At 35.6% G+C, this 1,122,321-nt stretch overlaps 61 protein-coding genes, 1 long non-coding RNA gene and 2 other non-coding genes across 100 annotated transcripts; 31 read left to right on the top strand and 33 right to left on the bottom strand.

Moving 5' to 3' along the window:
* Positions 1–52,565: 52,565 nt before the first annotated feature.
* Positions 52,566–71,991, bottom strand: LOC132796021 (uncharacterized). Its single transcript, XM_060807031.1, is given in 8 exon segments — positions 52,566–57,058; positions 61,062–61,143; positions 65,420–65,507; positions 65,577–67,533; positions 67,535–67,696; positions 67,698–68,787; positions 71,189–71,414; positions 71,882–71,991. Coding segments are annotated over 6 exon segments (4,605 nt in total). The 5' UTR covers positions 68,283–68,787; positions 71,189–71,414; positions 71,882–71,991; the 3' UTR covers positions 52,566–55,327.
* Positions 71,992–101,378: 29,387 nt separating this feature from the next.
* Trnaa-ugc (transfer RNA alanine (anticodon UGC)) lies at positions 101,379–101,450 on the top strand. The gene has a single exon. It is a non-coding gene; the product is annotated as a tRNA-Ala (tRNA).
* A 174-nt stretch (positions 101,451–101,624) lies between these two features.
* Trnaa-cgc (transfer RNA alanine (anticodon CGC)) lies at positions 101,625–101,696 on the top strand. Its single transcript has one exon. It is a non-coding gene; the product is annotated as a tRNA-Ala (tRNA).
* Positions 101,697–103,440: 1,744 nt separating this feature from the next.
* LOC132795223 (uncharacterized) lies at positions 103,441–145,752 on the top strand. Of its 2 annotated transcripts, XM_060805818.1 has the most exons (11): positions 103,441–103,857; positions 126,364–126,540; positions 132,143–132,355; positions 134,040–134,858; positions 134,919–135,098; positions 136,999–137,415; positions 138,456–138,954; positions 140,804–141,379; positions 142,888–142,989; positions 144,338–144,496; positions 144,567–145,752. In XM_060805818.1, exons 1-11 carry the CDS (start codon positions 103,767–103,769, stop codon positions 144,790–144,792), a joined length of 3,459 nt encoding a protein of 1,152 aa, XP_060661801.1. In that variant the 5' UTR covers positions 103,441–103,766; the 3' UTR covers positions 144,793–145,752. The 2 variants fall into 2 exon arrangements, with proteins under 2 accessions (XP_060661801.1, XP_060661800.1); XM_060805817.1 differs by lacking the exon at positions 140,804–141,379.
* An 805-nt stretch (positions 145,753–146,557) lies between these two features.
* LOC132795225 (large ribosomal subunit protein eL37A) lies at positions 146,558–147,428 on the top strand. The gene is made up of 3 exons (XM_060805820.1): positions 146,558–146,672; positions 146,944–147,079; positions 147,164–147,428. The coding sequence occupies exons 1-3, from the start codon at positions 146,670–146,672 to the stop codon at positions 147,304–147,306; spliced, it is 282 nt and encodes a 93-aa protein (XP_060661803.1). The 5' UTR covers positions 146,558–146,669; the 3' UTR covers positions 147,307–147,428.
* A 1,951-nt stretch (positions 147,429–149,379) lies between these two features.
* On the bottom strand, positions 149,380–161,753 carry LOC132795224 (nose resistant to fluoxetine protein 6). Its single transcript, XM_060805819.1, has 9 exons — positions 160,999–161,753; positions 154,650–154,796; positions 153,678–153,931; positions 152,979–153,267; positions 151,873–152,218; positions 150,757–151,119; positions 150,368–150,684; positions 150,151–150,299; positions 149,380–150,084 (listed from the first exon to the last, which is right to left on the bottom strand). The coding sequence occupies exons 1-9, from the start codon at positions 161,444–161,446 to the stop codon at positions 149,848–149,850; spliced, it is 2,550 nt and encodes an 849-aa protein (XP_060661802.1). The 5' UTR covers positions 161,447–161,753; the 3' UTR covers positions 149,380–149,847.
* A 20,288-nt stretch (positions 161,754–182,041) lies between these two features.
* On the top strand, positions 182,042–183,908 carry LOC132796387 (probable cytochrome P450 4s3). The gene is made up of 3 exons (XM_060807545.1): positions 182,042–182,302; positions 182,371–182,827; positions 182,893–183,908. Exons 1-3 carry the CDS (start codon positions 182,152–182,154, stop codon positions 183,770–183,772), a joined length of 1,488 nt encoding a protein of 495 aa, XP_060663528.1. The 5' UTR covers positions 182,042–182,151; the 3' UTR covers positions 183,773–183,908.
* Positions 183,909–187,883: 3,975 nt separating this feature from the next.
* LOC132796744 (MAP kinase-activating death domain protein-like) lies at positions 187,884–188,762 on the bottom strand. The gene is made up of 3 exons (XM_060808007.1): positions 188,350–188,762; positions 187,959–188,294; positions 187,884–187,890 (listed from the first exon to the last, which is right to left on the bottom strand). The coding sequence occupies exons 1-3, from the start codon at positions 188,760–188,762 to the stop codon at positions 187,884–187,886; spliced, it is 756 nt and encodes a 251-aa protein (XP_060663990.1).
* Positions 188,763–189,058: 296 nt separating this feature from the next.
* LOC132795186 (MAP kinase-activating death domain protein) lies at positions 189,059–223,613 on the bottom strand. 4 transcript variants are annotated; one of them, XM_060805747.1, is made up of 23 exons: positions 223,163–223,613; positions 211,876–212,021; positions 211,403–211,806; positions 209,327–209,858; positions 207,732–208,093; positions 207,549–207,675; positions 205,480–205,512; positions 204,090–204,184; positions 202,929–204,027; positions 202,652–202,855; positions 201,654–201,704; positions 200,908–201,304; positions 200,458–200,843; positions 199,908–200,372; positions 199,339–199,455; positions 198,860–199,117; positions 198,557–198,796; positions 198,221–198,493; positions 197,996–198,163; positions 194,313–194,321; positions 190,451–190,523; positions 190,346–190,392; positions 189,059–189,730 (listed from the first exon to the last, which is right to left on the bottom strand). In XM_060805747.1, exons 2-23 carry the CDS (start codon positions 211,996–211,998, stop codon positions 189,533–189,535), a joined length of 5,661 nt encoding a protein of 1,886 aa, XP_060661730.1. In that variant the 5' UTR covers positions 211,999–212,021; positions 223,163–223,613; the 3' UTR covers positions 189,059–189,532. The 4 variants fall into 4 exon arrangements, with proteins under 4 accessions (XP_060661730.1, XP_060661728.1, XP_060661732.1 ...); XM_060805745.1 differs by lacking the exon at positions 194,313–194,321 and having other exon boundaries at positions 209,327–209,882; XM_060805749.1 differs by lacking the exons at positions 199,339–199,455; positions 201,654–201,704; positions 205,480–205,512.
* LOC132795187 (tubulin-specific chaperone A) lies at positions 206,850–208,322 on the top strand. Its single transcript, XM_060805750.1, has 2 exons — positions 206,850–207,488; positions 207,570–208,322. The coding sequence occupies exon 1, from the start codon at positions 207,008–207,010 to the stop codon at positions 207,434–207,436; it is 429 nt and encodes a 142-aa protein (XP_060661733.1). The 5' UTR covers positions 206,850–207,007; the 3' UTR covers positions 207,437–207,488; positions 207,570–208,322.
* A 1,749-nt stretch (positions 223,614–225,362) lies between the features above and the next one.
* Positions 225,363–229,496, bottom strand: LOC132795265 (lipoamide acyltransferase component of branched-chain alpha-keto acid dehydrogenase complex, mitochondrial). Its single transcript, XM_060805891.1, has 5 exons — positions 229,377–229,496; positions 229,225–229,301; positions 227,984–228,667; positions 227,518–227,916; positions 225,363–226,053 (listed from the first exon to the last, which is right to left on the bottom strand). The coding sequence occupies exons 2-5, from the start codon at positions 229,291–229,293 to the stop codon at positions 225,820–225,822; spliced, it is 1,386 nt and encodes a 461-aa protein (XP_060661874.1). The 5' UTR covers positions 229,294–229,301; positions 229,377–229,496; the 3' UTR covers positions 225,363–225,819.
* Positions 229,497–229,608: 112 nt separating this feature from the next.
* Positions 229,609–230,358, top strand: LOC132795266 (translation machinery-associated protein 16 homolog). Its single transcript, XM_060805892.1, has 3 exons — positions 229,609–229,674; positions 229,732–230,104; positions 230,168–230,358. The coding sequence occupies exons 1-3, from the start codon at positions 229,672–229,674 to the stop codon at positions 230,326–230,328; spliced, it is 537 nt and encodes a 178-aa protein (XP_060661875.1). The 5' UTR covers positions 229,609–229,671; the 3' UTR covers positions 230,329–230,358.
* A 303-nt stretch (positions 230,359–230,661) lies between these two features.
* Positions 230,662–231,029, top strand: LOC132795270 (cytochrome c oxidase copper chaperone). The gene is made up of 2 exons (XM_060805901.1): positions 230,662–230,810; positions 230,888–231,029. The coding sequence occupies exons 1-2, from the start codon at positions 230,662–230,664 to the stop codon at positions 230,970–230,972; spliced, it is 234 nt and encodes a 77-aa protein (XP_060661884.1). The 3' UTR covers positions 230,973–231,029.
* Positions 231,030–231,074: 45 nt separating this feature from the next.
* On the bottom strand, positions 231,075–232,551 carry LOC132795267 (microsomal glutathione S-transferase 1). Of its 3 annotated transcripts, XM_060805894.1 has the most exons (5): positions 232,440–232,551; positions 232,222–232,354; positions 232,115–232,150; positions 231,961–232,040; positions 231,075–231,892 (listed from the first exon to the last, which is right to left on the bottom strand). In XM_060805894.1, exons 2-5 carry the CDS (start codon positions 232,348–232,350, stop codon positions 231,640–231,642), a joined length of 498 nt encoding a protein of 165 aa, XP_060661877.1. In that variant the 5' UTR covers positions 232,351–232,354; positions 232,440–232,551; the 3' UTR covers positions 231,075–231,639. The 3 variants fall into 3 exon arrangements, with proteins under 3 accessions (XP_060661877.1, XP_060661876.1, XP_060661878.1); XM_060805893.1 differs by lacking the exon at positions 232,440–232,551 and having other exon boundaries at positions 232,222–232,378; XM_060805895.1 differs by lacking the exons at positions 232,115–232,150; positions 232,440–232,551 and having other exon boundaries at positions 232,222–232,378.
* A 4-nt stretch (positions 232,552–232,555) lies between these two features.
* LOC132795269 (microsomal glutathione S-transferase 1) lies at positions 232,556–239,439 on the bottom strand. Of its 4 annotated transcripts, XM_060805896.1 has the most exons (4): positions 239,282–239,439; positions 238,344–238,544; positions 234,187–234,674; positions 232,556–232,839 (listed from the first exon to the last, which is right to left on the bottom strand). In XM_060805896.1, exons 3-4 carry the CDS (start codon positions 234,438–234,440, stop codon positions 232,587–232,589), a joined length of 507 nt encoding a protein of 168 aa, XP_060661879.1. In that variant the 5' UTR covers positions 234,441–234,674; positions 238,344–238,544; positions 239,282–239,439; the 3' UTR covers positions 232,556–232,586. The 4 variants fall into 4 exon arrangements, with proteins under 4 accessions (XP_060661879.1, XP_060661881.1, XP_060661880.1 ...); XM_060805898.1 differs by lacking the exon at positions 238,344–238,544; XM_060805897.1 differs by lacking the exon at positions 239,282–239,439 and having other exon boundaries at positions 238,344–238,549.
* A 2,515-nt stretch (positions 239,440–241,954) lies between these two features.
* LOC132795469 (lipid storage droplets surface-binding protein 2) lies at positions 241,955–246,153 on the top strand. 4 transcript variants are annotated; one of them, XM_060806189.1, is made up of 5 exons: positions 241,955–242,436; positions 243,658–244,095; positions 244,225–244,275; positions 244,581–244,753; positions 244,883–245,160. In XM_060806189.1, the coding sequence occupies exons 1-5, from the start codon at positions 242,235–242,237 to the stop codon at positions 245,024–245,026; spliced, it is 1,008 nt and encodes a 335-aa protein (XP_060662172.1). In that variant the 5' UTR covers positions 241,955–242,234; the 3' UTR covers positions 245,027–245,160. The 4 variants fall into 4 exon arrangements, with proteins under 4 accessions (XP_060662172.1, XP_060662173.1, XP_060662170.1 ...); XM_060806190.1 differs by lacking the exon at positions 244,225–244,275; XM_060806187.1 differs by lacking the exon at positions 244,581–244,753 and having other exon boundaries at positions 241,956–242,436; positions 244,883–246,153.
* A 6,943-nt stretch (positions 246,154–253,096) lies between these two features.
* On the bottom strand, positions 253,097–258,909 carry LOC132795460 (T-complex protein 11-like protein 1). Its single transcript, XM_060806167.1, has 6 exons — positions 258,671–258,909; positions 257,534–257,839; positions 256,174–256,658; positions 254,434–254,737; positions 254,203–254,369; positions 253,097–254,130 (listed from the first exon to the last, which is right to left on the bottom strand). The coding sequence occupies exons 2-6, from the start codon at positions 257,800–257,802 to the stop codon at positions 253,871–253,873; spliced, it is 1,485 nt and encodes a 494-aa protein (XP_060662150.1). The 5' UTR covers positions 257,803–257,839; positions 258,671–258,909; the 3' UTR covers positions 253,097–253,870.
* A 324-nt stretch (positions 258,910–259,233) lies between these two features.
* On the top strand, positions 259,234–263,433 carry LOC132795459 (ubiquitin carboxyl-terminal hydrolase 30 homolog). Its single transcript, XM_060806166.1, has 4 exons — positions 259,234–259,615; positions 259,681–261,011; positions 261,082–261,284; positions 262,677–263,433. The coding sequence occupies exons 1-4, from the start codon at positions 259,534–259,536 to the stop codon at positions 262,798–262,800; spliced, it is 1,740 nt and encodes a 579-aa protein (XP_060662149.1). The 5' UTR covers positions 259,234–259,533; the 3' UTR covers positions 262,801–263,433.
* Positions 263,434–264,057: 624 nt separating this feature from the next.
* Positions 264,058–270,705, top strand: LOC132795457 (centrosome-associated protein Alms1a-like). Its single transcript, XM_060806164.1, has 5 exons — positions 264,058–265,599; positions 266,751–267,793; positions 267,848–268,574; positions 269,957–270,105; positions 270,188–270,705. Exons 1-5 carry the CDS (start codon positions 264,222–264,224, stop codon positions 270,248–270,250), a joined length of 3,360 nt encoding a protein of 1,119 aa, XP_060662147.1. The 5' UTR covers positions 264,058–264,221; the 3' UTR covers positions 270,251–270,705.
* A 6-nt stretch (positions 270,706–270,711) lies between these two features.
* Positions 270,712–274,977, bottom strand: LOC132795458 (vesicle-fusing ATPase 1). The gene is made up of 6 exons (XM_060806165.1): positions 274,645–274,977; positions 274,461–274,549; positions 274,174–274,392; positions 272,067–273,695; positions 271,848–272,006; positions 270,712–271,774 (listed from the first exon to the last, which is right to left on the bottom strand). Exons 1-6 carry the CDS (start codon positions 274,651–274,653, stop codon positions 271,645–271,647), a joined length of 2,235 nt encoding a protein of 744 aa, XP_060662148.1. The 5' UTR covers positions 274,654–274,977; the 3' UTR covers positions 270,712–271,644.
* A 311-nt stretch (positions 274,978–275,288) lies between these two features.
* Positions 275,289–343,484, top strand: LOC132795456 (integrin alpha-PS1). Of its 2 annotated transcripts, XM_060806162.1 has the most exons (9): positions 275,289–276,231; positions 332,792–332,919; positions 333,866–333,889; positions 337,900–338,000; positions 338,070–338,203; positions 339,124–340,505; positions 340,620–340,762; positions 340,830–341,906; positions 341,973–343,484. In XM_060806162.1, the coding sequence occupies exons 1-9, from the start codon at positions 275,978–275,980 to the stop codon at positions 342,213–342,215; spliced, it is 3,486 nt and encodes a 1,161-aa protein (XP_060662145.1). In that variant the 5' UTR covers positions 275,289–275,977; the 3' UTR covers positions 342,216–343,484. The 2 variants fall into 2 exon arrangements, with proteins under 2 accessions (XP_060662145.1, XP_060662146.1); XM_060806163.1 differs by lacking the exon at positions 333,866–333,889 and having other exon boundaries at positions 275,290–276,231.
* A 1,558-nt stretch (positions 343,485–345,042) lies between these two features.
* On the bottom strand, positions 345,043–370,294 carry LOC132795462 (protein TIS11). 5 transcript variants are annotated; one of them, XM_060806168.1, is made up of 4 exons: positions 370,070–370,294; positions 368,138–368,718; positions 351,307–351,635; positions 345,043–348,701 (listed from the first exon to the last, which is right to left on the bottom strand). In XM_060806168.1, the coding sequence occupies exons 2-4, from the start codon at positions 368,222–368,224 to the stop codon at positions 347,825–347,827; spliced, it is 1,293 nt and encodes a 430-aa protein (XP_060662151.1). In that variant the 5' UTR covers positions 368,225–368,718; positions 370,070–370,294; the 3' UTR covers positions 345,043–347,824. The 5 variants fall into 5 exon arrangements, with proteins under 5 accessions (XP_060662151.1, XP_060662153.1, XP_060662152.1 ...); XM_060806170.1 differs by having other exon boundaries at positions 368,138–368,340; XM_060806169.1 differs by having other exon boundaries at positions 370,086–370,294.
* Positions 370,295–370,788: 494 nt separating this feature from the next.
* Positions 370,789–371,979, bottom strand: LOC132795441 (protein KTI12 homolog). The gene is made up of 3 exons (XM_060806145.1): positions 371,634–371,979; positions 371,223–371,569; positions 370,789–371,110 (listed from the first exon to the last, which is right to left on the bottom strand). Exons 1-3 carry the CDS (start codon positions 371,896–371,898, stop codon positions 370,823–370,825), a joined length of 900 nt encoding a protein of 299 aa, XP_060662128.1. The 5' UTR covers positions 371,899–371,979; the 3' UTR covers positions 370,789–370,822.
* A 459-nt stretch (positions 371,980–372,438) lies between these two features.
* LOC132795213 (protein SMG9) lies at positions 372,439–374,216 on the top strand. Its single transcript, XM_060805801.1, has 2 exons — positions 372,439–372,595; positions 372,650–374,216. The coding sequence occupies exons 1-2, from the start codon at positions 372,557–372,559 to the stop codon at positions 374,063–374,065; spliced, it is 1,455 nt and encodes a 484-aa protein (XP_060661784.1). The 5' UTR covers positions 372,439–372,556; the 3' UTR covers positions 374,066–374,216.
* An 828-nt stretch (positions 374,217–375,044) lies between these two features.
* On the bottom strand, positions 375,045–379,088 carry LOC132795214 (carnosine N-methyltransferase). 2 transcript variants are annotated; one of them, XM_060805803.1, is made up of 5 exons: positions 378,859–379,085; positions 378,267–378,531; positions 377,464–377,582; positions 375,686–376,084; positions 375,045–375,625 (listed from the first exon to the last, which is right to left on the bottom strand). In XM_060805803.1, exons 1-5 carry the CDS (start codon positions 378,996–378,998, stop codon positions 375,217–375,219), a joined length of 1,332 nt encoding a protein of 443 aa, XP_060661786.1. In that variant the 5' UTR covers positions 378,999–379,085; the 3' UTR covers positions 375,045–375,216. The 2 variants fall into 2 exon arrangements, with proteins under 2 accessions (XP_060661786.1, XP_060661785.1); XM_060805802.1 differs by having other exon boundaries at positions 375,057–375,625; positions 377,464–377,684; positions 378,859–379,088.
* A 695-nt stretch (positions 379,089–379,783) lies between these two features.
* Positions 379,784–382,735, bottom strand: LOC132795212 (BTB/POZ domain-containing protein 9). Its single transcript, XM_060805800.1, has 5 exons — positions 382,409–382,735; positions 381,583–382,234; positions 380,871–381,521; positions 380,362–380,808; positions 379,784–380,308 (listed from the first exon to the last, which is right to left on the bottom strand). The coding sequence occupies exons 2-5, from the start codon at positions 382,222–382,224 to the stop codon at positions 379,838–379,840; spliced, it is 2,211 nt and encodes a 736-aa protein (XP_060661783.1). The 5' UTR covers positions 382,225–382,234; positions 382,409–382,735; the 3' UTR covers positions 379,784–379,837.
* Positions 382,736–383,347: 612 nt separating this feature from the next.
* On the top strand, positions 383,348–384,578 carry LOC132795770 (eukaryotic translation initiation factor 3 subunit G-1). 2 transcript variants are annotated; one of them, XM_060806652.1, is made up of 2 exons: positions 383,348–383,473; positions 383,536–384,578. In XM_060806652.1, the coding sequence occupies exon 2, from the start codon at positions 383,536–383,538 to the stop codon at positions 384,343–384,345; it is 810 nt and encodes a 269-aa protein (XP_060662635.1). In that variant the 5' UTR covers positions 383,348–383,473; the 3' UTR covers positions 384,346–384,578. The 2 variants fall into 2 exon arrangements, with proteins under 2 accessions (XP_060662635.1, XP_060662636.1); XM_060806653.1 differs by having other exon boundaries at positions 383,387–383,480.
* A 631-nt stretch (positions 384,579–385,209) lies between these two features.
* LOC132795769 (large ribosomal subunit protein mL65) lies at positions 385,210–387,169 on the top strand. Its single transcript, XM_060806651.1, has 2 exons — positions 385,210–385,814; positions 385,873–387,169. The coding sequence occupies exons 1-2, from the start codon at positions 385,336–385,338 to the stop codon at positions 387,098–387,100; spliced, it is 1,707 nt and encodes a 568-aa protein (XP_060662634.1). The 5' UTR covers positions 385,210–385,335; the 3' UTR covers positions 387,101–387,169.
* Positions 387,170–393,085: 5,916 nt separating this feature from the next.
* LOC132795011 (neuronal acetylcholine receptor subunit alpha-7) lies at positions 393,086–605,499 on the bottom strand. The gene is given in 17 exon segments (XM_060805400.1): positions 393,086–396,722; positions 396,797–396,940; positions 398,113–398,275; positions 401,440–401,556; positions 401,771–401,808; positions 401,810–401,926; positions 404,875–404,984; positions 414,434–414,520; positions 419,793–419,987; positions 420,264–420,339; positions 452,067–452,247; positions 457,628–457,737; positions 462,406–462,450; positions 489,255–489,394; positions 568,866–570,611; positions 604,407–604,673; positions 604,822–605,499. Coding segments are annotated over 15 exon segments (1,656 nt in total). The 5' UTR covers positions 568,990–570,611; positions 604,407–604,673; positions 604,822–605,499; the 3' UTR covers positions 393,086–396,713.
* Positions 421,677–422,360, bottom strand: LOC132795013 (C-type lectin 37Da-like). Its single transcript, XM_060805403.1, has 2 exons — positions 422,252–422,360; positions 421,677–422,186 (listed from the first exon to the last, which is right to left on the bottom strand). Exons 1-2 carry the CDS (start codon positions 422,337–422,339, stop codon positions 421,738–421,740), a joined length of 537 nt encoding a protein of 178 aa, XP_060661386.1. The 5' UTR covers positions 422,340–422,360; the 3' UTR covers positions 421,677–421,737.
* A 10,422-nt stretch (positions 605,500–615,921) lies between the features above and the next one.
* On the top strand, positions 615,922–624,436 carry LOC132796743 (uncharacterized). Its single transcript, XM_060808006.1, has 4 exons — positions 615,922–615,975; positions 616,048–616,912; positions 623,311–623,384; positions 623,562–624,436. Exons 1-4 carry the CDS (start codon positions 615,970–615,972, stop codon positions 624,279–624,281), a joined length of 1,665 nt encoding a protein of 554 aa, XP_060663989.1. The 5' UTR covers positions 615,922–615,969; the 3' UTR covers positions 624,282–624,436.
* A 2,244-nt stretch (positions 624,437–626,680) lies between these two features.
* On the top strand, positions 626,681–632,652 carry LOC132795012 (antigen 5 like allergen Cul n 1). 2 transcript variants are annotated; one of them, XM_060805402.1, is made up of 3 exons: positions 626,681–626,783; positions 630,971–631,350; positions 632,327–632,652. In XM_060805402.1, the coding sequence occupies exons 2-3, from the start codon at positions 631,103–631,105 to the stop codon at positions 632,577–632,579; spliced, it is 501 nt and encodes a 166-aa protein (XP_060661385.1). In that variant the 5' UTR covers positions 626,681–626,783; positions 630,971–631,102; the 3' UTR covers positions 632,580–632,652. The 2 variants fall into 2 exon arrangements, with proteins under 2 accessions (XP_060661385.1, XP_060661384.1); XM_060805401.1 differs by lacking the exon at positions 626,681–626,783 and adding an exon at positions 630,067–630,290.
* Positions 632,653–634,974: 2,322 nt separating this feature from the next.
* LOC132796861 (uncharacterized) lies at positions 634,975–638,182 on the bottom strand. The gene is made up of 9 exons (XM_060808186.1): positions 637,892–638,182; positions 637,732–637,836; positions 637,524–637,667; positions 636,627–636,738; positions 636,440–636,573; positions 636,238–636,378; positions 636,019–636,180; positions 635,520–635,960; positions 634,975–635,412 (listed from the first exon to the last, which is right to left on the bottom strand). The coding sequence occupies exons 1-9, from the start codon at positions 638,090–638,092 to the stop codon at positions 635,029–635,031; spliced, it is 1,824 nt and encodes a 607-aa protein (XP_060664169.1). The 5' UTR covers positions 638,093–638,182; the 3' UTR covers positions 634,975–635,028.
* A 1,361-nt stretch (positions 638,183–639,543) lies between these two features.
* LOC132796686 (uncharacterized) lies at positions 639,544–654,375 on the top strand. 2 transcript variants are annotated; one of them, XM_060807938.1, is made up of 8 exons: positions 639,544–639,759; positions 639,844–640,065; positions 647,723–648,225; positions 649,246–649,964; positions 651,993–652,206; positions 652,529–652,847; positions 652,998–653,122; positions 653,179–654,375. In XM_060807938.1, exons 3-8 carry the CDS (start codon positions 647,931–647,933, stop codon positions 653,328–653,330), a joined length of 1,824 nt encoding a protein of 607 aa, XP_060663921.1. In that variant the 5' UTR covers positions 639,544–639,759; positions 639,844–640,065; positions 647,723–647,930; the 3' UTR covers positions 653,331–654,375. The 2 variants fall into 2 exon arrangements, with proteins under 2 accessions (XP_060663921.1, XP_060663922.1); XM_060807939.1 differs by having other exon boundaries at positions 639,551–639,631; positions 639,743–640,065.
* A 674-nt stretch (positions 654,376–655,049) lies between these two features.
* On the top strand, positions 655,050–659,295 carry LOC132796177 (protein NipSnap). Of its 2 annotated transcripts, none has more exons than XM_060807250.1 (6): positions 655,050–655,203; positions 655,755–655,875; positions 656,439–656,618; positions 657,649–657,942; positions 658,018–658,160; positions 658,228–659,295. In XM_060807250.1, exons 2-6 carry the CDS (start codon positions 655,814–655,816, stop codon positions 658,374–658,376), a joined length of 828 nt encoding a protein of 275 aa, XP_060663233.1. In that variant the 5' UTR covers positions 655,050–655,203; positions 655,755–655,813; the 3' UTR covers positions 658,377–659,295. The 2 variants fall into 2 exon arrangements, with proteins under 2 accessions (XP_060663233.1, XP_060663234.1); XM_060807251.1 differs by lacking the exon at positions 655,050–655,203 and adding an exon at positions 655,276–655,416.
* A 232-nt stretch (positions 659,296–659,527) lies between these two features.
* Positions 659,528–660,962, bottom strand: LOC132796176 (zinc finger protein 346). Its single transcript, XM_060807249.1, has one exon. The coding sequence runs from the start codon at positions 660,767–660,769 to the stop codon at positions 659,714–659,716; it is 1,056 nt and encodes a 351-aa protein (XP_060663232.1). The 5' UTR covers positions 660,770–660,962; the 3' UTR covers positions 659,528–659,713.
* A 33-nt stretch (positions 660,963–660,995) lies between these two features.
* On the bottom strand, positions 660,996–858,795 carry LOC132796178 (large ribosomal subunit protein eL30). 3 transcript variants are annotated; one of them, XM_060807253.1, is made up of 4 exons: positions 858,785–858,795; positions 661,978–662,023; positions 661,751–661,896; positions 660,996–661,227 (listed from the first exon to the last, which is right to left on the bottom strand). In XM_060807253.1, exons 2-4 carry the CDS (start codon positions 661,996–661,998, stop codon positions 661,059–661,061), a joined length of 336 nt encoding a protein of 111 aa, XP_060663236.1. In that variant the 5' UTR covers positions 661,999–662,023; positions 858,785–858,795; the 3' UTR covers positions 660,996–661,058. The 3 variants fall into 3 exon arrangements, with proteins under 3 accessions (XP_060663236.1, XP_060663235.1, XP_060663237.1); XM_060807252.1 differs by lacking the exon at positions 858,785–858,795 and adding an exon at positions 662,101–662,177; XM_060807254.1 differs by lacking the exons at positions 660,996–661,227; positions 858,785–858,795 and adding an exon at positions 662,101–662,182 and having other exon boundaries at positions 661,747–661,896.
* Positions 662,465–663,832, top strand: LOC132796612 (UPF0488 protein CG14286). Its single transcript, XM_060807850.1, is given in 4 exon segments — positions 662,465–662,753; positions 662,834–662,889; positions 662,891–662,969; positions 663,233–663,832. Coding segments are annotated over 4 exon segments (606 nt in total). The 5' UTR covers positions 662,465–662,581; the 3' UTR covers positions 663,532–663,832.
* Positions 663,550–664,426, bottom strand: LOC132796613 (small ubiquitin-related modifier 3-like). Its single transcript, XM_060807851.1, has 3 exons — positions 664,317–664,426; positions 663,923–664,039; positions 663,550–663,861 (listed from the first exon to the last, which is right to left on the bottom strand). Exons 1-3 carry the CDS (start codon positions 664,332–664,334, stop codon positions 663,697–663,699), a joined length of 300 nt encoding a protein of 99 aa, XP_060663834.1. The 5' UTR covers positions 664,335–664,426; the 3' UTR covers positions 663,550–663,696.
* On the bottom strand, positions 669,248–690,805 carry LOC132796174 (protein Tob1). 3 transcript variants are annotated; one of them, XM_060807246.1, is made up of 5 exons: positions 690,381–690,805; positions 675,348–676,370; positions 673,407–673,583; positions 672,566–673,341; positions 669,248–671,120 (listed from the first exon to the last, which is right to left on the bottom strand). In XM_060807246.1, the coding sequence occupies exons 2-5, from the start codon at positions 675,498–675,500 to the stop codon at positions 670,166–670,168; spliced, it is 2,061 nt and encodes a 686-aa protein (XP_060663229.1). In that variant the 5' UTR covers positions 675,501–676,370; positions 690,381–690,805; the 3' UTR covers positions 669,248–670,165. The 3 variants fall into 3 exon arrangements, with proteins under 3 accessions (XP_060663229.1, XP_060663228.1, XP_060663230.1); XM_060807245.1 differs by having other exon boundaries at positions 669,248–671,123; positions 690,381–690,804; XM_060807247.1 differs by lacking the exon at positions 669,248–671,120 and adding an exon at positions 671,302–671,431 and having other exon boundaries at positions 690,381–690,801.
* LOC132796175 (uncharacterized) lies at positions 676,514–1,008,847 on the top strand. The gene is made up of 12 exons (XM_060807248.1): positions 676,514–676,885; positions 678,243–678,347; positions 678,423–678,566; positions 678,626–678,737; positions 678,799–678,932; positions 679,662–680,000; positions 680,056–680,517; positions 680,586–681,086; positions 854,286–854,320; positions 945,584–945,621; positions 997,241–997,277; positions 1,008,715–1,008,847. Exons 1-8 carry the CDS (start codon positions 676,688–676,690, stop codon positions 680,952–680,954), a joined length of 1,863 nt encoding a protein of 620 aa, XP_060663231.1. The 5' UTR covers positions 676,514–676,687; the 3' UTR covers positions 680,955–681,086; positions 854,286–854,320; positions 945,584–945,621; positions 997,241–997,277; positions 1,008,715–1,008,847.
* On the bottom strand, positions 691,532–725,031 carry LOC132796173 (uncharacterized). Of its 4 annotated transcripts, XM_060807240.1 has the most exons (4): positions 724,578–725,031; positions 700,372–700,435; positions 696,637–700,291; positions 695,568–695,698 (listed from the first exon to the last, which is right to left on the bottom strand). In XM_060807240.1, exon 3 carries the CDS (start codon positions 700,119–700,121, stop codon positions 696,639–696,641), a length of 3,483 nt encoding a protein of 1,160 aa, XP_060663223.1. In that variant the 5' UTR covers positions 700,122–700,291; positions 700,372–700,435; positions 724,578–725,031; the 3' UTR covers positions 695,568–695,698; positions 696,637–696,638. The 4 variants fall into 4 exon arrangements, with proteins under 4 accessions (XP_060663226.1, XP_060663225.1, XP_060663223.1 ...); XM_060807243.1 differs by lacking the exons at positions 700,372–700,435; positions 724,578–725,031 and adding an exon at positions 691,532–694,155 and having other exon boundaries at positions 695,347–695,698; positions 696,637–696,776; XM_060807242.1 differs by lacking the exons at positions 696,637–700,291; positions 700,372–700,435; positions 724,578–725,031 and adding exons at positions 691,532–694,155; positions 696,147–696,419 and having other exon boundaries at positions 695,347–695,698.
* Positions 766,061–769,290, bottom strand: LOC132796742 (forkhead box protein fkh-2). The gene is made up of 2 exons (XM_060808005.1): positions 768,713–769,290; positions 766,061–766,187 (listed from the first exon to the last, which is right to left on the bottom strand). The coding sequence occupies exons 1-2, from the start codon at positions 769,288–769,290 to the stop codon at positions 766,061–766,063; spliced, it is 705 nt and encodes a 234-aa protein (XP_060663988.1).
* LOC132795994 (uncharacterized) lies at positions 776,197–831,536 on the bottom strand. Of its 4 annotated transcripts, none has more exons than XM_060806987.1 (4): positions 831,077–831,536; positions 828,480–829,006; positions 790,872–790,898; positions 776,197–780,951 (listed from the first exon to the last, which is right to left on the bottom strand). In XM_060806987.1, exon 4 carries the CDS (start codon positions 780,743–780,745, stop codon positions 776,498–776,500), a length of 4,248 nt encoding a protein of 1,415 aa, XP_060662970.1. In that variant the 5' UTR covers positions 780,746–780,951; positions 790,872–790,898; positions 828,480–829,006; positions 831,077–831,536; the 3' UTR covers positions 776,197–776,497. The 4 variants fall into 4 exon arrangements, with proteins under 4 accessions (XP_060662970.1, XP_060662971.1, XP_060662972.1 ...); XM_060806988.1 differs by having other exon boundaries at positions 828,480–828,850; XM_060806989.1 differs by having other exon boundaries at positions 828,480–828,850; positions 831,469–831,503.
* Positions 951,016–958,711, bottom strand: LOC132796505 (protein disconnected). The gene is made up of 2 exons (XM_060807697.1): positions 957,857–958,711; positions 951,016–953,859 (listed from the first exon to the last, which is right to left on the bottom strand). Exon 2 carries the CDS (start codon positions 953,824–953,826, stop codon positions 952,018–952,020), a length of 1,809 nt encoding a protein of 602 aa, XP_060663680.1. The 5' UTR covers positions 953,827–953,859; positions 957,857–958,711; the 3' UTR covers positions 951,016–952,017.
* A 28,145-nt stretch (positions 1,008,848–1,036,992) lies between the features above and the next one.
* On the bottom strand, positions 1,036,993–1,039,842 carry LOC132795368 (uncharacterized). Its single transcript, XM_060806041.1, has 4 exons — positions 1,039,588–1,039,842; positions 1,038,741–1,038,849; positions 1,037,919–1,038,680; positions 1,036,993–1,037,855 (listed from the first exon to the last, which is right to left on the bottom strand). The coding sequence occupies exons 3-4, from the start codon at positions 1,038,380–1,038,382 to the stop codon at positions 1,037,330–1,037,332; spliced, it is 990 nt and encodes a 329-aa protein (XP_060662024.1). The 5' UTR covers positions 1,038,383–1,038,680; positions 1,038,741–1,038,849; positions 1,039,588–1,039,842; the 3' UTR covers positions 1,036,993–1,037,329.
* A 176-nt stretch (positions 1,039,843–1,040,018) lies between these two features.
* Positions 1,040,019–1,048,146, bottom strand: LOC132795365 (katanin p80 WD40 repeat-containing subunit B1). Its single transcript, XM_060806037.1, has 10 exons — positions 1,047,737–1,048,146; positions 1,047,241–1,047,368; positions 1,046,945–1,047,162; positions 1,042,624–1,042,965; positions 1,042,426–1,042,561; positions 1,041,261–1,042,364; positions 1,041,035–1,041,198; positions 1,040,584–1,040,673; positions 1,040,442–1,040,516; positions 1,040,019–1,040,354 (listed from the first exon to the last, which is right to left on the bottom strand). The coding sequence occupies exons 1-10, from the start codon at positions 1,047,774–1,047,776 to the stop codon at positions 1,040,120–1,040,122; spliced, it is 2,532 nt and encodes an 843-aa protein (XP_060662020.1). The 5' UTR covers positions 1,047,777–1,048,146; the 3' UTR covers positions 1,040,019–1,040,119.
* LOC132796096 (peroxisomal multifunctional enzyme type 2) lies at positions 1,043,166–1,045,743 on the top strand. The gene is made up of 3 exons (XM_060807135.1): positions 1,043,166–1,043,335; positions 1,043,586–1,044,375; positions 1,044,455–1,045,743. The coding sequence occupies exons 2-3, from the start codon at positions 1,043,664–1,043,666 to the stop codon at positions 1,045,546–1,045,548; spliced, it is 1,806 nt and encodes a 601-aa protein (XP_060663118.1). The 5' UTR covers positions 1,043,166–1,043,335; positions 1,043,586–1,043,663; the 3' UTR covers positions 1,045,549–1,045,743.
* A 328-nt stretch (positions 1,048,147–1,048,474) lies between the features above and the next one.
* On the top strand, positions 1,048,475–1,049,633 carry LOC132796651 (proteasome subunit alpha type-7-1). Its single transcript, XM_060807899.1, has 3 exons — positions 1,048,475–1,048,699; positions 1,048,773–1,049,002; positions 1,049,066–1,049,633. Exons 1-3 carry the CDS (start codon positions 1,048,598–1,048,600, stop codon positions 1,049,481–1,049,483), a joined length of 750 nt encoding a protein of 249 aa, XP_060663882.1. The 5' UTR covers positions 1,048,475–1,048,597; the 3' UTR covers positions 1,049,484–1,049,633.
* Positions 1,049,634–1,050,087: 454 nt separating this feature from the next.
* Positions 1,050,088–1,056,860, top strand: LOC132797352 (ethanolamine kinase). Of its 2 annotated transcripts, XM_060809071.1 has the most exons (6): positions 1,050,133–1,050,254; positions 1,050,364–1,050,524; positions 1,051,909–1,052,365; positions 1,055,080–1,055,747; positions 1,055,805–1,056,254; positions 1,056,330–1,056,860. In XM_060809071.1, exons 3-6 carry the CDS (start codon positions 1,051,910–1,051,912, stop codon positions 1,056,409–1,056,411), a joined length of 1,656 nt encoding a protein of 551 aa, XP_060665054.1. In that variant the 5' UTR covers positions 1,050,133–1,050,254; positions 1,050,364–1,050,524; position 1,051,909; the 3' UTR covers positions 1,056,412–1,056,860. The 2 variants fall into 2 exon arrangements, with proteins under 2 accessions (XP_060665056.1, XP_060665054.1); XM_060809073.1 differs by lacking the exons at positions 1,050,133–1,050,254; positions 1,050,364–1,050,524 and adding an exon at positions 1,050,088–1,050,105.
* Positions 1,056,861–1,057,242: 382 nt separating this feature from the next.
* Positions 1,057,243–1,059,319, bottom strand: LOC132797355 (vesicle transport protein GOT1B). Its single transcript, XM_060809077.1, has 5 exons — positions 1,059,205–1,059,319; positions 1,059,046–1,059,137; positions 1,058,804–1,058,982; positions 1,058,553–1,058,634; positions 1,057,243–1,057,378 (listed from the first exon to the last, which is right to left on the bottom strand). Exons 1-5 carry the CDS (start codon positions 1,059,227–1,059,229, stop codon positions 1,057,334–1,057,336), a joined length of 423 nt encoding a protein of 140 aa, XP_060665060.1. The 5' UTR covers positions 1,059,230–1,059,319; the 3' UTR covers positions 1,057,243–1,057,333.
* On the top strand, positions 1,057,570–1,058,360 carry LOC132797356 (cytochrome b-c1 complex subunit 7). Its single transcript, XM_060809078.1, has 3 exons — positions 1,057,570–1,057,722; positions 1,057,883–1,057,930; positions 1,058,009–1,058,360. The coding sequence occupies exons 1-3, from the start codon at positions 1,057,683–1,057,685 to the stop codon at positions 1,058,254–1,058,256; spliced, it is 336 nt and encodes a 111-aa protein (XP_060665061.1). The 5' UTR covers positions 1,057,570–1,057,682; the 3' UTR covers positions 1,058,257–1,058,360.
* Positions 1,059,320–1,059,648: 329 nt separating the features above from the next.
* Positions 1,059,649–1,065,021, top strand: LOC132797354 (RNA-binding protein cabeza). Of its 2 annotated transcripts, XM_060809075.1 has the most exons (7): positions 1,059,650–1,059,834; positions 1,059,928–1,060,077; positions 1,060,164–1,060,239; positions 1,062,053–1,062,087; positions 1,063,164–1,063,321; positions 1,064,074–1,064,552; positions 1,064,619–1,065,021. In XM_060809075.1, the coding sequence occupies exons 1-7, from the start codon at positions 1,059,828–1,059,830 to the stop codon at positions 1,064,938–1,064,940; spliced, it is 1,227 nt and encodes a 408-aa protein (XP_060665058.1). In that variant the 5' UTR covers positions 1,059,650–1,059,827; the 3' UTR covers positions 1,064,941–1,065,021. The 2 variants fall into 2 exon arrangements, with proteins under 2 accessions (XP_060665059.1, XP_060665058.1); XM_060809076.1 differs by lacking the exon at positions 1,062,053–1,062,087 and having other exon boundaries at positions 1,059,649–1,059,834.
* Positions 1,065,022–1,065,718: 697 nt separating this feature from the next.
* On the bottom strand, positions 1,065,719–1,068,829 carry LOC132797353 (endoplasmic reticulum resident protein 44). The gene is made up of 7 exons (XM_060809074.1): positions 1,068,583–1,068,829; positions 1,068,309–1,068,387; positions 1,067,372–1,067,463; positions 1,066,572–1,066,965; positions 1,066,243–1,066,509; positions 1,065,976–1,066,174; positions 1,065,719–1,065,913 (listed from the first exon to the last, which is right to left on the bottom strand). Exons 1-7 carry the CDS (start codon positions 1,068,631–1,068,633, stop codon positions 1,065,769–1,065,771), a joined length of 1,227 nt encoding a protein of 408 aa, XP_060665057.1. The 5' UTR covers positions 1,068,634–1,068,829; the 3' UTR covers positions 1,065,719–1,065,768.
* An 806-nt stretch (positions 1,068,830–1,069,635) lies between these two features.
* On the top strand, positions 1,069,636–1,078,208 carry LOC132795689 (myotubularin-related protein 4). Of its 2 annotated transcripts, XM_060806549.1 has the most exons (15): positions 1,069,636–1,069,821; positions 1,070,811–1,070,934; positions 1,071,032–1,071,927; positions 1,072,790–1,072,980; positions 1,073,048–1,073,243; positions 1,073,699–1,073,884; positions 1,073,954–1,074,118; positions 1,074,190–1,074,352; positions 1,074,408–1,074,513; positions 1,074,579–1,074,919; positions 1,074,979–1,075,819; positions 1,076,252–1,076,411; positions 1,076,553–1,076,657; positions 1,076,910–1,077,133; positions 1,077,641–1,078,208. In XM_060806549.1, exons 2-15 carry the CDS (start codon positions 1,070,820–1,070,822, stop codon positions 1,077,912–1,077,914), a joined length of 3,963 nt encoding a protein of 1,320 aa, XP_060662532.1. In that variant the 5' UTR covers positions 1,069,636–1,069,821; positions 1,070,811–1,070,819; the 3' UTR covers positions 1,077,915–1,078,208. The 2 variants fall into 2 exon arrangements, with proteins under 2 accessions (XP_060662532.1, XP_060662533.1); XM_060806550.1 differs by lacking the exon at positions 1,076,910–1,077,133 and having other exon boundaries at positions 1,077,641–1,077,811.
* On the bottom strand, positions 1,076,316–1,076,913 carry LOC132795691 (uncharacterized). The gene is made up of 3 exons (XR_009633452.1): positions 1,076,751–1,076,913; positions 1,076,520–1,076,687; positions 1,076,316–1,076,452 (listed from the first exon to the last, which is right to left on the bottom strand). It is a non-coding gene; the product is annotated as an uncharacterized LOC132795691 (long non-coding RNA).
* Positions 1,078,209–1,079,022: 814 nt separating the features above from the next.
* LOC132795603 (mitochondrial coenzyme A diphosphatase NUDT8) lies at positions 1,079,023–1,080,234 on the bottom strand. The gene is made up of 2 exons (XM_060806399.1): positions 1,079,735–1,080,234; positions 1,079,023–1,079,671 (listed from the first exon to the last, which is right to left on the bottom strand). Exons 1-2 carry the CDS (start codon positions 1,079,998–1,080,000, stop codon positions 1,079,107–1,079,109), a joined length of 831 nt encoding a protein of 276 aa, XP_060662382.1. The 5' UTR covers positions 1,080,001–1,080,234; the 3' UTR covers positions 1,079,023–1,079,106.
* On the top strand, positions 1,080,224–1,082,909 carry LOC132795601 (asparagine synthetase domain-containing protein CG17486). Its single transcript, XM_060806396.1, has 2 exons — positions 1,080,224–1,080,657; positions 1,081,332–1,082,909. Exons 1-2 carry the CDS (start codon positions 1,080,287–1,080,289, stop codon positions 1,082,698–1,082,700), a joined length of 1,740 nt encoding a protein of 579 aa, XP_060662379.1. The 5' UTR covers positions 1,080,224–1,080,286; the 3' UTR covers positions 1,082,701–1,082,909.
* A 799-nt stretch (positions 1,082,910–1,083,708) lies between these two features.
* LOC132795602 (FAD synthase) lies at positions 1,083,709–1,086,031 on the bottom strand. Its single transcript, XM_060806397.1, has 3 exons — positions 1,085,939–1,086,031; positions 1,085,046–1,085,661; positions 1,083,709–1,084,228 (listed from the first exon to the last, which is right to left on the bottom strand). Exons 2-3 carry the CDS (start codon positions 1,085,625–1,085,627, stop codon positions 1,083,950–1,083,952), a joined length of 861 nt encoding a protein of 286 aa, XP_060662380.1. The 5' UTR covers positions 1,085,628–1,085,661; positions 1,085,939–1,086,031; the 3' UTR covers positions 1,083,709–1,083,949.
* Positions 1,086,032–1,086,179: 148 nt separating this feature from the next.
* LOC132796698 (putative cyclin-dependent serine/threonine-protein kinase DDB_G0272797/DDB_G0274007) lies at positions 1,086,180–1,090,576 on the bottom strand. The gene is made up of 2 exons (XM_060807951.1): positions 1,090,122–1,090,576; positions 1,086,180–1,087,431 (listed from the first exon to the last, which is right to left on the bottom strand). Exons 1-2 carry the CDS (start codon positions 1,090,273–1,090,275, stop codon positions 1,086,422–1,086,424), a joined length of 1,164 nt encoding a protein of 387 aa, XP_060663934.1. The 5' UTR covers positions 1,090,276–1,090,576; the 3' UTR covers positions 1,086,180–1,086,421.
* Positions 1,090,577–1,091,524: 948 nt separating this feature from the next.
* Positions 1,091,525–1,092,928, top strand: LOC132796360 (cyclin-dependent kinase 7). The gene is made up of 2 exons (XM_060807508.1): positions 1,091,525–1,091,723; positions 1,091,804–1,092,928. Exons 1-2 carry the CDS (start codon positions 1,091,658–1,091,660, stop codon positions 1,092,803–1,092,805), a joined length of 1,068 nt encoding a protein of 355 aa, XP_060663491.1. The 5' UTR covers positions 1,091,525–1,091,657; the 3' UTR covers positions 1,092,806–1,092,928.
* Positions 1,092,929–1,092,932: 4 nt separating this feature from the next.
* Positions 1,092,933–1,093,814, top strand: LOC132796361 (uncharacterized). Its single transcript, XM_060807510.1, has one exon. The coding sequence runs from the start codon at positions 1,092,933–1,092,935 to the stop codon at positions 1,093,704–1,093,706; it is 774 nt and encodes a 257-aa protein (XP_060663493.1). The 3' UTR covers positions 1,093,707–1,093,814.
* A 1,112-nt stretch (positions 1,093,815–1,094,926) lies between these two features.
* LOC132795367 (uncharacterized) lies at positions 1,094,927–1,121,988 on the bottom strand. Of its 2 annotated transcripts, XM_060806039.1 has the most exons (6): positions 1,121,763–1,121,981; positions 1,106,790–1,106,849; positions 1,106,144–1,106,729; positions 1,105,256–1,105,406; positions 1,095,293–1,095,409; positions 1,094,927–1,095,214 (listed from the first exon to the last, which is right to left on the bottom strand). In XM_060806039.1, exons 2-6 carry the CDS (start codon positions 1,106,847–1,106,849, stop codon positions 1,095,097–1,095,099), a joined length of 1,032 nt encoding a protein of 343 aa, XP_060662022.1. In that variant the 5' UTR covers positions 1,121,763–1,121,981; the 3' UTR covers positions 1,094,927–1,095,096. The 2 variants fall into 2 exon arrangements, with proteins under 2 accessions (XP_060662022.1, XP_060662023.1); XM_060806040.1 differs by lacking the exons at positions 1,094,927–1,095,214; positions 1,095,293–1,095,409 and adding an exon at positions 1,103,585–1,103,914 and having other exon boundaries at positions 1,121,763–1,121,988.
* LOC132795366 (uncharacterized) lies at positions 1,098,002–1,103,490 on the top strand. Its single transcript, XM_060806038.1, has 2 exons — positions 1,098,002–1,098,461; positions 1,101,124–1,103,490. The coding sequence occupies exons 1-2, from the start codon at positions 1,098,302–1,098,304 to the stop codon at positions 1,103,262–1,103,264; spliced, it is 2,301 nt and encodes a 766-aa protein (XP_060662021.1). The 5' UTR covers positions 1,098,002–1,098,301; the 3' UTR covers positions 1,103,265–1,103,490.
* Positions 1,121,989–1,122,321: the final 333 nt, after the last annotated feature.

The raw sequence follows: 1,122,321 nt of genomic DNA, 5'->3' as shown, positions 1-1,122,321 counted from the left end.
ATATACCAAAACCTATATTTGGTATATTGATATACTTCTATATTTAGAATATATCATAGAATACAAAATTAACATAAATTGAAAAATTTATAAAATATACCAAAACCTATATTTGGTATATCGTTATACTACAACGTATTCTTCTTCTACAATGTGTGCCAAAACTAAAACTTTCCAAATTAAAATACTGAAAAAGTACCAAGACATTATATTTGGTATATTGATATACTACTTCATTCAGAATAAATTATAAAACACAATATGTGCCACAATTAAATATTTTCAAACTAAAATACAAAAATATACCAAAATCTATATTTGGTATATTGATATACTTCTATATTTAGAGTATATCATAGAATACAATATGTACCAGAGTTAAAACTTTCATAATTAACATAAATTGAAAAATTACTAAAATATACCAAATCCTATATTTGGTATATCGCTATACTACTACGTATTCTTCTTCTACCATGAAGTACAATGTGTGCCAAAACTAAAACTTTCCAAATTAAAATACTGAAAAAATACTAAAATATACCAAGACATTATATTTGGTATATTGATATACTACTTTATTCAGAATAAATTATAAAACACAATAAGTGCCACAATTAAATATTTTCAAACTAAAATACAAAAATATACCAAAAGCTATATTTGGTATATTTATATATATGTGGTACTACAACATTTAGAATATTCAATAAATAAATACAACGTGGTATACTCAATAAAACTTTTCAAATTAAAATACTAAAAAAATACTAAAATATACCAAGACATTATATTTGGTATATCGCTATACTACTACGTATTCTTCTTCTACCATGAAGTACAATGTGTGCCAAAACTAAAACTTTCCAAATTAAAATACTGAAAAAATACTAAAATATAGTATAAATTATAAAACTCAATATGTGCCACAATTAAATCTTTTCAAACTAAAATACAAAAATATACCAAAAGCTATATTTGGTATATTGATATATGGTACTACAACATTCAGAATATTCAATAAATAAATACAACGTGGTAAACTCGTTAAAACTATTCAAATTAAAATACTGACAACAATTCTAAAATATGCCAAAAGATATTAATATTTGATATAATTATATACTTTTACATACAGTACAAAGTTTTTTTTGTTTCTTACATTTCCTGGTGCCACAAAGTTGTAATACCCTTCTACCCTAAGCAGAGCTGGTATTAAACTGGACTGCTTGAGAGGAAAGCCTTCATCTACACTTCGTAGCGTGGGCATTTCCTATGCCAATTCCATTTCCGTTGCTGTTGTCGAAAAGTGTAAACAATTAAATTTTAATTAGAATGCGCATCGCTTGACATGTCAGTGGCAGCAACACACACACACACAGAGAGACAGAGAGAGAGAGAGAATGAGTTGCTGCTGCCAATAAAAACCTGCTTCAGTTACAGTCTCAGCTTTGAGGCTCAATTCAACTGCCTCTCAACCTCAACTGCGGCAGACGCCACATCCGACCAACCAGTCTCTCTGGCAGTCTGGCAGCAGACTTGGCACTCATTTCCGGTCTCGTCGCCCTGAGTAATTTATTGTTACCTCCGCCCCCGCCCTCGTTTCCGATCCAGTTGCTTGCCTCATTTGGGCTGTAAATTAAACGCCTGCCAGTTAATAGAAAATACCGAAAGCCTCTCATTTAGCCACATGCCGTTGCTGGTTTAATAAACTCGCAGCGGTTTGATCTATTGCCAGCTTTGTTTTAGCCACTTAACTGCCACAGTTGCTGCCACTTGCCACTCGCTGCTCGCTGCATGCCCCAACCACACACACAATTTGTAGGCTACCCAAAGGTGTTGATGCCTCAGCCACGTATATGACAAGCTCCTAATGCCTATGATTTGTGTATTGCGAATTGGTCCAAGGGTCTCTTCCACTTTGCCATAATTCACTCTCTCTCTCTCTCTCTGTGTGTTTCTCTCTTTCTCTAGAATTGATGGCTAAATTGCTTTTTCGCCCAGCACAACTATAACTCATTGTCTGACATTAGGAGATTGATCTTGTGGCTGCAACTCTCAACTACAACTCAGGCTACGAGTGCTTCTTGAGCTGCAATTGGATTGGATTTTATAACTCAATTATATAGCTGCGTTGTTGACTTCTGATCTTGTTGTTGAATTATTGCTTATAGCTGCTGCTTGTTTAATTTATTAGTCTTTGGTTAATTTTCATTAAGTGTGTAAAGTTCTCATACTTTGGGTCACAGCAGGCAGTCTGTAATCTAAATAGTTGTTCATTAGTGAAAGACTTCGTACATTATAATCATAGTTCTATTAGAATTATATTTGAATTAATTTGCTTTACCTAGATTTTTATTTTGTTATTGTTTGTCGTAAAATGTTAGTTTCAACTTTAGTTTAAATAATTGCTGTTTTTTTTTCTTACTGCAATAAAGTATGTTGCACTATAAGTCAGTTTAGTATTTGAGACTGTAATATCTTAATTTTCAGTATGTGAAATACTAACTACAGTATTTAAGATTCCTAAAAAATTGGCTAAGATTAAACAAAAATGGTCGAAGTTATTTAAGAAATACTTTTGTAAGACAAAAAAACGCTTTCCGCATTCGGGTTTTAGTTGGTTTGGCTGTCAATCTGGTATATTTAGTACGCTATGGTATATTTTTGATGTAATAGTATTTCAATATACCAATATCGCATTTGGTATATTTAGGTATTTTTGCGGTATTTTAATTTACTATATTTTAAAATGAATACAACACAATTTTGCTTTTTATACCCGCTACCCATAGGGTAGAAGGGTATTATAACTTTGTGCCGACAGGAAATCTATGTAACAGGTAGAAGGAGGCATCTCCGACCCTATAAAGTATATATATTCTTGATCAGCGTCAACAGCCGAGTCGTTCTAGCCATGTCCGTCTGTCCGTCTGTCCGTCTGTCCGTCTGTACGTATGAGCTCCTAGATCTCAGAGACTATCAGAGATAAAGCTATGATTTTTTTTTCGACAGCATTTGTTATGTTTGCACGCATATCAAGTTTGTTTCAAATTTTTGCTACGCCCACTTCCGCCCCCGCAAATCAAAAAAAATCGAATAACAAGCGTAACTTTAGAGCTACAGCTGCGAATTTTGGTAAAACAATAATAACTATAGTAGTTATGATTCCTGATTGATTGCGATGAGATACAAATTGTCGAAGTTATTAAAGAAATACTTTTGTATGGGCAAAAACGCCTACTTTCTAGGGGTCTTAGTTGCTTTGGCTGACAATCTGGTACATTGTGCCGTCTATGGTATATTTTGAATGGTGTACTACATCTATATACCAAATATACCATTTGGTATATTTTTAGTATTTTTGCAGTATATTTGGTATATTTTGAGAAAAATACCGCAAAATATATTGCTTTTATTCAAAATGGGTAGCGGGTATCTCACAGTCGAGTACACTCGACTGTAGCTTTCTTACTTGTCACTTTTAGTTCTAGTTCTAGTTCTTTCATTGAAATGTTTTCTTATAACTCAATTTGCAACTGTCTGTGCAAACAATTGAAGCCGCTAATGTCGTCAGTGTGAAGTGTGCGCTGTCATTGCCAAACCCGCTTTGTTGGCATGCATTTATTTCAATTTACCAACGCTTGTTCCCCATATATAGAGACTCGAGTAGTATATATAGAACGTGGTATGCCAATTTCCAATTACAAGCAGCCAAAACTAGCTGGCAACCACATCTGGTTGGCTGGCTAGATGGCTGGCAGTGTTGCTCAGTGTCCAGCGCAGTCAGTCAGTGAGTATCATCATCTTCAGCTGGCACAAAAACCCGCTAGCAACAATGCATCCAATTTGGTTGCGATTTAGAAAGTTCTGTGTAGCAACAAGCGCTGATACAAGCAATAATAAAAGCACAGAAGAAAAAGAATGCAACAAACAAGGCGGGTATGCACGACTGCCAAATGCGCTGCAACTAAGAAACGAAATTTGTTTATTTTATGTCAATATCCGTTTTCCAATAAAATACACAAAATTGATTTAGTTTTAAATAAATATACTTCATCTAACTCTACTCCGAATATACAGACAAAAAGACAGTTAAGTTTAAGTGTGACCATACAGCAAAGTGAAGGGTGTTTAAAACCAAATACGGTCACATTTCGTATGCTTATTGTGATATATATAATACAACACTTGACTTGCTTTTTTTCACAATAATTATGTAGAACTTTGAGTTAAGTTATAGCGTATATACAGTTGCGATTAAGTGTGACCAGACAACAAAATGAAGTATATTTTAAACTAAATACGGTCAGTATTGTTATGCTAAATATGATATGTATAATATGGGCACATTTACATAAGTTTACTTGACTTTTTTGACCAAAAGGGAACAGAACTTTCACCTAAGTTGAAGTCCTAAGTTGGAAAGTACGTTTTGTTGGACTTTTTGGGTTGTGTGTGGCGTGTCTATTGCGTGCATATTACCCTGTTTTTTTTTTTTGTTTTGTGGTTGGGGAGGGTCAATTTCAATGGGTAAACAAAACTGACCACAAGATAGCAATGGCAATAGCAACACAGCTGCTATTGCTGTTGCTGTGTTGGTCAGCCCTTGACTGAGTTGAACTGCCACGCCCACAAATGCAATGCACACACTGTGGGCGGCACTCAGCTTTCTGGTCAATTTATGCGCTGCTGTTATTATTGCTACTGCTGCTGTGGAAACTTTCACTCAGCTCAGCTCAGCTCAGCTAACAGCAAAACGTACAACAAGGCGCAGTTTATAAAGTAGCAACAAATAATTGACCTCCCCCCCCAACCTCCACACACACACACACACACACACATAGAGAGTGCACACACACTCAGCAGCAGGCAACAGAAAAATGCGCTCAAGTGGCAATCATCATCTGTTGGTGATCATCGTTATTGCTGCCACTGCAGCTGTAGCTGCAACTGGCAATTGTTGCCCGTAGAGCACAACAACAACAACAACATTGACAGCGGCATGTCACGCCCACTCTGGTTACGCCCGCTGTTAACGTGCTGGCCCGGTTGAGTGCTTAAAAATACATTGCACGTTCAAATTGAAGTGCAAATGCTGCAACGAAATCCATACACAACACACACAACACACAGAGAAAAAACAGCGACGCGTCTGCATATGAAATCTCCCACAAAAGCAACGACAATGCATCGCTATCGTTTTCGCTTTCGCTAGCAAATCGCCAATGCAAAACAAAGATGCATTTTAAGTAATTTATTTTATTTAAAATCGTTAGATATAATTTAAATTAATACTAACTAAGCAAAGACTTTCGACTACATATTGTATTTAAAAATTAATCAATACAAATAAGGCAGTAAAAGTAGAAACTCAATGTCTATTCATTTTTTTAAATGATTCTTAAATATGACGGAACACGTGCAACACTATTTACAGTGAAGAAAATCAACGAAAAGTTATACAATTTTAAAAATAAGTAAAGGTAATTCGCAAAGCCTTGGATACACACTTTATTTAAATCTAAGATTAATTTGAATTTTAAAAATTAGTTCATTTTTTGGTTTGAGCACAAAATCGTTCATTTGTAATTATCTTAAAACAGAAAAATAGTTCATTCTTATCTCTAATTAAAGTGCTAATCAAGAGCTATAAGATTCTTCTATACTCACGAAAAAAAAAAATAGTTTTTCGTCTTAAATAGTTTGACACGCGACATTTCCGACAGAGAATTGCTTATGTGTTATTTGTTCTCTCCCTTCAAGATATGAACAAAATATTATTTATTTAATTATTTATTTATTTACATGTTAATTATTATACAAAATAATATAATAACTAAATGAAGGGAGTGCTAGCAACTAAGGCCATCGACTATTTATTTAATTAACCAGCTTAAATAAGTAAGAAGCATGTTTTATATTGTTTCTTTCAACTGAAATTCATGGAAATTCGTTGTGCATCATTTTAATACAAAAATTCCATCATGATTTTTTTGTTTTCACAAAAATTCCTTTAGTTTTATGTTCACCATGATTCAATATGATTCTGCTGCCGAAAAGTAGGCAACATTTTTGTGTGTTTCCGTTTGCTGAAACATCTCCGGATATTATGTTGTCTTCACACACATTTGTATAGGCCATTTGAGATCTATTAAAACTCGCAAATCTAATAAAGAAGAGGAAGAAAAAAAAAAAGTCGTTGAGAGCTGTTGGCGAAATGGCGGCGAAAGAGATTTCAGCGACACATGATGTGCACCACATAAATATATAAACGATATAAATATATGTATATTTGACTGTGCTTTTGTTTCGCTGTTGGCTGACGATTCACGGCTCGCGGCTCACGGCTCAAGCGATGTCAAACAAATGCAATTATGGATTTACGGGGCGTATGCGCAATATTTATATATTTTTTTACGCTTTTGCTTTTGCGGTTTGGCTTACATTTTAATTGAGTTGCCGCTGCCGTCGTCGTCGTCGTCGTCGAAGACGCTGACAAAGTCAAGGCAGACGATAAATAAAGAAGACAAAGCAAGGCAAACCGAAGGAGAAAAACAAAAACACACAGAAAATAAAAGAAACGAATGAAAATATGGCAGAGAGTCAAGAAATTGATGCGCGTTGGGTGCGAAAGACATCAAACACTTGAAATATGTTGTGTAAACTTGAGAAATGACATGAACGCGATGCGGCTCACAGATGACGAGGGCGTGGCAAAGGGGCAAGGCGGAGGAGGGAGGCATAACAAAGAGGGCGGTTGGGTTTGGCTGGAGGACATTTCAAGTGGTGCAAAAGGGCAGGCAAAGTAAACAAAATAAGACGAAACGAAACGAAACAAAAACAGAGCGAAACAAACAATTTGCGTAGCCTCGTGTCCCTGACATATGAGTGGAGTTTTGAAGTGATGCACAAGCCAAGCAGACAAGTTGAGTAATAAGTGGAGGGGAGTGGGAGGGGGAGGGGGTAAGTAGAGTAGACATCTTATTTTTGCTGCTCAGCGTGTAAAGTGTTGCCTGAAAGATGATTGATACGGCTGAAGCTGAACTGCCAATGTGTTTGGGCTTGAAGCAAGGGCAAGGGGTGTATAGGCTCAGAGGGGTGTGAGCAAGGGGAAGGGGGAACGGAACGGAACGGGGGTGCCAAGTAAGGTAATGAAGCGGAAGTCGATTTGGTGCGCGACTCAACCCGTGCCGGGAAATCGCTTGCCGGCTGCGAGCGTGCGTGAAAAGTTTGACAGCACCAAGAACAAGGCCGAGCTCAGCGCTGCTGAAGGGCACAAAGAGGAGGGAGGAGGGGCGGGGCTCGGGCTGCTGTGGATGATAAACAACGGTTGTACCATACAAAGAAAGCGTAAACAAGAAAATATTAAGCAACGCGCTGCAAGAGACCAAAACAAAACGTCGAGGAAAAGTTGTGGGAAAGTGGCGCAAGATGAAGCGAACATAAAAACGACACGCGAAGAAAAAGTTTCTTTTCTTTTCCTTTTTTTTCCCTCTTTCTCTTTTTGGTCGGCTCGTGATTTCTCTTTTGTGTACCTTGGCCAATAAGGGTATAATTACTTTGCTGACAAATTTGTAACAAAAACAAAAGCTCGATTGCTTGATGGTCTCACTAATTGCGTGATTGATGAGCTTTTGTCGATTGAACAGTTGATTGAGCGCTTAACGTTTAGTAAATAACGTGATTAGTGATTGCAGAAAGTTGATTGGATGATTGAGAGATGGAAATATACGTAGTCTTAACTTTTGATTGACAATCATCGTAAAATATTTGGTTTGATTGACTGATTGACTGCAGTAATCAATTGAATGCTTGAAAATATGGAAATATACATAGTCTTAACTTTTGATTGACAATCATCGTAAAATATTTGGTTTGATTGACTGATGGACTGTAGTTATCGATTGATTGAGAACTGGATATATCAGAGCATTAATTTTTGATTGACTGATTGACAATCATCGTAGATTTTTTGATTTGATTGACTGTCGCAATCGATTGAAATACGCGTAGTCTTAACTTTTTATTGACTGATTGTCAATCATAGATTACTTGATTGGATTGACTGCAAATATCAAATGAATGCTTGAAGAGATGGAAATATGAGTAGTCTTAACATTTGATTGAGTGATTGACAATCGTCATAGAGTATTTTGTTTAATTTACTGCACCAATTGATTGAATGATTGAGAGATTTAAATGTTAGGAGTATAAAATCTTGATTGACTGATTGACAATCATCGTAGATTTTATGATTTGATTGACTGCCGCAATCGATTTAATAATTGATAGTTTGAAATACGTGTAGTAACTTAACTTATTATTGACTGATTGACAATCATAGATAACTGTATTTGATTGACTACAAATATCAAATGATGGAAATATGAGTAGTCTTAACATTTGATTGAGTGATTGACAATCATCATAGAGTATTTTATTTAAATTACTGCACCAATTGATTGAATGATTGAGAAATTAAATGTTAGGAGTATAAACTTTTGATTGACTGATTGACAATCATCGTAGAGTATTTGGAGTTGTCGCTTGTTTTTTGGTTATTCGTGTATTTCTCGTGAATTTTTTTTTGTATTTTCGAGTGGGCGAAGGAAAAAAAGCGATTTCCGTAGCGGCTCGCTACGTTCGCTCTCTTCTCCATTCCCTGTCCTTCTCTCCCTCTCTCTTCCGTTCCTTTTCCTGCTGCGTCTCTTTCGCTTTGCTGGCCTCATCTTATGATTTTGTTTGCTGTTGCTGTTGCTTTCTCTGTCGCTCGTAACTTTTCACTTAAGCATTTTTGTCACGTCTGCCATTTATTTATATATTTTTTGTTGCCTTGCCTTCGCTGTGTATGTGTGTGTGTGTAAGTTTGTGTGTGTGTGTGTGTGTAGAAATACATTTTTGTAATATTTACTCAGCGCTTTGTTGGATTTTTGCGCCGCTGTTTGTTTTTGCCGTTAGGGTTCCGGTCGCAGACATTGGGGCTTGAGAAACGGTGAAACAGTGAAACGGGGGGAGGAGAAGGAGGATGGGGATGAGGATTGTTTTGGGGTCGACGGGTTCGAGCAGTTCCTTAATTTCTTTTTGTGTGTTGTTTGCTTGTTTGTTGCCGTCGTCGTCGTCGTCGTTGACGTTGTTGTTGCCAAAAGAAATCATATTTTATTGTTATCGAAATTTAGTAGCAGCAGATAAACATCGATAAACATCGATCAGAAGGGGGGAAACACACACAAAGAGAGAGAGAGAGAGAGAGAGAGAGAGAGGGAGATTCACTTAAGCAGTGACTTGACAACTTCTGTGCTTGAGAACGTGGGACAGACAGTTGACAGGCGGAAATGTGAGTTGCAGCTTCCGTTTGCTCTGCACTGGACACTGCACGTTATGCTGTGTATATATAGTAGAGTGAGTGGGTCAAGCAACAACATTGTCAACGCTGTCAGTTTGGTAGTTTGTAGTTCGTTCTAGCTAGCTAGCTAGCTAACCGCCTAACCCTTGACCCTTGCACTAAGCCGACTCTGGGACAGTTGCAGCTTTGGCTCGCTGCCTGTGGCAACATCAACATCAACAGCAGCAGGCAACAGCAACAGCAGCAGGCAGCAACGACAGCTTAGATTAGGCAACGTTGCACGTGGAATGTTGAATGCTTTCCCAGCGATTTGCTACTGGTTTTATGCCACTCTCTTTCACTCTTTCTCTCTTTCTCTCTCTCTCTCCTATCTCTCTCTCTCTTTCTCTGGCTAGTGGCAATTGTCATGCGGTACGAGGCATGCAGCCATGCTGCAACAAAGATGAGTTAAGCCTCGCATTGTTTTGATTTAGTGCTACGTCCAGCCATCTGACATTTTGCTTGCTATCTCTGCTTCTCTTGTTGCACTTTAACTTTTGCCGCTAGGCCCAAAAACTAGTCGCTACAAGTATGAACGATGTCCTCTGACTTTGATTTCATTTCACCAATCTTTCAGCTCATGCTCTCACGATGATGTTCATGTTTGCCTTCACTTGATTCAGTTCAATAGCTTCATGTGTATGCGGTATTTGAATTGAAATTTTGGGTGAGTTGAATACATCTTTTTCTTATTATTATGCTAAGCAAATACTTTAAAGAGCTTTCAACTAGATAATATTAAGCACATTTCTTTTCGGAAGCGGATTAAAGCTAAGTAAATGAACCCAAACGTAGTAGCTTTAAAGCACATTAAAAGATTAAACCACCAGCTGAAATTAAACAGCTTAAATGCACTAAAAGTTGCTGTGAAAGTTGCATGATAACAATTCAAGCAATTTAATAAGTCAATAAGAAATTTAAAGCTCTACAAAACTATGTGCTTTTACCAGTCGATATCCATCATTGAACGAGCTTAATTCTAAGTATTAATTGTTGTGGGCAAATACACCAAATCTTAGCATCTTTGAAAGCACATTCAAAGCTTCAAACCTACACTAAAGTTAAATCCACTAAGAGAACAGTAAATATTAATGTGCTGCGTTGCTTTGAAAATTGCCTAATATTGAATAACGAGCTTTCAACTAAGTAATATCAATCATGCATTAAAGTAGATTGCAGATATTGCTAAGTAAATAAACTCGCTAAAATAAAGATTGTTATTGGCAAACAGACACCAAGCTTAGCAGCTTTGAAAGCACATTAAAAGCTTAAAGCCTAACTGAAATGAATCACTTTAAATAAGTTAGTTAAATGCACTAAGATAACATTAAACATTATTCTGCTATGCGGCTTTGAAAGTTGCCTAAAGATTGCATAAAAATTCAATCAATTTGATAAGTCAGAAGTCTCTACTTAAGGCTGCGACAAAACTATGAGCTTTACTTGCCAATATTTATGAGTGAAAGAGCTTAATTGAATATTAATTGGCTGCTTAAGCCGTCACTCATATCAAAAGGTATGCGTATTCGTATTTGATTCATATCATATGTATGTATGTAGGTGATTTAATCGCAGTCTAAACTCTTCAGACATTTCTTTTTGTTGCTGTGCAGCAGCTGACTAATTTCCCGCGGCACAAACACATTCCATATTGGGGGGGGAAACAGCTTAATAAGGTCTTAGGTGGGGATTTTGGGGGGTGCATACCCCATTCAAATGATTCAGAAATTCATGAAACTCGAGTTGAAACTTTTCATATAAATTACAACAATGCAATTCAGCTAAAGCCAACAAAGCCTACCAGGTGGATGAAGATGATGATGATGATGGCGATGATGGGGATAAAGCTTGTGATGATGATGATGATGTTGGGGTTGGGGTTGGAGTTGGAGTTGGGAAATGTTGCGTGTGTGTGCTAGCTTAAGAACCCATCTTTGGCAGCTACAAAAGACGCGTTAATATTTATTTAAAGCTCTCTCTGTCCCTGTTGAGCACGCTCCTTTTCTTTAGCACAATTCAAAGAGCACAAAAGCACACACACACACACACACATACAATTCGGGTATTTTTCTGGGTTTATTCCGGTTTTTCCTTTTTTTTTGCTCTTTGTCGATAATTTGAATGTAATTCGTTTAGAGAAATTTTCATGATTTGCTTAACAATCGGCAAAGAATTTCATTGTGTGTGTGGTGATTGGGTGGCTTCTCTTTGTGTGTGTGTGTGTGTGTGTGTGTGTGTGTGTGTGTGTGTGTGTGTGTGGGGAGATTTGGTGGTCTGCCTTTTGCTAAAGTGGATTGTGTGGTATCTGCTGTCATATTAGTGAGAGCCCTGGCCACAAACGGGGAACGGGGTGGGGAAAAAAAATATAAAGAATTGAGTTGTTCAATGACACGCCAAATTCATGTGGTCGTGACTCGTGTTGGCAACCATTCGTCGTTGCTTCCTCCTCCGGTCTTCCCTTCCGCCTTCCGCCATCCGCTGCCTTCCGTCTTCAAAATATTGCCTAATCACTGCTCGGGGAGCTGAATGCTGTAGCCAGAGAGAACTTTCGTGGCGTGGGAATTTTCACGAAGGACATGTACGTGTCCGGATCAGTGGCAAGAGTGGAGAAGGAGCTGTTGCTGAAGCTCGGTGAAGCAGGTGGCAAGCGGCGAGCGGCAAGTGAGCGGTGAAAGTAGCCGCAAGTAAAAGTTTTGCCCCGTCCATTTGGTCAATTTGGGGCCAAAAGAAAATTTGTAGGCTATAGAAAGTTTTCTACAGAGACCAAGCGAAAGCGACAGAGACAGAATTAGATGTATAGAGAGTGAGAGATAGAGAGAGGGGAGAGGGAAGAGCGGAGAAACGCTGCTCTATCTCCTGTTGGGCGTGGCATGTGGCAAAGTTTTTTACCTCCTTTCCCCGACTCCGCTTCGAAAAAAATAAACAGCAACAATGGCAAGTGGCAGCGGTTAAGTTGACAGGACGAAAAGCTGAAGCTAAGCTGAGAGATGGCGATACTAAGAGAGAGAGAGAGAGAGATAGACAGAAAGCTGCAGCCAGATTCGCAGCGGAAACTGGATTTTTGGGCGAAAACCTCGACCAGAGATATAGCTAGAGAGATAAAGCGTTGAAAACTTGAAGCCAGCGGCAGCTTCTGGCCGAAACTCGCTGCCAAAGCAGCCAACAAAAACGAAACAAAATGAAACAAAAGCAAAACAACAACTAGAGAAAGAGGGAGAGGGAGAGGGAGAGCACAAAATGAAAACAAATTGTGCACTATATACACACAGCTCACATTGCATTGGGGGTATTCAAGCCGAAGGGTATTCAAAAATTCAGTTCGTAATTTCACTATCGATAAATTGCTACAGCAAATGGAAAATGCGCTTTTGAGGTATTTTTATACCCGCTACCCACAAGGTAGAAGGGTATTATAATTTTGTGCTAGAAGGAAATGTATTTAAGAATGATTCTTCATCAGCGTCAACAGCCGAGACGATATATATTTTGAATGTAGTATTTTAGCAATATACCTAATATAGCATTTGGTATATTTTTTAGTATATTCGATATATCATTTTGGAATATTTCAATAGTAATAATATAATATCAATATTAAATATATAGCAATATGTTTTAGTATATTATTTTGGTATATTTCAAGAATATATCAATATACCAAATATATCCTTTGGTATAGTTTTAGTATTTTTGCGATACATGACTTTGGTATATTTTAGAATTAATACCGCACTGTTTTGTTTTGCATGTAGTACTATGAATATCAATATACCGTATATATCATTTGGTATATTTTTGATAATTTTAGTATATAATTTTGGAATATTTCAATAATAACATTATATCAATATTCAATATATGTATAACAATATATTTTAAGTAGTATTTTTAGTATATTATTTTGATATATTTGAAGAATATATCAATATACCAAATATAAATATACTATGCCAAAGGATAGCTTTAGTATTTTTGCGATACATGACTTTGGTATATTTTAGAATTAATACCGCACTGTTTTGTTTTGCATGTATGTAGTACTATGAATATCAATATACCGTATATAGCAATTGGTATGTTTTTGATAATTTTAGTATATAATTTTAAAATATTTCAAGAATAATAATAGTATATAAGTATACCAAATAAAACAATTGGGATATAGTTATAGTATTATTTGCGGTATATTAATTGAGAATATTTTAGGCTGTTTTGCTTTTACTAAAAGTGGGCTTGGGGTATTCCACATTCGAGTACACTCAAATTAAGCTTTCTTACTTGTTTTGTTATGAAAAGGTTTCATTAAATGGAATTTCGAAGAATTAATTATTATAATACAAAAAAAAAAAGAATGTAATTTCCCATTCGCATGTTAAACGTTGAGCTTACAAGACAAATACTAGATGGTAATGATCAATGCAGCTTACACATCGTTCAATGCAAGTGCAGCGAAGAAGAAGAAGAAGAGCGCGTTCAATTTGCATGCTGTGAATATGTAAAGCTTAATTTGTTGCCATAAGCTTAGCCATTGTACGATTGGGATTAAAATGCGCTCTCATCTTAAGTCGCAAGCTCATGCATCACCCTCCCGCTCCCCGCTCCCCGAATTAGGAAGAAGTGTAGACACACTCGTCGTATATGGGAGCTCAGCCAAAATTGAAATATTAAGCCATACAAATCAGGCAACTTTCAATCGAAGCCGTGGGGGAAGCCAAAATCATTCGACACGCGCGGCATTTATCAGATGAGGGGGGGGGAGCTGAAACGGAAGCGGAAACGGAAATAGAGCAAAGGGCACTCTGGCAGCGCTGATAGCACAGAGAACAGAGCGCAGAACGGATGATAATAGCAGCAGAAGCACGCATACAAGCACGTAGTTAAATGCAAGGCTTCAAGCGAGGGATGCCAAAGCGTCAGGGTTGGCAAACTGACAGAGAGGGAGTAAGAGGAGCTGCCATGAATTGGAGCGGGATAACGCGCGCGCTTATTGACGTTGAGCAACGCTTATTGGCGTACTTAATCCTTTTGGCAAATTCCAATAAATTACCAGAAGCAAGGCAAACGCGAACGCCAAGAGAAACAAAACACAAATCCTGCTCCCCCTAAGCATGGAGGGAACGTGAGAGCGAACAAAAATAAATAAATAACAAAAAGAGAGTACAAGAAAAAAAAAAAACTGAAGCGGAGAAGTATAAAATGGGTTGGCGGGAAAGACAAACATCAATAGGCCATGATGAGTTTCTGATTGCAAAGCAAAAGGCAGAGCGAAGCAGCCAAAAGTTCGCTGGAAGCCAACTGGACGACGATGATGATGATGATGATGATTGGGATGATGACGTTGATGGTGGGGATACGAAAGTGGAGCAAGGGCAAAAACCGGAGACAGAAAGAGGTTACAACGCTAGGCTAGCCGGAGGAATGAAGAAATGATGCTGGGTTGTTTGTGTCGCAGGCCCTTTGGGCAAGTCATAAAATTGAACTGACATTTTTCTTCTTTTTTTTTTGCAAGGAAGTGGCGTGGGTAAGGAGCGAGTGGGAGGTGGGGAGGTGGGGAGGCCGGAAGGGTCCCAACCTGCAAGTCGAAAGTTAAATTGAAAGCCCAAATCCTAGGATACGTATCTTATCTGAGGCCCCGCTTCCCTTCCACTGTTGCTTCACAAAAGTGTTTTATTGTAAATGTTTTGCATATTTTTGATTGGCCTCTGACAAAAAAACAACAAAAAAAAAACAACAAAATAAGGAAAGAAAGAGAATGAAAAACAATAAGAAACAGACTTTAATATACTGTTAGGCCGCCTACTTCAAAAACTGTTTTCCTTTTTTTGTTGTTGTTGTTCTTCCACTGTTCTTCCCCTCTAATCTACAATGAGCAGTTGTCTGCCCTCGTAGCGAATATTTACGTGCGATCTGCAAGAGATTAACATTTGGGTTGCCAGCTGGGCCATAAATGAGTGTATTCAATGCGAAGTTTTGTTTTGGGAAGCGGCGTTCATTTAAAGCGATCATCGACTGAGGTCAATCGTTTTATTTAAAAGTACATTTTTACCAGTTTAATGGGACTACTTGATATCTATACGCTTAATGCACGCTTCTATTAAATTTGATACCTCTAGCTTGTATAGTCTATCAGTTGGAGGTGTTTATAGTCGTGGACAGACGGGCAGACGGATTTCACAGTACTTGTTGTTTTGTCCATAGGGTAAAAAGGTACTATATCTTTAGCTCTACTGAATACTTTGTCGATATACCAAATATAGTCATCGGTATATTTTTAGTATTTTTGTGGTATATTAATTTGGTCTATTTTGTTTAGAATAATATCGTACTGTCTTGCTTCCATTAAAAATGCGTAGCGGTCAGCTTTCGTGCCAGTTTTTATACCCGCTACCCATAGGGTAGAAGGCTATTATAACTTTGTGCCGGCAGGAAATGTATGTAACAGGTAGAAGGAGGCTTCTCCGACCCTATATAGTATATATATTCTTGATCAGCGTCAACAGCCGAGACGATATAGCCATGTCCGTCTGTCCGTCTGTCTGTCTGTCTGTCCGTATGAACACCTAGATCTCAGAGACTATAAGAGATAAAGCTATAATTTTTTTTCGACAGCATTTGTTATGTTTGCACGCAAATCAACTTTGTTTTAAATGTTTGCCACGCCCACTTCCGACCCCGAAAATCAAAAAAATCGAATAACAAACCTAATTTGAAAGCTAGAGTTGCGAATTTTGGTAAATACAATAAATACTATAGTAGTTATGATTCAGTTATGATCAGATGAAAATTGTGGAAGTTATTAAAGAAATACTTTTGTATGGGCAAAAGCGCCTACTTACTAGGGGTCTGAGTTGCTTTGGACGATAATCTGGTCCATTGTGCCGTCTATGGTATATTTTGAATACCATTTGGTATATTTTTAGTATTCTTGCAGTATATTCGGTATATTTTGAAAATGATACCGCAATATTTTGCCTTTATTAAAAATGGGTAGCGGGTATCTCACAGTCGAGCACACTCGACTGTAGCTTTCTGACTTGTTTTATTTTTGAATGTTTGAAAGCATAAAATAAAATGGCCTCTTCGACTTACACCCAATAGTGTAGAGAATTTATAGTTTATTAAAAGTTTTGTAGGACAAATTTGAAACCTAAAATAATACAAAATTTAATTTAAACTAATATTTGTTTCCTCGCAGTTTCCTTACATATTAAAACGAGGTTGTTACGTTTTCGTATAAAGTTTAGTGCCTGGAGACAATTTGGCCAGAAATAGAATAGCAATGTATAGATAAAGACCTGCCTCAAGGTCAATATTGATGCTAATTGCAGTCAGTGAATAGTGTTTGTTTCTTTTATTTCTTCTTCTTCGGGGTGTGCTGCCCACTTGTTTGCAATTATTGATAAAAGGCAATAAAAGTACAGCGAGGACAAACAAAAGCGTCGTCTGTCCAAAGAACATTATATTAAATATTCGAATTGCTGTTGTTGTTTTGATGCCCCAACTTGTTTCAATTTATTGATAAGAGGCCACGAAGAAAACAGACAGTTGGGACAGCACAACACAACACACAATACTCTCTCAATACGCGTGTCGAGTGGGCCCCAAGGTCAATATTAAATATTCCAAGTGCCAAATGTCTTACTTTTGGTTCGTGGTGGGACGGGTGACGAAGGGGGACTTCAATTAGCCGCCCCGTTGGCCAAGAGGTTGAGAGAGGTTTCACAATTAGATGGCAAAATCGAGTGCTTGAGGCGAGACAGAGACAGAGAGAGAGAGAGAGGGAGTGAGGAAGAAAAGAAGCTAGACATCGCGCTCGCTGTCAACACGGCAAGCATTTTACTTGCCCCCCAGTGGAGATGCGTCATGTTGTCAACGCGCTGTGTTGTGTCGCGTTGTCCTGTCACCAGGACGCCAAAAACAAAATTCACTTTACACGTTACGATTCTTCGCTGCTCTCTGGCTCTCTGGCTGTCTGGCTGTCTGTGTGGTGTTTGCTTTGATGTTGGCGCCGCAGCCATTTGCGGGAGGGCAGTTGGCTGTTGAAAATTTTATAAATTTCCTGCTCCAATTTGGCAATTAATCATTAAACGCGCCGCACACCTGCCGACGCAAGTTTTTCGCCTAAAAGGTTTACCCTCCCTCCCATAGAAAAAAACCGATGCGAATACAACTCAACCCCTCAACTCCTTCCCCTACTCTTCTCTCCCTTCCTCACTACTCTCTCTCTCTCTCGCGCACTGAACTTGAAGATGATAAATTACACAAGCGTAACATTTTGTAATTCCTGCGAAGAAGAAAATTCAACTCATATGTGTGTTTGTGTTTGTGTTTGAATAAAATGCAAGTTTTCCACTTACCGTTTTTGGCGGTTTTGACATCGACCGTTTTTCAAGGATCATCTGTTTACCGGCAACTGGCAGCAAAAGTTTCATTCGCTGCGTCTTCGACCCGTCAAATCCTTTTGCCAAAAATACTATGCTGTCAACATTTTTAATTGATTCAACTGAACAACTAAATATTGCAGAGATACTGCATATTAAATAAGTTCTATATCTATTTTATGGGTAACTTTAACTTTGAGCCTTCAGGAAACCGATTGGCGTCAATAGTAGAGACTATATAGCCATGTCCGTCTGTCCGTCTGTCTGTCCGTTCGCATGAACACCTAGATCTCAGAAATTATAAGAGATAGAACTATTATTTTGCTTGCCGATACTTATTAAGTTTGCATGCAGTTGAAGATTGTTTCCAATTTTTGCCACGCCCACTTTCGCCCCCGTATGTGGACAAAAGTCAACCAACAAGGGTAATTTTGAAGATAGAGTCGAGAATTTTGGTATGCACAATAATAACTATAGTATTTGTAATTCCTGAGTACTTGATTGCGACCAGAATGTAGAAGTTATTTTAAAAATCTTTCTCTTTGTTAAATCAAGTCATAGTTGCTTTGATTGAGAATCTGGTATATTTTAAACGTACTACTATATCAATTTACAAAATATCACCTTTAATATATTTTTAGTATTTTTGTGGTATATTAACCTGGTTAATTTTACAAATAAAAGCGTATTTTAAATGAAGTACTATAATTGTATTATATATAATTGAGTATTTTGTTGTGGAATATTAATTTGATATATTATAGAACTAATAATAATACAACAATATTTTGCTTTTATTCAGTGTCTCACCGTCGATCACACTCGACTGTAGCTTTCTAACTTCTTTAACTTCACTTTATTTGCCTAAATGATGCCAAAGAATTTGGTCTTTAAACTGAAATGAAATGATGATAACAATAAACGCATTAGAACTTTGGCAAAGAGTGAATACTCCGGGGACTTGAGCGAGACAGTTTGATGGTAGGGAGAGTCTTTCGCAATTTTGATCTCTAGAGGAAACCCTTTAATCAACTGTTTCAATTTATGGCATCTTGAGTTGAGCTGCTGGTTGGGCTTTTGCTCTTGAGCGCGGCCCATAGATCATTTTCAGTCAGCTGCCTTGTGTAACTTTACGTAGCTAATTTAATGTTCAATTAGGGGTTTTGATTTAGTGGAGTGAAGGTCTTGAGTGTAAGCTCCCCGCAAGTTTTTCGGGTTGTCCGTGTCCGTGTCCGTGTCCTTGCCTTTGTCACAGTGTCACTTTGATTGATTTGCCTTAAAGGTTGGAGAGATTCCGTCAGTCAGTCAGTGAGTCAGTCGTTGAGGACAGGGGGCAGTCTTCATGGGGGAGGAGGGGTTGGCTGACTGCTGTTTTCTTGGGCTGTTGAGCATTGACAAAGTTCATTGTGTAGGTCGAATTAATTAAACGTAGAAGCTGGCTGAAGCTGAAGCTGAAACGGGAATGCGAATGTGTAATTGTGAATATGGGAATGTGAATGTGGCAAAACAGGTGCCACGGTCTCCACGGCAACGTGGAAAGGAGAAAAGAGCAGAGAAGTGGGGGCGAGGAGAGTTCTTTGCCTGGTTGAGACGTCGTTTGCACAAAAGCCAACAAAAGGCAACAATTCTTAGCCACTAATAAAGAATAATATGACTGCCATAAAACTCAATTTATTACCAAAATGTCGACAAGCAGCACAGTCTCCCTCTCTCTGTCTCTCTCTCTCTCTCTCCTTTGCTCCCATTTCTCTTTTCTGTGTTTGTGTGTGAAAGAATTACGACTCAGGCAGTCGGGCACCAGGGCAAACGCTGTCAGAAGCTTCGCGGCAAGAAATGTATGTGTTTGTGTGTGTGTGTGTTTGTAGGGGGCAAAAGTGGGGAATGTGGCAAAGAGGGGACGGAGGCAAATTGAAGCACCGAAGTGGCAAAAGAACCAAATTTCATGCTGCCATTTTATTTGGCAATTCCTATTCCTATATATTCGTACGTACCGTATACGTATTTCAACTTCAGCTTCCATTTTAATTCAAAGTCGTCGTTTTATTTGCATTTCGAGTTGGTGGCAAGACGCTCAACATGCGACTTCAACGTTTATTTACCCTATCTCATTTAATGCGCATACCCTACCTTTTAAAGTGTTGTAGCTAGAAGCTACAACAGCAACGGCAAACAGCTTTTGTCAACAGCAGGAATTCTTCCATTACGATTTTGTTAAGGTTTTTCTAGGATTAAGTTTTGCCTAAATATTTAGTTGAACAGTTTTGAATAACAAAATTCTTAGAATATTTTCATTAGAATATTTTCATTTATAATTTTTCTAGCAATCAGCTTCTGTTGTTTACTTTCCACATAGCAATTAGCTTTTACTTTGGCTGCACATATTACTCTCGCAATCTCTCTTTAAATATGTGTTAAATTATTGTTCGAAATATTTATTAAATTGTATTTAATGCAATAACTTGATAATATAATATTTTAATATTTATTGAATTTTATGATTATAATAACTTTTTGTTAATCTTTCTATATCGAAATTTATTATCTTTTCATAGAGCATAGCAATCAGCTTCTGTTGTTTACCTTGCACATAGCAATCAGCTTTTACTTTTGCTGCATATATCCCTCTCTCAAGATATTTATTGAATTTAATTTAATGTAATAACTTTGTTTTAAACATTCTATAACGAAATTTATTATCTATCTCCTGTTCTTTACCTTGTTTATATAGCAATCAGCTTTTACTTTGGTTGCAGATATCTCTCCCTCTCTAAAAATATTTCTTGAATTTTATTTAATGCAATAACTTTTTGTTAATCTTTTAATGCCCAAACTTATTATCTTTTCATAGAGCATAGCAATCAGCTTCTGTTGTTTACCTTGCGCATAGCAATCAGCTTTTACTTTGGCTTTCTCTCTCTCTCTCTCTTCCATCGCAATCAGCTTTTACTTTTATCCCTCTCTCAAGATATTTCTTGAATTTTATTTAATGCAATAACTTTTTGTTAATCTTTCAATGCCCAAATTTATTATCTCTTCATAGAGCATAGCAATCAGCTTCTGTTGTTTACCTTTCACATAGCAATCAGCTTTTACTTTGGCTTTCTCTCTCTCTCTCTCGCTTCCATCGCAATCAGCTTTAACTTGTGCATTTGATTGAGATTTTCATTCATTTTGTTTAAGTGTGTGTGTGTGTGTGTGTTTGACTGTTTGGCTGGCAGAGCATTAGCTAGCCATTGTTGGCCATTGGCCATTGGCAATGTGCTGGCCCATTGCGCTTTATTTCTTTTTGTCGACTTTTCATCTTTGTTTTGCCATTTCATTTGCCATTTGGCCATTGGGCCATTTGTTGTTGTCTACCACCGTTGGCGATTTGTTGCTGCTGCTACTCGAATGTCCACACGCCATCCTCTTGTTCTTGTCGTTTGGATTCGCTTTGTTGCTGTTTTGCTGTTGCTGTTTTGCTGTTGCTGTTGGTGTAGCTGCTGTTGGATTTGTTGGCCAGCTGTTGGGCGCATTTTCCGGCCGCTTTGTGGCCACATTTTGGCTGCTTTTGCAATGGCAAATACCTTCTAAATAACTGTTTTGAAAGCTAATACCCAATTCGAAGCATTCGGTCATCATTCAGTCTCCGTCTTCTCTCTTTCCACTTTGCCATTTACTTGGATGGCTGCTAGACAAAAGCTACTTGCTATGGCAACAATGAATATCGAGCGATAAACAAGACAGATGCATGAGCTACTCAATTTAATTGCTGCTTTAAAAGTGTTTTGTTTTCTTTTTTTCTGACACTTTTTATGCGCTTTTCAGCACAATAGATTCGCAAAATAAGAACCGGAGAGGGAAAAAGATGTTATGCCTCTTACAGATATTAGAAATTCATATGACTTTAGGAAATTTTGAAAGGCACTTAAAAGAATTGCGTGGCGCTCAAGATGACGAATTTAAAACGAGATTCCGAATATAAACAGAGTTTAGAAAGCGAATGGGATAAATGGTGAGGGAATATCGAAAAAATCAATAAAATTTAAGATTGGTAGCTGAAGTGGGATGCAAAAACAGAGGAACAGAGAAGCGAGAGAAAAATATATATTGAAACAAGAGGAAATATATCTAATTACGTGGAGACAGAAATATATATTAATGGAGCGAAATAAAAGAAAAAGAGTCAAAGTAAGGCTTAAAAGGCAAACAGACAGATGAAAAGTTCTTTCTGTCGAATTAAAAAAGATATTTGACTTGACTATTTTTAAATCATGAAAGAAAGAAAGACACAATTTATTTAATTAAACAAGCTATAAATAGGCAAAAGAGAGAAAAAGCTCAGCTGCAAAGAATGTGTCTAATGCCAAAAGAAAAGTCACAGCGATAACAGTTAATCTCGGCACGAATGGACGTCGGCTAACAGTCAACAGTTGACTGACTAACGTTATGATGGGGTTAGATAAACGTAATCCGAGAGAGCTTAATCGACGACAACGACGACGAACTTGTCCAATGCCTAAGGAATGCGCTTGGCTTCGTCTCGATTTGCCGCGGCATCCAAAATGGTTCATTTTGGGGACCATTCGCGAGAGTCACGTGGGAGAGAGACGTGGGTGGGAGGAGGAGTGACAAATAGATGGGGGAAAATGATTTCCCCGAGCTTTTGCTCGGCGGGAGTCTTGTCAGAGGTTGTCGAGGGACTTGTCGAACTTGTCGCGACATTGTGGCGTGTGTTGTTGTCCGTGTTGTGTGGCTGTTGTTGCTGTTGTCGCTGTCGTTGTCTCTGCAAATTATGGCGGCCTCAATGCGTAAATGATGCTTAATTAACATTCACAAAGTTAGCGACAAGCATCGAGACACAAGACCCCAGGAATGTGACAGGGAATGTTGCTGCAAAGCAATGAGGAGGGGAGGGAGGGGTCTAATGTAGAAGTAGAAAAATGGCAGCAGCGGGTTGTCTTTTTACCTGTGGCTCTGCAAAAATAGACGCGCAAAAATTGCAAATGATGTGCGTTTAACCGGTTGGGGAAGGGAGGGAGTCCCAACGAAGGGAGCGGAGTGAAGCTGAGAATGGCGTCAAAGGACATTAAGAGCGACAGCCGCAAAATATGTAACAGCGGCGGCCCCATCAAGGTTAAAAGCAATGTTAAAACAGACGGCCTCATCTTGTCTATTCCTCTTCCCCCCTTCACCCCTTCCTTTAGCCTGCTCTATTTCCCATGCGAAAAAAATACAAGTGAATGAAATGTCAGTTCGTACGTGTGTGAGTGAGAGTGAGCCTCAAGATTTTATTAAATACTTCAGCGCTGGTTGCGTGCTCTGTGTGTTTGTGAATGAACCGCAGCATAGCAAAAGCAACGGGTTAATAAAGTTGCGCGCCTGCCAGCCTGAAGTGGGAATCTAAATAGCACTTCGGTCTGAAGGCACTACGAACGCACTGAACCAGATGGGACTAGAAGAAATGTCAGAGACTTGTGTAGCAACCTGTTGGTTGGGAATTAACATGAACAAACTAAGGGTTGATCAAGATCTATTATAGTTTGTTTGCCGGTAAAATCCGGTATATCTACGAACCTCTACTGGTTTATGCTCCTCCCCTTCTAAGGACATCCGGTTCTACCTACTTTCCTATCCACCTATTATATAATATATATCTTAAATCTAATGTCATATACATATATGTATGTTTTATATTACACCACGTTCGATAAATGTACACTAAAGTGATTTTATCAGCCTGTTTTGATTTTCACAAACCGGTGTTCCCATTTTGACTTTCAAAAGATTCTAATTCTAATTCTAATGAAAATTGTAACTAATGTTATAGAAGTTCTAGGATTGAGTTTCTTTCCATTATTACCATCTAAACATCATTAAAGAGTTCATCAATCATATGTGTAGCCTGCAGCCTTAGCCTACATTTAAGTTCTGTCCTCAATTGAGGTTGCTGGTTTCTTCCTAACATGATTCCACTATGTTTGCTCTTACTCCTTGAAGTATTTCACTCTGATTGGAGCTGTCTGATGTTTGTTAGAGATGTGTAAACCTCCAAAAACAAGTCGTTACTCATCGGTTTGTCGTGTCACGCGCTCATCACTGCAATGGATTTCCCTGTGGAGTCAAGGAGCAATTGCTAATTCTAGGACTAAAGCGAGAGTCCGAGAGAGAGCAGCTGCAGAAGGAATCAAAACCTTGTGCAGTTCAAGGACAAAAACCCGTTGGTCGAAGCTGTTGCTGTTGTCCTTAATTAAACCATAAGCCAAAGATGGTCGAAAGTGTTTGTTGTTATCGTTGTTGTTGTTGCTGTTGTTGCTGGGCAAATGGCTGGCACCAGGCGCAGATAACGGCTAATGAAAATCACTTAGCCGAATTGGCCCAAAGAGAGAGAGCGAGAGATAGAGAGAGGGGGAGGGGGAAGGGGGTGAGAGTAACGGGACATCGACGTCAAGAACATCAGCGCCAGCGTCAACTATGTGAAAAGCTCTTACAATGGGGTAGTAAACATGCCTGCGGGGCAGGTCAAGGGGTGAAGCGTGTGATAGGTGAGGGGAGAGGGGAGTATCAGAGGACACGCTTTTAATGCAATTAAAAGCGCTTAAGTTAAGTGCTTGAGACAGGACGTCGTCGTCGTCGTCGTCGTCGTCGGAGGCAGCTGCTCCAAATAGCTTCAAGGCTTCAGCTTCCAACTGACCCCCAGCCCGAAAAAGAAAGAAAACAGCAGCCGAAGCAGCAGCAGCAGCAACAGCAGAAAAATCCCCCAAACGATGGCTGACCCCAAAAAAGGCGGGCGAAAGAAAGAAAAACACCGGCTGGGTAAGCAAACGCAAAAACGCAAAAACGTAAAAAAGAAAAGCGAAAGAAAAGCAGAGAGCGCAGAGAAAGGATTGAACTTGAGGTGCGTGCGGCAGGCAAAGTCCGGAATGGTGGCAAATAATGAAATGAACTGCAGCCAAAGTGGAAGCCAAATGAGTCCCGAGACCAACGTGCAGCAAACTCGAGGCGGGCTTGAGTTGGGAGGAGGAAGAAGGAGGTAGGAGGAACGAAGGCGACGCGCCAAATTGGCTGCAAATGAAAGCATTTTGCGTATAATAAACAAAAAGATGGAGGCAAAACTAGAGGCAAAGCGGCGACGGCTTAGACATGGATATATATTTATATAGCAAGGGAGGAGAGGGGAGAGGACTGAGGTCTGAAGGGTTGTGCTCGGGTTGTGGTCGGGGCGTTAATTGTGCGTCGTTTTGCTTATGCATTACATTTACACGACGCTAATGAGGCGGCTGTGAAGGCAAGTGAACGCAAGTCCTTTCCAATACTCTGGTTACCAACTAGCAGCAACCCTACGACCTCGTCCCCCTGCCCCTCCCTTCGTCTTTTTACTGTCCACTAACAATGTCTGCAGCTGGCGTCGTGTTAATTGAAAATTAATGGCGCGAAGGCAAAAACTAAACATGAAAATTCGCTGACGCTTGGACGCCAGGTGCTGCGTCAGTGTTGGGCAATGCCACGAGGCAAGTGGAGAGTGTATTTGTGTGTGTGTGTGTGTGTGTGTGGAGAGTTTAGAGTGGAGAGAGCTTAGGTGGGTTTTCGGTGTGCGACTAACGCGTGAAGTGCTAAGCAAATTAACATTTCCATAATTAAATATAAAAGGTGATGAGCAGCGGCGAAGAAGTGGCAGAAGATTGAATTGTGGGCGACTGAGCCTGGACAGGGTTGCCACCCCCCGCGCACACACACACACACAGAAGTGTCACAGAGCAAAATATGCAATTAATCACAATTAAAAACAGGCAAAAGTTTCGCTACGCCTTTTCTCCTTCTCTGTCTCTCTCTCTCTCTCTCTCTCTCTCTCTCTCTCTGTGGGAGCAATGAGAAATGCGTAACATGGACATCGACATGGTTGTGGGCGTGGCACAATGGCGACAACTTTAATACTGTGCTCCGTTTGCCCCGCGGCAACAACGAAAATGGAAAACGACGTCGACGTCGACGACGCCAACGCAGAGGGCAAATTAAAATAAATATTCGTAAAGAAAAAACAACACGAAAAAAGGGGTTAAAAGCGTGGTTTCTTCTTTTTTTTTCTGCTTGTGCTTGCCTCTGCCGGAAAGTGTACAAGGGAAATTAAAGGAAATTAAAGAATGAAAAGCGTAACGAAGACAACGCGCAAAACTGTCAAACTGTCTCTGCCTCAGTCTCTGTCTCTGTGTGTGTTTGTGTTTTATGGAAGAAGATGTAAAACGCGAGAGTAAATGCAAAAAATGAAAGATTAAAGGTTTAACAGCAACCAAAACCCCGTTTTAACAGTTGTCCGTTGAGTTGGAGTTGGAGTTTCAATTTTGTCGCCTTGCACACCACAGATACACGCTGTTCTCTTAGCCAGAGAGAGAGAGAGACAGAGAGAAAACGGACTCGCGGTAGGAATGTCCAGGAAAAGCAAAGCAACGAAAATTAGTGGAAAATGTGAAATGGAAATTAGAGATAACCAGAGGGAATGAATGTTAACTAGTTCAGATTACGCTCACTATATGTAACTTGCCACAGTTACACGGAAAAAAAGTATGATGTTCAAGATTAAGTTGTTAATTCAAAGTTTGATCTGCTAAATGCTCAATTCAATCGATTATTTATTTACAATTTTGATTCTTTATATCATTGCTTACACTGTAGCGAATTATTCAACATTCGACACGGTTATTTTGCTTAAATTCTGCTGATTTTAGTGATAAGTATTACCTAAGAATGAATAAAAAAAGCATTTAGAACAAGTAAGAAAGTTACAGTCGAGTGTGCTCGACTGTGAGATACCCGCTACCCATTTTTTAATAAAGGCAAAATATTGCGGTATCATTTTCAAAATATACCGAAAATACTAAAAATACTAAAAATATACCAAATGGTATGTTTGGTATATCGATATAGTACAGCATTAAAAATATACCTTAGACGGTACAATATACCAGATTGTCAGCCAAAGCAACTAAGACCCCTAGTAAGTAGGCGTTTTTGCCCATACAAAAGTATTTCTTTAATACCTTCCACAATTTTTATCTGATCGTAACCAAATTTTCAGGAATCATAACTACTATAGTAATTATACTATAGTAAGTATACACCAAAATTCGCAACTCTAGCTTTAAAATTAGGCTTGGGCGTGGCAAAAATTTGAAACAAACTTGATCTGCGTGCAAACATAACAAATGCTGTCGAAAAAAATTATAGCTCTATCTCTTATAGTCTCTGAGATCTAGGTGTTCATACGGACGGACGGACAGACACACAGACACACAGACGGACAGACGGACATGGCTAGATCGTCTCGGCTGTTGACGCTGATCAAGAATATATATACTTTATAGGGTCGGAGATGCCTCCTTCTACCTGTTACATACATTTCCTGCCGGCACAAAGTTATAATACCCTTCTACCCTATGGGTAGCGGGTATAAAAAGGCAACATACGGTATAAAATCGTAATAATTTAAGAATTTCGGTACAGGCAGCAGCCGGAAGCATCTCCGATCCTATTAAGTATATATAGTATTCTTGATCAACGACAAAAGCCGAGACGATAAAGCAATGTCCGTCTTTGCGTTGACATTTTGGCATATTTTGTACTTTTTGGTATACTTTCAATGCAATGGTATATCGTTATACCAAATATAGTATTTCGCATATTTCAGTATTTTTTCAGAATACTAATAGGTATATTTCATGACTTTGATGTTATCGAAAATGGTAATATACCATATACCAAATATTCGCTATGTTTTTAGTATTTTTGCGGTATATTTTAAAAATAATACCGCTCTGTGCTGTTCTTATTTAAAATTGAAAAGTATATCAATATATGCAATATAGCATTCGGTATTGTTTATTATTTTTTCCTAATATTAATTTGATATACTATATTTCAGAATAATACTGCACTGTTCTGGTTTTATTGATAATGGGTTGCTGATTACAATTTAATTGAATACATAACCATAGCTCTTTAATAACTAAATGGCTGAAATAATTATTTGGCTAAACTTCAGAATTATATAATTGAACATTTGTTGCATTAGCATTTGCTGCGAGAAAAAGTATTATTGATAAATGCAAAAACAATTTGTGGTGAAAAACATTTGCAAAGATATTTGATTTATAATATATTTCTGACTAGTTATAATTAATAAAATAGTATTGGAAAATGCAAATAAACTGTAGAGAGAGAGAAATGTTTGTTCATTAAGCATGTTAAAAACATGACAATTTTGCAATGAAGCTTAATAAATTCAACTCGCAGCTTAATGCAAAGCAAAGCTTGAAGCAGCTGTGAGAAAAGTTGCGCGTGAGGCGAGTGAAAAATGTCCAAGGAAAAATTTGTCAAATTTTGTGACATTTTTGGGTTGCAATTTGGACAATTGCCAGCATGAAATGGGTTGCCACTGAGCTGGTAATGTCAGTAGGGCAACAACAACAATAACAACTCATAGATTCAGAGGAAGGTAGAAGGATGTGTGAAGAGAGGGGAAATGGGGGCTTAAAAGCAGCTTGGGCCAGAAATGTTGGGCAAGTCAAAAAAGCTGAAAGTCAAATACGAAGCGCACAAGTTGCCAACTGTGTGTGAGTGTGTGTGTGTGAGTGTGCATATGAGTGTGTGTGTGTTTGTGTGTGTTTCAGAGTACTTAACACGCTGTTTGCTTGGGCAATCGTAGCGAGGGGAGGTGGAAGGAAAGCGACGGAAAGAGAATTGTGTGCGTCCGGCGAAGGCAAATTTGATTGTCAAATGAGTGGGGCGGCATGGAAGACAGTTGACTAGCTACGCACTTGAGCCCACAAATAATACCGTTACTTAACATTTGAGGCGCAAACAAGCAACACACACACACACTCACACACACATAGAAACGCGAAGACAACAGCATCGCAGACAGAGGCAAAAAACTAGAGCCAAAAGGCGGCAAGCATAAGTTTTACAAATGTCGAACTGTGTGTGTGTGTGTGTGTGCGAATGTGTGTATATGATTGTGTGTGTGCAACAATAAATGTCTCCTGCGGCTAGTGGCAACAACAAGAACAACAACAACAACAACAAGAAGGCGAAAGGCAGGCAAAAGTTACTGCTTAAGTGATACAAAATGCAAATACGCCACTGACAAAGTCACAGATGGAAAACTTCTACTATAAAGAGCAGAAGCTAGGCAAGCAGAGGTGATAGTGAAGATAGAGAGGGAGAAAGTGCGAGAGGAGGGGAGAGGGAAGAAGAGCAACAAAGTCACTTGAGCAGCCTGTGTGACGGCTTAAGTTTATTTGCACGAGTCGTCGGCCCGTCGAGCGTTGCCCACATGTGATATCCACTCGTCGATTGTTGTCCTTACCTCAACCCCGCCGCCCGCTTTCATTCTCTCTCTCCTTCTCCCTGCTGGTCGCCAGTTGTTGCGGCTGTAAATGTGGCGTCTCTCCGCTTGTGACTGATATGTGGCAGCGGCATTGGCATTGCCATTGCCATTGGAGTCGACTTAAGATGAAATGTAAACAAACACACATACACATGAAAAAGTAAGAGAGTTACGTTTAAGTGTGCTCGACTATGAGATACCCACTACCGATTGTGAATAAAAGCAAAACAGTGCAGTATTATTATGAAAATATACCAAAAAAATACTAGAATATTCTAAAATCTATATTTGGTATATTGGCATAGATTGTGAATAAAAGCAAAACACTGCAGTATTATTATGAAAATATACCAAATCAATAAACCAAAAAAATCTAGAATATACTAAAATCTATATTTGGTATATTGGCATAGATTGTGAATAAAAGCAAAACAGTGCAGTATTATTATGAAAATATACCAAATCAATATACCAAAAAAATTCTAGAATATACTAAAATCTATATTTGGTATATTGGCATATATTGTGAATAAAAGCAAAACAGTGCAGTATTATTATGATAATATACCACATCAATATACCAAAAAATACTAGAATATACTAAAATCTATATTTGGTGTGTTGACATAGATTGTGAATAAAAGCAAAACAGTGCAGTATTATTATGAAAATATACCAAATCAATAAACCAAAAAATACTAGAATATACTAAAATCTATATTTGGTATATTGAAATAGTACTACATAAAAAAATCGGTATTAGTCTTCAAATATATATTTGATTAATATACCTCAAAAATACTAGAATATACCAAGAGCTATATTTGGTATATTTGTATAGTACTACATATATTCAAAATGTGGTATTATTCTTAATATACAACAAATTAACATTCTGCAAATGTCATATTTGGCATATTTGTAAACTAATACACTTAAAATATACCATAGAGTGTCAAAATATACCAAACTTTAAGTCAAAGCAACTAAGAACCATAGTAAATAGGCGTTTTTATTCATAAAAAAACATATTTTAAATAATTTCAACAATTTTTATTCGATCGTAACTAATCAGTAATCATCAATATATCATACCAATCATTCATTCTACAATTTTGTTATTCGATTATTATCGATTTGCAGGGACGGAACTAATCTGCATGCAAACATTAAAAGTGCTGTCGATAAATATTATAGCTCTGCTCTATGCCTTATAGTTGCTGAGATCTAGGTGTTCATACGGACGGACAGACAGACAGACGGACAAAAAGACATGACATTATCGCCTCGACTGTTGACGCTAATCAAAAATACACATACTTTATAAGTTCAGAGATGTCTCCTTCTGCACAAAGTTATAATACCCTTCCACCCTACAGATAGCGGGTATAACAACAGCAGCTAACACGCCCACACGCCTTAGCCTTAACCACTCATCCCCGCTCCTTTTCTGCCGCCCCTTCTGGCCGCTGCTGCAGTGTCAGCTTGTTAAATTATGCGTGGCAGGCGGCAGCAATATTTGCCTTTGCCGTTGCCTTTTTCTTTTCCGTGTTGTTGTTATTGTTATTATTATTATGGTTGTTGTTGTTGTTGCTGTTGCTGCTGTTGGTTGTTGGCTGTTGCCGTCATTGTCGCAGTTTGTCAACTCGTAAAACGCAGCATCAGAAAATATCAAAAACTCATCATTTGAGCTGCCGCTTTTGCTCTGCGTTGCTGCATCATCATCTAAATCAACTCCCCACTATGATTGCTCGACCCTTCGCTCCCTTTTATTTTTGTAGTTGTTGTTGTTGTTGTGGTGTCCCCATTGTTGGTCACGTCACAGGACTCTCTCGCATTTTAGGCGCCACGTGCTGAATATGTTCTCCCTTCCTCCCTTTCATCAAACACACACACACTTTGAAACACTCCCATACACATATACATACATGACATAGGACTACATCTATAAACTGTTAAGCCTGATGACGATGTGTCTGTCGATCGTGACCCATTCACAATTTTCAAACTCACACACACACACACACACACACACATCTATCTATCCATCATATTGCACTGTAAAACCATTGAATAATCAACTTTACAATTCGTCAACAGATTGCCAAGTTGTTTGTTGTGCATGTGACGAGCGAGGGTTGCCGTAAAAGTAAATTTCAAAATTTGAAAATATATTCACAAAATACAATATAATAATCTGGTCGGAAAGCTATAGTCGGCTCTGAGACACCCGCTATCCATTCTCCATAAATCCATATTCTATACCATAAAATATACCGAAGGCTATGTTTGATATATTTACATTTGAAATACAGCGTAGAGGAGTAAGTCTACCAGTTTTTCATAGTCAAAATATACCACAAAAATACTGAAATATACTACAGAGAACCAGATACTAGATTATCAGCCAGAAGGAGCTAAGACCCAAAGATAACTAAATAAGATTATTTTCAATTATTTCAAAAGTATCTATTTACAATATGAAATGTGTTATTCTATTATTCGCAATAATATGTATATTAAAAGAGGGTATTTAAAATAGAATTTTTGTATTTTACTTGTATAAGCTTATGCATAATATGTTAAGTCTATGTAGATTACATTATTGTTGAAGAGACTTTCTCCTCTGGCATTTAGTTTATAGATTACAAGTATTACAAGATTAAAAAAATTGGTATATTTTGTCATCTATAGTATATTTCGAATCATCACTAATTATATTTTGGTATTTTTGCAGTATATTATTCGGTATATTATATGAAAAACACCGCACTGTTTTGCTTTTATTATTGATAGAGTTTGAATGCATTCAACTCGGTTTAATTTTCCTATTTAATAGTTATGCATGTATACGAATTTCTCTCAATATAGCTTTATTGTGATATAGAAAGTCTTTGAGCGACCCTCGCAAGTTGAGCATAAGTTCGAGTTGACTCTAATCAAACATGACAAGCTCATAGTACAGTTTGACAATCAGTGCAATATGCTAAAGAGATAACAGCTTACAAACGCAGTCAAATGACTAATCGAACCGAACAGAATACAGAATAGCTGAAAAATGTCCAGTGTTGCGAAATGAATCGAAATGCTATTGTAATTACACATATTGATGCATAATTTGAATATTGCTACTAAATAAAATATGTGTACATATAAAACAGATATTAGGCGTGATCAAGTGGGAGGGATTCATAACGATTGTCTAGTTTATTTAGATGTGGGTGTGTGCGTGTGGTATCTGGTATATTTTATATATATTTTGGTATATGTATTTTAGTATTTTTTCAATCAAGTGGTATACTTTGTACTCTATGGTATATGTTGAATCTAGTAGAATGTCGATATTCAACTTATATGGTTTTTAACACATTTTAATATATTTTTTTTTGGTATATTTTAAGAAATAATACCCTAATTTTTGATCAAATAGTCAGTAATCTGGTATATTTTATACTCTATGAAATATGTGGAATGTTGTCGAATATCTATATGCCAAATATATTGGCTCTAAGTATTAGTATTTAGTATTTATTCGGAATATTTAAAAAAAATAACACCGAACTCCGTTCATTTTATTTAAATAAGGTAACAGAGAAATTTTCATTCATTTAATAAATTTGCAAATTAAATGTTATAATGAGTTTTAACAAATGCCTGCAGCATTAAATTAAAACCATTGCGATGTAATAAGCATTCAAAGTAATGACAATATATTTGCAATTAACAATTGTACATCTCGTTGGAACTTAATCCGATTTTCATTCCCATTTTGCTAACAGCTGAATTCTAAGCATGTTTTTCTTAGAATATTTCTATTCTTAATTCCAAACAAGAAACGCTTTAAGCGTTCTTCAATTGCAATTTAATGCGATATATTTTTAACTAATGTGTATCTTTGTGTGTGTGTGTGTGTGTGTGTGTGTGTGTGTGTGTGTGTGGCATACTTATGAAATAATTGCGTCTATTTACGGACGGATTTTGCCAGAGATTCGTTTGTTGTGATTCGCTGAGCAGTTCGCTATTATTATTTTTAGTTTGCATAATGGGCTTTTAACCCTTGGCCATCTTCCCTACTTGCGCATTTAACGATTCTTATAGACATTTTTGTGCTGCTGTTGTTTGTTGTTGTTGTTGTTCCGGTTGCCCGGGCAACCCATTAGTAGAAGAAGGTAGAAGATGGCCACTCTAAGGAAAATACCCACCCACATAACCTCATTCTCAGCTCATGCTGGCTGCTTATTCTTCTCCTACTCCCTCCTCTTCGGCTTCTTCTTTTTCTTCTTCAGCCCCCGCCCGCACGTCAATTCAATACGTTTAAAAGTTCATTTGCTGTTTAGCTTGGTCATTATGTGCCCTGGCCAGAACGATGTCCAACGCTCTCATTTCGACCCCTGGTAGTATCTTCTCCCCCCCCTCTTTTCTAGCCTTGGTGGCAGCCGCTTGTCAGGCCTCACAGTGTCTGTGCCTTTGTCGGTTGTCGGCCATTAAATGGGCACTCAATGTGTTTGTCTAACTTGCCATTTGCGATGATAATAATGTCGTATGGCCGTTACATTGATGTTGCCTTCGCCGTTCGCCCGTTACGGCTGCCCGAGCGCAGCGAACAACCCAACCATCGGACGGATGGACAACACAACAATAACAACAACAACAACAACAGCAACCCAAACAACCCATCAGGCCGACTAACGGACAGCGGCGCTTTCTTGTCCGCTGCCATCCATTGTGTTCTTCATACCCTTGCTCCCGGGTATAAGTCATTCTTGAACAATTGTGGCAACTTCTTTTCAATCGCTCATCTCAGCCAACAATACAGCTGTCAACCGTTCATATGAACCGCTTCTTCTTCTCAAACTTGCGATTGATATTTGCGGAAATAGGGAATAGCTTTAAGCAGCAGAGAGCGAAGAAATTTCGTTGGACAGCAACGCCATTTCAAAATAGAATTTATGTGGCCAACTTTAATTTAATTTATGTAGTATTTTATATACATTCTAGAGCTACAAGCTAAAGCTTATTAACAATTGTAATGCATACTAATTTTATGTTTATTCTTTTGTAATTTAAAATGCTAAAAGTGTTGTGTATCCAAATCGCTAATTTATTTTAGTTATACTAATTAATTACTTATTATTACATTTTATTTGAAAATGTTCAAAATAGATAATAAATAAATAATGTTGCTGCAAACTACTTTTTTGTTGTTATTCTCAGTTTATAAATTGTCTTTATTTGAATTATATAAAAATGAGCGAGAGTGCAGCTTAAAAAAACTTTGTGCTCTTATGTTGCCTTTAATCATTGTTACGATAAAGTTTTCTATAAATAATATATAATTATTTTACATCATAAACGTTACATTTAACATTTAAAAATTTGATTCAGTATTTTTGAAATTAAAAAATAATATATATATATGGTTTACATATATGCTCAAATGCTTTTCATTTTAACTCTAAGCTAGTTCATCATCATCTTAAAACTTTTATTTACACACTAAATTGGTTAATGAATAATGAATGAATCAAACACATGAAATGATGTGCAGAAGTTAAAATAGATGTGATCTTTTTCTTTAATTTCATACACCTTTTTATTTGCAATTCTTGAAATGTGTAAAACTATTTATTCTCTACATTTGTCCACGGCTTCGTTCTGAAGTGCACATTAGTAGAGTATTTATGCATCGTCTAATGTATCTGCTTCTTGACTTCCCATTCCCTACCTCTACTGCCCTTCCTTTCTAACAGCCACTGTATTACTTGTCCACTCTCTCGCTCTCGCTTTAACACTCTCAGTTTGTTGGCTGCTGCTTTTGCTGCTGCTGCTGCTGTCGATGTATTTCCGAATCGTTTGGCTTGGCGTTTTGATTTCGTTATCAGTTTTTATGTTTATAAGTGAGACACACTCACACACACACACACACACACACACACTCGCCATACGTGCTCCTCTTCTGTGTGTGTAAGTGTGTGTGCTGTCTGAGTTTTATTTGTGCGCTGTTTGGTCAATTGGAAAACATTTCGTAGCAGACTTTTAGGCGCCCGCCTCAAAACGAAACTCGACGGGCGGTCGCCAAAGTGACGACGTTGTTCGTTGTTCGTGTGTTTTGCTTGTTTTGCCATTGTTGTTGTTGTAGTCAGTTGCTGCTGTGGCTGCCGCTCGGCATAATGGCGTCGTTATTATTTTGGCATTAAAAAGAATTAATACGCTTCAATGGACTCTCAACGTAAATAGATCGTTAGGCAGCGTGCCAACAACAACAGCAGCAGCAGCTGCCTCATCAGTTGCCCCATCCACCATTTTTTTTTTGCTCCTTCTCCCTTTTGGCTTTTGCTCTGTTCTCAGCTCTTTATCAATGCACGCTTTGCTAGTTTTGTTGTTGGCTTTTCACTTTACTTTGTCACGCAATCGAGCACAATTTTTGGTACTTTACATACAACAACAGCAACTACAAAAGAAAGAGAGAGCAACAGAAGCAGTTCTCAGCTCTCAGTTCTCAGTTCTCCTCGTACACGTTGAAGTATAGTATATCGCTCTTTATTTTAAATGGGCCACCAAACACTTGACCAACGACAACGAGAATCTATATTGTACTTCAACTATTCCACCCATTGTTTGCCATCATCTTTAACGTCTCGTCTCATCTCCTGTCTGTGTGTCTGCTTTCTCCTTTTTATTCGCTTGCGCCATGCATACAATATTTTTTATGTTCCCCCCATTATTTTTTTGTATAATTTCGCTTTGCATATTATCGTCGCTTGCTTCGATTATCCTTTGTTGGGCAAACGAGTTCTTAGCTCCAATCTCTTGCTTTATTGTCAGCTCAAACGAGCTCAGATTTTCACTCATATTTATCCACACAAAACTGAAGCAGTTGTGCATGGCATATGAACCAGTTGCCAGTTGGCAACGCAGTTCTTTTGCTTACCTTAAGCACTTCCTTTGCGTTGTAATATTAAAGCAGGAATAATATGGAATATTTCATATTTATATTGAAGAGATACAAGAATAGATAGTAATATATACATTCAGGTACATTTTAGTATTTATTTCGGTATATTTAAATGAACATGTGTTTATACATACATATATTGTACCAAATATATATTTCGATATATTCTAGTATTTTTGGTATATTTAAATATAATATGGAGTATTTCATATTTATATTGAAGAGATACAAGAATAGATAGTAATATATTAATATACCAAATATCCATTTCTCTTTATTTAAGAATTTATTTTGGTATATTTAAATGAACATGTGTTTTATTTATACATATATTGTACCAAATATATATTTCGGTATATTCCAGTATTTTTTGGTATGTATTTTTAGTATATTTAAATGATAATACAAGAAGAGAAAAAGATGTAATTCTTCTTAGAACACTTCTTTATATTAATATACCAAAAATACATTTCGGTATATTTTAGTATTTTTTTTGGTATATTCATTCTGTATACTTAAATGATATTGAGCACTTGTTATATTAATTTTTCAGTATTTTAGTTTTTGTTTGTATATTAATTTGGTATATTTAAATGATAATACAGGGATAAAATAAAATTGTTGTTTTTTGAAGAGATACAATAATGGATAGAAATGTAAGCCTTCTTAGAGAATTTATTATATTATATTAATATACCAAATATACTTTACTGTATATTTTAGTATTTTTTGGTATATATTTTTAGTATATTTAAATGATAATACAAGATACAAGAAGAGAAAAAGATGTAATTCTTCTTAGAGCACTTCTTTATATTAATATACCAAAAATACATTTCGGTATATTTTAGTATTTTTTGGTATATTCATTCTGTATACTTAAATGATATTGAGCACTTGTTATATTAATTTTTCAAATATACATTTCAGTATTTCTCGGCTTTTGTTTGTATATTAATTTGGTATATTTAAATGATATTACAGGGATAAAATAAAATTGTTGTTTTTTGAAGAGATACAATAATGGATAGAACTGTAAGTCTTCTTAAAGAATTTGTTATATTAATATACCAAATATACTTTACGGTATATTTTAGTATTTTTTGGTATACATTTTTAGTATATTTAAATGATAATACAAGATACAAGAAGAGAAAAAGATGAAATTCTTCTTAGAGCACTTCTTTATATTAATATACCAAAAATACATTTCGGTATATTTTAGTATTTTTTGGTATATTCATTATGTATACTTAAATGATATTGAGCACTTGTTATATTAATTTTTCAGTATTTTAGTTTTTGTTTGTATATTAATTTGGTATATTTAAATGATAATACAGGGATGAAATAAAATTGTTGTTTTTTAGAAGAGATACAATAATGGATAGAACTGTAAGTCTTCTTAGAGAATTTGTTATATTATATTAATATACCAAATATACTTTACGGTATATTTTAGTATAAATTTTGGTATATTTAAATGACATTGAGCACTTGTTATATTAGTAAGCCAAATATACATTTCAGTATATATCAGTATTATTGTGGTATATTAATTTGGTATCATTCAATGATAATTCCATACTATATTGCTTTTTTTTAAACGGGCTGGGGGAATTTTTCTTACTCTATTTCTTTATACAAAAAATACTTTTTTCCACAATGTTCTATTAAATTGTAATATCAATATACATTTCGGCATATTTCAGTATTTTTCGGTATATCAATGTAGTATATTTAAATTATAATATCGAACTATTTTGATTTTATTGTAAACGCATTTCATGAATCTTTCTTACTTTCTTTCTTTATAATAAACAAATACTAAAAGTTCTTTATTTCATAATATTGTATAATAAATTTGTGCAGTTCATGCACTAAACCACTTTAACCCTGCAACATGTCAGATAATTAAGCCAGTTTATTTACCTGTTAATGCTTAATTGAAACCAATAATTAATCCGCTTGCAGCTTTAAAATACACACTCACACACACAGTTTTACGTTGATAATCTATGTCGTTTTATTTGAACGCATATCTCAGATATACAGCAAAGAACTATTTGTTTGACAATCGTAGTGAATTGTTGTTAAATAATTGTGGTTTAAAGTTGAAACAAATTCGATTGTCATACGTGTTATGATATATGCATGCGATTAGAATCCATTATTTCGTGTTTAATCGTTATGGAAATTTTCTACTATAATTATAATGACATCGAGGAGGAGAGGAAGTGAGAGCGAGAGAGAGAGAGAGAGAGAGAGAGAATGAAAGCGATGGCAAAATTCGAAATGCAATTTGAAATTCACCCTGGCAGCATTTCAATTTAGTTGCATGCAAATATTTAGATAATTTCCAATGCTTCAACTCAAATATAAACATGCACAGATATTTTATATACTATAAGTGTACATAAACACGTACATATATATGTATATATATTTAAATAAAGATAGCAATACATAAATATATCTGTGTGTATATTGAGTTGCAGTTGCTGTCAGTTTGCATTCGAATGCGAATGCGAATAAACGAATATACAAAATGAAAATTTTATCATTCGGCTCTCTTTCGTTTCGGACATTTCTTTTGCCCCACTGCCTTTTGACAATTATTCGTATTTGCTTTCAATTTCCCTTCCAACGCAAAAATTCTACAACCAACAAAAGCAAAAAAAAAAAAACACACATACAAAATTCTGCAACAGCTTCACAAATATTCGCATTCTGTTTTGGTCTCTCACCTCACCTCAGCTCAGCACTGCTCTGCTCTGCTGACCTGACCGTAACCTGGCATCTATTGACACATCCTTTGTGGATTTGAAATCTCAAAATCACAAATACCAAAATAGTTTCTAGTGACACACTCGCTCCTCGCATAAATCCAAATTCATTGAATGCAACACACACACACAATCGAAGCCATAACTAATGCATACGTGAATTTAATTTATTAAACTCTGATATGGGCGAAATTGGTCAATCACTATTTGATTTAGGTATGTGGACTTAAAACCTCAAAAGCAAAAGTACAGAGTTGATTACAATCAAGGCAAAATAAATATATAGAAATATGTGCAGTTGACAATTAGGAAAGATTTTTGAGGTAAGAGAATAACACAAAAAATGTGTGCTAGACTAAACAGAAACAAATAGGAAAACTTTTGGTGGAGTTTTCTCGACTGAAATATACCCGATAACCAATCAAAATAAAGCTGAGCGGTATTTTTTTTCTTAAAATATACCAAATTAATATACCGCAAATATATTAAAATATACCGAAGCATATATTCGGTGTATTAATGAAGTACTACATTAAAAATTCGGTATTTTTCTAAAAAAATATACCAAACTAATATACCACAAAAATACCTCATATACTGAATTCTATATTTAGTATATTGATATATTATTACATTTTAAATGTTGATGTATTGATGAAGTACTACATTAAAAATTCGGTATTATTCTAAAAATATACCAAACTAATATACCACAAAAATACCACAAATACTGAATTCTATATTTAGTATATTGATATAGTATTACATTTAAAATGCGGTATGATTCTTAAAATATACTGAATTAATATACCGCAAATATACTAAAATATACCAAATGCTACATTTGGTATATTAATATACTACTACACTCAAAATATAACATCGAGTACTAAAGTAAACTCGATTGCTAGCCATAGAAACTAAGACCCGTAGTAAGTTGACCCTGAGCAAGAATATATATATTATAGGGATATAACTTTTTCTGCCTGTTATATACACTTCCTGCACGCACAAACTTATAATACCTTTTTACCCTATGGGTAGCGGGTATAAAAATATTCTAGTGAAAATAGAAACACAAAATATGCAGAGCAGAAATGATGTAACATAAATTTAGAAGACAGAGATGAAGATGAAGGCGTTCAGTGTCGGGAGAGAAAGAGGGTCAAGGGGAAGTGCAGACGATTGTCTTGGATCAAGTTGCTCTAACTTGCTATCACATTACGCTGACTAACAAGAGGTAAGAACTGCAGAGCGTAGTTACTTTATAGTTATGATATACAAACAGTTTAAACTATTTGTAGTTGATAGATGACTTGAGATACATCTGCGAGTACTACAAAATATCAGAGCTGAAGTTGTTAAATTTGTTGCTTTTTTAAACTCTATAAAATAATTGTCATATTTATTAATTAAAGTTAGCTAGAAATTGACTTTCATTTATTAAGTTTTATTATGCAAACAAAAGAATGAAAAATATTTCTTAGTTATGCCAAACTTGTACATAATTAGCTTGAATTCAATTAAAATAAATTACACATATATTCCCAAATTACTTATAATAATGAACATAACTATTATAAAATGTTTTCTTTCCGTCTTATAATGCAAATGTATTACAAAATATTGAGGAGAGTGTGGCAAAACAATTATTAACAAGCAGGAAAGCTATAGTCGAGTGTTCTCGACTGTGAGATACCGAATACACATTTGAAATAAAGCCATACATATAAAATATACTTGGTATATCGATATACTAAACTCAAAATATACCAGATAGTCAGCCAAAGCCATTACCTTTCTACTCTATAAGTAGTGTGTATAAATATATGTTAAGTATGTTAAAATTTCAATAAATTATTCTTACTACTTATGGTTCAATTTACCAGTTTTACCATTTACAGGGTATTGCTTAGCCTTGTCACTTGCCTTGCTTTTTTCTCGTTGTTGCTGTTGTTCTTGGAGTTGCGCTTGTCAAGACTTTGAGTAGCAATTTGGTTGTGCTGTCGTGACGCCTCTGCACAGCCTTTACTTCCGCCTGCGACGATGTGGCCCTTGCCACATGTGGCTGCCACCACATGTATGGCAACCGCATGCGCCACGCCCTCAGTCCATCACACAGACGCCTGCCTGCCTGCATGTGGCACGCTTTTGAGCAAATGCAACAACGAACCGCTCCGCTGCTGTTTTTCCCTTGTTTTTCCATTTTTCCCCTTTTTTCCTGTTTTCTGAAAAGGCGGCCAAAAACTGATTGCCACTAAAGTTGCTGCTGCTGTTGCTTCTGCTTCTGCTGCTTTGCGTGTGGTGTAAAATGCATTTGATGACGTGCCTTCACCACACGCTCTGTGCAAGTTCTCTTCACTCTCCACTCACTCTTACACTCTGATAAATTGCAACAGCAACAGCAACAGCAAAGGGAATGAGAACGATGCGGGTGTCAATGCTGGGCTGCATCTTTTGGTTTTAGCATCGAGCATCGAGCTTTGCATTTTGGGCTGTCTTTGTTGATTCTGTTGTTTATATACCCGTTACCTGTAGAGTAAAAGGGTCTTCAAAGTTTGTGTCTGTTTGAAACAGACAAAAGCAGACATTCCGACTCCATAAAGTATACATATATTCTTGATCAGTATCAACGTCTACTTATTCCAGATCTTAGTAGCTTTGGCTAACAATCTGGCTTAAATTTGGCACTCTATGGTATATTTTTGTTCTAGTACAATATCAATATACCAAAAATAGCTTTTGGCACCATTTTAGTATTTTTATGGTACATCGAATATACCAATATTTTAAGAATAATACCATATTTGGAATGTAATACTATGCAAATATACCAAACATAGCATTTGGTATTTATATATTTTTTTTAGTATTTCATTTTATTTTTGTTATATTTTGCAAATTATACTCCGTTGCGAACGAAGAACTATATCTAAATACCAAATATAACATTTGGTATATTTTCAGTATGTTTGTGGTATATTCATCCGGTATATTTTACGAAAAGTATCGAATTTTTAACACAGTACCATATAAATTTTTTGGTATATTAATTTTTTTATGTATAATATCACATTTTACATGTAGTAATACATTTAATATACTAATTATGGCCTTTGGTATGTTTTAGTATATTTGTGGTATATTAAAAAAAAAGCTTCCGGATAAATATACCACAAACATACTAAAAATATACCAAATATAACATTTGGTATATTTTTAGTATGTTTGTGGTATATTCATCCGGTATATTTTATGAAAAGTATTGAATTTTTAACGCAGTACTATATATGTAGATATACCAATTATAGCCTTTGGTATATTTTTAGTGTTTATTGGTATATTCATTATTTTACGAATAATACCACATTTTACATGTAGTAATACATTCAATATACCAATTATAGCCTTCGGTATGTTTTTAGTATATTTGTGGTATATTTGGTATATTTTAAGAATAATACAGCACTGTGTTGCTCTTATTCGAAATGGGTAGCGGGTAACTCACAGTCCAGCATACTCGACTGCAACCTTCTTATGTAACTTGTTTGTTTTTTTTTGTTAGGGGATGGAGGGAAATCATAAATATCATTGCAGCAGTGAGCAGCAAAACCGCTCGGCATTTTGTTGCGGCTGCTGGAAAATGTTCAAAGAGCCAAAACTGAATGCCAGGCGGCTAATGAACACGATATGCAGACGAAGGGCTAAAAAAGCATCAAGAGTGCGAGGATGTGGTGGAGGGGGTGGGGGCGTGGCAGTTTATGGCCCGTGCAGCACTCAGTGCATTTGGCAATTATGAAATGTACACACAAAAGTGTCGTCCATTTGTCTCTGTGTTTGTGTGTGTGTGTGTGTGTGCTGCAAATTTAGAACAAGCGTAAAATTTGCAATTAAATGCCAAAGCAGCATGAAAGTGCCACGCCCACTTAGGCAGGCGCCAAGCGGCAAACAAAAACAGTCAAAAAAAAAAAATGGAAGAGCAGAGAGCGTTGAATGTGGCAGCGAGTGTGGCGAGTGGATTGAGAGTGTTCTCTGTGTGTGTGTGTGTGTGTGTTTGGTTGAGAGACAGAACTCTATAAATGAGGTCAGTTGCACTTGAACATTTTCCACTGCGTTGTGACAGTTTTTGGCAGAAAACAACAACAACAACAACAAAAATAACAGCAGCAGCAGCAGCGACTGCGAAGGAATAAAACGAAAATTGCTGTGCATATTGCGTATACGCCACGTTGGACACGACGCAATAATGCCACGAAATGCATTAAAACCAGCACAGACACACAAACGCACACATATAGAAATACGCATGAAGTGCCACAAAAAAGAAAGAGCAAGAGAGAGAGAGAGAGAGAGAGGAAGAGGAAAAAAGGAAGCAGCAGCAAACAAACAGAACGACAAGAAAATGACAGAAGGTTTCGATTATATAAAGCCAGCTAAAAGAGTGAGGGGCGGGCAATTGGTAAGCTGCTGGTGCAGTGACACTGTCAACCGGTTACGTTGACCCCAGCACACACACACACACACACACACACACAGAGAGAAAGAGTAGGGGGCGTGGCAGTGGAATGGGGCGGTTAAAGATTCACAACATGACAAATGATAAATGGGCAAAGGATACGCATTGCGCAAACCCAGACAGCAGGACAGAAAGACAGAGACCGAGTGAGAGAAGAAGAGAACCAGCAATGTGAACCAGATCCAGTTACTGCAACAGCAACAACAACAACAACAACAACAACAGCAACAACAAGAAATAGATCCACAGATTCTACACATATCAAGCGTTGTCAAACCAAACAGTTTCCCTCTTTAGTTTTAGTCTCATTTTTTTGGCAAGCAATTTGTAACAATGTTTTTCTAATTGATTCGCTAAAGCTAAACAAATTTGTAACTTTACTATTACTTTACGCACAACTTCTTGCAGTGACAAACAACAAAAAGTGTTGCACAAATAACTGCAAAATTGCGCAAAAATGTTTGCAACGAAATGTACAAAAAATGCAATTAGCCTTTACATAAACTATGTGTGAACATTTTCTTTGCTAATTAAGGTTTAAAATAAGTTTTGATTGACACTTGACTTTTGCATCACCTTCCCTGTCTATTTTGGACAGAAGTTGTGGTTATTTAATTTGTAACGGGCAGAAGACCGCAACTAAGTTGTTTCGGTTGATAGTCTGGTATATTTTGAATGGTATATTTGGTATATTTCACTGTTCTGAGTGCAATAGTATCTATATCAATATACTAACTAAGCCATGTAGTATATTTCAATATGTTGTGGATAGCTGAAAGCATCTGAGTTTGGTTGACAATCTGGTATATTTCTATTCTATGGTATATTTTGAATATAGTAGTATATTAATATTTTAAATATAGCTTGGTATATTTTAAGAATAATAACTCAACATTTTTGGTGAAATAGTATATAAAGCGTGCTGTATATTATTGGTATTTTTTGTATATTTTAGTAGTCTTGATTGAATTGTATGTAACAAGCAGAAGATGACATCTAAGTTGCTTCGGGAATATATTTTGTAGTTTGTCTCGTATACTTTGTAATCTTTGGTATATTTTGAATGCAATATTCATATTCAGTATATTAATATACCAAATATAGACTTTGGTATATTTTAGTTTTGCTCAGATATATTAATTTGGTATATTTTACTAATAATATCGGACATTTTTGAGCGCAAAAGCATATAAAAAAAAACATGTTGCATGTTTACGTATATTTTTAGTATTTTTTCGGTAAATGGGTAGCGGATATCTCTCATTCTTGCCAAACCAATTCCACGTAATTCGTAACTATTGTAAATGTGGCGCCTCGAATACATTCACGAGTGTAATTTATACGCTACGCAGGCATTTCGAGTTGCGTTTTATTAACAGTCGAACATCAAAGAAATTGCTCTGATATCTCTGTGAAATCTCAGCAACTATCGTATCGTAAAAGTTCAATAAACAGACTCATCAAATGGCTGCACATCAAATTATTAACAGTATTGTGAAGCACTCAAAAGAATATTACATTTTTACTGTAGTTGTTGTTACTGTAGTTGTTATTTTTTCGTTGGCGATGCTCCAACTTTAACAAATGTCGTGTTTAAAAGGTTGTAGAAATCGCAGTTGTTATAAATGTGGAATGTATGTAGATGTATTTAGTTGAGAACGTCCGGCTGACGCCCACAATTCACATGCATGGTCGCAAAATTAATTGATTCAAACAATTCAAACGATTTGCACATTAAAACTCGAATGGCCAGCAAATCCAATTGAAATGCCAATGGGAGGATGTTCTCTCTCTTTCGATATATATATACTATATATATATCTATCATTCATTTGTCTATCCATCCATCTATCAATCTAGCATTCGAATTCGCATTTGCAAAACACATCCGCATCCTCATCCGCATTCGTGGCTGTCTCGTGTCCATTTCACATGAATTTAATTTTGATTTTTATTTGGCTTTTTATTCGGTTTTTAAACGCCGAACGATTTAATTGAATTGCACGCGGACGATCAAAACCAACGACCCAGTGCCCCGGCCAATTCTGTGTTCTGTGTGTGCCCTTCGGATGTGATTATGCAAAGTGGCGCCCAACGTGCGGGTGGGTGTGAGAGGATGGAGAAGGGAGAGAGGGAGGAGGAGGCGCCCGGATGTGTTGCTAATTTTATCATTCGCCCCGTCACGTTCTTCGTCCAGCAACGAATGACCAAAGGCGATGTGTCGTAAAGCAGCAACAGAGGCAGAGGCAGAGGCAGGCACGCATTCAGTTTTGGGTTTTGCCTTTTCCGTGTAGCTGCAAATTGAACAAGCGCATATAATCGAGACTACAGCTCGATTCAGACTATATATATATATGTATATATAGTAGTATGTGGCAACATGCAGCAGCCTATATTACAATTGCCGACTGTCGATTGCGTGACTTGAAGCCCACTCAGCTTGTTTGCCTGTCTCTCTCTCTCTCTCTCTGTCTGTCTGTCTGTCTGCCTGTCTATCTATCTGTCTGGCAGTGCATCTTCTTTAAGTCATTGGCCACTCGACAGCCGAGCAGCAGTTAAACCGACAAGCGGCTCTTCAGGCGCCTGGCAAACAAGCCGCAATTTCAAGCTCCATTTCAGAAAACATTTCCATCTCAATTTGATGGCTTTGCTTCCACTTTGACTGACCGACTCACCTCTCTATCTCCCTCTCTCTTGCTCTCTCTCTTGCTCTTGCTCTCTCTTTGTTGATTTGCTCAATTAAAACCATACACTCTCAAGTGATATCCAGACCTCAATTTAACTCAACTCAACTTGACTCCGGACTCAAGATTTCATTTTATTTCATCAAAAGTGTGTCATAAAAAAATATATATATGAAATATGAAATCGGTTTAACAAACTTGCTGTTCTCTCCGTAAAAAGTGCACCAGCAAAATTGCGACTCCTAGATTAGTTTAGTCTTTGTGCGTGTGTGTGTATGTGTGTGTGTTTCAGTTACTTTGCCTTTCCACCATAAGCAGCAGCTAAGACTAGTAAGAAAAAAAAAAAAACAGAATTTATTATGCTCTTGCTTGCATATTTCATAAAAGTCACTTTGCTTTCAATTCTGAAGCTGAACTCGTATTTAATGGCATTAGAATTGCTCTTAATGCTGCACTTGCTAACTGCTTTAATGCATATTCCGTATACGCACAGTTGACGCTCCAAATTTTGACATGCATTAATTGTCAGTTGCTAGCTGCAATTATGAATTATTTAATTTTATTAGCACTTCTGGCATTTATTTCGCTATATTAAGTATACGTACTATCACTTTGGAATATCACGTATACGCAGCTTAGTTTGAATAACTTAAACTTTGATTTGTTTTGTTAAATATACACACTTTATTTCATGCAAATCAAGTATACATGCAATTTTCTTTTAACACTAGCGTATATATTACGTAAAAGTTAGAAAATTAAATATACGAACAGTTGCATATTACGTATACGTACAGTTGTCGCTCACAATTTTGTCATGCCCGTAACTGTCAGCTGATAACTCCAAATATAATTTATGTTTCTAGTGTTTTACAATATTAAGTATACGCACAGCCATTTTGGAAAATTAAGTATACGCAGCGTTGCACTGCAAATTCATTAAACTTAGTTTCCTTTGTTAAATATATCCATATGATGTCGTTGAAATCATATTTTAATACCAACTTATATATTACGTATACGTAAATAAATTAAGTATACGAATAATTGCTAATTACGTATACGCACAGTTGCCGTTCACAAATTTGGCATGCCAGATAGCAGCAAAAATAAATCATTTATTTTTCTTTTCTGTGGTAAATGTTTCTAGTGTTTCACAATATTAAGTATACGCACTAACCTCTTGGCATATGAAGCATACGCAGCGTGGTACTGCAAATTTATTTTATATTATTTATATTTCCCATTAATACTTAGATTTATTTGATGGTATAACATTCTATATTACGTATACGAACAGTTGCATATTACGTATGCGCACTGTTGACACTCATACCTATGACTTACATTAATAGAGTACTGCAAAAATGCATTTTTTGGTTTTATTTCAAACTGTAAATATTTGTATAATTTCACAATATTAAGTATACGTACATTATTTAGAATTAACCAGTTCAGCTTAGTACGGCAACATTTATTTAAATATACATATATACACACTATTTCATTTAAATTGTTCTATATTACGTATTCGTATTGTTGTTCCTAAGTAGATTAAGTATACGAACAGTTGCCATTTATTATGTATTTAGTACCTTCAAGCGCATATTGAGTTGTTCAGTTCGATTTCTGTGTGCACTGCTATTTTCCCCATCCACATTAATTGTATAGTGCACATATCAAGTATACGTAACGTTCGACCTCCTTATTGCTGGCACTCGAGTAAGCATTGGAACCATTTTGCAATGTTGTATTTGTAAAATTGACGCATTAATTGCATCTAATTGAAGTCCAAAAGCCCGTTTGCATTTTAAGTATGATTGATAGTTGCAGTCTCAAAACATTCCAACTCGCATTGTGGTGATTATGATTGTGTTCCATTGTTGTTGGTGTTTTATTTGAGCCCCGTTTCGTGTTTAGATGACTCTCATTTGCAGCTGCAGATAAGTGCATTATATAATTGATTTCAATTATACGCCGGATGGCGTATAAAATGTGCAAAAATGTTGCAAAATCGCCGAAACCAATCAATCAATCAATCAATCCATCATGCAATCAATCACATGCAATAATAACAGCAATTCTTTTTGGAATTTCATTTGGTTTTGATTTTTTGCATTTTGTTTTTCGATTTTCGATTCTCGGTTTTGTGTTACGATTTATTTTGCGCTTGGCAAATTTTGCAGGCACCCATCAAATCACAACTAAAATCAAAAACTTTTTTTTCTCTCTCGGTGTTGTTGCTGTTGCTGTTATTTAATGCAGTTTTTGATTAATGGTCGCCATTGGCAACAGCAACTGCAACAGCGACAGCAGCTGATTTGAGGGCAGCTTATAACGGCGTGTTCTGTATTTGCTCTTGATTGAATGCACAAATGGCTGATGCCTGACCAAATGTCAATTTCATTTCGCGGCCGCCACAAATTGCGCTCCAAAAATGTCAACGCAATATGTGAGAGTTTGTTCTTTTTTTTTCTCTCTTTTTTGTTCTATTTACTTCGCAGGTGTGCGTGTGTGTGTGTGTGTGTGTGTGAGTGCAGCTGTTGTCAGTGTGTGAGTTAATTTGATTTTAATTATGTAACATGAATTCTCGATGCTTCTGCTGTGTTGTCATTTGCTGTTGCCTTTAGTTTTGGGTTCGCTTTGCCTGTTTGCGGTTAATCAACTGCCCGTGGCATTAATATTATGATTGCCACTGGCCACAGCCTAAACGCACACACACATACACATACACATACGCACACTCACGTAGCTGACTACAGAAATTGACAATTAAAAATAATTTGAAATGCACGCGCCAAAATGGTCGACAATAAAATGTCGACGTTGGCAGCGCGAGCGCATTTCATTAAAATTTCAAGTCAAGCACACAAAAACACACACACATCCACACACATACACTAGCCACGCCCCAGCACGACGCCCCTTTTTGCTTACACAACGCGCAGCGACAGCAATTTAAAATTAGTAAAAATAGAAATAAAAGTTAAAGCCCAGCAATGAGCACACAACTGCAATGAGAGACATGAGAGCATTGGACTTCGGGGTTTGAGGGTTTTGAGGTTGGGCGTTGGGGTTGGGGGCTGCTTCTCAACTGGGCCAGGCCAGGCTGAGGTTTGGCTAAATGGGAGCAACACGAGCTGCCCTGCAATTAAAAACAAGCAAAGCAAGAAAAACTGGGCGCCAGTAAAGCCAAAGCAGACAATACACTTACTCAAAAGCAAAAGCAAAAGCTTCGCTGCTAAACTACAAAATAACCTAAATTCAGACGAGGCTAGAGGCTAGAGATATGTAAATGCAGTCGTAACACAAAGGCAAAGCAATTAAGTTGAAAAATAACAAATATATATTCAACAATCTAAAAAAAACATTTCTAAATATATGTGAGAAATTCAGCTAAATTATATTGAAAGTAAAATTTCGAATCAAATCCAAACAAGAATTCCTTAACTCGTTATTTTCAGCAGTTTTATTTCGTTAAATATATATTCAAATGCAAAACTATAAAAAAGAAATTCTTTTTCAAGTTAAATTTATGTCAAATTTAAATTACACGATTTATTTTGTTTGTCAAAAAATGAATTTTTAACTCATTGTTCTAAGAAAGTTTCAAAATTGTTAAATATAAGGGAGAAATTCTACTTCAAGTCAAACATAAACCAAATCTGAATTGCAAGTTTTTAGTTTTTGTTATAAAATTTATGTTTGACCTATTGTTTTTAACACTAAGGAAAGTTTAAGATATTTTAGAAATTTCCAGTTACTTGTAATCTTATTTTAATTCAAATTTTGGTTGGTATTATTTGCCAGCTGATAACTTTAAATATAACTTGTGAAATTTTCTATTATTTCAGAATATTAAGTATTCGCAGCGTTACACTGAAAATTTATTAAGCTTAGTTTCGTTTGTTAAATATGCACACTTTATTTGAAGCAAATAAAGTATACGTGGAATCCTATTTTAATACTGAGTTCTATATTACGTATACGTAAATAAATTAAGTATACAAATAGTTGCATATTACGTATGCGCACAGTTACCGCATACAATTTAAATATGTCAGCTGATAACGCAATGTAAATCAATTATATTTGTTTTCCGTGGTAAATGTGTCTAGTATTTCACAATATTAAGTATACGTAGAGTCCTTCTGGAAATACGAATTTTCAACTCCTCATATAATATATAGTACATTATTTAATTATTTTTCCTGAAGAAAAACAAACACGTCTTTAAAATTTAAAAAATAAAAATTCAAATTTTTTAGTGTAGAAAAACAAACATGCTTTTAAAACTCAAATATGAAAGAAATAGAAATTTATAATACTATGTGTAAACAAACCTTTGGAATGTTTTGTTATTTGTCTTCAACAACTTGTCTACTAACTAAATGTACATACCTCGAGTTAGGGCATTCAAAAAAAAAAGCCAACCTGCGGGCTTCCGACTCTCAGTCTCCCAGTCTCGTTCTCTCCTGATGTGTGGAAGCTTTTGTGGGTGTCGCCTGTCAGTTGAAACTCAAAACGTGCAGCTAAACTGCAGCATTTTACAGACAACTTTCCACGCTGGCCACATGACCGAGTCAACCTCTCTCTGCTGCCACCCCGCCGTTCATCCTGCCGCGTTCCAAATGGCTGCTCCGACGATGATGGTGGCCATGCTAGCTGCCTCATCAACTGTGCCACACTTTCAGCTTTCAGCTTGTTGTGCTTGTTCCTGCGGCAGTCAGCTATATATGAAGCTGTTCTTTTACCTTCATCTCTCACTCTCTCTCTCTCTCTCTCTCTCTTTCTGTCTTTCTCTGCTTGTCACTTGCTGCCCCATTTCACTCTCGTTTACTTACGCTCACGAGTTTATGGGCCCAAGCCGCTTAAGTGGGCTGTTAAGGGCTTGTTAATTTTATTGATACCCCAGCGCCGATCCATCGAACTGCGCTCGCCAAGCCGCAAAGTGGAGCAAGTCCCAGCGTTTGCATCACCCACTCGATGTTGACACATGTTGCCGCAGCCGCAGCAACACACACAACCTTCTGCCTTCACCTTCTTCTCTTCTGTTCTGTGAGCTTAACAGCGCTTTTGTGTGTATCATGCACTTTGGCATTGCTCAGCGAATGCTCAGCTCACTTCACTCTACGATAAGTTGAGTCGTGTAGTTCTAGCTCAAAATGGCACAAACAACTTTGAAGATGAAGCACATCGTGATTGTCTGAGGCTCATAGCCAAAGCCTTTAACATGGCTCAGTTGCCTGACAAGTGCATCTATGTACAAATAACTGGCATATATCTAAATGTTTTTGCATTGTGTATTCTAGACTTATCACGCTTTCATTTAACAGGATTCATGCACTTAGTTTTCTGCAGTAACTATTAATATAAATATTTTGTTTATATATTCTATTAGAACGTGACTGTTGTGTTGTTGATTCACTTTTACTCAGCTCTAATTTTCAAGAAGGCGTCAGAGCTTTGTTTTCTTTAAGGCTTTCATTCTTACGAGTACTTTTAGCAGTTGTTATAGAGGCTACCCATAGGGTAAAAGGATATTATATAACATGACCCTATGTGTGACCCTATAAAGTATATATACTTGTACTCTTCATCAGCGTCAGCAGACAAGAAGTTAAAGCCATGTCCGTCTGTCTGGCTGTCCGTCCGTATGAACACCTAGATCTCAGTGACTATAAGAGATGTAGATATGTATTCTATTTTTGCTAATTTGTATGACTCCCATTATATATTTTTGCGGCATATTCAACTAGTATATTTTGTGGATAATACTGAATTTTGTATGTAGTTCAATATCAATATACTACACGACGCCTTTGGCATATTTTTAGTACTTTTTTGGTATATAAATCTAGTATATTATTCCAATTATACCACATTCTGAATGTAAAACTATATCTATATACCAAATATTGCCTTCGGTATATTTTTAGTATTTTTGTGTTATATAAAGCTGGTATATTTTACGAATAATACCACATTCTGAATGTAGAAATATATCTATATACCAGATATTGCCTTCGGTTTTTTTTAGTATTTTTGTGGTATATAAAGCTGGTATATTTTACGAATAATACCACGTTCTGAATGTAGAGCTGTATCTATACACCGAATAATGTCTTTAGTATATTTTTAGTATTTTTGCGGTATATCAATTTGCTATATTTTACGAATAATACCGCATTCTTAATGTAGTACTATATCAATATACTAAATGCAGCTGTTGGTATATTTTTAGTACTTTTGCAGTATATTAATTTGGTATATTTTAAGACTTTACCTCACTGTTTTGCTTTTATTAGTAGAGAACCTTCGGTTGTATCTTTCTTTCTTATTTACTCAGTTTAACTAATCGCTAATTCTCAAAAAGACGTTTTCAAATTTCTATTTTCAGAGCTTTGTATTCTTGAAGGCTTCAATACTTACTTTTTAGAACAGTTGTCGTTGTGTTGGCTTGATTTCCATTGAATAAAACACGGTTGAATGCTTAATATTGAATTTCATGTTATTCTTTATTTTCCGATCGCAGGTTGACATTATGTCATGCTCGCTTAGTAGCCTTACATTCGCGTAGTTACCATATTCATGTTTTTCAGCTTTTACTGTTCCATTCTTGGGCTTCGTTTTGCATCATTCGTGTGTTTTTTTGTTTTGGCTATTTTCTTGGCTATATATATATAGATATATATATATATATATATATTTATATATATATGTTTTTTTGGCATACCTTACAGACATTCACACACATATCAATTATTCAATTTAATCGTAACTTAAGTTAAATAACAATCACATTTACTTATTCTGTTTTCTGTGTTTTCCATTCGCATTCGCATTTTCATTTTCATCATTTCATAATTTATTTTGGGTTTTTCGTAATATTCTTTTTTTGGCGTTTCTTAATACAAAAAAAAATGTTTAACTACACTCGCTTAGAGTTAGTTCTATGTATGATTATATAAGTATTTCATATTTTAGTATTATAGTTCATATTTGTATATATATATATATATATTCATATCCAATAATTCATCGTTCGTTGTTGCATCTGATGAAAGACACAAACAACAAAAGAAAAAAACAAATTGTCAATAAAACAATTGAAACAATCATCGGAATCAACAATTGAGAAAATTGAGAAACTTAAAGAGAAACTTAAAATCAACCGATCTGAACCGATCTTGTGTATATATAACTTGCTATATCCTTTGGGTATTGCATAGAATTTTCTACTTGTATAAAATACGCGTCACTTGCAGTTCACGCATTATTCTTTCATCTATCATTTTTTACCATTTATTATATTATATTATTTTATTATAATCTTATCAATTTGGTTTTTTCTCATATTGAAATCTTGACTTGCATTTAATAAATATTCGATTTTACGACTATTTAAAGAGTTCGATCTTAATCTTTCGTCTATAATTCATTTATTTGATTTTGCTTTTCACTAAGTATTCAATTTTATCTTCGTTCTTCGTTTTGTTCATTTAATTGTTTATCTTAGCCATACATAGTACATTCATATATAGTTAATATTTAATGTTTTTTCTCCATTTTTTTTTTCGTATTAATTACTTTGAATTTGAAGTCCTCTTTCTGTTTGTATTTTAGTTTAGTATGTGAAACTATTTTTCTAGTTACTAATTATCTGTTTTTTTCGTTTTTTTCGTTTTGCTTAAAAGATTACACAAGTTGTATTTTACTCAGTTGTATGTTGTAGTATAAGTAAAGTTCATAAGTATATTGTATAAATTTGTTATTGTAAATTGTGTGTGTTGTTGTTTGGTTGTTGTTGTTGTTCTTCTTCTGTGTAAATTTCGGCACATTTGATTACTTGTCACGTTAAATAAATGTTTGAAAGTATATATATGTATATAAATCGGTGTTATAAAGTCGCAATCGCACGACTTGTAAATGCGCTATGTCCGCTTGCGACTTTTGGCTTTCTGTCTATCTAACGAAAAAACTGTTGCATTGATTTCAAAAAGATTTTGCATTTTGCTTGACATGACCAATTCTAGTCTACATACCAAATTTCAACTGCGCAGCTGCTAAGATAACTGAGTTCATTGGGTTAGTTGCCGTACTAAATACGAAATTGTGTCTCTGTGTGTCTGTGTGCGAGTGGATTTCAAAAAGCCTGTATAAAAAAAGTTCTACTGCTCAAACGCGTAAGCTAACTAAGTTCACTTCGATTTCAAAAATGATGTTGATGCTACGAATACTACATTTAAGTTGTAGTTCTATTGTTTCTATAATAAATGAATTCATTAGTGTGTTTGCATCTCAAAAAGATTTCAAGTTTTTCACTCTCAACACTTGTTGAAGTCTTTGTGCCAATTTAGCAAGCTAAGCGACTTTTGTTAGCTGAGTTCAATGAGCACGTTGGCGTAGTTTAGGTTGTTTGAGATCATTTTAAAGAGACTGCAGTTGCGGGAATTAAATTTATGAATTGGTTTTTCGTTCGCAATTTCGTATGTATCTATTTGTATGTAGATTCATAGTTATTATAGAATATATGTATTTATGCTGATTTTTCGTATCGTTTCGGTATTTTATTTTTCGCTTTTTTGGTTTTTGTTGAATATGTCGTACGATTATACCACATTGTGACGGGGAGGTGGGGAGAGCTCTATGGTATGGTAGAGGGTGGTTATTATTATTATTATTTGTTTTGTTGTTTCTCTCTTTTTCATATATATTTATTCAAATGTTTTTTCGTTTTCGTAGTTTGTAGATAGACATTGAAATAGCAGTGTTGGCCAGCGCTTCTTTTGTTTTTTCTTTTTCGGGGATTTGGCGCCAGCCGCAAATAGACAAACAATTAATTATGATTTATTTATATTAATCGGAATTTGAATTGTTCTTAAATATTATCATTTGTTTTTTTTTTGTGATTTTTGTTTTTGTTTCAATATTTTGAAAATCAACAAACAGTTAAGTGGAAAAATTGAAATAGTATATCATTATTATTAATATAAATATTTGGTTGTATTCTTTTCGTATTATCATAGATTAGGCTTATTGCCAGCCTATTGCCCTTAGCCTAGCCTAAACATTCATTGAGGCGCGAAAGGATTGCGGCGAATTGAATGCCTTTCTTGCATTTCGCATCCTCAATATACACGCAATATTAAAAAAAAACACATCCTCTTAAAATGTAGTGCACTATTTCATTTCGAGCTTACCTTTTTGGTTTTTTTTCCCTCCTTCCATCATCAATTTGTGTGTGTCGGTCTGCTCTTAACTGCCATTGACAGCCACCGCATGGATGCCATTGCTGAGAGCACCGCCACCGCAAAGCGAAGCTGTTGCTGTTGCTGTTGCTGTTGACGATGCTGTGGCCGATGCTGTTGGCGATGCTGGCGGCGAGGCGGGTGGCGTCAATGTCGATGGCTCTGCGTCTGTTCCTGGTCCGCCTTGATCTGACTTCCCATTGCTCAGAGGTGGCAGCTCCTTATGGTTATTGTGACCATTGTCATTGATCACGGCTGCTGCTGCTGCTGCTGCTGGCGGCGGTGGCGGTGGCGGTGGCAGCGAATCCAATTGATTCGATTCCATTAGCGCGTAATCGTTGAGCTCCTCGTTCATAATCTCTTCGTTTGTCGGCGGTTCCGGCAGACTCATCAAACTATCGTAGCTACACTCGGCTTCCCCAATTAGCTCTGGCTTCGGTTGCTCCTCTGCTGGCAGCTCTGCTTCGCTTTGAGGCTTTTGTTGAATCAGTTCCAGTTTCTTATCTTGCTGAGTCTCTAGTTCATTCTGTTGTTGAGTTTCATTCTTTTGCGGAGTTTCCAGTTCATTCTCTTCCTTTGGCGCTTCTCTTGACGTCTCCTCAGATGTCTCAATCTCAGAAGTTTCCTGTTGCTTCTTCTCTTGAGTCTCTATCTCAGAAGTTTCCTGTTGCTTCTCTTCTTGTGTCTCTGTCTTAGGAGCTTCCTCAGTAACTTCTTTGTCCTCTGCTGTCTTGCCTTCTAGCTCTTGCTCGTCAGTCATTTTCGGAGTTCTGACTTCTGCGTCAGTTATGTTCAGCTCTGACTGCTGCTCAATGTCATTTGGCGATGCTAGCTTTGTCTGCTCCTCTGTCAGCTCAATCTGTTGCTCTTTCTTAGGTTCAGGCTGCTCTGACTTTGCTTCCTTTGCCTGCTCATTCGACTGCTCCTTCTTAGGCTCAGACTGCTTTCCTTTAGGCTGCTCTGACTTTGCTTCCTTTGGCTGCTCTAATTCCTCAGCTGCCTTTTGCAACTCTGACTTTGCTTCCTTTTGCATCTCTGACTTGTCTTCCCTTTGCTCCCTTTGCTCCCTTTGCTCAGTAGTCTGCTGCTGCTCCTTAAGCTGCTTCTCTAGCTCCTCTTTCTTTTGCTGTTGCTCTGGCGATTGCTGTTGTGGCTGCTGCTGTTCCTCAACTGCTGTCTCTTCGCTGACCAGCAGTGGAATGCTAATCACCGTTGGCGCATTAGTCACATAACCGGGCTGATCGATGACATACAGCTCCTGGTTGCCATACGAGTAACGTTTGTTCGAATCACTCGACGATGTGGAACTCAAATCCGATTGCGACAAACCCGTGGCAGCCGTGGCTTGCAATGGCTGAGACTCGGGCAACATCATTGCCTCCTCATCGGCCGCAAGTGTTTCCTCCTCAATGAGATGCAAACCAGCAGCGGAAGCTGCTGCTGTTCCACCTGTGGGCAAGGGATTGGTAAAGTCGCTGGGCGGTGCATGGATCTGCACCTGTTCGTGATTCGGTGGCAACGAGCGATTCTCCAAAGCCGCCGGCGATTGCTTCAGCCCGCCATTGCTGTTCGAAGTGTCAAAGGGCAGCTCGGTGATGTCAGCGGAAGCAGCTGCTGCAGCGGCTGCAGCTGGACTATCGGGTGGCTGTTTGGAGTCGATGCCACGTGCCACTTCCACCACAAAGACACCGTCCTTGTCTGTGTGCATTTTGGTTTCGCGTGCGTTGCGCGAAATATCCTGCGAGAAGAAATATGTGAGACAAATGAGCCAAAAGGCAACGAGAAAAAAATATAAGGCACGGAGAGCAGGTGCAGCAGGCAACAACAACGAAAACAACAAGAACAACAACAACAACAAGAGCGACAACATCAACGACATCAAGTACGACAACAACAACATCAAGAACAACAAGTGCAAAGACTGAGAGAGAGAGAGAGAGTGAAAGTTGCCACACAGGATGTTGCAACTGGAGCGAAGCGTAGAGAGACAAATCGAGTGCCTGCCATGCGGAAAGTGTTGAAAATTGCATTTGCATTTGCTTTGCTTGTGGCACATTTACACTTCACAGAGAGAGAGAGTGAGGCAGAGAGAGAGAGTGAGAGAGGGACAGGAAGAGGGAGAAATATGTTGCCTGAGGACTGTCTGACAAATAGTAGCTAAAGTCAATGGGCACAGGGCGTTCCACGCAGGGTGTTGACAGGGTGAACAAGCGGGAAAGAGACAGCGAGATAAATGTACAGTTCGAATTGATTAATGTTAGTTAATTAGTCATCAATGTAGACAAAATTTAAAAGGCAAATACATACGACTTAATATTGAGTGTAAAAGAGACAATTGTAGCATTAAGTAGACAACATTGAAATGGGTGTAAAAGAGACAGATATTTGGGTGCGCAGGAAAGAGTCAACTATAGTATGCAGTTGGAATTATTTGGTTAAGAAACATACAATTTTCAATATAAAGGAATTGATTAATGTGATATTTAGTCATCAAAGAAGACAACATTGTTAAAATTGGATGAAAAGACACAAACATTCAAAAGGTAGCGCAGGAAAGAGACAACTATAGTATGCACTGGGATTTATTACGGCACGAAACATACAATTGTGAATTGAAATTTATTAATGTGATATTTAGTCATCAAAGTAGACATTATTTAAACGGCAAATGCATTGTTTAATATTGGGTGTATATGAGACAGACAATTGTGTCATTTAAAAGGGTGCACAAGAATGAGACAACTATAGTATACACTTGGAAATATTTTGAATTTCTTACAAATTTACTCAGTTGTAAGGGAACTACAACAACTAAAGACATTGAGAGAAATAACAGACACAAATATTCACAGAGTCAGCTCGTAAAAAGGGAAAAAAGTAAGAGAATGAGACGATTGTCTCTGCTTACGAGCTGAGAGCAGGCACACACACACACACACAAATACACACAATATGAATAGCATTGAATCAATCGAATCAATCAAAATCTACGACAACATCAATATCAAATCAACATGATTGACCAGAGCAAAAAAAAGTGTATTACATTTATATTAGTGTGTGTTAGAAAGAGAAAGACAGAGCGAAAAACAGACAAAAAGTTACGAGAAGCTATTTACGAGGCAAGCAAATCAGTGTGTGGAAGAAAGAGAGAGAGAATGAATTACACTTATACAACACTTAACACAAGAGACCCCTTGGTAGGAATTTACATAGTAGGTGCTGCATCTTCATAGCTGAAGCTCAATTATATTTTACGCTTACTGGATTCTAATATAAAGGACATGTTGGGATTCATATTTCACTAACTAGCTAAATTCCTTTTTTCTAATTGTATTTTACAACGAATTCAATGAAAGAGTTGAGACTAACTTGAACTGGTTTCAAAAGTACAAATTACGATTGAGAATATATTAATATTTGAAAGATAAGGTTTAATAAGTTCAAATCACGAATTAAAATATAATATATAGAATATCTGTGAACTAGTTCAGTTCAGTAATACAATAAAAGATTGAAACAAAATCAAATTATTACATTTGACAAAATAATTTGAATTAAGATTAATATTGTATGAAACTACTCAAATGAAATACGTAAAACGTTATATTTTCATTACTACTGTCAGCTTGTGAACTAGTTGAGTACTAGTTCAGAAAGTTTGTGAACTAGTTGAGTACATTTTTAAAACGTGATAAAAAAATACTCTTCAAAAACATTATACTACTAATTGAGTTATCTTTTTTACGCTTTTTTCGCTTTATTGGTTCAATGAACTAGTTCCAGCACAACAAGGTTCAGTACTTTCTTCTTTACTTTTGGAACTAGTTTAGTACATTGGTAAAACATGATAAATAAAAAGTACTCTACAATAACAGTTAATCTCAAAACTAGGAGCAATCTTTATTTGCTGGTTCACTGAACTAGTTCAAGCACAACACCTACGTTCAGTACTTTCTTCTTTGCTTTTGGAACTAGTTTAGTACATTGGTAAAACATGATAAATAAGAAGTACTCTACAATAACAGTTAATCTCAAAACTAGGAGCAATCTTTATTTGCTGGTTCACTGAACTAGTTCAAGCACAACACCTACGTTCAGTACTTTCTTCTTTACTTTTGGAACTAGTTTAGTACATTGGTAAAACATGATAAATAAGAAGTACTCTACAATAACAGTTAATCTCAAAACTAGGAGCAATCTTTATTTGCTGGTTCACTGAACTAGTTCCAGCACAACACCTACGTTCAGTACTTTCTTCTTTGCTTTTGGAACTAGTTTAGTACATTGGTAAAACATGATAAATAAAAAGTACTCTACAATAACAGTTAATCTCAAAACTAGGAGCAATCTTTATTTGCTGGTTCACTGAACTAGTTCCAGCACAACACCTACGTTCAGTACTTTCTTCTTCACTTTTGTGAACTAGTTTAGTACATTGGTAAAACATGATAAATAAGAAGTACTCTACAATAACAGTTAATCTCAAAACTAGGAGCAATCTTTATTTGCTGGTTCACTGAACTTGTTCCAGCACAACACCTACGTTCAGTACTTTCTTCGTTACTTTTGGAACTAGTTTAGTACATTGGTAAAACATGATAAATAAAAAGTACTCTACAATAACAGTATAATACTAATTAAGTTAATCTCAAAACTAGGAGCAATCTTTATTTGCTGGTTCACTGAACTAGTTCCAGCACAACACCTACTTATGTGTGATCCTCTGAAGGGGCATTGTGCTACCCTAGGGTGCAAGCAAAGACACAAAGAGAGAGAGAGCAAATAAGAGAACAAGAAAGGAGGGACGACATCAAAGACAGGCAGACAAAAACGTGTGCAGAACGACGCTTAAGTTAACAGCGAATGTTAAGCAATTAACAGTGAACTGTTAAAAGCAACGACAACTCTGTTAACTGTAGATTGTGGTCTGTGGATGATGGATGGATGGACTTACGTGTCGCTCTTCAGTGACGACAATGAGATGATTATCTTTGAGCGTCATCTTAGTGACGGAACCGCTGAATGCAAAGCCGCCGGCAAATGTCGATGTGGGCGTGGCCAAGGGCGTTGTGGTGCCACTCGGCGTTTGCTGCTGTTCGGCACGTGCCTCAAACTGAAACTCAATGCGTTGCACGCCGCTGGCCAAGGCCAACGACATGGAGCGTATTAGGGCGGCATTTGGATGCTGCGGATTCTGTTTGCAATCCAGTTGCGGATTATTACTCTCGCGATTGCTGCTGTGCTGCGACACAGGCGTTGAGGCAGCCACCGATGACAACTGGAAAGCACAATGAGAGTAAAAGGCAGACAAAAGATATCAGAAGAGAGCAAGAGCAAGAGAGTGAGAGAGAGAGAGAAATGCAGCTGCAGCTTTAGCTCAGCTTTTATGGCAATCAAATTGCGTTTGGAAATTCGAAAAATGCTACGCAACATTCTTTGAGGGGTGTGGCAGGCGAGGGCGGGGTGGGGGCGGCAGTTGCAAGTGTTGTGCTGTTGTGGTGCACGCGGCTTGCCAACAAAACTTTCAGACACTTGACGGCATTTGCGTTTAAATTTCCCAGTTGAAGTTTTGTGTTGCGTACCTTCGACTCAACTCCTTTTTTCTTCATCTTCTTCTTCTTCTTCTATTACATCTGCACCATCTTCTTCTTCCTCATCACGATTTACATTATTATTATGCTGCCCATCATTATGACGTTCTAGTTCATCATCATTTGTGCAACAATCTGGGCACTTACCTCTTGCTTTGAGTCCTGTCCCTGGCCCTGTTCGCTGTCATCGCCAGCGGCACTCGAAGTCGCATTCTTGTTCAAGAAATAACTGCAAAAATACACAAAGAGCACACAGAGACAGACAGAGAGAGAGAGAGAAAAAGAGAGAGAAAGTGGAAGAAAGTTAAAAGAAATTGAGATGGTAAGTAGGAAATATTGAGATAACATATTTATGAAATGCCATGCATTGCAAATGTTGACGAAATCCCCCCAAGAAATTCACAATTGTGTTGCCTACTTTGAGGCAGCTCTTCCAAAGGCTGCAAAATTCCCATTCCCATAGAGTTGCCCATCTGCTTCAATTTTACAAATATTTTTCTAAATATAAAGAGAGAATAATCATCGAAATTCTGTCAATTCTTCTATTAGAAAGCATTAAAATCTATAAGAAGAAGAACTACACAAGTTCTCGTTTTTTGCAGACCAGCGTTGCCACATCGGTACAGCTTATTTTGTTCTTAATGATTTTGAATTTTGTTATTGCCACTAGCCATCGGATTTCTGTCAATTCTTCATTCAAAAGCGCAGAAATCTATAAGCCAATGATAAGGAAGAAGCAATGTACCGTATTGTGCATCGCAACGTTGCCATATCGCTAGAATTCATTTATTTTTAATGATTTCAAATTTGGCTTTTGCCAATATTCATCGAATTTCAGCCAATTCTTCATTTCACACATATCTATAAGCCAATAATAATGAAGAAGCAGTGCAGCGTTGCCACTTCGGTAAAATTTATATTGTTTTTTTTTTTAATGATTTTCAATATTTTAGCAGCAATAGTGAACAAAGTCAAATCGAGGAGCAAATAATTATGCTAATAAGTGAAAGCAATAACTAATATTAAAATATACGGCGTTGCCATATCAGTGAAATTTTAGGAATTTAATGGTTGAAGCACAAACAAATGAATTACTGAATTGTGTAACGATCGATTGCAATTAAGTAAGTGCTGACCATCGATGGCAAACAAAATCAGCGCAGTTCCCTAATGAAAGCCAGACAAAGACAGCTAGATTGGAATAGGGAATAGAGGGAAAAGAAAGGGAGAAAGACGATGCAGTGAAGTGCTTTCATAACTGTCAAACTGCAATTGCTTGTGGCCAGACAAATACAAAACGTATCCCTTGAGTGCTGCCAATCGGCTTAAAAGTATTTAAGTAAGCGAAACAATCGCATAAAGAAGAGAAAGGAAGAGGGGGAAGAGTCGGAGAAAGGGAAGAGCTGCAATTGCAAGTGGCAGCAGCAACTGCCCAAGTGTCCAGATGCTTATGGAGTTGCCAGACAAACGCAGAAATGGTCTCCAGAGTGTTGCCAATCTCTTTAAAAGCATTTAAGAGAGAGAGAGAGAGGAGGAAAGTGCTGCCCAACTACTTGCAGGTATATTTTGTGGGCAATTCATCTATTTAAAAGCTTTCGCCGTAGAATTGAGTGCTCTCGTGGCTTGTGCAACGCAAAGAGGCAGCAGCAAAACAAATGAAATTACTCAAAAGGTGTTGCACATGAGACGCACTTCTCCCTTTACCGCACAGTCTCCACTTAAGAGCTCCTCAAATTGTACTTTCGTTTTTAATGCGTTTCTTCTTTTGCCCCAAAAAAAAAAGAAAGCACGACACAACAACAACAACAGTAGCAACAACAACTAATTTCTCGTCTCGACAGTTTATTGTGCAATTTCCTTTTAGCCTCGCTTCTCTCTGTGTGTCCGCAAAGGCGAAAACGAAGCAAAAGAAAAAATGGCAAGGCGAAATTTATTTCCGTTGCGCATTTGTCGAGTTTGAGCTGCTGTCCAAGTGTGTGTGTGTGTGTGTGTTTGTGTGTGGCAACTGGCAACGCTTTGCGGTTGCCATTTGGCGTTTTATGCTGCTGCTTGCAACATGCGACGCGTCGCCTTTGCCTTGTTAGCTACTGTTGTTGGCATCTTCATCATCTCCCTTTCCCTTTTCCTCTTTCTGTGTCTGTCGCCGTGGCAACTTCCGCAACTTCCGGCAAACGTCTGTCGACGGGCGTTGCGTTGATTTGTGGCGCCTCTAACATTTTCGACTGATTCGCACTCGCACTCAGTCACTCACTCACCCTACTTTGCCTTTGCTCCTCTCATTTTGTTTGGCATTTAGTAGCCGCATATAAAAGCAACGGCGGCAACAAATTCCCATTTACGTGGCATGCTCGAGATTTATGGCAGCGTGCCACCCACTAAAAAGGGATGTGCGTGCTGACATTGCGTCACAGTCACAGCACATGCTTTGCCACCCAGCTACCCTTCGTCTCCCTTCCCCTTCCCCTTCCCCTTCTCCTTGCCCTCTCTCGTTTCCCTTTCGACCTCGACAAGTCAGAGATTTAGCTGCCGTTGGCGTTGCGAGAAATAAAATGCCAGAATGAAGCTGATAAATGCGATTTGCCACGCCTCCCATGTGTATTATGTATGTGTGTGTGTATCCTGTCTGTCTGTCCGTATTGTGTGTGTGCGTGGGCGTGGCCAGGTAACCCTTTTTGGCACTTTGAAGTTGACTGCACATCAGCTGCTACCTTCGCTTACGTTCTACTTATTTTGCCGCAGCTTCTCGCCCTTTTTCTTTCCTTTCCTTTCCTTTCCTTTATCCCCACAAAAAACCTCTTCTCACCTCACCAAAAACCCCGCTACACCCTTCCGCTTTCCTTGTCTTTTTCCGTTCTTTTTGCTTTTGTGTGTGGCAGTTTTCGCTGCTTCAAGCTTCAAGTTTAGCCCCGTGGCATCTCACGCTCGTCAACTCTGCTTTCTTTTCACACTTACTTTCTTCGTGGGTTTTGCCCCTTAATATTGCTCTTGCTCTTGCCATCCATCGGTTTCTCGTGGTGGCTTCTCCCCTGACATTACCCTGTGGCATGTTTCATGTTTTTATTGAGCATCAGCTGCAATGCGTTGCAATTATTTTCGATTTGAAGGACATTGCAACTTAACCGATTCGACACTCACTGAAGGGTTATTATGTGCTGCTGCTGAAGACACCTTGAAACAACGACGCAGACTAACTCACTTACGAGTTTTCTCTCCTCTCTCTCTCTCTCTCTCTCTCTCTCTCTCTCTCTGTCTCTTCTACTGACTTAACAGTTTACAACTGAAGGCTGACTTAAAGGGAAAAGCAAGAGAGAGAAGGCAACCTGAAAGGGGTCTTCGAACGGAACTTGTTTAGCTGGGAATTAAGAGGAATACTGCGAAATGAACAGCTGGCTACTATATTAAGTGGCAGGTCAGGTCGACGAAAGTAGCTGTATCTTATAGCACAAAGTGTAGCATTTAATCAGAAGAGTTAGCTAAAGATAGGAACAGCTACTGACCCTAAGCTTTAATTGCTCAAGGAGAAAAAAGAGTATTGGGTTTAAGGAATACCTCATATGAGGGAGAAAAAAGCATTTCACTTTAGGAATAGCTTCAAAGGAATAGCCCTGACTCGCCTTTAGCAAAAATTGAAGCAATTTAACCGATTGGAACTGCAGTAGAGGAATTCAAGACGAAAATTGTATTTGAGAGACAAATAAAAAGAAAGAAGACAATCTCAAGAAACTATAAATCGAAGGTGGATTTTAATCGACTTGCGACTTCAGTCCACAACATGTAAGAAAACACTCGAAAATAGTATTTGAATGATTGCTGGAGACAGACGCGAACACGATAAATCGGATCTTGCGATTTTAGACAAAAATGATAAGTAAATAAGGGTTCTGAAGCTTTACTCCCAATTAGTTAATTCCTCAATGATTGCATTGTCGTCTTCTTCTATCGATTTGAGGATATTTTTAATGTAGCCGGCAGGTTTAGGTTTAGGTAGAACCGGCTGCCCTAGGAGAAGCGGAGCATAGACCAGTAGAGGTCCGTAGCTGTACCGGCATATTCAGGCTTCGTTTCAGAAGTCGCAGGCTTTAGGTGGTACCCGTAAAACATCACGATTATCGTTTAGACACAGCGATTCAAGGAATTACTCAGAGGAGATGCTCCAATATTTCCTTAACATCGGACTTGAAACATTTCCTGCACTGATCACTCACTATTCGTGATGCTCAGCTTTACCGCAAGAGCAACCGACAAACAGTGACCAGTTATAATGGCAATTCTAAGCCTGTAGTCTTTCCCTAAAAGCTTTATTACGTACTTGATCAACTTAATGTTTATTAAAGCATACATCAGCCTGGTGGTTTACATAAGTTAGTAGTTCCACGAAATCTTAGAATGCACTTCAATTGTAATTGAAAATAGTATGTCTATTATTTCCCACTCAGTGTTTTACAAAGTGGAACCCTTAACCCTTCTGACCTTCCTCAACTATGAACTATATGCCTTTCACTTACCGAACTGCACAATACATGGAGGTCAAGAGTCCAGCGGCGAGCACAACAATGATGAGACCCACCGAGACAGCAATGAGATTGAAATAACCTGCAACGAGAAAAACACTCACAACTTTAATACGCCATCAATGCGAAAGTCAAGGCTTGTCATTTTTACCTGCTGGTTGCTCCGACATTGAGGGATTCCTGGTGTGTGTCTCGAAGAACTGAGCTCCGCCATGCTGCAACGGTGCCATGGCCGAAGCGCCGCCCAGTTCCGAGATGTTGCCGCTGTCGTTGTTGTGCTGTTGCTGCAACGTGGCATTCAGGAGCTCGGCGACCGGCAACTGTTCGCGATGCAAATGACTGTAGCGATGTCCGTTGACCTGATGCTGTTGCAAGCGATGCGCGGGACTATCGAAGGGATACGAACCCTCGACGCCATCGAAGCCACCGCCAGCGCCATCATCGATCAAATCCCCACCGTATTGAATGGAACTCTCGATGACATCGGGATCCGGTTGACCGATGCCCATGCCCATGCCCAAGCTATTACTCTCGATGTCATTCTCATAGATGCCACCCTGACTCTGGCCCAAGAGCTCGCCGGGCATATAGTCGATCTCCTTGAGCTCAATCTGTGGCGGCAGCTCACCAATTACAGGCACTCCAATCGCCAGATCCGGCAACACCGCCGGCTGTATAATGATGTCCGCTTGCGGTTGAACGCTGGCGACCATCAGCGGCGGCTGCTGTGTTGAGGGTAACGCTTGTTGCTCCACCTCAATGACCGATTCCCCCACATAGGTCACATCCAAGGGCGGAGCCCCATCCCCAGACATGGCCGGACTTCTCAATATCTTCAGCGCATCGGCGGTGTTGTGAAGCGGTGAAAGTATAATGTCCTCGGAGGAGCTACGCTGCAGCTTCTGTTGCTGCTGCTGTTGTTGTTGCTGCTGTTGCTGTTGTTGCTCCATAATGTAGCTGGCCGGAAAGAATTGATTCTCCAGCTGCAGTTTGCGTTGCTGCTGCTGCTCGTTGTTGCTGTTGCTGCTGCTGCTGCTGCTGCTGGCGGTGGGCAGGGATTCGCCCACCTTCACCTCTGTGTTGGAGATATAGAATATCGTATCGGAGTCCCGATCGATGCTCGGTTTGCGCGGCATCGGTGGCGGCGGTGGCGGATGCGGTGGTCGCGGCAAACCATTGCCACGATCCGCCATAAACAGCTCGTCGGTTGCATCCTGCGTTTGCGGTGGCCTCACCGCTGGCTGTGGCTGCGATGCTCCCGGATAGTTGAACAAATGCTCGGAACTGGCGCTCGACGAAATGTTCTCGGTGCTGCTGTCAATGATCTCGACCACAAGTATCTCATCATTTGATTTGCTTGGCTTATTCGCTGGCTGGCGATACGAGAACTCGAGATCTTCGCTCTCGCTGCCAAAGGCCTCCGACACATTGATGTGTATCTCAATCGCCGCTGGCTCCGGTTTTCCCATCCCTGGCTCAGCGGGTTGTGTGGAGACATCCGCTCGATCGATCACGTATTGGGTGAAACGCTCTTGCACCACCGGCGAACTTGGCGGTGGCTTTGTGGTGCCCATCGCTGGCTCCAGGGGCAACGGATAATAGCCTTGATTATCCCGGAAATTCGTGGAGGCCACAATCGAATCCACCGTCGAGTCGTAGACCTCGATTTGTATGTCGGAGATTTTGGATTCAGTGCGCGGTGCTGTTGCTTGCACCGCACTTATTTCAGCAACAGCAGCCACAAATGGCAAGCGAGTGCTGCTCGCTGTTGTTGTTGTTGTTGTTGTGGTTGTGGTTGTTGTTGCGGCTGTCGGTTGTTGTGGTTGCTGCTGTTCGGGCACTTGGAAAACGGTTGTCGAGAGCATTGCATGCGGCAAAATTGGGCGACTTGTGGTGGTTGTTGAAGTGCTGCTGCCCAAGTTGTTGCTGTTGCTGTTGCTGTCAGTTATCGGGCTGCTGCTGCTGCTGCTGCTGGTTGTTGTTGTGCTGCTCTCGAGCAACGCTGTTGGCGCCAGAATCTCAACAATGCGTCCTTCGCGCAGCTGCGACTCAATCGACTCCGTATCCACCTTTGGTTGCTCCTCTTCTTGTGCTGGTTGCGGCTTTTTTTAGTGGATGCACCACACTGAATGTCTTTTCGCCCATGAAAATGGGTCCCAAATAGCCATTGGCCACCGGCAGCAGCATTCCTGTTGCTGTTCCTGTTGCTGTTGCTGCTGCTGGTGACGTGCTGGTGGCGTGGAAGTGTTGCTGTTGCAGCTGCTTCTTTTTTGGTCAGCTTGAGGCCGTCGTGTCCTTTGTTCTGAGGTGGCGCTGCAGTCACTTCCAGATCGAGCAACTGCACCACCGACTCCGGCAAATGGTTGCTGCTCGCTGTTGTTGTTGTTGTAGTTGTGGAGGTTGCTGCTATGGTTGCTGTTGCAGTGCTGCTGCTGTTGCTGGCAATGCTTGTTGCTGTTGTCAGACTCGCAGTTGTGATTGCAGCTGGTGCAGCTGTTGTTGTTGTTGTTGTCGTGGATGTTGTTGTTGATGGTATTGTTGTTGTCGTAGAGATTGTTGTTGCTGCTTTTGTGGTTGCCTGGCTGACATGTTGCTGCCTGCCAGTTGCAATCAATGTGGGCGTATCGCCTTCAACGCCTATTTGCAGCTGTTGCGCTGCTGTTGCTACATTTGATGTTGCTGTTGCTGTTGCTGGTGCTGCTGCTGCTGTTGCTGCTATTGTCACTTCAGCAACAGTTGCTGTCTTTGCCGGCGCCGCATATGCTGGTGCTGCCAACAGCAGCCAAATCAACCACAAGCTGGCCGGGCCACGCCCACAATGGCTGCTGCTGCTGCTGCCCACTGCAGCGATTGCCATGTTGCGGTTGTTGGTTGCTGTTGCTGTTGCTGTTGCTTGAGTTTCTGTTGCTGCTGCTGCGGCTGTATATTTTGATTATGCTTCTTGTCTCGTTTTCTGTGCTTTCTGCTGCTACTGCTTGTTTTGTTATGTAAATTTAGTTTTGATTTTGCTTCGTTGCGGTTGCTGTCGTTGCCTTTGGCACTTAATTTCCGCTTTTGTTGTTGGCACTTGGCATTGGCATTGTTGTGTCGTAGTTTTGGCTGCTCGGCTTCATCGTCTTCATCATCATCATCATCGTCGTCGTCAACAACTTCAGCAATCCGCGCAGCCGTCGCCGCTGTTGCTGCTCTTCTCATTCATTCAATCAGTTTGTCAATATGTTGCTGCAGTTGTTGCTGTCGCTGTTGCTATTGCTGTGGTTGTTGTTGTCGCTATTTCTGTTGCTACTTCAGCTGCTACTGCGGCCATTTTCTGCGGCTGCAGCGCCACAGCTCTGCCTGTTGCCGGCGGGCGTCTTTGTACTCTTTGTTGAGCACACAAATTCAGCAGATACAACAAAAAAAAAATGTAAATATAAAGAAATAAAATATGAAATAAGTAATATTGTGGTTGCTGTTGCTGTTGCTGTTGCTGCTGCTTTAAGCACTTAACGCGTTCTTTACAATTTTGTTTTCTCTCTCTCTCTCTCTCGATTTTTTTGCTTTACTTCACGCCGTTTTCTTTGCTCTCCAATGAGTTCTGCTTGAGTGGAAATAAAATGTAAAATAACGAAATATGCTGCAAAACAACAACAAAGTTGCTGCTGTTGCTGCTGCTAGCACTGCTGATGCTGCTGCTGCTGCTTGCAGTGCAATAAAAAGTAATGCAACGACGCGCAAAAGTATGCTATGAAAAAGAAACTAGCGACAACGACAACGACAAAAGCACAAAGAGAATGAAGTTAAAATAACGACCATAAATAATGCCAGCAAATCCCCCTTCGAACCTTCGAGTTCCGCTTTCGCATTTCGCTAGCATTTCGCCTACTTGAAGAATTTTTTTGCGCTGGAATTTTGCACCAGCAAAAAGAATTTTACACGGCTCTGAAGTAAAGTAAAACAAGTCAACTGAATAACAAACATTTATGTGAAGACTATTTTTAATTTGGAATCTACTTAATTGTTATTTATTTATCATGTGTGTTTCAATGTGAATTTGTATTTTTTCAAAGCATTCAAATGCAAAATCAATTGAAACATCTTCAGAAATATTCGCAAGAAATTTTGCGTCAGCAAAAAGAACTTAACACTGCTAAAGTAAATTAAAATAAGTCACTTGAATAAAAGTTGATGCGTAGACTATTCTTAATTTGAATTAAATAACTCGTATTTAAAACTCAATTCATATTTATCTATTTATTATTTATTTTTCAATCAACTTCCTCAAATTATTCAAATGTAAATCAATTGAAATGTCTCTAGAAATATTTACGCAAAAAATTGTGTGTGCTTAGACTCCGAAAATGCTGGCAGCATTTCGCATACATTTAATATGCATAACTCTTTACGACTCTTCTCAGAAATTCCATAAATAAAATTATTCAGCATGCAATCAGCAGCAACGAGAATAGCATTAACAATCAGTCGAGCATAAATACATATTTCAAAACTTGAATGAATATTAAAAACTTTATTCAACTTTTACAGCTCTGCTTTTTTTTTTTTGTGCAGCGAATTTTCGCTTAGAATTTAATCATTTTTGATTAGAAAATTGCTTTGCAGCTGGATTTTTTTTCAATAGAAATGCGAGACAATGGAATTGTCTAGACGTCGCTTGCTTAGTGTAGATATTTCTGCCAATTGTTGAAATTAAACATTTTAACATTCTTTCAGTACAAACAATTGCAATTTATGGACCACTTTTTTCGTAAATTTCATTTGCAAATTCTATAAATATTCCGGCATAAAATATTAACGCATTTAAAGTGAACACGTGTGCTTTTCCATTCTTATGCAATTCAAATTACTTTATTACATTCATTTAACATTGAAGCAGGCAAAAAAATTATACAAGAAAAAAATTCGCACACACACACACACACAGAAATTTACATTTGATTAATACTAATTTGAATAATTTGGTTTGCACGCGCACACGAAAAAAAGCATAGCATACTTTCGGGAGTGGCTGTAAAAATTTCTCATTTGTAAAAATTCGCATTGCATACTTTTAGGGTCGTGTCAAAAGCACACACCCAACCACACACAAAAAGCAATTTTCATATATGAAACACGACGATGACGACGACGACGAGAACACAAGATGAAAACAAAATATCACAGAAAACAGTTAACGAAAAAAAAAGAAAACTTTTGCCAGAGCAAAAGAACTGTAAACAGCCATTGAAAATGGCATAAGAAACTTGTCGAAATTGCTTAAATTGCTGCGTTGCGGAGGCTTTATTGCTTTTGTGTTTTCTTGGGTGCGGTGAGAGGAGTGAGGGACTGAGGAGAGGAGGGGGTGAAAATGCCATGCAAATTAAATATAAAGCCTACAAATGATTCGATTTGAACTTGCTTGCGAGCCCGAGACCCATCAATGGGTCATTGCTTCCCAAACCCGCAAAAAAAAGGTTGCAGCTTCCTCCAAAACCAAAAGTTGCCCCTACCACAGGCAAAAGGTTGTGGTTGCCAATGGGCAGCTATCAGCAATCGTTATCAGTCTCTTTCACTCCCTCTCTGAGCCACAACAAACCCGCCACAACCGCAGCAGCAATAGCAAATGGCAATACTAGAGCAATATCTACTATATAGAACATTGGCAGCACCGCAAAATCAACTTCAAAGCAGCAGCCACAAAATATAATGACAAATAATCATAATATTAAATGTTGTGTGGAGGAATTGTTATGGGTTATATGTATATAATATGCTCTGATCTCTTACCACTTTTTGTTTTGTCTGCACCACTCTTTCCACTTGGCCGCCTTTTTTTATCTTGCTCTTTGTTTGATTGTTTTCTTCTACTGTGCTGTTCTGGTTGTGTTCTTGGTGTTGTTGTTTGGCCCGCAAGGTAATCCAAGGGTCCTTGCAGAGCCGTTTAATTCTCACGTGTGTCGCAATCACAATAAACACCGCATATACCTATATAGTTTTCAGTTATTATTTTCCACTGCAACAAAGAAAAAAAAACAAAAGAGCGCACACAACGTTTATAGGTTAGTTACTTTCTTTTTGTTTTTTTACAGGTTCTGTGCACACGCGACACGCCCGGCAAAAGCAAACAGAGGACGAACCCTCTTCCCAGCGAAACGATTTCAAATGTTTGTTATTAATGCGGTCAACAACAACATCAACAACAACAACAACGACACAAAAAAAACGCGCGTAAATTTCAATAAAAAAAAATCTAACTAGATTGCATTATATTTATTTGCATTTTATTAAAATAATTTTCATGCTCTTTTTTTTATATTGCGGCGTTTTCAAATAGTTGGATGGGAATTGTGAAGTGTTTGGGGTCTCGAGTAGGGGTGACTGAAGTGTGTAGTGAACAGGAGAGTAGGTAGGTTGGGATAGGGAGTGTGAAGTGTTTTCTCACGGCTGATTGGAATCCGTCCGTTTGCCGTTTCCCATTACCGTTCACTGTTGTCGTTGCCGTTGCCGCTGTCAAGTTGTGGCGCTGAACTTGTATTTATATTATTTTTCTCTAGTTTTTGGTTGCCGCTATTGCGTCCTTTCGCTCCGAAAACCGCACGCAAACTGCGCAAATATCGTAGCATCCTTTGGCTAAAAGGACTCGCCTTCGCCGTCGCCGTCGTCGTCGTCGTCCATCAACTGCTGCGCTGCTCGGTGCCATCCATTTGCCACATCAGCTGACAGCCAGGCGGCAACGTTGACAGCTGCGCACTTGCCCCTGGGTTTGTGTCTTGGCTAAACGCTTGCCTTTTTTATGGACAATTGCAACTCAATAACATTGTTTATTTCAATTCACACATTTTGAACAATAAATAATTCAACTAATTGTTAATTTCACTCAATTTTCTATACGCATTTCGTTTGTTTTAAAAACGGTAATAACAATCTGGCAACGCTTCGTTGGCTTTTGTGTAGAGTTTCCAGTCTACCAACTGAAAGGTTTGCGCATTGGCTGCAGTAGAGTTTTTGGTGAGAAGCTCACGGCCAAGCTTCATGCGAAAGCTTTGGGGGTGCATGTCTTTGCTGTAGCAGTGTTCACAACCATTTGTCTCATATGCATTCCAATTATTAAGTGAGGTATATAATTTTCATTTGCATATTGCGTTAAAGTGCGATTTGATAATCTGGGATATATATTTTGAATACGTTACTATATCAATACTTATACCAAATATAGTCTTTGGTATATATTTAGTACATTTTGGTATATTTTCAACTTAAAGGTATAATTTGAGTGCGGTATCAATATATTATGTACGCTTTAGTATATTTTTAATGTGGTACTTTATCAATATACCAAATATAGTCTTTGGTATGTTTTTAGTATATTTGCGGTATATTAATTTGGTATATTTTCAAATTAATAGCGCACTGCATCGCTTTTATTCACATTACGTAGCGGGTATCTCACAGTTGAGCTTTCTTACTTGTTTTCAATTGAAGTGAATAATTATGTTTTGTGACTTGTTTTATAATTTATATAAAGTGCAGTTCTTGAAATATAATTTCGTATATAGTATAATTTCTGAAAGATTCGAATTATGTCAATCTCATTGCATCGACAAATAATTTCAAACAATCATTAAGTACTACTGTGAGCAACAAGAAATGAGTAAAGTGTAACTTAAATTTTGCGGGCTTAACTTTTGAGCATAGCTCTCCTTTTATGGAGTTGGCACGACCGGAATCTAAGTGAAATTCCATGTCAATGGGATTATCAGTAATATATTCACTATTTTTTTTCACCAAACGACCAAGAATTTTTGATTTTTTAGATTTTTACAATGTCGAACTTAAATAAGCAGAGAAGTGTTATCAAATTTAGTTTGTGGAATGAAATTTCAGCTGCGGAAACGTTGAGGATGTTGTGATTCTTCCATGTTTGTAAGTGATTCCAAATTTTATTATTTCTTCATCTTTCAATTCGCTTAAACTTCAGAGCTTCGCTCTACGTGTTGTCCCTTCTCCCCCATGTCAGTTGCTTAATTGCTTTTGTAGAAATCTGTGAAATTAATCGAAATAAATCTTTGCAACAACTAAACTCCCACACTCTCTCTCTCTCTCTCTTCACATTTCGACCACACCTACTGCCCCGCATCTCTTACTCTTTCCCCCCCGTCGCTCACACCTGACACATTGGCGCATGCATTTGGCCAGCTGGAATGCGTCCCCTAAGCTGCGAGCCATGTTAACAATGTTGTCCATTGTTAGTTCATTGTCTTTTTACCTCGACTGCCCTGTCATAACTTTACATTGCCCTCCACTCTTCACTTTGTGTCTTGGTCGCTTTGCTTTTGTGATCCGCTTGATCCATTTGATAATGCAGCACATACGATAATGCCCATAAATAATTCGCCATTCGATTATGTAAACCCTTTTTGGGTGCTTCTCTTCAAGCCAAGTTGTTGGTGTTGTTATTGTTGTTGTTGTTGGCTGTCGTCTACGCTGTGGAATTCGAAGCAGACGCCTGAGGCGACACTCCCAACAACAGTTCGACATTCAACATTAACATGAAACACCGCAAAACTGTCGGTTGTTCCCGTCCCCTCTCTCCCTTCAGCAATCTTACCATCTCTGGGGCTGTCCACCTTATCTACAAGCGCTGTCCACCTCACTTCTGCTGCCGCTGCTGTTTCTTGTCTTCTGTCTTCTGTCTGTCAATTGCATTTGTGTGGTGGACTCTCGACACCAAAATCGAGCCAGCAATTTGCCATGTGTAGTTGGCAAACGCATTTGCACCGCCTCCGCAACCGCAGTTACAGTCGTCACAGTAATAGCACCAGAGTTTAATTGAGTTTTCGGTTTTCGGTTTTCGGATTTTATTATTGAAATGCTTGCCACACATTACACGAAAATGCCGCATGACCTCAAAGCGTTTCCATTTTTGATTCATTTCATATCATTTGATACTTTTTTTTTTCTTCGTTGTTGTATTATTTGATGTCTTCTTTTATTATTATCTTTTTGTTGTTGTTGGATTTTTTTGGCGGAACGCTTTCTTCTGTGGCAGACAGTTAGAGAGTCGAATCGCAGGCCGCACGCATTTTATGGCGCGTAATGAGCAAATCACTGTTTGGCTCTTTGCTCCGTTAACAACCGAACCTAAAGTATTTTTCGATCGAAAGAATGCCAACGGAAATCAATCCGGGGAACAGAAAAAGCTACAGATAAAGCTGAAGCTAAAGCAGGTGTTGAAGGTCGAAACTAGAAACAGAATATTGGAATCTTTTAAGATTACAAATAATGAATATATAAACTAGACATATTATGAATGAATGTTAAGAAAAAAATGGTATTAAGAATGATAGAAGATTTTGACTAGACCCATTAATCAGAAGATGAATTCAAATATCGATTTATTAAAGATTTGAACAAAGTACAATGAATAGGATTCCATAAGTATTGAGAATAAATAACACAAATAAAGAAAAGAAAGGTCACGAAGAGCTCAACAAAGAACTAATGAAATTTCTACAAATAAAATTATTGGTATTTTTCAGTATGACCCAAGAAATATTTCTTTTATCCTACTCACTATTTCTATGTATCATATGTATCATAAGTGGTAATCTCAATTGTGCCAAAGAGTTTAATTTGCGATACTTAAATAAAATATCGATTATCGATTTAAGTTCTCGATCGCTACTTTTGCTTCACTTAAGTTCGCTGTGAATCTGATTATGAAGCACAATCGGAATAATCAATAAACTTTGAAAATACTAAACTATTTTTGGGGGAGATGCAAAATTAGCTTACTCTCTTTAGATATGTGTCAGATATCAATCTCATTTCAATGTTTTATGGCGATTACAGTGGTAAATTGGAAACATCCCGATAATCTGATTTATGTTAAGGGCAAATTTAGCAGAATTACATTGTATATGGTAGCTGTAGCTGTAATGTCAAGGCATGCACCTGATTTAGATTCGAAAAATGTGATTAAATGAAAAATACGAGTCAACTGACGAGGTCTAGGCTAACATTGACAAGATTGCATTGACAGCAACTGTGCAAACCGAATTCCACAACACGAGTGTGAAGACAGCAGAAACGATAACACAACAACTAAAAAAACTACAGTAGAGTGTGCTCGACTGAAGATACCCGCTATCCACTTACAATAAAACTATATTTTATCAAATACACCAATTTTGAATACCGAAAATACTAAAATATACTGAAGGTTGAGTTTGTAGTCGATGTAGTCGAGTGTGCTCGACTATGAGTTACCTGCTATCGATTTTGAATAAAAACAATATTTTAAAAAATATACCAAATTAAAATTCCGAAAAATACAAAAATATACCCAGTCGGTTATGCTTGACTAAGCGATATTCGCTACGCAATTTCATTAAAACTACAATACAACAATATACATAATGAAAATACTGCAAAAACAAAAATATACTAAATTAATATACCGAAAAATACCAAAAAATATACCGACGGATATATTTAGTATATCGATGTAGTCGAGTATGCACAACTGTGAGTTACCCACTATCCATTTTTAATAAAAAATTATATTTTAAAAAATATACCATATGAAAATACTAAAATATACCGAAGGCTCTATTTTGTATATCGATGTAGTCGAGTGTGCTCAACTGTGAGCTATCCGCTAACCATTTGCAATAAAAACATATATTTCAAAAAATATTCCAAATTATAATACCGAAAAAATACTAAAATTTTCCGAAGGCTGTATTCGGTATATCGATGTAGTCTATACCCGCTCATATTTAATTAAACAATATGTACCAAATTATACCAAAATAAAAGGCTGTTTTCGTTATATCGATGTAGTCTATACCCTCTACTCATTTCCAATTAAACAATATTATTTTCAAAAATATACCAAATAAAAATACCGTAAGTACAATAATATACCAAAAACGCCATTCGGTACATCGATGTAATACTAAATTCCCCATTTGAGTAGCGGCAAAAAGCAGCTAAAGCTGACTACGTAAAGAGATTTAATCAATTCGACTTCAAGTTGATGTTGGGGAGCTGTTTAATGTGGTGTCAATCAGTGTGTGCACAAATCGCCACTGAGCATTGAACAGTTACAGCCGCTGGCTAAATGATCAAAGTGATCAAATGAGCCACCGCAGTCGATCAGCGACTTGAGTTGGGGTTTTAACTTGAGCTTTGTAACGGCTCATTTTAATTTCGAATCGCACTTGACGCACAGTTTGGCCAAGCGCCAGCCAACAGCGACTTCAAGCGGCTTCTCTTCCTCTTCCCCTCCCTCTTTCGCTGATTTTCCTTCTCCTTTGGTTGGCCAAACCCCTGACTCTTGTTGTTTGGCATGCAAAGCCTGACGACAACTTGACAACCTGGCGTCGATTTATGCGCAAACGATTTTCCCAAACAGATTTTCCGCACTGCGCGTGCCTCGCATGACCAAAGACCGAAAAGCCGAAGCCTGAGTTCGAGTCCGTTTTGTGACCAAATTCTCTCTATCTCTCTCTCTCTTCTGTCTCTTGCATTCGACATTCTCCATCTTAGCAATTGCCATTTGCCATTTTGCCGATTGCCGATTGCCAATTGAAACCGAAACGGTAAAAAACAAATCCAACCACAAAATAAATAAACATGGCCTGCAGTCGTTGTCGATCGATAAGAGCACAGTTAAAGCCAAAGTCGTTGCCAACCAGCCAGCCAGCTAGCCGTTGTCAAGGCTCATCCATCAGCATTTTGCTTGGCCATTTTGGCCGTGACATAAAGCCAACGCGGACTTTGTCAGTCAGTCACCCAGTTGGTGGCTAGCGAAGCATAGCAACGTGTCGCCTGAACCCATGACTTCCAATGTGGCCCAAAGCCTTCAGTTTAACATATCCGTTTTTTTGGTTTCTTGTGTTTTCTTTGGCTCAGTTGCTCAATCATCCTCTCAGCTGCAAACTGGGTCAAGCGATTCTCCCAAATTGCACTCTGCCAAATTATCCAGGGAAACTTCAAATTCAGTTGCGAATTTCATAACTTTAAAATAGCAGTTTGTATTCTTGTATCTTTAAGCTTTTTTTTGCAATTATTCTTAACAGTATTCGTACTTAGATCGAGATAGATTCCTATAAATTGTTACTTTATACATATTTTCAATTGTCAACTTTGCGAACGTTTTCAGTAAAACAAAAATAAAGTAAGAAAACTACCCGCTACGCATTTTCAATAAAACCACATTTCATAAATATACCAAAAATATACTATACCATACTAATAAAATATACCGAATAATATAGCGTTGAGTACTGGTATATTTTGTTCTCTACACATTTTCATTAAATGTAAAGCAATAATTTAAAAATATACCAAAGACTTTATTTTTTATGGATATACTATTATCATCTATAAAAACAACTATATTCTACAAATATACCGAAAATATACTACAGAATTACTAAAATATACCGAAGGATATATTTGGTATATTGATGAAGTACTAATTTCAAAATATATCTTAAATAAATTTAAAACAGTATTATAAGAATATACCAAATGGATATACCAAATGACTATATTTTCTATATCGGTATACTATTAGTTTACAAAATATACTATGATCACTAGTATGAGGTCGGATGATAACTCCTTATGACTGTTACATACATTTTCTGGCAGCCCAACGTTATAATACCCTATAAAAATATTCATTATTTGTTATTCTATTCAAGAATGTACTTGGAATACATGTATAAGGTTATTACCTTTTACTTTACTATACTATATATAACATATAGTATTATTCTTTACATATTATATGTTATTATTCTTTTCAAAAAATCTCTTTAAGCAGAGCATTAGTTTTTATATCAAAATGTAGTTTCAACATACTAAAGCTTTACTTACAATATGTAATTTTTCCAATTTCTCTCAGTTGCTATAAAATCAATGCTGAAAATTACAAATGTTCAATGCTAACTTTTAAATCGCTTTTTATTATGCATACATTTTCTGTCTTTCTTATTTTGTGAAAATTAGTATAATGGGAAAACAAATTTCTACTTAAATTTCATTTAATTTGAAGAAAAATAATGTACGGAGTATTTTGAAAATTTGCATCAATGCATATTTTTGATTATGATTTCATAGACAAAATGCTCGATACGCTTGATTAATAAACATGTTTGCTTATGCAACACGATTGCGTAAATTTGTCTTCCGATGTTCGAATAACTATTTGCTATGCAGCGATCTGATAAGATCTCTTATCGATCGATTGATCTGTTTCTCGGCGTTTCTCAATCTCTCTCTGTGACTCTTATGCAAGCTGTTTTTTATAGGGATCAATAATCATAATATTCCAAATATTTCGTTTGTCTCGAAAAAGAAACGTGTGAAAAATGCGAGTCAAAGCGTTTAGTGTTCCACTATCTCTCTCTCTCTCTCTGTCTCTCTCTCCATCTCTCTCTCTCTCTATCTCTCTCTGTGTGTCCCCCTCTTGTGCTGTGTTTATGGGCTATTTTTATGGATCGCAAAGCGATCAATTTACGGCAGGTGATAAGAAACTTTCGCATTGTTGTTGCGATTCAATAAAGCTGATGACTAAGCTTTGCAGATGCCGATAACCCCACCAAAGAAATATACATATGAGGGGAGAGGGGGGCGTGGCATCTCGCAGCTCGATTGAATCATCGTTCGGTTTTGTTTTTCTGTTTTTTTTTTTTTGGGCATCCATTTCACTTTCATTTCTTCCTAAACTTGTTGACTCGCCGCTGTTCAATTTCTTCTTCATGGGCAGCTCGCCACGCCCCACCGTTTCACTTTCTTTTGACTCATCCCACTGTGCATGTGTGTGTGTGCATGTGTGCATGTGTGTGTGAGTTTGTCTTTTGCTTGATTTATGTGGGTGACGATTGCAACATCTTGCGGACTCTTTGTAAGACAATGCCATCGCTTTGTTGCAAGCTCTTTCGTCATTTTGCCAGCACCAAAGTTTCTTCTTCTCCATCTTCTCCTTCTCCCTCTTCTCGCTCTTCTCATCGTTCATCATACACAATTAATGTGCATTATTGTCGCTGTGGCCCACAAAAAAAAAGCAAAACCGACAAAAAGAAAAAGATCAAGGAAAACGACAAAGAAATTATGGAACAAAATAAGTAAGTAAAATGATGTGTGTAGAGTTCGTCTCTTATTTTGCTATAGTATTATTTTGTTACAGTAGAAATTGTTAAGCAAATATTTTGTTGGCCGAAAACTCGAGGAAAGGAAAGGAAAGGAAAACACAACAACAACAACTGCAACGACGACGACAAAAAACCTGTCGTGAAATTGAGAAAACATTTTTGTTGGGCTGTTTTTTGGGCTCTCTACTCAGATGTGCGAGTGAGTGTGTGTGTGTGTGTGTGTGTTTGTATTTGCACAGTTGCTGTTATTGTTGTTGTTGTTGTTGTTGCTGGGCAATGTTATTGTTGTCGATGTCGTTTTCGTTTTCATTTTGGTTCGAGCTCGCATTGCCAGCGCATGACTCAAAGGCCAAGCCAAAAAATCAACTAAACTAACCGCGAATCAAACGCAGTTCAAACTGTTAAATACCCTGTAAAACATAAAAATGTTGTATATCTAGAAATGACAATTATTTGCCTTGCTGCTTAGTGTACAAAATGTTTGAAATGTATAACAACAATTAACAAGCAAAACAATTTTTGTTTTTTAAGCCCGCTAATAATGCTTTTGATACATTTTTTTTGCGGTATATTAATTTGATATATTTTAAAATTATATTTTTTGGTTTTTTAATACTCCTCAATATAGTATATACAATATATTTTCAGCATATTTCAGTATATTGCGGTATATTAATTATATATATAGATATATATTTTTTTTTAATACCTCATTGCTCAAAGTCAAGAACACTCGAAATATAAATACTACTATACGACTATAATAAATACTAAATATTGAAATACTTAATAATTTTCGAATGGCTAGAATTATAATTCATGTAAGGTAAAGGTGAATTTAATGATTTTCAGATAAAGCAATTTGGTTTTTATTTTTTGTTTTGAGTGAAAACAATTCTTTTGGGCGATGTGTATTTAACTTTATTTATTTCAACGAAAAAAGTTGTTGGATTTTGTTTTTATAAAGCTTTTAGGGAGTTATATTATACTATATATAACTTTAGGTATATTTATTTGGTATATTTTTATAATACGCTTTTACATTTAATGATAATGCTTAGACGACGAAATATAACAGTACTCAATGTTATATTTAGAATTTAGCTTTAGGTTTCTTTTAGTATTTTTTCAGCACCTATTTGTTATAAAATATATTACATTATTTGCAAATTTATAAATCGGAAATATGACATTTTGTTTAGTTCAACTTAATTACTGCCCAAGCAAAATAGAATTGAAATGAAATATTTGAAACATATCAATTGGCTGCTCACATACTATTTACAGGGTATGACAACAAAGTTGCGGCCCCGTTCGATGGATGGATGCGAAATAACAAAAAGAAGAAAAAAACTTTCTTTCATCCGTGGGCTCAATTCTGGCGACGGTCACGTTCCTTCAACTGCCCTGAATTGTCCCGAGTTCATTCGCCGCAGTCGAATGTTGTTGTTGTTGTTGTTGTTGTTGTTGCTGGTGTTGTTGTTGTGGTGTTGCCATGTCTGGTGGCAAGTGGTCAAGTGGTCAAGTCAAGTTTAGGTATTGGGCCGACAACGTTGTGCACAGAAATCATAATTTGCTAATAAATTTTCATTTCCATGTCGCGTTGTCGTCGTTGTCTTTATCGTTGTTGCTGTTATTGTTGTTGTTGTTGGCGTTGCTCACATTTTTGTAAAGTGAAAGTTCGCCGGGCGAACACAACATTGCCAAACGATGTGAATAAGGCGCCGAAAGCTTTTCTGGGCCCAGGCCAAAAGTGTGTCTTCCTCTTCCCACTTCCATGACCCTCTGCGTCTCCTCTATCTCTCTCTCTCTCTCTGTGTCTCTCTCTCTCTCTTGCTCTTTCTCTCTCTCCTTCCTCTCCTTTTCTCTTTCTCCCTCTCACTCTCCTTTTCCTTCTGTGCACTTGACCAAACAAAAGACTTAGAACACGAACTTGATATTAACACTTCCTTTGAATGATTTTCGTTGATCTTTTTTTTTTTCACAATGCTTAAACTTTATTAACAATACAGGGTATATGTATAAATGCGCATGTATTATTATGCTGAACCAGTTTGCCAATGAATTTACTCTTATAATTATTATTTGTTTATAGTATATATTTATGGCGATTTTCTCCTGCATGCTGCAAAATACAAACAACACGTATTTTGTTCAAAGTCTATTTTACAGGGTATGCAGACTTCAATGCTGCTTAATTGCGATTTATAAACATGCTTAAACTATCTGTAGTTGTGCTTAAAATCAGCGTGTAAATGCAATTTTGAATGGTGCCCATTTACTCTACAGGGTATGTACTAGTCGATCATTATTTTATTGTAAAATTTCACTTTTCACTATTATGTTTATCGATTCATATGTTTGTCGTAGACCTTTTAAAGTTATTTAGTGTATTTCAGCTGACTAGTTGATTAAAGGGTATGTCCAAGTCGATCATTTTTTGACTAATGTTTATTAATTTTGGTTGTGTAGCGTCTGTAGTTGTGCTTAACATCAGCGTATGAGTGCATTTCTTTTTTTGCACCTTTTAATGTACAGGGTATGCAATAGTCGATCATTATTTGATTGTCAAATTTTACTTTTCACTCTAATTTTGATCGATTTGTTGTTTTGTCGCAGCCCTTTTGTAGTTATTAAGAGTATTTCAGTTGGGTTGTCGATTACAGGGTATGTTAAAGTCGATCATTATTTTTTGACTGCTGTCTATTAGTACCAGCTGTGCCTCTGTATATTTATTTTGGCTATACTGTTGCTTCTGAATGCCCAGAGGATTACAGGGTATGTGCAAGTCGATCATAAGTTTGATTTTGATTGAGTGTACATGTATTTTAAAGTAAATTCTCATTTTGTGTTGACATTTTGACTTACTGCATTACTTTTTTTGTCTATTTGGTACAGTTAATGAGTTTTTTTCCAGCGACTGACACAGGGTATGTGCCAGTCGATCATAGAGTATACTCTTTAACATTTTCTTGTGGTCTACGAATGCAATTACACACACATTGTCTGACAAGATATTGGATTGTCGTTTGAAATGTTGTTGTTTGTCGACTTTTGTTCGTCGTTTCGTTGTTGTCTCGTTTGTTGTTTATTTAGTTGCGTCTAATTGAAGCATAATACTAAATAGACATAATACTTGGTTGCTTGTAGTCAGTCGCTGTACTTGTACTTGTCCATCTCAAAATTTCACTCTCGTTTTCTGTTTAGAAAACCTCAAAAAGCGCTCTGAATGAATGAAATGTATTTGGATGGATGGATGGATGGATGGAGAGTCGAGAAAACTAGTTTCTTCTTGTCGCTTTTAGCTTCTTTCTTCTGCGGCAACAAAACAGTTAGTTTCACTTTTATTAAGTAATTTTCAAGAGACGTCGAACGGCAACCGCAACTGTTGCTGCTGCTGTTTGCTGCTGCTGCCACTTGTCAATTGCAGAGAAATATATTGAGATACGGATGCGGAATGCTGCTGCCAAAGATACAGATACAGATACAGATACAGATACAGATACAGCAAACAAACAGCAACTAACAATAGAGATCAACACAATTGAGCTGATGAGGAAAAAGCAAAATGCTGCGGCAAATGGCAAATGGTAAATGGCAAATGAAACAATTAAACGGCGGCCACATTCAAAAGCAGCTCTCAAATGCTTCAGCAACCAAGCAGAGAGAAGGACGGGGAAGAGAGCAGGGGGGTAACAGAGTGCACAAGTCTTGGCGATGCATGTGTGTTGATAGACGGAAAAGTAAGCAAAAGAACGTAAATTTTATGACTGCACATTTGGCACACTCAAAAATGCCGCAACAACAACAAAGAGAAAAAAAAAACCAATCAGGGCAGAGCAGAGCAGAGAGGGAAGTCAAGAAGAAAGAAGGGAGGAAGGGAAGCGGGGAATGCTGTGGAATGGGGCACATTAAATGCGCGTACGTTGCTGATCAAAATCACAGCATAAATTGACTCAATTTCAGGCCACAATAAATTCCAGTGTCTTTCTGTCTCTCTCTCTTTGTGCTGCGTTCTTTTGTCAAAGCGTTGTCCATGGCCGTGACGACTTTACTCTCGTTTTCCAGCACTTTCTTCATCTGCACTGCATATCAACTGCGATCATCATCATCATCATCATCAGCAGCAGCAACAACAACTTCCAATCTTGACGCTTCGATCTGCACTTTGCTTTTGACTTGATTCTAAGCGAAAGTTTTTTCTGTTCGCTATTTTGCCCTTTAATGCTCCGCAATCTCATTATAATTTATAGAGCATATATATAGTATATATGTACATAACATATATGTTTGCCCAGGCAATCGCATTGCCATCAGTGCAAAAAGTTTCTATTACTAAGAAACTATTTTTGGTTTTCAAAATGTAGAAGCAAAAGCTTAACTATAAAATCTTGCAGTTATTGAATCTTAATGTTAATTTCTCTGTCTGGTATATTTTGTCTGCTATATATTTATTGGAATGCAGTGTTGTATCGATATGCCAAATAGAGTCTTCGGTATATTTCAGTATATTTTCGGTATATTAATGTGTATTATGTATAAAAATAAAGCTTTCGGTATATTTTAGTATTTTTGATATATTAATTTGGTATATTGTGTAGTATTATATCAAGTTATCAAATAAAGCTTTCGGTATATTTTAGTATTTTTTCGGTATATTAATTTGGTGTATTATGTAGTATTATAACGACATACCAAATATGGTTCTCGGTATGTTTTAGTATTTTTTTGGTATATTAATTTGGTATATTATGACGTAGTATATCTATATACCAAAAATGCCATTCAGTATATTTTAACATTTCTTGGGTATATTAATTTTGGTATTATTACAATTTACATCGATATATCACATATAGTATTTAGTATATTTTTTAGAATTTTATTCGGTATATTTATTTAGTATATTTTTTGATTTTGGCTGTAGTTTTCCTACTTTCTTACGTCTTACTTATTTTTCCTCTATATTTACATTTATCTTTTATATAATTTTAAAACTTGTTAAGAAATTTGTATTTGCTTCTTGACAAATCGATTTTAAAATTATATTATGAATTTGTTTAAAGAGCTTTTTTGTAAAAGAATTTTAATTTATTGTTTTTAGTATCTTTTTTAGGATCTCAACGATGTAATTTAGCGGATTCTGTGCCAACAATTTGTATTTATTTCTTTAGCAATTTATTTTGTAATCGTTTGACAATCACTTTGACACTGCAACTAACCTCATGTAATTTTCTTAACAATTCTTGGCAACAACAAAAACAATTAAGACATATTTTCAATTTTCCATCAACTATTATCAACTGCAAGTCAACAAACGTTGAACTCTTGGAACGGAAAATTGAGAAAGCCAAACTTGAGCTTTCTTTAAGCCAACAAGTTGTTGCATTTAACCCCTGAAGATTTACCTAGGCCCAAGTTCTTCTCTCGCATTTATCTTCATTTTTTTCCTTTCTTAAAAGCACTTTCGCAAAGAAATTGTTGTTGTTGTTGTTGTTGTTGTTGTTTTGTTGCAGGTTTTTGTTGTTTTTCTCACGCATTTGTCACGTTGATTTTTCCCCCCTTTCAGTTTTCAGTTTGCAAGTTTTTGTCTCAGTTTTAATGAGCGGGTCATCAAGGCGACATTTGGTCATATCATAAATTATATTTACAGCATTTCAGACACACACAAAACACTCACACACACACACACACACAGCTAGTTGGCAATTGTCACTTACACAATGTTTTCGTTTTCATTTTCCATTTTTCGCGCTCATTTTCAATTTTTCACATGTGTATTTTGTGGCATTTGTTTAGCTGTTGGTGAGGCCGAATACCCTGTAAATAGGGTAGCTGCATTTCAAGGCAAATACTCGAATTTTAATAGTGAATAAATAAAAATTTGAGTGGAAGGGCTCAACAGCCAGCCCTCTCTCGTATAAATTAAATGTTGTATTTAATACATGATTTAATATAATAAATAAATAAATATTTTCAAATGTCAAATCATTAAGTCCAGAAAACATTTTTCGAAAATAGAAAAGATATTTAAAGAAATATTTATTATGGGAATATGAAACGTATTCTCGAATTTTAGATTAAGATATTAACAAACAAGTAAGAAAGCTACAGTCGAATGTACTCGACTGTGAGATATCCGCTACCCATTTTTAATAAAGACAAAATATTGCGGTATCATTTTTAAAATATACCGAAAATACTAAAAAAATACTAAAAATATACCAAATGGTATGTTTGGTATATCGATATAGTACACCATTCAAAATATACCATAGACGGCACAATGTGCCAGTGCCAATGTGCCAGTAGTTATTGTATGTATATACCAAAATTCGCAACTCTAGCTTTAAAATTACGCTTGTTATTCGATTTTTTTGATTTGCGGGGGCGGAAGTGGGCGTGGAAAAAATTTGAAACACACTTGATCTGCGTGCAAACATAACAAATGCTGTCGAAAAAAATTATTGCTCTATCTCTCATAGTCTCTGAGATCCAGTGTTTCATACGGACGGACGGACATGGCTATATCGTCTCGGCTGTTGACGCTGATCAAGAATATATATACTTTATAGGGTCGGAGATGCCTCCTTCTACCTGTTACATACATTTCCTGCCGGCACAAAGTTATAATACCCTTCTACCCTATGGGTAGCGGGTATAAAAATGATTGTTAATTTAAGCTTCGATTTTACGATAAATCTTACCTTAATCATTCATTAACAAATAAAAAGTTACATTAGAGTGTGCTCGGCTGTTAGATACTCGCTACCATTTTCTATAAAATCACATTCTAAAAATACATATACAAAAAAAAAACAACGATTATATATCGAAGACTAAATTTAGTATATCGATATAATACTACGATCATACGTATTTTTAAAATATACTAAATCAATACATCACAACAAATATTAAAGAATACTAAAGGCCACACGATGCAGTACTTCATTCGAAATATATCATAGAAATACCATCAAAATATACCAGAATGTTCATAGGAAAGAATGATATTTAACCCTTGTGTCTCTGAAAATTTATGTAACTGCTAGAAGGAGACATATACAATATATAAAGTCTATATATTCTTGATCAGGCATAACGCCTGATGATAACGCCGGTGTTTGCTTTTGCTGACAATATGATATATTTTGGTCTCTTTGGTATATTTGAAATGTAATCAATATATCAAATATAGCCTTTGTATTTAAGTATATTTGCGGTATATTAATCAGGTATATTTAAAGAATAATACCGCATTTTGATTGTAGTAGTACTTTGTCAATATACCAAATATAGCACTTGGTATATTTTAGTATTTTTGTGGTATATTAATTCGGTATATTTGAAAATTAATATCGCAAAGTTTTGATTTTAATAAAAATCGATACCAGGTATTTTTGTGGTATATTAATTCGGTATATTTGAAAATTAATACCGCACAGTATTGATTTTAATAAAAATCAGTACCTGGTATTTTTGTGGTATATTAATTCGGTAAATTTGAAAATTAATATCGCAAAGTTTTTATTTTAATAAAAATCAGTACCAGGTATTTTTGTAGTATATATTTGAAAATTAATACCGCACAGTTTTGATTTTAATAAAAATCAGTACCAATATTTTTGTGGTATATTAATTCGGTATATTTGAAAATTAATACCGCACAGTATTGATTTTAATAAAAATCAGTAGCAGGTATTTTTGTGGTATATTAATTCGGTATATTTGAAAATGAATACCGCACAGTTTTGATTTTAATAAAAATCAGTACCAGGTATCTCACAGTCGATCACACTCGACTGCAGCTTTCTTACTTGTTATTGATATTGCTGTGATAAGCGTTGTTGCCACTTAGTGGAATGGCTGCTGTTGCATTGTTGTTGCTTCCCATGGCAACACGGGGCGTATGCGCAATGAAACCTAGCCTCCAATTGCTGGGATGCCAACGGACTGCAAGCAAGAAAACAGAGAAAAACAAAAACCGAGGCACGCCTAAATTGTGACTGCAGTTGACTGTGTTGAAGCGCTGTTTATTTGGGCTGTGACCTTGCAACCCTGCCACAATCACTGTGCGGCAGCTGCCGCAGCAGCAGCAGCAGCTTTCACGCGCCGCGATGTGATGCGGAAATGTGGTAAATGTTCGTTTGTGTGTGTGTGTGTGTGTGTTTGCTGCTGCAGATGCAGCGCTTGCTGCACTTCCAGGCCATTCGTCACACGTCTCGATTCGCTGACAACTTGCAATCCTCGCAGAGCAACTGCAACAACAACAGCTAATCATAATTTCTGCCAATTTAGTGACAAGTGTTGCTTTTGCTGTTGCTGTTGCAGTGACTTTCTCCCGACCTCGTTTAGTTCGAAGCGATTCCAATTCCGATTCCTAAAATAAATTATTGACACACAAATTGTTGTCGTCTTTGTCGTTGTTGTTGTGGTTGTCGTCGTCGACTCACGTGCGTCTATTGACCCGCAGCAGCAGCAGCAGCAGCCCCAAAAAACCAAAAACCAAAAATCCCGAACAAATCCGAAATAAACAAAACGAAAACAAAAACAGCTTTTAGAAACTCTTGTTCAGTCGCTTGGCTCTTCTTTTTTTTCTCTGGTTTTTATTTTGGCCAGACCATAATCGTAAGCCAAGTAGGAAGACGCAACAACTACAACAACAACAACAACAATTTATTTGCATATTTTTACACTCAAGCAAGGGGGAAGAAAAAAAGGGGAGCGGCAACGTCACTATGGACTCACGGGTCACTGGGCAATGCGTGGAATGCGTTAATTGCCCAGGCAGCTGGACGTCAAAGCAAAGCACATCAGTTGCTCTGCAGAGCACGACTAGCAGATACCCTGGAATGAAGAATAGAGTGTTAATATTAATATACACAATGTAGGAATATAAAATAAAAATAAATGAAAAAAGTGTTATTATTAATATACATAATATAGTAATATAAAAAGATATGTAAAATAAGATCTATGTTAATAGTTTATTTTCTTAAACATACGATTTGCGTGAAACTCTCAGAACATCATTATCAATATATGTACAAATATACACGCCAAATATGCAGACTAAAATATAATGTTTAAAAGCAGATAAAGAAGACAAAGAATTTAGAGAATGTAAATAAAGAGCTTAACAAAATATGTAAGCGTCAAAATACCACAACATTCATAAATTTCTCCAAATACATATTACTCTATGGTATATTTTGAATAGAATAGTATATTTATATACCAAACGCTAGCCATTATCTATTTCAGTGATATTTTAGTATATAGTATATAACATGATATTATTCTTAAAGTATTCCAAATTAATATACTAATATATTTATATACTATTATCAATATACTACTACTTTCAAAATATACCATACATTGAAAGTAAAGACCGTAATCATAAATTTCTCCAAATACAACCAGTTTCTAAAATTGATCTCTTAATCTTAAAAATTTTAGGAACCAATTCATAAAACTATGAACATTAGTTTGAAAAATGCCAAATTCACAAAGTAGACCAAAAAATACTAGACTTTCGGTTACAAAATTGTGTAATCCATTGAAATTCCTATAAATTTTTATTCCAGCTTCGAGTGTTTTTGTTCGTAGTTCAGTTAGTCGAGATGTCTTGAATCTGTATTCATTGAAGTTTAACGGAGGAGGCCCTGGGATCGATAATAAATATTTCATAAGTAAAAAGTGATCAACAATATAGCTTAATAACTGAATGCGCTAAATAAATAATAAAATACGAAATAAATAGTAAAAAAGTAGAAAATAGAACATACAATCTTTTTTGATTTTGTAATAAGACTTTTGGTCTTAAAACTATAACATCTTTTTTCTCTTATCATTAAGAATCTAGGTATTATAAAAAATGTTCTTGAAATCAATATGAGTTTTCTAACTTTAAGTCTTTTATGTTCTTGACGCATTTTGAAGACTAAAATTTTCAGTACTAAGAGAAAAATGTTGATTTTATACCAATTTTTCCAGTGCAGGATTAATGTATTAAGTAAATATAATAATAAAAACTATATACGTATATAAATAGATAAATATATAAAAAAAAAGATACATCAATTTTATAAATACTTTAGTTATTACTTTATAAGCAATAAATACTTAATAATATACCCCACTGGAAACGTTTCTATAGGGTATAGGCTAGAAACAAACAGTTAGGCTCAAGCCTGAGCGCTCATCAGGTGTTGGCAGACCAATAATTTAGCCTCGGGGCAAAAGCGCTTAGAAACCTAACGAACCATAAATTCTAGCTGGGCAGCAGCAGCAGCAACAACAACAAAGGCAACAAAAGCATTAACTAAAACAGCAACAACAACAACAACAACTGACATTCAATTGGGCATCGAAAGTGCTCACAAAAATTGCCAGTAAACAATTTCTAAATGAAAATATTTTCCAGCACATTCAATTATCAAAATGAAAGTTGCACACACTTGTTGTTGTTGTTGTTGGCAAGAGGGGGAACGGGGGAAGGGAGGGGAACGGGGGGAAGGGGAAGGTACGAAGTACGCGAGTGGTTCGTTAACTTGGAGGAGCATCGTCAAGCGGTCAATCGGCACGTAGGCAACATCAATAAAATTGTCAAATTGGCAAAACGAGGCATAGAAGGGTTAAGGCACTTTTTGGGGCGTGTCACACGTGCTTGGCATCAGCAACACACAAATCCACAGCCAATCCACAATTTGCCACATTGCTTCTTTTGCCACCTTTTGTTCGCCGTTCGCCGTTCGCCCTTCGTCGCTGGGTGCGACCAAACAATAAAAGACTCAGGCAACGAACTCAGGCTGAGCGCAAAAGACTGAGGCAACAAACTTGCAAAGACTGAGGCAACAAACTGGCAGCAAATGACTTAGAACACAAACTTGCACTTCTCGCTTTTGTCTTCGGTTTGATGCAATGCTTCCTGGAATGGCACTTGCCGAGTTATCGACGATTGCAAGCAGCCACAAATCAAAGTCAAAGTCACACAGACTATAAAATAAAACTCAGGCCACCAATTGTGGCAATGTCAGCGATAGACGCTTTTGTGCCTCAATTTTTAGATCTCTTTAAATTTATCGCTTTTTATAATAATTATTTATTATTATTATGTACATGATAGGATTATAAAAAGTTGTACTAATTTAATGAAAAATAATTCGATTTTATTTGATACTCTTTAACATTATTTATTAAAATTATGCAGGCGATAAGATTATCAAAAGATTAATATTAAAAACATATAGAAAAATTTCACTTTTTAAACATTAAACATCTCAATTCGATTCTTTTTTACAAAGACAGAGCAACAGAGTATTGTAAATATATCAAGATATTTATAGTTAACAAATAATGGCCTCACATTACATAATTCAATTAAATTCAATGCAAACAACTTTTGATCAAATTAGCATGAATTCTGATTTTGAACTGACATTTATTTATTTAAAATTCTAGGTCTTATATAGCTAACAATAGTTGCTTATCTCTTTCATCTCTGTGTATGTGATTGAAATTAATATTTTTCTTATACAATATTTATGGGTTATTTTTTGTCACTTTGTGATCTTATATTTGAGTCGATTTAGTGATCTATCAATAACCCCCAAATTTGAGAGATCTTTTTAGTCTGTGGCGTCTTTAAGTTGAGTTTAGTCTCCAAATAATTTACAAACTGATATTAATAACATCTAATTATCTAAACAGCAAATGCAATCAGCAAGAAGCTGGAAATTATAATACTATAAGGCTCTAAAGCATGTTATCCATAACAATATTAAAATAGAGAACATCAGCTTAGATTACAGAATAAAAACATCTTATACTTAAATATTGTGTGATCTTTTTATTTATTTTTACAAAATCTAGATTAAAAAGTCTATTGCAAATCTCGATCTTAAAAAATATCTTGAAATACGATTTTTAGTTTAAAAAAAATGGTAAATTTGTATTTTGAAACGAAAAACATCTTATTTTGAGGATTTAAATATTGTGTGATCTTGATATGCAATTTTACTTGTTTTGAGATTTTTCTTTTCTTAAAACTAGATACTTGAATTTCTAGACTTTCTGTAGAATTGTGAACGTGATTTAAGAATAATCCTTGATTCAAGATGTTTTCTTGATCTTAGCACTGTTTCTTCTATGTAACTTGCAGTCATTGTTTTTAAGCTCAGCTGACTACGTGAGTGTTTTTTATAGGGTATTTTGAGCCGGTCAAGCATACCCACTCTTAAGTGAATCTTCACTTGCTGTTGGCGAGTTCAAATATGTTGCTCGTCGTATGTTTATGGCAAAGCAAAGCAAACGCAATAGCGAAAAATATACAAAAAAAAAGAAAGAAAAATGTCATCTTTCTGTTACAGTTGCTTGCCCCATTATTAAGTATGACACAACAGCAACTGTGACAACAACAGCAACAACAACAGCAACAACAACAACAACTAGCAACCACTGTGACAACAACAAGGCAAGAAAAGCAAAGTCAATTCGTCAGACTCGAATGCTGAAAATGGACGCAGATTTGTGCAGCCAGCCGGCCGGCCGGCAGCCTAGATTGTTAGCCAAGTTTTGCGACCTGGTCTAGCTGCTGTGCACTCTCTGCTCTGCTCTGTCTGGGGTCTATCTTCCAGTCTCCCAGTCTCCGAGACTCCAAAGTCTCCCAGTCTCAGTCTCAGTCCCAGTTGATGGAGCTACGACTCTGCTTTGCTTTGCTTTTGTTTCGACTTCTTTTTTTATTTGATTTGATTTTATGCTTTTTTGCAATGTTTATTGTTGTCGCTGTCACACAATTGTTGTGCTGGTTGTTGTTGTTGTTGTTGTGGGGTTTATGTAACAAATGTTGAATTCTTCGCTGGGCAGGCATTTCACTTGGGATTGTTGCAGTCATCGTCATTAGTGTCCAAAAATGAAATGATTGCAAATACTCGCTTCTCGTATCAAAGCGAGCTCAAGTGGGCCAGCTGCAGTGCGGTGGCAACATGCTGTGGTTGTTGTTGTTGTGGTTGTTGTTGTCATTGCTGTACTTGCTGTTGTTGCTGCTGCTGCTGCTGTTAAGGGCCAGCTTCCAAAGTTTTTACTTTCGTTTCATGTAAGCGCGCCGCACATTTCACTTTACATTTTTGATACCCGCTACCCATTGGGGTAGTAGGGTATTATAAGTTTGTGCATACAGCAAATGTGTGTAACAGGCAGAAGGTAAAGTATATAGTATATATTCATGTCTATTTGTCGGGTCTTAATTGCTTTGGTGGAAAATTTAGTATATTTTGCCCTCTCGTGTATATGTTGAATGTAATAGTATATCGATATACCAAATATAGCTTTCGGTATATTTTGAATGTAATATCAATATGGTATATTTTGACTGTAATATTATATCGATATACCCAATGTAGTTTTTGGTCTTTTTGTATATTTTTCGTTGTATATTAAACGAGATATTATATAAATAAGACAAATATATCCATTGGTATATTTTCATATTTGTTCGGTATATATTTTGACTGTAATAGTATATCGATATACGGTATATTTTGACTGTAATAATATTATATATCAATATACCAAATACATTCTTCGGTATATTTTTTGTATTTTTCAGTATTATAACAATATACTGAATAAATCCATTGGCATATTTTCGTATTTTTTCGGTATATTTTGTCTGTAGTAGTATATCGATATCCCAAATGTAGACTTCGGTATATTTTTGCATTCTTTTGGTATATCTTTAATGCATTGGTATATTTTCATATTTGTTCGGTATATATTTTGACTGTAATAGTATATCGATGTACGGTATATATCGACTGTAATAATATATCAATATACAAAATACATTCTTCGGTATATTTGTGTTTTTTTCAGTATTTTAATATAGTATTATAACAATATACTGAACAAATCCATTGGCATATTTTCGTATTTTTTCAGTATATTTTGTCTGTAGTAGTATATCGATATCCCAAATGTAGACTTCGGTATATTTTTGCATTCTTTTGGTATATCTTTAATGCATAGTTTCATATGTATGTTTTTTGGTATATTGTGACTGTAATAGTACATCGATATACGGTATATTTTGACTGTAATAATATATCAATATACAAAATACGGTCTTCGGTATATTTGAGTATTTTTTAGTATTTTAATATAGTATTATAACAATATACTGAATAAATCCATTGGCATATTTTCGTATTTTTTCGGTATATTTTGTCTGTAGTAGTATATCGATATCCCAAACGTAGACTTCGGTATATTTTTTCATTCTTTTGGTATATCTTTAATGCATTGGAATAGTTTCATATGTTTTTTGGTATATTGTGACTGTAATAGTACTTCGATATACCAAACTTTTCCGTCAGCATACTTTCAATATACCAAATATATCCATTCATATTATGGTATATTCAATTTTTTCGGTATGTTTTAATTGTAGTAGTGTAGTATTAGTATTTTTGCGGTATATTTATTTTTTATTGTGAATGGTTTACAGATATTTGACAGTCGAGCACATTCGGCTCTAGTTTTCCTACTTGTTTATTATTGTTTTTTGCACTCGCTGGATGCGGTGGTGTTGTGTATTTTTTTTTGCGGTGGTGCCGCAGCATAACTGCGCTCAGGGTGGTAATCAGCGTTTGCCCAGTAACGTATCCAGACACGTAGTACTTCAGTGGGAAGGGGCTTGTTTTGAGCTTTTCCGCTTTTTCAGCGTTTTTCATATTGTATAAGTAATAACCACATTGGCGTTAGCCCCACTTATGATTGCCCACTGGGAAGCTGTGGCTGCTGTTGCTATTTCGTTGCTATTTGCATTTGAATTTGGCAATCCCAACCACAGTGGGGAATGTGGGGAGAGCAGCGACTAAGCGACCAGCGACCACTCTTGCCTCATAATGTGGGCGCACAGTGGTTCCAAAAAAACAGAAACAGAAAACACATTCAACATTCACGCACTTAACGTGCCAGAAAAAATAAAAAATCAACAAAAACACATTCGAAACACATTCGTAATATTCACAGCACATTCATCATCACATTCACTTGACTGCGCTGATTTTGCAACACATTTTTTTGGTCGCTTCCTTGTTATTGATTTATTGCTGTGGCATTTTCTTAATTAGAATACAATAGATTTGCTTATCACTAGTTTTTTGACACTTTACAACACTTTATGAATTATTGGATATAATCAAAACTTTCCTATAAGCATTGTCATTGATATTACTTACTAGTATACCGATATATTTTAAGTATTTTTTCGGTATATTTATTTGGCATATTTTAAGAATAATCTCAAATTGTTGTGCTTCTATTGTTAATGGTTTTCATGTATGTACTTCAAAATAACAACACTTAGATAAAGATAAATAAAAACAAGTAAGAAAGCTACAGTCGAGTGTACTCGACTGTTAAATACCCGCTACCCATTTTGAATAAAAGCAATATATTTTGCGGTATTATTCTCAAAATATACCAAATATACTACAAAAATACTAAAAAATATACCAAATGGTATATGTGGTATATCGATATGGTACCGCATTCAAAATATACCATAGACGGCACAATATACCAGATTGTTGGCCAAAGCAACTAAGACCCCTAGTAAGTAGGCGTTTTTGCCCATACAAAAGTATTTCTTTAATAACTTCCACAATTTTTATCTGATCGCAACCAAATTTTCAGGAATCATAACTACTACAGTTATTATTATATATACCAAAATTTAAACTCTAGCTTTAAAATTACGCTTGTTATTCGATTTTTTTTTGATTTGCGGGGGCGGAACTGGGCGTGGCAAAAATTTGAAACAAACTTGATCTGCGTGCAAACATAACAAATGCTGTCGAAAAAAAAAATTATACCTCTATCTCTCGTAGTATCTGAGATCTAGGTGTTCATACGGACAGACGGACAGACAGACAGACACACAGACGGACAGACGGACATGGCTATATCGTCTCGGCTGTTGACGCTGATCAAGAATATATATACTTTATAGGGTCGGAGATGCCTTCTTCTACCTGTTACATACATTTCCTGTCAGCACAAAGTTATAATACCCTTCTACCTTATGGGTAGCGGGTATAATAATGCCTTTCCAACTAGCAGAAGTTTTTCTTTAACCAACATTAATACTCGCAATTCAATATTATGACTAATAATTGATTTGCAATAATAGTACATTTTTTTGTTATTCTTGCAAACGATAAGCATTTATTAGTATGAGAAAATGTAAATAAAACTCTTTGTTATTTGTGTGAGAATTATTGAATAAATTTGTTTATTTCCTATTGATATTGTAGCTTAAGAATAAGAAGAACAAAGCTGGGAATGAAAAAGTTGATTGATAATTATGATCATCATTCATCATCATTTTTAAGATGTGTTTTAACTATTATAAATCAAGTTTGTAAACATAAATTAAAATAAGTTTGTAACTATTATAAATGTAATTAATAGTTAAGATTAGATTAGATAAATATTAAATAGCAGCAATTAAATACTTTCTTTTGTCTTAATTAGAATTGAATTCGTTTTACAAAACAATTATTCTACAAGTAATTATAAGTTAGCTTTACATATTGTACATTTAAACGCATTGATTGCCTGATAGAATAAACAAATAGTTTGTATTATATTTGTATGAATTATATATTGTATTATATGTATAGATTTTAATCGGATTAGAGATAGTTTCCTATTATATAGTATACTATAGAGTCTTACGCATATCGCATCGTATCTAATCATCATCATAGCAAAATTAGTTACCAAGTTCTTTAGAAATGTGTGTGTGTGTGGAATGAGTGCGAAAAGAAGCAAAGTAGAAAAGCGAGAGGCAAGAGGCAAGAAGAGAACCCAGAGCTGAATAGCAGCATTTGACTTGACTTAGATTGGGAGAATCATTTGCTGCATTGCTTCTTCTTCCCATTCTGTGCTCATTCTGCATTCTGCATTCTGAATTCTGAATTCTGAAGTGGAGCAGCAGACATTGTAGGCACATTTTCAGGCTGCGGTTGTGGCTGTGGCTCGTGGCAATTAACCAAGCAGAGGGAAGAGGAAAAGAGAAGAGGCTGCAGGGCAGGGGCAGCGACTCAGAACATTAATCTTAAGACTTTGCTGGAAATGAAAAATAATAAAGCACTAAATGGAAAATGAAGCACGTTCAAATGGAGAAGGGAGAGGAAGAGTTAGAGGAAGGTACAGAAACAGAGAGAGAGTGAGAGAGAGAGGGAGAGCATGTGTGTGTGTGTGTTGAGGTTGGGGTTGGGGGAGAGGCGTGTGGCAGGTAGCGGCAGGTGGAACGCGCGGCACACTCTTAATTGAGCATCGTGAACGCAAATGCAGCAATTCGTTGTGCTTCGTCGGCTGCGGCACGTTGCCAGCTAAGAGGAGAGAGTGGGGAGAGGGAGGCACATATGTACATTCTTTCAACTGAAGCTGTTGCGTGCGCTGTGTTTTGCTGTTGCTGTTGCTGTGGCTTCTGCCACTTTGATTTCCTTGACTTGAGTTCGGTGGGCGTCAGTGGCTCTTGGTCTTGCTCTTGCTCTTGCTCTGGACTCGTAGCTCTACATCTGAGTCGCGCCCCTTGGCGTTGTCTTCATCTCCTTCCCCATCCCCTTCTCCTCTCCCCATCTCCCTCTGCCACTGTTTTTAGGCGCACGTGGCGATGCATCAATCCATTCAAACTGGTAGCGCACCAAGCGTAACAATTGGGCGTTGGGCACACGCCCACCCCTTCTCTCCCCTTCACCACTCGAATGCTCACCTCGCCATCTGCCATGTCCAAGTGGGCAGTGGCACGCCCACAGAGCCCTCGCCCAAGACGAAACCGAAGCCGAAGCAGCTTCCTCATTGTCTAATTAAATGTTTCTGCAGTCATAGGCACAATTTGATTAGTTAACTGTTAACGGTTAAACAAAGCTTCGCAACAAAACCGAAGACGAAGAAGGAGAGCAGAAAAATAATAAGAAGAAGAAGAAGAGCAGAAGAAGCAGAAGAAGAATACACCTAACCTCACAAAAATAAGAAAGAATCATCTAAAAGAAACCTATTTGAAACCGAATCAACTTAATTTCATTTTAGAAAAACAAATTGAAGATAAGTTTGCCTTCAGATGAATCAATTATAGCTCCGAATTTGTGAATATTATAACATTTTAAGAACTAATATTTAAGAGTTAGAATATATTGTAAAATATGCCGTAGGAATAAATAAAATGGAGAGGTTGACTAGGTTTTGTCTTTCTGAAATGTATATTATATGCATCTAGGATAAAGTATATGTATGTAGTTCAGGAAGTTGGAACAGTTGGAATTGAAACATATTTCATAACTGCACAGTGTAGCCCTAAAGTGAGATCGAACGGAATTGAAACACAATCAATAACTTCAAAATTGAGTTAATTAAAAAAGCACAGCAATATTATCAGCACATTCGACTAGAAACGTTTGGAATTGAAATCTGGAATTATGGGAATGGAACAGCTGTTGTCTATTGTCAGTGTTGAAGATTTCAAAAAACAACTGATACAAACATGTTTAATAGCTGGCACCAAAAATATTGCCCACGACAAGGAACGATGGGAAATTATACATTTCCATAAAAATTATTGCTAGTTGAGGGAGTTGGAACAGTTGGAATTGAAACACATTTTTTAAAACTACATAGTCCAGCATTAAATTAGGTAGTTATATAACTTTGGAATAAACGGAACTGAAACACAATTAAAAAATGTTAAAAAACGGAACAGAAACATTCGGAATTGCAATGTGGAATTATGGGAATGGAACAGCTGTTGAAGATTTCAAAAACAACAGATGCAAACATGTTAAATAGCTGGTACCAAAATTATTGCCCACGACAAGGAACGATGGGAAAAGAAACATTTCCATAAAAATTATTGCTAGTTAAGGGAGTTGGAACAGTTGGAATTGAAACACATTTTTGCACAATTTGGAACAAACGGAATTGAAACACCATTAAAAAATGTTTAAAAACGGAATGGAAACATTCGGAATTGAAATGTGGAATTATGGGAATGGAACAGCTGTTGTCTATTGTCAGTGTTGAGCATTTAAAAAACAACAGATGCAAACATGTTAAATAGTTGGCACCAAAAATATTGCCCATGACAAGGAACGATGGGAAATGAAACATTTCCATAAGAATTATTGCTAGTTGAGGGAGTTGGAACAGTTGGAATTGAAACACATTTTTGCACACTTTGGAACAAACGGATTTGAAACACCATTAAAAAATGTTTAAAAACGGAATGGAAACATTCGGAATTGAAATGTGGAATTATCGTAATGAAACCGCTTTAGAGAAGAAACAATTTTAATGCACGTTGAATAGCTAGCGCCAAAAAAAAAATAGTGTCCAAGGCGAGGAACGATGGGAAAAGAAACATTGCCATTACAAAACGATTGGTATGGAACACTTAATTGAGCTCTAGTTAGAATCCAGTTGCTAATTAATGTGCCGGTCAGAACTCAGAACCTCAAGCTGTTGTGCGACAGGTGGCGCCACATGTGCACTTAAGAAGAAGCAGAAGAAGAAGAAGGTTTGAAACAGTTGAAACTAAGTGGAGCAGCTGCTGCGTCTGCATCTGCGACTGCGCCCAATTCTATTGACAGTTGGGACAACTTGATGAGTTGCTGCTGGCCAACAAAATGTTGCAATCAATGTTGTCGTTGTTGTTGTTGTTGTTGCCGTTGTTGCTCTGCGCGTTGTCATCACTTGCGGCAACGTTGTCATTGTTTTTTTTTTTGTGTGTGTTTTTGTGTGTTTTTCTTTGTTGCTGCTGCAGCATTTTTAAACTGGGTTAAAAGCACAAACAGCACGCAAAAATGTGACGACAATTCGCTAAAGCAATTCCCCCAAGAGCTCGGGCTAAGTAAAGCACATCACCAACAGCGACATCAATGAGAAGAGCAACAACAAAAACAACAACAGCAACAACAACAACAACGAAGACAACGTTTAGCAGACTCACAGAGCTGTAACCAAACGATCATCGTCATCGTCATCGTCATCGTCGTAATGCTCTCGATAGTCTAGAACAATTCCACTTTTGCAATAACTCAATCGCAAGATCTGAAAGCAGATGCAGATGCAGAGCTAATAAAATTTCTACGATTATTTTAATTTTCTATTTAGAACTACTTTATAAATAACAAAGAAGATTTCTATTAACTTTACTTTATGGTTATCAAAACTAACGAATTATTTGTGCTAATAAATTGTCTACTATTATTTTTATTTTAATTTTAAAACTACTCTAGGAGTAATAAATCAATTTTGTAGATAGCAACTTTTTATACCCGCTACCCATAGGGTAGAAGGGTATTATAACTTTGTGCCGGCAGGAAATGTATGTAACAGGTAGAAGGAGGCATCTCCGACCCTATAAAGTATATATATTCTTGATCAGCATCAATAGCCGAGACGATCTAGCCATGTCCGTCTGTCCGTCTGTGTGTCTGTGTGTCTGTATGTCTGTGTGTCTGTCCGTCTGTCCGTCTGTCCGTATGAAACACTGGATCTCAGAGACTATAAGAGATAGAGCTATAATTTTTTTTCGACAGCATTTGTTATGTTTGCACGCAGATCAAGTTTGTTTCAAATTTTTGCCACGCCCACTTCCGCCCCCGCAAATCAAAAAAATCGAATAACAAGTGTAATTTTAAAGCTAGAGCTACGAATTTTGGTATATACAATAATTACTATAGTAGTTATGATTCCTGAAAATTTGGTTGCGATCAGATAAAAATTGTCGAAGTTATTTAGGAAATACTTTTGTATGGGAAAAACGCCTACTTACTAGGGGTCTGAGTTGCTTTGGCCGACAATCTGGCACATTGTGCCGTTTATGGTATATTTTGAATGGTGTACTATATCGATATACCAAATATACCATTTGGTATATTTTTAGTATTTTTTAGTATTTTCGGTATATTTTGAAAATGATACCGCAATATTTTGCCTTTATTAAAAATGGGTAGCGGGTATCTCACAGTCGAGCACACTCGACTGTAACTTTCTTACTTGTTTTAATTAACTAATCTAACGTATTTTTTGTGATAATAAAATTTCTAGTATTATTTTAATTTTCTTTTTATAGGACAATTCCATAAATACCATAGAAGTTTTGTATAACACTTTATTTCATTTAATCATCCATCAACTTTATTTCACTTTACTTTGAATTTCTACTATTATTTTTATTTTCTACATAGATCTATTCTATAAATAACAATACTTTATTTAATTTAATACTCTTTCATCTTAACTTTACGGTTGTCAAAACTAAAGTAGTTTCTGTGCTACTCAAACTCCTACTATTATTTTTGTTTATAATTAACAAATACATTTTCTTTACAAACTTTATTTTATTTCATAGCCTATTTACTTTACTTAACTGTTGTTAAAACTAAGGTATTTTTAACCCCATAAAATCGTATATGATCGTTAAGGTAGTAAAGAATTTTTTTTATTCCCCAACAAAATATTATATAATATTATTCCTCTTCACCATATGTATGTAGATCTGTTAAGCTTGTAATGAAGTATTCTTTCCCGAAAAATCGATCCCGTAGTTTTGTCTTTGATTTTATTTAATAATTAATTATTATCTAATATAAATATAATATAAACATAATAAATTTATGAATTTCATCTAATATATTTATTAAAATGAAAAATTATACATTTATTAAAATGTCAGTAAAGCTTTAAAGCTATATTTTGATTCGCGTCGAACTCACTGAAGATTTGTCCTTGAGGGGGACGTAGCTCAGGGGTAGAGCGCTCGCTTTGCATGCGAGATGTCCCGGGTTCAATTCCCGGCGTCTCCAGGTATCACTTTTTTTCCATCAAATTTACATTAATTAATATTAATATGATGTCAAATTGGTTCAATTTACTAGAGATAATCTTGCGTTAAAGGAATTTTTTTCGTTTTTTTAATTACATTCATGTAATTCTTTGCTCAATTAAAGTACTAATAAATTACTAATTATTTTAGGGGTGGGGACGTAGCTCAGTGGTAGAGCGCTCGCTTCGCATGCGAGATGCCCCGGGTTCAATTCCCGGCGTCTCCATAAGGAATATTTTTTCTATTTATTTCCATAAATATTTTAAATATTCCTTTTACTGAAAATGTGCTGCGATTTTCGATAAATCGTTTGAGCAACCACTTTAATGGAGGGCTTTACATCGCCGTAAATTCTTGCCTTAAAAGGATCGTCAAGAAGCCAAAGAAGAAGCAGACGCATAGACCAAAAATTGAGTCTCGCAGTTGTTTAACTTGTTTTGGACATGTTGCTAGGAACTTGAATCGGAATCACAGATGTCACAAAACTCTGTGTGTGTGTGTGTGTGTGTGTGTGTGTGTGTGTGTGTGTGTGTGTGTGTGTGTGTGTGTGTGTGTGTGTATGTGTGTGTGCTTAGCATATTCTTTTGGGGCCTTCGCTTTGCATTTGGCCCACATGTGTCACACAAATTGTGCGTTGACTGACCAATAAAAAAAAAAACCCATGAAGAGCGGAAGAAGAGGAGATGAACAATCAAGCGGGATTGTGGCTGCTGTGGCAAACTGTTTGCTCCCGATGTCTGCTCCAATTTGCTGACCATTTGGCTTACTTTGTTTGCTGGCTGTGTGTTTTGTGGCATGCAAATATGCCTGTGTGCAACGGGGCATCGTTGTTTGTGTGGCAATGAATGTCCAAGATGCCAGCAAGCAGCGAGCCAAAAAGCCAGAAGAATTATTTGTGCTGCGGCTGCAATTTGGTGCAGCGTGTGCAGCATGCCAGCTTGCCACAGTTGCCACAGTTGCATAACCTGTATTAGTTGTTATTACCGTTTTGTGGCAGCAGCGCACAAAACTTTCTTGTCCAGCAGCAACCATAGCAACAACAACAAACAACAATTTGCCATTGATCGATAGGCGAACGCAGCGCAGCGCAGCTCAGCTCAGCTCAGCAGAGCAACGCAACGCAAAAGCCCTAAGCTTCGGCTTAAGAGCTTTGGCACTTGCCAAAAGCGCAGCAAGTGCTCGCAGCTGCGACGGCGACTGCGACGCCGACGTCGACAGAGCACGCATGCAGTCGAACAGCTTACAAGACGCACAACGCAACGACGCAAACTTTCAGTTGCTTTCAAGCTGCACAAGACGACGGTTCGTTTTAAAGTCCCCAAAAAAAAAAACAAATACATATATAATAACAGCTGCTACAACGAGAGCAGCAAAAGAGAAAGAGAACGAGAGAGAGAGAGAGCTAATGCGCATGCTCTCTGTGCTTACGTGAAAAGTGAAAGAAACCTCTTGACGGAACTTTTTTTTGTTTTGAGTGCGCGTGCGTCGCGTCTTCGTTTCGTTTCGTGTCGTGTCGTGTCGAGAGAGAGAGAGCTTCGTCTTCGTCTTCGTCTTCGTCTTTCGTCGTTGTAATCGTCGTAGTTGGCATCGCCTTAAGCTCGACTTGGCGAACGAATTCACAATTCAGTTGCCGTGCTGAACGCAAAGCGAACGGAGTTGTGCGCATCGCGGCGCGTTGAGTTTGGATGCTTATCTACTTTATTTTTTTTTTGCGTTTCTGTTTTAATTTCTAACGGCGAATAACGGTACGCGCATAGTGCGCGATTTATATGTGCAAAAGTTATAAAAAAAAAACAAATATATAGCGAAATAACTACTCAAGTTGTTTAGCATTTATTTTTGTTTTTTGTAAATTAATTATTTTTTTTATAATTTTTGTTATTGTGCGCGCTTTAATCCTGACACAAACTTTTTTGAATTTCCGTACTGGTTTATTTATTTTTGTTATTGTTATTGTATTTGTTTCACAGTTTTTTTTATTTCTGTGGGCATGTGGAAATTTAAGAAAAACACATTCATTACTTTTGCTCATTAACAAACGTGTAAACAACAAAAAATACGAAAAACAAAAAGAAACCAAGCAAAGAAGGAAGTGTGAAAACAAATTGCAAATTCTGAGAAACAAAAACCAACCAAAAAAAAAAAACAAAACAAACAAGAAAAGCGAAAAAGAAATTAAGAAAAAAATAAGTAAGCAGCTGAAGCTGAAGAGATCAGCAACAAAAATCCAACAAACACACACACACACACACACAGAGACAAACGCACATTGAGGACGTTGCGAGTGAGCGACAAAATGCAACGCACGCAGTCGCCGCTGTCGACGCTGCTGCTGTTGCTGCTGTTGGCGTCAGCAGCGCAAGCACAAGCGCAGGCGCAGAATATAGGTGAGTGTGTCAAGCGAAAGACGAAAGACGAAAAAGCACATGAAACGAGCAAAAAAAACCACCAACAACAACAACAACAGCAGCAAAGCAAACAAATTTTCTCTCGGTTTTTGGTTTTTGTCTGCTGCTGCTGCGCTGTTTACTTTACTTTATTCATCACCCATTTGACTCTTGTTATTGTCGTTGTTGTTGTTGTTGTTGTTGCTGTTGTCTGCTTGTTTTTTTCGGGGCGCACCTTTTGAAATTTTTGCATACAATTTTTGTCGCTCGTATTTTTTTTTTCAATTTTTTGATTTCCGGTTCTCTTTAAAACAAAAGCAAACGCGCAGCTTATGCGCTTTTTCCCACGTTCATAAAGCAAACACCACCAACAACAACAACAACAACAACAGCTAAAAGTCCAGCTTCAAGTCAAGTGCCGGCAACTGGTCAGCTTTTGCTCTGGTTCTTGTTGTTGCTGTTGTTGCCCGCTCGCCGTTTATATCGGTCAGCTTTTGTGCTCGTTAATTGTTTCGTGGGATACGCGCGACAAACCGAATGAACGAACCAACGAACAAGCGAAGGAACGAACGAACGAACGAACGGTCGATCCATTAACACAACTGACAACAATTCCCATATGCATATGCATGAGTGTGTACACATGTGTATGTATATATACCGTAAGCACTCGCATACAGTAAACATCGCCTAAGGCGCCCTAAGCGACCTTGCCGTCAACACCGTGGAAAGAAAACTTTGACTACTTAAATTATTTTTGTTTTTCCCTTTTTTTTTTGGCAGCTTGGAATTCAATTTGTAGGCTAAAAATTGTCATGTCAAGAAAACTTGAATAGCATTAAATAAAAATTAGTTGCCTACAATTAAACTAAACTCTAATATTAGTTTATAAAATTTCATTTTTATATGGTATACCAAGAACTTTACTTTAATCAAGTGCCTTAAATCAACAAACTTCAAACAAAATATACTATTTAACTATTTTGGTATTTTATATCAAACTTTCTCAGCTCTATTTCTGGGGTACAATGAATCATTCTTTAGTTAATTACATTTATTGACAAAGAAAATATGTTTAGTTCAACTTTTTTTCAACTTTCAAGAACTATCAAGAAAAAACACAGCAAATTTCTGAAATTGTCGTACTCTCTATTCTATACAAATTGTTTGTAATATTAAAGTCTGGAATTTTTAATAAGTAAAGTATTTTTTATTCTGATCATATTAAAATTGAAGAAGTTATTTACAAGTTTAAGCTGCTTTGGCTGACAATTTGGTATATCGATATACGAAATATGGCCTTTGGTATATTTTATATGAGTACCTCACAGTGAAGCTTTCTTACTTGTTTTTGATTGGTTTCCACACATCCTAAGCATAAAAGAAAGAACTTCAAATAAGACATCGACTATTTTAGCTATTTCAAAAAATCGATAATTATAATTTCAAGAATTTGCGATTTCCAACATAGCGTTTTAAAAGAGTTCAATAACTATTTCTTTTCTTTTTGTGGTAATCCTTACTGTACAACTTGTTTACATGTGAGCCGTTGGGCGGTGTTGGTCAGCTGATGGGCGTGGTCAGCGAGCGAATGTTGACCGCAGGAAACGGATGTTTGTTTGGGTCAGCAAGCAAAAATAGCGCCAGCAAATGTGAGCGCCAAATGTGTCACACAATCACACAAAAGACTTAGGCAACAAACTTGTTGGCTGCTGTTGCTGTTGCTGCTGCACGTGGCAACGTCACCTGCCAGCGGCGAGTAACCAGAGCAGCAACCAAAGCAGCAAAAGCAACCTGTTGTGCCGTTCTTGTCTCCAATTACCAAACCGAATGTTGCTGCTGTTGCTGCCACGTGCAGCAAGGTTGGGTTACAGTTACAACAAAGCAGGTTCACAATGAACTTGAGAACAAAAGAACACAGAGAACAGAACAACCGAGAGGTTGACTGTTTTTAATTTTTATAATTCTTTTTGTTTCGCCTCGGTCACTTTTACTGTTAGCCAATGTGAAGCTTTTGTTTCTTCTGCTTCGACAGAGTTACGACTCAATTCGTTTCTTGATGAAACAGCAATTCTTCAATTTTTGTCGTCTTCGTTTATTTTTTTTGGGGGCCCGTATCTTCTTTTGGGAGATGCGTCGCCTTATCAGACAAGATGCGTTGCACCGTTAGGCAAACGCATATTTTTTCTTTGTGGGAATGTATAAAAGAAAACCCAAAAAGGAAAAAAACATTAATTTAAATTACAAATCAAAAACAACAAGCAGGAAAACCCTAGCTTAAGAGACTTTCCAGAGACTAAAGAAATTGTCTAAGAAATTAAAATAAAATTTACGATCGTCTCTTGGCAACTACGAACAAAAATTTCACAACGTGTTGACGTTAAGTTGGTATTTTTATTTATTTATTTTGTGTTTTTTTGCGTTGCTTGCTGTCTCTTGGACAAATGGGAAAGTTTTTAATATATATTGTATATGTAGTTGTATTTGTATATGTATTTTCACAATTGTATTTCATAGTGTTGACAATAAGAAAAGTAAAAGTGCAATGCAAACAACGAGTTGGAGAAATGGTGACAATGCTGGCAAATTGTGGGCCAGCAACACTTCTCTCATAATGAGCATTACGTTGTCTTATAGTCTTATATATATGTATATATATATATAGTAATGATCGCTGTTGAGCCATCCCGAAATTTATGTGTAGTCCAAAAGTGGCAATTGTTGTCTTGTTGCTGTTGTTGTCGTTGTTGTCGTTGTTGACAGTTCATTAATATTTTCATGAACAGTTTTATGCGCATTACCAAGCAAGTTTTTTCCTTTCTTTTTGTATCTTTATTTGATGATGTTCAAGTTTAGTTGAGTTCGAGTTATGATAATAAACATAATAATAATGTGTTGTGCACAACAATAAATGGCAAATGTGTAATGTTAAAAGACAAGACTTTCTTTTGCATTCAAGAAATGAGCTGCTAACCAATTAGAAATTCTTTAGTTGAATTACAAATATAATGGTATTTTTATGAATTATTAATAGCCCATAAATATTGAGAAACATTTTAAAATGTATACAAATTATGTAGTTTAATTGCAGCATTATAAAATAAACAGCTTAAGTAATAACTATAATTAAAAGACTTTATTTTGTTAACAAATACATCGACAAACAAGTTAAAAAAATGCAGTTTTTATGTATACAGGTATACATTTTAAAATATACCAAATGAATATACCGTAAAGAAACTAAAAATATACCAAAGGTTATACTTGGTATATTGGTCTAGTTCTTTATTCAAAATATACCAGATTGTCGACTTTTAAATACTTTTACTATACCAACAAGCTAAGTTTGGTATATTGATATACATTAAAAATATACCAGATTGTCAGCCAAAGCAAATATACCAGAAATTTATTGAAATTCATTTATTGAGTAAAAATTACAAGTAAAGAACTTGGCTTTAGCTTTTCACATTAGATATTATTATATTATATTATAATTTAAATAATGATTAATATATTTTCAACAATAATATTTAGATAATAACAGAAATACTTAAAGCTACAAGTTATGTAGAAATTCTCTTTGATATTTATGAATAATGAACAGTAAATTTTATGATAAATAAATCATTTTCATTTGCATTAGAAATCATGTTGAAAAGTCTGCTGCGAAATTGCAATTATAATAATGTTGTTAAAAAAACAGATGAAGTAATAATTAAAGCAAACTTTCGTTTGCATTGAAAATCAAATTCTATAGTTAAGTTGCAATTATAATAATGTTGTTGTTGTTGTTTGAAATAAATGTTGATTGAGTAATAATAATGAGAAGCGAGAAGCGCTTTCTTTTGCTCATTTTGCTTTTCATAAGTGAAATTCTATAGCATTCATGTGCATATCTAATGTTTGTTGTTGTTTAATGATAATGATGCTGCTTGTGTTGTTCATTCATGATCATTATCATCGTCGTCGTTGGGCTAATGCACGCTGTGGCGCATTGCGGAAGCACGGCGTTTAATTGCAATGCGAAAAAAAAATCAAGCATAACTATCCGCAAAAGATGCTCGTATCTATGAGATACATAACTTACGAGTTTCGAGTTTGTATCTTGCTATTATGATGCCCATGTCGTTGGCTTTTGCTTGGCTCATTTGCTGCTGATGTTGCTGCAACCACAGTAAACCACACACAATGCCTGAGAGATAGTTTTTGTTTGGGGGCGTGGCACACTGTGCGCGCATGCGTGCAAACATTTTTCGCTGCTTGTTTTTCTCTCTCTCTGTGTTTGCGGTTTGCATTGGGCAAATCCCAAAAACAAGTCGCAGCTGCCCTTATATAATAGAAACAAGGAAATCCACATTGAGGAAGCCACCAACTGATTTGCCTGCCTGCCTCTGCCTGCCTCTGGCTGCTTTGTGGGCGGCTAAATCACGCACTTCACTAGACACAACAAGAGAGAGAAAAAAAAAAAGGAAAACCATAACAAGACTTGACTTTTACTTTTTTATTGTCACAGACTGAGGAAACTCTCAGAATCGTTAGTCATTTAACTAAATGATGCAACACTTTATTGATTATCAAAGCTCTTTTATAGCGTAGCGTGGGAGGCGACACTTTTTACGGCTTTGCCTAAATCCCATTAAAGTCAGAATACATAATCCCAAAAGCAAACATCAAGTGACTTTAATTATGATGAGATTATTGCCGCAATCGCAGCGATAAAGTCGATTTAATGAATTTGATTGCTGTGCGATAATCAACAAAGAGTATGTACATTTTTTTTGGTTTTTTTTTTCGGTGTTTGGGGGGGAGGGCAAATGTCACAAAGTTTTGCGCAATTTGTCACCACTCGAATGCCCCTTCAATAATATGTTTGGCCTCACATTTTTACGCAATTTCGAATTTGTTTTTCTTTTTTGTTTCTCTCTCTTGCTTTTGAGGTGCAATCTTCATCAAGTGCTTGGCACGTAGGAGTCGAGTCTCCAATGTTGAGGGAGTGGAAGTGTGTGCATGTGTGTGGAGTGCGGCATTAAAATGGAAATGAGCCAGTGAACAGCTTGCGCAAGCTGAGCTGCGTTTTGTCAAAATGGCCTTGCCAGTTGCCTCAAAACACACACAAAATACTGTCGACGATTGATAGAAATTATCTTTAGTGCATTTTATTCAAGATCGTTGTTATAAAGTACGACTAACCACAAAAGATTGAAAAGAACAAGTCAGAAAGCTACAGTCGAAGGTATCTGCAAACTATTTAGAATAAAAACATAAACATACCAAATTAATATACTGAAAATATACTAAAATAAAAAGATATATTATTACATTAAGAATATACCATTGAGCACAAAATATATTATATATCAATATACCAAAAATATACCAAATTAATATACTGAATATATACTAAAATAAAAAGATATATTATTACATTCAAAATATGCCATCGATTTCAAAATATTCCTTATACCAACATACCAAAAATATACCGAATTAGTATATTGAAAAAATACTAAAATATGAAAAATAGCACTTCATTCAAATTATACCATCTAGTATAAAATATATCATATACAAATATACCAAAATTATACCAAATTAATATACTGCATAAATACCGAAATATACCAAAGACTATATTTGCAAGTATGTATATACATTCCAAATATATCATTGGTATATACAATATATCAATATACTACATTCTAAATTTACCATAGGGTACAAAATATACCATAGCGTAGAAAATATACCAGATTGTCCAGCAAAGCAACACAGACTCGACTACAACAAAATAACAATATACATCGCAAAACAATATTTATAAAAATATACCAAATTACAAAATATAAATATACCAAAATTATACCAAATTAATATACTGCATAAATAACGAAATATACCAAAGACTATATTTGCAAGTATGTATATACATTCCAAATATACCATTGATATATACAATATATCAATATACTACATTCTAAATATACCATAGGGTACAAAGTATACCATAGCGTAGAAAATATACCAGATTGTCCTGCAATGCAACACAGTCCCGACTACAAAAAAATAACAATTTACATCACAAAACAATATTTATAAAAATATACCAAATTAATATACTGAACAAAATACTAAAAATTAGCGATATAAATTTGTTATATCAATATAGTACCACATTTAAAGTATATCAATATATACCATAGCCTACAAAATATACCAGATTGTGAAGCCAAGCAACTCAAACCCGAATCCGAGTATAAAAATAGACCTCGACTGCAACTATAACTTGAATGCATGCAACCGTTAGAGCAGAACTCGCTCTGCAATTGGCACTGAAATTGGAATTAGGATTGGAATTGGGATTGGGATTGGGATTAGTGAAATGCTCTTTTTAGCCTAGCCTAGATGAGGCGCGAAATCTGATAGCGAACATGGAAATTCTTAAATTGAGATCAAAAGCGAGTCGAATTCTGGTTATTGATGACACTTTTATTGCTGAAATGATATCGAATGTTATGTGTTCGATTTAAGTAGCTCGATTAACTGCTAATTGGCCCCAATTAGAAGTTCTTCTGGTTTAGTGTAGACACTTGACATCATTAGTGAAGAAATGCATTGAAAAGTGAAGAATAATTGGCCTCTTATTTCTGTTAAAGTATAAGCAAATATTATAAAGTTTTTGTTGCTGTTGAAAAAGTTTGGAACAATTGAAATTAAATAAATTTCGTTGAAATTGGTATAACTTATTTAATTTTCTATGTCAACTCAAATTGATAAAAAATAAAATAAGGTTTTCCAATTACAATAAAACTTGGAATTATAAATTTGACATAAGAAAAAAAGAATAAATCCCATTAAATTTATAAAGTTGTATTTAATATGTTAAATGAATATAAACATTTAATAAGAACTCATTTTTGTTACAAAAAAGTTTTGAGTAATTGAGTAACTATTTTTCTATTTTTATAAATAGTAGTAGTGAAATATAAATATTATATTAATTTTTAGATTAGAAAATATTAAAAATTCTCTTAAAAAATACTTTAAGAATATTTACCACTTAATATACAAAACTTTAGAAAACCTCTCTTTAGAAATTAAATTTTTAGAGATTAGCAAACTTTACTACTAAATACAAGTATAAAAAATTGTAGTAAAAATTCTCTTCAAAAAAAAACTCTCTCACAATCACAATTTCCAAACTAGAAAAGCTGAGGGCCTTAGTCACTTTACAGCAGCTGTTGGCTGACATTATTTTATTTTTATTTTTTGGCAAATATGTAAATTACAGAGAAAGCTGCTTTTTGGGTACTTGACATCGGTTTTATTTGCTCAGATGATGCAATATTTATTTGTGCTGTTAAGATTCTCAGAGATTAGTCAGAGTGGGATGAACTGCGAAAGTTTTGAACTATCAACAACAACAACAAGGCGCAAACAATAGCAATTACTCAGAGAAGCGCAACCCACATATGGATTCAAAAGCGTTCAATGAACAATTTCTATGCTTGATTTGTTGTTGTTTATACATATATATATATATACTTTTTTTGGGTGCAGCTTATTTGTATGAGATTCTCATTATTGGAATTGCTGTCGGCTGCAGTTCAACAGAGGTAGAGAGAGGGAAAGAGAGAGACAGAGGCAGGTGGGCTTTTGATAACTTTCGCGTTTGTTGCCTAAGTCATTCATTTGCCAGGTGCTGTGTGTGTGTGTGTGTGTGTGAGAAATTTGTAATGTGTGTCGCAGTGAAATGCTCGGAAAGTGAAACTAACGTCTAATAAATAAATGAAATTGTTTGCTATTAGTAGCGCATTTAAATGACAACTGAAAAGGAAAGAAAACAGAAAAAAAAAAAATATGTGGACGACAGAATTTATGCGCTTTTTTAATTTAATTAATTATAATGAATGTGCGACGCGTTGCTCATTTATTGTTCGCTGTTGTTGTTGTTGTTGTTGCCACCTGGCTGCTGCTGCTGCTGTTGTTGTTGTTGTTGTTGTTGTTGTTGTAATTTCTGCTGTTGCCATTTTGAAATTGCTGGCAACAATTGGCAGCCACCTGATTCACGACTCGTTTTGCCAGCCAGCCAGCCAAACATCAATGCCACAGAGCAAACTCCATCGAAATTGTTATAAATAATTGCCTTTGTTAATAACTTTAAGCGCTTGTGTGTGCGTGCTTTTAGTGCTATGTGTGTGTTAGTGTGTTGTGCGTTTCGTCACTGGCCCACAAAATGATTTTGCTATTGCTTTTTTTGGTTTTTGCTCTCTGTTGCAATTGCCTTAAAAATTGACTGCCAAATGCGCCACAAAAACATAAAAAAAAAAGCCAAGCGCAAAGCTAACAACTTGTTGTTAGTTCAGTTTTCCCCCCTTTCCCCCCGCTTACCAAAATGAAATATCGCTATTTAAAGAGCTCAACTCATTAGGGCTTTATTCGATACGCTCACGATATTTTAACATTGACATAAATAACAGTTCACTTTGCGATTAAATCTCAAAGCGGCAGAATTCATTGCTTAACTGTTATAAAAATTTGAACTCGAAATTGAAATCGTGAACTCGGCCATATCACATTTTGCTTTTGTAGTGGAATTCTTTTATTGAATATAAAGTGCAAACCTCTTTTTGAATATAAAATGCACACTTGGAAATTTGTTTATCTCTATTTTTAACAAGCATTGAAAATACTTTATTTGTTTGCAATTTTTTTACAACTCAAAAGCTGAACATTAATTTGCTTCTAATCTACAAATTTTGAAGTCTTCTAGGGTAGAAGGATGTTATAAGAAGGGATAAGAAGATTTCAGTTTGATATTCAGTACATTGTCAAAAATCTTACTCAGATATTCGAAGAAATCTTTCTCGTATAATATCCGAGTGGTGTTTCAAGTTTTTCAATCTTTCCACGATATCTTTATGGGATGAATTTACTTTGGTTTATTTCAGTTAATAGAATATTGATATACCAAATATAGTATTCGGTATATTTTAGTATTTTTTGGTTTATTCATTAAGTATAATCGTAAAATAGAAGAAATCTTTCCTAGCATTTATTTTGTACGTAATAGTATAGAAGTATACCAAATATAGTCTTTGGTATATTTTAGTATTTTTTTATATTAATTTCGTATAATTCTGAAATTAATCTACTTTGCTATTTTCAGTTAATCTAAAATCTAAAACATCTCTCTCTCTCTCTCTCTCTCTGCTAATCTAAAGAAATCTTGCTCAGATCTTGTTGAACTTTGAAAATCATGATTGCCTCTTGTGCTTGATGACACATTTGATGTGGCAAGTGGAGAGCAAGAGCCATCAAGTGTGGCAAGTGTGCCAAGTATCACGTTGATGTTCTTGTTGCAGAGTTGGGGAAGCTGGCAACCAATAAGGTCACTGGGGGAATATCATCGTATATCGTATTACGTTATATGTAGCATATAAAACGAGATCGCGCAGACAAGTCGAGAGAGTTAAGTTTAGATTACGCTTTGGCAGCAACTTTCACGTGGACGGGACGGCGACAGGTAGCGCAAAAAAAAAAAAGAAAGACGACAAAGATTGCGCCAAGTGTAAAGGCAAAATAGAAGAGACGCCCACATGGCAGAAAGAGAGACAGAGAGAGACAGACAAAAGACAGAAGAATGTTGCTCATGTGGGTGAAAGCCAAGCCCATTTGTTTTTTGAGCCTACAGCTCAGCTTCGTCCACAGCTGTTAAGTGTTTTTTTGTTTGTTTTTGTTTTTTTGTGTGGTAGTCAGGCGAAAATAAAGAACGCGCTTGGCCATAACAATAACAATTTGCCATAGATTACGGGCGCCTAGGACGTTGCCTTTTTTTTGGTTTGGACGTTGTTTGTTGTTGGTTTGAGCTGCAGCTAATTGCGGACATGGACTTGCAACTTGCAACTTGCGAGTTGTTGCTGCTTGGCGAAGCCAAACAAATGATCATTAGCAAAGCGAAAAGCTAAAAGCAAATCATCGAACATTATCATTATCATTATGATAATCATGTTAACACACACACACACACACACACACACACACACACACACACACACACACACACACACACACAAGGAGTTCATTGACTCTCTCGACTTGGCTAATCCCAAACAATCGGAAGTGTGTGCTGATGATGACGCTGCACTTCCAATCAATAAACAGCAGCCAAAGCAACAGCAACACTTGCCGCACATATGGCCAATTGTTGCTTGTTGCACCGTTGTCCAGCCACCAACAGCAGCAGCAACAACAACAACAAGCTCTATATCAAGTTGATTTCATAATGTTGCTGCTGCTATTGTGGCCAGCGGCAACTGTCTAGCGGTAAATATCGAGCAATTGGAATGCCAGCAAACAGCAAGCAGCACAACAGCAACAAAAGAAGCAGCAGCAGCAACAGCAAAGAAGTTAAAGCAGCATATTTTATAATCCAGGCACGCTAGCAACAACACAACAGCAACAGCAGCAGCGGCAGCACGAGAACAACAATAATAATGGGCAACAAAAATGTTACTAAAGTGAAATTTTCCATAATAAAAGCGTCGAGCTGCCCACTGACTGCTAAACTGCTTCTAATTTTCTCTCTCTCTAAGCAAAGGTTGAGCGTTGTTGTTGTTGTTGTTGTTGCTACTCTTCATTTGCATAGCGACGCGTTGACAACACATTTCTTGAACTTTGTCTTTGGAGAAAGGCACGCAACAACAGCAACAGCAACAGCTAGAAGCACTTTTGATTTATTTAAATTCCCCGTCCATTTTTCTCTTTCGTCATCATTTTGTCAAGCATAGTTTTTAATGCGTTTTTTGCGCCCTGTCCCATTAAAAACGATTAAGCAAATAAAAAGAAGAAAACAAACAACCACACGAAAAATTCTGCGCAACCACAAAAATGCCATAAAAAGCGGCAGCAACAAAAATGTGGAAAAATTCTTGGCAGCGTGTGCAACAAATTAGGCACAAACCAAAAATAAATGCAAAACGAACAAACGAAAAAAAAAATGGCAGCAACACACACACACAAAATTAGCGACTGCAATGAGAACGCTTCTCGCAACCAACACACACACACACACACACACACATACACACAGAGCGCACGAGCCGCAAAGTCAGTCAAAGCCAAAGCCAAAGCTTGCCCCCGGTTGTTGCAGGTGTTTCGCAGTGGCTGTTGCTGCTGTGGTTGCTGTTGTAGTTGCAATTGTTATTGCAGCTATAGTTGTTGCTGCTGTTGCTTCTGTAGCTGTGGTTGTTATTGTGGCCAAAGTTGCTGCTGCTGCTGTAGTTGTGGTTGTTGTTGCAGCTATAGTTGCTGCTGCTGCTGCTGTTGCTGTTGTTGTTCTCGCTGCATTTGGGCTCGTCTTGACCCAGTTTATGTCTAGCAGGACCAACTGTTGCTGCTGCTGTTGGCTGGCAACACCTTTCTTTCTGCGCTTGCACATTGATTTGTTGTCTCGTCGCGGAATGCGGTCAACTGGCAAACAACAACTCCACAGCAGCAGCAGCAGCAGCAGCATCGTTTGTTGCTTGGTCAATGTCGTCGATTGCTATTGGATGCTGCTGCTGCTGCTGCTGCTGTCGCAAGTTGCCGTTGCTTGGCCTTGCTTTGGTTTAGCGGGCAAGCATTTCCTTTGCAGCCGCAACAGCAGCAAAAAACAAAGTGCCGCAAAAATCTTATCGAACCTGTTATATGGAAGAGACTTGCGCTTGTCTTGTCTGATTCTGATTGTGATTCTGTGATTCTGTGATTCTGTGATTCTGATTCTCTCGCCGATTCTCAGAGACCTTGTCAGCACTTGTGTGCTTGAGACCCAATGACTTGAAAGATGTTGCTTGGCTGTGCTGATTATTATTATTGTTGTTGCTTAGTGGTTGCTGTTGTTGCTGGTTGCTGCTGTTGATTCTATGTCTATGTCTGGAGCAAGCTTGTCATCGTTTTATGTAACTGTTTAGAGCTAGAAAATTTATTATTGTCTGCGTTGCTGTCGGTGTTGCTGTTGCTGTTGTTGTTGCTGCTACTTACCGTTACATAAAAGCCAAGTCAAGACAAGTCAGCGCATGTTGATTTAATACGCTTAACAGCTTTTAGCTGGACATCGACAACTAAACAACAATCAACAACAACAACATGTTGCTGATGTCTCAATTCTGCAAGCAGCAACAACTACAATGAACTTGAGCGGAAGTACAAATCAAAAGACTTAGGCAACGAACTTGCTGGCTCTGCTGCTAACTAGCAATTTTTTGTTGTTGTTGTTGTACAACAAGGCGGGCGCATCCATTGCAAAGTCACTTGCGAAATCACTTTTAACGAGCTGCCACTAATTTTTTGCCCGCCAGCAACAAGAACTGCACAACAACCAGCAAGCAGCAAACCAGCAACCAACAACAACAGCAACGTGGCAGCTGCTAACTGGGTCAGGCAGCGTCTGCCTCAAGAAGTTGCTGCGGCTTAAAATGAAATTCTCAAAAACCGGCCAAGTGAAGCAACGCGCCAATTTATGTAAATCCAAAACCAATCAGCCTCAAACGGCAACAACAACAGCAGCTACAACAACAACAACAGCAAGAACGACGAGCAGCGTCATCATTATGAGCATTATGAGCGCTGATAGGCTAACGGTTTAAACCGTTTCTTATTTGACAAAAGCAGCGGGAGAGCAGCGCTGAGAAGGCGAACAAAGACAGCGGCAGCTTTAGAAATTGTTTTTTTTCCTACACCCTGTAACTAAACGCACAAACTCAAGTGGGTAGCTTGAAGTGCAACAAAGAACTTGAGAAAATTTCGAAGTAATATATATTGAAAATATAAATATTTGACCTACAAGAAAGAAGTAGAAAAACTGCGTAAGAATAGGAAAAAATATATAATGAATAATTAAAGAATAAAAAAGTAAGGAGAAAGCAGCGGAAGAGTAGAAAAATGTAAAAAATATATTTGAATTTAAATTTCAGACTATTGAGTTTTTTTGTGGATCATTATGTGCTGATTTATTAGTTGTAATTAATGTCATAAATATTCCAAAAACTAATGTTTACAATTTAGCAAATTCTTAGTGCAATCAATCTTGAGTCGTTTTTTAATAAAATTTGTATGAACTTTATTTGGAATTCTAATAGCTGTATACAGATTCAAGATTATATAATGTCGACACTAAACTAAGAAGGTTTATTCTTAAACATGAACAAAATTCTTCAATTTGAGATCTTTTTAATCTTAAAAGAAAATTTTTGAATCTTAAAACGACGCAAAATCTTGTGTCAGTATTTTTTGGAAGATCGAAAAGTTCTTAAATTAAGATTTGAGAAGATATTAACCGATTTTAGAAAAAATAAGTGTAATGTTGTTAATCTTATCAAAATTTTCAATCAACTTTTCAATCACTCTCTATACAAATTCGTATAAATTAAGTGACAGTCAACTGGGCAAACTCTACGCTATCGCAAGTACAGGGTATGTGGTGGTCATTGCACGCTTACTTACAGCGATTTGTTGCGTCTCAGCACGAAACTAACGAAAATTAGTTGACCCATGAATCATTGCGGCTTTTCTCGACTAGACCGAGATTGTCCCCGAGACCATCTCTCCATCTCTTTGCCTCGCTGACTGTGTGTGTGTGTGTGTGTGGAGTGAAAAGCAAAGAAAGAAAAGGGAAAACCTTTTCTTAATGGGCGCTTTGCTTTGCATTGCTTCGCTTTTTGTTTTTTTTTTTGGACACGCTGCGCTTTTCACTCGCCTCGAACTATCACAATTGGGTCATCAGGCAGCAGTTGAAGCTGAAGCTGAAGCTGAAGTTGAGGTAAAGGCAAATGTTTGTGTTGCCATCCCATTTGTGGCGCACTTGCACTTTTCAATTTCGTAATTGAAGAAAGGGAATGGCAGAGGAAGAGGAAGAGCTGAGTACCACAGCAGCAACAGCAGCAACAGTTGCCGAAGCGTGGGCGTTGAGCAATCAGCGCATGACGCCAACTACATTACACTACTCGTCTCTTCTCCCCCACTTCTCTTCTCCCCTCTTACTTTACATCTACTGAAATTTGAGCCTAATATCTGCTTGACTATCTTGATGCCTCAATCTTCTTCTCTAATTAGCTCGGTAGTGAGACCCTCAAAACGCAAGCTGACAAATTCACACGACATTGGTCGAGGCCCATTTACAGCTACTCAAAGAGAGTCTTTCCCCTTTCTTCTTTCCCCCTCTTCTTCCTATCTTCTCCTCCTCTTCGTCTTACATCTTCTTCTCAGACAATTAAGTGTGCATTTCTCTCGCATTGTTGTGCATTTAAAATGAAATTAACCGCCATACGCAAATTGTTGTCGCCATGCGAATGCAATTGTGAATTGCCTATTTAACTCTCTATCTCTGTCTCTGTCTCTGTCTCCGTCTTGGGCTTGGGCCAGAAAGTAGAAAGTGCTGTGCAATGGCCAAACACAGCTTACTTATGACAACAAGTGGCCAAACTGCAGTTGCAACAGTCAACAACAGCCAACAGCCAACAACAACAACCACAACAATGCCAGGCAAACAACTGCTTATTAAAGTTGAGCCAAGTCTTTTGCTTAAATTCCAGTTAAAAATGCATTTATATAAGCTCAAGGAATTCTTTGAAATCATGCAGCAAGTTGTACTCTAACTTTACTCAATTAAAGTGTGCGCTTGCACTTGTTTTTTATTGAGTAGCCAAATTAGTTGCAGTTGCTGTAAAAGCCAAAAAGACTTTGGCTTATATTTTTGGCTATATAAATAAAGAAATTATAATAAATAAAGAAAGAATTAAGTAATAAAGAAATATGCAAAGATAATATACTAACAAAAATACTAAGATATACTGAAGACTATATTTGGTATATAAAACTACTGCAAATATACCGAGGGCTATAGTTGGTACATCGATAAAGTATTTTTGGGCAATAAAAGCAAAACAGTGAAGTATTATTCTTAAAATATGCACTGACAAAAATACTGAAAATATACCGAAGACTATATTTGGTATATAAAACTACTGCAAATATACCGAGGGCTATAGTTGGTACATCGATAAAGGATTTTTTTTGGGCAATAAAAGCAAAACAGTGAAGTATTATTCTTAAAATATGCACTGACAAAAATACTGAAAATATACCGAAGGCTATATTTGGTATATAAAACTACTGCAAATATACCGAGGACTATAGTTGGTACATTTTGGGCAATAAAAGCAAAACAGTGAAGAATTATTCTTAAAATATGCACTGACAAAAATACTGAAAATATACCGAAGGCTATATTTGGTATATTGATATAGTACTTGTACAATAGTCGAATATATTATTAATTTCAAAATATGCCAGTTTAATGTGCTGACAAGAAGACTAAAATATACCGAAAGCAATATTTAGTATATTCGAATATATTCCAAATTTTCGAATTTTGATTTTCAAATTTCCATTTGAACTATTTTAGGAATTTCATTTTGTTGGCAACTGTCCTTAGAAGCTTAATCCTAACTCTACCTAAGCTAAGATCATTTCTTTTGCTTATTTCAGTTTTTAATTGATTTGTGCTGCTAGCTTTTTATGTAACTAATAAGATTTTATTTGATTTTTTTGCATTTTATTTTTTATATACATATAATATTTAAATGATTTCCGCACATGATTAAGTGTGACCAGCTAAAGTATGATCATAAAATACCAATATTAATATTGACCGATGATATTTTTGTATGTTTGTCGGTCGCTGCATTTGAACTTTCTTCTCTCGTTGAGCTAATGTGCATCAATTGTGTCAGTTTAGCGCAAAGTGCGAACAAAAATGAGGTTCACAGTTCATTGAACCAGTTCGAAGCGAGCGAGAGAGAGAGAGAGAGAGAGAGACACTAATTGAGTGATTAGCGCGTCGCATTCAATTCACATGCAATTAACATTTCACCTGCGTTCGCATTCGCATTTGGCCAAAAAGGCAAGCATACTTCCCTCCTCTCCTTCTCTCTCTCTCTCTCCATTTCCAGCTGCCCTTATCAATTTTTGTTTTTCTCCCTCTTTCTTGCCTTGGCCTTGTTGACCTGCCTTGTGGACGTCAGACAAAAGCTTTCGCTTTTTGTTTGTCTATTTTTTTATACCCCTTACCCATAGGGTAGAAGGGTATTATAACTTTGTGGCACCGAAGCAACTCGGTTGATAATCTAGTATATTTTGTACGTAGTACTATATTAATATACCAAATATAACCGTTGGTATATTTTTAGTATTTTGTCTTTTACGGTATATTTAAAATGTAGTTAAATGGCAATATACCAAATGTAACCATTGATATATTTTAGTATTTTTGCGGTATATTAATTTGGTATATTTTAATACCGCAGTGCATTTATTCAAATGGATAGCGAGTATCTCATCAACATACCAACTATAGCTTTCGGTATATTTTTAGTATTTTTGTGGTATATTAATTTGGTATATTTTAATACAGCAGTGCATTTATTCAAATGGAGTACCGCGAGTACCTCATCAACATACCAACTATAGTTATCGGTGTATTTTTGGTATTTTTGTGGTATATTAATTTGGTATATTTTAAGAATAAGGCCACATTTTGAATGTGTATACCAAATACAGTTGTTGACAAATGTTTAGTATTTTTGTAGTATATTTACTATATGTGGTATATTTTAATAAAAATACCTCCTTTTGAATATATATACCAAATATAGTTTTGGTACACTTCTAGTATTTTTGTAGTATATTTATTTGGTAAATTATGTTATCTCACAGTCGAGCACACTCCACTCTTAGCTTTCTTACTTGTTGCCTTTTTTCTCTCTTCTCTCCTCTCTTCTCTCTTCCCCCCGCGCTCCACTCGTGGTCAGCGCAAACAATTCGATATTGTTGCCGCAATGGACGAGGCGTTGATGGCCAATTTGTTACAACAAAAGGAGCGGGCAACAACAAAACAGCAATTGTGCATGCCATGTCCAAGTTGAAAATTATAACTGTTATTATTATAATTTATTATTATTATTGGATGATTTTTACGGCGCACACACAAAGCATAAAGTTGTTCAGTTGTTCAGTTGCTCAGTTGTTTTTCGTTTCTTGTTCGTACAAATTGCTGTTGTTGTCACTGCTTGAGTGTGTGTGAGTGTGTGTGCTGTATGCGTGTGTGTGTGTGTGTGCTGGGTATCACTTTCACTAAGTTCGCGCACGTAGAAAGCAAATGAAAGCAAAGCAAACAAAACGTTGCACGCCCCAAACCAAGTGGAAGTAACAACAACAACAAAAGCAACAACAGCAACAACAATACATGCAACACACACACACACACACACACACACACACGTAGCGAGCTACCTACTACCTTTGCAACTTTGGCAGCCCGCAGACAATTTCCATGGCTGGCCGCCTTTTGGGGCAACCTTTTTTTTCATCGTTGCTGCTGCTCTTCTTCTTTTACCTTTTGCTGCTGCTTCTTGGCCATTTTTGTGGGCTCGTTTCAGCGCACAGCGTGGGAGTTGCCACCAAAAAAACGAGAAAAAAACGAGAAAAAAAACACGAGTCTTTGACAGCGTCTGAACTGAAATTGAAATTGAAAATTTTCATGAACTTGATTTCTTCATCTGCTGCTGCTCAACTTCTCTCTCTCTCTCTCTCTCTTTCTTGTACAACTTAATGAATTTCTGAATTTGACTGAACTAATTTGATTTGTGGCTAAAGAGCGTACCGTTATGATGAAATTGCGATTGTATAAGCCAAAGCAAGCGAGCAACCAGCAAATGGTTGCAGCTGCGTGGAAAGTTGCATTGGTCAAAAGCAGCGATGCTGCTCAAATGAATGACTAACTGAGTGAATGACTAACTGACTGACTGCTGTGCTGTCTAATGATCTCTGCCAGCAACATGAAACATGGCAGACAACCAACACCAACAAGCAACAAGCAGCAGCAACCACATGAACACTGCGCTTAGAACGTCAATGAGAATAAGTTAAGCTTAGGAATTCTGCCACAGATTTGGAGCAACACATGCAACATGCCACATGCAACACAAACGATTAACTGCGGCTGCTGTTGTTGCTGTTGCTGCTTCTACGGCGACTTCTGCCCAGTGGCCAATGGTCAGTGATTAACTATTCAAATCTCATCATCATTCGATTTGATGCCTCGCAGTTGCAGTCGCTCGATTCTCGATTCTTGATTCTTGATTCTTGATTCTCTCATGCAAATGCGCCTGGGAAACTAACTAAATTGAAAATGTAATCACAGCAGCAACAACAGCAACAACAACTGCCATACATTTGATTTTATTTTTTACTGCTTGCTGATGTATCTGATAGATGCAAAAGATACTCGTATTAAGATACTATATGCGAATACATGGCAACAGCAACAACAACAACTTCGCGTTGCCACATGCGTCATTCATCACGACACAAAGGCGTAATTGCCACTTTGGCCATCTAACGACGACCTTTTAATGCCCTAACAAAAGTACAAAAATTGTACTTGGCATCTTTTTTTTTCATTTTGCAAGAATTCAAATTCAAACTGATGAGAACTGAGAACTGAGATTTGAGAGTTGTAAATTCGAATTATGCTCAGTTGTGTGAGAAGTGAAGAAATAATACAGGCATAATGGATTTTTAAATGAGTCGTGTAAATGGTTAAAAGCACTTGGGAGACAGCTCAAAAGATATCAAATTAAGCAATTATTTATTATTTATGAACTGAGTACATAAAAAGCTTAAAATATTATAAAAATAAGTAGGAAAGCTGCAGTCGAGTGTGCTCGACTGTGAGATACCCGAATAAAAGTAAAATATTGCGGTATTATTCTTAAAATATATCATATTTATATAGCACAATTACTTTTGCTGTCAATTTGATATATTTTGAATGTCATCAATTAAAGCATATGGTATATTTTCGTATTTTTATTTGGTATTTTCGTATTTTAGTTGGTATATTTTAAGAATACTACCACACTCGTTTTCTATTATTCACAGTCGAGTACGTTCGATAAATTTAAGTCTGAATCAAATCAAAGCAGTGCGATATTATTATTGAAATATACCAAATTAATATACCGCAATAATACAAAAATATACCACAGTTACTTTTGCTGTCAATCTAATATTTTTGCGGTATATTCCCTTGGTATATTTTAAGAATCATATCGCACTCTCTTTCTTTTATTCAGAGATTGAAAATATTGATTTTGGAACTTTAAAAAATCTTCAATCATCGTTTTTAGATTACAAAATATTCTTTAAAGTACAAAAAGATCTCAAATTCAAGAATTTTATTCTTGTTGGACTTCCCTTTCTTTAATTTATGGTGTTGTGTTTGCTTTTAAATGGCCAACAAAAACTAATTTCTATGTATATTATTAATATTTGAAATACGTTTTATACAATTTATTCTAGTCATCTTTTTGTATACTTCACTATTTGTTATTGTTGATTATTTGTGCTGCTTAACACAACAAAAGTTAGAAATGCTAAAATTCATGCAAAATTATATTCAAATGATTTTAAATGACATCAGATTACCGCTATAAACGATCGTTTTGAAAACTAATTTTAGAACTATTAGAAAGATGCGTCATCTTTAAGCATGACAAACTGTCGAATAGCCAAGTATTGAATTTATTAGATATTAGTTTTTGATATGTTAAATTCACAACTATTTTATTTGAATGCTCTTAAAATTCCTCTCGTCTTTGTTTTGTGCTGTTTTTGATCATTTATTTCGCTTGCAAATTGCATCATAAATTTGTATGGACTCCGCTTGGACAGAGCATGGAAAAATGCCAGTTAAATTGATGGTCTTTTTATTGTTGCTGTTGTGCTTGACAGTTGCCGCCGCTGGTGTTGCTTGCTGTTGTTGTAGCTATTTTCTCACGCTTTGCATTGACAACAACAGCAACAACAACAACGAGCTGAGAACATTTTGCAATGCTGAATACGTGAATTGTTGGCATTTTTGAGGCGTTTTGTTGACGCCAACAACAAGTGAGCAACAACAACCAGCAGCAACAACAACAACACCAACCAACAACCACCAACAATTCACCGGCAAGTCCAGCTAACGATGCAAACTGGAACGGAACTTGCTTAATTGCCAGTCGACGAAGCCATGGCACAGCTTAACTCAAACTCAAACTGAAACTCAAAACTCAAAACTCCAAGTCAACTCTGTGGCCAAAAGCCATTGCCCAGTTAGCCAGCTAGCCAGCTAGCTTGGGAATTTGACAGGTTGCTTTTGGCCGACAAAATGTCGACAGAGGCGGCGATGCCGTAACCCAGGATCTGTGTGTGATCTGAATGAATTTGTGTAACGGCATCTTGGCATTTCTCTTGAGGCATGATCATATAAAATGACTTTAGCCGATCAAAAGTTTGTCATCAAAGCAGGCACAAAAAATGCACTCGTTTTATTTATACATTTTATATACTATTTGCACAAAAAATAGTATTTAAACTGACTGCAAATAAATTTTAAAAAACTAATTCATATTTATACCCGCTACCCATTGGGTAGAAGGGTGTTATAACTTTGTGCCGGCAGGAAATGTATGTAACAGGTAGAAGGAGGCATCTCCGACCCTATAAAGTATATATATTCTTGATTAGCGCCAACAGCCGAAACGATCTAGCCATATCCGTCTGTCTGTCTGTCCGTCTGTGTGTCTGTCCGTCCGTCCGTATGAAACACTGGATCTCAGAGACTATAAGAGATAGAGCTATAATTTTTTTCGACAGCATTTGTTATGTCTGCACGCAGATCAAGTTTGTTTCAAATTTTTGCCACGCCCACTTCAGCCCCCGCAAATCAAAAAACATCGAATAACAAGCCTAATTTTAAAGCTAGAGTTGCGAATCTTGGTATATACAATAAATACTATAGTAGTTATGTTTCCTGATTTGGTTTGCTATCAAAAAAAAATTGTGGAAGTTATTAAAGAAATACTTTTATATGGGCAAAAGCGCCTACTTACTAGGGGTCTGAGTTGCTTTGGCCGACAATCTGGTACATTGTGCCGTCTATGATATATTTTGAATGGTGTACTATATCGATATACCAAACATACCATTTGATATATTTTTAGTATTTTTTTAGTATTTTCGGTATATTTTGAAAATGATACCGCAATATTTTGCCTTTATTAAAAATGGGTAGCGGGTATCTCACAGTCGAGCACACTCGACTGTAACTTTCTTATTTGTTTTATATTAACTTTTAGGCAGGATTCTTTCAATAAGTATTAAATATGCCACTTAAGAATTTTCTTTTAGTTTGTTTGCTCATCATATGCAAAATGCATTTATTGATAAAAAATAATAAATTAATTTATTTAAAAAATTACATTTAATAGTTTAATATGAACTACATACATAAATACACTTCATAATAGAAAGAAATCTTAATTTTGTTCGCAACATTTAATATATAGTAGATACAAAATGTATTTTATTTGTATGTCTAAAGATTGTGGAAAATTTAAAGGCAAAATGCCGAAAATATTTAGTATATATTCAATATATATTCAGTGTATTCAGAATACTTGTATTTTATTTGATTGATTCATAAAATTAATTGTGTTGAACTCCAATACAAAATGCAGTAAATATTCAGTATATTTGGTGTATATTGAGTATATATTAAGTATATATTCAACATGTTTAGTATATGTTCAGAGTATTTTCAATATATTCAGTACATATTCAGTATATTTGGTGTACATTGAATATATATTCAGAATACATTCAGTATATATTGAGCATGTTCGGTATATATTCAGTATATTTTCAGTACATTCAGTACATATTCAGTATATTGAGTATATAATATAACAAAGTTGCACTTTTCATACAAAATATAAAGAATAGTCAGTATTTCAGATAAAAAAGCAATTTATAAACATGTCAAAAAATAATATAATAATTCATATTACAAAATTGTTCCCAAATACTTCTAAATAAGCAAATAAAGTAGAATGCCACAATATTTACAAAGCTTAAAAGATAATAATTTGCATTCCTAAATAAGTTTTTTTTTTACAGCTTCCCTCCAAAGTCTGCAAAGTCAGTTCAGTTCGTTAGCGAAAACACAAATCGTGACCCAAACCTGCGATTACGAATTGTTTTGTGTTGTTTTGTTTTTGGAAATTAATTAAGATTTCTTTTACATGTTTTTTTTTTTGGGGAGTTTCAGCTGAAGTTTTGAGCATGAATTAAGAAATCAATCAGCGTGGCAATTTAATAACTTGGTCAACCGAAAAAAAGAGCCAAGAACGGCTTTATTAATCAGCAGCAAGAGTTGAGAACGTTTCTTCGCTGCTTTCTGCGTCTTTTGTTTAATTGATGAATTTTTAATGTGGTAGACAACGAGTTGTGGCTGCGCATAAATGAATGCTTAATTTGAATGTGAAATTTCTCCAAAAATATGTTAAAACTTAGCTAATTTTGTTTTATCTTTCTTTACTGATTATGTGTTTCTCTCTCTCTTTCTCTCTCTCTCTCTTCGTACAGATGGAGCTTGCAGTTTTCCTGGTTCACCGGCGCACAGCAGCGTCGTCTTCTCGAGTGCGAATCTAACGCAGGGCACCGTCGCCTCCTACAGCTGTGAGCGGGGCTTCGAGCTGCTCGGACCGGCCAGACGAGTGTGCGACAAGGGGCAATGGGTGCCAGAGGGCATTCCATTCTGTGGTAAGTAACGACAACACATCATAACAGAGACTCATAAATGCCACTTGCATATTTACACACATCATACACATTGCGGAATGCGGAATGCGGTTAACAAGTTTCAGTTTGGTTTTGCTCGCCATCAATTAGCAACTGTCTCTCTCTCTCTCTCCATCTCTCTCTCTCTCTTTCGAAGCATTTGCCATCGAAAATTATTCATATGCTAGTAGAAATTGTAAATTTACTTAAGGCGCAGAATAAACAGAGTAGCAAAGTGAAGAATTTGGAATATGCAAAATAAATATAAATATGCGAAGAGCATAAACTCAACAATTGACTTTCTTTTAATAAAAGAGTAAATATGCATAATAAATTGATAGGTTTTTAAGGTTAAGACGAAATCAGGTATATTCCGAATATGCCAAAAGTTATATATTATTCACTTTAGAGTGAAGCTAAAATAAGCTTAAGTAAAGTGAAATATTTCAGATATGCAAGTTATAATATGTATAGAAGAAGTAAGAAAGTTACAGTCGAGTGTGCTCAAAGCAGTGCAGTATTATTCTTAAAATATACCAAATTAATATACCGCAAAAATACTAAAAGTGCAATATTATTCCTTAAATATACCAAATATATACCAAAATACCATAAAATACTAAAGGCTACGATTGGTATATTGATGTAGATGTAAGAATACAGAAAAAAATACTACAAATATACCAAAGGCATCATTTGATATGTTGATATAGTACTACATTCAAAAGGTTACATAGAGAGAAATAGACTAAAAATACTAAAATATACTGAAAACTGAAAGGATATATTTGGTATATAGTGCTACATTCAAAATATACCAAAGAGTACAAAATATACCAAATTGTAAGTCAAGGCAACTAAGACTCCATTGTTGTAAGTGTTTTTAGCCACACAAAAGAATTTCTCTAATAACTTCAACAACAGACGTTATTGTTTAACATAAAAATCTAACTAAAAGGAAGTCAAAATCTTTTTTAATATGCTTATACAAAGAATATACATTTATTTAATCAAGTTTTTGTAATGTTCAATTGACTGTACGATAAAAAGAGTATCAATAAAGACAACAACTAAACAAATGAACTTTACAGCGAAAAAAGTAAAGAAAATAATGAAAAATAATAATAATAATAAAGAAACAAGCATGCAAAATAAATAGAAAGACTGCAGATTTGAGGACAACGATTCGAAACGGAACTTGGCTGCTAATTTCAACTGTTTGCAAGTGTTTTCACTTTGCTGCAGTCGCAGTGCAAAACAAAAGACTTAAGGCACGAACTTGTCGCACATACAATTTTCGATTGCGATTTTGTTGCCTTGTTTTTTTTTTTTTTTGCCTTGATGTGTTTGTGGAGATGTGTGTTTTTGAGCCGTCAATTAGCACCTTGAAGTTGGCAACGCTTTGGGAAGTTGGCAAGTTGGCAACTTGTTGACTGAAATCGAATTCCATGAACTTTCACCAGCGTGTTCTCAATGAAACACGCGCGCCACGCGGAATTCGAAAAGCGAAGAGTCCGAAGAGTCCGAAAACCAAAATCAAAGTATCCCAAATTCAATTCCAATTTCAATTCCAATTCCAAATGCAAAGTGTTGTGTTGTGTGTGTCGTGTCCAAGTGAAACATGATTAACACACCACACATAAATTGGGCTAAATGCCATATGTGTGTGTGTGTGCGTGTGAGGTGTGTGTGCGTGTGAGGTGTGTGTGCTGTTGATGAAAGGCGGAACAGACAACAACAACAAACATCGATCGAGTCGAGAATTTAACGTAACGAATTGACCCACATTTTTTTAGTGGCTCGCTTGTTGGCTCTTTTTTTTTGTGTGTGTGGTTCGCCTCATTCAACACAAACGAGAAGAAAGAAAATAGCGTAAGCGGGAGATAGAGAGGGGGAACGTACAAAAAAAACGATATTTGTGTTTGTTCATGTTCTAAGTGAGGCTCTGAAGTCGAGTTCGAGTCGAGACAACAACTTCCGTCGCGTGATGCACAAACAAACATCAAATTGATTGACACAAACGGTTCACGATAAATTGAATTTGAAATTAAAAAGCAGTTGCCAAAGCCAAGCCAAAAGCAGACTCAACTCAGTGAGTGAGTGAGTGACAAACTGCAATGCTCCGACATCAGCCTTGACCCAGCAGATGCCGCAAGCAGCTGCAACTTCAATGTGGCAACTTCGTTCGTTTACATTTTGCCAATCATTTGTGCCTGTCTTCATTTCAATTTAGTTATCAACTCTGCATAGACTAAATTTCAGCTTTGTCGCTTGCCTGATTTGTGTACTAAGCAGCTGAACCGCTTTTGAACCGGTTCAGGAAACTAATTTATTCAATTTGTTAGCAATTGTAAACTTTAATTGTTGATTTTGAATAATGCATTAATATATATTTATGTTCTGCATGTATGTACCAAATTTCAGCTTTGCCGCTTGCCTAATTTGTGTGCAATGCAGCTGAACCGCTTTTGAACCGGTTCAAGCAACTAATTTATTCAATTTGTTAGCAATTGTAAACTTTAATTATTGATTTTAAATAAAACATTAAAATATATTTATGTTTTCAATGTATGTAGCAAATTTTAGGATTTCGGCTTGCCTAATTTGTGTGCAATGCAGCTGAACCGCTTTTGAACCGGTTCAGGCAGCTAAATTATTCAATTTTGTAGTTAACGTTTACATTTAATTACCGATATTGAGTAATATATTTAAAATATTTATGTTTTGCAAGCACGTAGCAAATTTCAGCTTTGTCGTTAGACGGCTGAACCGCTTGTGAACCGGTTCAGGCATCTAAATATTTAAATTTGGTAGTTGGTGTAAGCTTCAATTACTGATATTTAGTAATATATTTAATATATGTACCAAATTTCAGTTTTGTCGTAAACCGCTTTTGAACCGGTTCAAACTTTATTGGATTGCAAACTAGTTTTAGTTTTCAAAAATTGTTTAATATTTGTATGTTTTAATTTATATTAATATAATGATCCAATGGCAAAAGCTTCATTATGACGACTATGGAACAATATTTGTGCATAAATGTTTTGAAATGCATTTTGTCATTTCGTATTTGAAATACCATTTTTTTATTGACTATATAAGCATTATATTTATTTAAATTTTAATTGAACTATTTGCTGAAAGGTTTCAAGTATGAAATTTAAGTATCATTAAGCATAAATAAATGCAATCAATTTAGTAGTTTCTAAAGTTATTGTGTGCTTCGGATAGAGCATAATCAGTTCGTTGTGCATTCAATTGAATAGTTGTAAAACCGCTGGCGTGATTTGTTGGTTGGTGTGTTGGTTTACGGCTGTCACTAATTTCGGCCTGGTAAATTGAGCCCAACGGCCGCCAGTTGCAAGTTTGCCAAGCTCTGAGCTGTGAGCTGTGAGCAGCGAGTTTGCCGGCAGACAAATTGCCACTCGTAAGACACACACAACTGAACTGAATGGAAGTGAGCTGAGAGCTGAGAGCTGAAGAGGCAAGAGTAACCCATAGCCAGCGGTACGAATCAGCAATGCCCATTGATTAATTGAACAATAACAAAAGACAGAGAGAGAGAGAGAAAGAGACAGATAAATAGAGAAGAGATCAAGTAAGCTAGAGAATTGAAATAGCGCAAAATTGAATGAATGACGACGATGATTGAGGCACAAAGATGATGACGCAGCAGGCGGCAAACAAAAAAAAAAAACGAAAAAACACTAAAAAGTCGAACAACTAACGTAGCTGAAGAACAGTTGAACAAATGAAGAATTGAAATGGAAATGGAAATTGAAATTGAATTAGAGGGCAATTAAAGGCATTTGTCACACACATTTTTGAACGAAAGTGCAGCCACACACACAGCGCAGCAGCTGAGGAAGAAGAAGCAGTTGAGATCTTTGCCACCTGCCAACAGAGAGTAGAAAGTCGAGTGAAGCACATAAAGATCTTTTTTACGATGCGATCTGTGAACACACTGAGAGCGGGAGCGAGAGCGAGATCGCTGACTGTGTCGAGTAGTAAAGTCGGTTTATTTCTTTTGGGCTTTTTGCTTTTTTACTTTTGTTGTTGTAGTTTTTATCCGACAGATGCATCTGATTAATGAATCTCAATGCTGCCTGCCACACAAAATGCGTAGCAATGTAATTAAGCCCAAGCCAACAACAATTGATGCCGCGTTGAAAGAAAAAGTTGAAATCAACACAAAAAGCCAAAAATTTCACTTTTGCTTGAACTACGAATTTTTTTTTTTTTTGTGTTTGCACTGTGCTTTGGCAACGATTTTTCGTGTTAGGCCTTGTGATCACCAACATCAGATACTCGCTGAATTCTAACTGTGTTTAATCCCTCGTCGTCTACCTCAACAATTAACAATGGGCCCAGGCCAAAGCAATTGGCGACTGAAGGTCGCTTAGACAGTCTTCGACTTGACAAAATTTTGCAGGCAAACATAATATTTAAGTATACCCAGCACACAGTAAACGGAGAGTGTGGGGTATGCTAAATTGAAGCTGCAGTTGCTGAAGTTTATTTATTAAACCAAGAGCTTAAATGTTTAACGAACTTAATTGAGCTTTTGGTATAACTTCCATTCTTTCTCATAGTTTCAAGCTCTTTGCTTAACTTAAAAGCTTGACAGACTTTGTTGAGATTTTGGTAGAACTTCTATATTCCTTTAAGCACAGAAACAAAGCTTTAAAGAGCTTCAACAAACTGTTACTGAGCTGTCAACTTACGCATTCTTAAGCTTACAGTTTCAAGCTCTTGGCGATCATTGATAAAGTGCATTAACAAAGCTTTTTAAACAACTTTGACAAATAGCTTGAAGGAGTTAGCCTTTTGTGTTCTTCACGTCAATAATTATATTACTTCTATACCACTTTAATTAAGCTTTAAAAACATAGCTGAGCTTTAGACAGAACTTGAATATTTCTTACAAACATTTAGACATTTTTGTCAACAATAAATTAAGCACATTAACAAAACGTTTGCAAAAGCTTTAACAACTTTGTTAAACTTTTGAATTAAAGCACATTATCAAAGCTTTTAACAACTTGTCTGAGCTTTCTAGAGAACTTTCAAACCATTTTTGACTTGAATTATTATACATTTTGAATACAAAATTAAAATATTAATTATTAATATATATAAATTATTACAATTTTATTAAAAATTTCCGCAAGTTATTTCTAGCGCAACTCGCATTCGATCATTTACTGAGTTTTGTTTCGATTGTGTCGCCAGTGCCAAGCAGAAGAGTTTCAAAGTTGAAGTAGAAGTAGAAGTAGAATAGGAAGCGTGTCAGGGCTAAAGACTAATGTGACCAACTGTGGCTAACTGTCTTAGCCCTGGCCAATTGGCCAGACCTTGTCTTTGCGCTGGGAAAATGAACAAAAGAACAAATAGAATAGAGAAAAACAACAAACAAAAACAAAAAAAAACAATAAAACAAAAGCCTAAACTTGTAAACAAATCATCATCATATCTCGCAGATCTTTTTTGTTTTTATTTTTTTATTTTTATTATTACCGAAACTACAAAAACACAACTCTCTTTTGTTTCTCCCAAATTCCAAATTCCCATTTCCCATGCACAGTTCTCAATGTGGCTGCTGGCAAGGCGCCAATGCAAATCTCCACCGATGGCGCTGGCGCTCCACAGAAGGCCATCGATGGCTCCACGTCCGCCTTCTTCACGCCGGACACTTGCTCGCTAACGAAACCGGAACGCTCGCCCTGGTGGTATGTGAATCTCCTCGAGCCCTACATGGTTCAGCTGGTGCGTCTCGACTTTGGAAAATCCTGTTGCGGTAAGTATTCAATTCAATTTTATTTACCCTAATGATTTGCTGCACAATTAAGTTACAATTTTGAGTTGAAAAACTAGAACTGTATTCATAAATTAATACATTTATTAATGGTGACTGACTGACAAAACAATTAATGCTCAGTCAGAGCATAATCAGAGCTAGAAAAATGCGGATTCTACTTTCAATTGTTAAAGGATTTTAAACTGCAAACAAAATCAAAAAAAAAAAAAATGGAGGCAAAGTCTTTAAATTCAATTCAATTTAATATAGTAAAGAAAGGCAACAACAAGAGCTTTAATGAGCTTTCAGCTCTGAACTTAAATATGGAAGCACTTTAGCTAAAATTTGCACAGCAAAAAACCGAAAGCATTACATTCTGAATATGCTGTTTTACTTTTAAGGGAAGAGTAATTTATAGATGAAGAATATGTTCTTTGAAATATCAGAAAGCTCCTTTAGCATTGAAAGTCAATTAAAATATTCCAAATAAGATTCCAAATAAGATTTTTCATCAAAAGGCTACATAATAAGCTTAACTAAATGAACTAGTAAACTTTAAGCTGTTTTTTCAGAGTGAAAAAATAAACAAATATCCAGCAAAAACTTAACTAAAAAACAAGTAAACTTTAAAGTGATTTTATGTTGCTTGGGTTTTAATTCAGAATATACGCTTACTGTTTAAAAATGCGAAAAAAATTGTTACATCACTTATAAATTAGCATTTATATCAAAGTGAAATAATACAAAAAGCTCCAAAAATAAAATCAAGTAAACTTGTAGGTGCTTTTAAGTTGCTAGAATATACATAGAGCTCTGATGAAAGCTTTTTTAAACAAGCTGGTAAACTTTAAAGTGACTTTAAGTTGTTAAAGACTTCATTAGGAATATATGCGTAGTACTGAAAGCTGCGCCAAAAAATCATTTAAAAATGTGCTTGAATTAAGTGAGAACCTAGCTGAATTTTTTTGCCACTGCAATTGCCAGAACAACGTAGAAGAAGACAACAACAGCTTAATAAACTTCAGCTGCTGAACTAAGCGAGAAAGAGGAGGAGAAAGGGGTGAAGTGGGGGGGAGGGCAACAATTGAATGCAACCGCAGGCTGACAATGGCAATTGAAGCGACGGCGCAGGGCCAAATGGCAAATGCTGCACGACACAAACTCAACTCCAGAGACAGACAGACAGACAGGTAGAGTGGCTAGACTCGAGCCAAAAAGGGTAGTCGAAACGCCAAGCAAAGGTAAACAACTGTCAGGCGAGCGAAAGAGACAGCGACAGTGAGTGCAAGGGAGAGGGAAAGCAGTCGAGTTAGTTAGTCAGTGAGCCAAAGAGTTTTTTTTCTTTTCCCAAAAGCCTACTAAAAAAAAAAACAGAAAAAAATGCTTTCACTTGGCAGCGCATGTTATGTGATTTTGCAGTCAAGTTAAGAGTGTGGTGACTCAGTGGGGCAGCACAGTGCAGTAAAGGTCAGAGAGAGAGGGGGGAACAACAAGTTGAAAGAAAGAGAGAGAGAGAGTGAAAGAGATAGAGGGCACAAAAGGGGCAAACAAACTCAGCGCCTGGGAGACTTGAATTTATGTTTACTTTCACTGCAACTTCGCTTGCCACATGCCGCATGCCACAGCATCTCACTCACTCACTCACTCACTCACTCATCTTTCTTTCTCTCTCTCTATCTTGCAGGCAACAAACCCGCCACGATTGTGGTGCGTGTGGGCAACAATCGTCCCGATCTGGGCACAAATCCGATTTGCAATCGTTTCACGGGCCTCCTCGAAGCCGGTCAACCGCTTTTCCTGCCCTGCAATCCACCGATGCCCGGCGCCTTTGTCAGCGTCCATCTGGAGAACAACGCCCCGAATCCGTTGTCCATATGCGAGGCGTTCGTCTACACGGATCAGGCCCTGCCCATCGAACGTTGTCCGACGTTCCGGGATCAGCCGCCCGGCGCCTTGGCCTCGTACAATGGCAAATGTTACATTTTCTACAATCGCCAGCCGTTGAATTTCCTGGATGCCCTCAGCTTCTGTCGGTCACGCGGCGGCACCCTGATCAGCGAGAGCAATCCGGCGCTGCAGGGTTTCATCAGCTGGGAGCTGTGGCGTCGCCATCGCAGCGATGTCAGCTCACAGTATTGGATGGGAGCTGTCCGCGATGGCAGCGATCGCAGCAGCTGGAAGTGGGTGAATGGTGAAGAGTTGACGGTTTCATTCTGGAATCATCCCGGCGGAGATGAGGATTGTGCACGCTTTGATGGCTCCAAGGGTTGGCTGTGGAGCGACACCAATTGCAATACGCTTCTGAACTTCATTTGCCAGCATCAGCCCAAGACTTGTGGTCGCCCTGAACAGCCGCCCAACTCGACGATGATTGCTCTCAATGGCTACGAGGTGGGAGCCCAAATCAAATACAGTTGCGATGCGAATCATTTGCTTGTCGGTCCCGCCACACGCACTTGCCTCGAAACCGGATTCTACAATGAGTTTCCCCCAGTTTGCAAATGTAAGTCTTACCACTATTTCAATTATTTCATCTCTAATATATCGTCGCTCCTCTCTCTAGATATCGAATGCGGTCTGCCGGCGAGCATCGCCCATGGATCGTATGGTTTACTCAACGGCACCGTCGGCTACCTCAGCCTGGTGAAGTACGCCTGCGACGAGGGATACGAGATGATTGGACGTGCTCTTCTCACCTGCGACTTTGACGAACGGTGGAACGGACCTCCGCCACGCTGTGAAAGTAAGTGAATGATCTATAAATAGATAGATACAGATAAATTTAAATAGACATTGAGAGATATAGATACATATAGATAGTTAATGAGATAGATATTAATGGACATAGATGGAAACAGATAAATATAGATACATAGATACAGAAAGATATAGATACTTATAGATAGATATAGATTAAAATAGAATAGAAGATTGAATGCAGTTGTAACAGCTGTAAAAATAAGTATCGTATATGGGTAATTTTTTGACGAAATTTGTCGCGTGGAAGTAACATGAACTAAAACAAATTTTTAAAATAAGTAAAGATTATTTGTATATATCTGGATTAGCACTATATTTAGAGCTAAGATTGCTCTTACGAACTTGTTCTGTTTTACGATAAAATATTTCAGTTTATTGCTTTACGATAAAGTATATGAATTCCTTTATTTTTTGGTTTCCATACGAATTCGTTGTAACAGCTGTAAAAATAAGTATCGTATATGGGTAATTTTTTGACGAAATTTGTCGCGTGGAAGTAACATGAACTAAAACAATTTTTAAAATAAGTAAAGATTATTTGTATATCTCTGGATTAGCATTATATTTAGAGCTAAGATTGCTTCTAGAAACTTTTTCTGTTTTACGATAAAATATTTCAATTTATTACTCCTAGAAACTTTTTCTGGTTTACGATAAAATTTATGAATTTTCATTATCATTTTTTGGTTTGCATACGAATTCGTTAATTTTTGCCATTATCTTATAACAGAATAAGAATTCAAAAATCATTCTTAGCTTTAATCACGAGCTAAAAGATTAATTTTTAATAAAAATAATAAAATGTTGTGGTAAACGTATTTTCACTTTGGAAAGGAAAATTACCCATATGCTGAAATAAACCTTTTTTTTTGCCATCCGTCTGGCTGTCTGTCCATCAGTTTGCATAGCTGCAACTGGTAAACTTGGCCAGCTAGCTCCAAGAAATTTATAAACAAAACTTTTGTGATGCATAGCTATGTTTTAGTGGATAACCGAGCCCCCCTAATGCCCTCTGAAAGTATTGCAATAGGAAATTCAAAATGTACTACCACAACAACAAAACACTTTTAAAGCATTCCGGCTACATTTGCCATTCACCATAAAAATAAAGCTGTAGTTAATAATCACTTCACACATTATTGAGGTTAGCAACCCTATTTATCCGTCTTTCTGTCTGTCCGTTCGCAGGAACTTCTGTAACTCTGATTAATATCAAAGTATTTCCATTAACAGTGATTTATTATTACCTGCAACAGCAATGAATAAAATGTAGACAACAAAAAGAAGTGTAATATTATTTTAACAGTAGTAAGCTTGGCAACCCTATCTATCCGTCTTTCTGTCTGTCCGTTCGCAAGAACTTTTATAACTCTAATTAATATCAGCTTATTTCTGTTGGTTGTGGCTTATTATTCTGTGGAACAGCAAAGAGTAAATGATAGAAAACAAAAAGATCTAAATTATTATTTGAACAGTCAGTTTGGCAACCCTATCTATCCGACTGTCTATTCTGTCTGTCCGTTCGCAAGAACTTCTGTAACTCTGGTTAATATCAAAGTATTTCCATTAACAGTGATTTATTATTACCTACAACAGCAAAGAATAAAATGTAGACATCAAAAAAGAAGTGTAATATTATTTTAACAGTAGTAAGGTTGGCAACCCTTGCTATCCGTCTTTCTGTCTGTCCGCGCGCAAGAACATCTATAAGTCAAGAACTAGTTAAGCAACAACAATCAAATTTATCAAGCTTATAGTTGTGTTTCATGCTCAGCTGTAGATGATTTTACACCTTAGCCAAGCCCCGAATAAGCGTATAAATTCGCCAGACTCTTCTTAGTACGTCCTTTACTCACTCTACCCCTTTTTTGTGCCCTCCACAGTTGTTGAATGCGACACTCTGCCCGGCAACTACTACAACACGATCATCAGTGCACCCAACGGCACCTACTACGGCTCCAAGGCGGAGATCAGCTGTCCACCTGGCTATCGCATGGAAGGACCTCGTGTGCTCAGCTGCCTGGCCACCGGACAATGGAGCAGCGCTCTGCCACGTTGCATTAAATTGGAGCCAGCCACGCTGGCAACATCAGCCGCACCACCGCCACCACCACCGCAACCACCATCACCCGCCTCCACGGCGGCAGCGCCGACACGGCCAAAGGTCACGCCCAGCACAAGTCGGACGCCCGCGTATCGTGCGCCAGTTAGCAGCACCACAAGCACCACATCGAGCAGCTCAGCGGCAAGTTATCCACATCCCAGCATTCACACTCCACAGGTGGAGATCAATGGCGAAGGTGAGTCAATGGGATGATGACAGAATTGAATGAGAAGTACAAAAATTAAGTAAGAAAGCTGCGGTCGAGTGTGCTCGACTGTGAGACACCCGATGAATAACGAATTAAAGCAGTGCAGTATTATTCTTAAAATATACCTCACAAAATACTAAAATACACCAAACTATATATTTGGAATATTGATATATTGCTTACATTCAAAATTCATATAGTACACAATATTCTACCTGTTACATCTGTAAATGGGTAGCGGGTATAAAAACCAAAAGTACTATAGTGAAAATGCAAAATATTGAATCATTCATCATCAGATAGAAATTGAGCCCACTAGAAAATCGAGAAAATTATAAAATAATTATAGATTATTCATAATGGATTTTCTGAAGTTCAAGTATGCATATTCCCATAGATTGTCAAATCTGTTATGTTATGTTATCATTGAGCTCAAATTTAAAGAAAATCTCAAGACAAAATGAACCACACTCCTGAAATAGATAATTTTATTTTTATATTATTATTCTTTCATATTTGGTTGGGTTGACTTATTAACATTTTTGCTTTTTCCAAAAACCGTTTAAGACCTATATTTTAGAATATGGGATTTATAATATTTACTCTACATTTTGTATTTAAGTTTTTAATCGGAAAGCATGCGCGAAACAAAAATATATAATATATTAAGAATACACAAAATTCTTGAATTTGAGAAACTTTCAAACTCACAACAAGTTTTCTAAGTTTTCAGTTTCAAAAACTGTTTTAGAACAATATTTCTTAATTGCAATCATTAAAGAAGAACTTTTCTTTAAGATCAAAAAGTGCTCAAAATCAAGATAATTACGATTAATGATTGAAATTCAGTAACTTTTTAAACAAATATTTTTTAATTTCTATCATTAAAGAAGAACTTTTCTAGATCGAAACCTTTTTTTTAAGATCAAAAATTGCTCAAATTGATGATTATGTCTATTAGTCTTTAGAACTCAACTTTTCTGTCCGTTCTTATAACAACTAAACTGATAAAATCGTCTTTTGCTTAGCCGACTCCGATGAGGATATCATCAATGTGCCAGTGCCCGGCACCGTTCGCGAAGAGTTCCCACCACGTCGCACCGTTCGTCCCGTGCTCATACCCAAGAAGCCAAACAGCACGCCAGCCACCAGCAGCAGCTCGTCTTCATCCTCTTCATCTTCATCCTCCTCCTCTTCGACGAGCACCACGCAGTACGCACCTGGAGCACCAGTGTCCACATATGCACCAACACCGCCTCGAACTCGTCCCACGCTGGAGACGACGACGCGCAACACTCAGCAGATCATTCTCAACTCGCATCCGCAGGATAATGAGATTGCCGATAGCGTCAATATACGACAGAATCAATCGCCCAATGTCAATGTTCCGTTCGCTGTCGACAATCCCGATCGCAAGGAGACCAAGGAGGCAAAACTTAATCTGGGCGCCATTGTGGCTTTGGGTGCTTTTGGTGGCTTCGTTTTCCTTGCTGCCGTCATCACAACGATTGTCATTCTGGTCAGAAGGTGAGTGGCGAGCTATATTCCCCCTACATATTTTGTCCCCCCCCCCCCCACTTTTTCCCATTAATTAATCACTGCAATTTAATTTGGAATATTACCACTTTCACAACATAAGCTTAAAATGAAGTTGTTTTCAGTTCAATTGTATTGTGAGTAGATAATTGAATTGTAATGAGATTGAAATAGAAGTGAGTTTGAATTTATAGCAATGTTTCATCAGTTAAACCGGCGAGCATTAAAGGCCACTTACCTTATCTTACTTATCTCACTTAAGGGTCATTTCAATTCAAATTTATACTTTATATAGAATATTTAGTAAATGACAGCAATGTTTATTATTCATCAGTTAGTACAGCAAGTATTGAAAGAGTATTTCAAGTTCACAAATAATCTTCAATTAAAGCTTACTTACCTCACTTAAGGGCCACTTCAATTTAAATCATTTATACTTAAAGGAACGTCAAAGCAATGTTTAGTAAATTACAAGCAAAGTTAATCTGGTGAACATTGAAAGAGTATTTCTAGTTAAATATTAATCTTTAATAAATGTTTATCTCACTTAAGGGCCATTTCAATTGAAATCATTTAAACTTTAAGGAAAGGCTATGGTGTGCTTAGGAATATGTTTTTGCTTGACTTAACGCTTTTATTAGCTTCACTTAACTTTATGTAAAGCTATTACGCGGCAAACTTGCTTAGCGACCACTTTACACATAGGAGCCAATTTAATTTTTTTGTAACAAAATTCACTTAGTAGCCTAAATACAATTTAAAGAAAATTCTTCTAGCTTTAGATCATTTTGTAGATGTACTCAAAGTCTTTGCGTTTAGTGGTCTATTTTTGAGAAGACCACTAGAGGCTGCTAAGCGAGATATAAGCCATTGACAATCAATCGAGATTGCAATATTATTAATATTACGAATTTAAAGCATCCAGATGCAAAGGTATTTGAATTGGCTTCAAAATATTAGTTTAATGAATCACAATTTGATGAAGATAATATTAATCCAATTTACCAATTAACCATTGTCAACATTTAATGACTTACAAATCGCTAGAATTGCAACATTAATGGGTGTCTTAAAGTAAAATTAAAATATGAAGAATAAAAATTTAACTGCAGTGAAAGAAAAGTCGCTATAAACCTTACTTTATTAGCTTCGATTTTATTTAAACGCATTTGAAATAGGAATTTCAATGAAAACTCGCTATAAACTGTTATTTAAGAGTTAATTTTATTTTGTATTTGGTTTATTTGAATGATTATTTTGTGGAGTTTATTAGTTGATAGCTTAAACTTTAGTTAGTGATCAATATTTAATATGTGAACGAACCTGAACTTCGGGCACACACAAAATTCCCCCTAGTTCCTCCCCTTCCCCCTAAACACCCACCAAAACAAATTGCTTCTACTTCTAGTGCTGTTTGTTATTCTTTTGCTCTATGTCGTTGTGCTTCCTCTTCTTCTTCTTCAACTTATTCTTCTCCTTCTATAACTATTACTATATATAATATTGTTGTTGTTGTTGTTAAGGCTGTAGATCGCTTCCTAACGCTTCTTTTCCACAACTCTCTCCTGACTTTTCATCACCATGCATAAAACTGTACATTTACCCGGCGAAAAGAGAGAGAGCGAGCGAGAGAGTGGGAGAGAGACTCTCACACACTCAGACAAAGCAAAGAGAGAGAGAGTCTCTCCCCACACACACACACACACCCATACACATGGAAACACACACACACACACACACAGACAGAGACATGTTTACTTCAAACGCTTTCTCTTTCTTGTTGTACAACTCTCTTTTTTCGTTTCTCGTTCTCTCTCTCTCTCTCTCGTGATCCAATCAGCACCCCGAACAGCAAACGGCGGCACCTTGCTAAACATTTAACCAATTACCATCATCATCATCAACATCATCATCATCAACAACAACATCATCAACATCAACATCACCAACAACATCACCAACAGCAGCAGCAGCAACGAGAGAAGCGCCAACGACAACATCAACATCAGCAGCAACAACATCAATATGGACAACAATCATCGGTCACCCGGTTGCCCAGTTATGCCACAGCAACTGCCACAAGTGCCACCAGCTATGCCTCAACAGCTCAACTGACACGCTGCAGCGGTGGCGGTGGCGGTCACAAGGGCAGCTGCAGCATCAGTTCGCGTCGTGATCGCAGTCGTGGCTATCACCTGCGTCTCTTTGGCGACGGAGGCGGAGGCGGAGTCGGAGGCTATGGCAGCATTAGCTCCAGCACTCGGTGCGAGGCGACGACGACGTTGGGGACGACGCCTTCGTTGTGGTACAGCGTGCTCGCATTGCCCTTTGATGATCAGAAGTTGGCGCGACGAGAGCTGAGCACCTATGGACGTGGCTATAGAGCGAGGGCGGGACTCTTTAGCAGCACGCACATGTGAGAAGAGAACGAGATGAAGAGAGAGATAGAGAGAGTGGGAGAGTTGGAACGAAATAATATAATAGAACAGAGCTCAAGCCAAAGAAGAACCGAAATGAGCGCAAAGAAACGAATGGAATTGGAACGAAACGATATGGAATGAAACGAAAATGATGTGGAATGAAACACAAACTGCACAAAGTCAAATGATATGCTACTAAATGTCATAAAACGCAGAAACGTGGAATGGAACTGGATGGAATGAAACGGAACGTAATGGAATGAAACCGAAAGACGTGGAATGGAATGGGATGGAAAGAAAATGAACTTAATGGAATACAACGAAGAGACGTGGAATGGAACGAAACAGAATGGAATGAAACACATCGAAATGAAATGAAACAAAGAGACGTGAAACGGAACGGAATGGAATGAAACGCATGGAATCGAACTGAATGTATATAATAAACATCAAGCTAAAGCTAATTGAAATGCAATCAAAATGAAAATGAACGCAAGCGGAATGCAATGGAATGAAACGAAACGAAGTGAAATCAGAACCGAATGTTATGGAATGAAACGAAACGAAGTGAAATCAAAACCGAAAGCTACCTGCGAATCAAATGTGAACGTGTGCCAAAGATCAGCTACAAACAAAAACAAAACGAAAACGAAAACAAAACACAACAAACACTCCACTCTACTCTACTCTATGCAATCAATCAATCAATCAATCAAGCACTCAATCAAACGAAATCAGAGCTTCAATCGCAACCGCACTACGGCCATAAACACTAAATGTAAGCAGCCAAAAAACAAAATACCAAATGTACAATCAAACTACACCAAACAACAACAGACAACAACAACACACTCGGCTCAATCAGCGAGTCAATCAAGCAATCAAACACAATACAAAACTCTAAACACACAAGTCAAGCAAAAAAGCAAAAACAAAAACACACACAACTTGGAAACATTTTGTTTTGGATGGAATGCTGTGGGGGGCTGCCTCTTTGCTCGTTTTCATTTTGCATCAATCAGTCAATCAAGCTGTTGTCGGGTCACACACACACACACACATACACTCACGTACAACATGCACACGCACACAAACACACGCAAAAACATGCATCCATTGTACATGCTCTGTCCCTTTCTGGTCTATGTCTGCAGCGCTCTCTCACTCTCTCTCTCTCTCTCTCTCTGTCTCTCTTTCTCTGTGTGTCATTTCTCATCTGTCATCTCTGTCATCTGTGTATTGTAATCTCTGTTGGATGTTGTCGCTAATCTCTTACACTGCACTGCACTCGCTCTCTCTCTCTCTCTCTCTCTCTCTCTCTCTCTCTATCTTTTTACCTCTCTCTGTCTCGTACCTTCCTTTTGTTTTTGTAACTAACACGCCCCGTTATACAATTTAGTTATAAAAAAAAACATGAAACTACTGCAAATATATTCAATTAATCAATTTCTCTTTTCTTCTCTCTCTCTCTCTCTCTCTTTTGATGTCTCTCTCGCTCGCGCAGAAACCGCACCACGCAACATTATCGCCATCGCGCCTCGCCTGACTGCAACACCGTCGCCAGCTTTGACAGCTCCACATCTGGTTCACGCAACGGCCTCAACAGGTTTGTGTCTTGGCTTACTTTGCACTGTGCACCCTGTAAATCACTTGATGACAAAAGCTAATTGCTATGCATTCTGTCTCGGATTAGTTTGCAACTTGATAACAAAAGCTAATTACTATGCGTTATGATTCGGCTCACTTTTCACTGTGTACTTTAGGCAACACATAATGACAAAAGCTAATTGCTATTTTGTGTGTCTTGGAACACTTTGCAACAAAAACTAATTACTATTGATAACTAAAGCTAATTAAGCGTTGTGATTTGGCGCACTTTGCAGTGTTCACTTTGTACAACACATAATGACAAAAGCTAATTGCTATGCTTTCTGTCTTGGTGCACTTTTCAATGTGCACTTTGTACATTACACAACATGATAAAAAAGCTAATTAATATGCATTGTGTCTTGAAGCACTTTGCACAAGACATGATGACAAAAGCTCATTGGTATGCCTTGTGTTTTTGTGCACTTTGCTCAACACATATTGACAAAAGTTGATTGCTATGCTTTGTATCTTAGATCAGTTTGCACTGTGCACTTTGCACAACACTTGATGACAATAGCTAATTGCTATGTTTCGAGTCTTGGCTCACTTTGAACTGTGCACTTTGCACATGATTACAAAAGCTAATTGCTATACATTGTGTCTTGGCTCACACTTTAAAGTTCCTGATGACAAGAGCTAATTCTTATGATTTGTGTGTTGGCTGACTTTGACAAAAGCTGATTGATATGCTTTGGCTCACTTACGGACATTGCAAAAGCTAATTGCTATGATTTGTGTTTCGCTGCACTCTGATCAAAATTATGACAAAAGCTAACTTTGTGATTTCGTTTATTTGAGCACTTTTCACAACACGTGATGACAAAAGCTAATTGCTATGCGCTGTGTCTTGGATCACTTATTTTTTTGCATTCGCACATCACATCACATGATGACAAATGCTAATTGCAATGCTTTGTGTATTGGCACAACATGATGACAAAAGCTAATTGCTATGCTTTGTGTTTTGGCTCACTTTGCACAACATGATGACAAAAGCTAACTTTGTGACTTTGTTTATTTGAGCACTTTTCAAAACATGTGATGACAAAAGCTAATTGCCATGCGCTGTGTCTTGGATCAGTTTTCATTTTGCATTCGCACATCACATCACACGATGACAAAAGCTAATTGCAATGCTTTGTGTCTTGGCACAACATGATGACAAAAGCTAATTGCTATATTTTGTGTTTTGCTGCACTTTGCCAAAATTATGACAAAAGCTAACTTTGTGACTTCGTTTATTTGAGCACTTTTCAAAACACATGATGACAAAAGCTAATTGTTATATGACATTTACCTTGCAGATACTATCGCCAGGCCTGGGAGAATCTGCATGAATCGGCCTCGAAGAACAGCTCTCACAATGCGCTGCGTCGCAAGGAGACTCTCGATCCACCAAGCATGACGCGTTCCCGCGACAATCTGCGCGACAATATGCAACGTTCTCGCGAGAATCTCGACAGGTGAGCACAAAATATATATGTAGATATAGAAAGTGAGATACCTAACCTCTTATGTGATTTCTTTTTCCAGATGTGGCCGCGATAATTATGGAATGCGTGACAACTCGGAGATGGTTGTGTCCGATGTGTGCTTGAAGGGCGAGAAGAAGCGGCATCATCATCATCATCACAAGAGCAGCTCCCGCAATGGCGATTATCGTGATCGCGATCAATCCGCTGGCCGGCGTGATCATCACAGGCACAGCGGTGGCGGCGGCGGTGGCGGTGGCGCCGGCGGTGGTGGCGGACACTATTGACCAACCATGATCATAACCATCAGTGTGGAGCAATAGCAACGCGCAGCCTTGGCAAAGAGCAAAAAAAGCAAAGAAAAAATGAAAATTATCCATCTGCAGCACAACGAGCAAACTTTTTTTTTTTTGTTTTTCAAAACTTACAAATTTTGAACTTAACTTTTAAGCGAGGTATTTTTTTTAAATGAATGTAACAATTTTTTTTTTTTGTATTCGAAACTATTATGAAATGGGCAGCGCTTTAGTTGTTTAGGTCTGTTTATAGCGAAAACGATAAAAGTTAATGGGTTAGAAAAGGAAGAAGAAGAAGAATTAGTAGAAAAAGAAGCCGAAAATGTTGCAGGAGCAAATTTAATTGCAACATTTGCAAGTCAATAGCAGCGCTACCATAGCTATATATATATATCTACCGTATATCTTACTATATATCGTAAATTGTATATCGTAAATCGAATATCGTAAATCGTATACCGTAAATCGTATATCGTACATCGAATATCGTATTTGCATAATTCCCCCATTTCATCTTGTCTTGTCTAATTTATTCTTCAAGATTTTTAGTTGAAAACTTTTTATGAATTAGTTGTAGAAAGAAAACAAGAAAAAAAAGAAAATGCAAAAAAAAAACGAATTGTGTGTGGCAAAAGGCAAAAGCGAAAAGCGAGGCGTGGCGGTTTAATCGTGTTAGTTATTAATTGAGATACCAGCACAGCCTTCACATTATATCAATATTACTATATATAGTCCCTCACTCCCCCCCTCCTCACCACTCCACGCGGCCCCTTCACCCCCTCCTCCTTCCACTCTCACTCGAATCAGCTGAAATTATGTGCAACTTGGTTTCGCTTGAGGGCGAGAAACTTAAGCCAAATCGACTTGCTCATAGTCGCAATTAACTTAGAAACTCCAGAAATTCCAGAATATGCAATCATAGATCACAAACAAATAAAAAACAAAACAAAATGATTAAAAAGATACCAAGTAGCAGCAGAAAAAAATTATAAATAATATTGTAGAACGCGTGCCATTAACGGCAACAAAAAGTAAAAATATAAAACGAAACGTAAACTAGAACAAAATGTTAACATAATGAATTTACATTTTACAAACGTATATATATACATATATATTTCATTTCTTGCTGCACCATTTGATTTACATTCATCATATATATTCACATAATCTTTTGTCGCATAGAAATTAGTTACTTTTCCATATAATTTAGAGTGTTTGTTTTTGAGTGTATAAATTTTATGCAAAGACGAAAAAAAAGCCGCAGAGTATGCAATATTATTTGTATTTCGTGCATTATTTCCAATGTAAATAATAATAATTTATTTCATAAATAAAACAATGATCATTTTAACTAATATATGAAGCAATTCGTTTTACTTGGGATTCAAATTGAAAAGTTGGCGCCAACATTTACCATCGCCATCTATGGGCACCTATTTTATTGCTATCATAAGAAATTGCAAATTATCGAGTATGCAATATTATTTGTATTTCGTGCTTTATTTCCATAATAATATATTTAATTTACAAAACAATATTCATTTTAATTAATACATGAACAAGTATGTTTTAATTGCATTGTCACCTGATTCAAATTTAGAAGTTGTGGCCAACCGCTTCTGGCGCCATCTATTGACAATTATTTTATTGCTCTTACGTGAAGTTGGCTGCGCGCGATTCGATAAGCGCAACTATCGACTCCCGATAGACTGCGTGCATATCAGCTGATAGTTTGGTATATTCTAGTATATTGCTGGCGAATACAACCCTGCGAGCACGCCACATTGTGACTGCTGCTGTCAAATTGACATTTGCGCGCTGCACATCTCTTTCGCTCTTTCTTCTTCGAGTGTTCGCCATACAAGATGGTGCGTCTAATAAAAATTTTTTTCCACGTTCAACCAAAATTAAAATCGCCAATTTCTAATAACATCCGTGATTATTTTTAACTGAAAATATGTGAAAACGATAGCGAGTGTGCTAAGAAATGTGAAATTCGTAAAATTTTTGCACGACCGGCGTGTGCAAATACGATTTGCCAACATAAACAAATTGGCGATTTTAATTTGTGTTATTTATTTTTTTTGTATATGTGTTGTGTGAGTGTGTTACTAATTGAATGTTTGTACGCTTTTACAGACGAAGGGTACCTCGAGCTTTGGTAAACGCCACAATAAGACGCACACTTTGTGCCGTCGCTGTGGACGTTCCTCCTACCACATCCAGAAGTCCACTTGCGCTCAGTGCGGTTATCCAGCTGCCAAGTTGCGTTCGTGTAAGTAGAGTAACTGAAACACCCTGTGCTCTTAACTGGCACATGTCAGCATGATATTAATTGCGTTTTGTTTTTCCCCATTAGACAACTGGTCCGTTAAGGCCAAGAGGAGGAAGACCACTGGCACTGGCCGCATGAGCCACTTGAAGGTGGTGCGCCGCCGTTTCCGCAACGGATTCCGCGAGGGAACCCAGGCCAAGCCCAAGAAGGCCCAGACCGGCAAATAAACTTCAACCAACTCCATGGAAATAATTGAAAACATCTTGTGCAGAGCCACAACAGCAAAAACCAACCGCCTAAACATGTGTGTTTTGCCAGGAGCGAAATAAATTTACTTTTTTTTGATTAAGTGAATGTGCGTTACACTATTTTTTTTCCTGTTTCGGTGTGTGAGATGTGCAAGGCGCGAAAAAAGCGTCGCAACAACAAAACGCAAAATACCCTTCTCTTTTTTTTTTCTTATGCTTTCGCAAGTATTTTTTTTACATTTTTTTTATTGTGCTTTGCAATTACATATATGATTGTGAGTGTGTTAAAATAATTGTTGTTGCGGCACTTTGGAGAGCTGAACCACATTTTCACGTTGGATGGATGAATGGATTGATTGATTGACTGACTGACACAACACCAAGGTATGTAACTATAGAGGCATTTTTCTTTTATTGCAAATATGTATTTTTGACGTACGGCGAATTGAATTGTGTATTGCCTGCCCGCTTGCACCTACAACGACAAACGGCAGACCTGCAAAAGCATTCAACAACTGTGGCGCAAAAGCAAACAAAAAGCAAATGGAATAATGCATCTCTATAGTTGCGTGCCCCCCCTCATCTCGTCTATGTATACTCTGTCCCCCTCATGCATTACTGCACGCTGTTGTGGGCCGGCAAAGAGGGTGACAATGGGCAAGTGTCTTGCTCTTTGCCTGCCCTGTCCCTTAGCACAGGGTGTGTAATGCAATGAGGCCCCTGTTTAGCACATCGAACTTTATCATCTATACTCTACATTGCAATACACTACACTACAAAATTCAATTCAAACGCCAATTTTTAATATTATTTAAACTCATATTAACTTTTTGTATATTTTAAATTATCGTTTGCCATATTTTCAATTTATTTTATCGGTATACACCGATTGTTTTAAACATTTCATTTTTATATTTAACAATCGGATAACTTCGATTTATATCTTGGCAAATATCTCCTTTTTTTACTATTGTAGTGTTTATAATTCAGTTTTATTGGCTTCTCAGTCATTCATTTCCCATATTTTAATTTATATTTCATGTTCACATTTCGGATAAATTCGATTGATCTTTTGGCAATGTCTTAAACTTTTACCCCTAAAATTTCTAAACCATTTTCATTTCTTCATACTTACACATTTATATCACCTGACTTTACAACTCAGTTCTGAATCAAGCATATTTCTTTTATCGAGCGAGAGACTTTATATTTCTTGTGGGCCTCTTTAAACTTGGGGAATTCTGGTGTGAATGGATTTGTTGACATAAAGAACATATTGAGAGATGAGGATTGGGTTGTGTATTATATTAATGTTGTTAGAAGTTGCTCTTGATATTTCTTGAAAGTCTCTTAAAGTTGTGGGTAGGATCTTTTTTCAACTACGGCTGAATATTCTCAGATCAACTATTTACAGCTTGCTATGTTGTTGTCTTCTGCAAATTGTATATTGTAATTGGATTTCTCTATTGAAATTTGTTGCTGAATGGATTATGCTTTTCTTCGTTGGGTTTCCTTTTCAACATCTGTGGTACGCTATTATTGTAACGCATTTCTAGGGATTTTTAACAGCTGCTGGAGTTTGGAGATGGAAGAATCACCCCGACTGGACTATAGAAGATTATTCTATCAGCTTTATGGAGAAATTATGTATCAGCTAATACAAATACTACATTTTGAAAAGACATCAATAAATAAATATCAACTGTAAACAAATGGAATCTTTTTACTTCATTGTCAATTTAACAAATTTCAAATACAATATAGCTAGCTACCTATTGAAAACGTTGCAAACTGCAAAGAGATGAAAGAATTGCAAACTAGTCGAGAATTAATACATCTAACTGCATATTAATAATATCAATAAATTAATCCATAAATAAATCAAGTCAAGACACTAAACAATGACCGGCTAAAACCAGGGCTGCGTAGTCATGAGGGAATTGTTGTCGCCGCCTAAAAGTATGCAACAAAAAATGGACAAATACTTTCGCTAAACTAACATTAATAATCCAATACGTGTTTCATGTTTTTTTTTTTCTTTTTATTAAATTAAGCAAAAAAAAAGAGAAGCATTCGACCTCGCTTATAAACTAAATGTCGTAGATGGTAATATAATATGTATACAAGATAAAACAAGAGCGCGTTTTAGCCAAGCAAGATAATATCGTATCGTAGTTATAGTATAAATCAACAAGCAGTGGTTGGTTATTAATGACTATGAATTGCATTACATTAGTTGTTTAACTCTCTTCTTCTCCTTCTTCGACTATTGTTTTTTGTTTTGTTTGCTTTCCTTCTCGATCCATTTGACTAACAGTACAATTTACAATGTATAAAGCGTTTCACTAAAAACTAAAGGGGGGAGGGCTGGTCCGCAAGGGTTGGGGCGGGGACGGAGGGGATTTTTGGGGAGGGATTTAAAGGACGTTGGAAGTATTAAATATACACATTGCCACTAAATGCTAAAGACAAAACATTTACAAGATACACAAATACAATAATAAGCTCCAGGCTCTCTTCCTAATCGGCGTGTGGATGAGATACAGTTTGGGATTGAGGTTGAGTTAGAGTTTGAAGTTCCTTGGACAGTGAATGCGTCGTGTTGTTGTTGGCAGTTTCAACTACTTTGGGGGACTTGATTGTGGCGGCGCTGGGTCGCTTGATGAGCAGCTTCTTGAGATTCTGGAAGGGCGCATCGAAGAGCACCGTTAGCGCCACTGAGGCCAAAAAGATGGAGATAAATTCGTTGGTATCCAGCTACAAAAGAAAGAATTCAAATTCAAATTAAAAGACGTGAAAAAGTTGAACAATGTAAAGACTTACAATAATGGAGACAAAGTTGTAGTAGTGATGAATGTGACGCCTTCGTCCGACATTGTAGAAAAAGACGGGGAACTGCGTCAAGTAGATGGCATACGATAGCTTTGTGGACACCTGGAAGCCGCGCCAGGAGAACAGCTTCGTCAATTGATCTAAAAAAAAAAAGTAGGAAAACTATTGAATTAACCGAAACTATGAAAGCAATTTGAAGGGCATTTACTTGTGTAGCCATTGTGGGAGACAAACACGATCCAGGAGAAGAACAGACACCAAGCAATGGGTGCAAATGCCGCATAGATGGCGGCATGCGTCGAATTATAAACATAGTTGATGTCACCCATGGGTGCAGGACCCAGCAGCGAAGCTAGGACACAAACTGTGGCCGCCAACCAGCCGAGACGCAACTGCAGACTGCTCAACTGAATACCCTGGAATTTGCGCAGCGTATAGCCGAGGAGTATGCCCATGATGTAGACCGTGGAGCGATGTGGTGGGAATGAGTACATGTAGTCAGCGGTGCGGAACAAGCGTTGAATGCTGTCGAAAAGATAGGAAAACAAGAAAGCTAAGAATAGGGAAACTTAATAGGCAACCTTATCCAATACTCACTTGGTGCCAAAGTAAATGTAGTTGGACAGCTGATTCACAATGGTTGTGTAATAACGCGCTGCCGTTCCGAGTGTGCAGAGGAGCAGCAGTGTGATCAGGCCACGACGGGGCCAACGCCACAGAACTAGAATGAAGATCGGGGCGACAGCAAAGAGTTCCGTATCGATGCCCAGATGATGGGTGTGCGTCAGACACATTTCACTGAAGCCGAAATAGTTGTGAATGAAGAGCAGATTGCGCCACCAGTGCTGCTTGCAAATGTCCGCATGGTGACCCACAACGAGGTTCCACTGTGGTCCAGAGCCCCACAGGGGGAGCACAAATGTGCAGAAGAGTATCAGCGCGGCTAATGGAGGAACAATGCTGTAAAAGGGAGTTAAGAAAACAAATCGTAAACTTGCAAAAAGGTTTAAAGTAGGGAGTAGTCGACTTCCTAAGACCCTGTATTTATTTTTGTTGTAAATATTTTGAGGTATAAATAGTAAATACGTTGGAATAGTTGACTGCTTATGACCCTTTGGCAAATTGTACTTCTAATATAAATTTAAAGTGGAAGTAGTCGACTTGCTAACACCCTGTATTTATTTTTTCTTAAAGTATTTTGAGGTATAAATACTAAATAGCTAGAAATATTCGACTGCCTAACACCCTTTAGCAATGTGTACATCTAATATACATTAAGAATGGGAGTAGTCGACTAGGTAAGACCCGATATGTTATAATAAAAATATGTATAACAAGATTTCAAATAAATCATTAATGATGGGGTGTATGTTTGACTCAAAAATACTCTATAACAAGTTAAGTTAATGGTGTTTTTTAAATGGGTTTCCTTATCTTTTTATAAGGCTTAATTAAATTCTTTCTTTCTCGCTTATTTGAAACTCTAACAACTTAAGTTACTGTCTAATTAAAGCGACATCGTCTCTGACTATTTTTGTATAAGGTTTTTTTTACAAAGTTTTAAAATTAATCTTCACTATATCCAAATTCTCTCTGTTAATATTGCATTTTAAAATTTGTCATGAATTCTCTCAGGTTATTCCTGGTTTGAATACCCCAGTCAAGAATAAAACATATAAACTGTGTTAGTAATTGTTTGTTTACCAAACTTACCGCATTAACCGACTAATGTATTCGTTCTTGAGGCGTATGGGCTGTTGCTTCATGAGACGTCCGAAGAGCGAGTAGGATGTCAACATGCCACTGAAGAGCAGAAAAGGATCCGTGTAGAGGGAAGCAGCGCGTCCAATCACCGTCCAGGGTTGTCCCAAGCTCTCTGACATGGCAGTGCGATTGTTGTAGGGATTGAAGAACATGGCCATCGATTTGTGCGAGAATATCAACATGACGGCATTCAGGAAACGAATGCCATGCACTGCCTCAATGTCTCCCGGCGAGCTGTTCGTGCTGAACAGCCAGCGTAGGTTCTTGTCCAGCGAGAAAGCGGTGCACCAATCATCTGAGGGGGATTAGAGATTGACGATTGTTAGAGGGGAGTTTAGTGATAGGAATGATACTGGAGAGTGTGCTCGACTTGAGATTACTCTCAAACCGAAAACTGGGTTAAGGAAATATTGTCAACTTAACGGTATATCAATCATCTGAGGAATTAGAGAGTGACGATTGATTGAGGGGAGTTTAATGAGTAGGAAAGATACCGGAGAGTGTGCTCGACTTGAGATTACTTTCAACCCGAAAACTGGGTTAAAGAAGTATTGTCAACTTAACGGTGCACCAATCATTGAAGGGATTAGGAAGTGAGGATTGATAGGGGGGAGTTTAGTGAGGAGGAAAGATACTTGAGATTACTTTCAACCCGAAAACTGGGTTAAGGAAGTATTGTCAATCATCTGAATAATAGAGTGACGATTGATTGAGGGGAGTTTAATGAGTAGGAAAGATACCGGAGAGTGTGCTCGACTTGAGATTACTTTCAACTGGATAAGAGAGTGACGATTGATAGAGGGGAGTTTAGTGAGTTGGAAAGATACAGTCGAAAAGTGGGTTAAAGAAGTATTGTCAACTTAGATTGTTAGGAATTCAGGATGTAAGATTGCCAGACTTAAGTGTGTTGTACCCTGAGATGCTCTCATTACTTCGGGAGAAAATATAACAGTTTTTATTTGTTTTAAACATTTCCCTCAATTCTCAAAACAATTCCAAGATTGTAGTCTCTGAGATATAGACATAGATTAAGTCAGGATGACTTGCAAACTTACTCTGCTTCTGTTGAGTCTTAGTGCAGCGATCGTAGACGGTGGAGAGCACAGCCACCGAGAGAATGAGGACAAAGAAGCGCACTGCCCACGTGGTGTTGCGATCCCAGGGCTGCGGATCGCGCACCTGACACATTTGCGGCTCGACGCGGACGTTGAAGGTGATGCCAGTGGAGGCGGTTTGATTGCGCAGATACTCGGCAACGCTGTATTCCACATCGCGGGCCGTGCAACCCGAGGGGACGCAGATGCCCCAGTTGACGAGCGAATAGCGGGGCACACGATGTCCAGGCTGGTGTGAGAGAAAGTAAGAGCGAGAGAAATTCAGATACGAGTCGAGAAACTTCTTTTAATTTGATTAGTTGCTTTTTTTTTCGTTTTTCTCTTTTGCCTCACATTTTTTTTTTGTGTTTACTGTGGTTCAGTGAACTCGTAAACATTTGATTAGCATACGATTATGTCAATATATTGGTATTTTGCCCACAAAGTAGCAACAACTAACTAATAACAACACTAACAACAACAACAATAGTGTTGTCTTTGTTTGCGCTTTGCTAAAATTCGTCAAGTTCAATGCCGAGGCTTGCGATCTCGCTTTAGCGTGAGAGCTTTCGTCGTGTCTACGCGCACGTCTATGTTGTGTGTGTGTATGTGTGTGTGTGTGTGTGTGTGTGTGTGCAGTGAGTTGGACAACAAACTTACGTCATTGAATTCGCTTCGGAAGGGACCATGCGACTGCAGCTGCTTGAAGAAGGCCTGCAAACGTTTCGATTTGTGTGGCAACACTGGCTGCGCATACGCCAAACAATATTGACCGCGCAGCACGTCACTTGTGACGTCATCGTTGCCCGTTGCTGCCTGTTGTTGTTGTATGGCCAAGCACTGATCAAAGTCGCCCGGCTGATTGATGTTGCCATTCAAAATGCCCGAATTTAGTTTGCCACTTGCATCGTGCACTGCAACGAAAAGCATAAAGAGGTTAAACACGATTACTATTATGTATTATTTTGATTGTGCATGTCTCTCTCTCTCTCTATCTGTCCTATGCAATCCAAATTGAATTGGAATTGATGTTGAAATTAAAATTGGCTGCCGTTCATGTTGATGATAATGATGATGATGATGATGATGACCTTGACTGTGATTTCAACGGGCGTCGCCAGTTGGCAACTCGTTTCAAGCTTCGTGTGTATTCGCTTCGTTTTGTTTTGTTTCGTTTCGTTTTGTTCTGATTCTGAGCTCGGCTCTCGGCTGTTGTCGCCATCTGGCGGCAGTTTGGTGCCAAGTTCGCAAAGCTTTGTTGTTGCTGCTGCAATTTGCTGCAGTTGGCTAAAAATTCACTTGTTGCTGCGTTTGGCATTGCTGTTGCAGCCGCTGCTGTGCTGCAAATGTGGGTAAAGTTCGACGCTTGACCTTCACTTTAGCCGCATGACACATGCACACCGCTCGTTACATTTGGCTGTATGTGTGTGTGTGTTGCTTGCAATTTCAGAACTTGATTATTTGATTCATTTGACTTTGCACTCTTACAATTCATGTCGTCTCGCGTCTGGCGGCCACAATGTGGCTTCAGCTTCAGCTTCGACTTGGCCAGTTGGCAATGACTCGAATTTTGTTTTTGCTAGCCGACTGACTAGAAGCTTGTCTATTCTCTCGATATAAACGGATACTTACTTTTCAAGGCCCACAAATCAAAGTTGTTCAATGCCTGCATATAGCGTCGCATTTGGGCGCGACATTGTGGCGATGCGTCCGGATTGCGTGCGGCATCAAATGGCTGCGAGATGGCCAAAAACCGTTTACCGATATTGTACAAATAAACTGCAAGAAAAAGATTTACACATTAAACAAAAAGAAAAGAACATTACTTGTGTAGTAAATTGTAAAATGGCGTGCACAATGACGCTAGCGCCATCTGGCGGCAGTAAACTTCTGCAAGCTGTGACGTTGACGCGCGCGTTGCCAACGTCATTTGCAATTTGTCACAGGTTGGCAATTAAACAAACGTTCGAAAACGTTTAACGATTAATGTCAATTTTATTATCGTTGCGTTATCAGTGCGTTGTGCCGATCTCGGCACGTGCCCCCCACCACCCAAAGCGAACAAACAGGAAATCCAACCCGAACGCCAAAAAATATCGAAACAAACGTCGACAGATGGCATAGAAATGTGTTTTAATTAGATGCGTCGCATAGACAGACCACAAATCATCATCATCAAATAATAATTCGATCGATTGGATTCGAGTCGATAGCATTTGGCTTGCTTAAATCGATATTTGTTCGATTGGCATGACGTGCGTGTCGGTGCGTGTTGGTGCATGTTTGTGTGCGTGCGCCAATCCCCATGCCAAAGTCTAATTAATACAGTTGCTACTCGTGCCACGATCAGCATGCAGTACGCAACGTTCACTTATTTATTTTTATTTTTTATTTTTTTTGTTCCTTGCTTCGTAAGTTTCTACTTTTTGTTGTAGTTGTTGCTTTGTTCTTATTAACATTATCATTATCATGGTTCGCCTGTCTTCTGCCGTGTTTTTTTTTTATGCTAAGCTAAGCTAAGCAAAGCAAAGCAAATATTCAGCCAGCTTGCTATTTCTTCACTCATTTCGCATTCTGAATGCGTCTCAACACACACACACACACACACACACACACAGACTCTGTCAGCTACGCTTCATTGCCTGCATCCGTCTTGGATCTGTCGATGCTATGCAGACGCTTCAGAAGAGGAGGGGAAAGGGAGCGAGATTTGTGCCTGGGCAGTCCCCGAAGTGCTAAAATGCGTCAGAGAAGCGGCTGCCCTGTCGTCATATTCTATATATATATAGATACTATATGTTTGTGTATTCTCTTTTGGTACAATTTGTATCAATATATAATCTGCCATATGGGAAAATTTGCTTACTGAGCGAGTAGACAAGGAAGAATTGAAAATTCTATGATCGCAAGTATAAATCTTGAATGAATGTGCTTGGCATACAGAGCAGTAAGTGCGTGTTTACGATCGGGAAATGCCAAAATAAAAAAAGAACTTTGAATTTTAAGAAAAAGACACTATAAAAGTGAAGGGAATAAGCTGTGGAATATACTGAGAGAAACTTAAAAAGAAGATATTGAATACAATACAGAAGAATAGAGGAAAATAGAGGAGACACGATCAGGCAAAGTAAATACTCGATAGCAAGTGCATAAAATCGTAAACAATCAGGAAATGCAAAAAAAAAACAAACAAAAATAACTTTAAATTTCAAGAAGAAGACATTACAAAAGTGAAGGGAATAAGCTATCAAATATATTCTGAGAGAAACTTAAAAAAGAATAGTGGAAAATAGGGAAAACACAATTGTTTGTTTTTAACGATCAGAAAACAAATGCGTAAGATCGTAAACCATCGGGAAATGACCAAAAACAATAAGAACTTTTAAAGAAAAAGTGAAGGGAATAATACAATAAAAAATATATCTTTTAAAATACACAAGAATAGTGGAAAATAGGGAAGACACAATTGTTTGTTTGCTAACGATCAGGAAAAATAAATACTGGACTTTATTCGCACACCGAATAGCGAGTTATGAACTTGGGGCTAATCATATAAATATATACGTTAATAAATTGTAATAAACAGCGAAAATTTACGAGCTTAAACTCGTTAATTGGCATCACTTAATTCAAGCAAATGATCATGCGAATAAATGGTAAAAGCCAAAGCCAGAAAGAGCAACCTTTGGCATATTAAATTACTTTGCACACAGTCTGAGCACAACAATCACATAAATTGTCAAAGTTTAGTTAATATATAGAATAACATAAATTAATACAATATTTGTTTGTTGTATTTAATTTAAAAAACTTGAAATTTGGGGCGTTGCTAGATTCCTGTTGAGAGGGAGCGAGAAGGTGACCCGAAATAACTTGAGTTGTCTTTAATCTCTCATCTAATACAAATAAATATGCAAATCTGGTTTGGAGTCGAGTGCAAAGTACAAGCAAAAGCAAATAACGATACAATCGCATTTCAATATCAAATTACTTTTGGCCAGAGAGAATGTTATACTTTCATTTGTTGTCAACATTTGTTGTTGGCTTCATTTTTTTCCGTCTAATGATGATGATGGGGCAATTTTTGAACAAACTTCTAGTTAGCGGATTTCGTATTCTTCGTGTTGTTATTGCGACCAATTAGCATTGACGCAAGTATCGTACCACATTATCCCATATACTATATTATCGCATTTCGTACACTCGTATTTGCTTCTACGGAAGGCGCAGACAAAAGTCGAATTTCAATATTTGGCCAATTCATTTACAGTTAGTTTCAGCTCAAGTTGTTTGTCTATTTTTGCCACCAGTTGTTTGTAGTTGTTGATTTGCCGTCTTTTCTACATTTTTTTTATTTTATTTTGTATATACTGCAATTGTTAGCTAAAGCAGTTAAAGGCTACTCTTTGTGGGTGTTTAGCTAGCTTAGTGTATCAACTATAAATTCTTAAAATTTCATAACGATGTGTTGATTAAATCAAGAGTTACTACAGGCTAGTTGTTGATTTGCTGTCTTCTCTTCCCTTTACTTTGATTAATTCAAGAGTTACTACAGGGTAACTACAAGTACAAATAAAATACGATGTAGTTAAATGCAACTTTTTGTGTATGTTTAGCTAGCTTAGGGTATCAAGTATAAATTCTGAAAATTTCATAACAAAATCAAAAGTTACAGGGTGGTTGTTTATTTGCTATCTTCTCTATATATATTTTTTTTATTTTTGTAGAGTTTTATGCCCTTCAATTGATAGCTAACGTAGTTAAATGCAACTTTTGTTGTGTATGTTTAGCTAGCTTAGTATATCAACTATAAATTCTGAAAATTTCATAACGATTCGTTAGTTAAATCAAGAGTAACTACAGGGTAACCTTAAGTACAAACATTTACTGCTATGCCCAATGCATTTGCTAATCTAAATGTTGGGTAATTTAATGGACAGGCTCTTATATTGGCAAGTAGCAGCCTTTCTGCCTAATCATCATTACCATCATCATCATCATTGAAGCAAGCAGTAGAGTCATCAACCATGATCATGATCATAAACGTTGTCTTAAGTACTCTTCTTGCAAGTGCTGCTGCTGTGAAACAAGTTTCTGCTCCGCTCGAACTATTTGCCAGTGTTGATTAATGACAAACACACAAGCACAACGTTTGTAGTTGTCACTTTATTAATGTGCGAAGGATTTGCGCGACAATGTCAACTGTTTTTCCTGTTAAAATTCACACAAATTACGTGCGAATTCGACACATTTTTAATCAGCAGCACATTCCAAATCTATTGGCTAATAATAACTAACTCTCCCGCAAAAAAAAAACTTATTATATTCATAGGCAATGGTGCAGTACTTAGACTCGCAAATATTTGACCAAAACTTTAAGTACGAAGGCCGAACCTTTTAGCAAGAATTATCAAGTGGGGACAACTATTCGCACAAAAATAAAAAAATAAAAAACAGGGGAAGAGAAATCGCTCCCAACTCGATGGGCAGAGGGAGCGGAAAAGAGAATTGAAGGCCGCTCGGAGTTGGGCTTTATTTTTTTATGACACACTTTGCGTCATAAGCCGGAAGTGCCCTAAACAATTTGTTCGGCCTACGTACCAAGCTCTTTTTGTCCAAGCCCACAGTTTCTTTGCTTTTTAATTTGCCAAAAAAAAAAACCTACAAAAAAAAACCCTCGTAAAATGCCCATAATAAACTCTTGCACTTGTAACAAGTAAAGCTATGAAACTTTGGTATTTTGTGACCTGAAGCATAGTTTATGCAAATTTAATAACCAATTTAATAACCGACTCCTACACAACATTTATGTATATTTATGAAATTAAATGACCAAAAAAAGGTGTAAAAAATAAATATGCAAATGAAGTGCTGTAGTCGATTTATTTTGTTATCTTGGTTGTTCTAACTAAAACTTGATAACTAGTTAAATTGTTGCTCTGCAGGTTGTTGACGTTAGCCAACTTTAACTCTGCATTTTTGGTCTTTTATGCATTATTTTTTTGTTCATTTTTATAACATTCTTTACACATCACATTATTTATTTAATTTATAACATATTTTGTACTCCTACTTAAATTGAGAAAAATCATCGCATTATTTATTTAGTTGATAGCATATTCTTTACTCCTACTTAAATTGAGAAAAAGAAAACGTTTGATTTATTTATAATCGAACGTTTAATATGATATTGTACTTTATTCCCTTTTTTTATGTAAATTCTTTTTTCTGTTTTTTTTTGTTATATTATATATCGTTGCATTATTTATTTAGTAAATATAATATTCTTTTATATGCAATTTTATTTCATTTCCTTCCTTTATTTCTTTCTGTAACTCGAGAACTAAGTTAACCAAAAGTTTTGAACAACTTCTGTGTATGTTTTTTGTTGAGCCTCAAGATCGGATACTCCCACTTAAATTTTAGAAATGCATCAATACACAAATAGCTATGCACATATTAACATTTTAATATTATGGTTGCTTTTTGTGAGATCTTTTTAAGCAAGTTTATAAATTGTGGAATCTTGCCCGCTATAGCTAAACTTTTCTGCTTCAAAATGCAAAATATTTTGCCAACAATTAAATCTATACGAGTACAAATTATAAAGACATAACATTGCAGTGCCATTCTTCAACAAGGGTTTGTTTGGATCACGTAGATTTTGTCGAGTCCAAGCTGGAGGTTGGTTTTTTACAATTTCGAGGTCTTTGCGACCATTAAACTTGATGGCGAACGTGGCGAACTCTAACAGCCAAACACAAACAAAAAAGGCCAAAGATATGGCTATCATGATATAGCGGACAATTGATTTTGTTTTTTAATTTGACGCACGCTCAGCTTATGCAACGAAATTTGCAGAGAGTTGTGTAAAGAGAAAAAGGGAAAGAGCGACGAGGTGTTCGTTGTGTGTAACAACAAATTGAACAGTTACAAATGACAATTGGGGGAATTGAAGTGGAAATTGAAATTCAAAAATTGAACAACAAGCTTTTGCAACGCGTGGGTGGCGTGAGAAAGTCACAAATCGAATTCGAAATCGATGTTGTCTTTAGTTATATTTTTGATTTTTATAACCATTATAACGGTATGCCTGCAGGAAATGTGTGTAACAGGTATGAGGAGTCGTCTATATACTTGATATTTAAGAAATACTTTTATATGGCAAGTTACGCATACTGCATTAGGACAATCTGGTATGTTTAGTACTCTACTATACTATGGAGTACTTTATAAATATACCGAATATATCATTCGGTATATTTGTAGTATTTTTGCAGTATAATAATTTGGTATATTTAAAAAATAATACTGCATTTTGAATGTAGTACTATATAAATATTCCCAGTTTAGCCTTTGGTATATTTTCAGTAATTTGCGGTCTATAAATTTGGTATATTTAAAGAATAATACCGCTTTTGAAATATGGTACTATATCAATATACAATTTTAATGCATTTTTAATGTATTACTACATCAATATACCAAGTATATGCTTCGGTATATTTTCAGTATTTTTTCGGTATATTATTTTGGTATAATTTGTGAATAATACCGCACATTGAATGTAGCACTTTATCAATATATCAACTATATGCTTCGGTATATTTTTCAGTATTTTGCGGTCTATAAATTTGGTATATTTAAAGAATAATACCGCTTTTGAAATATAGTACTATATCAATATACAATCTTAATGCATTTTTAATGTATTACTACATCAATATACCAAGTATATGCTTCGGTATATTTTCAGTATTTTTTCGGTATATTATTTTGGTATATTTTTGTGAATAATAACGCACATTGAATGTAGCACTTTATCAATATACCAACTTCGGTATATTTTTCAGTATTTTTACGGTATTAATTTGGTATATTTTAAGAAAAATACCACACTGTTTTGCACTTGTTTAAAAAGAAAATGGGCAATTGAATATCTCACAGTCAACTGTTTTTTATTTTATTATTGGTGGCTTACCTCGCTCATCATCCTCGATGTCATCGTCGTCTGTGACCAACTGACGCAGCGTAAAGTTGCCACTGCCACTGCTGCTGTGTAGCTCCAACTCACTGAGATTCCCTGCTGCCACATGCAAGACATCCAGCACCGTTGCACTGGCTGATGCCCCAGCTCCTGCTCCAGCGACAACATCGTCGGCAAAGAGCTTCAGGCTGTAGTTGACCTTATCCTCAAAGATGGAGGCCATGTGACTCTCGACTTTGGCATCGCTGCTGCTGACATCGCTGGCCGCTGGCAACGCCAACAGATTGTCACCCAAATTGCAATTGTCCTTCAGGCTGCTGCATGTGGGATTTGCCACAGCTGCCGCTGCCGCTGCGGCGCCATCAGCAGCGTTCAATGCTCGATTGGAGCTGCAGCAAAGGCAGAGCAAAAGCAGTGCAAACACTAAATTTCTTTGACACATTTTTGGTGTATTTGAATGAGGCAAACTTTTCGATTTTGTTTTTGGGTGCACTCAAATGGCACTCATCACAACTTTGTGTGGCAACTTTAGAATAACAGCAAAAAAAAAATATAGTAGAAGAATCACTTTAAAGTCGTTTAGTTTTTTTTTTTTGATCGTAGTATGTTTTGCTTCTTCTTCTTTCGGCGTTATCGCGCCCGAGTCGAAAGATGGGGGGGAGGAAAAAGAGGAGGAGGTAGATACTGTGATATATTGTGGTGGCGACGACTAATTCCAACGACCGCCAAGACGAAACATTCAACGTCAACTGATTGTCCAAGTGCCGCCAACCGTACGAAGACCGCTCAAAACGCCGCCGTTGCCGTTGCCAAAGCTTCGTCTCGTTGCTTCGCAGCTCGCTGATTCGGCTCGTGTGTGTGTGTGTGTGTGTGTTTGTGATCGTGTGTCTTTTTTTTTTTGTAGTAGCCACAATTCGTATTACAAAACCAAATGCAAACCGAATTTTCAAGCTGAGCTCAACTGAGCTGAGCTGAGCTTTAGCTCCCATTCCCATTCCCGATTGCCACTCTTATTTGCTGCCGTTGCTGCTGTTTCGCATCTCGCCAAGAATTGGCCCGGCTTTGATTGCATTGGCTTTCGTGTCGAGCATACGCGAATCAATTACGGCACATTAAATCCGTAAATTGTACAAAACTGACCACAACCGTTGTTCGTTTGCACTCTGTGTTTATCTCTCCTCCTAAACTCCCCAAATTGTTGTCTGATCGATCTCCCTCAATTTGTGTCAATTTTGTGCATTGTGTGATTTCCCACACTCTTTGATAGAACTATCAATTTTTGCCACAGACACACACAATTATGAGAAACACGTATTGCATTTGCAATAGGAGCTCTAATAACGCATTCAAATGCCTTTTTTTTCGCAAGGCTTACAAAACATTTCAATTAAATTCTCAAAAATAATACCCTGTAATCATTGATTAAAGCGAAAGTGTTTGGGGCTTTGATTGCGATTGCAAAAACCTGAAAACAAGTCTTTAATTTATGTTAAATTGAGAGTGAATTATGGAACGAACATTGTGTGAAATGAAGCAAACTGTCTCGATTGTGAAATTTAACATATTTGTTCTGAATTGCTTTCGAAATCATTTATCAGATTAATTTTCAGCACATCTTTGAATGATTTGATGATCTTTTTGCATAAACTCAATATTCCAAATATTGATTTCAAATTATTTTTGGGGACTTTTCCCTATAAGCAACAGAACGATATCTTTATTCAGTTGCCAAGTTGTCTGCCAAACTTGAGAATATGCTAAATAATTAGTCTGGCTTGAGCTTATAATAAATGCCAAGAAATTAAATGCCAAGAAATTGAATGCAAATGAAATTCTCCTCATTAAACAAAATATCAAAATGCAAAGGAATTTAATGCAAATGAAAATCTTCATAAAACAAAATATCAAAATATTATATAAACTGGTTTTTGTGTCAATAATTTGTATATTCTAAATTAATAGTAAATTTAGTTTTAAAATAAACAGAATAGAAAGGTAACTTTTTAAATTAGCGAATGTAATATTATATTCAAAAAATTTGTTTACATTTAATTTTAAAATTAACTGAATAGTAAGGTAACTTTTTAAATTACCGAATATTATATTCATAATTAAAAGTAAATATAGTTTAGGAAATAAATATTATATTCAAAATGAATTGCAAATTTAGTTTTAAAACAAGAAAACCCAACTGATTAAATTAGCGAATATTATATACAAAATTAGTTGCAAATTTAGTTTGCAAAATTAAATCAAAATAGAAAGGCAACGGATTCGATTATTTTTGGTTAATTATGCGATAACAACATTTCCCTAACGAACCAGTTCCAAATTTTTTTTGTAAACTCATCTTCATTTCGTACTTTGTTCTATATTCTTAGATGACTAAGAATGGAAATGAGTTTGTGTTTGCTAAACAGTTGAATTTCCTTAAAAACAAAGTCCAACAAATTCGAAAAGAAAACATTTCAATGCTCGATTTGCATAACGTTGCGATTTGTTTTTGGGTTCTAACATGTTTTTTTTTTGTTTACGAACCAAATAAAGAAACATAATAATACTATTATAGAGTATTATAAAGTATATATTAAGTAGCTGACCGTCTCGAAACTAGGTCGGCGAAAGATGTTCTAGTCTTTGCTGACGACAGCATGATATGTCAAAAAAGAATCGAAATCATATCTAGGTTACGCATAGTTAATGAAGACTGACTGACTGACTGACTGGAATATATAGTAGTCGAGTTCTTTTCGATTCAGTTGAACTGCGGCTGCTGAAAAGTGGTTGATAAGCGATTTTGCAATTGGCCAAAGCGCAGCTCGATCAACTGGCAAAAAGTCTACAAATAATTATAGCCAAGGTATTGGCCAACGCAGCAGCAATCACAGCCGCAGCTAAAGACAACAACTTGTTTCTTCTGTTGTGTGTGCATGTGTGTGTGTGTGTGTGTGCTTTTTATGCCTCTCTCGCGAGACAAGCGCCTATAAAATTCAGAAAACAACAACTTACTGAATAATCTGAGTTTCATAAGGCCAAACAGCTGGACAAAAACCAATTGCTGCGCAAGCAAAGAACCAGCAACAAATCTCTTATGGTCGATAATTCGTCACTCTTTCGATTGAATCGAATGTTGAAATCTCTTCTCTCTTATCATAAGGAATCGATGATTCATTTTCACTATTTAAGAAATTCTTTTGTTTATGAAAAGCACGTCTACTTACTGGTCTTAGTTGGTTTGTCTGGCAACTTGATATATTTTGTGCTCTATAGTATATTTTGAATTTAGCACTATTCCAATATACCAAATAAAGCCTTTGGTATATTTTCAGTATTTTGAACTCTATGGTATATTTGAATTTAGTTCTATGCCAATATACCAAATATAGCATTAAGTATATTTTCAGTATTTTGTGATCTATGGTATATTTTGAATGCCAATATACCAAATATAGACTTTGGTGTATTTTCAGTATTTTTAACTCTATGGTATATTTGAATTTAGTTCTATGCCAATATACCAAATATAGCATTTAGTATATTTTCAGTATTTTGCGATCTATGATATATTTTGAATGTCAATATACAAAATACAGACTTTGGTATATTCTTCGTATTTTTGCGGTATATAAATTCAGTATTTTTAGTTTTATTTAAAATGGATAGCGGGTATCTTTCAGTCGAGCACACTCGACTGAATCTTTCTTATTTGTTTTTGTATTGTTCCTTTAAGCGATCTCAATATAGAATCTTCGGATTTGTAATTAATTGATTTCCAAAGTGGGAAATAATGATTATAGAATGTTTTTTTGTATGCAATAAAATTTAATTTAGAAATTCAATTCATTCAACTTTAAAGTTTATTTCAGAACATAAGAAAATATTCTTGAATTTTTATTAGCCACACTAAAAATCAATCAAATAGCATTGAAAAATAGTCGTTAGGAATCTGCATTTAATTAGTTTATTTTATTTTCAGAATTCTACACAGAAGTATTCTAGAAATTTTTCGCAAATATCTTGATAAATTTGTTTGAAATAACACATTTGAACATTTTGTACAAAATTTATCAAATATTTCTGCTAAAAATGTTGACATTGCTTAGTTTAATCATGCCAAACTTTACTCAATGCATTTCTGCTACTGTGTTGCATATTTGCTTTTAAAATATTGTTGATTTATTGTGGTAGAGTATCGATATCGAGATCCACAAAAAGCGCCAAGAATCGCCCAATGAGGGCCACAATTTGTTGTGTGTTTTTTTGTCCGCTGGATGACGTCGCTGAAATGCAGCAGCAGATGCGAAATGCGCTGATGATGAGTATTGAACACACAAACTGGACGGCTTAAAGGCTTAACTCTGAAGTGTGCTTAAAGCAAATGACATTTTGTGGCATGTGGCAGGCAGGCAGGCAGCTGGCGAGGAACAAAACAAAAAACATCTACAACAGCTATGAAGTGCAATAAACATAAAATAACGAAAAAAAAAAACTGACGCAAGTGCATTGAAAGTGAGCCTGGTTGCCAATATCAAATTACCCAAGCGCCTGCCCACAATTTGCAGCTCGCTTAGCCATAAATATCGAGAGGGGGGGCGAGAGTGAAGAGTGGCGAATAGCTAGCGAATGGTCGGTCTTTGCCACTAAAGTCGTTGAGTTGCAAGCTCGATTCTTGCGACAAGTAAATTGCGAACGGAACGGTACGAAACGGAAAGGAATAGGAGGCAGCAGCAAACAAGCAACCGATAGACCGATAGATCACATTCTCTTTACGGGCCAGAGTCAGCGGCGACGGCGGCGGCAATTAGGCCGACCGGTGGCCAAGAAAGAATGTGGCAATGTGCTGCTCTAAGAGTTGTTGTTGTTGGTGCTTGAACGAGTTTGGTTCCGCGGAACCAGCACAAGAGCGCTGCGTCTGCAGCGAAGCGGTGAAGTGTATTGGTGCGTTTGCCACACGCTTTTCAAGTGGCAAGCAGCAAGCAGCAACAGGCAACACACAACACACAACAGCCAATGTACAGTGAACGTAATCCAAAGCCAGCGGCGAATTTGATTTAGTTGCCTTAGTTGCACTTGCCGCGATGTTGCAAGTTCTTGTCGTCGTCGTCGTCGTCGCCGTTGGCAATTCAAATGCCGCTTTTTGGCTTTTCGGCATTTTCATGCGAAATTCATTTTGAAAACAAAAACAAACGTACAAATTACGATATGCACCATACTTTATTTCGCTCTGCTTTGGCTGAGGAAACGCACCAAACAAAAGGTCGCGCTTCATTGATGATTAGTTCTTGTTTACACAGCGACAACAAGCAAACCCAAAGCCCAAAACTCAAACAAAACACAGTCAGAGTCAGAGTCAAAGCATAAAACACACTACAATTTGCGGCAGGTCATGAAGCAGCAGCGTGTCCAAAAAGGTAACAACACAGACACAGACACGACACGAAAGAAACAAACCAGAGCTAAGCAAGCGGAGTAAAGTATTTTATAAAGGTTGGTCTTCAAAATTTGTGAGGCGGATCCAACAATTTGGCAGGTAAATTGAAGACTCAAGTTCGATGTTTAATTGCAATTAAATAGATAAAATTGTTGCCAGCCTGACAATGTGGTATATTCATTTTGGCACTATAGTATATTTTTGACATACTGGTATATTCATTTTCACTCTATGGTATATTTTTGACATACTGGTATATTCATTTTCACTCTATGGTATATTTCTCACATTCTGGTATATTCATTTTGACTCTATAGTATATTTTTGACATACTGGTATATTCATTTTCACTCTATGGTATATTTTTGACATACTGGTATATTCATTTTCACTCTATGGTATATTTTGAATGGTGTCCTAGAACAATCCACCAATTAGAGCCTTAGTTATTTTTTGACATCTATGGTATATTGTAAATGTAGTACTATATGAAAATACCGAATATAACTTTTGGTATATTTTGAGTATTTATGTGGTATTTATTCCAAATGGATAATGGATAATGGATAATAATCTTAGCGTGTATTTACATAAGTAGCACAAATTTTAGTATTTTTGTGGTATAATTTTAGTATATTTGTATAATACTCTTTTTTTGAAAATGGGCATATTTTGCACACTTGGTATATTTTAAGTATAGTACTATATCTATATACCAAATATAGCCTTCGGTATAATTTTTCAGTATTTTTGCGGTATATTGATATAGTACTTTGTAAATTTGTAGAATATGCTAGATATAGGTATAATTTTTTAATATTATATTATTATACCAAATCAATAATATATTTAAAATTATACCCATATCTAGCATATTCTACAAATTAACAAAGTACTATATCAATATACCGCAAAAATACTGAATATACCGAATTTTGAATTCAGTATATTTTCAGTATTTTTGCGGTATAATTATTAGGTATATTTTAAGCATAATACCGCATACTTGACAGTAGCTTTCTCACTTGTTTTTCAGCTTATTTATTAAATGCATTTATTAACAAAAAAAAAATTCTGTAATCAATTTTTTTTTTTTGTGTATGATTTATAAAATTTTATCCACTGTTGTCGGCTTCTTTTTTGTTGGTAAAAAGATTAAACCAGTTAGATGCAAACTATGCAAATGAGAGCCCTTTTCTTTGTCATCAAAACACACACACACACGCACACAAAAGCCGCGAATGCAAATGCAAATGCATACAATATGCATAGAAACAGAGAAGGGAGAAGGGAAAATATCGACAGCAAATAGTGGAGTTGAAAGTGAGACCGACAAAGAGTTTAACAAAAAAATTGTTAGCTTGTTAACTTGCATTGGCATTGGTGCAGAGAAATAGATGAAATATGAATAGTCTTAAAGACTATTTGGAAAAGTTTTCATTTCGCAACATTTCCGATTGTTGGAAACATTTAACAAAATATGATAGGCTAATAAGATTTGACAGTTTTGAGTGTTCAAACTTGACTGAGACTGAGACGTGTTTGCGTTAGCGTGTTGAAACATGTTTGTGCTTGTCAAAAATTCGCTATGCAACTGCGAATAGTTCTGTGCTCCTCTCTCTCTCGCTCTCTCTCGCTCTGTCTTCAACTAAACTGCCTAACGTAATTTTAGGTTATAGGTTGCAAACCCATCACAAGTCAAACAAACTGCAGTGCGTTCAAAATTGCCGTGGGAAAAGCAAGCTGCATGGTGCGAGGGGGAAGCCGGGAGGGGAAAGCAATCAAGCTGGTGGCAATCAAGTTGCTCGCCTAAGTCATTTGCCTGCAAGTTGCTCGCTTAAGTCTTTTGTTTTTCCTTTGCTTTTGGCACGTGAATACGCATGACGGTGGCCGCCGCGCTCGCTCCATTTATATTGGCAGCCATTTGTTATTGCTTATATGCGACTAAATAAATTTTGTTTTGTGTATTTTTTTTTTTTTGGTTTTAATACTGCATTTGGGGTCGCTTTCGTTACGTTGAGTTTGCGTTTGGTGTCGTTTCGTTTGCGTTTCGTTTCGTTTTTCGTTTGCAGCGACCTTGGCAATTGTAGCCCATATTCGACAATCGCTGCAACGATTCGTATCTGGAATTTTAAATAGTCTTGTCTTGAATGCTTCATGTTGCGAGCAAGTAGCTTGTGTCTTGTCTCTTGTTTGTTGTTTGTTGGCTTTTGACCAAATGACGATAATACATCGCATTTAGTGCTGGTGCCTTGTGGGCGGCAAGCGGAGGGGGCGGAGGAGGCGAGGGTATTCTGCGGTAGATGTGAGGATGAAGGGCGATTCGATGCTAAGCTAAGAGCTAACTCTTTGAAGGGCACTCTATGAGCTGTGAGCTGTGAGCTGATCCAATCAAGCTGCACAGCGAACACAGTCGCAAACCAGATCTCCAGACTCCGCTGTTTAGGTTCAGATCCAAGCGGAGGGGCATTAGGCATTGTTTTTAATTGGCTCTTTGTCTAATTAACAACTCACAATTTAATACACAAACTTGTCTCTGCGACTAATGCAACGCATCAAAATTTAAATTACGCCTCGCAATTACTTTTAAAACGAACCAAACAAACAAACAGACGAGACGAATTAAATAAAAAATATCAGAATTTGTATACCTTTAAGCATTATTGTTCGACTTCGACTTCGACTTACTTAACTACTGCTTTTTAGTGTGTGCACTAAAAATTTTATGAAAGGAGGGTTGCTTGATTTCTGCGGGCAAATGTGTTTACGCTTTTTTCAAATACGTAATTGAAAATCTAAAGAAATATTTCAATTGTACACAGACAGAAAAAAATGTAGATGGAAAAGTGGATTTCAAATCTAGATTTCAGATTTTTCAAATACGTAATTGAAAATCTAAAGAAATATTTCAATTGTACACAGAGAGAAAAAAATGTAGATGGAAAAGTGGATTTCAAATCTAGATTTCAGATTTTTCAAATACGTAATTGAAAATCTAAAGAAATATTTCAATTGCACACAAACGAAAAAAATGTAGATTGATTTTAGATTTTTTCAAATACGCAATTGAAAATGTTAAAAAATATTTCACAAGAAGAATAAAATGTAGATTGAAAATTAGATGTCAAATCTTGATTTAAGATTTCGATCTTGTTTCAATTTTGTCATCACATAATATTGCTCTAATATTTTATTTTTTATTTTATAATGCTTATCCTTTTTCTGTATATTTGTACAGTTGAAATAAATAATTGAAATAATCTTTTTTTTTTTAAAATATGTTAAAATAATAAACATTATTTTCTTTATTTTTGAATACAAGCACTTTGTTTATGAATATTTCGAACAAATTTTTGCATGTGCTTGTTATTCAATTAAAATTAAGTTTCAATAGTTCTTACATCGATTAAATAAAAGATTTTTTCAACCTTATTAAACCTTGTCATGGGAATTCTTTACACAAATGTAGAGTATTTAATAACAGACTTTTGCATTGTAAATTCCTTTCCCTTTGCTTTGATTTGTATATAGTATTTTTGTTAGCCACAAATTTAATGTGCAATTAAATATATAAAATGAAAAACCCGCAAAACAAATAAACATTTCATTTAACTTTGTCATTACTTTACTGCCTTTGGTAAATAAATTTGATTGGCGCTCTTTTTTTGGTTGGGCTGATACGGCATAGAATGATTTCTTATTTTTGGATTGGACTTTGAAGCTTTGCCTAATTTTTCTACTATGGGTGGATAAGAGTGCCGGGGGAGAGAGAGGGGAATGCAAGAGTGTTAAGTGAATGGTCAGTCAACAAAAGTTGGTCATTACAATCGTTCACTCAGTCAGTCAGTCCCTCAATCGGGCAATCTTTAATGTCAATGGCATGCCAGAGGCAGCCAACGCCCAGTTCATCATACACACACACACTCACACACACACTCACACACACATACACACACACACCTCTCATTCTCTGTCTCAGTCATCAGCGTAACATACTTGTTATACATGCATGTCTTTAATTCTCTTTGAGAATCATCTATGCAAAACTCTTGTCCTAGGAAATTTCATTTAATAGCTTTGCACTACACTTTGCTCAAAGAAGAACTTGTTTCTTGTAGTACTATGCAATTATAATTTACAGGGTATCATTTTTTTTAAGTTTTGTATACATAACAAAGTTTACAGGGTATCATTTTTTTTTAATTTTGACGCGATTTTTATTGTATTTATAACACAAATTCACAGCTTATTAATGTAGTTTATATTTCAAGTATATTTTATGCTCTTGTTTCTTTCCAATACACATAAATATTTACAGGGTATCAATTTTTTTTTATTTTTATTGATAACTCAATTGAGCGATTATTAATGTAGATTTATTTCTTTTAGTACTATGCAATTTTTCATATACACAAATATTTATAGGGTATCATTATATTTTGAATTTTGAATTCGTAATTGATTTCTATACTTATTCTTAACTTAATTTATAGATTATTAAGGTTGCTTTCTTTCTTGTAGTGCTATGAAATTTACCATATACACAAATATTTACAGGGTATCACTTTTCTTAAATTTCAAATTGATTTTTATTGTATTTATGACTTGTTTCACAAATTATTAATGTACATAGCTCATATTTCAAGTATATTGTGTGTTCTTCTTTCTTTTTAATATTTACAGGGTATCATTAATTTTGTTTGTTTGCAGAATTCATGCCTTAATTCACAGCTCATTAATGTAATGTAGCTCATATCAAGCATATATTTTGCACCTTTTTAAAGGGTATCTTTTAGTCGCTTTTCGTTGGTTTCTGTTTGAGATTTCTGGGATGAGTTTGTCCCGGGTTTGTAAAGAAGAAGAAGAAGAAGTGGAAACCTGTTCAATTAACAGCAACGTTGTCACCTTTTGCTAATGTCAACTTGCCTGGAGTTGGGTTTTATTTAATTGAAGTCAGCTTGAAGAAGAACAAGGAAGAGCAAGCTAAGATAGCTCTGAACGAGCTCAGTGACCAATTCGCTTGGCTCGTTTCAAACCCACAGGCAATAAATCTACAATGTACGCTTGTAGAATCTTCTCCAACAACAAGTGAATGCAAAATAAACATAACAACAACAACAACAATGACAATTCGACAACAATTTGAATGCTATAAAAGCGATTTATGAGCGCGTATTTCACGCCTCTTACTCACACACAAAAGCTCACAAAAACGCTGAGACCGAACTACGCTGTACTAAACATAACTCGCCTCCACTTAAAATTCCCTCGACAAGTTCAAGGCATTGTCATAAACACAAAAAAAAAAAAGAAGAAAAAAAAAAACGAAAACTAAACTAAGATTTATGTTTACAACTCGCAGAAGCCAAAACAAAACTTAAGAAGAAAACGCAATAATATGCCAAAAAACTTATCAACGAATTCCAAATATTTTAAGTAGTTTCAGCTACCCTGTAATCTAAGATCATTGGTTAGTTAAAGACCAAAACCTAAAAGTTTTACATTTAATTTTCTCATTTTCGCTGCACTTTAATTTTAAAATGTTTCAACCCAAAGTTGAAGCTTAAAATTTCCTAATCTAATTTCACAGGGTATTTCGAAGTGTAGCCCACTTTTAATGTTTGTTTTCTTTTGCTTACATCAGCGATGCTTGTTTTGCCATTTGCTTAATTCTATTTCCATTTTTTTTTTAATGAAGACTTTCCGGCAAACAAGGAACTAACCTTTGCACCGTACGTTGAGCTTTAAAGGAACCTCGATGTTTGATTCTTGAAATTATTGGCAAACAACTTCTGGACTACTTAATCAATCATTATGATTAGTATAGTAGTAAATTATTAGCTTTAGGGTTTCTTATTGGATTTATGTATTTTTCGTGTGTGTTTGAAAGTTGTTCAAACTGCCGAAAGCTTTTAAATACCGCGCAAATTAATTGGAGTTGGATTTTTTATGCGATTGATTCGCGTGTTCGCTTCGATAATTTGCATAATTTGAACGATCATTGTGACTGTCTGACTATTCGAATAGTTCACTTAGGGACACAGACAGCGCCCTTTAGTTGCTGTTGTCTGTTAAATTTATTGCCAAAAAAAAGCAAAAGCAAAAGCAAACGAAAGCAACAGATCGTATCGCGATTGTTGACTTCAAAGAGATCGATCAATTGATGTGCTATTATTTGCAAATTATCACACGCTTCTCTCTGTTTTGTCGCGTCCTTCAAATCCCATGATATACATATATTATTATTATTATCATCATCATCATCATCATCGTTGAGATCGAACTGAGTATTTGCCCGGAACTGGGTGCAACTCACTGAGGCGCGTCGAAGTACTCAAAGATGATTCCAAAGGTTTCGAACTCTCGCTGAAGTCTAGACCAAATTTTCCAGACGAAATACCAAAGCAACTACTGAGTCATCACCAAAAGATGCGGATAAAGTAATCGCAATGGAGCTTGACCACCTCTCCGCCCGCCCTTCTGACAATATTTTCCATTTTAGGTTTATTTTTGACTCTTTTTTTTTTTTTTTGGCTTTTTGCAAAGTCATCGTTGTACACTCGACTTTACGATCGCTTCGTATTGATTCAGCTTAACTGATATTTGGTCAAGTCTCTGTCAACGGAAGTCCATAGCGTTGTCCAACACACCGAGTCTTTAAATATTTGCTCAACTTATTTGGACGGCTTTGGATTGACGCTGAATACACAATTCAATCACATGCTTAGGCGCTTCAATCTGCTTGAATTAAAAGTGATGTCAAAGTAAAGAGGAAGTGTGAAGAGGGGATGGATTCGATTCGAAGGATAAGATAACTCCTTTGTTTACAAATTTTAAAAAATATATTTCGAATTAGATTTTGAAAAATGAATAAGATATTTCTGTACAAAACAAGATACTTTTAATATTACATTATTAAATATTAAATGCCAAAATGTCATTTCGCTTTAGAAAGAAAATATTATTTCGATAACAAATTTTGATAATATATTTGGAATCGGAGATTGAAGAAATGCATAAAATATTTCTGTATAAAATATGTACTTTTGTATTTTTTAGTCGAAAAGACTTATAATTTTTATGCAAATATTTTTCGAATCAGAGATTGAAAAAGCGAATAAGATATTTCTGTATAAATCAAGATACTTTTGTAATTTCTTTTTAAGAAAGAATATGCACTTAGTTTACAAAATTTGAACATACATTTCGAATCGGAGATTAAAGAAATGAATAAGATATTTCTGTATAAAACAAGATAGTTTTATATCTTTTAGTATTTATGAACTACTAAATGCAAAACTGATTTTCCTCTTTAGAAAGAAAATGTTCACTATGTTTACAAATGTTAAATAATATATTTCGAATCGGAGATTCACAAAATGTTCAAAACAATTCTTGCTTGCTAAGCACGCGATAATTTTGTATCTTTTGGTATTTATTACAAAAATAATTGTAATTTCTCTTCGATATGAAAATTTTTATATAATTTACAAATTTTACAAATGTATTTCGAATCAGAAATTAATAAAATGCATTCAATATTTATGTGCAAAGCAATTCTTTCTTCCGCTTAAGATACTTTTGTATCTTTTTTGGTATGAAGAAATGTCATTTCTAATTACAAAATGTTATGTTATTCTTCAAAACAACTATTAATGAAATGCATTTGTTATTTCTGTACATAATAATTCTTTCTTCCGCTAAAGATACTTTTGTATCTTTTGGTATTTATTACAAAAATAATTGTAATTTCTCTTCGGTATGAAAATATTCATATAATTTACAAATTTTACAAATATATTTCGGATCAGAAATTAATAAAATGCATTCAATATTTATGTGCAAAGCAATTCTTTCTTCCGCTATTAATACTTTTGTATCTTTAAGTATTTATTACAAAAATAATTGTAATTTCTCTTCGGTATAAAAATGTTCATATAATTTACAAATTTAACAAATGTATTTCGAATTAGAAATTAATAAAATGCATTCAATATTTATGTGCAAAGCAATTCTTTCTTCCGCCAAAGATACTTTTGTATCTTTTGGTATGAAGAAGTGTAATTTCTAATTACAAAATGTTATGTTATTCTTGAAAACAACTATTAAAAAATGCATTTGTTATTTCTGTACAAAGCAATTCTTTCTTCCGCTAAAGATACTTTTGTATCTTTTGGTATTTATTACAAAAATAATTGTAATTTCTCTTCGATATGAAAATTTTCATATAATTTACAAATTTAACAAATGTATTTCGAATCAGAAATTAATAAAATGCATTCAATATTTATGTGCAAAGCAATTCTTTCTTCCGCTAAAAATACTTTTGTATCTTTAAGTATTTATTACAAAACAAAGTGTCGTGGAAACGTAATTAGTTTCTTGATGGATTGACTCGACGATATATTCAATACAATGGCAAAGGAATTAAGACTGCATCAGATAAATACAATATTAGCTATCTCTCTATCTGCAGCTTTGTTCAGCTTTGAGTGGAGTTGTAAAGCCAATTAAAGCTGTATACTATAACATATATTATACATTTTGAACATACAATACAGCAGTAAACTGATCGCCAGATTGAACATGCACATATAATATGTGTTTCTCAGTGCTGTCAGATTTGTAATTTATGTTAATTTCGGCATAGGGAAATTCCGAATTCGTTTCAAGCAATTGCCAGACTTAAAGTAGCTTCGCACAAGCTACGTGCATTGAAACAAAAAACACAAAACTCCAAAATACGCTCATATACAGGTAGTCAATGGGACGGTCGAGCGTTGACTGATAAAAGCCAAATAATGAAGATAATCTGTGTGCTATGCAGTTAACATTTGCATATTCAATTTGTCGTGGAAATTGAAAACTGAAAAACTAGAGACGGGGAAAACAGGTTTTGCCCAAAAAATAACTATTTTATTTTCAACGTTGTAGGCGGTCATAGGTTGGGTCAAAGCTTTTGTCAGCGCGTTCAAATCACAAGCGTCATCATTATTGACAGCGCCCCCTGGCGGCGAGCAGCGAGACAGACGGACAGACAGACAGCCAGCTGCATTGCATTTGTGGAGCGTGCGTTGTTAAGCAGTTTTTGGTATGCCAAGGTCAAGATCGGATGCGATGCGATGCGATGTGTGTTGTGTGTTGTGTTTTGATGCATTCGCATTGAAGACTGTTTTATAGACGAAGAGAGGGGAGATGAAGGGACTGAAGCTGCTGTCTCGGCGTTTTGATAATAACATATTTCCCAGATCCACAATCTACTTAGCATAAGCATCAAAATGAAATACAAAACAAAACCTAATATGAATGCAAATGCAGCGAACTGTAAATATGATAAATACAATTTTTCAAGAGCATTGCAAAGACCTCACCAAGGCAACAAACTCGAAGCTCATTGTAAACTCATTGATCTGAACTCTTACATAAACAATTGCAAAAGCAAAACATTGTGAATATCGCATAGAAATTGAGTATAAAATACGTTTGTTCTTTATGGTATATTTGGTACTATATGGTATATTAAGAATGCATTAGTTTATCGATACATCAAAAACACACCATTCGGTATATTTTTTAGTATTTTTAAGAATATTTATTTGTACTCTTACATTAACAATTGCAAAAGCAAAACATTGTGAATATCGCATAGAAATTGAGTGAAAAGTAATTTTATACTATATGGTATATTTAGAATGTATTACTATATTGATATACCAAAAAACACCCATCGGTATATTTTTAGTATTATTAGGTATGTTAATTTGTACTCTTACATTAATGATTATAAAAGTAAATATTGTGAATATCGCATAGAAGTTGAGTAGGAAATACTTTTGTGTTTTATGGTATATTTTGTACTATATCGTATATTAAGAATGAATGAATATTTATAGTATTTTTTAGGTATATTAATTTGTACTCTTACATTAACGATTGTAAAAGCAAATATTGTGAAAATCGCATTGAAGTTAAGTATGAAATACCTTTGTATTATTTGGTATATTTTGTACTATACGGTATATTTAGAATGTACAGCTATATCTATATAGCAAATATAACCTTTAGTTTATTTTTGTATTTTTGCGGTATGTTAATTTGGTGTATTTCAAAATAATACCGCATTTTGAATGTGGTACTATATCAATATACCAAATAAAGCCTTTGGTATATTCTTAGTATTTTTGTGGTATATCAATATGTATTAAAAAAATACCATATATTTCTACATCAATATACCAAATAAAATCATCTGTGTATTTTCAGTATTCTTTCGATATATTTCAAGAATAATACCGCACAGTTTTGCTTTCATTTTAGACAAGCTGTGGGTATCTCACAGTCGTTGCCTATGGTATATTTGTAGTATTTTTTCGGTATATTAATTTGGTATATTGAAAATAATAATACCGCACTGGTTTGCTTTTATTCTAACTGGATAGCGGGTATCTCTTAGTTGAGCACACTCAATTATAGCTTTCTTACTAGCACATATTTATTTCCCTAGCTACTCGCAAATCTTGAAAAAAAAACGCAGTTGCAGTGCAGCTCTCCAGACTCCGCACACAGTTCAGTTGCTTCAATTATTATGCCAACGAAATGCTTAACAAATTTCACAAGCTTCACTTAACAAATGCCAAAGTTAGTCAAACTAATTAGTGTTGTTAGTGTTGTGTGTGTTTCTTTTTTTCTTTACCTCTTGTCTAGTTGTTGCTGTGCTGGCTGAATTGGTCTGCAGCGTGCATAAATAAGTGCAGAAAACGATATCATTTATTCCAAAAGAAACAAAAATTAAAATACTGCTATCGTCGCGATGTTGAGTTGTTGTCTGTGAACTGGATAAGGCGACAGCGACACGTCCCAGCGAACACGTTCAAGTGCGTAATATCAACCCGATGCGATGCAGCATTAAACTTGGTCAATTGGGCAATCTGTTGGCGATCAACAACCATCGTTGTCCATCGTCGTCCATCGTTCCATTGACAATCTTGGCTGACAGCTCGTCGAACACGTGGATTGCCAAACGAAACTGTCCCCAAAAAACCGGGGCGGCGACCTTCAACACTGTGTTGGGGGGGGGGAATGTCCAACAAGTTGTGCATATGCCAATAACATTTGCGAAAATCTAAATTATATATGGACTTGGTGTTGTAAATAATACGTAGTATTTATGCTGTTGTATTTATAGAGTTGATCTAAGATTGAACCTGTTCTTAAGCCGAAAATCTTATCAGCGTTTGTTACAACATCCAAAGTTGACCCCTCCGACTGGTTTCTCTTCATTGATTTATCTGTACAACATTTCGGTTTCATTGCTGTGATATTCTTCAAGTGAAACTTGCTTTTGGAATATAGCAAAGTGCCTAAAAGTATTCCACGCAAAAGTATTGACCAAACGCAGCCCAGCGAAACTTATGAATGATGTGCTTATCTGTTGGTTTGATTTGTATTTTTAGCGCTACTTTGTCGACTATTCAAGAGTAGTATTCATAAAACGTCTTGTATTTGTGTTTGGTCAACATTATGAAATTCTAAACATGTTCTAAGTAAACAACACAGCAAGATGGTTAGTTTGCGTTGTGATTAGAGAATTCATACCTTGACTTATTAGCATAACATATAAATTGAAATCGAGCCGGTTTGCAGAAAAAATAGCATTCCTTTAAATACTTGAGTATTTATAGATTTCACCGAATGAGTGTGAACTTGTTTGGGCAACAAACTTCTAAATTGAAAATTGAAGTTATTGAATGAAAGAAAAGTAAGATTTGAGAAGAGTAAGAGAGGTAAACTTTTGAAGGAAATTTTGTAAATCAGGACGAATTAGAAAATTTTTTAGAATGCACAACAGAGGTAAGATTCTTCAAAAAAAAATCTTAAACTTCAGCACAAAGAGGAAAATTTAAATATACATAAAAATAAAAGCTAAAAGTAGCAAAAGAATAATCTGCAATTCAAATATCGATATTTAACTACATTCAGAAATATACCAGATTGTCAGCCACAGCAACTAAAACTCAATTGCAGTAGGCGTATTTCTTCAATAACTTCTACAACTTTTATCTGATCCAACCAAAAATTCAGGAATTATAAAAACTGTAGTTATTATTGCATATCTCTAGCTTCAAAATCACGCTTGTTATTCGAGTTTTTTCAATTCTCGGGAGCGGAAGTGGGCGTGGCAAAAATTTGAAACAAACATGCGTGCAAACATAACAAGTGCAGTTGAAAATTATGTCTCTGTCTCTTATAGTCTCTCAGATCTAGGTGTAGATACAGACAGACGGACAGACAGACAGACGGACATGACTATATCGTCTCGGCTGATCAAGAACAAATGTACATATATTATGAGCCTTCTGCCTTTTATATACATTTGTTGCAGGCACAAAATTATAATGCACTTCCATTCTATGTATAATAATTAAATTTCGATAAAAGACAGCTGCAAAATGAATCTGTAATGAGCTGTAAAAGTTGAAATCTAAATTCCTGAACTTGAGTGTAGCAAACTAATCAAATTGCACACTTTCTAGCCAGATAAGTGTAAATTGATACCAGAGGCCGGCTTTGCCGAACTTTGCACTGGATTTTAAATATATGTGTGTCTATAGTAATAGTACACTGAAAAAAAGTAGTTCTAAAATCACACAGCCCAGAAGATCTTTCTTCTCTAAATGATCTACGAACGAAAATACTCAAAGCTAGATAACCATTTTTTTGGCAATTTCGATGGCTTACAGCAGTTTGCGATCTAAAACTAGTAATTTTGGTCTTATTTTACGAATTTAGCATTTTGTAATACTAATTTTCAAAGTTCGAAGATTTTGTTCTTAAAGTGATCTTATTTTATGGACACCACTTTTAAAGTGAGTATTCTTGGTCGCTTTGTTTTCAGTGTAGTAAACTGATTCGTAGCATTAGGGATTTTGATGAATTTACACAATTTTTGTAATTAGAATTAGAATTTGACATTTCACAGACAAATGTTCTTTATTTAAAGAATTTGTTCTTAAAGAATTCTTATTTTAAAAACACAATTTTTAAGACGAATGTTTTTATACCCGCTACCCATAGGGTAGAAGGGTGTTATAACTTTGTGCCGACAGGAAATGTATGTAACAGGTAGAAGGAGGCATCTCCGACCCTATAAAGTATATATATTCTTGATCAGCGTCAACAGCCAAGACGATCTAGCCATGTCCGTCTGTCCGTATGAAACACTGGATCTCAGAGACTATAAGAGATAGAGCTATAATTTTTTTTCGACAGCATTTGTTATGTTTGCACGCAGATCAAGTTTGTTTCAAATTTTTGCCACGCCCACTTAAGCCCCCCCACAAATCAAAAAAATCGAATAACAAGCGTAATTTTAAAGCGAGAGTTGCAAATTTTGGTATATATAATAATAACTATAGTAGTTATGATTCCTTAAAATTTGGTTGCGATCAGATAAAAATTGTCGAAGTTATTAAAGAAATACTTTTGTATGGGCAAAAACGCCTACTTACTAGGGGTCTTAGTTGCTTTGGCCGATAATCTGGTATATTGTGCCGTCTATGGTATATTTTGAATAGTGTACTATATCGATATACCAAACATACCATTTGGTATATTTTTAGTATTTTTTAGTATTTTCGGTATATTTTGAAAATGATACTTTTATTTAAAATGGGTAGCGGGTATCTCACAGTCGAGTACACTCGACTGTAGCTTTCTTACTCGTTGATTTTAGAAACTAGCCTTTTCTTCAGTGCAGAATAATATACAATACAGACTTGCAGCATTTAATAACTATTCATTTTTTGCAGTGTAGTATTATATACAATACATATTCGCAGCATTGAGAACTAAGTGTCGTTCGTTTGTCGAAAAGAAAAACAAGCTAATAAAGTGCAGATAAGATAGAAGTGAAACTAATGGACAGACTAGTCTGCAGTATAATGCATTTTATATTATATGTTATGATTCAATTTTGGATCGTAGTCTAAAATTGCAAGTATGTATGTAATATAGTGTAGTCTAACCTCCGCTCGGCGCGCGACAAATTGACAGTGTTCGCTATATTATTTATGTGGGTCAGGTCCGACATTGTAACTCGTTTTGTTTTTCACATTTTCGCAATACGCAATAAGCGAGGCGGCGACAGCTCACTCGCAAGACAGAGAGAGAGAGAGAGAGATGGATGGAGGGAGAACAACACCCCGCAATCGTCGTGTGTGTCTCTGATACTTAAGCGAGTGGATCGCTCTCTTCTCTCTGGACAGGTTGTTGCTATTGTAGTAGTTAGTTATAGTTAGTTGTTGTTGTAATTGTAGTTGCATGTGCTCTACATTATGTCTTGTTGGACATAGACGAATCATCGTCTCAGTTGCCACCGTTTTACCGCTTTACACTCTCCTCACAACTGTTTTTTTTTTATAGCTGACTTTGAAATGAATTTTACCTGAATCAGGCATTTTAATTTAATTACTCGAAATGGGCGCGGCTCAAGCGATTAGCAATCAAAAATGTTGCAAACCTTTGCTTAAAATATAGCATTTTTGATACTCTTTAAGAACTTGCGTAAAATTGAATTGAAATTTGATATAGAACAATTCTCTGACGATGCATAATACTAGAAATATTTACTACAAATTGTATGCAGAAAGAATTTCTTGAAAATGTTTATATAAAAAAATCATAAGAATCAAAAATGCATCAAGCATTTGCAATTATCATTGTATATAAACAAATTTGTGGAATATTAAAAAAGCTTGCCTAAAATTTCTTGAAATTTTATATAAAACAATGCTCGGATTTTATTATTATTATATTTATTTCTTTTATGGAAATTATCGTGATGCATAATACTATAAATATTTACTAAAAATTGTATGCAACAAGATGTTAAGATGCTGAAATAAAATTGCTTGAAAAAGAAAAAAAAATAATCATAAAAACCATTAAAAACCAGAAATTTATCTAGCATTTGCCATATTCATTGTATATAGAAAATTTGTTGAATATTACAAAAAAATACTTTAATTTTATTAAGAAAATTGTAGGTAGAAATTCCATATTTACATTGACAATTGATTCATATGGGAATTCTAAATTTTCATTTCTTATATAATATTTTTTTTTTTGATTACACAAATTTAAGTTAGAAATGCTATGTTTACATTCTTAATTTTCATTTACATTCTTACATTTTCTTTTTTTTTATTACTAGTAAAGGAGGTATGTAGATATTCTATATTTACATTGACAATCGATTCGTATGGAAATTCTACGTTTTCTTTTATTTATTTTTTTTTTTTTTTATGTTGTAAAATCAAAACTTAATGCTTATTGTATGCTCAATAAATTGATGTACTTTTCTCGCTGTTCACTTCATTAAAAAGCCACCTTATTATATATAAAATTAAAGAGCATTTAAGACGGCTTTTAAGAGCTGAGTTAGTTTGTGGAAGTAGGCGCAGAACTTTTTTGCAGGGCATTCGCAAGTGCTGCAAACATTTTTCAGTCGGCAGCCACAGAAAGTGCTCAATCATCGTTGGAAGACTTGACAATGTTTTCATTTTTCAGTTTATTTTTTTTTTCTGTGTTTTGCAACATTTAGCAAACGTTTAGTCGAGCTTCACAACGAGAACCGAACGGTTGTTTGATTCGCATTGTTGCAAGCCCCAAACACACACACAACTTTTTTTTTATAGACTTGCAATTGATCAACGACGATGAATACGTTGGCATTGATTGCGTTCGCCTTGTGGGCGCTTTTCATGCGCTACTTGCCGCACATTTTGCGCTTCTTGCAGCTGCAACGCTTTAGCAAAACCTTGCCGGGTCCCAGCATTGGCGAGCTAATAGCGAATGTCAAAAAGGGGGGTAAGTAAGGGAGGAGAAGAACAATACAATGATCAAGTATTCAACATGCAACTCTGCCTTCGATGTAGAGATCCTCAATTGGCTGAAAGAGTTGCGGGAGCGACATGGTCCGGTATTTCGCATTTGGTTCGGCAAGGATCTGATGGTGTTCTTCACCACGCCCGAGGACATTAAACAGCTGCTGGGCAACAATTCGCTGCTGCAAAAGTCACGCAACTACGAGTTAGTCCAGCCCTGGTTGGGCAAAGGTCTCCTCACCAACGGCGGAGAATCGTGGCATCGTCGTCGCAAACTCTTGACACCTGCGTTTCATTTTCGCATACTCAGCGAATTCAAGGAACCCATGGAGGAGAATTGTCGGATCCTTGTGAGTCGATTGAAGCAGCATGCCACAGATGGCAAACCCTTTGATATCTATCCGTACATCACGCTCTTTGCCCTCGATGCCATCTGTGAGACGGCGATGGGCATCAAGAAGCACGCTCAAATGCAAAGCGATTCGGAATATGTGCGTGCGGTGCAAACGTAAGTGTGGCAACATCGGACTTTGTACTTGCAACACTCTTCAATCTCTTGAATATCTTCCTTAGCATATGCCACATCTTGCATCGCCAGAGTTTCTCGTTCTGGCAGCGTTTCAATGTGCTTTTCCGCTTCTCGGAAGCGGGTCGCACACGCAACGCCGCCTTGAAGGTGCTGCACGAGGAAACCTATCGTGTGATCAACATGCGACGCAAGCAGTTGCAGGAGCAGCAACTCAAGGAGGAGGAACAGAAGTCTGCCTCGGAGGCAGACAACGATGTCGGAGGCAAGCGACGTTTGGCCTTCCTGGATATGCTGCTGCTGTCACAGCTTGAAGGAGGCGGCTCCGAGTTGAGCGATGTCGATATACGCGAAGAGGTCGACACGTTCATGTTTGAGGGACACGACACCACGAGTTCGGCCATTGCATTCGCCATCAGTTTGCTGTCGAAGCACGCGGCTGTCCAGCAACGTGTCTACGAAGAGGCCGTTGAGCTGGAGGGCAGGGAAAAGGAATCGATGCCGTATCTCGAGGCGGTAATCAAGGAGACGTTGCGTCTGTATCCCTCGGTGCCGTTCTTTTCACGCAAAGTCCACGAGGACTTGAGTGTCGGCAAGCTCACGATACCCAAAGGGGCTTCGGTCAGCTGTCTCATCTATATGCTGCATCGCGATCCTGTCAGTTTTCCCGATCCCGAACGCTTCGATCCCGATCGTTTCTATCTCAACGAACAGCAACTGCATCCGTTTGCCTTTGCCGCCTTTAGCGCCGGACCGCGAAATTGTATTGGGCAAAAGTTTGCCATGCTCGAGCTGAAATGTTCGCTCTCGATGCTGTTGCGTCATTATCAATTCCTGCCCGTTGCCGATCATCAGCCCAATCCTTTGGCCGAGCTCGTCATGAAGAGCGGCAATGGCATCAAAGTCTGCATCAAGGCGCGCAGTTAAGCTAAGCACATAAATCACACGACTTGAATCTTTTCCAGTATCGGACAAAAATCGTATAACTAGCTAACAAATGTACTTTAATTCCAATTTTTTTTGTTGTTTATGTTAAGTAAGCGAAATAAATAATTAACAATTACGTTAAAGCTGTTGCTTCATTTTCATTCAATTCAAAAAAATCTTCTTCAAACATTTAGCAAACCAGTTTTTATTGGACATTATTTCAATTCAATTAATCAGTAAAAGCTTAAATTCTTATCAAGTCAAACACCTGATTTTAGATGCACTTTGTGTTCTATTTTATGATCTCTCTTCATTTAAATTTCCTTTATTGATTGCAGCTGAATTCAATAAAACTAATATAGAATAGAGTAACATCTGTTTCGCTTTGCTTTGTAATGAACTTGAAGATTAGATTGCGGCCACAAAAAAGACCCCCACTATTTATTAGATTAGAGTTGGCGCAGCTTTATGTTGAACTTTGCCTTGCCTTCGCCTAGAAAATATTGCAAGCTTTATCACTGAACAAAATGTGGAATTTGATGCCAATGATCTGACATTAATACACTAGAATTGTGTTGTTTTTATAACTGCTACCCATATGGTAGCATTCGGAATATTTTAGTATATTAGTTGGTATATTAATTTGGTATATGTAAGTAATAATACCTCACTGTTTTTGGTTTCATTAAAAATTTGTGATAGAAGGATAGTCGTCGGTATATTATTAGTATTTTTTGGTATATTGATTTGGTATGTTTTTATAATAATACCGCACTTTTTTGCTTTCATTAAAAATTTGTGATAGAAGTATAGTCGTCGGTATATTTTTAGTATTTTTAGAATAATACCGCACTTTTTTGCTTTCATTAAATATTTGAGATCGAATGATAGTCGTCGGTATATTTTTAGTATATTAATGTGGTATATTTTTATAATAATACCGCACTTTTATGCTTTCATTAAAAATTTGTGATAGAAGTATAGTCGTCGGTATATTTTTAGTATTTTTGGTATATTAATTTAGTATATTTTTATAATAATAGCGGGTATCAAGTGTCAAGTCAAGTGTGCTTTTACGCATGATCTTCACTTTTTTATGAACTTCCAAAGATACCGCAATTTACGCATTTTCATCTAATTAGTAGGCTCAAGATAAAGGAAAACTATTTTGCGCATCACGCCATCATAAAGTAGAGCACCATTCATTTAACCTTGAAGTACCCTAAAAAAAAAAAAAACTATCTCAGATTTTTGTTTGTTTTTGGTTTATGACGAAAATTGTCAAATTCTTTTTAATGAGCCCTACTCGATTGTTAAATGGAAACTTATGCGTAATCTATATGAGGGGCCACTTAAGTAATGTACATGGGGCCCCCCACATGCGTTGATATATGGCTAATGATACTGATTATGAGATGTGACGCACTTTATGGAGAGGGTGTGTGTTTTTATACCCGTTGCACATAGATTAGAAGGGTATTATAACTTTGTGCTTGCAGAAGGAAGCATAAAGTATTTTTCAGTATTTTTGCGGTATATTAATTTGGTATATTTGTTTAGTATAATACCGCATTTTAAATTTATTACTATATGAACGTACCAAATAAAGCCTTTGGTATATTTTCGGTATTTTTCGGTACATTGTTTTAGTATATTATAAGAAAAATACCACGTTTTCAGTGTAGTGCAATGTCAATATAACAAATTTAGAATTCAGTATATTTCCAGTATTTTTTCGGTGTATTAATTTGGTATATTTTAATGTAGAACTTTATCAATATACCAAATTTAGCATTTATATTTTTTCGGTATATTAATTTGGTATATTTTAATAATTATACCCCACTGTTTTAATCAGACTCAAAATTGGTAACGGGTATTTTACAGTCGAGCCCACTCGAATGTAGCTTTCTTGTTTTTTTCGAATGACTTGAAAAAGTTTCGACTTTCAAAATTGGAACAAATGCTGAGAATAGAACTCGCGTTATCGATCGAATGTGGCCATGAAGCGAAAAGCAAAACAAGAAAACAAACAATATAATAATCATATTTATATATATATATATATTTTGTTTATTTCACGCACTTTTGAACTATGGAAAATACAATTTATATTTATTATAATTATGCATTGGATCGTATAATGTATGTTGTATATATAATATAGTGTTGTATTGTATTGTAGATAGCGTAATATTGTTCTCTTGAGTTTAACATCTAAAGCCAACAACTGTATCTGGTTTTAACAACAAAAATATATATATCGTACATATATAGTATGTATGCTATAGCATGATTAGAGTTCGCGATTAAAAATACTTAGGCTGATCATACATACATATTGCTCTCCCAACTCCGATTCTGTTGGCTGGTTTGTTTCTTTGTTTGTTTGTTGTTTCTTGTGTTATGTTTTTCTTCTTGTTGTTCTTGTTGTTTGTTTGTTGTTGTTGTAGTTGTGTTGTGTTCCCTGACAATTCCTTAAGCTAGCCCAACTGGTTATTATCATTTATAGATCGTAAGTATAGGTATATATGTTATATGTATATCGTATCGTATATAGTATAGATGTATGTCGATTTTTAACAACTAGATAAATTCCTTTACAATACGTGTTCATTGAATAGTTTTAAGTGTGTGTGTGTGTATCGTTTATTTTTTTTGTTTATTGGTATGTTACATTTCCCTAACTAGATTGCCTTCAATTTCCTTTAGGTATTTTGTGCCCATTACGGTCAAGGCCCGATCGCCTCTTCCCCTCCTTATTCTCCTCTTTCTCCCTTTCTATATATATATATATTGTAATTATATACACACAGTTCTCCCTCTCTCTTCTCTCTCTCTCGTTTTTCTCATTATAAGCATGTCGACTGTTATTGATATGATGCGGCTAAATATTGTATTACATATATAGCATATTTAGTATATATAATATATAGATATTTTGGTATGGAGAACTTGATGAGAGAGCACACTCTACTATAATATGTTGAAGTGTAGAGTCGACTCTCTGATACCCTTGCAGCATAACAATAAAGTTTACTATTTTGTTGTATTCTATTTATTATAGTGTCTCAAGCACATACATTCAAATAACACATTGTTTATCGTTATAGTTCATAATCGTAGCTAACAGATTGACAGACTTAAGCAACAACAGCTGCCATAGGAACAAGCGAGGGAAAAGCTTTATTTTGTTATACTTCTTAGCACTGAAAGCTGTTTTGTACACAGAGAGAAAAAAAGTGCAGATTGAAAAAATCTTGATATACGATATTTTCAATCTTTAAAAGAACAATCTTGAAATAAGATTTTTAGGTTGAAAAAATGTTTGTGGTACATTTGCATTTTAAGATTACAAACATCTTATTTTAAGATTGAAATCTTGATTCAAAAATGCCTTATTCCAAATAGAAAAATTGATTGTAAATCTTGATTCTAGCACTTTTTTTCTTTCCGTGTACATATGTATATGAATGTAGCTATGTAACACGCGGGGATTTCTGCTTGGGTTCGTAAAAACTATAAAGCTGTCTGATTTTCATTTAGCTAAAGCTTAGCCGACTTGTGTTAAATTCTTTGGAAATCTAAAGCTAAGCTCATTGCAACTTTCGTTTATTATATACACTTTAAACACAAAGCTCATTAAAGCTTCTTACAAACACAAAGCTCATTGAAGCTTCTTACAAACACAAAGCTAATTGAAGCTTCTTACAGCTACAAAGTTCGCTTAAGCTTTGCACAACTATAAATCTCATTTAAGCTTCTTACAAATACAAAGCACATTAAAGCTTTGCCACTCCCTCTCTGTTTCTCTCTGACTTTCTCTTTTATGCTAAACAGCTTTGAGCTTAATCTATCCAAAGTTTCCTCTCTTTCATTTAGCCTGCTGTTGGTTTTTAGGAACAATAACAGAAACTGAATTTAGTAAGTGTTCAAGAGGGCTAATCAAGAATTGCGAAGGCTTCCACATTTTTACCGGACGAACGTTTCTTATCATAAAGCTTTTGTTATTTGTTGTTGTTTGTTTAGATTTCTTATATGTGTTTAGCTGCTTAGGAACACAACGCAAACCGAACATTGATCTAAGGCTACCTAGAGAAAAAACGCGCAACTATGCACTGCAAGGATATGAAAGCTTCGATTGCCACCGAAGTTACAGCCAGGGTATGCAAATGGTGCGACAGACATCGCGTCTGTGATGCGGCTGTGGATGCGGTTCTTCGCCCGTTGGGCCACCGCCTCCTCCAACTCCTCCGACTCCACCGCTGCCACCTCCGCCACCGCTCTTAGCACCTCCTCCTCCTCCTCCACCGACGTCCGCACCAGCAACAGCTGCTGAGCCAGCGCCTGAACTGAACTTAAAGAAGGAACTCCTTCGTCAGTGCTTGCGATGGGCCTGAGGCGATGCCCCTGCAACATGGCTGGGACTAACGACGCCCTCAGGCATTGACTGCAGCGCAGCGGCGACGCTGCCGTAGCTGGCGCGCTGCTGTGCATGCGATTGCTGTTGCAGCTGCTGTTGCTGCTGAACCAACGATTGTTGCTGCTGAAGATGATGATGATGTGATGTTGATGACGATGCTGCTGTCAGCGTTGAGGCGCGTGCCAAACGCTTGGGTATGACAAAGGGCGGCGGCGGCTGTGGCATGTATTGTGGCGGCGTCGAGTTCGCCGACGCCTGACGCACAAACGAACGAGTTGCTGTTGCTGCCTGCTGCACCTGCACCGAACCGCTGCGCGCTATCGCTCCGGTCCGTGGCGGTATCGCTGGCGGTGGTCCCGGTGGCGGGGCAACGCGTTGCTTTGGCGGCGGCGAACTGATGCTCGCCAGACTCTCTGTCGATGGCTGCGATGGGACTCGTGGCGGCAACTGCGGCAGATGTCCATGCGATGTTGTTGTTGTTGTTGTCACAACGGTGGTGGTTGAAGGTGGCAACTTAGCTTGCGGTTGCACCGTCGACATCGTGATGGTCGGCTTCTGCATGGGCATCGTGTGGCGTATGGTGATCGTGCCACCTCGTGATGGGGCAGCTGTTGAAGCAGTTGCAGACGCTGTGGTTGCTGCTGATGCTGCTGCTGCTGCTGCTGTTGCTGTGGTGGTGGTAGTAGAAGTGGCAACAACTGCGGCCTTCTGTTGATGCTTTTGTTTCTGCTGGGCGTGTATGTCCTGAATTTGTGGTGTTATCACCACGGGATTCTTCTTTTTGATCCTGTCCAGCGGCGACGTAGCTGAAGACGCACAGCACCGAGTAACATATCTGATCCGACTGCGCCAATTGCAATTTGTTTATGGTTCGTTAGTGTGGCAAAACAGATGAACACTGTGTGTCTGTGTGTGTGTTGTGAGGCGGGGATTTTGTTGGGGGGTGGTGTTATTTTTGAGGTGGATTTGGTGTGGATATCACAACGAGTAACAAAACTAATGAACGAACAAACAAACAATCGAACGAACGTACAAGAAAACTAACCTAAAAAAAAATGCATGCAGTGGTACAATGGAATGGAACACAAAATTAAAAAAAAAAACGCAACGATTTCAACTCAATCTTCAAACTATAGTTTATATTATATATATTCTTTTTTTTATTTTCTTTCTTTTTTTTGTTTTGTACAACTTGCGTGACATGAGTGACATTTGTTGTTGTTGTTTGTTGGTTGTTGTTGTTGTTGTGGCTATGGATGCATTCACTCAAAACATTCACTCAGACACACACACACTCATAAATATTTTGTTATTGATTTTATTTACAGAAAAGTTATCTAATGCACATTCTCGATTGGCAGCGTGGAAAGACTTGTATCGATAGTTGGCGGCTCTGTCATCGCGGCCATTTCCATTTGTGTTTCGTTCTCTGTTTCAATGCCAGTGTTCCGCCGCATCTTCTCCTTGTTGAGGTGACAAATGTACGCAAATTGCACGGACGTCACCCGATGAAAGCTCAGCACAATTTCCGCTGCCTGCACACATTTTCACATTTACATTTTTTGGATGTTTCATTTTTACACGTTTCAATGTTTCATTCACGTGGCAATGATGATTGACGATCGTACGATTTGTTGGATGGAATGATTGATGTGTTGTTGTGAGTTGTGATGTGGTGTTCAATGGTTGTTGTTGTTGTTGTTATTGTTGTTGTTGTGGTGGTGGTGGCAGGCATGTTGTTGTTAGTTGTTGGAATAGTTGTTGTTGTTGTTGTCGTACACATAGAAAATGTTGACACAAGGTAACAAACGAAAGTGGCAGCAAAGAACGAAACGAAACGAATAGAAAAAGGTAAAGCAAATCAAACATATTTATATATTCAAGATCGGAGTTATATATATAATATTATTATCTTCATGTATGTACAGAATTTGTGTGCATGTGTGCGTGTGCGTGTGTGTGTGTGTGTGTGCCAACTATATACATAGTTAATTATACATATAGTGCGCTTTATTATGATGAAAGGTGAGACTTAAATCAAGTTTCGATTCGAGTGAAAGAGATAAAAGTGCTGAGGTGCAATTCGATGCATGTTGCAAGAGAGGGTGTATGTGTGACTGTATGTGTGTGTGTGTGTGGCATGAACTTACCATGCTCGATTGATATTTGCGCTGTATGAGATTGCGTGTCTTGGGATCTGCAAGAAGAGAGACACGAAATGGAGAAACGTTTTGGAATTGGCACACTCTACTTACTGTATTCCTCCAGGACGAAAATTCCACCTTTTTGTGTAAAACATTTGCGTATGTGATCCAAACGCACAAAGAACTGCAATTATTTGATTTAGACAATATAGATATTATTAGCCAGACTTCGAATTCCCAGTTTCATCATCAAACAGGAACGCAAAAAACTTGAAACACGAAACGAAAATGGAACATAACGGTAACGATATAACGGTAACCGAAATGCAAATGAAAAAGCCAAAAAGTAGTTGACGACTAACCGAAAATGAAATGAAAAGGGAAACCGAAAAAACTGTACACAGAAAATTGTTGTAAATTGTGGATAGTAAATACGAGAGCGGGTATTATTGTTAGATATGTATATTTAGAAATATATTCTTATTCATATACATATACAACTTGATGTGAGTATATGATAAATTGAATCGAAATTGTAAGTTGCATTTAATTTCTTTTCATTTTCCTTTTTTTATTTGTCAGTTTTTGTTTCACGTGTTTTTGCGTGTGCATGTGTGTGTGTGTGGGTGTCTGTGTGTATGTTTGTGTGTTTGTGAGAGGTGGAACTAACGTCACGGAACAGAAACAGTAACGGAAACGAAACGAAAATCATTTTGAAATGCAAATATGTTCAAAACAAAAGCTAAATGCTATATGGCAAGCGCATGAACAAAGCAACAAAGCAAAGCAGGCAGCAGCGCTCCATGCAAAGTAGAAGTAGTTGTCAGACTTGTTGTTGTTGTTGTTATTATTGTTGTTGTTGTTGTTGTCGGGCACATGCATGCAGTACAAAAGGTGATTAGCTAAGCTTAGCTGCTGAGCTGCTGAGTGTCGTAGCAGCGAGCTAACAACAGTTAAAGCGTTTACACTTATTTACAAAGACAAAGGGGAAGACATTTACACAATCAGCAAGTGGTCAGCACTAATATTATAGATCATATAATAGTAAGGGCAAGAGATCAACAAAAGAAACAAAAAACCCATAATCAGAATTCGAAATTAAATACAAAATGAGTAAAATAGAATATATTCTGCTGTTGTTGAAGAAGGATACGCAACAGAAACAATTGAAAAACGTAACAACAAATGGGAAATGAAACATTTTGGAGAATGCAGCAAAATCAAAAAAAAAAAATCTTGTTTTTTTTTTTTTTTTTTTTTAATGGATTTCATTTATATATAAAGAATATTTTTGTTTCTTTTTTAAGGTTAACAATATATATATATATCGATTATATATATCGATTATTTTGTTTGTTTTTTTTTTTTTCTTAAAGATTTTTCTAATTAGCACTTGTGAGATGGTCGTTCATTAATTTGCTTGGATTGGATACAAAAAGGCGTTTTGGTATTTGGTTTTTTTTTTTTTTTTTTGGTTTGGTTTCATGGGAGGTAGAAACTATTCAAATTGAAAGAACTCTCAATTCAATTTTGCACTAATACAAAAACAACTATGCATTGTACTCAAAGGCTGTATGAGTTGTGAGTGTGTGTGTGTGTCTGGCGTAAGTGTGTGTGTGTGTGTCTGGCGTAAGTGTGTGTGTGTGTGTAAAGAGTAAAGAATACGTTTTTTTTATAGTAGAAATAAGAGAACCAAAAGGATTCATTGTAGTTTTTTTTTGGAGGGGTTTAGCGGCTGGCTGGGTTGGTGCTATTATGGTGGCTCATGTAGCAATAGAAAGACAGAGAGAGACAGAGAGAGAGAGTATGCGAGATAGAGAGAGATAGAGAGGGAGAGTATGACTAGTGAGGGGAATGCACTAAGGCAGCGATTAACAGCGTTTTATATGAAAAAAGTTTATTTTTTTTTTGGCTTTTGTTTCTCTTTTTTTTTTTTAAGTGTGTTTTGTGTTCTGTGTTTTAGTTCAGGCGGCACACACACGGTATTTTTGGTAACAAGTAACGGCATGCTTGCACTATCACAAAAGGTTCTAGAAAGTTGTTTTTTTGTCGAATGGAGAGCGGGAGAGTTCCAGCATTAACATCAACAATATTTTTGTTTTTAACTTTTTTTTTTAGTTTAATTTCTCCAAAGAATAAAACCAATGTGAAAACTTGAGAAACGAAATGGAAATGTCTAACGCAAAAAAGATATAGAGAAAGAGAGAGACAGAGAGAGAGTGAAAAAGATCAGAATGACAGAGATAGAGTAAGCGCTTAAATTTATTTTAAAAAACAATTTTAATTTTTTATATATATATGTATATGATCAATTTGGGGAATTTTGGAATTTGTTTTTGGCAGACACTCTCAGGGAGTTGCTTATGAACTACAAACTACAATTTTGCGTTTTGAAATCTTGTTGTTTTTTGTTTTTTTTTTTTTTTGTTGCTATACAAAAATGAAATCTACACAAGCATAAATAATAACACATGAACAATGGAATCCGGCAAGCCGAACTTTGATTTTTCTGAACTGCTAATCTGCTGGCAAATATCATTGCTTCATTATAACACTTGTTTTTTTTTGGGGCACAACCCAACTAATTTGGGAGGCCAGAACACAGCTAATGAATGCTACGGGCTACAGGCTACAGGCTACAAACTATAGATATATAGTAACTATATGTTTTGATGTTGTGGTTTGTTGTTGTTATTGTTGCTGTTGCTGTTGTTGTTGTTTTTTGTTATATATAACAATAATTTATATATATTGAAATTGTGAACAGATCAGTTTTGAGGCATTTTTTTTTTGGTTTTTTTTGTTGAGCTGTGTGTATTTTGTGGGCGTAAAAAACATTCAAAGAACTTGCTCTTTTAACTTGTGCCAAATTAAAATCGACAAACTCATACATTTTGTAACAGTGTGTGTGTGTGTGAGAGAGAGAGAGAGAGAAGAGAAGTTTACATGTGTGTGGAAAGAGACAGAGTGAGAGAGAAAGAGAGAGAGATAGGGGGCGATTGGCAACCAGTTGTGGAAGAACATGCGACGACGAAGGGTGACGACGACGGTATTTGCTAGAGATGCGTGAGAATCCATTGAATGTTATCGTTATCGCTTATCGAAATAACGATATAACGAGCCATGCTCCAAACACGCCCAAACAAACAAACTGGTTCAATAGCCCCCTTAGCTGTGTATTTCTGTGTGTGTCTTTGTGGTGTGTGAGATAGAGAGAAAGAGAGAGAGAACTGAAAACTGAACAACACACAAGAGAAAGTGTCTTACAAATAAAAGAGTTATATCTAGATATATTTATGTACTAGTTCCAAAACGTTCCAAACGCCCGCTATGTATATGCAGTATTTTCGTATTTGGAATTGAATCGAAATGATTTTGAGTTGTAATAATACACTAACAACAAAAAAAAATCGTTAAATGGGAATATGAAAACGATAACGAGTTAACGACAACAGAAGACAGAAGAAAAAGTCAAATTTGACTCAACAAAATTATAAGCAAGAAAATTTTGTAACAAAATTTTTTTTTTTACTTTTTTTTTTACTTTTTTTTTGTTAAGTAGGAAACGTCAACAAGTTTACGGCTCTGTTTCAATGTAACAAACAAACCAACCATCCAACCAACAGTTTCAAAAATAATCTTGAAAACTTAAAAGCTTTTGTTTTTGTAAATAATATACATCATTTGTCATATATAGTATATTATTTGCGGTATTTTCAGTATTATTTAAATATCAACTACTAATTTGGTTTTTTGTTGAATGCCTTTTTTGATAATTATTATTATTATTTTTTTTTTTGTGGGTGTATACAAATTAAGTGTCTTTGGAAACGTAAAATGTGACGTAAAATGGTATTTTTGGATTAAAGAAACGCAAATGTTTTTGGAGGGGGCGGGGAAACAGGGCTTAAAGAACAATAGTTGTTTATAAATTTAAATTCAAATATAACAAGAAATTTGTTCATTTCAATACCTCGAAATCCTTTTTATCGTATTTGTCAGACGTTATACGATATATTTTCGGTTTTATATTTTTGAGTTGTTTTGTCAGATCATTTTTTTGAATCAATTCGATTGAGTACATTTTTTTTTTTTGTAATTAGGCAGACATTTTTTTGGACCAATCATTGGATATTTGTTCGTTATGTTTCGATTTCAATTTCGTAGGGAACGTGTAATTTTTTTTTTTTTGATCAGAGTCCACGAATGGGAGAGAGCAACGGTGCAGCGTTCCACGTACGACAAAAAACATTAAACAAACAACAAAGAAAATTATAAAAAGAAAGTTGAAAAACGCTTTTTGATTTATATATATAAAAATATTATTTTTTTTTTTTTTTTTTGTTTGGTTTCAGTAAATTTTTTTTTTATTTTTAAGTTGGTTTCAGTATTTTTGTTCAATTGCAAAAATTTGAGTAAAATTACTAGCGAATTTTGTTTAGAAACGATATGAAATGTGGTTGTTGTTGTTGTGTTAAGAGTCGTTTTTTTTCTATATATATATATATATTTTTTTTTTGTGGTTGGGACATTTTTTAGAAGGGGGGCTGTATAATGGTAAACGGTGGAAATTTTTATTTAATGGGTAAGACATCTAAATCTTAGTTATTGTTGTTGTTATTGTTGTAGTTTCTGTTGTTGTTTGTGGTTTATTATTAAATACAGAACAGAAAATTCGAAATCATAATGAGAACAAGTTGAATAATACCAAGAAGAGGGAGAAAAAAGAGAGAGAGAGATAGTGAGAGAAAAAACAATATACTAAATAATATTCAAATTTTGAGCGGTAAGAAAGCTAACAAACTTTTAAGAAGAGACAAGTGAAAGTGAAGAGGAGAAGAAGAGAGCGAGAGATTCAGACAGAGAGAGAGAGAGAGAGAGAGATAGAGAAAAAATAGAGAATACCGAATAAGTACAAATGAAAGAGAAAGCAAGTATCGAAAGGAAAGAAATCAAAAGAGACAAGAGAACAAGAGAGAGAGAGAGAGAGAGAGAAACGAAATCTGCAAATATACACAAGGACCATCTCAAAAGTTACCAGTTTAGAATTATGCACAAAATCAATTGGTATTTTTTCTTTCTTCTTTTCTCTTTTTCTTTCATATTTTACTGTTTGTTTTTTTTTTTTCTTCGTTTTTTTAATGAATTGACTGAATAAGGACATATATCGAGAATTGAGAATTGACTGGTAGAGCGAAAGAACGAAAGAATATTGAAACGTATACGATAAACGATAAGAGGTAAGGTTAACGATTAGCAATGACGATTAACGAGCCCGATAGCCTCGCTCGATAACACTAATCGACCCAGAGACCGCTCTCTCGCTCTCTTCTGCCTCGACAGCCTCGACAACAGCGGACAGCGGATACGAAAGAGAGCAGATCGATTAGGCTCTGCAGACCGTTGGTGGTAGTAATAGAAAAAACGTACGCTTAAGTTGTATATACAGTTAATGAACTTAAACAATAATCAGAGACGACAACAAATTAATCGATAACTGAAAATGCAAATGCCATAAATTTTTACGATATATTGTAATAGAAGTAGTTATAGTAGTAGTAGTAGTAATAGTAGTTGAAGAAGTCGAAAACTATAATTATTATTGGTTCGTTTTGAAGGGAAGTTTTGGGCCTAACTAAAAGCAATCCTAACTTGACATATATATTTATTTTTATTTATATATATACTTTATTTTTTTTGGTTTTCTGTTGATTTGAAAAAAATTGTACACATTACAAAAGTAGCGAAAGAAATTGGAAAAAAGAATGACAATGATGAAATTTGCCTTGGGTAATTCGATTGAAGGAATTTTTTGAGTTAGAAAATAAAGTGAGGAAAAAAATGTAAATGTTAAGAAATAAAAGAGAAGTTTCGATAACAAAGAAAACAAAATGCCCAGTTAATCAGATAATGATAAGGAATCGTAATTGTAATCATAAGATGATAAGAGAAATGTGTTTTTATTTTTCATATATAGTTTTTTTTTAATTGGTTAGTTAAATAAATAAAGTAGAGAGTATAATGAATATAGCATTCAGTACATTCACTAGCACAATATATGGGTATGATATATGGGATTCTCATTATATTATTATTTGTTATAATTATTTTTCATATCTATTTGGGATTCGTTGTTTGTTTTTTTCAATCGATTATAGATTATGTGGTTTCGTTTGCGCTCGTTTATAAACGCACAAATCGTACATAAGTTATTATATATAGAGGTAGGCGAGAAAAAAGATAATCAAACATAAAACGAAAGCCAGAACACTAAAATAAAAGTACGTGAGACAATGGTATCGAAATATTAAGTTAAACTGAGTCGGTCATTATTCCTGAGATTCAAATTTTTGGGTCGGGGTTTGCGTTATCAAACGATTTTTGAGTCGCGAGGATGTGGGAAGCGGTTTATCTAGGGTCTTTACAGCTACAGTTACTATATTAATTTAAAATGACATCTGCAAGGAGAGGTTCTATAGGCTGAGTCTGTGATTCGACTGTCCAAGCCAGACATAAAATTTGGTCATAGATCTAGGCGCATTATTTTTTAAGTGGACGGAAAAAAACTTTGAAAATAATTGGCAAAAATATTGAGAAGGTCCTTGTATTATTTGAAATCTTTGCTTTGACAGAAACTTGAGCAAACCAAGAGACCAAAAACAAAAGAAACAACTAAATTGAATGTAAAGTGAAGCAAACGAAAACGAAACACAGACACAGTTGAAGGGAAGAAACATATTGAAAAGAACAAAAAGAAAGTACAAAAATTAGAATGCGCCCAAAATTTGTGAGTACAAGTAGTTTAGTATGTATAATATCCTTCATATTGCATTTGTACTGTACTTTTAGTCTTATAAAAACGAAAAGAAACCGAAAGAAAAATAAAACATGAAATTGACGCACATTTGAAACACATTTTCTTTATTATTAATTTTTGTTTTTTTTTTTTTTCATTGTTTTGAGGTTAGTTTTTTTGAGGCTGGACTTTTTTTTTGGGGGGGCGGTTAGGGGACACTTTTAATCCTGGCGCTGGTGTAGATCACCAATTTGCCGGGGGGACATGGCGAACAAACTCTATGTAAGTGCCGATACATAGATAAGATAATACGAGTACATTAAATGTCTGTATAGTTTTAAATGAGAGATTTGATTCGAATGAATACTTTTTGTAGTCTTTGTTGATTAATATGTTTGGGTTTTTAAGTGTCTTTGTCTCAAGAGTTCAAGTTAACGACAGACAAAAAGATTAATTTGACGGGGAGGGTGGGAAGAAGAGCGAGACAGAGAGGCGGGGGAGAGAGTTAGCAAGAGAGAGAGAGAGAGAGAGACCAAGAGTGAGTTGTAATTGTGGTTGGCTGGGTCAGGGTTGGACTGAGTTCAGGGCCGGAGTAACGTTTTTTGTTTTATTCTTAAGACTGATGCTTATGTTTATGGCTTTTTATAGATGCAGAGAGTTGTTTATATTTTTTTTGTTTTTTTTGTCACACAAAACGAGTATTTTTAGAGAGCGGCGAGTATGTGTGTGTGTATGTAGATTTGAGTGTATGTGTAACTGTGTGTGTGTGTGTGTGTGTGGGTGTATGTGTGTGTGTCTATATATATATATACTGTATATTGATTTGAAAGAACCAAAGAAAGGAAGAGAGCAACACTTACCTTGCTGTTGGAGAACAACAAACCGACACCCTCAAGACAGACCTGCAGTAAACCTCCCTCGCCCGTATTCATATCCTGCACGGGAAACTCACCGCCCAATTCGGGTACATTTGTGGGCGTGCCACCACGCTCCATGGCCTCCTTAATGCAATTGTACAGCTCCTTGCACTGCAAACGCATAGAGTTAATGAAACCAAGTTAAGAAGAGAAGTCAACCTTTCTCACCTTTCGTGTGTAATATTTGTGCAGCTGAGTCTGTCCGCCATTGCGACGCCAAAGGCAAAGCAGCTTGGTCTTTGGCGAGTAAGTCATGTTCACCAGTCGCTCATACCACCAACGTTCCACAATTGTACCATCGACGGAACGCAAGACGAGACCATCGTCGCGCACTTCCATGAAACGCAGCGGTCCATTCACATCGGTGCCCTGATGAACAGTGAAACTCTGGCGATGCAACAGTCGTGATCCCAGCGGCTTCAGGTCGATGTCATTGCCATTCTGTGGGAGATGGAGTATACTTCTTTATGAACTCGACTTGATTTACTTATGCATTGCACTCACCAGATTGTTGATCTGATCGACCACATTGTGCACTTCCTGCGAGTAGACAAGTCCAATGTGACTTTTGCCCAGCAAACGTCGGATCTTGCGACGTATCTCATCCTTGGTCACATTCAGCATTACTAAAATCGCAGTCAGATTGTAGAGCATAGTGCTCAACAGTCGATCCTCGTCATGCTCCAGTCGCTTACGCTCCGATTCGCTCAGCGATTTGTAACGTTCCATCATCTCAATGGGACCCTGATGAAGGAAAAGAGAGTTTTAGTATACAATGAAGTGTAATCCCTCATAACCGAGACTTGCCTGATCCATTCCGATCATATCACGCTCCTGGCTGACCGCATCCAAGAAGGCATCCTCCCAGAACTGCATTTGATTCCAGAGATTCAAGCGATCCTTGCCCAGCAGTCCCTCGAATAGATAAACCCGCGGACTATCTGGCGATGGGGAAGACGAAGTGTTGATCAAATGTCCGCCCGTATAACGAAAGCCGGCGCTAAGCGTTGATTTGCCGGACCAAAGGTTACCGCTGCTCCGTTTCGAATCTTTCGATGTGGTTGTCTAAAATGATACAGCATGACATAAGCAACGATCCTAAGTCAAACAATAAATGGGTAGACATTTGGAGGCAAGGGAAACCCGTAAAATGAGCGGTGCAAATCACTTTTCTCAACAAGAAGACAGCAAGACCATTTTGTTAGCGGTATTTCGGTTGTTGGAGGGGGGGTTTCTGGTGGTTATCGATAGCAGGTAAACGGCGATATCGATACAGCTGTACTTACATTTTCGTATTCGGTGTCTGAGACTGTGGAACGGCAGCTGGAGGGCATGCGAACGCTTAGACTGCCAGCGGGAAGCAGATCGCTGACCACGGAGAGCGCGCCCGTAGAGCCAACAGCCTACGAATGTACAATACGATATACATACGGATATTGACTAGATATATGCTCAAGCGATAACGATAACGATTACGATTAGTTACGACACGACGTGGCCCGTTAAACAAAAGTATGCGACTAAGTTGGTTATTGATAAGCGATATTACTACAGTTACGATATATACGATAATATATATATATAGATATTATTATTGTGGTATATATTATATACACAACGATAACGATTACGATTACGAGTAGGCGATAACGATTAACAATATAGCGATGCACGATATTAATAAGCACTGGGCACGGCATTAACTAACAGTGAATGGATATGGAAATGCTCATGGGGACATGGGACATGGGTCATTTTGCATGATTGCAGCTGTGTTGCGAATGTGATTAAATGATGTGTGGCTAATTAGACGATTATCTTTCTTTCTCTCTTTCACTTCTTCTCTTCTACTTACATCCGAATCGAACGAGGTGAGCATGTTCTTCAAGGCACTTCTCTTCTGCGACAACATATCCTTGAACATCTCCGTCGTCGACTGACCATCCTGACTGTCCGTCGATGACAAGCGACGCGACGCCGCCGTCGAAGCGGGCAACGCTGTGTGCGTGGAACTCTTTCGGGACTCTTGCGGCGATGCCCATTCGCTGCCCAGACCCGAATGCGAACCGTTCGGACTGCTCGGGGAACGCAGATTCTCCCGACTGCCCATCGGACTGGCCGCATGACTCGACAGCAGACTGGAGGACATGTCGCTGCCATCGGTGATCTCCTTGCTCCAGTAATGCGTATGCGCCACCTCCATTAGCTGGAACACCGAAGCCATGCCGCCGAGACCAAAGTTGCTGAACGTCACATCCAAGCCAGCGGCAATTGCTTGCACACACTTGAGCATGCCCTTCCACACTGGTTTCGTGACGCACTAGAGAAAGGGAAAAAAAGAGGAAAAAAACCGATTTAAAGGAATTCCCATCCCAAAATAGGAAAAAACTTTGACGAGGACTTACCACATCGTCAATGTGATCGTCGGGTGCAATCTTCTTGTCGAGCGTCTTGTTGAGCTTGCTCAACACCAACGTGCGATACGATTCATCCTCCATGAGTTTCTTGAACCGATTGAGCTTCAACCAGCCGACACCTTCGCCTGCGAGCACCTGATTGGTCACATCCTTGAGGAACGCCTGATTCTCGGCATTGCTGTGCGAACGCTCCTGATTCTGTTGGCGCGTCAACTCTTCCTGCGTTTGTCGGGGTCCCGCATGCTTGATCAACGGTGTGCGTTCCACGAGTCCCTTGCGACCCGGGAACGGATCAAAATTGATCCCCGTTTTGTTCTTGGCCGGTGTCACATTCGTCGGTTTGTGCTGCACCGCTGCCTGCTTTTGTTGGTTCTCTGCGGGTTCAATAAATCACACTTTACATAACTGAAATTACCGGAATCACTGAACTGATCTTACTTTTGCCAAACATGCCCGAGAACATGGTGGTGGTCGAGGAGGCCAAACCATTGAAATCGCTGCCAATGGAGCTAAAGAAATTATTGCCACCACCGCCGCTGCCGCCACTCTGTTGCACCTGCTTCTGTGTGGCCAACTGGGAATTGGCAGCCGGGTTCACAGGATTGTTGCTGACACCGACGCCAACGCCTGGCGCTACTCCGCCATGCTCCTCGATCTTGATGATGCCCTTTTTGGTGGCCGCCTCCTTGGCGGTCTTGGTGAGATCACCCAACGTTGATTTGCCCACATACGTGAGATCCTCCAGAGTGTTCTTGCTAACACCCGCCGCCTGTTTGGACACCTCCAGCGCCTGCTTGGACGCCTCCCCAGCCGCCTTCTTGGCATGCAGCGTGAACTGTGTGAAGGGGAGAATAAAACAAGAGATTAGACGAGTGTTTACGTAAGGAAATAAAACAATGAAACTACGGCAGACAACAGATTGCTGGAATGCGGGATATAACGACTACTCAAGTCTACGAACTATGTTGAAGAAGCCAATTGCTGTTGTCCGAAAATAAACTTTGAAAAGCAACTTAAAATAAAGCAATGCAAATGTCTAATGCACATTTTCTATTCTCGTTGCGTTCTATCGCGAGAGTTTTTTTATTTTTATGGTTTACTATTGTGAATGTGAGTGAGTGGGTGTGAATGTGTGTGTGTGTGTGTGTGTGTGTGTGATTGTGTGTGAGTGGCTGAGTACCAACCTTTTCAAAGGTGTGACGCATTTTGTCGTCGAGATCTTCGTCCAGTGCATGCTATACTTAGTTATATAGTACATATATCGTTTTATATAAGTAATAGACACTTAGAACGTGCTTTTTTTTCATTTTCATTTCTTAAATCAACTGAATTTCGCTTCTGTTTTGTTTACCATAGAAACACAATTAAAGAGAACAGTTTTCTTCGGCTGGCCGAAGACTTAATAGCCTTGCAGTAGAAGCTGACATTAATTGCTTATTTTGTGATCTCATTAATCGATTTCTTATGTTAATGAAGCAATAATACCCAGAAAGATGAGATCAATTCGATAGTTAAAAATGTCTAGAATTCTACATTTTATTTGAGGTAAACCAACTTATTTATTTATTACTCATACAATATCATTAATAAACAAGAAGGTGAGATCATTTGGGTAGTTAAAAATAGTTTTATTTATTAGCCACAATTAATTTTATTCAATTTGACCCAAAGTCACATACTCTACATCGTATTTGATATATAATAAAGTGATCTTTAAGTGATCCTCTAACCCTTAATCCCCATTGTCTATATTGTACTTGAGGTTGAGCAATTTGTTTATTATTTTGATGACTGCTAGACAAATAGATTCACTTAGGTTATGCTATTTAAAGTTTTGTTGACTTCTGTTCTAGAGCTGTTTGTCAGACAAATGGGATGACTTTGGATCATGCTATTTAAAGTTTTGTTATCTTGGCCATCATTAAAGTTGATTTATCTGAACCTTTATCACAGACAAATGGGATCACTTTGGTTCATGCTATTAACTGGCGAAATAAACATTCGATTGTTATTTTACACCCATAATTAGGTTGTCTATCATCTTTCTGACTTCCTCCCTCTCTGCAAGGATACAAATAGGTAACAACAAACAGTAGCACAACAACATACACACACATTTGATGCACAGCATATCGTATCGTATTTAAATATTCGGGAGCTCCATTCTCAAGCGTTCACTCACCTTGTCCACGTGGGCAAGTAAACCCTCCTGACTGCTCTGGCGTGTTGTTTCGCGCACCAGCTCCTTGGCATGCGAGGCAAAGTTCTCAAAGAGCGAGCTCTGGGAACTCTGGCGTCCCGGACTGCTGGAACTTGAGCCTGAGCTTCCGGTGCGTGCCAAAATGTTGCTCACACCCGGCTGCTTGACGGGCGGCGTTAAAGGCGGCTGCATAGAGAGAAAGAGGAAGGCAAGAAATAAGTTTAATTCATAACGAAAGCATAACATATAATTTCCTTACTGGTATCTTCTTCTCGGTGCGCTCCAAATCGCTGGTGTTGCGCTGCAGTTTGTTGCTCGCAATGCTTTTCCCGGTGACCGTCGATGTGGTGTCCGATTCCGCCTCGATGCTGGCCATCTTGATGGTCGCCTCCAGTCGCATGGCCAACGGCGTTGCCAGCTCAAATGGCGCCGGTGTCGCTTGTTGTCCGCCCTTGGGCTGAAAATCAAATTCCGAATCCCGATTGAAGCTGGGCGAACTCAAGTCCGAGCGACTCGACGACGATGACACCGGCGAATCGGCACGTTCCTCGTCTTCTTTTTGACTCGCCGCTCCGGCCAAACCCTCGGGATATTGCAATTTACTGGGCGGATGATAGACCAGGGCGGGATCCAGATTCGAGGATAACGTTTGTGGCACCACATGTGGTCGATTGTACGAGCCGAAAACATCATGCAAACTGGGCGACAGATCCGACGATGCCATCTCGGAGACAAAATCACTTAGCGAACTGTACGAGGAGCTGCTGCTGTCGGCGCCCTCCGAATCGGAGCCGCTCTCATCGGTGGGCTGGCACTCGAGCTGCTTGAGGGAACGCAAGGCGCCATTCAACGAGCTGCCATCGTCCCACACCGAAAACCGGATGGGCGTCAGGCTGTGAGCAAACCATTTGGGCTTATCGCCCACCTGCATGGGATCCATGACGCCCGTCTGGACGCGCAAGAACGCCACATTTGTCGGTGTCAGCGACCACTCCGCAAGGAACTCCACCGCTTGGGTGCGCGCAAACTGATTGAGGAACATCGAGGCACGCGGACGCGAGCGCAGAAAACTGTTGATCTGAAAGGCGACCACGGGACGCGGATACAAACGCAAAGTGCGCGTATGTTCGGCGAAATTGGCCAACGTATTCTGTGCGTTGAAGAAACGCACCATGGCCACCCGTGTGGCCACATCCACGGAATCGACATCGGTGCCATACACAAAGGGATTGAGGGCCGGTGAATTCATCGGACTTGGCTGGCGGGACATCAGAGCGCCCTGTGCGGACACCGAATTCCTTTGACTCGCCTGCGCCGAATGCGGCGGCGTTTGCAAAGGCAAACGCACTTGGGATACCCTAAATGGAAGATTAAATTAGCTTAGAAATGGATTTTGTGCATTCCCTTAGCTTGAACTTACCCCAATAGCGGCGGCTCCTGGAGACTGTCGCGCACCGAGGGCAGCAGTTGTTGCGAGGACACAGCCTGATTAGTGGCCGTCATCGATGTTAATGCCTGTTCGTGGTGTGGGGGGAAGAAGGTGAGAAAGTGAGCGCATTTTATTAGCTGGCCAGACAACGGAGTGCACAACTAAGCTGTAACTTTAACGTATGCTAACTATATGTATATAGAGAGGGAGGCATGGAGGTAGAGAGAGAGAGCGACAGAGTCGGAGAGGTCCATTGGCTAGTGGGGAGAACCCAAGTTGCTTGGTTCTAAAAATACACACTAAGCAGGACGGAAGCATGCACACTAAAGAGAGAGAGCTCAAGGCGAAAAACTACAGTTAGGGAACTACAAATAGATAGAGCAGAGACACAGGAATGATAAAAGAAGTAAAGGTAAATAGGGAGGTCTCACAATCTCTTGATGAGTAGACAATGGAAGAGAGTTAATATATCAATTGGAAAAGAAATAAAATAAATAAAATAAGTTAGATCAATTGAAAATGTTACTACACATAAGAGCTGAAGAGCTTGACTTAATACAGAGCATTAAAGGAAGCCAAAACAAGAAAGAAAGGGTCGAGTATGCTCGACTGTGAGATACCCGCTACACATTGTGAAAGAAGGCAAAACAGAGCGGTATTATTCTTAGAATATACCAAAAATACTAAAAATAGTACATAGAACTATATTAAAAATGTGGTAATATTCTTAAAAATAAACCAAAAATAATATACCACAACAATACTAAGATATACCAAAGGCTATATTTAGTATATCGACATAGTACTACATTCAAAATATACCATATAGTACAAAAATATACCAGATTGTAGTAGTAAAAGTTGAGCCTTTTACACTATGCGTAGCGGGTATAAAAAAAGAGAGGTTTAAAATAATAGTTGAAAATGAAAAGCACACTAAAATTAGGAAAAGTGGGGGAAACCGAAAGAACTCAAGGAAGAGCGTTTGCTCATGTTTACGGTAAGTTTTAAATTGACTTTAGCGACACGTTGAAGAAAAAGAAGCGAAAGGGATTATGCCAAAATCTAAGGACAAGTTGGACTAAGGGCTAGACATTTACTTTTTTGGGCGATCACATTGAGCGATGTGTGTTTAGATATAAAGTACATAGACGAGTATTTATAGAGAGGGTATGACTGTATGCATGCGTATATAGATAACGTATATATATATGGTTATGTATCGGGTATTATAATCACAGCACGCCGCACTAGTATTAGTATAAGTCTTAGTCTTAGTTTTAGTTTTAGTTTGCTTTCTATGTACAAAACGCATCAAACGAAAAACGAAAAAAACAAACAAAAAATGTTTGGTATTTGAACATTTATGAACGATATTTACACCAAGTCCAGCTTCATCCATAAGTAGCATAGCCTGCAGTAGTTGTTGTTGTTGTAGTTGATGTTGTTGTAGTTGTTGTTGTTGTTGTTATGATGAAGTTTAATTAAATCGTTTGAATATATAGAGATAATGCATGAATGTTAAACGTGGAATAGTAGTAGAGAGCATTAGGCACAGACAGAAATAGATAGATATAGATATAGATATAGATATAGATAAAAAGATAGATAGATCGATAGAGTGAAAAGTGGAAGAAGTAGAAGTCGAAAAACATAAAGCAAAAATATAAAATATATGTGTGTGTGGGGGAATCTTGTGTGTTATATACTTAGCATTATATATAGATCACAATCATACAAATTCGAACAGAAATGAGAATTCAACGCAATGCGAACTCTTCAATCGATCGATCGAAGATTGAAGAAATCGCATATCGCATCAAAAAAATATGATATATGCATTTAGACGATCACGACGACACGTTGACTGACAAGTTTGAAAAGAAAAGCGTTTACCATATCAACATATACACTTACATATCGCGTATAGTATATATGATATGATATATACAAATGAATAAAGTCAATTAAGAATACAGTTTGTGAATGTTTCGAGAAATACTGAATCAAGTTGCCGTATGAAATATATGAAATCGTTGCAGTTAAAGCATTTTTGGGTAATACATTGACAACAAAATTATTGTAAATTCGACTGCAGAATTTCGACACATGAATGGGGAAAAACAATCTCTATCCATATGCTTGGTTAGTGGAGAGTTTTAAAACCTCAATTGTTTATAAAGTAAATAGCTAACATATACAATTAACAAATAGTTAATTGTGTACTCTTAATTTTCTCAAAATTTCATTTTCTACAAATTCTCAAATTAATTCAAATATTTTATGCCATCTTGTACTTGCATCCTCACCAAATCCTAAATTTTGGCGCTAAAGTTCTTAATATTTCTCTACTCTCTAGTTAAGCGATCGACAACTCTTAATATTCTTAAAATTTCATAATATTCTCTAAAACTTATGCCATTCTAAGAATCCCCACAAGATGTGCAATTTTAACCTTAAAGTTCTAATTTTTCTGCTAGCTAGTTAATTGACTAATCTTGTTATTCACAAAATTTCATAATAATCTGAAAATTATATTATATTATATTCCGTTCCGTTCTTCGTTAGTTTATTGACTGATCTTCATATTCTTTAAATTTCAATATTATCTGAAAATGTTATGTTATTCTAAAAGTCTCCACAAAATCTACAATTTTTCTAATTCTAATTCTTTCTCTACTGGAAAACTATTTTAACTAAAGTCCTAATGACTAATCTTCATATTCTTAAAACATTCCATGTGTCTTATGTCAAAATCGAACACGTCTTTGTTAACATACTTTCTGCTGACAATTGTAATCAATGTTTTTCGGCACTTTCGTTTGAATTTCGTTCAATTTCTTATCGGTTTTATCGTTTCCCGTCTTTCCCTCACAAAAGAAAGAAAATCACCGTGTTAGTTTTGTATAATGTTTATGCCGGAAATCGCAACAATATCCAGCGACTTGGCCGCCACACTGAAGCACGCCGATTGCCTGACCAATTTACGCTGTTCGCTGGATCCCCGACTAGATCAGTTGATTGTCTATAGCTCCGTGCTGGAGCATTTGTTACAGCAGAAGCTGCACTATGAGAAGGAACACGACATGGAGTTGAGGCGACTCGAGCGATTCCGATGCGATGGCGTCAAGGAATATCGGATCAAGGTGCAGTTGCGTGTGATCAACAAGGTGCAGAGCATGCTGCCGAACATTGTGTTCAAGATGCGCAACGAGTACGATAAATTTGAGCGTTTTTTGTTGCAAGAGGTGTCCATCAAGGATGTCGATACTGAGCTCTACAATCGGGGCTGGCAATTGTTGAACACCTGTCGCGACAATCTGCGACTAACTCATTAAGCATATGGATAAGGTTTCCCTTCTTCGATAGTTTCATCTCCATTTCGTATTTGTAAGTGCAAGTGCAATTTATACGTACAACAAAAAAAAAAGGTGGGAGACATTCACTTACCTGTTTCAAGTGATTCTTTAGTATGGTGCCCTCGGGTTCGGGCAGCGGCGGAATCTCATCGTAGCCCCCCGTTGGAGGTGTTAGCTTTGTCGAATCCAAGTCCACGACCCAAATGTCATCGGGCAACCTGAAAGAAGAAGACACGATGTTTGAAACTAATAATGGATTGCACTTGGAACTTACCTAAAGTTCTTTTTGTAGATGAGAAAGGAGGCGGGCACACCGATGACAAAGGGCGTGGGCGCCAACAGCAGCTGCTCGGCACAACTGAGACATGTGGGGAGCAACGGTATCACCGGGAACATGTACTCCAAGGGATACAGCATCGTCACGAATGCCATCACGGACATGGAGAGCGCATTGTAGTCGCGTGATTGAAACAACACCTTGTTCTCCAGTATTATCAATGTCCAGACCTTCAGGCAGGTCTCCACGCCCAGCAGCTCGAGCGGCAAATGCAACGGGAAATCAACCAGCGAGAATCGCGTATGATCCGGCAATGCAAAGAGCAAAGGTTCATGCACAGTGGGCGACAGCACCTCCACCTGGAGAGAGGATCGGGGATAAACAACAACAACAATTAAGTCTGGCGTGTGGGGAAACTAAATTTCGTTTCTATTTGCCAATCGCATGCTCTCTTATTGAATGTCTTTCTCAACCGGGCAAGCAGCAAGAGATTGGCAAATAAAAGCGATTGGGAAGCGTTAGAAAAACAAACTAAAATTTGTAATTTAAGAAATACGATAAGAAAATAAAACCAATTCAAAATATGAACTGATTAAATTTGTAATTCATCTCAAGGAATTAGTTTTGCATTTCGGCTTACTATTCGTATACTTAACATTCTCAGAACCGCGGTTGATATTAAAAAAAATAAGATACTTAATATGAAAATGCACACTAAACTAACAAATACTTATAAAAACAGGCTATAAGGCTGCTACCCATTTTGAATAAGAGCAAAACCGAACAGTATTATTCTTAAAATATACCGAAAAAATACTCAATTGTGCCGGAGACAATATTTGAAATATGTGTGCATTATAATAACCTATAGAGCACAAATTAAGTATTTTTCAGGTAATATACCAAATATAACATTTCAGTATTTTTTCGGTATATTTTAAGAATATACCATTACATTCAAAAAATCTTATTTTTACAACATGAGGCTTTTTAAATATAGCCTTCGACACAGTAAAGTATTTTTTTCGGTATATTTTAAGGATGTAATTGTTCATTTAAAATACCTTATGTGTACTATATAACGTATTTGAAACGTAATAGTAGCAAATTTTACTATTTAAGGTATTTTTCCTTTATTCCTTTATACCATATATATCCTACGGTACATTTCAGTATTTTTTTAGTATATTTTAAAAATGGATTGCTGTATATCATTTAGAGTCCCATATTCATAATAACTGACAAACAGACGAAAACTTGTTAGTCTTCAAATTATTCTACTCTAAAGACCTTTTTAAAGTAATATACCATATAAAGCCTTCGGTATATTTTAGTATTTTTTAGTATATTTTAAAAAATTGATTGCTGTATTTCATATATAATCTCCGATTCATAATAACAGTCTCCAAATTATTCTACTCTAAAGACCTTCAATCATATTTGAAAATAATAATAATAAATAGAAATCGTAACGATCGCTACTGCGATCGCCTGCTCCAACGATTGTTACGATTACTTATCGATAAAGTACAAAGTGAATTGTTCAATTCTAATCAAAAATGGAACTTTGGAATTCTCTTGCACAAACTCACCTCGACACGCGTGGAGCCCGGCACCGGCACCGGCGTGGAGAGCAGACGGAGGATCCAGGTCTCGATCTCGCGCACATCGTGGAGGACGATGGAGGGCGTCGCCTCGCTGGCATGACCCGCCAGCACCGTCCAAACGTTATCCCGATTGATTTTCTGCGATGCACCGACTCGCTTCGGTGACGACGATTCGTTGCAGGCATCGATCAGTTTCTTCAGTATGAAGAGGCACTCGCGGAACGTGGTAAAGAACGGATGATGCGAGATGATGCACAGCGAGGTCAACGATTGATTGCGCAGCTTGGTGCGTTTCCTCGATGCTCGCGGCGATGGCGAATGGCTGCCACCCGATTCTGAATCGGCTGATGGCGCCATTAAACCCAATCGGGGCACCGATTGTGGATGCTGCTGCTGCTGTTGTTGTTGCTGCTGTTGCTGCTGATGATGATGCGAGTGGAGACGCTGCTGATCGGAGTCGCGACGCGAGGTCAGTTCACGATCCGAATCGCTGGGCGCGACGTTACTTCTGTAGTCGCTAGAAGTAGTTAAGAGGCCGTAACTATTATGGAAACGTGGTTTGGGAAACGTTCAATTAGACCAACAAGCGACCAACAAAGCATCTCGAATTCTTAAGTTCTTAAATTTCAATTCATTGTTTATCATTTTACAGTGCGTAATTCTTAATGAACAAATAAAGTTTTAAATAACAAAACGAAGATGTTTTCAATATAGTTCATAGACTATATTAAAGAAATATAATACACAAAAGTTAAATTAAAAACAAAACACATTACAAAAATGAAAAGGAATGGAAATAGTATGAAATGGAATGGAGTGAAATAGATTGGAATGAAATGAAATAGAATGCAATATAATGAAATAGAACGGAATGAAATAAAATAAAATGGAATGGAATGGAATCAAATAGATTGAAATGAAATGAAATAGAATGAAATGAAATGAAATAGAATGAAATGAAATGAGATAGAATGGAATGAAATGAAATAGAATGCAATAAAACGAAAAAAAGAATGGAATGAAATAAAATAGAATGCAATGAAATGAAACAATATGAAATGGAATGGAATGCAACAGATTGGAATGAAATGAAATGGAATGAAATGCGATAGAATGGAGTGAAATGAAATAGAATGCAAAAAAATAAAAAAGAATGGAATGAAATAAAATAGAATGGAATGAAATGAAATAATATGAAATGGAATGGAGTGAAATAGATTGGAATGATATGAAATAGAATGAAATTAAATGAGATAGAATGGAATGAAATGAAATAGAATGGAATGAAACAGATTGGAATGAAATAAATAGAATGGAATGAAATGAAATAATATGAAATGGAATGGAATGAAACAGATTGGAATGAAATGAAATAGAATGGAATGAAATAAAATAAAAACGAAATGGAAGGGAAGGAATAGAAGAAAATTAAATGTTATAAAATGAAATGAAATTTATAAATGGAATGAATGAAATACATTTCGTGTTCTTCTATTCCAATTCAAATATTAATGAAATTCAAATCAAATGAAATTATGTGAAATGGAATGAAATGAAAAAATAAATAAATATCACGAAATGGAATGTAAGAAAACGGAATATAATGAAATTGAAAGATGTTGATAAAATAAAATGGAATGAAATGAAATTAATATAAATGTAATGTAATAAAATTAAATGAAATGGGGAAAATATAATTTAAATAACATGGAATGGAAATGGAATGGAAAACAAAGTGAAAGATGTAAATGAAATTAATAATAAAAAAATTAAATGAAACAGGATGGAATGGAAAGAAATAAATTTAAAAAAAAAATGGAATGGATTTAAAATTTAAATAACATTTGCAATGGAAGGGAAGAAAACGAAATGAAATGAAAGTAATGGAAATGAAATATAATAAAATGAGACGAAATGAAATAAATCAAAATAACAACAACAAATGGAATAGATTGAAATAAAATTAGTTGAACTCAATTAAAACATACATACATAAAATCATTAAATAAGTGCAATAAATAATTGAATACTTGCAACAGAAAAACGAAAACAAAAACTTGCCTGCTGAATGCTGAGTCCGAGCTGCGTTCCATGCTCTTGCGCCACGATTCGCGTCTGAAGGCAGACGAGCGTCGTCCCCTGGCACCGCTGCCTCCCCCGCCATGACCACCGTGGCCGCCATGTCCGTTTCCGGCACGTTCGGCACCAGATGCGGCACCGCAACCGGACACCGAACTGGGACGTTCGATGGGTCGATAGAAATTCACACAGATGCCGTAGCGTGTCTTCCCCGAATCCTTGTCCGTCAGCGCGAACACAAACGAGGTCATGTCCCGTATGGCGGAGCCAGTGCGTCGTGGTCCAACGCTGGTGCATCCCTCTGGTTGGCAAAAGTATACCATATCGAGGGGCAGCGGAAAGTCGGCATGATCCGACGGCGGATAGCGACGCAACAGATCGGGAACCTGCAAAGTATTTAACAAACATTTGTAACTGAGCAATCGAAGATTTTTTTTGCAGCTGCCTTAACTCACCTGCACCGGCGGCGCTTTGCTGCCCTGATTGCCCTTGGGCATTGGCGGCGTTGTGTGGGCGCCCACAATGGCCATGTAGTCGACGAGGCGAGGACAGAGCGAGGCACGCTGCTGGTCCGACATGATCCTGATCTTTGAGCCTTAGACTGCAAATGGAAAAGCAGATTGCAAAGTGTTAGCGAGCAAGAAAGCAACAGCACAGACTAAGAGGAATATTACAAGTCCAGAGAGTTGACACAAGATTTGAATAGAAAAAGGTAAGTACACTATAGTTGAGTGTGCTCGACTGTGAGATACCCTCTACACATTTTGAGTAAGAGCAAACAACAGTGCGGTATTATATTTAAAATATACCAATTAATATACCACAAAAATACTAAAACATATCGAATATGAATTTTGGGATATGCATATAATACTAGATTAAAAATCCGATATTCATCTTAAAATATACTGAATTGATATACTAAAAATACTCAAAATATACCGAAAGTTATATTTAGTATATTGGTATAGTACTATATTCGACATTTGGTATTATGTTTAAAATATATACCATCTTAATATACCGCAAAAATACTAAAGTATACCGAAAGCTTTATTTGCTATATTGATACAATACCAAAAAAATGCAATTTAAAATGCACCAAATTAACATACCGGAAAAATACTAAAATGTACCGAAAACTATATTTGGTATATTAATAAAGTACTACATTCAAAATATGGTATTGTTAAGATATACCAAATGAATATACCACCAAAATACTAAAACATACTGAATATGGATTTTTGAATATGGATATAATACTACATTAAATCCTAAAATATACTGAATTGATATACCAAAAATACTAAAAATATACCGTAAGTTATATTTAGTATATTGGTGTAGTACTATATTCAAGATGTGCTAATTTATTTAAAATATGCCAACTTAATATACCGCAAAAATACTAACATAAACCGAAAGCTATATTTGGTATACTGATAAAGTACTACATTAAAAATACGGTATTATTTTTAAAATACAGTACCCGCAAAAATACCTCAATATACCAAAATTTATTTTTATATAGTACTTTATTCAGAATATACCAAAAGTTTATTAAATAACTGCTTCAAAAATGTTATCTTTCTTCAGAAAGTAAAACAAAGATAATCATCAAATGTTATAATTGTTTTTATTGGCTCAATATGTATAAATTACTAAATTGGAATATAATATGTGAAACGCTTTAAAAAAATAATTCAAATAATGGAACATTATTTATTTGCATTAATTTGTTAAAAAAAAGTACCAACAGAAATAATCAAAAGTTTGTTCTCGATTTAAGATTTTTGTGTATTAAATCATTTTGTCCAACTTCGAATTTGTATTTCAAAAAACATACAATTTTAATCTTCTTTCCAGCATTCATCTACTATGCTCAGCTTTAATTCAAGATTTTAATCTTTACACCTTTGCACCTTTCTTTGCTGGCTGCGTAGTAAGCAAGAGGTTAAAAGAGAGCGAATTGCTCCATTAGCCTTTTGTCGGGCAATAGAGTTAAGCTCCACAAATAAACACACACACGTACACACATGCGAGGCTGCATCTCTAAATTGAATTTAAGCCTCAACAGGCTGCAGCTCTCTCTCTCACTCTCACTCCCTCTCTCTCTGTCTCTCTCATTCACTGCACACGCATTGAATTGAGTTGGGTGTGGCAGCCACAGGCTAAACACAGCTGACAACAAAACAAATGTTGCCCCGGAGCGCATGCTTTTAAAACTCTTAACCTCCACTTAGTTTAGTGCTCACTCTAATCGCAACTATTCAATCGCAAGCATTTGCATAATTCAACCCAAAGATGATCATCTCGATTGAATGGGCAACAGGCAACAGCAAACAACAGGATTTTCGTATAAGTAAAATGATTTATTTGCCCCGATTGAATGCCGTTTAAATAATAATCGCTGCTTGTGTTCACTTTTTTGCTTTTCTCTTTCAAATATTCCAGTTGAAGTCTTTATCTCTAATGTTTTTCAGTCTCAAATAAGACTGGAATGCTGCTTGGCAATGATATTACTCATACGTATACTTAATTTTTTGTAGAATTTTAAATTTATTATTTTACTTTACAATTCGAATATTCTGCTCGAAATATTCCATTTAAGATCTTAATGTAATGCTTGCCAGCTTTCCGCTTAAGACTGGAATGCAGTCTGCCATTGATTTTACTCTAACGTATACTTAATTTATTGCAGAAGTTTGTATTTGTTTCTTTTTTGTTTGTGTTTAACTTTTCCTTTATAATGCGAATGTTCTTTTCGAAATATTCCACTTAATGTCTTTATCTAATGATTTCCAGCCTCAACTAAGACTGAAACACAATCTGGCAATGATTTTACTCTTACGTATACTTAATTTTTTTGTCGACTTTAAAGTTTATTTCTGCTTGTGCTCACAATTTTCTTAACAATGAGAATGTTCTCTTCAAAATGTTTTCCAGTTGAAGTTTTTATTAAATACTTGCAATGATTTTACTATTACGTATACTTAATTTTTGGTATAATAGTAAGTTTATTTCAAATGTATCTCTTACATTCTTTTCTTATTCTTTTCACTTCAAAAACTTGATGATGATGAAATAGTAGCAACAGGTCTTCATTTATGGGAAGTCAGTGACTAGCTACTTCTATTTTGCGTTATATTACAACTTGGATAATAGCTTTTAGTTTGACCTTATTTAATACCAAAATTAGCTTTATTCCTTTTAAAATTTTGGCATCTTTAGGTAGCAAAATTCAACATTTAACTAATTCTCATAGGAATCTGTGAGAAAGAATTTGTATACCCTAAAAAGAAAGGTACAAACTTCTCTCTTCAAATATGTCTGTCTACTAACAAAGTCAACAAGTTCCTCTCAAAACATCAACAACTTTTTTTGAAGTGTAAATTCAACATCATAGATTTTATTTTACTACTTTTCATATATACAAAAGAAAAAGTATTATTCTTTCTTACTTCAACATAAGCTATGAAATCTGTCTTTCTTTCTCAGTCTCTTCACATTCATTTATTCCAATACTTTAGACATAAAAAATCGTTATTTCTATTTCATACGCAACTCTCTACGAACAATCTGTGAGTTCGCTTTGGCTTTGGTTTAATCAAAGCGCCAATTTGCGCAAGTCAATGTGAAAAAGTCATTAAGCAGCAGCATACAAATTGACGTTGATGGACGTTGGTTGGTTTTAATCGCATGGCAAAGGTCAAACATCGCTTCATCGGTTGCCACATGACGACGGTCATGTTATCAAACCGCGAATTCATCAAAAATGCAGCGAATCGAATCGAATCGAATCGAATCGAATGGAAACGAGTGAAAAGTCAATAAATCAACGAACTGGTGAAAGCAAATCTGTCGCTAAGGAGTCGTCAAATCAAGTCAGTGGCCTGCTAATGACCTTGCCGAGCAGAGAGCAGAGAACATGGAAAAGATGCAAGTTAGGTTTTGCTTCACACAAAAAACAACAAAAAACAAAAAAAAAGAGCCAATTGCATTGACGTCACGCGCACAAATCAATCGGAGAAAGGGGAGGAAATTAAAGTAAAATGGGAAAATGCAAATGTGCCTTGCGGTGCGATGACAGCAAGTTCATTTCGCTCGATTGACAGGCAAAGCAGAAGAGCTTAGAAGGGGGAGTGAGAAAAGAAAGAGGAGAGAACGAGAGGAGGAGGAGAAGTTGTTGCAGCTCAGCAGATGAGTCCTTGACAACTTGAGTTGACGACGAGCTTATGAAGCGAGTCTCAAGGACAACAAAATAGCAGCAGCTACGTCGACAAAGTCAAAACAACAACATTTTACCAGCAGCTTAGGGGATTGATGCAAAAAAGCAGAAACAAGTAAGAATTTTAAAGTCGATTGAGCACGACTATGAGATACCCAGCTTTAATGAAAGTAAAACAGTGCGGAATTATACTAAAAATATACTAAGCATTATACCGCAAAAATACTAAAATATTAGGTAAGACAAATTTGGTATTGTGATATAGTACTACATTTAAAATGCGGTATTAATCTTAAAATATACCAAATATAATATACCGAAAGAATACTAAGATATATTATAGGTCACATTTAGTATATTGATATAGAAATACATTCTAAATGCGATATTTTTTCTTAAAATATACAAAAATATACTGCAAAAATACTAACATACCCAGCAAGGTATATTTGGTATATTCTCTTAGTACTACATTAAAAATGCGGTATTATTCTTAAAATATACCAAAAATAATATACCGCAAGAATACTAAGATACACATTTAGTATATTGATATAGCAATACAATCTAAATGCGGTATTTTCTTAACATATACAAAAATATACTGCAAAAATACTAAAATATACCACAAGATATATTTGGTATATTCTCTTAGTAGTACATTCAAAATGCGGTATTGTTCTTAAAATATACCAAATTATTATACAACCAAAAAATACTGAAATATTCCACAAGCTATATTTGGTATATTGTTTTAATACTACATTTAAAATATACCGAATTAATAGTCTACAAAAAATCAAAGGTAATATTTAGTATATTTATATAGTACTGCATTCAAAATATACCATAGAGTCCAAAAATATATCAACTTGTCAAACAAAACATTTCTTAAATACATTTTACAATTCTTATCTGATTGCAATTAAAATCTAACCAAAATTCTCTAGCTTCAAAATTACGCTTGGTATTCGATTTTTTTCGATTTAAGGGAACGGAAAATTTGTAACAAACTTAATCTGGAAATACAGTCAAAAAAAAAAGCTAAAGCGGTATCTCTTATAGTTGCTGAGATCTAAGAGTTCATACGTTATATAGTGTCAAATGTTGAAGTTGACTAAGAATATTTCAACTTTAAAGGGTCGGAGATGCCTTCTTCTGCCTGTTACAAGTTATAATCCCCTTCTACTTTATGGGTAGTTGGTATAAAAAAAAAAGAAAAGGGAATTGCTTGCAACATGCAACTGCGTGCTTAGCCTTCAAGTCTGACAATTTTCATTAGAGCAGCAAACGAACAAGAACAAAAGTTTTTTTTCCCCACTATATTAGTGCACTGAAGGCTGAAAGTGCGCTTCACTTTGTTCGCTGTGGTCCAGTTTTTCTTTTTTTTTGCCAAAGTCGTGGCACATGTGTCACGGCTAATCGTGTCAAGGCTGCGCTGTGTTCCTCCCGCTTCCCTCGCCCTTTGGTCCATTTGCAGCTGCATTAGCTGAGACAAGACTGAAATGCCAAAATGGCGAAACGCACAGCAGAAACATCGAGAGCAACTTGGCAACCATCAATTTCATCTAATGGCGAGCCATCATCAGCTGTCTCGCTCTCTCTTTCTAGTTCTAGTTTTAGTCCAAACGCCAACGCAGTTGAAGTGCTTTGGCATTATGACATCAGAGACGGAGACGGAGACGAGGCGACATCAACAGCAGCAGCCCGGCAATTGTCTTGCCTCGTTAAAAATAGCAAACAAGCTGAAGCTGATGCTGATGCTGAAGCTGACGATGAAGCTGAAACTGTCATTAACCAGCAACAACAACAACAACAACAACAATAATAACAACGATAAAAATGCTGAGCGCGTTTGCTTATGAAATCATCCGAACGCCAAAAGGAATTCAATAAAAAGAGAAGAAGAAAAAAAAAAGGAAAATATAACCCCACGCAGTTGGCCGCACTTCAAGTGTTTTCCGCCTCGAATGAGGCCATAAATTAAAGCCATTTGATTGATATAGTTTATATAGTTTCCAATTTCACAACAGCATCATCTTAACCCATAATTATAGATAGCACTTTCATCACTCGACTCTAAATGCCATCTGCGTGAAGGTCAATGCTTGGGGATTTTAACATCTAATGACTAACAAATTGCCAGTCGAGCATAAAAGCTGTAAACTGAAATTTAATGATATATCAAGTATACGCAAGACAAAACATTGCCAGATTGCAACTAGAATATTTCGAGGTTAGAGTTTGAATCAGAAATGTTAAGAAAAAGTAAAAATCAAATAATTCTAAGCCACATAAAAATGATACAAATATTAAGTATACGTCTTAGTAAAAAAATAAAGTTTTTTATTATTATTATTTCATTTGTTTAATATTATTAAGGTCACAAATAACTAACAACTAAATTGCGCAGCTGGAGACTAACAAAAACAATTACACAAAAATTAAGTATACGCACAAATTAAAGAAATGCATTGTTCCCCAATTTCTTCATTGTGTAATATTAATACCCCGAGACAGCTGACAGCAAAAGCAAATTGAGCAGTTGAAGACCAAGAACAAAAGTCTCTACAAATATTAAGTATACGTCAGAATGAAAAAAATGTTTGTAAAACTTATTCCATTTATAAGATTGGAGAATATAATTGAATATTATATTGACCTCCAATAACTAAATTGCGCAACTGTCAATTTTAGAAATCGAGTATACAAATATTAAGTATACGCAAAAATTAAAGAGATTTATTTTGTAACTTATTTCATTTACTAGATTGTCCCAATTGTGTCCATTATGAAATATAAATAAGACAGACAGCTGACAGCAAAAGCAAATTGAGCAGCAGTTAAAGACCTAACAACAATCTCTACAAATATTAAGTATACGTAAGAATGGAAAAATGTTTTTAGAACTTATTCCATTTCTGAGATTGTGAGAATTTATGGTATATACAATATTAATGAGAAATGTAAATAGAGACACTGAAGATAATACAGATAATAATAGCCAATAATACAAATATTAAGTATACGTAAAATTCTTACACAAATTGCCGTTTCGAAATTCCTGAAATGTACAATATTGCTTTTTTTTTGTCATTTGTGACAATAATGAGAAAGTCAACTGAGTAATTGAAGACTGAATAAAATAAAAATATACAATTTAAATATTAAGTATACGTTGTAATTGCAACATTTCCAAGAAATTTAAAGAATATGAAGAGCTCGCCATTAAGAAATAAAGAAACATATATTTTAAAATGTTGCAGTAATAATTGCGTAACTGAAGACTGAATAAAATATTATACACACATATTAAGTATACGTCAACATTTTAAAATATGCAAAAAAATGTAAATGGGAGCTGGACATTAAGAAATAAAGAACAATATTTAAAATAAATAAAATGTTACTGTAAAATAACTTTGTAGAGTTTCTGGTGTAAGATTAATTAGAAGATTAATTAGTAGAATTTATTTACTGAGAATATTTTCACAAAAAAGAATCATTCGCGGCTTTTGTCAAGCATTTCAAACCTTTTATCAATTCATTATCTGATTCTCTTCACACTCGTGTCTTTAGGCAAATCTTTTACTTAAGACTCAATCTTTAATTTTCAAAACTTTCACCAATTCCTTCGAAAATCTTTCATTCAAAATATAGTCTTGAATTCCCAAACCTTTCACCAATTCATTAACTGATTCTTTTCTCACTGCCTCACTCAATCCAATCAGTTGATGAAAATCCTTTTCTTTTTTTTTTTTTTTGGAGTCATTGCAGTTAAAATTTCGCTTGTTGCATAAGTTGTTGTCGTAGTCAAGAATCGAATGAATGATGACACACATAGCACTAAAGCAGAAGGCAGAAGAACAGAAGAAGGCGGAAACAGCAGCAAATAAATGAAGAGAAGAAGAACAAGCAATAGAAAATATAGCAAAAACTGCAATCATAAAAAAGAAAAGAAAAGAGGAAAATGGGAAATATGTCACAATAAGCATAACAATAAAACACGAATGCAAGAAAAGCAAGTGCGCTTGGGGAATATGAAGACAACGACAACGACAACAAAGCAGAAGAACACGACGAAGAGGAGCCAAAGAAATGCGACAATGCGACTGCGACAGCGAAACAGAGCGTGACTTGCAGTTAGAAACGACGTGGGAATACGCTTTCGGGTCTTTCAACTTTTGCAAGCACACAAATTGCGACGGCAAACAAAAGAAATTTTTACAAAATGTCCCCATCAGACTTTGAACTTTGACTTGCTCGATTTAAGGACAGCAAAATTTAATATTATTATCTATAATACTCTTAGAGACTATAAGAGATATATATATTTATATTGAACTTTGACTTGCTCGATTTAAGGACAGATAATCTTAGAGACTATAAGAGATACTATATAGCTAAAATTTATATTATACTGGTTGTAAGCAAGTCGAGTTTGTTTCAAATGTTTGTCACGGCTGCTTTCGCTCCATAAAACGATAAAAAAAATCGAATGACAGACATAATTTTGAAGTTTGGGTACAAAAAAATAATAACTACAGTATTTATTAATCCTGAGTTGATTGTAAAATTAAGAAATACTGCAATCGGATTTTAGTTTATTTGGCTAACAATCTGGTAAATGCTTCACTCTATGGCATATTTTGAGGACAGTACTATATTAGTATACTAAATACAGACTTTGGTATATTTTTAGTATTTTAGTGGTATACGATATTGGTATATTTTAACAATAATACCACATTTTTAATGGAAAACTATACCTTTATACCAAATAAAGCCATTAATAGAATATATTTAATATATTTGTAATACTATATATTAATTTGGTATATTTAAAAAAAATACCGCACTGTTTTGCTTTTAACAGTTATCTCACAGTCGTGCACCCTTGACTGTATACCACAAAAATACCAAAAATATACCAAATATATATGGTATATTAATAAAGAACTATTTTGAAAATGCGGTGTTATTCTTAAAATAAACCGAATAATATACCGTAAAAAAATAATCAAAATATACTGAATATTATAAAATACTACATTCGAAATATACCATAGCGGTCAAAATATACCAAATTGTCAGCCAAAGCAGCTAAGTAGGCTTCATTTAGCATTCAGAACTATTTCTTAAATAACTTGAACTAAATTTATGCCATTTCCAACTAAGTAGCTCCACTCAATTCATATATACATATGTATGTATTTTATATACTAAAAAAGAAAAGCGCATTTTGTGCTACTTGCGGCATAAGGAGCTTTAGAGAAATAAGCTTTATGGCTTAAAATTGAAAAATGTGCGGCGTATTCTTATCAAGTAGCTGCCTGGATAGTTCTCTTCCTCTTCTTCTTTATTCCTGCTTCAGTGCTTCACTGTTCTGGCTATTTTTACTGCCTGCCTTTCACGATTATTTCCCTCCTCCTCTCCTCTCCAATGTCCTGTCCTGTTCTGTCTGTTGGCTGCTTAAGTGCAGCACAAAAGTATGCAACGTTAAATCAGCTGCAACCTCAAGCTGTTTAAAGATGTGAAATGTGAATGAGGGAATGTGGTTGTAAATGCGTGTGTATGTGTGTGTGTATGTGTGTGTGTATGCCACTTGCTTATGAACTCGAGTGCTGGGGCAATGTCTCGCCCTCCCTCCCTTTCCCTCCTCTCGTGTCTCACTCGCTCCCTTGGGGACATTGCGTTTTTCAATTAATTTGACGTAGTGTGACTCGTTTTACACATGTCTCCACATATGTGTATGTGTGTGTGTGTGTGTGTGTGTTGAGTGCCCGACCCTTGAAATGGTGTGAATGACTTGTTGTTGTTGTTGCTGTTGTTGCTGTTGTTGTTGCACGTGCCTCAGTTGTTGTTGGCTGCTGAGGCATAAAATCAATAAAAGGCTCGGCAAATGCAATGCGTTCTGCATTCGCTATAATGATGTTGATGATGAGTTTGGTCAAAGACAGTTCACCAAAAAAGAAGAAGAAAAAAAGTATATGCAAACTCAAATGCGAAAAAAAAGACAGAAAAACGAGCAGCGAGCAACGACAAAATGGAAATCAAGCAACATCATCAAGGCCACAAAATGACGACGACGCTTATCAAATACTAACACACACACACACACACACACAAAGAGAGAAGCAGAGGGAGAAAGAGAGAGAGAGGGAAGCGGAAAGAGGCAGCTGAAATGTGATGAGCAATTTCAATTAATGCCCCAACACACAAGCACAGAAAAATAGCAGCATAATTTTGCTGCATTCAATATTCATTGGAAATGCGTATAACAAAGGCAAAAGCAAACGAAAAAAGCACAAAGCAAACACACAAACATTCACACACACACACACACACACACAAGTAAACACATTTAGAATTTAAAAGTATGCTACGAAAAAAACGACAACGGAGACAAAAAAAAAGAAAGACTTCCAAGCTGGCCAAAAATATCAAAGGCAGGTGAGGTGGATAGAGCTGAGGTGGCTTTTGACAAGGCTAAGCAGCAACCACACACACACACACACAGACACTGCGTATGCGAGAGTTAGTCGGGCAAATGAACGATTTACACACACACACACACACACACACAAATACGCGCAACGAACGACCGCGTACGCAACAAGGTCACTGGAAAAATCGTTAAGCAGCAGCAGCAAAGCACAATAACAACAACAACTACAAGAAGAGTGGCGTCAAAGCACAATAACAACAACAACAAGAGTGGAGCAAAAAAGCAGCACAATAACAACAACAACAACGACAAAAGTGGCGTCAAAAGCAGCGCAGTCAGCGGCCGCATTGAAAAAACACAATAACAACAACACGAGCAAAAGCAGCGCCAAAGCAATGGCAGAAAAAAGACAACAATAACAAGAAGCAGCAAAAGCAGCGCAGCGGCCAAGAGTAGCAATAAAAGCAACAACAAAAACAACGCCAAGGCAGCGCAGTTTGCACCACTGAAACAGAGTAACAGCAGCAGCAAAAACAGCGAAGGGCAGCAGCAAAAGCAACAGCAAAAACAGCGCCAAGGCAGCGCAGTCAGCAGCAGCGAAACAGAATAACAGCAAGGAGGAGCAGCAGCAAAAACGGCGTCAAGGCAGCGCAGTCGGCAGCAGCGAAACAGAATAACAGCAAGGAAGAGCAGCAGCAAAAGCAACAGCAATAACAGCGCGAAGGCAGTGCCAGGGCAGCGCAGTCGGCAGTAGCGAAACAGCAGCGTAGAGCAGCAACAAAAGCAACAGCAAAAACAGCGCGAAGGCAGCGGAGTTAGCAGCGCCAAAGCAGTGCAGTCAGCAGCGTCAAGGCAGAAGCAGCAGCAATGAATGTGTCGATACCAAAGCTGCGAGCGCTGTTGTTGTACACACACACACACACTCGCATTTGCCTGCCTGCGTATGCGTGCTTGATTGGCCTGTTAAACACACACACACACACACACAAGCAAACACATACACACGCATTCCAGCATACGCGCTAATAGTAAAATTTTGTGTTTGGTCTTTTTTTGTACTTACTTGTCGCTTTGAGTTGTAGTTGTGTCGCTGTAGCTTCTTCTTCTATTGCTTTCGACTATTAAGTTGTTGTTGTTGGCTCAATGCGTCAACATTTTCGATTTACAATTGTTGCGCTGCATTGCCGCAAAAAAAAATGTTTAAAGCACGCGTCACACACACACAAACACACACACACGCAAAAAATACGCGTTTAGCAATTTGTAGTTATTGCTTTACATTTGTTTTTTTTTTGTGTTACATTTACTGTTACTTGTTTAATAATTTAACTTTGCTATTATTATTTATGTGTTTTTTTGTAATCTAACTTTACTGTTTCTTTTTTTTTTGTTGTGTTCTTGCCACGGTCAGCGAAAAAAACCAAAAACAAAAAAAGTGCAGCTGGTGGCTCCACCTGGCGTCTTTAGTGCAAACTAATGCTGGCTGGCGCTTCAAACGTCTGAGCTGCGCGCTGGCCGTGGTGTAACTGAAAATGCTTTCTGACTAATCAACACAACACAACCCAACTCGCATCCAGGACGCGGGCTTCGCTGTGGTCAATTTCACAGTGTTGAGTTACGTTCCTATCTGTATGTGTGTGTGTGTGTGTGTGTGTGTTGGGCACGTAAATTCCTATACGCGATGCCCGTTGTCAGACTGGAATGCAAAATGGAAATGGAAATGGAAATGGTGGTGAATGGAAGGTCGAACGCGCGCGTCTTTTCCATGCAAGAACATTTTCCATGCCGCACTTGTTGGATTCGCACACAGCACAGCACACAGCGCATGCCAGCTGCCAGCCACGTGCGTTCCAATAATGCTTCATCTCTCCATGTATGTATGTGTGTGTGTCAAATTGAGTTAAGCATACAAAAAAAAATAGAAAAACGGGAAAAAGGCAAAGCCGAAATGTATTTATATTAATAAATGCGTTATACACACACTTACACACACACACATTCACTTGTGTGTGTGTGCGTGCGTGTATTTTGTCATGTATGCTGCATATTTGTGTATGTAGAACTTTTTTCCGTTAGCTTAAGCCCGCAATTATTGAACAGCAGCAACGCTGAAAAGTATGCTAAAGAAATTTATATTAAAGTTGATTTGCAGTTGTTGACAATGTTGTGGCCTTCAATCTCAAACGGCGAACGGAAAATAAAAAGTATGTGTATACTTCCTTGAAAATACAAAAATCAAATTATACCAACATCTTTTTCATATATGTATTGCTTTTTGTTGGATGTGTTCAACATCTTTCTATAGACCATATTCACAAATATTTAATATTCCTTTTTGATAAACCCTTCCCTCTTAGATAATATATGAGCCCACGAACAAATTTCTCTTTAATATTTATGTATATTTCAAAACAAGCAAGAAAGCTACAGTCGAGTGTGCTCGACTGTGAGATACCCGCTACCCATTTTCAATTAGAGCAAAACAGCGCGGTATTATTTAAAATATACTAAACTAATATAGAGCAAAATACTAAAATATACCGAAGGCTACATTTGGTATATCTATATAGTATTACATTCAAAATTTAGTATTGTTCGGAAAAATATACCAAACTAATATACCGCAAAATACTAAAAATATATATAATACCGTATTTGGTATATTGATATACTACTATATTCAAAATGCGGTATTATTATTTAAATATACCAAATTTATATAGCGCAAAAATACTACAAATATACCGAATGCTTTATTTAGTATATTGGCATAGAATATACTACATTTCAAATATACCATAGAAAAAAAAAATATATAGGTAAAGCTTTAAATATTTTGTTTCAATGCGATATTAAAGCTTGAAATGATAAAATACATATGAATATTTTAACTCTCGTTAATTTTTAAGAACATTTTCGATGAAAATTATTTTATATTTTACAAATGGGTGTGATTTTACCATACAAAATCAAAAGTTCTGACTAACTTTGTTATTAACTTAAACAGATTAATAATAAAGTTATAGAAAAATAATGTTAAAGTCATTATATAATCAACTTTAGCTCCCTTCATCGAAAACATTTCAAAGTCTACAGAAAAAAGAATCTAAATTTTTTTACAATCTCTTTTAAACACTCTTCCTATGACTGAGCTTTAAAGGTCCGCCTCAAAAGCTTTGTCGATCAATCAGTCAATCAGCCGTGATTGATAACGTGAATAATAAGGTGGTAAGAGAGACAAACAAAGGATGCAAAAGTTCTGTTTAAACCATCGGATGTTTATTGGACAGCCGTATACAACAAGATTACAGATTACATCAAATACATATTCAATATTATTATTTAAATCTATGACAAAAAAAGAATACAGTTGAACTGTATGATAAAGACTACACATTTAACACTTGAATAAACAAATTTTTGATTTTAAAACAACAAAAAAAAGGATAAAGTTTGGGACAGTGTGACCAGCCGATGTGCGCTGAAGCTTAAAGCTAAGTAGACAAAAGCTCGAGCTATGTCTGCTATATAAATGCACGTTCTGGAAGTTTTTAGGAAGAGCGCGTCACATGGCCAAAACACACTTCAAAAAAAGGGGGGAGGGGAGAAGGAGAAGGAGGAGAGTAAGCAAAGCTTGTTGTAAATAAATGCATTAGAAAACAGCCTTAACCGTTGATCAGTTGATCGAGGTGAGCCTCGGAAAATCGGGGGAAATCGTGCTCAGTGGAGCATAAAGAGCGCCGGCTGCTCCAGATGTTGCTTCCACACATTCGAGAAACTGGCCATGGTAACGCCATCGATGACACGATGATCAGCGGACCAGCTCACACTCATGATGTGCGCCTTGATCACCTCATCGCGATCATTGAATCGCGGCACCGCCTTCGTTCGTCCCATTGCTCCGATTGCCACCTGAGGTGCCATGATGCAAGGATGCGTATAAGTGCCACCGACCTGTGAAATAAGCAACGAAAAAGAGAGAGATCGATATATAGTAAGACTGTATGGTAAAGAAGAGTACAGAGATATACATATGTAGGTGCGAGAAGTAGAAAGCCAAATGAACTTAAGAATAGTTAAACTGCATTTTACAAAATGAAATCTAAACTACATTTTATAAAACAAAAATACTAAAAACATACCAAAGACTATAAGTGGTATATTAATATAAAATATACCAAACTACACTAACTATTACTTGTCTAACTTCCAATTGCTGTGGACCTCTCAGAATCTTTTAAATTATTAAGCGCACAAGCAGAGCTTTCACCTTACACTTCAACTTAAGATCGGTAATATTTAAATAAATATGTTGTTTTGACTAACTACAAGGTGGTAAAATTATATACTTAAATTCGAGCTTTCTTCAGAGAATATCGAATATTATCTAAAAGTTTTTGGTAAATCTAGCTTTCGATAATATTTGATATAGCATAAGCGGACTGACAGAGCTTTCTGCCCTCTACTCTACTACTCTTAATATTCGGACAGACAGAGCTTTCTGTTCTTTTCTATTAAGACTCTATCTATTACACTTAAAACTTAAGATATGTTATACTTAATTAGAAATATTATTTGAGTAAGTTATATTCTTAAATTTGAATTTGCTATCTGTCCCTTAAGATTCGGACACACAGAGCTTTCTGCTCTCTGCTCTATTAAGACAAAAGATTCGGACAGACAGAGCTTAAGGCTTTCTGTTAAGACACTTCAACCTTTAAGATTCAGACAGACAGAGCTTTCTATTCTTCTCTATTAAGACTACTACACCTAAGACTCTCCTACGCTATCCCTTTTAGTAATAAACAATTTATGTATGAAAAGGTGTCATCAGCAAAGTCAGCAAGCGTCAAGAAGCGGACAGACAGAGCTTTCTGCTTATTAAGACTCTACGACACTTAAGAGAGCTTTCTACTCTTCTCTATTAAGACTACTACACCTAAGACTCTCCTACGCTGTCCCTTTTAGAAATAAACAATTTATGTGCGAAAAGATGTCATCAGCAAAGTCAGCAAGCGTCAAGAAGTGGACAGACAGAGCTTTCTGCTTATTAAGACTCTACTACACTTATGATTCGGACAGACAGAGCTTTCTACTCTTCTCTATTAAAACTACTACACCTAAGACTCTCCTACGCTATCCCTTTTAGAAATAAACAATTTATGTGCGAAAAGATGTCATCAGCAAAGTCAGCAAGCGTCAAAAAGCGGACAGACAGAGCTTTGTGCTTATTAAGGCTCTACTATACTTATGATTCGGACAGACAGAGCTTTCTGCTTATTAAGACTCTACTACACTTATGATTCGGACAGACAGATCTTTCTGTTCTATTCTCTACTAAAACTCTACAACACTTAAGACTTGCATACGCTCCTTCGTTATTCCTTTGGGAAATAAACTTTTGTTTTGTGCACTTACGATGCCAATGTTGGAAAGCGAAAAGGTGCCATCGGCAAAGTCCGCAGGCGTCAAGGAGCCAGTGCGTCCGCGCTCAACGAGCGCATTCAGATCCTTGGCAATCTCAATGATGTTCTTCGCCTGGCAATTCTTAATGTTGGGCACCACCAAACCCTGCGGCGTATCAATCGCCACGCTAATGTTATGCGATCCCTTGTAGATGATGGACTCGCTGGCCAAATCGAGCGAGCTGTTGACAATCGGATACTTGGACAACGCAATGCTGGCAGCCTTAATGCAGAAGGGCATAAAGGTGAGCTTGGGCACGCCCTGCTCTGCGGCAGCTGCCTGGAGTTGGGTGCGGAACTGGATCAGCTTGGACATGTCGATCTCATCGCTGTAAGCGAAATGCGGAATTTTCTGTAAGATGCAAACGATTCATTAGAGTTATTTAAGTAGTTTAAATGATTAAAAGTGACCGACTCACCAGCGACTCGCTCATGGACTTGAGCATTGCCTTGCGCACTCCCTTGAGCACCTCAACGCGATCCGCGGGAGCAACTTTCGGAGGAGGTGAGGCAGAAGCAACAGCAACAGGAGCAGAAGCAGCTGTCTGCTTGGCCACATTGCTGGGATGTGGCACATTTGTGCCGGGTGGCACTTGACCCAAGAATTCCAACACATCACCCTTGAGCACACGCCCATTTTTACCAGTTGGCGTCACCTTAGCCAAGTCCAATTGATGCTCCTTGGCCAAGCGACGCACAGCGGGTGTGGCTGGTGTTATAATCCGTCCACCAACGGCAGCTGCTTGCTGCTTTTCCACATCGCTGTCCGAGCTGGAACTCGAACTGGAACTGGAATCGGAGGAGGTGTCATCGTTATCCTCCTCTTCGTCGGCTACCTCGAATTCCAGCAAGGGTTTGCCAACCAACGCCAGTTCATCGATGCTGTGAAAGATCTTGGTGATCTTGCCGTCGTAGCGACTGGTTATGGTCACCGATGCCTTGTCCGATTGCACCTCGCAGAGATTGTCAAACTGTTCGACGGTGTCGCCCACCTTAACGAACCATTCCTTGACCGTCACCTCGCGAATGCCTTCGCCAATGTCGCTGAGATTGAAGGCTACCTTCTTGTCGAGGCAGCTCGTTAAATGCAAGCAACGCGACAGCTAAAAAATACAAAATTAAATTAAAAATCTCTTGAGATATAGCTCTTAATAGATGCAGACAGACGGGCAGGCGAAATGACATGTTTATATATATTCTATATTTCTTATGCAAATTGACATATAATAATTTACTTGATACTATCTGCTACATAAATCTTTTATAGTTATAATAGACTTTAACCGCAGCACCAAATGTGCATAAAACAACGTAAAACATTGCAAAGAACAGAACACATTTTTGAAAATGCAAATTTCGCGAGCCAAACCAGCGCCATCTTGCGGCAATCGATCGCAAGCGAAAAGCCAAGCGACGAATTGCAGAAACAGCGCGCGTTTGGCGCGCTGCCTCTCTGTCACACCTGTTGCTGCTGTGTTGCGCGCTCGCTCGCACACACACGCACACCCAACACTCTGCTGTTACATAATAACGGAATGGAATGCCACAAACTTTGTTTTGCTATTAATTATTATTTTTAACTATTTACTAATTTGCGTGCGCAACATGTGGAGTGCATTGGCCACATTTTGCAATTACTTTAAAAGCATATGTTACTCACAGCGATGGGTTTTGTGCGACGCAGCCAAAATGTGCTGCCATTGCGTAGCAAGTGTGTTGCCATTGCCATAATTTGCTCTGCAAAAAAAAACAACATAATGAAACATGTCAGTGTAAATTGATTAATAGCAAATAGAATTTGCATTGAAATACCTGTTAATTTGCGGCTGCTTTAAATGCGTACTCAGCAACAAACGATCGACCTTATCGCGTGTAATTGCGGCCGCGTTCTAAGCAAATTCAGTTTGTTTTGCATTAGCCAGCTGTTGTGGCAGTCGATCGTTTTGTTTTTGTTGTACAATTGCCTTTTGGCGCCATCTATTGTAAAGCCAGCGATAAATGCAAAAGTATAAGTGATAACGATAGACATCATGTGGTCGTGAACGATATCGATAAGTGCGCACAGCTGTTGCACAAACCAAACAATATAAACGTGGTCGCCGCGACGATGGTAAGTTTGTTGCTAAAAATGCAAAAAATAAATAATGCAATTTATTATTAATATTAGGCGAACTTACGCAAGGAGCTAGAGAAATGCAAGCATCCCAACAGCCGCAAAACCAAGGCGTTGGGTAAAAAGGCACGCAGGCAAAACAACAAACACAAAACACGCATGGGGCATGCAATCAAAAGCAACATTATGGGCGAGAAACTGAGCTGGTTCCTGGGCCAAATCGATGAGGGACGCACAACGCCACTAACACCACAGGAATTCGAAGACCTTATTGCGTTGTACCTTAAGCGTTTCGACGAAGAGCTCGAACAAATCGCACTGAAACAATCCATTGGCAAGCATCGGGCAAATCAACATGCTGCACGTCAGGATGTCATCAAGATTACGCTGGAAAGGGAACGCAATGAGTACCAGAGCGGTGGCATGGGTGAGCAGCATTTAACCATAATATATTTTTATATTTAATTCATTTATTGTTTTTTTCAAACAGAAATGCTGAATCTCTGCGACCCGTTGAAATTCAAGATGCTCTTCGATTGGGATGGCAGCGCATTGAGTGTGCAACATTTAAAGTTGGATTTGGTTTCGTTTAATATGCTGCAAAGACTAAAAGAGCCGCAGGCAACTGGACAGCAAATGGAAACCGCTTAAAATACAAATATACAAAAATAAATTTACATAAACAAATCCATATTTTGTGTTTTGTATATTCCGATAGATATTTCGATAAACGCATGGCTGCAATGTGGTATTTTGGTATTTTTCACAGCGTGAAATTCCATATTTGTCGTAATACGGTACGGGCACACTGTTGTGTGAACTTGAAATAAATAGAATGTGGTGAAATATTTCTCACATATTTTGAAACTGGTAAGTGTTTTTTTTATTACATAAACAACACATATCTAATCACCAGTGAACAGTGAGAGTGTTATTTCTAGTGCTAGTCATTCATCAATTCGATTCGCAAAACCACACAACACAATGGGCAGCAACGCATCACATGGAGTCGGAGTTGTGGAAACCGCCGCAGCGACTGCAGCCAAAGTTACGGATACCGCTGCCGCCGGCGATAAACCGAAATGCAAGGCGTGCTGCGCTTGTCCCGAGACGAAACGTGCACGTGACCAATGGTGAGTGTGCAATTTTGACACCGTGCCACATGACGCAACTACATATACATATTGAACGCATCTCTTGTTTTTTGTAGCATTGTGGAAAATGGCGAGGAAAACTGCACGAAACTCATCGAGGCGCATAAACAATGTATGCGAGACCAGGGATTCAAAATCTAATTGGTCGACTGAGCGTGGGAAAGGCGTCGCGCGGTGTACTTAGAAGGAATATTTCAGTCGTCACGGGGGAGAAGATGCGGCTAAATAATTAATACATGTATATCTCTTTCTCTCTCTCTTTGCGATGTTTTTTTTTTTTTATTTGTTTTGCTATCTCAAGCTAATTTTAGTTAATTTAAACGAAGAGGAAAAATAGAAACCAAAATTGTTGAACCAAAAAAGCGCAATTTGTATTTGTTTACTAATTAATGTATAACAATCTTGTCAAGGTGCGATTACTATGTAAGGTATACAACGCTTTGCGGCTGTGACGTAAGGCTTGCATTCGACTGCAGCCGTGTAATTGGCAACTGCGACGTCAGCGCTGTGCAATTGTGACGATTACTGCTGCTTTGCCCAGCAACTTTGCTATTGTGACGTCAGGACAGCACTGCGCTGCAGTTGACTGTCAGTGGCAACTATGACGTCAACAATGTTCTTTAGTATATTCCATTTTATTGTAAGTTGTACTACAGCCCTAGATTACATACATGTGTGTGCAGCCCTGATCAAACCGGTAAAACTGTGACGTCGTCGGCATGTCGTTTAACGCGCCTTTACTTAAACTACCTGAATCTGTGTGCGCGTGCGTGCGTGTGTGTGTTGTTTTTACTATTTAATACTCTAATTAAATAAAGCTAAGCGTACGCAAGGCCACAACGGCGGCCATGTAGAACGTAATCAGCAACATGGTGGCAAAGGCCAAAATGCGCGATGGCTGCGGCACTGGATACACGGCATAGACGAGCGTATGAAGGATGCGTGCAACGGCGGCAACGCGGAATAAATTGCAGGCCACCGTGGGATTGGGATCGGTGCTCAGATAGATCAAACCCATAATGAAATATGGCAGAATGTTCTCCATATCATTGCGATGGGCTCTGTGTGTGTGTGGGAAGAAAAGAGATAGAGCAACAGTTGTTTCGATTTTATATCATGTCTGGCATACCTGCGAACGCGTTCCACATGTGGATCATCGAACTGCACTTCGATGTTCTTGAAAAACAGATCCTCTTCGTTGGGGAATATCTGCAAGTAGAAAAGCATTAACAACTATTCGAATTGTTGTTATGCGATGGAATATGTGGAATGCATTTTTGTACCTTGCGCCGCAGCCCCAAAGGCAGCAAGCCCAGCAGCTGTGGATGATGTGTGGATGGCATTGAGAAGGTGGAATACAATTTGTTGTGTTTGCTTGTGGTGGACTCACCTTGTAGCGAAAACGCTGCAGCGCCGTTAGCAGCGACATTAGCAGCATTTTCACAACCAACACAGTGGCCCAAAATAGATAACAACAGAAGACGGGATTATCCAGGGTAAGCAGCTGTTCCTTCAACATTGGACTTGGCGTAGACATTGTTGTGTTGTGTGCAAAGATTGGCAGATGAATGAATGTGGTTTAGATGAAACACAAATCAAAATCATTACTTGGAAAACAAAATCTACGAAACTGGCCAAACAGGTTCCACATGGCCGGGCATCAAGTGCGCAGTGTGTGTGCTGTGTCTGTGGATGGTGTGGAGTGTAATAAAAAAACAAAACAAAACAAAAAACCATAACTCTCAGCTCTCCGCTTCAAATGTACTTAATGGCACAGATGAGCACATAGAATGCCTCAAAGATCACAATGCCAAAGGTAATAAAGAAGCTTAAAGCTCGCGTCGGCTGCGGCAGCGGAATGCAAGCATAAACAATGGTGTGCAAAAGTCGAGCACTGGCCCCAATGCGGATGAGCATCTTGGCGGTCAGCGGATGTGGATTGCTGGCCACATACGCTAAAGACATCAGCAGAAATGGCAGCACGTTCTCCAGGTCATTGCGATGCGCGCTGCAAGAAAGACAGAGAGAGTGAGAGAGAGCAATTAAAATGTGAGTACTAAAGCTTTGCTATTGTATGTGTGTGACGTCACAAATGCATGTAGCTGCAGTGCACTGTGTTTGGTTGACATTAAATGCGTTGACGTTGGAATGGCAAAAATGCTGTGTTTGTTGTAGTAGTGTATGTTGTTTAGTCACTTTATTTTGAACTACTCAATATATTTAAAATGCAAATTAGCATTTTGTAGAGTTAGGTTTAGTAATTTTATTTTGAGGTGCTTAATATATTAATAATGTTACTTAGTAAACAAAAAAAAAGCAAATTAAAATCTTGACGAAGCTCAATCATTCATTCAATCAATTGATAGCACTTTGGTTTTTTAAATTGCTTAATATATTAATAGTTTTTATTAACATTTAGTAGAGTTATATTCAGTAACTTTCTTTAAAGCTGTTTAATATATTAATAATGTTACTTAGTAAACAAAAAAAAGCGATTTTAAAGCGCCAAAAACCAAGTTTAACGAAACTTGACGATGTTCAATCAATCAATCAATCAATTTATATCACTCAATTATTTTAAACTGCTTAGCATATTTTACATTTAGTAGAGTTAAATAAACGAAACGAATTAAAAGTGCCAAAAACCAAGTTTAACGAAATTTGACGAAGCTCAATCATTCATTCAATCAATCTTTAACACCCAATTATTTGAAACTGCTTAATATATCTACAATGTTAACTCAAATTTAGAACGTGTCGTACTTAGTAACCAAAAAACAATAAACAAAATCCAATTAATAGCGCCAAAAACCAAGCTTAACGAAACTTGACGAAGCTCAATCATTCATTCAATCGATAACGCTTAATTATTTGAAACTGCTTAATATATCTATAATGTTAATTTAAATTTATAACGTGTCGTACTTAGTAACCAAAAGAGCAACCAAAAAATCTGAATAAAAATTCGAGTTTAATGAAACTTGTAGATGCTTAATCAATCAATCAATCAATTTATATCACTCAATTATTTTAAACTGCTTAATATATTAATAATGTTAATTAACATTTAGTAGAGTTAAATAAACGAAACCAATTAAAAGCGCCAAAAATCAAACTTAACGAAACTTGTCAATGCTTAATCAATCAATCAATCAATTTATATCACTCAATTATTTTAAACTGTTTAATACATATATCTATAATGTTACTTAACATTTTGTGTGTGTCGTATTTAGTAACAAAAAAACCCAAATAAAAGGAACTAAAAAACCTTAAAACAAAGTTTAGCAAAACTTGACGAAGCTTTATCATTCATTCAATCAATCAATCGATTGCACTCAATTGTTCCACTCACCGTCGCATGCGTTCCACGTTGGCATCGTTGAATCGCACCTCTGGAGTGCGTCCCATGCGCAGATCCTCGGGATTGGCAAATGTTTTGGTCTTGATGCGTTGCCTTGCCGTCAGTAAGGACATTAAGAGCATCTTGATGATGAGCAGACTGCTCCAGAAGAGATAGCAACAAAATACGGGATTCGATTTGCTCAGCAATATCAATGGCTGATCACTTTGTTGTGACGTTGTGGCGACAGGCACAGACATGTTCATTGTCCCGTTGTTCACTGCTTACTGGAATACTTGGAATACACGTAGTATTCATTTTTGCCACTTTGTGGGCATCGACGTGTTATTATTATTATTGCGGGGCAGCTGCAAGTGTTCCCAGACAATGTAAGTGTTCCCTGACCTGGTCTAATAACTGACCGACTGTTTCTCTGCATTATTGATGCCTTCCAATCGACAACTTGGCCTAAATTATTGATGATGATTTTCTAAAGCGTGCTTAAAACGGGAATTGCAAAAAAATATAGTTAGGGATGTTATTGTTCAAAAGTAGACATTTCTATATTTCATTGATTTAAATACTAAGATGCTATCTATATTTCTTTGATCTAAATACAAAAATTCTGAAATATTTTTAATTGTAATCTAAATACTAAAATTCTGAAATAATTATACAAAAATATAGTTAGGGATGTTATTGTTCAAAAGGAAATTTTTCTAGATTTCATTGATTCAAATACTAAACTAAACTTCTATCTATATTTCTTTGATTTTAATACAAAAATTCTGAAATATTTTTAAAAGTAATCTATATACTAAAATTAAAAGTTAATTTGCAATTATTTTTAATTTTTAATTCATTTAGCAAATGAAACTTTAAAACTAATCGTTCAGATTCTACATTTAATAAATAATTAATAAAAAAACGAATCTTTAACTTTAAATCTAATAATAACTCTTATTTTTTAATTTGGTTGAACAAAACTATAATTTTTATGAAGCGTGCCTATAACGGGAATTTGAAAAAAAATATAATTATGGATGTTATTGTTCAAAAGTAGACATTTCTATATTTCATTGATTTAAATACTAAATTAACCAAATTAACTTTTATAATTATTTCAGAATTTTAGTATTTAGATTACTTTTAAAAATATTTCAGAATTTTTGTATTTAGATCAAAGTAATATATTGGAGTTCTCCAATTCTGAAATATTTTTAAAAGTAATCCAAATACTAAAATTCTGAAATAATTATAAAAGTTAATTTGGAATTATTTTGAATTTTTAATTCATTTAGCAAATGAAACTTTAAAACTAATAAATAATTAATAAAAAAAAAAAAATAGAATCTTTAACTTTAAATCTAATAATAACTCTTATTTTCTAATTTTGTTGAGCAATTAATTAATAATAATAATAATAATAATAATAATAATAATAATAATAATAATAATAATAATAATAATAATAATAATAATAATAATAATAATATAATAATAATAATAATAATAATAATAATAATAATAATAATAATAATAACTAATTTTGAAAACTATAATTTTTGAAGTATTGATGACTTCAGACCAAAAAATAAATAAATTTACGCTTATTTGGTAATTTTCTTGAACAAAAACTATAATTTTTATAGCTATCAAGTTTAAGGCAAATATGATAATCAAATTACTTCAATTCACAAATCATCCCACGAAATGAACTTTCCCATCAATCAGCAGAAAAAAACAGCTTTCATTTGTTTGTTTGCTGAAATTCGAGTAGAGCTTCTTGTATTGGGAGCACATTATAAACAATTTAATATTGCTGCCATGTGCTGTGTGGAATAAATATTATTCATTCTACTATATATGTATACACAGAGGGGACGATGAAGATTTGTCGAATTTGCAGCCAAAAAAATAAAGAAAAAAAAAAAGATCAAGGTTGTGTTTTTTTTTCGCAAACAACAAACGACAACAGTACCAAAAATAAATAAATAAATCTATCAGAACAGCAACAACAGCAAACAACGAAAAAAAAAAACTAATAGATTATTATAGAAGACAAAAACGAAGAAGAATATACAAAACGAATTCACATCACATTAAGAATGCCAAAGTCAGCGGAAGCACACACGCTGAAAGAGCGAGAGAGAGAGAGAGATCGATGCTGATAGACAGACAGACAGAACAAACAGGCTGGAAGCTCAAAGTTCAAACTTATCGGCAAATTCCCAGCGCTTCTTCTTCTTTTTCGTGCATGCGTGCGTGTAAGTGAGAGTGTGTGTGTGTGTGTGTGTGTAGTTCTATAACTATCAGAGCTTAAGTTTGTCATTAAGGCAAAAGCTCACGCTGCTGCTGCAGACAACAATGAAATGCAAAAAGCAAAGCGACTCGGTCGCTGCATGTTTGCTAGTGTTTGTGTGTGTGTGTGTGCAAGTACATGTGCACTCGAGTTGATCCGCAGAATGAGATTTACAGGCGGCAGAGGCAAAAGCAGCGTCAGAGACAGCGGAATTCTCTTCAATGCGTGCGCTGCGAACGCGTGTGGCATGTCAAACTGTACCCGCAACTACTCACACACATGCACACACACTCGCACACTCACACATTTACATGTGTGTGAAATGACGTATGCCAAGAGTTGGTCTTTGGCCGCCTTTAAAACAACTTGTCTAAATTTAGTCAACGAGCAAAAGAGTTTCTTTTCGTTGTGTTCTTCGTTTTTTTTTGTTGCCCACCAGCCAAAAAAAAAAGAACAGAAACTTGCGCTCCGCTCATCGAATTTTCTCAACGCTTCGCAGCAGCAAAAAACAGAGAAAAAAAAAGCACAACAAGAACAACAACAATGTTGTCGACGCTGACGTCGACGTCGTCGTCATTAGCCACGCAGACGTCGTCGACGCCGGCGGCGACACGTAGAGCGTTCAAAGTCCAAGTGTCTGGCGTGTTTTTTTTTTTTTTTTGTGTTTTACTTTTGCTTTTGTTTCTGTTGTTTGCTGTTGTTGTTGTCGTAGTTGCTGTTGTTGTTGGTGTTGTTTCTGTTGTGGTCTGCTTCATTATGACGAATTCCGTTTAACTTTGCAAGGGGCGACAGTGTGCGAGTGCGAAAGAGGCAGCTTGCTGGGCATCTACTTTGAAGGATCGTTAATTTTGAATTATCTGCTAGCTGCAACAGGTGCAATTCCTAGTCTAAAGTTTTAGTTTTTTTTATTAAACGAGACCTAAAACATGCGTTGAAAGAAGCGTTTTACTCTCCACAACGATTTGGCTGATGAAATACTTTAAGGGACTTAAATATTTATATATTTTTAAAAAATTTCTTTAAACTTTCAATTCAAAATATTTAATATTCATAATATTTAAATAAATTTGTTAAACTTATCATTAAAAATGAAAACTGCATTGAAAACTACTTATTTTTTTTTTAATTCTCTAAAGTTTCTAAAAACAGTCTCAAGTAACTCGACATCTACTTAAGCTGTAGACTTGAATTTTGGAATGCAGCTTAGCTACACTCCAAATAAACTAAATTTTTTAGAAGTGAAGCATAATCTTGAAGAAAGGATTAGCAATAGCCTCAAGTAACTTGGGATTGGCTAAAAGTTCACTCATGAAATTAATGTACCATCATTTCTTTATGGCTCTCTTTGAAAATAATCAACATTTCAACAACTGTAGCACATTATTTACCAAAGCAACTCATCGTAACTAAAAATCTTATGAAAGCACGCAATAATTGTGGATGCATAACAAAGACTGTGGGTCAGAGAAGTTCCATTGATGTAGATTCTAGACTTAATTTTAACATGCATGGCTCAAGTGCTAGACAAAGCGAATGTTTCGCAAAGATCTACAGATGTGTGCGATAAGAAATGCGTTAAGCACATCGAAAGAGAGAGACAGACAGAGAGAAAGGGGGTTTAAATGCTCATTCACCATTACGATAATTGTTTTAGCACCACAATGATTACATACATATTTAACTTGCTTATCAGCACAACAATCGGAAATCTACAGAACTGCGAACTAAGTACAGCACATCCACTCTATATATATATATACCATATATACCGATAGCAACGAACAACAAAAAAAAAATAAAAAAAAAAAAGAAATGTCAATAAAAACAGAACAATGGATAATGGGCAACGGGGTAATCGACGACTCACCGAAATTACGCATGAAATTCCATTGCGAATTCTGTTGTACAAAGTCCGAATGCAATATATCATCTTTGCCAAAATAGATTCCCTTGATTACAGTCGAGCTCCTTGAGCTTTCTCGCTCTTTCTCTGTCTCAACTGCCCATTGATGCATGTCGGATGCGACTAAACTTCAGAGTCCGAACTTTACATACTTAGTAATGCCTTCTATAATACATATACATATAATATTATAGTCTAGTATAGACACGATAAGCACAATGTGAGTGTCAATAACCGACAAGGTGACGCTTATTGTTAGCATACTCTCTCCTATATTAATGGGATATTGGGGGGTCTTTTTAATAGAGATAATATGACTTGGAATTGCTTTCGACTAAACTTTGACCATATCAACAAAATGGATATACGGCCAAAAGAAAACAAACAGCAAACTCTCGAAGATTTTGATCGTTCTTAATTGAAAAAAAACAACAGAGAATAGACTTTGCTTCAAATGAAATGTTCTAATCTAATGGCAAGATTTGATTGAAATTCTATATATAAATATATATTTTTAACTTAAAAATAGCGAATTCTATACGCAATCTCAGAGATTGTATTTAGTATAGTAGTCGAAATATATATAAAGAAGTATCAGATTTTGATTTACGGTTAGTTTATGCAATTAGAGCCTTTTATGAACAGTTAGCTATAAGTTTTATTGCTCATTTGATGAGTTTATGATGTTTATGGCATTATTATATTTAATCGCTTTGATTACAGTTTCTGTTTGTAACTGAGATTACAACGCTCGGCGAAGTCTCAAAGTCGAAGTCCCGACTGACACAACAAATGCCTCATTATAAGATATCACAAAAAAAACGATTGTGACTAGACGATTCGAGTCGTTTGATAACGGTTACAACATTGTTCAAATGCCAAAATAATCATGGCGGTAGTACCTTGTATACCACTAAGTGGTAATATACTGAATGACTGAATGATGTTGAACTTTGGATTAATCTTTGATATGGGTCTAGACTCTTAAAGAAACTTCCGACGGCTGGGAAACTAAAACTGAATCGAACTACTAAACTGAACTGGGCCACGTTGAGAACGGCTGACGATTGACGGGTAGCGTCTGGCACTCGGTCTTATCAAATGGAACCCAGACGGGGTTGGGCCTCGAAACAAACACAAAAAAAAAAAAAAAATGATATACCTGCTTTGGTCATATACAAATTAAGTACATGTTTAATCATTGGGATCAAATGAGTGAAGCATTGGATTGGCGAAAGTTCACATTTTGTCTGTCCATCTGTCCGTCAATTCTCAGAGATCTTAAGTGCTATAGCTATCAACATTAGTTGACATCATGCTTAGGAGAGCTTTAGACATGTTCTATTTATGTTCGCATTCGAATACGTTGGGGAAAAACAATTGCAAGCGCAATTTTAGAGCTGATATTTCATAGTTCAGCACATAAGTTGCATATTGATTTGTCGCTATTTCGCTACGATCGTCTAATGTGCGAAGAAGAAGCACAGGTATTGCAACAACATATTGTGTGTTGTACTTCAATACTCAGTACTTATTGTATAGAGGGGTATACCAATTATTTTAAGCTCTACTTTTAAATACGTCAAAATTCCATTATGATATCAGAATTCTTATATTATTCTTATGAAATATGTTATTAATATTCTTTCCCATTATAATATATAGAATTCTTTAAAATTTGCACATTATTCTTCTTATTGACTATAATGTAATAAATTCCTTATTGAATGATTTGTTCAATTTCCCATATTTTGAGTTAAGCTTTAGTTTTAATTACTTAACAATTTCACTAAGATATCTTAATAATTATATTATTCTTATGAATTGTAGTATTAAAATGCCTACTAATTACCTAATATAGAAATTCCATTAATGTTTACTTAAATTAAACTCTTTAAAAATTGTATATTGATCTCCTAATATAGAAATTCCATTAATGTTTAGTTAAATTAAACTCCTTAAAAAAATTGTATATTGATCTCCTTAGTATACTATAACTATAATTCTCAGTTCTATCGATTATTATTAACGAATGATTTGTTCAAATTTCTATATTTTGAGTTAAACTACTTTTAACTACTTTTCAATTTTAATATGAGATCTTAATAGTTATGTTATTCCTAAGAAATATGTTATTAAAATTCCTTCCAATTAAAAAAACCAAAATTTGTATAGCCAGGAAAGCTATAAATAGAGGATATCCTTAGTTAATTGAACACTTATTTTAACTTGATCATAATTTGATAAAAATAAATAAATCTTCATGATTTTTATTTGTATTGGTGATAAATCTTGTCAAATGTTCACATTAACTGGTAACTTGGAGTCGAGCAAGCTCGTTTTTTGTTCTTCGTTGTGTGGCTTCATCTGCTTCTTCTTCTCCTTATTCACTGTGTGGACTTTGGCATTGCGCTGTCATTACATCTGAGCTGAGCAAATATTACGTATTTACATGTAGAAATTGTAGGCATGGCGCCATCCCGAGCCAGAGCGAGAGCGAGATGACAACAGAACTCTGGTGACATGTTTTATTTACTATGTATATGTGCTACTGTTCACACAACTTGCTGTGCTGTGTTGCCTTATCGTTGGTTGGTGGAGGAGGAGGAGGAGGGAGGGGGGAACGCGAACAGATCGTTGGACATGTTCGGAGGGGTCAAAGGTTTCGCACGCATACAAACAAAACAATTGATAATAAATCCCAGGCGAACAAAAGTTCTGCAGCCCATGAAGCATGTGGTGGGAACGAGGAGGATTCATTTGGTCTGCGTGTTAATCTAGTTGTCAAGCATGGCGCGCAGTTCTCTCTCTCTCTCTCTCGTTCCCCACTTTCGCTGTGGCTCTCTTTTGCGTTTGGCACTCTCTTGCTCTCTTTGATCTGCCGACCGCTTGTGTCTGGTTCAAATTTGTACATTCCCGTTTCCCGTGTTCGCTGTGATTCCAATTATGCAAATGCCAATTGGAAATTGCATCCCACATACATACATTTAACGCACACAATAGTGCATCCCACATTGCCACGCCCCCTACACACGCGCGCGCACACACACGGTAAGTGGCGCCCATTGAGTATGCAAATAAACGTTTAATTTGATTACACCAATTTCGAAACGTCATATTCACATGTTGAAATTCAATTCAAGTCCAAAGTAACAACACAATGCGACACTTACCAACACCGCTGATTGCATGAGACACTTCAAAAAACTACAACAACAACACACACACACACTGCCTTGCAGCAGTAAATGCTCACACAATCGAAGTAAAGTGTTTTACGACTCTGCCTAGCAACAAGTACGCATACTTTTCTGCTCCACTGTCGATCAAGTGCAGCGCTGCCCCAATGCAGCGCACGCCAGCAAAGTCCAAAACTCAAAAGAGAGCGTCAACTGCATGCACACACACACACACACACACACATACGCGTTGGTGGTTGGCGCTCTCTTTGGCTCTCGCACTCTCGCAGGCCGCATGCTTTGCCGTCTGGAGGCGAGAGAGCCGACGACACACACTGTTGAGTGAGTGAGTGAGTGAGAGCCCTTATAATAAACCAGCCGCGCAGCTTGCAAATCAGTCAGAAACGCGTTGAGTGCGACAGCGAGCAGACGTACAGCAAGTGTAACAAAAACCAAAAAGAGATCTTGAAAGTTCTTTAGCTCGTGGTAACCAAAAAAAAGAATCAAATAAAAACGCTCTCATAGAATACATTTTTCTTTGGTGCCAAACACAAAATTCTTAACTACAATACCTACAAAAAAAGTGTGGTGCAAAGCATAACATAAAAGTGAAAACTAAGCAAAGCAATAAAGAAAAGAAAGACATACACATATTAACAAAAAAAAAAAGCTAAAGATGGCAAGTGCAGAGCAAAAAACCGCCGCCAATGGCAGCGCAGCCAAGCAGCAAAACAACAGCGCCATAACAGAATCAACAGAGCCGCCAAAGGATGCCAAGGATCTGTTGCCGCATCTGGAATCGTTGGAGCGCATCATTAAGCTGCCTGTGGTGAATGCCGCATGGGATAAATCACAAGATGTCTATGGCAAAGTGAAGGGTAAGTGCAAAAGGGAGTGAGCAGACTGAGAGAGGTTATGTTTTTCTTTTTTTTGTAACTTACTTTTTAGTTGCTAAGTAAGCAAGTCGCAATGGGGGAGCAATGAACTCTAGCGCTGATCATCTAACGGCAGCGCGAAATTCGAAACCAAAGGCAACAAATACAGAAAGAAAGAAAAAAAAATACTGACTGACTGACAACTGGAAAATGAAAATGAAAACGTAACAGAAGAGAGAAAAAAAAACCAAAACCGTTGCTTAGCTCACATTTTTAGTCGGCTTTCGTTTTGAGTGCCAAAGTTCGCCATTTTGTTAAGTGCAAATTGAGTGGAACACAAAAAAAAAGAAAGAAGAGAACTCGAAACTCGACTCAAAACTTTAATTGAGCCGACCGGCAAATTGCAATTGACTGTCTCCATTGCCAAATTGCTGTCAATTAAACTTAATTGAGGCAGCGTTCAATCGACAATCATAACAACAACAACAACAACAACAATAACAACCATGACCTGCACGTTAAGTTGAAAGCAAGAATTTCTTACTTACACACCGCCCCGCCCCGCTCCGCTCTCCCCCGCCATCTATGACGCGCAGTTCGTACAAAGTGCAAAATTAAAAAAGAAATTTACATAACTCAAGCAAAAAAAAAACACGTAGACTGAACACACTTATAACTTATACTCATACAGGTAAAAATACATGTGTGTGTGTGTGTGTGTGTGTGTGTTGAGCTATGAATAACTTGGCAAAGTGCAGTCAGTGGCGTGACCGATAGGGGGCGCCAGTAGCGTTAAAACTTGACGACAACTCAACGCAGCCGCTGCTGCTGTCTCTGTCTGTATGTGTGTGAGTGAATCAACGAATGATATTTGTATAGCGTATAATCGATGTGTGTGCGTGTGATTGAATTGGACTTTCGACTTGTTTGTGTGGTTTTGTTTGTTGTTATTGTTGTCGTAGTTGTCGTAGTTGTTGTTGTTGCCACCTCAAACGTTGCGAAGATGAATGATGATCAGGCCGATGACTAAATGACAGCAGCAGCAGCAACTATCAAAGTCTGAAAACTGACTGCGCAGTTTGTCTTATCAATCTGGCAACGCCAAAATAGCCCGATAACGCATCCAGATGCCAGGGCTGACGATACAACAGGGACAAGCTTATCAAACAACGACAAGCGTAACAACAACTAATCTTGCTTTCTTTCATTCACCTTTCGCTTCAGGCAAGAATCGCGTCTTCAATTGGGCTCTCAATGCGGCCGAGGATTGTGTGGCACGTGCGGTGACCACAGCAGCACCGATTGTCAACCGTTTGGATCGTCCCATTGCCTATGTGGATCAGACACTGGTCAAGGGCATCGAACAGCTGGAGGTTAAGGCTCCCATCATCAAGGATACACCTCAGGAGATTTACACACAGGCCAAGAACAAGGTGATCGATGTGGTGCAACCGCATCTGGAGCGTGTTGTTAAATTCAAGGCAGCCGGACAACAGAAGGCCGCTTCCCTCAAGGATCTGGCCTGGCAGAAGGCCAACGAGGTGCTGGCCACACAATATGGAAGCCTAGCGGTGAATGGAGTGGATACCACAACAGCGTTGGCTGAGCGTCTGCTTGAATACTATTTCCCCAAGTGCGAGTCCGATGTGGAGGAGGATAATGGTGAGTTTTGAGATCGATCTTTTGTTTTTTATATGCCACCATATCTGTCCTAGGTCATGCGGGGGTTTTCTTCCTCTTCTTCTTTTCGCAATCGAAATATGTTTCAATCGTTCCCATTTTAATTCTCAGATAATAAACAGAATGCTGTCGTGCGAAATGGCAAAAGTGCTGAGAGTGACAGTAAGTCTGGTTTTTGATTTTCAAAAATATTTCCGCTTTCCTACCTTTAATATTGTATGTCTGAGCTTTCTTTGTTGCATGCGTAACTAATCCACACAAATCTAACAACAAATTTATCGAAAAAGTGTGTCAGTTAAAAAGCGGGTTCTCCTACAAAAGTCGGTATTCCCTGTTCCCCCTCAAATACCTCTACCCCTAAATAAAAAATCCAAATTCTCTAAAGTGTTGACTAATATTCTACTATCTCTCTCTCTTCTCTCTCTCTCTCTCTTCTCTCTCTTCCTTTCGTCTGCTTTGTTGCGTAGTTGTTGTTATTGGGGAACCCGACTATGATCATGAGATCGATGCTAGATTCTTAGTAGCCGCCTCCACGGTCTTTCTGTCCATGTCCCTGAAAATCATAACCGAAATTGTCGAGTACGTTAGAAGAAATCCCGAGATTGTAGGCATTATCGATAGGGAAATCAACAAGCTGATGGTAAGCACAACACACAACACACAAAAAAACAAAGCATGACTACTAACAAAGCATTCTTCTTAACAATCAATCAATTGTACTCTTCTAACCTTCTCTCTCTCTCTGTCTCTCTCTCTCTTGTGTTTGCAGTGCCAGTTCCCGCCAGCGAGGACCCAGTACTACATACAGTCCAGACAGTCGGCCGTTTATCCAACAAGATCTCGCGTCGCGTCTATCGAAATGTCTCCAGACAGATCAAGCAGGTCCAACAGGGCAACATCAACGATTATTTGAGCTCGCTGATTGCCGCCCTTAAGCTGCATCAATACATCAATTTCATCAACTCATCGATGGGCACAAATGTCGAACAGTCGACGTTAAGCAATGACAACTGTACCCCATATGGCAACAATTCCAATTCCAACTCTAACTCCACGAGCACAACTCGTCCATCTTCCAACTCCAATTCGAACTCGAACTCCAACAACGTTAAGAGCAACAAACCAGCTGCGCCGACGTCGACGCCGGCAGCGACTGCAACTGCGACTGGGCAGTAAGAATTGAAAAAGGAAAAGAAGAAGCAGAAGAAGAAGACGAGGAAGAAGATACATCCCTCCCTCCCTCACCCTCCCGCATTTTCTTTTTTAAATTATACTTTATATATCTTTTTTTTGTTTTTTTGTTGCATAAGAAAACGTTAAGAAAGTGGCAAAAAAAGAAAGAAATGTAGCAACAAAATCGCATCACCCAACCCACCCACTTTTCACCCGCCCCCCACCAAATGCTTTGTAAATATTTATTTGAAGTAACTCCCACACACACACACACCCATGCATACACACACATTTATATACTCGATATAAGTTGTAGTTGTAGTTGCCTTCAGTTCTTGAAAGGTTTTTAAACATGTTTTTTTTTTCTTTTTAAATATGCTAATTAGTTGTTTTTAGCTGTGCTAAAAAGTCCTAGTAGCGCCATCTGGCGGCCATGCTGAAATCAGCGGCCATTTTGCAATTGAAGCAAATACAAATCGCAAAACGCAACAAAACAAGAGCAACAAAAATGCTAGAGCGAGATAGAAAGAGAGTGATCAACGTTTTTTTTTTTTGTTTAGGCATGGCTGATCCTCATTAAATGTTAAATGATTATTATTATTATGATAATTAACCTAATGCTAATGATAAATATGATGAATTATGCTTTATATGAAACAAAAAAAAAACAAAACAAAACCTATATACATAAAAATATATATGTATAACTGCATATATATAATATTATATATATATATATAAATTAATTATAAAATAAATACACAATGCTAAAATACTATAATGGAAAATGTAATAATAAAACTTGGAAAGAAAACCAAACGAGTGAAAACGAAAAAAACAACAAAATGAATGAGAAACCGAAAAGAAGTTGTCAGTTTATAATTATTATTATCATCGTTTAGATAACGTCGCATGTCAAGGCTTAAAAAATCATCAGACAAACGGCATTAAATTCATTTTTGTCGTATCAGGAAACCACTCCAGAACTATATCTTGTATATAAGAATGTACAATACATACATATATATAAAAAAAAGTATGTATTGTGGCCCATTTATATGATGACTCGACCGTTCCACATTTCCTATTCCAAAGTTCCCTCTCGACCGATAAGACAATGAACATCCATAAATTACTATATAGTATATATAAACTCGTCGAGATATTTGTGCAGTTATCTTTAAAGTAGATCCGGCTCTCTCTCTGATCGTAATACCCATTTTGGAATTACCGAGTCGTCAAAAACAAAACTTTGGGCATGCCAAAGTTATCGACGATCTATCTATCTTTATTTTAATTAAGGTCTGCAGACTATCTCATTAGAATAATGTGCGATTGTCTAGGTCTTCGGATCGCAAGCAACCTTTACACTTTGTGACCATAAATCAAGTATATATATAGATATATATATATATATTGTTTGTCACTTACGTCACGTTAGCGATAACAGCAAAATATATTTTGAGTGCGCTTCTCTGTTGAATAATTCAGCTGCATTTCAAGTGATATCCCTTAAGAGTACTTCACTTTAGTCCCAAATTCTTTAGTGGGTCTTTCCTTTTTTTAAATGGGTTAAAAAAAGTGATTCAGCGACTCTTCAGGGAATTATGAATGGCGTTCTCAAGTGGGGAAAATTGTCCACTTCAGCGGAGTTTTTTGAACTGGAAATTTACTTTGTATTCGATTTTAAACTATATGGTTAAAGCTAACATTATTACACTTACTTTCCATTATATTTCTTACAAAATGAAATATATTTAATAAGCTTTGTTTTTGTTTTCTATACTGCTGTGAATTAGTTTCGTCAGTCGAATAAATTGAGCTTAAAAGTTAACACATATATCAAGTTGTTACAAAGCAAAATATCCCATAAAACAAAAAACTAGTTGCTAAATTTGTAAACATTCTATTTAAGAGCTCTCTTAAACACCTGTTTTTCAAGATTGTATATCACTGCCTTAAGCTATCAGCTTACTTAGAAGCTATTTGCAATAAATACTTTGTAGAAATTCTAGATGATTTACCAGACTTTCATTAATAAATTTATACCCATAGAAGGTAGAAGGGTATTAAATGCACAGAAAGAAAACAAAGTGCTAAAACAAATCGAATAACAAGCGTAATTTTATAGCTAGAGGCACGAATTTTGGTAATAACTATAGTAATTATAATTCCTGAGCATTTGATAGGATAAAAATTGTAAAAGTTATTTGAGAAATTTATTTCTAAGGCAAATTACGCCTTTTCCAATCGGTTCTTAGTTGTCTTCTGGTATATTTTGTATATACCAAATTATATATTTGGTATATTTGCTGTATACTAATTTGTTATGGATTAAGAGTTGTAATATACCAAATATGGTTATATTCAGACCTCTATTGCATATTTTTCGAATTCGGGAATTCGATATATTTTTAGTATATTTGCTGTATATTAGTTTGGTATATTTTGAGAATAATATCACATTTTGAATGTAGCACTATACCAATATACCAAATATGGGTTTCGATCTACTTTAGTATTTTTACGGTATATCATTTGGTATATTTTAAGAATAACACCGCACTGTTTTCCTTTTATTCAAAATGAGTAGCTTTCGTACTTCTAATTCGTTACACAATTCTCAATTATTTTGAAGAAAATTAAATTTATAATAAGAATAGTAATATTATTATTTACTAACTTTACCCTAATCAAACTTATAATCAAATTTTGTTTTTAAACATATTTAGTATATCGATCAGATCTGTTTTATAATAATAATAATACCATTTATTAACATTACTCTAATCTAAGCTAAGAACCAATAATTTTGCTTGAAAACAATTTCACTATTCTCCAAAATGAATTCTAAGCTGAAGCTAAATCGGACTCTCGATCACTCTCAATCAGATCTGTTTTATAATAATAATAATACCATTTATTAACATTACTCTAATCTAAGCTAAAAATCGAAAATTTGAAAACAAATTTACTTTTCTCCAAAATGAATTCTTAAGCTAAATCGAGCTGTCGATCACTCTCGATCAAATCAGTTTTATAATAATAATATTACTATTTATTAGCGTTACTCAAAAGAACTATATAGTTAGTTAGTTGAAAAGAACTATATAAGTTAGCAACAAATTTTAGTATTCCCCATAATGAATACCTTAGCTAAATCGAGCTGTCGATCACTCTCGATCAAATCAGTTTTATAATAATAATATTACTATTTATTAGCGTTACTCAAACAAAGTTAATTTAAACCGAAAATTTTACTTGAAAAGAACTATATAAGTAAGCAACAAATTTTAGTATTCCCCATAATGAATACCTTAGCTAAATCGGCCAGTCGATCACTCTCGATCAGATCTGTTTTTCGGCTGGTTTTTGAGTGGACATGACGCGACATAAGTGCGACGTTTAGTGTTAATGGAGGAGCGAGCGCACTTTGTTGTGGTTTGCTCGTGATTAAATTGCACAGTTACGGTACGATATGGTCTATATACTATATAGAATATATATGTTATGTATATGTACATACCTATATTGTATTTATGGGCATGCCATGGCTTTGTGTCGGGGGCTGTATATGGATTGCTTTGCTTTGCTTTGCTTTTTCTTATCAAAACTCAGCACTCGCTGCTCACCTGGTGCCAATTCATGTGAAGTTCAACAGTTGTGCTTAGGCCCTATTTATAGAGCGGGGCCTTAGATAACGCAGAAAGTGTAGACCCACTATATGAACTGACACAACTACAAAAAAGGGGACGGAATCTAAGGAATTCAATATTTGTAAATAAGGTAAAAGGTATTCTATCGATCTCTCTCTGTTTCTTTTTCTCTCTCTCTCTCCGATCGATAATGATGATGAGGCGTTAATGACAGCCAAAGGGCAATTACAGTCCATCCTTTTTGGAGTTTTCGTTTTTCGATTCGGGCCTCATTTCGTATTCCGCATCCGAAGCCGAAGCAAAAGTTTCGCGCATAGTTCGATTGCAATTTTTGGGCAAGCGAACAACAAGAAATACCACGACGGTAGTTAAATATTTATGTTCAGTTCCCGAACAAACCAAAAACGGATCAGATTCCTTCCTATACATACATATGTACTAACAAACTCTTGCACATTCTTCACCTTTTTTGTTTTTCTTTTAGTATACGATACTCTGCAAAGTGATCTCGATTATTACGACTCTTCAAGTTTATATTTTGCTTTAGTTCACTTTTTTTTGCTACTTTTCGCAATTTTGGTATTAGTTAAACTAACATATTGAGAATTCCTATAAATATTCTGAACATTTTAGCATGATTTTTCTAAGGATATATAATATAGATATATCAATTTCCATTCTCACTCCTCCAAAGTTTGCTATTCCAAAAGATACAACTTTTATTTTGTAATAAACTAACAGATTGAGGATTCCTCTTGATATTCTGAAACTTACAGTATTATCCTTCTGATATTTATCGTTGAAAAGTTTACTTATAATAAGGCTAAATAGTGTCTGAAAAAAAAAAACTATATTTTTGCTAAGGACCAAATCAGATACATCAAATTTCATTCTGAAGATACTTGTTGCTTTCAAAGTTTGCTGTTCTAAAAAATACAACTTTAATTTTGTATAACAATATTCTGAAAATTTCAGCATTATCCTTATGATACAAATCCTTTTAAAGTGTACTGATACCTTGTAAAAGGCAACTAAATTTATGCTAAGGCTCAAATTTATTAATATTATATTTTTTTAATGATCTATTCTACACCTTATAAGTTTCTTGTTTCATAAGATACAACTATAATTTTTGTTCAACTAACATATTGAAAGTTCCTCTTGATATTCTGAAAATTTCAGCATTATCCCTGTAATATAAATCATTTTTAAGTGTACTTTTGACACTGCTAAAAATTGTGAGATACTTTGTGAAAATACAAATTAGGTATAAAAAATTCCATTCTTAAGATATTATATTAATTTTTTTGTTTATACACTTTATATTTTTCTCGTTTCATAAGATCCAACTTTGATATATTGACAATTCTTTTTGATATTCTGAAAATTTCATTAGTACTCCTTTTAATATAAATTGTGTATGATACTTTCTTAAAGGAAATTACATTTGTGCTAAAATCAAAATCAGATATATCAAATTCCATTTTTAAGATATTGAATTTTGTTCTTGATTTATAAGATACATCTTTAATTTTGGATTAGACTAACATATTGATAAGTTCTTTTGATATTCTGAAAATTTCAACAGTCTCCCTCTTATTTAAATAGTGTGTGATACCTTGCAAAGGGTACAAATCAGATATATAGTATTTTATTCTAAAGATACTGATTTTGTTAATCTAACATATTGACAACTCATCTTGATATTCTGAAAACTTTATAAGATACAACTTTAATTTTGGTTTAAACTAACATATTGATAAGTTCTTTTGATATTCTGAAAATTTCAACAGTCTCCCTCTTATATAAAGGTACAAATCAGATATATAATACTTTATTCTAAAGATACTGATTTTGTTTATCTAACATATTGACAACTCGTCTTGATATTCTGAAAACTTCAGCTTGATCCCTTTTGATAAAACTCGTTTGCTTTTGATAAGGTATTTGCTGTCTCGACTACAGCATAAATATTTGTAGCTTCTTATTCATTTATTTTGTTTTTGGCGAGACGCATGTCTTGGCTACTGGAAGAGCGAGTTTGCCCGTCTTTCTTCTCCCGTCTCTCGTCTTCCTTCTCCTGTCTTCAGTCTACGCAGTTCACAGTCTTCTTCTGTCTGCAGTCTAGAGTCGTCAGTCTACAGTCTTCAGACTTTAGACTACAATCTTTAGTTTTCCGTCATGCTACAGTCTTTCAGTTCATAGACTACAACAGTAGTCGAGAGAGTCTTCTTTTCTTCTCTTTTTCTTTTTTTTTATCGTCACTCTTCACGCTTCATATGTAAAAAAAAAAAAATTATAATGATGTGAAGATGAGGTTTGAAATTGTCTTGTTTGCACAACATGTGAGCGAGAGAGAGAAAGGGAGAGGGAATTAGCATATAGTAATAATAATAATGCTGAGTGTACGAGATGTTTTTTGGACTTTGTACAGTCTTACGCACTTCTTCTCCTTCGCTTTCCCCCCTCCTCGTGGCATTTTGTTTCTGTTTTTTGCGTCAGCGTCGACGCTTTCAGTTGGCAACGGGCGAGGCGAGACGGCAGATTTCTTATCACAATTATAATGAAAGGCCCCAACTACGAAAATGCGCGTATAATTCATTCTACATACAATTCACACACACACACACACAGTACAATATGGGGGAGAGAAAGAGAGTGTGAGAGAGGGAGAGATGGATTGGCAGTGCAGCGACTGCGATAAGACATCAGGATGAGGCTGCGACCAAGAGCGAGGGAGAGAGAGAGAGCGAGTGTGTGTGTGTGTTCTTGAAATGTGGGCGTTCAGCTCAACGGAAGGAGGCGTGCCACAGCATGGCAATCAACGGCAAACAGCAACCGCAACCGCAGTTGACGTTGACGTCGCCGTCGTCGCGCTTCCCGACGACAATTCTCTCAAGTGTCAAAGTACAGAAAGTGGCGTGATTATTATTCTTCTCTTTATTATTATGATGTTTGCACACACACACTTAGACGTGTGTGATCTGGTTTTTTGGTTTTGTAATTGTTGCACTCACATCTCGCCAGCTGCGTCAACTGTTGTCAACACACACACACACACACACTCACACACACAGACAAAGCGATAAGAACAACGATCAACACAGAACCCAACAGCGAACAGAGACGCGCGCATTCCAATCAGAATCATTGTGATGCGCAGCTTGCCATTTAGCGGCGACAACAACCACCCCAACCAACGACATTGTGTTCTGGTTCATGCACACGCTAACTCTTATCAGCTGTTTGGCGACGACGCAACGCAACGCAACGCCCCATCTCGCTCACACAGTGTGCTTGCTGGCTTGCAAACTTGCTCGACTGCAAAGCACTCATTAATCTGTTATTTGTTATATTTGTTAATATTTTTGGATTGCCGCTTTACAGTGCAGTATCACAAGTGATATTTTTTATGTAACTGTCAGCTTGTAAATCCAGTATCTATCAGTGTTGTAGCAGCCAGCTTTTGCTTGCTCAACAAGCAACTGCTGCAATTTCTAGCGTATTCGAGAAGTTTCTTTTCAAAAGTAGAAAGTTGAATGAAAAGTGTTGAAAATTCCCTAGATATTATGTTTATGACACAGATGAATCATAACAGATGTACAATAATTTGAGATAGCACTAATTAAGTCAAAAATAACTTGCTAAATGTGATGCACAAAGAAATGTTGAACTAGACTGCCAGTGTTGTAGCAGCCAGCTTGGTGCAGCAATGACAGCTTGAAATTTCATTTGAAATTTCTAGCGTATTCGAGACGTTTCTTTTCAAAAGTAGAAAGTTGAATGAAAAGTATTGACAATTCCACAAATATTATTCTTATACCCACACAGATGAAACACAGTACATGATGCACAAGTTTGAGATTAATTTACACGAAAATACCTTGCTTAAGGAATAAACAAGAAAGAAATGTTGAATTAGCATGTCAGTGTTGTAGCAGCCAGCTTGACGCGACGATGACAATTAGCTTTTGTATGCTCATTTGAAATTTCTAGCGTATTCGAGACGTTTCTTTTCAAAAGTAGAAAGTTGAATGAAAAGTGTTGAAAATTCCCTAGATATTATGTTTATGACACAGATGAATCACAACACATGATTAAGTCGAAAATAATTTGCTGACTGAGGAGGAAACAAAGAAATGTTGCAAAGCAAATAATGTTCGGGATTCATTTTGCAACAATTTGCATGTTGATTAAATTTATTGTATGCGACGTTAAAAAACGAGCGCCATATACATATTTTGTTGTACATAGTATAATTCGATCTACGCACGTTTGTTATAAACTAGATATAATAGGTTATAGCATCGGTGTCTTAGCACTTTCAGTTAATAATATATATTCTATATATTGTATGTACTACGAAATGGGTATATAGAGGGCGGGGTGGGCAAAGGACTTATACATAATGTTAATACAGTTTGTTGTTTCGTTTTAAAATCGAATTAAGTATAAATAGTAGTTGTATTTTAATGTTCTTTAAATTAGTTCGAAAACCAACTTGTGAAGCTGCCAGTGTTTGGTCTCTCGTCTCCTTTTATTTAATGTTGTTCTTGTTCTTGTTCCTGTTGTTGAGTTGAATGGGGCGTAGTCTGATCTGGACATGGGCGTGACCGCCCCCATATATTTCCATACATATATCAAGTGTATTCTTTCCAATTTTTATTCATCGTTGTGTATGTTTGCTTGCTTATCACAGACGCCCAGCGAGATTTGTGTGTGTGTGTGTGTGTGTGAGGAGTTTGTGGAGATGGAGAAAATACGATATCACTTGGCCAGATCCTCACAGACAAATAAAACCACAGCGAACGAGGCTGCTTTTCTCTCTTTCTCTCTCTCTTTCTCCAACTCTTGTTGCGCGCTTCCAACGCATCATCATCATCCAGCAGATCAGATACATACTATATGGATATAGAATAGTATTGGGTTTAAGGCTTAGCCACTTGGGCCACATTCGAAGCCAAGCCACAGGCATCGGCCACAGGCTCCGAGCTCTCTCGCTGTCCATTGTTGCCCAGCAGTTGGTTAAAGTACTCCCCGAAGACGGCGTGATTGTAGGAGACGAGTCGCCGAAATGAGGCAATAAATGCAACCAGCTCCTCCTCGAAGTCAGCGAAACCAGAAGGCGGTGGCGGAATGTTGCCATTGGAACGCAACGCAACGCGCACAAATCCATTCAAGCGGCTCGCTAGAAAGTATAGAAAAATATTGCAAAATTCGAGATTCTAGATTCGGGAGAGTTTTTCAATTTCCCACTCACTCATTAGATTGCGAACCGGCGACGTCTTGTTAGCCAGTTGCTGCAGTTGACTCAGCAGCTGCGTCTGCTGAGCATCGCTCAATGGCTGCATCTGTTCCTTGGCCAGCGATGTGCTAATAAATGCTCGAATCTGTTCCCGACAGCTCTCAATGGCAGCCTCAATTTGACTTCAATCAGAAGTAGAAGTCGTTTAAATAGGGAAAAAAGTTAAAGAGTTTCCAATTTACTCACTCCTCTTGCTTCACATGTTGCATCAGTATCTCAAGTTGCTGGGCAAGTTGTTGGCGATTCTCACGACGTTGCGATATCACTGGGACACTCTGGGCCACCGAGATGAGCGAGGCGCAGAGGATCAAACGCTGCGCTCGCCAGCTGAGACCCTCGAAGCGTTCCTTGTCGATGCGCAGCAGCTCGGGAAACTCCTTCTCCGCCGGATAGTCGAGCAGTTGCATGTACGCGTTGTACGTGATGTCGTCGGTGCTGTTGCAGCCCGGACGATGACGCTGCAGCCAGTCCTCGGTGGCCGGGAAACCAGCTATGAAATATATTATTATTTTTATTGAAATAACGACTGCAATTCCTAATTGCAGAGCGACTAAGGCCGTCAGATTACTTTAAATATATATATTATTAGTTCTTCTATATAATTTTCCCAATAATTCTTCTTATTAGAAAACCCTAAAACTATTTCAAATTTAATTTCAACAATAAAGTTACAATCGATTGCGTTCATCAGTGAGATACTAGATAAAAGTGCGATATTAACATTAAAATATTCCTAATAATATACCACAAAATGCTGAAATATACCAAAAGGTATATTTGGTATACTTACATAGTACTACATTCACTAAAAATACTGCTCGACTGTAAGATACGAACTACTCATTTTGAATAAGAGCAAAACTGCGCAATATTATTCTTAAAATATACGAAATAATATACCACACAATACTAAAAATATACTAAATATTATATTTGGTATTAATATACCATTTAAGCAAGTAAGAAAACTAAAGCTGTGAGATTCTAGATAAAAGTGCGATATTAACGTTAAAATACACCTAATAATATACCACAAAAATACTGAAATATACCGAATGGTATGTTTGGTATATTGATGAAGTACTACATTGTCTAAAAATATTGCTCGACTGTAGGATACCGACTACTCATTTTGAATAAGAGCAAAACTGTGCAATATTATTCTTAAAATATACGAAATAATATACCACACAATACTAAAAATATACTAAATATTATATTTGGTATTCATATACCATTTAAACAAGTACGAAAACTAAAGCTGTGAGATTCTCGATAGTAGTGCGATATTAACTTTAAAATATACCGAATTAATATACCGCAATAATACTAACAATATACCGAAGGACATATTTGGTATCTTGATATAGTACTTCATTCAAAATATATCATTGCATGTAAAATACTAAAAATATAGTATACTAAAAATACATTAAAAATATACCGTAGAGTGCAAAATATACCATATTGTCAGTCAAAGCAACGAAAATCGGTAGTAAGTAGGCGTTTGCCCTGTACAAAAGTATTTCCTATATAACTTCTACTTCTAATCGCAATCAAATAAATCAGATTCACGACTCAAGCATTCGATTTTTATCTATATAGTATATATTTATATTTGCGGGGGCATTGCAAAAACACATTTGAAACACACTTGATCTGCGTTCAAACTGGAGTGCTAACAAAACAAAAATTATATCTATCTCTTATAGTCCCTGAGATCTAAGTGTTCATACGGACGGACAGACAGACAGACAGACGGACATGGCTATATCGTTTCATCTAATCAATATATACTTTATGGAATCAAAGATGCCTCCTTCTGCTTGGTACATACATTTCCTGCCAGAACAAAATGTTATAATATCCTATGGGTAGAGGGTATAAAAATGATCTTGAATATCCCCCGCTTCCCCCGACACTCACCATTGCCATGAAACTCTCGTAAGTATGTGCTGAACTTTTGCTTCTCATACTGCACCGAATTGGCGGCGATGTCACTCCGAGCCACAGCGAGCATAAAGTTGGCCATGTCCAGTTTCATCAGCGACATCGTCTCGAAGATGCCCCTGAACGTGTCGACCACATCCTCAATGTCCCGCAGCTTGGCCACCGTCTCATCTCTGGCCGGTGAGCACATGCTCGCCAAGAGATTGATCACAAAATTGGCATAGGCACGAAAGTCGAGCACTCCACGCTCCGCCTGCTGACGCACCAGCTGCTCGTCCAGCGCCGCATTGATGCGTCCCAACAGACTCGCGTTCTTCGCCGACAGCAGCTGGGGAAAATCCTCCTTGATCTCCCCGAGCAGCCGAATCGCCTGATCGTAGGCTGGTGGCTGGCGCTCCAGCTGTTGACGCAACAGATCCCAGAACGCTTTGTGCACCATGGTCTTGATGCGACCCTCCAGACTGCAATACAGAGAGAGTGAGATAGCTATAGTCAGAGTGGGATAAAATAGGGAAGTTGTGGGGGAAGTATTATGAAGAGAACACTTGCAACACATCAATAATTTTTTTTAAAATTTTTATTTCTATTTTTCTTCTTTTAATTTTCTATTTTCTATTAATTTTTGACTGTGTTTTGTGATTCAGACCTCAAGACGAGTATTTTTTAATATTTATTTCTATTTTTTCTTTCTTTTAATTTTCTTTTATATTCAGTTTTGACTGTGTTTTTTCAAGGTGAATACTTTTGGGGTTTTTTTTATGAAAGTTCATTGTTTCTTTTCCGTAAAAGATTTTTTTTATTTTAATAATATATAGGAAAATATAGGAAAAATTAATTTTTCTTGCTAAGTTTATTTTATGTCTTGCTAATTTATGTATTTGAATTATTTCCAATTATAATGTAAGGAAGTTTTTAATATACATAAATTTATTTTGACTACCAGAAAATTATCCTGGCTTTTCCAAAGTTTTTTTTATATTATGTATATTTAAATTTATAATATATATATTTCTTTATTATTATTATTATTATTCTTTTCTTTTCTTTATTTTAATAATACCAAATATAGGAAAAATTAATTTATTTTTACCAATTTTTTATGTCTAATTATGTATTTGAATTATTTCCAATTTTAATATAAAGGTATTTTTAATATATCTATGTCCTTACTGCTCCTTTCTTTTACATGAAATTCAAAATATTGAAATTACAATATAAGGGAATTTTTAATATGTGTGTGTGTTTTAACTATATTAACTACATAACATTTCAATTTGAAATTTTTGAGAAACGTTAAAAAAGAGTATTGCCCTTAGGCAGTCTTCACTGTACTTACCTATCCATTGGCGGCTCGTAGCGCTGCAGCTTAAACTCCGGATTCAGAGCGATTTCATGGGCCAGCTCCATGTTCTTGAGATTCTTGAGCATGCTCGCCACCTCGTCCATGGTGACGACCTTGGGCGGGCTGCCATCGAGGCTGGGAAGGACAAAGCGTGTCATGCTATCCGTGGAGCTTTCGCTGTCCGTGCGCAGGCGTGACTCGTCATTGTTTTGCTGCTTGGTGTTGTTGTCCTGCTCCTGCTCATTGTTCTGCTTGGCATCCATTTTGATTAATTTGTTTTTATGTTCACTGCAAATTTGCCTGCAAACAACAACAAAAAAACAGTGTACATAGCATTTAATTGTTGTGTCGTTCTTTGTTTGCTGTATTTGGACAATTGTAACTGGTTTGGAAACGTGTTTTTCCTTATTGGCTTTCAAATTGCGTCGCATTTCCGCCTGCACAAGGAAATTAAGCAGCAGCAAGAGCAGAATTCGCAGTGGAATGCAAGAAGAGCTTTAAAAGCTCAGCTCAGCTCAGCTGAGCTCAGGGTCAGCTTTGTCTAAGGCCAATGAAATGCGCCGTTAAATGCAAGTCAAGTGTGCGAGTGTGTGTGTATGTATGTGAGTGAGACAACAAAGAAGCAACCACCTTACACACATACAGGCAGAATAGTACTTCACCTACATACATATAGCATGTGGTGGGGGAGGCAGCATCTCTACTTTTTTTTCAAATAGTTTTGCAATTTTGAATTTGTGGCTGACACAGTTTCCAAAATTAACGCAAAACTAGAGCAGCGCATATACGAAAGAGTGAGAGAGAGGGACGGAGGAAGAGATGAATATTGCACAACGCACAGCGAATGGCGACATCAACAAAGAGGCGATAATAAAGCAGCCTATGAAAACAGAAACGATGAAAATTTTTGTATATTGCGCAGCAGCAGCGCAGCCAATGTGCTGCATGTGTATGAGTATTTACATGCGCGTCTCTGTCTATGTGTGTGTGTGTGTGTGTGTGTGTGTGTACTCTGTGTATATTGTGAAATGGACACAAGGACGGTGCGATTGGGTGGTTGGGTGGGGGGATGGATGGCACAATTATTACAATACATTTCAAATTAATAATAAGCACCATTTAATTACTCACCCGTTAGATGAACAAAATGTGTCAAATTTATATTGTGAATTTCTTTATTTCTTGAATTGTTAATCGAAACTTGCACTTGCACGTTAAATTTAATTTACTTTATTTGTTCTCAACGTATTTTACAATTTTTAGAGCATTATTTGTTGTTAGCCCGAGACAACGCGTCCAAAATGTGAGTAATATTGTAATGAACGTACGAATTCAATTTCAAACGCAGGCCACCTTTGTTTGTTGTGTTGTTGTTGTTGTGCGTTTGTTGTTCGCTTTTGTTCCATAACATTCGAGAATAGGTATGGTACGCTGCTCACAGCTCGCAACAGCTGCTTGCAAACAGTGTTGCCACATATCTTTTCTGTTACTTATGTGTTGCTTGCAAAAATTCTTTCATAAATGCTTTTAAATATATTAAAATTGTACTTAATTTTTATTTAGTTTTTCAATTTAATTGCATTGCAAGTATGCTTTAAATATTTTGTTTGGATCTGCTGTGTGTGCTGCATACTTGGCTACAAGTGCTTGGCACTGCCAGATCGTTAGTTAAAGGTGACAGTGTGGACCGCCACACAGATGGCAACGCCATCCAGCTGAACATCAGACAGCAGACAGACACCATAGTATAGAAGAAATTTTTTCGGAACTTATTTAAATTTCGCAACCAAATCCAAAACACACAAAAAAAGAAACCAAAAAACAATAACAAAAGCGCTAAACAAAAGACTCCAGACGAGTGTATGTGTGTGTGTGTCGGTGTACGTGAATGCCAACCAATGTGGTAGACGCAATTACCGTGTGTGTGTGCAACAAACCCCGTTTCCCCTCTGCAACACCCCCCGCAGCCCACAGCCGAGTGACACTGCTGAAGCATGGAGAGCGAAAAGATATTGATGGCTGCCGGCGTCACAGTGGCCGCCGTTGTGGGCGCCTTTGTCTTCTGGGGTCCCTCAGGTGAGCGCAATTCCCAATTGGCAACCATTTTTCTCAAATTTGTCACACTTTCCCTCATTCCACAGGCTCACGCTTGCGTCAGCGTCGCGGCCAAATCGCCGGACTGCACAACTTTGGGCGCACCTGCTTCCTCAACACGCTGCTGCAGGCGCTGGCTGCCTGTCCACAGTTTATTGCCTGGCTGCAGCTCTACAATGGCGCCACACCGGATCGCAAGAGTCTGATCAGCTCGATGCTGAGCACTCTGGAGGTGGTCAATGGCACACATGCGACGCTCCGGGGTGATCCCCATTCGCCAGGCGCTGTGCTGCGTGCATTAAACACACTGGGTTGGGTAATTCCTCAGGAGGAGCACGATGCCCACGAGTTGTTCCATGTGCTGTTGTCATCGCTGGAGGAGGAGGCAACACGTCCTCAGCAAATGGGTTGTCTATCGGATGCACTGTTGCCACCGACGCCCGTGGCTCATGATCTGCTCGACTTGGATGGCGATTATCAGCGTGGATTAGGTGGTGGGAGCGCTCAACATCATCAACGCATTGGCGATCAACCGAATCGACCGTCGAGTGCCATGCTCACCGATTTCCTCAACATGGAGTACGATGAGTCGACGAGCTTGCAGCGTTTGGTGCGCTCCGAGGCGCACACACCCGATTCCCCAGCCTCGGTGTGTGAACGCGACTCGGCAGCCGATGCTTTGACACCGGGCGTGGCCACAAATCCCTTTTTGGGCAACTCACCCTTTGGCTATCAATCGGCACTGGCGGCCATGGACTTCATAGAGCCGCCCATTCAGCAGCAGCAGGGCAATGCATCTCCCATCTTGGGTGGCGAGCGATTGTCCCGTCCGCGACAACAACAACTCCACAATCAGCAGCAACAGCACCACAACAATCCCAATCACAGCGAGGGTCTCAATCGCCGGGTGTCGAGCTCATGCCGCTCACTGGAGCGTCTCAATCGCGGTCCCGGACGTGTCTCCATCTGGTCGAGCATGATGCCCAGCCAGGTGGCGCATCCGTTTCAGGGTGCGATGGGTGCCCAAATTGTGTGCAACGGTTGCGGCTCCAAGTCGGCGGTGCGTTACGATAAATTCGATAGCATTACGCTCAATTTGCCGACGCAACGTCGCTCGGGTTTGAGTTTGGGACACTTGCTCAGCGAATACATCACGTCGGAGGATCTGAGCGATGTCAAGTGCGACAGCTGCAATGAGACAACGATGCACACCAAATCGGTGACGTTTGCCAAGCTGCCCGCTTGCCTCTGCATTCACATTGCACGCACCGTTTGGCTGCCCACGGGACAGGTGTGCAAGCGTCAGGATTACGTGCACTTCCCCGAGAGCTTATCCATGGCACCGTACAGTTTTGTGCAGCCGCATCTGAATAGTCAGGTGAGTCAGCGATCTAATCTAATCTAATCGATTGCCAAGCAAGTTGTTTAATGCATCTTCACTTTGATAGGCCGGCACACCTTGGGGCTCAACCATGTCGCTATATTCCTCTAGTTTGCCCATGAACAATGGTGGCGGCGCTGGCGGCGAAGGATTCGGCGCCATGTTCCCCAAGAATCTGTATCGCCTGCTCGCTGTCGTCGTGCACTCCGGCGAGGCGAACAGCGGACACTTTGTGACCTATCGTCGCGGCTCGCTCCGCAATGCGCATCGGTAAGTGGAAACTTAGCTACCCATGGGGTAGGAAAGGGGGCGGTGATCAACGCTTAATTCGTATCCCTGAGCTCGGGCTCCGTAAGATTAAGATAACATTGCATGGCAGGTGCTTACGTTAAACTTGAGTGAAGTATGTTGTAGAAGAGGGTATTAACTTAAGGAAATATATAAGTCTTCGTTGCTTTGAGTGGCAATATAGTATATTTTGCAATTTATGGTATATTTTAAATATTATATATTACTATATTAATATACCAAATATAGTAGAAGAGGGTATTAACTTAAGGAAATATATAAGTCTTCGTTGCTTTGAGTGGCAATATAGTATATTTTGCAATTTATGGTATATTTTAAATATTAAATATTAATATATTAATATACCAAATATAGTAGAAGAGGGTATTAACTTAAGGAAATATATAAGTCTTCGTTGCTTTGAGTGGCAATATAGTATATTTTGCACTTTATGGTATATTTTAAATATTAAATATTACTATATTAATATACCAAATATAGAAGAAGAGGGTATTAACTTAAGGAAATATATAAGTCTTCGTTGCTTTGAGTGGCAATATAGTATATTTTGCACTTTATGGTATATTTTAAATATTATATATTACTATATTAATATACCAAATATAGCCGATGTATTAAGCGAATATAGTACTATACAAATATATCAAATATACCATTTTGATCAATTTCAATATTTTTCCGCTATATTGATTCGGTATATTTTTAAATTAATACCGCACTGTTTTGCTTTTATTTGCAATAGATACTATATAAATATACCGAATGTTGTCGTTGGCATATTTTTAGTATTTTTGCGGTATCGCCCACACTCGACTGTAGCTTTTTTATTAGTTTTGTTTTCCTTATTAAAATAACAACTTGTGAAATCGTTATTTAATTTCCATTTGTATTTTTAAAACTTGTAGCATATCTCTCTAATGTTGAAATTTTTAATTTGAACTGCAAATCGTATTAGTGTATTATAATTGTTATTATTAAACTTTAAAATATACCATATATTTATCTATTCTGATTATCGTTGTGATTAAATATATGGTCATTCCAACAATTCCTTCAATTTATGCTTAAAATTTTCAAGTAATATTTCAAAAATTAATAACTTGAATTGAAATTCCACATTTTAGAAATCTTTTTTTTTCTTAAATTAAATTTCAAATTAGTTTTTTTTTACAATTTTGATTGTTAATCTTAAAAATAAGTATAGAATTCAAACTTTTAACTTAATATGCAAAAATGCATATCTTTTTCACATTTTTCTTATATTGAATTAAGAAATTTAAAAGTGAACTTTTACTCTGTTTAAAAATATGATGTTTAAAGTTACTTATAATGTATTTTTCTTTGTCTTTTTAGCTGGTTCTATACCTCGGATACCATTGTGCGTGAAGTGACCATCGATGAGGTGTTGAGTGTTCCGGCTTATTTGCTCTTCTACGATCGCGGTCAACAGCGACAGCTGCAGATGCAAATGCGTTAAAAGCAGGAGAGAAAGAGAGAGAGAGAAGATGAAAGCGCGAGAAGTTCTTCGGCCTAGTCATTTATGAAACGAACAACGTGATGTGATTGCGAAACAAAAAGTCAAATGATTATGATGTATAAAGCATAATTATGCAACGGTGGCCATAATAAGCAACAAGAGCAACAACAATTACATCAATATTTAAAGAGCATCCTCCTTCAAGCAAATAGTCTCAAAAGCAAGTCGAGCATTTTATTCGTATTTTGGATCTCAGCAAGCACCAAAAAGAGAGAGACAGACGACAACAAGAACAACAAATGCGTGTGTTGGATTGCATGATGAATTAGTGATGAAAGGATGGGGAGCTAAACAAAATAACACACGCATCTAAAAGAAAAAACACCAACACTCAAACCCACACATAAACTACATTACTATATACATAGAGATATACAGTTATCTATATATATATATATACATCATAATTTGTTACATCCAAATGCATTTAAAAATTTTCAAATTGAATTTCAAATTCAAAAATTTCAATCCTAATTCGTCATGTGCTTTTTTTTCGATCGATGTCTCTGTATTTAGCAATATAGATTCCATAATAATTGCCTGCGGCAACAACAATCGATAATAAGATTATATACATAGTTATATATATATATATATATATTATGGTTTGGTTTATTTATTTATTTCGATTTATTTCATTTGGCGTTTGTTCGGCATATTGTTGTGAGCATATTGTATTTTTATATAGTCGTGACCAAACTTGATTGTTTTATGCCGCTCGAACGATATCGATTGCTAGTCAACGATTAGCTGCATTTATCGATAGGCGATGTCGGCAGTGTTTTCCCCAAACAATATTGAGCTATTATTAAATACGAGTAATAAAGTTTCAATAGATCTTTACCAATAACGTGCCAGTTTTATATTGCATGCAATTAAATTTAATAATTTCAAATCATAGCATTTTTGTTATGTAAATTGCAGCGCTCTGTTAAGTCTAACATAATCAGCACAACTAAATACCAATAGGCAGTCAAATATTCAAGTGTGCACACTTTTTGTGACTTGCCTGTAAAGTGTGCTAATCTTAACAGAGCTATGCTAAGTTTAACATTGTCCGCTTAACATAACATGATACAGGCACATTTTACTTAATAAATGTAAAAAAATATTTATCTGGCAATATTAGTTGTGCGCAAACATTTTTCTTGTTGTATTTGTTAAGTAAATAACAGGCTGATTGTTATCGCTCGCGCCTGTTATCGAATGTCAATGTGTACACACCACGCGTCATTTGTTTGCTGTGTGTGTGGTCACACTGTTTGCACTAACTACGCACCCCGTATTTACTGTGAGTGTCATTTAAAATTCAAACGCGTCGCGGCGGCAATGCCTCAATTATTTTTGTGTGTTAAAAAACAATGTCGAATAATAATAATAAAAAGCATAATTATGAGCGAAAAGCCAGATCGTCGCGTTTCACACCGAAAATAAGAGAATATCTGGCGGAGATAGCGAATGAGCGCGAAACGGAATTGGAACGCTTCATGATGCTCTCGTCGGCATCGCCAGCGAGCAGCGGCGTCAGCGTCGGCGCGCCGTGTACGCAACACAACATCACCGCCAACAACAACAGCAGCTGCAGGGTGTTGGCGGAGGCGGGGGAAGCAGCTGCCGTACAAATTGTGAATATTCCCATCGTGATGGTGAATAAGCAACAAGAGAAACAACAAGAGAATGAGGAGGAGGAGGAGGAGGAAGAAGAAGAGGAGCAGCAGCTGCCGCCGCCGCCGCCGCCATCAAAAGTAAAGTCAAGCTGCTCTGTTTCTGTGGAGGATTTGCGCACGCCCACAAAGGACACACATACGCAGACGCACACACAACCACAGATGCACACACGTAAGACACAAACTCCGGAATCTGCGCTCAAATCGCACAAACGCTTGGAATGGGATCCCGCTGCCGATGTGGGCTATCATCGCAGCATGGGCAGCAACAACAGTTGCGAGCGTGCCATGTCTACTAGTAATATTAGTACACTGGAACGCTCGGTGCTGGAGGCGGCAATGCAGCCACTGCAGGCAACGCAGCGTGCGAATCAATCCGAGACGGATTTGAAGCGTCTGCAACTGGAGAAGGAACGCGTCGAGAAACCGCCACTGGCCTCCAGCACGTTTGTGCAACGTGCACCGCGGTCCACGCCCGTCTCCAGCTCCAGGCGTGACAGCTGTGTGACTTCCTCAGCGGCCAGCAGCTTTGACTATCAGCCCAATCTCTCCAGGCCAAGCACCGCGGGCACAGGACGCAGCCAGAGTCGGAGTCAGAGTCAAAGTCAGAGCAGTCGCCGAAGCAGCAGCAGCTATCAACAGCTGCAGCAGGAGCAGCAGTCGCAATCGTTGAACGACGCCGAGTTGAAGCGTCAGGAGCGGGAATATGCAGCACAGCTGGAGCAGAAGCTTAGCCAGCGACGGAGACAGCACAACAAGGAGAATCAAGAGCCCTCCGTCTCAGTCTCCACCTCAGCCTCCTCTGCCTGCAGCTCGTTGCGCAGCAGCTCTGGCTTCAAGAACGATGTCGATCTGGGCATCGATCTGCTCTGTGCTTTGGTCAACAAGCGCAGCCTGAGCAGTGGCCAAAAGAAGCAACTGGCTCGCGACATCATCAAGCGTCTCGTTGGTCTCGATTTGGTCTGCAGCAGCAGCGGCGGCGGAGGCGGGAGTAAAAGCAGCACTCATGCTCGCAGTCAGAGGAGCAAGGAGCAGGCTCAGCAAACGGAGCATCACGAAAATCCGGTTAAAGGTGTGTATCATTTATATACTTTATCTATATGCTTATACAGATTAATTAGCGTTTATTTATGACTTGATTTTTGTACGATCTGTATAAAATTCATGTATGGGGATTACGACTTTATGGTACTTTTATTTTACTATATTAAATCTAGTATTAAATAAGCTATTTCAGAAATTCGTTTCTATGGCAAATTACGCCTATTGCAATCGTGTTTTAGCTACTTTGACTGATCTCTATGGTATATTTCAACGTAGTAGTACGTCCAAATATATACCAAGTATAGTATTTAGTATATTTTCAGTATTTTCGTGGTGTATTATGTTTTGGTTTAGCTGCTTTGACTGACAATATGATATATTTTGATCTCTATGGTATATTTCAACGTAGTAGTACGTCCAAATATATACCAAGTATAGGATTTAGTATATTTTCAGTATTTTAGTGGTGTATTTTGTTTTAGTTGCTTTGACTGACAATCTGGTATATATTTTCATCTCTATGGTATATTTAAATGTAGTAGTACGTCCAAATATATACCAAATATAGCATTCAGTATATTTTTAGTATTTTCGTGGTGTATTATGTTTTAGTTTAGCTGCTTTGGCTGACAATCTAGAATGTTTAGTACATGATATATTTTGAATTTATCAATATACCAAATATAGCCTTCGGTTTATGCTTAGTATTTTTATGGTATACTAATTTGATATGTGTTAAAATTAATATCGCCTTTTGAAAGTAGTACTATGCAAATATACCAAATATGACACGTGGTATATTTTCAGTATTTTTGTGGTATATGTATTTAAAAAAAATAATACCGTTCTGTTTTGCTTTTATTCAAAAGCACGATCGACTGTAGCTTTCTCACTTGTATTATATTAAATCTAGTATTAATGTAGTTATTTATGAAATACTTCAATTGGGATTAGATACTTTCGAATTTAGTAATTCAACAATACCAAATATGACTTTTGGTGTATATTAGTATTTTTGCGGTATATATTTTGGTATATTTTCAGAAGACACACAATTATGTTGAATTTGCCAAAGTTAAAAGCTTGTATTTTGTTTTTTACTATGTTTCCTCAACGAAAACTAATCAGTTTTAAGTAAGATGAATAAAAATTAGCAACTAATAAATTGAATTTTTTCAGACAACTCTCAAAGGCAGGACGTGGCCACCAATACCAGTCGCAGTTTGCAGCCAGAGCAGCAGCAACAGCTACCAAAGCAGCAGCAGCAACTGTTGTCGCTGCCTGTGCCAGCGCCGAGGACACGCCTTGCCACGCCCACCAACGAACAGCAAATGGAGCCGTGCAGTTACGCCTCGACGAGCAGCGCGGCATCCAACGAGCTGCTCACCCAGAAGATCAATGTGCAGCGAGCGAATCAGGAGCCCGATGAGCAGGCTGCGGTTCAAGAGTGGCTCAATCCGATGACCCAAAGCGAGATTGAGTACGAACAAAGGCAGCTGCAGCGACAGCAGCGAAACAATCTATCGCTGGAGCGACGCACACAAATTGATTGGATTGAAGGCGAAATACGACGCTTGTATGCGCTGCAAGAGTTGTTGCATCGCGGGGGTCGCGGAGGAGGAAGTGAGGAGCAAGTGAAGCAGTCGTCAAGGGAAGCAGAGCAGCAGGAGTTGGAGCAACAAAGTGCAGAGAAAGGAGGTAAGACATCGCTGCCTGTGCCTGCACCGCCAGCGCCGCCTGTGACGCCAGTTTCGATGCCAACAGCAAACGTGGTTGCAGGCGAAGACAATGCAACAACCACAGCAGCAGCAGCAGCAGCAGCAACAGCCACAGCAAGAACATCAACAGCTGATAAATTAGTTCGCATAGAACCAAGAGCTAGAAAAACTTCAGAAACAGTTGAAAAAGTTATACAAATTGAAGCAGCTGCTGATGTTGCACTTGCAGTGCCAGCAACTGTTGGTGCTGTTGCAATTGAGAACAGAGCGACAACAGTTGCTCGTCAGCAGCAACGCAGCAAAATGGCAACGCCGCAATTAAGTCACTCGGGCAGCAGCGAGAGCGTTTGCTCGTTTGTCCAACAGCGACAGCGTCAATTTTTGGCCCACTATCAAAATCAGCAGCAACAGCGTCGCGAACAGCAGCAACAGCAACTCTTTCGGCGCCATCAGCAACAGCAGCAATTGTTCTATGAGCAGCATCCCTCTCATGCTGCCTGTCATGTAAGTTGATCTAATATTTATTTGATACTACTTTCAACAATATTCCTTTTGCAGTTGCATCCACCAACACATTGCCACCGCCACCACCAACATCATCCGCCGCACTATGTGCAAATGCAATACGCTCAAGCAACCGCTAGTAATGAAAGTGGCGCCATCTATTATCAGGTAGTCAACTCTCAGGAAGTCCAAAGAGCCACAGCAGCAACTAAACCAACTGTAGCGGCTGCTGGTGTTGCAACAGTGGCTGCTGCTGCTGCCACCGTTGAACGCAGCAGCAACACAAGTTCATCGCTGTTGTGTCTCAGCTCGGAGATGTCAATACCGATGGGCATGGCAACGGCCTGCGAGGCAACAACGACAACGACGACGACAACAACAACAACACATCAGTACGACGATGTGGCATGCCAGCAGTTGCAGTTGCAACAGCAATTGCAGCGACAACGTCGCCATCACACCGTCAAACAACTCGAACTGCAGCAGCAACAACAATTGTTGCAAGTTCGTCCGCGTGGCATCGCTTATGTGCTGCAATTTAACAGCCATACGGATGATGATGATGCAGTGGGGCAAATACTCACGGAAACGTTGACGGTTCAGGATTACTTGCAACGTGCGCGACCAGAGTTCTGTGCCAAGTCGAAGCAGCGCAAGGCGATACTCAATGAGATGCAGTTGCTGCGCAATGCGCGACGTCGCGAACTCGACGAACTCATCGAGGGACACAGCGTGGAGACCATCGACAGACGGCTGCAGCAGCTGCCGCCTCCAGTTACCGGTAAGTGAGATCCATCCACTTGTTAAGCTACACCCCCCTAAAATTCTGGATTAAGAGACGCAAACATTGATTGTTAAGGGAATGATTAGTATCGGTATTTTACCTTCTTCTTGGTTATGTTTTTGTGTTGGGAGAAATTAAGTTAGTAAAGTTGCCGTAATGTGCATCTAGCTGTGAAATACAGTGTGGCTCTTAAGTGAGATGACTGTTAAGCGAAATTGTGATATTGCTTGCCTAGGTTTTGTGAGAAGAAATTAAGCTTGCAAAGTTGCCGTTATGTATTTAGTTTTGAAATGCAGTGTGGCTCTTAAGTGAAGTGGCCGTTAAGCTAAATTGTTCTATTGCTAGGTTAAGTTTTTCCTTTTGGTTTTACTTTTATGAGAAATTAAGCGAAATACAGTGTGGCTCTTAAGTGAAATGACAGTAAAGCAAAATTGTTATTGGTTTTCGCTTTTGCTGGAGGATAAATTAAGCGAGTAAAGTGTCCGTTATGTGCACTTAGTTGTGAAATACAGTGAGACTCTTAAATGAAATTACCGTAAAGGGTAATTGTCCTTTTACTTGTTTAGTTTTACCTTCAGAACATGACAATTAGAAGTGCTTACTTAGAGCGTAGTTTTCGCTATTATAAGTGAATAGGCAAGAGATTGGAAATTAGCAGACTTCCTTCACCCCTAAACTCCCACATTCCCAGCGACTTTTTTAATCAGTATTCATAGTAAATATGTATAAAATAAGCATTAAACTTGTTTTATTATTGAGACCCTGTACAAAAGGGTTTCCTAAGCTATACGTATCTTCAGAAAATGTCATTTAGATTATGTTTAAGAGATTATTGTAATTTTAAGTTTTAAAAACCCCTGGTAAGATGCTGTTTGAATGCTGAATGAATCTATAAAAGGGAAAATATCTTCGACAAATGAACACAACTTATACTACAAGAGAAGCTAGATAAAAGGAGCAAATCAAATACCTAATTTGATATAAATATAAGGCTTAAAAAAAGGATAAAATCAAATACTTGAATGGAAGTTAATATAACGTTTAAAGTTAGAAAAAAGGATAAAATGAAGACCCGTATCACGAGGATGTAACAAAAGCTGTATATTCTGATAAATCTGTGACTGTTAGGAACATATAAATATGCTGAATCAGAAGAAAATACGACTTATGTTAAACTATAGAATAGTGCCCCACAAGATAAATGAACAACTACCCAGGATACTGCGTTGCCCTGGAGACTCTCATCAATTAAGGTGTCACAACTTGATTAGAGCAAAATATCCTTACTCATCGCACACTTCTTGCCATCTCTTCACCTCATATCCATATAATCATCAACTGATCGTCTTGAATTCAACAACACTCACATCATTCCACAGCCAAAGTGCGCATCTTTTCGACGCGAGAGATGAAGGCGATGACGAACAAACGCTGCGAGAATCTGCCCGAGGTGCTGGCCGCACAGCAAAGAGAACGCGAGGAGCGTCGCCGTCGCAGCAATCGCATCATGCGTGACGTCTTCAATCGGGTAAGTCAAACTCTTTGATTGAGGATTGATTTGAAAAAAAAAAAACAGTTCATTAATATTGGTTTCCATTTTGTATTTGCAGCGCTTGCAGCGTCGAGTGCGCAGTGGAAAATTGTCGCTGAATCACAGTCGCACGGTTATCTAACACTGCCTCATTTACGTGCCACAAACTATTGCGTGCCACAGATACAATTTAGCTATAATTTGTTCTAATGCTAATGTAGGCTCAATCTAAATGAATTTGTTTCAACTTTTGATCTAGTTGTTAAGCATCTCTAAATGAATTTGTTTCGACTATTTTATAAGCATCTCTTTTTTTCGTTTTGTATTACCAATAAAATATGTTAAAGTATTTCAAGATTAAGTCTTAAGTCACGAAATTAAGATAAGCAATTCTTGTAATTCTCTCAATTTAATAGTTTATCTATCTATCTATCAATCTGTTCCTCTTTAGCTATGAAAGTGGGAAGGATGTCTGATATGTTGCTTATAAACATAATCTATACTTCTACAAATTTCACTAGAATAGCTTAGAATATTTTACAAACTTTTCCCAGCTGTTTCGTTTATTAAACACTCAAACGCATTTTGTTTTTTTTTTTAGAGCCGTGTTTTGCTTTATTTAAGTTTTAACATTGGCGATTAACAATATGCGTAATAATTATCATGTATAATTCGATTTAAATATTTCTGTTTTATTTTTTGTATGTTTAATTTTATTTTTCGCAAGCTAAACAACGTTTTGTTTTCCTTTGATATCATCGATTAACGTCTCCTAAAATTGTTGGTGTTCTATTCTGAGGAAAAAATCTTAAGATTAACAAGAAAGAAATTGATTTTAAATTTAGTAGTAGTAGAGTATTATTAACAAGACACGACAAAAAAGATATTGAAAACAAGACGTACGCGCTAAACAACAACAAATCGAATGCAGCTTCTTCAAAATGCATAATTATTTATAGGTGTATTTTGTGGTGTGTTTGTTTGTTAACATTATCGATTGCATGTACGAGTTATTTATCAATTAATATCCTTTTTGTGTTTTGTACTAATCAGGCCAGTGTTTCTCTCAAGCAGCGAGAATCACGACCTGCAGAATACATATATTATATGTATGTATGTTAATATATTTTTTTTATTTATACCACCAGCCGCAATGCCAAATCAGGTCACAAGGTCTCACATTTCTGTCGATTTCATTTCATTCAGAGATCAGATCGCAAATTTGTTCATTTCTTATTGGGTGTTTGTGAGGTTAGGAACATATTGGAATGGAACACGGTAGCTAACTAAACGGAATTGAGTTGATGATGATGCCAAGCAGTAGGCGCATTTCTATAGTCATTTTTTATGCGGATTATTTGATACGATTGATAAACCGGAATATATATATATATATATATGTATATATCGATATATACGAGTTAAACATTGCTCATATTCGGGTTTTGTTCACTTAGACGCTAATAATTGAGATCGCAATACAATTTTGCTCTATTTACGGAATATATGGAATACACTCTGTCTCTGCTTCTTATTCTAGCGTGCCACCATATCCAGTCCGCCCTCCTCCTCCATCTTGGACAGAAATTTGATGGCGCGCTGCGATGGTTCCGTCTGTCGTGCCATATCGATCAGCCCCAAAAGCTTTTTGATGCCAATGAAAACGCTGTAAGGGGATAAATACAAGAATGATATGAATTAAGGAAGAATTTGAAGCCAAAGAGTTAGGCTTAGCTTACCGCTTGCCTGCCATCTTCTTGCCAATGGCCTGGATTTCACCCTTGCTAAAGATGTCCGACTGCTCGAGTACGGCGAGCACATGCTCGGGACTGGAAAGGTTCGGCACATGCAGCACCGATGTGAATGCCGTTAGCATCTCCATTTCCTCCAGCACCTCCCTGCAAGTGATATGTAACTTGTATATCAAAGATTATCCCGAGGGAAGGACTTCAACTTACCGTCTGCTGGAGGTGCAAAGTATGAGCAACTTGCGTCCCTTGGGTGGTTGCTTCTTCAGCAGCACCAACAACGCCTGAAGCGTCAAATTGGAGTAGCGTGGACCAATCGGACCATAGTCGAGCAGACGTTCCACATTGTCGACGACAATGCAACTGAGCGTACTGCGATACGCATCATCGAAGATCTTGCGAATGTGCAAACACTTGGCGGACTCGGTGTAGCCAACCATGTCCTCAGGGGAACAGACCTTGACGAATGGGAAGTCGGACATTTTGGCCAGCTTGGCGGCCAATGCTGTTTTGCCCGAATTCGGTGCACCGGCAATGAGAACGGAGACCAAACCACTCGATTCGGCAGCCTTGGCCTGTTGCACATAGAGCATACCATCCTCGAGGAGATTGCTAACCGGTTGACCCCAATTGATGACGCTGCGCGCCAACATATTGTCGAGTATCTCCTGGGCGGTGCCAAACGCTGGCTTAATGTCGTTCTCCAGCGAATGGAGGAAATCATCGCGATTCACTTTCAATTTCTCCATGGCCTCGGGATCCACGGTGACCTTGGCATCGGCCTTGATCAAACGATTCATGGCACTCGATTGGGCGGCACGGACCAAACCCTCGAGCTCAGCACCGCTGAAATTCTTGGTGAGCGATGCAATCTCTTTGTTGTCCACATCGTCGTTGATTTTATTGAAATCCCGCATACGTTTGGTGTGTATATTCAGGATCTGAACGCGACCCGCCTCATTGGGCAAACTGATTTCCATTTGGACCTCAAGACGTCCGGGACGCAACAGCGCCTCATCGATCATGTCGCGTCGATTGGTCATGCCAATCACCAGAATGTTGTTCAACTGATCCACGCCATCGATTTTGGTTAGCAACTGATTCACCACGGTATCGTGGACACCGCTGTTGCCCGCCACAGAGCCACGCTGCTTGCAAATGGCATCGATCTCATCAAAGATGATGATATGCAATCCACTATTCGGTCCCAGACGCTTCTCTTCCTCTTCGGCCTCGGCGAACAGACGTCGCACATTCGCCTCGGATTCACCCACATATTTGTCGAGAATTTGCGGACCATTCACTATCTTCGGTTCGCGGGCATTCAACATGGTGCCAATCTGGCGGGCCATCAGAGTTTTACCGGTACCGGGAGGTCCATAGAGCAAAATGCCCTTCACATGCTTGCAGCCCAGCTGCTCGACCAGCTCGGGTGGAAAGACGCGCGAGGCGAACGCCCGACGGAAGATGGCATTGAACTCATTGTCCAGGCCACCGATGCCCATCTTGCCAAAGTCCCAGTCGGGATTGATGATGGACTGACGCACCACCTTGCCCTTGGATTTGCCCTGCAGATTCAGCGAACTGTTCTCGGCCTTCTCGAATTGCACCACCGTGTTGCCAAGGATGCGACCGAAGCGCACATTGCGCATGGCGGGTTCTTTGCCCTCGCCAAGGCTCTTGGGATCGATGGCTTCCAGCGACTTGACAGCCAGACCCAGCAGCTTCTTGTCCTTGAAGTTGAAGACGAGCGATTGGCCAACGGTCAGTGCCATGCCAGCGAATTGCATAATGAACTCCTTGGCCATCTGATCCGAATCGTAAGGCTCCTGGGAGACGCTAAAGTATGAAGGCAGCATTTCAGTTAAGGTAAGTTGAGTCTTAAATGTATTCTACAGTAATTGTCCATTTAAAATCAGGGAGTAGTCAATATAATAGTCAGTAAAATTGTTTAAAATATTTGTCACAAACTTAAAGTGAGAATTCTTTGCTTAATTAGCTGTCCTATGCTTCCTAATTGGCCATCCTTTCAAGGATCATATCTTCGCATAGTCTTTGAACCCTTTAGCAAACATTTACGATACATGTCACAGACTTTGAGCAGAATCCCTTGCCCAAAGTTGCTTTATAATATCTCTATGTCATTCTCTGAAGTATTAACTTTAACTAACATTAGCATTAGAGTGCATAATATATATTTACCACTTTTAATAGGTCGTCCTTCGACCTAACCCCACTTTAAAACTTATCTAACCCCACTATACACACACACACACACACACACACATACCCATGCAAGCGGACAATTGAAACTTACGTCTTCTTTTGCAAAAAGTCCGTCTCGAAGGAGACAGATGTTATGACATCGGAGTTGGCATCAAAGCGATAGGGTCGCACCTCCAGCTCCTGATTGATTGAGAGCATCGCCCATTTGCGCTGCACCAAGGAGAAGCCCACATAGCCGCTGGGCACCTCGACGGTCTTCTCTAGCGCAAAGATAAAGTGTTGTCCCGGTGCAGGCGAAATATCTGCATACCTTAGAGTATAGAATAATTCAAATGTTATTTGTTGGCAATTTCATGAAAATATCGAGTTGTCTCTCACTTGACATCGTCGGGAAAATCGCCAACATTAACAATTGCACGATTCGTAAGCGAAAGTTCGTCCGTTGGACATTTGGTGGCCTTCAAGCGCTGCAAGAGGTTAAACAGAAACGCACAAATATATGTACACACACACACACATCATGAGCGATAATTCTCCATAAAATATGCAACAAAATACTCACATAAGACATGACGACTTCTGCTTCTTCTTCTCAATGTAAAAGAATTTCCTGATTGTGTTGACAGCCTCCTCACACGAACACACACAGACACACAGATTTATCGATTTGTGTTTTTATTTGTTCTTTTTGTTTGCTATTTGGCCAGTAGAACGCGTTTTTAGTACAATGCCATCAATAACTATTGTCTTCAATGTGTCTAGTAATTGACTTTTGATTATGCTGCATTTCTACCACCTTTTTTAGTTCGCTAAATAATACAACTGCTGATGCTGGATGTTGTTTAAGCTCTACACAATTTCACAAGTGAATGGGAAATTTCATTGATTTCTTTTCTCTCATTTCGTTTTCAGACTCCTGCGCAGTTTTACAACGGCACGCTCTAGCGTTGCCAACTCACGCAAAACAGATGCCATCAGTTGGCAACGCCATGCAGCTTTGGACTAACGATAACAGTGACAGCATATTAATCGGGGTGAGTGCAGTGTGACCAAATCTGTGTAATAAGGTGCGCGCTTTGAATTGTGAAAGTGGTATATTCGGTATAGTGTTTGGCTTTAAATAGGTGCTTTTGAAAAACGCAATTGCGGTCACCCTGAGTGCGTAAGTGCCGCGAATGTTATTATCACGTAATTGCCGATTGCTTTGGACGTGTTCGCGCGTGTCTGCCGAACGACAAACGACGAAACGACGAAACGAGCGGTGTCCGAAACGACGAAAAGCGGTATAGCCAAAATTAAATTCTTAACCGTGTTTCTTTTTTTTTTGGTTTGTTGTCAAGTGATAAGCGATATTTTTTTATTATCAATGTGACTTTGTGTGTTATGCAAAAAATGAAAAAAATAGTAATAGCGCAAACGAAATGAACCTTGCGTAATTTGTAATTTGAGTTTTGTTGTTTTCAAACAAAAAGTTTTGCGCGCTTTTTTTTGTTTGTTGGTGCCGGTGAAAAAGGTCAAGTGAAGCAGCAAATTAAAGCAGAAACAAAATAACAGCAAATAACAAGTGCAGCAATTACAACATCAACAACAACAACAACAACGACTTGGAAAGCAGCCAGCAGAAGAGTCAGAAGAAGAAGAAGAAGAAGAGGAACGCACCTGAATACACCGAAGACAACGTCGACTACCTGTTGAGCGTAGCGCCGCAGTCGCAGTCGCTGCCGCAGTTGTTGTCGACGCAGCCGCTAATCCCCTGCTGCGTCGCTGAAGGTTAAGCGGCTTTACAACCTGCAGTGATTGGAAATTGTTGCAACGCTGCATGTTGTTTGTTGTTGTTCGTTGTGCCGGTTGCACGTGAAGCGTCAAATTCAAAATAACACACACACACACACAAAATGTTAATAGTCAGTGCGAAAAGAACAGACAGCAAAATGTCCAACAGGAGCAGCATCAGCAACGATGCATTTCGCTGGTGTCGACTCATCTGCATGCTGAGCGCCATGTTGAACCTTCCTCTGGTGCCCATCGAGTGCTTTAACCTGGAGCAGCGACAACCGATCGTCAAATACGGCCATGAGAATACATTTTTCGGCTATTCACTGGCCACGCACACTATCGGCGAGAGCAATTGGGCCAATAACACAAAATGGTAAGCGAGACTTTTTCTTCAAACTTTTTTCCAACCACAACCGGTTAGCTGTAATACCCTGTATTAATTTACTATGCCCCTAGTTAAGAACAAGTTCGAACTTGCAAGACACTTTGTTGTAGGGTTAAACGATGGTAACTATTAGTCTCAACTTGACTTTGACCCTATTTATTGTATTCAGAATACCCTATAATATATCATAGGAAATGCCCTGGAATACATTTGATAGCAATTCTTAGAAAGTTAGAAAAAATTAGCAACTTCTTTGATATACAATAAGAATACAATAGTTAATTTGTATAGGAAATTCTTGACAAGCATTTTGAATTCTAAAATTTGTAGCAAAATATCTTTACTAGAGACAAAAAAAAGATGCCAGTGATAAATTCATAGATTCAATGATTCGGTAAGCTTAAGTTTAAATTTAACTTTTAATTTACGTTAAACTTTTACCTTAAGTTTAACTTTCAGTTTAACTTTAACTTTCAGTTTAACTTTAACTTTCAGTTTAAATGAAAATAGTTTGTAGACCTTAGTTTTTGAAGTGACTTTTATCGAATTACAAGAAGCTAAAAAGGTTTTAAATTTGATTTGCCTTGCTTTAAACTCTTTTTTCTTAAAATTAAACTTTTAAAATTTGTTTTGTTTCACATTTTATTTACTTGAAATGAAAAATTTAACTTCACCTTAAAATTAAAGCTAAAGTTAAAGTTAAACTGAAAGTTAAAGTTAAACTGAAAGTTAAAGTTAAACTGAAAGTTTAAGTTAAACTGAAAGTTAAAGTTAAACTGAAAGTTAAACTTAAATTAAAAGTTAAATTGAAACTTAAACTTACCGAATCATTGAATCTATGAATTTATTTAGTTTCCGACTTCGATCTTGCCCAGCTCGCTCTTTATTCTTATCCAATATCAAAATATTTTTGTAGGGTATTCAGGTGTCGTAGAGCATTTCGATGTCTGTATCTTAATTGACTGACATTGATTATTATTAATACGTTTTGGTTTTGCTATTTTTATTTTTGCTTTTGCTTTTGCAAAATACAACAAAATCGTTTTATAGCCAAAAACAACAAGCATCTCTACAACTATTTTAACAACAACAACAACATCGACAACGTTTTTTTTTCTTTGTCATTGCAATTGTTGTTTTTGTTAATGTGCGAAACTTGTTTGGAATTTAGTTGCTGTCATTGTTGTTGTCGTAGTTATTGTTATTGTTGTTGCTAGACACTTCGATTACCATATAATAAAAATGAATATTGATTATTTATAAAGATGATGTTATAAACACACACACACACACACACACAGATCTACAGAGAGAAACTTTTTGATCTAGTAGCATGTGGATTCCATTAGCATTTGAAGAGCAACTTGAGAGATTTCTCTGCAGATGTATTCGATTCAATTAGTTATACGATCTTAACTAAATATGCATATTGACGATGCTAGAACTAATTGAAAACATCTGCGAATGAATATGTCATAATTTGATTATCAAAAGATTATTTCAATCTAAATACTTGAATATTTATTGCCGACCAGAATTCGTTTTGTAACAGCAACAAATCATTTAGCATTTGATATGGGCGATAAAAATTAGTAAACTTCAGTTTTCAAATAGCCTAATGTGATGATAAAATGTTGCTAAAATAAAAAGTAATTCCCCGAACAATTTATCGTTTGATGGATTCCTTGAAGAGGAATCACTCATTTATTTAGCGAATTTGTGTTTATTACCATATGAATGTTTTTCCTTTTTTCGGTTTTTTTTTGGTTGGTTACTCATTTGAATTTGATACGCGAACGTCACGAAGTTCTTTGGAAATCTTTGTAAACGTATCGCAAATAATATTTGGCCAACATTCCAAAATGTTAATCTGCGTGTATTTAGAGAGGAGCGATAAGATCTTTTTTTTTTTGGTCGAACATTTATTTGTATTTACTCTTTTGGGATATCCACACAATAATATTTTCTTGTGAGGCGACTTATTTATATATTTATTTTTTTTTTTGTTCGCATTCTCAAATATTTATTTATACATTGAAAAAGTTATCTTGTTTCCTTTCCAATATGTGTTCTCGACTTTTTCGCATGTTGAATTTTGCTTTAGATAATGCACATACATGTATAAACGAGGGTCACAGGAAGGAATGATTCAACGCGACTTGATTCGACTTGACACGGATTGAATGCATTGGCATTGTGTAAAAAATAGTACCTCGAAGTATATTATCAGTTCTTAAAACTTGGCATAAAGCATAAAGTATAATAATGTATACTTTATTATATTATAGAAAATTATGCAACTATATTTGGCAGACAATTCAACGACTAATCAATTTCGCATTTGCATTCGTTGTCCTCATTTAAAAACCTATAACAATTTTGCATTCGATTAGATCTGATACTAATGATTATGATTATGATCGTTAGAGAGAGAGAGAGAGAGAGAAAGAGAAGACAGACAGGCTGAGAGGGAAGAAGAGGAGAAGAAGAAGAGGAGCCACTGTCTCGGGGGCTAGGCCAACAATAATTCTGCAGACGTCTGCACTAAAAATGGTTACGACAGCAATAACAGCAATAATATCGCCAACTTACCAACTAACTGTGACAACAGGCCCCCGCCCCTCCATCCCCCCCCTACAATTGTCCCTTCCTCGCTCAGTGCTCAGTGTTCATGCCATCCCATAGTCGGCAGCAGACATGTCGGAGCCAACCGCAATGCCAATAAAATGACAAACATCAAGCACGAATCCAACTAATGGCATGCAACGAATTACAGATACGCTTCCTCACTCAATGCCAAGTGATGTGAAGAAAAGAGGGAAACACATCTCGAAAGAATTTCACGACAACATTTTTGATCAAATTCTACAAAATTTGTGCATTGAAATGTTTTCATTGTCTATTTTTTGACACAATTTCAATGTTTTTAACTCTTTGTATAGCTTAGCATACTTGTTTATTTATTTCCGACATCTTCTTAACATCTTCATTAAACCATAAAATTATACTTGAAACATTTGCATAAAAGTCCGCTTTAAGTACAAAATCTTACTGGTTTTTTTTATGGCTTTTATTGTCTGTTGCATACTTTGATGTCTTCATTAGCTTTGCTCGTAAAGTAATCACATTTTTTCATTGTATACAAATATTTATTACTTATTGTATTAATCCTTTAGAGACTTTTCTTTTGGTTTTTTCTTTACCTTCACCTACTTAAGTTTCATAAACGCACTGATGTGCCCATTCTTAACTCCGTTTATAGGGTAGTAAAATAGAAAATCAATGCAAAAGTATGAGTAGCATCTTGGTAGGAAATAGAGGGGGAAGCAAAGTGGGAGAGAGAGGGTGATAGACAGAGAGAGAGAGAGGGAGAGAGGTCGCTTTGGGGACAAGACAAGCTGAGTTAAACCATTTGCCATTCGCTGGTCGAGACGTCTTATAGCTTATGTAGCCATAAAAAATGTATTACAAGAGCAATGTGTCCACGTATTTCTTCAAGTTGTTGCCATTGTTGATGTTCCTCTTCTTTTTATTCTTTTTCTTTTTCTTGTTCTTGTTGTTCTTGTTGTTGTTGTCGCCATTCAGTCTGTCTGTGGAAGTTTGCTTCGTGGAAGTAACTTGTCCACTTTTGGAAGGCAGTGGGTCAAAGCAATTAGGTTGATGCAATTGCTGCACTTGGAGACATTTCTCCCCAATAAAGTGACTTAATACAATTGCAAAGCTTAAGAGCAAGCGAATTAAGCATTTTCTGCTAAAGTTATTGAATGTTCATTTTGTTAATTTCTCAATTTTGCGATTTCTTTTCAAAGTTGGGAGTACAAAGTGAGAGTGAATTCTGATTTAGATTAAATTGATAATACATATTTTAGTATTCTTTATATCGATTTTCCCTATGCAATTTCTTACTCCTATGATTCAAGTTAATATTGTTAATTTTTCAAATTTAGTATTTTTATATAGATGTTCTTTATGCAACTTCTTCCTATAATTAATGTTCATTTTGTTAATCTCTCAATTTTGCAATTTCCATTCAAAGTATTTCATTTATATTTTTAGTATTTTCTATGTAGATATTCTTTATGCAATAAAGTTAGTATTTTTTTGTACTATTTTTTATATCGATATTTTTAATGATATATCTTACTCCTCTAATTAAAACCAATTTCGTTAATCTTTCAGTTTTGAAGTTTCCTTTCAATATTAGTATTTTATTTTAGTATTTTTTGTACATCTTTTCTGTATGCACTTTCTTATTCCCATGCTTAAAGTTAACTTTGGAATTTCCTTTCTTAGTATTTTTATATAGATTTTATTTAAGCAATTTCTTCCTTGTGTTAATCATTCAATTTTGCAATTTCATTCCAAAGTTAGTGTTTTCTTTTCCTTTTAGTATTTATCCTTTCAAAGTTAGAAGATTTTTCGAGTATTTTTTATATACAATTTCTTTAATAAATTTCTTAGTCCTATGATTTGATTTGTAGTATTTTTTATATGCAATTTCTTCTATAATTCCGGTTGCTCTCAAAGTTCAGTCAAGTCTTCTCTCATAGCTTGCTACTTCATTTCACATGACACACTTTTTAGGCGCTGTCAACTTGTAACTGGGAATCCTAGTGACCAATATAATATTGTCATGTCTGTACATGTATATTTGTGTCCTTCTGACCGTGGTTCGACATGTGTTTCCACTGTCTGCCAGCCATGTGGCCGTGCATTGTTGATTAGCTTCCCTCTCAGTCTGGATCTCAGTTTAAGATTGCATTTGTCATGCAGCGCACAGCACAGCAGCAACAATAAGTGAAGCTTAACAGCCATAAAGCCGCAATGTGACAGCTTTTGGCCATGATCAAGGCTAAGCTCGTAAAAAAAAAAACAACACATACTGCAACAACAACAACGACAACAAACATAAATAAACAGAACCCAAAAAAAAAAAAAAAAAAACAATAACGAGGCAGCGACCAAAATGAGACTCACAAATTGCTGGCGGCTTTTAAGCCACCGCCGCCGGCAATCAAAAAGCCATTCACACGTTCAGCACACAACAACAACAACAACAACAACAGTGAAGTTTCCTCGAACTACGCGTGTGAGTGGCAAGTCCCAAAAGTCCCGGTCACACTGTGTGTGTGTGTGTGTGTCCCATTCTTAGTTCCAATTTCAATTCCAATTCCAGTTTCCAGTTTCACAGTTCTCAAAGTGCAGTTTGCTTTTGATTTGGCTGACAAACGGATGTCATGTTTCGTCATGTTTTCTCGTCTCCAACTGTCCGTCAATTCGTCATTCACTCAATCAGTCACTCAGTCAGTCACTTGAACGTGCGTTTCACGCGTTCGTTCTGTGCGGTCTTCGTTCCTCGGTCTTCGTTCGTGCTGCAATCGTGTGCGATCAAAGCTTCCGATAGTCACGCGTGAGCTTTTCAACTGCACTCTCGTGTCACGGTTGCAATTGATTACGAGTTTCTATTTATTTACGTTGTGTAGTAAAGCTCTATGCTATTTCATTGACTGCAGCAATGCGGAACTGTCGTCTCTGTCTGTTTTTGCAGATAAGCGGCAAGGCGAAACCTTCACACTTCTCTCTTATTATATAAATACAAATATGCATTTACATATTAAAAAGTATTTAGTACATTTTCATTTGCTTATTTACTTGGGGAAATGCAAGCGATTGTTGTTTTTCAGCAAATGTCGCAAATCGCAATGCAAATAACGTTTAGGAGCTGATGCCCTGTTAAAAAATTATGCAAAGAAGTAGATCAAATTCAGGGTTTTTAATATATTTCACACAGTTCTGATAATTGCATTTCATTGTAGTAACTAACAAAATTAAATATGGAGAAAGCTGAAATGCAATTTTCAGAACTATAAAAAGTTTGAAAGATATTGAAAACCTTACTTCGATCTTCCTCTTTGCAGAACTATCAAAAAGTCTGAAAGATATTGAGAACCTGATATTGAGAAATGTAATATGGAGATTGTTAGTTACTAAATTTAAATGCAATTTTCAGAACTATCATAAAGTTTGAAATATATTGAAAACCTTACTTCGATCTTCCTCTTTGCAGAACTATCAAAAAGTCTGAAAGATATTGAGAACCTGATATTGAGAAATAGAATACGTAGATTGTTACTAAGTTGAAATGCAATTTTCAGAACTATCAAAAAGTTTGAACGATATTGAGAACTTTACTTCGACAAAGAAAACTATCAAAAAGTTTGAAAGATATTGAGAACCTGATATTAAGAAACAGAATATGTAGATAGTTATAACTATAGTTATTAAATTTAAATGCAACGATATTGAGATCCTGATATTGAGAAATAGAATACGTAGATTGTTAGTTACTAAATTTAAATGCAATATCAAAAACCATGAAATATATGAAAAACCTTACTTCGATCTTACTCTTTGCAAAACTATCAAAGAAAGACATTGAAAACCAGAATCTACCTCAAGAATATATAGATTACAACAGCTTTATTGATATTATCAATTACTACTTTTACTTCATTTACAACGTTCGAGAAGTTAAAAAACAAAAGCAAAACTAGGATAACTTTTGTGTCGTTCAGCACCAAATAGAGCATTTCATGTTTATTTTGCAATTATTCAATATTGTTGAATAACAAACACACATCATCATCAGATTCCACGTGCAGCTGTTAACGCTCCGTATGAATTCAAATGGGCCATAAGTTTTAATTATTTGTAGCTGCTCCCTCCAGGTGTAAACAAATCGAAATCAAGGTGAAAATGCAAAAAAAAAAAAAAAATGATTCATGATTCTCACATTTGTATTACAATGTTTTGAATTACGCTCGAATAGTTTGATGAAGCCGGAGATTGTAATGCAATTAGTTAAAGTCGGAAAGATCTTTGATAAACGAGTTAAAGTTTTCGTTTTTCGGAACACTCATTTTCTATTAGATCTTTGAGTGTATCAAAGTTGAGAACTGCGTGAGTTAAAGATCTGTTTGTTGTACGAAAGTCGTGCAGAAAAGTTTTCTTATTTCTTATCGTTTCGCCCCGTTGTGCGCTTTTGTAATTAGCATAATATGATATGATATAGGGGCAGTTTTAAATGACTTTCGCTTTGCTCTCTCTCTCTCTCTCTCGCATCAAACTTATCTATTTGCGTGCTTTGCGTGAGCTGCTTATGATTGTTGTTGCTGTTGTTGTTGTTGTTCTTTCTGACTGGGATGGAATGGCTGACACATGTTCTTTTAGGTTATATACGATAGTTCTTAAGTTCTTTCGGCTGTACGCTCGGAAAGTGCGCCAAAATGTTTCGTTGAAATGAGGTCAACAGACGCCAAACAGTCGGGAGGGAGTCAGAGGAGCGGGGAAACCAACCGAGCAGGGGGGAAAACGACAACGATGTGTGGGGTGAGCGAAGGGGGCTGAGGGGTAGAGCGGGGGCAAAGGCTAGGCCGTTCCGTTAATGGTTATTGTTGTTGTATTCAACTGGGGCGAGCGGTTTGTACATGGATGATGGAACATGTACTCGTATTCTTATTATTCATTCGTATTTCAATTCGCTATTCGTTTCTTACTCGTCTGCGTATTCGTATTCATAGGTCTTGCTCTCGTCGCAGCACACATGCAAAATAGTTTTTTTTTCTCTCTCTTTCCATTTTCATATTATACGTTTTTTTTTGTGTTTTTGGCGGGCCTATTTCATAGTGCGAGAGACCCGAAAGACATAAACAAATGAAGCCAGCAGCGACCAGGCGAAATAGAGAGATATATGAGACACAAATGTTGGGTAGGGAAACGACCACAACCAACAGCAATAGCAACAGCAACAACAACTAGATAACTAGAAACAAGGAAATGCCTATGCAGACACTTGGCAGATAGTGAGAGGAGCAGACGCATTGTGCGAGTACAGTGAATGCTCCCTAAATCTGTCTACAGCTAGTACGAAGCAGCAAACTGTGAGGCTGGCAAAGCTAAGAAGGTTGCCAAGATTCTTTAGGGTTATTAATAAGACTAAAGTTAGAGTGTTATAGATGAGACTATAATGCCAAAGTGTCATAATACTACGAGGCCTGTAAGGTGTAGAGTAAGTTTATAAGGTGGTAAAGTTATAAATTCATTATTCTACATTATTTATAGAGTATGAATGCTGGTGTAGAATGCTGAAATGTTGTTTCCAATAAAGTTTGAAATAAAGCAATAACGTTGCAGCGCTAAAGAGTACAGTCATAGAATTATTATCCGACATTGGAATGCTGAAACTTTGCATTAAAGTAGAGCTAGAAATAGAATGTTATAATGCTACATGTAAGATCTGTAGAGCGGTAGTGCTGGGAGGTTGTAGAGATGTAGGATACGTAGTAAGATTGTGAGTGTGTAAGGCAATTACTATTGCAACGAACTGTAGTACATAGACGTAGAGTCAGGTCATAAGATTGTGGTGCCAAAATACTACAAGTTGTGTATGTCGGTAGACCAAGGAGGCTGTAAAAGGGTAGAGATCGTTGAGTTATAAAGTTATTATTTTATATTATTCTGCATTGCTGAAACGTTGCATAGAAGTGGAGCTTGAAATTGGGTCATAATGGCACAAGGTCTGTAAAGCGGTAGAGCTGGGAGGTTGTAGAGATGTAGGGTTCGTAGTAAGGTTTTCAAATGTAAGGCTACTGTTACTATATATTATATATACTGTATATGCATAGATGTTGAGCAAAGTCAAGAGATTGTGGAGCAATAATACTAGAAAAGTTTTGTAATTCGGTAAAGCTGGAAGGCTGTAGAGAGTAATCTAATATGCTGAGTAGCATTCAATTGCGTAGTCTCTATGCGGTGCTCTCTGTGCTATGGTTGTTTTCAAGCAAGCTGCACTGTAGGCAAATGCCTTGGCACATAAACATGCGTGAAAATTCAATTGATTTTCGGAGCGAGTGCTGAGGAAAATGGGGGCGGAATGGGAGGCGGCAAGGCGGAAGGGAGAGGGCGGAGTGGTGGCGGCAACTGGAAAAGGAGGCGTGCGTATTTATAGCGCTAGGAAAATTGCCCATCTTTTTTGTTTTTGACGCAAGTTGAGTTGCTCTGCACTATGAACTAACATAGTGTGTGAGTGAGTCTGTCTGTGTGTGTCTCTGTGTGTGTGGTGTGGGAAAACGTTTTGTGGATTCAGTTAGAACAACAGCAAGAGCAAGAGCAATAGCAACAATTTGAGCGTGTGCAAAGCGATTACAAACTTGCCCAGCAGCTGTCGAGTGTTGAATGCATCTGAGAGATACAAAAGGAGAACTCTTGGAGTTAAAAGCGCAACGTGCAACATAATTTTTGTATGCGCGTTGCACGAATACAGTCGCAGAAGGTAGCGGGAAGCGGGGAGGGGCAAGGGGTTAGGTCAGTTGTGTGCACTAATGAGACTGCGGCCTGAAGTGCTTTCCTTGCACAAGTCAAATGCAATCATCGCCAGCTAGACAGAGAGAGAGAGAGTTAGTGATACACACACGCAAAAACATCACGAGGCAAGCGGCATGTGGCATGTGGCAGGCGGCAGACGGCAGGCGGAGCAAGAGGCGCAACGACGTGTGGGTGTTATGATTTATTGCCAATCGCTAGACACACACACACACAGACAAATCCACAGAGCTCGCTCTGTTGGAGTTGCAACTTGAGCTGGGCTTCAACCCGAAGTTGAAGTTGAAGCCACAGATTGCGGCATGTGTGAGTGTGAGTGGAGATGCCACATCGATGCCACACATATGCGAAAGATCATTCATCAGCGTTTTGTTGAACGCGTGTGGGCAACACACAACTCACACAACTCTCGAGATCCGAGAGTTCCCAGATTCGAGGGCCAAACTCAACTACGACTCGCAAGTCGCAAAACTCCAAATCAAAGCCCGTCACGGCCCACGCAATCAATTCACAGGCCAAAAAAAAAAGAAAAAGGGAAAAAACGTCGACAAAATTCAAATGAAATTGTCGTCAGGAAGCAAGCGATTGTCGAGCCTGTGATCGTTTCTCTTTTCTCTTCATCTTTTTTTTTTATTTCGGTCTATCGATAAATCAATAAGCAAAAATGCAACCGCGGCTGCCGTTTCCTCTAATCTTGAGCCTGACAAATTGCCCTGAGGGCCAAGCCAAAGGAACGTCAAGAAAATTGCGAAAAGCAAAGTTTATTAGAAAAGCAACGAACTGCAAATACACTGACAGGATGGGAGTACAAAATGGATTAAACAAGGTTTTTATTTAGGGAATCGAATAATTAAAAAAAGACTTTCTATGACGGGAATTTTTATATTCATTTAGTTTTGTTCATTACTGAAACTTGATTTGAATTACTTTAAAAAACTGAAAAAGACATTTATAAAGAGAAATGGATGTTTCAAAACAAAAAAACCTTTTATGGCAGGGACTGTGATGTTAGACACTTATATGAATGAACAAAGTTTGTTCATTATTGAAATTTGATTTGTTCTTAAGCTAGAACTGATTTTATATTTCTCGTTAAGCAAACTAATATAGACATTGCAAAAATCATTAGTAGAAGCGATAAGATGTGCGTATAATAGATAGAACTATCTTTAGATGCGATGTCAGTCGATGATATATTGCTTTAAAATTTGATTAAAAGTTTGCCAAAAAAACTTCAAGGTGATTCCTAAGTGAAACTTAATGTATGAAAAGAAGATCTAGGTGAGGGAAGTTTCGCATTGTTTTATGCGTATTTTCATTAACTGTGCCTCGCTTCGGTTAGGGTATAATTAAGTGAGTCTGAGCTTGGGACACACCCAAACCAAATGCGAGAATGAAAAGACAGTTGCAACCACAAGTCTGGAGTCTAGAGTCTGGAGTCTGAAGTCTCGGGTCTGGGGCCTTTCATCTCACGCAGATAGTTGTGTATTTTGCGGGCTTTAAAGCCTCCTCGCATTGCGCAGATTTATGGAGCAAAATCGCTTCGGTACTTGGGTGCGGGGAAGCGGGGTTGGGATTGTGTTTAAAGCTTGAGGTTTGAGGTAGATCTCTTCGAACGCCTCGAGGCGTTCGAATTGAGCGAATGAAACTCGTTAACCAAAACCAAAACCGAAACCGAAACTAAAACCAAAACCAAAAACAGTTGTTGATGTTGCTGCTGCTGCCACAGATCGAAGCACATTTGCCAATAATCCAATACCTGACTTCAGTTCTCAATTCCTCGTTTCTCAGTTCTGGGTTGTGTCTCCTGCTTTTGCTGCTCGAAAGCTGAAACTTTGGATTTCTTGTTGATGCTGTGTGTTGTTGTTGTTGTTTTTTTAGCTGTGGTTGTGTCTTCAGCCCCCAGTTTACCAACACCAACCAACCAACCAACCAACCAGCTAGCAACTTTCAGCTTTAGCTTCAACTTCTGCCATGGCCAAAGCCTCTCCATACGATCTGTCTTTCTGTCTGTCTGCTTGAATCCGGTCGAATCGCTTCTTTGAATCGTGCTGCCTTCGTCTTCTTCTTCTTCTTCATACTGTTGTTGTTGTTGTTGTTGCTTGTCGCTTGTCGTTGTCGCTTGTAGTAGTTGTTGCTTGTTTTCTAATGAAAATTGACGCCGTGTTGGTAATTTAAGTTGTTTTTCGGTTTTTTCGGTTTTGGGGTTTTCTTCTCCTCATCCACCTCGTTGTTGTTGTTGTTGTAGTTGTAGTTGTTACAGCCTCCTCAATCGAACTATTTTGCGTGAGATCGTTTGAATCTATCGCGTTGGTATCTCTCTCTCTCTCTCTTTGGCTGGCTTGCTATTAGCTATTAGCAATGTTAATGCCAATGCTATTGCTCCCATTTGCGGTTGTCTATGTAGTGACAATGTTTTCTTAAAGCTATTTCCTTAGACATTTCTCAGCTGCAGTTGTTGTTGCTGCACTGCGTTAAAGCCATAGGAAGTTGTTACTTTCAAACTTTCTGCTGCTTTCTGTGCAGCAATCTCAACTATTTAGCAGCTCGATTTCAATTGCAAACTGATTTGAACTTGATTTTGCATTGCATTTACATATTTAAGACTTTAATCTTGTTTTTGCTTTGCTTTTTTCTTGCTAGTTTGCTTTTTGAAGAATCGCTAGAATCTCGATTTTTGGTACACACAATAACAACTTCAGTATTTATGATTCCTAAAAGTTTGGTTGCCATCAGATAAATTGTAGAAGTAATTTAAGAAATACTTTTGTATGGGAAAAACGGCTCCTTATCAAAGCTTCTAATAAGCTGACAAGCTTTTATTTGGCTGACAGTGTGGTATATTTTGGTCTGGGTGGTATATTTTAAATGTTGTTCTATATCAATATCAATATCAATATATTTTTAGTATTTTGCATTCTTCTATATCAATATATGACATTTGGTATATTTTTGGACTCTAAGATATATTTTGAACGTAGTATTATGCCAATATACCAAATGTAACCGTTTGGTATATTGTTAGTATTTTGTACTATGTGGTATATTTGAAATGTTGAACTAACTCAATGTACCAAATATAAACTTTGGTATATTTTTTGTAGAATGTTTTGGTATTCGGTATATTTTGAATGTAGTACTATATCGATATACCAAATATAGTCATTGGTATATTTTAGTACTTTTGTGGTATATTTTTGGTATATTTGTAGAATATGGTTTTATTCACAATGGGTAGTGGGTATCTCACAGTCGAGCACACTCGACTGTAACTTCCTTACTTATTTATTTTAACTCGGTTTAATGTTGTTTTTTTTTTGTAAATGAAGAGTTTTTCGCTCTTATCTTAGTTGATTAAGATTCTTTGTTGCCAAGAAGTATTCTTTTGCTTATTGTCAGCCGTTTTCTTATCTCAACTATTGATTCTTCGTCTTCGGCAGATAATTCGAGAATTTCCAAAGTCTTTGCTGACAATTGAACTCGATTTGTAATTGCAGAATTCGTGTTGTTATCAAGCTAAAGTTCTGCTTGTTTTCTTTTCTTTTGTTTTGGTTTGGCTTTTGGTTCTTGCCACAAACTATAAATTTCCAGAGATCTACAGAGAGAGAGAGAGAGAGGGAGAAAGAGAGATTTGGCGTTGGCGCTTCTCAAGGTGTTTTCCAACTCGTGAATTGCTGAGCAATTTTCCTCAATAGTTGCTGCAACACGAAGACAGAAAGAAAGAGTGGGTGCGAAAGAGAAAGAGAGGGAGGGAGAGGAAGGAGGTTGAATGGATGTGTTTGTGGTAGTGGGAGGCGAAACTTCACATGCAACTGAGAGATTTTTCGTGGCTCGTTTATTTATTATGATTATTTATTTTGTTTTACTTGAGTTGGCTGCTTAGTTGCCACAGATGTTGTTGCAACAGCAACAGCATCGCGTTTGCAGCCAGCTGCTGCTGCTGCTGCTGACTGTGTGTGTGTGTGTGTGTGTGTGTGTCCACATGGCCACATTGAGGCGGCATTCACAACGTTTGGTCTTTTGCCCCGCAGATTGATTAGTTTCGTTGCAAGTTTTGCTGCCGACACTTCTTTGTTGTTGTTCTTCTTCGTCTTCGTCATCGTCATCGTTTTTCTTTTCCTCTTTTTTTTGTTTGCCAGCTAAGTTCAACAAACGCTGCTGCCGCTGCTATTGCTGCCACGCCTGCCGCCCACTTTTGGGCCTTTGCCGCGTATTTTGTTTGCTTTTGCTAGCGACGGCAACAAAAACAAATATGAACGAAAACGAAAAAAAATAAAAACGAAATGAACGAAATGAACATTTCTTTGCAGCTTGGCGGCAACTTCCTTTTGCCCTGCATGCTTCTATCTCGCTTTAATTGTTGCTCTCTCGCTCTCGCTCTCACTCTTTGAGTTTAAGTTTTGGCGTTCGCAATGCAAAAATCCTGTCGGAAATTTGCTGATGCCACACCTACCACGCCCAGTTGCAAGCAGCCCGTTGCAAGTGGGTGTTCCCCCCACATTCACATTCTGCCTGCCTGGCTGCCTGGCTGGCTGACTGCTTGCAACATGTTGCATATATGACGAATTTTGAGTGCAAACTTGCGATTGCGTGTGGGCGCCACGAAAAATCGAAAACTCTTGCCACTCTACAAGCTACAAGCTACAGGCGATGGGCGATTGGCGATGGCGATGGCGACAGAGACACGACTCTTGATAAGAATTGAGTCCGGAATGGGGCGACATTGATGTTGACAAACTTGCGGCACGGCGCGGCGTGGCATGGCGCTTTTACCAACAGTAACAGCAACAGCAACAACTACGACAACAACAAGAGCAGGCGAAACGAGTTGTCGACGCGCTGTTTTACGTACTTGAGAGCTCCAGTTTATGACTTGTATTAGTCGCACAGACCTGCAGCACTTTGTAGCATATCTTTTACCTCTGCGAGCAGCTTGTCTTCTCTTCTTTTGTGTTGTGTATGTTGACGACACCCTAACCTTAATGCTGGCTGTGTTAGCTATGTTAGGGAGCATGTAACCAGCCTTAGATAAAGGTAGAGAAAACCATGGAAATTGTTTGTGTTTTACATCAATAAGTGTTTGCCAAAGAACCAAAAGAAAATATACATAAAACCGTCTTAGTTAAAGGCAGAGAAAGGATTGGGATTTGTTTATTTTTTACATCATCAAGTAATTGCCAAAGAAAGAAATGAAAGAAAGTTAAAAGTAGAGAAAGAATTGAAAGTCGTTTATAATAGAACTGCTATTTTAGATAATTGTTACAAAGAAAAGTACAACTACTAAGGAAAATACAGTGGATCTCTTTTTTAGTTTGGTTCGTTTGTTTTAAAGTTTTCGGTTGTATACATAATTGAAGTTTGTAACCAATTTACTTGTAATGTATTGAATCTGTGAATCTGTTGATATAAAAATCTATTATTGGCTTAGTTATTTAACAGTTTAACAGTTCTTTTGATCTCAAGATCTATTATTTGTTTTAATATGAAGAAACTACGTTTTTGTTTTTTGCTGATCCTCAAGATCTTCAAGATTCTAAATGAAAAAACTACAAATGATCTTCAAGTTCTTCTATTTATAATTCTTCAATTAATTAGAATTTTTCTCTCTTAAATTCTACATCACAAATAAGTTGTAGCTATAGCCACAGTTTATATCTACTCAGTGCAGTTGTCAGATTTATAGATCAGAGACTGATCTTCGTTTTTTATAGTAGCTATGTTAATAGATTTCTCTTCGCTTTTGGTATTTTATAGTCGAAAGTTTTAATTGAAATCAATAAGAGTATTTACGGCTCGTTGAATGCTAGTTAATTGCTTTATCTGGAGGAAGAGCTGAAGAAGGTTTGGAGAGGTGCCAGCTTTTTGGTTCGTTCACTCGCCGTTCTATTTGCCTTTGTTCTTCTAGTTGTCGCTCTTTTTTCTTCATTCCAGGTAAGTCACAACAGTTGCAACTGAACAACGAAGAACCGATCCAAACTGATGGCGACAACACTAACCAAGTGTGTTTGTCATCGCTGTTGTTGTTATTGTTGTTGTGCTCTTTGTTTGCCTAGCCCCCATGAGATCTACAGATAACTTCAGTATGTTTTTCTATTTTTTTTGTGGGGCGTTGCAAGCCTTAATTTGAGGGCGTCACAAATTAGGGGGCGTTCAACCGAAGTAACGTTATTTCCAGACCAGAACTCGACAGTTGTTTAGCTTAGTTTTTTTCGGATAGAGTTGCACTTAAAGTCTAATTGATTTCCATAGTTTAAAGTTCCACTAGTTCAAATGAACTAACTGCCTGCCAACTGTAATTAGTTCTGCTTAAATAGAGTGGCAATTGGAGCAAGTTCTGGGAACAAGTTTGTTAGTAGCTTTATTATATTTGCACTTTAACTTGTTTAAATTATGAATTGATCTAGTTACACGCTTGTCAGTTTTACTGCTCAAAACGAACTAGTTCGCATAGTTCGCTCTCTCTGTCTCGCTCTTCTTTTCTTGCACTTCTATCGCTTCTTCTCTTTGTGCTGCTCATTCGTAAACGCTTTGCTGCCAACGTAATTTCAGTTCAGAACTCGATTGTTGTTTAGCTTAGTTTTTGTATAGTTGCACTTAAAATCCTAAATAATTTTTAAAGTTACAATTTCTATTAGCTCAAATGAACTTTCAACTGGCAAATGGAATTAGTTCGGCTTAAATTTCTAAACCAACAAGTTCTAGGAACAAGTTTATTAATTGCTTTATTACATTTGCGCTTTAACTGGTTACAATTATGAATTGATCTAGTTACACGCTTGTCACTTTTACTGCTCAAAACGAACTAGTTCGCATAGTTCTCTCTCATTCTTCTTTTGTTGCATTTATATCGCTTATTCTCTTTGTGCTGCTCATTCGCAAACGTTTTGCCGGCAAGCTCAAATTCAAAGCAGTTGTAAAGTGTGCCAAATGAACCATTATGAACCAGTTGGCGAGGCTAAGAGTCAGCATAATAACGGTTATTAATATTCGGCGTGCTCTTTGAGTGAATATCTAAGCATACGACTATTCAATTAGCATAATTGCGTCAAGCTCGGGCCTCGGCTACTGTGTTGTGCCGCAGTTTCGAGTGGGTGTCAAATCTTGAGTCTCATCGTGTCTGCTCTATGAAATTTATGTGCCAGACTTGAGAATATGTTGGGTTGACGATTTTTCCGTTTAATCATAGCGTTGGAAATATGCGTTTCCATTTCTTTTCTTCTGTCTCATTATTTTACATTTTTTTGTAATTAAAAAGCAAATCACGTTTCTTTTTATGACGTTTTTCTTTTTGCGTAGGCAGCGCTGCTTTCGTCTCGTCTCGTTTCGTTTCGGTTCGTTTCATTTTTTTCATTTTTTTTCGGCTCCGTGAATTGGCAGTGAAAGTGCCGAGCCCAGATGAGAGGGGAATCTCGGATGGAAGGGGAGTCGCAAACAGTTTCCAAACATTGTTCACACATATTTCATTTCGATTTCCGTTTGCAGTGAAAAATCACAGTTAATTAATTCTCTCCAACGATCATGCAAACGCATTGATCCATGTCTCTCCAAATCGAATCATTCAGCGAATTATGTCACAAATGCGTCGCCAGTTCAACTCAACGACTATTCAATAATATTTGATAGCAGTAATGCTATTTCGAGTTAGTTTTCTCAGTTTTTGTTGAGCTCAATTAATTGGCAACGCTTCGTTGAGTACCAAAAGTGCACAAAAGCGGGGGAGAGCGGGTCTGCCAAGCCAGCAGATACCACTTAAAATAAGACTAAGGCGAATCTTTCCAAATTAAATGTAGCGATGATTTTCCAGCAATCTTCTAATTCAATTTGCAATCGTTTAGTCGAGCAAGCTCATTTGTTGTATTGTTGTGTAGGTACAGGGTATAATGAGGCCGGAAAATGTGACAATAAACGCAACTGTTTGCTGCTTAAAATAATGTAGACAACGCAAATTGGGAATTTGGGCAAAAGTCATCAAAAAAGAAAACAACTTAAATACAGCTGCCAATTTGCTAAACTCATTTTTGGCATAAACAATTTTGTATTTATACCCACTACTCATAAAGTCAAAGGGTATTATAACTTTGTGCCTGTTGGAAATGTCCCATGAAGTATTAGCCGAGATAATATAGCTGAAAGAAATACTATTGTATGGAAGAAAAGGCCTGCTTATTATTTTTATTTGTCGCTTTGATTGACAATCTGGTATATTTTATAATCTATATACTAAATAAAGATATTTGTGTATTTCAAATGTAGTACTATATCAATCTGCCAAATAAATCATTTGGTATATTTTTAATATTTTGCACTTTTTGGTATATGTTGAATATAGTACTATGTCAATATACCAAATATAGCCGTTGGTATATTTTAAATGTAGTACTATATCAATATACTAATTATAGTCGTTGGTATATTTTTAGTATATATTTTATGATATATTTTGAATGTAGTAATACATGAACATACCAAAAAAACGTTTGGTATATTTTTAAGTATTTTTGGGGTATATTATTTGGTATGTTTTCAAATTAATACCGCAGTGTGTTGCTTTTATTCCCAATAGGTAGCAGGTATTTTAAAGTCAAGCCCACTCAACTCTAGTTTTCTTATTAGTTTTTTTTTTGGGACTGGCCAAAGTAAATTGCGAACGCGTTTTGATGATGCGATGAGATGATGACAGCGCCAGCGAAAGAGGTAGAAGAAGGCGTTTCCCAATTTTAGATGCCTCAAGTGATTGTCAAAATGAAATTTAGAGTGAACTGGTTCTGTGGTTCTCTCTCTCTCTCTCTCTGTCTTTCCTGCTGCTGCCAAATAGAACCCTGGGCAATTGTTTGACTGAGTTACGACGCTTTTTTAACTGTAAAACAAGCTGAAATTGCTGTGCATTCATTTTATTGCAAACATTTTTCTGCCTAGCGGTCGCTTTGAACTGACACGAAAAACTGGCGCAAAAAAAAAACAAAAACTAGTTGCGAATGCAAAATTGTGCTACAGCTGTCAAAAAAAAATAGTTGCAGTCGCTGTGACACTTCACGTTTGCTGTGTCTTATGGCGCCCAACGTGCGGCGAGTCCTCGTGGCTGCCTCATCCATTTATACTATATATTTGCCTGTCATGTTTAGCTTCATTGATTGCCAACAACAATTAGCGCAAACAAGCAGCGGGAGGCGTCAACCATGCCCAATGACAATAATCTATTGCTGCTGTCGTTGGGTTAACTCCCCTTTTAGCCACCACTTTGGCACGACCCAATTACAGTCTAGCTGGCTGACTGCACCCACACACAATAGTCAGTCAGCCCAAGCAGGCAGTCAGTCACTCAGCTAGCTCACCCGCTGGCTAGCAATTAATAAGCCGCCAGTTCAAATGCATTTGCAATCTAAATAAAAATTACGCATACGCCTCGTATGAGTTTTTTTTGTGGTCCCCCTCCTCACACATTTGCATACCCTATACTTAAGCTGTCAGCTAAAAGGGGTGTAACCAACAACAGCAGCAACAGCAAAGCGGAAGCAATTGTTGAGTAATTGAAGTTGGTCTATTAGAAATTTGTGTGTTGCAAGAAGTATTCATTTATTTATTAATCAGAATTTACAAGCTATGTCTTATGATCTTATAGAAATGAATAGAAGCAATTGAAGTTTTTAGTTTTTATATAGAATGGTAAATGATCTATTAGAAATTTGTGTGGATTAATTTTTGTATTAATTCAAGTATTAATTCGAGTGACATTAGTTGTGACTTATAGAAATGAAAATACATCGAAGGAATAACATATTTCGGATTCTAATCTATTCAAGTTATATGTTTCACTATTTTGTAAGTTCTTAGATGTTGCATAGTTTGCATATTTGGGACTTCACATATTCCTTTCATTATTATTATATTTTATACTTTTATCTTTCGTTCTATGACTGCATATATTCCTTTTAACTAGTTTCTATATATGTACATTCAAAGTTCACAAATTCGGGACATTATTTATTCCCTTCATCAATTTTTGTTAATACTTTTAAGTCTCGCTCTTAAGCCATTTTTGCTTTATATTTCGCACTTTGTGTCTCCAAATATTCCTTTTAATTACTTTATATTTTTTATTGCCCAATTAAATACAACCATGTCTCATACGCAGTGCTTGGCAGTCGATCATATTCCTCAACTGACGTATTTTTAGTGCTTTGGCGCTATTAAAATTGTTTTTGCGCAAAACTGCAAAATGTAATTTGGCAAAATGTTGTAAATGTGGCAAATGGATCTAGCGAATATTTTTGCGCACATTCTTAAGAACTTGTTTTCGGGCCTAGTGAAGTGAGGAGAGGAGGCGATCTGAAGAGATCGAGAACCCGAAATCGTAGCCAAAGACCACAAAACTAAGCTGGACAGTCGAGTTTTGTGGGCTGCCCACGCTTTGCGGCAACTGCAACTGCAGCTGCTGCACTCAGGGCTGCACTCACTTCGAGTGTAATGCAGCCCTGGTTATATGGAAGCTAATTGCTAGATTGGCCAGAGCCAAAAGCCGAAAGAGCTTCCGTTTCATTGGCATTTTCAACGCTTCGTTCGCAAATGACGTTGACGCTCTGACGCTGATTGCAGCCGGAGGCGAAAAAGATCCTCGAAAAAAGATCACACACACAAAATGGATCTCCTCATGGCTATGCGATCCCCATCCCCATCTCCATCCGCATCCGCATCATTTGCATTTGCCCAGCTCTCTCATTGAATGTCAGCAATGAGTGCAATTTGTTGTTGTTGCTGTTGTTGCTGTGGCATCCTCCAGCCTCAATTGCCTCAAATTGCTGCGGCTCGCTCTTTTGTTGCTGTTCACAATAAATTCCAATCAAATTGCTGCTGCTGCTGCTGTGGCTGTTGCCCTGAAGTCTGTCCCTGGCAGCCACAAGCAAAGCACAGAGCACAGAATCGTCTGTCATTTAGCACACAGAGTGCTGCACCTGTTGCAACATTGATTGAAAACTTGTTGCAACTGCAACAGCAGCAGCAACGCATAGGCGCGGCCCATCAGCTGTCAGCAATTTGTTGTGATCAATTTATTAAAAAATGGCAACGAGAGTTGGCAATGATGCATCTGCATCAGCCTTAGCCTCAGCCTCAGACCTGAGCTTGAGCTTGAGAGCTGCCAGCGCAAAGTTGAAGGACGCAGCTCGCCTTGGGGGTCAGGCTGTGCGGCTGTGTTGGGGCAGCTGTGGCAGCAACAGCAACAGCGGCAGCATCTTCGACACGATAATCACAGTCATCAGTTGGGCCGACTCATCTGCATAAATGCAGGCAAATGGCAATCGTTTCACTAACCGGTCTCTGCTCTTCTTTCGCTTCTCTCCTCTCTACTTCTCTCTGCTCCCCTTTTGAAGCTGCCCCACAGTGAAGCTGTTGCCCCTTGGGGCTGCTGCAACCACCCAGCAAGTTCATGGAATTCGCAGCTATTGTAGCACCTTGACTTGGAATTTGTCATTGTTTGACTGTGTGTGTGTGTGTGTGTGTGTGTGTGTGTGGAAATTTTGCAGTTTTCATTTTTCCACTTTATTTGTTGTTGTTGTCTTTTCGCATAGTCAGCCAACGACAACGAACGATTCATTTTGCCAAATGATTCAGCGATTTTTGTGTGCTGGGAATTTGAAATTCCTGCATTAAGTTAATATTTGCTAGACAGTAAAAGCTAAGGCTAAAGAAGTAGCTGAAGTACACTGAACAAAAATTTGTTCTAAAATGTAGATTTTGGTCTTAGGACTAAGAATTTTAGTCTCAAAAGTGTATCAAAAACATGAAAATCTGCGAATTAGAAAAATATCTTAATTTCAAGCACATTTGATAGAAAAATCAAGTTCTTATTAGTAAGAGGAAAGCAAACTTATAGTTTTAAGAATCAAAAAGCTTTTTCTGTCCCAGAAATCGATTCCACTCAATTCCGCTGAGAAATTTTGAATTGAATGATTCCGTTATCAATCAGCTTTTATTCCGCTGGCGTTAAGTGCTGTCAATCTATTCGATTTCGATATTCGAAGTAAAGATCGGTGATGCCACATTTCAGAAAATGAAATGCTCTGATAAGGAAAATGATGCAAGGATCTTCTCTCTTAGATTGCAATGAAGAATGTTTCGTGACAGCTCAACGAACTGAACTATGAACGAAAAAACTAAAAGCTACATAAAAAGATATGTAGGAGATACATATATTTCGTTGGATTACAGAATTTGGTAACTTAAATCTAGAATTTTTCTCAAGGACGCAAAACAAAAACCTACACCAAAAAAAAAGTGTTCGTTACCTTTTTATTGCCTTTATAAGGTCTAATGTTGGTGTCCTATAAATCTTAGTCCGTGCAAAAGCCAAACTTTTTCCTAGAGCCAACCTTTACTCTTAAGAGATAGGGACTGCAAAAAATGTTCTTGTGTTGTTAAATTTGAACACTAAAGGGTTAAAGTGGTCTTATTTTAAGTTCACAATTTTTTCAGACGAGCATTCTTAATATATTAGAAAGAGGAGTTCTTTTTCAGTGAGGTTCTCTTACGTTTTAAAAAAGCTAACTCTTACTTGGTTATTCTACAAAATATCAAGTTGATTAATGCATCAAAAATTTCTACTAATCAGCAAATAATTTAGGTTTTAATGCTGGCGTGCACATTTCTTGTGATAACTAATTGCAAAAAATATGATCAAATAATTATTAAGAAATTGAATAACTAATTGCCAAACAAATTTGATAAAAATTCTTAAATAATTCTAAACGTATTGAAATCGTATGTAAAGCGAATATCATTTGAAGAGTTTAGGGTTCAGGCATTAAAGATGCACATCACTTGGGTTGGATGGTGTTGATAATAATGCTGCCATGCACATTCCTCTTAAGAGAGTTCCATGAAATCTGAGTGAAGTGGCAGGAACAACAGAAGCAGCTGTCATTGTTGTTGCAAATATAATTTTCGTATTCTTTTTTGTGTGTATTTTGCAACGTTGTCATAATTGAGACTGCAAATTAGCGAAGAGAATTCGTTTGGAAGCGGAGAAGCAATGCGGATGTTGTAGCCCATGAATAGAGGCATTCATGCTGCAACTGCAACTGCAACTGCCACATGCAGCATGCAGCAGGCAGCGAAGGGCAGCAATTGATGCAGCAGAGATCTCAGATCACAGATCACGATGTGGTTCGCTCACGCTAATGAACGCTGATGATGATGGAGTATGGATAGCTTGAGATGGACTTGCACTGGACACTTGTCCAATGACAGAGATGGCAAATAGTAAGAGAGAAAGAGGGAGAGGGAGATGGAGATAGGTTGGCTGGCAGGCAGATGAGCGACTGGTTGATGTTTTTGCGTGCCGCAATTTCAATTTGTTTGGCACTTGACTTGGCAGCCGCAACTCAACTCAACTCAACTCATCTCGACTTGACTTGACTTTTTGTTATCGTTGTTGTTGTTGTTGTTGTTGTCTTTCACTTTATGCGCGAGTTGCGCAAACATTTTACTTATGGGAGCCAGTGGAGTTGGAGATGGAGAATGAATGCCACTGCCACTTGCCACTTGCGGCCACTTGATTGTGCGGCGAATCTGCAGCTGCACTTGAACTGAACTGAAAGGCGTCAGTTTTGTGCCGTTGACAATGCCGCCGCCAAATGGGAAAGTACAAATAGAAACCCGGCTGCTGAGCGTGCTGTCCACTCTTCACTGCGTCGTCGCTGTCCACTCTCTCGAACACGGCTTTTGTCCCACTGTGCAGTTAACGGTCCAAAGCTGTTTGGCTTTGCTTCGCTGCATTCGCTTAGCCTTGACAACTCGCTCAGCTTGTAGCTTGTGAGAAATGCGGCCAACTAGGCATTGCATTGGAAGGGGCTGCCAACTGCCACGCCTAGTTTACACACACACACACACACACACACGTGCGCCCGAGTTTACAGTTGAGCTCTTATTAGGCACAGAAACTCTCATTTCTCACCTCGGTTCGCATTGCATCGCAGCGCGCATTATCTTCTTGGCCATGTTTAAACGCGTGTTTATCTGCGTTTGCTTTGTCAACCGAGCCGAGCCGATATATAGGAGACCTGACCCCCTCCCTCACACACCCCTTCGCTCTCTCTCTTTCTCAACTCTTCCCCCCAGCGTGAACCTTTTATGTCGTCTTGTTTTTTATACCCGCTACTCATAGAGCAGAAGGGTATTATAATTTTGTGCCGGCAGATGTATGTAAGATCAGCGTCAACTGTCGAGACAGTCCATCTGTCCGCCCGTCTGTCCGTCCATCCGTATATACACCTAGATTTCAGAGACTATAAAAAATAGGGATATAGTTTTTTAACAGCATTTATAATAACAGTAGTATTTAAAACTCCTGAAAATTTGGTTGCGATCAAATAAAAATTATGGAAGTTATGAGAGAAATACTTCTGAGTGACAAAATTGCCTAATGCAATCGGGTCTTTGAATGTATCAATATACGAAATATAGCCTACGGTATATTTTAGTATTTTTGCAGTACCACATTTTGAATGTAGTACTATAACAATATACAAAATGCAGTCGTTGGTATATTTTTAGTATTTTTGTGTTATATTAATTTAGTATATATATTAACAAGAAGTATGGGGTATTTCACAGTCGAGCTCACTCCACTCTAGCTTTCTTACTTGTTTTTTATTTTGGCTCGCCCTTTTCCGTTTTGCTTTCCTTTATAGCCATTGCCTTTGCACTCTCTCTCTCTCTCTCTCTCTCTCTTTCTCACTCTCGCGACGTTTCTGCTCCTTGTTTGTTTCCCACCTTTGCTTATCTCACGCTCATTCACACACACACACACACACATACGCACACGCACACCTTGAGATGCAAAGATTCAGATACAGATACATTCTGTCTGTTCATAAATTCAAACACTTTGCTGAGTCTTTTTTTCCTCTTTCTCTCTCTTCTTCCCTCTGCTTTTTTCCATGATCATTGTCCTAATCCGAATTCCCACTACGCATGCATCGCTTCGCTGTTTTGCCCTTTGCACAAACACCAGTTTCTTAATACCCTTTTCCAACAGTTTTGTGTGTATTTTAATTTCATGGCAATTTATCAGCATTGTCAAACACGTTTGTTTGACTTGATTTTCAGCTAATTTCCTTACTTTTCGTAAAAGGTAAAAAAAATTTTTGTTTGTATTCAGAAAATGCATTTGAATAACTTTGGATGAACTTTTAGCTTTTGTATGAATTATATCTGAAAATGTTGTCAATAGCATTGACTGACAATCTGGTATAATTTGATATAGTATATCAATATACCAAATATAGTCTTTGTAAGATTGTTAGTATTTTATATTTTATGACATATTTTAAATGTGGTACTATATCAATATACCGAATATTGTCATTGGTATATTTAAGTATTTTTGTGGTGTATTATTTTGGTATAATTTAAGAATAATACCGCACTTTTTTGCTGTAATTATTATTAATCTGCAGCGGGTAGTTATCTTATTTGGTTTTTCTTTAATTTGCAATCGTTGACTTCATGCACATTTATCAGAACACGTTTTACTTGATTGCAGAGGCTTTCATGTCTTAAATACTTAGGGAAAGTCATTCTCTTATATATGTTTATATTAAAAAAAACTCATTGTTTTGTTAATTATATTTGTATTCTTAACTCTAAGAAATTATTTTATTTTATTATCATTTTAAACGCAAATATTTCTATTTGATGGTTATCTATTTTTGCGTCAATTTTGTTTTTAATTACTTCTCACTTCAGTTGATAGTTTTGTTGAATTGCGCTTATGGTTTTATGATGTGTGTGTGTGTGTGTGTGTGTGTGATAAATATAATGCTTAGTCTAATTACAACTCTTATATGACCAATTGTATAGTTAGCTGAGCAGAGTGCAGTATATCAAAGATATCTTAAGCAAACTCTGCGTTTATCTTCTGCATTTTAACGCGTTTTTATCGCGCAATGATCTCATCAGCAATTGTTAACCAAAGTTTACTCAACTGTGCCCGAGAAGTGTATTTGGTATTCGAGGTGAATTGGTTTATCAATGAGGTGTCTCCTTGATGATTCTGTTTCTCATCTTTCGAAGCTATTGTTGTTGTTGTTGTTGTTTGTTGTGGCGACAACTATTTGGGCGTTGCACCTTCGTCTCTTTTTCGTTTGCCTCTTCTTAGCCTTCGTCGTAGTCTGCTTCTTCTTCTTCTTCTGGGTCGCCATCAACAGCATCAACTCATATTTTATATTATTTTTTTTCTCGTTTTTTTCCATTTCCATATCAATATTTATTCAAGATGAAGCAGTGGAAGAGCTGGCGCAAGAGGAAGTACAACTTTTTAGGGTGCAGGATCTCTCCTCTCTCTTTCTGTCTCCCTCTCTCTCTCTCTTGCTGGTTCTTCTCGTCGCATTCCTCTTGATTATTATAATTTGCGGCTTGCAGACGAACCGAAAAATTGATGAGTTATGCGTGAGATAAAAGAGAGTGAGAACAACAACAACAACAACAGAAACAGAAACAAAAATTTAAGGCGCGTCCAAGGTCGCAACGAGTGTTGCCAGATGGTTGACAGATGCCCGCCAGAGGGCGTGTTAAGCTGCTACGGCTGCTGCTCCCCTATCTCCCCTTCCCTCCTCTTGCTGAAGATTTGAGTTTAATCAACCAACTGTGCACAAATTGACCAACTGACCAAAAAAATCTCTTGACTACTGCATTATTCGGACTCAATCGACTGACAGCAGCTGAATGAGAAAGAAAGAAGAGAAGGTGGAGGTGGAGGTGGAGGTTGCCGGAAGCAGTCGCTGGACGGCGTCAAAATCCATTAAGCATAGACCAATTGCCAATTAGGCAGCCCGAAAAGTATTAAGTTACACAACTTACCACCGCCGCCACAGCATTAACAACAGCATCAACATCAACATCAACATTCTCCATTCCCTCAGGCCAAATGGCTGGCGACTTTGTCACTCTCGCTACTGTGCAAAAATCTGGCCAATTATTATTGTGTGTGCGCACTCAGAAGGTGGTTGCTGCTAGAGAGAGAGCGAGCGAGAGAGAGAGAGAGAGATATAGTGTGTGAAAGAGAGAGGGGAGTTGACCATAGATGGACAATTTTAATTAGCAGCAGCCGTCGACGTCGTCATCGGCGTCATCGTCGTCGTCGCGCAGATCGCGCAGTTATTTCATCAATGACATTTAAAGCTTCATTAAAAGTCCTGCCAAACGGGGCGATGGGGCCATATTTGGGGGCGCAGGGTCCCCGACTTGTCACTCGCTAAGCATGCCCAGGGATGCCATCTCTAAGGCCGATCCGATCGCATAAATTTCATTTCGATTGCACTCACTAACGAGCTTAGCGATGAGAGCGTGAGTGGGATGCGATAGTCGATAGTCGAGATAGATATGGATATAGATATAGATATAGATATAGATATATATATAGATATAGATATAGATATAGATATAGATATAGATATAGATATAGATATAGATATAGATATAGATATAGATATAGATATATAGATATTGATATCGATAGGCAAACGATTTTAAGTCTTTTTACAATATTTATTTAAAGCGAAAATTGAAATCTTTATTTTTGAAACACTAAATCTATTTACAAAACTAACCCAACGTAGCATCGTTAAATAGTTTATCACTTCCTGTGACTCGACGTTGAGTGTTATTTGTCTGGAATAAACCATATTTGAGTCATTGTTTATGCCACATGATTAATGCAGTTTGCTAATGAAATATTTGCAAAAATTATCAGAGAAGATAACATTAATTATTAGGCCACCGAATCAGTGAGAAAGAAGCTCTATCATCATGGCAATCATCAACAACATCAGATGTTATCGGGCGACATTCTGCGCCGAGATTGAAGCCCGGCCAAGATAACAAATAACAGTCAATATGACAGAGGGCAAAATGTGTCACAATGACTTTTGATTCATCGTAATAAGCGAGAGATACCGCACAAAAATTTCAAATGAAATGCAAATTCTAGTCAAATGCAAGATAACCTCCTCAGTGAAATGAAACGATTCACTTGTTGAGCTGTATAACAAAAGATTTCTTTCTACATTTTATTTGTGAATTTTTAATTGAAAAGACTGCGATGAATAGTCTTTTCAATTCGTGTCACGCTGCCATCGCTAGCTGCGACCAAAGATGCTGTCTGCCCACAATTTGTTGCCCACTATGACAAATTCAACGAAGGCATCCACTCGACTGCGACGGCGACGTCGATTCAGCCGCCCATTTGCTGGCTGCCTTCAACTGGCAGCTCGCAGCTTGCAGCTCCTTCTATCGAGGCAACAGCATCAGCCTCCTTTCGTGGTGCCATTAAAAATGCAAGTTGCTTGGCCAGTTCGCCAGTTGGTTGGGCTTTTGTTTTGTTTCGTTTGGGATCTTGTGTGCGCTCCTTCGTTACGTTTTGCTCGCCTGTTTCGCTTTTACTTAACATTTTTAGCCTTTGTGCCGCTAATTGGCAGAAAATACCAAAAATGGCAATGCATGACGACGATGACGATGATGACCACGATCACAATGATGATGATGATGATGATGATTGTGTACATCATCATAATGATGTTGTTGTTGTTGCTTCGCATTCGCACACTCTAATGAGCGGCATGCCGTTTGTCTAGCATTTGGCTGCGCCCAAAAGGTATATCGATCACCACTGATCGATTACCGATAAGCCAGTTGCCCAATTGCTCACCGCTAACCAGCGTCAGTTTATCGATTATCCTTATGTATGTTTAATAGTTGAGCCATTAATAAAGACTCACATTATAATCATTATTTTAGCACATTTTTATAACAAGCGGAATTTTGGTACATATAATAATAATTTGCTTGCGATCAAATAAAAATTTTTGAATTTATTTAAGAAATACTTTTGTATGAGCACTGTATCGATATACCAAATGTAGCATTTGGTATATTTTTAGTATTTTTCACACTATATATTTTGAATATAGTCCTATATCAATATATAAAATATAGCCTTTGGTATATATATTTTTTCTACAATATGGTATATTTTGAATGTAGTAGTATATTAATATACCGAAAATAGAGCATTTGGTATATTTGCAGTATTTTGCAATATATGGTATATCTTGAATGTAGTACTATATCAGTATACCAAATATAACTTTTGGTATATTTTAGTATTTTAGCGGTATATTAAATTGGTTTATTCTAAGAATAATACCACACTGTTTTGCTTTTATTTAAAATAGGTAGCGAACACACTCGACTGTAGCTCTCTTACTTTTTTGTTCAGTTCAGTCCTAGAACCAATTCTTTTTATACTTGACTATATGAAACGAACAAATAATTTATATGAAATCACTAAAAATTGCCAAAACTCTTTTTGCTTATCAAAAATTTACTTAGAGTTTTTTGATCGACAGCTTTGACTGCACCCGAAAAAGTTGGCGATGTACGATAAGCAAACTTAAAACTTAACTGCTGTCAAGAAGAGGGCAAGGGTCACACGTTGCTGTCGAATGACGCCTAAAGTGTGTCTATCGATAAACGTTTATCGATGCGAGCGAGCGCGCTCGTTCACCACTAATTGACAGTTCAGGCCAAATGGGCCAAAAGCGGAGGCGTCGCCACATGCATAATAAAAACAATAACCAAATAAAAATATTATTTATGTACAAACACATTTATGTTGACGCTGCGTTGCGTGGGCAGTTGGTTCGATGCATGTGGCACAGTTGCACACACACACACACCTACGCCAAGGTGCAACAACTGCAATTGCTTGCAAAAGGTTCGTGGCAGGAGCAGCAGCAACAATCGTGCGGCGTGCATCAGAGATCGACAGAAAGAGAGAGAGAATAGGGAGAAGAGACGTGTTGCCATAATGCGGCAGCGACATGCAACATGGCAAACGGTCGATTGCCAACATTAATCAGTGCTGCCAACTCGTTTGTCTAACACAAGCGAGAGACGAGAGATTGAGGGAGAAAAGGAAGAGGAGGGAAACGGAGACGGAGAGCAAGCTAGCCCTATATATGAATAGACATGTTGCGAGTCATTTTTATCTTATCTTAAACTTGAACTAAAATTAAACAAAAAGGCCTAAAAATATGGCCAAAGCTCGGCACGAGAGAGCGCCATCTAGCCATTCAGCTAGTCAGCCACATTCCGTTGCCAGCAACGATAAATACAGAAATGATTTACGAGCTACAAAAGAGAGCCTTAAATAAATCACAATCTGAAAACTATTAATATATAGTAGATAAACAGCAATATTTGAATATGGGTAAAATTCTCTAGCGGAATTTGACGCAAAAGAGTCAAGCTAAAATAATTTTAAAAATAGGTACATAAAAGTTATTCATAAAGCTAAGATTAAGCTTAGTAACATTTTCTAGTTGATACAAATTTGTTAATTTTTTGTTTTAGTCCATTTTCGTTATTATCTTAAAACAGAAAAATAATTCCAAAATTCTAAATTATTATTATATTCCAAAAAAAATTGTTCTATTATATATACTTGATCAGCGTCTACAGCCGAGACAAAATAGCCATGTCCGTCTATCTGTCTGTCCTTCTGTATGAACACCTATATCTCAGAGACTATTGTTACCAAGCGTAAATTTGAAGAGTACACACAAAAACACCTATAGTCTTTGTGATTCCTGAAAATTTGGTTGCGATCAGATACAAATTGTGGAAATTATTAAAGAAATACTTTTTACTACGGGTCGTAGTTGTTTAACTGACAATCTGGTATATTTTGTGCTCTATGGTATATTTTGAATATATAGCTTGTGGTATATTTTAAATGCAGTACTGTATCAATATACCAAATATAGCTTGTGGTATATTTTTAGTACTAAAGAAAACCAGCCATGAATATGCAGCTGCTGTTTGGTTGGCTAGAAAAAGGCTAAAATGCGCAGCACTGTCAGCTCTTGATGCTGCCGAGCGCCAAACAATTTAAATTTGAATTTAAATTAGCTGCTCTCGGCGTCTGCCACAACTGGGCACAATATGTCCCAGTTAGCTCCTCTTGCATTCCCAAATCACAAATCCCGATTCCCATTTCTCGGTTCCTCGTTCCTCGATTCCCAATAGCCAATTGTTGTTGATGCCCTCGAATGATATCGAAGGTCCAATCACGAGATGCGACGCCACAGCGGCTGCAGTGCTTGTGGCAGCTTTGCATTTGCTTGCCACAAACGCAAAGTTGAATGACTGCCAACTGTGTTTTGTTGTTGTGTTTGAATGAAGCGTCTTTGTTTTCCTTCTCCTTATTTTTTTGCGCGCGCGCGTAAATTTCTGAATACCCCTTCTTTTTATTAATTATATTTATTTGTTCTTTCACTCCCAACTGATTGTTGATTTCCCCTTTTTGCTCTTTCGTTGCAGGTATGTACAACTTTACTTAACTGATAGATCCATTAGATCGAATGTTGCTGTTGCAGTTGGCGATGTGTTGCAGCTGTGTTTGTTTGATTCGAAGATCTTTTGATTAATTAACAAACGCTGCTGCAACAGCAACCAGAGAGAGAGAGAGAGAGAGGAGAGAGAACAATTGATATGTATGTAGTATTAAGCATTGTTGTTGCCGCCACTAACAATGGGCACACGCTTGTGGCACGAACGCGGGGCAACAACAACAACAACTACACTGACAGTTCCATTTAAATGTCAATCAGCGACACTTTGACATGGACATGATCGTGGACGTGAACGTGGACGGTAAGCGTTTGTGTTTTTGATGCCATTGTGTGAGGTGAGCTGTATGTGTGTGTGTACGTGTGTGTGTGTGTGTGTGGGATTCAGCGTGGGTGAGCACAAAAGGAAGGAAAGGGTTAGGGGTCAGCTAACAATTAATGAAGGCAGCGGAAGAGGGAGAGGAAGTTTGAGAATAATTATTCCTTCAATCAACTGTACTTTTGTCCGATGCAACATATACGATAAGTATCGATAAGTGATGTAATTCGATTACAACAGCGCTAAGAATAATTCCTGCAATCAACACGACTTTTATCCGATAAATAATAAATGATAAATATTGATAATGAATGGACTTAGACTATGACAGAGTTTTTATTGATGTATTAAAAGTATAGAACGCAGTTGCATTCAATTGCAAGTTGCGTTGTACGCAAAACTTAAGAGCAGATACTTAAGTTACTTACTTATCGATAGTTATTGACAGTGTGCCCAGATTCCCGGAACATTAGTAAGGTTGCCAGATGCATATAGTAGTAACAATAAGTAAAAGAGAAAGAAGAAATGAGGGTGAAATAAATATTTAATTTATAGATTGGCATAGAAAGTGAAGAAAATAGGAAAGGAAGAGAGGATAGAAGAAGAATGAAAGAAGAGAAAGAAAAGAAAGGAAGAAAATAAAGAATAAGACAGGGTAATATGAGGAAAGAAAACAGAAACTATTTCATTTCTTAATAATTATGAGAGCAATCTTTGATTTCCGAAGGAAATAGTAGATAGCAAAAGAAAATACTTCAATTCAAACAAAACTTAGATAAGGCAAATTTGTATTTAAACATTAATCTTACTTTTCTATTAAAAAGGCATGATTTATCATATTTATGCAATATATAATATAATACTTAAATATTCCGTTAACCAATTCATTGCTCTCTCTCTGTCATGTGCAATTCTTAAATTGAATTGCAAGTTTATTCCACTGTTTAATCGTATGCACACAAGAGTCACTAAATTCATTTGTAGAAGGGGTGAGGTGAATACACGTCGTATCGTAGCGATTTATCTACATAACGTATACGACACGTTGTCTCTCGTGTTGCGTTGTGTCGCGAATTCATTTAAATAATGTCAACTTCATAAAACAATTTTGACAAATAAATTCATCAACACTTCCGTTGACAACAGCAACGACAATGACAACAGCAGAAGCTGTTGGCTTGAAGATGCAAGTTGAACAGAGAGCAGAGAGAGGAGAAGAGAGAAGAGAAGATACAGCAGCAGTAACAGCAGTTAGTTGGATGTGTCAGCTTGCTTTGTTGCCATGTTGCACAGTTGCAAATGTCCACACACAAGAGTTTTACAACTAGCGACAACAACAACAACTGCAACTGCAACGCATTTGAAATTCAAATTTATTTATTTTTTTTCGCCTCCACTATATATATTTAACGAGCACAGGACTCGCGACTGAAGTAGTTGTTGTTGTTGTTGTGGTTGTGGTTGTTGTTGCTGAAGTGTAGTTGCAGTTGCAGTTGCAACTTAAAGTGGACAGCAGCTAGCGCATTGTTTGTGGCTGCAACACAATGGCGACTTGTTTCGCTGCCATCGCTGACAGCTTCAGCAAGCCAACGATACATTCTCAATGCACCCACCAAAACCACCAAACACCAGCAACCAACAGCCAGCAGCCAAACAGCCAGCAACATGCGCTAAACGGCTGCAGTTTCGCATGAATTTTGTGGTCGCATTTGCGGTCATGTGTCGGAGTCGCAGTCGCAGTCCAAAACTTAATTGAGCATGCAAAAAAGATCAGATTCCATTGCCAGTTGTCCGTTGTGAACACACCAGCAACTGTTGGTGTTGCTCTTGTTTCTGTTGCCGTTGCAACGCCTGCACACCCTTTGTTGCGCTCATCAGCAACGACAGCTCCAAATTTGCCAAGTCAACAGAAAAACCAATAAAAAAGAAAGCCTAATTAAGCTGCTCGACTAGCACATACGCTGTAATCAAGAAGTTATCGAAATAACGAATACAATTCCTTATTACAAAGAGATGAGACAGAGACCTTCACACTATTTTTTCCCTACGCTTGTTAACCTTAATTTAGCTTTAGTTACAAATTTATTACATTATTTTGTATGACTTCAAATAGAACTTGGTTTGGTTAGAGAATTTTGAAGAAGGCACACATTGATTTCATGTAATCAAGAAATATTTTACGATACCTTTGGAGAGTTTCAGTTTTGTTTTCTTTTTCTTTACCGACTTGACTTAGTATTTATAAAAGAGCCTGGCTCTTGCATCTTGTTAGACTGATGTAATTTGTTTCGATCAAAGTTACAAAGTATATAAAGTAGGTTTATTCAGTAAATTCAGAGTTTTATTGATGTAATACAAAGTATTTAAATTAGCTACATTCAAAGAGACTCTAACTTCAAAAATAATTCTGTCTAACTATCGATACTTATGGACAGTGTGGCCAGATGAACGCCAGTAGAGTTGCCACATAGACTCTTTTCGTTGTACCTACCAAAAATCATTGTTATTTATCAAGCGATCGTGGTGAAACTTTTAGGACATTAAAAGTACCTTTAAAACTATGTTTTCCCCAACTAACGAGGTTCTCTCTTTAAGTTTCCAAAATATAAAGATTTCTTTAATCTTTGTGTACCAGACTTTTAAGCAAACTTTGTTTCGCATACCCCATTAACTTTCGATGTAGCATTCGAAATATTTGTTGCCTTGCAGGGTATAAGTAAGAGCAAATTTAGCGTAGCTGCCAACACGTGACAGACAAACAGCTAATTCGACAAAGTTCCAGTGTGGAAGATTTGGGTGTTGAGAAGGGGGAACTAAAGCGAAAAATGACAAAAATAAATGCTAAGGAATGTGCAATAAATACAAAAGCCAGAAAAGGGAGTGCTACAGAGCGACAGAGAGAGAGAGAGAGAGAGAGTAAAAGAAAGAGAGGGAGCTGGAGATAGGGTCAGAAAACGCATTCAAAGAAATTTCAACTCAAATAATGTCAGCAAAGTCATTTAATGAACGACAAAACCAATAAATTGCATTCAATATGCTCAAATTTCCATATGGCAAAAGAAACGAATTAAATTGTGCTGCAATTTGGAGCTGAAGTTTGATATGACTTAATAAGAATTTTACTTGCAAAGAGACTTTTTTATTTTGCTGCTTCTTCAATGCACATTCTCAAAATTTGAATTGATTTAATCGATTTCTTTCAGTGTAAGCTGAGATCTTGCTTCTAACTTTGCTCTTCTTCAATACATTGTAAAAATATGAATTCATTTGATCGATTTCTTTCAGTGTAAGCTCAACTCTCACCTTTAACTTTGCTCTTCTTCAATACATTCCTAAAATGTGAATTGTTTTGATCGATTTCTTTCAGTGTAAGCTCAACTCTTGCCTTTAACTTTGTACTACGTAAAATGTGCTGTTGACTTCTCAGTCAACTTGCAGCACTTTGAGGCATCTCAAGTTGCGTCTCTCTAGTTCTCATAATCGAAGCTTGTCTCCATTTTAGGCACTCATAATTATTTTTGTTGTTTTATGACATTTCTTGTTAGTTTTCAATTTGTATCGCTGATGAAATTTAAATTCTAGCGTTCGAAAAGCGCGTAATTTGAGAGTAGATCACATTTTCAACTTTGGGAATATATTTTCTTTGAATTCGATTATATTTATAGTTTCAATTCAAAAGGGTGAAATGAAAAATAGGGGACGGGGGAAAAAAAAAGCAAAGGGAAGGGATTTTAAGTACACTCTCAATGCTTTGTGGCCCCGGGGCCAATTCAAATGAAATGCTGTGGCGATATGGATTAACGTTTCCAATACCAATAATCAATAGCAATAATAATCATTTGACTAAATTCGGGCCACACAACATTCGTGGCGTCGCTTGTTGTGCGTTGAGCATTGAGCATTGAGCGATGTTGGTTTTTGTTGTCGTGCTGATAGCCGCTATCTGAGAATTCAATGGCTGCGTTCCAAATACTTGCCCCCAATTTGGTCTCAGTTCAGTTGCAACGCCAGCAAACGTGGCAACCTCAGGCCAAACTTCCGCCAACAAGGGGCGTGGTATCTACAACATTCATACCATACGTACATATGTAGCATAAGTTTGGCAGATGTTCACAAATCTATTTTCCCCATTGCAGCTGTTGCAAGCGAAATTACAATGAATTTTGTAACTGCATGTGGCACAATACAAAATTGCTAAAGCAAAAGTTTTTTTATTTCTGATTAGATAACTGCCAAGTTATTGTAACAACGATTTATGCTTTAAGTATACTTTATGTATATATATATATTTATATACGTATAACTATACGTCAATGAACTAAAAGTTTCAATTAGGATGTTATATATAGTGAAATTTGAACAGCAGAATGTAAGATGCTAAACTTGTCCTGAAATCTTAGCGGACAATGTCCATAAAAGACAGCAGTTGGTGTGACGTAGGACTTGTCGTTTATTTTAAAGTTGTTTTAATAAAAGCCAATCAAAACTATGAATGTAGTGCGAATAATCAAATGAAAAGTCGGAATATTAACGAGAATTTAATCAGCTGAATTGAAATTTCTAAACTTGTTCTGACATCTTGGTGGACAATGTCAAAGTCTGTACTGAAAGGCAATAGATGGTGAGGCGTAGGATTTTAAGGCGTCTCGTCGATTGTTTTAGGAAATAGTTAAATGAAAAATATGAAGATTAAGTATAATTCGTTCAGCAGAATGTAAGTTTCCCAACTATTTGTGACATCTTAGTGGAAAATGTCTATAAAAGGCAGCAGTGAATGTGGCAAGGGTTTTAAGGGGTGATCGTTGATTGTTTTAGGGTGTGGTCGTATAGTTAAATGAAAAGTGTGATGAATAAGGTGAATTTGATCAGCAGAATGCAAGTTAACAAACTTGCCCTGACATCTTAGTGGACAATGTCAGGAAAAGGCAGTAGTTGCTGTGGCGCAGGGTTTTAAGGGGTGGCTGTTGATTGTTTTAGGGTGTCGCCCACTCATAATGAAAGCTGATAAAAACTATAAAAAAAAACTATGAATATGATAATAGATAAATGAAAAGTCTGATGAATAAGTAGAATGTGATCAGCAGAATGTAAACTAGTCGAGACATGAAATGTCTGATGAATAAGGTGAATTTGATCAGCAGAATGCAAGTTAACAAACTTGCCCTGACATCTTAGTGGACAATGTCAGGAAAAGGCAGTAGTTGCTGTGGCGCAGGGTTTTAAGGGGTGGCTGTTGATTGTTTAGGGTGTCACCCAGACATTTGTTGCGCATTCAACAAGTGGAAAATAATAATTTTCTAGCGCTGGTCTCTAGCACTTCTTCAATTAAAACTCATTAACATAATGGGTTTAAAACCCCACAAAGAGGCCTTGATTCTAGTTGTCTCTACATGTATATAAAAAAGTGGATGTGTGTGTGTGTGAGTGTTGTAATTTATGCAAATTTTATGCGCACACAACAGAAATAAAGCGAGTGAAACAAGAGACGACAACAGAAAACAATACGAAAACGCAAACACACGCTAAAAACTGTTGCCTAGAACCACTCGAAACAACTCGTAAGAGTGTTAGGGGAAAGGGGAGGGAAGTGTGAGTGTGAGGGAGGGAGAAAGAAGGCGAGGGGTGGCACTCACACACACACACACAAAAGAGCCCATCATCAGTGGCATTCTGATGACAACAGCGTGTTTTTCGCCTTACGACTTCGACTTCCATTTCCATTTGGTTTATGGTGACATAATTAAAATTTATATGACAATCCGACAAACCGATTCGATTCGCTACGATCCGATCGCTTACAGCAACAACATGCGCCAATGTGACAATTATTAATCGTAATGCTCGCTAGCCCGCATCCGCAAAGGGATCAAAACCCAACTTGAGAAAGAGTCGCAGCACAACGACCCAGCATAAGTCAACCAACCAACGAAAACAAAAATGAGCAGAATTCTTGATCGTTTATTTTGCCATCGAATTTAATGGGTTCTAGCTGCCTCTTAGGTTCTTCCTTTCTCTGTCATTCTCATCCTCTCTCTCTCTGTCTGTTAATATGCTGCTATAATGTGTAGCTTAAAAGTTGATTTAAGTTTAGTCAAAATATTATTAATGATTAAATGGGTTCTAGCTTAGATTCTTCATTTCTCTCTCTGCCTCTTTCTTTTTCTGTCAATATATTCCTATAACATGCAGTTTTAAAGTTTATCTTAGTATAGTAAAAATATCATTTTAAAAACTTCTGCTCACACAATTCTTGATCGTTTATTTTGGCATCGATTTTAATGAGTTCGAGCTATCTTTTAGATTCTCCCTTTCTCCGTCTTTCTCGCACACTCTGTCTGTCGATATGCTGCTTTAATATGTAGCTTAAGAGTCGAACTTAAAAATGTTATTTAAAAAACTATTCCCCATATAACTCTTGATCGTTTATTGTTGGCATCGAATTGAAAGGGTACTAGCTATCTCTTAGGTTCTAGCTTTCTTTCTCTCTGCCTTTTTCCTTCTCTCTTTCTCACTCTCTCTATCTCCCCATCACTCTCGTTTCCTTTCTCTGCTGCTATAATATGTAGCTTAATAATTGACCTTAGCTCTCTCTCTCTCTGTCTTTCAATATCCTAATATAAAAATAAGTTTAAAGTTGAACTTAGTTTATTCAAAATATTATTTTAAAATCTTCTGCTCACTGAATTCTTGATCGTTTATTTTGCCAACGAATTTAATGGGTTCTCTCTTCTTTCTCTCTGTCAATATTCTCCTCTGCCATGTTGCTTAAAAGTTGACCAAAAAAATAATATTTTAACAACTTCTATTCACACTTGCTTCCTCTTGATTGCTAAAATTTCCAATTTGCCTTATCACGTTATGAGACTATTTAATAAGCAATTAGCATTTCGCAAGCTGATTCCATAACTTTTATCGCATATGCTATTCCCTCTCTTTTTTTCGCTTTATAATTCAATAGTAGATCGTCTCTTTCGTTGCCAACTATTTGTTCAAACTTGAGAGACTTCTAACCGCACCCAAAACTAAGAGCTTAACTATTCCGCGCTCTCTCTCTCTCTCTCGTTTACTCCCTCTCTCATTCGCTCTCTTTGTCTGTTTGTTTTGTCGGTCAATTATTAGACCTAATTACAATGATTACGCATCGAAAATCAATCGATCATGCTTACGATTGCGCTTATGCTTTACGTTTAGTCGGACCATCGTCATCGGTTCTCTTGCACCTTCCGCTTTACCACAGTTTACTTTGCTTTATGTCCAGCATAAGTTCGGTTGCGGCTTATCACAAAATGTTTCAAACATATTGAATGGCTCTGACAAGGCATTATCTTATCAACTATTAAGTAATATCAAAATGTTCCATATATATACCATGTGCGATATGTTATATGTTACTCATTCCTACGAGCTTCCATCTTTTGTACATAAAAAAACAAGTAAGAAAGCTACAGTCGAGTGTACTCGACTGTGTGATACCCGCTACCCATTTTGAATAAAAGCAATATATTTTGCGGTATTATTCTCAAAATATACCGAGTATACTGCAAAAATACTAAAAATATACCAAATGGTATATTTGGTATATCGACATAGTACCGCATTCAAAATATACCATAGACGGCACAATATACCAGATTGTCAGCCAAAGCAACTAAGACCCCTAGTAAGTAGGCGTTTTTGCCCATACAAAAGTATTTCTTTAATAACGACAATTTTTATCTGATCGCTACCAAAATCAGGAATCATAACTACTATAGTAGTTATTATTTATACCAAAATTCGGAACTCTAGCTTTAAAATTACGCTTGTTATTCGATTTTTTTTGATTTGCGGGGGCGGAAGTGGGCGTGGCAAAAATTTGAAACAAACTTGATCTGCGTGCAAACATAACAAATGCTGTCGAAAAAAAATTATAGCTCTATCTCTTATAGTCTCTGAGATCTAGGTGTTCATACGGACGGACGGACAGACACACAGACGGACATGGCTAGATCGTCTCGGCTGTTGACGCTGATCAAGAATATATATACTTTATAGGGTCGGAGATGTCTCCTCCACCTGTTACATACATTTCCTGCCGGCACAAAGTTATAATACCCTTCTACCCTATGGGTAGCGGGTATAAAAACTATAAGTCATCATAGCTTTGGAAGCAGTTTGTAAAGGTTGCTGCTCAATATTTCCTCTATTACATTATGGAAAAAGAGTTTAATTTCAATTGAGGTACAGTGAAATTCTATTTCCATTATATTTGGGACTTTTAGCTTCTAAATGACATTTGAAAATCTCGTTAATCCGAAAAAAAATGTTTCTTTGTTTTTAGAGGAAGAGCTTAAATATTTAACTTTTATTTTTATTTTCATAATTGCATAATCAACATGCAAGTTTTGCGGTATTGCGGGAAATTCAATAATTAGCTCATTATTTATTTCAAATAAATGATTAGCTATCAGACCACAAACCAAAAGCGTAGCAACTAATAATTCAATAACTCATAGCTCATTTTATTTTAAGTAATTCTTTAAAATTGGGTTGACAAATATGTTTTTCGGGTTATTTTCTCATAGTAAATATATATACGTAAATGAGTTGAAGCATTTCTCAATCGAGCAGCTTACTCTATCCATTTTTTGTGTCCTTCACTAAAAAGTAATCTACATTGAACTGCTTGTCTGAAACTGATTTAGTAATTTGAAACTTTCCTTTCTATATGTACATACACATATTTTTAAATATCTATATTTTCTCTTTACAACTTTTATGATTGTTAGATTTTCTCCTTATTTAATTGAATACAATTGAACAGTATTATAATAGATTATCCTATTATACTTTCGATGTTTCCTTGTTTTCTGATCCACGTAGCTGTCTAAAAAGTAATCTACATTAAACTGTTTGTCTAAAACTGATTTACTGACTTGAAACTTTCCTTTCTATACATATATTTTTTAGTATCTAAATTTTCTCTTGACAACTTCGATAATTGTTTGAATTGCTGCTTATTTAATTAACAGACTTTCAACAGTTCCTTGCTTTCCGATCCACGTAGTTTACATTTTCTCCTTACATGATAATTGTTAGATTTCCAACTTATTTCATTGAATACAATTGAAAAGTATTAAAATAAATTTTAGTGGCAACCCTGTCAGACTTTCGATGACAGTCAAATGGGGCATGACAACCCTAAAAACAGTTTCGCAACACCCAAAAGAAGGCAACTGTAACAAGTAGTAAAAGAGAAGCTAAAGAGTTATTGCAAACAGGCGCAACTTCGGACGCCTATCGATTGAGTGTGTGTGGCATGCAACACGCCCACCACACACACACCAACGCCCACGCCACAATTCTCCCCCCGTTCACAGTTTGAAAGGTTGAAAGGCCCGCACAGTTGCCACCGCGCAGATGTAGATTCTATTGTTGTTGTTGTTGTTGTTGTTGTTGTGGATGCTGTGATGCGTTACCTGCAAGGTGAGGCAGCTCAACTTGTGTGGCATTGTCCATGGCATGGTCATGTCAGCCAGCGGCGTTTCTCTTCTCTTAGTCGCTGCTTGCTAAAGACTCGCCTGGCCCCTCTGCCAATTCCTTTCAAATTCAAAACTCGAAACGAAAACAAAACAACAGCCATCATTTCCATGTTCCAAGTGCTCTACTCTCTCGCTCTCCCTCTCTCTCTCTGTCTGTCTCTGTCTCCTCAGTATTCTCTGCCCTGTTCTGTTTATTTATGCGCACGTTTTGGGTCGTCGTTCATCGTCCTTTTGATGCTGCCTTCTTTTTTCTGAAACTTACCTGTATGCACGGTATTTTTGTTTACCTCTTCACAGTTGATAGGGTCTTCGGGTATCCGATACCGGCATTTCGTTCTCTTCTCCAGTACCGGGACCGGGACAATTCGATAACTTGGGGCGCCCACTTAACATCGACTAAGCTATTAGCCTTGGTCGTCGATGTCTTTCGACGTCGTTGTCATTGTCTCTTTTGTGGCATAAAAGGATAATAAAAATTCCAAATTATGTTTAAATATGCCAATGACTCGCTCTTCTCCACACGGTATCTACAAACACAAATCTCTCGAGTCCAAGTAATTCCTCCTCCTCTATATCTCTCTTTCTCTCTGTCTCTCTGGGGGCAATAAAACAAATACTGACGTTACCTAGGCGTGTTTTACGATTTTTATTATCATTGTGTCATTGTCAAATATATGTATGTTTCGTCTGCAAGACCAAAGACTCCGCCCTGTTGTCGAAAAACGGTTTAGTGCCCATCATTAAACTAGCCGGCAATATCATTTTCGACACACACTTCATTTGGGCAAACATTTGACTCAGTTTTATGCTGAGTTCTCTCCTATTCCTATTCCTATTCTTATTCCCTATCTCTATTCATTGATATATGGTTTTACATGTGGCTGTGGTCAGTCACACTACATTCGTTGACCTAGCCCAAAAAGTTGTTCGTTTTTTTTTGTTTAGCGGTCGACCCAACCCTTAATGCAAACAGTCCAAAATGTTATTCCCTTTGGTACTTGCCACTTGGCACTTTGATTCAAGTGTCTGCCGGGGGAGTGCAGGCTGTTTGTGGCTTAATTGTTTACCGGGTAACTCCCAAATCTAACATCAACAGGTATTTGCTTAAGCTATTTAAATAGCCAGCAATCGACAGTGAAATACCGGAATACCGGAAAATGCGGTCTGAACAAATCTGTGAAGTACTTAGTGTGAAAAGTAGTGAGGTGTAATGTTGTTTAGGAAACCTTACAACGAAGTCTACATCAATATGGTATTCGAATATACTGCGAATGTAGAGAATATACTGACTAAAGAGATCTGTGTATTAGGGAGAAACAGTAAGAGTTAGTTCACATCAATTTTAAATAGACCATTATTAAATGTTCAATGAAAAAACCTACAACGAAGTCTGCATTCAAAGCACATAAATATGATATTTGAATATACTGCAAACTTACAAAATATACTGACTAAAGAACACTATGTTTTAGGGATAAATTTCAACCTATATTTTTGACATTCGGGGGACTCGTGAATAGGTCTTTAAAGTGTTACAAAATGAGTCGAAAACTACATTATGTTTCCAAAATGAAAATAGAGAAAAGGTAGGAGTTAGTTCACATCAAATTTCAAATAGATTAATATTAAAGAAAAACCTTTAACGAAGTCTACATTCAAAGCATATTACTATGGTATTTAAATATACTTCGAATGTACAAAATATACTGACTGAAGACGTCTGTGAATTGAGGATAAAGTGCACCTTATGTTTTTAACATTTGGTGGACTCATGAATAGGCCATAAAAGGACTATAAAATGAGTCAAAAAAAGAGAAATAGTAAATAGCTAGTTGACATCAAATTATTATTTGAGTGATATGAAATGTTTAAAGAACAAATCTTCCGAAGGAACATCAACTTAATACCCACATAGAATAATCCATTAATCACTAGTGGATTAAAGTAAATTAGAATAAAATTGAGTTGTACAATTAATCATTCTGGCCAATAATGAACGACCTTAACTTACCTCACTTGACTCGCCAAACAAAAACAGAAAGAAGCACAACTATTGCAATCAATATTTCAATCGCTCAGTGTTGTAAAACGTTCGATCTTCGAGATTTATATGGTTAGAGCTGTCATAAGTTTTATTTGCTACGAACTTGTTGAACCCACAACAAGCAACAAACAACCCACACTCTCACTTGCTGCTTGCATAACACACATCACTTCGGTTGCCCCCCCCTACTGAGTGGAGATGGGGAGGGGAGGGGAGGGGAGGGGAACTAGCATGGCACACTTGATCAGTTAGCCGCAGCGACCGCAAGGGTTCAAACGCAGATGATGATCCATGACCATCGATCTTTGAGGCATCGTTGGCGGCGGCAAACAACAAAACGAACAACAACGTGTAGAGTTCTCCACACTAAATTGCCCGACTTGCCGATACCCTGTGAATAGATTATCAAAGATTGACGATGATTAAATAATCAAAGAAGAGTATACTTAGATGAGCTCTGATGAAGTAGCAAAATAAAATAAATACAAAATACCCTGTGAGTCTTATATTCCGTGTTGATAGCATATCAAAGATGATTAAATACTCCAAGAAAAGTATACTAAGATGAGCTCTAAAGACTTCGCAAAATACTCTAAAAATATGCCAAAGTCTCGTCATCATACCCCATTGCAAGTTCAAAGCTAATTTATAGGGTAGCAAATACAACGACACACACAAAATTTAGTTGACTGAACAAATTTATGAGCGACAAGCACAAAAAGCCAAACTACGAACAAGAATAACAAAAGAAATGACAACAACAACAACAACAACAGACGACAACAACAGCAATGTGAACGAGTGAAACAACGTGAAGTTGGCTGCGCCTGCGCTTAGCTTTGCGCATTTCGAACAAATTTTTGTATGGTGAACCAAACGCTTGACCTTGCCATCAATTTTCGTAATGGAAATGGAAATGAAAATGGAAAACGATGAAATTTGTAAAGCAGCAGCAGCAAATAACAACAACATGGCCATTGTGGTAGAAAACTACGCGATAAGCTGAAAGCCCACAAACCAAACAAACAACACAAAAAAAATGTGTGCTACTTTGTTACGTGTGAGGAAGGGAGTCAGAGAAGGGAGAAGAGGAAGAGGGGGGGACTGACTAGGGTAGCTGACAGCAATTTGACGCTCGGCTGCATCGAACAAGCGACTGATATATGACCAACTAGCGTTCGCTTGGCGACCCACGATTCATCAAAGACAACTCCACAGTGTGCCCTGCTCCTCTCCTCTTGGTCTCTTTGGCTTGCTAAGGTAATCTTATCAGCCGCTAAGCTGGCAGCTTCCAATTGGAGCGAGGTTGAAGTTTCGCTTGCCACGTGGGCTGCGCAAGCAGCTTAAAAGCTCGCTCCTAAGCTTTGACCAGCTGCCAGCAGAAGCTGCTTCTCTGGTTAAGCGCATTTCCTGCGTTGCCTCGCCCCTATCCCCTTTCCCTTTTCCCCTTGGGCAATGCAACGCATCAATTTCTCATTTCGTTGACCACATTAATGAGCCAGAAGTTATGACCCGAACTTGGTTAACTGGAGCGAGGCCGTTAAATGTCCAACGAGTATTCGAAATGCGTTTCATTTCATTTTCGAGTCGGGCACTCCAAAGAGGAAGAGGAAGCAGCTCGTTTGCCGTTTTTCCAGCTAGATTTTTGTTCCCCCCAAATTTGGCCGACTTTTTCTATGCGTGTTTTTGTTTTTTTCTTTTTTTCTTCTCGTTTTTTTTTATATCAATTTCCACACTTCTTGACGGCGCCATTAACATCCATGCGGAGACCGACGAATATATTTGTATGTACATATAAGCATAACTTGCTGACGTCGTTGTCGTTGTCGTTGTCTTCATTTCCACAAAATACCCTGTAAGCATAGCATGATAGAAACGGATTTGCTTGACCAACTTGCGATTTTGATTTGTGGTAAATGTTTGCTACAAACTTGCATTTTTGAATGTCTATAAATTAGACTTTCATGCAAATTTCATCCGGACCTCAGCAGTCACATTTTGGAAATAGCATAAATATGGTATAAATATTTTATATTTTTCCAATATATTCTGCAAATTTCAACTGATTAACTTTAACCGCAAAAATTTGTAAGAGAGTTTTAGGCAATATCATAAATATAGTATAAATAATATACAATATGATAAATAGTATATTATTATATTATATATACTATATTCGACGACAAATATGAACAGAAATCCTTGTGCCAACTAAAAGATATGCAAAAAGTTTGTAAAAAAAACTTTTGAGCTAAGCATAAATATAGTATAAATATTATGTAATAGTAATTTAAATAGAATATTGACTTTATGAAAATTAAAGCTATGCTGGCCTCAAAAGTTTGTAAGAAAGTTTTGGGTTGTAGAATAAATATGGTATAAATAGTATACAGTAGTATTTTAAATAGTATATTATTATACTATATTCTACATTTTGACAGAATCCCCTCATATAAAAGTTTTGCAAGCAACAAAAGTTTGTAAGAAACTTTTGAGCAAAGCATAAATAGTATTTATTTAGTATTTTATTTGGTATACAATGGGTATGTGCCCTGTGTTGCCTGCTTGCCGGCTTGCATACGCTTATTTGATTTTTCTCTTGCCGCCGTTTTTTTTTGTTTCGGCCAAGTTAATGGACACATTATGTGTCTGCTTGTAGAAGAAGCTTAGCTGTTGCTGTTGTAATTGTTGTTGTTGTTGTTGTTCTCTATCCAATTTAGCCGGAAACGCGTGCTGGACGCGCATTTGGCCAACGCCAAAATGAAAACATCAAATCTTTTTCTCCTCCTCACTAAGCTACAAAAAACAACGAAAGAAAAAAGCTCATAATGAAAATGTTGTGAAAAATGCGCTAAATGCATGGAAAAAAACGAACTCTCGAAAGCCCTTTTTGGCATAACTATGATATCATTTGGTTTTGGGTGTGGGCCAAATGTCTTTTTATAGACATGATGCGTTAACACCTTGGCCGGCATTCCCGACCTCAGACACCCTTTTAGACACCCCCACTCCCCCTCGATCCTAGCTAACGATGTCATACACTTGAATGACTTAACCGAAAAAAAATACAACGCAACGCAAAAGAAGAAGAAAAAATCCCATCAAATTATGCGCATTTGCTGCCTGTCTTGAATTTTAAGTTGTGCCCCCCGTTCACCAAAAATGAAAAAAAAAACTAAACATTTACAATTTATTGAATTACTGTACGCGAGACAAATTTTTGACAAATCTCTTTGGATTTAATGTCAACATTGTTGTACGCTTTGTCTCGTTGAGTTCGGTCTCTTTGGCCCAACACATACGCTGTGTGCTCTTATGAAATGGGGGAACAAATTTAGTATTACGCAAGTTTTCGAAGAATTTGTACAGTCAAGCTGTATAGCTTAGCCTGTAATTAAATATTTAGACAATTTCTTACATTTCCATTCTACCCTTAGGGTACAAGGGTATTATAACTTTCTACTTTCAGGAAATCTTTTTGGTACACACAATAATAACTATAGTTTTTTATGATTCCTGAAAATTTGCGATCATATAAAATTGTAGAATTTATTTAAGAAATACTTTTGTATAGTCAAAAACACCTACTTAATAAAGGTCTTAGTTATTCTGTCGGTAAATCTTGGTATATTTTGCACTCTATAGTATATTTTAAATTTGGACTCAATATACCATATATAGTCTTTGGTCTATTTTTAGTATTTTGCTCTCTCTATGGTGTATTTTTAATATTTGGTATATTTTTAGTATCTTTTAGGTATTATAATTAGGTATATTTTAAAATTAGTACTGCTTTTTGTTTGCTTTTATTCACAATGGTCGACTTCTAGCTTTCTACTTGTTAACTTTCTTAAATACTCAACATGCCGAATTATTAATATGCTTATAAAGTATGCCAGTTATCATGTTTAAGAGATACCTAATTATTATAATTATTTAATTTTAGGCATTTTGTCAATTTCAAGTTGAATTGCTAAAGATTTTTCAAATATTTTATACTTTACGCTTTAATACTTATTTCTTTCTTTTTGCTTAGCCTTCTTTTTACTTTTTTTTTATATCATATATATATTTTCTCGTTTTTGATACTGAATCAATATATCTTTAAGTCGTCTGACATATTTGTTGGCATATATTCTCGTTTTTAGGTAATGAACCAATTAAGTGTTCGAGTCCTCTGACTTATTTTTATATTCTATATTCTTGTCTTTATTTTATTGAACCAATTATATCTTCAAGTCGTCTATGTCTGCTTATTTTGTAGCGCAGCTTTTAAAGCGCGACTTTGACATTGAGCACTTTGGGGTGTCAATCGATGTCCAGCGTATTCAAATACACGCATTCAAAATCCTCGCATTCAGCTACAGAGATTTGTTGTCATCGTTTTTGGGGGCATTGCCGTACGTCCGTCTGTCTGTCCGTCCGTGCTAATGCGCAAATTGAATTAGCCGCATTGGAATGTTGTTTACAGTCTTTTGTTGTAATTTGATTTTCAAGTGAGATACAAATAAAGAGAGATAGAGATAGAGAGAGAGAGAGAGAGAGAGAGGCAGGACTTGTGAACTATGCAACTGGCAGCTGAAGGTAAACGACACCGCACATTGCCTATCGACGCGTTCGATCTGACAGGTAACAAGCCGCCTTCCGCTTCAGGTAGACAGAATTCAGATAACTTCATCTTCAATTTGTGCCGGCTGCAAACGAACTCAGCTGCTAGCTGCTGGCTGCCAGGCGTATCCTGTCAGCAGGAAGTATTCCTTGTCCTTCTACTATTTAACGTTCAACAATCACGCGTGAACCTCGTCTCTCTATTCTATGGAAATGAGCAAATTTCCTGCTGTTTCTGATGATGCATTTACCTCAGGAGGATGCAAGAAACAAGAGAAAAACAATAGCTGAAAACAAGTCTCGACACAATCCGCAATTACGAACGTGACTAATTTCGATTGGCCCGTGGCCACAATCGAGAGTGCCAACAGTGTTCCAGTTAACTGTGCAACCAATTGATAAGAAAGCACACACACAACAGTGCTGCACACAATTATAAGACCACTTTTCATAGTCTATGAATAAGCTGGGCATCAAGTGCTTTTTGCTCCTCTCTCAGAAGATTTCTTCAACTATTTCCGGCACTTGTGCAAATTGCATTTCGTTCTAATGAATTTCTACTTGAGATTTATTTTGATATCAAATCAATTATTGAAAATTCTGGATTTTGAATTTTGAGTTTTTCCAAGATATTTCATCGGCTTCCTATAGCATTGAATTTAATTTAGTTACAATTATATTGTGACTCACAAATTTCCATTTCACTTTGTCATTTTTCCTTGATTTTTATGTAATTTAAATTATTGAAAATTAGGGCGACTTTTGAGTATTGATTTTTGAGTTTTTAAGTTTCTCCAAGATATTTTATTAGCTATTCTATAGTGTTTAAAGTGAGTTCCATATTCCATAAAATATAATTTAGTTACAATTTCAATTGTGACTTACAAATTTCTCATTTCGCTTTGGTATTTTACTTTGATCACATTTTATTTTGCTATAAAATCTTTTTAAGTAAATAGTTCGACTTTTGGGTATTGAATTTTTGAGATTTTCTTAGAAATTCCATCAGCTTTTCTATAGTGTTTAAAGTGGTTTCTAATAGCATTAATAATAATTTAGTAACCATTATATTGTGACTTCAAAATTTTCGATTTCCCTTTGTTCTCGATATATTTTATTTTACTTTTATTTTGGGTATTGCATTTTTCAATTTTTTCAAGAAATTTCATCAGATTTTCTATAGTGATTATAGAGATTATCAATAGCATGAAATTTAATTTTGTTAGAACTCAAATTGTAACCTATAAATTTTCATTTTTACTTTGATTTTGATATATTTAACTTTAACTTTGAATTTTTCTTTGATTTTTATATATTTTATTTTGATTTAATTTTGGCTATTGAAGTTTTCAATCTCTTCCTAGATATGTCATCAGCTTTTCTGTACTGTTTAAAGTTCTTTCTTATAGTATCAAATATAATTGAGTTATAATTGAAATTATGGCTCACAAATTTCCTAAGAATTATATGTGTTCTCTGAGATTAGTTCATATTTAAAAACAAAATAATTATTTATAATACTATGAGTACATGATAAAGTGAAGTTTTGAAGTGACATAAGTCATGTTCTTTTTTTTTAGTATTCTTCGTTCTTTGTTGGGTGCGGGTCACAAATGTTTGCATGCACTGTCGTTTCTTATGCATATAGACTTTAGACTTGGCGTGATTTCATTTCGGTTCGGTTCGGCGCCACCTGAGTCAACTCTAGCACTAACTGAAATATGAATTGTGTGTGAGTTTCTGTTCGTTTCTCACTCATCGAGTATTTCCGATATTCGTTATGCATTCTCATGCCGATCAAATGGGAAGTTGCCAGAAGACTAAAGATGAAGCAAATTGCTGTCAGCGTTCTTGTTCTTGTTGTTGTCTCCAATCCAAGCATAAATATTTATAATCCCCAAAAAAAAAAGTAAGGAAGGGGAACAAACGAGAAACTGTCGCAAACAAAGAGCAGCGAAAGACATGAAAATTAAATGAAATTCTTGTGGCATGTTGCGGGAGGAGGAAGGAGATGGAAGGAGGAAAAGTCAGCAGACAAATGATAATAAATATTGTGAAGAAGTCTTTTGCCTGGTGTCTGGTGTTTGCTGTATTTTTGTGGGGAGAGAAGTCAGAAGGGTCATGCTGCATCACTTAGCGCAATTCACTCTCGTGTCAGGCAGAGAACAAGATGGGATTCAAGGGGGGTTCGGGGTTCTTAGTGCTGGGTGCTTGAAAACACTTGTGATAATGATGACTAATAAGGCATACAAATAAGAGACCAGCCAAAAGACTCCAAAATATACATACATATATGTATATAACAAGTGCTCGACTGTGAGATACCCGCTACCCATTTTTAATAAAGGCAAAATATTGCGGTATCATTTTCAAAATATACCGAAAATACTAAAAATATACCAAATGGTATGTTTGGTATATCGATATAGTACACCATTAAAAATATACCATAGACGGCACAATGTGTCAGATTGTCGGCCAAAGCAACTCAGACCTCTAGTAAGTAGGCGTTTTTCACAACCAAATTTTCAGGAATCATTGTTACTACAGTAATTATTGTATATGCCAAAATTCGTAACTCTAGCTTTAAAATTAGGCTTGTTATTCGATTTTTTTGATTTGCAGGGGCGGAAGTGGGCGTGGTAAAAATTTAAAACAAACTTGATCTGCGTGCAAACATAACAAATGCTGTCGAAAAAAAACTTAGAGCTCTATCTCTTATAGTCTCTGAGATCCAGTGTTTCATACGGACGGACGGACAGACACACAGACGGACAGATGGACATGGCTAGATCGTCTCGGCTGTTGACGCTGATCAAGAATATATATACTTTATAGGGTCGGAGATGCCTCCTTCTACCTATTACATACATTTCCTGCCGGCACAAAGTTATAATACCCTTCTACCCTATGGGTAGCGGGTATAAAAAGAACCAAAAACAAAATATGAGAAAAGTGCTATTATGACGATGATGCTGAGCAGCAGAGGAACAAGAAAACAAACACAGCTGGGATCAGGGTTGGTTAAAGCAAAACAAAGTGGGGAAGTGGGGAAAAAGAAGTTGAAGCAAACTGACTCCAAAGACATCGAAACTTATTGGTAAAAGAATGAAGTGCAAGATAAATGCTTCCTGTCGCATTTTCCATCGATTTACGAAACTAGTTTCGACTGATTCACACTTTGAAATCAATCCAGATAAGACTTGAACCATTTCTCACTAACAACATATAACATCTGAGTTGATAAATCAAAGAGCAGCTTGTTAGTATTGAGTTTAGTTTGGTTTAGTCGCTAAATCTGCAATCTGATCACGTTTCATTCTGCACGCAATATTTTTTTAAGATGAGAGACGACTTCTTTTTAACTTTCAAACAGTTTCCGTTTACAATAATTTGAGCAGCATTGATTCTAGAAATAATATAAAGTCTTAACTATTATAATACTTTAAAACGTAGTATTACGTAAGAAAATAGTCTTTATTGGAAGTCTACAATACATAACCATTTAAACCATTTATTTTCCTAAATATTTCTGGAATTCAACCAACTCTTAACTTTACTTGTTTCTTCAAAGAGACAAAGTTTAGTCAAAACTTAAAATACTTTGTCTTGATTGTCTTTATAAAATAGGTTCTATATATCAACGTATTATAAATATTAATAATAATATTCATTGAATTCTTGAAGTCATTGTCAAGTTCGATCTCTATGATCAAAGAGCTCTGAAAGTTAAGCAACTCTTGACTTTACTTGTTCCTTTTAAGAGACAATGTTTTGTCAAAACTTAAAATACTTTTTCACCTGTTATAAATATTATTATTATAATAATAATTATATAATTCTTCTAAGTTTAAAGTGTTCTGTCATTTAAGCAACTCTTAACTTTACTTATTTCCTTCTTGTACACAAAGTTTAGTCCATTTTGTTCATTAATATCAAAATGTTAAACAACTAATTATCTTTTTAATAAATTTTAACTTTCATCTTAGTTCAAGTTTTGTTGTACCATTTATTTACCTTCTTTATAAAATAGATTCCATATTCAATAATATTAATAATATTTATTGAACTCTTCTGAAATTTAAGCAACTCAACTTTATTTGTTTCTTCTGAGAGACAAAGTTTAGTACATATGTATTTTCTATAAGAAAAAGTTAAAAAACTTTTCTTAATTAGATTTTAACTATCATCCCAGTTCAAGTTTTGTTCTTTATAAAATATATTCCACAACCAATAATAAAAATATTTATTTTAATTCTTGAATTCATTGCCAAGTTCGATCACAAAGTTCAAAGAGCTCTCAAAATGTAACCAACTTTTAACTTTAGTTGTTTCTTCTAAGAGAGATGCAAATGTTGATTATCTTTTTATAAGATTTTAACTTTCATCTCAGTTCAAGTTTTGTTGATTTGCTAAAACCTTTCTTCATTGTCTTTATAAAACAGATTCTACATCCAATAATAATAATATGTATTTATTTTAATTCTTCAATTCATGGCCAAGTTCGATCTCAGAGTTCAAAGAGTTCTGTTTATAGAATAATTGTAATTAAGGCAGTTTATCGTCGTGCATTGCAATTGAATTATGCGTTAGTTATTGAATTGAATTTTCCCCCAATTGTCGTCGTTATGCTCTTCTGTCTTCTGTCGGGTTTTTTTTTGCATTCAATTCAATATTTGATTACAAATATAATTCAAGAAAATGAAAAAAAAAGCACTTGGCTGCATGTCAAGCAATCAAGTTTCTACAGCTGCGGGCGACCCGCTGAGAAAGAGAGAGACAGAGAGAGAGAGAGAGAGAGAACTGAGAAGAGCTGTGAGTGGGAAGCGAGTCACTTTTGCTCTGCTCCGCTTTCACTTGATTGCCCTGACCGTCAGCCCACTTGAAAGGGTTCTCAGGGGTTCTCAGGGACTGGGATTGAGGAGGGTTCCTCAGTGTTCCTCAGTGGATTTTTTGTGGTTGCTTTCTCGTGGCAATTGAAATGACACGCGCGGCAATTAATGCTTCAATTTAATTAAATGCATTTCCTAAGCTCTCTAGAGTGAGTGCTTTGTGAGTGTGTGCGTGAGTGCATTCAAACATCTGAAGCATTCATAAGCATTTAATTGCATTCAAGTTGCAAGTGGATCGAGATCGGTCCAATCATTTCATATCCAAACGATAATTGATTTGTGCTCCGCAACACTCGACTTTCTTCCTCTTCTAGTCTCTATCCGCTAATTGATAAACTAAGTGGCAAGCGGCAAGTGGCAAGTGCCAAGTGGCAAGTGGCATAAAATCGTCCCTAGCTAGTCTCTCAATCCATCGATGGACTCGCTTCGAGTTCAGAATTTCGGTTAACCAACAAAATTCCAAACGCTCTCTGAGATCATTAAAACTGTTTTTATGGACTTGCTGCCTTCGTCTGCTTCAACTTCCACTTCCCCTTCCCCTTCTACTTCCCTCCTCCCTCCCCATTGACTGTCACTGGCTCCACTCGATGCAATGCCTCAAGATTTATGGCCCAGCGGCGCTCTATGACCAGATTTATGTTCGACAAACATTTTTTTCTTACCCTCACTACTGACTCTATGCTCTATGCACTAACTTGAACCGAAACTGCTTGAATTTTGTCATGAAAGTGCGCCATATTTACATATATTTTTATTGAACATTACATATATTTTTTGTATTCCTTATGATTAGAAAGACTTGGGAGTAAATAATATTGTATACGAAAATTTTATTGTACATTTACAACATTTTTTAAAGAAAATTAGTATTATATTATATTTCTTAACATTAGAAAAGCTTGAAGAAAGTCTATTTCCTCAAAAAGAGTTTATCTGCCTTTCATAATTGAAATATTTCTTATAATACAATTCTTGGAAACTACAATCTAAAAATTAGTATTATTGTTCTCAACATTAGAAAAACTTGAAGAAACTCTTTCAATTAAAAAAAAAGGGATCTGCTTTTCATAACTTAAATATTCCTTATGATAAAAAAACTGTATTTTAAATTGTTCTATAAAACGAAGTTCTTAACTTTCCCAGATATGTAGAGTATGCTTGAAAATTACAAATTCTTTTTAAAGAAATAATATAATTTATAAAATTTAAATCGAATTAAAATTTCGAAAAACTTGAAGAAATTTCATAATTTTAAATATTTCATTTCACAAATATTTCTTTTCCTTTTCTTGAAGTTGTTAGTATTCTTTATAATAAACAATTTTTCTTTGAGTTACGAAGATATTTCGAATTGTTCTTAACTTCCCTAACTGTGTAGAGTATTTAAAATTCATTAGCTTCACATATTGAATTCCTTCGTCAAGTTATTTGTGCTGTGCTCTTTATTTCATTACCAAATCTTGCAAGTTGACAAGAAACTAAACATGCTAAATGAGCAGCGAACCAAACGCGATGAGGCTTTGGCCAAGTCAAGTCAAGTCGAGTCGAGTCGAGTCAGGTCTAGTCGAAGTTGAAGTTGAAGTCAAGTCAGATCAGGGCAACTTTTGGGGGCAGGCAAAGCAAATAACTGAGCGAGATTTACATGAACGTGACACGAGGGGGCAATAAAACGACTGGAAGTCTGTGATTAGGCAATGCAACAGCAGCAGCAGCTGGAAGACGGAGAAGGGAGAGACGGAAGATGGAATGGATGGGAATGCGGCAGAGTGTCAACAATAAGTGGCAACAAACGAGATGACCAAACAAGCAAGCAACACGAGGGGGAATCAGTCTCAGTCTTATTCTCCCTCTCTCTCTTCCTCTCTCTCTCTCTCTCTGTAAACCAGTTCTGAGATCTGCGATTTTATTGATGGTTCAGTGGGTGTGCATTGAGATATTCCAAAGTTATTAAATTCACCATGATTGCTCCATAAAGCTGATGATGTGCAACAGACTTAAGGGGATTTGAAAGCTAACTCTTTCGATGGAATTTTTGAAGAAGTCTTACGTTGAAAGCATTATGAGCTGCTTAGTGTTTAGAACTAGTTCTGGGTCTTTTCATTCTGTCTTTATTTATGATATTGAATTTCTTATAATATTTTGATTTGAATAGTTTTCTTTGAATTCCATGTGTTGAGCTTTGTTTGGAACTAGTTCTATGTTATCTTGACTTTAATTTCTTTTATTACATTTTGGAACTAGTTCTTTGTGTTTTCATGTTTTTCATTCTTACACAACATTTAATATAATAGTCATTTATAAATTGTATTTAAATATCTTTTTTATTATAGTAAGTATTATATCTAGATAGATACAACATCAACAAAAGAATTCAATAGAGTTCAGCTTAAGAACTTATAGTTTTTTTTCTTCTGTTGTTTTTGGATTTCAAAATATTCATCGTTTAGTTCTTCTGCAATATCTAGTATTCTCAGAGTTATTCTCATTTTTTTTTGCCACTCTTGACTCTAGATGCTTTCTAGGTTTTCTCACCCAATATCTCTTTTCTGATTTTCTGTTTTTTTTTTTAATTATTTTGATTTAATTGGTTTGAATTCCATTTATTGAGCTTTATCTAAGAACTAGTTCTATGACTTCTTGGTTTTACTTTCCTATATTCATTTTAGTATAATATTTATTGAGATTTATAATTGTTATTGTCTTTTATTAGTTTTCTTGTTATTCACTTTGCTCAAGTTCCATTTAAGAGCAACATTTTGGAACTAGTTCTTTGTGTTCTTACTTTTTCATTCCTCTATTACATTTATTATGATTATAATAGTCATTTATAAAATTTATTATATTATCTATCTATACAACATAGAGGACAGAACTCATTAGAGTTCCTTCTGCTCAAGTTCAGTTTAAGAACTACTAGTTCTTTTCTTTCTGTAGTTTTTGGAGAAGGTTCAGATCTAGTATTCTCAGAGTTATTCTCATTCTTTTGTTGCCACTCACAACTCACTTTGCTCGCTGACTTTGCTGCTTTCGGCAATTGGTCAAAGCTCATTGGAAAACCGTTTTGGTGAAAACACTTTAATGGCCAACACTTGCAGGCAGGTCGTAAAAAAAGAAACTAAAGAAAAGGCCAGTGTTGAGCAATGCGCGGCGGCCAAGTGTCAATTGAGAGGCGACAACAGAGCAAAACGACAGCGTGGACCTGCCCTCAACAGTTGTTGCTGCAGCTGCTGTTGCTGCTGGATGGGGCAGTAAACATTGCAATGTGTTGCAACGTGTAGGTGCCACAGTTAATGGCGACCATAAACTTACAACTGCTGCTGTTGAGGATAATGAAGTTGCATGTTAACACTGTGCAACGTGGGTGAAGCCCATTCGCATTAGCCACATCTCTTAACGTGTTGACGCGCCCAGTTACAGCCAACTTGCAACCAGCTGTCTGTCTCTCTCTCTCTCATACTCCCTCAAGTAATTTTGTTTTTGGCAAGCCCAAGACAAAAGAGAAAGAAACAGAATCGCGAGGTGCATTGAACTGCCACCTACAGAAATCCAAATCGAAATTCGCAATCCATTTGATTGCCAGCCATGCCTAATCGAATCGCGTGTAATGCCGATCCCTCCTTCCTTCCCTCCCTCCTTTAGTCCTCCATTTGCAGTCCCGAAATGCCCTGCAGCAAATTGCAGGCCAAATTGCAGCAGTTGGTAATTAGCTTTTCATGCCAAACACAATTTGCCAGCCTCATGACTTTTCAGCACCTGAGAATCGAAACAACAGCACAAAACTAAGACAGACCATTCACTATAATAATTTCAGTAGCTATACAAGTATTTCATGATCGAAACATTGCACGATCGAAGCGATCATAAAGCGCTTTTGTGAGAGCTTTTGAAAGCACATGAAGCACAATGAACTTTAACGAAGAAAGCTGTAAGCAGCAACTTTAGTATCATATTGTATATTTAGTAATTGGTTCAACTTTGCTCTTAAATTAATGAATTTATTAGGCTGTCATTTCATTAAAAGAAAGAACTTATTAAAATTAAGAATAAAATACATCAAGATTGTTTGTATATCAAAATTGAACCAAGGTTTATTCTTAAATCAAGAACGAATCTTGAAATTCAAGATTATAAGCTTGTTTCAAGAATGGAAATATCTTAAAATTGAACCAAGGAAAAAAATCAAAAACAAACCAATAGGCTAGATTTTTTTAGTGTTGGGAAGAACAAGAGCTTAAGCTTTCTTTCGAAGCTGCTAAATAAAGCTCTAAAGTGCATTAGAAAAGCTTTAAAACATGTTCAGTAAAACATTTTAACTTTTAGTATAAAAAGTTATTCAATTGCGCATCTCTAATTTATTGCTTTTCATCTGCTCTTTTCAGGTTGCTTGTAGGCGCACCCTTGGATCGAAATTTACAGCCAAAAACGAATCAATCGGGAGCTTTATACAAATGTCCCATATCGACGGAATTTTACGATTGCGAACAGGTCATAACCGATGGTCGACGATGTAAGTACAAATATCAAAAGTATTTACAAATTCCAACTAAATTATGATAAAAAATAGAGAGAGACTTTAAGTATTTAGCACTACGTATATAATTAAATGGTATTTAATTTAATTAATTTCTAGTCTTAATTTGTAACTTAATTTAATGATTAAAATGTTGCCATCTTTTAAGTGTGCTTTACTAAAGTTCTTACACAAAATAAACCATAAATAGAAAGCAAAGGAAGGAAACTCTTTAAACCTAGTTAATAATCATTAAACTCTTCCAAGGTGATAGTTATTATTTTTTTTATTTAAAATCAGTTATAAAACAAAAATTTATAGTAATTTTACTTTAAACGAAGCTAACTTAAAGTCTAAGACAGCTTTTGATTTGTGACTAACCTAATAAATAATAATTTTATCTAAGATACTTAAAAATATATAGAATTGAATTCGTAGACTTATAATTTTTCAAAAACAGAAAAAAAAATTTATAATTTTCCTCATTTTATTGCGTTCGTATTCGATTGTATATAAAAAAATATTGCTGTACAAAGAGAACTGTGACTAAAAATATCTTTTCCTTCCTTCTAGTAATTCTTACTATAGTTTATCTTATTATTACATATATGCATACACAACTATTATTATTGTATAGATATATTGAATATTTAGCATTTATTTATGCTAAACACAATTGATCAATTGTTTTTTATAATTTTTTATCTTTTTTCTTTATTTTTGTTTTCGTTCTCTTCTTTACGCAAAAAACACCCCTCCAAAACAAAACAATATATATATTTACATATAATATATTTATATAATCGGTGCGCATATGGAAAACTTATTTATCTTCCCTACCAAAAAATCAAAAAAAAAAAAAAACGAAACAAAATTATTGACCAACTATTTTCGAAACGACAAACAAATTAAAAAACATCAAAAAAACGAATTTATCATTTAGCATTTAACGGATCTTATAAGGACAGTAAGTGATATGGGTGCTTTATATGTTGTTGTTTTTGCCTAATACACAATTTGAGCATTTCATTTTTAAATAAACAACTTACTAGTATTATGATTATTATGATTTGCATTCGCGCTTGAAAATCTCACAAACCAAATATACGCTATACGATTTAACCCACTGCAAATGCAACGCATTCGATAGTTTTGTACTATCGATAACAATTCACCACGCGAACGAATGAAATTGGCTAATCTCTTGTTTAAATGCACCCGGCACATTATAAATAAATACTCACTCTCACAATTTGTACATAACTAAACGATAAATGTTATCGACAAATGGCAAAACATACATATTTATGTACATATATCGCATGGCTCTTTGATCGCCATTTTGTTATAAAATGCATGCGCAAATACAAAATGCAGCACTGCTCACACATATGTAAATAATATCTCTCTCTCTTTCTTTCACTCTTTAGCTTTAATTTTAATATACAACATATACATATATATATATTTATTGTATCTACAAGTATGTTTAACTACTAGCATATTAATATCGTATCTTTTCTTTTAACGTATCTTAACTAATTACTTAATTCTTAAGTTGACACGCTTCTCACTCGACATTGACTTTGACTTTAACTTCAAGTTCAACTTCGACTTCAACTTCGAATTTGTAATTAACTAGATCATTGTCTAAAATCATCGCCTGGCATTCTTCTTCTTCTTCGCGACCGTTTAGAATCGCGATCTTGTTCTGAATGAAGGTTAAGAGCCTCTCTGGAATTTCAGTTTTAAGTTTTGCTATTTTGACTTTGTCTTTTCTTTTTCTGTGTCTCTTTGCTAATAACTTGTTTGCCATTGACCTGTAAAAAAAAAAAACAAAACTGAATTTGTAACTGACATTTTGTAGTGAAAATGTTCAACAATGAGACGAGTGACTTTTCCACTAAGGGGCAGCCCACTTAAGAGCTAAAGACTATGTTATTTGAATGTTAATAACCCTCCTCCTAACTTTTAAAAGAGCAACGGCTATTTGAATGACTGTTTTTTCACTATTCAAATAGTTGACAAATTCCATTTCACATTTGGCATTGATTGCCTATAGCTGGGGAGCAATTCGGAATGTTAGACATTTGGGAATAAAAATATCACTAGGGAATTTCATTTTACTTCCTCTGAATAAACTACAGAAATATTATAGAAATTTTTGAATAGTTCATTCACTTTCATTTTCCATTTGCATGTTAAAATTGAATAGTAATTTAATCGATAAACGCAATTGAGATAAGCTTAAGATTTACAGCATTGCCACTTAATTTGATACGGCGTTGCCACACAGTTGTCGAAAGCGGCTTATTAGATCATAATTAAGAGATTTGCTGCTGCTATTAATAGATTAGCCTGCATTAGTTTGTCGTCGTTTTTGTTATTGGGGAATTTTTGTGTTTTCTCTCGTTTCAACTAATTAGCAAAACATTTTTGTAGCTAGTTAGTTTTGCTTTTATCAGTTGTTGGGCATTTCCTACGCTGACTTTTTAGCGGAATTGACGCCTGCGTTAACAGCGACGTCAGCGTCGACTGCAGCTGCAGCTTGCGCTTGTGCTCTCTCTCTCTCTCTCTCTCTGGTGTGAAAGGGGAATTCTCATTCTCCATTTGGCGACTCATTTAGCATTAATTATAGCATTGCTCATAGCTGGGCTGCTGCTGTTGTCGAGATGTAAATTCGCTTCAACAGCTGTGTCCCAGTCAACGCCCCGCCCCGCCCCGTCACTCCCCTCCCTGCCTAACTCAACTGCGCTGCTTTATGGGCTGGTCGCATTCCAAACGTTTGCGAACCCGGCGAGTGTGCCCGTTTTTTTTTTTTCTTTTCGTTGTTTGTTGTTTTTGTTATTTGCGGCCTTTGCTATTGGTAACGCGACAATCAGAGCGTGTTGCTGCTACACACACACATACACATACATATGACTGCCACTGCCACGGCGCCCCACAGTTTGTCGCAACACAGAACGTGACAAATTTCACAAAATGCACAACAACAACACCAAACAACTGTGGCAAAAGCATAAAAATAACATTCGACTGCAAAACGCAAATTTGTGTGGCATGAAGAAATTCTTGCGAAGACTGCGTGTCGTCTCAAATTGTTGTCGCACATTCCATTTGCCTCCCCCTCTCCACTCTCCCCTCTCTCTGCTCTTTCAATGTCAAACAGGCGTCGCAGAAAGTGCAAAGTTCATTGGGCCTTGGCCAACAAGAGACGCACTCCACACATACATACATGCATTATAATATGTATGTATAAACAGCGTGTGAACACATACAATCACACTCACACACACAAAGCAGCTGCAGCTGCGCAATGCAATGAGTGAAAAAAACGCGTGGGCCGCAGGCGCGACTTTCACTTTGCGCGTTTTAAAACGCGTCTCAGCCTCGTGCCTGCCAGAATCAGCCCACGTGATGTGTGTGTGTGTGTGTGATAAAAGCTCACCTCTCACTCAAGGCAGCCAATCTACTCCTCCACTCCTCACTCCTCACTGCTCACTCCTCACTCTCTTTGGGCTTTTTCTAAAGCGCTGCGGGCACACTGCAATAAACATTTATCATATTTCAACACTTTGATGCTTTAAAATGCATTTAAATCAATTTCGTTACGTTTCACACATGTGCACTCGCGCTCTCTCCTTCTCTCACTCGCTCTCTCATGCATGCAAAGCCGCCGCCGCCTAAGCAGGCGCAAACGACAATAACAACAACAACTTGAACGCTAGCAGCGACGCCAACGTCAACGTCAGTTGATGCTGTTGCTGCTGTTCGTGTGTGTCTGCATTCTATCAAAAAGTTGACGGCGATGCTGCCAGCGCTTTCCATTTTTTTTCTTCTACGCTACATGCAAATTACTTGCATACAGGGTATAAGCAATCATAAAATAGCAATTTAGCAGCACTTTCGGTTAATTAATTTGTTGCAGCTAAACGATTATTACTCAACTAAGCCGCAATTGTTTTTTTCTCTGTGTGCAAGCTTTGTCTAACAATGTGGCAACGCCACGCTTCGTTTAGTTAAGCAAATCGCGTGGCCATGAGATGTGTGCAATTTAATAGCAAAAATATTAAAATTGAAAAGCATGATATGGAATATTTGTGAATGTGTTAGCGTGGGGTAAGTGATAGTCGATCATTTGCATGAGCTCGCTTAATACTTTCTTCATGCATCGTTTAAACGAACATTTTCGTTGCACTTGTTGCTGCTTTTGCTTTCTGCTTTTTTTTGCCTGGTTCCTGTTCCTGTTCTTTCTGTCTTTTCGGTGCTCCACATGTGTGCACATGTGCTCCACAACATCTAAAAGTAGAGCGACAGCCAGAGCCCCCGGCCCCTCTTTCTCCAGAGTTTCTGAGAACTACAGTCTCAAATGTGCATGAAATTTTCTTGGATATAAAAGGGTATTCAATGTGTATGTATGTATTGATGCAGCTGAAAATGTGTAGGGTATATTTGTCGCATGTTGTTGTTGTTGTTGTGTTGTGGATGATATTTTGTATTAATTTCTTGGGTGTTAGCAGAAGCTGCCGCTGTTAGCTGATGAACGATGATGCTGTTAATTAACAGATGTTAAGAGCAATCGACATTTGCTTTAGTTTTGTATTCTCTTTCGGTGTTGCTCGCTGTAAATAATGTAAATTTTGTGCCAGGTTTGTTAGTGTTGTAATTTTTGATCTAATTGTACATATTAATTTTACAAAAAACCATATTTACATACTGTTTATATTTACTTTGAAATGCATATTATCACCAATTGTTGTTATTGATGTTGTTGTTGTTGTTGTTGTTGCTGTTGATGATGATGATTATGATTATGATGTTGTCACTGTTGCGACACACACAAACACACATACACACACACACCTGCACATTACATACACATATAAACTTTAGTCACACCGTTTGCTAACAAGAAACCAACTCCGTACTTTTTGCACTTTTCTCTTTCACCAATCCACTACTGGCCACCATCTATAGCCTATGAATTAGATGATGAGCTAATAGAACCATCTGACGACGAGATCAAGGAGGGACAATGGATGGGAGTGACAGTGCGTTCTCAAGGTCTAGGTGGAAAGGTAAGAACAATCACATACACAAACATACTTATGAAATAATATCGATAATCGATGATCGATAACTTTCAGGTGCTCGTCTGTGCGCATCGATATGTGACAGTTGTGAATGAGAATCGCTATGGACAAGGTCTCTGCTATGTGCTGGACAACCAGCTGAACTTCGAAGACTCCTACGAGCCATGCAAAGGACGCCCCGTTACTAGGTAAGCTCCGATAGCTATCTCTGAATGCCATTAATATTTTTGTAGTGTTCTTTTCCGATTGAGTTATGCTTTTTCCTTTGGGGTCTACGAATATATATTAGGGGGTTGAATTATGATTCGGAAAAATTATGGCCTCTGACGACAAAGTGTTATCGAGCTGTAAATTATGATGTGGTGGAAGCGTAGAACCGAAAGGGAATATGTCGTGAATGAATCAATTAGAAATGCTAAATCAGGCAATAAGGAAAAAGTGTCAAGGTGAAGTATTTGAAAATTGGGGGGGAACAACAATAACTTTCCCTAGGGTAGGTTGGGACATGACGCGTGTCTAACTTCAGTTTAGGCCAATTAGCATGCAGCATGTGTGTTTTTATCAAATGTGATGGCAGGAGAAGGCTATGGAAGAAAGAGAGGAGAAAGGGCAAAAGAGAAAGGGAAAGGGATGTGGCAGTGCCTGGAGTAGCTGGTCAGGTGTGACAGCGATGACGTCGTCGTTGTCGTTGTCGTTGCAGGCAACGAACGCATGTCATAAAGTGAAATTTTAATTTATTTAAATGTCAGCAGTCATTGAAGGAGGAAAGGGAAGCGGTGAGTGAGTGAGTGTGTGTGTGGGAGAGGATGACGGGGTAAATAGGGTCGCACCGCACCCAAAAAGCGCTCACCGAAAACAAAGACCTTCCAGTGGGATGACGTGAGTGTGTGTGGGCCAGAAAACAGGACAAACAATAACAGAACAGAAAAAGCACTCGGACTGCGGCATCCGTAGACATGGACTTGGACATGCAATTTTTCATTGCGCTGGCATCGCGTGTGTGTCCCGTTCCTCCATTGTCCTTTCCCCATTCCACACGCTTCCATATTATCTTGCCTGCCCTTAACTGACCCTGGACTCATTCGTTAATGTCAAAATTACGTTGCAGGCAACACGAGGACTACGGTTTCTGTCAGGCGGGCACATCGGGAGCCCTGCTCGATGACAATTCCTTGGTCATGGGCTCCCCGGGACCTTTCACGTGGCGCGGCGCCATCTTTGTGACGGAAGTCGGTGGCGACTATCTGACGCGAGACAAGTTCGTGTACTACAGTGAGCATCAGGACGCCAGCTCTCCGGTGGACAAGTACAGCTATCTAGGCATGGCTGTGACAGGCGGCCGCTACTTCAGCGAGAATATGTCCTATGCATCGGGTGCACCTCGCTCTAATGGCCATGGTCAGGTGGTAATCTTCGATAAGACGACCACAAATCCCATTCCCGTGCACATGATCATCGATGGCGAGCAGTTTGGCTCGAGTTTTGGCTATGAACTGATCACAGCGGATATCAATGGTGATCACCAGCCCGATCTCTTGGTTGCCGCTCCGTTCTACTTCTCGAAAACCGAAGGCGGCGCTGTCTACGTGTTCCAGAACGGCGGCAACAGTCTTCCACAGAAACCCACACTTAAGCTAACCGGTGCGCTTGAGAGTCGTTTTGGCTATGCGCTCGCAAACATCGGGGATCTGAACAAGGATGGCTGCGAGGATGTTGCAATCGGTTCACCATACGAAGGCAATGGCGTCGTCTCCATTTATTTGGGCTCACGCACAGGCCTCAACGAGAAGCCATCCCAGCGCATTCTGGCCTCGGAGCTGGGCCGCAATTTGCCGCAACCGATCAAGAATTTTGGCATCTCGTTGGCCGGCAACACGGATCTCGATGGTAACTCGTACATGGATTTGCTTGTCGGTGCACCGCCTACGGCTGTTGTCCTCCTCGCCCGTCCCATCATCAACATACAGACAACGTATCGGAGCGTGGAGATGCGCAACATTGATCCGAATCGTGCGGGCTGTCGCAACGATGTCTCCACGAATCTGACGTGCTTCACATTCGAGGCATGCTGCAGCATTGATCCTCACGAGCAGGTGAGCACAAGGATCAATCTGACGTACACCGTGGAGGCGGAAACCTTTGAGCATCACAAGAAATTCTCGCGTGTCTTCTTCGATCGCGACAACAAGCGCAGCAATGTGATGAATCGTTCCGTTCCCGTGCGCACCGATGGCAGGCTGGAGTGTCAAATGGTCACCGGTTACATCAAGGCCAACACTCGGGACATTCAGACACCCATACGCTTTCGTCTCGACTATAAGCTGGAGGAACAAGAGCTGGCGAGCTCGCCATTGACCCGACTTAATCCCATACTGGATCAGACGCAGGCGTACATTGAGTTCGAGGCCACATTCCAGAAGGACTGTGGCGACGATGATCTCTGCGAGAGCGATCTGCGACTGCGTGCGGATCCTAATCTGCAGGCTGAGGGTGAGTACGAATAACTGAGTAGATAGGCAGCGTAGAAAAAGAAATCCTGAAGGACAGTCTTAGAGCTATTCAAGAGAGAAAGGAATTTCCCATTAAACATAACTTCTTTTACAGATGGCAAATACGATTTCATACTGGGCAACAAGACGGAACTGGAAGTCACGGTGGACGTTAGCAATTTTGCGGACTCGGCATACGAGGCACAACTATTCATCGAGCACCAGGCGAGTGTCTCCTACATTGCCACCAAGAAACCTGTAAGTCATTCGATTGTCCCCGAAGGTGTACTTTAATCTCACCCCCAATCTCTCATTCTCAATTTAGACAAATGCCACTTGCAACAGCTTTAATACAACGCTTGTGGCATGCAGCTTGGGCAATCCGATGTTGCGTGGCACAACCACATCGGTGACCATACGCTTTGATCCAAATAGCCTGAAGCGTGAGGAGAAGAACATTGTGTTCCACATCTTTGCCAACACCACCTCGAAGCTGGTGGGCAAAGAGCTGCCCGAGCGTCAGCTCGTACTCAAGGTGGTGCGACGTGCGGAGATGACATTGCGTGGTTGGGTAAATCCCGAACAGAGCTTCTACAGTGGCGCCTCCAAGCTGCAGGATTCACCCATGGAACTGGATCATGTCGGTTCTCCGCTCGTCCACACGTACTCCATCTTCAACGAGGGCCCTTCGGCGGCGCCCAAAGTGCAGCTGGACATCTATCTGCCATTGACGCTCGATCGTGGCGACGGGCTGGAGTTGCAAGGTGGCACGAAGGACAAATATCTGCAGTATTTGGAGAAGGCGCCCATCATTGAGACCGGTCAGGGCGCCTGTACAGTGGCTCCCGAGTATGTGAATCCCCTGAAGTTGGCCTCGAAGACGTCGGACAATTTGCGCAGTGCTTCGTATCTAAGTGCACCCGCCTCGCTGATGAAGTGGCCCCAGCATCGCCAACAGCCGACGGCACATCAGATGCGTCTGAATAAATCGCAGACTCACACGCACGAGTCGGTGACGAGTCAACAGCACTGGAGCGAGCAAAAGAAGACTAACCAGGAGACGGCACGAGCCAATCGCTTGCGTCGCGGCACAATCGGAAGCGTGGTGAGACTTGAGCGCTTCATGGACGGTCGTGAGGCAGGCAGCGTGAAGGGCAAGAAACAACAGATTGTGGAGCTCAATTGCGACAAACTGACGGCGCACTGCATCAAGATACAGTGTGAGTTCTATGACATGCCCGCTAAGACAGAGGCACAGGTCATACTCAATGTGCGACTGTGGAACTCGACGCTGGTTGCGGAATATCCGCGTGTCGATCTCGTGCGCATCATGTCCACGGCGAATGTCAAGATACCCGCCGACTTTGGCGTCGAGCAGCTAGAGACCAACGACAAGATACTGGTAAGTTTTGTAGTACCTAATATCAAGTCAATCCTTACACTCCTTCCACCCTTCCTTTTTTTGTAGGTGGAGACACGTGCCTATCCGGAGTTGCTCGATCAACAGCGGGAAACATACACGCCGCTGTGGATCATTGTGTTGGCCGTGCTCGGAGGACTTGTGTTGCTCGCTCTCTTCACGTACGCGATGTGGAAGTGCGGCTTCTTCAAGCGCAAACGTCCCACGGATCCCACGCTCAGTGGCAATTTGGAGAAGATGAACGAGGAGAAACCCTTCTTGGCGGCAAAGAGCAGCCACAATGTTTTCTAACAAGAGGGTACCGTCGGCTGGGATTTGGTGCGACGCAGCAGGAAGCGCAACAGGCTCCGGCAACTGCTGTTGCTCCATCAGCAGCCACATGATTATCGGCGTCATCAACATCATCGTCGCCACAACAACAATAACAACAATAGCAGCAGCCAGGATGAAGATGAACTGGATTTTGATGTGCGCGATTTGACGCCGCCGCCGCCGCCACTGAGCATCATCAGCTGGGGCAACGATGGCTATTATCAAGCCAGCGCCGCCTGGTGGGGACACATGTGAGGAGAGGAGGAAGAGCAACAGCAGCACCTCTAGCTGGAGCAGACACAGTTTCTGGTTGTGGGACTTTCAATGTGCCATTCATGTTTACTTAAGTTGGACATATCGATGGGCGTCCCTAACACTGATCGCCTATTCATATATACATCAGCTAACGAGATCCGCTGACAACATCGTCCGTTTAACTCTTAAACACCTAGTTTTATGTACCTAGATTTTATTTATTGAGGGGCTACGACCAAAAGTCATCTCATTGCAAACAAAATCACACAATCGCAAGTGGAGGACCAACTCGAACTCCGAATTGGGAGAATTGTGTGTGTTGCCCTCTCACTTGCACTGCCGCAGTGTGAGCGAGACAGACGCATTTCGAATACCTTTCTCCCCTTTTCTTCTTTTTTTTTTAAAACATTTGGAAATGCCAAAAAAAACAATGTACATATGAATTGAAATCTTTACCAAGTTGTGTCATCTATTTTTTTTAGAGAAATGCGAGCCCTCAGTTTGTATCATATTTTTGTTATTTATGTAAATCACAAGACGAGATCTATACTATAATATGATGTATATGTACATGTCGAAAGTGTGTGTGTGTGTTTTAACGAGCTTGATTCCGAATTATTTAATATGTAAACTTATATTAACTGTAATTCTATTTGTAATTTAAATTACGCGTAATTAAGTTTAGAAACGCTCGAAGCTTACACAATTTTAAATAGTACTTCACTGCCACTAACGTATATATATATTCGTATATATATTCTTACAGTTAAATTCGAAATCATTCTGTCGAAAATGAGGCAATAGGGATTTTCAAATAACTCCAAATTCGAACGGAAAGTATTAACACATCTTTCACCCAATACCTTATAATAATAACTATGAATAGAGATATCCAACAGATAAACAAGTATATAGTGCAATGCTTCGATTCTATCTAATTTTTTTTCTAATTTTAATCTTTAACTTATAATATACAAAAAAAAACAAAGAAAATATGAAAAATGTTGAAATTTAAAACGAAAATGTGTCTTTTAGATATTTACTGTTGCGATTAACGTAAGTCATTTCATCATATTTCTCTTATCCGTATATGTCCTTTTTACATTTTAGCTGTAAATAATCTTAGTTTTGTATTAGCTAATTTAAGCAGTTGTAAATAGCTTTCATAATTTAATAATTATAATTCCTTTTCCATTAAAATACATTCATTTTTAATTTTTTGTAAACAACAAAGTTGCACGGACTTTTTTGCCCATTATCCTTGGGGATAACGAATGGACTTTTTAGTAATTAAAATATGAAGGACTCTCGATTTGCTTTCAAGGATTTTAAGTATATCACAAAAAACTGTACTTGAAATATTTATAAGGGGTAAGTATAGAAAAAATGCCAAAATTTCCGAAAGTCCGCTCTATCTCGGTCATTTAAAGAGCGTTCGTGATGTCCTTTACTACAAGGATAACTCTTATGAATACAAACCGATGGACATCCCAAAACCAACGAATGTCCTTACAGGAGTCGAGATAACAGGACTTTTTTGTTTGCAGAAAATAGCGTACATCTCAGTCATATCCTGTCTGATCCTTGCGAATCGTATGTCAAACTACGCATATTGACAAGCATTATTATCCTGCCAAATTTCAATCCAATCGCCCTTGTGGTTCTCGAGTTATCCTGGAATTTGTGTTTTCAATATGTTTCCTTTGGCTGAAAAATTAAAACTTTTTGATCCTTAGATAATCCCATACTTTTATGATGCCATTCGATGGAGGAGGTCCCTGCGAGCCTAGCAATACGTGTCCGTTGAAAATGTGGCAGAATATGACCGAGATATAGCATGTTTTCTGAAAAATACCCTCTTTGCACCCTCAAAGTATGCAATGAAAATTAAAATTTGTTTGGCGCTAAATTCAAACGCTAAATTCCTAACGTATTCCGGTGAGCTAGATGCCAAATGGTGCCTATAAATGTGAGTTATCAATTGGCCAAAGGACATTCCGATCGTCCTTGTGGTTATCTAGCTATCGTGGAATTTCCGAGTTACGCCGTCTGCCTCCAGTAATTACAACAACAACTCGTCAACTCGATGTCGCTGCGAACGCCAAAAAGTGCCCAATCAGCAGGTGAAATACCAGGCGAACAGAAATCAGCAGCAAGCGAACACACTTTCTGGTTGAGTGGCGCCCTCTATCTATCGGCAGCTAAGCAACTGCAGGAAGCGGCATCTATCAACAGCCAGAAAACGCCATCTATCAACAGCCAGGAAACGCCATCTATCGGCCTTTCGTTGGCACCCCCTCAAAGTATGCAACAAAAACTGACAAATTTTTGCAGTGTTCGTAGCGCGCCATTTTCAAATTTTGAAACCAATTGAAAAACCAATTCGCTGAAATTTGAAATGTTAAGAAAAACGTGAGCTGTTTTTTTTTTCTTTTATTTATTTTTGTAACGTTTTTATTTAATTGCTAATCAACTTAAAATTCGGCATAAACTAAATTTTTGTTTCTTCACATTGATAATTAAATTTGTAAATTAACTATATAAAAATACGCACACATAAATTAGTGTTTAATGGAAGCATAACTGTTTGTTTTTTTTTTTATCATTCATTCAACAAAATTCATAGTACAGTTAAAAATGTATGTATTTTTGTTTTTTTTTTTATACGAATCTTGTTCAATTACATTTGTCTTTTTCGTTGTTTTTGTCTCTTTTGTACATAGTATTTAAATATATATGCGTGTATATATATGTATATATATAGGGATGTATGTATATGTATGTGTGTGTGTGTGTTTAATGCAATAGTTTAAACTTTAAACGCAAATAAAAAGTATAAAAATAAAGAAACTGGCATACGCAAGACGAAGAAGAAAGCTCGATTGTTTATCGATAGTCGATAAAGCTGTTCGATTAAAGTTTTCAAGGGAAGACGTCAGGTAAATTTGGCGCGTAATTCAAAAATGTTTTCATTACGTTTCGTTTCGTTTCGATTTTTGTTGGGTTTTCTTTTGTTTTGTTTGTTGTACAAAAAGGAAGAGCAAATTTTTGGGAAGAATCGAAACGCAGTTAAGAAATTAAATAGAAAAGAACTAAATATACATGTATGTGTGTGTGTGAATGTGTTGGTGTGTGTGTGTGTGTATAAAAATTAGAATGTAAACGTAACCTTCTTTTGTTTTCATTTTAAATACATACCAAAAAAAATATATAATTATAAAAATAATAATAATAAGAATTAATAAAAATAATGCAAATAATATAATATAATAATAAATAATAAATATGCTGCTTGCACTTTTTTTCTCGTGTTTTCTTTTTCTCACACATTTTCATAAACTTGTTTTTTTTTTTTTGTTTTTGTGGTTTTCTTTTTGTTTTGTTTCACTTTTTCTTTCGGTATAAAATTATTGTTAAGGCACTTTGAGAATTTGATTTACCCCCATATATTTTATCCATTATCCTTTATCCATTTCATTTCAGCTCGAATTTGACAACTGACATAAATAGTTATATAAAAAAAAAAAACAATAATAAATAGAGAAATAATTAAATATTTGATTTAGTTGGTTGATTGGTTCTTCTTCTTGTTTGTCAATTGAATAGTTTTCGTAAGTTGTAAGTTGTCTCCATATATATGCGGATGAAGTATGTATATATATAGACAGATCGGTAGATTATATACTATAGTAGTATTTGTTGTTGTTGTTGTTTTATAAATATATATACATATATATATATGGTATATATATGTATAGCTAGGGGCTAATGTTTAAAGGCATCGCGTAAAAAATTGTTTACAAAGAATATAATAATTTAATTAATTAGTTAAATTTGTTTGTTTAAGTTATCGCGTATTTTTAAGGCTCATGCAAACACGCTTAATAATATTATTTAACACTGTTGTTGTTGTTGTTGTTGTTACAAGAGAATCAGTGCAATCGATAGTCAAACCGATAGTCAAGATCAATCGATTTCACTTTACATTTTGTGTATAAATAGTTGTTGTTGTTGTTTTAAATATATTATATCGTAATCATAGGCATAATTAATAATGTATAACTCTGCACCCGGTAGAAAGAGAAATGTTGCGAAAAAAACGTAATAAATTAAAAAAATTACATAATTAACAAGAAAATTATCATTATTATGCATATTCGGTACATACATTTAAATATCTGTATATATATCTGTATATATATATTCATTTCGCTTTTTCATATATACATATATATATATAAAATTATCAATGGTCAAAAATGTGTGTGTGTGTGTGTGTGTGTGTATGCATGTGTGTTTGTTTCATAAATTATTAACATTAAATTGTTGTTGTTGTTGTTGGTATGAAAATAAATTATGTTTTGTTTTGTTGTCAGCAAAAAAAATAATGAAATCAATTTTCAATAAAAATAAAAAATAATAATAATAATAAAAAAAAAATAACTAAAAAATTTGTATTGCTGTTGTGCTTGTTGTTGTTGTAACTGTAAGAGGTATATCAAAATCGTTTTTTGCGCAGCTACAACTATCTATCGTTATCGTGTTATCGTTATCGTGTTATCGTTATCAAAAATCAACTGTATTTACACCACAAACACAAACAACTTTTGCTTTTGCTTTTCTTTTCTTTCTGCTTCTTCTTCTTCTACTACTCTTCTTCTACTCATGTTTTTTGTGTTGTTTTTGTTGTTGTTGTTGTTGTTGGAAGACGCGCGACTCGAATAACAGTAAAAAGGCGCTGACTTGAGCTTAACTTAACTAAACTTAAGCTTAAATTGTGTGTGTGTGTGTGTGTGTGTAATTGGTTGCATATAAATATATTAAACAAAAGCGACAAAGTGCGAAAGAGAGAGGGAGAGGGGAGGGGGGGAGCGTTTGAGCAAAATTGAGAGCGAACTTGTCGCTCGATAACATAATATCGATATCGATATCGATAGCTTACTTGCACTTTGCTGTTTGAGTGTGAGTGAGATGACAATAGAGGCAAATTAATGCAAGCATTAGTTAACAGTGTGAGTGAGATGACAATAGTGCAATATGGCTGCCATAACAGAGAGAGAAAGAGAGAGGGAGAGAGAAAGAGTTTGAAAAAGTGTTGTTAAAACAGAAGGGTGTGGAGGGGGGAGGGAAAATGTGTGCTTGCCATAAAAAGGGTTCTTAGTTGAAGTTGTTGTTGTTGTTGAGATTGTTGTCGGTAGCAGTGAAAGGGGGGTGGGAAAGGGTGAAGGGGAGGAGGAGGGGAATGCACTTTTTATAGTCCCAGATTGGAGTGCTGCTGATAAGTCTCCACAGCTGAGCTGAGACGATTGAACACCGGCAAGCGAGGCGCCTCCTCATGTTGTTGTTGTTGCTGTTGTTGTTGTTGTTGCAGGTGATGTTGTTGCAAGTGCATTGGTGAGCTGACGCTCTTCTGCACCAGCTGCTTGTGCACCTGGTGATGTTGCACCTCCTGATAGAGTTGTTGTTGCTGCTGCTGTTGTTGTTGCTGTGACGATGGCGGTGGCGTGTGCACAGGCGAAATGGGCGCATTTGGGCTGTCGGGGGGCGTGGGGGGGCGACGAGGTGGACGATGCCGATGCCGATGATGATGATGTCGATGTCGATCCTCCAGCTCCAGCATGAGCTGAATGATGACCATTCAAGATGCCACCAACTGCATTTGTTGCCACCACACTGCCGCCACCGCCTGCCCCATTTGGTGGCATGTTCAAATAGGCAACCGCATCGTGGAATGGGAAATTTGTGAGCGAATTTGTGGGCGAGAGCGACAACGATCCAGTGGGAGACTCGCGATCGGATCCTGTGCTCATGCTCAGTGGCGGACTCAGTGGCAAGAAGTATTGACTGATGTTGCCACTCGTAATGTTGCCACTCGAAATGTTGTTGTTGTTGTTGCTGCTTGGTGAATTGTTGTTGCCAGTTGGCGAAGCAAACGCTGACGATTTGCCTTGAGCTTGTTGTTGCTGTTGCTGTTGTTGCTGCTGTTGTTGTTGCTGTTGGGCACGCGCCTCGTCCGCATTGTGCACAAAGTGGCAACGCGGTCCGTAGGGACAGAAGCCAACGCTGTGGAAGGTGCGACAGTATTCGGTCTTGTACTTGGGATGACGCTGCAGATTGCGCAACTCGTGGTAACCATGGGCGAATTGACACTTCTCCCCGTACTTGCACTCCCCTGCCTCCTCGTAGGGACGGCACAGCTCCGTCTTGTAGCTGCAGAGAGAGTTAGAGAGAGAGAGAGAGAGATGCAAACACACATTAGCAACACGTTACAAAAGAAAGGTAAAACAATTAAGAAAGTTACAGTCGAGTTTGCTCGACTGTGAGATACCCGCTACCCACTTTTAATAAAGGCAAAATATTGCGGTATTATTTTCAAAATATACCAAATATACTACAAAAATATTAAAAATATACCAAATGGTATGTTTGGTATATCGATATAGTACACCATTCAAAATATACCATAGACGGCACAATATACCAGATTGTCAGCCAAAGCATACAAAAGTATTTCTTTAATAACTTCCACATTTTATCTTATCGCAACCAAATTTTCAGAAATCATAACTACTACAGTAATTATTGTACATACCAAAATTCGCAGCTCTAGCTCTAAAGTTACGCTTGTTATTCGATTTGCGGGGGCGGAAGTGGGCGTGGCAAAAATTTGAAACAAACTTGATCTGCGTGCAAACATAACAAATGCTGTCGAAAAAAAATTATAGCTCTATCTCTTATAGTCTCTGAGATCCAGTGTTTCATACGGACGGACGGACAGACGGACATGGCTAGATCGTCTCGGCTGTTGACGCTGATCAAGAATATATATACTTTATTGGGTCGGAGATGCCTCCTTCTACGTGTTACATACATTTCCATTATAATACCCTTCTACCCTATGGGTAGCGGGTATAAACATTAGAAATAAGTTACAAGCTAAGGTACAAAGTTCTAGCAACATCTGCGACAATTGTTGCTAGCAACATTCAAAACATTAGCAACAAGTTAAGGTCCAAATGGAAGCAACAAGTTGATTGACAAAGTTCTAGCAACATTTGCCAAAATTATTGTTCGCAACATGCAAATGTTGAGTGCACAAAGTTCTAGCAACATTTTCTTGAACTCTTTTTCGCAACATTCAGCTACAAGACATTAGCAACAAGTTAAGGTACAAAGTTCTAGCAACATCTGCGATAATTGTTACAGCTGCCAAACATTAGCAACAAATTAAGTTAAAAATGTAAGCAACAATTTAAGAGTACAAAGCTCTAGCAACATTTCCTCCACTTATTGCTAGTAACAAGCAAATGTTGAGTGCACAAAAGTTCTAGCAACATTTACTTCAATTGTTGCTAACAACATTCAGCTGCAAAACATTAGCAACAAGCTATACAAAAATGGCAAGCAACAAGTTGAGTTGAGTGCACAAAAGTTCAAGCAACATTTGCCAAATTTATTGCTATCAACATGCAAATGTTGAGTGCACAAAAGTTCTAGCAACATTTGCTCCACTTATTGCTGGCAACAAAAGGGCAAATGTTGCTTGCGACTTTCTTCACAGCAACATTATTTTCAAACACACATTTTAAGCCACTAAATTTATAAAATTTACCAAGTATTCATAATATTCATTTACTTAACTGAGTTTAAAAAAAAAATGAGAAAAAAATGTGCAACAAGTGTAATACTAACAATCAACAAGTTCCTAAGTAAATGTTGCTAGCAAAATGTTGCTGGCATCAAACACAAATACAAATATTAATTTACTCAGCTGAGTTTAAAAAAAAAAACAGCGAGAAAAAGTGTGCGAAACAAGTGAAAATTTCTAATAAGCAACAAGTTCTTATGTTGCTTCGAAAGTGTTGCTAATTAAATGTTGCTGGCAAAATGTTGCTAGCGTGTTGTTACTTGACTAAGCAACAAATACATTTGCAAATTTGAATCAAAAAGTGTCATTGGAAAACTGATATTTCAGTTAATTTAATATTAATTTTACATTAAAAAACTGTTATTTCTATTAATTTAATATTAATTAAAAATTAATAAAAATTAATTAAAATTAATGTAAATATTAATTTTACATTAAAAAACTGTTATTTCTATTAATTTAATATTAATTATACAATTTATTTTTAAATTAAAGGAAAGAGAGAGTGAGAGAAAAACACAATTTGAATTTAAGCATTATTTCTTTTTAAGCTATGATGAATAAATCCATAATTAGTTTATCCAATTTTTATTCCTTCTCTTTTCAAGTCAAGTGAACGCAATAATTACATTATTAAGCAATAATAAAATAAATACATTATCTGTTTTCCATATTTTCCTTCACGCAATAAATTCATATTATTTTTTTAAAGTTAAATGAATTTTTTGTGTTCCCTATTTTCTTCCTTCTATTCAAGTCAAGTGATCGCAATAAATGTTTTCCCTATTTTACTTTATTCTTTATTCATTATTTATTTTTCTTTTTTTTTTAAAGTAAAATGCATTATTTACTATTCCTATTTTCCTTTATTCTTTCGCAATTCAAGTGAACGCATTAAAATTTATTCATTATTTGCTATCCTTATTTGCTTTCCTTCTCTTCAAATCAACACAACACTTGTCAACATGTTGCTGATCAGTATTTTTTGCATGCTAGAATATGTTGCCTAAGCATGTTGCTAAGCAAAGCGCTTTGCATGTTAGCATATGTTGCCTAACACGCATGTTGCGCAACACTTGCGCTCACTTAATAAAAGGACTCTCTCTCTGTGTCTTTGTTTCTCTCTCCCTCTACCTCTTCCGCTCTCTCTGGCTTTGCTTTACTCACCGCGATGTGTTCATTGGCTGCTGCGGCGGCAGCGGCTCCGACTGCGTTCTCTCCAGCTTGCGATGCAGATTCATGCTGTTCAGATCCTCGATAATTGTCACCAGCGAAGCATTCGGTTGCTGCTGTTGTTGTTGTTGCTGTTGTTGGTTCAACTGATTCACCTGATGCTGTGTTGGCTGTGAAATTGTGCGTGTGAGTAAACCGTGCAGGCGACGTTGGCGACTCTGCTGCTGCTGCTGTTGTTGTTGTTGCTGCTGCTGTTCCATGCTGGCGTCGAGCAGGATGTGATCCGGTTGCTGCTGCTGCTGCTGCTGCAGATCACTGGCAACCTGCAATAAGACAAGCGAAATAAACCAACATTAAATTCAAGTCGAGCTTTTGCACACATAATCTCCCCACAGTGTCTCTCTTTCACTCTCTTTCTCCCGCAATCGCAATCGCATGTTACACAAATGGCAAAGGAGACAGAGAGAGCAAAGCAGAGCTCACAACACACACACACACATAGACTACATAATACTTTTACTTTTAACTTGACCTATAAGCAAGAGAGTAAAGAGCAAAAGCAAAAGGCGCCCATTCAATTTCTCATTTTGTCTAGCCAGCCACGACGTCGACTGCGAGCGACTGCGGCAGCGGCAGCGACTGCGCAGTCATCACATCAGATGATTTGCCAGTCAAGTCTCAGTTGTAATGTTTATATGATATTGCAAAAATACAAAGAAAAACGCCAAATGTTATTTATAGTATACACACATGTATATGTAATTTTCCAGCCATTAACCAATACAACAGCAACAACAACAAATAATGGCAATATTAACAACACGCACACGGACATGGACAAAGGTGACGGCGGACTGCGACGGCGACTGCGACGTCGGCAGCGTTCCCGTTCAAAAGCTCCCTCCACTCCAACAACAACAACAACAACAGCTGCTCCAACTCAATCCGGTATGGATGTCTCGCTCTCGCTCACTCTTTCGCAAAAGAGCTGCCCACTCGAAGCAGCCGCCTTTGCGTGTGTCGTCATCAGTTTCGGTTTTTTTTTTCTTTCCTTTTGTATTATTGTATTGTGTTGTTGTTGTTCATTTTCGTGCGATGCTGTAACACGTTATGCAACCAGCCAAGCAACCAACACACACACACACACATGCACGCCAAGCCAGCCAGAGAGAGAGAGAGAGAGAGAGTGCAGGTGAACGAAGGGATGGGGAGGGGAGGGGAGGTAGGCAGCAGCCAAACTAACAACAACAGAGCAATTACATATGTATAGAGCTCAAGTTCAAGCCAGCAGCAGCAACTACAACTACAAAGCAGCCGAAAAAAAAAAGCAAAGCGAAAGAGGCCGCCGAAGCAAACACAAGACACGGACGCAACAGTCGCCAGCCCAAAAGCCGAAGACAAAGACGAAGCCGAAGCCGCGAAGTCAAACACGAAGCCGAGCCAAAGCCAAAGTGAACTTTATTTTTGGGGCCCAGCCACAGTCAAAAAATCACAAAAACAAATCGAAAAAAAAACAACCAAAACAAAACCAACAACACGACCAAAAACAAAAACTGGTTGGCAGTTAACACGCACTTACACACACACACGTGCGCACTGCGCAGAGCAGACAAGAGAGCAACTCGAATGATTTGGGAGAGCGCCAATTTAAAAAGAGAGTGTAAAGACGCGTGCGCAGCCGGCGGGAGACAGGCAGAGACAGAGACGGACGACGTCGCGACGTCGACTGCGGTGTATTTAGTGTTGCCAGACTGCAGCATTTTTGCACACTCCTTTTGCTTTTGCGGCCACAATACAACAACAACAGGCCAGGAAAACAATTTCTGCTTAGCTGATTCATTTCAACTTGACTTTTATCTACTATCTCCTTACTCACACACACACACACACACACATGAACAATATATTTTTTAATGTGATTCATTTATTGTTGTTTATTAGCTTCTGGTTGCTGTGCATTGTTTTTGTTTAGTGTGTTTTTGTTTTTTTGGTATTTGCTTTTGCTGCGCTTCAATTAACATTTATCACCATTTATAATGGTAACCTGACTATATCTCTTCCTCACTCTGAATCATTTCGAAGAGCACGGACGCTTGACTTTTGCTTATCAAAAGGGGAGACCCTTCCCCCCTTCCCTCTCTTACCCTACAAACGTATAAGAGATTTATAACAATTGCAGTAAGGCAACTCAGCTGTGTTTTTCGTACGAGGTGGCAACACTGCCACCACACACAAAGTCTGCGCACCAAGTTAGCAAACTTTTACGACTGTTATGACCAACTTCGCGCTTACGGCATCATCGCTGCCTTGCCTGCTTAAGCTTTGCTTGCATAAAGTACCACACACACACATACACAGAGACAGGCTGGCAATCATTTAGTAATAACAGCGGGAGGTGCTTAAGCAAGGGGGATGGAGAGGGGAGGAGGGGAAGGGGAGGCTACGCTTAAACGTGTTCAAAAAACAACTTCAAGTTGGCCGCGCATTCAGCTTTTGCACGTGTATGCGTGTCGTCTCTCTGTGTACGTATGTGTGTGTGTGCAAAGACAAGATAAACAGGAGTAGAGTATACAGAAACTCATACAGACGCAAGCCGTGTACCCTGTGCCCAATTCGGCAAAGCAGACACGCTACCTGCTCTTGAGGGGGAGAGGGAGGGGAATGGGGAGAGGAAGTCTACTTGGGACTTTGCTGTGCTGCGCTGCGCTGCGCTACAAAGAAAACAGACAAATAGATCAGAGCGAGCGCCAACGCCGCCGGAGGCAGCGACGCTGGCAGCGGAGGCCGCGCAGAGCTTTTGTTGTTGTTGTGGTTTTGCTTTTTGCGCTATGCATGTATGAGCTCCACTCGAGTGTGTGTGTGCATGTGTGTGTGTGTGCGTCTCGCTCTCTACATCTTTCATCTAGGTGAGAATTTCCCTTTCATTTGAAAATGAAAATAAGTTTACTTTTCTTTGCGCAGTAGTCTTCTTGTCTGGTCTTTTGCTTTTGCTTTTTCTCTTACTGCGTGTGTGTGTGTGTGTGTGTGTGTATTTAGCTATCGTTGCTGCTGGTGCCTGTGCTTCCTCTTCCTCGCTGCATCTCCCTCTCGCTCTAGCAGACAGCATTTTCATTTCTTGTTATTATGGTTATTGCTGCTGTTTGCTTGTTTGTTTTTGTTTTCATTTGAGTGTTTGTTTGTGTGTGTGTGTGTTAAGTTGAGTTGAGCTTTTTGTTTCTGTTTCTGTTTTTTTGTTGTTTGTTTTATTGGCTCAAAGACCTTGCCCTGATGCTTCTGCTGCTGCTTCTTGCATTGCATTCGCGTTTGCTTGAGAGTTCCGGTTGAATATTTGGCACACAGCAAACTAACACAATTGACATTTCATTAATTTCAGCATAGATTCCACACACACACACACACATGTACTTGTGGATTACATTATGTATTTATGTAAATACAAAGTGTATGCTTGTATTGGTGCGCTGCTGTTAGGTAAGAGATTTGTGCTGTTGCTTTGCTGCTTGTCTCGTAAACACGTTCGTACACACACACACACATACAACTAAGTGTGTGTGTGTGTGTGATGCTGAAGACTGCCTGACTGACTAACTGGTTTATACAGCCAACAACAACAACAACAACGACGCAATATCCATAACCTCGATGAGCTAACACCAATACACATGCAAACAGCAGACCCAAGCACACACACACACACACACATAGAGTGAGGGAGAGTGAGCGAGAGCGAGACAGAGTCGCTCTTTATTCTGCGCACACAGATCAAGCAGCTTGTAGGGGGCGGAGAGGGGACACCTCTGTGAGTGTGTGTGTGTTTGTGTATATGCGAATTGAAAATGAATACATAGTTATTATAGGTGTTATTTATAAAGCAACAACAACCTGTGCACGATCAACTAACAAACAAAGTTGGCCGAGGGAATTGCCACTTTACATACAAAAAAAATATATACGCGTTTGTAGTTAGATTAAAAAACCGGGGGGAATAACATTAGCAATTAGTTGCGAGTAAATCTCAAAATAAAAAAAAAACTGGAATCTCTCAAGAACTCAAACAGCAGCAATAACAACGAACAGTGAAAAAAAAAATCACAAAGGCAGCGAATTATAGTTGAAAATGCATACGAAATACAAACATCAATAAACGAACGCGACTGCAATCAGTCAAAGTTCTATCACACACACAACTTATCTATCTCACTTGCACACGCACACACTTTATAAATACGTTGAAAGCTCGCTAGTTAATCGAAATGAGATAACGATTCATGCCGTCTTGTCTGGCTTCCACACTCCACACGCAATTATTACACCACAGGTCACTCTCCTTGCTCTATGCATAAACACTCTCTCTTAAATGTGAACTCACCACGGCTTCGCCCACAATTCACCACTCACCACATCCTCACACCGAACTCACCATTCGTTCGCTTCCTTCCCTCTCTCCCTCTCAACAACTCACATTGCACTCCCCATTTTAAACTCCCCCACCCCTCTCCATACACCAATTTGCACTCACTCCTCGTATTTACTTTTCGACATCCTTCTTCTGCATACACGCCTCCCTCTCCTTTAGCCAACACTCTTATGCTATGCACGTCGATCGTTTTAATTGTCGCAAGGCAAATTTGACTTGGTAATTAACACATGGGGCGCCCAGTCAAACGACAACAACAACAACACAGCAGCAGCAGAAGCAGCTTCAGCGTTTACATGTTTATTCTGTGCCCCGCCCCCTTTTCAATCAGCCCTGTGGTCAGCGCCGTGGGATGGAAATAAGCAATGGAATGGCATGGAATTGAAATTGGAATTGAAATTGAACAAAATGATGAGTAGGTACATTTAACTCAAACGGAGAGAGCAAGCAAGAGGTGACAGAGGTGTGGGGGATGGAGAGGGGGAGAGGTTGACGATGCTCAATCGATCAACACTCGGACGTCAAGTCCAATCTGGTTGTTGTTGTTGTTGTTGCTGGTTACTGTTTCTAAGTCGTCTCCGGCTGCTGCCATTCAAGTGGCGAGTAATCAATGCACTCTCACACACACACACACTTGCTTAGACATACACATTTGCAATTTGCTGATAAAGCACACAATGCGACGTGACGCGCGTAAAGTACGTGAGTGTGACAATATATGTGTGTGTGTGTGTGCATGTCTGTTTGCATGCTTGTTTTGCTTACTTCTATTTGCATGCGTATGTGTGTGTGTGGGTGCAATAGAAGAATAGCCTGGGCAAAAGCTAAAGGCTAAAAGCAGCGTTAATTTGTGCGTATGCACTTTTAGCTTTTTTTCGGCTTTTTGTATGCAATGTTCCAGCGTATTTCAGCTTCTTTTTTTTGCTTTTTGTATGTAATGTTTCAGCGTATTTCAGCTTCTTTTTTTTTGGCTTTTTGCATGCAATGTTCCAAGCGTATTTTAGCTTTTTTTCGGCTTTTTGTATGCAATATTTCGCAATGTGTTCATCATTCCACTCAATGACGATGTCTTCTTCTCTCCCAACTTTGTCGTCGTTCCGTTTCGACAGCAGCACCAACAACAACAACAACAACAACAATGTCGTCAAATGAAAAACCCAAGCAACAACAACAGCAACGACAATAACAAATAAAATAAAATACAAAACCAGCCAAGCAACAACACAAGTAATTACCACGCTATAATTTACATAATGTTGCCAAAGGCTTGGACGCAATCCAACGCAACAAGTAAAACCACACACATAAGGTAGAAAGGGAGAGAGAAAGAGCGCGCTAGTGGTGAGAAGGGGTGGGGAGGGGAGGTGGAGAAGACTTGGCCCATCGCTTTGGCTTCGGCATCGATTGAGGTCTAGGTCGATTTGAGCATTTCACATTTTCGTGTCGCTGTTAATATTTGGTAAGCGCACACACTAACACACACACACACACACACACACACACACACACATACACAATCGTACATGGTGAGGAAGCGAGAGGTAAGCTTGCGCATGCGCAAGCGAGAAGCCAAATGTTAAGCAATGTCGCGAAGACGCGTCCAACGACGACGACGACGCATGCGTCGCTGTCGCTGTCGTTTTTTCGTTTCGTTTCGTTTCATTTCGTTGTTGTTGTTGGTTTCGCGGCGTGCCAGTTTCGTTTCATTGCCAATCGTTGATGTCGACGTCGACGTCGCTCTGCCGGCGTCGCGCAACTTGACTTGGCTTCCTCTTTGGCAGCCCGTTGGTCGAACCGGCTCCACGATACACACACACACATACAATACACAAAATACACACAATCCACACAATACATAATAATAACACAACACATAATAAAATACAATAAAAGAAAACTTCACAAACATTAAGCGCGCCAGCAACAACAACAACAACGACTTGGCCTTGCTAAATTCGGAGCACAGCAATCATTAAAAAAACAAAAACAGACTCACAAAAAAACCAAAACACATACACGCACACGCACACACACACACACACACATACACGTACGTTTACGTGGTGGAAAGAAACAAAAAGCAAATCCGCCACACAAAAGTCGAAGGGTTTCCATATAATAAATTAAATATTATATATTTGAGGGTTTTTTTCGCTTCTCGTAGTAGGGTATATTAATTTAGTGCCGAACATTAAAGTTTACACATATTCATTAATAAAATGGAAATATATAACAATGAATAGTTAATTTAAGCCTAATTTGTATAAAGGACAAATGCAAGTTTAAACTTAATTTAGTTAATATTCGCAAACTAAAATGTGTATTGGGTATCTCAAGAGTCGAGCATGGAAAACTTTCTTGTTTTCCTGCTGCTGCTGTCGAAGCTTATTCTGCTTCTTTTTCATCTTCTTGTGGCTGCTGCTTACAGCGCTGTCGCAATGCTGCTCTGCCGCTGCTGCTGGCGCTGCGTTTGCGCAGTTTTCGCATTTTGCCATTTGGGTTTGCCCTCCACACAGACACACACACGCACATTGACTCATGCACACATACAGAGACTGTGTGTGTTGCAATTGTTTCGCTCAAGTAAAGCAGCAAAATCAAAAACCAAAGACAATTAAAGCACAGTCCACTCTCGCTGCCTCCCTCCCGCTTTATCTCCCTCTCGCTCTCTCGCATGCTGACATATAATTACATACGTTGTATATATATAGAAATGTTATGCAATCGATTGCAGTTTCCGAGTTTTAAGTTAAAGAGTTGTAATCGAAATTGCAAGTTGCGTGAATGAGGAAACAACAAAAACAAAAACAACTGTAAAACTGTAAAACATTGAAAACAAAAAGGGAACGCAAAATGAGGGCAAATTATAAATGGAAGTGCGTGCGAATGAATGCACACTATATGTATACATATGTAAGTAAGCATGTATGTATGTGTGTGTGTAAGTAAGAGTGAATAGAGCAGCGAAATGTCAATTTCATTTACCCATTTATCGATACATCTGTGTGTGCATGTGTGAGTGTGCGTATGTATTTATGCATGTGGCTTAGTTGCATTCAAAATGGGATGCAAATTTTGAAAGCGTTACAAGCAAACGAAACGTTTATACATCTTAAATATATACAATGTATGTATGTATAGTAAGTATGCATGTGTGCGTATAGAAACACGATCTTGTCTTATGCAAATGTGACCACAGTACACATTCACTATAATGGACTATCTCTGACTCAATCAATATACCAATGAAATATTCATTATAATGATTAAAATATCTGTTTTGTATGTCTGTCTCTATTTTGTAATCTTTATTTTTTTTTTATCGCTAAAGACGACTAAAAAAGTTCTGACACAATGTCAAAGTAAAGTACATTGTTGTGAGTGAAAGCTCATTGCTCATACACACACACCGACACACACACACACACACACACACATGTGCATGCAACTCATTTGCGATTTTTGCTTGTCATCTGTGTCAGAGATTCCGCACGCTAATCGATTGCCGCGAAAACAACTATCGATTAGCAATTTATGTTCACGCTCAAGCGTTGTTAACCAATATTTTATTGCCATCCCCTCCCTCCCTCCTTTTTCCACCTTCTAGTTTTTATTTATTTTGGTGGCCAGTTGTTGGCTATCAGTGTTGCTCTGTGTGTTGTCTGAAGTGTCAAACCTTATCGGGGGCCTCACTTTGTCCGCCTCTTACACATTTGTTGATGTACAAACATGTGTCCACACACACACACACACATGCGCTTGGCAAGCAAATTTACGACATCATTGTTATCGTCATCGACAACAACAACAGAAATAACAGCAGCCACAGCAATCGTCATCGAAGCAACGTTGTTTTCCTCTTTCAACTTCACATTCATGTACTTAGCTTAGCTTTGAGCTTTTGCTATTCACATTCACACATTGTAGAATGTCCTGTCTTGCTCTCTCTCTCTCTCACTCGCACAGCTGTGTAACTGTGCTTTCATTGCATTCTCGCTAGTCACCCTTTTTTCTCCTTGCTGCTGTCATTCACAACCACTTGTTGTTGTTTTTTGTCATATCAAAGTTCTTAATGCTTATCAGCAAGCAGCTTTCCTACGTATGCATGTGTGTGTGTGCCATGTGTCGACTCACACACACACACATACACGTAAATTCACTCACAGGCTGCGCTCTCACTCGACGCTCTCTCTCATTAGTAAAAACAAAATGTGCATTTCGAAGAGGAAGCAGCTAAACATGTGCACATGCTTTTGTTGTTCTTGTTGCTGCTGCTCAAACTACAACCCTCCATCTCCATCTCCTTCTCCTTCTCCCCTTCCCCAACACCCAACACTAAGCTGTTGCTTCTCCTTCCCACTTCTGCTCGTTGCTCGCTCCATCGTCTATCTTTATCTACCAAACTGCCAACTCCGAGACCCCTTGCTGACACTTTTTTTCTTCTTTTTTTTTTTTTGTTTAACACACACACACTGGCATATCTACAAAACAAACACAGACATACTCACACACACACACATACAAGTGTCTCTCGTATATATGTATGCGTGTGTGTGATTTAATTCGATAAGAATACTTATTATTGGGTTAGTTAGTTCATATAATAATCTTTTTTGCTTCTTGCTTTTTCATTCGTTTTTTTTTTCTTTTTTCATCATTGCTGTTGCTGCTGTTGTTGTTGCTGCGATAAGCAAAACTGAACTGTGAGCAAAATGAAGAACAAGCAGCAACAAAGTGAGGAGACAAAAGGGCAGCCAACAACAACAACAACAGCGAGATCAACTGACACACACACACACATACACACTAACACATGCATTGAGAGTGTAAACATGCATAAAGGCAAATGTAAACGGTGCTTTATCAGCAGCAACAGCAGCCGAAGCGAAAGGCAGGATAAAAAACTTGAACAAAGTGAAAAATGAGATCACATTGAAGAAGGAGAGTGGGTAGGGGGGGAGATAGGTAAGAAAGAAAGACTATGTAATAATAACATTAAACTGCTACAGTAAAGCTACACTAACTTCAACGTCTCATAAAACATATCAGATTTATCTCTGCCTATGGAAAATTACCTCCAAAAACTTGATGTTGGGGAACTTTTTTTTAACCCCGATTTTATTTCTTTTTTATTTTGGTTTTCTTTATTCAATAAGTGAAGTTTAACAGAAAATATACACATGGATGGAAAAATTTATTTATTCAAAACCCAAAATACAAGAGAGTTAAACCCTAAAATTGGAACAATAATATGTAGTAAAATATTAATGAGAATTTGCTCGAAGAATGAAGTGATGATAAAGTTTAGTTTTGAGAATTAATAGAAAATATGAAATGGACTAAAGTTTAGTTCTGAGAATTAATTCAAAAGATGAAGTTTAGTTTTGGATTAATTTCTATTATAACACAGAATTTACTTATTATCTTTAGATAGATTGTAAATAAAAAAAGAAAGAAAAAAATAAAAATTTGTATTACATAAAATAGTAAATGTTTTACTAATTAATTGTGGATTTATGCAAATGAATATTTTTGATATAGTAAACACTCCTGCTGCCTGGATTTTATTAGTTTACTGCGATCGTGTGTTGTATTTCAAATACGTTCGTTGTTATCTGAAGAAAAATCTCAACTATTGTTTTTTTTTTTTTTTCTCGTTGATCATCGCAGTAATATGAGAGTCTATTCGGTGGACAGTTTTGGCTCTTTATTATGCTAGAGAGCCGATCGTAGGGTAATAAAAACGCAGGCAAAGCAAATGCGAAGAGCATTTGTTTTGTTTGCTTCTCAATTGCAAGTGATGCTTGCACCCCCCTACAAACAACAACAACAACAACAACGGCAACAAACTACCCCTACTCTTTCTTTTTAGTGTCTGCTTCCGCTTACACTTGGTCTGCTTCTTCTTTTTCTTCTGCTGCTAACAATTTGATAACCCGCAACTCGAAAACTCGAACAACTCTCAAATAAGGGCATCACACAGGGGATGGGGGATGAAGAGCGGAGCAGTTAAAGTCGTAGTCAAACAACTGTTGGGAATATGTTGAACACGTGGTCGGCGGGCAATCAATGAAGACGAAGAAGAAGAGGAAGACGCAGAAAAAAAGAGGGTTCGATATTCGTGAGCAGCAAATCAAATGCCTACAAGGAGTGGAGTGGAGTAGAGAGACAGAGAGAGGGAGGGGAGAATGGAGTCAGGTCACCACGGGGGTTGTTTTTGACTGGCTGGCCTGCTTAGAAGAAGAAGAACAAGCAGAAATGCACTCACTGCTGCATTGATCACAACAACAACTCTCCACTCTACACACTCGATAATCGACTTGCTCACATGTTGTTGCTGCTGTTGTTGTTGTCCTGTAAAAACCAGTTGAAAGAGCGCAGACGACAACAAAAGCAAAAAACAACAACAACAACAACATAAGGCAAGCAAGCAGGCAGGCAACGTAAAGTGAGCGAAGTAGGCAAAGCAAGTAATCAAAAAGCGACAGTGAATGTGAATGGAAATCTACTAAACACAAACGGGCAAAGCAGCAGCAGAAACCGCAGCACAGCCGCCGCGGTCGCAGCTGGCTGCGCTGTCGGCGTCGCTGTCGACTTCATTATATAATAGATTCGATTCGAATTCGATTGCGATTGGATGTTTGTTGCTTTTGCTTTTGCTTGTTGCTTGCTTGCTTGCTGCTTTTTTGTTTTTATTTTGTGTTGTTTTTTTGGTGGATTGGCAAGCGAAACGAATCGAATGTCGAGGAGAGAGGCGGAAAGAAATGAAATAGTGATGTTGCAAGCGAAATAAAAATAATAAATAAAATGTTGCTTGCGTTGCGGGTTTGCGCCACACACACACACACATATCTCTCCCTCTCCCTCTCTCTCTATCTATTTGTGCCGCGCTTTGTGGCCCGCATCAAAAATAACAAACAAAAGTAAAGTCGACATTTTCAAAGTTTCATCCACCGAAATACCAAATACCAAATAATAATAATAATCATAATAAATAGTAGCACACATATTGTAATAATACTTAATAATCATAATAATAATTGCAACGGAAAAAACCCCCTGACAAAAAAAAACCGAAAAAAAACAACAACAAACCAGCAGTAAACAGGGTCAACACTCGTGTCACAGTTTTACAACTTTTCCAACTGTCAACTCAACTGCACATTTATTACATCTCGTAAATTACACGAAGCCCGAGCCGAACCAAGACCCAGACCCGAAGTACACACTTCAAAAAATAACAAAAAAAATAAATATAATATTCAGGGGGCGGGAAATCTCGTCGGGGTTTCCAAAAACTGATCACCCATAAATAACTCGAAAAGACATCAACGATAACGATGATAAGTAAACCACAAATGAACTCAAGTTCAACCAAATCAATAAACTTATCAACACTTTTCACAAATAAGAAACACATTTTAATGAGATTTTCAGTTACCCAATATGGTATTGCATATTACTAACAATTTATTACACTATTACAAAACATGCTAGTAAAATGTATAATCTATAGTCTTAAATAAATTACGAATCATAAAGAATTACCAAAAAAAATCAGAATATTAAAAAAAAAATGTAACTCAAAAATAACATTCAGAGCAACTAAATCAATAAACTTATCAATAAAGTTAAAAGAAAATAAACTCCGAACAAAAATTACAGTTTAACATCATAAAAAAAAAAGATGTGGAAACATTTTCTATTCAAATTTTAGTAATGATTATTTGATGACTGTCAATTTACCCGCAAATGTAACAAACTTACAAAATTCATTTACTAAAGTGAGCGAAAAAGAAAAAATACTTTATCATATCTATTAATAATTGATAATGTATTTGATGGAATTGTTTTGTGGAATGACAATTTAAATGCCAAAGGTGAAGACAGGCAAAACTTTGACAGTTAACACAATTATTTTAATAATAAATTAGTTAATTTATCAGCGGAGAATATAATAGAATAGGAGATTTAAAAGTTAGATTTCAACTATCTCGACAAAAAAAAAACAATTAAATTAGAAAATGAATTTATTGAAAAGGTTTTCAAACGAATTTCTTATTATCATATCTATTTATAATTGATAATGTATTTGATGGAATATTTTTTTTTTTGTGGATCGCCTAGAGATGGAAAACACTTTGTCAGTCAACAAAAAATTTCGCAAGTTCATAATAGAGTTGAGTTTTTATTAAGGTTGTTGCTGGGTTGTTAAACTCTCTGCTGAAGGTTTCGCATTACAATTTGAATTTGAAAACATATTTCAATGATTTCGCGTTTCTACATTAATTTAAATGTGTTTCCAAATTAATCAATCTGCAGTTAACCTCTACTCTTAGTGTATCTCTCTCTCTCTCTCTCTCTCTCTCTCTCTCTCTCGCTGTGTCTCTGTCTAACGTGATAACACACATCACATCACACACATAATTGTAGTAGCTTAGTTTAGTGCTTGACCCCCACAAAGTATTTGCAAGTTAATGGCATTTTAAGCCTGAAGATTCAATAATATTTTGTTTTGTTAGATTTTTAATGCCCTTCTCCGTTTCCCCCCCTCTCCCTCGCCCACCAACAGCAGTCCCTGAAGGCGCCCAACGAGCCGAGGCGACCCCACCGCAAGAAATAACAAGAGTCACGCATACACACACGTACACACGCACACGCATACGCATTTGTATGTATGTATGTGTGTACTTTGGCACTCAATTGAGCGGCCATTAGCAAGGCAGCAACAACAACATGAAGAAGAACAATCATGAGGCGCATATGAAGACAATTTTAAGATTACAACAACAGCGCCACAGGCAATGACAATAGAATATGAAGTGCCAAGCAGAACAACAACAACGACAGCAACAACAACACACTGGCAGAAAGCAAAAGCAGAAGAAGAGCCAAAGCAAAGCAAGGCTGGCGGCAGAGCAGCAGGCGCAAGCAGAGCCCCGCGACAGGCTTGCTTGGCTCCTCTCGCTCAATAAGAAGTGTGCGACGTCAAGATCGTGAGAGAGCAGCGAAAGAGCGCAAGAGTGCGAGAGAGAGGACAAGTGGAGCTCATAGCTGTTTGTGGCTGTTATTATGATTATTGTTGTTGTTGCTGGTGGTGGTGCTGCTGCTGGTGTGGGAGATAGCGAACCTCGACGACGACGACATCGCACGAGTGCACACACTGACAGACGGACGGACAGTCAGAGAGACAGACATACAAAAGTAGACGACGTTCACGGTATTGATACACACACACACACACACACACACTTAACTCATACATATTTATTTCGCTCAGCTCGTTTGCCATCCACACATTCGTTCGTTCATTTCGTTTCGTTTCGTTTATTATTTTATTTCGTTTTATTTTACAACTCAACTCAACAACGATAATAATATTAATAATAATAATAAGCAGTCAGCAGCAGCAGCAGCCGCCAACGTCAGTAGCAAAGCACGCAAATAATTTATTTATAATTTGTATTTCACTGTTAACTTGCATGAAAACACAGCAAAATAACAACAACAACAACAACAAGCGAGCTTACAAAGTTTGCACATTCGGCAACATGTTGCTTTCTGTATATGCAAGTGTGCTTGTGTATGCGGGTGTGTGTGTGTGTGAGTGTGTGAGGCTTCAAACATTCACACACAACAACAACAACAACATGTTGGATGGCGGAGGACTGACTGAGAGTGAGGATTGTGGACTGTGTGGATAATGTGGACTGAGGACTGACTTCAAGACTCTGTTGTGTGTGGACTGCATATTAATCGAATTGTATTCAATCGAAACGAATGAAATAAATTGATGTGTGTGTGTGTGTGTGTTGTGTGGAGGAGCTGCAGAGTTGCCCTTCTCCCTCCCCCACCCCTAACCCCTCCCTCCCACACTACTTCAGCTGTTGCTGCTTAGGTAGGTAGAGCAAGCAATATGGCGACGGACATCGGGACATGCACATGTGTGTGTGTGTGTCTGTGTGTGTGTCTGCATGTCTACGACGATGCAGCGCTGGTCGCGACGACGTCGTCGTTGTTGTTATCGCCTTGGCAGGAAATGGAATTATATTCGTAAAAAAAAAAAAAAAGTGGTCGACTACAACACAACTCGGCAAGTGAGAGGCAAAGAGAGAGAGAAAGAGCGAGGAGAGCCGCTGCATTTGCCTTTGCCTTTGCCCCTTGGCCACGCATCCAATCATAATGGTCTGCATGTGCATGTGCTCACATGTGTGTCTGTGTGTGTGTGTGTGGTGAAGTTGAAACGTAATATGATTACGAAGCGATGAGGATTTGATATAACACAAACTAAGCATTTTGCTTTTGGGCGCAAGCAGCAAAAACCAAAAACCCAAAGCCAAAAACAAAAACAACAATAAGAAAACGCCAACTAACCAAGCAAGAAACACAATGAGAGCTCTGTGCATATAAATTTCATAATAAAAGTAACGAAACAACAGCAACAGCAACAACTACAACAACTATGAAACGGCGGCTACGACGAAATCAAAAGTTATGCGAAAAAGTGAATTTCAGCTTCAGCAACAAGCAAGCAGCAGCAGCCGCTTCATCCACCTGACAACAAATAAAGAAAACGAAACAAAAATAAAAGTAAAAAGTGAACGCATTTTGCACACACACAAACACAAACGGAGAGTGAAAGAAAGAGAGAGAGAGAGAGAGATAGAGACAGGGGGCAAACACAAGATGCAAAGCATGAAACGTGTTTGTTATTGCGATATCGTTGTCGACAAACTTGTCGCCTGTATCGCAGCAGCAGCAGCAACAGCAGAGGAGGGGGGCCAAAACAACACACACACACAGAAGCAGCAACAACAACGTCGACCGCAAGAAAACAAAAAGCACAACAAAAGCAAAGCAAGCAAAGCCAGGCAGCAAAGCGCTGATCGCTGTTGCTTGTTGCAGCAGTTTCAGTTTCAGTTTTATGCACAAGTATGTGTATGAGTGTGTGTGTGTGTGTGTTTGTGTGTTGCGCCCTTTCGCTTTCGGCAGCAAATTTGTTGCTATTGCCTACTGCAGCCAGTTGTTGTTGTCGCAGTCAAAACCAAAAACCAAAACGAAAAAAAAAAAAATACTGCTGCGTAACGATTGCAGACGAGATTGCGATTAAAAACTTGCATACATTGTGTGTAATCGATAGACGATAAATATCGCAATGCGAATGCATGGCAAAGTTCAGGCGCAAAATGTATCGAGAACAGTTTTGCTTTATCGGACATCAACCTGTGTGACAAATGTAAGTCCCTATGTCTATGTGTGTGTGTGTGTGTGTGTGTTGTTTTCGCTCTACAGTAAAAACTGCCTAAGTAATTTGTTTACTTTGTTTTGCCCATTCAAATACTTTTGCAATGGCATTTCGAATTATTTCATTCGAGCAATTTCACATGCTTCGTGCAAGTTACGATTCAGTTTTCCTATTGGCCAGCCAAGTCAGTATTCACTGTACATAGTTGGGTTCTACTTGACCCGTCGTCATTCGTCGTTCTTCATTGCATTTAGTTTTCTACGCAAATTAGCCACAACAACAACAACAAAACACATCCACACATTTGCTACTTTGGAGTGCCCCGCAACTCTCCACTCTCCACCCTTTAACACACCTCGCTTTGCACGTAACCGCAATCGAGGCATTAACTTTAAACTTGAAGCTGTTGTTTGTTGAATCTGCCTTGCGGCATGAAAGCAAAAGGCAACAAAAAAAAACAACAAAAAAAAAAAAAACATCACTAAACGAAAATCCAAACCCGGAACTTACTCTGACTTAATCGAATTTGTTGTCGATCAACCGCCACAGCAACAACAACAACAACAACAGCTGCTGATGCTGCTGGCGTCGACGTCGACGGCGACGTCAACTTAAATACATATGATCATGAGCTGCTTTTTTTTGTTTCTTCTGTTTTAATGATGCCGCTTGGGATGACGACGACGACGACGACAAAGCTAAAGCGTGGAGAGTGGAGACTACTCTAAAACAACCCCCTTCCCCTCCCCACACACCTCGCTCCTCACACTACATTGCACACTTATCATAAAAACGCTTAACGTGGGCGCTCTGCCCTTATCAGGCTATTTTTTTTTTGTTTTGTGTTTTGTAAAATATCTGAGTATTTGCCAACAAAAATAATTATGAATCAGCGAACGGAGGAGAAGGCGCATAATGAAAACAAAATAACGGAAATAAAACCTCGAAAGGCGCAAAAAGAAAAGCGAAATCCTTACAAAAAAAAAATACGGAGACTTTTTCGTCTTAGCAGCCATTGTAGTTGGAGACTTTTATTTGGCGTTTTTTTTGTTTTGTGGTGACTTCTGTTTTTACGAGGCTTTTGTAATTGGAGAGACAGTTTTGTGTGTGGGAAAACTTAGGACTTTTAAAATTGTAGGAGACTTTTTTTTTTGTAGACTTACCGCTTGGAGAATGTCGCCGCAATCGAAATATGGTGAATTGCCGCCGCCAAAAATCGAAGTCGGTTTTTTCACAATTCGCGCCGACATTTTGTTGTTGTTGTTGTTGTTATTATGATTATTTGATGGGCCTTTGCTCTCTCACTCTCGCTCCTCTCTTCAGCTCTGCTCCTTCTTGCTACTCGCTCTCGCTCGCTCGTATTTCACTGGACAGAGTGCAAAAACAATTGCTTTATCTTTTGTTGTATGTGTTTTAGTTTTGGTTTTTTTTTTTTGTATATTATTCGATTTTGCCTTTTTTTGTTGTATTTGAATTTAAACTCTTTTCTTTTGCTGACTTGAGAAATTGATTGCGATGAATTTATTTAGTTTTTGTTTTTGCAATATTATTGTTGTTGTTGTGTTGTTTTTTTTTTTTTTTGTATTTGCACTTTGCAGTATTTGTTGTTATGGCGGCTTCTTGAAACTTTTGATATTTGCTAGTTAAGTTGTAGTTCGTTATTGTTGTTGTAGTTGTAGTTGTAATGGTTGTAGTTGGTGTTATTGTTATTGCTTTGCGCGTGCTGCATTTCAATCAACAAAAGCTAGAATATGAAGAGGAAGAGAAACGAGAAAACAACGAGACAACGTTAGAATAAGCGACGACGACGACGACGCTGGCAAAACAAACACCAATCTACTAATACAAATACAAATACACGTGCTCTGCTCTGCTTTGCGTTCTTCGTCTCTTTCACTCTCCTTGCGCTGCTCGCTTATCTGCGTGCGCATGTGTGTGTGCTTGCCTGTTGCGTCTGTGAGCCGAGCCGGCTCTATCTCTTTCTGTCTCGCTTACACTTGAAAAAAGGATTTTCACGCACATGTGTCAAACATTAAATTGGATAAAAATGAAGAGCACACAGAGCGCAACTTGAAAATTACGTTGCGTTTGCTTTGTCCCTTTTTTTTTTCTTTTTATTATACTGTGTTTTTATTCCAAAACTGCCGATGGTTGTTGTTGTTTGCTTTGCTTTTATCGTCGTCTCAAAGCAGCGCAGCGCAGCAGCAGCAGCAGAAGTAAGAGAGATAAGCTTGTCGTTGTCGTCGTCGTTCGATCGTCGTGTTCTTTACTCACACATGCGCAAGTCTCACTGCATGTGTGTGTTTGTGTGTGTGTGTGCTAGTGGTGGTCGTATTTCAGCTCAAATCACATGTCTGTCTGTCTCTGTGCCTGTTGCTTAAGTGTTAGTGTCTGTTTGCATGCATGTGTCTATATATATGTATGTATGTGTCTGTGTGTGTACAATTTTGTTGCTGCGCAAGCAGAACAAACGAAACGCAGGCAGCGAGCAAAGCAGGCAGGCAGGCAAAAAGGCGACTTTGTTATTGCCCCGTTGATTTTGTTGTTTTCTTTTTTGTATTTTTTATTTGATTCTTATTTTCTTGTGCATGTCCTCAGCTTTCGGTTCGTTCGGTTTCGTTATGCGAATTTATTTTGCCCTTTACGATTGATTGTTGTTGTGCGTGTGTTTTGGCGCTATGCTTATTTGAAAATTGATGATCACAACTAAAAACGTTCGCGGTTCAAAGAAAAAAAACAAAAAAATGCCCGCGCTTGTTTCTAGAAACTAAAAAACACGCGCACTCTCCACCATACACTGAATAATGTATTCTTGTTATTTATCAAATGTATAATTATTGAAATGTATGAAAAAAAATGCAACAAATCATTTTGCCACAAATTTGGCAAAAAAAGCGAAAAAAAAAAACAAAAAAACTGTTGCAATAACAAACTCGTCGTTGCCGCCTACTTGACTTTAGTACTTGTTGACTTTGTGGTTTAAAATGTTTTTCGATCTCAATACAAAAAAAAATTGAATAAAGTGAATTTATTTGCAAAATTTGTTATTTTCACAAGGCACTATGATTATTTAGGGACACTATTTTGAAGCTTACTTTGCTGCGGACTCACGTATTTTGATTTTTATTTTTTTTTTTTGAATTTTCGATTTGTATTTATTTTGATGACGAGTGTGCACAAAAAACTACAATTTGAATTTACGAGTTGCAAATGGATCCTGTGGCACGTTTTGCACCTTTGTGTTTATTGTTGTGTGTGTGCAGCAAACAAAAAAACACGTCCGCTCTCAATCGTGAACTTTACAAATATAGCGGCGGTGTGCAGCAGCAGCTCAGCGTGACCGCAGTTCGCTTTACAAAATAATGCGGCCGCCTCCCAACAAAAAATCACCTAAAATATGCCATGGTTTGCCTCATCGTTCAAGTGAACCGAACTCCGTAGCTAGTTCCAATGTGAATTGGCAACTGGTTCCGACTCCACACGCCTGTTGTTTACCATTTCTTATTGTACCATAAAATTACAACAATTTTTGCACTAATACAACTGTTGCAAATTAATTATTAAGCTGCAAGTGACATACGTTAGGGTGAAAATTAAATGCTTGCGCACAAAACTTTCCATTGATTCACTGTGAACTGCTCAACATTGCACTGTTACATTTGAATTTGCTCGTTATGGCACTGTTATGTGTTGTGACATTGTTACGCATTGACCGTTAAATTGAAATTACCATTGCCATATGAGCAACTGAGTATTTCCCCGTATTTATAACATTGTGAACTTAACAGCAAAGCAACAAGTGGAACTATTTGTATTTATAGTCTTCTATTCATTTATTGAAACTAACACTAGCAACCTGTTGTATTTGCATTTATGAACTGCACAAATAATTGCGGCACTTGCTCAAGCGGCGCGGGCGTCGTTTGGCTAGCACGACACGTGCTCGTTATGAACTTTTGTCGCAATCTGTTCAGTTGCAAAGCATTCATAGATGTGGTGACTTTGACGGTGCTCGAGCTGCCCTTGATGCGCAACTGCCCAAAGGCGCCAATCTTAATGGCGCCCAAGATCTCCTTAATAATGTCCTGCATGAGAATGTCCAGGTCAAACAGATAGTTGGTGGCGCCCAACGGAGGCTGCAAAGCAACAAAATGGATATGGATTATTAAAATGATATCTAGGGATGTGCATACAAAAGGAAAGGAAGTCGGGGCTGCCTTCTTCCTAATACAACGATGATATTCTTACATTCTGTGTACTTTGGTTTGGTGGCAGTGGCTTCGTCTCGTAGAGCGCCTTGTAGATGGCCTCCAGATCGAGCGTATCCTCGGGCAGCACCACAACTAGTGGACTGTCCCAGCGATTGTTGCTATGCGGCTCCTCGTAACGCATGCAAAGTGCATCAAAGATTTCCCTTGTATAGGGCACATTTGAATTGTTCACCTGCTGTTGTTCGCTCTCGTTCTCATCCAATTTGTCCGGCTGCGTGCGCTGTGTGTTGAATGTCCAGGCCTGTTCCTGTGGTATGCAACTGAACAGCGTGCATTGCGTGGTTCGTGCCGCTTTTGTCATGCAAAACAATTCATAGCGAAAGCCTGCCAAAAGAAAATGCATTGCATTTTATATAATTTGCGATGGCAGTCATTAAATAGTGTTTACCCTTTATGTAATTGCCTGCATCGAGTATGACGAGATCGTCTTTGTTCAGATGACGCGATGCCTCCGACTTCAAATCACTGCGCACCACTTTTTCCTTTTGTGAGTCCGCAAAGAACGCGTTCTTCTCGTAAAGCGCTTTGGGCACCGCTTCGTTTTCGCTTATCAAATGCACCTTCCGCCCCTTGGCCACAAAGTACTGCTGCAATTCGTGTGCACGCGTGGACTTGCCACTCGCTGGCAGTCCGCTAATTACAACAATTGGCATAACTAAACTAACTTAATAAGAATATAAATAAAAAATATTGCCTGCTGCTTGCGCGTGTCGTAGTGCAGTGTGACCACAAGCCGTTAAGTGCGAAATAAAATACACTGAAGTGCTACCCATAATAATCGATAAGCGTTTTTATCGAGTTGCCCAATTTGAAATTGTAACTGCAACAGCATTTTATGTGGCGCACACAAAAGTAATTATTATTTAACTATCCATTGCTTAATTGTAATAATTAGCTGGGAGTAAAAATATTTTTCAATTCCAATGATGAATAAAGCACCAAGAACATTTGGTCACACTCCAGTGATGCCAATAGATATTAATGGATGATTTCATTTAAATAATGTTGCATTGATTAATTATTATTGTTTTCAATTTGTAATATTATTTTTAATATTTTTTATTCTGTGGTCATTTTATAATAATTTGCTTTGAGATCATATTTTTGGAGTTCAACTCACCTGTTGCTCTGTAACCAGCTGTGCTTTGTGTGGAGTAGTTTTTCTGTGTGCTCCTCCAAATGAAAGCTGGTCACACAGCAGATCATATGTTCGCCAGGCAGCCAAAACAACAAATCGCTCAAAATACACCAGATCAATAAACAAAGCGGCGCAATCCTGAGCATTAATTGCTACACAAACAATACCAACAAATGGCGGAAACTCGCCGACGTTTTCGCAACAAGAAGCGGGTAAGTGTGCAATGCATATAAGTACGAACTCAAAATGAGCCAAATCTCCTCTAGGATGATGGACGCCAGGGCGGCGCACCTTCCACGCCGGTGACAATAGCGCGTCGTGAAGATGCGCGCAATGCGCTGGTGCAACCAAAGATATTGCTCAAAAAGGAGACGGAGAGCAACAACAGTAACACGGGCAGCAGCAGCAGCAATAACGAGCCACAGTTGCTCACCGGCAGCACATCTGCGATCAAGACGATCATCATTAATCGCAGCAGCGATGCCACACGTCACAGCAGCGAACGTGGCATGCCCACGGCGACGACATCGGCCTCCGTGTGTGCCGCACTCACCACGGCAAGCAACAAAGAGAAACCTCAAGGTGGAGCAGGATCAACTTCAGGAGCAGCTTCAACGGCAGCTGCAGCTGGACAGGATGGGATGTTGGGACCGCCGCGAATGACACGACCCACCACGCTGCTGATGTCGAATGGCGCCTTCAATGTCAATGCCCGCAAATTGTTTCACAAGACCAACACGGACTTCACCGTCATCGGTGTGCTGGGCGCTCAATCGGTGGGGAAATCGACGTTGTTGAATCTGCTGAGCGCTGAACGCGATGCCAACTACGATTACTATGGACACTTGTTTGCAGCAGACGCTGATGAATGCATTTTCTCCACCCGACATCGTTCAAAGACACAGCAACAACAATCGCAACAGCAACCACAGCAGCAGCAACAACAATCAAAATCACGACGCACCGAATCCTTGCAGTTTTTTATAACACGCGAACGTTTTGTGCTGCTGGACTCGGTGTCCTTCGGCAAGGAGGCAGAAGAGCAACAAGAGTTGCCAACGCTATCGCTCATCATGCAACTGCTAAGCGTGTGTCATGTTCTCCTGCTGGCGGTGGATGAACTGAGTCTGGAGCAAGCGCGTCTGCTGCAGACAGCTTTGCGTCTGCGACCCCGCTCACCCATCAAGAGCTATGTGCCCGGCCATCTGCCGCAGCTGATGTTTGTGCGCACCCGCGCTCAGCGACAGCATTTTGAGCCCGCTTGGCGTGAGTGCTTCGATCGCCAGTTGACGCTGCTCTTCGAGGCCAGCGGATTGCCCATGCATCGGGGACGCGGTGAGGCGCGAGTTATCAACAGTTTTGTGCTGCCTCTGGTGCGCAGCAATGCGGCCACCTGCCATCATCCGGAGCTCTTTGAGTTAGTCCGTGAGTTTCGCGAACGTGTGCTGACCATGCAACGCATCTCCATGTGTCCAAGTCATGACTTTAGCGAGTCGCTGTGGTTCGATCTGATGGCGGAGACGACACGGAAATGCAATTCGGATAGCCAGCACTTTGAGAGCATCTTTGGGGACATCAAGCATCGGCATTTCGAGTCGCTGTGCTCCAAGAGTTGGCGCAACAACGAAGGCGTCGCATCTGTCTCTGCTTCTGCCTCGAACTCGTGGCGCAACGATGCCTGAGCAGAAAGAGAAAGAGCGAGAACGCATGCATGAGAGCGGGACAGCGATAGAGTAGCGTTTAAGCTTAAGTTACAATTAAATAAGATTTTTGTATAAATAAATAATAGATTTTGTTATGCAGAAGATAAAAATGCGGAACATGGATGGAAAAAGTTTAGATACTTGGATTAAGATTTCGTTGTAGATAGAAACAGCATCTCAAAGATCATAGTTTTGTATATAAAGTCAAGTTAGCAGCGGAGTTTCCTATGATGTCGAATATTTGGTATACTGCAACATTTAAAATATACTATATAGGCTATTTTGTAGCCAGACTGTCAAGAGAAGCAACTTAGATGTATTTTTTTGCTGTTCATTTCATAAAAGGCACAAAGTTATTATAACCTTTCTATTCAATGTCGATTCAGGTATTTAAATATTGACTGTTAAGGATTAACTGCAACGATTTCAAATTATCTAGAAACAGCACAAAACGCGCTTTAAGTTTGAAGCTCATAATCGCAAGCTGACATTTGTTGTATATAAAGTTGAACAGCAAAGTTTTCAAAGATGCTTTTCACATACTCTATAAAGCTTGACAAAATTGGTTCGTTGTGGTAAAAGATACAGCAAAAAGTACATCAACTATCCTTGCTTAAGCTTTAGTGAAGTATTTCTCTTATTATAAATCGCTTCTTCTGCTGCTTTGTTATATATAATATAAAGTTGAACAGCAAAGTTTCCAAAGAAGCTCTTCACATACTTTATAAATGCTTTAGCACTTTTTAAAAAGCTTCATTTAGCTTCACAAAATTAATTTGATAAGGCAACCGTTACAGCAAAAAGTACATCAACGATTCGTTTCATCTTTAGTTAAACAGTTATGCCAAAAGCTGAAGTTACTAGTTAAGAAATTCTCTGATTGTGTTTAGCTTTTTCTGCTGCTAAATCTGTGTTCATCCTTTGTTATCCTTCCAAGAAGTTCCTTTTCAAACTGATTGATTGCATTTCTTGCATTTGAAATTCGTATTGTTTATTTGGCGCTTTTGGTAAATATAGAAATGAATATGCGTGTTGTGTTTGATGTTGTGAAAGAGGCGGTGGGGGGGCTGGCTTTGATGTGTTGTTTGTTGTATTTGTTTATTTGGTTTACTGCTGCGATGATGAAAGTATCACGTTTGCTTTGCCTGCGATTGCGATTCCGATTGCATCTCATCATCCTCCAACTGATGATCGAGATCATCGGCATCGACATCGACATCAATTTGAGTGTCATGATCGCGATTCACAATGAGATCGGGTGGCTCCTTTTGTTCACGTTGCTGTTGCTGCTCAAAGTTGTTGGGCGGCTTGCGACAGACCCAGAAAAGACTTTGGTATTCGCTCTGCTTCATCGATTGCGGATTCTGTGCATATTTGGTGCGTATGCCGGTGCGACAGCTCAATATATCAAAGCCAATGCTCTCCATAATGATGACGAGATCCTCGTATGTTGGCTCAATGCTATTCTGTCCCTGCACATCGCTATAGTGATAGAGCAGTGGACCAAGATTCACCCAAATTCCGCCAGGCACAAGAATTCTGAAGTACGAGAAAACAATTTAATTCAAAATTAGAATAGAAATAAAAAAAGGAACTCACTTGTAAATGGTGCGTATGAAATCAATGACATTATTGGCACAATCGATAAAGAAACACGTGGCCACACAATTGTACGCATCGGGGGTTTTATAGACCTCCAGGAAATCTCCAGCTGCCATCTCGATGTTGCCCTTGGGAGGATTACGCACCGGGCAAATGTCGGGAAAACGCACCGAGGCCACCTGATCGGCACGTCGCATATTATTGACGTACTGATGCACCCACGGATAGAGCACGTGCTTGTTCTCATAGTCGCAGAGATTGAGCACAAAATTCGAGGCAATCAGCATAAAGTAGGAGAACTCGTTGCCCTCGCAGGCGTAGCCACGACAGGCCAGCTCATAGGTCAGCCTCCCGAGTCCTGCCCCAGGCACCAGAATCTTAATCTCATTCAGTTTGCTGTCAACAAAAATGAAACATTATTAATTGAAAGATCAATAAGAATACGAAATAAGAATAAGAATAATAATAAACAAGAAACTCTTTCAATTGGTAAAGTAGTTAAACCAATTAAAGTAATTTACGGAATGTTTAACCCTTTAAAACCCATATAAAAGACTTATCAATTCAATTATTATCATTTAGCATTTGATATTTGATTATTGTCAATTGATAACTATAATTTAAACAATTCAAACACCGATCGTTTATCAGATGATACAAATTATATGATGAATGCCTCAAGAACACTCTGAAAATTCTGGGGCATAAGGGGTTAAACCTTCACAAAATAAAAGATTTATGTTTAAGTTAAAATTGGATATTAGAGAGCGATTTTGTAATTATAATATTACAAATAATCTTTACTAAACTCATAAGAAATCAAATTTTGAAGTTCGAAAAACAAATTATTTGTATATAGAAAACTTTAAGCTAATAATAAGAAAATAATGCACAAATAAGTGAATACTATATTAAATACTTTAATATAATAATAATAAATACTATAATAATAAACACCCTAAAAATAAGTATTTAAGATTTATGTTAAACACTATAATTCAAAATACTTAACTATAGATGGCAAACACCTAGCAATTGTATTTTCTAGAAATTATTTTATAACATCTCAATTTAGGGAGTTTCTTCTCTATCATATTCATATTTTTGGTACTTTCAACAATAACTATAGTATTTGTGATTTCTGAAAATTTGGTTTCGATCAGATCAAAATTGTAGGAGTTATTTAAGAAATACTTTCGTATAGGAAAAACTGGTCTTAGTTGCTTTGCCTGATAATATGGTATATATCTGTATTCTATGGCATATTTTGAATGTAGTACTATATCAATATACCGAATATAGTCTTATATTTTTGTATTTTTAGGTATATTAATTTGGTATACTTCAAGAATAATACCGCACTGATTTTTGTTTCAATAAAAATCGGGACATTTGGTATATTTTAGTATATTTGCGGTATATTCAGTTGGTATATTTTAGGAATAATACCACACTGTTTTTGCTTTTATTAAAAATAGGCACTATGTGGTCTATTTTAGTATATTTGTGGTATGTTCGTTTAGTATATTTTAAGAATAATACCGCACTGCGTTTGGTAACAGTTATCTCACAGTCGAGCACACTCGACTGTAGCCTTCTTACTTGTTCATAATATGAAGCTGTTTATTTTGAAATTTCCAGAAAAGTTTATAGAATAAAAATACCAAACTAAAGCTTTTCAAAATATACAATGATAAAGAATACCACTACTTTAGTTATTACCCATAATTGTAAAAAGAAATGAGTAATGAATTGCTTTTGTTTACAGTACTTACTAGTCGCTGGGCTTGTAGTATTCCTCGATGCTGTCAATGATCGGTTTGTAGGATTGTTCTCGCTCGATGGCGCATTCGGCGCTCCAGTCTCGGGCAATCAGTTTCAGCGTTGATTGAGCCTTTAAAATTTTGAGAGGTTCAACAACATCATCATCATCATCAGCCACAACATGATCATCATCATCATCGTCATCATCATGACCACCAACAAGAAACTTAGTCTGAGATAGAAATTTCGTTTTGCATTTTTTTCAATAGAGCTATAGAAATTCATCTCGGCCAAGCCGACAATGCCAATACCCTTACGTTTTTAGTATTTTAAAACTCTCGGTTTTCTTTGCTATAATCCTGAAAACTATTAATACATTTTATTGGAAACTTGAAATTAATATGTATAGAAATTATGACATTTAATTTATTTTGTATTCTGCATAGAAAATATTTGTAGAAAAATTTCTGTTACTTAGTTCGTTTATCATTTCGAGATTTTTTGTTTAAGAACACAACAGATCGGGACTACATATATACGCTATATACTGCAGAAGTTAGCTCAACATAATTAGTTTCTTATTGCATATTTAATCTAGTTGCAAAGTCACTGTGAATGATTATTTTGCGCAGGCTTCAAAATAGAGAAAAAAAACTGTCGATAACATAAAAAAATCATGCTGATTAGAACCCCATTATAATATCCCAATTGGAATGCCAATAACCACTTGTTGCACACTGTGCAATATAAATGATAGAAAGATAGAAAGAGAGCGAGAGAGAGAGCGACTATCCCAACAGTACTTATTACTCACTTGGTCCATGTCGCCGTGTCGCACGTGTGCTGGCGGTTCATCGGTTTCGTTATCGTTATCGGTATCGCCGGCACTGCCGCTGCCATCGCCTGTGGGATACAGCACACGATCGCGCAAAATCTCACGAATCACAGCCTGATTGCAATCAATACCGTTGCCAACGGTATCCAAATGCGTGCGGTATTTTGAAAGCAGTCGCTGATCGTCTGCCGATAAGCTATGCAGATAATCCCATTTCTTCTTAAGCCTCAAATAGGCATATGGTCTGCACAATAAGGGTATAGAGAGAGAGACAGAGAATGAGGAGATAGTTGAGCCGGCGATTCGATTACAAGTGAATGTCCTACATTTGCATACACACACACACTAACACTACACTCACACGTTCATTCATACATATGCATATGTTCACATTGGCCAAAGCCGCTTTAATTGATTTTCGTTATCAGCACACACATGACAAGCATAAACATGTCGCATGGTGGGGGTCGTGCATGTGTGTGTGTGTGTTTGCGTTTGCAGTATGAATGAAGGGGGTAATGAGGCGGCGAGTTATTAAGCGTTTGTAAACAAATCGCATTTGATCACCCACCTGTAGTACTTGAAGGCATTCTGCACCTTCTGTATGTGACGGCGCTCCTCTTCATCCTCTTTCGCCGAAAACGCTAGCGCCGGATCCTCATGCATCTTGGGATGCATGGGGAACGGCAACGATGGCAACATGTCGCTCATGTGCGCGCGTAAATTTCACAAACTATTTATTTATACTTTATTCCTTTTGCTCTCTATTCAGATGCCTCGCACACCGCCGCCGAACGCACACATTGTCAAAATTCCATCTGAGCGAGCAGTGTGACCACAAATTTGATTTGAAAAAAATATCAGCAAACAGTGCGCACAACGTATCCGATTATCGATAACATATCGCAAGTTAAGGCGCTTCTTTTTGAATCAAGAATTAAATGATTGATTACTACATAGTTCGTATTTATTAAGTGCATTACATGTTGTAACAAAATGTTTTGGCAATAAATTAAAATCTTAAGGTGTACACAGAAATAAACAATTGCAACCATTTACATTTTTTGTTTTGCTCTTAACTCGAAGGAATTTTGTAACGAAAAAACAGCATCAACAAAGTGAGAGGTAGGTAAGATAATTCGAATAATGCCATTAATTTAAATATATATCGTAATTTGTACATTAAGTGTAATAAGGACGCCGACTGACATTGATACAATTTGTTTTCCGTCAACACAATTTGGCTGGGTTGCGTGAATTCATTAAATTAATTACTTAATTAATAGGGGGGGGAGGGTAAGATTTTAGCATATGGTACTTGCAGTAATTGGATATATATATGTGTATAAATTAGTATTGCTTAAATAAAACGTAAATGACGCTGAAGTGCGTATAACAATAATATTGTATCGCAACGTTTTTCGGATGTAAGTAAACATATTTAGAATAAGCAGCGCATTTGACCACAGGAGTATTTCGAGTTGTGACATTTTGTAAAAAAAAAAACGATCACGTATAAAAAAGGGGTTTCGCACAGTCGAAGTCGAGATTTAGCGATCCGTCTGCTGTTGCGCTTGCTCCGCTTGTTGATCACTATTGCCCAGCTCAACAAGTTGCGCAACTTCCGGCTCTGCAGGCACTGGCGCTTGTCGCTGCGCCGGCTCGCTGGAGCGTGCTGCTGTTGTCGTTGGTGTTGGGGGCGTCGATGATGGCGTTGTCGATGTGCCAGACGTATCGAGTGGATCGCGATTCGCTTCAGCTGATGAACGTTTAAAGAGGTCCAGATCGCCATTGACATGCGGCGGCCAACGGACCAACGAATCGCTGCCAGGTGAAACAGGAAACTCAACGCGTTCGTCGAGCGTTAAAGCAGCCGCTGCACGCGATGTGCTAGCCACATCATCGTCCAGCTCATGCTCGTCTTTATCCTTGTTCTGTTCCTTCTTGAGGTTCATCTCAGCAATCTGCTTGAGGAATTCTTTGTCCTGTGTCGGGCACTCCAAGTGCACGCAATGAAAGATCTACAAAAAAAGTGTTATAAACATATTACACGATTAAACTCAATTCGACTCACCTCATTTGCTGTATTCCTGGTGCCCACAATGCGTATAAAGACAATGGGGCGTGGCGCAAAGTGTAAATTCTGCCAGGAGCGCGCCTTCTCCGTACGTTTGTCGACCACAGTTTGCCAATTCTTGCGATTCGTTGACGTCTCAATGTAGTAGCTATAGGTGCGATCATCGCAATCCCACAATAGCAAACGCATCGATCCCACATAGTAAGGTTGACCCAAACGCACAACAATCTCGCCGCTGCCCAGCTGATGACACGTATAACCCGAATCCCAATCGTAGCCGGTATAATCACCATTGATGAGACCATTCCGTGTATGACTGACACCATCCGTGACAATGGCGCTCATCTCGACGGTGGCCACATTGACATCGGGCGCCACAAAGCCATCAACCAGCTTGGGCACATTCGCTGTATGCGTTGCCTCCAAGCCCACCAAATGAAAGACCTGCAAAGAATGTGATGAACTATATGCAGAGAGGAAGAGGAGGAGAGAGAAGTTGTACTTACCCGATTCACTGTATTCTGAATGCCCACGAGACGTATGAAACGCACGGGGCGCGCCTCAAAGTACAAATACTGCCAGGAGCGGCAATGATATTTGCTATAATCGATGACACGTTCCCAATGCTGTTGATCGCCCGAGACCTCAACGAAATACGAATAGGCGCGACTATCACGATCCCAGAGCAGCATGCGAATGTGATTAATCATGCACATGGTGCCGAGTTCGACAACGATGCCATCATCATTGCAATCGCTGATACAATGACGTGTATAACCATGCTCCATGTCATACGAGGTGACATCACCGTCCAGCAAAGCGGAACGACATTCGCCCTGAATGCAACGCGACATGAATTTCGCTGTAGCCACATTCTCTTCCGGCCACAATGCGGCACGATAGGGTAACGTTTTCGATGTGCTGCACTCATCGATGGCATCGAGGATCTTGGCATCGAGTATTTCGGGCTTCAGGATGCCCGATGGACGCACCACTTGCAACAGATCCTCCAGACTTATTAGCGGTAGACGCACCAAGGAGACCACCGTTTCAATATCAATATCGGGATTGTAGCGACTCCATTTCCAAACGGACAAAAAGATTTGCACTTCGGATGCAAAGAAGCAGTCACGACGCAGCACCTCCTCTAACGATTCCTAGGGTTAAGAGATCAAGAGTAAAGAGAACTGAACGAAGAAGAATATCGATTATCCTCACCCTTGAGAGCATTTTGAAGGAATCGTGCAGCAGCAGCTCTTCGGCATTGCGATCCATGAACATGAGACAGACCTGTGTGAGCTCCTCCAGATTGTACAGACGCGCCGCATCCAATATCATGCACACATTGTTCAGCGTCAGATATTGACGCAAATAGTTGGAGATGGCCATTTCAAGATCCTGGAATCCATACTGATTGGCCATGCCCAAGATGCCAATGATCGCATCATCGTCTAGCGTCGCCATCGACAGTGTGCCCGAGTAAATGTAACGCAACAGCACCTTAAACGAATCCAACGGCACATCCAATGCGATCTGTCGCTGCGACGTCTCCGACATGCCGCCGTAGAGCAGCGCCCGAAAGTATTCGCTGCGTGCTGCGAGTATGGCCCGATGTGCCGGTAAACGTTGCTCCTCGACCACGAATTCCACATCCGAGTAGCGATCGTTCATGCAGAGTCGGGCAATGTCCACCGAGAAGCGTTCTCCCAGATCAATTTCATTGCTGTATTCGGCGCCTTTATAATTGGCGCCCGAGCAGTCTGTTGTGTTGTTGTTGTTGTTGCTTTTGTTGCGGGCCAGGGTTGTCATGCTGCCGGCGGCAAAGCTGCATGGCGTCCGATGCCCCCCCTGGCTGCTCATTATTGTATAACTACGCATTGCAATTGTGTGTGTGTGCGTGTATGAGTGATGATTGCATTTGTTATGCATGTGTGTGTGTGTGTGCATGTGAGAAGAAAGAACAATTTAACAGTTAGCACAGTTGCCCAAAAAAACACAATTAAACAATATTTCGCATTTTTCCTTCGCTAGGGATGTCACTCACCTTTGTAATTAATTAATTTGCTGTGCTATGCAGCGCGCACTTTTCGCTGTCGTTGTCCGCTTTATTATTTATTCTTTCGTCTTTTTACATGCGTATGTGTGTGCGTGTGTGGATTTATATTTTTCTTGCTTTACGTTGTATTACCTTTAACGATCGTGGCTTTTGTTGACCATCCACGTTACAAGTTACATATGTCCAATATGCGTCTTACGCATTTTTTTTTTTAAATTATATTGCTTTTGATTTGTATTGTTATTATTGCTATTTGATGTGTTTACAATGTTTTCCAATTGTAGCTAGGCTGAGTTGTGTCGCACTTTGACAAACATATCGATGGCAACATTTAATTATCGATGTTTTTCTATGATAGTTGTTAAAGTATCGAATTCTAAATTATGTGAAGAATTTGGTATTATTTTTAATGAATTCTCACTTTATAATAAATAGCTTTCTTAAAACTATTCAATTACCGGTATCAAATCAAAATTTTCTTATAATATACGTTTTAGCGCGTATATCTTGCTTGGGCATATACCAAAACAAAAAATATCCGATAAGTTCAACCTGGTATGTTTCAAAGGCGGGTAAATTTTAACAGCTTGCTTGACGACACCTAAGAGATATTATTTTTATAATTATTTTTATTTTTAATTTATTATATTATTTTTATATATGTATTAATTTTCCGCAAAAGGTCTTTGGGTATTTATTTTTGAACGGTTGCCGTACTGAACTAGTTCAGTATATACCAACTACTACTACAAGTCAAGTACTACGATATTTCGATAAATCGTTAAGGCCAAAATGATAACACAAATATATTTATAAACACAAATATAAACTCTACGTAAAATTAATTTTCGTGTGTAATTTATGTATTTGCTAAACGTTGGAAAGTCACCAAAAATGGCGAACAACAATATCGATGTGCAATGTGCGATAACCGCTTATCGACAACAATAACACATCCCTAACTGTCTCTTTTCGTGGTGCGGACGCAATCTGCAAACTCGTGGCGAAATTTTGTATTTAATTTTTCGTTATTCATTCGCATAGCAAAACAAGGTTAAATGTAATAAACACACAAGTGCAATAACAATAAACTGATCGACTATTTGCAATTACAGATGCCTGGCGTTGAAACAATTAAATCCAGTTGGGCCGATGAGGTGGAACTCGACTACGGCGGCTTGCCACCAACAACTGAGACGATTGAGAACGGTCACAAATATGTGACTGAATACAAATACAACAAGGATGACAAGAAGACGAAAGTGGTGCGTACATACAAAATTTCGAAGCAAGTTGTGCCCAAGACTGTGGCTAAGCGTCGCACCTGGACCAAATTCGGTGAATCGAAGAACGACAAACCCGGCCCCAATTCCCAGACCACAATGGTCTCCGAAGAGATCATAATGCAATTCCTTAACTCCAAGGAGGATGAGAAGGCCAACGATCCACTGCTGGACCCCACCAAAAATATTGCCAAGTGTCGTATTTGCAATGGTGAGCATTGGTCCGTCAACTGTCCATACAAAGGCACCGCTATGGATACGAATCTTATGGAGAAGAAGGCAGCTGCTGCCGCCTCGGCAGCCGTTGATGCACCCAAATCGGGCAAATATGTGCCACCGTTCCTCAAGGACAGTCAAAAGGGTGGCATGGGAATGCGTGGACGTGATGATACCGCCGCCATTCGCATCTCCAACTTGTCCGAGTCGATGACCGAAGCCGATCTGGAGGAGCTGGTGAAGAAGATTGGACCACAGAGTAAAATGTATTTGGCGCGCGATAAAAACACCGGCCTCTGCAAGGGTTTCGCCTACGTGCATTTCAAACAGCGCAAGGACGCTGCGGCGGCTATCGAAATCCTCAATGGTCACGGTTATGATCACTTAATTCTGAGCGTCGAATGGTCCAAGCCACAGAACAATTAAAAAAAAAAAGAAAATACAAAGAAAACAGCGTGACGTGGAGAACGACATAAGGATATCGTGTGTATAAGCTAGTGGCGAAGGTTTTTTTTTTGGTTTTTCACTTATCAAAAGGCCCAAGCATACCGCATTTTGTTAAAGTAAATATAGTACGAAAGGTATCTAAGCTAAATACATCTAAAAACAATAATAACAAATAAAATAATGGTCTTACTGTTGCCAATTGATAAAAGAAATATTCAATCACAGTTTACTTTACAAACGGTGGCAACATTAGTGGGGTGCGTGAGTGTGACGTCACAAGTGCTGCTGTTCAGTGTTGCCAATTGATTGTGCACAGATTGGAAGGAGAGCACAATATTAAGGCGTGAGGGTGGGTCGGTCACAAGCGGTGCTGCTCAGCGTTGCCAACTGTAGCGCGATGGTTGGCAACATTGCGGGCGATACAAATTATTAGTCATTGCTTTAAAATAAACAAGAATGTATAGAAAAGAGAGTTGGGAGGATTTTTAAAGTGAATATTCAGTTAATACTTTTACTGCCGATTAGCAGTTTTATTTCTCTTTTTTTTATTTACAATCTGTCTGCAATGTAATAATAATAATATTGGGTATGATACGCCAAAATTGCAGACAGCCTTGGAAAGTGTTTAATTTAAGTCGTTGAGGGATTTAATATTTTATTGATAATTTAAGCTGAACTGAACTGTGAATTGGCTATTGGAATTGTTGGCTTGTTATAATTATGAACATAATTGTATTAAATAAAAATCTGCAAAATACCGCATGCGATATATATTGAAGTCTTACACATCCCTAAATAATGACGATTGCTATCGATTGGCGTGCGATAGACATTTGGTCAGCTGTTATCGCTATCGCTCTTACCCCACAGCACCGATGTCATAACCTCGTTGGCGGCGACTTCTTTGGGCCCCAGCAATTTGTATTTACTTTCCCGAATTGTGTATTAAACTTTTTGTGGCCGGCGAAAATGTTGACGCTGCGACGTGGTGAACAGTTGCGTGCGCGTCTCCAAGCACTCTGTCGTCGCTGCCTCTCGGCCAAAACACAGGCGGCAACAACGACCAACAACATCACAGACGATGCTTCAGAGTACACCGCAGAAGCCGAGTATCCAGAGATACGGGATCTGAGCTTTAAGGCACGGAAACAGCAATCGGCTGCCGATTGGCACAATGAGATAAAGTCGGTGGCCACCGTCGAGGAGAAGATGATCAAATTGAATATGCCGCGTTATTATGGCTTCAAGGTGGTCGATCTCAATGACAATCAAGTGCCGTACAATGCGCTGCCACTGACGCAACACTATACGCGCACAGTGCTGGAGGAGCAGAAGGAGGAGCAGCCGACGGAGACGGCTTCGGAGGAGAACGTTAAGCTGGATGCCATTGTGAAAGCGGCACGCGAAGATGTTATCGAGGCGCTGGAATATGCTCACGATATCTACAAGTAAGTTAATCTCTACAGCCGGCTCTTTTAGCTCACAAATATCATCCCTTTTGACCAGGCATCAACTGACGCAGCTGGCGACGCCACCGGATGCAGTGCAACGTGAACGTCAATTGACACAAATCATTGTGGAGCAAGTGAATCGCGCTGTGCTGCAGACGCTCAGCGCTGATTATGCGCATTTGCAGCAGGTGGAAATCGATTACAATCCGAGGCACGAGGCCTTTTGGGCTGTGGGTGGCGTTGATCCGCCCAAGAATGTGGTCAAATCGAAGCAGGGCCACGAATGGCAAAAGGCCGATGCACACGAGAGCGTTGATCGCCTCGTCCAATACACCGGCGAACCATATTTGGCTTTGCGGCATCGCCTGCAGTTGCCCACCTGGCGCACCGTGGAGGAATCGCAGAATCTAACGCTCGCTCAACAGCTGCCACGCTACAAGTTCGATGCCCGGACCTTGGGCTATACCACCAAGCATCAGCATGCCATCAATGTGCCCGGCTATTGGCCAAGTGCCAATGCCCCCAACTTTGGCCTGCTCTCGTTCCAGTCACGTGCCCATTTGCAGCTGCGCCCAAAGTCGTATGGCGTGGAGGATGCGAAGGAGGCATTGCATGCTCTGGCCATTCAATCGTCGTATGCCTGGCTCTTGGCTCAGGCCAATTACAATGGCTTCAATACGTACAACGAACTGACGTATCCGCTGAACACACAGACTGTGATTACCAATGGCCGCGAATGGAGTTTCTATTCGTATCAATTGAATACGCTGCTCGTCCATGGCCCCCACATCGATACGAATCCCGTGGTGAATTTCTGTCGCGGCACACCAGCATTGTCGCTCTATGGCGACATCAACGAAGCGGGCAAATGCATCGACTTCAATGAGGCCACGTTGCGTCAGCTTCTGAAGCTTTACGGCAATGTGCCGAGCATTCAACGCACAGCGGATGAACTTTTGCCGTATGTTCGTGATGCGAGTTTGCGTCGTGCCGCCGACTATGAGAATGAGGAGCAACGTGTCTTCCTCGAGCAGACATTCAAGCATTTGGCCTCGAAGCGTCCGCGTCACCTGGAGATACCCGAAATCTACATGTGGGAGAAGCTCTACAAGATCGATCATCCCACACGTAGCATGGAGCCGCGTCGTCGCTTCTTCGAGTACGGCATCAATCCGTGGCGTCGCACTCTCGACCAGCATGACAAGGAGTACGTGCCACGGGCTGTGCGGCCGGGTGGCAAAAAGAATCGCGAGGGTCGCTACAAGAAAACCTATTATCCCTAAGTCAACTGTTCTTTGCTGCCTTCCTTTTTTTTCTGTAATTTTGTAATTCTAAACGAAATGTAGAAACTATTAACTAAAATAAAAACATATTGTTTTTTGTTGTACAAACGTTGTGGAGTTATTTTTCTTTTATTTTCAAAATTCTAAAAATTTTAAAGTAGATTGTAAGTCTTGATTCAATTTCTTTGCGATCTAAAAAAAATCTTGAAATTAGATTTTTAGGTTGTAAAAATCTTGAAATAAGACTTTTATGTCAAATTTGCATTTTAAGATTAAAAAAATATTTTATTTTAAGAATTTAATCCTGCCTCTACATTAAAAAGAAGATTGAAAATCTTGATTCTTTCTTATAAACAAATCTTAAAACAAAACTTTTTTCTTTACTCATCGTTTTGAGATTAAAAAGTTTTTAAAATCGAAAAGATCTAAACCTTCTTGATTAAATTTTGGCATCATATACAATTGATTTAAGATTTTATTCTGGATTTTAGCACGTTTTTTCTTTATGTATAGGAAAGAGGGCGATAGGAGAAAAGTTTTACTTACGATTTTTATGTGGAAAGGGAAACAGCCCGAACAACTTAAATTTTACAAATGATACTCGACTCTTTTTTTTTATGATTTTCATCCAAAATTGTACTTTATTAAATTGGAATTTATTCATAAACGTTAGATAACTTTTATTTTCCATTTACAAAATAAATTTCATGAAAGAAATTTCCATTTGTTTACATTTGTTTGCAATAAACTCTGAATTCTGTATAGTCTACAGCTCTGAACTTTAAAATAGCAGTGCAACACAACAAAAACTAAATAACGGATTTTTATCATATTCCTTTTTGTAAAATGGAACATATACGACTCTCTTACGACGATTTGTGCAACCTTTGGTCATAGTTCTTGGCGACCGCTTTTAAATGTGAAAGAAAAGTGAGTGTGACGATACCAAGATATTTAACATAGTTCAGGTTGGTCCAGGGTCACGTCTTCGAAGTGAATAGCTGGAGTAGTGTCATTGACCTTCGACTTCCACCTTTTGCATCAAGCAGCTCATCATCAAGCAATCCAGATCCTTCAATCCTTCAAGTCCGTTTGCAGCTTCTCATCGGGTGGAAGAGTTGTACTATACCGTATAGTATATGTAGAGGGTCTTGGAGGGATCTTCAATTGGTATGGATAGATCAAACACTTCCCTGCGTTACCCTAGCTTTCATTTGATATGATACCGAGGGGGAGTCTCTAACTCAGACTTTGAATTCGCGTCAATTCAGAAACGATTTCAAAATGCCAAAGAATCTTACTTGCGTCATCAAATAAATGATAATCAAGAAATATGAGTTATACTTTAATTCAAACAATAAATAACTACCTTTAAATTTCCATTAAAAAAAATAATTATAATTATAATCAACAAATATGAGTTAAGCTTTAATTCAACAAATAAATTAATAGCTTTTTCTTCAATAATAATAAGATTGAAAATCTTGATTATTTCTTATAAACAAATCTTAAAACAAAACTTTTTTCTTTACTCATCGTTTTGAGATTAACAAGTAAGAAAGCTACAGTCGAGTGTACTCGACTGTGAGATACCCGCTACCCATTTTGAATAAAAGAAATGTTTCTTTTATTGCGGTATTTTCTCAAAATATACCGAATATACTGCAAAAATACTAAAAATATACCAAATGGTATATGGTATTGGTATATCGACATAGTACCACATTCAAAATATACCATAGACGGCACAATATACCAGATTGTCAGCCAAAGCAACTAAGACCCCTAGTAAGTAGGCGTTTTTGACCATACAAAAGTATTTCTTTAATAACTTCGACAATTTTTATCTGATCGGAACCAAATTTTCAGGAATCATAACTACTATAGTAAATATTGTATATACCAAAATTCGCAACTCTAGCTTTAAAATTACGCTTGTTATTCGATTTTTTTGATTTGCGGGGGCGGAAGTGGGCGTGGCAAAAATTTGAAACAAACTTGATCTGCGTGCAAACATAACAAATGCTGTCGAAAAAAAATTATAGCTCTATCTCTTATAGTCTCTGAGATCCAGTGTTTCATACGGACAGACGGACAGACACACAGACGGACAGACGGACATGGCTAGATCGTCTCGGCTGTTGACGCTGATCAAGAATATATATACTTTATAGGGTCGGAGATGCCTCCTTCTACCTGTTACATACATTTCCTGCCGGCACAAAGTTATAATACCCTTCTACCCTATGGGTAGCGGGTATAAAAAGTTGATTATGATTAAGCAGCTTTGAGTGTTGTCACTGAAAAAGAATTTACAGACCATTAAAACGCAATGATTTTTTTTTTTTTTTTTGGTTTAATTCCATATGGATTTGCATTCTTTAATATCCGTTTTATTCTCTTGTGTTTTTCATTTATTGTTTAAAACATTTTTATTTAATTGCGTATTGTATCGTTTTTTGTTTTTGTTTTGTTTTGTTTTGTTTTTTTTTTGCGTTTTATTTACTAAGTTAACATGTTTTTGCCGTTGAGTAGTTGTTGGCATTTTAAATTGTTTAGTTTTTGTTTGTTTTTTTTTTTTGGTTTAAATGTTTTGTTTTAAATTTTTTTTTTTTTTTGCATTATGCTTTCATTAGTTTCTTAATTTATTAATGCTTGTATGTGTGTGTGTGTTTTTTGTATTGTTTTAAGTGTATGTGTTTTGATTTCTCATTGCTAAAACAATTTTTAATTCAACTGTTTATTTATGCTGTTAGCTTTAGATTTTTAAATTTGGATTTTATTTTTGTTTTTTATTATACAACCATATGCTTGCTTGTTGTTGTTGTTGTTATTGTTTATGGTGAATAATGAAGAATGGCTGACGGACACAAAAAAAAAAGCATCGAATAGGTTTAGCAAATAACTTTACATTGTATTGCAACGATTTATTGTCGTAGACCGAATGAAAAGTGCCCCTCACAAAAAAAAAACAAATGAAAAACGAAAAAAATCCTGTTCCACATTTCACTTTCTTGGCAATTCCATCGACATTTGGTATCAGTAACAAAAATAAAGTTAACTTTCTGCGAATTAAACAGACTTTCGAGTGAGAGCCTAAAAGTAGACTACACTTTTTGTTGGCAATCAGGCAAATCAGTATTGAATATTTGGATGAGCCTAAAAGTAGACTACACTTTTTGGTAATGACTATCGAAACTGTTCTAGCTATCGAATTGAGCTGATGTGAATGTATTTGTGTGTACGTGCGTGTGTGTGTGTGTGTGTAGTTCTACCCTTTTGGAATGTAAGTCAATATGCAGCATTTTGCCTAATCACTAATTAGAATTTAAGTACTTATAGTTGTACTTGTACTACATGCTATATTAAAATTACTTTTATTTTGGCTTTTCGATTTCATTTTAATTTCCATTTTTCTTTTTTTTCTCTTTTTATAAGTATATTTTATATTTATTTATTGTTTTTCCATTTAGCACTTAATTGCAACACAGCTAATTTAATATGTGTATGTACTTCAAGTTTTGTTTAATATTATTATTATTATTAGATTCTTGCTTGGCTTTTAATCATTTTCTTCTTACGAGTCTAGGGCCTTAGCTTAAGTACGAGAGTAGTTCCTAACTCTCATCACGAACAAGAACACACTATACATAGTAGAGTACCTATGTGTGTCGTCAGTGTATGTGTGTGTGTGTGTATCTTAAGTATTTAGTTTAGATATTTGCTTTACACCAACATCACTTGCAATGTTTTATTCGTTTATTGAGGGGAGCATTCCGAAAAACACTTTCACTGCAATACCAACAAATTGTTCAAGTTAGTTTTGATTTTTCGTTTTCGCTGTGAAAATGCAATTCGGAATGATACCTTTGCTTTTTTTTTTTTTAGGTCTAGGTTTATTTCTTTTCGTTTTTTCGTTTACTATTTTTTGAAGAGAGTAATCATGATTCTAAGACCTCGCATCTTAAGACATTACCATTTTTTGTCATTCTTTCTTTGTTTTCCAGTTTATAGTTAAAGATAGTTTAGAAAAAGACAGAAGGGAGATAAACCAATAAAAAGGAAAAACTTAAATTGTTGACATAACGAAACCTCAACAAAAGATAGAACTAAGAACGACCCCAACTAAAATGTATATTCTATATAAGGTCGCATGCTATATGAAGAATTTTGCAAATTGATTTTCACGTTGTCGTTTAGAGATATGTGTAGTGTAGAGTAGGGGGAGAAAGTGAAGCTAAGCCTGCGTTCTATGGCAAATGCAAACTCGATTTGAATTAGATTCTTATTGTTGTTGTTGTTGTTGTTGTTGTTGTTCTTGATTGCCAATCCTATATATGTACGTAGTTAGTTAGTTAGTTAGTTAGTATAAGTTTGTAGTCATAGTTGTAGTATTAGTAGTAGTAGTACTTATAGGGTTATAGGTACTCGTATTCGAACGCCAGTGCCATAAATATTCTTTTTTGGGGATTAGTCTTTAAAGATCTCTAAACTAAAGCAAAGTTTTCAATTTGTCTGTCTGTCATTTCTTTGATATAATCGTTAAACGTGTTCAAGATTTTTCTTTTCATTTGTTTTTGTTTTTTTGTTGATGTTTTTTAGTTAGTTTTGGAAACCGAATAAAGTTGAGGTTCTCATTGAGTTCATATTGAGTAAGCCAATCTAATATTGATTATAATTAGTTATTATGTTTATTATTAGTACTTTAATATCTGTTTTTTTTTTTTGTGTTTGTTGTATTTTTTTATTCTTTAGTCGAAATTCCTGGCATTTTTTTGCATTTCCGTTAAACCGTTCTAAAGGGACACAAAAAATATCGATACAAAAAATTAAAAAAAACACACATTGGAAAATTATATCAAAATCTAAGTTTCATAATATCTTTTTTGTTTGCTATTGTCAAAATGATATACACATACTATATTCTCAAGTATTATATGTTATTGACTTGGCGATTGTCTATACATATTTGTATAAGGAGAGGGAGGGGAGTGTAAGTGAAATTCTTTGAAAGGAAAGATATGAGATTAAAGTTCAAATCAAGTGATTTTCGATTAGCAAATGGTTTTGTGTCGAAAAAGTTTACTAGCTGCTATTTATTCTCAGTTTATTTAGTCAGTTAAAAATGTAAATAGATTAAACATAGCTTGTGAGTGATATTTTTGTATTGTATATTTTCTGTTTGGAAGTCGGTTGAAATATGTATAAAACGCAGTTTGTTGTTGTTGTTGTTGTTGTTGTTGCTAATACTTTTGTTGCTGAATACTTTCTGTGTGTGTATGAAACCATTTGCATTTATTAATACATACATACATACATATATTTACTAAAAAAAAGTTTATCAAAAAAGTGTTGTTCGTTTTTTGGTTTACATTTTGTTGTTGTTGTTGTTGTTATCGTTTTAGTTTTCTCATTATATAAATTTAATTAACTTAATAACCAAAGTGTACAACAAAAGTGTTTCATTACTTGTATTTTCGGTTTTTCAGTTTCTTATTTTTGTTTTTTATTTTTTTTTATTTTTTGTTATTTGGCAATGCTACGAGGAAAAAATTACCCTTTAGTTGTTGTTGCTGCTGCTGTTGTTGTGGTTTTTGTTGTTGTTGTTTTATTCTCATTGATACACTTGGCTTCACCTTTATGATTTATTTGATTTTTTTTTTTTTTTAACTCTATTTGCATAGTTTTTTTTCTTTAAGTGTTGTTGTTGAATTGCTTTTGGTAGTAAATTCGCGTTCAGCTTTTTTGTTGTTGTTGTTGTTGTAGATGTATTTGAAATATTCAAGCAGAAATTTAGTTAAGTGTATTTAATGTTATTAATTTAATTTAGTGTTTATTTAATTTAACTTTTAATTTAAATTTAAATTTAAATTTAATTTGGTAGTTTTAAGTAGTTGTATTTTGTTTCTTTTTCTTTTTTCTTTTTAGTGCGTACTTTAAGCATTTAAAATGTTCTTTTAATAATGTTGTTTATAATTAGAGACATAGTTTTTTTAAGTTAGCCGCCGCGCACTCTTTTTTTTTTTTAAGAGTGCTTGCCTGCAAACAGCCAGCCAGCCAGCTTTTTTTGGTCTTGCGCTTGAGTTGAAGTAATTTTCCACAAAATTTATGCAAAGATGAGAGCTTTTTTTTGGAGAAATTCTGAATAACAGTTAGCAAATTGAATTTGAATTTAATTGTATTCATTTATTGAATTGAATGGAATTGAATTTTATTTTATTTCGATATTTGCATTTAATTCCAGGCCGAAATGTTAAAAACAGTTCATTCTGCTGTAAAGCTAACAGCGCTCTGTTAGCATATGTGAACAACTCTTGTAACAGTCAGCTTTAACAGCGCTCTGTTAGCAACTCTTGTAACAGTCAGCTTTCGCATGCTACGCGCTTTTATAGCAGTTAGCTTTTCGACCTAATGCAAGTTTTCGACCAACAAGCTTATGTTTATGGCTGTTGCGTTTGCATGTGTGTGCGTGTGTGTGTATTGTGTCTTTGTGTTTGTCTCGAAACTTGAGCAGAGCTTTATGTGCAGCCGCTAGACGACGCTAAAAGCTCCGCTGTAACGGCTAACAGACGGCTAACAGTTTCGGATATATTCGTTAAACTCTTGTTGTTTAAATATTTTTTTCTTTTTTTTTTTTTTTTTAATTTTCGTTTAATTTAAATCAGTTTAATTTTTCGAACAATTTAGTTTAAAGTTCTCATGCAATTAGTTTAATTTAAGTTGTTTGCGTTTTAGTTTTGGTTGTTGTTTAATTCTTTTGTGTTTAACGTTGTGTTTAATGCTTGGTTTAAGTATAATATGTACATATATAGTAAGTAATTGATTTATGTGTTTTCTTTTCTTTTCTTTGTTTTTTTTTTTGCAGATTGTTTTTTGGTTTCGTTTTTTGTTTTTTGGTTTTAAGATTAAGGAAGACCTTTGCTTTTGTGCATAGCCCTTAGTAGCTTTTTTTTTAATTTGTTTTTTTTTGGTGTTTGGATTTTGCAGCTGCATTTGATTTGTATTGAATTTATTTCTGGCTGCCTCATATAGTTTTTTCCAATTTCATTACTATTTTTATGTGTGTGTGTGTGTGTGTGTGTTTTGCTTTCACTATAAAAATACAGTTATTATTGTATAGCTTACGTGGCTAGAAAAAAAAAACACAAAAACAAACACTGAACTATCAAGTTTGATTTGCCGATCTAATCTATATAGTATATATAGTATATATATATATATATATGTATATGTATATCGTGTATAGCTAATACTTAGTACTTGATTATATAAGAAGCATGTCAATGTGACACAAGAAATTATAATTCGTTTACAGCGTAATTGTTTTTGTTTTTGTTTCTCTTGGATTTCTGTCTGTCTGAAAAGGTTTCTTCTTTTTTTGCCCCTATATCATGTGTTATAAGCCTTATGCAAAGCAAAATACATACAAATTGTCTATTTCTCTTTACTAACTCAAAAAAAAAAAAACACAAAAATTTGTTGTGTGTATTGTTTTTAAACTTATTTTTGTTTTGGTTTTTCAGTTATTAATATTTGTTTTTGTTCTTTTGTCTGTAGTCTGAATACATTTGTTGTTAATGTTGGTTTTGTTGTTGTTTGTTTTACGCTACGCACGAATTTGCTGTTAACTTTTTGCTGTTCTTTGTTTTGAAATTTGTTTTTCGTTTAAAAATTCATTAGATTCTATATTTATATATGTATATATGTGTGTATGGTATATATGTATGTATATATATATAATATTGTGTGTATGTGTGTATGCTTAATTAATTGTCATATGTATATGTATATTTGACTAACCTTTCGCTCTAATGCTTTATCTAACACTTACGTCTAAATGTACTGTTATTAATTATAATAATTTATTTACTTTTTGTGTGTGTTTTGTTTTTTTTGTTTTTTTTGTGGTTCAAATTTTTGTGTGTTGTTTTTATTTTATAAGCATTACTTGGATTTTCATTATGCAAATTTCATTTCCATTTTGTTTCTGTTTCATTCCGCTACATTCCGTTAATATATATATATATATATTTTTTTATTTTCGACTCGTTTATATATGTATGTATATATATAATATTTAAAAATAGTTAACTTTATACTTTGTTTTCGACTTCTAGACTCATTCGCTTACATCGCTTTGATCTTTTTCTCATCGTTTTTGCTACTACAATACAATATTTAGCTGTTTCATTTCCATATCATTTCATTTCATTTCTTTGCGTTGCGTTTCATTTCCGTTTTGTTAAGCTTTTGTTTTTTGGTTTCTTCGGTTTTTCTTCTGTTGTGGTTATGTTTTTTTTATTTTGTTTAGTTTCTTTTGGCCATGTTGTTTTTCTGTTTTCTGTTTTCTGTATTCTGTATTCAGTTGTTCAGTTTTTGGTTTTGGTTTTCAGTATTCATAACATAATTTCAACAATATCGAAACGAATCGTTTTTGGAATTCAGTTTTCGTTATTCGTACGTCTTTAAAATTGAAATTGAATTGAATGCGGTGCAAATTGTGCTTGTGGAAATCTTAAATAAGTCGATACTGAACACATACATACATATATATATTCTATTTGTGCTGTTCCGCTTTTCAAATTCGCCACAATTTCGCCACTTGCAGCGAAATTGCATTTCGGAACGTGATCTATACATATAAGTTATCAAATGCGTCAATAGATGATATACATAATCAGGTTTTTGCATTTGTGCTGTTCCGCTTTTCGAATTCGCCACAATTTCGCATTTGCAGTGAAATTGGAATTCGGAACGTGACATATATAGTTATCGAATGTGTGTGAATAAATATACATAATCAGGTTTTTGCATTAATGTGCGACTTTTTATGAACTCGGAATCGGAACACTTTAAATTTCGGAACATCGTTCAGCATTTTTTTTTTTTTTTCAGAGCGTTGTTCAGTTTAAAACAAAAAATAAATATATATATATAAGATATAAGTTGACTGTGCATATGTATGTGTGTGAGTGTTGTCTGTGTGTGTGTGTGTGTGTGTAAATGTATGTGTTTGTGTTTGTGGCTTGTTCACATTGAATTTGAAATTTATTGTGACTGGTTTACGTTTTGTTCATTCATTTTTCTATCACAGCAACATATTTGTATACACTATTTTACATACTAAAAAAATCAAAATCATACCAACAAGAAACCAACTTGAAGTAGGAAGGAAAAACGGTTGAACAAATTAGCAAAATTAATTATTTTACAATAATTTTTGTGTGTCGAAAACGAAAAACGAAACGAAAGGCGAGAAGATTCGGAATAAATCAAAAACAAACTGTCGTACAATTTGTTGAAAAAGTCAATTTTTCATATTTTTATTGATGAAAGTAAAATATAAGTATAAGGTTTAATTTAATTTTTGGTTTTTTTAGAAGAAGAAGTTGAAGTTGAAAAGCATTTACTCGTTTATGTATTCTTTACATTTTTTTTCGGTTTTGATCATTATTGTGTGGGTTTTACATTCTTTTTTTCTTTTTTTTGTTTTTCTGCTTTGTTGTTGTTTGTTTTCTTTTTCTCTTTTACAAAAGTAGAAACAATATTTTGTACGACTTGAAGTGAAGTATTGAGATTTGCGTAGATCGTTGACAGTTAAGTGTGAAGCCATTTATGGGAACTAGAACCGAACGAAGCAATCGAATCCGAGTTAGTAAGAAAGTTAGTTAATTGAAATGTTTAGTTTGTACTTACAATGAAATGTGGCGCCGAAAACAACACCGCCAACGTGGCTATAATGGTGAAAAGCGTGAAAATAATAAGGCACAAGCGATCCACGACCATTGCCGCAAATTTCCAGTCTCGCGTTATGTCGCCTGTCTCATCCTCTTTTTTTAGCTAAGCGCAAGAGAACAACATAAATGCAATCAATCAAAACAAATCTATAAATGCAGTGATTGATTATTATCAATTCATCAATCAATCAGCCCAAAAATTATTAATTAGTATAACAATATATCTCCTATTCAATCTGTAAATTGAGTAATTTTTGAAAGTGATTGATAAATTAGTAAATCAATCTTCAAATCCAGTGATTGATAACAATTCAAAATGAATCAATCATCAATCAATTTATGAACTGATACAAATAGAACAACAGAAATGCAATCAATCAAAACAAATCTATAAATTCAGTGATTGATTATTATCAATTGATCAATCAATCAGCCCAAAAATTATTAATTAGTATAACAATATATCTCCTATTCAATCTGTAAATTGAGTAATTTTTGAAAGTGATTGATAAATCACTTCAAATCCAGTGATTGATAACAATTCAAAATGAATCGATCAATCATCAATCAATTTATGAACTGATACAAATAGTTTCAGATTTCAATTAATGAATTGGTCAATCAATCAATCCAAGAGTTAATACTAAGATTAATTGTTTATCTATCAGCAAGAAAGATGATTAATAAATCAATCTTTAATCTACTGATTGATAAAAATTCATGATTCACAATGAATATTCAATCCATCAATCAATTCATTCATTTACCAATCGTGGCAAGACCAATGAGCAAATTATTCAGAGCATATATCAATCAATCAATCGAAGAATAAATATTAAAATTAACTGTTTATCACCAATCAATTCAATTTCTAATAAGATGTTCAGATTATCTATTAATCAAATTTTGAATTGAGTAATTGGCAAATCGATTTTATAAATTAGTCAATCGATCAATCAATTAATCAATCAATTTAAGAATTAATATTTAGATTAACCAGTGATTGATAATAATTCATAATTAAACATATGCAATCCATTATTCAATTCATTCATTTATTAATCCTGGCTTGAAATTTATCAATACATAAGTCAACCTATCAATCAATATATCAATCAATAAATTGATTATCAATCCATCAATCAATTAATCAATCACTCCAATAATTGATATTCAGATTAACTATATTCATCGAACATTAATTTGAGTGATTCGCTAAATCAATTAATAAATTAGTCAATCCATCAGTTAAGAGAATTTGACATCTGACCTTACCTGATCGGTTATCCAACGCAGCTCCTTGAGTATCAGCGCCAGTTCGTATTCCGCCGATGAGCCGAGACAGGTGTGCGAGATGGCCTCGTGCATTCGTGCATCGGCAACGGCGGCAACAGGACCAACTGGACCCACGGGACCGACGCTGCCATCGTCGCCTTGCCTGTGAGAAGAGCTCAATTAAATGTATCAATCAATCGCCAAGTCAATCAGTCAATCATGCACAAGTAGGCTATTTGTTTCCTCGTCCTCTTCAACTTATCTATTTGCCCATTCTATTCAATCTTATCCTCGTTCTCGCTGCACCCTCCAATCAAACAAAATATTCATCTGTTGACTCGGCAAACACTTGAGGCGAGTGTGATATGTTATGATGATGATATTCTTTGCTTTTGCCCTCGTTCTCCTTTTCTTTCTATCTCTTTTTCTTTTCGCTTGTTGCCTTGCTGATTTCCATATTCATTTTATATATGGATATTTTTGAACGCTTTTCTATGTTTGTTTTACTCTTTTCCCATATTATTTGTTAACTTACTTAAATACAATTGTTATTTAAAAATGCAAAAATATATAATGATGATAAATTTAGTTTTTATATTACAATTTGAAAATTGTATTTTTGTTTCCAGATGGTTTTATTTCATTTGAAATAAATTTGCAACAAATTTTAATTTCTACAAAATTGAATTTGTAAAACTCTTAAAACTAACATTAATTGGTTCATCATGTTTCGTATACAAAAAAAAGTTTACAATGAGTTCAACAGAATTCCCAAACTAAGTGTTATTAATGCGACTTAAGAAGTTTAAAATATTTCTGAGGAACTCGTTGTTAGATTCATTAATGCGTATCCCAAGCAAGAAAACTGTAAGGGTTAACTGCAGGAATTTGAGAAACGCAAATGCGTTAGCCAAAGGGTAAAGTCGTAAAGTGTGACAATGCTGAGTGGAGAATTTTGTACTTCCACGAAATGCTGGGATGCTACTTATAGAAATACTATAGAGTCGAGAGTCGAGTGCCTGACGCTGTTTTATACTTATATACTATCTCGGTGGCATATTAAATTATCTGCTAATTTCGAGTTCGATAAGTTATCCAACAGTTTGTGTGGCACAGCTAAAAATGCAAGTGCGAGAGAGAGTCCAAAAAAGAGTAAGCAAGAAAGCTTCAGTCGAGTGTGCTCGACTGTGAGATACCCGCTACAGATTTTGAATTAACGGAAAACAGTCCGGTATTAATTTTAAAATATACCGAAGGCCATATTTGGTATATCAATTCAAAATATACCATAGATTACTAATGCATACCGCTACACATTATGCATAAGAGCAAAACAGTGGGGTATTATATTTAAAATATACCAATTTAATATACCACAAAAATATTGAAAATATACCAAAGGCTGTATTTTGTATATTGATATACTGCTAAGTTCAAAATATACTATGGGATACAAACTATACCAAATCGCTGCAAAATACTAAAATATACCAAAGACTATAAAGAGTGCAAAATATACCAGATTGTCAGTCAAAGCAACTAATATTCGTTGTAAATAAAGGTCTCACAAAAAAGTATTTCTTAAATCTCTTCTTATTTCTCATAACTTTTTTTTATCCGTTTGCAATCAAATTCTCAGAAATTTAAAATACTATATATTTGATTTTTTTCGATGTGCTAGGGTGGAAGTGGGCGTGGCAAAGATTTGAAATAAATTTCATATGCGTGCAAACATAACAAGTGCTGTCAAAAAGGAATGATAGCTATATCTATTATAGTTTCCGAGATCTAGGTGTTTAAATAGACGGACGGACAGACAGACGGACGAATATGTATACTTTAAGAAGTTGGAGAAACCTTCTTCTGTTACATACATTTCCTGCAGACACACACACTTATAATACCCTTCTACACCATCGGATAGCGGGTATCAAAAAGCAGAGAATGCAATGTTATGGAGAGGGCTGTGAACTCAACTGAGAAACGTGACTCTGGCACAGTTGTCTCGCATCTCGATTCTCCTTCTTCATTTTCTCAGTTCTTCAGTTCTCGGTTTCGTAGTTTGCGGCGTTGTGGGGGAGGAAGGGAAGAAGGGTCTACTGCTCTCTAAGGGTTTTCCATTACGATTGTATTTCTATGTATTTTTCAGCTTGTCACTAAATGCGTGTCCTTGCCACTTGCCACATGCCACTATTATATTCAAGTATGGCATTGGCATGCCTCTAGTTTGTTGTTTGTTTGTCTCATTGTTGTTGCGGGTACAAACACACACACACACACACGTAGTGTGTGTATACACATCTTGTCATTGTCATTGTCATTGTCATTGACTGTCATTCGAGGCATTGCTGAATAAGGATGCGGATGAGGATGCGGATGAGCGTACGGATGCGTATGAGGATGTGCCTTGTTGAAGTCGTTGTTGTTTTTTTCTATTCTTTTTTTTTCCCCTTCTTTTCGTTGTCGCACTGTCTTTTTTTTTTTTTTTTTTTTTTTCGTTGTCTTGTGCTCACAACTAATGCTGTCGTTTTTAGTTTGTTGTTGATATTGATATTGTCGTCAAATCGTTTAAAGTTTTTTCTATTTTCCACTTTTGTGCAGTGTTTTTTTTTTGTTTTGCGTCTCCTTTCTTTTCTTTTCGTGTTCTTTTGGTGAGCTCAGAGCTCACATTTCATCCATGCAGTGAAATTAAATTGGGCAAACATTTAAAAGTTTTCTCTGCGGCAGCGCGACGTTGCGTTGCGTTGCGCACGGTGCGTATGCGTAACTTCATCCTCAATTGCTGACCAAAAGTTTCGAAACTTTCTTTTTTTTCGCCCCTCCCCCTTTTTTTTTTCTGTATTTTGCTATTGGCCTGAGCCCGATTTTGTGATTGCTTTCAAAACGGATTCGTTCAATTGGACTTTCGGAATGTTGATTTAGAAATTTTCACATTTATCATACTTCGAACGCGCGTACAGTGAAAGCTGCCTACAGAGTTCTGTTTAAATCAAATATGAATTGATTCGATTGGGGAGGTAACACTGTATAGACATGTGTGTGTGTGTGCAGTGAAAGCGTTAATCCGTGAATTTCATTTCAAAAGCATACTCAATTTATCATCGATAGACAAAACAAAAAAAAAAAACAAAAAACGAAACCAATGAAACGGCGAAGCAACACTGCGTATGAGTTATCTCGCATGCCAAAATATTTCAATTTGAATGAAGAGAGCGAGATAAAGAAAGTTTTTGGGGGCGTGAAAATGAATGAGTTCACAACTAAAAAATATTCATTTCTATTTTCTTTTTGTGTAGCTTCAACTACAAGTTGTTATCGATAACTTACCTAAACATTGTCCGATAGTATGTGGGCTGATGGGGCAATGTGGCGCTGGCGCAGCGATGATTGCATCGGAAGTCGTCATCAATGTCGAGCACATTGGCGAGCAGCGATTTCGAAGATCTGCGTGGATGCAATTGTTGGGGAGACAAAATGTTAACAAATATCGAAAATTGTGCTATAATTCAACTATCGATAGTACTATCGTAATGTAAGCAGCACAAAATTTCAAGTCCAAACTGTTATCGATAGTAAAAGCGATAGTTTGCTTGCTGCAGAGTTAGCGCGAGGCGAGAGTACGTAACATATGTAGTATCATATAAGGGGAGGAGGTTACCTTTCCTTGAGCTCAACGTTTTGGATCTGTTGCTTTTTTGTCGCCAGCGTTCGATGAGCCCGACGACGAGGGCGGCGGCGGGCATTCGTAGCCAACCTGTCCGGGTCTTTGCATGCGCAATATGCAAGGTAACCAATAAAGGAATATTACTCTTATCTGTGTGTGCGAGTTCGACAGAGAGACGGAGGTGTGTTGGGTAATGCGGTTAAAAATAATAGCAATAAGTATATTTTTGGTATTTTTTTTTCGTTAGTTTTATGTATAGATATGGAGTAGTAGTTTTTTTAATATATCATTTTTAGTAGTATATGGTATATTTTTGGTATATTTTCGTTAGTTTTATGTATAGATATGGAGTAGTTTTTTTTTTTTTCAAATATCATATTTTTTAAGTACATTTGCGGTATATAGTTTTTGATATTTGCAATCATTGTTGTAGTTGTTGTAGTTAGTAAAAATTACGACACACGTTCACAAATAGTTTTTGTTGTTTGTAGTTGTTGTTGTTGTTGTTGTTGTTTAATTCCAATTTACAGTTTAAGAATTTAAAATTTATTTATCAGAAAGTTGTTAAAGTTTTGGTTTTTTTTTTGATAATTTTTTTTTTTTGGTTTTTAATTAGTTTGATTAAGTTGCGTTCACACGTTGTGGCATGTAGATAGATGAGTGTTGAGTGTGTGTTAAAAAGTAGTAGGAGATAGCAAACAGCACGCGCGTTTTTTGTACGAAGATAGTTAGTTAGTTAGTTGCATAGTTAGTTAGTTGGTTAGTTAGTTAGTTACAGGGAATGAAAGAGATAGCAGTAGTAGAGTTGAAGAGGCATTTGAGTTGAGAAGAGTTTTTTTTTTTTTAAGCGTTGAGAGTTTGCCAGTTAACGTAGTAATAGTTGTAGTTGTTGTTGTAGTTGTTGTTGTTATTGTTGTTGTAGTAGTAGTAGTTGTTGTTGTAGTTGTAGTTGTAGTTGTTGGTGGCCAGAGTTTTTGTTAGAGAAATAAAAGTTTTCGGTGTGATTATTGTGCTTTCATTTGGTTTTCTTTTCTTTTTTTTTTTTTTTTTTTTTTTTTTTTTACAATGCAAGTTATAGGTACAAATACAGATACTTATAGCGCAATAAAATCAAGTTCAAAGGTTAAGGTTAAAGGTTAAAGCATATCATCAATTTGTACTAAATATGTACTAACTAAATGTGGTAAATTCGTTGTCAAAACACAGACACATTGCGTTCATCTCTGCATTGGTATTTGAGTATAATACATATATATTGTATGAACTGTAAATTTATTATATTTTTATATATATATGCATTTAATATTGTATTTTATTTAAAAATTTAACTTTAAGCATTTGTTTTTTTTTTTGCAAAATTTATGTTCAACGTTTTCAAAAACCTTGTCTCGAAAATAATAAACATAATTTGATTTCAAATTTCTTTTCGGTTAAAAGTCAGGGGACAATTTGGATGATGACTGATGGCTGATTGATTGATGCGAGCTTATACTACATTAGCACAAGCAAGCATCGATGCATTGCTATCTCTAATTAGAGGATTACAAATGGCGATTATATAGTTGATAATCTGATATTAATCATCAAGAGAGTGGAGGACAGTGAAGTATGTACACGAGATGATGGTTGCTTCTATTGAGCATTGGTCACGACAGTTGAAGTAGAATAAACAAAACTATCGTATGGAAATATCGATAGGTTTTTTGAAGCACTATAATCGAAACTATCGAATGCAAATATAGATAGCTTTTGAAGCGCAATAATCGAAACTATCGATTGAAAATATCGAAAAATCGATAAGTTTTTATGAAACATTTTCGGCAGTTGAAGCAAAATAAACAAAACTATCTTATGATAATAACGATAAGTTTTTTTTTTATGAACAACTCCCGGTATTTAAAGCACAATTCACAAAACTATCATATGAACAAATCGAGACGTTTGTTTTCTTATGAGTAACTCGCGGCTGTTGAAGCACAATAAATTATCAAAGAAAAGTATCGATAGTTGTTGCATTGTCACAAGAGATATCGATAGTTTTATCGATATATACATATATTGTATATATATTTTTTTAATAAGCGCTTTTTCCAAATGGTCGCAATAAATAACCTGTAGCTATAATTTCGCAAGTTCAATTTTCAGAGTGACCATATTTCGCAAGCTTTCTGATCCTAAATTTGACATGGAAATGCGAAAAAGAAGAGTTCATAAATCTATTTACTGAAAATCATAATTGATATTCATTGTAACAGCCGTGCTCAATGCTAAATAGATCTGCCGATAGTACATACACAATAATTGATGTTAAGTTTTCGAATGTTAATGGGCATTACCAATCATCAAAAGCTAAACTGTACAATTAAATAAAGTTTGCTCCTATAATTAATTGTATTTTTTGTTGTTACTCTGCGTTTTTTGTTGTTAATTCATTTAAATGACTTGCAAAATGTAATGGCATGCAGCAGAGTGTAAAAGAAGAGAGAGTAAATGCAAGCGAGGGAGTTGCTGAGAGTAATTTGTATAGTAATTTATAAGATTTTATTTGTGTGTGGAGTAGAAGACTTGATTCGAGTTCTCGATCTAAAGATATTGCTCTATACATGTGTGTGTGTGTGTGTGTGTGTGTGTGTGTGTGTTGAAGTAGTTGGTACATATTTTGTATATAGTACTTAGATAGTATGTTGAATTAAATAATATGTACATGGAAATGTTTTTTTTATATTTTAAGGAAAGCGAGTTTGTGGGGTGTTTGGTTGTTTTTTTTTTTTTGGTATTAAATGAAAATAGCAATCGATAACGTATCGGTATCTCTCAGAACGCTCGAAAAAAAAATACGAACTCAAAATGAGTAAATATAAATTTAGTAATTGTTAGTAGTAAGTAGAAGTATGTGGGGAACTCAAAATAGAGACAAAAATCGGAGGAATATAGGTAATGTTATAATATTGGTTTTATTTCGAGGGAGATAGTTGATATTTTTTGTATTTTTTGTGGTTTTTGTTGATTGATGTAAAGTAAGTAAGGTAAGTAAGGTAAGTAAGTAGTTAGCAAGTAAGTTAGTTTAAATTTTTAGTAAGTTTGAATATAAATATTACCCATTCACTCATTTCATGCGTATCTGGATTTCTATGATGATAATTGAGGATAAGTATGGTTGACACAACTGATGAGGCCACCATAAACATAATGCAATTGAAATAAGTTCCTAGAAGGACACAAAAATGACACAAAAACGTTGTGGTAATAATATTCCATTATCGATTCTCCATCGATCGATATCGATTACGATTACGATTTCGATATTCGCTAAGCTATGTTTGTTGTTGTTGTTGTATATATTATAATCGGTTTTCGATCTCGATTTTCGATTCAAAGTCACACCTCGAAAATTGCCCTACTTAGTATAGAGAATAAAGATTTTGTTTTGTTGTTCTTTTTGTTGTTGTTCCGCGATTGTTTGTATGTGTATGTGTCTGTGTCTGTATCTGTGTGTGTGTGTGTGTGTGTGCTTTTGTTGTTGTATTCGTAGTGAAACTTTATACACATTTCGCTTGATCAGTTTTCTGATCTTATTTACAGAAAATCGTATTGGAAATTTGGAAAAAAATACGTTTTGTAGATTGTATTTTGTTTGTTTTGATTTTTTTTTTGTTGTTGTTGTCAGTGTAGCTTACTAAAGTTTAAAGTTAGAGAAAAAAGTTCAAAGCAGTATATCGAAATAAAAGAAGTATAGTTAATAAATATATAAACATTGTTCTTTCGATATTTTTGTTCTTATCGTAAATTGCTTCAGTGAAAAAATTTATTTTACAAGTGTTTGTTTTGTTTTGTTTTTGTTTTTTGTCTTTTGCCTCGCCAAAAAATACTCAACAGACAAAAGAGACAGATATAGAGACAAAGACAGAGATAGAGAGTGTGTGTGTGTGTGTGTGTGTGTGTGTAGCGACAGGTAGACAAAGTGTTAGACAGCGACAGATATATATATATAGAGAGAGCGAGAGAGATATACATAAATTGAGAAAGAGAGATGGAGCGAGAGGCAAACTTGTGGCTCAATTCAAAAAGAGTTTTGGGACTTTCTTTTGAAATGAACCGCGCGTTTGACTTGACGCCTTTTTCCTTTTCTTTTTCTTTATCTTTTTTCGTTTTTTCCTTTTTCTTTGCCTTAAATATTTCGTGGGGGGGGGGTTTCTTCATATTTCTCTTTCAAGAATTTTCTTTTGTTATTTTGGGACTAATTGTTGTTCCTTTTGACTGCCCTGTTTGCTTTTTTCATTTTTCATTTCTTTTTTTAAAGGTATTTTTTTTTTGGTTTTTACTTTTTGTGCACAACCAATTATCCGCAATCATCATTTTTGTTTAAAAATCGAGATCTGATTCGGTTCTTCGAAATTGTTGAGCTGTAAAATATTTTTTTGATGATAGACATGGGTCTTGGGCAAAAGGTGTTGATTGTTTTTTTAACTACAGTTAATTGTTGTTTGTTTGTTGGTTTGTTTGTTGTACTTTGTTTGTTAGGTGTGTGTGTGTGATGTTTGGTAGTTGTTTCGTGGTTGTTTTTTTTTTTTTTGTTAGTAGTTTGGTTAAATGGCAATTAAATATTTAGAAATGGATCGAGAGTTTGTTTGTTCTGTGGGTGCGTTTCTTTCTCACTAGTTTTTGTTTTTTGTTGTTATTTTTTGTTTGTTTTAATTTGTTTTTAATTTGAGGTCTATTATTTAAGTTCTATTTAATTGCATTTATTTAGCGAATGCACAGTGAAAAATTGCATTAAACAAAAAGAGAGTAATGTATTATACAGAAAAGTAAAATAAATGTAAAGCGTTTATTTTCACTGTGCATCTGAATTTTTTGTTTTATGGTTATTGTTATGGTTGTAGTTGTTGTATTTGTGGTTGTTGTTGTTGTTGTTTGGGGCACATACACTCCACTACATAATTGTTGGCTCTAAGCATATGATTATTTAAGTAATATATATTGTATATACATATATGTGTGTATATATATATATATATGTATATGTAGAGGAGAGTGTAGAGCAACTAGTCGCATATGCATATATAGTATAAGTATTGTTGTTATTGTTGCTGTTGTTGTTGTTGTTGTTGTGGGATTTGATAACCTTTAAAAAAAAAACACACACAGTTAATGGGCAGTTAATCACACATACATACATACATACATACATTTCTACTATACACATATATACACATACGTATGCGTATGCGATATGAATAAGTATGTATGCTAACAAAAATTAACAAAATACAAAAAAAAAACTTAAACTTAAAACAAAACACACAAAAAAATACAAGTAAAGTGTGTGTGTGTGTGTGGTATTTACAAGTGTGACCAGCTAGATTGTGTAAATGTGTCTGTGTGTGTGTGTGTGTGTCTATGATACAATGAGTGTATGTGTGTGTGTGTGGGTGTGGGTGTGTGTTGAAAGTAAGTGAAACACCATCAAAAGAAAAGCATATAGTTTGGTAGTATATCAAAAGTTAGCAATCTTTTTTTTTTGTTGTTGGGAATTACTTTATAAACAACATGAGCGAGAGCGAGATAGATAGTTAATTAGTTAGAGAGAGAGAGAAAGACAGAGTTAGAGAGTAAGAGAGAGAGAGATAGCGAGTTTTTTTTTTACTACCACAACTACAGCGCACAGAGAATTCGAACGAACGAACGAACCAAACTCAAAAAGCCGAGATTTCTCCAACAATCTTCACACGACAAACAAAAAAGAAAAAAAAAACAACTAATTCAAAAATCATACAACACAATCTTAACAACAACAATAGAAAAATAATTTGAGTAACGATAACGATAACGATAACGATAACAATAATTAGTAGTAGAAGAAGAAGACAAAATATTTACACATACAACCCTGGCAACCCTGCCTAGTCTTATATACCCCACAAAAATTTTTCGGTTTTTGGTTTTTATTGCCAATCTAAGTAAAAATTCCTTTCGATTTTTACATGCAAATTGATGAGCCGATAAAAAAAAGAGTTGTTGCTATACAAATACATATATAGAGCACATATGTATGCGTGTGTTTGACAGCGTGTGTGTGTGTGTGTGAGAGAGAGAGAGAGCCAAATATACAGACATAGCAAAAGTGAGACACAGAGAGATAGCGAGAGAGAGAGAGAGAGAGAGAGCAAGAGTTAAAGACAGCGTTTAGCTCAATTATTATTATAATTTTTGTTTTTCGTTTAATACGGACATGTTTTTTATTTTATTTAGTTATTTACATAGCTGTTCCCGTGTGTGTGTGTGTGTGTGTGAGTGGGTGTGGGTGTGTATGTGTGTGTTTCAATATATGCTGTGTTAGTGAGTGTGTGTGTGTGTGTGTGTATGTGTTAGTTTCATTAATTGCAGCGAGCAAGAAAAAAAAAACGAAAGTTCGATGTGTAAAGTGTGCGACAAAAGTTCAATTGAACCCGGGGACATGTTTGTTCATGATGATGTTGACTTTGACCCCACGACGCATGCCACGCCCAGTCCCACATTGTGTCCCGCCCCCCTTCGAGCACACGCACACATTGACATTCATATACGCATTCACATTTCGTATTCATAACTGCAATAAAGAAGTTGAAGATAGAGTCGCAAATTGTTTTTTTTTTCGTTTTTTTTTCGTTGTCAAATGTGTGTGAGTGCTGAGGTATGTGTGTGTGTGTGTGTGTGTGTGTGTGTGTGTGGGTGGGCGGCGGTTTCATGTCAACTAGTTTGATAGGCATTTTGTGTTCTTGCATGCCAACAAGAACGTTTTTTCCTTTACATTATGTGGTAGTGGTCCTTGGCAAATACATATATAGTATATATAGCATACATATAGACTCTCGACACAATTGCTCGAGTTCTCGTTTGTTGTACGCAAATCCAACAAATCCAAATCCAAATCCAAATCCGAATACAAAACCAAAACCAAAATGAAAAACCAGTAAAACCATCAAAATCGAAACACAAAAATTATTGTTATAACGAAATCACACAGAGAAAGAGAGAGAGAGAGAGAGAGAAAAGTAGAGAGAGAGAGAGAGACAATAGTAGGTAGTAAAAAGTAGATGACAACAAATCAAATATCAGAATGTAATATAATATATATTTATAGATGGTATCGTATAATATTGTTGTTATTTATGTATATTGTTGTTTCATTTCTTTTTTGTTGTTGCGAATTACTATTCATCTGAATTTGTCTTGTTTCATGCGAATTTTCCATACCAGTCCTCGGATACGATAAGAAATACGATACAAGATACGATATTCAAGATACACATACGAGTTTCTACGTTTTGAAAACAAAAAAAAAAAAATAAATAAATTCAATGATATTTCGTTACGTTACGTTGCGTTACGTTACGTGTCGAGTGTGTGTGTGTGTGTGTGATAGAGTGTATGTAGGTATGTGTGTTGTTGCTATATGCATACTTCTATAGCAACGTGGTGCAAAATAAGTTTCAAACAAACAGTGAATTGACATTAGCATACGATATTCGAATTACGATATACGGCATACGATATTCGATTTACGATATACGATGCACAAGATACAATGATTAGCATTCGATATTCGAATTACGATAGACGATATACGATATTCGGTTTACGATATACGATACACATGATACAATAATCGAGTGTGGTGGATATGGCATGCTGGATAGATGGGAACAACAATGCAATCAATGTTTTCATGAACGGGAAACTTGTACTTATTGAATTGGCTTTTATTTGTCTCTTGTAGTTTTATCGCAGATCTCTCAGAAGCATTACGATATATGTATATTCCAACGACGCGCACACACACAGAGCTCCACTTACCTTCTTAGTTCGTAGCAATTACTTGTTACTTGTTAATGTTACTAAATGTATATATTTATATATAGTCGACAAATATGTTAGATATATATTATATGTAGATATCAAAATGTTCAGATGCTCAAAATGAACTACAAAATGTTGTTGGATCAGAGTTGTTTGGTTTCTATTCGTTTTGATCATGCGTCGATGATGCTGGATGATGATCAACAAGTAACCCAAACTTCCAACTCCAACTTCCAACTAAAGTAGATATATAATATATGTGTGTATTAGATTATAGCAAATACTATACTTGTTACTCGATTACTTTTGATAAATTCGTTTAATTTTCGTTTCAGTTCATTCAAAATGATGTTCTATTGATGGCATTTTTTTTGTTGGTAATTGTTGTATATTGAATGTACAGAACTTTTAAGCAGGTTCGCTGGGGTGGTTCACACATTCATTGATGATGATTCCTTTTGCTCACGACTTCAGGCACAACTCTATGTAGATATGTGTTTGTGTGTCTGAGTGTGTGTGTGTTAAAGTCTAGCGCAAATGAAAATGCAAATCAATCAATCCGTCTGTCTGTCTGTCCGCACATATAAACAGCAATAGCTCGAAAACTATAAATGCTACACATAGAGAAAAACATCTTCATTGAAAAGTAGATTGCTAATCTCGATTTTAGATCGATCTTAAGAAAACAATCTTGAAAATTACGATTTTAATGGTAAATTTGCATTTTAAGATTAAAAACATCTTATTTTAAGATTTTAATCTTGCCTCAAGAACGTTGAAGATTCCAAATCTTGATATACGAGGTTTTAAGTTGAAATAATCTTAAGACAAGATATTGTTTTTCAATAATCGTTTTAAGATGAAAAACTTTTCTTTTAAATTCGAAAAGATTTTATAATCAAGAATTTCAAAGTAAAAAACACACAATCAATTTTTTGTTTGTTTTACATTAAACAATTTAAACTTAAGATAGTTTCGTTTTGAACTCAGATTTTGCTTTTAAAATATTTTTCTTTGTTGAAATAAGATTATAATCTTTAATTTCAAAATTGGGCAAACTAGATTTTTGGTAGAATTTCGATTTTAATTTTGAGAAACAAGATTATAAACTTGAATTTCAGAAGACATAAACCTTCTTGGTTCCATTTTGACATCAAAGAATCTTGATTCAAGATTTTATTCTTGATTTTAGCAATTTTTTTTTCTTTCTGTGTAGAGCTGTCAAATTTGGCGATAATGTGGAAATGTGATAAAGGTTTTGATTTGATAGACAACTTTGTTGTCAGCTGGATTTCATGCATTTCAGTGAGTGAATGGCGAGTGAAAAACCGATTGTCAAATGCGATTGATGCGTTTTGCATTTGCGCTTCGACTGTGTGTCTGTCTGTGTAATGTATTTTGGTGAAGCTAATTGGTAATTTGAGATTATTATTGTGTAATTGCTGCGGTCATTTGTTGCATCTACATACATACGTTATACGTTTTACGTTTACAATTGCAATGCATAATTAGTAGCTACTCGGATAACACATTTGTTTCACTCACTAAATTATCTCTAATAATCAAACACGTACGCACACACACACACACACACACACACACACACAGATATCTTAAAATTAAACTATGTGAATTACAACTACGAATACTCATTCAAATAACAATCACACTCACACTCGACTGTCGGAGAGTTTCTTTTTGTTAATGTATGTTAATTGTTGCGTTCAACTACGGATTGTATATGAAATCAGCTAATTGGTTTTGATTATCAGCATAGCGACTAGTGTTGTACAGTGCCGCAAAATTAATTATTTCGCACGCTTCTTCTCTCTACATAGAGAGAGAGCGGCGTTATCTCTCTTTTTGGGTGTTTATGAATGACTAAAATGCAAATTGAAGCTGCAAAACTTCATGAGTGTTATATATGTATATGTGTGGGTATGTCTGGGTGTGTACATAGTGTTGTAAGCGGCGGGCAGTGTTGGAAAGTACTACAAAAATTGCATTGTTCGTTGAGCGAAAACTATCTAAAAGCTAGTTGATTTCAATATCCATGGATACTTAATACTTAAGCCAGCATTAGTTTCACATAGTTTTATGCTTTATTAATGCGAAATCGAAGCGAGCAGAATTGCTTTTTGCTTTTTTTCTCATCCTGAAAGTTAAGCTACGAAATATGCACGTGATGGGGATAAACTTGAACTGTGCAAAGTTTATGAAATCGCTTAAATCACAGAGAGAAGGAGAGAAAGAGAGAGAGAGAGAGAGAGAGAGAGAGAAAGACGCTCGGCATTAAATGAAATATTAAGAGAAAAACAAAAACAAACAGAAACCAGAAACCAGAAATCAGACACTTAAAGATTGCAGAGCAACAACAGAATAAACGCATCTTTCTCCTCCTTCTCCTCCTCCCACCACACACTTTATAAAGTTCTCGCCCACATTTTATTTAGCTTTGGCTTTGGTTCACACACATCCTGAACCTCATCCTCATCCTCATCCTGATCCAGGAAGGTGAGCTGCTTGAAACTTAAAACGGGCCAATTTGCTGTACGTGTTTATTGCTTTCAATTTCGATGCAATGCAGCACACAACAACAACAAAAAAAAAACAGAAAAGCAGAAAAATAGAAAGAAAAAAAAAAACAACAAAGAGAAGGAAATAAAAAGCAAAACTTCAAATTCGAAACTAATAGCGCTGCAAATCTTCACTGATACAAAAGGTGAGGGGTAAATTGTACTTTGATTTCTCCACTCACTTATATTAAAAATATAGCTAAATCTATCTAGTGTTTATGGTACTTTAATCATTTCAAACTTTTGTGAAGTGGGTTTTTCACTCATTTGCTCAAGTGCATGTGAAATTTAACTAGCAGTTAATTGAGTAGTTCATATTATACCACGTTTAAAGTCTAAATAGTTCGTTTACATAAAGTCTATATCTTTGCTATCTATCTAGTTTTTATAGTTTAATTACTGTTATGCATTTTCGCAGTTTTTCAAGGGTTTCTCAAGTGAATGTTAAATGTAAGTAGTTATTACTTCAAAGACTTTAAAGTCGAAATTGTTGTTCTACACGATATTAACAAATTTGCTTTATACCTAGTCTTTAGAGTTCATCCAGTCTTTATAGTTAAGCTACTTATTTTCGGAGTTTGTCAAAGTTTTCTCATGTTCATGTTAATTTTAACTGGCACTTATTTAAGTACCTATAACGTCTAAAGAGTTGTTCCATATGAGGTCAATATCTTTAATATATATTTAGTCTCTCATTGACTGTAAAGTATTTTCGCAGTTCGTCAAGGATTTCTTATGTTCATGTTAAATGTCATTTGTCAAGGTTTTCTAATTTTAACTGATACTTATTTAAATAGTTATTATTATAACGATTTCAACGTGTAAAGAATTGTTCTATATGAGGCTTTATAGTTCATTGACTGCAAAGCCTGTTCATAGTTTGTCAAAAGTTTCTCATGTTCTTGTTAAATTTAACTGGCAGTTATCTTCGAAGTAGTGCTGCTAAGCTTCATATTAATTTTAACCGGCAGTTAGTTAAGTAGTTATTTCTATAACTTTTTTACGAACTCTATATCTTAGCTATCTTAGAAATATCTTAGCACTAAAAAGTTGAAATATGTACGAATTCGATATCTTTGCTATATACCTATAGTTTTACAGTTTATTTAGTGCTTTTGGAGTGCATGTTAATTTTAACTGGCAGTCATTTAAGTAGTTGATATCATAAATAGTTCATACTATATTTAAGTAGTTTATATTAAAGTCTGAATAGTTCAATTTCTTTGCTATACACCTAGTTTTTCTTTTTTGGAGTTTGTCAAGGGTTTCTCAAGTTCGTGTTAACTTTAACCGTCAGTTATTTAAGTGGTTTATACTTGTCTAAATAGTTCGTTCAATATCTTTGCTAACATATAAACTTAGTCTTTATAGTTCATCGACTGAAACATATTTTCGAAGATTTTATCTGGTGTTTCTCAAGTGCATGTTAAATTTAACCGGCAGTTATTTAAGCTAATATCACAAATAGTTGTTGTTACTATCACAGTATTTATTTTACTCAAAATTCGCATTGTCAGTAAATTAAGAAATGCGCTTGAAATTAAGTTGAGAAATGCAATTGAAATAATGCCTCAAGTTTTGAAATGGTTTTTCATATATTATATATTGTGTATGTGAATTGCCGCGACTGCAGCTTTAATATGAACATGAGAGAGAGAGAGAGAGAGAAAGAAGGCGACTTAGTTGTCTGGCAGCTCACAGTGTGTACAATAAGTACTCGCATGTGTGTGTGTGTACTTAAAATACTAAATGTGTAGAAATGTGGCATGAGAATACGCTAGAGTGTATGTATGTGTGTGTGTGCGCTTCAAGTGTGTGTGTGTGTATTTACGAGTAGTTGTACAACATTCGTGGAGCAGCTTAAGTCCGCGCACCTTTAAGACCCAACCGCAGAGAGTATTTAACAAAAAAAAATTCATAAAATTGCAAAATTTAATGAAAACGAAAAACTCTTAATGAAAAACGAAAAAAAATATGAAATTGAAAAGAAAAAACAAGTTTGCTTTGCAGTTTGTCTTTCTCTTTTTTTTTTTCAGGTTTTTTTGTTTTTCTCGGCTGTTGCGAAAGAAGTTGAAGTGAAATCTTCACTGATTAGTTCGAGTTGAGAAGAAAGAGAGCTGAATGTTTGAATGTGCATTAATTATACAATAAACATTATTATCATTATTATTATTATTATTATTATTATGTCTGTACTAAATAGAGAGATTTGTGTATAGTTTTCTGTGTGTGTTCAACTTACCGAGCAGAGGCACGGCATCGGATGTCGCTGGCATCGTTTCCGCGACCATATTCAGGAAGACTGTGAGCGATAGTAAAATAGTAACTCCTGAAAGTATGCAGCAAAAATTTTATGAGCACACAGCGAGTACGTTTTTTTTGTCGAGTGTGTGTGTGTGTGTCAGTTGTGTGTTGGTGTGTTAAGGTAGAGTTAAACAGAGGGAGAGAGAGAGAGAAGAGAGAGATAAACAGAGAAAGAGAGATTGAGAGAGAGAGAGAGAGAGAGGAGTGTAGTAGAGCACATTAAAGTTATTATTTGTGGTTATTATTATAATAATTGTTATTGGAGAACTGTGAAGTGTTGCCAGACTGTTTGCAAAACTGAGTTTCCTGCGTCGCTGATGCATTCTTTCTTTCTTTCTTCGCTGCAATTGGATGCACATGGATGTGGTATGTAGATATTGTAGAGATTGCGATTGCGATTGCGATATTTGCTTTTGTAATTGTCGCGCCTTTTTCATCCCGTTTTCTTTTCTTTTCGCGCGTTTTCGCATCAAAAACTACTACCGTATTCTCTGCGCTGAACCTCAAGTTGTGCTTCCACGTCCGTTGTCCGTTCGCAAATTTCGTGTTTGTCACCCCCAAAAAACAAAACAACAAAAAATTACAGCAACTACACTTTTCTATAAAAACAATATATGAACACACTCACACACACACACACACACACATTTGGCACACTCACACACTCATAAACAGACTCTTGCTTGTACTTCTTGCAACTTATCATTATTTATGGGCAGCTGGCGTTTGTCAGTGAGTGCTTAGTCCTTATCAAAAGTTGCTTTGCCGCCTTTTTCAATACCCTGCACACACACTCTTGAGCAGCGACTAGCTTAGCTATTGCCTAATTTTGATTGCATTATGTGTACTACACAAAAAAAATGATAGACTAAAGTAATGCTTTCCTAATATTTAACCGACATAATATTCTTTTATATTTGTTTAAATTGTCTATATCGATTGTTCTTTTGGAGGAACGTTCTTCTTTTTAACAATGTTTAATAGTTGTTTGCTGTTCCAAGTTTCGATTGTTCCACACATTTTAGAGTGACCATATTTGACAACCTTGAATACCCTAAAAAAGAAATTTATTGCCACACCACTCAAACATTTGCACTTAATAGGCAAACTAAATGCAATTAGCAAAATTTGGCGGCAATATCCCAAGCACATATTAATATTTTCATTTATTTATGGAGTCTAAGACTCCACTATTTTATTAATGTCATTTCTCTTCAATGTCTCAGACGCTTTCATTTATTTATTTTTTTAATTATGCATCTAAATGCTTCTCTTTACTTTATCGATATGACTATGTTGTCTACTTTTTTCGCATGTGGAGTATTGACACACTTAAAATTTTGTTGTGCTGGGAACTGCAGAACGAAATAATCCCGTTTGTTTTTTTTATATGGAGAGCGCTTTAGTAAACAAAAACTATGCAAATTTCATATGTTGTTTTTATTCATTTCGATTACACTACTCTTTTATATTGGTTTTTTTTTAATTGTTTCCCAAATTTTATATATATTATTTTATATTTGTCTACCTCAAGGAAATGTTTTTGTAATCAATGTTTGTTTCCCTATTTATAGCAAACACTTCATATGTTGTTTGTATGGTGTGTAAACTCTAAACATGCTCCAAATTTTTACCAAAAAAAAAAAAATTAAACTAGACAACATTCTATTCATTAATTTGGGGGGCAGGCAACTAGCAACTACGGAAGTTGAAAGCAACACTGGCGCCATCTAGCGCTCAACGTTGCGTCTTCACTTGTATGTGTTTCACTGTGTTTGTGTATATGTGTGTGTGTGTGTGTGTGTTTGTGGAGTAGAGTACAGGGTATTTGTGGCGCCTAAGCAGCGCGTTTAATGGAACGTTTTTGTGCTGCGCATATTTTATGCCTTGCTCTTTTGAGGTTATATAAATTATGTCAAAAGTCAGTTAGGGGTATGCGGGGGGACTAACACAGAGAGAGAGAGAGAGAGAGAGAGTGAGGGAGAGAGGGAGAAAGAGGAAGGCCGCCAAAAGTGTCGGGCAAACATAAATTAGCCACAGGGTTTTACGCAAACTTGTCTATTATGCATGAACCACGGCTGGCGGCCCTAATGCGTTTTGCCACACACACACACACAGTCGCACACACACACACACACACACGCTTTCGTTGACAGACACGCATATATGGTGTGGGGGTTGTTCTCTATGAACAATTTTTAAAATATGGCATTTTTGTCGGTATTTTTTTTTTGTTTTCGCTTATTTTTTTTTTCTCTTGCTGACAGCTGCAAGCAAAAGTTTTGCTACGTCTTCTCTTGCTGCTCATAAACGCAATATATATAGAAATGTATCTATATATAGAAATGTTGTATATGTATGTGTGTGTGTCGGAGTTTTATATAAATTTTTGCTCGTTGTATAAAAGTATTGTGTAAATTTTTTTGACATGCACCATATGCTGCGCGTGTTGAAAGTACGTGATGAGCTTCAGATGCCAATGCTCTGTGTGCTCTGCGGATGAGCTGCAAAGCATTTTGCCACATTTTCGCATAACTTTCCTTCAATCCACAAGCTGTGTTTGTGTCTGTTCCTTTCAAAATTGGTCAAAATGAGCAACACCAGTTGTTGCCACACAACTCTTGGCAGCCAGATCAACGAGCGAAAGATCGTCGCAAATTAACAACATTTGGCAACAGATTTACTGCATATTCGTTTCTTGTAATTATTCAGAATTTAAGATGCGGAATCTTTCATTTTGATACACGTTATCCATAGGGTAAACGGGGTATTTTAACTTTGTGCAGAAGGAGGAATTTTCGACCTCATAAAGTACAATCTGGTATATTTTGCACTCTATGGTAACATATATTTTATATGTAGTACTAGATCAATATACCAACTTTAGTCTTTGGTATATTATTAATATTCTGCACCCTATGGTCTATTTTGAATATATGTATTACTATTTCAATATACCAAATGTAGCCTTCGGCATATTTGTTATACCCGCTACCCATAGGGTAGAAGGGTATTATAACTTTGTGCCGGCAGGAAATGTAAGTAACAGGTAGAACGAGGCATCTCCGACCCTATAAAGTGTATATATTCATGATCAGCGTCAACAGCCGAGACGATCTAGCCATGTCCGTCTGTCCGTCTGTCCGTATGAACACCTAGATCTCAGAGACTATAAGAGATAGAGCTATATTTTTTGACAGCATTTGTTATGTGTTCACGCAGATCAAGTTTGTTTCAAATTTTTGCCACGCCCCCTTTCACCCCCGAAAATCAAATCAAAAACGAATTTTAAAGCTAGAGCTGTGATTTTTGGTGTATGCAATAATAACTATAGTATTTAGAAGTCCTGAAAATTTGGTTGCGATCAGATAAAAATTGTCGAAGTTATTAAAGAAATACTTTTGTATGGGCAAAAACGCCTACTTACTAGGGCTCTTAGTTGCTTTGGCTGACAATCTGGTACATTGTGCCGTCTATGGTATATTTTGAATGTGGTACTATATTGATATACCAAATATATCATTTGGTATATTTTTAGTATTTTTGTAGTGTTTTTGGTATATTTTAAAAATAATACCGCAATATTTTGCTTTTATTCAAAATGGGTAGCGGGTATCTCACAGTCGAGCATACTCAACTATAGCTTTCTTAGTTGATGTTTGCCATTTGGCATTTGCAGTGGATTATGACACAGCAAATCTTTTTGCTAGGAATGTTGTACTTTACGGGCTTTTTGCAGGTGAATTCCCTGTAAATTCGAGAAGCTGCTAGCTGAGTGTATTATACCATATTTGTTGACATGATTCAAGATTAAAAAGAAAGAACATGTCTTAGTATAATCAGCTCATTTATAAAGAACATTTATTAAAGTAATCGTTATGGGAAATGGTATTCTAGATATTCCAACAGTTTTCTTTAGCTTTCTTTAGGATTGATTGATTTAAGATTTATTTATCGTTTTAATAGAGTTTCAAAAATAACAGAATATCCAATTAATATTACTCCTTAAAGTTTAAACTAAATTCGGTTCCATTAGTGTTCATCTGGGCACACTATACAATCCCTTTTGAAGTTAGAGTCTCATTTAAGTTCTGCTGACTATGCAATGGGCAACTGAATGCAATTACTTTATATAGTTTAAATACATCAATAAAAACACTAAATTAAACAAATTATCAATTCACTTATTGGATATGCATCTGGAAACCCTATTAGTATACCTCTGGTCACACTGTTAATAAGTATTGACAGTTTGATACAAAACTATTATGAAGTTTGAGCTCTCGATGCAAAAGGTAACTACTTTATATAGTCTTAATACATCAATAAAAACTTTGTTTTACGCAAATTAGATTAACTAGTTTCCAGGGTATGTGTATGTGCGACTACCGATAACTGGCTGCCGAGAGTGCAGCGAATGCATTAAGATGCAGGATTTTTTATATTGTAAATATTTAGTATTTGCGTGTTTGTGTTTTGTTTTGAGCTGCGCTTCTTGACATGGTTAACAAACGTGTATAGAAATATGCCATACTATATAGAAATAAATATACTATATATATATGTATATATATATATATATGAGGTTCAAGGGGTCAAGGCTTTGTGCTCATTTCAGTACGCTGTGTGTTTGTGTGTGTGTGTTTGTGCGTCCTCCGTCCGTTTGTCGTTTTGTCACTTCTCGTTGAAAGGTTGTGCCATATTTTACAGTTTTGCCAGCGCTGACTTTGATTACAAATGATGGCGCCTTCTTTTGTTGCTGCACTCTCGCTTTGTTTCGACAGCGGCAACGGAGATAGAGATAGAGAAAGTGAAAGAGCAAGAGAGGGAGAAAGCGAGCGCGAGAGCGAGAGAGAGTGAAAGTTGCCATTGCCAGCGGGCATTTTGCATATGAGTAGTTAGTCAAGGTTCACCTCGGCGTATACGTAATATGCCGTAGCAAAGAATGCGCTTCCGTTTTGACAACTACATATATACCCTATATACAATGTGTGTGTGCGTGTGTGAGTGTATTTTGTTTAGATTTGATTTATAGAGCATGCAAAAGGTTTTCTCGGCCTACAGAAAGTCTAACAATTAAATATCGCAACGCACACATTTTTTTTTTGTTGTCTTTCTATTATGATTATTTTAAATTAGTTTTAGTTTTTCGTTTAAAGGGAAAGGGAATTGTTATTGTTGTTGTTGTTTGTTGTGTGTTTAGTTTTGTTTTTTTTTGTAGTTGTTTAGTTTTTAGTTTTGTTGAAGTAGAAGTAGGAGAAGTAGAAGTTGAATTGATTTGGTTGTTGGACACTTACCAAGCGATAGCTTCTCACCAGAATCTGGTGGCAGTGTAAAACCTAGCAGTGCCATCGAGGCGATCAATACGCACGGCACAATCAAATTGAAAAAATAGTATAAAGTTTTGCGTCGTATCAAAATGGCGAATGTTATGTCAATATAAGGTTCTGGGCAGCAATTATAGTAGATTTCATTACGTTTACCGGGCACACCTTTTTTTTGGGTATGCACAATATATATATGTGGTTATCGATAGTTATCGATAGTATTGGAATAATTTTGATTTGATGAGATGGATGTTGGTTGGTTGTTTGGTGGGAGGAGGATCGAGGGCCATATGCAGAAGAAGAGAAGATGAGAGAGATTAATTCATTAACAAAGAATTAGATTAGTATTATTAGACTTAAAAATATTCATCAATTAGTACGCATTCCCTATGTTGTTATCGTTATCGTTATCACTCGTTGTGCGTGCGTGTCTTAACTTACCTAACAAGTCCCATTCGCCGTTGGTTATGAAACTTGAGATGTCGCCACCAGCCTCATCTTGCAATTGCAAATCCAACTGCAAATAAAAAAACAAAAAGAAGGAAAACATTCGAATGTTTGTGTTAATGTCGGAATGTGTCCATCGTATATAAATGTATGTGTTTGTGTGTATATAATGTATATTTAATCCGCATTTGGTGTGTTGTTGATATTATTATTCTGGTTGTTGTTATTATTCTTTCATTTATGCTGCTTGCTGGGATTTGTGGCCAAAGTCCGGCACACTGAGACAAGCTTAAGCTGTTGACCAAAAAGGCTGCAAAATGTAATAATTTTATCACCAAAACAACAAGACACACACACACACATACACTTGAATGTGTGTACTTCTCATATGGACACACTAAATACTGCTTAAGCTGCGCTAAAGTCCTCGACAAGACCGTTCAGTGGTTTACCCTCAAGACCAAAATCTCACACACAAACATACTCTCACATACTTTTCTATGTGGTAAGCCTTATTCACACACACACACACACACTCACACATACTTGAGTTAGATTCCCGAAAAAAAAACTTGGCCCAATTACAAATTGATTTATCGCACTTACACTTAACAACAGTTTATGCGATTTGGTTTTGCACAAGTTTTATTTTCGGCCAGCGACGGAATAGACAGAGAGAGAAAAACACACTTAAGTCCAATAAATAACTGTATATTTCAGCTAGTCAATTGAATGTTAGACCCGCAAATACCCAGCACAAATATCTATAATAGATTCCAAATATCTATCACATACATATAGAGATAGCAAAGTGGTGAATCAGCAGAGTTGCTTATAAGGTATGATTCAGACTCATTTACATACTATCGATTACGCATAGATTACTATCGAGTAAGCACAATCGATAGATTCAAATCGCAAATTTTCTAGTAAAAGTGATAATAGTAAAATACAATAATATTGAGTTATAAGATTTTACTATCGATAGTAAGTTTGTATTCGATGTAAAATTCCTATAATTATAAAAACGAAAATGTATAAATTATACATTTAATACATTTATAGTAGCGATACATTGCATAGTAGCGATAGAAATTTGCAAATAAAAAGTAAACGAGGTAAAAATTTAATTTGCTTCGCGGGCATTTTATTGTTATTTTTGTTTGTTTCAAATAAATTGAAAATTGCAAGAACGATTTTATACTATCGATAGCAAATTAGCAGTAATTCGATATGCAAAATTATCGTATCGATACCAGAACAATGATTTCAAACTATCGATAGTAAATTACCATTACTTTGATTTGCAAAGCTATTGAATCAAGATCAGAAAAAAACTATTCGATACTATTGATAGTAAGTTATCGAATCAACTATTGTTAAACTAATGGAAGCCCGTAATAATAATTGTAGATAAATTTTGCTGACAATTTGCATTGCAAATGAATAAACGTTTATTGAAGATCGTTTACCAAACAACAAATGAAACTGTGTAGGGTTGACGAGCTTCGCAAATGTAATTCATGTTGGCGGTGCAAGGCTGATCATTCATTTCTCTCACTAGCGGATTTTCGCGATTGTAGACCAAATGATCGCAGTGCTCGTTATTGCCAGCATTATCGGGTTGTCCGCGTGCCCAGGCATCGATGGTCAAGGCTTTGCCATTGGCAAACCAAACGTGCTCACTTTGTTTGGCCAAATCGGTGCCCGATGTCCAATAGTGATTGGGATAGCCAAATGAGTTCAAATGGTTGGCGATCGCCTGCCATTCCTGAGTGGTCTCCAGGCTGATCAAACTGGCATCCATGCGACGACACGCCTCAAAGGCAGCAAACCAATTGGCTTTTATAGTGTTCTCAAAATAATAATATCCATTGCCGATTTGCACAAACGGTGTCACCTGTAAATCCGTGGCACCTGCACATATGTACATGTGTATACGGTTTTATTTGGTTTATGTGTTTACATGTGATCACACTCACCTTCCTTGATGGTGGGCGTGATCGTGTGTGCCAGACTTATGGCAAGCCAGGCAAACAAGCTAACAAGACGCGCTGAATTCTTAAACATTTTCACTTTCGAATGAATACAATTGCATCGCAGCAGCTTTCTTTTATACTCCCCAAAAGCTTTTATACGCTCTTTTATCAAGGTATTTTGCACATTTCGTTTATCACTCTTGAACACGCACAATTAAATTGTACATCTTTCAATATGAATGTTTTATGATAAGTCATTTTATCAGCACATACATTCCTTTCATTGATTGTAGAGGAGCTAATAATAGATTTTGTAGGTCGAGTAAATTGCATATTTCTAATTGTTTATACCATTTAGAAAGTGCATAAAAATGTGGAATTTGAAAAGCAAAATAATGTTATACTAGAAAGTTGAATTGACATTGTAAATCAGGGTGTGCACTACATATGTCCTTAACTGTAGTATCATTATGTCTTTTGCTGCCCACAATGCTGTCATTTTGTCAATAAAAAGTCATATAAAACTCACGCATAACTTTTCCAAGTTTGAGTGTGTGTGTGTAACTTGTACAGTTCGGAAAAACAAACAAAAAATCGCTTTTCTTACTTGTTTTTCGCTCATCTTTGGGGTTGGGTAAATACAAGTATATTTTGTGCTGGTTTTTTTTTTTGTGATATTCCTTGTCCAATGGGCGTCATTTGGCTTGTTTAGTTTGCTCCTTAGATATAGCATATATAGTATATGTAGAATGTGTGAGGGTCAGGAACATTCGAAGAAGAAGCGACTCGAACTGGGGTTGATAAAACTTTTCTCATTTAAATGTTCCAAAACAAAAGGGGGCGCTAGACAAACAGCAGCAGCAGCAGCATCTCTTTCGCCTTTTGTGCAAATCAAGTCAAAGTCAAAAAGTGTTAATGTAGTTGTAAGCAAACACACACACACACACAGACACACACGCACAACTTAATTGTAGCTGTGCTCGCTGAAATTCATTTATTTATTTAGCATTTTTTCTTTTTTGTTTGCTTGCTAAGACTATGTCTTAGAAATTGCCAAAATGAAATCCAAATAGTCCCTTTCACTCACTCACTCAGTCATAAATTAGAAGATTTCTAATTAAAACTATTTAACTTTTGTGAGCGATTGTGAGATCATAATTAGATTTACATTTGTTCAACAACAATTACACAAAATGCTGCGCTGATGAGATGTCAACATTAATACCATTTGAATGGTTTCATGACTTAATGAGTGCACTCATCTATGCTGTGTCGCTAGTCATAAATCAATTTGTTTTGACTTCGATGAGAACAAAACCAAATCCAATGAAACTGAATTTCATAGATACAATAATGTTGTTCCTACTTCCTTCCATCAATCCGCTAAAAATATGACAGAAGGGTATTCTAACTTTGTGCCTCCACGATATGTAAGTAACAAGCAAAAGGAGTCATCTACGACTCTATAAAGTATATTTATGTTATTCTTGATCAGCGTCAACAGTCGATATAGCCATGTCTGTTAATTAATTTAGTATATTCCATAATTAATACCGTTCTATATTTTTAGTATTTGGTATTGCCCTTTGGTATATATTTAGTATTTGTGCGGTATATTAATTTAGTATATTTCATATATATTCTAAATTATTCACCTTCGGTATATTTTTAGTATTTGTGCGGTATAATTAATTTAGTATATTCCATAATTAATACCGCACTATATATTTAGTATATGGTATTGGCCTTTGGAATATCTTTAGTATTTGTGCGGTATATTAATTTAGTATATTCCATAATTAATACCGCACTATATATTTAGTATTTGGTATTGGCCTTTGGTATATCTTTAGTATTTGTGCGGTATATTAATTTAGTATATTCCATAATTAATACCTCATTATATATTTAGTATTTGGTATTGGCCTTTGGTATATCTTTAGTATTTGTGCGGTATATTAATTTAGTATATTCCATAATACCGCATTATATCTTTAGTATTTTTGCGGTATATTAATTTAGTATATTCCATAATTAATACCGCACTACATATTTGGTATTTGGTATTGGCCTTTGGTATATCTTTAGTATTTGTGCGGTATATTAATTTAGTATATTCCATATTTAATACCGCATTATATATTTAGTATTTGTGAGGTTTATTAATTTAGTATATATTTCAAAATTAATACCGCACTATATATTTAGTATTTGGTGTTGGCCTTTGGTATATCTTTAGTATTTGTGCGGTATATTAATTTAGTATATTCCATAATTAATACCGCATTATATATTTAGTATTTGGTGTTGGCCTTTGGTATGTTTTTAGTTCTTGTGCGGTATATTAATTTAGTATATTCCATAATTAATACCGCACTATATATTTAGTATATGGTATTGGCCTTTGGAATATCTTTAGTATTTGTGCGGTATATTAATTTAGTATATTCCATAATTAATACCGCACTATATATTTAGTATTTGGTGTTGGCCTTTGGTATATCTTTAGTATTTGTGCGGTATATTAATTTAGTATATTCCATAATACCGCATTATATATTTAGTATTTGGTATTGGCCTTTGGTATATCTTTAGTATTTGTGCGGAAGATTAATTTAGTATATTCCATAATTAATACCGCTCTATATTTTTAGTATTTGGTATTTGCCTTTGGTATATGTTTAGTATTTGTGCGGTATATTAATTTAGTATATTTCATAATTCATACCGCACTATATATTTAGTATTTGGTATTTGCCTTTGGTATATTTGTAGAATTTTGCGTTATATTAATTAGGTATATTTTAAGACTAATACCGAACTGTTTTGTAGTGTTGAGCACACTCGACTGTAGCTTTCGTACTTGACGTTTTTTGTCAATCTTAAAGATTAAATCATTATCGCCCATAAAAAGCAAGCTGCGCTCATCAAGTGTTGTGACATTTGTCTCCCCTTTTTTAATGCAAAATACTGTCAGCTAGTTAAGTTTTAACCTGTTGGGGCAACGATGTTAAGCAGTTGCTTTTAAATAAACATAAATATTTAATTTTAGTGTCAACTATTAAACGTAATCCTCTTGCTCTTAGTTTTTGCTTAATGGCTTTTGTTGTGCGCGTTAAAAAAAAAAAAACAAAAACTGATGCAACATTTTCGATTTTCTTGAGTTTTATTTTTGTTTTTGTCTTGTGCTTGTGGCCCCTTGACGGCAATTTGCCCATTTTCATTTTATGGCCAGAAGGGCTTCGACTGCTTGCTGCGCTGAGCTGCGTTCGAGCTTCATTAAAAATTGAGACACCCGCAGACAGGACTTTTACTTTGCCTGCCTGCTTGCTTGCTGTTACGACTCGTTTTACTTTCTCTCTATGCAGCAGAAATATGCAAAAATACATTTGACTTGAAGTAACATCAGGTTGCATTTTATAGCTACTTACTCACTACTACAACATATAAAATAGATCTGATTAACTTAATATTTATGCAATCAAATACCTTTTCTTTACAGTTTAGAGGCAGTGAAATTTTTCGGGGCAAAAATTAATGAGTATAAACAAAAGTGTGTTTAAGTGATAAGATAAAAGTTATGGCCACAATAAACGAGATAAATGGCACGCTCTATTCGTCTGAGGTGGAAGAATAAAAGCATAAAATGGGGAAGAAAGAAGAGTTTTAGTATACTAGAAACTGCATGAAGAGGAGAGAGAAAATTAAATAAAATTTGAGAATAATAAACATCGTTTTTCGCATTTCCTACAAGCGAAATAAGATTAAATTGAGCATTTAACTAAAAATATATTTAAAATGAATAAAGAGATCAATAAATGTTAGATATAGTGCTACTTGAAAATAATATGACATAGTAAGAGTATATACTGAAAAAAGTATTTTTTGTGTAGCAGTATTAATTAGTATTACTGTCATACGAAATATTTTATATAGTATATACTGTTATTATAATATACTGAAAAAGTATTTTTTATAAGGGCACTTTGTATATCAGTATTTATTTGATAACAATATGGTATAATAATAGTACATATTGAAAAGATGTTATGTAAATAAATTAAATCCATTTAGCTACTTTAGCTCAATTTTAAATATATGAAGAAATGTTTGATAAATTGCTAAATGAAAATAGTAATAGTATTTTTTATAACAGTATTTCGTATAAATACAATAGTATAATGCTGTTTGTTTTCTTATTATACCCAAAAATTAGCTACTTTAACCATATGCACATATATTATCCCAAAATATTTATTTTAGATATACATTTTTCTTGACAACTTTTTCAATCGTTTGCTATTCAAAATCAGTTTGTAAAATCAATTTAAAGTAGTTTGCCTTTCTTAATTTATTTCAAATTATGTTTTCACCTGTCTCTTGTCAAAGTTTAAGCTCTGAGCGAACGGTTTTGTGGAGCGGAAGAGGACAAGACAAGACACTGAGCACCGTGTTGTGTATTAAAACTGTCGCTGATTAACCCAAGACGACTTTTATTTGTTGGCCGACCCTAGCTTAACCCTTTTTTTTTGTGCTGCTTCTTGTATAACCCATTTAACTGTCACAACAGACTGGGCCATATATATATACATATATATATATATACTACGTACACAGCGAGACGAAGGATTGGGGAAAAACGTTGTGTGTGACAGCAGCCACTCAATAAACTTGAGCACGTAAAGTTTTTGCATCAACATAAAAATAAAACTCAAGTCGTTGGCAGCGCGCACAATTTGCTAAGCTGCGTTTACCTATTTTTGGTATTTTTCGTACTTTGGTATTTTTGTGCTAACCCAGGCCAAAGTAAGTCTCACGGTGTGTGTGTGTGTGTGCGCGTTTATATCGGGTTAAGAGGGGTTAAGAGTGTGGGGTTAATGTTAACTGCGTACTGGAATACTGAATACCAGCTGCTGCCATTGGCGTTACGCAGTTTTAAAGTTTGCTGCTAACTTTGCCTTTGACATTCACGACATCATTTGCACTGGCTAAAAAACACAGAACTTACATCATTTGCCTTAATCACACACTAAACTCGTTCTTTAATAAATTCGGCAAACAAATATAAGTATAATTTATTATTCCAATAATAATGCTGATTTGAATTTGAAAGAAAAGCATATTTCCATCTGAGAAGCACAGTAAATAGTATTTGATGGCAATAAATGGTATATTATTTATACTCTCTCTTAAAATTGTCTTGCTTTTTTTTTTTTTTAAATTTTTATCATTTAAATTTGAATTAAAAATTAATCTCACTTTTGATTAGATTAATAGATGCTTTAAATAGATTTGTAAACTAAAAGAGTATTTAAATAAATAGTATTAGATAAACAGTATATTATTTATGTATTTTAAATACAATTTTTTTAACTTTTCTTTTTTAAAAATTTTGAATTAATTGAAACTAAATAATAAACTCTATTTTAATTAGATTAATAGATGGTTAAAATATTGATTTTTGAGCTAAAAACAGTATTTAAACAAATAGTATTTGATAGCAATAAATAGTATATTACTTTTATGCTTTAAATACACCTTTTTAAGCTTCTCATTTTTTTTATTTAAAAACTTCTTGTATTTAAATTAAATAATAAGCTCAATGAGATTAATAGATACTTCAATTAGATTTGTAAGCTAAAAACAGTATTTTAAATATACTACAGTAGTTAGTACAACAGTATTATACTGATTTCCTTAAAGAGAATGATTGTCAAATTCAGAACTAATACAAAACATAATACTAACAATAATGCAAATACCACGTCAGGGCACATTACTAATAACAATAGTTAGATAAGTTATAAAAGACGAATGACTTTCTTAAATCAATGTGGCAGCTAATGAAAATGCAAATAGTACTTGTTACTTGCCATCCAATCAAACAGTGCGAATGATTGATGGCTTAAGAACCACAGTGAGTTCAATTAAATGCAAATCAGCATCAAAAGTGAGGCTAAGTGCAAATTTAAGATATGCCAGAAGAAGAAGATGAAGACGAAGAAGAAGAAGAAGATGAGGAAGTAGTATTTAGTATCGAAATGCACTCAACACGCTTCCACGGGTATCAAAAAAGGAATGCAAGCAGTCAACTAGTCATCAACATCATCAGCATCAAAACGTCATTATCGCATTGAAGTCGTCATCATCATCATCATTTTGCTGGCAGGCAGAATTAATCGCCAGCCAAACGAAATCGACTTTGCTGATGGAACTACTACATATACATACATACATACATATATATAACATAGTATACGTAGGGGTAAAGAATGGCAAATGGTTTGAGGCTCAGAGATTTTGTGCTGCAGAGATAAGCACTTACGACGCAGCCAGGGCCATTGTCAAAAAGTTTTAGCGATTTCGAATGGCTGCTGATGCTGCTGCCTCGGCAAACTACTTGTCATCTGCCCGCTGGTGTTATACGAGGTAGGCAAACAGCACGGGTGGGAGGAGCAGGAGAAGGCAAGGACAAACGAGTCCTTCGACCAGTATCTGGGGGTTTTTAGCTATGGCTCTGTGTGTTCGCTCAGCTTAGCCTTTGTCTCAGTTACAGTTGAACTGACATTGAATTAATTGCAATTGCTTTGGCGCAAGAGTGCGACAACAATACAGATAGACAGAGAGAGAGAGAGAGAGAGAGAGTACCACTTGATGTTTACACTGCTCGACAGCGACAAAGCCAATAACAGTTGCGAGACACTGTAAAACGGCATGAAGGCAAAGGCAAAGGCAAAACAGCATCTCGATAACATCTCGAGCAATAACTGTTACACTAAACGTTATAGTAACCGTTTTGGGGCCAAGACTTCTCTAATAACTGAGGGCTCAAGTGAAAGAGTGTAAGCCAGTAGCACTTACTCTGCGGCTCAATAGTTACCGCAACAGTTATACAATTTATTCGATATGATAACAGTTGTAGTTATATTGGCAATACAAGTTGAAATTGCAGTTCATATAATAGCAGAAATATGTTAGGCAGCTACACGACTTTTTGCCATCACAATAGTAACTGAGCAAGTAACAGTTACTGTGACTCAATAGTGACATCGTAACGATAACAGTTGAAAAAGTTGACAGTGCAGTTCAATTAATAGTGGAAGTATATTAGATAATGTAAAAGTAACGAATAAAAAGTAGCAGTTACTGTGACTAAATAGTGTAAAATAGCCCTTGAAAATGTTGAAATTGTAGTTTAATTAATAGTATAAATATAATAGGTTAGTATGTATTAATAGAAGTAACGAATATAAAAAACAATTACAAGTTATTCTAACACAATAATAACTAAGCAAGTAGCAGTTACTGTGACTCAATAGTGACACTGTAGCATTTGTACAATTGTTTCGTAAAGATAACAGTTGAAAAAGTTGACAGTGCAGTTCAATTAATAGTGGAAGTATATTAGATAATGTAAAAGTAACGAATAAAAAGTAGCAGTTACTGTGACTAAATAGTGACTGTAAAATAGCTGTTGAAAATGTTGAAATTGTAGTTTAATTAATAGTATAAATATGATAGGATAGTATGTATTAACGAATATAAAAAACAATTACAAGATATTCTAACACAATAGTAACTAAGCAAGTAGCAGTTACTGTGACTCAATAGTGATTATACAATTTGTATAATTGTTTCTTAAAGATAACAGTTGAAAAGTCGAGATTTTAGTTCTATTGGAATTATATTAGGTTATGTAGAAGTCACAAATATAGAAAGCAGTTACAACAAAAGTAGCAGTTACTTTAGCGAAATAGAAACAGAAATCTCAAGTACAACAGTTAACATTTATTGTAACCGTCAGAAGACAACCAAAAAGAGACGCACTAATGGCAGTAAAAGTAACAGTTACTGTTCCAGTAGCAGTCACAGTTACAGACGCTCTGAACGTTTCTGTTACAGCTGCCGTTTTAATAACACTAAGAGACTACAAACTGCAGTAAAAGCGAGAGAACGTTGGCAAGCCAAGTAGTACAAGACCATTAAAAGTAAAAGTAGCTGCAGTACAAACAAGTTAAAATCGCAGTTACCTGCTCCATGTATAGTAACAGAAAAAGTCACAGTTAAAGCATCACAAAGTTAACACCTGTAAAAGGGTTACAACAGGCTGCATTTAACAGCTAATTAACATAGGTAATTATATGAAGATGCAAGTAAAAACCACACTGAAGTGTTCATAGTGTAAATGGGCCACGAAAATTGGGAAATGCCATCAACGACGAGACGAACAAAAATAATTAATTTATGTAAATAAGTCCTCTCGAAACGTCGCGCTGCGTTTGAAAACAATTAAATTTTCGGGGCGAAAAGTCTTTTGCGGCAACTTCCACCAGATTTTTGTTTGTTTTCGTTTTTTGTTTTTGGGGTGCACAACTAATGCATTTGCAATGCGCAGGCCAAAGGAAATGAAATGCAAAGAAAGCCAAGTAGTTGAGGTAGCTAGGAAGCCAGAAGAGCGAGCGACGAGTACTTGCGTACTTATCAAAAAAAAGTACGAGTACCGGGTACTGAGTACATATTTTTGATGACACTTATTACTGCAGTGGACAGCAGCAGCAGCCGTGGGCATGCAGCTGGGTGGGGACACTCAAGGTCGCGTCTGGACAGGCGCAACTTGTCGCATATTTATCTAGTTGGCAAGTGAGGGTAACGCTAAAAAATGTTATACGTATAGAAAAATGCCTGAGAAAGCCACTCGAGAACGGCTGCACTCCGAGCTGTTTAACCACACTTGTGACATACCCTAACACTGAGTTGAGTTGAATAAATGCTTATTTCTAACCATATCGCACTTAACGGTCACTTTGTTTTAGCTTATTTTGATGAGTCGTAAAAATATATAACAAAATATAGTAATTACAAAATATCATATACATCACGAATCAAGTTGCTTAAGTTGCTTCTTTTTATTTAGTTAAAAGAGGCAGTTAAGTGAGATATATTTAGCTGCAGTTGTAGCTTGCAAGTTTTGAGCACTTTGCATTTTAAAAATTTCAGCTTTTCGCTTCAAGACAACTAATATTGCTTAACTTCATATTTATTCGCTTGGCAATCTTTTTTTTTTCGTTCGGACTTGAGGCCGTTAAGTGTGTTACTTTAATGAGTCTGCAATTTTAGCAAATTTCTAATCCTAATTGGTTGTAAATTTAAAATATTTTTTTTTATTACAAAAGTAATGTTGCTTCTCCAAATGTAATTTCTTTTAGCTGCTAAATTTCCAAGACACATCTGTGGCCGCTAAGCGAGAAACATTAGGATTTACGATTTTACGTACACTTCGCAAAACTAATTGGTTCTGAATTTAAAATATTACATCTTCAGCAAAAATGATGTGGCTTCTCTAAATGTAATTTCTTGTAGCTACCAAATTTCGTAGTCTAGTCTGTGGCCGTTAAGCGAGATACTTCACAAATCTTGTTGCTCCACTTTATGTTTTATCAGTTAACCGTCCTGAGTTGGCCGGTAAGCAAGATATATATGTATATTCAAATGCTATTTAAGCAAAGTTGCAAATGTTATAACCCTGCATTTAGAGTATTACGTTGGTCGTTGTTGTTGGGCCCTTATGTTTCCATTTGATTGCTGGGAGTTTTACCTTGAATCTAGCTAACTTGGATGCAGTTTCACGTCCAGAAATTTGTTTACTTCGCCAAGCTATGCGCTATTTACTTAACAACCTCTCTTCTGTTGACGTCGTCGTCGTCGTCGTTGTTGTTGTTGTTGTTCCTTCTACTTCTTGTTGTTAGTTGTTGTTTGATTATTGTTGTTGCTTTTGTTGCTGTTGCTGGTTTATTTGCAATTTGCATACACTTTTCTTCTTGTACTCGTAATTGGGTAATTTAAATTTTGTTTGAAGTTTTGCACAACATTTCTTCAGTGTTTGTTTCGTCTCTTTGTTCGTTACGAAATGCAAGCAAACTCGAAGGTAAAGCCAAGGCTACGATTTATACTACCTAAAGCACACTCTTTTTTGTTGGATAGCTCTTTCTGTCTTTCATTCTCTGTTTCTCATTGTTGAATCCAAATCAAATTCTTTTGTATTTGGCATAGCAAAAGGCATTATCAATCAATTGAAGTGCTATCTGCGCTATTGCAAAGCGAGCAAATCAAAGTAAAGAAGCAATAGTTGAATTAATGGCATGTTTGCCCAAGCATGATCACACTGCTGACGTTAGGCAAATGTCATTATAGAGCCCACACAAAAGTATTCATTCAGTGTAAGAACACTTCAAATGAAATGGATTCATGCAAAATTTTAGTCTTGAATTTGCACTTTTTACTCGTTTAACTAATCAAAATAAATGGAAGTATACTGGCAACACTTTTGATGCAAATAAACAGTACACGTTGCGTATGAGTAATAATTTATATGGACATTAATCATACGCAGCGTTGTCTAAGTCAATGCATATGAAAATTATGCTCTTAGAATAATGTATGACAATCAAAAGTGCACTTCAAATAAACGTACTATGCGTATGAGTAATATGCACTAATATGTTATTTGCATATTAATCATACGCAGCGTTGTCTAAGTCATTTTTTTGTAGTAGAAGTAATACTTTAAATTCATAACTAATTACGTTTGTTTAGAAATGCTTAGCATAATGCTAGCAATTAAAGTTGCACTTCAAGTTAGCATACTCTGCGTATGAGTAATATTATATATATGCATGCTACTCATACGCTGCGTTGTACACTTGACAACTAATTTATGGCACACTCGCGCTTAATTTGAATCTAATCAAAACCTTCTTTTAATTGCATGTTTTGTGTGGTTCACGTTTTTTTGAGCTTAAATTTAATATCATAATAATTATTTTCAGTCTTTATGTTGGACAACAACGAAGACGCGGGGAGTAAAGCAGAGGACGCAGATGAACACACACACACACACACACACACACACACACACACACAGCAGCAACAACAATGCTAACAACAATGGCAACAGCTGTAAGTAAGTGGCTAAGTGAGTATGGCCAAGAGTGCTTATTTGTTCAAGTGCTCTTGAATGAGAATAGCATGAGAACAGCAGCAGCAGCAAGAGTGTCGCAAAAGCAGATGCAGCAGAAGACGACAAAGCGCAGTAAGAGATAGAGACAGAGAGAGAGAGAGAGAGAGGGAGAGAGAGAGTGAAGGAGGCGAGAAAAACAAAAGTGACAGTAAAACGTTGTAGGCGAAAAGAATGCTACAAAATTATAACCAACAGTCGCTAGCAGGCCACATCGCCATCTTCCCTCCAACCCCCTCAACACACTCGTCGCTCATCACTTGTCTGGCGTGAGAATGACAACACACCAACCCCCTCCACAACCCCCTCCACAATGTGGCACCCCAATGACCGGCTGCATAACTTTGAAGACACCAGCGAGCACACAAAATGTTTTCAGTCCAAGTTATATAAAATGCTTAACTATAAGCAACAAAAGTAAAAAGGCACAGTTCCTCAAGTATCTTTTTGAAAATAGACTAATTTTTTTTAAAGATTTTTTTTTGGTAATTCAAAATATAAGCTCATTTTCATAAAACTTATTTTAAAAAAACGAGACGAAAATAGCATTGAGTAAATCTCGTATTCTTCACATATTAAAATATTTCTAACAAATAAGAAAAATCGAAAAAAATAATATACCCCAAAAAATACCATATTTGGTATATTGATATATGTAGTACTACAATCAAAATATACCATAGCAACTCAGTCTCGTAGTAAGTAGGCATTTCTGCCCATACAAAAGTATTTCATTAATAACTTGGAAGATTTTTATCTGATCGCAAGCAAATTTATTCAGGAACCATAAATGTTGTAGTTAATATTGTATGTATTATATCTCTATCTCTTATAATCTCTAAGAAGGATGTAAATAATATTAAATATTATAAAAATCTTGGCAAAAATGCCAAACGAAAACAAATATTATATACTTCGATTATATTTTATTTTCATTCATATTTCTAAACAAATTCGATATGCCAAATATTGCCCTCAGCATATTTTTTGCGGTATCAAAATGGGTAGCGGGTATCTTAGAGTCAAGTTTGGCTTTCTAACTTGTTTTGAAGATACTATATTTCTATTAGAATATCTTAACATAATTTTCCAACTAATCAATAAAATACTCATAAATATTAACTGCTATTAAGAATAATTTCCTCAATTACTGCTGCATTTGAAGCACTCTTTCACATCAACAAATTGTTTAGACTACTCGAAAATGCGTTTTTGTGACAACTCAACTAATTGAGCGATTTGTTGCCGGGTCTTTTGTGTGCTCAACGATAAGTTAATGTATTAGCAAATATGATCTTAATGCGTGTCTTAACCATTGTCAAGTTGTTGCACGTAATACAAAATTAATTGCATTGACAGACACAAACTCAATTCAACGCCAAATTGTTTAGCACCGAGGAGGGAGTTTGAAATTAGTTAATTAAGATTGGCAAAGGCAACAAATTAAAAGCTAAATATCAAAGCAAAATCATGTTGTTGACAAGATTAAACGTTGTGTGTGTGTGTGTGTGTTTATTTGTGGAATGTTTCAAAATTGTGTGTACTATTGAAAAATGGTTTACATTTGAAATAGTTTCAACAGTTAGCAAGTCACATGCAAACATTCTCTTTCAGCAATTATGTTTGTCGAGCTAAAAACGACAATATGAGCTATACAATGATTTAAAGAGGTTCTTAGCTTAGAACAATGGCAACAAAAAAAAAAATTGAAATTGAAATTGCATCAAGTTTGCCAACTCTCTGCGCTTCTCTATGTTTCGTGCCTAGCAAAATGTGCACACAAAGTTGTTTATGACACATTTGGCATGTCAACATTTTGGTTGCTGTTTGCTCGGTTTGCTGCCCTTCCTCCTTGCCTTTGCCTTGCCTCGGTGCTATTCTTGGCCAAGCCTTGCTGGCCATTGCCAAGTTGGCATTGTTCTTGTGCCCTAGTAGTAGTAGTATTTTTGCATTTGCAAAGAATGAATACATACACGGAGAAAAATTAAATCTGGATTCAAAAGTATATTGTTAATCTTGATTTAACAACTTTTCGATCTTAGCAAAAAACAAGTAAGAAAGTTGTAAGATACATATTTTGAATAAAAGTGAGAGCGAAAGCTGAGCGGTATTATTCGTTAAATATACCAAACAATATACCGCAAGAATACTAAAAATATACCGAAGGTCATAGATATATCGATGAAGTACTGGATTTGAAATATACCTCAAGGTCAAAATATATCAGAGGGCAAAATATACCATATACCACAGCTGCTTTGGCTGACAATTTGGTATATTTTGCAATCTGTGGTATATCTTTAATGTACTACCATATTAATATACCAAATATGGACTTCGGTATTGTTAAAATATTTTTGCAGTATATTAATTTGGCAGATATTTTAATTCTTAAAGTATGCCAAATATTGTAACGCAAAAATACTAAAATATAACGAAGGTTACATTTGATATATCGATTTTTTCGTTGCAAAAATAAATTAAATATAATCTATATCCAATTTAATACTCAAATATTACCTAATTTGGTATATTTTAAGAATAATACCGCACGTTTTTGCTTTTATTCAAAGTGGGTGGCGGGTAGCTTACAGTATCTCCCTTAGTTATTTTTCTCTGTACTCGCACTTGAACTAGCACTCGCAGCACACACAATAGCATAAACACACACACACACACACACACACACAAACAAGCAAAACAGCAACTCAAATAAAGCGAGCGAATTGCATTTTATTTTCGAACACATTCTGTTGTTTGCATGTTGCATTTATTGATGTGCAAACAGCAGTAAAATACTCAAAATGGCCAAAACTACAAAAAAAAAAACAACGACAAAGCAAAACACAAAACGTTGACTTCACTTTTCTGTATGGAGAGATTGTTGTTGTTGTTTGGCTTCGTAAATTTAATTAGTCCACACACACACACACACACACTCACACATTCATAAATAAATCAAAAACTAGCATTCGCAAATATTTGAACACAAATATTTATGTAAATATTTCATATGCGAATTTAATATGTTGATCTTCTCAATTGCCTACTGTCTACTGCTTGTTTTCCACCACATCGATTTGCAATTCGTTCGGTGTCAACGACTCTTACAAGTCGCATCCAAAGCTAATAAATAAATAAATAAATCTGCTTGATTGTTTTTGTGGCTTACATTTTCTCAATTTTATTGAACTTAAGCTATTGTTATTCTATTCATTTAACAAATTATGCAAATTTAAATCAATTTATTGCTAACAACATTATTGCTGCATCGATTGTGAACTTTGACGTTGACGAAAAAAACATAAATAGAAATTTCAACGATAAACTTTAATTTTCGAAAAAAATTAAACTTGTTTATCAATTAAAGTCCTTATAAAGTTCCCTCACAATAGTATTTTCATTGATCGATAACTGGTTATCGATAGTAAATGGTTAAAATGCACTAGTGTACATTAAATATTTTATTATTGATTTTATTTGTGTTTTTTTTTTAAATTTCGATATCAAAGTTTCTTCACAAGATTTGTATTTATCGATAGCCGTAATGTTATCGATAGTAAGTGCTCGAAATGCACAATTGGCTATCTGAGTCATTGTATTATATTATTAGAGATTTTACTCGTGTTCTCAATAAGCTTTTCCGATATTATAATGTTCCCTCACAATATAGTATTTGCAATTATCGATATCTGTATTGTTATCGATAGTAAATGGTCAAAATGCACTACTGACTATCTCGAGTTAGTATTAAGCGGATTTTAGTAGCTGAGTTTTGCCTTGGACTATGCAACTTTGTCTCCTCTTGCCTCTATCTGTGTTGTCTCCACAACAACAGCTGCTGAATCGCTGCCAAGGACTTAATGACTGTTTTGTTGGCGCCACAGAAAGCAAGTAGAGAGTCAGTGATAGGAATTGGGATTGGGATAGAGATGATGCTGCTGATGGAGATGGGCAAACAAAAGGGGTAAAAGATGATGATGATGATGGCTAGATGATGCCAGCAGGCTGGCAGTCATGGCATATAGTTGCAGCCTCCATTTCCTGTCAGCGCACAGCTCGTCCTGTTACCGCTTCTCCTCTCCCTCTCCCTCTCACTTTGGTGGTACGACAATCGTCGACCGTTGTCCGTTGTAGGTTCTCCGGCTGTCCAATGCTGTCTGATGCTTTTTGTCAGTATTTCAGTTCAGCTGCAGCAGCATTTAACTATAAGTAAAAGTTTTGCTGGTTGCTGCGCCTGATTACTTGCCACCCAATTGCAAAGCGAGGGAGAGAGAGCGAGAGAGAGAGAGAGCGAGAGATATAGAGAGGGAGATAGCCTTATATGTATGTTTGGTCTTAGCTGCTGCCTTCGTTGGCATTTGCCAAGCGCTGTGGCAAAAGACAATAGCAATCTCTTCTCCTCTCCTCCCCTTCCCTCTTTTCACCTATCTCTCTTTCCCTTTATCTTCCTCTCTCACTGTTTCTCCTCCTCGCATCGTTGCTTGCTCTCCTCTTGCTTGCCATCATACTGCCTTCATCCTGTCGCCCTATCTTGGCTGCCTTGTTCCTTTCTTTTTTTTTTTTTTCGGTGCTGCTGGAAAAAGTCAGTGTAAATTATGAAAATACTCGTTCCTCGTAATTTGTTGAGCCTGTGTGTCTGTGTGTGTGTTGTCTCTCCCTCTCTCTTTCACTCTCCCTCTATCGTAGTGTGTGCTTCCTCTTGCTCTGGCAGCAAGTTTTCACTTTTTGCTTTACGGCATTTTCTACTTGTTCTTGTTCTTGCTTGGCGTTCTTTTCCCTTACTTGTGCTATTATAATTTTCTCTGTCACATTAAAATGCGGTTGAAATGAGCAGGAAATGCGCGCGAATTCTACTAACCCAGATAATCTCGGGGCTGATTTAAGCATTTTCGCCTCTGCCTTCACTACGTTTTTAACTGTTGAAGCAGCGTCGCTTAATTTCGCTGCATTTTTCGTTTTCGTTTTTGGTTTTGTATTAAAACATTCTGCACTTTTCATAATTTTCAATTTGGTTTGTTGCCATTGTTGTTGTTGTTGTTGTTGGGCGTTTTTGTATGTGGCAGCGAGCTCTTTTTAATTTAATGCAACACGCAATTATGCGCAGCCATCTTCGGGCTGCCGCCTGCTAATTAGCCGCCAACAACGTCAGCGTTCTGGGTGTGGGCGTGTCATGTGGGCGTGGACATGAGCGTGGGATTTTATTATGACGGCGCTGCACGCGGCGTATGTGTAATAAAAATGACTTTGTATTTTGGTTTTTAGCGACTGTGTGTGTGATATAACAACTAATCTCGCTGTCTCTCTCTTTCTCTTTCGGTCTCCCTCTCTCTCTATTTCTCTGACACTACAAAAAGTTGGTCATTGTAATTGGAGGGCGTTCAAATGTTTTGCAGCGGACTCTCGCTCGCTCGCTAAGCCGCAATCCGTGCAAAAGTCCTTTGTTGGCTTATTTATTTATTCAGTTAGCCAATTTTTGAGGCCTGCCAACAGTGCAGTGCTGCAGTGTTTCATTTTCTTTTTGTCCATTGTCCATTGTCCATTGTCCATTTTCTATTTTCCATTTGCCAGGCAGCTTCATCAAAAGTCCGAAGCCGTAACTATTTCACTTTCAAACAACTCGAATTAAGTGCAAACAAATGAAAAAAAAAAATCTCAATGGAAATCTCAACACAGCTAAGCGTTTTAGCAATGCAGCGAAAATAGTGCTGCAAAAGTGTTGAAAGTAGTGTTGCCTAATGCATAAAATATACACACTTGGGCATTTTAAAGTTTTACATTCGTTTTGTGTGGGCCTTTACATTAACTTTGACTTCAAATGAAGTGTTCGGCTAAGTAATCTTTCCTAATGAGAGAATATTTATACAAAATAAAAAGAAACGTAAGTGTTGGAAAATTAATAAAATGTTTAAGTGCCAGGGAATCTGTAATGGAGTGGAATATTTGGTATGCGAGTTTATGATGTGCTCATGTGTTGGTAAATACTAGCTTTGCTAGAATGAGTTTGCGAATTGAGGCTATGTGTGGCTAGGTTTGGTAACACTTCTTTCGCACTTTCTCTCCATTTAAGTGTGGCGTAAGACATACACATGTGTTAAATAATACAGAAATAATATTTATGAGCAACAAAGACTGCGAAGACTCCCTGCATCTGCCAGAACTAAATACTGGACGTCAAATCCAGAAGGAAGCGACTGACGGAGTCGACTTGCTTGAGGATGAAGCTGGTTCTTCGACAGATATATAAACAAGACAGCGACAATCGAGTGTGCTCGACTGTGAGATACTCGAATAAAAGTAAAATAGTGCAAAATTAATTTTAAAATATATGAAAATATTATACTACAAAAATACAAATAATATATCAGAGGTTATATTTGGTATATTGATATAGTACTACATTCAAAATATTATATTGTCAGCTAAAGCAACTAAGACCCCCTAATGTAGGCGTTTTTTTCTTTAAACAACTTTTACAATTCTTATCTGATCGCAACTAACTAAAGGAATTATCAAGACTATAGACTTGAATGGACCAAAAATCTATCTTATCGTTGTCATTCGATTTTCATTTATATAAAAAAATGAGTACTTGCAATGTTGGTTATAAAGATAAACTTCGATTATTTAATATTTGGTATATTTTATAATGTAGGAGTAATAAAACAGTTTGATTAAACTGACGGCTGACTCCGTTATGACTGACTATTGTATTACTTTTCGACGACTGATGATCTATTTCGCACGACTGCTGTTCTACTTCTTAAGATTGTTGATTTACTTCTGACGACTGATGATACCAACTTATTACTTATCGACTTGCTATCGACTAGCCTCCACCTTTGTTACATGCATACAAATTAAACAGCAAAATGGAAATGTTATCGTCGACAGTTATCGCCTTAATTCCTTGGTTAAACAGTGCTGGCAATATCTTCCCTACATATATGCACCATATATGCAATTGAGCAGTAGCTCTTGCCAATTGAGATGATAATTTTGCAACTGCTCAATGCAGGACAGAAAGAGAAATGCGTGTGTGTGTGTGTGTGGGGCATGCAGCATGTAGTAGCTGGGAGATAATGCCGATTGCAGCCCGTAGCTTTTAGTGATATATTGATTGGGTGCGTCGTACGCATTGGACATGTTCCGGCATAAATGTTCCAACTAAAGGCGCACGCATAATGCTAAAAGGCCAAAATGAACTGGCACAAGGCAACTGGAAGACACAAGCACAAGGCACGATTGTGGCACGGTAAGTGGCAGCGGTGACCCAACGGTCCTTTTACTGCCAAAAAAGACTCCAGAGAGAGAGAGAGAGAGAGAGAGACAAGGAAAATAAAAATGGAATGGGAGCAACAAGGGACAACAGCGTGTTTGGCCATCTATTATGAGGAGTCAAGCACGTCCGGTCCAGAGCACTGGCCCTCATGCCGTTGTAATTTGTGCGTACTTTACGAGCCGCTGTTTGTCGACTATTCCCCAACAGCAGCAGCAGCAGCAGTAGCCAAGCAGTAGCTGGAGTAGCAGCTGACCCTTTGCAGAAAACCCAACAACATTGTGTGTATTGTAAACCTTTTAAGGCACTCTGTATTAGCTGCTTTTGCTGTTGCTGTTGCCGTTGTTTCGCTCCTCCCCTGCATAAGTCGCAGTTCAAGTAATCCCCGCCTTTGCACCCAGATCAAGCTTATTAGGCACTATCTTTCCCACTCTCCCTCTCTCTCTCTCTCTTTGTGTCTTAGGGAGTAGGTCAAGCTAACGAAATATGCTTCTTATGTGTGTGTCCGCTATAATTCTCAACTGTTTCTTGCTCATTTCGTTTCCTTCTTAAAACACAGACAATACCCCCATAATTCGCAAAAAGCTTTCTCCTATGTTCTCTTTTCTTTAATTTCAAGAGAAATATGCTGAGTTACTCAGAACTTAAACTAAAGTAAATGAAATGTTAGCGTTAGATTGATTGACAGATAAGTATTTGATTGATAGATGATTTATTGATTGTCTGATTTCTTAAGTGTAGACTTTCCAGTCTGAAGTGTTTATTTAGAGCCTTACTAAAATGTTGATTGAGAGATTGAATTATGTTTTTGAAGCATTAGTTAAATGGTGAATCGATTGATTGACTGATTCAGATGTTGATTGATGAATGAATAGTGATTAAATGATTTATAAAATGATTATTACCCAATAAAATAATCATTTTTTTGTAAATCGACAATTGATTGACTGATTGAAGTGTTGATTGAATACCCACTGATTGATTGAATGACATATTGATATAGTGATTGATAGAATACATAGTGATTGATTGATTTATAAATACTACTATAATCCAATACTATAATCTTGTAATCGGTAAATTGACGATTGATTGAAAGATTGAAGTGCTGAATGAAGACTCACTGATTGATTGATTGACTGATTTCTTAAATGTTTGTTACCCATTAGAAGGGGAAAAGTTTGGTCTGAAGTTTGTATATTTATTTTGATTGATTCAAATGTTAACAGATTGAATACCTAGTGATTAAAAAATTCTATATGGCGATTGATTGACAGATTGATGTGTTGATTGATTGATTGACTTATCTACAAAATATATACATACTACTTAATGTAAAGGAGAAAAGTAGAGACTAAAGTGTTTTGTTAAATGACACTATTTGAATATATCGACGATTCATTAATGTGTTGATTGAATATCTATTTCCAATTGATTGATTGCCAAAGTGATTAGCATATACAATAACAAATAACTTCTGATCACTAGAAGTTAAGGTTGACGCTGAGTAATTTCTATTGATGTTGCTCTCATGAATTGAGTTATTAGATGAGATTAGTTTTGGAGAACTCTTTATGCACATATTTCTTGGATGTACAAACGAACTTCAATGAGTCGACACATTTTCATGCCCTGCATACTCGTATAAGGCGCAAGAGAGGCAAAAGGCAACTCGACAGACGACGACGACGACATCATAACAATCTACGACAAATGAACTAATCCTCGCTAATGGTGCCCAGTCAGATTTGTAGTCGCATTCCAAAGTGTGTGTGTCTGTGCCTTACAATCACTGAGTTTTGTGATTCGGAAAAGCAAACTCAAAGGCAACTTTCATTTCGATAAATTTAGCTGTCGCAACACACATACACACACAAACAGATGGGCAGGCTCGAGCCCGTAAGTGGGCGGCCCCGGCTATGAAGTGACAACGTCATTGCCATGATGAGTAACAATTTTGCGAGCACTATGCGAATGAGTATGAGTATGAGGCTGAGGTTGAGCATATGAATGTGCTGCGATGAGATGACTAGATGAGCATAACAACCTGCTACAGCTTAGACTACAGTGGTCCCTGCCGTCCCCTCTCTCTTTCTCTTTCTCTCTCAACTCCAACTCCATCTTCAACTCCTGTTGCTGTTGGGGGCCATTTTTGCATTTCACTTTTACAGATTTGGCACTCAACGTCATTGAGCCATTTGCACATAACACACTTTTGACATCGCTGACGCAAAAAAAAAAATGAATGTCCTTAAGCTGCTTGACTAACAAAATACCCTGTGTTTTATGACTTTCAATTATTTGGTTAATCGATATTTTCATTGAGTATTATATTTTTAATTGTGTGAGAACTTTAATCTTGATGGAACTTTAAAATAGAACAAATTCACGAAACTTTTAAAAAACCTCAAAAGTAAAACTTGAGGGAATTTTAATCGTCACGTTAGTAAAACCGAAATTATATATTCTATTTTAAATGCTACTTTCTCTATAGTTCACACACTGAAAAAAGGCCAGTTTCTAAAATTAATGACATTCGTCTAATAAGAGCATTAGTCGAAAAATCCCAAATCCTCAAAACTAGATAAAAAATACTAAATTTGGGTTACAAAATTCTGTAATCCATCAAAATTTCTATAAAGTTTTTATCTAGTTCTAATTGCTTTAGTTCATAGCTAAGTTAGTCGAGATTTGGCGAACTGTTTTTCATTTGAAGTCTGGGAAAGGTGATCCTGGGTTCAATATGCAACTGAATAACTAATAATAATAATATGTTTTTAATCTAATAAGATTTTGGTCTTAAAACTATAAGAAATTTTCGTTTTCTTAATAAAAACTTGGGTTTTATGTTATATCAAATGTTCTTGAAATCAAGATGTGTTTTCTAACATTAAAATGTGCATGTTCTTGATCAGAATTGTTGGAACTAAGATCAAATTTTTGATTTTAGAGCTATTTTTTTATGGTGTAGTAAAACGGCAAAAGATACTTAAAAGTGTGCATACCCTTTACCAGGGTATGAAAAGAAATAGTAGCTACTAGAATGTAGACGCGAGTAAATGCAGACGCGATGAGTTGGGAGATAAATGTGTGTGGCACCGGGGTTGGCAACAGACTAAAGCTGGGGCGAGAGCGATTGCGGCATTGAGATTGGGGTTATAACTGGAAGGGGGGAAGTGGGGCGCGGGAGAGGGATCCGGGGTCGCGGCTTAGACGCAACACACATAACGGGGTCGCGTTGCCACAGTTACAGCTACAAGATTCGAGTAGTTGTTGCCTTTGTGTCTGTGTGTGGCTGACGAAGCCGAGTGACAGCTTTACATCGCTTCTTCAGCTTCGACTTTTGGGTGACATTAACGCGTCACAAGCTAAAGCCAAGTCGCAAAAATTTGATTGCAATTAGTTTAAAAAACGTGACAACGCGACGGCGAGGACGAGGATGAGGAAATATGGCGAGTATTCGAAAGCAATTAAAAGCTTTGTCAATAACTTTTGGCCAAAAAGGATTTATTGAATCAACTTTGGCGCTGTCATTTTCGAGTCAGGGCCTCAAGTCGCGTCGCATGAAATTGAAATGGCGGCCGATTGACGCTTTGCGCGTTGTGCGTTGCCAAACTGATTACCAAGGAAGGCGGGCGGTAAAGCATTTAGGCCGGCATTATGCATATTGATTTAAGCAGTCGAGACTTTATCAAAGTGACACGAACTGTGACGCACACGCCACTGACAATTGACAAACAATAGACAGGGAAATTGTTGTCACGGGTTGCTGCCAGGTTGCTGTTGCCTGCCACATGCCACTTGCCAGTTGCCACCTGCCACATGCCACATCTGGGTGTGACAGCAGATTGTTAGGCAGTGGAGCATCTATAGCGATTAGTTTATGCCGTCGCCAGTTGATAAATGCGATATTTACGTTCCATATTAAAATGTTTGACAGCCCAAGTCAAACCAGAGTGCCTCCATCTCCCTCACTCTCTGTCTGTCTGTCTGTCTGTCTCTTGCTCGCCCTCTCTCACTCCCACTACCATTGACCAGCTGTGTCCATGTCCTCTGCCTGTAGCCTGCAACTGCGAGAGTTTTCATAAAGCCTGAGCGAAAAGTTTGGCTTGCGGCTTTGTTGTTGCGTCCCCTCAAAAAACTCGACGTATTTATTTTTGATTAACTTTCCCGTTTATTGTTTCGCTTATACAACGAAAAAAAAACGAAGAAGAAAACCGGCAACAACAAGAACAATTGTGAAGAGAGGGAAAGCGGAAAAACAATAAGGTTATTCACAGTTTCGCAAAAGCTTTTTAACTATGGTTTCACTTCATTCGGAAAATTTAATATGTACTCGCATGCTACGAGCGAGAGAGAGAGAGATTTTACTTCCTCATCTCATGCTCCCCCAACATGATTTTTGCTCTAATCCTAACAACACTTTAAGCTTAATCGTTTTCCGCCACAATTTCACGCGGAACCCTGCAATTGGGAACGTCTTAAAGATTTGGGTAAAAGTGTTTGTGGTTGTTGGAATTGATTAATGAAATGGGCAGCTAAAAGTTTCCCAACTTTCAATATCGATTGTTGTCATCGATAGCTGATAAATAGCGTTCCGTTTTGCCTCCTTTCGAGCTGCTTATAATTGACTCAAAATAAGCGTATCACGTGAAGGCCAAATAAATTTGCTTTCTAATATTTCAATACAAGCTGACTTGAAAATTTCAAAGCTGTCTATTAGTTTGAAATTCAAATGCATATCGATAGTTATGTGCACATTTTACTATCGATATATTTTTGTAAAGTATTTTGTATTTCGTTGCTTTCTCAAGCAATCGTAGCTCGAAGCTATGGCTTACAAAAAAAGGTATTAAATTCGAAGCTTAAGATATATATGTATATATCAATAAACATACTATCGAATATATATTTATGTATATAACCAATGAAGATTACTTAAAAAAGGTATCATAGTAAACATATTAATAATTCCACACAAAGCCACATGCAAACATCGTCAAGCTTTATAGCAGCGCTTATGTGAATGAATACTTATCGATACGCATACTATCGAATGTTTATATATATATCCCATGAAGGTAAAAATACCGATATCTATACACACTCACATATATCAATAGTAAAGTCTTTGGCCAACATAGCTTTATATTCATAGCACTTTCGAATGCATATTCGTATAGCCAATGAAGGTTACTTCAAAAAATCAATAGCTACACCCGCAAAGATATATATCGATATCAAAGTATTTGGCGAAAATCGTCATGTTATATCATTCATATCGATACACTTACTATCGATGTATTTGTAACCAATGAAGTTTAGTTAAAAAAAATATTATACTAAAAATATAATAAAGTTACACACACACATATATATATCGATAGTAAAGTATTTGGAAAATATCGTCAAGTTTATGTTAACGAAAACATATCGATACACATACTATCAAATGTGTATTTATATAACTAATGAAGGTTCCTTTAAACAGGTATCAATGTAAAAATATCAATAGTTAAACAAAAACACATACATCGATAGTAAAGTATTTGGCAAACATCGTCGCTGTTATCGATAGCGAGTGCATTTCCCAAGTGGCAAGTTTGAATTTCGATTGTGGGCGAAAATAGATGTGAGTGTGGGAATTTTTTTTTTTGTATTTTTTTTGTGCTTTGTGTGTTTCTTGTGCTTGATTTGGATTTGGCCTTGTTAACAAGCGGTTAGAGTTGAAGTGTGTGTATGAGTGTGTTTGTGTGCCAAATCCGCAGTTGTTGTGCCTCGTTTGAGGTAGTTCTTGTTGTTATGCCAAGTCAATGTTTGTTCTCCGTTGTTGTTATTGTTGTTGGTTGTTGTTTGTTGCCGTGCCAAGGGAACGCAGTCGGAACGCAGAACGCATCTGCTGTTGCTGCTGCTTTTGGCCCCGGCTACTGAGCTTGGCATCTTTTGAGCAGCAAAACGCGGAATGCACGTGGTTTGCTTTTGTGCGGTAGCTTTGACTCTCCCTCTCTCTCTCTCTTTTTCTCGCTCTCTCTCTCAGTGTCTGTGCTTCGTCATCGTCGCGACTTTTGTGCCACGTTGCAAGCTGCATGCTTTGCTTCTTTTTGGCTGCTTCGCATTTTCATTTTCATGTTTTTTTTTTTTTTTTTTGTTTGCGTCGTTTTTGTATTTTTGTTCGTTTTAATATTTTACGTGTCAACTTCTGTGTGCCAAAAAAAAGTAGTGGAAAAATGTTAAGAGAATGGTGACAACAATGTTGCGTAGACGCTTATGAGAAAATGGCAGGCCTTCGTCTTCGTCTTCGGTTTCGTGTTGCGTCTCCAGGCTTCTCCACGCTTTGCCAAAAAACACTTCCTTCATTGCCCCGCTGCGTCAGCGACTTTGAGTTGGCAGCAGCAAAGTTTTACGCTCGTTTTTGGCCTTACTCATGTCCGCCATGTCTTGCCATGCAAATTAATGCACTGTGCGATGGTGTGTGACATGATGCGAGTGTGTGTGTGTGTGTTCCTTGTCTAAGCATGTGTGTGTGTGTGTCGAGTTTGGCATGCGTTTGCCAAGTTGGCTGCCAGTTTTTCAACCAAACCAAATTTTTGCTGATTAGAGTCTACACACACACGCATTTGCATTGGATATGCACACACACACACATGCATACATGTATGCAGATTGACACATGAGTTATTCACCATGTGTGTGTGTGTTAAAGTTTGTTAGCGTGTGTTTGGCACTTGTCTTTTTGCCATTACTTAGCTGAGTTCTTTTGCAGCTATGCTGCTTCCTCCAAAAATACCCTGTACTTATCACAAAAGGGGTGTGCCACACAACAGAAAGCTTCTATAAAGATTTGAACGATTTTAGCACATGAATTTATACTTATGACTTTCTTATTTGTTCAATTTATACTTTATTTTTGAATGATTTTTAGTATCTATTTTGAATATACCCTCAAAATACCCTGTACTTATTACAAAAGGGGTGTGCCACACTACAGAACGCTTGTCTAAAGATTTTATCACAAAAATGTATACTTATGACTATCCTATTTGTTCGATTCACTTTCAAGTTTTTAGTATATATTTTAAACTACCTCAAAATACTCTGTACTTAACTCTAAAGGGGTGTGCCACATTTTCACAAACACTCGAGACAATATTTGTGAACAGAATTCAGCACTGTTTATTGCACAGAAATTTATACTTTTGGCTTTCTAAATTTGTTTGATATACGCTTTGCTTTCAAAATTTAGGTATATATTTTAAAATACCTTAAAATACCCTGTACTTATCTCAAAGGGAGTGTACCACATTAAAGAAAGTTTGCATTAAGATTTCAGCACCAAAATTTATACTTATGAATTTGTTCGATTTATGCTATACTTTCCAAATTTTAGTATGTTTTGTATACCATAAAATAATATAACAGTCAAGCTTTAGTATTGATATTTGCTATAATTTTAAAACCATTTCAGGTTGTTTGGGCAAAGAAATCTTTATTGGAATATTACATTGCTTATATTTTTTGAAGCGATGATTTACCTTAAAACTGTTGGATATGCATCTGGCAACCCTATTTGTGTTCATCTGGGCACACTGTCAATAGGTATATATTAAATTTTAGAGGGTATTTACAAGTCGTATTTACGGCGCTGCTGCTCCGGCAGCTTTTAAGTAAATTGCTTATGAATTCGTCGATAACTTTGCTGCTGCAGCTGTAACCACCAAAAATTTGCTTAAATTTATATTGCTCAAAATTCTTCAATTTTGCAAAAGTCTATCTCGCTCTCCCCTTTCTCTCTCTCTCTCTCTCTCTTTATCTGTCTCTCTCTTTCATTTCGCTTTGGAAATTTGTGCAGTGAGCTGCATTTGCATTTTTAGGCATTTCACTTGGCAAAGTATTTAATTGATTTTCACTGTTTGCGTCGAACTTCAACGAAAAATTTTATTTGGTTTCTGAGTATGCCGATAATATTGTAATTTTACATGCTATAAATGTTAGACTTGTCTATAATTAGCAAACAAAAAAGTTGCTGAATGATTTCGGTTTAGAAATGTCATTCGCATTAATGGCAAGCAAAAAAGTGCTGTGCATAAATCAAGCAATTGACATTGGCAACTATTTAGTTGGTCTAACTAATTAACTAATTGACTGCATTATTTATTTATTTACGCACACTTTACGCTCTTTGAGCAATTTAATTATAATAATGAAATCACAGACACGCATCGGGCACAAACCGATCTTAGTTTGAATTTCCAAAATGCGTAATTTTGTGGGCTTCCGTTTGACCCACAAGTTTTTGAGCGAAAAGTTTGTCCATTTGTATGTGTGTGTGTGTGTGTGGGATTCTCTCATTAGCATTATAGAACAGAGATAGAGATGCGGAAATGTATGCATAGTTGAGGTTATGCTTGCCTAGGCCAACTTGCGACTACACAGAGAGAAAAAAATTTAGATCGCAAAGTAGATTTCAAATCTTGATTTAAGATTTTTTCAATCTTAAAAAAAAACAATTTTGAAATAAGATTTTTGTTGTAAAAATGTTCATGCTAAATCTGCATTTCAAGATTAAAAACATCTTATTTTAAGTTAAAATTGATTCAAGATTGTTTTATTATAGACTGAAAATATTTGATTAAAGAATAAACCCTCTTAGTTAAATTTTGATATCGAACAATCTTGATTCACAATGATGACTTTATTTCATGTTCAAATATATGTTTGTGTCTTGCATTGAGCTGGAGTAACTTGGTGAGTTTAATAATTCTATTTATTGTTTTAGCTATTCAGTGTGCAACTTAAACTGAATTGAATTGCTTTTACTGTTTGCTCAATCTATTCAAGTTTCACTACTATCGATTGTTATTACTATCGATTGCTAGTATCGATAGTTTTCATGCATACTATCGGTAATCCTTTTTCGATGTGTCAGTGTCAGTGAATTGCTTTTGATGTTCGCTTACTTTATTATCATTCCTAGTCCAATTTTGGTATCAACGAATCTTGATTCAAGAATTTATACTTGATTTTTGCATGTTTTTTCTGTCAGTGTACTAACTATGTAGTTGAGCTGGGGAATTGAAACCGGAGGAGCAGAGGAATCGACTTCGTTTTGGGGCTTGTCGCTTGCCATACAATATTTATGGATTGCAATGCCGGATATCCGGTATTACAAATTATGCGCGTTGAGCGCATTGAATGAGTTATGTGCGCCCAACCGAGAGAGAGAGAGAGAGAGAGAGAGAGAGAGAGCGAATGTGTGTGTGTGCCACAAGAAACTGGCAACGCTTATATTATTTTATTTACGAGAATTGTGGCCTATCTTTCGACAAAGTTGCTGCAAAAGCATAAAACTTGCTCTCACTCTCTGTCTAGCTCTTACTTTCTCCTTCCTCTCTCTCTCTCTCTCTCTCTTACAAGCTCATCCTTTCTCTCTTCTCTCCCTCTCTCTTTATCTCTTACCATCTCTCTCCCTTGCTTTATTACAGTTGGTCAAGTGTCAGCATTAATTTATTGTTGCCTTTAAATGTAATTATTGTCGCATATTGGCAGCGTCATTACATTTGCTCTGTGTTGTGTGCTGCCAACTCGATCCAAATTGAAGCCCTGCCACCATCCCAACCCTGGCAAACGTTGGCTAACCGAATTGATTAAATGCAATTATTTAATGAGCCTGCCACATGTATAATCAACTCGCATCGCAAACTACATTCTATCATGTTGTAAACATAATGATTTCTTTTCATATACTTAGTATTATTTTATTATTATTCATTTTGTTAGAACTGCATTTGAAATCACATTAATTTTTGCAAATTACAATGCATTTATTTATTTAGATTTATTTACATAATGGATTTGCTATTTATTATAATTTTTTTTCTTTTTTTTTTTGGGAAAATCATTTATGCCAACAAATAATGTTTTAATCGATGACTTCTTTGATTCAGCTGTAGGGTATTTTTTTTTGTGTTGTGTATTTGCTGTCGTTTTATTGTGTTGTTGTTATTCGGAAATTGTTCGGTGAACTGTTTATTTAAATGTTTGTTAATTTGTCAACAGAATGCACATTTTGACATCTCATTTGGTTTTGGACAAACTAATTGAACTGTACTCGTTAACGCATTCAGCTAATTTACACAAATTATAATTGCAATCAGCGGCAAAATTTGTTTATCTGACTCTATTAACTTCACTTCAATATCTGTGAAATTCGTTTATTAAATTTCAGTTTTTTTCCCCCATAAAACTTTCCACGTTGGTCACTTTATTAAAGCAACAAAACGCTAGTGGAATAACTTTGCTGACACATCGAGAGAACGGAAATGCAATTTGTCATAACTTCCCAACTAGTTCGATATTGTGAGATATAGACAAAAGTGCGTGAATGTGCTAGTGTGTGTGTGTGTGTGTGTGTAGATACAATTGGTACAATCGTACAATGAGCATCGACAAGAGAAACGCATAATTAATGAGCGCCCTTATCGAAAATAAATAGCAAAATAAATCAAGCGGCTGTAATTAATTTCTGAGCCGACATCTTGATGCTGGCCTGACTTCGATGGCGACTTATTTAAATTAATTTGCCATTCCATCAATAAAATACGCAAATATATATGTACAATCCCATACGTATACAGCTATATACTTATATATATATTGAAAAACAACACTTTCAAATTTCATTGCAAAGGATTAAGCAAAAGTTAACCTTGACTGTGCAAAATCATCTTTGCGCTGCTGACTTCATTTTGTATTCAAATATATGTTTGTGTTTTGCATTGAGCTGAGCTCATTAATTCTATTTATTGTCTAAGCAATTTGGTGTGCAAGTCAAGCTGAATTGAATTGCTCACTCTCTAAAATTTATACCACTATCGATAGTTTTTTTACTATCGATTGCAAGTATTTAATGTTTTTATGCATTACTATCAATAATTCTAATGAATAATATCGATAAACAATGTTCGGTGTTCAATTGCATTTGCTTACTCAATTGAGTATTCACTAATATCGAAAGTTCTTCTAGACGGCTAGTATTTGATGTTTTAATGTATTACTATCGATAGTTTTCATACATACTACCAATCATCATTTGTGCTACAAATACAAATGATAATATACTGTATTATCGATGGTTTTATAAAAATTAATTTTTAATATATTACTATCGATAGTTTTAACACATACTATCGACTGGATGATTTGCATGTAAATTCATTTGTACTTGGTTGCAACTTTCGATAACTGAATCGATTAAAAGCTGTACAACTTGTAGAGTATTTTGCTAGTACCCCATTTTCCACATCAATTAGTTTTAACGACTTGTTTTATTGACTAGCAGCACTTGAAAGGCAACTAAATGAAATTGTTTGCTTACAATTTCAGACTTTTTCGACAGCTGCGTAATTAAAAGCCGATATATACTTTAGAACACGTATATAGTATACAGTCGTAGGTATCTAGGTTATATTATTTATGAGCTGAAGGCAGGCGAAGGGTGAGATTGTGACTCGTTTTGTTGAACTTACCTGAAAGCCATCGTAGGTCCAGGAGCCGAACTTCATTTCGCAACGCTGATCGTCGAAGGGGAACCAGGTGATGTCAATTTTGCACGTCGACTTAAAGATGCCAGGCGGCACGTAAAGGCAACTGCCATTGTTACGTACCACCACGTTGGTGGCGTAGGTGCCATCGAATCCCTCGTCCGCACTGCAAGACAGCAAGAGAGAGAAAGAGAGAGAGAGAGAGAGAAATGAGATAGGGTGTAAAGTTTGCAACAGACATAAGTAATGGCTATAGCTACTTCAGCATGTAATATGTACATACCTAAGTGCTCAACGTGTGTGTGTGTGTGTGGGCGTATGCCTGTGTGTGTGTGTGTGTGTGTGTGCAAGTGTGTCTGTGTGTAGTTGGTGTTAGAACTAAAACGGTTACGTGTTTGGCCACGTTGACGCATTTAATAAGAGGCAACCTTTTTACAGTCGGATTCCCGCAACGGCGGCGCATATGGAAATTTATGTAGCATACTTTTGAGCATAAATCATTTTTACACTGCCAGCTGCGTCGCCCTCTGTATATGTGTGTGTGTGTGTGTGGGCTGTGCCATGGCACTGATTAATGATTAATCCATAGGCAATGCGTCGTCTGAGTTGCTTATGCTCATTTCTTACTGTTCAATTTTTAACGCTCGCGCACAAACTAATTTAATATTTATTAATTATACCCAGTGAAGCGTTAACATCGGGTATATAACTGCAATTGAGTTGCGCATACGCATACATATTAACAAATTTTATACAAAATGAGTATACGCAAAACTGTTATATACTTATTTTAATAGCTACGTATCCAAAAGTTTCTACTGGCACAACTTAAGTAAAATTGTTTAATAAATTATTGTATCCAACTATCGAATATAAAAGTGCTGTAGCCAACTGTTATACACCATTGTTATAATCAATTGTTTAAACGACCAATTAATAAACAGTTTTATATATAGTAATATATTTATAGCAATATTTTAGTCAGATATTATACACAACAGTTACTCACAAATGTCAGACCCGACTATTATACAAAATTGTTCACAACTGTTATAGATCAATGTTATATACCACTGTTATACATACTACACCACACTATACTGTCATACACAACTATTATACAAAATTCTAAATGACTGTCATACACAACTGTTATACAAATCTGTTATACGTCTGTTATACAAACCTTTTCTATGCAACAACAGCATTCAATCGACAGTTGTTACAACAACAGCTTGCACATAAAGCTTCTAACAACTGTTATACGTAATGAATACAAAAATTTTATTGCCGACGCGAAATTAAAGATTTTCTTGGGCCATAAGAATTTCATATATTCCATATTTATTAATTTATTTATTAGGTTTTTTTTTGTGAAATGTTTTAACTGTTGTTCTTTTTTTTTTTGTGTTGCCTTTTTCGCTTTCGTCATTATTTCTCATGTGTGATGTCTGCTCATATGCTTGAGCTCATCATACTCCATTGCCTTGCTTTCCCCTGGCCAAACGCTGGTCATGTCAACAGTAAAATTATGATTCATTATGTTGGCGTGCCTTCTATTGTAGTCACATCATCAAAATCTCAACCATCTTGAGACACGCAGGAACAAAAGCAAAAGCTAAACTGAGGCCGAGACTGAAACTGAGACTGAGTGAAGACTGTTGTAGCCTATCATAAAATACTTATATTTATATATGTTTGTATACGAGAGAGTGTGTATTTGTTTTTTTGCTGTTGGCTTTTACAGCCTTTTGCTGGGCATTGTTCTTGCTGTTCACATTATGTGTCCCTTTAAGTGTACCCCGCTCTCTTAATTGTACTTGTCCCCTGTTCAGTGTGGAACAATTCGGCTCTTAGCTTCTCCCTTTCATTGTTTGTTCCACACAGCAAGTCATTTACTTTGCCATAAAACTTGCCCAAATACGCATTAAAATTTGTGCGTTTACTGCTGTGCCAGCTGCTCAGCTCAGTGTTTGCTGCCGTCGGTCATCATCAGTCGTCGGATGTCGGTTGTCGGTCGTCGGTCATCAGTTGTCCCACACTTTATTTGCCATAAACTAAAATGCCACTTATACAATTTTAAAGAGTCGCTGCACAGCTGCAGCATAATAGATTAGACGACCGACCAACGGCAGCGATTAACATTAACATCATCATCATCATCATCGCACATCGCAACGACAGCAGTTACCTTTTCTTTTTGTTTTTGTTTTCTTTTATTTCCTCCCTGTGGCATACACAAAAACTTATCTTTTGAATTATACTTATGTTATGTGTGTCAAGTCAAGTGTGAATCCTCATTTACTTAAGTGCATTGCCAAACGGAGCAAAATAACTTGACGACATTGCACATCAGCATAGCAAATATATCATTCAAGGTGATGTTGGATTGGATTCCATATATGTATAACAATTAATGCTATATAGATTTTTGTCATTATTATGCCGTCTGCAGGAAATAAGCAACTGTTATAAATAACAGGTATACACTACAGCCAAATTATTGAATAGTATTGTACACAACTGTTATACACCACTGTGATACACAGCTAATTAATGAACTGCTTTATGAGAGTTTATATATATACAGCAATTTTATAGCCAACTGTTATAAACAACAGTTATACACCAATGATGTAAACCATTATGTTAAGCAGCTGTTATATAAAACAGTATTCAACTGTTATAAACAACTGGTATACTCTATTGCCAGCTCGACTATTATACAAAACTGCTATACAAATCTGTTATATACGTGTTATGCAAATCTGTTATACAGCTATTATACCCCTGTTATACAAATCTGTTATACACAACATAAACAATCGATCGACAGTTCTTACAACAATAGCTATGTGTAACAGGAAGAAGGAGGCATCACCGAGACGATATAGCCCTGTCCGTACGAACATCTTCATATATCTCAGAGACTATAGGAGAGAGAGATTTTTTTTCGCTGCGATTTTAATATTGCGTTTCAAGTTTGCACATTTTTACCACGTCTAAAATCGACTAGCAAGTGTAATATTAAAGCTCAAGCCGCTGCTTTACAGGTGAAACTTGATAAAGAGACGACAAATAATATTTTGAACAATATTAAATAAATAGCAAGACTTTTTGGTTCAAGTATTGACAGTAAGCCAACTGTACTCGTATGCACATATCGATGAAATATTATTGCTATGTGCTTTCAGGCATAATCGATAAATATTAATGAGAAATCAATTGAAATTCAATGGCATATTAAAATGCAATTTAAATAAATTATTCTAATTAGTTGCAAAAGAAAACAGCAATGAAAATGTGTATTCAAATAAGAAAGAGAAAAGAACTAAGAACGTTTACTGATACTCTTTCTCATATCAAATATCAAAATTGCAATCTAAAAAGAATGACGAACAAAATTTTAATTGCAATGGCAATTAATATAAAAATACCGTAAGCAAACAATAACAAAATGTGAGTGTGTGATGTGCGAATATAAATGAAATGAATATTTGTGTATTTGGTTAGCGGCACACAAGCCGCAACAAAACCACAATACTACTTCTTTGTGAGAGTATCAAATGGCGGCAATGGCGAAATAAAACATGTGTGTTGCTCTGCGGTTCAACATATTTCCATATATATTACAAAACGTTGGTGCGTTGCTTGGGTTGGGCTGGACAAAAGGATGCTGCCATTACAATAAAATTGATAACAAATAACAAAAAGCGAACAAAACACAAAAAAAAAGTGAGAAGGGGATCCGAAAGACATGGAGGAGTGAAGCAAAAAGAATATGGTAAGCGTAGGCAAACAAATGGCAGCTCATAAACCTGAAAGGGATTTTCGTTACAACAAAAAAAAAAAATGAAAAAAATAAACACAATTTCGTTATTATCAAAACGTTGCAAATGCAAATAAAATTATATGAATAAAGCAATAAAGCCACAGCCGCAAAGCCAACAAGCAGTAGAGACCCGAGGGCCAGAGAAAGAGAGAGACCGCAGGATTTTATTGCGGAATTATAAAGTATTGCAACTGGTCATAAAAACCGAGTAAACTGGTGGAAAAGATGCAGGAAGGGGGCGCAGGCAAATCGACCCAAAAGCACAATTCAATTGAGTTATCTGCCCCCCCACCTCGAACCCCTGAACCAGGTGGCAATGCCACAAACACACGTTCCATACGGAGCAGAGCACACAGTCTTATCATGTAAGCCGCAATCTAACATCCAAACATAAGTAGGTGCCAATATATAATAAGTGTATATCGAAGATGTGGCTAAGTAGCCGCCAAATATGCGATAACAACTTTGCGTTTCATTTCGTTATGTTTCACATTTGTTATACCTGTTTCCAATAGGGTAGAAGGGTATAACAGGTAATATGGTATATTTTGACATCAATGGTATATTTCGAATGTCGCAATATATTAAGTATACCCTTCTGTATATTAATTTGGTATATTTTAAGAATAATACTTATATACTCTATGGTATATTTTGCATGTATCACTATATCAATATACGATATATATCTTTTAGTATGTTTTCAGTATTTTTGTTGTGTAAGTTTATACACTTTAAGAATAATACCTATGTACATATCTACTCTGTGGTATATTTCGAATGTACTACTATATCAATATACTAAATACAGCGTTCGGTACATTAATGTAGTATATTTTAACAATAATACCTTTGTTCTTTATGGTATACATTGAATACAATACAACATCAATATACCAAATATACCTTGTGGTATATTTAGTATTTTTGCGTTATATGAATTTGATACATTTTAACAATAATACCGCACTGCTTTACTTTTATTCAAAATGGATAACGGGTATCTCACAGTCGAGCACAGTCGAGTGTAACTTTCTTACTTGTTTTTTACAGCTTGTCATCATGCACATAAATATTTTGCAGCTCATATACCCTGCAGTCATGAACGTTGTTAAGTGGTTAAATGATGATGCAGAATTGTGGAGCATTCTCATCATAATAAATGTGAAGAGAGTATTTGCAAGTCGGATGGTTAAAAGATGGTTGCCATGACGCAACAGGAAAGTTGTTGTTTTGTACGCATGAATAAAGAATTTGAAAAAGGAATTCAGAATATTTGAATTCTGGCATACAGAAATACTTTAAATAACAGGAAGTAGTAGAATTTATTAAAAGACAATTCTTTACTAATTAAAATATATAAAATGTGATTTAAGAGTAGTTTATACCACACCTAAAATACCATATGTAATTGAAAATATTAATTCTGTTTTAGTTTTTTGTTTTATTCGTTAAAAGCCAATTCCTTACTATTTAAAATATACATAAAATATGATTGTCGTCACATGATTTAAGAAAAATACCATTAGCAATCGAAAATACCAACTCTGTCATAATTGTTGAATTCATTCATTCAAAAGACAATTCCTTACTAATTCGAATATATAAAATGCGATGGTTTTCACATGTTAAAATAGTATTTTATACCTCACCTAAAATACCATTTGTTATACAAAATACCAACTCTGTCATATTTGATGGATTCTACACTCACCTGTTATACATGAGCACATCCGGTTTCCATAATCGATGCGGTGGTATACGCAAATCGCGAACGCCGCCAAATTCACTTGAATTCCAACGCAGATTCATATCATTCCATTCCTGCAAGAAAAAAAGATGACCAAAAAATGAGAACAATTTAATGTGTTGTTCACAAAACTGCAAAATGCCAAGAAATTTTCTATTGTTGTTTTGTTTTTGTTTTTGTTTTGCTTTGTTTGTTTGTTTCTCTGTGGGTGTTTTTTTGTGAGTGGGAGTCGGGAGGAAGAGTGTGAAAAAAGGGTCAGAATATTGTACAAACAGTGTCGGAGTGTCAACAAAAGGATTCCTGTCGTTGATGTCCGACTTAATTAATTACAGTTTGTAAATACGGAACGGAACAATACCAAATGCATGAATATTTATTCTGTGCAGTGAGTAAGCTGAGCTTGGAATCTGTTTCTAATTTCGGCAAACGCTATCAATTTCATTTAACACCATCTCATCCACACACTTCCGTTCTATTTTATATGTATGCCATTCTATTCAATATTGACCACGAATGCTTTTTCCTTCACAAACAAAAGCATATTTATTGCCAAAGCCAAGAATTCCAAGCATACCTTTTGCCACTGGTTTTATTTAATATTTTTCTATTTTCATGTATTTATTGTCTATTTGATTTCATGCATTTGCATTTATTCTGTGGCTGCACTCGCAAGGGTCTTTTCGTAAAATGCCGGACAAACACTTTATTTAATCACCTTTGCAGCTCTTTGGGTGCTGCCAATTAAATTCAATACTAATATTTGAAAGCACTAAAAGTGCGAAAGTGCAGCTTTTGTGTACTTGCATTTAAATTAAAGCCCCCTAAGAGCTACAAAGATTGATTGAGAAACGAAAAACATATTCAAAAAAATTTAATATATATTCAGCTGAGAACGTTGAAATAGCAGTGCTTTAAAATGGAAAAATACGACGGAACTTCGAGACAAAATTCTTTTTAAATAATTCAACAACTGTAAATTTCTAATAGTATTAATATTTTGTTTTTGAGAAATTAGTTAGTCAAAATATATACATTTTTAATGCTATTATTTATTTATTGCTCATTAAGTATCATTAAGTATTTGTTTTTTAATTTTGAAGGTTTGATTTTTTTGCAAACATAAAACTTTGTTGCGTTCACAGTTGAAATTTTGGGCAAATATATTAACAATTAAGCAAAATATGTTATATCTAAAAATATCTGGAATATATTTTTCGCATTTTCATAAATAAAACAAAAAAGTAAGAAAACTAAAATACCCGCTACCCATTTTTAATGAAAGCAAAACATTGTGGTATTCATTTTAAAATATACCAAGAAAATACAAAAATATACTGAAGGCCATATTTCGTATATTTTTATCGTAGCACATTAAAAATATACAAGATTGTCAGCTAAAGCAACTAAAAGATATTTCTTTAATAACTTCGACAATTTTTATGTGACAGCAACCAAATTTTTAGGAATCATAAAGATTAGAGTTTTTATAGTCTGTAATCGCAATGCAAATATATTTTTAAAGCGAAAAATGTAAATGAATTGATTAGCTTATTAATGTAATACTCGTTAAGCTTTTGCTTTAGTTGTTTTTAGATTTATAAATGCTTGATTGATTTGCATTTTGAGCACTCTTGAATATTCCCCATCAGCCATGCATTGCGCTTTTGCGTGTGTTATTAATAAGCCACATATCAATTAGCCGTGACCAAACACAGTTTCTGAGGTTGCCTCTAATTCCTGCTCTCTCCGTCTCACTCTCTCACTCTTTCACATTATTTGTCTATTTCTTTCTCGCTTGGCTGTGGCTGCTTGGTGGAGGAGAAGAGGCACGTATGTGAGGTGCCTTAATCATCAATCATCGTTAAGTGCGCATTTATGGATAGATGGTCAACTACTTCCAAGCTGCACATGTGTGTGTGAGCGTGTGTGGAGAGGGAAGGGGGAGGGGGAGGAAGGGGGCAGTCGTATGCTTCAGGCATATTGTAATTGTATTGGTGGAGTTGTCCGACGCTTATCGTAATTAAATTTGTTGCTTTTGTGACACTTAAGGCGATTAGCGCATCGATTCCTTTTTGCGGGGTGAAGGAAAGTGCGAGGTGTTGTCCTTTTTCACCTCACCTCACCTCGTAATTCCTTATTCTTAGTCTGTTTGCATTTGATCGTATCGATTAATCATATAAGTGGCAATTGCCATCCATTTACCTTTCTGTGTTGTGTTTTTTGTTGCCAGTCCCTCCCAAAATTATTATGTTTATTATGCGTATTAATCATGTGCTGTGTAATATGACCTTGCGACCTCGTTTTGGCCACGTGTCTTCGACAAATTTTAATGAAATTAATTTCTTAACATTTCGCCAACAACACAAAACACGACAAACAATCTACAAACTACAATTAATATCAGCAATTATTTCATTCAACTTATGGACTGTTCCACGCATGTTTCGCGTATCGTGCGTTTAATCGCATTGAAACCTTTTAGTGGAATTATTTTTGCATTTTTATCTAAGCAATTGACCAAGGCAATTGATATTGCAATTTAATTAGGAATACATTTCGGTTGGAATTGGAATACGATAATCAAGAATTGAATAATCTTTCTGTCTGTCCATTTATCAAATTAGATTGAAATTTTAAATATTTGCATATAAATTAAAAAAAGTAATTAATAAATTGTTATAGTTGAATTTATAATTAGGTTGATTTAATCAAAAGAAAAATTGTTGTCTGTCAAATATATATATAGATAAAGTACCGCATTCAAAATATATCATGGACGGCTCAATATACCAGATTGTCGGCCAAAGCAACTCAGACCCCTAGTAAATAGGCGTTTTTGCCCATACAAAAGTATTTCTTTAATAACTTCCACAATTTTTATCTGATCACAACCAAATTTTTAGGAAACATAACTACTTCAATTATTTTTATACATACCAAAATTCGCAACTTTAGCTTTAAAATTACGCTTGTTATTCGATTTTTTGATTTACGGGGGCGGAAGTGGGCGTGGTAAAAATTTGAAACAAACTTGATCTGCGTGCAAACATAACAAATGTTGTCGAAAAAAAATTATAGCTCTATCTCTTATAGTCTCTGAGATCTAGGTGTTCATACGGACGGACGGACAGACGGACATGGCTAGATCGTCTCGGCTGTTGACGCTGATCAAGAATATATATACTTTATACGGTCGGAGATGCCTCCTTCTACGTGTTACATACATTTCCTGTCGGCACAAAGTTATAATACCCTTCTACCCTATGGGTAGCGGGTATAAAAAAACGCATATTAATGTCAGGTCTTAGCTGCTTTCGTTGACAATTTAGTATATTTTGTACTCCATTGAATGTATATTTTGAGTGTTGTACAATATCGATATACCAAATATAGCTTTTGGTATATTTTAGTATTTTTCCAGTTTTGCTTTCATTAAAAATGAGTTCCGGGTATCTCACAGACTCGACTGTAGTTTTCTTACTTGTTTTTTATAATTTTCATGTTTTATTGTTACATTTATAGTAACGTTGCTTTAATCGAATGCAATTTTAAATTAAAAATCTATAATTAGATGGCTTTAATCGAAAAAAAACTTTATATCTAAAAATATAAAAAACAATAGTTGATATGTAAATTTCTTTATGCAAATCAGATTAGCAATCAGCATAATTAGAGGCAATGATCAAAAAGAATGTCAATTATGATACACATTGGCTAATTGATGAGGAGAAAAATGTGTCCTGGGATTTGGAAATTTGCATAATGTGTGAGTGTGTGTATGGCAAGTGGCAAGTGGCAAATGGTATGTGTGGCATGTGGCAAGTTTGGCGAATGAGTTGGCAAAGTGCAAATTAAAGAGCTTACAGTATGTATGGTTTAATTTGAGGCTGATGACTGTAGCTGACATTCCAATTAAAAGTGCTACACTTGCCACGCAAGTGCTGCCAGTGTATTAGTGTGTGTGTGAGTGTGTGTGAGAGTGTGTGTGTGTATTGCAACTGGCCAATTGCTTATTAAGTTTTTGTTCGCTTTGCCAATTAAATGTAGATTTTGTAAATCTCACAAAATGGCGAAAGTAAAAAAATCGTTGCATACTTTTCAGCTGGGCCCCCCCAAAGAAAAAATGGCGCAAAAAGTGTGTGGGGGGGGGGGGTAATTTAAGCAATTGAAGCTATTAAATGATTCCCGTATAATTTTTGGCAAGTGCCGCAGCTCTTTAGCATCACTTTCTCCCCCTCGCTCCCCACTATCCCGTTGTCTGCCTGTCTCAGGGTTTTTTGTATGCTTTCTTGTCTTTTTTGACAAATTGCGGCAATTTCATTTGTTGCACTGTGTTGCGTATGTGTGAGAGCCAAGAGCCAAATGAAAAAGAACATCGAAGTAGTATTGAGCCTAAAGCTGTGCCCCGAAATTTATTGCTTCAAAGGCAACAAATCTTTTCTTGGGCCCAAAGACTCATATGTGTATGTGTGTGTGTGTGTGTTTCCACACAACAAATTTGTACTTTGCATTTGACTAATGTCTGCTAAAGTCTTCTCTCTTCACTCTTCACTCTCCCACCCACTCACATTACTTAATATTTGGCTAAACACTTGAGAGAGCTTTCCGGATTTTGTCTATTTATAAACAACAAACATGATTTAATGTCCGTTGGCCGTAGATAAATATAAATTAAATTAATGGCTAGAGAGAATACGTAATGTAATGTTTTAAATAAATATTTAATTGTCGAGCCGACTTACCAATTTCAGCCAAATATTTGTGATGAGCAACTGATTTTTTTCATCCTGCAAATAGAGAAAAAAGCAAATTCCAAATTAGCAAATACAATACATACACAGAGAGAAATAACTCTAGATTGAAAAGTAGATTTGTTTGATTTTAAAAAATTTCGTGAAATAAGATTTTTGGGTTGAAATAATCTTATATCAAAAATTTTATAATACATCTTTAGATTAAAAACATATAATTTTTATATTCAAATCTTTCTTCAACAATTTTTTATTCAATATAGAAAACAAGATTCCAAATCTTGGTTTAATAACTGTTCGATCTTAAGAAACCATCTTGAAATAAGATTTTTAGATTGTAAAAATCTTGAAATAAGATTTTGTTCTTCATCTTCCTTTTTAGAAGAAATATTATTCTTTTCAGTTGGAAAATATAGCAAATTCAATAATTTTTAATATGTTAGAATTTCCTTTCTTTAAAATTAGAAGCTAAATCTTCATGATTTAATAATCTCGATTTAAGATTTTATTCCTGATTTTATCACGTTTTTTTCTTGCTGTGTATATTTCAATCAATGTGTACTTATGAAAATGCAATAAAATTACATGGAATTAAGCTTTTGTTTGATGTCCCATAAAAAAAAAGGAAAAACAGAAAGACAAGCACAGACAATTGAGAGACAATTGATACTTCAGTCGATGGGCCACTAGACAGACAACACAGCGAGCGACTCTTCGCAGTCTCAGTCTCAGTCGAAACTCAAGGTAAACCAATAACAGACAATTCAAATAAATTGCAAGTGAAATCAAAAGAAAATAATTTTATTTTATTTGGTTTAGCCCAAGCAAAAAGTGGGCGAAAAAGCGAGAGAGAGAGAGAGAGAGAGGAGAGGGAGAGAGTCCATCTTGAAGCAATTGTATGCAAATGAATGTGCTCAACATACACACAGTGTATGCAAATAGTTTTTTGCCACAAATTCTTTTGCTAAGAAAAACACTAGCTAACGAATCAAAACTTGAAATGATGATATGAAAACTTATGGGAGTATGCAAAGTTAACTTTGAACAATTTGAAATGAATTGTGATTTAATATTGATTAAATTACAAATTGAAGTGTTTTTTCCTTTATTTTTACACCCGATATTTATGGGGTAGAAGGATATTATTATTTTGTGCTGATCATTTGGTATATTTTTCACTCTATGGTATATTTTGAATGTGACACTATATATAAGTATATATATATATAAGTATATTTTTTGAGTGTTTTTGCGGTATTTTAATGGGAGTATGCAAAGTTAACTTTGAACAATTTGAAATAAATTGTGATTTAATATTGATTAAATTACAAATTGAAGTGTTTTTTCCTTAATTTTTACACCCGATATTTATGGGGTAGAAGGATATTATTATTTTGTGCTGATCATTTGGTATATTTTTCACTCTATGGTATATTTTGAATGTGACACTATATAAATATACCAAATATGATTTTAAGTATATTTTTTGAGTATTTTTGCGGTATTTTAATGGGAGTATGCAAAGTTAACTTTGAACAATTTGAAATGAATTGTGATTTAATATTGATTAAATTACAAATTGAAGTGTTTTTTCCTTAATTTTTACACCCGATATTTTTACTATTTTGTGTACATTATCTGGTATAAATTGCACTATATGGTATATTTTGAATGTAGCACTATATAAATATACCAAATATGATCTTAAGTATATTTTGTTGAGTATTTTGGCGGTATATTATTGTTTATATATTTAAAGAATAATTTCTAAAATATTTTGTAAGTAGTACTATAACAATATACCAAATATGACCATTGGTATTTTGTAGTATTTGTGCGGTATATCAATTCGGTATAGTTTACAAATACTTTCTGATCCTATGGTATTGTTTGCACCCTATGGTATATATTGAATGTATATTTTAAGTATTATTGCAGTATATTAATTTCTGGTATATTTTGATCATAGTATTATATCAATGTACCATAAAGAGTCTTCGGCATATTTTTTGGTATTTTTGCGGTATATTTTAACATTAATACTGCACTGTTTTGCTTTTTTCCAAAATGGATAGCGGGTATTTCACAGTCGAGCACACTTGATTGTAGCTTTCATTTATGTTCCTACTGCTGCATCGATTGAGCAACTTGAACAATTAGCACTTCATACAAAGTCATTGAAGCTTGACTAATGAAATTTGGTGGAAAACTAAGCAAAAGACTAAAAGCGAATTTTCCATAAGTATTTTACAAGTACTCGTGTTTTTCTTCTCCTGTTTTTTTTTGTGATTTAGTTTGCTGCTTTTGATGGCGTTGCGAGTGAATAAATACGCGTGCTGCCTGAATGAATACGAATATGTATCAAAAATTGAATGTTTTATCATTCATTTGAGTTCAGTTATGTATACGCACCGTTGGACGCATTGGATGGATGAGAATACGAAACAAAGGCAACGAGATACGACACAGAGAATGAGATGGAAGCTGTTGGAACGAAGATGATGGCTGTCAGCGCCAGAGTTGGGCTAAATAATGTTGCCGTCTGCTGCTGTCGATTGTTGTTGTTGTTGTTGTTGCTCATTAAAGAACGGAAATCAAAATAGACAATGAGCTGGCTAAATTGCATTTGCAGGCGACCAAAGACGACTGGGATTATTTATTTTCCTTGGCATTTTCATATTCAAACTGCTGCTGTTGTTGTTGTCCCATTTATTATTATCATTATTATTATATTTATGTGGCGTAATGATTAACATATAAATTAAAAATGAATCCGTCTACCGGTTGCCTTCGGTTTGCCCAGTTGCCCAACGTGCCCAGCATTTAAAAGTCTCGACCAGGCAACTGGCCAATTGTTGTGAACGATGTGCATAGGATTTCTTTCATTTTTTTTTTTATTTTTTGGCAGTCGATTGGTAACAAGCATGTTTGACCTTTTGGCTTATTAGGGGTTATTCTGCTAGTTCCAGTGTCCAGTCGAAAAACGAAATAAAAATCCAGGGCATTTTGTGGCCAAAAGCCAATTTGTAAGTGGCAACAACAGTGAACGACAACGAGAAGCGAAAAGGAACAAAGACAGAGACAAAGAGAGAGAGAGAGAGAGAGAGAGAAAGAGCAGAGTTTTAGGTGACGAATGTGTGCTTGCGGTTTTGTTAAATGGCAAACTAAAAGCGCTGCTGGCCACCCAACAAAACACACAGGAAATCAAGCGCCAGAAGCGAAAACAACAGCAACAATATCAAGTGTGAAAGCGAGTATCGATAGTTAAATACCCGTTATGCATTTCTTAATAAATTATTCTTATTCTTATTATTCCTTTTATTATTATTTATTCTTATTCTTCTAATTATTTTTATTCTTCGTCTTCGTCTTCTTGTTCCTTTTCTAATTCTTATTATTTTAATTCTTCTACTTCTATTTCTATTTCGACTTCTACTCCTACTCCTACTTCTACTTCTACTTCTACTTCTACTTCTAATAATAAATTATTCTTATTCTTATAATTCTTTTTATTATTATATATTCTTAATCTTCTAATTATTATTCTTCTTCGTCTTCTTGTTCCTTTTCTAATTCTTCTTCTTCTTTTTCCTTATTTCTTATTATTATTTTAATTCTTCTACTTCTATTTCTATTTCTACTTCTATTTCTACTTCTTCTTCTATTTCTACTTCTACTTCTACTTCTAATAATAAATTATTCTTATTCTTATTATTCTTTTTATTATTATATATTCTTAATCTTCTAATTATTTTTCTTCTTCCTCTTCTTGTTCCTTTTCTAATTCTTCTTCTTTTTCTTTCTTTCTTATTATTATTTTTATTCTTCGTTTCTTCTTCTTTTTCTTATTTATCGTCTTCTTTTTCTACTCTTTTTTTTTTGCTTCTTCTACTTCTACATCTATTTCTACTTCCACTTCCTCTTCTACTTCTATTTCTTATTATTATCATAATTAATTTTTTTTTTATTAATATTATAAAATGTTTCTATTTAAAAATATATATTTAACTTATCAACAAAGTTTTAATTAAATTATTTTCCGCATTCTTTTTATTTATTGCGTTTAATGCATTTTGAAATTATTTTCACCTATCAAATTTCTGGACTGTAATGTAATTCTAATTTACAAAAAGGAAACAAAATTACCATAGAAATTTCAATCAATCAACCAATCAACAAGCCAAAATACCCATCTATTTCAAACAAAACAGGTATAAGCACAAAACATTAGGCAACTGTTTAAAGACGGAAGCATGCGTGGCCTGAAGGTATGAGTAGGAAATTGTGCAAGATCTGTTATAAATTGTGAGAAGCCCTACTCACTCAAGTTCCCACAAAAATCCTAAGACGAAAGTGAGGAAATATTTGGCATCAGCGAGAGAGACAGAGACAGCTAACTCAACTATGCATTGCAATTGCCCAAAAATAAACAGCTTAAGGAGCTGCAAACAAGCAGCCATCTCATTTACTCTTTCGGTGCTTCGCACCCTTTTACTTTTGTGTTGTTGTGTTTGTGTTTGTGTTTCCGATTTGCGTTTATGTATGTGCAAGTGTTATTTTGACTTTGATGCTGATTTTCAACACATATACACATACCCTATAATGTCAGGATATTTGCAATTTTAAAGAGAGTATGTCAAGTGTAAAGTACTTAATTTTTTATATGAATTGGAAAATTTTAATGTATATGGCTAAAAATTAATAAATAATGGATAACAAATATGTCATTTAGTTATTAATTTTATTTTTCAATTTCAAATTAGAATTTCTATAGCTGGTAAAAATAAATAATGCTTAAGAAATATGTTATTTAGATATTAATTTTATTTTTCAACTTCAAATTAGAATTTCTATAGCTAGTAAAAATAAATAATGCATAAGAAATGTATTATTTAGATATTAATTTTATTTGTCAAGTTCAAAATAGAATTTCTATAGCTAGTAAAAATAAATAATGCATAACAAATGTGTTATTTATGTATTGCTTTTATTTTTCAACTTCTATATATTCACTTAACAGCAAATTAGAATTTCTATAGCTAGGAAAAATAAATAATGGATAACAAATATGTTATTTATTTATTCATTTTATTTTTCAACTTCAAATTAGAATTTCTATAGCTAGTAAAAATAAATAATGTTTAAGAAATGTATTATTTAGTTATTAATTTTATTTTTCAACTTCAAATTAGAATTTCTTTAGCTAGTAAAAATAAATAATGCATAACAAATATGTTATTTATGCATTCATTTTATTTTTCAACTTCAAATTAGAATTTCTGTAGCTGATAAAAATAAATAATGTTTAAGAAATGTATTATTTAGATATTAATTTTATTTTTCAACTTCAAATTAGAATTTCTATAGCTAGTAAAAATAAATAATGCATAACAAATATGTTATTTATGTATTCATTTTATTTTCCGACTTTTATATATGCAAAAGCTTCAACTTAAATTTCAGAAAGGGTATTTTCATGTCGCCCAGACTTGCAGACTATGAAAAAAGGCTTTAACACTTTTGGGTCAGAAGTTTTGGCATTTGTTGCTCCCCATACACCAGGACAGGAATTCGATACGATGGCATTAAAGTAAAGATACATTGGGCGGATATTATCGCCGACAGCAACAATAACAACATTGATGTGAATAATAATAACAACAACAACAATGATAATGACAACAAGGACAACGACAACGAGAACAGGAGCACTGAGAATAATATCATCAAAATGCGAGTAATCGTTGACAATTGTCATTACAACATAATGCTGTACGTGTAAGCGTGTGTGTGTGTGTGTGTGTGTGAGTGTGTTTGTTATCCCTCAGGTTTAATAGTCGATTGTCGTTTATGAGTTTATGTCTCTGATTGTACAATGATTATCAATCAATTTTTTTCGCCCACGTTGTCATTTTTATTGTATTCGTCTCAATCTCGTTCTGTTTCCCCCTCTAAATGCATGTTATTTGTCATGTATATGAATTACATGTTTCCCCTCCCTCCTCCGTCGACCCGCCCCTTTGTGTCACCTGCCCGCATGTTTCCCCACCCTCTCTTGATCCAATGCAACAATCAGTGCATAATTTGTTTGCCTTTTGTCAGTCGATGGCCCCTTTGCTTGTGTATGTGTGTGTATGTGTTTGTGTATTGGTAACTTTATCAGTTATTCATAATTATAGTTATAGTCTTTTGTGGCAAGGATTTCGCAATCAATGGAGAACAATAGACAGCTTTGCTCGTCTGATTTAGCATTAAATGCATGAAATGAACAGAGCAATTTTTCGTCTAAATACTCGTTTTTAATTTACAGGGTATCCGCAGATTATTACTCAATCTTAGTTCAATTTTAAGAAGTCTATTTTTTGTAATTTAATCATCGCTTACATTTTATGTATTCTTATTTGCAGGCAATGATGCATGTTCAATCATGTTTATGCGTTGCAAAATATATGAATGCTATGAATTATTTATTACACAATGACTTTTAAATATGATGTATATTCCTAATATCCATACAAATAAACAAAACAAAAAGCAACATACCAACAAGTTAAAATCGGCTTTTCACTCAATTCACATTGAGTGAATTCGTGAAAAGTTTAACGGTAATTTTCTTGCACTCTTTTTTGAGTGTTCTGAGTGGAATGGCGATATTTGCCTTCTCACACAATCAACAAATTTAATTAACAAAGGCGATTATTACCATTGGAAAATACTTTTACATTGCTTACACTCAATATATAACGTTTTCACTCAATTGACGTAACTTTGAGCGCATTTGTTTTAGGTGAGTTTGAGCAGTTTGGCTTTGATTTGCATATTTTACTCCTTTTTCACACAATTCTTATGGGCGTAGGCATATAACAAATGTAATTAACAATTGGCAAAAATGCATAAACTTCTTTGCACCAAAATATATTTAAATATATAATTTTTCATTTCTACTTACATATGCATGTATGTACATACATAAGAATATACATATGCGGCAAATGCCAGCAGCGGGTACAGTAAACCAACGCAAAAAAGGCTGCATTTAATCGATGTGTCCCTTTCCCACGCATAACCGAAGTCTCACTTTTGGCGCTATTCGCTTCAGCATTTCAGCACACACACACGCAAACAAACGGGCATTTTTCATAGCAAAGAGCGGCACTTACATATATACATATATTAATCCATGCTAGCGCGCAGCTGTTTTCCAGCTGTTTTGTGTGTTTAGATTTAAGCAATTATTTGATTATACAATTTAATTGGATTCAAATGAAAGCGAATTGAAACGTTTAATTAACAGTGGCAAACCAGCTGCCAATTTCCGCGATACCGACTTAAAATGCCAAACTGAGTAAACGATAACTGACAGTTTTATCGTTTTAGATCGCTGCAACTATCGAGCTTTCATTTTCAAAGTGCCAAAGTGAGTAAACGATAATTAAAGGATTAATCGCAGCATAGTTAAAGGCCAGTAAGCATAGCTTAAAGTAATTCTTGCTCTGATTGAAAATAAATTAAATATTTATTTACTCACTGCTTTGTGATGCTTGCAAAGTAAGACATCTAAAAGTAGCAAGTAATAATTGAAAGGATCGAGTAATCGTTATCGCCAATTTGAGTAAACGATAATTGATAGGCTAATCGTTTTCGCTAGTGTAAAAGTAAAAGTAAAAAGTTAAATCGCGAAGTGGAGTGTCGTTTAAATTGTTCGCGAGTGTAAAAAATCTAATAAAAGTATGGTAATAATTTAATCTATACGTGTTAGTAGCGAAAGTGTTAAGATTTACGGCGTCGTGTTTGCAGAGCTAAATCAGATCTCAATTGCTAGCGTTGGTCAAGTCCCGTTACGTTTCATTTTCCTTTAAAATTTAAAGTTCGCGAGTGTAAAAAGTATAATAAAATCAAAATAATTAATCTATTTATGTTAGTATTGAAAGTGTTAAATTTACGGCGTCGCGTTTGCAGAGCTAAAACAGATCTCAATTGCTACCGTTGGTCAAGTCCCGTTACGTGTCATTCTCCTTTGCCTTGTCACCACGGTTGTCTAAGCGTACATACTACTAAAGCGCTAAACAGTGAAGTAGCACAAAGAGAGCGCATAAGACAAGGACGGAGAGAGATAGGCTTCCCGATTGTGTTTTATTCGTAGACAATATACAAGTTTTCTTCCAGTCCCGTCATGTGTAGACACAAGATGCGAAAAGACTTACTCACTTCGTTTTGCCGTATATGCGGAACTGATTATCTACAAGACTCGTCGAGTATAAATTCTTGCCAAAGGGAAATTTAAATTTCCCTCGGCTGCGCTGGCAGAATTTGTACTCGACGTTTCTTGTAGAAAATATGCGGTGCAGCTCTTGCCGAAAATCTGTGCTTAGATTCTAGTGCGTAGTTCGGAATATGCAAAATAAAAATACGCTCAAAAATATATGCAGTCAATAAAATGTTTATTATACTTGAAATTAAATTTATTAAAACTAATACAATGAGTTCTTAAATTTATATATAATATTATCTAAACAGTTTTACTTATAACTAAATAATATAATAGCTAAAAGAAAAAATTAATTTATTTCGCCGTTTTCAATATTCTTCGCCCTGAACAATGCCTTGTAGTTTCTATTTTTATCATCCAACGTAGCTCTTTCGTGGTCCTCAAAACTGTAAATATAAATACAAATACAAATATATTTTTTAATTTAAATCAGATTAGAATAGTAGTTTAATAATATTAACAACTTACCTCTTATTGTTTTATAAAAGACGCGCAGGAAAAAATCAACTTTCTTGTACAACACTCACAAAACAAATGACAAATGATACACAAAATTGCACATGTTCGAGAAAAGTAGGCGTTAGGGAAATTACGCGTTGCGCTAAGAGGGCGCGTACACCAGACTCAATGCAAGAAGCATTCTACAAGACGATTCATCTAACGATCTACAGAAAATTCTTGCAGTCTCGGTCTTGGCATGACACGAAACACAATTGGGTTATCGTTTTTGTCTAGATCAGAGTTGTGCGCGGTTTAAAGTGAAGATGTAAAGTGTAAAGTAAAGTGTCGTTTAAATTGCTCGCGAGTGTAAAAAAATATAAAAGTGTTAGTAGTTTCGGTAGTGTTGAAAACTATGGCGACATGTTTGCAAAGCTGAAGCAGATGCTCATCGCTAACGTTGGTCAAGTCCCGTTACGTTACACTCTCTTTTTTGTCCTTGTCGCCATGGCAGACTAAGTACACATGCTACAAAAGTGCTAAGCAGTCAAAGTAGCACAAAGAGAGTGCATAAGACAAGAGCGGAAAGAGAGCGAAGAGGAATTGCAAAAACGGTAAATTCATTGCCATTGCCAGTGGGTGTGGGTGTGGGTGTGGGTGTGGGTGTGGGTGTGGGTGTTAGTGAGGGGAGCATGAAATGCAGTTTTTTAAATCACAAACTCAAAACACGCAACAGCGACGTCGACGTTGACGTCAACATAAGCGAGCTGTTGTTGCCATTGACATTGCTGCTGCTGTGTGTCTGCTGTTGTTGTTGTTGCTAGTCCAATTGCTGAGGCTAAGGAGCAAAAGTTACTCTCTATCTCTGTCACTCTCTCTAGTTGGGCTACATTTCGAGTTCCGGTGGCATTTCGTTTTATTTTGCTGCTGTTGTTGTTGTTGTTGTTGGTTTTTTATTGCTATTTCTTTGGCATTTCGTGCAGGGTGATAAGTTTTCTTCAAAGGAAATTAAAAGCGAAACGACAAGCGCCCATTTGGTGTTGTGCACGGAGCAGGGGCGGAGTGGAGGTCGCTGCTGTGGCTGCTTGCACATTTCCGTTATGTGTGTGTGTGTGTGTGTGTGTGGGATGCCGACATTTGCCTTCACCTTGAATGAGTCGAGAGTTCATAGCGTGCTCTCGCTCGCACTAACTAAGCAGCTACTTGCAAAACAGTTCTACGTGAGTGCGTGCGTGTGTGTGTGTGTGTGTGTTGCGTGTGGCTGCTGATATGGCAACACAAGCTGGCGATAAAAGTTGCTTATTGGAAAAGTTGAGCGCTGCAGCTTTAAAGCCAAATTGGCAGCCTGGCGCTGATAAATGGCCAGCGATTTAATGGCCAAGTTGGCATACCAGCAAACACACACGCAGTACGTGTGTGTTTGTTTATTTTGGAGTCTATGAAATGGGGGAAATGTGGCAACGCCACAATGCAAATCAAAAGCAATGGCAATGGCAACCGACAGTCCGCGGCTTTGTCCACGTCCGCAAAGCAGAAGAAGCAGCAACAGAATAGAGAAATTAGTATTGTACGCCCAGCAGAAAAATACACACACACACGTGTGCATACGCGTATAAACAATCAAAGAGCTCGCACACCAAACACAAAAATTACAACAACATCAACAGCAGCGTCAGCATCAGCATCAGCAGCTGCGTTGGAGTCGGCGTCAAGCTCTTTAAGCTCACGTGGCGCTAGCTTTGTTTTACAATTGTCTGTGCAAACAGCAGCTGAGCGCATAGCATGCAACGGTAAAATAAAAACACGCAGCACACAAACTGGAGCAAGAACAACAAAGCAAAAAAGACAAAAAAAAAAAACGAATGTTCACTGCAAATGCAGAGAAGCTAAACACAACAATAACAACAGCAACAACAACAAGAGCAGCAAAAACCACGAAAGCAGCAGCAAACACAGGCAGACAAACACTAAAGGCAGCAAAAGCAAAGTAGCAACAAAAACAACAGCAACAAGAACAGAACAACCGCAAACACACAGACAAAAATGGGAGTAAGTGAGAGTTAGCGAGAGTGTGAGTGAAAAAGAGATGAAGAGCTTATGGGGGTGAACTCATGCTGCTCAGCTGCTTTGGCCAACGTTAATTGAATGAAACTAAGTGTGTTGATGCGTTGTGTGCACGTGTGTGTGTGCAAGTGTGCATGTTGAAGTATGTATGTGTGCATTGCTTCATTTAAAAATAGCGTCTTTGTTTATGTTGCAAAACCTATTTGGGTTGTTGTGTTAGAGGCACACCTATGCACACACACACACACACATGTTCAGGCATATGAGAACACTGTACAAGCTCTGATTGTCATGTGCACTGTGATAAAAGCTGATTGCTACGAACTAATTTTCATTTTACTTGAGAAATTAATTTATTTTTAAATGTTTTCAATTTACAAAAATTTATAAAAATCATTTCCAAAAAAAATTAAAAAAAATTTAAATTTTAATTAATTCATTTTTTGCAGTGTAACTATGTGCCTAATTTGGCACGAAGCACGTCTATGATATGATATGATATTTTCTTAAAACGCAACATTTATGATGCTATAAATTTGCCACTTTAAACATAGACAGACGCCGTGCAACCAATCAAATTTAATTGTGGGCTTGGATTTCCAACCCTCATACATAAATCATTACATAATGTGGAAAAATGTAAGTATATTTATGATATATATATTTTGAGTATAACCAAACAGGAGGAAGGCAAAAATAATTTTGTGGTTTTTGTGTGTTCGCAACAACGTTTTGGAGGGGAAATTAATTATCCTAAGTTTTCTCCGGCAGCAAAAGCAATTGAGAAAATGAAAGTGCGATAAATAAGGGTGACCATTGAATGTAAAACACCTTTATAGTACAGAAACAAAAAAAAAAAAATGTATAATAATGTGAAATGCAAATGGGGCCGACAGAGAAATTTGTTAGATTTGATTGCACTCTCAATGATTTGTGCAAAAGCAGCGAAACCGCAAAGAGAAAGCAAAAAGAAAACTAATTAAATGCTATACGAAACAGAATAGCAATGGAGAATAATAGAAACGAAACTCATATATAGTATACAAAAATAATTTCAATTTAGGACCTTGGGATCGTGGAGCATCGTCAGCGAAAAATTTAATTAAACAAAACCAGCGATTAAACTGGCCAACAAAACTGGCTTATTTATTTATTTATTTTATTTTAATTGCATTTAATTTCATTTATTTGCTCGCCACAGTGTAAAATACGCAAAAATTTTCGCAAATCAAAATAAAAGTGCGCGTGTGGTGATAGATTTAGTTAGGTGGCAAGTTGCCCCCTCTCCCCCCACCGTTTTGCCACTTGCCACATTGATTGCGCAATTATGCACTAAATTAAAAGCACTCTCTCCTGTGTATGTGTGAATTTTCATTGTTGGTCGAGTGGTGATGAAAATTGTTGAGGAAATTTGTCAAAATAAAAGAGAAAAAACCAGCATCGAAAGTTTCGCCAATAAATTGCAAAGCAAAACATTCAAATTGAGTGGCATGCAATGGAAATTGCGGGGCAAAGAAGAAGAAAAGAGCGTTAAACGAGACTGGAACACTTTTGATTGTTTTTTTTTTCCCCCCCGTTTTTGTGGAGAATGTATTTTCTGACAAATAGTAAAAGCAACTCTGGAGTGAATTCCCCGATGTGCAGGAATAATTGGGAACCAAATAAGAGAGAGAGAGAGAGAGAGAGTGAGTGGAAGGGAGATGAGAGGGGAGATGGGAATTTGTGACCAGTGTAAAAGTTTTGTTTGCTTGTTTTGTGGTGCTGCGTAAAATTAATGCATGCAAAATTCAACAGACGTCGACGACGAAACAACAAAAGGAAGGCACGGCAGCGATGAGTACCAAGGGAACTTCCAAAGAGAGTGAGAGAGAGAGAGAGAGAGAACAAGAGAGAGAGATGGAGAGAAGGCGGGTCAGTAGTTTGCCCTGGACATGTTGGCATTGGCGATAAATATTTTGTAAATGGGCCCGCATTTTGTTTAGCGTCAAATGCAATTTGAAATGAGCGACAGCGATAGAAACACACGCGAATGCACAAAGGCAACGAGTGGGCAGCCCTGCAAATGCTGAGTGGCATGCCCAACAAGCTGGGTGTGGGTTTGTGTGTGTGTGAGTGTGTGGAGAATGCAGCTCAACAATTAATTAGAGCACTATACAAACCACACAAATAACACACAGAAACTCGCTTGCAACATTCTGCGGGTGCTGTTGAAGGGCAACGCCTGTCCAGAGAGAGAGAGAGAGAGAGAGAGAGACAGAGAGCGAAAAAGAGGAGGAAAACTGTATTTGATATTAAAATTGGTTGCTTGCTTAATTTGCAATTCGCATATCATTTTAAGCTTTGACGTAGAATATAATAAAATCAAATAAAATAGTTAGCGACCTATTAAAGTATTTCTCTCCTAAAGTTTAATACGCATTATATCATCTACAGCTTTCTAAGTAAACAAACTCTTATTTTTTGGCATCTTTTTTCATAGTACATTAAACTTGTCGACTCTTTTAACACTTCATAGTCATTTTTCATCTGACTTTTTTGTAATTATTCGGTTTTTTTTTCACATTTCATTTTTGCGGCCAAATAAATGGCATAAATAAGTGAATGGCTTTTTAAGCGTTTATGCGAATGGCGTGTAATTAATTAATGATATCCCAGTTGTGTTTCTTTTTTTTTGTTGCTCAAATACCCTATTTGGACAAAGTGATCAAGAAGAGTTTAACCGTTTTGACTATATTCCAAAATGGCATTTTAATATGTTAAAATACTCGTATACACAGCTGTGAACTTTGGAAACTACAAACAGGTATCTTTGAAAATGGAACAGAGATATAGGAAACAAGCAAAATTCCCCTTAAATTTGTTTTATTTTTGTGTTGCATATTCAAACGGAATTGATTCATATTTATTAAGATCATGTCTGATATTTAGATACAGGGCATTTCCATTGCGAGCTTTGTCTCTCTGCGATGTTTTTACACGTTTTTTTGTGGTACACAACAAACAACACTATTATTGGTCACTGGCAGTGGCAGTGATAACAACAACGCCAGAAAAGAGCGAAAATTTAACACAAAATTCGCACAGAAGTGGAGCAAAAGTCTCGTTAATAAGCACCGCACGTAAAAAGAGAAAGAGGCAGTGAGCGAGAGAGACAGAGACAGCTTACTTGCGGTAAAATAGGCAGCTTAACGGACGAAGTTGGCTGTACATATAAGAAAAAAAACAAGTATATTCTGAAAGATATCCTGGAAATATGTGAAATTGAAATGGTGAAATGATAAAATATAGAAAATAGAATAGAGAATAGAAATATATCAAATTAATATACCAAAAGCAAACATTTGGTATATAGAGTTCAAAGCTGCAGTCGGTTGGACTATAGTAAAATATACCGAATTAATATACCAAATGCAACATTTGTTATAAAGAGTACAACACTGCAGCAGCAAAGTGAGTGAAATATAGTAAAATATACCAAATAAATATACCAAAGTAATATTTCGTATATAAAGTACAAAGCTTCAGCCGATTCTTGCTACACACCAAATGAATATACCAAAAGTAACATTTGGTATATGGAGTTCAAAGCTGCAATCGGTTTTTGCTTGAACATTTTTCGAAGATCGAGTGGACTATAGTAGAATATACCAAATTAATATACCAAATGCAACTTCTGGTATAAAGAGTACAACACTGCAGCAGCAAATTGAGTGAAATATAGTAAAATATACCAAATAAATATACCAAAGTAATATTTCGTATATAAAGTACAAAGCTTCAGCCGATTCTTGCTACACACCAAATGAATATACCAAAAGTAACATTTGGTATATGGAGTTCAAAGCTGCAATCGGCTTTTGTCTGAACATTTTTCGAAGATCGAGTGGACTATAGTAAAATATACCAAATTAATATACCAAATGCAACATCTGGTATAAAGAGTACAACACTGCAGCAGCAAATTGAGTGAAATATAGTAAAATATACCAAATAAATATACCAAAGTAATATTTCGTATATAAAGTACAAAGCTTCAGCCGATTCTTGCTACACACCAAATGAATATACCAAAAGTAATATTTGGTATATATGGAGTACAAAGCTGCAATCGGCTTTTGTCTGAACATTTTTCGAAGATCGAGTGGCCTATAGTAAAATATACCGAATTAATATACCAAATGCAACATTAGGTATAAAGAGTAAAACACTGCAACAGTAAATTGAGTGAAATATAGTAAAATATACTAAATTTACTACACACCAAATGAATATACCAAAAGTAACATTTGGTATATGGAGTTCAAAGCTGCAATCATTGAACATTTTTCGAAAATCGAGTGGACTAGTATAGAGATTTTGACAAAATGGCTGCAGCAATTGTGCAACTCGGCTATCGAAGTGCCGACAAAATTATTAAATAAATAAATGCAATGTTTTTGTTTTGGTTTTTTTGGTGACCAAACCTCGAAAGTCCCGCTGACATTGCGAGGAGAAAAACAAGCGAATGGATGGAAGGAGAGTGAGTGGGAAAACAGGTTGAAACTCTGTCGTCTGTTGCGTTTGTTTATTTGTTTAATTTATGACTGTGTGTGTGTGTGGGCGAGGCAAAGATCATGGAGCGGCTGACCAGCTGACATGCAGCCATAAACACATATTGCACGTGCACGAGTGTGCGTGTTTGAGCTTGTGTGTGTGTGTGTGTGTGATGGGCAACTATATGTACATATGTATATGTATGTAGATCTGGGAAGAGCAAAATATATAGCATACTTATCTGCGCAGGCTGCGTGCGTGCTTTAATAATGACTTTTATGCACAGAAGATGTGCCAGCCCAGATAGCAGAGAAAGAGAGGGGGAGATAGCAGACTCTGAGAGTGAAAGAGAGGGAGGAGTGAGAGGGACAACAGTTGGCATTGACAAGTGCATATGGCAAAATAGATTTAACTGTGCCCAGCCAGCCTACGTAATTCCAGTTGAAGTGTGGTCCAGTTGTTGCTCGATTGCGGTTCATAGAGATGCTCATGCTCATCGTGGTTATGTAACTGTAACTGTAACTGAAGCATTGAAACAGCAGTGCGTGTTTGTGCGTGCTTAGAAATGCTTTCTCTTCACTCTCCCCCCAGTCACAACTCGTGACGCTGTGTTTGTGCGTAATTTGATATGCCAAAGTTTTTCGACACTTAGCGAAACATATTTCAGCGACGTGCCTTCATTCATATTTAATTGTTTTAATGTCCCGTCCTAACTGAGCAGCGAGCGACACAAATGCCCCGTCGTTATGAATTCATATGCCAGAAGCCAAAACGGCAATTAAATGTTACGCAAAACAACAAATGGCAAAAGCATCAATTGCGATTAGACCGTAATTTGTTATCTTAACAGTCCTTAACAAAAATATAAGATATAAATATGCTTTTCTCTAACTGAGATTTGCTTTCGAGAAAAAATTAACTTGCACAGAAAATAGCTGTATTCACTTGTGTTGGAAGTTTTCTTTTTCGATCATTATTTCTGAGTGTTCTGGCTTATCTCCTTGCAATAAGGAATTGTATTCGTCATTTCAATAAAATAATAATTATTATCACATTTACTTTGACACATTTCTAAGTTGTATTCCAAAAATGTACTTTCCATTGTAGTAAGCGTTGATATTAAACTCAATTCGAAGTGCAGAAGTAATTTACTTCACAATTCGTATGTTCATTCGAGTTTTGTGTTTCAAACGGAAAACATCATCAATAATTGTGAAATTAAATTTTTTTTTGTTTTCAAAAAATTCCAAAAATGCCGTTTGTGAATGATGAGCAATGTGCATACAATCACACTTATGTGATGGGCCACGGAGACACGGAGCCCAGCGAGTGGGATCACCGATTTATTATTAGGATCGTAGATGGGCTGGCCAACTTGCTTGTGACTGCTCACTTTGTGCAGATCAACCCGTTGTCGCGAGTCGTATGCCTAAATCTCGATAGATTATTAACGATGATACTTCGTTTCGGGGGAGAGAGGTGCGACACTCTGAAGAACTCTGCAGAAAATGAAGTAAAAGAAATAGATGTCGCCAAAGGAGATGATGATGAAATTAATGCTGAAGAAGTCAAAGAAGAAGAGCTTGAAGGAGGAAGCTGTCAATAAAAATTAGCAAACTTAGCAAAGTTGAAGCTAAACTAAAAATGCATATATAATTGGTGGTCTCGGCAATAAAATGTCGCAAAAAAAAGAAATTGTTTTGGTGTCAACAGTTCAACAGTTGAAAAGTTAGGGTCCAGGGTATGTGCCAGTCGAGACTGCTTCGCAGTTAATTTGGCATTTGGCTCTCTAGTTTGCAATGTTGCTTTGAGAGTGTAACATTAACATTAGAAGAATACATTTTATATCTTCAACACAACACTCATGTTTAACAATAAGACACTCATTTTTTTGGTTTTTAATTGTCAAATTCAAAATAACGTCAGAGTTCGTGGCGTACACCAACAACACGTCCAGCCACATGGAATAACGCAGATCCGGCAACTCCAAGCCTAGTGCAACAACAACAACATCGCCAACATGCAACCCTGACGATAATACACTCATACATAGATTCTGACGTACACTCATACATACATACACGTACATACTTTTTGACATTTCAGTAAATTAATAATTATTATCACATTTACTTTGACACATTTCTAAGTTATATTCCAAAAATTTTCTTTCGCTTGCAGTAAGCGTTGATATTAAACTCAATTCGAAGTGCAGAAGTAATTTACTTCACAATTCGTATGTTCATTCGAGTTTTGTGTTTCAAACGGAAAACATCAAATAATTGTGAAATTTAATTTTTTTTTTTTAAAAAAGAAAAACCGAAAAAGAATTAAAGCATAAAAATGCAGAGAGTCGTTTTAATATCTGCAGACTTCGATTATTTCGTTGTGGATGAACCAGTTGCCAAATGCTCAAGGAGACTCAAGAAGTACATGGAGGAGAACATCAATGTGGATCCAGCAGATCAACGTCCAATATCCGTGCCATTTGTGCATTCAACCACATTGCTTTTGTTGTGGGAGTGGGCAGAGAAGCACATGAATGATGAGCACTTTGAACACAATGACAATTATGTGATGAACTTCCGAGTCACGGAGCCCTGCGAGTGGGATAACCGATTTATTAATAGGCTCTCAACGGCAAGGCTGGCCAACTTGGTTGTGGCTGCTCACTTTTTGATGATCAAGACCTTGTTGCCACTCTTATGCCTAAAGCAACTTTCGGGGGAGAGAGATGCGTCACTGAACGAGATGATGGAGTTATTGGTGCAGAAGAGAAAGAAATTGATGTCGAAAAAGGAGAAGAGACAGAAGAAGTTAACTCTCAAGAAAATGAAGTAAAAGAAATGGATGTCGCCAAAGGAGATGATGAAAAGAGCTTGAAGGAGGATGCTGTCAATAAAAATTACCAAACTTAGCGAACTTGAAGCTAAACTAAAAATTCATATTTAATTGGTGGTCTCGGCAATAAAATGTTGCAAAAAAGAAGAAATTGTTTTGGTGACAACAGTTCAACAGTTGAAAAGTCAGGGTCCAGGGTATGTGCCAGTCGAGACTGCTTCGCAGTTAATTTGGCATTTGGCTCTCTAGTTTGCAATGTTGCTTTGAGAGCATCTGATTCATTTTTAGGCGAGGTCGTTACTTTGATTAGATTTTTGACGACCTGCTGCATGCTGCACATTATGCTGCTTCTAACTAACTACTGCTGTAATTGCAAGTGTGTTTTGTGTTGAGATAATGCTGCTGCTGCTGTTGTTGGTCGTGTGTATACTTAATATCAAAATGCAAACGCAACTGGACATGGCGAGTCATGATGCTCGAGGCACAAGCCTTGCTTCCAACTGTCGCTCACAAGTTGGGTTCGTTTTGAGAGTGTGTGTGTTTGTGTTTGTGCTACCAGCTGGATAACTATGCGTAAAGGGACAATTACACGCATTACGAGCATCAATGCCAGAAGTGTCCACACACACACACACACACACACACACACACGCACACGCACACGCACATACAGCAGAGAAACATTAGTTTTGCAAAACATAAATGTGCTACTATTTTGTCACATAAAGTGTCAACCGTTGACAGTCTCAACTTTGCACAATTTACGACATTGACCGGGGAATTTGGCACCCGCCACTCATCCACCTTTTCCTAACCTCAATTTTGCATGCTGCCTTTACCATTGCACAATTTACATTACAATCGAAACACACAAGACAACAAGATAGAACGAGTGAGACAGAGTGTGAGAGAGAGAGAGAGAGAGAGAGAGAGTGATGCAAGCATACTCTGTAGCCTTTAAAGTTTCTAACCGCAACGACAACAAGGAAGTGTGGAGCGTGGAGAGGGAAGTATGCGGAGGGGGGGAACGTGGGGCGTGACTAGCTTGTATTAGCCATATTGTGTTCGCCTGGTCATTCCTTGTAAAACGACAGACACATCACGTTAATTGCCAATTAGAAATGTGTGCAGCATTAAGTAGTTGTTTATTATACGCATCCTAGCATGTGCTTCCCTCGTAACTAGTCCCCTCACCACCCACTCTGTGGAGTGTGTGTGTTTACTGAGTAATTGCCACTGTTTTGTGTCGCTTCTTCTTGTTATTGCTGTTTTGATTGAACGCCAAATGAACGTGGGGGAATATAACTAAAAGGTTATTATTAACCCTTGACCCGAAAAATATACTAAACATAAGGTGATTAGATTGAGATATAAAATGAGGCAACGATTTCAAAATGTGTATAGAATTTCCGTTCGAAAGCTGTTGGTTTCGCAATTATTTGTAATGAGTTGGTAATTTCGTACTAGTATACCAACTAAATACTGTATTTAGTATATTAGGATACTTTGTAAACTGTTCGTTAGTGACATAGATTTCATGAAATTGATAACTGCATCATCAGAGTTAGAAGTTTCACTCTAATATAGCAAATAAATTATATGCACTGAAATTTTAGCTGGAAATTTTACGTAAATATACTAAATTAATACTCTGCATTTTATTTTAGTATAGTAGGACATTTTTAAACTATTCGTTAGAGACATTGATAATAAATAGATGTATTGAAATTGATAATTATATTATCAGAGTTGAAAATTGCACTCTAATATACCAAATAAACACAATGCATTGAAAGTTTAGTATATTAGGATATTTTTTAGGTAATAAATAAATACTGTGCACTTAATTTTAGTATATCAGGATATTTTTACACTCTTCATTAGGGACATTGATAATGAAAAGATTTGATGAAATTGACAACTCCATCATCAAAAGTGAAAATTTCACTCTAATATACCAAATAAATACTGTGAATTGAAATTTAAGTATATTTTTATACTGTTCGCTAGTGACAGAGATCATAAATAGATTTTATGAAATTGATGACTATCATAGTTGAAAATTTCCTACTAACATATGAAATAAATACTGTGTTTAGAATTTTAAAATATTAGGATATTTTGACATGTGATAAACAGATTTAATAAAGTTGAAAACTGCATTTGAACTGAAATTTAAGGTCAAAAAGTTTTGGATATGCTTGGATTTTGGATTTCTTGTTTAAGATCGAGCATTAAGCTTCAATATTTTTGTTGGCCACAACAGGTTTTCCGATGCGATAAAAAGGCAGCAACTGAAAATCCGTGCGAGTGCTTTGGCATCTTATCGCTTAAATGGCACTCGATTTACACACACACACACACACACAAACACTCATAACATGTATACGCAATATAGCCACGCAGTCAAACACATTACTTTATTGTTGATGTGATCCGACAGTACAAAACGAGAGCAAAAAAAAAAAGAGAAGCGGAAACGGATACAAATATTTCGTATTTTTCGGTATTATGGACTTTCAGCTAGCTGGGATTTGTGGCATAAAGCAACAAAAGCCGCAAGCTCTTGAGTCAGGTGCGGCCTTGCCACCTTATTGCTGTTGTTGTTGTTGTTGTTGTTGTAGGCTGAGTAATAACAGCGGGTGATGAGAGCCAAGAGGAGGGTGGCGGCGGGTGTCTAAATGTAGACAAATTGCGTATACGACACGTAGCACACAAAAGCAGCATAGAAATTACTTTAAAACAGAACAAAGGCAAAGCGATTTTTAAGGTGCAGGTCAACCCACAGAACAAGGGAGGGAGGGAGTGAAGAAGAAGTGAAGAGTGGCAGATGAAAGGCCAGAGAAGGAAATGGAAAAAAGAAATAAAAAAGAATAAGAAATAGCGAGAGACAATCGCTTTTAGAAGTCGAAAAGTTGCCACTGAAAAAGCGCAAATAATTCCTTACCGAAATTTGTTGTTTCCCTTTTTCATAATTTTTTCCTTTTATACCCGCTTCCCACAATGTTTGAAGAGCATTATAATTTTATGCCTGTAGGAAATGTATGTAAAAGGCAGAAGCACCCTCTAAGGCATATATATACTTGATCAGCGTCAATCGTGCTGAGAATTTAGTATATTTTGCACTGGTATATTTTGAATATAGTACTATATCAATATACCAAATGTAGTCTTTGGTATATACCTAGTATTTTTGCGGTATAATAGTTGGTATATTTGGTGTACTATATAAATATACCAAATATTTGTGTTGGTATTTTTAGTATTTTTGTGGAATATTAATTTGGTATATACTTGAAGAAGAATACTTAATATTATAGTACATAGAATGTAATACTATATCAATATACTAAGTAAAGCAATTGGTATAATTTCAGTATTTATGTATATGAATTTGGTATATTTTAAAATTAATACGTATAATAATACGTGCGGGTATCTTACAGTCGAGCACACTCAATTCTATCGTTCTTACTTGTTTATTTGATGTTAAACAAGGAAACAACAGTTGCGTGTGGCGTAGCTTAAAGAGTTGTGTGCATATTTTAAATATTTACTGCGCTGTGTTAATTTCGCTCTTTAAGCTCTTAAATTATTATAATAAATAAAATCAGTTGTGGCACGCCCACGCACTTAGAAGGCTTACGCAGAAGAAGAAGAAGAAGTCCTCTCAAGTGTGACAAATATTGTTGATGCATACATTTTGGGCCATAAAAATCACTCATACGCAGCGTTTTCTTTTTCCGCTTTTTTTTGTGCACAATACGGCATCCATTAAATGCCAAGTGCAAAGTGCAACAAAAGTGCTGCACAAATGACACTGCGAATGTCGAAGAGTGTGTGTGTGTGTGTGTGTGTGTGTGTGTGAATGCTATGGCAACAAACTTGCCACACACGCACACACACTAGAGACCTGGAGGGCTTTTGGTCTTGAGCTTAAGGCGCTGTTGCCGCTGCCGCTGCATCTGCTGCTGCCATTGACAATTCTAAAGAAATTTATGTTCGACTGAACTTGGCAAAAAACATGTGCAACTGCACACGCCCACTGAGAGAGTTGCTGTTGTTGTTGTTGTTCTTGGTTTTTTCTTCTCTGACCTGATTGCTGTTTAGCTGATAAGCTGCCGCTCTAGACATTGGTCGGAGGAGGGCAGCGCAGGCGTCACTTATCAAGTGATTTATGTTTGTAATTTACTAGTGCACGCCAACAACCAGAGAGAGAGAAAAAACGAACGAAAGAGAGAGAGAGCGAAAGTAGAGCTAGCAAACATAGTCCCAAAAGTCTGCAATGGCAAATTGTCAAACAATGCGATGCTTTTATTAGTTAAGTCCAAGCAAGTGAACTGTGGTCACTGCCACAAACACAAACACACACACACCACACATAGAACGCTTTTTCCCCCAAATTGCGAGTTCTGTTCCCCAGACACGCCACATTACTATTACTGTCAAGTGTACGAGTATGTTTTCTCTTTTTTTTGTGGATTGGGAGTGGAGTGGAGAGAGAGAGGACCTTGGGACTCTTTGCATTCAGATTGGGTTTGAGATTTGGTTGGTTGGTAATGACCAAGACTATAGACTACAGACTCGGCAGACAGACTCTGACTAAATACTAACTGAGAAACAACAGCAACAACTTTATTAGCCGGCAAGGCCGCACCGGGCACTAAAATTGCTCGTCATTAGCACGGCATACTCGCATTCACTCTAGCACTCTCTCTTTCTATCACTCGTTAATTTAAATTGCGAGTAATTAATGAAAGAAAAGCAACGACTAAAAAGGAAGAAAAAAACAATAAAGAATATAGAGGAGCTCACACATCTCTGGCGCCTTTGTCATTATTCAGCGGACATGAATGGAAATTAGCAATTACCTAAGTTTTTAGGTCTCGAATAATCATCAACTCAACTCATTAATGATAGCGATGTGCATAATTTCTCAGTTACTCTCCCTAATGTCTACTCGTTACTGCTTGCTTGTACTTTTCGCAATCTCCCTGCCGCTAATATCAATTACTTGCGTTTTTCGTTACTTTATTTTTCTTTCCTAATCGTTTCAATTTTTTTTTGTTTCACTTATTTGAGTTAGTTTGTTTTTCTCTCGTCTCTCGTTACTTTTTTGTGTACAGCTATTCTCTTTCGCTTTATCTTGCAATGATACCCCTTTCAATAGTCTCTTTCTCTTTCGTTACTTATTACATGCTTCTCGTTACTATTTACTCGCTATTCGTTGGTTGCTAATCTTTATTCGTTATTTGTCGCCAGTTATTCTCTTTCGCTTTATCTTGCTATGATACCCCTTTCAATAGTCTCTTTCTCTCTCTTTACTTATTACATCCTTCTCGTTACTATTTACTCGCTAATCGTTGGTTGCTAATCTTTATTCGTTATTTGTCGCCAGTTATTCTCTTTCTCATTATCTTGCTATGATACTCCTTTCAATAGTCTCTTTCTCTCTCGTTACTTATTGCATGTTACTCGTTACTATTATCTCGTTATGTTAAGCCATTTTTACTCGCTTATTGTTGCTCATTAAGCATTATATTTCAGCTTCATTCATCATTCAACTCTTAGAAAAATCACCATTACTCTTTTACAGTTTTGTTAACTTGGTTTCTTCTCTCTCCATATTTTGTTTGCCACTGACACAGGTGGACAATGCAAAAGTTGCTACTCGCCGCTTGTTAGTCGTCATTCGCTGTCTCTTCGCGACGCTTTGTATTAAAAATGAAACCAGATTGCAAATTGGGTTGAAGGCAAGCGGTTTTTGTGGCAATTTTAATTAGCGCACTTCGAAGTATGAGTCACAATGCAAACCATGGAAAACAGAAGGCGCAGTTAAATTTGCAGCGGTTCCTTTTCTTCTACCTCATTTCCGTTTCATCCAATTATGCCCATTTCTTTGTCATTGCATAGCATTCTTACCAATGCGGTTATTATTCAAACAACTCCGCGAGAGGCCAACGCCTTTTCCTGACTTTATCACTACAGTTTAAAAGTCAAAGCAATGCTATCTTTTTAGCAGAGTTGTACACAGAGTTGCAAATTTAGTGTAAACTTAGCAAGCTGTTTTTTCTCGTTTGAACGAATTAGCGAGCTAGTATATTATTCGGTATACTTTAATGCCGCTTTCGCAATTGTTAATGGAAATCGAACACACTCGATTGTCGTTTTGTTACTTGTATTTAATTGAAAATTGAGACAGAATAGTTTTCAATCGCTCTTTATTTTATGTATTTTGTATTGTATTTGGATTCAGTATAGAGTTAGTATTTTTTCATATTTTTTTCGGTATATTTCAAACAATAATACTGATTTCGCATTGCTAATTAAATTTTGGAGTTTAATACAAAGTTGTTTTCAATTGTTCTTTATTTGATGTAATCTTTATTGTATTTGTATTCAGTATTAAGTTAGCATTTTTGCAGTATATTATTCGGTATATTTTAACAATAATTCCGCTTTTGGATTGTTAATTAAATTTTGGAGTTTGATACAAAGTAGTTTTCAATCGCTCTTTACTTTATGTATTGTATTTTATTGCATTTTGATTCGAATTCATTATTGATTGTGAAGTTGGTAATACTAGTTTTTAGATAGTACAATATCTCTAGAGACGAACAGACTCACAGCTCACAACTCAATACTGTGTTAGCTGTGTGAGTGTGTGTGTGTGTGGTTGGTTTTTCATTAGGATTGGGAGAACGGAACTCGGAAATGTTTGCGTGGTGTTGATTTGGTTTGGGACCATTTAAAGCTAAAAGCTGAGCTCAGCTGACGGTCGGCAAACATTTGCCAAATGATGGCACGATACCAATTTTCTGAGCAGACACATTGTGTGAGTGTGTGTGTGTCACTGAGTGAATGAGTGAGTGCGAGAGTGAGTATGAGTATGAGTGTGTGTGTGTGTCGCAGTGAGTGTTTGCGTGCGTATTTATGTGCTTTTTGCAGCCAATGCTTGTCTGATGGCTGCTGCTGTTGCTACTGCTGAACGACATTATGCGCCAGGGATGCCAAATTCGAAAAACTCCAGCGACGCGTGTTAGAAGACAACACAAAATTATGCCATGAGTGCACATTATGGCCATTAGCCAGAAGTGCCAGCTTCCCACTGACGCAGATTATGGATATATATATGTGTGTGTGTGTGTGTGTGTGTGTGTGTGTGTGTGTGTGTGTGTGTGTGTGTGACTCACATATATATGTAGCTGAGAGCTGAAAGGCAGCCGCAAATTTGTAGAATTTTAGCAGGCACTGTAAAGGCACAAAACTCATTCTCTCTCTTGAGATTGAGATTGTCAGTCGGTGATTTGTTTTAGAAGCTGCGAATGAGCCGCAAATCGTCGTTACACTTCATAACAGACATTCCAGGAAATGCGACATCGCTGATAATTCACTTTTACACGAAATTTTCACACTCCAAATAATGTGCAAATATCTTCCACTCTCTCTCTCTTCGCTCTCTTGGACTTTCTCGAGAAAACTAAGTGAATTGCACTCAACTCGAGCTGTAGCTCATATGAAAGAAAGTATTTATGCCATTCATTTGAAAAATGCTTTTCAACGTTACGTGAAATAAACTGTGCCGAAAATGGAATTTCATGTGAAATGTTTATTGCGCTCGAGCATTGACTGTAAAGTGGGTGAAGGGGCGACGACGACGATGGCGACTGTGTATTGCAAAAGCCAGTCACAAAAATTTCTTGTTCATTTTCATTTGTTCAATTCAATTGATTTGCAAACTCAATTGCCTGGATATCTGAATGGAATGCAATAGAAAGTTGACTGCTTGAAACTTGACATTTATTTATTGTAAATGAATTTCTAAATGTGACGCTGTTAAGTGAAATGTTAAACAACAGTTGTGTAACATTTATAAAATAATTTGTTTAGGGAGCTAAGAAGATTTTTGTTTGATTGATTTCTTTTGATTGATAAATGTCTAATAAAAATGTGATGTTATTATAGAATGCAATAGGTACAGACTATAGAAATGTGACGCTGTTAAGTGAAATGTTAAACAACATTTGCATAACATTTATAAGTTAATTTTCTGTGAGAGCTTAAAAGATTTTCGTATTTTTGACTTATTTGTGTAGCAGTTGTTTAACACTTTCAATGCGTAATAAAGATTGTTTTCGAACTGTTATAAGTATTTGTTTGATAAATGGTTGAAACATTAATTAATTAAGCGCATTTCCATGTCGTATGAAAATATAAATAACATATTCTACTATGTGAACTGTTAATTAATTAACAGTTGCTTAACATTGTTATGTAAGTAAAATGTGAAGAAAAAGTTCATTTAAATTTATGATATGCTTATGAACTTCTGCTTATGAACTTGAAATTAACAATTGAAACGTCAATGTTTCTATAAATGTGTAAAGCTCTGTTCGGTGAAATGTTAACTAACATTTACCTAACATAGTAATGTGAAAAAAACTTTATTTGATGCACAAAGTGTTTTTTATGCAAACATCATTAATAAATAATTATTTATTGCTTTCGTTTGAGAATTTAAGATTCAACTATCGAGAAATGTTACGATAAACTGTCGGTTAGGTATATCGAATCGTAAATGTAACTAACATAACATATGTTAAGTATCGGAATAAAATGATTTTGAACAGAGTTTAACCTTAGAAACTTAGATGTAATCAATAGTTTGTAAAAGAAATGAATGAATGTAGCTTACCACATCGATGATTTGCATTAGAGTGAGGCCAAAGCTCAATTGCAATGGATCGGATTCGTTGACCACGGGACGCTCCAGGCTGTTATAGTTGTCCAGCAGTGCGTGAAGCAAACGCTTCTCATGCGGACCAGCGGAACAGGCTGCAAGAAATGAAAGCAAACCCACACACATCATAAAATACATGAAATCAAAGAGCAAATAATATACAATGTATAAAGTAGAGTGCTTAAATAGAGCTGTTTAGCGGCAACAATGTTACGACTTCAACTAAGAACTTTGACTTGTCTCTGTGTGTGTGCGAGTGTGAATTTAGTGGGAGGTGAGTGTGTGTGTGGGAGTATGTGTGTGTGTGTGTACGGCAATGACATTGTTGGGCTTAGAATCAACCAAGCGTGGCGGCAGTTAAACCTGCATTAACGTATCGTTGTCATTGTTGCTGTCACTGTTGCCGCCCCCTGCCACTTTTCCTACTTTCCCCACTTACCACTCCCCACTCATCTGGCATCCTTCCCTTGTCCTTGTTCGGTTCATCTGTCTGTTCGTTGCCGTGCTGCCAATTAAATTTGTTCAACCAATAAGTGGCTTTGGTTCGGTTTGACGTTAGCAACAGTTTTAGCCCCAGCATCAGCAGCAACAGCAGCAGCAGCAGCAGCAGCTTAAGCCAGCACAGAGCCAACAACCAGCAACCAGCAACCACAACACTGTAACACAGCACCTGCCTCAGCAGCAGCAGCATCAGCTTTAGCTTCAGCTTCAGCTCTAGCTCCAACAGCCACTTTGCCTTCCTCGAGCAGCAGTTACAGCTGCTGCTTCCCATTGTTACCATCGTCGTTGTACTCTAGCTTATAAAGTACTATACTACGTATTCTCGACTCTGTGTGTGGATTTTTCCTTCCTTTTATTTTCCCAACGTCTCGTTCTCTCAGCTTTTGTATCCCCTTCCCACATTATTCGGTTACCTGTTATTGAAAAAATATTCAAGCAAGCCTCTTACAAATTGCATTTATTTTTTTCTTGCTTTTCCTCCATAATACAAATATTGACAATAAGTCGCTGTTGAACAAAAATTAAGCTTTGCTTTGCTTAATTTCATCATTTTTTTTGTAATTCACCAAATTGTCATTTACTTTTTAAGCTTTGCTTAATTTAATCATTTTTATAATTCGCTAAAAATTTGCTGTTGATTTTATTTACTCAAATTGTTTTTGTTGCTATTATTCATTCACTTTTTAAGCTTTGAGAATTCGCTAAATATTTTCTTTTGATTTAATTCCACAAATTGTCGCTGCGTTTGTTTTTCTTTCACATTTACCAATTAAGCATAAATATAGTTATTTCTGGCAATCAATCTATATATATTTGTGGATATAAATATTGAACATTTTTTTTTGACTCGTTTTTTCGATGTTCGATGCAATATTCACTTGTATTTCGCTGGCCTGGCGAATTGTTTTTATGTAGAGCGAATATTTTTGTGACTTTTGTGGTATATTTATTATAAACTCTATTTGACAACCGGCAACATAAAATAAAATAAGAAGAGTTCAATTTAATTATACGAAAACTATTCAAAAGACTTGGAAGGATTTTATAAGTTGTGGTTGAGTTGACTTGGTCTAAAGGGTATCTCGATAGTCGCGCTTTTTTTAGCGCTACATTCGCTTTTAATATTTCATTTTAATGTCTGCCAAATTTTTACATTTAACATGCTGTCAAAAAGTGTAAATATGTCCCAACAACAACAACAGCAATAACATAAAAACGAAAAATAAAAGAAGAAAATTGCTGTGTGTGGAAAAAAATAATGCAAAGGGTTATTTTTTGTTAAAGAGTTGAGGGCGAAAAAAATCTGCTGACATTTCAGCTGAAATTTACAACTGTGAATGAAATTAGCCAACGGTCAATTTGTTAGCTCATGGTTTAAAAAAGATGAATCAAAAGCAATGCTATAAATGCATTAATGACGGTCTGTTATCAAAATCGTAAAGAGAATTCGAAAGGAATTGTCAAGTCTATTTAATCCAATATGTAGCAATGAACAACAGAGTAAAAAATTCAAAGATGAAGAAAAGTGTTTAAGCATAATAGAAGATTTATTTCACACTAAGTGCTTGTGAATAATAGTTAAGAAACTAAATTTAAAAAAATACTGTATAATTCTTAAAATCTACCAAATTAATATACCACAAAAATACTAAATATATATAAAAAATATATTTGGTATACTGATATAGTACTATATCCAAAATATACCATTTAGTGCAATATATACCAAATATTATTCTTAAATATACCAAATTAATATACCACAAAAATACTAAATATATACTGAAGATAATAATTGGTATATTGATATAGTACTATACCCAAAATATACCATTTAGTGCAATATATACCAAATATTATTCTTAAATATGCCATATTGATATACCGGAAAAATACCAAAATATACTAAATGCTGTAATTGGTATGTTTATATACCATAAATTGAAAATCTACCATGAAGCACTAAATATACACAATTGTCAGCCTGATTCTAAGGAATTATGCATACTATATTTTAATTATTAGTGTAATGCCAATATTCACACACACACCACTTGAAATCTAAGCTAATCTTAAGCTGACTTCGTCGTTGTCAATGTAATGCTGATTGTGATTGTATGGTAATGTTGCCTTTGGGAGCTGCACAACTTTTGTGACGATGATGGCGAAGTTAACCCGATTGCCTGTGGGACAGGTCATCAGATCATTATAGACAATTACTTATGAAGCTGCTGGCAGCGCTTTGTGCTGCATATTAAAGGCAAGAAATCAGGTGAGCACAGCACAGCACAGCAGGAAACGCAGAAGGCAACTACAATGTGTGGCACGTACCGCTCAACACACCAAAAAGTTGGACAGCAATAACAATAGCCTGAGAGAATGGGGTAAAGGCTGGCTCACTGGGTGGATAGTTGTGTGAGGGGGGAGCAAAGGTAGCTAAATAATTCATGGCATGCTTTGGGCACATCTTCAGCTGTCGACGAGGACGGAGACGTCTCCCAGAAACAAGTTTAGTTTATTGATGTGCCAAAAACTTATTCCTCATGCCAGCTAGTGAAGGCGAGGGCGAAAAGGCAAAGCAGCAACTACTTTACAAGTACTCGAACTTACCGAATACCAATATGAACTATACTCGTCTCATGCCACAACATTTTTATCGTTCACCTCGATGAAACTTTTTCTGTTTACCCCAACTCTCTCTCTCTCTCTCTCTGTGTTAGGCAATGTAAGTTGTGTGTGTGGTTGTTAGTTCATAAATCTACATAAATGTATATCGTATTATGTAAATATTGGATGACTTTTAATGGCTGCTAACTTATATGAGCCTTCAGCAACAGTTCTTGAGTTACTTTCGACTCAAGCTTAGGCATGTTCAGCATTCAGTTGTAAAGGTAGAAACGTTTTCTATACTATAGACAACATAAAATCAGCTGACAATCCAAAATAATAATAATAATCGCATGTTTATGATTTCTTCAAGAGTTTAGATATAAAACTTTTTAAGAAAAAAATGGTATATTTTGTACTCATTGGTATATTTTAAATGTATTTATATATGGCTATCCCAAGTATACATTTTTTATAGTTTAGTATTTTTTCAGTATATTACTTATGTTGTATTTGGAATGATATATTGTTATGCCCAGTTTAAATTTTTGTGTGTTTAGTATTTGTTTTAGTATATTATTGATTGTATCATTTAAATGTAATGGTATATTTTTATGCCAAGTATACATTTGTGTATATTCAAGAATTTATTCAGTATATTGTTTACGATATAATTTAAATGCTATGCCAAGAATACATTTTTGTGTATTTTTGTATTTTTTCAGTATATTGCATGTGGTATAATTTAAATGCAATGGTATATTACAATGCCAAGTACACATTTTTGTATATTTTAGTATGTTTTCAGTATTTTTGTTAGATACATTTTCACGACATGTTTTTATTATATCAATGGATATAAAAAAGTGTTCTATGAAGTCCCTTCAACCATGTTTGTAACATTTTCTAGCTGCGTAGGGTATAAAATGTTATTATTTTTGTAGTTTTCATATTTCAAAGATGCTTCGATTAAAATAAAATTTCATAAGTTATTTGCTTTGCTCTCGTTGGCAAAGTCTTTTGCTAAGATTATAATATTAAACATTGCATTTTATTTTATGCCATTTACAAAAAAAAAGAACATGCAAAAGTTTGGTTCTGTTGTCTGATATTTTGGATAAGTAACTTTTAAATCCCGGATTGACAAATAATTAAATGGCTTTTAATTATTGGTGAATACACGAGTATTTTGCAGCTTAGTAGGAACAACTTTCACCCAGCGACTTTTGAGTTAAGCAGAGTTTTGCAATTTTGGGCGTGCAAAGTCAGGAAACAACAAAGGCAAAGACAACTTGACCTCAATGACTTGGCAAAAGTAGCATTTGTTGTTCCTGTGTGTGTGTGCTAACTAGTGTAATGAAAGTTTGCTCTTTGTTAGCAGTTTAAAGACAACATTTTGTGGATATTAGATTGGAGTATACTAATATTTGAGAGATGTTTTATATGAGGTTAAATTGCGTTGTGTGCTTGCGGCTCGCATAACGGGGCAATTTGTTAACTTGGAATTTGAGGCAATCTTCGCATATCTAAGTAGGCATTTTTTTTTTTTCTTTCTTCTTGTGTTGGTATATTTGCTGTATATATATATATAGTATTTGCCTTTGCTTTTGGTTGGTTGGTTGGTAATAAAGCGTGTAAATCGCATCACGTAGACTCCATTTTAATGTAGATGCTGCCACATACGAGTGTATGCGATTGGATTGAGCTCGAACTAAGATCAAGGCAAACGAATGGTATAGGCTGATGATGTGGCATGTGGCGTATAGCGGCATGTGCAGCAATTTGTGTGTGCCACACACACACACACACACACAAGTTCGTTTGCTTTTGTTGTTACGTGTGGCATGCATCAGCATCAGCGATTGTCCTGTTTGCGGCAGACTTTATTAATGAATGCCATTAACGCTTCTACGTGCGGCCTTCTTGTCATTTTCGTTTTGCTGCAGAGTGGAGGAGGGAGAGAGAGAGAGGATGCAGCGGTGGCGGTGGCATAATCGAAGCCTCGTCGTTTGCCCCCAATGATGTTGCCATTGCCATTGCCATTGCCATGACAGGGCACTAAAGTGCCAGGCCATTAACGGCTGCATGTCAGCAGCTCTCTAGGCTCTAGGTGGCATCCTGGAAAGCTGACAAGACACCCAGCCGAGTGGCCAAGTGGCCAAGTGGCAAACTGGCAAGTAACAATTGTAATTATGAAAGAATGCAAGCAAACGTTCGTTGATGAATTCCTTCAGCAAATCCGTGCTGTCACAATCAACAACAACAACAACACCAATGTAAAGGCTAATTGCAATTAATTGCTCAATTAAGTGTTCCACAAGCGCAACTCAAGTTGTTTGGCTTCCAAGCTCTTAAGAGCCCAAAGTGCAGCGCATGTCAAAAAAATAAATTAAGGCTGAAGAGACACGCGAAAATTGTGCATTTCTTGCAAGCAATAAGAGAGAAGTGAGAGGGGGATATAGAGTGGAGAGACGGCTGTTTAAAAATCTCAGAAATAACATCACTTTAAATTGAGTAAAGAATGATTTAAAAAGATATGTACTTTGCAAACATTCTTTTAAATTCGAAAGCTAAAAATCAGGGATTCTAAAAATGTGATTTATATCGTTAGATAGTTAGTTAAATATTATTGTAAATTATTTTAAGTACATACAATTATATCTATAGTATTTATAATTTCTGAAAATTTGGTTGCGATCAGATAAAAGTTGTAGGTGTTATTTAAGAAAGACTTTCGTATGACATCTGGTATATAATTTGGAATGTTTAGAATGTAGAACAATGACAATATACCAAATATAGCCCTTGATATATTTTGTTTTTTATGTGATAAATTAATTTGGTATATTATAAATGAAATAATAATATTGTATTATAACAACATACCAAATATAGCCTTCGGTATATTGTAGTTCTTGTGTGGTATATTAATTTGGTATATTATAAGAATAATACCGCATACCTTTATTGTGTATCGGGTATCTCACAGTCGAGCACACTCGACTGTAACTTTCTTGCTGAAAAAAGTTTTGCTGGAATTCGAAATTTATATTTTTATCTTATACTATAGACTTTTTGAATTAATTCCAACCTCTTTTTGTATGGTCTGCAATTGGTGCGTGGTTTTTGCATGCAACAAATACAATTGTTTAAGACGTGGTGTGCTTTAGTCGAGCATGCTCTAATGTAGATTTCTTCGCTGAATCTGAATTGTTGGGCAGATGCTGCAGGCGCTCGCAGCAGATGCCATAAATTATGCATGGCACACACACACACACACACACATACTTTGCGGCTACTTGGCCCTCCACTTGACACTGCCAACGATGCCCTCTATGTGTGGGTGTGTGTGTGGGGGCATGTGGCAACGGCATGTGGCAATAGCGGCGTGCCACTGACAGTGCATTATCATGCAGCATATGTAATAATCGCAATAAATTTGATTACCTCTCCTAGCATATTTGGAGTGTCTCAATGTTGAATCGCATGATAAATGTATATGCGATAGACGATGCTTCCACAGCTTCCACAGCTGCCACAACTGCCACTTGCCACACACACGCGCACATACATTTACATGATGCGAACTTGGCATTGATTTCGAGAGGCCAAAAGCCAAGTTTGCCCCCTCAGCTAATTATTTGGCTAATACTGACTGCGACTAACATTAAAATCGAATGGTCGAAGGGAAGCGAAGAGAAGTGAAGGGACGGAGGGAGGATGGCTATTAAAATTTTACGCGTTAACGGCGAAATTATACGAAATCATTTTCGGAATGCAATAAATGAGGCCGCAAGTTAATTCGTTGCGCGTTGTGCTCTCAGCCTTCAGTTCTCTCAGCTCCCAGCTAAATAAAATGTAATGTCCCGTTTTCTCGATGGCGCTTTAAATGAGCATCAAGCCGCCACTACTTGGCGACCACGCCCCCTTTAGCCTCTCGCTGCCGCCTCTCTGCCTGTGGCCTCAAGTCGAACGATAAACCGTGCCAGAAATTTAATCGAAATGCTTTCGAGGCCACGTCGACGACACAACGACTGAACAGACGTTGCTTTGCGCTTCAGAGTCTTCGGTCTATGTATCTCCTCTCAACCTCTCTGTTTGTCCTAGTTGCGACTATCAATGAGTGTCATCGGCAAGGCAAAAGCAAAGCAAAGCAAAGCGTTGCCACAATGCCAACCACATGCCACCCAACGAATGTGGTGCGATCGTTAAATTTAATCGGTTCTCGAAAAAAGAGGAAACGAAACGAAAGCAAGGAAATATCTAATTACCATCTCAGTATTGCTTTGTAATATGCAACAAGAGAAAAAAAAAGAGAGGGAGCTCTGGCAAATGGAAACAGATACAAATACAGATACAGATATAGTTATAGATTGCGATGTTCTTGTGTGTGTCTTGAGCAGGTGAATAAAGTGAGGAAAATGTGGAAAAACGATTGCAGTATTTTATAGTAAATTATTAGCAATTGTAGTTGTAAAAGTTGATTATGGAAATGTTATATTGGGTATCGATTGTTAAATGGGAAATATATATTTTGTGTTTCCTTGCTGCAGCTTATGGAACTTGCTTAAATCGACCAACTTACACTTCAAAAGCTGTTCAAATTAGTGGCTAAATGGTTTAATACCAATGCAAGCTATCGAAAGTAACCTTAACTTATCAACCAAACATTTTAATATCGATAGTAAATTAAAAGTTCATCAAATGAAAGCAACTAAAAAAACGCAAATTTTTAAATTAATTGTTGATTATTATCGATATTAAACTATCGTTTACTATCGAAACATTTTAATGAAATATTTTAAGAACAATTGAAACGCTTTGCTTTCGCGTTCAATATATTTATCAATGCTGACGCAAGAAATACCAAGTCATATTAACAGCTTTAGTTTAGTCAATATTTGTATTGATATCGGCATTATACTATCGATATTACCCAATTCTTTACTATATAAACCTTTTATGCCTGTTTGTTAACCATATTTTAAAACGCTGTCTCAACCAATACAAAGTCATATTAACAGCACCAACAAATTGCACAGGAATGCCTGCCAATAGCACATTGCTATTGGTACTATCGATATTTTTTTTTTGCTGTCACAGTTTATATTAATGTAAGAAAGCCTGAGCTCAAGCGTTTGAACTGGTGATTTAACTTAGTTCCAACTTGACGTAATATACGATTGACTGGACAAACTTTTCAATGAATTCGCAATAACTCTATCGATAACATGTTATCGATAAGCTTAAATCTAAAAAAGGAAAAAGAGCAGGAAAACTTTTTGGTAAGGCGAATCTAAAACTCAATTATCTGGAAGTTGGCAAAACTCTGGCTTAGGAAGCGCAATTTATGGAGAGAGAGAGAGAGAGAGAGAAAGCGAGAAAGAGTTCGAGAGAGAGAGAGATGGGGAATGGCAGAGCGAGCGCGAGTATCTTGAAGTGGCATGCATCAAAAGTTTTTCGGTTGCTTTTGTTAGCCTTTTTTGTTGCGCCAAGTTACCAGCAGAGAGCAGAGAGCAGAGAGCCGAAGCAGAAGCAGGCAATGAAGTGAAGGTGTAGAAGGAAGTCTGCCGCTGGCTGCCAAACCACCAGACGCACATAAATTACACCGCAATACACAAACCACTGAGCAGCAGCAGCAGCAGCAGCAAAAAGCTGACAGAAATAGAAAAAAGAGAGCAGCAAAAAACACAAGCGAACAGCCGCTAAATAGTTGCGCTGGCGTTTTGTGAGAAACTCTTCCACAGCTAATGCTGCTTTACAATTGTGGCCCGAGTTGACTGTAAACTAAGCCGTGGCTGTGGCTGTGCTCCCCCCTTTCCACCCTCCCCCTCAAAAGTTCTATATTTTCGAAGAGCTCTCCCACAAAAACAAAAAAAAACCATTGCAGTCTTTTAGGCGCTGTCTTTTGGTTGCAGCTGATTTAATTTTAGATACGCATAATAATTGCGCTCATAGGCGGAAAGCAAGTGGGAGTGAGTGAGTGAGAGGGGGAGAGATTGGGAGAAAGAGAACTTAAAGCAAGAGATAGGTTGTATTAAAAAAATATTTGCATTTTGCTCATTGGAATTCCCAGAGAGACAGAGAGAGAGAGAGATCTAGACGCTGTTGGGCGTGTTCAAATTAAGTGCTTCAGCTAAGAAAACGAAGCTTGGCTCGAGGCGTCACTCAACAACAACACTAGTGAGAGGGGGCGTGGCAAGTGCGGAGGCGGGTGAGGGTAGAACGGTCACTTCCGTCACATCCGTCAGCACAACATCCGCAAGCATTTCACCAGCTTCCGCTTGGACAGACAGACGTTGATGTTGCTCTGATGATGACAACTCGTTAGGGTTCGTTGTCATTCGGCCACCGGCTGCAGCACTGTCAAGAGTGCAAGAGAGATGGAGAGAGAGAGTGTGGGAAGGGGAAGGGGAAGGGGAAGGGAAGAAGGGAAAGGCATGGCAATTACCAGGTGCCGGAAACTGGCGCCCAAATTAATGTTAACGAGCCAAGTTAAATGCTTAAATTGTTTCTTGCCGCACTTGCCACACACACACATTTACACACACACGCACAGCTGACAAACTGGCAATGCGGGTCACGGGTTAACTTCCATTCTCTCTTCCCTGGACTCCATTCCTCACCTCGGGTTTTTTTTTGGGAGCGTCTCAACACGACTGCTGTCAGTTTTTGTTGTTTGCCTCGTATCAGCGACGGCGGCGGCGGCAAAACTTTTACTTTCACTTTTGCTCTTGCTCTTGCTTTTGTGCACCTTTTGCTTACCTGTTTGCATGCGCTCACCTGTTTTGCCTTCCTTCCTGTTGCCAACTTCCACACTTCCCCCCCCCCCCACCCAGCAAACACATCTCTTGCGCTTCTCATTTCTCTGTCTGTGTTTGCGTGTTCGCTTATCGCTAACAGCCTTCAATTTAACAATTTCACTTTGTCACGTGCCCAGGTCTAGGTCTTTTGCCTTGGCTTCGGGTCGTGCCACGCCCACTTCACACCTTCCTCTCGCCTCGGCTCTTTGCCAGACGCTGCGCCACGCCAAAAACCCGCTTGTCGACACTTTAATTTTCCCTTTGACTTTCCTAGAGTCAAATATTTAATTTTATCTTTTTCATCGAGTTTTGCGGGACCTTGTAAAAAGTTTCTTCTCATTCTTCTTTTTATTTTCTTGCCCTCTCATGTTTGGGTCTTCTATCTCCCCCTTTCTTCTTCTCTACTTCTTTTGACCAGCGTTGTCCCCCACGTTGTGCTTTTTATTCTTTGTTACTCCCATTGGGATTTTTTTTTGTTTGTTCGATGCTTTGCCTCAATCACGTCGCCAAAGATTTGAAACGCCGATCATGAGCTTTAAGTATTAACAATTTATTTTGCTAATTGAAAATTTGTTTAAAGTTCCAAAATCAGTCAATAAATTTGCCAGAGACTGACTACGAAACACCCTGTAAATGGCAATTTGTATAAATTTGAATTTGCTGGAATATTTTGATTTGAATTTGAATTGAATTTTCCTGATATAAAGTCAATAAATTTGCCAGCGGTTGACTGAGAAACCATGAAACCCTGTAAATGGCACTAAAGGATTTGCATAAATTTGAATTTGTTGGAATAATTTTATTAATTTTTCCGGAAATAGAGAGAGATAAAACATGTAGTCAATAAATTTGCCAGAGACTGACTGTGAAATAGCTTGTAAGTGGAAATGTTTGTTCGAATATATTAATTTGAAGTTGAATTGAGATAGAGAAACATTATATATAGAAAATATTTTATTAATTCTACTTATTTCATATTATATTTAATACAATTGGATTTTTCTTTGCGTTGATTTATTATTTTTTTAAAGTAATTTGATTTCAATAAAATAAAATTGATTTCAGTAGATTGCTTACAAATTTGATAGGCTTTAAATTTCAATTTTAAATTAATAAACTTTCAAAAGAATTTATCAGTAATTAGCAAACTACGTTCTGCATAAGGTATTTACAAGTGTATATGTCGAACGTTGTTCAAGTTAAACAAGTTTTGCTGTCGAATTTTGAAACATTTCAACGATGTTGTGTGTTGCGCCATAAAGCAAAAGTATTGACAGTAGTATCAAAGTTCAAGAAACTTATTAAATGTCTTGGAAATACACCAACAGCCAAACATGTAAAGAGACACACACACACCTCACACACACCCACACCTGCTTTTAGCCACTTAGCGTTTGACATGAATGTGCCACTAACGAGCAGAGAGAAAGGGACAGAAAGCGAGAGAGAGAGAGAGAGTGTGAGTGAGAAAGCGAGCGAGTGTACTACGAGTATGCTATGTAAGTGGCGAGTTCCAGCTAGAAGTTGAAACAACACACACACACACAAGTTCCGCTGTTTGTACAAGCATATGTTGCTTGAAATTTCGCGGAGGGTGGAGGAAGGTGTAGAGGAGAAGGGCATGTTGCAGGAGCGAGCTGAAGCATGTCATCAGTTTGTTTATGCAAAGACAATTTGATACACTTGCAAAAGTAACAGTTACAACGAACAGAAGCTGTGTTTCTGTCTGTTGCACTGAAAGTGAAAAAAAGAGTTATTCGAATTGTAACTGTGATTTCCAGAGAGTGTTTTTCAGCCTAAATGTCATATTGCCACGAAAAGTGTAGCTGTAACTGTGATTTTGTGATTTTGAGGGTGTAACAGTTACTTTAGGTGTGATTTTGGCAGTGTTCGAGAGTGTTACTTATAATTTAATACGCTTGTAAAGATAACAGTGACAACGAACAGAAGTTGCGATTCTATAGCTCTGTTAATGTGACTGTAAGTGTGAACTAAAGTAAGTGTTACTGGCAGCAGAATTTACACAATGAATGCAACTGAAATGTACACTTTGTCTAGAAACTGTGACAATCGCTGTGACTTCATGTCAAACTTTCAATGCAAGTGTAGCATTGTAGATTGTAAGATTGTAGATTATTTCTAAATGGAATGTTGCTATCATTTAACTGTAGCTTTAGCTGTAGTAGTTGCTGTGCCTTGAAGACTGTAACTGCTACTGTAAATGTGACTAAGGTAACGATTTGGACTTTAACTCTAATAGTGAGTATATTTAACAACTGTAACTGTGATAACGAGATTAACAAGTATAACTCTTTGTGTTTGACTGTCACTCCTCCGACTTCATGTCTGAGTCAAGTATGTAACTGCTACTGTAGGTGTGACTAAAGTAGCGACTTTTATTATGAATGTAGCTGTGATTTTGTTCTTTGGTTACTTATCTAAATAACTGTAACTGTGACTTCAAATGTAACTGTTACTGCTTAATTGTCACTGTGACTTCAAGAGTGTAACTGCTACTGTAAGTGTGACTAAAATGGTGACTTGGAGTGTGACTGTAATAGTGAATGGAGCTATTCTAACTAAATGTAACTGTGACTTCAAGTGTAACTGTTACTGTGTGATTGTCACTGTGACTTCAAGAGTGTAACTGTTACTGTAAGCGTGACTTGGACTTTAACTGTACTAGTTGCTGTGATTTTCTTAGGTTGCTATCCTTACTGACTGTAACTGTGACTTCAAGTGTAACTGTTACTGTGTGATTGTCACTGTGAGTCCATGTCTGGCTGTGACTTGAAGTGTAACTATTACTGTGTAAGTGTGACTAAGGTGGCGACTTGGAGTGCGACTGAAACTGAAAACTGTAACTGTGATTGTGGCTGTAAGTGTGATTGTAACCGTAAATGCGACTGTCTCATTAATCGTGGCAAACAGCGCGACAAGTGACAAGTCTAGGCAGTGAGGCAGCGAGGCAGTCAAGCAGCTTGCTCACCACACTCGCCACTTTGCCGGTTGACAGCAGAAGGGGCAAGACGAAGGGGGGCGAAAAGTGGAAGAAGGCGGTGACTGTGATGTGATGTAGAGCAAGTCAAGTCAGTCAAACAGACAGACAGACAGCCAGACAGAGAGAGAGAGAGAGAGAGAGAATACTGATGTTAATAATTCGAAAGCCACAGGCAGACAGAAGTGCACTGATAAGCGGATGCGTGTGTGTGTGTCTGTATGTGTGTGTTAGGCTGCATTAGAAAATGTGGAAAAGCCAAAAGGAAACTTATAGAAAACTGAGCAATTGCTGGCAATGAGCAGACAGCAACAATAATGTTAATACGCTTAGCAAAAGCCAGCTTAAAAATTGTTATCCCTTTCCCCTCTCTCTAACCGTCTCTCTCTCTCTCTCTCTCTCTCGCTCTAGTGCATAATGGAAGGCTCTTGAAAATGCGTTGACGTTGACTCGCATTGTCTTCCAAGTGCCCAGTCTCCAAGCTTGTTTCCTGAGTACGTAGCCAGCCTTCATTTTCGCGCTCATCTTACACTCCAAGCTGACATCGTCTCCCCCTCTCTCTCTCTCTCTCTGTCTCTTTCTTAGGCTTCGCTTCGCTTGAAGCGGCAAGAAGACAAGTTTATTATGCATGCAACGGCCGTTGTTGTTCTTGTTCTTGTTGTTGCTTTTGTTGCTGTGCATTGTGGCACAGAGCATTTTTTTTCTTTCTGTTTTTCTGTCGCTGTTGTTTCTTGTTCTGCTCGCTTTTTGTTTGCTGCGTCAAGAATATTGTTTTAAGTTGGCTTTCGAGCAACGCTTCACATGGCTACTTACCACCCACGCCCCCCGTCGCCCCTCAGCCCCGCCCCATTCTCCACGTATCCTGTGGCATGAAGCATGTCTGCGGTTTTGTAGCTGCCATTCAAGTGAGGAAGTTGTTTAGTGTGTCGCTGCCATTCAGCCATTGAGGCGCATTATTAAGTGGCATGCCACTCGCCGTCGCCGCCTTGCCACATGCTTTCACTTTGTTTCCCCAATCTCTATCTCTCTTTCTCTTACGACTTCTTTTTGTCTTGGCAACTCGATCCTTTAACAATCCGTCACTGATCTTGCCACTGAACGCGCCAATGAACTTGAAAATTAAACTGATTTTGCTTGTTGTGCTTTCATCTGCCGCCGCCTTTGCATTATTATGGCATGTTGTTGTACGCCGCCCCGCAAAATGGGGTTAATCCAAATGAAATGTTTTTCAATTTATTCACCAAAAAAAGGAAATCGAATGTATTCATTTGGCTGTTGGCTTTAGCTTTGTTCTTGCCTTCAATCGACTTTACAAACTTAAACATTAAGCGCATCAGTTCGAATCTGAATACGAATTGAAGACTATAAAGAGGTTGCTTAAACATTGTTGCAATAAATAATTGTAGTTGTTAAAAGTTGTCACATTAAAAATGATTTGAAACTAACAGCGATAGGAAATTGTTAAGTTAGACAGAATAAATTTGGCATTCATTACAAATGATTTGTAAAAGAAAATTCCTGAAAAATTATGAAATTAAAGACTGTTATATACGCAACTTCGAGACAAATTTTAGTTACAACAGTTTTTCCATTTTGGGTGACTCAAGATTTTAGCAAATATGTACATATAATAAAAAAAATATGCATTATTGTTTTGCATTGAAATAGCAGTGTTGAAAGAGCAAATATAAAAATAATTAAAAGTAGTTATTAAGTATTTTATTCATACTAAATAACGATTTGATAACGACCTAATATTTTAATGTGTACCACTGCTATTTTAATGAACACAGCTGTATACATACAAATGTTTTTCTTTTTTCTTTTAATATGGTATAGAATCATTTTTTTGTTGTCTAACGTCTTATCAATTTTTTTACTGTTTCCGATTAATGTATGCTGTTCAACAATTTATTTTGTTTTGATGATAAAAATAATAAGTTGGACAGCAACATTCGAGAGTGCTTGACTGGGAGATACCCGCTATACATTGTGAATAAAAGCAAAACAGTGCGGTGTTCATTTTAAAATATACCAAAATAAAATACCACAAAAATATACCAAATAATGTCTTTTGGTATATTGCCATAGTACTACACTCAAAATATACGTTATTCATTTTAAAATGAACCAATTTAATATACCACAAAAATACCAAAAATATACCAAATAATGTCTTTTGGTATATTGCCATAGTACTACACTCAAAATATACGATATTCATTTTAAAATATACCAAGTTAATATACCACAAAAATACTAAAAATATACCAAAGGGTATTTTAGGTATATTTATATATTCAAAACAACCAAAGCAACCAAGATGCTATTGTAGTAGGCGTTGCTATGTATCACAAATTTCAGACATCTCCTTGAAGTATTGCCAGAAAAAAAACGTAGGAAATGAACTTCCACGCGTTGCTCAGAGAAATTGAAGTAGCGGGAGAATGAAAAGCAACTGCTCCTGGCTTTTATCAATATGCTGAATACGTTCATGCGGCGGGTTAAGTGTGCTTCATTTGCCATTTTCCTGTTTTTAAGCATTGTTTTTATTTTCTTTTGCCTTTTTCAGACGTTTCTCTATTATGTTTTTTTAATGGTCAACATATTGCAGACACTTTATTTGGTTTTAATTTAGCGGCAATGCTAAATGCATGCCATTTTATTTACACACTCCATTTGTTGTGTCGGTTGTTTGTGTGTGTGTGTGTGTGCCCCGGGAACAGCAAAGCAACTTGAACTATGAGTTTATTTACATTTACATTAATTTTGCGTTCTCTGCCTTCGGCTGGCTTTCCGGCTTTTCATTCTTTCCTTACTTACTTACTGAGCAACTTGCAACCGCGTCAAGGGTCTTGAATAAGTATGAGCGTGTTGCAACAATGCTTGCAACAAAACACCGAGCGAAAAGTTTCGGGGGCAGGCGGCAGCGAGAAAACAGTTGCTCTCTCTCTCTCTCTCTCTTTCGACTGATGGCGTTAACTTCACTAACGCCAAAAGCACAGCCCGCACTTCATATAATTCTTTACTTACTGAACTTGTAAACTTTGCTTTCATGTTGCACACACACACAGTTGCACACAGTTGTACAGCCTCACACAAACACACACAAACGAAGAGAGACTAGCAGACTGACTGACATTCGTTTTTATGCGCTCTGCAGGCGACGCAGTTGCGCCACCGGACAACGGTGCGTATGATTAATGCGGCTCCATGGCAAATGCACTTTTCGTTTTTCTTCTATGTTTTTTTCACCCCCATTTTGGCGTCCCTTGAGCTGCCCTCTCGCCCCCTCTCTTGTGTTTAAACAAATTTGCTCGTTTGCCAAAATCTTGGCAACGTTTGCTGCATTTTGGGGTTTTCCAAATTGTCATAGAGCTTTGGAGTTAAAGCGCAGCGCAAAGACAACAACAATTTCATTTGCTGCTGTTTGTCCCTGGATATATAATATGTGAGGGGTATACTGTTCCTTTTTTTGTTCTGTTTGCTGTTCGTTGTGTAAATAAACTATGACAAATATATTTTAAAACATTTCGCAGTTGTATGCAAAGACGACAGCGACTGAGTCGGAGACTGTGGGACAGTTGGCTCAATAAATCAAACACGGTTGAGTGTCACGTGGCCACGAGCGAGTTGTTCGCCAGCTTACACGTTCCGTTGGGGTTAGATATATTTTGTGTTTTTCTTTGATGAAGTGAGATTGCAACGAGTGATTATTGCGCAACTTAAGCAAAGCTACTAAATTTGTAGCTAATTATTTAAGCTACATATTTTGCACGCAGTTCTGCGAGTAAATTACTATGAGATCCAATCAACGAGTAACTTCGATTATAATTAAATAAAAACGAGTAATTCTTCACCGAAGTCAGTAAGACAGAATATTATTACGACACACATATATTATATTAAAAGTCAATTCAACGAGAGCAGTTTAGTTGATTTAGCTAGTAAATGACCTTAACGAGTAGCGAGTAGCTTCACAAGTAACGAGTTAATGTATGAAATAAATTATACTTTATATCTTAAACTGTATTCAAATGGTGAAAGTTAAATCTATGTTGCTAGTAACTTAATTCGCGATTCAAGTAATAACGAGTAATGAGTAAATTATTGATTTAACATATGAGATATGCTGAGTGTATTCAATTTATGTTTTAGAAAGAAAGTAAAGACAAATTTGTAGTCAATTAAAGAGTAGCGAGTACGCGATTCAAGTAATAACGAGTAACGAGTAAATTATTGAGGAGCGACTTCATATCCATATTATAATTGAGTTCAGATATAAGGTATGCTGTGTATATATTATTTCTAGCTTAGCAAGAAAGAAAAGAAAAAGCTGTGACCGGTTAGAGAGTAGCGACGAGTAACGAGTAGCGAATAATAAAACCACAAGAAGTGCACTGCTTATGCAATTACCTACTATGACAACTGGCAGATGAATTTTGTGGAAACTGACTCGTTGAGCTATGTTGTGGCATAATTAAGCAAGTGGCGTGTTTTCAGTTGTCTAACTAGTCAAAAGGTTAATTAGCGAGTGCACAGCACAAACACACACACATGTACAAACAGTGGTTTGTTGCTTGGCAAATAAAGCAGCGAGTACAGAGGACGAGATTGCGAATCGCAAGCTGTGTGTGTGTGTGTGTGTGTGTGTGTGTGTGCGTCAGTGTTTTTGAGATGATGAGCATATGAAAACTGTCAGACATATGTATGTATGCAGCTCGTTTACATTTCTCTTTGTCTTTTGGCTTAACCACGGACTCGTTGATTACGCTCTTCTGACGTTCTGTTCTTTTTTTTTTTTTTTTTTTTTGTATTTTGACTGCAAGCCAAAAGCGAAAAAGCATGTGTGGGAGTAACTTTTTCTCGTTTTTTTCTAATACCGACTTGACCGCCACAGCGTCAACTTTTGCGCACGACTAATTCAGCGAGAAAGAGAGAGAAAGAGAGAGAGAGAGAGAGGGAGGATGACTACTCGTCCGTCTGTCAACTCGAATTGTTGGCATCATGTTGGCAAAAGTAGGTTTTCTTGTTGGCAACAATCCCACTGAACTTTTACACACACACACACATACACAGTTCACAGTGAATTCATCGCGCAGCGCGCTGAGAAGTAGGCAATAAAAATGTGAATTTCCTACACTCGGTCGCAGTCGACGTCGACGTCGCTGTCGACGAGCTCTGTTAATAACAGCAGTTATTACTTAAGTCTCTTGTTTCATTTCAATTTCATTTTTTGTGCCTTGCTTGCACATTCGCTCATTCACATTCATCGCAGTTGCTGCTGCCTGTCTGCGTTTTCTTTTTTTTTATGATTTTAATATTAATCATACGCCTCATATGCTCTACTTATTTGTACATATTACAATGTCGACTCGAATGACAGCTGCAGGCCGCTTGGCTACATAAATGTTATGCAATATATATATATATGCTTAAATTGCCTGCGCTCGCTGCCTCTGCTCTTTCACTCTGCTCTCTGCTTCCCCCTTAGTCGAAAGCACAAACTCATGTCAGTTTTTTGTCATTGCATTAGCATAAAAATGTTAAGTCCTTGTAATGGCAACAGCACCAAGAGCAGCATCAGCAGCAGCAGCAGCAGTTTTCTCTCATCGATTTTTAAAGCAGCTGCAAAAGTAAATACAATTCCCTCTCTCTCTCTCGCTCTGTTTTTTGTTTTAATGCGATTCTATTTTATTGAAATTGAAATGCTTTTGGTGTGCTCCAAAACGAAATTACGCTCGCTGTTGCAGTTGCTGCTGTTGTTGTTGCTCGGCTTCAAAATGAGTTGAGTCTGTTGTTATGGACAGCATCAATTAAGTAGCCGAAAAGTTTTTCGCTCTTAATTTAGTTTAACAATTGTGCACAACTTGCACAATTCTTGAACGGCGACGGACAGTGATTGAGTGACTGAGTGACCGAGTTACTGACAAAGTGCCGCTGCACTGACTGACTAGCTGACTAACTGACATAATGACAGCTTGACTGGCAGCCACAACCAACCCAAACCCAACCCAATCCATTGCACTTGTAAATGGTCGCATAATTGGCCCGCTCTCTATAAAAAGTATATTAAGAAAATACACACTCGTAGATTTAAATAAATCTACAATTAAATGCATCTCTCCACTGTAGCTTGAGTGGCAGGAAAAGTTCATTTTGGAAAAGAACTCTTGCCAAACTTTGGTAAATTAATTATTTACTTTTGCTTGGACAGCAAAAAGCGACTTGCATAAATAATTAAGCAATTAATAAAGCACGCAGAATATACAAAAATGTATAAATTATTTAGTGGACTAAGATCTTAGCTGCTGTGGCTGACAATCTGGTATATTTTGTACTCTATGGTATATTTTGAATGTAGTTTTATATCAATTTTTTCTGTACATTTGCTTCCTTTGTAAACTGCTGCTAAGTCATCGATCTTGATGTTATAAAATATATTTAAAACTCTCGTATTAAAAATTCAATTGTTACATTGAAATTATCTACTACTCGGAGATAAGAATTGAATAACTTTTAGAATGAGATAATCGACTAGTATTATTGAAAACAAAAAACCAGGAAAACAAAATAATTATGGAGGACGAAATAATTATATTTAAATCAAAAAACATTCAAATGAAATGCAACCAACATTAACATAAGTAATGCAAATTAAATTGTTTAAAATCAAAACATAAAATTGAATTGAACTAAATAACATATATATTATGCAAATGAGAATAAAATGCATTTGAATTTAAAATCAAATTATGGTAAATCAAAAATTATTATTGAAAATTAAAGTGGAATTAATAATGAAGAATAAATTCATAAAAATGCAAAATCGATGTTAACTATATTAAAAAAAACAGCAATTATGAAATTTGGAATATAATTTTTGGCAGTTGAAATTAATTTAAATTTAAAACGAAAATGTAAGTATAAGAAACAATACAAGTAAGCAAGCTACAGTAGAGTGAGCTCGACTATCAGATACTTGCGATTCATTTTGAATAAAAGAAAAGGAGTGCGATATATTTCTTAAAAAATACCGAATTAATACATCGGAAAAATATTAAAATTATACCTTTGATTATATTTGGTATATTTATATAGTACGACATTCAAAATATACCATAGAGTACTAAAATATACCAGATTTTCAGGCAAGCGTTTTTTGTCATACAAAAGTATTTCTTAATTAACTTTTATAATTTTTATCTGATCGTAATCAATTCTAATTAAATGTCTTGCTCTTGTAGTATTAGAAAAACAGGGTCTATTAATAAAATAAATAATGCCTCAATTTAACGAAAAATGTCAGGGAACTTATTGCTGCAATAAGAATGCGTGGAATGCAGCTGAAATATTTCAGCTGTTAGCCGAACAAATTAAGTAAAAATACTACGCAATTATGGGGCATAGTCAATAACTGTAACTGAAAGGGAACAGTAGCTTATGTAAAGCGGGTTTGCTTAATCAGTCGCATACATATAGCAGACACTGTGTATGAAACGGTGCTGCAATTATTGAGTTGACTGGTCACACTAATTTTGTGAAATCTAATTAATTATTCGAATCGTTATCATTGAGCGTCTCATCGCAGCGCATTTTCCATTGACTGCCTACCTACTTTTCTCTACTCTTTTCACCTTGTCCCTTCTGTTTTTCCAATCGTGCTCCACAAAAATGTCCAACGACAATTTCGCAATGTGACCAGTCGCAGTTGTTGTTGTTGTTGTTGTTGCTGCTATTGCTGTTGGGTCTGTGCGCAATTTGGCGCATAGTTTGCTCATTGAAAGGCTTAAAATCCGTTTTTGTATGAACTGGCAATACACACACATACACACACTCACACAAGCACGCACACACATGCATATGTTGGTGCATTTGATAGGCGGATTATCGGAATTCCAATATTAATTTACATACTTTGCACTTCATTGCCGAATGCACCGCTTAATGTGCGCTGCGCTGCGCTGTGCAGTGAACTGGGAAACGAGGTGGCAGACAGAGACAGACACAGAGAGAGAGAGAAAAGAAAGGCAAGGGGTATAGAGAGAGAGAAAGAGAACCAATGAAAAAGAGTTCGAGGTAGAGTTAGAGGTGGAGAGAGCAAGAAAGGTAGAGGTAGAAGTAGAGATATAGAGAGATAGATAGAGAGCGAGACGGAGAAAGAGACAGAGAGAGATAGAGACAGAGTGAGATACACAAAGATAGAGAGAGAGACAAAGGGAAAGGGATCGAGGTAGAAAGAGAAAGAGAAATGTAGAGCGAGACTGAGAAAGAGAGAGCGAGAATGAGTAAGAGAAAGTGATAAAGGTGGAGGTGAATTAAGAGAGTGAGAGAGAAAAGAAAAGGGATAGAGATAAAGGTAGAGCTAGAGTGAACTAATGAAAGTGAGAAGATTATAGAGAGAGAGAAAGCGAGAAAGAAAACAATGAAAATAAAAGGTATAGAGGTAGACAGAGAAAGAGAGAGACACAGGGAGAGAGAGCGAAAGAGATAGTGGTAGAGAGTTGGAGAGGTAGAGACAGAGATTGGGAATGATGTGGCAGTAGACAGAGAAAGATTGTGGTACTAGTGAAAAGACAGAGTCAGAAAAAGCCAGAGAGAATACAGACGGAGTGATCGACTGTGAGCTATCCGCTATCCATTTTAAATAAAGGAAAAGCAATGCGGTGTTATTCTTATAATATACCAAATATCATACCGAATATACAAAGAAATATACCAAAGACTATATTTGGTATATTCATGTAGTAGTACACTCAAAATATACCATACAGAGCACAAAATATATCAGATTGTATTGACAAGTCCGAATCAGAATCGGCCTAGCTTCCAGTTGTAAAGCTACACATTCTACATCCTCCCACTTCCTCTCTCTCTCTCTCTCCTTCTTTCTCTCTTTCCCCTCCACCTTCTTCACACGCTTGTCCCACTGTCTACTGTTGTTTCCTTTCGCCACGCTGAACCACATCGCTCTTCATCCGGTTGCTTTGGCAAAAGTAATTTGCATACAGAGTCACAGTTGGCAAATGACTTGGCAATTTTCAAGTGCGACTGGATGGGCAGAAGGAGGGGAAGGGTGGGTGAAAGGGGGCGTGGAAGCAATGCTACTCATCTGACATGCAAGCCGCATTGGCAAGAGCCGAAAACGTGAAGTGCAATAGCGCAATTAATAACAGGCAAACGGCATCTCAACAACATCATCATCATCATCATCATCATCAGCGGTGGGAACTACAACTGTCTCTCTCTCTCTCTCTCTCTCTGTCTCTTTCCACTTTGCCACCTGCCACACAGACTGTGTCCTTGTCTCGCCTCGCATTTGCATGCAAATGGCATGGTTAGTTTTTCCACCGTCAGAAAACAAAAAAAAAAACTGCTGAACGAACAACGAATTTTGCATCCGTTAGGCTGCGTTTTATGAGCCTGGCGCCAAATGGAATCAACCTCAAGATTTGTGGCCCCAAAATCTATGCAAAAACCGAAAGCCACAAAATACAAAAACAATAAGAAACTTAAGAGTCAGACCCAGAGACAGAGACAGCTGCTTAAGGCCGAATACAAATCTATTTGCCTGCCACGTTCACGCTAAAGATTTTCACGCTTTTCTTATCAATTACAATGCTTCACTTTTACTTTTACTTTTACTTTTACTGACGCGCGGCGAATTGCCAATTTTGCGAGTATATAAAACATTGATTTAAAATCGAATTTATTTGCATTTTCATTTGCTTATTGTTTTGTTGCTCTGAATTCATTTCAGAGCAGCAACTGGTTGATTTCGATTTTCTCTGTCATGCTGTGAAGACACAAATATTTACCAAAATATTTCTAGCTCGGAATTCACTTTCACAAATTTATATGATCATTTGATGTTTTTTTTTTTTAATGCTATTTTCACTCCTTTCCATTTATGCAATGCGTGTTTAAATGCATGATAAATAAATTGTTGTGCTTTGTTGATTTATTTAATTCATTATTTTTGCAATTTATGCAATTCGTGTTTTGAATATATTTACGAATAAATTTGTATTTTCGATTATTTTAGTTTTTCATTGTTTGTTGTGCTTTTCATTTGGGGTTTTATTAATGTGTTATTAAATTCTTTTATTCTTCTTATGAAATATGTATTTAAGAAAATTTTGAGGGTAAATTTATGTAAACTCTTATACATAGGGAAAGGAATTTCAATTTAAAGAAGTAGAGTTGAACGTATCTAGTATATTTTCCACTTTTCGGTATATTTTGATTGAAAATCTATGTATATCAATATACCAAATAAAGCCTTCGGTATATTTTCCACTTTTTAGTATATTTTGATTGAAGAACTATGTATATCAATATACCAAATAAAGCATGCACTATATTTTAGTATTTTTGCAGTATACTAATTTGGTATATTTTAAGAATACCTGTGGTATATTATTATTACAGCAATATACCAAATGAAGTTTTCACTATTTTTTAGTATTTTGTGTATATCAAACACTAATTTTGTATATTTTAAGATTAATACTCAAGTATTCTACAGTATATTTTAAACATAATACTATATCAATATATAATTTAGTCGGTATAATTTAGTATTTTTCTAGTATAATAATTTGGTATATTTTCAAGCTAATTCCACACTATTTGGGTTTCTTACTTATTCTTTACGCTGATTGAAATCAATTTCCAAAAATGTGTTGAGTTGTTAAGAACAAGTATACGACCATTAAGCCCTTAAAAATGCGTTTGCTGTTTGTTTTAACATTGACATACAAAATACACGTAATTTAATAGTTGGAAAAACGCTTTTAGCATTCTGATAATGCGAACAAGGAGCAATAGAATTTGCCAAGGATTTATTACCTAGTTAGTTTGAACAGCATTTGCAGCTCTGAACTCAGAACAATGTGGTTACAAAGTACGCGTTCTCTTGCATTTTATTGCAAATAAAGTAGGGGGAGGCAGGTGAAAGTTCGAAATCGTTCAGTAAAAAGTTTCGACTATTTATAAAACAGAATTATTTGCGGTCGTAAAATAAATTGAAAGTGTTTTTTTTTCTCTGTTTTATTATCGCATTTGCGTATTGGCAATTGACAAATTGTAGTTTGCTGATTATTTTACAGACCTTGAAATGCATACCTAAGAAGTAAGAAAGCTACAGTCGAGTGTGCTCGACTGTGAGATATCCGCTACCCATTTGGAATAAAAGGAAAAAAGTGCGGATTTACTTTTAAAATATACCAAATTAATATCCAAAACGCTAAAATATACCAAAAGATATATTTGGTATGTTGATAAAGTTCTGCATTTAAAATATGTCATGGATTGCAAATTACTGAAAATATACTAAATAAAATACATTCAAAATATACCATAGAATACAAAATATACCAAATTACCAGAGAAGCAAGAGCTACAATAAAAGGAGTGTAGGCGAGCTAGTGATAAATTCCATTTGGCTTTATAAATATTTGAGTGCAACGTCGTCTTTCTGAGTAGAGATAACTAAACTTGTTTAGCTCCTGTCGCAATTCCATTATCATTCCCATATCCCAAACCCATTCCCATTCCCATTCTCGTACTCATTTCCATTATCGTTAAACACTTGACACGCGGATATGCTGATTATGTGATTAAGTATGCGACTTGATGTAAACAACTCTTCTAACTAGCAGTTTACTTAAGTAATACACTTTTGTGCAGTCGATTGAGTATTTTATTCATTTTTTTTAGTAATTTATAATTGTTATGCTGTTGATTGAAGATAGAAAATATCCTTAAAAGCTCGCACAAAAATATCATTTTATGCAATACTTATTTGGAAATATAATTCCAATAATTATTGATATTGATTTTGCATTGAATTTGTCCTATAAAAATATTAGAATTTTGAATACATACAATTTTTTTTTTGGTTTGTCAAATATATTTTTGCAGCCCTAAACTCTTAGTAGCACTCTTAATAATAGGAATGAAGAAATAGATTTGTAAATGTTTTAGTTTAATGTTAAATGAAAAAGAAAATAAATTTGCGTTGCGAATAAAAGCAAGTTTGATGCCTGATGCATCTGGCAACTCTACTAGTGTTCATCTGGGCACACTGTCGATAAATTTCGATAGTTCTATGCAATCCTTTTTTTGAAGTTAGAGTTAGAGGCAACTGAATGCAACTACATTATGTAGCTATAATACATCTATATAACTCTGAATTAAACAAATGACATCATTCAAACTGAAATCGGTTCCGTATTATATAAATTCACTAGTTTCATATACACCTGGCAACCCTACTAGTGTTCATTTGGGCACACTGTCATTAAGTCTCAATAGTGATATGTTACATCAATAAAAACTTTGCTTTAATCAAATTAAATTAACTTTCTTTTATGTAGTTTGAAAATTTGTTGTTTCTTTGAATGCTTTAATTAATTATTTTGCATTTTCAAAGACAACAATTTCGTAATGATATAATGATTGAAATTGGTTTAAGTTTGTTCCAGATAGTTGAAGTGCATTTGCAGTTCGTCTAGCTGTGTCACTTTTGTGTGTGTGTGTGTGTGTTTTCTGCTCATTTTCATTTACATTTTCCATGCTGGCCATAAATGCTTGTTACAGCCAGCAGATGGTTTGTTCTTGTTGTTCTCGTTGCTGTTGGCATGGCGTTAATTAAATTACGACTCATGGTTTGTTGTCAGCGACAGCTCGAAAGAGATTCTAATCGACAAAATGAATACCAGCAGCAGCAGTAGCAAGATGACAGCGGAACGGGAAGGGGAAGTAAATGTGGAAGGGGAAAAGGAATGAGAATGAGAATGGGGGGAATAGAAAGGGAAGCTGGTTGCCATTTGATCTTATCCGGCGGCTTCATTTCACATTTTTAATGCTGCTGCTTACCTGTCATTTGGCTGGCAAGAGAGAGAGCGAAAGAGAGAGAGAGAGAGAGAGAGAGAGAGAAAGCGAGAGAGAGACTCAGTCTCGGCAGAGACAAAGCGCTGCCATTGAACTGAGCCACAAACAGTTGCAACGCCCCTTGCATGTCCCCCATCCCTTACCTTAGACGTACTTCTTATCACTTAACTCCTTGCATGCCTATATAGCATATACACAGAGAGAAATATATATAGATTACAAAAGTAGATTGCAAATCTTGATTTTCTTTTTTTTTATCTTCACAAAGAAATCTTGATATGTGATTTCAACATGAAAAAATCATTAATTAAAATGTTTATGCTAAATCTTAAGATTAAACACATTTTATTTTAAAAATAAAAGCTTGCTTTAGGAATGTTTTATTTAAGATTGAAGAGTAGATTACGTCTTGAAATAAGAGTTTTAGGTTGAAAAAAATTTGAAATACGATTTTGTTTTTCAAGCATTGCGTTGAGATTAAGTTCGAAATAATCTCAACTTTAAGAAATTTTTTCTTGTTTCTTAAAATGTTGGAATATTCTTCCTATAACTAATTTCTGGTGTTGTTGCTGTTAACTCAGTAAGTAAAGATTCCGAAGATGTCTTGGGTTCAACTTCACAAAAATCTATTTCTATTTGTATTGTTTTAATCTATTTAAATTTAAAAATTTTTGATCTTGATCTTAATCTATAATATATTGGTATATTTATATAGTTCTTCAGATAAAATTCTTGAATTATCTTTTTGGTTTAATTTTGAAATTTAATCTTTCTTGAAACTAGATTATAATCTTGTATTTCCGTATTGGGGTAATCTAGAATTATTGTAGAGCTTTGATCTTGATTAAAGAATAATCGTTCTTGGTTCAATTTTGACATCATATAAGACCTATTCCTGAATTTAGCAAGTTTTTTCTTTCTGTGTATCCTTATATATACATACATATATATTTGCTTCGTGGTCGTTGTCATTGCCACGTTCCATTTTTGCGAGTTCTTACTGCAATATTGCCGCATGATTGACAGACTTTATTCCCGCATATGCACAAATGTCGCCCCCTCCAGCCCCCTATTCCCTCTTTCCCTCACTATATCTCTGGTTTACATTATAGTCTGGCTCATAATTAAAATGTGCACAACAACAAAGAGGGAACCCAACGAGATGAGCATTAGTTTTTTGTGTGCTTTTCCTTCTGTTTTTTTGGGCTGCTTTAAACATTCTCGTCCCCGCCCCTTTGACGCTGGTGGGCGTGTCTCAGCAATGTGCAATATGTTAACATGCCAGTCACTGTCTCTCTTCTATTTCTTTCCCCTTCAACTTGGTTTTTAGTTCTACTTTTTTTTTTTTGCTAACTGAGATTTTTGGACATTTGAACGTAGTTTTTGGTGACTTTCGTCCAGCCTATTTCAGATATTTTGCCATTGTCCTAGCTGCCAGGCATCCTTTTGTGCCACACACACACACAAACACACACACACATAGTTGTCTCTGCTCCCTGAAGTATAAAACTCGCATTATATACCATATATACTTGCACATACTATAGTAGTATTTTTTTTTTTTTTTGCTGTGTCGTAGGCTCGGCATGCCGCCAAAGCCAAAGCCAAAGCCACCCGCTGTGTGTGTGCGTTGCATATGTTATGGCGCCGCATTTGTAAGTCTTTCATGTGGATGCCACACACACACACACACACACAAAACGTAAGAGAAAGAAAGAGAGAAAGGGAGAGGGAAGAGGAGTGGGGTGGGGTGCAAAACACATGCCAAACCAATTTCAATATTCATTTTCGTTTCCGCTTGAGCTTCAATGTGCAGAAATTTCTTACTTAATCTTGGTTTATGTAATTTTTATATGCCTATGCTATGTGCACCTTATCCTTGCCCCAACTGGCTGCCACAAAACATTGCCTCCGGGGGCTTGAGAGAAGAGAACACGACGAGTTTGAAGCGAGTCTCGAATTGTTCAAAATCCTCGAGACTTGCCACCGTGCCACCTTGCCACATTGCTTGCCACTGCTGCTGCTGCTGCTGCTGCATGAGCGTAGCTCGATGAAGCCAAAGCAAATGGTCAGGCAAAAGGCAATGTCAGTGCGCACAGTGGGCAACAAACTCATTTGCAATGCATGAATTGGCAATCGATAGCTTAATAAATTTTAACAGCATACATTTTAGTGCAACTATTCATAAATTTTGAGAGTTCATTGATTTTAAATTAATAGTTTAATGGATTTTAATAGCTGCATATTTTGTTGTTGGAACTTTGATATTTTTAATTAATAATAAAATCGATATTTTCAAGTAAAAAAATACATTCATTTCGTTTTTTAAACTAATTTAATTAGCGAATATTAAATTTAAAAAATTTTAATTATAGTTTTTATTGTTTTCTTTTATCTGCAAAATGAAAAACCTTTTTGCTGTCACTTTTTAAATTCATACTTTTACTAATTCATGCTTTAAATATTGAAAATGATGAATATATTTTTACTTCTCTTTACAGTTAAGAATACGTTGAATAAAATAATAATATGGTAAGTACTATACATTATTTAGATATAAATCAGATCATATATTCATTATATGATTACGATTTCCCTATTTTGCTAACATTTACGTTCAATTTAAATGATTTTGGGTTATTCGATCATTCTTTTTTTTTAATGTAAATAAGAATAATAGTAAATAATAAAGATGTATTTCTTCAAAATAAAAACTATTTTTTAACTATCTAAATTGAGGGGAAGAACTCTTTGGGTTATTATAGTTCGTAAAGTTCATTCAAATGTTGACAAAAAAATAAATTTTTAGGAAATTGCAGAGACTAATAATTCGCCATTTTGTTTAAATAAAGTTGAATTTATGGAATTGCTAATGCAAAAATAAAAAATTGATATAAAATTGTACCAAAGTTTCTGCAGAAATAAAAACTACACTGAAAAACAAGTTCTAAAATCAAGATTTTGATCTTATAGCAAGAATTGTTGTACCATTTTTGAATTTGACATTTTTCAGATAAGTTTGTTTTTAATGTGTTTATATTTTCAGAACACAATTTCAAATACGAAAGTTGTTGATTTTAGAAAATGGTTTGTTTTAACAATGATTTCTTTTAACTGCATAATTGTGATTTAGGTGATTATAGTTTATTAGATAGTTGTCTCATTGTATTGCCAAATTCATGCGCTAAACAATGCAATTGTGTCACTGTGCGCTGTTGTTGTTGTTTCTTCTACTGTCATGCTGAATACTGCAAGATTAAAAGCCAAGTGCTTGAACAGGGTTCTCTCCCTTTCTCTCTCTCTCTCTCTCTTCCCCTCTCTCTCCCTCTCTCTATTTCTCTCTCCCTCTGTCTGTCTGTTGCTGCAGAGGGGAGGGAGAAGGAAGATGGACGAAAACGAAAAATCGGGTGCACATGAAATGAAATAAAATGATGGAAAAGTCTTAAATGTCGGCTTAGTGCGGCTCAGTGAGATGGCGGAAGCCGGTCGCTGAATCTCTGATAGCTGGAACTGGGATTGAGTTTCCAAATGGAGGAGATGAGAATACGGATGCGGATGAGGATGAGGATGAAGAGAGCAGCCAAAGGAGTCTGTGACTGAAGAGGATATGCGAGTAGGCGATACCGTTGCCACACTCCTTTGCATATCTCTCTCTCTCTCTCTCTCTCTCTCTCTCTCTCTCTCTCTCTCTGCCTCTCTCTCAGCTTTATTTGGCTTAGTCCAGCAGCTATTGACCATGGCTGGTCAGTCAGTCAGTCATTCACTCACTCACTCAGTCTGTTGGCTTTTGTTGGCTACGAAATTTTTGGTGCATGTTCTCCTTCAAGTTTTTGCACAACATATTTTGCAATTTTTCTGATTAGCTTAATGGATTTATGCGCTGCAGTTGCCACATTAGCACAACACACACATACACACAGAGGCTGGAGGGCAGAGTTGCTGCAAACCTTTCAAATTGAGTTTTCGCTCAACTTTTGTGCTCTGCCAAATTGGCAGTCGTAGTTGCAAAATGCATAAGTTAATTTAATATTGTGTGCATAGCTTGGCCGCCACACACACACACACACACACACACACACACACACACACACACACACACACACACACACACACACACACACACACACACACACACACACACACACACACACACACACACACACACACACACACACACACAAAGTCAGTTGCAATTTGGAATGTTGTTTCAGCTAATTTAGCCTAGAAGTCTAATTAGGGCAAACACCCCGAAAAACAGTTAACCAATCAACAGATACAACAACAACAACCAAAAACAACAACAACAACAACTAACCAACATCAACAAAACTGACACACAAATCAGCTTAAAAATGCAAATCTTTACTGTCTCTTTTTTTTTTTTGGTTTTGTTTTTATTTCGCTTGGTTTCGGATTTTGGTTCGTTATTAATACTTTTATGGCTTTGACTGAGTTAAGTTTGTTCAGTTTGTTCTGAATCCTGTTTGCCACCACAGCTGTGCTTAAATTTCCGGGCAATTTATATGGGCAACGACGTGCAGATACCCTGCAAATTTGTATTTAAATTTATCTCTTGTGTGTGCGCAATTTGAATTTGACATCACTGCTTCAAATATAAATGAAATATGATTATGCTTAATTAATCTATTATTTTGTTTAATATTTTATTTGTTCAATATTTCATTTTTATAATTATTTTAGGCGGTTGCGACAATTTGGTATATTTTGCACTCCATAGTATGTTTTTATTCAGTATTAAAAGTATTTTTCTACTACGTTTTAAGATTTCAGTAAATAAATGGCTTATATAAATTAAATTTGTATGTTATTTTTATAGATAATTTTGTTCTTTATTTTTCTTATTTTTTATTCAGTACTAAAAGTATTTGTTTACTAGGATTTGCTGCATTTTTCACTACATTAAATGCAATAAAGTAATTACATTTGTATTAAATATATGTATGCATTTTACACTACAATGTTTGAAATTTTTTATTACTATTTCTATTTAATTATTCTCCTCATCTTTTATTCAGTATTGAAAGTATTTTTCTACTAAAATTTACTACTGTAGTAGTTAAATACCATAATATACTAAATATGTGCATGATTTGTTGTTTGGTAAACAAAAATAAGGTTTCGATTGAAATTTGTCTTTGATGTGCACATTTCTTGAACCTTTTCCAAATTATTCAATATCTAATTGCAATATTTTTTATATATACTAAAGCAAATTGTAATTGAGTTCTTTTAAGTTTCTATCAATTCTTATTAACAATATTTTTGTGCAACAAAGTCTGATATTCAATTTTAAAAGAAATCATAATAACAATAAATATGATTAGCTAGATAATTGTTGATTTGAAAGTTGAGTTAATAAAGTCTTTTCATATTTTGTTGCAGCTTTTAGCGCTTTTTGTTTGAATTTCGTTTTACAAAATTTACCGTGTTGCATTTTTAAATTGAAATCATTTTCAATTATTTGATGACAGTTGCGTGGATTTATTTTTGCCAGGCTGTTGCTGATTAATAATGCAGCATATGGAAAATCACAGGGTATTTGTGCACCAAATGTTTTTTTGTTATCTGTGGCAATTGCAACGAGTGTTGCAAACTGCTGTTGCTGTCGCTTTTACAAATTGATTGAACGGTGCACAGAGTGAAAGAGAGACAAAGATGGAATTGAGAAGAGAGTGAGAAAGAGATAGAAAGTGAAAGAGAGTGAGGGAGAAAGAGCAACCACAGAATTGGGAACACACTGCTGAATGTTTGAATGCTGGTTGCGTTTGTGTTTATTTATTTTGGGGGTTTTCTTCTTATTATTTTCACTGTATTTTTTATTATATTTTTCAATTTTTTTTTTTGGTACATATTTCCATTATGTGGCACAGTCGGACAGTCGGAGTCACAGTCACAGTTTAATGCCCATGCAGCGATAAATGCGGATTGTGAATGGGAATGGGATTGTTATGGCAGCCAAAAAAAAAAAGCTGAACTGGACTGAACTGAACGGGAATGGAGAGGAGAGAGTGAGAGCCAGAGGGCTGCGACAGATATGCTGCTCAGATTGTGGTTGACCGGTGGAGGGGGTGGTGGGGAAGGGGAATACAGATCAAATGGTGGACCACAAATGCAAAAGCGGGGACGAAGCAAAGCGGTCCGCTTTATGCGCTTAACGGTCGAGTTAAGGTTGCGACTCACTCTTCGTCTCGCTCTTCCTCACTGTTCCTCTCACTTTTCTGGCATGTTGCCGTTGAATTTAACAACTTGGTGTGTCCCCTCCCGTCGCCCCCCTCGCGCTTTTTCATCGTCCATCGTCTGTCCTGTCGGGCGTTCGTCTTCTTCTTCTGTCGCAGTCAGCGCCTTTTCGTCCTGCGTTTTCGTTTTCGAGTGCGCGAGGCATTAAAATTTATGTCAGTCGCTGCTGCTGCTGTTGCTGTCGCTGTGCGCGCGAAAACTCAACGCGTCTCTCAACGCGCATTGAGTTATTTATGTGACCGTTTCACCTCCTCCAACTCTCTCTCTCTCCCTTTTGCCATTTATGGAGCTGCTGCTGCTGCTGCTGAACTGCTTCAATAAACTTGTTAAGTGTTTTTTGCCATTTGCTTTTGGTCAGCCCAAAGGCGTCACAGTTTGCGACACAGCAAGTTCGACAGCAAGTGTTTATATACCCGGTAATCACAGGTCCGATGAGGGCATAACAGATTGGTCTTCGAAAAAGGCAAGGTTGAGTTCGTTTCACAGTTTATTCTTTCCCCTTTTTGTCGATTGATTTCGTTAATAAGTTGTAATAAAAACCCTATACAAAGAGCTGATAAATGTAATTAATTAAAGTAAATAATAATAATGGGTTTCGTAATCTGTATAACAGTTTTTCTTTGCACTCTTTCCCTCCATACCAGTTTTTTTCATTACACTTTTTTGTAACATAAATCTTTTACAAAAATAGATCAACTTTAAATGCTAATTAAAAATATAATTAAAATAAAAGTAAATTAAAATAAATAATATAAATATTTTATGGTAGCCAAGTTTCGCCGTCCGTCTCGCTGTCTGTCCACATGTTTAAACGTCTCCTACTTAGCAAATAAAGTAGCTAGAATTATTAAACTTGACATTGATATTGCCTGTAGCTAATTCTGACTTTGTAGACTTTGAATACGTCTCTAATTAAAAAAATACCAAATATTTCTAAGCAAATACTTTTACATATTTATTTACTTGAAAATTAAAAACGGATATTAAATTCGCATAAATCATGTTAATGAGTTTGTAATCAGTATTTACCTGGGAACATTCTTCCTATTTGTACATATTAAAAAACTATTAAAAATCAATCAAAAGTCAGACTAAAAATAAATCAAATGTGCCGTAAGTCGCAAGTCGAGCAACTTTTGCTGAGTTGCGTATCTTTTTGTTGCTTTTTGCAAGTGAAATTATGAATTCTTTTGTCGTTTTGAGAGACGGAACACACAAAAATGCTGCAAGTAATAAGCGCCATCATCATCATCAAGCGGCAACATTCGGTGGCAAAGCTATAAAATGCGCTCAGATGCCACAGCTAACAGCGACGAATAGAAACTTTTCTCTTTTTATTATGTTTTTTGTGATGTGAAGAGAGCGAGGGAAAGATGTATGCCAGCTGCTGGTCCAAGGTTCCAATCTTGGGGTTGGGGTTTGGCATGCGCTAACTATTTTTTAACGACAGCTGTCCAATCGATGGCAATCAATGATTGGCTTTTGCGACCAGAATACGCATACGCAGCGTTTGCCAGTGTCGGACATTAAACTATTGGCGTTTACAATGTCATTATGTCGGCATGTTGCAGAAGATAGAGAGAGCAGACCTAAAAGACGCTGTTCATCAATTTAGCATGTGGCACGTGTTTGCCAATCGAAAGCCAACTCAATCTGCGACTCAGAAATGGAGACGAGTTCATTTCACAAAAAGAAGAAGAAGAAAAAAGTAAGCTTGGCTTTATTGCGTCGCATTATTTTTTTTTTTTGCTCTTGCATTAAGGTTTAGTTTCACATTACACACAACACACACACTCGACTCTTGCACTCGGCATTCACATTCACATTCACATTGAGATTCAGATTCACATTCCAAACTCACATTCGTCGACTCTCTCAGCTGGCAGTCTAAACGTAATGTGCATAAATCATGCAGGCAAATCACACTCACACTGAGACCGAGACTCATAGATGGCCTAGTCATTTGTTAGAGGATTTCACTTTGCTGCCGCTGCTGCTGCTGCTGCTGCTGCAACATGAGGTAACATCAGGCCACGAGGCAGCTGTGTGCCATAGTGCCAAAAGCAAAACAAACATTTGCCGCATTTATAACCAAGCAATGCCTCATGCTCTGCCCCCAAATTGATTTGTTAGCCTTATTTACTTATCCAGTATATCAGCCTTTCGCTCTCTTCACTCACTTTCTCTCTGTATGTGTGTGTGTGTGAGTGTGTTTGTGTCTTTCATTTCATTTGCTACATCTTCATTTACTTCAATTTCCTTGTGTGTGTGTGTGTTTTTTTGTCTTTTGGCTACATTTTCACATATGCATCACATTGTCGAGCTACACGTATTTGTGGCTGCAATTAATGAAGATTTGCTGTAGGCAATGCGTCCCTATTCTCTACACTCTTTTCCCCCCATCTCCTTCTCTCTCTCTCTCTCTCGCTCTCTCTGTTTGCCATGCCATCTTCTATCCATTTTTCGTTCGCTTGCTTGCCAAAAATGTGCTTTGCTTTCGTTTAACTCGTCGACTTTATCTTCATCCCGCTCGACAGCCATCAACAACATCATTTTTCTATACCCTGCTTCGGTAAGCTTCCATCCAATAGGATAGTTTCACTATAGAATCTTCTGATAGGTTTTGTGTACCTCGTATTTTTATAATGATATATGTTGTATGCATTTTGATATACCAAATTTAGTTTATGGTATGCTTTTCGAATTGTTTCTTTGATATTAGTTTTCTATATTTTGAGTGTATTTGTATATCAATATACCAACCATAGTTTTTGGTATTTTTTTAGTATTTACTTTGATATTTGTTTGATATATTTTGTACTGCATGGTATTTTTTTAATGTATTATTATATCGATGTACCAAATATAGTTTTTGGAATTCTTTTTAGTATTTTTCATTGTTATAAGTTTGGTATACTTTGTACTGCGTGGTATTTTTTGAGTGTGTTAGTATATCAATATACCAACTATAGTTTTTGGTATTCTTTTAGTATTTATCTTTGATATTTGTTTGGTATATTTTGTTCTGCGTGGTATTTTTTGAGTGTGTTAGTATATCAATATACCCACTATAGTTTTTGGTATTCTTCTAGTATTTACTTTGATATTTGTTTGATATATTTTGTACTTCGAGGTATTTTTTTAATGTATTATTATATCGATACCAAATATAGTTTTTGGAATTCTTTTTAGTATTTTTCATTGGTATAAGTTTTGTATACTTTGTACTGCGTGGTATTTTTTGAGTGTGTTAGTATATCAATATACCAACTATAGTTTTTGGTATTCTTTTAGTATATATCTGTTTAGAATAATACCGCATTTCTTTTCTGTTTACCGGGTATCTCACAGTCGAGCACACTTGTCTGTCGCTCTCACTTGTTTATTGCTGAGTTGCTTAAGAATGAAAATACATCAATGACAATTAAGAGTAGGGATCAATTTCTACGTTTGCTTCTGCAATCCTCTTTGAATAATTAAAATAGATTTCGCAATGTAGGATATCTCTAAGTCACTGATTAAAATTGTGCAATTTTTATGATAGTTTTTCAAACAATTTAGCCATATCTTTGTGACAGATTACAGGGTATTCACAAATGTTTGATATATCGTTATCAATTGCAATTATTTAGTTTATTTATTATTTGGATTAAATTCAATTTTAATATATTATTATCAGTTGTAATCATTTTAATCTTGAATATAATATATATACTCGTAAATATGTTGAGCTGACTGGTCAGACAAATAACTCTTCACCAGGTATTCAATAAACATATATTTATGTTATTTTTAGATATTTGTTGAAAGCAAATTGTTGACAAATATCAATTGGTTCAATCAATTTGAATTGTGTTGTATTTAGTAGACTTTTAGTAAATGCGTCTTCGAAGTAGTCAGCTTTAAATTCTATTTATTAATAGAGTATTTTCGCGACCCAGAATTATAGTTGAATGTAGAATGAAGTTTATCTAGAAGTTCTTAATTTCATTAGGGAACTTAAAGCAAAGTTTAATGAAGTGCAATTTACAGGGTATGTAAAGTGACGAGTTTACGCAGCGTGTTATTTTATAGTTATTTTTTGGCCAGGCCGATGCTTGCAAATTCTTTAGGGGACACTGAAAGATACAGGGAGAGAATGAGAGAGTCAAGGAAAGAGAGAGAGAGAGAAGGAGTTGGGGAAGAAGCGGCCTCGACGCGCTCTTTTAGTTAAATCGCCTCAAATGCCGCTTGCGTTTTGTATTTTGTGGCACATGCCGCAACCCCTTGTATCCGGTGGCGAACTTGCAACAGTAGAAGCAGCAGCAGTAGCAGCAGAAAGAGGAAGAGAAGCAGCAGCTGACAGGCACAGTTGGGGAATACTGCGAGTACGTGCCGTGCTTCTGGTTAGATTTTAAGTACACTTGCCGCCGCCATAAAAAATGCACCAAAATGCGCATTTGTGACAGCTGGACAGCTGCAAAGGGGCGAAGCGAGAAGCCGAAAGAAAAGGCAGTAGCTACAATATATAGTATAGAGGAGATTTGAAGGCATCAGAGAGAGAGAGAGGGAAGGAAAGGAAACTACTCGAGTGATTTAATAACTGTCTGTTGGCACATATTTTCATCTACATATTAAATGCCTTTCGCCGCTACAATGAGATTAATGCACATCCGGATTGCATATCACGCGCCAAATTGAAAAGACTTTTAATAAAACATCTTCAAACGAAACGTAACAAGCACATTTATTTAACGCACTTTTAGTGCACAGCATAAATTACATTTCTAATTTATGATCTAGTAGCTAGCAATAGTTGCTTGCATTTTGTGTTGATCCAAACTTGCTGTAACTTGAAGCACATTTTGCAACTTCTTAAATCAGTTATGTTCTAGTATAAATTATAAAATAGTAAGCAATTAATTCTGTTAAACAAAATACTCGGTTTTGCTCTTAGCAATGGCTTCAAAATGTTCTCAAAGTATTATTGAATTAACAATTTTATACGCAGCAAGAAAATTTATGTTTATTTTTATAATTTATTTGCTTTCTTTTAAGTATTTATTTATTTCTTTAATATTTTTTTACTCATTGATTTATTTGTGTATTCTTACGTTCAGCGTTGACTAACTTGGTTGCAATCAGGTAAAAATTGTAGAAGTTATTAAGAAATTCTTTTGATTGGAGATAACGCCTACTTACTAGGAGTCTAAGTTGCTTTAGCTGACAATCTATAATTTGCACTCTATCGTATATTTCAAATGTAGTTCTATATTAATATACTGAATATAGTTTTGTGGTATATTAATTTAGTATATTTTAAGTATAATACCGTACTGTTTTGCTGCTTCTCAAAATGAGTAACGGGTATCTCATCCAAAATATACCAAAAACTATAATTGGTATATTGATATACTAACACACTCAAAATATACCATAGGCTACAACATATACCAAACCAGTATTCAAGAAAAATACTGAAGGAATACAAATCTCATGAAATATACTTTACAGTGTTAAGCCATATTGTGAAAATACAGGGCAGCTGAGTTTTTTAAAACCAAAATTTGTGTAAAAAAATGCTAAAATGTTTTTTTCTCCTATTGAAATTCCTTTTAGCTGAGCTAATTTTTAACAGAGCTTATACATGCTGCCAAAAATTAATTAATATATGTATATAGATTTGACATTTGTATAAATTATGCTTTCGATTTACAAGTAGTTTGTATAAGAAATTGTAGTTCCATGTATGAAGAAAAGTGACTTGAGTGACTGACTGTTAAGCAGGACGCATGTTAAGCCAATGTTATGGAAAGTGTTAACACATTTGTAGGAATGCAAAGCCTTGGCATCTAATTTATTACTGTTGTGTATTAAATGCATAAAAGCGACGCCCGCAAGCACATCAGCAAGATGGAGATGCTGGCAAGTTTTGTGTGGGAGACACAACGAGAATCAGGGAGTGAGAGAGAGAGAGAGAGAGAGAGAGTAAAAAAAAATGAAGCTAGTGAAGCTGCAACAACAGAGAGCAGCGAGCAGCTTCCTTGTTTTGATTTATGCGTTCACTGATTCTGATACACGTAAAATGCCCTCCCAAGGCACAACGGCAACGACTGCTTTTGTAGCGCACGGAGGAAGGGAGGGAGAGTATATGGAGGGGGGAGGGAAAGTCGGGGCAAGTGGCGAAAAATTATTAGCAACATCAACGCCAACTGGCAGCAGGCAGGCAGACAGTAGACAGTAGACAGGCAAGGCAGGCAGCAAGAACACAGGCCCCGAGTCTCGATCTCAGCAGAAAACCAAACTGAGGTGAGCTGTTGGTGGTTTGTGCGGTTATTGTGGCTGTGTCTCTGTCTCTTACTCTCTCTCTCTCTCTCTGCTCTCTATGACAACCGTTGGCTATAACCGCCGCACGCTGTTATCTTTATGACCGCGCTCTGTGGCTGCCATCGTGTTTAGCATCATATTTCTAATTTTTTGCCATCGTTAAATTAAAGCCAAATCAATTCATTGTGTTTTTTTTCGTATACCCGCTACCCATAAGGTAGAAGGGTATTATAACCGACAGTAAATGAATGTAACAGGCAGAAAAAGGTATCTTCGAACCAATAAAACATATATATTCTTAGTCAGCGACAATTGTATGGCAAAAAACGTCTACTTAGTACTGCTCTTAGTGGCTTTGGCTGACAATCTGGTATATTTTGTACAAAATTAATATACCGCAAAAATATTAAAAATGTACTAAAAGAAAAATATAGTATATCTTGAATTAAAACACTAGGCTTTGGTATATTTTTGGTATTAAAATACCACAAAAATACTACAAATATACCAAAAGACACATTTGGTATAATTAATAATAATAAAAATATTTAAAATGTACCAAAAGAAAAATATAGTATATCATGAATTAAAACACCAGGCTTTGGTATATTTTTGGTATTAATATACCGAAAAAAATACTACAAATATGCCAAAAGCTATATTTGATATAATTAAGTATTACATTCAAAATAAACCAAACTTGAATACAATACTATACCAATATACCAAATATAGTAGTTGGTATATTTTCAGTATTTTTGTGGTATATTAATTTGGTATATTTTTAAAATAATACCTGGGGTATCTTACAGTCGAGTACTCTTTCTTTTTGTTGGTTTGCTTTAACCAGCCAAACTTTTGTGTTATTGCTAGCCGTGTTACATGGCGTATGCGTTATGTTGTCTCCGCGCTATTGCTATTCGCTTCTCTGTCGAGTTCAATGGCCCGTGGCATCAGCAGAGAACCAAAATATAGTAACAGCACACAAAAAAAAACTGCGGCAAAAGATTGTTGCGCAGAGCGCAACAATAAATGAAAAATGCCAAAAACACAAAAGTTACTCATACGCCGCGTTGGCCAGCAGCAGCAGCGTTGCAACTGCAACAGCGACAATGTCCGCTGGGTTCAGTTTTTGTTTTTTTCCCCCAGCTTTTGTTTTTGTTGCTGCAATCTGCGAACAAGTTCGCTCTTCCCCCCTCCCGTTTTGTTGCCCCCTGTCCCCCCTTGTTGACCTGCCGTCTGTCTGCAGCGGAAGTTCGGGGTGTTGATAAAGCGGAAGCTGTGATACTTCTACCGCAGTCCCTCTTTGCCACTCGACAAAACTCTGGGGCACTTGCTATATTTTTTTTTTCTTGTCGCTGTCGCGTCTCTCGGCTCGGTTTATTTTCGGTGCCACACGTTGCTATTCTGCATCATTTTCTCGCAATTTTCGGGGAGCAAAACAGTAAAAAAAAACTTTCCAATTTTTTTCGTGTTGCATTTGTTCACGCGTAAGCGGCAACTTTTTTTTGTTGTTGTTGCCGTGTTGTTATGTTCTTTTACGCTACACTCAGCGCCATAAATATGCAGACGAATTTTATTTTAATTTTCTTTGCTGGCCGTTCTGTTGTTGTTGTTGTTGTCTTACTGCGTTGCTCGTTACACTCGAAAGACATGCACAAAGGACAAATTGGAAAAGTTTTATACTGTTTTACACACTCACACACGCGTGTGTGTATGCAAAACTTTTGAAACACGAGCGAGCGAGAGAAAGTTAGCTTGATGACATTGATAATGCTATTAACCCAAAAATATATATACAACCGACAACAACAGTGAACTCTCGCTATGTCCCACCTCACTTTGTTGCCTTTGCTCTGGTACAAAATTAACATAAAAAAGCAAATCAACTGCAATTTGCGCATCTCTTAAGCAACTCATAAATGCATTTTATCGGATTTCAATTCAAATGCGAATTAAACAATGACAGACTTCACTTTAGTTGACTCTAATTATGAAAAGTATTTAATTGAGAAGCTCATGCAGGCAAAATACTTGCCAAATATTTAGTGAAATCATTATTGAAGAGTTTCTTACTACACAAGTTCATTTAAATTTATTATTGTACAATATATTTCAATTAATAAGTAATAAAACACCTTCTTTTTGGCATACTTTTTTAACCTATATCAATATACCAATTATCAACTTCAGTATATCAAAACATGTCTATTATATCAAATAAATACATGTTGTTGTGAAGTATAAGCCGAAATATATGCAATTTTCTAAGCGAAATAAATTTCACTTAAAATTTCAAAAACTTGTGCATTTGAATAGTATTTTAATGCAATCTCAAACTTGAAAATTCCAAACCATTTTTGTCGCATTCACTCGCTCAATTTTCCTGTGTGAGTTCGCTGCTCTTATGCTCTTATTTCATTTGCCATTGCTGTCGTTGTCAGTTTGCATAATTTAATTTCAATATTTTTCGCGCTTGCCACTCGCTGTTGCACATTGGCTCTTTTTTTTCGCACTCACTGTATGCAACTCTGGCGCCCGGCTTTGCGGCGGCTCAAGTCAAGTGAATGCTGTCAGACTGTTATCCTGTTGCCTCAACACGGCGGTCACATTTGAGACAACTGCTCCACACACTCAAAACAATAAAAACGAAAAAATGAAAATGAAGAGAGCAGCAGTTTTTATACCCTTTAAACGTTGGGTAGAAGGGTGGCATAGAAGTTATTTAAGAAATACTGTTTGTATGGGAAAAATCGTATATTGCAATGGGATCTTAGCTAAAGATCTGGTATATTTTGTACTCTATGCTATTTAAATGAAATACTATATTAACATACCAAAAATACTATTTGGTATATTTGTAGAATTTTTGTGGTATATATTAGTTTGGTGTAATTTAACAATACCATTTTTAACGTAGCCTTTGGTATATTTTTAGTATTTTTGTGGTATATTAATTTGGTATATTTGAAGAACAATACTTCTTTAATTTGCTTTTATCGAAATGTAGTATTTGGTGTATTTAAGTATTTTTGCGGTGTATTAATTTGGTATATTTTAAGTATACTATCGCATTGTTTTGTTTCTATTTTAAATGGGTAAAGGGTATACACCAAATATATCGTTTAGTATTTTTGTGGTATATTAATTTAGTATATTTAAATATAACATTGTTTTATTATTGAAAATATGTAGACTTTGGTATATATATAGTATTTTTCCGGTATATTAATTTGGTATATATTGAAATTAATACCGCACTGTTTCATTTTAATTCAAAGTAGATAACGTCTATATACCAAATATAGCCGTCGGTATATTTACAGTATTTTTGCGATATATTAATTTGGTATATATTGAAATTAATACCGCACTGTTTCATTTTAATTCAAAGTAGATAACGTCTATATACCAAATATAGCCTTCGGTATATTTATAGTATTTTTGCGGTATATTAATTTGGTATATATTGAAATTAATACCGCACTGTTTCATTTTAATTCAAAGTAGATAACGTCTATATACCAAATATAGCCTTCGGTATATTTATAGTATTTTTGCGGTATATTAATTTGGTATATATTGAAATTAATACCGCACTGTTTCATTTTAATTCAAAGTAGATAACGTCTATATACCAAATATAGCCGTCGGTATATTTACAGTATTTTTGCGGTATATTAATTTGGTATATTTTAAAATAAATACCTCACTGTTTAATTTTTATTCAAAGTAGGTAGCGGGTATCTCACAGTTGAGCAGACTCGACTCTAGCTTTCTTACTTGTTGTTTTTACAGAGTATATTTTATTTGTGTGGTCATTTTGCACGCAGAAACTTGTCCACACTTGTCCAACTTTTCGCTCGATGGCCCGCAATAAGAAGCGAGCGACGGAGTGCAAGTTGTGTTGTTGTCTTTCATTATATTAAATGCTCGGCGGTGCAATAAAAAATAATAATGAAAGCGAAGGTGGCAGGTGGCAAGTGGCAAATGGCGAGTGAATATTAAATGCCAGTTGAGCAAACTGCAGTCAGCAGCAGAGGCCGAAGAAGAAGAAGAAGCAGCAGCGGCAGCGTCGTCAACGTCAACTGCCAGGTTGAGCTGTTTTAATTACGAGGCATAATGAAATCCGCTTGATTTACGTGTCATGATGTAGACAGATAGTCAGAGAAAGAGAGATAGAAAGAGACAGAGATAAAGAAAGAGAGAGAGGCAAAGCGAAACAGGTGCGAAAGCTGGTCAAGAGGAGAGGCAAGGTGGAAAGTTGGCTGTCAAGAGCAATGCCAACGGCTGTTTATGCGGCTCAGGCTGATGCCGATGTGGGTGCATTTAAAGAAGAACTTGCTGACAACAGCATCAGCATCAGTAGCAGCAGCAGCTGCCGCCAATTGCCAGCACAATGCACTGCAGTGCACTGCAAATGCGCGTCTGTCATACGCGGCGTATGAGTTATGCAAACGGCAAACAGCAAAACGGGGAGCGCAGCGCACAACTGTCACAGCCAAAGCCGCAGACAAAACGAACCTACTTTTGCGTGTGTGGAATGTGTGTAACAATTACTAGTAAAAGAGACAGAGAGAGAGAGAGAGAGTGAGTGGGAGAAAGAGAAAGAGGGATAACAACTTGGTCTTTGGCAATGTGGGCAAAACGCTTGACAGAACTTATTGAAATTGCATTTGGCATGTAATCGAGTAATCGAGTGCTTGCGATTCGACAGCTTATAACGATAACTGCGTTTGCAAATGTGTGCGTGTGTGTGTGTGTGTGGTGGCAGAAATATATAGTATGTAGCATGTAGCATGTAAAATGTTATTGAGCACACTTGTCTGCATGCTCAGCATGAAATTTAATTAGTTTCCAGCCCGTGCTATAAGTAGCTTGACGGAATGAGCAAATCAAGGAGTGAAACTCCACAGTGCAAATTATTAAACACCCTGCGACACAGTCTTAATATCGATTGTATAGACTACAGGCGATAGTTATCGAATACACTTAATTATTATTTATATACGTATATATACATTTATTATACATATATATTTGTTATTTTGAATTACATTTAAAGCCAATGTTGATGATGTGGCATATGCAAAAGTGTTGTTGCTGTTGTTCGTAAGAATTCGTTGTTATCGATATTCATCGATTGTATGCTAAAAGTTATACAAAAGGATTATATAGTTGAGGTGAAACCTGACACGTTATTTAATTAGGTTTTGAAATATATGAGTTTTATAGTATTTATCGAATGTATTCAAAAAACGCTTCTATCGAATATGCAGATGTTGCTCTCAAAAAGTATGCAGATGTTTTAACTATATATATTTTTCTTAAATTGAGATTGCTTAAGCTTGATATGAGAGTTATCGATCTTAAATGTGCTTTACTCGTTTATTTCGTTGTTGAAGCTATATTTAATTTTAGTAGATTGTGTAAGCGCTACAATTATATAAAAGTGTCATCGATAAATATGCACTGTATATCGATACATACAAAACGAGCTTTACTACGATGTTGGTGATATAGTATTAACAAAAAGTTTACAAAGTTTACGTCTGCAGTTTGTGTACTCATATTTGTAGTAACAAATAGTTCATTATTTGAGTACCTCAATAGTTATCGATAGTTATCGATTAGTGAGCTTTTAACAACAGCGCAAAAAGAAAAACGCCTTTCTTTTTGCAAAATCATTTTGATTGCAAAAGAAAACTTAAAATCTATCAAAGACTATGTTAATATACCATAAAGTGCAAAATATACCAAATTGTCAGCCAAAGCATCGAAATTTCATTTAGTGAGGCTGCATTGTGCCTTTGTTATTGAAACGTCAAAAAAATTTGCAATTGAATTTGCAAATTTTTGCATCGACACTGCAAATATTTCATTTGATTTTCATTTTGATTTTGATTTTGCTGTTTTATTTTTGCTGTTTGTTTGCTTGTGGCATGCGTGGCATATTGTCATCAGCTGTTGCAAGTCGAGTAACAAGCTTCAAACTTGACATTCCTTGCCGGGAAAATCAGACCGAGAGAGTCAAAGAGAGAGGGAGAGGGAGAGGTGGCACTTATGCATGATGAAAAGCGTGTGGCAAATGCGTTAAATGTCGCTTATCTTGATATATTCAGATGCACAGTGCTGACTGCCACACACGTGCTGTGGCACAGGGACACAGACAGTGAGAGGCTCTAGCACTGTGGCAATGTGGCACTTACGCAAACATGCAACGCCTGCAGCACATTTCCAATTCAAATTGCGAATATTGCAACAAATTTCGCCGAAACGAGACGAGTGATGAGTCTCCTCGCTTGCCACAAAAAGGGGCGCGTTCCACGAATGTGGAAAGTACCAAAGAAAAAAAAAAGAGTATAGAGAGACGAGAAAATAGAATAGAATGAAAATCAAACGGGATTGTGGTGCGGGCGGTGAAATCTACGCTCAATTTCGTTTTGTTATAAGCGACGTTTTGCAAGTTTTTTTTCCTTTTATCAATGGTTGGTTGAGTGCTTGCGTTGAGTAGGCAACCCTGGCAGTCGGAAGAGGGAGGGAGGAGTGGAAAGTAGAGTGTGGGGCGTGAGAATGTTGGGTTAGCTCAGCACTCACAACTGTCTGTCTCACTGTGCAACTCTCTCTCTCTCTCTCTCACTGTCTCTCTGTCTCTATCTCACTCTTAGTCTCTTACTTCCTCTCTCCCTCGGTTTGATTGTGGCCGTTGCACTTGCGGCAATCGTCGCAATCGCGCGGAATCAATTTTTGTGAAATGTTGCATGCGCTGCTTTGCGTTCCCATTGCCATGTCACAGCTGTTTGCAAAACCGCCTCACTTCCTTTTTACCTCTTTCCTCTCCCACCTTTCTCTCTCTCACCCTCTTTCGCTCTCCTTCCATACTGACTGACTGCCCGATTTCCCGTCAAAACATTTGAAGTGCTGCCCTCAAATGTTTTTATATGTCGGCGCTTTAGTGATGACACCGCAAAGACCATTTTTTTTTTCTTGCTATCGTGTCACAAGTGGCGAATGAAAATGATATACTATTTATTTATTTTCAATTGAATACGAAACTTTTTTTCCTTTTTTCTGTGTTTATAACTATTATAGGGAGTCCATAGAAAGATTCTTTTGGATTTGCTTGCAAGTAAAGCAGAATTCAAATTAAGAACTAATAAAATGAAGCAAATTCAACATACTATTGATCATTTAAATACTAAATATAACTTAACTGTAAATAAAATTATATAAAAAATACTATGATAAAATATACTACAAATAACAAAAAATACTATGTATTACAGATTTATTTACCATTAACGAATAATTTAAATTAAAGCCGAAATAAGTATATTCGAAATACTACTAAATATAATAAAATACTTCGGAAGATACTAAAAATAACCAAAAATACTATATATTTTGTATTTATTTACCAAACTGTTGATAAGTTATACAATACTTAATGTAACTTATCTCTATATAATAATAAAATACTATAAAAAATACCAATAACAAAAAATACTATATAATATTGAATTTTTCGACGTATAATTCAAATTAAGAAAATCATCGAATAAATAAACAAAAAACTATTATTGATAATATATTAAATTCAAAATATATTACAGGAAATACTATGGAAGATACTACAGATAACAAAAAATACTAAAATATTTTGCAGATAGTAAACTATAGAAATGATTTACATTTCTCGTGAGCAGTCACGGTGTCATCGCTAGCTGGCGATGCGCACTCTTCGAGTTAGAACGAGTTGAAATTGCTGTTTATAGAGTTGTTGCCACCGGCAGGCAGTGAGTCAAAGTTGTCAACACATACCACAAGCCACGATTGGAGTTCAAATTGTCTCCCTCTCTTTCCCACTCGCTGTTGCTGTCTCACTATATCTCACTCTCAGTTAGAGTTTGAGGCCAAATGCTGTTTACTTTACTTTCGCTTGGCTTTTTATTAGAATTTGTGTGCAGCCAACAACAGCAACAATGAGAAGAGCAACTGCTGCTTCTACTGCTGCTGTTACTTTTAGGTTCGTTCGTGGCACTTTTTGTGGGCCTTTGACAGCTCCCAGGCGAAATTTATTACTTCTTTAGCCACAGTGAAAAGAAGGCTCTTTGACAAAAACTTAAATTGAATAGACCCCGGGCACCAAAGGATACTATGCTATAGTATAGCATACTATACTATACTATATTATACTACTATATCACACAGGGCCAAAGTTGATGCCAATGAAAGTCGTATGTTGTGTGTCCTTGCCACCCTACTCATGATGATGATGCACTTCTACTTAGTTGAACTTACTTACTAACTAACTAACGAGCTAACGACAAACTGACTGACGAACCCAAACGCAACTAACGAACTGAGCTGCTTGCCAACACTTTATGTTGATTCACAAAGTGTTGGCTAATTGCTCGTCGATGCAGTCAAAAAAAAAACATAAAACTGATCTTTATAGTTTTGATCTCGCTTTCTCACTCTATTTCTCTGGCTCTGTTTTTGCAGAGTGCAATTAACTCCTTGACTTTGATGAACTATTGAGTGCTGCAAAACTCTTATCGCTTAACTCTTTTTTCACGCTTTCTGCCATCTCTTTGCTGTCATTTTTTTCATCTTGTAAATACTCGTTGCTGTTATGTTAAATGCCTGCCAGTTGCTGTGCTGTTGCGCTCAGCTTTGAAGCTTAATTGGCAACGCTGTCGGCAATTTGATTAGTTTTCTATTAAACTGACGCTTGTAACACTTACATTACATTACGATGGGCTGCTGCTTTTACTCGGGTCTTACTACTCGCTACTCGTTACTTACTCAGATGTCGCTGCACTTCAATTTTTATGGCTTATTTAAAACTCATGTTAAGACTAAGTGCCCACGAGCAAAATATTGATTAGTTTAAATCGTTCTTATTACTCGTTACTCGTGACTTTCCACACACAGCTCGCTATTTAATATATTTCTATTACTTTTTAGTAGCTTTAAACAAACACCAAATAAAAGGTGGAACTGTCGTTGATCGCTACTCGTTACTATTCAGACATTACTCGCAACTCGTTACTTTTGATGCTTGGCTTTCTACTATATAGATTTATATTACTTTCAAGTATTTTCGAGCAAACACCAAATAAAAGATGTGACTGTCATTTCTCGTTACTCGTTACTTTTAAGTCATTACTCGCAACTCGTTACATTCCACTCATAGCTCTTTCTTTGCTATTAGCTTTCGAACAAACACCAAATGTGAAAGTCATTTCTCGTTACTCGTTACTCTTTAGTCATTACTCGCAATGCTCTAATCGTTACTCTCTGCTCGTTAACGAATTGTAAACACTCACAGTTCGTTACTTTGTTATACTTCATTATGCCTGTTTTAGTTCGAAAAAAAAGATAGCTCTCGCCCTCTCTGTGCAGCGTGTGGCAGATGGCAAACGCTTTGTGAGGCCACTTGCCACATGAAGAGCGACTGTTAAATGCATTATCGCTGCCATTGGCGGCATTAGAGGCGGGCATGTAAACACCATTAGGACATCAAGTGTTTTGCCTCCACTGAATAATTTAGGCAACGCTTTAAGCGTCGCTCCAAAATGTTGCAAATGCTGCTCGTTGCACGTTGCACGTTGCGCTGCAACCTGTCTGCCTGTTCACACGGCAGAGAACTTTGTGCAACTGCTGTGGCGTTGCAAGCTAAGCTACTCGTGTATGATTATGACGACAGATGCTGCCACACTTTGCTGTTGCAGTTGCTGTTGCTGTTGCTGTTGCTGTTGCTGTTTAAGCGGCACATCGCATTGGAGCCGCGTGTAAATATTTAATTTGCCACTGTTGCCAGTTGCCAGCTGCCAGTTAACAGTTGCAACATGCACCCTCTCTTTCTCTGCCACACTCTGCACTCTCTCTCTCTCTGACAGCCACTATCTCTGGCTGACTGGATGGGAGTCTGGGTCTGTGGCAAAGCCAAATTAGCCAGCTCACAACGGGCCACAAAGCTGTGCATTACTTTTGACTGCGACTGTGAGCCACTTACGCTCACCTCCCAGATCCTAATTAGCTTTACGAATTCGACCAGGCTTTCCAATTATGGGCTTGTGTTGCACTCGCAATCGTAGTGCCACATGCCACATGCCACAGCCACATCGAACTGCGAACTGTGAACCCAAGCTTAAGCATTTACTAAGCCTCAGATTGCTATAAAATGGAAATCACAAGTGCTACAAGAATGTGCATGAACATGAATATATAAAAGTAATAGCATTAGCTGAATTTCTATTTCATAAATTGTGAGCTCCAAAAAAAAATGTGATATTCATTTCAAATCCTGCTGCTCATAAAAAGTCGCTACAAATCTGCCACAATAAAAGCATATATAAGTAAAAAAAAGTAATAAAACTATATGCAAATGAGTTCTGGACTCATTTATTTATTACTTTCAATTCTCTTTACAACAAATGAAGCAAACAATCTGTGACAACAAACACACATCAAATGGGAATAAAAACTTTCACTATGAATACATATATCCATATAAAAATGATGTGTTGCTAATATAAAACATATTCTTTTGTATTCTCTTTACAGAAAATGTGAAAAAAATAACTGGGATACAATTTCATTAATAATATAAAAGTAGTAAGTAGCATTGTCAATATTATTTTTATATCTATATTAAGGAATAACTAACAAGTGAGAAGCAATAAGCACTTGAAACATAAATTGCCCAAATATACAAAACTGATTTCTTTTGGGCTAGCTATGAATATATCAAATGTATTTCAAATACATTTTGAAAAGATTAAATGATGAATTTGAGGCAAAACTTTTGTTTATTCAATTTGATTTGAAATTGTTATTAAATCTGTTGTCAGCATGTGAGCTTAACCTGTGGATTGTTGAATTATTCTTGCAAGGCAAAGTATTTTTTATTTGAGAACTTAAAACGAGCTAGTTGAGCTGTATATAAAAAAGAAGCATGATTTCAATTCGATGCAATTCCATCCAATTCCTTGGTTCATTTCAATTAGTTCGTTGTAAACTCAAACTACAAATAGTTAAAGTTTGAGGATATAATACAGCTTTAGACAAAGGCAAGTAACGAATGCTCGCTGCTTTCGCTACACGTTGGTTTTTTTTAATTTCATATACTTTTTATGAAGCTTAATCATCAAATTCTTTAGTTTATTTTGTTGTAAGCTCTAATTAAAAATACTAAGTTCAAGACATGCTTTAGTGTTTGGGATATAGTACTACAGCTTTAAACAGTGGCGAGTAACGAGTAACAAGTAACGAGTTGTTGCTCGAAAATACTCTCGTTACAAGAGGCCTCTCTGCTTTCGCTGCACGTTGTCATTTTTTAATGTCGCGCATTGTTCAAGCCGTTGACCTCAGGTGGCGAATAGAGGGCGGCGGCGGCAAGTGGGCGTGGCTGGGCGGCCAATTGCCTCAGTGTCTGGTTCGGTCAGACAGAAAGGCAGGCGGAGGAAAGGCAGGCGACAAGATGGCTGTCGAAATTATTGTAGTAACAAGAGCGTTGGCTGTGTGAGTGTATTTTGTGTGTGTGTGTCACCCCATCTGTGTGTGTGTATTTTTGTGTCTGTGTAAGCACGTGACGCTGTCTGTCTGACTATCTGTGTGTTTATGTTGTTGTAGTTGTCTGTGTTTGCTGCGCGCTGCTTCGAATGCTTTGGCTGCTGCTTCTCTGCTGGCTGTGGCATTTTTTAATTGCAAACACAAATATGGTAAATGGGCGGGGCGGAGCGATAAGGGGCGGAGGTGGCAGGCCGTTGGCTGTTGCACCTGGCCTGGCAACGTGCAACATTCAACGTTCAACATGCTGCAACCCATTTGTATGCACGCGAGCTGGCGAGCTTGCAACTTGAAAAACTTGATGGGCCTGGGCCGAGTTAATGCCACGCTCGACTTGAGCAGATTACATACTCCATACTTTGTGTTCAGTGTGTTTACTTTCTTCTGTTTTTTTTTTTTGTTCTCTCTGCTGTTTTTGCTGTTTGTCGCTGACAGGTGACGGTGACGGTGACAGTCGACTAATTGGCCCAGCCAGCATCAGCAGAGCATCAGACCACGACCCACAATCTGGGCAAACAGTCAGTGGAGCAGCAAAGTGGATGCTTCCCTCAAGCGATTGAAGAGTGTGAGAGAGAGAGAGAGAGAGAGAGAGAGACAGCGAGTTTGGCTTGCCTTTGGTTTTACATTTCCGTTTCCGTTGTCGTTTAGCTGCGATGTTGTCAGCCAGACATTTTTCACTAAGGTGAAAAAGGCATCGCTTCTCTTTCTTCCCCTCTTTCTCTCTCCTTCGCTTGTTGCTTGTCTTGAATTAACAATTCACTCGCCAATCAATTAATCAAACAATCAATTAAGCCAAATACAACGAACGCTGCATCATTGCAACGCTTCGCTCGATCGTTTTGCCAGCCGACTGTCAGCTACGCTTTCGATTTGTCACGTCACCGTCACGTCACTCGTTGAGCTTTAGTCACTCGATTCGTCAATCGCTCAGCCACTCATTTATACATTCATTATTCATTTGGCCAGCATTTCGAGTACTCGTATTGCCATTGCATTCATTTCCACTTCCATGTGGAATCCCTTTTATATTTGCTGCTAATTTCCTGTCAATGTTTTCAACTGGCATTAGGCGCTGCCGCTTTGACCACTTTGACAGTGACAGAGACAGGGACAGGGCTGCCAACCTCATCGAAATTGTGCTCCATTTGCCAAACTGGCTGCTGTTCTCCTCGATTTCAAGCTGTCGAGCTTACAGTTGTTTGCCACAACTGAATTTGTCACTCGGGCGGAGTTTTTGGGAGTTCTTTTCTTTTTTGGATTTTTTTTTTGAATGAAAGCGATTTAGAAGTTTGCTCCCAAGATGCAGTGAAAACATTTGTAAAATAAATTTAAAATCTATTTATTTGCATATTATATTTGATTAAAATTTTTTATTATCACATCAAACAAAATGCTCTTTAAATTTAAACAAATATTTTAGAAAATATTATAATCTTTTCAACTTTATACATACTGGATATTATTTTTTAACTAATTTATTATAAATAGTTCTTGAAGAGACTGTAAGAGAAGTCTTTTCGTACTTAAGCTCTATTTTATTTATTTATTTTATTTTTGTATAGCTTGATGTAACAATAGAACAAAACACTTTATATTCTAGGCTAGAATTCTATAATTTTTTTTATTAAATCTAAACACAAACTTATAACTAGCGAACTACTTTTGTGAATATTTATTGCTAGAAAAAAACACGCTATTTGCGTGAAGAATTGAAATCACAGCCAGAAAAATGGCATTGCAAAGCTCTTTCGATTATGTGTATTTAAGCACAAGCGATTAACTCTTAGTCGGATTCACTTACTTATTTATAGTGAGTATTTAACGCATATCGAATGACGCGGCTTTTGTGCGGAAAGTGCTTAAATATTTCATGTTTTCGCAGTGCAGAAAAAAAACTCTAACAGATGCATTTAAATGCAATAAAGTGAAAAATGCAATTTGATGCGCAGTTAAATGTGTGTAATGTGTTTGTATGTGTGTGTTTGTGTGGATTAAGTATTACTGCTATTATTTTGGGCCCACGAACAACAACCTCAAGTTAATCACATTCAGAGATAAAGAGAAGCAGAACCCCGAAATTGGTAAATACAAATTTGGTGCTTATTGCATATCAAAATATATAAATGCAGAAAGATGATTCAGTTTCATATTCATGAGCGATTCATGAATAACATGAATAACCACTGCCTCGTTGTGAATGGGGAATTGAATGAGAGATCTCGGCAAATTTATGTAGGCACACATGCATTTACAAATGAACATAACAAATATGAATTGTTTACACGGCACAAGGCATAAGCCATGTGTTCGTTTGCATATGTATTAGGCTCTCTCTTCCTTTCCCTCTCTTCCTCTCTCTCTCTCTCTCCTTCTTTCACTTTCTCCCTCTTCGACTCCACTCACTCACTTCTGTTACTCGACTAATGAGCACATAATGAACGAACATGATATACCACAACTGCATTTTTTGCCCGCGAGCACATTACAATAAATGTTATCTATGTACATACACATTCTATACAACAACGACCTGTGATGTGTTTATAATCAAACCACGGGAAAATAAATAAGTTTACCAAGCGAACAATTAACTACACTATGGATATGATTTATGTTTATTTAATACATTCCATATATTTCTGCAAATTTTACTATACATTCTCCTTTAATGTCAAATTTGATTGTTAACCAATAATATTTTGCACATATTGTGGAACGCCTAATATATTGAAATAATACATTATTAATACATATAATAAATTAAGAATAAAGAAATTATAAAAGAAAATAAGTTATAATTTATATACACTCGTTATTAGATGATTTGATTTTTTTTTAAATAAAAGTTGGTAACAAATTATTATCATTATCATTAGCATTATCATTATTATCATTATCATTATTATTATTATTATCATTATCATTATTATTATCATTTTCATTATCATTATCATTATCATTATCATTATTATTATCATTATCATTATCATTATCATTATCATTATCATTATCATTATCATTATCATTATCATTATCATTATCATTGTCATTGTCATTGTCATTGCTATTATTATATGCTTTAATTTCAAAATTTATTACTTTTTATTTATCATTTATATATTTCATCATTTAGTTGATGTTTAAGTTATTATATTTATTATGATTATATTAAAAGTATTAATAGAATGAATTCTTATTATATGCATACAATTGGAATAATAATTGAGGCCTGAAAACCTTATTGTATTCGCTAATTCATTAACTTAATAATAATTTGTTTTCTATATGTGTATACAAAACTTTATATCATGCACATATCAAACATTTTTCTGCATGAAGTTTTTCAACAAAATGGACAGACAGAGATTAGGGCATTATAAGCCAAATGTGTTTTGCCCGCATTCGACAAGATTCGAATGCCCTCTTTAAGGGTATAATAAGAGAACTTTTCAACTCGCATATATACGAGTATATATATACATATATATTTCTATGTATATATGTTTATATTGTATAATATAGTTGCTGCAGCGCTTGGTTCTTGAACAACACAGCTGGCTAACAATTGTTTTATTTTCTATTTTCGCTCCTCCCTTCCATAGTTTTCTCTGTATGTGTGTGTGTGTGTTTTTTTATTTTTCCTGTATTTCGTTTTGCAGTCAACAGTTTCAATTGGCAGGCAGCAGGCAGGCACAAGCCACAGCCACAGCAACGGTTTGTTGGCCATGGCCAGCAGCTAAAGTCAAGCTGGTTAACTGGCCAGCTTCAGTCATTGCCCCAGCTTCAGCTTCAGCTCCTTATCCTGTTTTCCCATTTTCCGTTTGCCGCTTGCCACACTGCGGCTTAGGCTATAGTACTTAATATATATGCGATTGCCAGCATAGTCTGTGATTGAGGTCGAGTTTAACTTAATGCATCACACAATGATATTTCTCAATTCTTGCACGTATTAAATCATTGCGCGAAATCAATTCAATTATGCAAAATAATTGTGGGCAAAAAAAAACACACACGAACAAATAATTTATTTGCGCTACCTGCCAATAAGTGTCAATATAATTATTAAATAAAATCACACACACGGGTGAAAGGAAAACATTGGCTGGCTTTTTAAGCTTGGCAAAGACTCGAATTTACATATGTTCGTGCCTCAATCAGATAGCGACGAGTATTTCAATTTGTTTATTCACATTGTTGCAGTCACGTTGTTAATCTTTCAGCCTGACACTCGTTGTTTTGCGTTCACTTTATCGGTGATGTGCTGACGGCTCTCAATATTCCCACCATTTTATTGGCACTTATTCGTTGCTTTATTTACTCGTTGCTTTCCTTCTCATTATGTATCCACATTTCAAACTATTTGTGATTCTTAATGTACTCTCTATGGACTAGTTATTTTATTTAGCGGATAGTATTGGTTGTGTCTCACTACTCGTTGCAAGTCCATTCTACTCGTTGACTCTCTTCTCGTTGCTTTGCTCTTGATATCTAGTTAAATATTGAACAATCTGTTAGTCATTATGAGCTCTCTTTTAATTTGACGAGTTATTCTTAATATTAGTTGCCCATTTGTGTCTCGTTGAATTTGTACTCGTTCAATTATTTACAACTCGTTAGTATTTTTCGCTCGCTACTCGCTAAGCAATCTACATATTTTTAAGGTCTTTTGATTTTTTGCTTGTTTTTTTTTTTATTTTCTGCCTACTCGTTATCCTTCACTCGTCACTCGTCTCTTTTTACTAGTCCTTAGCAATCATTTGTAGTTGCTAGTCTTGTTGCTCTCTCTCTCTTTATGCTTTTTAAATTTGTTGTTTGTTTTTATCATTTGCTGCCATTCGTTGTCCTTCACTCGTCACTCGTCTCTTTCTATACGTCGTTGGCCATCATTTGTAGTTGGTAGTCAAGTTGCTTTGCTCTCTGCTTTTACCCTGGAGGCTGTGTCTCGTCTGCGAGCCACACACAGCAGTCACAATAAGCTCGGCAAGTGTCAGGGTAAGCTGCTGGCCATGTTCAACAACGAGTGTTGTCTACTACTGTTGCCCGGGTAACAGGTTGATGCTTCATTTCCATATGTCTCCCTCTCCCTCACACACATACACACACACACACATTCATTCGCTCGCTCTTTCTCTCTCTCCGCTGGCTGTTTATGTGTTGTCTGCTGTTTAATTCAATTTGCCTAGCAGACGCACTTGCCTTGTCTTTCTGTGGGGACTAAGTAGCTTAAATGCCATCGTCTTTAACACTGAGTGGCTCTGACTTTAATCAAATTTACCGCATGTTGTGTATGTGTGTGTGTAGTCAAAGAGAGGAGAGCGAGAGATATGTATGTGGAAAAGTTAAGGCCATAAACTAAACTGCTTTTATGTGACACACACTAATTATGATTTTAATTACTAATACGCACTGCGTGCCAAAACTAAAGACCTTTGGGAGGCAACATCGTAGCAGCAATTGCTACAAAAATCCACTTGGCAGTAAGTGATAAAAAGAGACAACACCGTCAACGCACGCACACATCACATGTTGTCTTCCTCTCTCTCACTCTCTCACTCTTGCTCTCTTGTCAATTGCCTTGACTTTTGTGAACATCAAAATACTTAACGTCATCTTTATCGCACTCGCTCGCTCTCTCTCTTTCTCTCTCTTCCATGCTCTGTGCGTGTGTGTGTTCTGAAATTAGCAAAATTATAGCTACTTATGCGGCTTGGTGTTTTCTTAGCCATTTGCGAATACATTTTCGGCTAACAGAAGACGCCGCCGCAGTCATTAAAATGCTTAATGCGAATTTTGGCCCAGACAACGACGTTGAATGTCGGTTACAGACAACCGACCAACGGACGGACAAACAACTTCCGACTGACACAGATGAAAGGCCAAGTGCTTCAATTGCTTTTTGCTTGCCTGATACCCTGCAATTGACCAGCTATGAGCTTAACGGTCTGAAGTATTTGAGTTGCCAATTTGAAAGTGAGAAGTGACCAAGTAAAAGATACTGAAGTACTTCGGCTGTCAATTGAAAGTGAAAATTAATCAACTAAATTTGAGAAGACAGTTCAAAAATGCTTCAATTTTATCAAGAATTGTTTAAGAGCGGAACATTTCAATTTGTGAATTGAGTTTAATACATTAACTGAAAACTAGCAAATTTCATAAAAGTTATGGAAAAATACCAACTTCGTTTTTCTTTTGTTTATTAAAACAAAATTTAATAACTTATTTATCTTATTTAATTGTGTTATCTGAATGACACTTTTTATAATAAGAATATGTATTGCTCAGGCACGAGTAGAAAAGAATTTGTTTAAATATGCTCTTCAATAAATGTATATATCTCAAATTTTCAGGGCCTACTTCAACTATTAGCAATAAATATTGATTTATTGATGTGTTTTTATGTAATTTGATTATAACAGAGTTTTTATTGATATATTAAAACTACATAGATGAATTCCATTCAGTTGCTTTTTGTGTCGGAAGCAGAACTTAATAGAGATTCAAGCTTCATAAAGGATTGCCCAGATAATCACATATCCAACAGCTTTGACTTACTTTTATTAAAGTTCTGTATTCAATTCAGATAAATTATTTTCCTTAATTTAGTTTAGTATTTCGAGTTTTGAATAGTATTGATATTTATTTATAAAATTTCATTTATTTCATTCTTTTGTTTTATTTTGTATTGTATAGTATTGATATTTATTTATGTAATTTCATAAATTTAATTATATTTTATATAGTATTTGTAAGTATTTCTAGTATATTTTTTCACTATTTTTAGTTTGCTATTTCTAGTATTGTATATTGTATGGTATTTATTTATTATTTCAATTTAAATGGTATGTCCATGTTATTATTATATTTATTGTATTGTGCCAGTTTGTGCGCTCTACTTTCGTAGCTCGTTTGTGTTTTTGGTGTACAACATTTTGCAGGGCATTGTCGTAGCTTAGTGCTATCAATTGCCTATTAAAGGCTTGAATTGTACGCACATTTCACCTGGTCTACACAGTAACTGGAACTGTAACTGCTGCAGCCATAAAATGTGGTCAACCAGCATCAGCATCAGCTTCAGCCTCAAATTCCTCCGTTCCCCGAATTGTTCGTTCATGTTCAACTGGGACGCATACAAATAACGCCCACTGTTGATTTACTTGCGTTTCGCAGGTGTTGCATTTTTCCTCTCACTTTGTTTCTTTCTTTTGTTCGCTGTCTCTTTGTGTGTGTGTGTTGTTTTTTTTCTTTGTTTGTTTGATTGTTGTGATTGCTTAATGGCCATGCTCGACATCGAGGGTATTTGCAAGTCGTTCATTGGCGCCAGGATGCCCTCTCTCTCTCTCTGTTTCTGTCTCTGTCTGCTTGCTCAATAAATATCGTAAATAAATTTCAATTCAATGGTATTTTTTTTGTACAAGTTAAATTTATTCCCCACTCTCTCTCTCTCTCTCTCTCTCTCTGGGCATGTGTGTCATTTATTTATTCTACCGCCATCGTTCTGCATGTATGTGTGTGTGTGTGAGTGTGCGTGTGTGGGTGTTTTATTTATTATTTACATATCCGTTTACGTTTATTTATATAAAATTGCTTTTTGTTCGCTTTGGCTAACGAATCTTTTTCATTTTCGTGTTCGCCAAATGTGACGTTTTATTTGCACCCACAACACTCACACAGATACTCACTCACACACACAAACACATACCCACACAAACATTCACTTTATCAATGCATACAATTTTGATGTTGTTTAGTTCTTAACTTTCAAATCGCTTACAAATGTTATTCATTTGCGAAAATGATATAATCAGGATTCTGTTCCCTTTTGCATTCATTTGGTGCGTTTTGCAACACTGTTGCTGTGTGAAATTGATAAGCCAACATGCAGCATGCAGAGGAAACGGCAAAGCACAAAACACAAAACACAATTCGCAATCCATTGGGGATAACTCGCTCAAACAATTTAAATAAATTCATTCATTTTCTAGTTAGTTATTTAAAATGAGGGTGGAAGGAAGCTTCTATCATAGTATTAGAAATGTTAGAGATGGAAGTGCAAACCGTATTAGGGATGTGACCTGCGTTGTGGATCATAGAGTTGATAAGATGTTTCGGATTTGAAATGAATAGCAACTTTTTTAACTTTATAATGTCGATTAACATGAAATACTTATAAATGGAAGAAAGCTTCTAGTGAGCTAAAATAGTATTAGAAATGTTAGAGATGGGAGTGCGAACAATATTAGTGATGGAACAAGAGCTGTTGATCATAGAGTTGATAAGCTGCTTCAGATTTGAAATGCATTGCAACTATCTGAACTCAGTAATGTCGAACATGAAATACTTATAAAAGGAATGAAGCTTCTATGAAATGAAAATAAAATGAATAACAACTATTTTAACTTAGTAATGTAATGAAAAGCAAAGACAACTTCAAAGAGAGAGAGAGAGAGAGAGAGAATACTTCTCCTAGTTATAGGGTTGCCATTAATAAATCTGTCTTTATTGTAGGTTATGAAGCACAACAAAAAGAAATAGAGCTGAACTTATTAAATTACTCAAATTGAATTTCAAATTTTATAGAATACTAAAACAGTCAGAGCAACTGCCTTTTCGGTTGAATGGAATTACATTAAACGTTGCTATTACCACAAGAGTTGTCAAGCTGTTGCTAAAAGAGAAAGTTTATTAATCCATAAGTGTATTGTTTTTTTGCATTCCTCTTCATATTTGGCACATAAAGTTTGAACAAATTATCTTTTTAGCTAGCTTAATATTTGACTTTGCAACACTGTTTTTTTTTCGGCCATATGCAACACTAAGTACAGAAACATACGCATTTGTAATCTCTGATGTGCGAATAATGAGGATTTAATACGGTGCCAGAAATTTCATTAAATTTTTTTTTTTGCTTTTGCTGTTCCTTTTTGCATGAAATTCAGGTGGATGTAATGGCTGTGAGGGTGAAGGGTCGTTGGGTTGGCCTGAGGATGGAGGCAGTTGCGAGAGGGAGGGAGGCGGTCGAACGGTGTGATGGTTGGGTTCTTCAAAGGAAAGTACCACAAAAACAAATTCAGCCAGTGGCCACTTTGTAATTTGATCAACGTTCGCTTCATCACCGGGACGATGATGAGCCTTCCTCTTTCAGTTCGAAATTCAATCTTCATTTCCTGCAGCAGTTCCGCAATTTTATAGATACCCTAGAAAAGTGACTGCACAAACATGAATAGGCACGGGCATTAAAGATAAAGAATTGAGCTACAACTTCATTAAATATTCCTCATTAATATTAATTATATTTATATTTAGGCTTGCTGTCATATTCTTATGTTATAGTATTTGAAAAGTGAACTTTAAAGTTAAAGTGGTCCAAGTTATTCAAGAAATACTTTTCTATTGCAATTTGGTATATATTGAATATTTTTTTAATACCAAATAAGTATATCATTATGTATATTTTAGTATTATTTGATTTGGTATATTATAAGAATAATACTGCACTGTTTCGCATTTATTTCAAACGGAAAGTGGATATATGCCAAATGTAGTCTTTGGTATATTTCGGTATTTTTTCGGTATATTAATTTAGTATATTTTAAGAATAATACCGCAATGTTTTGCTTTTATTTAAAGTGGGTAGGGGGTATGCAGCAAATGTAGATCTTGGTATATTTTTAGTATATTTTTTGGTATATTTTTAGTATATTTTTGGTATATATTAGAGAATGAAAATGAGTTGCAGGTATATACCAAATATAGCCATTGGTATTTTATACGGTATATTAATTTGGTCTATTTTACCGCCCTAATTTTATGAAAAATGGAAAGCGAATATCTCACAGTTTAACCTGTGCCTGTTTCTCGCCTTCAACTACAGGGTATGCTTAAGGTTACTCGTCAGCCACTCTAACACACACACTCGCACACTCAAGTGTGGCATTCGAGGGGCGCCTGAAGAGGCCAATAGGCGAGAGTCTGTCTGCCGTTGATAAAACCAAAAAAAAGTAGCGAGTAATAGAGAAAAAAAAGCGAATACACTCGTGATGGAAGCACTCGCATTGCCATGCGGGACAGGCAGCTAAGTAGCCACCTTCTATCTGTATACGCCACGCCCCGTCCCCGCCCCCGGTGTGCCAGTGTCTATCCATTTGTCTGGCGCTTAATCCATTAGATATGCATTCACAAAGAACAAAGCCCAGGCACAAACTCGTGTGCTCTGCCTATGCGCCAATGCAGTTCACAATGAATGTGGGCCATCAACTAGCTCTCTCTCCTATCTCCCGCTCTCTCCCCACTCTCTCTCTTCCTCTCTCTCTAGCTCTTTCCAACCAATATGCAGGCAGCGCGCTTTGGTTTTATCCCCGCCATCTTTTTTTTTCGTTTTCATTGCATTCACACACACACACACACACACAAAAAGAAAACTGTGGAAAACTTGGTTACTTTGCATAATTTATTAAATACGAGCTGCCGCCCAGTCTCCTTCCCCCTTCTCACCTGGCATTTGTTCGCAGCTATGTTACAGTTGTGTATTCTTGCCCCTTTGTTGCCGACTTCCTCTGCTTCTTCCACCTCTTCCTCGCTCTCTCTCTCTCTCTCTTACTTCTTCGCGGTGCCTTTGCTCTTTCGCCGCGCACTTTTTTGGTATGAAATGCTTATGCTAATGTTTGGCACATATCCCAAAAAAAACACGTGCTGGCAAATGCTGCAAATTTAATGAAAGCCGCGCTCTTCCCACAGTCTCTCTCTCTTTCTGTCGGGTAAGACTTTAATGAGCTTACCATGCGGGCACACACAAATAGTGAGAGAAGGACAGAACGAAGAGAGGAGAGAGAGAGCAGAGAGATTGGCAGGCATCTGTTGTAGCCCGTGTATTATGCTTTAATTGTGTAGTTTAGTGTTTTCTTCTCTTCTCTTCCCTTTTTTTTTGTTGAAGTCTTCCGGCACTGCTGCAGAAGTAACTTCCTCATTTGACGCTTAGACGCTGCCGCCTACCTCAAACCTCATTGCAGTTGCGCCTCAGCAAACAAAGGCCGAGGCTGACAGTGTGAGGGGGTGGTGCAAGGGGGGGGGGAGTAAGAGATGCCGTTAGAGGTTGCCTACTTATGCAAATGTCAAAAATACTCCGCAGTGCAATGACAGGCGCCCTCATCTCTCATCTCTCGTCGCTGCGGCGCTAAGACGACAGCCACAAGGCATTCACTGAGTATGCACACAGAGCGACCTCAGCCAAAGCGTGGCGACAGTGGGTTAAAAAAGACCAAAGAGACAGAAGGAGAGAGAGAGAGAGAGAGACTCAAACGGGGGGAAAAGCTGAATGCCAGAAATCGCCAATGTGAGCTTAAAGTGCTTTATGGGGTAGCTTCAGTTATGAAATACTAATAAACGCTTATTGAAGGTATTTAAGTTATTAGATCAAATATTAAATTTAGTATAAGTATTCTATTAATAGAAAAGTACACTGAATAAAAAATCAAGAATTTGGTCTTAGTACTAAGAATTTTGGGCTGAAAAGTGCCTCAAGAACATAAACATCTTAAAGTTAGAAAATACGTGTTGAATTTAACACTTTTCCGACTAATGTTCTTATTTTTAAGAATTTGTTTTTAAAGTGGTCTTATTTTAAGAACACACTTTTAAAGAGGAATGTTCTTGAATCTAGAAATTGTATTAAGTGTGTTTATAAATATTTCAAGTGTGTGTTTCCATTACTTTGAGAGTCTTTTGAAATTTACTGCTATGAGTAACTGATAATGTTTTTTTCATTGTAGTAAATAAATCGGCAATGGACAAAGTTGCCATGCCAAGCTGCCTTGACAAATATATTTTAAGAAGTAGGAAAGCTAGTCGAGTGAGTTCGACTTTGAGATACCCGCTACCCATTTCGTAATTGGTGTTTATTGTAAATAATAACAAAATAATATACCTCAAAAATACTGAAATGTTATATTTGGTGTATTGATAAAGTACTGCTTTCAAGATATTCCTTAGCGTGGAAAATATACCAAACTGTCAGACAAAGCCCATAAATGTACAATAATACAAATTGCCTTTTTAGGATGCTTAATATATCAACATGTAATATATTCAAAGAATAATCAACATAACACATTGCTGTGTTAAGCCTTTCCAAATATTAGTTAAGGAGTTATATTTCCTTAATTAAATTAACTTTTACTTAGAATAATGAATATTTCGTATAAAATAGTTTATTGATTCAGAAACGAAAAAAGTGAAGTAAACTTTTTACTTCGAATCGTGCAAATTTCATATTGACATTCATAATCTTTAATGACAATTTAGAAATTTAAATTATTTATTTGGATAAAGAAAACAAAAAAAACTAGATAAATAAAATACAATTTGCAGGGTAGACAAAATTGCATTTGCCTTAAAGCTGGCAGCTTAGCCAAGTCGTCTTTGTGCTTTGTGCCTTCACCTTGCGCCATCTTTAAGGACACTCACACACACACACACACACACACACACACACACACACACCTGAATTTCATAATGAAATTTCAGATGCACTCTAGTATGTGTGTTATGTGATTATCGTTCGTTGCAGCATTTACAAAAGAGATTTTGTGCACTTTTCTCCCTCCGCTCCCCCCTCTCTTCGAATACATAAATTATAACATGGAAAGCTCGCTCTATAAATGCAATTTCAATTTTTCGCTTTTGATACAACATTTTGTGTTTTCTTTTTTTTTTGGAGTTGTTGAAAAGTCTCTCAAGAGATTGATACGCAGCCACAGTTGGGGCATAAATCAGTTTGTTTTTTGGGGCTTACTATTTTTATGTTTGTGCTATTTTTAATCCAGGTAACGCTGGAGAACTTTTTGGAGGAGTCAGCTGCTGCTGCTGCTTCTTGGTCATAATTTAGCTTAGAACGAGAATTGTTTCCCACACACACACACATACACACGCACACTTTAGGAACTCGAGACATTTTAATCGACCGCCATCAACAGTTTGCCACTGTGGTTCAACTTTGCGGTTATTTAGCAGGAGTTGATGGTGGGGGGACGGAGATTGGGGAGTGTGTTCAGCGAGGCGCGTTGATAAATACGAGAGCATCCTGATTCGGCGCCATGCTTCTCTCCTTTCACAGCGCTTACCTTTCTTTGTATTCTATTTTATACCCGATATCCTTAAAGTAGAGAGGTATTATAACTATGTGACGGCAGGAAATGTATTAAACAGTCAGAAGGGGGTATCTCTGACCCCGTAAAGTATATATACATTCTTGATCAGCGTCAACAACCAAGACGATATAGCCATGTCCGTTTGTCCATATGAACACTTACAACTCACAGACTAAGAGTTAGACTTTAAGAGATACATACTTCTTTATGGATATTAACGCCTACTGTAATCGGATCTTAACTGCTTTGCCTGACTATCTGGTATATTTCGAATGCAGTAATATAACAATATACCAAATATGGTATTCGGTATGTCATAGTATTTTATACCTCTATTGTATATTTCGAATGTAATTCTTTATCGATATACCAAATATGTAATTCTTTATATTTTAGTATTTTTGCAGTATATTAATTTCGTATGTTTGAAAAATAAAGTCGAGCACAGTCGACAATCATTTCTACATCGATATACCAAATATACCCTCCGGTATTATTTTTCTTTATTTAACTGCTTTGCCTGACTATCTGGTATATTTAGAATGCAGTAATATGTAAATATACCAAATATGGTATTCGGTATGTCATAGTATTTTATACCTCTATTGTATATTTCGAATGTAATTCTTTATCGATATACCAAATATGTCAATCGGTATATTTTAGTATTTTTGCAGTATATTAATTTCGTATGTTTGGAAAATAATACCGCACTTAAAGTCGAGCACAATCGACAATAATTTCTACATCGATATACCAAATATACCCTTCGGTATTATTTTTCTGTATTTTACTGCTTTGCCTGACTATTTAGTATATTTCGAATGCAGTAATATGCCAATATACCAAATATAGCATTCGATATAACTTAGTATTTTATACCTCTATTGTATATTTCAAATGTAATACTTTATCGAAATACCAAATATGTCACTCGGTATATTTTAGTATATTTGCAGTATATTAATTTCGCATGTTTGAAAAATAATACCGCACTTAAAGTCGAGCACAGTCGACAATAATTTCCACATCGATATACCAAATATACCCTTCGGTATTATTTTTCTGTATTTTACTGCTTTGCCTGACTATTTAGTATATTTCGAATGCAGTAATATGTCAATATACCAAATATGGTAGTCGGTATGTCATAGTATTTTATACCTCTATTGTATATTTCGAATGTAATTCTTTATCGATATACCAAATATGTCATTCGGTATATTTTAGTATATTTGCAGTATATTAATTTCGCATGTTTGAAAAATAATACCGCACTTAAAGTCGAGCACAATCGACAATAATTTCTACATCGATATACCATGTTATAATATTTTATACCTCTATTGTATACTTTATCGATATACCAAATATGTACTTCTTTATATTTTAGTATTTTAGCAGTATATTAATTTCGTATGTTTGAAAAATAATACTGCACTTAAAGTCGAGCACAGTCGACAATCATTTCTACATCGATATACCAAATATACCATCCGGTATTATTTTTTTGTATTTTTGTCGGTATATAATGCGGTATACTTTAAGAAAATACCGCACTATTTTCCTTATATTCCAAATGTATAGCGGGCATATACCGAATATAACTTTCAGTATATTTTTGCAGTATATTAATATGGTATATTTTAAAATTAATACCACACTTTAGTTTGCCTTTCTTAAAAATGGGTAGAAAGAATCTCACAATCGAACAGACTCAACTGAAGCCTTCTTACTTGCTTCATTTTTTTTTTGTGTCTGTTGAGCCGAGTGATGCGTCACATTCTTTTAGCAAAACTTGCTCGCAAACGTTTTCGGAATTAGTTTTAAAGCTGCTTTCTCCATGGTCTCGCCACCTCATGCTGCTTGCTGCTTGCTGCTGTAGAAGCAGCTGCTTTCTTTTCAATTTAACGCCGCTCAAAATCGATAGACATGCCAGCAACTTTGACTTTGACAAATTTCCTTGGCCTCAAACTTTTCTCTACTTTTTTTTTGCATATGAGGCAGACACGCAGGCATTCAACATTGTCTTTTCATTCGCTCTTTCGTTCGCTCGCTGGCTCGGGAAGCAATGCAAAAATCAATGTGACTAATGTTTTTGGGCCCGCTACGGTTTTATCTGATCGCTTGAACGCTTGGAGCATGAAATGAAATATTGAAATACTTTACGTGAGGAGCGCTCTTGCAAGCCATAAGCAAGTGCAACATACACACAGATAGAGGCAGAGAATGAGAGAGAGAGAGAGAGGGAATGCATGTGGCAAGATGGGCTGCAAGTGGATGAGCCAGATACAATCAGAGCTTAAAATCAAATCACTGTCAAAGGCTAATTCAGCATGCAACGCAAACAAGCTGTCAGCTTTCTCTCTCTCTCTCTCTCTCTCTCTCTGTGTGTGTGTGTGTGTGTGTGTAAGTGTGTGTGTGGCAAAGGTGTGTGCCCATCAACTCAGTTGCAACATCAACATCAAGTGGAACAACTGCAACTGCAATTGCAGCTCAATTTGATTTGATTTCAACTTGCAGTTGCCAATTGCAGCTGTGTGTGTATGTGTGTGTGTGTGTGTGTGTGTTGCTCTCAATATCGCCAAAGCATCACACAATTGTGTGGCAGGCACATTCTCCATTCTCCTTTCTCAATGCGCAAAGCCTTTTTGGCCATGTTGCACTTGCATTTATTGTGCGGCATTTGATGTGGCAACTGACTGACTACTAACTGCGCCTTTTTACCGCACTTTCAGCTCTCTCTCTCTCCCTCTCTCTCCCTCTCTCTTCCCATCTCTATCTTTCTCGGTGCGCTTGCCACAATAACAAAACACTTTGATTTATTAGCACAATCTTTGGCGCGGCAAAAGAAGCAATCAAATACACGCGAAAACTAAACCGCAGCCAGTCTGGTGCCGCACAGTGGTGCCAAAAAAACATGACACACTCACACAAATTAATTACAAATGTCACTGCAACACAAATATGTTTTGCATTTCCTAAGTTTCTTGCATGAATTAGCCAAAAAATGAATAGAAAACTAAAACCAAAAAATTGGTATACGAAATGAAGGTCTTCTATTGAATGCTTTTTTAAACGAATACATTTTATGAAAATTTAATAAATTGATTGAAATTAAATTAACTTTAAGTCTAGATTTCATATATTAAAGCTTAATACGATTTAAGAGAGTCAGTGCGAAACAAACGAAATTCGTTCCGATTGAGACAATAATTTGTTTCCGCAATTTTGATTGAAAGCTTTTCTAGAAGCAAAATTCGAAAAGCAAAGAAACTGTTGGTGCTCTCGGGCCTTAGTTGCTGTGGTTAACAATCCAGTATATTTTTTACTCTATGGTATATTTTATATATAAAATAATAGTATATTGATATACCAAATGCTGCCAGGCCTTAAATGTGAAAAGCGCTCTTGCTAGCCATAACCAAGAAGCAGAAAACGGTTGGTGCTGTCAGCTCTTGGTTGCTGTATTTAACAATCTGGTATATTTTGTACTCTACGGTATATTTTGAATGTAAACGTATATCTATATACTATTTGATATCAAGTTTTAGTTGCTTTGGCTAACAATCTGGTATATTTTGTATTGCATATCTTAAATGTGATAGTATACTAATATACCAAATGTAGTTCTTGGTATATTTTAGTATTATATATCTTAAATGTTTTAGTATACTAATATACCAAATGTAGTTTTTGGTATATTTTAGTATTATATATCTTAAATGTGATAGTATACTAATATACCAAATGCAGTTTTCGGTATATTTTAGTATTATATGTCTTAAATGTGATAGTATACTAATATACCAAATGTAGTTTTCGGTATATTTTAGTATTATATATCTTAAATGTGATAGTATACTAATATACCAAATGCAGTTTTCGGTATATTTTAGTATTATATGTCTTAAATGTGATAGTATACTAATATACCAAATGTAGTTTTCGGTATATTTTAGTATTATATATATGTTAAATGTGATAGTATACTAATATACTAAATGTAGTTTTCGGTATATTTTAGTATTATATGTCTTAAATGTGATAGTATACTAATATACCAAATGTAGTTTTCGGTATATTTTAGTATTATATATCTTAAATGTGATAGTAAACTAATATACCAAATGTAGTTTTCGGTATATTTCAGTATTTTTAGTATATTGAAAAATGAAAATGCGTTTATTGAAAATGTGTAGCGTAAATCTCTGGAAGTGAAGCAAATTCAACTGTAGCTTTCCAAATATGCTTCATCTGATAGTCTGACATTATAAATGTGTTTTTGCCGAAGGTTGCCAATTAAATTTGAAAGAGATACGCTCAATAAAATGACGCTTAGAAGTAGACATTGCGTTGCTTTGAAGGTAACTAATATTAGCTACAGAGTTATCTAATTAGCCTTTTCACTTAACTGTCAGAGGCCACTGTGCGTTGACAAGGGCTGCGCATGGCTAAAAGTAAGAGGTGGAGGATGAGGAGGATGAAGGGACAAAGTGGGGGGGGGACAGCTGAAGCTGGTCGCATCTGTGTTCGACGGGCTGCACTTAGCTGCCGGCATTTATAGTCGCTAGTCTCGCAATTGCTGTTTGGTGTGAATTTGAGTGCCACTGTCTGACTAGTAAAAGTGTTGTTCAGCCTCACTCTCTTCTCTGCTCTTCCCCTCTGCTGTGATTGTGTTTATGCATTGCTTCATACATGGGAGTTGATGCTACACTCAGCAATGTATGTAGTAGTTACTCTCTCTCTCTCTCTCGATCGACAATGGTATTGCTAACGTGCTTTTTGGCCGCGCTCACATACAACATACATACAACATTGTCGAGAGATGCGTGTGACAGGATAATAAAAGATGCCTTTGTCACACAGACTCCCAAAAACCCAGCCCAACTTAGTCCAAAGAACAAGAGCATGCGACAGAGCAACCACACAGAATCCATGCGCCATTCTAATTTATGGCGCTCTGCGCCAAATGCATGACACGCCAGAATTGTAAATGATTTCCAAGATGAACATAAATGCGATGCCGAGCCGAGCCGAATCTTGAAAGCAAATTTCACAGATTTCTTACCCAAAACCATATCAAATCTCGAATCATATTTATTATGCACTTTGGTATTAGTTCTCTCTGACTTTTGCTGACTAGAAATTCTAAGAACAAAATGATGTACCGAAGGAAAAATATAGAATAATATTCTCTTATTGATTTGATTTAACATTTGTCTACAATTTATTTTGTATAATAATTTAATTGAAAATATTTGGATATTATTTTATATAGAATAACTCTATATTCAGTATAAAACACTACCACACAAAGTGTAATAATAAATAAATCACAAGTTGTGGTTTTATTTTATACTGAATAACTCAATATGTTCGGTATAAAAGATTATTCAGCATGAAATAATACCACAATTTGTGATTTATAGTATTTAATTAGAGTTTGAGAAATTGAAAAATTGTGAATAATAATAATAATTAGTACTAACATGTGTGAAAATATTGACATTATTGACTTATTTAGTATAAAATAATACCACATCTTGTGATTATTTAAGTAGTTAACAGTGACCTTCATAGAATTTGCAACATATTTTCATATTTTAAATATGGCAAACTAAATATTTGCTTTTGACAATTTAAATATTGATTACGTTATGCAACTATTATTGATACAGAGCTTATGTTAAAGCTATGCGATAATTGTGCCAAAGTCGTTGCACAATTGTTTGCTTTAATGTTTGCCTGTCTTTCTGTCTGTCTGCATTGCATCAAATACAAATGCAAATGCAAATGATGCTTAAGCATATCAATGCTGAGTCATTAAATACAAGTTTGTCTGTTTGAAAAGGCATGAGCTAAGCTTCTCTCTCGAGTGGAGAGCTGCTAGCTTGTTAAGCAGCTTCCCGATATAATATTGGAACTGTACTAGAAACCGAAGCAGTGTCCCAATTAGTATACCCTGTAAAACAGCTGTAAATAAACGATGGGTTATATGCGGTTAATAATAAGTTTATTAACAGCTTTTGAAAAGGATATTTTTAAGTTGAGAATTAATGTTATTATGGTAAGTAAATGTAGGCACAAGTAGTCGATATTATTGACCTCAGCAACTGACCAAAGACGAGGAAAGATATTGATATGCCAAAAGAACGAGACTTTGATACTATTACAAGCAGAGCAGCAGATGACATCCATACCGAATCACTTCTCATTCTCATTCTCGTTCTCTCATTGAATGCAAAGCTGAGGGGCGTGACTGCAGGTGGCCAAGGAGTGAAGCTACTTCCATACAAAAAAAAAAGAGAAGAGAGAACGACAAAAAATGGGAGGGAGACAAGAGTGCCATGTAAACTCAGTGTCACGCTCGTGCCGCGACAAACATGGCTGTAAAAAAAAAAAGGAAAAGAAATCCCGAAAAGTGAGAAGGAGAGAGAAATACGAAATGAAACTGCGATTTTTTCCTTTGTCAAAACATTCGCTTCCCTGCAAATTTGATGATGTCGCCAACGTGGCCCGCAACCAGAAAACATAGCACAATCGGAGTTACATCTCCAGTAGCAAACACAACAAAAAAAAAATGTATGAAAACTAAGAGAAACCGAATTGAAATCGCCAAAAAGCAATGGAAATGGAGATGGAGATGAAGATGGGAAGGCACGTGAGTGCTGCTAACGCAATGCATGGGCGCTGCCAACTTGTGCAGCCAAAAACTTTAAGCGAAAATCAGAAAGAATGAAGCGTAGACAGATAGACGGAGAGAGATGCACAAGCGGTCAGAGCGAAGTAGGGGATAAAAGTGCGACATACACACACACACACGACAGAATGCAAAAGACGAAAGCAGAAGCAGAAACACACAGAAGCAGCAACAACAACAGCAACAGCAAAATGCGGCGCACGTTTGCCAAATTGAAATTTACCACGGCGAACTGCAGTCGCTGCAGTTCAAAATCATTCAGGCGAGCCGCAACAGACAGCAAAATCGGGGCGTGGCATTCAGAGTTTTGGGTGTGGGTGGCCGGGTTAGGGTTTAAAGGGGTGAAGGGGCAGCTTTACAGCTCATGGATGGGCTAGGGCTTTGCTTAGTGTCGTATTTGGCGAACAGTTTCGTTGACTTGCCCATAAACATTGATGCGCAGCAGTCGATGGTCGACACTAGCTGTCTAGTAGCTGTTGCCAAGAGCTCTCTCTGTCTTTGTGTGTGTGTGTGTGTGTGTGTATGCAGATGGGCGAAACATGTTGCCCAAAAGCTAGGCGCACAGTGGAACCAAACAACGAAAGTTTCAAATGAGCTTGGAGTGAAATTTTTCTGAACTACATATGTAGATTCCTGGATATATGAAGTTATTACAAGCAACGGAAGCAAAACACGTTACTGATATTTATTTTTTTTTAATAAATACGGTCACACCGAAATTTTCTTAAATGTATTTCAATTAATGAAATGAAATGATTATTATTTCAATTTGATATATTGAAAGATAGATAGTAAATAAAAATGGAAATGGTCTTCAGTGTGACCATGAAATATGTCTGCAACGTTGCCGTGTCAAATTTAGGCAATCAAATGTTGGCCACTACGGGCACACTGAAACTTGTTAATTGCATTGCATCATGATACATAGAAAGATAATAGTCAATACGAAATAAGAAGGATTTATGTTTCGTTTTAAAATGAAAAGTGCTAATTCGTTATTTGATTGCATCTAAATCAAATACTGAATATTGATTTAGTTTTCAATATATATAATGAACTTATATTGTCGTTACGCACTGCGCATCTAAATACACCGAATGTACAGACAAAAATCAAGTTATTTGTGACCATACAAAAAAGTAAAGGATATTTTAAACTAGATAATTAGATGTGCTAATTATGATAAAAGGAAACTTTTAAGTGCCTTAGCAAAAACTATTCAGTATTTTATTTTCTCGCTTTTGAATATTGAAATCGTTAAATGTTTGCTGTTGCTTGTGACACTGTGCAGCTGTTTGTTTGGTTCAATGCTCTCGGCGAGTCTTGAGCATTGAACTCAATGCGCTGGTCGCTGCTCGAAGTGCGGCCAAAGTGGTTTTCATAGCCATATTCATACCTGTAGAGAGATAGTGATAGAGAGGGAGATGAAAACAGAGACAGAGACAAAGAGAGAGAGAGAGAGAGCGAGAGAGAAAGCCATTACTCAGTTTGTGTGCTTGCATAATGAAGCATTTGTTTTGGCAAATTAGCAATATTTTGCCACGCAACAAACTAAATCGCAGTTGCTGCAACATGAGGCAAGCGATGTGTGTGTGCCAAGCGGTAATTAAAACCCATTTTTACCGCGAGGCTGGACGGTGACAAGTGTCACTAGCTCAACAGCGCATCACAAGCGGAGGCAAGGGAATACTTGAACGTTGAACGTTGAACGTGCTGACAGGCAGCAGCAGCAACAAAAAACAGCTGAAGTAGAAGTTGCTCGCTTGCTTGCTTGCAACAGGATGCCGAAAGAAGAGACAGAAAACAGGCAGCAGGCGGAAGGAGAAAGTGGAGGAGGAGGAGGACGAGGCGGAGAAGGCAACACGACGCAGCGAGAACATTGTTGAACGGCAACCAGAGGCGCTTGTCAAGTAATTTGTCATACTTAATTGCAACACGCCATGAAGTTGCGTTTGCCAATGTTGCTCCAGCTGCCGCTGTCAGCAACAGTTGCAACACACCAGCAACAGCAAACTGCAACTGCAACAGCGTTGTGGGTGTTGCTCGCCTGCTAAGCTGCATTAATTGGGTGGAGCATTAAGCACTTGAGAGCTGCCTCGTGCCTCTCCTGTTTCAGTTGCTGATTTTCTGCTGTCAGCAACAGCAACGGCAACAGCAACGGCAGCAGCAAACAACAAACAACAAACAACAAATAGCAAATAGCAAATAGCGCGTAATTTGCATTAGCTTTTGCCTGCTGCAACATTGCGTATGCGTAATGTTGCGAAATTGGCAACTGCAACTGCAACTGCCGCATAAATCAGTCACAACAACACCAATAGCAACAAAAATGCAAGTTAAAAATGCAATTTTAATGCAAACAAATTGCTTGAAAAACAAGAGCAGCAGCTGCAGCTGCGAAACTCTCGAAAATTCGCACCTGAAAATGTTCATAAATTTATGCATTTAAATCAATTTTTGGTCAAAGCAAAACTCTCGCATTCCAATTTCGAATTGCTGTCGACTCACAAAACAATATCGATTTATTTGCTTTTCTCACTCTCTCTCTATCTCTCTCTCTCTCTCTTTGCTAATTTGTTCAATTAATTGAATTTATTTTTCGGCAATTATTTTTATTCGCATTTGAATTATTGCTCTGCCATTGTTTCGTTATTTAGTTTAGTTCTCGAATGCGAGACATCTCTCTCAACCATATTAAGTGAAATATATCTCCACTATTTTTTTGACGTTAATTAGTTTAACGCATGTTGATTTATCTGTGTAAACATGAAATATTTTACGACTGTCAAGGCAAATATTGAATTTTTTGGTATATTTATAATGTAGTACTATGACATTTATAATAATTTGGTATTTTTAGGAAGAATACTTATGTACCCTATAGTAAATTTTAAATGTAGTTCTATATTAATATACCAATTTAAACATTTGATATGTTTTAGTATTTTTGCAGTATATTAATTCGAAACTTATTTGGTATATTACAATACTGTTTGTCTTTTGTATATTTTGAATGTAGTACTATATCAATATACCAATTATTACATTTGATATATTTTAGTATTTTTGCGGTATATTAATTCGAAACTTATTTGGTATATTAAAATACTATTTATCTTTGGTATATTTCGAATGTAGAACTCTATATCAATATACCAATTATTACATTTGATATATTTTAGTATTTTTGCGGTATATTAATTCGAAACTTATTTGGTATATTAAAATACTGTTTATCTTTTGTATATATTGAATGTAGAACTCTAGATCAATATACCAATTATAACATTTGATATATTTTAGTATTTTTGCGGTATATTAATTCGAAACTTATTTGGTATATTACAATACTGTTTGTCTTTTGTATATTTTGAATGTAGTACTATATCAATATACCAATTATTACATTTGATATATTTTAGTATTTTTGCGGTATATTAATTCGAAACTTATTTGGTATATTAAAATACTGTTTATCTTTTGTATATTTTGAATGTAGAACTCTAGATCAATATACCAATTATAACATTTGATATATTTTGGTATTTTTGCGGTATATTAATTCGAAACTTATTTGGTATATTAAAATACTATTTATCTTTGGTATATTTCGAATGTAGTACTATATCAATATACCAATTATAACATTTGATATATTTTAGTATTTTTGCGGTATATTAATTCGAAACTTATTTGGTATATTAAAATACTGTTTATCTTTGGTATATTTCGAATGTAGTAATATATCAATATACCAATTATAACATTTGATATGTTTTAGTATTTTTGCGGTATATTAATTTGGAACTTATTTGGTATATTAAAATACTGTTTATCTTTGGTATATTTTGAATGTAGTACTATATCAATATAACAAATATACTATTTGGTATATTTGAGTATTTTTGTGGTATATAATTGTAATATATTTAAGGAATAAAACCGCACTGTTTAACTTTTATCCAAAATACGAAGTAAGAATATACCAAATATAGTCTTCAGTATATTTTTAGTATTTTCAGTATATTATTTGGTATATTTAAAGAATAACTGCAATGTATTACCTTTATTCAAAATGGATAGAGGGTATGTACCAAATAGGATATTCAGTATATTTTTAGTATTTTGCAGTATATTATTTGATATATTTTAAGAATACTACTGCAATGTTTCACCTTTATTAAAAATGGGTATTGGATATCTTAACTGAAGTCAAAACAAGAATTGTATAAAATGAAATATATATTGGAAAATATTAGATTGGCTTTGCAGGCAATAAAGAGCAAAGAGTGAAATGAAGTTAGTACGCATGGAATGATATATTTATATGCATCATGGACATAAGTGGAGCTGCAGCTGCAACAGCATCAGCTGCGAGTGGCAAGTCGAATGTTGCAAGCACTGCACTTTTTGGTATGGAAATGTAGAATGCAGAATGGAAAATGGAAAATGGTTATTGTTCCAAATTTGTTGCAATGCGATTTTATCGAAGGGAGTAAGCAAAAAAGAGAGAGAAAGAAAAAAAGATATATTCGCCACATGCAGCACACGCAACAACTGGAGAAGGCAGCAGCAACAGTTAAACACACACCCACACACACACACACACACACACACATACACACAGACAGTTACAGTTACAGTTACCTGTGGAGAAGTAACAGTTGTACATAAAATGACAAAAGAGGACAGAGAATGGGAACGGGAGCGAAAGCTCAGACTCAGGACATATCGCAATCACATTGAGAGCGATTCATGAATATTTATGCCTAAAATCAAATTGAGGCAACCAGTATGTGTGTGTGTGTGTGGTAGCAACAGTGGAGTTCGGGTAGCGTAAAATTAGCATGCATATTGAAGGCGGTCAGCGTTTGGCACCTGGCACAGAAGTCTCAACTGCTCCTGACTCTGGGATGCGGATATAAATGTGAATGCCAATGTGAATGCGAATGCGAGTGTGGGAGTGTGAGTGTGGAAGTGTGAGTGTAGGAGGTGGCAAGGGCCAGAGGACAACTGTGGATGCCTGGCTGAACTCGGGGGCATGCCACTAAATGTGTAAGCTCGCAAAAAATGCTCTCGTGCATGTCCAAAGATAAAAACAGGGTTGACAAAAGCAACACAAAACATAACAAAGCAAAACAACAAAAAATGAAATATAAAATCCGCCTGGAATTCATACAATAAAAAAAAGCCAGAGAGAGAGAGAGAGACAGAAGAATACGTATACGTAACGTTGCACGTAAAAGTAGTTTGTGTGTGGGTGTGTGTGTGCAAAATTCATAAAACTGAAAGAAACACACAGAAAATATGCAGAAATACTTGAGGCAACACAGCAATAGCCGGGATTACTTTCAAGTAGGTCCAGCCCCAAAAAAGAGGAACAGAAAAAAGTTGAAGGGACAAGAACAACAACAACAACAAATAGACAAACTACATACAACAACAACAGTAATAAGAGCGAAGAGAACGACAGCCAAAAATGAATTGAAACGTGCCACACAAAAGTTGTTTTATGCATAACTAAAATGTGACGAACATCCGGCTAAATCTGTATGAATGAATGACCTTCCTCTCCTCTTCTCCCCTCTCCTTCACTCCTCCTTCCATTCCATTGCCTTTTTTTTGTTGTTGGGAGCCAGCTGTTGTGGCTGAGACTCGCAACTAATGAAGTGTGGGTCAAGCTTATGCAAAATGCCACCCGACATCAGCAAAATAAAACAATTGGATATCCAGGAACAACAACAAGAGAGCCACAAGGGTTAAACAACATCCACAACTAAAATACAAACTGCATACGAAATGTTGCAAGAATGTTTTCTTCGAGAAGAAGACTAAATAGTTGCTCTAACTTTGATAGCTCAGTAAATTTTGCGACCAACAAGGACAAAATATAAAAAGATTTCTATTGCATTATATTACTCTTCTTAATATTTTGAGGGCTTCAACACAGAATTTATGATGACTTTTCTTTTTGAAAATGCTGAAGAATCAAATTCATCATAATTAAATTTAACAAAACATAATTTAATGTATTGTCGCTTTTTTTATTACCAATATTTGACGTATGTGTTTAATTTGTATGCTTTATTTCATTTACTTAATGATTCATGTTTTTTGATTCAAGTAAAAGAAAATTTTGTTTATTATGTTATCATTTAAATAAATTAAAATAAGTTATTTTTTTATATTTTTACATTATTTATTAAGTTTTTATTTATTTTATTTAAAATATTATCATATTTTTTTTTTTATTTGACTTAATTGATTTTTGTCACCAAGTCTTAATATATATTTACTGTAACTTCAGCCTTTGCCTTCGACATTTGTTTAATTTGCATTAAATTTAGCATCAATTTGTCTGCTTAGCATATGAAGCAGCAAATTGTTTTATATTCCCATATCTTTCAAATATGCCTCACTCATCGTATTTACTCACCAACTTATCTGTTAAATTGCTTCCACTTATTTGCCTCATGCAAAAAAAACAAGTAAGAAAGCTAGTAGGAAAGAAAGTTGACCACACTCGACTGTGAGATACTCTTAAGTCATTTTAAATAAGAGGAAATCCGTGTGGTATTATTCTTAGAATATACCAAGAAATCCTTAAATATACTGAAAGATATATCTGGTATAACGATATGCTATTTGGATTACTCTTACAATATACCAAATTAATATACTGGAAACTACTAAAATATACTGAAAACTATATTTGGTATTTACGATTTGGATTGCTCTTACAATATACCATATTAATATACCGGGAAATACTAAAATATACCGAAAGCTATATCTGGTATATTGATTAATATACCAAAATTACTGAAATATACTGAAAACTATATTTGGTATTTACGATTTGGATTGCTCTTACAATATACCATACTAATATACCGGAAAATACTAAAATATACCGAAACATACATTTGGTATATCGATTAATTACCAAAATTCGTTTCGGATTACTCTTACAATATACTAAATTAATATTCCGGAAATACTAAAATATACCGAAAGATATATTTGGTATATCGATTAATATACCAAAATTCTATTCGGATTACTCTTACAATATACTAAATTAATATTCCGGAAATACTAAAATATACCGAAAGATATATTTGGTATATCGATATACTATCACAATTATAATATACCATAAAGCGTAACCCAACGGCCAGGCTATATTGTTTCGCCTGTTGACGCTGATCAAGAATATATATGGATGAACTTTATTGGTTCACACAGTTATTTGGCAGAAAGTTATAATACCCTTCTACCCTAAGGGAAAGCCCGGGTATCAAAATGTATAATACTCACTTTTGCAGCTCATTGAGAGAACATTCGCTGACATTGTGCACATTGTTGTTGTTACCCAAAAAGCCGAGACAGACTTGACTGTCGATAAGCTATACTATATTGATACTGTATTTATCGTCTACTAATATTTCGCTGTCGTTGCCATTGTAGTTGTAGAATTTCATCAATCTGAGGCAATATAACCAATTCTTTCACAAGTTTTTCCACCTTTCTACATTCCACTTAGTTTTCTTTTTAGCATTGCAATCTACGTTGCTGTCGTACATCAATCTAATTGTCGTTTGTTTTGCGATGCATATATCATACATACAAATATAGCCAAAAGTTTGCTTGCCAGTCAACTTTGAGCGATTGTCAATGGCAATTGTTGAGGGCAAGGAAACAACTCGCGGCTGCTGTTGCTGCTGTGTTGCATTTTATTTGTCGTTCCACTTACCGCAGTTGACTTTGATTTGTGCGCGCATTCGGGCAAACAGTTGAGAGCAGAACTTGCAACTTGCATCCCGTTTATTCCCCAGCAAAATGCAATCAAATAAACAAATTGCCAGTCGTCAGAGTCAGCGTCAGCATCAAAGTGAGCTTCACATGCGATTCACATTCCACGATTCATGATTCTCGACTCGACATTAACTCGCTCTCGAAGTCTCGTTTAATTTGTTGCCACGCTGCGTATGCGTAATAAACATTTATTAAGCATACGACTCGTCTACCGACACGCTACTTCTTCTTCTTCTTCTGCTGCGTCTGCTCACACACACACACGCAGTGCGATAATTTTCAATTATCATTACACAATTACTGGCAAGTTAAGGGGCGAATTATTTTCAAATAAAATTACAGCGTTATGGGAGCAAAATTGAAAAGCTTAATTATAATTAATTGGTAATTAAAAAGTGCGCAACTTAATTGGCAATCACAAAGCAATGTCATTACGATGCTGTGCAATCACTTTGCAGAAAATACCTATACGATCTCTCGCTCTGACTCTGATGAAAAGGCTTCTTAAATGCGTCCCATTAATTAGCTAATTAATTAAGTTGTATTTGCTGCCGCTCAACTACTTAATTGACAATTTAGATATACGAATTATAATGGTAATCAGAACAGATTGTGAGAAACACATTTTAGAATTGAAAGTGCTTTAATATTTAAGCAAATTCCCATAAACTGAACGACTCAATATAAACCTTTATGGTATATTTTGAATGTAATACTATATGAATATAGCTTTGGTATATTTTCGGTACAACAATTTAGTATATTTTAAGAATAATACTGCATGCTGAATGTAGTACTGTATAAATGTAGCATGTAGTATATTTTAAGTATTTTTGCGGTACATTAATTTGGTATATTTGAAAATTAATACCATATTTTGAATTTGGTGCTATAACATTATACCAAGATAACTTTTGGTATATTTTTAGTTTTTTAGCATGTTATGCAGTATATTTTAAATATTTTTGCGGTATATTATTTTGGTATATTTGAAAATTAATACCATATTTTGAATTTGGTGCTTTAACATTATACCAAGATAACTTTTGGTATATTTTTAGTTTTTTAGTATTTCATGTAGTATATTTTAAGTATTTTTGCGGTATATTAATTTGGTATATTTGAAAATTAGTTCCCTTTTTTATATTTGGCGCTTATACCAATAAAACTTTTGGTATATTTTTAGTATTTTATTATTTGTTAATTTAATGTATTGATACACCTTTGATATATTTTTAGTATATTTGTGGTATATTTTAAGAATAATCGGCATTTTAAATGTGGTACCATATCAATATACCAAATATAGCATGTAGTATATTTTAAATATTTTTGCGGTATATTAATTTGGTATATTTGAAAATTAATACCAGATTTTGAATTTGGTACTATATCATTATACCAATATAGCTATTGGTACTTTATTATTTATTAATTTAGTGTATTTTGAAATTAATACCTTTGATACTTTGAATTTCGTGCTATATCATTATACCAAAATGACTTTTGGTATATTTTTAGTTTTTTATTATTTATTAATTTAGTGTATTTTGAAATTAATATCTCACTGTTTTGCTTTTATTCACAATGGGTAGCGGGTATCTCATAGTCGTGCACACTCGACTGTAGCTTTCTTACTGATGTGTATTAAATATGATTAAAGGGTTGAATACTACGAAGCTTGACAACAGTTGCCAATATTTTGTTACAATTACTTTTTATAACAATATAGAATAGTCTTCTGAGAGAAGTTGTAGATATGTCAGTACTTAATAGGTATAGATATTCGACAGATAAACATGAATTCCAAATCTAATTAAAGTGTTAATCAATAGCTATAATATTCATCTTTACTCAAAATACAAATTGTTGAGTATTACCCAAAAAAGTATATTGATTAACCACATATGTATGTATATTTTGTATGTAATGTTAAGCAAGTAAATGTGCACTCACCTGGCAGCATGATTAGCATAAGGAATCCGAGGGCAAAGGTCAGCCGCCAGCAGCTGAAGCCGCAACAGCAGCAGCTGCTGCCCGTTATCGATGTGTGCGTCTTCTGTGTTGAACTCATTCTCATTTTGTTGTTTCTTTCTTCTCTTTCTCTATTTGTCTTTTGGTTTTCCACTCACTCTCTCTCTCTCTAACACTTTGTTTGTGTGTGGCAACTTCTGTGCTGTTTGTTGTTCCGCTTTTGGGTGGCAAATTCAATCCATGCAGTCAGCAGCTCGATCGATGGCCATTTAATTGTTGTTGTCAGCTCTCAAAATCTTTTTGCAGCCTCAACCTCAACCTCAACCTGTGGCATGCGGCATGCGGTGGCCAACCTTCCGTCTCTCTCTGGCACTTTAGCAAGACATATGGCGCATCGATCAGACGGTCGACGAAGGGCGCAATCGATAATCAGCAGCCAAAGGAGGAAAAAAAAAACAACACTCGAGCCGGAGATACGCTTGTTGGCAGCAGTTGAGAATGACCAACAACAGCGAAACGTACGAAAACAATTTTCTACGGCAATTGTTTTCGGTTTTTTTTTTCCTCGATTCCTCCCTTTTGGTTGGTTGTTTTTTTTTTTGCTTGTGTGTTGGCTTTTTTATGAAAGTCTGCTGACGCTTGCTAATGCCACTTCTGCGCTTGATGGGACGGTTCTGGTTGTTGCGCTGCTTTTATTATTGGGTTGTTGTCCTTATCAGTGCCACCTTCTCTTTGTTCTCTCTCTGTCGCTCTCTTGGCGGAAACTTTTACTTTTGGCTAGCCGCAAAATTTTTTGGCTTTGCCATTTATCAACAAAAATAAAGCAGAGACGAATAAAAATTCGAGAATTTCTTTTTTTTTGGCGGGCGGAAATCGAGAGAGAAACGTGTGTGTGTGTGTGTTCGAGTGTGTGTGTGTGTGTGTAAGGAGAAAATATCTATGGAATCGTCTTAGCGGCAAGAAGGTGTTTGCATGCAACACATTTGTGGCATCTCCTCTGGTCGGTCGTTGACCTTCACGTTTTTACAAGTTTGTCTGTCAACGGTTTTCGTTTGCTTTTTGATCGGTTATCGGGTATCGGTTATCGGGACACTCGATGATTGATTGCTCTTCAATTGCTGCGAGTTGTTGCGAGTTGTTGTTGTTGTTGTTGCATGCAACAACACACACATATATTATGCATGAGACGCTCTGCTTTGTTTTGTTCTTGTTTTTGTTTTTGGTTTTGTTTTTGTTTTTGTTTTTGGTCTTTCGCTGCCTTTTTCTATCACTTTTTTTTTTTTGTTGTCGTCGAGAGCTGCTGCGCTTCCGTTTTATTTATTTGTTTATGTGTTTGTCTGTTTTTTTTTTCCTTGTTTTTTTTTTGTTCTTTGTCGTCGTCTGCTTTGGCAAGTTTTGATTACTTTTTGTTGTCACTACTTCGATTTCGTATTTCGATTTTGTTGGCAAATATTGTCGGTTTTGTTTTCGAACTCCTTCTCTGTCTGCATTTAAAATTCAATTTGAAAATAGAATTTGATTTAGAAATTTCTTTCTTATTGCACTTCCCTCTTTCTTTCTCTTTCTCTCTCTCTCTCTCTCTCTTTATTTTTGATATAAATATATATGCATGTAAAATTATTGCTAGCACATTGATTTATTGATGGGAGCCACTCGAGTTGTGTGTGCACTTCGTTTCGCATTCAATATTCATTCAATTTAGCCACTGCTCCAAAACTTCAGGTTATGCTGCAAAAGACAAGATATAGAGAAATTGATAAATACACAAATTTGGTTAGAAAATGTGTTGAAAATATGATTGAAATAAATCAATTTATAATTTCCGAAAATTAGAGCAAACAATTAAATAGTTCAAGTTAATGTTGGGGTTAAAAAATACTTAGAAAAGATTTATTACTTTTAGGGTACAAAAAGGGTATTATAACTTTTTGGTATATTTTGGTATGTTGTGGTACATATCTGGTATATTTAGTATATATTTAGTATATTTTAAATGCATTCTTATATCAATATATAGTATCAAAAATATGCTTTGGTATATTTTTAGTATCTTCGAGGTAGTATAATAATTCAGTATATTTTAAGAAAATACCGCAGCGTTAGTTTTAGTATAATATAAAATGTAACACTATATCAATATACCAAATACAACCCTTGGCATATTTTCAGTATTTTTGCGGTATATTAATTTGGTATATTTTAAGAAAAATACTGCAGCGTTCTGCCAATTTATTCGAAATGCGTATGTAGCAGGTATTTCACAGTCGAGCACACTGTAGCTTTTTTATACGATTTCATCTCATATAAAAGATAAACTAATCTCTAAACCTCTTCAAGCACTTCACCAATAATCGAAATACAATTGCAAATGCGCTAAAAGAATTTCGCCAAACATAAATTAGAGAGCTCTCAACATATTGTCACAACTACTGATTCCAACCAAAAACGAACAACACGCTCAGTTAACATACAAACTTTGCATACATTCATTTTTAAATAGTGGCCCATAAAATGTGTGTGCTGCGCCCTTTTTTGAGCCCCACATCCTGTTCCCGGACTAGCAGCACAGTATTTATTATGCCCGGAGGCCCTCGAAAGGAAAAAAAAAATGCCAACAAGAGGATACAATAATAGCTTTATGGAACTTGGCCTGCTCTTTGCTTGGCTTTGCTCTCCTCTCATCAATATCAATTATAGCGTCGACAGGCGACACTAGCTTTATTTTTTTTTTTTTTTTTTTTTGTGCTTAGACAATGTTACTCAAAATTATGTATCTTATATGGAAATTTGTAGAGCAATGATATTTTAGTTGCAAGACCTCTGCAATTTGGTAATTAGATTAGAAACGCATTTCGCTGGTGATTCTAAAAATTTCAGAGCGATCGATTTGATTATTAATGCCTTATTAATTACAATATAGCAAAACTTATTTCTCTTACGATACTGAAAATTTCAAAACAATCGCTTTGTAAAAAGCAAAGTTATTTGAGTTGCTACAAAAAAAAATAATTTAATGAAAATATTCAATTTTTTGTTTTTCGTAATTTTTGCCAAGTTATTTCTCAGGGTATTCCGAAAATCTTTTTGGTTTTAGAATACCTAAATTTAGTAATATCTATTATAAAGTTATTGTTCTTACAATACTAAACGAAATTCATAACCATTTTTTTATGAATAAACAATTTTCTGGCTATTAAAAAATAACATTTGATAACAATTTGTCCACCAATTTCAGAGAAAAACATAATTCAAACATTTTCTTTCTGTTTCTGTATTTTCATTCTGTTTTCTTTTCGTTTTTGGTTTTTCATATTATTTCTTTTCTGTTTTCCTTCTGTTAATTTAAGCACTGCCTTCTGATAAACACACAAATTTCTAAACTATAAGCAAACTTATTGCTCTCAAGATACTGAAAATTTCAGAGCAATCGCTTAGTAAAAATCCAATTTATTTGAGATGCTACAAAGAAAATAATTATAAATAGAAATATGGTATTTAATTACAGGGCATCTGGCTAGTCAGTATTTACTCTCTTAAAACGTTTGTTGTTGTTTTTTTGTTTTAAAACACTTTTTATTGGTATTTGAAATTGCTCTCTCATTTTGGCATTAAAATTGCAGCAAATACTTTGAATAAATGCGGCAACCGCATGACAAATGTCTTGCATTAAATATAAAATATGTCCCAACGGACTGAGCCCAGCTCACTGTGGAGCATGCGAAAAGCCAGAACGTTGCGTTGTCCTCCACTTCTCCACTTCTCCAGGCCGTATTCAGTTCACAGTTGAGTTCAGTTTGCAGTTGCAGAGCTCTGCGCATCGTTCTATGACCCACAAAATGCATAAATATATACGCACACAGACAGACAGACAGAGAGAGAGAGAGCGAGAGAGAGAGGAAAACATTGTAGGATCGTAGGCAAAAACTAACATTCAGATAGACGTTAACATGAAAGGGTCTGTGGCTATTTGGCAAGCTACCAATTTTCTCTCATATGCTGTGCGCTGTTCGCTTTCCCATTGCAAAATCGGCAAATCAGAAAATCAGACAACACACACACACAAAGGGCAAAAGGCACCATTTCCATTGGGCATTTGCCAATGGCATTTGCGAAATGAACGTTTAATGAGCGGGCCAACGGCTATCAAAACTAATCGATCAATACTATACATCTACAATCTGGACAATTATCGATTATCAAGCAGTGGCAAAAACAAAATTCTTGATAGGCAGAAGCGATGTCAATAAACTTAACGGTAGAAAGCTCTTAACACAATCATAAAATATTTCATGACAGCACTGAGATAAGCTTAACGATGTCAATTATAGTTTATTGCTCTTGGACACTTGAATAGATTTAATGCCATATTTTGCAACACTGCAAAAAGTGTAAAAATAAAAGTAGAGCTCTATAAATGTGAGAAATGAAATTGAAATTTATATATCATAAAAACAAGTAAAAAAAAAGATTATATTATTATCTTGAGCAGAAGAAGTAAGTCAGTCTATTCTTTTGCGATATTTTGCAACACTGCAAAATGTGTAAAAATAAAAGTAGAGCTCTATAAATGTGAGAATTGAAATTAAAATTTATTTATCACCAAAAGAGTGAAAGAAAAGAATATATTATAGTTTTAAGCAAAAGAAATAAGCCAAGCTATTCGTTTGCGGTATTTTGCAACACTGCAAAAAGTGTTGAAATGAAAGTAGCGCCTTTAAAATGTGAGAGTTGTAGTTGAAGTTAAAAAAGAAAGTGAAAGATTTTATTATAACATTGACCAGAATAACTTAGCCAATCTATAATATTTATATCCATTAACAACGTTTAACAGTGTTGAACAATGCCCGAAACTATGCTAAAAACTTACAGCTATTCGCAGAAGAATAAAATAATTAGCATTTTAATATTCATAAAAATCGAAATTATATTTTATTTCTTTCAGTCAACACTTGAAACAAATTAATTCGGTATTTTACAACACTACGAAAAATATATAAAGTGAAAGGACAGGTGAGTTTTTATATTCAAATGTATTTATAAACGAAAAAAAAGTATACACTATTTATTTCATGTTATATTGCAATTGAGCAACATAACTTAGCCAAGCTCTTCTTATAAATTCAACAACTAAGCAGTGTTGAAAAGTGCCTGAAAATATGCTAAAAAGCGCCCAACTAGTCGTGTTGTTTATGGCCAACAGATATGCATAAATTTGATTTTATTCACACATCAGTCGCATTTATTTATATGCTAAGCAAAAATACGGAACCCTTTTTCTTTTGGTTTTTTGGTTGGTTGTGCGAACAACATATGTCTGCCTTCAAAGTGCGGTATTTATACATATAATATAATGTATATACATATATATACATTTATTCGACCGCAACGTAATCAGTTAAGGATAGTTGAGAAGAGAAGCGTTTTTCAAGTTTACTGACCAAATAGGTCAAAGCAGATCCTATTTTTGGGGGGCACCTTTTTTTTGGTACCATACAATAAACTACAATAAATCAATTTACTGCCACATAATGTGAGTTTGTTTATGCCGTGGCACACACACACACACACACACAAAGAGAGAGAGAGGGAAGACAACCCTCACACCTTGAGGCTGTGTATCACAAATTACATGACGCTTATCGTTAGTTTTACAAGCGTCTTCCTTCAGTAAACGCTCCCTTCCTGGCTGACTGACTGACTGACTGACTGACTAACTGACGACTGGATGAGTCCTGTGGCTCAATTTATTTGACTGGGTTCGACTCGAGTCGACTCTCTCTCTCTCTCTTGTGGAATGACACGCCATTCGTTCGTTCATTCGTATGTTCTGAGGCGCCACAGCCTCCCACGCACAACTGATTGCTGTCTCAATATTTTCGTTGTTGTCGTTGTTCCTCCTCATTTGGGTTTTTTCTCTCTGGCATTATTGGCGTTTTTATACCCGCTACCCAGAGGGCTAGAAGGGTATTATAACAAATTAAAGGAGGCATTACCGAACGCAAAAAAGTATATATGTATGTAAGTATATTAATATATTCATCTTAATAAATGAGTGTGAATATGGAAAAATTGTTATGTACATGGTATATTTTTAATAGTTTATTAATATACTAAATATACACTTTGGTATATTGTCAAAATAATACCGCATTGTTTTGCTTTAATTTAAAATGGGTAGCAATAGTATATTTATATACCAAATTTAGACTTTGGCATATTTTAGTATTTTTCAAGTATATTAATTGATGCATTGTTTTGGTATATTTCGAATGTAATTATATACTGACACATCAAATGTAGACTTTGGTGTACTATTTTGTATTTTTTGCAGTTTATTTATCTTTGGTATATGTTGAATGTAATAGTATATTAATATACCAATTATACCCTATATTATATTTTAGTGTTTTTTGTGGAGTATTGTCAAAATAATACCATATTGTTTTGGTATATTTTGAATGTATTAGTTTATTAATATACCGAATATTTCGTTATAACTTAGTATTTTGTGAAGTATATTAATTTGGTGCATTGTAAAAATGATACCGCATTGCTGTGTTATATGGTACACTTTAAATGCAATACACTATTGATATACTAAATATACATTTTGGTAGATTTTAGTAGATTGTGTATTTTAATAATACCGCAAAACGGAAAGCGGGTATCTCGAAGTCTCGAGCACACTCGACTGTTCTGTGTTCGCATTGTTGCCGCCACAGACAGTTGTCGACCATTTATCATCTTTAGTCGCTCGCTTAAATGCGCCTCAAAATTATGTTTCATTTCACAAAAGAACACAAAATTTAAGCGAGCCAAAAACCATCAAGTGAATAAGTTTTCTATTTTCCCAAATGGCAACGCACAAACACACACACACACACACACACACACACACATACACGCAGAATTTATGTGTACTTTGATTAACTGGAAAGCGTGCTATAAATTGCCAATAAACAGCGGCTGACAGGGCGTATACGCAACAAGCGTAACACTAGATTCAAATAGCGTATGTTTAGAGCATAAAGGAAATAAAAAAAATGGGTAAAGTCAATAAATTGAATTCAAAGTGTTGAGCATTAAGTGCACAAATTTTTGCTTGGCTTTAAGCATTTTTATGCTTTTATTTTAGTTTCTTTCACGTGCAATAAAATAGCAATAAAAACGAAATCAAAGTGTTGAAGCTATTTCTTTGTAAAAGATCGCAATAACATAATAAATATTAATCGAGTATTAGAGTAGAAAAGTTTTGTTTCATTCATCATGTGAAATTTTGATTGATTCGTTTGGAATAATGTGATTAGTTTTTTCCTTTTTCGGATAGCAACAAAATGATTTTGTGTGTGTGACAAATTTGTTTGGTGGCAACAACTGTAGGTGAGAAAATGCGAAGGCAAAGAAGGAGATGAGCAAAAGAAAAAGGAATGACCCGAAACAGCGTGCGTTCAATTAAAAGAAGATGAACGAGCATTAGCACAGCACGTAAACGAAGAGGCGAGGGGCAGAGGCAGAAGCAGGCTTTGGCATCGTTTTCAATTGGGTGGCAACATGCGGAGTCCCGCGGCAATGATGCGTAAAAGACGCTGAACTGGCAGAGAGAAAAAGTAGAGAGAGAGCTGACTTGGAGGCGGGTTATCGAAAGCTTCGAGCTTTTGGCTTTAATCCCTGGCGCAACAAAAAACAAGTAAGAAAGTTACACTCGAGTGTGCTCGACTGTGAGATACCCGCTACCCATTTTTAATAAAGGCAAAATATTGCGGTATCATTTTCAAAATATACCGAAAATACTAAAAAATACTAAAAAAAATACTAAAAATATACCAAATGGTATGTTTGGTATATCGATATAGTACACCATTCAAAATATACCATAGACGGCACACTATACCAGGATGTCGGACCCCTAGTAAGTAGGCGTTTTTGCCCATACAAAAGTATTTCTTTAATAACTTCCACAATTTTTACTTGATCACAACCAAATTTTCAGGTATCATAACTACTACAGTAATTATTGTATATACCAAAATTCGTAGCTCTAGCATTAAAATTACACTTGTTATTCGATTTTTTTGATTTGCGGGGGCGGAAGTGGGCGTGGCAAAAATGTGAAACAAACTTGATCTGCGTGCAAACATAACAAATGCTGTCGAAAAATTATAGCTCTATCTCTTATAGTCTCTGAGATCTAGGTGTTCATACGGACAGACGGACAGACACACAGACGGACAGACGGACATGGCTAGATCGTCTCGGCTGTTGACGCTGATCAAGAATATATATACTTTATAGGGTCGGAGATGCCTCCTTCTACCTGTTACATACATTTCCTGCCGGCACAAAGTTATAATACCCTTCTACCCTATGGGTAGCGGGTATAAAAAAGTGCGGAATACGGCAATTATGCCGCCAGAGAACGTTCATTACGGATTACGCAGGCTGCATGCAGCATGTGGCAACGCTTAACTCGCTCTTGAAATGCAGTTTGCAAATAATTTTACCAACTGCAATTTCATTTGGCATTATTATGAGCATTTTGCGCATTTCTAAATTTTTAGAAACGAAAATAGATTGCTGAAATTATACATATAAAAGTCGAGAAATTAAACAAATTACATGTGAAGGGTAGCAAAAAAAATAGAAAAAAAGAAATGTGGAAGCTAGAAATTGCTTTGCATAGTTTTTTCGTTATTTTCTTTTTTATTCTTTTTGGGCACTTTAGACAAAAATTTACAATTGTAATTCAAGAATGTCTGACTGCATGTGTGTGTGTGTGGGTGGGTGGCTGTCTATGTGTGTGTGTGTTAGTGTGTGTGACTCTTTGTGTGTGTGTGTGTGTGTCTGAGTGTGAGTTGTTTAATTAAATCAGTCATGTGCGTTGCCTGTGCCACGTTTTAGCATGACAATAGAAACACGACTCTGCGCTCCGCTGCCACGCCTCCTTCCTCCCCCCCAAAAAAGGCGAACAACCAAAAAAAGGGGAGAATACTCACACACACACATGCTTCAGCTCCAGCTCCTGTTTCTGTTCCTGTGTTATTCCCTGGCTGTGACTTATCATTTTTATTAAAGGACACTGAAATATTTTCACACTGAGGCAAACACAAAGGCAGAGCAGAGGCTGGTTTCCCCCTCCCACTCCCTTTTCTAGCAAACTCTGCTCTATTCCTGGCATGTCGCTTACCTCGCTCGTCCTCCCCCCTTCTCTCTCTCTCTTCTTTGGCTGCTGCTATTGTCGAGTAGGCAAAAAACCAAACAAAATTTATATGTGCTAAATGTCCTGTACAGCTATATGTGTCTGTGTGTGTGTGTGTGTGTGTGTGTGTGTGTGTGTGTGTGTGTGTGTGTGTGTGTACTAACAGCTGAGGCTGCAGCTCTGGCTGAGCTTGAATATCTGAGAGTTTATTATCCCTCGCTTTGCCCACTCCCCCTCAACAAATACAACCCCCCCTCATAAGTCCCATTTCTATAAGCTGTGCAAAATATGCTTTAGATTTGCTTCTTTAATTTGTCTGCTTTGCTTTATACAAGTTCAAGACCAACAAAGCACAAATTTATAATGCCGCACATTTTAAACAAACTGAAAATATTTCATCAAAAATCATACACATTTAAATAGTACAAATTAATTGAGTCCATTTTAGCTCTCAGGCTACAGAAATGACAGAATAGAATTCTTAAATTTGTTATACAGTAAAAAAAAGACAAATTTCTTAAAACGATAAACATTCGTTTTATAAATTGAGTTTTTAAAATAAGACCACTTTTATAATAAATTCTTAAAGCTAAGAACATTGATCTGAAAAATGCCAAATTCGAAAAATAAAACAAAAAATACAAGATTTAAGATTCAAAGCCCTGTAATCCATCAATATTCCCAGAAAGTTTTCTTCTTTTCTTTTGATCTTATACAATTTTGTAGTCTTAATAATGAATTTAAATAATATTCCATGCTTAAATTACCCTTTATTAGATACTTTATACGGTGGGATACCCGCTTTTCATTTTCAACATACCAAATAAATATCCGGGAAAATACTAAAATATTGATATACGGTAACATTCAAAATATACCATAGTGTCCAGAATTGACTTTGAGATACCCACTCATGAATTTTAATAAACCAAATTAATATAAGAAAAATGCCAAAATATACCGAACACTATATTTGGTATATTGATATACATAGTATAGTATAGTATAGATATAGATATAGATATAGTATAGTGATGCAAAATATACTCTAAAAGACAGACAGACGAAAATTGTGACTTTCATGAAATTTCAAATACTTTTCAGTCTTTTTCTTTCGGCTGCATTGGCAGTTTAAAAAAAGCAGCCAAAACAATTTGTTAGTTTTCAACAAGATTGTGAGTTATTTTTAAGCAAAGATCATGAAAAAGTTGCTTCAGCTTTAGTTTGCACAAACATTTTGCTGGAAAGTTTGTCGGTAAAAAAACATAGAACACACGAATATATATAGAAATATATATGTATGTACTTGGGTTTATCGAGTAGTATTTTTTAGAGAGGAAAGAGCTCGACTTTGGCTCGACTCGAATGAGGCCTCGGTATAATGGGCATTATGTGAGCAGCTCTGCTGACTAAACTTAATTGAAATGCTTGTGACATAAAACATTAAACATTTGTATTTGTTGTCGTTGTTGTTGTTGTTGTTGTTGTTGTTGTTGCATGTGTCTGTTGGAAGCATTCTAGTACATTCTTCAATGTAATTTCAGCATCATGTTGCTGTTGTTGCTGCTTCGCCCTGTTGAACAGCAGCAAAAGATGGAATGAGACAGAGAAAGGGAGGAAGAGAAGTGGGTGTGGCATAGCATAGTTTTCAGATAAATTGCATTACTTTGCATTTTTGTTTTGTGCTTTGAATGAAATAAACAAAGCGGTGACAACAGAGAGGGGACAGGGGACAAGGGACAAGGGACGCCAAACAACGGAAAAGAACCAGGAACGTGGCACATACGAGTGAGAGTATCCAACCTTACATAGGCGTTGGCCTCGATACTCAAATCAGCGACAAATAAAACTTTTTACAACATTCGCCAGCGCCAGAGCAAAAGAGACACAAGCACTGGGCGAAAGGGAGAGGCTGAGGTTGAGGCTGAGGCAGAGACGGAGACGGAGATGGAAATGGAGGAGCATTCAAAACATGAGACCTCTTTTGGATTAAGGAAACATTTTTGTTAGCCTTTTCCGAGGCAAGAATGCAGACGGGGAAAAAACACAAGTAAGAAAGCTGGAGTTGAGTATGCTCGACTGTGAGATACTTGCACTTCATTTTCTATACCCAAAATACCCAAATCTAAACACATTCTCCACTTGTAAATATACCAATTAATATACGGGAAAAATACTAAAAAAAAAAGCCCGAAAAGTATACATGCTTTTCATTTTAAATATACTAAATTGATATACGGGAAATACTAAAAATATACTGAAACCCATATTTGATATATCAATACAGTATATTCGGACGGTATGTTAGACTTCGATATTCTCGCTCTCCATTTGTCAATATACTAAACTAATATATAAAAAATACTAAAATATACTATACGTATTTGGTATATATATGTATGTAGTAGTTCATTCGAAATATACTATAGAGTACAGACGGACAATATGCTCCACTGTGAGATACCCGCTCTGAATTTTCAATATGTACATATATACCAAATTTGATATATGGAAAAATACATAAATATACCGAAGACAATATTTGGTATTTCTCTCAAAATATACTGAATAGCACATATGGATGGACATGGCTATCGTCGCTTTCCATTTGTCAATATATCAATTTAATATACCGAAAAAAAACTAAATATATACCAAAGACTGTATTTAGTATATCGCTAAAGCAGTACATTCAAAATATACCATAGAGTATAGATGGACGCTGATCAAGAATATTTTGAATTATTTATTTCGCTTTGCCTCTTACGTACATTTGCCCAAAGCACAAACTTATAATACCCTTCTATCCTTAGAGTAGCCGGTATCAAAATGAAAGAAGAAGGGCAGGCGGTAATCGAAATTGAAAAAAAATAAAGGCAAGAAAAAAAAGAGAAATATTACAAAATGAAAATGCACAGGGCAACACAACAAGCAAAAAACAAAAAAATCAAAAAAAAAAAAAGAGAAAGAAATCGCAGACAGATAGCTGTAAAGAGCACACATGGAAAATAGCACACGGAAGAAGGAACATCGAGCACAGCTGTTTTGGCTGGGAAATTATATACTACAATATACATATGTGTGTGTGTGTTGAAATAAAATGCAAAAGAATGAAAAGCAAATTGGGTTTATTACTTCCGCACACTGGACGAAAAATGGCTTTCTAATCGAAGCAACGACTGCTATCGTCTATCGTTTATCGTTTATCAGCCTTGTTATCGGCAGTTTACTTCCGGGTTTGGCTTCCCATCTCTTCTCTCTTCTCTTTTGGTTTTTTTTTTTGCCATGTGTTTATGTTTATCTGTTTGCTCTGATGTATTGTTCTGTGGTCTGCCCTGCATGTCAGTCATGCACTGCTTGACGAAATGATTGATGGCTGTGTTTGCGCAGCAAACATTCCTCGCTCCCCACTCTCCGCTCCTCTTTCTCTCCCTCTCCCTCTTACTCTTTGTCACTCGCTTTGGCGCTGCTGCCAGCGACAGCTGCGACCGCAACTGACTTATCAAAGCGAACAGCAGCAACAACTCGACAACAACAACAACAACTACAAAAGTTGCACTACAAAAGCCGCCGCTAACCACAAACATTATGCATTCCAAAATTATTGCTGTCTCTTTCTATCATTCCTTCTTCTTCTTCTTTATCTGTCTGTTTTGATGTCTTTTAATTCGCAAAACATCAAAAGTGAATGTAAAGAAAGTTGTAACATCGCATTGCACAAACATTGCTTTGACTAACTTTCAATTAATAGCTCCGATCCTATAAAGTATATATATTCTTGGTCAGCGTCAACAGCCGAGACGATATAGCCATGTCCATCTGTGTGTCTGTCCGTCTGTCCGTATGAACACCTATATCTCAGAGACTATAAGAGATAGAGCTATATTTTTGCATGCAGATCAAGTTTGTTTCAAATTTTTGCCACGCCCACTTCCGCCCCGGCAAATCAAAAAAATCGAATTACAAGCGTAAAGCTAGAGTTGCGAATTTTGGTATATACAATAATTACTATAGTAGTTGTGATTCCTAAAAATTTGGTTGCGATCAGATAAAAATTGTGGAAGTTATTAAAGAAATACTTTTGTATGGGCAAAAACGCCTACTTACTAGGGGTCTTAGTTGCTTTGGCTGACAATCTGGTATATTGTGCCGTCTATGGTATATTTTGAATGTGGTACCATATCGATATACCAAATATACTGCTCGGTATATTTTTTAGTATTTTTGTAGTATTTTTGGTATATTTTAAAAATAATACCGCACGGTTTTGCCTTTATTCAAAATGGGTAGCGGGTATCTCACAGTCGAGCACACTCGACTGTAACTTTCTTACTTGTAATATTATATATTTATGCTATTAGTTTTTTGAATATTTATAATGATGTATCCTTACAGCTGTAAACTTTAAAATATCAGTGTTTGAATTTTGATCGCTTGTACGTTGTTTTTGTAAAATGGAAGAAGCAAAAAAACCTCGTTAGATTTGTTCTATTTTACTATTATTTTCATATCTTCACACAAGTGCACAATGTTTTTGCCGCTCATTGAAATAGCAGTTTCTTAATTTCTTTCACAAATATGTTAGTGAGTTTATAATTGATTGTTTCCATTTTTGCTGTTCCTACACTCAGTTATATATAGTTATCATTATTGTGCGTTATTCTTTATTATCTCTTCCCTCATGTTTGTCTAACACATTTCTTAATGTGAATCGCTCGCTGCAGTCGCTTCGATTTCTCTTCGTTTCTCAAAGTCGCCATTGAAAAATGTAGCGCCTAAAAGTGTGCTACGAATAAAGTGACACAATGCGAATGGAAATTCAAGTAGCAGGCAAAAACTTGTTGACTTTCGAGCGCAACAACTTATTAGGATTCCAAAAGTAGAATCAACAGAGATTTACCCAGAGAGAGAGAGAGAGAGAGAGTGATGGGGAGAGGGGAGTGGTAAGGCAATTTGTGTGTTGGCTGGGGCTTAGAAATGTAGCAATTCAAATTGGAAATTCATTCGTTGAATGAAATGTGCAGATTAACTGTAAATCGTTGCATTTATTATGTAGCACACACACGCCGAGACAGAGACAGAGACAAAGAAGCTGAGATATCGCATGTGCCATATGTAGAAAACTACCAGAGAGAGCGGGAGAGAGAGAGAGAGAGAAGGGAGGAACATATCCCTGATAACCCCGAAGGTGTCTCCACTCTGACTCTCGTTGTGTGCGGGTTCACTTGGGGCCTTGGCTTGGGTCAATGGCGCAACCTTTTTGTCTCACGTAATCAGGGAACGCAATCGCGTCATGGGCTTCAGCTTCGGCTGGGTCATTGGGCTTAGATTCAACAACAACAACAGCAACAATAACATAACAACAAAAGCAACAAGAGGCGGCAACAGCAGGTTTCTGATTCAGGTTTTAGGTTCGGGCGATTTTGCAAATCGAATTTGTGTCACAATTTTCTCTCTTTCTTTTTTTTATTATATTTTTGTGCTCTTTTTTTGTGACTCCCTCCCATATCAACAAAAAAACACAAAAAAAAAAGCGAAAAGGTAACACGAACAATGGCCGCAACGGTAAAATCTTGTGCATTGACCTTTTTCCATGCGAATGACGAGGCCCGAGGTTAACTGAGAGGCAAAGGCGAAAGGCAAAAGGCTATTGCCTGTAATCTTTGGGCCAATATTGGGCAATAGAATGAGAGAGAGAATCTGTGTGTGTGTGTGTGTGTGTCCCCCTCTCTCGCTCTCTCTCTCTCTCTCTCTCTCACCCTGTCTGTCTGTCTGTCTGTGTGCTTTTCATTTTGGCATTCACATTTTGTTGGGTTTTTGGCTTAATTATTAACTAGTTTTGCTGCCAAACAATTAATTGCAGCTGCTCTAAACTCGACCAGAAAACACCAACTACACATATAGCATATATACACAGAGAGAAACAAATCTAGATTGAAAAAAATATTGATTTAAGACTTTTTCGATTTTAAAAAAATAGAATCTTGAAATATGATTTTTAGGGTGACTTTTGCTAAATTTAAATTTTAAGATTAAAAACATCTCATTTTTCGATTAAAAGCTTGATTCAAGAATGTTTTAATCTACGTTTGTAATGTTTTCGATCTTACAAAAAAAAAACAATCTCAAAGAAGGTATTTTAGGTTGAAAAAATCTTAGAATAATATTTTATTCTTCAATCATCGCTTTGACATGAAAGTATCTTCTTTAAGTTCTAAAAGATCTAAAGTTCAAGAATTTTGTTCTTGTTTTTTTTTTAATGTTGGAATTCTCTTCCCTGAAAATGAGTACCTAATTGCTGGTGTTGTTACCATTAGTAGAGATAGTGCAAATCATTGTGCTGTTGTTTGTCTTGAGATCTTGGGTTTAAACTCTAGTCGGTTCATATATAAAATAAGGGTTATAATTGTAATATTAAAATAATAATAATATTAAAACTGAAGTAAACAACATATGTCGAAAAAAAATGTATAAAACAACACGGAATCTATTTTTTTTTTAAGATTGTTTGATCTTGTTTTAAGATTTTACTTTCTTGGCTCAATATTAAGAATTTTCCACTCTTAATTTCAAGATTCAACTATCTAGATTAGTTATAGATTTTGGATCTTAATTTAAGAACAAAATTTCTCGGTTCCGTTTTGACATACAAGCAAGATTCAAGATTTGATGTTTAATTTCAGCACGTTTTCTTCTTTCAGTGTATACACACATATATATATATATTTGTATGTATGTATGTTTTATTTAGCAAATGCGACACGCATGTCTATATATATATATATATATATACATATATTGAGAGAGAGAGAGTGACTTGTGTCGATACTCGCACATGTTGTTCGTGGCTTTGCAATCCAAACGGCAAACGGCATAAAATGTCAAGGACGTTAAAATTTACGTTTTGAGGTTGCCACGCTTCGTTTGGCACTTGGGTAACACCACCAACAACAACAACAACAGCAACAACAACAGCAACAACTCGAACAACACGTCCTTATGGCCAGCATCTCTAAGCCAAAACCTTTGCGACAACCAATTCCATCTACCAACCACACACACACACTCTCTCTCTCTCTCTGTCTCTCTGGCTAATAGCGCGTATGAGTAATATTCCATGTGGTCATGCCTGGGGCAACTTACGGCAATACTAACGAGTGCAGCAGCAACACGAATTTATTTATTTGCCTCCACCTGTCGCCTGCAATTGTGACTCGAACCGCAGTCACACCAACACACACACACACACACACACACGCTGCCCACACACACACATACGCACACAGAAACATCTCTTTCGAAAAAAGAAAAACCCCTACGCTTAAGAAGAAAAACTTTGTCTCCAGCTTTGCAGCACAATTTTTGCACAATTGCAATTTGCAGCTGCAATTTTAAAGCCAAGTGAAACTGCTTGGACATTTTTTTAATGCCTCCATCCAGTTCATCAGCTTAACAACTCGAACTTAACTGGGCTTTTTCTCTCTCTGTGTGTGTGTGTGTAAATGAACTGCTCGCAAATTAAGAATACACACACACACACACAGCAAATTTATATATTGCATAACGAACATTTATAGAGCAAATATTTTGTGACTTGGAGACAGCTAGAGAATGAAAAAAATATTGATAAATAAAAACAAATTTAAAGCTAGTCGTTTTTTTATACCCATAGGGAAGAGGTAGAAAAAATAAAATACTTTAGTATGTTATTTGCTTGGCCGGCAATCCAGTATATTTTGTACACTATGGTATATTTTTAGAAATTCGGACTCTATGGTATATTTTCAATGTACTACTATATTAATATACAAAATATAGCATTTGGTTTATTTTTAGTATTTTGCACTAAATAGTATATTTTTAATGCATTACTAAATAAATATACCGAATGTTACATTTGGAACCTTTTTAGTATTTTGCACTATGCGGTATATTTTGAATGTAGTACCATACCAATATATCAAATATAGCATGTGGTATAATTTTAGTATTTTTGCGGTATATTAATTTCATATATTTTAAGAATAATACCTATGGTATATTTTGAATGAACCACTATATTAATATACAAAATGTAGCATTTGGTTTATTTTTAATATTTTGCACTAAATAGTATATTTTTAATGCATTACTAAATAAATATACCGAATGTTACATTTGGAACCTTTTTAGTATTTTGCACTATGCGGTATATTTTGAATGTAGTACCATACCAATATATCAAATATAGCATGTGGTATAATTTTAGTATTTTTGCGGTATATTAATTTCATATATTTTAAGAATAATACCTATGGTATATTTTGAATGTACCACTATATTAATATACAAAATATAGCATTTGGTTTATTTTTAGTATTTTGCACTAAATAGTATATTTTTAATGCATTACTAAATAAATATACCGAATGTTACAATTGGAACATTTTTAGTATTTTGCACTATGCGGTATATTTTGAATGTAGTACCATACCAATATATCAAATATAGCATGTGGTATAATTTTAGTATTTTTGCGGTATATTAATTTCATATATTTTAAGAATAATATCTCTGTGCTCTATGGTATATTTTGAATGCAGTACTATATCAATATACTAAATATAACCTTTGGTATATTTCTAGTATTTTAATATATATTTATTTGGTATATTTTAAAATTTATACCAGACTATTTTACTTTTATTCAACATCGGATTTGATATTTGAAATTTTAAATTTGTATGCAATTTTATGTGGCTTATTGCAATTACAGCAAAGAGGAAATTTTTTCTATTTGTAACGAAATGTGAATGCATTTCTGTGGCATATAGATCTGCCAATCCTATTTGTGTTCGTCTGGGCACACTGCCACACACACTGTAAGAGTCTTTTTTAAGTTCAACGAACAATGCAACAAGCAAGTGAATAAAACTAGTTTATACAATTTTACTACATCTATAAAGGCACTGAACTAAACAAATTACATAAATTTCATATAATCTATGTGATTATAAATGAGTTAAACGTGTCTGTCGATCACTAAAACTTGAATGACTCAAAATCGTAGTAGAAAGTGAAATGAATCGATGATGACGACGTCTAGCGCTGATCACTAAAACTTCAATGGAAAGTGAACTAGATCACTAAAATGTAAATGCGTGAAAATAATAGTGAAAAATGATGTTAATCGACGCCAACTAGCGCTCGATCACTCGCCGTTGTATTTTAACTTAACTTTATTGATTATTATAAACGTATGACTGATGAAATTGAAAGCACGAATTCAAGTGGCTTCGCCATGTAGTTGGCTGCGATCGATTAACGGGTTGCCCAACTAATCGTTTGGAGTTGCCAGCATATGGGCAATAGGTGGATGACAGAGTTGCCACAAGTTAATCCATGCTGGCGCCATCTAGCGCTCGTGGGCTTACAATTCGGAATTTTGTTGATTAGCTATCAAATCGTTTGCGTGCTAAAAACAATATTTATCTCCGAAAAAAGTGAAAATTATAAATTCGCTAGTGATTTCATCGAGTCAACCAACAAATTTGTATTGACAATAAAATCGCAGGAAAATACGCTACATCCTGAAATGCCTTTCAACCTGTGTGCGATGGTCGGACACAGATTATTTTGGCCAATTGGCAACTTGGCTATTGACCCGGCTTAAGAAACGGGCGACAAAAAAAAAAGAAGAGAAGCAAAAACGAAATCAAGTGAAAACTTTTTTTTCAACTGCGTTTTATGGCTTTCCTTTCCTTTTCAGCTTTTTTTTGCTTGTTGGGTTGAAACTTAAATTGCCTTTTTAAGGCAGCTAGGTGAATTGCCCGCTGCTGTCATTTCAGTTGCATGGTAAACTCGTTTTCTTTTCTTTTCTTTTTTTTGTGCCTCTACAAATACGCATGTATTAAGAGTAGAGAGAGAGTAGAAAGAGAGAGAGGTGGCATCTCTCTCGCTCGTTCGGTCGTGTTCTTGTATAATTGGGGGGAGTAAAGTATCTTTCGCGTATCTGGTGGCTAAGTAAATTCATGCATAATTAAGCGAATTGCGAGGCAAGTGCCTTAGCATGCAACGTGTCCTCTGATCAGGACTCAGGATTCAGGACTCCACATTCCATTGGCAGCAGCGAGCAGAGAGCAGAGAGTGTCCTCACATGCATATTTAATATGGGCACATGACTCAAAAGCCCGCAATTAACTTGCGATGAAGGGGCCACTCACTCGCTTATTTCCACACAATTAAGAGCAGAGCAATGACGAGCATCATCATCATCATTATGACGACAAAAACAAGCATCATCATCATCATGATGACAAGGACACACACACATACACGCGGTGAATTGTGGACAGCGGATGATTCAGAGATTGTTCCCCAAAGAATAAACAGAGCTTAACTCACGCTCTCTCTCTCACTCTCTCTCTCACTCTCTCTTGCACACACGTACACGCACGAAATGCAAATTGTATGCGAAATAAAAGTGGCTGGCACAACGCGGCGTATGAGTAACATTACGGTAACTAAAAAGTGCGCATATTGCGTATACGCCTTCAATTATTAAAGTGCCATTCGGCCATGTATCCCTTTTCCTTTTTCTCCTCCCTTCGCTTTGCTCTTTCCCTCTCTCTCTCTCTCTCACACACGCACTCGCTCTGCTCTCTGTTGTTGTTTTTATGATGGCAGCAGGAAAAAAAAATGGCAAGAAAAAAAAAAACGTGAAAAGATGAAATTAGAAAACTGAAAACTGAAAACAGAAAACAGCAAAATGCAAAACGAAACTCTGGCAAATTTGTGACAAAACATGTAACGTCATGTTTACAATAAACGTTAATATGGAAACGGGTTTCCATAAAGTTCAATTCAATCAGATAAAAATATTTAAATTTAAGAAATATTTTCATATAGGTTGCTTTGGCTTACAATCTGGTATATTTTGCACTATATGGTATATTTTGAATGTAGTACTATATTAATATACCAAATATAGCTTTTGGTATATTTTAAGTGTAGTACTATATCAATATACCAAATACAACATTTGGTATATTCTTAGTATTCGTGCGGTATATAAAATTATAATATTTCAATATACCGTATATACCATTCGGTATGTTTTTAGTATATTTGCGGTATATTAATTTGCTATATTTAAAAATTAATACCCCACTTTTCGCTGTTTCGTTTTTATTCGCAATGGGTAACGAGTATCTCACAGTCGATCACACTCGACTGTAGTTTTCCTACTTGGTTTTTTGTTGCAAACGATGCCAACTCAATGCTCAATAATAAATCGAGATTTGCTGTTCGTAAAACCATGAGCTAGCATAAGTTTTTCTGCATTAACTTGTGTTGATGATATTTTTGGCATATATTTTTCCATTTTTTATTTCACTAAAAAGATTTTCTTATTTCCATTTAGTTATGTACTATTTTCTATATATCTTGTTTACTTTATTATTAGCTTGTATCTTTCTATTTTCAGTATTTTCATATATTAAGTTTTTAATATTTTACATTGTTGAGTGGAATTACTTGCCAAAAAATGCTGTTGAAAGTAAATAACTTGTTTACTTTATTATCTGCTCAATTCTTTCTATTTACAGTATTTTCATATACCATATTTTGTAGTATTTTATTGAAAATGTCAGTTTAAGTTTTACTTAAGACGAAAGTGTAACAGAGCATCGACTTTGCGCACTTTGTTTGTATTTCTTTTGGGTTCTTATATTATTTTCTTCGCTTCACTTTGTTGTTGTTTTTTTTTTGCCTTGGTTCGTATTCTTTTTTTGCTCGTTTTTCGCTTTTGCACTTCGCACTTTTACCTGCTTCTTATGATTATTACTTGCTGTAAATTATGTTTATATTGTTGGAGCGTGTGCAAAAGGCAGCCAGAAGGCAGCCAGAGCGTAAAGAGCGTAAAGAGAGAAGCGAAAGGAAACGAAAACTTGGGCGAGAAACAGGTTGCAATCATAACTGGCGACAGCATAAACTGTGCTGATTATGTGGCGCCAAGTGGCCAGCAGGTGGCAAGCGAACAGCGAGCACTGCAAATAGTAGACAGTTCAACTAGGGTCGCAAGACGGTGGGAGGGAAGACTGTAAGAGGTGGGTAAGGAGGGGCTGGAAACCCCTAAAGCCAAAAGCGGCCAAAAACCGAAAAAGCCAAAACCAAAACCAAAAGCAATAGCCGTGCGGCAAGTTTGGGTCTTCGTCTTGGACTTGTTCTAAGGCAGCTGAGAATGTGTTGGAGTGTGTGTTAGAGTGTGTGTGTGTGTGTAAGTGTGTGTGTGTGCATGTGTCTTGTACGCGGTTTTGCCTTGTCTTTCAAAATTTCGTCGAGTTGAGTTCAGTTGAGTCGAGTTGAATTGAGTTGAGTATTCATTACGGTTTAAAGTTTAATGAATTCTCGCGCCCCGTTCAATTCGAGACCAGTAGAGAGAGAGAGAGAAGAGAAAGACGGAGAGAGACATAGAGAGGAAGCAACTCTCACTGCAGTCGACGCTTTGGGGCATTTGCCGCTTAGTCATTTATGTTGTTGCCGTCGCCTGTGCGTACAATTTTGTTTGATATCAAATGGTTGCTATTTTTAATTAAATTATCTGGGGCAAGCAAGCGGATTCTGCAGTTGTACACAGACAGCACAGCACTTGGCCAAAAACTTGCCGTCAAGCAAACCCCGTCCCTAAAGTCGACTCCACATTCACACTCACACTCACACCCATTCACTCGCACAACTCAGACTTGCACTCACACTCACAGTCCGCAGCAAAAGCTGACGTTGAACCCTGTTACAACCAAAAAAAAAAAAAACAGAAGCAAGTAAGAAAGTAACAGTCGAGTGTTATCAACTGGAAGATACTCGTTACTCAATTTAAATAATTGTCTTATACTTTTACTTTTATTGTATGCAACTAAGAGTGACTAAGGCTATGACAGATTGAATATTCCGAAAATATACCAAATTAGTATACCGAAAAAATACTAAAATATACCAAATTAATATACCGAAAAAATACTAAAATATACCGAATACAACATATATACAACATTAATATGCCAACAAAATACTCAAATATATCAAATGTTATATATCAAATTAATATACCGAAAAAAATACTAAAATATACCGAATGTCATATACAACATTAGTATGCCAACAAAATACTCAAATATATAAAATAGTATATACCAAATTAATATACCGAAAAAATACTAAAATATACCGAATGTCATATACAACATTAATATGCCAACAAAATACTCAAATATATCAAATGTTATATATCAAATAAATATACCAAAAAAATACTCAAATATACCGAAGGCTATATTTGGTATATGTATATCTTTATATTTTTGTATTTTTTATTTTCTATCGATATACCAAATATAGCCTTCGGTATAATTTAACACTTCTTTCGTATATTTTTTGAATTTTCAGCCTTTGACATATTTTTGTATTATTTTTGTTATATTAATTTGGTACTTCAGCCTAAAGGCCTTAGCCATGTCCGTTTGTCTGTACTCTATAGTATATTTTGGATGTTATGGTATGTATATCAATATACTATAATATGAAAAATATACCATAGAATACAGACAGACGATGGCCGTATCGTCTCGACTGTTTACGCTGATCAAGAATATATACTAGTATATGTATTTTAAGGAGTGGAATAAACCTTCGGATTCAGAGCTAAAATACCCTTCTACTCTACTCTGTAGCGGGTATCAAAAATGAAAGCCCATTTGTGGCAGTCTTCTCAGTTCAAAACAAAAAGGAAAAGCGAGCCCAGACTAATTAACAGCAAATAGTAAACTTGTACTAAATATAAAAAATAAAGTAAACAACAAATTAACTCAAAAATTATTAAACAGCCGAACACACAGGCAACAGACATACCCTAAGCCTTGGAAATGAATTGGACGAGGTAACAAATTCAAATAAATATTAATAGCAATCATATCAAACACATAAATCTAACAACGACGGTTTTTCAGCTTACACTCATTTTAGTAATGTGAAATGACAAACGCAAATTTCCATTAAAATGTCATCAATTAAGTAAGGGATTAAGTGTAGTATACTCTAGTATTTTTACTTGTTTATACTGCTAGCGTTTAATTAGTAAAATTTCTAAATTTAAATTTTGTATTAATTTGACAAGGTTGCAAGTGACAAATTAATAATAAATATTGAAGTTATTGAAGGCGACAATTTGCACGACAAATATTTTGTTTGCAATTGTCAGATACTCGACTGTCAGATAACCGTTTTTAATGAAAGCAATTCAATCCGGAATTATTATCAAAATATGCTAATAATATACCGCAAAAGTACTAAAATATACCGAATGCTATATTTGGTATATTGATTTAATCATATCAAGTATACGAAGCAGAGTTAGAAGAGTACATTTATTTATCTTTCAATTCTAAATAAAATCTTTGTTAACTGTATTACGTATACGACACTTAGTTATGGTTATCAGAAGAAGTCGGAAATTGAAATTAGGTTGTCAATTTTAAACAAAATTTGTATAATTTATATCAAGTATACGACACATTGTTCGAAAAATTAGCAGAGTACATGTATTCATCAATTCAACATAAAATATGTATTAATTCTATTACGTATACGACCCTTAGTCTTGGTTATAATAAGACTCGTAGTCTTGAAAGTCGAAAATAGAAATGAAGAAATCAATTTTAAACAAAATTTATATAATTCATGTCACGTATACGACGCATAGTGTGACGAAGTTGCAGAATAAACTTATTACCGCAATAATTCCAAACATTATTGTTAGTAATTTCGTTTATTTAGAGTTTTAATTACTACAATACAAAGTATGCAAAAGAGACTAATTAACTATCGAAACTCATTGTAGGTCTCCCAGATGCATATCCGACACATTACGTATACGTCTAGTATGCCGTATGGCGTGCATTTGCATTGGGTATCGCGCAATTTTGCCGCAAATTGAAAAACAAACAAAAATAAGACCAAAACGTGTCATAATTACCAAATCGAAAAGCCATTCCACAATTATTTTTCGTTTCGTCTTAAACATAATTCACGACATTTCACAAGTGGAACAGCCGAGAGAACTTTGCTTCTATGTCAGCTATGTACATAAGTGCTGAGGGAAGCTCTTCTAATGCTTCATTCACAACACAACACAACAACATGTGCTGTGCAAAGAGTCGCCAAAGTCCAGTCCCTTGTTGTGCTTTCCCTCTCTTTCTAGTAAAACTATTCTTGCACTCTTTCAGCTTACTTCTCGTAATTATAAAATTCTCTTTTCACAAATATGCTGCCCTTCCATACCATTCAACTGTTCCTTTCTCTCTCTCTCTCTCTCTCTCTCTCTCTCATCTCGCATCTTGTTCTCCTTCACTTTAGCAATTATTAATCCTATTAATGCACTTTGTTTCCCTCGCTGCAGCTGCTGTTATTACCTGCACTCATAGTTTTTCCTTCTATTCCCTTTTGTTGGACATTTCTCCTACTTTTATGTTGAGCTTCATTAGTTCCATAATTCAACTCCTATTCTTATTTCTTTTCTTGCTGTTAATATTATTGACACTCCCATCGTTGCTTCAAGGGATTTCAATTTGAGTTGTCTTTATAATACTTCAATTTGCTGGCCTGTGTTTAATTATGTGTCATGTTACTTAACTGAATATTTATGTTTTTGTCATTTTCTTATTACCCATATTTATTGCCGCTAATTATAAGGTAGAAGGGTAAGTGGAAAAAAAATGCTTAATGCCATGGGTTCTTAATTGCTTTGGCTGACAATTTGGTATACTTTGTACTATATGGTATATTTTAAATGTAGTACTATTTTAATATACCAAATATAGCCGTTGGTATGTTTTTAGTATTTTTCACTAAATGGCATATTTGTAATGTAGTTCTAATACAATATACCAACAATTGCCTTTGGTATATTTTTAGTATTTTACTCAATGGTATATTTTAAATGTAGTAGTATTAAACTAATATGTCAAATATAACTTTAAGTCTATTTTTAGTATTTTGCTCTCGATGGTATATTTTCAACGTTGTACTATATAAATATACTGAATATAGACTTTGGTATATTTTTTGGTATTTTTATGGTATATTAATTTGGTATAATTTATGAATGTGCTGTATTATTATTTATAAAATATACCAAAATAACATAAAATACTAAAATATACTGAAGCATATATTTTGTATATTTTTATACATAGTGCATTTGCTTTTATTCTAACTATGTAGTGGGTATCTCATAGTCGAGCACACTTGACTGTAGCTTTCTTACTTGTTTTACAATTATATACTTATTCATTTCAATTTACTTGCAGATCAATTTCACGTTTTTTTTTTGGACTTCAACTGTTTTTAGTAATAATGCAAGGTAAGTGAGAAATAAATTTATTTTATTTATTAGTAAATCTTATTTGAAAGATTATTGATAGATTGCAAAGTGAATGATGCATATCCAACAAGAATATAATAGCAGAAATGAAATAATTGACTTCTTTATATATTATTTATATTGCTGCCGTCTAACTGATTATTGAGCATTAAATAGTTATCACTCTTATTTTATTTATTTTAGTATTTTTAATCTTCGCATTTTACTCGATATGTTTTTGGAATATTCCTTTTGCCATATTCACTCTGCTACATCTGTTGATTATTTATTTATCAAAGAGTCTTCTACTCTCTCTACCTATTAAATGCAGGTATAATTTTATAGCTCTTATTGTTGCTCCTCGTCACTCGTTGTTATTCTGAATAATGCACTTACTGCAATTTCAATTTCTTTTGCACTCATTTTCATTATTCGCACTCTTATTGCAATTACCAACTCGATGTCTACGGTTACCGCTTGCTGTCTTTTTCTTCGGTCTTCAGTCTCGACACTTATTTCTACCTACACACAGAGCAATTTACGAGTACGCAACTCCTTCGACTCTGACTTCTACTTCCACTTCGACTTTGACCTTTGCTCTTCTACTCTAATTTCCACTCCACTTTCTCCCCCTCTTCTTTTTTTCTCCGTGCTGCTCGAGCATAAAAACGAAGCATTTATTAAAAACCAAGTGACTGCCTCAAATTAAGCTCGGGCAAAACTGCAAAACTGAAAGCTGAACGCTGAAGCTGAAGGCTGAAAACGAAAGCCAAAAGCGTAACGTAAGCGTTGTGCGTAAGGCGAAGTACCGAAAAAGTGCCGTTATTGCTTTCAACTTTTTTTTTGCTGGCTCTTACTTTTCTTTTCCGTTTCGTTATTCTCCTCGTTGGGTGGGGGTTAAGAAAATCGGCATAAAGCACGCTAGACTGCACGCCTTTTCTTTTTTTTTTTTTCGTTTTCGTTGTATGTTGCTGCACTACTTGTCGTATACTTAATATCGTTGCTCGACTCAACTCACATATGGCATTGTGGCTGCTGCCACTTAAACATTGCTTGCAGCAGCCACAAAGACACACAAGCAGCAGAGGAAATCATATCAGCGATAATGTTTTATCACTCCTTTGATGCCCTTCACTAGAGCGAGGGAATGTCGACTTTTATGAGCAATTTGTGGCACTCAAATTACTTTGCTTTATTTAGCATAACAATTCGTTGGCATTTAAAGATAGTTTGATAACAACAAATAAAGCAATTCTTCAATTGCTTTAAAAAAAAAATATTTCAAAGTTGTATTTGATAATGCAAGTTATTAATGTGGAAAGAAGACTTCAAGCTAGATTGTGCATATTTAATGTAGTTTTTTTTTATACCAATTTTCGTTTAAATTTAATTTATTTAATTTTTTTTTAATTTATCTAAACTTATTAAATAATTTTTACTTATTATCTCAAGTTCGATTGTGTATTTAAATAGTTCAATATTTGTTCATGAATTTTAGTTTAACTTTTGCATTTTAATTCTCATTATTATCTTTATTATTCTGATTATTATTTACTTTTTATCTTAAGCTAGATTTGCGTATTAAATTAATTATTCAAATAGTTCAACATTTCTTTACGAATTTAAGCTCAAGTTATGCTTTCTTTGGAATTGAAAAGAGTTGTGGAAATTTTGCGCAAAATTTCTATTTATATATAATTTTTTTTGGTTATATTCTTTATTTAAATTGTCTTAAGCAACTATTAATTTCGATAGCCATGCAAACAAATTGTTTATATTTTTAATCTTCAACTTTTGTTTGGATTATTTGTTTTGCCTTTTTATTGATTCAGTTTTGATATTTATGAATTTACCATTTAAAATTCATCTAATTGAATTATTTAACTTTATTCATTCAACTAGTTGTGAACTAGGCAGAGAATATTCTCTTTGGTGCTCACACTTTTAATCGTAAAAATAGAAATCTATCTGAAGCCATGTTCGTATTATTTTATCTACAAAAATATTCTTTTAAATTGCTTATAATAATTTCAAATGGCTTAAGCTCACATTAACCAATAGCAAAGGCATTAAAAGCTTGCCCAAAGCAATTGGAGAGCGAGCGGTAAATTATTTGTCAACACAGCAATAATATATCGAGTGTATATAAATATTTATTGCAGTGCATAAAAGTGCATTTGCAGTCATAAGAAGTGAGAAAACTACACGCGAGTGTGCTCGACTGTGAGATACCCGCAATATCCATTTGCAATATAAGCAAAGCAAGTCGATATTATTCATAAAATAAACCAAATTAATATAGTGCAAAAATAGTGAAAATATACTGAAAACTATATTTGGTATATCTATATACTAACACAATAAAAATATACCATGTGTGCTTTGTGGTATATTTTTATACTAAAAAATACTGAAATATACTATATTTGGTATATTTATATATTGCTGTTCTTAAAATATACCAAATTAATGTGCAAAAATAGTGAAAATATACTGAAGACTATATTTGATATACCTATATACACACACACATTAAAAATATACCATGTGTACTTTGTGGTATATACCACAAAATATTTTATACTAAAAAAATACTGAAATATAATATATTTGGTATATTTATATACTATTGTTCTTAAAATATACCAAATTAATATAGTGCATAAATACTGAAAATATACTGAAGGCTATAATTGATATATCAATATACTAACACATTCAAAATACTATAATAATACTTTAAACAATGTGAAATATTATATATTTGGTATATTTATACCGAATTAATATAGTTCAAAAATACTGAAAATATACCGAAATTTATGTGGTATAATGATATACTAGCACATTAAAAATATACCGTATACTATTAAAATACTGATATATGATATGTTTGGTATATTTTTATACCATCAAATATATACTGAAATATTCAACTATTCATTCAAAATATATCACAACGTACGTATGATTTTGTTTGTGATAGTATATACTAAATATAGTATATTTTAGTTTTTTTGTATAATAATGTGGTATATATTTTAAGAATGACGGACATGGCAGATCGAGAATATATATGCACTTTAAAGAAAAGGAGATATCTGCTTCCGTCTGCTACATAAATTTCCTGCAGGCACAACATTAAAATACCCTTCGATCCTATGGTGAGTAACGGGTATAAGAGTAGTTAATAATTAAAGCGAATTGTTGTACAAAATGCTTGGAGAAGTGCAGCAAACTCGTTTGGCATTCGACTGGAAAGTGGAAAGTGGAAAGTGTATCACAATAATACCCGTAAAATGTCAACGTGTCAAAATATGCCAGCAGCTTCCTTCCTGTTTGCGTAGTGAAACACAAAAAATATTTTAACATACGCACACACACACACACATACACACAATTGTTGAGATATTCAGAGTAAAAGTCAGCAGCAGCGAGAATTGGCGAAAATGCGTAGCAAAACATGAAAATGCACAGACCAAAAGAGAGAGAGGGAGAGAGAGGAAGAGGGAGTGAAGTGTGTGAACTGAGAGGAGTCAAAAAAAGAAGTGCGGAAACGGAATTCTGTAAGCGAAGCACTCGCTCAATGCAAGTGTGTGTGTGTGTGTGTGTGTGTGTGTGTGTGCGTGTGCGTGTGTGTGAGTGCGTGCATGCATGTGTGTGTGTGTGACTGTATGCGTAATATGTGTGAGGCCATCCTAAATAAACAATTTAACAACTTGAAAATTCCATTTATTAACCTTTTTCCGCATAATAAAATTTGAAACCTTCTTTCTACACAACAAACACTACAGAAAAGTGCGTGCGAGGAGTAGGCGTGAATCAGCGGAGAAGGGTATCCAAAAAAAGATACAAAGCAGAAGCGAGAGAGAGAGAGAGAGCGCGAGAGCGAGGGAGCGACGGAGAGAGGGAGAAAGGAAGCACATATGAGAGTGCCAAGGAGTCAAGTCAATGCTGAAGAATTGCACAACAAAGTGAAGACAAAAAAAAAACAGCAACAACAACAAGTAGAAATAAAGTGCCAAAGCAGCAACAGCAACAGTAAAAACAACAACAACGGAGACTGACTAACGGCAAGAACAACAAGAAGAACGAGAACAACAACAACAACACGCAAGAGAACCAAACACATGCCAATACAAAAGCAACAACAACAACAACAAGAACAAGAACTGAACGCGGCTGAAGAAGAACAACAACAACAACAATTTGCTTGGAGTGGATTAATAACAAAGTCAACAAGGATAACACGCCTTAATTATGTATGTACAGGCGTTAGTGCGCACTGTGCGGGGGCGGGGAGAGGGGAGAGGGGAGAGGGGAGAGTGGTGAGCGGAGGATAGCAGGTGGAGGACTGAAGGGCAAATTGTTTTCGGTGCAAGGAGTGTGAAGCGGATAAAGCTAGCAAGAGGCTGAAGCAGAGACGGAGGCAGAGACGAAGGCTGAAGCAGAAACTAAGCGGAAGAGCGCTGCAGATGTTTGCGGCCGAATGACGTAAATTGTAGTCAAACAGCAGCAGCAACAATCTAAACAGCAACAACAACAGAGAGAGAGAGAGAGAGAGAGATAGAGACAGAGACAAAGCTAAGCCTTCGGCTTTGGCAGCAGTCAAGCAGCCAACTAACAAATACACGTAAGTGGCAAGTACAACATGATGTACAAGTCGAATGTATCTCTGCGGGTCCATAGATACCATGCCACGCCCCCCACCACCCCCCCTTTCGAGTGAGGTAAGCGAGGAGGTGAGAGCGCTGTAAAAAGCAAATACTTGTTAACGAATGCGGGCAAAATGCCGCCGCAGTGAGTGTGAAGAGAGGAGGAAAGGGGAAATGGAGTAAGGGGAGTAAGGGGAGGAAGGGGAAAAGCGAGAGGTGAAAGCGAGAGACGTATTTTCATAAATTAATTTCATTTGTGATTCCAACTCTGCCTCTGCCCAAAAGAGGACTCTCGATACATTGTTGCTCTTGCTTTCTGCTTTCTGCTTTTGTTTGCCTTCCCCCCTCTCTCTCTCGCTTTGTTGTTGTTGTTTTCCATTTTTTGTTTTTCGCTTAATTGTCGTCTGGCTGTGTGTGTGTGTGTGTGTGTGTGTGTGCTTTAAACGAATTTCACTCGAGTATCATCAAGCGACGCTTTCGCATACATTACATAAATTAAAAAATACGTGAAAATGCCTCCGAAATATGTATATTTCCCATTTCCCATTTCCCACTGTTGCACGCTGCACGCTTTTCCTGCTTTTCCTGCTTTTGCTGCTTTCCTTTGCCCCAAAGCACACACTCTTTAAATATTTGCCAATTGAAAGTCACTCGATTATTTTCCTTTTTGCATACATTCCAAACTATTAATATTTGGCATAAATTTAATAAATAGATCAACACTTTGAATGGAAACTACTCTGGAAAATACTAAATATTCCAAATTCAACATTTTCTACTGAAAAGTAAAAAGTCGAGGAATGCAAATCTTGCATATTGATTTGAAAAATCATTTCTTATACAAGTAAATATGAAAAATATTGCGTACTTTTAAATGACACAAATCCGATTATAAAAACACCAAATCAAGTGAGATTATGAATATGAATAAGAGCAAAACAGTACGGTATTATTCATAAACCACAAAAATACTAACAAAATATACCAAAGACGAAATTCGGTATATTGGTGTGATACTTGACACATTCAAAATATACCAAAGAGTGCAAAATATACCGAAATGTCATGTATAATAATTGATAAAGTTAAAATCGATTATGCTCGACTTTGAGATACCCGCTACTTATTTTGAATAAAAACAATAATACAAATAAATAAACATAAAATAATCAAAAACAGTATTATTCTTAAAATATACCAAATAATATGCCACAAAAATATTTAAATATACCAAGAGCAATATTTGGTATATTGTTGCGATACTTGATACATTCTAAATATGCCTTAGACTGCAAAATGCTAGGTATAATAAGTAACTTTACTATTTTGAAAAAAATAATAATAAAAACACAAAAAAATAAATATAAAAAAATTAAAAATAAAAACAGTATTATTCAAAAAATACACCAAACAAATATAGCACAAAAATATTGAAATATACCAAGGGCTATATTTGGTATATTGACATTCAAAATAGTGTGCAAAATATACCACATTGTCAGGTAGAAATTATTCGAATAGAATCGAATACAAGCGAACATTATAGTTTTTACTATGAAATTACTTTTAAATAAATTTTAAATTAGCAACAAGATTCGTAAATTTGTAGGTACAAATTTCTTTTATAAGCCCAGAAATCGTTCACATCGAGTTTGTTAAGTTTGTTAAGGCATACATTTCAATAGAGGAAATTGTTGTTATTGTTCTGATTTATTATGGCTACATTAATTTCATTCAATATTTAAAAAATGCAATTATGATTCGCTTGTTAAAAGCGTGTTTTTGTTATTCATAGAAAATCATTTAAGAATGATGAAATTGTGCAAATTGTTCAATTAATTGGAGGTTGAGAAGAAACTCACAAACCAACAAAAAAAAACTTGAATTATAGATGAAAAACAATTCAATTAATTAATTAATATTATCAATTATTTTAGTATTTTAATTTATGTTGATTACTTATTAATTTTGTCATTTGAAGCAACAATTCACAACTAAAATTCTTTATTATTATTATATTATATTAATATAATATTTCATTATTATATTTTAAAATGTTTTTGTGAATTTGAAATTGCATTGTTATACTTGATAAATTCAAAATATACCAAGGAGTGCAAAATATACCAAATTGTCATTACAGTCGAGTATGCTCAACTTTGAGATACCCGCTGACTATTTTGAATAAAAACAAAAATACAAACAAATAAACATAAAATAATCAAAAACAGTATTATTCTTAAAATATACCAAATAATATGCCACAAAAATATTTAAATATACCAAGAGCAATACTTGGTATAATTGTTGCGATTTAAAAGAGTTCAATTACAATAATAAAATAAGTTGTTAAAATGCCTAATCGCATCCATTAGCCAGGGAGACGTCGACAAACTGACTGACAGAACAGTCATAATTTAATACTGCAAATACATAAATATACCATAAAGCTTGTGTTTCGCTCTGAAGCGAGAAACGCGAATGCAAATGCGAATGCGAATGAAGCAACAATTAGAGCCCATTAAAATTGTATCATATGAAATTGAAGCGTTAATGAAAATGTGTTGACATGAAATTTCCACAGTGCCCCCCAAACTGCCACGCCTACTACCGCCTCTTTCTCTCAGCTGCACCTGATGCGAAAACGTGAACGAAATGCGAGAAGGAGGCAAGATAGAGAGAGAGAGAGAGGGAGCGAGTATCAAATATGAATAGATGCAATTAAAAAGCATTCAACGAATGAAATTACGAGCATGAAGCATTATTTTTCCTTCTTGCTCTTGCTTTTCCTTTTCCTCTTGTCTCTTGTCTCTCATTTCTTGAAATTTCGTTTTTGTCTTTTTTTTTTTTGTGTTTGTATTTCTTTTCTGTTTTTTGTAGTATTTTGCGCCCTTCGCACAAATTTTCGTAATTGCATTTTGAATGCCAAATAGAAGTTGGCACATATCTTTCGACTACTTTGGATCTCTTTCTCATCACACAACACAACACAACAGCATTCAGTTCGCCTTGCTCGGACAAACAATTGCGATTTTATACCCGGTATCTATAGGGTAGAAGGGTATTATAATTTTGTGCCTGCAGGAAATGTAGAAGACATCTGCGACCCTATTAAGTATATACATATATATTCTAGATCTTGACGATGTAGCCATGGCTATCTGGTATATTTTCAATGCAGTACTTCATAAATATACCAAATATTACATTTTTTGTATTTATGGTATATACCAAATATAACTTTTGGTATATTTTTAGTATTTTTGCGATATTAATTATTTCCGTATATTTTAAAATTAATAATGCACTATCACTGATATACCAAATATAACTTTTGGTATATTTTTAGTATTTTTGCGATATTAATTAATTCGGTATATTTTAAAGTTAATAATGCACTATCACTGATATACCAAACATAACTTTTGCTGTATAATTAGTATTTTTGTAGGTTTTCAATTCGGTATATTTTAAGTATATCGTTACATTTGGTACATTTTTTGTATTTTGGTAGTACTAGTGATACTTATGTACTTGTGGTATATACCAAATATAACCTTTGGTAAATTTTTTAGTATTTTTGCGGTATTAATTAATTCGGTATATTTTAAAGTTAATAATGCACTATCATTGATATACCAAACATAACTTTTGCTGTATAATTAGTATTTTTGTAGTTGATTAATTCGGTATATTTTAAGTATTTCATTAAGTAGCTTTCTTACTTGTTTGTTTTTAGCTAGCGTACAGATTATTTTCTATATTTTTTCATTTTTTTATTGGTCTTTGCTTTCGCTGAGGCGCAGAGTAAAATAAATATATTATTTAAAACTATGCTTAAACTCATTCAGGCTAAAGCTCAAACCCATATCACAAAAACATAGTCAATTATTAATAAAAAAAAATCAGATTTCAAATTTCAAAAGTCTCCCCTAAGTATTTTATTTAATTTCGATGCCGAAAACTCTTTAAACTTTGGTTTATTACTTTATTATTTCTTTAAATTTCGTATTTAAAAAGTCTCCCCTTTAGAATTTTATGCCATTTCTATTAAGAAAACTCTTTCAACTTTTTTTCTTTGCTTTTTCTCTACAATTATATTTCACATTTCTCACAGTTATTGGAACCTAAATAAAATTAGATCTTAAGAACATATTTTAAGAATCTTTCGACCACTTTTTTTTATGTCAAGTTTTATTAACTGATTGAATGAGATCACAGCACAATTTGCGGAACTTATTTAGGCAGAAAGAACTATATTTATTGTTGAGCGCAACATTTTCAAAAAATTTTGGAGCACAGTTTTTAGAGTTTCTAAAAGTATCATTAACACTTGAAAACAATATTTTCAGATATATTTTTATAGCACAGTTTTTAGAGTTTGAAACGAAATTCATTTAAAATATTTATAGCACAGCTTTTGGGGTTTCAAAGAGTATCGTTAACACTTCATAATAAAACTGATCAATCACAAAATTATTATGCAGCAATTGAATTCAATCAAATTCAAATGATTTCGATTTACAAATGCGATGCAGATTAATTGTTTTGAAAAGCATTTATTTGCAAATGTGATGAAATTATTTGTTTTTTATTTGTAATTTTATTATATCAAAGCTAGTATTAAATACTAAATTGAATTATTATTTTGATTATTTTATTTCATCAAATGTATTTATTTAATACAAATATAAAATATTTTTGTGATTTCAAATCTAGTATAAAATACTAAATTAAGCTATATTTTTATTATACCAAATATAGTATTAAATACTAAATTTAATTATATTTTGTTATACCAAATGTAGTATTAAATACCACATTTAATTGTATTTCAAATCTAGTATGAAATACTAAATTAAGCTATATTTTTATTATACCAAATATAGTATTAAATACTAAATTTAATTATATTTTGTTATACCAAATGTAGTATTAAATACCACATTTAATTGTATTTTTATTATGCCAATTTGAATTATGCACTAAAGAGAATACTGGACCTTCGACTCTGTGTTGAGATTAATTTCATTAATTTTCATTCAGAATCTGAGTGATGAGGAACACAGAGAATTAAGAACCCATTTAACCAGCCAACAGCAAAGATATTGCCAATTTGAAAGGCAGAGCAAAAAAAAAAATTAAAAGCATTCTCAAACTTTTCGTTGTTTGCTGTGGAAATTAGTTTAATTTGTCTCTAATTTTTGTGTGTCTGCTTTAGGGCAAATTAGTTAGAATTTGCCTAAATTGTGGGTATATAATTGTGGGAAAATACGCACCATATATTTTTAGAGACAATTCCAGTTAACTCGATGCTTGCGTGTTTTATTTTGTGTTTTTTGGTTTTGTTTATTTTTAATTGTGGCTTGCACAAAAGTTTTGTTTGGTCCACAAAATGAAATTAAGCACAATTCTTAATGGAAGGCGGAGACTTGGACTTGACTAGAGTTTGCAGGAGGAGAAGGACGAAGATGAGGAGTCTTTTAAATACTTTCGGAAAGTCATTAGGCTCATCGTGGAGAGAGGAGCTTCAATTAATTCGAAAACTGAATGGGAGGAAAAATTGCGCTTTTGTTGTTGCTCTCGAAACTTGACAATAATCGTAAAACAAAACGAAAAATCAACTGAGTACTAAAAAAAAAATTGCGGGAAATTGTTGTTAGAAAAAATGTTATGTTTTTTTTTTGCACTTACGATTGCACCGAAAAAAAATGGTTGTTGTTGTTGTTGTGGTTGTTATTGATGTGAAATGCACCAAAAAAAAAATGCAAAACGAACAATCGATGCGGCGATTGCGATCTTTGGAGCTGGCCGCGGCCTAAACGCGATGCGATTTAATTATTTATTTTTTAGATTTGTATTATTATTATTATTTAGCCTTTGCGCGGATTCAACAGACTCAACAGAGACAATAACAGAACGTCGTGGCACGTGGCACTGACTGAAGAGGTAACAAAACAAAAAAACAACAAACCGGACGTCGTCGAGTGTTGAAGATGCGATTGCCAAAACGAGAAACGAGAAGAACGTGTGTGTTCATTTATTTGTTTGTTTCGTTCGACTATAGCTGACTGAGACTGAGACTAAGACTGAGAGAGAAATATGGAGGATGCGACTTTGTCGACCGCTTCATGCGAGACCACGACCTCGACTGAGCGGCGACGACGACACGAGTTCGACACAACGCAACGCAACGCAACGCAAAGCAACGTGGCAGGCGACGACGACAGCGACAGCGACAGCAGCAGCGACGACGACGACGACGACGTCGACCACGACCACGGACAATATAATAAGTATGCGAGTGTGTGTGCGTGTGTGTGTGTGTGTGAGAGTGTATGTATGGGAAACGGAGACGGAGACGCGACTCGCTTGGCTGCACTGCTTGGACTGACTCCGACCAGCATCAACATGCTGAACAGAGCCAAAGCCAAAGCAGAAAGCGAAGCCGAACCCGAAACTGCGAACACGAGAAGCCGAAGCTGCGAAGCCGAAGCCGAAGCCGCGACACCCGAAGCTGGCAACCACGTGTAGTTTGGCGTCAAAGGATGCTGGAGTGAAAAAAACGCAGCGCTTTGCTATGGCTAACAGCGCTGTTAACTGCCGCTGTTAGCTAACATTTGCCGGAATGTTAACCAATGTAAACAAATAAAAACGCAATGCTACGAGTCGCCATCGTCACATTACTTTCGCCGCCTTTTCGTTGTGTTCGCCTTTTGCCATTCTTCTTTGCTTCACTCGTTTTGCTGCTGCTGCTTCTGCTGCTGTTGCTGCTTCTTCAATCATTTCATGCTGCGGCAACCACGTGCCACTCCTGTGGAGCAGCTAAACGCTTCACTGGAGGCGCTCGTCCTCAACCTTCTCCTCGTCCCCGTCCCCGTTCTCTTCTCCCTCTTTCTTTGCCTCTGCACTCGTCTATACCCTGTAAGTGCAAAGAAAAACTATATTTAACTGATATGTGACTTCAAGTATGATTTTAAATATAATAAAGTACAACTATAATTCTTCTATATGGTCTATCTTATTATAACTCTAAGTAACTCATAAATTTTTCTTAATTGTATTTAATTAATTGAATATTAGCTTATAAAATATAATCATTATGGTATATAATAAAGTATTACTATAATTCTTCTATATCATCCATCTTATTACAACTCTAAGTAACTTGTAACTTTTTTTTTACTTTTATTTAATTAATTGAAATTTAACTTATAAACTTATTAAAAAATATAATTATTATGGTGCATAATGATTTGTTGTTATTATGATGTAGCTTACAATATTTTCTATACTTTCATAACACTAAGTAACTTGTAACTTTTAAGCAAATATAATAATTTTTATTATTACTCTTATTCAATTAATTGAAACACTTAATATAATAACTGAAAATAAGAGCTCTCTTTTTCGATGTAATCTTATTCTACTTTTGGTCAATTAATTGAAAATATAGTTAAATTAAATTTTAAAAATAATAACTGAAAAAAAGAATTATTTCGATGGAGCCTGAGTAGTAATTTTTAAAACAACACAGAAAATGAGAGCTTAAAAAACTTGCAACTTTTTTATACCAAATGCATAATTAAAAATTGAAGTTTTAAAACACTTTTCTTGCGATTGTGATGAAAACATTTGAAAATACAAATTATTTTTTTAATAATGTGTAATATGAACAATAACTCTTAACAGTTTGAGAAACATTTCGAAATTTTGAACAAGAAGATTCGATAAGGATGCAAGAATATAAAAAGAATGTAGTCCTTGATGCAAAATTCAAAACATGAGCTGAAATGTATTGCCAAAATTTTGATACTAAAAATTGAAGCATTGTAGATATGTTTATGATAACTTTTAATTTTGTTGTCTTGTATATGTTTAAGAAATTTTTGGAATTAAATTCTGAAATATTTATTATTGTATTTTCCGTATTTAGTTCCCAAGTAAAAGTCAGTTTAAGTTGATTCACTTTGATTTATATTATTTGTTTTTTATGCGCGCACAACCAGCCTTGTCAGTAGAAAGAAAAACAGGGAAGAAGGAACTTAATATCGATAACAATTCATAAAGTAGAGATCGGGCAGTGTGACCGCATTTGTGATGTTGGTTTTGATAACATATTCCAACATTTATTATTGTTGGCTTATTGCACTTGTGCGCTTTTTACTCCAATTTTTTCTCATGCATTTTTAAATTTTAAAACTTTCTTTTCGTATATTTTTATATGCTTTTTTTCACCAACAGTTTGCTATTTGTTTCAATATGTTTAAGATATTTTTGGAATTAAATTCATTCTTCTAAAAAGCATTACATTTTATTGGCTTATTTTACTTCCATTTTTTATTTTCTTTATTTAATACTTTAGATTACTATTTATATTTTAGCTTACAATTTAATTTAAAAATCCAGGGTATATTCGAGTCGTTATCTTAGGCTATCACATGTTGGGCTGCACACATTGTAATTGTGACTCCAATTTGCAGCAAATTCTGCTTTTAGAAAATTAAATCTTTTGTGTATGGGTTGGGTTTTTTTTTTTTTGTATCCTCCTCTTTTTTGCCTTTTGGACAATTTGTACAGCGCTGTTAATGCTAATTATAATTAAATACTTAACACTGAGTGCATCATTCGCTGTTCTATTCTCGCTGTCATAGTCCTGAGGGTGTTGATAAGACAAGCTGCTTGATAAAGGGATGAAGGGAAAAGGCGAAGGCCAGAAAGATGTGCACATTTTTTAATTAAGTAAATGAGCAATAAAGCAACATTTCGGAAATCGAGAAGCCAAAGCAAAAGGCTATTGACAAAGGCCAGTGAAAAGCGTAGTAAAAAAAAAAAAACAAAAACAAAAAACGAAGAGAGAAAACGATTTAGTGGCAGGACTTTTCACATTTCCCGAGAAAAGTGTAGGAAGTGTTGTTGGTGCGAAGGAGGGGGAGGAGGAAGACAACAACAAAAAAAAAAAAATTAAAATAAAGAGACCAGAAAGTAGTTGAAGCATCAAGCAGAAGCTTGTGTAGAGCTCGTAAAGCTTATTTCTAAATTATTTTAATAAAACAATCCCAACCTCTCGCTCTCGCTCTTCTTCTTCTCATTTCGCCCCCTCGTTCCACACAAATGCACAAAATGGTCAGATTTTTAATGCCGATTTTAGGCCAACAAAATATTCAGTAAATACATTTAATATCATTATTTTTAATAGCATTTGTGCTTTAGAAATTAAAGATGCTGAAACCCGAAAGAAGAAGTTGAAGGTGTTTCTAAAATAATTTAGTATTTTTAAGAAACTAAATAAATTAAATAGTTCAAAAATATTAACACTGAATTGCGTAAAATATTAATTTGAGTATTTTTAATATTATGATATTAGGATATTGTGATATGATATTATGATATTTTGATATTTTGATATTATGATATTATGATATTATGATATTATGATATTATGATATTATGATATTATGATATTATGATATTATGATATTATGATATTATGATATTATGATATTATGATATTATGATATTATGATATTATGATATTATGATATTATGATATTATGATATTATGATATTATGATATTATGATATTATGATATTATGATATTATGATATTATGATATTATGATATTATGATATTATGATATTATGATATTATGATATTATGATATTATGATATTATGATATTACGATATTATGATATTATGATATTATGATATTATGATATTATGATATTATGATATTTTGATATTATGATATTACGATATTGTAATATGATATTATTAAGATATTATAATTTTATTTTATTTATTACTTTGGTTGTATTTTTTAATAGTTTGCTTTTGGAAGTTTTCTGAATATGAAATCTTCTTTTATTATTCAAATTTCATTCACTTCAATTTATTCTCTTCTCCACTCAACATCTCAAGTCTCGCCTAAAGCTTTTAACGAAGCAATGTTAATGCTCTGTTAGTTTAATCTTTCGTCAAGTTAAAATGTAGCTTTCGTTAAATGTGGAACACATCAGCGTAGATAACTTTTGTGCCAGCAATAAAAGTCAATTTCGACCATTCAACAAAATGTGCCATAAATATGTTGTCCCAAAAAGCTTTGCAAAGCTCTTTCAAATAGGTCGAAACTTTGGCTAGCTGTTAGTCAAGACACAAACCGCAAGCCGCAGAAAAGTTTGCCATGCTTGTCACAGTGTGTGTGCAAAGTTGTTTTGCTCTAGTTTATTGACCTCATTCGCAAAAGCTACTTCTCTGTGTGGCTTTAACCCCAAGCTATTTCCAGTAGACAGCATCAAAAGGCGTTCCAGTTTCACACAAACACAAACACACAAACACAAACACACTGAGACATTCACCTAGGCGTATTCATAGTGGTGCATTGAGTATTCACATAAGTGGAAGCGAATAGTTTTCACATTATTCATGTGAAAGGATGCGCATTCCAAATACCCTGTTAATATATATTCAATTCATTTAACATATATAGAATTGAAAGCACACATTATGAAGCACAACAAACAAATGAATATAATTTAGAAGATATCTTTAGCTTCCCATTTTATAAACTGAAAACAAAGTTCTATAATCAAGATTTTAGTCTTCGTACGTAGTTCAAAATTGTGCGTCAAGAACATAAAAATCTTAATATTACAAAACATATCTATATTTCAAGAATATTCGATATAAGATCCAAGTTCCTTTTAATAATAGGAACAAATCTTAAAGTTTTAAGACCAAAAACGTTATTTTAGAATCAAAAAAATATGAAAAATATATTTATTTCTTTTGCTTTTTTCATTTTATTTATTATTTTGTTATTTAATTATCGCATTCGCTTACTCAGCTGTATATTAATCATTCCACTTACGAAATAATACTATTATTTTTTTAACTTATATAATGAAAAATGGATAGCGACAGCTCGACTAACTAAGATATGCTTAAAAACACTTAAAGCTAGATGAAAACTTAAAAAAAAACTCTGATTTTCAATGAATTACAGAATTTAGTAACCTAAATCTAGTATTTTTGATTTTATTTTAAGAATACGTAATTTTTAGACTAATGTTCGTAGTTTTAAGAATTTGATCTTATTTGAAGAACACAATTAATAAGGCAAATGTTCTTTATTTAAGAAAATTGTCTGCTTTTTAATATCAGCTGCAGAGAAACAATTCTTGGATAGATTTAATAAATGCAATTTCCGTTTTGACTTCGTTTCTTAAATTCAAATCATAAATTGAAGAGACTCTTTTTATGATCTTTTATAATGTCCAATATAAAATAAACTTCAATGGCAATAAAAAACCAAAAACGACTCACAGATAACTGGTTTGGCTAATGATGTTTGGCTGCTTGTAAAGTTGAGTCTTTATAGCTTCCAGCTACACGCATATTCACACAGATAAAGCGCATAATAATAATTAATAATAATTATGATAATGATTATTGAATAGTTTTGCATAAATTATGATGAATAACTTTATTTCGTACACAAATGACAAAAGTCCGATTCATATTTTGTATTCATATTCACATTAGGAGATCGTAATTTCAAATATTTAAGAAACGGATTCGAGATGCATTTCTTGGTCATTACATTATTAATTAACTAGGGAAATACGTGCGAGGTAAAATTTAATTTAAAAGAAAGTTGCAAAACATCTGCATTAGAAAAACGACAAACAAAAAAGCTAAAATTGAGTGTGCTCGACTTAGAGATGCCCGCTAACTATTTTGAATAGAATCTAAACAGTGCGGTATTATTCTTAAACTATAGCTAATTAACATACCGCAAAAATACTAATATACCCAATGCTACATTTGGTATATTGATAATGTACTACATTAAAAATATACTACAGAGTGCAAAAATTTAATGAAAGCAACATAGCGCTGTAATGTTATTTTAATATATTAAACTAATATACCAAAAAAATACTAGAATATACCAAAAGCTATATTTAATATATAGTAATGAATTTGAAATATACCATAGAGGTGAAAATATAATGGAAGCCAAACAGTGCGGTATTATTCTTTAAATATACCAAAACAATATACCACAAAAACACAAAAGTACATACATATATACCAAAATATATATGTAAGTGGGCGTTGCAAAAGTTTGATACCTACCTCTTATAGTCCCTGAGATCTAGATGTTCACACAGACGGACAGATAGACAGACGGACAGATGTCTTCGCTGATCAAGAATATACATATGTAGGATATACCTCCTTTTGCCTATTACATTCATTTACTGGTGGCACAAAGCTATAATACCCTTCTACCCTATGGCTAGCGAGTATAAAAAACCAAAAATGGAATTAATTTATTAGCTAAACGACACTGAAATTAAAAATAGACAGAGAGAGAGAGAGAAAGAAAAAAAGGGGCATAAAAAAGTAGCTGGCATTGCATTTGGGAGTCGTCGTTAATTAGGCAGATGTGCACATCGATTAATACATAAATAATATCAACATATCCATTCATGATATATCTACTAAATATATATATAAATACATATATATGGTATTTATGTTATAAATCGTTTCTGCATTTTATTGGTTTACATTATCATCAGCATTATCATCGGCATCTCTTTCACTTTGACCCTTTTGCGTTGAAAGAGTTTTTTGTTGTTTCGTTGTTGTTTTGGACATTAAACACCCAGCGTAGATTTGCATAATTAAACCATTTAATGTGGTTTGCCAATTTGGCGCATTAAAGATTCAACTGCGAATTAGCAGAGACAGCATGCAGCCGATGTGAACGACGCACAAATACCCTAGAAAAACGAAAATGTATGAATTAATATTCTTTAAACTGGTTTTTCCTAATGCACTCTGTACAAAATTTTCGAAATTTATTCCCAGTACTTATTTCATATTAATTCTGTTTTATATTCTGCAAACTTAAAGCCAACTACTATTATGTCAGCTGTATATCCAACAAATTTCAGCATTATCGAAGCATAAATAGAGAAGTTAAAATTGATAAGAAGAGAAACAGAATGTTCCTTAAATTGTTTTTTGTTCTACACAGATAGTAAACAAAAAGAAGTTTTTTTTATCTCAAAATCATGTTTTCAAGCTAAAAACCTTCTTTCAAGATTTCGTTTAAGATCGAATAGTTCTTTAATTAATATCTGAAATCTTCTTTTTAAATATTCAATAAAACATTCATAAAACAAGATTTATATCTTAATATAAGATGGATTTAATCTTGAAATGCGAATTTTTCATTTCTTGATTTACAATTTTTTTTAACATAAAAAACCTTTTTTCTAAAATCGAGAAGATTTTTAAGTGTAGATTTTCAATCTATTTTTCATTCTAGATTTTTTGTCTCTCGGTGTACTTATTTTACATCAATGCTGTTTGAAAGTTTTCAAACTATATCTGTTGTATATCCAACAAATTGCAGCATTAATGTGATGAAATTTTATATTCTTGAAATTGTTTATTTCTTGTACTTATTTCATCTTAATTCTGTTTGACACTTTGCTAAATGGAAGCAAACTATGTCAGTTTTATATCCAACAAATTTCAGCATTATCGATGCATAAATATAGAAGTTAAGGCTTCTAAGTAACATAAATTGGTTTAGTTAAGTTTAGTTTAGTTTAAGGTATCAACTAGTCCATCTTCCTCAAGTTGTTGTTACAAAAGAGAAACCGGTTAACAGCTGCTGTTCATGACAGTGCCGCTGGTTATAGTTAGGATCTGGTGATATATAGTATATAGATATATTTTATAGTTTTGTAGCTGCATTTAAGCTTTAATGTCTTTTGTTTTTGACTCTGATCAGCTGATCGAGCGGAACTCTCTCGCTCTGTCTGTCTCGCTCTCGTTCTCTCTCTGTACTCCTCTCGACTTTGTCTTATCGAAGTTATAGCCGCAAGTTGGGGCGTAGCATGATTAATTGGGGCCGCTGATTGGGGCATCAGCAAATTGAGAGCTGTGGGCTTAAGAGCGACACTGTTACGACATTCGACATTCGACATCCGCAGCAGTGGACAAGGAGACAAGAGAGAGACAAGCGAGACAAGAGACAACAGCCAGCAGCAGACAACAAACAACAAAACAACAAGCAGCGCAGACAACAAACACAACACAAACCACAGACAACAACAACTACAACAACAACCACAACACAGAAGGCGTCCCCAGGCAACTGAAACTCAAGTGTCTGACTTTCGAATATATGTACAATGTACATTCATACATACTCACATTCACACTCACACTCACACTCTCATATTATACGCACTCAGATGGCATTCAGTTGGACTCGATGACACTCGAATGCAATTAAGTCAACTTCTGTAATTTGCAATTGTCAAAAACTTAAATTACTTGCAATTTCATGCTTCCACGAATCGATAATTAATAGTTCCAGTTTACGAAATATTACATCTTTCGATTCGATTCAAATTGAATGACAAATGTGATTATCACACTGTATTTATGCATCTGTTCTCTACTCTGCTGATTTTCTGTGTTTGTCAATGTAAAATGTGGAAACACATGATTATGATTTCATGTGCTTCTTTAATATAAAATGTAATATTATTGATCGATTCGAAGTACGAACGAAATTATTTAAGAGTATTAAAAACTTTTCAAGTTTTTAGTTAATTAATGAAATTATTGAAATAACTTCCTAAGCGCATTACAAACTTTCATCCAGGTTCATCAAACTTTCAACCTGTTGACTTTAATTTGTAACTTTGATTTTTATTCGGCCTTCAACTCCCTATTTGCATAATATGTCGATGCATTTTAATTCACCAACTTCATGCTCATTTCTTTCACTCCAAAACAAAAAAAAAATAAAAAGACGCAAAAAAATGAGTTGACCCTAAAACTCCTTGCCAAAAATTCAAAACAAAATGTTTTCTTTCCACACGAGAAAGTTTTGCAATTTGCGTCAATAATGTGACATGCGCAAAAAAGCAAAACCAAAAGAGAGTATCATATTAGAATGTGAGATGCTCGACTACAAATTACCCTCTAATGCCTTCGCAGGCCTTTAAAATGTTATAAAATAGGAAGAGTAAACGTTTTAAATTTTGATTTTGATAAATCATTTTACGTTTCTTACGAAATTGAAAGAATATTGCTCTAAATAAACGATTTCTATTGTCAGTTTTGAATATATTCGAGTCTTTAAATTACTACATTTTATAGAGTAAATGCACTTTGACAAAAAATGAAGCAAATCAAACCCTACTTGACAAATACAAGACACTTGCATTTGTCCAACAAAAATTGATAAGAATATGATTCTACAAAAAAATATTGATAGTATAATTTAAAGTTTATTGCAAATTGTAGGATGCATAATAATAAAATATTGTATAAAAGTATAATGTTTATTGAGAATATGTTATTCTGCAATTGATTGAATTACATATTTTCAAGAAGCATTAATAGAGGAATTCATCGTTGGAGATTGTCTCATAATTTTAAATTATTATTATTATTAAGTATTTACATTTGTAGAAGATTGAATTTAAATCTTGATCTCCATCATCATTGATCTCGTCATCATATCATCATTAGCGTCAATTACTTGAACTACATCTTAAGCTTAACAGTTCTTCTAGACTGTCAACTGGACATGAGAGTGCTGCCAACTTGTGAAATTGAAATCTACTTTGCAATTGAAACAGCGTTAAATTTTTTCATTGAACTTTTAACGTAATAGTATATCGACATACCAAAAATAACTTAAGGTATATTTTAGTATTTTTGTCAGTGGCATGCATATTACACTTTGACATGCATGTTGAACTTTTAACATCATAATATGGTGATATACAGAATATAACATTTGGTATATTTTAGAATTTTTTTAGTATATTAAGTTTTACATACATGTTGAACTTGGAAGTGCATATCGAACATTTAACGTCAAAATATAGCAATATACCAAGTATAAAATTTGGTATATTTTATTATTTTTGGAATATACTTGACATGCATGTTGAATTTTTAGAGTAATAATGTAGTGATATACCAAATACAATCTTTGGTATATTTTATTATTTTTGGAATATACTTTGACATGCATGTTGAACTTTTAACATCATAATATGGTGATATACAGAATATAACATTTGGTATATTTTAGTATTTTTTTAGTATATTAAGTTTTACATACATGTTGAGCTTGGAAGTGCATATTGAACTTTTAACGTCAAAATATAGCAATATACCAAGTATTGCATTTGGTATATTTTAGTATTTTTGGAATATACTTTGACATGCGTGTTGAACTTTTAGCGTAATAATATAGTGATATACCAAATATAACTTTTGGTATATTTTAGTATTTTTTTAGTATATTCATTTGGTATATTCAATGAATACTTGTCTGCTTTGCAATTGCAACAGTTTTGTACTTTGGCATGCAGTCGAAGGCAATCAAATTGTTGACTTGGTGTTGACGATGTGTATCGATGTATCGACAACACAACGAAGCATTTATATTTGGCAAGAGATTAACAATTCCAGGTCATGAACTCGCTCAGCGTTGGCGTTGGATAACCTGAGAGATAGTTCATGGTTGTTGTGTTTGTTTTAGAGTCTGCTTCTGCTTCATTTCTTATAGTTTGTTGTTGTTGTTGTTGTTGTTGTTGTTGGTGTCATCGTTGTGGCCACGCATTTCTCTTCAGGTAGCAAACATTTTGTGGGGGATGCTGCCGTATAAATAGTGGCCAACGAGCATGCTATCCATATTAGTAACTGACTAAACCTCAAGGTTTAACCTACGTCCACATCTACAAGACAAGAGCTAACGCTGAACCCAAGCAGAATCGACAACACAATGAAGGTGAGAGAGTGAAAAAAAAGGATGACAAAGGAAGAGTCACTTAAACCCAACTGCTTTACCTTCAATCTTTAGCTGTTTGTTTGCCTGTTGATTGCCTGTGTGAGCCTCGCCCAAGGCGGCTTCCTTGGTGGCGGTGGCGGTGGAGGAGGAGGAGGCGGTGGCTGGTCCTCTGGAGGTGGAGGTGGAGGCGGTGGGTGGTCTTCAGGCGGCGGCGGTGGCGGCTACTCTGGCGGTCATGGCGGAGGAGGTGCAGGCGGTGTTGCCACAGTTGTCAAAGTCATTCACGAAGAGGGTCACGGACATGGCGGCGGAGGCGGAGGCGGCGGCGGTGGCTTTGATCATGGCCATGGACACGCTCATGGCGGTGGCTTTGATCATGGTCATGCTGGCGGCGAAGTCAAGATTGTCAAAGTGATTCACGAAGAAGGACACGGACATGGCGGCGGAGGCGGCGGCGGTGGTGGCTTCGATCATGGACACGCTCATGGCGGTGGCTTCGATCATGGACATGGCGGTGGCTTTGCCCAAGGCGGTGAAGTGAAGATTGTCAAAGTGATTCAGAGTGGCGGACACGATGCTGGCTTCTCGCATGTCGGCGGTCACAGTCATGGCGGTGGCTTCTCCCATGGCGGTGGCTTCTCCCATGGCGGTGGCTTCTCTCATGGCGGCGGAGCTGGCGGTGAAGTGAGCGTGGTCAAGGTGATTCATGAAGAGGGCGGACATGGACACGATCATGGACACGATCATGGACACGGTCATGGCGGACACGATGCGCACTTTGGCGGTGGCTTCGGAGGCGGTGGCCACCAGGCGGAGGATGTCAAGATCATCAGTGTGATTAGCGAAGATGCTGGCGCTGGAGGCGCATCTTTTGGTGGCGGCTCCGGTGGTGGCTGGTCAGCTGGTGGCGGTGGCGGTGCCGGTGGCTGGTCTACTGGTGGCTCTTCTGGCTGGGATTAAGCTGACTCTTGACTGAGCTACATTCATCCACACACACACACACACACACCAACACACACACTTCCATACCTCCTTTTGTGATATGCCAAGAAGGCGACAACTCGCTTTGTTTTCTGTTGTACGAGAGTTGAGCAACGGCATTAGCCTTGTAGATGTTGTTACTATATCTTTAATCTGTTTTTTTTTTCTATTAAATTTACAACTATGTTGAAAACCAAAAAACAAAACCAGACAAGCGTTTTTCTACCCGCTACCCAAAGAGCAGAAGGGTATTAATGATCTGTTATATTTTGTAGCCTATAATATACTTATTTAATAGTATATTAATATACCAATTATAGCATATGGTATATATTGTACTCTATGGTACATTTTTAATATAACAGTATATTGATATAGTATATATATATAACCTTTGGTATATTTTGCAGTGTATATATGCAACTATATATTTATATACCAAATATAACTTTTGGGATATGTTGTACTTGTTGGTATATTTTTAATCTAATAGTATATCGATATAAAGAATATAACATTTGTTATATTTATATTCTGTGGTATATTTTTACCGCAATGGTATATTTTGAATGCAATAGTATATCGATATACCATATAGAACCTTTGGTATATTTTGTACTCTATGGCATATTTTTACCGTACTATAATGATATTTGGTATATTTTGTACTCTGGTATATTTTTAACGTCGTAGTATATTGATATACCATATATAACTTTTGGTATATATTTATTTTGGTATATTCAAAGAAGCAGCATTATATTGCTTCTATAGATGAAATGGGATCGGGTATCTTCCAGTCGAGCACACTCGTCTCTGCCTTTCTTACATGTTTCTTTTTTGTTGCCGCCTCAAGCGCATGCAAAGCACATCATCATATCATCATGCATCAAGTTCAGGGTCGACTCGACTTCAGTTCAGCCGTGAAGCCCTTAATGATTAACTGATGGACTGATGTTAGCTGTAATCCATCATCGACTGCAGCTAATTGACCCAATCAAAACAATTAAACAATCTGAGTGGTGATGGGAAAGTCTTGTTGTACTTGTTCCCAAATTCCCACAAACTCCAAAGTTCGCTTTGCCATTTCGCATTAGTTATATTAGTTGAAAATATTTTTTAAAGTATTTTTTTTTGTTATTTTCTAATTGCTGAATTGAGGACAAAATATAATAAAATGTATATGCGCAATTTAAAGTTTTTATTGTTGAGTGCACATAATTTAAAAAGAAAATTGCATAATAAAAGTAATTTGTTAAAGAAATGTTGTGTAAAGTAATCTACTCTTAGTGCCTTCAGTTATATAAGTATGAACTAAAATTAACTACAAAGTAATCCATTTCTAATGTAAAACTAACAAATACTCAAATTAGTGAAACAATTTGAAATAAACTATTAATCCACACCATACAAAATATAGTGCAATTTTCGATACTAAGAAGTTTGCATGCTTTTCTAAGCCAGATTAAAATTAATTCCAGCATGTGCAATTAAATAAAAATAACTAAGCTGCATTATTCGATGAAATTCTAATGTGAAATTTTAAAGAAAACTGTCACAAATTCTTTTCAAAAACAATTTTAAGATAAGCAGCAAAAAAGCGTTGCAACAAGTGCATAATATCAAAAAGCAAAACTTGTTCAGTTGCTAGCAACTTAAGTTTGCTACGTGTTCAAGAATATCTCAAATAAAAAAAAAAAACGATACAAAAAGAGGAAAACAACATAACAAAAAATAACTAGAGAGAGTGAATATCCCACCATCGCACTTTAGAGTTGAGTACGCTTCGAGTGCTAATAGCTACAAAAAGAGTAATGTGCAGAAAAAGAAAAGATGATGTGAAATAAATGAATGTATCACTACTCCGTAGTAAGTTCAAGTCCGAGACAGACGGGGACGGGAAATGATAATGATATACGCCACACGTAATAATAAATGGCAATCCGTTGGAGAGGGTCGGAAGCTTTTGATTTAAATAAGACCCATTAATATTTTGCCATGTAGTGAAAGGCGTCGTCGCTGCGAGTCGCTTTTCGAGTTGCTTCAAGTTGAAGTCGCATCACATTAAATCGCATCACATGAAATCGCATAATCCCACTCCACAAAAATGGAGCAAGATAATTTATGTATTACGTCCCATTATGTATGCTAGACTCATCTCTCTTCCTCTCTTCAGCTAAATGATGCTTTTGTTTTCATTCACTTTTGGCCCATTTCACTCTTTGTTTATTTTTTATTTATTAGTTTCATGCATATTAAATTCATTAAATAAGACATTAGATACATATTAGTTCATATGTTACAGTGCTGTAAAATGTCATTAAATAAGATAGGTCATGTGTTACAGTGTTGTAAAATGTAATTTATTGCGCTTGGAAAAACTTACAAACTTCTCATCAGCTTTAGCTTTAACCTTTAATTCTTGCAATTTATGCTGCCTCTTTAAGTGACTTTCTAAAAGGAATTTAAAAAAGCTTTAATTGCAAATTACCAGTGTTGAAAAGCGTATTTTTATATAATATATTTTTCACTTTAAGTATACCTTCAACTTCGATTCAAATTTAGCAAAAATACTTGAAAAGCCAATTGTCGATATGCAAATTGAGAGAATAAGTTAATCCTCTTGCCTTGGCATGGATCAGTAAGACAGTTATAAATGTATTTTGAACAGGTGTAGTGTTGCAAAATGTCATCTATATGTTTATCACATAATATGCGCATTAACATCAAATACCCGAATCATGTTATTTGTAATCTATTTTTTATTTTTATTGATATTTGTTCATCCTATGAATTTCACAAAAGTAAATACAAACGTAACTCCCTCTTTAACTCTAGTTTTTAAAGTTGTGCAAGACGAACAAAAACTTGTTTCGGGGATTTTTTTTTCGTTGGCCCCCGTCTGCAAAATAGACGAATAAGTATAAATAAACTTTAAATGAAGTTTCGTTTTTTTTTTGTTTTTTTTTGTGAAGCGAAAAGCCGAAAATCGACAAAGTTGAACCCTCATCAAAATGATTTGCTTGTATTAGGGAGTTATTCTCGTAAATTGAATCAAGTTTTAATAACAATAATAATAATGTTCGATACACTCTGATTATATACGAGTATAGGTTGTCTTGGATCTGTGTGTTTGGGTTTTGCGGGTCTGCGTTTTGTTTAACAGCCAGATGTCGTGACTTCGATGGGCTTCCGTCATGTACCAAATACGAGATGCGAGATACGAAATACGAAATGAAGATGAAGCAATTAACGTGGCCCACAGACGGGGAAAATTATTACATTCAGTATTTGCCATCTATCAAGTGTCGAAACGAAGGTTGCTCCACCCGTCTCTGTCTCTCTCTCTCGCTCTCTCTGTCTCTGTCTCGCTTTAAGTTTACTGTTCTCCGCGGTTCTTCATCGCATTGAACACTGCTCTGCAAAGCAGTTAAACATTTTGTGGGGGCCAAGCAATTAATATGCATGCCGAGTGACCCCCTCGAGCATCGCTTTTTTTCTTCTTCTCTTCTCTTCTCTTCTCTTTTTTTTTTGTTGTTGTCGGCGGGGCATCGAAACCGAAATCGAAATCGAAATTGAAACAAACAGATGATGGCTGCCGTTCTGTTTTTTTCTTTGTTTCAGTTTTGTTATTTATTTTTTTGGTTTTTTGCCAAGGCGACTACCGCATGCCCTTGTTGAGTAATAACGACCATAAAACACCCTGAAAAGTAATTAAAATTAATCCGTCTTTGTGTCGAGACTTTGTTGTACCCATCAAAATGGTTTACTATGCCTTTAAACATTTAATAAAGCATAAAGCAAAATGTGATTTTTTCATACTCTATTCTATACTTTATTTTATATACTTTATATAGTAGTAACTATAAAACGTCTTTAGTCTGCAACTTATACAAATATAGTAAATCTTTTTGAATGTTGAATTTTTGTTATATTGCTTTCCACATTTAATTTCATTGTTCTTTTGTATGTGTTCTTCACTTTGTTGTCATTTTGTTTTGCATTTTTATTCATTTTATCTTTTTTTTTTTTGGTAGCTGATGTTAGCTAATTATAAACTACGCAAATTTTAGTTAAAACATTCTTTCGATACGATTTATTAAGCCTTTTTTAAATGAGCATATTTTGAAAGCTACTGTTTTTATTTTTTTCCTTTTTTGTGGCTTTTTGTATTTTATAAATCAGGTTCAGCAGGTTAATGCTAATTACCAGAAGACTTTTCGAGTAGTCTTGACATGCCGCAGAGGTAAATCTATATTTTATGAAAGCCAATTGATCCGAGATGAGATCATAATGAATATCATCCTTCTGTCCACATTCGTAGAAGCAAGCATTGGCATTAACATTAATCGGAATAGAAGATTTTGAATTGAAAATGAAGACATTTGGCATTTAATTGGCGGTTTTGCAATGGAAATCTGAAAATTGCCAACAACATTTTATGTTATTTCATTTCAATTCGATTCATTCCATTTCATATTATTAAATTTCATTTCATATCACATTGTTTCATTTCATTTCATTTTCATTCCATTTCACTTCACATCGTATAAATTCATTTAATGTAATTCCATTCTATTCCATTCTATTACATCTCATTGCGTTTTATTCCATTTGATTTCACTTTTTTTATTCCATTCCATTCTATTTCATTTCATTCCATTGCGTTTCACTCCATTTTATTTCGTTTCGTTTCATTCCATTCCCTTTCAATTCATTCTATTTCATATCATTCATTCCATTCCATTCCTTTCATTCTATTTCATTCCATTCTATTTCATTCCGTTTCATTTTACTTCGTATCATTTCATTTCATTCCATTTTATATCATTTCACTTCATTTCGTTTAATTTAATTTCAATCCTATTATTCTATTTCATTCCATTTCATTTCATCCCATTTTATTACACTTCATTGTGTTTCATTTGAATTCATTTCACTTCGTTTAATTTAATTTAATTTCATTCCATTTCATTTAATTTCATTTCATTTCATTTCATTTCATTTCATTTCATTTCATTTCATTTCATTTCATTTCATTTCATTTCATTCCATTTCTTTTCATCCCGTTTCATTTAACTTAATTTCATTCCATTTCATTTCATTCCATTTCATTTCATACCGTTTCATTACACTTTATTTAATTTCATTCCATTCCATTTCATTTCGTTCCATTTCTTTTCATCCCGTTTCATTACACTTCATTGTGTTTCATTCCATTCCATTCCGTTCCATTTCATTTCACTTCGTTTAATTTCACTTCATTTGATTTAATTTCATACCATTCCATTTTATTTTATTCCATTTCTTTTCATCCCGACTCATTACACTTCATTGTGTTTCATTCCATTCCATTTCATTTCGTTCCATTTCACTTAATTTCATTTGATTTCATTCCATTCCTTTCCATTCCATTCCATTCCATTCCATTTCGTTTCATCCCATTTCATTGTGTTTCATTTCATTCCATTTCATTTCATTCCATTTCACTTTCGTTTCATTTCCACTTAATTTTCTTTTATTTTATAATTTTTTAATTTTATCTTTTGTTATTTTAGTTAAGTTGATTTATACAGCTCGCCCACAACCCTCAATAGAGTAGTTAACTTAACTTGAATTTATGAATTTAATTGCAATCATCGTCAACCCATTTTTCTTTTGCCAATTTTGTGGCCAGGGTATCACAAAAGGTGGAGTTGTTCGCTTTGAAGTTCGATTTGTAAGTGGAAAACGCGACGCTTATGCGCATTGTGTGTGTGTGTGTGTGTTTGTGTGTTGTGTTAGCATCAAGTGCATGTTGTTGCTGAAGTTATTGTTGTCCACGTTATTGTTGTGGTTGTTGTTGTTGGTATTTTTTTGATGAATTGCATAACGAGCTAATAAAGAGCACTGCCAAATAGCCGTTACGATCTCCGCTCTGACACTGAGCCGAATACTCTGAGTAGAGAGCTAAAGGCGGGTGTGAAGATAAGCTATCGAAGGGAGAGGGAAGTAAGGCAGGGAAAGGGACTGAAGAGTGAAGACTTGAGGCTATCGACCGACACCTCGCGATGCTGCTAGCTGCATGGCTTAGACTTCAATGATCATGATGATGTTGATGATGACGATGATGTTGATGATGGCATAATCGGAGATGCGAGCGCAAGCATCGCGTGGACAAGCAATTAGAGTGTCATACATTAGCATATGCTTCGTGTTATGTTTTTGGCTATTTGGGGAGTGGGAGAGTTCAGCTTGTTGCCTGCTTGGCTTAGCTTGCTTGGTTTGTTTTTTCGCCCATTCGGTGTTTGTTCGATGTTGTTTTGAGCATAAAAGCCGCTGCTTTGCCACTGCATTGGCACAGTTGAAGTTCAGCTAACGTCGCACACACAGCTCCCACACACACACTCAACACACACAACTCATACCGAGTGTTTGCCAAGATGAAGGTGCGTTCAATGGGAAATCTCGTAAACGGATTTAACGAATTTCCTTCCACATCATTTGCATACTCAACTCAACTCGATTCGACTCGATTTGTTTTTCCTTTTTTTTTTTTTTTTTTTTTTTTGTGATTGTGATTTATTTGTGAAGTGATTTCATTTTGTTGTCCTTTTTATCAAAAGGTATTCGTTTGTCTGCTCGCTGCATGCAGCATGGCCCACGCTGGCTTCCTCGGCGCTCTTAGCGGAGGCGGTGGAGGTGGAGGAGGCGGCGGCTGGTCCTCTGTCGGTGGCGGTGGCGGTGGAGGCTGGTCTTCGGGCGGCGGCGGTGGCGGCTACTCTGGCGGTGGCCATGGCGGTGGCGGTGGAGGTGGCGCTGTCAAGATCATCAAGGTCATCTCTGAAGGCGGCGGCGGCGGTGGCTATGGCGGTGGTGGCGGCTACGGCGGCGGCGGTGGCTACAGCGGTGGCAGTGCTGGCTGGTCAGCTGGCGGCGGCGGCGGCGGTTACTCCGGCGGTGGCGGCTATGGCGGCGGTGGTTATGGCGGTGGTCATGGCGGTGGCGGTGCCAGCACTGTCAAGATTGTCAAGGTCATCTCTGATGCTGGTGCCGGAGGCGGAGCTGGCGGCTATGGCGGTGGTTATGGAGGCGGTTATGGCGGTGGTCACAGCTCTGGCGGTTGGTCTTCTGGCGGCGGTGGTGGTGGCTACTCTGGCGGTGGCCATGGCGGTGGCTACTCTGGCGGCAGCTCCGGCAGCGTTCAAATCGTCAAGGTGATCTCTGAGGCTGGCGCTGGAGGCGGAGCTGGCGGCTATGGCGGTGGCTATGGAGGCAGCAGCGGAGGCGGTGGCGGCGGCGGTGGCTGGGCACCTCAGGGTGGTTGGGCCTCCAGCGGCTGGTAAGCAGCCAATGCGAGACTGTCATAACTGTTGTTTTTCCTACCACTTTTATTTTTTGTTTTGTTTGTTTTATTGTTAAACTCTCAAATTGTAAATACTCATTAAGACAAAACACAACAGAAGCACAAACAAAATAAAAATAATATAATTAAATAAAAAGTCACAAAAAACAACTCTCGCTTTGTGTGTTTGCTTAAAATCCAAACAGCAAATAAATCATACGACCCGTGTGACGCCTTTAGCCATAATGCTGTTGCTTTCGCTGTTGCTGTTGTTCTGTTTTCCCAGTCACAATTCCCAGGGCCCGCGGGCCAAATTCATTTGCGCTGTTCCCAAACAAACCCTTTTGTGCTCTTGCTTTCAACAGGTTAAATGCACGAGTTGACAATGCCAAGTGGGCAGCAGCACTTTAATGCCGAGTGGACAGCCCTGGACAGCGCTGGCCAAACTGTGCTTAGCTGTTAGCGAAGAGTTGCAATCAGCCAAATGAAAGTTATAAGCCACTTTATTTTTATGCTACATATATACTATATAACTATATTTTGTTTCGTTTTCGTTTTACTATTTATACCAGCTACTAGAAGGGTAGAAGGGTATTATAACTTTGTGTCTGCAAGAAATGTATGCAGCAGGCAGAAGAAGGCATCGCAGTCTCTATAAAGTATATTTTAATCAACGTCAACAGCTGAGACGATATAATCCGTCTGTCCATCTTTCTGTCTGTCTGTCCTCATGAACTCCTAGATCTCTGAGATTATTAGAGATAGAGATATAATCATAATATTTTCGCCAGCACTTGTTATCTTTGCACGCAGATCAAGTTTGCTTCAAATTTTTGCCACGCCCACTCTCGCATCCGCCAATTGACAAAAATCGAATAGGTAACAACAATAACAACTACAGAATTTATGATTCCTCAAGAAGTTATTTAAAAAATACTTTTGTATTATACAAAATGCCAACTTACTATGTTTCTTAGTTGCTTTGGCTGACAATCTGGTATATTTTACACTCCATTATAAATGTAGTACTATATCAATATACGAAATATAGCCTTTGGTATATTTTTCAGTACTTTTGTGGTATATTAATTGGGTATATTTTAATAATAATACATCAAAGTTTTTTTTTTGAATGTAGTGCTATGCCAATATAACAAATATAGCCTTTGGTATATTTTTGGTATTTTGTAGTATAATAATTTGGTATATTTTAAAATTAATACTGTTTTGTTTTTAAACTTAGTACTATATTAATATGCCAAATATAACATTCAGTATATTTTAGGATTATTGTGGTATATATTTTTTGGTATATTTTATTATTAATACCGCACTGTTTTGCCTTTGAATGTAGTGCTATGCCAATATACCAAATATAGACTTTGGTATATTATTGGTATTTTGTGGTATAATAATTTGGTATATTTTAAAATTAGTACTGTTTTGTTTTTAAACTTCGAACTATATTAATATACCAAATATAACATTCAGTATATTTTAGGATTATTGTGGTATATATTTTTTGGTATATTTTATAATTAATACCGCACTGTTTTGCTTTTGAATGTAGCGCTATGCCAATATACCAAATATAGCCTTTGGTAATTTTTGGTATTTTGTGGTATAATAATTACGTATATTTTAAAATTAATAATATTTTGTTTTTTATCTTAGTACTATATTAATATACCAAATAGAACATTCAGTATATTTTTAGTATTTTAGTGGTATATTAGTTCGGTATATTTTATAATTAATACCGCACTGTTTTACTTTTTAAATGTAGTACTATATCAATATACCAAATATAACATTCAGTATATTTTTAGTATTTTTGTGGTATATTAGTTCGGTATGTTTCAAAAACAGTACCGATTTGCTTTCATTCAAAATGAATAGCGAGTATCTTACAGTCGAGCATACTCAACTATCGCTGTCTTACTTGTTTCGTTTTCGTTTTTGCTATTTTTACAATCTGTTCAGCTTTCGAGGCAGAGTTTCTTTTGTGTGCTTGGGGAATCACCTTAGCTCAAGTTACTCACTAATACTTTACTCTCTAAAAATTATTTGTTGGAGACTAACACAATTGCGGCTTATTAGCAATAAATACATATAATAAAAATGCGCAACATCATTATTATTACTGATTATGACATTAACATGAAATTTTGCATAGATGTTATTAACAGTCCTGCCAACTCATGAGAAAATAACTAGCCCGAAAAATTAAGCTTACGAAGTTTAAATTGAACTTTATTGTAAAAAGTGTCACACGCTACAAATAAGAGAATTATAATATAATAGAATATAATATTTGAATTTTCATACACAACATTTTTGTTAGGGTAATCCGTAAGTCTGCCATTGACTTTCTTGCTTTTATCATATTTCTAGTGCTGATGGCGACGAGTTCAACTCCTCCAACGTTATTGAAGCTTTGAGTGAGCTTTGAAGACAAACACACGCAGCAGAGCACAAGAGAAAAGCTTTTGTCTCTATTGGCGTAAGTATGCGTTTATTGATATTAGATTATTAATATGATTTATGATATAAATTGAAATACAGTCAGATACTTTGCACATGTGCTGGACTAAAACACACGCTGTAGATGTGAAATTATGTTATTATTTCCTTAGACTTTGATGGTCAAGTGAACAGAACAGAAAATCATAAAGAAAGAACACAAAAGTCTAGAGTATGCAGACAAAATAATGATAAAATGTTGCTATAAATTTTCAATTGAATGCATTCACAACAAATTTGAGCATTCCATCACGAATTTTAGACACCGTATCAAAATAATAATAATGATTTTTATAACATATTTTGTATAAGTATTATTTGAAAAAGTATGCTAATTTAAGAAAGGTGAATAACCTGTATAAATAGTTAATGGAAGAAAGACATTTAAAGGTTAAAAGCCTGCTAAAAAAAAAAAGAAAAGGTTTAGCAATTTTTGAAAATTGTTTGATTATAAAAAGAAGTGTCAATTACATATTGAATATTGAATAGCCGCAAAACTAATTAGAAATGAGCTCGCTTGGCGGCAATCGAGACAAACCTGAGCTGCTCTGACTTGTGACCTGTTCTCACTTTACTGACGTTCTGACGCGTCTCCGTTGTAGAGTATGCATGAGACGCTGTCAGGCATCATCGAGTGATGCAGGTGCAGGTAACATTTCAATTAAGGGCTCGTTGCAACTGGGCAACCATCAAAGCTTGCCCCGTCGGGAGCAGTCTGTCAGCTTTGAAGCTAACAACATCAGCGCGACGAGAACGAACGAACAAAAAAAAAGCTTCGATTTGCTGCAAAGCTGAGCCCTGGGAATGAAAACTGAAAACTGGGACTGATTGGCTGGATGGAGGGGAGGGAGACAGAGGAAGGGTAGAAGTTCTGGGTGACTTCAATGTCAGCCCTTTTTGGAATGGCCACAGGATGGATGATGATGATGAGGTGCGGGGATTGGAGGTCAATCAAAATTGAAGTTTCCTTCAAGCCGATGCCAAAGCCTGACGTCTGAGATGTAAATGTCAAAGTCAGATGCTGTTACCGAAGCTGGGGCTGAGGCTGAGGCTGAAGCTCAAACTCTTCTGGCACAACAATCAAAACGAATGCACTTCAAGTGTTGCAAAAACCGTTGACTGACACCTAAAATTTTCGCTTCAGGAGTGAGCGAGAGCAAGGGGAGGAGAAAAAAGGAGTGTGTCGGTTGTGTCACAATCAATTTCACTCATAAATCTCAAATATTTCATTTTTACACATTTTATTTACATTTTTATAGGGTTTTTTTTTGTTGTTGCTCATGTCGATAAGTTGACAGGCCAAACGCATGCATGAGTTGGCAGCGCTTGTCAAGCAAACACTGAAATGCATTTTCCGACTGTCAAGTGCCGAATGCATAAGAATTTGCCAGCTAGATGAGAAAATTGCAATAGGAAAATGCGTAAACCACACAGCGAAAAAAAATCAAGATCGAAAAGTAAATTTCAAACCTTGATTTACGATTTTTGCGATCTTAAAAAGAACAATTTAGAAATAAGATTTTTAGTTTAAAAAAATCCAGAAACCGGTATTTTAAGATTTTAATTTACAAATCTTAATTTAAGAACTTTTCGATTTTACAAAAAAATGTTGAAACTTGTTTTTTAGATTGAAAAAATCTTAAATAAAGATATTTCTCTTATCTTATTTTAAGATTAAAATCTTGACGAATGTTTTATTCGAAATTGAAAATAAGATTACGAATCATGACTTAACAACTTTTCGATCCTAAAAAGAACAATCTAGAACTATGATTTTTAGGTTGACAAAAATACTGAATCAAGATTTTTATGCTAAATTTGCATTTTAAGATCAAAAACATCTTATATTAAAATTTAAATCTGATTTAAAAATGTTTTGAAATTGAGATTACGAATTCAGATTATAAAACTTTTCGATCTTAATATAGTCTTAAAATAAGATTTTGTTCTTTAATCATCGCTTTGAGATGAAAAAATCTTCTTTTAAGTTCGACAAGATATCAAATTCAAGAATTTTGTTTTTGTTTCTCAAAAAATTGGAATTTTCTTTAAGATTTTTTGATCTTGATTTAAGATATTGCCTTCTTTGTTAGATTTTGAGATTGTTCCATTCTTCAATCAAGATTATAATCTTAAGTTTCAGGATGGTTTGTAGAATTTCAATCTTGATTTAAGAATAAACTCGCTCGGTTTAATTTTGAGATTAAAAAATCTTCGTTCAATATTTTATGCTTTTTTCTTTCTGTGTAGATAGCAAAACCAAATTTGACATGCATTAAAATGCAATTAACTTAAACTAGTTGTTAAAATAAATGAAATAATTATAATTGTTTTTTTTTGGTTTGTTCAAAAGCAGCTTAGCAGCTTACTACTTAACTTTAAAACTCGCAACTAATGATGATCCAAATGTTTGCATGAGCTTTAATCAATGTTCAAAAAAAGTGCGCTCTAATAGAAAAAGGGCAAACTGTAGTCAAAAAGAAGAGGTTGAGGTGTGGTAAATTGTATTTCAATTAGGTAAAAAGGCTTTTGCGTGAGTTTTGTGTGGAAAAGAGAATGATTTAACGCGTGTTTCACTCAGTGCCAAAAGTTCTTTTTGTCTTTTTGATTGTAAAGTGAAACAGAATCAATAATGCAACAGCTAATGCGACAAACTAACCAACGATGGTCAGTCGAGTGGCTTTCACATAGTTTGTTCATCGGGTTCATAGGAAAGTCAAGAGTTCGTGTATGGCAAATCAATTAGCCACAAGCTAAGTTGAAAGTTGAAAGCAGAGAAAGAGATAGCTAAAAGAGAGAGGGAGAGGGAGATAGAGAGAAAGGTAGCGCAGCTCATTAACGTCAGGCGTTGCATACTTTTAGATGCGGACAGCGACAGCGAGAGAGAGGAACACGAATAGCAGCTGCGTGCGAAATTTATTACGTATACGTAACGCGTGCACATACATTAAAGGTATGCAAATGCCTGCGCCGTGTGGAACAATCAGCGGGTGTTTGCTTTATTGCTGTTGAGTGTGATACGGAGTGAAAATAACTCACTTTTGATTTGTATAGACTCGACTTGAGACTCAACTCGAGAAAACAACAACAGATGTGTCGCATGTCGAGAGTCGATATCATAGCCCAGATAAATTGTAATATGGCCAACTGGAATGCAATATGTGCCTTACTATTGTCCGGCCGCATTGTTCAAATATGTGCTCAATCTTTGACTATAAATAAACATAGCTCAGCTGGCGATGTCGCGCAGTTTACAATAACAATCGAGAAGAGTCTCAAGCGAGAAGCAAGACACAGACACAGATATAGATATATATTCTTGTGTTCTCTAGTCACAATTTCAATGTTGCACACATCATACAAAGTGCTCCGGCTGCTGTTGCTGTTGTTAGAATTCGTACTCATTCCATTGGCTGTGGCACAAAACTATTGCGATCCGGCTTTGTGTCCGGGCGGATTGCATCATGTCGTTTGCGGCAACAGTGGCGTAAGTAACAAGCAACAAGCAACAATTTCGAATGCACATGACTTATGGATAACCCCCAAAAATTGCATTATTAACTAAAGTCTGTCCCCCCAAGAGAGAATGGCATGGCTAAAAGTTTATTGCCATTTTTGCAAAAGTCATTCCATTCCATTGCCATCTTCAGTCCTCCTTCCTTTTCTTTTGCTGTTGCAAATTATTGTTTGAGTAATGACCAAAGACTGCATAAATATTTATTTACGTTTTTGCCAAACAAAATGGCAAACAACATATTTGCCAGATATTTATTTAAATTGTAAGTCAAAGTGTGCAAGCAAATAAATCTCTCTTCAGACTTCAGACTCAAAACTGAAAAATACTTTAAACCTCTTGCCACGTTCTGGATATTCCCTATTTTAAAACACACAAACTGCACAACATCAGCGTCATTTACATATTTATTTATTTATAAGTTTTTCTTTTATTTTCGCTATACTCATTTTATTCAATTTGTTTTTGGTTTTGTGCCTTGTATGAGAACATTTCTGACCTGTTTATTTGATTGTGAATTGTGTTATTTATTTCCATTGCAATTTCATTTAAATATATATATTATACTTCCAAAATACATGTTTATTTATACCATATATATATTTTAATTTTATTTACATTCAATTTCACATATCTGATTTCTCCACCTCCAGCAATTTGTGAGCGGTTGCAGCGGTGAATTTGTCCCGATCGATGCCCATATTCCGCTTATACTCCAGCTCCATAATGAGAAACGCAATCTAATCGCTGGCGGCGGTCTTTCTGGATTCCCCAGCGCTCTCCATATGGCCACAATGAGCTGGGACTCGACTCTCGCCCAGATATCCGCCTACAATACGCTCCAATGTCGCCTCGCCCACGATGAATGCCGGAATACGCCAACTTATCGTTATTCCGGACAGAATCTGAGTATTCTCTACACACGCAGCGGAGATATAGCCGATTTTCTGCGTCAAAGGATTGCGGCTTGGTTCGATGAATATCATTATGCGACGAGTGCAGATATGGAGGTATATAGACCAAGAGGAGGACCGTAAGTAGATATAGATATAGATATAGATATAGATATAGATATAGATATAGATATAGATATAGATATAGATATAGATATAGATATAGATATAGATATAGATATAGATATAGATATAGATATAGATATAGATATAGATATAGATATAGATATAGATATAGATATAGATATAGATATAGATATAGATATAGATATAGATATAGATATAGATATAGATATAGATATAGATATAGATATAGATATAGATATAGATATAGATATAGATATAGATATAGATATAGATATAGATATAGATATAGATATAGATATAGATATAGATATAGATATAGATATAGATATAGATATAGATATAGATATAGATATAGATATAGATATAGATATAGATATAGATATAGATATAGATATAGATATAGATATAGATATAGATATAGATATAGATATAGATATAGATATAGATATAGATATAGATATAGATATAGATATAGATATAGATATAGATATAGATATAGATATAGATATAGATATAGATATAGATATAGATATAGATATAGATATAGATATAGATATAGATATAGATATAGATATAGATATAGATATAGATATAGATATAGATATAGATATAGATATAGATATAGATATAGATATAGATATAGATATAGATATAGATATAGATATAGATATAGATATAGATATAGATATAGATATAGATATAGATATAGATATAGATATAGATATAGATATAGATATAGATATAGATATAGATATAGATATAGATATAGATATAGATATAGATATAGATATAGATATAGATATAGATATAGATATAGATATAGATATAGATATAGATATAGATATAGATATAGATATAGATATAGATATAGATATAGATATAGATATAGATATAGATATAGATATAGATATAGATATAGATATAGATATAGATATATATACTATATACTATATATACTACTCTTTTCAGAGCCATCGGACACTTTACCACCATGGTGAATGAGAGACAGAATCGTATTGGATGTACTATCACCCGATTTACAGACGCAAGTGGAGTGAATGCCACATTACTGGCTTGTAACTATGCTGTCACAAATGTCCAGAACAATCCCATTTATCGGGCTGGACCACCTGCATCTGAGTGTATCAAGGGTCGCAATCCGAATTACACCAACTTGTGCGCGGATAATGAGGTCTACAGCTATAATACCTGGGCAGGTTAAACTATTATTAATATATAATATGTTGTAATTCTCACTCATTTGCCCCTGCACTTATTTCCCCAATAAAATACCGTTATCACTAAACCGCTATTTTTGTCCCAAACAGGGGAAACAAATTGTCCTTAACTTGCGTACTTTTGCGTACTTTGTAAATATCTCAAAAAGGATATTTCAATATCGTAAATAAAAGTACTTCCGTTTATCCAAAGCTTGGTATGTTTCAATATTTCTATAAAAGTAATTTTTGCTACAATTCATAAAGAATGCCTTAAAAATCCCATATTTCGTTGTAGGCATTTTCGCTAGGGAACTTGCATTGATATGCTATAAATGTGAAATAGCCAACAAAAATAATAGCAAAATCAAAGAAATGCGGATACAACAAGTAAAATAACTAGCTCAGGACTTTTATACCGCAAAATTTCATCCCAAAAGTCCTTGTCTTTCTCAAGTTATCCTAGAACTAGAAGTTTTCGCACTAGCTGAGTAAGCTGTTCTTAGAAGTTCCTGACGGTTTCTAGTGACCAACTTAAAATTGCCGGATCGGGTGAAAATTTAGCAAATCATCTGGTGAAATACCAGGCGAACATAAATCAGCAGCAGGCAGAAATACAAAAAAATAACTTGCCTGCTCAGTGGCGTCATCTATTGTACACAGCCACTACTAATGAATATATGTACCTTAAAGTATGCAACAAAATTTATTGAAATTGAATTTTTTAGTAGTGCAATTGCGCGCCAATTTGAAATTCATAATTTACAAGTATTTCAGCTTGCTACTGATTTAAAACCAACCGACAAGGAATTCCGTTAAAAATTTTTAAGCTACGAACGTTAATAAAATTTGAAAAAACGTTCGCTTCCAATAAATTTTTTGTGGCATACTTTGAGGGTGCACCATCGACAATTTCCCGAAAATTCGCTATATCTCGGCCATATCCTGTCGGATTTTCAAAGGACACATATTGCTAGGATCGCAAGGACCAACTCCATCGATCGGCATCAAAATAAGGCAGGATAATCTAAGGATCAAATATTTGGAATTTCGCAGTCTCTAATTTCCGGATATCTCAAGAACTACAAGGACGATTTCAATGTCCTTTGGCAGGATGATAGCTCTCATCAAAGGGCTTCGTTTGACACACAGGACCTGCAAGGATCAGGAAGGATATGGCTAAGATATACTAAATATTCTGTATACAAAGTATTGAATTTATCTCTGATCCTGTAAGGATACTCGTCCTTTTGATTGCACCAATCAGTTTGGCTTTATAAGAGCAATCCTTGTGCCAAAGGACATCCCGATCGTCCTTCAAATGCCTGAGGAATATGGCCAAAAAGCAAAAAAATACAAATTTTTTTTTGAATTTTAACGAATTTGCTTATTTTTGACGGTTACCGTTAAATTTAAAATTTGAAATTGGCGCGCAATTATTTAATTCACTAGACGCCAACTTAAATTGTGATTTCAATAATAGACTCTAGAGGGCGCCACTGAGCTTGCAAGTTAATTTCTTGCATTTCTGCTTGCTGCTGATATTTATGTTCGCCTGGTATTTCACCAGATGATGTACCAATTTTCACCCTCTGCAGCTGCTTCAAGTAGACCGACCGGCCACTGGATATCATCATGAACTGCCAAAAACCACCAAGTCACCAGCTGAAATACCAGGCCAACATAAATCAGCAGCAAGCATAAATACTCGCAAATTTGAAATTTGAAATTGGCGCCCAAGTGCACTACTAAAAATATGCAGTTTTTTGTTGCATACTTTAAGGTAACGCTTATTTAGTAGTAGCGAAATTTTACGATAGATGGCGCCACTGGGCAAGTAAGTGATTTTTTTCATATTTCTGCTTGCTGCTGATTTATGTTCGCCTGGTATTTTGCCAGGTTTTAAGCAGTCGAATGGTCGAATATTTTTGGTGCCGCAACTTAAACTTTTAAAAAAGTTAAATTTTAAAATAACCGCCAAAATATCAAATTCGTTTAAAACATCATTTGGTTCATTCATTTGATGAAATTTTTTTTTGGATTTTTTCTATATATCCTTTTTACTGTAGTTATGGATAATAACTAAGGATATATTTAAAATCCTTGAATGTCCTTTGGACATTTTGCAATAAAAGCCTATCCGATGTATTTTGGATATTGTCTTCGCTAAAAAGGCATCGCTAATGCTATAAATTTCAGGATATTTGCTAATACAGTTTTCAAACCATTTTGGCGGTTTACAAATCAGCTTAGTATTTAAATTGTATCGACTAAAATGTCCTTTTAAACATCCCAACATATTAAGTGTATTTCTTAGCGAAGAAATAATTTGTTTCAAAGCCAAGTCCTTTTTGAACTTCCCAACTTTTGTAGAGTAATAAAAATTGGGTTTTAAAACCAAATTTATTGATGATGGTGGAAAGTCAATACAAATTTTACAAAATGTATTACAATTTAATGATCGTGTGTTGGTGACTCCTTTGACTTGACGATACGAATGAAGATTGGTATATCCTCAATTTTGGTCGGATTTGTGGTCGAATGCGTAAATGGCTCGACACAATCATCCTTGAAATTTGACCATTTGCGAGACTTGATGAAATCGCGGAAGAGTGTCTTTCTCGAGGGAATACAGCGATCCAAATAGAAGCGCATACGCTGCCAGATGTGGCCAGGATTCTGTTCGTCCTCCATCAACCAATAGCGGGGTATTAGCAAGCACTGAACTGTGGTTCGCGCCATGAGAACGCGATGATCGTTCGTCTCGCCAACGCCGCAGAGGCCACCGAAGTACATGGATCCAATGTCGATAAAGTGTGTGGCATAGTTGTCATCTTTCTAAAAGAGAAACACATAAGAATGAATTATGAAATTGGCTAACAATGTTCAAGTTGGATTTAGTATTGGATCCACTAATAAAGTAATCGATTAGTAGAACATTTTACCGACGCTCTGATCGATAACGATTTTGTTGACGCTGTTGTCGCAGAGCGCGTCGTAGCGGTAAATATCTCCGACTCCTCCGATTCGACTTCTTCCAACATCATTTGATTGGATTTGCTCGACTTGTGACCCATAAATGAGATAGCCGCCTCTCGGCCCTCGGCAAGCTGATTCACTAGACTCGAGGAGTAATAACGATTTATCATCGAACCGGAAATGCGAAATTCATCGTATTCATCCTCCGAAAAGTCGCCATAGAAGTCCTCGAATTGATCGATTACTCGATAGCTCGATTTGCGCACATCCGCCACTTCGGCATTGGCAATCGATTTGGCATAATGACGTCGATGAGGCATGGCTGGTGGCTCCTCTTCAACCGGTTTTGGTTTCTGATTCAAGAACTCACAATGTGCTTCGATTTTCGAGAATTCCGCTTTGCGTTTCTGCATGGAGAATGAGCTTTGAATTTTACACATAACCCAAAATACCTATGGGACCTACTGCTTTCTTCTTATTGTAGCCGAGTTCATCGAGCGATGAGCTCGATCGCAAGATTTCTCGGACATCGAATGGTTCCGGTTTGTCGTCTTCCGCATCGTTCTCGCTCTCGTCCTTCAACACCTCGGGCAGCTCATACTGCAGTTCGCCCTTCACAGTGTTCACCTAAGTTAACAGAAATAGAACGAATCCATTTAAGAAGAATGGAAATCTATGACCTACCTTCATGTGCAAGCACTGCAGAAGCACACACTCGCCACTGAGCACAAAGTGCACATGATTTATGCTGTCCTTCTCCTCGGGATAAATTGTGCTCATCGGATCATACTGTCGTATCATTCCAAACTTACAAGCACTCACCACCTGAAACGATGCTCATTAATCATTCATTCCTTCTTTAATTTCATTTCATTTTAATAATCACCTGAGCTTCGGTCATGAAGCGCAAATAGCTCAGCGAGGCAATTGCTTTCTTTTTCTCCAGCCAAACTTTCTTCACATACGGCATCAAAATGGTCTTGAAATTAACATCGTCCAGCACCAGAATTTCACAATTAGCTAGTAAATAATAATTTATATCATTTTGTTATCATCATTATATGCAACTCTACTTATGGCTGTGTATGTGTCCATTCGCAGACCTTTCTCCAAAAGTTCCACTTCCCCGATCCAATCGCCGGGACCACAAAAAACCTCGGGCTTCGATTCCATTTTTCGTGTAACCTATGGAACAGCACAAAAAGTAGTAAGAAGGCTCCAGTCGAGTGTGCTCGACTGTGAGATACCCGGTAATATTTGTAAAGTATACCAAATTAATATACCCGAAAACTACCAAAAGTATATCAAAGGCTATATTTGGTATAATCGCTACGCATTGTGAATAAAAGTAAAATATTTTAAAATATGCCAAATTAATATACCATAAAAATACTTGCAATATACCAAAAGTTATATTTGGTATATTAATATTGTACTGCATTCAAAATATACCAATGTGCCAATTCACCTAAGACCCGTAGTAAGCGGTCTTTTTTGTCCATGTATAGTAAAAGTATTTTTTAACTTCTATAACTACAATTTGACCGCAACAAAATCAATCATAAAATTATATTCATTACTGAATGTATCAAAAATCGTGACTCTAGCTTCAAAATTACGCTTTTTATTCGATATTTATGGGCGTGGCAACAATTTGGAACAAACCTGATCTGCGTGCAAGCATAACAAGTGCTGTTCAAAAAGAATTGCATCTCTATCTCTTTTAGTCTTTGTGATCTAGGGGTTTTATCCGACGGACAGACAGACAGACGGACAGACGAACAGGCATGGCTATATTTTCTTGGCTATTAATAATGATTGATGAAGAATATATAGCATACTTTTTGGGTTCACAGATGCCTCCTTCTGCGTATTACACACATTTCATAGAGTCACAAACTTATAATACCCCTTAGGTCTAATGGTAGCGGTAGATTTTCAGATTTTGTTTCTTTTTATGTTTAACTCACCTTGTTCCACACCTTTCGGGACATCTCAATATCTCCGCTAACCACAAAATAAACGCAGATGGCCACATCGCCCTCCTTCATCAGGATACGACCCGCGGCAATCTGCATGAAGCGCAAATGCGGCACAAGACGAGCGCGAATTTTCTAACAAATGAGCAAAAAGTTCATATCGGATCGATCTATTATACTATATAGTTAAGAATCGTACCGGTGGCACTTGAGCAAAGCTGCCGAGACCCGCAACGATAAGACAGAGTTTCTTTCGCTCCTCGATGGTGCGTTTGTGATGCGCTGTGGCCAAGAGTCCTTTTTGCTATCGATCACGATATCTTTAATCTGGGTGATCTGATTAGTGGTGAATTACTTACTGCCATGGTGAGTATGCCAGTCTTGTGCTTCTTGCGCACCATCATTGCCACATTTTTGCGCACATTCAATGTGAAGCCGCCATCGTCGACCTCGGTGATCCACAAAGTGTTGGCCAATGCAATGCGAATGAGTTTCTTGAAACGCATCCTCGCATGCTTCCTGCGCAGCAATTCATCGCCCTCCTTGTTGCGCTTCGACATTGTCTACAACAAGGGAAATTCTAGTGTATTTTATAGTGTTAGGTGTAAAGAGTTTCGTAAGGTTGTCCGACTGATTTCATATAAAGTTGTGAGTGCTGCCTACTAAGTTGAAGTTGAAGGAAGAATTCCATTTCTGATTGGAAAAAGCCACATTGATATGTATTCAATATATATGTAAATATCGATCAATGATATATCGGAACTGATATCGACTTTAAAGTTAGAAAAATCGATTCCACGCGCATTTCTCAGTATCGAGTTTGATCAAGTTTCACTTTGGCGTTTTCAAAGCCACAAATGAACCAACAAAAAAATGGGCAACGGTAAATTTTTTAGTATAACCGCTCTTTAAACAAACTTTTACCACCAAATTATCAAGAAGTGAACGATCAAGATCATCCAAAAAAATTGAAACAGAATGATTTTTAAAAATCAGTATCGCTTTGCACGCAATTGTATTTTGTACATTTTTGCTGTGTTGAGCTCCGTTTCAATTCACCTCGATAAATTATCGCGTGACTGAAACAATATATCGAAAATGTGTGCTCGATATTTGTACGTTTGTGTTCGATATTTTCGCACAGCTCACGAACGTAGTTTTCTACCGAGTTTTTTTCTTATGGGTTTCTACAAGGAGTAAATGTAAAATTTGAAATTCATTAAAAAAAAACCAAGAAGAACCGAGTTTTTGGTGTTGTGATCAGTGACAGTGAGTGAAAGCAATAAAGCAGAACTTTTAAAACTATAGTACCAAAGTTTTTAATTATTTATTCTGCTTGTGTGGTGTAATACTTAAGTGTAGTATAACTAACTGCTTCAATATTTTCAAATCAATGACTAAATGCTCGGAACTAAAAAGAATTCGTCAGGCAGCTTAAGACGTCCCAAAATTCAGACAGCCAATGATTAAAGCTGCCACAGCTGGTAGCATGCGTAGCAAGAGCTAAAGTGGCATGAAAAGAATCTACACGACAGAGAGACAGACAGAGAGAGAGAGACAAGACACGACCTGGAATAACAATGTAATCAAGGCAAGGTAATCATTTCAATCAAGCCAAAGACGTACGCTACATAGCATAGCACTTAGTCTGACCACTCAACAGTTTGCCCCTTTGCCTTTGACAACGTCAAATTCACCACGCTCGCTTGCTCTCTCTCTCAAACTCACTAACTCACCATGCGCTCAATTTACCCCGTTAGCGCTGCACAAAAGTGCGAGTCGAGCTTTTGGGACAGTCAACAGGGGTGAGTTTCTCAGCTGTGTGTTGAGTGTGCAGCGCGTGTGTTGAGTGAAAGAGCGTGAAGACTGAAAAGAGAGCGCTCACCAAGAGAGAGAGCGCTCATCGTTTTCACTCGAAGGGTGGCCAAGCTGAGTTGAGTTGAGCTGTTCATTTGGATGCTTAGCAATGTCGCTGTAATTTCGCCAGCGACAGTTCATTACGGTTTTCGTTTTCAAGGATATGCGATGCCCACGCTCTGGCCGCTCGCAAAAATAAAAACACACACACAACTCGCTTTCGATTGTCGTCTTTCTTCAGCGTGCGTTCGCGTTTCACATTTTTTTTTTGTATTGTTTGTGCTTTGATTTTGTAGTTGAAACTTAAAAGAGTGTTTCAGTGTTATTTTTTATTTATTATATTTTTATTGCAGTGTGTGTTGCCACAAAGGTAAAACAAACAAATGCTCTACTCGAAATAAAACTGCGGCTAAATAAAGTTGAAACTATTTTTTTTGCATTCATTTTTTGAAAGTGTGTTTGCTGTTCACTTTTTGCAAGCAAACAAGTGTGAATAAGAATAAATAATGCTGCCAGAGAAGCAGAAGCAGAAGCAGAAGCAGAATGAGGATTAAAAACCATAAATCGAAACTAACAAAAGCAAACTAATCGCATTATCGGAATATGTTCGCAACACGCTCAATTTAAGCTAGACAACAGACAGAGAGAAAGAAAGAGAGAGAGAGAGAGATTTGAGGTGAGTTTGCAATTAAATCAAAAACTAAATGTGCATCAAAAAATTACAAAAATAAAAGAAGAAGAGAGAGAGAAAACAATTGCACAGTTTGTGTGCAATTGTGCAGTTGATCCACTTGCTGGCATCCTTGCTGCTTCCTTTTCCGCTCCGCTTTCCGCTTTTCGTTACTCGCACATTTCCTTTACGCTTCTTTTTTTTTTTTTGCTTTTCTTCAGTGTTTTTTTCCGGATATTTAACCTGTTTGGATCACCTGCAATATTTATGCAGATTCGCCTCCGTCCAACGGCAAATGCAATTTATGGCAAATCGCACATAAATCCATCGCTTCCACAATCTATAAATCAAGTGGGCTTTCCCCTTCCCTCCCTTCCCATCCCCACCCTTCGCATTATATTTTCTCATTTTTTTTTCGCAAAATTTTCCCATGTTGACGTCAAGGTTGGTGAGTTCAATTAAGTGTGAAATTAACTGAAGCCGAGGCTGAGGCTGAGGCTGAACTGCGTTATCGCAATCGCAATCGACAAGTTGGCAGCCCCGCTATTTTCTAAAACTACACGCCACGGTCTTTAATAGAGAGCGTTCGCAGTGTTGCCAACTGCACTTAATTACGCCTAGTTGGCAACGCTGTGAACTTGCAATTACTTAACTGGTGATTAAATGCAGCTTGCGAATCTTAACCGCAAGTTAAATTGCGGTTCATCAACTTCATTTGCAGTTGGGAAGAACTATTAATTAAGCCTAATCAAATTTATTGACTACACAGAACACAGACAATCAAGATTTTGATTTTGATACTGAGAATTTTAATCTACAAAGTGCTTTAAGAATATGAAAATCTTAAGGTTAGAAGACACAATTTGAGTTAAAGAACATTTAATATAAGAAACAAGTTATTATTAAAAAGAAGTGTATAGTTTTAAGACCAAAAATCTTATTATAAAATAATAAAATTCCAGTTGGGGAGAACTATTAATTAAAACTAAGCAAGCACAGAAAACAAAAAGGTTCGAAAATCAAGATTACTATGAATTTTGGTCTAGAAAATACTTTAAAAATATGAAAATTTAAAGGTTACAAAGACATTTCAAGAATTTTTAATATAACACACAAGTTCTAATTCAAAAAAAGTGTAAAAATCTTATAGTTTTAAGACCAAAAATCGTATTATAAGATCAAAAAATTATTTTACTATATTTGATTGTTTGTTTTTTTTAAGATTTATTTATTACTTTACCATTTGGTAATTTACTTCAATAAAGAAATATTTATATTGAGAATGTTCGACTAACTGTGTAACTATAACTATAAACGAAAACACTCAAATTTTAATAAAAAAAAAAAATTTAAGGACTTTCGACGGACTGCAGAATTTTGTAGCCGAAATCTAGAATTTGTCATTTTTTAGACTTAGTTTTAAGAATTTGTTCTTCAAGTGGTCTTATTTCAAGAATAAAATTATTTAGACAAACGTTCTTGATTTTAGAACTTAGTCTTTTTTTCATTAAACTGTCAATTTATACGATTTAACACACAAATGTGAATGTTAATATTTGCAGTAGCTGAAGCTTAAAGATGAGATACTTCTAAATACTAGTTAAAAATCTATATTAATTGATTCACCAATGAGAAAATTAAGTTAATTTCAACTTGAATTCTTATTAGCAATACCAAAAGCAGTTGAAAAGGATTTGTTAACCGTTGTCCGCTTCAACTTTATGGGAAAACATTTCAAAATGCTTGAACGGTCTTGAACTTTGTCAAAGTTTTCCGCAATTTTCCGCAGTTTTTCTCAGCTGACCCAATCGAATCGAATCGAATCGATTTGAATGGAGCCACAAGTTAAATTGCATGTCAAACGCTGTCTTTAAGCTAAGCATATTAATCCAATTATAAAATGAATAACGCTATGGCTCATTTAATCGCTTCGTCCTCTTCTTCTTCATTCGCAACCAAAGCGAGAATCCTTTTCAATCGAATTACTTGAATTCCTCCTTGTTCCTTGACAAACAGAGGCTCATTAAGTTTAACGATTAAATCGGGTTTTTTGTGTGTGTGTGTGTGTTAAGTTAATAACATTTGGGTTTTGCTATTAAGCCAATTGAAGTCATCATCAATTGAGACAAGCCAAAGAAAATCGCGTTCGCATTCATAGAAATTGTGTGGGGATAAACGCATCCAAAGTTTCTCAGTTTTCTGCGTGGGTTTTTATCATTTGTTTTGGCTTCTCCTTATCTTTCTCTGTCTCTCTTTCTATTTGTCTATCTCTGTCTATTTATTTTTTGAACATTCTTTGGTGAATTGTTCGTGTTCCCCAATAGAATTAAATAGCTTTCACAAACTTTAATTTGTTTTAACTTTTTGAACAAACGTTTTTACCTTGACTCATCCACAACTACAACTTGGAAAAAAAAAACTATTTCATTTTGCGATGCGTCCACCAAACTCGACTAGTTGCATTACCTGTATTAAACTACTTGCGACTTCTATCATTGACCTCGTTGTGGGAGTGAAAATGAGAGAAGTTTCCCCAATGAAGCTGAAGTTTAAGGATAAAAAAGAATCTTGGACGTTAAGTAAAATAAAGTGTGAAATACAAAAGTTTTGCAATGAGATAACAAGAAATAAAATACATATAGAATGGAACACATGAAAATTTAAAGATCTAAAATACATATAGAATGAAACAAATGAAAATTTAAAGATCTAAAATACATATAGAATGGAACAAATGAAATTTAAAGATTTAAAATACATATAGAATGGAACAAATGAAATTTAAAGATCTAAAATGTATTTTAGAATGGAACAAATTAAATTTAAAGATCTAAAATACATATAGAATGGAACAAATGAAAATTTAAAGATCTAAAACACATGTAGAATGGAACAAATGAAAATTTAAAGATCTAAAATAAATATAGAATGGAACAAATGAAATTTAAAGATCTAAAATACATATAGAATGGAACAAATTAAATTTAAAGATCTAAAATACATATAGTATGGAAAAAATGAAAATTTAAAGATCTAAAATACATATAGAATGGAACAAATGATTAAAGATCTTTACTTTTTCAATATTTGTCGATGTGTCTTCAAAATAAATAAATAACGATGATTGAACAATATTCAAATAGTAAAGAAGAGAATTGACTTCAAATTTCATTTGAGCACTTCAAAGAGTTTCAAAATACGTGATGAAATACAAAAAAAAACATCTCCTTACCAAAGTTTAGGAAAATGCAACGAATAGGGAAAAAACTTTCTGTTTTATTACACATTTGGGAATAAAAGAGAGCGAGAACTCCATAAAAATCAAGCAAAAAATAATAATAAAAACGAAATAATGTGCCACAGTCTATAAGAAGCATGTCATAAAATGAATTATTCAACTAAATTACGATAGCATTATAGTTGCTGTCAACAACAGATCAATGTGCAAAGGCTTCTCCCCTTTATTCTATTCTTTTTTGGTTGCTTTGTAATCCATTTAGGTAAGACGGAGATTATAAAATTGCTGGAATTACACAAAACATAGAGACAGAGAGGAGTCCGGAAAATGCCAACACGAAGACATGATAAGTACATCGTACTTACATGCGAATGAGGATATACGTATCAAGTATACGACAGCGTGCATGTATGTGAGAAGCAATTACATATGAGAAGAGAAGAGAGTCGAGCATAGCTTCAAACAAAAAACAAAGAAAAAGCAGTAAGGGAGAGGGGAGGGGGTAACAACAACAAGCCAGCAAAAAAGTGCTCGAAGGGAGTCGGAAAAAGTTGTTCCTAGGTCCGTGCTAAGCTACCGAAAATGTCAAGCGGTTGAAGAAGTTTCTAATCTGTGAGAGAGACTCTGAACTCTGAGTCATACGCAAAGTAGAAGAATTTGATGTAATGAGCGCACACACACACAGCAGGGGGGGAGGAACAGGGTGTGGGGGACTCAGGGGTTGCTTGGTTGGGTCAAAGCCCCAAAAAAAAAAGAAAAAAGGAGGAAAAAAAAAGATGAAAATGTGTACAAGACTTACTCGTAATGCGTAGAAAACAAAACAAAGCACGTTTTGCACTCAATGGGGCACAGCAGGTGCAGCACTAACCCAGGCCCGTTCTCCCCCAGGGGAAGGGGTAGGGGAGAGAGGGGGAGGTGGAGGTGGCACAGTCAGATCCCTGGATTTCACGGGGTTAGACGCAGCGTTAAGCGTTAAGAGCTAGTTAGTCAAAGTCAGGTAGAAGTAGCAGAAGAACAGAACAAGAACAAGAACAAGAGAACAAGAAGAAGAACAAGCAGTAAGAACAAGCAAGAAGAAGAAGAAGCTGTGGTAGAATATGAAGAACAACAAGCGAATACCTGATGATAATGACGATGCTGATGATGATGTTAATGGAAAGGGGAATGCTAAACTGGGTAAATAAAAGAAAGCGCCGCAAAAGACGTGACACAGTCTGCAGCTGGGAGTCAGTTGCTAATGTTCCGCTGTTGTTGTTGCTGTTTATTGCTTTAAAGGCCAACATCATGATGACCACGCGAACGCTGATGATGATGATGATAGGGATGGGGGGATGGTTATGATGATGACTGCGAGCGAGAGAATTTCATAAAATGAAAATTTTTGCTATATAGTAGAGTAGAGAAGCCGCCATGAAGCTCATTTGACTTTTATTGCCGCTGTGAGTGCGACGCTGTGTATGTGTGTGTGTCAGTGTGTAAGTGTGTGGGTTATGAGAAAATCCTGGCTGTTGTCCTTTAAGTGCAATTAGAATACGCCAAAAGCTTTAAGCCTTCCTTCCTTCCGCCTGTCTGTCTGTCGTGTGTTGTTCACATTGTTATCATGTTGTCTCTCTCTCTCTCTAAAGCAAATAGTTGTTGCCTTTTAAATTCAGTTGCCTTTTCATCCTACTCATCTTTCTTACTCTTCCTCTTCCTTGTTGTTATAGTTGTTGTAGTTCTTCATTTTGTGTGATTTGGCAAAAAAAATCAAATGTCAACAAGCAGGCAAGAAAAAGGGATGCGTACTGTACACACACAAACGCACACACACACGCACACACACAACAGCAGCAGAGAAAACTTTGACAGAAATCAAAACCAAAATGAAACAACGCAAACGACACAGAAACCAACAAAAAAAAAAAAACGGAAAAAAATAACAAAAAGGGCATCAGATGAGTGGAAGCTGAAGAAACAAAAACAACAACACGAAAAGTGACAACAACAACAATGAAGCGAGCGAATAAAAACAACAGCAAGAATAACAAGAACAACAACAGCAACAACAACAACAACTTCACTAATATAATATTTATTACGGTGATTATGTCGTGAGCCAAGGGCAAACAGCAACGCCCACCACGACAAAAACCCAAACCGAAAGCCAAAGCCAAACCCACCACCCCACCTACTCACCACATACACACACACACACACACACACACATAGAGAGCAAACGCAGCAAAGTCAATGGCAAAGTGGAATTCGAAGGGAAGCAGCAGAGCGAAAAAGAGCGAGAGAGGCAAAAATGTAATAAGCAAGAGAACATTGAGCAAGTGTGAGAGAGCGCGTGGAGAGTGGGGGAGGGGGAGAAGGGGCGAAGGGCAGCCCAGCCGCACATAAACTATGATGGACAAAGACAAAGATGGAGATGAAGACAAAGCTCAAGTCAAAGATGAAACTGTGGCTCAGCGAGACAGCGAAAGCGCGATGAAGATGGAGACGGGAGATGGAAGATGGAAGATGGGAGATGGAAGACAAAGTTAGCAAAAGGCTAAGGCTAAGCTATCGCCGTAGGAATCAACTTTAATTTCTTTTATTTCAGCTGTATTACGCCAATAAAAACTCGCTTTTAAATGGACTTTCTTGATAACTTATCGCTGTAGTCGTAGTTCTATCCTGCCCTCCTTCCCCCGTTAGTCCCCTTTCCTCTCCTTTCCACTTCACTCCTTTTATCCATTTTCAACTTTGTCCCCTCGATTTGCAGCTCAGCATCTAGTTACTATTGACAATGTCCGGTTTCCATCTTCCAACTTCGTCCATCATTCTTTGAAGTCGTCAAGTGTCAGTCAAGTTGTGTTAATTCCTGTGACCCAATTCGCAATTCGCAATTCTCAATTCCCCAGAGTCAAGCAGACAACTACTATGATAAAGAGCCTTACGCTTTTCAGGTGAAATGGCCGGACTCAACTCCACTCAACTCAACTCAACCGGACCCAACCCCAAAACTCAATTAATACTGCACAACTTACAACATTAACTATTCGATGTACTTAAGTGCAGCACAGCTCTACACAGTAATGAGATACTAAAAGCTAAAGGAAATCAAAGAAAATACACAAATGCTGAGATCAAAGCTCTAAAAAAAGGAATTGTTTAATCGGAAGAGAAAAAGAAGAATTTTTAAGGGTAAAAAGAAGATTGATATAGAGAAAAACAAAGTGGGATGCTTTGAAATATATGTTTTTAGTTTGAGTTTTTAGAAAGAATAATGAGTTCGACTTTTTGCTGATGAAAGTTTGAAAATTTTTAAATATGAAAAGCACAAAAAGAAATATTGTAAACTAAATAAAAGAGAGAGAAGAAGAAGAATTTTTAAGGGTAAAAAGAAGATTGATATAGAGAAAAACAAAGTGGGATGCTTTGAAATATATGTCCATAGGAGTTTTTAGAAAGAATAATGAGTTCGACTTTTTGCTGATGAAAGTTTAAAAATTTTTAAATATGAAAAGCACAAAACAAGAAATATTGTAAGCTAAATAAAAGCTGATACATTTTAAGTATATAAAAGACTATTAAAACTGTTCCACACAAATCTTTAAGCACATAAATTCACATAACTTTCTTTGAATATTAGACTCATTAGTTCAAATAATTCATCATAAATAAGAGGTTAATTGAAAAGTTCCTGTCTTACCACAGTAAAACACTTTTATTTAAAAAAAAAAAAGTTGTTTTCTCAATTAAACATTATTCCACTCACTTGTTGATACCACTTTTGTAGTACCTTTTGCCCTCTGTTTTAAAATACGCCTCAATTTTACCGATCACCTCATCATTCGATGTCTTTTAAAGGTTAGGACTAACCAAAAATCATAGGGATTTCATTCTAGGGACGCCATCTGTGTGTCAGGGCGGAAACTTTTATATATGATTGATTCTTTTCAATCAATCAGTGACTAATATTTAAAAAAAAAAAAAGAATGTGAGTTTAGCAACTTAAAAATTCAAGTCAAATCATTACATTTTTTCAAAGCCATAAAAAACCGTAAATTCTTTAAATTAATGTAAGTGAATAACAAGAATTTAATGAAATACCCAATCGAAGTCTGAAGGCCCTTTAAAGGAATTTAAGCGAATAATCCATTTAAGTTCGAAAGTCATTTAAAAGAATTTAAGTGAATCATAAAGTACTTTAATAGAACTTAAGCAAATAACCCATCGAAGTCTGAAGGTCTCTTAAAAGAATTTTGGGCGAATAACCCATCGAATCCCGAAAGTCATTTAAAAGAATTTGAACAAATAACCCATCGAATCCTGAAAGTCCCTTAAATAGAATGTCAGCGCCATGAAAATCGCAATCTGCGAATGTAATCAAATCCCATTTATGTGCAACCAGTTGCAATTGATATCAAGTCATGTCAACTCTTCTTTCTCTAATTGCAGTTACGTAGACAAAACCAAACCCACACAAAACATAAAAAGCAAAGGAGGACAAAAAAAAAGCCAGCAAAGCCGATCAATTGCAAAACGCTGCCCGGGAGGAGGAAGGAGAGAAAAGAGGCGAAGGCAGTTCATTTGTTTGAAATACAATGAAGGTTTCGGATTACCATACCAGACCAGAATATCAAAGTCACGTCATCCCGTGCAAAGGATGAGGCGTTCAAGAGTTAATAGCGCATCATTAGCATCAGCATCAATCGCGGCCCAAACGCAGCTCTCACAGCTCTCCCACCGCCATCATCCAGAGACAACAACAACAACGACAAGAACAACAGCAACAACAACAACAAGAAGGCAGCATCAACATCGAAACGAACTTCGATTCACTGAATTGAGGAGATTGCGCTCAGGACTGAGACTGAGAGAGAGAGAAAGTCATCGTCAAGGTCTCAATCTGATTCGATTGCTTGCGGTTGTCGCTGTGATTGGACAACGTTTTGCTTTGGGTAAGTGTTGTGTGTCCACCGCCTAACGCTAGATGGCGCCAGCGGCCAGCATCTAATTAGCAAACAGCAATCTCAATTTATTTCTTGCATAACTTTCCCCCCACATTTCTCGCATAACTTTGCAATTTATTGAGCGATTCTCTTCAAGTTTACGGCACACTTCACCAAAAATTATTAAAGTTCATTTATATAGAATATTCGAGGAAGTGTAATAAACTTCAAACACAGAAATATTCAAAAGACAAAAAGTCTGTCAATAGTTTTTGCTTTCGTTGCTTAGCTGTCAACGTTTAGTCTAGCACATTTTTGTTTGTCACACACAACTTGTTCGCATGTCACTCAAGAATTAATACAGAAATAGTTCGATTTTTGATGATGGAAACTTTTCGGAATTTTCACACTCAATGCTGTACTTTTGATGTTTCAATTAGTCCGAGAGCAGAATGTGAAAAGTAAACTAAAAACAAGTAGGAAAGCTACAGTCGAGTGTATTCGACTGTGAGATACCCGCTACCCATTTTGAATAAAAGCAATATATACTGCAAAAATACTAAAAATATACCAAATGGTATATGTGGTATATCGATATAGTACCAAACTTCACAACTCCAGCTTTAAAATTACGCTTGTTATTCGATTTTTTTGATTTGAAGGGGCGGAAGGGGGCGTGGCAAAAATTTGAAACAAACTTGATCTGCGTGCAAACATAACAAATGCTGTCGAAAAAAGATTATACCTCTATCTCTTATAGTCTCTGAGATCTAGGTGTTCATACGGACGGACGGACAGACGGACATGGCTAGATCGTCTCGGCTGTTGATGCTCATTAAGAATATACTCTATAGAGTTGGAGATGTTTCCATCTGCCTGCTACATACATTTCCTTTTGACACAAAGTTATAATACCCTTCTACCCTATGGGTAGCGGGTATAAAAATAGAAAAGAGGAAATTCAAATCGTTTTAGGTTGGGCGGGTAAACAAACCAAGTTTGAACTGAATTGAACTGAACTTCCTTTAGGCACATCAGAGACGACAGCAGCAGCTGGAACATCAACGTCTGTGGCCATAGAACATAGTCGGAGCAATAATCACAACAATACGGAGAATAATTTCTATTTTGATGAGCATAATACGACAAAAACAATAACATTCATTCCTGTGGACACGTTAGCCACAATTCCGGACGTTGGCCAGATGCCAGATGCAACCACAACAACAACAACAACAACAATAACAACAGGAGCAGGAAGCACAACAGCAGGCAGAGCAACGGCACAAGTTGCACTGACATCGGAACAACCATCGATGAGAGACCAAACAATTGGAATTATCAATAGCAACAACAACAACAATAATCATCATCATCATAGCACAACAATTAAAAGTTCAAGTGCAATTGATTCATTGGTCACATTGGGATTAGCGACAGCATCGTCATCATCAACATCCTCATCCTCATCCTCATCATCGTCGTCGACAACGACGAAAAGTGCTCGGAGCACAGCAAAGCAACCGAACGATTCGACAAAGTCACGCAATCATTGGACATTTGGAGGCGCCCCCGATGCGGAACGTTCGCGGACATTTCGCAGCAAGTATCATCATGAGAACCACTACGGTCCCTTCTTCGAGGAGCCCTCCACCCAAATTGATCCCGGCAAGACGCTGGTCGCCGCCGTGCATCTCTTCACCGAAGCCGTGCTCAATTGTCGCGTCGGCATGTTGAAGGACAAAACTGTGAGTTCCCCAACATTCTAACATTCGAATCTTATACAAAACATAACAAAACTATATTCATATATAGCCTAAGGTTATTTTCATAAAATAATAATAATATTCGTAGAACAACAAAATATCCATAAAAAGTACATCTCATTGTTATTTCAATAAATTATGAAAATATGAATAAAAAATAAAGTTTTGTAAATTGAAAAGCTGAATCCCTATAAAATATACATACATACATATATAAAGATACTTTGACTCACCGTATTTCAAGATGTTATGCTTTAGAACAGGAAATATGTTTTTTAGACGCCTTACCTTTAAAACAAAATAGAAAAAAGAGTTAGAATGAAAAGATAAGGCAAAACATAAAATTTCTACTTCACAAAAAAAAAACTTATATAAAGTAAACAAGAAAGCTACATTAGAAGAGTATGCTCGACTGTTTCATGCTATATTCAGTATATTTTCCGCACTGATTTGGGTAGCGGGTATCTCCAAATCAGTGCGGAAAATATACTGAAAATAGCATAAAATACTAAAATATACCAAACGCTCTATTATAATACACTCAAAAAACCGAAAGCTATGTTTCATACGTATATATTTATATCCAAAAAAAAATCCAAAATATACCAAATACCATTTTTGGCTATATCATAATACAAACAAAATATACCATAGATTACAAAATATGTCAGATTGTCACCAAAAGCTATATTTCGCATATTTTTAAAGTACTACTTTCAAAAGTGTAGAAAAACCTACGAAATTGTCTGCCCAAGGTGCAATTAATAAGTACAAAAGAATTTCTTGAATAATTTCTACAATTAATATCTGATCCCAATCAAATTTTCAGGAATCATAAATAATATAGTTATTATTATATGTACCAAATATCACCGCTATCGCAGGTATATTAGGTTTTCTTTTTTACTATAGCTCAAAATGAAATAAATTATTTAGGAAGGAAATTTCTTTTCGTATTTCAAAATTGAAATTCAAGAAGTATACTTTATATACTTTGAATTTGAATATACGAATTTGAAATTCTAGAAGTATACTTTATATACTTTTTTCTAAGGTTAAATAAAGGATTAAGAAAAGAAATTTCTTTTCGTATTTCAAAATTAAAATTCTATATCGTATACTTTATATACTTTTTTCTAAAATTCAAAATAATAAAAATTATTAGTAAGGGAAATGTCTTTTCGTATTTCAAAATTGAAATTCAAGAAGTATACTTTATATACTTTGAATTTGAATATACGAATTTGAAATTCTAGAAGTATACTTTATATACTTTTTTCTAAAGTTAAATAAAGGATTAAGAAAGGAAATTTCTTTTCGTATTTCAAAATTAAAATTCTATATCGTATACTTTATATACTTTTTTCTAAAATTCAAAATAATAAAAATTATTAGTAAGGGAAATGTCTTTTCGTATTTCAAAATTGAAATTCAAGAAGTATACTTTATATACTTTGAATTTGAATATACGAATTTGAAATTCTAGAAGTATACTTTATATACTTTTTTCTAAGGTTAAATAAAGGATTAAGAAAAGAAATTTCTTTTCGTATTTCAAAATTAAAATTCTATATCGTATACTTTATATACTTTTTTCTAAAATTCAAAATAATAAAAATTATTAGTAAGGGAAATGTCTTTTCGTATTTCAAAATTGAAATTCAAGAAGTATACTTTATATACTTTGAATTTGAATATACGAATTTGAAATTCTAGAAGTATACTTTATATACATTTTTCTAAAGTTAAATAAAGGATTAAGAAAGGAAATTTCTTTTCGTATTTCAAAATTGAAATTATTGAAGAATACTTTATATACTTTTTTCTAAAGTTAAAAGTTAAATAAAGGATTAGGAAAGGAAATTTCTTTTCGTATTTCAAAATTAAAGTTCTAAAAGTATATAAATACTTTTTTCTAAAGTTCAAGGTTATATAAATTATTAGTAAAGGAAATGTCTTTTCATATTGGGTTTTCATATTGAGTTTGATAAAATCTCCCACTCTTTACAGGTCATGTGGGTTAGAAGGACCACCGAGAAGGTCTCCCTGCTCACCGTTGGCAATGTGACGTACAGTGGAGATCCGCGAATTCGTGTCAAATTCCAATATCCAAACAATTGGCGTTTGCTCATCAATCCCACCCAGCGGGAAGATGCTGGCATCTATATGTGTCAGGTTTCAACGCATCCGCCGCGGGTCTTTACCACTAACCTCACCATATTGGGTAAGTTTTTCCATCCACTTAAGGTTAACAAGGTTCACAAGCAAATTTGTTATTTATTTCCAAGAAAGAAAAATCTTACTTCACATCAAAGATTTCCAATGCAAAAGCTATCAAAATGCTGCCTACAAATTAAGTATTTTTGAATCTGAAGTTCAGCCTTTGATTAATATGATATCTACACATAGTACGATTTGAATTGAAATTCTTCAGACGACAATAAAATATGATTGTGATAACAACTCTAGAATTATATTAAGTCTAAAATGTCATTATGTAACCACAAGTTAAACTGTCTGTTAAACTTAACATCTACTTTATTTAGAGCCACCTTTACGCATTATCGATGAACATGAACGAGGCGTCGGTGATCGGTATTATAAATCGGGCAGCACCGTCGATCTGCAGTGCCAAATCTCTCGAAATTTCTTTCAAAAGGAACGCAACAACATCTTCAAATCAACCGAATCGGGCAAACTGAACGATACGGGCAACGAGCTGAATCTCAATTTGAATTTGATCAGCGATGCCAATCAAACGCATACGACTTTCACCAGCCAAGAGCTGGAGAAATACTTTACTAATTTTATTACCTGGGCCAAGGACGAAGAGCCACTTCAAGCACTGACCAATAGACGATCTAGGTAAAGTATTTCCTTTTATTTTTTTTTTTTGAGAATTTCAAAGTGTGTGAAACTATTGTAATATAAAACTCAGCTTCACCAAATTTCTACTAGTTTTAGCTGTTATTTTCTTCTAACTATATCTTATCGAAATCTTCTTTATCCTTATAGCGTATCCGATAAATGGCTGACTAGCCGGATTTCCATACCAGAAGCCAAACTCTCAGACAGCGGCAACTATTCATGTTCACTTGGCAGACTTTTTACAGTCATTGTTCAAGTCCAAGTTCTTACTGGTAATAATACCCGATATATGGCTTATCTTTCAATTAAAATCTTTCTTTTTTTTCAGGGGAATTACCGGCTGCAGTGCAACATAATTTAGCTCGTAAATCTGGCAGCTGTTTGCTATTATCCTGGAGTCTTTTCATCATTGTGATTTGCTTCTACATGCTCAAAAATCATTCTTCGCAATTTCATTCAATCAAATTGTTGAGTGCTTGAGATAAGGAATTGCCAAAAAAACCAAAAACATAATTGCCATAAAACATAAAACATAAAACATTCTAATACAATTTTGTCAAACGCATTCGACATTGTCCAAAGCAGCATCTGATATTCGTATATACATCTTATTCAAGAACAAGAAAAAAACCAAAAACCAAAAATGAAGAAAACATCATAAAGTGAAGAAACATATATACATACATATATACATAGGGATTTTCTATATCAATTTACACGACTTCCATTCACATTTTGAATTCCTATAATAAAGTCCTTGAGTCAAGTCGCAAATTATTCTTTTGTCTTTAGTAGCAGAAATCCGTTTATAAAAACACACTTGACAAGAACTTGCCCAACTTTCTTATCTACATACCATATATGTTACTAATTATATTATAGAAAATTACAAGAACAACAACAAAATTAAGAAATTTGTATAAAAAAAGAAAAACAAAAAGAACAAAAACATAATTGAGTTAAGATTTGTTATAACAGAACTATTCGGAATTTCGAAACTGAGGAATTTTCGAATTAATCTGATTATGTTGGGTTCGATGTGTAAGTAAGAATTAAACTATCACTTACATAAATTAAGTTATTATTTGTAGTATTTTTTAAGTAAAGTTTTTGTTTTTTTTTTTTTTTTTGTGTTATTTTTGGCCAGATTAGTATGTTTGTAAATATTGTAAAATGTCAAGACGTTAAGGCGATAAATAAAAATGTGTAAAACCTGTGTGTACTTTACATAATCCTAACATTTTAATCCTCATTCCACTAGCCCAAATTATATTTACAACAACAACAACAAGAACAACAACAAAAAACATATTATTGTATAGTTAAAATGAATTTTCAATTGATTTGTATACATCACTAAGTTAATGGTAACCATTACAAAAACAAAAACAAAAACAAAAAAACAACAACCCAAAACCAAACAAAATATTGTTAAATTGCGGTAATTGTGAATTGTCATGATTGTCGTCATGCTATATTACAAGTAAATCAAAATACATACTTTCAAATATAAGAACCATTCAAATTGTTTCACTTTGTCTTCCGCCTCCTTATGAAATATGCAATCCTCTCAAATCATAAACATAAAAAAAAACAAACTTTCATATTTGCCAACTTTTGTGGTCATCACTATTGCTGGCTGTGCCAAAATGCTGCCCCATCAATTTGTTGCCTGACCAAAAGAAACTTTGAAGGGGCCGCGGAATAATGTCCTTCATCATCAGTGCCTCTCGCTCACTCTTTCTCTTTCTCTCTAGGGACGTCATCATGGTTCACAGTTGGTACAACAAACAAAAGTTACCAAATTCACTTAATATTGCATTGCATGTAAGTGTACCAATAAATTACAAATGTACCGCTTATGGTACAAAATGTGACAATCGCTTGCAATGTGAGTATTGAGCTGCACTTACTCGTGAGTGCCTTTCGAAAACATCACGAGTAATCAAGACAACCGTGAATTATAAATTAATATAGAAAGTATAAATTTCTATAAACGATATAAATTCACATCTCAATTTTAAATATTAATGCATTTTTAATGCTGAACAAACTAATCACTAAGCTGCCTATTAAGTAGTTTGTAGCTCCATTCTAGTATTACAACAATTTGTGCTCCTCACTCCTCACACTAGCGGCGCTGATCTATCGATAGCGCTAGCTCATCTGTCGCACTGCCTATCGATATTTCGTGCAGCCTATCGCCAATTTATTTATAGCACAAATTTTTTAGTTTTCTTTTTGTTTAAATATAAACATATACATAACAACTTATTAGCAAATTAATTATAAAAAAAATCGTTTTTTTTTTAATACAAAAACCCTGGATAAAAGACTGCAACACGCATTACAGGTGAGTGTGGGAAATAAAGACAAAAACGGACAACAACAAACAGTGTGCTCAATTTAGTTGTTGCTTTTGGGCATTGCTCAAATGATAAGATTGAATGCGAAGCCAATGTGTATAGAGTATATATAACTATATTGATATATTTACAAAACGAACATAATCCGTTAGCGTTCGACGGGGCAGACAACATTTGTAAGTGTATCCACAAGGAAAGAGGTGAGCGAAGTGGGACTGCAATTTAAATATCCAACACACATGCATACATACATGTATATGTATGCATTTATGCACATATGTGTGTGTGTGTGTGTGTGTGTAAGAAGAGCATTATTTTGGGGGAGAAGGGGAGCAAGAGATTGTTTGTTTCGTCTGACTCTGACTTCACCTTGACTAAAGTACACGAGGGCAATGCAAAATACACACGCACACTCACTCACACATACAGACACGCAGCCGGTGATAACAGCGGTACAACAACAACAATGACAACAGCAAAGCTAAGGAGAAGAAGAAGCATCAGAGTAAATAACATGCAATTGATTTCCCACACACAGTTTCCCATCCCAACCATCCAACGTATTTTGATCCCGTCATCATCGTCGTCAGTGCGAAAATGTTGAACATACGTAACATCTGCTCCCTGGCCAACAATAATGCCGCTCTAATCGCTATCAGGTAAGACAACATCCCAAAAACTCCCATGCCCTATCTGCCCGATAAGACATTATTCAAATCGTACTATATAGTCGGTATCATTTTGTTAGTCGTTTTCTATATGAACTGCATTTGTTGTTTGTTTCTTTTTGATATGACCTTTGATGTGTAGTTAAAGGATTTACTTGAAAAATGTATTTACTAACATGAAATATAATATTCAACATTAATTTTTATCCCTTCAACACTATTAAAAGTCTCTATATCATTCCGTTAATTTTTTTTCTATAAAAACTGCCCTTTTTAAATAACTTTCAATGTCAGTTAAAAGGGTTTTCTATAACAATATGCTTAAATATTTATGAAAATAGATCTTCTTCCTTATAATATTATAATAAGAATTCCAAAATATGGCAAGATCAATTTTCTTCTTTATAATATCAAAATATCATAAAAAAAAATCTTCTTCCACACAATATTATAATAAGAATTGCAAAATATCGTATATAAACATAAAATATGAATTCATTACCTACCTTTCACTATTTTCCATTTATAATAATTAATTCTTTCATCATTTTTAGATCAATCTCAACGACAGCCAGCTGTCGGGACTCGGAATCATGGTTCTCCAAGCTGTTGGTGCGCAAAATTGAACCCACCAAGGAGTCGCACAGTCGCATGCTCAGCGACAAGGAAATCATCTATGCCCTCCACACGCATAATGTGCGTCCCGATTCCATGGGCGCCTACCTGAACAACTAGTGAGTGTTATTTCCATTCCCAACACTTTGAGAGTGCTGCCAACTTTAGTCTAGAAAGAGAAGCATAAGGGAAGCGTATATATATAGACAAACCGATCAGGATTCTAGCAATGAAAAAGGAAATGTATAGGATCAGTTATGAATATTATTGATAAGTTATATCTCAATTAAAAACCTAATGTAGAGAAAGCATCTTCGAATATTATTGATAAGTTATAACTCAATTAAAAAAAGAAAAAATTATATATAGGATTAGCTATGAATATCATTGAGAAGTTATACCTTAATTAAAAAAGCAAATGTAGATGATATGCTATGAATATTATTAATAAGTTAATTGATATAAAAAGCAAATGTAGAAGATCTGTTATATAGCAACAGAACCCTTCAGCTGTAGACTGTTTTAAAGGCTGCTTCTCAAGCTGTTGTAATGAAAATATATATGGGTAATTCTCTGGCGAAAATGCCTCGTAAAGCACAAAAAAATATATACAAAAAAAGTTGTTAATTTTGAGAAAGAAAAAAAAAACAACAACTGAAACAATTTTAAAAATTTGTAAAGGTTATATATGTACCACTTTAATTAGAGTTTAGAATGAGTTTGGAATTAATTTTCTGTTTTAAGATGATTGCAAAAATGAAAGTTTGTATTCCACAAAATTAACGATTAAGTGTAAAACAGAAAAGGTTCCTAAAATCAATCCGAGCTACAAGGATATTCTTTATGATTTTTTCACTGACAAGTTCCGCCAGAGAGTTTTCCCATAATCATTTAACCCAAGCTGGGTTTCTAAAATCAATCTAAGCTCTATATGTAGTATAACCTTTACTTATTTTTGAAATTGTTTAAGTCAGACAAATGTTGCCAAAGAATTACCTTTATATCTTTTATAGAGCAAACTAAATTTTAACTTAATCGTAGTTTCCAAATTTCGGTTGTACTAAAATTGACAGCATCTCGTTCTCTTTAAACACATCGATCCCAAAACTTTTCTAATGCAAACTCGATTTCTTTTGAAAACATTTGCAGCAAGAACACTGTTGGTCTGATCAATGACAAAAAGTCGAGTTTGTCGTGCAATTTGGTTGCCTCATGGACTGTCCAAGTGGGCGATATGGATCAGTGTCTGCATTTATGGAAATACACTGGAGGCTTTGAGAAGATCGATCAGGCCAAGGAGGATCTGTGGAATGATCCCGAGTATCTCAAGCTGATGAACGAACGTTCGAAATTCTTGCGTTCCCGCCATCTCCAATATCTGTTGGCCTTCAGCTATTGGCCACAAATCGAGAGTCGCGAGGGCAAAAACATTTACGAAATGCGGCAAGTTTCGCTATCGAATTGCAATTCAAATCCAACTGTACTTATTTATAATGATGTATGATGATTTTTTTGCAGTTCTTACCGCTTGACGCCGGGAACGATGATCGAGTGGGGCAACAATTGGGCGCGTGCGATCAATTTCCGTAAGCACAACAACGAGGCATTTGCTGGATTCTTCTCACAGATCGGACGTCTCTATAACGTGCATCACATTTGGTGTAAGTTCGGATCGGACATTAACATTAACATCCGAATTCAATTGTTGAAACTATTCGTTTTTCGTAGGCTACAAATCGCTGCAGGATCGCAAGGAGACCAGAGAGGCTGCTTGGCGTTCTCCTGGCTGGGATGAATGCGTCGCTTACACTGTGCCCCTCATCCGTGAGATGCACTGTCGCGTCCTTGCCCCCACCGAGTTCTCGCCCTCACAATAGAGAGAGAGAGTGAGAGAGGAAGAGAGTGAGGGAGAGGGAATGTGTCGTCAAGCTGATATGTGGAACTGTAGATCGGCTCTAAACTAGATTGCTTGTAAATAATGACAGCATTTTTACCGATGCTCACACACACACACACATACACGAACACACACACACACAACCATTTATATATATACCTTGTAATTTCTTAAGATACAAACACAACAACAACAACAAAAAGAGTGCATTTGTTTTCGAGCGTTTTACATTTGTTTCCAAAAGAAAGAAAAAAATCATCAAACTAAAAGTGAAATTAAAAAAAACACACACACATGTTAACGTTATATTATATACTACTATATTATCTACGAGAATAAATCGTAAATGAATTTGCAAATGTTTCAATTTTATCTTTATCAATCTGGATCACAGCATTAACTTTAAATCATTATACTGACTAAACTAAGAAAGTTATTGACTTGATTTAAACGCAGAATTTTAGTTTAATGTTTTAACCTTAAAACATATTACTTTATTTACTTTCTCACTTTTTATTTTCTATATAAATTCTCACAACGAAAACATACAAAAAAAATTCGGTTTTAATTTAAACACTTGAGCTTTTAGCTATAAAATTTCAGTTGCATTAGCTCTTGAGTTACTTTTGTATTAAGTTTTACAGACTGGATATTATAAACAGCTGACGGATAGAGAATTAAAGCGTTATATAGTAGAATCTAGTAATGCTGCTTGATTCACTTTAACTTTGTGCTTACATTTGTAAATTAACATTTATATTCCCTTTTATAGTTTATCGAATTGTGTTTATATTTCCATTTTCAATGTTTCTCATATACGATTATCATCATTAAATTGACAACTTTTCATTATATTCATATCTTGGATAATTTGTTTTGAGCACATTAAAATAAACTTCGTAAGTAGTTACTTATAAAAATCACATAATAAAGCATTTTGTCGTTATTCGTTTTTTGTAGATCATAATTTTAAACACAATAAAACATTTTATCGTAAATCAGTTCATTATAAATTATAATTTATAACACAATAAATAATTTCTTCTTAGTTCATTTTGTTATAAATTATAATTTGTAATACAATAAATCTTCTTAGTTCATTTTGTTATAAATCACTTTCGTAACAAAAAAAAAACAAAAATAAATCATTTGTACGTTAGATGAACTCTTTAGCTTCAGCATAGGATAGCAATTGAATGCTATACGATAGTTGTATACGATATTTTTCAACTAAATTTATATTAATGCATAGTTAAAGCCCACATACTAATATAATTGAATTATGGCATTTCGAATCAAGTGTGAACTTTTCATTGTTTAACTGGCGACATATTGACGCGACGCCTTGAGATGCTTCTTGCCCAGAAGATGCTGTTGCAGAATGCTGATGTGATTCATCGCCTTGTTGCACATCTTGCAATAGTACGAATTCGATGGCGTTCGATACATGGCCAGATCCATATCGGCAGCCAAGAGTGGAATATCACTTGTCGTTGACTGTTTCATCTCCTCCGATGGCTGCTCCTCCTCCTGCAGCTGTTTGCGTAGATTCTTTTGGTGCTTGGCGCCATCCATGTGCATTTTGATCTGTGATGCCGATGTGACGCTTATCTGACAGATGTGACAACTCAACGTGGCATCCATGTCGGTGGCAGCAACTGTTTCACCAGCTTTGCTGCTCTGCACCACTTCAATGGCCTTCGGCTCCTCGGGAGTTGTGGAGTCTGGTGTGGCAGCTGCTGCTGCTGCTGCTGCCTGGGTGAGAAACTGTTCGCCAATGCGAAACCGTCCGTCGTCCACAAACGCTTCGGGTCGGCTGCCCGTGCGCACCCATTTGCCCTCCTGGCTGTAGTAGCCAGCTCCCGAGGGCCGCGAACGCTTCTGCTCCACCAGCTGATGCTTGCGCCCGGCATAATGCTGTCGAGCGTGCGTTAACGAGGTCAACGGCAGGTCACAGAGTTCACAGTGATAGGCATTGGGTCCCGTCGTCCCATGCTGTTTAACCATGCGCTTCACCGGCGGCGTCTGCAGTCCCACATCGGTGTAGTTCTTGGCCAGCCAAGCGCTGATGTGACGATCGTGTGCCTTGGACTCGTAATGATCGCGTGCACTCTTCATCGAGGTCATTTGGGATTTGCAGAGTTGGCAGGACAGCGGCATTATCAGTTTATTGAGTTCGTCCGGATAGCTTTCGTCGCGTCCCTGAAACATAATCAGCGTCTGGTTGCTGCTGGCATCCATCGCTGCATCCGTTGTGTCCAATTTGCGTTTCAAGTTGCGACGCTGTGATGCAACAACCGTGGGTATCGTTGTTGCTGCAGATGCAGCATTCTGTCGGCCAGGTGCCACAAATCGATTGCCAGGTTGGCTCATGTTTTGTGATTCCCTTTTAATTACTATTCACAACTAACCAAGCACAACACACGCCGCTGCTGCAAACTTGAGCAAATCAATCGGTGTTCAAAATGCGGCTGCTAGAGATGCGCTGCTGTATGGCAGGCGCACTTTCGATTGTTATCGACACATTACCACAGCCACCACACACTCTCACTTTCGACTAACTTTGTATCGATACACAGAAATAAGACCATTTTTCAAATACAATTACGAATAGCTTTTTTTATTTCAGCAAAAAAACGGAAAACTAGTTGTAATCATTTACTTAGTTGTCGGGCAGCGAGCGGATGATGTCCGAATCTCCAGGATCGGTAATGGACATGGTGCACACGCGGAAGTACTTGCCGCAAGCGGTGCCCAACTCAATGTTGGTGCCACTGTAGTGCTGGACCTCGGTCTTGGCCAACATGGCGTAGTACTCAATCTCAGACTTCCTATAAACGGAGAATAACAGAAAACAATACATTAATTATATATGCTACAATAGCAAACGGAAATCCTTATTAACTTGAGCTTCAGAAAGAGTCTCTAGTAATAAAAAGGAATCGTCATGGCGATCGGAATTACATAAATCATCATATACAACTCTAATATTGTGTTTTCAATTTCATTTCCTTACCCCAAGTATTCCAAACTTTAATTCTGGTGGCGGCGTCGTCGTCGTCGTAGTTACTGGAACCATTTTTGGAGCCGTGCGTAATGCAGCAGACGAGGTAAGAACAGAGAACTAGCTACCTGTCTCTGTTACACTGCTTGAGATATATGTATTACTACTCCATAGTTTCCACAATTTGATTGGAATCATATTTCTCAGTCAGCATTAAGCAAGACTCCATATGGTTCCACCAACAACACAACACAACGAACAACCGTTACTTGGATGTAATGGAAATCTACTTCTCTGTAGCAATTAAAACACATTTCCAGGCACAACACTGCGTGCACGTGGATTCTCACCTCAGAGCTGGAGTGTTGCTGGCGATGAGCACCAACTTAGCTTTGCCCTGACGCAGGGTCTTCAAGGTCTGCTTGTAGCCCAGGCAGTATTTGCCGGACTTCATCACCAGAGCCAGACGAGCATTGGTGCTCTCCAAAGCCTTCTTCTGCAAAGTCCCAAGAGAAAGGAAAAACAATTGTTAGGTTATGTTGAACCGCAAAACATTTCGGTTTATTTTTGTATTTACCTGTTTCTTTACGGCAACCATATTGAATGTTTAAGCGACAAAATTACTGTAATAAACAAAAGCAGAAATTGCACGTTTTAGCAAAAATTGTTAAGTCGGAGCACACAAAAAAAACACACCCACCTTAGTCGGCCGACAATGTCAAAAAGAAAGAGCAGAGCCAGAAACGGAAACGCGTTAGATACCACAACCAGTGCTCCAGTGTTGGAAAACACAAACATATGGTCGCAATTTTAAGGTTGCATTTGCCAATCGATTAATCGCCACAAATTCGATTTTAATTTACAATGAAATTACACATATGCAACGAAATGTTATTGATAGTGGCGCGCATTAAAATAATAATAATTTATTGCTAGTATATAGCACTACTATAAAGACTCTTAATTATACCACATAAATTAGTAAAAGTTTATTGTATCGATAAGCGCCGTCTTAGGGCAATAGTGACGTCAAGCAAGCGTTATCCATGTGGCTGGCTCACAAATACAAACACACAATTGCCATATGATTGTGCCTTCGCTCATCTATGTATGTCTGAGCGTTTCTTTATTTTGAATCAACGCACATGCCATATTTATAAATAAAAAAAAAACTAAACAAGATGCAACGCCGCAAAGGTCCAAAATCAGTAAATAAGCCCCCTCCAATACAGGCAATACCCAAGAAGACGACATTTGATGGCGACAACGATATTCAATTCGAATTGGAGCTTTGTTGGTGCGTACAACAACTGCAGACGGCACTAAACAGCGGCAAGCTCAATCAAAAAATTGGTAAGTCAGTAAAATTGAATAAAAATTGGCAAAATAAAGCATTAATCTGACATACATATGTACATATGTGTGTATTTTAGCCGAGGACACAGCCAAGAACTTGAAGACATTGACCAGCAATACGGCACCGCTAATTAAAAAAGCGGCAGGTGATGAAGTTGGCACTAGGCGATTATCGCTTGAAAATGCAGCAGGAGGAAAAGAAGATGCTTCTAGGTGAGCAATCAATTATTAATTCAACAATTAAGTGTCGGAAAATAGCGCCATGCTAAGCACATTTAAACCCCATGTCGCCAGCCCTGGCAGGACATGTGTACTGATTGCGCTAGCCTTGCACGTCACGACAAGGAATACATGTGGCCCTTGCACGTCACGAAAACGAAGAATCAGCTGCCGTCTGTCGTTGTCTCCTTCCAAACTGTGCAGCTTGCTGTCTCTTTTCCATAGCGGTAGTAATTCTTTTTTGTTTTTAATTACAGTTTCCAAAGAAATTAAATTTACACCGGCTGCTGAGATGAACAAGAAATCGAGTTTTGTTAAGAAATCAGCACTGTTGACATCGGGCAAAGATTTTCGCTTTAATTTTGCCGTACCCGACTCGAGCTCCACAACAACAACAACAACCCCACAAGTTCCACAATCAGCTGTGGAAACGAAAGTTTCCAGTCTCTTTGCTGGAAGCAATGCAACAGCGCAACCCTTCAAGTTCAATTTTAGCATCGATGATAATGATGCAGCCGACGATATTAATCTGGCGGGATTAGCTATAAAGAATTGAATAAAGACTAAATTAAAATACTTGCTAAAAATACGTTTTATTATGTGCATGCATTTTGTACAATTCAAGAAGTGAGACGGTACAATGGGACAAAAAAATATATATAGTTATGTATCGTTAAAAACTGGAATAATTCATGTTGTTGCTGCTGTTGTTGTTGGAATATTACAATTGTTGTTGTTGTTGCTGAGATATGAAAGAACCGCCGCCAGTTTGCTGCTGATAGACTTCAATTGTATCGCCCTCCTCCATTTCCAGAGATGTAGGCGTATCGTTCTCGTTGATTGGCTGGCCATCAAAACGGAAACGCACCACTTGCATTGAAAGGCCCTGTAAGAAACGAGATGATGAAATGCATGCCGTTTTTTTTTTGTTGTTGTATATTACTTACAGCGCGATCACAATAAGCATTCATTAGCTTGCGCAAAGGAGTATGCTTCTTGATTTTGAATTGAACGACGGCATTATCCTGTCCCAACACCTTCAGATTGATATGCTCAGTTTCAGCCTGCGCAATAAAATCGCAATAAAGAATATTAATTGCATATCAGTTTTTGTTTACACCACAATTTCCTTGTTCGTTTGTACATTTCATTCTTTTGCATGCGCGCCATTTGCTTGTTTGTATGCCAGCCTGTGTCTGTGTCTTTTGCTTGCGTGCGTGTGTGCGTGTGTGTGTGTGTGTGTGCCGCATCAGTCAGCCGGCATTATTGTGGGCACATTGTATTTGACATCATTGCAGCAGCAGCATTGATGAAAATGTTTTTAAACAAGTTTACACTTACCTTTTTTTCCTCAGACATATTGTTCGCGGTTGTTTATTTTGTTGTGCTACAATTTACACTAAATTCACTCTCTACGCCGATACGTAAACTCCAAGAACAACAACTAATAGAGGTGGAGAAATATCGCCTGCCACTATCGATTGAGAATTTTTCTTCTTTTCAACAATATCGATACAACATCGATGACTGCACGGCGAACAAGCAGATAAGCAAATGCCACGATAGTCGATAACTAGCTGAACACAATTAATTGTAGAAATAAATAATATTTTGTTATGGCATTTATTTATACATTCATTTATCATTCAACATTTAGACACATAATAGATTTATTTAAAAGACTATTAAATGAAAATCGATAACCTTCTGATATTTATCGGAATGCACTGAAGAGTTGCAAAAAGCAGGCGTTAAAATTTGAATTACGCTGCAGCTGCTAAAATTGTAATGCAAAATGCAAACTTGGGGTATTTTTGAATAATACGATAATCTTTATTCTATTAAAGGTAATATGAAAAATACTCAATATGGAAGTTATTACTTTTCTATATTTATATATATATAATACATACACACATGTATACATATATATGTATATATATATATATATAATATATCAATCTGTATGTTACATTTATAATATTAACTCTATGCTTATGTACACACAATTTGTTGTTGCTGTTGTTGTTGTTGTTGTTTTGCTTTGAATTGATTGATTATACATACATACATATTTTATGTACTAACAATAATATGCGTACATACACAACACACACACATATTATGTGCATCCGTACATCACAGATGTACATAGTATGCATGTGTGACGAAAATGTACATACATCTATATTTTTGGTTGTTTATAGTTATTTTTTTTGTTTTGTTTTTTGTATTTTATTTTTATTGTATTCACTGATATGCATTTATTTAATTATTAATTGTTACATACACAGATGTATGAAATTTAGAAAAAAAACAAACAAACATATTGTTGATAACATACATACATATATAGTATATATATATAGAGCAGTATGTGCATGCAATACTGAATGTGGCGAATTCACGAGATTCGATTTTCTTCTTCTTCTTGGGAAATTGAGCAGCTTTTAATCGATCAATGTTATCGATCGCTAACGATTGCAATTCAAGCTTAAACTAGAACATCTTTCTCTGGGGATGGAAAATCCTCAACCTGATTATCACACAGATCCAATACAAAGAACGTTTATGTGGAAAAAAAAAAGTTCTACATACATATAGATACAATATATATATATAATACTATGAAGAATATTCGCACATTCAGATACATTCGGACACGCACAAACATGCATATACATGTATTTTGTTTTCTCGTTTTTGTTTTTGTTTTTGTTTTTGGGGGAAAAGGATATCTAAAACTCTAGTTGTAATGCACATTTAGATGGTTTGTTTTGAAAAAGCTTAGCAATTCAATTTTTCGAAGTTATCTAAAAATATACAAAAATTACAATCATAAATGAGTTGTTGTTATCTTCTAACTACTTAAACAATTACAATTACATACATACATACATTCAAAATGTTTCGACTACACATACATATATTGGGGGCTTACGTCTCAGATATTTAGCGCATACACATTTTGTTTTTTGTTTTTATCAACGAGGTATCAAAAAGAGCAGTGTCAATCAATCAATCAATCATCGTAGAGTGAAAAATGAAAGATGTGTGTGTTGTATTGTGTTATTTTGTGTATGCACTATGTATAGAAATATTATTATTATTAGAATTCTTTTTCTGTTTTTTTTTTGTAGTATCCCGATTTCCCGCACTAACTAGAGATGAGCAATTTTATATGTCTTGTGTATAAAGTTTATCGTTTAACTTTTCGAGATACACTTATCGATAATAGATTATATAATTCTTTTGTTATATATATGTACATAACTAGAACTTATTGTTTGCTGTTTGGTAGGGCTTCTTTTTGGGTTATACATATTACTCTTAATTGATTAGTTCTTCTATTTTCATTTGAATTCATTATTTATGTATTTGTTTAAGACATATATTTACGCTATTTTTTGTTGTGTGTCTTCTGTGGGTCTAACGTACATGCATATTACATTATTATGTTTAGCTGTACTATGTACATTTTTTTTTTGTGGGTACAACTTATAGTGGGGCATACAGAGGCATTTCATTTTCTCGCGTCTCGTTTTCATTTTCAGTTTCTCAAATTCTCATTTTTCATTTCTCATTTCTCGGATTCCTCCAATAACATACATATTATCTGTACAGAGTGGGCTTTGAATCCGCCTGACTGTCTTACATTGGTATCACAATTGGAGAATGCCTATCAAGCAATCGGTCTTTGTTTTCTTTTTATTTTATTATTATTACTTTACTTTTTTTTTTTGGTTTTGCCTATATAATATTTCATATACTGTATAATTTCATACGCCCTACAATTCTCAACACTCAAAAAAAAAGAAATGTCTCCATTTTATGTTTACTTTATACCCCAGCAGATCGTATTGGAATATTTCAAAGTATCTAAAGTATTATTCCGTTCATCTTTCAGATTTAAAGTTATCTGTCTGAATCCTTCTCATAGATCTATTGTGTATTGAAATTGATTGGAACGGTTTAATAGAACATCATCAAATGGAATTATTATTATTATTATCAGAATTTGTTTGTGGCATATTTTTTTAAAGAATATTTTTTCAGATTCGGTTCGGCCGCTTTTCTTCTTATTTCTTTCTCTTTTTCTTGATTTTTTTTAATGCAGAATTCTTGAATTCCGTTACAGAAATGTTATCGGAACTGGAGCTGGTGGCAAGAGTGTTTTTCTTTTTTGGTTTTTACCATTGATCTATAGATTTTATATGTATGTATATACTTATATCAAACTGACTTATCCAATGAACTAAACGACACATTGAGAATCCAGTATAAGTATATATATTTATATATATATGGAGGCATATATGTTTTATGTTTGTTTTTCTTTGGTTTCTATATATATATTCAATCATATATATATATAAAAGTACAAAATTGTTGTTTGTTTGTGTTTCATTTTCATATTTTCTAATATATCTAAAAGTTGTTTTTTTTTTCTGTTTGTTTTGTTTTTGTTTTTGCTTCTTGTGATCCATGTCCAATATTGTGAATGCATATTTCTGTGTTTTTAGTAGGTACTTTTGTACCACTGTGATCAAACACACACACACACACATACTCACACACACACTGACTGTACCCAAATAAACAATGAACAACAAATAACAGCAAATGTCCGATAAATTCGAGCAATGCACGTGCATAACCTCAAAGTCGATCGCATCGTATTGTATCGATAACAGTGGATCGATTACCATTGGGTACAGTTGGTAGCGAGAGTAGTTTGTCATCGTTTGAATATATGTCTCATTTCTATTGGATTTGATCACAGCAGTTTAGTTAGAAGCTTTGTTGTTGTAAGGTACTTAAATGTTTCTTTAAATTTCCATTTCAGTGGTAAGTTTAGATACACTATGTATGTGTGTATGTGTAGGTACATATTCGAATACATTTCTCAATATTTTGCAATTCTCAGAAAATCAATCTTTGGATTTTGCAAAATAGACTGACGTGTAAAGAGACAATGAATGAAGCAATTGAAAGTAAGCAGACAAAAAGGAAAAAAAGGGAAAGGAACACACACACATTCATATATATATATATATATTTATATTATTCATATATACGCATACATATATTGAGATATATCTATATCTATATATATGTATATCGGCTATATATATTTAACATTATGTTTTTTTCTCTTTTTCTGTTTTCTGTTTTGTTTCGTTTCGTTTTGCTATATAGAAGGAATTGCTGACCGTAGTTATAATGTGATAATCTTAATGTAAGGAATATGTCTGTGTCGATCTCTTCGATCACTTCAGGGATTATTTGCAATTTTTCCAATAGAAATAAAGAATAGAGAAAAAGAAAGAACAACATAAAGATACAAAAAAGTCTTTCTAATCATATTTACAATTATTTTCTCATATTGATATATAAATATTTTAGTTTTTCTTTTACGTTTTTTTTTTTTTATTTGTTATAAATAAAAATGCTTATTTTGTTGATTTCTCGTATTTGTTTGGTTTTTCTTTGATTTTTTTTGTTTTTGTTTTGTTGGAAATTAAAGTAAACATTTATATAGCACAAGGTATTTTCACGTAAGCCCGTATAAAAAGTATAAAATTGTTTTTACTTTATTTTGGTTTTGTTTATAAAAATTACAAATGTTCATATAAAAATAGATATACATACACATATAAAAAAATGAAGTCAAATAGTAATACACACACATATTAGCACACAAAAAATATTATATGAATATAATAGATATATATTTATATATATATGTATATATATATTATGTTAGTTCTTCGGCTAGCCGAAGTTTGCATACCCTTATAACCAAAAAAAATAAAAATAAAAAAAGAAATAATTAAAAAATTTACAGCACAAAATATATATATCGAAAATCATCGATCAGGCAACGTAATCCTTGTGTTCCTAGAATTTTTATTGTCACCCTTCGGCGGTGTTTTCATTTTTACTTAAATTTTTTCTAGTTTTTTTTTTTCTACCCAAGCAGAGTTTATTATGTTTTGACTGAATTTATATGTTCATATATTCATATACTCATATATTCATATACTTATATATTCATGTACTTATATATTCATATATTCATGTACTCATATATTCATATACTCATATATTCATATATTTAAATTTTCATATGTAATATGTTTTTTTTTTTGAATTTGTAGCAAACTTTTTTGAAACTGGCCGGATCGATTTACTATATCATATAGCTGCCATAGGAATGATCGGTCGAATATTGTTTCATAATCTGCCAGGGTTTTCAATAATCATCGGTGTGCCGACGATAGTTTTTTTTTTTTATTTGATTTCTACGGGATTGGAACGGACGGACCTGCTTTCAGCTTCCTACTTCTTTACATTCGATTTTTATACTAGATTTAGTATATTAAGTATTATATAGTATATGCAGTATTATTATCTACTGCACTCATTTCGAAAATTTAAGGGTATGCAAAATTCAATCCAATGTGATTAACTTTTTCCTCTTTTTGTTCTTTTATATCAAAATCAACTAATTAAAAAAATACAAAATAAAAAAAAAAACAAGAAACTTAATGATCAGGGATTATCCAATGTTTTTGGATTATTTTGCTATTATTATCGTCGTAAGTTCTCTTTTTATCTTTTTAGTTTTCTTCTAAATATATTCGTATAACAATTTTGAAAAAAACAATTAGCTTAGAAAGTTCTAAAAAAAAAAACGTTGTTGTCCAGTTTTTTAAACATGAATAGAGATATTTTTCTTTAGTTTCCACTATTTTTTGTATGCATGTATGTATGTTTATGTTTTTTTTTTTTGTTGTTTTTTTGTGTATGCCTAGGGCCACATATACATATAGAATAAACCACATATATATATGCCTATAAAATATGTACAATCCGTTAAGACTTAAAGCGCTGCATCAAGTTTAGGTTTCGATATCGATTTCGGTTTCGGATATAACAAATCATAAATCATATGTGTGCCTAACTATAACTTTTCTGTTTTCATACACATACTATTATTAATATATAGACTAACTTTTTTTTTTTTTTTTTTGCTTTGCGTATATTTCTTTTTGTTGTTGTCTGTCTGCTATGTTAATCGTATGATGAGTACGCATTGTTTATTTAATTATATCGTTTTTTTTTTTTTTTTGTTGCTTGTTGTTGATAACTGCATTTTTGCTGCTTCCTTCGCCTTTTCTTCAAATTTAATTGGCGACCAACAATTGCTGATAAGTCGAACCGCTGCCGTAAAACGAGCTGAGACCATCGATGAGCTTGTTGTTGTTGCTGTTGTTAGTGGCATTATTATTGTTATTATTGTTGGTGTTGCTGCTGGTGGTTGCAGCAACGCCAGCAACAGTTGCATCTGCCTGCTGCTGCTGCTGCTGCTGAGTGTTGCCTCCAGCTGTGGCTGTTGCTCCACCATTCACAGTGGCAACATTCGAGGAGATGGAACCCGAAGTGGATACGGAAACGGAGCTGGAATTAGTTGTTGTTGTTGTTGCTCCGACTGAATCAGCGACAACGCCAGCTGTGGGCGTGGCAATTGGACTGCTATCCTCTGCTGATGATTCGCCATTCACTGCGCCACCAGCTGCGTTGGCAACGGTCTCATCCACGCTGCACTCTCCGGCATCTCCGGCAACCAAACCGAAGCAACTCTCGCTGCTGTTGGCGTGCTCCAATTGCTGTTGTTGCTGCTGTTGTTGCTGCTGTTGCTGGTTGTGTGGAGTGTTGCCAAAGTAGCAAGGTTCCAGATAAGTACTGTAGCTATTATTGCCGGCAGCTGCGGCGCTTCCAAACAATCCCAAGCCAGCGGGATCGGCATTAAAGTGCGGCGGCTCATACAGATTACGCTGTCCGTTGTAGGGGGGGTACAATCCCATCGCCATGTTCGGATAATAGAATGGATCAGCAGCAGTCGATGCGGCTGTCGATGCTCCTCCTCCTCCCACTCCCACTCCTGCCCCATTGCCTGCTACCGCATTGCCAGCGCCCAATGCCAACGGATTGGGTGAAAGCGAACGAGCCGGAGAAACTGCATCCAAGGCTCCAAAGGCGGCAACTGAGGAGTTTCCTCCGTGTCCGTGATGCAGTTGCTGTTGCATCGCTCGCTGCTTGATGTAGTTGGAGAACTCAGTGGGCGACATGCGATACGAGCTGCTGTAGAACGAGAGAGAGAGAGAAAGAGAGAAAGAGAGAGAGAATACAAATATAGAAAGAGACAAACGGATAGAGTACAATTTAGAACAGTCACAACACACATCAAGTGAAAGAGAGAGAAAGACATACAAATCAGAAATCTAACTAAACAGTTATTAAAAAAAAACTATTCATCTTCAAAGTTTATTTGACGATCCCATATAAAAAAAATCTATATATATTTCATTACAGTTACTTATAGTTAACGCTGGCTGTGTGTGCTCTGTCTGTGGATATAAGAAAACATATTCTACAACTACATTTTTTTCCTAAAAAAAAAAATAAAAAACAAAAATAAAAAAAATAGTTAAAGCATTCACAGCAGTATCATGATTAAACATTAACGGCCTGATCTGAATCAGAATCATAATAAAAAAAATAGATATTAGATTTCAGACCCATAAATTTGGTTTTCTCTTCGTAATTTGTTAAGTAAAAGAAATAATGAAAGTTATCCTATTACATCTTTTACAAATTTAAAATTAAATTTTTCGCTAGTATTCCCAAAAAATTTAACTTAATTCCTCAATATTAAAACATATCCATTAATATAATAAATATAATCCAAAAATAAAAACCTCTTATTTACAATTTAATTTATATTTTCTACTAAAACTTGTCGTTTTTCCACTTTAGTCAACCCTTTTACATTATGTTTATAAGTTAAATGAAATTTCTGTACAAGTAAAGTTCCAAAAACCTTTTAGAATGTGCTTGATTCTAGTCTTAAACTTATTCGAGATGTAATTGGCATTCTAAAATAATTCATAGGCTATACTTGGTATATTGTACTACAAAAATATACTGCCCAAATACTAAATAAAAATATCGACGGCTATACGTGGTATATCGAGTGTGCTCGACTGAGTTACCCGCTACCCATTTTTAATAAGACCATATTCTGAAAATATACCAAAAATATACAGCAAATATACTAAAATATATCGCTGCCTATACTTGGTATATCAATACATTCAAAATAGACTATAGAGTACAGTGCTGCCATACTGAAGAATTTTTTAAATAACTTCTACAATTTTAATTAGTTATGATTGTATGTACCATTCATAATTTTAGCTTCAAGAAAATAACAATTGCTGTCGAAAAAAAAATGATATCTTTATCTTCTATAATCTCTGAGATCCAAAGTTTCATACGGACGGACAGACAGACGGAATGGCTAAATCGTTTTGGCGATCAAAAATGTATAGCATACTTTTTGGGTTCACAGATGCCTCCTTCTGCCTGTTACAAACCTTCCTTTCTACCCTATAGGCAGTGGGCATAAATAAAGTCCCCAGAAATTTGATACAGTTTTGAAAGTGTCAACTCTTTGTTTCTTAAAATGACACCAAAAGGAACATAGTCTCAGAGAGAGAGAGAGCAGGGTATTTTAGACTCACCTGTTGGTGCGCTTGGAGCTCGTCTTGAGCTTGGTGCTGCCGAACTTGGTCTGGGCGAAGGTGGCCGTGGTGAATGTTAACGGCGCTTGAGCGGCACGCTGCACAAAGGCGGCGGCTGTAGCGGCGGCAGCAGCGGCAGACGCATTATTATTGCTACCAGCCAAACTGCCGCCGCTAGAGCCGCTGCCATTGGCATTCGCATGACCATGTCCATGGGGATTGTGATTGTGGCTATGTGGATGGGGATGTTGTGCATGTTGATGTCCATGCTGATGCTGATGTTGATGCTGATGCGAATGCGAATGGGGATGGGGATGAGGATGCCCATGTGGATGGGGATGGGGATTGGGATTGGGACTGCCCTTGGCATAGGCGGTGGGCGAGCTCGATGATCCAGCTTGCGCAGCTCCAGCAGTCGAGTGTGGCGATGAACCCGATGCTGTGGCAGCCGTTGCTGGCAATGGTGGCAATGTGGGCATCGTTGTGGCTGCACTTCCTCCTCCTCCTCCTCCTACAGCTGCTGCACCAGCTACTACTCCTCCTCCTCCGGCTGCAGTTGCGCCAATGGCGCCATTGGCTCCACCAGTTGTGGTTGTTGCCCCAGTTGCCGATGCTGGCAATGGCAATTCCTTGGGGCTTAAGCTCAAATTGTTCATGGTCGTGTTGACCGCATCGATGGGACGAAAGCATTGCGCCTCCGGATTGAACGTCTTCCTCACCTCCCGATCCGCCGAATGGCTATCCTCATGATTCTCATTGTTCTCCGTGTAGAGTATCTAAAAGAAAGAGATACAGTTTAAATTAGTAATTCTTATATCATAGAGTCGACTTCAAGTCTCACCTTTACGGCACCCTTTTCGCCAATGCGATAGGAAACCTCGCCGGGATCAACCCAGACGGAGAGCTCATTGGGCAGATTCTCGAGTATATCGCTGATCGGAACTCCGCTTTCTCGCGCCGCTCGCGCCAACACCGAATCGATGGGATCGCCAGTTTTCAGACAGCGATACGCCGAACCCTGAAAAGATACAGTAAAAAACGAGTTAAGTTAAATAATTGTTATAAAAGATGTGATATAATCAATAGTTTAACAAATCAACAGTCGACAGTTCTTAATTTAAGACAATTTATAATGAATTAAATTTTAGTAAGTTTTATAAATACTATTCATTATAAGAAAAAAAAAAACTTTTGAACATTGCCAGTGCTGCCAATTTGGATTTTTTCCCGTCAAAACTGGCTTTTTTTGAAGGCTAAAGCGGGAAAAATTTGTGAATTACGGGAATTGTGAAAAGCGGGAATTCTAGCCTTTTTAGAAATTTTGTTGGCTTTTTCCCAACTTTTTTTTGTGTTGTTAATACAAGAGTACAAAATATGGAAAAGTGGCAGCTTTACGATAGTCACTTATAAACAATCCAGAAAATGTGTTGGCGTATCGATTTTTTTTCTCGAAATACGCTAATTTCATCACTCGCTTAGTGTTTCCATTTAAATTTGATCAAGTGGGCCAACATCAGCAACACAAACAAATTTTGGTGTTTAAAGATTCTGGTGAAAACCGGTGATTTTTTGAGTTGGCAACTGTGGCCATCCAAATATTGTGTTTGCCCTGGTCATACCCGATTTCTGGCTATTTCCCAGGTTAACCTAATTAAATCCAAATTAGGGAATGCATTCTAAGCATAAGGTAAAGTATTAATTTCAAGCAAAAGATATACTCTATTCATTTTTATTGTAATATAGAGAATCGGATTGTGACGGATGGGAAAATGCTGCGTCGACTATGAAGTGCCTATAAAATAGCTGCAGATGATAGGCACTAATATGTCATACGCAAAAAAGACAGACTAAGGAGATAACGATAAAATAATGCAAATCTTTATCTTTTAAATAAAAATTAACTTAATAAATTATTATTTTTGAAGAAATTTTTTCTCTTTTTTTATACATTTCTTTTTAGCTTTTTTTTTGGATTTTTAAATAATTTTTTTGAAATTTTTTCTCTATTCATTCCGTCAAAAACAGTTTTTTTTGCTTGTCAAAAGTTGGCAGCACTGAACATTGCTTTAAATTGCAGCTTAAAATCGCGAGATCTTCTAAATATAATTTATGATTTTTGTAAAGAAAAAGATTATTTACAAGAAAGAATATAAGTTCATCAGCTTTTTAAGACTAACAAGGTTTTTGCTTGTTTCTTATATCTATGATACAAAAACAATGTGCCATCAATCAACTAACAAAAATTGAATATATAAATAAAAGTGTTTAGTTCTGATTTTGTCGCACTGCTATTTTAATGAAACCAGCTTAAAGAAAAGTCTTAAAAAGTTCATGAATGAATGTTCGTTCTTGTAAATAGTTTTTCTTAAAAAATCTTAAGTTAGGTTCCACCATTGTATTACTTTATGATAAATACAAAGTAAATAGGACAAATTTCGAATGTATTTTATTTTATTTCGTAATTTTAAGCACTTGCAAAATGAATGCAAAGTGTTTAAAAGTTAATAATCCGTATATATAAGATGCACAACTGTGTTAAGCTACTTCTAAAGAATAATACCGAAACTTGGCTTGAACAAAATCTATCTAAAGAAATAATATAATACTAAAATGTAAACAATTTGAGAGATTGCCATTAGCAGATTGCAGATTATAAATTTGGTAACTTTAACTCTGTCAATCGCTGAAATATGACAGCTGATAAGGGCAGACGGACAGACGGACAGACGGACAGACAGACAGACAGACGGACAGACAGAGTTAGTTAGTTAATTTCGCTCACCTTGAAGGGCTTCTCGGGGTACCAGTGTCCTTGAAATTTATCCCGCAACGCCTTCTCCAATTCCTCGCCAAAAATGTTCACTCTTCGGCGGGGCAATTTGTTGTACAGATACGAAATGACAAAGTTCAACGCAACCTGTATTTCAATATGCATTTTGGCAGCACTTGCACACTCTTCTCTCTTCGTCTCTCGTCGTCTCTCTCGCTCTCTCCCACTGTTTCGCACGCTTGTTGACTCACAAAATGTATAACGGTTTTATGGCTGCACTTTATTGCTCTTGTTGCTATCTTGCTCTAGCTTGTTGTTAGTGTATTGCCTGTGGTGGAAAGAACGTTTCACTTGGACTTATCATCCGAACTATGATTGATAATTTGGAATACTTTTCGAATCTCTATATCAGATGTTGTTGTTGTTGTGGTTGTTGTTTGTTTGTGTAGAGAATTAACAATGTGTATTTCTTGTTATACAGTTGTTGTTTTTTTTTTTGGGTTTTTCTTGTAAATTGTTTTTATTTTTTTGTAGTTTTGTGTGTATGCACGATTTGGTATTTGAATATGTTTATTGAATAGTTTCTCAGTGTTGAATGAGAAATGTTTTTCGTGTTATCCCTTTGAATTTATGTTCCCCGTTTTGTTGACGTTATAAGCGTAGTTATCTAGATACGATTGCTATATATCCCCTACTATATAGCATTTGAGTTGAGTTGAGTTGAGTTCAGTTGAGTTGAGTTCGAGTTGTGTTTTATTTTTTTGAGTTGCTCTTCTTATCTTGAGGCATCTGCACAATCTTTAGACATACATAACACACATCCTCTTTCCGTTCTTCAATGGCATCGATATTTGTTTACATTTAATTTGTTGTCTAGTTCTCTTATCTACGCTGTTGTGGTTTCTTGTGTATTTTGTCTTTTATCTATTGTATTTCACTGTTTTTTTTTTGGCAAATTCTTGTTTGTTTTTTTCTTTATTGTTTTACTATTGGGTTCTCAAAAGCAGTGTGTAGCGATGTTCATAAGAAATATATCTGCAAGAAAGCAACAAAATATATTTAATTTAATATAATTATTTAGCGAAATTATGTTATTTGTTTTAATTTAGTTGCCTTCTCAAACTCGAATTCAGAATGAAATCTCAGCAACCTTTTGCTGTTTATTTCCCTCAAATAATGTTCATTACTTTGCACACTTGAAACATGTTCACATCGTTACACTAAAAACGTAAAAAACTCAAATAAAAATTAAATACTTAAAAAAAAAAAACCATTTAAAAAACAACATTATAAACAGTTCATTAAATCTTCGTTTGGACTTTCGCACACTTGTTTCGCTCGCAATAATAATAATGTCCAAACGCCGCGATGTCGATCCCCATAAGCGGGATATGCGATCACGCTTCAAGCGTTTGGTACGCGCCGTCATGATCAACAGACAATGGCTCGATGAGCCCGATGAGCAGGCTCAGGGCATCTCCATGAACGTGAAGAAGAATCTCGCCTTTCTGGTCCGTCAAAAGCGCAAAACGGGCATTCTAACTGTGGCGGTAAGCGAAGCTATCAATCAAGTGAATGTGTGGTTGGTTGATTGACTTGGAATACTAACTGATTGAATTCAGTAGCAGTTAACAAAGCTAACAATCAATCACATGTGTGAATGATTGATTGATTGATTAATTAGCAAAGCTATCAATCAATCGTATGTGTCATTTATTGATTGACATTAACAAAGCTAACGCATCAAGTGTGTCTGTGATTGATTGATTGATTGATTGACATCCGATTTGGAATACTAACTGATTAAAGACAGCGGGTGTTAACAAAGCTATCAATCAAGTGCATGTGTGTTTGATTGATTGGCATCTGATTTGAGTACTGACTAACTGAAGCCAGAGGCAGCTAACAAAGCTATCAATCATGTGTATGTGTGATTGATTGATTGCCATTTGATTTAAATACTAACTGTTAGAATTCAGTAGCAGTTAACAAAGCTATCAATCAATCACATATGTGAATGATTGATTGATTGATTAATTAGCAAAGCTATCAATCAATCGTATGTGTTATTTATTGATTGACATTAACAAAGCTAACGCATTAAGTGTATCTGTGATTGTTTGATTGACATCCGATTTGGAATACTAACTGATTAAAGACAGCGGGTGTTAACAAAACTATTAATCAAGTGTACTATGTTTGATTGATTGATTGAGATTTGATTTAAATTCTGGCAGACTGAAGTTAGTGAAAGTTAACAAACATATCAATCAAGTGCATGTGTGATTGATTGATTGACATTCCCTTTAAATACTGACTTATTGAAGTCAGTGCTAGTTAGCACATCTAACAATCATGTGCGTGTGTGATTGAGTGATTGATTAGTATTCGATTTAAATACTAACTGATTGAAGTCAGTCAAAGTAAATGCTATCAAGCAAGTGTTTGTATGATTGATTGATTGGCATCCTATTCAAATAGTTACTGACTGAAGTGTTGCAGCAATCAGATTGATTATTCACATTGCCAGTGGCATCTAATAAAGCCATTAATCAAGGGTTTTTGCGATTGATTGATTAAAAATAATACAAAATTAGTGATTGATTGACCATTCACATTAATGATTAAATGTAAGCCATCAGTCAAGTGTTGTTAATCATTGGTAAATTGTTCGTCAGTTAAATGATTGACGATCAATTTATTTAAAGTATTTATGCGTCTAATAGATTGATTAATTATGGTCTGCTTAATTGATTGAAAGCAAACTATTTAGGATTTTTGTTGATTGATTGATTGACTTATTTAATAACCAGTTTATTGGTTGCATACTATTCGCTTTATCGATCGATCGATAATTAACGCTTGTATGATTGAACGCGATTGATACATGATTTGCTTCCAACACAGGAGAAAGCACTTCTGCGCTCTCCAGCCTACGCTCGCACTGTGGAGGAGCGCAAGAAATTGTGCATGATTGTGGCAGGTTTAACCTGCTTCTCGCGAATTCCGCCGGTAAGTCTTATCTCCAGCTAACGATAGCTGCATCAACGATGATGATGATGATGACGATAACGATAACTATTATAGAAATTGAGAGCTCGCTTGGTGCCCGTGATCAAGTTTATGACAGTTGGCGCTGATCGCATACTGATGAAAGAACATGATTTTCCCCTCTATATATACTTTGTGATTTCCGGCGAAATCGAAATGAAAAAAACCCTCTACGACAAGGTGAATGAATGCTATATTACGAATTCATCAAATGAAATTAATACAAGTTTTTATGTCAGGCCACAAAGAAAACTACAATGATATCGGAAGCGATTGTGGGACCTGGAGATTGGATTGGCGACGTGGAAGTGCTCGAAAATTGTAGCAGACTCAACACTTATGTGACGATATGTAATAGTATTATTGTCTACTCTATATAGCGAAATATAGTGTTATCTGTTTTTTTTTGTAGCGTCTTGCGAGTTGCTGTGCATAACCGAGTTGGAGTTTAGAACAATTTTGGGACCCTTTATGCGAAAACAGTGGGCGGACAAGAAGACAGCCTTAAAAACGCTTAACTACTTTGATTTCTTCACCGAGGAACAGGTTTGAAAATTTTAGATAAATTAGAAATTACAAAAATTTACAAATGTTTCAATATTCAGAAAAAAAGCTGGCTAAATTTAAAAAAAAAATCAACCAAAATATTCACTGACTGAAGCCAATGGCAGTTAACAAAGCTATCAATCAAGTGCATGTGTGATTGATTGATTGACATGCCATTTAAATACACAGTGATTGAAGTCAGTGGCAGTTAACAAATCTATCAATCAAGTGCATGTGTGATTGATTGATAGACATGCCACTTAAATACAAACTGATTGAAGTCAGTGGCAGTTAACAAAGCTATCAATCAAGTGCATGTGTGATTGATTGATAGACATGCCATTTAAATACAACGTGATTGAAGTCAGTGGCAGTTAACAAAGCTATCAATCAAGTGCATGCGTGATTGATTGATTGACATGCCATTTAAATACAAACTGATTGAAGTCAGTGGCAGTTAACAAAGCTATCAATCAAGTGTATTTGTGAATGATTGATCGATCGAAATCCGAATGACTGAAGTGATGTCATTGATTGATTGATGATGCGATTGATTGATTGCAAATAATGCAAAATTCGCGATCGATAATACAATTAATCCATCAGTCAAGTAGCTGTTGATTGCTGAATTGTCAGTCAGTTAAATGATTGATTGATTGATTGGTTGACTGATGTAAAAGATTGGCCACTTAAGTACTTCTGACAAATCAAATTTATTCTCAATTTCAGATTGTACGCGCCTGCAGCTATGGACTTTTAATACAATACGATCCCTTGCAGTTTATATATTCGGATAATCGAGGCGCTGTTAGCTATGTGCATTTCATACTCAGCGGCGAGTGCACCATACTACAGTGCCTCAAAATGCGAGTGCTGCGAAATGTGGGCAAAATCACCTACGATTTGGTTAAAGTGAACAATGCGGATGGTTTTGATCTTGATGCAAAGACGAGCAAAACTCGCTTACGTGACTCGGAAGTCGAAGTATCGAATTCTGATTTTAATCTCGACGATTTGTTGGCCTCAACGGACTCACAAGATGCGGAAACGTTGCAGGAGAAGAAAGCGGTAAGTACGAAAATGAAGAAAATTGCGCTAAAAAAATTGAAATTTTCCCTTTTAGAAACGCAAAATTGGACTGCGAGAGGTGGAAATTGCCTGTGGTTATGGTGGAATTCAGCTGAAAAGGAAAATTCATCGCAACCCGCGACGAACTGTTTTGAGACGTCGCACAACTTATGTGGCAAGAAGATTGACAAGTTTTGGAAAGACGACTTCATCGACGGCTCGCGCCAGTTCAATGCATGGCGATGATGATGAGGATTATTTTGCGGAGGATGCGGAGGATGAATATGATTATATTCCAGAGGATTATTTCGTGGAAGAGGAAATCTCCGTTGAGGAGACGCCAACAACTGAGAGAACAACAATGAAATCGATGATATCATCGAATCGAAGCACAGCGCGCTCAACGCTCAAATCACTTCGACAATCGGATGGGAATGTGCTGCGTGTTGAAACCGATGATTCGATGAATCAGAATACACCACGTGACACGTACATTTCGCCCACAGTCAATGTAGTCGTAAGTTTACTACTACTTCTGTAATATACTATCTACTGTTTAGTATAATATTTTAATCCCTTTTACAGCCGGAAACTGAGACGCGTTTTGTGGACGTTGGTTCTCTGACTTATGGCGGAATTTTTGGCCTAGGCGAGACGATAGTTCATCGCGTTATCATGGCACGCACAGTGGTTCAATGCATGTTGTTGCCGCGCTTCTGGTTAATGGAGCCGGATCAAAATCCTGGACATATCTGGAAACGTCGCAAATTCTATTTGGAGGGTTGTGTCCCGTCGCGTGAGGAACTCTTTGGCAATTTCCTCAAGACGCGACGTTGGGAGAAATTCAAACATGATTATGTGCAAAGCACACTCAATCCGAATAGCGTGAATAGCACACAACCCGAAGATATACCCATCATCAGTCGCATTGTCGAGACCAGAGATGATATTTAGTGAGCAGTGTGCGAAATCTTGAAATTTGTTGTGTACAAAAAAAGATAAAAGAAGAAAAAATAAAAAAAAAATCTAAAAAAATACAGAGATTGAAGAGGATATTGTTTTGGAAGAACTTGCACAAATTTTTCGGTAAGCTAATTTTCTTTATATTTTAGTTAAGTTTCCTGTTATAGTACTATTTTGTTCTTGCTGTACTGGTTCGATACTTAAATAAAGAATCTAATTAAAAAAAAAAAAGTTAAGTTTCCAACATTGAGAAACGTTAAAAAAGAATTTATCGAATATTTTAAAATGATTTTTCTTAGTTTTTAGAATTTGTTTGAAAAATTTTAAAATATATTTTTATTTTTATTATTATTATCATTATTATTATTATTATTATTATTATTATTATTATTATTATTATTATTATTATTATTATTATTATTATTATTATTATTATTATTATTATTATTATTATTATTATTATTATTATTATTATTATTATTATTATTATTATTATTTTTATTATTATTATTATTATTATTATTATTATTATTATTATTATTATTATTTTTTTTTTTGTTTAATTTTTCTTTATTATTTTCTTTGTGATATATATTCGTATATTATATTAGATTGCATATTATTGGTTATTTATCGTCAACTAACTAAATCCAAATCAATTTTGCTTTTCACTTTTTGCCTTAAAAAGAGTTTCGCTTTTCAATATTGAGAAATACCTTTTTATACACTTTCACAATAAGTTGACAATTTGAAATAAAAGCAGAATATTGATTACTGTTCCAAAGGTAATGACAATACACAATTAAAATCAGTGTTCGCATCAAAGGAAGCACTTGACTTCAGAGCAAAGCACAAAGAGGAGGACCAAAGATAATTGATGGGGCCTATTAACGATAATTAACAAGCGAGTTGACTGTAAATAAATGATGGCAGCCATATTGTATTGTGGCATGCAATAACAATAATAATAATGATGAAAATAATACAAATAAGTATTGTGATTGAGCAATTTGAATAGCTTATTGAATTTGCATTATTTTCTCATATATTGAAAAGAAAACGTTGCTGGCCCGGTTCTCAGCTTATTAGGCACGACCTTTGCCGACACTTCATATATATATAAATACATATATATATGTACATAGTTATGTATATATGTAGTAGTGTGTGTGGGTGCCGACGTCATTCAGCGTCAGTTGGCAGTTTGCTCCGATTGCAGCAGACAAGTGCTGCCTCGACACGCTGTGCACCTAAATGTCATCCTTAAATATAGGTTAACCGTGGCCACACACACACACACAAACACATACAATGAACACAAAAGAGAGCACGCATCACATGCGAAAAATAGCACAAAGCAGAGAGCGGCTCTCACTCTCACTCTCTCGCTCGCTCGCTTGTTCGTTCGTTCGCAAAAGTGCAATCGTAACTGGAGCAAACGAGACGAGCTTTCGCAGCAGCAAAGCTTTTGTTGTTGTTGTTGTTGCTGCTACTTTCGCTGTCGCTTCTTGCTGCGTGTGCGCGATGACATTTTAACGACTTCAACAGCTCACACAAACACACTGACTACGCATACATGTGTACATAATGCACTTGCTTTTATGCTCTTTGCTCAAATGTGTGTAAACTGCAAGCGTCAAAGCGTTCAAATGTACATAAATGCACACACACACACACATAACACTGTAAATAACTACTATGCATGGTAGTATATACAGCTATGTATATATGTATAGTACTTGTACACTTTTTGTGTGTATGCAAATCTGCTGCGTTCTAGACGCGCTTCGAGTGAAGGCCGCTGATTTCAAAGCTCAGCTGGGGGGCAAAAATAAAAGAGAATAACAACAACAACAACAATAATAGTACTACAAGCAGAAGCGAGACAGACGAAGACTGCGGACCCATGGGAAACACAACTTGGTTGAAATATCAATTTGCCACGATATCTTTGTATAGTATGTTATTTCTTTCTATTTTTATGTCCATCGATAGCAATTACATTTGGTTAAAAGTCAACAAACAAATCAAATCTTTTAACTGTTAACTAAAATCAAGCAAAGGGAACTAACAAAATTGAGTATTATCTTCAAAGCATACACAAATGTAACTTAGAATATCAAGTATACGCAAATATTGTCTATCAATAAAACGTATTCTTTGAGTTTTTTTTTGTATATTCACTTGCTATAGCAATATATATGTATATATACTAGCTTGTATAATTAAATAAATATACTATATATAGTAATATAATATATAAATAGATTGTATATAATATATAGTAATGCTATATAATCTGCGTATTATATTAAGCATACGTTTAGTATGATTAATTATTATTTATTATTAATCTTTTTATCGTGTTGTATACGAATAAAAATTAGATTCAAAATTAATGATATGACATTAAACAATTATAAAACTTTCAGCTAGAAAAACTAAACTTCTTTTAAAACTACTTTAGATATATTTCTGAATTTTTATGAATCACAAATCAAATTGTATAGTTATCCGTTATAAAAAAGAGCCAACACAAAAAAAAAAGTTGTACTCTCATAACTATGCTTCATTTTTATAACATTTGTAAGATAGTAAATCTTTTGTATTTTCTACACAGCTTTATTTTCTTCATTTTCATTAAAAATAATGTGAAATATATTTAATTACTTCACAAATATTTTGAACCATTTAAAAAACGTATTTCCTTTATAATAATTTGCTCAAAAATAATGCAAAATACTCTTTCAAATTCATTTTAAAAATGATTTTCAAATATTACTTAAATCAATATCAATTTTATGGGACACCTTTAAAATACTTTTTGAAAATTATTGAAAATATTTGCAAAGTCAAGTTTCATTTCGAATACAGTTCCAACATGATTTTCTCTACATATTTTAAATATTGTACTAAAATCAATATAAATTATGTGAGACACCTTTAAAAAGGGGCTTTAAAACACTTTCTCTTAGAGCCAAAAAAGGCAGCTGAAAACGCTTTTGTACGCATTGATAGCGCCAACTTTGACCTTCATTTAATAACGGACACAGCAATAGGAAACCTATTCCTCTTCCTTCCCCTATTCCCCCATCATTCTTGTAAAACAACTTACGGACAACCCTTCGATGCAGCCAGAAGTTATTTTTGGGAGGGTTCGACACAAATTGTTTTCCCTGTTTGCTGTTGTTGTCAGGTTGAGAGAAGAGAACAAGGTTTCTCCATTTGCACGGCGCGCTAACGGTATTTATTTATTTATAAGCATTCTCACAAGGGGATGCACAATGCAAGCGAATGTGTATGTGTGTGTGTGTGTGAACTTGAAAAAGCTCGGCTCAATTTTCACTTTTATGCATGTCGAAACATGTACACACATGTAAGATGGCAAGACTAACACACTTAGAGACAGAGTTGCCAGATGCGCGTAATTAAAGAAAAACCCAAGCTGCCCCCTGCCCCCTTTCCCCTCTCTCTTCACACGCTGCTTCTAAGGCACCCTCAACTACATCCGTTGGAGGACGCTGAAGGTTGCTTCCATTATTGTTTATTTATATTTGAATATGTACACACTGTGTGCGTGTGTGTCTGTGTGTGTGCGTGTGTGTCTGTGTGTGTGTACATGCTTCATAGTTGGGTCAAAGTGTCGTCGTCGTCGTCGTCGTCATACCTTTTAAATCAACCTTTAAAACTGTTGGCCCAGATTTTATTGATTTTTGCAAAGAGCAAATGACGACAGAAGCTTAGAGAGAGCGCGCCGAAGAGTGTGAAGCAACACACAGCGAGAGCGTGTGAAGGATAGAAAGAGAGAGAGCGAGCGCAGCTGTTCTTGTTGTTGTTGTTGTTTACTTTCGTTCGCTGGAACGTGGTTCATTATTATAATGATGTTCTTCAGCATCATCATCATCGTGATTAGTGTGCAACAAATTGTCACACACAAAATAAGAAATAAAAGGAAACTGGCCAAAAGTTATTTATAGCCCACAATTCTTTGCTTTGCTTTGTTGCTGCTCTTCCTGCTGTGAAACGAGCCCCTCACAAAAGTCACAACTAATGACGATGATGATGATGATGATGATGATGATGGTGACATCGTTCTGGGGCTATTTGGTAATACTTGACAGGTTATAACACTGTCGGAGAAATCAATGCGAGTTGCTCTTTAAGAGCAGCAGAGTTCGAGTTACGAGTTATTGAGGACTTTAAATATAGATATTTGATTGTTTTTACTAAAAGTTAGTATATTTTTTTGGTATTTTATACTATACTCAGTATTTTAATATACTTTTGAAGAAAATTAGTATGTATATTTTAATACACTTTCAGTTAAATTAGGACTTATCAAAGCTTTTTCCAGAAAATTAGTATATTTTAATATACTATACTAAATTCGTTAATATACTATTCACGAAAAATCAGTATATTTTAATAAGAGTATATTATATTATATATTTTAATATACTTTCTGATAAAAATTCTTAATTACCAAGTTTACTAAGTTAAGTTACTATTTTAAAATACTTTCCTATCAAAATTGGTTATTCTCAAATGTGTTTCGAGAAAATTAGTATATTTTATTAATACTTTTAGTATACTGTCAATATACTACACTCTATATACTTTAATATACTGTCAAGAAATTTTGTATATTTTAATATACTTTCAGATAAAAATTAGGAATTACCAAATGAGAGCATATTTACTAAGCTTTTCATTCGTATTCAAGATTAGTATATTTTAATGTACCATACTATACTATATACTTTTCAAGAAAATAAGTATATATATTTTTATACACTTTAATTAAATTGGGAATTATGAAATCTTTTTTTTTTGCTTTCAAGCAAATAAGTATATTTTAATAATACTTTTAATACTATACTATACCATATACTTTAATATACTTTTCAAGAAAATGAGTATATTGTTTCTGATTCAAAAAAGGAATTACTAAATAAGAGTATATTTATTAATTTCTAGATATCTCAGATATTAGAGAAGTCGCAATACTTTTGAAGAAAATTACTTTATTTTAATACACTTTCAGCTAAAATTCAAAATTACCAAATGAGAGCATATTTACTAAGTTTTCCCAATATATTAGGAAAGTCTGAACCTCTATTTAACTACAATCGATTATCGATAATTCGAGCAAACGGTAATGAATCACTTACAACACAAATTATCATCGGAGTGTAAATAAGTTAAGTCGCAAGTTAGCAAAGCTAATATTGACACTCAACTATATATCATTTAAATTATCAACAGCAACTCGAAAACGACTAAAGATTAACCTACTTACGAGATAAAAACGATGGGAGTGATATGATAAGCTGACTCATCTGTACCGACGGCAGTAAAAAATCAAGTAATTGCATTTGCAAGCCATTATTTATAAGTAGTTTTTAAAAAAGTTCAATTCTCGATTTAAATTGTAAAGTCTCTTAAAATTTGATTTTTTAGATTAGATCCGAAGTTTAGAATTTCATAAGTTTGTTATTTAGTATTCTTTAGAAGTAGTTTTTAAAAAAGTTCAAGTTTGAATGCTAAAATTGTTTGCTTTGGGTTTAAAGGTTTAATATATTTTTTTCATTACTATAATTTATAAGTATTTTTTAAGAAAGTTCAATTTTCGATTGAATTCTAAAGTATCTTTAGTTTTGATTAGTTGGTTTTTGGTCTAAGGATTGGTTTCATTTAATAAATTTTGTTTTCTATTTAAGGATTGCTGACAAAAGTTAAAGTTAAAAGGAAAATTAAAAAAATAATGTCAAAATTTAAAAAGTATTGTTTTTTCCGTTATTTACTAATAAATATTCAAATTTTTTTTCTATTTAAGGATCGTTAAAAAAAGTTCTACGCACAATTGTTTAATGATTTTTTTAATGAAAAAATAGACTAAATGAAAAACTTCGTTTTTTCGTCATTTACGTTACTTGAAACAATTTGCATAATTGCTTGAGAATCGTAAATCTTTAGGAACTATAAAAATAAAGCAAAATGTGACAAGCTATGCGAAATAAGCAAAAATCTATAAATAAGTTCAACTTTTTTTTTTTTAGAACCACGAGTTTTAACTTTAATGAATATGAATGAAGGTGTTTTGTTTTCGATATAGAGATATCTGCTGATTAGTTTGGGTTTCTTTTTAAAGGGATTTTACGTAAATACTAAAATGCATATCGTATATAGGAATGTGAATTGTTTATCGACACGAGTCGCTGTCTGATTTATGGAATCAAGCTATCGAAGACATGAGACATCATAACATATTATCGCAATCGTAATTGCGTGATATTATTATAAAACTGTCGTGCAGTCAATTAACAGTGTTGTTGTAGTTTTTTGTGGGGTGGGGGGGGGGGGTTTCTTTACAGTTGTTGTTGTTGTTGTTTTGTCTGGTTTCTTCAATTAGGTGACTTTAATTTAATTAAGTTAAGCTGACGATTATGAATCCGCTGTGATAATGGGCAGGTAACGGTAAAAGGCAGCAAGGGCAGCACTCACATGTGCATGTGTGTGTGTGTGTGTGTGTGCATGTGTGTGTGTGTGTGTGTGTGATACCAATTGTCTCTCAATGGCCTTCAATTCAGCTTGTTTGTAGATAATTAGAGCGTATGTACACACATATTTTTGTAGTGTATGGGAAAACCTTTTGAGCTCTGTTGTTTGTGCCAATTTGTGCTTGGGGTATTTTTTTTTTCTGTTTTTGCTTCCTTATAAATAATATATATGTTTTGTAGTAGTTTTGTTATTTACATGTTACCACCAGGCAGCAAAAAAAATGGTCTTGAGTGTTATAATCCAGTTCACATGCCACTGTTAGAAAACTGTTCTATTATTACAGTTGCTCTTGCTGTCGTAGTTGTTGTTGTTGTCGTTGTTCTTACATCACACACACACACACACACACACACACGCAACGCATGCAAGTGCATTCGCATGTGTATGCGTGTGCCTGGAAGTAAAATTCCTTTTGCCAGCTGAGCGTGTGAGAGAGGAGGGGGGGGAAGTATAAAGGGGGGCGACATGTCAGCAGCTCTCATAATCGAACAAGCACTGGCCGATTACATAAATACGATACAAACACACACACCAATGTGTGTATTCTATTGTATCGTATCGTAATGCTTGCAATTGGTATGTGTGTGTGTGTGTGTAGCTGATGTTCGTTGCTGTTTTGGCTTGCGACGCCCACAAAATAGTTTTTTTAGACTATTGTTGTTGCACTTACAAAAAAAACGAAAACAGCAAAAGCCTTATTTTCATATGAATTGCATAATTCCTTTTAGGTTATTTGTCGTCGTTTAGCACATCATTTAAAACTTAACGACGCACGCACACACAGACAGACACGATATATGCATAAACTAAGAAGAAGACGAAGAAGACGACAACGACACCTTCACACAGTGTGTACACATGTACTTAAATATTACAAGATCGCAAAGACACTAAATTATATTCGACTCGAATATGTGTGTTATTTTGTTTCTTCTTCGCCTTTTTTTTGTCCACTGACTAGCCTCGCTCGCTCTCTCTCCCTCTCTCGCTCTGTCGCCCCCACTCATATTCCTTTTGCGAGCCCCCCTTAACAAAAGAGCAAGTGTCGCACACACAAACACACACACACACAGAACAATAAGAGCGCAAGCAAAAGCGAGAGAACAAGCCCGTAACGTTTCCTCTCTCGTTCTCTCTCACTTTGCGAAAAACGGCTGTCGGGTATTTACGTTTTGAGCTTTAAGTGGGTGGTTGGTGGCAGGCTGAGCGACGTAGTGTGAAGGGGTGAGGGGCGGAATGGGACAAGCAAAAATTTTTGTGCTCAAGACAATTTGGCAAAACAACACAAAACAGCTGACAGCGTAAGCATGTGTGCGTGCCTATGCAGCTGTGAAGCGCTCTCTTTCTTTCTCTCTCTCGCTCTGTGTGTGTGTGTGTGTGTTTTTGTTGTGCCTTTTTTTCACCATAGAGGACATTTTGTACTATTAATTTCTACCATTCTTTTGTTGTTGTTGTACACCACACTTGTGTCGTTTTTTTGTTGTCGCTTTTTGCTGCAGCCATTTGTCACAATTAAAAAATGTTTTGCTCGCACTTAATTTGTTATCATTGGAACATGTTTCCCTTGCTTGTTTATTGACAAATAACACAACGCACACATACACACACAGAGAGAACAGCTGATGTAAAGCACATGCACACAGCACACATACACATACACATACATGCATTGTACTTACACATGTCAGTGTGAAAAATAAAGCACATGATTTTGTTTTTCTATCTGTGCACACACGAAAATTGAAACGACAAATACACGTAATGTGTGTATGTATGTATGTATGTGCGTGTGTTTGTACGTATGTAAGTACGATATTTAACATGTGTACATACACACGTTTTAGCGACAGCGACTCAATTCGCCCACGACGAAAACGAATGCGAATACGATAAATGCCAAATGACGCTAATACACACATACACACACACACACACTTGTGTGAGTGTGTGCACAAAATTCGCTGAGCTGCCAACTCAATAGAACAACAGCGAATAGTTTATCGAATTCGAATTCAATACATAATATGTATGCAGAACATATGTATGTATGTATGTTACGTACGTACATATGTATGTATGTACATATATCTATTTACGAAACAGCTCGTCGTCGCTTGCCCATCAGCTGAGTGCGCGACTATGACGACAAATTGTGATGCGAGAGTAGTGTGAGTGAGTGAGAGGACGCACTTGTTCTATTGCCATGTACAACATTATGTACCATTTTTATATGTGTCTGTACAATGCTGCTGCGCACGGGTAAAGAAAAGTAGAAAGACACAAAAAAAAAAAACAGTACAAAATTTGATGGAACATGTCCACGGACACCAAAGTGGATGGATGGATAGCAAGCAAGAAAGAAGGGGGCGGCGGGGAAGGGAGTTGGTGGTCGTTTCGTGTTGTCTGTCGGCTAACAGCTGGGCACGACGGCACGAGCACACGACGAAGCACGAAACACGAACACGAGCTCCACTGCCCTACTGAGCGATAACGAAATCGAAATGGAGTCGCGCAATCGGCAAAACTGATTGCTGCGCTGCCTCTGCTGCTGTTGGTGCCTATGCTGTTGCTGCGACAGGGACAGGGACATTTTGGCTGGCTTCAAAGATATCTCGAATGCGTTTTGTTGTTATTGTTGTCGCGAGTAGTTTTCTCTAGTTATCATACAGTGTGTACATACTAAATAAAGCACACATATAATTATCTCTACATACATGCATATGTACGTGTGCCAATGTATACACATGCATTTTGTAATGCACATTACGAGAACACAAAAAAAATGGGAAGAAAAATATATGGCATAGAATTTTTAGAGTTCTTTTTTTTTTTTTTTGGTTGTTGTTTTGTAAGTACCAAGCGAACTATTATGTTGATTGACGTAGTAGTCGTTGTTGTTGTAGTTGCTGTTGCTCTTGTTGCAGTTGTTGTTGTTGTTTGTACGATGGGCGAGAGTTGGCGAGTTGTGTAATACGTTTTTAGTTTGATTACAATTAGGTTTTGTTGTTGTTGTTGTTTTTTTATATTTTTTGCTTTTTACTATTGTTCTCCTATGTCTATTTGTTTATCTTGTGGTTGTTGTTGCAGTTGGTTTAATTTGTTGTTGTTGTAGTTGTTGTGTTTGGTTTCTGTTGTATTTTATATTTTATTTTATTATATTTTTTTTTTTTGTTCTATTTTATGCTTTGAGTTGCTTGTGTGTGAAAACGTTACTTAATTGCAGCGCGCGCTACGAACGCCGTGTAAAACGTCCGTAGGTCTTGAAATCGTTGTAGTAACTGAAATGAAACTGAATTTGACGCGCGAACGCGAAACTCACTCAGCCAGCCAGCCAGCCAAAGCAAGCAACAAAACAAATACGCGCTTATACACCCACACACCCACACATGGACACAGCTGCACACGCATAGCCGTAGCACACACATACTGGCATAATTGCATTCGACACACGAAGTGCACAAGAAGTTCACCAACGGAGACACGAACGAACGACACACGAACGAACCGAACGCACGAAACTTTTTCGTCGCTGTTTCAAGCTCGTTCTTTGCGCTCTTCTCCTACTCACAACTCAGTCACTCACGTTATGTACCTTGCTCTTTCTCTATTTTCGTTGTGCTTTCTCTTTGACAGCTAAATTTGTGTTTTATCATCAAAATATTGCTGAGAAAGCTTTCACACGATGTTGGTTTGCCAGTGGGAAGGGGTGTGAAACAAAAAAAAGCTTACGACCGTAGTAGTAAAATAAAACATAGGACAGCCCCAACACAACGAAGGTTTTCGTCTAATCCAAGACGTTGGCGACTTTCTCGACCGCTTTCCTCTTCCGTTCCCCCTTCGTTGACAGAAACGAAAGTGCATACATATGTTATATACCATATATGTATATGTCCTGAAAAGGGTAAACAGACATACATATAGTATATACTATATATATATTTGAATAGCTACGTCTTATATAATATCGATCAAAGTATACCCACAAAATTGAAAAGTACGGCAATAGATACATATGTATATGCGGGAAAGTTGATTTATTTATTTGTATTCATATCGTCATATAGTAGGTACATACATAGGATTTATGTATATTGTATGTATATAGTACATAGTATATGTTTATAGGGAATTACATGCATACAAAAATATTTATATGAATTGTGTTGACTTCCAAGGAAATATCTAATATGGTACAATAATTTAAACTTTTCTAATCTAAACGACGCACACAAAAAAAAAAGAACCACATAATTATATAGGTGTATATATCACAAATATGTATATAATATTATATTGTTTTTTTTTTGTTTGTTTTAAGCAAAAAAAAATAAGTTTTGAAATGATCGATCTTGCTTCAGCTAAGATCTGGAGCTGCCAAACTATACATGTATATGTATGTGTGTACGTAGTAGCAATTAACTATCTAACGATCTGTTATCCGATGATATATGTAAGTAAAGGGAAGTTTCTCTTCTGCTTCTCTCGTCGGAAATAATGAAGATTTCACTTCTACTGACAAAAACTTGCACCAAGTGTTTTATGATAGTTAACATTTTACATGTATATAGTATATATTATATCGATATCCGAAACCAAAATCGGCAACAAATGCACTTGGACACTGAATTTGTCTCTTAGGTTAAGCTCTCTAAACAAACATACAAACAAATAAAATAAAAGGATATTATTTATGGGAATTTATTTTGAAGGAGCTTTTATGCACTTCGTCAGTGCCGAAGACAGACGTTCGATATCAACTCTCTATCGTTCGATTTATTTTCATATATAATGTTAAGGTACTTAAACGAAATAGAATAAAATACAATATACCGATATACATAATGAATGTATATAGTTAGTTAAGCACGTACATTTATCGTAATGAATGTTGTTGTGCTGTGTCAAGCAATTACAAATAGCAACAAGGACAATTGAAGCTTAGAGCTTAAAACAACAAACACACACCACACACACATCGAAACATTCAAGTACCTAATATATACTATTTTGTTTGTTGGGTTTTCGTTCTACTTTTGTTTTTTTCTATTTTTTTTGTTTGTAGGTTTTTATGCGTCTATAGTTTCTAGTCAAAGACTGCAACCCTGTCTACTCCTAGCTTTTGCTACTCGTTACTATCTTCTCGCTACTCGTTGCTTAACGACGATTCTCGTCGGAGCGACGTTGCTCGCGGCTGCCGCCTCGCTCGATATACCAGTTGTTGTTGCGCTTCTGCTCTTGACGCTGACGAGCGTGCTCTCGTTGTTGCATCATTCGTTCATGCCACTCGCCGCTGCCGCTATCATCGTGTTGCTGCTGCTGCTTTTTGGCGTAACGCTCTTTGGACTTGTCTGCATATTTTTTATGATGACGCTCTTTTGAATCGTGCTCGTTGCTCCTGTAGCGACTGCGTTCATTCGAATCCTTCTCGTTGCTTTTGTAGCGAGTGTTGTGTTCCTTTGAGTGCTCATTTGAATCGTCTTCGTTGCTTTTGTAGCGATTGTGTTCCTTTGAATTGTGATTGCGCTCCTTGGAATTCTCGTCCGAATCGTGCTCGTTGCTCTTTGAGCGAGTAGCGCGATGCTTGGACTCGTAGCGTTGCTGCTGTTCGTTCGAGTGATGCTCCTTGCACTTCTCGCCTTGCGGCTGTTTGCCCTGATAACGCTGCTGCTTGCCGCGATTCGGATTAAAAGCATTCGGCTGCTCGCCATGTGCATGGAAAGTTTGCGGAGTTGCCGACTCGCTGGGCTGCGTCTGTTCGTCGTTGTTGTCGCCAGCGCCAGCGAGTGTGCCTAGCTTTTCGGTGAGCTTTTCAAAGTGCTGAAAAGCTTGCGATTGCTGCAGCACATCGTTGACCACATTACCAATCTCATCGGTGAGAGATTCGGTATGCGGTTTGCTTTCCACACACATGCCAGCGATCTCAACGAATTTGCCATCGGGACACTTGTAGGGACGCTTCAGATCTTGCTTGGTGATGTCCACGGGATCAGCTGAATTCCCATTGCCGGGCCACGCTTTAAATGTCTTTAGTTTGCGTCCTTGATATGATGATCCGGTTGATGATGACGATGAAGGTTGCGTCTGACCGCTGAGATAATTCAGCTGCTTGGACATGATATCAATCTCGGCACGCATCAGATTATTCTGCAATTCCAGCTCGACCAAACGTTGTTCCAACTGTGTCAATTGCTTGTCATCCCCAAGCATTTGCCACTCTGGATTACGCAGACGTCCGACGAATGAGAGAACTGCCAAAGTGCAGCACACATAGAAGACGGCAGTTAAACCATTCTGCACCAAGGCTGGCAAGCGATATCCCATCAAAGTAGTCGATGGTTGCTGTGTGTTGAGCTCAGCCACTGTGGCTGGATTCTTTTGCAGATGGACGCCATCGATGGCATCCGAGTGTCCATCCTGTTGACGTCGCATTCGCAACTGTTGATGCGATGATGGTGTCGATGGAGGCAGCAGATGATCGTTGCCCAGCTCGAAGTTGCTGTTCAAATCGTTGAGCAGCGCCCTGAGTGTGGGACTCGGGGTGAGACGGCCTGTGCTCTCGCAGTCGCTGATGATCGAGATGCCATCGGAGAAGTCCTCTGCCTGGGCATCGTTCTCTGCTACAGGTGGGCAGCTGTCGAATGTGTGGAAAGCATAGATTAGTGATTACATCGGATATTATTGCATATATACTACATTGTCTAATGTCTATCTTTAATTTCAACTTAAATTCAATTGAAATTTTTATTTAATCTAACAATTTATTTAACATTTGCTTTGAAATTGAACTTTGTGATTCTATATTGGATGCTTTTTCAAGTAAATAAAATTCAAGTTTAGCTGTTTCTATGTTTATTTGACAAATATATATTTAATATTAAACTATTTTCCTAATTTTTGAATTATATTCCACATATACTGCATTGTCTTGTGTCTATCTTTAATTTCGACTTAAATTCAATTTAAATTTTCATTTTATCTAATAATGTATTTAACATTTACTTTAAAATTAAAATTTTGATTTCATTTTTAGGATTATCAAGTCCAAATTTAGCTATTTTTATATTTATTTCAAATATATATATTTAATATTAACTAATTTCCTAATGTTTGAGTAATATTATTGGAGATCAATTGAAATTTTCATTTAATATAATATATTAAATAAATAAATAAATATTAAATCAATATATTTACTTTAACATTGTTATTGTGGTTTAATATTGGATGCTTTTTCAAGTAAATCAAATTCAAGTTCAGTAATTTTTATGTTTATTTCAACATGCATACAAAATTTAATTCAAATTTTCATTAAATCTAATAATTTATTTAATGTTGACTTTAAAGTTTTAATTGGGATTTAATATTGATTCGTTTTAAAGTAAAACAAAATCAAAATAATCCAAAAATATACATTTAATACTTCACTAATCATTTTAATAATAACAATAATAACAAAATTCAAATAATTTTACATAATTTAAATCAAATTTTCATTAAACCGAATAATTGATTTAATATTTATTTCAAAATTGAAAATGTGATTTAATATTGTATTCTTTTTCAAGTAAATCAAAATCAAATTTAGTAATTTCTGTCTTTTTTTTCAATAATAAATATATTAAATATGTATATTTCTATTGTAACATTTCATTAATATAAAAATTCGACTATTTTGTGAATGAAGTTCTAAACCGTTTTGCGATTTAACGGAAAAGTATGAGTTATCGAAATTATCGATATTGCTTGCATCTTGTTTGTGTAAAGTGTAATGCGCTCTCTTTCTCCCACCCTCCTATCCCATCCCATTCACACATTTACTTACCGTTCGTTTGCTGGCTCGCTGCTGGACTCCTCAGGCTCCCCCTTCTCCGCCCCCGTTTCCAACCCTGCGGCGACAGCAGTTGTGCTGGTGCTTTCGAGAACCTCAATGCGATCGGCTGGCAAAATGGTCCACGATGATGATGAGTTCGATGCCATCAAGTCCTTCATGAAATCACTCGAAGAAGTAGCGCTGTTGCTGTTGCTGTCTTTGTTTTTGCTTTGCTTGCTGTTGTTGTTCGTCGTCGTCTCGTCCATGATCGCTTCGTTAGTGTGTGTGTGTGTGTGTTGCTGTTATTGTTTTCTTGTCTTCGTCTAGGCTGCCTTTGCGCTGTTGTTGCTGCTGACCTCTTTGTCTGCAAAATGGCAAAAGAACATGTGAAATGCATTTAAAAATGTCTTTTGTTAGCGACCTTCGCAGGCGCCTACGCATAAATAAATACATATGTATACAGACACAAAAATCGCAGCGCTCCTTCTCGCTCACACGCACGCACGAATACACACTCACACTCTCCCTTTTTTTTTTTACTGCACTGCGCTCAGCTGTGCTCTGACACGCATACGCACACACACATGCACATTGCCCCGGGGGCCCAAAACTGCAATTCACACACACACGCACGCACGCACTAGTGTTGGTGCTGTTTTAGTTGTTCGCTTTGGGGTTTTAGTTAAAATTACTTAGCCTATCTTATTAATAGCCATAGCAAATCATAAATGTTATGACGCAAATTAAAAACACAACACTATTTGTTTTGAACCTGACACTCACAACACACACGCACACACATACATACGTACCTCGGTTTAAAAACAAATGCAGCCCAAAAAAGTTGTCAGTGTGTGTGCATTATTAAATATTACGATTGTTATGAATTTCTTGCAGATTTACTTTAGGAGCGATAAGCACAAGACCTTGAATCTTTAGACAATTTTTTGTTGTTGATAATAACGCTTTTTTTTGTGACGCTCTGCGAACGTCGCAATTGAATTTTTTTCTCTTTTGCTTGCTTTTTAAGCAAGCGCGATACACGGCAACGCTTCTTCAACCTTTGTGTAGCCACTGCACGTTACACACACAGAGGCACGCACACATGCATACACAGCTGGTCTTTGTTTTTGATATCGATAACACTTATCGCACACACACACACTCGATAAAAACACAACACTGTGCGAGTCTCTGATTTTTTTCTGGTATTTTTTGTACTAAAAATACTAGATACGCTTTGGTGGCTATTAAGTTGGTCACGCTGTGGGCGCCATATTTGAATTGAGAATTTGAACTTACCTTCACAACGATTTCTCCATTATGCGTCGCACTTCGCCCGCCTCGCTGCTGCAATCCCAATCGGATGAACGATTATTTTGCTGTTGAAGACTTCTAGGTTGCTGCTGCTGCTGTTGTTGTTGCTGTTGCACATAGTTGACATTGTGTGGCAATTGCAGGCGAGGCGCTGGCACTGGATAACCGCGACTTTTGGGCAAACTCAATTGATTGAGTCGCTGATGCTGAGGCGTCCAATAAATTTGGCTGGCATGCCGTGTGCTGCGATCCAAGATCAAGGGTGTAGCACGACCATTTTGCAAATGCTGTTGCAGCAGTTGCTGCTGCTGAAGTTGCAATTGTTGTTGCTGCTGAAGTTGTTGCTGCTGGAGTTGTTGCTGATGTTGAGCCAAAGCCAGCTCCTCCATGCGCACATAACCTTGTGGAGCTGTGCGCAACAATTGCGGCTGCATATAAAGATTGCTCTGATGCAGTTGCTGCTGCTGCTGTTGTTGCTGATGTTGCTGGAAATCAATCAACTTGGCCGCCTGCAAACCATCCTCGGTTTGTATGAGCACATATTCCGTCGGTTGACGTGATAAATAAGCCGGTTCATTCGACTCATTCGAGAGCAAACTGTTGCGTTTATTCACATGCGCATAGATCGGAGATGAGCTGCCAACGGCAACGGAAATGGGCGCAAAACTGGAGCGTGGCAAACTCTGGACACGTTGCGGTACTTGGGGTCGAGCAGCAACACTTAGTTGCGATACTGGTCGCTTGTGTTGTTGCTGCTGCTGCTGCTGTGTCTCCACGGAGGCATAAGACACAGGCGAAATATCAGCAGCAACAGTGTTGTGGTTGCTGTTGTGACGCTGCTCATAGATGGGCTGCATTTTGATCGCAGGCTGCGGCGTGCGTTGAATCGACTTGCGACAGAACTCTTTCACCTTCTCGAGTATCTCATCGCGTGTCAACAATCCGCCAATGCGTCGTGTCGACGCATCCTTTGAGTCCTTGCGTCGCATTATAACAGGAGTTGCTTCGTTTTCGCTTTCATAGCCGCGACGCGTTAAAGTTTGTCTCGATTGCTGCAGTTGTTGGTTGCTGTTGCTGTTGCTGCTGATCAGCTCATCGAGCACGCTTTGGCAACGCTGTGGCTGCTGCTGCTGTGGTTGCTGCTGCTGCTGTGGCAACTGTTGTTGTTGTTGAAGTGGTACAATTGGAGTGCCGTCTAGTATCATCACCTGACGATTGCGACCATTGCTGATGCCACTGAACGTGTTGCGTTGCATCGAGTTGCGCACAAAATACGGATTAATCAGCTGATTTGGCTGCAAATGCTCATAAATGTTTTCCACCTGTTGTTGCTGCTGCTGTTGCTGCTGCTGCTGTTGTTGCAACACTTTGTGGTACAGCTGACGATCGGTCACCTCTTTGATGGCCCGCAATTGCTCCCATTCATGTTGTGGTTGCTGCTGCTGCTGCTGCTGTGGTTGCTTCAACATTTTGAGTGGCGTCGATGTGGCATTCGGTGCAGCCAACGAGCGACGTTGTTGTTGCTGTTGCCCCAACAACATACCGTTTTCCCGCTGCTCGCGTCGTTCACGCATCTGATTGCGATCCATCGACGCAGATCGATTGAAGCGTTGTGGTTGCTGCTGTGTTTCCACACGTCGCGGTATCAAACTCTGACGCTCCAGGCTGCCGCGTTGCAACGGCGTTGGTTGCTGCTGTTGCTGTGCCTGTGGCTGTTGCTGCTGCGATTCGAGTTGTATGCGTCGCATTGGCTGCGGCGTTGCTGTTGCATCGCTTACCTTCGGCGTCTGTTTGCGTCGCGGGGCAAACAAACTGTTCGAAAGACGCTGCAACACGGTCAACTTTTTGGTGTTGCTCTTGCGCAGCGCTGCCAACGAATCGGCAACCTGTTGTCGCCGTTCCTCTGCCGTGTGATAGCCACTCGAGGAGCGTGTGGGCGTCGATCGAGGGGTTGGACTATTGATCTCACGCTTGGGCATCAGGGTTAAACCCTTGCGTTCCAGATAAGCCTGAAACTCTTCCGAACTAATTGTGTTCGTGAATGTTCCCATTGTTGGTTGCTGTTGTGGTTGCTGTTGTTGCTTCGGAGATTGTCTCGGAGATTTGCCGTCATCCGTTGTCGTGTCGGAAGCGCAACCCGAACTTGTTTGACTTGTGATATTCGGATTGAGTTCGTCGCTGGATTCACTTTTCGTTAGCGGTCCATCGATGTCATCGAGATCATCATCCGAACTGATTTGCAATTTCTTCACACGCTCATCGAACTTTTTGGCATTTTTTGTTACCTCCGCTGCATTGAAGTAATCCCCATTCGTTTGCTCAGCAATTCCGGTCCGTATTTTGAGTTGAGCCAATTCCGGATAATTTGGTTTCGAGCACTTTTTAAACGTTAACGTCTTCGGTTTGTTAGCAGCCTCTAATTGTTGTTGTTGTTGTTGTAGGGGATTTCTTGCCGTCTTGTTGTATCTTAGTGTTGCTTGCGGCGTTTGTTGTTGTTGTTGTTGTACACTTTGTTTACGCTTCGGTATTTTGCCCGCTAATTCGCGTAATTCCTCGAACTTGATCCGAGCGAGCACCGTGGGATCGTATTCGAAATATGGATCAGGATTCTTGATGTATGTCTTCACATATTTCGATTGTTTAAGTACTTCTTCTGTCGTTATATATTCATCATCAACGGGCGTCGTCCCTTTGGTTGCATTCTTTCGATTTTTCAACTGTTCCCGTTCCTTCTCCTTGAGCTTATCCGCTTTTTCACGTTCCTTTTCCTTTTCGCGTTCACGTTCACGCAACTGTTGCGTCACCGTTTTGCGTATGCTGAGCGTCGAACGTTTCGTGGGCACCGGAGGCGGTGTCTTCTTTGGTTCCAACTTGCCACCGCTAGCTACTTGGGAGCCATTGGAGTGCTTGAAGGGATTCTGTTGATCGACGATGGGTTCGCCGGCGGTAAATTTGCGTATCTTCTCATCGTTTGGATTGAAGCTGACGCTCTTTTTGGCTTTGATCACTTCCTTTTCAGCGGTGTTTTCAGCGGCGAAAATACTACTCTTTTCGGGGGTACTTCCGGGAGTAGTTTCAGCGGAGAATACTCTACTCTTTTCTGGGGTACTTTCTGGAATATTTCCTGTGCTGATTTTACTACTCTTTTCAGGAATATTTTCGGATTGTTTTTCTGTGCTGATTTTACTGTTCTCTTCGGCTGTATTTTCAGCAATGTTTTCTTCGCCACTCTTTTCGCACTTTTTCTCTGGCGTTAAATTGGCCTTTTCTTTTTCTTTGTCGTCGTCGTCGTTTGACTCTTCAAAGGCCTCCACAATCTTTAAAGTGGCGTCGTCTATAAAATCCCTAATCACTTGACTTTTGGCAATATCTTCGATTGTTGCTCTGTTGCTTAGAGTGTCAATTGTGTTTGGATTGTTTTGCCGTTGGTGTTGTTCGACTTCGTTGCTGTTGTCGATCGTCTCAGACATGTTTTGCTAGAGTTAAGCTCGGCAACAAGGCGGCGGCTTCGACAGGCGGGGGACAGGTTGAAGGAGGGGGATGACAAAGGGATTTGGAGTGGAAGAAAACTGGAAATCACTTGTGTATATCCGCCCACCATTGAGATTTCTTCACTGCCAAACCAAGCACACAAGAAAATCTAAAACCAAAACGAAAGAAAAGCAAACTTTTTTTTTTACACATTTGAGACATTTTTTATTGAAGCAAATTTTTACCTACTTTTCTTTTCTCTCTCTCTCTCTTTCTCTCAGCGATCGCTTGCTTTCCCCATCTGACAATTGATCTGCAAGAATAACAAAAAAAAGAATGCATTAAATTTCATTTACATTCAAAAAAATGTGTGTGCAGCAAAAGTTTCCTAATTTTCATAGGGAAAATTCGAATTTCGCAAAAGGCCTCTTGACCTCAAATAAATGTACAGCTGGCGGGGTTTTTTTTTCTTCACAACACTCACGCTGTGAATACCCTGTAGTCATAAACGTTATGGGTGAAAAATGCTTCAGATTTACCTGCGGCTGAAATTGGACGAAGTTTTCTTTTCAACCTATTCAAAATTATCAGCGCAAAACATTTTAATTTTTTGTTTTAACATTTTCAAAAGTCAATGTTGGAAAATAATTTGGAAAAAGTGTTAAAGGTAACATGCTTAAATAATTGAAAATGAGCAATAGAAAATATTATTAAAATCATGTTGTTTAAAGGCAATCTTCTTGATACATTTCTATTGAATATTTTCAACTTTCACATTTTTCGTCTTATTTTATTTTTGAAGTGAAGTAACATCATTCATTTTGTCAATTCTTTTTTATACTCTTTGTATTCAAATTTTCAAATTTTTTATACAAAATTACTGGTAAATATTTTCATTTTGTAATACACATTTTTATTTATTTTTTTTTTGAGAACTTATTTGCTTTGGCTGACAATTTGGTATATATTGTACTCTATGGTATATTTGGTATTTGGTTTGGTATATTTTGAGGTCCATAAAGTATATATATTGTCTATGAGTGTCAACAGCCGAGATGGTAAGAAATCCCTTTGAATGGCAAACAAAACTTTTTCGGATCTTAGGTTTTGAATGGCAATCTAGTATATTTTATACTCTATGGTATATTTTGAATGTAGTACAATATCGAGGACTATAGCAAAAAGCCCTCGGTACATTTTTAGTATTTATGCGGTATGTTTTTGGTATATTTGTTATTCAACAAATACGCTTTTATTATTTCCCGGTATATTAATTTATTAGTCTTTGACTTTTATTGAAAGTGTAAAATGGATATTTCAGTATTTTTTGGTATATTATTAGTCTTTTATTAGTCTTTGACTTTTATTGAAAAAGTAAAATTGATATTTCAGTATTTTTTCGGTATATTATTAGTCTTTTATTAGTCTTTGACTTTTATTGAAAGTGTAAAATGGATATTTCAGTATTTTTGGTATATTATTAGTCTTTTATTAGTCTTTGACTTTTATTGAAAAAGTAAAATTGATATTTCAGTATTTTTTCGGTATATTATTAGTCTTTTATTAGTCTTTGACTTTTATTGAAAGTGTTAAATGGATATTTCAGTATTTTTTCGGTATATTATTAGTCTTTGACTTTTATTGAAAGTGTAAAATGGATATTTCAGTATTTTTTCGGTATATTATTAGTCTTTGAATTTTATTGAAAGTGTAAAATGGATATTTCAGTGTTTTTTCGGTATATTATTAGTCTCTTATTAGTCTTTGACTTTTATTGAAAGTGTAAAATGGATATTTCAGTATTTTTTCGGTATATTATTAGTCTTTGACTTTTATTGAAAGTGTAAAATGGATATTTCAGTATTTTTTCGGTATATTAAAACAGGAAAATATATTTGTTTAATAAGTAGTGGTATATCTCAGTATTTTTTTTTTGGTATACTTGCTATTTTTTTGGCTTTTATTGAAAGTGTGTAGCAGGTACTGAAGTTTTCTTTCTTGGATTTCATTTTTTGTAGGGTATTCACAAAGCTTGTCATTAGCTTTCAGCTTAGCAATTTGAAAGAATTGCAGAATACGAAAAAAATGAAAAATAAAAAAGAACATGAGAACTTGTGCAATAATTGCGCTCTGTGCAGTAGGGCAATGCTAAGAAATGTGTGTGTGTGAGAGAGAGAGAGAGAGAGAAAGAGAGAGAGAGAGGGAGAATGTGTGTGTGCAATATGCGCTATTTGGGTCATTTGATAGCTAATCTCTGTAGCGGTGTCTACCTTTTGTGCGGTAATGAAATGCGCATATGGTTTGCAGAATACATATGTATCATATATAGTGTATATATCATATCTATATGCTGTATACTATCTAACGAGCTATCTATATGGCAGCTAGCTGTCTGGCAATATGTTTGGTTGCAAATTGAAATCAATATGTTTCACCCATATTTAGCAGTATTTGAGCGTACTTGAGGTTGAGATTGAGGTTGCAATGTGTGTCACAGATTCAGACGGACAGACAGACAGACGGACGGACAGACAGACAGACTGGTAGATTGCCCTCCCTCAGTTTGTTGAGGGGGTGAATTGGCTTGGCTTTTGGTTTTTTTTTTGCGGTGGTGCTATCGTTGATATAAGTATATCTAGTATATAAAGTATATCGTACTTTAACAACCGGTTAACAATATTTGTTTTTTCTTATTTTTTTTCTGTTTGTTTGCATCCAATTTGCATGCATCTGACCGACTTTGCAGTCGGTATATATAACATATCGTATCTAGTGCACCTTGATACGACTTGTTGCGCATTTAGTGCCTGCCTCATGAAATCGCCATTCGATTGCAAATGAAAGGTGCAAAAACAACAGCAAACACAACAACAACAACAACAAAATGCATTCCGCTTTAATCTAATGCAAATCCATGCTTACAGTGAATCTTCGCTATATAGTATTGTTTACTATTTTATTGTATATTTATTAAATTTGAAATTTCCATTTTATACAAAAAATCTTTTTTTATTTGAAAACAAATTCCAAGACTAAATTATGAAATTTGAAATATTTGAGATGAATCTGTGTTTGAAATTGAAGTAAAACATTTGTTCATCCTTTGTAGAATAATGCTATAAGAAAATAATATTCTAGAGAGAAAATATAGTATGGAAATTGATCTATCAAATTTAGAATTTCTGTAAAATTTTCATCTTGATTTATTTTGACAATCTTGATTAAAGATTTTATTGTTGATTTCCATTTCCATTTTGTGTATATATATTGACAAATTTAATCCTTATAATGTTTAATGCTCATTAGAAATTGTTGCTGATAGCAGTGGTTAACAATTTGATGAAATTTAAATAAAAGCTAAACATTGTTGTATTATTCTTTCTATTCTATTCTATTCTATTAATATACCGCAAAAATACAAAAAGATACTAAAGACATTCAAAATATACTAAATATGGGTAGCGAGTAGAAAAAACAATACCAAAATTAAACTATTAATAAACAATTGAATCTTTGGAAAATGAAACGTGTATCAACTAAAAAACAAAAATAAATATACCAAAATTTAATGATAAATAATCTATACACTTTTTATAAAACTCAAATCAGATTCAATGTAATCACAATGAATTGATTTATATTCTGAAATAATTATGAAATTGTGAAGTGATGATATGCATTCTTTTATTATTATTATAAAGAATTGAGAATAGAATATTTTTGAAATTCAAATTGAAATAGTATAGAAAATCTGTAGTTAAATTAAAAATAAATAAATATATATTTGATTACAAGTTGTGTGGTGCATTTCAAGTGATTATTTTGACTTTATGATGCCATAAAAATAACCGCTATGATATGTTAAAACAGCCCCAAAAAGAACGACAGGTGTTTCTAATGTTTTTCCCCCTAGTGTGTGTGTATAAACAGACATGCCTACTAGCAAAAATACAACGTCTAACTAATGAAAGGCTGATTGAAGAAATTCAGACATCAGACTAACATATTATATAGTCAGAGTCATACGATATATGTTTTTCATGTGTGTGCCACCCTTGAGTTAATTTTTTTTTTTGCTTTATTCGTGGAAATGGTTCAACTATTAGCGGGGGGTCATAAAATATATATATATATGTGTGTGTGTGTGTGTGTGTGTGTGTGCCACCCTAACCCTAAACGGGACACAAAATGCAATATCCACCCCCTGGACAATAACATCCCTTGAAAATACACCCGTTGTGTAGTAAATAAAATAAATAAAAATAACCTTACAAAAGGCGGCGTAGCAAAACAATTTTCAGATTAGAAATGCAATTGGGAAATGTTCTCTGAAATTTGCTGTTTGCACTTTCCATCTAAACCAGCCGAAAGCCGGAAAAATATGCCAGAGGAAAATTCGTGGGCATCGTTGAGGGAGGAGAATTCTCAGAGAATTCTCGAAATCTTCGAACGGAACTGCGCAATCAATATTGAAGCGATTGCTTGGCAAATATTTCGTTGAACAATATTTGCTCATATTTTTGGTATGAATTTCGATTTTGATTTAGAGGCACGTTTATTTAGAGCTCATTGAAAGTGGAACAAGTAACTTTCAATTGGCTTTTAAGAGTGTTGAAAGCAAAAGAAAGGTCAAAGATATCATTAAAATATTTGAGTATTTGAAAATTGCAAATTTTATGTATTGTGTTCATGATATTTAAATTTATTAATCGCGTAAAGTAGAATCTTTGGAAATGTTCTTAAAATTACAAAATTAAATCTATAGAGTAACTGATTTAAGTTTACTTCGAAAAATATGTACATAATATAGTTACTATTGAAATAAAACAAAAGTTTAATATAACTACCTCTATTGAAATTTAAAAAAATGTGCCAGTAAAAGTTTTCTTTACTTATGAGAATCTTTTATTTATATTCTATAATCTGAGCCAAAAAGGATTATAATTCAACAAAACCTCTCATTATAGCCGCTACCTATAAGATGTGCCCATCAAATGTACATATATAACACACAGAAGAAGACATCTCCGATTTTATAAAGCTGTAAACTTTGAAATAGCAGTGTGACAGAAAAAAACAAGTAAGAAAGCTACAGTCGAGTGTACTCGACTCTGAGATACCCGCTATCCATTTTGAATAAAAGAAATATATTTTGCGGTATTTTTCTCAAAATATACCGAATATACTGCAAAAATACTAAAAATATGCCAAATGGTATATTTGGTATATCATTCAAAATATACCATAGACGGCACAATATACCAGATTGTGAACCAAAGCACCTAAGACCCCTAGTAAGTAGGCGTTTTTGCCCATACAAAAGTATTTCTTTAATAACTTCGACAATTTTTATCTGATCGCAACCAAATTTTTAGGAATCATAAATACTATAGTTATTATTGTATATACCAAAATTCTAGCTTTACAATTACGCTTGTTATTGGATTTTTTTTATTTACGGGGGCGGAAGTGGGCGTGGCAAAAATTTGAAATAAACTTGATCTGCGTGCAAACATAACAAATGCTGTCGAAAAAAAAATTATAGCTCTATCTCTTATAGTCTCTGAGATCTAGGTGTTCATACGGACAGACGGACAGACACACAGACGGACAGACGGACATGGCTATATCGTCTCGGCTGTTGACGCTGATCAAGAATATATATACTTTATTGGGTCGGAGATGCCTCGTTCTACCTGTTACATACATTTCCTGCCGGCACAAAGTTATAATACCCTTCTACCCTATGGGTAGCGGGTATAACTACATAAAGGCTTTTAACATATTCCTTTTTGTTAGTTGATCGCTGGCACATTGTTATTGTAAAATGGAACATAGAGATAAGAAACAACCGAAAACCCCGTTTGATTTGTTAAGTTTTTCTGTTATTTTAATATTTTTACACAAGTGCACAAACGTTTTGCCTGCACACTGAAATAGCAGTTTGTGATTTTCTTTCACGAAACGGGAATTAACATATATAAATATACCAAATATAACGTTCGGTATATATTTCTTATTTTTGTGGTATATTGTAATGTTAATAATAATAATAATGTATTTATTCACGATTGTAGCTTTCTCACTTGTTCAATTAAAAATTTGTATAATCAAAATCGAAAAATTCAAAAATTAAAGTATTTTTATTCTATAAATTGAATAATTTTCCTCAGTTAATAACTTTATATATTTATATATTCTTTTTTTGTAACTTTTAAGAATTCCGAATTCTTATTTGAGTTCAGCGATCAGCAATCGAATTAATACATTGTTCCATGTGCTAATTGAACTCAACTTTTCTATCATCAATAATTAATTTGTTGTAACAGATTTAACCAAAAAGAAAATATTTACGGAAACCTCTTTAATTGCCTAATTCAACAGCTTCCTCTTCTCCATTATAGCGCCTCTTTGCTTTCTCTGATGTTCTCTAATGATATCATTTCCTACACCATAACAAAAAAAAAAAACAAAAAAAACTGCGTAATTTCGAAAATATTCGAAACAAATGGAAGCAGTAGGCAACAAATTGATTGCGCGTCTTTTGCAATAATAATTATGAAAGCATAAATCTGATTTAAAGAAGTTGTAACTGCATTTCCATGTGGAATTGGAAATGATTTAATGTTATTTTCAGTTTTTTTTTTCTTTTTTTGAGGGGGCTTGTGTGGAGATAATCTTCTGAAATATTTTTGGGTATTTTCTTTTCTTTTAGTTTTGGCGCAGAAGACGGCGCCACAGAGGCCAATGGCATTTGTTGGCTGGTCAAAAGATTTATGCGACATCTTTGCAGATAAGATGCATACACACATCACACACACACACACACACACACATGAATGTATCTTTTAGTCATAATGCAGTCACGTTTCAGGACAACGAGATGACGATGCGCCAGATAAGTTTTTGGCCAGACACAACTTATCGATTTAGTACACTGAAAAAAATAACTAAATTCTAAAATCAAGAACATTTGTGTTCAAAATTGTGTTCTTAAGAGAAATTCGTAAAACTAAAAACTGTAGTCTGGAAAATATCAAATTCTAAACATAAGACCAAAAATAAAGAATTTCACTTTAAAAATTGTATAATTCATCAAAGTTCCTTTGAAGTTTTTATCTAGCTTTGAGTGTTTTCGTTAATAGCTCAGTTAGTTAAGTTATGGAACCATTCTAAGAGAGGAAATCCTGGATTTAAATGCTTTGCGAATCGGTGATAAGAATTTCGTAAGTAGAGTGATTAATAGAGAACTGAGTGTGCTAATTAAATAATGAATTAGTAAAATAAAATAATAAAATAGTCGACAAAAATAAAATGTAATTATGTTCTTATTAATAAGAGGAACAAATATTCTAATTTTAAGACCAATTTTTTTTTTTTTTAAACCTGAAACTGAAAAGAACAAGATATTATAATGTTCTTATCAATAGAGGCAAAAATCTTATTGTAAAATAACAAAAAATATAATGTAATATTTGTTTAATCTTAAAATCTTATGGTAAGATAAAAAACCAATAGAATCTATAATATGTTTTTGATCTTAAAATCGTATTGTCAGATAACAAAAAATATAATGTAATATTTTTTTTCATCGTACAATAAGATTTTTGGTCTTAAGAGTAAAGATTTTTTCCTCTTCTTAATAAGAACTTGTGCCTTAAATGTTTTTGAAGTCAAGAAGATGTTTTTGCTAACATTAAGATTTTCATGTTTTTGACGCACTTTTTAGACCAAAATTTTGATTTTATGACATATTTTTTTCAGTGTATATCTATTCCAAAAACGCTGCTAATTGCTTGCTCTGTGTTTACGTAGAAACTCCAGCTGCCTTTGTTTTTTGTGGTTTTCGATTTTTTTTTTTTGGCTTGTGCAATCATTCAAATGTGAAGTAGCTTCTCAGCTTTATCGCACTCCTCCTGCTGCTTCTGCTGCTTCTTCTTCTCCTGCTGCTGCTGCTGTTGTTGATTGTAATGTGCGTTCCACGAATGTAAACAACAGCGCATACAAAGTAGAAGAGCAGCGCAGACCGGAGAATAAAGTCAGGGGAGTAGTTGGGGACGGGGAAAGGGGAAAGGGGGGAGAATGTGTAAAAACAACAAAACACGCGCCAAAACAGCCCAACTGATGACTGACATTGACGATAAATGAACAATCGACCTCAATAAAAGGCAAACACACATGCCCCAAGACAAGACCGTATAAAAAACCAAAAAAAAATTAAAAAAAAAAATACTTTGCTTATACACGTTGTCTGGTAAAAATCATAATATCGATGCAAAAAACGCAAAACAATACAAGTAAGAAAGTTAGAGTTGAGTGTGCACGACTTTGCGATACCCGGTATACATTTTTAATGAAAGCAAAAAAGTGTGGCATTACTCTTTAAATAAACCAAATCAATATACCGAAAAATACTAATATTCTTAAAATATACCAAGATAATATACTGGAAAAATACTAATATATACCGAAGTATGTATTTGGTATATCGATATACATGGTGGCATTTTATTATATATAAGATATATCAAATTAATATACCGAAAAATACTGAAATATACTTAAAGATACATTTAGTATATTTATGCAGTCTGATAAGTCATAAATTATACTGAATTCATATACCAAACAAAATACTAAAATATATCGAAGAATATATTTGGTATATCGGCAGTGTGGTACATTATTATTCTTAAATTATACCAAATTAATATACCGAAAAATACCAAAATACACTTTAGAATATATTTAGTATATCTTTACGGTGTGTGGTACTATATTATTCTGAAAATATACCAAATTTATATACTAAAAAATACTAAAATGTTGTATATAGATAAACAGATTGGTACTATATTAATCTTAGAACATACAAAATTAATATACCAAACAAAATACACCAAAGTATGTATTTGGTATATCGGCAGTGTGACACTTTATTATTCTTAAATTATGCCAAATTAATATACCGGAAAAATACCAAAATAAACCGAATATATACATTTGTTATATCAATATACTAATGTTAGAAATATACAGAAAATGTAAAATATGACGAAGTATATATTTGGTATGTTAATATCCTATTATGTTTAAAATATACCAGATTCGACAGCAGCAGCCATTTTTTGCCATATCATACAATTTCTTAAATAACTTCTATAACTTTTATCAAATCGCAACCAAATCATATACATTTTATGAAAATCTGATCTCAAATCTCGTGACTGCAGATTTACAATTACTCTTGTTACTTGATATTTTACAGAGACGGAAGTAGGCGTGGCAACAATCTGAAACAAACTTGATTTGCGTGCTGGCAAATAAAAATTATAGCTCTATCTCTGATAATCTTGGAGATCTAGGTACTCATACGGATGGACGGACAGACAGACGGACGGATATGACTGATCAATAATATATAAATATACAATATCAGTTAGATGCTGCATACAAAGTTATAATACCCTTCAACTCTACGGTTAGCGGGTATTCAAAAGCCATAAAACTTTGCGTGGGACATTTAAGCCCAAACCTAGGCATAATGCCAAGCACATTTGTCGAGTTCCCGATCGATAATTAAGTAAGCAAGCAAGCAAGCAAGCAAGTAAGTAAGTAAAATGTATGTGTGTGTGTGTGTGTGTTTGTGTGCAAATCCCGTTTCGGTCAAGCGACGATTGCAGTTCACCGCTGCTGCCGCTCGCTGTAGTCGCACTCCGAGATACCCTCTAAAGTGGCTCAGCTCACATAACAAATTTTCAAATGTTTCATGCGCCTTTTTTGGCCATGCAAATGACAACTTCAAGAGCGGAGAGCTACTTTAGCCAAAGTGCTGCTTCAATGAGGCCACTTTTTGGCGACTCCACTTGAACGCATATGCTTGACTAAGCGATACCCTGCACTGACATCGAACATCATCAAGGCAGGCTTGCTAGCAAAAGTATTTGACAACGTGACAACTTTTTAATTATGGGTTTGTTTACTTTTGAAAATACGTATTTTTCTTTTTTGGAATATAACCTTTTTTCTTTAAAAATCGAGTAATAATCTAATATTTATATTTATTTAATTATGGGTTTAAGTAAAGGAAATACTTCTAAAGTATTTATTTCTTTTGCAAATATCTTAGTTTGTTAAACAAGTTTGTGCTTTGTATTAATCTGTCTTTATTTATTTTTATTTTTATTATTTTGTATTTTTTTTATATTAATAGTCTCTTATTTGCAATGTATTCATTTATTTATTTTTTTTTAAATATAACTTTTTTCTTCAAAGGTCTATTATGCAATTTTTATACGTGACAACTTTCTCAGTTTTTATTATGGATTTAAGTAAAGGAAATTCTTATTATACAGCTGAGAACTTTGAAATATCAGTGTTTCAGAACAAAAGCTATATACAGTTTTTTTTGGCATATTTCTTTTTGATAGTTAATCCCTCTTTTTAGTTGATCCCTGGTACATTATTTTTGTAAAATGGAACATAGAAATAGGAAAGACACAAAAACTTCGTTAGATTTGTTCAGTTTTTCTGTTATTTTGATATTTTACCATGTTTTTGTTAAAGAAGTTTGTGCTTTACATTAATCTGTCTTTTATGTATTTATTTTCTTATTTTATTTTTTATTAATTTACTCTTTTTATTGTATGTTTTAAATTAAGTCTTTTTTTGCCATTGTTATATTGTATTCTTGATTTTATTGTGCTATAATTTAATATTAATCAGTTTAAGTCAAATATTATGCTGTAAATGTGGCAATAAAGTGTTCTAATAAAAATAAATTGCTATATAAAGTGCAGCATTTTCATTTTTGTTGAATGAATCTCAGAAAAATCGGTAAAAATAAATAAATAATTTTAATTACTATTTAAAGTTCGTTTATTTTTTCTATAACTTGCTTCAATTTATTATTAATCAGTTTAAGTAAAATATGATGCCTTAAAATAAAAATAAATTACTATATAAAGCATAGTATTTCCATTTTTGTTCATTTGTTGAATCAAGAAAATAGTTAAATACTAAATAAATAATTTCAATTACTTTTTAAAGTGTAGTATTTTGTTTTTTGTTTAGCAAAGTTGTCGAATCGCTGTAGTTGTTTATTTTGTGTGTTTTTTTTTAATATCTATTTCTTGGAATTCAAATTCAACTAGACAAATTAAAATACTTTAGCTATTTTTGAAAGCACTTTGTGAGATTGAGCAGCAACAGAATATAAGACTAGCAGATACTCTTTACTTTTTATTGTTATTCACTTTTGAGTAAAGTAAGTCAATAAAAATAAAGAATTGCAATTGGCTTTGACATCATTCAGAATGATTTAGAAACATGTTTTCAAGTATTATCAAAATTGATTGCATGTTTATATTGGTTAGCAATTGTTGTTTTATGCAGGGTATAATTAGTTGTGTGTGTCGACAATCTAATGGCGAGATCGCAAGTTTTTTTTATGTTTTATTTCGTGAAATTTGCTGAAGTGAACTTCAAGTCGAGCGAAGCAGCAGCAGCCGTAAAAACTGGTTTCTGTTTCCTCTGACTTTGTATCTTTGAGAGCTTCCTCGAGAGGCTAAAGAAAGAGACACAGAGAGAGAGAGAGAGAAAGAGAGAGAACGTGTTGATCCCATCAACTTTGTCGGGCAATTGACGATAGGCAAGGCCAGATGAGACCAGGCTTTTTGAAGAGAGAGAGAAAAATTAAGCAGACGACGACGAAAAATGTAATTCGAAAAGCACTTGGGCTATTAACCCAAGTGTTGTGATTAAAACACCGACTCGTGAGTGGAATGAGCAGAATGCGAATGCGAACGCGAATGGGAATGGGAATTGGAATTCAATTTGAAATTGCACTGAAAGAAACAGCGTGTTAAAATCAAGAAAAAAAATCTTTGAATTTAGGAAGGTTTATTCTTAAATCAAGATCGAAAGTGAAATCTACAAAAAATATTGAAATTGAACTAAAGAATTTAAATATTATATTTATGAATGTTCATATGTTCTCTATTCCAACATTTTAAGAAACATGAACAAACTTCTTTTTTTTTGTAGATCGAAAAGTTCTTAAATCAAGATTTGCAATCTTCTTTTCAATCCAGAATAAAACCATCTTGAATCAAGATTTTATTCTTAAATTAAAATGTTTTTAATCTTAAAATACAAATTTTGATTTAAGATTGCTTCAACCAAAAAAATCTTATTTCAAGATTGTTCTTTTTGAGATCGAAAAGTTCTTAAATCAAGATTTGAAATCTTCTTTTCAATCTAGAATTTAATAAACATGAATCAAGATTTTAACCTTAAAATAATATAACTTTCCGACAAATTGTCAATGCTCCTTACTACGTATTTAATGCAAATATTCGCAAAGATCTTAATATTCCAACAATTAAAGAAGAAATAAAGAAATTTGGTAAGAAATACACAACCACGAAAATAATTTAGCCTTAAGTCTGGTAGAGAACAATTTAATAGTAAGAAGACTGAAAAGATTAATTATACAAAAATAATATTAATTATACAATTTTATACCTATAATAATAAGTTAACCTTAAAATGCAAAAATCTTGATTAAAGATTCTTTTAACCTAAAAATCTTATTTCAAGAAGAACAAAATTCTTTTTTTTTTTTAAGATCGAAAAGTTATAGATCAAAACAATCTTGAACTAAGATGTTTTTAATCTTAAAATGCAAATTTAGCATACAAATCTTGATTTAAGATTGTTTTAACCTAAAAATCTTAAGTTTTTAGTCAAGATTTGCCATCTTCTTCTCAATCCAAAAAAAACAATCTTGAATCATGATTTTAATTTAGAAGTAAGATGTTTTTAAATCTTCAAGATTGTTTCAAACAAAATAAATCTTATTTTAAGATTGTTCTGTTTGAGATCGAAAAAAATGTAAGTCAAGATTTTGTCAATCTAAATTCGTTTCTCTCTGTGTAAAGTTGAAGTTGGCCAACACACGATAAATAAATGAAATGTAAAACCGTGTGGCACTCTTTCGATTGTCTTACAAATTGTGCGTGTGTACAAGAGTGTGTGTGTGTGTGTGTGTGCACACTACTCGTGCTGTGAGATACAAATCTATCTCTGTATCCACAAGTACGCAATACGCACGCACCACAAATTGCGCAATTGTATCTTTTGCGGCTAAAGCTTCTCAGCTCTATTCCTCCGATCTCAATTCCGATCTATCTTCGTTTTGTTGTTGTGTTGATTATTTGATCTTTTGGTTCACGTCGAGTACTATTATGTATATAGTAATCATTATACTAAGAGAGCCAGACGTTGCTTCAAGTGTTTGTTTGCCTACGAACAAAATGTTATTCTTTCTTTCCACTCATCGTCATCATCATCGTCATCGTCATCGTCATTGTCTTGGCCATTGTTTCTGTTTTTGCTTCCTCTGTTTGGTTTTTTTAATGATATGCACATGTCTTGGCAATCTGTGCAATCCGATTTTTCAATTTACTATATCGCCATGCAAATTGTAATTAAAAAACATCAAATCGCTGTTAATTCATTTACCCCAAACTATCTTTGTTTACAAATCGAATTTCAATTGAATTTTCTTGCTCAGTTTTAGTCGTTTTAATTGCCTCAAAATGAACAACAAGGCCATCTAATCAAACAACAACAACAACAACAAAAAAAGAGACTTCAAACAAGTAAATTCGCTTTTCTTTTGTGACAATTTGCGCATTCTTTTGATTTGTTGTTGCTGTAAAAAAGAGGCTTCTTTGATCATCGGCTTGGCAAGCGCGCAATTTTTCTAATCAAATTCTCAACTCTCATAAACAATTATCACGATGAATTTTATAAGACAGAGACTCAATCATTTAAACTATTATTCTTTGCTTCATATTAAAAACTTCTTTATGGATTCGATGAATTTAAGCTATGATTTACTTTTAAAAACTTTAGTTTCATTTTGTGTATTCATATATAATATATAAAGTTTTTAAAGTGACGCAAAGAATAATAGTTTAATCAAAAAATTAAAAGACAAACTAATAATTTTTCGTTTTATTTTAAAAACTTTACAGAGTAAAAACTATGAAGTTTTTCTTTTCAGTTTTTAATAATATATCTAACCTTTTGAAATATATAAATAAGAAGTTTTTCTATTGACATCTTTGATGGAAATTGATCATCATATCTATTACTTGTCTATAAACAATTGTTTTGAGATGAGTTTTACGACAGTGCAACAATCTTTCAAACTATTTCAAAGTTTCTCATATAAATTTATTAGTTCAAGTTCATTACAGAAACAAACTGTCAATTTTTTATACCCGCTAGTCATAAGGAAGCGTCGCGATTTTATTATTACATTCAATAATAATTATATTCATTATGTTTCCTGACATTTTCGTTACGATCCCATAAAAATTGCTACAGTTATTTATAGCTTTGTCTTAACATCTGGTATATTTTAGTACTCCATGGTTAATTTTTAATGATTTTTAATTTTTAATATCAATATACCAAATGTTGTATTTGGTATATTTGTAGTATTAATATTTAGTATTTTAGTATATTTTTAGTAGTACATTAATGTTGTATATTTTAATACTATACTGTTTTGCTTTGACTCAAAATGGATAACGCGTATCTTACTGTCGAGCACACTCTTAACAAAATCATCTTTAAGTATGCAAATTTTCAACAAGCGAATTTTAAGACTAAAATAAATTGTATTTCTTTTTGCTTTTTAAATTATTTGTAATAATTTGAATATATAATTTGAAGTCTTATCTTATAAAATATCATAAAGAGTTCTAATTGTTATTAAAACAATAGTTTATTACAAAAAACATAAAAACATAATGTATGTGTTAGAATATATCGAATAAAGCTTTCGGTATATTTTAGTATATTTTGGTTACATTTCATTACAGCAACAAGGTATTTAAGGGTTCGATTTTTATAATCTACAAAGGGAAGTTTGTGTTTTTATTTTTTTTTGTATTTTTCGTAATAAAAAATAATAAATTCATATTTTTAGTCTGTAAATATGAATAGACTGAAATCGATTGTTGAAGCTGCTATTTTCTTTAATCATTTTTTAAATTGTCTTAATACGTAATTAGAATTATGTCTCTATAGTATTTCATAAACAATTCAAATTGTGTAAGCTTCTGTATTGTTCATTATAACAATAGTTTATTATAAAACATAATACGATGCTGACAGAATATACCAAATATAGCTTACGGTATATTTTAGTATGTTTTTCGGAATATCAATTTAGTATATATTGGTTAAATTTCATTACAGAAAAGTTTGTAGTTCTAAATAGACTGCAATAGATTGTCGAAGCTTATATTTTCATTCATCATTTTTTAGCTTTTTTAAAACGTAATTCGAATTCCAATTGTGTAAGCCACTGTTCATTACAACAATAGATTATTATACAACATAATGCGATATATTTGTTCGCCATTAAAAAATCTATAAATCTTGTATTCACGTTGCAATTCTACGATTATTGAGTGTACTGCAAATTGAGCGTTTAGCGCTCAATGAGCACTTACATTGATTAATTGCTTAAAGATGACGCCGACGTGTCGCCTGTCCCCCTTTTTAATTCCATTTCTATTTCCCTCCCCTTCCCCTCTCGGGCACATTTGACCCATAAAAACGCCTTTGTCTCCGACACAGTAAAAACTCGCTTGCTTCAACATGCGTCGCATGAGTTATGAATGAATTATTTTTCGAGTAATTCGATTCGTCGTTGAATGCCAAAACGTAAATATACAAAATACAAAAAAAATGCAGCTGGTTAATTGTGAATTAAATTTCAGTAGAAAAATACCTAAGGCGACGACGAACGAAAAAAAAAGAAACAATAGAAAATGTAAATTGACCTTAAAATTGTAGCGAGCAATCTGACAATTGCATTCAATTGAAGGCAATTTCAATCAAAGATGATTCTTTAAATTGCCCCCGACTAATCTATTTTTTTTTTGTATGTTTTTTTCGGTTTTAGAAAGTTTTTCCAACACTCGTTTAATTTACAATCTAGAAAAGGTAAAAGACTGTCTTTAAACACACGTCACACGTCTGTTTACATCACTTGAAGATTTAGAACTTTTACCAACGTGTTTCTTCCCAGCCATAAAGTTGAGTTACACAAGACGACTTTAGGCCATATCTTTTGTTATTATGCATACATATTTTACGTGTGCATGACTTTGAAATTCTTCAACAACAACAACAACAACAAAAATAATGCGCTTTAAAAGTCGCAAGTTGTTCGTTCGTTCACACGCCATAAAAGCGCGTTGTTGAGCGTAGTTGAGAAGAAAGTTGGGTTAAGCGATGCTTTACTGCACTTAGTCATAAGTAACTAACATAAATATATGTATGAAACGTTCGTTTCGTATATAAGTTAGTAGTCGTAAAACAAAAACGTTTTATCGCCTCTAATTGCGACTTTGAGCACATTTCGTGACACTGTCAGAGCGGCGAAAAGACGTTTCAATGCTGATGATCATTGTACAACATGATGATGATGATGATGATGATGTGATAGTGCAGAGTATTGATTGATTCAACTGTCGCACCATAAATGGAGCTGACATTTTGTAGACTTCATCGTCGTATTTCTTTGATAACTATTAAGCATTAAAACTTGGTCACGTCATCGTGCACACACTGTACAGAGCGTGTGTGTGTGTGTGTGTGTGTGCCACTTGTCTAAGAAAATTACTTTTTATACTCGGTAGCAATAGGGTAGACAGGTATTAACCTTAATGCTTGTGGTAAAAATATACTAAATTTAGTATTTTTTGGTACACTTTAGTATATTTTGGCGTTGAAGTGAGTCATTTCGCTACTCACTTAGAAAAACAATAAAATATACTGAATTAATATACCGAAAAAATACCAAAGCACTACTGATCGTTGTGGGGTTGCTTTGTAAAAGCCAAAACATACCAACATACCCAAAAAATACCAAAAATATACCGATCAGTATTTTTTTCGGTATATGGCTTTGGTATATTTTAGCTTTTATTGAAAATGAGTAGCGGAATAGCTCGGAATTTTTTTTTGCTATAGTAGCGGAATATCTCAGTACCTTTTGCGGTATATTAATTTGGTATGTTTTGGTTTCTATTGAAAATACACAACTTAATATCTGAGTACTTTTTTGGTATTTTAATGTTGTATATTTATGTATTTTTTGATATGAGTAAGAGAATATCTCAGTATTTTATAACATGGATATTTTTTGGCTTTTATTGAAAATGGTTAGCGGTATATTTTCAGTATTTGTCCGTTATATTTATTTGTTGGGCTTTATTGAAAATGGTTATCGAAGTATTCTTTCCACATTTTGATTTGGTAAGTAACGGGATATCTAAGTATTTTTCGGTATATGAATTTGGTATATTTTACCTTTTTTTTTTTAATGTGTAGCGGGTATCTCAGTACTTTTACGGTATATTAATTAAGTATATATGCATGTGGGATATCTCAATATTTATTTTCGGTATATGAATTTGGTATATTATCGCTTCTATTGAAAGTGTATAGCGGGTATCTTACAGTCGAGTACACTCGACTGTAACTTTCTTACTTGTTTATACATATGTGGCAATATCTTCTCGCATGACGTCACTTCGCGTCCATTAACTAACTTGGCCAACAGAGAGAGAGAGACTGCAAACGCAGTCGAAAAAAACCTTTGTCGATTGCTAAGCATTGCACAAGCTGATAACTTGTGGCAGGTGTGTATGTGTGTGTGTGTGTGTGTGTGAGTCAATGTGTCGGGGTCTCAGATATCAAATTTCACTCACTGTGCGGTCGCCTCAGCTTTGTAAACTACTCGCATGCAATCAACAGGTGAACTACTAACCCAGCTTTAATTTTTCTACACCTATTCAGGGAGAGTGCAACCGGTGTTACGTACTCTGACCGACACTCTGACTGTGTGAACTTTTTATTATTATTTTATGACTCTAATGGGGTCTGTTGTTGTTGTTGTTGTGCATATCTATAGGCTGTGATCGTCGTTAGCAGCTACTAAAAAAAAAATCGTTTTAGCATAGCTAATCTCGGTTTTTTTTTTCGTTAATGCGTCGACTGTCCGTCAAATGTTTCAAGCTCGCTCGCTCAAATTTGGAATGCAGCTGCTTTGTTGGCCTTAGTTTTATTATCTATTTTATTTCAGTTTTATTACTATTGAATGTCAAAACCTTTTTTAGAGAGGTATAAATATATACGTAGGTGAAAACACAAAACAGTGCGGTATTATTATTAAAATATACCAAATTAATATACCACAATACTACTAAAATATACGAAAGGTTATAATTGTTATATTGATATAGCACTGCACTTAAAATATATCATAGAGTATACCAAATTAATATACCACAAAAAAATACTAAAATATACCAAAGGTTATAATTGGTATATTGATATAGTACTACACTTAAAATATACCATAAAGTATACCAAATTAATGTACCACAAAAATACTAAAACATACCAAAGGCTGTAATTGGTATATTTGTATATGTACTACTACATTCAAAATATACCGTACAGTATACCAAATTAATATACCACAAAAATACTAAAATATACCAAAAGCTATAATTGGTACATTCAAAATATACCATAGAGTATACCAAATCAATATATCACAGAAAATACTAAAATTTACCAAAGGTTATAATTGGTATATTTGTATATGTACTACTACATTCAAAACATACCATAGAGTATGCCAAATTAATATACCACAAAATATACTAAAATATACCAATGGATATAATTCGTATGTTGAGTAGTAGTAATAGAGTTGTAGTATTTTATTCAAAATATACCATATAATATATACTTATCACAATAATATACCACAAAAATACTGAAATATACCAAATATACAAAACAAATTAACTTGAATAATCAATAACAGAATTGATAATACTTTTTTGTATGGCATAATTAAATTGTGAAGTTAAAAAATAAACTTTAAGCGCATTTATTATTCTTCACATTATTATTTCTTCACAAGATGTGTTTTAGTTTACTACATACAAAATATATTTATTTATATATTTAAGCTTGCAACTTTTTTTTTTTCTGTTTAGTTTCCCACTTTGCAAGAAATTTAAGAAGCTAGCAAACAAATAGGAATCTAAACTTTTTTACAGGGTATTATTCAGTCGCGTTTAGTGTTTTGTCTTATTACAATTCTGTCTATTAGCATGCTGTATATAATAAAAGTGGAATTTTTTTTTTTGCTTTTTGTTAATAGTTCATTTAAGCGAGGTGCTTGCGGTGTTCACAACTATCCGTGTGTGTACATCTCTCTCCCTCTCTCTCTCTCTGTACATGTGTGTGTGTGTGTGAGTTTGTATCTGTGTGCGCCTCTCAATGAGTGTATCTGTTTGCATGCCGGCTCAAATGATTAAGCACTGCTGATTACAGCAGCCGCCCAACAACAAACAAGCAACAATTACAAACAAGTACATACATGCTTGCTCTCTCTCTCTCGATCTATAGCTCTGTCTCGCTCGCACACTGTCGTTAACAAAAGCCACGGCGTGTTACTATTTGATTTTGTGGTAATTTTTGTTGTTTTCCAACTTATGCAAGACTTCAGAAGTAACAAAAACCCCGAACAATGGACAAATACAAACGACAAAAACGACAAAAAAACAATTTCATGAAAAAAAAAACGCTGTGTGTGTGACTTTTCCCGGCATTTTAGCTTTTTAGTCATAATTATGGTCGGTACACAAAGCAAAAACAACAAAAAAAAGAGTACATTAAATGCGCTTCAATACATACATATATAGTACTAACTCATCATATATAGTATAATAATGTTATGTGTGGTATTTTTTTTTTTGGTTTTCTTCGTTTTTTTTTTTTGGGTTCCAAGAGGAACTGAAGGTCTCTGTCTAATGCTCATATATCATAATTAGCTGAGTGTATGTATGCCAGAAGTCTTAGATTACAGCAAGACAGAATGTGCAGAGATTCACCTTGACAGTGTGATAACGATAACGATAACGATAACGATAACAACGTGACGTTACACACTGCTGGCCAAAATATTAGCCACACACTTTTGAATGTTTGTGTGTGTACAGCTGCGTTCAACTTTGCCAAAATGTGCAAAGTGAAAGACGAAGATGAACACGAAGAAGACACAGACAGACAGAGAGAGGAAGAGTGTGTGAGAGAGAGAGAGAGAGAGAGAGAGCGAGGCCAGGTCAGCTTTGCTGCAGAAAATGCCGCCGCACCCCTTTCGTGAATCGAATCAAGTTGCGGAGAATCCTTAAGACCTTAAACCGGTATCTTGAGGCACGGCCATCCGATATGGCACACGCAGAAAGAGAGAGAGGGAGAGAGAGAGAGAGAGAGAGCTTTGGCTTTGGCTTTGCTCTGCTTCGTTGTGAGTAATGCAGCAGCGTGTTTTTAGCGTGCAACTAAGTAAATAACCTCCACACACACATACACACTCACTCAGCTGCACACTCATGCTTTGAGTTCATGTGTGTGGCACATACAGTGAACTCTGCCTGTCTGACCACTTGAACTTTTAGAAAATATTACTTGCTTGATACTTATTTGAGACATACTATTTTTTTTCATATTTTAAATCTATTTTTTATAATCTCAGCTTAATAGAAGACCACTTGAACTTTTATAAAATATTACTTGCTTGAGTCATACTATTTTTCAATATTTTAAATCTATTTTTTATAATCTCAACTTAATAGAAAAGTTAAATCTTCTTCTCTTGACCAGTTGAACTTTTATAATATACATATTACTTGATTGCACTTTAAACACAAAATTTATATAGTCATTTCACATTTTTATTATATTTATTATTATATTATTATATATATTATATATATATTTTTTTTTAATATTTGAAAAAATTGAATAATCTCAACTTAATAGAAAAGTTTAATGTGCTACTCTTAAGAATCTTTCTTTAAATATTTGAAATATATTTATCCATTATATTATTTGATGGGCATTTTTTTTTTTATATTTTAAATATATTTAAGCCAATCTAAATGTGCTATTCGTATAATATAATATATATAATAATCTCAACTTAATAGAAAAGTTAAATGAAAACGTTTGTTTTTTTTTTTTTTAATATTTTAAATATATATTTTATAATCTAAATATAAAAGAAATGTTAAATGTGCTTCTCTTGACCACTTGAACTTTTATAAAATATTCGATTGCTCTTTAAGCATAGCATTTTGATGTTTTATACTATTTGATACAAACTTTTTTTAAAAAAATATTTTAAATATATTTTACTACTCTTTAACACACTTCTTTTAATATTGGAAATATATTTAATTTCCTCAACTTAATAGGAAAGCTACTTTTGAACACTTTTTTGTAATACTTGAAATATATTTAATAATCGCAACTTATTCAAAAAGTTACTCTCAAACACTTATTTTTAAATATATTTATTTAATAACCATAACTGAATAGGAAACCTAAATGTGTTACTCTTGAACACTTTTTTTTGTAATACATTAAATAACAATAACCTCAACTTAATAGACAATTTAAATGTGCTCTTCTTGACCACTTGAACTTCAACTTCAAAAAATTACAAGGTCTAAACTTTAAATGAATGATAATTGTTTCAAAACTATACGAAAAGAATAATATTTTATATATTTTTCAATGTAATTGTCGTATATTTTATTCTTGTCACTAAATCTATTTAAATATGTATATATTTAGTTAACCTAGTAGTGGAAGACCCCAGCAGTCAGTACTGTCTTTAATGTATAATCAAATTTAGTATTTAATACTAGATTTAGTATAATAAGTAAGAAATCAACAGTTGAATGTACTCGATTGTGAGATATCTGGTATCCATTTTGTATAAAAGGAAAACAGTGCGGAATTATTCTTAAAATAATTAACCGAAAAATACTAAAAATATACAGAGTGCTATATTTGGTATATTGCTGAAGGTACTACATTCAAAATATACCATAGAGGTGAAAATATACCAGATTGTCAGTCAATGCAGCTGCGATCTGGTTGGAATAGTCGGAAGTAACTTTTACAACTTTTATTAGTATTTATGATTTCTGAGAATTTGATTGCGATTATTCTCAGAAATCATAAATACTTTTGCTGAGGTGGAAGTAATTTCCACTTCTACCCTAAGGGCATACAAATATATCATTTAAAATATTTCGTTAAATGTGATATTCTTTGCTATCTTGAACTTTGATAAATTTCATTATTTATTTGCTTAGTAATTTGGCATTTGTATTATAGTTATGCTTTATCATAATATCTTTAAGAATTTCGTTGATATTTTTATATTTAAACTAATTCTTGTTCCCTAAATTAAAGCTCACGAAATCTATGAAAAATTTGTAGAAATTTATACAAATTGTTGAAGTTGTTATATTATTATATTATGGAATGCGATTTTTGTATAAATTCGAATTAAACCATCTTTATCTATAAAAAGAAAGTTAAAAATTGTGAAGTAAATTAAAATTTTATTTAAAGTTTATTGTTTATTATTGTTCTATCTTTTAAAACACGAACTAGACAATCTTTATCTATTAAAAGAAAGTTTAAAATTGTTCAATAAATTAAAACTTTTTCAGAGTTTAATACTGTTCTTTTTTTAGCAATGCTCTAAAATGAACTTGAACTTTATTTATTTTTGTATAATATATTTTTTTAATATGCTTAATTTTTTATCAACCGTCTTAGCTCTAATGTCAAAACATTTCATTTCATTTTGATATGTTTAAAAAGTTGATTTGATTGTCTTAACTTTTCAGCTGCCCATTAATTAAAACATTCTTTAATATTGATAAACACATTCATAGTTGAAATATAATTATCAATACTTTTGATGTAGTTTTAATGTTTATGTGTTTTCCCCCTAGACTTCCCAAAATGTGTTTTATCAGCGCCTTGACTTCAAATAAAGTTCTCAACAAAAATGATGTATAAAAAGTCAAATTGTAAATTGTGCTTATCAATTTAAAGTTCTTAAGTGGTTTTCTTAAAATTTTTGTTTAAAGGAAATTTCAAATCTATAAATAGAGTTGAAAAACAATCGATTTTTGATATTGTTTGCAATGTTCTTAAATTGCAATTTTTGCAGTTTTTTTTTGCATTCGAGAACTTTTTGCTTTTGTTTTTATTTTGTCTTCACTTTGGCATTTTGCTTTGCTCCAATTGGACTTTTGTCGGCTCGCATTTCACAGCCCGGTTTCCCAATTGGTGAGGCTCTACTGTATGTGTATGTGTGTGTGTGTGTCCCGCAGTTCTCATTATAATACTATGTAAAATATACCAAAACTCATAATTGGTATATTGTTGAAGTACTAAATTCAATATATACTATAGAGTATATCAAATTAATATACCACAAAAATACTAAAATATAATAAAGGTTACAATTAGTATATTTGTGCAGTAGTACATTCAAAGTATACTAAAGTCTATTAAAATAATATACCACAAAGATACTAAATACTACAAAAAAAAATTCCCAATTGGCGAGGCTCTACTGTATGTATGTGTGTGTGTGTGTGTATGTGTGAGTGTGTGTGTGTGCCGCAGTTCTCATTATAATACTATGTGCAGCTGTTTTGGCTGTTGCCTTGTTGATTGCAAAAGATTAAAAGCGCGTTTTTTTCGTTCGTTCGTTCACTGCTGATAAGATAAGAGCGATCAGCGTTGTGTGAGTGTGTGAGTAAGGAAAGTGTGTGTGTGTGTGTGTGTGTGTGTGTGTGTGTGTGTGTGTGTGTTTGCATGTGGTGTTTTATTAGAGTTGCAACAAAAGGCAACGGGCAAAAAGGCAGTGAAAAAGACATTAAACAAAACGGCGGATGCTTTTGCTTCGTTTGGCGTTTTCTTACTTCCCTTTGTTATGTTGTTTGTTGTAGCTGTTGTTGTTGTTGTTGAAGCTTTATGCCGTTGTGCACAGTTGGGTTAATATTTCGAACAGCAACAGTAACAACAACAACAACAAATGTTTAATGCTTCTTTTAGCTGTGCTACCACCATTTTGTGGTTACACACACACACACACACACACACACATACACGCAGTCAGACGTCGCGTATGTTTGTTGTGCGTTTGGCGTTTTTCGGTTGGGTTCATTCACCGGCAACAACAACAACAACAACAACAACAACCACAACGACAACGACGACGACGACGACAATCCAATAAGAACATCCAACTTGGTCTCGTTCAAACTCTTGCTTAAGCACAGTCGCTGCTGCGGATGCACAACACACACACTCACACACATAGAGAGAGTACACATGCACTTAGAAAGAGAGAGGGAGAGGGAGAGAGAGAGAGGGGCGCCGTGTTGTTATTAATTTGGCGTATCTTGTCGTCAATTTCTAATAACATTTTGCCATAATAATAATGATAAATGAATGTGAACGAACATTACCGTAACGAAATTGTACGTAGTATTGTTGTAGTTGTTGAAGATACAGCTACAATTGCAGGCCACCGTTGCAGATCCAAATACGAGAGAAACAACACAACACAACTCAAAAAAAAAAAAACAAACACAATAACAACACACAGTCACAGTCACAGTCTTCACACACACGACGGCCGCGCGAAACGATTTCGACTCATGACTCTTCGCTCTTCAGTTTACTATTTGTATGTGTGTGTGTGTGTGTGTTTGTGTGATGGCAATTACCAAAACAACAACAACAACAATATGAAGAGCAGCTAGTCACACAAAACAATAAATACAATCTATGTCGCGCGCACTAAGCGTTTTTCCAACCGTGTACTTAGACGGCGGCAGCAGCAGGGAATATAAAACACGAACACAACACAACGCAACGCGCGCAACGCAACAAACCAAAAAAAAAACAACAAAAAACACGTCCGCTCACCACGAAAGTCGCATGTATTTTGAATCTCTATGACCGCTCAACTTGCCTGTTAACTTAACAGCAGTCGACGTTTGCGTTTGGCATTTCGTTTAGTTTTTGCACGAAACTCGTTCAGTTCGCATGTTCGTCAAGTGAGTAAATGTCGAGAGTGTAAGTGTGTCTCGGCTATGGATTGCTTGTGTCCATGCTAGCCTTGCTTTTTTCTGTTGTGCACGCTATGCAATAGATGGCGCCAGTCAAGTGTGGTGCATGTCTAAGCTAGCGGTAAGCAGTGGTTGGCAAGAGATGGCGCCAGCAGCGCGCTTGTGTGTTGGCTAAGCACGGGTATTTGAAATGTAACGGAAATATTGTCATTGCTTTAAACTGAGAATTAAGAAATGTGTGTGTAACAATAAATATATGAAATGTAGGCATAATTTATAACATACATAGTGATTGATTCCTGTAATGAATTTAATATATATAATTTGTTTGCCCAATTATAATATTTGTAATTGTTGATTCCTGTAAATCCGTTTCCAGCAATAGATGGCGCTAACTGCGCGTTTGTGTGTTGGCTAAGCGCAAATAATTGAAATTTAACGGAAATATTGCTTTAAATTGAGGATTAAGAAATGTGCATATAATGATTATGATATATATTATTTGTAAGCACAATTTATGTCTGTAAAATTGATGAATTCAGAACATATGTAGGTAGCCTAACCTTTTTAGGCTTTCAACTCCTGAGAATTGTCCATATTGTGCTTCGCTGCCGAAAGCAATTGCAACTGCATTTAATTGGAAGTCAATGAAAATTATGGACAAGCAAATTTTCCCACAGCTTGGCATCGTTAAAACGACGATACTCTTACTCTGCAGGGTGTTGCTTCGTTTTTTTTTCTGCTTTTTTTTTTTTGTAATTCGTTGATGGTAATGAGCCTTTAAGTCAAACGTAGAACTGACAGCTACCAATGGCTTAAACGTAGCACAGAAGCTGCAACTAACCACAAATCACAATAACACCATACCACACCACACACATCTCGGGTAGCATCGATATTCACATTCACCATTCACATCGACAACAACAACAACAAGAACGAACCGAAAAGAATATGGGAAGACGACAGCAACGCATAATCATTATCACTCAAATTGGGGGCCCCATTGTGTATGTCTGTGTGTGTGTGTGTGTGTGTGTGTGTGTGACCAATTATATGATGAGAAAGCCACAGACGAGACTCGCAACTCTGACTTTGACTCCTGAAAAATTGATCAGCCAAAGCAATCGCATATGCATATGAGCTAAGACCAAGAAGCTAAAGCTGAAGCCAAGAAGCCAAAGCTGAAGCTGAGACTGAAGCTGAGGCCAAAGACTTTGGTCAGTTAAACGGTCGACTAGCATGCAAAATGGGCAGAGCCCAACTCTTGAAAATCCCAATTCGAGTACCGTAACTTAAGCCCATGAATTAAGCAACATCAGCAGCAACTCACAGCAGCGCTCACTCGATGATGATGTGAACCAATGAAGTCCAATGTTTGACCACCGCCACGTAATGCGTTTTGCTGCCTCTGCTGAGATTCAAATTTCGCACGGCAAAAAAAAAAGAAGGAAAAAAAAAAGATTGCCTCTTCTCGATGTAGATTAATACTTTGAGAGCAGCTGCGCCTAGTCTTGCATTTAAATTATAGCAGCGCTTCAGAGCGTGTTCTAAATATGCCTTCAACATTTTCAGAAGCGAATCCCAATTCAAAAAAGTCTGCAATTATCCCTTTCTTATTCATTTTGCAAAGTGTTAACTACAGGATAAAATAGATTAAGTATTCTTATCGATTGTAAACAACATTTATCTCTAAACTATATTTGAATAACTTTCCTTTCAGATTGAGTTACACTCGCGGAGAACTTGAAATATATTTAGCTTCAGAGCGTATTCTAAAAATTTGCCTTCAACATTTTCAGAAGCGAATCCCAAATCAACAAAGTCTGCAATTATCCTTTTCTTATTCATTTTGTAAAGTGTTAACTACAGGATAAAATAGATTAAGTATTCTTATCGATTGTAAAGAACATTTCTCTCTAAACTATATTTGAATAACTTTCCTTTCTTATCGATTGTTTTCAAACATTGGTCTCCGAATGGCTTTCCATTTGAATTGAAGAACTTGAAATATATAATACCTTTAAAGCGTAAAAATTTGCTTTTAAAATTTTCAGAAGAGAATCCCAAATCAAAAAAGTCAACAATTATCACTTTTTATTCTTTCTACAAAATGTTAACTACAAGTTTGAATAGATTACATATTCTTATCGATTATTTCCAAACATTTATCTCTAAGCTTTGTTATTCAAAACTTTCCATTCGGATTGAAGAACTTGAAATATATATTTCCCACGTTGCTGTCATAAATCAATAAATCGATAAACCGATTAGCAGCGCAATTTCCTAACTTTCTGACTATAAAAATGACCGTTCAACTTTTTTTTGCATTGCACTGCAGCAATTAGTTGATTGCACTACTTTTTTTTTGTTGTTTTTGGTTCAACAGAGATATTAAAATGGTTGTGCTTAAGGAGCAACTATAATAATCAAAGATATTAATCATTCATTTCTTTAGAGATCATCTTAAAACTTTGATTTCATTTAACATTCTAGAATAATTTTGAGAACGTAACAAAACATAATAATAATAAGTCAATTTCTTGGTAAAACGTTTTCATTATTTTGTTACTTTGAAAACCAAAAACAAAAGCAAGAGAAATTAGAAATGTTTACTACACTTTAATTTGCTTTAGTTTGATTAAATTTAAAGAATACAGACGAACAGTAGAACATCCTAAAACGAAACAAAAAAAAAACAAGTAAGAGAGTGAGATACCCGCTACCCATTTTGAATAAAAGAAATATATTTTGCGGTATATCAAATCGTAATGTGGTATATCGATATAGTACATCATTCAAAATATACCATAGACGGCACAATATACCAGATTGTGAACCAAAGCAACTCAGACCCTAGTAAGTAGGCGTTTTTGCCCATACAAAAGTATTTCTTTAATAACTTCGACAATTTCTATCCGATCGCAACCAAATTTGTAGGAATCATAACTACTATAGTTATTACTGTATATACCAAAATTCGTAACTGTAGCTTTAAAATTACACTTGTTATTCGATTTTTTTGATTTGCGGGGCGGAAGTGGGCGTGGCAAAAATTTGAAACAAACTTGATCTGCGTGCAAACATAACAAATGCTGTCGAAAAAAAATTATAGCTCTATCTCTTATAGTCTCTGAGATCGAGTGTTTCATACGGACAGACGGACAGACACACAGACACACAGACGGACATGGCTATATCGTCTCGGCTGATCAAGAATATATATACTTTATAGGGTCGGAGATGCCTCCTTCTACCTGTTACATACATTTCCAGCCGGCACAAAGTTATAATACCCTTCTACCCTATGGATAGCGGGTATAAATAGTGAAAGTTCCTAGAAAAACAATCGAATATTTCTGCGCAGTTTAATGAAAAAAGGATGCCTGCGGGGAAATACTTGAAATATTGTAAAAATAATTCCGCTATTTACAAATTTAATGCTTTAATAACCCAAATGCATTTGAGTCTCCCTCAAATTTAATTGCTTAAAATTTTGTCAATTCATTTTGCATTTAAAAAAACATCAGTCTGTAAATGCATGAAATAAAATGTAAAGACACATTGCTCTTTCTTTTCCTTTAGTTTAATAAATGCAGATACAGATAGTTAAACATCCTACAACGGAACAAAATAAGTAAGAAGGTGAGTATGCAATAAAATATATACCGAAGATTATTCTGGGTATATCGATGTTGTACTACATTCTCTCAGATCTACATATGTAGGTGTTCATACGGACAAACGGATATGGCTTTATAGAATCGGATATGTCTCCTTTTTCCAGTTCAATACATTTCCTGCAGACACACAGTTCTAATACCCTTCTACACTATATAGTAAACAGTGAAAGATCTTAGAATTAGAATTATTAGAAATTGTATAGCATCGAAATATGTATATGTATATTATTTCCGTATTGTTGTATTTGAATTTAATATATATTTTAATTTTGTGCAGGAAATCAAATCGAATTTGGTATATACAATAATTACTATAGTAGTTATAATTCCTGAAAATTTGATTGCGATCAGATACAAATTGTGGAAGTTATTAAAGAAATACTTTTGTATAGGCAAAAACGCCTACTTACTAGGGGTCTTAGGTGCTTTGGCCGATAATCTGGAATATTGTGCCGTCTATGGTATATTTTGAATGTGGTACTATATCGATATAACAAATAAATCGTTTGGTATATTTTTAGTATGTTTGTATTATTTGTATATTTTGAAAAAAAAAAATAAATAAGCAAGCGGGTATCTCACAGTCGAGAACACTCGACTGTAACTTTCTTACTTGTTATGTTTTCAAATTCTTGCCTCATCAAATCGACAAAAATCTAATAACAAGCGTAATTTAAGCTAACTCTATTGTGTATTAATACTTTATAATTGAACATATTATATATAAAGATTAGGTTAGACCGGCATAGATCAGTAGAGGTCCATAGCTGTACCGGTGGAGGGTGTCTTCGTCTCAGAAGTTGCACAGTATAGATGCGTTTTTTGGCTAAGGCCAGCAGCATCCTAGTTGGTAGTCAAGAAAAAGAAACATTACGAAGTTCGTTATGAAACGGGGAAACAAGGTATTTCATCCGGAACCTGGATAACGCTGGACATCTACAAAGAACTCTACTCCGAACTCGTTGCATTTCCTACACTGATCACTGTTCGCGATGCGCATCTTGACAGCCGAGCATTAGTCTGCAGTATTTCCTTGAAAGCTGAATGACGAAATTGCTTAGGTTATTGTTTATTGAAGCACAGTTTTATACTGAAGTCTTGAACGCACTTCATTTCATTTCATTTCGGCCTAGAGTTCGCAGGAATATCGAAACATTGTACATAACATATTACCGACATCGAGTCCAACTCCCTCTTTGGCGAGAGTGTCTGCGATCTCGTTGCCATCGATGCCCTGGTGGCTTGGCATCCAATAGATACGCACGTCCATAGATGCGTTTAGCGACTCTCTTGCTCTTCTGCTGTCCAGGACAACTTTGGACTTGATCTGCATTGATCTGTCTGTCAACAAAGATATTAATCGAATTGTGATTGTGATGTAAACCCCGATTCTATATATAAACCTATAATCGCATTATTCCATACAGCATTTGCTTAAAGAGATCGATCACAAGAATAAGCTATGAAAATGAGGAAATCAATTTAGCATTGAAAGAGGATGAGAGTAGGAGGAGGAGGCGATCGGCATTGTCAGCTATTGTTAAGTATTGTCGTTGATCTGCCTTCTGTACAATTTAAGTGACAGACGCGACGCTCTCGCACCTCTTGAGTCTGTGTGGCATGCCACAGTCAGAGACACAGACAAAGGAGTCGGAGTCACAGACACCCGGCAAAATCTCAACTAATTAGCATAAAATTGAAAATGCGCTCATTGCGCTCATTCTCTGTCTCTTTCTGTCTTTCGTCTCGTTTCCTGTGTGGTGGAGTCAAGTGCAAGTTGCAAGCAGGAGTTGCAAGCGATTTGGCTGCGGCTGCTGAGCGGTGGCAGCTTTCAGGTAGGCGGTACGTTTGGCCAATTTAAAAGGCATGCTGTTGTTGCTTCTGCTGCCAAGCCCAAAGTCAAAGTCAGCGTTTGATATTGCAACAACAACAACAACAACGAACGTGCCACAGCTTGTGAGCTAAAAGATGCAGGCTTGAGCTTGAGCTTGAGCTTGGATAATGCAACCTGCCTCAGCTTGCTTGCTGCGTGTCTTGCCCCTTGCGTAGCGAAGCGCGCAACATAAAACAATTACGCCTACACTTGCAACTGCTGCATGCAGCATGAGGCAGGCGCTACGCTATGCCACATAGGCGTAAGTGTGTCGTGGCTGATCTCTGTGGATGCCGTGCACGACCTTCCATTTGCGATCGAGTTGCAACACAAAACACAAAACGGATTCCACTCGGAAGCTGTAAAGCAGCCAAAAGACTTTGACTTCAACTTCTCCCGACTTCGACTTCGACTTCGACTTGGACTTCTCCCGACAGGCTATGAAACACAATATTCATTAACTTGCAGCGCATTAATGTTGCAAGTTCCAAACTGTTTTATGCGGCTCCCGATGACGATGATGATGATAACGTTGATCATGAATATGATGATGATGATGATGCCACCACAGTCGACTAAGGAGTTGCACTTCATTCTTTCTTTCTTCGTTCTCTCGTCTCTCGACTCTCGACTCTCGACTCTTGCTTTATGGCTTTTCCATGCATCTGTTTGGCTGTAATAATGCGGCTATTAAATCTCTGCAATCACTAACTTGAACCAATCCATTGGTTACCTGAGTAACTCGACTCCTTTACGACAAACGCTCTTCACCTTCTTTTCTTTTGTTTTCTTCTCTCTTGTTTTTTATTTTTGTGTCATTTGATGTGGTTGCTTCTGCTTCTGCTTTTGCTTCTGCTGCTGTCAAGATGTCATTACGCAAGGTCATTTGCTTCCTGTCCAATTTTTTGTTTGCACGATTTTTTTTTGGCGGAAATACGAATTGGAGTCAAGGTTTTAAAGTTTTCAGCCATTGGAAAGCAAAGCTTCTATTTCTTATTACTATTTTTTTACTCAACATTTTCAGCTGACTACAAAATTATAGCATTAAAGAAGACCAATTGACTATAGAAAATATGTTAAAATAAAGAAAAGTATTCAAGAAAACCAATTGTACATAGAAAGATAAAACGTGCCAAAATCAAGAAGAAAATCTTGAATCAAGATTATATGATATCAAAATTTTACCAAGAAGGTTTATTCACATTCTACAAAAATTCTAAAAAAAAAAAATATATATAAAAAATTGCCCAATTTTGAAATTCTTATAGAGAATAGAAATATCTCAAAATTTAATCAACATGCAAAATCTTAAATTAAGATTTAAATTCTATACAAAATTAAAAATTGACCTAATCTTAAAATTCAAGATTATGATCTTGTTTCAGGAATTGAAAAGTCTCAAAATTGAACCAAGAAAGCAAAATCTTAGATCGAGAATACACATTGATTATAAGAGTCATGTCAAAGAAAAATAATTAATTAAAAAAAAAAAAAAAAAAATTAAACGAGTGGCAACGATTAAGCATAAACTTGACTCACCGTTTTGTTGTGCAAAAAAGAAAAGTAATCTGCAAATAAATTAAAAGAAAATTAATAAATAAGCAAGTGAGTAAACAAGTAAGAAAGCTACAGTCGAGTGTACTCGACTGTGAGATACCCGCTACCCATTTTGAATAAAATAAATATAATTTGCGGTATTTTCTCAAAATATACCGAATATACTGCAAAAATACTAAAAATATACCAAATGGTATATTTGGTATATCGACATAGTACCGCATTCAAAATATACCATAGACGGCACAATATACCAGATTGTCAGCCAAAGCAACTAAGACCCCTAGTAAGTAGGCGTTTTTGCCCATACAAAAATATTTCTTTTATAACTTCGACAATTTTTATCTGATCGCAACCAAATTTTCAGAAATCATAACTACTATAGTAGTTATTATATATACCAAAATTCGGAACTCTAGCTTTAAAATTACGCTTGTTATTCGATTTTTTTGTTTTGCGGGGGCGGAAGTGGGCGTGGCAAAAATTTGAAACAAACTTGATCTGCGTGCAAACATAACAAATGTTGTCGAAAAAAAATTATAGCTCTATCTCTTATAGTCTCTGAGATCTAGGTGTTCATACGGACGGACGGACAGACACACAGACGGACAGACGGACAGACGGACATGGCTATATCGTCTCGGCTGTTGACGCTGATCAAGAATATATATACTTTATAGGGTCGGAGATGCCTCCTTCTACCTGTTACATACATTTCCTGCCGGCACAAAGTTATAATACCCTTCTACCCTATGGGTAGCGGGTATAATTATAATAGAGTGTGCTCGACTGTGATATATTCGCAACCCACTTTCAAAAAAAGTAAAAAACAGAGCGGTATTCATTTTGAAATGTACCAAATTAATATACTGAAAAAGTACTTATGGAATATTTCGAATATAGTACAATGTCGATATACCAAATACAGCCTTCAGTATATTTTGGTATTTTTGTGGTATATTTTTGGTATATTTGTAGATTGTGGTTTTGGCGAAAACGAAGACACTTGACTGTATTTTGGAAACAAATTTACTCCAATCTTAATGACTTTAGCTTTGCTTGTTGATAGGCGAAAGTGGGAGTGGCAAAAAATCGAAAGCAAACATGATCTGCTATACAAATGTTATCCATAAACTTATAGCTCCTTTTCTTGTGGATATACATACATAGGTGTTCATACAGACGAATACAGAGAATCTAGAGTCTTGAGTAGTATTAATGATTCCTTAAGATTACTTACTACGGATCTTAGCTCCTTTGGCCGACAATTTGGTATATTTTAGTACTCGATGGTACATTTTGAAAATACTCAAAATATAGATATACCAAACATAGCTTGTAGTATATTTTAGTATTTTTGCAGTATATTAATTTGGTATATTTTATTAATAATTCTATACTGTTTTGGTATATTTAAGTATTTTGTAGTTTTTAATTTATACCAGAACGTTCAAAACATACCAAATAGTAAAAAAATATACCAGATTGCCATGCAAAACTATACCAATATACGAAACATAGCCTGTAGTATATTTTCGTATTTTTGCGGTATATTATTTTGGTATATTTTATTAATAATACAATACTGTTTTGGTGTATTTGGCCTTTGGTATATTTAAGTATTTTTTAGTTTTTAATTTATACCAGAATGTTCAAAATATACCAAATAGTACAAAATATACCAGATTGACATGCAAAACTATACCAATATACGAAACAAAGCCTGTAGTATATTTTAGTATTTTTTCGGTATGTTAATTCGGTATATATTATTAATTATACCATATTGTTTTGCTTTTTATTAAAGTGATTATTATATTAGATATGATTATTATACGGGACAACTTTAGTTGGATTAACTATCCTTTATATTGAGATATTGAGAAAAAGAGAACGAGGTAGAAAGAAGTCTGATCTTTAGCACTGCCTTCGGGCTGTGTTTATTGAAGTGCCAAGTGCGGCAAAGGAAAAGCGATTTCTTTTCTTAATTTTCGATGGGAATTACGCACAGCTGCCTTTCGTTTTTATACCCGCTACCCATAGGGTAGAAGGGTATTATAACTTTGTGCCGACAGGAAATGTGTGTAACAGGTAGAAGGAGGCATCTCCGACCCTATAAAGTATATATATTCTTGATCAGCGTCAACAGCCGAGACGATCTAGCCATGTCCGTCTGTCCGTCTGTGTGTCTGTCCGTCCGTCCGTATGAACACCTAGATCTCAGAGACTATAAGAGATAGAGCTATAATTTTTTTTCGACAGCATTTGTTATGTTTGCACGCAGATCAAGTTTGTTTCAAATTTTTGCCACGCCCACTTCCGCCCCCGCAAATCAAAAAAATCGAATAACAAGCGTAATTTTAAAGCTAAGGTTGTGAATTTTGGTATATATAATAATAACTATAGTAGTTATGATTCCTGAAAATTTGATTGCGATCAGATAAAAATTGTCGAAGTTATTAAAGAAATACTTTTGTATGGGCAAAAACCCCTTCTTACTAGGGGTCTGAGTTGCTTTGGCTGACAATGTGGTATATTGAGCCGTCCATGGTATATTTTGAATGCGGTACTATATCGATATACCACATATACCATTTGGTATATTTTTAGTGTATTTGCAGTATATTTGGTATATTTTGAGAATAATACCGCAAAATATATTGGCTTTAATCAAATTGGGTAGCGGGTATCTCACAGTCGAGTACACTCGACTGTAGCTTTCTTACTTGTTGTTTTTTTTGCCTAAAAAGAAGGGGGAAAAGCTGAAGCTGAAGTTGCAACTGGAGCTTGTTATTAAGTGCAATGATTGCGGGTTTCGTATTGCCCTCGACTTTAGTATCTGTATCTGGTGGATAAGCAGCAGTCAGAGGCAAATACAGACTGCAAGAGAGAGATTGCAACATTTGGTAATGATTTTGTTATAATTTGTTAAAGTTCATTAGCTGCGGTTTGTCAACGCGGCTGCTGCGAGTTGTGTCGTCGTCTTTCTTAATTGATATTTGAATGAATGAAATACTCTAGGTGGCTTTTGGCTCTTGGCTCTTGGCTCTTGTCTTTTGCCTTTGTCTCTGCCTTTGCTCACGGATTTGTCACAATACTGTCCACTACTGTTGCCTCCTCTGCCCTAAGTCACAACTAATTTTGATTGATTACATCTCACACATTGTGAGTCCACTTTGAGGGCAACAACTGAATCGTTTCTCTCTCTCTTTCTCTCTCTCTCATTCTTTTTGAGTCTAGCTCCCTTTTTGCTTTGTTTGTCAACAACAAAAAAAGAGGCCAACGCATTTCTTGGCATACATTTGTTTGTAGTTATGGCACAACTATTTATACCCTGCAAACTATGCAAAGCCAAACATGAGGTGGCTTCATTAGCATTTTAATGAATGCTACAATAATAATTCATTAACATTTAATTGTATGTAGAAAATGGTGTAATATAAATACTATACAAAAAAAGAAGAAGAAAAGAAATAGTAATAATTTCCACAATTAATAATAAATCCAAAATATTTCCTTAACTCAAAATCGATACAAATAATCATAAATAAGATAAATTTTTTTGGTTTTTCCTAAACACATTCCTACATAATTGCTAATTGTCATTTAAAGGCTACGGTATCGATAACAACCTCAATCAAATACTATCGACTTTAATCGAATACTATCGAACACAATTAAAGTTGGACTGTCGATAACTCAAAAAGGAACAAACTTTCAATTCTTTGTATTTAACTCTATTCTACATTTATTACACAAAATTTGTGTGCTTCACATTCTCTACTCGACGCAGGGTATCTGCAAGTCGATCATTCATTCATGTGTTGCATTATTGATGATTGCTTATCATACCAAAGCAGCAGACTTTGTTCGTCTCTCTTTCTCTCTAATTGCTAATTATCATTTAAAGGCAACGGTATCGATAACAACGTCAATCTCATACTATCGACGTTAATCGAATACTATCGAACACAATTAAAGTTGGACTTTCGATAACACAAAAAGGAACAAACTTTCAATTCCTTTGTATTCTACTCTATTCTATATTCATTACACAAAATTTGTGTGCTTCACATTCTCTACTCGACACAGGGTATCTGCAAGTCGATCATTCATTCTTGTGTTGCTTTGACAATAGGAGCATCAGCAGCTCGGACTTAGCACAGCAGCGACTCTAAGCCGATTAGGTTGCTCGCTTTTGATTCATTTTTCAGTTTGCTCTTCGCAGCGGAGGTCGAAAGCAAGAAAACAAAAAAAAACCAAGAAAAAAATACAGATAATTACCACATAAAACTTTTGACACATTCACATTTTGTCAAAGGATGCTTCCAGCTTGAAGTGTCATTTCTTTGATGGTGATCGTTACGGCTTTTCACGCATTTGACTTAAGAGTTATAGATAGAGATATTCTCCCCTATGAATTTTCCAAACACACGTTTGTCACATGCGAGTGTAATGAAAATGCTCAAGATGATTGACATTCGATGGTTGCTTTATGTGCATTATTCAAAAGATAACAAACAGTGATTTATAGTTTTGTACACAGAAAGAAAAAAACTAGATTGAAAAGTATATTGCAAATTTGGAATTAAGATTTCGTCGATCTTAATAACAAAAGCTTGAAATAAGATTCTTAGGTTGTCATATAAAATTATTGGAAGCCAAAGGTGTTTACATATACAATAAGTTATTTTTAAATAATATATATTTATAAATTATTTAATATTATTCGGAAAGTTGTCTGATTTCTTAGCTTGATTTTTGAGAAATATAAATATTCAAATTCAATGTTTAATTTATGAAGTGTTCTTAGTTCAACATAATAATAAAAGAAATTTTGAAATTATTAGTAATTTTAATATTTGAATTTTTTTGTTATACGAGTATATTCGTATATTTGACTGAAGTTAGTTTGATTTAATTTAATTCCAAATAATATTTTAATAACATTTTTATATCCAATACGCATAGAATAGAAAAAACTTTAGTATTTATGATTTCTGAGTATTTGATTGCGAACTGGATAAAAATTGTTGAAGTTATTTAAGAAATACTTTGTATGACAAATTACGCCTACTGCAATCGGGGTTTTAGTTGCTTTAACTGACTTTCTGGTTTATTCTATTACTTTATGGTATATTTTGAATGTCGATATATCAAATATAATTTTCGGTCTATTTAAATATTGTTGCTTTTATTCAAAATGCCTGTAGCTCTCTAGTAATACTATTAATTTAATATTTTGTTACTTATTTAAAACAAAAATTATAATTAATTTAGTCAAATTACAAAAAGAAGAAATAACTTGGTGAAATAAAAGTATTTTTATTTCTTTGTTGAACATAATATTAATGTGTGCATATGGGCATTTCTCAAAGTCGCGAACGTACGTTCGTACGAGATAAATTAAAAAAATAAAATCGAAAACAAACGTTTCCTGAAACTTTTTTTTTACTCTTCGATAGCATTTGTTTAGCTCTTTGGTTAGTGTAAATTATGGGGCTTATCGATTTTTAATTTTCATAATATTGTCAAAAAACATGCGGTCGCGAACGTACGCGAAATGGAAGTCGACTTTGGCTTAATACAGTAAAATGCAAAACTCTGCGAATTGAGACGGAATATTTTAAAGAAATAACTTTACTTTTAAAATAGAATCATGTAGCTTTCTATTAAGTCTACTCCCAAGAAAATATCTCCATTTATTTATTTTTAATTTAATTAAGTTCCGGTCGCGAACGTACGGTCGCGAACGTACGATTTTTCCATGTTGTTTTATTTATTAAATTTTTATTTTTACCACAACTTTTTTTTATTAATAACTTCATATTTCATAAAAACAAACGGATTTAACTCAATTTAAAGTGTCTAATAACATTTAAAAGCAAAAAAAATAAATTTTTATTAAATATGAAAAATGTACTGAAATTTATTAATAGCAAGAAAAATATGTAATAAATAATAAGTAATAACTAACAAGTAATAAGTAACTGCAAACGACATAGTTATCAAAAACAAAAACAAAAAAAATTTTTTTTTAAATCCATGCGACGCTAGTAAAAATCGACATAGGCTTATAGGTAAGGTCGCGAACGTACGCTACTTTGACAATCAATAAAAAAAGATTGGTTAGAGTAACCCCAACGATTTTTTTTATTTAAAATATATATACCAAAATCACTTAACACGCGAAGTTTCATTCACCTGCTTGCACTTATTGCGGAGCAATTACAATAAAATGATGTTTTTGGTCGCGAACGTACGATTTGAACATAGATAAGAAGCAAAATAAAAATAAACAGTTAATTGAACATTTTTTCGCTCACTTTGCATTTTTTATCTTATTATTGGATTGCTATTAAGAGATTAGGTAGAAAAAGAGCAAACATATCATATGTTTTCTTTGTGAAATAATAAAACATAAAAATGCATACAAAAGGAGCTAAAAGTGAAAAAATTATATTTTTTCAGTTTGCAGGCAAATTTTTTTATAAAAACTACGGAGATATGCTACGGATCCATTGTATTATGAAAATTTGGATATTTCTTTATGACATTATACAAAAAAATACGATGAATGTGAAGATTTTTTTTTTCGGTCGTGGTTTACCTTTTTTTGAGAATTGCCCATATCTCACTATCGTTAACCAATAATAGCAGTGCATTAATAATAAAACTAACACTTCACAAATGATGTTAACTAACATTAACACAATAGTCAAAGAAGATGGATGTGTTTTAGATCTTTCTTTAAATTACAAAAATTAAGAATTAAAATTATACATTTAAGTTAAGAGTTAACCTGTTTTAAGTAGAAAAGGCAGAGAGAACAATATTCGGTATTCTATTGCTGTTGCATGATCAAGAAACTGCAATGAGAAGCTAATTTGCTAGTTCAGCAAGATCAAAAGACACAACTATATATAGAGAGAGCTTTGAGATGAATGTTTGCGTAATTATTTCTCAATGTGATTACATGTCAAATGACATAGCTCAACAGTCAAAGTCTCAGTCTCAGTCTCAGTCTCAGTCTCAGTCTCAGTCTCAGTCTCAGTTTGAGTTCTGTGTTTGTTCATTTTGCAGTCTCGCGCAACTCAATCTCAATCTGAATCAGAATCCGAATCCGAATCTGAATCCGAATCAGAATCAAAAAGGCAAAAGGCAGTGAGAAGAGACGGCACACGCAGTCAAGAGATGAATTTGACATGCGTCTCTGATGATGATTTATTTTCATTTTTGTATTTTTTAATTCACTCTGCGCCATTGTCGCTCACATGCCCCACGATGAAGAAGAAGAAGATGAAGATGATGACCAACTGAGAGAGGAGAGAGGAGTAAAACGAGGTAAAGGCATGGGGACAGACACACACACACACGCACACACACACATACACTCATATGCGGACAGTCTTCGATGGCAAAAAGTTAATGATAAAGATGATGACCATCAGAATTGGAATAATGTATGTATGTATGTTGGACTCGATGGATAGATGGATGGACAGGGCTGAGGCTTGACTTGACTTGACTGGCTCTCAGTACATGTGTGTGTGTGTGTGTGTGTGTGTTTGGCCTTTGGTTCAGACAGTCAGACAACAACAACAACAACTACTAACTAAACAGAGAGATGGGAGATGAGCTGTCGTCCAAGAGGTTGAGGCCATTTTTATCGAACAACAACAAGACGACGGAGAAGACTGAAGAAGAAGAAGAATAAGAAGAAGAAGAAGAAGAAGCATTGTGTTCAGTTCTAGTTTTGGGGTTTTTCTTTTCGTCTCTTTTCACATTCCACGTTTGTTGTTGCTCCTTGTCGCCCTCAGCTTCAGTTTTGCGAGCTTGAGCTGGAGCTGGAGTTGAGGATTGCGTTTGTGGTGCCTCCTTTAGCCATTAACCTGCTAAATTACGAATGAGGCAAAGTGGATTTAAACTTGACTCTTCGCTCTGCTCTTTGCGTTGTGTGCCTTACCTTGATCCTGGCAATGATTGCAGTCAGCAACAAAATTGTTTCACTCGCTGTCGCCCTTTTGTGTGTGTGTGTGCCTCCGTCCGTCTGTCTGTCCGTCCGTCTGTCTGTCTGTCTGTCTGTCTCTTGGACGTCGTCACAAATACGAAGGCAACAAAATCTGAACAGATAATGACCACTGTTCTCGCACTCAACTACAAGATGAGCGGCTGATATGACGATGACGAATGCGACGATTTTCAAGACGACGTTTGCTGCAGCTGCAACAAGCTGAAGGTGGAGGCGGAGGCGGCTCAAAAGACGGACAGACAGACAGACGGACAGACAGACGGACACTGACATTGGCTATGGCCGATGATGGTTATGTTGATGCTGCGATCCAGCTTAAAGGCATCTCTCTCTCTCCCTCTCTCCTCTCTCTCTCCTCACTCCACTCATATGTAGGCTGCTCTTTGACCATTCCACCACTTTATTTATATTTTTTTTTTTGCTGTTCGTGTGGCTTGCTGTGTCCTGTTATTGGAATAATGAGTTTTTAGTGATGCGCATCGATTTGTCAATTGATGATTTGTTGTTTTCAGTTTTCATTTCAGTTCATATCGTTTTTTCTTCTCTCTCTCTTTCTACAAGTGCCTGCGATTCGATCATTAATTCCAACTTTTTGTCATATTGAGAGCTTTACAAAGCAACAAAATTGTATTTTTTGATTAATCGCATAGTTTTTTCTCCTCTTTCCATGGGGAGTGAGAAATTGTCACAATTGTAAATGTCCCTGCGTGAGAGCACATTAAAAATATCAAATATAAAAGGACTCTGCTGTCAATGGCATCGAAGAACGTTCTGATGACTGTCTGATGATGATTGCCCGCTGCATTATTGATGATTGCTTATCATACCAAAGCAGCAGACTTTGTTCGCCTCTCTTGCTTTTCGTATTTCTCATCTTCGGGGTGGACTCTCAATTAACGCTCGACATCCGAAATTTATAGCGAGCAGCGAGTTTGATTTTTGTTTTTTTTTTTGGTTTTAATTAAGTGTTAAATGCAGAAATATGACGTGCATTCAAAAAAGGAGAATTTTGCACAGGTTGCAAAAATTTGATAATAGGCTACAAATTGCATGGGAAATATTTTGTACAGTATATTTTAAATGTAGTAGTATATCAATATCTGAAATACTTTATGGTACATTTTAGTATTTTTCGGTATATTCATTTGGTATAGTTTTGCGAAACTTTAAATTGTACTTGTAATGTTTTGTACTCGTATATATGTATATCAATATTGCATATAAACTTTATGATAAATTTAAGAATTTTTCGGTATATTAATTTGGTATATTTTTGCGAAACTTTAAATTGTACTTGTATATATATATATCAATATTGCATATAAACTTTATGATAAATTTAAGAATTTTTCGGTATATTAATTTGGTATATTTTTGCGAAACTTTAAATTGTACTTGTAATATTTTGTACGCTATATTTGAAAGTATAAGTAGTATATTAATATATCAGATATATATACCTTTAGGTAAATTTAGGTATTTTTCGGTATAATAATTCGATATATTTTTGAGAAACTTTGATCGTAGGTTACAAATTGCATAATATTTTTCGGTATATTAATTTGGTATATTTAAATAAAAACTATTTTACTTCAAGGTGTATTTTAAATGTATATTTTTTGGGTATATATTTTAGTATACTTTACTATTTTTCGATATACAAATTTGGTATACTTAAATGATAATACTGTAGTTTTGCTTTAATTGAAAAATGTATATTACAGTAACTTTCTTAATTTTTTTTTCTTTTTATTTACTCGACTTTTCATCATTTCTGGTTTAAGAGAAGATTGCGCAATTACTGATTATTGTTATTATTATTATTAAGTTTTTTTAAGAAAGAATGAAAAATAAGATATTAGAACTTGAAATTATATAAATAGAGTTGAATGTCTAATTAGTTGTTGCGACGATACAATAATCGCTGGTATTAATGATTCTTAAAAAATGTAGTTACGATCAGATACAAATTGTATAAATTATTTATTTGTATGTATTTGTATTTGGTTTTGTATTTTGTAGTGAAATGTCAGTATACCAAATATAGCCTTCGGTATATTATTAGTATTATTTGTGATATATATTTTTGGTATATTTTTAGAATATGGTTTTATTGAAAATTCGAACTGGGTATCTCACAGTCGAGTGTACTTTCTTGCTTGCTACTTCTATTATCACTATTTTTATACCCGCTACCCATAGGGTAGAAGGGTATTATAACTTTGTGTTCCGGCAGGAAATGTATGTAACAGGTAGAAGGAGGCATCTCCGACCCTATAAAGTATATATATTCTTGATCAGCGTCAACAGCCGAGACGATATAGCCATGTCCGTCTGTCCGTCTGTCCGTCTGTGTGTCTGTCTGTCTGTGTGTCTGTCCGTCTGTCCGTATGAAACACTGGATCTACGAGAGATAGAGCTATAATTTTTTTTCGACAGCATTTGTTATGTTTGCACGCAGATCAGGTTTGTTTCAAATTTTTGCCACGCCCACTTCCGCCCCTGCAAATCAAAAAAATCTAATAACAAGTGTAATTTTAACGAGTTGCTAGAGTTACGATTTTTGGTATATACAGTAATAACTATAGTAGTTATGATTCCTGAAAATTTGGTTGCGATCAGATAAAAATTGTCGAAGTTATTAAAGAAATGCTTTTGTATGGACAAAAACACCTACTTACTAGGGGTCTGAGTTGCTTTGGCTGACAATCTGGTATATTGCGCCGCCTATGGTATATTTTGAATGCGATACTATATCGATATACCAAATATACCATTTGGTATATTTTTAGTATTTTGCAGTATATTCGGTATATTTTGAGAAAAATACCGCAAAATACATTTCTTTTATTCAAAATGGGTAGCGGGTATCTCACAGTCGAGTACACTCGACTGTAGCTTTCTTACTTGTTTTGGTATATTTTAAGAATATGGTTTTATTGAAAATTCGAATTGGGTATCTCACAGTCGAGTGTACTTTCTTGCTTGCTACTTCTATTATCACTATTTTTTTCAACTACTTCAGGAACTATCAATATTATTAGACCCTTTACAATTATAATTAATCCCTCTCTCTCACTGTTTTTCTGTCGAAATGCGAACAGTTGTGCATTAAATAAGTGCTGAAAGAAAGAGTTGTTAACTCCCCTCCACAACAGTTGATAAGATGATGTGCGTGAATGTGAAAAGGGTAAAAGTATTCTACATGTGTGTGTGTTTGGGTGTGTGTGTGTGTGTGGCTGCTTAAACATGCATTAATATGCAGGAAAATCCGACGACTTGCTGATCCATCATTGAGCATATTGTGTAAAAGTGTTTCTTTATTTATTACGCAATAGCAAAAAAACAATCTAAAATATTGAAGCAGCCACTTAAGGAATCAGCAACAATAACTTTGCAATGCGGATAGGCATAAACGCTGCCCTCTCCGCTCCCCTTTCCCCCTTTTCCTATCCTAAGTCCCCCTTTCTAAACACAACACACACACACACACACACATGCTTTTTGGTTACCCTTTTTGTCTTTTTCCAGTGACTGGTGGAAAAAGTTTTTAGCCAGTCGAATCGCCCACTTGCCAAACCGTTTGTCCATCTCACAATCTAACCAGCAAGCCAGCTAGCTAGCTAGCTAGCCATTCAAGCATTCATCCATCCATCCATCTGTCCATCGGTCCCTCTGTCCACCGTTCCATCCATCCATTTATTCATCTATCTTGAACCGCCGTCTGTACGTTATCGTCAGAATTCCAGAGGCATGGAACGAATTAAATGCTTACAACATCCAACAAAAACGGACCACACAAAGCTTTTTTGCACCGCCAATGTCAAAGACTTTCAAAGTGCTCAGCGCAAGTGCAACAAAAGTTGTTGACAGCACAACGAATAATAGATGCTCTCTCCCAAGCTAAATGATTATTATAGCATTATTTTTATACACCTACACTTATGAGTTAGAAGTGTAACAAACCTAAAAAGTATATATGTACATATATTCTTAATTAGCGTCAATATCCGAGACTGCAAATAATATCCTTTTCATTTTAAAATACAAATTCAGCATTAAAAACTTGGATTTTTTCAACCCAAATTCCATTTTAAATTTGTTTTTTTTTTTTAATCAATCAAGATTTCCAATCCACATTTCGATCTATATTTTTTTTCTTTCTGTGTACATTGCATTATTATTATTTATATTTGAAATTGTGTATTCAATAAAAATATATTTTAACTGTATAATCAAAATTTGTGCGAAATAAAGTTTACTTAAAGCTGTGAACTTTGAAATAGCAGTGGATGTGTAAAATAAAATATAGTATGTTATAAGCAACTATACAGATATTAATATAATATTTTGTAATCTCAAAACGATGATTGAAATTTTTTTTAGATTGTTTTAAAAGTATTTTTTTTTTTTTTAAATGAAAACTTATGAAATGATGAACCATATTTTCTAAATTGTTTAAGAATGTTTTTTTTAAGATTAAAAAAATGTGAATGCGATGATTGCAATTTTTTAGATTGCTTACGAATACAACAATACAAAAAAGAACGCAATATTGTTCTATAGCGTATTAAAAGTATTAAATAAAAATATAAATACGCAATAAAAAATAAAGAAACTGCAAAGATCTTAAAATTAGATTTTGTAAACTCAAAACGATGATTGAAATTTTGTTTAGATTGTTTTAGGAATGTTCTTAAAAGAAATTAAAATCGTGAAACGATGATTGGTATTTCATAGCATTCTTAAAGCTTTTTTAAAGACTCAAAAAAATGTGAAATCAAAGATCGTAAAGAATCTTTAGCTAACATATGTCTAATAATATCTCTGTCTCCAATTAATGAAATAGTATTAAAAGTATTAAATAAAAATATAAATACGAAAATAAAATATAAGAAACTAAACAGATCTTAAAATATGATTTTGTAGATTATTTTTTTTGAATGTTTTTTAAAGAATGAAAAATTGTGAAACGATGATTGATATTTTTTAGATTGTTTTGAGAATGCTTTTTTAAAGAATCATATAAATGTGAGATCAAAGATCGTAAAGAATCTTCAGCTATGTCTAACAATATCTCTGTCCATCTCTCTGTCTATCTCTCAAATTAATGAAAGAGTATTAAAAGTATTAAATAAAAATATAAATACGAAAATAAAATACAATAGCATATGTGTGTTAGATGATGGGGGTAAAGGAAAGGATGCAGGAGGAGGGGAAGGGGGAACTAGTCTGGTCCGTTTGGTCCTTTTGGGCTGACACACTTTGTACACTTTGAGCATACTTATAAGCCGGGTGGCCAGGTGTGTGAGCCTTAGCGGTTCAAATCGCATTGATGTGTGTGTGTGTGAGAGAGAGAGAGAGAGAGATAGAGAGATGAGTGGGCAAGAGAGCGTAAAACCTCAAACACGTTGTGTAACTTTTATGCGTTCACAGTTGAACCGGAAACGGAAATCTAATAGACCAAAGCATGCATAAGTGATGAAGCGAGAAAATTTACCCCTCTCCCTTAACTCTTTGGAAAATCCTGCACCAAAAAAAAAAAAAAAACCCTTTTCAAAAACACCGTTCGTCGAATCTTATCAGAAGTTGAAGCGGCTTCCAAGTTTTGCACATCACGTTTTTCCCCCACTTTTTGTTCATTTTTTTTTTTGTTTTCGTCCAGCGGTCGAGAGGTTTTTCCTTTTGTGGGCAAAAACTTTTGCAGCCACAAAGCAGGAAGGGAAAAGATTGACGTGTGCATGTGTGTGTGTGTGTAAGTGTGTGTGTGTGTGTCTGTGTGTGTGGCATGGCCTTGATATTGTGGACACATGTTTTCGGGAAGATTACCTTGTCAATCGGTTCGTTGAACGATTACTTTTCAAATGCTATTCGCAAAACTAAAAACCAAAAGCCATCATCATCATTGTGAACGTCCTGCTTGACCCTCCTCCAAGCCCAGAAATACAATCTTTGGTTCACCAAAAAAACCAAAAAAGCAAAGAAACAAAAAGCTGTCAAACATTGCCCCCAAAAAAAGATTCACAACTTCCTTCCTGCACGGCAAATAGAAAGCAAACTCACACACACGAAAACACACACACACACTCACACACTCACACACACACCAACACACTCTGAGATTTCAACACCATAATCAGATGGAACTGAGCGACAACATTGTTTTATTTCTCATTTCACAGTCAATGCAATAAAATCGCCTAAATATGCTACTCACAAGGTAAATCGTTTCGCTTCTTCCACCAACAGCAACAGCAACAAATATAAGCAAAGGGCAGGAAAACGAAATTCGCTTCATCTGCATCGAAAATGCGCCCCGCGGTGCAAACATTGGCGCCTTTTGCCAACCCCAAGCCAAGCCAAAAAGTAACAAAAAAAAAACAAGTAAGAAAGCTACAGTCGAGTGTACTCGACTGTGAGATACCCGCTGCCCATTTAGAATAAAAGGAATATATTTTGCGGTATTATTCTCAAAATATACCGAATATACTGCAAAAATACTAAAAATATACCAAATGGTATATTTGGTATATCGATATAGTACCGCATTCAAAATATACCATAGACGGCACAATATACCAAATTGTCAGCCAAGGCAACTCAGACCCTAGTAAGTAGGCGTGTTTGCCCATACAAAAGTATTTCTTTAATAACTTCGACAATTTTTAGCTGATCGCAACCAAATTTTCAGGAATCATAACTATAGTTATTATTGTATATACCAAAATTCGCAACTGTAGCTTCAAATTTACGCTTGTTATTCGATTTGTTTTTGATTTGCGGGGGCGGAAGTGGGCGTGGCAAAAATTTGAAACAAACTTGATCTGCGTGCAAACATAACAAATGCTGTTGAAAAAAATTTAAGCTCTATCTCTTATAGTCTCTGAGATCCAGTGTTTCATACGGACAGACGGACAGACACACAGACGGACAGACGGACATGGTTAGATCGTCTCGGCTGTTGACGCTGATCAAGAACATATATATACTTTATAGGGTCGGAGATGCCTCCTTCTACCTGTTACATACATTTCCTGACGGCACAAAGTTATAATACCCTTCTACCCTATGGGTAGCGGGTATAAAATCGTTCCGCGTTCGCGTTTGTTCGCTTTAAGCCAACAACAACGAAACCAACGAAAAAAGCCAAGTAAACCAATTTTTGCTCAGCTCCAGTGGCCTAAACGAAATTACATATGACCTACAATATCAAAAAGCCTAAATATGAATCTCACCAAAAAAAAGTACAAAATATTTGATCACATTTCAATTGTTCTGAATTCAACTTCTTTTTGCTTTCAAATTTTGTGAGGCTGGCTACGATTTTATATATACTTGGTTAATTTATTGTGAATAATTGTGTTTTAATATTAATTACAATTACATAAATTAATCAGTTCTTTCAGTTCCTTGCATAATTTGCTATATCTCTACTTACGAAGCTAACAGCAATCAAACCAAAAATTAGGTTCTAGTTGTACACAATGGGAATTCCAACATATTAAGAAACCAGAGCAAGTTTTTGAAATTTGTCATCTGTTCGATCTTAAAAGAAAATGATTGAAGTCAACATCTCTTGTTTTAAGATTTTTTCAACTTAAAAATCTTGTTTCAATTTTTTTTTAGGATTGAAACATTCTTAACTCAAGATTTGCAATCTTTTAATAATCCAAACTAAAACATTCTTGAAGCAAGACTTAAATTTTAAAATAAGATGTTATTAATCTCAAAATTCAAATTTGGCATTAAAATCTTGGTCTCAATTTTTAATTTTATTTCAAGATTTTTTTTTTAAGATCGAAAAAATCTTCAATCAAGGCATGCAATCTACTTTTTAATCTAGATTGTTTTCTCTCTACGTACGAATTAAAAATATACAAAATAAATCTATATTGATTTATTCTATCCATATCCATATTGATTTAATTTTTATTTTTTGTTGAAATCTATATTTATTCGACCGATTTTACTGATTTCTTTTCATTACATATTACTTTTTAATCTATGAAAATTAAATCAATTTACGGTTTTGTGTTGATTTATTTTCATTACAAATTCATTATTAATCTTTGTATATTTTGCATCTTTTTGCATTGACAATCAGCGCATTAGAATTAAAGTTAAATAAAGTATGAAAAATAAATAAATGTTCACTACAAATTCATTATTAATCTTTATATTTGTTCTGATTTGCTTTGCTATCATTTCGTATTATTTTTAATAATAAAAAAAAAATCTTTATATTTTTAGCATTTTTTTTTGCATTGACAATCAGCGCATTAGAATTAAAGTTAAAAAAAAGAATGAAAATTATGTTAAATAAATTTTCACTACAAATTCATTATTAATCTTTATATTTGTTCTGATTTGCTTTGTTATCATTTCTTATTATTTTTAATAAAAAAAAACAATCTTTATATTTGTAGCATATTTTCCATTGACAATCAGCGGATTAGAATTGAAGTTAAAAATATGAAAAGTAAAAATCAATTTACTGTTTTGTGTTGATCCATTTTCTCTAAAAAATCATTATTAGTCTTAATATTTTTCTTGTCTTTCCCATTGACAATGAGAAAAAGTGAGAAAGTTAAAAAAAGAATGAAAAATAAATAAATTTTCACTACCAATTCATTATTAATCCTTATATTTGTTCTGATTTGCTTTGTTCATTTCGTATTATTTTTAATAAAAAAAAAAATAATAATAATAATAATCTGTATATTTTTAGCATCTTTCGCATTGACAATCAGCGCATTAGAATTAAAGTTAAAAAAAGAATGAAAATGATGTTAAATAAATTTTCACTACAAATTCATTATTAATCCTTATATTTTTAGCATCTTTTCCATTGACAATCAGCGGATTAGAATTGAAGTTAAAAATATGAAAAGTAAAAATCAATTTACTGTTTTGTGTTGATTTATTTTCATTACAAATTCATTATTAATCTTTATATATTTTGCATCTTTCCCATTGACAATCAGCGCATTAGAATTAAAGTTAAATAAAGAATGAAAAATAAATAAAATTTTCACTACAAATGCATTATTAATCTTTATTTTTGTTCTGATTTGCTTTGTTATCATTTCGTATTATTTTTAATAAAAAAAAAAACTTTATATTTTTAGCATCTTTCGCATTGACAATCGATTAAGCGTATTAAGTGTGTCGTTGTAGCCCGATTCAGTTGGCGTTTCATTCAGGACCCAGATCCGATCCCAGATCATTTGCCGTTGCCGTTGCCGTTGCAATGTGCTGAACAGTGCTTATATCGTTTAAATGAACGTGACGACAGGACGCCAATGATCATGAAGCCAGCCGAAGAGTGCTCTGTGTGTGTACGTGTGTGTATGTGTGTGTGCGTGTGTGTGTAACGGAAGTCATTTAAATGTTATGATACACTACGAACAGGAATGTGTGTAGCAAGTACAATCCGAGAGAGAGAGAGAGAGTGCATTAATTAGTGGTGGGGGGGTCGTATACGTGATATTCTCGCTTTCGCATCAGATGTCAACGCGTAGTCACAACAACACGGATTTGTTTGTCCATTGTCCGTTTGTTCGTTGTCGTCGTTAATAATTTATTTAAAACGTCGACTTTATGACGGCAGCAATGTCGACTAGTGACCATAACGATTTAGACGATTGACAGCTGGCCAAGTGGGTGTCCATGGTTGAAAGTTTAACCAACGTTCTCTCTCCCTCTCTCTCTCTCTCTCACACTCTCTGTCTCTGTCTCACTCTCCTTGTCGACAATTCTTTTACTCGCTGTTGTCTTTGCTGTCCGTGCTGTTGTTAAGTTTGTCATATTTTATGGCCCGCTTACGTCCGGCTACAGCAACAACAACAACAACAGCAACAACAACAACACAGAAGAGAGAAGAGAAGAGTTTCCCGCATCTCCCGCAATGTTGAAATGCCGCCACTTGGTTTGGGGCCCCCGTCTGTGGAGTGATATATATGACAGGCGGATTTTGTTTTTAGTTGGCATGGGTGACAATCCCTTTAGAAACTTTTATTTATTCACGCATACGCGTATTGGCAAAATGTGACGCTTACACGCAAAGCCAGAGCAAGAGAGGGAGAGAGAGAGGAAGGGAGTCGGAATGAACAACTAGCAGGACAACAAGAAAAAGAGACAACAATGAGACAACAACATGACAATAACCAAACGACTACGACAACGACAACGACAACATTTTGAGCTCTGAACATTTTTGCTGTCCCACTGTGTGTTGCCATCTCTTTCGCTCTCCCTCTTCTCTCTCCCTCTTCTCTCTCTGCTTGATATTGCATTATTAATTATTGTTAATTAACCACATGCATTTATTACACAGCACAGTACAGCAAAGTGGACTGCAAGCAGCCTCGTTGTCATGACACCTTGGACAACAAATCGACTTGTAATTGTTGCAATTAATAAGGACGAAAATAATAGACGCTGCTGCCTCCTTATTTACGCTTACATATTATTACACGCATTACACACACACACACACACACACACACACACACAAATACACAGCTGTGGGCTTGAAGCATACGAAAGTGACTGAAACAAGTTTCAGTTGTTTACATCCAATTGGATGACGCAATATTGAGTATAGTAATAATATATTCTTATAAGATATCATATTTAAATAGTATTATTCTTAAAATAAGATAAAGAAAGATACAAATTATATCAAGTTTTTATTAACAAGAAAGAAAGCAACGCTCGAGTGTGCTCGACTGTAAGATACCCGCTAACCAATTCCTTATTCTTATTACTCCAACCTTATTCTAAAAAATGTACCAAATTAATATACCAAAAAAATAGTAAAATATATATCGGTTATAAATGGTATATCGATATAGTACTGCGCTTTAAAAATATAGAAGAAATTTAATAAAATATACTGAAGGTTATAATTGGTATATTGATATAATACTACACACAAAATATATCATAGAGATATTTCAATAATATTATACTGAAAATAAGATCAAGAACATTTATCTTAAAATATTACTAACAAGGCGAGTTGAAACCATATTAAAAAAAATTTACCAAATTAAAGTACCAAAATAATACTAAAATATACCTATAATTGATATATCGATATAGTACTACGCTTTTGTAAATATTGTAAATACTAGATTTAAATATAGCATAAGGTAACATTAAGAATTAATCGATTAAATATCTATCGAGTTAGAAGCCCGATCGATAGGTGTATCGGTCGAGCACGAGACTAAAGTGCGTTCACTATGAACAAGAACGTGAACGAGAGAACAAGTTGTTGTGAAATAAACTGAAATAAAGAAATATAAAAACCTGACAATTACATATCAGGTGTGGGGTAAAGGCTCGAAAAACGAGAAACTCCGTGTGATGCGATATAAAGATATATTGAAAAAGTCAAGATCTGAGCTAGTTGCGATTTTGGAGAGAAAACACGTGCGTTTCGAGGACGACGCTACCATTTATCAATTGCGGGCGGCTGCGAGAGTTGTTATGGCAAATATGGAGGAAGGAAAAGTGGAGAAGCTGCATCTGGAGGAGCGGGAGCTGAGCAACGGCTCGCCTGTAGAAGCGGCATTCTCAAGTCCGGATGATCACGTTGGCGTCGGTGGTGGTGAAATTACCCCTATTGGGCATGAGAGTGAGAGAGACAGCGATAATGTTCCGAAAAATGGCGGCAATGCGGCGGCGTCTGGCGAGGTTCTGGAAGTTTCGAACATTGCGGTCGTGAACATGCAGCATCGTGATCAAGTGGCGGCGAACGTAGAGGCAGAAATTCAACATTTGCAACAAGTCGAGATGCTGTATGCTGTGCGTAAACGTGTTGCTGATTTGGAAAATGCGTTGAGCCAGAATAAACCAGCTCGAGGAGAAGACATCGACATGAGTGACTTGAATGCCCTAATCCAACCTTTTTCCGGGGATACTGGATACCCTGTGACGCGCTGGATCGACGATTTTGTAAAAATAATGGATACATACTGCGTGTCGGAGAAAAACGTTTCATTTTCGCCAAACGTTTGTTGACAGGATCGGCCAGATCATTCATGATTGAGACGGCTGCTCTCACTTGGCCGGTACTGCGAGCGGAGTTGATAGCTGTGTTCGATCTCAGGGTCACCGTGCTCGACGTCTTCAAGCAATTAGAAGCCAGAAAGAAGTCGAAGAATGAGAGCGCCCTACAATATTTTTTCGTCATGTGCGGCATTGCGCGACAAGTCGAGGTGGCAACGGAGGATATAATTCGATTCGTCGTTGAAGGCTTAGGAGACAATTCGGGAGCTGCGTCTGCAATGGCTTATTGCGAATCGTTGGAAGAGCTGCGCACAAAAATTACGATTTATGACAAAATAAAGAAGGTGCCCGTCCAGCCGTCGAAAAGGGAGGAGCAGCCTAAGATGATGAAGCCTCAAGTTCGTGCCAATTATATGCAGGATCCTGAAGCTATTCGCTGCTATAATTGTCGAGGAATGGGCCATTTGGCGAGGATTGCCGACAACCTAAGAGACCGGATGGAGCCTGTTTCAAGTGTTACAGTGTGGATCACAAGTACCAGCAGTGCCCCAAGCGAAAGACGACGACTATGGTAGCAGCAGTGCAGGACCATGAGGGATCTGGCTCGGAGGAATTGGCAGCGGTCCAAGCTTTGGAAATATGAGGATTGCTAGGTGAAAAGGGAAAATATATACGTATAGTAAGTTTGCTTGATACCGGTAGCCCCGTAAGCTTTATTCATAAGTCTTTGATTCCGAATAATGTTGTTTTAAGTTTGAAAAGATCGAAATATTATGGACTAGGAGGACATCCCATATCAGTTTGGGGCATATGGAAGTGCTTTGTTAAATTTTGTTCTAAAACCTATTCAATATCTTTAAATATAGTTGATGATCATATTCTGCCATTACCAGTATTATTAGGGCGAGATTCACTTAAGATCATTGAAGTTCAATTAGTTCATAAGAAAAACATTAATGCTGAGTATCATTCACCCTTAGGTTCATTAAAAATCAATACTAATCAGTCAAACTGTGCTTCTCTTTTCACCGTAAATGCAAATGCTACACATAAAATACGTAATAGTAATCATAAGTTAGATAATAATCATTCTAATCATAACATAGGCTTAAATAACATAAATTCTGGAGAATCTTTGGATGTTGACGATACCGCGGACAAATTCATAGCGGGTATAGAACCATTTAGAGAGGACTCCTTTGAGATAGGAACGGAGTTTGGACTTGAAATAGCGGGAAGGTGTCAAAAAACTATTCAAAATCATTATTCTAACAACCAATACGATTATAATGTTAAACCTAGATATCGTATGTCCATCAGATTAACCGATACCACTCCCTTTTATTGTTCACCTAGGCGTTTGTCTTATTTTGAGAGAGAGAAAGTTGCAGAAATTGTCGATGATTTGCTAAAGAAAAACGTTATACGTCCTAGTGCTTCACCCTATGCGTCACCTTTAGTTCTTGTGAAGAAAAAGTCTGGTGAAACTCGAATGTGCGTTGACTACCGTGGTTTAAACAAACGTATCGTCAAAGATAATTTCCCTTTGCCTCTTATTGAAGACTGCCTTGAATATTTGGAGGAAATGTTATTTTTCTGTGATTGATTTCAAAAGCGGATTTCATCAAATAGAGGTCGAAGAAAAATCCGTTCCGTATACAGCGTTTGTTACACCTCAAGGACAATACGAGTACCTGAGGATGCCTTTTGGTTTGAAGAATGGTCCTGCAGTGTTTCAACGATTTATCTCGGAAACATTTTCAGACTTTATTCGAGAAAAAGTAGTTATTTATATGGACGATATAGTTATTGCCACTAAGACTGTAGATGAACACTTGGAGATGTTGGCAAAACTTTTGGATCGAATTAGCGAAAATAATTTGGAGATAAATAAGAAGAAGTGTGTATTTCTTAAGAAAGAATGCGAGTTCCTAGGGTACAATGTTAGTAAATATGGGATTAAGCCGAGCGAAACACATTTGGTAGCCTTGAGAAATTTCCCTGTGCCACAGAATGTCCATACCCTTCATTCATGTTTAGGATTCTTTTCGTATTTCAGACGTTTTGTCCTGTCGTTTGCGAGAATAGCTAGACCCTTGACTGAGTTATTAAAGAAAGGTGGTCCTTTTCCACTCAATGATGAGCAATTGAGGGCATTTGAAAATTTGAAAAGTGCTTTAGCTAACCCACCCGTTTTAGCGATTTTCAGTCCTGGGAGAGAAACTGAGCTTCATACCGATGCCAGTTCACATGGTTTTGGAGCTATACTATTGCAGCGGCAGGATGATGGAAAAATGCATCCTGTTTTATTTTATTCCGGTAAAACTACAGCGGCAGAGTCGAGATACCATAGTTTTGAGTTGGAAACGCTTGCGATAATTAATGCGTTACGCCGTTTTAGAGTATACTTAGAGCATAGGCCGTTTAGAATAATTACGGATTGCAATTCGCTAGTGCAAACTCTTAGTAGGAAAGCTATTAATCCTAGGATAGCTAGGTGGTCCCTTGAGTTGGAAAATTATGATTATTCAATTATGCACAGACCCGGTGTTAATATGGCCCATGTGGATGCTTTAAGCAGACAGACAGAAGTTGTTAAGACCCTAAAAAATAGTGAGTTTAGTGGCGACGATGACTTGTTAGAAAACTTTGAGGAAGAACGCATAGAGAACCGTAGAGAGAACCATAGAGAAAACTTAGTTGAGAACCGTAGAGACAACCTTGTGGGAATTAGTAGTGACAACCTTATAGAAAGCCTTTTAGAAATCCGTAGAGACACACCAGGGGATAGTGCGTTGTTAGATAGCCTTTGTGAAGATCCTTTAGAGAGACTACGAGTTATAATGGAAGAGAACCTTAGTGAAGATTCTTTAGATAACGGTGGAGTTAATTGCGAGGATGTGAATAGGGATTACATGGACGGTGGTAAAAGGGCCTGGGGAGATGATAAAGTTGATAAATATGAGTTTCGTGAGGACGCGTTTTTGAAATCAATACCTTTAGTTGGAGTAGTGGGGCAACACCTGAGGATGTAGACTTGATTTTACAAACGGAACAAATGAGGGATAAGGAAATAGTTCGATTGAGACAGAAACTAGAGAATGGAACCTCGCATAGCTTTGAGTTGAGAGATGGACTAGTATGCAGAAAGAATGGAAATGATTCTTATTGTTTGTATGTACCCGTTTGCATGGAAGAGCAGATTATTAGGAAATCGCACGAAAAATTAGGACACCTAGCAGCGGACAAGTGCGTTAATGATTTGAGACGGACTTATTGGTTCCCAGATATGAGAACTAAGGTGGAGCGTTTTATAAGAAATTGCCTTTCGTGCATTTTGCATTCAGTGCCGAGATCTATTCATGATAGAACCTTGCACAGTATCCCGAAGCCATGTGTCCCATTTCATACACTCCATATAGACCATTTAGGCCCCCTACCGAGTTTAATTTCAAAGAGAAAGCACCTTTTAGTTGTTATTGACGCCTTTACTAAGTTTGTGAAACTCTTTCCTGTAAATACAACTAGCACTAGAGAAGCGAGAGATGCGTTAAGTAAATATTTTGACTTTTATAGTCGACCTCAAAGAATCATATCTGATCGCGGTACTTGTTTTACGTCGCTTGAGTTCACCACCTTTTGTCAAGAACGTGATATAGAACATATAAAGGTGGCCACTGGAGCGCCACAGGCTAACGGCCAAGTAGAGCGGGTGAATCGGGTTTTGACACCAATGCTAGGAAAATTAGCAGAACCTTTGAGCCAGTCCGACTGGTATAAATTACTCAATAAAGCTGAATTTGCAATTAATAATGCAGTACACAGTAGCACCCAAGTAGCTCCTAGTATTCTATTGTTTGGAGTAATACAGAAGGGACCTATAGTTGATGAGCTTTCTGAATATTTAGATACTAAATTCAATGATGAACCTAGAGATATTGTGAAACTCCGTGAGCAGGCATCTGTCAACATTCAAAATTCCCAGAAAAGAAATGAACAGTTTTATGGTAAGAGACATAGAGCTCCTAGAGAATATAACGTCGGTGATTATGTAGCCATTCGGAATGTAGATACTACAGCAGGAGTTAATAAGAAATTTGCCCCAAAGTACCGGGGCCCTATAAGATAAACCGTGTTTTTGATCATGACAGGTATGAAGTAGTTGATATTGATGACTGTCAGTTAACTCAATTGCCCTTTAGAGGCATTTTAGAGCCTGCTCGCCTTAAGCCTTGGATCACTGATGTTAATGATACAATTGCCCTTTGTATGTAGATCGTGGTCGATCTGTAGTCAGGTCGGCCGAATGTAAATATTGTAAATACTAGATTTAAATATAGCATAAGGTAACATTAAGAATTAATCGATTAAATATCTATCGAGTTAGAAGCCCGATCGATAGGTGTATCGGTCGAGCACGAGACTAAAGTGCGTTCACTATGAACAAGAACGTGAACGAGAGAACAAGTTGTTGTGAAATAAACTGAAATAAAGAAATATAAAAACCTGACAATTACACTTTAAAAATATAGAAGAATTTTAATAAAATATACTGAAGGTTAAAATTGGTATATCGATATAATACTACACTTAAAATATATCATAGAGATATTTCAAAATTATTATACTGAAAATAAGACCAAGAACATTTATCTTAAAATATTACTAACAAGGCGAGTTGGAACCATATTCAAAAAATGTACCAAATTAAAATACCAAAATAATACTAAAATATACCTATAATTGATATATCGATATAGTACTACGCTTAAAGTATACCATAGAATAAATTATATACCATATTATTAGCTACAATTTGTATCCGATCGACACCAAATTTTCAGGAATCATAAATAATAAATAATATTATTGAATGTACTTCTAATTCCTATACTCAGAAAAAAGATATGTGAAACTGCGCCTAAGGAATATCATGTGAATATACAATTACAAAAAAAAATTACATAACTGTTTTTCGCATATTCCTGTTTTCGTAAAATGGAACATAGAGATAAGAAACAAGCAAAAACATCATTAGATTTGTTCAGTTTTTCTGTTATTTTAATATTTTTACACAAGTGCACAACTTTTGGCTGCACATTGAAATAGCAGTCTTTGATTTTCTTCCACGAAAAGGGCCGACAATTTTCTTAAGTTTATAAAATGTAAGTTAAATTATTATGTTTGTATTATCACCATATAATTTACTTAAGGTGAACATTTATTTAAAAAATATTATAATTTTTTAACAATACATTCCAAAAAAATATTAAAGTGGTTTCTATTTTATGTTTAACTTGATGAAGATTATTAATGTAAACAATGCTAAAGCTGTGGATACTTTTTTTTTGCTAAATATTTCTAATGAGATTTAAGAATTTATTCATAATAAGCATCAAATCGAAATTTAAGTTACAAAAATACGCAAAAAATACCAACTGAATACCAACAACTGTCATTTTAATCATAATAAGAATCATATCGAAATTGATATTACAAAAATACATCAGAAAACACCAATTAAATATCAACAGCTGTCTATTTATTCATTTAAAATTTAAGTTACACAAAAATGTTAAAAAAAATACCAACTAAAATACCAACAACTGTCAATTTTGTTCATAATAAGAATCGAATATCAAATAAATAATACCAACAACTGTCATTTTAATCATAATAAGAATCAAAGTTCAAAGAATTAAAGTTACACAAAAACGTTAAAAAATACCAACTAAAATACCAACTACTGTTAATAGTTCATTGATATCGTTTGGAATTACATTTTTCCCAGCAAATTTTGGTTTTTTTTTTTTTTTTGGGGGGGCAATTAAAGTGATGTTGGAGGACAAGGCGAAGGTGTTGGTCTTGCATGAAGTATGTTTTTTTTGTTGTTGTTTTTTTTTGTTGTGGGGAAAATAATTAACTTAAATGCCGGCGATGTGCTGACTGTGAGAGAGTCAAAATAGCTGGAGGCTGCATTGTAAACGAAAGCGAAAGGAGCTCAAAAGGTAAAAGGCAAATGAAGAAGGAAGAAGAAGAAGACGTTGAAGACCGTTGCAGCAGCAGGTACACAAACAACAAGTAAGAAAGCTACAGTCCAGTGTGTACTCGACTGTGAGATACCCGCTGCCCATTTTGAATAAAATAAATATATTTTGCGGTATTTTTTTTCAAAATATACCAAATATACTGCAAAAATACTGAAAATATACCAAATGGTATATCGATATAGTACCGCATTCAAAATATACCATAGACGGCACAATATACCAGATTGTTAGCCAAGGCAACTAAGACCCCCAGTAAGTAGGCGTTTTTGCCCATACAAAAGTATTTCTTTAATAACTTCGACAATTTTTATCTGATAGCAACCAAATTTTCATTATCATCATCATAACTGCTATAGTTATTATTGTATATACCAAAAATTCGTAACTCTAGCTTTAAAATTACGCTTGTTATTCGATTTTTTTGATTTGCGGGGGCGGAAGTGGGCGTGGCAAAAATTTGAAACAAACTTGATCTGCGTGCAAACATAACAAATGCTGTCGAAAAAAATTATAGCTCTATCTCTTATAGTCTCTGAGATCAAGGTGTTCATACGGACAGACGGACAGACACACTGACGGACAGACGGACATGGCTAGATCGTCTCGTCTGTTGATGCTGATCAAGAATATATATACTTTATAGGGTCGGAGATGCCTCCTTCTACCTGTTACATACATTTCCTGCCGGCACAAAGTTATAATACCCTTCTACCCTATGGGTAGCGGGTATAAAAAGTGTGGTAAAAAGATGAATTTGGTTCTCGTTGCTTTTTGTGGAGAGTAACTTGTGCATGCACAACACACACACAGACACACACACACACACATGCAGTTCTCTCAATGTGCGCGAAGGCGGCGCCAGAGATCGTAACAGTAACAAGGGCAAACGAAACGAAACAAGAAACAACAACAACGAACCGAAAAACCAAAAAAATAACAAGAAAAATAACCTCAAACCACAATTGCAAAAACGAGCGAACGGAGAGACAGTCAAAAAAAAGTTCCATTTGCCCCAAAGATTTCTGGCGCTACATATGTATTGAAAAAGTTAAGAAGAAGCAACATCAGCAACAGCAACAAATCAAGAGATGATCCATCCTCCTTTGTCATTGACTTCCTCGTTTTGTGGCTTTGTCTTTGGTCAACCACAAATCGAGTTTTTTATGCCATGACATTGTCACAGCGAAAGTGAAGTGTTGACATTACCTTGAGTGCACACGAGATCTCGATTCCGATTACGATTACGATTACTTTACTTTAGCACTCGAATTGTGTTGAAATCTTAAGCTCAAACTCTGCTCGGACTTAATTACAGTTGATTTGAACTTAACCAGTTTGCGTTTCAGATCAACAGCTAAAGCAACTCAGCTCTCGAAGCCGTGAAAGCCATGGCAATGTGATTTGTCAATCACTTGAGGCACAAAGACAATAAAGCTCAAGCTCAAGCTCAACTCAACTGTGACAACAGCACTTTATTTTCGTTTGTGTAATAGTATGAAATATGCTTACAGCAAAGTTGACTAAATATTGTGATACTTTTGACTATACAACTATACAACGAAATTAAAAATATTTACAATTTTTATTTCAACCCCATTTTTGTCATACAATAATAACTATAGTTTTCAGGATTCCTAAAAATCATACTAAAGCCTCTTTACTAGAACTCTCAGTTGCAATGGCAGAAAATATGGTATATTTTCAATGTAGTACTATTTCAATATACCATACAGTATACTTTTAGTATTTATGTGGTACCAAATTAGTAGGTTTATCACTGTTTAGCATTTATTCACAATGAGTAGCGCGTATATCGACAATCTGTTACAGATTGCACTCTATGATACTATATTAATATACCAAATACAACCTTTGGTATATTCATACATGTTTCATTTATACACATAAATTCACTTTTTCATATATTTATAGGATTTTATGTGAGATATTTTAAATGTATTGCTTAACGACACGCAAAAACGAAAAAAATTGAAGCTTTTGTTTATAATCTATAATTTGTAATATGTAAATTTCATTGCAAGTGGTCTTTTAACTATGTATATTTGCTTAATAGTTGTTTTGAAATTTCAGCACCAAAAATATTATTTTGATTCACGCTTATGAAAAGAAACTATATTCTTTAAAGGATTCACTTGTAAGTTCTTTAAAATGTAATGGTTAGAAGATCTATTCACATATCGTCTAAAAAGTTAAGACTTCTATCAGGAGCTTTATAGAAACGTTCTTAGAGAAAAAGCTGTCCAAAAAATGCATGCTGAAGACAAATTTTGAAATGAGTATTACAAGTTCTTCAATTTGATATCTGTAAACGTGGTTTTTAAACTTATGCCAGAAAAGACCAAATTCTAAAATGAAGAATATTCGTCTTAAAAATTGTGTTCTTAAACTAAGACCACTTTAAGGACAAATTCTTGAATATTAGTCTGAAAATTCCAATATTCGTGATTCGTGGTCTCAGAACATTACAATTTGTTTTGCTTTTATAAATAAGAACTTGGGTTTTATATTAAATATTCTTGAAATCAAGATGTGTATTATATCATAATATAAGATTTTCATGTTCTTGACGCAAATTGTTCTAGATACCAAAATTCTTGGTACTAAGACCAAAATTCCTGATTTTAGAGCTTTTGTTATTCAGTATATAATTTATTTTTGATATGTGTTAAATGTATAAGATTCGCAGTTTAGTTAGTTTGCAAAATCAATAGCCAGTGAAGTATTTACAATCTTCAGATTTCAAATACAATAAAATCCCTTTAATGTCATCTCAATGTTTGTTGCTAAGCTGTTTAATTAAATACATATGTAAGTGGTCCATTGTCCTTTTGTTTTAAATCTCTAGCGAGTTGAAAACCGCAAATGCTTTACTTTATATGTGTGTGATAGTGCTTATAAGGATTCATTGTAGTAGTTGAGTAGTAGACATATGCATATGCATGACTCTTTGAGCTGTCCGAGCATGTTCCAGTTGAGAAGGATATTTTGCTGTGTGACTAGTTGACTATTTGGCTGTGGATGGGTCAGAGGCATCTTTATGGCCAACTGACTTGATGCTTAATGTGTGACACATGTACGTTGTCCTTAATTGGCTGCATTATTTATGAGAGAGTCGAGCAGACAGACTAGATAGAAAGAGAGAGAGAGAGAGAGAGAGTGGAGTCAGCAAAAAAGGGTTGACATATGGTTACGCATGTTTGCCTCTTCAATCACAGCCTCAAGACACACAACACTGGTCAAGAAGTGGGTGAAGAACTTCTTTTCGATATCTGCTCAGCATCAACCAACTATTGCATAAAATATTCATCAACTCAATTTAGCATAACGAAATCTTTTCACTGTTTTTCTTTTTGCTTTGGACATTGATTACAAAACGGAGAACGAAGAACTGTCAGGACGTTTGAGTTATGTGGCTGGCAGAGAGTGAACCATTAATTAAATGACCCTTAATCAAGAGTGAAACTAACGCACTTTTTCCCAATGCCCATTTTTCATCAACATTTCCATCATTTGTCGTCCCTGCATATCGGAAGAGCAACAACCAAACCGTGTGTTTCCTCTATGGGGAATTATGCTTCTGTTTGCCCATTAATGAGCCCAAATAATGAAATATTGATTTCAGTTCTATGGGTACAGTTACAGAGAATGGTATAAGTATGTGTAAGAAGAGGCATAGTATAGTATTATATACAAGAAGGTAGATTGTTCTAAGCTTTCGACATAAATAGTATTAGCAATTGCTTAATTCTCAAACACACTATATATCATATTATTAAGAAATTTCTTTACAATGTAAAATTTACTTTATTAATTGGTGAAATTAATTTAAAGACCCGCTCCTATAGATTAAGAGGGTATAATAACTCTGTGCCTCCAGAAAAAATACATATGTATGTAAAAGGCAGAAGAAGACATCCACGATCCACGTATATATATTCTTGATCAGCTTATATATTATATTCTTGCTTTAGCTGAGATTCTGGTATATTTTTCATGTAATATTATCTTAATATACCAAGTATAGCCGTTGGTATATTTTTAGTATTTTTGCGGTATATTAGTTTGTTATATTTAAAAATTAACACCACGCTGTTTCGCTTTTATTCACAATAAGTACCGGGTATCTCAATGTCAAACAGACTCGACGGTATATTTTACACTTTGTGGTATATTTTGTATGTAGTACAATGTGTATCAATATACCAAGTATAGAATATGAAATATTTTTTAATGTATTTTCGTTATATTAATTTGCTATATTTTCATATATATAATACCTCAATTTTTTGCTTTTATTCACAATGGGTAGCGGGTATCTCACAGTTGAGCACATTCATAGGTTTAAGTAGAAAGTTGGTTGTAAGTAAAATATGAAATTTTTTGAAAATGTTTTAAGCTGAAATTAAAAGATGATTTTAATATATTTTTGGTAAAATCCCCTTCTAAATCAATATCTGTCAAATTATGTTTTAATTTTTGGTAGCTAGCTACATACTGCTGTGTGGCACTGTAATGTCTAGAGTCAAGAGCGATGCGATGCCAAACATCCGGCCCTAAAGAGCTGACCAAACTAAAAAACGACAAGAGACAAGCTAAATTACTTATATACATACTACTATATACAATATATACTAAATATATAAATAAATTCGTATGTGTGTGTGTGTGTGTGTGTTTGGCAAAGAAGTCGCGTCGCTGATCGCGTCCTCGGCAAGGGAAAAATAAATTACTTTAAACGGTTTCGAATAGCAAATTGCAGATTGTCATTTCAAAAGACATACCTTGCCACACATATCAGTGTCAATGACTAGGGACAGTCCCGGGCCCTGAGAGAGGTCTACGCCTCTCTTCCCTCTCTCTCTCTCTCTCTGTGTCTATCTCTGTCTCTTTGGGTGCGTGTGTGTGTGAACTTAAAATGACGAATGACCACAAAACAACACACACAAAGGGTTCTGAAATCGGGATCACAAGCTCTCTGAAGTAAAGCCAGAACGGCAATAATAAAAATACAAAAAAAAAAAAATACGAAAATACAAAACGCAAAAAAAAAGCTTCAAAACACCAGTTTCGCGGGAATTGAGATTGGGTTGAATTTTTATAATTGAGTTTGAGCAGATTTTGTTCTTTTCTTTTATTTTTTTTGTTTCTTGCTCCGCTTTTTGTTGTTGTTGTATTTAATCTCTTCTTTTGTCCGCTGAGTAGTTTGTGGGGATCAGAATCGTCGTCGTCGTTGTCGTTTCTCTCTAACATCAGGAAGAGGAAGGAAATTAAAACGAAGCAAAATGGAACATGGCACATAAGACAACTGAAAGTGGCACTCGAAATACTATTTACTATTATACGATACCTACTTGGACTTTAACAATCTATTGATCTTGTGGTCAATGGTTCTTCAACATTTTACACTCTAGCAAAGAGTTCTAGACTCTGGGAATAGAGACGGTGGAGTTTTTGCATTTGTCGCTATACTAATTATTTTGAGCATTTTTATATAATTTTTCTCCGATTGTATGGTAAATAAATGATAATAATAAAAACTTATTTGTAGAATAATCTCTTTAGTAGGATAAAAAAAATAGCATGCATGCGTAAATATTCAAGGCACACTTAAATTCTCTTCACTCGCACTTAAGAGAAATAATTGGACGGGCAAAACTCAATTTGAGCGCATGCTTAAATTGCTTAGAATCAAAGACAAAGAGAAAGCTAAAACGAATTGCCGAAGTGCGATCCTACGAAGCCGAACATGTGTTCGTCTATTCACACTTCGTGCATGCTTCGTGACAGAAAAGCAAAAACAATTTCAAATGGAATGTCACCTTGGAAGTGCATACACACAAATCTGGAAGATGTATTTGTGATTACTCACCCTCTCATATTTGCACAGCCACTGCATATTGTATTTATTCATTTTGATTGTGGATTAACTGTATTAATTTATATTCTCATTCTAATACACTTATATTCACCAAAACAAAATAAGCACTAACTCACATTTTCAAATTTGGAATACTCCGTAACACATCACATTTAAAATCACTTATAAGAAAAAACGCACACACTTGTATTTCTCTGTTATGCACACATGAACAGCAAGGAGAAAAGGAATTAGAACGCGCGATTCACTAACACCAACGCACAACACACGAAGAATGTGAAGGAGAATTGCAAAGTGACGCCACGCAACTTTTTCACTCACTTTTTTTCTAGGTTGCGCAGTCGACAAATTAAGCAAAATTCACATCACACACGTATTTTACACTATTCACTTGTCGATATTTAATATGATTAACGATTTCGCGATGTTTAATTATTAATTAATCACTAGTTAAGCCAACTTAACGAATTTAAGTGCAAATGCAGCGCGGATCAAACATTTGCATTTGCACTCTGCGCTCGTCTGTCGCATACTGACTTAAGAGGGACATTAATGTTCCTTCCTATGCATTTCTGCAAAGAGCTTTCAAATGGACAATTTTGTTACAGAAAGGATCAAAATAGTCCAAAGTGGTCAATTATGTCAATGTCCCATAATGAAGAGCACCAAGTCAATTTTGAATTGGGGACTGCGATTGCAATTGGATGCGCGTTAGTCGAGTGCCGAACCAAATCGTTTGCTGATCTCAAGCAAAGGCAGTTTTCAAAGGATTTATTTGCATGTGTTGCAGACAAAAGCTGTTTGCGTTGCGTTGATTTAAGTTGAAACGCACTTTGATAGAACAGAATTAAATTCGTGTCTCACTTATTGTGAGTTGTTTGTTGACCAGGTTTATCTCAGTCTAGGCAGCTAAGCTTCTGTTATGCATAATTATGGCCAATTCGAAGGCTTAGCCAAGGCTTTTATGATTTACCATTCGCCTCTTAGCTACACCTGTCGCATGAGACCAGCCCAAAGAGTACACGAAAAACGAAAAAATGAAAAAAAAGTAAGCGAATGGTGAGGCCAAGAGTGTCATCATCATCAGCAGCATCTCGATAATGATCATCAGCATTATTATTATATTAATAATTATGAGCTAGAGTGCAGCTCGTAAGTTAATGCTAGCGGTCAATAGCATTGCAACTGGCAACTGGCAACTGGCAACAACGAACAACGGACAACGAACGAACAAATGGCTTATGAAAAGAGCTAATCTGATAATACAGAATTGAAAGGGGCGGTCACGGCACGAATTTTTGCTACACGCTCTCGATACTATGGGCCCACAGCTTAGAGTTCCAAGTTTTGAACCAGCGGACAACGAAGCACAGAAAAAAACCTGCAACCTGCAACCTGGGACTTATTTTGCGACGATTGACGATGACGATGGCGAGATGGCAACAACAATAACAACAACGACGTCAACTGCAGTGCACCAACATCATCATCATTATGATCTTCATCATCATCATCATCATCATATAGTGCAGCTCTCATGCGAGCATAAGACAAAAAAAAAGCTGAAAAAAAACAGAAGGGATCGATCGCTTGATCGGACAGCGAAATTGCATTTGTCTGCAGCAGCACTCGTACTTATTATTGCCGAGGCAACAGCAACAACAGCAACAGCAACAGCAGCAACATACTATAGATTGTAGAGTAGAGTTTGCCCATAATGTTAGCAGCAGGTAAAGTGCACAAAGCTAAAGCCAATGTCGAAGTCTCAGTCGATGTCGATGTCGAGAGTACATGCCTTGGACATGCATAATGACGAGAAGCCGCCGACATTGTGCTTGCCACATGCGGCATGTTGCTGCTGCTGCTGCTCGTAATCTGTTGCAGATTGGCGTCTGAGCAACAGATGTCAATAATTCAAGACCCAATAGCGGTAGTAAACTAGTGTACTGTACAGTAGAGCTCATACACAGCACAACAGCAAGTATTCGGGGGAGGCGAGATCTTAATTTTGGGTTTCGTAGAATCTCTGACCAAACTCTGAGCAGACTCTGATCTCTAACATCACAATAAACTAGAGCAAAGGCTTCAATTTATTGCTAGACTGAAGCCAAAGATAGTATAGCGAGCGCTGTGGAATTTTGCCACAATCTTAGAATATGAATATATCGTCACAAGGTCAATGAATTTCAAAAAGATTAATGCAGTTCAACAAAAACAATGTAACGAACACAATTTAATAAATTTTGTTTAGCGTAAAAAGGATTAACAAAGAAATTCATAGTTATTTCTGGCGCACTTTCTTTCGAATATAATATTCAATATTTATTATGAACTTATTTAGCCAAGGCAAAAGCCCACTCAACAAAATCCTTTCCATACACACTGATAAGCATCTATAATTCGGTTCGATCAACGAACGCTTTGGTTCAGCACTCGACTAACGCGTACCCAATTGCAATCCCCAAATGTTTACACATTGATTTGGTGCACTTTATTGTATTGACATAATTGACCACTTTGGACTATTTTGATCCTTTCTGTAACAAAATTGTCCATTTGAAAGCTCCTTGCAGAAATGCATAGGAAGGAACATTAATGTCCCTCTTAAGTCAGTATGCGACAGACGAGCGCAGAGTGCAAATGCAAATGTTTGATCCGCGCTGCATTTGCATTTAAATTCGTTATAATGGCTTAGCTAGTGATTAATTAATAATTAAACATCGCAAAATCGTTAATTATATTAAAAAATCGCAAGTGAATAGTGTAAAATACGTGTGTGATGTGAATTTTGCTTAATTTTTCGCCTGCGAAATCTGGAAAAAAGTGAGTGAAAAAACGGCGTGGCGTCACTTTCCAATTCTCCTTCACATTCTTCGTGTGTTGTGCGTTGGTGTTAGTGAATCGCGCGTTCTAATTCCTTTTTCTCCTTGCTGTGCATGTGTGCATAATAGAGAAATGCAAGTGTGTGCGTTTTTTTTTCTACTTTTTTTTTGTAAGTGATTTTAAATGTGATGTGTTACGGAGTATTCCAAATTTGAAAATGTGAGTTAGTGCTTATTTTTTTGTAATTTGTTTTTGGTGAATATAAGTGTATTAGAATGAGAATATAAATTAATACAGTTAATGCACAATCAAAATGAATAGATACAATATGCATTGGCTGTGCAAATATGAGAGGGTGAGTAATCACAAATATACATACATACATATATGTTACATACATACATCTTCCAGATTTGTGTGTATGCACTTCCAAGGTGACATTCCATTTGAATTTGTTTTTGCTTTTCTGTCACGAAGTGTGAATAGACGAACACATGTTCGGCTTCGTAGGATCGCACTTCGGCAATTCGTTTTAGCTTTCTCTTTGTCTTTGATTCTAAGCAATTTAAGCATGCGCTCAAATTGAGTTTTGCACGTGCAATTATTTCTCTTAAGCGCGTGTGGAAAGAGAAATTAAGTGTGCTGAGCGCCTCACTGGCTTACAATGGCAAATGCTTACTAAAGCTTAGTGTTGTATTCTCTTAAAGACATTTAAGCAATATACTTCTTCTACTTCTTATTCTTCTCTTGATTATTTTCTTAAGCTGATTAGGTTCATTAGACTGTTGTCTAGTATTTATAAATAATTCTTTAAAATAAAAGAATGTAATGTGTTTTTTTTGGTAATATATTTATTGTAAACTATAAAAAAATACACTGCAGACTTAAACTAATTAATTATAGTGAGCTAATATTAATATTACAGTATGCGTTAGGAAGAGTTCTCGGCTGGATTGAAAGTTAAAAGCAACGCGTTCTACGCCTTAAAAGTAGCTAAAGTTGAACTTGTCTTGGTTTGTATTACGAGGCGTATGCGTAATATTGTTGCGATTGTGGCACGTTTAATATAATGTGAGTGCGACTTTAACGCCACAGCAGACACTCGGCTGGTTGTCGCAGCCATTTGCCGGCATAAGCAGCAGCAGCAGCAGGGCCATAAGGTTCAACATGTTGCTGTTGTTGTTGTTGTTGTTGTGGCAGATAATAATTGTGTTGATATTGCTGTTGTTGCTGGTAGTAATTGCTGTGGTTGCTGCTGTGCCGAGGTTGAAGCTGCTGCTGTTGCTGCTGTTGATGGTAATACAGTGATAAGCTGCTCTGCTGTTGCTGTTGCTGATGCTGGTAGCGATATGCTGCTGCTGCTGTTGCTGCTGCTGTGGCAGCTGCCGTTGCAGTTGCATGTTGATTGCTCTGCAACATCAATAGATGTTGCTGCTGTTGTTGATGTTGTGCTGTTGCTGCTGCTGCTGCTGTTGTTGTTGTTGTTGTTGTTTCAGGCATGATGGGAAAGTAGCTGGCATGCAGTTGAGGCTGTGGCTTAAAGAGCTGAGCATAGAACGCAGCAGCCGGCTGATAAGGATGCATTGCAGCATACGCCGCTTTGCCATGTCCTTGCAACATTCGACTGTTGTTGCCGCCGCTGTTGTTGTTGTGGTTGCTGTGGTTGTTGGTGCGTCGCAAACGTCCCGTTGTCTCGCCAATGGTCAAATCATCGGCATACGGATCCAATGCCCAATAGTGACCACGTCCTGGATCATCCAAAGCACGCGGCACACGCACAAAACACGGATTCAAACTCAAATTGTGGCGTATGGAATTCTGCCACACACTTTTGTGATTCTGATAGTAGGCAAAATTATCGGCAATCCATTTGCAAATGCCGCTCAATGTCAAACGCTGGTCGGGACTTCGTCTAATGGCCATCACAATCAATGCGCTGTATGTGAAAGCTGGCTTCTCATTTGATTTTGATTGAGTGTTTGTTGGCGTTGCATCATCCGAGGATGAGGAGGCGGAGGAGGATGAGGCAGGACTCGAGCTCACACTGCGATAGTATTCAGTTGACTTTTCACTTTGTTGTTGTTGCTTGTTGTTGTTGTTGCTATTGTTGTTGTCATCCGCCAGCAGCGAACGTATCGAGAAACTAGATTGAAAAACTGTCGATGTATCCATCTTAATTATTCTTATTTCACTCTGCGATCTTTACACTTTCAGTTGCTTCACTTGACTGTGACACTTTCTGCTGTTGCATGCATCATTTATACTCCTCTTGATCCTGATTAGAGAGAGAGAGAGAGAGAGAGAGAGAGAGAGCTAGAAAGTAGAGAGAGCACCGAGATCAATGCGAGATCAATGGAAAGCCAAAGCCGGTCGGATTCATTCATTGATCCCCAAAGGAACAAGCACGAAATGGGATTAGTCAATCGCCTCATATTTCGGCAAATTGGATTATCATCTGATTACTACCTGCCGCCCACTCCGCAACACCCCGCACACCCATCTACTTAGCGTGTACCTTCACCTTCCTCTCTGTTCCTCTGTAATCTGTAATCTTTAATCTGTTATCTGTAATCTGTGTAACCCTTTTTGGCCTGGCTTTGTCAATTCGCGAAATGTTTGTAAATGTTCGCAGTTTTGTCGTCTTTAGTAATTTTCCATCATTGCGGCTTATGATTGTTGATCTCAATACTATTTCTCTTTAAAATTTGTATATCGAACTCGCGAATTGCACTTTTGGGAGTTTGTTCTTTTATTCTAGCTTTTCCATTCCTTTAGTAGCTGAAATAAAACGAGGTTCTAGAAATAAATTTAAAAGGATCAAATGATAAAGTATTAATCTAATGAAATTTAGTTTCATAATTGCTATACAAACACGAAAGAAAGCTAAAGTCGAGTGTGTTCAACTGTGAAATATTCTCTACTCATTTTCAATTAAACAATATACAAATACACCAAGAAATATACCACAAAAATACTAAAATATTCTAAAATATGTCTATATTCGGTATATTTATATAGTACTATATTCGAAATATACCATATCGTAAAAAATATACCAAATTGTCAAATATACAATTGTTGTAGATGGCTTTTCATGCCAAAAACAACTTCTATAATTTTAATCTGATCGCAAACAAATTTTCAGGAATCTCAAATTAAATTTTGAAGCAAAACTCAATTTTTGTATTTTTGAAAACTTCGTTTAAGTTGCATTACAAAATGATGGTACATTTTTCTTATGATGATTTTTAAGATTTATCGGAGAGCATTTCTTAAATCAATATGTGATGTTAAATTTGTACCAAAATGGTTAATTCTTAAATCAAGATTAGAATTCAACAAAAATACTAGATTGATTGATTACTAATATACAACTGAATGACAGAATGCGCAAATGAAATCATAAAATGGTAAAATAATAAATAAATAATAGAACAATAAAACATATTACAATATTTTGTATATTTTTTAATAATATTTTTGGTGTTAAAACTATAAGATGATTTCTTATTATTAGTAAGAACTTGGTTGTTATATTAAATGTTCTCGAAATCAAAATGTTTTTGACGCCTTTTTAAGGCCTAAATTCTTAGAACTAAGTCCAAAATGATTTTTGAAATTTTTTTTCATTAGAATATTAAATATACATGAATAAAATATAAATTAATAATAATAATAAAATAATAAAATATATATATATATAATAAAATAATAAAATATATTATATAATTTTGATTCAAGGTTTTTTTGATCTTAGCACCTTTCATTTCTGACCATTTGCTAGGAACGTGACTTTTAAATGTCGTATTATATTACTTTTATAAAGTATTTAGTTGAGTTTATTTTTTGCTAATGTGTTTAACCCTTTAATGCTGGAGCCCTGAATAAATGGTGTTTAGCATGTGAAATCGTATCGTATGTGATATTTTTGCGATGTGAATCAACGGCTGACAGACTGACTGGCAAGGTCCTCGGCTAACAAATTAGTTGCAGTTGGCTGGAGTGCGAGTAGATTATCAGTATTTTGGCCCGAAACACATCTCTCTCTCTCTCTCTCTCTGTCTCTCGCCTCTTCCTTTTCTTTGCACCGTTAGTGAATAGCACAATTGCACAACTCTGTTGTGTTCTCTACTTTTCTATTTTGTTGTGTTGTTGTTGTGTTCTATTCTGTGTTGTTGTGTAAAATACATTTGCCGGAACCCGTAAAGAGTGAGTCTCCCCCTCTCTCTCTCTCTTCCCATATATTGGATTGCTGCCACACCTCTGTCTATGTGTGGCAAAGTATTTTTTGCCACCCACTTTTGCCACAGGGGACGAACGCAAAACTTAACAATTGCACTGCATTATCCATGGCACATCCACAAGGCGTCCATATATACAGAGGAGTACACAGACAATGTATCTACTAAATGTATACTATATAGTATATGAGGAGGGTGTCTCTATATACTAGAGGATGCCGACCGATATTTACCTGTCGACTCTTTGGCACATACTCGCCAATTGTCTGTGTACTTATTATGTAATACACATATCGCACACTCGTTGCACTCACATATCCTCAAGTTGAACTGCGTATACCCTGTACTTTTATTCAACTGATACGTGGTATATACATTTTAACTCCTATTATGCCAAATATTGTGATTCTATTTAAGACATTACAAATTACATTATTTAGATGTATAAGTTTATTGCCCAATCTTGAAATTCAAGATCATAATCTTATTTAAAGAATGGATAAAACCTATAAATTGAACCATCAAGATAAAAATTCAGACTGTTTAAAATAAAATACTATTTACAATTAATATACGAAACAAGCAAAAAACTTTTAAATTCAAGATCTTTTCGATATTAAAATAAGATTATTGAATCTTAAAACAAAGATTGAAGAAGGAAATCTTGATTTGATACCTAAAAATCTTGTTTCAAGACGATATAGCCATGTACGTCCGTCCGTCTGTCCGTCCGTCCGTATGAACACCTAGATCTCAGAGACTTTAAGAGATAGAGATGTAATTCTTTTTCAACAGCACTTACACGCAAATTGGTATATACAATAATACTTATTGTTTTTATTATTCCTGTTTTGGTTAAGATATTAAAGAAATTCTTTTGAATGGAAAAAATGCAAGCTTACTACGTGTCTTAGTAGCTTTGGCTGATAATCTGGCATATTTTGTACTACCAAATATACCAAATACATCCTTTGGCATATGTGTTAAGTATTTTTGTGGCATATTTTTAAATAAACTGCACCGTTTTGCTTTTATTCAGAATACGTAATGAAAATGATTTACTTTTGCTATCTAAAAGAAATTGGAATATTGATAATATAATCTTTAATCTTTTTTTTTTATGTGACTATCGTACTGATTTGAGTGTAGTAAAACGTATTTAACTGACATGAATTATCACAACAAAATACAGGATATCTGTGCGTTGAGCAATGCACTCGAAATTGTCAGTTGCATTTGTGTTTGCCTAGAAAGCGTTGCGACGAGCTCCCATAAAATGCCAAACACGCTCATTAGTTTTTGTTGTGAGTGTGTGTGTGTGTGTGTGAGTGTGTGTTTAGCTTGGTTACTGTTTGGAGGCCTTGTTGGGAAACTAAAAGAGAAAGAGACGAGAAGCAAAAACAGTGCTGAATTGCATTGCTCTACAACTATAAAGCAGGCTGTAAACAAAAGCCAAATTGCATTTGGAACAAGATTATCCATGTCATAATGTCATATCTAGCTGCGGGCTGAAAGTGTGTGTGTGTGTGTGTGTGTGTGTGTGTGTGTAATTGCATTTGCAATTGTATATGTGTGTGTGTATAACTGTCGCCAGCAACTGCATGTGAGGCAGACAAGATAGAAAGATACATTTGTATGTCTCTTTTTTTTTCGGGCTTGCAATAAAGTAGCTAATGAAATGCAGAGTATGTATGGGTGTCTCTCAGTGTGTGTGTGTGTGTGTGTGTGTGTGTGTGTGTGTGTGTGTGTGTGTGTGTGTGTGTGTGTGTGTCTGTGTGTGTACCACCATATGGTGTATGTAAGCTGCAAGTGTAAGGATAATATGTAAGCAGGAGCAAAAGGCAAAAGGGAGACATACATGTTGCCCTGTGGTGCACTACACTACGGATATCAAGTTGTTGTTGTTGTTGTTGCTGCGTGTCCTGCAGGCTTAACGATAACATTGTGGCAATTTTATTTGCCCACACAATCTGTTGTTATATATGTTATGTGGCGGCGGAGACTTTTGCCAACCGGAAGGAAGAGAACGAATTTCAGCGGAAGGAAACACTAAAATGTTACTTTAAATAAATTGCACTACACAACACAACACACACACTCTCTCTCTCTCTCTCTCTCTCTCTCTCTCTCTCTTCTGTGTGTATTATTTTCTCCTAAGGGAGGCCATTGCATTGGTAATGGCGTCGCTGTCTCGACCCAGGGGTGACATGGACAACCACAAAAGCTATCCAACAGCAAAGGACGAGTACAGATAGCAACTATTCCTTACATTGTATTATGTATCTAGATACAACATTGCATTGCAACACCCTTTTGTCTCACACACATGTGTAGAATGCATTTCATTTATTTGGAGTAGGAGATAGAGAGAGACAGAGAGGGAAAGAAAGGGAGATGGAGCGACACACTAGTGTGGCGAAAAATTTACGAGCCCGTTTTTAATCGATCTAAAATTAAAATCGCATGCCTAGCAACACCCCCAAAAAAGAAAAGAAAGGAAAAAGAGAGACAGCCTTTTCCTCGCTTTGTGTTTGGCATCCTAATAAGCATCTAGCCCATAGTTTTTTAACGACTATCCGACCATTTGCAATTATCTATGCAATTTTCCGAGCACAGGTTGTTTATTACCTGAAGCCTGAAGAGACATGAACGAGAAATTATATTTTTTTTTGGTCATTCAATTGATAATAAAAAATGTAAAATGCGAGAAATGTTGAATATGTTTTGCTTGATCAAACTACACAGAAAAATAAAGCTTTAATATCAAGAATGAAATTTTTAGTCAAGATTAAATAATACCTATAATGTCAAAATAAAACCAAGAAGGTTTATTCTTAAATATTTTCTGTCTTCTTCTTTATTTACAATCTGCTGTTAGACAATAAGTTAATTGTATAATTAATAAATTTTAAATTAACCAATATATAAGATTTCCAATGAGCCCTGCCATTTTTTTTATATATATATAATATAGCATCTTATCAGTTGGATGATTCTTAAATTAAGATCAAAATTCTGGAAAATTTATAGATCTGGTCCAATCTTGAAATTAAAGATTAAAAATTGTATTTTTATGAATGGAAAAATTTCAAAACTGAACCAAAAATCTGTAATCAGGTCCAAACGCGTGAAATCTTAGATTGATTGATAAAAATAAAGGAAAAAAAAAACAGATTTATGTGTCGAGCACACTCTACTGTAGCTTTTTACTTGTTTTAATATATATTTCATAAACTTCTATGTATGTATTATGTTGTCTAATTTGTATAAGTATTTATTAGTTGCAATTATAGCACTTACACATTTTTAATATACGAACTGACTAGAGATTGAACCCAAGACCATCGACCACACATCACAATGAATTGGAACATTTCTACTTACTAAGCCAACAGCAACAACATCAATATTTAAGTTCTAATTTTCAAGGAAGGGAATTCAAACATTTAAAGAATCAAGAACAAAAATTCTTAAATTTGAGATCTGTACAATCTTAACACAAGATTTTTTAATCTGATCGATGATTGAAGAACAAAATCTGGTTTTAAGATTTTGTTAGCCTAAAAATCAAAATTTAAGATTTTGTTACTCGAAAAATCTAAATTGAAGGTTTTTTTTAAGATCCAAAATATCTTAAATCAATATTTGCAACATTCTTTTCAATCTAGAATAAAACATTATTGAAGCAAAGTTTTCATCTTAAAAAAGATTTTTATTAAATTTAAATTGCTAATTTAGCATACTCATCTTGATTGAAGATTTTTGTCTCTGTAATTTCTCTATTTGTGGAATAACTTTTGATTAGACATACAACTTGGGAATCGTGCTGTAAAATTGTTTTTCAATATTGAAAAGTTGACAATCCCGGTTTCGATTTCAGTTGTTAGCACAATTTGAATTTACATTTTGATTAGACAACGGATGATATCCTTGTTTTGCATTGAGTTCATCTTTTCACTTCAGAATCCAGAAAGTTCTTTATGAAGTGCTAAAAAAAAATTCCCTCGATGTAAAATAAAAACTCGATAGTTTAATGTTTTTCATGATATTTTTATTGCAAACATATATAGCTTAAATATGAGTTGAAGGTATTTGCCTGGTTACTGCTTCAGAACTATCCCACTATTATTATGATACTCTTAAAGATTCTCTCTCTCTCGCTCTCTTGTAAATGAAAACACAACACATACTCACACAAAAAAAAAAACTACACACACTGTAAAATGTAAATAAAAATAATCAGATCATATCAATTGTTGAGTTGATGTTTTTTTTTTTTGTGTTTTTGTGAAAGCATTTCGTTAGTTTGTTTCGTTGACTCGTAAGTTTCTTTCTTTATTAAATATTTAAATATGTTTTTTTTTTTTATTTTTACTGTTTTTTATATTATACAATATACTGTTTCGAAGGGGAGAGGAGGCGCGATAGCAGTACGATTCTTTCACAAAAAAAAGTGCATACAACACCATTTTATTCGTTTTTGCGATTTGGAGAGTTTTTTTTGGGGTGATGTATGCGCTTAGAGGCTAATTGCTTACATAATCGAGTATCACTAACAATATATATCGTTATCGTTATCGTTATCGTTATATTAATGCAGTTTATCAATCAGTTATTATATCAACTTTTTTTTTTTGTTGCGCTTTTTATTCAATTCTCTACAAATTTTTTACGCTTGTACACAAAACAACAGTTTTTTATAAATATAAGATAAAAAAAAAAAAAAAAAAATTATACATATATATATATAGATTCGGGGAGGCGGGGTTAGGAGGGGTTTTCTTTTCCATCATCATCGCTATATCGATATCGTTATCGATAGCTATACGTATGTGTATATATATATATAGAAAAAAAATGCTAGTTGATCCATCTAATATTTGATATTAGCCTAGTAAAAGTATTATTATTATTATTATATGTTTGTAATTATTAATGTAGCTGAACTGTTGTTATCGATTTATCGATATATGTTTATGAGCAATGCTTGTGTAAGTCCTAAGTTTTTTTTTTCGGTTTTTTTTTATACTTTTTTGATACTTTTTTTTTGTTGTTTGTAGCCTGCCTGAAGAATATTGCGTGAAGAGAATTCAATGATAAAATGCCAGCGCCTTGGCATAGTAAGAGGTACATGGTGGTCATGATATGCGATCCGGCGATTGCCGTTGATTCTGCCCTCCGTCGCTGCTGTTTCCCCCCTCCTCTCCACCCGCTGCCACCGCCACAGCAGCTGCTGCAGCCGCCGCCGCTGCCGCCGCCGCAGCTGCAGCCTGCAAATGCAACTGATTGTAATCGGATGAAGTGTTATTATTATTATTGGTATTGCTATTGTTATTGTTGTTGTTGTTGTTGCTGCTGCCCACTGGTGGTGTGATCGAGTGCTGGGAATTCGAATCGGATGAAGTGCGTCGACAGAAGGGCGCCAACATGTGCGGCGTCAAGTGGGGTGGGAAGCGAGGCAAACGTGGCAGGCCATGGAAGAGCAACGGATTGCCGCCGTGATGCGAATGCGAATGCGGATGCGGATGTTGATTGAGCAACAGTCGAGGATCGCTGGCAGCGGCAGCAGCCATAAGTGGCTCCCCGAAGCCGCCACCGAAGCGATGTTGCAACGCCTCAAAGCACAACGGCATGCTCAGGCCATGCGCATGGGCGCCAGCGCAAATTCTGGCCAAGATCTCGGCCTGAAGTGCCGAACCAGCAGCTGCAAATTGCTGTTGTTGTTGCTGCTGCTGTTGCTGCTGTTGGTGTTTGCTGCTGTTGCTGTTGTTGCTCCCGTTGTTGCTGCTGTTGTTGCTCCCGAGCGACATCAGTTCGAGCAGCGGCACATCGGGGGGCAAGAACACGGCAGACGATTGCTGCAGCTCATCGCTGCTGGTCGAGAGGAGTTTGCGATGCAAATTCTGATTGGAACTGTGGCGATCGCGGCTGCGTTTCGAGGGGAAGGCGGCGTTGCAGCCATCGATGTTGCACTTGTGATGCAGCTTCAGGTGCACGCTCTGATAGTGCGTCTTCAGGTGGAAGTGATTTTGAAAGATGTCGCCACAGGCGGTGCACTTCAGGGGATTCTCCTTATCGATGGGGACTTCGGGTTCCGGCTCGGGTTCAGGTTCGGGTTCGGGTTCCGGTTCAGGTTCGGGTTCGTGCTCCGCTTCGGGTTCCGGTTCGTGTGGCGGTGCGTGTTGCGGTTCAGCCGCTTGCTTGTCAGTCAGTATAATGTTGTTGTTGTTGTTGTTGTTGTTCAGGGGCCCCTCATCGTCCCCCAGGAGTTCCTGCTTGATGCGCATATAACGATTCTCAGCATCAACCTCGTCGAGGTCATCCAACGGCTCCTGCTTGATGTGCGACACGCTGCTGGCGGACAGGTCCAAAGTACCTGAACCGGTTAGCGGTGCTTCTCTTTCCCGAACCGGTTCCGATTCCGATTCCCGTTCCCTTTCCGTTCCCATTTGCGGACGTTTCGCTGGCTCCTCGTCGTCGAGCTCCGTTTTAATCTGTGGCTTGGCATCGCTGGTGGTGTAGGGCGTCAGCGGTGGCGATGGTATCGCCTTGGTGGACTCGCTGCTGGCGCTGTTGCTGCCGCTCATCAGCACCTCAGCTTCTTTGGCTACATTCAGCTCACGCTCCGGTATACGATCCGGTATGCGTTCCGGTACTCTTTCCTCTTCCCCACGTTCCGTTTCGTTGTTGAGTTTCAGTTTCTTGATCGACAAATCGGCGGCAACATCGTAATTGTCCAGCGATGAATTGTCACAGGAATTCTCATCGGATTGCACCGCGGTGCAACGCACAGGATTTTGACTTTTGCGCTTCCGCTTGCCCATCATCAGCAGCAAGGCGGCCGATTGACTGTCCGATGTCGTCGTCGATTGCTGTTGCTGTTGCTCTTTGGTTTGACTCTGACTCTGACTCAGACTGAGGCTCAGACTGTGAGCGTGACTTAAACTGTGACTGTGACTGTGGCTCGAGATGGCCGAGGTGGAACGCTCATCGCTCTCATTATCGTGATCCTTGTCGGGCAAACTATCGTCGAGTTCATCGCCGACGACAACAATGCCACCATCCTCACCATCGGGATCATCGTCCTCATCATCATCCACATCGTCCTCATCGTCGTCATCATCATCCGTTGGCATATGTATGCCCACCTCAAGTATCTCATCATCATCATCGTCCACATCGTCGACATCATCGTGATCGTGATGTCGCATCGCAGCCGCTGCAGCAGCAGCAGCCGCAGCCGCTCCCCCAGCTCCAGCGCCGCCTTCGTAACGTCCCAACATGCCATTGCTATCGAGATAGCTACGCTGCAAATGATATTCCTGACCATGTTTGAGGTCCATTCCCCCGCCGCCGCCACCTAGAGCGGCATGATGCCTTAAGTCCGGCGGTGGCGTTAAAAGCGGAAAACTTCCGAAAGGTCCGAGACCGGCCATGATGCCATTCGGTGCCTGCAAGAGCAACGGATGCGGTTGGGCGCTGCGTCCGTCATGCGGTGAGATTTTGCGACGCAAATGCGGTGAATGGAGCTTGGGATTCGGATTGGCGCTGTGACGATTTCGCGATCTCCTCGAACTAAACATCATGCTGCAACCGTCCACGGTGCATTTGTGCATCTCCCGCAAATGCACCGCCGAAAAGTGAATCTTCAGCGCTCCCTTGTCGCAAAAGGTCTTCAGACATACGTTGCATTGGACGCGTTTCTTCCCGGTAACCGGATTGATGAACTGTGTGCCCAAATTCGCTGGCATTGAGCCCCACTGACGCTTGCTGCCGCTGTTGCTGCCGCTGCTGTTCCCCGGCGAATGTCCCGACTTGCGACTCGCTCGCAATCCCGAGCTGGCAGCCAAAGCGAGTCGCGTCATTCGTTGCGATGAAACGGAATTGCTGCTGCTGTTCGAACTGTTGTTGTTCGGCGTACTTTGTGTTGTTGTTGTCGTTGAGGAACTGCTCGATTTGGATTTGTTGTCGTCGTGCGGTGATGTTGCTGCCGCACGTTGTTGTGGTTGCTGCTGCTGCTGCTGGTGATGCTGATGATGATAGTGATGACTGTGACTGTGACTGTGACTGTTCACGGGCGAGTGACGATTGTGTTCGCTATTCGATTGCTGCTGTTGCTGTTGTGACTGTTGCTGTGGCTGCTGCTGGGAGTTTGCTTGCTGTGGCGATTGCTGGCAATCCGATTGCTGTTGCGTCGCTGTCGCTGGCGGTGGTGGCGGCGGCGGTGGCGGTGGCAAATGATATGGCAACGGATGTCCGGCCATTGCCATTGCGCTAAAGAATTGATTACTTTGCGCCGCTGCCGCCGCCGCAGCGGCTGCTGCTGCCGCTGCTGCTGCTGCTGCGGCAACAGCAGCACTCTTTTCGCTCGGCGTTGTTGCCTCGCTGATGCGTCGTCGTGCCTGCGCCAACACCGCAGCCTGTTGCAGCTGATGATGGTGCGTGTGATGCGAATGGGGATGCGGATGGGCATGGGGATGCGTATGGGGGGGAAGCGGATGTTGATGTGGATGGTGTTGGGCATAGTCGCTGGCCGTTGATGGCGGTGGCGCGTTGGCGAATGCATTGATTTTGCGAAAATCAAATGGTTGCATATTCTGCAGATCGCTCAGCGGATTCAATTGGGCTGTGCTCATGCTCGTCCGCTCTAGCGATGTTGGCGATGTTGTTGTCGCGCGTTGCTCACCAACTGTAGTTGTTGCTGTTGTCACTGCTGTGGGCGGTGGTGAGACGGAGTTGGGTGGCGGGTGGCGAAAATAGGTGGCGGAGAGCTTTTGATGCAGCTGCGACTGCAGGTGCAAAAAGTGTGCGCTCATGCACTGCGATTGTGTGGGCGACAGTAACTGTGACTGCGCTTGTAACTGCGACTGCGACTGTAACTGTGACTGTAACTGTGACTGGGACAGTAACTGTGACTGTGACAGTAACTGTGACTGCGAGTGCAAGTGCAACTGCGTTTGTAACTGTGACTGCAGCTGTAACTGTGACTGTAACTGTGACTCCGTTTGCAGCTGTAACTGTGACGCATGACGCGTCGTTCCCGTTGCTGTTGTTGCTGTCGTTGTTGTTGGCGGCGAGCTGCGTCGACTTGGTGTCATAACCATGGGACTGCTGCCGCTCAAACGCTGCTCAACTGCTTCACTCGATTGCTGCTGCTGCTGCTGCTGCTCCCTGAAATGCTGCTCCAGCTGCTGTTGTTGTTGTTGTTGTTGTTGTTGCTCATGTCCCACAAGCGGCGGCGGCGGCAGCAACGAATATCGATAACTGCCCAGCAGCAATGCCGTGTAATCCGTGTCGCAGATTTTGCTTTGCAGCTGTTGATGTTGATGCGAATGTTGATGCTGATGTTGATGTTGATGCTGATGTTTCTCTTGGCCAATATTCATCAAGGCTTCGACTCGCGTTTTGTTTGCAATTTAATTGTGATATAGACTAGATGATCAAATATATATATATATATATATATATATATATAGAAAAATGGTGTATATATACAGATATAGAGCTAGGGTGTATATATCTTCTATAAGTTCCGTTGTTGTGCTAATTGCTAATTGATTCGTTGTCCGTTGGATTCCAATTGAACTGGTTGCTGAAATGATAAGAAACGAAAATATTGCAATTAGTGACGATCGATAAATGTTATGTACATTTGCATTTGTAACGGAAATCGATTCAAACATTAGTATATTTCAGTGTTAGTATATTTCTATATACTAAATATGTTTTACAGCAATTAATGATGATTGATAAAAGTTGCATTGCTTCATTCAAATTACAAGGTTTAAATAAAGTAAGTCATCATAAAAGCTAGATTGGATTGGAAAAGCGAAATTCGAAGCTAGAAAAGATTTTTGGTAATAATAAATAATAATAAATATTGTCTTTTTGATTGCAATTAGACAAAAGTGTGGAAGTTATTTAAGAAATTGATTTGTATGGCTAACAACGCCTACTTACTGCTGGGCGATAATTAGGTATATTTTTTACTGTATGGTATATTTTGAGTGTACTAGTGTATCAATATACCAAATACAACCTGTGGTGTATTTTGAATGTTGTACTGTATAAATTTTAGACTTTGGTATATTTTTAGTATTTTTGTGGTATATAGATTGAGCTATTGCAATAGGGTCATTATTGCTTTGGCTGATAATCTAGTATTTTTTACACTCTATGGTATATGATATATTGAATGCAGTAATCTATTAATATTGGGTATATTTTTAGTATTTTTGCGGTATATTTTAATAATAATACCTTATTATTTTGCTCTTATACGACATACGGGTATCTAACAGTCTAGCACTCCCGACTGTAGCCGTCCTACACGTTTAAGAAATAGTTTTGTATGACAAAAAACGCCTACTGCAATTTGATCTTAGCTGCTTTGGTTGACAGTGTGGAAGGTTTAATACTCTATGGTATATTTTGAATGCAGAACTAAATCAATATACCAAAATTAGCATTTGGTATATTTTTCATATTTATTTGGTATATTTTCAGTATATTACCGGAATACGGTTTTATAAGATATGGGTAGTAGGTACTTTCTTACTTGTTACTTATGAAAGTAAATCGCTTCTTTTTTTTGTTGTGTTCTAAGATGCTTGCCACATTCACCAGATATAAATTTAATTTGCATACTTAAACTTTATATTTGAATACTCATCTTTTATTACAAATTAAGCAGCAAACTTATAAAATGGCATACAGTCAATTTAGTTAACTTAATCAAAAGACTATTTACATTACTCGAAATGGATTTCAATGTCCACGATATTCCTGTTAGTCGGTCATACCCACAAACGTGAGAGTATGCAAGAAAATAATGCTAATAACCGACTTGTTGTGAACTAAACTGTTAACCCCATTATTTATGCCATTAGTAACCAAAATAAATGAATGTTTATCATGGTCAATGCTGTAGGTAGACGATAGCTCAACTCTTCTCTTCTCTTGCTATCTCTCTCGCACTGTGATGAGCAGGTTCTTCGCCTGCTGCTGCTGCTGTTGCTGTTGCTGCTGTCACTGTTGCTGTTGTCGTTCACGACACGATGAAACATTTGTCCACAACTCTGAGGCGCGATGATGCTCAAGGAGTTCCACCGAAAACGCCTAACGAAGTGGCCCCGAAAGAGACCTCCCAAGTGTGCGTGTGTGCCAGTGTGTGTGTGTGTGTAAATATGATTATTTAAAAGAAAAATAAGAATAATGATGTGACAAATTCTGAGTGGACACTTGAACAATTTCGAGAGCGAAACGGCGCGTCGCATCGTCGCAACAGACCGAGAGTGGACAACAACCGGGCGGCGTGACAAGACAATGTACTCATATTCATACTCATATTCATACTCGTATTCATACTCATACTATACACACTCGTCGCAAACAACACTCACACACTCGTGCAGTGAGTGAGTGGCCAGTGCCAATACAACAACAACACGATGATCTTCGTGCTCGTCGTCGTCGTTGTCGTTGTTGTTGGCCATGGCCACTTCCACTTCAAATTCCCATGTCACATTCTTGTGCGCCGCACAAGAGCCGATCTCCATGTCTCGATGTCTAGCCGAAAGACCGCCATGGCACCGAAGAGAGACCCCCTACCAATCATCTCTTCAACCCGCTCTTCTTCCACCTTCCTCCTCCTCCTGTTGCGTTGATCGTGATCGAGATCGCGATCGCGATCGCGTTTGGCTTTGCGCGTTCGCCCCTGACGCGATCGCATCGTTCGGATACGCAAATTATGATTGGGATCGGCAGCGTCATCGTCATCGACAAAGACAACGGACAACAGACGACGGACGATGGACGATGGACAACTACAACGACGCGACATATCGACATATCGACATCGCCAACACTACCATTAAATGCTAAGCCGTATTAGCCGATCGTTAAGTAATGATGCGTGCGCAAATTGTGACTAATATTACTTAAATAGATATGTGAATGTTGTTCATCATACATGAAGTCTCTGATGTCTGTTTCTTTACTTCTTCTTTTTTTTATAGCGCTGGCAGAAGGTAATGAAATTGTATAATTTTAATGCTGTTTAAATTGATTAAGAAGTTGAAGTTGAGTCAGCTTCGAGATTGGATTTAATGTGGGCAAAAAACAAAATGATTTCGAATTGCAATTGAATTTCTGTAAATGCACATAAAATGAATGGAATTCAAATATGTAGAATTTGACAGGTTTACTTGAACGTTGAAATAGCAGTGCGTTTATAATTGAAAATTACTACTACAAACGCAACTTGGACACAAATTTGAAATATAACAACCTAATGTATTGATTTTGAAATAATTCAACTTTTTTTTTCATTTTGGATAACTCAATATTTTAACAAATATAGAAAATAAGTAAAGAATACATTATGATTTTCATTGAAATAGCAGTATTAAGAGAAAAATAGAATAAAATTCTAAATAGCCAAATAAATAATTTTATTCGCATAAATTGAAAGAAATAAAAGTTGCATAAATTGAAAGCAGTTAAATATTATGAATAATTGGTCTACCTTATTCAACTTTGATTGAAATTGTAAAAAGTGGAATACAGTTACAAAAGATTGATATAAATTCTTTTCTAATACCAAACTTTGAAATGATTGGGAATTTCTTGAACTTAATTCAGCATTGAATTGGCATAAATTGAATCTCATTAATAATTATTACCATAAGAATACAATTGCAATAAAATCAATTGAAAGCAGTATCAAATACTTGAGCTAAGTTTACATTATTTTACTTTCTCTACAAAGTGATAAATTTTTAACGATTTTAATTGCAGTTGGCAAAACTGTGCAAATTAATGTCACAGCACATCAAGCATCCAACCTTCTCAAGACGTTCATCAAAGGCCGAGTGTCTGTAAAAATTCAAAGCTCTAAAATCCATTTGCTGTTTAATTGAGCTTATGTTTTTGCTACGCTGCATTTTTCAGTTGAATTGCAATAAAAATGGTCAAGTTATAGAGAATAGCAAATCATGTTAGTATTCTGATAATTTCCATTTAAATAACAGATGATTGATTTGTCCCAAATTACAGGGTATGTTGGCAGTTGCATATAAACGACGCAGCAAAGTGAGAAAGAGCGATGTGAAGTGCTCACGAATGTCACATTGAGTAAATGACTTTGATATTGACAAAACTTGGCGTCAAGAGACATGAACATGAACACGTTATATGGTTATAGACATTCGATGTCGATGTCGATGTCATGCACATACATATATACAAACTTGTATTGTTTTCGATAACATACAATTTGCCAGTTGTTCGTTCTTTCGTATTTTTATATCCGCTATCCAAATGATGGAAGGGTATTATAATATTGTGCTAAAGAAGTATATATAGACGATTGTCATGTCCTTCTGCGTGTCTGTATGAACACTCAGATCTCAGCGACCATAAAATCTGGAATATTTTATCCAATATAGTATATTTTTATCGCAAATATATAGTCTTCAGTATAATTGAGTATTCTTCAGTATGTTTATTAGGTATGTTTTTAGAATAATACTGCACTGTTTTTCTTTTCTTTTCTTTTTTCTTTTATTTTGGTATATTTTTAACTTAATAGTTAGTATATCGATATACCAAATAAGCTTTGGTTGACAACCATGGAATATTTTCTTTATATATACTATTGATATACCAATATATATATATATTTTTGTATTTGGTATATTTTTATAGTTGTGTAAGCATTGTACTCTTTTCAACGTATTAGTATATCGATATATCAAATATATTTTTTGTACATTTTAGTATTTTCGGTATGTTCATTTGGTATATTTTTACATAACGGGTACGTATTTTCTTCACTATGATATATTTTGAACGTAGTAGTATATCAATATACCAAACATAGTTTTTAGTATATTTTAGTATTTTTACTATATTCATTTGGTATGTTTTTATAATAGTACCGCAAAACCGTTTTGCTTTTATTAAAAATGGATAACGCGTATCTCAAAGTCGAACACACTCGCTTCGTCTACAGCTTCTTACTTGGTGTTGTTGTTGTTGTTGTGGGCAGTTTGCATGACATATGTCATCTCGGCAAAGTAATTTAAATACTGCACAAATTGTATTTTAATTGCCACCTGTTATTATTGCTCCCACTGTTGTTGTTTTTGTTATTGTTGTTGCTGCTGCTGTTGTAATGACATTTATTTCGATTACTACGCCAAGCTCTCAGAGCAGAGCCAAGTCCACAGAGCCCAAGCCAGCAATCTCCATACACACACACACACACACATACACACACAAGCAAATCAGAGATGAATGCTGACCAAGTTTTAATTGCTTTTGGTTAATACTTTTTTTTGCCTCCCATATCTTTGTATTTTGCTTTTTATTTTTCCATCTCGCTCCCGCGCTGTCGATTTGTATTTCTGTGCTTAAGCTCTTGCCAAACGAGTTCTCTCAGCAATATGTTTATGTAATTATTTCTGTCATTGTCAATACTCGAAGCTAAGGTGACATTTTAGTGCCGCGTTCATTGAGCTCTAGTATCTGGCTTTAATCCCAAGTGGGCTGCATGCAAATGAATAAATCAATTACATTTCAAATTCGCACAATTCGTTAAGGATTTGAGGTGACACTTAAAAAAAAAAAAAAAATGAAAAAGACACGGAAAAAATACGAAATGAATATGAATATCACGTTTAAAATTCAATTTTAGTCAAACTTTTTATTTGAACTTGTATTGGCTTTAAATTCGCTTTGAAATTAAGTTTGCATTTCAGTTGCATAATTTTTGGTTATGTTTTTTTTTATTTGCTAAGAGCAAATTAATGAAATTTTTAATTTTCAAAATTCTTGAAGGCTTTTTATATAAAAATTCTTGAAAAATGAAATGCATATTTGGCCATTGTTTTATGAACGCAATTTGCAGTTAAATTTTTCATTGTCATTTTATTTGGAAATATATTGGCGAGAAAATCTGGTATATTTGTCATCCTATGGTATATTTTGTATGTAGTATTATATCAATATACCAAACATAGCCTTTGGTATATTTTAGATTTTATTGGCGGTACATCAATGTGGTTTATTTGCTTTCATATCCGAAAAATCTGGTATATTTGACACTCTGGTATATTTTGAATGTATTATTTTTGGTACTTTATGGTATATTTTGAATCTAGTTTATATTAATATATAATATTAACTAAAGCCAACTATTTTATTTAATATTTTTGTGGTATATAAATTTGGTATATTTTATGTTTTAGTATATTTTTAGTATATTGATGGTATATTCATTGGGTATATTTTAAATGTAATACCACACTGTTTGGCTTTTATTCAAAATTGATAATGTGTATCTCACAGTCGAGCACACTTGACTGCACACTTCTTTCTTATTTTTTTTTTAAAGGAGCTAGAAAACGTTAACTTGATTTTTCAGTTTAAATATAATATATGTATGTATGATACATATGATCTAATTTACTTTTAATAGATGCTTGAGTTTTGCAAAAACATTTGTTAACTTTGAAAATTCACTTTATCAATCATATCTGTATTGACTTATATGTTGAATCCATTAAGTAAGAAACCGAACGCTTTGTGATTTTGTGTTTTTTTGGGTTAATAAGCAATTTCCTTGTCATTTTTGGTTCGGACTTCCTACCGACATGTCAAAGCGATTCTTTTTTTTGGCTTTTTGTGTTTCCCATGCTAAATCGGTTGATAGCCTAATTCCGCAATTAATTATTAATTTGATTTCGACAAGTTTTTGTTATTTTTTTTTTGTTTAGTGTTTTATTGGAATTCGAAATGAGAAGATGACATATGTTAATGAATTTGGTTCATTCTAATGAAAGTGGTCTCTGTTCGTTCTACCTCTCACTTTCCATGGAAATTCATTAAAATTTCATAATTTTGTGTGTGACCACAAAAACGCAAAGAAAGACAGAAAGAACGACGGGCAAAGCAAACGAAACGAAATGAAACGAAAACCCCCCGGCGAAAAGGCAACAAAAATAATCGTGAGAGGATGAACCAAGATGAAGCTGAAGCTGAAGCTGAAGAAGCGGCGTTACCATGGCCCAGACACCAATCATCTTTATTGGGCTTTGGAACATATATTTTGTTTTTGTTTTTAACGCATTCCGAAAGCCATAAAGCAGCAGAAGCCATAAATGCGTGTTAAAGTCGGCCAACAAACAACAGAGATGAAAAAAAAATAATATAATTTCGTTGTCGTCTCGCTGGACCGAAATGTCAACCATTAAACGAACCGAAATGTGCCAAAGATCCCACAAAAAAAAAAAGAACAGAAAATATATAACCGATCCCAGAAGCGACAGCGTGTCCAATTCTTGAGCTCTCCAGCTCTTTTTTTTTTGTTGGTCTCTTCTTCTGCTCGTCTGTCTATTTTGTAAAACTTAATTTATTAAACACATAAAAAGTGTCAACACGGTTTGCTGCATATAAAATATGTTGGTCAACGTTTAAGCCAAGAGCCAAGTTGCGAAGGGATCGCATCGCATCGCATCGGATCGCATCACTTCAGTTTTGATTATGAACGCCTCCGATTGCCGCCGAACACAAAGCTTAACAAAGTGATTTCAGCAACAGCAACAACAACAACAACATTTTATTTTTGTCGATTTCGTTTTTTTTTTTTATTTTAAATATGCAAATCGCTTTAGGATCGTTGCGAGTGAATGTGAATGCTCAATGGCAAAGGACACGAACATTGGAAAGACGAAGACTTTGGACATGGAATTATTGCCACGGCGACAAAATACAGATTCATATTTAGTCTGCCTTGTTGTTGTTGTTTTTGTGGCGCTACTCTCAAGACCCAATGTCTGGCCGCATCAGTTGTGATCTTCATGATCACCAACAACAACAACAACGATCTCAACCTTAATCGTATGAAGAAGAGGAAGAAGAACACAGCAGCAACAGCAGCGATCACAGCAGGAGTTGAAACATTCTACGCATTGTTCACAGCTTTGTCCAAGCGAAAGAGAGAGAGAGTCAACTAACTCCTTGGATCACTGATCGCAATTTGGACCTAAAGCTTGTGTAATTGAATCAACTCAAGGCAACAGATCGTCGAGTCGAGTGTCGAAATCAAAAAAGCGGAAGAAGGCACGAGACAACCGACAAACCAAAAAAAAAAAAAAACAACAACAAAACGCAAGAGAAATCTGTTTTGGGTGAGCAAAGGAGATGGATCAAAGGGGAAGAGAATGTGAGAGAGTGTGACTTTGGCACTATGCTGATTGACAGCAGAGCAGCTCAGTTAGTGAAAAGATAAATGTATTTGATATCATCATAAGCTGCACTTCAAAATGATTTGGCTTAGAGTAAATGTTTTTTCCATCATCATAAACTGCACTTCAAAATCATTTAATACACAAAATCATTTGCTACGTACAATCAATAACTATAGTATTTTTTTTATTCCTGGAAACTTGGTTGCAATTGGATAAAAATAAATTGTATGTAGAAGTTAGCATACAATTTATGAGATACTTTTTTATGACAAATAACGTCTACTGAAATCGGGTTTTAGCTGCTTTGACTGAACTCTATGGTACAATATATTTCGAATGTAGTAATCATTGACATACTAAATATGGCTTTTGACATTTTTTAGTATTTTTATTATTTTTTGGTATATTATTCGGTATATTTTAAAAATAATATGTCGAATACAGCCTACTGCAATCGGGTCTTAGCTGCTTTGGCTGACAATCTGGTATATTTTGATCTCTATACACCGAATATTCGGTATTTTTAGTATATTTTTAATATTTGGTATATTTTTAGAATAATATGGGAAATAACGCCTACTGCAATCGGATCTAAGCTGCTTTGGCTGACAATCTAGTATATTTTGACCTCTATGGTATAATTCGAATGTATTACTTAATCGACTTACCAAATATGGCTTGCGGTATATTTGGGTATATTATTTGGTATATTTCGAATGTATTACTTAATCGACATACCAAATATGACTTGCGGTATTTTTTTGGGTATATTATTTGGTATGTTTTTAGAATAATATGGCAAATAACGCCTACTGCAATCGGATCTTAACTGCTTTGGCTGGCAATCTAGTATATTTTGACCTCTATGGTATGCATCGATGTATTAAATATAGCCTTATGTGCAATTTTAGTATTTTTAGTATATTAATTAAGTATATTTGTAAATGTTTGTTGTTTTGATTTTATTCAAAATGTGTAGCGGGTATCTTTGCAAATTTGTAGAATATTTTGAGCTGAATTTGCATGTTGTTTAAGAAATGTTTTTAGAACTAATTTGTGTTACAACAAAAGTTTCGCATTAAATTGTTGCTAGCAAATGCCAATCTAAACAAAAATGTTGTAAGTGTGCCCATATTATATTTATATATCATAATTAGCCTAACAAACGTGAACGTATTAAGTTTTAAATATCCTTCACTTTGTTGTATGGTCACACTTGATCTTAACTGTCTGTATGTATGTATGTACATTCGGTGTGGTAAGAAAATATAGAAGTTCATTAATGTCCTTAAAACGAAATTGAAGTTGTATATTTTATTTGACAATCGAATACAAAAAAATGTATAAAATATAAAGACAACATTCGATTGAATATTCGTACTCATTGAATATTTTTTGTAGCTCGCTTTGCAATTAACTTTTCCATCGCGAAATGTGTCTCAGACAAGTCGACAGAGAGAGAGAGAGAGAGCGAGAGAGAGAGAGAGGAGTCAGAGTAAGAAGGGAAGAGTAAGATTAAGTTAAAGCCGCAAGCTAAACCTGCTACACATTGTGCACGCCCCTTTTTGTGCTTGTGGCATCAACAAGTTGACGACAAATTTATGAGTTATGATACGTTCACTCGCTGTTGTCCAGCGACTGAGAGACGAACAACTCGTAAATACTTACGAAGAGCTGTACTATAAAAAAAAAAAACAAAAAAAAAATCATTTGTGTTGAAGGAAGAGTTCAGCAAAGCGAATGAAACAACAAAAAATAAACGAAAGACGTCGCAACGTCTCGAAACGAAACGAAACTTAACCTAACTGAACTAAAACCGAACCGAACTGAACTGAACAGAAGAGCCATTCTTATTTCATATTTTCGTTTTTTTTTCTTATATCTTGAATCTTGAATCTTATGTCTTATATCTTATATTGTAGCCGGGAGCGAAACAAACGATTGATTGAAGGCAAAAAAGGCGGCGGCGGCTTTGTTCATGTGCTACAACCATCGCATTTAATGAGATTTATATCAGTTTTTAATAGCTTTGTGACTCTATTGTGTTTGCATTCCCCCATCCTTCCATCTCCCCTTCCCCTTCTATTCAAGTTGAAGCGAATCTTTCTCTCTCTCTCTCTTGACTTGTAATAAAAAATCATAAAAATTAGTCTGTAACATTGTCAAAAAAACAGAAAAACAGAAATAAAACTTGTGACTGGCCATTGCCATAAAATGTTGATCTTTAAATGATAAGTAAAACAATCGATATAATACTTACATATAGAGTAAACTGCATTCAAAACATCTGCAAAAGAAAAAGACAATAGAAATTTTTGCGATTAGTTACAATGTCGTAATACTTTTTAAGCACTCTGAAGTACTTGGTTCACTTATATAACTATCAAAGTTGATGACGATGACGATGATGATGACAATGATAATGATGATCTATTGTTAGCCACTCAATGACAATCGAATGCCTCGAGAGTTGGTGTTAATTTAAATCAAATGACAAAATATAATAAACGACCATAAAATTTAATCCGAGTGTTCTCTAAAACGATACGCAAAATGTGCTAAATGCCATGACAAACATGACAAACATACGACACGACATCGAATTTTTCGAGAGGAGGGAGAGGGAGGTGACGGTGATGTGTGCACAGAGAATACCCTTTAACTAATCGGAAAATATTTGCTATACTAAGTAAATAATTCTTACAGAACAACATTTCATTGATTACGTTTGATTGTAGTAAAAAAAGTAAAAAAAGTGAATAAACAAATAACATATTGTAAAAATAAAAAGAATTTGACTAATAAGTAATATTTTTAGTTCATTTCGTATATAAAGAATATTTTGTAGAAATTAAAGAATTACTTTCAAAACCATTTCCAAATGTAATTTATCAAATTTACATAAATTTAATACTTAAACATTTTTAGTTGATTCCGAATCTTAAGAATATTTTAAAGAAATAAAAGATTTACTTTCAAAATCATTTCCAAATGTAAAATAAAATAAAATGATTGCAATTGATTGTAGTGAAAAAAATGTAAAAATTAATTTCTTTTCGATTTATGATTTAATATATATTCTGATCGATTGCTTTGAAAGAATTTAGCTAATAAATGAATTCATATTTTTAGTTCATTCCGAATTTGAAGAATATTTTGTAGCTTATACTTTTTTTTTTTAATAATATAGAATATTTCATAAAATTTATAAAATTAGAAATTTGATTTTATTTTAATAAATTCTAACATTTGGCATTTCATTTTGGATGTTAAAAATTTACACTTAAACCATTTCGAAATATAATTTCTATTTTGATTTTGGTTTGATAAACTTTGAAAAAAATTATAAAATTTCGGGTAAATTATAATATTAAAATAGTTTTATTTCGTTTTAATACATTTTGTCAAATAATATTTTGTATTTTTCGCATTCACTTGAAAAAAATCAAATGTTCTTTTTGTACTTTTCGTTGACACAAATTTGAAAAGAAAAGATCGATCGATAAAAGATTACTTCACATGTGCATATACCCGTTAAACGAATTTACAAAAGACGCTGCCAAGTTGACAGCGTTTGACACAAAGTAGAAAATGAAAACCAATTAAACTAGCTAATCAAATATTATTGTCATTAGCACCAACAAAAAAAAAAAAGAAGATTTAAACGGCTTATTAGCAGTACCATTTAGGTGTTTTTCTCAGTTTATTTATTTTTTGTTGTTGTTGTTGTGTGAACGCACTTGAACGTGCTTTGGATCGACTCTCTAAATACCCAGCAAGAAGAAGGTCTAAACGATTCTTTGAAGCACTAAAAAACAAATTTTTCTTTATTTTTATATTATAATAATTTGATGAAGTGTCTGTATATAAATTATACTTTGCTATTTAAAATAAACTTCGTGATCTTTACTTTTGCAGTGATCGATCGATTGATAAAGTTTTTCATAATTTTAGTTAACATAAAATGAGAAAATACTTCTATTACATTACAGACACTAACAATATTATTCTATACTTAACATTTTAAGCTTAGAGATAGTATTTTTGAAACTATGAAATAATTTTGGATTCAACAAAAAGAGCATTGCATTAAACGACCCAATTTAAAAGCTTTGGAGTATGTAGAGTATTTTGTAGTCGTGCGTATCGCATTTGATTTTCGTTGTGTTGAGCTTCGACAACAGCAACAACAATGAAAATAAAGCTTGGACAGTTAGCAGCTTAAATTCGTTTTTAACTATGCAAATGTTGTGTCAATCAATTAGCAATATTATCAGATGTGTATTATATTTTGTCTAAAAAGGCACATGTCAACTCGATGGAGTATCAAACATGCATATAGCGACTGCTCCTCTCCTAACGGATTCCACACTCAAACCTCAGTCTCTCTCGCTCTCTCTCTCTCTCTTACATACACAGATGCTGCCAATTGCTGCCCACGACTTTTCACTTCGACGAGGTGTGCTCAAAGAGTTGATAACGAAATTTTGTTTAATTTTTTAAAGGATAGATTGATTGATTGATTGATGAGCAACTAAGCATCATATATGAATAAAACCAGAAATTAGTCTGTCAAATAAATACTAGTATCAAATTTATGAAGTATTTCAATTAAAATATTTATCACATATATAAATTATTTTATTTTGAAATATATATAATTTTACTGCATCTAAGCATCAATAAAAAATGAGTGCAAAAGTAAGTTTCTTTCAAATAAATACTAGATGAATTATTTCAATTTAATTCATCATTTAGGCAAGCTCTTAATTATAAATATTTAAATCTTTCTAATTACCAAAATGTGCAATAACATATTTATGATTCGTATGAAAAAGTGGATCTCAGAGACTATTAGAGAAAGATAGGAAGTATCTATATATACTTCCTACCCCGAAAATCGACAAATATAATTTTTGAAGCTAATGCGTAACTAATAATAATACTTCCTAAAGATTCGGTTACGATCAAATGAAAAGGTATTTAAGACATACTTTTGTATGGGAAAAAACTGCTACTACAATGGGGTTTTACTTGCTTTGGCAGGTGGTATATTTTGCATATATAGTATATAAATATACCAAATACAGCATTTAGTATATTTTCAGTATTTTTAGGTATGTTAATTAGGTATATTTTAAATATATTATCACACTGTTTTGCTTTTATTCAAAATCCACATTCGAGCATACTCGAAAAAACAAGCCACAAAGCTGCAGTCAAGTAAACTCGACTAAGATATACCCGGTACTCGTTTTAATAACAGCAAAACAGTGAAGTATTATTCTTTAAAAAATACCAAAATACCATAATAAATATCAAATACTAAAATATACCGTAGGCCATATATGGTATTAAAAGTATATTACAAGTTTGAGCCAAAATATTGTCTGTAGCTCTCCAAAGAAATCATCTATTAAAGTCAATAAGTGAAATTGTAATTGAATTATAGATTTTTCAACTCAGTTGTAACAAACTGAACTTTGTTATTATTCAAATAAAATATATTTGTTCAAATATTAGTGTTAATTTTCATTAAATCTAACCTCTTAAAATAAATTAATCATTTGTTTAATTATTGAATTCTTCAACTCTGAATTTGTTGAAAATCGCTTATAAGATTGCATTATTCAAATAAAATATATTTGTTCAAATATTAGTGTAAATTTTCATTAAATCTGACCCCTTAAAAAAAATTAATCATTTGTTTAATTATTGAATTCTTCAACTCTGAATTATGCTAATAGAAATTCTTCTTAATTGGTTAATCTGATTGTTTTCGCTTTTGAAACCTGTTCGAACTTCAGCAATGCATAAAATAAATGTTGCATTGGCAAAGAGCAGCGAAGTTGTCAGTGACTGATAAGTTAATGGCAAAAAAAGAAAAAAAAAGGAATGTCCTAGCGACTGCGAGTCTCGAGTGCTTTGCCATTGACGTTGTAATTGAATCAATAATAAAATCAAAAGGTGCCATGCAACCCTCTCTATCTCTGTCTCCCTCTCTCTCTCTGTCTCTGTCTTTCTTTCTCATTCTCTGTTGCCAACCGTGACGATGGTGTCGGAGTCGATGTCCGTGTCCGTTGTCATCGTTCACCCTTCGGAATTGGGGAGGTGGCAAAGGTTTTTTGTCCTGTTGTGTTTGGGGGTCTCTTTGAATTGCTCCAACAATGACTTCGATGCTTGACTGACTGACTGACTGACTGAGTGAAGGACAGGACGGATTGAGTGTGTCTCTTTTGCGTTTTAGAATCCATGTCTCGTCGTGTGTGTGTGAGTGTGAGTGTGTGTATATATTTCATTTTTGAACTGTCTCCCTGACAGCCTACGAACATTTTGAGTGACGTACAAAATGATGTCGTGTTGTCGTTGTCGTTGTCGTTGCTGTGTCGTGCCACGGCAACAGCAACAGCAACAGCAACAGCAACAACAACTTCGACAGCGACAGCAACGTCCACATCCACCAAAGTCAGCAACCAACCAGGTTGACTTTTTACAGTCGTACCGCCGGCATTCGTGAACGTCGTCGTCGTCGTCGTCGTCGCATGAGACGACGAGGGCCCCGTCAGTTTTGGGTCCGACATGGCAGTAGTGACTTTCGACTTGAATGTGCGCGATTTTTCGAGTGCGCCACGTCAAATCAACTAAACTTCTTTCGCTTCCCTTCCACTCTTCCCTCTCTCTCTCTCACTGATGATATTATGGAAAAAGAAACGTATAAGTCGCTGCTGTGACGAGCTTAACCCTTGTGTGTCGCTGCTGCGACAATTTCATGGCAATCATACGCACTGTGGGACAAAGTCAGCATTTTGTGGGAAGGAATTCTCAAAATGAATAATTCTTGATTTAAACATAAGCGAACTAAATAAGTTCGGAGTTAAGAAATTCTCTGAATTCAACAATAAAATATATATTTATTGATTGCAAACTTAGGCTTTAGATCATAGAATTCGGTTTTCAGTCAGTATTATTCTTCAAATATATCAAAATAATATACCGCAAAAATCATTAAATATACCGAAGGCTACATTTGGTATATTGATATAGTTTTACATTTAAAATATACCACAGACAACTAAAATATACCAAATAGTCAGTCAAAGTTATGCAGTTTAAATTTTCAAATATACCAAAATAATATACTGCAAATATCTTAAAATATGTCGAAGGCTATATTTGGTATATTGATATAGTATATCGTAAAATATATACCAAAACAAATTTTTATGTGGAGTAAAGATAAATTATTATTGGGATTGTTTTGGGATTTATTTTTTTGTTTTAAGATAATGGCAAAAATTAACGAATTAACGAATATTTTAGAGCACATTTCTCAGTACAATTTAATTTACATATATGCTAGAATATTTGATATTGTATATTATTATTATTATATTGATATTATATATTAAAATAAACACATATTTATTTGACAATACTTTTGTCAGTATATGAGTAATAAAGTTTTTGATTTTAGCAATAAAATGCCATCAAAATACATCTTAATTTGAGAATATTTTTGTCTTTTAAATGTTGACAGAAATAAATTTACAAATACTTTTTTTTTTTTAATAAAAATCCAATGGAAGGATGCAATTAGTAAATATTTACTTATTTTACTTATTTATAAGAATTATTAGATTCATTTTATTTCATTTTTTTTTTATTTAAAATTTCGCAATGACATTTGGTTTGCCTTGACATTGTAGAATTTCCACTGTGCACAGTGGTGCACTGATCAAACACACACACACACACACACATACGAAGTAAAGGGTTAACAAGCATGCTCCTCAAGTTTGTTTGGGGGCATTATAATCTTTGCTTTTCGCGCTCACAAAATGCGACTGACACTGCAACTGAGAACCGCGAATCGCGAGAATTGAGCACTAAGCGACGAGAGGTGGGGTGTGTGGAAAAGGTGGGTGCCCAAGGGAAAGGGGAAAAGCAGCAGGCAGAGGCAGGCAGGCAGGGCTTTTGAGAGGACTGTTTGTGGATTGGCATTCGCCGGGTTTCTCGTTCGCATTCGCGATTGCGTTTGCGTTTGCGTTTTCTTTGAAAGGCACACGTCATGGCTGTGTCAGTGTTTATGCCGGCCGAGCGTCCGACCATGCATTATATACGCAGACAGGCGCTCAGAGTCAGTCAGAGTCACAGTCAGAGTCAGAGTCAGAGTCAGAGTCACCCAGGCAGTCATTCATTCATTTAGTCAGTCAATCAGTCAGTCAGTCAGTCAGTCATTCAGTCATTCATTCAGTCCGACAGTCAGACAGTCAGTCACAAAAGGAAGCACTTGAAAAAGTGAGCACGTTAACGGGGCAAAAATAGTTCGTCGCCTCCTCTAAAATGCCATTCTCTCTCGACCAAGTCAAGTCAACCAAGCCAACCAAGCCAACCAACCAAACAGACTGACAGACTTGCGACTTGCGACTTGCGACCGTGCCTCGGGGCATGCAACACGAGCGCAAGAAGGTGCATTGTGTCGCCCCAAAACACTTGCGAAAGGCTCTCGAGTCTGTCAATCCAAAATACAGAAATACAAAAAGCAAAAAAAAAATGAAAAACTCAACTCAACTCAACTGCACTGAACTGAACTCAACGACAAGGCACGAGAGCTAAAAAATAAACGACACCAAAATAAATAAATAAATGTTAAAGAAAAGAAGTGAAAAAAAAGAGAAGAACAAGAACAAGAACTAACAAATAGTGTAAACAAATGGGTGGCGAAGCGGCGCAATAAAGTCAAAATCGATGGATATGCTGCCGCAGTTGTCGTCATATATGGTTCTCTCCCTCACTCTCTCAGTATCTCTCCTTCTCTTTCTGTCTCACACGATACGCATATGATATAAGTGGCATATATGTTATGTTGTGAGGTAACAAGGGTATTGATTCAATCCTAAAATTACATTTGAAACTCACATATTCATAATTTTTGTCATAGTAATTTTTTGTGGTATAAATTTATTTTGTTTTTGCTTGACTACTGTTATATTCATTATAAGCTGATGATTCAAAATTTTAAATTTTTCATATATTTGTATACATTTAGTATTAAATAAATATACCATATAAAGCCGGTATATTAATTGTATATATTTTAAATTGACAGTAAATTTATTACTTGGTTACAGTTCAATTTTTCGGTCTAATTTGGTATATTTCAAGAAGAATATCAGCTTAAAATCTGGTATATTTTAGTAGTCTATGATATATTTTGAATGTGGTACTATAGCAAAATATCAAATAAGGCCTTCCACATTTTCAGTATTCTTTAGCGGTATATTAATTTGGTATATTTTATAATAATATCACAATGTTTTACTTTTATTCAAAATGGATATCGGACATCACACTCGACTGTAGCTTTCTTACTTGCTTAAATGTAGTACGTTGTCAATATACCATATATAGTTCTTGGTATATTTTAGTATATTAATTTGGTATATTTCACGAACAATACTGCACAGCGTTAGTGGACAATCTGGTATATTTTAGCTCCCTATGGTATATTTTAAATGCAGTACCATATTAATTTACCAAATATAGCTTTCGGTTAATTTATAGTATTTTTACGGTAGCTTTCTTAGTTGTTTCAATGTTATATTCTTGCGATATATTAATTTAGTATATTTTATGAATAATACTGCACTGCTTTGCTGTTATTCAAAATATATAGAGTTTATCTCACAGTCGATCACACTCAACTGTTTTTTTTTTGTGTGCAAATTTATTAACATATATTATTATATTATTATTTTCAAGTGACTTCATTGCTTTATATTGTGTAAGCAAGATATTTATTTCTATAGAATATTTATATATGTTTATTTAATGATCAAGTGATCAAGTGATCAAATTGTTCATTCATTTTAAATACTTAACTCAATTAATCGATGTTCTTTTAGTATTTGCAAAAATTGATAAACCAACAGTTTATGCTGAAATGGATGAACGCAACTCGATCACAACTCTTTGATCGCAGTTCGTGAGTGCAATGAACTTAACGAATATTCACACTCAGCGATCGTCGCAGTTGCATTCGCATTCGCATTCGCATTCACCACTGGCATGTGTATCAATATATACATATATATTGACCTAAAGCATTTCGATGAGTGATTGGTTATTGCAGCAGCAATCCATTCAAAGATGAATGGATTCAGCGCACTGCAGTCGCTGTGTGTGTGTGTGTGTGTGAATACTTTATGAATACACTCACACACACACACTCATGCGTTTTTATTGAAGTTTTATCGGTGTTGGCGATCATGGCGGGGCGGCAATATCAAAACAAAGAGTCCTGCCGTGCCGTCGATAGGATGAGAAAATAAGATACCAACAAATTGCCATTGGATGTGGGGATATGGGTTATGCTGGCTGGCTGGCTGACTGGCTGACTGGCTTACTATATATTATTGTGTATGGGTGTCTGTGTAATCGCCAGATTGGGTAACATTTGGCTCGTAAAAGTATCACCGCAGCTTCTCATGGGAATGTGTGATCTGTTGTTGGCCAACAACAACAACGATCGAGTCTGGCCTATTTCGATTTGGCGCAAATCGAAAAGAAGTCAGAGAGAGGAACTCGACTCTGGCATCGATTTTGTTACCCTGAAGCTGGTGCTGGGCAGCAAAGAACGCAGCATGGTCAAAGCGAGCGGAAGGCGACCACGACCACGACCACGACCACATACGGTGACGATCAGGCGGCCCACCTGCCCGCCAACAGCAACAGAGCAACAACAACAACAGCAGCATCAAAGCAACAACAACAATCACAACATCTCTCTTCCTCACAAAAAACACTTCTGCGCTCTCGGCTCGACTCAACTCGACTTGATCAACTTTGTCTGCTTTAGTTACGGCCTAAATATCCCAAGCCATCGACACTCAAACCGCCACCGCCACCGCCACCGCATCAACATCAAACACCGCAGCAGCATCAATGATTGCAGCCTGAAGATGCAACCAACCAACATGTGTGCAGCTTAGTTAGCACTTTAAATATACCTCTCTAACTCTCTTGTTTCTCTAACTATATCACTTTAACTTTAAATTTAACCCCAAATTTTAACTTAAAATATTAACAACTTTTAATTTTACCTTTTATTTTAAATTTAAATTTAAACCTAACTCAAACTATCATTGACTTTAAATGTGGCCTAATCTTTATCTAAGACTTAAACTTTAATGTAAGCTTCATATTTAAATCTAATGCTAACTATGACATTAACTTTAACTCTAACTTTTTAGCATTTCTTTCTTTAGTTTAGCCATATTTTTGCATTTCTAAAACTCTTCCTAAGTCGAACTTAATATATCGCTCTTGCTTTAGCGTTGCCTTCTACTTTAACGTCAACTTTTAATTTGGCCTTAACTTTAACTATATCTTAAACATTAATGTAAACTTAATATTTAAATCTAATGCTTACTATAACTTTGAGTTTAAATTAAATCTCTAATTCTAATTTACATTTCTAAGACTTTTCTTGTTGCTCTAACTTTGACTTTAAATCTAACCTCAACTCTAACCTCAACTCTAACTTTATATATCGTTGCTTGCTTTAACTTTATCTTTCACTTTCACGTCAACTTCTTGTATTTCTCTCTTTCTTTAACTTTCATTTTATTTTAACGTCAACTTTAAATTGAATCCTAACTCGAATTTTAACGCTGACCTGGACTAGGATTTCAAATATAACTCTAACATTGACTTTAAATTTGGCCTTAACTTTAACTATGTATTAAACATTAATTTGAACTTTATATTTAAATCTAATGCTAACTATGACATGAACTTTGAGTTTAAATTTAATCCTAATTCAAACTCTAATTCTAGTTCGCATTTCTAAAACTCTCATTGTTTCTCTCACTTCAACTACAACATGAATTTTAAAATTTAACTTAAACTTTAAGCATTCCATTGCTTACACACACTTTCCCATATCTGAAACTCTTCTTCTCTGACTTTGACTTTGAATTTTACCCCAATTCAAATTCTAATTCTTATTAAATTGGACTTTAAATATAATATTAATCGTAACTCTATATTAACTCCAACATTAACCCAAACTTTAATTTTAACTCTGACTTAGGGCTAAAGTTAAATCAAACTCAAACTGACTTTAAGTTTATCTTTGATTTTAAAGTTGGCAATAGAATTTTCAATTTATATTTAAACATTATTTTGACTTTAACTTTAAACTAAACTGTTGGAATATCCCTACTTGAATAAGCAACAAGTATGAAAGCTACAGTCGAGTGTACTCGACTGTGAGATACCCGCTACCCATTTTGAATAAAAGAAATATATTTTGCGGTATTTTCTCAAAATATACCAAATATACTGCAAAAATACTAAAAAATATACTAAATGGTATATTTGGTATATCGACATAGTACCGTATTCAAAATATACCATAGACGGCACAGTATACCAGATTGTCGGCCAAAGCAACTAAGACCCCTAGTCAGTAGGCGTTTTTGCCCATACAAAAGTATTTCTTTAATAACTTCGACAATTTTTATCTGATCGCAATCAAATCAAATCAGAAATCATAAATACTATAGTTATTATTGTATATATCAAAATTCGGAACTCTAGCTTTAAAATTACGCTTGTTATTCGATTTTTTTGATTTGCGGGGGCGGAAGTGGGCGTGGCAAAAATTTGAAACAAACGTGCAAACATAACAAATGCTGTCGAAAAAAAATTATAGCTCTATCTCTTATAGTCTCTGAGATCCAGTGTTTCATACGGACAGACGGACAGACGGACAGACACACAGACGGACAGACGGACATGGCTAGATCGTCTCGGCTGTTGACGCTGTTACATACATTTCCTGCCGGCACAAAGTTATAATACCCTTCTACCCTATGGGTAGCGGGTATAAAAATACCATTACAAATGAGCTGGTCACATTAGGCCTTCCTCTTTTCTTTTTTGATCTTGATTTGAATGTGAATATGGTGCAGAAGAGAATATGAAATTCGACATAAACCTAAACCTTACTCTAACATTATCTTTAAATATATCCCTCGCTTTAATTCTAGCTTTAACTTCAACTTTAAATTTAACATTCTTTTTTCTTGAGATGTTAACTTTAACCACAGACTTAGAATTTAAGTTTATTGAACTTAAACTTTCAATTTATAAAATTAAACATTATTATTGCCTCAACTTTAAATTAAACCTTACTCTTACTCTAATTTAAACTTAATCTTTAAATTTACCAACACTTTTATGTTAACTTTAACTTTAACTAACTTTAAAATTTGTTCTAACTCAATGTTCATTTTGACTTTCCTTATCTGATGTATTGTCTTCTTGCATTCAAATCATAATCGTCAAGTAATTAAAATTCCGAAGAAACATATTGCATTCAATATAAATAACACTCTCGTTAGGCAGCAAGTTAAATATTGATACTTGAAGCGCAAAAATTGCGATAAACCGATCAAATAATATGCGAAATTTACGGCAACAAAAAACAAGAAGAGAAGCAAAGCAATGCAAAGAAGAAGAAAAGGGTGTTAACATAAGTTATAGGCAAGTAAAGCTCATTGTTTAGCCTGATCTATTAGTGGGTTTCTTTTCTTAGCCGCCAAGATTCTCACGGCCGAAAGGACGATGCGAGGAGTCATCAATCAGTCAATCTAAGCTGACTGACTGAGAGTGTGAAAGAGAACGAGAGAGACTGAGAGAGAGCTCAGCATGTGCCTTTCAATATGATTTGAAGTTTTTCGGTGTCGGAAAGGTTTTTATTTATTTATTTTTATGCGGCATTACATTTATTTTGCTTTTTATTCTCCTCGCCTTGAGAGATGATGTTCGAGTTAAGTTGAGTTGAGTTGAGTTGAGTTGCAAACACCTTCCAACGAGATAAGTGGCTTTTTTTTCTCTTTCTTTTCTTTTTCGCTTGATCTACGACACTCTGAAAGAACGCACAAATGCGAATGCGAATGGGATGGGGAAGGGGAAGGGGAAGGGGGGAACTGAGGGAGAATTGAAGAATTGGCAAATGGCAAATGGCGGTATATTCACTCGTTCGCACATTTTATGATGGCTGAGATTGCCATACTTTTGAAGAAGAAGTCGCTTCGAGTCTTCCTTTTGCTTGTTGAGTGATTGGATTGGCTTAACTTGGAGGAGAATTGGAATTGCGAATGCGAATGCGATTGCGATTGGAATTGGAATTGAAGCGAGTTTTTGTTTTTGTTTTTGTTGGGCAGGTGTCTGTCTCTCTTGCCTAACTGTTTTGCTGCTCTTCCTCGTTTCGTTCGTTCAATTTGGTTGCCATTGTTTCACTGCACGTTCATAAGGCAACAGCAACAATCAGAACAACAACAACTGCGACAACGAAAACAACAACAACATTATCATCATCATCACCCAACATCAGCGTCGTCGTCGTCCATTGTGTGACGGCAACGGCAACTGGTTTTGCTGGACATTCATCGTCTTGGTTGTGTTTCCCCTTCGCCCCTATCCTCTCCTCACTCACCACCTTCTCTCTCCCCCGCCTCCCGCACATTGGCTGCGTTTTGTCTTTTAGCCAGAATTGCCAATCATTCGCAGCCGCAATAAAATTACATGAGTAAAATGTGTCCGCGAGCATTCGTGGTACTTGATCGTTTTCAAGAGTGCGGTAATCGGTTTCAATTTCATCTTTATAGTGTTATGAAACTTAGGGGTCCAGCAAAAACGAAGCAACAACAGCAACAACAACAAAATACGAAGAGCTTTCGGCTTCTCTCTGCACACACCAACGACAACAACAACAACAACAACAACAACAACAACAACGATAACGAAGACAACAGCGACGACGACGAAGACGTAAACGAAGACAACAACAACGAAGCCGACGCCGACGCCTCCAACACAAGACAGAGACAGCAATAGAAACAACGACAGCTATGCCGTCTGCGAAGAAGGAGGGGAAAAGAGATGAAAGATGGCAATGGAGACCGCGGGATGCAGATGGATGGCAAGACACACATATTCAGTGCAGTGCAGAGCTGTGCAGTAAACTGCATTTCAACAGGAGCGTCGCTCAATGGGGATTTCATTCCCTAACTAAAGAATTCTATAACTTTCGTTTAATCAAAACTTCTTATAATGAGAAATGTGTTTTCATTTTGGATTCGTTGTCAAGAAGAAAGTACATATAATTTTATTATAAGTAATTTACTAAAGTTAACATATTTTATAAAAAGTCCCTTTTGTTACCTAAATATTATATTCCTAGAATAAAAGCAAATTCAATTTTATGATAAAGAAAGATAATATACAATTTGAGGAAAATATACTACTTTGGGAAAATATACCACTGCGCAGAAATATATACTATATCAGGAAAATATACTATTTCAGTTATTTATACTATTTTAAATAAGTTCACAAAATAAAGTTTATAGAAAGGTTGCATAAATGGGGAACTAAATAAGTTCATTTAATTAAAATTCCAGTTTTCTAAACGATTTAAATACATTTGTATTTTACCTTGATTTTGTTTAAAATTAAATATATTTAAGAAAACGAAAACACAAGTAAGTCTATATTGAGCAGGGGCAAGTAAAAGCTTATTATTAAGTACACTTCTTTACAATACTACTGACAAATTTGACTTTATAAGTAGTATTATTATTATATTAATTTGTTGTTTTTTTGCTTGTTGATCTCGAATACCTAATAGTTTATGTTTCAAGCTTTATTTACTATCGTTGATTGTCTGTTATCGATAATGTAATCGATTGTTATCGCAGTCTACTTTGTTTTGTCCATAAATAAATGCTTATTATTAAAAGACATTCTAAATTGTAAGTTCTCTAAAGTAAGCGTGATTTACTATCGCAAAATATCTATGATCGGTAGTGTCATCGATAGTGTAATCGATAGTTATCGATGATGTAATCGCTGGTAATTTTGTGCCTATAAATAAATATGTTTATTAAGTTTGGTGAGTTCTTTAAGATAAGCGTGATTTGCTATCGTTAACTGTATGTTATCGATAGTGTAATCGAAAGCCATTCAGTTTACTGTTTATGGTCCAAAAATGAAATGTTTCAATGATTAAAAGCAATTCACTATTGTATTTAAATAGTTTCATTAAAGTTCTCTAAGATAAACGTGATTTACTATCGCTAACTGTATGCTATGGATTGTGTTATCGATAGTGTCATTACAAAATCATCGATAGTGTAATCGATAATCATACAGTCTACTGTTTTGTGGTTCAACATTAAATGGTTTCATTAAAGTTCTCTGAGATAAACGTGATTTACTATCGCTAACTGTATGCTATGGATTGTGTTATCGATAGTGTCATTACAAAATCATCGATAGTGTAATCGATAATCATACAGTCTACTGTTTGTGGTTCAACATTAAATGGTTTCATTAAAGTTCTCTGAGATAAACGTGATTTACTATCGCTAACTGTATGCTATGGATTGTGTTATCGATAGTGTCATTACAAAATCATCGATAGTGTAATCGATAATCATACAGTCTACTGTTTGGGGTTCAACATTAAATAGTTTCATTAAAGTTCTCTGAGATAAACGTGATTTACTATCGCTAACTGTATGCTATGGATTGTGTTATCGATAGTGTCATGACAAAATCATCGATAGTGTAATCGATATTCTTATAGTCTACTGTTTTGGGGTTCAACATTAAATAGTTTCATTAAAGTTCTCTGAGATAAACGTGATTTACTATCGCTAACTGTCTGTTATCGTCAGTGTCATCGATAGTCGTTTAGTCTACTGTTTTTTTTTTTGGCATCAGTTACGAGTCTCTTCCTTGCTCTTCTCCCTCCCCCCACACATACACACAATTGCTGTGGGTATTTATGCATATTGAAGCGTGCCTAATGCTCCATAACTGACCTCACCCGGAGGAGTTGCAAGTCGAGTCTTGAGTGCGAGTTGCCGCCGCCACTGGATTGATCCAGGTGTGTAGCAGCTGCCGCTCTAGCTTATCGTTCAGCAGCAGCAGCAGTAGTAGTTGTTGCTGTTGTTGTTGTTGCTGTGTTGTCGTTGTCGACGCTCTCACACCCAAAACGCTTACATCGACATCCGCCTGGAATGAAGTTGGACATGCCGCCAGCCGCTGATGCTTTTGCTCCTGCTTCAGCTTCAGCTTCAGCTGCTGTTGCTGTTGCTGCCATTTATAGTCGATTCTAGCGCGTCTCGAGAGAAGTTGCCCAGTCTAGTCTCGCAGTCTCTTTAGTCTTTTGGCCATTGCCATTCTCATTCTCATGCCCATTGCCATTACTCGGCTGCGGCTTCAGCTTTAGCTGCCTGTAGAAAGCAATTCACTGTAATTGCTTTGTGACTTATGGCCCGGCCCAACTTGTGCGCGCTCGCTCGCCCAACAACAACGATCGTCAGTCCCCACAGAGCTGGCTGGCTGGCTGGCAAGCTCATCCTCCTCTCATCTCCTCTCCTCGCGTGGTCAGCCAGGTAGCAAAGTCCTCCGCCTTGGAGTTTGAGTCTGAGTTGCAGTTTGGTGGTAGTGGCGTCTTGACCTTGTCATGCCATTAAATAAATTCAAACAGAAACTAAACTCGGCCGCTGAATGCACAGTGCAGAGTGGTTCCATATGTGTGTGTGTGTGTAGGTGTGTCTGTGTGTGTAAATGTCTGTGTGTGTAGTGCATGTGTACTGCACTGTAGTTTTTTTGTATACCCGTTACCCATAGGGTAAAAGGGTATTATAACTTTTTGCCTCTATGAAATTTATGTAACAGGCAGAAAAAGGAGTTATCTTCGAACCCATAAAGCATATACATATATTCTCGATCAGCCGAGACGATATAGTCATGTCTGTCTGTCCGTCTGTCTTTCTGTCCGTCCGTTCATATGAACACCTAGATCTCAGAGACTATAAGAGATAGAGCTATAATTTTTTTCGACAGCACTTTTTATGTTTGCGCGCTGATAAAGTTTGTTTCAAATTCTTGTCACGCCCTTTGCTGCCCCCGAAAATCAAGCTTAATTTTCAAGCTAGAGTTGCGATTTTTTGTATATATGTACATTAATAAATTCAGTGCTAATGATTTACTATCAGTTACAAATTGTAAAAGTTATTTAGGCAATCGATAATCGATATGCGAAATATAATCTTCGGTATTTTTCGTGGTATATTTTCGGTATTCAAGAAATACTTTTATGGGTACAATATCAATTTATCAAATAGGGTATATTTGCGGTGTATTTTTGGTATTCAAGAAAATACTTTTCTATGTACAATATTGATATACCAAATATTGCCATCGGTATATTTTTTGTATTTTTGGGGCATATTTTTAGTATTTAAGAAATACTTTTGCGTGTATAATAGCAATATACCAAATATAGATTTCAGTATATTTTAGTATTTTTATGGTATATTTTGGGTATTTAAGAAATACTTTTGTATGTGCAACATCGATATACCATCGGTATATTTTAGTATCTTTGTCGGTATTTTTATATGCGCATTATCTATATACCGAATATTGTTTTCGGTATATTTTAGTATTATTGTAGTATATTTTTGGTATTTAAGAAATACTTTTGTTGGTATATACCGAATACGTATATACCAAATGCTACCTTCGATATATTTTGATATATAATTTTTAAATACTGTTTCATTGAAATATGTAGCAGGGTATTTCTCAGTCGAGCACACCCAACTGTAGCTTTCTTACTTGATTTTGTTTTGTATTTTGTGTGCCGACAACGCTGTCGATGCGCTCTCAACTCGCTAGTCGTGCGACATGACAAGTGTCCGCCTTGGCTGTCTTGCCTCCTCCTGCTCCTCCTCCACCTCCACCTCCTTCTAGCTTCCTCCACCAGCTTCTCCTCATCCTCTTCATGCTTACCAACTTGACCAACTATCGACTAAAGCAGGCTTAAGCTTTAACTGCGCGATTGCAAAGACCGAAGACCGAAGACAGCGACCATGTCCAAGGCCCCACCCCCTTTGCGTGCCACATCACGAGGCAGCTAGAAGCAGACAGCAGCGCGGCATCAATGAGCTGCCGTTTGCAACAATCGTGATCCACACTGGCCACAGCTGCTGCAGCACCTTCACCTCCCCTCCCTTTGCGCCCACCTTCTTGGCATTAGTCATATAACGAGTTGCCATATTTTGATGGATTCGTCTCTGGAAGGTGTAAATATTAACCAAAGGGCAGTGCGAAAACGTGCAGAACAACAACAAGCTGCTGCTGCTCTCTCTTTCTCTCTCTCTCTTTCTCTGTTTTTCTCCTTTCATTCCCATTCTCATAGAGCTTGCCAATTGCTGTGCGTGTCTCATATTATTGTTGTTGTTGTTGTTGTTGTTGTAATTGCTTATTGTTGCTGCTATGCTTTGACCTCCCTCCTTCGGCCACGCCCTCGTTCGCGTTTTGCTTTTTCTAGGAGGCGAGCAGACAATAATGGAGCAAATTAAGCAGCCATTGTTGGCGCATGTGGCGTATACTTAATGTGCACTTTAACTTCATTTTAAATACAAAAATATACCAAAGGCAATATTTGGTATATCGAAATATATCTAGAAATAAACGTATTTGTTGTTAACATCAACAAAATTAAATTAAATGATTGCTCGATGTAGATCATTTGTAGATAATTCAATATCACACTGAAAAATATAAATTCTTTTAAATAAATTTTTGATTATCGCTCTTCCCATATACTTAATTTGCGCTTTGACTTTATTTCCCCATTTCATCAAAGCAAGTGAAAGGTACAGTTGACTTAATGAATAAGAGCCAAACTGTGCGGTATTATTCTTAAAATATAACAATCTTATATACCGCAAAATACTGCAAAAATATTAAAAATATACAGAAGGATGTATTTGATCTATTGAAACTGATTGATTGATATTGATTGTCAGCCAAGTACAAAAGTATTTCTTGGCTAACTTCTACAATTATTTACTTGATGGCAAGAAATGAGGATTCATATGTTGTAGTTATTATCGTTATGAGAAAACTTGTAGAAAACATAAATAATAGTTTCTGTTGAATTCCCCACAGCAAAATTTCAACTGAAACCAACCCAAAAGTTATATTTAAAAAAAAAAATCAAAATCAATGGATTTCTCTTCAAGCAAAGCCAATTCTTTCATTCATTTAACCATTTTGTATCTGTATTCTATATGACTAAATCGAAAAGATTACAAATATAGCTTTCTACATAATCTAATATTGCAAAAGTCTTCAGCTCTTTTATTTCAAAAATTGTTAATGATCGTATCATAAAACAAGTTAATTAAAAATAACAATTTCTGGTAAAGTGTTGTATTTTTCCTATATTCTGTTTCTCTGATAATATAATAAAATATTAAATATTGTAAGTTTTTATTGTTGTTCTCTTTGAATACAACTCACAACAAATTAAGCTGATCGATTACTAAAATTGTTTTTTCCCATCACAACAATACGAAATACTTTTAAACTAGTTTTCTAATTGTATTGACTGAAACGCATTTCCATTAAGTCTGCACAGCGATAGATATCTTTATCGGTCTATCGATAACACGTAGCGCTATCTTCTATCGCAACACGATCTTCTCAGCTAAGTTCAAATTATTAAAAAAAAGTATATACTATAAATAACAATCTCTAATATTATAAAAGATTGTACATTTTTATTTGTCTTTCTTCACAACAAAGTAAGCTCATCGATTATAAAAATTTCTGTGATATATCGTATTGATTTAAGCAATTTCCCTTAGCAACAACTATAAAAACTGTTTTAATTAGTTTTCTAGTCACATTAAGACTGAAAGCAACACATTTCCATTAAGTCTGCACAGTGATCGATAGCTTTATCGGTCTATCGATAACACGTAGCGCTATCTTCTATCGCAACACGATCGTCTCAGCTAGATTAGATGGGCCGCAACTGATGCTTTAATAAGCATAATAAGTGCCGATAATGAAGCACCTCATTAAATTGCTGTCCTCCCTCCTCAAAACGGGGCGTGGCCTCAAACGATGCTTGTTAAGTAGATGAAGCTAGATGGCAGCAGCGAGAGATCGATTAGAGTGCGAATCATTAACATATACATATTTCGATATTTCGATTGCAATGCCAAAGAAATGAAGAATGCAAAAACAAAAAAACCAAAAAAATAAAGAGAAGAAAACGAAGCTCAGCAATAATAATGATCGAATGCCAAAAAGAGAAAGGAGGGAAAGAAGAAGAAGAGGGGGGGGGAGCTGTGTCTGCATTTTCATCCCGTTGTTAATGTTGTCTTCGGCTCTGACGGTGCACAGCGCCAACCTGCGTTTGCCCAGTTATGACGAGTTGCCCCCCCACACCGAAGAAGAGGCAACAACCAACCAACCAAGCGAGCGAGCGAACGAGGCAAAGAACATTGACTAATCAACATATCAGCACGCTGTGGCAACGAATGCGATGATGAGAGAGGGGAAGAGGGGGAAGTTTTAAGCTACAGGATTGCGTGTTTGCGACCAACCCATGCGGCGTGGCAATTGCAGCAGATAATGGTGCAAAGTGCCGGCCAAGTTGGGGCACATCGCAACGAATCGAATCGATGCAACGCGACAACGCCGCTGCAGATACACTCAGCGAAAAACAATGCAACTTTAAGTGATGAAACATTTACAAAAAAAAAATAAAATAAATCAAACTTTAAGTGATAAAAACAGCTTTTGTATAAACAAAAATTCAAAATAAAATTAAATGTTAAATTAAAGAAACTTGAAACAATGAAACTCCTTTGTAGCATAGTTTTTGTTTAAAAAAAAAAAGGAAAATGAACAAAATTAAATTTAAAAATAATCGCTTAAAAACGAAATAATGAATCGAAGAAACTTTGTGTTATCAAAAACACTTTTGTAGCGTATCATTATTTTCCAAATTAAAAATGTATAAAACAAATCGAAATTTTAGAATAATCGCTTGAAAACAAAATGATAAATTCAACAAATTTTAAGCGAAGAAAGACTTTTGTAGCATAATTTTTGTTAAAAAAGAAAGAATAACAAAAGAAATAAAGAAATGAAATTTAAAAACAATCGCTTAAAAACGAAGTGAACAATCAAACATCATTAAATTTTCAAAATAAAATTAGATTAAATCAAAATTTAAATTAAAATTAAAAATTACATTTTTTAAATACTCTCTCTAGCAAATATTATTGTAATATGATATGTAATATATCATTTTTTACCCCATTTAAACCATTCGCATCTGATTCAATGATGCGATCGCATCACACGAACAGCTGTTTAGGGATGAAAAAGGGAACAAACTCAGGCAGGAAGAAGAAGATTAACAAAGGCAATAGAAGCAAATCAACCGAAAATGAGAAATTTCATAAGAAAAGTATCAGTTTATATAAATTTAATGTTTTATTGAATGGCTACACTTATTTGCGTTTTAACTTTAATTTCAACGATCATATTTCTATACAAAATAAGTTTAAATTGTGGAAGGTTATCAGCTGATTAGATAGTTTCAGCTACTTGTCAATTTCTAAACTTCCAAACAAAAAAGAATATAGTTATATATACTTATACATATTATAATTAATCTAATCATAATTAATATTTATTTTTACAAATGCAACAAAAAATATATTTTCTTCAATATAGTATAAACATAATTATAGAATTTGATTGCGATCGGATCAAAATTGTAGAAGTTATTTAAGAAATTACTCCTACTGAAATGCTTTTGTGGTATATTATTTGGTATACTTGTAGAATAATACCGCACATATTTCTTATATTAAAAAGACTTGTGTTTTGTTTTTACAGAAATTATTTATTAGATTATTTTTTTTTTATATTTGATTATTTGTTAAGTTTTTCGAAATTCGTATTTCTTTTGCCAGCATTTAAATCAAGAAATTTCTTTTAAATATCTCAGCTGAAGCACTTTTTTTGCAACAAATTTTTCTCACAGTGTATGTTGGTCAGTTGAGGGGGGGAAACTCTGCAACTCTGCAACTCTGCAACTCTGCAACTCGTCGCTCAGCTGATGATGCGTGCTTGGACTGGGGCTTGTCATTAGCTCACAGCTGCCAGCGTGAGCTCAATTACAGGCGCGCTGCTGCTGCCCCAAACTTGCAACGTGCAACGTGCAACGTGCACAGTTTGCAGCAGAGATGGACAGGAAATCGCATGTTATTACAAAATGTCCCACATCATCAATAAATACTTGGCTTTAATTGTGTGACACTGAATGTCAACCAAACCAAACCCGAGGCAGCCACAAACTTGTCTCGACTTTGCAGCAGCTTTTCAGCTTCTTTTTTTTATGGTTCCCTGAGGACACGACCTTGAACGTTGCCACCTCCAAAAAAAACCAAAAAACACAAAAAAAGGGAAAAAAGCAAATGAAAAAAGGGGAGAAAAAGATTGACGGGCAGCTTTACTTTTCCGCCAGCTAATTGCAGGCCGGGGAAACAAAAAAAAAAAAATACAGAAACACAAAATAAAGCGAAACCAATCGCTGCAAATCTTCGGGGCTAGTTAGCAATTGAATAACCGCAGCAAAAAGCCATTTTAGCCAAGAGCGAATTGAAGTATATTATATGTTTTTTGAACTCAATTCTTGAATATTACTTTTCCAAATTATTTTGAAGTTAAATCAGAGGACGTGATAATGATCATTGAATGAAGTTAACATGTTTGTATTTTTATGATTTTCCTGTATGGTATATTTTTAAATAATAGTATTTATAGTATTTGGGGTATTTATAGAAACTATAATACTAATAGTAATAATAATAATAATTAGTATTATAGTATATTTTTTTGATTATTAAGCTTCAAAGAAGTTTGTATTTTTATGATTTTCTATATGTTATATTTTCTATTTTTTTAGCATATTTTAATATTTGTTGTATTTAAAGTAATTTTGGTTGATCATAAAGTTTCGAAGAAGTTTGTGTACTTTGTATTTTGTGACTTTCTGGGTGGTATATTTTGTATTTATAGTGTTTTTTCCATATTCAGTATTCTAAAGTAATAAATACTAATATATTTATTTTATTTATAGTATTTATCTAATTTATAGTATACCTAGTATATCATCACTATAAGTGATATTATTATAAGTATTTATAGTATATTTCGTTGATTATTAAGTTTCAAAGAAGTTTGTATTTTTATGATTTTCTATGTGGTATATTTTATATTTATAGTGTTTTTTAGCATTTATAGTATTCTTATGTCATTATTAGTATTTATTTTATTTATAGTATTAATTCAACTTATAGTTAACTTAGTATATCATTACTATAAGTGATATTATAGTATTTATTATATTAATAGTATATTTCGTTGATTATTAAGTTTCAATAAAGTTTTTATTACATTTTTTTTCTTTTAATTTGCATTTACTTGTAACTCTGATTTTATATTATTTTTAAACTCCATTAGCAATTTTTCTATAGGAATAGCTATTCAATTAATTTAATGTTAATTGTATTAATCTTTATTTAAACTATTTAATATCTTTATATTTAGTATTTCAATTACATTCAAAATAATTTTGTAGTTTAAAGATACCTAAATTAACTGTAAAAAGTTTGCAAATTTGATTTTCAAACATTTTTCAATAATATTTCAACTATTTGACAATTAAATTGTAGTTTCAATTATCTCCCAACTGAGTGAAATTTGCTGCCACAACACAATGAAAATGTTTCAAAATGTTTGAAAGCTTTTAGGGTATCTCAAGTCGAGCAGACTCACTCATTTAGAGCCGCCAGCAGCCGCTGGCAATCATCAACACACAGCTCGTTAAGATGAAGACGAAGGCGATGAAGGAGCGATAGGCGCTTCCTAAGAGTTGTCTCATGCTTGTTTGTTGAGGGCTTTCTTTTACCCAACAACGAAGAAGAAAAGAAAAGAAGCAGAAGAGGAGGAGGAGGAGGCGAAGAAGAACAACAACAAACACAGTGTGGAAACTAGCTTGTGGCATGCGTGATAATTTGAATATAAAAGCATATTACTTAGCCTCTAAAGCGCTGCAAGCGCCAAAGAGACAGCAAAGTCCCATGACGATGATGATGACGATGACGATGACGATGATGATGATGATGATGACGACTACATCAACAAGAAACATTAATTTCTCAGACATCAAAAATGCATAATTAATTTCACATTTCAACTTAATATGTCTCTATCTCCATTTCCATTTCCATCGCACGGCATTTTTCCCACATGCCAACGAACAACGAATTGTCAACTGCAAAACTCAGTATTTTTTTTTGGTTTTCGGTCTTTTGTTTTGTAGAGCAATTAAACGCCGACTTTATGCGAGTTTACGATGTGAAAAGAAGCCATTAAGGTCGCGCATGTCACAAATTAGCCAAAATTACAAAACATTTAATCTTTCAAGCCGCCGCAACACACACACACACACACTGAGACACACACACACACACACTGAGACACACACACAATAACCCAAAACCAAAGCTAAAGCATAGCAAAGCGACAGGCGACAAAACCCGCAACTGAAATACATTAAAACGATGGAAAAAGGAGAAACACAACACAAACAATGCGGGTCACTTGAATAGCATCATTTGGGTGATTAAAGCCAAAAGTTAAAGCACTTCTCTACGTACATGACTTAATTGAAGTGAAGCTGCAATCGAGAGTTGACCAAAAAAAAAAAAGAAAAACACATTAAATTGTCAACACGTCACGATTTAGTTAAGTTTGCTTACTAACTTTGGTTACTGGTACACTAATTTGATTTATACCAAATTAAAAACAATCAATATTCTTATCTATTATATTTTCTATATAATTTTGAAGCTAGAGGCGCGATTTTTGTTGCACACACAAAATAAGAGCTATAGTTTTTTATGATTTCTGAAAATAAAATAAAATGAAGATATTTATTTGTAGGACTTCGTTGCTTTGACTGACAATCTGGTATATTTTGAACTCATTGGTATATATCAATTTAGTATCTTTTGTTATTGTATTATTGAGAATACTTATTCTCATTTTAATCACAAAATAATTGCAAATAACAACGGAGGGACAATCTGGTATATTTTGGTGAATATGGTATATTATGGTATATATCAATATACCGAATACAACCTTTGGTATACTTTTTAGTATCTTTGTGGTATATTAATTTGGTATATTTTAAAATGAATACCGCACTGTTTTGCTTTTATTCACAATGGGTACCGCGTATCGTACAGTCGAGCACACTCGACTGTAGCTTTTCTACTTATTTTTGTTTTTAATTTGTTTGCAACTAATTTTGATAATATTTGTGAACTTGTAATTTATTTTCGATATGAATAATCCATTAAAGCAAAATGAAACTAAGAAAAATAAACGTAAACTATTTATAATAATAAAATGAATTAATTTATAAAGAATTGATATGGTTAAAGTCTTTTTTTAAAATTTGAAGAGATTAAACATCACAATATAAACAAAAAGAATTAAGTTTAAGAGAATTAAAATTCTCTTAAAAAAATGTTGATATTGAGCTTGAAACAATATTCGTTAACCGTTTATTTAAATTAATGCAATAATAGAAAATCCTTTTAATTAAACAGCTGTTTTATTTAACAATATTTTATTAAAAACTTGAAAATATTATTATTTTCATTAAGAACTTATTCAATACATTTTCATTTATAAGAATTTCACTTTCATTTCATTCATTTTCATCAAGAACCAATTTACTATATTTTCACTTATAAGAATTGGAAAAGTCACTAGAAACAGTGACTAAGAAAAATGAAATGTCTAGAAAATGTTTGTTCAGTACTTAATAAGCAACCTATCGCAATTATAATTTGCCATTGTCAGAAGAAGTTCTACACATTTTACAGTGGAAACAATCGGGTGCAATTGCAATGCAATGAAATAATAGCTTAATCAAATGCACGTTGAGTATTGAGGGAGCAAAAAAAAAAACAAAACAAAATACTTTTATGATTCAAATAGACACAGACACAAAGTGTTGCTTTGATAATGTGCATTATTTGTGTGCACACACTCGACTCGACTCGACATCAGCAGCAGCCACAAATAGAAAGTATTTATTGATTTATAATTGCAGCAGCAGATGTGTGTATGTGTGTGTGTGTGTATCCCATGGATGTGTGGCAACTGCCAAAACGTTGAAGGATGCAAAGCTTTGATTAGCAGCCAAAGTCTCAAAAGACCAAACAGAAACAGAAATCAAATTAGATTTGCTATTATTTGAGGCATGGTAATTATTATTTGATACCCGCTACCCAAAAGATAGAAGGGCAGAAGAAGGAGGCAACTCATTTTTGAAATGCAGATCAAATTTATTTCAGATTTTCAATTTTGAATTTTAAGAAATTATTCTATTTCCTTGTTTTTTTGAGTCTTCGCTGCTTTGTTCTTTATGGTATATTTCTTATGTAATAGTATTTAAATATACCAAATATAGCATTTGATATATTTTAATATTTTTGCGGTATATTTATTTTGGGTACAATAAAGTAAAAAACTATGCAATACTTTTTAAATATTATGAATGTAATAGTATTTTAATATACCAAATATAAATTGTGCTATACTTTAGTATTTTTTGCGGTCTATTTTGGTATATTTTGAAAACAGTACCACAAGTAACGACTGCTGCTATCGGGTCTTGTCTGCTTTGTACTCTATGGTATATTTTTGTATGTAATAGTATTTAAATATACCATATGTAGCCTTAGGTATAATTTACGTGGTATTTTTTGTGGTATATTTATTTTGTATATTTTTAAAATAATTCAATTTTAAAAAATAACATACTCTATGGTACTAGTATTTTAGTATTTTAATATACCAAGTATATGCTTTTGGTATATTTTAGTATTTTTTGCAAATTTCTTTGGATATAAAATACCGTATCTTTTAGTATTTTTCAGTATTAGTTTGGTATATGTTGCTGTTATTAAAAGTGCGTATCGGTATATTTTAGTATTTATTCAGTACTTTTTTGGTATATTTTGAAAATACTGCACAGTTTTGTTACTAATGAAAATGCATAGCCGGTTGACCACGGTAAATTTTTTATAGTATTTTGATAGTATTAATTTGGTATATTATATTAATTAAAAATGCGTAGCGGGTATCTCGCAGTCGGGCAGACTCAATTGCAGCTTTCTCACACATGTTTGTGTTTTGGAATTGACCTTGTCAAGAGATGAGGCCGCAATAGATCGCAAAATGTGGAATTGGAAATGCGGTAGACGATGATGATGATGATGTTGCTGTTGCTGCTGATGTTTGATGTTGATGGGAGACAAAGCTATAAAGAGATTTGTTGCGAGTTGAAGTTGGCAAAGCTCTCACGGCCTCTCGGTGACTTTGACTGTGACTATGAATTGATTTTGCAGCATGGAGCAGAAGAAATCGAAAGACAATCTGTATTATATACGCACAGTAAAAATGTATCTGAGGCGCTGTGTAGCATCGACAAATCGGAGCAATTTGATTTTGCTTATTATTTCAGGCAGCCGACGATTAAAGACTCTTTGAGTGCCAGTTTGTATCTGTATTTGTATCTGTATCTGCAATTGCAATGTACAAATGTATCTGTATCTGTCTCTGTCTCTGTAGCTTTGTCTGTATTTTGCGCACTCGTTTTTTTTGCTTTACCTTGAACCGCGACCCCATTGACAGAATGAGCGACAGAAAGAGAGAAATAGAGAGAGAGAGATATATGCGGATGGGGATTATATGGGCAAAAAGCAGCGGGGAGACAAAGGCCGGAGCGGGTAAATTGTGGTCGCGATTACGATTGCGATTGCGAATGTGTTTGATTGACGAGAGATGCAGGTCCGGGACAAAAGTTGATTCACCATGTGAGCAAAAGAGAGAGAGACAGAGCAGCGAACATGTGTAAACAATGAATAAATGAATTAAACTGATTAGCGGGAAATAGAAATGTTACGCATACGACATGTTGTGCTAATCAAAACGGTTCACAGTGACAATTCAAAGCCACAGGCTTTAACATATATTTTTATATTGTGGCTCTAAACATATTTTTTCTCTTTTTCTTCCAAAAATAAACCAGAAATTATAAACCAACTTCTCAGTTTTATCACAACAAATCTGTTGTGCTTTATAGTATATTTTTTAATGTAATAGTATTTTAATATACCAAATATAGCCAACGGGCCATAGCTGCTTTATACTCTATGATATAATATTCATGTAATAGTATTTAATTATACCAAATAGAGCATTTAACATATTTTAGTATTTTTTAAGTACACTTTAATAACAATTATGTATGATATACTTTTAATGTAATAGTTTTTAAATATACCAAATATAACATTTGGTATATGTTGTAGTATGTTTTTTTTAGTATATTATTAAACCAAGTTAATCTAGTTTTTGTGCCTATGCGAACAATCTTATAATTTTTAGTTTATTTTCAATAGAGAGAATTAACAGAGAGAAAAGTTCTTCGCAATATTTCTTTTGCAGTCAATTTTTTGCTTTTTGAGTGTCATGATGACCGGCCAATTGAGATCCTGCTGATCCTTATTTCGCTCAATTTTATTTTCTTCATATTTTTCTTTTGTGTTGGCCAATTTAACGCATTTGTTATGCCTTTGGGGTTGTCTCATTGCGCTGGCTTTCTTTCTTTATCTCCCCTTGCCATTTATAACTCATTCGTACAACATGAAATTGGCCGAAAAAAAAAAAATTGGGTAAACATGCGCCTGATGCGTTTTACATGTGTTTGATTGACTAGCAACTACCCTGGGAATGGATTCTGTTTGATTGAGGCTTAGTTTGATTTTGTTTTCATTTAATTTAATTCTCTTTATGACAATTATTCTTCAATAACCATTTATTACAATTTTCATACAGTATTCATTTTAAAATATACCACATGAATATACCGCAAAAATATTGAAAATATATAGGCGACTGTATTTGGTATATTAATATAGTACTACGTTCAAAAAAAAATACTGTAAAAAAATAATATAAATATACCAATCACTACATTTGTACGGTATTAGTATTAAAATATACTGAATGTATCAAAATATACCAATGACTATGTTTAGTACGTTCAAATAATGCTACATTTAAAATATACCATCGAGTGCCAAATATAAATATACCGCAAAATAAACCGCAAAAATACAGAAAATGTACTTGTATTTGGTATATTGATATACATTCAAAATATAATATTCCGCATAAATACTGAAAATATTCTAATCACTATAGTATATACGTATATTGAAATATACCGCGAAAATACTGAAAATATACCAACGAATATATTTTGTATATTCATAAAGTGCTACATTCAAAATGCATAATTGAGTGCCAAAATAACAAAACTTAAAATATACTAACATTTATATTTAGTACATTGATGTAAAATTCAACTTTGCTTTAGTCTGTTATACCCGCTGCCGCTTAATTTGTGCTGAGTAAGCAGAGCATAAACAAGACTTTGAAATGGCGTTTTGTGCACAGAGTGTTTTTTTTGTTTTTGTGTCTTTTTTCGGTGAGTTTTGTTGTCGGGAAAATTCAATTTAAAGCCGCAGCCACAACAACGAAATGCGGCGAGTGCAATAAATTGTTTCATTCGCGGCACAACGCGCACCTGACACATAAGCTCCGAACTGTCGTCTTCATCTGTTGCCGCCACCGCCGTCGCGTTGCACTTGCCCCTCCTCCTCCCTCCTCCCTCCTCTGACCGTTCCACTTTGCCCCATGTTTTTGTTTTTTTCGGTCTCCGGGGTTCGCAAACGAAACGAAACGAAACGGATCGAAAAACGGATCGGATCGGATCGGATCGAATAATAATAACGTTTGTACATTGGCTTTTGAACATCTGGTCACTTGCTGTGCACAGTGCACTGCACAGTGGTGCGAAATGCAATGTAATTAACCCAAGTGCATTAACACACACACACGCACGAGAAAAAAACCTAATTCAACTATTATATTTTATGTATAAACTGCCTCAATTTACTCCTACTGCCTACTGTTCGTGCCACAAATTGACGTTTCGTGCGTAATTCGCAATGCAGCTTAAATCTTAAAAAAAAAAAGAAAAAAACACTCATGAAAATAGTTATAATAAACTCGAGTGTTGCGAATTAATCATTAGAGAGAGCAGTTTAAATAAATTATCAACAGCAATCGATAGAACTTTTTGTAGCTGTTCATACAAAGAAAAAAAAATCACTTCACAATTCAATTTCAACTTAAATGAATATAAATTATTTTTTAGCTTAGAATTTAGAGGCACAGAAAAAAAGTTATAAAATCAAGATACTGAGAATTTTGTGCTTAAAAGTGCGTCAAGAACATGAAAATCTTAATGTTAATATGAGACCCTAGTTCTTATTTTTAAGCATACAACTTACAAGTAAAGAGATCTTATGTTAAATATGAAGAGTATTTTCAACGAAGAATTCTTTTTTATGAATATGGCGAAAGTGTCGCAACACTGTCGAGAAACACAAACAATAGTTCAAGAATTTAGTATAAAAAAATCATATATATGATTCTTTATTTTAAAGCACTTTTTGATACATTGATATATGGGTAAACGTCGCAGGAAATGAAGGAATTTATCATATATAATTTATCGTGAAAGAGAAAAAGTTCCTAATTTAGCGCTGATCCTGATGCTTGGAATTATTTTTCTATTTTAAAATTCATGTAAAATTAATGAAATGATATGTTGTATTGTAAAACAAATGCTAACCCACAGCTGCGAGAATAAGCTTTAGTTAGTTTTAAAATATTGAAAAAAACATCTGAATATATTATTAAGGTTTGTCAACATTTCTTATTATTCACATTTTAATTTGTATTTTGTATTTTATAAGAATTATCTTTAGTTTATTTTAAAATTATTTCATTTGATGTTCTTTTTTTCAACATATGCTTATTATCTACATTTAAATTTGTATTTGGAATATTTGAAATAATAATCATAATCATAGTTGACAAAATAAACATTGATCAGAGAGTGCACGAAACTAATTGCCTTGGCCCCACTGTGCGACGGTCAGCACTGCAATTATGTGTGAGGGCGCGGGTGCAACGCGGTTACCGCGGGCATCACCGAGGGCCGCAGTCGCAGTCGCAGTCGGCGTCACCTTCGCAGTCGCAGCGACATTCGCGGAGCAAAAAGCAGATTCAACGGCGGATTATGAGAGCTGGCGCTGGGCAACAACAACAACAACAGCAAGAACAACAACGATGAAGGCAACATGTCGGCATGTGAATGTCCATAGCAACAGCAGCTGAAAGAGGAGAGTGGAGAGGGGAAGGGAAAGGGGAGAGGGGAGCTGCTGCACATGTGTGTAATGTTGTTGTTCTTGTTTTTGCTTCTGCTGCAATTTCATGTTTCCGAAGCGACGGCGTGCAAAATGATTATTGTCCTGGGGAGCAAAGAGGACACGCCGAGTATCGCTTACAGACGCCAGCACGATCGTTCTTCCCCCTTCCCCCTTCCACCATCCTCTTCCCTCTTCCCCTTCCCTTCCCCATCTCTCTCTCTCTCTGACTTTAGCTGTTCCGGAATGACTTTCCACCTCATTATAAGTTGGCTTTAGCCCGCTAATTCATGACGAAATATGCTAATTAATAAACGGCAACAAAGAGCGAGAGAGACAGAAAAAGTGAGACAGAGACAAGTGACTGCAAGTTGCAACTTGTTAAGCAGCTGAATGATGATCGTTGGGGATCAGCTTAGGCGAGAGTTATGAGCGATCAAGACTTCTTTCTCATCAGCCTGTTAACGCTTTAACTACTTCAAAGTCTCAAGCAAAACATATCTTAAGAAATATGTAAAGAAATTAATAATGATATAATATTTTATAGAAAATAGAATTTCATTTTAATACAAGTTCTTCATGAACTAAAAAAAGAAATTTCTTTTTTTAAGTAATCAAAGTCTCAAAGTCTCAAGCAAAACATATCTTAAGAAATATGTAAAGTATTGAATAATAAATTAACATTTTATAGAAAATAGAATTTCATTTTAATACAAGTTCTTTATGAACTAAAAACAGAAATTTCCTGTTTTAAGTAATATTTTTATAACATTCACTTGACGATTATCATATAATTTTTTTCTTTTTTGTTGGACATTTTTATGATTTGAAGTTTCTTTTATATAAATAAGCAAAATGTAAATATAATTTATTTTAATGCTTAAAGTATTATTTGTATATCTCATCTAATATATGTACTTTCAAATATCAATATTTTATTTTCATCACATTTCATAAATCTACAATATTTTGAACTCCTAAATAATAAACCTATTTCGTAATTCATATAACTGCAAAATTTCACGTATAATAAAAGAGAAAATAGAGAACAATTAATTTAAAAAAAACTGCTAAGGATAGTTCATTTGTCTCTAATAAATCTAGTGCCAGAAATCTTATTTGTATTCCACTTTTCACTTTCAGTGCATTTCAATCTACATTGTCATTGTCATTTTCATTAGCTCTCCTGCATTTATTTTCATATATCTTTCTGCAGTCTATAATTTGCATTAGCATTATCATTGTGACTTTCATTGGACTCAAAAAAAAGTTGGTAATTAAGCTTCACCTATTATTTGAATTTTATTTATTTATGAAAAAACTCCTTTTTAATTTGCAAATTTAGTTTTAAAATTTCAATTAATTGCATCATTTTGTTTGCCTTATTAAATTCTCATTAAATGCACATAAATGTTCACAATGACTGCATTATGATTATTAATGTCGGTGTTCTTGATCGTTATCGCTGATGTTATTGACATCATTTACAATGCGCTCAGCAATAACATCATTTTAATAAGATTCCAATTAACAATTTCAATTTTAACACTATCAGGTGTCATCAGCAGCTTCGTTGACATTGTGTTGTAACTCATTATCATTTACATTATCGCTGTCATTGATTAAAATGCATTTGCATTCATTCAATTCCTTACTTAATTTTTTGATTACAATTTTTGTTTTTTGTTTTTTTTTCAGCAAATGTAAAAAAGTGTTAGATTACGAACTGTATTCTATTTTAATAATATAGCGAACAAGAATAACATAAAAGAATAAAGATAGATATAGGAAGTGAAATTTAATATTCTTGCCTCGCATAAAAGTTGACAACTATCTATTTTACAAATCTACAAAATTTGTTATCTTTGATATAATAATATTTTTTTTCTGTTTGTTTTCCATAACTTTTAGAAAGAATATTTAAATATATATATATAGCCATATCCGTCTGTCTGTCTGTCTGTCTGTCCGTGCATTTGAACACCTAGATCTCAGAGATGTTAAGAGATAGAAACCTTTTTTTTTTTCAAATTATTACCACGCCCACTTTCACCCCTGCAAATCGAAAGAAAAACGAATAATAAGTGGAATTAAGAAGCTAGAGTCGATATTTTTGGTAAAGTAGCTTTAGCTGACAATCTGGTATATTTTGCACTCTATGGTATATTTTGAATGTAGTACTATATCATCATATCATATTAAGCCGTTGGCATATTTTCAGTATTTTTATGGTATATTAATTCGGTATATTTTGAAATTAATACCGCCACTGTTTTATTCTTACTGTGGTATATTAATTTGGTATATTTTAAAATTAATACGACACTGTTTTAGTATTATTGTGGTATATTTATTTGGTATATTTTAAAATTAATACCATACTGTTTTGCACTCAATTTAATAAAATCAAATTTTAACTTTTGTATTTTACTTTTTCTATTCTTAAAGTCATAACGGCTGGTATATTTTTAGTATGTTTGTGGTATATGAATTTGGTATATTTTAAAATTAATACTGCCACTGTTTTAGTATTATTGTGGAATATTAGTTTGGTTTATTTTAAAATTAATAGTGCACTGTTTTAATATTATTGTGGTATATTTATTTGGTATATTTTAAAATTAATACCATACTGTTTTGTTTCTCAATTTAATAAAATCAAATTTTAATTTTTGTATTTTACTTTTTCTATTCTTAAAGTCATAACCGCTGGTATATTTTTAGTATTTTTGTGGTATATGAATTTGGTATATTTTAAATATAGTACCCAACTGTTTCACTTTCTATTTAATAAATTCAAATTTGAACTTTTATATCAAATTTTTTCTATTCTTATAGTCATATTTGACAATTTTTTTCTTTTTAATAAATGTATTTCATTTTATTTGCATGCATAGTGTAAAAAGTCGAGTTTGGTATTTATTTAATTATTTTTTTAGGTTTGTACAACAATCTTGACACATTTTGTTTAATTTTGCAATTGCTTTTAATCGCCGCTAGGTGGCGACACTTTGGCTAATGGTTGTTTTATCAACAATTTGTCAATATTTATCTTATTTTTTCTGCTCTTTTGCTGCAGTTGCGGTTGGCGAAGTTTGTTGTAGTTGTTGTTGGTATTATTGTTGTTGTTGTTGTTGTTGTGTCTGGTTAGTTATCATGGATCGTTGCAGTTGCAGGTGCAGTGATGCATTTGCGCTGGGCTTGAAATTGGCGTCAAGCGTCCAACGCCTGAGCGACAATTATGGCTGGCAATCAAGCATGGGTTAAGACAGAGAAAGAGACAGCTACAGAGAGTGAGAGGGGAAGAGGTGTTGGGTGCGGTGTTCCGTCTTTTTAGCACCCATAGAACACAGCTGAGCAAAGCAAAGCAAAGCAAAGCCTGGGCCAAAAGGCCACAAAGGGAGTGTTGATGCCTCACAGCACAGATCGGAGCAACAACAACAACAACAACTCGACAACAACAAGAACTTGACAACAACTCGACAACAACAACAACAACAACAAATCGCCATCGACAACAACTGGAAACAAAAAAAAAGTCAACTGCCGTTCTATTGCTAATTATAAGCATGGTGTAAATTTACAATGCCTGTGTTTACAGCTCACGAACAAGCGATTATATGGCTATATAGTTATAGCCAGACCCCCGCCCTCTTCCCTCCTCCTCCTCCTCTCTCTCTCTCTCTCTCTCTCTCTCTCTCTCTCTCTCTCTTTCACTGTGCTTATTTAGAGCTGTGCGATTTGACAAAGGCAAATACTAGATGGGGAATGTAAATATTAAGACAACTGGGCAATTTGTTGGCATCCCACACACAGAGTGTAGACAGACGGACGGACGGACAGACAGACAGACAGATCGGACACATCGGACAGACGTACATATGGATGGACAGTACAACGAAGCAAGAACAGCAGAATGGACCACATGACATTCAGGCTCGATGTCATTCAACTCAACTTGAAACTATTCTCAATGAATTCTTTGCAAAATTTAAAAGAGAAAAAAATCTATTTGGTATATCAATATGGTATATTTCGAGAATACATCAAATATGACCTTTGGTATATTTAAGTATTATGGTATATTCCGAATGTTGTGTATATTATGGTATATTATTCGGTATATTTATAGATTAATTCCGATGTAATTAATCTCTACGGTATATTTCGATTGTAGTACTTCAAATATATACAAATATATATGGCATTTTCAAGTATTTTTTGTGGTATATTATTTGGTGTATTTTCAAATGAATATCGTTAATTTTAACCTCTATGGTATATTTCGAAATTCGTACATAAATTATATACCAAATATGGCCTTTGATGTATTTTAGTATTTTTGTAGTATATTATTTGGTATATTTTAAAAATAATACCGTTATGTTTTGGCCTCTATGGTATATTTCGAATGTGTGAATTCAATGATATACCAAATATGGCCTTCGGTATATTTTTAGTGTATAGTCTGTATATTATTTGGTATATGTTAAGAATAATTCCAAAGTATTTAGCCTCTATGGCATATTTCGAATGTGGTACTTCAAATATATACCAAAAATTTTGACATTTGGTAGATTTCAGTATTTTTTGGTATATCATTTGGTATATTTGAAAATGTACACCGCTATATTTTATAACTTTATGGTATATTTAAAGTCTAATACTTTAACGATATACCAAATATGACCTTCGGTATATTTCAGTATGTTTTTGGTATATCATATGGTATATTTAAAAATGTACACCGTTATATTTAATAACTTTATGGTATATTTAAAGTCTAATACTTTAACGATATACCAAATATGACCTTCGGTATATTTCAGTATTTTTTGGCATATCATTTGGTATATTTGAAAATGAATACCGCTATATTTTATAACTTTATGGTATATTTAAAGTCTAATACTTTAACGATATACCAAATATGACCTTCGGTATATTGCAGTATTTTTTGGTATATCATTTGGTATATTTGAAAATGAATACCGCTATATATTTTTTTTTTTTTGGTATATGATATATTTAGAGTATAGTACTTAAACGATATACCAAATATGACCTTTGGTATATTTCAGTATATTTGTGGTATATTTTAAGAATAATATAGCACTGTTTTGCTTCTATTCAAAATGATTACTGGGAAATTTAGCTTTTTTAATTGTTTATTATGTTTCCCTTTCCCTTTAACTATAACTATTTTCTTTTCATTCCATATAAATAAATGTAAAAAGAGCGTTTAATATTTTCTGTCTTTTTAATTAAAACTATTTATTTAGAATATAATTCTATCGTTTATCATTTGCTTTTATTTTGATATCTCCTTTTGAATTTATCTATAATTAGTTTTATATTGTTTAGCTACAATTTCGTTTTTTGCTTTACTTCAGCTGCCAACACACACACACAGAGAATTGAATTCCAAGAATTATTTATGCATTGTGTTAAAATCTGTTTCATAAATCCACCGAAAAAATGCTCAAATGATTCATTAGATTCATTCGTGATCTTGCTACAATTAGCTTTTCGCAGAAGAACAACAACAACATGACATGACATGAGACAAGCACATGACTTTGTTGTGCCATTAACTGATTTGCTTCCTGAACATTCCATTATGAATTCCATACGTGTGTAGTTGACAAAAAGCTGTCTGCTATGACAAAAATGTGTCGATTTGAAAAGGTGTGAAATAAGTCAAGCGCTAAAGTCAAAATATATGACAGCGAAAATTTATTGCAGCGATGAAATTTAAGCACAAATATATCAGAGAAAAATATACACAATGATTGCAAGTTTCGTTGATTTTGTGTGAAATGTGTGTGAATGTGAAGCCCCTTCGCAAAAAAAAACAGCACGACAAAAAACGGCTTCAAAGTTGCAATGCTATCATTAAACAAGCGTGAGGATTATTTCATGTAGCTTCAAGTTTTCAAATTTGTTGTTAAGCCTTTTTTCTGCTCACAGATTGATTTCTGGTAGCTACAACCAAATGTCCAACGTCAAAAGATCATAAAAAAAATGCTTGGAATCTCAACAATAAAAAGTATTTAATGAGCTCAATATTTTACAGCTCAGAGCTGTGAAATGTCAATAAGTAGCAATAAAAATCGAAAGAAAAAAAATCGAAAGAAAAAAAATCGAAAGAAAAAAGGCAGAAAACGAAAAACGTATCTATCGAAATTGACACTCATTAATTATGACGAAAGCTCATTAAAGCTGAAGAACTATTCATTTCCTTCATTCCCTCTTCTTCTTTCTTTTATTTTCGTTTTAGTATCCAAATGCCAAGATTAAAGAAAAAAAAAAAAACTTTGTGCTTGGCTGCGAAAATCTTTATCGATAAATGTCGCTTAAATGTTGTGAGATTTAGTGTCGAAAAAGCTCATAAAATGCTGTAAATTGTTGTAGACCGAAGTTTAATGCATAACTGTAAAATGATTGCTGCGAAAATTGCATTGATATTTCATTTCAAGCAGCTTTTCGAGCTTAAGCTTTGCGAAATGCGTCAAATTGTTGTTTTGAACTTAAACAATTTTCATTTCAAACAATTTCCTTATTGTTTTGTATGAATTGTATTAAAAATGATATCCAATAAGCATTGTCAAAGCTGCTTTGCAACCAAGAGCTTTAAGCTTAATTACATAATTGCCTTAAATTTCAATTGCATAAAAGTTATTACAAACAATTTAAATAACAATTTCCTTAATTTTTCTATACCTAGTCTATTTGATATTTGATTTTTTTATAGATTCTATTAAAGCTGCTTTACAACCATGAGCTTTAAGCTTAAGTAATTAATTTCATGAAAGCCTGAATACAATGACTGATTATTCATTTTAATACAGAGACAATATTTTGTTGTAAATATTGTACTAAGAATGTTGTAATAATAAGTAATGTGAAAGCTGCTTGGCAACCAAGTGCTTTTATCTACATTATATAAGTGCTTTGAATTGCAATAGAATAAAACTTATTACGAACAATTTAAATTGCGTTTTGTTTTAAGCAATTTCCTAATTTTTCTTTATCAGAAGAATTTGGTACTTGATTGTTTTATAGATTGTATTAAAGCTGATTTGCAACCATGAGCTTTAAGCTTAAGTAATTAATTGCATAAAAGCCTGAATACAATGATTGATTATTAATTTTAATACAGAGACAATATTTTGATGAGCTTTTAGAGCTTTGAGCTTAATTGCACAATTACTGTGAAGCTCGAATATATGTAATTTCTGATTATTAATTTGAATACAGAGAAAATAATTCGTTGTAAAAACAGTTTAACCAATTTTCGAATATTGTCAAGTTCTTTTGAATTGTAAAAACTGAATCCAAGAATTTTCCAGCTTAAATTTCATTGTTAAAACTGATTTGAAATCCAACAACTTTTCAGCTTAAAGCTTAATTCGCGATACTGATTAAATTGGAAAATTTGCTTAACATGAATTTAAGTTGTATATTGTAAAAACTATGCGATAACATTTATAATTTAAATTTAAATTTATATAATTTAGGGTAAAAGGAAAACTCACCTGATTTTGGATGCTGTTTTTTTTTCAGTTTGTAAACTCCTTTAGTTGATATTTTGTTGTAGATTGTTTTTCTTCTTGTTGTTGTTGTTATTATGCATTATTTTTATTGGACACTCTCACACACACACACACGCACACAAACATTGCACACACATGTGTGTGTTTGACATGCAAAATACTTTTTAGCTTCGTTGTTGTTGTTGATGTTGAGCATTTTTCTCTTACTCGTTGTTGTTGTTGTTGTTGTTGTTAATTTCGTTATTTTGTTGTTGTTGTTGTTGTTGTTGTTGTGGTGCTTTTTTCATTACTCTCTTTTTGCTTCTTTTCACATTTTTACACCTTTGTTAATTCTGATCACATCGTAATTGTAACTATAATTATAATTATGTTTATGTTTATGTTTATGTTTATGATAATGTGTTGTTGCTTTTCTCGTTCTCGTACTCGTTCTTGTCGTCGTCTTCGTTGTTGTTGTTGTTGTTGTTTTCGCTCTCGTTGTTGTTGTTGTTGTTGGGGATGTTGTTTAACTGTAATATGTTGTGTGTAATAATTTAGATTGCGCTCGATCAACAAAAAATAAATAAAAAACGAGTTCACACTAAAGCCTACACACACACACAAACACACACACACTCCTCTAATTTATTTAATTTGATTTTTTGCAACAAATAACTGTGCTTATTTTTATGACCACTGCTGTTCTCTTCCTCTTCTTCTTTTTGCTATCGCGTGTGATTCTTGTTGTTGTTGTAGTTTTGTCAATTTGTCCGTCCGCGTCGCGTTTTAGTGCGACAGGCAGAAGCAGCAACGCCGCCGCTTTTAAAAACGGTTATAAAATCGCACACGACACAAAAATTTTTGTGTTGCGGCGACGTTTTTTGCCGCTGCCGATGCTGCTGTCGCTGCTTCTGTCGCTGCTGCTGCTGTCGTTGTCGCCATTTTTGCTTGGCAAAAGTTTTGTGCACTTTGCACTCGCTCACACACACACATACAGTCACCCGCACCCGCAGCCGACAACGACAACGACAACAACAAACGACAAACGGCAAACGACAACGGCAAACGACATCGACGACGACGACGACGACGACGACAAACGACGATGACGACAACAACGACAACGACAACGACGACGACAACGACGACGATGACGATGACGACGACACACACAATCAAAAACTCATTCGGCTACTTTGGGTGCACACGCCCCAGTCCACACGACGAATGCTGGCGACCAAACCAACCCCCCCTGCCTCTCCCACACCACACACTCTTTAAACTAACTCTCTTTCTCTTCTACTCTCCGCTCCAATCTGTAGTCTACACTTGCGAGCTTGGTCAATGCTGAACACTCCACCACACTTCTCTACACACGCAGGGATTCTAATAAAAGGCCAGCCAGCAAAAACCGAAGCAAAAGCAATGCGAAAAAAAACACAACAACAAAAAAAAAACTGAACGTATGGAGACACGAAGGTTTTGCGACAATATGCGACGGCGACGGCGACGTCGGCAGCGCAGCGCGCGTTTGCCTTCGACCAATGACACTCGACGACAATATTAAAGAATACACACACACATACACATACACAGTTTATATACGCAGGGGCGCAACTGGGAAAAAACGAAATGTCGTCGTGCGCAAGGTATGCAGAGTAGTAGACAAAGAAGGATGGGGGAGGTGGGGGCGAGTAGATGCTGAGGGACAGCAACACAGAAAAAAAAAAAAGAAAAGGAAATTGTACGCAGGCCACACACACAAGCTCAAGGCGACAGCAGCAGGCAGCAGCTATGTAATCCAATCGAATCGAGAACAAACACACACACACACACCGAAAGAGCGAGTAAGTGAGTGAGCCAGAGTGAGCGAGAGAGTGAGAGGGGGAGGGTAGCATAAAAAAACGAACGCAATTGAATCGTCGAAACCAATCCAGAGGACGCAAGCAGAAGACCAACGACGTCGGCAGCAGCAGCGACAAGCGACAAACGACGGGCGACACTTGCGCTTGTATGTGTGTGTGTGTGTGAGTGAGAGAGCGAGGCAAAAGGCAATTGGAATGCGAATGCAAGCAAGCAGTGTGTACTTCTGTGTGTGTGTATGTGTGTGTGTGTGCTGTCCTGCACTGTCCTCTGCTGCCGAGCGAGAGAGGCGACCCCCCCAACCCCTTTCAACTCCTACGCCCTCTACTCCTCCTCCTCTTTCTCCACCTTCTCCACCTCCTACAAGGTTTCAGCCAGTGGCGACAATTGAGCGTAGTCATTTTTTATGCTTATATACAGCAGTGTGTATGTGTTGCTGTTAGTGTATGTGTGTTGTGGGTGGGGGGTGGTGATGGGGGTGGGGGTGTTGTGGCCTTATGTGCATGTCCAGGCGCTAGTTGAAACAGCTTCACGTTTTCATTTCCTTTAAATTTTTATTGTTTTTTTTTTGTTTTTTGCTTTGCATTTTATATTTTATTTTTAGTACATTTACACACACACACACACTCAGAAAAAAAAAAAAACAAAACAATAAAATAGCAGTTTTTAATTTTTTGCACAGTCAAATACAAAAAAAAAACTTTATAAAATTAAATAAAATTTAAATTTCTATTTACATTTTTGAGGCTTTTTTATGCTGAATTTTGCTCAAATTTCTTGCGTTGATTTTCGTCATATTATTTTTGTACGTATTTATTTTCGTGTGTTTTAGCGACGGCAAACAAGAAAAAAAAAAAGACGCGCGCGCGCAACAGCAACAACAACAAAACAGAAACAGAAACGGAAAACAGAAAAAACAGAACCCAGAGACAAGAACAAAAGCGAACACAGCGACAACGATGGCGACGCTGGCGACGCTGGCGACGCTAGCGACGGAGACGAGAACTACGACAACAACGTATATTTGGCGACGACAGAACGATCGAAGCAGCGCAGCCAGCAGCGCAGCCAGCAGCGGAGTAGAGTAGAGTACGCTAAGAGAGGCGACGGAGACGACGACGACGATTACGATTACGATTGCGATGCGATGCGATTGCTGCGAGATGGCGATGCGGCAGCGGCAACTCGACTTTACTATTTGAAATCACATCACAAGCGTCGTCGTCGCCGTCGTCGCGGTTTGCTCTGCCTCTGCCTCTGCCAGCTGTCAGCTGCTCTGCGCTTGGGCGCTCGCCTCCTCGTGTGTGCGCCGAGAGGAGTAAAAACGCCAAAGACAAGCATAAGCCAAAATAAATACGCACACACAAACAACAACAACAATAATGCGCTCTCTTCAGCATTCACTGAACGGCCACTGGTGGCCACACACACACACACACACACACACACACACACACACACACACACACACACACACACACACACACACTGACACCCTGGCGCCGCAAGTGTCCATTCGCTTCTGTGCGTATTGTATTGCTTGCTCCCTCTCGCTCGCTTGCTCGCTCACGCCCAGCCCATGAGCAACAAACACAACGCACACACATACACACACACACATGCTAGTGTGCTAGCATGCAGAGCAGCGAGCAAGCAGTTCAATTTTTGCCTTCACTTGCGCTCTCTTAATCCGTTTCATGCGCTCGCTCTTTTTTTTTCGACTCTCTTTGAGCGCACTTCAAGTGGTGCGGCCGAATGCACGCTACAGCAAACACTGTCGAGCTTAATGATACAACTAAGCGACATTAAAAATACGTATTTAAGGCATATTTTCATTTGATTTAATCCTCGTTAACTTTTAAATAGCATTTGTAGTGAATTAATGTCGTATTTTAATATAATAAAATACCTAAATGCAATTTGTATGAAAATCAAAATAATTTTACAAAACTATTTGCTTTTAATACAATTTGTAAAGAAACAACAAAAACAGAATTCAATTGAATTTAGTTTATTTTTGATATTTTATTTAATTACAAATCACTTTCAATGCAATTAAATTTTTGTGCAGCACGAAATTGAATTGAAATCAAATTAACTATACTAAACTTATTGCTTGTAATTTAATTTGAAATCATAATCAAAGTTTACGAATAAATAATTAACATTAAAATTAGGAAAACAATAGAATTGAATTGAATTGAATTTTATTTATTACTAATATTTCATTATTTCTTACAACTAAATAATAAATTTGTTATATTACAATTTTATAAAAATAATATTATCTTCACTTAGATCACTTGAAATGCAATTTAGTTGATATTCAGTGGGAAATTGACTTAAAGTACAAATAATAATACAAAATTATTTTCTTTTAAATTCAATTGAAAATAAATAAATATTATACATATACTGAGATTGAAAATAATAGAAACTGAATGTAATTAAATTTGACTTTTTACTAATATTTTATTATTTCATACTGAAATTCCTATAATTAAAAAAGTTGGAATTCCTATACAAAAAAAAAAAAAAAATAGATAAATAAATGAGATTGAAAATAATAAAAACTGAATTTAATTGAATTTGATTTATTACTAATATTTTATTATTTCTTACTGGAATTCTCATAATAGAAAAAGTTGGAATTCATATACCAAAAAAAAAAAAAAAAATTAATAATTAGATAAATAAAATGAATGCAAAAATGGGAAAATAAAATGGAATTGGATTGAATTTGATTTTATTATTTGTCGAAACTCAAGACGTGATTTTTCAATTTAATAAAATAGTTTAGTTTGCAAAAAATAATAATTTGCTTATGATTTTTTTTTAATTTGAAATCATAATTAGTATTTAAATTGCAATGAAATAAATAATAAACACTAAAATTGAATTTTATTTATTATTTTTAGTGGAATAATAGTTGTGAAAATAAATTGCAATATTAATCTCGAATTTAATTTGCTGTTAACTTAGTGTAGCGCATTTGGCTGTGTCGTTGTGGCCGACTGCTGTCGATTCTGATTGGCAGCCTTTGGTTGCTTTTGTTGCGTGTGGAGTGGTGGAGAGGGGAGGGAGGGAGGAGGGAGGGGTTGGCTGCGCTTGGCTCGAATCAAGTGTGCACTAATGAAATAATTAATTACGAGCACAAGCAGCAAATCCATTCAGTTTCCCCCCCTCACTTCACTTCCTCCTCTTGCTCTACCTCTCTCTCTCTCTCTCTCTCTCTCTCTCTTTGCTACGCTGTGTGTGAGAGTCTTTATCTATCTTTAGCTGGACATCTCCAGCTTTAAGTGCTCCAAATACACATTTATCAACGCATATGTATGTATATATGTGTGTACACATGTGTGTGTGTGTGTGTGTGTGTGTAAGTGTACATATGTGTGTGTGTGTGTGTGTGTGCACAACGCAGTCACAATAATCAAATTTAATTAAACCACTTTAAGCGATTTCTTAGCCACAAAATCTGATCCCATTTAAACACACACACACACACACACACACAGCATCTTCCCTCCCCCTCCCCACCCCATCGCTTCACCCTTCCTCTTTCCTCTCCTCAACGAAAATGCCTCACACAACATTTGTTCAAAATCGTTTCAATTGCATCGCATCAAAAAAATGAAAACGAAGAAAATTCAATGTGTGGAAAATGTTTTTTTTTTTTTTTTGTGTGATTGTGATTTGAAAATCCATTTTTCCGTCGGCATTATTCAGTATTTATAAACTTAACTAAATTTAACATTATTTATATTAATTTTCAAAATAAAGTCTCGTTTTTCTTTAGTGCTTAAATCATTTTGAAAGCGAAACAATTATTATTTTTATATATATTAAAATGAAGACTTGTTTTTTAGTGATAAAATCATTTTGAAAATTGAATGCGAAGAGATGCAAAAGCTTCAAATTATCAATATATATAAATATAAAAATTAAATTGTACTAAAATCATTTATAAAAAGTGGAAGTGGAAAGTGCTTTAGAAATAAGTTAGAGTTCATTTCATTTATATCTAAGTATTTAAAATAAATAAGAAAGAAATGTAGTTGGATGAAAACTAAATCATAAACATTTTTTTTGTCAAGTGATTGAAGAGAAATTCGATTCAATTTTGTTTCACCAACTCTTTTTTTTTTTTAAATATATTTTACAATTTAAAAATATTGAGTTTTCAATATTATTTTGTAAATACAAGTTAATTAATTCCTTAAATATTTTGCACATCGTTTTTAAAAGGTAAATTTTAAAGTTTTCGTTTTTAAGTGATTTAATTCTCATCTATTTTTGTGTTTGATTATGAACTTCTATTTCATATAATTATCAAATATTTTGTAGAGTGAACTTTTTTTTGACTGTTTTTTAAGTATTATTGGCAATTTAGAAATATTGAGCTTAAAATTGTTTACAAAGTTATATAAAAATATCATTTTTTTTTTATTTAAATTTTGAATTTCTCATTTTTTAAATACAATTTAATTAAATCTGAACTTAATATTCATCTAAATATAATTTTAAAATTGCTTATAATGCACTTTTACTAATTAAATCAACAAATCAAATATTTGTCTAACAATTGAGTTTAAATTAGCAAAATTTGAGTAAAATTTAGCTTGAATATGAATACCAAAATGTTCACTTTATATTAAAAGTAATATTTTTGATGTTACAATTGGTTGAATCACATTTGTATTGAAAATCAATTTTTGTTATGTTGAAAATTTCTTCTTTTTATTATGAAAATTTCGCGCGATTTTTACATTTTTTATATCGAAAATGTTTAAAAATCTTTTGATTTTTATTGATATATATTTCATTTTATAAAAATAAAGCGAAATATATAACAATCTATTGATTTTGATTGATATTTATATCAGAATATAAAAATAGTAAAAATTTTCAATATAAAACATTTGAAAATCTCCAGAAATTTCAAATTTATGCATTTTATATTTAGTTTGCTTTAAAAGTACATTAAAATATTTCGAATTGTTAATTGTAATTGGCAAATCTAACCTCAAAATTCGTTGGAACTAACCTCAAAGTTGTGGGCGTTGAAAATTGAATGCAAAATGAGGTTATGTTTGATGTTGATGAAGCGGCAATTAATGCAACAAACTGAAATGTCCAAGAAATGCAATCACATGAAATCCTAAATAGCTGTAAATACGACGTATGTATGTGTGTTGTGTATATAAGCAGAGTATATATGTATGTATGTATGTATGTATGTATGTGTGCACGTGTCGCCTTACTTGCGCTTCCCTCACTCTCGCAGCTGCTTAAATCTAGTCTGCTTAAGCAAATGCATGTGTGTGTGTGTGCCATACTGTGCTCCTTTTCTCACACGCACAACAACGACAACAACAACGACGACAGCCAATGGAGCCAACGAAGCCCCCATGATGAGTGCCGAAGTGCGGTAATGTCGCGGTCGCTGTCGCTGTTGCAGTCGACGCCGCAGTCGCAGTCACAATCACAGTCAGAGTCAGAGTCACAGAGTCACCTAACTCCCTCTCACTCACACAATGTGTGTGTGACACTGTGAAATGTGTCGCGCACATCGTCATTCGGCTGCTTCGTCGCCGCCTCTCTCCCAACATCGTCGTTGTCGTCGGCGTCGGTTGACCCTCGAAAAAGCGTCGCACGGAAAAAAGACAGCATTGGTCAAAGCCACGCGGATGGCCGCGCATGGCTCTAAGTGTGCGAGCGAGACGGTCAGAGACGACAGGGGCCCACCACACAGCTAAGCACAAGCAGGCGAGAGCGAGCAAGCAAAACACATGCATGCTTCAGCTATATACTATATATGTATGTGTTTGTGTTTGTGTGCATATTGGGTTGTGCGCTCTCACACTGTCGGCAAAGCAGTGTGTGCGAGCACGGAGAGCGGGGTAAGCAGTGTGTGTGTGTATGTTGTCGTATTATGCATGGCAGCGGTGAGAGTGAGAGTGCGAGTGCGAGTGGGAGTGAGCGAAGAAGAAGAAGAATGAGAGAAGCAGCGTAACTAAAATGCGACAATTGTTGGAAACGTCACAACACAATTAAAATTTGCCAAAAAGAAAAATGAAGAGCACGCAAACTAACATATTAAGCAAAAGGATAATGCATGCATATTAATTATGAGTGTATTGAATGTGTGTGTGTATGTGTTTTGTTGATGTGCTTGTTGTTGTGTTTCTATCTTCATTATGTTGTTGATAGCGCCAAAAGCACTTGCGAATATAGCGTAGCAAGAAGTGTGGAAGGGTGAGTGATGGAGAGGGGGTGAGGGGGACAGTACAATGAGTGTGGGAGCGTTGCGGTCTTTTGTGAGCCAATCTGAAGGTCGTCAAGTCCAATCCCGACACACACACACACACACACACAACTTTAGCGAGCACTCTGCATATGTGTGTGTTTGTGTTTGTGTGTGTGTTGGCCAAGGATGCCACAAACCGGTTCACAACATGATTATTGCACTTGAGCTTTATTTTTGTGTGTGCGAGCAAATTCAAATGAACAAAAAAAGAATACAAAGCAACAACAACAACAACAATAACAAGAGAAGAAGCCGCTAAATTGAAAGTTTCGCGCAACAAATTGCGTCACAATAAATTTACTGCAAATTAGCAATTAAAATAATTGATGATTGAATTCAATTTTTATAGCATTTAACTTTAATCTCTAACAAATTCCTTCAACAGCTTAATATGATAAAATCATATAAAAAGCATGAAACATTTTAATATCTCAATGAATCTGGCAATTCCCAAAGTTATTAATAATAGAAAGAATAAAAAATGTTAAAGGTACTTAATGAAACTCATCTAGTTAACTTTCTTATTAAAATGAGTTATGTCCAATGAAAATTTACCATTATCAATTTGTTTTCTTATTATTTTTTATTATACAATTTGTATAATATTAAACTACTGTGGAAATTAATGTAAGAGGCAGAAGGAGGCATCTCTGATCCCTATAAACTATATATTGTATATTCCTGATCAGCGTCAACAGCCGAGATGATATAGCTTTGTTTTTACTCCATATACTCTAAATATAGTTGTAAATATAGTATGTAGTTTTATCAACATATAATACTACATACATATAGCATTTGGTATATTTTCAGTATTTTTGGTGTATCATTTTAGTATATTGATGGTATATGTATACCATTTATTTTATAGTTCTATCAATATATAAAACTATATATAGCATTTGGTATATTTTTAGTATTTTTTTGGTATATTAATTTAGTATATTGATGGTATATTTTGGAACTTTATGGTACATTTTAAATATAGTACCAATATATATTATTCGGTATATTTTTAGTATTTTTGGTATACTACTTTAGTATATCTAAAGAATAATAACGCACTGTTTGGTCTTATTCAAAATGGGTAGCGGAAATTTTGTTTATTATTATTATTATATTACTTTTATATTATATTGAACTAAATAAAATTCTCTTAAGGAAACAACAATTACATATGTATATCAACTTAAAATTTGCTCTTTTATTATAATTCAATTTATTCACTTAAAATTTCCTTTGTATTATTATCTAATCAGTTTGTTTTATTTTATATCAAACTATAAGAAATGTAGGTGAGCGTTATGTAAATATTATTACTTTAAATTCCAATTTCATTTGATAGAATTATGTTGTTTTATTATATTTTTTTTCTTAGTACTTCAAGTTTATTTAACATAATATTAACTAAAATTCTATATTCTATTATTCTAAATTCTATTACATACTTCAAATTCAAAATTTAATTGAATTGAACTCATAATTTCTTTGAATGTAAAATGTTCTTTCATTTGGAAAATAATCTTACTCCTAACTACAAGTATGTCTTGTTGATTATAATAATTCAAATATAATAAAAGTGGCAAATTTGTATTCTACATAGTCATTATATAATGTTAATTTCAAATAATTATTAAGCAATAAAATAGTCGCAAATATTTGATTGGAAATCGAGCAGCTGCTGTTGTTTAAATTCAAAATTATAGAAAAAGACAATTTGTGGATAATTTTCATGATATTATTTTGGCCGTGTGACAAGAAGATAAATGTGTCGCCCCTCCACAAAGAAAATAAAAAAAAAATACTAATAATAATAATAATGGAGCGGAAGGAGGAGGGGAAGTAAATGGTGACGGTGGGGAGGGGAAGGGGAAATCGTTTGGTGAATGTGTGTAGCTAGTGTTGTTGTTGCCGTTTGCTGTGGCCATGGCAAATGATCAAAGGCAAATGCCGAAGCAGCAACAGAAACAGAAACAGAAACCGAAGCTGAAGTTGAACTGTATTGAAATCATGGCGAGGGCCAAAAGAAAGCCAGGCCAAGAGACGCGGGGCCAAGGCAGAGGGCCAAATAACCAAAAGTCGAGACTCAAACTCAAACTCGAGACAACACAGAAAAACTCGGAGGGAATTGACCGCAATTATGCGATAAAGATAAAACAATGTGGTGTCATTTTTATGGTTCTTTTTTTCTGTGTTGTCTCGACGATGCTCGCACACAAGGTGCGGGTGTCGAAACCAAGTCGGAGAGATAGAGAAAGAGATGGACAAGAGAAGGTGATAATCTATAATTGCCCTTGCTGCAACGATTGTTCCTTTTTAATTCCACCGCCGCACACACAAAATTGTGTCCTACTGTCGCTTCGGGGTCGTCTTCTTCTTCTTCTTCATGCAGCCAAGGGGCAGGACGACGACGAAGCCGCAAAGAGACATTTGGGTAACACGTGAAACGAATGCGTTGACAGCTTGTGAATGTGTCTCTACCGCACGCTGCTCTTAGTATCGCTCCCTCTCACTCTCTTTCCCTCTCGCTCTCTCTCACTCTTTCTTTTCTACACGCCTGCCTCGCTGTCTTGACCAAGTGATTAGGGATCAAAATATCGTTTATAACTCATAATGACCATGACAAATATTGCATACAATAGCTACGCTGCTGTCGGAGGGTCGCAGTGGAGGGTCGTCTCTTTTGGAGGGTAGTAGCTGGAAGGCTGTAAGGCTCCTTATGTTATGTTATAGTGTTGTACGAGTATCATCATTTTGTCCAGTATCAAAAATATAAGTATTATACTATTATATTAAGGTAGTGTAGGGACTGGAAGGTCGTGTCTCTACTAAGGTAAGGCCTTAATGTAGATTGGCAAATATATTAGAAGAGGGCTATAATATCGTAGTGTAGTGTTCTATGGGTCGATGTTGGAGGGTCATCTTTTTTGGAGGGTAGTAGCTGGAAGGTTGTAAGGCTCCTTATGTTATGTTACAGTGTTGTATCATCATTTTGTCCTGTATCAAACATATAAGTATCATGATATTATATTATGGTAGTGTAGGGACTGGAAGGTCGTGTCTTTACTAAGGCAAGGCCGTAATGTAAATAGGCAAATATCTCAGAGAAGAGCTATTAAACAGAAAACGCTTTTGATTGCAATCTAATATCACCAATGTATTGCGTAGTATCTTATACTAGCGACCGGAGGGTCGTGTCTTTACTAGCTAATGTAGCCGTAATGTATACAGACAAATATTAAAAAAAAAAATAAACCATACAGAGAACGCTTTAGATTGCAGGCAAGAATCATCAATGCGTTCATTCTGTGATGTGCCGCTAAGTAGTGTTTTATGGGTCGTCCTTTTTAGAGGGTCGTAGCTGGAAGGTCGTCTTGACAGCTCCACTAACTGAGCTATGAACGAAAAATATAGAAATATGCATAATGTAGTGTCGCTCTACGACCTCCTCTCTTCTATTTTGGCAGTAATTATGTTATGTTTTCATATTTTACTGCACTTTACTGTTACTATATTTTAATGACTTATTCTATACATTATTTCAAAATAATATGCTTTAATATTATACTATATTCTTGTGCAACAATTTAATAACTTATGTTTCGTTCGACGACCTCCCGTTGTGTAGTGTCGTTGTGTCGAGCCTCATCGCTCATTGTGGTCAACAGTTGGTGATTGTGTCGTTAAGGTCACGCCAACTGGACTCGACCACATGGTGAATGTCCTCGTCCATCGTCCTCGTCAGCTGACGCGACTCCTTTGCCCTTCCTTCTTGTCTTTATTGTACGGACCGCTAATGAAGCCCAACCACAGTGGAAACTATGCGCATCTGATAATCGTTTAATCGCACATCACAAATTGCCCATTGTCCATTGTCTCTCCCTCTTGCTGTCGCTGTGTATATGTGTGTGTAAGTGTGTGTGTGTGTGTGTGGTATGCGTATCGCTATCGGTTCCACATTAACCACAATTAGAGTGACCATGCTTCGGCAATTAATTTCACTTCAGTTAATGTTAATTGATGTACCATGCCCACTACACACTGCACAGTGGTTCACAGTGTCTGTGAAGAGGCTATAAAGAATGTTAGAAAATATATTTTAAATTTCGAAATATGTATATCAATTGTTCTATGCTTAATTCTCGGACGGAATTGTGTAGTCGAAAAAACATCAACTGACTTAATTTTAAAAATAAATAAATGTTATTCTTATAGCTCTGGTTTATATTTAGAGCTAAGATTGACTGTTGAAACTTTTTCTGTTAAGCGATAAAATATATAAATTCGTTAATTTTTTGGTTTACGTACGACTTTGTTGTTTCAATTATCTTAAAACAGCAAAATAATTCCAAAATCATTCTTAGCTCTAATTTAAGTGCTAATCAAGAGCTATAAGATTCATCTTTACTCAAAATCAAACAATATTTTGATATATGTTTTTTTTTAAACATATTCCGCCAGAGAATTACCCATATAACAATTTGATATATATTTTCTAATATTCTTTATAGCCTCTTCTGAAAATTACCCATATGATAAATTTCGTATTTGAAATAACTAAACATTTGAATAAATACATGTATGTATATTATTTGAATTTGTAGAGGTATAAATAAAAAATATTTTATTTGTTTTTATTATTATTATTAATTGTTTTTTTTTTGCATTTATGTATATATTAAAATACATAATTTATAATATCCTATGAAACCCTTTTACTGCACACTTATTTCTTTTTTTTTTATAGCGTTTTCAGATAAATTTTGATATTTTTCAGGCAAGACTTTTCTTAGAAGGACATAATTACTTGAGAAAAGAGTTTTATTAGCATATAGAGCATATAAAAGTCAAGAAACTTTCAAATTCAAATCGGATGAGAGTATTTGATTAAAGGAAACAAAATTTAAAATATTTTTTAAGATATTTAAAAATTTCTTATAATTATATAAGTTGAAATAAACACATTTTCGAGTTAATAAATTAAAATACAATAAAATAATAAACAAATTTCAGTTGCTTCATTTTATAATACAAGAAACTGAAATAAAATTACTAAAAACTCACTCAGAAATAATCGAAGCGTAACAAATCAATACTATCCCACTGTGCGCATTGGGAAAAGCGCATTTAGTGGGCTATGTGTGAGCGAGTGTGCGAGTGTGCGAGTGAGTTGGCTATCAAAGTTCTCAATCAACATACTCGTAAATTTGCCAATTGCTGACAAACTTAACGCTCTCAAATTACGAGTGCTCACGGCTCAAGTGGGACGACGACGACGACTCTGCGCTTAGATAAAACTCGAAAAGCCAAACAGAGAGAAAAAAAAGCAAAACACAAAACAACAACAACGAAAGAGGAAAAATAATTCGTAAAATAAAAACCAAAAACAACAATTCGAAAGAGATCGCGGAGCAAGAATTATTTGTGTGGTTTTTTTGTTTTTCTACTACATATTTTTTTTCTTCCTTTTTTTGTGTGTGTTGTTTTTTTTTCAGCGATGTCACCTAGGTACAATGTGAGAAGGCGAGGACGAAGGCAAACAGAACGCGAGAGCGAAGGAGGAGGAGGAGAAAACAAAAGGATGCGCCAATGTGGCTGGCAAAACAATGAAATTGTGAAATTTTCTCTGTTCGAGTTGAAAAAGAAGAAGAATGTCATGAAGTATGATTTAAGCCCCTTTGTGTGTGTGTGTGAAGCCAAACATTTGGCTGGATCAAGTGCTTCGCTCTTGAAGCGCGTAAACACCCCCGAAAAGAACGAAAAGAAACACAGAAAAAAAAAGGTCAGGGATTTGTCATTTGTCGCCCGCTTTTTGCTGTTTGTGTGGTTGAAGTAGACACTTGACTGCGCCTCGGCTCAGACACCTGACATGCGGCGATTAGTGGCGGACAGACGGACAGCAGGAGAGAAGGACAGACGGAGAGACGGACGAAACAATCCCGTTTGTTGTTGTTGTTGTTGTTGCTTTTGCTGTGCAGATCGATCGGGAAGCAAAGTCAATGTGATTTAGTTTTGACGTCAAAAACAGCAAAACGTCGTTTCTTCGCTCTTCTTCTTCCCTTCGCATCGCTCTCTCTCTCTCTCGCTCCCTCTCTTTTGGCTGTGGGAAGATTGTATCGGGGTTTTGTCGGGGTCGGAAATACGAAATGCCTCGAGTCATCAGCTGCAATGCAAAAGCCACTAAGTGTGCTGCAACATTGCCACAGTGGAGTCTGCTCGACCACACAGATACGCTGTAAACTGATGAACAATGACTGGGATACCCTGTAATTCGCTTAGCAACAAAAAAAATTGAAAAGTATTTTACTCAAGATTTGCGATGTTCTTTTCAGTCTGGAATAAAACAATATTGAATCACAATTTTAATCGTAAAATGCATAAGAAATTTTATCTAAAATTGTTTTACCTTAAAAATTTAATTTCAAGATTGCTCTTTTTATGATCTAAAAAATCTGAAATCAAGTAGAAGATGAAGAAGAAATATAAGAAATAATACATAATGTGATATACTATTCTTTTCTTATATTTATTACGTATTTATGCTATAATTTAAAATAAATAATATATGATATAATAATAATAATATAAGAAATAATATAAAATACTATGTTTTTTTTGCGGTAAGTTCTTTGCTTCCCCAGCATTAAATTACATTAATTTTTATAAGAGTTTTGTCTAAAAAAAAATGAATTATTTTATAATGTTTTCAGATTGAGAAACGCTGTAATATTCTGTTTTTTTTTTTACTACGAGTATAGAGATATATTTCTACTTCAATTCAAGATAGATTTAAAAGTTTTGGTTATAAATTATTTTAATAAGATGATTAATATGAACCACAGTTTATTTTTAGGAGCGTTGTATTTCAAATTTCGAAAATCGAATCTTGTTCTTGATTATTGCCATTATTTTATATTCAAGATAGATTTAATAGTTGTGTTGTTAATGATTTTAAAAACAAGATAAATATTTCAAAAAGCAATACTTAGAACTTTTCTTTTCCACTAAAGTTCTAAATCAGTTTATTTTTAAGAACTTTAAAAAATCGAACTTCGATGCATATTATTTTTATAGCGTATGTTTTACTTGAGTAAAAGCGAAAAATGTTCCTTCTTCAATTCAAAATAGATGAAAAAGTTTTGTTATTAATGAATTTGAACATGTATCTCAATAAACAAAATGTGGATCTTTTCTTTTGTAATTCAGTTTTTTTTTTTTTTTGAGAACTTTAAGCATCCAACTTTGATACATATTATTTTTATAACGTATGTTTTACTTGGTCACCAAGTCTTGTCAGTCGCAACGACTCGCCCAAAAATGTTGTACAGGGTATACAGCAGGAGCATCAACAACAATAAACAATACGCAACTTCAACTTCAACTTTAACTTTAACTTTAGCTCATTTGGATAGTTTCTGAGGGTTTGGTTTTAGTTTTGGTTTTGGTTTTGGGGCCGCGTCCTATTCCTGTTGATTGACCCGCGATAGCATTTTGTGCTGCAGCTGCCCAGCCTCGATCAGAGTGGAGAGTGAATAAAGCGGGTTTCATGTCATGTCAAAGGTAAAGGTGTTATCGAACTGTCTGCAAATGCAAATGCAAATTTCTCGATGTGTGAACAACATATTAGCTAATTATATTCACATTGAATATGAGTGTGTTTGATTCGCATTCGTTTTGAGATCGTGAGAACTGAACTTAATTGATTTCCACATGCATGTGGAGCAAATGAGATTGTGTCCATAGAGTTCAAGAGCTACGCATGAGCGTCACAAATCCAAAAGTAATCTCTAAGCTGCTCTTTGGCTCTCACATTATGTCTCTCTCTCTCTCTCTCTCTCACTCGCTGCAGCTTCTTCTTTCCATTTCCATTCCCTTTGTTCATTTCCTTCAAGTTCTTCCTCTCTCTCTCTCTCTCTCTTTGTGTTATCTCAAGTTCTTTGGCCCTGAGGCAACTTGGCTGCAATTTTTCATTATTCGTACTCTTTTTTTAAGTGATCGATCGAAATTAAATAAGAAATGTAAGCAACGAGAAAGGCAGGAAAATGCCCAGCAACAGCAACAACAACAAAAAGGGTAACCCACAGTGTCCTGCTTCCCCCTCACTGCTCCCTCCACCATCCTCCATCCTCCTCCTTTGGGTTGGGGAATGCGATGGTTAATGTGCGTTTAGATACGAAGACATGTAATTTCCCAGCCCCAGTGCGATCAGCTCACCACCGTCCTCCAATTGTCTTGGCTCTGGACTCTGAACCAGGGCCAAGATCACCACAGCACAGCACAGTAAAGAACAGGCCAAAAGAAGAACTCGGTTTGTTCGCCCCCGATCGCATACCCTGTAGCATAAATCAAAAGGAGCATGCTTAATCGATGCTAAATATCAGAAATTTGCATCTTATAATCATTTATATAAACACATTTTTATTGTATTTTAATTTTGTATAATGTACATCTTATAATGATTTATATTTTATATAAGCACAATGTCGTTAATGTATATTTTGATTATTATAATAATTTTGTTCTTTTTTTATACAACAAGTCCTTCATTTAAATGATTTTCGTATTAAAAAATTGAATCATTAGAATTAAAGATTTTGATTATTAATTTTTTTTTCACAAAAAAGTACAGATATATTTATTTCTAAAATGAATTTTATTATAAATATGTTTGATATTAAGATATCGAGTCTATTTATCCATAGCAAATTTAATTTTTTTATTGATTTTTTTTTTAAATTTTCACCTCTTTTATTTTTCTTTTTAATTTATTAAATGTCAATGAAGAGATAACGTTAAAAACAGTTCTTTCCTATTATATTAAGTGTAATTTTTGTTTTTCAGTAATTATGTCTTATATATAGACGTATATTTATTTCAATATAAATGCTGTTTATGTATAGTTTAATTATTATTTACTTCCTATAACCACACATATGTACAGATATATTACTTTTTTTACTACTTCATTTAAATGTATTTGGTATTCAGAAATCAAGTTATAAGAACTATACAAAATTCCTAAAATTTTTCATTTTTTTATTTATTATATGTAAGTGGAGAGGTAACAATCTTGACACTTTCTTATTGTTATCATATTCAATTATTACCTTTTCATCATATTATGTTATTGTTTAGAGTAATTTAATTGTTCCCTTTCAGAAATTGTTTATCTATGAGAACAGTTCTTTATTATTATCATCTTACTGTTCAATGAAATTAATTGTTCCTTTTCAGAAATTTTATGAATGAATTATATTGTTAATCAATTTATAAAACTTTATTGCTATCTTCAAATTTGTATCAAAAAGAAAAGAAAGTTTTTAAATTGTTTCTCTGTCGTACCATTTGCAATACACACAGGGTATGAGCAAGTCGAGTCGTTTGCAAAGAGTTGTTGTGCTTGGTTTTTTTCTTTGCTGGTCTTGGACAGTTGTCAATGGGGCAGATCACAAGGAGGCCACAGAGCCACAACAGAGAACTTCAGCTGCAGCTGAGGAGCCAAGGAACCGCCTCAAGGAACTTTGCTGCGCTGCGCAGTAAAGAACCTGACGTTGTCTATGATGACGGCCTTTGATTATGATGCCAATGGATGCAATATGGCAAAGTGTGTCTACGTGTATGTGTGTGAATGTGTGTGTGTGTGTGCTTATTACGCTGAGGCTACTGCTGCGAAAAGCCAAAGCAAAAGCAAAAGGCAGCGAACAAAATGCACGCAAGCTGCATTCGAAACTTCATTATGAGCACAAAGCACATCACGATGATCATGATTGCCGTTGTTGTTGTCATTCGATGCTGTAGTACCACCTGCACCGCCAACGACACAGCACTTTACTTCGTGCACCTGTATGACCGTGAGGGCAATTTCTATTACAGCTGTTAGAAAGAGAGCGAGGGGATTAGTTCTATTAAAAAGGGTGCAAGAAAGCAGAGGGAGAGACAGAAAGAGAGCGAAAAATGCAAACTTTATGCATCGAAAGCCATAAACCGAACTGTAATCATCACAAAATCTACACAAATACATAGTTACTATATTAACTCACTCACTCACACTCTTAATCCGTTATTTCTCTCACCCTTTCCTTTTTACATGTCATCAACAACAACATAAAGTCAAAGCCGACAACAACAAAAAGCGAACTGCTAAAAATCCTTTGCTCACACACTGACAATCATCTACAATAATGCGTGTGTGTGGCTGTGAATGTGTTAGACACGATCAGCAAACGTTTGCTGTGACATTCAACTAGCGTGCACTCGCTTCCACTCACACTTGCATGTTGCTTTGCTGCTCCTCATTAAGGGACATTTTTGACATAATTGTCCAACTTGGAGCATTTGTTCCCTTTTTGAAGCTCCTTGCAGAGGGAAAAATTAATGTCCCACAAATGTCAGTATGTGACAGACGAGCGCAGAGTGCAAATGCAAATGTGCAAATCTCGAAGCATTTGCATATCAATACGCTAATTATTAATTAATAATTGAGCTTCGCGAAATCGTTAATCATAATTCAATATCGAAAAGTATATAGTGTGAAATATTTATGAGTATGAAGTGCATTTTGTTAATTTGTCGTCTGCGGAACCTGGAAAAAAAAAGTGAGTGAAAAAGTGGCGTGGCGTCATTTTGCGATTCTCCTTCACATTTTTCGTGTGTTGTGCGTTGGTGTTAGTGATTCCTTTTTTACTTAGCTAGCCTAAAATGTAAATGCATGTGTTTTTTTTGTATTTTTTTTTGTGTGATTATATGTAAGTGTGAGTGTGTACAGTCTTATAAATTTGTGAATGTGAGCAAGAGTCAAAGTATAAGAATGCAAGTAAAATATTATCTTATAAATTTGTGAATGTGTTTGTGTTTTTTTTTTGTGATTATAAGTGTCACAGTATAAGAATGCAAGTTAAATATTGCATTGCGTTGCTGCTGTCTAAATATGTGAAGGTGAGTAGCTACAAATATATTATATTTGTATGCAAACATACAAGCTTAGATATATGTATGTGTGCGTGCTTTGCAATGTGTCAATCGTTTTTTCGGGTTGGCCACGAAGCTTGCACGAAGCGTGAATAGACAAACACATGTTCGGCTTTGTAGGATCGCAGCTTCGGCAATTTGTCTAAGCTTTCTCTTTGTCATCGACTCGTAAGTAATTTAAGCTTTCGGTGTGTTTTTCTCTTAATTAGAAAGAGAACTTAAGCGTATGCAGTTCTTAAATAAAAAAAGCTTACAGTAATGCGCTTAATCATTGAGAGAAAGCTCACAGGGAAGTAATTACAATAAAATTTGTATTTTATAGAAATGTTGCAGTCGTTAAAAATTAGACTTGACTTTAATGCAATTGATCGATCGATGATCGAGGCATTTTTTCGGTGGGTGAGCAAAACACCTGCTGTGAGTGGAGAGATTTTGCATGGTTGTCGTAATTTTTTTGTTGTGTTGTGTTTTTGGGATCTCATGACAGTTTCAAGATATTTGTTGTTGGTGTATTGGATTTTTCTTTAGTTTAATTAACGAATCTGAAAGATCTGCTGCAGCGCATTTTGTGCCGCATGCTGAGTTCAATTCACACATTGTGCCTGGTCATGTGGCTTCAAAGAGTTTCGAGAGTTGAGCAGAGTTTTCCCATTAAACTGGTCGAATACTCGAATACTCGCTAGAGTGCAGCGCAAATTGTTTACAATTCGGAAAAAAAAAATTGTTGCCGCCTCTGTGTTATCTGTGGGCACATCTTAACGAACACGCAGCTCCAGAAGAAGTGCAGCTCACAAGCTAAGCTTGGTCAGAGAGCAGAGCAGGAGGTCCCAGCCCATCATATCGCAAGGCAATGTTGTGTGTGTCCCCCCCGCCTTCCACTGCTCCTCCCCAGCTTGCAACTTTACAGCGTGCAACTGCAACTGCAACTGCTGCTGCTTCTTCTTCTTCTAGCCATGGTCATGGAGAGTCATGTCGATTGCAGGCCAACTCGTTGTTTAGTGTCGGTTAATTTGGCATCATTCATCGTCGTGTGGTCAAAGCCAAATGTCATGCAATGGCTAAGACCCGCTTCGCTAATTACAGCCTCTTGTTTGTCCCTCTCCCCCTCACTCCCCTGTCTGATGGTGGCAATAGAAGTCTCCTTGCCACTTGCTAGTTGCAACTGCAACTCACGTGACACTGCATCACGCAGCTTTCAAGATCAAATGAAATAGATCACCAGCAGCTGCTGGGTCCAGGTGTCATCCCTCTCCTCTCCTCTTCTTTTCTTTCTCCCCTCCTCTTCTATCACAACTTGACTTTTAGTTGAACTTTTGTTTCAGTTTCTCACATAATAATGATTGCCATCGGTTCCTTATGAATATGTGCGCTATTGGAATTCTAACTTTTTTTTTAAGAAAAGGAAAGACTTCGTACCTTTTTATAAGGAAAATTCATTTAAAGTTATATTTAAAATAATAATTATATACATTGAATTGATAATTCTTTACTTACCACTCACAATTAATCAACAAAAAAAAACGAAAAATTCACAAATAATATAAACAAGTAAGAAAGCTTCGACTTTGAGATACCCGGTATTAATTGTGAAATATACCAAAATAATATACCACAAAAATACTATAAATATACCAAAGGCTATATTTGGTATATTGATAGTGTACTACATTCAAAATATACCACTGAGTGCAAAATATACCAGATTGTTTTTTCCCATAAAATGTATTTCTTAAACTTCTACATTTTTTATCTGATAGCAACCAAATCTTGAGGATTCTTTAATACTTAAGTGATTATTGTATGTTCGAAAAATCGTCGCTCTAGACTCATAAATCGTATTGGCAAATAATAATAAAAACACGGTTGAAAATCATTTTTCGATGCAAAAGTTTAATGAAAGAAAAATAAATAATTTATAAAGCCTTATTCCATTATTGTTTATTTTTTTTAAATATATTTTTTTATTTATATAAATGTATAACATTCAAATTATAAAGTCAAACTATATTTTCTGTAAGGAAAATATTTTTTTCTTATTGCTTAATGGTAAAAAATAAAGAAAAAATCTAAAATTAGAAAAAAAAAACACTTGACATGCAAAAGCTTGCACTTTATAAAACCATATTCAATTTTATTTGTATTTTGTTTTTTTTTTTTAATTTGTCTTTTATTATATAAAATCGGAAAATAATATAAAATCGGGTCTGAGATCATTTTTGAATGCAGAAGATTAATAAAGAAATGTAATACTTTTAATTTGTATTATAAATTTTTTCCAAATTTGTCTTTGTTATTTATAAAAATGTATAGCGTATTATAATATTTACTGTTAGCATTTGTGCAACATAAAATGTATGTTTTATTTACCATGTTTACTACATTATATATTCACATGTCGCTAGATAAATATCTTAGGAAATATGCATATTTCCCATATTCATTTGATGCGTATCTCACGAGTGTCGCGTCTTAAGTCTGGGAATCAGTGACCCATCAAGTTAGCTGTGGTCATCTTGACTCTTGTTGATCCACTTTGCTTTTTGACTCTCGCTCTCTGTGTGTGAGTGTGCGTGTGTGTGTGTGTGTGTGTGTGTGAGTGTGTCTGTGTGTTGACATTTGTGTTGCGACTTTGTGTGAGCTTCAACTGGCCACTCTGAAGACAACCTCGAGTGTAGAGTGGAGAGTAGCGGGTGGAGAGCAAGAGAAAAGAGTGCAAAATGTGTGAGTCTGTGTGTGTGAGTCTGTATGTGTGTGTGTGTAGAGTGGATCGCATAATATGAGTATATGCAATCGCCTGAGGTGGAAACAACAAAGAGATCTGTTCGCGACAACGATGACGACGTTGTGGGAGAGGGGGATGGGAGAGGAAGAGGTAGTGAGAGGAAGGGAGGGGGATGGTGACGGTGTCGACCATGTCGGCAATGTCGACGTGGTGGCGTTTGCGTGTCAAGCGACATCATTTGCATAACAATGCTGGGGACGATTCAAATTTTTGGTCTCCCAGAGCAATTTTCAGACACACACTCGCACACACACACACACACACATAGAGACTGTTGCAGTTGCATATACACGCCCTCTGGCACCTGCTCATACCACATTTAGATATCTACGACGAGTACATTAATGATTTTCAACTGAAGTCAACGTCGCGTCTCCGTTGTCGGCGTCACAAATCGCTGGCAAATACCTGCACACACGCGTATGCATATGACATTATCCAAGACACTCCCCTGACTATCTGACTATCCGACTATCTGCCTATCTGCCCAGCCCCCCTGACCAACACACACCCGCCTCGAAGCTACGCTGAAATACACAGCGAGAAAAATGATGCGACACAGTGGCGAGCGCATGTGGATACATGTTTGTCACTTCTGACTTGAAGATGATGTAAAGTTCGTAAATGTAAATTCAAAATTAAATGGAATTAAAATGCTACAGAATTAAATTTATTTATTTTTTTGTTTTATAATTTTCTACTACAAATAAAAGCAACAACTATTCAAATTACAAGTTGATTTTATTTCGAATTCTATATTGAAATTCACTAATACTGATTATTATTATATTGAAAAAAAACAGGTTATTTAATATTAAAATTAAAATAAAAACACTGTTAGATTTTTTATTATTGTTTTATTTTTATTTATTTTTTTTATTTTTTATTTTTTTTATTTATTTTTATATCATTTCAATGTATTAATTTCAAAGAATTAATTTTTTAACATTTTAATTCAATTTAAAATAAATGGCAGAGAGGGAAATGTAAAACAATATATAAAACAAGTAAGAAATCTACTGTTGAGTGTGTTTAATTGTGAGATATAAAACCAACACACTGCAGGACTATTCTTAAAATATTGCAAATAATATACAGCTAAAATTCTAAAATATACCGAAGGGGCCATATTTGGTATATAGATTACTACATTGAAAATATACCATAGTGGTCAAAATATACCAAATTATATGCCAAAGCAGCTAAGACCCGATTGCATTAGGCGTAATTTGACATACAAAAGTTGTTCTTTGATATCTTCTACAATTTGTATCCGATCAAATTCTCAGGAATCATAAAGATTATAGTTATTATTGTCTGTACCAAAATTTATTTTACTTTTAATACCCGCTACCCATAGGATAGAAGGGTATTATAACTTTGTGCCGACAGGAAATGTATGTAACAGGTAGAAGGAGGCATCTCCGACCCTATAAAGTGTATATATTCTTGATCAGCGTCAACAGCCGAGACGATCTAGCCATGTCCGTCTGTCCGTATGTGTGTCTGTCCGTCTGTCCGTATGAACACCTAGATCTCAGAGACTACGAGAGATAGAGCTATAAATTTTTTTCGACAGAATTTGTTATATTTGCACGCAGATCAAGTTTGTTTCAAATTTTTGCCACGCCCACTTCCGCCCCCGCAAATCAAAAAAAATCGAATAACAAGCGTAATTTTAAAGCTAGAGTTGCGAATTTTGGTATATATAATAATAACTGTAGTATGTTATGATTCCTGAAAATTTAGTTGCGATCAGATAAAAATTGTCGAAGTTATTAGAGAAATACTTTTGTATGGGCAAAAACGCCTACTTACTAGGGGTCTTAGTTGCTTTGGCTGACAATCTGGTATATTGTGCCGTCTATGGTATATTTTGAATGCGGTACTATATCGATACACCACATATACCATTTGGTATATTCTTAGTATTTTCTTTTATTCAAAATGGGTAGCGGGTATCTCACAGTCGAGTACACTCGACTGTAGCTTTCTTACTTGTTTTATTTTTATTTAGTAAAATTTGTATTAAATTTATTTTTTAATAGATTTATTTATTTCCAATTAAATACATATAATTACGATGAAGTAGAATTTACAACTATAAAGTACTCTAAGGTCAAGTACATAGCTGTTTTTCTCAGTGTAGTTGTGCACCCCACGAATATCTCGGTTTGTCTCGTCTCTCTTAAGCTGCGTTGGATTGCGTCGCCAATGCGGAACGGAACGAAACGAAACGAAACCGCGCGCGTTGCGATCGCGCGACGTCCAACCTGTCGCATCTTTTACCCCCGCCTTCCCCTTTCCCTGTTGCCCCCTCACCTCGTTGTCACCTCTCTCTCACCTCGTCGTCGTCGCAACTGTTGAATAATTTATGCGGCCAGCCACTGTTGTCAGCGGCACCTCCTCCAACTTCAACCTCAACCTCAACTTTAGCTTTTCATGCACATCTCTCGCACTCCCCTTGCTCTTTGCTGCTCCCCTCTTCCCCATTATGGGCAATGTCGCCGCGTTGCTGTCGTAACCCTTCCCCCTACCGAGAGAGGGAGGGGGCGGGAGAATTATTTGCGTTCGCCTCCTTGCGTTTCTAATTAAGCGAGAGAAATATTCAAAAACTTTGCCATTGTTTCAACGATTTTCAAGTTCAATTTACATAACATTCCTAACCGCCGCTTCGTAGCATTCAACTCTCGCGACTCTTGTTTTTGGTTTTGTTTTTATGTTTTACACAAACTCTATATATACATAAGTTTATTTTTTTTTTCTTTATACTTGTGTATTCATTACTTCTTCTTGCCCCCATCTCTCACACACACAATTGCTGTCTGTCTGAGCTATTTAAGTCACAGCCTTGAGTCGTTGCTGGTTAATCGTTTGGCAATGCAATGCAAAAACAACAACAACAACAACTGAAAAAGGGTTCAAGGTCAGCGTTGCACTGTGCAAAGGTCACCAAATTGCCGCTGCTTCAAGCTGTTCATGCTGCAACTTTGCAACTTGCAACTTGCAACTTGCTAACTGGTTCAATGGGCTTCCCTTTCAATCTCTGCCTCTTCTCTCTCCCTCTCTATCGTTTTCGCTGAGTTTTTCGTGATCTGCGCTTCATCAGTGTCAGTCTATTTGCCACACAAAATGCGGCTTCTGTTTCAACAAGACTTTTCTAATCATTTGCAGTCTTTTAGGTAAGTATTATTGGCAAATGTTTAAAGCTCATTGGAAACGCTTTTAAATTTTATTACATCAAAATATAAAGCTACAACTTCTTATGTTTTTGTTAAAGAATTATATATTAATATCCACTTTCCCTTAGGTAGAAAGTTTTATAACTTTGAGCATGCAAAAATTGTGTGAATAAGACAGAAGAAGAAATCTTTGACCCTCTAAAGTATATATAATATATTCTTGATCCGTTTGTCTGCCTGTTCGCCTGTCTGTCTGTCCGTCTGTATTTCTGTTCGTCTGTCTGTCCGTCCGTTAGTATGAAACTCTGGATCTCAAAGACTATTTTAGATAGAATTAAGAAATAGTGCTGTATGACAAAATACGCCCAGTGCAATCGGATATTAGCTGCTTTGACTTACAATCTGGTAAATTTTTCGACTTCTATGGTGTATTTTGTATTACTTTATCGATATACCAAATACTGCCTTCGACATATTATAGTATTTTTTCGGTATATTAATTGCCAATCTGATACGTACGTTACCAATATATCAAATGCAGTCTTTGGTATATTTTAGTATTTTGTGGTATATTAATTTAGTATATTTTAACGGGTTTTATTTTTATTTTTTTAATTTTTTTATGAATGCCTTAAATAATGTAGAACATTTCTTTCGCTACTAGTTTTGTTTGAAATATTTCATATATTTTCTTCATTTTCTTTTAGAACTCTTTAATGCGACGTTTAAGAAGTGAAAAATGGTAAGTTTCTTAATATGATTCAATTGTTATTTTTGCTATTACTTTTATTTACCATCATCTTATTCTTACTTGCTTGATTATAGATTTAATCAAACTTAATTTAACTTAACTTCTATGTGATTAAATTAATATTTTTAGTATTACGAATATTTAGCCAATTCTTAATCTTACCTGCTTGAGATTACATGTTTATTCAGAAATTTCATTGACATCATAAAGTATGCATGAAAATACAAATTTTAACATTTTCCATAGCTGTTGTCTCGAAGTTTTACTTTCCCAGTTGATTTCCTACACAGAGTTTATACTCTAAATTTTTCCTAAGGCTTTTTCCACATCGTGAATTCGCATCACTTTCATAAACCGTTGATCGGCATTCAGCTCAATGTTATTTATTTATGCTGTTAATCCTTGAGCAACATACGATCCGATTCGTTTTCCTTCTCCGGCAGCTGTTGCCGCTGTCTGCTCTAATTTCTATCATCATCATTATCATCGTTGCAGGACCCTTTATCCTGTCACTTTCAAAAGAAAACAAAAAAAAAATTATATGATATTATTTAACGGCATAAGAGTGTTTTCCTTCTTTATGATGTTGGGTTCTATTTCTATTAAAATCTTTGGCATTGGCATTGTGTGTGAATGTGAGCCAAGGATGCGTTTGAATTTGGCAAAATATGAACATATCTATAGATAAAAATCTACCGTTTTTAGTAGTTGATATAATGAGAAGAATTAGAGCTTAGTCTAAATCAATTGTGATAGTTAGGGGATCTTTAAAAGTTGGGTAAATAAAAAATGTATTTCAATTTCCAAAAATAAAAATGTATGCTTTTTAAATAATAAAGAGTTATTCGATATTTCTGCCAGCGAAACGTTTGCGAAAGAAATAAATCTTTTTTATAATTTGCATTATCTTTCGCATAATTTTTTTAAGGTTTTCTTGCATATAATCGTTGATTGAAAAGTTTGGTACATTAAAAATCTATTTAAATTTGCCTGAAATTATAATTGATGCTTTAAAAATCATTTCGAGATGTTCGATATTTCTGCCAGCGAAACGTTTGCGAATGGAATAAATTTGATCTATATTTTGTACATAATTTGTCGCAACATTTTGAGAGCTTAGTTATGATATTTACGTGATCTTGAAAAATGTAGTAAATAATAAAGTAATTAAGAGTTATATCTGCCAGTGAAACGTTTACGAGGGGAAAACATTTTGTTTTTATACTTCTTTATATTTAATAAATTATTTTTCGCATCATTTTCTAAACGATTTCTTGCATATACTCGTTAATTGAAATGTATGCCAGTGAAACGTTTACGAAAGTAATAAATATTAATTAAATTTTATACATCATTTAATGAATTGTTTTTTGCGAATTCATTTTGATTGAAATATATGCCAGTGAAACGTTTGCGAATGTAATGCAATATTGATCTATTATTTGTTGTATGCCTGTGAAACGTTTGCGAATGTGATGCAAAGAGTAACTTTCTGCGCTTTTCTCTCCCCCCCAAATGCTTCATTGTTATTGCCAGCTGAACGTTTGCGAATGCGACACAAAGATAAATATGATTGTCAGCTCTCCAGAGAGAAAACGCCAGAGACACGCTCTAATTTTAATGCGCTGTGCGTATGATTGAAAATTTCATTGCTGACAGCTCACAACAATTGGCATCTTGCATCTTCATCTTCATCTTCATCGTCATCTTCAACTCAATTGCGGCAGCTGAATGAAGAAGGAAGCAACTGTCTCGATTCCCAAATGATGCGCTAAGTAGCGAGTACTCGACACAATGCACAGGACAAAGAAGAGGACATGCGCTGTGCCCATATACTATATATCATAAATGATAATAATTTTTGTGTAAATAAATATTGTGTAATCATCGCTCGCTGACGCCATTATCCATCCATGACCCCGTCGCTTGGCATTATTATGCTGTCAAATAGAAATCCCAAAAAATTCTATTCCGATCCGAAAAAACGTCGAATGACGAGCAGGATATTTTTTTTTTTTTGTTGAGGAAGACACATGACCAAAGGGGCCATCTGCTTTGCCAGCATGGAGGATGGAGGAGAGTGAGTATTTGTTGAGGCCTATGCTTCTCTCTCTCTGTCTCTCTCTCACTCTTTCTCTTTCTTAGCATTGCCTCCATTGTTTAGACACTTACGCAACATATTGTACATGGTCTAAGGGTCGTCGCTCAAAACTCAGTCTCAACTTCAACTTCAACCTCAACACATTCGATCTGAGGGTAGAGCCAAGGGTAGTCTTGCTCTCTCCCTCACTCACACACTCACTGTCTAGGTCTCTTTGCGGTGGTTGTCCTCTATTATTTTTGTGTTTTTCATTTATTATTTTCATCATCCTCGGCTCTCATAACTAAATACTTTTGCCGAGGTAATTGCCAGGCAAAGCGTATCTTTTCAAGTTCAGTACTTACCTAAGTAAATACACCAGCATATAACCATATGTGTATGTGTGTGTGTGTGTGTGTGTGTGTGTGTGTGGGTGTGTGCCAACTGCCAACTGCCATTGCTCTAGTTCCCAGACGAATTCGTGGCAAGTTCAGGTTTTGGGTTAAACGGATAATTCACAGGCCAACGAAACTTATGACAGAACCGCAACGAAATTATTGCTCGAAATGCTGATCGACTAACTAGATACTCTGGAAATTCCAACATGTTGACGAAAAAAAGAAAGATTCATAAATTGAAACAATTCTTGTTAAGCGATTAATTCAAACAATTAATAAGTTCGAAATTAGAAAATAAAATATTAGAGCAAGTAAAATTAAAATTGCAGATTTTTTTTTGGAGAATGCCATACATATCTTAATATATTTTCAGTCATTTATTACATATTTCGATTTAGTAATATTGTGAAGCAATAAATAATATTTATATTATTTTTTTATTTCAGTTTTTCCACTCATATTTTGAATAGAACGATTTGTTACTGTCACCAAATAAATTCATTTATATATATATATATATATTTATTTATATTTGATTGAAAAACAGATTGCAAGACTTGATTTCAAAGTTTTTAGATCTTGCAATAAAATTTTTAGCTTCAAATTTTGAGATTTTATCATTCTTGAAACAAGTTTTGTAGAATTTTAATTTAAAAATAAACCTTATTTTTTCATATGTGCTTAATTCAAGATTTATTTATTAATTTTTCTATTTTTCTATCTTTTGTGTCTTAGGATATAAAATGGATACAAATAAGTTTGCATTTATTCGTTGAAAAATTGCCTTGGTAGAAATTTCAAGTCTTCTGTTTCTAACTTACAACTTTTATTATAGATTTTGATACTTAATTGTGTTTTATTTTTATTTAAATTAGAGAAATATATAATAAATAGATTTAACTTGAAAGGACGTTCAATATATCTAGCAAATTTAAATTCTTTGTCAGCTTCTTAGTTGTGTTTTGATCATATTATTTTGTCTTACAACTTTATTCATTGAAATGTACATTAATAAAACGCTTAATGTTCAACACATCGTAGAGACTTTAAATATATATATTTAGTTTCATATTTGTGTATTTTATTGTGTATATAAATTAGATGTGTGCATAGAAAATGGCTTCAACAATTTTTGCATTTAAGTATATTCTTTGAAATGTACAATTGTCTTAATTACAAGTTGATTTGCATTTTTTGAAAGCCGCTTTCATAATTAGATCGCGCAGCACATTGTAAAGTCAGTAATTTCCACATTTTTTTTTTCTAGTTTGTTTTTTTTTTTTAGAACTGTTAATAGATGCGTTTCTGGAACTGTTCCGTGGACAGTGTCTTAACAGTTAGCGCTCATTAAAGTGGCAGCTGCAACAGGCGGCGGCAATAATGTGCCATATGGGATGAGAAGAGTGGGAGAGCGGGAGGGAGTGGGGAGTGAGTGAGAGAGAGCGATGACTTGGTCAATTTTCTGTTGGCTAGAGACGCGGCATGCGAGTTTGTGATAGCGTTTCGTCTTCGTCTTCGTCTTGGCGACTCTTCATATAGAGAGTCGTAGAGCTCAATGTAGTATCTAATTAAGTAAAAATTTATGCGCGTGTTCAGTGAGAACGATGAAACAAACGGCAAACTGCAAAAAGACGTTAACTATTGTTGTTGTTGTTGTTCTCTCTCTACTTTAATTGCGAGTAGGGGAGAGGGAGGAGAAGGCAATAGTAGTAGTGTGTAGTAGTAATAACTGCGACTACGAAATCGTAGTCAGAGGCCTCCTACAGATGATGACGGACGACGACGACGACGGCGACAACGAAGCAAACAAGTGAGAAAGCTACAGTCGAGTGTATTCGACTGTGAGATACCCGCTACCCATTTTGAATAAAAGAAATATGTTTTGCGGTATTTTTCTCAAAATATACTGCAAAAATACTAAAAATATACCAAATGGTATATTTGGTATATCGATATAGTACCGCATTCAAAATATACCATAGTCGGCACAATATACCATAGAGGGCACAATATACCAGATTGTCAGCCAAAGCAACTCAGACCCCCAGTAAGTAGGCGTGTTTGCCCATACAAAAGTATTTCTTTAATAACTTCCACAATTTTTACCTGATCGCAACCAAATTTTCAGGAATCATAACTACTATAGTTATTATTATATATACCAAAATTCGCAACTCTAGCTTTAAAATTACGCTTGTTATTCGATTTTGCGGGGCGGAAGTGGGCGTGGCAAAAATTTGAAACAAACTTGATCTGCGTGCAAACATAACAAATGCTGTCGAAAAAAAATTATAGCTCTATCTCCTATAGTCTTTGAGATCTAGGTGTTCATACGGACAGACGGACAGACACACAGACACACAGACGAACATGGCTAGATCGTATCGGCTGTTGACGCTGATCAAGAATATATATACTTTATAGGGTCGGAGATGCCTCCTTCTACCTGTTACATACATTTCCTGCTGGCACAAAATTATAATACCCTTCTACCCTATGGGTAGCGGGTATAAAAAGCAGAAAAGCAAAAGCAAAGCCAACAACCGACAACAACAACAACTGGTTGCTGCTGGCCATTGGCCCATCCATTGGTCAGAGCTGTATGGTCATATGGTACACCACAATTCGGAGGAGTTGGTTTTGTGTGTTGTGGGCTTTACCATGCTTCATGGAGAGGCGCAATATCTAGGCATAATAAATCCATTTAATATATTGTATTTAAACCGTTCGTTATGATCTTTGCGCTCGCTTCTGCAACGCCCTGATTGCTTCGCTATTAATGCAACGGCCAGTTGGACAGAGCGAGAGAGAGAGAGAGAGAGAGAGAGGGAGAGCGAGAGCGAGAGCGATCGTGTTGCATAGCCCACAAAGAAGGGGGAGGGGGAGGGAACAGGGGACAGTTACCGCGACTAGTCTTAGTCGTAGTTGTACTTAGTCACGCTTAGTCGCTCAACTGCTGCCGCTTTGGTTGTTGCTGTTGCTTTTGCTGTGACTGCTGCTTTGGCTGCGACTGCGGCTGTTGCTTGTGATTAGAGGACGAATGCTTCACCTGCGGTTTAGTGGCCTCCCTCTGCCTTTAGTTACACTCCCCCCCCCTTCGCCCCCCTTGCCACCTTGTCAACTCCCCTTTGCTGTGCACCGAAAATACGATATGTATAGTGCACATACACAGCGAGAAAATTTTGAACACAAGAAGTTGAGGCTGAAGAGATTTAGCAACTAAAATATTGAACTGCCTATTTGTTTCTAGTATTTCTAGTGCAATTCAATTTGCAGTATGTTTTTGGTATATTAGTATATTTGGTATAAGATATTTGTAGTATTGAGTTTAGTAATATTGTAAAGCGGCTCTTGTTAAACGAACAACTTTTCAAGAAATTCGAAATACGAAAATAAAATATTATAGCAACTATACATACATACATATTTTAATATACTTTTAGTATTTTATTACTTAATTGAGTTAGGTAATATTATAAAATGATTCGCATCAAGCTAAAATAATTCATAAATACGAATAGAACATATTAGACAAACTAAAATTAAAATTTTTTAAAATTTATTTTAGAATATTTTGAGTATTGTATTGCTTAATTCTATTTATTTATATTATGAAGCAATTCTTGTTATACAAATAATAATTTATAAAAACGAAAATAAACAATAAATTCCTTATATGAAATATTGATCATAGTTTTACTATTTAAGTAATAGCAGCTAATTCTCAAATAGTCAAAAAAGTAAACTAAAATTGTGCTTTAAATTTGTTTGCTAAACTAACTGTACTCAAATAATTTGGAATGCAAAAAAAAACAGTTTTAAATCGGGGAAATATGGATTATTACATTCACATTATTCAAAGTGAGATCATTAGATATCATTATAATAAATAGAATAATTGTATTTTTTTTAAAAACTTGTGAAAACAAATCTTAAATCATGAATTTTAATCTTCGTTCATTCTTATATGTTATTTTTTTTAAATTTTATTATTTTTGTGTTATTATATTCTATAGCATAACTTTTGTCATTTAAGCGTTTAAGTTTTTCTCTCAGTGTAGCGATGAGTGTCGATGTTGCTGCCGCTGCTGCTGTTCGTTGTCGTTTCACTCTTGGCACCGATCGCTGTTGAAGTAATGATCGCTCAGTGGCGTTGTCCATGTCCATGTCCATGTCGTTACCAGTTACCAGTTGTCGATGTCGATGTCGTTATGTCTGATGTCTGATGTCTAATGTCTGATGAAGCAGCCATGCCAAACCAAACCGAAACCATGCCATGAGCTATGCCATTGATATACCCCCAAAATGTTGCCCATTCACAATTTACGAGCTGGCGGCGACGTTGTTTGGGGTTTTCTTCATGTGCAGTAGCGCCTAGCCACCATCCATCCATTGGTCTGACATCTGTACATCTGTCGAAATACACACATACATACATACACATACATATTCGTATTTATATGGTACATTTTGATGCAGTTTGCGAGTGCCAAGCCCCCGACTCTACTGTGTTTATACTTGTTACCAATTGGGTAGAAGGGTATTATAAATTTGTGGCTCCTAGAAATATATGTAACAGGGCATCTCTGATCCTATAAATTATATGTATGTATATATTCTTGATCACCATCAACAACTATATTGTCATGTCCGTCTGTCTGGTATATTTTGTATACTATATATAGTCTAAATGTAGTATTATACCAATATATACCAATTATACCAATTTTTTAGTATTTTGACGTATTATCTCGGCACATTGCTAGTATATTTTGGTACTCTGTAATTTATTTTAAAAGTAATATTATATCAATATACTATAATATATGTATGTACCATTTGGTATACTTTTACTATATTTGGTATATTCATTTTGTGAATTGTTGGTATATTTTTTATTTTATGGTATATTTTAAGGGTAGTATTATATAAATATACTGTAAATATAACTCGGTATATTTTTAATATTTTTTGGTATATTAATTAAGTAGATTGCTGATATATGCTGTACTTTATGGTATATTTTTTTTAAGTAGTATATATTATAAATGAAACGTGGTATATTTTCAGTTTTTTGACATTCCGCACTGTTTTGCTCATATTCAAAATGGATAGCTGGTAACTCACAGTCGAGCACACTCGACTATAGCTCTCTTACTTGTTTTTTTTTTGCGTTTATTGCAAACGGATAAACGATTGCAACTCTCAACAAGCGTCCAACATGAGTACTCTACGATTATTCATTTGCACTCGATACTCGTTTCAATTCCCCCTTCCCATAATTCTTTTTTTTTTAAGTCTCGTAATGCGAAATACAATATAGATATATATTTGTTGACCAATTTATTGTTGTGTTACCGTTAATCGATACTGACGCATGAGAAAAACACGTTTGCCAAAACAGTCAAACAATCTCTTTAATTTTAAGGGTTAATGCAATGATAAATCTAATGCAAAATTTTAAAATTTGGGACTTTAATATTAGTATTCTGAAAGGCATACTGAGAATAATAAAGGGAACAGTTAAGGATAGCAGCAGTGATAATTCATGAAAATATTATTATATTTCAATAAAAAATCATTGCAATAATGAAAAGAACAAAGCAAATATTTAGAATAATTGTTAAAATAATCATAAGGAGCTTAAAGAAAAGTTTTTATTAACCTCAATTCAAATAATCCGAATGGGAATTATAATAATAATGAGTTAAGGATAACAGCAGTCAGTATCAATGAAGAAAAAGTGATAAAACATTATATTAATGAAAATGTTAATGATAAGAACAATAAGTGGATAGAGGATTCATAAAGGCAAAGTAAAAACATCATTTTCATATAAAGGACAGTAAGTAATCGTTGTGGAAAAGCACTTTAATGAAAATTCTAATGAGGATTCATAAAGGCAAACTAAAAAAATCATTTTCATATAAAGGACAGTAAGTAATCGTTATGGAAAAGCACTTTAATGAAAATGCTAATGACAATAAGTGAGATAATAGAAGTTGCATATCATAGAAAATATTCTTATAGATAATGAGGTTAAATCATTAAAAAAAAACAAGTAAGAAAGCTACAGTCGCGCGTACTCGACTGTGAGATACCCGCTACCCATTTTAAATAAAAGAAATATATTTTGCGGTATTTTTCTCAAAAAATACTAAATATACTGGAAAAATACTAAAAATATACCAAATGGTATATTTGGTATATCGATATACTATAGTACCGCAATTAAAATATACCATAGACGGCACAATATATCAGATTATCAGCCAAGGCAACTCAGACCCCTAGAAAGTAGGCGTTTTTGTCCATACAAAAGTATTTCTTTAATAACTTCGACAATTTGTATCTGATCGCAACCAAATTTTCAGTAATCATAACTACTATAGTTATTATTATATATTACGCTTGTTATTCGATTTTTGATTTGCGGGGGCGGAAGTTGGCGTGGCAAAATTGGAAACAAACTTGATTTGCGTGCAAACATAACAAATGCTGTCGAAAAAAAATTATAGCTCTATCTCTTATACTCTCTGAGATCCAGTGTTTCATACGGACGGACGGACAGACGGACAGACACACAGACGGACAGACGGACATGGCTTGATCGTCTCGTCTGTTGACGCTGATCAAGAATATATATACTTTATAGGGTCGGAAATGCCTCCTTTTACCTGTTACATACATTTCCTGCCGGCACAAAGTTATAATACCCTTCTACCCTATGGGTAGCGGGTATAAAAATGTTATCGCCAAGGACGATAAATAATTGGAATGAAAAATCAATTTAATGAAAATGCTAATGAGAGTTCTACACAAATGCTAATAACGAAAGGAAACGCTAATGATGTTTCTCAGGGCCCAAAGATCGTTGTGATTTCGACAAATTATAATTGTGTGCTGTTATAGAGTATGATCAGCATGCCCTGAAATCGAGATCGAGATGGGTGTAGATTTCGTAGTCATTCGATGCACCAAAAATAGCAAGTGCAAATGTAAATGCACTTCTTTTTTTTTCTCTCCTTTCTGTGTGAGTGTGAGTTGTAAGTTTGCGTGCGTTGTGGTTAAGGAGACCCAATGACTTTAGCTTTAACTGCATTTAAGAGCATCATCGCCAGTTGTTGTTATTGTTGTTGTTGCTGTGTGCAATCTTTGGGGACTGGCAACTGGAGACTGGAGAGTGGTTCCATCTCGTTCCGGGGCCCCAGGCAAGACATTCAGCTTGTGAATGCTTGCTGCTTAACGAGAGAGGGCAGTTCCTGATGCAGTTTATGCAGATACGTTTCAATTAGCTCAATCCGAACGTGAAAGTGTGAATATGTGTATTTATAAACCAAAAGGCAAAGCACTGAGCACTGAGCACTGAGCACTCTGTTGCAGTTATTACAACTTGTACTACAGATCCATGTGTGTAGAGTGTAGCTACTTAGCACACAGTACAGAGAACTCCTAAGAATGCTGCTGGCCCAACCCTTCTCATAACAATTTCGCGTTCTCCCTCTCCCTCTCCATCTCCATCTTCATCTCGCTCTCGCTGTGTCTAAACAACAGCAGCCCAAAAACAAATCCAACTTCGACAACCAGATGCTAGGCCTGAAGACGTCGTTTTGGTTTTGGGAACTTGGAAACAACGAAATACATAAATGTATATACAACAAGTTCAAAGATTATATATACGACTTGCAGATATCCTGTTTATAAATCATAAACATTTTCAAATTGAAAAGAATAAGCTTAATTGAGGAAGCAGTTTTGTTGATATGTCAAAAAGATAGTAAAATTGATTTTATTTCGATTCGAGAAGCTTACTTATAAAAAATGATATTGCTAGCTCGTTTATACGCTGAGTTCAAATGGGAAGTTGAAAGTTGTGTGATTTTAAAATCACTTGGAATATGTTTTAAATGGTTCGATATGCTAATTTAATGTTAAAGAAGTTGCTAAAGTTAACAGAATTTTTCTCTTTAAAATTTATTCGAGATCCACTTAGCAAAATGTATTCATTTTCAGGGTGAACGATTTGCCAATTTTAAGTTGAAGGTTCAAAGAATTTTTCTATTTAAAATCTGTTTGAGATCCACAAAAAAAAAATACGTATTAATTTTTAGGGTGAACAATATGCACAAAATTTACTTATAATAATTAAGTTCGACATTTTCATATTGTCGTATTATAATTTTGTCTATTCAAAACGAAAATTCAATAGCTATAGAAATAAAATCTTAAAGAAAATACACTTCAACACATTTTATATCAAAGAAAGAAAGACATAATTGCCAAAAATAATCTTCAAAATTTTAAGAAATATATTTTGAATGAATCAAATTTAAGGAAATTTTTCTAATATGCTTTTTCACAAAATATTAAGTAGGAAAAAGTAAAAAAAAACCATATAAAATATATATTTGTTTTATCGTATAATCTTATAATTTTGTATGCTTATTGTGGTCCTAAGACTAAAAGTTTTCTTTTTATTAATAGGCACTTGGTCTTATAGGAAATGATCTTAAAATGAAGATGTGTTTTCTAAAATGCTTAGTACTTAGATAAAAATCTTGATTTTAGAACTTTTTCATTTTATTTTATTTAATATATTAAATCTAGTATTAAGTTCTGAATATTACTTATAGAAAAGAGAGTGCTATCTGCTGGAGCCTTCGGCTAAGAACTTTTTTCAGTGTAGTTAAATGGAACATTCAACTATTTTCTTTTCTTTTGCATATAAGAATAATTTGACAAGACACATTTTCTATTAATCTAAATACAAAAATGCAATATTCTGTATTGAAACATATTCGTTGGTATTTCAATTATAAATGAAATTAAATTATTTATTTAAAAAGCCTTGATATGATTAAAACTAATACTAACCTATTTCTAAAGCATTGGCTGCAAAGGCCTTCATAATTGATGAAAATCAATTGATTGATTTTCGCAACTATTTGCCCAGCATTAGTAGGCAACCCTTTGGCATTTGTCTTGGCTATTTATAGGGTATATTAAAACGACCTCTGCTTGGCGTTCAGTTTAGCTGCGAGTGTGAAATGTGTAATGTACAATGCAAATAGTCATAATTGCAGGCGGCCAGGTTCATTGTTGTTGTTAGTGTTCTTGTTGTTGTTGCCAATATTGTTGTGGTTGCAGTTGCAGTTGCAGTTGTTGTTCTTGTTGCTTCTGTTGTTGTTGTTGTTGTTGTTGTGTGATCATTAAGCGCAGTTGTTCACTTAACGCTTCAAGGGATAAACAAATGCACGCGCGAGAAATTCTCAAAATCAATTTACCATATGAGCAATGAGTGTTTGAGTGTGAGTGTGAGTGTGAGTGTGAGTACACGAGTATGGATGATTCGCGAATGCATGTGAATGTCATTGAATGGGGAAGCTACGTTTAGCTACCAAGTGGACAAAAAGTGTTCCACAGAAAAATGCATAAACAATAAAGAGTAGAAAACTAATAAAGTTGAAGAGTTCAAAATTAACTTAGACTATTTTATAAATTGTATTTCCCCTTTCCTATTGACATTAATCATGACAACATTCATTTCTTGACGAATATTATAACTATAAAACGTAGTTCAAACTTTTATAATTTTGCATTTCTATTGCGAAAAATAATCTTCTTAGTTCTAAGAAATTATTTTACCAAAAATCTATTTAAAGGAAATTTTTATAATATGCTCTTTCTCTTAAGCAAAGAAAAAAAAAAACAATTTAATATATAATGAGACATTTTTTTATCTCATAATAAGATTTCTAGTCTTAAAACTAGAAGGGTTTTTCTTCAAACAGAAAGAGAAATAGAGAAAGATAGAGAATAGGAGTTAGAGTGAGAGGAAGAGAAGAAGGAATAGCGATTGAGGCAGAGAAAGAAAGGAAAGGTGATAGAGAGAGAGAGAGAGAGAGAGAGAGAGAGAGAGAGAGAGAGAGAGAGAGAGAGAGAGAGAGAGAGAGAGAGAGAGAGAGAGAGAGAGAGAGAGAGAGAGAGAGAGAGAGAGAAAGAGAAAGAGAAAGACACAGAAAGAGACAGAGAGCGATAGAGAGAGATTGAGAGGGAGAGATAGAGAATGATAGAGAGAAATAGAGAAAGGGAGATAGAGAGAGAGGAAGAGAAAGAGAAAAAGAGTGAGAGAAAAATAGAGAGAGCGAAAGAGAGAGAGAATGGGTGATAGAGAAAGAGAGAAGGAAGAGAGAGATAGGGAAAAAAGAGATATATAGAAAGAACGAGAAATAGAGTTAGAGAGAAAGGAAGAGAAGTTGAGTTAGAGAGAGAGAGATAGGGAGAGAAAGACAGGGAGATAGAGATAGCAAGAAAAAAAGATAAATATTGGGATAGAAATAGATATATAAATGGAGATAGAGAGAGATAAAGAAAGGCAGAAAGAAAGAAAGAGCTATTTAGAAATAGAGAGAGGGAGAGAGAGAGAGAAAGAAAACTGCATGTATTTATTAGCAGTGCATTTACATGCACTGAAAACGCATATTCAGATTCATCTCTCAGCAATATGGCACGACTTCTGCTTGAGCGAAAGAGTGCGAACGAAAGAGAGAGACGAAGATAGAGAGGAAGAGAGAGAGAGAGAGGTGGAGAGAAGAGGAAGGTAAAACGCATGTGGCCCACGAAGCGTGCAGCATTAAACATCATTAATTTGGAATTGTTTCCAAGAAAAATTGACAACGATGGGCTTAACCGCAACAAGAAGAGCGTTCACAAGTGGGGGGGAGCAGTGAAGGAGGAGAAGGTGGGGAAGGAGAATGAGAAGCAGAGAGAGGTAATCAGTGGGCTGGCAGCGTCAGCGTCAGCGGCGTCTGTGTTTGTTGCGCTATTGTCTACAAGCTTGCAATCAGTGAGTTGTCCGCCTTCAAAATGTTAACAGCAGCTCAACTTCTACTTCTTCTACTTACTTCTTGTTGTAGTTGTTGAACTTTGCCAGTCCCCCCATCCCCACCCCACCAAAAAAAAGAAAGAAAAGAAAAATATCCAGCGATATTCCTTAAGTTTGTGCTGCTGCCTGCCAATTGTGAGATTATTCTAAAGTTAAGCACTTCAATGGTCATTTCTTAAATGGCGCCCCTAATTGGGCATTTGCCAGAAGTCAGCCAGCACATAGAAGGCGGGGGAAGGAAGGGAGAAGGAGGAGTAGAAGGGAGCAGGGAGCAGGGAGCAGGGAGCAGGGAGGCACACTTTAAGTGCGCTAGCAGACGCACGTGCGACACTCGAAGCGACTCATTAGCCTCCTCCTCCACCTTCCTCTTCCTCCTTTTGGGCTTTACACCAGCTGTGGAATACTTCTACTTCTTTACTTTTCTTTCTTTTTTAGGTGCGGGGGCCTCTTTCGTTCTAAGAATAATTCTCGCATTAGTTTCGTTTTGATGCGATTAAACAAAACAAAAAAAATATTCAAGATTGGGGAACAAAATAAACGAATATAAAAGTGTAAGCAAAATGCTGATCGAATTGCAGTTGCTGCTTAGGTAATTTACTTTGCTTAGATAACAATAATAAAATAAACCAAAGCTTTCCGTCTGACCGTCTGTCCGCTTGCTTTTCTCTCAATAACTTTTGCAATCTGCAACCAATTTAGCTGAAATTTGCTAAAATTGTGCAACTTTGTTAGTACAATTGTGAAGTTTTTCTAAAAGTGTCAAAATCTGTCAAAAAGCTTTCCGCCTGACCGTCTGTCCGCTGGCTTTTGTGCCTATAACTTTTGCAATATGCAAGCTATTCTCTTGAAATTTGCTACAATTGTGTGTATTTGATATAGTTATATACTGAATGGTAAAAATATGGAATAATTTATAATTTAGTGTTATATACTAAATGAAATAGATATAGAATTATTAAAGATATTTTTGAAATTTGTTACAATTGTGTAACTTTGTTATAGATATATACTGAATGGAATAGATGTAGAATTATTTATAATTTTGCGAAATTTGTTCAATTTTAAAAGGAAAGAGAATTATTTAAAATTTTAATTTAATAAGAACATCTTTAGAACATGCATTCCAATAGAACTTTGAAATGCATTCAACATTCTATTGTCAATATACCCCAAAACTAATGCAGCGTACAGGGTATAAACGAAACTAACAGCACATTGAAATACTTTGCGTTTAAGTGGTTTATTACGATAAGCCAGCTGAGCTGAGAGCACTCACCGTACGCGTTTCAATTACCATTGTCAATTTCGTTGGCGGCCGATGACGATGACGATGATGATGCCACCACAATTGCTGCTTGCCCCCAAAAACATAGCAGATCTATAGCTGGAGTGCAACGCTCGTCAAGTGCCATCGGATGCCCCCCCAAACATATGCGATTATTGCCATGATTGCGCTCCCAGCCACAAGGATTACACACACAAAACAATAGAAAAACAAAATAACAAAACAAAAAAAAAAAAAAAATAAAAAAAACATGCAGCATTTGTGTTGGTTCTTCCATATTTGTTGCGATTTTTCAAATTGTGTTTTTCATTTTCTGATTTTTTCTCTTTTTTTTTGCCATATTTGAAGAGTTATCACAAGCACTAATCCAACACACAGCTTCCAATTGCAATGCCCTCAGGCAATAGGTAACACACACACACACAAACAAACACATATGCAACAATCACTTGTCTATTCACACACAGAATACACACAGTTGCTGAATACTTTGCAAAAAATCGAGACAGTAAATGAATTTTCAATGGAAATTGCAAATTTGAAAATGAAACCATCAAAAACACAGAAGCAAATCCTGACATGAGTTCAAAAATAATTTAGTTGAATTATTGCGCTACCTTCTGGCCAAGTATAGATGAGTAAGTAAAATATAAATATACTGTATATTTGTACACAATTTCTTTTACATTATCTCTGCACGAATTTCGTAATTACTTTTAATCTAAAAAAAGAAATAGTAATAAGAAAAAGAAATAGTAATAATAACTGTTTTTTATAGTAAGTATAGAATTAAAACATAGAAGATTTTTGGCTACAAATGATAAAGAATTAATCATTTCTTACTTGATTAAATTTTAAAGTATCAAAAATTGAAAAATGATTTTAATTTATTTATGAAATCTGTATATTTCCGCACTTAGAATATATTCGAGTTAATTCAAAAAGTAAAAGTATATAATATAATACAATTTTTGTATATAAAAAAACACGAGAGTAAGTTGAAAATCTTGTTTAACTTTATTGTAGAACAAATTGAGATATTGGGTTCATTTGCCTGTAATACTAAGTATGGCTTTCAGTATATTTTAGTATTTTGCGGTATATTATTTTCTCTTTTTAACTTGTTATCATAACTTTTATCTTAGACTAAGTTTAATATATATATTAAAGATGATTCCATAATAGCATAAATTTCGAAATTCTTTTGAATTTAATTTTCAAAATCTTTACATCGGGTTTTTTGCTTTACTATTTCAACAATGGTTTTATATACGAAATATGGTCATACCTATGTTTTCATTTTACAAAAACAATGTGCAAGCCATCAACTAAAAAAAAAGGAATATGCAAAAAAACGTGTCTCTGTCGCACTGCTATTTCAATGTTCAATGCTGTATATGCAAGCATTTTAGAAGTAGCAAAATTGATTGGCATCTTTTGGCAAGCTTAATTGGGATTTGTTGCATGCCGCGAGAGCTTAGACATGGGCTTATAAGTGGCAACATTCTAAGTATTTTAATGTCTTTAATCAGGCTTGTTATGCAAACGACGACGACGATTGTTGTGTTTGCTGCGTTTGTTACTTCAATTCAGTTCTCTATTTTTTTTCGTTTTTGGGTTTGCTTTTGTGTTATGATTGCATTACATTAGCAGACATGGCAAAAAAAAAAGCAAACTGTCTGGCTTTGACCCGGGTAAGGTCCTAGATCCTGTGAAGAAACGCATTTTGTGGCCAAGAGTTTGTTCGGGTTGCCTTGTCTTTTTTTTCTGTTTCTTTATTTTTTTTTTTTTTTGGGGCCCCAGTTTTGTAGCATGTTTGTTTTGAGCCAAGGTTTTGATGTTGGGCCGCGCATGTAGTCAAATTGGTTTGCCTTTTGTGTCTGTCTGTGTGTGTGTGTGTGTCGAATGGATAAAAAACAACAACAATAACAACAAGGAAAAGATGAACAACAAAACAAAAAAAAAGGTAAAAATTCACAAATTACTCTCATTTCGTTAAAACGGCACAAAAGGCATCGCGAGCATCGAGCATCGAGCGGCGGCAGCAATAACAAAACGACATAATCATCGTCGCCGTCATCTTATCCGTGGTTAAAAAATTAATAATTTAAATTTATGGAAAACGGAAAGAGAATGAAGCGACGAAGTCATCGCCAAAACAACTTCAAAGCCGTAGTCTATTATAAAACAACATGACTCGAAACACACACATACAGTAAAAGTGAAGCAAAGGCCACACCAGGCCGGACATACTACATGTGAAACGCGTCTGAGGTCTGCGATGGTCAAAGCGCGGTGTCTGGTATATATATGTATGTATATATATTTTGTATATGTGTGCATACGAGCTATGGATTGATTGTGTGTCCATGTGAATGCATTCACAGTGCGAGCGAGTGAGTGCGTGTCTTTGGTCCATAGGTAGCAGCTAGAATACAGGGTGTCGCCCACATACGAATTTGATATTAAATCATTTCTCAGTTCACAAACTTTCAAACATTTAGTATTGTTTGGTATATTCCAAGAATAATACCACACAGTTTTGCTTTTATTCAAAAAAGCTAGTCATAATATGTATATTAACATTACAAACTTTTGGTATATTTTAAGTATTTTTATCATATGTTATTTGGTATATTTTTAACAATAAATAAATAGTTGGTATATTTTATGATCCTTATTTTTCTATTATTTCAAATAAAAAACCCATGTTATTTACATTTTAATCTTTCCACTTTCGGTATTTTTTTTTAGTATTTTTTGCGGTAATAAACGGTATATTTATCAAAAAATATTTAACTGTTTTGCTTTTATTCAAAAAAGCTAGTCATAATATATTAACATTACAAACTTTTGGTATATTTTAAGTATTTTTATCATATGTTATTTGGTATATTTTTAACAATAAAGCCGCACTGTTTTGTTTATTATTTTATCTAAATCAATATCATTTCAAATTTTCTTAATTTTTTAGTATTTTTGCGGTATAATAGTTGGTATATTTTATGAGCCTTGTATTTCTATTATTCATAATAAAAAACCATAATATTTGCATTTCAATTTTTCCACTTTCGGTATTTTTTTTAGTATTTTGCGGTATATTAAACGGTATATTTATTATTGAATTGTTTTGATTTTATTCAAAATGGGGAGCCATAATAATTACATTACAGATTTTCGGAATTGTTTAGTATTTTTGTGGTATATTATTTGGTATATATGAAGAGCAATGTTTGCTTTTACTCGAAATGGTGGCCATAGTAATTAAATTTGAAACTTTCGGTATTTTTTAGTATTTTTGTGGTATATTTATATTTTATATTTTCGTTATAATAAGTAAGTAGTTTCATTTGATTCGAATAGATTATTTTATTAGCTCAAAATGTTTTTTCTTTCCATAATTTGTTATTGTTAAAAATTAAATCTTTTGTTGAAAATGTTTATCTCAACAATTTTATAGTCCATTGTCAAGCTGTGCTTTAGCATTTTTCACGCACCCTGTATATATTTGTACAGCCCAAATAAAAAAGCGTTATACAGATTACCAAAAGCTGATCGAACGTACGTACATAATTTAGAGCGTAAAATCAAAAATTTGTTCGTCCGTCATTGTGTTGTTGTTGGCGGTCCCGAAAACCCATTAAGGTTTCATTCTATGTATAAATCTAATTCCGTCGTGCACCCCATGAAGACGCCGTCACCGTCATCGTCATCGTCACCATCACCATCACCATCACCATCACCATCACCATCACCAATCATGATCATGATCATAATTATGATCGTACATAATCATCATGACCATGACCAGAGAATGTTTTGACTTATTGTAAAGCCTTTTGTTACCATTGACTTAATTGTTGCTTTAGAAAAATGAATCAAGTAGTTAATACACATAAGTATGTCTACACACTACAGCGCATAAAGCATGGGAAGCGCACTTTAAGAAAAGAAAGTTTTGGTTGTTCGACCGGCGAACATGTCGTATGAATGATATTCAATGTTTATGCATTAAAAATGATTATTATTAATTATTATTAGTGGTGAAAAATGTAAGTCAAAGAAATGTAGAATTTTTATTTTTAACTTTTGTATTTTTCGTCCTAATCATTGCAGTCTACAAATAGTATTTTAATATACCAACTTGCATAAATGGTCTTTAGCTCTGATCTCTTAGTAAATCTCTTCCTAGTCTATGTATTTTTCAAATATCAAATTGTAAAAATTATACTAATTGTATATATGTATTCAGTATTTTCTTACTATCACTTGCAGTATAAAAATGGTATATTAATATACCAAATTGTATAAATTTTGTTTAGTGTTTTTGCTTACTAATAGTTGCAGTCTAAAAATTGTATATTCGAATATATCAGTAGTTTTTCTTTTCAATACTGGCAGTCTAAAAATGGTATTTTAATATACCAAATTTTATAAATTGTCTTAATTCGAATTTCAGCTGATCTTTCAGTAATTCCCTTCCTGGTTTATGTAACTTAAGTATTTTTCATATACTAAATTGTATAAATTGTCTTAATTCGAATTTCAGTATTTCCTTACTATTACTTGTAGTCCAAAAACGGTATTTTATTATACTAAATTGTATAAATTGTCTTAATTCGAATTTCAGTAGTTTTGAGTTTTAATACTGGCAGTCTAAAAATTTTATTTTCATATACGAAATTGCATAAATTGTTTAATTTCGAATCTCGGTATTTTTCATTCTAATACTTGCAATCTAAAATGGTATTTTAATATACCAAATTGCATAAATTGTCTTATTTCGAATTTTCACACTAATATTTGCAGTTCTAAAATGGTATTTTAATATACCAAACTGCTGATCTTTCAGTCATTCTCTTCCTTTTTAATCTTCACACAACAAATCGTTAGTTTGTATTCATGAATGGGCAGTTAGAAGGACTTAAGTGGGAGCTCTAGACTAATTTTCATGCGAACATCATAATAAATTAACAAATAAAAGTCGAAATGAATAAAAGGCAAATTTGTTGCCATTCTTTTTCTGTTTCGATTCTTGATTCTTTCATTAATGCCTGCAAAAGCATTTACAATCCACAAATCCTCGAAGATCAACTCGTTTTCAATTTCGTTTCCTCTTTTCGTGTGTGTTTGTGTTGTGGTTTTTATTGGCGCGTTGTCGTTAGCATATTTTTGCGAGGACTCTTCGTTGTCGGCTTAGGGAATCCATTAAAATAAGTGCTTAATTTCATTTTTTCTTGGCCCTGTCAAGTTATAACTTTAGTTACAAAATTCGGCCAAAAATGGATGCGTTAACGTCAAAGCACAAACAACAAAAAACTTGGCCACATCCACATCCGTCGCACACATTTATCGATACAGAAAAAAAAGCTGTGTCTTCGTGTCGTGTCGTGTCGTCTCCCATAGAACGTGAATCTTAATGAATTTCGATTTGCAAGAGAGCATCAGGGCATAAGGAATCGGCAAGTGGGTGTTACCTTCTCCGGCTGTAAAGTCAAAAAATGGCATCTAAACTCCAGACAGATAGGTGGACAGCGCTTCTCTTTCGCGTTCCTTTTGTGTTGTCGTTGTTATTGTTTTTTTTTTTTTCTGAACTGAAATGGACTGGCCACAAAACCAAAAAGAAAAAAAAAAGAATAATAATAAAGAACTTAACTGCCGTCTCCCAAGCGCCGTCGATCGATGAGCCACACTACAAAACATATAAGAAGAAAAAAACAAGAGTGGAAAAATAAAATGAAAAATCAAACAACAAAAAAAAAAAACAAAATTAAAATGGAACTAAATAATAATCTACACACGCAAATACACATCGAGGATCTGTCTGGGTTTTAAGCTTAGTTCAGGGCGCGGCCTGTTCTTGGACACAAAAAAAGGATACAAAACGACTGACAAAAAAAACAATACAAATTTCGGAGACAGCACGAAAACCGTTTTCAAGTCAACCCCGAAAGCGGAACGCCCCAAACGATCAGATGATCAGGCCAAAAGACGACGACGTCGCTGCATTAATTTGCCAGCAATTTTATTTCTTTTCTCTTTTTTTTGGTTCATAAGCGATTCGCTAAGCGGTGCCAAACGATTGAAATATCGACTTTGCACAACATTGTGTGTGTCTATCATTGAAATACTAAACTGCAGTTTTAGCAAGAGGAAGAAACTTCTCTTTACTTTGATCTACTCATTGTTTCTCACACATTTCAAACTAAAAGCCTTTAAGATATTTCATTTTGAATTATTTTTTTAAATGTTATCAAATTTCTTCTTCTCTTTACTTTGATCTACTTATTGTTTCTCACATAATGCAAACTAAACTCACAATCGATATAAGCCTTTAAGATATTTCATTTTGAATTACTTTTACAAAGAAACATTTCTGCATTATTTATCAAATTTGTATTGGTTTAGTTAAATATTCACTTCAAGTATTTAATATAAAAAATATCTTCACGTACGCTAAGGTATGCACATCGAAATTACATATTCATTAACAAAAACAATGACAACTTTTTTGTAATTAATTGTTCCCTATTTCACAATTTTGCTGAAGCAAAAGTTTTAACTCTATATTGTACTAAATTATTTTCACACAAATCAAAGCAATCCTAGAGTCCCGAAATTTTGGTACCTACAATAATAACTATATGACTATGACTTAAAAAATACTTTTGTATGGCAAAAACGCTTACTTTGGCTGACAATCTGGTATATTTTGCACCCTTTGATATATAACAATCTAGTATATTTTGCAGTACACGGTATATTTTGAATGTACTATTAAAATGATTATACCAAGTATGACCTTTGGTATATTTTTAGTGTTTTTTGTATATTTTAAAATTAATACTGTACTGTTATTCTTTTATTTACAATAGACAGCAAAAGTATTAACTCTTGATTGTAGTTAATTATTTCTAACGCATTTGCCTTTTTTTCACACCTATTAATAACAAGTTCTTGTAGTATTCATTAAATTAGAATTTCAAAATAAAATATATTGTATTTTAAATCAGTTAAAAGAATGAAATTACCTAATTGCTTTAGGTATTTGCTTAAAGGATACAAAAATAAATATGCCTTTCAATAGGTTCTTTCAAACGTCTTTATGATATGAGTCTGAGGTTTGTCCAGAATGAGTTTCTTTATAATGTGTTGTTATGGTGCTATTCTAGCTTATGCTGGCTTCATTACATTATAAATCGACAAAAAAAAGCTAAATTTCAACTATTTAAGAAGCAACATATGAGACAACATTTTTAGATCATACAAAACAAAATTTACTATATTCTTTTCAGGCATTGTTATACTTTTTGCCGACAGGAAATGTATGTAACAGGTAGAAGGAGGCATCTCCGACCCTATTAAGTATATATATTCTTGATCAGCGTCAACAGCCGATACGATCTAGCCATGTCCGTCTGTCTGTCTGTCCGTCCGTCCGTCTGCCCGTATGAACACCTAGATCTCAGAGACTATAAGAGATAGAGCTTAATTTTTTTTCGACAGCATTTGTTATGTTTGCACGCAAATCAAGTTTGTTTCAAATTTTTGCCACGCCCACTTCCGCCCCGCAAATCAAAAAAGTAGAATAACAAGCCTAATTTTATAAATAATAAATACTATAGTAGTTATGATTCCTGAAAATTTGGTTGCGATCAGATAAAAATTTTGGAAGTTATTAAAGAAATACTTTTGTATGGGCAAAAACGCCTACTTACTAGGGGTCTGAGTTGCTTTGGATGACAATCTGGTATATTGTGCCGTCTATGGTATATTTTGAATGGTGTATATATATCTATATATCAAACATACCATTTGGTATATTTTTAGTATTTTTAGTATTTTTGGTATATTTTGAAACCGCAATATTTTGTCTTTATTAAAAATGGGTAGCGGGTATCTAACAGTCGAGCACACTCGACTGTAACTTTCTTACTTGTTAAAGTATATGCTAAGGAAAATGCAAAAACCGATATGCTTTACATATTTCTTTCTGTCGCACTGCTATTTCAAAGCTCACAGTTTACTTAATTTTTAAACTATTAAAAACAATTGTTTTTTTTTCAGTCTTAATGGAAATTATGAAACATAATTCAATTTTTAAATGTTAAAATATGAAAAATGTTATTGATTTTAACCATTTTACTTTGGAATTAGTATAGTAGTGATGTAGGTAGGGTAACATTTATAGATCTATGTTGATCTTGCTTAGAACTTTGACGTAGTCGTAAATTGTCGAATGGCCCTAAAGATTTCACGACAGTTGTAACATTTCCATGTACACCATCTGTGTTATGCAAAAGATTTATATATAATTATTTTTTTTTTTTTTACTTTTTTTTTGGTACTCGTAAAGTGTGTCTTTGTGTGTGTGTGTGTTTGTGTGTGCGTGCACATCTGAAGTGTTAATGGCGTATGAGTCAACTTATTCCTTAAATCAACAAACATGCCGAGTAGTGGCAAAGTTTTTAAAGAAAAGAAATAATCATTTGCGTTTCCTACAAATCGAATACAAAACGAAACGAAACGATTCCTCCCCCAGTTGTGTTGTAGCATTATTATGAACCGATACAAATACGACACGATACGATTGCTATATACAATACATACGTACATACATATATACGATCCGATCTCTATTGGTGCTCGTTTTCTCGTGTGGAATGTCTACTTTTGGGCACAAGTACCCGACTACCCGAAAATACCTTTTAAGTGCCATGTATTTGTTTACTTCTGGCTAAATGTTTACCCAAGTTCGAAACACACAAAAAAAAAAAAATCAACTAAAAGTATGGTTCTAGTACGCATTAAAAGTCTTGGACCGCTATTTTTCACGTGGCATAAACCAAATAGAACGCTTCATCTTCACAAAAACGCGGCAAGTTTTTCCTTTTCTTTTTTTTTTTGTTTTCGGGGGCGAGGTGATTAGAATAAATTTGAGGAGCTGATGGTAACATGCAGTGGAATGAGCATCACCAGACACACCATCAACCAACTCTAGCCTCCTTCTCCTTCTTTTTTTTTCAATTGCAACACACACTCACTCACTCACTTACCTTATTGTATATAGTACACGAATCTCGACGACTTCTGCATTCATTACAATGTTTCCTCCCCTTCCCAACATTTGGCACGCACCTGCAACACTTGGAGTTGGAGCTGAAGCTAAAGCTAATGGTGTATGCCACATGGAAATGATATATATGCATTTATGTTATATCTGCATCCTTGTCGAATCACATATTAGTTTATTTTAATGGAGGTCACACTTATGATATCATCTTTATAAGTGTGTTTTGAGTAATACAAAGAAGTGTGTGTGCGTGATTTTTATTCTTCCCTCTAAAGAGAATATTGTTTGATTTGAAAACGTTCAGTTTACAACTTCAAAGATTTGTATTTAAATGAATGAAACCAAATATTACAATTTGCGAACACTTGTAGTAATTATTAATTAAATTGGCTAGTCACAATTTAAAGTTATTCAATTTCACTGCTTTGAGGGTGAAGAGTAATTAAATATTTTATTTAATACTTGCAAAGCAAAGTTTTCATTAAATAGATTAAATTATGGAAAAGCAATGTATGAATTATTTTGACCAATATATGATCTTTTTTTTAAGGAAAAACTATCTACACAAATAAAAACAAATCTATATTGAAAAAATGTTGATTTAAGATTTTTACGTTCATAAAAAGAATCATGAAATAAGATTTTTGGGTTGAAACACTCCTAAATCAAGATTCTTATGTTAAATTGGAAAATCAAAAAGTTCTTCAATCAAGATTTCCAATCTTCTTTTCAATCTTGATTCATTTTTGCTTATTCGTCTGTAGTTTTCTTGCTTATTTATTTATTTATGTTTTACTTGGAAAGCTCATTCATACAAACGTTGTCTGCCGATTTGCCAGATTTGTCATTACGATCCCATATTGAGCACACATGCATGCACTTAAATAATAATACTGTAATTAATTATGAAAAATCGCTGCTTAGCATCCGAGCAAATTACTTAAAATTATTGTTTAGGAATAAACCGCAGACAGCAGACAAAAATATTGTATAAATTGCAAATGTTTTGTTAACATTTTTTTATACCCGCTTTGGATGCGATTAGATGAAAATTGTTGAAGTTAATTAAAAAAATTATTTTGTATGCTTTGACTGACAATCTGGTATATTTTGCACTCGATGGTATATTTTGAAGGTGCCAATATATACAGTATATACTATATCAATGTACGAAAAAATAACATATGGTATATTTCAGTATTTTTGTGGTATATTATTTGGTATATTTTAAGTATAATACTGCACTAGTCTGCTTTTATTCCGAATGAGTAGCGCTTATTATTATATTACAAGCGTTTAGAATTTTTAGTATTTTTGTGGTTTATTATTTGGTATATTTTAAGTATAATACTGTACTAGTCTGGTTTTATTCCGAATGAGTAGCGCTTATTATTATATTACAAGCGTTTAGTATGTTTAGTATTTTTGTGGTATATTATTTGGTATATTTTAAGTATAATACTGCACTAGTCTGCTTTTATTCCAAATGGGTAGCGCTTATTATTATTATATTACAAGCATTCAGTATTTTTAGTATTTTCGTGGTATATTATTTGGTATATTTTAAGTATAATACTGCACTAGTCTGCTTTTATTCCGAATGAGTAGCGCTTATTATTATATTACAAGCGTTTAGAATTTTTAGTATTTTTGTGGTATATTATTTGGTATATTTAAAGAGCACTGCTTTGGATTTATTCAAAACGGACGGTCATAATTATTACATTTCAAACTAAGAGTATTTTGTTTTTAGTATTTTGCAGTATATTTTGGTATATACGATTTATTTTTTTTTTTTTTCAAAATATGTTGCGGATAACTCTGAGTTGAGCACATTCGCTAGTTTTGTTTTTGTTTTGGTATTTTTATAATCTATTGGTAGTTTGATATTTCCTGTAGAAGGACATTCCACAGAAATCATTGTGTGTAGCATGTGACGTATGTGTCTTGGCCATAAACGAGTGCGTTTGCAGTACTGTTTTTCAAATGTTTTTTTCGAGTATTATGTGTAGCAATGAATTAACCCAAGTTATGGATGTTTTTTCACCAGAAATGGGGATTTCGTGCTTATTCTGTGATACGTTCGAGACAACAAAGGGGGCAAATGCTTAGGGGTCCATGATGAGATGAAGTGATGAAGAGAGTCGAGCGGGGGGAGGGGGGCAATATAAATATAAACATATTGGAACAAAACAGATAGACACAATTGCGTATTGTATTTGTTGTATGTGTAATTAAATTTCATTGGCAATGACTTGAGGTAAATACTGTGCAGAGGGGTTCCAAATGTATCTCTGAGGATATGGCAAACGTATCTGTATCTGCATCTGTATCTGTATCTGTAGCTCATTCCGTTTGCTTGGCTTCGAATTTTTGTTTGCTTTTTCATTATTGTTATTAGAGCACATTTTTCATCGTAATTTCTTTCACGCGAAATACTAAAAAAAATCAAGACTACTAAAAAGTTCCCCCAACTGATGATTTTTTTTTGCTTCAGCTCACTTTTGTTGTTCATGTCGTTGTTGTTGTTGTTGTAGTTGTGTTTTTGTATAGTAGTATGCTTTAGATTTTTTTTTCATTCTTTTGTTTTTAGTACTATTTTTGTTGTTATTCTAGGTGTTGTTGTTCTTTGGTGTGCTTTAGTGAGTGTGCGGCATTTGGTTTGCAACGGCCCATTAATAAATTTGGTCGGGTTCGCGCCTGACCGCTTCTATGATTTTATATCTCTATATACTTATGTATATAGTATATAAAATTCTCATATTAAGAGTGCAGGAAAGTGTGTGTGTGTGTGTGTGTGTGTAATTTCGACCTCGACCAGTTTTAAGTAATGTGTAATTCAAGTCTTCATAATTACCTTGATAAGCATTAATTAGTGCAGATCTGAATGCGGAAAATGAATGTACTAATTACCAAATTAAGAATACCTCCACTTTATATAAGTATAAGTATGTGTGTGCGTGTGTGTGTATGTGTGTGTGTATTGCCACACTGGCCACAAAACAGCAGCAGCAGCAGAAGATCGAAGAAGAGAAATACTTAATTGTTAAGTATCAACAAAGTATAAATCTAAGATGCAAAGCAAAAAGAGCGACTAAATTATTTGAAATCTACACACACACACACACACACAGACACTAAAAATTGTTGCTCGAAACAAAAGCAAAATACACAGCAACAGCAACAACAACAACAGCAACAGAAATAACATTCAAACCAAAATGTATACAAAAAGTAAGAAATTACCATTAATATAGGGCAACGCGCCGACAGAAACCAAGTGCGAATGATGTGCAACAGATGGCCCCCCCGAATTCTTGGCTGGATATTGTTGGATATGTCCATGTGGATGTCGATGTTGATGTCGATGTCGACGTCGATGTCGATGTCGATGTCGGTGTAGTTGGTACTGCCAATGCTGCTGTTGATGCCACTGATGCCGATGGCGACGACGACGGCGACGATGACGATGGCGATGGTATTAGACGACGCCAATGGCATACACTGCCAAAAAAAATAGACTAGCAATTAAAAATGTTCTAAGAATTAGCCATAAGAAGCGAAACCAATATGAAAATGCTCTTGCTGAGTTGTTAGTAAACAACAAAAGCACAACAGTTCAGTATTAATTTAAAAATATACCAAATTAATATACTAAATAAAATACTAAAATTTACCGAAGCTTATATTTGGTATATATTATAGACAAGCAACAGAAGTAAGGCAGTAAGGTATTATTCTAAAATGATACCAAACTAATATACCGAATAAAATACTAAAATATACCGAAGGTATATCAATATACTATTATGTTCAATATATACCACAGAATAACTGCAAATGCAAAACAGTTCAGTAATTTTTTCTTTAAATATACCAAATTGATATACTGAATAAAATACTAGAATATACCGAAGTAATATTGGGTATTAATATACTATTACGTTAAAAAAATATACCATAGACAAGCAAGAAAACCAAAACAGTGAGGCACTATTCTAAAAATATACCAAATTAATATACTGAATATAATACTAAACTATACCAAAGCCTCTATTTGGCTGCACTATAGACAACAACAAAAACAAAACAATGCGGTATTATTAAAAAAAATATACTAAATAAAATACTGAAATATACCAAAAGCTATATGAGGTATATCAATATACTATTACGTTCAAAATATATCATAAACTTCAAAATGTATACAACACTGTCAACCAAAGCAATTCCAAATACTGCAGCCTTCTTTTTTTATATACAATAATATTATAAAATTGTACCCTAAGTAACTTACATACAATTCCCATCTGTGGCCACAAAATAAACTTAAATGAAACTCATAACTGCAAAGCATGAATGCATATTCATAAATATTTTATGAAAAATAAAATCGAAATTATAAATTTAATTATTACACATACAATTTCGCATTTAAATATGAGAAATAAATTGAAAAGTATATCAAGTTTAGAAATTACGAATTCGACTGCTCGAGAAAATAGTACATGCATATTTTGTGCAGTGTATTAATCGGTATAGATCGCGAGGTGAGTCCGATCGGTGGACCAACAAGTGTGAGTGTGAGTGTGAGTGTGGAGCCAGCAGTTCGTCCCTAGCACATTGCACCACCCACCACCGCCCACCACACTCCGCAGGCGCCCGGAAAATGCTTGAATATTGTTTGGATTTGGCTTTTGGGCTTTGCCATGTTGTGATGTTCAACAACACGAGCAAAAGAATTGAAACGAAAACGTCGGCAACATTGAAAGCAGCGGCGTCAACGTCAACGTCAGCAGCAGCAGCATCAGCGGCGGCAAACGGGGAATCGAAATCGAAATCGGTGGCGAATCGCTCGAGCACTTAGACACTTGAGTTGTTTTGTCCAAAAAGAAGAAAGAAAGAAATCAACAAAACGAAGACGTCGACGACGACGACGACGAAGAAATTGTTGTATTGAAACACAACGTTCAACGTATGCGCAGCAAAATGGATGAGGACTGTTTCATCTTAAAGCGTTCGAAAGCACAGCAGGTTGTCTCCAGATCCTCCCTCCTACCTCCGCCCGCCCTAGAACCCCAACCCCTCGACATTTGGTACAATACAATTTTTCTCGAATATAGACAAACTCAAAATGCTGATATAAACATTTGTTCTGGCATTTGCCTGTTTGTACTCAGATGTGTTGTGGCCAATGCAAATACATAAATAAATTTTGCTTCTGATATATGTTATAGAGCTCTGGCTTTAGGACTACAAATATATCTGGCAAAGACTTTTCATCAAATATTTTCTTGGTGACGCTTTAAGTGAGGCAGCATTGTCCACATTAATTGCCGAAAAATGCGTCAAGCAATATTAATAAAAAGTTAGAAAGCAACTGTCGAGTGTGCATAACTGAGAGATACTCGTTAGCGATTTTCTAAAAATATACCAAATTAATGCACCGCAAGAAATACTAAAATAAGCAGAAGACCATACTTGTTGCATTGATATTGTATTACTTTTATAAATATACCATAAAGTACTAAACATACTGCATTCGTGATATACCATAGAGTTTGAAATATACCAAATAGTCCTCCAAAGCACAGTTGCTTCAGTTACCCGATTGAAGTATCAATACCGAACGTATTTTTTTTAAATAACTTTAATTCCATTAGCTATTTTCAACATATACATTTTCAAAAATATACCAAATTAATATACCGCAAAAATACTAAAGTCTACAGAAAACCATATTTGTTATTTCGTACTCATTCAAAATATATCATAAGGTACAAAAAAAGTACTACATTCAAAGTATACCATAGGGTGCAAAATATACCAAACCAATTCAGATCCGATTGCAAAACCCTTTTTTGCCATACAAACGTATTTCTTGAATACTTTCAATAAAACCATTTCCCTAAAATATACCAAATTAATATACCGCATACTATACTAAAGTATACATAAAACTATTTTTGTTATTTCAATATTGTACTCATTCAAAATACATCATAAAGTACAAAAAAATACTACATTTAAAATATACCAAAGAGTACAAAATATACCAAACCAATTCAGACCCGATTGCAAAAGCCTTTTTTGCTATAGAAACGTATTTCTTAAATAACTTTTACAATACCGCAAGCTATTTTCAATAAAACCATTTTCCAAAAATATACCAAACTAATATACTGCAAAAATACCGCAAAATGCCAGAGCAACTTAGAACTTATTGCAGTAGTCGCTTTTGTCATACAAACGTATTTCTTTAACACCTCCTACACTTTTTATCTCATCCGAAAGCTTTAAAATTACGCTTGAAGCTGATCAAGAATATATTTCGAAGATGTCTCCTTTGGCCTGTTACATACATTTCCTGACGGCACAAAGTTATAAAACCCTTCTATCCTGTGGGTAGCTGGTATATAAAAATGACGTTCTTCCGCATAGAAGAACACTCCTTCAATTATCTTTCACTGATTTATTGCAGGGACTCCTCCCTATATACAGGCAGTCAGACAGAGAGACATACATACATATCATATATAGTATATTCTCGGATTGTGCACCAAGCCTATCTGTTTCCCCTCGCACAGGACATAAAACCAGCTGCTTGCAACTTTTAACCCCCTTTGCTTTTTTCTGTCTGTGTGTGTGTGTGTGTGTGTGTGGAACACGCCCAATTTTCTACAGTGCACGCGAATTGCACGCGCTCTCTTGACGCCTCTCGACACCGTGTCCTGTCCACTCTCCACTCTGTTTATCCCTCTCGACAGGATACAGGAAAACAGTTAGAAAGCAGAGGGCGATAACATTTGAGGCAACTTTTCATGGCTGACCGCAGCTGATGTTGGGCAACAACAACAACAACAACAACAACGGCTTTTGGGTTTCCGCTATAGCAGACATCGATCTCACATGTATATTGTATATATACTTGGAATAGTTCTACGCACATGAATCAAAAGCTGCTTAAGATTGCCTTCCCCCTTAAAAAAAATAGTGTGAAAATAAATGCTTTACTTAAATGGAAAATTACTAAGCAATGGCAATTTGAAAATAAAAGAATTGCACGTTGAATGTTCAATTACTAAATTAAATATAGAAAAGATTTCTTTTATTTATTTTAAAGTTACGGTTATACGGGTCTTAATTGCTTAGGCTGACAAATTTTGGTATATTTTGCATTCTGTGGTATATTTTGAATGTATTATATATATTTGGTATATATTATAGACAAGCAACAGAAGTAAGGCAGTAAGGTATTGTTCTAAAATGATACCAAATTAATATACCGAATAAAATACTAAAATATACCGAAGGTATATCAATATACTATTACGTTCAAAATATACCACAGAATAGCTGCAAATGGAAAACAGCTCAGTAATTTTTTTTTTAAATATACCAAATTGATATACTGAATAAAATACTAGAATATACCGAAGTAATATTGGGTATTAATATACTATTACGTTTAAAAATATACCATAGACAAGCAAGAAACCAAAACAGTGCCTCACTATTCTAAAAATATACCAAATTAATATACTGAATATAATACTAAACCATACCAAAGCCTCTATTTGGCTGCACTATTTATATATTTTGAATGTATCAAATATAACACTTGGTATATTTTAGTATTTCTTGGTATATTTTAATGGCAGGTAACTCACAGTCGAGCACACTCGACTGCAGCTTTATTACTTGCTTACAAATCATTTTATTGTTCTATTATATTCTTTTATTTATTTTCAAATTTATCAACCCGAACTGATATGTTTTTATAAATATATTTTTAGGCAATTCTCAAATTTCTGTTTATTAAATAGAACTATAAATTGTAAAATAATTAAATAAATTAAATGAAACTCTAAAATAATACAAATTGAGTAATTAGCATACAATGCGTTTATTAAATAAAAAATGCCAAAATAATAAACAATAAATATGGTCTTAACACTATAATTTGTTCTCCTCTTATTTGTAAGAACCTGAAAACAAGATATATTTTCTAACTTTAAGATTTTCATTTTCACGACGCACTTTTTATATTAAAATTCTTAGTAATAAATGTCGATTTTAGAACTTTTTTTTTAATGTCTCGCAAACTTGCAAATAAAGCTAGGATAAAGAACATGCAATTCGATTCATTATTACTAGCAATAATTTAGTGTTAAACGTGTCTTAATAATTTCTACAATCTAATTGTCTATGCAATCAAGATGGAGTAACTTGAGAAATGATCAATCACAGCATTCTTATTGTTGGTCTCGATTGTCACACGCTGTGACGATCCTGTGATGCATTGATTGAACAAAATGGCTGTGATTGCGTTGGATCATCTGTCGTCCATTTTCCATTTTCCATTTCAAGCTATGCAAATGTCATTTATTATCATTGTCTCGCTCTCACATGCATTTTGGATGCTGTAATTGCCTTGATGGCACTAATTTTTCCGCGCTTCTCATGTATCTTAAAGTAGATAGATGCAACACACTCACATGACAGCCATAACCAGCTATGGAAAATGACGACGATGTCTGCGTCTACGTCTTTGAGCCCTTCTGAAGAACGCGATCTCTTCTCTGGTGATTTAATAATTTGTACGCAGTCTGAGTCTGGGGCTGGGTTAAAGCAAAGCAAAGCAAAGCAAAGCAGCAACAACGAAAATTGACTTGATTGATCGCAGTAGAAAGCAAAGTATGAAAAGCAGCTCGCGCTCGGTAACAAGCAGCGGTAATCACAAATAGTTTCCAATGATTTTGAGTTATGGGAAATTTTTAAATATCTCAAACGAAATTACGGCCCAACAACAACAAAATGCCATTAACAATGTGTTTTGGCCATGACTAAAAAAAGGAGAGAAAAAAAAAACAGATTACGTGTATTTTCTATGGGCATTTCATATGCTAACTGCTATTGTGGGGATATGCTGGATGTGTCGAGCCAACCAAATAGGCGGGTGCTCTCCCTCCCTCTCCCTCTCGTTCTCACTCTAATCGAGTGTTGTGCTGTCCCTTTCGGTTGTACACTCGTTTCGGACAGCCCATTAAATGTAATGACAAAATATGAAGTGTACAACCCCCACCGAAAAAAAAACAAATGTTTGAAACTGAAACTGAACGTGAACCTAAACTGAACCCATCTAATCATTTCGATATCCATGATTTTGATGATGAGAAAGAGAGGCATGGACACTCATTTGTTATCGGCATCGGTTATAACATATACATAGTTGAATTTGTCAAAGTCCGTCGTTCACTTGCTTACCTTCCAATCACATTGATTAATGACGAACGAATCAAAGACCTAACGAGCCTCGAGTTTGAGTATGTACAATAGGGTGCAATATATATTGTTATATACCATAGAGTTCAAAATATACCAGATCGTCAGCCAATGCAGCTAGTATATTAATTTAGTACTACATTCAAAATATACCATTCCTAATCTTAGTTTTCTTTTTGCTTACAATCTGGTAAATATTTTGAATGTAGTATTATATTTATATACCGAATATAGCGTTTGGTATATTTTTAGTATTTTTTGGGTATATTAATTTGACATATTTTACAATTAATATCGTATTGATTTGCTTTCGTTCAAAAGGGGTAGCATGTACTATATCAATATACTAAACATAGCGTTTGGTATATGTTTAGTATTTTTGCGGTAATTAATTTGGTATATTTTAAATTAACATCGAAACGTTTTGCTTGTATTCAAAACGCGTAGCATGTAGCACTATATCGATATACCAAATATATCCTTTGGTATATTTTTAGTATTTTTGTGGTATATTGTTTTGGTATATTTAATATTGCTTCAAGATGGGTATAGGGTATCTCACAGTCTTGACAGTTGCCTTCTTACTTGTTAATATTGTAATCACCAAAAAAAAAGAGAACGAAAAATGTTTGCAATTTTATTTTAGAGTTGGGAACTCAATATAAGAATTGGGTCTTAATATACATATATATTTTACAATAAAAAAAAAATTATATTTTTTATTGTAATCAACAAAAATAAAGGTGAAATCTTTGATATATTATTTAGAATCAATAAATTTATTAGTCTTGTTTTGCAAATTAAACATTTGTTTGTTATCTACTAAATAAATAACTTGAATATTATTATAATCTGCATTAAAAATTATTTTATTAGTTCAATAAGTCCAGCCATATTCTATGCAACATTTTGTTGTTGTTCCCCAACCCCATTGAAATTGGAAAACATTCCTCAATCATTACACATATTCAGCTGTTGCGTTTCTCTTGCCCAGATTGTGTCTGGTCTGCTACTTAGTACTTGACACATCCCCAACAGCAGCAGCAGCGTGTATCATCTGTAATATCTTGTAAGTCATAATAAGTAAGTGCATGACTTCCAGAATTTGGTATTTAATCGTTATAAAATGGTAAGAGGCACAACACAACCTTACTCTTACCCTTACCCTTACCTTTACCTTTGCCTTTACTTTACCTTCGAAAAAACATCGTCCGTCAATTTCAGTGAAGCATCTGCGATGCGATGCGATCTGATCTCTTGTTGAGCACTCAACGTTTTGTCGCATTATTTTTCTCAAATCGTCGGTGACTTGGGTTAAAAAATGAGTTTTAATTATTTTGTCACTTGCTTATCAACGGGCTGGCATCAGACAAATCTTGACAATAACATGACATGGAACAATTTGTTTCATTGTCGCGATTGTGACAAATTATTGACATCAATATCAAAAGAGAGAGAGAGAGCGGGAGAGGTGACTCAAGTTATGTTTCGACCTGGTCGAAAAAAAAACACACAACAACAACAAAAAAAAAAAGATGAAACACCGCAACACGACAGAATGCTGGCGCCAAGTGCAAAGTCGAGAGGACAGAGTGTGTATGAGTGTGTGTGTATGAGTGTGTGAGTGTATGAGTGTCTGTGTATGAGTACATGCCATCAATCTCAATCTAGTAATGACGACGCCGAAGCGCCAGACACACGGCTCGAATCAAAAATCACGGACTCTGCCTGACTGGCCATATATATTGATTCCTCTCCCCCCGCTGCAACCTCATCATCCTGTCTCTCTCAGTTCGGCTTCTTCAAGTAAAAGCTACTGTACGCAAAAGGCGGCGGCGGTTGTTCGATTCTTTACATAATTATTACGTTCGAGAATAAAATATAGAAGGAGAAAAAAAAGTGCTCGCTCATAGAAGAGACGCTCAGCCTGTGGCTGCCACAATGGAATGGACTCGAGTGTGTGTGTTGCGATGTAGAAAGTAAATGCCGATGACTTTGGACTAATCTTAGAAATGACGGGAAAATGTCAGTCACTACTATCACAGATCAAGCGTAGAAAAAATCATTAATTTAAATTGTGACCATCTACTCTCGACCTGACTTCGACATCTCGACATCGACATCGACATCGCGTTGCGTCCGTCCCCAAGAAGAACACTTTGCACAACAACAACAACAATCGAAGCACATTCGAACCATTCGACAATGGCCAAAGCTATAGCTAAAGCTGAGAAGCAAAAGCAGCAGCAGCTACAAAGAGGCAAAAGGCCAAGCAGACATCGATTGCCATATTGGCCCAAGTCAAATTGAACGAACAACTCGCAGCGAGACAAAGACAGAGAGCGCATGTGAATGGCTTTAGAGATAGAGATGGATATAGGTAGATATACATATATACTACTGAGCAGGAGAAAGGCAAAAAAACAAATCGATTGTGCGTGTACTTATGCAATTGAGTTGAGTTTTGGCTCATGCTGTGATTGGGTTTCGCACAAATTCACCAAATCGGTGTCACATGCTCCATCTATCTATCTATCTAACTATCTACCACTCCATCTACTTCACTCACAATTTGATCGTTTCAAAATCATATAGTTAAATATACATTAAATACTAAAACCGATTAAAGTATATTATTTTTTTTTAAGCAAAAAACAAACAGAATTGTGTTATAATAGTATTTGAATAAAGTTAAATAGTACATATTTATTTTTAATATTTGTATTTTATAAGTTTGTGTTTGCATAAAATACTATAACATATATTAAATACTAAAACCGAGTAAAGTATATGTCGAAAAAAAAGCTAAGCAATAAGAAATAAAGACAATTGTATTAAAATAGTATTTGACTGAAGTTAAACAATTCATATTTCATCACATTTATCATTAAAAATTCACAAATCATATAGTTCAATATTATTACATACATTGAGAACTAAAACCGATTAAAGTATATTATTTTTTTTAAGCAAAGTAAACTGAAAAATAAAGAGAATTGTGTTGTAATAGTATTTGAATAAAGTTAAATAGTACATATTTATTGTTAATATTTGTATTTTATAAGTTTGTATTTGTATAAAATACTATAACATATATTAAATACTAAAACCGAGTAAAGTATATGTCGAAAAAAAGCTAAGCAATTAGAAATAAAGACAATTGTATTAAAATAGTATTTGACTGAAGTTAAACAATTCATATTTCAACACAATTATCATTAAAAATTCACAAATCATATAGTTAAATACTATTCTATACATTGAATACTAAAACCGATTAAAGTATATTATTTTTTTTGTACAAAGAAAACTGAAAAATAAAGAGAATTGTGTTGTAATAGTATTTGAATAAAGTTAAATAGTACATATTTATTTTTAATATTTATATTTTATAAGTTTGTGTGAATATAATTATAAAATACTATTACATACATTAAATACTAAAACGAAATACTAAAACCGATTGAAGTGTATTTCAAAAAAAATTTTAATATTTATTGATATTCTTTGTTGAATGCAAACAGAATTCAAAAATAAAGAAAATTATATTATAAAAGTATTTAAATAATGTTAAATAATTCATATTTATATTTCAAAAGTTTGTGTGAATATAATTCTAAAATTAAGAGTATGTACATGTCAATTGAAATTTGTGTAGAAAAGAAGGAAATAAGATATTCTCATAGTATTTGTACATAAATATGTTATGTACATTTATATTTATGCTTTAATGAAAGGAAACAAGAAAAAACAGCTCCAAAAAATAGTATTATACAAATTTAGTCAATGAAAATTACAAAAATAAATCAACTAAATTGGTGAATTATCAATAACATGATAATTATACTTATCGATCACTTTTAGAGCGAAAACTCGTCCAGATTGTAATCAATTGAAAATGTAAATCGATTGCAACGATTAGCAAAAGCTTTTTTTTTTGTTATGTTAGTGCACTTCAAACGATACAAGCAGCAGCTTTTTTAGCTGTTATCGATAAAAAATGTAGTTGCCATGTTGCGTTAAATTCAGTTATCGACTATACATTTTCATAGCTTACACATACTTCTTTTCAACTTCTTTGAATTGATACAAAAGATACTTCAAATATAGTTGCCTACTTATTAAGTTGAAATGAATTGCAAATGAATTACCGACATTACACTTATCGATCAGTATTTTTGTTGTTATCGAAACATTAAAAGATTGATTACAAATGTTCTTGCCAAGTTGTGTTGACTGTAGTTATCGACTCTAAATTTTCTATTGCTGCGCTTTCGCAGAACAAGCCGTAAATTTAAGTTTCTTCAATTAAAGTTAAAAGCAAAGCACACTGACTGATCGATAAATAATCAATCACAGATCGATAAATCGATGTCAAAGATTAGTTCTCAAGAGAACATAAATGTAGATATTTATGGTTAATCTTACTGCTTATAAAAGGAACTCAATTTTGATGGATATATCGACAGAGACATGTTCGTATATGTATTTATGTAATATTCAGCTCGTCATCAATACCATCATAATTATCATTATCATCAGCATTGGCATCGACATCGACATCGGCATCATTGTCATTATTATTAATTTGAACATCATCATCATAGGCTGGCACATGAGTTGGCAAATGAGCAGAAAGACTTCGAGCCGAGTTAAGAGCTGACCGACAATGCCAAAAGTTCGCATGGGCATAAATATCCATAAATATATATATATATGTATATATATATTTATATATATGTGTGTGTAAGTGTGTGATCAGTTGTGTAAATGTGTGTGTGTGTAGTATGAACTGGGGAACTCTGTGGCGATAAAACATCAAACAAAATTCCGAAACAAACGATTAATCTTTTGGTCATTTTCATTTTGATTGACGGATGGGAAGTAAATGCGCGTCTGTAACTGAAACACACAGCGAGCAAAAGAAACAGCGAGACACCGAAAGACAGAGCGAGAGAGAGAGAGAGAGAGAGAGCGAAAGAGTGAAAACCCGAGTGCGAATGAGAGCGCGATATTGCATGACTGAAAGAGGTTTAGTGGGTGGGGTAGCTGCTTAAATGAAACACAACTGATTTCAAGTGTGGCTGACATTAGGCAGAGTTGCATAATCAAATCTTCAACATACTTATGTAAATTGAGGCAATATATATAGTTTATACAAAGTATATACAGCTGGCTATATATAGCACATAAATTGTAATCAGATGGAAAGAATACTTATATGTAGTATAGTTATTAGAAATGCTAGTATAAGATTTGGTATTATTATATACTGTAAGTATTTTAAGCAGAGAAAATATTTTACCAAAAGTTTAGCTGTGCTTTTTATTTAACTAAAGGAATTGGATAATTGATACTAACCTAAATATATAAACAACAAAGAGAGTTGTATTGGAATGAGAAAATAATGTACATACTTAAATAAGTAATAGAAAAGCAAGTAAAATCTATGACAGTTGAAAAAATCTGTACATAAAATTACTCGTAACATATTCTATAATAATTATAATAATGATAAACGAATGTAAATGAAATGAATGAATATTAGTAACCTAAATTAGCGATTACAGTTGCGTATAGTTTTTCACATAAAAAATATGAATAAAATTTACCCATTTAAAAAAAAAAATCAAAACAGAGCTGTACTACTTTTAAAATATACCGAAATAATGTAGTAAACATACTAACACCGGTGTTATTCTTTAAATAGACCAAAAATAAAATAGTAAAAATACAAAAATATACCGCATGATATGTTTGGTATATCTAATTGAAAGGAGAGATCAATAAATACTAAATATAATAAGTATTTTCTTCTGCTAAATTTGATATGCTGGAAACAAGCAAGGGAGCCACAATCAAACTTGAGATACTCGCTACTTATTTTGACTAAAAGCAAACCAGTGCGGTATTATTCCTAAAATATACCAAAATAATATACTAAAATAAACCGATTGATATATTTTTGGTAGAAATATACCAAATGTTATATTTGGTATATCGAATTGAAATGAAAGATTGATATGTATGTAACATATAATATGATTTAATAATAATATATATAGTAAATATAATAAATTAAATAAAAAATACTAAAATATACCGAATGTTATATTTGGTATATCGAGTTGAATGTATTTGTCATTGGAACTGTATTTAAAAGAGATCAACTACTACCAATACTAATATACTAAAAAAAAAAGTAAAATATACTGAATTATATATTTGGAATATCGAATTGAAAGGAAGGATTAATATCTCTGTAAGATATAAAATGATTAAATGAAATTAACTACTACTACTATGTTGTAAAAAAAATACTAAAATATACTGAATGAAATGAACTAATACTACTATGTGGTAAAGAAATACTAAATTATACCGAATGTTATATTTGGTATATCGAGTTGAATTTATTTGTCATTTGTATTTAAAAGAGATCAACTACTACCAATACTATATGGCATATAGCACCGATTGAATGGGATGCGTGTAGTTGATTGTGTTGTTTACCCGCAGCGACGATGGCGAGAAGACGGAAAGGTGTTGTCCATAAAAGGGCAGCCTTTTGGTTTGGTTTGCTTTGGTTTGCATTAGCTATGCGGCTCTTAAGTGCTGTCAGTCAGAGGCCGTTTCTATGTGAATGTGTGTGTGTGTGTGTGTGTCGAAAGAGGACAAGCAACTAAAACAAATTCAAGTCAAAGAGCAAGAAAAGACAGAAGAAAAAAAACACAACAACAACGAAAAAAGAACGCCTACCGCGGAAGCAGACGTTTGACTGCCCAAACCGGCAATTATCAAAATATGTGCATTAATAATGCGTAGCGGAATGAATCAGCTGCCGACGCTGCCAATGGGGTGAATGTGGATGTGAATGTGAATGTAGTGAATGCGAAACCAAGACGGACAACCGCAGCAACAACAACAACAACAACGGGGACAACAATCGAGAGATTGCTGTGTGAGACTAGCACACACACACACACACACATACGCAGACAGAGAGACAGACTGAGAGTCGGGGTCAGGGCAGCAGTCGTAGCCACGGTTGACGCCCCAATGCAGATTGATATCCAACAACAGACAACGGGCAACAGATCCCAGGACAAGACGAGAGAGAGAGAGAGAGAGAGGGAAGCAAGAACAACAACAAGAACACATTGCCAGAAGCGTTTCACAAGGGCATTTATGGTCCCTGCAAACGGCGCATTTCAATCTAAAAAAAGGACGCGCCGCTCTTTGTCCGCTAATTAAAAATGTCCTTCGAGGGCAGCATTAGACTGCCGAGCGATGCAACATTTAAAAGATTAAGCGATAGAGAGACCGATTATGAATAATAATAGACACTCTACAGATGTCAAACGATTGAATAAAAAAAAACAAATGTTAAAAAAAAAAACCCTTTTTAGAGTAGACAACAACTTAAAAATCTAATTGATGTATAGTAACAGTGCAATGTTCATTTTAAAATATACCAAATTAATATGCGGAAAAAATACTGGTATTTAGTATACCTACTACTACCCATGTGAAGAAAACCATAAAAGTGCAGGATTAACTTTAAAATATATCGAAATAATATACCAAAAAAATACTAAAAATATATCAAACACTGTATATGATATACCAACTACCCATTGTGAATAAAAGCAAAACAATGTGGTATTAACTTTAAAATATACCAAATTTATATACCGCAAAAATGCTTAAAAATATACCAAACACTATATTTGTTATACCCAGAACCTATTGTGAATAAAAGCAGAACAGTGCGCTATTACTTTTAAAATATACCGAATTAATATACCTGAAAATACTAAAAATATACCAAAGGATATATTCGGTATATCAATATAGTACTACATTCAACTGATCTTTGGTATATTCTGAATGAATTACTAATTCAATATACCAAATATAGCCTTTGGTATATTTTTAGTGCACAATATACAAGGTTCTCTAGCTAATGCAACTAAGACCCATTCCGAGAAGCACAAAGTTATGATTCCGCTCAAATTCATTTTAATATAAAATAATAACAGATATTCTAGAATTTAAGTTATCGTTATGAAATGCAAACCAAACTAAATTCATTACAAAATATATACAAATAAACAATTGAAATTGTTGCTTAACATATTCAAATTAATGACCAAATATGCTTGAGATCATTATGATCGTTAGCGAAAGCCATCACACAGAAATAAGAAACTCATTTGCGTTGCAATTATTTCATATTCAAATGATTCTCCGCATAATCAAAATAATTGGAGTAAAGCACTTACGAGGCGGTTGCTTAATGCTCTCCAGTAAATTATATAGTACGCAACTCTTGTGTGACCCAAGTACAGATTTCTTTTCCCATTAATTAATATTTTACCTGTGTATCGAAGTGTATTTTCTGTCAGATGACAGCTAGTTAAATCGTAAAATGATATTTATATGCGGGCAAAGTGTCTGACTAAATGATTAATTTCATGTCACTTGTGATTTCCAATTCCAGAACATCCGCAATGGAAAGTGGAGACTGGAGAGTGGCAAGTAAAGATTTGTAGAAATTTGTGTAGAGTTTAATATGAATTGTAGGAATAATGATTGCTGTAAGTAAAGTATAGTAGAAATTAGTGTAGAGTTCAATACATAAAGTTATATTGGATAATTATTTAAAATAACAATTCCAACTCCAGAACGTGGAGAGTGGCGAGTAAAGTAATAAGCGGAGAGTTGCAAGTAAAATATTGTAGATATTTGTGTAGAGTTCACTACATGAGAATTATTTGAAATAACAAATTAAATAATGAGTGGATAGTGGCAATTAATATATTTTAGACATTTGTGTAGAGTTTAATACATAAAATTGCATTGCAGAATTATTTAAAATGACAAATGAAGTAATGACTGGAGAGTGGCAAGCAAAGTTTTGTAGAAATTTGTGTAGAGTTCAATATGATTTGTAGAAATAAGGAATGGAGAGTTGCAAATAAAGTATAGTAGAAATAAGTGTAGAGTTCAATACATAAAGTTATCCAGACGTAGTAAGTGGCGAGTAAAGTAATAAGTGGAGAGTTGCAAGTAAAATATTGTAGAGATTTGTGTAGAGTTCACTAAATGAATTAAATCGCAGAATTATTTGAAATAACAAATTAAATACTGAGTGGATAGTGGCAATTAATATATTGTAGACATTTGTGTAGAGTTCAATACATCAAATGAAATTGCAGAATAATTTAAAATGACAAATGAAATAATAAGTGGAGAGTGGCAAGTAAAGTATTGTAGAAATTTGTGTAGAGATCAATATAAATTGTAGAATTCTTTGAAAAACGTATTTCAGAAAATATACCAAAAGAATATACTAAACAAGTACGAATTGAAATAAGAGATTGATATTTATTTAAAATATAGAATATAATTGTCATTGATACAAGTACTATGATTAAATTTTGTTAACTACTTCTACTACAAACACCAAAACAGCGCAGTATTAATATATACCAAAATAATATACTAAACAAATACTACTAAAATATACCGAATAATATATTTGGTATGTCGAACTGCAAGAAAAGATTACTACTTTTTAAATATAATACAAAAATAATATATAAAATAAATACTAAAATGTACAATGTAAATGTAAAAGGTATATTTGGTATATCGAATTGAAAGAAAGAATTAATAGTTATTTTAAATATAATGCCAAAAATAATACAGAAAACATTAATACTTATATAAAATATAGAATGTTATTGTCTTTGCTACAAGTATGCCTAAATGAGATTGACTACTTCTACTACAAACAGAAAAACAGTGCAAAATATACCAAAACAATATACTATAGAAAAACTAAAATATACCGAATAATATATTTGGTAGATCCAACTGAAAGAAAAGATGATATTACTAATCTGTTTTCTACTTATTGTCCACTGTGAGAAAAGACATTTGTGTCACAGTTATTTTGAATAAATTATGATAAATGTAAAAGAAAACCAACCACTAGTTGGATTATTGTGACTTTGCTCATCTGTTTTGTGGGTATTAAAACGAAGAAGAAGCGAATACTGTTGCGACTATTATTTATATTCATAAATTGCTAGAATTACTTAATATTTGGTATTTATTGAGCGTGACCAGGCCAAGGGCTCAACGATCGACGCTCAGCGGCGGCTGCACCTGCGCGCTTACTTATGATACCTAAAAAGGCAAACAAAACAAAAGACGCGCAACTGTAAACGAAACCGAAACTACACTTGCCTATGGAATTGTTAATGGAAAAGGGAAGGGGAAGTGGCAGTGGTCGGTCGGTCGGTCGAAGGTGGAAATGGAAATGGAAATGGAAGTGACAAGTGGAACTGTGACGATCGTGAAGATCGTTAAGATCTTTTGTGAAAATGAAAAGTTAAAATGTCAAGTGGTGTGTGTATTCTTTGTGGTGTTCACGACTAAGGTCATTATGTGCTCGGTTGACAACATTAGCTTCCCTTCCCCTTACCCTTCCCCTTCTCCCCCTCAGCAAGCAACAGCAAAATGCAAAACTGATTATGTATTCATGAATAAGTTAATATGCAACTCTTCCCCGTTTAGTTGGAAATGCGCGAACTACTGCGGCATGAAATTAAATCCAACTTGCAACTCTTGGCAACCAAGAAGAAGAAGAGGAGGCACGCTGCTATCTTGCATATCCAAGTGCTGCTGTTGCTGCTGTTTGGTGAAATGTAGTGTAGAGATACAAATACATATATACTCGTATTCAAACAGATGCAGCCTGCTGCATGCATGTGTCCATGTCCATGAAACAAAGAAAACTCTTCTCTCTCTCGCGTCTTCTTTGGACTTCTTCTTGGACTGCTTCAGCGATTGTCCAACCGTGCCATGTCCATGTCCAAGATCCATGCGTGTTGCATAGAGAGGGCACTTGTTCAGTGCCCCAGAAAACGAAAACAGCAGCGAACAGCAAACAGCGAACAGCAAACGAAGCAGCGATGATCGCCACATTTTCTTCATTTTTTTTCTTTCTTTCTTTCTTATTAATGAGCATCGTGAAAAGTGCGACCAAATGTGACGTTTAAATATTCATGAATCACCAACTATAACGCAGTTGGAGTCGAAGTCGAAGTCGAAGTCGCAGTTCCATCCACGTGCAAACTAGTTGCTAGAAAAAAAAAGTATTACAGTGTACAATTCACTTCACTTCCGTCGCCAGACTTTCCATTTACATACCTATTAGTCTTGGCCCAAAATGACCAAAGGGCATTTTTTTTCGCTCGCTTCATCTTTTTATTTTACTTTAGTTTAAGTCTTAAGTTTAGGGTTACATGTCTTTCTTTGCTTTCCCTCGGTCGAACAAAAGCCGCGACTTTGTCAACTTTGACCGAGTGAAGCCAATTAGTCCAGCGTTTCATCCCTACAACGAAAATATCTTTAATCTTTTGGCTTTTATTTTATTTTTTTGTTCAGCTTGTTAATTGGTTGTGATTGTGTTCTTAATTGGCAATAGAAATTGTTAAGCCATGAGAATGTTTTGTTCCCAAAACTAGCAGAGAAATGTTTATAGAATGTTTTGGGAATTTATTGTAATCACAAAGTTGCAAAGAAATACATATATTGTGTAGATCACTTTAGACATATTTTCATTATTCATATTAACATTTTACATGCTCGCAATTTGATTAAAATAAAATCTTGTTCATTGAAACTTTACATTGATCGAAGTTGCTTTTTAGAATTTGACAATCAGGTAAATTATGATCGATGAAGTACTTCATTCGAAAGATACCAGAATGTAGTACTTCAACGATATAGCATGCTTTAGTATTTTCTGCGATATATTATTTAGCATATTTCATGAATAATATCTAATTTTTTAGCTTTTATTCACATTAATTGGAGCACACTCGACTGTTGTTTTTTTTACTTGTTTCAAACTCCATTTTAACAATACATTTAATTTAATACCTGCATTTGTTGCTTAATTCTTTAGTAAAGCATTGATATTATATATAAAAATACCAACTCAATTTTATAGCTATCGAATCTGTTGAACTTTGTATTTCAGAATAAGAAGAAACGAATTTTACGTTTAATCTTTGCATTCTTAATATTCATTCATAACATTCACATTAAGATCAAGATCGATTATAAAAGGAAAGAGGAAGTTCCAATGTGACCATCGCATTTGTATAGAACTTATTGTAAAGTTATCTATATATGAAATGGTATTTTTAACTGTTTGAATCCCAACAAAAGCTTATTGGTTTTCTAAAGTTTAAGAATCTTTTTTGCAGAATCTTTTTTATGTTAATATATATAGTGCAGCAAACTTAAATAAAATATTGCAGATTAATATTATATATCAAAATAATATTACTGATGGGTATTTTTTTGGTATTTCGATATTTCAAATATATAGCTTTAAGTATAGACGCGTTTTTAGCAATTTGTTTTTCCTATCTAATGCTTTTCTAAAGTTTTTATATACAATTAAAGAAGTAAACAGCAACAAAAATTTCATTTTTGGTATGAACTTGAAAAAGATGAAGCAAAATACAATAATTTGTTTCATTTTATTGCTTATTTCTTAACATAAACTTGTAACATCAAATGTTCATTCTAATAGTTAACAATTAATAATTAATACAATGATTAAAAGTAGTCTAATATTTCAGCATACAATTTTTGTGTTTGAATTTTGTATTGATCTATTTAAATGCATTTTGAAGCTGTCCGCTTTAATTCAATTAAAAGTAAATTTGCTTGCAGTTCCATTCATATAACATATATAATATGACGGGGGTTAACTGGTAACTTGATACCGATTGTAGCTTTTGTGTTATTTTAAGGGCTGCATTTAGCCTGCATATGAGTTGTTCCCCCCTCTCTCTCCATCTCTCTCTCTCTCATTCTCTTGTCTCGCCCCGTTTTCCCATCTGGTTTTGCTGGTTGAGCTTGGGGCGTCACATTAGTCGCATCATGGGCATTACAAAAACAAACATTCTCGTTTCATTGCATTACGCATTATGCATTGATGCCCCCCGGACAAAACAGAGACTGAGTTGGAGTTGGAGTCGGAGTCGGGAGTTTTTTGGTAGAGAAAAGACTGTGTGGCTAATGACTGCGGTTTTGCGTAAAGCGTCCAAATTAAACCATCATAATTTGAGTAATGATTGAAAACCCAAGGGTATTTGCTCTCTCTCTCTCTCTGTGTGTAAGGGTATTTTCGTCTCCCATGCCCCAAAAAAAAAAACCGAAACTGAAACTGGAACTGACAACGACGACAGCGTCAGCGACAGCGACTTACTGATTTGCATATGTAAATGTGTGAGAGACAACAACGTGCAACAAACTGCGGCACTTGGGGATCCTTCTGTTGTGGTTGCTGCTGCTGCTGTTGCTGTTGCTGCTGCATTTGTCGGTGCTTTGGGCTCTTCTTCTGGGAGAGTTTTCCCTTAAATGAATATCGCAATTTGCATCGCGCAAGTGTTAAATAAGTCGTTTATTGCATATTAAAAGACAGCCAATTTCCATTAAATTATGTGCATGTTTATATAAGTAATAAGTATATCAGAAGCCAGCCAAAAGCTAACAAGATGATGATGGATCATGTGTTGCCTCAACTTCACTCTTGCTGCCTTCGAGTGTGGGCAAAACAACGAAAAAAAATACAAAATAAAAAGTGAAAAACAAGTAAGAAAGCTAAAGTTGAGTGTGCTCAACTGTGAAGCATTGGCTAAAAATTTTCAATAAAAGCAAAAAAAAAGTGCAATTAACGCACTGCAAAATATACTAAAATGTATCAAAGTCTATATATGACAAATTTATATACAATGGAGTGCTAAATATACCAGATTGGCTACCAAATCTGGAATATATGTATATACCAAAGGGCATATTTTTGTATATTGCTATACCATAGGATACGAAATACACCAGATTGTTATCCAAATCTGAAATATATACCAAAGTCTGTATTTGGTATATTAATATACCAAAGTGTACGAAATATACCATATTTTTAATCAAATCGGTAATATACTTGGTGAAATGATTTCTCATAGGGTACAAAATATACCAAATTAACATCCAAATTGGGAATGTACGTCTTTATTTGGTATATTTGTTAGCGTATTTTGGTTGAAAATATGGTATATTTTTGTTTTTTAACCGAATCGTTAATATATGCGAGAGCCTATACAAACTATACCAGCTTTGTATCGAAATCAGTAATATATACCAAAGTGTGTATTTGGTATATTGATATACCACAGACCGCATAATATACCAGATTGTCAACTAAAGCAACTAACATAAAACCCGAACTACAAAAATTGTTCTTAAATAACTTTCAAGTGGGTGTCAATGAAAATTATTGTTCCATTTCTTATAGTCTCTAGGTGTTCATACTGACGGACGGACAGACAGACAGACGGACGGACGGACATGGCTATATCGTCTTAGGAGCAGACGTTCGTTAAGAATATATAATATATATTCTTTACACCTTCTGCCTGTCACATAAACTTAATGCAGGCCCAAAGTGATGAAGCTGTTAATATTTGTGGGCATTATATTTTCAAAGAGACAACAAATTTCTGATGTTAGCTTCATTATGATTCCTTCCAAAGATATTATATATTGTATTCATGATTTCCAAAGTCTCTTGTAAAGTCAAACATTTTAATTATGCAAATTTGCAATTTGAAAGTTTTCAAAATCTTCTTTTCAGTAGAAAAGCAATTAGACAAGTCACCAAGACTTCAAAATGATCTGCAACGATTCCAATTTTCAAAAAAATATATTACAGACGTCGAAGAGACAGTCGAAGAGATTGAATAGTGATGGATTTTGATTATAACAGAGTTTTTATTGATGTATTAAAAGTATATAATGTAGTTGCATTCATTATTGATGTACTAAAAGTATATAATGTAATTGCATTCAAAAAGAATTGTATCGAATACTATCGATACTCATTGACAGTGTGGCCAGATGAGGGTTAGAAAGGGTTGTCAGAGAGATAGAGAGATATCATAATAACTTGTTGACTTTGGATTCAACTTTCGTTAGTGACCAATCGAAGGAATTGAAAAGTGATGAAATTTGATTATAACAGAGTTTTTATTGATGTACTAAAAGTATATAATGTAATTGCATTCAAAAAGAATTGTATCGAATACTATCGATACTCATTGACAGTGTGGCCAGATGAGCACTAGAAAGGGTTGTCAGAGAGATAGACAGAGAGAGAGAGAAAGAGAGATCATAATAACTTGTTGACTTTGGATTCAACTTTCGTTAGCGATCAACAGCAAATTGGGCAATGCGGCATCTAAAAGCGATTGGCACATCGATTGCTGTTTGCGATTTGCGATTTGCTGGTTGCCCCATCCGCTGTGTGTTGCATGTGTTATTGTGTGGCACGTTGCATGCGGCAGCCGTTACTCAGTGCAATTGGTGCAATAGTAGAGCAATATACGAGTATGTGGACTCAAGGTGGTCAGTTTTTGGCCGATGGATGACTATACCGATCATTGCGCCGTTCTCGTTGAGTTGCCGCGTTGTTTGTTTCACTTGTTGTTGTTGTTGGTTGTTGGTTTGTTGGCGCCGTCACCAACAGCGCTGCGGACATCGACTTGGCATAGTTGGAGACGGCGACAGAGACAGAAATACATATATGTATGTATAAAGAGTCTGAGTTGGACGACGACTCCCTTGAGACAAGGCTCGCTCAAGCGTTAATTTTAACTGCGCGTACTCGTGTGCAACTGCGAAACCTAACTACATACTATAAGGCCTCCTCTTCACTCTCTTCCCTCTCTCTCTCTTCTCTATCTCTCTCTCTCTCCCGCCTGCTTACAGCAGCAAAGTGAAGTGAGAGTACCGTTTTTGGCCCCAACACTTGCTGCTTTCAAGTGCCAGTTAAACTGGCGCAAATAAACACATAGCTCACACACACACTCTTGTGTTTGACAATGCAACAAAGTGACCAATCGCAGCGCGTGATTTAGTGCTGTCGATAGTAGTTAGGCAGCTTTACTATCGATAGGTTTTCATAATACACAAAACATGCATTTCATGCACAAGCAAGTTATTCAAACTGATGTTTATTTGACATATTTGCAGTAAAGAAAACATCAACTCAAACACTTTTAAAAATAAGTTAGGGTCAAGTTAGAGCTGTTTTATGTGACAAGCAGAGAGTCATCTCCGAGTCCATAAAGTATATATATTCTTAAATTGAGTCAACAGCCATGATGATATAACAAGCGTCATTTTCAAGATATAGTTGCGAATTTTGTTACATAGTGCAAGAATTATACAACAACTGTAGTCTGTATGATTCCTTACTTACCACTTACTTCGGGTCTTAGTAGCTTTGGCTGACAATCTGGTATATTGTATAGTATATTGTACTTTATGGTATATTTAGAATGTAGTACTAAATCAATATACCAATAAAAGCCCTGAAATACTTTATTTTTTTCACTAAATTTGTTGTAGATTTCTAGAATATAGTTTTATTGAAAATGGATAGCAGTCGAGCACACTCGACTGTAGTTTTCTTACTTGTTTTATTTAATATACATTTCTTAAGTTTATTTATTAAGTTTGTTGCATTCAGAAATTAGTAACTATTTTATTGTTTCAAATATATTTTGTTTTTATTATTGATTTTTTCAATTTTCTTATTATATTACTATTATTTTCTTAACTTACCGAACACAATTTCTTATTGCAATGAGATGAATCAGACCGATTAAGGCCTTTAGGTTACATATGTTCGTATATATGCATGTATAGAGTATAAATGTTATACAGAATATAGTATTTTAGTAGTATTATACATACACATAAATTTTTCTTAAAGAAATGTCTCCTTTTGCCTATATTATATTGAAATTTATTATGTTTCAGCATCTGTAGTTTTCATGTAATTTCTTTGACTTACTTTCGAATTGCATTTTAGTTTACTATTATAATTGTTTTAAACTATGCAAAAAAGCTTGTAATATGTCAAAGTACTTTACTTTTGTAATTTCAATGAAATGTTCTAATATTATTGTAATGAAAACAATTCCTTCTGGCAATCAGTCTGAAATGTTCTATGTTTTATTGTTATACAAATTTATACTTAAATAATATAGCTAACCGAAGCAACTGAAGTAAAGTAGCTTCAAATGCTGGAATAAATATCTCTGAATCGATTAAAGAAGCAGCGATATAAATGACTAATAAAATTGGCGCACAAGCTCAGCGAAATAGTTGATCAAAAGGAAGTCATGGAGAGTTGACTTTTTGTGCTTAATGAGGGAAGATTTTCGGTCTTTGTGACTTGGCTATAATCATCGCAAACAGTCCCCCAAGCAGAAGCAGAAGCAGCAGCACCTGCAACAAACACAAAACTCAATTTTCGAATATAGTTTTGCTGTGTAATTCTTTTGGAGCTTGTCTCTGTCCACTTGGGAGAAGTCAAAAAAAAAAAAAAAATATTAATCATGCTCGTGATTCAGCTACAACAACAACAACAACAACAACAGCAGTAACAAGAACACTCGTCTGTCTGTCAAACGCAAATGTCACATTGATGAATGATTATCGTAATTAAGCGAATAACGCTTTTGCAAGGACTCAACTCAACTCAACTCAACTAAACTCAACTCGACGGTGACATTGCGACATGTGCGACTCAATGAGTTTGTCTTCAATCACACACAAAGTCACAGCAGCCGCAAAATCTTAGTCAGCCCGCATATAAATCCCTCTTCTGATAAGGTCAAAGTTTGTGTGTGTGTGTTTGGTCTTTAACTAATTTAATCTAGAGGCTTGGGGTTGTGAGAACACACAAAAAGCACATAAAGACAACTGCAAAATGAAATTGTAAATTTTGTATGCTCCTGGGACGAATTTAGTATCTTTTAACGTCTGGCTGGCAAAAACGGAGCTAACGACTTATGGCAAACATAACGACAACGACGACAACGACGACGACGACGACAAGCGACAAAAAACGACAATGAATGTGAAATGCCGTAAGGCTTTTTCTGGGTTGGGCACACTCACACCCACAACACACACTCGGCATTGTCTTTTCAACTACAGCTATGACTATGACTATGACTATGACTTCAACTGCGACTAAAACTACAAGTATGTATGTGTATATATTGCGACTCTATATGGTTATAGCTGCTTGCGGCAACAGACACGAGACGACTCCTCCAGACTTGACTGCCTCGTAAACGGATATACTATATATCTTTAGTTTAGTTATACCCGCTACCCGGTAGGAAAGAAGGGTATTATAACTTTGTGCCTCCGTCAAATGTGAGCAACAGACAGAAGCAGACATAAAAATGTTGTCTGTCTGTCTGTTCGTCCGTTCAGTTAAAACACTGAATCTCAGAGACTATAAGAAATAGAGCTATACTTTTTTTTGAATGCAGATCAAGTTTGTTTAAGAATCAAAAAATCAAAAAAACAAGAGTAATTTTAAAGATACAGCTACGATTTTGGCATATATAAATAAAGCTATATGTTATGCCTTTATGATGCCTGCAAATTTGTGTGCGATCAGATAAAAAGTGGCAATCTGGTATATTTTCTACTCTATGGAATATTAAAAATATACTATAACATCCATATATCGATATACCAAATACAGTCCTCGGTATATATTCGGTATATTTTTCGACAATCTGGTATATTTTGTACGAAATGGTATATCGATATACCAAATATAAGCCTTGCTATATTTTTTTGTATTATTTTTGGTATATGAATATAGTATGTTTCATCTTTTATGGTATATTTTGAATGTTTTGGTATATCGATATTTTGGGATATTTTTGGTTAAATTCTATGGTATATTTTGAATGAAATAGTATATTGATATACCAAATAAAGACCTCAGTATATATTGGTGTATTTTTAGCATGTGGCATTTGTTGCCTTGACTTGCAATCTGGTATATTTTCTACTCTATGATGTCTTTTTGAATGTAATACTATATAAATATACCAAATATAGACTTGGGTATATTTTTGTGTTTTTTTCTATATGTAAATTTGGTATATTTCTCGAATGCCGTTTTATTTAAATGGATAGGTATCTCACAGTTGAGCACATTTCATAGTCTTATTTTTTTTTTTGGGGCGACTCCTTGGCACTGAACTCTGAGACCATTTAACAGGCGCTAGAGAAAAGAGAGAGAGAGAGAGAGAGACAGAGAGAGAGACAGAGAGCGGCAGCTAGGTGTCAAACGGGGTGAAATTGTTTATGAATTTGTCTTGACATTTGACAGTTTGTTTATTTTATTTCGTCACATTTTCGTGATGATTTGTAGGCGGTTTAGCGCCAATTACTCCACACATACACACACACACACACACAGTTAGGAGACGGGGGAGACAGGAGACTGGAGACTGCTGTCGTTCTGTCGGGGGTCTTTAAAAAGAACATGTTGGCGCCAATACCTTAATATAGTTGCGAGTATGTTTTATGCTAGCACTTTTAACACACACAGACACACATAGTTAGTACATACTATGCATTTTCAATACCCCCAAAAAAATGTAAAAAATAATACCCTAATAGCTTGTCTACTTATCATGATATATTCAATAGGAATTCATATTAAATTTAATTATTCAACTGGATACGAATTTTGTGAATTTACATTCAAATAACATTGACATTTGATTATTTATACATCTGAAGTTTACAATTTTAATTTGTTTTTGGTTTTATTTTGAATATCAATTGTAGTTTTGAATATTTCTCTTGCTGATATATTTTCAAAAATAAACTTACATTTCAATATCACATTTAAATTATTTTAACCTTTACCAAATTTAAAGAATCATAAATCCAACAAATAATTTGCTTGGTTTTTTTTTTTATTATAATTATAGTTTTAAACATTTTTATTTCCGGTTTTCTGCGTTGCTAATTATATTTCCTAATATAATTTGATTGATTTACTTTTCTTTTTTAATATCAATTACAGTTAAATATAATTTTTTCTGGGTTTCTACTTTTCTAATATAAACCTTGAGAAAGTTTGATATATTTTTATTTCTAATTTTTGAATTTTCTAATATTTTTTTGTTAATTGTAATTTTTCAAAAAAATCTTGACAGTTTTTATGAAACTATGATTTTGAACGTGATTAATATTATTATTAATTTTCTATTAGTCATTACTCTTATACTCTGTAGAACTTCCACCTATTCTGTAGAGCATCTAAGTTGTGTCATATCCAAATGTTCCTGCTCGCTTCTATGCATGTTTCACTCGTCTCTGTGTAAACAACAGAAGGCATTTATATCTTATGTTATCCCAAATACGAGCAGAGCGTGCAATGCATGTGCTGCATTGGAAATGGGATCCAGATCGAGAATAAGACACATGTGCCATATACAGAGAAGTGTTCCAAGTTTGTTTGGGCTACACCGACTGCTGGAATATAAGTTTTGATTGATTTCGAAATTGCGATGAATTCAAATACACATTTTGCGTTATTTGATAGATGCAATTAAATGAAAAAGCTTACAAAGTAATAGCATAATACGAAAAAGAAAATCTTTAATTTGCAGTAAACAAAAAATATCGATAGGTCTCTAAACGAAGTGTTGCATTAAGTTTTAATTGATTTCGAAATCACAGATTAAATATATGCAAAGTAAAAGTGTGGAAAACTTAGAAACAATTTACTTAGACAGAGACAGGAATATAGAGAAAAAGTTATGAAAATTAAACTTAATTCAAAATTTGCTTGATAACAAAGACTGAGTTCATAATTTAGCAATCAATACTATCGATAAGTTATGTCAAAAACTCATTCCTAGCTGAAGCTGTCCAAATTGTCGTTTAAAGTTTAATGTAATTTTGAAATTAAAAAGCCAAGCTGCTATAGAAAGAGAGAGAGAGAGTGAGAGAGAGAGAAAGTGACTGTGAAAGAGAAATATAAAGCACAAAATTGTTGGCTACAAAAAAGGATTGAAGTAGATTTACTTTAATGAATTTCAAAATACATTTATAGTAGAATGAAGTGACTTCGACGGATAAGGCGAAAGAAAGAGAGAGAGAGAGAGAAAGAGAGAGAGAGAAAGAGAGAGAGAGAGAGAGAGAGAAAGAGAGGATAGATTCTGTCAACAAATACTATCGATAGGTTATGTCACCCCTCATTTATAGATGAGGTCCATGTAATTTTTGTTGATTTCGAATAAACAACAAAAATTGTGTTAAATAAATTTCTAAATACATTTCGAATAGAATTATATTAAATTCCACAGCGAGAGAACTAGAGCTTAAATTCTGTTATCAAATACTATCGATAAGTTCTCTCACTGCGCTCATCTCTAAATAAGGAACGTGAAGTATCGCATGCCATTTCTATTTATATGGAATAAATTGAGTTTACTAAGTTAAAAGATATATTTCGAAAAGAATTCGAATGTTAATTAGATAGTTCCAATTCAAGAGTTCAAATTGTGTCAGATTGTGTATCAAATACTATCGATATCTTTATGTCACGCGCTAATCTGAAGGTGCTTAGTAAATTTTAAAATACATTTCTAATAACTAATCAATTCCACAGCTAGAGAGATAGAGCTCAAATACTGTTAGCAAATACTATCGATAAGTTTGTGTCACTCGCACATCTCTAGATAAGGCGCTTAAATTTAATTAGAATGAAGTTACTGCGAATGAAGTTACTTCTACTAAGATAAGTTCTTTCACGCGTTCATCTGTAGATAAGCTACTAAAAGTATTGCATGGAATTTTTATTGATTTCAAATTCAGTTAGCAAATACTATCGATAAGTTTATGTCACTCGCACATCTCTAGATAAGGCACTTCAATTTAATTAGAATGAAGTTACTTCGAATAAAGTTACTTCTACTACGATAAGTTATTTCACGCGTTCATCTGCAGATAAGCTGCTAAAAGTATCGCATGAAATTTTTATTGATTCTGTTAGCAAATACTATCGATAATTTTGTATTACTCGCACATCTCTAGATAAGGCACTTAAATTCAATTAGAATGAAGTTACTGCGAATGAAGTTACTTCTACTAAGATAAGTTCTTTCACGCGTTCATCTGTAGATAAGCTACTAAAAGTATTGCATGGAATTTTTATTGATTTCAACTTCAGTTAGCAAATACTATCGATAAGTTTGTATTACTCGCACATTTCCAGATAAGGCGCTTAAATTTAATTAGAATGAAGTTACTTCAAATAAAGTTACTTCTACTACTTCATCTGTAGATAAGCTGCTAAAAGTATCGCATACAATTTTTATTGATTTCGAATTCAATTAGCAAATACTATCGATAGGTTTGTATTACTCGCACATATCCAGATAAGGCGCTTAAATTTAATTAGAATGAAGTTACTTATACTACGATAAGTTCTTTCATACGTTCATCTTTAGCTAAGCTGCTAAGGTATCGCATGCAATTTTTATTGATTTCAAATGCTGTTAGCAAATAATATCGATAAGTTTGTATCACTCGCACATCTCTAGATAAGGCACTTAAATTCAATTAGAATGCAGTTACTTCTAATAAAGTTACTTCTACTAAGATAAGTTATTTCACGCGTTCATCTGCAGATAAGCTGCTAAAAGTATCGCACGCAATTTTTATTGATTTCAAATACTATCGATCGAAGTTCGTGTCACTTGCAGCACATCTCTAGCACACATTCCGTAATGGACATACCTCAAAGCTTAATACTCTTTAGTCCGCATTTATTGGCATCGTTGTTGTTGTTGGGATTACGAAAGAGATTTCGTTGGCGTTGGTGTCGGAGTAAATTGTTGACATTCAATTAGAAACAAATACGTTTTGTGCTGTTTCCCTCTTTTTGACGTGCCGTTTTAATGGGCAATTGGAATTCGAGGGAGGAGGGAGACTCAGTCGAAGAAGTTGCCATTTTACTTAATCCAACTTAATGGCCATATGGAGTGGAGAGGAGGACAGGGGAACAGCGTTCGCACTTGATCGTGTCAATTTATCTGTCAAACGCGTAGTCGTTTAATTTCTGTGACAGAAACGCGATTAGTAACGTTCCATTGTGTGGCAGCAACAACAACAAGTTGCGCTGGCGTTGAGTCAGGTGTCACATCGAAACATCGAGCAGAGCAGAGCAGAGCAGAGTGAAGTAACATGGCCAAAATGCCACAAAGCCAACAACAACAACAACAACGACAACGTTTCAAGGCTAATTCTGTCAGCTGTCAGCGCTGTCAAGTGTTTTGTGTGGCGATTCTCTAAATTGTCACCGCAGCAACAAGCTTGTGACAGACACAGAGACACAGACACAGACTCTTGCTGCTTGCTGCTTGCCACCTGCCTCTTAGACAGAAACGGGTCTCTGTCGACCATGAGAAACAAATCACTAAACAACACCAACAACAACAACCACGACAACGACAATAAATAATAATATCTATTGAAAACGACGCGTCGTAATTGTTATGAAAGTCTATAATCACAATACACTGAGAAAAATTAGACCACTGTAAGAACAGATTCTCAAATCTATAAACATTACATAGACAGAAAAAATATAGATTAAAAAATCATGTTTAAAGATATTTTCGATCTTAAAAAGAACAATCTTGAAATAAGATTTTTAGCTTGAAACAATCTTAAATCAAGATTATATTGCTAAATTTGCATTCTAATATTCAAATCTTGATTCAAGATTGTTTTCTTTTTACAGATTTTCGATCTTGATTTAAGAATAAACCTTCTTGATTCAATGTCGACATACAAAAAATCTTGATTCAAGATTTTATTCTTGATTTTTCTAGATGTACTGCAGCCTATATATTATAGAGTAGTTAGTTTAGTTTCAGTTATATCTCAACCACACTTTATTGGTTTGTTTTTTTAATGCTGGGAATCAGTTTTGAATATAATACTACTCTGAAAAAATTCAAATTTTTAAAAACTTAAAAAAAATGACCACATTAAGATCAAATTCTTTCCTTTCCTTTCATTGACTTTCCTTTCTCTTATTAGTAACAACTTAGATCTTATATTAAATCTTCTTGAAATCAAGATGTATTTTTTAAGATTTTCATGTACTTGACGCAGTTTTTAGACCAAAAATTATATAACTTTTTTTCCAGTGTACTCGGAGACCAGCTCTCAGGCATTATTCTTTGTTTTTTTCCACAATTTTAATTTCAATTCTATACAATTTGCATTTCAATTTCCATACCAAAATTGTGCATAATTATTTAAATTTTATTTAACACTTGGCTGCGACTTAAAGTTCACTAAGAGCAGCAGCTATCTATCCAAATTTTGATTTAAAAACAAGTAAGAATGTGCTCGATTGTTAAAATAAAAGCAAAACAGTGCAATCATTTTAAAATATACCAAATTAATATACTGCATAAATTCCAAGAATACACGAAACGCTAAACGATAAAGTACTGCATTCAAAATATACCACACCAAAATATCATTTCATATTATAATTTTCTTATTTATACATAAAATTTGCTTATTATCAATTAGATAGATTGTAAATAAACAGAATAAAAAAAAAAAAAAAATTCTTATTTTATTTCATATTATTATAAATTGAATATTGCCAAAATGAATCGAAATAAATCTGGCAATTAGCTTTCCTTTCATTATATAAAAATCGACTGATTGACAGAGATATTTTGATAAATTTACTACAAACATTTTTTTATTTTCTTTCTGATTATATATTTTGTAGTTCATAAAAGTCTCTCGAAATAAATCTGTTACATAAGAAAATTAATATTATTTTTTTTTATACATTTTCTTAGTTTCTTTTTTATTATAAAAATACTACAAATTTTTGTATATATTGGAAAGTTTTTCATGAACTTAACGAATATTTAGCCTCAACTTTAAGGGTGTTAATTGAGAAGAACAGTTTTGAGGTTAGTAGGAAATGTTTTCCTGGGTTATTTTTTTTTTTTGGCGCTGCTGTTTACAGTTATTAAGTTAAGGGTTAGTATTAAGTGTTATTATAGCCACTGTTGCTGTTGTTGTTGCCATTTGCTTTTAGCTTAACGATCAATTGCATTTATTGGCAGCTGTTGCGGCCACAGCAAAATTTAAAATATCCCCATAAAGCATTCAGACCCAAAACGTGTGTGAGACTCGAAGGTGTTGAGGGTGTGTTAGTGTGAGTGTGAGTGTGTTAGTGTGTGTGTGGCGCGCTTTTTCGGCAATCTGTGGTCAGTCTAACAATCCAATAAGATGAAAAGCCAGAGCAGGCAAAAAAAGGGACTAACTGCAGCTTCTTTCACTCTCTCTCTCTCATTCTCTCTCTCCCTCCTTCTTGGCTAACTATGCATGAAGCGCAAGCATTTCGTCCGAACTTACGACACCCGTGGGAGCAGCCAATAATTTCAAATCGGACTCCGAACGGGGGGAAATCATCGTTGTCCTTCCCCCCGCCCTCACACTCACACTCAGAGAGTGCCACACCCATGCACTCATGAATCAATGGCACACATATGAATGTATCCTTGAGCGACCCGCACGACCCGCAAATAACGAAATAACAACTTGCCACTGCAGAATGCTAGATTTTTCTTCAACTTCCTCTTTTTTTTCCTTCCTTTTTTCCTTCACGTCACGTAGCTTAGGTTTTTCCCTTTTGCTTTGCACATTTCCCTTATCTAAATAGTTCGCTGCACGATGATCAAAATGTATAGCATGATTTTCAATATTAAACCATTTTAAATTTTATGAATTTGTTGTTATTTATTTAAGTTTATTATTATACCGAATTCTGTGTATTCTGGTATAATTTGACCTCTATTTGGAATGTCGTACTTCATCGATATACCAAATATAGCCTATGGTATATTCTAAGTATTTTTGTGGTATATTAATTAATATGGTATTATAATTAATATATTTTAAAATTAATTCTGAACTGTTTTTGGGCTTATTACCAACTTGCAGTATTTTTGCGATATATTAGTCGGTATATTTAAAAAATAGTGTTTTGCTATTATTCCAAATCACAAGCCATTGGTATATTCTAAGTATTTTTGTGGTATATTAATTCGGTATATTTTAAAATTAATTCCGAACTGTTTTTGGGCTTATTACCAACTTGCAGTATTTTTGTGGTATATTAGTCGGTATATTTTAAAAAGAGTGTTTTGCTATTATTAAAAATCACAAGCCATTATAATAAGATAACAAACCTTCGGTATTTTTGTAGTATATTTTTCGGTGTATTTTAAATATACCATTATATAATATACCATATACCATTTTGCTTTCATTTAAAATAGGTAAAGTGTATGTAGTTTTTTAACTTGTTATTATTACTATAAAGAAAAAAACACATAATTTATTATACGATTAAAATAATTCTTTATTTCCGTACGTTATTATATATTATTTTCATATTAGCGAAACTATAATATATTAAGAGATTTTTAAAGTATTTAAGATTTAAGAAAATATCTTATTTGTATCAAAACGTAATATACCTTCTTTTTATTTTATTTTTAATAAATTATTTGCAAAGAGGGAAAACATAGTTTATTTAAGTGATTTTGATATATTAATAAAATATCTTAAAGTTTGGAAAATTTAGAGCATTGCATTTTTTAGTATTTTAATTTCCAGTTTGTTAAATAAACCTATTCCTTTATTTACACATTTCGTATATTTTAATAAAATTCTTTAATTGCATTGCATTTTTTAATTTATTAATTTTCAATTATGTAGATATCTTGATTTGGAATGGAATTCAATTATTGAAATGTGATTCTTATTTTCAATTAAAGTGATTAGCAGCCTCGCAAAACAACAAATACGAAATCGAAAATCTTAATCAACTCTCGAAGTAGGAATTCAAATAATCTTCACTCATTTGTTGTTGTTGTTGTTGATGTTGTCTTTACTTATTTATTTATTTTGTTTTATTGAAATGCGAACATGCTTCAGATATTTATGCAATGGCATTGTTATGTATACAACATTTTTGGCAATAACAAATTAAATAGTCGATAATTAATTATGTTGTTAATCATTGAATAACTGCGCAAGTGCCAATGAGTTCATACAAAGAAAGCAGCAGAAGAACACACAAAAAATAAGTCGACTTGCGGATGACCTCAAAGAACAAAAAAATACAAATATATTCAAGCTTTTTCCTAATTTTATTATAAGAAGATAAATGACAAGTTGGACTTTAATAATGATTAATAAAATGATGTTAATTATTGTTTTAATTTTAATTGCAAAACAATTTTTTTTTAAAAATATAGATAGAATAGTAAATTGTCATTCTTAATTTATGATTTTTTTTATTTAAAAATAAAAATCTTGAAAATAAGATTTTTGTTTTGAAAAAATGATATATCAAGACTATTCGACTACATTTGCCTTTCAGGATTAAAAACATCTTATTTTAAGATATTTTATCTTGCTTCAAGAATGATTTATTCTAGTTTAAAATGAATATTGCAAATCTTGTTTAAAGAACTTTGCAATCTTACAAAAAATTGCGATATTAAAACAAGATTTTTAGTTTAAGTTTTAAAAAAAACAAGATTTTGTTCTTCAATCCTTTGTTCTTTGAAGATATAAAAGATCTCCAATTCAAGAATTTTGTGCTTGTTTCTTAAAATATTGGAACCCTAGTTATGTCATAATTGTAACTAATATTAAAAAAAAAATTATACCATACATAAATGTTACAAATAGTGTATAAATGGGCAACTAAATATTATTTTAAACAATTTTAATTTTATTACGTTTGATTCTGAGTTAAGATTTTGCTTTCTAATTTCAAATTTGAAATTTTTCCATTCTTGAAACAAAAATTTAATTTTGAATTTTAAAATTTATTTGTTCTTGAAGAAGAATAAGAAGAATAAACTTTCTTGGCTTAATTTTGACATCTTATAATCTTGATTTAAAATTCTATTCTTGATTTTAGCACGTTTTTTTTTATTTTGTGTGGGCAATTTGAACTTTTTCCATTTCAAATTAGCTTTGCAGGGTGTTTAAATGCGTCGATTTTATTGGCTGCACTAAAGTTCCATGCAAATTGTTTAAATTTCACTGCATGAACAAAAAAATTAGACGAGTCAAGTTAATAAGGGCAAAAATCAAAGCAAAACTCGCAGCTTAGATGATTGTGAATATGAATATGTGAATATGAATAAGTGAATATGAATATGTACGGTTATGTGCTTCGGTTATGTGAATCAGTATGCATAAATATATGTACACGTATGTACACGTATGTACATGTATGTATGTATGCATATGTAACTAGCTCTCGCTGTCTTTGTTGCTGTGTCAGTCTTCGTCTTCGTCTCCATCTTTGTCTCTCTCTCTCTCTGTCTCTCTGTCTTTGTGGCGTCTGCGGCTGCCACTGTTTTGTCGTTACACCTTTTGCAATTGTTGTTGTTGTTGCTGTTGTTGTAGTTGCTACAGTTTGTGTTGTTGGCTTTTGTGAAAACTGAAGCGAAATACTGAAATGAAATATTTCAAATGACCACGTCTTGGCTATTTTCCGTTACATTATGGTAAAATATTACTGTGGCGTACGCTCCAAACTAACTGTGTATGAGTGTGAGTGTGAGTATTTATATACATATGTGTGTGTGTGTGTGTGCTCTCGTGTCCAACGGTCGGTCCAGTGTTCCGTGCAGCGGCCTCTTGTTGGGGAAAGCGTGAAGCGTATAAAGTCATAAGGGTTTATGCATGAATTGATTGCGGCAGCAGCAGCAGCAACAACAACACGAGTACGAGTCCGAGTCCAAGTTGAGACTCTTCAGACACTTGCCTGGGCAATATACTCGTAATAAAAGTATAAGAATTATATGCTTTTTGTATAACATTTCGCTTTAATAATCTATGAAGTAGCCGCAGCAATTTCTTGGGACCAGTTTGCTCTGTGTTTGCTTGTGCAAACCGCAGCTGCGACTTCAAGAAACTACGAATTGAACTTGTCTTTGGCTTTGGTCTGTCTTGTCTTGTCTTGACTTTGCCTTGTCTCGTGCCCCAGCTGCATTGACAAGTGAAATATTTGACATAATTAAATTTTGATACAAGTCCATAACTATTAGACCGAAGTCAGCTCGTTAGCTTGACCGCAAATACAACAACAAACAACTGACATGTGCTCGACTGTGAGATACCCGTTAGCTGATTGATTTCAGTTCAAATGCATTTGCGATGTAGAAATCTTGAAACAAAAACAGATTTACTAATTTCTATTCAACTACATTAGAAATATTACGAAGTAAGTTCGTTATTATTCTTAAAATATATTAAATATACTATATTATACCACAAAATGTTAAAATTTACTGAAGGCTAAAGTTGTTACATCGTTGAAGTACTACCGTAGAGGTCAAAATATACCAAATTAATATACCAGATTGATTTTTTTGATCCGCCACCCATTAAATAATCAAAGCAGTGCGGTATTATTCATAAAATATACCAAATTAACATACCGCAAAAATACTAAAATATGCCGAGAGCTATTTTTGGTATATTGATAGAGTACTACTTTCTAAATATACCATACATTGCAAAATATATCAGATTGTCAGCTAAAACGACTAAGACCCAATTGCAGTAGCTCTATTTATATACTGCAATAATACTCAAAATATACCAAAGTCTATATTAGATATACATATTTTTACAGTACTATGTACATTCAAAAATATACCATAGAGGGTAAGATATACCAGATTGTGAAACCCTAATGCAGTAGCTCTCTATATATAATATATACTGCAAAAACACTAAAAATATACTAATGTCTATATTTGGTATATTGATACTTTAGATTTCGAAATATACCAAAGACTGTATTTGGTATATTGATAAACTACTACATTAAAAATATACCATAGAGTGCAAAATATACCATATTGTCAACCAAAGCAACTAAGACTCTATTGCAGTAGCTATCTATATACCGCAAAAAATAATTAAAAATATACCAAATTATATATTTGGTATACAGTACTATGATACATTCAAAATATACAGATTGTCAGTCAAACCCTATTACAGAGCTCTATATATGTATATATACCACAAAAATTCTAAAAATATACCAAAGGCTATATTTAGTACATTGATGCAGTACTACATTCAAGATATACCAGATTGTCAGCGAAAGCAACTACATTAGACCTAATTGCAGTAGTTTCTTCTCTTATAGTCTCTGTGATCTAGGTGGACGGACAGACAGACGGACATGGCTATATCTCGTCTCGTCTGCTGACGCTGATTAAGTATATATATACTTTTGATTGTTACATGCATTTCATAGAGTCACAAAATGATCACACCCTTCTAAGCCTATAGCTAGCGGGCATAAAAAGCGAAACAATACAATAGTTGTTAGACAGACAGACGAGACAGATTTGTCGCCCCTTCGTGTGCGCTGTCCGAACTAAAACGGAGCTGAGTGACACTCCAGAGTAGTTGTGTTGTGTTGTGTTATTTGTGTTTGCTTCGTGACTGACCAAGAAGAAGAAGACGACGATGAAGCCACACGTAGCAAAAGGACCTGCCACCAGTTGTCGCTCCTTTCGCTACCCTTCCCCCCTGCTCGGTTGTCTGCCGGCATTCCACTTGTCATTAACCTTGTTATTAAAACACTTTTGTTTATGACCATAACATCTGATGTCCGATTTCGGTGTTCGAGTTCGAGTTGAAGTCCGAGGCGTAAGGCGTAAGGGGCATGTCCTGATGATGAAGGGACAAAATGTACAAATAACTTACGTGCCGCTCATTTGTCTTTTCGTTTTTTTTTTTGTTGTTGTGTTCATACTACTCATACTCCAAATGAGTGTGTACTCGACACTCACACTCACACTCACTCATCGGGCTGTTCACATGCGTTTTGAATGGTTTGCTTGATTGCTTTAGGCTGTGACCACATTTTTGCACTCCACAGCAAATTGAGATGAGTCGATAGTCGTGACACGAATTGCGATTTCTAACATTCTTCCAAGGAAATTTTGTGTATTAATTATTATCAAAACAATGAACATTATTTGTATTAAAACGTTATGTATCCTTCTTAATTTTATTTCCTTTTTTTTAGAAATTTGCTCTACACAGAAAATTGAGATGAGTCGATTATCGTGACACGAACTGCGATTTTTAACATTCAACTGTGTTTCTGTTCAATGTCAATACTAAGATCAAATAAGGATAAGCTTATCATATATGGTATTTATTGTATTATTATTATTATTTATTATTATTTATTAGTTATATAAGATCAAAAATATATGTCATATAATTAACAATATTCAATAAGTAAGAAATATAGTAAGCTAAATCTATCGATTAATCATAATTTAACTACTTTTATTACTTATTATATGAATTTCAATAAAAGATTTAATGTGAGAGTTTTATGTCACATATCATTTTTTAAAATTTGTTCCTTTACATTTTCAAAATGTCAGTAAAATAAGTATAAAGATAGGATATTCATGTTTAACTAGTTTATATTTAAGATATTAATTTGATCAAACTAATTCTAGATTATTTTTTATAATTATAATTATTGCTTATAGTTAAATATTAATTGTATTATAACTACAAAAATGTAAACGTATAAGCTAAATTAATTTTTTTATCGAAATTAATTGATTTCCTTTAGCTGGTTCTTTAGTCCTTTGGTTTTTTGGGTATGTTTTTTAGCTTGCTTGCTTGCCGCCCTCACGTGGTCATCTCTACGTGAACTTTGGGCGCCAGCGACAGACAGGAACAGACAGTGTCTCCTGCCTTCTCTCTCTCTCTCTCTCTCTCTCTCTCTCTCTCTCTCTCTTCTGTCCTGCTTCGAGCTGGTGTCCTGCGTTTGTGCAGCCGTTAAAGCTTCCGTTTTGTTTTGGCACTTGGCGGCCATTTGTTTTCCGGTGATCATCGCAATGTAAACGAAATGAGTTCCATTTGTTAACGCTGCAGACACACGTATTAAACACACTAATTTGCGGCATCGCTTCTGGACATATCAGCAATTTGTTGCAAGCAGCTGTCCCCACAGCACACACACACACACACACACACACATGTACAGAGACGGATACATTTGGTAACTGTAAATGCCGACAAGTCATCCATCCAGTGGTTGATCCGTCAACAATATTTCCTGCTTGCACAAAAAACAAAGAAGAAAAAAAAAACATTGTCGAAAATGGAAAAAACAATTTGTGGCAAGCGACGAAAGCCGGGGATTAGCTTGTATATGAAAGCTGCCCAAATGCCAACATAATGTCATTAAGTTAACAGGTGAGCTTATCAATATTATATCAAATATATCTTTATAGATAGGCACTAGTATATATTTATATGAAATATATATATTTTATATGAAATATTACATTTTCCTTGGTAATTATATTTTAATTTGAAAATGTAATTATGTATATAATTCCTCAATTAATGAATTTCATATAAATGTCAAATTGTATTTTAAAACATACATAAATCTAAATAAAAACTTTAACTAACCATTTCTAACGTCGAGAATCATAAATCACAAAAATTCCCAAGCGCTTCACTCTCAGATTTGTAAAGCGTAATTCGAGCTCTTAGTTGGTCGACCCATATTTTTGCAGCATTTGAATAATCGCATAGTTCATCCATGTTGTTTTTTTTTTGTATTTTTTATTCACTTTTTGAGAAGTTGAAGTAGATGAAATACATGGGATAATGTCTCTTATTGTCGCCATCTACAAGCAGTTGAACAACTCATTGAAATTTGAGAAGCAGCACGATCAAAAACCAACAGCAGTTAAAACGAGCAAGAGAGCGTAAGTAGAGGACTAAGAACTGACTGCACTAGACCTGTTCACATTTTAAGTCCGCTCAACAAATGTCCAAGCATACTCTCAATTGCTCTCTTCAGTTAAATTGCCTAGTTTAGTTCACAGTTTTGTTGTCACCGAATTAATGCAACAACAGAACTACAAAAACAACACACTAAGAAATGCATACACCTATGAACGTACACACACATACATAACTACATGGTTATTGTGAGTGATAGACACGATCCGCCTATGAGTTTGCTTTTCGAATCGATTAGCGCGCACTCGCTTGCACTCGGACACTCTTTGACTATGTCCTCTGCATTATGGGACTTTGCTCTCATAATTGTCTAATTTGGAGCATTTGTTCCCTTTTGTGCCCAGCAGCAGCTTTCTTGCAGCTAGGCATGCAAGGGAAGAATAATGTCCCACAAATATCAGTATGTGTCAAACGAGCGTCGACTGCAAATGCAATTGTGTAATTGCGACACATTTGCATTTCAATTCGCGACAACGGTTAATTAATTAATAATTCAATGTCTAAATATCGTTAATCATGTTCAATATCGTCAAGTGAATAGTGTAAAATACGTGTGTGAAGTGAATTTTTGCTTAATTTGAGTGTTGCAAAAATTGAAGAAAAAAATGCATCGAATCGCGGCGTGGCGTGATTTTTGTCTTCTGCTTCTCCTGCAAATTCGTATGATGTGCGTTGGTGTTAGTGAATCGCGCGTTCTAATTCCTTCTTTGCTGTGCGTGTATGCATAGCTGTGAAATGCAAATGTGTAAGCGTATGTGTTGTTTTTTTTTGTATTTTTTTGTGGTTTTAAGTGCGACTGAGTACAGTCTACAATCTTACAAATTTGTGAATAAGCTTGTGTTGTGTGTGTGATGTTTTATTCTTTTTTTCGGTGATTTAAAATGTGAAGTGTACAAAGTCTAATAAATTTAGACATGTGTGTGTTTTTTTTTTTACTTTTTTTTTGGTGATTAAAGAAAAAGAGTGCAAGAGATATTCAGTGAAATGTGCTGTGCGAATATGAGAAGGTGAGTAACCACATATACTTACATACATATACATATATAAGGTGACATTTCAGTCAAAATTGTTTTTGCTTTTCTGTTTGCGAAGTTTGCTTGCACGAGTGAATAGCCGAACGCATGCTCGGCTCTTCGGCCTTGTAGGATTGCAACTTCGGCAATTCGTCTTCGCTTTGTCTTTTCCATCGCCTAAGCAATTTAGGCATGCGCTCAAATTGAGTTTTGTTTGCTCAATAATTTCCCTTAAGCACGAGTTTAAAGAGAACTTAAGTGAAGCGTAAAAATGTTTGCAAGAGAAGTAAGCATTCTCTTACGACTTTGCATAGAGCACATTGCTTTTGACACTTTTTTCAATGGTGAACAGGTCTACAGAAGCAACAACAACAAACGACAAACTCATAAAAAGCCCAGGAGCTGAAGTAGACAAAAGTAGTAGCTGTTGCCCTGCCACATGATTGGAGTGAAGTAAATTGTTTGTTGTCCAGCTACCAGTTGATGGGTAGATAGTAAACTATACGACCCGAAAACACTCTCTAATATGCATAAAAAATTCAAGTATTTGAATACGTTTGCATTGCCTTCGAAGGGTACCGGATACCCTCTTTTTCTTCAGCTGCATGCAAGCTCATTATCCACTATCCATTTTGATGGACCTCAGACTGCAGACTGAGACTTTAGTGGTAAAAATGTCTCGCACCATAAACCGCATTCATGAAGTCGTGCTTCAGGGCTTCAGATCACTAAGTGACAGCAAAAAAAAAGACGAAAAAAAAAGAGACAAGTAATAACAATGCAAATATGATAAGCTAACCAAACCGAAACTGTGATGCTCTATAGATTGTGTTAGAGACACATAATTTCAATTGAGCTTCATTATAGTTAACAGCAAATATCAAATTAAATGTTTATAAGAATCAAAATCATACACAAAAAGTTGATTTGAAGTTTTTTACAGACAAGTTGAACTGTAGTCGAGATGCCGCTTTGCTTGTTGCTTGTTCTGTGCCCCCCTTTTTGATCTAATCTGTGGCATGCAACAAGCCGGTGGTCTCATTTGTTGTCGCTGCTCCAGGTGTAATACGATGCGACTTGCTATTTTTGCTGTGATGTGGCCCCCCCGAAATGACAAATCAGATACAAGTTGCGCCTCACGAATCGAGCAATTCGCTTGACAAATTCAAAGGGAGGTTAAAAAGGGAAGGGGAAAGGGGAGAGACAACAATAAGTAAGCTCTGAGCTGGCTGCTGTATAATATTCATAATTCCCGGCTAACAAAATTGCGTAGAAACTCATTAAGGCAACTCAAAGGACGCCAAGTCTAGCAAATTGAATTCAGTTCTGTGAGAGTGTGTGTGTGTGTGTGTGTTGGGTGTATGTGTGTGTGTGTGTGCCTTGGGTGTATGCGTTGTTTATGTAGAGAACTGCTTTGGCATTATTTATGAACCCGATGGGAAAAGCTTTGAATGTGTCGCAATGCTTTCGGTTGCCCGAAGCACGCCTGAATACCTAATTTCCCTTCCTCTCTGCTCTCTCTCTCTGTTTACCACTGGGAATACATTTTCGGCTGGCAAAGTGGCGCAGCGTGCAATAAAGGAAAGTGTTTTCCAATATAAGAAACGCTTGATCCTATAATGTGGTAATCGCTCGCGTAAAAGGCGACAAATCATTTAAACCCCTTTTGCCCCCTTCTTTGACTGTGTGTGTCTGGGTAGTGACCAGCATCTAACGATGTAACGATGTAACGCTATGTGGCTTACAAGGGTGACAACACAACACACACACACACACCACCCTCGTGTGTGTGTTTCTCTACACCCTGTTGAAAAATGTATGTGCACGTTAACCCTTTGAGCACTTTTTTTTTTGGCAATCCTTTTGGGGGTTTGGAGTGAAGAGAGAGAGAGAGAGAGAGTGGGGAGAACAGCGCCCTCTGGCTAATGCTACTCTTCAAAATTGGGGGCATCTGATGTTAGCATATATATGTGTATATAGAATAACTGGTTTTTGCTGGTGGCCAAGTCAAGGGCCAATTCGAATGGGCCATGAATCTTTTCCGGCTTGCTGCGTGTGCCAAAACATAAAAGTGAAATTTGTTTTTTATGACATCTTTATGCTGGGCTAAATAAATACAAAGTATCATATAGTGCCAGGGGACATTTGTCTTCTCCCGCTTTCCCGCTTTCCCATTCATCCTCCCACCTTAACTGCTTACCCCTTTTTTTTGCCCAACTTGGGTTGTCATATTGATTAGCCAGCCGTTCATGATAAATAGACCATTATTGCAGTTATCGTAATTGCTTACGACACAACCAAAAAATACGGCGCGTGAAATTTTTGGGCATATCTCTTATTTTTTGCTTTTTGCGTTACCGCCGCAAATAATAATGATGGGAATATTATATATCAAAAAAATGTAAATGATTTCAAATTGATTCCTTTGCCGGGGTCGATTGCCCCGGGAGAGTCGTAACCATAATCAGGCAGCAAATTATCATCAAGGGCAGAGCTGCCCAGTCACCCACCTGGATGTGGGTGGGGTTTATCATTCTTCAAAGTGGCATTTTTAATTAACCCACAGCATATTTGTTTAGGGTTTAGAGGCTACTTTTATCGAGGAAATTGCATTCAGTTCACATAATTACACAATGTTGCTATAGTATTTAATTGTTCATTACTCATTGGCAGTTAATAATTAAGCTATTCTCTTGGTGTTATTAATTTTGCATCATAATATGAAAATCATTATTAATCTTTGCTTAAATCTGCTTAATAATGATACATTTATAAAAGAGACAAACTTGTTTCTTTATTTTTGTGTCCTCTCTTTGAACACAAATTAGTATTGATAAGAAAAACTTTCAATAAATAGAAAAAAAATGAAATTTCTATTAAAATTGAATGCAAAATTGTTATGTTAGAACATTTTTCGATAGTTCTTTCTTTTGTCAATGCTACAGTCATTAGTTTTTATACTGTATATTAAACTAATCTAGAAACTAATCGCTGTTATCGATAGCCGACTTATCGTTTATCGATAGTAAGGCCTACTTAGAAACAAACTTTTTTCTTTCTTTTTGTACAATTTCTTGGAATTTCTTCAAAATATATAAGAGAATAAATCACAGAATATTATCACTCGCTGCTATTAATCGCCGTCTTATCGTTTATCGATAGTAAGGCCTACTTGGAAACAAACTTGTTTCTTTCTTTTTGTACTATTTCTTGGAACACAATAAATAGTGAGGTATGTACATTTAAATAATTCAAAATATATAAGAGAATAAATCACAGAATATTATCACTCGCTGCTATTCATCGCCGTCTTATCGTTTATCGATAGTAAGGCAATTATTTGACCTACTTTGAAACAAACTTTTTTCTTTCTTTTTGTTCTATTTCTTGGAACATAATAAATAGTGAGGTATGTACATTTAAATAATTCAAAATATATAAGAGAATAAATCACAGAATATTATCACTCGCTGCTATTAATCGCCGTCTTATCGTTTATCGATAGTAAGGCCTACTTAGAAACAAACTTGTTTCTTTCTTTTTGTACTATTTCTTTGAACACAATAAATAATGAGGTATGTAGATTTAAATAATTCAAAAATAGAAGCAAAGAAATCACAGAATATTATCACTCGCTGCTATCGATAGCCGACTTATCGTTTATCAATAGTAAGGCCTACTTAGATACAAACATTTTTCTTTCTTTTTGTACTATATCTTTGAACACAATAAATAGTGAGGTATATACATTTAAATAATTCAAAAATAGATGCAAAGAAATCAAGAATATTATCACTCGCTGCTATTAATCGCCGTCTTATCGTTTATCGATAGTAAGGCAATTATTTGACCTACTTCTAGTTGCGAAATATCTTTGCTATCGCTAGCTTTTTTGCCAATTGATTTGCTTAGCATCGACAGCGACATCGACAGCGACCAATGCCAACCCCTCTCTCCCTCTCCACCAAAAAAAATGTATTCTCAATCCCCAATCCACAATCGGCAATTCCGTGGGGAAAATATGCTCAATTGGCAAGCGAAAAGTGTCCGAAAATAAACTGAAGAATCGACAGCGCAAGCAAATGGCCTCGCAATGTGCGACGCCTTGGTCTCGCTTTGGATATGACAGAGTGAGAACAGTGCTGTATATAAGTATTGGCGCGCAGCTGTATGTACGAGTAAAATACACAAAGCTATATAGAGATATATAGCCGAACAAACAAAACAGCAACATGCTCATAGTTAATGGCATTTGCTTTAGCTTTGGCTTTGGCTTTGGCTGGTTTTCTTCGTTTTTATTTTTTTTTTTCATTTCTTTCTTTTAAATAGATCGCAGTGTAAGTGTTTGTTGCTCTCTCTCTGTGCTCTGCGCGTGTTTATGAATTTTCGATTAATCAACGCTTGACTTTCATTTGTGTTGTACGGCTGCAGTGTTTTGTGATGACAGGAACTGACAGGATGAAAGATTGTGGGCCCAATCTAAGGGTTTGACGATAGCGACTGCGTTTCGACAATTTCATTTATGGTAATTTGCATGTTGTGAACAAAGGTCGTGAAATAAATAGGGACAACAAATCAGGACAGCGAGCGTCGTAGCGTCGTAAAGCGTCATGTAAATTGTATCTTTGCCGCCCTCTGGTAATTGAGCAGGTCTGTCAAGAGTATTAGCAGCGCCAAAGCAGAGGTGGGCACGCCCAACGCCCATCAAGTGGTGCTACCACCAAGCAAAGCAACGTGGAGGGAGTGGAGTGGAGTGGAGTGGAACACGCCTCAAACAACATGTCGCTGAAGAAGGACGCTGACGTTGGCAGCGTTTAGTTGGCAGTTGGCAGTTGGCAGTGCCAAGTCCCATGTGAGCAGTGAAGTTTTTTAATCAAGCCGCCTGTCAAGTGTTTGCAAAACAAATACCGCGCTTATCCATCAATCAAAACACGCAATATGGCAGCGTGACTTTCCACAACTAAGCAACAGCAACAGCAGCAGCAGAGTGAAGCAACAGCAAGTGGTTCGTTCTTGCCACTTGCTGCTAAACCATATGGAACGAAGCGGAACAATAAAAACGCGACACTGTCAAACATATTTGCATACACGACACCCAGCAGCAACAGCAACAACAACAACAAGGAGAAGGAAAACGCACTTTTCCCTTTGCTGTGGAATTGCTTCCATTTGGTTATTTTAATTGAAGCTAATCAAGCTGTTAACTTGACTCTGCTGACAACACTATTTTAGCTATGAAGTTGCTCGGACTGACATATCACAACGATGCAAATCTAGATTATAACATAAAAGGCAACAATAAAAGTTCAAGATTTTTTAATAAGAATCTTTAACTACTTCGTGACTATCGCTGTAAAATAAAATGTATATGTTACAAAAACATGAGATTCTTGTGTTTTTTTTTCCATATTTCCACAGTAAACTATTCGCATCATATTATTTGAATGAATATATATATATATATATACATATATATATAATATGATTAATAAGCCAGTAAGAAATCCGAGTGTGCTCGACTGTAAGAAACCCGTTAATTTTAAAATATATCAAATTATTATACTGAAAAAATACTAAAAAATTACTAAAAAATTAACTAATATACCTTCAAATAAAAAAAATATACCGAATGTTATATTTAGTATATTCATATAGTATTACGTTCAAAATATTCCATAGAATGCTAAAAATTCCATATTGTATAATATATTTGGTATGTTGATATAGTACTGCATTCAAAATATACCACAGAGTGTACAATGATATAGTCAAAATATACCAAAGAGTGCAAAATATACAAATATACCAGTAGTAGTTAAAGGGGTTCTTCTTGGCAAGCTCTAACTCTTTCTCTGCTGAACGAAAATTGATCGGAGATAGATTATATTTTCACCACTCGAGTTAATAAACTTTTTGATTGACAGCTTGAACAAGGATAAATATCTGTACCTAAAATATGCAAATTTTAATGCTTATTTCAATAAACAGTATTTAGATTTAGGCTAAATATTTCAACTGCCAGCCATTGATTCAATTATATCAGCTATAAATTCAATTTCAAAACTGTTTATGGTGGTAAATCTTCTACAACTAGAGAACTGTAACCCACATCTCGATTGTCACATTTGGCTTATCAAAGGATTGTCAAGTAATTTCTCAATGCGGAAATGCGGAAAATTCCTTTAATGAACTGTTCAAAATGTAGAGCCAAGGTCGCAAAAAAAAAAGACAGCAAAAAAAAAAACACTCTGTCACATTGTCAAATGTTTCACAAATTAATCCGGTGGCATTTGCATGCCCAAAAACAAAATCCCCCAGAGGGGAAAAGCTGGTGGAAGGAAGCTTTAGAAGAGGGTGTGTGTGTATATTTTTTGGGTCTCAGCTTGTCAAGAGAGTATTGTGTTGAAATTGATTCTTAAACGTTTTGAAGAATGATGGTGAAGAGAAGTGCACACCCTCGAGTGAAGGCGACGAGTGTGGGAGAGGGGGCAGGAACAACACATTAAACAGCAGTTGCTGGTGTAAAACATGCACACACAATAGCAACAACAACAACAACAACAATGGCACAAACAACAATGGCAGAGAGAAAAAAAAGAATGTAAATGCCATTGTAAAGATGTAACACAAATGTGTTGCCAGCAACAGCTACAAAACAGAGAGCGAAAAAAAAGGATACAGCGATATGGCAACAGTTACAGGATACGCAGGATAATACATATTGGCAACACATATACAGAGGGGGGAGAGGGAAGAGGGGGTGGGGCGACCACACACACACAGACAGACAGACAGATGGAGGGTTGCCCTTAATGGGCTGAGATATGAGTACAGATGTCGAGAGTTTTAAATTGCATTAACTCATTTAATGATGCTCAAATTGAGGCTGACAAATAATGGCATCCCATTGTATGACAGTGGCGCCTCCACACACCCCCTCACCATTCCCCTTCCCCCTCTTTTTGTAGCTCTCTCACGCCACTTTGTGTGACACCAGCAAATAAACCCCACTACTGAAGTCGCCTTCCTTCACTTTAAATTGCTGCTGTCAGTGGCGACACACTGTTCTGTTGTGTGCGTGTTCTGTGGGGTGTGTGATGGAGAATGTGGGCGTGGCAGGGGCTGAGGATGGGAGAAGGGAGAAGGGGCAACACGAGCTAAACTATTTGTCACGTCTGTCACACTCTCGTACATCTTTGTCAACACTATTTAGAAGTTTAATAAATTTTCACTTTGTTGAAACGCCAGTCAAATATTTAATATCCACGCGCTACAACGTCAATGTCATGACACCCCCCTCGCTCTTCACCCTCCTCGTCTTCCACTCAGCAGCTCCCCTTTCTTTTTGGCTGACACACAATCTCTGCCGCTTCATCAACTGCTTTCATTCTGTCTTAAGCGAAAAGTATCCTTTATTTAATATTATGTTTTGGCAGCCCAGCAAAAGTGATTTCAATCAATTTACTTTAATTGTTATTTCACAGTGCAAAAAGCTAGAATAAGAATTATAAATTTGTATTACATTAAATTAACTATATACTAACAAAAATACGAAGTAGATATCCCATGCAATATGCTCTTCATACAATGTTTTCACATCATTTCATTGGGCTTGGAATAGAAGCAATTTGGCAAACATGAGATGCGGTTTCTATTAGCAGACTTTCCCATCTATTTAAGTGGCGTTGATAAGCAATCCAGTGAATTCAATTGGATCAATTAAACGAAATATAATTTGTCAATTGACTTCTCATATCGCTCTTTAATTCAATTAAATTAGGGAGCAAATTACTGAGCATGATTTAAGGAATAGCTTATCTTTTTTATAACCGCTACTTATAGGGTAGAAGAGTAATATAAATAATGATCTCCAACCCTATATTTTGGTATATTTTGTACTCTAGTATATTTTGAATGTAGTACCAAATCAATAGCCTTTAGTATGTTTTGTAGTATATAGGTTGGTATATTTTATGTGGAGTACAAAGTCAATATACGAAATATAACTTTTGGCACATTATAGTATTTTTTAAGTATATAAATTCGGTATATTATAATACCTCATTGTTTTGTTTTAAGTGAACATGGAAAGCGGACAATAGTATATTAATAAACGAGTTATAATTTTTGGTGTATTTGAATATTTTTCCAGCATGTTGATATTTAACATTAATACCGCTAATGGGTAGCGGGTATCTCACTATCTTACTTGTTCTAGTCTAGACACATCGAAACATGACAACAGCGATAATGTTGGCTATATTAAAATCATAAAACGAAATGAAAATGCAATTGGCAATTTGCAATTGACACGCTCAGCCAAAGAAATATGAGTCAAGTAGTTGCAGAAAAAAAACCTAGAAATATGAGAGAGTGCGACCATATAGAATATATATAGCTCACATATGGGATATTATGCGATATGGCAAAGTTCGTGACTAAAAACGAAGGGAAGAAGTCACGCGCTTCGTTTAAGTGTTGAAATTCGCTGTAATCAAATGGTCAGTGCACACAACAACAACAACAATATATATACAACGGATTTGGATACGGAATACGGGAAAATACACATTTTTAGGGAGACAGACCACCGTGCAAAAGGAAATGCAAATGGAATCTGAAACGATTCAATTGGAGTTGTGTTCCGACGAAAAAAACCGACTCGACTCTGATTATAAAACTGTAAAACGCACGCATTTCTGATTGACCATATAATGCTATAGCTGTAGTGTGCGTGTGTGTGTGTGTGTGTGTGTGTGTGTGTGTGTGTGTATTTATTTATTTAAACTGCGAGGCAAACGAAACTCCACAATTGGTGGTCCCCGCACATTGAATACTTTTCGAGTATTGCTGCGAGTGTTGAATTCCCAGTGAGACGAAGAAGAAAACTGCAGCACACATGTAAAGTAGAGTACAGCCGGAAGGAGGAGGAGGTGAGGGAGGAGGGTTCGACGACGCGTCTAAAATCGGAGAATGCGACTAATGGAAAAATTCATATTAAATCGATTATATTGACACAAGAAGGGTAGAAGGGGAGAGAAGGTGGCGATGGGACAACAACGCCACATGTATATACCACACAAAAACAGCACACTCTCCTCTCGCCCCTCCATTTGGCTGCTGTCGCCAGCACAGTGGGCCGCGTGCGCCAAAAAGCGAGACAAACAAGTAAGAAAGCTACAGTCGAGTGTACTCGACTGTGAGATACCCGCTACCCATTTTGAATAAAACAAATATATTTTGCGGTATTTTTCTCAAAATATACCGAATATACTGCAATACTAAAATATACCGAATGGTATATTTGGTATATCGATATAGTACCGCATTCAAAATATACCATAGACGGCACAATATACCAGATTGTCAGCCAAAGCAACTAAGACCCCTAGTAAGTAGGCGTGTTTGCCCATATAAAAGTATTTCTTTAATAACTTCGACAATTTTTGTCTGATCGCAACCAAATTTTCAGGAATTATAACTACTATAATAATTATTATATATACCAACTCTAGCTTTAAAATTACGCTTGTTATTCGATTTTTTTGATTTGCGGGGGCGGAAGTGGGCGTGGCAAACATTTGAAACAAACTTGATCTGCGTGCAAACATAACAAATGCTGTCGAAAAAAAAATTATAGCTCTATCTCTTATAGTCTCTGAGATCCAGTGTTTCATACGGACAGACGGACAGACGGACATGGCTAGATTGTCTCGGCTGTTGACGCTGATCAAGAATATATATACTTTATAGGGTCGAAGATGCCTCCTTCTACTTGTTACATACATTTCCTGCCGGCACAAAGTTATAATACCCTTCTACCCTATGGGTAGCGGGTATAAAAATCGTAAATATGCTAGTTATACATTTAACAAGAGAGCGAAAAACACATTGTCAAATGTTTAATGATTTACAGCGATGATGTGGCGACACTCTCACTTTGCTTGCCACGACACTTTCACATTTGTTTTTTTTTTTTTTTAATGGTAGTGGGGGTGTGGGAGGCTGACAATGAAAGCGGAGGGGAAAGAGGTAGGGAGGCTGAGGTGGTAAAAGCCGTCTGTCACACACGAAATTGCTGAAAAGCCATTTGACAACTAATTTTTCGAGGTGCCGACGACAACAACGATGACACCTTGCACTGTACGCCCTTCCTCTCTCACTCGCTCTCTTACTCCCTCATCCTTCTCTGTCTCCTCCTCCTTCTCCTTCTGCTTCTCCTCCTCCACATCGTTGTCGTTGGCAGACATCGCCTCGCACACTCGCAATAGCCGAAACGCACCGCAATCTAATTGCTGTTGGCAGCATCCGCGGTTCTTTAATTGAAGACATCAACACTAGCTAAAAATACGATATCCCCGATACATGACTTTTTCCTCTATGTGTGTGTGTTAGTGCTCAAGTATGTGCGTGTGTGCATGTGTGTGTGCGTAATCGATGAAGGGCAAAATGAGCAATGGGAGCAAATAGCGAGAGGCATTGAGTAGAAGGTGGCAAACGCGCAACTTGTAACTGCATTTCAATTCGAGATGACATAGCTACAGCTAGAGTAAGAATCAATTCCGAATCGATAGTCAATTTAGTCAATAGCTTTGCATAGGAGTGGACTTCTTCTCAGTTTTAGTAGCGTAGTAAGCAAAAAGACTTTTTCCAACCGATAGTTGAGCAGCCGATAGTATTCATTAGCTATGTAACTCAATTTGCTGTAGTCTTAGGAATTTGTCATAGTTTCTGTATTTTAGAAGCGTAATTTCTATGCGATAGTTGAACAACCGAAAGTTTCTAGCCTCTAATTTTATTTTCCCATGAATTAATGACTATATTAAATTAACAAATAATTCAAATATTCTCAAAGAAATCATATTTTTCGGCTGACCTACTGATTTCTTTCCTTCCTTACGTCACTACTCCATCACTACCTACGCTCTTTTTTATTATCAATGTAAGTAGTATTCAATTTACTGTAGTTTTAGTACTTTCATTGCCGAAATTTATCATTTTATTACCCGTCTCTTTGTCTTTCTTTCGTCATTTTAGAAGCGTAGTGATAACGATAGTTAAGCAACCGCAAATTTCTAATCTGTAATTTTCATTTCAAATACATTAACTACTTAAATAAAATAACAAATAATTCGAATTACATTCTTCGACTGACCTACTGAATTCATCCCTTCCTTATGTCACTACTCCATCACTACTTACGCTCTATTTTATTAGCAAAGACTGCGTTCTAATTAGTGACTGTCACGCGCCCATCTCTAGCTGCCTCTGAAATGTATGAGCACAAGGAAATGTGTGGCAGTGGCAGTGGCATGTTGAGCAGTGTGTTGCATGCTACATGCTGCATGCTGCATACTGTGTGTACTGTGTGGTGTAATGCCATAAACTGTTATTTGATGTGGGTTTGTGTGTGAGCATTTCAGCTTGTGCTTCTTCGACTTCTAGTTTGCCAGCTTCCACTACTACTTTGGCCGCTGGTGCTGAGCGAAGTTCCTGCAATGCCACAAACCAGATGCTTGACGTTTTTGGCAGCGCAGCATGGTTAAACTTGCCACCAACCCCCAACCGCCCTCCACCCACCAACAAATATGTAATGCAGTTGGCAGCAAATACCCTACATAGCGAGGCTGCAGGTGCTGCAGCAGTCGTTGCAACAGAGAACTGAGACCAACAACGATGACATCGACAATATCCCAAAGATGCCACAGACAGCAGACTGCAGACTGGAGACTGGAGACTAAAGATTGGTATTTGTTTTCTTTTGCTGGCAATGTGTTTACATCGCGGGCGACAATAGTTTACATTGGCTGCCATCTAAAAATTAAAAGGTGACAAATCATAACAACACAACCCCATGGCTGATGTGGCCAGAGGGAAGGAAGGCAGAGAAGAAGAGGAAAGGCAACGACAACGATGACTGAAAGACGAGACACGACAAGGGCAATAGCCTCGCCTCGAATCGATCACTTGACTGACTGCGGGGGGAATGACAGCGGGGAACGGCGGAGGGGGGAAATGGAAATTCCTAGCCGGAAGCTAGAGAGCTGAATGTTTAATGAATAATCAATACTATAAATCGATTATGATTAGTCATTTGTTTGTAGCTTGTGACAGACAAACAAACTCTGACATTTCAATTCCTTTCATAATTATCTCTAACATACATACAAATTTTTTATGTTTTCTTAATTGAATGGTATTAAATATTGGATATGTTTTTTAGGCCCTAAAGCTTACAACAAAAAGTTCCCATGATTTCCAATGGAATTGTATCGTTTAACTAATAGATTTGTATTAATCGATTTGGGCTGAGAAATTCATATTTAATCTTCAATTCGCTTCAAATAAATAGTCCATGAAAGATTTGAAACTTTTTGACAATAAAATTTTTAAAAATAGTTTTGTAACTGCCATATTTTTAATGTAGTATTATATCAATATACCAAAAATAGCCATTGGTATATTTTTAGTATATTATAACAATAATACCGCACAGTTTTGCATTTGTTTAATATTTGTTTACAGTATCTCACAATCGAGCACACTCTACTGTATTTCTCTTACTTATTTTTTTCAATTTAGTTGAAAAAGAAAAAATTTTAGTATTTCAACGTTATACCAAATACGGCCTTCAGTATATTTTAGTATTTGGTGGCATATTTTTCGGTATATTTTAAGAATAATACCGCATTATTCCTTTCTGACTTGTTTCGTAATATTTCTAATGAAGTTGAATAGAAATTGCTAAATTTACTTTGCAAATGTATTTGATCTAAAGTCAATCAGCTGGAATTGAAGTTAGTTAACTTTTGCATTTTATGCATAAGAAGTTTCGTTAGTACTATCTGCGATCAGTTGGAACCAGAATGTAATGGATGATATTGCAATGCTTTGTGCAGCAGTGTCACAATCAGTGAATGGCACTGTTGTTGTCATTGTTGTTTGTTTGTGTTTGTGTTTGTGTCTTTGTTGTTGGTCATGGTTGGGATATCATAATGTGGGCTTATGGCTTGTCCTTCTTTTTTTTCCAAGAGTCTGTGGAGGCTGCCGATAATCGTTGCGAGGCTGCATAATAAATGGCATCAATGTCCCATGCGAAAGATCATTATCACCATAAAACTACCACTAAACGTCACTTCTTTTAAGATCAAAGTGTTGTTAGCGCGATTTAAAAATGCGCGCACGCATCTTTAATTAAAGGCATATGATGCTCACAGAGAGAGAGAGAGAGAGAGAGACAGAGAGAGAGAGAAAGAGAAGCTTAAGTTGCAATTTCCAGTTTCCCAGTTGCAGCTTGACAACGATCATGGATCGTGATGAAGTCAGTGCAACATCAGCTCCATGAAGGAGCTGTGGAGCAGCAAGAGGTGCCAAGACCACCAGAGAGCAAAGCACAGATTCTCGATTCCTCTTTTTTTGTTGTTGTTGTTTTGTTTTGCTTTTCCTTTTTGGCGGCGGCGGCGGCAACTGACGACAAATTAATTTGGCAACGAGTCAGTTCATTGGGCAAACTCTGCAGCTCTGAGAGCTTTCTTGTACTTTCTGTATTGTGTAGTGTATATATTTCTAGGTATGTATGTATGTGTGTACGTGTGTGTTATCTTAATATTGTCATTGTCACAAATTTGCAAAAAAGTTACGCTAATGGATTACACGATTTTCGCATTATCGCTTTGTTACCGCGCCGATTGCAATCGCATGCGATCTCTCTGCAGCCTCTGCAACAGAGTCAAACTATTGCTCTCTCTCTTTAACGCCCGCTATCGCTCCATCTCTTTCGCCTGTGGCCCCAGCCCTGTGGCAGGCGGTAGCTGGCTGGGCATTGTATGTAAAACTACTGGCAAAAAAACCAAAAACCAAAACAAAAAAAAACGTATTGCGGACCGCCAACATATCGCGTCGGCTCCTCGATACGTGCCGAAAGCGAGATTAAGGGGCCAACTTTACAAGCAGGAAACGCTGCTGCCGATGCCGTCCCCTCCTCTTCTTCTTCTTGGTGCTGCTGCTCGTACTCGTTTCAGCTTTCAAAGTGCCCATGAGCATTATGCCAGACACTTTGTCTTTGACAGCAGCAGCAGCAGGAGCAGGAGCAGGAGCAGCAACCAATGCACAACAGACCCACAGACACCAGTTGTGAGTCTGAGACTCCTTCTTGGCTTTTTGGCCCAAACAACTTGCGACGTTTATCCAGAGCGAAGATGCTCTTATCAGCAGCAGCGAACACAGCACGTTCCATTGTCGCTTTTGCCTCGATCTAATCTGCAGTTTCCAGTCTCCCAGTCTCGCAGTCTCTCAGTCTCCATCTCCATTCTCAGTCGAAGTCTCAGTCGCAATCGCAGTCGCTCTGTTCAATCCTTTCTCCTATTTGGCCCTGAGTAGACTCAACTCCCATGCCAAGTGTCATACAAGCTGTGACTTTACTCAGCTTAATGGCAATTCACAATTCGAATCTATCTAAACAATTGGCTAAAAGGCCAAAGCCAAATGTTCACGGTGCACTAGAAGTCTATATAAATACCCTATGTACTTTGCGTTGATATGGGGTATACACATTTTTTTGGTGCACAGATTTTTGCAATAAATTTCAAGCTTTCGACATTTTTGAAGATTTATTCCTTTTGAAACTGCAAATATTTTACTTGGAAAATTGTTTTTCTTTTAATGAAATTTCAATAAATATTAAATTATATTAAAGAAATAAATATAAAGTTGATCAATTTTAATTGAATATACCATTGATTTTTCCAACATTTTTGAAATTGTAGTCACATTTCTTATTTTTAGTTTCTAACCTTTGGAACCGAAATTATTTTATTTGAAAATGTGTGTTTTTTTAATGAGGTTAGAAAGAATGTATAAAATTTATACATTTTATTGAACTGACTTAAAAATATTTTCCAAATTTTTAAATGTTATTTCGATATTTCTTCATTGTTTTTTATATTTTCTTTTTTGTTATTATAGTATTTTTTATAAAATTTTCAAAAATGCTCAGCTGATTTTAATAAGAAAAATACAAAATTAATGAATGATCGATTGAGCCATTTGAGTCATAATTTAATAGTTATATATTAATATACCAAATATATGTTTCGGTAAATTTTGATATTTTTGAGGAAAATGAATTTAGTATATTTTAACATACCAATTATAATAATTTGGTATATTTTAATATGCCAAATAATTTATTAATTTAGTATACTTTAATATACCAAATATCAATAAATTTTGTGTAGCTTTACTAGATTTATTGCTCTGAGCTGTATTTACAGGGTATGCCTGAGTTGGGCACACCTTCTACGACACAAACTAGCGACATATGGACATGGACATATGGAGTCCGCCTCGTATTTTGAACATTTCCATCGCATTTCTCGAGTGTTGTCAAATATTGCCATTTTATGCTAATGAAGTGGTATTGGAAAATCACGAAAGGGTTAATGTACCGATGAAGAAGAAGAAGAAGAAGAGGAAGAGGAAGAAGCAGAACTAACAGTGCTGCTAATCGGTTAAAAGCCAATTGAAAGCCACTGACATGAATCAATTGAATGTGCGGAGGGAGAAGAGTTGAGCACAAAAACCAAACTGTGTTTAGCATGATTAAATTTGTAATAGAAATTGCCTAGGCCCCTTTTTCGGCCTTTGTCGTCGTCGTCTTCTATATGAAAGTAGCAGCAGTCATTGATGTCCATATATACATATAAATCGTAGTATCGTAAAGTCCGTTTCAAGTGTTGTGTGTTGTGTCCCCCCGTTGAAAAAAAAAAACGAAAAAAAGGGAAAAACACTCGCATAAAAAGCAAATATTGAATGGCATCAAGGGGGAAGAATGGGGAAGGGGGTTACACCAGTAATCAAGTGTATGCATACAAGGGATGCCATCAGCAGCAGCTACACCCCACCCCTCCCCCCTGAACTGGTGACTGGTTGTACATTTGTTTCTTTTTTGTGGTCAAATACTTATGCATGTAAATGTTAATTCATTGATTTTTTTATAATGCGCCCACGTCAAAAGGGATAATGTGAGTGTGCTCTACAGGATTGCCGCCACGACTCTTGTCGCAGGATTTAGCAGAGGAAGAGGTTTGCTGTGAAGGGGGGAGGGGGGTAGGGGGATGGGGGCGAAGCCATGTGTAAACAGTGGAAACAAGCCAAACACAAACACACAGGCAAAGCCGTTGAGGAAGCATCAAAATGAAAAGCCAAGGACAGTTAAAGAGAGAAAGAAGGAGGCGGAGTAGGAGGGGCAAAAGCTGAACAGGACATTCGAGAAGAGAGTGCGAGTATTTGGCTTTGATGTTGCTTACATTTCATCACTGAAGTCTCGTGTTGTCAATAAAAGCAAGTTAATGGGTAAACACCCGAACATCATCGCCGAACAGTTCTCCACAGCACTCCTCCCCTTTCGCTTCCCTTCCATTCCCTTCCACCTCTTCAGTCGCAGGAGGTCAGCAACATTCAGCATTCATGCCACAAAAACTAAACTAAAAACATAACTTCTCTTGGGCTAGCAAAAACATTGTTTGCCCGTCCTCGGTCGCCCAGTCAAATATTTGTGGACAGCGAGAGAGAGAGAGAGAGAGAGAGAGCGAACAGTAGCTGACTCGGAAAATCCGGAAAATGCCACTAACCTTTCACCCAACTTCGCCTCTATTGATAGAAATAATTTACAATTGCTGCAGTCAAATGAAAACGACATAAAAGCGACCAAAACAAATATTTAGCTGGCAAATTTAATACAAATCTTCTCAGTCTACGGAAAGTGGTGGAATTTTGATGACTAACAAATTATTTGTCTAAGCTTTGCGCTTTGACGACATATCTGATATACAAACAATTGCTTTAATAATTTATACATTTTCGTAATGAGATTGAGCGATTGTGAATTTGTTGCGTTTTTAGCAATTATTTAATCAGTTTATCATTATTTTCGTATTAACATAAGGTTTTTAGTATATTTTTCAAATATATAATATTTTGTAATACAAAAATATAAACTTTACTTTTTTATACCCGCTATAACAATATACCGAAGATATCATTCAGTATATTTTTAATATCTGCGGTATTAATTTGGTATATTTAAAGAAAATAATACCGCACTTTTGCCTTTATTTTAGGTAGCGGGTATCTTACAGTCGAGAGCACTCTACTGTAGCTTTAACTGTTTTATCATAATTTTCGTATTTAGTATATTTTCACAATATATAGAATTTTATAGTATCCAAATAGAAACTTTTCTTTTTATACTCGCTATACCAATATATGGTGTATTTTTAGAAATTCATGTGGTATATTAATGTGGTATATTTTAAAATTAATACCGCACTGTTTTATATTTATTCGCCATCGTCTTTCTTTCTTTCATTTTATTTTACAATTTTTTTTATATTAATATTGTTTAGATCTTTCAATATAATTAGTTTTCGATTATTAGTATTTTTCGGTATATAAATTTGGTATATTTTAAAAATAAATACATGAATATACGATATATAACTTTAGTCTTTTAGCTTCTTTCTATTTAACTTTATTTACTTCAAGTAGTTTATCTAAAGTGCAATCTGCTTTAATAAATTTGCTGTAATTAGCGGATTTATGTTTGAATGTTATTGAAACATTTGTAGAACTTTGATTCATTCAAAATTTGATGACAAATCGTTAATAATTTTTGGCAATAGTTGGTTTGGTGGTTGACATAAGTTCTCTTTTCTAAACTTCGCTGAACTCTTGGGTACATCAAATATATTAGCTACCTTTAAACAAAACTAAAACTAACAACAATGTTTGTGGTAAAAATGTTCGCTATTTATTGTGGAAGCATGGAAATTAGCTTAAGTCCCGAAGGACTTAGCTGGCTGTCTCTCTCTCTTGCTCTTGCTCTCGTATTGTGGAAGCATCCACATTAAACTTTGGCAACTGGCATCAATCACTTAGCCTCAAATGAAGGCAACTAGCGAGATAGAAACTAGCAGCGCAATTATTTTAGGCTGTGTCGTTGACATATGCTTTGGAAGGACCTGTCGCAAGGACTCGCTGCGGGCAGCTCAATCAGCCTGGGACAAAGTCAAAGTTCAAGTTGAGTTGAAGTTGATGTTGAAGTTAGTCGTGTATTCGTTAACGTTAACGTTAACGTTAACGTGTTTGTATTGTGGTTGGATTGTGTGGCTGGCAACCTGAGGCATTTTCATCATGCACCGTTTACCGCTCGCATTTCCCATTCATCGGGGAGCGACCTTATCGACCTGCCCCTTCAAACACACACACACAGAGAGCACTGGGGGCAAGCTTAATGAAGCTTGTGTAATTGATTTTATGTTTGTTAAAAACGGCAGAAAAAGAAGCCGCCGCAGCAGTTTTCGACGAGTTTTTCACTCGCTCGATTCGCTCTTCGATTTTGCCTTCAATATGCATGGCATTCAATTTCAATTGAATTGAAAAATGCAAAAAACGGCAAAAACTAATTTCGTTGCAGTAAAGTGCTCACAGAAATGGGAGCCCAACGGGCAACAGCAGACGGCGAGTGGCGAGTGGCAAGCGGCAAATGGCAAGTGGCAAGTGGCAAGTTGCAAGTGGTGGCCACTCTTTTTGATGGGTTCATTTGTGTGTAGTCTAGTGTGTAGTCTAGTTATACCCGCTACCCATAAGGGTCAAAGGGTATTATAAACGCATCTTTAAAGCTAACTACAATCTTTATTCCCTAAAAATTTGCTTATGACAAATAAACACAATTGCTTTGGTCGACAATCTTTTTGAGAATACGAAATATAACTCTTGGAATATTTTAGTATTTTTTGGGTATATGAATTTATAATATTTTATGGAAATATTACTGTAATGATTTTATAAGATAAGATTTTTTAGTACACTATCAATATACGAAATATAATAGCTGGTATTTTTTTAGTATTTTTTCGGTACATAAATTTGGTATATTTTAAGAATAATACCGCAAGACGACAATAGTATAAAAAAAATACTTCTTATAACGTTTTGGTATATTTCAGTATTTTTCAGTTTTTTGTATATAAATTCGGTATATTTTAAGAATAATACCACACTGCTTTGCTTTTATGGAATATTGCGAGTGGGGGTTGTACTGTATTAATATATGAAATATAACTTTTAGTATATTTTTAGTATTTTTTGGTATATAAATTCGGTGTATTCTAACAATAATACCGTGCTTGGCTTTTAATGAAAATGACAAGCATGGAGTAGTATATAAATATACGAAATATAACTTTGGTAAATTGAAAATGATTATCGGGTATCTCAGAGTCGAGCACACTCGAGCCCTGCAGCTTTCTAACTTGTGTAGTTGTTGTTGGAAGGGGGATGACCATTTGCAGTAGGGTGTCCATTACCAGCTGACTGCAGCCCTTTTCTCTCTAGCGTCCCAATTAGCACTTAGCTACGATATATATACGAGCCATATATACTGTATGGTATATTGTGTGGGACACGAATCTTTAGTTTTGGTTGTGTCTGCTTGTTTATGTTGATACAACACTGAGACACAAGAAGAAAAGAAGAAATCCTTAAAGTGCCGCGCCGCACGTCAACTTTTGTGGAAAATCCAGAGTCCAGAGTCCAGAGGAAAATGAAGAAACGACACCGCCAAGACACAGATCAGACACAATTCACATTATCATTATTAAAGTGTTTACTTTGTAGACCCTTTTTTTCTTCCTCAAGGCACACACATTTTGCTGCTGCTGCTTTTGCTGCTGCTGCTGTCGAATGTGAATGTGTTAATTGCACTTGGCCCATGTTTTCCTTGAAAATTGATCCTTTTTCTTGGCTGCTGCACCGCGATAACGATATGGATATGGCCTATGGATAATGTCAGATTAAACAACATTGCCGACACACAACACGCACGACCTTGCACACACACACACACACGTGCACACACACACGCACACCCTACACAAACAGATCTAGCACAACAAATTGTGGAAAATTGGAAACGGGTGGGGAGAAGAAAATGGTAAAGATGCATTTCAGGCTGTGTGTCGCATGTTTTGTTAGCTCACAATTCGGTAGCATGTTTTCACAACATGTCGCCCAATTTACCCTTTCACAGTTTCCTATCTATCCGTCTCTCTTTCTGCCCTCTATCTCTGTCTTTGTCGACTGCAACGTTGGCATCTATGATTAGCATCGTTTGATCGACGTCTGTCACACACACACAACATGCAGTAGACATTACAATAATAAAGAAGAAAACCTCACCAAAATTTATGATCTTTTACAGAGCATATTCCTCTGCAGGTATCATATGCGTAGGCATACCCTGTAATTGACATTTAGCAGCGCAGAACTCTGTAATATTTTTATTTTCACTTCATCACTTCATTAATGTTAATATTATATTTTGTGTAGTACAGAGAGCAAGTTACTATATTTAAGGTCATTTCTAATAGAAAAAATTTGAATTGTTATACATTTAACAAGCATTAGCATTAGTATTAGATCTAGTATTGGAAATTTCGCTTTCGAATTAACATCAATATAAGTATTGGCAATATTATGCCAACATTATAAGTCTTAGCATTTATATTAGACTTAGGATTGCCATCAACATTAAGCAATTCACATTAGAATTACATTATAATTATCATTATTTCTTAGCATTATAACTAACATTAGTTCCAGCATTAGAAAATAATGCATTGCCCGGATTTAGCAATCAGTAGGCAAACCTCTTGTATCTCAAAGCATTGCTTCGCCATTAGAATTATTACTTTTTTGCATTTCTATTAACATTAGTTGCATCATTGGAAACTACAGAATTGTCCTGAATCATTTGGCAAATCTCTTCTATCTCTGCATTGTTTTAATGTCATTAGAATTATAGTATTTATTGCATTACAACCAGCATTAATCACCGCATTCGAAACTACAGCATAGCCCGGAAATAACATTCTCTGCATTGCTTTAATGCATTGCTTCGTTATTAGAATTATTGCAATTTTTTGCATTACGACTAGCATTAGTCAAAGCATTAGCATGCCAAACCTCTTCCTTCGACATTAGATCGCACATGCTTCCTGAAATGCCGCAACTCTCGTAGTTATTTAACCAGTTCGGTTTGTCTCGTACATAGATTTTGTCACACTTTCGAACCCCGTTTGGTTCTTTATTTTATTTGTTGGTTTTGTTTGTCCGTCCGTCCGTCCGTCGGATTGTGTTTGCATTGACCTGCGCTTCAGCCACTTATTTACGGTAGCTGCTACGGTCAGCACCCCCGACCAGGAACGATCGGACAAGATCAGAGTCCAAAAACACATCGTTCTCCCAACTACATGCGTAATAGTATTTTGTGCATTTGTTTTCTGTTTCGTTTTTATGGAACTGCTAATTATACTACGAGAGATGAGAAGAGAAGAGAGACGTTTGTCGGCTGCTCCTTGAAACTGTTTCTGGGAACATCTTCAAGCGATTAGCGTTCGTCTTCAATCCAATTTGTAATCAAACTTGTTGCTGAAGATGTAGTTAAAACTAGAATTGTACGCAACTGTAAGCGTAAAGTTATGATATGTTGAAATACAGTAAAAGTATGCAATTGTTGCCTTAAACTAATTTTAATGAGTTTATAAGTTAATTATTATCTTATTCATTAAAAAGAATCAGAGGAATATAACAAAAAGTAAAGTAAAGATGATGATTATTATTATTATTATTATTATTATTATTATTATTATATTATTATTATTATATATATATATATTATTATATATTATATATATATATATTATTATTATTATTATTATTATTATTATTATTATTATTATTATTATTATTATTATTATTATTATTATTATTATTATTATTATTATTATTATTATTATTATTATTATTATTATTATTATTATCATTATTATTATCATTATCATTATCATTATCATTATCATTATCATTATCATTATCATTATCATTACCATTACCATTACCATTACCATTACCATTACCATTAGCATTAGCATTAGCATTAGCATTAGCATTAGCATTAGCATTAGCATTAGCATTATCATTATTGTTATTACTATTATTATTATTCTTTGCACTTTTATCACTTTTGCTTTAATATAATTCAATATTATTTTCATTAAGTTGTTTATTATTAATAGCTTCAATAGAAAGAAATAAAAGAAAAAAACTCTCTTTTCCCCTTTTTTTATTTTAAATTTGATGTAGTAATAAAGCTTGCTACACAGAAGAGCTTCCTTTAATGTGACACAATTTGTAACAGCGCTTTCATGGGCTTTATGCATATTATTGTAATGAAATGTAATATAATAAATAGACTTCAACTGGCCAAGGGTCAGTCAGTTGGTAAAACAGGGCGAGGGCAGCCTAATATCGCTTTGAATGATGAGCTGAGAGCAACTAAGACAGGGAAGAAGAAGGGTTTTTGGGATTGGGGATTGATGGAGACGGAGACAGAGATGGAGATTGGGTCGCACACATGAGTAATGAGTGTGAGAAATGAGTGTGTGTGTGTGTGTTGTGGCTGCTGCTGTTGTTACCCTTACGCACTTGCCAAGGGTGGCATGCGATGAAGAGGCTGCCTGCAATTTGCGCAATGTAATTTAATTAATGACAACAACAACAGCAACAAGAGCAAGAAGAACGGCGGCAGCAAAAAATATGCAAATCGCTTGTATTATGTGTCGTGCCGCCTGGACATGGATGATGTTGCTGTTGCAGCTTCAGGTGGATGCAGCAACAGCAACAGCAATCGGTTGTCGGTTGTCGGTAGTTGGTTGTTGGTTTGAGTTTCGCACCAGCAACAGCAACAACATCGTTCGATTGGTCTCCGCTTACGTTGCTGTCCATTGGCTGTTGTGGCGGCACTTCCTGTTGTTGTCGTTGTTGTTGATTATGTTGTTGACAACAGGCGTTACGCATTTTACGTATATTACGTCAATATTTATATAATGCAGCAGCAGGTAAATTTATGCTGCCCAAGCGAAACCTTCCCAGCTCTGGAGAGTGTGTGTGTGCAAGTGTGTGTGTGTGTGTATTATGCATATGCACACACACGCCCGCGGCCATTTCGCAGCCAGAATGAGCCGCCACAGCAGCAGCAGCAGAAGCGCCACGCAATGCGTGGGGTGAAGAGTGAAAAGGGTGGAAAGGGGGAGAGGGAAGGAGAAGAGGGCAGTGTTTAAATGCTTGTTCGCAAAATATTTATTTTGGCTGGCTGACTGGCTGGCTGGCTGGCTGGCAAGCAAATAGCCATTTAAGTAATTACTGCACTTAATTTTTAATATTGATTTTACAAATTTATTAAAACTTAATCAATTGTTTAATCACACAACGATTATGTAGCCATCACCTGCAGGCTGCTGACACAACAGAAACAACAGCAGTCAACAACAGCAACAGGTGTGAACAGGACTCTCGCAATTAATCGAAACATTCATTCGCTGTGCAATCAGCTTTAAAGTCTCTTAAGAGTTGAGCAGCAGTTGTAAATATCCGCAAAATGATATTTAACTAATTATAAGTAATAAATCCCAGACAAAGATTGAAGTAGTCTTCAACAAATCCAAGAGAAGGGTATTCTAAACTTACAAAAGAAGTCATCTTCGACCCTATAAAGTATACATATTCTTGATCAGCGTCAACTGACTGTCCGTCTGTCGGTCTGTCTGTCCGTCCGTATTATCACCTAGATCTTTGAGGCTATAAAAGATGGAAATATAATTTTTTTCAACATCACTTGTTATATTTCCACGGAGTTTAAGTTAATGTCAGTTCTATTGGCTGACAATCTAGTATATTTTGCACTATATATAGTATATTTAAATAGCGATTATATGCAAAATATACCAGAATGTAGCCACTATACAAATATACCAAAATATATTAATACACTATATAAATATACCAAATATAGCATTTGATGTATATTTAGTATTTATGTGGTATATTAATTTGGTATATTTTAAACTTAATATAGCACTGTTTTGCTTTTATTTACAATCGGTAAACAGTGGAATTAATATAGCGCAAAAATAATACTAATTGCCATATTTGGTATATTAATACATTACTACATGAAAAATACACTAGATTGTCAACTAAAGCAACTAACTACAAAAGTATTTATTAAATATATTCTACAATTAGTTGAGATTCTCCACAGTATTCTGTTATCATATTTCTTGAACAGTTTATTTAAAATTAACATTCTTTCTCAGACAATATTATAGGTCTTATTTTAAAATTTCTTTTAATTTACATGTATTGTAAAAAAGAATGGAATGATAAAAAAATATTGTTTTATTTTTATATTAGCCTTATTAAATTGAAATTTCGTTTAACATTTCTTTCATTTTTTTATTTGCAGTTGAAGTGGAAGTCATAAGGAATACAAAAATTTATACGGTGAGTGCAAGACAATTTTATTTGAACGTAATTCCATATTGAATGAAATCTAAAATGTGTGATTAAGTCGCGTCTTATTGTAGAACTTAAGGAAGAGAATTAAATGAAAAATAGGAATTAATTAATATATGTATGTGGCCCTGATATATATTATATTTGAAGCCATAGTCACAGCTAACGACCTTGATGGTTTATCCGCAACTGAACAATAGAACTCAATTTGTGTGACATTTGTGGCCTTGATATCAGATAATACAGCAATATCTGTGGCGTTAGCGTTGAAAATTTAAAGTTCAATTGCTCATGCAGATATGTGAAATGAAATAAGTCAGCGGTCGATGCTCGAAGTTTGTGTGTGTTGGCCTCTAATAGTCGAAGTCGTAGTTGACTTAGAGTTGGAGTTCGAGTTGAGTGTCTTTTTTTTTTTAGTCATTTTCGAACTTGTCCAAAAAGTTGTTCGTTTACTTCGTTGGCCAAAAAAATAGAGAAACAGAAGCACACTCATACGAATACGAATAGAAGTAGAATTTTACACTCACCTGTGGCTGCTTCATGTTCCCATGAAATGTAAATTAAAATGTCGAATTAATTGCCCCCAAGTACAGCAAACTGTGCGCAACGTTGACTGCGGCAGCGACTTCGCGAGGCCGCTTCTTGGTATTCTCCCAGCCTCCGACTATGTCTACGTCTCAGTCTCCATCTCCGTCGCAGTCTTCGTCTCCGTCTCTGTTCACCGTCTCTGCGACACGAGCAACTAACGAGATTCAATCAGCGAGCACTTTACCAGCAATTTCTATGTCATTAAAATTAAGTATATTTACTTACTTGGAATCGAAGTTGTCTCCATGTCTTCTTTCTACTACTTGTCTTCTCTCTCCATCACCATCACCATCGCCATCTCCATCTACATCTCTTCTCTTGTTTATTTCTCTCGGCTTCTACTTGTTCTTGTTCTGCTTATTTTGCTATCAACAATTACCCAAATCTGAGTGCATTTTATGATGATTACACTGCTCGTTGCTCTCTTTGCTCTTTGCTCTTTGCATTTCTCATCTCATCTCGTTGAACAGAAGCTTATCTTCCTCCGCACTGACCTCAAAAAAAAACGAGGGGGGGAACACATTTATTCCACCTATTACGTATTTACTGCGAAACTGCATTAAAATCAAGCTAATGACAAAAAGATTTCAGTTCATGATTGTCTGCAACATTGAAATGGATTGTGTTGACAAATACCTCTTAGATCACTAAATAAATCAATTACAAATTTATACAGTGAGAAATTCCCAACTATGTATGAATATGGGAAATATAGAAGTGATTTTCAAGTTGAAAATATAGTGAATAAATCATTTTTCTAAAATATTTCTTACAATGTCTTTGACTAGTTGAATTTTTATTGAAAGTATTGAATTTGTGGGAGTCAGGGAGTATTTGACTATGTTATATGTGATTTTTGGATTACGAAAAAAAACTTATGAATGAAACTTTATCTCAAATTGTAAAATGTATTTGGTTCTTTTTATTAGACAGGCTTTTTTAGACTCTACAAACTAGTTTTAAAACTACATGCTCATGAATAAATCTTTAAAAAAAAAATTCCCTCAAAAATCTATTAGAAATGAATCCCCGTTTTGAAAATTTGATTAATGTTCGCTTTGAAAGCGAATAATTGGCGATTTTATGGCACAAAAAAAAAAAAAAATCACCAAGACTAGTTTCGGAGAAAGAAAGGGATAGAAAAAAATGAATAGTGTGTGAAAATCGCTTAGCTGTAAATCAAATCCTTTAGGAAGTAGGGAAAAAACACTTTGAAGTACATAAAATAATTGTAATGCTTTTTTATGTAAGAAAATGTTTTCAGCTAATTTAAATTATATAATCTTTAAAACTTTTGGAAAAAAAAACAGTGCGGCATTAATTTTTAAATATACCGAATTTATATGCCGCAAAAATACTAAAATATACCGAAAGATTTTTTGGTATATCGTTAATGTAACAACAAAATATACCATAGACCATATTTAGTATATCGTTGAAGCACTATATCAAAATATACCATAGATGTCAAAATATACCAAAGACCATATTTAGTAAATCGTTAATGTACTACATTAGAAATATACCATAATACTAAAATATACCATTGACCATATTTAGTATATCGTCGAAGCACTACATTCAAAATATACCGTAGATGTCAAAATATGCCAAAAACAATATTTAGTATATCGTTAATATACTACATTTGAAATATACCGTTACAATAAAATATACTGTAAGCCATATTTAGTATATCGTTGAAGCACTACATTCAAAATATACCATGGATATCAAAATATACCAAAAACCATATTTAGTATATCGTTAATATACTACATTCGAAATACAACATAATACTAAAATAGATCAAATTTATATCGTTGAAGTACTCTATTCGAAATATACCGTAAAGTACACAATATACCATATTTTCAGCGATAACTAGTAATGTAAATTATTAATTTTCTACTAATTTATGCTTTGCAAACTTTAGGAAATTCTTTGTGTGTTTTTGCAAAATGCAAATGAACCTCTCCAGTTTAAATGCTTGACCGACGCATTGAAAAGGATCTTTTGACAATAGCTTGGCTGGCTGCTTTGTTTGCCCACATTTGCCACGCCCCTCGTACTGTCAGTCTGACAGCTTGCTGTGGACGCACTTGCTTTGCTGTATCTATTTCTCTCTCTCTCTCTCTCTCTCTCTCTCTCTCTCTGTGCTCCCCACACACTCGACAGAAATCAAGTGCGTATTTATAGCGATATATATGTTATATAGTATGTGTATCGCATATCGCATTCGTGACTGTTGCGTTGCTGTGAATTGTGCAAAATACAATTTTTGATCCTATTTCAAACGTCACGTTAACTTGGCGACGTGCCGCAACTCGCAATCTCTCCAACTCTCAAAAAAACTCGCAATCTCTCTCAAACTCTTCAACTCCCAAAACTCGCTCAACTTGAAATCCAGCTGCGCGACGCGACGTCTCCCCAGCAAACTACACTTGACTGTCACATCTCAATAACCCTCGAGTGGTTTTCAATTGTCTCCAAAAATAAACGCATTTGCATCCATCTCCCCCTCCTTCCTCATCAAAACAACTCCACCCCCAACACACACACACACATGGGCAAAAGAAAAGAAAAAGAAATTTCAATCGCAATCCCATTTGAAATGTTAATTTTTAACGCTTTGTAAATTTTTTCTAATATTTCATAAAGACGGCGGCGAAACCTTTTCCTTTTCCTTTTCCTTTTTTTTTTTTCTGTTTTTTGCAAACCACTTGAATACCCAAGTCAGAGTCCCCCCCGCTAACCCGCTACCCCCTCGGTGAGTCCCCTCAAATGCTTGTGACATCATCCAATTCAGAAAACTTAAAAGTAAATAGATCCCCAGAGATGCAGAACAGAACGCAGCCATTTCATGGCAATGTCTCTCGTTGTTGTCGTTGTGGTTGTCTGAAGATGTGTGCGAGTGTGTGTGTGTGTGTCAGTGTGTGTGTGTGTGTGTGTATGTCTCAAGTGACAACGCTGCCAAGGATCATCTCATAAATGTGGCAAGCATTTAGCTGTCGCTCGTCTCGTGACGGATTGTCTCCTTCCCTTCTTCCCTTCTTTATCCGCACATCCTTTGCGCTTTCCCCCCCTCTCTGTAGTCAAGCACTTGACATTTTCACAGTCTTCTTCTTCTTCTTCACGCCGCATTCATGTCAATTTTGCGGTTTCGCTTTCACGCAACTTCATTTCGGGAATTTTACAACAATTTTATTCATAAGCAGTTGTTTTTTTGTTCCCCATTTTATTTTTTTTGGAGTGTCTGTCTAATAAGTATCTATGTTTCTATCTCTGTGTGGTTGTAATCTGTCCACATAAGTGGCCACAGCTGCCTATCCAGAACACAGGCTAATGATGAAGCTGAGATGCGGTTGCCACGCCCCTTCGTTATGAGTACTGATTGAATACAATGTGTTGTTCTAAATGCTGATTTTTTCTACAGCGGATCCTTGAATTTTCATCCATTTTCCAATGTAAAGTTCATTTAATTAATATAATTAGTCTTTGGGAATTTATCAAGCATTTAATTACAACACAACTATTAAGATAATTTCGCTGTGCTAACAACAATGCCATTGAATACTCTAAAAAAATAGAAAATGCAAAAGCCTTTAATATACAAAAAAAAGTTGTAAAAAATGCTTAAATTTTATATAAATCGATATTTTAAGCGTTTAATGCAAATGTTATTTTATTTTATTTCACTTTCGTTTAATAATTTTGGAACATTTCTAGAAGAGTTTAATTGCTGTCAAAGGTTTTTGTAACAAACTTCAAGTTTGATTTGAATAGTTTCTTTAACTAATTGGGAATTTTAAATAGATTTGTTTTTTCTTTTTTTTTTAAAGTAATTTTACAACAGCGGAATTTGTCGCAAAAAACAAAAACATAAATTTAAAATATCTTCGAAATAAGTAAAGGTTATTCTTATAGCTGTGGATTAGCATTATAAAATAGATTTTAGGAACTTTTTGTGATATTTTCAGCTGTGAACTTTGAAATAGCAGTGCGACACAGAAAAAAAAGGTTTTTTACATATTCCTTTTTGTTAGTTAATTGCTGGTATATTATTTTTGGAAAATGGAATTTAGAGATAAGAAACAATCAAAAACCCCGTTTGATTGTTTTTTGTTTTCTTTTTCAGTTTTCCTGTTATTTTATTATTTTTACAAGTTTTTGATTTTTCTGATTTTCTTCCCAAAATATGACCATCAATTATCCGTAAAATATTTAAATAAAAGCTTTTTAAATTATTTTAGCATTTTTTTAGTACATAATTACAAAAACAACTGCAGTATTTATGCTTACTGAAAATTTAGTTGCGATCAGATATAAATTGTAGAAGTTAGTCAAGAAATTCTTTTTTAGGATCTTAGTTGACTAACAATATGGTATATTTTATACTTTGTGGTATATTTTCATACGAAGTGATATATTAATATACCAAAAACATAGCATTTGGTATATTTTAGGAACTTACTTCTCAGGAAAAAAACATGTTGAATTTGCATTCTACAGAAAATTGATTTGCTTGCTTAAAAAGCTTCTGCTTCTGTATTTTGCATGATTCGCAGTCATTTATGTGTGTGCAGTCGAAGAACAATGCATAATTAATTATCATTTGATCATTATGAAATTCTCAGGCAACGCAATTTGCCATGAAAGCAATGCTAAATAGAATTGAACTGTTTTTTTATTTATTTTTTTTTCATTTTAACCTGAAAAGTTTTGGAAAAATAAAAAGTCCCCCGAAGATTTCACCCCAAAAGAAGCACAATTAATTATGGATATTTGTAGATATTGTTTTCAATATTTGTGGTTTTTTTATTGTTTGAAAATGAAATGAGAAATTATCATCATCATCATCATATTATCATATTACACAATTAATCTCTTAGGGAGAGCAAAATCGTTCGTTTCGAGAAAGAGCGAGAGAGCAATAACATTTCTACTAAACATGCACAGACACGTCTATGATTTGATTTTTTTTTTTTGCTTTTTAATTTATATGATTTTTTTCTTCTTTTTTTTGCGGCAATTTGTTTAAGGGAGCAGGGGGAATACATACAAGGGAGGAGGGGAAATTACACGAGATATGTTTGTTTTTTTTTTGTGTATTTTTTTTTCTCTCATATTTTTTTTGTTGACTTATTTCAGAGTTAGTTACAAATACAAATAGTTATTGGCTATGAAAAAAAATTGCTGTTTGCACTTAAACATTATATAATATATATATTCTACTATATAATATTAATATTAATATAATTTTGTTGTTGTTGATTTTTTTTGTTTTTTGGTTTTTTGTTTCGATTTATGCCGCATCGTTGCACATTAAACATTAATTAGATTAGTTTTTGTTTTTGTTTTAAATATGTGAATACTTCGTTGTAGGCCGCACAGTGGGACCAAACTGCTTGAGGAACGGATTTGAATACTATACACTTAGATGTCGCATTTAACTTAACATAGTTTTCTCACTCACTACACTCAAAAAAAAAAAAATGATATAATAAGATTAGTTTAATAATATGCGTTTACATTAGATTATTAATTACAAAAAAAAAAGACCGGATATATATAACACAAGTACGAGTAGAAAAGCTAGTAATCATCATCATCATCATCATTATCATTATCAATATCATCGTCATTATCATTACATTAATCATTAGATTATTCATTACATTAATCATTGTAAAAACCAGATCAGTTGCCATTTCATGACCAACGGACAAAAAAAAACACGAATATATGTAGATCGATTTTTTGTATTTGCTAAGAGAGAAACGCATTTGAGCTTTTTTACACCGAGATGGCATTAGCGGCATTAGCTGTCGCCGACTGCGCTGCCGACGTCGCTGCCGGCGTCGCTGCCTGGGCAGCAGCCTTGGCGCTGCCAACAGCAGCGACACCGCCGCTGCTCAGCAACATGGAGCGATAGACCTCGGAGAGGAGATTCCAAGGTGCCACGGCAGGTGGCGCCACAACTGGAGTCGCTGCGGCCGAGGCAGAGGCAGAGGCAGCCGCAGCGGCAGCGGCGGCAAACATTTGAGTTTGCAGCAGACGCAAATGATGTTGTTGCTCCTCGAGATCGAGGCCAAAGCAGCCAAGCAAAGCAGCTGGCGGCGTCGACATCGACATCGACGTCGAAGTTGAAGTTGTTGTTGCTGGCGACGCTTTCAGCGGTTGCTGCAGAGGCTGGTGGTGGTGGGGTGCGGCGGTTGGCAGCGGCGACAGATTGTGGGCGTGGCTGTCACTGCCGCTATCGTAATCGAGTTCCATTTTGATGACCGGACTCGAGGCGGAAGCTTTCGACAGCTGTTGTTGCTGTTGCTGTTCGTCTTGGTTGCTGGAGGAGGCGACGCTGTTGTGACGTCGTCGCTTGCCCAGCAGACGCTCCATGGAGAAGCCGCAGGGACTTGGCGAACGTCGCTGCTTGATGCTGCCGCTGCTCGACGAGAGTTGCTCATCACAGTTGGCATCGCGTCGTTTGTGCAAACTGAAATCGAGCGGACGCTCCTCCTCCTGTTGTTGCCCCTCTCCCTCTCCCTCCTCCTCTTCTTCCTCTTCTTCCTCTTCGGGACAACTGGCCAGACTATTGCTATTGCTGGCCAGGCTGAGGCTGCAATGAAGTTCGGTCTCCACATCGGTTTCCTCGGGCTCAACTTCGTGCTCATTCTCGTTCTCATTCTCGCTGTGACAATCCTGACTAGCTGGACTCGAGCTATTCGCATGCATGTCCACATACACATAGACGCCATCATCTTCTCCCTCTCCCTCACCCTCTCCTTCGCCCTCTCCTTCACCCTCTTCGAGATCGCCGAATAAACGTTCCTGCTGCGCTCGACTCGTCAACAATCCCAAATTGTGCAATCCCGTCTGACCGCCAAACATCATCGCCGCTGCTGCGGAGCTGTAACCATGATGATGCGGATGATGTGGATGTGGATGATGATGCGGATGTCCGTGCGGTGGCGGTGGCACCGGTGGCAACAAGCCAGGGAATGCAGCCGCTGCCGCCGCTGGAAAAACGGGAAATTGTTGCGCCGTGCGTCCATCGTGTGGCGAAATCTTGCGACGAATGTGCGGCGAATGAAGTTTGGGATTCGGATTGGCGCTGTGACGATTACGTGAACGCCGCGAACTGAACACCATGTTGCACCCGTCCACAGTGCATTTGTGCATCTCCCTCAAGTGCACCGCCGAAAAGTGAATCTTCAGCGCTCCCTTGTCGCAAAACGTCTTGAAGCAAATGGAGCATTGAACGCGCTTTTTACCCGTCGCCGGATTGATGAATTGTCCGGCCAAATTGATTGGCGGTGAGCCCCAACGTTTCGGTTTCGTTGTCGAGCTGGATCCTGTCGAGCTGGCGCTGCTTCCCCCTTCCCCTCCACCACCTCCGCCACCGCCGCTCGTTGAGCCAACGATGGCGGAATTTGGTGAACTGGCTGGCGAGGCGTGTGTCAACGCATGTGAATGCGAATGCGAATGTGGATGCGAGTGTTGATGGGGATGCGAATGTGGATGCGAGTGGGGATGCGGATGTGGCGGCGGTGGTGGATGACCCAGCAGATAGGCGGGCGGCATGAATGGATTCATAATGTGCTCCATTGTATCTGTTGTTTGTTGCTCTTTTGTGATGTGCTGCAAATAAGAAGAAGAGGAGAAAATGTTCTTGATTAGCAAAGTTGATAGTATGAAACACAAAAAAAGATACAAAAGTATCTGCAAGATGCAATTGCAGCTGATGGTAGAAATATTTTATAATCAATATGCTAATCTAATATAGACAGAATGTAAATAATAGTAAAGAGAAAAAAAGATACAAAAGTATCTCAAAGATACAAAAGTATCTATTCCAGTCAAAACAGCAGTTGGAAGATACAAAAGTATCTCAAAGATACAAAAGTATCTGCAGCTGCTGTTGCAGTTTAAAAAGCAGTTGGTAAATACAAAATTATCTCAAAGATACAAAAGTATCTCATAGATACAAAAGTATCTCATGTTGATACAAAAGTATCTCAAAAATACAAAAGTATCTCATAGATACAAAAGTATCTCATAGATACAAAAGTATCTCAAAGATTCAAAAGTATCTATTGCAGTTAAAAAACAGTTGAAAGATACAAAAGTATCTCAAAGATACAAAAGTATCTATTGCAGTCAAAACAGCAGTTGAAAGATATAAAAGTATCTCAAAGATACAAAAGTATCTGCAAGATGCAATATAAAAAAAAACTGTTGAAAGATACAAAAGTATCTCAAAGATACAAAAGTATCTGCAAGATGCAATTGCAGTTAAAAAGTCACTTTGTCATGCAAAAGATTCAAAAGTATCTGTGAGATACAAAAGCATTTGATACTAGAAATAGTATGTAATCAATTTCAGTTCAATTCTTGACACAAACGATATGTTGACATCCATAAAGATATAAAAGTATCTTCAAGCTACATATAAGTATCTGCAAGATGCAATTGCAGTTAAGAAGTCACTGCCGTGCAAAAGATGCAAAAGTATCTCATAGATACAAATGCATTTGATGCTACGATATATTCGAATCATTCTCCAAATAAATATACGCTTACTAGGATGAAAAATTATATAAAAGATACTTAAAAATCTACAAGATACATTACAAAAAATATATCTTGAATCGAGTTCAAAGCAATTAGTAAGACGAAAAGTCACTCAGTAATACGGAAATGAAATTTAGTAATGAAATAATATGAAATATGAGGTATCCACATATTAAAAGATGCAAATGTATTTGTGTCTGAGTTCTAAACTAAACTTTGAGATGCAAAAGAAGTTGTCAAATGCGGTTAGCTATAAAATCTGTATCTGTAAGAAGCAAATTCAACTTTTGAGTTGCAATTGCAAGTAGCGTTTAATTGAAATGTATTCTTTACGTTATGTAAAAAAAGGTCTGTGAAGTGAAAAAGTATCTTTGAATAGTGAAATGTATCTTTAGCACAAAAGCATCTCTCAATCGTATCTTCTATGTTTTTGATGAATGCTTTTGTGCCGTCGGCAAATGCAATTCGCACCCACGGTGCCAATGAAGCTTGTGTCCTCAATTGGTCCGCAGTTGTCGATGATGCTGTTGATGGTGTCAACTGTCAACTGTCAACTGAGCAAGCAGCTGGGCAGCTGGACAAAAAGGTCCAAAGTGCCGATTGCGGAGGATGTCAATCAAAATGCGAAAAAGTCACTCGGTCAAGAGATTGAGGAGGAGAAGAAGAAGGGGGAAAGCAAGCAATGGGCAATGGGAAAATCCTAATCAGAAACCAATGAAGAGGAAAACAGTTGCGAAAAGTTGCGCAACGTTTGTTGCGCTGTTATCAACGCGGCACATTTAACCCCACCCCAGCCCACAAAAAGCCACAAGTCTCAAAGTATTGGGCCAATTTCAGAGATTTCAAATAAATGATTTGCTGCTGCGCAATTAAATAAATAATAAAACACAGAAAAAGAAAAACAAGTGTGCACAGTGGGACGACAACAGCAAGAAATAAGAGTTGATAGTTGCCACACTGTGGCATGTGTGTGTGTGTGTGTGTGTGTGTGTGTGTGTATGTGGCATAAAAGATATCGCGTCGCATGTCGCATCGAGATCTGTTATAAAAGACAACAACAACAAGCAAAGTGTTTGCCTGCCTCATTTGCTTGGCCAAAAAGCAAAGATTTTTTACAGCTTTTTCGGGGCCTCGTCCATTAAAACCGCAACAACAACAACAACAACAACAACGAGGAGGAGAGGAGAATAACAACTGAGACAACATGCAGTGATCGGCAGCTAGTCCAAGTGACTTTTTATTGTTGCCGCTGTTTCTGTTGTCGCTGTCTTGTTGGCTACTGTAATTGCGAATGACGAACGATGAACGATGAACGTTGAACGTTGAAGCGACGAGCTAAATTGATGGCCAAAAGTGCGGGCCTTTGCTTCAGCTTTTGCTTTTGGTTTAGCTTTAGCGGCTTGTCGACCACGCTGGGGACAATTGTTAACGTCAAGATCATAGCAAACGACAGTCGAGTCCGTCATCATCATCATCATCATCATCATCATCATCATCTTTGGGTGCCGCTCTCTTTGCTTGCTATCATTCCGAATCAATCTTAAATGCGCCCCAAAACAGCAAAAAAACACAAGACAACACAACAACAACAAATAGACAAGACAAACATATTCTAATAAACCGACACTGACCAACTGAATTTGGCAGCAGTGGGGAAAGGAAGAATTCCACACCAGTCGACAAAACAAAATGTAATTGAAAGCAACATGACAAACACAGTTGAATTTGAAATGTGTTTGGCAAAAATACTAGCTAAAAATCTAAAGGAAAAGTTTATACTTTTGTTTGGCAGCTGAATTTGGCGGCAGTGGGGAAAGGAAGAGTTCAGCAACGGTCGAAGAATAAATGTACTTGAAAGCAATTCCAAAAAACAGTTGCATTTGAAATGTGTTTAATGGAAATACTAACTATAAATCTAAAGTAAAAATTCAACTTTTCTTTGGCAGCAGAATTTGTCACCTGGGGGGAAAGGAAGAATTCAGCAACGATCGAAGAATAATTGTTTTTGAAATGTATTTGAGAACATTGCTAACTAAAAATCTAAAGGAAAAGTTCAACTCTTGTTTGGCTGCTGAATTTGTCAGCAACGGTCGAAAGATAAATGTAATATAAAGTAACTCAAAAAAAAAACAGTTGAATTTGAAATGAGTTTAGGTTTTATTCAACCTTTATTTCGCAACTGAATTTGTCAGCAGTGGGGAAAGGAAGAATTCAGCAGTAAACGAAACTAAAAGAGCGTTAAAGATGAATGTGACAAAAGTGCGTATTTAAATGCATTTTACCAACACTTCGCTTGGTGTTTAAGTGCACCTTAGTAGTAGCTATAATAAATGCGTTGACTGCTGAATTTTCCTGCGCTGTGGCAAGGGAAAAGTCAGCAGCCGGTTGCATTGGTTGGCTTTGATGCTTCGATAGTTGATTTATCGCAGATTGTTTTTTATGTTTATGTGTGGTTGCGACTCATTAGGAACGATAGTAACTATAACAACAACAACAACAACAACAACACTAACAACAAGAAATGTACATGGGGTAATTATTTTTGTCAAACGCTTTAAATGTCTTAACAACAACAACAACAACAACTGAGAAAACCAATCACAAGTTGCTTTTTTTGATGACCAGCGTCGAATGTTGTTTTATTATCGGCAATGTTGAAAGTCACAAAAAAACATTCTCCTGTTTATTGTTGTTCCCAGTTGTTGTTCCCAGTTGTTGTTGTTTGTACTATTTTAATAAGCCAGCGGACAAGCTGAAGGAGCAATGAACGACCATCATAATGATCGCAATGCTAATGATAATGACGATGCTGCTGACTCTCTTATTATTTCTTTTCATTTCATTCGGTTTTAGTTTTTTGTATCTCAATTTGTATCTTAACAAAACATTTACAAAACAAACAACCAAAAAAAAAGAGCGACAAAATAGCGACAAAAATCTTAATTACAAATTTTCATTTTGGGTTTTGTCCGAAATTTGTTTTTAGTTTTGTTTTTTTTTTTAGTCTTTTCGCCGACGGTTAACAACAATAACACTTTTTTTATAAAGAAATAAATTTACTTACAATTTGTTGTATTTGTTTTGTTGTATTTTTTTTTTGTTGAGCTGCTGCGTTTTTGATTTTTTGTTGTTGTTTGTATATTTTTTTTTGTAACTGTATTTTTCTTGTATTTTATATCACCAAAAAAATTTCAATTTGCTGCACATATTTTTTTTATTTATTTATTTATGTTTTTTTTTCTTAGCGTTGCGTTGTAGTTTTTTTTTCAGTTTTTGTATAATTTTTAAATATTTGTTGTATAAATAGTTTTTTGTTTTTTTTTTTGTTGAATTTTTGTATTTTGTTTGTTGCTTGTTTTGCCGAAGCGACGGCGACAACGACAAACGACAAGCGACAGGCGACAACGTCAACGAAGGCGACGGCGAACGTTATGAAGTCTCACGCACACTAAAAACATAAAACGTAAAACGAGTGAAACACGACGACGACGGCAACGACGACGACGACGGCAACGACAACGACAACGACGTCGTAACGTTGACAGTGACGGTGACGGTGACTGCGACAGAGCAAATGGCAGCAGCAGACGTAGACGGAGAGAAGGCAGCGGCAGCAGCAATAAGCGAAGCAGCAGAAGAGATCCACTCCTTCGAAAGTCGTGGGTGACACTGATTGTCGTGTGGCTGCGAGCAGAAAAAATGTAACGACGAACGATGACGACGACGACGACGACGACGACGACAAAATGCGACAGAGCAGAGACAGCGGCAGAGCACCACTAACACTCACACACACACACACGCACACAGAGAGCGACGCGTGTACGCAGCAACAAACGGGGTGGGTGACACTTTGTGTGCTCTCTTAGCAGCAGCAATAGCGACAGCAGCAGACGAGACGCGCAGCAGCGGACAAGTTCAACGTAACTGCCCCACACACAAATGCTCGTCGTCTGTCTACCTGAAGCCCAGGCCAGCAGCAGCCAACGAGCGACTGAGCATTGTCTCTCTCACTATCTGTGTGTGTGTGTGAGTGTGAGTGTGAGAGAGCAGTAGCCACAGTAGCAGCAGCAGAAGCAGCAGCAACAGAGGCGCTATTGGAATTGGCTTGTCGTTGTGGTTGTAGTTGTAGTTGTAGGTGTATTACATATGCAAGTGTGTGTGTGTGTGTATGTGTGTGCTGCTTGTTTAGGCTGTGTCACATTGTCGTTCGTTGGGTCATCCATACACACACACACACACATACAGACTATGCGAGTGCGGGACAGCGCTAGAGGCAGTTTGTTGTTGCTCTCTGTCACACGCGCCTTTGCAGTCGGTTAAGCAGTGCACACTGAAGAGAGAAACAAACGGACTCTCTTTAAACCGTACAAGAGCATGAGCTCTGACTGTTAATATATTGATTGCACTGGCAATAAGTTGTGTGCCGCTTTAAATATGCATATTTAAGACAGATTAAAGCACACTTAAACCCTGAGCTTAAAGTGTTGTATTTTTTGTTTTTTTTGCTTAATAAAGCAAGCAGTGTAAATCAGCTTGTGGCGGGGGCGTTGGCAAGCATACGCATGGTCAACGCTTATAGGAAAACAACAACAATAAGAACAACAACAACAGCATGAACAAAAAATAATACATGGGACATATCGAGCAGAGTGGAAATGCATGCGCTAGAGCAGAGCAATAATATCACCACATGCATGCATATTGTACATACACACATCGATATATATTTTTTGGGCTATTGCCAGCCTGCTCGCACACTGTCGTCTGAGTGGACGACACGACGACGACGACGACGACGAGTGGTTGACATGCGACGTATTTGTGTGTTTGCTGACCGAGCGACCGACCAAAGCGAACCGAACGAACGAGCGAGCAGAGCAGAGCAATACAACCATCACACAAACACACACACACACACACTCATACACCTGCACGCTCACGCACCTTTTTGCTGGCTCTCCCGCTCTCTCTCTGCTCTGCACTGCTCTGCTCTCTGGCAATCGGCCACAGCGTCACATGCAGTGTCATTTGCTCGCCAACCAAAGAGCGCGCCACTGTGCACGCGCTCTCTCTCTCATGGGGCCAGCTCTGTGTGATATGTATGTGTGTTGGTGTGTGTGTGTGTGTGTGTGCTTGTGAGTGTCGTGCCATTAGCCAGTCCGCGTGTGACAGAGCTAAAACGAGTTGGCCCCATCATTTGTTCGAATGAAATGGCAATGGCCAAGCCAATTCGTTGTCGCTCTATCGACGCCGGCTGCGCTGCCGTCGTTTTGTCTTCGTCTCATTATGGGGCCACAGCAATGTTGTTGTTGTTGTTGTCGTCGTCGTCGTCGTCACACGTTACTTGCTCTTGCTACTGTTGTTGTTGTTGCGTTTTTCGTTCGTTCTTTTTAAAATTTTTGTCATTTGATGTCTTGTCCACTGCTGCCGCTGCTGCTGCTGCTGCAGCCAGCAAAACAGCGACGGCGACTGCGACAGCGACTGTGACTGTGACTGTGACTGCGAGAGCTGTGTGAGTGTGTGTCCGTCTCTTTTTAGTAAACACCAATGAATGCCCTGCCTGTCTATCTGTGTGTGTGTGTGTCTCTCTGTCTCTGCATGTGATGTTTGGCTAGGTGTATGTGTATGTGTGTGTGTGTGTGTGAGCACACCTCTTGCTTTTGCGACGGCAACGACGACGACGACGACGACTTTGCTTTACTGGCTATGCGATTGCGCCACAAATTTCTATGTGTATGTGTGTGTGTGTCTGTGTCTGTGTGTGTCACATGAAACGACACTTTAACATGGGGGCGATTTTTGCTGTCTCCTGCACCAATAGTATTTGAGCACCGCTCTTTGGTGACAAAGACGCAAAGAACCGACGTCTGCTGCTTCTTCTTCTTATATACAAGCAAGCTTATACATAGATGTGCATATGTATGTGTGTGTGTGTGTGTGTGTGAGGTTGACTTAAATATGTATTTGAAGGCGCTTTAAATGCTTGTCCTTTTGATAGCTGCATTAACATAAGCTTAAGCACACACACACATACACAAACATATACGCCCCCTCACTCACACACACACACACCAACACACACACACATGCTATCAATTACCGCTTTTTGCCAACTGACCATCGCAATACTCAGCTTGCGGCAACTTTCGCAGGATCCAAAAAGGACTCAAATGATGTTAATGAAGCACAGATGTAGCTGAAAGACAACAACAACAACAACAAAAAGCGCTTCCAGCGCATTAATTGAATTCGAAAAGCCAAAGGCACAGCATCCAGCTTTCATTTTACCAGAAAAGATTTCGAATTACTTATAGATAATTAAATGAAAAAAAAAACACATTTTTTTTTAATCTTTATGTATTACATTTCTTATACACTTTTATTTCAACATATAAGATTATTTAAATTACATTTTTCATCAATTTGAAATTGCTTTTCCATTTGTTGTAGTATTATTTATAAATAATTAAGTGAACCTAAAAACATTGTCTCAGCAAATTGTGTAATTTACCAAATTTGCCAGGAAAAGATTTCAAATTATTTATAGATAATTAAATGAAAAAAAAAACACATTTTATTAAATTTCTATGCATCAAATTTTTTATTATATACTTTTACTTAAACATTTAAGATTATTTAAATTTCATTTTTCGTCAATTCTAATTCGAATATTTGTTCTAATTCCGTTTCTTATAGAATTATTTATAGATAATTGTTTGAAAACGAACATATTTTCATATCTTTATGTATTTATTTTCTTATATACTTTTATGATTATTTCAATTCAATTCTGCGTTCATTTTAAAAAAATGTCCATTGTCGAATTATTTACAGATAATTAAGTGAAAAAACACATTTTCCCATTAAATTTTGTAATTTACCAAATTTGTTAGGAAAAGATTTCGAATTATTTATAGATCTTTAAATGAAAAAAAAGTACATTAATTTTATTATGTAATTTTTAAACATTACAAATTATTAAATTTGGCCTCAATTTTATTTACTTACTTGTTTACTTACTTTTCGTACTTATTTTAATAAACTTATTATTTATTTGCTACTTTAATACTTTCATCTCTAAGAAGTTTCTCTCTTAAAGACATTTTATTACCAAAATTATGAATTTGTCGCACTTATTTTAATCAGTTTATTATTTATTTGCTATTTTTCCACATTTGTTTCTAAAGAGTTTTTCTTTTAATGACTTGAAGAGTCAACGTTTAACATAATTCCTTTCTTTATTACACACTTGAACTATTTATGAAATTATTTACAGACGTGATTTATGTTTATTTTCTTTCATTGCGCAATGCTATAAATAAATTATGTACAATTCGTGCATTAATTATGCTTTAAAGATCCATTAAATTACTCAAAAATATGTTTCACGCTAAATCTTCACACTTCATTTAAAGAACAGAAAATTTATGTAAATTTTTTTTTTGGCATTCGCATTGACAGCAAAAAGGGAAAAGTTTAAAACAGTTTTCAATGCGGCAACAAATTCAAAGATTTTAAAATAAATACAAGATTTTAGGAGAGAATATAAAATCACGTACATTTAAGTACAATGCAAATTTGAATGGTATTAAAGTTCATTTCTGAAGGTATTTCAAATGTGGGAATGTTTCACATTTAAGAATCTGTTTTTATTTTCAGTAGTTAACTAACTTTTTGACTTAATTTTGTTCTAAAAATAAATTTAATAATAATAATATATAAAATGCAAATATCAAATGAGGAAATTTCTTCATATTCAGAAATGTGTTTTTAGTTTTGTACAAAAATTAGTTTGCATAAAAATAAAATTCATACCAAGCTTTAAAGTTTTAAACATTACAATGCAAATATCGATGATATTGAAGTTCATTTTGTAAGATATTTCAAGTTTGGGAATTATTCATATTTAGAATTTTGCTTTTATATTTTTAACTTTTTGGTTAAGTTTTGTTCTAAAATTTAATTTTCATAAAAATAAAATACCAAATTTAAATGTTTTAAAGTACATTCATAAATTTAGTAAAGTGTTTTGATATTCTTGAGTTAACTAAATTTTTGTTTTCGTTTTGTGCTAAAATTGATTTTCATCAAAATAAAATATATACCAAACTTTAAGGATTTAAATTACCATACAATTCTTAAAATATTTCAAAGGTTTAAATTTTAAAAATGTGTTTTTCTATTCTTTATAGTCAACTAACTTTTTGATTTAGTGTCTTAAAAAAAGTTGATTTTAATAAAAGAAGTCTTAAAGCACATTTATTAATTTAGAAACATGTTTTTATATGCTTTAGCTAAGTTTTTGCTTAAGCTTTGTTTTCCAATTAATTTCAATAAATATAAAATATATACCAAAATTTTAAAGTACATTTATAAATTAAGAAATGTGTTTTTTTATACTTAAGTTATTTAACTTGTTGATTTACTTTAACTCAAAAATTTATTTCAATAAAAATAAAGTTTCAAAAGTACAAAATGTAATAAAAATCAACTCTATAAAACTACACAAATAATAATTGTTTAGTATGCGAAATTATATATTTATAATTCTTGAATTGAGTTGAGTGGGAATTGATGCATTCAGTGTTGTGTGTATGTGTGTGTGTGTGTGTGTGTGTATAAGTATGTGTTGGAGGCTCATGTCTGCTCTTGTCTAGACCTGTCGAAACATGCGAATTTCGAATGTTTTTCAATGGTCTGTTAACTTTTTGCATTTGAGCGTAATCTAGATGTTAGACGAAGTCTCTTCTCCCCCCCTCCTCCCCCTTCTTATGAGAGGAGGCAACAAATATAGTGACCCAAAAAAAAAAATGATAAATGAAATGAGACTTGACTTTGTTTTTTTTTGGTGAAGACAATCAAAAGGTCGTCAAAAGTGAATACGACAAAAGGTAAAAGGTGACTATTAGGGGGGACATCGAGATGGAAATAGACGCAAATCAACACTTTCATTTGGATTCGTATTCGTATTCGGATTGAATTCGTTTCATTTCGATTCGTTTCGATTCCTTTCACTTCACTTCTCTTGTTTTGTTAGCGCTGTGATTTTTGTGTGTCGCTTTCATTAATCAAAAAATTGGCCTTTATTCAGTTTTTTTTTTCTTTCTGTTTTTTTGAGATAAATAATTGCTATCTTATTATGCCGATTGTCGTTGCTGTCGTCGTCTGTCCTTTAACCCCCCGGCCCCCTCCTTCTACTCCTCCTCTTCCATCTCTTTTGACGTGTCCCGTCCCTGTTGCGTCTCCAGCCCTGAGCTAATGTCCAAGTTCTTTATAAACAGCACGGCGCCCTTTGTGAATGTTGCACGAATCGAAATCGAAATCGATCAATCATTTTTTCACACTTGGCCCAGCGTCAAGTGTGAGAAAGAGCAAGCGAGATAGAGAGAGAGAGAGAGAGAGAGAGGGAGAGGGTACATTACGTTACATGCTCGATTTTGTTATGATTTTTGTATGACCATATTTCTCCCTCTCTCTCTATCGCTTCGAAATCAGTGTGACCGCACCTTGTACTTGACTTCGTGTCAATAAATCGTTTTTTTTCGTTCGTTTCGCTCTCAAGTTGAAAAATACAATTTACGCCGACACAAATGATATTAAAAATCCATTAATAATCTGTGTAGTCCACATCGATTAGGTCGTCGGATTCTTTGTTCCCCGCCGCTCCCCGCTCCCCGCTCCCCGCTCTCCGCTCTGTATTCCTCTTTTGACCTGCACAAACCCCTTGACCGCCCTCGCCCCGAGCTCTGTTCTCAGATCTCAGTTCTCAGTTCTTAGTTCTCAGTCTCAGTGATTTAAAGTTCCACTTCTTGGCTGTTTAACTCTCCACATTCTCAGACAAAAGGCGTCACAACATCTCACATTTAATTGCGTTTAGTTTTTCGTTTTTGTCTCCCAGCCACGCCCACTTTTTCGTTTTTTTTTGTAGATTATTACTACTTCAGTTAACACATAAATTATTGTGCTTCTAATGATCTTTTAAATGTAGATGAAAAATTCATCAATGTGACATTGCAGAAAGTTCTTTTTTGATATCGCTTAATACTTTAAATAAAAATACTGACTTTTAAGTTAAGTAAGTACTTGAGATTGGGAAACCATTTAATTCTTTGACTTGTCAGTATTTTAATATCATTTTCATAAAATATATAACTGAATTAAGCGAGTGAAGTAATCTAAACAAAAATAAACAATTATTAAAAGGCAATATTTGAAGGAAAACAAATTAAATTAGAGAAATAAATTCCAAAGACTATCATTGAAATAATTCAATAGAAAACTAATTAAATCTTCAAAGACTATTCAAGAATTATTCATAAATCGCAAAAATAAACAAATGAGATTGTATTATGAAAGCAAAAACTCAATTTTATTATTTCATTTTTTCAATGAAATAATATTAATAAGATTTTAAATAATACCGTGAAATAAAAAATATACCAACGATATGTAAAAGTAAAGTAATTAGTACTTAAAATGGTGACTTAAATAGTATTTAATTCTTTGAATTGTCAGTATTTTAATATACCATAAGTCTAAAAGAATTATGCTTTAAATCAAATTTGATTTATGACAGAACTATAAATATTTGATAGAAAGAAAAAAAAAACCAAATGAGTTAGTATTATTTATATACCAAATAAAAGGAGCAAGGGTATAAAAAAGTAATTTAATTCTTTGAATTATCGAGTATTTCAATACTCCAATCCTAAACTAATTATGCCCTTAAGTAAACTATATATCATTAATGAAAGAATTATTGATGTACCAAACGAGTTGGTATTATTTAAATACTAAATAATAGTATCATATCAAATAAGATTAGTAAATTTTATAGGTAAACCATTTAATTCCAGTCTTTTTAATAGCACTAAACGCAAACTAATTAAGTTCTTAACTACATATATAAAAGAATAAAGAATATTTGTTAGAAAAATACCAAAAGTTAGTATTATTTAATGTCAACAGTATATAAAAAGTAAATTCTTTGAATTATCAGTAGCTCAAACAACTTATGTGTATATAAAATAGAAAAATACCTAATGACTTGGTATACTAAAATATAATATAGATGTGAATGGTATAAAACATTTAAATCTTTGAAATTATCAGTATTTTATTATCATTAACCCAAACTAATGAGTTAGTATCATATCAAATATTATATTTGATATATATTCTTGTTGGTAAAGCATTTAATTCAGTATCTTAATATCATAAACCCGAAACTCATTAAAGTACTAAACTACATAAATTTAATTTATAAAAGAATGATGAATATTTATTAGAAAAATACCAAAAGTTAGTATTATTTGATGCCAATGGTATATAAAATGTAAATCCATTGATTTCACAGTATTTTAATATGATAAACCCAAATTAATTATAAGATAGATAAATACGTAAATATTATATGATATATATTCTTGTTGGTAAAGCATTTAATTTAGTATCTTAATATCATAAACCCAAAACTCATTAAAGTACTAAACTATATTTCATTTATATACTTGAGAGAGAAACCTTTCCCCATTTTGTAGTTGTTGTTGTTGTATTTTACAGCAATGATATCATACTTTTTTTGGTTGAGGGATTTGAAATGGCGAATGGTTTGATTTACATGATGATGAAGTAGAACTCATGGAATTATTGTTGTTGTTGTCGTTGTTTTTTAGGGGTAAGTTATCTAAAATTTGATATCCATGGCATCGAAATCGAGGGCAGCTCTTAAAGAGCTTGGCAGCTGCCAGCCAAAGAGTTGTTGTGCTAGTTGGACTGGAAATGAGTGTGCCGTAGAGGGAGGGGAAGAGGGGGGGGGAGGTTATTCATAATCCAAAATGGTTGAGATTTGTTTACATGGAGAGTTTGATATGTTTTTTTATATGAGTGGGTGGATGAATCAAATGCGAAATGCAACCTGGCAATTTTTTTGGTCGCTGGGTCACGCAGAATATGAACGTGAATAGATGTGAATATGTGTGTGTGTGTGTGTGTGTGTGTGTGTGTGTGTGTGTGCTTTGGTGGTGTAATTATCGCTGAGCGCCCTTCGCACACAAATTTCTCAATGAATGCGTGAAATCTCAGTGGAAAAGGGAAAAGGGAAGGGAAGCGTTCGCCACAGCCTATTGCACAATTTCAGGTAGTCAATACACAAATATATATATATTATATATATACGTATATAGAGTAGTTTGCATTGTTCGTCTGTTGCCATGAATATGGCACATAATGTGCCCAATAATTAAGTGAAAGGGTTACAATGGCTTCATGAGAACTTTGCTGCCAACCGGGTGATAAAATTTTTGCTCGAAAAAGGGTTTTTAACATGTCCTCGTTGTCGTCGTCGTTGTCGTGGATATTTTCATAATGGCCGACACACAGCACTCGTTAAAAATTGCGAGCTATGTTTTATGACTACTTTATATATGGCACCCAGGTATGGGACAACAAAAACAGGAGACAGGATGCAGCCAGGACCAACAACATTGAGTTGTAGTTCAATGAAGAGATGCCGCCGTTGCTGCTGTGTTAAAGGGTTAAGTCTCTAAGTAAGCAAAAGGAGGCCAAACTCTATTAATGAAGCTCAATAAAAAAACACGCAGAAGCACAATAATGAGTGAATAATAAACGAAGAAGAAGAAGAAGAAGAAGACACGTTGAAGGATATTTAATGCATTGCATTGTGCAGGTACTTAACAGTATCAGTGTACTCACTCACAGTATTCACACAGTATTCACATATATTCACATTTATGGTCCGCACATCGTCATCATCATCATCAGCAGCGGCTGAACACACAATGAACTTCCATTTACCATTTACCTTTAAGTTTCGTCCTCGTCAAGTTATGACTAGAAGTATGCTCAAACATGAATGAATAAATGAATGAATGCCAGCTTACTTGACGCGTCTGTGTCTCACTCTTCCTCTTCCGCTGCCTCTTCCTCTTCCTCTCCTCTGCTGTTACACTTGCCTCCTGAACCTTAAATGCTTTCAACTTTCCTTTCTAATCAATTGCCAGCAATATATATTTTTGGTTATCTCTCATGTTTCTCAGCTTATAACTATTTCAATTTTTATTTATTTATTTAAAAGCTTAGTTATTAAATTAATTCTAACACTATTGGTAAAGCAACAATAGCTATATATATAACATTTTAATTAATTTCTTTTTTATCATTTCATTTTATTTTTGCTCATTTTGTAAATATAGAAATGTGATTTTGTTGCCCTTCATATTGAAATTTGCAAGATTAGCTGCAATTTATAACATTTTATTTTATTTGATATTATTTTCTTTTGTTTTTCATTTTATTTGATGAATTTTGTGATGTTTTTTTTTTTATTTTTGCCTATAACTCTTTAAATTTTGTAAAAATATGATTAGAAATGTAATTTTGTTGCCGTTCATATTAAAATTCTCATGACTTGCCATAAATACAATTTCTTTCATTTTAAATTATTAATAATGACATTTTGCTCATTACTCTTTAAATTTTGTAAAAATATATTAGAAAGCTAATTTATTTGGCGTTTGTATTGAACTTTGCAAGATTAGTTGCGAGGTGTAAATTGTAAAATATACCAAATTAATATACAACGAAAATACTAAAAATATACCGAGTGTTATATATTGGTATATTGGTTTAGTCCCACATTGAAAGTATGCCAAAAAAAAAACATACCACAAAAATACTAAAAATATGCATAGCATAGTTATAGATTCAAAATATACCAAATAGTGCAAGATATACCAGATTGTCAGACAAAGCTACTAAAATTAGTATTTATGGCTTTTTTTTTCATACAAAAAAATTTCTTAAAATTTTTCATCTGATCGCAATCAAATTTTCAGGAATCATATAGACTAAACGATAATAAATACATTTGTAACAAAAATTCTCAAGCTGTAAAAATACTGTAATTATTCGATTAATTCAATTTGCAGGGGGGCGAAACTGGGCGTGGCCAAATATTTCAAATATGTTCATTTAGAATGCGACTTTCATATGAAATTCTGATGAATTTCAAATGAAGTATTAACTAAAATTCATTGTTTTACATAGATCTTCATTTAGTATTAAGTTTTATACTTATATTTTTGATGTAAATACGATCAAATTTAACCAGTTCATGAATCGAATTATATTATTCTTTTGGAGAGTAAATTGTTTTCAATTCAAAATTACAAACACGATTTCTAGTTTTCTCGTTTGGACATCAACTTAAACATTTGGTTTTATTCAATAGTAAACTCGAATTAATTTTTGGTTAAGAGGGCAAATTAAATAATTAAGAGTGAATGGAATCGTTGAGGCGCGTTGAAGGAACAGATCCATTTACCATGTTCTGTGGGTGGGCGAATATCATCTCAATTATCATGATGATCAACATGATGATTATGATTATGATTACGATTACAAGCCGATCATTGTTTGGCAACGGAAATCGTAGATCTCTTCATCATCAATAATAGATCGTAACATCTGCACAAAATATGCAATCATAATATTTTTTTGAGAGCAGAATGCAGAAGGAGAAAAATGCAACACAATGCGATGAGTTTATAATCCAAAAAACCCAGTTACCGAATACCTTCTCAATGTTGTTGTTGCTGTGGTTGTTGTTGTTGTAGTTTTTGTTGTTCTAGTTGTTGTTGTTGGTGTTGTAGTTTTTGTTGTTGTTGTTGCCTGTTGCAGTTGCATTTTGCTGTTGTAATTGCATTTGCTGTTGCATTTTGCCATTGTCCGCGGAGTTTTGCCCTCGCAGCATCTCTCTCTCTCTCTCTCTCTCTCTCTCTGTCTCTCTCTGTCTCTCTCTCTCTGTCTCTCTCTGTCTCTCTCTGTCTCTCTCTCTGTCTGTTGTAATTATGGCGTAATTGCGCATTGTTACAAATACTGCGAGTGCTAATCCTTGAGCTCTATCGACTTTCTCCATCTCGCCATCTTCAGTTACCAACAAAACATTTCAAACGGACAACTGGAAAACTGAAAACTAATAACTGAAAACCACATCAAAGACCAATGACGACCACACCCAAAGTTACATATTCACATTTCAAATCTCATTTAATTCAATTTTTACAATTATCCCAAATGGAATATATCGCATTATATTTTTCAAACATATTTTGTATTTCATTTAATTTAAGTTAATTTCTTTACAATTTTGTTGCAATCTTTTTCCACTTAAATTCTATATTTTATACACCACAATTTCATTTTTAATTTATGTATTTTATTTGAAATTTATTTGATTTACTATAATAGACCAAAAAGTGCAAATTATACCAGATTTTCAGGCAAAGCTACTAAAATTAGTATTTAGGGCTTTTTTTTCCATACAAAAAAATTTCTTAAATTTTTCATCTGATCGCAATCAAATTTTCAGGAATTATATATAAACGATATTAAAAATTTTTATACCAATAATTCTCAAAATTCTCTTCGGTTTATATAGTGTTGTTTAGGTTACGTTATCTTATGTATTCGAAATCTACTATTTAATTTATATTATATATACAACATTATATATTTAATATTGCTTGATATTTTTTCCATTTAGTTTTTAATATTTTTGCCATTCAATTGCAGTCTTTATTATAAATTTAATTCATTTGAACAACTTTATTTCAACTTTGTTCAGTTTAGAAATTTACTCATCTTAAAAACACAACAATTCGGTATTATTCTTAAAATATACTGAATAATATGCCACAAAAATACTGCATTAAAATAAATCGCATAAAGTATATATATTCTTGATCAGGGTCAACAGTCGAGACGATCTAGCTTTGTCTAACAATCTGGTATGTTTTGCCTTCTATGGTATATTTGGAGTATAGTACTTCCATTGATATACCAAATATAGCCGTTGGTATATTTGTAGAATTTGATTTTATATTTATTAGCGGGTATCTCACAGTCGAGCACACTCGACTTACTTGTTTTACTGAGTCTCATTTTTTTGCTATTATCATCTAAATTAAATAATTTTCTTTTTAATTCAAACTATTTCTATAAAATGTATAAGCAGCATTTTGCTATTTTCATTTTTGTTCGCCATCTTTTACAAGTTAAAACTCTGCTAGAACTTTGCACTTTTTGAAGCTTGGCAAGTGCAACTGCAACTGCAACTGGCGAGGCAAGTGAGGCAAGCTCTTGCCTCTTGTTGTATCTCCACTTGCATTCAGCTCCACTGCGTTCTCTCTCTCTCTCTCTCTCTCTCTATATATATAGTATATATAAATAAATAGAGACTGGAAGAGTGAGAAGGAGGGGGAGAGGGAGAGAAAAAGAGAGATGGACACTGATAGCGATAAAGCTGAATAGTTGCGGCTGTCGCCTAGTTAAAGGGCTACTCGGTACAGTGGAGCCTGACTAAAGCTAGCTTGAGTTTTTATACCCGTTACCCATAGGGTAGAAGGGTATTATAACTTTGTGTCGGCAGGAAATATATGTAACCGGTAGAAGGTGGCATCTCCGACCCTATAAAGTATATATATTCTTGATCAGCGTCAACAGCCAAGACGATCTAGCCATGTCCGTCTGTCCGTCCGTCCGTATGAAACACTGGATCTCAAAGACTATAAGAGATAGAGCTATAATTTTCGACAGCATTTGTTATGTTTGCACGCAGATCAAGTTTGTTTCAAATTTTTGCCACGCCCACTTCCGCCCCCGCTAATCAAAAAACTCGAATAACAAGCGTAACTTTAAAGCTACAGCTGCGAATTTTGGTATATGCAATAATAACTATAGTAGTTATCATTCCTGAAAATTTGATTCCTGATAAAAATTGTCGAAGTTATTAAAGAAATACTTTTGTATGAGTAAAAACGCCTATTTACTGGGGGTCTTACTTGATTTGGCTGACTATGTGGTATATTGTGCCGTCTATGGTATATTTTGAATGCGGTACTATACCGATATACCAAATATGCCCTTTGGTATATTTTTAGTATTTTTGCAGTATATTCGGTATATTTTGAGAAAAATACCGCAAAATGTATTTCTTTTATTCGAAATGGGTAGCTGGTATCTCACAGTCGAGCACACTCGTCTGTAGCTTTCTCACTTTTTTTTATTTATTATAAGGCTTAGATTATAAATTATCTTATAACCTAGCATAAATTTACTAGCGCTGACTGCTTTGGCCTTTGGCTAGGAATGAGTAAATGCTTGGGTCTTGGCGCCTCTGGCTTGATGGACGTTTTAGGCAGTTTTCACTGTTAGCGGAGACTCGCCAAAAAAAAAAGAAAATGTTCAACTGGAAATTCGCAGCGTCCTTCATTTTGTGAGTGTGTTTGTTGAGTGCCACACGCTGCAACCGTGTGTGTGTGTGTGTATGTGTGTGTGTGCTGCCACCACTTCAGTTCACCACTTAAAAATGTGTTGTGGCAGCAGCTCTCATCTGCCTCGCTTCTGTTCCTCTTCCTTTCTGTTCTGTTCTTATGCTGCAGCATCGCATGTCGCGGTGCATAATTAAAAACTGTAAACCACACAAATAATCCCTTGATAGTAGCATAGACAACAACAACACGAACAACAACAACAAGTCGTAGATCCAACAATGGCAAATTCAAAATGGGGTTGTTCCATCATTAAGACTACTTTCCATCATCATCATCATCATTATCCTTTTTCGTCATATGAACTCAACGATCTCAGATTCTTTTTTGTTTGCTCTGCTCACTATCTCTATCTCCCTTTCCCCCTCTCTCACTCTCTCCATCCAAGTCAAGTGAGAGGGCGCAACCTCTAATGTCCTCTAATAGTTTTCTGCCAACCTATGAGCAATTATTCTACCCATCTCTCTCTCTCGGTCTCTCTTTGTCTGCCCGCCTCTGTCTCTGTTTCCCAAGGGAGAAACCTACCCCAAAAAAGTAATGCATAATTATTACGACTTGATGTGTGGTCGTCGTCAACAACTCCCAATTTTACATGCCTCTCAATGCCTGTCGTTGTCTATGTCAGTGTGTGTGTGTCTCTATGTGTGTGTAACTGAATGTGTGTGTCATTATAATCATTATAATCATCATGCAACTGGCATATCAAATCACAAACAACGCTTCAAGTAATTCAACAAATCACACACAAAATAATTGTCTAGGTTAGTGACAACAACTAAATTATGAAATTTGGAATTAAAAAAATAAGAATTATAATTAGTTTAGCTGCAATAGTAACAATTATTAAAGTTCAGAAATTAGGATAGAGATAGAATCCGAAATAAAAATATAAATTCAATTCAAGGAATAGAAATTAATAATACTAAATTAGAAAAATAACTAGTCGAGCTACAAATAGGAACAAAAATGCAAATTCAAAAATAAGGGAGAAAAAATATAAATTCAAAAATAAGAAAAATAATAAGTCATCTTTCAAATAGGAACAAAAATGCAAATTCAGAAATAAGGGGGAAAAAATATAAATTCAAAAATTAGAAAAATAATAAGTCATCTTTCAAATAGGAACAAAAATTGAAATTTAATAATTCAGAATAAAATAAAAATTAAGAAATAAGGAAAATAATTAGGTAAGTCTCAATAGGAACAAAATTTCAAATCAAGAAATAATGAAAAAAAAATGGGAATCAAGCAAATACGATTTTAAATAAAAGCAAAATATTGACATACTTAATTTCAAATATATTATAGAGTACAAAACATACTACGTTGTCAGACAAAGTACGTTTTTACGCTTTTTAAAGTAATTCTTACTTTTAAAATTGATCTGCTTGCTAATATTATGTCGAAAATTATATCTCTCTGAGATCCAGTGTTTCATACGGACGGACGGACAGACAGACGGACATGGCTATATCGTCTCGGCTGTTGACGCTGATCAAGAATATATATTCATTATAGGATCAGAGATGCCTATAAAAATACATTTCCTGGAGGCACAAATTTATAATATCCTTCAACCCTCTGCGTATCGGATATAAGAATAAAATGATGTCATTATTATTTGATGTGCTTTATGATTTATTTTTGGATTTTTTTTTCTTGGTTCTGCATTGATCGAACTTATTAAAAGCAACACATTACATTACGTGTTACATTTTCTTCTACAAATATGCATATATTATATCGTATTACATCGTATCGTACGATATAAAAAAGTTCAGCAACTTACCTCAACTTAATCTTAATGTTCGTTTTTGGTTTATCGATTAGGTATTTACAACAAATAATAAAGGAATCCAAATCAAAGCAGTTCACAAAAGCTAATTTTTAAAATAAATTCAAAGTTCTTAAATGAATTGCAATCAATAGAATTATTTAGTTTCTTTGATCTGCATTTCCTATTTATTCAAATTTCGTACTCTAAAATCAATTGCGTAAATAAAATGAATCTTGAATCTATCAAGAATGAAACTTGTTGCGAAATTTTGTTTACGAGCTGAAAATGTGAAAAGTGTAATTGAAATTGTTTTCCAAAAAGTTAAGCATAAAAACTAAAGTTATTTTTTCTGAATATCTTCGGAAAGATTGTAAAGAATACTTTAATGCAGATTACAATTGAAGCGTTGATTCAATTTAATTTATGAACTGTTAACAATTTGTCGCTGTTTGTAACTTTAATTTCTTATAAGGTAAGTCTTAAGCATCTAGACTTGGGCACACACCTGAAGTGGAAGCTGGACAGAGTCTTCATTAGAAGCGCAGCTAATTCAAGAGAAAGACAGAGAAAGAGAGAGAGAGAGAAAGAGTGAGAGAAAGTTGAATTGGGATGGGAATGAGGCGAGAGAAGAAAAAGTATTAAAATTTGTAAGCGAATTCATGAACATTTTCTTCTGGGAATTCATTAGCGTGTGGAATGGGGAACAAGGAATATAACAAGGACAAGGACCACAGCGATGAGAAGGAAGGAGGAATAAGGCTTGTTTCTATTATGTTATTCTATGACCGTACTGCCCCCGCAGCAGAGAAGAGAGGGGAAGAGAGGGATCCTTGGCTGTATCTAATTTGGCCATATTATGAATTTAACCCTTTCGTGTTTGCTGGATATTTAAACAACTGTTTGCACAAAAGTTTAGCCCAGAAGGTCTCTCTCTTTCAGCATCCTTCCATAATTCTCTCCACCTACGAAATTGATTCCACGTAATGCGTAGAACGCCTTGGATGACGACAACGAGGACAACAACGAGGACGACGACAACAGCGACTTGTCTAGCTTGTCTGCCGCAGTCTGTTGTGAAAGTGAACTTTGCTCTCCTTACCGGGAGAAGGGGAGAAGGGGGAAGGGAAGGCGACTCTTTTGGGGTTATGCCATTAATGGGGCAACCCATTACCGTGGGGTATTCCAAGCAATATTTTCATTTCCCTTCCCCCCCACCTCACTTCTTTTATGCGTTGTGTTTACCCCCTTTTATATTTTCTGGTCGCAGCGTTTTTCCTTTGTTCTCTCCGCATCTTGGTTTCTTAAGGCTTTCAAATGAGCAGCGAATTTTGCAACGTTTTGACTGTGACTTCGACTCTGCGACTCTGCGACTGCTAATGATGCCTTTTCCAGCAATTTAATTGTTAAACAATGAAAACGCTTTTGATTACAAGCGAAAACACAACGGCTCCGCAATTGTTTTTTCTCTCTTTTGGGGGGGAAGCAACTTTTTGGTTGAGCTTCGGCTTCTGCTTCTGTTTTTGTTTGCGACGCAAGGATGTTTATTAATTTTTACCTGAGGTTATCTATTTGTCGCGCTATGTTTTTATTCAGCCCTTTTTTTTTCGTCGTGGTGTTTTGTTTTGGGCTCCTTTTGGGGTTGAACGAAATGATGCTGCACTTTTTTTTTTGTTTTTGTTTTGTTGTTGTTATTCTTCGCGGTTCGCTTCCTAGTTGGATCGAATACGAATATACGCTTGATTTCCGTCGTTCTGTCTGTCCGTCTCTTAAAACAATCAAATCTCGGAAACTATAAGAGCTAGAGTTATTTAATTTGTAGACCATGTTGTTGTAAGTTTTACGCCTTAACCACGCCCACTAGCGCCTCCTTAAATTTGAATACATAAATGAAAAGTCTTATTAATCTGCATTGAATATGTTTTGCATTAAGGTTAGTTAGTGATTTGTAAATAAATGAGAAATCTTATTAGTCTGTTAGTGACACATTAAAAAATTAAATAATAATAAAAAAATAAACATTAAATTCTTCTTCTATATATGTGAGTATTTAAACAACAATATCTCTTAATATGTTTAACGTTTCTATAACAGTTTGAAAGCTTAAAGATCTTATCAAAGCTATTATACACATAAGGTGAATCGTAACTAAAAATAATATTTTTATTTAAACTATACCAAATACATACAATAATAACAAAAAGATCTGATCTCTAATATTATAATATATAATTATATGTAATAAGTGATAGAAATATATATATATAGATAAATATGTACAAGAAACTCAAATTACCCTGTAAAATATAAAATTTGTTAAAGAAATATATGATATTATAATATATAACTATATATAATAAGTGTTAGAAATGTATATATAGATAAATATGTACAAAAAACTCAAATTACCCTGTAAAATATAAAATTTTTTAAAGAAATATTTAATTATTATTATTATTTTATTATCGAATGCAATTTCTTATTACAATGAGTTGAACCAAATCGACTAGAAATATTTACTATTTTGTTTGCTTAACAGGTATCTCGTAGTCGTGCACACTCTGTCATATCTTTCTTATTTGTTTTCGTTACTTTTTTTTTTCGTTTGTACCGTACTTTTTATTATTATTTTTGGTGCTGCCCCGCAATTTTCATGCTCATTAAATAATTTCAGCGCATGAAAGTTTTTAGTCCGCCCCCTCACCTTCCATTCCCCGCACTCCCCCCCAGTCGTGCCATTTTTGTGCTTCAGCTTCAGCTTCCGCCTCCTGCTCCGTGTGCAGCTGATGAAGCATCTGTCGAGCGAGACTTGAGCCTCAGTCTGAAGCGTAGACTGCGACTGCGAATGCGTCCAAAAGGAAAAAGGCGGGCGTTAAAAAGTTTTTATTGAAAGTTGTAATTTAAATTTATTAGGTTTCACATTTTAATTAATGCGCACTTCTTCTTCTGCTGCTGCTTCTGCTTCTTCTGCTTCTTCTTCTTCTTTTGGCCTCTTCACTCTGCCAACGCTTCTTCTTTACCTATTTACTCCCACTTTGCCCACTTCCTGTGGCATCTTTTTGATGAATTCCCATTGCTGTACCAATCTATTGGATACGCTCGATGTAATGCGAAACCAAGTACAGTGAAGCCTGCCCCAAAAAACGAGTCTAATATGTGCTTAGCTGTTGATTATAGCGGGTCAGTCATACGCTTGCTTCACTGTACTTGCACAAACTATTTAAAATTGCTCTAATTACGCCTCAAACTACATTTCACTTATGCTTCAATTTGAGGAATTTTGCTATTTTAATTGCCATAAGAAAATACATATGAATTTATTTACATTATTGGTATTTTTTTGGTATTTTCGTGAGTTAATTTCAGTTAATTTTAATTAGCTTCATTGCAAATTTAAATTATTAGACGTTTCTATCACAGTTTGAAAGCTTCAAACTTATTCATAAATTATAGAATTGTAACTAATAATAATATGACATTAGTATATAGTCTATAAAAATAAGTTTATATTCAAATTATAGATTATAACCACAATATTTATGATTCCTGAACATTTTCTTAAGAAATATTTTTGTATGGGTAAAAATTGAATGCTTATGTTACTACTGGTGACAATCTGGTATATTTTAGTAATCTATGGTATGTTTTGAATGTAATTCTATATCAATATACCGAATATATGCTTTGGTACGCTTTAGTATTTTTGCGGTATATTAATTTGGTATATTTTAGGAAAAATACCGCACTGTTTTCATTAATTCGGTGGCGAATCAAAAAAATTTGTCTAGTATATTAATCTGGTATATTTTGACATTTATGGTATATTTTTCATATAGTCCGTTAACGATATGGCAAGTATTGCCTTCAGTACATTTTAGTATTTTTGCGGTATATTAATTTGGCATATTTTAAGAATATTACCGGATTGTTTTGCATTTTTCAATTTGGTATATCAATCTGGTATATTTAGACTTCTAGGTTAGTGCTTCAATGATATACCAAACATAGCCTCTTCAATATTTTGTATTTTTGAAGTATATTAATTTGGTATATTTTAGGAAAAATACCGCACTGTTTTGTATGCGATGTATGCAAAAATTTGAAACTCTAATGTGAAAAATGGAAAATCAGTATCAAATATATTATTCAAAATGTTTTAAAGAAATATTTATACTTACCACATTTGCGCATTAAAAAAAAATGTATTCGTAATTTTGAAAAATGAAAAATGAGCATCAAAATTTATTCAATATATTATTCAATAATAGATAGAAGGAAAACATTGGAAATTTTTTGAGTTTGCCCACAAAAATAGCTTATTTTATTGATATGCAATCGAGTGTATCTAATCTATCAGTAATTGTACATTAAGTCCTTGATTAACAGAGAATCAGCAAAATTACTTGACGGGGCGGTGGCCAAAAGAAGGGAGGGGAGAGTGGGAAGGAAAAAACAGAGGCATATCAATGATTAACGAAATTATGCTGACAAGGTAGCTGTGAAAAGAGCACAAGTATTTATTAATACAAATTAAGATGTTATCGTCTTAAATTGAATTGAGACCCCCCGACATAAAAAAAAAACCCTCCCCCCCTCTCCGACTCCTTCTGAAGGCAAAACAAAGGCAACAAAGGCAAAAAAATTGAGCAGCTTAATGTAGTCAAGGCGCATAAGGGAAGACGACGCCAGTTTGTTGGAGTAAAACACAAAACAAAGAAACAGAATCACACACACACACACACACACACACAAATACAAATATGTCAGCGATGGGAGGTCGACTAGGCGATGCTCTATAATTGGCCTTGAATTTCCTTATTACTTAACCCATTTCAAACTTTTGTTGTGAAAAGCTTTTAAGCTTAATTCATAATTAAATCTTCATAGCCATTTTTAAACACGATTTAAAATTGAACAAAAATTAATAAAAACAGGTTATTATTATTAAATTGCCGATTTTTAAATTTACTTAATTTTTAATTATATCTAGTAGGCATGAATCATTTAAAATCAAAACAAAGTTAAATTATTTAAATAGGTTATTATTAATAAATTGTCGATTTTAAAATCTAAATATCTTTTAATTAATAAATTACAAGTAGATAAAATGTGGATTTTAATAAATAGCCGATGCTCAAATTTATTTATTTTTTAAATAATGAATAACTAGTAGATAAAATTTGTGTTTTATTAAATAGTCCATACTCAAATGTATTTATTTCTTAATTAATAGATAACTAGTAAATAAAATTTGTATTTTTTTTCTAAGAATGTAATTTTCTGGTTATAAGAAGCTTAAATCTATTTATAAACATTCAATCAAAAATAAAATATAATTTTATTTCATGATTAGAGACTAGAGATTTGAGAAAATATAAGGATGAAATTAGTTCGGAAATATTAAATCGAGTAAAATAAAAATAAAATAAACTAAAAAACTATTAATACTGAAAATGCATAACTAGAAAGCCAATTAAAATGTTATTTTCTGTCAAGTGCAGCAAAAGCCTTTGCTAGTGCATAATGCAGAGTATAAAAGAAAAGAATACGCCAAGCTAGCAAGGATCGTAGTGAGTGGGAAGAAGAGTGTAGAAGAGGGGAGGCAACCCACGTAGAAGAGCAAAAAGCACGGCGTCCGCATGAATTCCCAATGCCAAAAAAAAAGAGCAACAAAAATGCGAAGCAAAGCAGAACAGAAATGAAGTCGAAGTCGAAGATGGCACTGAACAGAACAAAACAGAACGAATTGTAATGCGAACACAAAAGTTCACAAATTAGCAAATTTGAGAATCTCGGGGAAAAGGCAACAAAAAAAAAGAGCCAACAACAACAACAACATTAAGAACAAAACAAACACAAATAAGACCAAATAAAGCTCCAAAGGGCAGCAGCAACAGTTAAAGCAGAGCGAGTGAGCGAGAGAGAGAGAGAGAGAGAGTGAGAGCAGGCGTGGGAGTGAGTGACAAGGTGAATGAATGAAAAGGCGGTGGAGGAGGGTGAAGTGAGAGAGGGAGTGGGGAGGTAACGACATGCAAAAGGCGAAAACACAAATGTTTTCGCTAGAAATAAAATGAGTAAATGAAGAAGCAGAGTGCAGAAGAAGCAACTGTAAAAAAGATGAGTAAGAAATGAAACGTCTCGTGTCCTTGTCACTGAAGTGCCACTGAATGGGAGGCGGGATGAGGCGGGGGCGGGGGGAGCAAATACATATAAAAAACGAAGGCGAAGAAAAGGGCACCGAGGGGAAAAGCGGCAGCAATAATAAACAATTGTGCGATGGAAATCCGCGATTGTAATCCGCAATTTTTACGGCTTTTGTTGGGCCGGCGAGACAGGACGCTAAATGTGAGATGGGGACGGGGAACGAAAGCGGGGGGGGAACAGAGAGAAAGAGAGAGTAAAGGGCGGCCACAGCGTCACTTCCGTCACCATTTCACAGCGGCAATCGGCAATCGCCCAACACCATCTTTATTTCACTTCACTTTATGCTCGTTACCGGGTATAACCGACGGGCATAACAAACGGGTTTAACAGAAGGGTATAACATACGGGTATGGCAAGTGGGTATAACAGACGGGTATAATAGACGTTGAACACCCCCTTGACAAGACGAAGCTCTATTAGCAGGACAGCTAGTAGTGAACACTTTCTTCTTAAGAGAGTTGCTATTTTTAGAGAAGTTTTTTATACTTTGTGGTACATATTTGAAAAAGAAATAATCTCAACTTTTCATCATGGCTACTTTAGACACTTTAAAATGAAAAATTTTAGGATACATTAAAATTCTTTGTTTTATGTATGTATAAAATATAAATATCGCATATAAAGAAGGTTCCTAGAAACAATCTCTTACAATTTCTTATTTACATTGTTTTTCGTTTATGTTCATAATCTATTTAAGTATTGTATTTAAGTCAATTGTTCGTAATAGATTAGAATTGAAGTTTTTAAAAGAAATTTAACATAATTAAAAATTAGAATATTACTTTTGGTTACTGAATATTTATATTTCGTTGATACCTGCTACCCATTTTGAATATTCTTAAAATATACCAAACCATATACCGCAAAAATACTAAAAATATACCAAAGGCCATACCATACCATACGAAATATACCATAGAGGTCAAATAATACAAGAATTTCCGCCAAAGCAGATGAAACCCGATTGTAATAGGTGTAATTTATAATATTTTTTAAATGACTGTTAAAATTTTTATCCCATCGCAATAAAATTCACATAAATTATAGTTATTACAAAAAAAAACATTACTTTAAAAACTATAAAAACAAGTCTTAGACATATTTTTGTACTTTTGATTAGACGCTTAAAATTAAAAATTTTTACAGAAATTTGAATTCTCCTTGTTGATTGAACTTTCCGAGCAGAAATTTGAATTCTTCTTTTATAATTTGATTTTTAATTTTATTTGTTTTTATTTGTTAAACTGCTACATCAGGTATTTGATAGTCGAGCAGTCTCTTTTGTGGCTTTCTTACATGCTTTTCTCTGCTTCCCTCATTTTTTGTTTCGTGAAAACAATCGCAACGCAATCTGGCAACAACAGAGTGAAAACAACGGGAGCAACGAGCAACAAAAGTAGCGGCAATAATACCACAACAACAACAACAACAACGGTTGATTGACTAAGTGACTGTTGCAAGGCAGGGCTAAAGGGGGAGCTCAAAGGGGGTTGGGGGTGTACAACACCGTGGGGCAAGCTAATCCAAGGCGCAGCTATTGCTGATGTCCCTGCCATGTCCCAGCTCTCTGGGCATTGTTTGCTGTAACTGCGGTTGCGGCTGCTGTGGCTTCTGTTTCTGTCTCTGTCTCTGTCTCTGTGCACCTGCAACAAAAGCATTGTGCGGCATTGTCTCTATAGCTTCTGGGTTGATCTGTTTCTCTGTTTCTGTGTTGTGCGACGTCAATTGTCGCCTCAATAAGTTGCAATTCCAATAATCAACGAAGCATTCTACATAAATTCCAATTCCGATTTCGATTCCGATTCCGGGAGGAATCAAAGCGGGAACGTGAACGGGAAAGGAAAGCGGGAAAGAGGGAACAAAAACGGGATAAAGTTGAACACAATGGCCGCAGGGGCTGCAACCACTGGCGGCGTTTTTGCCAACTGTAAATTAACCCCATGCCATATGTGTGTGTGTGTGTGTGTGGGATTGTATTTGCCTGTCGAACAACCAACTGACGAACCAATGAGAACCCACCACCCGATGGCATTTTGTCAAACCCTTTTTTTTGATATCACATTTGAAAACGTGATTTGATCATTTTTGAAAGCCACCAATGAATGCAATTTTTTGTCATATTTTATGAAAATGATAACAACATAGAATCTAGTATATGAATTATAGTTAGTTTAGGATTATTAGGAATAGTACAAAATTGTACTCACATCTTTACTTTACATCAGAATGAGACACAGTTTAAGACAAGCAATATAGAACGCATAGAAAACAAGTAAGAGAGCTACAGTCGAGTGTACTCGACTGTGAGATACCCGCTACCCATTTTGAATAAAAGCAATATATTTTGCGGTATTATTCTCAAAATATACCAAATATACTTCAAAAATACTAAATGGTATTGTGGTATATTGATATAGTACCGCATTCAAAATATACCATAGGCGGCTCAATATACCAGATTGCCAGCCAAAGCAACTAAGACCCCTAGTAAGTAGGCGTTTTTGCCCATACAAAAGTATTTCTTTAATAACAATTTTTATCTGATCGCAACCAAATTTTCAGGAATCATAACTACTATAGCTATTATCATATATACCAAAATTCGCAACTCTAGCTTTAAAATTACGCTTGTTATTCGATTTTTTTGATTTGTGGGGCAGAAGTGGGCGTGGCACAATTTGAAACAAACTTGATCTGCGTGCAAACATAACAAATGCTGTCGAAAAAAAATTTTAGCTCTATCCCTCGTAGTCTCTGAGATCTAAGTGTTCATACGGACGGACGGACAGACGGACATGGCTATATCGTATCGGCTGTTGACGCTGATCAAGAATATATATACTTTATAGGGTCGGAGATGCCTCCTCCTTCCTGTTACATACATTCCCTGTTACTCGAAAGTTTTATCTTTTGAAAGGATTTGATGTCGTCTACAGCCAATAATGAATGCAAATTTTTGTCATATTTTATGAAGCGATATATGAAATATGATAATAATATATAATTTATTAAGAAAAGGAAAAAAAAATTATTTATTGTAACTTATGTACAATATGAAGATAGAGCAACCGAGACCTTCAGATTGGTTTTAGTCTATTGTACATTTTTTTTGGCTTAGCAATAAAAACATAGCAAAAGGAATGAATAATAGTTAGTTTAGGATTGTTAGGAATAGTACAAAATTGTATACACATCTGAATTACTTAATAGAACGCATAGAAAAAAATTGTACAAGTTTTTTACTCGAAAGTATTATCTTTTGAAAGGATTTACTGTCATCTATAAATACCAATCATTGCAAATTTTTGTCATATTTTATGAAAATGATAACAACATATAATCTAGTAAAAAAGTCAATAAAAGTATGAATAATAGTTAGTTAAGAATTATTAGGAATATTACAAAATTGTATACACATCTGAATTACTTTATGTCAGAATGAACCAAAGTTTAAGAGCAGATAGTATAGAAAGTGAAACAAGTAAAAAAGCTACAGTCGTATTATTCTGAAAATATTCAAAAATAATATACGGCAAGAATACTAAAATATAATAAATGCTATTTTTGGTATATTGACTACTACATTGAAAATTTACCATAGAGTAATCTGAATTACTTTATATTAGATTTAGCCAAAATTTAAGACAAGCAAAATATGAAAAGCATAGATAAATAAAATGGTATCAGCTTCTATACTCGAAAGCATTATTTTTTGTGTATGAAATTAACACTTTTTTATATTTACTTTAAAAAAATGGAGAAATCATTATAGCAATTCTACATCAAACTTTATACTGTATACTTTATCTTCGCCTCATTTATAGAGTTCAATATTTTTTTACAAATATCAATATAATATTTAACTCTATGAATGAGGCAAAGAGACTCTCTATATAAAGCGGAAAACACACTTGTATTATATCAAAATGTATATACAAAAACTAAGTATTCTACATTAATATCATGTTCTGTGTGTGTTTTAAATAAAATCAAAATCTTCTTCAATAGTGATAACTAACCAACTAAATAACTAAATATGATTTTATTTATCATAAAATTAAAATAGCATTCAAGTGTTTTTTCTTTCTCATTTCAATTGATTAACAAAAATCTGTATTCTATGCAAAAAAAAACTTGATCATGATTATATGAGAATAAACTAGATTCTTAAAACTTGTATATTATATGATAGATATATAGATTAATGTAGATTCTATAGATTCCATAACTGAACCAAACTACATAAATCTTGTGTTCTCCACAAATAAACCTTAATCAAAATGATATGTAAATAAACTAGATTATTATAACTTGCATAGAAATTAATGTAGATTTTATAACTGAAGATATGAAATGTCATGAGAAAAAGAGACGACGCGATGACAGTGCAAACTGTCGCTTTTCCATTAGAATGAAGGCAGCATATTTCACAGCTCCCCCCTCTACTGTTAACACTCATTTCCCCCCTCCACCTACCCAAACTTAACACACCCAACAAGTATCTACTACAAGTATATTACATGTGTCAGTTACTAACTCTAATGTGTGCGTGTGTGTGTGTGTGCACAAATGTGCGTGTTAACAGTAGAAGAGGGAGGGAGAAGAAAAGAAAAGAAAAGACGCAACAACAAAAAAAAAATGTGCTTTTGACACGAGAGCATCCATTGTAAGCGATACTAAATTGGTTTGTTCAAATGCGAATATAATCATGAATGCTTGTGAATAACAACCGAGAATTTGTGCAGCTCGCACAGCTGTGTTACGCCCACTGTGCCACACCCCCTCTAGAGCAAGGGATTGAGAAATTATGGAGAATCCCCTTTTGGAAAAACTTGAACTTCGAGGGATTCTGGATTCTTATAGATAATGCTGTTTGAATTTGAATACATATGAAATTTTATTATGACAATTTTATTTTACAATTCTTTCATTTATATTGGAATGTTATTATGAAATTGTATTTAACAATTCTTTCTTTTATAATTCTAATCATATTATTTAGAAATTTTTAATTAGAATTTCAATAAGTATTAGAAAGACAACATCCAATTTTGATTGAATGATATGCTAAGAAGAAGTTTAGATTCATTATCTTAATCGTTACTAGACAATTATCTTTTATTGTTTCGATTTGAAACTTTTTCAATATTTTCCTTTACGAAACTGATTGAATGATTTGAAATGAATTTTAAAATCTTTTCCTTAATCGTTACTGAAATGAATTTGAAGATCTTTCTCTCAATCGTTACAAGAAAATATACCAAAAAAACTGATAGAATGATGTGAAAAAAAGTTTAAAATCGTTCTCTTAATTGTTTAAAGACAATTTTATTTTATTGCTCCGAGTTTAAACACTTTCAACGTTTTCCTTTTAAAAAAAAATCCCGAGTAAGTCGAATATTATTATATGCTGCTATAATATTATATTCTATTAGCGTTAGAATTTAATTTTTCTAAGACAATACAATATCCTAGAAACTGATTGAAACATCAGAAATGAGTCTTAAAATTTCTATTAAACTTTTTTTTCTTTTATTGTTTCGATTTTAAATTTTTCAAAGTTTCCCTTTTCGAAACTAATTATGATAAATGATAAACTTTCTCTTAATCGTAACTATGTAATTTTCTTGAATGTTTCGATTCGAAACTCTTTCAAAGTTTTCCTTTGCAAAAATCACCCGAGTTAGAGTCGAATATTATATGTTTCTATCCTCTTGTAATCTTGCTTACAAAATGGAATCAGTTTTCCTTTGTTTTCTGTGTAAGCTGCGCATCCTGCAAGGATAATAACGAGGACGATAGCGAGCATAACTCAATAAGCAAATATTTATTTATATGCCCCTTATTATTTGCAGGCAGTTCGCAGGGGATTAAAAATTTGATTTGGCATCGTGTTGAGGCTATTGTGCAATATATTATATATAAAGTACGCCATCTCCCAAGTAAATGACAGCAAGAGTAAGAGTGAGTATGAGAGAGAGAGAGAGAAGGAATGAGAGAGTGAGAGGGAGAGGGAGAATGATGCAAGGACAATGAGGATCGTCGAGTGATTATAAAAATTGCACCCTTAAACTATTATGAGTGCCGGGTGCTCTGCACACAAAATGTCCTCCGTATTTGAAGGATACTTCCTGCTCTCCCTCACTCTCTGTTTTTTTGGTTTTTTATTAAATCCAAGTACAGCTAACGTTATATAGTATTAACGTACGTTTGCGAATACGAAGACAATGACAAAAGTTGCAGGAAATTACACATTTAAATCCCCTCTAGATACAAAATTTTAGCGAATGCAACTTGGTCAACTTATTACTTTTTATTGGCAGTGTAGTTAGGAATTTGAATTTAAAATTTGATCGAATTGAGCGCATTAAAATAGACTTTTATTTAATATGGTTCTTCTGATTCCTGAAAATTTGGTTGAGAGCAGATCAAAATTGTAAAAGTTATTTAAGAAATACTTTTGTATGGAGAAAAAATCCTTCTTAGTACGTGTCTTAGTTGCTTTAGCTGACAATGTGGTATATTTTAGTACCTTATGGTATATTTTAATATAGTACTGTATCATATAAAGCATTTGGTATCTTTTTCAGTATTTTGCGGTATATTATTTGGTATAATTGAAAATAAGATCCCATTTTTTGGTATATTTTCAGCACTTATGTTGTACCATATTAATATGCCGAGTATATCTTTTGGTATATTTTTAGTATATTTTGCGGTATATTAATTTGGTATATTTTACAATTAATACCGCACTGTCTCACAGTCGAGCACACTCAACTGCAGTTTTCTTACTTATTTTCTGCAAAATTATTATTAAGCATTTCTCTTCTAACATATTTAACTGTTATATTCTAGAATTTTATTAGAGTTGCAATGTAAAGTGAAAGTTTTTTATTGAAATTTTATATAATTATATATTTTGTTGTATAATAGAATTGACTTTTTCTAGTATAGTTTGTTAGTTTACTTATATATATGTTTTTTTTATAATTTTTTCTTCATTTTTTGAAAGGTCAGTGCATCATATCATATCATATTTGATTAGCATATGTATTATTCTGATTATTACATTCATATTTTAATTCCTTACTTTACTTTTATATATACTTTTTATTATTTATGATTTATTTTTCTAAAGGCCAGTACATTTTTTACCACATTATATTAGCTTATTATTATTATTATTATTATTATTATTATTATTATTATTATTATTATTATTATTATTATTATTATTATTATTATTATTATTATTATTATTATTATTATTATTATTATTATTATTATTATTATTATTATTATTATTATTATTATTATTATTATTATTATTATTATTATTATTATTATTATTATTATTATTATTATTATTATTATTATTATTATTATTATTATACCAGCATAGTAAGTGTATACTAAGCTGCGACTTGACGCCTGACAACTTCATCAATTTGAATGCGTTGAACTCGGTTTTTGCATTCGCAACTTGGTCTCTCGGCCACTCGTAGCATCCACTCACAATCGCATTCGCATTCGCATTCGTTCACCACTCACTCAAAGCATTTTCAAATAGCACAAGGATGATGATGATGATGGCAAGTTCTGAATCAGAATCTGAATGCGAGTGCGATGGCAACCCCCAGCGACATTTCATTGGTGAGTCAACTGCGGATTAATTAAATACTCATATACACAAATTGTTGATGTGTGCGAGTGTGTGTGCGAGTGTGTGTGTGTGTGGCATAAAAGGACGTGCCATGTGCCACCAGTTTTCCCTTGCCACTGTTTGGCAAAAAATAAAAAGATGGAAAAAGAAAAGTGTGTACGTTGTGTGTGGGTTTTGAGCTCTGCCATTGTTTTTTTTCTACATCGTATATGCATATACATTCATACATATAGACCGATGCACAATTGAGACACACACACACACACATACACTTATATATAGGGAGCTATATGAATTCCAATTATGTGTATGATTTGCCAAGCTGGGCAAATATTTGCATGCTTTTACCTTTCAGATGCAATTTTGTCGGCTTCTTTTATACAACTCCAAATGAGTATGAGAGTGTGTGAGTATGAGTATGCTAGAGTGTGTATGTATGTGTGTGTGTGTGTTTGAATGTGTCTGCTTGTGTGTGTGTGTGTTTGAATACTACAAATGGCACTTTTACAAATTCAAATGCATTCCAGCGAGAGGAAGTTGAAACTTTCTTAGATCCCTCCTCCCCCCCAAATGACAATTATTATTGAAAGAGTCTTTTGCCCCTAAAGCCATCGAAAAATATTAAAAAGAACAAAAAAAAAATAAATAAAGGTCTCCTCTTCGTTTCGCTTTGTTGTAATGGCATCTCGTGTCGGCATGGTTAAAATCTTTTATAGCCCAACGCTCCAATTCAGAGATCCAACCTGCAATTAGCGGTCGTCGTCGTCTCCCAAAACACACACACACACACACTCTCACACACACACACACACCACAGACTCTTCTCATATATTTAGGTACGTGCTCTAAACCAATTACGACAAAAGACTGACACGAGTTGCAGAGACCCAACTACTATATACATATATACTATACCACTATATAAATTCCATATATGATGTGATATGAGACTTGTGGCCTTTTATTGTCCACATTAGTTAGCAGCCGGTTCGTGAGCTTCGCTTGATGCCAACACGACGCGATGATCCCCATTGATAATGACTGACGCACAGTCCACAAAATTCGACAGTCAACACTGATGCTGGATACTCTTTCCAAAAGAAATGAAACGAACAAAACTAAGCGAAATAGAATTACTTAAAAGAAAGAAAGAAATTTAAAATGAGTCAATGAGATAAATTTAAAGACTAAAACCTTAAGATATTCAGTTTAAAATCCAAAATATACAGAATGACAAAAAATAAAAACTTAAGACCTCAGTATAAAACCCTAAAATATAAAATAACACGAAAGAGAAATACTTCAATGAAAGAAAGAAATAGAAAATGAGTCAATGAAATTAATTGAAGGACAAAAATAAAACCTAAAAATGCAGTTGTAAATTCGAAATATAAAAATTAAATAGTAAATAAATTAAAGAAATCAATTTAAAATCAAGAATTTTAACTTAAGATCTAAATTTCTATATGTAATGTATAAAACCGTAGAATATAATTCTATGTTACAAACAATAATATATAAATTGTTGTTACAACTTTAGAATAGGAAAAATTGCTTAGTGTAGATTACCTACTCAAATAAACCATTATATAAAAAAAAAAAAAACAGACAAAATGAAGAAAAATGTTATAAATATAATTTTCATTAATATGAAATATTTGTATTATATTGATTGAATTTTTATATTGTAGCTCAAACACTGCAATTGTGGCTATAATTCGGTTATAAATATCATGAATAATATTAAGCTTTCTTAGCATACATTTTCTATTTCTTTCATTCTTAAATTTGTCAATATGTTTTTAGCCATTCTTTTGATATTGCATTTTTCTTTTAACTATGAATTTTGTATAATATTTCAGGAACATCATAACAATATTAGTCTATTAGTGCATATGCTCGTTGTACAAAGAAGAGTACATATAATTAGATGTCATTCGCTTCATATCGCATCTTCATAGCGCCTACTGTCGACTGCCTGATGATGATCATATGAGCAAGTTGATCATTTCTTGGGGGCTTTCATCTCTTTTGTCGCGGGTTTGTCGTTGGTTTTCAACTTGATTAATTGCAGAACTGAAGTTATGTGTGTTGCTGCTGTTGTTTGTTGTTGTTGTTGTTTCTGGGCTCGCTTTGTGTGTTGTTATACCCGCTACTCATAGGCTAGAAGAGTAATATAGCTTTGTGCCTCTAGCAAATGTATGTAACATGATTAAGGATGTAAATCCGATCCCATAAAGTATATATTTTGTAGTTGCATTGGTTGACATTTTGAGTGTCAATCTATTTATATATCAAATATAGCTTTTGGTATATTTGAGTATATCTGATATACTTTAAATATTATAGTATGTCTATATATCAAATGTCGTTTTCGATATATTTCAGTATATTTTTAATGTCATAGTATATCGATATACCAAATCTCGTTGTTAGTATTTTTTGCACGTTTTAAATGCCATAGTATATCGATATACCAAATATCACTTTAGGCATGCTTCAGTATATTTTTAATATCATAGTATATTAATATATCAATATAACAAACACCGATATCTGTATACTTCAGTATTTCTTGTAAGTTTTGAATGCCTTAGTATATCGATATACCAAATATTGCTATCAGCATAATTCAATATTATGCATTCAAAATATACTGAAACATACCGAAAGTGATATTTGGTATATCGATATAACATGACATCAAAAATATATATATATATGTATGTTTCAGTATATTTGGAATGCATAATATTCTGATATACCAAATCTTGCTTTCGATATATTTCAGTATTTTTGATATACTATAGTATATACCAAATACCGGTTTCGGTTTCATTATTTTCTTTTGGAAAATTTTCAGAATAATACCGCATTGTTCCGCATTTATTGAAAATTTGTAGCGGGTGTCTCAAAGTCGAGTACACTCGACTGTAGCTTTCGTGCTTGTTTTTTCCATTGGGATTGTGGCCTAATGCCTGCCAGATGGCAGCACTCATCTCTCTCTTTCTCTCCCTCTCTCTCTCTTTCTCTATCTATCTATCTTTCACTCCGTTGTCATCTACAACCGCAATCGTAGTCAAGAGTCGCAATCACAGTACTTCTCATTGATGTGTACCTTAATTATAACGCCATCGAGTTGCGTCATCATTTACTAGCGCCGTCGAAAACCAAAAACAACAAAATAATAATAATAATTGTAAAAAGGGGAGAAAATAAGAAACCGAAAAGCAAGACCTAAATCAGAGCAGAGCCTGAGCAAAGCAACCACAGAAGATGATGATGCGCTCTTCTATAGAATTCGTCATTCTATTTTAAGACAACTTCTAATGTTCCACGGGATTACAATTAAATGACAAGCTGCGATCTAGGCTAGAGAAAATAGTTAGAGAGTGGCATCATACAGAAAATATTTGAAGTATACGCAAATTTTATAAAATTTATGCCATTGATTTGACTTGTTTGTGTTGGAATTTTTAACAAATAAAAAAAGGGTTGAAAAAGTAATCAAAAAAATCGATTAATATTTCATTACATTGAAACACTATAATATTTTAATTTTATTCATTTAGTATTCTTACATTAATAAGTAAATGATAAAGAAATTTATGTATTTTAAGTATTTCACTTATTTTTTTTTCATTATTATTTTTTTTGTAAACACTGAAAGATAGTCACAAAAATTCAAAAGTACCTAGCTAGTTTCTTAGCTTGTATATCAAATCCATGCAGCTTATCAATTTATGGTATATTTTGTATGTAATAGTATATTGATATACCAAATAAAGCCTTTGGTACATTTGTAATATTTTTGCGGTGCATTTTGTATCTAACAATATATTGATTTTCCTTTGGTATATATTTAGTATTTTTGTGGTATATTTATATGGTATATTTTTAAGTACGGTATTACACTGTTTTGTTTTTTCACAATTGGTAGCTTTCGTACTGGTTTTTACTAATATAAAAACATTCTGGTTCAGTTCTATATACAGCTGTGTTCATTCAAATAACAGTGCGTTCAAACTTGTTTTTATGTGTAAAATACTCTTACATGAAAAATATATAATAAATTAATATACATTTTTGAAGTGTGTATTTCAACAATTTATATATATTGATAAATTTTATTTATTCAGTGTACTTCAATAGTTTTTCGAAATAAAAAACTAGAAAATTAAATGAATATATAATACAGAATATAATTTTCTATATTAATTCGCATATATTTATTTGCTTTTTTGTGATTTCTGCTATATATTTTGTAAGTTTCTAATTCTAATTTGTTTTTAATACTATATTATTTTTTAATTAATTCAACGAACTGTTTATTTCTATAAATAACAAAGTACACAACAAATTGAAACTAAATAAAATAATATTATAGAGCCAAATGTTTATCTTAACTAAAATGCTGATAGTGTGTTCTATCTAAAATGTTGACTTACAATTCGGGGGATAACTTAATGTGAACATGATTTTCATATTCCTTTTTCTTGAAGAACTATCTTACCCAATAAAGATTTCTTTAAACTTTGTAGAGCCAAATATTTATGATATGGTTCATCTTAACTTAAATACTGCTTTTTATTAAGTTTCTAACAAAAGATAGTAAGATGTATTACTATACAAAATTTTCGTTATTTCTCAGTTGATATATTGTATTCCTTTTTTTTATATACATTGTACTTATTGATCTAAAAGTCAACTTAGTCTTTTGTACGTTTCTTTGTAGCATATGTTTTCTAATGCTAAAGAACAAAGACAATTATAATGTGGGTGAATGGCAAAATAGCGTAAATAAAGCGGCAACCGGACAAAACGGAACAATATGGTCAATATGGATATATAGTAGTGTATTCATATATGGTACAATGCAAATCCCATCAATGTCGGATTAGCCAAAGAAGAGAAATGGTTGAAGAATGCGGCAAGTGGAAAAGCGTAGATAAAGGTACAAATGGGTAAATCGGTAAATAGGGAAATAGAGTGTAGAGTGTAGAGGAAGAACAAAAAAGAGAAAAGGCTAACGCCGGATTTTGGATACGGCTGCTTAAAGATCAAGGTAAACACAAGTCGTGGACACAATGCCACAGTGTTGCGAATGAATAATTATAATAATAGGTGAAGCACACACACACGTACACACACACACACACAGGCAGGTTGACAACAAAAGCAATTGAGCCGCAGTTGTGTTCTCGGGAGGATGCGATCTGCATTGATCCTGCAGCGTAGCGCCATGCGCTTAGCCTTAGCGCACTAACAACAGCGCAGAGTTGGCCCAAAGCCGAGCTCAAAGGCGGCTCAAACACAAAGGGTAAACGGTGAGCGGTGAGTAGAGGAGTGAGACGAACTGAGTTGAACTGAACTGAACTGAGCAGCGTGATGTGCGCAGCAGGCAAAACAATGCGAAAAATGCAGCGCAAAAACCAGCAAAAATGGCAATGGGCCAAAAAGAGCAGTCATTACACTGACTAACTGACAGAGTGAGTGAGAGAGAGAAAGAGAGAGGGAGAGCAAGCGAAGGAGTGAGCATCTACCTTTCTTGGTTTTTTGGCCCTTTTGCGGACATCGCCGTCGAGGGACTTCAGTTCAGTAGCAAGCGGCTCACAAAAGGCACAAAGGGCACAACACAGCTAATTATCCTATTCACATCAAGTGTGTGTAATTACTCTCTACTCTCCCTCTCCCTCTCCCTCTCGCTTTCTCTCCCTTTTGGTCACTCTTTTAAATTCAGCACTGACTGTGATCTAAAGTCTATGATCGATACCGTGTGCCGCTTCAATCCTCCTCACCAAGTGTCTCTAGAGACAGCAACAGAAGCCGCTGCAGCTTCTACTAGCCAAGCTGACATACACTGAGAGAATTGCATTGATACTAAGCCATTAATCCAATTTCACGAAACGACCTTTCTATTTTTTTCTTTTTCTACTCTTCACGTTTTTATTTATTTGTTCACCTATTTATTTTTTTTTTACTTGTTTCTTATTTATAATATATTCAAAAAACTTTTAGTTCTAAAATCGATTATTTCGGCATTGTGTACAAATATTACAATTACTTTCCATGGTATTATATTATTCTTACTAATTACTTTCTGATTTAACCCCATTCGCAATGTTTTAGTATTCAAAAATTTTTCGTTTTACAGCCTCTGTAAAAATATATGCCTTTAAAATGTTAAGAAACCTATTTTTTTATGGTATGCGATTAATATTTGTATTGCAACATTTTTTGATTACTGCTTTTAAATTCATTAATGATAAAATACCCATTTTATTTTATATGGTTTATTATAAACATCCTTTATGAATATACATTTCAATAATTATTAGATCACTTCTTTTATTATCTTTCTTCTATAAATATATTAGTTTATGAAAAACAAATCTTTATGATTTTAATTTGATAATTACTATTTTATTTCGATAATTAAAATATATATACTTGTTTTGTATGTTTTAGTTTTGGCACGAAAAGTGATATTCAAATTTGAATTTTATCGAAAATTCAACATTTTTCTTTAATATACATTATAAGCTTTCGGTTATTTATTTTATTTAGTTTATAATGACAATTTATTTATAATAATAAGATTAACACACATGCAAAATTTTATTTAAATATTTATTACAAAATTAAAAAAAAATAAATTTAAAAATGAAAAATCTTCTTTATAAAATTTAATTGAATTTAATGCAATACTTGACTTTAATATTCATTATAAAATGAAATTTCAAAATGCTAAATTTTTCTTCAATATTCATTATAAAATTAAATTACATTAAATTTTAAAATGCTAAATTGCATCTTGAATTAAATTTAACAATGTAGAATTGTACTTCAATATTCATTACAAGTTGAAGTCGGTTAAAAGTTCTATAGAAAAGTATTTAGATTTTTCATCTGTTTAAAATCACTTCAACCATTTAAGTTCTGGAATTGTTTTCACTGAGAGAGTAAGAACATATCTATCTCAGTTTTCGCACAGTGTACGTTCACATCCTGCCCGCTGTGCTCCTTTTTTGTCAGTTTCAATTTGTTTTTTGGTGCTGCTGGGCACCCAAAGCCAAAGCCAAATCCAAAGCCAATTACCGATTATATCTGCCTAGCAACTAGCAACTGGTAAATTGTAGATGGTAAATGTTAAATGTTAAACGTAGCCTCATCATTTTCGATTTTCGCACACGGTCCGCGCAGTTGTCAGTTGTTAACTGTTTGTGACAATGGGCGCAAAGGTCATAGGGCACCCAAAGATTGAAAGAGAGAGGGAGAAAGGTAGAGACAGGTTGGCAAATCAAGCAACTGTCGCTGCACAACAAATTGTTGACCTGCTTTGTCTGTCCCGTTGTCCTGCTGTCCTTCTGTCCTGTCACTCCATCAGTCAGTCAGTCAGGTGAGAGTGTATAACATACGTTAATCATCAATCAAAATCATTGCATTGCATCAAACCCCCTCAAAAAACAACAACAACAACAACAACTCTTACCTGTCCCACATACAAATTCGAAATTTTTGTTGGTGATCTGGCATGATTTTTTTTTTTTACTTGATTTTTTTGATGTTCCTGTACTCTCAAGATGAATCGGCCGAAAATCGGTTTTTTCGTTCGCACCCCGTCGATAAGCAGTTAATTATATTTATTCTCATCCTGTAGTATTTTTTTTCTGCTCCCTTGGCCGCCTTCATTTCGCCTTCATTTTCCACCGTTTCTTTTGGGCGTTTCTATTGCGGCGGCTTTTGCTTTGTGCTCCGGGTTCGGAGTTCGGCGGGTTCGGGGTTCCGCATTTATTCCAAGTACGCGTGTCTAGTTGCACTTTCCAGCATTATTTCTGTGTCGGCGCCAAGCAATGATTAATCAATGGCACTCAATATATTGCATCGTTGCTGCTGTTGCTGTTGCTGCAACACACACAATTTTCTAGGCGTATTGTCTCTCTCGCAGTCGCCCTTGAAGGAAAAGCGAGCGTATAAATCATAATTTCATTTCCAAATTGTACATCGTCAATCAACATAATGAAATGCCCATTTCGTGCTCTCTCTCTCTCCCCCTCCGAAAAGAAACCCGAAAGAAACCAGACAAGACTCTCAGTAATCTACTAAAAATGAGCTAGCACTTTTGATCGATCAAAAGCGCGACTCTCTCTCTCTCTCTCTCTCAAGAGAGATCTCCTCTACCACATTTTCTTTTTTTTTTTATCGTGTGTCTTTCCCTTGACACCTTCCAAGATCTTTGAGACAGTCTCAAGTGTTGTTGTTGTTGTTTCACAAATCTGCAGATTAGCTCTGATTTGGATTAGCTTTTTCGATGTCATGAAAAACTATTTAAAGTTTACAAAATTTATACGACCAATTTATTTATCAATCTAGAAACATGTATAATAATACTTTTTACACCTTTATATACATATATAGTTTGTATAATCAGATATCTCAGTTGTAATGATAATTTCACTTAGTTTGCAGACTAGAACATTTTCAACGTTGTTTTCAATAAATTTTCAACTTTTTTCTGTGCAAAAAAGAAATCGAATTATATCTTCATTGCAAACACAAAATAAACTATTATTTGTTTAGATTTTAAGCTTAATAAAGTTTTCAAAAATCGAATCAATTTTAATTCGCATAGAAAAATGTCAACAAAATCGAGTTCGATTATTATTATTATTATGCTATATTAAAGTGATAACTAATATAATTTCTTACCTACATATGTATATCTCTACAAATATTCGTAATATCTCTGATATATACATATATACATAAATGGATCGTCGTATTCTATTAACCTTAACCTCCTGCTTAACCTACCTGCTACCCAAAGGGTAGAAGGGTATTATGCTTTGTTCCTGGTGGAAATATATATATTATTTTATTATTATTTATATTTAAAAAAAAAACGCCTACTTACTAAGGATCTTAGTTGCTTTGACTGACAAGTCGAATATAACTTTTGGTATATTTTTGTGGTATATTAGATATATTTTATGAGTAATACCTCACTATTTTGCCTTTAGACAAAATGCGTAGCGAGTATCTCATAGTCGATCACACTCGATCGTATCTTTCTCACTTGTTTTACTTAGTTTTTAGCATTGTACATTGAGTGAATAAAATGTCAGATTGTCAGATTGATAATAGCAATAAAGTGAATATGCTATACTCTATGCTATATTTTGAATGTAATTCTATATCAATATACCAGCTACAGTCATTGGTATATTTTTAGTACTTTTGGCATACTTGTAGATTTCTTACTTGATTTGTAAAATGTTTATATTTTCTTCCATCTCATCTCATTTCCTTTCATTTATTTTAAATTTTATTTCAATATGTAGTTCAATTTATTTTCATTTTTATTTTTATTTCAATATATAAATCAATTTATTGAACTTCTTCTTCATCGCCACTAAATTAATTCAAATATTTATTTCTTTTCCATTCTAGCTATTAATAAAGCCCTAAATATTCAACTTTTGAAATGGTAAGTGTTTTTTTTTTTATATTTTCAATTTATTAACTTAAAATGCTGCAATTTTGATGGTAATTAATTGAGGCATATTGCTCATTTCCAACTGCAGCACAAAAGCATTAAACAACAATTGAACTTCTTTTGTTGTTGTTGCTGGCTTTGAAACCGGTTGTGAAAAGCAGAGAGAATTTTGCATCCCCTTTTGGTTGTTTATTCAAAATTATCAACCCGTCATTTCCGATGGTCGTCTGATTATTGAAATTTTTCATTAGCCTCAGCAGCAAACGAGAAGAAGAGGGGTGACTTATAAAGAGTCCTATACTATATACTATATAGATTTGTTTAGGTCCAGCCACACCCCCCATTCAAGAAATGCGCTTTATGCAAATCTGAGAAAAAAAACAACAACGCAATTTGTAAAGAGTTGAAATCGATGCGAAACGCAGCTTTTGAAGATCGAAATTTTTTTTTGGGGGGGTTGTATACTTTGCATATTTACTTTGAAATCATACATTTTATTATACGTAAATCTTTGGCGTATAGAAATTCCTCCTTAAACTCCTTGACTCCTGACATCGAATTGGTTTGCTGATATTCCAATTAGAACTTCTAGTTGGAAAGGCGCAACATCTTTGCATGTGCAGCATATGTCAACAGATGGCGCCAGTTGTAGTTGATCTTAGGGTTTGTTTATTGGCTAAAGTGATAAGCGAAGACAAACCAAAGAGCGAATTCATTAAATTTATATAGGAATATGTAAAATATGCAATATACAAAAAAAAATGGAATAAATGCAAATATTACAAAAATACAAAAATGTAAAATGCAATACAGTACACAATAGCAAATCCAATGTATACATTTTTGAGTATTTAAAAATCTCTCTAACTACTTATTGGAGCTTAACCCCAAACCCAGTAAAAAACAGTTTCAGTTTTCAATGTGCAACCCAAAGTGCAATCGCTATTATACAATAAAATAACAATATGATGACGATGATGATGATTTCGCCATACAATGTCCACATGAATAACATCAAAGCGAAAGCTAAAGCTCTTGTTTTTGTTCTCCGTCTCCATCTCGTTGTTGTTTATCTAAGGATAATGGTTAATGTGTTTGTTTGCGTCGGTGGAATGTCAAAATAAAAAGTGTTTCAAACGCAATCAATTGAAATTAATTTGCATAAAGGAATGTCCGCATAGGCATTTTGCCAGCTCAACAACTCAACTGAACTTCATGGGTCATGGGTCATGTGGCAACCGACCCAAAGTTCGAGAATACCCGTTGCTGGTGGCACGTTAGCTCTTTGTTGCTTGATTTGCGGCTCTCTCTCTCTCTCGCTCTCGGTCTGGTTTTGTGTCGTCTTTACAATTAGATTTTAATTTGCCCATAATGGGCAGGGAATGGGAAATGCGAAATGTGAAAATGGGAAATCAAACAGCAGCAACAAAGTCTGCGTTCAGAGTGACACAAACCCACGTACAACATTTTCATATTGCTTCCTGTTTGCCACTCGTGTTTCCCTTTCTCGTCCTTCCTTTCACCAACGTCGTCGTCTGTTCACTCCGCATATGACTCGCATATGACCCAGGGGCATTTTTCGGCACTGTTGGCACAGCTGAGTTTTAGGGTTTAAAATTAATTAAGCGGAAGCGAGCGCGCAAGTACGTTTGATTGTTTTAGACAGTTGCTGATTTTTCCTAAATTCATTCTCATTTAATTTAATATCCGGTCGCTGCTGCCCCAAATGACTTTCACATCCAAATCGTTTAAAGCTTCACAATTTCAGTTCAACATTTTCTTCAATTTCTCGTTAACAGTTTCGCTTCTCTTAAAGGATTTCGCATTGTGCTCAAATATTTGCTTGTAGTAGTTGAAAACTTGATCGGTCCAAGGTAAATATTTGACAGCAGCTTACCAACTTGTTGAGTTGCTGCAGTTGTTTTGTTGTCCAACTTTGTGGTAAAGTGCGCTGCCAACTTATTGCGAATGTATTTGATGAGTATTTGAGGCGTTTGTCAAGTTTTCGTGCTGCTAATTTAACGCAAGTAAAAGTGCTGCCAACTTATTGAAAAGTCTTTGGTGTTTGGCAGTTTTTCGTGCTACCAACTTACCGGTGTAGAAGGGCTGCCAACTTCAGGTCAAGCTTTCGTGCTGCCAACTTAACACTGTAAAAGTGCTAAAAACTTATTGAGAATGCTTTTGATAAGTCTATGGTGTTATTCAAGTTTTGGTACTGCCAACTTTACGGTGTAAAAGGGCTGCCAACTTATTGAGAATGTCTTTGATGGTCTTTGATGCTTTTCAGTTTTTCGTGCTGCCAACTTAACGCTGTAAATGCGCTGTCAACTTCAGATCAAGTTTTCGTGCTGCCAACTTAACACTGTAAAAGTGCTACCAACTTATTGAGAATGCTTTTGATAAGTCTATGGTGTTACTCAGGTTTTGGTACTGCCAACTTAACGGTGTAAAAGGGCTGCCAACTTATTGAGAATGTCTTTGACGGTCTTTGATGCTTTTCAGTTTTTCGTGCTGCCAACTTAACGCTTTAAATGCGCTGCCAACTTCAGGTCAGGTCAGGTTTTTCCGGTTGATAATTTAACGCTGTAAAACTTCTGTCAACTTATTGAGAAGGTATTTGATAAGCTTTTGGTGTTTGTCAGGTTTTCGTACTGCCAACTGAATACTATAAAAGTGCTTTCAACTTATTGAGAACTTATTTTATAAGTCTGCAGAGTTTGTCAGATTTTCGTGCTGACTTTACACTATAAAAGACTGCCAGCTTCAGGTTAGGTTTTCGTGCTGCCAACTTAACACTGTGAAAGCGCTGTCAACTTGTTAAGAATAAGCGAAAGCCTTATTAACTTATTAAAATTTGTTGTTTAAAAGTTGTGAGGAAGCTGTTTCAAATTTTGGATATTAAATGAATGTCCCAAAAAAAAAAAGATGCTTCGCTAGAGAGGAATACAAAGTAGTGGTAGTAACATATTATCAGAAGTAGATGCTACATAATTAGTTGGCTGCTTTTCAGCTTATTCGAAATTTCCCATGAAAAGTTCTTCCATCTGTGATGAGTTGACACAAATAAATGTTGTTGAGAAATTTGAATCTGCAATTACCAAGTGGCGTCTGGGTTTAATTAATGAGCATGACTTGTGCAATCTTTTTTTTTAACGAATCATCATCATCGCTCTCTCTCCTCTCTCTCAGTTCTTTTGTGTGTGTGTTTACTGTCACTTTGCCATTAGGTTTGTGTCGGGATTTATTTGTGAGTTGCCTGTGCTTAAGTTATTCACAAATGACAGACTGGTGTTGTCCTGTCGTAATATGCGGCGCAAACAAGCGCAAGGAAACAAAAGCAAATCACGCGACCAACTGTGGCAAATAATAATTGAAAACTCCACCCCACCTTAATCCTCCTCCCTCCCCACTCCCCACTCCTCCAACAATTTCATGTGTATGACAATCATCAATCATTTAGCTGCTGTTGCGTGATGTTTGACCTGCAACACGAATGTGCCACGCATCCACACTCGATGAGGAGAGGGGGGCAAGCTGGCCAGGGCTACAGGTCGTGTCGCGTCCACTTTCAGGGCAGAACAAATTGCCGAGCTGTGCTGTGCTGTGCTGTGTCCTCCCTCCTTCCGCCCTCTGGTGCTAAATGGCAGGGGTGTGGCTGATTGAAGGCGGCTGATCGATTGATGACACCGAGGTGCGGTCGAGGTCGAGGAAAAGAGCGAGGAACACGGCCGATAGATATGCCGGAATAATGCCATAAAGCGTCAAGAATACAAAGAACATATAAATAGATAATATATCAGAGATAAAGTATAATATATAGTATAATAGTATATATAAAGAATATATGGAATATGGAAATCAGAAATATAGCCAATTATGCAATAAAGTGTCAAAAATACAAAGAACATATGGGAGAGGAATATGGCGAACAATATATCAGAGATATAGTACAGATAATGGAATGAAGTGTCAAGAATACAAAGATATACATCAGAATTATCACGATGATGTAGTAAAGAGTCAGATAAGCAATGAAGTTATGAGTAGATAATATATCAGAGATATAGTACAGATAATGGAATGAAGTGTCAAGAATACAAAGAAGATATCGATATACATCAGAGTAATAACGTATATATAGCAAAGATGATGCAGTAAAGAGTCAGATATGCAATAAAGTTATGAGTAGGTAATATATCAGAGATATAGTGAAAATATGGAAAAACAATGGGATAAAGTGTAAAAAATACAAAGAAGATATAAGGTAGGAATATGATGAACTATAAATCAAAAGATATAGCGAATATATAGCAAAGACAATGTGATGAAATGGTGAAGATACATAAAAGACATAGAAGAAATATGGTTATTGTTCACCATATCATTCACTTCTATCAGGGATATAGCCAAGATATAACACAAATGCATAGAAAATATAGGCGGGATATGGCGAAAAAATATGAAATGAATATGAAGAAGAAGGAGATATGGAGGAAATATTGGGGGAAGATATAGCCGATAAACAAATATTACAAATATGTAGAAAAGATATAGCACAGAAGTATGAAAGATAAAGAGAAGATATGACAGCTACATGGCGAAGATTTGATTTAAATCTAGGGCAACTCCTTGAGGGAAAATATCGTGGATTTAAAAAATGAATAGATATTTTAAACGATATGTCGACTATAAATTCAAGATGTAGGGCCAAATATATAGGATAGATGTAATTTGATTATAAATGAGTTTTTATTGATGTCTTGAAACTATGTTATATAACGTACTTTCATTCAGTTGTATTTATGCAATACTTAAAAAGACTAACTTCGAAAAGAATTATATCGAACTATTGATACTTATTGACAGTGTGCCCAGATGAACATTAGTCAGGATATATAGGACGCAAAATTGGGTTAGATTTATCAAAGAACTAACAATTACATAGGGAAGATTTGGGCCGCTAACCTTTTTCAGTATAAGCAAAACATTGCTATATTATTCTTCAAATATACCAAATATACTACAAAAATACTAAAAATTCGAAATATACCATAAAGAACAAAATATACTAGTAATAGCAAAACATTGCGGTATTATTCTTCAAATATACCAAATATACTAAAAAAATTACTAAAAATTCGAAATATACCATAAAGAACAAAATATACCAGTAATAGCAAAACATTGCGGTATTATTCTTCAAATATACCAAATATACTACAAAAATACTAAAAATTCGAAATACACCATAAAGAACAAAATATACCAGTAATAGCAAAACATTGCGGTATTATTCTTCAAATATACCAAATATACTTTAAAAAATACTAAAAATTCGAAATATACCAGTAATAGCAAAACATTGCGGTATTATTCTTTAAATATACCAAATATACTACAAAAATACTATAAACTCGAAATATACCATAAAGAACAAAATATACCAGATTGCCAGCGAAAGCAAATAAAATACGTAGTAAGCTGGTGCACTAGAATTTCTTAAATAACTTAAATGGCGATAATCAAGAAAACGAATAATAGGATTTAGATACAGAAATATAGAAAATATAAAAAATATAGGAAGGAGATATGTCTGAGATATACTGTGCTTCTCCATAGCGTACAAAGCTATCAAATATTCAAAAATAAAAGAATGAATTCTTTTTGTGTGCATTAGTTAATGCACGACTCGAAAGACGTTTTCACTTGCAACATCATTTTGATATTTATATTTATATTTATTTTCATTTTCACGTTTTTGACGTGTGTTTTTGGTCGGGCTTTTGTTTTATGAGGCTGTGCCGAGTTGACTTCTAATTGAAAAGAGGTTGAGCAAATAAACACAAATCGTAATAAAAGTTTATATGCAATAAATATTTTGTCGGTCGTCGAGACGGAGACGGAGACAGAGACGGTGACGAGAAGAGCGCAGCCGTTGTTGCTTTTTGCTTTTGAATTTTTCATTTGAAAAATAAAATTGAAAATTCAATTTCGCAATCATTTTGGCACCCCCCCAGACACCGAGCTGCCGACACTCCCCCACTTCCTACTCCTGTATAAGTATGAAACTCCTGGCTGTGTTGCCACCCTTCGCAGCAGATTAAAAACGACAAACTCCTGCAGTAGTCCCCCCTCCGACCACCCACTTCACCAGTCGACGACGACATTCGGGAGTCACGTTTTGGGTTTGAGTTGTTGTTTCGTTGAAGCTGAAGCTGAAGCTGGACCAGCTTCGGATTCTGTTTCTCCTCCTGTTTTCTGTTTTCTGTTCCTGTTTCTGCTCCTGTCCGTGGTCTTCATTAGGCTGGCAGATAGTAATTGCCGGGACTTGAAAGTTTGCCCGGTTAGATTTTCGACTGCAGCTAAGGCTATAAAGCTAAAGCCAAAGGCCTGACTATCCAGCATAATAATAATTAAAACAAAAAAACACAAAAAAGAAAAGTTTCCAAACAGTACAAAAAAAAGAAAGCAAAGGGTGGCAGCCCTGGCTGGCTTTAAGACACCAACAAGAACAGGACCCTTTTAAAGAGTTGCCATTTGTTGAATGGATTCCCAAATAAGTACAGGTTGTTATGCTTTTCAGCCTCCGCCTGGAACATTATTAATTAACCCCTTGTTAGTCCCAGCATCTTCTTCTTTCTCATTTGCTCTTCGTTTTTTTCGCTTTTTAAATTATGCATCTATTAATGTTTAAAGCGCATAGACCCCAACAAAAAAACACACACACCGGGACAATCCATAGTCCGAAATGGGCCCATCAGGTTTTATGTGCGCTTGCACAAACCGTTGTCAAGGAATTATGGCCCACTCGCTAAAGGGTCAACATGTTCATAAATATTTGCATAATTATGTAACCCAACTACAACACAGTCCCAAAAACAACCGGCTATGAATGAAATGTATATTATGTTGTTATATACTTTTACCTGGGCGTATTATATCTAATGAAAGCAACAATTATGGGCGCTGCTCCAAACGCGAATCGAAAACACACACAAAACAAATAGAATAGACTTTTAAAGTTTAGTCGGTGCATTATGAATATACTACATTTTAAAACAAAATTATGCACACAAAATATTATTTAATTCTGCTTCACATTACACAAATTCTTTTGTGTGAAAACAAATCAAAGTCGTATCAAAAATTATTTAAAAATTTTTATGATGTAAACCAAATAAAAAGTATTATAAAACAATAGACTTCATATTAGATGAATTTTTCTTAAAATTAAAAGGAAATCAAATAAAATAGTAAGCTTTAAGTATTCGGACTCTTTTGCTTTAAGATAAGATCATAGTATAGTATATAGTATATCTGTATAGTATATCTGGATACTTAACAAAACATCAAATAATAAAGTACCCTTTTATATTCAGCTTTCTTTGCTTTAAGATAACTTACCAAAAATAAAAATATATATATTTATAATCTTAATAGAATATGAATTAGTTTTTATATAACTCATAAAATCAAATCAACATATTTATATTAAGAAAAATGAAGAAAACATTTTCTAGTATGTATATAGTATTTTTATTGTATACAGTATATTTGTTAGTATATAGTAAATCTGTATGCTTCTATCATTGAATTGTCAGAAATATTAAAAAAAAGGAGGGGTAAACATTTTATAATACAATATAGTATATTTGTTGGTGTATAGTATATCTGTATAGTATATTTTTATACTATATTAGGAGAAAACATTTTATAGTACAATATAGTATATTTGTTGGTGTATAGTATATCTGTATAGTATATTTTTATACTTCCCACTTTGAACTGTTGTCAGAATTCTTTTTTATATAACTAAGAAAGCAAAACAGCATATTTCAATTTAAAAAAACACGAAAACATTTTCTAGTATAAAGTGTAGAATAGTATATTTGTTAGTATACAGTATATCTGTATACTTCTTTCTTTGAACTGTTGTCAGAATTCTTTTTCACATAAAAACAAGAAGACAACTTTTTTTTGTTGTATATAATACAGTATATTTGTTAGTATTTGTGTACTTCTATCTTTGAACTATTGCCAGAATTCTTGTTCATACAACTCACAAAGCAAATCAAGTTATTATATTAAAAAAAAGAAGTAACATTTTCTAGTATATTGTATAGAACTTTTGTTGGTATATAGTAGTATATTGGTATAGTATACTAGCTAGTATAGTATACTAACTTAGAACTGTTGCCAGAATTCTTTTTCATATAACTAAGGAAGCAAATCAACATATTTATATTAAAAACAAGAAGAGAACTTTTTTTTTTGTATATAATACAGTATATTTGTTGGTATATAGTATATTTGTGTATATTTGAACTATTGCCAGAATTCCTCTTCATATAAGCAAAGCAAATCAATATATATATATTTAAGAAAAAAGAAGAAAACATTTTATAGTATATAGTATATATATATATTTGTTAGTATATCAGTGTATTTTAATTATTTAACTATTGTGAGAAATCGTGCCAAAACACAAACAACAAACATAGCAAAAATAAGCCAAAGCAAAAGCCATGAATAGCACATTCGTTTAATAGACACAAAGAGATGTGGAAAATTAGGAATTCCGAGCATTAGTTAGTTGTTCTAGTGCAGAAGAAGAAGCACGCGTTATTTAGGATAGACAAAGCAGTGACAAAAAGCAAGAGAGAGAGAGAGAGAGAGCGAGAGAGATAGGGATAGAACTATTCGTTGTTTCGCATTTATTTAGACAATAAATGCTCTATAGAGTTAATCACAGTGTTTGTGTGTGCGTCTGTGTGTGTGTGTGTGTGTGTGTGTGTGGCAAAAGTTTTGTGTCGAAGCATTCAACCACAAAAGGACAAAGGACAAAGCCGGAGCGCAGGCATTTAAGGAAACGTTTTCAATTAAGGCGAAATACCTTAAGGTAATGTTGAAATCACTTAAAGAAATGATAATCACTTTGTACACACACGTTTACCACCTCGGGGGCTGCTCACTTCACTCCCGCCCCCTCCACTCTTTTCTCTGAATGAGTTCAGCTAATACTAAATACTATATAGTATATGGCTATGGCCCCCAGCTCTCTATTCGAGTCCTTGAGCTCACGTCCTTGTCGTCGTCGTCGTCTAAGTCAGTTCAGGTTGTTGTTCAGTTCACTTGCTTTTGTAGTGGATTAACCCGAGCAAAAGAAATAAATTCACCTGCAGATGCTGACGAGTCGTTGCCACCACCCTTCCACCCATCCACCCCTCTCTACTCTCCACTCTCCACTCTCTCTGTGTGTGTGCGAATACTTAAGCTTGAGGAATTCCATATGGGGAGAGAGAGGCAATGTAGCACCGGAAATGGCAATATCCAGAGCCAGGATAACAACTGAGGTAGCTGCTGGTTTGCTGTTTGCTCTCTCTTTTGGGGGTAAGCTCTTTTTGGCCAAAAGAGGAAAAAGGTAATTTAGTAAATAATAGGGTCAAAGACAAATATTGTTGTGGGTTGTGGCATTCGCATTCGCTTTTGCTTCTGCTTCTGCTTTTGGTTTTGCTTCCAGCGTGGTTTTTGTGCGTGAAAAGCGTGTATAAGTTACTTTGAAGCAATTGACTACGATTACGATTAACTGCCTTTAGCTGTCGAAGAAGCATATTGATTCCACCACATACTTACATCAACAAAGGGAAGTAGATAGAGGGAAGGAGAAAGGGGAGGAGGCAAAGCCAGCCACATTCTATCGTGAGTATGTGCGAAGATATTTACAAGTGTTCTTGAGTTCGACCCTCGGGGGGGGCGGCATATTTTCATATTTTCACTGTCACTTTGAATAACATTTTTGACAACAAATTTGAAATAGTCGAAAGAATTCGATTCGCATAAACGATTTGCAGTTGATCTCAAACTCATTAAGCAAAATATTGTCAATAGAACTCAAATTGTATATAATTATTTTTAGGAAAATATCAATTTACACAATTACAGTCAGTAGAACTAAGTAATATCTTATATAAATATTTGTGAGAAAATATAAATTTATTATATTTTTAAGAATTTAAATAACAGTAAACTTATACTGCAAAAATACTAAAATATACCGTATATACATATTTAGTATATCGATATCTATGGCGAAGATCTAAGAAAGCTATCCATTTTGAATAGAAGTAAAAAAGTGCAGTATTATTTTTACAATACACCGAAATTTTTACACTGAATAAATACAAAAATATACCAAAAGGCGTATTTGGTATATTGCTGTAGTTATGCACTAAAAAAATATATAATTTGATAATATTATTTTTTCGGCATCGGATCTTAGTGGATCTTGGCTGACAATCTGGTATATTTTGGTCTCTGTGGTATATTACTACATTTGAAATATACCACAGAGGTCAAAATATACCAGATTGTTAGCCAAAGCAACTAAAAACTCAATTGTGAAGTAACTTAAATATTGTAGAACAATATAACTAAATTCAATAAGTCAAGGATTCTCCTCTGGAGAGATCCCAAAAGCTGATCTTCAAGATCGTTTGTATTTGTAACAAAAAGTATGGTACGCACTATAGTAAAGTATGTAATTTAAATATTGTAGAACAATATAACTAGATTCAATAACAATAAAGCGCAGCATTTATTTAAAATTAAGAATTCTACCTTTGAAGACATCCCAAAGCTGATCTTCAAGTTCGTTTGTATTTGCCCCAAAAAGTATGCTGTTTTTTTTTTAATTTAAAAATGCATATTCCATTAAAGTGCGTGAAGCTTATAATCGTTGCTTACTAACAACTAAGCTATAATTTAAACAAAAATGGTTTTAATTTCTGTGGTATCTTACTACATTCGAAATATACCACATACATAGGTAAAAATATACCAGATTTCTCAGCCAAAACAGCTAAGAGAATTAATTGATATATTATAGAACAATACAACTAGATTCAATAACAAGAAAGCGCAGCATTTACTTTTAAGTGAGATCTCAGAGTTTATATTCAAGTTCGTTTGTATTAGCCCCAAAATGTATGCTATGTTTTTTTTTAATTTAAAAATGCATATTCCATTAAAGCGCTTGAAGTTTATGAGCGTTGCTTACTAACTAACTAACTAACTATTTAAACAAAAATGGTTTTAATTTCTGTGGTATCTTACTACATTCAAAATATACCACATACATAGGTAAAAATATACCAGATTTCTCAGCCAAATCAGCTAAGAGAATTAATTGATATATTATAACATAGAACAATATAACTAGATTCAATAACAAGAAAGCGCAGCATTTACTTTTAAGTGAGATCTCAAAGTTTATATTCAAGTTCGTTTGCATTTGCCCCAAAAAGTGTGATGTGTTTTTTTTAAATTTAAAAATTCATATTCCATTAAAACACTTGAAGTTTATGCTCAAATTTAAACAAAAATGATTTGAATTTCCAAAAATTGTATTTGATTTATTTACTACTTGCAGCTAATGGTGGATCAAGAGAACATTCACTCGATGCGAGCGATGTATGCAACTGAAAATTGACTCCCCATAATTTGTTTACAATTTCGCATTTATTTGCTGCTGTGCAAGTGACTCGCCGTAATTTCTAATCAAAGTGAGTAATGTATTAAAAGTAATATTTTGTTCTTTTCCGTGTTCCGTGTTCCCCTGTTTTTTTTATGCTTTATTCAAATATTTTGTTAATGCAAGATTTTGTGGCTTTTAGACGCGCTCTCCCCATGCTGGACTTGCCCATAAACTTGGCTTGGGTTTGGGGGTTGGGAAGCTATGAACAAAACTTGTTCTTTGATGCAACACATTTCAGTTCAGTTTTTTTTTTTTCTACAAAAGCGCGGTTGTATAGAGGGAGAAGGAGAGGGAGAGGGAGATGGGGAGAGTGTGTGGTAACTGCCAGCGGGAATGGTGCGACGGACATTAAGTAGTAGAATGTTGTCTTTATAACACTGTGAACACAAACAAAGAAAAGGTCACAGCATGCCTTTGGCACAACAACAGCAACAACAACAAAAAGTCAAGGAAACTTCTTCTTCTCACCCCGCAGCAACAATTTTTCAATAAATTAGGTTTCTTTACTGATTCCGTCGTCGTCGTCGTCTTTTCAGTATCCATTTAAGTTCTCAGCAGCAATTCACCCCATATTTGTTTTGGCTTTTTTGTGTTGTACGCAAACGAGGGCGAAACTGTTGGCGGCATTTACATCCCCCTTCCCCTCCCGTTTCCCCCTTCTCCTAGAGTCTAGGTCCAGGTCAAGTCCGAGGGCCGCGAGCCAAAAATATGCTTTGCTTTTTTTTTTGTTGCCTTCGAGTCGCGTCGCGTCGCTGATTTATGTTCTTTTTAATGTGGCCAAAGTAAATGTCATTTAATTACACCCGATTTAATGGAATTTTACGCATTATCGGTAAATTTTCTGGAAAAACTTCTTCCTTCTTCCTTCCGCCGTTGGCCCTTTTTAACAAGTCAACTTCCCCCTCTGAGTGGGAAGAGTGGGGAGCGCCTGGGGGGAGCGAAGAGAGAAAGAGAGAGAGAAGAGCAGTCGTCATTTCATAAGCCACAACCAGATGCGACATACTACATCAAAAGGAAATTCTTTGCATTTTTTAACAACCAAATAGCGAGCACAAAAAATGATAGTAAAATACCCCAAAAAAAAACCCACAAAAACAAAACAAACAAAAAACATAGATTTAAATTTAAACGGAAAGTGCAAACTTTTATACGCGGAATTGCATTTACTTAATTGAAAAATAAGTTAACTATTACACTAAGTACCTTTTTGCTTTTTTACTTAGTTTCAATTTAAATGCAATACTGCTAAATTGCTTGGTATATTTCCCACTCTATGGTATATTTTAAATGTATTGCCATATCGATGTACCAAACATGGCATTTGATATATTTTAGTATTTCTGTGGTATATTTGTAGAATACGGTTTTATGGAAGATGGATATCGAGTATATTCCAAATATAGCTGTTGGTTTATTTTGGTATTTCTTCGAGATATTTGTGGTATATTTTAAGAATATAGTTTTATTAAAAAAAGGTAGCGGGTTTCTTAGCCTTGTTGCTCTAATGTAATCTGATTATAATTCAGAGATTTCATTGATAAATTGAAATTATATAAATTAGTTGCATTCAGAAGGAAATGTTTCACCATATCGATACTTATTGACAGTGTGCCCAAATGACCACAAGTACGAGTATCGTTGCCAAATGCATATCCAACAAAATCATAGTTCCTACCTAACATATATTCACACATTCATACTGTCTTAAATATAACTTATTTTACATAAATAACGCCAACAATTTATATACTAAATATAGCATATTATACCATCTATACACAAGTATATTTTAACGTAAAAATCCCAAATCGTTTTGGCTATATCATTTTTCAGTATTATTGAACTGCAGATATATTTTGCTAAGCTTATTAATAAGAGATTATAATAAAATGTAAGCAAGGTTTCTTATATATATATATTTATATTTTTTTTTTTTGTTAAGTGTCTATGATATCGTAGCATAAAAACATTATTTCTTTTTTGCTTATTTTTATATTTGGTATAATTTTGAAACCAAGAGTAACTTAAAAATTGTTCTGTTACTGTTTCTTCAACGTATTTATTGTTCATTAAACATTTCTGTATCCATAAAAAAAAAAGAAATTCTCCATACATTTGTTTAAAATTATTCCAATTATTGAATTCCATAAAAAAAAAAAACAATTATTATTCAATTAGCAAATTAATGGTGAAAGTATTGAATTTGAAAAGTGTCCCAAAAAATGTTCTCTCTGATATGAATACATCTATAACAAATCTTATATAGTAATTGGGATCTCCTAGATGTTGTCTCAAGAGTAGATCAGTTAAATTCTTTCGCCTCTATAACAAATCTTCTCTAGTAATTGGGATCACTTAGACAGTTATTACAATCACCTGCCAACTGTCAAACGACATTAATTTATGCCCACAAATCTTAAGCTTACAATAAAAAAAAGCAAAATGATTGTTCAAGTAATGAAAACATTTATCTTACTTGAAGCAGATGAACTGTACCTGTAGCTAAAAAGGAAAAAAAGGAAAAAAAGGACCAAAAATGGGAAAGATTGCGGCAATTTGGTGGTCAAGGAGCAAGGAATAACAAAGGCTAATTATAGCTGACAGTAGGTGACTAATCTGTCGACTTAAGCGGGGAAAATGGGAGCGAAAGTAGCGAAAAAAAAAAAACAAGAACAATGTAAAGAAAGTAAAATCATTTCACAGCACATGGCAACATGATGATGGTCACATCTGTCCCAGAGTCAGGATAAAATTGCTTTACGACGAGTTGGTTTTCGTTTTTTTTCTGCTGGGTGAGAGTGAATTGCATATTTCAACGGTTCAACGGGGCAGCAGACGGGATGGCGATGTAGAGGGGGGGATGGAGAGGGGGTGGCATTAAAATGCCTTGTCCCAAGCTGTTGGGGAACACGAAGGTAATTGCTATAAAATTGCTTTGTAATTGCTTACTAGAAACAAATAGCCGTCACATTAATAAAAACCAAAAAGTAAAAATGCGGTCTTTTAAAGTAAAGCAGTTGCTCTCCAGTCCCCCCCCTCTCTGTTTGCCTCCCTCGGAAGTGTTGGACCCACGTCAGGCGTCACCACTTCGGTGGGTAGTGCCAATTTCAGCTCTCAACTCCGGCAAGCGGGAGAACCGCTTTATTTAATTAGACGCTCACAAACCAATTAATCAATTTTGGGGTTCCAGCCTCCCGCATTTTCACTTTCCTCTCTCTCTCTCTCTCTCTCTCTCTCTCTCTCTCTCTCTCTGTCTTTCTCATTTCGCTCCTTTCTATTCCAATTAACGTTCGCCACTCTTAATTTAGGTCCAGGTCAACCCTGAAGCATCATGTTCTTTCTCTCCGTGTCCATTGTTGTCTATTGTCAATGTCAAATTATGTACACTTTTATGCTAAAATTAAGTAATGCCGCCTCTCTCGACCAACAACAACAACAACCAGTCAAATTGAGCACACAAAAAATAAATAAAATCCCGTTAAGACCATTTATCACCCGACAATTTGTTGTCGCTTTCTTTCTTTCTTTCTTTTCCCGCTTCCGTTTCCATTCCCGTTTCCGTTATCGTTGACGTTGACGTGATATTATTTACAGAGGACTGATTTCACCCTCTTGATTTTGTTAACCGCATTTGACGTCAACTTTCAACTACGCGTGTTTCTTACATCTAAACAATGTTTACTTGCTCCACAAAATCACTTGCAATCACTTTCACGCTTTCTTAACAAAAATAACTGTAAATTAATGTCGAAATTACAAATCCTCAAAACATTTTTTTTATTCCTTAGATTTTATACTAAATATTGAATATTATACCATTTTCACACTAGTATTATATATTTTAACGCAAAAAATCGCAAAAATCCTTTTGACTGCATCATTTTTGCAGAATTTATGAACTCTAGATAAGTTTCCAATCAAAGATAATATGGAAATTTACAAAATTTTGATATACAGTCATTAAAATAGCAGTTCGACAGAAGCAACACTACATAAAGTTTTTTTATACCCGCTACCCATAGGGTAGAAGGGTATTATAACTTTGTGCCGACAGGAAATGTACATATAATATGTAACAGGTAGAAGGAGGCATCTCCGACCCTATAAAGTATATATATTCTTGATCAGCGTCAACAGCCGAGACGATCTAGCCATGTCCGTCTGTCCGTCTGTGTGTCTGTCCGTATGAAACACTGGATCTCAGAGACTATAAGAGATAGAGCTTAATTTTTTTTCGACAGCATTTGTTATGTTTGCACGCAGATCAAGTTTGTTTCAAATTTTTGCCACGCCCACTTTCGTCCCCGCAAATCAAAAAAATCTAATAACAAGCGTTTTAAAGCTAAGGTTGTGAATTTTGGTATATATAATAATTACTATAGTAGTTATGGTATATTTTGAATGGTGTACTATATCGATATACCAAACAAACCATTTGGTATATTTTTATTATTTTTTAGTATTTTTGGTATATTTTGAAAATGATACCGCAATATTTTGCCTTTATTAAAAATGGGTAGCGGGTATCTCACAGTCAAGCACACTCGACTGTAACTTTCTTACTTGTTAGTTGGTAAATAAAAAATATAAAAAAAAAAATAATAAAAAATTCAACATAAATCTATAGCGTTGCGCAGACAATCTGATATATTTTGACTTCTATAGTATATTTCTAATATAGTACTTTAACGTTATAACAAATATGACATTCTGTATATTTTTTAGTATATTTACGTGCGGTATATTAATTTGGTATATTTTGAAATTTATGCCGCACACTACGTAATTCTGATGTGCTCATTAAAATAGCAGTGCGACAGAAGCAACACTATATATCGGTTTTCTTTCTGCATATTAAATTTTGTTAGTTGGTAAATAAAAATTATAATTTCATCTTTCATAATCTAACATTCAGTTATTATTATTGATGCAACACTTCCTTCTCCATTAAATAAGGCTGACAGTGTTCAGAAATATGCGGAATTGTACTAAATATTACAATCAATTTTAGAAATGTAGAAGTATTAAATTATGATTAGCTACTTTTATTCCAATTGACTTTCGACATTTCTAAAAATTCATTGAAATATTTAGTAAAATTGCTGAACTACAAAATAAACTTTCTAAACTTATTAAAATCCCATTCAAGTAACGATTTGCTGTGTCAATAATATAGCATACTTAATTCTGAACAAGTGTCATAATATATTTGATATTATAGTTCATTTCTAGCAAAAGTATTTTGCAACTTTTCAAACACGAATCGCAGTCGAAAACTTCGGAAACTTTCTGCCACAAAAATGGAGTGGGAAGTATGAACAAATCTGAGGAAATCAAATAGAAATCATAAACGCAAAAAGATAGTAGTTGAATAATAATCCTGCTCATATGCTACTGCTGTTGTGTGCAATTGAATGTTTATGTTTATGTTATGTTTATGTTTATCGTTATGTTTATGTTTATGTTTATCCTCGGCAATGCTCGAGCAATGTTTATGGCCACGCATGCCAAATGAGCAAGCAAAATTGTTGCGAAAATTAAATCTTATTGTTTATTAAAGTGTTTCCCTGTACAGGGTAAATTTCCTAAGGGAGAAGCTTATCATATGTCGCCTGAAGTCGTGTCTCTTTCCCACTCTCTCCCCCTCTCCCTCTAATACACTGTACTACACAAGTGCAGATGAGGCAATAAAATATGCAGCACAAGTGTAAATGAAATGTTAAAGGTGAAACTGAGAGAGAGAGAGCTAAAGTATCAAAAACGCCAAAATTTGCATATTAAAAATTTAGCACATGCATTTGGCCAAGTTGAGGGGGCAGTAAGGGGGCAGTAAGGGGGGTAAGGGGCAGAGGCAAGTGGGCAATAAATGCGTGTAGTCAATGCTAATGTGGCCATTAAACGCGTGTGAAATTCATGATCTCATGCAAATCTTCAACGCACAGCACATCCGGCCGATAAAATTTGCAACATTTTGGTGACAAGCGATGGGAGTTGAGTGTGCCACACAGCAGAGGGGGGAAGTGGAAGGGGAAAGCCATCTGATGGCAGCAAGTGGCAGCATTGTCTGTCTGCCTCTGCCTCTGCCTCGCATTTGAAGGTGTCATAAAAATCCTATTATGCACATTACAATATCAAAAGAACAGGAAGCATAGATGCCACACGGCGTCGCCACACGGAACATCGCGAATCCCATGAGGAAATGCGAATGCCAAAAGCTATAGTCGATGCCCCCGATGCCCGATTCTCTGTTGCTCTGTTGCCATTGTCGATGTGCCGCAAAGGGCGCAATAATCGTTGGCATAACCGAGAGCATGGGGCATGTGGCATCAAAGCGGTAAATGGCAACAGCAGCACCCACCACAATACACAAACACAAACACAGACACAAACACAGACACAGACAACCTGAGCTGATGTTACTGTTGCTTTTGCATTGGCTGCGAGGGTTGCCAGGAAATAAAATAAAGAAATTTCTCAAGTAAAGTGTTTCAAAACTCACAATCGAATTATTAAAAATCACACGGAGCTGCAGACTGTTTAAAAAGTGAATTCAAATTGTAAAGCAAACTTCAACTTCAGCAATAATCCACGTAAAAATTCTACAAAAACAATAAAACAAATTAAACTAATAGATATTTAAGTATTGAATTCAAATTGTAAAGCAAACTTCAACTTCAACAATAATCCACGTAAAAATTCTAAAACATTTTTGAATACTAAATTCAAATTATGAAGTAAACTTCAACTGGCAATAGGTCCCATCAAAATTCTAATATCAAAATTAGACAAACTAAAGTAATGTGTATTTTAAAATGTAATTCAAATCATTAACTTCAACTCCATATACAAATCTTTTTAGAAGCAAACAAGTTTTCATATTTATGTGTTCTTGAATTTACCCTAATTTTAAATTAAAATATATAGTGTGTAGTTAAAAACCTAAATAGTTAATGGTTCTTCAAATGATCAGTATTAACTCTTTTAAGGTTTTTGTAAGTATGTTTACATCTAAAAAATATAGTATATACAATAGTTTTACGTGTCTTTTAATCGTATTTTAAAGACACTTTCATTGGGGATACATAAATATGATAACTTCATATTATTCTAATTAAGTTACTTTAAAAAAAAAATATTTGTTTGAGTGTGCTCAAATACCCTTTATTCTTATGAAATACCAAAATACTGAAATATACTGATGGCTATTCGGTATATTGCTATACCATAAAGTTAAAAAATGATCAAAGAATAGAAAATATGTAACATTGTATGTACCCACTACTCATTATTCTAAAACATTCCAATGTAATATACCAAAAAAATACTAAAATGTGTTGAAGGGTATATTTGGTATATCGATGTAGTACTACATTCGAAATATACCACAGAGATCATAATATACCAAAAATACTACAAATATACGGAATGCTATCTGTTTAGTATTACATTCAAAATATACCATGAAGTGTAAAATATACCATATATTTTGTCAGCCAAAGCTACAAAGAAATTGCATTCTTTGTGGCAACCCTCGATTTGTGTTTGGCATCCCTCGCTGTTGTGCTTTAGCTGCGCTCTTGCGTCTTCTGACGAATGCGTCGTAATAAAATGAAGCAACCAGAAGATTTTTAATAAATTTGCAAGCAAATCAACCACTGCCAAAAAAGGTGTCCTGATGGCGATGCCACCGATGCCAGCCAGCCAGCGATGTGGATGCCACCAGCAGAGAGTGGCAAGCAGTAAGCAGTAAGCAGTAAGCAGTAAGAAGCCAATGGCAAAGTTAAGGCCAACAAAACAACATCAGCAACAACACCCAAAGCGACATAAATTATGACAAAATATGAACCATTGAATGGCAGCAGCAGCAGGACGACGACAACGAAGCAAGGACCACGGGGGCCTTCAAGCTTCCGCTTGATGCGCGTGTGGCAAGCAGTGAAAAGTAAGGGAAGGGAAGGGGAAGGGCAAGGGGAAGGGGAAGGTGTAGTAGCTGCAGAGGGTGCGGCGTGTATTTTATGCTCTGGGTGCCAAGGAGAAGAACAAAAAAAAAAAACGTGGCAAAACATAAAAGCGAGCAGCATGAAGCGCATAATAAGCAAATTATAGAACGTTTAGAAAGGACAAAACCCGCCTTCCGTTCATACCACCCCTCCCCTTTCCCCTTTCACCTCTCCCCACGCATCTCTCGTAGAGCAAACAAGCTGCGAGACGTTTCGTCATTATGGCCAGAAGGAAGCGACAGCGGCTTCTATTTCAGCTTCTGTTTTTTGGGCAATGCAAATTTACATTTATTTAAGCAATATTCTTGAAGGGGGGACAGTGGCGGAGGGGAATAGAGAGAGAGAGAGAGAGAGTGGTGGAGGGGGAAGATACAATAAATTGTTTCTATTACTTACATCTACATTGCAATGAAGCGGTAAACACACGAACAAACACATTTGATAACATTTTGATAAGCCAGCGCAATTTTCAAATTACTGAAGCAACTGAAAAACTCAACTCAAACTGCAAACGAAATTCTAAAGCTCAGACTACAGGTTTACCTCATTATGGAGTGCATGGACTACAATAAAACGCCAGAGAAAGAGACTAAGGAAGACCTCAGCTCAGCAATTATAACTTAGTGGAAGGTTGCGCCTGAAAGTATGCAACAGATTTGTTCAAACAAATTTGTATATTAAATCATTACAGATTAGCAAATTATGAAATAAGAAATGTATTAAACGAAGCAATTTGGTATATTTTATACTCTATGGTATATTTTGAATGTAATAGTATATCGATATACCAAATGTGGTCTTTAGTAAAGCCAAGCTTTGTCTGACAATATGGTATATTTTTTATACTGTATACTTTGAATGTAACAGAATATAAATATACCAAGTGCGACCTGCTTTGTCTGACAATCTGGTATATCATTCATACTCTTTGGTATATTTTGAATGTGCTAGTATATCGATATACCAAATGTGGTCTTTAGTAAAGCCAAGCTTTGTCTGACAATATGGTATATTTTTTATACTGTATACTTTGAATTTAATAGAATATTAATATACCAAATGTGATCTGCTTTGTCTGACAATCTGGTATGTCTTTCATACTCTTTGGTATATTTTGAATGTGCTAGTATATCGATATACCAAATGTGGTCTTTAGTAAAGCCAAGCTTTGTCTGAGAATATGGTATATTATTTATACTGTATATATATTTTGTATATATTTTGAATATAATAGAAAATTAATGTACCAAATGCGACCTGCTTTGTCTGAAAATCTGGTATATCTTTCATACTCTTTGGTATATTTTGAATGTGCTAGTATATCGATATACCAAATGTGATCTATAGTAAAACCATGATTTGGTTAACAATCTGGTATATTTTGTACTCTATGGTTTGAATGTAAGAGTATATTGATATGACAAATGGAGGCTTTAGTATATTTGAGTATTTGTTAGTATATTATTTAATTTAGCATTAATTTCATACTAATGGTTACGTTAATATAGCAACATAACACAGTTAATTGTTAATATTTGAATCGTATATAAAATAAAAAAAGAATTATGTGTGAAATACCCGCTACTCATTTTCAATACAAGCAAAGCAGTGCAGTATTATTCTTAAAATATACCGCAAAATACTAAAATATATCGAAGCCCATATTTGGTATAACAATGAAGTACTACATTCGAAATATAGTATACCGCAGAGGTCAAAATATACCAGACTGAAATACAAAAATATTTTATAAATAACTTTTATCATTTTTATTCGAATTTATTAAGATAGCAGCCGCTTTAAAGTACTTAATTGGTATTTAACTACAAAGTGTATTAGTTATTTTTTCAAACTAACCGAAAATCGAACTTTTATTATTTACCGAAATTATGAGTAATATCTCTAACCTTAAGCTTTATGTTAACCGATTGCTACTCCAATAAATATGATAATTGCTTAGATGTCAGCTGGTGACCAGTGGCCCCCTCTCTCCTCTCTCCTCTGTTTCGTTTCTCATTCTCGACCATAATCCATAAACTATGCATATAGTATAGAAAATGGCACACACTGGGAAACAATAACAACGACGTGCCAATAAAATGTAAATGTGATTTGCGAGTGTGGTAAAAAGGCACAAACAAAAAAGGGCTAAAGAGATCCATGTATTCCGTAATAAATAACTAAAAACCAGCTGAGTTTTCGAATAGAACGGGGAAAGAAGCATATTAGCTAAAGCAATCGATTTGATAAGTATCAATAATTTCACCAAAGAAATTCTAGAGTACAAAATATAGACAATGCTTGAAGTGGAAATCATTTATTTGCTCAATTCCATGAAAATCCAATTATCAAAGTGAAGAGATAGCGCATCCCCTAGTTGAAAAAGATCTTTTACAATTTGCACTTTCAATTTTTTTTTTTTTTCCAAGGTAATTTAATTTATTTAAACTTTCCTACGGGGTTTTCCCTCATTGAGGAGCTGAATATAAATTCATAAAGTGGAATTGATGGGGCCACAACTATGTATAATAAATTGAACAGAATCCCTTAAAAATGGTATAAAAATTTTTACGACTGAATTCCCTCACTCTACAGATTATACTATATATATATTTTACCTTCAACCTCAAAAGTTAAGGTTGAGGTTGAGGTTGAGAGTTTCCAATATGCCATCGATGCGATGTGTGTGAGTGCGATGTGCTGCGAATACTAAACATTTTCGGTTTTTGGCCTGTGATTCTCTCCCGTTATTTGCCAAAAGATTTATACTTAACGGCAAAAGGTGCTTCAAGTCGTCTCTTCTCCTTCCCTTTTCCCCTCGGTTTTTGGTCTGCATATCGATGAGACGTGTGTGCGCAACGAAAATGAGATGGGAATGGAGTTGGCATCGGAGTTGGAGTTGGAGATGGAGATGACGGAGAAGCTGACCAGCGGCTGTCTTCTTCCCCAGGGTGTCGTAATTTTGCGAGATATGAATGTAAAACAATTTTCAGGGCACAAAAACTGTCGAGTGTGTGTGTGTTACTTTTGAATTTGTTACTCTCCACGGAGCTACTGCTGGTGGTCAAATGCAATCGATAATACTCGCGCCAATCAATACACACTCCGCATACCCTGTAGAAAATACCCTGTCTGGAAATCGAGTTTGGCATATGCTAATGTTTGTGCAATCATTACAAATTGTTTTACGCTATCAGTCGCATGAATCAAACAACAACAAAAAAACAATTACAAAGGAGCGGAGGAGGAGGTTGAGGAAATTCCTAAACAGTCACGTGACCTAAAAATCACAATAAATCCGTTAAAAGTCCACCGAAAATTTCAATAAACATCAGTCGCGGCTCTCACTCTGTCCGTCTGTCTGTCCGTCCATCTGACCTTCTTCCTTTTTTCGTTCGTTCTTCCTTCTCTCCGGTCTGTGGCACATTATTAACTTGTCATACAAAGATAAAAATTTATCAGCCTAGATGCGTCGTGTGCCGTGTTACTTCACAGCGTGAGCTCAACGTTGGAACAACGTCGTCGACAACATTCCACGACCAAAAACTACCCCCACCAAATACGCAAAAACCCAACCGAATCCAACCAAACCAAACCGAACCCAACCCAACCCAACCGAATACTCAACCACTTTTCACAGCCCCTTTCGTCCAGACTGAGGCGAGGCGAGGCCGGCGAAAAGATGAAAAATTACTATAAAACGTTTTGTGGCATTTTAATGTCCACAATATTCGTGTTTTCCGCCTTTATGAAAAATTCAAAAGAAAAACAAAAGCCAACACAACAATATGACCGACACTCTGATCCTAGGCATTAAGCGGCCACCAAAAATATAAAAAAATAAAAACGACAAGTAAGAAAGCTACAGGCGAGTGTGCTCGACTGAGAGATATCCGGCCAATGAATGAATTTTCAATGAAAGCTAAAAAGTGCGGTATTATACTTGGAAATATATCCAAAAATAATATATTGGACAAAATACTAAAATCTCACTCAAGCTACATTTGGTATATCAATATACTATTACAATAAAAAATATACCATTGAATACAAAATACGCCAGATTTTTGTCAAAGCAGATAACTGAAAAAATACTAAAATATACTATAAGCCATATTTAGTATATTAAGATACTATTACACATAAAATATACCGTTGAATACAAAAAATACGCGAAATTTTCAACCAAGCAGCTGACTGGAAAAAATACCGAAATATACCGCAAGCTATATTTGGTATATACACATAGAAAATACTCGAGTTTTCAAACTGGACAATTTTAAAATATACCGAAAGTTATAGTTGGTTTAGCAATATACAATAACATATAAAATATGTAATAATAAATAGTAATGCTAATAGTAACAGTATAAACCTAACTGGAAAAATACTAAAATATACCAGAAACTATATTTATTATACCAATATACTATTTCATATAAAATATACCAATATCAATAACTAACCAAGCAGCTAAGACTCGACTGTAGACAGACAGACGCGCAGACGGACATTCCTTTATCGTCTCGGCTGTTTACGCTCATCCAGAATATATATACTTTATAGTCGGAGATGACTCCTTCAGCCTTTTGTAGCCACAAAGTTATAATACCCTTCTACCCAACGGGCAGCGGGTATAATAAAATGATATATAAATATGTCTAAGCGGTGGAGTCCAAATATTTTCTTCAACCACAAATCTCTTACATATCTCTCTCAACAAATTTCCTTACTATGTTTTTTAGGTATTCAAGTTATTGTTGAGTTTCTAATTAATTTGCAGAATTATGTTAAATAGTTGATGTAGTATATGTCAGTTGCAGGTCATCCTTAACCATATTTTATTTGATATACAATAAATTTCAACAATTTTTTTCTTCAAATTCTAGCAATACAACATTTTTTTGGAAAGTTTATTTGTCAAGCAAACTTCTTGCACACTTCAACAATTAGAATAACGCAAAGGTAAGTTAAAAATAAAAAATAGGAGTGCCAGAGAAATATTGCATTGTTAGGATTTTTCGACTAAAATCATTTGCAATCAACAAACAACTTTTTCTTTGGACCAGTTTTTAGTCTCAGGTTTCTGGCGAGAAACATGAGAGCAACAAGTTTAACTTATAGTATATTGTGTATCAATATCGTAATTTAAAGTTAACAAGGCAATAATTGGATGGAATGCATATTCTTATTTTGCATTTATTTATTATGATTGTTGAATCAAATTAGAATTCAATTTTATAGTACTTAGTACAATAGCTAGACCAGCCTAATGACTTGTTTTTATAGAAATCATTTGCTTTATTATGAAATAAGTACATATTTTAATAATAATTATTTGCATGATGGGGACAATTCTTATTTTATGTATATAATAAAGAAAATCAAATAAATAATGCCTTATTTATTAGTAGGATAGAAGAGTATTATAACTTTGAGCCTAACAAATGTAACAGACAGAAGAATTCATTACCCCATGAAGTATATAAATTCATGATCAACATCAACAGTAGTAATATGTGGTATATTTTGTACTCTATGGTATATTTTAAACGAAACAACAACATACTACATATAATCCTCGGTATATTTATTTAGTATATTTTAGCTAATATCACACTGTTTTGATTTAAGCGTTCCGATTTTTGACAATATTTTTTATACCATATATAATCCTCGGTATATTGAGTTGGTATATTTCTATAATACAACACTATTTTTGTTTTAGCGGGTATCTAATAGAAAGCTGTTTTCGGTTTAATTTAAATTTTTCAACTCGAACTAAAATTAATTCACTTGTTATTAAAAAAAATACCATATATAATTTCGCGATCACAAAATGTGCAATAAGTGAATTATGAGGTGATAATCTTTGGCAGCATTTAATCGAGAACAATCCAACGAATACTAAAATAATAATGACGAATAAATCACGTCGAATTGTGAGTTGTTTGGGTATTTGGTATTTGGTGTTTGGTGTTTGGTCGAGGAATACATAATTAGGCGTTGTCCTTTATTGTTTCATCGCTTTGCATTGCAATTAAGTGCGAATAAAAAGCTCGCCACTTCATTTGTATGGGCGACATGCAACGTGTGGCAAGTGTGTGGCAAGTGGGGCAAGTTTGCCTGTGGCTCAATAAAGCGACTCAAATCAGGAGCATTATTCATTAGTCGATGGCAGTCCAATAATTTTCTAGACAAACATTGAATGAGTGTGTATGAATGTGTGTGTGTGTGTGTGTGTGTGTGTGTGTGTGTGTGCGAGTGTGTGGCCATTTAAAGAGGCAAAGACGCCTGCTACATTTTGATTGAACTCATTGGATGCGCTTGGCTTGAACAGAGTTGCTTAATTGACACCCACAGTCAGTTTTATCTATGGGAAAACTAATTTCATGGGCGTGCTGTTGAGTCTCTCTCCTCTCTATGTGTGCGTGTGTGTGTGTGTGTGTGAGTGTGTGTGTTACACACACATATGTTGTGTTAAAAGTGCGTTCGTTCGTTTGTCCGCCTGCGTTTGCTGATAAGCATTTCATGTCACATCCTTAAGGACCTTTTGCTGCTGCCATCAGACATGAGAGTTCACATGCTGCACCCCTCAGCACAGGACACAGAGCACCACACCGCACCCCTCCACTCTACACTCTACACTCGACACTCTCCACTCCTCTCCCCTTCCAAAGCCTATGCCTGCCTTCCTGTCATCGTTACTGTCACCGTCAGCCAGCGCTTAAGATTGCTTTCAACGTCCTTAATTGCTTTTTTTCTTTGTGCCGAGTGCGTCGCTCTCTCTCTCTCTTCCGATGTGTGTGTGTGTGTGTTGCGAAAGAGTGTGTGTCTGTGCACAGTAAGAAAAAGTCCATCAAATCAATACTTAGAACAAAAGTCGATAGTTGAAATTAGTTGCCAGCGCTTGTAAATTTAAGCTAGGTTATAAATTTATTGGAAATCTATACTTTAATAATAATAATAATAATAATAGTTTATTTCCACATTACTTTTAATGTATATGATTATTTCATTAAATTTCTTCTATAATTTGTGTTGTTAAAAAATCTATTGAATATATATGATTTTTTGTTATAATCTATTTTCACATTTCGAAGTTTAAACTTGATGAATTTAAGTATTTAAATGTACTTTAAATTTCGATAGATTGTTAAAGTCATTTATGATTTCAAAGTACATATAACAAAAATCATTTGCTCTCTAATTCCTTATTTTTCAAATTTATTTTATTATTTGTTAAGCCTACTTTGAAGGTACTGAATATTTTTAAATAATATAATAATTCTTATTATTTTGAGTAACAAATTTGTCAAAAGTTGAATGATTTAAAATTAAATTTAAAAAAAAAAAACAAGTAAGAAAGCTAAAAGCAAAACAGTGCGGTAAAATATATCGAATGAATATACCGCACAAATACAAAAATATACCAAAAGTCTATATATTGTATATTGATGTAATACCACACTCTAAATATATTATAGGGTGCAAAATATACTAGAAATTACAAAATATACCATATTGTCAGTCAAAACAACTACGATCTTCTATCCTATGAGTAGTGCGTATAATGAATATTTGTCGTTTTTGTATTGCTTTACTTAAAAATTATGTGCAAATATCTAATAAAGCAAACCAATATTTATTTAATGAAAATATGTATATATATATTTCAGTAATATAAAATACAATGCCTTGAATATATCAAACTAATATTCTGGAAAAATACTAAAATATCTTTATATCAAACTAATATATTGCAAAATACTAAAAATATACCACTTGATATATTTGGTATATCGTTATATCAAACTAATATATTGCAAAATACTAAAAATATACCATTTGATATATTTGGTATATCATTATATCAAACTAATATATTGCAAAATACTAAAAATATACCACTTGATATATTTGGTATATCATTATATCAAACTAAAAATACTAAAAATATACCACTTTATATACATATGTTATATGATATATAATTACATGTATGCTTTATATTCTTAAAATGAATTTCAATTTCGCGCACCACATTTTCTCTCAGTGTACGAGTGTGTGTCTTGGCATTCTTTTGATGTGCTCCTTCGAGTCGGTGGCATGGCAAAGCTTTTGTCATGGCCATGGACATGTCCGCTGCTCAGCGTCTTCGACATCCACATCCAAGTCGATGAGGACGTGTTTCGTTCGGTTCGCTGCTGTGTTGTGCTGTGCGTTGTCGTTGTCGTCGTTGTCGTCGTCGTTGTCGTTCCATTTTGGCGCAGGAAGCGTTATTTCAATTTCCGCCTTTCCGTTTTCCTTTTTGCGCCAAACAGCCGCTGCCCCAGACACGCCATTATTGTTTGACGTGTCAGTGTTAATGAGTCATTGTCCATTAAGTTTGCTCATTTCAAACGGGCAATTAAATTCGACTTTATTGCACTTCAACCATATACGACGTATCCGTATTCCGTCCGATACTCTCGATGTCCGCATTCGATACTCGGACACAAAACTCAACTGAAACTGATGACGATCCCGCCACATAGATGGACATTGAAACCGCAACGAATCTGACTCAACTCAACTCAACTCAACTCGGCTCTTAACATGCCCAACACATACACACACACACACACTCATTTACCTCCGCTAGAGACTCAGCTGCTTGGCTTGACCAAAGGGGGCGTCTCAACTAAGTAGAGCTATAAATCAGCACATGTATCGCATAGACCGACCTCTCGTCCAATTCAACTAAATTATAGCTACGCTTTAAGCATCCACCAATATTCCTTTCGCAATTAACAATTGTCCCAAAAAAAAAAAACATCAACGAAGGATTGCTTGCTGTATTGGTTTTTATTTGATTTTATGGCTCACAAGTGGTTGATGCATTTTTAAAACAAAACAAAAAGAGAGCTGCACAATTGGATTTTTTACTAAAACAATGAAATTTTCAATGTACAATACAAATAGACCATAGTATAATAGAATTTTCAAGCATAAAAGTGAGTACGCCAATATACTATAATAAAATACCAAAAGTGTTGTTTGGTATTACGAAAATACCTTTTCATTCCATGGCATACAACATATTTTTCTATTGCAACAATGAAAAACATCATAATCATAAAGTGAGAACGACGAACATACTCATAATATACCAAATTTTTTGTTTGGTATAACTAAAATACCATAATATTTCAAATATACCATAGAATACAAAATATTTTTCTACTGAAACAATAAAATACAATGTGCATAGTAAACATAGTATAATAGAATCCTCAAGCATAAAAGTGATAAAACCATAATAATATACAAAAAGTGTTTGGTATAATGAAAAATCTATTTCCATCCAACATAGTATAATAGAATATTCGAGCATACAACTGAGAGCGCTAACTCATAATATACCAAAAGTGTTGTTTAGTATAACAAAAATTCAATTTCATTCCAAATATACCATAGAATAAACAATATACCAACTAACTGCAGCCGCTGCTATAATAAACATTATTTTGTATATGTTCAAGCTAACAAATTTTTGTATCACTCTAAAAGACTGTAATTAATTTTTTGTACCAAATATTTAAGACTGCCAATTTCCAATTATTGTAGACTTACGGACATGAATATAGTATATGCAAATACTTTCATCCATTGCAATGGGTAATGTGTATATGAACACCAAAAATATATCGTAATCCATTTTAAATTCGAGTTTACTAATGGAAAGTTAAGGAAATAAACAAAATTTAACCAAACTACTTATATGCATTAATTACAAAAAAACAAAGAAATTTGAAAGATAAATAGTTAGGAAAAATTAAAAGCAAACAGTGTGACCAAACTCTGCTGAACCTTTTCTGCATGTGTACGTATGCAAATGAATTGCCGTATCCAGTAATATTATAATTTATTTAAAAACATATATATACGATTCCATAGCTCAGTTTTTTATTAGAAGAGCATGAAGAGCATGTTCGAAAAATATACAAATCTAGACTATGTACATTTATCACTGACTTTATATTTGTTTAACAAACTTTGCATTAAAAGATTTTTCTTCTTTTTACAGAAAAACAGAGGAAGCATTGACCGAAGAATGTTCGACAACAATTGTGGTGGAGATGAAGACATTAAATACTTCATTTAAAGGTTTGTGACTAATTTAATCTCAAAAAAAAAAGAAAAGAAAAGAAAAAGATTTGCGAAAAACACTTGACTGCAGATTCTAATATGAAATGAATCAGATATCGAAGTTGAGTTTGCTTTGAGTTAAGTTGGAGCCAGTTTCAGTGTTCCCCACGGAAAACGCAGGCGAAAACATGCGCAAGCATGTCACAGCATGTCAAGACATGTACATGTGTGAGAGTGTGTGAGATGTCATAAATCAGCTGCAACGGGCAGCAAAATATGAAACATGGCAGCATAAATAATTAACAAACTTGGCTCAAATGATAAATTTTTTTGTTGGCAAACAAAGACGAAAGAGATAAGTTCGTTTAATATTTATGACAAAATACGCTTAGTAAGAGTGAGTGAGTGAGTTGAAGAGAGAGAGAGAGATGGACAGATATGCCCTTCTTCATAAACTATACAACACACACTTCATACATATTCAGAATGCCCTTGGCACTTGACACCAGCCTCTGACCTCTCGCTCTCTCTTTCTCTTGACTAGATATCGAGAGGAGAGGGAGAGAAGACAAGTATGTGTGTGTGTTGTACTCGCTAATCAGAAGAGACAGAGAGGGAGAGGAACACTACGATTGTCAGTGATTTACGAGCTGCCCCAATCAGACAGGACAACGGGGACACACAGCACAAGAGAGAAAGATACATCTAGCATCATAATTCGTCATTGCATTTGATTTTATTTCAGCGTTATTTATTTGCATTATTTATTTATCCCATTACAACGACACAAGGGAAGAGAGAGAGAGAAGGAGAGGGAGGCAGCCAGGGGGACATTGCCGTAATATGTTTTGTCCATATGTCCATTTGCGTGTCTCATCGCCATGAGCACGAGTCCAACGAGACCACAATCCATATCCACATATCCATATCTATATCCATAGCCAATGCCAATCAATAATTTGTGGCCTGTATAAAGATTTATTGGTTTTGCATTCGCCCAAAAACAGCACACGCCCTTCCTTTTCTCCCTTTCTCCCTTTTCTCCCTATAAATATTACTTTCTTTCTGCACACGCACATGCAGCAGCAGCTGCTCAAACTGAAACTGAATCTAAAACTGAAGCTAAAGTAGATGGAAAACTACAAAATACAAAATAATTCTGCAGTGTATAATAATTTAACTTTTTGTAAGAATTTGTGTCTCTGTCTGTCTGTCTGTCTGTCCGTATAAAAATCTAGATCTTAGAAACTATAATAGATAGAGCTATATAATATTTTCGGGTTTCAGCTGCTTTGGCTTTGACATTCTAGTATGTTTTGACCACGAATCTAGTACTTCAACGATATACTAACTAGTACATTCGGTATATCTTAGTATTTTTGGGATATATTATTTGGTATATTTTAAGAATAATACCTATCTGTCTGCCTGTTTGCCTGTCTGTCTGTCTGTACGTCTGTCCGTATGAAAATCTAGATCTTAGAAACTTCTATTATAGTTTCTATATAATATATATATATATATATATATAGCTATATATATAGCTTTGGCTAACATTCTAGTATGTTTTGACCACGAATCTAGTACTTTAACGATATACCAACTAGTACACTCGGTATATCTTAGTATTTTTGGGGTATAATATTTGGTATACTTTAAGAATAATACCGCATTATTCAAAATGGGAAGGGGAGTATCTTTCAGTCAACACACTCACTCGACTATATCTAGTCTTTTCTTTAGTATATACTAATGGTATATCACATATTTGAGTATAATTTGAACACAATATTGGAAAATAATATGAACAGACACTTTGACATTTTTTTACTTAAAACAGTTAAATCAACAAAAAAGATAATACCTAATAGATAATCTCATATATGATATATTATACAACTAATGCATGGAATATTTAAATAGTTTATACAAATATTCAAATATTTAAATTCTTCGAGAAAATCCTTAGGTTGATGCCAGTGTCTTCTGTATTTTAATGCCCCATTAAGTAAAATAGTATTATAATTTTGTGTCTGCAGGAAATGTATGCAACAAGCAAAAGGAGGCATCTCCGACTGTCCGTCTGTCCGTCTGTCCGTATGAAACATTGGATCTCAGAGTCTATACGAAATAAAGCTATAGTTTTTCCAACAGCATTTCTTATGCTCGCACGTAGTTTTTTTTTCAAATTCTTAAAAGAAAATTAAGCAAAAAAAAATAACAAGCGTAATTTTGAACTATTTTAGATACATACAATAACAACATTTAAAAAAAAAACTCCTACTCCAATTGGGTCTTCCTTGCTTTGGTTGACAATCTGGTATATTTTGTATTTAATGGTATATTTTGAGTGAAGTACTATATCAATATACCAAATATAGCCTTTGGTATTAGTCAGTTGGTTGACAATTTGCTAGATGTAGTATCCCACGGTATATTTTCAACGTAATAGTATCTCGATATACCAAACAAAATGTTCAATATATTTTTGTATTTTTTCGGTGTGTACACATACATGGATTTAATTATTCATTTAGAAATACAGATTCTTAAAATGAATGAGCGCATAACTATCACCAGAAGAGAGAGAGAGAGAGAGAGAGAGAGAGAGAGAGAGAGATAAGGAGAGCTCTTGGAATTGCCGAAAGAGCATAAAGTGAACATTTTCTTTATTATTTTGAAATATATTTAAAATATTTTTAAATATTTGTATTTGTAGGCACACGTGTCCATACAAAATTTGTTGTTTGACAGTTGAAATAGATAACATATAACATATATTATATAACTATATATTAAGTGAAATTTTGGGTATTTGTGAATTTGAATTAGTTCACTTTCTCTAAACAAATGCGTATTTCAACTGCTTGAGACCCCCAACTGTAAGCAATCTTTGGCAAATTGTTTAATAAACCTGCATTTCGAATCGTGAATAATGATCCTCTTACGATTTGTGCTAACTATAATTGGGGAGAAGCATTTGGATTATGGATTTATGTGCATTGCACTGCACTCGAAAGCACTTTAAAGAGTCTCCGACGAATTCTCTCTTCGACTTATCTCCACACAAAGTTGGAGAAAATTGCCTTTATATTGTGCGTACTCTAATTACAGCACGTGTATGTATGTGTGTGTGTGTGTGAGTGTAATGTGTGTTGTGCTATTGTAGCAGGCAAATAAATTTGCTGTGATTTGTAGAGTTGTGATAGAAAAGCGCATTAAACTTGCTGCAACCCACATAAATATAACTAGAGGGCATTTAACTACTCAGCGATTACACACATTACCCACACACATACACAGTCATACACACACACACACACACACACACACTCAGTGAACAATACTTCATGTAAGAGGATGTTAGTATTTAATGGATGTCCTCGCCAATCTACGCCACGACCATTATGCAAGTGCTTCTGTGTTCTGTGTTCTATGCTCTTTACTGCGAAAGCCAAAGGTAAATTTGCGACTAGAGAGGAGCGCGTGACACGAGCAAGTATATCGATAGCTAATTGTTTGAAAATAGTCAGCTTAAATGAAAATTCAAATTTATGTCCTATTTATTACGAATTTAAGTGGAATAGTTGCAAAGATTTCTTTTACAATTTTAACATTTCTATTTAACATTTAAAATTAAAGAAATGCATTTTCAAACATTCCTAAATTTAAATTTTGAACAAATATTCATACATCAACAACGACAATCTTTAGTCTGCAATTGAGCTAGCAAATTAAACCATTTATTTTGGATTAACCGATTTATTATGAACTCATGTGAGAGAAATGTGCAAAAGAATATTTAAATACATATTTAAAAAATGTCATAACATAGAAAGCAGTGACAATTGAAATCTGAAATTAAACAATATTATGTTAAATTCATAAAAATTGCAGAAAAATGCAAAAATTATCATGAATTTTCATGAAAAATTTAGTCGCAAAATTCATTTAATTGAGAGTAGCAAAATGAAGTGAAAATAATTTTAACAAATTTGCTTGAAAAGCAAAAAATATAGATCTACATTTTATTAAAAAAAGTATTAAAGTATTTCTGATTCCTGAAAATTTGGTTGCGATCACATTAAAAATTGTAAAAATTATTTATGAAATAGTTTTGTATAGCAAAATAAAATTGATAAATTGATATACCAAATACAGCCTTTGGTATATTTTAGTATTTTTGCGGTATATTTGTAGAATATGGTTTTATTCAAATTGGGTTGCGGGTATCTCATAGTCGAGCACACCTGTCTGTAGTTTTCTTACTAGTTATTATTATTTTCGATTTTCTGTTCTAGAACTAGACGACAAATCTCTTTACTTTTGAATTGTGTTCTTTGCTTCAAGTGTTGTGTAAAATTGAACAAAAGTAGAGACACTTTTTATATATTACGTGATATATTAAAAGCAATTTTAAGTTTTTTTTTAAATTTTTCTAAAGAAATTTGCCAATAATTTATAAAAGTCTAAAACACAATATGCACATTTATCTCAAGTCTCGTGTCACGTGTCACGTGATCATCTCTGGGTAACCGCATCAATAACAGCATCGAAACTGGGCATCGACAATAGCAAAGCAAGTGGCTGAGAGAGCAGCAGACAGAAGTAACAAGTAAAAAAGCTGCAGTCGGGAGTGCTCGACTATCAGATACCCGGTAACATTATTGAATAAATGCCCAGCAGTGTGGTAGTATTATAAAAATATACCAAATGAATACTGCGAAAATACCAAAAAATATACCAAAGTATACATTTGGTATATCGATGAAGTACTACATGCATATTATAAAAATATACCAAATGAATACTACGAAAATACCACAAAATATACCAAAGGCTACATTTGGTATATCGATGAAGTACTACATTCAAAATATACCATAGAGTGAAAAATATACCAGATAATACACACTTTTTAGGGTTGGAGATGTTTCCTTCTGCACAAAGTTGGAATACCCTTCTACCGGGTATAAGAAGTGAGGAGTACGAGTATATATAGCTATATAGTATATATATACACACACACACACACACACACACTCATATATGGTAGACACACTCATTAACAGAGTCGCTGCCGCCCACACAAAAGGTCATAAAAAAAAGAGAAGAACTTCATTTATTCGGCAAAGAAATAAATCTTTTAATGCACATCGGAGAGTCGTTATTCGGGCATTGTTTTCTCATTTGGCACAACACCTCCTCTCCCTCTTGCTCTCCACCTTCGTCTCCACACCTTCTTGGGTCAAATGTCGTGTCGTTTGGCCATCGATGGACGACCCTTCTCCACTCTCTTCCTCCTCCTCGAGCTCTGCTGCAGTCACAATAATGTGGGGACAATTTTATCGAAGTGGCCAAAAGCAAATGAAGCGAGGCACGAAGCAGCTTTCAATGATTCTAATTATGGAGCCGCCCCGTCGCAAAACTTTCTTAAGTATCGCGTGCATCATTCTTATTGTTTCTCTTCTTCTTCTTCTACTTCTTTTTGGTTTTGTTCCTTCCTCTGCTCTGTTGTTTTGCAAATTGCTTTGTTGTGTGCGTCCATCATGATGCGAGAGCGCATCCTGTGAACATTTTGCGACCCTGTGTGTGTGCGTGTGTGTGTGTGTGTGTGGGCGGGTACGCTCATTACGTTTCCGACTCCAACTCTCCAGCTCTGTTCTCTCTCTCTCTGGTCAATATGTCCCACAAGGCTAGCCAGGCTATAGCCAGGCAGTTGTCGCGTTTCTCCTGCTTGATGTTATGTATGTGTTTATATGCCCATTTGTATGTCCTTTCACTTCCCTTCCCTTCCCTTCCCTTCCGATGGCGATGGTGATGGTGACCTGCGAAAATGTCTGTGTCAAGTTGTGAGTAATAATGCGGAAACGCCAAGCAAAAGCGCAACCCGAAATAAAGCTCGTAAATAGCTCTGAACGAACAGCAGCAGCCAGAATATGCGAATAGCGAATACTCTGACAACTAAGAACAATCGTTTTTTTTTTTCCTAATTACTAAAAGAAAAGGCCAACTTCTATTATTAGGATAAGTATACAGGGCTTTAAAGATTGGCTTCAGATTGATAGAGATTCACATATAGTGTACTAATAATATACACTGAAAAAACTACTAAAATCAAAAAGAAATTTGAAATTCCTAATGTTAGTAAACACATCTTGATTACAAGAACATTTGATATAAACTCCAAATTTATATAGTATTAATAAGAGAAAAAAATCGAATAGTTTTTCTTACTAATTATTATTCATTATTTATTATAGCATACATTTTTGGGAAATACTTTAAGTTAAGAATTTTCTAAGTTTTGATTAGCAGTCACTTAATTGAGCCTAACGTTCAGTTTTAGAATAGAAATTGAGAGTAATGCTTACGAAACTTTTTTAATTTTTTCATTATTAAATATATATTTTACATTAATGAATATTGCTGGATATGTACATACATATATATATTTGTAAGTAATTGCTTCTTGAAATCTGCAAATTTCCAAATTTTTTCACATTTTTGTAGCATACATTTCAGCGCGAAAATTAGATCAGCAAAGTTGCGTATGATTGCAATTGGATTTTCATAAGATCAATTGAACAATAAAATAAAAAATAATAATAATAATAATAAATAATAATAATGTAGCAGATTCTTCGTTTTGCACTTGTTTTGCGTTTTTATAGACCAACTAACTACAGGTCTTAGTTGCTTTGGCTGACAATATGGTATATTTTACACTCTATGGTATATTTATCCTGTAGTATTTTTAACATTTTTGCTGTACTATATCAATATACCAAATATAGCTTTTGATATATGTATTTTTAGAAATTTTGCGGTATATTCATTTGGTATATTTTCAAACTAATAACGCACTGTTTTGCTGGCATTAAAAAATGGGCGGCGAGCATCTCACAGTCGAGCACACTCAACTGAAGCTTTCTTACTTGTTTTTTTTTCGATCTTTTTAAAAGTTTGTTGACTTAAACATTCCCTAGATTCCTGCAAAAGTATTGCAATTGCATATTTAACCCGAGTAATCGACAGAAATGTTTTAAACTAAAAACAATTGTGCATGCTTTCATTTTTCAAGCTTTCTAGCATGTGCTTTAATTGCTTACATATGTAAATACAAATTATTATAGTATTAACTTTAGCACACTTATTTGTAATCTATTCTTTAATAAAAATAACAATAACTTAACACTTCTTATACTTCATATGTTAGATTCCTTACAATTTGATTCAACAAGTTAGCTTTGTTATTTTCCGCTCGATTTGAATGAGACATAAAACTCAGAATTTCAATATTTCTGACAGCATCGATTCATAATAGCTGAGGAGTGAGAAGAAGAGTGGAGAGGGAAAGGGGAGAAGGGGAAGGCGCACGTCTTTTTCTGCTTGACATGTGTCACAAACTGGATGACATATGCGATTACATCGCATTATTCGCACTGACAAATGTCGAGGCAAACAAAGGCCCATTAATTAGCCGTACGTGTCCATGCATTACATGAGCATTTTTGTTGTGTCCTTTTGCCACAAGTTTTGTCCGCTGTTGTTGTTGTTGATGTCCTTCTTGTGGTGTTTTGTCTGCGGGTTTGTCAAGTCTATTTTGCGGGGAGTATGTAGAATAATAGCTCTTGTGTGTGATGTCTTCAGATGAATGTGTCCATGGACCACGTACATAAGCACATAATTACGTATCTTTCTTCTTTTTTTCGCAGTTCTCCTCTCTCTCTCTCTCTCTCTCTCTTTCGTTCTTGTTCTTGTATTTTGCGCAGACAGCGGGAAAGTTAAATTGCAGAAATCGCAAAACTTTACTATCCACAAGCAAAAGTAATGGAATTGTGTAATTAACGAGACTCCTGGGTAAAGACTTGATGAAATGCTCCACTTCCAGTGAAATCAACTCACATACGTAACACACACACACACACATAAATAAATGGTTGCAAGGTCCTTGTTGTCGCCTTTAAATGCTGTTCAAATGGCTGAGCAGGTAAACTAAGAATTCTTCAATTAAGAGACTTCTTCTTAAATACGTTCTTTTTGATTTCACAATTTAAAGCAACACAAAAAAAAACTCCAAATGAATCTATATGCAAATATTATTTAGTAATTTAAAGTCGCTAAATTGTATTGCGTATTGTGTTTTGTTTGAATAATGAAATAATGAAATTAATAATAAATAAAATAAGTAATAAATGATAAGTAATGAAATTAATAATGTTATTCAATAAATACTTACTATACTCAATATAATGTCCTTTAAATAATCGTGTTCTATTTTTTCTTCAATCTCTTTACAGGCCTAGCATTTGTTGGATTTTACTTACCCACAGGACACTTCACTAATTCTTAAATTATTGCAAAATATTTGTAAATTATAAATCAATAAATTTAAATTAACTTTAGAGAATTTCAATAAAGCGCGTTGTTTTTATTTAGTTTAAATTAGCAGTCTTAAAGTTCAGCCTGAAAGTATGCTACAAAAAATTTGAAGTTGCCGCCACGAAATTAAAATTTTTGTAGCATACTTTGAGGGTGCAAGTATGGTATTTTTTGGAAAAACCGCTATATCTCGGCCATATCCTGCCGCATTTTCAAAGGACACATATTTCTAGGATCGCAAGGACCAACTCTATCGATTGGCATCAAAAATATGTTGATTTATCCAAGGATTCAATATTTGTAATTTTTCAATAGCTAATTTCAGGAATTTCTCATGAACCACAAGGACGAAGTGAATGTCCTTTGGCACGATGATAGCTCTCATCAAAGGCGTTCGTTTGAACCACAGGAGCAGCAAGGATCAGGCAGGGTATTGCCACGATATTTCCGAATTTATCTATAAAAATAAGTCACTTTATCTCGGATCCTGCAAGGATTTTCGTCCTTTTTTTCTAAGACAAATTAGCTTGTCTTTATAAGTACAATCCTTGTGCCAAAGGGCATAATGCTCGACCTTCAAATGGCTGAGACACAGTAAATCCTTAAGTTGCTGATTATAAAAAGGTAAGTCCTATCAAGATCCTTAATGATGATCTCATTATGATGATAATGACAGAGAAAGAAAATAATAAAAATAAATTTTTGTTTTTTTTTGTCGGTTAATTGCAAATTTTAAAATTTCAAATATTAGCTAATCTGCTGATGAAATACCAGGCGAACATAAATCAGCAGCAAGCAGACGTATTCTTAAATTATAAATTTCAAATTGGCGCGCTAAGACTGCGTCAGTTTGTGGTAATCCGATAGATGGCGCTTCAGCTGGTGGTAGTCCAATAGATGGCGTTACTAAGTAATTTTTTGAAGTTCTACCTGCTGCCGATTTATGTTCGCCTGGTATTTCATCTGCTAACTTGGTGATTTTTAGCAGTTCGTGCCGATTTAAAGTGGCCACTTGAAACAATTGGAACTTATAAGTAATACCAAATCATATGGTGAATTACCAGTCGAACGTAAATAACCAGCAAGCAGACGTATACTTAATTATATATTTCAAATTGACGCGCCAAAACAGCGTCAGTTTGTGTAGTCCGATAGGTGGCGCTACAGTCTGTGACAGTCCGATAGATGGCGTTACTAAGTGATTTTTTTGTAGTTCTACCTGCTGCCGATTTATGTTCGCCTGGTATTTCATCTGCGAACTTTGTGAAATTTCTCAATAAGTGCAATGAAAATTGGGCCTTCGACCTTCAAATGATCGATATACAGAAAATTTGTAATTTTTGGCTACTTTTCTATACTTACCCTCTTATAAAATTTTCAGTTTTGTGCAAGAATATTGAATATCATTGAATGCTAATCGGTACTACTTACCCATCATTGATTTGGTCGACATATAGCTTAAAAATTAATGCAATTTTTCGAAAACAAGCTATATCTCAACAATATTCTGCAGCACTCTCAAAGGACACGTATTGCTGGGATCACATGAACTAACTCTATGGATTGACTCATCTAAGAATGAGTAAAATAAACAATTAAACTAATTTACATTCATCAAAAAAAAAACATATTTAATTATTCATAAAGTTAGATTTTAGAATATATATATAAAACAAAGTACGTAGTTCATAGTAAGAAAAGAATTTTGAAAAAACTAGAAACTACTCACTTAACGATACGAATACATGCTAAGATGTAAGGACCTCAAGGTTATTTGTGGATTATGCTTGCGAATTGAGTCATTATATTGATTTACATAATCTTCTATAACCGATTTATATAGCATAATCGTGAAACATTTTTGATGAATTCGAATGGGGTTAAGATGCGATACGAAATGCTGCCACACGACTTCGTTAAACGTCAAACGCGGTTAGTAAAAAAAAATGCTTAAATTGATTATAGTATTTATATAGCTGCGAGTTGTCCTTCAACTAAAACAATTGCTTGTAGCTGGTGGAATTATCGCCCGATGCTCTGGGCACACTCTTCAGCTTCTTCTTGTTCAGTTTATACGGCCCAGGCGCCACAAGAGCTGCAGCTGCACCTCCCACGCCACCGCCACCGCCACCTGCGCCATTGCGATCCGTTCGCTGCACACTCAGATCGTAGGGAGTGCGCACGATTTCCGGGAGATGAGCATAATAGACGACACGTTCGTTCCGGGGCGAGAGCGAGAGCTGTGGCGACATCTTCGAGTTGGCGGAAACTGGATATTTGCTGCTGCTGTACGAGTCGAGCACTGGCATCGGCAATGCCTCATCGATGTAGCCACCGCGTCGCGGCTTAATGTAATCCCTCGACTGCGGAGTATCCAGCTGGCGGTCGGGATACATCAGATAGGGTTCGGGATATTGGGGAACTCGAGGACTGTAGCTGTCATAGGGATCAAAGCGCTGACGATGCACATACATGTCCTCAAAGTACTGCGGATAAGCACGATGATATTGCTCATCGAAACTGTTGGGATATTTTTTTTTGATTAGCGTACATTTCAATTAATCAATGAAATTATAGACTTACCGATCGTAACGTCTGATATACGGATCGTATGATCGGGATGGATACATGGCCAGCGATTTGCCCGTATACTGACCATACCAAGGCAGCGATTTTACATTCATTTCATCGACAGGTGGTCGACGATGACTCGATGTCTCAAGTCCGCTGGTCACACGTATCGCCGACGATCCACTGAGATCGTTGTCACTCGACGATGCCTCCATGCCTGGTCGCCTGGTGTTCATATAGTAATCATAGTCCGCATAGCTAGCCGAAGGTTTGCCCATGCGACTCATCATCGGCTTGGCCGGCTGCGTTGAGTCCAACGGTTCTGTGGCGTCCACATCGATGATGCTGCTATCCTCCAATTCGGGATTGCGATTCAAATTGTGATTGAGATGATCGTAACCAGGATCCGCATAGGCGCACATCATGATCATCAGTATGTGCATCGAACAGATGAGTGTAAATTTCCTTTGCTCCATAATTGTATTTCGTTTTTTTTCCACCGACCGACCGACCGACTGACTGCGTTCGTTGACCAAGAGCGACTGATCCCATCATCTAACGATCGTATCGATAGTTGGGCACATCACCCATGGGAAACAATGATGCCGGCGACATGGTAAGTTTAACTTCAAAAGCGAATTGTATTTTGCACCACACATTTCTCTATTCGAGATTCTATGTCCATTCTATTGGGAATCTCTGAATCGCAAGAGTGCACAATTCAAGTGAACCAGCAAATTGAATATCCGATACTCTATTACCCAGTCGTGACATCTGCAATAAAAGTCAGTTGTATAATTTATTGAAATATTATTATATTACTTTATTTCTTACCATAATTTGAAACTGAAGAATCGATTAAAGCATTTTCGAGTAATCATAAAAAGATGATTAGAGGCGTAAACTGGGATCATCGATGACATTCGAAGTTGCGTTGAGTTGTCTGAGAAAAAGATTATCAGTATGATTAATCATAATTCAAAATATAGATGGGAAGCCTCAGCAAACCAAATAATGCTGCGAGTAAGACAAGTTAGAAAGGTGCAGTCGAGTGTGCTCGACTGTAAGACACATTGCTAAACATTGCAAAACAGTGCTGTATTAAATTTAAAATATACCAAATTAATGTATCATATAGAAATAAAAAATATAACCAAAGGCTATTTGGTATATTGACAAAGTACCATAATGTATAAAATATACCGAATGAATATACCGCAAAAATACTGTAAAATAAAATATTGATATAGAAATATACTATATGAAAAACACCTCATTAATGTACTACAAAGATACTAAAAATATATTAAGGTGACATACCGAATATACCAAAAAATATACCAAAGACAAGGAATAATAATATAGTACTTTACTATTTAAAATATACATAATTAATGTAATATATTTAATATAAAATATACCTTTTACTATATACTATTTATATATATCTCGCAATAATTCTACAAATATACCGAAGAATGTATATTTCGTATATTGATATACAAAGATTATATTTATATACTTACTTTAATATATAAAATTACTTGAATAATATTCCGCAAAAATACTAAAAATATACCAAATGGTATATTTGGTATATTGATATAGTACTAGCGGATAGCGGGTATAAACATACATCATTTTATATTAACTTTACAATTTAAGAGAATTCGATAGTCACCTGGAATGTGATTTGATTGTAGGTGCGCCACTGGAAATCGACAGCATTTTGTTGACATTTAGAAAATGCATTTTGCATTTGTATGGCGAGCCACCGCCGCACAGAAGAGGGCTTTACACAATAACACGAACTTGTCCATGCCACGGTTCGTTGCACGTGGCACCTACCACCACCATCACGATTGATTGAATGATGCAGTTTTCCATTTGCATACTGAATCATTAGGCGACTCCAAAGCGTTCAGCTGGAACAAGTTAAAATCTTTCTTCTGCTTCTGCTCTAGGGAAAGTCACATTTGTGTTTATTATAAATATATAGTTGGTTTTTTGGTTTTATTACTTTGTTTTTAAATTTTTTAATTGAAAATTATTGAACTTATCAGTTAATAGTAGTTATATAAATTAGTTTGCAATAACAAATTAATAGTAGGTTTTTGTTTTTTGTTTTTTTTTTTAAATCATTTGTAATGCTGGACAATTTACAACTAAATATGCATAAATAATGTTGGTTTTTTTTATTTCTCCTTCTTCATTTAAAATACGATTATATTTTGTAACTGTGACAGCGTTGAACCGAAATGCACACTTTCGGGTAGATTTTTAATTTGCAGCAGCCATCTTTGGCATTCTAAACACTTGCGTTGACGATCCTCTCGCGTCACATCGACGCCCAAACCATTTGCTGCCCAAGAATCGAGATTCTCTTGAATCGTTGGCAAGAAGTTTGACAAAATGATGCGCAAAGTGTCGCAAGCTCTCGTGAAATGACTGCACATAAAAAAAAAAAACAAAAAAAATAGTATACTCCTATTGAGTAAAGTTGTCAGGATAATAAGCATAAAATTTTGTACTCACAATTTGTGTTGACTTTGCAAAAGTTCATAAATCTCTGGTAAAACAAATGTACAAAAGTCCAAATTCCACGATGAACTGCAAAACAAATGCAAAATGATTATTATTGACAAATAATAGAGTCAGAACATCACCGAGTACTTACGGTTTTTCAATTATCGCCCCTAAAAGATCTATAAATATAGATCGTCCACTAGTTTTAGCTAGCCTCAATGCACCAAGAACATCATGTGAACTGCAATATAAAAAAAAAAACAATTTAATAACGTCACAAAGACATAAAAAGAAATGAATTTGCAGATAAAATTGACAAATTTCCACTACTTTCCATCTTTAACTTTTTTACGTAATACATTCTTTCGAAACCAATCCCCACTCTCTTTCCTGTCCTACACAACATAACAAACATTTAAATACCATAATCTTAACAATTCAACTAACAATTATATTCTTTTAATAGTAATTAAGTCAGCGCTAGTAATTTTAAGCTAGATTCCAAACTATGCTATGTAATAATAAAAAAAAATCTATTTGGAAATTTCATGATCGTAATCTAATGTCTTCAATACAATATTATTACATCTACGTTTGCTCACCGCGTTGAATTTCGCAGCAGATCGAGACTCGCCTGTCGATTGCTCAATTCCTGCAGCACAGCTTCGTGGGATCTCGTCAAGATATCGAACTCATAATGATCGTCGATGAAATTGCGGTTTATGGGCTTGGTAGGTATTAAATCGGGACGATAGTTCATCGGTTGCTGCAAAAGATAAAAGCATTTAGTAGTGTGAATCAAAATACATTTTAAATATAACCACTTACATGCTGCGTGTGTTTCTCTTGTATGGTTGTCTTAGTCTGATGCGATGTACGCATATCTAATGTTGTTCGCGATCTCATTGGTGGCTTGGTGATAATCTCTACGTTAATGTTCTTTTGCTGTGTGTTCTCCTTGTAGAATTGACTCTGATTTTGGCTCATCGAACGTTTGTTCTTGTTCACCACATTCGACGATGAGGATTTCTTGAGTACCATATTATCATCGAGCTTATGCAGTTCCATTGAGCTAACCGAAGAAGCTTGTCCCAATTTATTATTGCCAAAGATTGCGGTTGATGTTTGTTTGGTATTGCTAATCGCTGTGTTTCTTTTGTGCAGTGCTGTTGTTGTTGTCTTTTTAATTGATTTCGATGAGGCATTGATGGTTGATGGCGCCGCTGTCGTGACAATTGTTCCCTTGTTATAGTTGTTGGTTAAATAATTTAAGTTTTGATTCACGGGGAAATCCTCGGCCATCTCATAGTTATCATAGTTAGTTAGAATCGGCGGATTGCTATCGTTTGGACTATACTCTACATCACCTTTTTCAATTGAATATATATCATATTCATCCGATACGTGCAGTGAACTTGGTCCATTTAAATTTAGCATACGACTCGAACCGCCCATATCCATGCCATAACTACTATAATTTCCATCTAGATTAAATGGTAGATTGTCTCGGGTGAATTTGTTGTGCTTCAGCGACGAAGCATCGATGCCGCCACCGCCTGCATTATATGTGCTGCCCTCCATGGATGACGCTGAAACAATGGTCTGTGGGATGTGCTGAAGCGAGGACATTGGCGATGATGTTTCAATATGCTCCAATGCCGCCTCATTGACAACCTCCAGACTGAGGTTCGGTGATGATAACTCATCATACGTTTGGCTTTTATTGTCCTCATGCTCCTCATCAACTTTGGCCGGCTTCGATCCTCCGCCCAGCGACAATCGAAACTTTTGATTGCCGCGCGAGAAACTCTTTCGGCTCGTTGAGTTATGCTTAAAGCTGTTTTGAGTGTTGGTCGGATTGTAGAACGGTATCACACGATCAAGGCTTATTGTATTTATCGACACAGTATCAATATCATGGCAGCCACAAATCTGCAAAAGAAAATTTGAATATATTATATTGAAATCAAAGAAGCGACCAAATAAAACTTACCAACTTGTTTTGAACAACTTTCATGTCGGCTAGCGAGGACCATGTGCCCTTGATGTGATCTAATTCACGATCTGGCTCCCAGCCAATCACAGATATTCCGGCAGCACTTCCCACAAACAGGCACTCGCCTTTTTCACTGCAAGCCCAAATATCAATTAAATAAATGGTGAAGGATTGGTTAACACACTTTTAACATACCTAAATGTAATGCATTTGATTGGTTGGCCATAGAAGTGTGTTGTTTGCGACACAAGCTGCTGATGCTCCAAGTCATAAATGGACACTGTGCCATCAACACGTCCTGCCGCCAATAGAAACTCATATGGATGAAACTGTATGCATGTGATGGCCGTAACCGGCGGCTCGGCAATAAATTCCATAATCTGTTTGCTTTTCCGTATGTCCCAGATCAATATGGATCCTTCCAAGCCAGCGGAAGCAATCCATAGTCCATCTGGCGAAAATTTCACCGAATTCACATGTGATATGTGTCCTTTACACACTTTAATGCACTTATTTTCATTCTGAACATCCCACAGCCTACAAACATAAACACATACGAATTGTTCATTTAATAAATTATAAAAATAACCTTATAGAATACAATTCATATTTAAATTCCAAAAATTGTATTGATACCATTGCAGCAGGTGCTCGGTTATCGATATTTATCGATAAGGTAGTACAATATGAAAGTGGTATATTCAAGTAGTATTTTTCGTAAATACAACTTGCGGTCACACCGGCGGCCATCATCTGCCCATAATCCAATTTTTGTTTTCCTTTTTTTGTTTTCCACATTCCGCTTATCAACATTATTATACAGCCGAGTGTATTGCACTTTGTACCGGGTGGCGCAAAGATAATCGTGGAGTTAAAAACTTAATAAGCGATACTTGTGTGGAAAAAGGTAATTTATTCATACCAAAAGCAACAACTGTGTAAAGTGCGGAAGTTGGAAAAGAAAAATAGATATTGCAAGTTCCCTTCACACTGATAGTTGTCGTTGTTATTGTTTTTTTCTGGCATTTTGTTGACCCCGTTGGACTTGGAGCAAACATTGCTCGATATTATAGATTATGCATGAGTTGATAATACAAATCTTTTGATAAGTTCGCGCAAAGAACCCAACAGCAATCTGAATAAAATTTTTTTCACAGTTCACAGCACAATTGGCAGTTGATTGAACCGGATTGCAGCACCAACAAAAAAGTAAAACGAGTAGCAAAACAAAGAAAATGTCTTCATCGCAACAACAACAACTCCGCTTCGATGGTCGTGTGGCCGTTGTAACCGGCGCTGGAGCCGGTTTGGGACGCGAATATGCTTTGCTTTTGGCCTCTCGCGGTGCCAAATTGGTGGTGAACGATCTCGGTGGCAGCCATGTGGGCGAAGGAGCCTCACAGCGCGCTGCCGACGTTGTGGTGGAGGAGATTCGCAAGGCGGGCGGCGAAGCTGTGGCCGATTACAATTCGGTCATCGATGGTGCAAAGGTCATTGAGACGGCCATCAAGGCATTTGGACGTGTCGATATATTGATCAACAATGCCGGCATCTTGAGGGATCGCAGCATCATTAAGACCACCGATCAGGACTGGGATCTGGTGAATGATGTGCATCTGAAGGGCAGCTTCAAGTGCACCCAGGCCGCATTTCCGTACATGAAGAAACAGAACTTTGGTCGCATCATTATGACATCATCGAACTCGGGCATTTATGGCAATTTCGGACAGGCGAACTATTCGGCCGCCAAGATGGGTCAAGTGGGATTGGCCAACACGGTGGCCATTGAGGGTCAGAAGAATAACATCTACTGCAATGTGATCATTCCAACGGCTGCCAGTCGCATGACCGAAGGCATTTTGCCCGACATCCTCTTCAGCCAACTGAAGCCGAGTCTGATTGCCCCAGTTGTGGTTTATCTGTGCCACGAATCTTGCACCGACAACGGTAAGAGATAACAACTTGGATATAAGAACAACACTTCATGCAACGTTCATCACTTCCTCCTCTCTCTTTTTCTCCACAGGCAGCTACATTGAGAGCGCCGCTGGCTGGGCAACCAAAGTGCACACGGTGCGCGGCAAGGGATCCGTGTTGCGTCCCTCCATCGAGGACCCCGTCACGTTGGAGTATGTGCAGAATGCTTGGAATCAAGTCACCGACATGTCGCAAGCCAAGCATCTGAATGCCATTGCTGAGGCATCGGGTTCGCTACTCGAAGTGCTCGAGAACCTCAAGTCAGCGGACAAGGATGCTGTCGAGGATACTTTCACGTACGGCAATAGGGAATTAATTCTCTACGCCTTGGGCATTGGTGCGACCACCAAGAACAGCGCTGACATGCGCTTTTTGTATGAGAACGATGCCGACTTCTCGCCCATTCCATCGTTCTTTGTGCTCCCCGGTCTGCTGCTGAGCATGTCCAGCTCGTTGGTGGGCAATGCTTTGCCCCACAGCAGCGCTGATCTGACAAACATTCTGCATGGCGAACAGTACTTGGAGATACTCGATGATCTGCCCACCAGCAGCACACTCGTGACCAAGGGCAAGGTGTTCGATGTGATGGACAAGGGATCGGGCGCTGTCATTGTGACCAACGCCGATTCATACGATGAGAACGGCAGACAGCTGGTGAGGAATCAGAGCGCTGTCTTTGTCGTTGGTGCCGGTAAATTTGGTGGCAAAAAGGAACCCATCGCTGGCGTTGTGCCATTGATTGCCACGCCCACTCGCGCCCCGGACGCATCGATTCAATACAAAACGGACGAGGATCAGGCGGCACTTTATCGTCTATCTGGTGATCTGAATCCCTTGCACATTGATCCGAATTTCGCACGTCTCAGCGGCTTCAAGACACCCATCCTGCACGGTCTGTGCTCGCTGGGCTTCTCGGTGCGCGCCGTGCTCGCCAAGTATGCCAACAACGATAGCTCCCTGTTCAAGGCGGTCAAGGTGCGTTTCTCGGGACCAGTTCTGCCGGGACAAACCCTCAAGATTGACATGTGGCAGCAGCAGCCGGGCGGTGCACGCATCCTTTTCCGCACCACGGTCGTGGAGACGGGCAAGGAGGTCATCTCGGGCGCTTACGTTGACTTGAAGGACTCCAAGGCCAAATTGTAAACCTTGTTGCCCCAACCCACACACACACATAATTCCATTCAAAGAATGCTTATATACTTATATACACACACACTTAACAATTTAACCCTCGATTGGTGGTAGATTATGGTGCAATAAGTAAATATGTTGTATTAATTGTTCCCCCAACACATTTTTGATTATTATCTAAATAAAGCGATACGTTTTTCTAATATACTTGATAATGATTATTGTATGGCTTATAAAGAGAGTTGTAGAAGATTCCTAAAGATCTAGAAGAATTTCTAATAATCAACTATTCTACGAAAATAAATGGAACTTTAGTGCTTAAGAAGATGGCTCATACTAAGAATTGTAGGAATATCTAAAGATCCAGAACAATTGGCGTTTTCTAATTTTTGATTATTCTACTAAAATAAATGGAAGTTCAAGAAGATACCCCCCTATAATAAGAATCTTTGAGAAAACCTAAAGATCTAGAAGAATTTGCGTTTTCTAATAATCGATTATTCTATGAAAATAAATGGAATTTTAGTGCTTAAGATGGCTTATAATAAAAATTGTAGAGAATACCTAAAGCTCTAGAAGAATTTCCAATTTCTAATACTCGATTATTCACTGAAAATAAATAGTTATAATAGTTATAGAGAATACCTAAAAATCTAGAATAATGTGCCTAGTTTTAGAGTAGTTAAAAATGTGAAGACTTAATGAAAATATTAAATTTTGGCTTGTGTCTTCGTGTATTAAGGGAAGAAGTTCCTCTTCAGGGAATTTTCAACAATAAATTTTAAAGTAATCTTTGTAATGTTGGCAATATTCCAACCCTATAAAGTTTATATTCTATATAATGAAAGTTGAGCTTAAATCTAAGTTGTTCTACAATTACAAAGCAGTAACTAATCCTATCCGTCTGATTTCCCTCAGAGTTGCTCTATTTACAAATAAACTTGAAACAGTTTTTAATTTAGTAACTTTAGAAGCAACCCAAAAAAAAGGAAAAAAGAAAACACGTCTGATGTGAATCAGTTCTCTACACATTTCGTTAGAAAGAAAAAGCAAATCGCATTAAACAAGCTAATAAGAGAATGACTAATGAATGCGGACGGAGACGTTTGTTTGGGGATTTAAGAGCATTAATAAAATGCAACACCAAATACTAGATGATGACTAGACGCTTATCATTTTGGGTCACGCATGCATGCGAGTGAGCGTGACAGCAACACAGATTGTTGCCATCTCGCTTCAAACTATAAATAATTAGCTAAAAATGCGTGTGATCTGTAGCAATTACAAATACAAATTGGCATTAGCAATTGTGCGTGATTCTTGGAGAATCTACACAGGTGCAATACGCTATAGAAAGTCTGGATTGGAGAATGTTTAACACTGTAATTGAATTTCGGGGGAAACTCACCTGACTGTTGTGTCATTGCTGCCAGAGACAACATACTCCCCAGATGGATTGAAATCCAAGGTGCGAACACTTTTCATGTGCCCATTTAGCGTTGAATAGATTTTTTGGGCATTCAGATCCCAACGACGTATGATCCCAATATCATCGGCTGAATACACGAAATTATCCTTATTGGCAAAGCGAACGCATTCGATGGAACGATTGTGGCCCGTCAATGACTGCAAACAAAAAAAGAACAATTAGGAATTAGTAATTACAAATTAGTCAGAATATTACTTAGTATTGAGTATACGCACCATGAAGCACTCATCTTGGCCAATGGCCCAGAGATTGACATTGCGATCCTCGCCGCCAGTAACTAGAACACGTCCCGTTTCGCCAAGATCGAGACTCGTCACCTTCTCGTTGTGCGCCTTAATGTCATCTGTTAAAAAACAATTTTCAAAATTCATAAACAATGTCAACAAGTTGCCGATCATACAATCGAATCAATATGTATCTATGGTAATCGTCAGTGTGACCTCATCTCCTAGCATAACAAAAAAACATACATACATATGTACACACTATTCTTGTATTATTCCATAGCTCCTTACAAGGGCTGCATCCCACATGCATTTCTTTGCATACATCTACATACGTATGTACGTGCATGTGTGCGTGTGCCCCATAGGCTCAACGTACACACACACACACACACTTACACATATGTACGTCTGCTTGTGTGTGCGTGCAGCAGTCTAATAAGTATGAGAACCACTTTCATACGAGGGAAAATTCTATTTTACTCACAGATTTTTGCTACTAGATTCCTGGGCAGCGCCATGTCCATGCGTATTGGCGTTATTGCTGTAGGTTTATGTTGACGCCGATCTGGTTCACTTTGGGGGCCAGTATTGTTAATATTTTATTTTAATTTGTCGCAGGTGTGATAATTTTTGTGGGGTTTGAGTTGAGCGAGTCTGATCAGCTGTCCGCTGTCTCTTTTTTTTTACTGTGGCCTAATACTATTCCTGGTGCAGATACAAAAATAATCATAGAACGTATTTGAACAGACGCCACATAACACCGATTTACATGATTAATAACGCGATAATATTATACAACAGTTCACATTAAATAACGATAATTCATACAGTTTTTTGTAGACAAAACAAATGCACATTATATATGTACGATGGCCCAGGGCTGGCGTATCAATTCTCGGTTTTCAATGGCGTTGCCATCCAATATGACATTTCTAAAATAAAAATGCCAGATCATCCAAATATATCGGTGGAGCTATCGAGCATAACTTGCGGTCACACTTCAAATCACAGCTGTTAAATATTATAACATAATTTAATTTATAAATTACATCTTTTAAGAAAGTTATATAGAAATTAATTAATTTCATTAAAGTGAACAAAGATTAAGTTTCTTAACAAATTGCATAAGTAATATCATAATTGAACTACAAAAACATCGAAAATAATATCGTTAGATAGAGCTATCGATGTTTCACCACCTCTACAAAACAGCTGGTCACATTACACCAAAAAAGCATCATCATTGCGCTACGAAAATTGCCGACTACAATATTTGTGGTAAAAGGTTCTGCTGTCTGCTGCATAAACTAACTTTGTTTCGCATAATAATCAAATAAAACTAAAAATGTCTTCACGCTACGATCGCGCTGTTACTATTTTCTCACCTGATGGTCACTTACTACAAGTGGAATATGCTCAAGAAGCTGTCCGCAAGGGTTCAACAGCGGTAAGCCAAAATTCGTGCTCATCATTGTTTGTTGTATATGAAATTTTGTTGTCCTTGTTTTCCATTTACCAAGGTTGGTGTCCGTGGTGGCAACTGTGTAGTGCTAGGCGTAGAGAAGAAATCGGTGGCCAAATTGCAGGAAGATCGTACAGTGCGTAAAATCTGTATGCTCGATCATCACGTTGTCATGGCTTTTGCTGGCTTAACTGCAGATGCACGCATTTTAATCAATCGTGCTCAGGTGGAGTGCCAGAGTCATCGTCTCAATGTTGAGGATCCTGTTACCCTTGAATACATTACCAGGTAATTATTTTCACAATTTCACAACTTGGAATGGAATTATATTTCCCACTTTTTTGTTTATAGATATATTGCACAAGTGAAACAAAAGTACACACAGAGCAATGGACGTCGTCCATTCGGCATTTCATGTCTCATTGGCGGATTTGATGCCGATGGCTCACCACATCTCTTCCAGACCGAACCATCTGGCATTTTCTACGAGTACAAAGCCAATGCCACCGGCCGTTCAGCTAAAACGGTGCGCGAATTCTTTGAAAAGACGTACAAAGAGGACGAGGTTGCCACTGAGCGCGGTGCGGTTAAATTGGCAATTCGTGCACTCCTTGAGGTTGCCCAGTCCGGACAGAATAACTTGGAGGTGGCCATTATGGAGAATGGCAAGCCCCTCAAAATGCTGGATCGTCAAGTTATACTGGAGTACGTGAACATCATCGAAAAGGAGAAGGAAGAGGAGCTGGAGAAGAAAAAGCAAAAGAAGTAGATTATGATCTTTGAACGTCTTTTTTTGGCTGGTGTACCGGAGGTTATCTTTATTAATTTCATATTTTTGTACACTTAAAAACATATGAAAACAATCTTAATGAAATGTATAACATTAATGTTGAAAAATACACAGGATAAACAAAATTTATATAAGGTTCAAGTGCTTTCAATTATAGATGCCGCAATGCTAGTTTTTTAAATTTTGATTGCAATTTGCAAAGTGTGGATCATTCAGTCATCGTAAAATATACTAGTTTCTTATTAAAATATACCACCCTTATTAGTGTATTTATTACAATAAAATTAAAATTGCCATTTACTTTTTACATACATAACGATAGGAAAATTGACATACATATTTATTACAATACTGATATTTCTACCCAACTATTAATACACATAAAAAGCATAAAACAAAAATGGCAAAAACAAGTACCGGCATGTTATGGCGAAACAAAAGCTCGCAATATACCAAAGAACATATTTTTCTGGTATTTGACCAGCACTTTAGTATTTCAGTGCAGTGGTCACATTGCTTGCACATCAAACTGTAAAGTTTTGTTGCCGCATTAAGGTAAGGGTATATATTAGTATATCTTCGAGGCCGCTAAACGTTGGAGGTATAATTTGGCAATCAACTTGCGGCCACGCTTCAGTTTACCACTACCACTGTCCGGAGTCGGAAGTTGTGTGCCCCAAAAAGCAAGCAAAAAGCAAAGAAAAGAATTTAGAAAAAGCGAAATAGCTGAATCGAAATAGCAAGAGTTTTGTATGAAATCGGAATATAATAACGAGAACACAACGAGAATATACATCTTTTAATTAACACTTCTGTTCTGTTAACCGTCTGGATCGTTTCGCTATTCCATTCCCTTTAGCCTGTCGTCGTCTTCGTCGTCGTCGTCATTCCAACAAAAACCAAAAACCAAAACGAGCAACACCATTTATTCGAATCAGACCAAAATCAATAAATTTTAGTTGTGTGGTTTTCGCGGCTTTTTGTGTTATTCTTTTAAACAAAAACAATCAATACCCGAAGGTAACGTGTGTTGTAGTCAAAATACGAAAAAAAAAAGAAAATAAAAAAATAAAAATCGAAAAAACAAAATTCAATGCAGCTCAGTGTGCGTTTTTTTGCATTCGTTGACGCTTGACATATGAATAATAATTGGTACACAAATTTTATTTATTTATTTTTTTTTTTTATTTCACTTTTGTTTATTTTTTAAAAATTTTTTTTTTTTTTGCATGTAAATATGCAATAAACAAAAGAACAAAAGCAAAAACAAAGGAAAATGAGAATGAAGAAAAAAGATAAGAAGCATCCATTAAACATTAAACCGAGCACTAAATGGATTGTTAAGACCACGTAGTACTTTGGTACTAAAGTACATACATACATATATATATAGATGAAATGTGCACACACACACACGCATACAAACATGTGCATGTGTGCAGCAACTTTAAAGTTTGTATATTTTGTTCTGTGCGTGTGTTTGTGAATACTGAAATAAAGCGAAAATATATATGAAGTGGCCGATATATATGTGTATATATGTATGTAGTTTATATACTTAATTTCATGTTTGTTTTTTAGTTGATTTAATTAACTCTGTTGTATTTGAAAATCGTATGTAAAATGTTTCCTTTTCCTTGCTGCTTTTTCCTCTGTACATTTCGTCTATGTATATGTGTAGGTTGTATTTAGGTATGTGTGTGTGTGTGCGTAGTACGATGTAGTGCATGTGTGTGTGTGTGTGTGTGTGTGCACATATGTATGTATGTATGTGTACACATTCTAATCTTATCATCTCTCTAGGGCGTAAGTAGAGCGCGCCACGTTTTGAAAAAGGCCTGTCCCCCTGTCTTATCTGCTTAGTATTCTTCTGGTATATAACTGCAGTATATACTACAAGTATATATGTATACTAGTAGCCTTGTCCCCCTTCCCTCCCCTCCCCCCTTGCTCGATTCCAGCTGAAACATCTCAAACTCTCTCAAGTTTGTATCTCTTTCCCCTTATCACGATGACATGATATCATCATGATGGAATTTCCTACGACATCAAAAGCAAACAAGAATTTTATTAGTTTGTTTTGTCGAATCCTGCTAGTTAGTTAGTTAGTTAGTGTAATATCGTATAATCCTTCAACTCGCAAATTAATTTATAGAGTATGTATATTGTATATCTTCTCGGCCTTCGCCGAGTTGTTTTCTTTTTTTTCTTCTTTTTTCGCTCTCTCTTTCATTTGAATTATTTTGTTGTCATCGCCTGATTGTTTTTCAATAATTTTCGTTTGCTTTGTTTTTTTTTTCTTGCGTTGAAAACTGTTTTTTTTTCGGTTGTATGTATGTATGTATGTGTTGACCCGACCTGACACTTTCGTATTTCACATTGTAATACCACCCAACAAAAATAGAATGGGCACAGAAACCAAGAGCAACAGTTACACAGGACAGATTTCAACAAGTGGCGGCAACCCCAAAGTGATGAAAGATTCTTTATCTTTAGTTCGTCAAACGGTCAAGCAACAGCAATCGAACCAAATCGAAATCAATTTGAATTTGAATTCGAATTCGAACTCGAACGCCAACTCGAATACGAATACGAATACGACGAACCTCCCGACGAACGTCAATTCCAACTCCAATTCGAATTCGAATTCGAACTCTACTACTACTACGATACGATCAAAGCAGGAGGATAATACAACAACAACCACTACTACTACTACTACAACAACAACAACAACAGCTAAAGATTCGATTGTACCATTTGTTCCCATATTTGTTGAGGAAGCCGATGTTATACAAGGTGCTAAGGATATATTGAAAGTTATTCGACCGAATTGGGACCTCAATCACGTTGATTTTAAGGTAAAGTAATCTCTCTCTCTCTCTCTCTCTCTCTCACTCTCTGTCAATCTTAAACCCAGAAACCTAAGGAAAAATATCACATCACTATCATTTTTGTTTTTGTGTTCGTACTACGTTTTTTTTTTTTTTTTTTGCAAGTTTTTCATTGTCGCTCCATTATTTATTGTGTTCCACTCGTATTTCTGGCTCCCTCTTGCTCTTTTCATTGTTCTCACTGTCTCTCTCGCTCTCACTCTGTCTCTCTCTCGCTGTGTGTGGGTTCTAGATTATATTGCGAATAGTATAACAATAAGGCATCGAAGTATGTGTTTCTGTTTATTAATATTATTACAATGCCGTACACCTGTAATTTATGTACATAATATACTATATCTAGTATATAGTATATTTAGTAGAGGTTTGTCCGGTCTGGCTTAATGCACATCACGTGGTCTCTACCGATTAGCGCTACCCACTTAATCACCCAGATATATACATATACACTATGTACATATATTTTTATTCATCGAATCGAATCTTGACTCAATAGCGAGTTGAGTTTGTGTCGTGTCGTGTCGTGTCATGTCGTACTACCCGTACCATTCCCCCAACCCCCTCCCCACTACCATATATATACCATCATCATACATACAAAAATAACTAACTATTAAGCGTAGGCAACTTGAGTTTTTATAATGCATTGTTTGCTTGTTTTGAAGTCATGTTAATGAATATATTCCAGGGTCGTCGCTAGCACAACCTCTCTCGCATACTATATATATATACTATATGTAAAGGAAAAATAGTGATCAAGTATAGTAGTTGGGAATTGCGTTGTTTCAAAAGTGCGATTATCTCAAATTGCCTTGGAGATTGTTAGTTTGTTATTTTGTTATTTTGTTCGAATTTGTGATTTCGTTTTTTCCGTTGTTTGCAAATCGAATTAACTTCATTTCAGAGAAGGGAATCGGGGAGGGGGAATAAAAGTGTTACTATCTCAAAGGGTGCTAAAACCAGCAGCTGTACCTACATATTTGTATTTAAACATTTCATTAAGAGAGTCGATATATATATATTATAATCGTGTTATATACAGGAACTTGTTTTTGATAATGATGTTCACGATGTCACGGCGATAACACCGCATATCACTAAGTTCCTATATACTATATACCATCTATATATATATATATATATATACAGTATGTCTATCATCACATCTGTTCTGTTGTCGTTGTTTCTTCGCCTTAACGTGGCTAGTTAAATCACAAGAATTCCATAATCATCGTCGCATTCCATATTCTCCATTCCGTTTTCTTATCAATATACAAAAATGTGATGTCTGGACCCCCAAAGCACATGATGCGACACCACACACACACACACACATACGAATTTATACACATTTTTGTGAATATACATATATTTTTATTTAATACACTTAAGTATAGTTTAATGAGCACATGTGCTTTCCTATCACACTCGGGCTTTGTTGCTCTTTTTGTTCTTTTTTTTTGCGCCAAGTGTCAAAAAGTTTATCGCCCTTAATTACTAACGAATAATCGTACATACATACGTAGAAATATATATATGTATAATATATGTGGCATATCATTTTGGGGAAATGTTTATTAGACTCTAATATACCGAATATGTTCATATATACTATATTATTATATATGACAGCTCTACTGATTTGAAGTTGTTGCCATAAACAAAGCGAAGCGAAACGACTTTTTTAATAATCGTCAAGTAGTTAATGTGGCTTGCGACCTCCTTCATCAAATGATGTTATCCGATCCATAATCATGAAAGAAAGATGAAAATGGGGACACATTTTTATGACGCTAAATTAATCTTGTTTGTTCGATTTAATCACTCGCTCGTATGATTGTCTTAACTTAAAAGCGATCTACTTTTTATACCCGCTACCCATAGGGTAGAAGGGTATTAAAACTTTGTGCCGGCAGGAAATGTATGTATAACAGGTAGAAGAAGGCATCTCCGACCCTATAAAGTATATATATTCTTGATCAGCATCAACAGCCGAGTCGATATAGCCATGTCCGTCTGTGTGTCTGTCCGTATGAACACCTAGATCTCAGAGACTATAAGAGATAGAGCTATAATTTTTTTTCGACAGCATTTGTTATGTTTGCACGCAGATCAAGTTTGTTTCAAATTTTTGCCACGCCCACTTTCGCCCTCGAAAATCAAAAAAAATCGAATAACAAGCGGAAATTTCAAGCTAGAGTTGCGAATTTTGGTATATACTTACTATAGTAGTAGTAGATTTTTGAAAATTTGGTTGCGATCAGATAAAAATTGTGGAAGTTATTAAAGAAATACTTTTGTATGGGCAAAAACGTCTACTTACTAGGTGTCTTAGTTGCTTTGGCTGACAATCTGGTATATTTTGCCGTCTATGGTATATTTTGAATGCGGTACTACACCGATATACCACATATGGTATATTTTTAGTATATTTGCAGTATATTCGGTATATTTTGAGAATAATACCGCAAAATATATTGCTTTTAATCAAATTGGGTAGCGGGTATCTCACAGTCGAGCACACTCGACTGTAGCTTTCTTACTTGTTTTGTTTGTGTGTGTCGATCATACCCTGGTATTTAATTGAATGTGCCGGGTATAACTGTAGTGTAGTTGAAACTCTTTTAAAATCGAATCAACATAAATTAATAATTACTTTTTTCGTTTCGTTCCCATTGCAGAAATTCACTGATGGCATAACAAATAAGCTGGTCGGATGCTTTCACAATAGTAGTTCGAATACCAAACTGAACAATGATAATAATGACGAATCCTATCTGTCCAAGCGAATATTGGCAGTGGAATCGGAGGATCCGGTTATACTGCAAAACGATCACCATGAAGATGACTTTACAACAAACGCAACCAAAACCAAATCAACAACAACAACAACAGAAGCGACAGAAACAGATCGTGATGATGCTGGAGAAGATAATGAGAGCGAAACAGTTAGAGATGATCATCGTTTACCTGTACAATACTCCGATAACGTAGTCCTGGTGCGTGTGTACGGCAATAAGACGGACCTATTGATCGATCGGAAGGCTGAAACGCAAAATTTTCTATTGCTGCACACATATGGATTGGCGCCATCGCTGTATGCGACCTTTAAGAATGGCCTCGTTTACGAATACGTACCTGGTAGCACCTTAAATATCGAGAGTGTGCTCTGCCCAGACATTTGGCCATTGGTGGCACGTCGCATGGCCCAAATGCATCGTGTGGTAAGAAAGCTCAACGATGTGTCGATCGATCCCGATGCGAAGCCATTGCCAATGATTTGGACAAAGACGCAAAGCTTTCTTGATTTAGTACCTGAACGATTTAGTGATGCTGACAAACACAAAAGGTAAGACCAATCAATCATTTATCGTTCCATGTAATGTAATCTCACATTCTGTTGCAGAGTGAAAGGAACATTTTTGCCAATTAGCCGACTACGTGAGGAGTTCAATACATTGTACAAATACCTGGAGGCTCTACAGAGTCCCATCGTATTCTCCCACAACGATCTGCTATTGGGCAATGTGGTATACACGAAGTGCATGAATGCCGTCAATTTCATTGACTACGAATATGCCGATTACAATTTCCAAGCCTTTGATATTGGCAATCATTTTGCGGAAATGTGCGGTGTCGATGAAGTCGATTACACTCGCTATCCGAAGCGTGAATTTCAATTGAAATGGCTGCGTGTTTACCTCGAGAACTATCTGCAGCGGACCAACATCCAAAACGATGAAGTCGAGCTCCTCTATGTCCAAGTGAATCAATTCGCATTGGCTGCCCACATCTTTTGGACGGTGTGGTCGCTTCTGCAAGCCGAGCATTCCACTATTGACTTTGATTACGTTGGGTAATTATTCATATCTCTATATATCCATTATTTGTGATTCATTAATCAATCAATCATCCATCCATCTCTATATAGCTATGCATTTCTTCGTTACAATGAATATTTGGCTCGCAAGGATGAGTTTTTATCACTGACTGCAGCAAAGAACAATAAATGATTTTATCCCAGACCCAGAGATGCAACATGGATGGAAACGATCAACAACACAATTATGTGACCCAGTGATGTACTTATTACTATATATGTATATATATGCATATGTATGTGTGTCCGACTATGGCAATGGCTTCAGATGATGATGATGATGTTGATACAATATACAACATAGTACTTATATATGCTAACTAACACATCTGTGCGATATCTATATAGCTAGTGTATAGATATGTATCTGTATGTGTGTGTGTGTGTGTGTGTGTGCGTCGTGTGTGTTCACAAACAAACAAAAACAATCCTCAAATCAAATTAGTGCCGTATCACAATAGCCAACAGCCATAGTTGGCGCATATATATATTATATAATGAATTTGTATATGTTCTTTAATTTGTATATTGATATTTGGTAGTCATTAATAAATAAACATAAATATTTAGTTTTCATATCGATGCATTCGCAGACGTCGCACCTCTCATTTATTTCCTCTATATACATATTTATAAGAACAAACAAACCACAAATCTGAATCGAAGCACTTTTATAACTTGCATTTACGCATTCAGATAGAGAGAATTCTTTATTGAAATGAAATCGATGACAAATTAACACTGCAAGTCTTTTGTTAAGATTGTTTGTAGTCTTTATTGATTTACTGAGGGGAAATCATTAAATAAAAAAAATATATATATATTATTAATTATTCTCAACAGACACACAGAAACTAAGTGTATTTACAATTACAGATGCTTCCGTCAATTAGTATAAACATATATGCAATTATATGTACATTTGTGAATACTACGCATTTTGTGTGTTTTACAAACTGATTTCTTTTCTTTTTTTTCCACAACAACGAATTTATTTAATTTATACAAAAAACATGCTCGTATAATTAAATGTATTTCCTACATATGTTTTAATATTATACGGTTGTTCGATTTCCGTCTCCACCAAGTTTTTGCACAATCTAAAAAATCAACACAAAAATAAAAAGCATTAGTTTTCCTTTCATTCAAATTTTGAGCCGTTAAAAGCGGTTAGTTCAACTGGAACTGTTTTGCGTTCACAGTTCACATAGAACGAACTAGTTCAGTGCGAATCATAACAATGTGAACGAATACAGCTCTGGTGTCAGTGTGACCACGCGTAAAATCAAAGTAGTATATGTTGAAATCGGACTTGTGGTCACACTGGTCAGCTGTCATACCTAAAAGGGAACGCGAGAGCAAAGCAAAAGCGACTTTCGTCAAAATTACAAATTAATTTTAATAATGGCGAGTTATATTGCTAGAAAGGGACCTTTGGTATTCTGTAAGTATTGATGAATGGAACTGTCGCAAGCTCCATTGCTGACAAACGAAACTGCCGCCACTTTTGTGCGGTGCATGCAAAAATGATTACGTAAAATATGTAACAAATATTCTATTTTTTTTTTTTACGTGTTCTCTCCGCACTTGTTTCACATTCATAGCCAACCTCGGCAAGTGGGCCTACAATCTGTCTGGATTCAACCAATACGGTAAGAAATAACGCAGCGCAAAGATTTCACTCAAATTGAGTCTAAAATTGTCTCTCGCATTATTATTATTATTATTAGGTCTGCACCGCGATGATTGTCTCTATGAGAACGAAGATGTGACGGAAGCCATCCGTCGTCTGCCACGCAAATTGTACGATGAGCGCAACTACCGCATTATGCGTGCTCTGCATTTGTCGATGACCAAGACGATTCTGCCCAAGGAGCAGTGGACAAAGTACGAGGACGATGTCAAGTACTTGGAACCTTATCTCAATGAGGTTGTCGCTGAGCGCGAGGAACGTGAGGACTGGAATAAGAACCATTAAATACCAATAACAATATTGCCTCACTGTGACTCTGAATGGGAGATTGTAAAATGTTGAAAATACATAGCTTAGATTCAAATTAAACATTTGTGCTATGCTCTAAACTTTTTTTTTTTGCCATGTATAAGGCTCAAGTTTTGTTAACTTGCAAATTTATTTGAAGCGTTTTCGGGCAATTTTGAGTAGTGCAAGAGATTCCTTATATAAATTAATAATACTAATTCGCTACTTGGAATGCGTTGTGTTTACTATTAATTTCGAGTCTTGGGTTTAAGTTAAGTCCACTGCTACCTTACCTTTTGCATAAATGGTAGATTGAAAATGGATCCTAGAACGGGAACACGGCCAAGAAAATTGATGGCCACAGGGAAGAATCCGCTGCAAACAAGATGATGGAAAACGAATTCGATTAGTGACAATCGTGTATCGATCACAACAACAAATACAATAAGTGCTTTGCTTATCGTCTCGTTGAAGAGCATAGATGATAAAAGTTCCACGTGCAATAGACATATTTTATGATGCAATTTTAAGAAGAAAGACACACCTGAAGAGTGCAAAGAATCCATAGGATTCAATGATCATGCCAATGATGGGCCAACCCAGCAGCACAATGACAATTCCGCCAAAGAACGCTGTTGTGCCTTTAACTTTGTGGCGTTGAAAGAAAAAGCGTAAAGTTCGCTCCACGCCAATAACGCATGCAAGACCCGCTATGAATAGTATCTGCAAATGAAAAATTGGTTTGGTTTATTTCGTTAAAGTATATGTGAAGCGTAAATAACGTACATTTCCAATGGCAAGCAAGCCTTTGTCGAAGAGCAGCAGCATGCCAAGAAATAAGAATGAGATGCCAAAGCCAGCCAAGCCGATGCCGATTTCTGCAAAAAAGCAAAAAGTGTGCAATGATTAAACGAAAGCTTAGTAATTGCTAAGGTGCGCACATACTTTGCAAATCTGAAATTTCAATCATTCTGTCGCTTTTTTGGTTATTTTATACTTAAAAGGATAAGAAAGTTCATAAGTGTATTCCACGTAAACACCAAATGTTCCATTATTATGAATATAAACAATCATGACAGGGTTGCATGTGACTTAATTAGTGTTGGAAAACGCAAAACATAAATGTGTGAAATCAACCTGATTGGGAGTAAAGTAGACTTTTATAAGATAAATAGATGAATTAGTATTAGGAAAAAAACATTCAAAAATAATAATTCACTATAAATTATATGTGTTAAATTAATTAAGAATAATAGTAAACAGTACACGTTGGATAACTCGCTTGGCATACGGATTTGATGCAACCCTAGTTTTGCCCAGCCGTGTGACCTTTTATTGCATGTATTCTACACATTACTAGTATACAACAAACACTAAATCTACGGTCACACGCTTTATCACACGCCATTTTTACAACAACTCAAAAAAGAAAAAAAAGACGTGCAGAAAATTCTATTGACGCTTGTGAGCCGAAAGAAAAGCAGTGCTAGTTCGACAGTTTCTCTTTAAATAAAAAGAAAATAGTTGATTTCAATTAATCAAGTAATTGTTCTACACGTGCTATAGTTATGGATCGTGAGTGTGCTTCTATTTTTTTCACATCGTTTTTATTTTGCGCTACAATTTCGCGGAGATATTCAACTACTGATGCGAATTCTCAATTTCTAGGTGGAAGCTATGGTGGTGGTGGTGGCGGCGGCGGTGGCGCCGGACAGTACAATAATTTTGCTGTCCCACCGCCAAATTACCAACAAATGCCAAATAAACCGGGCAACTATAATGAGCCTCCACCAAACTATAGCAAACCTGGCGGCGGTGGTAAGTACTACAAATGCAAATGCAATATATACGAAAAAAAAAAAAATGGTTCGCAATTGACATGAAACTTTAATATTGCGTTTAAGGTTATGATTCCGGACATCGTGGCGGCGGCGGAGGAGGCGGCGGCTCTTGGAACGACAGAGGAGGCAACTCTTATGGGTATGTTATTATGATTACTTTATATACTATATATTAGAAAAATAAATACTGTATATAAATTTATACAATTGGGAAATGAGACCAACAAAAAAGAGTTTAGCAAAAAAAATGAAAAAGGAAAAAACAAAATTGAGCATAAAAGTAAATTACAAATAAATTATACAAATCAGAAAAAAAAAGTAAAAAAAAAACAATATATATTTAAAGAAGTATTTGCGCAAAAAATGGAGTTCATCATAATGTAGAATCATTAAGTTTTCGTATTCATTTAAGTAATGCGACCCTGTGTCCCAAATTCAATTCGAATGCCATTGGAAATGTCATCAAATGATATTTTTGCTGAAAAGTTGGATGTGTGTTTGATTAAAGCTCTCATTGATAAGCATACAAAATAATAACACTAATAATACGAGCGCATTTGGTAGAAAGAGCGAGAGAGAGAGAGTGTAAGAGAGTGAGAACTACTAAAAATAATGGTGCTGACAATCTGCAAAGAACCAAATATAAACATATTAATAATATTAAAAGTATCTCTGGTGATCATCCTCCTGAAACAATATCAAGATCAAAAGTATTTCACAGCTTCTTTCAGCTTCCCATGTGTTATTACTAAAAATAATTATAATAAGTGGGTGCACAAAAGGTTAATATTTACAGATGTGGATTCACAGATTATCTGTAAGCAGCAATTCCCAAAAAAAAAAAACAGCAAAAAGGTTTTGATAATTGGTAAACTCGAAAAGGAAACAGTTTAAGATAAAGATCACTGTAAACTGCGCTAAAAATCAAGAATTCAAATTGGTCGTATCAGTTCTCCATGATATCATATCGTATCGTATTAAGAGAAACACAATAAACAAAGCGTGTCCCCAGAACAAATATAAACCAAATGTTAATCAGCAAGCAGATGATTCACATGAAAGTGTTCGATAAATTCCATATACTACATACATATAAAACAGCTCACAATAATAATCATTATCATAAGAAATAAAGATATCTGGTGATGACAGAAAAGGTTACACAACAAAAAATGGTCAACAATAGGAATAAGAACTATAAAAATCAGACATGCATATTAAGAAGAATAAATCAATTAGTTGCATGTTCGAATCATTGAAATTATTTTTGATATATCTAAGATCTTAAGGTAAATTAACAAGAGTAAAATCGAAAAACAAAAAAATCGTTACAATTCTATTAGTTCTATGTTATGTGTAGTATTTCGTTATTGTTATTGTTATATTATTATGTATATTTTATTTCCATAACGTAGCAAAAAGTATTCATGCAGTAATTAGAAATATTTGATTTTCATTTGAACTGCATGGATACTAAATTGACTTCGGTTCTTCGAAGATTTAATTACTAGACTTTTTAATTTATATAAAATGTATTTCTTAAATCAATTTCACATAGTCGTAGTCCGCTTTTCTTGTAATGATATCAATAGAATGCAAGATATTTTCTTTATAATAATATTTTGCTTGCTTTTGTGCTAATTTATCAATATTATCTAACTAAATAGATTTAAATATATTTATAAATGAATGTTCCTATGCCGAAAACGAGGAATCAAAACTTGATTATAATGTAACGATCAAAGTGTGAACAAAATAGAGTATTCTAATCCATATATAAATAATTAAAGTATATACTATATATATAAAGTGCAGCATGTAGGATGATATTTGAAAAATAATAAGAAAGAGGAGGAAACGTGGGCGTAAAAAACAAAAACTTCATCATAATGCATTACAATCCAAACATCAAAAACTAAACATTAAATAAGTTATTCAATATCCTCTTTTAGAAATGGAGGCGCCAGCAAGGACAACTACAACAAAGGTAAAATAATGCAAACAAAATTTGCGAACAATCTATCGAGTAATGTATAACATTAATTTACTACAAAATCAAATACAAATCCAAAAAACAAAACTAAGAGCTTTGATAGGCAGGGTACAAGAAAAGAAAAGAAATGAAAAAAAGTTAAGAGGTTGATGTTAAGGTTGATGAAAGAGCGCTGTTGTTGATGTTGTTGTTGTGGTTGCTGTATAAACTGTAACACATAAAATCTACTACTATAAATCCTATATAGGAAGAGTGTCGAATATTTTTTGAAGAGAGTGTAGAGTGTATTGCGTAAAGTGTGTTTATCCCGATCATATATATACAAATATATACTATATATAGGGCTATTATTGGTTTGGTTTCGCACGCGATCTCTACTCTATATATATTTTATTCCTGTTATTTGTGTGCGTCTGTGTGCTGTATTTATATCTACTATATCTAGCAAAGAGTTTGTCGGGGAGTATACAAAAAAAAAGCAAAAACTCTAATGAAATGAAATAACAAGAGAAAACAACAATATACATCCAAAATCGGTGTAACACGAGTCTGGTTTTCAAATTACAAAATACCACTTAAGCTAACTCTACTACAGATTATCTATCTATCACTACGAAACAAGTTAAGAAAAGTCACCCTCCAATTACACCCACCACCCAAAAACTAAAAACAAGAAAGAAAGTAATCCATATAATATAACGAGCGACGTTATTGTGTATTATATACCCATTACAATTATCCAACTATACCATATATATGTAGATTTTAAGAGAGTCTCTCCCAAAACATTTACCGAGTGTCGAGTGTGTTTCTTAATTTAATACCCAAGTGTTGAACACTTTCTTCTGGTTCTCGTTCTCTTTCCCGTCTTCGTTGTTGTCGTCGTCGTCGTTGTGGTCGGTCATTATCTTACAATATTATTCTTGTTGTCGTTGTTGTTATTGAGGGTTCAATCCTTTTGGTTCCGAAACTACAAAGATTTCTCTTTTTCAAAATATATATTACAAAAAAACACGCTTTCGTCTTGCGACTGCATCTCTAATATATCGGTTGTGTGCTCTGCTTTGTAGGATACGGCGGCAACAGCAGCGGGGGCGGCGGCGGAGGTGGTGGAGGCGGTGGCAACGATATGATCACCCAGGAGGACACCATCTTTGTCTCCGGCATGGATCCATCCACCACAGAGCAGGACATTGAAACGCACTTCGGTGCCATTGGCATTATCAAGGTAAGTTATACAGAAATTTTGAGGAATTATCTTCCATTTTATAACTTATAGTTACAATTTAAGTTACGGATAATAATATTTAACTTTCATTTTAAATAATTTTCGAATAAGTCGAATGTCTTCAAACATTTAACTTCTATTTAAAAGTTAACTTAAGGATAAGACAATGTCTTCCAATTTTTAGCCTCTAGTGAAAAGATAAGTTGCGGAGAAGATAAAATTTTCAAAGATTTAACTTCCACTTGACTTGAATAAGACTGTGTTTAACTTCTAATTAAAATTTAAGTTACGGATACCAATATTTCACTTACATTTAAAATAAGTTGTGAATAAGTCAATGTCTTCCAATTTTTAACTTCTAGCTATTAAAAGTTAAGTTGCGGATAAGAAAATCTCTTCCAATATATAACTTCTAGTTAAAAGTTAACTTAAGGATAAGACAATGTCTTCTTATTTTTAATTTGCAGTGAAAAGTTGAATTAAGGATAAGACAATTTTTAACATTCAGTTAAAAGTTAAGTTGCGGATAAGACAAAGTCTTTCAATATTTATCTTCCAGTTAAAAGTTAAGTTGCAATAAGTCATTTTTAACTTCCAATTAAAAGTTAAGACAATGTCTTCAAACATTTAACTTCCAGTTAAAAGTTCAGTTGCGGCTAAGACAATGAGAAACTCAGTTACTTTATAATTTATACTATCAATAAGTGTTTTATTTTTACTAACTCAATCTTTTCATCGCTTTTGCTATGCAGAAAGACAAGCGCACCATGAAGCCAAAGATTTGGCTGTACAAAAACAAGGAGACGGGCACCTCGAAGGGCGAGGCGACGGTCACCTACGACGATGTGAATGCCGCACAATCGGCCATCCAGTGGTTCGATGGCAACGATTTCAATGGCTGTGTGATCAAGGTGTCGCTGGCCCAGCGTCAGAACAATTGGAACAAGGGCGGCGGCAGTCGCGGCGGCTTCGGCGGACGCAGTCGAGGTGGCGGCGGAGGCGGCGGTGGTGGTCGCTTTGATCGTGGCGGTGGAGGAGGCGGTGGCGGTGATTACGGCGATCGGTCTGGCGGAGGAGGCGGCGGCGGCGGACGTGGAGGTGGACGATTTGGCGGTGGCGGCGGCGGTGCTGGAGCTGGCGGTGGCGGTGGCAATGTGCAGCCACGCGATGGCGACTGGAAGTGCAGCAGCTGCAACAACACCAACTTTGCCTGGCGCAACGAGTGCAATCGGTAAGCTCCTTGCTCAAAGATTTGTTCCAGCAATCTCTCTAACAAGATCTTTCAACATTTCTGCAGCTGCAAAACGCCCAAGGGTGATGATGATGGCAACTCTGGTGGCGGCGGCGGCGGTGGAGGCTTTGGCGGTGGTGGCGGCGGAGGCGGTGGCTACATGAATGATCGTGGCAATGATCGTGGAGGCGGCGGTGGCTATCAGAATCGTGATCGCGGCAATGGCGGAGGCGGCGGCGGCGGTTACTCGCGTTACAATAACGATAACGGTGGTGGAGGCGGTGGCCGAGGAGGCGGCGGTGGTCGTGGTGGTGGCGGCGGCGGTGGACGACGAGATGGCGGCGGTGCAATGCGCAACGATGGCGGCATGCGTTCCCGACCCTATTAGTTGACTAAGCCTATTGTCCGCACTATTTTTTTCTTATTAACGTATTAAATTTAATAATAAACATAGCAAGTACTCTTTTAATTGTACTTTTTATAATTACAACCACTCAACACCACACCACAGAACAACAACAACGCAACCACTCCAAATCCACTCAAGATCAAGCAGACGATGGACAACAACAACTCAAAACTAAGTGAATCAACATCAACAACAACAACAAAAAACTAACCGATGTTTTAATGTCGCGTGCATTTCAATCGAGTCATTTTCTCCTCATTATAATATCATGTAAACGCGCTCGTTTTGACTTAGTATATAATATGTATGTAATCTAATTTTACAAAACAAAAAAAAAGAAAAGAAAAACAATTGTAATACACATCTATTACAAAATACAAATAAAAAATAATATTAGACTGGTTAAAAAGCTACTCAATTGAATTTAATTACAAAACACAAGTGGAGAAGGAATATCAAATATAATAACAAAATGCTTTATAAATCTGAATCGGGATGAGATTTGAAAGTATAAATAAATGATTCTCAAGTGATTTAAGATGTGACTCTGTTCGTGAACTAGAGCGAGAAAGCAATAAAGTTAAAGGGAAAGAGACGGCAACACAGAAAAAAAGGAAAAACAAAAATGATATCTTCAAATCGAAACAATTATTTACGCTTAAACACTTCACAACACAATTGTTAAATAACTCGAACTCTAATTAGATGCATAGATTAGATTAGATTAGATTAGCGGAGACGCTTCACAATTTTGGACTTTATAAAATTGTTTAATAATTATATTTAAATGAATATACATTTGTAATATTACAGTTCATCTTTTTCCAGCAAGGTGTAACGGTGTTTCGATGGACCCAGCTCCTTGAATTTCGATTCAGGCGGTGACGTACCCTTTGCGGTATTATCGTGCTTCACTTCATTACTTGAAGGATCCGGCCCGTAATGGAATTCCCTAGATAACGATATACATAGATTTAGTAAATGCAAATTCAGTATTCATTCTACGCCTATTACCTATGCAGTTTCCCGCTGTAGAGATCCTGGAGGAACTCCTTGAGTTTGCCGGGCGTGTACATATCTTGGAAATGCGGAAATAGATACATATGCTTGAACGAATCAATGGCAATGACTGGCAGATCATCCTCCGACTTGCCCAAATGATGCAATGGATGCGCAAATCGTTTACCATCCGCAGTCAGGAAGTTCACATTCTCTGTAAACGAAAAAGGCAATCGATAAGATTACAAAAAATAAATGTTATTCAGATGTTAGTATGCCTACGCTTTTCATCCAGCAACTGCTGCTCAATGATCGCTTTGTAGTCCTTAATCGCATTCAGATCATCGGGTTTATAGAACAGAATCAGGAACGGCAGTCCTTCCTCCGTTAGCTCCTCGGCACTTTCGAACGTTATCTCGCGCACCAACGGCACACACTTCTCCTGTATCCACACCTTCAGCTCATCAAAATTGGTCAAGCTGCCCGTGTACGTTTCATCGTTCTCATGCGAGAGCGCGACATCTGGTCTAAACACAATGATCGGAGTGCCTACAAAATGATTCGACATTTAATATTGATATAGGTATTATATATTATTATAGTTTACGCACCTGGTGGATGCATTGCCTGTGAGGCATCACCGAAACCCACATGGAATTGGCAATCTTCTTTGAGGTTCGTTGCCACCTTACGGAAAATATCATACTCTGGCTGATCGCGACGATCGAAATAGCCCATAATACTGCGCTTCTTCGAGTCAAGATTCTCGAGATCCTTCAACGATTTGAACTCCTTGATGGGATCCTCCAGCTGCTTCTTGACAAACTCCAAGAATGCCTCCGCAGAGCGCTGTCCGCGATATTCACGCTTGCTCAGCTGTCCATTGCGAACAATTTTGAGTGTGGGATATTTACTGATATGGAAACGGGACGCAATCGACGTCTCCTTGTCGCAATCCACTTTTCCAAGCACCACTTTGCCAGCCTCTGGGAATTCCGCTTTAATCTGCAATAACAAACCAAATGAGATGTAGTTCAAGGAAATATTTCAACAAAAAAAAAAAGAAATGTAGTAGACTAATAGTTTAAACAGTTCGTGTGTGTGTGTGCAGCAACAAGATCAATAATATACAAATTTCATTTATAAAGTAAACAATGAAAACATCTGGTGAGCTCTATAATATTTTTTCTTTTCTTTTGGGGGTTTTTCAAGACAGCTGGTGTGCTCTTTTTTTTATGTTGAGGGCTGTCAGTCAAAGAATTATTATTATTGTCTATATTATATTGTTATCGTGATTGATTAATCAACTTTTAACTTGACTCGAGACTTTCAATAACTACTACTCGGAACAAAGAAATGTGTAATCGGTTAATTATAGATTAATTGTTGTTGGGTAACAACTATAACTTACCTTATCTGCCGCTTCATTGAAAATTGGCGCTAAAATATTACTAAACCGACACCATTCGGCATAAAAATTAAGGAAAACCAATTCGTTAGACGCTGAAATTGCCGAAAAAAAAAGAAGATAGAAATTGATTAGAATAAATGATTATTAATGTTTCTTAAAGTTAAGCTTAGAGAAAGTTGTACATATTTTTAAGTTGATTCCCAGAAATGTCGTTTTGAAACACGCGCAGAGTAAAATCCAATCAAGAATTGTGATAAGATAAGGAAACAAGTATTCTGGACCAATTTGTAATTAAAACTGTTATCACAGCGACATTAAAAATGTCAAATAGAACATATATACATAATCTATCTTAAAAATCAAAAAAAGATAATTGCGGGGAATTTTTGTATTATTTTCGCGGCTGAATGATTTGTATTTGAGGAATATGCCTAATTTTCCAGAACTAATTATGACTGAAGAATTTGTGTTAAAAAAAAATGACAAAACAACAAACTGATAACAATTATTGCGTTGTTGTGTTGGTTTGTTCCAAGCTTACCACGTTGGCAAAACAAAAAATAAAAAACAAAAAAAAAAGAAGAAAATCTGGGGAATTTATCGAGCGCGTCTGATTTTATATTTGTGACACGTCAATCTTAACACATACACATGCGCAGGCAAACGCAAACTTGTGCGTGTGCTGCTTATGCGTATGCGTGTGCACTTGTATGTGTGTAGTGTAGTTGAGCTGCACTACAGCTGAGTTATTGAGTTAATGCGCTCCTCGTTCTCTCCCTTTCCCTTTCTCTCTTACTCGCTCGCTTGTTCACTCAGCCGCTCTCTTCATGCGGCTTTTGTGCAATGTTTGTTTTTTGCATTTGCTTCCTTAAGTTTTATGGTGTATAGTAAATTATAGTAATTGCTGTTGCTACGGTTCCCATTCCCGTGAACTCACCTAACGTCATATCAATATTTTCACTGGTCATAGGCACAGCACCAGTCGCATCTGTTGGCTGGATAAGGACATGAAGAACCTGCGAATTGGCAATTTGTTGGCTCGTTAGTAACGGGCATCTTCACACTCACACGCACACATTCACATTCATACACACATTTCCACGTCTCCCGCTCAGTAACAGTCACAGCCACAGTCATGGGCACTGAGATTGAGCTTTTTGCGGGATTGGGAGAGCGGGTGTGCGGGTGCAAGTTAGAACACGTCGACTTACCGCAACAATAGCTAAGCACGAGCCAAGCAATCGTTTTGTTGTTTCCGTCATATTGTTGGTGCTGGTCGGCGCGGGCTAGTGCCTATCCCTTTTATACACTACACACAAATCGAAATGTTTTCAATTTTTTTTTTATTCACTTTTTACATTAGATGGAATGAAAACGTAGTCGCGACGTATCTTCACATATATATAATAAAAATTATAACAACTTCGTTGATTATCGTACAAATAGTGTCTCACGAGCGCAGTGTGCCCGCCACATTATTTGCAAAATGCACCAAAATATACTACCCACATACCAGTTTCCCAATACAGTGCTGGCTACACCTAGTTATATACAAAGATAAATCTTTTCTAATAAGAATACTGATTGTTGGCATTTTATCAAATTATGAAAAATATTTTAGAAAATTGGCTAGCGTTTCACATCGATTATTATCCATAAATGCAAAAATATACCACAAATACCGAGCATTTTGATAAACAATATATACCATAAACTGCTACTTTATGACGATATCACATCATTGAAACGGTAATTGATTTATCTACGAAAATATTTATACATTTTCCCCAATTTTCCCTAGTTCAAGCGGAAAATGCATTACATTTTTAAAAAGCAGGCAAAATACATTTTGACTATTTAATAAAATCACGTAAATTCTAATTGGTTAATGGCAAACAATTTTCCAATAGTCAACAGTAAAATAACTGAAATCTGATTGTCTAAATTTGTTAAACAACAGGTTATCAATAATCCGTTTGAAATAATAATGCACTGAAGAAGTATGGCTTATTTAAATACAAGTTAAACTCAACTTTTTAAAAATTTGCCTTGCGGTCGCGTTTTAAACTAAGGTGTCCTAAATAAAGCTTTTAAGGAATTCTAGAACTATTCAATAATAAATGTAATATAATAAATTTACATATCTGTGGAAAAGAAATCATCGATGTTGGCCATACGATTCGATGTTGACAAGAAATTCAAAACAATCGATATATCGATAGACCATCGATGTTTCTCCACCTCTAGCACACTTTACATCTACATACATATGTATAAGCAACAATATTTGCAAATCTTTGTTTATAATAGCTGACGTTTTATGGAGTTAATGTTGGTGCTAAAACAAAAAGAAATTAAGCAAACGCGTTTTTCAATATCGTTGTTATAAACTGCAGTTAATCAAAACAAATAATTGTGATCGAACGCAAGGTTTTCGAAGCAAACAAAATGTATGTATGTTTGTAGGTTTTGTTTTGCTGTTATTGTTGTTTCATAAATATGTGGAATCGTATATGCGTATGTTTGTATGTACACATACTCGAAGTGTGTGTGTGTGTGTGTATATATGTGCTTTATCACTTTGTTTATTATAAATATCCATGCATTCGTTGCAAGGACATCCTCATCGTCATCTTTCACTTCGCGTAAGACGTAAATTTGTGTGGCTTTATTGTTTATAAATGTTCATCCCATATGCCCCAAAAATATACTGCACGTCAGTTTCTATGTGTGTGTGTGTGCGTCTCGACGTACGCAATTGTACGTATGTAACTGCGAATGTATGTGTGCATCTACTGTATATACTATGTATGTTTGTGCTTATTATCTATACTGGCAACCACCACACACACACACATGCACAAACATTATTTGTACTGTATCTAGTATATCTGTTATTTAGGTTTTTTTTTGGTTTTGCTTTTTGTTTTTGTGATGTTTCAAACGCTTCGTATTTAATGACTTTGCCTTGAGTCTTCCCCCCACTCCCCCTACTCAGTTATGTATGTGTGGGTGACTTTGTATGTATATTGTGTCCTGTTTTATGTACGCATAAACTAGTTAACAATTTGTGATTCCCGGTAGCCATTAGCTAAATGGGTATTACCAGCTGTGGTAAAGTACAAATTGCATGCGAGTGCCGAACATGCAATAGTGAGCTACAATTAATTAACTTTCTTATTGTCAAAAAAAAAAATGTTCCTTATCGGATACTTATAAGTCGGGCATGCTCGATTTGTTCTTATTGGTTTTATTGTTCGCCCCGTTCCAATGACAATTAATAGTAAGTAACCCTGAGAGGATCTCAGGTGTTCAATACGTAAAAATACTCAGTATTTTTTTTTGTATATACATACATATGTATATGTATGCAGTGTGCATATGTTGGTGCGTGTGTGTGTGAGTGTAGCAATTGAATGTGTGCGTGTTTTTATTGCAGTCGCAACACATGATGTCAGATGGATCGCCGCCCCCATCGATTTGTTTTATACGAGCTGCCGAATCATATCCCAAATCACAAATGGAAAAGGAAGATGCGCAATTGTCGGTGCCGTTTCAAGAGCGTAAGTGTTGTAATCGCAATTCTAACTATCGTAATCGATAACCGTTGCGTGTGTGTGTGTGTATGCGTATAATTTTGAAATCATTTCATTTCGATAGTTGCCGGCGAATCAATTAAATATTTGGGACGCACCGATGACGATGGCATCCTTGCGTTATCCAATTACCGCATATTTCTCTCGAAGAAATCGACCAGCACATTGGAGACATACATACCGTTGGGACTGATTGAATCGGTGCAGGTGCGTGATCTATTCCAATTGGTTGTCAATTGCAAAGATGCCAGCACCGTTCGCTGTTCGTTTCAATCGACCGAACAATGCGCAGAGTGGCAACGCCGCATACAACTGTTAATTGGTGTACCTGAAACGCTCGAAACACTGTTTGCATTCCCCTTCTATTCGTGGACCTGCGACATTATTGGCGGCGGAGGCGGAGGCGGAAATACTTCTCAGCATCGCTCGACAAGTCTAACCAATGGCTTGGCAAAATCGCTGCCCTCCATGGAGCATCTGCAGCAGCGATTGCAGCGTGCGTTGCGCTATGAGAGCGACTTTAAGAACGAGGTTGCCAGACTGGGTTTCGATTTGAAGAGCTCGTGGCGCATTTCCACAGCCAACACGGATTTCAAACTATGTCCATCGTATCCGCAAAAATTGCTGGTACCGTGCTGCATCACCGACGAAATGCTCCACAATATCGCCAACTTTCGGGGATCACGTCGATTGCCCGCCGTCGTTTGGCGTCATCAGAAATCGGGTGCAATACTCGCCCGTTGCAGCCAGCCGGAAGTTGGTTGGCTCGGCTGGCGCAACTACAAGGATGAGCAGCTGCTCAAGGCTCTGGCGGATGCGTGCGCCTTCGATCGAGGCGAGCATGCACGACGTCAGGCCAAGGATGCCAATGGCGGCGATGCGGCGGCGGGCTCCTCGGGTCAGAGTTCGCCTTCGTTAGGGGATTCGTCGCACGAGGAGCTCGCTCTAGACGAGATACGCGTAAGTTCCTAGCCATTAATATTGAATGTTTTTACTAAGCTATCGGGCAGAAAGAGATAGAATTTAAATTTGAGAACCTTTAAAGTATATAGTATATATATTCTTGATCAGTGATATACCCAAAACTCTGAGAGAGGTTTCCTGTAATTTTGTAACGTTTAGATGATAAATTTGGACGTTGTTTACGGAAGAATTTACAGGGCTTTACTTAGCTCTGCTAAATACCAATGTAAATATTCCGTTAACTGGTTTAGATGGCCTTGAAATATTGTGTTGTAAAACTATTGTATTGTCTAAAAGTGGATAGCGCACAACTTTAACTTTGTTACTTGCTAATTAGTCAGTTTCTAAAAGTTTTCTCGTGTTTTTTTTATTTTAACTAAATTAAATTTTCTGAAAACTTATAGTAGAATAAAATAAAATATATAATAATAATATATTACAGTGTGATATATAATATGTTATACTATATAAAATACTATACTATATAAAATACTATACATATATATAGTATATTAATGATTATACTATCATTCATAGATTAATACTTACTATGTTAATTGCCACATGAAATTATATAACATTTTCTAGCAACTTCAGAATCATTGAAATCACTTTAAGAACCATCGAAACATGAATTTATTGTTATCAGCAAACATTTTTGTTTTGCGGTTTTTGGTTGCGTCCATAAATTGTTGTATTATGCAATAGTATAATATAATTTCTACAACTTAATTTTATAAATATGTATATAATACATATATAAGTTGATTAAGATTACATGTATATATAGTTTAATTTCAAATTTTAGTATAATCACAAATTTTGCTAACCTTTTCCCTTGCTCTTTTGGCATTTGTAGAAAATTCTTATTGTGGATGCACGTAGTTATACATCGGCGGTTACAAATCGAGCTCGCGGCGGCGGCTGTGAGTGCATTGAATACTATCCATGCGCTGAAATAGAATTCATGAATTTGGGCAACATTCATGCCATCCGCAAGAGTTTCCATGCAGTGCGACAATTGTGTGCCTCATCGCCCGATGATCCCAAGTAAGTGTGCGAAATATATTTCACAGAGTATTGTTAATTCATTAACATTCGATTTCATTACACACAGTTGGCTTGGACAATTGGAGAAAACGATGTGGATGCAGCATCTGTCGGGCCTGTTGGGTGCCACCATGACTGTGGTGCATACCATCGAAAAGAATGGTCGTCCTGTTCTCGTCCATTGCTCCGATGGCTGGGATCGAACGCCGCAGATTGTGGCGACCGCACAGCTCTGCCTGGATCCCTACTACAGAACTGTTGAGGTAAGGGGAAATGGGAGGCGAATGATCGAAGGGTTCTCTGCTAGAAGTTTGTGTGGAGCACTTGAATGTTTATAAGGTTCCGTCTGTGCATGTTTGGACCGCTTTTTCACAGCCAAGACTCCAAGTTTAGCGATCATATTTCCTTAGTTAAACGAAGATTTCTTTTAATTTTTATACCCGCAATCCATAGATCCATCCACCATAATTTTCCATTATATTTTGGGTGTATTTTTAAAATCTCGTTTTATTGCTAATAAGAGACGGGTATCTCTCAGTCGAGCACTCTTGACTGTTGCTTTCTTACTTGTTTAGGCTATACTTTTGTATTTCAACAAAACTGTTTAGTATATAAAAAAAATGTTCACTAATATACTAAGTGGTATATTAGACTCTCTCATCTATAGTTATACAACTTAATCTGAGATTGCATAACATTAATCCAATTTGTATTTCAGGGCTTTCGTGTGCTGGTTGAACGCGAATGGCTGAACTTTGGCCACAAGTTTGCCGATCGCTCTGGCAATGGACCGAACTCGGATGAAGGCAACGAACGTTGTCCAGTGTTTCTGCAATGGCTCGATCTGGTGCATCAAATCCACAAACAATTCCCCTGTAGCTTTGAGTTCAGTCTCGGTTATTTGGTATTTATATTGTTATATATGTTCAACTTGAATTCAATTTACTCATTCTCGGATTGTTTTTTTTTTTAGATCAAACTCGCACAGCATTCGTTGTCATGTCTCTTTGGCACTTTCCTATGCAATTCGCTGCGAGAACGCATCGAGAATTCGGTCTTTGATCGCACATTCTCGGTTTGGCCATTTCTGGCAGAAACAATGTATAGAAATCCACTCTATAAGCATGAGACTGATAAGGTACGGATGCAGATAATGTGTATAATACATTTGACTGACGATAACATTTAATGCCTTTTCTTCTTTCGTAGGTACTTTGGCCAGCGCATAATGTGCGATTCTTGCACTTTTGGTCCGATGTTTACCTGGGTAGCTTAGGCAATAAAAATGGTACCGATCTTCCTCTACAAAGCAATGAACGACAAGGCGCCGTCAATGGGAATGGCAATAGCAATACCAATGGCAATGGCAGCGGTAAATAATCAATATATATTTACGGATCGTGTCACTTAAATTTTATTTCATTTAGGCGCGTCGGCAAAAACTCGTTCGAGCGAGAACATTGCAAGCAATGAGCTGACACAGAGCACGATCTCAAGGAGATCGAGTGATCCCAATTTGGCTGTCGAATCAATGTATGTGTCATTTGCTTTATATACTATATATACATATAATTGATATAATTGATATTATCTTGTAGTGTAACGGATGGGTTAAACTTGAATGTGAACAGCAATTCGATGTTTGACATACGCTCGGAGGCTAAGGACTGCATAATTGTGGCTAATCATGAAATCAACAAAGACTCCGACTCGGAGGACACCTGCGACAGTTCAAAGCTGCCCGTGGTCCACAACCAAAACGAAGAGGAAGACGCGGATGCGGACGAGGAGGAGGAGGAGGCACAAAATGGTTCCGAGCTGAACAATGACCAAAGCACTTCTTCGATACAATGCAATATTTTGAACGATGAATCGCCAACCATTAATGGCAAGATCACAGTTCAACGCATCGATTCCGAGCCTTGTATTTCACCAAATGGTTAGCATAATTCAATAATAGTTTAAAACATTATATTGATGAACATAATTCTGTTGCAGATGATGCGCCATCGATTTGTGATGAGAGCATCAGTGATAACGATAATAATAGCAGCCGGCATTTGTTGTGGCTGGAGAAAGGTCATCACGATCAGATTGACACTAGTACGGATACAATAATTCCTATAGCTGCTACTGAACAACAGCGAAAGCAATCAAATGGTATTCAGCAAGCAGCAAAAGATAACGATAAAGACAGAGACAGCGACAGCAATAGAGACAAAGACATCGATGTGCCTTCTTCCCAAACAGATGTGGATGTAATGATGATACCTCAAGCTACAAAGACCACGAATGAAATTGAAACGGCGACCGCAACAACAGTTGATGGCGAACCAATAAGTTATGCAATTGCAGCTGCAACAACAACTGCAACAACGGCAACAACAACAACGTATGCAACAAATAAATCAAGTCACAGCAGTTACAACCATTTGCCGCGTGTCCATGCCAAGCCCAACAATCTGCGATATTTTCAACCGAGCAGCAGCTCGGCCAGCGATCAGCAATTGCAACGACGCGAGGGTCCCAGCAATAATGATGACAACAACAGCAGCAGCAGTTGCTGCAAGGAAACCAAGGAGTTCAATGGCAGCACGACAACAGCTTCAGCTTCCGCTTCTGCTTCAGCATCTGGTTCGGCTTCAGCTTCGGCCTCAGGCAACGATGTCGATTGCATGCCACCATTAACGCCCGATCATCATCAGCGATACATGAATGAACTGCATTCGCAGCACGCGCATTTGAATACGTTTGCCAACTTTGATGTGTCCACATCTGGCATTCCCATGCGACGCAACATGCTCTGGTCGAGCCTCAATCGTGACAGCACTCAATCCAAGTAATTTACCATCCGATATTTATACTCGCTACTCATAGATTAGAAAAGTATTGCCACTTTGTGAATGTAAGAAATGTACGTAACAGGCAGAAGGAAGCATCCAAGTTGCTTCGTTTCGACAGTCTGGTATATTTTAAATGTAGTAGTATACCATATATAGCCTTGAATCATCTCCAACCTCATAAAGTATATATATTATCGATTAGCGTAAACAGCCGATAGGATATAACTATGTCCGTCTGTCTGTCCGTCCGTCCGAGTAAATACCTAGATCACAGAGACTATACGAGATAGAGATATCTGTATACCGAATATGGCTTTTGGTATGATATATTTTAAGAACTGTAGTGAGTAGCGGGTATCTCACAGTCGAGCACACTCGACTGTAGACTTTGCTTTGCAGTGTATATTAATTGCATTTTGTATTTTCAGTGCACTGCAGTTCCCATCGGCTGGTCTTGCTTCGTTGCCGCCAACACCGCAAGGATCACAACAGGAGCGAACACAGTTTACCATTTCGTGTCCCGATGGCTTGGCTCATGGCTTGAGTGAGCAGAACATAAGACTCCATCAGATTGTGCAGGAGCACAAGGTAAAAAAAAACCAGATCGTGGTGTCACTTCTTCTTGATATCTAAATGTTTTTGTATAGACAGATTAGTTTGATAGATATGCATTTAAGAAAGTTGTACAATTTATACTTATGCTATACATATTCTTGTTGTATTCGGCAGCTACGCGAGGAAGTGCTGCTGCGAGAGATTCATGGCATGCGTCTGGCATTGTTGCAAAAAGGATGTCCGAGCTGCAACAGCGTTGTCTCCACAAACGTCGAGCATGTAATTATCAACATTATTATCAATTAATTTCTACGTACACAAAACAATACAAGATGAGATGAATATTGAGAATATGTTATATATACTACATACATAGTAAAATATGTCCAGTCCAGCCATTTCTAATCCTCGAAATTTCTCTGACAATCTCAATATATATTTGTATATTTTTCTCCTGGCTGGATTTATGATTACTCTCTTTTGTCGGGAGTTGGTCTCTAATTATGCAATTAATTTACAAATTTCTTCAAGGAAAACGGATCGGATATTGTTGAAAATGCATCGACATGCTCATGGGAGGCCGTCGAAGAGCGGAGCGGTCCATCATCATATGCCACATGTGGCGGCATCGGTGGCGTTGGTGCAATCCCAGAGAATAAACCGTCGAGTGTCCTTTGGGTGCCAGATCATGCCGCATCGCGTTGCTCAAATTGTCAAATTGTCTTCTGGCTGGGACGAAGAAAACATCATTGTCGGTGCGCATTTCAACATTAACCTATTCTCATTTTCTTTTCCCATTTTTGTATTTTGTATTGGTATTTATTTTTAATTTTCTTGTTTGCTGTTGTTTAAGCTTCATTTTTATGACAATCTGGCACAAGTTCTAATTTGTTTTGTGTATTCCAAATCATTCATTGTAAATCCATTCACATTGTTCTTGTTCATGTTGTTGTTGTTGTTGGTGTTCTATATTGGTTTTGTTACCTTAACCAGCTTACAAATATATAAAAATATTTATAGTCAGAGCAAGAGAGATTGGAAATGGAATGTGAAGGAACTATTGTCAGATTGGCTGTGATCGAAACACACAAAAACAAAACAAAAAGTATTTTTCTCATTTTGTACTACTTTAGTATAACCCATTAACAGTTTGTTGTTAATTAATCTCTCTTAATCTGGTTGGTTCTTTATATTGTTATTATTGATTATTGCTTTCCGCATACTTGTTATATTGATATTCTGATTTCTGATATTGTTCGCAGATCATGTGGAGAAATTTTCTGTGCTGACTGCTCTGAGTTCTGGGCGCCGTTGCCGTTTGAAAAGCTTTTTAATCCAGTAAGACTTTGCGGTTCCTGCTACATCAACGTCACTGCACACAATAATAGCAGCAGTCAGCAGGCACAGCAAAATCTCGATTGTCGTGATGCAAATCCAAATCCAAACACAAATCAAAATCTTATTGATGTGGCGACGAAAATAACAACAACAACAGCAACAACAACAGCAGAAGTTATAGCTAACTCTCAAGAGTAGTTTTCCATTATGTTTTAGGATTGCAAACAATAATGTTGAAACAATTATGTGTAAATATCAAATATATATATAAATATGTATATGTATACTCAAATATTTATTGCATATTGACACTACACAACCTGTGCAACAGCAACAACAACAACACACACCCACACACAAACACAGAACACAGCAACTCACATACACGAAATTATACAAATTTTTTTGTTAGTCATATATGTATATATGAATATATGATATGAACACAATTGTAAAATAAAATACCAAACTAAATCAATTCCATGAAAAAGAACAAAACAGCATTTTCCTTTCAAATGTGGATCTAGATTTCAAACTAATTATAATATAGTATGCTTGATTTTAGGCAGTTTTAATTTAGTAAAACTTTGTTATGTCTGCAAGTGTGAAATACCAATTCTTTGGAAAAGAATTAAATGAAATTTTACAAAAAGAAATCAAGAAGTACCTTTATATAGTTGTGAGACTTCAATGTGCTTTGAGAAGCTTTTATGAGCTTTTCACACACTAATTAAATTCATTTATTTATAATAATTTCTAATTATAGAAAGTGCCTCAACTAAAACAGATTTGTTTAATTAATTAGTCTATTTTTATAATGCTAAAAAGTTATTTTCACAACAAGTTGAGTTGATTTCTTTATAATGTTTTCAAATTATGAAAAGTGGCTTTTTAATGTGCTTCAAGAAGAAGCTTTTGTGTGCTTTTACTTATTTAACGTCTGATTATAGATTTCTATAACATTTTCATCAATCAATCGAGCTTTATTTATTCTGAGCTAAGACTGCTTTAATGCACTTCACTAAGAAGCTTTCATGTGCTTTTCCTTGTTAAACAGCGGCTTATAAATTAATCAATTCACCAAGTATACAAATCCTGAAAATACAAATTAAAAACAATATGATTGGTTGAAAATTTAGAAATTAAATAAACTTCGTGACATGAATTAAGAAATAGATCGATGATATATTTTTCTTTGCAACTGTTTTGCAAATTTTATTTAACAGCAGCTAGCAAATGAAGTTGTTAGCTTTAAAATAATACAATTATTTATTTACAACAAACAAAACAAAACAGAGATTAACAAACTTAACTTGAATACCAAACTTGAGTAAAGTTCTGAACCTGAGTCGGAGTCGGAGCATGAAGGAGTATTCTTGGCATCCTCGGTTTATTTGTCCAGCTTTGCTTCCTCGTGATGATGATGATGATGCGTCACTTTGGGCGGCGTTACTTTGTACGGTCGAACGAATTTAATGTTCGTTTTGAGAGCTTCGTTCTTGAGGTGATTGGGCAGCAAACAGCGCAGAAATACATAGGTCAGATAGCCCGTGATGCCCCAGATGCGATGCTGATCGACGACAAACACGGGACCGCTGTAGCCACTCTTAAACTGTGTGTGCCTCGTGGCTGTGGGCAAGAGCAGCGATTGCAGCGGTATGCTCATGGCTTCCTCGACCTCGTCATGGTTGAGCTTTAGCTGTGAGATGTGAAAATCCCGGACGACACCCACGACGGGTACAATCGTCGAGGTGCGTGGCAGGAGTATCTGTTTCGTTTCGCCCCAGATTTCCACACGTTGTCGTGGCAAACCGATTTCCTCCTCCGTTTCACGCAGCGCACAGTCAATGAAATCTGCATCACTTTCATCGCGTTTGCCGCCTGGAAACGACATCTGCAGACTGTGGGCGCGCAAGTGTCGGGATCGTCGTGTATATAGCAATGATACAGCATTACTGTGTGCAAAGTAAAAAAACTTTTATAAATGAACTTAATATGTTTTTCTTTTTTGTAGTTACGTGTCACGTTCCACGCAGAGAGCTATTAACACAGCCGCCAAGGTTTGTTCGCGTTTGTGGTGTGTTAGCGCCTTGGGCCTTTGGTAGGCCGGCAGATTGCGCAAGTTGTCCATGCAACGTTGACGCTGCTCATCCGACAGGAGCATCTCATAATCCGCATTGGTCAGCGTTATTGGTGGATTGCTGTTGCTTTTGTTGTGCATTTGTCGCCATGTTTGCGGCAGCAATTGTCGCCTAATTATATCGCCAAACAATTTACGAGACATTTTCTTCTGTGCGAATTTAATAACAAATTGGTTGTGATGTAAACAAAAGACAGTGGATTGAACTTTGGATGTTCAACTGGCAGTGAGTGATCAGCTGTTTTGTTGATGCCGCCTCATCGCTTAAGATATTATCGACACATCGATAGGTGACGATGGCGGCAATATCGATACGGTAGCAAGCACTATCAGAACCGATACGTATCGTTAGAGTGTAGTTATCGATTTTATGGCATCACTAACGCATGACAATGTTTACATTTGCGTAAAGGAATTTTGAAATCACAAAATGTGCGGCATTTTCTGCTCTATAAGTAAAAAGAGCAGCGACCATGTGGCATCTGAACTGCACGGCACATTGAAAACGCTGCTGCACAATCGTGGACCCGATGTGCAACACACACTTGCCATCGACAATCTGTTGCTCGCCGGCAACGTGTTGTGGCAACAAGGCGCGACGCCGCAACAGCAACCGATCGTCAATGAGCACTTGGTGCTGCTGTTCAATGGCGATCTGTACAACTTGGAGGCGGAAAAAGAGGCCACACAATCGGACAGCACATGGCTTATGGAACAGCTTATCAAATGCCACACAGAGGATGAGCTACTGTCGCTCTTTCGGCGTCTGGAAGGTCCCTATTGCCTCCTGCTATACAACAGGTAAGTACGCTGTATTGACTGCGAGAGACCCTTTTCTTATTAAGTGTGACCAGTTGCTCTTGACTTGAAACGTTTTTTTAAATTTGAAATTAATTGCACATTATTAAAGAATAATTTCAAATACGCGATCATATTAAATGATTTTTAGACAAAAGTTGAAATAGTTAATGGAAAAACTTTTGTTTTTATAATCAAATATTTCTTTTCAAAAGAATAAATTTGGAAGAAGCAAGTCAATTTAATGGCTCTTTATAAATAATGTAAAGAGAGTTTACCTAGATTAGTTTTTATGAATAATGTAAAAAGAGAGTCTACCTAGATTAGTTTTTATAAACGATGTAAAAAGAGTCTACTTAGTTTAGCTTTGTAATGGTTTAATCGCGTAAGAAGAAAAAATATTTTATTTTTAATAGAGTAAGTAATGCAAAAAACCGTTTTTTAGACCCAAGAGAAAAGGATTTTCGAAGTTTTGTACTCTAATGTAAAAAGAGAGAGAACAGTTTGTGGTATAAAAACAATTATATTCGGTGTGTTGCTCTTAATTAGGTATTGGAATTCCGCTTAATTCTCCTTCTAGGATAGACAGGGATGTCTTAAAATCTGGTCAACTTGAAGGACTCGCTGTCAATTTAACATTGAGCAAGCATATTAATATAAACAAATTCATATTGCAGTTTGGAGAAAGTGCTGTACTTCTGTCGCGATGCCTTGGGCCGCAACTCGCTGATCATCGAACGGGAGGAGTTGCAGTCACAGTCGCAGTCGATACGGTTGCTGAGCACCTCGTGTCATCTGCAGCAAACTGCGGCGATGGAGCTGCCACCGCTGGGACTCTACAAGTTGCAGCTGAACGCGTTGCAGTCATGTGTGCTGCATCCATGGCAAGAGTTGAACGAGGAGAAGACGCAACAGTTGCAGCAACTCGATGTGGCCATGGGTTGGCGCACAAATGTGGCATGCCCCATAGCACCCGAATGGCTCTCATCAACATCCTCATCAACAGTGAGCAGCAGCTACGATCTCTATGCTTTGGTGGCATCCGCCGCTGATCTGCAACAGCAACAGCAACAGTTGTATGAGCATTTATTGTCACTTGAGCCGCTGCAACGGACGTTGCAAGAGTTCGCTGCGCGGCTGCAACAATCGGTGGCACAACGTGTGCAGCAAACAGCGCCAGTTTGTGGCAGATGCATCCATCGCGATAAGTGCTGCGAGCATGCCAAAATTTGTGTGCTCTTCTCGGGCGGCATCGATTGCAGCATTCTGGCGCTGCTCGCCGATCGATTTGTGCCCCCCAACGAACCCATCGAGCTGATCAATGTGGCCTTCGAAAGGGTGGCAACAGCAGCTGCAACTTCGGCTGGCGATGAATTGCTGTGGCAAGTGCCCGATCGTCAGACAGCGGAGCAATCGCATCGGGAGCTGCAACGTTTGTGTCCGCAACGCCAGTGGAAGCTGCTCGAAGTGAATGTGAGTCGCGAAGAATTGCAACAGCAACTCAAGTGCCACATCCATCGACTGATCTATCCGCTGCAGACGGTTCTCGACGAGTGTTTGGGCAGCGCCTTTTGGTTTGCTGCCAATGCCAATGGAGGTCAGTCGCATGCTCGTGTTGCGCTGCTTGGCAGCGGCGCTGATGAATTGTTCGGCGGTTATACGCGACATCGCAACGCCCATCGACGCGGCGGCAACGAGGCGTTACAATTGGAACTGGAGCGAGATTGGCAACGTATTCCAGCACGTAATTTGGCTCGTGATGATCGTGTCATTGCCGATTGTGGCAAGACGGCGCGTGCCCCATTCATCGAGGAGCGTGTGGCGCAGTTTGTTCGTTCGCTGACGCCACAGCAACGTTGCTGCTACACGCTTCCCGAAGGCGTGGGCGATAAATTGCTCCTTCGTCTCTATGGCTACAGTCTGGGACTGCGCGATGCGGTGCTGCTCAAGAAGCGGGCGATTCAGTTTGGTTCGCGCATCGCTGACAAGCGACAGCAGGCCAATCAAATCTCCGAATATCTCCGCCTAGACAAACTGCAAATCTGACCCTTGACTTCTTATTGTAACAAGAAAAAAATGTATATATATATTTTTTTGAGAAAAAAGTTGTATTTATGAATATGTTCAAGGCGAATTCTACGATATTTCTTAACATGCTAACATAACGGACTTAACATACTGTTAACAATAACAGCACAGCCACAAATCGCTTAGCGGCCACTTTACATTTTACATCATTTTCATCAAGCGGCCGAATTAAACTTAGCATCCAAATACACTAGCGGGATTTTTTCTTAACGTTAAAAAAAAACCTAGCATAGAAGAAACTTCTACAGAATTTGTTTAAAATCCTTTTTTTTTTTTGTTCCTAGTTGTGGCCGTTAAACGAGTTTTGTTTCTAGCACATTTCTTTGGTGCATTTTGTACATATTTTCATAGTTAATGGACACACAGAAACAAACAGCATAGAAACACTTGAAAACACTTCGTTTAAAGGCCAGTTTTTTCGCTCTAACTTGTGGCCGTTAAACGAATTATTTGTCTCGCAAATTTTTTTGAACATTTGGGACATATTTTCATACGTAACGGACAAAACGCAGATAAGACACTTTAATAGCATTCGTTTAACAGCCAGTTCTTTCGCTCCTAGCTGTGGCCGTTAAACGAGTTATGTTTCCAGCACATTTTCATGGTACATTTGTCACCAATATGCCGCACTGCATACATCATTCTAACTAATTTTGATGCATATGCTTATAGTTATGAAGATACTTACAAATAATTCGTTTAACGGCCAATTAAATAGCTCTAAATTTCGGATGTTAAACGAGGTAAGCAATTAGCACCAAATGAGCTAGAATATATTGAATATCGCTCCAAGTTGCGACTGCTAAACGAGGTAAGTAATAAGCACCAAATGAGCTGGACTATTGAATACCGGGTAAGTATGTTGCTGTCTTAACAGCTGAAATGTGCTTTACATTTTAAGCTCACATTTCACAATTGTGTATAGAGTGAATTCTTGATAAAAATGTGTTATACAATACATGTGTATATATATAAAGTATATATATATTTGTGGTTGTGTGTCAGAGAGAGTTGAAAACACAACGTATGTGTTTGTGTTATGTACAAAGAAAGGTTATAAAATATACATACAATAAGTATTCAGCTTACTTGCTTTAACATTTACAATTGCAAAAATTAGCTAGTTGGTTGTGGTTGTTTGTTTTGTTTTATAGAAATTTCGCTAGATTTGTTGTTGAGTGAGAGATGGTTGGGTGTGTGTGATTTATCATTTTCTGGACAGGCGACCAGCGCGTTCCTGTGTGGGATCAGCCAGCTCCCATGCGGGACGATAACAAGACGTCGCTGGCACAGCATTTGGGTCTGAGCAGTGCTTCAAATGCGGATTGGGCAATGTGTTCGATTTGTAGCCAATGGATGTGTAGCCTTGGGCATAGAGCGAACAATAAGGCACTCCATGTAGGTGTATATAGTGCCAAATATCGTGATAGGTCCATTCGAGCAGTGGATTTAGTCGCATCATGTCCGGCCAATCGCTATCTGTTTTCTGCAAAGCGCAAGAAAGTGATAAAATGTATGAGGAAATTAGTTTAGAATTTGCGAGAAGTGCTTAAACATCTTTCTTTTAAATATACTTTATTTCATTTTTGTATCTTTCTAAACTTGAGCATAATAAAGCTTTCAAATTGCGTTGACTTGACTGAAATAATCAACGATCCACTTCACATACTTGTGTATAAAATTAATTTGGTTCCATAGATAACCATGTCGAATATTCTAGATTAATAATTTACATGAGCAATACTAACATATTAGATGTGAACTTGAAACGTTTAGCGATTTTCAGTCACATTATTAAAATTTAGTTTTTTCCCGCTACCTCTTTGACGGCTAAAAGCCGTTTTATGGATAACTAACGTGAATTTTAGCTTCTTTCCACAGCTTTTCTTGTGCTAAATAGTGCTTTATGGGCTACACTGATTTAGCTAGCTTCACTGGCAGCACTGCCACTTGAACCATGTTGAATATTCTAAAATAATTACATACATGAGCAACACTGAGATACTAGATGTGAACTTCAAACCAGAGAACTGCAACGAGTATGATTAAGTATGAGCGAATACTCATATCCAAATTGCAATCAAATCAAATCAAACAATCAATCAATTTGAAGTTCAAACCGTTTAGCGATTTTTTCGTCACATCAAAATGTGGCTCTTTTTCGCTACATCATTGATGGATAACACTAACGTGAGTTTTAGCTTCTTTCAACAGCTTTATGGGCAACACTGATTTAGCTTTCTGTGAACTTTAACTCTTTTCCGCTTTATTGGCAGCACTGGCACTGAGAACATTGAACTCACCTGCATAGGCTGCAATTGCTCACAATGCGGATCCGTGTTGCGGCTGCCCACAAACACAGCTTTAATCAGCGGCATATCCTCGGTCATGTGTGTGAGCGCCTGCTTCAGGGAATCCTTATACTTGATCAGTTTGACGTCATACAACTCAACACAGCGGGCGACGAATTCATCGATTTCGGGAAACGAATCGTCCGATTCAATGTAGAGCATGGGAATATGTTGGCTGGCAATGTTTTGGGTGCGACAATAGCGCATTAGAACATCCAATAAGACGGTGCAATCCTTGCCGCCATTAAAGCAGAATATCAATTCATCCACGCGATATATTTGCAATGTCTTCTCAAAGAATTCGTAAGCGGTTTGCACACGTTGTTCGATGTGTTTCCGATCTTCTGGCGACACTGTTACATACTGTGGATTGCATTTTTTGTTGCTGCCATTGCAATGTGCTTTACAATTATTGTTATTGTTGTTGTTGTTCGTGTTCGTGTTGTTGGTGTGGGGCAGCATGTTAACAATGTTGAATGACTGTGTAATCGTGGCCTGCTGCTGAGTCGTTGTTTGTATGCAGCACTTGTTCATCGTTGTTGCTCGCGGTTGTATTCTAATTTGTTGTCTGAATATCACAGAAATGAATCAATATTGTTGTTAACTTTCACCATCTCATCAGTGTGGCTGTGTCATTGTGAGTGTGCACAGTGTGACCCTGCTTACATAATAATTATCCATTTGATAACGGCAATTAATCTTTTCGTGGCTTCTTTTTTTTTTTTGTTGTGGCTTCACTTATCTGTGCACAGCACACACAAATTACATCATATAATAATTACGCGTGCACACACAAATACACAACGCGCACACACACACATAGACTGGGAGCACACTTCTCTTACCTTTGGCGGAGCAATTGGGAATGTTAAGTCACATTTGATATTACTTTTATGCATTTGGCATTTAATCACAGCTGTCGCGCTTTTGTTATTTTCTCTCACTGCCAATTTGCCATATTGGCGTTGCCAGACCGCAGCATGTGCACAGCTGACTTGCCACCTGCAACTAGGTGGCACTACTGACGTTGCCAGATCACAGCAACCAAGTGTATGCAAAAGCGCCATTTTACATTTTTAAATTTAAAAAAAGCGTTTTATTTGTTGTTGCACTCAATTACAATAATCCATCAATTCATTACATATAACAAATGTGTCGCTGTGTGTGTGTTAACAAAAACAATGCACGACAGAGAAAAAAAAAACAGTATAATTAGATTTAATTACTAGATAATATATATATATATATATAGTATATGTATATGTGTATAACAAATGGGCACTGTCGGTTCTTGTTTTCATGTTGTATATAGATTTGTATGTTGTATGCTAAATGTCGACATTGTCGAGCACATTGTCAATAAGGCCAACAACCTTTTGGCGAAAGCGTCGATTCTGTTTGCCACTCATCTCCTTCAAATACGGATGCAAACTGATCAGAAACGAATAATCCGCATCTGGTGGCGATGTCGCAGCAGCAACTGTTGCTGTCATAGTGGCTGCCGTGGTTGCAGGCGGAGGTGCAGGTGCAGGTGTGCCTGTTGCTGGTGGCGGCGTACTGGCAACAAGTTGATGCGACAACATGTTGCTGCTGCTGCTATTATTATGTTGTTGCTGCAGATGAAACTGCTGCTGCTGATGCTGCTGCTGATGATGATTGTTGCTGCCACTTGTGCTGCATTTAAGCCATTCGGTCAGCTCCGTCCAGTCGAGATTGTTGCGCAATGCGGCCGCCATTGTCACCGGCAACGTGACCAGCGAATGCTGCGCTGCCACAATTTTCTCAGTGCTCTGTGGATGTTGTGGTTGCTGCTGCTGTGGCTGCTGATGCGGCTGTTGATGCTCCACTTTGATGGCCTGCAATCGCAATGGTGTTGCATTCGTTTCGTCATCAAGCAGCTGCTCGTCCGGCGGCTCATCATCCGAGTGTTGCTGCTGCTGTTCGGGACTCGGCTGTGCAACACTCTCGCTGCTGTCTTTGGTGTCCTCATCGGGTGCACATTGCTGCTGCCGCATGTGTCCAATGCGCGTCATCGGCTGCTGTGTTCCAAGCGTGGCCAGAAATGTGCTTGTGCTCGGCTTACGCAACACCATCCCACCATTTGCAGTCTGGATTTGTGAATGGATTTGCGTCCCCTGCTGTTGCTGCTGCTGTCCAGCAACTGCTGCGGGTTGCAACTGTTTGTGGCAGGCACGCGACTTTGTGTAGGGTATGAGAAACTGCAGATATTTCGACAGATAGTATTTGCGCTTCCCTCGTCCCGTTTGTGTGCGTGCCAGCTTCAAGGATCGCAGGAAACTGCTCCGGATGGTGCGCCATCTCTCCCTCGAGTTCCGCACTGCAATGGAGCCAATCGGAAAGGTTCTTTTTTTAGCGAGGATGTAACATACGAGTATTACCTAAATATATACAATCTATATATGAATCGATATGTGATCCAGTATACCATGAAATTAAGTTATTATTTCATATATGACCTATAGATCTTATATTACTTTTTAAATTTTTTTACTTAATCTAAATCTATATATGAATCGATATGTGATCCAGATTAAGTTATTATTTCATATATGACCTATTTTTTAATTTTTTTTTAAATTTTGTTTACTTAAAAAAAATTTGTGTTTCAATATGAATTTGTGTTTCAATATATGAATCGATATATCTAGATTTAGCTTCGTTCAATCAAATAAATTACATTTTACACGTCTGAGTTTTCAGTATAACATGAAATTAAGTTAGTATTTCATATATGATCTTTAGATCGCAGCCAATTGAATGAAATATCTATAGAAAAAACTCTTATTAATTTTGATTACTTCAAAAAATTTGTGTTTTTAAATATTTCATCTACATATAAATCTATATATGATCTAGCTTCTTTCAATAAGTGAATTCAATTTTACTAGGCTGACTTTTATGTAAAAAATTAAATGAAATTATTACAAATTTCATATAAAGATCTCAACAAAATGTTTCATGTCTCTGTCGATCAACTGAATTCATTTTCCTAAAAAACTATATTACTTTTGTTTAACTTTGTTTATTATTATTTTGTTCACTTTGCATTTATATTTTATTTATTTTTTTTTTATATATTTTTTTAAATTGTTAATTTTTTCTTTTAATTTTGGTAATTTTTTTTTAAATTTTGTAAATTTTTTTTTAAATTTTGGTTATTTTAAAAGTGGTTTTTAAATAAAAAACTTTGTTTTTTATTATTTGTTTTATAATTTTGTATATTGTTTATTAATTTTTCTAAATAAACTAAAATTGATCCAATTTAGTAATACAAAATTAAATTTACTTTTTGGTTTTTGATTTAAACAAAATGTAAAACTATTTAATAGTTTCGTAGATATTCGAACACTATTATTTATAAGCAAAATATTAATTTTTCAGTAAAATTTCATTACAATCCCTAGTTTTAAAAGAATTATAGATTGTGTTTGGGTTCTGCAAAGAACAACTTCTTAATTATTATAGAAATTTTGATATTAATGCGTTAGTTCGACAAACATTACTGAAAATACACAGGACAAAGACAAGTTTTTAATCAATTTAACTTAACAAACATACAAATTTTAGCTTTCCTTTATTTTAAAAATTAATGTTGTGACTATAGTACCCACAACAAAAGAACAAATAAGCTGCAATATTTATGACGAGAGCAACTAAGTATGCAAATTGCTTGGGAACAAACAGTTGAAGCTATTCACTTAACGCCCAAACATGAATATAATAATGTTATTGTACTTGAGGTTGCACATAAAAATGAAATATTATGTTATGCAAATATATGGAAAGCAATCAAGAAAGTTAATTTTTCTTATTATTGAAGTTTAAAAAACTTTGTTAATCAAAATATGTAGATTACATTTTAAATTCTATTCTCTTCTTTATTAAAGTAAAAAACGATTTGTCCGATTGAAACGTATTCTCAAAATGACTAAAATTCTAAAGTCTTTTTATTTTCTATTCAAAACTTCATCCGCTTAAGAGTTAACTATAAAATGGTTCGAATTATTAAGTTTAAATGTTTACTATTATAAACTTGTAAACATTAAAAAAAAATATTACTGTCGAGACATCAATTAAAATATACTGAAAGATTGTAAAATTAATAAGTTGTATACTTTAGTAAACTAAAAATGGCAAAACCTTAAATTTCTTTGTTAAAAAGTTAAGAATTTGATAACTTATTTAATAAATTACTACTCGATAAAAAAATATGTCTATTTCAAACAAATTTAAAATGTTCTATTTACTGCAGTCGAAAATGTGTATTCAATATTTTATTCATATTCAATTTACTGCTATTGAAAAAAGCTTTTGAAAACTAACCTCAAAATGGCTGCAGCAATGTGCGGACAGTGTTGCAAAAGACAGAAAAATGATCAATTGCGGCAGCCGCTTGCAGTGTTGATTAAAGCTGCAGGGTATTTGCATTGCGCTGCAATTGCTGAAAACTTAATTACATGCCAAAAGCGGCAAACCAGCAACAGCAACAGCCGCAGTCGCAGCAGCAGCAAAAACAACTGCGCGGTGGCAGCAGAAAACAAAAACAACGACACTGCATCGACTAATTGCATGCAAACGCCGCGCGTTGCTATTGCTGTGTGTGACACAGTGACACACCTACACACACATGCATGCATACACACACACGCACACACATGCTAGAGACTGAAGCATAGAGCTTGTATAGTGAGTGCAAGTGAGTTGGCACGATTACAAATTGTGATTGCATTGAAATTGCACACACTTGAAGCATACGCACACACACACAGACACATATGTATGTGCACACGGACAGGGGCAGTGAAAAGCTTGCATCATAGGCGCGCGCCAGCTAACAACACAAATACACACATACACGCACACAACACAAATGAGCACGCAATTGCAATGCAAAAAAAAAAAAATATATAAAAAATACTTAACTGAAAATGGAAATCGACAGTGTCTATGCGCAAGTGGTGTTTGTTTGATAATGTTGTTGTGGTTGTTGTTGTTGTGTTTACTAACCTGTGTCCTTTATCTCGTTGGCCACATGTTGCCAGGCCTTTTGCACCTCCTCCTTTTTGCTGTAGCCCGGATGTGTGTAATTCCATAGGCACGCCTGCTTCTCAACAAGTTCCACGAATTTCACATTGAAAACGGGATCATCCTTGCGTGCCATCGTTTTACAACACTGCTCATATTACACACACACGCACATGGGAAACGCGCGCACTGCAGTTGTTGCTAACTTGTGCGAGGGTGGGAAGGGGGGGTGGGGAAGGAACACAACTTGCAGTTTGGCGATTTTTGCGCGCGCTCTCGAAACAGAAACAACAACAAGAATACAACGCAACAGCAGCTGCAGCAACAAAACGTTTGTCTTTGCTGCTGTCGTTTTATTTGATTTGTTATTCGCCTATTTTGTATGTGCTTGTGTGTTTAAAATTTGTATTTTTTTTGCTATGGCACAGCAACAACTTGTCGCAACGAAAGCGCTGAGAAAACTGAAACTGAAACTGAGCGTAAAAGCTGACAAATAAAAGCTGCAACGTAAACAATGCCAAAACGGCGCGCGGCTGCTGCTGTTGCTGTTGCTATTGCTATTGCTAGAATCAACATCAAATGCAGCAGCTGCAGCGTTAATGATTAAAATAAGCTTGTGTTTGTGTGCGTGTGTATGTGTATGTGTGTGCAAAAAGCTCTAGCTTTAGCGCTAGCGATTACGTCGCAGGCGGCATTTGTTGCACACACACACATACACACACTCACACGCGCAGTCACAGTAAAAACGGTGTCAGCTAAGTTTATGGCAACTGCATTGTTGCCGTTTCTCTTTCGTTAGTCACGGCTAAATATGGCGCTCATTTTAAAATGCCGACAGCACTTCAGCGAGGTGGTCTGGCAGCACCCAATTCAAAATTACGTGATCCGGCAATGCCCAACATCAGGTAACTCAATTGAGCTCAATTGGCAACGCCAAATTGTTACTGGCATTTCAATATTTTTATATAATTTAATTTTATTTACAAATTACGGTTTATATATTGTTATCAATAAGCTACTCGCAAAATAGTCTTTTTCAAAAAGAAAATAGTAAAATTCCTTTAAAAAGGAATGAATCCAATAACAAAAGAAGTGTAGTCTTGTACTTCAAGAAACGAATAATAATAAATAAATTCAATCAATACATTTTTATAATAATAAACAAATATATTTTATAAGTGATTTACCTTTTGTAAGTCGTAGTTTTCTATTTATGAATAAATAAATGCAATAAATTATCGTTAATGCGTCAAGATAGCTCCGCAACTTTAGCGTCACATATCGATAAGAAAATATCGGCTAAAAAAAACCTTTTGTTATTGCAGCAGTCCACCACTGTTGGTATTTTGGCATATTTTGATGTGCAAATTCCAGCATGCGGCCACATTGTCGCACATATGCCGCTGAAGCCGCTTGCGTTGCCATTGCGCGCTTTGTGTTGTGTCTTCGTGTGTTTATTATTGTTTGATTATTGCAAACTACTGTAAATTGTTTGTGAAGTAATGCCAAACTGCACACATGTTGCCGCTAGGAGATGACAAAAAGGACCGCTATGCGAAACTATCGTTTCTCGGCGAGGGTCAGGTGCGTAAATTCAACTGAATTGAACATGTTGGCGTTGGGCTAAATGAATTATTATTTTTTTTTTTGGGGGCCCACTGCAGTTTGCCATTGTGTACAAGGCACGCGACGTTGTGACCAGCCAAATTGTGGCCGTGAAGAAGATCAAGAAGGGCAGTCGCGACGAGGCACGCGATGGCATCAATCGAACAGCGTTGCGTGAAATCAAAATTCTGCAAGAGCTGCAGCATGAGAACATCATCGGATTGGTCGATGTCTTTGGCCAGTTATCGAACATATCGCTGGTGTTCGATTTCATGGACACCGATCTCGAGGTGATCATCAAGGACACCAAAATCATCTTGACCCAGGCGAACATCAAGGCATACGCAATAATGACGCTACGCGGTTTAGAATATTTGCACGTCAACTGGATATTGCATCGTGATCTCAAGCCCAACAATTTGCTGGTGAATAGCGATGGTGTGCTGAAGATTGGTGATTTTGGTTTGGCAAAAAGTTTCGGTTCACCGAATCGCATCTACACCCATCATGTGGTCACACGTTGGTATCGATCACCCGAGTTGCTCTTTGGTGCCCGCCAATATGGTGTCGGTGTCGATATGTGGGCCGTGGGCTGCATTCTCGCCGAGCTGATGTTGCGTGTACCCTTTCTGCCCGGCGACTCGGATCTGGATCAGTTGACGCGCATCTTCAGTGTGCTTGGCACACCCACCGAGGCGGAATGGCCGCATCTCAGCAAGCTGCACGATTATCTCCTGTTTCGCCATTTCACCGGGACACCGTTGCAAAACATTTTCACAGCCGCTGGCAATGATATGATCACGCTAATGCGCCGCCTGTTTGCCATGAATCCCCTAAAGCGTTGCTCGTGCCGCGAGGCATTAAGTATGCCGTATTTTCACAATAAACCAGCGCCCACAGTGGGTCCCAAGCTGCCGATGCCATCGGCCATATTGGCGGCCAAGGAAGGTGCTGCGAATGCAGCGAATCCGGCACAGGAGAAGCCGGGACTCAAGCGCAAGCTGGTCGAGACAACGGTGCGTGGCAATTTCTTGCCGCAAAAGAAGAAGCTGTTATTCTAAAAACCAAAACAAAAACACAAACACATTTACCATTACCACATTGTCATTACATATAATTTGCACGTTGAGTTCATTTAACTAAGTTGTAAAATGCCACACAGAATAAACTAAGCGAGAATGGAATAGAATGGAACTTATCATGGTTGGCGGCGCTGTCAACACAGCTTCACCTTCCACTCCAGGCCCAGGCACACAAATTCACAGCTACACATTTTCGGCAAAACGTTTTCAAATTTCCTGCTTCGTGAACAACTCCTCCAAGATGCCGCTGGGCAGAAAGTTGGCCATTGGCTCCGAGGAGGCGCGTCGCCAACGCGCCGAGCTGCGCATCAGCTATGGCAACAAGTTGTCCAACATGAATCTGGATCGTTTGCGTAAGCAAACGCAAACCCAAACCCAAACACAGACGCATCCCCATGTTGAGGTCAGTCCAATGTTGTCACAGAGCCAAGCAACGGGCACCGCATCGTTGCGTCGCATTGCCTCCAGCTTTGCCCAGGTTAGCGATGTGAATTGTGGCTCGTATGCTGCACTGCCGCTGGAGGATTGCGAGGATGATGTGCGCGAGGAGCTCAACGAGGTTCTCATACGCAGCGAGCCCTTCCATCTGATGGCCCCAAAGAAGCCGCCAGCTCGCATCCCAGTTTCAGTTCCAGTGGCCAAGGAGTTGCCAGCGATGATCCACCGAGAGCAGAGGAGCAACACTTGCTGCTCGGATGCCGACCGGCTGAAGTCGCGTGCCTGCGAGCGTTGGAATCAAATTGCAGGCACTGTGTCCTCGCTGTTCCGAGTGCGTCGCTATGAAAACGCTCATCCTTTGGCCGAGCTGCGGCGATTGCGCGAGCAACGCGATCTGCTCGAGAACTTTACGCGGCCTTTTCTCTACGAGAACACCAAGTAGGAGCAGCCATCCGCTATGTCGTCGTTGGTCAAGCAAATAGTCGACACTTGCACTCATATCCACATTTATTCATATTCGTATTCCAAATGCAGCAATTGACAAAAGATAGCTAATTTTATGCAACTTCTTTGAAAGCTTATTTCGGGTTTGGGTTTGGGTTTCTTTTTTATTACCATACCAAAGCCCGTTCACCTAGATTATGAATAGTATATGAATATGTGAATATTCGCATAAATATTCAAGACAAGTCTAGTCCTAGTCTCTGACTTCAGTATCAGGATACCAAATGGATCAAAAAGAATGCGGAAACTAGCCTAAAATCTGTTTTCATTAATATTCGTTTTCATATTCATATTCGTATTCACATTCGCATTCGATGTTTAAGTAGAGACAACAAACTACAAGACAAAAATTTGAAAAAGAGAACTTTCCTACAATATGCTTATGCCTGATTCCTTATTGATTCAAAAACTATAAACAATAAAAGTAGTAACAAATTACATTAACATTCATGCATGTTCATATTCATATTCATATTCACATTTGCATTCAAAGTTTAGCTATAAAGGGAACTTTACTGCAATATTCTTATGCCTGATTCCTGATTGATTCAGAAACTATGAAAATGAAAAGTAGTAACAAATTTCATTCACATTCATGTATATATATTATATTCATATATATATTCATATTCGTATTCAAAATGGAGCTATTGATAAATTTAAAAAAAAAAAGAATCTAATTTTATGCGACTTCTTTATAAGCTTCTCACTTTAAGTTTAGATTTTTCTAATACTAAAACTACAAAGAAACTATCCACTTTAGGTAGATTATGAATGGTACATGAATTTGTGAATATTCATATTCGAATTTATATTCGGAACAAAAAGATAGTATTGATAGTCATTCCTGGTTTCTAACTCCTACATTAGAAACCCAAATAACTCAAACATAAACCGACAAATAGCTTTGAATCTCACTCATATATTTATATTCATATGCGTATTCACATTCGTATTCAAAGACAAACTACAAACACAAAAACAAACCTTCATTGGAATCTTCTCTTGCCTAGTTGCTGATTTTTCCACTAATGCACCAAATGATATAGAAACGATTAAAAAAACACTTGTTACAAATTACATTCACATTCACGTATATTCATATTCATATTCATATTCGTATTCAACATGCAGCTATTGACAATACTCCAAAGAGAAAAAAAAGATAAAATATTCTGTTTCTCATTTCGGTTTCTTGTCTTCTTCTCTCGTTCTCGTTCTCGTTCGTGGCAAATGGGGCAGCACAGCTTTCATAGTTTTGGGGTGTTATCTCTCAATCCGTCTCTGTCTACGTCTCCATTGATTGCTGTCTCTCTCTCTCTATCTATCTAGTAACAGCGACATCTATCGCGCGGACATTCGGACTTGTAGTTGAGACATTGATCCATGCAATAGGTATCGGCTCCCTCACGACCCTCCAGCTCACCAATAGCCACACACTCTTGTCTGCAAGACAAAGAGAGAGAAATGTGCACGCATTAGACAAGAATGGAGATAGTGTAGAGAAAACTATAGTCTACTTACGGGCAGTGGCAAGCTGTTTCAGGGCAGTTTGGGGGATAGCGCAGGCAATTGATCTCGCACCAGTTGTCAATGCCGGGCAATGCACGGAAAGGCGGGGCACCAATGCACTTTTGATCTCTGCGGGGGCGACAAATTTATAATGAAAATGAAATAGAATAATAATAGTGAAGAAATAGAAATGGATAATAGTTGGGAAATTGTGACAGATAATATTGATGAAGTATTATCGTAATTTAAGTATGAAAAACTTAAAAGAAATAACATTTAAAATTTTTCAATATTCACCATAACCTCACTTTCACTTAGAATAACGTGAATAATAGTTAAGAAATAGAAATGGAAAATAGTTGAGATATTGTAACAGATAATATTGAAGTATTATCGTAATTTAAGTATGAAAGCCTTAAAAGAAATAACATTTAAAATTTTTCAATATTCACCATAACCTCACTTTCACTTAGAATAACGTGAATAATAGTGAAGAAATAGAAATGGAAAATAGTTGAGAAATTGTAACAGATAATATTGAAGTATTATCGTAATTTAAGTATGAAAGCCTTAAAAGAAATAACATTTAACATTTTTCAATATTCACCATAACCTCACTTTCACTTAGAATAACGTGAATAATAGTGAAGAAATAGAAATGGATAATAGTTGGGAAATTGTGACAGATAATATTGATGAAGTATTATCGTAATTTAAGTATGAAAAACTTAAAAGAAATAACATTTAAAATTTTTCAATATTCACCATAACCTCACTTTCACTTAGAATAACGTGAATAATAGTGAAGAAATAGAAATGGAAAATAGTTGAGAAATTGTAACAGATAATATTGAAGTATTATCGTAATTTAAGTATGAAAGCCTTAAAAGAAATAACATTTAAAATTTTGCAATATTCACCATAACCTCACTTTCACTTAGAATAACGTGAATAATAGTGACGAAATAGAAATGGAAAATAGTTGAGAAATTGTAACAGATAATATTGAAGTATTATCGTAATTTAAGTATGAAAGCCTTAAAAGACATAACATTTAAAATTTTTCAATATTCACCATAACCTCACTTTCACTTAGAATAACGTGCAAACCTTGCACCTTAACTAAAAAGTTATATTTAAAAGAATATGCACAAAAAAGTTTGATAGAATTCTTCGTAATCGCATTTAGACTTAGTTTTGATCATATATTTCATACTCAATCTTAAAATAACTTTTATTGAGAATTGTCAAATATTCATCTTAGCCTCACTAACAACTAAAAAGCGATTATAAAATTCTTCTTATTCGCACTTAGACTTATTGTTGATCATATTTTTAAAAAAACTTTTATTAAGAATTTTATAATATTCGCCTTAACCTCACTATTACCTCGAAAAAGCATTTGAGCAAATGAATAGAATGTTAGAAAGATTAAAAAATAGTTAATTTTTCATAATATAAACAACGATAAACCAGAAAAGCGAAAATAATATATTAAAATTAGAAATTAAAAAAAAAAAAAAATATAAACAACGATAAACCAGAAAAGCGAAAATAATATATTTCTCAAGCTCTATCAAAACCTCACTTATGACTAGCAAACTGCGAAGAGCTTGCAAAGTGTTGCATTATTGAATATTCGCAATTAACCATCTTAAATTATAAGAATAATATATATATATAATATAAATAAATCTTATATTATAAGAACACTATATTTTTTCAAAGTCTTCTTTCGTTCTGCAAAGTTTCGTCACGAATTTCTACTCACTTTTTACGTTTTTGTTTAAAATAAATTTATACACTTTCATAATTTTCTTGTTATTGTTATTGTTAAGAAATTCTGGATGACGTTTTGGCGAAAAGGCCCTCAACAATTTGCAGCTACAGCGATGCCATTGAAAAAAGCCGTTGAAACTTTCAATCGCTCCGAGCAGCGACGTCGCAAGTTGGCGGTATTGCGAAATGCGTATGGCAATGCGTTATCCGATTCGAATATGGGTCGAATGCGTGATCGTCCGGTTACATATGTGCCCCGATGCTGTCACAATGATTTGCCCTATGGCAAATTGGCAAATTCATATAGCTGGCAGCTATCGGACACATATGATGCCAGACAAAAGCCAAAGGTCATTGCTATGAGCACTTCGCAAGCATCCGAAGTCTACAACATCTCGAGTGAGGAGAACGCAATCACTCGACGTTACAACGCATTGCAGCGACAGGCGAGGTTAGAGAGGTTAGAGAGGAAGGCTGTCGATAATAAAAGAGTTGAGCGTGAAGGGAACTCGAAATATGTGAAATTTCGTGTGCAGAGACCAAACTGAACAATCTTATTTATAACTTCTAGTTTTACCATTATCTTATCATGTAAACAGATTATGTCAGAGATTAAATTCAAGTGCTTTGATGACATCAATTGTATATATTTTATAGTTGAATGGGAAGCGATTTGAATAATTTACGTTTTATTAACTCGTCTTCCGTCCGTCTGTCCGTCTGTCCGCCTCTTTGGAAGCATAGAACTCTCTCAGTTTGGAAGTTAACTTAATGAAATTTGGACTAATTGCGTTTCGTTCATAAATCACACATATTACTTCGAATCATGCAGATCGTTTCACTATATCATAACGAGACTGAATATGCTTTGTCGTAGAAAAACAAAGTTGTCAAGTTATTCCCTAAGTCAACTCTTCCATTCCATTTCAATCAAATAAATTTCGTTTTTGCTGTCACACTGATTTCATATACGGCATGGACTTCATCTCGGCTCCGGACTAGCACACATTTTTCATCGAATAGTCGCACACGTTTTATACTTTGGACTTCGTCTTCGTCTTAGTAGCAAGGGCAGAGCACACTCAAACACACACACACACACACACACAAGTAACACACACATCCAAAAACGAAATTTTGTTCAAATCACAACGTGAATCAAAGATTGCCCAAAGAGGCAGTTCGACTACTTTATCGTTAGATCATTTCGGACAACTGGACGTCTATGTCACATTCAAGAACATGAATCGCACACGCTTCAATCATCTGCGTGCCGATCGCGAACTCGAGGGATTGCAGCAGGTGCCACAGATGCCACAGATGGCACAGCAAACGCCATTGTCTCCGGTGCGAAAGACAACTTACACACGGGCGGAGCTGATGCAACGTGGACCAGGAGCAGGTAAATAAGGATCTCACAGATCTGCGTTGGAAGCTTTGAATGGGCTTTTGAAATTCTCAGCGCCATTCTCAGCATTTTAGACCCTTTTATTCTTTATTCTAACTTTTGAAACCCTAAATACTTCTTTCCGCTTTAATGTTTTCTTTTGAAAGAATGGAATGGAATTATGTTTCTGAATTACTTGAAGCAGCCCGCATTGTAAAGATCTCACAAATCTTGGCTGGCAATTTTAAATAGTCTTTGAAATCTGCGCTCTTCTCACCATTTTAGACCCTTTCATTCTTGAACGAATCAAAAAGGGGTCTAATACGCTTCCTGCGGAAAGTGTTTCATCTTTAAATGAACTTTTGAAATGTTCGCTCTTCTACAAAATTTACCATTCTCACCATTTTAGACCTGTTCAGTCTTGAACGAATTAAAAAGGGTCTAATGCGCTTACTGTGGGAATTGTTGAATCGCTTAGATATATCTTTTTAAACACTTCTTTCCGCTTTTGTGTTTATTTTTGAAAAAAAATGGAATAATGTCGTTTAGGTTTACTGAAATGCTTCAAGCAGGCATTATTGCAAAGATCTCACGAATCTTAGCTGGAAACTTTAAATGACTTTTGAAATTTGCCGTCTTTTTTCGAAGTTCGTCCCTTCTCAGCTTTTTAGCAGCCTGATCGTCTCTTGAAGTTATGCATTTTAATATGCATTTTAATAGATGCATTTTAATAGATCTCTTCCTGGAAAATTCTTTTCTGAAGTGAAAGCTAAATTGTATTTTTCGTTTACGCAATTTAGGTTTCTTTTTATGTGTGTATGTTTTTCACAGTTTTTAAACTTTTTTCTTTATCATAGATCGGGTTTCCTAACTCAATTTATTCCTATGTGGTTTACTTTGCAACTTCTACAGTTTTTTAATCAGTTTTTTCTTCAACATTGTTTCAAAATGTTTGCATTCTTCATCGTCCATCTAATCTTGCGTTTTCTTTTGCTATAGTTGTCTCTTTCTCTTTCTGTTTTCTTCATCTTTCATCTAATTTTGCTTTTCCTTTTTTTATATTTGTCTCTTTCTCTTTCTGTATTCTTCATCTTTCATCAGATTTCACTATATTTGTCTCTTTCTCTTTCTGCATTCTTCATCTTTCATCAGATTTCACTATATTTGTCTCTTTCTCTTCCTGTTTTCTTCATCTTTCACCTAATCTTGCGTTTTTTGCTATGTTTGTCTCTTTCTCTTTCTGCATTCTTTATCTTTCATCAGATTTCACTATATTTGTCTCTTTCTGCATTATTCATTTTTCACCTAATCTTGCGTTTTCTTTTGCTATATTTGTCTCTTTCTCTTTCTGTTGTCTTCATCTTTCACCTAATATAGCGTTTTTTGCTATGTTTGTCTCTTTCTCTTTCTGCATTCTTTATCTTTCATCAGATTTCACTATATTTGTCTCTTTCTCTTTCTGCATTCTTCATCTTTCATCTAATCTTGCCTTTCCTTTTTGCTATATTTGTCTTTTTCTCTTTTTGCATTCTTCATCTTCACCTAATCTTGCTTTTCCTTTTTTTATATTTGTCTCTTTCTCTTTCTGCATTCTTTATCTTTCATCAGATTTCACTATATTTGTCTCTTTCTCTTTCTGCATTCTTCATCTTTCATCAGATTTCACTATATTTGTCTCTTTCTCTTCCTGTTTTCTTCATCTTTCACCTAATCTTGCGTTTTTTGCTATGTTTGTCTCTTTCTCTTTCTGCATTCTTTATCTTTCATCAGATTTCACTATATTTGTCTCTTTCTGCATTATTCATTTTTCACCTAATCTTGCGTTTTCTTTTGCTATATTTGTCTCTTTCTCTTTCTGTTGTCTTCATCTTTCACCTAATATAGCGTTTTTTGCTATGTTTGTCTCTTTCTCTTTCTGCATTCTTTATCTTTCATCAGATTTCACTATATTTGTCTCTTTCTCTTCCTGTTTTCTTCATCTTTCACCTAATCTTGCGTTTTTTGCTATGTTTGTCTCTTTCTCTTTCTGTATTCTTCATCTTTCATCAGATTTCACTATATTTGTCTCTTTCTCTTTCTGTATTCTTCATCTTTCATCAGATTTCACTATATTTGTCTCTTTCTCTTTCTGCATTATTCATCTTTCATCTAATCTTGCCTTTCCTTTTTCTATATTTGTCTCTTTCTCTTTCAGCATTCTTTATCTTTCATCTGATGTTACTATATTTGTCTCTTTCTCTTTCTGCATTCTTAATCTTTCATCAGATTTCACTATATTTGTCTCTTTCTCTTTCTGTATTCCTTATCTTTCATCAGATTTCACCATATTTGTCTCTTTCTCTTTCTGCATTCTTCATCTTTCATCTAATCTTGCCTTTCCTTTTTCTATATTTGTCTCTTTCTCTTTCTGCATTCTTTATCTTTCATCTGATGTTACTATATTTGTCTCTTTCTCTTTCTGCATTCTTAATCTTTCATCAGATTTCACTATATTTGTCTCTTTCTCTTTCAGCATTCTTTATCTTTCATCAGATTTCACTATATTTGTCTCTTTCTCTTTCTGCATTCTTCATCTTTCACCTAATCTTGCCTTTTCTTTTTCTATATTTGTCTCTTTCTCTTTCTGTATTCTTCATCTTTCATCTGATGTTACTATATTTGTCTCTTTCTGTCACAGCTGCCACTCGTTCGAAGCGTTTATCAACACTGAATCCGGGAAATCGTCAGACTTCGGCGTCCGATGCTGCTGCCAATCGACGCACAAGCAACATGACGCGTGCTCACTTCTTGCCACGTGTGGCACAAATGGGCACCAATAATCTGAGCAACAATAATGGATTGCTCAACACTGGTAAGATGGCACGAGATGCGAGAAAACCGCCCAAGTCGAGCTCCTATTTGCCAAGCACTTTTGGCGCCAAGTTGCCACAGCAACAGCAACATCAACAGCAACAGTTGCTGAGCGGTTGCAGCGCCAGCAGCAGCCTAAGCAACAGCAGCAACGATCTGCGTAAAATCAAACTGGCCAAAGCCTTTCGACTGCCGGATGAGCAGAACAAAAGTTTCGTTTATCTGTGCAAGCCGGTGAAGAAGGTCAAGGAGTTGCTGATGGTGCGGACGCTGCACAACAGCGTCGACAATCTGTTGCACGAATCGGCAACCGATGAGCTGAGCAACGAATGCTTCAACACGATGCAGTTGGAGCTGGAGTTGGCGACGGCGACGGCGGCTGCGGAGAGCGACACTTGCAGCTACTGCAGCAGCCTCAATTTGCCACACGAATTGGCGGAGCTGAGCAGCGCGGCGTCGAGCAGCTATCGAGGATTGCTGGAGACGCAGCTGCAGGATGTGCGTACCCGGGAGCAACAGTTGCAACAGTTGGCGGAGCAAGTGCAGCGAGAGCAGCTATCGGCAAGAGGGGAAAAGAGCATGGAGCAAAAGGAGCAACAGCAGCTGACACAGCAGCAATCAATGAATGAACAGCAGCAACATCAAAAGGGGCAGCAGCAATCACAGCAGCAATCAATGAATGAACAGCAGCAACATCAAAAGGGTGAGCAGCAATCACAGGAGCAATCGCAGAAAGGACAGCAGCAACATCAAAAAGGGGAGCAGCAATCAGAGCAGCAGCAATCACTAAAAGGACAGCAGCAACATCAAAAAGGGGAGCAGCAATCACTAAAGGGACAACAGCATTCACTGAAAGGACAGCAGCAGCCATTATTTCAGTCGCCAACACCGCAGCAACATCTGTCACCACAGCAGCCAGAATCTCTTAAGGAGCCAACAAGCGCAAAGATCGATTATGTTTGCCACAACATACCGACGCTGCAGCGCGAGATCATTTTGCTGCAGCAGCTGGGCGAGAAACTGGAGGCGACGCTGCGTGCGAACATGCAACATGCAGCCAGTGTCACTGCCACTGCCACTGCCACTGCCACTGCCACTGCCACTGCCACATCGTTGCAGCCACACAGCATGCCACAAAGTCCGCACGATTCGCGAACTTCGTTCTATACGCCACGCTCGACGCTGACGCTCTTCGGCTGCGATGCTGCAAGGCTGCACATTCATGAGCTTGGCTGGCGGCGTGTGCAACAGCAACCGCCACACGTGTGGCAGCTGGCCCGTGTGCTCGGTTGTCGCTGTGCGTACGGTTGCATACGTGAGTTTCGCATCGAGACCAAGACGCTGACAGAGTTGAAGACGGCAGATGAGACGGAATGCTTCTATTTGCCACTGGCACGCGATGGCAGCTTGCAACGCACCTCGTTTCGCAAGCTGCGCGAGAATCCGAATGTGTTGCTGCAACAGTTGCGTCCGCTGACGCCGTCGCGTCCATTCAATCTGCTCGAACAGGATGCGATGTTCTTTAACAGCATGATGTCGCATGCATGCGTTGCCAGCAAGTTGCCACGCGAAACGGGCGGCGAGCAAGTGCAACTCGCATTGCGCCACCCACCGGACGATGTGGCACGTTTGCTGCTGGTGGCCACCGTCAATGCCACCGTCCAATGTGAGTTCCCCTCGCCCCCGCCAGCCGAGGCAACCAGCAATCCAGCCATCAAATCCAAGTCTTTGGCTAGTCTCAAGTCTCGTCCATCGTTGTCTCGCTGGAAATGTCGTTTGGCTGTCATGAGGCAGCCGCCTCATTTGGTGGCACGTGTGCGTCAGGTGACGCCTCTGCGGCCGCAGCATGTCGAGTTGGAGCCCCGGGTGCAGACGCAACTCCTCAAGACGGTGCTCGTCGGCATCGCTCAGGTTGCCGTCTTTCTGGTGCTCATCATGGCCTTCAGCTATCCGGATATTCGCTGCTAATCTTTAGGGTTTGGTTTTCACAATTTGTTTAACGTTTTTTTTTTTTTTTTTGTTGTATTCTTGTTTAAAGGGTTTTCCTTTTCCTTTTCTTTGGCAAGCGTTGAATCAACCCCCCCTCCCAAAAAAAAGAGAGTAGAATAAAAGAGAATTCGCCCTCGTTGCTTGGTCAATAAGTTCAACGCTCAAACATCGCATCGGAATGTTAATAAAAATTTCATGTGTTCAATGCAGTTTTTGCTCTCTCACCGGTTATTGTGTAACGGTTAACCGTTTCGCGCCATACCAAAAGTGAATGTCAATTTGTTTTGTTTCTTTTTAATGTTTATTGAAAGCATTTTTTATTTATTTACAGCTAAAGTGTGCGTGCCAATTTGTGTGTGTGTGTGTGTATAAGCGAAGCTGTGCATGTGTGTGTACTATATATATATGCATGCATATATATGCATGTGCGTGTGTGTGTGTGTGTGTAGCCATAACCGTTTGCTTCTGTTGTTGCGATAAGCGTTTTCTTTTTCGATACTCTTTACATCTATAGATTGCTGTTGACCTTTTACCCGTTTCGTGTGTAGCGGGTAAGCGGGTAAGCGGCTAAGCGGTTAAGCGGTTAAGCGGTTGGACGCTTGCGTTTGCGCGCATGCCGCGTGGCATTGCTAAATGTTGACATTGGACGGGGGGAGTGGCGAGAAGAGGGCGAAAAGACAAAGCAAATGTTATTAATGCGTTCATCTGTGATTTTGTTGTGCAATATGAGAAAAAGTGCGAAACGGGAAAGTTGAAAAGGCAAAAGTGAGAGCGAGAGAGGGAAAGCGATAGTGAGTGAAGTGGATAAGAATATTTCGAAAGAGGTTAAGAAAGAAGGGTTAAGAGTTAGAATGTATATACAATAAAAAAGTAAAAGAAATAATTTGATAGTAAGTGAAGTGAATCTGAATATTTCGAAACGGTTAAGAGTAAGAGCATAGAGTATAAAAAGTTACAAAAGCAGCTAGAGGAATAGATAGTATATACAAGTAAAGTTAAAAGTAAATACAAAATTAAGAAATAATAATAATAATACGATTATAATGAAACGGTTATAAAATAATTAACCGTTGCAACGTTGATACCTGTTGTGGCAGTCAAGATGCCCAACTATAAGTATATTATGCAGTTACGCACTGAACCGGTTATGAACCGGTTGCGAATCGGTTATAAACCGATTAGGCTGTATTCGAACTGTTTTTGAGGTTGGTTACTCAAACAAGTTTGAAGTGCATACTAACCAGCTATACACCGGTTGTGAATCGGTTAAGTACCGGTTATAAGCCGATTCAGTACCATTTTCATTCGAATATTTTTGAGGCTTGCCAAACTAACAAGATAAAATCGATTACGAACTGCTTATAAACTAGCTGCGAATCGAAAACGAATCGGTTATAATCCGGTTAGGTGGGATTCGAACTGTTTTGAGGCTCGCCACGGAAGCAAGTTTGAAACATTTGCTATCCAGTTATGAACCGGGTGGAAATCGGTTATGAACCGGTTGGGAATCGGTAATGAATCGGTTATGGACCGGTTAGGTTGTACTCGAACTGTTGTGAAACGCTAACCAGTTGTTAACCGCGTACGAATCGCTTAGGAAGCGGTTGTATTCCAAGTGTGTTTAGGGCTCGCCCGAAGCCGAAAACAATTTCGTGTCGAAAGTACAAATCGGTTATAAGCCGATTATATTGAGGCTCGTCACACAAATTCGAACCGATTATGAACCGGTTATACTCCGGTTATAAACAAATTTTGTTGTGGCTAGTCACAATTTTGCAATGAATGCAGATCGATTACGATCCGGATGCGAATCGGTTATGAACTGGTTATTGTCGAATTGTTTTTATGAATCGTCACATAAACAATGTCGAATCGATTTGAAATCGATCTTGAAACTATTGGGGATCGATTAAGAACCGGTTACGAATCGGCTACGGACCGGTTATCCACGAATTGTCTTTGAAACTCACCGCACAATCAGTGGGAACACATTGTTGTCCTCTGGCGCCCGATAGTCGCGATAATAAAGCAGATATGGTGATTTGTTGTTGATGAAAATGGGCGGCACCCCGCCTCCCGTATTTGAGATGATCGCAATATCCGCACAATTGCGGAATGTCTCTGCAACGAAGAGAGAGATTAGAACAAGTAAGAAAGTTACAGTCGAGTGTGCTCGACTGTGAGATATCCGCTACCCATTTTTAATAAAGGTATAAAAAATATACCGAAAATACTAAGAAATACTAAAAATATACCAGATGGTATGTTTGGTATATCGATGTAGTACCGCATTCAAAATATACCATAGACATCACAATGTGCCAGATTGTCAGCCAAAGCAACTAAGACCCCTAGTAATAAGTTGGCGTTTTTGCCCATACAAAAGTATTTCTTTAATAACTTCCACATTTTTTATCTGATCGCAACCAAATTTTCAGGAATCATAACTACTATCGTATTTATTCTATATACAAAAATTCGAAACTCTAGCTTTATTAAAAATTACGCTTTTTATTCGATTTTTTTGATTTGCGGGGGCGAAAGTGGGCGTGGCAAAAATTTGAAACAAACTTGATCTGCGTGCAAACATAACAAATGCTGTCGAAAAAAAATTATAGCTCTATCTCTTATAGTCTCTGAGATCTAGGTGTTCATACGGACGGACGGACAGACGGACAGACGCACATGGGTATATCGTCTCGGCTGTTGACTCTGATCAAGAATATATATACTTTATAGGGTCGGAGATGCCTTCTTCTATCTGTTACATACATATCCTGCTGACACAAAGTTATAATACCCTTCTACCCTATGGGCAGGTATAAAAAGCAAAAAGATTCGATTCGGGGAAAACTCACCCGCCTTGCCGCAACCAACAGCCTCGGTGCCATTGGAGCAAGTGCCCCACATGTTGGCCGTGTAGTAAGTCCATTGGAGGACACACTGAGTGCAGGTGACATAGGCGGGCAAACGCACACGATACCGGAAAATGTCCTTCTTCTTGGTGTCCCTCGGGATGAGGAAACGATGTTCGCGACTGCCGGAAATGAAGAGCGGATAGCGATCGAAGCACTCCTGAGTGGCCTCCTGTCGCGGATTATTGTTCGGACACAGATACATCTCGAAGCGACCATAATGATTGGCCGTCAGCTCGACCTCGACATCGATCTCCTGTCCGGCCGTATAGTATCGGGAGATAATTCCCTTGGCATACTCGCCACCGGCTTCATGGGGTCGTGGCGACTTCACGTGATAGGCATCGCCACAGACACCGCAACGTCCGCTGTTCTGCTCCCATTGGACCGCATAGCCGCCGCAGAAGAGCTCGTTGTCATTGTAGTTGACGGGATTCGGGTAACCGAAGCGCCACATCGCATTCCTCGCCGGCGGATCCATCAGACGTCCATGACCGAGCACGCTCAGAGGAAGCAGCAATATTGTTGTCTGTCAAAATTGGAGCGTTGAAGCGTCTGTTATAGTTAACATAAGTCGACAGCAACTCACCAATCCGATCAGCATTGTCCACAGTTTGACGGTGGGACCTCCGGACAAATGTCGGCGCATCTGCAAAAGGAAAAGGGCAAAGAGCCATCAACGACAGGCAAAAGGGAAAAGGGAAAAGGAACAAGGAACGGGCATCAGTAATCAGTGGGCATAAATTTGAATGTATTTGCTACTCAAACGGGTTCCAAATCGGACAGCCACAGTGGGCGCTATTGACATTTGAGTGGCTAAAGTATATCAAAAGGTGCTAAGTTGGAATTTGAAAAAAAAGAGTTTTGGTGCTTATTTTGGCAAATTAACTTCATGAGAGTAAATAAAGTGAATTATGATAATACAAATTAATTATAATAATTCAATGGACTTTTCAAATTCCTTATGCATTATATTTATGGATTATCATTTAATATTTTTGTAAAACACTTGTTCTGAACATTGGAACACTTTTAAAGTCTATTTCTAAATGAAATTTCGAAAAATATATTTCTAAATATAATATTATAGATAATATAGAATTTTTTAAAGAATGAAAAAAAATATAATGTATTCATGAAATATAATTTTCTAAAGAATTAAGGGAATAAATTGAAGGTTCTTAAGAGCAAATTTTAAGTTTGTACTTTGTACTTTGGAGGAGATTAAAATACCAATATATTTCTTAATGAATATAATAATATATTTATTGATATTTTGATCTCATGTGACAACATAAAAATTACTCTTAAGATTATTCAATCTTGAATAGAGAATTTTCGAAAAAATGTTAGCAAAAAAATGAATACTTTTAAGAATGATTTGAAAGAGTTGATATTTCGAATTTCTTGAAATTAATTAAATTTTTGTTTGCAAAAGATTCTCTTAAAAGTTGTTAAAAATAATATAATATGAAAAATGTTGTTAATGTTTATTTTGCGTGCTTTGCCCACTGTGCCAAAGCATCCCGATATCAAGTTGCAAGGACGTCCACCTGATCTGCTTTTACGATTTTAACGGCTGGCCAAGTAGTTGTTGTTGTTGTTGTTGTTGTTGTGGTTGTTGTTGGTTTATAGTTTATGTTCAGCATGTTGGGTCGTTGTCGGCTTGTCAAGCAAGGAGTTGGAGGCAGAGAAAAAAGCTGTCAATGTTTCTGTTGATTTTTGTTTCCTTTTTGTTGTACAATTTTATTTTTATTTTAATTTAAATTTTGTTTTGCTTTTGTCGTTTTTTGTTTTTTTGTTTTTGTGGCTGCTATGAATATTATTTTTACCATCATCTAGTTTACGCACAACTGCAAACGACCTCTAAACGGGTTTCGCCTCCCTTTCTACCTCTCTCTCTCTGTCTCTCTTTCTGATCTCTCTTTATCTGGCGCAGTTGAGAATCGACTTCTGCGACCGGCCCCTTAATATAAAGTGTTTTTTTTTATACCCGCTACCCATAGGGTAGAAGGGTATTATAACTTTGTGCCGGCAGGAAATGTATGTAACAGGTAGAAGGAGGCATCTCCGACCCTATAAAGTATATATATTCTTGATCAGCGTCAACAGCCGAGACGATATAGCCATGTCCGTCTGTCCGTCTGTCCGTCCGTCCGTCTGTCCGTCTGTCCGTCTGTCCGTATGAACACCTAGATCTCAGAGACTATAAGAGATAGAGCTATAATTTTTTTTCGACAGCATTTGTTATGTTTGCACGCAGATCAAGTTTGTTTCAAATTTTTGCCACGCCCACTTCCGCCCCCGCAAATCAAAAAAATCGAATAACAAGCGTAATTGTAAAGCTAGAATTGCGAATTTTGGTATATACAATAATAACTATAGCATTTATGATTGCTGATTTGGTTGCGATCAGATAAAAATTGTAGAAGTTATTAAAGAAATAGTTTTGTATGGGCAAAAACGCTTTCTATGTATGTGTTGTATGTATGCGTATACATATGTATGTACATATATACATGCTCGCCTCTATATTTGTATCTGTATGCAAGAGGCACTGCGATAGCTCTATTGGTAGAGTGCAAGCATATTACTGTTGCGGTAGTCGAGGGACTCGGGTTCGAGCCCGCTCGGGGAACAAAATTTTTTTTTTTTTATCGTATTTACAACAATTATAAATAAAAATTGTGGATTTTACTAAAGAAATATTTTGTATGAGCAAAACCGCCTGCTATGTATGTATTGTATGTATGCGTATACGTATATACATGCTCGTCTATATTAGCATCTGTATGCATAGGGGTTCTTAAGCAATGCGATAGCTCAGGTGGTAGAGTGCAAGCCGCGCATGTTGTGGTGCCCGGGTTCAAACCCGCTCGAAGTACAAACTTTTTTTTAACCACCCGGTCGGTGGAGCTCGAGTTCAAATCCCGATCGAAAATACATGCATATTTATTTTTAATATTTTGAGATTATTACCGTAATATTTTGCTTTTATTCAAAATGGGTAGCGGGTATTTCACAGTCGAGCACACTCGACTGTAGCTTTCTTACTTGTTTTTTTTGCGGGGCGTGATGCCGACGCTTGACGGTCTAAAAATATATTATGTGCTTAGGCCAAAGAAGTTCTTATCGATATGTTCAGAGAGATAGATAGAGAGAGAGAGAGAGAGAGAGAGAGAGAGAGAGAGAGAGAGAGAGAGAGAGTCTCATTATAATCTCAAGTGTTATTCGGTTATGACATCAGATGCTGTCGACAATATTCACAATTTATAATCAAATTATATCGATATAACATCAATTTCGCATATTGATTAGTTCCACAAAAGCATAGAGTGAGAGAGAGAGGGGGTGAGAGAGAGAGATGCTGATGGTTATTTCATCTTAATGGGCATTGACTTCTCAACGGAAGCAACAACAACAAGAATTTGTAGAAGTTGTTTTCATTATGAGAAAAGAGAACAAAAAAAAAACGAACATTTTGCATGCATTTGCATAGTTAAAATTCCGCTATGCGAAATTTAGTTAAACGAAAGAATTCCGATATGATTGAATGATCTTAGTTTGGCATCTCGATGGGTTCATTAGCTCAAAATTTGGCAGTAAACTAAAATACTAAGAAGCATTGAAATAAATGTGGAACACTTTTAGGTAAATTCGAGTTCATAGAGCAAATCTAAAAAGATTGCTTAGACTAAGCTTAAAATTCAGTTCAATCTATTGTGAACTTGATTGTAATCATAAATTACAAATAATTGAGAATAATAATATGAGTAATTTATTTAATAGTGGTTCACATTTAACATAAATATGTAATAATATTTAATACACTGTTTAGCAAAGTAGTTTGCTAATCTTCATTTAAGAACTTGAATGTCAAGAATGGACAATCTAGATTAAGATTTTTTCTTCAATTTGAACATCATTATTTTGATTCAAGATTATGTTTTCTTTTTTGTAGATAATCTTTAACATTTGAGATCTTAAATTTCAATAATGAACCATCTAGGAATTTTGTTGAATTTTTATCTTGGTTCAATTTGAACATCATTATTTTGATTCAAGATTATGTTTTCTTTTTTGTATATAAACTTCAACTTTTTGATCTTTAAGATCTTAAATTTCAAGAATAGTATGCTCCAGAAATTTTGTGGAATTCATAATTTCTTGATGCTAGATTGCATTTTCTTTTTTGTAGATAATATTTAATTTATCAATTTCAAGATTCATATTTTGACTTACTTAGCTAAAATATGATTACATGGAAAAGTTGCACAGCAAATCATCGAATCGAATAATAATCTTGAAGATCTTTGAGTGTATTTTGTAGAATTTTAATCTTGATTTAAGATTTTATATTCGTGATTAATTTACAAATCAATTTCTGGCTATATATTTTTCATATTATCAGCTTAAATTTGGTTTGCTAACTGAGTTGAGATTACATTACGAATCATAAGCAAATTAGAGGCTGAAAAATCTGTCTGCTTCGCTTAACAGCTTCTTTTATTTGGGTTTTTGTTTTCCTTGGCTTTAGCTTTTAGCTTTTAGTTGTTGTTTTTGCTGTGTTTGCGCTTGCATTAACTTTGGGCATGTAATTAGGCATGAATGCTTGTAATCGCACTCACACTCACACTCACATTCACTCGCTGTAATCGTACTTCAATTTTAATTGCTTGCAATGGGCGTTGCACAGAAATCAATAAGCCAGAAGTTTGCCCAGACTCGAGTGAATTTCAGTGAGTGAGTGTGTTAAATGAGCGTGTTGCATGCTACGCAGGAGCCACACAAAGGCCTCAACCTCAGCTCATTGCTGAAGGCGCCGAGCAGCAGTCAACAACCAACAACCAACAACCAACAGCCAACAAGCCAAGAGAAAAACAGTCTTCAGTCGGCTGGTAAATTAAAAGCGCCAGGCCAAGAGACCGATTAACTGCCCCAAATTTAGCACACAGTTCAAAATGGCAAAAGGCAGTGAAAACAAAAAGGAAAAATGCAAAGCAAACTTACTGATGAATACCCTAGAAAACTTATTCAAAAGTCTTGCAACTCATTTAATTGAAAAAAAATTAGAGAAAATCCAATAGGAATTATCGGTATTATTGAGTTTAAAATGTCTTATTTCGAGAACTTTAAATCCAATAAATAAAATGTAAAGTATGAAAAAAAAAGAAGATTCGAAATATATATCATGACAGTAATAAGCTTTTATTCTATTTAAAAGTAGTGAAATTTTTGGTATATTATTCGGAATATGTTAGCTTCAAATAGTTGCCACTATTTCATGTTCATTTATCTCGAGAACTTTAAGTATATAACACTTTTAGCTTGAATAAACTTGAATGTTTTTTAATTCTCATTCAACACTCCAAATTTCAGCTAAATAGTTCATATAGATCCTGAGATATGAGCATTATTTTAAGTGAAATAAAATGACTCAAAGTTTGTTTCAACTGAACTAATTACATATATGTATTATTCTATGGATTTCAACTCGTTTTATGTTCATTTATCTCGAGAACTTTAAGTATATAACACTTTTAACTTGAATAAACTTGAATGTTTTTTTAATTCACATTCAACACTCCTAATTTCAGCTAAAAAGTTCATATAGATCCTGAGATATGTTAAGTGAAATAAAATGACTCAAAGTTTGTATTATTCTATGGATTTCAACTCGTTGAATGTAGTGGTATATTTGGTATATTTTCGGTATATTTTAGCTTAAAATTATTGACCCTCTTTTATGTTTATTTTTCTCGAGAACTTTAGATATATAACACTTTTAACTTAAATAAACTTTCATGTTTATCAATTCTCTTTCAACACACCAAATTTCTGCTGCGTGTTTTAAATAGATCCTGAGATATTAGTGATATGTTCAAGGAATAATCGAAATGCATGGAAATGGACTTTAACTTTATTGCAACTCAACGTTTTTATAGAGTATTCCAAGCGTTGTGTCAACGTTTAAAGTCCTTGTGTCAACCGTTTATCATAATTGTCAGCTAAATTAAAATGCTTCAAGTTTTTTGCATACTTTTTTGTTGGTCGTGCGTTTTTTTGCTTTTGGCTCGAATGCCGCAAAATTGAAAATCATTGCTGAAATTAAGTTGTAAATTAAGCAAATTGCCAAAGAAGCGGCAGCTCATTGTTATTATTGTTGCCGTTGTTGTTGTTGTTGTTGTTGATTTTGTTGTCTTGCGTTTTCTTGGCCAACTGAAATTTATTTTTACTTCACGCGTTTATTCAATTTTTTTCGACGTTATGCAATTGACAAGTCCCGATTTACATGTTGCCCCAAATATATTTATTTTGTCCGCTTGCGCAATCGACAATCGCCCAAGGTGGACACGAACAACAAAAGAGTGAGGGAGAGAGAAAGAAAGAGAGAGAGAGAAAGAGAGAGATGTGGACCACCCACCTCGAAGATAAACGCTTTTTGAGATAGGTCATCTTTTGTATAATGACATAATAAATTTATCAAGCAACGAAATAATTAAGAGACGAATTTATTTCAAACCAAAAAGATGTGCACAGAAGTAACTTTTGAATGTGGAGAGAAAAAGTAAAGAATATTAAAAATGGAAAAGATAAGTAAAGTAATGTATTATTAAAGAATATTAAAAATGAACAGAGAAAAAGAAAATAAAGTACTTTAAATAAGAACATTATTTGGGAAAAGAATATTCGATATTTATAATGGAAACTCTACATTTTTGTAGAGTTATCTTTGCTATCCAATGGTGAAGAAATAGAATAGCTTAATGAGTCATTAATATATAGATTATATATTTTATCGAGAAATTTTTTTAATGGCATAATAAATTTATCAAGGAACAAAATAATAATGATAGGAATTTATTTAAAGCACAAAAGATGTGCATAGATCGAAAAAAAGAGAAAAAGTAAAGTATCATTAAAAAATATTTAAAATATAAAAATGTCAGAGAAACTATTCAGTTAAGTATTATTAAAGAATATTAAAAATTAGAGAATTGTAGAGATAAAGTAAAGGAAAGTTTTTTTTTAAAATATTCAAAATGGAAAATTAATTCAGGAGGAGCTAGAGAAATAAATTTCTTTACAATTCTGTTGTTATCAAGCAAATAAGTAACTTCGAACTTTTTGAAATAGAATAATGAATACTCTACTTGATGAGTCATTAATCTATAGATCATGTACTATAGTGTATTCCTCTTTTTATGGCTGATGAGCAATCGCCAAATGATATATGATCATTCAAATGATGGCGCCAATAATTCGACAAAGTCTCTTAAATGGAAAGACGTGTTTCGTGGAAGGGAAAGAAGAAGACTTTGAGAAGCGAGAATTGCAAAACGAGGAAAGAAATCGATAAATAATTATAATGTTTGTGATACGCATAATAATAAATAGTTAATAATTTTGTTTGAGCAAGTCACGACTTTGTTAGCCGCTTGACAAATTGTTTATATGTAAGTTCTGATTTTATGTTTCCATTTCGGTTTTTTGGTTTTTGATTTTGGTTTCGAGGTCGAACGAAAACTGATTTACAAATTCGAATTCGAATTGGAATTAGAATCGGATTTGTTTTGATTCTGTTTTTGTTGTCCGTTGTCTGTTATTTTGTTGTTTGTCTTTCTTTAGAGCGAATTATTTATCAATTTCTTTTTGACACGATTGAATTAATTACGCGGCAAATTAAAGCGGCCCACTAATTGGGCTAAGAGCTGGGCACGGTTTTTTTTTTCCGGGGATTGGCTCACTGGCATTTTGTTGTTGTTGTTGTTGTTGATGTTTATTTGATGTTGGCCACAACATCAACATCAACATCAACATCAAAAAGAGAAAGACGCCCGCGCGCAGAATTTGGCACAAATCAACAGCAAATTGAGAGAGCGAAATCAACAAAAACAAGTAAATAAATAAATAAATAAACTAAGCCACAAAAATTCTTTCTCCATTTGCCATTTGCATTTCTTGTGTTATTTCGTTTTATTGGATCATTGAGCCCCCCCTTTGGATAAGGTCGACTAATGGACCTCATAGGCTCATTAATAAATATGCAATAAATTAAACGAGTCGAGTTGAAATGTCTATCAAAATCGACAGAATTGAGCTAAGCTAATCGTTATTTATTTAACACGTTTTCAACGTTTCAACGTTTCGACTTTTTCTTCTTCTTCTTCTTCGTGACGAACCTTTTAAGTATATCATAGATTAGATGACTAGATTGGCATTTCCATCAGTTAGATACTCAATAATTGAATAGATGATTATTGCTAATGTGGCTGACCAGTAGCTGGCATATCGCATTGCGTATCGGGTTTCAATTTGATTATTGAATTATTAAGATATTAGGGTTGGAAATGAGAAATCTGAAATCTAATCTGGCATCGATTATGAAACGGTTAATTTTGTGAATTATTAAGATATTATCTCGAAGGGTGTCTGATTATATTGGATATGTTTAAACATGAATCGGTTATGAAAAGGTTATGAACCGGTTAACTATTTAAATTTTCTAATTGTTGAAATGTTATATCGATGGGTTTTTATGAAATAAAGTTGAAATTCGCTTTTAATTTGAAATTTTAACGATTAAGAATCGGTTAGAAAAAAAAAGAAATTTAATCTGGAATCGATTATGAAACGGTTAATTTTGTGAATTATTAAGATATTATCTCGAAGGGTGTCTGATTATATTGGATATGTTTGAAAGTTGTCACTATAAACATGAATCGGTTATGAACTGGTTAACTAGTTCAATTTTCTAATTATTGAAATGTTATATCGATGGGTTTTAATGAAATAAAGTTAAGTCGTTATAAATTTAAAATTTGAATAATTAAGAATCGGTTTGAAAATAAGAAATTTAATCTAGAATCAGTTATGAAACGGTTATCTAGCTTAATATTTAAATTATTAAGATATTATCTCGAAGAGTTTTTAATGGAAATAAAGATGAAATTTGCTTTTATGTTGTGTCTGATTATGTTGGATATGTTTGAAAGTTGTCACTATAAACATGAATCGGTTTGAGTTAATAACATAATTTTTCATAAGGTTTTTCAAAAATAAAGACGAAATTCGTTTTTAAATTGTGACGCCATAAAAAGGAAATCCGATTGAAAAATGAACTTAAATAAGGAATCGATTTTGAAACGGTGTTTGAATTATTTCGATATTTTCTCGAAGAGTTTTTAAAGAAAATAAAGATGAAATTTGCTTTTATGTTGTGTCTGATTATGAATTTGTTGAATATAGTATGTTTTTAAAATTGAAAATAAATACACGAATCGGTTATGAAACGGTTACGAAACGGTTCACTCACTTAATTTTTGAATAATTAGGATATTATCTCGACATAAATTCGAAATTTCAGGTTGAAAATGGGAACTTCAAACATAAATCGGTTATGAAACGGGATTTTTACTTAATCTTTTAAGTATGTATTTCGATATTTTCTAAAAGGGTTTTTATGTGCGGTTTAACTATAAATCTGTTGGATGTGCTTGAAAGTTAGGACTGTGAATATGAATCGATTATCTAGAATAATTCTTAAATTAATCACATATTGATATTAAATATGAAGTTCACTTTCAGGTTGTGTTACCATAAACTAGAAACTTTAGCGATTATAAATTAGGTTGAAAATGAGAACTTCAAGCACAAATTAGTTAGGAAACTATTTACCTAGTTAAGTTTTTGAGTTATGAAGATAAAATTCGCATTTATTTGAAATTAAAACGATTATGAATCGGTTTTAAAATGGGAACCGTTATGAAAAATTAAATTCAAATCGGTTACGAATCATTCAATTTGCATTATGCATAATTCTAAATGCAATAAATTGACTGAATAGCTCATTATGTAAATATTATTTCACTTAAAATGAAGTGCGAACAATGATGAGCACCTAATGCAAGACCTTCATTCTTAACCTACTTTGTGGCCACTGCGAACAAGTGTTAACTCTTTTTTTTTTGCAGTCTTTTCAGTCTTTGTTTCTTTTGGTTGTATTGATTTGAAACGCGTGCAAATTGTGGTTTGTCATTTCGCAGTTTGCCCGAGTTTGAACTGTTCCAAAAGCTTAGCTGGGTGTTGGATGATCGCTTGACGATACGGTTGATATACTCGTATATGCAGATCACGTCGGATCACGCTACATGGCATGGAATATCCATCAAACATGCGTAAATTTTATAATCAAATCGAAAAGCCACTGACATCGATCGATGATCGGATCGATCAGAAAACCTAATCAAAGCGGTTTCCTCTCCCTCCGTTTGATTCAAGGCAAAAAAAATGTGTCAATGTGTCAATTGTGTTTTTCTTGATTTGGCAAAAGCTGCATAAATATAATAAATAAAAGAGTACACAAACAATTGCCAATTTAATTTGCTAGCCAAAGAATTCACAAATGAACAACTTTGAAGGCAAAGACACGACTAGAAGATACCCTGTTTATATTTATCTAAATATTCTATCTTCGATATGCTCATCAAGTATGCAGAGTTGAGGTAAATTAGCTATAAATATGCTCAATAAAAACTGAATATTATGGGAAGAAAAGAGAGAAAGATTAAAGAAGCAAACTCGAAACTTGATTTGCTTATGATAATAAAAAGCTGCGCATCAAATTTGATAACTCCAGCTCTCATCGAAGCTGAGTTCGTTGAGGTCAAAAGCTGGTGTAAGTTGATATAAAACAAGTAAGAAAGTTACAGTCGAGTAAGCTCGACTAAGAGATACCCGCTACCCATTTTTAATAAAGGCAAAATATTGCGGTATCATTTTCAAAATATACCGAAAATACTAAAAAAATACTAAAAATATACCAAATGGTATGTTTGGTATGTCGATATAGTACACCATTCAAAATATACCATAAACGGCACAATATACCAGATAGTCAGCCAAAGCAAAGCGTTTTTGCCCCTACAAAAGTATTTCTTTAATAACTTCCACAATTTTTATCTGATCGCAACAAAATTTTCAGGAATCATAACTACTATAGTAATTATTGTAAATACCACAATTCGTAGCTATAGCTTTAAAATTACACTTGTTATTCGATTTGTTTTTATTTGCGGGGGCGGAAGTGGGCGTGGTAAATATTTGAAACAAACTTGATCTGCGTGCAAACATAACAAATGCTGTCGAAAAAAAATTATAGCTCTATCTCTTATAGTCTCTGAGATCTAGGTGTTTATATGGACGGACGGACGGACGGACAGACGGATAGACGGATAGACGGACATGGCTAGATCGTCTCGGCTGTTGACGCTGATCAAGAATATATATACTTTATAGGGTCGGAGATGCCTTCTTCTACCTGTTACATACATTTCCTGCCGGCACAAAGTTATAATACCCTTCTACCCTATGGGTAGCGGGTATAATGAGATATATATAGTATAGGAATTTAATATATGTATAGTACTATAAGTATAAACTTTAGTCCTCTATTAACTGCATTCTTATCTATTTGAAGTTTGAATTTGAGTGCTGAGTTCTCAAAGTTGAGGTCAAAAGCAGTTGTAAGTTGATATATTATATACTATATAGTATATTATAGTATACTAATATAATATATAATACCATAAGTATAAACTTTAGTCGTCTATTCACTGCTTTCTTATATATTTAAAGTTTGAATTCGAGTGCTGAGTTCTCGGATATATGTATAGTATTATTTGATATATTAACATATATACTATATAGTTTAGTTTTGTATAGTAAACTTAGTAATATATTATATCATTCTATAAGCATAAGCTTTAGTCGTCTATTCACTGCTTTTTTTTTTATCTATTTAAAGTTTATATACGAGTGCATAAAAGCATTTCCGTTTCGAGTTTGTTTTATTTGCTATACGAGTATAACAAAAAAGTGAAATAAAATTAATTGCAATCAGCTGGAGCTGGAGAGCTTGACAGTCGTGGGAACAAGCGTGCCAAAGTCTGGAGCAACCAGTTGAATGAGTTGACGTTGTCTCTGTTCAGTTATTTTTTTTGTTGGTTTCTTTATCTGGTTACTGCTCTGACCACAATTGATGACCCTTGGTTAAGAGTGTTGGTATTGCGCATCCTTGCCACTTTTGATATTTAAAATAAAAGTTTGTGCCGACTTTTAAATGAGATGCAGATATAACTGGAACCCAGATTGACTGCTCCGATTACGGGTAAGTGCACAATTGAAGGTCAACTGAATGTGGCCAACAACAACAACATCAGCAACAACAACCAAAGACGGTTAAAAACACAACTGAAATGAGTGAAAGAGTCAGCTTATCCAGCTAACTCAACTGAATGACCAGTTAATTAATGCCTCTTCAACATATCTTTTAACACATTCTCTTTGCTCTTTGGTTTTATAGATCAAGTTCATTTTACAGATTTCAGAGATATTAAAGATTGCATTGATTAAATTATTACAACAGAATTATGTTGATAGCTTGTTAAATGAATTGTTTAGTTATCTTTGGTTAAAAGACTTTTCTTATATCTTTTTTTTTTATATATATTTTTTGTAATCAAATCCTTCTTTTCTTGCCTTAATACTTGATTAAATTATTACAACATAATTATGTTGATAGTTTGTTGAATGAATAGTTTTTTTTTCTTTATACTTTTCTATCTCTCTAAATCTTAGATCTATGTATAAAAGTATTAAGTCACAAACAGCACGATCTGATTACAAAAAATATTCAGATGGCAATGATTAAATTGTAACAACAATATTTCGTTGAATGATTTCTTTAGTTATCGTTTTTTTAAAAGTCTTTTCTTATGTCTCAATTATGAAATGGATTTTGTAATAAAATCGTTCTCTTTGTGACTTAATACTTTCACAGATCTAAGATATAATATTAAGATTAAATTATTACAACAAAATTATGATCATATTTTGTTGAATGCATTTTTAAGTTTTGTTTTGTTAAAAGACTTTTCTTATCAGTACTTCAAAGCACGAATAAAAACTACACAGAAAGAAAAAACGTGCTAAATTAAAGAATAAAACAAGATTCGAATAAAGCTTGTTAAATCTTAAAATGCAAAAAAGTCTTATTTCAACATTATTTTTAAGATTGAAAAGTTCTTAATTCGAGATTTCCAATCTTTTCAATCTTGATTTTTGTCTCTCTGTGTAGTTTTATATTTTATTTCAACCAAATCTGTGAATATTTATTATTCATTTAATATTTATGTTAAAACTGGAACGTTTAGTTGAAAAGTAATTCGTGTTCTATCTTAAAGCCTTTATCTATTTTTATATTATATATATATTAAGGAATATGAAAAATTAAAGTTTGTTTGAAAAATAAAATAAATAATAAATTAAATATTAGGAACATTTTTTCCCTCAACATCTTTTAGTTTAGATTTTTTTTGCTATTGTTTTATTATTATTATTATTATTATTATTATTATTATTATTATTATTATTATTATTATTATTATTATTATTATTATTATTATTATTATTATTATTATTATTATTATTATTATTATTATTATTATTATTATTATTATTATTATTATTATTATTATTATTATTATTATTATTATTATTATTATTATTATTATTATTATTATTATTATTATTATTATATTATTATTATTTCCCAATTACAAATAAAATTAATAATATATTACAACTTCGGATCAATTCCCCAATATAATTTCAATGTCTTCAAGAAATCGCCATTAATCGTGATGGAAAGTAAAAGCAAAACAATTGACAACATTTTCTTGCGCAATGTTCGAACATTTCCCAAATAGGAGACACAAAAATAAACAATGAAAAAATGAAAATAACTTTTGCTTTCTTTCAAAAAATGTTGAGCCCAAAACGGAGTGACTTTGCCCCACGGTTCCCCCCGCCTCGCGATGTGCTGCATATCAATTGATTAGTTTGTATTTCTTTTGTCAATAAATCGATCGTAGTAGTAGTAGTAACATATAGTATGGTAGGGAGTAGGGAGTATTATCAACATGATTTCGGGCTAAATCGGTATTGAGTCACTTTGGGGTCGAAGCAAAACAAAAGGTTTGTTTAATTAATTTGTTGGTGTGCACAATTAAAAGCAGCTAATTGAAATGCACAAATTGCCGCATGACTGTGCCGCATGGGGCACATAAAAAAAATTCGAAATCCGACCAGAGTTGACATCTTTCTTTATTTTACCTTTATTTTACCCTCTCTTTATGCTTTGTTGTGTGTGTTTTTTTTTAAAGTACTCGTAAACGCAAACACTCGTAGCATTTTGTGGGTAGCGGATTCTATTTACTGCACACTATGTGAGTGTTGTATGTAAATACCTTCGTTCTCCCCCTTTAACCCCACATCGCTGTGCATTCCCCTTGATCGCCGATCGCCAGAGAGCTCTTTAGTATGCCGATCGGGTGGCATCTCAAAATGCGTTGACTTTGAACGCTTTTGACAGTCGACACACAGAAGGTGAAAAACATTTCAGAATTCTACAGAGTTGAATAGCAGCAAACACGATATATCAACCGAGCTGTCTATATCTTTTCGAAACTAGATCGGTTTTGGCTAGAATTAAACTCAAGCTAAACTGGAAGAAATGTTATTAAAATGTTTATGCTAAAAGTTTTTTTTTTTAGCAATTCATTATATTCTTAAATTTCTGGTCAACATTTATCAAACTTCATTTCTATATCTTTTCAAAACTAGATCGGTTTTGGCTAGAATTAAACTCAAGCTAAACTGCTTTATTTAAAATATTTTGGGAAGAAATGTTATTACAATTTTCTTATGTTTTTAAATAAATAAAATTCCTTAGCAATTCATTATATTCTTAAGTGTCTGGTCAACATTTATCAAACTTCATTTCTATATCTTTTCAAAACTATATCGGTTTTGGCTAGAATTAAACTCAAGCTGAACTGCTTTATTTAAAATATTTTGGGAAGAAATGTTATTACAATTTTCTTATGTTTTTAAATAAATAAAATTCCTTAGCAATTCATTATATTCTTAAATTTCTGGTCAACATTTATCAAACTTCATTTCTATATCTTTTCAAAACTAGATCGGTTTTGGCTAGAATTAAACTCAAGCTAAACTGCTTTAATAAAAATATTCTAGGAATAAATGTTATTAAAATTCCCATTTATTTTTTTTGGTTCTAAAATTTTCTTGTGTTTTTAAATAAATAAAATTCCTTAGCAATTCATTATATTCTTAAATTTCTGGTCAACATTTATCCAGTTTCACTTTCCGAATTTCTTTCAGGAACAACAAAGATGTACGACTTTCCTTTACTATATTTTTAAAATTTAACTCGAATATCAAAATATCCACATACATATATCATTTCTTTTTGTTGTTCGTTTATGTATTGTCAACAAATCACAATTATTATTAACAATAAACACAAGAAGTAAATGAAAAGAAAATAAAAACATTTTTTTTGCACATTCAACTTGTAATACCTTTTTTTTTGTGTGTGGTTAAAATATCAATATCAAGGTCAACAATTTATTCACAAGTTTCTTTTATAAAAAATATTTATTTTTCACGCAAACACTTTTAGAATTACAAAAATTACCTTGAAAAGCAGCAAAGTTTTTAAACTGTTTTTTAAATTTTTTACACTGTTTTTTTTATTTAAATATTAATGTAAAAAAAAAATGGTAAAATAATTTGTATTTTAAATATTTTTCGAGCGACACTTGAGAAAAATAAAACACGCACAGCACTTGGAAGACGACGCGCTGCAATTGGAATACGTTTCGGTTTTTGGAAATTGGAATTGGGCTTGGAATTGGAATTGGAAGTGTTGGCGCGTGCTTTGCGTTTGCGCAGCCGCAGCGTTCTGAGTTCGTTTGCCGATTTGCGCTCGAATTTCAACAGCTTCAGCAGCAGGCGACGGCAGCAGCAACAACAATAACAACAACAACAACAACAGTTTAAGTAAATACGCTTCCGAGTCCCGTCTTATTTTTAATATCGATACGACGCGACTGCGACTCAAACACGAGCCCTGCCTCTGCTCAGACTCTGCCGCAGTCGCTGCCAACGCATAGCTTTGGCTCTGCTCGCGCTACGCATGCGTAATGCGTCGGCGTCGGTGTCGGTGTCGGTGTGCGGCGTCGCAGTTGGCGTTT

The sequence above is a fragment of the Drosophila nasuta genome, chromosome X (assembly GCF_023558535.2).
Source record: "Drosophila nasuta strain 15112-1781.00 chromosome X, ASM2355853v1, whole genome shotgun sequence".
Taxonomy (NCBI): domain Eukaryota; kingdom Metazoa; phylum Arthropoda; class Insecta; order Diptera; family Drosophilidae; genus Drosophila; species Drosophila nasuta.
This window is presented reverse-complemented; position numbering and strand designations above follow the sequence as displayed.

Excerpts from the sequence above, each read along its gene's own strand:
- LOC132795223 (XM_060805818.1), top strand. The coding sequence starts at position 103,767 with ATGCAACGCACGCAGTCGCCGCTGTCGACGCTGCTGCTGTTGCTGCTG. Across the intron at positions 132,356-134,039 it reads CTTTGGAAAATCCTGTTGCG|GCAACAAACCCGCCACGATT; the intron begins GTAAGTATTCAA and ends TCTATCTTGCAG. Across the intron at positions 138,955-140,803 it reads ATTGTCATTCTGGTCAGAAG|CACCCCGAACAGCAAACGGC; the intron begins GTGAGTGGCGAG and ends TGATCCAATCAG.
- LOC132795225 (XM_060805820.1), top strand. Across the intron at positions 147,080-147,163 it reads AGCTGCCAAGTTGCGTTCGT|ACAACTGGTCCGTTAAGGCC; the intron begins GTAAGTAGAGTA and ends TTTCCCCATTAG.
- LOC132795224 (XM_060805819.1), bottom strand. The coding sequence starts at position 161,446 with ATGTGTCAAAGAAATTTAGTGTTTGCACTGCTTTTGCTCTGCCTTTGC. Across the intron at positions 150,685-150,756 it reads TACATTTACTTTGGCACCAA|CATTCAACGCTTGTTCCGCA; the intron begins GTGAGTATTGGA and ends TCTTTTCGACAG. Across the intron at positions 150,085-150,150 it reads ACAACTTTGTCTCCATTATT|CTGGATACCAACGAATTTAT; the intron begins GTAAGTCTTTAC and ends TTTCTTTTGTAG.
- LOC132796387 (XM_060807545.1), top strand. The coding sequence starts at position 182,152 with ATGAATACGTTGGCATTGATTGCGTTCGCCTTGTGGGCGCTTTTCATG. Across the intron at positions 182,303-182,370 it reads AGCGAATGTCAAAAAGGGGG|AGATCCTCAATTGGCTGAAA; the intron begins GTAAGTAAGGGA and ends CCTTCGATGTAG. Across the intron at positions 182,828-182,892 it reads TATGTGCGTGCGGTGCAAAC|CATATGCCACATCTTGCATC; the intron begins GTAAGTGTGGCA and ends TATCTTCCTTAG.
- LOC132796744 (XM_060808007.1), bottom strand. The coding sequence starts at position 188,762 with ATGCCCATGCAGAAGCCGACCATCACGATGTCGACGGTGCAACCGCAA. Across the intron at positions 188,295-188,349 it reads TCAACGCTGACAGCAGCATC|CAACAGCAGCTGCAACAGCA; the intron begins GTCATCAACATC and ends TTGGTTCAGCAG.
- LOC132795187 (XM_060805750.1), top strand. The coding sequence starts at position 207,008 with ATGTTTATGCCGGAAATCGCAACAATATCCAGCGACTTGGCCGCCACA.
- LOC132795186 (XM_060805745.1), bottom strand. The coding sequence starts at position 211,998 with ATGTCGGACCAGCAGCGTGCCTCGCTCTGTCCTCGCCTCGTCGACTAC. Across the intron at positions 208,094-209,326 it reads CGGGCTCCACGCGTGTCGAG|GTGGAGGTGCTGTCGCCCAC; the intron begins GTGAGTTTGTGC and ends TCCTCTCTCCAG. Across the intron at positions 189,731-190,345 it reads GCAAATATCAATCGAGCATG|GCAGCGGAAATTGTGCTGAG; the intron begins GTAAGTTCATGC and ends AAATGTGTGCAG.
- LOC132795265 (XM_060805891.1), bottom strand. The coding sequence starts at position 229,293 with ATGGCAATGGCAACACACTTGCTACGCAATGGCAGCACATTTTGGCTG. Across the intron at positions 228,668-229,224 it reads GTCGCACAAAACCCATCGCT|CTGTCGCGTTGCTTGCATTT; the intron begins GTGAGTAACATA and ends TGTATTTTTTAG. Across the intron at positions 227,917-227,983 it reads AGTCCATGAGCGAGTCGCTG|AAAATTCCGCATTTCGCTTA; the intron begins GTGAGTCGGTCA and ends TGCATCTTACAG.
- LOC132795266 (XM_060805892.1), top strand. Across the intron at positions 230,105-230,167 it reads GTACCAGAGCGGTGGCATGG|AAATGCTGAATCTCTGCGAC; the intron begins GTGAGCAGCATT and ends TTTTTCAAACAG.
- LOC132795270 (XM_060805901.1), top strand. The coding sequence starts at position 230,662 with ATGGGCAGCAACGCATCACATGGAGTCGGAGTTGTGGAAACCGCCGCA. Across the intron at positions 230,811-230,887 it reads AAACGTGCACGTGACCAATG|CATTGTGGAAAATGGCGAGG; the intron begins GTGAGTGTGCAA and ends TGTTTTTTGTAG.
- LOC132795267 (XM_060805893.1), bottom strand. The coding sequence starts at position 232,368 with ATGTCTACGCCAAGTCCAATGTTGAAGGAACAGCTGCTTACCCTGGAT. Across the intron at positions 232,041-232,114 it reads CTTTGGGGCTGCGGCGCAAG|ATATTCCCCAACGAAGAGGA; the intron begins GTACAAAAATGC and ends TTCTACTTGCAG. Across the intron at positions 231,893-231,960 it reads CATGTGGAACGCGTTCGCAG|AGCCCATCGCAATGATATGG; the intron begins GTATGCCAGACA and ends ACACACACACAG.
- LOC132795269 (XM_060805896.1), bottom strand. The coding sequence starts at position 234,440 with ATGAACATGTCTGTGCCTGTCGCCACAACGTCACAACAAAGTGATCAG. Across the intron at positions 232,840-234,186 it reads AACGTGGAACGCATGCGACG|CGCGCATCGCAATGACCTGG; the intron begins GTGAGTGGAACA and ends TCTTTCTTGCAG.
- LOC132795469 (XM_060806187.1), top strand. The coding sequence starts at position 242,235 with ATGGCAAGTGCAGAGCAAAAAACCGCCGCCAATGGCAGCGCAGCCAAG. Across the intron at positions 242,437-243,657 it reads TGTCTATGGCAAAGTGAAGG|GCAAGAATCGCGTCTTCAAT; the intron begins GTAAGTGCAAAA and ends CTTTCGCTTCAG. Across the intron at positions 244,276-244,882 it reads CAAAAGTGCTGAGAGTGACA|TGCCAGTTCCCGCCAGCGAG; the intron begins GTAAGTCTGGTT and ends TTGTGTTTGCAG.
- LOC132795460 (XM_060806167.1), bottom strand. The coding sequence starts at position 257,802 with ATGGATGCCAAGCAGAACAATGAGCAGGAGCAGGACAACAACACCAAG. Across the intron at positions 256,659-257,533 it reads TACGAGCCGCCAATGGATAG|TCTGGAGGGTCGCATCAAGA; the intron begins GTAAGTACAGTG and ends TCTGTATTGCAG. Across the intron at positions 254,738-256,173 it reads ACGAGAGTTTCATGGCAATG|CTGGTTTCCCGGCCACCGAG; the intron begins GTGAGTGTCGGG and ends TATATTTCATAG.
- LOC132795459 (XM_060806166.1), top strand. The coding sequence starts at position 259,534 with ATGGAGAGCGAAAAGATATTGATGGCTGCCGGCGTCACAGTGGCCGCC. Across the intron at positions 259,616-259,680 it reads TGTCTTCTGGGGTCCCTCAG|GCTCACGCTTGCGTCAGCGT; the intron begins GTGAGCGCAATT and ends CTCATTCCACAG. Across the intron at positions 261,012-261,081 it reads AGCCGCATCTGAATAGTCAG|GCCGGCACACCTTGGGGCTC; the intron begins GTGAGTCAGCGA and ends TCACTTTGATAG.
- LOC132795457 (XM_060806164.1), top strand. The coding sequence starts at position 264,222 with ATGTCGAATAATAATAATAAAAAGCATAATTATGAGCGAAAAGCCAGA. Across the intron at positions 265,600-266,750 it reads TCACGAAAATCCGGTTAAAG|ACAACTCTCAAAGGCAGGAC; the intron begins GTGTGTATCATT and ends GAATTTTTTCAG. Across the intron at positions 268,575-269,956 it reads GCTGCCGCCTCCAGTTACCG|CCAAAGTGCGCATCTTTTCG; the intron begins GTAAGTGAGATC and ends ATCATTCCACAG.
- LOC132795458 (XM_060806165.1), bottom strand. Across the intron at positions 274,393-274,460 it reads GATTTTCCCGACGATGTCAA|GTATGCAGATATTTCGCCTG; the intron begins GTGAGAGACAAC and ends CTATACTCTAAG. Across the intron at positions 271,775-271,847 it reads AAGAAGATGGCAGGCAAGCG|CGTTTTCATTGGCATCAAAA; the intron begins GTAAGCTAAGCC and ends ATCCCCTTACAG.
- LOC132795456 (XM_060806162.1), top strand. The coding sequence starts at position 275,978 with ATGTTAATAGTCAGTGCGAAAAGAACAGACAGCAAAATGTCCAACAGG. Across the intron at positions 332,920-333,865 it reads CATAACCGATGGTCGACGAT|CATTTAACGGATCTTATAAG; the intron begins GTAAGTACAAAT and ends TTTATCATTTAG. Across the intron at positions 340,506-340,619 it reads TCCTAATCTGCAGGCTGAGG|ATGGCAAATACGATTTCATA; the intron begins GTGAGTACGAAT and ends CTTCTTTTACAG.
- LOC132795462 (XM_060806168.1), bottom strand. The coding sequence starts at position 368,224 with ATGTCGGCGCGAATTGTGAAAAAACCGACTTCGATTTTTGGCGGCGGC. Across the intron at positions 351,636-368,137 it reads GCGGCGACATTCTCCAAGCG|GTTGCCAGTGATCTGCAGCA; the intron begins GTAAGTCTACAA and ends GTCTTATTGCAG. Across the intron at positions 348,702-351,306 it reads CAGCCAATGAACACATCGCG|CTACAAGACGGAGCTGTGCC; the intron begins GTGAGTAAAGCA and ends CTCTCTCTGCAG.
- LOC132795441 (XM_060806145.1), bottom strand. The coding sequence starts at position 371,898 with ATGCCAATTGTTGTAATTAGCGGACTGCCAGCGAGTGGCAAGTCCACG. Across the intron at positions 371,570-371,633 it reads TGCAGGCAATTACATAAAGG|GCTTTCGCTATGAATTGTTT; the intron begins GTAAACACTATT and ends TTCTTTTGGCAG. Across the intron at positions 371,111-371,222 it reads CAAACCAAAGTACACAGAAT|CCTCCGTTGGGCGCCACCAA; the intron begins GTAAGAATATCA and ends GTTGCTTTGCAG.
- LOC132795213 (XM_060805801.1), top strand. The coding sequence starts at position 372,557 with ATGGCGGAAACTCGCCGACGTTTTCGCAACAAGAAGCGG. Across the intron at positions 372,596-372,649 it reads GTTTTCGCAACAAGAAGCGG|GATGATGGACGCCAGGGCGG; the intron begins GTAAGTGTGCAA and ends AATCTCCTCTAG.
- LOC132795214 (XM_060805802.1), bottom strand. The coding sequence starts at position 378,998 with ATGAGCGACATGTTGCCATCGTTGCCGTTCCCCATGCATCCCAAGATG. Across the intron at positions 377,685-378,266 it reads GACACGGCGACATGGACCAA|ACTAAGTTTCTTGTTGGTGG; the intron begins GTGAGTAATAAG and ends TTTCTATCTCAG. Across the intron at positions 375,626-375,685 it reads TTCATACGCACCATTTACAA|AATTCTTGTGCCTGGCGGAA; the intron begins GTGAGTTCCTTT and ends CTCGTACTTCAG.
- LOC132795212 (XM_060805800.1), bottom strand. The coding sequence starts at position 382,224 with ATGAGCAGCCAGGGGGGGCATCGGACGCCATGCAGCTTTGCCGCCGGC. Across the intron at positions 381,522-381,582 it reads CCTTCAAAATGCTCTCAAGG|GAATCGTTAGAGGAGGTGCT; the intron begins GTGAGGATAATC and ends TCTTAACCCTAG. Across the intron at positions 380,309-380,361 it reads CCAGGAATACAGCAAATGAG|ATCTTTCATTGCGTGCACTT; the intron begins GTGAGTCGAATT and ends CTTTTTTTGTAG.
- LOC132795770 (XM_060806652.1), top strand. The coding sequence starts at position 383,536 with ATGCCTGGCGTTGAAACAATTAAATCCAGTTGGGCCGATGAGGTGGAA.
- LOC132795769 (XM_060806651.1), top strand. The coding sequence starts at position 385,336 with ATGTTGACGCTGCGACGTGGTGAACAGTTGCGTGCGCGTCTCCAAGCA. Across the intron at positions 385,815-385,872 it reads TATGCTCACGATATCTACAA|GCATCAACTGACGCAGCTGG; the intron begins GTAAGTTAATCT and ends CCTTTTGACCAG.
- LOC132795013 (XM_060805403.1), bottom strand. The coding sequence starts at position 422,339 with ATGTTTAAGAATTCAGCGCGTCTTGTTAGCTTGTTTGCCTGGCTTGCC. Across the intron at positions 422,187-422,251 it reads CACGCCCACCATCAAGGAAG|GTGCCACGGATTTACAGGTG; the intron begins GTGAGTGTGATC and ends ACATATGTGCAG.
- LOC132796743 (XM_060808006.1), top strand. Across the intron at positions 616,913-623,310 it reads TGCCGGTGGCTGGTCTACTG|CTAACGTCGCACACACAGCT; the intron begins GTGGCTCTTCTG and ends GTTGAAGTTCAG. Across the intron at positions 623,385-623,561 it reads GAGTGTTTGCCAAGATGAAG|GTATTCGTTTGTCTGCTCGC; the intron begins GTGCGTTCAATG and ends TTTTATCAAAAG.
- LOC132795012 (XM_060805401.1), top strand. The coding sequence starts at position 630,147 with ATGTTGCACACATCATACAAAGTGCTCCGGCTGCTGTTGCTGTTGTTA. Across the intron at positions 630,291-630,970 it reads TCGTTTGCGGCAACAGTGGC|CAATTTGTGAGCGGTTGCAG; the intron begins GTAAGTAACAAG and ends CTCCACCTCCAG. Across the intron at positions 631,351-632,326 it reads TATAGACCAAGAGGAGGACC|AGCCATCGGACACTTTACCA; the intron begins GTAAGTAGATAT and ends TACTCTTTTCAG.
- LOC132796861 (XM_060808186.1), bottom strand. The coding sequence starts at position 638,092 with ATGTCGAAGCGCAACAAGGAGGGCGATGAATTGCTGCGCAGGAAGCAT. Across the intron at positions 636,379-636,439 it reads GCTTCATGACCGAAGCTCAG|GTGGTGAGTGCTTGTAAGTT; the intron begins GTGATTATTAAA and ends GCATCGTTTCAG. Across the intron at positions 635,413-635,519 it reads CGTTATCGATCAGAGCGTCG|AAAGATGACAACTATGCCAC; the intron begins GTAAAATGTTCT and ends TTTCTCTTTTAG.
- LOC132796686 (XM_060807938.1), top strand. The coding sequence starts at position 647,931 with ATGAGGCGTTCAAGAGTTAATAGCGCATCATTAGCATCAGCATCAATC. Across the intron at positions 648,226-649,245 it reads TGGACAACGTTTTGCTTTGG|GCACATCAGAGACGACAGCA; the intron begins GTAAGTGTTGTG and ends AACTTCCTTTAG. Across the intron at positions 652,207-652,528 it reads CACTAACCTCACCATATTGG|AGCCACCTTTACGCATTATC; the intron begins GTAAGTTTTTCC and ends TACTTTATTTAG.
- LOC132796177 (XM_060807250.1), top strand. The coding sequence starts at position 655,814 with ATGTTGAACATACGTAACATCTGCTCCCTGGCCAACAATAATGCCGCT. Across the intron at positions 657,943-658,017 it reads AAAAACATTTACGAAATGCG|TTCTTACCGCTTGACGCCGG; the intron begins GCAAGTTTCGCT and ends ATTTTTTTGCAG. Across the intron at positions 658,161-658,227 it reads TAACGTGCATCACATTTGGT|GCTACAAATCGCTGCAGGAT; the intron begins GTAAGTTCGGAT and ends CGTTTTTCGTAG.
- LOC132796176 (XM_060807249.1), bottom strand. The coding sequence starts at position 660,769 with ATGAGCCAACCTGGCAATCGATTTGTGGCACCTGGCCGACAGAATGCT.
- LOC132796178 (XM_060807253.1), bottom strand. The coding sequence starts at position 661,998 with ATGGTTGCCGTAAAGAAACAG. Across the intron at positions 661,897-661,977 it reads TGGTTGCCGTAAAGAAACAG|AAGAAGGCTTTGGAGAGCAC; the intron begins GTAAATACAAAA and ends GGGACTTTGCAG. Across the intron at positions 661,228-661,750 it reads AGCAACACTCCAGCTCTGAG|GAAGTCTGAGATTGAGTACT; the intron begins GTGAGAATCCAC and ends CTCCGTTTATAG.
- LOC132796613 (XM_060807851.1), bottom strand. Across the intron at positions 663,862-663,922 it reads ATGCTTATTGTGATCGCGCT|GGCCTTTCAATGCAAGTGGT; the intron begins GTAAGTAATATA and ends CGTTTCTTACAG.
- LOC132796174 (XM_060807245.1), bottom strand. The coding sequence starts at position 675,500 with ATGCATATTGAAATACAGGTTGCGTTGAACTTTGTCATTTCGTATCTG. Across the intron at positions 673,584-675,347 it reads ACCCCGAGAAGCCCTTCAAG|GGTTCGGCGTATCGCTGTCT; the intron begins GTGAGCGAAATT and ends GTATCTTTTCAG. Across the intron at positions 673,342-673,406 it reads GCGAAAAGGGTGCCGTAAAG|ATACTCTACACGGAGAACAA; the intron begins GTGAGACTTGAA and ends TCTTTCTTTTAG.
- LOC132796175 (XM_060807248.1), top strand. The coding sequence starts at position 676,688 with ATGTCCAAACGCCGCGATGTCGATCCCCATAAGCGGGATATGCGATCA. Across the intron at positions 678,348-678,422 it reads GCTTCTCGCGAATTCCGCCG|AAATTGAGAGCTCGCTTGGT; the intron begins GTAAGTCTTATC and ends TAACTATTATAG. Across the intron at positions 678,933-679,661 it reads ATTTCTTCACCGAGGAACAG|ATTGTACGCGCCTGCAGCTA; the intron begins GTTTGAAAATTT and ends TCTCAATTTCAG.
- LOC132796173 (XM_060807240.1), bottom strand. The coding sequence starts at position 700,121 with ATGTCTGAGACGATCGACAACAGCAACGAAGTCGAACAACACCAACGG.
- LOC132796742 (XM_060808005.1), bottom strand. The coding sequence starts at position 769,290 with ATGGATACATCGACAGTTTTTCAATCTAGTTTCTCGATACGTTCGCTG. Across the intron at positions 766,188-768,712 it reads CAAGGACATGGCAAAGCGGC|ACGCCAATCTGCAACAGATT; the intron begins GTATGCTGCAAT and ends TCTGTTGCTCAG.
- LOC132795994 (XM_060806987.1), bottom strand. The coding sequence starts at position 780,745 with ATGAATATTGGCCAAGAGAAACATCAGCATCAACATCAACATCAGCAT.
- LOC132796505 (XM_060807697.1), bottom strand. The coding sequence starts at position 953,826 with ATGGAGCACATTATGAATCCATTCATGCCGCCCGCCTATCTGCTGGGT.
- LOC132795368 (XM_060806041.1), bottom strand. The coding sequence starts at position 1,038,382 with ATGGAGCAAAGGAAATTTACACTCATCTGTTCGATGCACATACTGATG. Across the intron at positions 1,037,856-1,037,918 it reads TATATCAGACGTTACGATCG|TTTCGATGAGCAATATCATC; the intron begins GTAAGTCTATAA and ends ATATCCCAACAG.
- LOC132796096 (XM_060807135.1), top strand. The coding sequence starts at position 1,043,664 with ATGTCTTCATCGCAACAACAACAACTCCGCTTCGATGGTCGTGTGGCC. Across the intron at positions 1,044,376-1,044,454 it reads CGAATCTTGCACCGACAACG|GCAGCTACATTGAGAGCGCC; the intron begins GTAAGAGATAAC and ends TTTTCTCCACAG.
- LOC132795365 (XM_060806037.1), bottom strand. The coding sequence starts at position 1,047,776 with ATGGACATGGCGCTGCCCAGGAATCTAGTAGCAAAAATCT. Across the intron at positions 1,047,369-1,047,736 it reads GAATCTAGTAGCAAAAATCT|ATGACATTAAGGCGCACAAC; the intron begins GTGAGTAAAATA and ends GTTTTTTAACAG. Across the intron at positions 1,041,199-1,041,260 it reads AAGAGAAACACACGCAGCAT|CAACCGATGAACTATCGTCC; the intron begins GTAAGTGGTTAT and ends TATCTTTTGCAG.
- LOC132796651 (XM_060807899.1), top strand. The coding sequence starts at position 1,048,598 with ATGTCTTCACGCTACGATCGCGCTGTTACTATTTTCTCACCTGATGGT. Across the intron at positions 1,048,700-1,048,772 it reads TCCGCAAGGGTTCAACAGCG|GTTGGTGTCCGTGGTGGCAA; the intron begins GTAAGCCAAAAT and ends CCATTTACCAAG. Across the intron at positions 1,049,003-1,049,065 it reads ACCCTTGAATACATTACCAG|ATATATTGCACAAGTGAAAC; the intron begins GTAATTATTTTC and ends TTTTGTTTATAG.
- LOC132797352 (XM_060809073.1), top strand. The coding sequence starts at position 1,051,910 with ATGGGCACAGAAACCAAGAGCAACAGTTACACAGGACAGATTTCAACA. Across the intron at positions 1,052,366-1,055,079 it reads TCAATCACGTTGATTTTAAG|AAATTCACTGATGGCATAAC; the intron begins GTAAAGTAATCT and ends TTCCCATTGCAG. Across the intron at positions 1,055,748-1,055,804 it reads GATGCTGACAAACACAAAAG|AGTGAAAGGAACATTTTTGC; the intron begins GTAAGACCAATC and ends ATTCTGTTGCAG.
- LOC132797356 (XM_060809078.1), top strand. The coding sequence starts at position 1,057,683 with ATGGCGAGTTATATTGCTAGAAAGGGACCTTTGGTATTCT. Across the intron at positions 1,057,723-1,057,882 it reads AAAGGGACCTTTGGTATTCT|CCAACCTCGGCAAGTGGGCC; the intron begins GTAAGTATTGAT and ends TCACATTCATAG. Across the intron at positions 1,057,931-1,058,008 it reads GTCTGGATTCAACCAATACG|GTCTGCACCGCGATGATTGT; the intron begins GTAAGAAATAAC and ends TATTATTATTAG.
- LOC132797355 (XM_060809077.1), bottom strand. The coding sequence starts at position 1,059,229 with ATGATTGAAATTTCAGATTTGCAAA. Across the intron at positions 1,058,635-1,058,803 it reads GGATTCTTTGCACTCTTCAG|CGGATTCTTCCCTGTGGCCA; the intron begins GTGTGTCTTTCT and ends TCTTGTTTGCAG. Across the intron at positions 1,057,379-1,058,552 it reads ATCTACCATTTATGCAAAAG|ATTGTGCAAAAACTTGGTGG; the intron begins GTAAGGTAGCAG and ends TTGATTTTTTAG.
- LOC132797354 (XM_060809075.1), top strand. Across the intron at positions 1,060,240-1,062,052 it reads AGAGGAGGCAACTCTTATGG|AAATGGAGGCGCCAGCAAGG; the intron begins GTATGTTATTAT and ends ATCCTCTTTTAG. Across the intron at positions 1,062,088-1,063,163 it reads CAAGGACAACTACAACAAAG|GATACGGCGGCAACAGCAGC; the intron begins GTAAAATAATGC and ends TCTGCTTTGTAG.
- LOC132797353 (XM_060809074.1), bottom strand. The coding sequence starts at position 1,068,633 with ATGACGGAAACAACAAAACGATTGCTTGGCTCGTGCTTAGCTATTGTT. Across the intron at positions 1,066,966-1,067,371 it reads TCAATGAAGCGGCAGATAAG|ATTAAAGCGGAATTCCCAGA; the intron begins GTAAGTTATAGT and ends TTGTTATTGCAG. Across the intron at positions 1,066,175-1,066,242 it reads GCAGTTGCTGGATGAAAAGC|AGAATGTGAACTTCCTGACT; the intron begins GTAGGCATACTA and ends TTTCGTTTACAG.
- LOC132795689 (XM_060806549.1), top strand. The coding sequence starts at position 1,070,820 with ATGATGTCAGATGGATCGCCGCCCCCATCGATTTGTTTTATACGAGCT. Across the intron at positions 1,071,928-1,072,789 it reads TCGCTCTAGACGAGATACGC|AAAATTCTTATTGTGGATGC; the intron begins GTAAGTTCCTAG and ends TGGCATTTGTAG. Across the intron at positions 1,076,658-1,076,909 it reads TCTCCACAAACGTCGAGCAT|GAAAACGGATCGGATATTGT; the intron begins GTAATTATCAAC and ends AATTTCTTCAAG.
- LOC132795603 (XM_060806399.1), bottom strand. The coding sequence starts at position 1,080,000 with ATGTCTCGTAAATTGTTTGGCGATATAATTAGGCGACAATTGCTGCCG. Across the intron at positions 1,079,672-1,079,734 it reads CTCTGCGTGGAACGTGACAC|TAATGCTGTATCATTGCTAT; the intron begins GTAACTACAAAA and ends CTTTGCACACAG.
- LOC132795601 (XM_060806396.1), top strand. The coding sequence starts at position 1,080,287 with ATGTGCGGCATTTTCTGCTCTATAAGTAAAAAGAGCAGCGACCATGTG. Across the intron at positions 1,080,658-1,081,331 it reads TGCCTCCTGCTATACAACAG|TTTGGAGAAAGTGCTGTACT; the intron begins GTAAGTACGCTG and ends TTCATATTGCAG.
- LOC132795602 (XM_060806397.1), bottom strand. The coding sequence starts at position 1,085,627 with ATGAACAAGTGCTGCATACAAACAACGACTCAGCAGCAGGCCACGATT. Across the intron at positions 1,084,229-1,085,045 it reads AGCAATTGCAGCCTATGCAG|AAAACAGATAGCGATTGGCC; the intron begins GTGAGTTCAATG and ends TGCGCTTTGCAG.
- LOC132796698 (XM_060807951.1), bottom strand. The coding sequence starts at position 1,090,275 with ATGGCACGCAAGGATGATCCCGTTTTCAATGTGAAATTCGTGGAACTT. Across the intron at positions 1,087,432-1,090,121 it reads CAACGAGATAAAGGACACAG|TGCGGAACTCGAGGGAGAGA; the intron begins GTTAGTAAACAC and ends GCTCCATTGCAG.
- LOC132796360 (XM_060807508.1), top strand. The coding sequence starts at position 1,091,658 with ATGTTGCCGCTAGGAGATGACAAAAAGGACCGCTATGCGAAACTATCG. Across the intron at positions 1,091,724-1,091,803 it reads CGTTTCTCGGCGAGGGTCAG|TTTGCCATTGTGTACAAGGC; the intron begins GTGCGTAAATTC and ends GGCCCACTGCAG.
- LOC132796361 (XM_060807510.1), top strand. The coding sequence starts at position 1,092,933 with ATGGAACTTATCATGGTTGGCGGCGCTGTCAACACAGCTTCACCTTCC.
- LOC132795366 (XM_060806038.1), top strand. The coding sequence starts at position 1,098,302 with ATGAATCGCACACGCTTCAATCATCTGCGTGCCGATCGCGAACTCGAG. Across the intron at positions 1,098,462-1,101,123 it reads GCAACGTGGACCAGGAGCAG|CTGCCACTCGTTCGAAGCGT; the intron begins GTAAATAAGGAT and ends TTTCTGTCACAG.
- LOC132795367 (XM_060806039.1), bottom strand. The coding sequence starts at position 1,106,849 with ATGCGCCGACATTTGTCCGGAGGTCCCACCGTCAAACTGTGGACAATG. Across the intron at positions 1,095,410-1,105,255 it reads GTGTTCCCACTGATTGTGCG|AGATCAAAAGTGCATTGGTG; the intron begins GTGAGTTTCAAA and ends TCGCCCCCGCAG. Across the intron at positions 1,095,215-1,095,292 it reads GAAACAGCTTGCCACTGCCC|ACAAGAGTGTGTGGCTATTG; the intron begins GTAAGTAGACTA and ends TTTGTCTTGCAG.